This window comes from Prionailurus viverrinus, chromosome B3 (assembly GCF_022837055.1).
Source record: "Prionailurus viverrinus isolate Anna chromosome B3, UM_Priviv_1.0, whole genome shotgun sequence".
NCBI lineage: Eukaryota > Metazoa > Chordata > Mammalia > Carnivora > Felidae > Prionailurus > Prionailurus viverrinus.
Window position 1 is genome coordinate 41325188 of NC_062566.1, and position 1104719 is coordinate 42429906.

Sequence of the window (1104719 nt, forward strand, 5' to 3'; positions counted from 1 at the left end):
CTTTCTTCTTGGTGTTCTGACATTTCAGTATTTGATGTTGTTTTGTTTTGTTTTGTTTTTGTTTTTAGGTAGGCTTAATGCCCAATGCAGGTCCTGAACTCAGGACCCTGAGATCAAGACCCTGAGTTGGAGAACTGTGCTGAGATCAAGAGTCAGATGCTTAATCTACTAAGCCACCCAGGTGCCCCAATATTTGATATAGTTTTGAATGGGTCTTGCTTTATTTATTGGGATGCATACTTGATGATCACACAGTGAATGTAGAAACTTATATTCTTCAGTTCTGGAAATTTTTCATTTCTTTTATAATTCTTATTTATTCTTTAATTTTATCTATTTGTTCTATTTTCTTTTTTTTAAATTTTTTTCAACATTTATTTATTTTTGGGACAGAGAGAGACAGAGCATGAACGGGGGAGGGGCAGAAAGACAGGGAGACACAGAATCGGAAACAGGCTCCAGGCTCTGAGCCATCAGCCCAGAGCCTGACGCGGGGCTCTAACTCATGGACCGCGAGATCGTGACTGGCTGAAGTCGGATGCTTAACCGACAGCATCACCCAGGCGCCCCTATTTGTTCTATTTTCTAAGAGATTTTCTCAACTTTATCTTTCAATTCTTTTTTTTTAAATGTTTATTTATTTTGAGAGAAAGAGAGAGTGCACACCCACATGCACACATGTATGCAAGACAGGGGAAGGGGCGGGGTGGGGGGGGCGGGTAGAGAGAGAATCTCAAGTAGGTTCTGCGCTGTCAGTGCATAGCTCAATGCAGGGCTCGATCCCATCAAGTGGGAGATCATGACCTGAGCCAAAACCCAGAATTGGGTGCCCAACCGACAGAGCCTCCCAGACACCCATTCAATTATTTTTAATGCATTACTTACTGGTGCTGTTGTATATTTAACTTCCAAGAATTCTTTGTAGTTCCTTTTTATTGCTTAGAAACATCCTGATCATTCATCTCTTAGAATATTGATTACAGTTTTTATTGTATCCTTTATATTTTTGAAAGGATATCTGAACAATATGCTATAAAAAATATACTTAGTATGGAGTTATTGACAGTTCCAGAGAGAGTGAGATATGGGCGATACAAGTGTAAAACATTGGTTTTAATCTTTGGAAAGGCAAAATCTGTTTTGGGAAATAAGATATATTCACATGAAATACTGAGAATATAAGTCAGTTAATAATTCATACTAAATGAGTGGTACAAGCAATAACTTATAAAAATTCAGATGAGGAAAATCTTTTCGTATGAGATAATTGAGGAATTAAGCTATATTAGCCTAATTGAAATCATAGGCTGATTGTTACCTCAAGCTTAAGAAATCCAAAAACTATATCTCTAACTCTCAAAATTATTATTCTTTAAAAATTTTTTTTAAAATGAATCATAGCTAGCTACCATAACAGCAAAGTTGGTACTATCTTTGACTTTTACCCAGATTTATTTGCTATTACCTCATCTGTCAAGTCTTACTGATATTATACACTCCTTTTCTATTTCATTTATCTGTAGCCACCCCCTTGCTAAGTCTTTATCACCTTACTGCTAGTCTGTATCATCATTCTAATTATTCCTCAGCCTATGGGGTTTTTTTCCCCCTAAATCCTCATATTCCATAGGAATAAGTCAATAAACAATATCTACAACTTTTTAATGAAGATATAAGAGTGTAATCATGTTACTCAGAAAGAAATTTGGGGATAAGGAACTAAAGAATACCTAGGAGTATGGAACTGCTTCTAAAGAACAGGACTCAAAAGTGTGGAGGGATAGAGCAGAGAGAATTGCTTTGTTTTTATATAAACTATTTGACTTTTAAGCCTAGTCCATCTTGCTTTTATTTTGTTGATGGTGCTACTAAAAATAATTTGAAGGTTCTTTATTGTTAGCTGAACCAAAATTAGGTCAGAGCAGATTGCACAGGCTTGGCATATATACCTTTATTTCTTTTCTCTTAGCTTTCTACTCAAGATATGGTGGTGAAATTTTGAGTTAAAATCAAGTGTTTCCATGTAATTCAAATTGCGCTGGCTCTGGCCCTCATCTGCTTATGCAGAAATTCCAGCCTCCTGCAAAGTACATCCCCTATTTAATTATTTCTGAGAGCCCCCATGAGGAGTCCCACACCTGTTCAGAAACAAATCCAATCCTATGATATTCTACCAGGTGCTGCTTCTACTCCATGCTGCTTTACCAGATGCTAGTCTGTCCTGGTGGTATTAAAGATGTATGATGGTGAATGGAGGAAAATGACCTTGTTTTCCCTTTATTTTACCTCTACTATGCTAAGTATTGTTGAAACATTTCTTTTTTTTAATTTTACTTATGTAATTTTTTTTTAATTTGTTAATGTTTGTTTACTTTTGAGAGAGACACACAGAGCCTGAGTGGGGGGCGGGGGGAGCAGAGAGAGAGAGGAAGACACAGAAACCCAAATAGGCTCCAGGCTCTGAGACAGCTTAGGCTCCACATAGAGCCTGACATGGGCTTGAACTCATGAACCATGAGATCATGACCTGAGCCGAAGTCAGATGCTTAACCAACTGAGCCATCCAGGTGCCCCACCTATGTAGTTATTTTTAAGAGTGGGACCTAAATTTGGGTACAAATAGAGTCTATCAGGAATGAATTCAAGGAATATATTCCATCACCTTCAACTCAAAATCCCTACTCTTCTGGTCTTAGGACAATGGTTAAGGTTTTGTTATTGCCTCACATATATAATGCCTTAGGACCTAGCTCTTCAAACACACTCCTACCAGTTTGCTAGATATCTCTCAACTTTAATACAGTTATTCTCCAAGTGTGGTTTTTGGATTAGTAGTATTAACATCACCTGGGAACTTGTTAAAAATGAAAATTCTTGGGGCACCTTTGCTGGCTCAGTTGGTGAAGCATGTGGCTCTTGATCTTAGAGTCATGAGTTTGAGCCCCACATTGGGCATAGAGCTTACTTAAAAAAGAAAAGAAAAGAAAAGAAAAGAAAAGAAAAGAAAAGAAAAGAAAAGAAAAGAAAGTTATCTAGTCCTACCCCAGATCTATAGAAGCAGAAACTCTGTGTGTAAAGTCCAGTGACACAAAGGACTGTGTTTTAACAAGACCTCTAGATGATTCTGATTCACAATGAAGTTTGAGAATTGCTATTCTAGCACTAAGGGAAGCATCTCTTCCCCACCTTTATGGCAAATAAATAAATCTTAGTGCAATCCCTATCAAAATAACACCAGCATTGTTTACAGAGCTAGAAAAAACAATCCTAAAATTTGTATGGAACCAGAAAAGACCCCAAATAGACAAAGCAATCCTGAAAAAGAAAACCAAAGACATTACAATTCCAGACTTCAAGCTGTATTACAAAGCTGTAATCATCAAGACAGTATGGTACTGGCACAAAAACAGACACATAGATCAAAGGAACAGAATAGAGAACACAGAAATGAACCCACAAACATATGACCAACTAATCTTTGACAAAGCAGGAAAGAATACTCAATGGAAAAAAGAGAGTCTCTTCAGCAAATGGTGTTGGGAAAATGGGACAGCGACATACAGAAAAATGAACCTGGACCACTTTCTTACACCACGCAGAAAAATAAAATCAATATGGATGAAAGACTTCAATGTAAGACAGGAAGCCATCAAAATCCTTGAGGAGAAAGCAGGCAAAAACCTCTTTCACCTTGGCCACAGCAACTTTTTACTCAACATGTATCCTGAGGCAAGGGAAACAAAAGCAAAAAGGGACTATTGAGACATCATCAAGATAAAAAAACTTCTGCATGGCAAAGGAAACTATCAGCAAAACTAAAAGGCAACTGACAGAATCAGAGAAGATATTTGCAAATGACATCAGAGAAAGGGTTAGTATTCAAAATCTGTAAAGAACTTATCAAAATCAACACCCCAAAAAAACAAATAATCCAGTGAATAATTGGGCAAAGGAGATGAATGGACACTTTTCCAAAGAAGACATTCCAAAACTGCTCAACATCACTCATCATCAGGGAAATGCAAATGAAAACCACAGTGAGATAGCACCTCACACCTGTCAGAATGGCTAACATTAACAACTCAGGCAACAACAGATATTGATGAGGATGTGGAGAAAGAGGATCTCTTTTGCACTGCTGGTGGGAATGCAAACTGGTGCAGCCAGTTTGGAAAACAGTATGGAGGTTCCTCAAAAAGTTAAAAATAGAACTACCCTATGACCCAGCAATTGCACTACTAGGTATTTATCCAAGGGATATAGGTGTGCTGTTTCGAAGGGGCACATGCACCACCCCAATGTTTATAACAGCATTATTGACAATAGCCAAAGTATGGAAAGAGCACAAAAGTCCACCGACTGACAAATGGATATATAATATTATATTCCACTAATATATTAATATTCCATACACATACGCACACACACACACACACACACACACACACACACACACACACACAGTAGAATATTACTCTGTAATAAAAAAGAATGAAATCTTGCCATTTGCAATAACGTGGATGGAACTAGAGTGTATTATGCTAAGCAAAATAAGCCAGAGAAAGGAAAATATATGATTTCACTCATATGTGGAATTTAAAAAACAAAACAGATGACCATAAGGAAAAGGAAGCAAAAAAGATAAAAACAGAGAGGGAGGCAAACCATAAGAGACTCTTAAATACAGAGAAGAAACTGAGGGTTGCTGGCAGGGTGTTGGGTGGGGGATAAGCTAAATGGGCATTACAGAGGGCACTTGTTGGGGTGAGCACTGCATGTTATATGTAAGTGATGAATCAGTAAATTCTATTCCTGAAGTCATTATTACGCTGTATGTTAACTAACTTGGATTTAAATTTTAAAAAATTAAAAAGTAAAAGTTACTGTAGTATAAAAAAATAAATAAACCTTAGCAAAAGTAAAAGGCTTCTAAATTCATCTTCTATAGCCAATTTTTAATTACTTTCCTAGAACTCCACAATGCTCCAAAATTATTCTTTTGGCCATTTTTTCTATATATTCTCCTTTGAGGAGTGTGTGTGTGTGTGTGTGTGTGTGTGTGTGTGTGTGTATGTATACCTTCAAAGTCATGTCGAAACCATATTTTGTTATCCTGATCTCAAAATGCTTCTTTGTTCTTGTCTTTCCCACATTTCTCCACCTTCATATCAGTCTCTGTTACTTAGGGTTAAAACACTCAAGTACTTCCATTTAGTTTCCTCATAGTCAACAAGTCCCCTTTTTAAATTTAAAATGTTTAATATAAGTAAATATTGTGCTTTTCTAGTTAAAAAGATTAGCAAACACGTATGAGCAAATAAAGAAAGGAAAAGCCACCTTTCAGCATGCTGTGTGGAATGAAGTATTAGAACACTAGTGATACTTCACTGCATGTATATCCTCCTCAAACCTTTCTAGGCGTCTGAACACATACATATTTTTGTGAACAAAAATTGGACCATTCTGTGGGGTGCCTGGGTGGCTCAGTCAGTTAAGTGTTTGACTCTTGATTTCGACTTAGGTCACGATCTCATGATTTGTAAGATCAAGCCCAGCATTGGGCTCTGCACTGATATCAATATATTGTGAACTGTTATCAATATATTTTGAACACTTGGAGTGCCTGGCTTGGTCAGATGGTAGAGCATATAACTCTTGATCTTGGGGTTGAGAGTTCAAGCTCCACGCTGGGTGTAGAGATTACTTTAAAAAATAAAATCTTTAAAGATACCTATCTTGTGAACACCTTTAGGTATTAATTTACATTCATCTACAACATTTCTTTTTTTTTTTTTTTTAATTTTTTTTTTCAACGTTTATTTATTTTTGGGACAGAGAGAGACAGAGCATGAATGGGGGAGGGGCAGAGAGAGAGGGAGACACAGAATCGGAAACAGGCTCCAGGCTCTGAGCCATCAGCCCAGAGCCCGACGCGGGGCTCGAACTCACGGACCGCGAGATCGTGACCTGGCTGAAGTCGGACGCTTAACTGACTGCGCCACCCAGGCGCCCCTCATCTACAACATTTCTAATGAATCAATAATATTCTGTTATATGGCTGAGCCAATCCCTGCTTTTCAGACATTTAGATTGTTTAACTATTTTATGAACTTCACTGTAATCAATGTCCTTGTAACTGAATATTCCTTTTTTTTAAATTTTTAAAAAATTTTACTTACTTAGAAAGAGAGAAAAAGACCAGGGGAGGGGCAGTGAGAGAGGGAGAGAGAATCCCAAGAAGTCTCTCTGCTGCCAGCACAGAGCCTAATGCAAGACTCGAACTCAAGAACTGTGAGATCATGACCTGAGCTGAAATCAAGAGTCAGACACTTAACCAACTGAGCCACCCAGACACCCCATCTGTATTCCTTTAATAGATTTCCACATGTTCAAGTCAAATCAGGATCTGACTTTTACTTCAGTATTTTATCCACTCCTTGCTTTCCATTCTCGCTGGTGCTGTCCTAGGTCAGTGAGCGTGTTGGAGTAAACCTGCTAAATTGATTTCGCTACAGTTTATTTTCCTTCAAGTACATTGTGTATATTGCTAGATTAAACAGTGATTTTATTATTTCCATCTACCACTGAAAACCTTTAAAGGCACTTCCTTAACCACTAAATATCATGAGTTGCTCTAGCATTCAAAGCTTTTCTTAATCTATCCTCATTCTATGTAACTAGACTTATCAATTACTACAATGTAATAACCCTTTTTCTATACCATTTGAACTAATTATACCTATGCAAATGATTTGCTCATTTTGCTTCCTTAATTTAAAATATCTACTCTCTTTTTCTCTTAATTCCATATTAGCTTTCAAAGTCTACTCAGATTATGTCCAACTTTCTACCTCAAAATCCCCTGTTTTCAATACACCATTTAAAATACCATTATTGATAAGAAAAAAAAAATTACCCTGCACGTTTGAAAAGACATCTAGTCTCTAATTAATTTGATATGTTTGGCCCAATGTAACGATGAGCAACATATAATATTGTGAATCTGAATAATTTTGGAGCTTAATGCATCCTCAGACATATTTTTCTTTCTTTTTTTTTTTTTTTTTGCAAATGAGGAAACTGGGGCTGAAAGAAGTCCTGTGACTTCCCCAAGGTCAGACAGTTCCATTATTACCACAGGTTGGTGCTAGAACAGAGTCCCTGAACTTTCAGTCCAGTGTTACTCTGTTACAATGTAGCACACACATTACAACAGAGGCCTTGGGAAAGAAAGATTGATTTCAAAATATAAAAATGTCTTGACTTGAAAAATTGTTAAAGATGAGCTATTTAGCTAGTTAGCATTAAATTAAAATATGATCCATTTAACTAAGCAAAATTGTATTAGTAATTGTGATGACTCCTCAGCATTTGAATTGTTTATTATAAGTTAGCTTTGTTTTTTTTTTAATTTTTAAATGTTTTTAATTTTATTTTTGAGAGAGAGAGAGACAGAGCATGAGTGGGGGAAGGACAGAGAGAGAGACACAGAATCTGAAGCAGGCTCCAGGCTCTGAGCTGTCAGCACAGAGCCCGATGCAGGGCTTGAACTCATGGATTGTGAGATCATGACCTTAGTCAAAGTTGGACGCTCAACTGACTGAGCCACCCAGGCGCCCCAAGATAGCTTTAAAAGAAACTAATTATATTTTAAACAATTTGGCCCCACATAAATGATTTGTTTGTTCATATAAAGTGTTTAATGCAAAGTGTTTAGTTTGTCTTATACCTTAAAATAAATGCTGACCAATATAGTGTTTATAATGGGTATGTCTTGTTATCTAGATTTCTAGTGCAAGTGTTTAAGTTTGGATAGACTTAAGAGAGATATGTGTTGGGGGCGCCTGGGTGGCTCAGTCGGTTAAGCGTCCGACTTCGGCTCAGGTCATGATCTCACAGTCTGTGAGTTCGAGCCCCGCGACAGGCTCTGTGCTGACAGCTCAGAGCCTGGAGACTGTTTCAGATTCTGTGTCTCCCTCTCTCTCTGCCCCTCCCCTGTTCACGCTCTGTCTCCCTCTGTCTCAAAAATAAATAAACGTTAAAAATAATTTAAAAAAAAAAAAGAGAGAGATGTGTTGGTATGAGAAATTAAAGCAATAACAATAGAGCAATTTTTAAAAAATATAATTATTGAATTTTCTTATGTCTAATATTCACTTTCTTAATATTTAAAAAATTTCTAGATTCAGAATTAAATATTTTGTGAACAATTTGATGCTCTTTTCTTCAATAGCTATTGTTAAATCAATGGTGTATCTTACAATTGAGGGTATCTTAGAATCAAGGAAATATATCATCTTTTCTGTTTTTTGTATGTTGACATTGACTTACCAAGACAACCTGGTCTTTTACATTCACTCTATCCCTCATGTTTATTTAGGATGGTGATTGTCAAACTTCAGTGTGATTAATGCTCACATGAGGAGCCTGTTAAAATGCATGTTTCTGGGCTCCGAGCCCAAGAACTCAGATTCTCTCATTCAGAATTGGAGAAAAGCCCAAGAATCTGCAGTTTTGACATGCATCCTAAGTGATTCTGATCCAGGTATTTCACTGGCCATACATTGAGAAACACTCATCTAGAACAATATCAGATAATAACCACATGTGCTATTGAGAAGTAAAGTATAGTTGGTAATTGTTAATATGCATATAGTAAGAATTATGACTCATTTGGCTTCTAATTACAATAATGAACCTCTGTAATTATGTGTTGAGTATCTACGGTGTGGTGCTTTGGGGCACCGAAGGGAATATCAAGCATGGGCACACAGAAGCAGCCTAAATAGTAGGAATTGTGATGAATGGAAACCACAAGACCTGGGACCAAAAGCTGGTCCTGCATTGACTAATTTTACAAGCTTTGGTAAATCAATTTACTTCTCTCAACACGAGATTTCACCTTTTGTAAAAGAAAAAAAGGCGGGGGGAGAAGCGTGAATGTTATTGCTATGTTGCTTTGCAAATGACATGGGAACATATAGGAAAGCTCTTCTAATATAGTATTATTATTGTCATTGCCCTGAATTGGTTACAATCTTGTTAAGAAGACAAGACATAAGCATCTACAAGTGAAATAAAAGTATGACACTTGAGGCTGTATATAAGGCCTACTTATGAAGTGCTTCCCAGAACAATAAGAATTAAATAACCGTATCAATATAAAATGAATCAGATTAGGTATTTGTTATAGTTCCCTTACAAGACAGGATTCATTCCAGGTCTAAAAGAAGCAAAAGTGAGACTTAGAAATCTAATCACAATCTGAATAAATGTAAAAAGGTTGTGGCCTAATCAATTATATTATTCCTGAAAAAAACAATAAGAGAAAGAGAGATATTGGTCTACGTGGGGTCTAAAGAAAATCCCAAAATATAAGGGTTTGTCATAGTGCTTCCATAACCATCTAGGGTGGAGGTCACCTGAGCAGGTGGATAGCCTGGTTCCTGTCTAGTCCCTTGTCAGATTCTAATGTGGCATAGTAAGTTGGATAGTTGGATAAAATAGACAGTAAAATCATTTAATTAATTTCTTTTCCAATGATGCCTTGCTTACTAAGCTGCTTTTAATTATGATTTAGCCACTCAAGTGTTAAAAGATAAAAAAGGGAATGCAGTGACTTGCTAACACGACTATGTAACTTGTAGAAAAATAAGGTGATGTTTCGGTCAAAACATGTCTCTTGAGAGTTTAACTCCTATGAATTAATCCTTGTCGGCTGATCAACTCAGGTTGCACTATGAAAAGTCAAGCTTCTGCATCTTCCAAACAGAGTAGTAGATCCTGGACCATGACAGTGATAATATAAATGGATTCACCTAGTAATTTAAAAAACTGGACTGTAAGATTTAGAGGCAGACAAAGGCAGGCTAGAAGCCCGGTCCGCCTCTGTGTTCTCATTTGTGAAATGAGATATGTCTACTTCATAGCATCATTGTGAAGACCAAAGGGGATCATGTATGCAAAGTGCCTATGGTGCAGGAATATTGTCTTGGTAGTGTGCAAATCTCCAAATCAGGAGCAGAACAAATATTTCTTGAATGAATGATCAGTAATTACCATTAGCACCCTGTAAGGTTTTTCTGGGTGCTCTCCGCTTTGCCTCAAAGCCTTTCTATCTCTGTCCTCTGTAATATCAGAATAATAATAATGAGAGTTTCCCTAAAGTAACAAAGGATTAACTGGAGATGAGTGATATAAATGATAAGTGTTTTGTTCTAAAATGTGATTGAGATTGGTGGGGCCCTTGGGATCTAGGAAAACACTTCAGGACTATTTGGAACTTGGTCTAGTTCTCAACAAAGGTCACAAACTAAAATTCTGACAGGAATAACACAGGCTGGGGTGACATTAGACCAGCCCATCCAAGGAGGGCAGCCTCTACCCAGTTTCAGCCAACTGAGGTTTTGCAAGAACTTAAGTCTGCTTAACCTCTCAGTTTTCACAGAAAATCCGGTATCTACGTTTTAACACAAAAGCTCCTAATTGTTGAATATTGATGTATAATTACGAAAAATGTTTTTTATTGTTATTTTATTAATTTTTATTAAAAAAAATTTTTAGAGAGAGAAAGCACACGTGAGCAGGGGAGAGGGGTAGAGGGAAAGAGAGAGAGAATGTTTTTTTTTAAGTTTATTTTATTTACTTTGAGAGAGAGCATGAGCAAGGTAGGGGCAGAGGGAGATAGAGAGAATCCCAAGCAAGCTGGGCTCTGTCAGTGCAGAGCCAAACACGGGGCTCAAGCACGAGATCATGACCTGAGGCGAAACCAAGAGCTGGACACTTTGTTGTCTAAGTCGCCCTGGCACCCCTAAGAAAAAACTTTTAACTACAAGTCAAACCAAACATGCCTCTGAGTCTAATTTGGTTTATGAACTACCAGGTTGTGACCAGAGCTTTAAAGGCTAAGTATTAGAAAAACCCCAGGCAACAATTAGATAAACCGAGGCATATTTAAAATTTTTAAAGACTATTTGAACAAAAATCAATACAAATCAGGCAACAGATAATAATAATCTAGCAGATAGATGAGGGCTCAGAGGAACTCCATAAAATGAAAGACTTTTAGGGGCAAAAGGGAGTGGGAATAGGGAAAGTTCTACTAGGCAAAAAAGTGGGTTGGTTATTGCAAAATTAATTCCCTTAGGAGATGGTAGGAGCCTATCTGGCAGATTACCTAACTAGTGCTGATCAGGCATTTTCTGACTGTCTGGTTTAAGATTCCATTTCTGAGTAGCAACTGTAATTAAGTTTCAGGTTGGTGATGTGGGGCTTAGCATAGGTGGCTCCATTTTGAGCCTGCTGTTTTGTTTTTTAACACACTGTATAAAAGGGAGATAAAGGGAACAAAAAACATAGGGAGGGGATAGTTTATGATGCTTTTCTTTTAAGAAAAGAACTAGGGAAGATATTAAGTAAACAAATACAATACAGTTTAATAAAGCTACATTAGAAATAAATGGTATATATTAAATTTTGTCTAATGACAAAGTTAGGGGAGATTTAACAGAAAAGAAGCCTGAGCCATATCTTTAGAATAATATCTATTTCTTAATGTTTGAAAGGAAATTGACATTTATCACATGTCTTCTAGTTGCATGCTCTACCAACTTGGGGCGCCTGTGTGGCCCAGTCAGTTGAGCATCCAAGTTCAGCTCAGGTCATGATCTCAGGGTTTGTGAGTTTGAGCCCCACATCAAGCTTGCTGCTGTCAGTGCAGAGCCTGCTTTAGATTCTCTGTCTCCCTTTCTCTCTGCCCCTCCCACACTCGTGCTCACTCACTTTCTCTCTCTCAAAAACAAATAAATATTAAAAGAAATAAATGCTTTAAGTTTTAAAAGCTATTTATTTATTCATTTATTTATTGTTTTAGAGAGAGAATATTCATGAGCAGGGGGGAGGGGCAGAAGGGGAGGGAGAGAGAGAGGGAGAGAGAGAGAGGGAGAGAGAGAGAATCTTAAGCAGGCTCCATGCTCAGCTTGGAGCCTGATGTGGGGCTCGATCCCATAACCCTGAGATATGACCTGCGCTGAAATCAAGAGTTGGACGCTCAACCAACTGAGCCATCCAGGTGCCCCTAAATGCCTTAAGTTTTAAATATCATTTTTCAATGTTCTCTTTCCCCAAAAGTGGATTTTCTAAGTCCTTTTCTTCTCTGATTCTTACACAGAAAGCAAAATCCTAACAAAAAAAGTGTCTTGGATATTTTGAGCCTAGTTTTATAGAATATATAGGATAAATGGGAGAGGCATTCCTCATGGAGGGAATAAAATGTGCAAAGATGTCAAAGAGGGAAGTGACACTTGTGTTTGGGAAGACAATTGCAGGTGAACAGCAGCATATTGTAGTGATTAAGCACAAACTTTGGAGGCAGATTTAACTTTGGACATTGGCCCTGCTACAGAATAATCTTGATACCCAGTGCAGGGCTTGAACTTACAACCCCAAGATCAAGAGTTACATTCTCTACCAAGTAAGCCAGCCAGGTGCCCCATTTTTTTTTCTAGATGGCAATTTATTTAAGTTCTTTAAGCTTTCATTTCCTTACTAACTGCCAGCTGTTACTGTTATTCTGGTTTTTGTCCTTGCAGCTTTTAGAAGATAAAGTAAGAAAAGAGAGCCATGAAAGATGAATCTGGCAAGGAAGGCAAAGACCAGATCATGAAGGCCTTGCATTTTATCCTGGAAATAAAAGGATATATATATATGTATATTTTTTAAAAGATCACTCTTGTAGCAACGGGGGCAAAAGGACAATGAGCGGGTAATGTGAGACAGAGAGACCAGAACTTGGGCTGTGGCCATAGAGGTGAGTGGGGGTGGTTGACAGGATGGAGATTAAACATGTGACCCTACTGGAATGGGAGAAGAGTTAGGTGACTGCTTGCACGGGGTTGTCACTAACCAAGACAAAAAAGTTAGGAGGAAAACGTGGTTTGAGTAGGTTGATATAGGGGTTTGTTCGTTTTGGGACATGTTATATTTGGTGTACTGGGAGGGTTTGGCTAGTAAATGTTAGATAGGCAATAATAACAACACCTTAAATTTTGTAATTACATCTGCCAGGTAATATTCTTAGTGTTTTACATCTAGCACTTTATGTAACTCTCACAGCAGCCCTCTGAGGTAGGTCGTAACTATTCTACCCATCATAAAAATGTCCAAAGTCGGGGTGCCTGGGTGGCTCAGTCAGTTAAGTGTTGGACTTCAGCTCAGGTCATGATCTCGCAGTCCGTGAGTTCGAGCCCCGCATCGGGCTCTGAGCTGATAGCTCAGAGCCTGGAGACTGCTTCCGATTCTGTGTCTCCCTCTCTCTCTGCCCCTCCCCCGTTCATGCTCTGTCTCTGTCTCTCTCTCAAAAATAAGTAAAACGTTAAAAATTAAAAAAAAAATGTCCAAAGTGTGGAACAGGTGCCTTAACTTAAGTTTACAGCTGGTAAATGCCACAACTAGGATTTGGTCTGGAACTCGGGACACAAGTATAGGAAAAGTGCTGTGTGCTAGGCACTGGGGTAGAATTCAGTATAAGAGAGAACCAGTGAGTCATAGACATTTGAGAGTAGTAAAAACTAATCATGCACGTGAAGAATGAGAAGACAAAAGAGCCAAGAATAAAGACCTGAGGACCACCAATATTTAAAGGACAAAGAGAAGAAAAAGCCCCGGGGAAGAGATGCAGAAGAAGGCACAGTTAAAAGTAGGAAGAAAAATCAGGAGTGAGCAGGGCCTTGGAAAACACTGGAGGAAGGAATTTTGACAAGAGATGTTAACTGATCAAGAGGTCTAGTTAGATAAGGAGTATGGGTGTCCAGTGACAGTGATAACAGATGTTTGATGGCCATGGCAAGATTAGCTTTCTAGGAATAGTAGGGGGTGGAAGCCAATTGCAGTGCACTGAGGTGAGGACCAGAAGTGAGAGACTGGAGTGACATGGGTTAGAAGTCCTGCCACGTGTAAGCAAGAGAAAACAACTGTGTGAATCGGAGTGACAGTCATGGGAATGGAAAGATTAAAAGCACAAGAAAGACATTTTTAGTGGAAGAATTAGCATGTGGTGACTGGTTCTGAGTAGATAAGGGAAGAGTCTGCGATGATTCTACCCTCCACCCCAGGTTACTGGGAGAGTGATGGTGCCCTTATCAGAGATAGGAAGTTAGCATATTGAATTTGGCATCACAGTGAGACATCCAGAAGGCAGTTTATTAGGAGTTGGAAGTTTAAAGTGTAATTGTTGAAACATTTACCAGGATTGGCTTGAGTTGTGCAACAAGCATTTTCATGTAGTATTACTTGTGTAATATTCTGTATACAGACATATACTTGCCAAATTTCTCATTATTGCAGCTTGAGGATAACTTTTATTATACTGGTAGTATCAAAACTGTGTATTGCTGCTAAGGAAGTAATACTATTAATTGCTGCTTTTGAAGGGATGTTTGAGTATTCATGGAAGGACTGTGATACTTACATATTCTAACTAAGCAAATGCTTACATACCAACTATTACCTTCCAGGCACTGTTATAATCACTTTACGGTGTTAACTAAATTTAATCATCAAAACAATTCCATGAGACAAATATTTTATCATTCTTATTTTATAAGGAAATATTGAGGTTAGAAAGGGTGAAATAATTTGGCCAAAGTCACACAGCTTATACATGGGACAGTGGGGAGCCAAACCCAGGCAGTCTATGATGGTAAATCATCAGTTTCCCATACATTTGCAAAATACCAAAAATGTGGTAAGTTAAAATTTCAAACAAAATAGCAGTTCAAACTTGTAACATTTTAATACCATTCATTATGAAGCTGGTCTGTTATGTATTTATGCTTTAAAATAAAAATGTGGGGTGCCTGACTGGCTCAGTGGGGAGAGTGTGTGATTCTTGATCTCAGGGTTATGGGTTCCAGCCCCACAATGGATACAGAGATTACTTAAAAAAAAAATCTTAAGTGCTCCTGGGTGGCTCAGTCAGTCAAGAGTCCGACTCTTGATTTTGGTGCAGGTCATGATTTCACTGTTTGTGGAATTGAGCCCCATGCTAGGATCTGCTTGGGATCCTCTCTCCCTCTGTCTCTGCCCCTCCCCACCTCTCAAAAATAAATAAATGAGGGGCACCTGGGTGGCTCAGTCGGTTAAGTGTCTGACTTTGGCTCAGGTCATGATCTCGTGGTTCGTGAGTTCAAGCCCCAGGTCGGGCTCTGTGCTGACAGCTCAGAGCCTGGAGCCTGCTTTGGATTCTGTGTCTCCCTCTCTCTCTGCCTCTCCTCTCCTCATGCTTTGTGTCTCTCTGTCTCTCGAAAATAAATGAATGTTACAAAACAAAACAAAAAAAACAAGTGAAGCCAAAAGATACCTTAAAAAAAGAAGATTGTATTCCTTTTTTTTTTTTAAAGCAATTTCCCTTTGTGTCTTTTTTTTTAAAAATTTTTTAACGTTTTATTTATTTTTGAGACAGAGAGAGACAGAGCATGAACGGGGAAGGGGCAGAGAGAGAGGGAGACACAGAATCGGAAGCAGGCTCCAGGCTCCGAGCCATCAGCCCAGAGCCCGACGCGGGGCTTGAACTCACGGACCGCGAGATCATGACCTGAGCTGAAGTCGGACGCTTAACGGACTGAGCCACCCAGGCGCCCCTGTATTCCTTTTTTTAAAGATTTTTAAAGTTCATTTATTTATTTTTCTAAGATTTTTTTTTAATGTTTCTTTATTTTTTTTTTTAAAGAAATTTTTTTTTCAACATTTATTTATTTTTGGGACAGAGAGAGACAGAGCATGAACGGGGGAGGGGCAGAGAGAGAGGGAGACACAGAATCAGAAACAGGCTCCAGGCTCTGAGCCATCAGCCCAGAGCCTGACGCGGGGCTCGAACTCCCGGACCGCGAGATCGTGACCTGGCTGAAGTCGGACGCTTAACCGACTGCGCCACCCAGGCGCCCCAATGTTTCTTTATTTTTGAGAGAGAGACATAATATGAGCTGGGGAGGGGCAAAGAGAGAGGCAAACACAGAATCTGAAGCAGGCTCCAGGGTTTGAGCTGTCAGCACAAAGCTTGACTTGAGGCTCATGAATCTATTTTTTTTAATGTTTATTTATTTTTGAGAGAAAGAGAGTGCATAAGCAGGGGATGGACAGAAAGAGGGAGACAGATGATCTGAAGCAGGCTCTGAGCCCAAGGTGGGGCTCTAACTCACAAACCAGGAGATCATGACTTGAGGTGAAGTCACATGCAATAGACTGAGCCACCCAGGTGCCCAAAAAGGGACACAACCTTAAGTGTAATATTCAGTGGTCATCTTGGTAATGCAAAATATGATTTTGGATTCTTTCCAGTTGAATTCATAGAGAAAGTGTCATTTGCCTCTAACCATCATAAATCAATTATAAAAATTAATTTAAAATAATTATAATAAAACTACTTATATACTGTGCAACATGAAACATGCCGCAAGATAGTCGAATAACTGGAAAATCAAAATATAATTGTTGACAGCACCACCAAAAGAGAATAGTAATAAGCAAAGGTGATAGACAATGTAATGTTTGCAGGTAACTGTGTCTTTTAAGAATTGGAAAAAAAGTTCATGAAACTCTGCCATCCTTTAAGGTTTTTGTTTTTTGTTTTGTTTTCTTGAGAGACAGAGAGAGAGAGAGAGTGCACAGGAGGGGTAGAGGGGGAGGGGAGAGAGAGAGAGAATCTCAAGCAGGCTCTGCATGGTCATTGAGGAGCCTGATGAGGGGCTTGAATTCACAAAAGGTGAGACCGTGACCTCAGCTAAAGTTTGACTCTTAACACACTGAGCCACCCAGGCCTCCCTGTCATCCTTTAATAATTCCATTTATTATTATTGTTGTTATTATTTTTACTTTTAAGTAGGCTCCACACCCATCTTGGATCTTGAACCCAAGATCCTGAGATTGAGTCACATGATGTACTGACTGAGCCAGCCAGGTACCTCATTATAAATGGATGTGCTCTTTAAAAAAGATGTTTTTTTCATGTTGATTTATTGTTGAAGGAGAGAGACAGAGTGTGAGCAGGGGAGGGGCGGAGAGAGAGAATTCAAAGCTCACAAAATCCAAAGCAAGCTCCAGGCTCTGAGCTGTCATCACAGAGTCCCACATGGGGCTTGAACTCATGAGCCTTGAGATCATGACCTGAACTGAAGTCAGACACTAAAACAACTGAGCTATCCAAGCACCTTGATAAATGGAAGCTCTTAATGATGGTTTTGGAATTACTGACTGACTGTATTTATTAACGTTACAGCAAAACTATAATAATGTATTTGTCAAACTGACAAAGAAGCATACTCTTGACTTAGGCAAAGGGTAACAAATTTAAAAAATATACAGCATAAAAAGTATAGGAATACCATTTTATTATTAATAATGATACTACTAGTATTTATATTTCTGAATTCAGCCTATTGAAACAGGATGCCAAATAGATAAAAGAATATCTAGTTAAATGCCATCAAAAAGTTGTAGTTAAGGGGTGCCTGGGTGGCTCAGTTGGTTGAATATCCGACTTCGGCCCGGGTCATGATCTCCCAGTTCAAGAATTTAAGCCCCACGTCGGGCTCTGTGCTGACAGATCAGAGCCTGGAGCCTGCTTCAGATTCTGTGTGTGTGTCTCTCTCTCTGCCCCTCCCCAGCTCATGCTCTGTCTATCTCTCAAAAATAAATAAAAACATTAAAAAAAAAAAAGTTCTAGTTAAGGGGCACCTACATGGCTCAGTCGGTTGGGTGTCCGACTTCCACTCAGGTCAAGATCTTGCAGTTTGCGAGTTTGAGCCCACATCTGGTTCGCTGCTGTCAGCGCAGAGCCTGCTTTGGATTCTCTGTCCCCCTCTTTCTGCCTCTGCCCCACTTGCATTCTCTCTCGCTTTCTCTCAAAAATAAACATTTTTTAAAAAGTTCTAGTTAATGAAATAAAAGTGCCCTTTCTCCCTTATTTGCCATATGAATATGTTATGGAACTAGATAGTGGCGATGGTTGTACAGCAATATGAATGTACTAAATGCCACTGAATCATGTACTTTTATTCAACTTTATTTTTTCCAGCTTTATCAAGATATATCTAACATATAACATCGTGTAAGTTTAAGATGTATAATGTGCTGGTTTGATACACAATATTGCAAAATAATTATCACAGTGGGGTTAGTTAACACCTCTAACACCTCACATAATTACCATTTCTTTTTTGTGGTGAGAACATTTAAAGTCCACTCTCTTCACAACTTTCAAGTATTTAATACAGTATTAACTATAGTCACCATGCTGTTCATTAGAGCTCCAGATTGTACTCATCTTATAACTAGAAGTTTGTGCCTTTTAACCAACATTTCCCTCTCTCTATCCCCAGCCCCTGGTAATCATCAATCTACTCTTTGTTTCTATGAGTTTGGCTTTTTTAGATTCCATATATAAGCATGATCACACAATATCAGATCTCTTATTTCATTTAGCATAATGCCGTCAGAGTTCACCCCTGATGTGGCAAATGGCAGGATTTCCTTCTTTCTCATGGCTGAATAATATGCTGTTGTATGTATATACTATATCTTCTTTATCCATTCATCTATGGAGGGACACTTAAGTTGTTTCCATGTTGTGACTATTGTGAATAATTGTACCATGAACACGGGAGTACACATTTCTCTTCAATGTTCTGATTTCATTTTCTGTGGATGTATACCCAGAAGTGGGGTTGCTGGATCATATGGTAGTTCTATTTTTAAATTTTTGGGGAACTATTTTCCAAAATGGCTGCACCAGTTTACCTTCCCATCAACAGTGCATATGGCTTCCCTTTTCTTCGCATTCTTGCTAACACTTATTATCTCCTGTCTTTTTGATGATAGCCATTCTAATAGTGAGGATTGTGGTTTGGATTTGTATTTTCTTGATGATCAGTGTTGTACTGTTGGCCATTTGGATATCTTCCTTGGAAAAGTGTCTATTCAGTTCCTCTGCCTATTTTAAAAATTTATTTTTTAGGATCCTGGCTGGCTCAGTTGGTGGAGCCTGTGACTGTTGATCTTGGGGTTTAATAAATTCAAGTCCCATATTGGGTATAGAGATTACTTAAAAAAATCTTTAATAAAAAAGTTATTTTTTATTCAAGTATAATTAACATACAGTGTTATATTAGTTTCAGGTGTACAACATGAGGATTCAACAATTCTATACATTTCTAGTGTAATTAGTGGATCCTATAATAATTCTATTTTTAACTTTTTTTAAGATAAACAATTTTTTTTTTTTTTAAGAGAGAGAGCAAGTGAGCGAGTAGGGGAGAGGGCCAGAGGGAGAGAATCTTAATCTTAAGCAGGCCTGATGCAGGTCTGACCCTGGGATCATGATCCTGGGAGCATGGCCTGAGCTGAAATCAAGAGTTGGATGCTCAACCCACTGAGCCACCCAGGCGCCCCAAGATTTTCAAAAATTTTAAGTAATCTCTACACCCAACATGGGGCTTAAACCTACAACCCTGAGATAAAAAGTTGCATGCTCTGCTAAGTTAGACAGGTGCCCCTATTTTTAACTTTTTGGGGAATCTCCATACTGTTTTCCACAGTGGCTGCACCTATTTTGCATTCCCACCAACAGTGCACAAGGAATCCCTTTTCTCCACATTCTCACCAACACTTGTTATTTCTTGTGCTTTTGATTTTAGCCATTCTGACATAAAGTAATACCTCATTGTGGTTTTGTGTTTCTCTGATAATTAGTGATGATGAGCATATATTTCATGTGTTTGTGGCCATCTGTATGTTTTCTTTAGAAAAATGTCTATTTGGGTCCTCTGCCTATTTTTAAATTGGATAATTTGTTTCCTTGCTGTTGTGTAAATTCTTTATATATTTTTTATTTGCAAATATCTCCTCTCATTCTATAGGTTGCCTTTTCATTCTGATTGTTCATTACCCCGTGTAGGTTTTTTTTTTTTTTTTTTTTTTAAATTTTTTTCAACGTTTATTTATTTTTGGGACAGAGAGAGACAGAGCATGAACGGGGGAGGGGCAGAGAGAGGGAGACACAGAATTGGAAACAGGCTCCAGGCTCTGAGCCATCAGCCCAGAGCCTGACGCGGGGCTCGAACTCACGGACCGTGAGATCGTGACCTGGCTGAAGTCGGACGCTTAACCGACTGCGCCACCCAGGCGCCCCACCCCGTGTAGTTTGATGTAGTCCCACTTATTTGGCTTTTGTTGCTTGTGACCAATGTCAAGGAGCTTTTCCCTTGTTTTCTTCTAGGAGTTTCACTATTTCATGTTCTATGTTTAAGTCTTTAATCCATGGAACAGAAGTTTAAAGAACCAAAGTGAGTTACTGAGAAACCACACATGAGCTTCAAAGAAGTTGGGGTGAGGACGGTAAGAGAGTTTTCCTCAGAGATATGAAAAAGAGAGTGGTAAAGAGGACATGCTTTGGGCAGGAGATTTAGGACCATGTGATTTAAGCTGCACGCATTTAGAATGGCCAAAGCCTTATCTGCGACAAATTTTTAAACAATTCAGAAAAAATGCCATAGGCTACGTCTTTCCTTTCTGGGCTTGAAGGTTTTACATCTGTTTTGATCACTGGTGGCTGTCGCTTGTTGGGACTTTGCTTTCGTTTACTTGGGTGATGTCGTGCACCACCCGAAGCAGAAAAAAAAAATACAAATCTCCCTTTCATGCGAAGTTAAGACAAAAGCGGCCTCTTAACATCCTTCACTCTCCCGTTTTAGCCTTGGGGACGGTCATTAGCAGCGATAAGAACTAGAGAGCCGGGTTAGCTCTGCGGAGCTGCTCTCTCGCTGGAGGGGCGGGACCAGGAGAAACCCCGCCTCCCAAACCCAATCCCAGCTCTCCGCCGGCGGACAGGAAGCGGCGGCAGGCCTAGCAGCCCGGGAACCGGGCCCCGTGCGCATGCGCCCGCCCCTGGGGTGCCTGGGGGAGGGGGAGGGTCGGGAGGAAGGGGTGCGGCTGGGCCTGCTGGTTGGGCACCGGTGCGTCACGTGGTGAGGAAGGAGGCGGAGGCCCCAGGCTCGGGGGAGGGAGGTAGAGAAGAGGGAAGGAACGCGGGGAAGGAACGCGGGGAAGGGAGGAAGGAAACGAACGAGGGGGAGGGAGGTCCCTGTTTTGGAGGAGCTGGGAGCTTTGCCGGCCCCTGAAGTGGAGCGAGAGGGAGGTGCTTCGCCGTTTCTCTTGCCAGGGGAGGTCCCGGCTTCCCGTGGAGACTCCGGACCAAGCCCCTTCAGCTTCTCCCTCCGGATCGATGTGCTGCTGTTAACCCGTGAGGAGGCGGCGGCCGCGGAAGATGGTGTTGCTGAGAGTGTTAATTCTGCTCCTCTCCTGGGCAGCGGGGCTGGGAGGTGAGGCACGACCCCGAACGCCGGGGACGCCTTGACCACCGCGGACCGCGCGGCGGCAGCGGCGGCCGGGTCGAGCGGAGCCCAGTCGCGCCGCGCGGCGGGCGCGTCAGTCAGCCCGGCCGGCCGGCGGCGCCACTCCGGCGCGCAGCACTCCCGGCTCCCTATTGTCCCCCGCGCCCCGACCGCGTTCCCTTCCGTGGCGGGCCGTGGAGGCTCCGAGCCTCCGCCGAGGCCTTCCCTACCCCCACTGCCCCGGCGCCACGGGAGGAGGGGGTCGCCTCCCAGAGAAATAGTCTGGAGATCCGAGTCGCCGGGCGTGAGCCGTGGAGCCCAGGCCGGGGGCTCCATACCTCCAGCCTGCTCGCCGGGTTGCCGGGATGGGCAGTCGCCGCGGGGCCGGCAGTCTTTGCCTCCCTCCTTCCGTCCCCAGCCTCTGCCCGGTGGGGGATTCTGGAGTCCGCTCCACCGCGGGGAACCGCCGCGCAGGCTCGTGGGAAGTTGCGATGTGTGCGGCGAGGCTGATGTATTGTTCTTTACCCCGCGCGGGGATCCAGACTGACCCGGTTCTGCAGAGGGGCAGCCCGTGGAGGGGTAACAGTGGTCCCCTGCTTGTCTGAGACGAGTCGCTTCCGCTGTCGATAGTGCCCTGCTTCTGCCCGAGTGTTTGGAGACAGCTCTCAGGAGGGTGTGTTTATGTTCAGTGAAAACATTCTGTTGCCCAGGGGAAAGGGTTTGGTGGGGAGAAAGGTAAGCCGTTTCGGGATGTTCTTTGATCTGCAGGTTGGATTGTGTCTGTTAGAGGGACACTCCCTGGGTGACCCACAACTTGAGTTTTCTTAAACTCTGAGGTGGAGTAGACGAACAGTGTAGTTAGTGGGTTGTCAGACTGTAGCAACTATCCCACCCCGCAAATTGGAGTTAAATTTACCGTAAGCGGATACTTTATTGATAACTCGGGTTTTGAAGACGATTTTTATTTCCAGCGTATCCTAGGACCGGCTGCATTGTTTTGTTGTTGTGTAAAGGGCTTTATTTCAGGTAAAGTTTTTGACTTTGCCCAAAGTATACTTAAAACACCTCAAAGTGTGTTTAAAAGCACTGAATTAAAAAAATTCCCGGAATGCTTTGGATGAGTATAGCCTAATGTGATCACTTAGAAAATGCTGTATATTTTAAGTAGTGCGTTGTTTCTGTTCTTTGTCACTTTAACTTGGCGATTGCAGAGCCAAGTGTATTTTCGACTTGAGTTCTACTTAGAGAATGATACTTTGTAGGTACACATTTGTTGTAGTTTGTGGTGTTCTTTTGTTAGATACACATTTTAGATTAAGAGCTTCTAGTAGATGTTTAGTTTTAAGAAGTATCATGTGCTACAAACTCTTATAAGAGCCTTTTCACTTAACATTTGTATTTACGTTCTGTATGTGGCTTCCAACAAATCATTTTTCTGTCTGTTCTATTTGTGATTATAGTCAGGTGTTGGAGTCTTGATTTCTAGAAGGTGGTAAAAAGTAAGACAAACACATGAGATACTTTAAACTACTGAGGAGTGGTAATGTATAAAATGACTTTTGTTTTTAAGGAATGAGACAGTAAGAATAGAAACTGGTGTAGCCTGATGGTTGAAGAAAAAGTGAATTAACGGCATAATCTTTGTGGGTTAAGACCCTTCTTACACAAAAATCTAAATTCAAAACTCTCGAGTCATTCAGAAAGTATCATTGCATTAAACATTAAAAGGTTACTTACTTTTTGATTTTTTTATGTTTATTTTAAGCAGAACTTAAAGACACTAATAAGAAACTTCCACTTTAAAATTAGCATCAAGATTGTAGACTTTGGGCATATGGAGATATTTGTGATTTTATTGTGATAGGAACTACCTTTAAATATGAATTTGAGCTATTTATATTTATGGTAAAGTTTGTAAGAAGTTTGTATGATGATGATATGCAGAATAGAATACATTCGAATTGAATGTACTTGTTTTAGCGTATGAAAGAAATAAAATGTTTATGTATATTCGGAGAAGTTGGATTTAACTTTAAAGTATAGATTTAACTTTAAAGTATAGATCACTTTTATGTTCTTAATAAATGGTTTTAGTTGCTTCCCCCATTTTGATTTGCCAATCATTGTTTTGCATTAATTTTTTCTTTTAATATGACAAGTGGAAAGTTGGAAGAGAGAATGAAAGTGTTTAGAATCCTAAAACTTCAGCTTTCCTAAGGCTGTTCATTTCTAACATATGTCTCAGTCCATTGTATTTGTAGGAAGATCCCGTAAAGTTTCCAGAGTTAGTGTCTTAACAGACATGTATTCAAATGTATACATAAAAATCTTTTCTTTATTATTCGTAACGGTAGTAGAAATTTATTGAAACTATTCTGAGTAAATATAGTGCAAGGAATTTTTATGTACATGTGAATATTACTTTTTAACACAAATATTTTGGAGAGTTGTTGTCTTTTCTCTTTTTAAAAATTAGTGTGTTTGAGAGGAGCAAAGATATTTTAGCCCTAGCAGTATTCAGTCCAATAGTACTTGATGAAATTATATATGAAATGAAGTTTAGAGTGTGGCATGTTTTTTTATATTTAAAAATCCAGTGTAAATGATTTGCTTTGTACCATGCATTCTCTAGAAATAAGTTTTCTGGAAGTTTGGCCAACAGTATTAAAAGTATCAAAGCTTAAGCTTAAGCAATTTCTCTCACTTCTATAAGGGTCTATGAAATTAATGAGAGACAGATTTTTTTTTTGGTCTCTGTCTTTAAGAGTTCTGACTGTTCATCTTTTTAACTTGAGATTGATAATCCAGTTAGCTGTATCATCTTGAGGCCCATTCAAGTCATGCCCTACATTAACTATGTCTTCTCTGTACAGGAGCTCTCTGAGTAGCAGGGGTTGAGGGAAAATGGGCATAGCAGGCACCTTTGTTTTCTGAAGTTCTTTTTATAACTTGTTTAAGATCTGGGGTGTTTCTTATCTGATCTCTTTTACATTTTACAAAGAACTTGCAGGGTTAAGGAGGGGGAGGAAGGGACATTTCTCTGATGTCTTTTGTGTGTCTGATACTGTGTTAGGAGTTTCACTTGTCAGTATTTATGAGAGAGTGGTGATATTTTACAGTTGAAGGAATAGGCTTGATGAAATAATTTCTTGAGCATCATCCACCTGCTGAGTGGTGAATTAGATCTTCAAACCCAAGCCAGCTTAACCTCAAAGCCTGAACTTTTTACCCATTGCCCCCTCATAGCCTTTTTGAAAGCAGTTTTCACATATTAGCTCAAAGGTGGCCCCTGGACTAAAACACCTTAGAGATGTGTTTTGTTTGATTTGCGGTGTCTTTAGATTTCAACTAGTTCTCAACATTGAAAAATTGGGAAATTTCTCAATGAAATTTGTGAATTTCTGGACTTTGTGGGGAAGAATTGGAAACCCCAGGCTCTTCTGGGCCGCATTCCCATTGTCTGTAGCAGAGTGGTAGAGAGCAGTAGCTGTTCTTTTTAGACTGGGCATGTGCTACCAGTCAGTGCAGTTACTATCAGTGCAGTTACTGGTAATACACTTGGCCTGCTTCACTCATTTTTGTTACTGGTGTGGATCCTGTGAGTATGCTATTTGCATCTCTGCCTTGGCTTCAGCTTGCATAGATGAACCCAATCTTTTTAAAATATTTTTTTGACTGTAACCTCTTATCCAACTTTTATTATATTTTTTGGTAATTATTTATTTCTTCAGTAGTCTTAAAAATTTGTTAAAAGCTTTGGCATACACAGTGCTTTTTTTTTTTTTTTTTTTTATGTACCATTAGATTATTTGGTATTAAAAAAATTCCTGTTTCCATGATAACAATTTGAAGGTCTTTTTTTTTTTTTTTTTTTTTTTTTGTAATTTGTTTTTTAATGTTTGTTTATTTTGGAGAGAGAGAGCAGGAACAGGGAGGGGAGGGATCCGGAGAGAGACACATAATCTGAAGCAGGCTTCAGGCTCTAAGCTGTCAGCACAGAGCCCGATGTGGGGCTTGAACTCACGAACCATGAAATCCTGACCTGGGCTGAAGTGGGACGCTTAACTGACTGAGCCACCCAGGCACCCCAACAATTTGAAGGTCTTAAAGAATGATGGTTATAATTTTTCTGAATCACTTTATTTCAGTGAGCAAATAAAAAACCATTTCTTTTTCTACTTGGATGAGACTCAGAAAAAAGTGGTTGAGGGTCATGTAAGTAAAAACTTAGGCTTCCTTTCTTTTAAGGACAGGTTATAAACATAAACTCTGCCTTTGAATTCATAAAATGAAATGGAGTAATACATTCAGCAATAAGCTACATGTTCCAACATTGTTGGGAGATGACAGTGACAGGTTCACATATGGGAAGATTCCCAAATAACAAGTCTCTGGGACTTAGACTTGTAAAATTTTGGCAATTTTTGATGGAAGTTTTTCTAAGATGTATTACACATTTACCGTGTCCTTAAAATGGTCTGACTTTAATCTTTTTTTAAAGGATTGAGGATTAGTATGAAGAACAGTTGTTCTTGTTCTTGGTCTGTATTGTCATTTCTGGTTTTTTGTTTTTGTTTTTAATTTTCCCAGAAGCAATTAAAATGGGTATTCTAAGTGATTGTGCTTTTTATTTTTGTACCTAGTTTCAATAGTATTTCCAACTTTTTCGTTAGATTTCCTGACTTTCTTGCAAACTTTTAGGATATCACCTTCTAATTAGTTGTTCCTAATACATTTTCTGTGGGGAAACTAAATAACTATACTTGATACATTTACACACAAGGTGGAATGAATAAGTTCTGCATCTTCTATGGAATACATGTACATGAGCTTTGTATATATATACATATATATGTGTGTGCGTCTGTGTGTATATATGTATATACGAAAAATACATATCTATATCTATCTATCTATCTATCTATCTATCTATCTATCTATTTTAACATATGTGTTTGGTTTGGGGAGTTTAGTGTTGGGGTTGTCTTGTTCTGAACAATTAGGATGATGTTGTACCAATGTATTTTGCTAGTTAAAGAGAGGCAGGGTAGAATGAAGAGAGAAAAATGATGAATAAAGAAAGACACAATAATAAAATGCACACTCATATGGCTACAGGTAGATCATTTCCTAGATCTGAATCATGAGTACTGTGGTTCAAAACTAATATGCTAGATTGTTGATATTAACCACATCTTAATATAGGCAATTGCAATAGTCTCTTCAGGAATGTAAACTGAAAATTAAGACAACTGTTCTCTGTATTTAAAGAAGCAGTTAGGTAAAAGGTAGGTGACAGAGGCCCCCCATACTATCAGAATGTGTTTTATTGTTTGCAGTAAGTAACTGTTGTGTGTTACATATGGTTTCAGTGACTTTGTGATTTGCATAAAGTTAAATTTGTCTGCCTTTGAATTAATATCGCATTCTAATGGTTAGAAAACTTTTGCCAAAGTTGGAGGTATATTTTTGGAATGGTCTAGCATAAAATATATATGTGGAGTAACAAAAATGGAATTTGTGTGTGTGGAGAAGTTGGGGGGCAGGGCTAGCATAGTCGTTGGTTAAAGCTGCCAACACAAGTTTCAGTGAGAGGCCTGTGTGGCCACTAATGGGGAGATAAATTGTATATGTGAAAGAGTGTGGACAGAAAAACACAGTGTTTTCAAATCTGAGCCCCAAGTCACAGGGCAGACATTCCAAATTCTAGGAATTGATTTGCATTTGGACTGTTTGCACATGGGCAACTCTCTGTGATATGCTTGGGTAAAGAGCCCCAGATTTTTTTTTAAGGAGGAATTGATTTATTTAATGATTGTTAGTGATTCTTCCAAGCAACTCTAAAATGGCTGCTTTTTGTGAATAAAAATCCAGTAATTCTAAACTAGTTTAGTTGTCAATTTTTATACTAGGTAAAGAATGCAATGTTATAATAAGAATAAAAGGAAAAACTAATAATCCTACCAGTTTGATTCCCGTGAGGGCAGTAACATTGCTATCCTGCTGTGTGAAGGCTTTGCCTTGGTACCAGTAGGGACAGTCCTGTCTCACTAGGTTGCAGGAAATAGCAGTACTGAGAATAGTTCTTAGAGAATGTAGACTCCTTTTGATACTGGGTGAATTCATTCTGAAGCTATTACAATTCCAAGTAAACAGTGTGAGAACGTGTACAGTGAGAACATTGCTGTTTAGTCACCAGTTTATTGTAGTCTGTGGTTAGTAGGAGTCGTGAAGCTACAGTCTTGAGTGAGGAGTAAAAAGCACTGAGTTTGTCAGCGTAGACAGAAATGCCAAGATATAAAAATACAGTTCCAATTATGTATTGTAGTTGCAGTTGAAATGAGGATTTATTAAGCTAAAGGAACATTAGCCAGTTGGGGAAAGCTTTTTGAGAAAAGGGAATGACATAACAGTCTAGTAAGGTTCTTGTAGGCTTACTTGCCTGGAACGGAGAGTCCATGGCAGGAAATGAGAAGTGCTAACTGGGCCATGATAACCAGGACTCCAATTATTCATATTCTAGGCCATGATAACTGCAAGGTAGAGTATTATGGAATGTTGGTTGGAATCCATGTTGAGGAGGTGGGATATGATACAGTAGGGGATACGTTAGCTGCTTAATGAATTATGTGTTTGAGTCCTTGATTAGGGTAGTAATTGTAGAAATAAATAAGGATAGAACAAGAAATCTCACAGAAGAAAAACTGGTAAAACTTGGCGGAAGTTTAAAGTGAAGCTAACAAAGTTTATTGAGGGCTCACTGTTGAATGCACATCTCAGAGGCTGTTACACTGGAGAGAGTATAGTTTTATAAAACTTAGAGGACCTCAGTGTTTGAAGTTGAAAATAAGACATCGTAAGATTTTGAATCTAGATAGGTTCTAGTGTGGGATGTATGTCAGAGTCTGGGATTTTATCTTACTTGCAAACTAATAATTTTGTTGGATGTTGGTTAAAAGTTTGCACAGTCTTTCAGAAATATGTGGCTCATCATATGGGAAGCACTGCTCCGGATAGTTGCAAGGTAGAAATTTGGTGAATTTGGAGTGGAGGGGAGGGTTAAATTTAAAGATACATTAGCAAGTATATTTTTACTTTGCAAGTATATGTTTACTCTCAAGTTGGAATTAGCCTCTCTGGTTCAAGAATATGCTTGATACTCTTTTTTTTTTTTTAATTTTTTTTTTTCAACGTTTATTTATTTTTGGGACAGAGAGACAGAGCATGAACAGGGGAGGGGCAGAGAGAGAGGGAGACACAGAATCGGAAACAGGCTCCAGGCTCTGAGCCATCAGCCCAGAGCCCGACGCGGGGCTTGAACTCCCGGACCGCGAGATCGTGACCTGGCTGAAGTCAGACACTTAACCGACTGCGCCACCCAGGCGCCCCTTGATACTCTTGATTTTATGTGAATTATGAACTTCCTATTTCAGAGATAAAGTAGGGAAAAGAATGTGATCTTTGCATTTGAGTCAAATGTACATATATGATTTTTCGAGCAGAATTGTCTTTCCATTTGCCTTTGCTTGCATTGATGATGGCAAGGCACACTCATACACGTTTTGAATTTTGGATTTAGTTTTCATAAGACTATAGATAGAATCCTATACTTACGAATTGAGTGCGATATTAATTTGCTACCTCTTTTCTTAAGAATTAATTGGGTGACTTAGTTGGTTAAGCGTCCAACTTCGGCTCAGGTCATGATCTCATGGTTCATGAGTTCGAGCCAGGCATCGGGCTCTGTGCTGACAGTTCAGAGCATGGAGCCTGGTTTGGATTCTGTGTCTTCCTCTCTCTCTCTGTACCCCCTCCCTCCACTCGCTCTCTGTCTCAAAAATAAATAAACATTTAAAAAGTTTAAAAAATAGTTTTAAAAGAATTAATTGGTATAAGTTTGTAAAAATGCTGGAGACTATGTTATACAAATATTATTAAAATTATGTTGTTTCCAGGCCTACTTTCATTTGGAATCTATTGGTTTCAAAATACAGATAGATAAGATGTATTTCTGGAAATTGAAATCCTAGAAAGTTGATACCAAGCATTAGAAAATAGAATTTAAGAAAAGACATAATTCCTTCTCCCGTGCAGTTTTATAACTTTTTAATATTAATCATTCAGTCTTTTAAAATGCTTATTATTATGAATTTGCATTGTAGTATTTATGCAGTTTTGTAGCCTTTAAAAAATTAACGTGTAAAGTGTATATGCAGAGCAGACACTGAAATATTTATCAGTGGTCCTGAGACAGTTTTGATTGTCACAACTGGAGGGATGCTACTGGCATCTAGTGGGTAGAGGCCAGAGATGCTGCTAAACATTTTACAATGCACGGGACAGCCCCCCACAACAAAGAATTACTGGCCAAAATAGTAGTGCTGAGGGTGAGAAACCTAACTCTAGAGGAAACTTGAGTCTTTTTACCTTTTTTTTTCTTTAAATTTCTGATCGCTTGTTGTCTTAATTGATTACTCAAATTTCATAAGCTTCCATATTTCTATTCTGTTTAAACCTTTTTCTCCTAGTGTTCTATGCACTGTAGCTCTGAAAATTTTACTTTATCATTTATCTTCTAGCATTTCCCATTCTTCATTTTCCAGTTTGTGGTTGGGAAGTAAATCTGATTCTGTTAATTTATAATAGTGGTTGAATGACTGATAACTCATGAAGATTATTTAAAAACCAAACCAGACAAGTTGCTTGTTAACCCAGAAGAGCCATAGATAGTAGGATTTTAGTTTCTGTGGGATAGTTTTGAGGGACTCATCCAGTAACTTCTGCAATCAGAATTAACTTTTACAAAATATTTTCTTTGAAATTTGAACTCCTCAGTTCTTAAAAACTTTCATCTTTTTTTTTTATAACTTCATTCCCCCTTCCTCTTATTATCATCATTAACACCTTTGGCAGAATCGCACGTCCAAATATCCTGGAAGGAGGCAGAGGCAGGTGCTTTGGGGTGTAGTATGGGAGAAGGGTGAAGTAATGAGAATGGGTTTGGGATTAAGTGAGGGTGTGGGGTAGATCTATACCAACAGTACAGTTGTAGCTGAACCCAGTGTGTGTGTGTGTGTGTGTGTGTGTGTGTGTGTTTAGGTAGATTGAAAGTCAGTCTCTTAAATGGGTTATTGTCTGTACTTGTGTCTGCTCTTATTTGAAATGGTATAAAAGCATTTCATTCAGTATAGAAATCTAAATTATATACATGTTTCCACTTTTGGATTTTTAAGCTGTTTTTCATAAGTTAGTGGTTGAAATTTAATATATTAAGTACGTTTTAACCATTGATGTTTTTTGCCCTTTGTAATTAATTTAGCTTATAATTGACAAAAGAGCTACTTATTTTAACTTCTGAGCCAGCTAGCTTTATTATTTTAATTTTTAGAAACCACTTCATCTCAAAAAGTGGGTGTGTTGAAATATGCTTATAATTGTAGAACACACCCTACAATCGTGAACTTTTACTTACAACTGTTAGGTGTAGATAGATGTTTCCTTGTAGAAAATGGTCTGACTCCTTTCTAGTGAAGAAATTGATAATGTGGCTTAAGTTTGAAGTCACATTGTTGAAGTAACTTTTCTGAGAATACAGTAAAGATACTTAAGTATATTGCTGAAATAAAGGACAGGATAGTTCCTGGAAGTTTAACTTTGTCATACAAGAGAACAATTTTGTTAATGGTATTTAGTGCTTCAAGATCAAATACAAGAAGCATTGGTCAACATAGTATGATGTCTAAGACACAGTTAATGACTCAAGTTTCTCAGGAAGGAAATACACTTTTCTGTTGGGGAAAAATGCTGTTCGTACCTAATTTTAGAATTATACAAGTGAAAAGTCTGTTGAAAACAACTTGATTACAAGTAATTTTTCTGAGGAATGGAAATGTGCCAGCCTTAGCTTCTTCTTACACATCCTCCCATTTATTGTAATTGAGTTTTTTTGTAAATAGGGAGATCTGTAATGTCAAAACATGTTTGCAGAGTTTTCTTGTCCCGTTCTTAAAATTGTAGAATAACTTTCTTTGATATAGATAGAAAAAAAAGTTTGTTGTATAATAATTGCTGTTCCATACATAGATAATGATATTGACCCACCATCAACAAGATATATTCTGATTATTTTTTAATCTTGATGTTGGTGAAATTTTCATCCTATGTGTTTTGCCCTATTCTTATATTTAATTTAGATTTAAACAGAAGATTGTAGGATTTGGATTCAGAAGTTGGAAAGGAAGCTTTTGTTGGTAGCCTCATTGTGGAAAGTAAGCAGAATATGGAAAATACTCATGGAATATAGAAAATAATAATATTCAGTATTCATTTATGGAACCCTTATTATATGCCAGGCAATGTTCTTAGGGCCCAGTCTTTACAACATCTCTGAAAGATAGGTTCTGTTATTTTCATTTTACAAATAGGGAGTAGGACCAGGGAGGGTAACTTTTTCAGTGTCAGGATTTGAACATGGCCAGTCTGGCTCCAGAATGCATACTGAATTCATTAAATACTATACTGCCTCTAAGAAACATGTCTCATGCCTTAAAAGGCATTATAGGGGCACCTGGGTGGCTCAGTCAGTTAAGTGTCAGACTCCTGATTTCGGCTCAGGTCATGATCTCATGGTTTGTGGGTTCGAGCCTTGCGTTGGGCTCTTTGCTGACAGTTCAGATCCTGGAGCCTGTTTCTGATTCTGTGTCTCCTTCTCTCTCTGTACCTCCCCTGCTCACGCTCTCTGTCTCTCAAAAATAAATAAATGTAAAAACAAAAAAATTACTATTCTCAAATTTTAAAAAGGGAGAGATTTTCCAAGCTTTCCAGGAGCAAGGGAGACCAAGTTATGTTTTTTCTTCTACTTCTTAGAACTTGCTGGCCATTTTTTTTTTTATCACTCTTGCAAGTAGGTGATTTTCTGGTATTGCTTTACTTTTCCTCCCATTTTTTCTTTTAATTTAAAAATTTTGAAAATTAGTTATGTTTCCTCCATTTAATAGATCCAATCCAGTTATTCTTTACCAATTTGACACATAGGCATTTACTTGATATATATACTCTATTTTTTTCCTAACTTTGTATCTTTTTTTTTTTCAACGTTTATTTATTTTTTTTGGGACAGAGAGAGACAGAGCATGAATGGGGGAGGGGCAGAGAGAGAGGGAGACACAGAATCGGAAACAGGCTCCAGGCTCTGAGCCATCAGCCCGGAGCCTGACACGGGGCTCGAACTCATGGACTGCGAGATTGTGACCTGGCTGAAGTCGGACGCTTAACTGCGCCACCCAGGCGCTCCTCCTAACTTTGTATCTTAAAAGCTTCTATACTTTCTGAGAGTTTGGAAGTATATGTAGTCCAATTAATATTTGTATACCTTTCATCTAAATTTATTTTATTTTTTTAAAGTTTACTTACTTTTATAGAGAGAGGGAGGGAGAAAGAGAATCCCAAGCAGCCTCTACACCATCAGCTTGGAGCCCAAGGAGGGGCTCAAACTCAAAACTGTGAGATCATGACCTGAGCCGAAATCTAGAGTGGGATGCTTAATCCACTGAGCCACCCAGGTGCCCCTGACCTAAATTTATTAATGGTTATCTTTTGCCTTGCTTGCTTTATTGCTCATATATAAATAGATGTAAAAAAAACATACATATATGTATATATATATATTTTTTCCCCCTCTGAACCATTGTAAAGTAAGTTGTAACAATAAATACTTCGTTAATGCATCTCATAAGATTAAGGACATTGTCTTACATAACCAAGAAGATTACTTTCTCTTTTTAAGTGTGGGATGTTTAAATTTCTCATGAAGCTTGCAAGTACTAGGTACCATGTGAATTTATTACATGATTTCTGAAGGCTAGATTTCTGGCAAGTACAACTGAGGACCAGAAAGTAAAATGTTGTTAGTATGCTTTTATACATGAGTAAAATAAAGTATCAGTAGAGAAAGGAGGAGACATAGAATGCTGCAGGATGGAGTTATTTTATGTAGTACTCTGTATGCAGTCCGTCAGCAAATCTTGTCAGCTCCTCCTTCAAAGTATGTGCAGACTTTGAATATTTCTCACTAGTTGTACTACTGCTTTTTGGATTGATACAAACCAACATCTTCTCACTTTAATCACTGTAAACCCTGTTAACTGTTCTCTTGTTCTCCCAATCTTTTTTCAACATAGTAGTCTGGAATCCTGTTCAAAAGGTACTTCTTTAGTCAGAGACCATCTCCTGGCAAATTGTATACTTTAAAATGTATAAAATGATGAGTTTTGTGTTACATGAATTGCACCTCAAAAAAAGCAAAAGCAAGCTAAAAAAAAAAAAAACCGATTCACTGGCCCACTATTTTAAGTAAAAGCCAGAGTCCTTATAAGTGGCTTATAAGGCCCTATGTGACGTACATTGTATGCTTTTCTCCCCCACAGTACCTCTACAGTTCTTCCCTTGTTTGATTCCACTCCAGCTACACAGAGCTCTTTAAAAAGTGCCAGTCTTGCTTCTGTCTCTGGGACTTTGCCTTTGCTGGTCCTTTTTACATGAAACACTTCCCTTTTAGTTTGCGGTTTTATCTACCATCTTTGTTTTTTATTTTTAAAATTAAAATTATTTTACAAATAATGGTGAAATACAAATAACATAAAACTTAACATCATGACCATTTTGTGCAGTTCAGTAGTGGTAAGTATAGTAATTTCCCCTTATCCATGGTTTTAGTTTCCATGGTTTCAGTTACACAAGGTCAACCCCAGTCCAGAAGTAGATGGTACTCCCAACTTAGTGTCAGAAGGTCAGTATTAGCCCAACTCTTATGTCACAGTGCCTTTGTCATTCACTTCATCTATCACTAAGACATTTTATCGTCTCGTATCATCACATATAGAAGGGTGAGTACTGTACATTAAGATACTTTTGAGAGTGAGACCACATTCGCATAACTTAAAAAAATTTTTTTAATGTTTATTTATTTTTGAGAGAGATAGAGACAGCATGAGCAGGGGAGGGGCAGAGAGAGAGGGAGACACAGAATCCGAAGCAGGCTCCAGGCTCTGAACTGTCAGCACAGAGCCCGATGTGGGGCTCAAACCCACAAACCGCATGATCATGACCAAAGGCGAGGTTGGACACTTAACCGACTGAGCCACCCAGATGTCCCACATTCACATAACTTTTATTACAGCATTCTAATTATTCGATTTTATTATTAGTTGTTAATCTCTTGTGGTGCCTAATTTATAAGTTAAACTTTATCATAGGTATATATGTATAGGAAAACTCGTATGTCGAGGGTTGGTGCCTCCCCTGGGGGTCTTGGAATGTATCCCTTGCAGATACAAGGAAGGGAAGGACTACTGTACACATATTGTTGTGCTTGGCCCTCTTAAAAGAGTCTGTGCTCACGTGTTAGTGAGGTCTTCCGATTACTTCAAGACTAACCCTTTTCTTGGCATTCTATTTGCTTACCCTGTGATTACACTCTTATAACCATCTAAAGTTACTCACTTGCTTATTGCCTGTCTTCCTTCTCTGGAATAAAGCTTCATGGGGTCAGTAACTGTTTTGTCCACTGCTGTATTCCCAGCATCTGAAACAATGTCTAGCATATTAATAAGTGCCCATTACATATGTGTCAAGTGAACAGATGAATGATCATTGAACTGAATAATTTTAGTTTTTGTTAATTATATAAGAATCCTACGTTTCTAAGTATGTCTGGAAAAAAAGCCTTGAACGCTTCTAATTAGTCTTTTTATGTAATTTACTTTAGAGTGGAATGAAACTACCATTTTTGTTAGTGTATTGGTCTTGTTCATTGAGTATTTTTATATGCTAATTAAACTAGGTAAGTTGAATGAGTTAGAATTTTCTGTATAAAAACTAAGTTGCTTTTTTTCAACTATTCCATCTATTTTTTAAAATGTTATATATATTTTTAAGTTTACTTGTTAATTTAAGTAATCTCTACACTCAACATGGGGCTTGAACTCATGAGCCCGAGATTAAGAGTCACATGTTCTTCTGAGTGAGCCAGCCAGGCACTCCTAAAAAGATGTTATTTTTAAAGTATTTAGCAGTTGTCATTCACTGCAGACATTAGATTCCAAGGGGAAATGTAGAATGTCTTCATGGTTATCTGATTATACTCAAAACTTGTAGACTTTATTGTTAACTTTTTAACTTTATGTTAAGATGAAAGTTTTTAAAAAATTGTTTATTTTTTTATTTTTGAGAGAGGAAGAGAGAGAGAGAGAGAGTGAGTCGAGGAGGGGCTGAGAGAGAGGGAGAGAGCAAGAATCTCACGCAGAGGCTGCACTGTCATCTGTCTGCTCAGAGCTGGACTCGGGCTCAACCCCGTGAATCGTGAGATGATGAACCGAGCCGAGAGCAAGAGTTGGACGCTTAACTGACTGAGAAACCCAGGTGTCCCAATATGAAACTTTTAAAAATTCATTTTCATTTTGGGTAAATTTAGAATTGGAATGCTAGAGCTAGAGGGAAGTTTTGTAGTCTTAGGTGGGTCACTTAACCTCTCTGTGCTTCATTTTAAGATTAATTATACTTGTTCTGTGCAGTTGTACAAGAGTTAAATTAGATAGTAATTTAGACATAATCTCCTAAATTTTTATCTATTATGTACTGTACACTCTCCTAAGCCCTTTCTGTATATTAATTCATTTAATCCATATAACAACACTTTAGGTACAGACTATTTCACCTGCTTTACAGATGGGGAAATTGAGGCACAGAGATGTTAAGTAACTTGTGCAAGATCCCTCAGCTAAATAAGTGGCAAAACTGGGATCCTAACTCATGAAATTTAGTTCTACTTATAAGTAAAGATAATGCTTGCTAGGGGCGCCTGGGTGGCGCAGTTGGTTAAGCGTCCGACTTCAGCCAGGTCACGATCTCGCGGTCCGTGAGTTCGAGCCCCGCGTCAGGCTCTGGGCTGATGGCTCAGAGCCTGGAGCCTGTTTCCGATTCTGTGTCTCCCTCTCTCTCTGCCCCTCCCCCGTTCATGCTCTGTCTCTCTCTGTCCCAAAAATAAGTAAACGTTGAAAAAAAAAAAAAAAAAAAAAGATAATGCTTGCTAAACTCTTAGAACATCAAGTAGGATATGTTGACCTGCCATGGTAATTGAAAAACTTAGTTGCAGTAGGAATATGAGAGTTATAATTGTCCATAAAGTCATGCAAAATGGTGATAAAAAATCTGCATAGGTAATTGCAGAGACAAGTACCTGAAATGCAGTTGTGGCATCAATAGAAAATTAAAAAAAAAATTACATGGTGGGGTGCCTGGGTGGCATAGTAGGTTGAGGGTCCTGCTCTTGATTTCCGCTCAGGTCACGATCCCAGGGTCGTGGGATTGAGCCCTGCATCACGCTCTGCACTGAGTGTGGAGCCTGCTTAAGATTCTCTTACTGCTTCTGCCTCTCTCCCTTGTTTGCGCACGCGCTCTCTCTCTCTCTCTCTCTCTGTCTCTCTCTCTCTCTCAAAAAGAAGGTGAGGCACCTGGGTGCCTCTGTACGTTGAGGGTCCGACTCTTGATCTCTGCTCAGATTATGATCTCACAGTCTGTGAGATTGAGCCCGTGTTGGGCTCCACGCTCAGTGTAGAGCCTGCTTGGGATTCTATTTCTCCCTCTCTCTGTCCCTCCCTGACTGTGTGTGTGTGTGCGTGCATGTATGCGTGTGTGCATGCATGTATGCGTGTGTGCATGCACTCTCTCTTTCTCTCTTGCTCTCAGAATAATCTTAAAAGAAGTTACCTGGTGAATAGACCTATAATTTTATTTTATTTTTTTATTAAAAAAAAATTTTTTTAATGTTTATTTATTTTTGAGACAGAGAGAGACAGAGCATGAACAGGGGAGGGTCAGAGAGAGAGGGAGACACAGAATCCGAAACAGGCTCTGGGCTCCGAGCTGTCAGCACAGAGCCCAACGCGGGGCTCGAACCCACGGACCTCGAGATCATGACCTGGGCCGAAGTCGGATGCTCAACCGACTGAGCCACACAGGTGCCCCAATTTTATTTTTAACACGTTGCATTTTGCAAATGCCAGGCATGTTAGAAATTCTGATACTTCTTGAATAAATATCACAAGACCATGTATTTTCTGGTTGATTTATACCTTATCAGCAAGGACTAGGCTCCTTTCTTTATAAATACAAATGAAAATGGAAATTTCCATTAAACATTGAATGGATTCATTAATTCTTAAAGCAAATATTTATTGAGCACTTATTTTCTGTCTCACTTTGTTCTAGACACTAAGGGTATATAATGGAGGGATATATGTCAGTAAGAAACAATATGAAGAAAACTAAAGCAGCTTTTTAGAATAAGGGTGACTGGGATACATGGTTTTAGATAGGGTGACCAAAGAAAGCTTCGGCAGAGATTCAGTAGATACCTGAATAAAATGGGGTGCCCAACCCTGCTTTGGGAAAAGATGTTCTAGGCAGAGGGATGATAAGGAGACTAATGAGGCACACAGCATAAGGGGAGAGTGGTGAGACAGTTATGGGGGTAGAGTAGGGGAATGCAGTCCCTTATAAGGCTCGTGGTTAGCCTTGTAAGCCATGCATGGTTAGGACTGAGCAGTTGGGAGAAACATTTGGAAGTTTTTCAGCAGAGGACAGACATGATATGGCTTTACGTGAACAATATCACTTGGTATGCTGTGTGAAAAATAAACTGTATAGTGGGGACAAGAGGCGAGTTATGGTTTTTGATTGCCTAGAAGTTTTTGAACCTTGTTATTTTTGGCACTGATTTTCAGTCTCATGAGTTCTGTTTTCCTAATTCAAATTCCCAGCCTTCTTCATTTGCAGCTAGGACACAAGCATGCAAACTTGTCTTCTGAACTAGGCTCCTCTAATTAGAAGGCTCATTGGAGACCTGGATTCTGAATTGAGCAGACCTGTTTGCTCGCTGAAGTTTTGCCAATAGTGTACATCTTCCAAACTTCTTTTTTTTTAAGATTTTATTTTTTTTAAGTTATCTTTATACCCAGAGTGGGGCTCAAACTTATAACTCTGAGATCAAGAGTTGCATGTTGTACCAACTGAGCCAGCCAAGTGCAGATTTTCTCCTAGTTTTATTGTGTCTCTGGTAGAAAAGTGGTGTTGGAGAGGCGGGGCAGTGTTGGTGTTTTTCATGTGATATTTTTGGGATCATTGTATATATTGCTGGCTTATAGGATACCTAGATAGTCTTGAAGAAGATAAAGGTGGAGAGGGTTCCAGTATTATTGTCAAGTAATAGACTATTACTTCAAGTAAGAGAATATTGTATGGGAAGTATGGGAATTGAATAAGATCATAATAGAGAATGCTTTGGTATTTATGGAAAAATTTTTAGGTTCTAGGTCAAGTTTCTTAGGTAGGATTTGCAGTTTGGTTTGCAAAGAACACAAAATCTTGGATTCCTCTTTGTGTCTGGTATTATTTTGCCTGATTCATGATTTCTCTTGGTTCAAGCTTGAAACTACAGAAGCAATGGTATTGTTAGTACTAAGGCATATATATTTATGTATTGATGTAACTTGGGAGAATCTAGCAAGTAACAAGGGTCAGGAATAGAATACTGTTGACTCTTGAGCAACATGAATTTGAATGGCACAGGTTTACTTATGGACATATTTTATTTGATAAATACAATACAGTACTGTAGATGTATTTTTTCTTCCTTATGATTTTTTTCAGTAACCTTTTCTGTAGTATACTTTATTGTAAGAATACAGTATATAACATATACAAAACTAACTGCTTATGTTATTGATAAAGCTTCTGGTTAACAGTAGGTTGTTAGTCAAGTTTTTGGGAATTGAAAGTTACATGTGTATTTTCAGCGTGTGTGTGTGTGTGTGTGTGTGTGTGTGTGTGTGTGTTGGTGTCCCTGACCCCCACATCATTCAGTGGTCGCCTGTACTTGACAGATTGGAGTAGACGAATAAGCAGCTTAGGAGAAGGGAATCAGGATGATACGCAGTAAGGGGAGAGCAGATACAAAGGTGAGTAGGTCAGAGGCCAAGCTCTGTTCAAATGGAGTTGAGGAGATAGGTGAATCTTTGACTGCATCAGTGAGATTTGGTGATAGAACCACATTCTGCCCTTAATTTATGAGCTTTTGACTATTTGCTAAAGTCTAGGAACATATCTCAGTTGAGTAGGTCCAGATACTCTATGTGGGAACAAGCAATTTTGTGGTGTCTGACTGAGATAAGTAATGCAGGGTTGGAGATTGGCATGGGCTCCTGTAGAGTAAACTGTGCCAATTTCGTTCACTAGCTGCGGAAATCAAGGGTATACATATATATTTTCTGGGTGTTTAAAAGGTATGTTCTTATTTGGTATTTTATTACATGTTTTTCCACATCTTAGAGGTAGATGTCAGTTTAGGTTTTGAAAGGTCCCTGCCATGTGCTGTAATTTGATACTTTTCTTCTCTCTCTTTTTTTTTTAAGATTTTATTTTTAGGGAATCTCTGCACCCAGTGTGGGGCTCCAACCCACAACCCTGAGATCAAGAGTTGCATGCTCTACCAGCTGAGCCAGCGAGGCACCCCTCTTTCTTCAGTATTATTATTATTTTTTTAATGTTTACTTACTTTTGAGAGAGAGGGAGAGAAAATGCTAGCGAGTGCGGGGAGGGGCAGAGAGAGAGGGAGACACAGAATCCGAAGCAGGCTCCAGGCTCTGAGGTCTCACCACAGAGCCTGATGCAGGGCTTGAACTCATGAACTGTGAGATCATGACCTGGTCCGAAATTGGAGGCTTGTGAACTGCAAGATCATGACCTGGGCTGAAGTCACACGCTCAACCGACTGAGCCACCCAGGCGCCCCTCTCTTCAGTTTTTATAGTCCCATCAGAAATGTGAATGGTGGCTTGCCTTGTTTATGATGAGGGTAATGGAATTATTGTAGAAAATTATGAAGTCTTTGAAACCAAAATTATCTTCTTGGCACTGCCACCTGTTTGCTGTGTGACTCTGGTCTTATTACATATCTCTCAAATCTCAGTTTTCTTTGAAGTGGGCTAATAGTTCTTACTTTTAGGTCTTTTGGGCGGGTTAAATGAAAAATAATGTAGAACACTACAGGGCCTGGCAGATTGTAAATGCTCAATAAGTTTTAGTTATTAGATCTGATTTTAAACATTATTTAATTAAATACTTAAGTTTATCTAGTCAAGTTATTTTTTGTATGTGGTGAGCTATCAGTGCACATTTAAATCAATTAGAATACATTTAAAAAATAAAATAGGCATATGCAGTTTTAGATTTTTAACTTTTCTGTTTAAAGATGTGAAATGTGAAGCTTTTTTAAAAAACAAATGTCTTTTAGCCACACTTTGTGTGTGAATTTTAAAATACTAGATTTCTAAAATAGGAATGGGAAGAAACAACCTTAGCTTCGTTTATGAACATATTATATGATAAAAACTGAAGATACTCTTGTTAAAACCAGGAGCAAAGTAAAAATGCTCTCACTGTTATTCAGCATGGTTTGGTAGTTCTAGTTAGTGTAGTTAAAAAAAGTGTAGTTTAAAAAAAGATAGAATTATAAAGAGAGGAATAAAAGATTTAAATAAGAAAAGCAGAATCAACAAAGTGCCAGCTAAAAGGAGAGAGGGACAAAATAATATTCTTAGACTTTTGCATGCCCAGGGGCTCATGAATCCCTTACCCTAACAGAGGTACATGGATCTCTCATTAGAATTCCTCTTGTAGAGAGGAAAAAAAAGAGGGTTTATAATGAGTCAGTACTAATGAAACTAAGTGCTAAAGTGACTTTGTACAGATTTGATTCCTGTTTTGTAATACTCTGCCTATTCAACTCTGCTGCTATAGTATGAAAGCTGTGAGAGAAAATACATAAAAGAATGAGCATATAGCTGTATTGCAGAAACAAATGGTTGGCTGGAATTGGCTTTTGAGTTAATTTGCTTACATCTGTTTTGTATTATTTGGGAACTTTTTCTGATCAGTATATTACCTGTGACATCAGGGCAAGGCATTTCTTGCTTAAATGATAGCACCTGTGGTAAACTAGCCCTATTAATATACTATTAAACACTTAGATTGAAGCTAGCATGTAGAAAAAGAAATACGCAGCAGCTGGTAGAAGTCGAGGGAATTTGTGTGTATACAGAAAAGTTGCCGAGCTTCTGAAACTTGAAAATGCGTACAGATCACTGGGAATCACGTAGGGCTGGGTAGAGCCTGAGTTGCTTGGGAAATTCCAAAGGGGAGCCCAAGATTTTGCATTGCTAACAATTCCCCAGGAGACACCTATGCAGTCAGTCCCTGAAACACAGTTTGAATAGCAAGATTCTGTGTGTGTCCAGACTCAACATCTACAAACACAAATTTCCAGTCTCTCTGGTAATAGTTAATGAATGGCCTTATTTGAACACGTGCTGAGTAGTAGGCTCCCAGATTTTCTTTTAGCTTTTTAGCTTAAGTGTTGAGTTTGGAACTTCAGTACTGCTAAGAAGTTCTTGAAAATGGTGTATGTTTAACTGATATTTTCCCTTGATGTTTGGTTTCCCCCAGTGTTCTTTTGGTACCTGTGATCACTGGTTGTCATTTAATCTTTTTGTTTCCCCCATTTTTTACTACTTATGTCTTATTAACAAAAATGTAGTTAATAATGAATAATGAGTCATTGAAGGTTGCTTAGTAGTTTCTTGGAGGCGAGTAGAATGTTGATTTCATTAATTTTCCTTAAAGATGACAAGTTGTAATATTTGAGTTGTCTTTGTTTTTGATTCTGGACTAAAAAAAAAAATTTTTTTTTTTAATGTTTTATTTTTGGGAGAGCACAAGCAGGGGAAGGGCAATGTAAGAGAGGGGCAGAGGATCCAAAGCAGGCTCTGCACTGACAGTAGCAAGTCCGATGTGGGTCTCAAACTCAGGAACTGCAAGATCACAACCTGAGCCGAAGTCGGACGCTCAACCAACTGAACCACCCAGATGCCTCTGGATTTTTTTTTGTTTTTTTGGAAAATTTTATGACTTAGGGAAAGGTAAAAGAAAGACCAAATACCCTATATACCTACCAGTTTGATTAAACATTTTTCTTAAAAAAATTTTAAGTAGCTTTATTGAGGTATAATTTCCATACAATAAAATTCAACAGTTAATTTTGAGAAATGTACATAGCTGTATAACCACTTCCATAACATAGAAGATTTACATCAGCCTATAAAATTCCCTTGAGCTCTTTGCAGTCAATTCAGAATACTTAAAAAAAAATTTTTTTTTAATCTTTATTTATTTTTGAGAGAGAAAGAGAGACAGCATGAGTGGAGCCTCCTCCATAGAGAGCCATATGAGCCTCTCTCATAGAGAGAGGGAAACACAGAATCCAAAGCAGGATCCAGTCTCCAAGCTGTCAGCACAGAGCCTGACATGGGGCTCGAACTCACGAACCATGAGATCATGACCAGAGCTGAAGTTGGGCACTTAACTGACTGAGCCACCCAGGCACCCCCAGAATACTTTCTCATATCCCTTTTGATATCTTCTTTGACCAATGGGCTAATTAAATGTGTGTTAAGTTTCTAATATTTTGGGTTTTTGCCACACATCTGTTACTGATTTACTTGCAGTATAGTCAGAAAACATACTGTATGATTTCAGCCTTTAAAAATTTATGGAAACATGGTTTATAGCCCAGAATTAAGGTCTGTCTTGGTGAATATTCCATGTGTCCTTGAAAATAATGTATTGTTGTTTGGTGGAATGTTTTGTGAATGTTGATTGGATCAAATTGTTTGATAGTGGTCAAGTTTTTTGTATTTTTATTTTTTTGTCTACTAGTTCAGTGTGGACTGTTAATGATTTCCAACTATAATTATAATTAATAATTACAACTTCTTGTAGTTCTGTCAACTTTTTCTTCATGTGCTTTGAAGCTCTGTTATGTGATACACATTTAAGATAGTTATGTCCTTTTGATGAATTGGGAAACATCTTTCTTTACTCATAAGTTTTTTGTTTTGAAGTTTACTTTGATAATACCATAGCCATTTCAGCTTTCTTTGTATTGTTTGGATGATATAACTTTTCCCATCCTTTTTACTTTAACTCATCTTTATTTTTGTGTTAAAATGTCTTTGTACAGCCTGTAGTTATATTTTCTTTTTTTGTAAAAATAAGAAAATGACTGTCTCATGTTTACTTATTGGTTTAGATCATTTACATTTAATGTATTTATTGATACGGTTGAGTTTAAAACTACTATTATAATATTTGTTTTCTGTTTTCTTTTCTTTCTTTTTTAATTAAATATGCTCCACACTCAGCAATGGAGCCCAATGTGTGGCTTGAACTCACGACCCTGTGAGATCAAGAGTCAAATGTTTAACTGACTGAACCATCCAGGCACCCCATACTATTTGTTTTCTGTTAGTTTTTTACCCCCTTCTTTTCCTGCAGTTTTTTGGGACTAATTTATTTCATTTTTTTAAATTGTTTTTTCAACGTTTATTTATTTTTGGGACAGAGAGAGACAGAGCATGAACGGGGTAGGGGCAGAGAGAGAGGGAGACACAGAATCGGAAACAGGCTCCAGGCTCTGAGCCATCAGCCCAGAGCCCGACGCGGGGCTCGAACTCATGGACCGCGAGATCGTGACCTGGCTGAAGTCGGACGCTTAACCGACTGCGCCACCCAGGCGCCTCGGGACTAATTTATTTTAAAAAGATTCCATTTATCTTTGTTGGCTTATGTGTTAAGCCTATTAGCTATTTTTTTTTTTTTAGAAGTTATTCCTAAGGTGTGCAATGTATATCAATAACTTATCATTATATACCTTTACATAATACACGCTTCCATTTCTTTTCTCCATTGGGCTATTATCATCTATTTTAATTCTATATCATAAATGCCACAGCACATTGTGGGTTTTTTTTAATAGTCATTTAACTTTTTTTTATGTGACAATCTTTAATTCATCATTATGACCTACACACATGGTTAACAATGTGTAGTAATGATGCATCATATTGTGTTCTATGTTTTTCAGTTAGTATTCAAAGACACTTTCTAGGGGCGCCTGGGTGGCGCAGTCGGTTAAGCGTCCGACTTCAGCCAGGTCACGATCTCGCGGTCCGGGAGTTCGAGCCCCGCGTCAGGCTCTGGGCTGATGGCTCAGAGCCTGGAGCCAGTTTCCGATTCTGTGTCTCCCTCTCTCTCTGCCCCTCCCCCGTTCATGCTCTGTCTCTCTCTGTCCCAAAAATAAATAAACGTTTGAAAAAAAAAATTAAAAAAAAAAAAAAAAGACACTTTCTAGTTGAATCGAATCATCATAATTACTATTGCTGCATGAAAAGTAGGACCTGACCAACATAATGGACTTTTTAGCAACAATTTTGCTTCATATGCAGTTCCATATTAGTCATTTAACTTTTAAAGAGATTAAAAAAGGAGAAAATAATTATTTTTGTTTTCTCATATATTCATTATTTCTGGCACTATTTTTTGTGTCAGTACATATTTACATCTGGTATCATTCCTTCTGCCTGAAAAACTTCCTTTAACATTTCTTGTAATGCAGGTATACTAGTGATAATTTGGCAGGTTTGATGTCTGAAAAAGTGGTTGTGTCACTTCACCTTCATTTGTGAGAGATATTTTCACTGGATATAGAATCTTAGGTTGAGAAGTTTTTTGTTCTTATAGTACTATAAACATGTTGCTGCATTATCTTCTGACTTATGTAGAATTATGCTGTCATTTATACTTTTGTTCCTCTGTATATAATATCTTTTTTTCTAGCTCCTTTGGGTTTTTTTATCCCTCGTTTTCAGCCATTTGCTTATGATTTGCCTCTGTGTGGTTTTCTTTTATATTTAATTCTGCTTAAGATTTGTTGAGTTTCTTGGTTCTGTAGATTTATAGTTAAATCTTTTACCTTTTCAACCCCCCCTTCATGTTTGTTTCCTTGTATGCTTTTTACATATAGAACATATTTATAATAGCTGTTTTAACCTCTTTGTATGCTAATTCCATCATCTCTGTAATTTCTGTCTCTATTGTCTGATTTTTTCCCAGTTATGCAGAAAAATATATTTATATTTTCCTGATTTTTTTTTTTACATGCATGGTAGTTTTTGAAATCATTCTGATTTTTACTTTTTTTGTGACTTAGATTTTGTCTCTCCTTTAGATACTGCCTGATTTTTTTGGTGTATAGTTCAACTATTTGGAATCAGTTTAATCCTTTGAAATATTGCCTTTAATCTTTGCTGGGGTAAGGTCCATAACACCTTTAGTGTATGGGTAATTTTACCCCATGAATAAGGTGATGTTTTTTGAGGGCTATACCTATGCTCCATATATTGCAGGTCTTTTTTCCCTGGATAGTGGAAATATGAACACTTCTCAGCCCTTTACTGGCTTTGAAGATTGTTCTTACTTCTTTTGTGTGTGGTTCATTTTTCTGGGCTGGCATAGTTTATTCTCTCACGTGTTCAGATTAGTACTCAACCAGACACTTAAAGGGACAAGGTCTCAGAGCTCTCTCTGTTCAACTTTCCCTTGACCCTCTAACCCACAGATTCTGAACGCCCGGCCTCACTCAACTCAGTTATTTGGCCCCTCAGTTGAGTGAGAACACCAGGCTGTTTGTGTTCTTCCAGCCCACACATTGGCCTGGACACTGCTTGTAGTTAGTAAGTTGGGCCAGTTGTAGATCTCATCTCATTTTGCTTATCTTCTTATGTGTTTTGTTTAGTTTTCTAATTGTTTACGGTGGGGGTAGGTTAAATTCAGTCCCTTTTTCTCCATTATAGCCAGAAGTGGAAACTGGTTTAATAATTTGAGTCCTTTTCCTTTTTTCCTGCATAGACTACAGTGAAAATTATGCATGTCACTTTACCCCTAAGCACTTTAAAATATATCTCCAAAAATTCAAAATATTCTACTATATAACCACAATGTTGTTGTACTGAAGAGAATTAACAAGATCTTCTAAATATTATCCAGGACTGATTCTAGTTTGTCCAGGATTGTTTCCAAATGTTTTTTGTTACTTCTTAATTGGATTACTTACTATTTTGCACTTTTTTTTGTTTTGTTTCTTTCATTGTTTTTGCTCTAGTATATTTGGACAATGTGATGTTTATGGTTGTAGGGCTTTTCTCTGTCCTGTTGTTCTTTTTGCTGTGATATAATGTGGACAACTTGTCTCTGAGCCGTAGTTAGAAGGGCTGATTATTTGTGTTTTACCCGCTTTTCTCCAGTCATGGGGTCATGATTATATACAACCTCTTTGAGAATTCCAAGGCTCTGTTCTCTTTTGGAATTAAAAAAAAAGTGAATTGTATGACTTCTTAGTGTTAGGGACAGACAGCATCAGGAACCCTAGGAGTCATTGCTAGGAAGTGTCAAAATGCAAATCCAGTTCTGTATTATGCTTTTCCACTTTCTCATTAGAATATTGTTTTCTTGGCTGCCTGTTTGAGAGATTATGCCATTAGATTATTCTCAGTGTTGTATTAGTGCACTGGGTCTCTTGAATACAAACAACAAAAAAATCCTCTGTTTGGTAGCCTTTTCTAATTTCAGTGCTGTAAATATCACCCCCCCCCCCCCCATGGCTAATTTCAAGCTATCAACATAATGTCATTGGTTACAGATTTGGGAAGAGATCAGGTGCTTACGAGCCTGTATTAGGTCACTGCACACACTGGTTATATTCTTTTCTTACTTGGTTTCAGTTCTTGAGGAATTTGTTTTTAACTTTTTTTTGAGAGAGTGAGTAGTGAGTAGGGGAGTGGCTGAGGGAGAGGGAGAGAGAATTTGTTTTTAATGTTTATTTACTTTTGAGAGACATTGAGAGCAGGAGCAGGGGAGGTACAGAGAGGGAGGGAGACAGAGGATCCAAAGCAGGCTCTATGCTGACAGCAGAAAGCCCGGATGTGGGGCTCGAACAAACTCACGGCACTGTGAGATCATGACCTGAGCAGAAGTCTGACACTTAACCAATTGAGCTATCCAGGTGCCCTGAGGGAGAGAGAATCTCAAGCAGGCTCTACACCCAGTGCGGAGCCATCCATCTCAGGACTGAGAGATCATGACATGAGCCGAAATTGAGAGTCAGATACTTAACCAACTGAGGCACCCAGGTGCCCCAAGAATTTTTTTTTTTTAATACGGGAGGGTGAGCTGTTTTTTATAAGTTTTTTCTCCCCAACAGATCCCCCTTTGTTTTATTAAGTATTGGGGGGAGATAAATTACATAATACCGTTTCAATACATTATCTTCAATGTTTTTTTTTTCTTTTTTTATTACTGGGATCATATCATAAATACTGGTGTTTAGGCATAGCTAACCCAAAAACATGGGTCTTGTGTAGAAGATGATAAGAAGATGGACTTGGTAACCATGTGTTCCTGGATAGCATTTTTTTAAATAATGTTTTTATTTATTTTTGAGAGAGAGAGAGAGAGAGAGCATGAGCAGGGGAGGAGGGGCAGAGAGAGAGGGAGACACAGACTCTGAAGCAGCCTCCAGACTCTGAGCTGTCAGCTCAGAGCCCAATGCAGGGCCTAAACCCCTGAACTGTGAGATTATGTCCTGAGCTAAAGTCAGATGCTCAACCTACTGAGCCACCCAGGCGCCCTTCCTGGGTAGCAATTTTTAATTTGACCCATTAAAATCTGTGAATTGTGTTTTATCTCCGTTATAAAGATCCAGAAAAATCATTAGTCAGATCCTTTGCCAATGAAAGTAAACATTATCTTGCCTTAGAAAATTCCTTTGTGTGTGGGACAGAGAAAAGATGACTGTTTAATAACTCAGGAGTGTTCCATCCATGCAAATAATTGAGCTTTTATCACATGTCACTGAAATAGCCATGGTTATTGTTTTAAGTTATCAGAAATGGCAGAACACTTTATCTGAAATGTGACTTAAAAAGTTGACTTTTTTTGGTGCTGAAAAAGGAGTGGAAGCAGTAACTTTGCAAAGCCAAGTTTGTGCTGTGGCTATTCAGTCCACTTAAATACAATTCAGTAATCCAGTGGAAATCCTACATTTGATTTTCAAAATGAAAGAAACCACCCAAAAGTTCTCATACTACAACTTTCTCATTCTTGATTTCTTGATATTTTCTCTTGTGTGGGGTATTTTTTTAAACCTAAGTATAAACTTAAAATTTTTTTAAAGGATATGGTAAATGTTTAATATAATATTTGATTCCATTATTTAGCCTTGATTTTTAAACATTTCATACTAGTAGGCTTTATCATCTTTTATACCCTAGCTTCACTGTGTTTTCTTTGTTAGTTGCAAAGATAGTTTTGGATTCTAGTTTTGGATTCCATTCTTGTCATTTCTCTTGAGAACAGTGCATTCAATAGTACAGTGAAGTGATTCAATAATAGTTTAAATTAAGTGATCCTTTAATGCCAGCCTTTGTGCTAAGCAGTTTACATGCATTTAGGGTAGCCCTTATCTCTATTTTACAGATAAAAAACCTAAGATTTTTAAAAAGTTAAAAAATTACCCAGCTCATGCAGTCATTGCTAGGAAGTGTCAGGATGCAAATCCAGTTCTGTGTTTATTCCTCAGTATGGCCTCAATTAGTGTATGTAGGTCTCAAAGGCAAGTGTGGGAGGAGGAAGTAGAGGGAGATGATGGTGATGATGATGATGAAGAACGAGAAGAAAAAGAAGGAGGAGGAGGAGGAGAATTATTTACTGTGCCTAGTGTATTGTAGGCACTTTCCTAATTGCCACCCATGGCTTATATCATAATCCAAACAGCCTTGAGAGAGAGGTATTCTACTTCTTTCCAGTTAAAAAAAAAAAAATTCTTTTTTAACGTTTATTTATTTTTGAGAGACAGAGCATGAGCAGGTGACAGGCAGAGAGAGAGGGAGACACAGAATCCGAAGCAGGCTCCAGACTCTGAGCTGTCAACACAGAGCCTTACGTAGGGGTCGAACTCACAAACTGCAAGATCATTAACTGAGTCAAGTCGGATGCTTAACCGACTGAGTCACCCAGGCACACCTACTTCTGTCTGGTTTTAAGGATGGGGCACTGAAGCTGAGTCTTGCATTTGCTCAGGGAAACAAGCTAATAAATAAAGGTAATGGGATTTAAACCGAATAGTTTTTTTATTCTAGTAAAAAAAATGCTTGCCATAAAATTTACTACCTTAACCATTTCTAAGTATACAGTTCAGTAGTACTAAATATATTTACCTTGTTTTGCAACCATTCTCCAGCATTTAAACCCAGATCATTTGACATAAGAATTTGTGTCCTTAGCTGTACAATGACCAGTCACAGACTTGTATGCACAGAAAATTCAGTGATGGACACTTAGGCTTCATGCAGTACATTAGAGAAACCATTATAGTTTCTTTTTGAAAACATACTTGGTGTTTTGTTTTATAAAAGAGGGCAGTTTTCTTTAGGAAGACATTTTGGTTTGTTAAGGATTCACTCATGGTGAAGATGGAGAAACCAGGACCAGATTTATCCCCCTGCCTGGAAAAATCTAAGGAAACCAAGGAAAAAAAAAAAAAAAAGCAGAGAAACCACAGTTTTTAAGACTGGTCACCAGATGGTAAATGACAGTGATCCCTGAGAGAGGGGAAATAAATGAGTCAAGACGTATGGTTGTTCCAACTTTCTATCTTGAGAAAATTTCCATCTGCAGTGATATGAGAGGAAACCTAGGTGGAGGCCAGCTAACTCTCTGAGTTGAGAAGATGAAACTGAGACTCAAGCAGGACCAAAGTAACTAGAATTCACAGACAGAATATCAGAGTGAAGAGCACTGCATAGAGAGAGAATCCCTGAGATTTGCAAAGGGTTCTCCTAGTGTTTGGCAGAGTATTGATCAATGCATACATGTGAAGAAACTGTCTGAGTCCAGGGAAAGAAACAGTGCCTTGTGTTCACATAAGACAGGAAATAGTGCCTGTTCTCACTGGCCAGACTGGGAAAACTCTTAATTTGTGGAACAATGGGGTAGACTACTCAGAAAAGTCTTCCTTCACTAGTTGGGAATAATTAGCCCTACAGTGAGCACTGCTCCAGAACCACCTAACAAATTAAAAATGCAAGACCCAAAAGGATCAAACTGTTTCCAAGTAACTGTACTTTCTCTTACAACAAAGCCTGAGAATATCTATAAAAATACAAAAATTGCTTACCACCCAATAAAGTGAAATTTGTAATGTCTGGGATCCATTTAGTGAAATATTATAAGGCATACATTGAAGCAAGAAAACAATAATCCATAGTGAGAAGAATAAGCAACCAATTGGAACCAACCTGGAAGTGACACAGGTGTTAGAATTAACAGACAAGAGCATTAAAAGAGTTATTACTGTATTTCATGTAAGTAGAGACATAGAAAATATTAAACACAAATCTAACTTATAGAGATGAAAAGTATACTGTTTTCAATGGGAAGTACACTGGATGACATTAACAGCAGATTAGACATTGCAGAATATTAGTGAACTAGAAGACATAGCAGTAGAAACAATTCAAAATAAAAAGAGATAAAAGAATTTTTAATGAATATGAAAAACCACTAGTGGACTGTGGGAAGGGTTTGAATGACCTGATATACTTTTAATTGGAATCCTTCTGGAGAAGGATGGAGAGAGTTCAACAACAACACAACAACAACAAAACTGGAAGAAATAATGGTTGAAAAAGTGTCCAGCCACAGATCCAAGAAGTTCACTGTTACAAAGCTCAAGAAATATGGAGAAACCAAAGCACATGGTAATCAAATTATTCAAAGCCAGTGGTAAAGAGGAGAATCTTAAAAACAAACTAGGGAGGGTAAAGACACATTATATTCAGAGGCGAAGATGAGGATGACAGATTTCTTGTCAGAAGGAATACAATTGAAAAGATGGTGGAGCAACATCTTAAAAGTATTTAAAGAAAAATATATGAACCTGTCAGCCTATAATTCTATGCTTCATGGAAATATCTTTCAAAAATGAAGACAAAATAAAGACTTCAGACATACAAAAGCTGGAAGAGTTTTTCACCAGCAGAATAAATATTAGAGGAAGTCATCCAGAAGGAAAATGATACTAGATGGAAATATGGATTCACATAAAGGAATAAAGAACCCTGAAAATGATGATTAAAGGAGATTTTTTTTCTTGTTATTTAAACCTCCTTAAACGATAATTATTTCAGGACACTTGAATGGCACAGTCATTTAAGCATCTGACTTTGGCTCGGGTCATGATCTCATGGTTGATGGGTTTGAGCTCCCTGTTGGACTCTGTGCTGACAGCTTGGAGCCTGGAGCCTGTTTCATATTTTGTGTCTTCCTTTTTATCTCCCCTTCCCCTGCTAGCACTCTGTCTCTCACTGTTTCCAAAAATTTAATAAAATAATTATTTCAACCCAAACAACAACAATATATTGTGGGGTTTATAATATATATATAAGTAAAATATACAATGACAGTAACCTAAAGGCCAGAAGGAGAGAAATGGAAGTATATTAATGTTAGGTTCTTACACCTGACATGTTATAATATCACTTGAAGGTAGGCAGGGATAAGTTAATGAGGTGTACTATAAACCTTAAAGCAACTACTGAAATAGCCAAAGAGTTTTGCTAATAAGCCAATGAAGAGATAATGAAATCATAAAAAATAGTACAAAAGAAAGAAAAAGGAACAAAGTGCAGATGAGTCAAATAGAAATAACATTGATAGACTTAAATCTACCCATATTAGTAACTTTTATTTTTTTATTTTTTTAAATTATTTTTTCAACGTTTTTAATTTATTTTTGGGACAGAGAGAGACAGAGCATGAACGGGGGAGGGGCAGAGAGAGAGGGAGACACAGAATCGGAAACAGGCTCCAGGCTCCGAGCCATCAGCCCAGAGCCCGACGCGGGGCTCGAACTCACGGACCGTGAGATCGTGACCTGGCTGAAGTCGGATGCTTAACCGACTGCGCCACCCAGGCACCCCAGTAACTTTTATTTTTAAAAAATTTAATGTTTTTATTTATATTTGAGAGAGAGGTACAGAGTACGAGTGGGAAAGGGGCAGAGAGGGAGGCACAGAATCAGAAGCAGGCTTCTGTTTCTGAGCTGTCAGCACAGAGCCTGACATGGGCCTTGAACTCAAGAACGGTGAGATCATGACCTGAGCTGAAGTCAGTGCTTAACCAGGTGAGCCACCCAGGTGCCCCATTAGTAACTACTTTAAATGTAAATGATCTAGACATCCTAATTAAAAGGCAGAGATTATCAGATTGGATAAAAAGCAAGACCCAAGGGGCGCCTGGCCGGCTCACTTGGTAGAACATGTAACTCTTGGTTTCAGGGTTGTGAGTTCAAGCCCTATGTTGGGCATAGAGATCACTTAAAAAAAGCAAGACCCAATTATATGCTGCTTATGACAACTTCACTTTAAATATCAAAATACAGATAGGTTAAAGTAAAGGATGGAAAAAGATACACTATGTTAGTCCAAAAAAAAAAAAAAAAGATAGTGGCCATTTTAATATCAAAGTGGATTTTAGGACATAGACTATTGCAAAGAATAAAGAAGATCATTTGTTTTTGTTTTTTAATTTTTAATGTTTATTTGTTTTTGAGAGAGACAGAGAGACAGAGCATGAGCAGGGGGAGGGGCAGAGAGAGAGGGAGACACAGAATTTGAAACAGACTCCAGGCTCTGAGCTGTCAGCATAGAGCCGGATGCAGGGCTCAAACTCACAAACCGTGAGATATGATCTGAGCCGAAGTCGGACGCTTAACCGACTGAGCCACCCAGGTGCCCTGAAGATCATTTGTTAATGATAAAGGATGAATTGATCCAAAAGGCATGATAATCATGAACATTTATGCATGTAATAACAGAGCTTCAAAAATCAACAAAGCAAACAGTTGCAGGGGAAAAACAGAAGATCACAATCACAGACAGATTTCAGTGCCCCTCTCTTGATAATAGAACAGGTAGGTAGAAAAATCAGTAAGGATATAAAAGACTTGAACAATCCCATCAACCAGTTTGACCTGGTTGAAATTTATAGAATACTCAAGAAGAGCAGAGATTGACATTTCTGGAACACTCACCATTAACAGCAGAATACACATTCTTTTCAAGTGCACATGAAATATTGTAAATATCATATTCTGGGTCATAAAATAACTGTATTTAAAAGTATTGATATACAAAGCATGTTTTCTGGCTGTAGTGGGGTGTATTAGAAGTCAATAGCAAAAAGATAATTGAGAAAATCCTTAGTATTCGAAAATAACAGACTTATAAATAGTACATGGATCAAAATGGAAATTAGAAAGTATCCTGAATAGAATAAAATGGTAACAGCATAACAGAATCTGTGGGATGCTGCTAAAGCTGTATTAAGGGTACATTTATAGTACTAAACATCTGGATTAGAGAAGAAGCAAAGTCTTAAATCAGTGGCATTACCTTATGCAACAAAAAAGAAGAGTAGTTAAACTCAAAGTAAGCATTAAATAAATAATGAAGACCAAAGGGGAAATCAATAAATAGAAAGCAAAGATAATTAGGGAAAATCAAAGGAAATAAAAGTTTTTTTTTTTAATATAAATAAAATCAATAAATCTCTAGCTATCCTGATCAGGAATGAAAGAGACAAGATATAGATTACCAATATCAGGAATGAGAGAGGTAATATCACTACAGATTCAAAAAGATGTAAAAACATAATAAGGGAATTTTGGACAATTTTATTTCCATAACTTAAACATCTTAGGTGAAATGGACAAATTCTTGCAAAACTCATTTAAGAAGTAGATAATGTGAATAGCTCTTTATATATGAAATTGAAATTATAGTTAATAACCTTTTCACAAAGAGAAGTCTAGGCCAGGATGGCTTTACTGCTGAATTCTGCCAAACATTTAAAGAGGTACAAATACCAGTGCTATATGAATGTGTCCACAAAGTTGAAAAAGAGGTAATATTTTCCAACTCCTCTTTTACTCTGATATCAAAACTTGGCAAAGATAGTACAAAAAATAGAAAACTTCAGACCAGTGTCTCTCATGAACACAGATAACAAAGATTCTAAACAAAGTTATATTAGCAAGTCAAATCCCACAATATTGTAAAACATAGTACATTGTAACCAAGTGGGGTTTATTTTCAGTAATGCAGGTTGGTTTAATATTAGAAAATCAGTCAATTTGGGGGGCACCTGAATGGCTCATTCCGCTAAGGGTCCGACTTCGGTTCAGGTCATGGTCTCACGGTTCTTGAGTTCGAGCCCTGCACTGGACTCTGTGCTGAGAGCTCAGAGCCTGGAACCTGCTTCAGATTCTGTGTCTCCCTCTCTCTCTGCCCCTCCCCAACTCACACTCTATCCTCAAAAATAAATAAACATTAAAAAAAATTTTAAAAAAATCAGTCAACTTTGTCACGTTAATAAGCTAAAAAAATCCATGGAATCAACTTACTAGGTGTAGAAAGAGCAGGTGACAGGTCAGCATCTGTCCCTGATAGTTTTTATCTACAAAGTATTAATAAAAAACTTAACCTAACCTGATAAAAGACATCAAAGACAAACTTGTGGCTAACTTTCAAACTTTTGTGTATGGTTGAAATTCCCATTACAATAAATTTTTAGAAAAATGTATGTGAAAATAAAGTACTAACATTAGTGAGACAGTTGTTTCATACATATTTATAGATATTTGAATAATCATGGAATCGTATTAGGACTAGAATGGACCTTCATTATGATACTAATTCAAACTGTTTATTTTTTATAGGTCAATATGGAAATCCTTTAAATAAATACATTAGACATTATGAAGGATTATCTTATGATGTGGATTCATTACACCAAAAACACCAGCGTGCCAAAAGAGCGATTTCACACGAGGACCAGTTTTTACGTCTAAATTTCCATGCCCATGGAAGGTGAGTAAACTTATTGCTGTGTCTGAAGTTTTCTTATATTTAGTCTGGTTAGAAGAAGAAATTTATATCATTAATTTTCCTTCTCTAATAGAAAGGTCCTCATTCTAGTCTAGAATTTGGTATATATACTAAAAAAAAAATGTTTTCTTGTAAAATGGATTGCCCTTTTTATATTAAGGCAACAGTCAAATTTAAATGTTTTTAAAATTTGAAGCCAATCTTCTGTTGTATATTTAGTAGAGGATATATCTTTAAAGAAGAGTCTTGATTTCCCACTACTTTTTATGTATTTTATGGGTCAATAGATCTGTCTTCTGGTGCCAACAGTGAAGGTAGCTGGTTTTATGTCATTGATACATTTAATTTCTCATTAACTCAATTTTATTAACTCTAAAATGACAGTTTGTAGACAGATCACCTACTGTACTGCTCATTTCTCAGACAGAATTGTTAAGGGATAAAGAACAGGGAGCCAGAGGAGAAAGGCAGAAATCACATTTGTTTAGTGCCTGGGGTGTCCCAGGTGCATATATGCTTTATATGCATTTTCTTTTTTAATCTTCTCAAAACCCAAAGTAAATATCTATTTATATCTGAGGAAACTAAGGCTCAGAGAAGTTAAATTATTTCTTTAAAGTTACACAGCATAGGGGCGCCTGAGTGTCTCAGTCAGTTGAGCGTCGCATCAGCTCAGGTCATGATCTCGCTGTTCGTGAGTTCGAGCCCCATGTTGGGCTCTGTGCTGACAGCTCAGAGCCTGGAGCCTGCTTCAGATTTTGTGTCTCCCTCTCTATCTACCTCTCCCCCACTCACAGTCTGTCTCTCTCTGTCTCTTAAAAATGAATGAACGTTAAAAAAAAAAAAAATTTAGGGGCGCCTGGGTGGCGCAGTCGGTTAAGCGTCCGACTTCAGCCAGGTCACGATCTCGCGGTCCGTGAGTTCGAGCCCCGCGTCGGGCTCTGGGCTGATGGCTCAGAGCCTGGAGCCTGTTTCTGATTCTGTGTCTCCCTCTCTCTCTGCCCCTCCCCCGTTCATGCTCTGTCTCTCTCTGTCCCCAAAAAAATAAATAAACGTTAAAAAAAAAATTAAAAAAAAAAATTTAAAGTTACACAGCATAGATTTGAGCCACACCTGACTGACTCAGACCTTGTACTTTTTTCTTTCTGTTGTTTAAGGGGACATAGATACAAAATCTTGGAATATTGTCTATTAGACTTTGTCTTGCTTGCTGTAATTGGTAAATCTGTTCCTTTTGTGTTTTTCCTATTGATACAACCCTGATTTATTGTTCACCTCCTAATAGGTTTCCCAGTTTCCTTTCCATTTATCATTAAAGCTATCCTATGGACTGCTACAAGATGACTGTTCCTTAAATGCTTACTTTTTCATGTCAGCTTATTTTTCTAAAGTCCTCAATTAATGATTGTAAGCCACATTTCTTAACTTGGCTTTCACGATTCTCTGTAAATTAATTCTAGTCTGTTTTTGTAAACTTTGTTCCGTTTCCCAATATGTGTCTTTTTCACCCAGAATGATCATCTGGTTGCTGAATATACCATGAGCAGTTTGTTTTCTGAGTCATTTATCTTAAATCTTGATCATCTTTTAATGTACAGTTCAAGTTCTACTTCTTTAAAAATTTACCTACATCTTCCTCAGAACTTTTAAATTGCTCATCTGTACCACTGGTATCTGATTTGTTCTGTCTTCCTTTTTATGAGTATATTTGTTTATTTTTCTGTAACTTTTTTGTTCCTCACAGGGAGGCATCCTGGCTACTGTTTAGTAATGTTTATTTTTTGTACTTATGCTTAAGTACAGATGTACAGATGCTTGGGGCACCTGGGTGGCTTGGTCGGTTAAGCGTCCGACTTTGGCTCAGGTCCTGATCTCACCGCTTGTGAGTTCAAGCCCCGCTTCGGGCTCTGTGCTGATAGCTCAGAGCCTGGAGCCTGTTTGGGATTCTGTGTCTCCCTCTCTCTCTGATCCTCCCACGTTCACGCTCTGTCTCTCTCTGTCTCAAAAATAAATAAATGTTAAAAAAAAATTAAAAGTGTGATCAGATGTACAGATGCTTAAGAAAGATATTAATGGATGAATAATTATTTTTAAACAGATATAAAATTATTAATTACTAATCATATAATAAATACTATGTAACTTAAAGTGTTTTGCACATGTAAATAAATATTAAATTAACTTATTTTCCATATTAAAATGTAATGATCATTGTAGAAAAAAGTACTTTTTAAAAAAAAATTTTTTTTTTTCAAAGTTTATTTATTTTTGGGACAGAGAGAGACAGAGCATGAACGGGGGAGGGGCAGAGAGAGAGGGAGACACAGAATCGGAAACAGGCTCCAGGCTCTGAGCCATCAGCCCAGAGCCTGACGTGGGGCTCGAACTCGCAGACCGCGAGATCATGACCTGGCTGAAGTCAGACGCTTAACCAACTGTGCCACCCAGACGCCCCGAAAAAAGTACTTTTAAGTTATAAAATCTCTTGCTTTGATTTGAAGGAGGTAAGAAGATACATTTAGGGTCTTTTTTTTAAGGTAAGAATATTACTGACAGCAATTTATGTAAATTTTTATGACCCTTAACTTCAGATATTTTTTAATTACCCATTCTTTATCAGTATCGTGAAATAATAGCAATCTTTCAGCCTTCCTAAGTTTTTAGTGACCACCCCAAAATAAATTTAATATTATATTCCAAATACAGTGTAACTACCGAAAGGAAAAGTCGAGATTCTAGCTGCTTTTGGTTTGGATACCACATTTCTATTACATCATTAGATTTTTATTTGATCTATGACATAATTCATGTTGAGCTTGTGGCAAAGCTAAATTCCTAGCTCTCCCCCACTCCTCCTTTTTTGCTGTGTTTATGCATGTGTGAGAGCGAGCGAGCATGTGAGTGCATGCTGTTTAGTCATGCATAAACTTATTTATTGACTGCTAGTTAAAAGTTACCTAGTTTAGGCTGTGGGTGGTAGAAACACAAATCAAACATAGATCTAACAGGGGCTGTAAGATGTGTGCAAGTCATTTCATAGGAGGAAAATGTGATATGGTGCCTTATAGATAAAATACTATAGATATTCAAATGATACAAATGAGACCTGAAGCTCTCAACAAAGGGCCTGCAGCCAGGAGATCTCATGCTGTGTATAAGTGGTCATCTTAAGTACTTTTAACAGAAATCTGTTTAATCAACCATATATATATATATATATATATACACACACATACTACTTTTTCTAGAGTAGATCCAAATTGAGGTATTGTATTTTACTCTTTCAATTATCATACTTGTATGTTGATGCTGTCTCAATTTGTGCCCTAAAATGTGGTCATTTTAATTATGTTGTAACATACATTAGTTAAAAATGTGATGATCTGATCGTTTTATTTCTCTCTTTCCTTGCAAAGGTCTATGAAATGACCTGGGTGGTATAGTTATAGATTTCCTGCTAAGTCTCTCCCCCTCCACCATATACAAAAAGTTAGTTTTGGTACTCTACGACCCCCTTAAACAGGACTTGTATTGATACACAAATTATGGGTTATTTGGTTAATAACAATTTATAATACAAATGAGAAGTGATTATGATAAAATAGTGTGTTGATTAGAAGACCCAGTTTTGTTTTGAATATGGTTTTGGGGTGACTTTGGGCTATACCTAGTAGTCCAGTCTGTAAAATGTGTGCTGCTCTTGTGCATTGTGGCTAGACCTGTTATCTATTTTTCCATCTTTTAAAACATAATCAAGTAGAGTTTGTTTCTTCTGATTATATGGTTCAGTTTAATCCCGTAGAATCACATTGCTGTGATTTAAAAATTACAGAATATAATAAATACTGTGTAGTTAACTTAGAAAAGAGGAAAATGCCAGAAAAGGGTTCTGCTTAGATGACTTGCATCTCTGAGTACTAGCACAGTCTGTGTGTGTGTGTGTGTGTGTGTGTGTGTGTGTGTATTAAAGTCATTCTTTGTGTTGTTTGTTTTATGCTTAAGTGCATGAGCAAACTTTTTTCAACCTGGCTTCCAAGTTTCCTAAATCAGAAAGGGTGTATCACATACCAGATTTACAGATATTAACGTTAAATGAAGAAATGTTGAGATTTTTTAAGCCTGAAGTCCATTCTTAGGAATTCCGTGAATGGCACACCTGGGTGCCTCAGTCATTTAAGCCTCTGACTCTTGACTTTGGCTCGAGTTATGATCTCATGGTTTGTGGTTTCAAGCCCTGTGTTGAGCTCTGCGCTGACAGTGCAGAGCCTGCTTGGGATTCTCTCTGTCCCTCTCTGTCTGCCCGTCTCCTGCTTGCATGTGCATGCTCTCTCTCAAAATAAATAAATAAACTTAAAAAAAAAGAATTCCATGAAAAACTAGTGCTCTTGAAATAAAGTTTGAAGTTGTTTGAAAATATGGAATGCCTGGGTGGCTCAGTCATTTAAGTATCCGACTCTTAATCTTAGCTCAGGTTCGTTCGTTCTTTCTTCCTTCCTTCCTTTCTTTCTTTCTTTCTTTCTTTCTTCCTTTCTTTTTTTGTTTTTAACTTGTTTTATTTTTTAAAATTTACATCTAAATTAGTTAGCATATAGTGCAATAATGATTTCAGGAGTAGATTCCTTAGTGCCCCTTGCCCATTTAGCCCATCCCCCCTCCCACACCCCCTCTAGCAACCCTCAGTTTGTTCTCCATATTTATGAGTCTTTTCTGTTTTGTCCTCCTCCCTGTTTTTATATTATTTTTGTTTCCCTTCCCTTATGTTCATCTGTTTTGTCTCAAAGTCCTCATATGAGTGAAGTCATATGATTTTTGTCTTTCTCTGACTGACTAATTTCACTTAGCATAATACCCTCCAGTTCCATCCACATAGTTGCAAATGGCAAGATTTCATTCTTTTTGATGGCTGAGTAATACTCCATTGTGTGTACATGTATATATACATATATATATATATGTATATATATATATACACATACACACACACACACACACACACACACACACACACACACACACACCACTGCTTCTTTATCCATTCATCCATCAGTGGACATTTGGACTCTTTCCATACTTTGGCTATTGTCGATAGGGCTGCTGTAAACATGGGGGTGCATGTGTCCTTTTGAAATAGCACACCTATATCCTGTGGATAAATGCCTAATAGTGCAATTGCTGGGTCGTAGGGTAGTTCTGTTGTTAGTTTTTTGACGAACCTCCATACTGTTTTCCAGAGTGGCTTCACCGGCTTGCATTCCCACTTTCTTTTTTTTTAAGTTTATTTATTTACTTGAAAGAGAAAGCACGAGTCAGGGAGGGGCAGAGAGAGAGAAATCCCAACCAAGCCCTGTGCTGTTGTCACAGAACCTGATGTTGGGCTCGAACCCACAAACTGTGAGATCATGATCTGTGCCAAAGTCAGATGCTTACTTAACTAAGCCACCCAGGCGACCCTCAACTCAGGTCTTGATCATTTCAGGGTCATGAGTTCAAGCCCTGCATTGGGCTCTATGCTGGGCATGGAGCCTACTTTAAACAAAAAAAAAAAAGCAAAATTTTGAAGGTGGCTGGGTGACTGGCAAAGCCTGTGTGGTTTGGTTGAGGGTCTGACTCTTGATTTCGGCTCAGGTCATGATCTTGTGGTCCTAAGATTGAGCACCATGCCGGGCTTCATGTTGACTGAGCATGGAGCCTGCTTGAGATTCTTTTTCTCTCTTTCCCTCTGCCCCTCTCCCCCACTCACACACACATACTCTCTCTCTCGCTAAAGTACAAATAAAATAAAAAGTCATGTGAGCATGTGGACAGTGCTATAGGAAAGATTGTAAAGGAAATCTAAGTATTTTGAAACATACTTCTGTAATATTGATTAGAGTATTAAAATATTTTGATAATAGATGCTAGGGTAAAAGATACCTCTTAGCTTTGCTTAGAAATTAGGAATCAGTTTTCTCAATTTCAGAAATTGCTTTACTTGGATAAATTCTGATAAATGGGATGCCTGAGTGATATGTACCCAGAGCATTGCTTCTTCCTCTAAGCTCGCTTATCAATAAGTATATCAATTACAGCATTTATTACATTTTATTATAACTTTGTTTACATCCATATATCCTTTGTTCCTGCAAACTTCAAGGGCAAAGCCTGAGTTATATTCACCTTTTTTCTATAGGTGTTGGTCATTTAAGTTATACTGAATGAGTGAATGAATGAATGAAACATTATGAAGGTAGTACAACATTTACAAGCATAAAATGCTGACAGGGAGATATGTAACTAATATTTATGTTAAGAGTTTAATCAGAAAAAGTAAAGTAAAATAAGTATCAGCTGCTTATGTGTACTTAATTTTTTGAAATATTGAAAGTACTTTTTAAAAATTTTATTTTAGAGAGAGAAACAGTGCAAGCAGGGAGACAGACAAAGGGGAGAGAGAAAATCTTAAGCAGGCTCCATACTCAGTGTGGAGCCCAACGTGGGGCTTGATCCCATTTGACCTGAGCCAAAATGAAGAGATGCTCAACCAACTGAGCCACCCAGGTGCCCCTGCATCTTGAATTTGATGGATAATAAAGTACGCTAAGATATTAGAAATCTATTTTCAGCTTAAATATTGTGTAGCCTAAAATATCTCATCCTTTTAAGCAGTTGTTTCTAATCGGTAAGTGGTAGGCAGATTTATTATATTGTGGGATGCAGGATTTTTAAAATACTTGTGGAAGATATGTTTTTTGTCAGGCCTCATGTTCGTGTGAAAGCATGTGATGTGCCAGGGACTGTCTTTGTTATTCCCTTTCCTTATTCTTCTTTGATACTAGGAAACGACATGTTGTATCCTACCATCCCTGGCTTCATTTGTCTTGTGTTTTATTTTTTTTTTTAATTTTTTTTTTCAACGTTTATTTATTTTTGGGACAGAGAGAGACAGAGCATGAACAGGGGAGGGGCAGAGAGAGAGGGAGACACAGAATCGGAAACAGGCTCCAGGCTCTGAGCCATCAGCCCAGAGCCCGACGCGGGGCTCGAACTCACAGACCGCGAGATCCTGACCTGGCTGAAGTCGGACGCTTAACCGACTGCGCCACCCAGGCGCCCCTGTCTTGTGTTTTAGGCTTGTACATTACCAATGTATTGCAGTTTCATTAGGAATTTTGCTTATGTGACTTATGTGACTTTAATAAAATGTATATTTTATATTGTTCAAGTTTGGGTTTTATGTAATTACTGAAATATTATTATAGTCCTATATTGGTATAGATGAAAATTTAGGAAAAATAATTATCTCTTGGACTTATCCAAGAGTATTAGTATGGCCTGAGAAAAACTCACTGCAAGATTATTTAGTAGTTATTTTTAGTATAGCTCACAGTGAGATTCTAATGTGAACTAATATTTTTAAATTTATGCCTTTTGTTACAACTGTCATTAAAGAGAAGCATAAGGGATCATTCCACTATTCCTTTTTTGTTTTTAAAGTTTATTTATTTATTTTGAGAGAGAGAGAGTGTGAGCAGGGTAGGGGCAGAGAGAGAGAGGGAGAGAAGAATCCTGAGCAGGCTACGCAGAGCCTGTTGTGGGGCTCAAACTGATGAACCGTGAGATCATGACCTGAGCTGAAACCAAGAGTTGGATGCTCAACCGAGCCACCCAGGTACCCCAACTACTATTCCTATTTCTTAATAGAATTTCTATAAATTTTCTGAAATACTGCTTCATAGTGGTATTTAAAAAAAATAAGTTGAAAGAATATCTGAGAACTCCGATATAATACAGTTGATCTTTTTGGTAGGAAGTATGTGTATATTGTTATATTGAATCATGTTTTTTTTCTTGTTGTGTGTATATATTTTTGAGCCATTTCCTGCTTTGTATCTTATTTTCCAAATTATAGGCAGGTGTCTTTATTTTCTGGTCTTCTCACCACTTTGCTAACTTTATTGCCTTTCATAGATTTGATGGTTTAAATCCACCAACTTTACATTTGAGTGGAACATCACTTAGTAAAGAAACTTGTGATTTTATAGGAAGGATAATAAATATATTGAAACAGTCATAAACTAGGTAGAGAAAGGAGTATTGTGATCATTCAGAGACTGAGTGGAGTTCTCTTCTAAGTTAATGTGGGTTATCTAGAGATTTCTTATGAGCCTCGGTTCTCTCAGTAAAACCTTGAATTTTAGATGTGATAATGTTTCAGCCCTTTCCTGCTTTAAAATTCTATATATTAGTAACACTCAAGTAACTAAATTAAAAATAAAAACATGTAAGTTATTTTTTGTGCCGTTGTGTTTAATTATTTGGGTACATAATAAATCAAAAATTGTTTTTATCTAATATGTGATTTGTATATAATGTAAAAAGATACTGGATTTTTTTTTAAGGGCTGTAAAATGTTTTGGAAAACTCACAAGTTTCCTTTTTTTCTGATTGTGACAACATAATTCTTCCTATAGCCTTAGTAATATGTTCACAAACTGTTTAAAACAAATGGTCAGACATTTGACATTTTCTTTTGCAGTTTGCAACATAAATTCTCCCTACTCCTAAAATATGAGGGTATCAAGAATAAAGCCTAAGTAATCTGTAAAAGATATAAATATTCCTTTCTATGGATCCTGACTAGATTTGGGTTATTAGTCTGGGCGTGTCTGTATTTTATCTTCGTCATAGCATTAGTGGGGTAGCAGAAAGCTCGGATAGGACACTTTTAACTCTGTAGACAAACAAGCATACTTTGAGAAGCAGAAGTAAGAATCCAGGGAGCACAAACAGAACAGATGCCAGAACAATAAAAAAAAAAAACAGAATAAATTTAAATTGTGTATAAATGCTATTATTGTGCTTGAGGAAAAACTAAATTTTGAAAAATACTGACTTGGCAATGAAATATTTCCCAGCAAAATTTGAGCAAGGTTGAGCAAAAATTTGTAAAGGAAAAGGCTATTTATGTAATACCCACTTTATGTCAGGTGAAGTGCTCTTTAGCATATATCATTAAACTATATTTCATACTGCTTTTTGTTTTAGTCATGGATTTTCTAGCAGGTCACATTCTTTATTCTTGCCTGTTTTCTTTTTATATGGAAATTAAAAGCCTAACAAATATGTTTTTTAAAAAAAAATCTGAAGGTGGGGTACCTGGGTGGCTCTGTCAGTTAAACGTCCAGCTCTTGATCTTGGCCAGGTCATGATCTCACAGTTTGTGAGTTGGAACCCCGTGTTGGGCTCTGTGCTGACAGCACAGAGCAGAGCCTGCTTGGGATTCTTGTCTCTTCCTCTCTGTGCCCCTCCCCCTACTCGCTTGTTCGGCTGCTCTCAAAATAAATAAATAAAACTTAAAAAAAAATCTGAAGGGACCCTGGCTATTTGAATTACTTCCTGAATCATAAGAAAAAACAAGAGCTTATTGTGCTCATGTTAATTTTGTATTTAAAAAGCTAAATTGAGAGCTGATGATTGCTCTGAGTTTAGCTTCTTAGACATTTCAACATGAAATATCATTTTTATTTTACATGTTTTTAAGCACTTACTAGGCTTTATGTGGAAGAGATGGAATGAGAGAATGAAAAGGAAATGAAAGAGTTTAAAAACATGTTTCGGGGGAACCAGGTTGGCTCAGTTGGTAGAGCATGCGACTCAATCTCAGTGTTGTGAGTTCAAGCCCCCATTGGGTGTGGAGCCTATTTAGAATAGAATGGAATGGAATGGAAGGGAATGGAATGGAATAGACTAGACTAGACTAGAATTGAATTTGCTAAAACAAAAGTGCTTTGGGACGCCTGGGTGGCTCAGTCGGTTAAGTGGCCAACTTCTGCTCAGGTAGTGATCTCGTGGTTTCTGGGTTCGGGCCTCGCATCAGACTCTGTGCTTATAGCCCAGAACCTGGAGCCTGATTTGGATTCTCTGTCTCCCCCTCTCTCTGCCGCTCCCCGTCTCACACTCTGTCTCTGAAAAGTAAATAAACATTAAAAAAAAAAATTTATGGAAAAGTGCTTTTTTGACTCTAATTCTTTTAATACATCATTACCTCTAAAAGTTCATCAAAAACAGGTTTGTATCTGATCTATATTTAATGTCACAGTTCCTAGAGTTGGTTATCTTAGTAAATGTCAGAAGTTAAGTATATTTTAGTAGTAGAAAAACCCATCTATCACTTTCCTCAGATGTAAATTATATTTCATTCTAAAATATTGCATGTGCAGTTGGGTTTTATATAAGTATTTCAGCTTAGTTTTAATTTAGATTCATAGCCCTTCTTGTTTTTTTTTTTTTTTTTCTTCAAGTGATTAAGCCCCATGTAAGTTGTTGTGCTGTTTCTTACAAGTGTAGCAAGGATTTTTTACGACTAAAGGTTATTTATTTTTAAATGTTTATTTATTTATTTAGAGAGACAGAGTTAGAGATCATGCACACATGAGTGGGGGAAGGGCAGAGAGAGAGAGGGAGAGACAGAATCCCTAGCAGGCCCTGCTGTCAGTGGGGAGCCCAATGTGGAGCTCAATCCCAAGAACAAAGAGATCATGACCTGAGCCAAAATCAAGTATTGGATTCTTAACTGACTGAGCCACCCAGGCACCTATAAAGGTTATTTAAGTGTTTATCCTGTTTCATTATACTTGAAAATTTTTTACGTAACTGTTGAATGGATATGTTTAGTTTATTGGTGTTAACGCTTGTTTGGATTGTGTTATTAAGCATCAGTGAAATCTTATAGTTGTGTGATACTTTTAAACTGGTAACTGTGTTTAAAAATTCTTTGGTAATTACATGTATAGTTTCTTTTTGAAAAGCTTCTGAATACTTGCTTTCCTCATTTGCTTGTATCATACATATCTTTTCTAACTTCTTCAAGTCTTTGCTTCTCTGGGTTGACAGATATTGTTAATACTTGTACATAGGGATAAAATCAAGTTGTTCTTTTGTGTGTGTCTCTGAAACCTTACATTATAACTGCTTCGAACTCCTTCTAAAACAGTCTGTACCGGGAGAATAATGCTGAACCAACGAATCAAATATAGACAAAAAGTCTAGCGTATTTAGAATTTTGGATATGTTGGTGTGGGACAAATAGTCTTGTTATGGAATTTTGATCGCTGGATTCAGTGAACAGATATATTGTGTATTTTGTTGTTGTTTAAGTTTATTTGAGCTACAAGAGATGTTTCTGTAGTTTTAATATGCTATAATTTACTAAGTGCACTTTCATATTTTTTTTTTTAATTTTTTTTTTCAACGTTTATTTATTTTTGGGACAGAGAGAGACAGAGCATGAACGGGGGAGGGGCAGAGAGAGAGGGAGACACAGAATCGGAAACAGGCTCCAGGCTCTGAGCCATCAGCCCAGAGCCTGACGCGGGGCTCGAACTCACGGACCGCGAGATGGTGACCTGGCTGAAGTCGGACGCTTAACCGACTGCGCCACCCAGGCGCCCCAGTGCACTTTCATATTTTAAGCACCTTATGTATTCCAGGCACTTTAATGGTTGCTGGTAATAGAGTAACTGAATAAGACAGGTCCTTGCTGATGAGGAGTTTATGAATTCATGAGATGGGCAGGTGTTGGATTAGGAATGACAGCTGTGATAAATGCTAAGAACGGAATGTTCAGAAGATTGCTGTGGTAACATTGGGAGATGCCATCTTGTCTGGAGGTCAGGGAAGGCCACTCTTAGGAGATGGCATTTAAATTGATCCTGGAAGGATGACAGAAGAGGAATTGGTTAGCCAAAGAAAGGGAAGATGTGTTCTAGACAGAGGAAACAGCATGTGCAAAGATACTGAGATGAGAAGTGGCATGTTTATGGAATTGAAGGCATTTCGTATGACTTGTGCTTAAAATGTGAAGGAGAATGGTTCCAGATGAGGCTGCAGATGTACGTAAGAGCCAGATCTTTTGAGAGTTTATGTAAGTTACGGTGACAAGTTTTTTACCTAGCTGTGGAAGGTTTTTAATGATAACTAAGTGTATAAGGTTTAAAAGTTCAGTTTGGCTGTGAATGAAGAATAGTTTGGAAGAGAGTTAAACTCAACGCATTGAGGCTATCTAGGAGGCTGTTGCACTGTCCCCATGGGAGGTGGTAGCCTGGATTAAGGTGGTATTAGTGGTGATGAAGGAGAGTCAGTAGATTTAGGAGATATTTTAAAGGGAGGGGTGCATAGGTGGCTCATTTGGTTATGCGTGTGACTCTTGGTTTCTGCTTAGGTCATGATCTCACGGTTTCGTGAGTTTGAGCCCTGCTTCAGGGTCTGTGTTGACAGCAGGGAGCTTGCTTGGGATTCTCTCTCTCGCCCTCTCTCTGATCCTCCTTCACTAGTGCTGTCTCTGTCTCTCTCAAAATGAATAAATAAACTTAGAAAAAAGGTAGAATTTATTGGACTTGGTAGTGAGGTATAAAAGAAGGAGTCAAAGATGACTTTTGTGGTTTGAGCAACTAAAAGGCTACTGGGTCTACTTACTGAGATAGGGAATACTGGAACAGCTATAAATTTGAGGAGAAATCGTAAGTTCAGTTTTGGACATGTTTTGTGAAATTCATGAGGAGGGCCTAGGAGAGAACTGCCAAATGCCAACATTTTAAGTTTAGGTAGAGGAGGGAATGCAAAAACTGATGAGTGGTAAGAAAAGTAGAAGAAAGCCTGGGAGTGTGGTATCCTGGAAGCCAAGGGAAATGGTGTTTCAAGTAGGAGAGTGGTCAGTTGCTGCTTTTTGTTTTTGTTATGCTGCATATTAGCAATATTCTTAATCTGTGTTACTTTTTGAATTTCTTTAGTTTTATTGATCTTGCTGGATCTAATTGCACATGGTAGTCTAGGTTTGGATACATCATAGTCCCATATAAATAGGGTAATAAAGTAACTTCTTTTTTGGTTTGAGTTTGTAATGATTCATGATTAATAGCCAATGTATCTTTCGGCATTTTGGTTATAAGAGCATATTAGGCCAATATCTCTGAGTAGCCATCTCTACTAATTCTGTGGTGGTTGATTATAAGGACCCAGTTATCTTTTGAGTATAGCAAAAGATATTTTGGTTAATTTTTATTAAATTAATTTTTATAGCAATTTTTATTAAATGTGTGAAGTGCAAACATGTTAAGTAACTTAATAAATTGTTCATTTGTGTGTATCTCTGAAATCTTAAAATTGTAATCACTCTGTATTAGTTAGGTTCCCAAACTGTCATTTCTGGGAGAATAATCCTGAACCAACAAACCATGTATGAACATGAAGTCTAGCATATCAAGAATCTTAGAAATGATGGAATGGACAAATAGTTCTGTTACGAGCAGCATTCATTGTTTTTTGTTTCTGATTTTGGTCCGTAGTAAAACTGTTCTGACCATATACGTGACTCCCAAAATATTTTTATGTGTCAGTTTCACAAATAGCTTACGCCCACTTGTCAGACTTAGTGAGCCTTTGACATTTTTTATTTTGAGAGCCTGTAGAGGTCACTTTGTCCATTGTAATATTAGATGATGTTTTTGAGACATGGTCATTAAACTTCACTTCTATGTATTTAAAGTCCTCAAATAGGAGATTTTACCTGTGCTTTCTGTGAACATTTAAGAATCTGCTTCTTTAAAATCTTTGCTATCTTATGCTGTTTTTTCTTTTCTCGTTTTTACCAACTATAAATGTAAGATGGTGGTGGTATCTTCTTCCTAAGTTCTCATCACTTCATCATCAACCAGTTATTCATAGTTTATTAGTATTAGGCCTAGAATAGAAGTTCTTATCATTGTTTTCTTTTTCTTCTGGAAGTTGAGATGATCAGCAAAGCAAATCAGAAAGCTGTCAAATGTTTTGCTGTAGCAAAGCAGCAGTATCTCTGCTTCATCAGAAACTTTATTTTAAGTGGGAGGAAGACTTAGGATAAGAAGTGCATGTAGTACTCATATCTCCAGAGGTAAGGAAACCTGAGCTACTTGAATAGCTACAGTTGGATGAGTGGAGCCTGGGAGTAGCTTGGAGGAGGGGTTTGGATCCTCAGGCCTCCCTGGATCTGGATAGTTAACAGTGGCAGGAAAATTTGGACAGGAGTGGAATAATTGAGGAGCATAAGGAAGAGATAATGGTAGGTTTTATCTTTAAAAAAGAGATCTGAAACACTGAGAATGAATGCAGAAGGGCATGTTTCCTTTCCATCCCTTAGTTCTCCCAAAAGGGAATAGGGAATATTGTAGTATGAAGGGATATAATCATAGAGATGTTTTAGACTGTTTCCCACATAATGAATAATGTGCTAGCTGCCCAGACAAGTCTTCATTAATTCAGGAAGGTTTTGGAGTCCCTTCTCTGAACCAGATTCTATTTTCCTACCTTATCTTCTGCTCTCCTCCCCTATTTTTTTTAAACTGTTTGTTTCTTTGTTTATTTATTTATTTATGAAGTAAAATTGATGCATAACATCATGTAAGTTTTAGGTATACAACATTATTATTCGGTATTTTCATATTCTAGAAGTAATAAACATCCATTTTGTTATCATCTATCACTGTACGGTTGAGCCCTTTTACCCATTTCGCCCATCTCCCAACCCCCTTCTCCTCTGGTAACTACCAGTCTGTTCTCTGTATCTGTGAGTTTGTTTTTGTTTTGTTTTGCTTTGTGTTTTAGATTCCACATATAAGTGAAATCATATGGTACTTGTCTTTCTCTGTTTGACTCATTTCACTTAGCACAGTACTGTCAAGTTCCATCCATGCATGTTGTCGCAGATGGCAAGCTTTTCTTCTTTTTTATGGCCAAGTATCGTATTCCATTGCATGCATGCATATATGTGTATGTATATACACATACACACACCGTTCATTCATCACTGGACACTTAGGTTGTTTCCATATCTTGGTTATCATAAATAATACTTCAGTGAACATGGGGTGCGTATGTCTTTTTGAATTGTTTTTGTATTCATCAGATAAATACACAGAAATTGAATAGTTGGATCATATTTTTAATTTTTTGAGGAATCTCCATACTGTTTTTCATAGTGACTGCATCAGTTTACATTGCTACCAGCAGTGCATAATAGTTCCCTTTCTCCACATCCTCTCCAACACTTTTCTATTTCTTGCTTTTTTGATAATAGACATTCTAACAGGTGTGAAGTGGTAGGTCATTGTGGTTTTGATTTGTAATTCCCTGATAATTAGTGATGCTGAACATTTTTTCATGTGCCTATTGGCCATCTGTATGTCTTCTTTGGAAAAGTATTCAGGTCCACTGCTCATTTTTTAATCAGGTTGTTTTGTTGTTGTTTAGTTGTATGAGGTCTTTATATATATTATATGTAAACCTTCTGTTGGATATATGATTTACAAATATTTTTTCTCATTCAGTAGTTTGCCTTTTTGTTTTATTTATTTATTTATTTATTTATTTATTTATTTATTTATGCTCTGCCAGAGTTTTTTTAGTTTGATGTAGTCTCATTTATTTTTGTTTCCCTTGCCTTTAGAGTCAGATCCAAAACAAATATTGCTAAGGCCAATATCAAGAAACTTAACCACCTGTGTTTTCTTCTAGGAATTTTATATTTTTAGTTCTTACACTCAAGTCTCCAGTCCATTTTGAGTTATTTTTTGTGTCTGGCTTAAGGAAATGATCCAGTTTCATTCTTTGCATGTAGATGTCCAATTTTCCTAGCACTTTTTATTGAAGAGACTGTTCTTTCCTCATTTTATGTTCTTGGCTCTTTTGTGTCAATTAACTGACCATATATGTGTGGGCTTATTTTTGAGCTTTGTATTCTGTTTCATTGATCTGTGTCTCTTTTTATGCGAGTACCATACCGTTTTGATTACTATACCTTTGTAACAGTTTGAAGTCAGGGAGTGCGATACCTCCAATTTCTGTTCTTTCTCAAGATAGCTTTGGCTGCTTGGTATCTTTTATGATTCCTTATTTGTTCTGGCTCTGTGAAAAATGGCATTGAGATTTTTGATAGGTATTGCTTAGAATCTGTAGATTTCTTTGGATAATATGGACATTTTAACAGTTAATTCTTCTAATTCATGATTATGGAGTATCTTTGCATTTATTTGTGTCTTCTTTTATCAGTATCTTGTAGTTTTCAGTGTACAAGTCTTTCACCTCCTTGGTTAAATTTATTCCTAAATATTTTATTCTTTTTGGTGCTATTGTAAATGGGATTGTTTTCTTTATTTTAGAGGGGAGAGAGGGATAGAGACTGTGTGAGCAGGGGAGATGGGCAGTGGAGAGAGAATCTCAAATAGGTTCCACGCTGAGCCCACATAGGACTTGATCCCACAGCCCTGGGATCATGACCTGAGCTGAAATCAAGAGTCAGATGCTCCACTGACTGAGCCACCCAGATGTCCCAATGGGATTGTTTTCTTAATTTCTCTTTGATTTATTAGCACACAGAAATGCAACAGATTTTTGTATATTGATTTTGTATCCTGCAACTTAACTCATTTTTTTTAGTTCTCATAGTTTTTGGTGGCATCTTAAGTGTTTTCTATATACAGTATCATGTCATTTGCAAAGAGTGACAGTTTTACTTCTTCCTTTTCAATTTGGATTCTTTTTGTTTTTTTTTTCTTTTTCTTTTTCTTTCTCTGTTTCTTTCTTTTTTTTTTTTTTTTGTCTGATAGCTGAAGCTAAGACTTTCAGTACCATTTTGAATAAAAGTGGTGAGAGTAGACATCCTTGTCTTGATTTTAGGAAAAGCTTTCAGTTTTATTTATTCATTTTTTAAGTATATATTTCATTTTTGAGAGAGAGAGAGAGAGAGAGAGAGCGAGCGAGCAGTGGAGGGGCAGACAGAGAGGGAGACACAGAATCTGAAGTAGGCTCCAGGCTCCAAGCTGTCAGCACAGAGCCCAACGTGGGGCCCAAACTCACCAACCGTGAGATCATTACCTGAGCCCAAATCAGACTCAGCTTTCTTTTCACTGAGTATGATGTTAGCTGAATTTATCAAACTTGGCTTTCACTATATTTCCTCTATATTTCACTACATTTCCTCTATACCCATTTCATTGAGTTTTTATTATAAATGGATGTTGAATTTTGTTAAATGCTTTTTCTGCATCTATTGAGGTGACCATATGATTTTTATCCTTCATTTTTTTGATGTGGTGTTTCACGTTGACTAATTTCCTTGTGTTGATCCAGCCTTACATTCCTGGAATAAATCTCACCTGATCATAGTGTATGATCCTTTATTTTTATTTATTTTTTTAAAGGTTATTTATTTTTGAGATAGTGAAAGTAGGGGAGGAGCAGAGAGAGAGAGAGAGAGAGAGAGAGAGAAAATCCGAAGCAGGCTCTGCACCATAAGTACAAAGTCCAGTGTGGGGCTTGAACTCACGAACTGTGAGATCATGATGTGAGCTGAAACCTGGAGTTCGATTCTTAATCAACTGGGCCACCCAGGCGCTCCAATGTGTGATCCTTTAAATGTATTGTTGAATTCGTTTGCTAATACTCTATTGAGGATTTTTGCATCTATATCTATCAAGGTTGTTGGCCTGTAATTTTTCTTTTCTTTTTTTTTTTTTTTTTGGTAGTCTTGTCTGGTTTTGTTGTCAGGGCAGTGCTGGCCTTGTAAAGTGAGTTTGGAAGTATTTCTTCCTTTTATACTTTTTGGGAAGAGTTTGAGAAGGATAGGTATTAAATCTTCTTTGAATGTTTGATAGAATTCACCAGTGAATCTGTCTGGTCCTAGAGGTTTTTGATTACTGATTTAGTCTCTTTGCTAGTATTTGATATATTCAGATTTTCTATTTCTTTATGGTTTAGTCTTGGAAGATTGTATGTTTTAGGAATTTATCCATTTTTTCGTAGGTTGTGCAATTTACTGGTATATAATTGTGTGTAGTATTCTCTTATGATCCTTTGTATTTTTGTAGTATCAGTTGTAACTTCTTTTTCATTTCTAATTTTATTTATTTGAACCCTCTTTTTTTTCTTGGTAAGTGCAGCTAAAGGTTTGTTTGCCTTTTCAAAGAATCAGTTGTTTGTTTCACTGAACTTCTGGATTATCTTTTTATTGCCTATTTCATTGATTTCTGTTTTGATCTTTATTATTTCTTTCCTTCTGCTAACTTTGAGGTTGGTTTGTTGTTCTTTATTTCCTTTAAGTTTCTCCTTTTTACCACTGTAGCCCCAGTGATTTTTCTCTAGCACACAGTGCATGCCTTTGTGCTTGTAGTTCCTTTGCCTGAAACCCTTCCCTACCTCTCCTGCATAACCACGTAGCTCTTGCTCCTTCACTTCATTCAAGTCTCTGCTCAAATGTTATGTATTCAGAGACCTTTACTAGCATCTTTTTTTTTATTTTAAGATTTTATTTTTAAGTAAACTCTGTTCTCAACGTGGGGTTGGAACCTACAACCCTGAGATCAAGAGTTGCATGCTCTACCAACTGAGCCAGCAGGCACCCCTTCCTAGCACCTTTTGTAAAATAACATCCTTCTTTCCTCTTACTGTTCTGTCCTTTTTTTCTTATTTGTTTTTCCTCATAGCACTTGTCACTACAAGACCTTCTTTCTTTCCTCCCGTGCTACCTTCCTTCCTGCTCACTAACCATGTGTAAACTATCATGTATTCTGTGAATTGTGTTGTTCATACCTGTATCTCCCACCTTAGCACTGTGCTTGTCCTAGTAAGTGCTCAGTAAATAATTACAGAATGAGAGAATAGCATCAAGAATCAAGTTCATGATACTGATCACTTTCTTTGTATGTATACTGCGAGTCTTGATCCCTTTCTTTTAATGCCCTTCCATTGACATATTTTTCTTTTAGGCATAACAATACCACCGATTACACCTTTTTTTTTTTTTTTTTTTGTAATGTTTATTTATTTATTTTGAGGGGGTTGGTGGAGAGAGACGGAAAGAGAAAATTCCAAGCAGGCTTCACGCTTAAAGCACAGAGCCCAACACGGGCTTGATCTCATGACTGCGAGATCATACCAAGAGTTGGGACACTCAGCTGACTGAGCCACACAGGCATCCCTGATTACGCTTTTTAAGTCAGTCTTTCACTAGGAAAATGTTCTGTATTTTGCCATTTTGGAGCTCGCTTATATATCCTACGCATGGATTGGTATCTTGATATGGTAGAAAGATCATTGGTTGATTAATTAAAGAATTTGGTTCAGATTCAAGCTCTAATTTTATTTGTGTGGTCTAGGTCAAATCAGCCTTATCTGATTTGTGAAATTAATAAATTTAGGTGATTTTTATGATTTTACATGTTTGATTTATATTAAATATCTGATATTGCAAGTTTGGTTCCAGACCACTGCAGTAAAGTGAATATTGCAGTGAAACAAATCAAATGAATTTTTTGGTTTCCAAGTGCATATAAAAGTTATGTTAACACTACTCTGTAGTCTGTTCAGTGTGCAGTAGAATTGTCTAAAAAAACATATACATATCTTCAGTAAAAAATACTTTATTGCTAAGAAATACTAAATGCATCAGTATGAGCTTTCAGTAAGTTGTAATCACTAATCACAGATCACTATAACAAATACAATAATAATGAAAAAGTTAGAAATAATTGTGAGGATTACCAAAATGTGACACAGAGATATAAAGTGAGCAAAAACTGTTGGAAAAATAGCACCAGTAGACATGTTAGATGCAGGGTTGCTACAGACCCTCAGTTAGTAAAAAACACAATATTTGCAAAACATAATAAAGTGAAGCACAATAAACGAGGTATGCCTGGGGACACCTGGCTGACCCGGTTGATAGAGCATACGACTCTTGATCTAGGGTTTGTGAGTTCAGGCCCTACGTTGGGTGTAGAGATTGCTTAAAAATGAAATCTTAAAAAAAATGAGGTATGCCTGTATATAGTAGTTTTGCTTGTCAGTTATTTGGTTGAAGTAGTTACATAAAGTCAGAAAGGGTTTACAGAACACTTTTTATCCTCTCCAGTAGATAAATTTACTTATTTTAAAATAATGTAAAATACATGTAGTCTTGTGTTCTGTAATCTTGCCATTATGGTAGATTGCCTCTTCTTTATATGGAAAAGACTTACATTACTGATCTATATATATTTGTCTTCTTACAAAGAAGCTTATTTATTTTTGCGTATTTAATGTAATTTATCTACCTCAGGATCAACAGATAAGCCTGAAACTATGTCTTTCAGACTGTATAGCCCTAGAATTTCTGGGGTGGTTGCCTCAGGTACTGCCCAGTGGGGTGCCCGTGGGCTGACTATGCCCTTTCCCCTTCTACCAATCTGTTCTATTTTATTCCTTTAAAAAAAAAAATTATAGGGGCGCCTGGGTGGCGCAGTCGGTTAAGTGTCCGACTTCAGCCAGGTCACGATCTTGCGGTCCGCGAGTTCGAGCCCCGCGTCGGGCTCTGGGCTGATGGCTCAGAGCCTGGAGCCTGTTTCCGATTCTGTGTCTCCCTCTCTCTCTGTGTCTCCCTCTCTCTCTGCCCCTCCCCCGTTCATGCTCTGTCTCTCTCTGTCCCAAAAATAAATAAACGTTGAAAAAAATTAAAAAAAAATTATACACACACACACACACACACTATATATATATATATATATATATATGTGTATATATATATATATATATACATATAAGATAAATATATATGCCTTTATATATATATGCTTTTTAAAGGACTTTTGAAAAAAGGATTTTTATATTGGCATTTTAAAGATCATTTGAAAAAAGGACTTCTCTATTTCAAAAAGTGCACTAGTGGAAGTAAACTGGATATATGACTCATAGTGATATATTAACATTGGGAACTTATGGAGACTCTTTCAAGGATCTTTATTAAGACTAAAGTGAATGTTGGGGCACCTGAGTGTCTCAATTGGTTGGTTAAGCATCTGACTCTTGATTTTGGCTCAGGTCATGATCTCATGATTTGTGGCATTGAGCCCTGTGTCAGGTTCTGCATTGACAGCATGGAGCCTCCTTGGGATTCTCTCTCTCCCTCTCTCTCTGCCCTTTCCCTGCTTGTGCGCTCACTTGCTCTCTCTCTCAATAAACATTAAAAAAAAAAAAAGAATAAAGTGAATGTTAAGAGATAAAGATCATGGGGCACATGGGTGGCTCAGTCACTTAAGTGTCTGACTCTTGATTTTGGCTCAGGTCATGATTTCATGATTTGTGAGATTGAGCCTCACATCAGGCTCTGGGCTGATAGTGAGGAGCCTGCTTGGGCTTCTCTCTCCCTCTCTCTTTAACCCCTCCCTCACGCTTGAGTGCACATGCTCTCTTTTGTGCATGTGTGTGCTCTCCCTCCTTCTCAAAATAAATAAAAAAAATAAACAACAACAACAAAAAGAGATACAACCAGAGATATCAGGGATGTCTTATTAGGAAGTATAGTTTTATTTCTAGGAGTCATTGAGCCAGGTCTACCATAGGTCTGTTTTCACTGAGACATGATAGACCTCTATTCATGATGAGAGTCCTGGTCCCTGGGACTGTTGGATTACACATACTTTTTTTTTTTTTTTAAAGTCTATTTATTTACTGAGAGAGAGAAAGTGGGAGCAGGGGAGGGACAGAGAAAGAGCTAGAGAGGGGAGAGAGAATCCCAAGCAGGCTCCACGCTGTCAGTGCAGAGCCCAACCCAGGACTCAGTCCCTCAAACCATGAGATCATGACCTGAACACCAAGAGTGTGACACTTAACTGACTGAGCCACCCAGGTGCCCCTACACTGACACACTTTTAAGCAAGGCTTTTGCTTTTAGGTTTCTTCTCTATGTTGTTACGGTACTTCATTATTTGAGGCTTTTTGTCCTAGTATGACTTCAGTTCAAGGGATATACCTTTTATCCATTGTTATTTTCTTCTGAGAATCAAGGCCATACTCTCTTTAGTCAAAACAGCAATCATATGGAAAAAGGTAGCTTCTTTTTACTCAGTATTCTTAATGTTGTAACTGTTGTAATCTACAGGAAAGGTATTTCTGTATACACAGATGTAGAAGGTACATGACCTTCCAGAAACTTTTATAGAATTGTATCCTAAACAAAATTTATTTTGTTGTTCTGCACCTAAGGTGGTTCTGGTACCTCTGTTTATTTGGTTTAAATATAGAGTGCTTTTCTAAAGCCTAGAAAGGAAAACCATTTGGTACAGCTATATCTTCAAAGCACTGAAGGTAGAGAATTGGGACCTGTTTATGTTTTTTTAAATTACTGTCATTTGTTAACTGATTTTGCCCTCCTGTAATTTCACTCCATTCTTTACATTTTTACTGTAAGAGGAAAACCAAGAAAGAATTCCGGTGGAACTAGTATAATTAAGATGAGAGATAAAATACTGTTGATCTGTAGAATCAATATAGTGGTTCAATCTGAGGGTAGAAGAACATCCCAGGTGCAGATAATGTTCTTTATACAGAGCATCTTCCCTCTCAAAGAAAATCTAAAGTTTATCTTTTTTTCCCATGTTTTTAAATTTAAAGTTTATCTTTGATGACAGTGTGCTATAATAATAATAAGAAAATTAAATTTACTGAAAGAAACATAGTAAAAGGGGACAGTTTAGTCTTAGTCTTAAAAGTGGCTTAAGCATTAATAACGAAAATTTCTTATGCTACTATTAAAATATAATATTCAGTGAAAGTTAAATAATATTATATTTTTGTCTCTTTATTATCTTATTTGTTCAGATCTGTTCAGGTTTTAAAAGACGATTTGTTCACAGAGACTGGTAATATTACATTAAGACCACTATAGCACTCAGCATGTGTTAGTGTGCCTTTTTTTTTTTTTTAATGTTTTTTTTTTTTAAGAGAGAGAGAGAGAGACTGAGCGGGGAAGGGGCAGAGAGAGAGAGAGAGAGAGAGAGAGAGAGAGAGAGGGAGAATCCCAAGCAGGCTCCTGTGGTATCAGCACAGAGCTTGATGTGGGGCTCGATCTCACGAACTGTGAGATCGTGACCTGACTGACTATGCATGGGTAATTGAGAACTGATTTTATATACGATTTAGTCCAATTTAAATCAATATAGAGCATAATATTTTGTACATGTGAGATGATTTTCTTATGCTGTCAGTATCAGGGTTGGAAGGTACCTGCTTTAAGTGTTCTTTTTTTTTTTTTTTAATTTTTAACGTTTATTTATTTTTGAGACAGAGAGAGACAGAGCATGAATGGGGGAGGGTCAGAGAGAGGGAGACACAGAATCTGAAACAGGCTCCAGGCTCTGAGCTGTCAGCACAGAGCCCGACGCGGGGCTCGAACTCACAGACCACGAGATCATGACCTGAGCCGAAGTCGGCTGCTTAACCGACTGAGCCACCCAGGCGCCCCTAAGTGTTCTTAAATTGTATTACAACATCCCTCTATATTTGCTATGTGCTTAGACATTTTAAGTGATGTAGAACTATTTTTTAGGGGTAGGGAGTGTAGCATAGATTGTTCTTATATTGAACTTAAATGTCTTTCTGAAGCTTATATCTTCCCTTTTTTGCATATAGAATATGCTCTGTTTATAACAGTTTTAGGGCATAACAGTTTTGCTGAATAATAAATCCTGAATGATAAATATATTAAGCCGTTGGACATTTAGTGTTTTAGTCTCTTTAACAAAAGTGCTCGTTTTCAGATAGTAATTGTACAGTGAATTAAAAATATGTATAATGATAAGTTAATGGTTTTTCAGAGTACTGTGATCCTTTAAAAATAGTGTATATATTTACACCTGCATATACATTCAAGAATTTCCTGTCGTTTAGCAAAAATAATCTTATGAAAAGACAATGTGCAGCAAGAATTCAGGCAGGATTCCTGTTTATTCACGATAGTCTATTTTTAACTTTGTTTGGCTTTGTTGATTATTTGGGGCAGGAGATTGAAAGCTTAAGGTTCTAAGGATGCTTTTCCTAGTGTAGAGTCCTTGAAACAACACCTGAGAAGCTTTAGGAGTGGTTTCGTGAGAGTTTTAGGCAAGTAAAAAAATGAGTACAGCCTCAAAATAAAAGAGTGCCACAGTTGACATGAAATTAAAGAAAATATAAAGTTGAAAAAGGGGCACTCTTTCTGAAGCTAATAAGTATACTGTGTTGACCATATTTACTTGAAAAGTGAGTTTTTTCTTTAAAATAAATTTTATTAAAGTATAATTTACATTTTTTTAAAGTATATGTGCTGCCAAAGTGAGCATGAAGTATAATTTACATAAAATAAAATACACAGTTGGCCCTTGAACAGTGTGGGGGTTGGGACACCAACCCTCCAACGCAGTCAAAAACCCATGTACACCTTTGACTCCCCCAATACTTAACTACTGATAGCCTCTTGTTGACTGGAAGCCTTACTGATTATATACACTGTTGATGAACACATATTTTGTATGTCATATGTATTACATACTGTATTCTTAAAGTAAGCTAGAGGAAAAATGTTATTAAGAAAGCAGTACAGTACTGTATTTATGGAAAAAATTCTATGTATAAGTGGACCCAGGCACTTCAAACCCATGTTGTTCAAAGGTCAACAGTACTCATTTCATGCGTATAGTGTGAGTTAGGTTTTGACAAATTATATACTTGTGTAACTGCCATTCAAATTAAGATATAGAACCTGTTCATCATAGCAAAAAGTTCCTTCATCTGCCTTTACCCTTAGTGTCTCTCTACCCCAGGCAACCACCAGTCCACTTTCTGTATAGATAGCTTTTTGCCTATTCTAGAGTACATATATATGGACTTATACTATATATGTTCTTTTATGTCTTCACAAAAGTGTGTATTTTTTAGTAGCTTGATATTTTTTTATTGCTGAGTAGTTTGCCATTGTATGAATAAGTCACAGTCTTTATCTCTTTACTTGTTGATAGACATTTGGGTTATTTCCAGTTTTGGTCTATTACAAAACTGCTATGGGCATTTGTGTCCAATTTGTTTTTATGGACTTTTGCTTTCATTTCTCTTGGGATAGAATTGTGGGTCAGAGGGTTTTCCTATGTTTAACTTAAAAAAAAGTGCCAGTTTTCCAAAGTAATTTCACCATTTTGTACTTCTACCAGCCATGTGGGAGAGTTCTAGTTACTCCATATCCTACTAACATTTGGCACTTGCTAATTGAACACTTTAGTTCAGATTCATTGAGTAGAAATTGTGCTATGTGCAGACTTTTATGACAGTTATAAAAGAGACTTGATATACTTTTAAGAGTTTAGTAATGATAGCTAATTAGTTGCCATTTATTATACATCACCTATGTGCTGGGTACTGTGTAGCCCTTAAAAAAGTTTTACAAGATAGAATGTATTATCTTCATTTGACAGACTGCAATCCTTGGCTAGTAGATTTTAGACATAAGATTTGATTTCAAGTTTGACTCAACCCTAGATTCTTTATTTTCACCTCAATATTTTGGTCTTTCTTGTTAGTCTATAGAGGACAATTGAGTATGATTTCAGCTAATATCATGGTCTTTTGGGCTTCTCAAATTGAACGGAGGAAGATCTAATGACAGAAGAATTAAAAGTCCCAAGGAAAAAATAAGAGTTGAAAGCTGTGCTTTTGTATGTGTGTGCGTCCGTGTGTGTGTGTGTGTGTGTGTGTGTGAGAGAGAGAGAGAGAGAGAGAGAGAGAGAGAGAGAGAAAGAAAGAGCATGCATACTTGCTTTTCTGAGAAGTCATTAATGTAGGTGCCAGTTTTTAATGTATTATTTGAGTTGTGAAGAGTAGGGGGAAATGGCAACATTGAAGAATAACTAAAGAGAGAAGGCAGGTAGTGGTGAATAATAGTAATTGGGTCTAGAAACGTGTTTTTATGTCCAAGCAACTTAGTTGCTGTTGGAATGAACTTGTTTTTACCACGTAGGAATCAGCCTATAGACACATTCATTCTTTAATATATCCTAGACAGTTACTGTTTAATTGAATATAATTTAGATTTGTGTCATAACAACTAGATTGAATTTTAGAGCAAAATTTTTATAAGAGAAATCTTGGACAGTAAATTTCCCAAGTAGACAAATTGTGTGAAACAGTTTATATTTTGCAGACCAAAAATTTAACCAAAAAATTGTTTAAAATTTAGGTCCTTTTAATTTCATTTTTTCCCGTTTCTTCTCTGTTTTGCAGACATTTCAACCTACGGATGAAGAGGGATACATCCCTTTTCAGTAATGAATTTAAAGTAGAAACATCAAATAAAGTACTTGATTATGATACCTCTCATATTTACACTGGACATATTTATGGTAAGTTGAACCTTAGAAGAATTCCTTTCTTCAGTTTTTTCTACACAAGGAAACACATGTATTTTGAGGTATAGACATATATTTCAGAAAGGTGGGATAAAAAACCAAGAGCACACTTTACACACTGTATGTTAGCCAATTTGCCGATAAATTATATTTAGAAAACAAAAAACAGAAAGGTGGGAGAGAGATCCTGAGGAGATTTGTAGATTTAAGTATATCATGAAGGATAATGGTCTTTGAAGAATGAAGTAACCCTTGGATCTATCTTTTCATGTATTTTTAATATTGAATTATATAGTGCCTCGTTTCTGAAAGGTATGATGTTTTGATTCTCAGTACCTACAAACTGTTAGTTTGAAAAAAAATTTTAATGGCTTTTATAATTTTCTAATCTTTCAAGCAAGAAATTGGGTGTGTTTTATAAGAAAAGAGGAAAAATCTAAAGGAAAACTGTAAAGATCATCTTAACAGCCAAAAATAATGTGACAAAGTTATGCATAGGAAAATCCATTCAGGGCCTTCCTTTCTCAGAATTTGTTTGCTGTGTTTACAGTTCTAGCAAATTTCTCTTACTACAGCTGATTAAAAAGGTACTGTGGGGATGGGGAGCACACTTCACCCAAGAGAAAGTTACATTTGACAGTTTAGTAGTGTGGGAAAAACAGTCAAAGTCTTCTGGAGGGATTAGAGAGGATCAAAGTAGTATTATAATTGTATATTGATAAATAAGATAACTCTCTGTTATTAAGACAGTGGACTGAAAGTTAAATTTCATTTCTATGTAATAGGTTTCTGCTCAAAATCATAACGTTATGAAAAATTAAGTTTTTAAAACTGTTTCTAATTTTTTTTATTATGCCAGACAAATGAGGCATTTCTATACTTACAAATTCTCACTTGTAGATGAAACTTGGTTAATGAAAGTTTTTTGTACTCTTTAATTTTGTAAACAAAGGAAAGTGTTTTTCTGTCAGTCTAGACTTTTAGTTTCAAACTATAGTTTTCTACTATTCCCTATTCCCTATTTATCTTTCTGAGAAGATAACTTAGTGTCTGCAGTTCTTTGCTAGGCGATGGCTAAGAAAAGTACAAGACTAATAAATAAGTTTGCAGATAGAAATCATGTCATTTAAAATACCAGTGTCTTGGGTTCTTAGCTTTAGTCCTTAGTTAATTCACAGTCAGTTAATTAATGTTAATCTACAGTTTAGAAATTGTGGAAAGCCTGATACTTATTTTAGTGAGAAAATTTTAACAGGTAAATTTAACTTTTAAGCACCATCTTCCTACTTCCACTTCTTTTTGTCATGTGACGGTTGGTGCTCAGCTTGTCTTTGTGAATATCTCAGAATACCTTTTTTTTTTATCCCATATTTTCTTTCACTAGAGAAGTATAATTGATGGGACAGTATTACAAATCTAGTATCTTAAAAAGTATTATTGGATTACTTTTTGTTCAAACTACTTCTGAAATATTTGAGACTTTCTTATTTAAAAAATGTATTTATAAAAAAAGGATGCCAAAAGTCTCATGCAGATTATATCAGGTGGGAAAAGAACTTTTTGCTTATGGAATTAGAGCAAAAACCCAAAAGATTATTTAATATCTTTATTTTGAAAGTACATATTGTATCAGTGGATCTGCTTGCCTCTTTCTGAGTTTGAGTTAATGTAACAATTATTTATTGAGTGACTGTTGAATGCTTGCCAGGCACTATGCTTAGGTGCTGGGAATATGATTGCCAAGGAGAGATAGATGTTCTATTTCTGATTATTGTCTAGTTAACTGTTTAGATTTTAACTAAGTACTAGTTGCTGTTCACATCTCAGATTCAGCTTGATATATTTTATGTGAAAATTAGTTTCCCCAATAAATTTGTATTCACATTTTTAAAATGTGTAAGAATGGCTTTTTAAAGGAGAATGAATTTAACATTTACCTGCAAATTAACTTTTCAAGAGTTTGTTCCTTTCATTAATAGGTGAAGAAGGAAGTTTAAGCCATGGGTCTGTTATTGATGGAAGATTTGAAGGATTCATCCAGACTCGTGGTGGCACATTTTATGTTGAGCCAGCAGAGAGATATATTAAAGACCGAACTCTACCTTTTCATTCTGTCATTTATCATGAAGATGATATTAGTAAGTACTTAAATTTTATCAAGTAGCCTTTCGCAGAGGAATATAAATAGTTTAACGTATGTGAGACATACAAAGTCTGAGGTGAAAATAGTTTCACAGCCAAAGTCTCAACTTAATGAAAAATAGATCTATTATAAAGAGTTGATTTCCTTGTCAGTCCATGCCGTTCCTACTTTGTTGATATGATACAACCAATTCTATATGAACTATGAGTCAACAACACTGATTGAAGTGCAAATTCTATATTCTGATATCAGCCGGTCATTTAATGCTATAATGCCTTTGTGTGTGTGGCCTACTGAAGTATCATTATCTTCTTATGTAAATTTCAAGGTGGATATTTGTATAGTGTTTAAGGAATATTTTAGGTATTTGGTAATATCTAAATCCTTTGAATATTTCTTTTTGGAATCTTGAAATAATGATTTCACTTTAGCTTGGTAAGACTGAAGGTTTATCATGTTAGATTTTGTCCTCTACCATGGTCTTTATATGATGGTAATTTGTCAGGAGAGTCCTTGTTTTACATTTTCAGAGTAGAAAATGTACTTAGACTTCTCCTTTTAATTTTACCATTGTCCATATATTCATGGTCATCTAATCACAAGAATGCTTTCATGAAATAATGCAGAAATACATTCCTGTATTTTATAATGCCTCTTGAATACTTATATTTTATTTTTGACTATAATTAGACTAGCCTCTTAATTTTTGCCTATTTTCCTAACTTGGTACCTTCCTTCTGGCTTCGTTTTCCATTCTACAGCCAGAAATTTATTATCAACAATTTCATTCTCACTCCTAATAATGTATTGGAAAGCCTGACCATCTTGACTTTCTGCTCTATCAGCTCTGACAGTTTCCATACTTTTTCAGTCTCTCCAGCTGCTTGTTATCGCTGATGCTGGATTGTTACAGAAAATAGCATAATTATTCTAGATGGGTTGCATTTATGACTTTAGCTACTTGCTAACTCACAAATTCATTAATGCTACTTGGCTATATTTTTATTCATCCCTCTTTGATTCCTTTTCCAGTTCTCCCTCCTGGTATTTCAGACGCTTCTCAAGCTCTAAGCTACAGTCCTCTTCACATGTTGGAATATGAATTCCTCTGCCTTCCTTTCTTCCAACAGAATTACGATATACTTGATTTGTGTGTTACTTTGTAATTTTTTAGTAATTTAATCTTCTTGCAGGTTCCCTTTTCTATCAGGGTATATAAATTCTTCAGCTGTGGTTTCTGTTTCTTTTGTTCCTTAAACATACCAAATATTATTTAATCTCTGGAGCAGATTATTTATAGATACTTAATGAAATCTTGAAACATTTTCCTTATAATTTCTCAAAATCAAACAAGACCTTTTGGGAAAGGAGGGAGAGGAAGAGAATAATGGACAGATTTTGAACTCATGTTTTTAATTGTGTTATAATCAAATGTTATCCTTTGCTGATTTATACTTCTCCATCAGCACCCTATACTGTGTTTGTTCTGCCTTTTATGATTTCTGTTATTGCATCTTCTCTCATTTCCCTCCTCTTTTCTGTTTGTATGTAGGTTAAGCATATTCTGCTCTTTTTTTGCACTTTTATTTCTTCCTGTCCTATAATTGCATTTTTCCCCTTTGCATCTTACAGTAACTTCCAAATATCTTCCTTTATGTCAACCTTTCTTTTTCCCCAAAGATAATGAGTTAGCTTGTAGGATCAGTGAACTTGAATGTGACTGAGTTTTCTATTCTTTTTTGGCATTTAACTTTACCATTGGTTTCAGCTCTTATTTTTTATTTATCCAATTAAAATATATGTTCATGCCTTTTCACATTCTTCTTATTATATACCAATAGTGGGATTAGAGCTTACAAATAGTAATGTCAAGAGTGATTTTGTTCGAATGTTTTCAACCATTTAAAAATGTAAAATCTTTCCTTAGCTTGCATGCCAAACCATAGGACTCAGGTGTGCAGCAGCCTGTAGTTAGCTTACTCCTTTTCTACAGGACAGATCATTCACTTTTAATTGGCTGTCTTTTTTTAATGTTTATTTATTTTTTGAGAGAGAAAGAGAAAATGAAAGGGGAGGGGCAGAGAGAGAGAGAGAGAGAGAGAGAGAGAGAGAGAGACAGAGACACAGAATCTGAACCAGGCTGTGAGCTGTCAGCACAGAGCCCAACACGGGCTCGAACCCACAAACTGTGAGATCATGACCTGAGCGGAAGTCTGACCCTTAACAGAGTGAGCCACCCAGGTGCCCTTCCCTTTTAATTGAGTCTTTAACCTTTCTGAGTAGAATAATTAAGGTTATAGTACTAATAATAGTAGTAAGAACAGTTATTACTGTTTAATGTATGCCTGGTGCTATATAAAGTTTTTTGCTTGCATTATTTCATTTAATCCTCATAATTACACTATCAAGTATAATAGGCACACATAGTCCCCTCTCCACAACTTTATATATGAAGAAACTTAAGGCTTAGAAAACATGTCACTTTATTATGGATCTTGTATTCTTAAACGTGTGCTTTTCTGCTTCACTCAAGGGAAAAAACTGTCAATTCTAACATTACTCCAAGGATTTCTGGGGCTTTTCTGAAATCTATAAGCCTCTCTAAAATGACACATTTGCAACTTTTGTGGTTATAAGCCAGATTCTCTCCTCAATATATTTAGCAAAGGATATTCTACTTTATGGCTAATTAAAAGGGAAAGATTGGGGCGCCTGGGTGGCTCAGTCGGTTAAGCATCCGACTTCAGCTCAGGTCACGATCTCGCGGTCCGTGAGTTTGAGCCCCGTGTCGGGCTTTGGGCTGATGGCTCAGAGCCTGGAGCCTGCTTCCGGTTCTGTGTCTCCCTCTCTTTCTGCCCCTCCCTCGTTCATGCTCTGTCTCTCTCTGTCTCAAAAATAAATAAACATTAAAAAAAATAATAATTAAAAAAAATAAAAGGGAAAGATTTTCCTTTAATGTATGTTATTATTTTCATAGAATTTTCTTAAGTCCTAATAGTTTATTTTCACAACTTAATTACTGTGTGATTGTTTAGATCACTGTGTACATGCTTGAGTGAACTTAGTGTCCGTGTGTGTGTGTGTGTGTGTGTGTGTGTGTGTGTGTGTTATTCTCAGCAGAAGTAAATGACCTGTGAGGTATACCACCTTTGGGTATACCAACTTTGGGTAGGCATTCTGATGAGAATTTGGTTACTCTTCTTTTAATACTGTTTTTGCACCTGTTGGCATAAATCTATGAAGCCACCATGGAGAATGATATTGCTGTTCTGGAGAACCTTAGGGAATGGCTTCTGAGGTGGTACAAGAACATAGGCACAGTTTTCAGTGAAAATATTTAATAACTTCTCCAGTCGCTTTGATACTCAGATGTGGTGGTGATAACCACATGTATTTATCATCTTAAATTCACGCTTGTTCAATTCTGTACTTAGTAGTAAAAAGCACTTTCTTCTAGTACATAGAAGTGTGAACAGTTATGACAAGGGTCAGAGTACCACTTAATCCCTTGTTCATGGCTTGTAAATTTGTAAATTAGATAATCTGCATAAGCAGTCTTGCTTTCTTGCCTATTTATATTCAGACATTACACTAAGAACTCATTGATGTGGCTGTTTTTGGTTTCAGCAGCTTAGGGAGTGTTAGAATGTGGATTTAAAGGTGGCCTTGTAGATCAACTAGTTAAAACGGTTTCAGGGTTTAATTCATTTGGTCAGGATCATACAAGTTAGTGACAGACGTGGTAGGGAGAAAGCACAAGAGGTAATGTGTCAGAGAACTGAGGCATGCCATGTGTATGAGAGTGGAGTAGAAGGGAAATCAAGATGATGCACTAGAATAGCTTTGTGACCTTATGGGAAGGTCTTACTTTTTTTATGCAAGTAAATAGGTCTCAGTTTCTATGTATAAAATGAGGGCATTAGACCAGATCTTTAATATCCCTTATCTCTTCTAAAATTGGATGATATCTAACTACTTTTTCTGTAGAGCTGGAAATATTTTTTATTTTGCTGATTATCAAATGACTATATAAAAATTACATTTTTGCCTGTAAATGAAGTAGAAGTGTGTCCACTGCCATTAACATTTTTCTTTTAAATGGTTGTGTAATATTCTGTTGTTTCATTGGTGAGTGTATTGTTTAGCAACCCATCAACTACGTGGACATTTAAATTCTTCCCCCCTTTTTACTATTAAACATTGCTGTGGTATACATTATCTTCAAAACTGCTTATATGTAATGTATACTATTTGATAGTTTTTTGGCATTTGTGTACATCTGGGAAACTATTACCATAGTCAAGATAGTGTATGTATCCATTTCCCCCCAAAATCTTCCTCCTACTCAGTGTAGTCCTTCTTTTCTCAACCCTTTTTTCCTCAGGCACTAAACTGCAGGCTAGTTTTCATTTTGTAGAATTTTATGTAAATGTGGTTTTATATTATGTACTCTTTTTTTTTAAGTTTATTTATTTTTGAGAGAGAGAGAGAGAGAGAGAAAGCACATGCTCATGAGTGGGGGAGGGACAGAGGGAGAGGGAGAGAGAGGATCTCAAGCAGGATCTCTGCACAGAGCCCGACATGGGGCTTAAAGTCATGAACCACGAAGTCATGACCTGAGCCAAAATCAGGAGTCAGATGCTTACCTGGCTGGGCCACCCAGGTGCTCCTGTATTATGTACTCTTAAAAAAAAATCTGACTTCTTTAATTTAGCACAATTTTTTTTGAGATTCATCTATGTTTTTGTGTATATTAATAGTGTATTACTTTTTATTGATGAGTAGTATTTCATTGTATGGATGTTTATGCATTCACCTGTCAATGGACATTTGGGTTGTTTCTAGTTTTGGGTTATTAAAAATAAAAACTCTAAAGCTTTTGATAGTAGCTCATCAACTACTGATTGATTAAACATCATTTTACATATGATAAATTTGAAAAAAGACAAGAGGATGAAATATATACTAAGGACTTTTAAATGCCTTGATCTGTTACCTGATCTTTTTCCCCCAAACCAACACTCATCCTTCGAAATGCAGTTCAGAAATAATATTTCTAGAAGTCTTTTCTGGCCCGTCAGTTCTGGGTGTCCTCTCTTTACTGCCATTTATGTATCGGTGAGTTGTTGCTGTGTTTTGAATCCAGCAGTTTACAGGTCAGTGGTCCATATGATTGACCTCTGAGAAGAGGCATGGAAGGAAGACAGCTGTTGACTGGATGAGTAATTAAATTCAACCAATATTTAACTGTTTATGAACTGTGGATAATTGCAGCAACACTTAACACTTGGTGAATTTAAATGGATTCTTGTTTATATATGTCTAATATCCCAGCTAGACTGTACGTTCTTTGAGGATGTGTACTCTGTGTCTATTTATTCTTGTATTGCTGATGTTTGGTAACTTAATAGTTTTTTTTTTTTTTTCTCATTACTTATTTTGTAAAGAAATTGACGCAATGAAAAATAACACTGACATACAATTAGGAAATTTATGTGCATACACGCCCTCATTTTGAACAGGTTCTATTTTATGTGAATCTGTAAAGTAGTTAGGGATTTAGAGCACACCTTCATGTAGAAACACTTTTAAGTTGTAGACAGTTCCTAGTTATTGCGGATGGAATGAAGGCCAAAAGGAGGTTATTGGAGTCAGCAGTTTATAGGTGTTTGGTTAATGGATGACCTTTGAAGAGGAATGGAAACCAGCTGCTGACTGAAAAATTAAATTCAACAAATGTTTATTGATTTGTGAATGTATAGGAAGGATTAAGACTTCAAAAGAAAATCCTTCAGGGGAATTTCCAGTCAGTAATATTGTCAGAATGTGATAAATGCTTAAGCAAAATGTCATCAGAGTATGAGGGTAGTGCACACTGAGGGAGCCTTAGGGATCCTTAGGAATACTTCCTAGGGGAGATGGCATTTGACTTGAACCTTGAACATAGGGTAGACTTTTGGCTGTTAGAGAAAAAAATCTCTGAAGACAGGAGAAAGGTAGCTACTACTCTGGCTGATAATATTTGTTTTTAGCTACCACAGCTCAGGGACTTCAGAAAAGAAATGAAACTGGCATCTTCCTTGGCCTGGACTCACCCATTTTCTCTATCCCAGACTGAATAAATGGAAATAATGGTCATGTTGATTCAGTATGTTACAGGTTTTCAATACATGTTTCAGTTGTAAGTTTTACAGGTTTAATGATTAATTATTTTAAAAATTTGAGTGGTTGACACATGATTATTTATTAACATTATTTGAGTGCCTAATTTGTATAAGATAGTTTGAGATCCTGTGGACACAGAGGGTCTTATCCTAATGCACCTTAGAGTCTAGTGATTCTCTTTATAATTGATCAGAATAATAGAGCAACAGTTCTCCTACTGACCTGATGCCCATGATCTGCTTGGCTCCCAACACTAACCCTTTCTTCTTAAAAACCAGGGATAGGGAAGGACATGCTTGTCTCAGCTTCCCATCTCTGTTTCCTGGGAGATGAGTATTGTGAGTATATGTGGAAAAGGGAGACCATCTTCAGCTTCCTCTCCTTCCCAGGGACAGTCATACTATGCCTTTCTTCCCATGTTGTCCCCACCCTCCCCAAATAGAAACTGGATGTGGAGAATGGGGACAGGGTGTTTGGGAGAAAGGGACTCCTATCCCCTGGAGTTAGAAGAAAGGACATTTGGGGTGTGTCCTAGCTATTCCTTTATTCCTCCAAACTCCTCCTCTGTTCTAAAATAAAATAAAATAATAAAATAAAATAAAAATAAAATAAAATAATAAAATAATAGCCTACTTTCCCTTTTTACTCTCCATCAGTGAATCCTTGTTGGTTTTTGGCAACTTTAGGAATAAATGGCATTTTTGTGGGCAAGAACCCTACCCACCTACCCTCCAGATATTAACAAAACAGCTTTTTGTGGAGTCCGTCTGTTTTAAACTCAATTAATACAATAAAAATTAGATTATTTCATTGGATTTGGTAATTTATAGCATGTTAATGGAGAGATTACACCAAATATTTTGACTGTTAGAGTCATCTCATAGGCAAGACCTTGGTTTTGCAGTCACATTTCATTTTTTTTTTTCTTTTAAAGTTTATTTATTTTGAGAGAGAGAGAGAGAATGCATGTCCTCACACACCAGCACATGTGCAGGGGAGGGACAGAACGAGAGGGACAGAGAGAATCCCAAGCAGACTCCGTGCTATCAGCGATCATGTGGGACTTGATCTCACTAACTATGATCATGACCTGAGCTGAAACCAAGTGTTTGAGGCCTAACCGACTGAGGCATCCCTGCAGTCAAAATTCTAACCTGTCAGTCACAGTGAGGTGGGGGAAGCCTTACTGGGAATAGTGAGGATGCAAGGTCTACTCTAGTTAGGATGCAGTAAGCAGTGGGTGTTTTATGTACCAGTTCTGTTGGACAGAGAATCTGAACAGTAAATATTTCCCTCTTCCTGGAGTAGATGATTGAGAGTTAACTGGAACTGTTTCCTGCTTGAGGTAGTATCACAATATATGTATTATTTATATTTGTCCCTCCTACAGCAAAACAAAAGCAAGAGTTTGGCATGCAAAAGAACTGGAAGAAAGGCAATAGATTTAAAGCTGATCTTTGTTTTAAATAGGCTGAATATTCTACACCAATGACTCATTCTTTGTGAAAGAATATGCTGTTTGGCCTTTTCAGGGGAACTACAGTGCATCCTGTGATTTAGCATCACAATGAGGGCTTATTCATTAGTTGAACAAAGACTTTTTCTAGAAATGGGAATTATATTGTCAGTAATTTTAGAGGGAAAATGTCATTGTCCATTTTCATAGTTAATGTGGTGACCAGGGAAAATAGGGTCTTTTAGAAGTTTTGAAAGTATGTAGGGAAAATTCTACACTTGATTCCTTTTTTTTTTTTTCTGTTGGGGCAGTTTTGTGCTGACAGGATTTGAAGCATATGTAAATATTGTTTTGTTGCTTTGGAAATATATTTTTTACCCTAAATATCCAACTTTGAAAAAAGTATATCTCTAGTTGATGATATATAAAATACAATTTATAAAGAAATAAAACACTATATTTTTCTTTAGATCTAATTCTTCATGTTTCTAATGTTTTAAAGTATGGTGTACTAAATAATAGTTTTATTATTTTCATTGTCCTATAGATTTATAAATAATAGGAGTTTTAGTATTGAGAGTTTTACTATATTTAGTAAAAAGGTATTAGTATTTTAGTATTTAAATATTTTAAAGCCTGGGAACAATTATAATTTTCCCCATTGATATTAAGATCATAGTTTGCATAGTTTCAGCTGGCACGATCAGTTTTATTGCTGCTGTTCATGTGGTAAAGCAGTGAGTGCCTGCAGTTAACTGGGTAAATAAGATTGAGAATGGACTCTGGAAATAAAGTATCCATGCCAGGTAGCACAAAGGAGCTGCTAGGAGTTACAGATTATGATTTTTGAGTGAGAATAGTCATAGTTACCAGTTTTTTCTAGGCCTATTCATTTGCAGGGGTGTAGGTAGAAAGTTCATTTTAAACAGGATTTGGTTGAGAGTTGGGATTGGGAAGGGAAAGGAAGTTTTAAGCCAATGCGGTGAAGTAATTATGATAATAATCGACTATTGGATTTAAGCTGAATAAACAGAAGAAAGAATATTCATTGATAGATAGTGAGCAAGGTGGTAACATTGGTAGATGGAAAGTTTTTAGTGGTGTTGCAGGATTGTTGGAGGGAGTGTTGTGAAAAGACAGCTCATGGAAAGAAAGTAGGATGTGCAAGTTAAGACTGTAAATGGGTTTCACTTATTAGTAATGACAGGTTCAAAAGAATTATTATGTAAGTGAGAACTTCAAGTAGGAGAAGATCATTGGAGAAAAGGTTAGTGTACTGGAAGGATCATCAACATTAATGTTGGAATCACTAAGAATTATGTTGGGATGATGTTGGAGAGTGACAGTGAGTTAAGAGCTAAAAATAAGGAAATAAAGGGAAGTAGTGACCTGGGGGGCAGCAAATACCTATAATGAGTTAGAGTAGTTGGTGGTATAGTCTCATGAGTATAAAAGCTGGGTTACAATGACAATAGTCCTTGAGGGTCCCAAGGCAGAAGGTGGTAGATAGTTGTGAGTGTTTAGAGACATGAGGGGCAGGGGAATGTCTTCCCTAAAACAGGAAGAGTTTTTGGGTCCCCCCCCTTGATTCTTGCTGGAGCCTGCCTGATGGAGTTGGACAGTGCTGCAGGAGTTTCTTGACTCTCCCAGGTGGTGGACCAGAGGAGGTGATTTTCTTAAACATAGGTAGTCTCTTGATTCCAGCCGTACAACTTATTGGAGGTGGGATGAGGCTGAGTGATCTTCCTATAGGCCGTCCTTTCACCCTGGGGAATAATGGCCTGCTAGGTGATGGTTGTGTTCTTAAGTTTCTACTGGCTTCCTTTCAACTGCTGCTGATGTTAGCCTATAGATGGTGTGCTATTATACTAGTATTTGTTTGACTTCTTTAAAATATATATATTTTTAATATTTATTTTATTTTTGAGAGAGAGAGAGAGTGTGAGTAGGGGAGGGGCAGAGAGAGGGGAGACACAGGATCCAAAGCAGGCTCCAGGCTCTGAGCTGTCAGCACAGAGCCTGATACGGGGCTTGAACTCACGAACCGCGAGATCATGATGTGAGCTGAAGTTGGACACTTAATCGACTGAGTCACCCAGGTGCCCCAATATGTGTTTGACTTCTGACTGTGGAGGAATGGTAGAAAGAAATCTACCCTAACATCAGCTACATGTATAATGTCACAAATATGTATGTGTGGGTACACCTATGTATGTTTATTTATGTCTGTAAATATATTAGCTTTATGTATTTTATCAAATAGATGAGATACCCTTTAGGCAGTACTTGTTTGCTTACCTTAACCTTAAAAAAAATTTTTTTTAATGTTTATTTATTTTTGAGAGAGAGAGATGGAGTGTGAGCCGGGCAGGGGCAGAGAGAGAGGGAGACACAGAATCTGAAGCAGGCTCCAGGCTCTGAACTGTCAGCACAGAGCCCTACACGGGACTTGAACTCACAAACCGCGAGATCATGACCTGAGCTGAACTTGTACGCTTAATCAACTGAGCCACCCAGGCACCCTTGTTTACCTTAATCTTAATGCTCAAATGCCAAGCATCAGTGGCAATGTATTGATGACAAGAGTGTCAATGTGTCTAGTATTATTAATATCTGGAAAGTATTTATATTTTATTGGGTTACTATATAATAGGGACTGCTGGGTTTATGTAAATCAGACGTGTATATTCTTCTTTGGCTTCCCTTATTGTATTAAAGAAAATGATGTTACACTTTAAAACAGGGACATTTTTGTTTTGTATCTGAATTCAGTAAGATAATACATTAAATGCCATGCACATTTACTGGTTCAAATGTTTAGAAGTTTAAATTCTCTTTTCCAGAAATACTTTGTAGTAGCTCTTTTTTGCCTGTGTAGAAACAGATTAAAAATATATTTGTTAGTGTGTTTTGAATGGAGGTAAATCCCAATTCCTATCATGATCAGATTATTTTTGTTATTTCTCAAGTGTGAATAGTATCAAGCTAATCAAATGATTTATATCTTGAAGTATTTTAGTTGAACTAAATTATATATAATATATATATTATAACAAAATGTTATTTTGACATATGTATTATGTGGTGGACTTATAACCACATTGCTAACAAGCGTCACAGCTCTTTTGCTTTCTAAAACTGAAAATCTTGCATTGAGTAAATTTTGAAAAACTCTTTGAACAGTGATAATAGTACATTTCCCTAAGCATGTAAAATATTTTATCTGGATAGTATAGGATTTATGAGATTTATCTTTAGTTAAAAGATAGAATTATTACTGTACTGTATCAGTCTTCAACTTAACTATATGATGATTTTTTGGCAAGAGTTCTGACTGGGGATAAGTGAAAAGTGGTTATAAATGAAAACATTCAGAAAATGACAGTAAATACTAACACTGCTAAAGAATTTCTGATATCCTAGTCTAAGATTATTTTGGTACTGTCGGTGATTGGAAAAAATTGCTAAATGCCATTGGAAAGCAGGTATAAATGAATTGTTCTGTTCTCCTTGACAAACGTTTTCACCATGTCTTAAGGCATTGCTAACTGCAGTACCAAATAGCTCCCATATTCAGTGACAAAATGCACTAAAAATTCATTAAACTGTGACAATGTAATGTGAGTATTCCTTATTAGGCAGCTTTTCTTCAATAAGTAATTCAGGAATCTGGGATACTTAAAAAAAAAAAATGTTTACTTTTGAGAGAGAGAAGAGAGGGTAAATGAGAAGGGAAGGAGGCAGAGAGAAAGGTAGACACAGAATCCGAAGCAGACTCCAGGCTCTGAGCTGTCACCCAGATGCAGGGCTCGAACTCACAAACCGTGACCTGAGCGGAAGTTGGATGCTTAACCCACTGAGCCACCCAGGTGCCCCAAGAATCTGGGGTACTTTATTTCATGCTGTTCCCAGGTTATCTCCCAGGAGACATTCAGGTGAAAAGAGCATGGAGGATCCTGGTTAGTGCACTTCCCTACTGCTCACATTCCTTCAACTTGAACTTGGCTATATGTCCTTCCTAACTTGGAACGGAGCTGGAGAATTCAGTCTGCCTTTGAACACAGGACAATGAGGACCTATTGGTCAATGGCTGCCAAACTAAGCCAAGAGTAAAAATGTTTATTATTTTTTTTAATGTTTATTTGCTGAGAGAAAGAGCTTGAGCTGGGGAGGGGCAGAGGTGGGGAGACAGAGGATCTGAAGCAGGCTCTGTGCTAACAGCAATGAAACCAATGTGGGGCTTGAATCCTAGAACCTGAGGTCATAACCTGAGCCGAAGTTGGACACTCAACCAGATGCCCTGTAAAATTGTTTTTCAAGTAAAAATTTTGAATAGTTAAAAACTTTTTTATTGGTTAAGTGACATACTGATATGAAGGGTTTTTGGGAAGTTTATATATTTTAGTAAACACATTAGTCCCCCTGCCCCCATATTATTTCTTTCATTCTTCCCTTTCCTCTTTCTTTCCTTTCCCTTCATTTTCTTTCTTCCCTCTCCTCCCCTTTCCTTCCCTTGCCTCCTGTCCTCTCCTCCTGTCCCTTCTCCTCCCCTCCCATCTTTTTTCCTTTCTTATTTCTTTACTTTTCTTTTACTTTTTCCTTTTTCGTTTCCTTTACCCTTTCCCTTTCCATTTCCCTTTCCCTTTCCCTTTCTTTTCCTTTCCTTTCCTTCTAGTAGTTGCATGGCATGCGGGATGGGGAGACCAGGGACATTTAGGGAAAGTTCACTTGAAAATTGATTGTAATGATTTAATCACAGGGTTTGTTTTTTGAAAGGCTAAGTTAAATAGTTTTTTATTTGGGAGTGGGGTCATAGTGTTCCATGCTCATGTGTCTGTGCTCATGTCTGTGTGAGAGATAGCAGTTTGGATTTGGCACTTATTAAGATGGTTTTAAGAAATATGATAAATCAGAACTATAGTTTAAAATAGTTCTTTTTTTTAAGTTTTTAATTTTAAAGAAAATACAGTTAACATGCACAGTTGTATTAGTTTCAGAGGTCAAAATAGCTCTTTTTTGTGTATGTTTTGAGAGATGTTTAATTCAACTATAAGAATTTCATCAGATGGTAAATATATATTTATTTCATTGAATTTAATTAGCCTAAGTAAGTGGTGAAATAGATTCTTATTAACTTAAATACTGACTTAATAAATCTAAATTAGGGCCCCACACATTGACCCATTAATGGAAAAATAAAAACACGATGTACTAATTGAATCATAAATTTAGTTGCTTATCACATTGGAACAGAAACTAAACTTTTGAAAATGTATAGTTTCATCCATTTTATATGGCAAAATATTTTGTGTATCAGTAATTCTGAGTACAGTTTTTACTTATCTGCCTAGTTGCTGCCACAGTCATCAGCAGAGGGGTTCCTCCTTATACACATTGTTATCTTAGATAAACCATTTCCTTAGCCAGGAGTTCAGGGAAAATTAAGCCAAAGAATCAGTCCACATTCTTCGTTACTAGAGACTGGACTGTCCTAGCATGGGAGTAAAATAAAATAGTACAAAATTATGGATTTATAAATAATACCAAACTCTGAACCTGGCATTTTAATAAAAATTAAAGTAAGGAGCAAAATTTCAAGGGATCTAAATTCTGTTAACTGCAGAAGGTGTTTAAGTATGTGTATAAACTTGTCTATGAGTATGCCTGTATAATTTTTCCTTATTTATTAAAATGAGTGTTCTTGGTATGGAGGAACTTCTTCACGTGGTGGTTCAGGCAAGTTAGATTCCATTAAGAATCTGGGCAAGGCTTATTGGGATATTTTCAGGTTAAAATTATAGTATCAGAAGATGGTATTGTGGTGATAATAACCCCAAATATTCTAAAAGTTGAGAATTAAAAATCTGGGCATATTCATATTGAAAAACTTTTCAGCCTTTGTGCTAGATTCTTATTAGATACATGTTGGATGATATTGTATTTTCCCACAGCCAAACTTTGAAATGGTAAAATAATAAATGTATTAATTTTTTTCTCATTTAGCACTTCAGTTGTGTGTTTTCCACTTTGAAATCATTTAAGTTTGTTCCAACAATATTGCAGTCTTTTAGTCCTAATTTTATTTTGAAAATTTCAAATGTAAATTCATCCCCTAAAACACATATCCCTAAGCATATGTACATTTTCCTAAATAGCTAGTAGTGTTTCACCCCTAAAAATTTTAACATTAATACTGTACAGCCTAGAATAACATTTTTTCAGTTGTCCTAAAAATACCTTTTTGACATTTGTTTATTATGTCTTTTTTAGTGTCTCTATTGCCAGGCTCCCCACCCTTAGTTCTCAACTTTTTCTGTTTTTTTTTTCCCCCTTTAAGTGACATTGCTGATTTTCACATGTCTAGGTCCGTGACTTAGGATATTCTGCATTTTGGTGTGTGTTTGATTGTTTATTCATGATTAGATTCAATGAGCATATTTTGTCAAGAATACTGTAGAGGGGGGCGCCTGGGTGGCGCAGTCGGTTAAGCGTCCGACTTCAGCCAGGTCACGATCTCGCGGGCCGTGAGTTCGAGCCCCGCGTCAGGCTCTGGGCTGATGGCTCGGAGCCTGGAGCCTGTTTCCGATTCTGTGTCTCCCTCTCTCTCTGCCCTTCCCCCGTTCATGCTCTGTCTCTCTCTGTCCCAAAAATAAATAAACGTTGAAAAAAAAAATTAAAAAAAAAAAAAAAAGAATACTGTAGAGGGAAAGCTGGGCATTCCTTATTGCATTACGTCAAGACGCACATATCTTTCTACTACTGGTAGTGCTTCGCTTCATTACCTGGTAAATGAAGTGATCATTACCACATCTTTAGTGTGAAGTTATCTTTTTCCTTTATAATTAGTAAGTAATTTATGGGGTGATACACTCAGTGACCATGAATATCCTGTTACCTCATATCTTTCACCTAGTGGTTTTAGTATCCATCGATGATCCTTACCTAAGTCACTTTATACATGTGAGGTTATAAAGTGGTACCTTTTTAAGTCTATCATCTCACATTTATTGATTAGAATTTTACAGCTTTTGCAGTCTTGACCTCTAATAAAAAACTAATTTAAAGTTTAAGTCAGAGTTATTAATATCAGTAAATGTAGGTTGTCCATACCACTACTTCTTAACTGCCAGTTTAAATTTGTATTGTATTGGGGCACCTGGGTGGCTCAGTTGGTTGAGCGTCCGACTTTGGCTCAGGTCATGATCTCACAGTTGGTGAGTTCGAGCCCTGCATCGGGCTCTGTGCTGATAGCTTGGAGCCTAGAGCCTGCTTTGGATTCTGTGTCTCCCTCTCTCTCTCTGCCCCTCCCCCACTCATGCTCTGTCTCTCTTTCAGAAATGAATGAATAAATACCAAAAAAAAAATTAAAAATAAATAAATAAATAAATTTTGTATTGTATTATGATGAGCACTGGGTGTTATATGTAAGTGGTGAATTGCTTAATTCTGCTCCTGAAACCAGTATTACACTATATGTTAACTAGAATTTAAATAATTTTGAAATAAAATTATTACTATTTCCAAAGAAATAGGCCACTAGTATCCACTGTAGGTTCTAGATTTTTTTTTCTTTTTTAAAAAGTTTATTTATTTTGAGAGAACGAATGTGAGGAGGGAACGGGCCAGGTAGAGAGGGAGAGAGAGAATCCCAGGCAGGCTCCATGCTGTCAGTGCAGAGCCTGTCGCAGGGCTCCATCTCACAAACCGTGAGGTCATGACCTGAGCCAAAACCAAGAGTCATAGGCTTAACCAGCTGAGCCACCCAGGAGCCCCAAGTTTCTAGATTTTCTTAAGAAACTGCCTGCAGTATTTCTAATTATAGTTCTGTGTATTATGCCTTAAACTACTTAAGGACTTTTCAGTGCTTCCCCTCTCACCCATGTCTTGGTATTTTTATTTTGACAGTTCTCTTAATTATGGTAACTTGATTAAATTATGAAATATGTTCATGAATATGGAGAACCCTAATAAGGGAGAAGTACATGAAATTTGAGAGAATGGAATAAACTTTTAAAAGACTAAACTAAAATGGAACAGCTATCTGGAAATAGAACCAATTCGGTTAAAAATAATCACTGCTTAATTATAAAGGGAAAACAAATGATGATAAAATTGTTCCTGGCTAATAGCATTCACTTGAATTACACATGGAAGAAATTTAAACTCAGTCTGCTTTTACTATGCCGTGGAGCATGTTCCTAAATCACTTTTCCTTGAGTCCAGTTGGTATTCATTGAAGGAATTCAAGCCAGTAGAATATTATATTAGTCTAACTGTAGTTCAGCTTGAGGTGTACATGTGCAGCATATGAAATTTAATGTGGAGGGAATGTTATAAATTACAAAATGACGTAAATTTCAGTATTAACATACTTCATATATCTGAAGCAGGAAAGGTTGGGAAAATTAAACCTAGAATAAAGAATATTATTGTTCTTTTTTAGAATTCACAAATCATCTATATGACAAAAATCTAGAGACCAGTGATATTTTATTGAGGGAAAACTTACAAACCTGCCAGGTTTTAAAATGAGAATGCTCAACAAGCATTGGTGGCTTTCATGAATTGTGACATTGTTTTTCATTTATCAGGTAATTAGTAATATCAAGCATGTGATAATAATGACATTGCTTCTTTGTGTTGTAGACTATCCCCATAAATATGGTCCACAGGGGGGCTGTGCAGATCATTCAGTATTTGAAAGGATGAGGAAGTACCAGATGACTGGGGTAGAGGAAGTAACACAGGTAAGGATTTTAATACTAGCTTGCATTTAAGAAATGGAAATGGTTTTTGGCATGTGTTCCTGCATTAAAAAAACATATGTTCTGGAATTTCTGAAAGATTTATGCCTCTGTGGAGAGATGATGATGATGATGATTATAAGTTAAAACTTCTTTAAAATTCTTTTAATGTTTATTTATTTTTGAAAGAGAGAGACAGAGTTGGGGAGAGGCAGCAAGAGAGGGAGACACAGAATTCAAAGCAGGCTGCAGGCTCTGAGCTGTCAGTACAGAACTTGACGTGGGGCTTGAACCCACAAATCTTAAGATCATGACCTGAGCTGGTCGCTTAACTGACTGAGCCACCCAGGCGCCCCAGTGACTATTGTGTTTTTTTTTTTTTAACTCTTTTTTTGACCTTCTTAAAAATAGTTATTCAAAACACAAATTTAAATGAAAAAATTATATTTATGGTAAACATTTATTATGTATTTTGTCATCCTTCTATAAGTAGTAAGATAGAGTAATGTTGCTTGAGTTTCTTGAGTCACAAATGCAGATTTGTGCATTTCTTCATCTGCAGAGTGGGACAAACAATTCTATTTCAGGGGATCTTTCAAATACAAGTGAGATTTTATTTTTACATTTGTTGAACAGTTATGTATCAATCTTCTAACATGTTAAAGACTGGTAGGTTCTGGGAGTATGTGGAAATGAAGATACAAGCTTGTTCTCAAAAAGTTAATACAACTTGACCCTTGAACAACATGGTAGGTAGGGGTGCCGACCCTCATGCAGTTGAAAATCCACGTGTAACTTTTGACTCCCCCCAAAACTACTAATAGCCTACTATTGACTGGATACCTTACTGATAACACAAATAGTTGATTAATGGATTTTGTATGTTATATGATCATATAGTGTATTATTACAGTAAAGTAAGCTAGATTAAAAAATGTTATTAAGAAAATTGGAAGGAAAATACATTGACAGTACTGTAGTTTATGTATGGAAAAAAAATCCACATATAAATGGACTCACACAGTTCAGACCTCTGAAGGGTTTATTCAGGGATCAACTGTAGTTTAATTGGAGACAGAAACAATTGAGAATGATAAGAGATAGAGGAGGATTAAGCATAAAAGGAATAGTTAATTTAGTCTAGGAAGTATTTGAGGACAGCAATCAGAAACTAAAAGAATAAGGAGAAGTTAGGTTGGCTGCAAAGAGATAGGAAGACAGGAGGAGTAGTGTATACAAAGGAGAGATAACAAGACCAGTAAAAATTTTTAACTCCAGGGGCGCCCAGCTGACTCAGAAGACAGTGAAGGAGCATGTGACTCTTGATCTCAGGGTCATGAGTTTGAGCCCCTTGTTGGATATAGACATTACTTAAAATAAATAAGTTAAAAAAAAAAAAAAAAGAATTTTTAACTCCAGGGTGGAGTGCAAACCTAGAGACTAGGAGACTAATTAGAAGTTGTTTCAGTTGACAATAGTGGCCCGTACTAAGGTATTGGTGATATGAATAGAGAGGACAAGACTATAGATTGCTAAATATAAGAGTTTAGCAGTGGCTCGATACAATATTCATATATGAAAGTAGGTTGCATTTCTTTATATCAGCAGTAGACTACCAGAAATGTAATGAAAGAGAGGACATCATTAATAATAGTATCAAGAATACCATGTATTGAAAGAAGCAGTGTAACAAAGGATTATAAGGGTTAAATAAGGAAAATTGTAGAACTTTGGAAGAAATGTTAAAGAAGAGTGATTTAAAAAAAATTTTTTTTTTCAACGTTTGTTTATTTTTGGGACAGAGAGAGACACAGCATGAACGGGGGAGGGGCAGAGAGAGGGAGACACAGAATCGGAAACAGGCTCCAGGCTCTGAGCCATCATCCCAGAGCCTGACGCGGGGCTCGAACTCACGGACCGCGAGATCGTGACCTGGCTGAAGTCGGACGCCTAACCGACTGCGCCACCCAGGCGCCCCAGAAGATTGATTTTAAATAAAAGGAGAGATATACCATATTTGTGGAAAATAATACCTCATATTATAAAAATACCAATTTTCCTCATATTGATTTGTAGGTTCACTGCAATTCCAATATAAATTACAACAGGGTTATTCACACCACACGATGGGTTGAGAATATTATACAGAAAAGTAAAGGCTAAGAAGAAGTAGCGACCACCTAAAGATTATAAACTGTAAAGAGGGATTTACTCTGGAAGATTTTATGACTGATTATAATACTTGAGAGTGTGATATTAGCATAGGATGAACAAATTGACCAGAGGAATAAAATTGAATACTGAGGAAGAGACCCATACACGTGTGAAACTTTGTTGTTAAGTAGTAGAGGTGGAATCTCAAATCAATGTGGAAACGTAGAGACCAGTGAATAATTGGAGCCAGAAAAAAAAATGTACATTTGAAAAAAAATGAAGTCAGGTCTCCATCTCACATCATGTATAAAACTCCAGATATATTAAAGTACTAAATGTCTAAATGAAAACTTTGAAACTTAGTGGAAAAAGTAAATAGAGATTTTAACTTCCAGCTGTGATGGAATAACTGATTTCCAACTAGACTACTTGCAAAATATATGAAAGAATTGTCTCTCTAAATCTCTCTGTGATTTCCCTGATGGGTTTGTTTGTTTGTTTTTTGTTTTTTGTTTTTTTTGGATGGTGGCAAAATTTTAGGTATGGCACAGAGGAAGGGGATCTCAAGAAGAGTAAGAAGTACATAGCAGTCTTGCTGAGTTGAAGAGACAAGTCAAAGTTTAGGGAGAGTGAGGTATCTGGACTTAGGGCAGAGTACCTGAGAGGAGAGGATTACACTGAGAAAAAGCTCCAGATATCTGGACAGAGATTGCCTTGAGTTTTAGCTGAATACTCATCTGTTGGATGCATAGGGTGAGATTCTATTAGACAACTACTAGAGAAAGACAAAGTACTGGAGAAACAATAAATTGAACAACTGTAAGGAATTACTCTTGGTCGAGATCCCAACATGCTAGGAGTAGGTTGACCTTACCCTAGAGTAAAGACTACTCCAAGCCTTCCTTTATAAAGCTGAAAAATGAAGCTTGAGAAAGATCAAAGTGATTTCAAGTAAATTAGCTCCCTGTCAAAATAAAACTCAATAATATTTATTAAAGGAAGACGCAGAATGCAGATACTCAGCAATATAAATATCTAGTAATGTTACATTTGAATGTCTAACATTCAAAAAACATTACTGGATGATAAAAAGATAAAAATGTGATCAGAAACAGAACCAAAAATTACAGGCATTAGTACACAAGGACTTTAAAACAACTATCATTAATATGTTCAAAGAGTTACAGAAAAACATGAAAACAAACAGGAGAGAATAGAAATTATAATAAAGACCCAGATGTAACTTATAAACTATGAAAAGTACATTTTCTGAATTGGAAAATTTAATGGAGAGACTTAAGAGCAAATTAGTTATTGCAGAAGATAACATGAGTAAACTTGAATAAGGGACAGTAGAAGAATAGAAACAATCCAAATCTAACTGGAAAGAACGAAAATAAAGAAAACAATTGGATTCCAAGGAGGAAGGAAAGTAGAAAAAAATATTTGAAAGAGTAATGTTTCCAGAATTTTAGGATATAAAGAAAAATTTTAACCCATAACCTAAGAAGCTCAGTGAAACTTGAACAGGATAAACATAAAATCATACCAGGACATATTAAAATATCAAATTACTGGAAATGAGAACATCAGAAAAGCAGCCATAGAGGGGCACCTGGCTAGCTCCATTGGTGGAGCATTGAATCTTGGGATTGTGAGCTTGAGCCCCACGTTGAATGTAGAGATTACTTAAAAATAAAGTCCTTGGGGCGCCTGGGTGGTGCAGTCGGTTAAGCGTCCGACTTCAGCCAGGTCACGATCTCGCGGTCCGTGAGTTCGAGCCCCGCGTCAGGCTCTGGGCTGATGGCTCAGAGCCTGGAGCCTGTTTCCGATTCTGTGTCTCCCTCTCTCTCTGCCCCTCCCCCGTTCATGCTCTGTCTCTCTCTGTCCCAAAAATAAATAAAAACGTTGAAAAAAAAATTTTAAAATAAAAAAAAAATAAAGTCCTTAAAAATAAAAAGCCATAGAAAAGAATATACGTTTACATACAGGGAAGCAAATATTGTAAGAAAAACTGCTGACTGCTTATCCCACATTGCAAACTGAAGACATATATGGAATGACATCTTTAAAATGTTGAAAGAAACCTTTCCAACCAAGATCCTTTATTCTGTGAGAATAATATTTAAAAATGAGTGCGAATTAAATATCTTAAAATTTATTTTAATGTTTATTATTTTTGAGAGACAGAGACAGAGCATGAGGTGGGGAGAGGCAGAAAGAGAGGGAGACACAGAATCCAAAGTAGGCTCCAGGTTCTGAGCTCTCAGCACAGAGCCCAACATGAGGCTCAAACCCATGGACCGTGAGATCATGACCTGAACCAAAGTCAGATGCTTAACCGACTGAGCCACTCAGGTGCCCCTAAAGATCTTTTTTAGGCAAAAGCTGAGAGAATTTGCTTCTAGGAGATTTACATTGCAACAAATGTCAAGGGATGTTTTTCAGGTAGAAAAAGAATACCAGATGGAAATGCAGATTTATACAAAGAGGTGAAGAGCCTAAAATAGTAAATACATAGGTAAAATATAAAGGACATTTTTATCATTTAAGTACTTTCTTTAAGAAGATGATTATTTAAAATAGTAACAATGTAAAATGAATTTATAATATACGAAGAATCAAAATTTATGATAATAGCACAAAGGATAAGAAGGGGAAGAGTGGAAGTATATTGTTGTAATCTTCTTAACACTATATGGGAAGCAGCATCATTTTGTCAGGTAGAATCAGCAAACTCAGCAAACTACAGCCCTTGGGCCAGCTGCCTGTTTTGTAAGTAAAGTTCTGGAACGCAACCACAGTCATTCACAGATGCATGTTTGTGGCTGCCTTTGCACTATACCGGTAGAGTAGGGTAGTTGTAACAGAGACAATGTGGCCCAAAAGTCTTAAGTATTTACTATCAGTCCTTTTAGGAAGATGTTTGCAGAAATGTCCCCTGTCCTGGAATTAGCACTGAAAAAAATAGTGGAGATACATTTAACAGGGCAATAAAGGAAATCATATGTACAGTTGACCCTTGAACAACATGGGTTTGAACTGCACAAGTCCACTTATATGTGGATTTTTTTTCTGTAAATACTGTACAGTACATAAACTACAGCATTGTAAATGTATTTTCTCTTTCTTCTGATTTTATTTAGCTTTATTATAAGAATGTAGTGCATAATACATATAATACGCAAAATACATTTTAACTTACTAGTAATCGGTAAGGCTTCCAGTCAACAACAGGCTATGGTATTTAAGTTTGGGGGGAGTCAAAAGTTATATGTGGATTTTCAACTGTGTGAGTGGTCAGCATCCCTAATCCCTGGGTTGTTCAGGGGTTAACTGTAATTTAAAATATTCAGTTAATCCAAAAGAAGGTAGGAAAAAAAAAAAGAACAAAGAACATATGGGACAAATAGAAAATAAATACCAAGATGGTAATTTTAAATCTAACCATATTAATGATTACATTAAATGTCAATGGACTACACATATTGATTTAAAAAGCTGAATGTAAGAGTGATTAAAGAAGTAAGACCAAATCTGTCTAAAAGAAACGCAGTTTAAATGTAAAGACACAGAGGTGTGCCTGGTGGCTCGGTCAGTTAAGTGTCTAACTTCGGCTCAGGTCATGATCTCACGGTTTGTGGGTTCAAGCCCCACATTGGGGTCTGTGCTGACAGCTCAGAGCCTGGAGCCTGCTTTGCGTTCTGTGTTTCCCTCTCTCTCTATCCCTCCCCTGCTCACACTCTGCCTCTGTCTCTCAAAGATGAATAAATGTTAAAAAAATTTTTTTTAATGTAAAAGACACAGTGTAAAAGGATAACAAAACATGTATCATACAAGCACTCATCATAAGAATGTTAGAGTAACCATATTAATATCAAAGAATGTATATTAGTTTACAGAATATTACTGTAGACAAGGGGGGGGGGACATTTTACTTCAAGAGAAATAATCCCTAAAAGTTAGTTAATAGTGCAGTTATTAATAGAGCTATGAAATATATTAAAGAAAAACTGACAAAACTGAAAGGAAAAATGGAAAAATCTACAAATTATAGTCAGAGGTACACTCATTTCTGAGTAAACAAGTAAGTTGACTGATAAGTTGATAGAGCAAGTAGACAGAAAATCATTTAGGATATAGGGCACTTGAACACCACTCTGAACCAACCCAACCTAATTGACACTTAAAGAACTTTCCACTCAACAGTAGCAGATACATATTCTTTACAAGTGTACATGAACATTTGCTAACATATGCCAGGCTGCAAAATAAGTCCCAATAAGTTTAGAAGGATTGAAGTTACATAGAATAAGTTCTTAAGTCTCAAGGAAATTAAATTAGAAATCAGTAATAAAAAATTTGGAAAATCCTAAAATTTTTAGAAATTAAGTCATATGTAAATAAGACAATTGGAAAATAATGCAATTGGAAAACATTTTGAAGTGAATGATAACAAAAATACAAGACAATAAAATTTGTTAGATTCAGCTTAAGTTGTATAACCACTGAAAGAAAATTTAAATGCAAGAAATGTTAAAGGATGTTCTTTGGGTAGAAAAAGGTACCAGATGGAAATTTAGGTCTATACAAAGAAGTAAAGAATGCACATTAAACATCTGCTAACAACAAAGAATGTAAAGTCTTAAGTGATCATATTGGAAAAGAAGAAAGATCTAGAAATCACTCATACAAGCATCCACCTTAAAAAGCTAGAGAAGAGGTGTAGCTTGGGTGGCTTAGTTGGTTGAGTGTCCGACTCTTGATTTGGCTCAAGTCATGCATCATCTCATGGTCATGGGATTGAGCCTCTTGTTGGGCTTCTGAGCATGGAGCCTGCTTAAGATTCATATTCTCTCCCTCTCTCCCCCCCTCTCTCCCTGTCTCTCCATCTCTCCCTTCCCCCTCTCTCCCTCCCTCTTTCTCTCTCCCCCCCCACTCCCTCCCTTTCACTTTTTCCCTCCCTTGGCCCCTCTCCCCCACTTGCACACTCTCTCTTAAAAAAAAAAAAAGCTAGATTAGGAAGTACAAATTGAACTCAAGTATGAAGAATAAAACAATAGGTAAGAGATATATCAATGATATAAAAATGAGAAAAATCAATAGAAAAGGTTAATATAATTGATAAACTTTTAGCTAGTCTGATCAAGAAATAAAGAGAAAACACAAATTAATAGTGTCAGGAATGAAAGAGGGGATATTACCATACACATTAGTAGTTTAAGTTTTCAGTACATTGAGCCAATAAATTCAACAGCCAACTTAATAGGCAAATTCCTTTACACATACAAATTAAGAAAAACAAGCAAAAATAGAATAGTAGGTGTGTATACCATGAGATTAGATTGATACTTAATAATTTTCCGTTAAGGAATGTTCAAGCCCAGATATAGTTTCACTCTTTTTTAAAAAAATTTATTTAATGTTTATTTTTGAAGGACAGAGAGAGAGAAATAGGCAGAGAGAGAGGGAGGCACAGAATCCAAATCAGGCTCCAGGCTCAGCTGTGAGCACAGAGCCCGATGTGGGGCTCGAACTAACAAGCCATGAGATCATGACCTGGGCCAAAGTTGGACGTTTAACCGACTGAGCCACCCAGGCGCCCTGTAGTTTCACTCTTGAAGTCTAAACATTTAAAAAATAATATCAATCTTACCCAAAGCCCTTAAGAAAATAAAGGAGAAAGGAAAACTTAGCACATTCTGTCAGGCCAGCTTTATCCTGATACCCACACTATACAAAGACATTGTAAGAAAACTAAACTACAAACCAACATCCCTTATAAATATGTATGCAAAATTTCTTAAAATATTAACAAGTCAAACTCAGCAATATTTAAAAGAAGATAACACATCATGGTCATAGCACAATTAGGCAAGAAAAAGAAATGAAAGGCATGTAGATTATAAAGAAAATAAACTGCATTTATTTGTAGGTGAATTGAGAGTATGCTTAGAAAGTCCTAATGAATCTAGGAAAAGTTACAAAATTAGTAAGTGAATTTTCCAAGGATACAGGATAGATAAAAAGTCAGTATGCAAAAATCAGTTGTATTCTGTATACTACCAATGAACATTTAGAAAATGAAATTCAAAAAAACCCTCTAGGGGTGCCTGGGTGGTTCAGTTGGTTACACATCTGACTCTTGATTTTGGCTCAGGTCATAATCTTGTGGTTCATGAGTTCAAGTCCTGCATTGGGCTCTAAGTTGACAGTGTGGAGCCTGCTGGGGATTCCCTCTTTCTCTCTCTCTCTGCCCCTCCCCCATGCTCTCTCACTGTCTTTCTGTCTCTCTCAAAATAAAATTTAAAAAAACCTCTAAAAGTATCATTAAGAATATGAAATACTTAGAATAAATTTAATAAGATATGCACAAGGCATATATATGAAAACTGTAAGACATTGCCAAGAAGAATAAAATATCTTAATAAATAGAGGAATATATTGTGTTTATTGTTTGGAAGACTCAATATATCAATTCTCCCCAGGCTCTTCTGTAGAGTCATTGCAACACCTATCAAAATCTTAGTGGGGATTTATCTAGTAATTGATAAACTGATTCTGAAAGTTAGGCTGAAATGTAAAGGATCTAGAATAGCCAGAAGAACTTTCAAAAAAGCACATACTAGAGGATTTACACTGCCTGATATTAAGACTTACTATAAAGCTATAGTAATCGAGATAGTGTCCTCTTGACCTAAGGTTAGATGTATAAATCAGTGGAACAGAATAGAGAGTCCATAAGGTCAGTTGATTTCCTCAAAAGTCCCACGGTAATTTAAAGGTGAAAAGAGCAGTCTGACAAATGGTACTGGTATAATTAATTGGATATCTGTATGGAAAAAAAAATCGAACCTCAACCTATACACTTAACACCTCATACAAAATTTAACTGAAAATAGATAATGAGTCTATATACTTAAGGCTAGAACATAAACTTCTAGAAAAAAACATAGAAGTTTTTGTGACTTTGCCATAGGCAACAATTTTTTAGGACACAAAAATACCCATTCTAGGGGCACCTTGGTGGCTCAGTTGGTTGAGCGTCTGACTCTTGACTTTGATGCATTGAGCCTGCTTGGGCTCTTCCTCTCTCTTTACCTCTCCCCCTGCTCATGTGCTCTCTCTGTGTGTCTCAAAATAAATATTAAAAAAAAAAAAAATACCCAGTCTCCAAAATTTATCAATTTGACTTTGTCAAAATTAAAATCTTCTCAAAAGACACACAGTTAAGAAAATATAAAAAGCCACAGACTGTGAAAAAATGTCAACAGTACATCTATCTGGCAGAAGGCTTCTCCAGAATATACAAAGAAGTATTATAACTCACTTAAAATAATGCATCAAATTCCAATTAAAAAATGGGCAAATTGTTTGAAACGATATTTAAAAATATTTTGGATTTTGGGATAGAGAAACTCTTAAAATATGATGTGAAATCTTTTGACTATAAAAAATTTGATATATTTCACCATATGAAAATTAAGGGTAAAAGACACCTCAAAATGAAGAAAATTACAAGCTTTGAGACAATATTCAGAATACATAAAATTACCACAAAATTGTTTTCAAGATACAGAGTAATCCTTTTCCTGTTCAGAACTGCTAATAAAAACCAATCTGGTCTCAAGATAAAATTTTTTTTAAATAAATATTTTAAAAGTACATATGTACATGTTTATATGTGTGTCTGCATGTGTGTGTTTGTGTATTGGCTTGGAGGCATTGGGGAGAGAACAAGGCTGTGAAGAATTATGGGGCTAGATCTTAGGAAAATATGAGGATGACTGAGTGAGCATGGCATTTGGATCTACCTTTTCTCCAGCTCTATCTTCCAGTTCCTGATAAAGTAGCTGAGAGACTGAGAAGCTGAGTAGAACTCTCCAGATTCTTGAGCCTTAGGGTAAAAATAGTACATGAGGCCTTCTCTGTAGTGCTTTAGGTTTGGATCTTGAAGGGCTACTCCCTGGAAGTAAGGGTGGGTCAAAAAAATGTTCTACCTCTTCCTGTCAAAGGGATTACAGCTTTACATCACAGCTGCTTAATCTGTGATTAAAGTAAGGTGATCCAGGATTACTAGTGCATCAAGCCTAACGGTGAAGGCCAGAAGCAAAAATAAATTTTCTCTTGAGAAAAATATCATTGCCTGAAGCCTAAAATTCTATCTGTGGTTTTTCATGTACGTTGTCTGGCACTCAGCTGAAAATAATAAGCATATGAACAAATGAGACAACATGATGTAAGAACAAGAGGAGAAAAGTTGTATACCAAACATCAGTGATGCAAGAGTAAATGGCATAAAGTGTACACCCTCAAAGAGTTTACATTGTACTGGGGTATCAGACATGTAAACAGCCTAAAGGTTTCGAGGTAATGAAATGATCAGACACAGATACAGACTTTAATATGTTCAAGTACATAAAGATGGAATTTAAAATTGCAGCAGAAAACTGAAAATGAACAAAAGAGTCTGATGGAAATTCTAGAATTAAAAAACATAACAACAGAAATTAAGAATTTGATGGATTTAGATCTGGGTGGTATATCATAAGAAAACAGAATGAACCACTCAGAAGCAAAAGGATAGAAAATACAGAAAAGAGATAGGAGACTCATCAAGAAGGTCTAGCATATGTATAATTGATTTCTCAGGAGGGGAAAAAATGACAGTGAAATAAGGACAGATATGGCAGAGACTTTTCCAAATATGACAGAGGATATCAACAATTTTGGTAAGCCCTGTAGTTAGAGCAGGATAAATACTTTATAGTGAAAATAACACCCTAGGATGTTATTAGAAAAGTCTAAAAACTGAAAGATAATATACTCTTAAAGGCAACCAGTAAAAAAAGTCCAGTTACCTTTACAGAAGCAACAGTAAAAATGACAGCTCATTTTTCATTGGAGACCATTGAAACCAGAAGACAGTAGGGTGTGGTGAAGCTGAGTAACTGCCACCCTCGAATGCTGTACTCAGTGAAAACAGATAAAGGCAAAATGAAGGTGGTAACTGAGAGAACAGAGAAACATGGAGTTGTCAAGGGAGAAGCAAAGTATGAAATGTGAGAGTAAATTTGGAATTGTGGCTTAAAATCTAATTTAATTTGTTTAATACAATTTATTTAATGTTTTTGTTTATTTTTGAGAGAGAGAGCGCGTGTGTGCGCACATGTGCAAGCAGGGGAGGGGCAGAGAGAGAGGGAGACACAGAATCCGAAGCAGGCTCCAGGCTCTGAGCTGTCAGAACAAAGCCCGACGTGGGGCTTGAACCCATGAGTGGTGAGATCATGACCTGAGTTGAAGTTGAATGCTTAACCGACTGAGCCACCCAGGTGCCCCAAATCTAATTTAATTTGAATTCTCCATAACTATGTCATCAAAACTCAGTTAAAATGGAGTCTTCAGATGTCAGCAAATGTTTAAGTGCTTGGATTCAATAGCAGTGTTAATTCTTACTTACTGAGTCTCTGCTGTTTGCCTGCCAAGTCTGTGTTAGGTGATAGCAATATAGTGAGAAGCAAACAGGGATTGTTCTTTCTGGAGCTCCTGTTCTAGTGGTTGAAGTAATGCTGGTAGGCTGGAAACAGAAATTAAACCAATCACCACACAATGTATCATAAGGTTGCACTATGGAAGGGACATGGGTGCATTCTGTGAGGTGGTGTAATCGATGGGTCTGAAGGAAAAAGCTTGGTTAGGAGAAGGCAGCTGTATGTGCATGTGCAAAGACTGGCAGGAGACAGACGATGTTGGAGGATTGGAAAGAAGTCTGTTTAGCTGTAGCACAGAGAGCTAGGGTTGGGTTATGTGGTAGAGTCTCTCTTTGAAATAATATAGAATGAGAAGAAACCGGGCATGCAAGCAGAGACTGCAGTGTTGATTTGGTGGCACATGTAAAGCATTTAGAGCTTTATCCTTAGAGCATTAGGAAGCCATTGAAATATATTATGCAGGTGGGTAATTTTGCAAGTTGGCATTTTGGAAAGAGTGTGGTTTGGAGAATAGAGGGAAGGCCGGTAGTGGATATGGATAGAGATATTGCAGTACCCTAGGTAATAAATGATGGTAGCTGGGGCTAATGTGAAGGCACCAGAGATAATGGGCAGATTCTCTAGGTATTTAGGAGATCAATTTGATGGGGCTAGGTAATAGATTGGGTATTAGAGGGAGAGAGAAGAAAATATCAAAGTAGTATAAGCTACTATAAGACTTGCTTTATATTTAAAGGATTATATATTAAAAAATATGTTTTGAAAATGTTTAAAAGTGGAAGAATTGCTTGAATAAATTATAAATCATCTATATAGTGGAATGTTATGAGACTGAAAGTGAGATTTATAAGAATTTTTATGGTGTGGGGGAATACCTATGGTGTTACATAATAAAGCAGACTATGAAATTGTACATAATGTGTATTCTTAGCTGTATGAAGTATAATAGTGAAGCATACTAATTATCAGAAATGACTCTCTTTTTGACATATAGACACCTCAAGGAGAACATGCTGTTAATGGTCCAGAACACTTGAGGAAAAAACGTACAACTTCAGCTGAGAGAAATACTTGTCAGCTTTATATTCAGACTGATCATCTGTTCTTTAAATATTATGGAACACGAGAAGCTGTGATTGCCCAGGTATTTATAATTTTGCTACTATTTTAGGAGTTCTCACACTGTTAAATTATACCTATATTTTCCTCTAAAATTAAAGTTATGGCATATCTCTTTTTTGAAAGAAAAGTACATATTTTTAATAATTATAGAACATGTAGGATAAGTACACAGATGACTGAAAGACCAGTTAGGATGTTTTAGAGTCATGAAAAGCTGAAGTGTAAGAAAATGATTTCATGAAGATGATAGCACTGGAGCTTAGCTTTGAAAAGAGGATTGAATTTTCTTTTCTTTTCTTTTTTTTAAATTTTTATTTATTTTTTGTAAATTTACATCCAAGTTAGTTAGCATATAGTGCAGTAATGATTTCAGGAGTAGAATCCAGTGATTCATCCCCTACATATAACACCCAGTGCTTATTCCAACAAGTGTCTTCCTTAATGCCCCTTGCTCATTTATTCCTCTCTTCCCCACTCCCCTGCCAGCAACCCTCAGTTTGTTCTCTATATTTAAGAGTAAGAGGGTTGAATTTTCAATTGTGGTCCTAAAGAATGGAAGAATAGAGGAATCCTTCCAACAAGAAGTATTTAATTTCTATTCTGTATTCCCATTGACTTAGTACTTTTTTTTTTGTACTTGGTGCTTTCAAAGTTGCATTGTTTGCATTTGTGTCTTTTCAACACTTACTATAAAGTAAAAAGTTTTTGGAGATAACCATGCAAGATACCCTTCGTGTTGAAGAGTACCAGTGAGAGTTTGAGGATGCATTTTGACTCCAAATTTGATTTGAGACTAAGAGGATTCAGGTGCCAATAGTATAAATGATGGACTCATTTTGGTGTTGTTGACTAGCTTAATTTTAGATGTGTTTAAAAGCCAAGTGGTCATTCCTTAGGATATTGAAGTAGACCTGGAGTTTGGGAGAGGTTAGCCTAACCTTAAGCTTTCTGCATAGAATTTATGGGTACAAAAGATATAGTTCAAATAAGGGGAGAGAATGAAATTAAAAGGGAGGAAACTGAGGGATAATATCTGTATATAGTGAGTAGGATGAGGAAGAGAAGCTATGGGGGAAAACATAATAAACATGTTGGAGATGAACTGGGGTTAGCCAAGGAAGAAACAAGTTTCAAAACAAAATGTCATATTATAGAGATATCAAAGAGAATGAAGAATGACTACAATATGTTAATTTACTAGATAGGGGGAGTCCTTTCACAATGTATACATGTATCAAATCATCAAGATGTGTACTTTAAACATCTTACAATTTTATTTGCAATTATGCCTCAATAATACTGAAGACAAAAAAGACTATAAAAGGTAGTTGATTTTTAGTTACTAGAAGGTTATTGATGAGTTTTAATCTGCTCTTGGTAGAGTCGTGAGGGTGAAAACATTGCAAGCATAATGGATGGGTTGGCCGAGGCAGCAAGAATTTTTTTTTTAATTTTTCAAAGTTTATTTATTTTGAGAGAGAGAGCGTGTGAATACAAGTTGAGGACGGGCAGAGAGAGAGAGAGACAGAGGATCTGAAGCAGGCTCTGTACGGTCAGTGAGCAGAGCCCAATGTGGGGCCTGAGCCCACGAAACTGTGAGCTCATGACCTGAGCTGAAATCAAGAGTCGGACACTTAACCAACTGAGCCACCCAGGCGCCCCAGTGAAGCAGCAAGGGTTTTAAGAAATGTGAAAAATAGGAAAAGATATGGTGATTTAGAAATACTATGAAGTATTTGGGGGTGAAAGGAAGACAGGGAATACTCAGGAGCAAGTTGGTAGGAAGAGGAAAATGATCCAGTAGAAAAGCAATGTAAGATAGAAGAGAAAGAAAAATCGATAGGAGCCAATGTTCTTGCAGGTCCAGCCAGTAAGGATTGGATTCAGGAATAAAGACAAGTTTCCCTTTAAGGAAGAATTACCCTTTGAGGAAGATAGAAATGGATAAAGTTAGAAACATTTGAAGGTTAGGAGGGAGGGGAATCAGGATGAGCTCTCAGTAAAGTATGAAGTATAATCATCTGTGGAGGAATGTTTGAACTACTACTGTCAGGAATGGAGAAGAAACAGAATCTGATAAGGGATTACTAGGCCAAGCTGAGGTTAGATAGCATGAATTTATAATAGACCCTGTCAGCATTGTTAGGACTTTCTTTAACAGTATGTCAACCTGAGCTACTTCTGAAATTATTACTGTTCACTCTTCCACCTGACTGTGTCGTATTTGTATAATTAGTTTGAAAATAGTTTTAAAAGTGTATATACATGCTTTTACATAAATTGTAGCAAGAATGCTTTTTATATATAAAGTTGGGAAAGTGGTTTAGAAGCCAGAGAGTTTAGTTGGGAGTCAGGTACATAAACAGAGAAGTCTTTTGTGTTCTATCACCATGTTTAATTTCCTCCTAGAATTTAGTAAATCTTTTTTTTTTTTAATGTTTTTTTTAAATTTATTTTTGAGAGAGACAGAGCATGAGTCAGGGAGGGGCAGAGAGAGAGGGAAACACAGAATTCGAAACAGGCTCCAGGCTCTGAGCTGTCAGCACAGAGCCCGACGTGGGGCTCGAACCCATGACTGGTGAGATCATGACCTGAGCTAAAGTTGGACGTTTAACCAGCGGAGCCACCCAGATGCCCCTAGAATTTAGCAAATCTGAATGTATCTTATTTATGTTTGCATTACTTCCTCTCATCCCTCCTCCTCTAGAATAAATCTTTATAAATTTATATGGAACTTTTCTATTTGTTCACCATTAGATTCCTAGCACCTAAAACAGTTCCAGTGTATAGAAAGTGGTCAACAGAACTTAGAGAATGTGTACTAGTGCAGCAATAGAAAGACTAAAGTCAGAGAATGACTGAGTGTCCTGATTATTATCAGGGAAGTTCTTACAGAAGATATTCAAACTAAGACTGAAGGATAAATAAAGATACTGTAGGCATAAGAAAATAGCATGTGAAAAGGCATGGAGGTCTGACATTGCAGGGTTGATTGAGGGAACAAAGTTTTATATGATTCAAGCAAGAGTGCATGTTTGTTTTTGGCTGGGGACGAGTCTGGAAAAGGCACAGAAATCTCCCCTCTCAGCCCTAGTTGACTAATCTTATTTCATCTTTTCATCCAGTATATGATGTAGACATTTTAAAATTTGAGTGTGGTCGAACATGAATAATTCTTGATTTGGGAGATGGAAATTCACAGTCTTTTTTCACATTTTAATACTGCCTCTAAAATATTGTTCTTTTTTTAAATCTATAGATATCCAGTCATGTTAAAGCAATTGATACAATTTACCAGACCACAGACTTCTCTGGAATCCGCAACATCAGTTTCATGGTGAAACGAATAAGAGTAAGGAATTCCTTTATTTTTTTATTTTTTTCAATGTTTGTTTATTTTTGAGAGAGAGAGAGCACGTGCGTGCACAAGTAGGGGAGGGGCAGAGAGAGAGAGAGAGGGAGACACAGAATCTGAAGCAGGCTCAAGGCTCTAAGCTGTCAGCACAGAGCCCGATGCAGGCCTCGAACCCACGGACTGTGAGATCATGACCTGAGCTGCAGATGCTCAACTGACTGAGCCACCCAGACAGCCCAAGAGTAAGGAATTTCAGTAGTTCAGAACATTAAGAAAGACCATAAGGACCATGTTTACAAAAAGAAAAATACCTGGTTTTTACTTCATCTTTATGTAGTAATAGTTTATTTTATATTACTGATCCTACTATCTTTACTCTTGGCTTTTACACACACACACACACACACACACACACACACACACACACACTGGGTTTATGATTTAGAACGAAATCTGTAGGGCTGTAATCTGTACTGCAAAAGAGGTAACAGTCATACTATATTCTGTCTGATTAATATAACATTTAGAAAGCCATAACTTCTCAATAACTACAGGTATAGTACTTGACCTTTTATCCCCCTGATGTCATTTTCCAGCTTCTTAAGATTTGCTTTGTGTGGTATTTTTCCGAGTGTGTCTCATTTGGTGTTCCAGGGAAGGAAAAGATAGATGGAATGGTTAAATAAAATTGGAAGTCAGAAAAACAGTACTGTACCCTCGTCTTGTAAATTCACAGTGCACGCTAACTTATCTCAGATTTTGAGAATTCCTTCATGAGAGAAACTCATAATTTTTTCTTAAAATGTTTACTTTGAGAGAGAGAAAGAGAGAGAGCAAGGGAGGGGCAGAGAGCAAGGGAGAGAGAGAATCCCAAGCACGCTCTCTGCTGTTAGTGTGGAGCTTGATGTGGGGCTTGATGCCATGAACTGTGACATGACCTGAGCTGAAATCAAGAGTTGGACGCTTAACTGACTGAGCCATCCAGCTGCCCTGAAACTCATAATTTTCAGAAATAATTTGACCATGGAACCTTTTCTGTATTAATGTCAACTGAGAGTCCAAATAAATGTAGAACACATTTTGAGAAATGCTCACCCAGAGCCACAGGGTCACTGATGATTAGTTTTAATGTTATAAATTTAAATAAGTAGATTTTAAATTACTAACAAAATTGGGTTGGTTGTTTCAGAAGTTTTCCAAATGTGAATCTTTCCATGTGTATAGCTTTTAAGAATATGAATTCATAAACTAGATAAGAACCTGAATTAAAAAAATTATTTTACGAAAGTATTTGCCACAGGGTTTCTTTATTTTTGTGCTTCTAACTTTCTTCAAATACGGTTGACTAAATTATAATTTGTGTTCATGGATGTAATATATTTAATAGCATAGGCAAAATTGATCCTTAGTAGTATGATTAAATGTTAAATTGGAATTTCAGGTGAAATGTGGTTTGTAGATAAGTAATGTAAGAATTGTTCATAATCAATTGCTTTCATGTATATTGAGAGCAATTTAAACCCTTAAATGACCAAGAAAAATATTGTTTAGTAGGCAAAGCAATAAAATGCAAAGTAGTGAATCGCTTCTTGGCCTTTTGGCTAAGATCAAGTGTAGTCTCTGTTCTTATTAATTTAAAATGCAAAGTAGTGAAAAGTAAAGAATACCAGAACAAATTTAGTGAAGCACTTTTTTTTTTGAGTAAAATGCTTTGCATTATGAAGAAATGCATGTGTATGAATGGATAGTGTGGCAGTTAGTTGTTTTCAGGTTTTTAGCTGAGATTGAAATTTTAGTTCAGATCTCATCTGCTGAAGATTCCTTGTGACCCATTAATTAATTTGAAGTTTGTATCAGTATTTAAATAAGAATTATCTCATTTCTAATATAGGTAGCTAAAATTTAGATGCAGTTTTTATTTGTAGCCAATATTACAGAAATATCAAGGAATTTCATTTGACTGGGAAAAAAGCCATTTATAGCATGTCTCTCAGATGTGTTATTTACAATGTAGTGTAATAGCTTTTGGAATTATTTATGTTAGATGACCATTACTGATTGTTTTTAGTTAATTGTTAGTAGATAAATCAGATGTTCTGAAATCTGTCCTTAGGCAGTTGCCCTGAGTAGTGTTTTTGCAATCCTGTTTCTAAGCCTCTTGGTTTTACTGAAGGGTGTGGATCCTAAAAAGACCTAACATTCTCATTTTATCAACTGTTATATCCTCCCTTTACTACCAACATTTTCAATAGGATGAAGTTTGCCTTCTAAAAAATGTTTACTTTCATGGATACCCCTTTTTATTCTGTATCAACAGTTCTGTCTGTAATGCTCTCACTTACTTGAGGAAAGCCACATTGTTCTAGGACTTCAAAGGTAGGCAGGGGTCTCTGAAAGGAGGCAGGGGCTAATAAATGAAAGCTTTTGTTTGTAGAAGTTTGGTATCAGAACTGATTATTCTTCAGATTGTGAAGGAGGAACCTGCACTAGGAGTGTAGTAGCTAAGCATCTTAAGAAATATTCTGGAGGAACTCAGCTTCATACAGTAAGAGAAGAGAATTGTCAGTAAAAAAAAAAAAAATCTTGCCCACAGTCAGGGAAAAACAATTGAACTTGCAGTTTATTGGGCTCGACTCCTGTGATTTTAGGCAAGGAGAACCAAGAAAACGATTTGTCTGTTGAATTGACAGTCTTGGGTTTGATATCTATGTTATGTTCTAGTAATTAGCTAAAGTTTAAGGTTTTTATATCCTTATATTTTCCACCATGTGCGGGAGATTAGCACTAAAAGAGACTTACTCAGATGATTAAATTTGAGAAGCTATACTTTTATTAGAATTTTTCTTTCAAGAAGAACTTGTTTTTCCATCCCAAAGAGAATGCTCAGTGTTCAGGAACCTGGTCAAACCTTGCCCAGAAATTTAACATGCTCAATTTTAATTCTCCTACTCTGTTTCTCCCCCCACTCCCCCAACCCCCTTCCCTCTTTTCAGCTTCTATAATCAGCTCAGGGGTGGGGGCATTGGGGGATGAGTTGTAGAAGCCTTAATTCAGGCCTGATTTCCCTTGGGTCCCAAGCATATTGTGCAGGCAAATGCAGAAGAAGGGGAGCAAAGACTTTACACAAAGGCTCTGCTAACTTTAATTGCTTATTTAAATAATTGTTTTGAATTTTAGATCAACACAACTGCTGATGAGAAGGACCCTACAAATCCGTTTCGATTCCCAAATATTGGCGTGGAGAAGTTTCTGGAATTGAATTCTGAGCAGAATCATGATGACTACTGTTTGGCCTATGTCTTCACAGACCGAGATTTTGATGATGGTGTTCTTGGTCTGGCTTGGGTTGGAGCACCTTCAGGTAGTTTATTTAACTGTTTCTTGCCTTAATGCTTGAAACAAAAAGCAGTTTTCAGGGCAACTTGAATTTTACAAAAGTATAGGAGAACCTGATGCCTGTACATTATCTTAATTTATTCAACTTGAGTTAGGCAAGCATGATGTAAGTAGAAAAATAGATGAAACAACTTTTTATTTTGTCATGAGTACTAACAAGGGGGTATCCTGACATTTGGTACATTCAGTGGCTGAAATAAATAATTTTATGAGAAAAAGAAGTACTCATTTCTGAAAACAAAAATGAAATATTAATTTTTTCATAGAAGTTAATATTATTAATTAAAGATTTTTATTTTTCTTGGAAAGAGGGCCTTAGAATTACAAGGGGAAAACTATGTTCTTGCTTCTGTTCTGGAATGAGATAGAGAGTGGAGAAACCCTGGTCAGGAGCACTAGGTAAAAAGAAAAGAAAGACTGCTCTTATTATTATTTTATTTATAGCCTTTATTTTAACAAAAGTAAAGTGTTCCCTGAAAAGAGACGTAAGCAGCAGGTGTCAGTACCCACAGCTCCACTGACCTCGGCACCTGGGCCCGTGTTCTACTGGGGTCTCTGCCTTAGCCATGAACACTACTGTTGCTAAGAAATCTGGGATAGGATCCTCTACCCATTGCAGTGGAGGTGGAACAGTCTGTGATTTACATTATCATTAAGTTCAGAAGCCTCGTTTAGAGAAATACAGATTTATTAATTGAAAGGTTGAGTAGAAACAATCACATACTCTTTGAATATAGATTTGGTCATATAGAGTTTGATCAATAGTCTGTCAGCTTTTGAGCTGTATACAGTAATGTCTCTTTCTTCTGATGTATCATTTCTATCTTTTTATAAGAATCACCTTCTGCTTTATGTAGGATAATGCCAGCTTTTCTATTCCTAGTTTATTTTGTATTCCTATTAGTTTATTGTTTGATTTGTAATGCGTATTTTAAATCTTAAGTGGTACTATATTTTAGCTTTTATACTTTATGCTCTTTTTTTTTAAGCCAGCAATGAATAATCTTTTTACAATTTTCAAAACTTATTTTGTTTTTCTTCCACATTTTCATAATGTCCTTAAGGTGCAAGTTTATGTCATGGATTGTATATATCATAGTACAGTATTTTTGGAGATTTATATTTGTCTCTTAAGTTGATCTGTCCTGCTTTTGTGTTACTTGCATTGTCAGCAGATTTTACAAACTCATTCTTTTCTTTGATAATTTCACATGTTTTATAGCTTTTATATTTTGAAATTTCTTTTCCCCTCCTTTAATAAGTTGGATGATTTTATCACAAAGTTTATAATTTCTTCTACTTGTTCATTAGTAAGTACTGTTAAAATTCAAGGATGCTTTTGATTTTTTGTTGTAAATTACCATTAATATAGTGATTCTCAAAGTCTGTTCCTTGGACTAGCAGCATCAGCATCACCTGGGAACTTGTTAGAAATGTAAATTCATAGGTCCCACCCAGGTCTACTGATTCCACTAGGTGTGGAGTCCAACAGTCTTTGTTTGAACAAGCCTTCCAGGTGATTCTGATGCACTCAAAACTACCATATTCATATTTTTGTCTCTAAAGAAACTTGTTTACAGAATGGCTCCTGGGAAAATGATTGGATGATTACAAACCAGAAACTTGCTGTCATTTTACATTTTCACCTCCAGACTTGTGCTCTTTAAGAATGTAATGCTCCTGAAGGAGCTTGGTCATTTTTTTTTTTTTTAATCTTTAGATAGCTTCATGTCTATAAATGCAAAAATAAGCTATATTTTTAGGACAGTTTAAGATTCACAGAAAATTGAGCAAATGGCATAGAGAGTTCCTGTACACCCTCTTTCCCTCATATTATTAACAGCTTACATTAGTATGGTGTATTTGTTATAGTTAACAAATATATTGCTTCATTATTGTTAACTGAAGTCCATAGTTGATTCACATTTTTTTAGTTTTTACCTAAGATCTCTTTTTTGTTCCAGGATCTCATCCAAGATACCACATTACATTTAGTTGTTATGTCTCTTTAGTCTTTTCTTGGCTGTTTTAGTTTCTTGGACTTTTTTTGTTTTTGATGGCCTTATCAATTTTGAGGAGTACTGGTCAGGTAGGTATCTTGTAGGATGCCCCTCTCTTCCAGTTTCTTTGATGTTTTTCTCATGATTAAACTGGGGTGATGGATTTGGGGGACAGTTAATTTTTGTATCTAGTTATTTTTTTTATTTGGACCACCAAGTATCATGCCGCTCATTTTATTGAAGTGGCAGTGGGTAGAGTTCTGGATTTTATTTTTTTATTTTTAAAAAAAAATTTTTTTTTTCAACGTTTATTTATTTTTGGGACAGAGAGAGACAGAGCATGAACGGGGGAGGGGCAGAGAGAGAGGGAGACACAGAATCAGAAACAGGCTCCAGGCTCTGAGCCATCAGCCCAGAGCCTGACACGGGGCTCAAACTCACGGACCATGAGATCGTGACCTGGCTGAAGTCGGACGCTTAACCGACTGCGCCACCCAGGCGCCCCTGAGTTCTGGATTTAAATGGTGGGACACATAACTTATTTTTTTGTCATAGGTTCTACATCTGCTGCCTTTATTCTGTGTTAAATTCCCAACTCCAGTTCTTAGAAGCCTTATTCTAAGAGCTGTTGGGAAGGGGCTAGACAGGGACAGAATGGAGGCCAGAATGGGCAAGAGAAGGGATCTTTGTTCCCTTGATCCAACTTTTTCTAGTATAGGGTGCCTGCCCTATACTAGACATTGACAGGTTTTTTCTTCACTTCCCTTTGCCCTTTGACTATCTGAACTGAGTCTTATATTTGACTTACATTGTATTTTTTATAAGGAAAAATATATTTGTCTTTATTGATTATTCTAGTACCCTTCTGAGGTATAGGTGTTATTGCCTCCATTCTGCAGATGAGGAAAGGATTCAGAGACTTTGTGACCAACCCAGTATCACACAGAGCCTAGAATCTGGACCTTTTGTTTCCAGGTTCAGTGCATTTAGTAGTTAGTGTGCTAAGTATTATATACTTTAATATCTTAACTTTCTGTAAGACACTTCTGATAAGAAGTTGAAATGTTTTCCTGCATTTTAATGGAGGTTTTGTATTGTTGGAATCCATTTTTTTAAGAAAAAGGAGTTATAAGAGAGTACTACTCTGTAATATTTAGATATCATTTTGGGTAATTGTCATGGCATAATAGGAAGAGCACTGGTTTGGGAGCTAGGAGACTGGGTTCTTGTCTGTTCTCTGTAAATTCAGGTAAATCATTTTGCTTCAACATGTTTATTTTTCATTGTAACTTCTTCTCTCATGTTCATGCCCTTTGGGACTTCATGTTTCTGCCTATAGATCTTAGTAATGCTTCCTGTTACCTGTTTGTTTTCTTTTTTTTTTTTTTTAATGTTTATGTATTTTGAGACAGAGAAATCGTGCATGTGGGAGGGACAGAGAGATTGGGAGAGAGAGAATCCCAAGCAGCCTCAGCATTGCCTGAGCAGAGTCCAGCGTGGGGCTTGATCTCACCAATCATGAGATAACAACCTGAGCCGAAATCAAGAGTCGGATGCCTAACTGACTGAGCCACCCAGGCCCCCCCCCCCCCCCCCCGTTATCTGATATTTAAAAAATACCATTTCATAGCTGATCTGTTCAGCTTATGATCAGTTACTATTTCTTAATCTTTTCATTTTTATTTGGCCTAATTTTGATTTTGTTGTATTATTTAGCTTTTATTTAATTATGCAGATATTTTACTACTTAAATGGTGGTGGGAAAGATTTTGTTGTGATATTAATTTTCACGGAATTTTACTTTAATTATTAGCTGTAGTCTCTGCTGACTTTGTTAAACTGGGGAAAAATGAAGGCTGAAACATTTGAATAGTAGGTTTCTTTAAGTCTTCTTATACTACTTTTTATTCTTATTTAATATCACACTGTAGTTGGGTACTGCCTTGGGTTTCTTTAATGAGGAAAACAGCACCTCCTGTCCAACTCCATAATAAGTGGAAACAACTAGTGAACTGGGCTGGCTTGGAGGCTCCCATTTAAAATTATATACAGGTTAGGGGCGCCTGTGGGTGGCTCAGTCGGTTAAGCATCCGACTTTGCCTCAGTTCATGATTTCATGGTTCGTGAGATAATAAAAATTTATACACAGATTAGAAGAGAGCCAAAAAAGGGAGTCTGGTCTTCCAGACAAAGTCAGTCTTAGATATGAATCTAGAAAGATTTCTTTAAACTTTTCTTTGTATGAGCACTCGTCTGTGTTAAGCAGGTAGCCTCTTACTTAATTTCGAGACTGAAACATTGATTCCTTGACTGAGTAAATGACTATATTAGATAAAATTTTTGTTTTATTTCATTTGTGGCACCCTTCCAACATGGCTTTTGATAGGGACTTTTTTTTTGTTTAATTTATTAAGGTATATTTTGTTCATATATTGTCCTTCTTAATGTTATCCTAATGAACATAGTCTCACTTTGGGCAGGACACCGAATAAGGCAAGCTCTGGAATTCGTCTCCATAATTAATCCTGAACCATTTAGTATTCCTCTAACTCATTTGTGAAAAACTTTTTATGAGACATTTCATTTGGTAGCAATGGTCTCTTCTGTTTTTCTTAGTTAAGAAATTTTAGTTTGATTTTACATATTAGGATTTAAGGGCATACAAAGCTCAAAATGGTGTTCACAAGATAACCCACAAACTGTCAAATTCTTAACATGTTGTTTAAAAGTCTAATTATAGGGCTAGGAGAATTGCATCATTAGAATGTTACAACAGGACACTAAATATATCGGCATTTTGTGCAGGTCTGGATTGTTCCGTGCAGGATGTTTAACATCTGGGGTCCCTACCTATTATGTGTGAGTACTGCTCCCGAGACATGAAAGGTGAAGAAATGTCCCAGGACATTTCCTGATAACCTTTCTGGGAGTAGTACTACTGTCTGGTTCAAAATTACTGCTCAGATTGATACTGCATGGTCAGCATGCTGCTATTAAGTTTTAGGTGTTTAGGCCTGTTCACATCAAAACTGTGTTTGTGGACTCTGTCAGGGTATTATATTACCCTTGTGGTTTTTCTAATTTGGAGGGGGGGGAGATCTGTTTTAATAGCTTTTAACTCAAATTTTAAAAATCTTACCCTTCTCATTACTATTTACAATTTGTGTTTTGCAGTGATGACTACATGTAGTAAAATTTTAAATGTATGATATCAAGCAGTTACTGAACTAGAGCTATATAGTTTCACTGTAGATATGTATGATATCACTAATTGAGTTTCTGGCACATCAGAACTAGTTGCAGTATTTTTTACAAAATTAAACCATAACTGAGCACTGGGTGTTACATGGAATTGTTAAATCAACACCTAAACTAATATAACACTGTATGTTAACTGTACTGGAATTAAAATTTAAAAAAAGTCAGTGCACTATTGCCAAAAAAAATTAAACCATAGCCTATAAAATTAAATTTAATGTTTTATTTTTTTCTGTTAATTGAGTTAACATGTTAATAGTTTGTAACAAATACCAAACTTTTCTGTAAGTGATAGTTATTAAAACCGAAAGTAGTTGTTAAGATGTTAAACAAGGTGTGAATTACTGTATTTCAGAAAAGTACATTTGAATTTATGTGTGATCATCCCTTAAATGAGATAGACCTTAAACACACAGAAAAATATATTATCAGAGTTTTTAATACTTGCTATTTATTTCTTCTTTTTTTAACTGATAAAGATTTACAGTGTGAAGTCTTCTATGCTTAATTCAAGTTTGACAATACTGCATTGGACCAATTTCCATATGACAAATCTTCACTAAGGCAGGATTTTAATTTACTATTTGTTTAAAACTATAATATGTAGATGATAATTACTACATACAGAGTGCTATTCATATCTTTTCTAGTCTGGAAATAGTGATACAGTCCTTAGGACTCATCTCAAAAGTAGAAGTAGCATAAGAAAATATATTACATATTGTTAAATTATTTGCTGATTTCTTTCTGTTAAGATTTCTTTGTAGAAGAGGTAGTAAGTTTTGAATATCATAAAGGTTCTCTAATTTTTGGTGGTTAAAATCTGCATAGGCCCAGTCTTTCAGTTTACATTTCTGTGAAGCATGTTATTTCCTAACTTCTTCCTAACTCCTATCATAACAGTAATTCAGATTTATATTTTGTTGCCATATATTTTCTAATGTTAAAAGGAACAGGGCAGCAATTGTAGTGTCATGACATTCTTGCAAATCTATTTTGAATTGCCATCTATTATATGCTTTATTAAGGATTATAAATATTAGATTTTTTTTTTAATTTTTTTTTCAACGTTTATTTATTTTTTAAGACAGAGAGAGACAGCATGAACGGGGGAGGGGCAGAGAGAGAGGGAGACACAGAATCGGAAGCAGGCTCCAGGCTCTGAGCCATCAGCCCAGAGCCTGACGCGGGGCTCGAACTCATGGACCACGAGATCGTGACCTGGCTGAAGTCGGACGCTTAACCGACTGCGCCACCCAGGCGCCCCAAATATTAGATTTTTTTAATGGTTTATTAACTTGGTTGTAACTTTGTGTATAGAAAGCTAATTTGAAATAATTTGATCACTTATCAGAATATCCTAACATTTGATTGTATTTAAATAAAAAACAAAGAGAGAAACCTTTTACATGTGAATTCTCACTAAAAGTCTCTAACAGAATTTTAAAAAGAACTATGTTCTTCTCAGTATAATATACATAAAGATGGGTTGGTCAGCCAGTTTCTGATTTTCCTGTTGTTGTTTTTCTAATTTCTTATGTTAACTGCTTTTAGATGTGCAAGTACTTTCATTTTGATATTAAGCTTTAAAGTTCCTATTATTGCAGAGGTGAACTACAAAATGATTTAATATGTATAATAAAGTAGCAATATGGCTTCACTTTTTTTCTTTTTATGTTTTTAAGTTTATTGATTTATTTTGATAGAGAGCGCTCATGCATGTGTATACACCCAAGCAGGGGAGGGGAGGGGCAGACAGAGAGGGAGAGAGAGAGAGAGAAAATCCCAAGCAGGCTGTATTAGTGCAGAGCCTGACTCAGGGCTCGAACTCACAAACCGTCAAGATCATGACCTGAGCCGAAGTCAGACTCTCAACAGACTGAGCCATCCAGGCGCCCCAGTGATATGGCTTTTCTTTTAAAATTTGAAAGTATTCTGGAGACACATTGGAAAATGATAATTCAATTTTTTGAACTTATTTTGAAGAAAATTTCAAACCTGCTAAAAAGTTGCAGGAATAGTACAGTGAACTCCTGATATATTAGTCAGGTTTTTTCCACATTTGCTTTATTCCCCTTCCATCCCACCCTCTATCCATCCATTCCTCCTTCCTTCCTTCCTTCCTTCCTTCCTTCCTTCCTTCCCACCCACCCCCTTTTTTTATTACCTACTGGACATAATTCTTTTCTTTTTTCCTCTGCTTTATTGAGGTATAATTGACAAATAAAATAGTAAGATATTTGAAGTGTACAATATGATGATTTGATATTCATATACATTGTGAGAGGATTTCCTCCCCTTGAGTAACACATCCATCACCTCACATATTTATTTGTTTATTTTCGTTGAGAATATTTAAGTTCTACACTCTGCAAATTTCATTTGTACAATATAGTGTTATCAACTATACACATCATGTTATGTATACATTAGCTACTTAGACCTTATTCCTTCTATTTTTTTATTTTTAATTTTTTTTAAAAGTTTATTTATTTTGAGAAAGAGAGTGTGTGCAAGCTGGGGAGGGGCAGAGAGAGAGGGAGAGAGTAGACTCCATGCTATCAGCACAGAGCCCTATGTGGGGCTTGATTTCACAAATCGTGAGATCGTGACCTAAGCCGAAACCAAGAGTCAGATGCCTAACCAACTGAGCCACCCAGGCGCTCTGACCTTACTCATTCTATAACTGGAAATTTGTACCCTTTTACAAATCTCTCCCTGTCCTTCTCTTCACTTGCCCACCAGCCCCTGGCAACCACTAATTATTTTCTCTTTTAAAAAATATATTGTGTATTGCCTTTCAGGATAGTGAATTACATACTCCTATGCATCACTGCTATTATTTGTAGAAGTGACTTTCTCAGAATCTACTTGAGCATATTTTGTTCAACTTTCATTTAAATTAAATGTAATTTTTTAACATGAAAAGGTATATAGGCTTTGACAGCATAAATACAGATATATTCAGATTTAACAGAAACTTAAATACTTGTTTTGCTAAATTGATGGGAGCAAAAATTGGGGAATACTTCGATTATGAAGAACATTTTATTAAGGGCCTTGTTCTACATCCTGGCACTTCCTTTATGTGTACCACTAAAACTTACTTGAAATGACTTCCTAATCTTGGACTAAAAAAGCTTCTGAGTACTTGATATAAGTGGGATATATAACATGTTTTAATTTAATATAGCATATATTAGAAAGTTATTTTGAGGGGTAAATAGATGCTAATTTAGCCATCTTCTGTTCTGAATTAGGAAGCTCTGGAGGAATATGTGAAAAAAGTAAGCTGTATTCAGATGGTAAGAAGAAGTCCTTAAACACTGGAATTATTACTGTTCAGAACTATGGGTCTCATGTACCCCCCAAAGTCTCTCACATTACTTTTGCTCATGAAGTTGGACATAACTTTGGATCTCCAGTAAGTATTGTCTAATTATTTGATTTTCAGAAAGTTACTAACCTAGCTTTTATGTTGAATGATTTGTTTGTTTGCATTGAAAACAAGTACATGTGAATGTTTAGGGATTTTTTTAGTTGAAGTATAGTTGACTGATGTTAGTTTTTATATATTGGAACACACAGTAATGTCCTTGACAATACGGAAAGGGAGGAAGGTAGAATATTTGTGAGTCAAATAAGAAGAGTAAGCATAACAATGCAGGATTCTATGAAGGCAAGGAATTTTGTCTGTTTCATTCACTTCGCTGTCTGCTGATCCTAGAACAGTGCCTGGTATGTGATTCATTCAAATATCTGCTCAGTGAGGATCACTTTTCATTGTTAAAAGTACATTTTGAATGTTGCAAACTTGGAGTGTTTTTTGTTTTTTGTTTTTTAATTTTTTTGCTTGGTTTCTGTTAAAACGTTACTGTGGTTTAGTAGATTTATCTTGAGTGTGGAGTGGAACGCGGTATTTAAAAATTTTTCAGTATGAAAAATTGTAACATACAGAAAAGTAGAGAAAGATGGTACAATAAATTCTTACATGCCCATCGTCCAGAGCAGGCATCAACACTTCTTCCGTAAAGAGACTGCTAGTAAGCATTCTAGGTTTTGGAGACAATACATGTTTTTCTGTTGTTTTTACAATTCTGGAAACACGGGAAACCATTCTTAGCTTACGCCATATAGAAATGGGCTATGGGCTGCCAGTCTCTGATTTAGATGCAACAGGTATCAAGATTTTGCCACATGTCCTTTCTGTATTTCTTTCTTTTTGTAAGGTATTAGAAGCAAATTTATTCATCCTTACATATTTCAGTATACATTTCTAAAGAAATAAACATTTTCTTACATAACCATGATGTGGTTATGATACCTGACAGAATTAACAATTCTTTGGTATCATTTAGTCCTCAGTTAATTATATTGATGTTCAGGGGACCTAAAGCTTAATGCACACACAAATACAAAATACTGAAAGATAATCTCTTTGTGATTTTGGTAGGCTTATTAAATAACAAATTTGAGAAAATTTCATTTGACAGCTATACATGAATTCATTTTACTTGCACCATATCACTTAAAAAAATGGAAGTTTTCATGAGTTTAGAAAAACAGTAAATACTTGGAGCTTCACATCCTCAAATGCACTTCTCTAATTTTCTCCCAGTTTGTAAACTGGAAGTCCCATCTCATTAAGTTGCAAGCCTTTATTCTTCTAAGTCTCTATTAGAAATTGATAGATTATTATCAATGCTCTTGGATAAACTGTTTAAAATGTGTTCAATCTCTCTACTTCTTGATTGCTTCTATGATCTGTTCTTTTGTTTGTTCTGTTCTTGAGTTCGATATATATTTTTTTCAATATATATTGAAAGCGTTATAGAGGTTCAAAACCCAATGTGGTTTCTCTTTATGTAATCGGACTATTGTTTATGGTTAGTTTGCTTTTTCAAGGGCAAGTAAATATTCTCTTTTCTCTCCCAGTCCCTTTGATTCCAGCCCTTACTAGGGGAGTTGTGGTATCCTTTAGCTACTGCTCTGTCCTTTAGTCTAGGGCCTCCCAATTTTTAATGTGCATACAAATTACCAGGGATCTTAAAATACAGATTCCATTTCCATTGGGGGAGGCAAGTTTCTGAATTTTTAAGACACTCTCAGGTGATGCTGTAGCTGCCCCTGGTCTGCAGACCACATGTGGAGTAGGAAATCTATAATCTGTTCTCTTCATTTCCTGTGTAATCTGTTCTCTACCCAGCTGCCAGAGATTTTCTTTTTTTAGTATATTAATTTCATATTACTTAATGCTTTTTGTTTAATGGATAAATTGGTTCGCATTCTTTGCATAGTCTGCTATCTTTTCCTCATACGAGATTACTTTTAATGACTCTACCATGCTCAATCACACCCCATTCCTATGTGGGGTAAATATTTATAAGTACTTTAATAGAGCAGCCAGAACCATAAATTCCTGAGCCGATCCCCTTTGACATCTTTATCTGAAATCTGTCTTTATCTCTCCTGTTGTACATCTGTACTTTGTCAGTGCTACTTTCTCTCTGAGTGGTTCACACTGTCTCTTTTATTTATTTATCTTATCCCAAATCTTTACTGCACACCTGTTGTTAACCATTAAAACTTTGGGAAGTTATAATCATAATGACACTAGTTTCTGTCTCTCAGTATGCAAGTTATGTGTTTACTCTTACCAAAGTAATCGTTGTCTAGGTTATAGTTCTGATTGTTTTGATCATGTCACTTGTGTTTACAACCTTATGTCCTGTACCTGCTAATATTGCTGATACAGTTTCCTAATCTTAGCATTTAGGGCTTTCCATCATTTGGGTTTAAGTATATTTCCAGTGTTAACTGCCTTCTCGTGTCAAAATAAGTAATTTATAGTCCTTGAAAATTTTCCTTCTGCCAGAAATCCAGTTCCTTCCCATCTCTGCCTACTGAAATCTTGATCCATGTTATTATGTAATATAAATTGATATAGCCCCTTTTTCAGTTACTTGTCAGTAGATATCAAGACCCTTAAAATGTTTGATCAGAAACTACCACTGGGAATCCAACTAAAAGAAAAATGCAGAATCTGTCAAAGATTTATGTACATTAAAAAATAAAAAGTACCCACTGCAGTTTCATTTTTAGTAGCAAAGAATTTTAAGCAGCCTAAATGACCCCACAATAGGAAAGTATCCTGGAATGCTCTGCAATCATTTAAAAATCAGTGCTTGCCTTATACTGTTAAGCTGAAAGAAACCATGTATGTAATTGTACAAATGGTATAGTTCAAATTTTGCATTAAAATATGGTATGACTAGGTACAAGTCAGGTCAGAAATACTGTGGACCGAACTGTTAATAGTAGTTATTATGGTTGGTTGATTATGATAGAAAATTTTAATCTATATTTTCTAAATTTTCTAAAAGAGTATGTATTGTTTTTACAGTCAGAGAAAAGTTTTTCCGTTTTCTTGTCAAACTAAGATTAGAGTTTCTTTGTAAAACTGTTTGAACTCTCAGCACTTTTTGGGGTACGGTCAAGATAGCCTGTATATTCTGTTGTATGTTTTGATTATTGGTGTGTTTGTTTGTCCCCTGTTGTGAGGATGACAAATACAAATAGCTGGTAGTCTCGTTTATAACCTGTTACTCTTTCCATTGCCATTAAGAATGATCGATTACAATGTCCTTTGGGCTAGTTAAGTAATAATTGATTAGTGATACCTGTTTGTTTGTGTGTATGTATATAAGCAAGTAAATAAGCAAGCAAGCTATGTGCCCAATGTGGGGCTTGAATTCACGACCCCAAGATTAAGAGTCACACACTCTAGGGGCGCCTGGGTGGCTCAGTTGGTTAAGCGTCCGACTTCGGCTCAAGTCATGATCTCGTGGTTTGTGAGTTCCAGCCCCGCATCGGGCTCTGTGCTGACAGTTCACAGCCTGGAGCCTGCTTCGGATTCTGTGTCTCCCCGTCTCTTGGCCCCTCCCCTGCTCATGCTTTGTCTGTCTCTGTCTCTCAATAATGAAAAAAAAAAAAAAAAAAAAAGTCACACCCTCTACCAACTGAGCCAGCCAGGTACTCTTCATTAACCTGTAATGGATTTATGGGACAAAGAGACTAGGCAGGGATATCAAAATATGCTATCTCTTTAAAGTAGATTGTAAGGCCTTTAAGGGCTAGGGATAGTGCTTAACTCATCCTTGTATTTTTATATTCTGTTTTAGTTCCTCCTAGAATACTGGACACATGCTAATATTTATTGAATTGAAATGTATAAATATTTTGTGATAATATCAAGAGTTATACAGTATTGGGATTTATTTTCTTTTTCTAAAATTCTAATGCTGAGAATAATTTCAGTGTCCTATATTATCATAAACCAAATTGAATTCTATAGAATGAAAATATAAAGCAAGCTAATATTGGAGAACAGTAAAGAATTGTTAAATGCTGAATGTATTTTCAGGAGAACAGCAGGAGGTATCATAAAGAATAAATGTGATAGTAGAGGTCTTATTTTTAAGTTGCTTTTTAAGTTGCTTCAAGGGTTGCCTGGCTGGCTCAGTTGGAAGAGCATGTAACACGATCTTGGGATCGTAAGTTCAAGTCCCATCCTGGGTGTAGAGATGACTTACATAAAATAATAATAATAATAATAGTAAATCTTAAAAAAAATAGTTGCTTCAGATTAGGGAGTAGAAAATGAAAGTAACTTAGATGGGCTCCAAGAAGAAACAGAATGCCCTTGGGCATTCTTTCTTTCTGGAGGGTAGAATTGTATTCAAATGACAATTTAATTAAATAGAAGAACTTTACTCTAGGACCCAAATATGTTCACCCTTTCTGACAAGTTCTGCATTGTTGTTTGAGGAGCATTGTGAGGTTTGTTTGTTTGTTTTTTAATGTTTGTTTAGTTTTGAGACAGACAGACTGACAGAACAGGAGTAGTGGAGGGGGAGAGAGAGAGGGAGACACAGAATCCAAAGCAGGCTCCAGGCTCTGAGCTGTCAGCACAGAGCCCGAATGCGGGGCTCGAACTCATGAACTGTGAGATCATGCCCTGAGCTGAAGTCCGATGCTTAACCAACTGAGCCCCCCAGGTGCCCTGGTTTGTTTGTTTGTTTGTTTTTTTAATGTATACCTCCTGGGGGAGGAAGGAAGGAGGGGGAAGCTTCTGTGATCTGGTAGTATTCTGTTAGTTAATCTCAGCACTGGTCACATAAGAATATTTACTTTGAGAAAACTCATGGAGCTGTAGTTGGTACTTTGCACTTTTCTGTATGTATCTGATACTTCAGTAATATTTGCCAACACCATAAATATTTTGTGTACATGTACATGTACGTCTCCTGTTTTATTCTGAGAACAGTGTTTTAGTTTTACCTCTTAGCTTTTCTTAATTTTCATTTAAAAATAGCATTTACTTATCTTTTTTATGTACTTAGTTAATAAGTCAACTCTGTTAGATGTCTATCTTGTATGTACTTAGCCTCATGCCATTCTCTTTTGTTTCCTGTTTTTCCCCATCTCTGTCTTCTCTGAACTAGTCATAGTAAAGAATGTCATATATGTTAAAGAATAGTCATTTTAAGTTTATATTCCTGTTACTAGTTTTGAAAGTAGGCAAGCTTATTTTTTTTTCATTTTTATTGTTTTTAATTTTAATTCCAGTGGAGTTAACATACACTGTTATATTAGTTTCAGGTGGACAATACAGTGATTCAGCAATTCCATACACTACTCAGTGTTCATTGTGATAAGTGTACTCTTAATCCCCTTCACCTATTCCATCCACACCCCCCTGCCCACCTCCCCTCTGGTAACTATCAGTTTGTTCTCTGAAGTTAAGAGTCTGTTTCTTGGTTTGTCTCTCACTTTCTCTCTCTTTCCCTCCTCTCTTTGTTCATTTCTTTTGTTTCTTAAATTCCACATGAGTGAATTCATATGGTATTTGTCTTTCTCTGACTGACTTATTTCACTTAGCATTATACTCTCCAGCTTCATCCATGTTGTTGCAAATGGCAAGATTTCATTTTTTATTGCTAAATAATATTCCGTTGTATATATGTACAACATCTTTATCCATTCATCTGTCAGTGGACATTTGGGTTGCTTCCATAATTTGGCTATTGTAAATAATGCTGCAATAAACATAGTGGTGCATGGTGAACTTATTTTTGATAGACTTTATCATGGTTTGTCCTCCATTCTACTTCCTATTTACAGAGCTATAAATTGTTGTGGCTAGACCTGCACTCATTTTTCCTTCCCTTCTAAGACAGGACCCCTAAAAGAGCAAATTGTTTTCCTTCTCACAGTCTAAAACAATTGTAGGATCTTTTTTTACAGGAGAGTCCACAAGCTTCCATTGTTCTTCTGGTGAGAAAATTACATTCAGTCAGATGACCCGAAAACCTTATTTTACTTCCTGTTTATGTAACTCTATATTCTGTTTGGCAGCATGATTCTGGAACAGAGTGCACTCCAGGAGAATCTAAGAATTTAGGACAAAAAGAAAATGGCAATTACATCATGTATGCAAGAGCAACATCCGGGGACAAACTTAACAACAATAAATTCTCACTCTGTAGTATTAGAAATATAAGCCAAGTTCTTGAGAAGAAGAGAAACAACTGTTTTGTTGGTATGTATATTTTCCCAACATATATTTTCAAACATTCAGAAAATTTGAAACACCCATGCACCTACCATCTGCATTTAATAACTATTACAACTCTGCTGTATTTACTCTGTCGCTGTTTATTAACTTATCCATCCCCTCCATCCATGTTTTTTGTTGTAAAGTGGATTGTAGACATAAGTGTACTTCACTCCCAAATACTTCAGCCTGTAAAATTGACTAAAGTTCAGTATTCTTTGTGGTTCTTCTTTTTTTTTTTTTAATTAACATAAGTGAAATGTTGTACCATAAGTCCACCATTTAATGAGCTTTGACAAATGTATTTACCTGTGTAACCTAAGCACCTATCAAAATAGAGAATATTTCTGTCACTCCGGAAAGTTCTTTCATTTCCCTTCCTGGTCATTTTCTTCCCCCCAGGACACTCTCATAGGCAACCATTATTCTGATTTATTTAACTATAGAGAAATTTTGCTTGTTTTACTTCATATAAGTGGAATCATATGGTTTTTATTCTTTTGTGGGAAGAAAAACCTTATGCTGCTTTCATTCAGCATATTTTGAGATTCATCATTAGTGTTTTGTTCTATTTTATTGCTTAGTATTGCATTGTATGAATATATCACACTTCACTCATCCACTCTTCTGTTGATGAACACCTGGGCTCTTCAGGTTTGGACAATATGAATAAAGCCACCATGAAATTCTTGTTTTCTAATGGTAAAGAAAAAAAGGTATAAAACATGTATGATATAAATAAAATAAATAGAAATAAAAAATACACAAAATGTGTATCTAAACTAATTTTAAGTTATAATTCAGTGGCATTAAGTACATTCACAGTGTTGTGCTACCATCATCACTATTCATTTCCAAACTTTTTCATCCCTCCAAATAGAAATTGTGCAATCACTAAGCAGTAATTCCTGCTTCCCTCTCTCCCTAGCTCTTGGTAACTTCTAATCTATTTTCTGTCTCTGAATTTGCCATTTCTAGGTACCTCATATAGGTGGGATCAGACAATATTTGACCTTCCATATCTGGCTTATGTCACTTAGCATGCATTCAAGTTGTAGCATGTATCAGAATGCCATTCTTTTTATGGCTGAATAATATTCCGTTATGTGGATATACCACATTTTGTGTGTCCATTCACCTGCTATGCTTCTCTTGTGGCATTTAATGTGTTCTAAATATTCTACCTTGTATTACGTGTGTTTGGGTTCCTGTCCTGTTTGACAAGATGTAAGTTACCTGAGGGCAAACACACCTCCCTCCGTCCTGCTAATTCCCTCACTATTCTCCATTTCTAAAATTTTGTCACTGCAAAAATGTTATATAAATAGAATCACATAATATTTAAACCTTTTGAGATTGGCTTTTTCTCACTCAGCATAATTCCCTGAAGATGCATTCAAATTGTTATCTGTATCAGGAGTTTGTCTTTATTGCTGAGTAGTGTTCAATGGTATGGATGTTCCACAGTTTGTCTAAACCACTCACCTGTTAAAGGCTGTCTGGGCTGTCTTCAGTTTCTGGCTATTATGCAGAAAGCAGCTATAAACATTTATGTGCAGGTTTTTTATGTGAACATAAAGGTTTAATTTCTCTGGGATAAATGCCCCCAAATCCAGTTAATGGATCAAATAGTAATTGTTTGCTCTTATTTATACAGAACTCTCAAAGTGTTTTCCAGCGTGGACGTATTAGTTTAGATTCCTATCAGCAATGTATAAGTGATCTGATCTCTCTGTATCTTTGCCAGCTTTTGGCATTTTTACTGTTTTTATTTTATCCATTCTGATAGGACAGTGATATTGTGTTGTGGTTTTTGTATTTGTATTTTTTCTGGTGAGTAAAAATGTTGATCATCTTTTCATGTCCTTATTTGCCACCTGTATATCTTCTTTGGTGAAATGTCCATGTTTCGTGGCCATTTCTCATTGGGTTTTTTTCTGTTGAGTTTTAAAAGTTTTTTTTTTTAAGTGTGTTTGTTTGTTTGTTTATTGTGTGTGTGTGTGTGTGAGAGAGAGAGAGAGAGAGAGAGAGAGAGAGGGAGAGAGAGAGAGAGAGAGAGAGAGAGAGAGAGAGAGAGAACACCAGCGGGGAATGGGCGAGAGAGAGGGAGACAGAGGACCTGAAGCGGGCTCTGTGCTGACAGCTCAAACTCACGAGCCATGAGATCATGACCTGAACTGAAGTCAGAAGCTTAACCAGCTCAGCCACCTAGGCGTCGAGTTTTAAGACTTCTTTACACAGCCTAGATACTAGTCCTTTGTCAGATATTGATCTGCAAATATTTTTTCCCATTCTGTAGCTTGTCATTTTATCCTCTTCCCAGAATCATTCCCAGAAAAATAAAATTTTGGTCAGGTCCAAATTTCGATTTTTACTTATTTTGATTGGCTTTTTCTTTTAAGGCCTTCTATTTGTTTTAAAAGGGCATATTAAAATTACACTCATGTTACCATTGTTGTTATCACTGGTAGTTTCTCTAAAACTTCTTAATGTAGAAGTGCTGCAGAGATTGTTCATTTGTAAACCGGGTTTTCACAATAAACTTTCTGATTGAAGTGGTCTTTTAAAAATGAGATATTGTTGGGGCGCCTGGGTGGCGCAGTCGGTTAAGCGTCCGACTTCAGCCAGGTCATGATCTCGCGGTCCGTGAGTTCGAGCCCCGCGTCAGGCTCTGGGCTGATGGCTCGGAGCCTGGAGCCTGTTTCCGATTCTGTGTCTCCCTCTCTCTCTGCCCCTCCCCCATTCATGCTCTGTCTCTCTCTGTCCCAAAAATAAATAAACGTTGAAAAAAAAATTTTTTTTTAATGATATATTGTTTTATAGGTCTTATGGTAGGAAAATTTCTTAAATTGTAATGAGATATGTATATATTATAATTTTTGCATTTAAATTAAATTAAATTTGCTCCCCTATGTGTTATAGCTTATTTGAGGTAATATTTCTGTGTGAGATAAAAACCAATGTGTAGTAAATATTGCATCAGAGGTTTTCTAACTTGATCATTTTTCCTTTTTTCCTGAATTACATGTCACATGAATTCTGAAATGATTATTACTAGACCTTAGAAAAATCATTTTTATTTACTTGGTATATATGTCCATGTGCATGCTTCTAGTTCTAGAGAACAAAAGAGGTGGTATAAAATGAAAGAGACGGATAGAACTTCAGTTAGCTCTAAGATTTCCTTTAATATTTGATGTGGTTAAGGATAAGAATGCACTTTCCAAATACAAAGCTAGTCTTTCTAGAGTAGTTTGGATTCAGATATGCCTTGTGTTTAAGATGTGTTCCCTTCTATTTACTCAGTTCTCAATTTGAAGCCTACAACTACAACAGTTGTGCTACAACTGTTTCCCACATTGATTTGATGTAGCAGAAAGAGCAGAGCATCACATTTTAGATCTCAGAATCCTGGGTCTGGTCTGCTATTTGCCCATACTGGAGCGTGTGGTTACAGCAAGTCACAGGCTCTCTGAAACTTCGTTTTCTTTTCAGTAAAGTGAAGACATTTGATTTTTATCATTTCCCTACAGATGGCTAAAGTTCTGTGATTTTATGAACTTAAAAGAGTAACATTCCTCTTTCGATTTTAAGCCCCATTGACAAAATTAAAGAACTTTAAAAGACCCTAAAATTTTTTCTAAAATTATTCACCATGTTTAGACCAGACTGTCTAACTTTAATGAGCCAAGATTTGATCCAATATGGCTAGGCTCTGTGGGAATACAAAAGATATAAATAATATGTGGTTCTTCCCTAAAGGAGCTTGGGTCTAGCTGAGGAGCAAAATTAACATACGTTTAAAAAAAATATTTGTTGGCTAGGATACAGTCAGCCAAACACAATGTGGGAAATTCCATTAGACAAAATGATCCAATTTCTTTAACAAGTAAATAGTGTAAAAATAAAAAAAACAGAGGGAGTCTGTTGTTATATATTAAAAAAACATATGACACATATCAACCATCCACCAAAAGTAGGTATGGGGTTGAGGAGCCTTGTGTGGAACTTGGTTTAAATAAACCAATTGTAAAAAGACAGTTGAGGAAATTGAACATGGATTGGCTATTAGATGTTATTAAGCATATTGTTAATTTTGTTAGATGTGATGATGCTATTATGGTTAGATTAAAAAACAAAAACAAAAAACGCCTAACTCTTAGATTCATCCTGGAGTATTTACAAGAACAAATAAATATGTTAGGTGGAATTGTTTATAGCATTTTGTTGATAGTTGTTTAAGCTAAGTGGTACATGGGAGTTCATTGTATTTATTCCTTTACTACTTCTAATGTGAGTTTGAAATTTTTTGTTAATACAAAAGGTTTAATTTTTTCTGGGTGATAAAGCACTAACTTAATTCATATTTGTGTATGAATTACACAATATGTAAATAGTGCAGTCTTTGTTTAGTAAAGTTGAATGTGGCGTGGCCTAAATAGATATTACCATTCCCAGAAGGAACCTTCGAGGGGACCAGGGGGACCATAATGTCAAATTGTTTTACTGTAAGAAACTGAGGCCCCACAAAAAGGAAGTGACTTGCCCAAGGCTACATTGCTAGTTAGTGACTGTGCCACTGTGAGAATTGAATTTACATCTCCTAATTTCTAGATTCCTGGCTTTTTCTACTTTTTGTATTCATCAAGTATCCCTTCTTCCTTTGTAATGAGGCTCTGAAGAGTTTGTGGATTTTATTTTTTTTATTTTAATTTTTTCTAACGTTTTTATTTATTTTTGAGACAGAGAGAGACAGAGCATGAATGGGGGAGGGGCAGAGAGAGAGGGAGACACAGAATCGGAAACAGGCTCCAGGCTCTGAGCCATCAGCCCAGAGCCCAACGCGTGGCTCGAACTCATGGACCGCAAGATCGTGACTGAGCTGAAGTCAGACGCTTAGCCGACTGAGCCGCCCAGGCGCCCCTGTGGATTTTAAATCAAATTAACATGTGCATACAGTGCTTACTTTGTTTTATTTGTTGTCTTCAGAATCTGGCCAGCCTATTTGTGGAAACGGGATGGTAGAGCAAGGTGAAGAATGTGACTGTGGCTACAGTGACCAGTGTAAGGACGAGTGCTGCTATGATGCAAACCAGCCAGAGGGGAAGAAATGCAAGCTGAAGCCTGGGAAGCAGTGCAGGTACCTGGCCGGTTCTGGTAGTGCTCGTGCTCCTGTCAGTCATCTGAAGGCACTTAGGACTGATTTAAAACTGACACTAAGAGATGCATATGGTTTTGAAACTTTGTCTTTATTTGCTTTTATTTATTTTTCCAGAGTAGAATTGGTAAGTGCGCTGTGGTTGGCAGATGGAGCTGCTTGTAATTGTAACTTGTGTGGTGGGTGTTAAAGACATGCAGGGATGCTCAATAGAGTACACACTGTTTAGTTCCTAACTTAAAAATGTGACTGTCATCTGTATGTTTAGAATCTTAACTTTAAATATTTAGGAAATGAGCATTTCATAGACTCTTGTCATTAGTGTCATATGATCATTTTACTTGTCAAACTGGCTTGGGTAGTGATAGATATAAGCTATAGAATGTTGTTTGTGCAAGACTTTTTAAATGGTTGGTCTGTGTACCTAGTTTGATTTTAGCATATAAATGTGAGAAAAATTGATGAATTGACCAATGTATGATGTGCTGTGAAAAACACTTGATAACTCACCTGATATTAAATCCATTTCCTATTGTAGCATTTCACTAGAGACAAGTAGAGTAAGACTGTTGAATATAGTATGCATTGATTGTAAAAATAAGACAATCATTTTTTAATTTACACTTATAAATGTTGAAATTTAGCAGCCTCTTAGTCCAAAATTTGAAGTTTTATACCAGTAACCTACTTAACATTTAAAAGATGAGATTGATGATTTAAAAATTAGGACCATATCTATGTATATAGGAAATATCCTAGTCATTTTCTTTAAACACTTCAATGTTAATTCTAGCCCAAGTCAAGGTCCCTGTTGTACAGCACAGTGTGCATTCAAATCAAAAACTGAGAAGTGTCGGGATGATTCAGACTGTGCAAAAGAAGGAATATGTAATGGCATCACAGCTCTGTGCCCAGCCTCTGATCCTAAACCAAACTTTACAGACTGTAATAGGCATACACAAGTGTGCATTAATGGGGTAAGCATTTGACTTATAAGCTTTTATTTAGTTTTATAAAACCTGCTTTTTCAGAATAATTGTTTGTCATTTAAAGCTGCAGAGTTACAGCCATTAATCCCAGTCCCTGTTTCAATAAGAGCCCTGTTTCCCCATAAAGCCATGCATGTATCATGTGGCATAAGTGCCTGGTGGCATTCAATTAGTTACTGACTTACCTTTCGTCTTTCCACTGCATATGTTTGATGGTCTCTAGAGAAAAATAGTTGTATGACTAGGCACATGATTTGTACTGCTTTTGAGCTTTATAAATTAGTTTTTAACAGCCCATATAAAAGAACTCTTCTGGTCATTTTCTCTGTGAAGTGTTTAAAGCTTTCTTGGCTAAATAATCACTTTCCTGTACATGAGGAAAATTTCATTTTTCTCGTCTTACAAAGGAGCAATAATCAATGTAAAATTGATGCTCATCTAATCTCTTCTCTGTTTTTGTTTTGTTTAGATTTTTTTTAAGTTGTCATTTCTTTGAAAGATTTCCTGTATTTTTTGCACTTACCTCTTTTTCAAATGTGTTTATGTGATCCGTTTCTGATGCTAATCTATGCTTGCCCCCCCACTTTTATTTCTATTTAATTATATTAGCATTGGACGTGTATATTTGTCTATTACTATGAATTATAGGCTTGACTGTATAGGGATTAAATAATTTGTCTTTTATTTTTCTTTCAGCAATGTGCAGGTTCTATCTGTGAGAAGTATGGCTTGGAGGAGTGTACCTGTGCCAGTTCTGATGGCAAAGATGATAAGGAATTATGCCATGTCTGCTGCATGAAGAAGAGTAAGCTTTTAAATTTTTTTTTTTTTTTCAACATTTATTTATTTTTGGGACAGAGAGAGACAGAGCATGAACGGGGGAGGGGCAGAGAGAGAGGGAGACACAGAATCGGAAACAGGCTCCAGGCTCTGAGCCATCAGCCCAGAGCCTGACGCGGGGCTCGAACTCACGGGCCGCGAGATCATGACCTGGCTGAAGTCGGACGCTTAACCGACTGCGCCACCCAGGCGCCCCAAGAGTAAGCTTTTAAAATGCAAGAATATAAAATCTGTTTCAAAACCTAATTGTTTCCTAAAAAAAAAATTTTTCTAAGTAAACGCTACCCCCAGTGTGGGGCTCAAATTCACGACCCCAAAATCAAGGGTCATTTGCTCTACTGACTGAGCCAGCCAGGCACCCCATTTTTCTGCTAAATTTTTTATTTATTTATTTATTTATTTATTATTATTATTTTTTTTTATTTAAAAAATTTTTTTTTTCAACGTTTATTTATTTTTGGGACAGAGAGAGACAGAGCATGAACGGGGGAGGGGCCGAGAGAGAGGGAGACACAGAATCGGAAACAGGCTCCAGGCTCTGAGCCATCAGCCCAGAGCCTGACGCGGGGCTCGAGCTCACGGACCGCGAGATCGTGACCTGGCTGAAGTCAGACGCTTAACCGACTGCGCCACCCAGGCGCCCCAAAATTTTAAGGATTAAAGTTTGATATCCAGTTTGGACAGATAATTTCCACCTAAACCAATCCTACGTGGAAATTTTCAAGTGTGGTGCAGCATTGTATTTCTAGTATTATCATCCCTACAGTGTTTTAAAAACGATAAGCCAGACAAAAACCTTCCAGCTTTAGGGCAATAATTAGTATAAAAACTGTTAGAGGGTTTTAAAGCCATTGTAGGTTACTAAGTCAAGAGTTGCTGGCTGTTTGTTTATATATGTATTTTTTAAAGTTTATTTATTTATTTTGAGCTAGAAAGAGAACCAGCGGGGAAGGGGCAAAGAGGGAGGCGAACAGAGGATCAGAAGTGGGCCCTTTGCTGACAGCAGAGAGCCTGATGCTGGACTCGAACTCACGAACTGTGACATCATAACCTGAGCCAAAGTCGGACACTCAGCCGACTGAGCCACCCGGGCACCCATATGTTGTATACTTAAGGCAAATTACCTGTGATGTTATCTAGCCTAACGAATGAAAGTCTATATAACATGTCATGGTAATGACTTTAGGCAGTTTTTTCCTTTCCTCCCTCTCTCCCCAGCTAGCCTGGTAGGAAATCTGACCTTCAACTTATATTTGGCACTTCTTTTCCAGTGGATCCATCAACTTGTGCCAGTACAGGGTCTCTGCAGTGGAGCAAGCACTTCGTTGGTCGAACCATCACCTTGCAACCTGGATCCCCCTGCAATGATTTTAGAGGCTACTGTGATGTTTTCATGCGATGCAGATTAGTAGATGCTGATGGCCCTCTAGCTAGGCTTAAAAAAGCAATTTTTAGTCCAGAGCTCTATGAAAACATTGCTGAATGGATTGTGGTAAGTATAGTTTTTATTTGTAAAGAAACCTTATCTTAAAATGGTTTTATCATCATTTTACTTGGCCAGAGGTCACCAACGTTTTGAGAAAATCACTTCTCTCCTGTTTATACCAGAATCACTTTATCCAAAGAATGATTTTTAAAGTTCAAATATCCCCATGTATTATTTTCTTTTAAAGTGATTAGAATCTCTACATGTATATTGTTTGTAGATTAATTGGTAGATGATGAGAGTCCTTCTATTTTACTCTGCTCCCTGGTTCTTCTCCTGAATGGGTCTCCCTTTGGTCTGTATTATTAGGGCATTTTCATGGGATTTTTTTTCTCAAGTTGTTTTGGAAAACCTTGCTTGCTTTTTATATTTCTCCCTTGTCTCAGAATGACAGATAGCCAGCTTTGGCTTCTACTTTGTGGAATGGGAGAAATGAAAGGGAAATTGGTGATTTTCTGAAGGTTTTTTTTGCTGTTTCAGTATAATTTCTTGGTCTTTATCTTGTCAGTGATCAGAAATGTTGAACAGTTAAGATGTGATACCGAGCCTTTTGCAGATTTGTTAATGAATATAGATGTTCATCTAGCATAAATCCACTGAAGTTTATTATTTTTAAGCCCACATTTCTCCAAGCTGTACAGATGTTGAATTACCTGAAATTTTCTTAAAAGACTGCTGAGAATGACTATCTAAAGTCACTTGAATATTCACATTTCTAAGTGATTACATTAAAATATCAGTAAATTTTGACTCACATATCACTCGTGTATTTTCTTCTATATATAAACATATATATATTTATATATATATAAACATATATATATATATCTGAATTGAAGGAGTTTGCTTTGGAAATTGACTTAGAACTCAGCCTCTTCTCCCTTCCCCCATTCCCAAATTGTTTTCTTACATTTTTTGTGTGCATTCAGCACTGAGGATGCCTTAAAAGCAAACACACACACAAAAGTCATTTTTGGGTTGTGATCCTTTTTGGTACTCTTGTAATAACATTTGTAATAAAAACTTTGGAATTATCTCTACCATTAAAATGGCATTTATTATACACAGGAAGAATAATACTATACTTTGTGTATTAGAATATACGATTTTTAGACATATAGGGATTATAAGGTAGGAGAATCACTGAATCTGAATTTAGGAAGCCTAGGTTTTATCTAGTTTTAGAGAATACTTTACTTTTTTTTTTTTTTTTTTAATTAAGCCTCATGCCCGACGTGGGGCTTGAATTCACTACCCCAAGATGAAGTGTTGCATGCTCTACTGACTGAGCCAACCAGGCACTCCTTAGGAGACCTAGGTTTTAAACCAAAAAATGGGTCAATTTATTTAACTTAGGTCTCTTTAAAACATGATATGTTACTCATTTTTGTATTCCTGTGCTTGGTGCATAATAAGTGTTCAAAAAATATCCATTAAGCTAATGTTGCCTTTGGCATTGTGGCAAAATGGAGAGTGCAGGCTTGGGAACTATGCAAGGATTCGTATCATCCTCTGGCATTTGTCAGTTCTGTGACTTCAAGTAGCTTGCCTTTCTTAGCTCTTTACTTCCCTCTTTTCAATTTAGATCCAGTTCTTTTCCCCGCTCCCCCCCCCCCCCCCCCGATTATCTCTAATAAGAACAAGTTGAGATGTGCTATACTTGTCTACTGTAGAGGACAATGTATTTTAAAAAGTAATCGGATAACGGAGATCTCAGAGTTATGTTCTCCTGAGTATGTGTTGTACCAGGTATTTTAGGTTTTCCAGGTAGTGAATCATATCTAAAAATAATACTTTTTTACTTTCCTCCATTATCTCAATTTTGACTCATTTTATTTAGCATTTCAGAAGCTCATTCATTCCTATTTTAAAAATGTTTGATGGAAGTGATCTCTCAAAAGTATTTTTAAAACCTTTTTTTCATATTTAGGGGCACCTGGGTGGCTCAGTCAGTTGAGTGCCCGTCTGACTCTTGATTTTGGCTCAGGTCATGATTTCATGGTTTGTGAGATTAAGCCCTGTGTTGGGCTCTGTACTGACAACACGGAGCCTGCTTGGGATTCTCTCTCTTTCTCTCTCTCTCTCTCTCTCTCTCTCTGCCCTTCCCCAGGTTGTACATCCTCTTTCTCTCTCTCAAAATTAAAAACTTAAAAAAAAAAAAAAAGCTTTTTTCATATTTAGATTTGAGGATTTAGTGAAATGCTTGTTACGATAAATTGAAGTCTTTTCTTGTCTTGTGAAACTGTTTAATCAGGCAATTTTAGGTTGTTTTTTAAAGTCGAGAGAGAGAGAATCTTAAGCAGGCTCCTCACTCAGCATGGAGCCTGACGAAAGGCTCGATCTCCCAACCATGAGATCATGACCTGAGCCAAAATCAAGAGTCAGACGCTCAACCAACTGAGCCGCCAGGTGCCCCAGAAGTTCTTCTTTTTTATTATTCTGATAAGAATCGGTTGTTATTTCGGGGGCCCCTGGGTGGCTCAGTCACTTTTAAACGTTCAACTTCAGCTCAGGTCATGATCTTAGGGTTTGTGGGTTCGAGCCCTGCATCGGGCTCTGTGCTCACAGCTCAGAGCCTGGAGCCTGCTTCTGTTTCTGTTTCTCCCTCTCTCTTTGCTCCTTCCCCACTCACACTATGTTTGTCTCTCTGTCTCTCAAAAATAAATAAACATTAAAAAAATTAAAAAAAAAAGAATCAGTTGTATTTCTCTCTCTTTTTTTAATGTTTTATTTATTTTTGAGAGAGAGACAGAACAGGGGAGGGGCAGAGAGAGAGTGAGACACAGAATCTGAAGCAGGCTCCAGGCTCTGAGCTGTCAGCACAGAGCTTGACTCAGGGCTTAAACTCACAAACCACGAGATCATGACCTGAGCCAAAGTCAGATGTTCAACCGACTGAGCCACCCAGGCGCCCCTGTATTTCTCATTTTTAAATTAATTTCTGCTCTCAGATTTTGCTGTAGCTTTATGAACCTGCATATTAAGTATCTGTTATTCTTTATGAAAGATTTAGGCCAGTGTTTCCCAAGTGCTTCATAGAATTCTACATCCATGGATTTGATGGTCCAATGAATCTGGAAAATATTGCATACTATAGTATCCTCTTAGATATTTATGATAATATCGTGGGAAGTCTTACAGTAAAAAGACTTTAAATTTCATTTTTCAAACTTACCTGACCCAAGAAACCTTTATTCATTCATAAGGCTTATTAAACCCTAAATATCAATAGAAATCACTTGGAAGAATAGTGGTCAAGATCAGTAATTCTTATTCCTGGTTGTTCATTACTTAGGGCTTAGACTAATTCAGAATCTCACAGGATGGGGCTTAAGTATCTGGGTCTTTTAAAAGCTTCTGAGCTATTTCTGGTGAAGAGCCAGGATTGAGCACCAACCATTGATCTAGAAACCAGGGGTTGGCAAACTATGTTTCATTAGCCAAATCTAGCCCACTGCCTGCTTTTGTATACCTCACAAGCTAAGAATGGTTTCACATTTTTAAGTAGTTGAAAAAATGAAAAGATATTATTGAAATATTCTATTGAAAATGATAAGAAATTCAAATTTCAGTGTCCATAAATAATGATTTATTAGAACACGGCCACACCCATTCACTTATACATTGTCTGTGGGTGCTTTTGCACTTCGAGTAGTTGCAACAGAGACTGGCTTCTCAAATTTAAAATATTTATCTGGCCTTTTAGAGGAAATGTTTGCCAACCCCTAATCTGGAGCAGTGGATCTCAAAATGCTGACCAGCAGCATCAACATCTGGGAACTTGACAGAACTGCAGATTATCAGACCTTACCCCGGATCCACTGAGTCAACAGGTGATGATGGTGCATGCTAAAGTGTGGGAACCATTTTTTTCAGTTTCTGCAGTGTTAGGACTCCTTTTTGAAAGGCTTATAATAGAGATTTTCTACTTTGTCATCCTCATCTGTTGAAATGGAGGGTGGGTCTGGACGTCTAAGGTCTTCATTGCCTAGTGGAATAGGCTACATAGCTATCACTTGTGAAACTTGAACAACAAAGATGCAGTGTTGTCACAGGGCTTAGCATATGGTAAGGATTCAGTATACATTTGTTGGATGCATGAAGCAGATTTCTTAAATGTCAGTTTATATGGAAAAGAATAAAAATTGTGCATATTATCTTCACTCTGAAGCTATAATATCTTCAGGTTTCTCTCAGTGGTATTTTATCCTGCTTGCTTAGGCTGCACTTAAAGTAACTAAGGGATTAGAAGCCAGTTGCTTTCAGCTCGGCAGATTGGTGTGAGGGGTAGCACATGGCTGGAGGGGTGGTGGCTGGCGGGGGCGGGGGAGGGAGTTGAAGGATAGAAGAACATTTAGGCAAAGTCCAGACAACAGTATATTCTGAAGGAGAGAAGGGAAGCTTTCTTCCCCTGTAGGATGGCAAAACCAGGATCAGCACAAGGGGCAGTGGGCCTGACAAGGTTTTGTGATCTCCAGGAAGTCTAGAGTGCATTTGTGAAGAGTGAGTCGTCAAATGCTGAAACATTCGCTGAAATGATTGTATGGTTGACTTTTTCTGGAGATGTTTAAAAACAGTAAAGACTGTCTTATGTCTGAAGAGACTTGAGTGTATGTCTTACCCCTTCCCCCTTACAGTTTTCTTTTGGGTTGGGGAGGAGATACCTGTTTTATCATTTTATAATCTATAGGTCTGTTTTGTTTATTTAGGTTATTAAATTAAAAAAAAGGTAAAATTAGTATGTAATCAATTAGACTAGCAAATTTTGACCTTTTATTTTGTAGTTTTTACTTATTTTTTCTACTTTGTGTTCTTTTTGCCATATAAATGACTGTGTTGAATAGCATCTGTCTGTGTCCTATGTAGAATTATTTTCTCAGACTTGATTTAGTGCTTGGTAACTTCAAGGCTGTGTTTTAACCTTTTGGTTATCTTCTGTTCTTTAAGTTTCACTTAGCACCCTTGTATCTATGAAAGATGAGCTTGGTGCATAATTTACACTCATTAAATGTTTGTTGAGTAAATGTTGGCTCTCCTTTCAGATTCTACCAGGTGGACACATTGTGATCTTTCCTTACAGATGAAACACATATTGTGCATTTATTAGCCTGGTTTGGTATTCTTGGTATTCTTTCCCCCTGATTTTATAATTTTCTTTTTTATATATAAAACTCACAAACTGTGAGCTCAACCAACTGAGTCAGTCAGGCTCTCCCATTTTAGGGAGTATTAGGGCTCCCCCTTTTAAAGGGAGTATTAAAAAATACCCTCTACCAAAGGTGGCCATATTTACTACATTCTCAAATACACCATTGTTTTGTTTAGTTTTTCTTGCTATCTACTCACCACTGTGATATTTCATTTCCTCACACACTGAGCTGAAGAGCTGCTGGCATTGTTACTAAAACATCTCAAGCTTTGGGCTTTTGAGATGTGTAGTTACCTAGAAAAACTTGGAGGAAGTTCAAGAACACTGCTAAAAGGACCTGGAAGTTCTTAAGGACCTGGGTGCCATGTTTTAGTAAATGTCTATTGATCTCAACTGGAACTAGGTCCTCTTGACTTTTGTTTTCTACAGTTATAACCATTATTAAATCCAAGCTTTCTTTCTTACCTGCTTCTGTTACTATCATACTACTTGCATCTGTATTTGAGACTTTTTAGATGCTGAAAAACTAGTACCAGAGGTATCAAAACTACCATTTTTTACATCCAGTCTCCGTTATAAGAGCCTTGTCGCATTATTTGTACGGACAATCTATAAATAATAAATGAGCTGTTTAGAAGTGTTTCAAAAAGTCAGTATTTGGAATAATGGCTCACCTGTAATAACTAGTGTAACAGGTACTTTTTTTATGGGATAGGTACTGAGTTTGTAGGATATAAATTCAGGGAGCTCGTAGCCAAGTTTGAATTAGAGTGACAAATACATAGAAACATATTTTCATTTCTGCCTGATGTTTTCACAGAAAATAGGACCCTATTTAGGGAAGACTCTTTATTAAGGAGGTGATGCCAAAACTAAATTCTTAAGGGCTAGTAGAAGTAGAGGATACAGATGGATGTTTTATGGATAGGGAGCACCTAAAAAGTCACATAAGTATGAATTTTTTTAATAAAAGAGGTTTTTGTTTGTTTTTTACATTTTTTCCTTTTGAAAGTGTGGTTATCCTTTTTTTTTAATTTTTTTTTTCAACGTTTTTTTTTATTTATTTTTGGGACAGAGAGAGACAGAGCATGAACAGGGGAGGGGCAGAGAGAGAGGGAGACACAGAATCGGAAACAGGCTCCAGGCTCTGAGCCATCAGCCCAGAGCCTGACGCGGGGCTTGAACTCACGGACAGCGAGATCGTGACCTGGCTGAAGTCGGACGCTCAACCGACTGCGCCACCCAGGTGCCCCGTGTGGTTATCCTTTTTTAAAAAAATTTATTTACTTATTTTGAGTAGGCTTCACTCCTAATGTGGAGCTTGAATTCATGACCATGAACTCAAGATCTGAGCCGAGATCTAGAGTCGGACACTTAGCTGACTGAGCCACCCAGGCACCCCAACCTTTTTTTTAATGGACAAAGTAATACATTGAAAAATAAGCCATCTTTTTACCGTGATCAGTCTTCTGAAGATTATTTTTTGTGTATTCTTCAGAAAGGATCTATACCATTACAAGAATATACATACATATATTTAAAAAGTGGAATCATATAGGTACTTTGCTGTACTTTATTGTGCTCAAGGGCTTTTTTTGTTTTTGTTTTTTTTCTCTTTCCTACTTAATGGTCTTGGAGATCCTTGGTAGGAAGCTTTTGAAAAGGGGTTTTACATAGAGGAATGGCATAGTCAATTCCGTATTTTAGGTAGTTGTAACACTGATGACCCTGTGGAAGATGTTTTTTTAAGTTTATTTATTTATTTTGAAAGAGAGCATGTGCAAGTGGGGAAGGGGTAAAAAGAGACAGAGAATCCCAAGCAGGTTCTGCACTGCAGCGCAGAGCGTGATGCAGGGCTCGAATCCACAAACTGTGAGATCATGACCTGAGCCAAAATCAAGAGTCAGATACAACCACCTGAGCCACCCAAGTGTCCCTGGAAAATGGTTTTGAGCAGGGAAGATTGGAAGGAAGGAATGGTGTTAGAGAATATAATGAACATTAGGAATAGATGTGCATCTCCTGTAATTAGCCCATCAGCCTGAAAGTAGTAGGAAACCATTGATCCTTTCTGCTTATGGGCTGGATCACATTAGGGGTGGTACTTCTTCCCCAGAGGGAATTTGAGAATGTACCGTATTTGTCAGAGTAACTGAAGGGCTCTACCAGCATTTGATGGATGAGGTTCAGGGATGCTAAACTTCCTGTATTGCTCACAGGGGTTGTGTACCACAATGGCAGCATGTCTAAACTGTGTAAGAAGCACACATCTGCATCCTCATCACTGGTGTACTCATTTAAGATGCAGTTTCCTGGGCCTTTCACCAGAACACCAGAATTGGAATTAGTAGGGTTGTGGCCTGAGAACCTGTGTTTTAATAAGCATATCAGATAATTCTTAGATCTACTCAGTGATAGGAACCATCCCTTTATCATATGTGTGCTGATTATTTGAGCAGCATTTCCCAGTCATAGTACTCTCTCTTTCTGTAGCCAGTCATAGACTCTCAGCTTCCCAAAATTCTTAGGCTGGTAGTTGTGCTAGAGATTTAGAACTAAAGAGTTAGTGTTGGATGGTATCCATTTTAGATAAAGGCTCCAAACTAATGTCCTGTATATGGGTGTAGAACAGGGGTTGACAGACCGTGGCCTGTGGTCAGATCCAGCCTGCTCCCAGTTTTTATAAATAATGGCTTACTGGAATATGGCCACACTAATTTGTTTGCATGTTATCTATGGCTGCTTTTGTACTAGAATGAAGAAATGAGTAGTTTGACAGAGACAAGCCTAAAATATTTATTGTTTGGCCCTTTACAGAAAAAGTTTGAGACCAGTGGTTCTCAGTCTTGCCTGCATAATGAAATACCGCATAATAAAATTACTGATGTCATAGTCCCACCCCCACGCTATTTGGGTCTGGGATTTGCTCTAGGTATCTTGAGTTTTAAAAGCTTCCCAAATGATTCTAACATGCCAAGCCAAGGTTGAGAACTACTGGTATAGAGCAGGAAGAACACTTGAGTAGTACAAACTGGTGATTTTAGTTCTTTACGTATTTTACTAGGTCAGAGTGTCAGAAATGCAGACAGTGGAGGGAGAAGAAGGTCCTATTTCATTAAGTGGCATATTTAAAAGGGTTCCGGGTGCTAGAAACAGGACAGAAGCTGTGCGTATAGACTATGGAAAATTCATGCAGCAAGAGAAAGGAAATACTATCCTAAAAACTCACAAGTAGAGCAAGGCTCTGGAAGTTATTTTCTATAGAAACCAAAAGAAAATTTTAAAAGATTCTCTAGCAGTCTCGGCAGGATACAAAAAGTGAACTCTGAAAAGTAGATTGTAAACTTGTGGTTTCCAACCGAGATTCTGTAAACATGTCTTGTAAGGTCTGTGTATTGTTTTTAGAAATTTTGAGTGAGTTGACAGCACCTAAAAATAGATTCCACATAAAAATTGAGATTTGTAGCTTCTGTTGAAAAAATCAGATCTTTCAGCAGTGAGGATGAATTGCATTACTTCTGTCTTTTTGAACAGTATATTCCTAAAGCCATTAGGTGAGGACAAGTAAGGTGGGCATCCATGCCAAGTGGGGGGAGCTATAGTGGCACACAACAGGGTGTTAGAGCCTGAGCAAAGTAGGGAGGGTGCGGAATGGGGAAGAAGACCAATATGAGGTGTTAAAGCCCAAGCAGGTGAGAAGGGCACCTTGTGGAGGGGCAGCTGGCTTGGGATATCTGAGTACAAGTGTTGTGTGAGAAGGGTGTCTACATAGGAGGGGCAATTCTGCCAGGGCTCCTTGGAGAAACGGCTGATTCAAGGGCTGGGGCAGGGAAAGAATAAGATAAACCTAGAATTAATTGTGCCAGAAAGTAAAGTTGCTCAAAGACTGGTAGGGACATGTTCAAAAGACACACTGTGATAGTAATGGATTGTAAACCCATTGAATACAATAGGAAACCATGAGGCAATACTGAGTGAAATGAGCAAGTTGAAAGTTTGATGAAGAAGGGGATATTTATGTAGCTCCAAGTTATGTCCCTACAGAAGACTCACTGACTACAAAAAAGAAGAGTGTCTTTATGGTGAAGTTTGGCAGGTATCACCTTTTAGTCTAGTGATCAGGTTAATATACCAGTCACGAGATCAAAAACCTGTGTCACCTGATGGAATGCGATGTGAACAACACAGCATCACTTCTGTGATATTCTTACTAAAGATGTATGACCTGAATCTAATCATAGGGACACATCTAAGAAACCAAAACTGAGGGACATATAATACAAAGTAACTGGCCTGTAATCTTCAAAAGTGTCAAGGTTATATAAACCAAGGAAAGACTGTACAACTTTTCCAGATTTTAGGAAACTAAAGAAATACAGCAGCTAAAAGCAACACGTAATTCTGAATTGGATAGTATTAGGACAAATGGCAAAACTTGAGGGGGTCTGAGGATTAAATGGTAGTAATGTATCAGTGCTAATTTACTGATCTTGATGATTGTGTTGTGGTTATCTAGAAAACCCCTTATGGTGTAAAATTACATGCTAAGATGTTTAGGTATAACAGAGTATCATGCTAGCAATTTACTCTCAGATGGTTCCAGATTTTAAAAAGTTTGTTGTACTAGCAACTTTTCTATAAGTTTGAGATTCTTTCAAAATAAAACCAACTTAAAAATAAATTTGTATGTGAAAGCCTTTATGCACACATGAAAAAAGTGGCTTGGGGCATTTCCCACAACATGTATTTTTATTTCAGTTTTTATTACTTTAATTATGTTGTCACTGCTGGATAAAAAAAACAGTATAGAAGTAGTAGGCTGTTATAAGACTTCATATCATAGAAAATCTTAAATGGGGGTTTCTTGGGCTATAATTAGCAATAACTATATATGTAATACATCAGTCTATGTTAAACCAATGTGAAGGTTATAAAGTTGTAACTGTTTTGTATGATGCTTATTATTCCTTACTGTCTTAAAACCAAATCTGAGTATTTTGAATTGCAAAATAGACTTAGAATTTATTAAGAATAGAAACAGTAATTTTTCTGTAAATAAGATTATACTAGTAATTTTTGAAGTTTTTTGGTTGGCTAATTGATTATATGATTTAAGCTAGAAGTGAAAGTTTTACTTCCTTCTTAGGCTGGGTAAACTTTGCTTGTAGAATGTGTATATCCTTCCATTTTTCATATTAAAAAAGACAACCTTTAAATAAATTATTATAAATAATAGATGTTATGATTCAAATATATAATATTTATATATTATAATATATAAAATACAGTGAAAGCTAAGATTTATGATAAAGTAATTTCATAGCAGTAGTCTGGGGCTTAAATTTCAAATGAAATAGAATAACAGGAAAAGGGGGGAGGCTCAAAAGAGAGAGAATTTAGTATTTGACGATTAGAAAAAAGCATAGGTTCAAGATTATTTTAAAAATTTATCTAGGGGCGCCTGGGTGGCGCAGTCGGTTAAGCGTCTGACTTCAGCCAGGTCACGATCTCGCGGTCTGTGAGTTCGAGCCCCACGTCAGGCTCTGGGCTGATGGCTCAGAGCCTGGAGCCTGCTTCCGATTCTGTGTCTCCCTCTCTCTCTGCCCCTCCCCATTCATGCTCTGTCTCTCTCTGTCCCAAAAATAAATAAAAGTTGAAAAAAAAATTAAAAAAAAAATTTATCTAGAAGTAGAATTTAAAGTAACTAATATACCCTCTAAGCCCCTGGAGAATCTAAAGGCAAACAGACATAGTTTATGAGAGAGAGAGAGAGAGAGAGAGAGAGAAATAAATAAATAAATAAATAAATAAATAAATAAATAAATAAATAAATAAATAAAATATTCAAAGCATAAAATACTTAATAACATGGGAAAATACAGTGTAAACTATATGCAGGATGGACCTTAGTTTTGCATGTGAGTTTATCTGTGTGTATGACCACCATAGCTATATCTAGAAAAGAAACTGAAAGAAAAATAAGATTGAGTGGTTTCATCTAGGGTGTGAAATTATGGGTGTTTTTTGTCTTTTTCCTTAATATTTCTGTGACATTAAAAAAAATCTGTATGTGCTTATATATGGTATCTGTACAACTCCCAATGAGCAAGTGTTCTGAACAAATGTTCTTCAAAAATTAAAATGTAATATATATATTTTATGTAATATAAAATATCCTAAAATATTTTATAGCTTTTTCAGTAGAGAAATCTGTTTCTTTCTAGGTTTATTGGTGGGCTGTATTACTTATGGGAATTGCCCTGATCATGCTAATGGCTGGATTTATTAAGATATGCAGTGTTCATACTCCAAGTAGTAATCCAAAGCTGCCTCCTCCTAAACCTCTTCCAGGTAAGACAGTCTGAGCAAGACTGTGTTTTTTTAACTCAGAACTGTTCAGCGGGCAGAATTGAATTCTAAATGAGTCTTTAGTAACTAATTTTATAGTACTTTCTCCTTGAAAATGAGATCACTGGATGAATTATTTAGTTGAGTTTTGAGTGTGTTCTTTGTGAATCCATTCTAACTTATGGCTGCCAATTTAATGCTAATCTGTCTTGAGTCACTAAAAATATTTAGACCTAGAAAAATTTATTTTTTGCCTGATACTTGTTTTCTTACTTTTCATATTCTAAAATCTTCCCCTTTTTTTTGTCTTTATTATGATCAACTACTTTTAAATGATTGCTTTTTCTATTCTAATAGCTGTACTTCTTCTATTGTTTCTAATGTTTATGCTCTTGAAATATTTCCTGGCACATAAACTCATTTTCCCTAGGGGTGATGCTTATGGGGAAATACAGATGACAGTCTGTGGGAGGGTCTTACGGTAGAGGCTTCAGTCACCAAGTAACCATAGTTACTCTCCATCTCTGAAAATAACTCCTGAGGTTTGGTCTCTACCCTTTACCTCTCATGGAGACACAGCTTCGGAGAGGAGGCTTTCTTTAGATTAGCTCCAGGGATTTGGAGAAGAAAAGAGTACGAGGCAACTGCTCCAGGTTATTTAGTCCCCATCTGTTTCTCCCTCACCTTCCCCAAGGTATTTGTGGCTTCTGTGCTGCCCTCAGAACGCCTGGACCAGAACTCTTCACTCTAGGAGTAGGACATACATCATCCCATGACAGTGGCAGAGGAGAACAAGAGCTAACTGGCAGCTGTCCCTCTCCTACCTTACACAGACTTCTCATGAAGCCTCTTGCCTCAGGCCACATCTACTACCCTACATAAAGTGTTTAAAACTAGGGGTTCCTTACAGTTTTCTCTATTTTCCCTCAGTTGCTCCCCTGAATTTACCTATCGTGGGGCAAGAGAGCTCAGTAGTATCAGTACTGCTTGAGACAGTATCTTGGTGGCAATCAGGAAATTGGATTTTGATGTTACTGCTTTTTGTAAATTGACAGTGTCAGCGCTCTAAAACTTATATTAATTTCTTAGGGATTCCTAAGGGCCACATGACCCTCTATAGATATGTTACCAATTATGGTCTCATGCAACGTAGCCCTTTTTTTATTTGATTTCACCTTAAGCAAATTTCACCTTTAAAAACTTAAACCAACAACCCTATCATTTATTGAACCCTCACAAAAAAACACCTTTACTGAATTGTCATATAATCTTCACAGATTATATATATAGACTATATGAGTTCATTATTATCCCTGTTTTACAGACAAGGCATCTGAGTTTCAGAGAGGTTAAGTCATTTGCTCAAAGTAATTTATTCCTCATGGATTCTGTCCTCAGAATTCATGTTCATCTAACAGTTGTGTCTGTTGAACACTTGAAATGTGGCTAGTTTAAATTGAGATGTGTTATAAATATAAAATACATACCAGACTTGGAAGGCTTTGCATATAAAAAAGAATGACATAGTTCATTAATACTTTTTTGTATTGATACACCTTGAAATGATAATATTTTGGCTATATTGAATTAAGTGATATAAAAAAATTATGAACATTATTTTGCTGTCTTTTTGCCTTTTTTCATTACGGCTACCAGAAATTTTTAAATTACACATACAATGCTGATCTAGAACTTTTAGCATGAACGGGGGAGGGGCAGAGAGAGAGGGAGACACAGAATCGGAAACAGGCTCCAGGCTCTGAGCCATCAGCCCAGAGCCTGACGCGGGGCTCGAACTCACGGACCGCGAGATCGTGACCTGGCTGAAGTCGGACGCTTAACCGACTGCACCACCCAGGCGCCCCTAGAACTTTTCTTATTGAAGTGTTACCTTTGTTTTTTAAGATTAAAAAGCACACAGTAAATCCGTTTTACTTTTGTGATTCACAGGCACTTTAAAGAGGAGGAGACCTCCACAGCCCATTCAGCAGCCCCAGCGTCAGAGGCCCCGGGAGAGTTATCAAATGGGACACATGAGACGTTAACTGCAGCTTTTGCCTTGGTTCTTCCTAGTGCCTACAATGGGAAAACTTCACTCCAAAGAGACACCTATTAAATCATCATCCCCAAACTAAACCCTCACAAATACAGTCGAAGAAAAAATGGCAAGAGATCATGTCCTCAGACCAGGTGGAATTACATAAGTTTTAAAGCCTGAAAATTCCAATTTGGGGGTGGGGGGATGGAAAAGGAACCCAATTTTCTTATGGACAGCTATTTTTAACGTAATGGCACAAAGTCTTAGAATATTATTATGTGCCCCGTGTTCCCTGTTCTTCGTTGCTGCATTTTCTTCACTTGCAGGCAAACTTGGCTCTCGATAAACTTTTATCACAAATTGAAATATATATATATTTTTTTCAACTGCCAATCAAGGCTAAGGAGGCTCGACCACCTCAACATTGGAGACATCACTTGCCAATGTACATACCTTGTTATATGCAGACATGTATTTCTTACGTACACTGTACTTCTGTGTGCAATTGTAAACAGAAATTGCAATATGGATGTTTCTTTGTATTATAAAATTTTTCCGCTCTTAATGAAAAATTACTGTTTAATTGACATACTCAGGATAACAGAGAATGGTGGTATTCAGTGGTCCAGGATTCTGTAATGCTTTACACAGGCAGTTTTGAAGTGAGAATCCATTTACCTTTTTATAATGATGGAGTTGGTTCTGATATTCATCTTGTCTTCATCAAATGGCTGCTAAGAGCACATGAGTGGCTATGCTGAGGAACACAGTTACGTGTGCAAACTGGACATACGCAGCATACTACTTCAGAGTTAGTTCTTACGCAAATGTCTGATTTCTGCTTACTTATTTTAAACTTTCTAATTCAATTCCAGTTTTGAATCGATAGGTGAAATTTTATTCATGCTTTGGTAGAAATTACGTCAATGAAATGACTTCTTTTTGTTTGTAGCCTGTTATTTGTGCTTTCCATATATCTAAAGTATGCTAATTATGTTTTTGGTTTTTTCCGACCTGGAAAAGAAAAGCTGGGTCTTTTATTTTATCAAAATACCGGAACGATTTTTTCAGCATATTATCACTGATCATTGGTAACCACTAAAGAAGGGTGATTTGCTCAACTAGTAGTTAAAATTGTAGATAGGCCTTCTGACATTTTTTTTCCCTAAAATATTTTAACAATGAAGGTGAAACAGCACAATGTCCCGTTCCAAATTTATTTTTTAAACAGATGTAAATAATTGGCTTTTTAAAGAAAGCAAAAGCATTTAATGTATTAACAGGCGTATTGCTATGCAGAAATGGAAGGGGGCATTACAAAAAAATTTTAAGCTTGTGACGTATTTATTGCTTCTGTTTTCCAACTACATCACTTAAATTAGAAGTAAACAGCTATGATTTTTCTGGCTTCACATAGGAGGCAAATTTAGGGAACAGTGAAAAGATTTGTGTTTTGGCTTTTTTTTTTTCCTTTTTGTTTCTTAAGAGTATAAGGTTTACACAATCATTCTCATAATGTGACGCAAGCCAGCAAGGCCAAAAATGCTAGAGAAAATAATGGGATCTCTTCCTTGTAAACTTGTACAGTATGTGGTGACTTTTTTCAAAATACAGCTTTTTGTACATGATTTAGAGACAAATTTTGTACATGAAACCCCAGATAGACTATAAATAATTCTAAACAAACAAGTAGGTAGATATGTATGTAATTGCTTTTAAATCATTTAAATGCCTTTGTTTTTGGACTGTGCAAAGGTTGGAAGTGGGTTTGCATTTCTAAAATGGTGACTTTTATTCTGCAAGAGTTCTTAGTAACTTCTTGAGTGTGGTAGACTTTGGAACATGTACATTTTTTGCCTGTAATGTTATCCTGTGGTAGGGTTTTGGCAGGTACACACTGCCCTATTTTATTTTGAGTCTAAGTTAAATGTTTTCTGACAAGAGATACGTGCACTGAACTCTTTCCACTGCAAATCAAGATGTGGTAAAACAGAAGGATCAAGACAAATGAGATCTAATACTACTGTCAGTTTAATGTCCACTGTGTTTTATACAGTATCTTTTTGTTCACTTTGGAAATTTTTACTAAAAATTGCAAAAAATAAAGTATTGTGCAAAGATGTAAGGTTTTTTGAAACTTGAAATGCATTAATAAATAGACTTGATGAAATCAACTCAAAGGTTCCATACTCTTTGAACTCTGAGAACTATCAAAAGAAGCTTCCCACAAAGCAGCTTTTCCTTACCAACTGAAAGCGATTATTAAGCAGAAAGACGATTGTCTCTTTTCCTGCACATACAGATATTATTATTCCTAGTTAGGAGTCCATGAAAAAAATTTATGATTAGATCTCTCTGTATCTACGCACAATGATCATTTAAAAAAAACACTTAACTGCTTTACGTTATTTCTAAATAATATTCAAAATGTTTAAAAGTCTTTGTCTTGGTAGAAAAGCAGAGTCATTTTGGAAACCATGGTCTTATATGTATTTCGCAAAGGTTTGAATACTAAGTACCTCACTTATTTTCAAAATCTATTTTAGTAAAAACTATGTTTTAAAATTTGGAGCCACATTTTCCTGTTTTGTCAAATTCATAGCAAATAAGGAGAGAACTGACACTTCAGTCTTAATCTAGGAAAGAATTATAAGACCAGAATGGTGCCCTGCAGAGAATAATCTGCCCCCCAATTTTTAAAAAAACATCAAGACCAGCTACAGCTAAGTAGTATTTGTTAAATGGGTAAGTATGCAATACTTTTAGTTACTGTGATTTACAAACATCAAAGTATATCATACTTAATGTTGCTTCTGAAGGCATTAATATTGATTAATTCAGATGATTGCAAATTTGTTGTTTTTACTTAGAATTGAATGCCTAAATTTTGTTGAGAATGTTTTTGCCCCTAAGTTTTCTAAAGTCAGACAACAACTCACAAGCAAAATCAATAAAGTAAATGATTACAGTTTTTAAAGTTAGTGTTCCCCATAGCTTCAGGCAAGATATAAGTTTGGGGAAGGACTTTTAAAGGGAAAGAAACTTGATCTGATCAACCTTATTTTCTGAGGTGTCTTCAGCCCTCTGTGTTTGGGTACTTCATTTTTGTCATATTCACAGGCTAGTGAAAACCGAAGATTTCTCCAAATTGAGCAAACTCCCTTCCAGTTCTTTCTCTGTCCGTGCAGCTGGTACGTGTTAAGATTAATAATAATTATTATTTCTCCAAAGATGGGATTAGTGTCCTTGGCTGTGCAGTTGTGGGGGCCTGTGCTTCAGGAGGCTTTTAATTTCTTGTCAGTAAGTGTTTCTAATGAAAAGTATAAGAGGGTGTAGTAAACACATTGCAAAACTGGACAGCCCATATTTGGGGTTAAGAGAGGAGATGTTCCTTATCTAGATTGAAAGGGTCAGTGTCTCCCCAAACTCGAGAGATGTTAGATACAGCTTGAAAGCAGCTGCCAGGGACAGTTTATCTATCTTTAAAGTAGTCTAAATTTGCAATAAATTGTAAGTTTCCTGAAAACCTTTTTTTAAAATTTTTTTAAAGTTTATTATTTATTTTTAAGACAGAGCACGAGCAGGGGAGGGGCAGAGAGAGGGAGAGGGAGACACAGAATTTGAAGCAGGCTCCAGGCTCTGAGCAGTCAGTAGAGCCCGATGTGGGGCCTGAACTCCTGAATCTCGAGATTGTGACCTGAACTGAAGTCAGACCCTTAAGCGACTGAGCTACCCAGGCGCCCCCTTGAAAACATTTTTTGACTTCTAAGTAATAAATATGGTCACTTTGCCCCACAACTCAGTTTCAGTTTCAGCGTTTCTGGTTTTAAGTTCTTGATTAAAAAGAACTTTCGTTTAAATCTCTTTTTCCATCTATTACCACTTTGGTTTTTCCACTATTGTGTCTGTATCCAATCCTTTATATTACTAGCATACAAAGTGAGCCCTTATGTGCTGCTATATCACAGTTGTGTTTGTGTGTCTTAGATACATACATGGGTGCACTATTTTCAGTAGAAATTCATATATTCCATAATTGATAAGCCCTTCAGAGTGTGTGCTCTCTCCCATAAAAAACAATGGGATGCTAGGTAAAATGGAGGGTTGACCAAAATATTTATTAGCCTCTGCTCTTTCCTAAAATCTCCACTAAAGTCATAGTGACTGGGGAAAGAAGAGAGCATAATCCAACAAGGACAAGGAATATTGAAGAGAAGACAACAAAAACAAAATTTTAGAAACTGGAAAGCAGGAAGAGTAGTGTCTGATTTGGCAGATCCAGGGAAACCAAGTCCTAAACCAGCGGTGGAAGCAGGAGAATAGCCCAGTTTGCCCTGGTAAGATTTTGGGATATAGCCTTCAAGACTTCCTTTCCAGGCATGTGGCTAAAGGCATAATGTGAACACTTCTGTACCCACCTTTCTTATTTAACAATATATTGATACAGTATCTACATCATTTAAATGACTGTGAAGACTTCATTCTATGGATGTACTGTATATTCTTAAAATTAACCAATTCCCTGTGGTTTGTACTTAGAGATTTTTATACTATTTATTATTTTAAACAGTCCTACAAGGAAAATCCTGAGCTTAATAAATTCCTAAAGGTGGAATTAATTGGGTTAAAGGTTTTTTTGAAGGTCATGGATAAAAATTATGATATTGTCTTTCAGATAGATGGTACTAAGTTATACTCCCACTATTAACATAGAAGAATAGTTCCACCATTAGCTTATTACATATTATATAATTTTTTAAAACTAATCTCCACACCCAACGTGAGGCTTGAACCTATGACCTTGAGATCAAGAGTCACACACTCTACTGACAGCCAGCCAGGTGCCCCAGCGTATTATGTAACTATTTTAAAATCTGAGAGCCCCAGGCTTAAAATTTCACATGTATGCAGCTACATGAATTTGTGAGAAATAGAAGACTGCTTCTTAATTGACTTCAGTAGCTTTGAACATAATTCAAATGGAAGTCAAATGTAGTGCCCCAGTTGTGGTCTCTAAACGCCATTTTCTTCAAAGAAACAGGACATCCTTGGTAAATGGCTAATTCCAGATCTAGAGGAAGAAATGTACAAGAAGAGCCTAAAAACCACTGTATCCTACCAGAGAGCAAAGTAAGGCATTAAAGGTCTGTCAAAAAAGATTCAGGAGGCTCCTTGAAGAAGTTCCCACCGGCCACAGCTAATTTTAGCAACAGGATAGTATCTGCAAGAGATTGAAGCTTATGTTATGTTTTACTCTAGGAGTTTACAAAATCATAGTTACCTGTGGAACATACTCTTTTTGTCTTTTGTTTGTTTGTTTGTTTGTTTTGAGAGAAAGAGGGAGAGAATACACAAGCCAGGGAGGGACACAGAGAGAGAATCCCAAGCATGCTCTGTGAAGCACAGAACGTGACGCAGGGCTCAGTCTCACAAACCATGAGATCATGACCTGAGCTGAAACCAAGAGTTAGATGCTTAACCTACTGAGCCACCCAGGCGCCCCTGGAATATAGTCTTAAAGAAATATACCAGCTAAGAAGTTAAAGAGGAATGATAAGATATCACCATTTTATCCCACAAAGATTAACGGGTCTAGACAGTGATCACCCGTGACTTCACAAAGAGCACACATTTGGTGCTTCCTAATGGAAATACACGTACCACTTAGGAAGCAGTCCTTCCAAAAGTTGAATCTGATCCTGATTGAGCTTCCGTAGCCAACCACCTCTTTACTAGACATACGGGAAAGAAAGGAGCATGTTAAATGATACCAGGAGAGATTCAATCGGCAAAATCCAGACTCTGGAAAAACTATAGCACAAGTAACCCTGTTTCTTTAACAACTGAATTGCAAGGGGGGAAGAAAAAGATGGATTGGAAGTGACGTAAGAGATATATCTACCAAGACAATTTATGGGCTTATTAGGATCCTGATTTGAATAAACTTAATAAAAAAATGAGACCATGGGGGAAGTTTGAAAACTAATTGAATATTTGATGACTTCAAGGATTTTAATGATTATTTTTAGGTATGATAATGGCATTGTGGTTACGTTTTTACAAGGAACCCTATTAGAGATGCGAATTGAAATACATTAAAAATGAAATAATAGGGTATTTAGGATTTGCTTAAAAATAATTGAGGAGTTAGAGTTGGGTAGTTGTTGGAATATACATGAAACAAGATTGACCATGAGTTGACCATTATTGAAACTGGGTGATGAATACTTGGGAATTCATTATACAGGTACTATTTTCTCTACCTGTGTTTATATTAGAAATTTCCCATGAAAGGTGTTTTTTTTAAATGTGAATCAAATTCATACAGAAACTCATTATTGTTTTTGTTTTAATAATTCATGATAATGGCCTGTACTTACAGTGATTTTGTATAATGATTTTTTTCCACTGGAATTAAACTTGAATCAGTCAAGCTAACGTAATTAATTATATTCTGCTCCAGTTACAATGAATGATTAATTGATTTCCACTGCTAGGGTAAATGCTTGAAGCTGTCAGTCATTTCAGCAGTCGTAGTAAGCAGGCCACTACATCCCTCCTTGCTCACTAGTTTGTCTTGCTAACTATTTAAGGGGAATATTTAGTTTTTGTTAAACCATGTCAGGGTCTGTGATTAGGTTTTTTCACATTTAACTTGTGTGTCCCATATTAGAATAAATGTTAAGTAACTCAGTACAGTAAACTAGGTTCTACTCTTTCTTGTTGAAATGATAATGATCCCCAGAGGTGGAAATGTGTCTGTAAGAAGATATCCTGGAGGGATACATGGGTGGATCAGTCGGTTAGGTGGTTAGGTGTCCGACTTCGGCTCAGGTCGCGATCTCATGGTTCAGGAGTTCAAGCCCCGTATCAGGCTCTGTGCTGACAACTCAGAGCCTGGATCCTGCTTCGGATTCTGTTTCTCCCTCTCTGTCCCTTACCTGCTCGTGCTCTGTCTCTCTCTCTCTCTCTCTCTCTATTCAAAAGTAAATAAATATTAATTAAAAATAAAATTAATTAAAAAATATCCTGGAGTTGTTTGTTCTTGGTATGAAGAAATGAGAACAATTTGATATGGTGTAGGCTGTCTTCCATAAAAAGTAATTCCATTACGTGAGTTTTCAAAATAATTTTGGGAAGGTGAATGCTGAACAAATTAAGCAATTCTTCATTCTAAATGTATATTTTATTTATCCCCCCTCTGCCTTTGGGCATGGGAGTTTTACTTTGTACTTCTAAACAAAAAAGTCTGCCTTTTATAAATTGAGGTGTCGATATGTTGTGATTAATTTTCACTAGTTTTGTGATTGTAGTTAGTTTTCATTTTCCATCAGTCCCTATTAGTAGCACCTCTGATGTAATGAAATGACCTTTCCACTATTTTCCCCCTGCTTCCTTGAAATCTTACCAGAGGATGTTTGGAATTCTTTGGCTCCTATGGTGTGCATATGCTGGTTTGCTTGCGTTGGTTACCTCAGTTATTCATTGGGCAGATAGTTCTTTTTTGTTTTTTTAATGTTGTTTATTTTTGAGAGTGAGAGAAAGAGAGAGAGACAGAGTGCAAGTGGGGGAGTGACAGAGAGAGGGAGACACAGAATCTGAAGCAGGCTCCAGACTCTGAGCTCTCAGCACAGAGCCCCAAATGGGGGTCAAACCCATGAACCTCAAGATCATGACCTGGGCTGAAGTTGGATGCTCAGCTGACTGAGCCACCCAGGCGCCCCTGGGCAGATAATTGGTTGTGCCCGCACCTCTGCTGAATAATAGGAATGTAGTGGTGTGCGTAACAATTTCCCCCACCCCCGTGAAGCTTACTATCTGGTAGGTAAGACAGATGGATTTTAATCAAATAATCGTGTGGGTACATGTACAATTCCAGCCCTGATAAGTGCTACGAAGGGAACACCTCTGGTGATCCAAGAGCTGATCATGTAGGGATGGGACTGAGAGAGAAGGTGAGACCCAGTCGGGAAGTTCAGGTAAGGCTTCCCCAAGAAGGTGATGCTTGAGCCCAAATCTGAGTTGAGGAAAGGCTCAGTGGCGCAAACGGAGTTCTTAAGAAATGGTGAATGGTTATGTACTGGGTACTGATAGCTAATTTTTCTTTGGGGAAAGGTAATGTTTTTTAGCTCTTGATTTTATTATATGGAAACCTAGCCATTCACATTCCCTGGTGTAGTTTTTAAAGGTGATTTTTCATTTTTGCTCAGCATTGTATTCATTTACTGAAAGCTGGCTTCTTCTTTGGCAGATGTGTCATACTTGGTGGTGGTTCTTAAGGATGTTGGCCTCCCAGTTATGGAGGGTGTGAAAGGCCCCTGGCTTTTCAGACCTTTTCTTCTGAATCAGGACTACCATAAACTTGGCATCAGGACATCTAACTTCATATCATGCTTCGTGAGGTGACGCTCAGATCTGCTCTCTGGCATTCTTTACATGCTTCTGTCACAGCACATACCACACCGTGGGGTAACCCTGCTTCATCTAAGCCAAGCTGTGGAATCATCTATATGCAGTGGCTACCTCAATTCCCATTCACTTATCCAACTCCCAGGGGTGGCAGTCCATGCTTTGAGGGAGCTCATGGTCTAGTAGAAAAAAAGAACCCAACAATCATAATGCTGAGGGATTTGTGCTGTAAAATAAAGAGATACAGGGTGGCTAGAAACTCAGAGGAGATGCACGTGTGAACCAACATGACTTCTGAACGGAGATATACTTGAGCTGAGTTTTAGGGTTCTAGTTTGCTCTGACTTACCCAAATTTGTCACAAGCTTTGAGCCATGATGTAATTGCAGGGCGGTTCCTTGACTGTTCCATGCTCTGTCATTCTTTCTTACCCATGGTTATGTTTTTCTCTCCGCCTGGATTGCCCCTTCGCTCTTGGTTCCTCCACGTTACTAGTCTCTGTGGCCTTGAACTTGGCTGTCATAAGTGTCCCAGAAATATTTGTATTTTAATAAAGGGTGTGTTCTTTGTAAATAGGCAACGAAGCTACTTTCACGAGATAAGCACAAAAGTTGGTCCCATTATAACACATTACTGACGCCCTTACTTATAACTTTTAACATCTCTGATTCTAAATCCCCTGGCTGCATGACCTCCTCTCTTTGCCCCCAAGGGAGAAACTCTCTTTCAAAATCTAATAAGCACTTGTGTTTGTAGAAAATAAAATATACCCACCATCGTTTGCACAAATGGGAAAGGCACAGCTTAGCTTTGGACTGCGGAAGCAACAAATTGTAGCTCCTGGCAGAAGGAGAAGTGGTTTCAGAGAGCTCGAATTAGAAATTAAATGAGGAGTCCCTAACTACTTCATGTGTGTGAACAAGTGTTTTCTTTAGCTAAATCACCTTTGGCAATTTTTTTTTCTCAACATTTTTTATTTTTTTATTTTTGGGACAGAGAGAGACAGAGCATGAATGGGGGAGGGGCAGAGAGAGAGGGAGACACAGAATCGGAAACAGGCTCCAGGCCATCAGCCCAGAGCCTGACGCGGGGCTCGAACTCACGGACCGCGAGATCGTGACCTGGCTGAAGTCGGACGCTTAACCGACTGCGCCACCCAGGCGCCCCTCACCTTTGGCAATTTTTATTTGACTATTTCATAATGAAAAGTAGAAGTGAAACTTTTTATGGATAGTATTTTCCTGCCACAAACCCCCTGATCAACATTTTTCTATAAAGTTTTCCTACAAAATTCTAGTTCTGTGGCATTTTAGACAAATATCCAGAAAAAAAAAGAAAAAAAAAAAGGTGGGGAGGGGGTATGGATCCTAGGGTCAAATGGAAATGCTGGGTTAAAATCAAACAAGTTTTTATTTATTTTTATTTTCATTTATTGATTTCATTTAAATGAAGTACCTTTTAGAGCCTCTACTATGATCTCTAAAAGGGCTTGGGAGTATGCAGTGCTTCTAATTAGCTCTGGTCCTTTTTGTCCCCTTAAAGAGTCTGGGCTCTGCAGAAGCATTTTGGGGACTGCTGCTTAGATGGCGGGTACCTTTGTCGGGTCCCTGACCAGGGACTGGTTCTCCTTACCTAAGAGTTCCAGGAGAGGAGTTCCTAGGAGAACCCTGACTGGTTCTCCTTACCTAAGGAGTTCTCACTGAGCTGGAGTTTCAAGAATGCTACCTGTCTTGGTGTGGAGGGACAACTGGTCACAGAGACTCAAGGGGACAGGTGATCCAGCCCCTCCTTGGCCTCTTAGAAGCAGCTCTGCCGTCTGTGGTATTCATTAAAACAAGCTGCCTCGGACAGTAGTCTTCATCTTTGTACTTTGTATCCCCTACTTAAAGATTTTGAGTATATGGAAATATTTATAAATTATACAAATGTGTTATTGCACTATTATGTACATTTGAAAAGATACAAAACTGTTAAGGAACAAAATTAAAAGTCAATGGAAGTTGTACTATTTCTTCCCACATTCCAGTGAGTCATTTTTCACATACCTGGGTGTGTAAACATCCCACTTTGTAAACCTCTGGCTTTAGAGACAGAATCTACGTATCTTTCAAATCACTAGCTGTCACCCTTCCTGAATTCCTGCGTTAAGTATGCTTTCCAGTGGAACATTGTAGCTGTTGAAGAATGCAGGCCACCTTTACATATTTACATCTAAAGATGTTGAAGACAGAGTAAGTGGAAAAAGCAAGTATTAATAAATATGTATGGTTTGACTTCTTGTATGTAAAATTAAAAAAAAATTTTTTTTAATGTTTTTATTTATTTTTGAGACAGAGACAGAGCATGAGCAGGGGAGGAGCAGAGAGAGAGGGAGACACAGAATCCGAAGCAGACTCCAGGCTCTGAGCTGTCAGCACGGAGCCTGACGCGGGGCTCGAACACACTGAGTGTGAGATCATGACCTGAGCTGAAGTAGGACGCTTAACCGACGGAGCCACCCAGGTGCCCCACTTGTATGTAAAATTTTTTAAGTTTGTAAAAATGTATAATTTATATATAGAAAATGTCTAGATTGATACATTAAAAATGGTTGTTTCTGAGCACTGAAATTAAGGGTCTTGGGAAAGGAAGAGGATTATATTTTTCCATATTGTTTGCATTTTTTATGAACTTGGATTCTTTTTATAATAAATAATTTTCAAAATCACTAAATCCATTGTGATGTCAAACATGTTACAACACATCGTTTTTTTCCTAAGTTTTATTTAAGTAATCTCTACCCCCAACATGGGGCTCAAACTCATGACCCCAAGATGAAGAGTTGCATGCTCTACCGACTGAGCCAGCCAGGTGCCCCCAGTACATTGTTAATGTTGACTGTTGAAGTTGAGTGATGGTAACATTGGGCTTCATTATTCTATTTTTACTTTTATGTATGTTTAATATTTCCATAGCAAAAAATTAAACATAAATGAAAATAAATGCATTGCAAAAAAAAGTCTATAGAAATAAAGCACAGAGGTTTTTATTTTATTTTATTATTTTAGGGAGGAGAGTGAGTGGGGGAGAGGGGCAGAGGAGAGAGAGAGAGAAAGAAATTTTTTTTTTTTTTTTTTTTTTTACTTTTGAGATAGAGAATCCCAAGCAGGCTGTGCACCTTCAGCACAGGGCCCCACATGGGGTTCAAACTCACAAACCATGAGATCAGGATCTAAGCCAAAATCAAGAGTCCGATGCTTAATGGACTGAGCCACCCAGGAACTGAGAGAGAGAGAGAGAGGGAGAGAGAGAGCTAAGGAGAGAGAGAGAGAGAGAGAAAGAGGGAGAGAGAATCTCAAGCAGGCTCCATGCTCAGCAAAGAGCCCAATGTGGGGCTTGATCCCCCAACCCTGGGATCATGACCTGAGCTGAAATCAAGAATCAGACACCCAACCAACTGAGCCACCCAGGTTCCTCTAAGCCACATCATTAACAGTGTTTATCTTGTTGTTGGGAGAAAGAGAGTTGGGGAGTAGAGCTTCAGGTACCTTTCCTGGGATATGTTCTATGAGCATGTGTTGCTTTTATAGTGGGAAAACACATAACTAAACAGAAACACACACACACTGCAGAGCCCCCAGTGCAAAGAGCTTCGTGTGTAGACAGGAGTCTAAAATACTTATTTGATTTCCCCGATGCTTGTTAGTTTCTAAGGGAAAAGACAAAATGAACGTGCCAGCCAAGAGTGTTTAATGTACAGGGCTCACCTGTTCCATGTTAAGATCTTGAGGCTTGCTTTATAATATAAGGATTCTTGAGCTTGTTACATAATAAAACAAAGGTGAAACTCCAGGCATAAACAAAGCCCCTTGCATAGTTCCAGCAGCATCAGGGAGAGCACAGCTAGCGGTCTGCCATAAATGAATTGCACTGTTAGCTAGTTACCAGGTTCCAGAATATGAAAGACCGTATCTTTAAGTAGAGTATCTAATTATAGCGCTCACATGGGGCTCAGGGGAATTAATATGTACAGGACGTTCTCTGTTGCTTACTGTATGGTAGACTGCATTCATAGACATATAGAATCTAGAAGGAGGGAAATGATGGCTCATTAACTGTGTGACCTTGTAAAAGTCAGTTAAGCTCTAGGTACCTCATCTGTGAAGCAAGGATCATACCCCTAGGCACCTCAGGGTACTGAGATGAGGATTACGTGAGGATGTTTGGAAGGCACCTTGGATATGGTGAGTACTCAAATGCCAACCGTTCTTGTTTCCATGTGAAAAACTGCTCACTGAGCTGAGAACATTTAGCTTGCAAGCAGGTGTTCCCTGATTTTTAGTCTCTTCTCCTCAAACAGCCTTGTGGTTAGGGATGATTGGTCTTTGGTTAATCCCATTATCCTAGCCAAGTTTAGGAATGGGCTTGTAACTCAGTCTGGCCCGTGAGATAGGAGGGGGTTTCTACTTTTGTTTCTCTGGATGCTGTCTTGTCTTAAGTGTGCTGCCTGGAACCGCAGTAGCCAACTTTCTCTCAGCAAGCCAACATTAAGGATGGTAGAGAAGAGAAAAGAGAAACAAAACAAAACAAAACAAAACCCTCCTTCATCTTAATGACATTACTGAGCTGCTAAATCAACCATCCCTGAAGTCCACCCTACCTTAGAACTTACTTTTTTGTAAGACTAAAAAAAAAAAAAAATTTTTGTTTTTAATGGAAGCCTATTTCATTCAGCTTCCCAAAGCATCATGATTAGTAGAAGCTGCACCGAGGAGATTTGAGGTAGGAGTGATGGTATTTATGCAGTCATATTTATTGGGCACCTTGGAATGCAAAAATAAACAAGAGAAGCAGCTTCAAGCACTAGGAATGGGGGTTCTGGAAAGAAAGCAACTTGAACACATCCTGCCTCTTTCCTACTTGCAATTTAACCCATCTGCCTCTCCTGAGAAAAGCAGCTGCTGGGGCCCCCAGGAGGCAGACAAGGTCCGGAATGTGAGTGATGCTCCAGGCTCTGGCAGAATCCTGACAGAGGACCCTAACAGGGGCCACAAGGAGGGGAGCAGGGGGAGGGTCCTTGTGAGTGTGCCTGGGCTCCCTGGTTCCTGAAGAGCTGAACAGATGGGCTGAGTTGCCTCCACCCCTGAGCTGCAGAGGTGAGAAGAGGAGGAAGGCTTCCTCCTAGTGCCTTCACCACATGACTGGAGGCCCATCTGCTGCTAAGCTTGGGCCAGGGGAGGCCGACACTACTGTTCCTTCTACTGCTTTGGGAATGCTGCCATTTAAGATATCCCAGGACATGGGACAGAGTCCCCAGGGAGCAAATAACGGAAAAGATTCCTCATGTGGCCCAGCAGCCTAATGGAGAAGAATTACAAGGAGGACCCTCAGGACAGAAATAGCTGCTGGCATAGATAACTTGAACCAAAAGACTAAGAGAAGTTAAGGAGATTTAAGTGCCCCCCTACCACACACACACCCCACACTGGTTTTTCTGAGACCAAAACTGATTTTGATGTCAAAATTTCAGGAGACGAATTGAAGGAGAAAGAGGTCACAATGGATGTCTGAATTAGTGTTCTGGAAGATAAGAGAAAGATACACCTAAAGGCACAGAGCAAAAATACACAGATATAAATCAAAAGATGGATAGAAATCCAAAAGGAGAGTGGGGGTGTGATAGAAGAGGTGATTGATAATACAAGAAAAGTTTCTTAGCTGAAGACAGACTTGCATCTCCCCAAGTTCCAGGAAGGGTTGATGATGAAAAGGCTCCTAAGCGTGTTATATCTTTGAGCTACAAGAAAGAGAAAAATCTTGTAAGTTTCCACAGAGAAGAACAAGTCTCCCCTCAAGGGGAGAGGACCATCCTACCATTGGACTGCTTATCCACAACACTGGAAGCTACAGTGTGAAAAACTGACCAGAGAAGAGGATGGTGTGGAAATTCACCAAAGCAAACCTCCTGTACCTTCAGTTCACTCAGTCCTGCAGATTAACCCACAAATAGGTTACCACTTGCTTCTACCTAGCAAATAAATTCAGAGTCAAAGTTTCCAGAAGGCTGGGGAAAGGCCAGGGTAATATAAAATCTTAGGAGGATGGTAAAAGGGCTCATCACCCAATTCTGAGTGTATCTTCAGCACCTGGATACTCAAAGTGGAGAAGCCCGTTTCTCAGGCTGTTGAGTGAGGCTGGGCTCTCCACTCTGTAAGAGTATATTCTTTCTCCGAATTGATCACATCACCATCTGCCTTGACAACTTTTCTAAAAACAGTCTGGAACTAAAAATAATAAGCGAATCTCAGCAAATCTGGGCATCGGGGGTGGGTAGAAAGGAGGGAAGTGTTCCAAAGGTCTCATCTGGGGAGTGACTGTGGAACTGGTGGAGGAAGTGAAAGTATTCTAAAGTTTGGAGTGGAAGTGGGAGGGGGGGTACAGTATTTTGGTGGGAGAAATATACGTCTGGTTTTCATATGATGGTAAAGAAATATGTATCTGATTATGAGCAACGGGAAAGGGAGAGTAGCTGGAATAGACAGTGGAAATTCACAAGAGAAGTCCTAGTGACAAGCTGGAAAGGGAAAATGATATCAATTTGATCAACCTGCAAGAATAAATACAGTAAAAGGAGGAAATAATAAGTAAAACAAGTCACTAATAAGATGGTAGGAGTCATCTAATCGTTGCCCTAAATGTGAATGGACTGGATTTTCCCATTAAAAGTGAGAGACAGATTGAGCTAAAAATATAAATAAGCCCACTCTGCACTATCTAGAGAAAAACATCTGAAACAAAATTTTAAAGAAACAAAATATAAAGAAAGTTGAAAATAAAGGGATAGACAAAGATAGCAGGCAAATACAATGAAAAAGAAAATAGGTATAGCAAAATTAATAGCAGACAAGGAAAAATTTAAGGTTAAAGGGACTCTAAGAGGAATATTACGTAACAATATGAAGCACATATGCAAAATTAACATTAATAAACCTATTGTCTGGTATCAGACGATGTAGATACAAAGACAACTTAAAAATATTTTAGATTTCAAAACATTTTTTCAGAATCAGAATATACAAAAAATAAGGATATAGAAGAACGAAATAATACAATCAGCATATTCAATTTAACAGATAAGCATATAACGTTATGTCCCTTAGGTAAAAAAACAGAATTTTTTTTATCTATCCAAAAGAACGTTATAAAAATCGATTTGATTATATGCCTGATAATGAAGAAAACCTTACCAAATTTAGAAGTGAGAGATTTTTGTGGCCACATTTAATAAAATTAGAAATAAATAATTTAAGTGTCCAGAATAGCCTATTTATAAATTAAGGAATACTTTCCAGATAACTTCTGGAGCAAAGAGGAACATAGAACTAAAACTGCAAACTAGAAAAGCAATTGGAAAGGGGAATGCTTTGTATCAAGATCTGTACTCAGAGGAAAATTATTAAACTTACATACCATTATAATTAAAGAAGAGTAACTAAAAATAAAAGTCCTTGTTTTTCTTTTTTTTTTTTTTTTTTTAAATTTTTTTTTTTTCAACGTTTATTTATTTTTGGGACAGAGAGAGACAGAGCATGAACGGGGGAGGGGCAGAGAGAGAGGGAGACACAGAATCGGAAACAGGCTCCAGGCTCCGAGCCATCAGCCCAGAGCCTGACGCGGGGCTCGAACTCCCGGACCACGAGATCGTGACCTGGCTGAAGTCGGACGCTTAACCGACTACGCCACCCAGGCGCCCCTGAAGTCCTTGTTTTTCTATACAACAAGTTCTATGGAAAGAACAAAATTAGGCAAAGGAAAGTTTGAACAAGGAAGGACTATAAACAGAGTTGGGAGTGTGGATCTGTAAGCGAGGTGCCTAGGGCACAAAATTCGAGAAGACAAGGCTGTGCAACCGCTTGCACCTGAGGCACCTCACTCTTTTTTTTTTTTTTCTTTAAGTTCATTTATTTATTTTGAGAGCGGGAGGGGCAGAGAGAGAGGGAGACAAAGAGAATCCCAAGCAGGCTCCACACTGCCAGTTCAGAGCCCAACACGGGAGGGACCCCTTCTCACAAACCATGAGATCATTAGATCATGACCTGAGCCGAAACCAAGAGTCAAAAGCTCCAGCTCCACCAACTGAGCCCCTCAGGCGCCCCTCAGGCACTTCACTGTTAAGGAAGCACTCACTCCCAGGGTCACACACAGTGAGGGGGGCAGGCACCTGAACAATCTTGCCTTTTTGGATTTTGTAACAAAGATGCCTTGCTTGCCTCACTCTAGTCCTGGCCCTGACTGTGAAAGTAACAGCTTCCTTTTTAGGGAGAAAAGAAAGCATTGGCCTGTATTTCTATTCCTTTCTTTTTTAAATTAACTAAACTCGTAATAACTTGGATGTAATTTATGCTTGTTCTTGTGACCTTTTAATTTTACTAATTTTATTCCAGCCTAGAAGAGAGTAGAGTCAGAAGAGATGTTATGTAGTCCATTAGGTTTGTTTTTTTTTTCCTAAAAACTATTTTTTGTTTTTTTAAAGTACATTAGGTCTCTTATCTTACTTTGTGTTCCTAAATTGATGGGCCTAGTTGACGGGCCTACCCACATCAGTGTATGTCATTGTTAAAAAAATATATAATAATAAGACTCATTGTACTTCTTATTCCATTAGGATTTCAGGATATAAGGTAGGACACAAACAAGTGGTGGGTGATGTTCAGAGAGCATCAGCCATGCAGTGGATGAACCTACCAGTCACCCAGCAATTGCAAGAACTTAGAATTACTCCAAATGTATGTTCTAAAAAGATAGTCCAGATATTTAAACACAGTAAAACCTTGCAGTGCAAGTAATCTGTTCTGTGAGTGTTCTACAAGATAAGTAACGTTTCTAATAAATTTTAACTTGAAGGGGCGCCTGGGTGGCTCAGCTGGTTGAAATTCCAACTTCGGCTCAGGTCATGATCTCACAGCTCATGAGTTCTTGCCCCATGTCGGGCTCTGTGCTGACAGCTCAGAGCCTGGAGCCTGCTTCATTTTCTGTCTCCATCTCTCTCTCTGCCCCTCCCCCACTCTCTCTCTCTTTCTCAAAAATAAATAAACATTAAAAAAACATGAATTTTAACTTGATAAATGAGCGATGTCTTGCCATACGAGTAGTAGGCCACGCTGAATGTCACATGATCACATCTGAGCAAATGGTTCTTGAAATTTGCTTTGGCATACAAGTGCTTTGGATTACTAGCATGTTTCTGGAATGAATTATGCTTGCAAACCAAGGTTTTACTGATATTTGTAAGGAGCATCTCTAGATCTTGGGAGGAATATTATCATTCTCTAACATAGTTTCTCTTTACAATTAACTAACTTCACTTTATAGTCTATTGGTTCCCCCCTCCCATTTTTTTCCTTTGGTGGATTATATCTAAGTTTAATGCTGGACAGAGCACTACATAGCATTCCTGTGACTTACTCTTATTTTCTGTGAAAAATGTGTGCATTTGCTCAGTTACCTCAGGCAGAATTATTTGAATTTCAGAGTTTAGTTTGGGATTTTTTCCTGTGCTTTAGTGTTATGCCTTCATTTACTCATTATTGTTATCATATATAACTTTGTACTTCTCTTGCTTGAAGGTATTTTGCAAAAATAATTTTAATAAATGTTACATGCAATAAACAAGTAAAAGCTGAAAACCTAAGAATTTTACATGCAAAAGCACAAGGACCAGATGGTTTCACAGCTGAGTTTTTCTCTAATTAAAAAAATAAAAAGATCATCACAATCTTATCTAAACTATTCAAGACCATATATTAAAGCTGTAAAGTATCACAGCATGAAAATAATAGTACCAAAAAAAAAATGTAGATCAGTTTCACTTATGAAAACAAAGGCAAAATTCTAAGTAAAATTTTAGCAAGTCAAGTCCAGCAATGCTATGAAAAAATGCACTGTACCCAAGGAGGGTTTAATCCAAGAAGGCAAGTAGGAGCCAGTGTCAAGATGTCTATGAGCATAATTTATTTTCTGAATAAACTAAAGAAGACAGTCTTTATATTACTAAGGCATTTCCTAAATTTCAACAGCCATTTATAATAAAAATAGAAGAAAACCACCTAAATACAATAAAGTTTACTTTCCGAAAAAAAAAAAAAGATGTATTATAAAGGCAAAACGTTAAAACTGTTAATATCGATAACGAAACAGTGGGTGCCCATTATTAGCATTTTTAGTTAGGATTGTCTTGGAAGTCCTGAAAAAAATCAGTAAAGTGAGAAAAATAAAACATTGAACATATATTGTCTTTTTGGTGTTGAAGTGATTGTATACTATGAGATGGGGGTAAGAAAAAAACCAAATAGACTTAGTAAGATAGTTTGGTAAAGTAGACAAACATGGAATAAATAAACAAAATCCGAAGCTGTTCCATACACTAATAACCACCATTAAATAGAAAGAGAATGAATAATTCTGTTCTAAATAATGATAAAAAATTAAAATACTTAGGAATAAATGAAAACTAAAAAACTATAAAATCTTATTGAAGGACGTGAAACAAGATTTGAGTAAATGGAAAACATACTTCAGTCATGAATGAGAAGGCCTCATATAACAAAATTCTCCCTGTGCTAATTTCTATATTTCATATGATTCCCAGTTAGAACATTAACAGAGGTTTGGAGAGAACTGGATAAAATTACCAGGAAATCAATGTTATAAAAGTAATGTTAGACGTTTTAACCTAAAAAAAATTTCAACAACTGTATGGCAAAGGACGCTGTCATCAAAACCAATATAGGAACAGCTTTGGAAAAACATTTGCAAAGAAGCTGAAAGATAAAGGGTTAACATATTTCATAAGACATAGTTTTTTACCAACCGATAAGAAAAAGACAAGTATTCTAATGGCAAATGAGGTTTGAACTTTTAATCCACAGAAGAGCAAATCCAAGAAGCATCTGGGAAGATTCTCAAACACAGTAGTAGGTAGGACAATGGAGAATAACGTAACAGTGAGGTCACCACTTACACTCATCAGACAAGCAAAAACTAAAGTAAGCTATAAATATTTCTGCGTGGAAGAAGGTGGGGAAAGGATAGGTGCTCATACATTGCTGGTGGAGCTGCACAATATGGCAGTGTTTTGGGAAAACAACATGGCAACATCTATAAAATTGAAAAAAATCGTTTGATTAGCAATCCCACTGCTAGAAATATTTCCCTTAAATAGGTATGTATGGGATATGATGCTAAACACAGCATTTTTCAGAGGGGCAAAAAACTGGAAGCAAGTGAAGGCACTTTGGTGCAAGACTAATCGAATACATTAAGATGCCACTACAAAGTGGAATATTATGCAGTCATCAAAAATAACGAAAGGTGTACCCATTGAATACCTAGACAGATTTCAGGAGGTACTGTTGAGTAATAAAATCGATTTGTTGAAAAGAATATATAATATCATTTCAGTTTTGTAAAATAGTGACATCTCCCTTCTACCTCCCTTCTACATGAGAATGTGGATGTGTGTTTGGGCATATGACTGTAGACCAATTTCACTGACACCTCTAGTTACTAATGTGGACCGGGAGACAAGGCACTGGCCCAAGCAAGAAGAGGAGGAAAATACTGTAGTAACTTCTCTAGCATGTGTAATTCTACCTGTATAGTAATGAGGAAAAGATCTGTATCTCCTGCCTTATAGAGATACTAATAATATATCATTAGCTAAAAAATAAAAAATAAAAGTAAGTTGCAGAGTAATCTATAATCTGATTTTCTTTTGGTGAAAATCACAGACAATCAAAACGCTGGGCAAGTATAAATGCTTGCAGATGTTCAGAGGAATAAGGTGAGAGGCTGTTCCTAGCTCACTGGGGCCAGGGGGTAAGGGGATGCAAGGAGATGATTAGTTTTTCTTCTGTGCATCTCTGCATTGTTTCATTTGTTGCTTTCATGCTTTTGTAAAACATCTTAAAAATGAAATTTAAAACAACCACATAAACAAAACCCAAGGACACCTTATAGCTTCTGCCCTTTCGTGCTCACAGTCTCATACAGACTGTCATCAGCTATTTGGGGCATTAGTTTTGTTTCTATGGCTTCCAGGGAAGAAACTGAGGAGAGGAAGTTATGGGCAATCAGATTTCCTCTCTGCAAGGGTAGGGACCTCTGCTCAGGGCAGGTGCTCAGCCACAGGTGTGATGTTCCCCCACAAGGAAGGTTTTGGATGAGGTCAGTGTTGTCCCAAATGTTCTGATGAGAAGAATTACCCAGAGAACTTGTAAAAATAAAAATCTCTGGGATCTGCGCTCGCCCTGCTGAATTAGAATCTCCACGGGAGGGGGTCTGGGAAGCGGTGTTTTCATCTGCGCCCAGGTGATGCGTAACACCAGACAAGGGTGGGGAACGCTGGTCTGCGTTCCTACGTTTGTGCTGACAGTGGGACCTGGAGACCAGCAATGGCATCGCCTGGGAGCTTGCTGGAAATGCAGGATCTCGGGCTCCATGGCAGACTTACTGAGTCAGAAATGGCACTCGACAAGGTCCCCATGCACAGTACGGTCTGAGAAGCACTGCTCCAGATGATCTTTAGGGTCACTCACAACTCTAACTTATTTGGCATGAAGAGAGTTCTCGGTCTCTAGAAAACCCTTTTTGTGACAGACACAGATGAAAAGTAAAAATGTAGTCAAGGAACACAAGGGCTTTTAATGAACTGACAGGCAGAGGCTGAGCCAGGCTGAGAGGGGGCTAGTAGGTGGGAAGTGATGGGGGTGTCCTTGAGGTGGGCCGGGAAGCCAAGCCCGACACCAACCTGGCTGTGTGCTTGATTGTAACGAGGAAGCTATGAACTCTATTGTGAATGGATGCACTAGTTGGAGTTTACAATTTACTCAGAAAGATAAGACTTACCTCTAAAAAGATGACCATCACTTGTGGGTTCAACACATATTTGCAAGATGGCAACTCTGTGCCACAGTGGGCTGGGCACTTCAAATAAAGCAGCCGACAGCTAGAAACTCTCCCTGACTTCATAGAGCTTCACTTCCTGTGGGGGAGGAGAGACATTGAATAATCGGTCCCACAAATTGCCGGATCAAGGGTGAGGTGGTGGCCCTGGGTACACAGTTTAAGAGGGGCTCCAGAACCTGTTATGAAAATAAATAATATTTTAATGCAATATATATATATGTATATATATAATATGTATAATGCAATATATATAATGCATATATATATTATATATATGTGTATATATATATATATATATATAAGGTTTATCTTTAAGAGAGAGAGAGAGCAAGTATGAGCAAGGGAGGGGCAGAGAGAGGGGGAGAGAGAGGATTTGAAGTGGGCTCTGCAATGACAGCAGCGAGCCCAATGCGGGGCTCGAACTCACAAACCGTGAGATCATGACCTGAGCCAAAGTCAGATGCTCAACCAACCGAGCCACCCAACTGCCCCTAATACAATATATTTAAAAGATCGAAATCAATGGAAAAAGAAAAACCTATGATGAATAAAATATCAACGTTTTATATAAAGACAGGATCAGTATCACCGATTTCTCATTTTGTTCATGGCTCCACAGATTTACCAGAATAAAAAGACGTTAAGAGTATGTAGAGCAGGGTAAGCTGGTAGAGGCTGGTGGAGGGTGGGGTCATTCTTGTTAAATTGTCCCTGATGCCGTGACACTGGAAGCACGCACGTGAGAGCCTGGAAGAGGAGGGGGTGTGGGCAGCAGAATAAGTGAAGGTCCTGAGGCAGGAGGGAGCTTTTGCATTTTTGAGGGAACTGAAAAGTGGCCCGAGTGTCTAGACTGACAGTTCTCAAACGTTGTGCATGTTAGAAATACCTGGAAAGGTTTTAAATCTTGATGCGGGGTGTTGCCCAGACCAAGTGAATGAAAATCTCGAGGGCAGATAGATGGGTGCTTCTGGGGCAGTTCCAGTGTGTGGGCTGGGTTGGGACTTGGTGGATGACAATGGAGTGAACTTGGGCGAGGAGACTGATGGGAGGGAAGAGCGGGGCTTGGCGAGAGGCCCTGGAGCTCAGGATAATGATTTGGGACTTTTTCCTTTGAAGGGCTTTATGCAGGACGATAGGATCTGACCTTCTTTTTTTCCCTCTTTTTTAAGGCTCGCCCTAGTTGCTGCAATGAGAATGGATTGAAAGAGAAGAGTGGATGCAGCAGGAAGAGGTGGGAAGTTGTTGAAAGCGTCCAGGATGGGGAGTGGAGGCAGAGGCTGGAATGATGGCAGCCATGGTGCAGAGATGAGGACACGTTGCTGAAGGCTTTGGTGACTACTCAATAGCATGGGGGCCCAGAGAAGAGGAAACATTGTAGATGACATGTCCCCCTTTCCCCCATGTGAGACATCAGCAGTTGAGGCATGGTGAGGACATTCAGAGCAGGGAGCCTGGAGACCTGCGGATTTGGGAGGGAAGAGACGTTCAGTTTGGAACATTCTGGGCTTGTGAGACGTGGGGCCCTGCTATGTGGGCAACTGCATCTCAGGGGAGAGCCCCACCCTGGAGCCGCAAGGTGGGAATGGTTGGCCGACGACATGGTCAACGACAAAGCCAGCAGAGTGGCCGAGGATGCCCAAGGAGAGAGCACTGAGGGAGCAGAGGAGGCTCAGCCCCTGGGAGAGCCAACCTGGAGAGGTTGAGCAGAGTGCAAGGAGACCGAGGAGGAGCCACAGAGGCTGAACGGGATGGAATGACGGAGGAGGACCAAGGCAGCCGCAGCGGGCACTCAGAGACAAGAAAGATCCCCGAGGGCTGGGCTGACCTAGCAAGTAACTGGCGAGAATAACCGGGCCTGGATAAGATGACTTTTGGCAGGGAGGAGGGAACTGGGGAAAGAGGAGAAGAGTGGGGAGGAGGTATAAGAAAACTCAGAGATGGGAAAAGGATGGGGTGTTTGGCGGCTGGGACTCCAGGAGAAGTATGTAGCATCCTGTAAGGTTAGCAGGTAGATGGCGACTCTTGGGACTGCCTTCTTTTTTCTTGCCCTTGCTTGTCTCTGTCTCCCATCCATCTGACTCTCCTCTCACCCGGCTCCGTGGGGGAGCAGGCAGTGCCCGGGGCTGCTCGCCTTCTTGCTTTGCCGCCCAGGGATGTGCAACTACAGTCAAAGCTTTCACAATATTTGCAGCAGCGTTATGAAGGTGAACGCTGAGGACGGTCGGCTTTGCTCTGGAGGAGAGAGCATTCATTTCGAGTTGAATGGAGTGCTTGTTTCTTCCTCTCTGACTTCACGCACCTCCGAGAGCCCAGCTGCAGTGTAATTGACGCCCCTCCGTTTCTTTCCTTGTGCTCTCTTAGAAGTAAAAGCACAAACAGGCTTTTGCCTGAAAGGCAGGATGCCAGCGTTATCTTTCCTGAGTGGGCTCATAAATACAGATTCTTTGGAGAGAGGTGCGTATAATCAGTGCACGAGCCAGCATTTTGCATGTGCGATGAACAGATGTGGCTGCATTATTCAGTCTCCCTATTTGACTTCCCTACCAAGACGTACTTCAGAAAATGGGATGTCGACGAACACATCTTCCCAAGTGAAAATAACCCGTGCCAAGAGGAGTTTCGAATGTTCCAGTTAACCATTTGTCATGCTGGTTCCTTATTGACTTCTCTGCCTCAAATGTTATGACGTGCCGTGTCACTTCAAGTTTTCCTTCTAAAGATGAAATAATTTCTAATTGTATTTTGTGTGAAACGACATTCACACTGAAATGCATCAATCACTGTAGTAGACAAATGTTGGTTTTGACTCCGCGTTTTATCTTCTTTTTTTTCCCCTCTCGCACAACGTGACATCCATACTAAAAGTGAGTGCATAACATACATAGGTACAGTTTAAAAAATGGTTTTAAAAATGAACACCTGGCATTACCATCCGAGTGACAAGTACCGTCTTGGTGGCCCCTGGAACGCTGGTGGTCACTTCCTGCTTCCTTAGAGGTACCACGGTGGTGGTGTTGTGGCAGTGGTGTTACTGCTTTTAGCTTAGGATTTTATCACTTATGTATTCATCTCTAACAATATAGTTTAGTCTTGCTTGTATTATACCATATATATACATATATATGTATGTATATGTGTGTGTGTGTGTGTGTGTGTGTATATATATTATGCCTTTGTGTGAATATACAAACCCATGAGTGCTCCCTTAAATTTTGCACCCTGGGTGCCTCACTGAGTATCATCCCCCTAGGGTCAGCCCTATTCCTGTTGTGTATGTAGCTTTGGTTCATCTTTGTCACTCCCGGTTAGCATTCCATTAGTAAGAATATACCACAGTTCTTTTACGTGTCACCCTGGCAGACATTCGGGCTGTTTCTGGTCGTCAAGACTTCAGGCTGATATGAGTTTTCTTTTCCGTGCTTCCTGGCATGCATGTGCATAGGCTCGGTAGGGTTTACAGCCGAGAGTGTTTTCGTGTTGTTTTTAAAAAGTGATATTTTAAATTCCTTCTGGTTCACTAAATGATAATACATGCCAATTCAATGCAAATGTAAATCTTGGTATTTTATTGTAAATCTTGGTATTTAAAATTTTTTTTTAACGTTTACTTATTTTTGAGAGACAGAGTGTGAACGGGGGAGGGGCAGAAAGAGAGGGAGACACCGAACCCGAAGCAGGCTCCAGGCTCCGAGCTGTCCGCACATAGCCTGATGTGGGGCTCAAACTCACGAGCCGTGAGATCATGACCTGAGCCGAAGTCAGACGTTTAACTGACTGAGCCACCCAGGCACCCCAAATCTTGGTATTTTAGACATGATGGGACATACTGTTCATTTGACTATCTATCATTTCTAGACACACACACAACACACTTTACTGAAAAGTGTGGTCAGGTGTTTTTGCAGGCAAGATTAGCACTCAGGACAGAAGGTGACATTGACCAAGCTGTTCTTCCCGCCCCCCTCCCCATCACCACACTCCTGTCCTTTAGTCTTGTGGGTCTTTCCAAAGGAAATTAAAGTGAATCATACAAGACAATCTTAAAATTGATTGCATCAGAGGCAGATGTCTTTTAGGGATTTGTGTTTCACCAGCTCTGCTGTATCCTGCTCTGAGAAGAGCAGGCGAGTTATGAGCTGTGCAGAGCTGAGCCTGTGTGAATGTCAGGGAAGGTTGTTTAGTGTGCACAGTGTTCTCTGAGTTGCTTGAAGCACATACATATCCAAGTCCTGACATGTCTCATATTTCCTTCCCATGCTTTGTGATGGAATTTGCTGGTTAAAGCATCATTCTTTCATTTACTGGACAGTTTGAAATTTGGTATCTAACTCTTTGAGGTAAGTTTTCCCTTAGCTTTTGTTGCAACCATTAGTGAAAGAGAAAAATTGGACTTATTGCCATAGTGATTTAATTGTTAGAATGACCAACTGTCCAGCTTTCATGCTATCATTATAGTTTTAGGAGAATTCTACTTTTACTGGTTTGAGTCAGTGAAATAATTGTATAATTTGTATGATGGCAGCTATTAGTTTAATTAGAATTTTTCTTTTAGTGAGCTAAATTGTCTTAAAGGATGTGTACTTTGGGACATACGACTAGCGATTAATTGGAATTTCACTTTATTGAAGCATTAGTTTTGTAATGAAAAAGTACCTTTCCAGCATGGTTCAAAAAACGGATCAGAATAAACTAGGAAGGAAATATGGAAAATTTGACTTAACTGTAAAAGACATTGTAAATTAGGACAAAGAATCTAAAATGGCTCTTATTTGTACTTATATTTGCGTATATTACTATTTAATCAGCGATCTAATCAGGAAATTTTTAGTTACAAATATTTGAATACAGTTACATAACATAATTGTATTCATTTACTTATCTCAATTTTTTAAAATGTTTGCTTTTGAGAAAGAGAGAGAAAGAAAGAAAATGAGAGAGTATGGGGGAGGGGCAGAGAGAGAGGGAGACAAAATCCCAAGCAGGCTCCGTGCTATCAGTTCAGAGCCCAATGTGGGGCTTGAACTCACGACCCGTGAGATCATGACCGGAGCGGAAAGAATCAGATGATTAACCACTGGGTCACCCAGGTTCCCCCATAATAAAGTTTTTAAAAGCTCAGTTTAGAATCGTGAAACTGTACACCTCCTTTAAATCTAAACTTTATTTCAACTTTATGCAACATTGTTTGTATAACTTGGGTTTCCAGATAAAGTAACCATTCCAGAGGAGGAATAAGATCATTTGTTTTTCACATTGGGTCTTCATTAAAGCTCATCTGATGTTTCCCTTCAGTTTTTTAGAGTTTCTGTTACATCTCACAAAGGTTTTCTCCTGGGTTGGTTGGAGTTGTAGGCCATCCGTGTTTTCGGAGCAAAATGTCATTCTGAACAGAAAACATAAAGCAAACAGAGCATCAGCTTTTAGATGGAGCTTATTGAAGTGTTTCATCCTTTGTAAATAAATACTCAATTTATGTAATGCATGCTATTTTTAAAAAATTAGATTCTTATGTTCACAAATATTTTCATAACCTCAGAGAAAAACCAAACCCAAGTCTGTAAAAGCAATCAGTGTAAGGCTGCTTCCTAGAGCTCTGCACTGGGGTGATTTCAGCTCTGTGAGAACAGAAAGTCCTTGGGGCTATTCTCCTTTTTTCTCCCCAACCACAGCACGTCAAAGATTTGAGGGTAACTATTGTTCCTTTCACTGCACTGCCCTGACTCCAGGGCAAACATTTGCAGTTCCTTCAACTGTTCCTCACAAGGCAGGCTTCTCTCCCCAGCCTTCTTTCTTTGCGCAGGCTCCAGTTTGCCAGTGCTGTTCTTAAAGGTCCCCGGGCACGAGGCCACTGTCACCAGCCTCTGCAGGGCTCAGCCCTGTAAGCCCAGCCCCTTCCTCTTATTGGTGCAGACACTGTCCAGCTCGAGAAGACATTGCTCTGTGTTTGTGGTCTCTCTTGGAGACCAACCGCTAGACTGCTCTGACTGTTCATTAGCTTGGCCTGAGATGCTGTTTGCTAACTTGTATCCATTAGGACGAAAGTGTCAGTAGTCACAAAGAATTCTAGTTTATGGTTTTTCTTCTTCCTTCCTTCTTTCTTTCTTTCTTTCTTTCTTTCTTTCTTTCTTTCTTTCTTTCCCTCTTTCTTTCTTTCTTTCTCTTTCCCTTCCTGCCTGCCTGCCTGCCTTCCTCACTTTTTTTGAATTATATCTAAGGTCAAGTCTTCATTAAATCAGACTTTTATAATTAAAATAGTGTATAAGGCAGACAGAGAAGGACAAATACTGCATGGTATCACTTATATGTGGAATCCAAAAAAAAAAAAAAAGTAAAAGTCATAGAAACAGTAGAAAAGTGATTCCCAGGGCTTGGAGGGAGGGGAGATAGGGAGAGGTTGGTGAAAGGGTACAAACTTTCAGCTGTAAGATGAATAAGGTCTGAGGATCTAATGTAAAACACAGTGACTATAGTTGGTAACACTGTACTATGTATGTGTTAGGTGATGAATGTGTTAGTTAACTGGATGGGGAGGATCCTTTCACATGTATACATATATCAAATCACACTGATGTACACTTTAAATATCTTAATTTTGTCAATTATATCTCAAGAAAGCTAAAATAAAGAGTATTATGAGTAATTTGTGAATGCAATTTTGAAAAATTCAAATGGTAAAGATATAAGTGAAGTCAAATATTAAAAGGTCCTCTTTGCCATCACCCTTCATCAATATCACTCTCCTCCACTTTCCTGGTTTGGCTTATGTATTTCCAGACCTGTTTCTATGCATTTATACATATATCAATGTTCATGTGCAAACATAAATAATTCTTTTTTTTTAATGTTTATTTATTTTTGACAGAGAGAGAGAGCGAGCGAGCGTGCAACCATGAGCAGGGGAGGGGCAGAGAGAGAGGGAGACCACAGAATCTGAAGCAGGCTCCAGGCTCTGAGCTCTCAGCACAGAGCCCGACATGGGGCTCGAACTCACGGACCGTGAGATCATGACCTGAGCCAAAGTCGGACGCTCAACCGACTGAGCCACCCAGGTGCCCCAAACAGAAGAATTCTTAATAGAAGTGGGATTATAATGTATGTATTTTTGTATGTAATGTATGTATAATGTATGCATTTTTCTGAAATTTTTCATTGTCATCAAGTAACATACTTGGAGACCTGTTCATAACAATCCATATGAATCTATTTCATTCTTTTTCACCTCCTGCACAAAATCCCATTGTATGGATATACCACCGCACATTATAGCCACTTTCCTATTGATGGATATTGAGATTTTCCCAATGGTTTACCATTTACAGATAGTACTGCAATAGACATTTTTGTATCTATATATGTTTTGTGGATGTTTGGAGTATTTATCCAGGAGAGATACCTAGAGTTAAAATTCTGGGTCTTAGGTGTATTTAAAATTTTGATAATGTAAGCTCCATGAGACCGAAGGCTTTGTCTATTCTGTTCACTGCTGTATACCTAGCATAAAGTAGGTGCTCACTAAATGTTAGTCATTGAATGAAATACTCCTGCAGAAGCTCCATAATTTACATTCCCACGAATAGTGTATGAGAATGCCTGTTTCTCCACTCCTTTACCAACTCTGGATATTGTCTGTTTTTTAATTCCTGCCAAACTAATGGGTGACCAGTGCTAATTTCATTGATCTTTGTTTTGCATTTACATGATTACTGTGGAAATTGAACATTTTCTCATTATGTTCAGCCGATCACTTTTTATGTCCTGCTGTAGAATCAATGTTATCTGTCCTGTCTCTTCAACCACAAAGGGCTCTTTCATCCCTGACTCTGTGTCTTTGGAAGAGAAAATCACCTCTCACTGAATTCCTCCCATGGAGGCACAGAGCAAGTTACTTAACCATTTTTTTCCCCCTTGTAGTTAGCAGAGAGATTAAGAGTTATGAGGTTGAATATTTACACCCTGGCTCTGGGATTATGGATTGTGGAGGTGCTCAAAAATTGGTAGTTGTTATTAGTCTCACGAGACATATATTGTGAATTCCATTTATCACGGAAGAACTGAGTCAGAGCGGTGCAGTCGGTGTCTGAGGCTACACAGGTGACGACCAAGTAGAATTTGAGCTTAGGACTGGCAGACGTGGGTCTGTGGATTCTGCCTACATTACTGCTTTGCTCGCTGCCTGTCTCTCCGGGAACGCCTCCTGGCCTCCCCAAAGCCTGCTGTAGCACAGCACCCCTGACCCGATGTCTTTCTTCTAGGCTTCCTAGACCATGCAATACTAGACCTTCACTTACACAAAGTGTGGTCCGTGTGCCAGCAACATCAGCAGCACCTGGGAGCTTGTTACAGATGCAGAATTTCAGGCCCCGCCCACCCTGCATTTTAATTGCATTTCAACACGATTCCCAGATGATTCCTGTGCACATTAAGGCTTGAGAAGCACTGGGATGGAGCGTGTTATTAGTAAAATTAATGCGTCTTGTTTTCCTAATTAGGCCCTGGAATTTCTTTATACAGAGTCACAGCTCAGATTTTTTTGCTTTCCCCTAATGGCACCTCATAGTGTGAAGATACACAGGGAGGCACTGAGTACTTGCAACTTAAAAAACAATGGGTCCCACAACCCCTTCTCTTTAAGAGGTCCAGCATGTACCTCTTACAGCTCCAAGGAAGGGTTTGATACGCATGTATATTAATGTCCAGCCCTGCAACTCTGCTGGCTTAGACTAAGGAAAGTCAAATTCATGGGGCCAAGATTAATAGAGGAAGGGACTGTTGGAAACAGTGCATGGGCAGTAAATAGGCAATGAATCAGACAAACCCTGAATCAGATCTGGGCCCAGACAATTATCAGCCCAAGCTGTGTAATGTCTATCTATGAGCCTCAGCTTCCTAATCTGCACAGCCAGTCCTACCCATTTCAGAGGGTCATTGGGAAGGTTACATGAGACTAACACTCTAGACTTAATCCTGTGCCCACCATGCGGTGGGAGCTCTGTAAGCGCCATTCCCTTCCCTCTGCCCTTTCCTTCTTCAGAACCGTGTGGGTAAGCACCAGTGAGAAGGTTGTGTTGTGTTTTATACAGCTTTTCAGGTCAAGTCACAGAGAATCGTCATGGTGAACAGCCACTAGAACTGAGGAATTACCATCTAGCTGAGAGAATGCGGGGAAGGGTGTTTTTCAGAAGTAGAGCTCTTCTAAAGGGCCAGAAAGTCATGCAAGAATAGCTAAGTGTATACGAGGAGAGAAACAGTTTAATTTTCTCAAATTGATCATGTGGAGAAATCTGTTGGCAGGCTGCAGAGTATGCTCTTAGTAATTGCCAGGATTTTGTATCCCAGGGAGATAAAATCTCAGAGCGCTGTTGTGTAAAGGACTCCGGGGCATAAATCTGCCGTGGGACCGCTCCTGGCCATGAAGCCTGTGGGGGGAGGGAGGAATGTAGTTCAGAGGTGAGAGGCCTGCTGTTTTCCATCTCTACTGAGGACAAGCCAAAGAGAGAAATGGGCTTTCCAACAAAGGAAGGTGGGAGAGGAGAGACAAGTTTCCTGAATACAGTGGGGAGGAGGAGGAATGGTCTGGGGAAGGACAGAATTCTCCTTTCGTGGAGAACTGCAGAACTATAGAAAAGCATGGTTGCCATGGCAAAATATGTTGGGCATCCCTCTGCTCTGCTGATAGGACTGAAGGCACAGCTGGACCACCCTTTCTTTCTTTTATGTCCTACTCTGTCCCCAACCCCTTATTGTCCCTGGGGACCTTGGGGCCAAGGGAGATGTTAAATCACACAAAGTAGCATTTCTTAAGGCTTACTCCATTGGTCCACATCAGAATTTCTTAGGGCTTTTATTAGCAAATGTGTGTCCTGGGTCCCTTCACAAACCACCATAAATCAGGAGCTCTGGAGGTGGCTTCAGGAATTCTGCATATTTAATAAGCTTCCCACTGACTCTTTGGCACTCTAAGATTTGAAAGGCACCATCGCAGAATGAGATTTTGAGATTGTGATCTGTTACAAGCATTTCTCTGGGTGAACAATAAGAAGGAAATGTCACAACTTGGTCCTTGCCAAAGTATGGTCCTTGGACATCTCCTGGTGATTCACCTGCATGCTGAAGTTTGAAAAGCACTGTGCCACTGAGGTGGTTTCTCAAACTCCAGAGGCAGGTAGCTGTTAACCACAGGCAGTGGGAAGAGGCTGGACTGGGAGTCAGAAGACCTTGGTCCTTCCACCTATGGCTGTGTGAACTCAGGATGGTCATTTCACATTTCTGAGCATCTATAAGCCATCATGAGGACATGATAATGCACACTTTATGATATAAATGTAAGTATTAATTACGGAAGTGCTGGTACATGCAGGTGCATGACTGGTGTCAGGGAAGGCTGTGTTTGCACTCACCGTTGCTGGGTTTCTCCCGCCTTGACTCTGATGGTCTTTGCAACAAGACCCAAGTAGAGGGGCCTTCTGCTCCATGGGATGATGGTTTGGACCGTGTTCCAGACATTGGTCCATACTGCGCCATTTTCCCACTTGAACTTGATCATGACCAGCTCACCGATATCCAAATCCAACGTGATAAGGAAGGAATAGGTTTTATTACTAGTAATTTCTTGATCCCTTGAAGATACAAAGGAAATCAGACCCAGTTTATCTGTAACAGCAAAGTCATGTTTGGGCACATGCAGGATATGTTAGGCTTGCCTGAGTGACTTAGGGAGGTCTTTTCTGTTGCTTTTCCCAAACTGGTGTTGGACAGACTATTTTTAGAAAAAGCAATGGTATGCCAGACTATTAATATTGGGAAAACCATGCTACATCCTATGTTAGGATTTATTTATTTATTTATTTAGAATATCCCAAGCAGTCTCCACTCTGTCAGCAAAAAACCTTATGTGGGGCTTGAACTCACAAACCGTGAGATCATGACCTGAGCCCAAATCAAGAGTCAGATACTTAACTGACTGAGCCACCCAGGGGCCCCTGTGTTAGCATATTTAAAAGGCTCTGAGAGTTCTGCCATAGTGAATCTGGTAACCTTCTTTAGCTCAGGTTTCCTAGCTTCAACACTAACACATCAGGAAAGAGAAGACAATGGGGCTTTGGCAATGACCTCGGGGCAGGTCAGCTGTCTGTGGGTTTAAGTAAAGCCACACCACACTCTTATTTTCCCACTAGTGCTTTTTTTTTTCTCCCCATATAAATAGAAACAACAAAGTATAACAGTAACAGAAAACCACATGTTTAGGTGATGGACCAATTTGGAGCAAGATTTAAATGCAGGTACTTAGATATCATTAGCAGCTTTACTCACTAATCTCCAAGACATTAACATGTCCCAACATGACTGAGCAGCATGGAAAGCCACAGTGACTTCCCACTATGGAGCTATTTCCCAGGAGAGATCTAGGACAGTGCAGAGGTAACCCTGGATTTAGGGCGAGACAGGTAGATGGAGGGTTCCCCTGCACGGCTCGCCATCGCTCTTCCTGCAGAATGTTGTCAAGAATTGTTCAGGAATCCATCTACCCTGCTCGGCTGTGAGCATACTAGGGCTAGGGTCCTCTACCTCTGGGGCATAGCACAAACACTTGCTGAACGATGGAATCAATGTGATTGATGATCAGAGATCCAAAGCTGGGGGCCATTTTCCAGACCTGAGGACTGTACCTGGAGCAGGTGGAGTGTCGCTTCCCAGAAAGACCCCATGCTGAGGGTGGAGATGCTGCGAAAAAGCAGCCTTTTTCTGGCCAGTGAAGCTGGTGAGCCTCTGAGGGAGGCATGAGGCCACTGTTTGCCTTGTGAGCAGGTGTGTAACAGGTCAAAGGACAGATGGGCAGGCTGGCAGTGCAGGCTGACCGAGATGGGAAATGTGTGCAAAGTTGAAACCAGTTTTATTTCTGTGTTACGGTTCTCAGAACTCACTGGAAAGGGACTCCGGGCCATCCTGTGGACACCTGCTCCAGCCCTCCCTGCTCCTCCCTGCCCGGCTCTTCTTCCTGCACTGTGGATGGCTCTCGCCACCTCCGGCTTCCCTCTCCACTCAGCTCACAGGGCAATGAATCGTTACAAACCCGGGTAGTTCCATCATAAAGCAATCTGCGGGGCTGGGCTCGGGGTTACGTCCCGTCTGAAAGATGTTTGGAACAGTCCTTTGGGCTGAGAAGAATAAGCTGTGTCCGGCCTGACCCTTGAAGAGCACAGGGTCCATCTAGACCCTGGGAGAAAAAGCAGCACGTCGTCACCAGAGATGGGGCTGCAACTTGTACTCACAGAGTGATGGTAATTTTCTGGTTTTCCTCTTTTGTTCCCAGGAGTGTCATGGTAAACGTTGGTTCTACTGGTTTCTCAAGTTGGTTGATGAACTGGATCTTGAACTGGTAATGATACACTGAAGTGAAAAGGTGGAGGGGGAAAGGGAGAGACAGAGAGAATTTAAGTGGATGTTTTAAATTAAAAATCTTATACTTTTAAAATTTAAAAATGCAGAGGGTAAAGTCTAGATGGGTTGATACCAACGTTTTTTCCCCCTGGGTGGTGGGATTATGAATGCTTTATGTATTTTTCTTTTTCTTTCTCTGTATTTGCTAAATGTCTACAGGGGACGTCTGGTGTATTTGTAATACAATAATCACTATCCAACAGAAGAAGGCAGAATAGGAATCTGGTATACCTAGCATTCTCACCCATTTCTAGATACAATCCTGTGGACTAGTCCCCTTTCATAAATTGGTAGTTAGTATTTGTTAAGAGTCCCCTTTCATAAACTGGTAGTTAGTATTTGTTAAGAGTCCCCTTTCATAAATTGAAGGATATTATCACCTTTCAGGCATCTGACAAAAGCGAGAGAACACACTGCCATTTTTTAGCTTTGCCTCTGTTTGATGGGGTCACTTTTGGGGTGGACAGAGCTCTAATTAAGAAGCATATGCCCTAATGACCACATCTCTATATTCTGGAACAGTTCTTGGGCACTAGCTCTGTGGGGGTCAAGGAGAACATTTTCTGATGGAAATAAGATAACTCTAGTTCTGGCACTTGGGCCTAAAATTTTTCCATCTTGTCAAATGCTCAGAAAGTCCTTCTACTGGACTGTTTAGAGAGGGGAACTTATTTTACTCTTCTTCACCTAAATGCAGTCTATATATAATCACTACAAGTACACTCCTTGCTATTAGACGGGTTCGTTAAACACTTCACAGGGCATCATCTCATTTACTCGTCATAACGACCCTGTGGAGTAGGTATTGTCATCATCGTCCCCCTTTTATAAATAAGAAACCTGGGGCCCAAGAGGTGAAGGGACATGTTCAAGATCACATAGGAGAGTCTGACTCTTCGCTTGGACCTACTGCTAAGGCTCCTAAGATGGCCTTGACTTCCCCTGCGTTGTCACAACCGTCTATTGGGCTGTTTCTGAAATTACCCCACCTCATTCCAAATGGCAGGTTGCTGCTTGGACTTCTCTCTTTTGCTGTCCACATATTCTCTAAATATGTGTTTTAGCTCCAACGTGGCAAACAGGTTTCATAGGGTATGCCAAGTCCACTTGATTGATAGGACTGCCCAGAGCCCTGTGTTGAGATGGGTTCTGAGGCTACACCCAGGTTCTTGGGAAGACTGGTGTCTGCCTTGGGCAAAGGAGAGGGATTTATGGCATGCTTGCTGTGTATTTGCCCTTCCTGTTCTAGGTAATAATTAATCCAGTAATCCTGATACAGTGCCTTCCACATAGTAGGTGTCTAATAAATTCTGTGGGATGAACACACTGACAGTTTGCTCTGGAGTAAAAAGAAGGGTATTCCTATTAAGCAGGATGGAAGTCACCTCTGAGAATCCAACACCCGAGTTTCAAGCTGTGTCATAGGAGAATTCCCACCAGAAAGCATAGATCGTGGCACTAGCCCCTTGTTCATCCATCCCATACATCCAGTGTGTGGAAATTCACCCTCTTTGTGAATCAACCTACTACCTGCCAAATGATGCATTTCTACTGGAGGTTGGTAGCTATGTGCAAACCTGGCGGCAGCTCATCGTGTGTTTGCCAACACCCCAGCTGCAGTGTCCTGGTTTGCCTGTATTGCTGGGATTCTGGGTTATTTACCCCACCCACCCCTTTGACATAAATCAACCTTCTCATTTGGTCTTATGGTGGATTAGCTTATGTTCCTGGGGTTATCTCTAGGGTTTGCTCTGAAGCACCAAAGTTTATTCATGTATTTTTATGTTTCCAGCAAGAACCAAACACTAACAGTTGATTTTTAGGCCATGAAGTTTTCTGCTTTAGGTAGGAGCCAGCTTGGGCATCATCTGGCCTCTTGGACAGTGCCCCGTGCATAATAGGTGCTCAGGTCCTTAAGCTCAGATCCTTAAGCATGGGATAAAGTAGTTTGATGCTCTCAGGACTAGGAGGCTGTGGGTGAGAAATAGGAGAAAGGCTCTGGGCCCAGGTTTCAGAAAGGGTTCTTCAACCTTAGGTCGCAGTGATGGAGACAGGGACTCTGGCCTATCATCTCAGAAGCCTCCGAGGCCTTATGCTATTTGGGGTCTGTCAAGAGAAGCCTGTAACGGGCAGACAGTGTTGTAAGTTGAACAGAGGCAAAAGGAAAGGTCCTTCCAAAGACACAGGCTGTAGGTGTGGGTGGGGCTGGATGAGGACAGGACGGGGCAGGAGGGCTGGCCTGAGGGTTAACCTCCTAACGAGGAGGCGGGGCATCTTCCTGAGTACTCAAGGAACACTCCTACCAACCAATTTTAATCCAATTTAATGTGTATTAATTGAAGTCTACTGGTGCTCAGCCCAGTGCTAAAAGCCGTTGAGGATAAAGGATAAAGGAGTACAATTGGGAGTATGCACGGTAACAACACTGGCTAATATGTATTTTGTTTACCTGTGCCAGGCACTTTGCATCTCTTATCTCATGTAACCCTCACAACAGCTGACACTATCATCACCTCCTTTTAGAGAAGAGGCAACTGAAGCACAGAGAAGTTACGTGACCTTTCCAGTATCACACAGCCAGATGTAAGCCCTGACCACCCGGCTCCAGGACTTGAACTTTTAAGTGTTTGTACCTGGGACCATAACTTTATATACCCTAAGGAAAAAGTTGAAGTATGGAAAGAGATTTAAGTTCGAGAATGTCATAGCAGGATTACTTCACTAAAAATAAATCAGAAGCACCTTGGATAGTCACCAACAGAGGAGAGACTATGGACTAATAATGACCATTATGATAACTACCATTCAGCTGTTTACCATGTCTCAGACACAGAGCTAATTGGTTCACGTAATTATCTCATTTCTCATTAACGATGACTTTGTGAGACGCCCACTCTATCCTCCCTCCGCAGTGGTTAACACACGCAGAAGCTGACGGTGGGGGAAGTCAAGTAACTTGTCCATTGTCACGCAGCTAAGGGCTGGTGAAGCTGCAACTAGAGGTGAGTCTGCTGATTCTGGGTTCATGTTCCCAACCATGTGATTTACTCTTATGGAGTCATTAAAAGACATTTTTGGAGCAATTTCAATCCTTATAAAAGAAGTGGAAAATGAAAACAAAAACAACCCCAAACAACAACCAGGATACAAAACTGCATATCTAACATGAGACCAACTTTATAAAACAGAGCACACAGGAAGGAGATTCATAAAAATATAACAGTGCTTGTCTTTGGAGAGGAAAGAGGGGTAATTTTTATTCTTCTTTATGCTTTTCTGCAAGTTTTGTGTTTTCAACAATATGCAGGGATTCTAATTAGAATTTTATTGGAAGAAGAAAAAGCTTTTAAACAGAGTAGAATGGAAAACAAGAGAACCAGAAGCCATGGCCTGGACTTAGAGGACCTTGCAGCTGGGAAGCCGAGTCACATTTGTGACCCTGGTCACCTCCTGTTTTCCTGTCTCATAGGCGTCAATGTCCATGTCTTCTCTCCCTGAGGGCAGGCTTGGTGTCATAGTAAGGCTTCTATCTCCACGAGTCTCAGCATGCACCAGGTGTCTAAGGGGTATTGGGGGGCTCTTTGTGTGAAAATAAGGCAGGACGTCTGCTGCCTGAAAGACCCTAACTGTGAATTGGCATAATGAGATATAATGTTCATTTGCTGAGACCCTGCTATACATCAGGCTACATACTAAGCGTTTACATACATCATTTTTGGTCCTCATAACAAGACTAAATAAGGATAACATGCTGGTCAGGTTCCATCTTCTCCACCTACCCCTGCTATCCCCATCCACTCTCTGCCCGCCCCATGGCCTACATCTCCCGGGTTCCCTTGCCAGATGGTTTCTGGTTGGGAGGCATGAGCAGGTGATGAGGGCAGAGCAGAGAAAGGCCAGGGTGTTTTTCCCTCTGCTCCCGCCTGCTTTGGAGCCGGACCGCGAAGTAACTGCGCCCCACAAGTAGCTGCTGTGTGGTTTCTGTAATACCACCCGCCCTCTGTAAGGAGTCCTGCCCACTCCCTGGAGCTGACCTCGGCTGGCGGAGTCCTGTTTTCTCCTGAAACCTAGAGAGGTAGGGTGTCAGTTATTCTGGTGGATTACAGACAAGGAAGCAGAGATTTGGACACATGTCCAAGGCCACCCAGAGTGTTACAAGTGGAGCAGAATTTGAACTCAGGTGTCTGTCTCATTCTAAAATCCCCTTCCCACTGTCTCCTGGGGTTCTGGTTCTGGAAGCTGCATCTGCCCTTTGACAGCAAATGGCAAACACTCAGCCCCTGAAGCAAAGCTGCTGTCAAAACCTGCCTGGAATGAAGCCATCAAGACAAGTGCCTGCTGGGCCTCACCCACTGACATCCCTCCTGGGCTATCACTGCTGCAGATTCCTCCTGCCTGTCCCCTGAATGCCTAGCCCCTGAGTGGGGATAAATGTTTCAAGTCCCTGCACTGGAGATGGGTTTTTGTCTTCCTTTGTTCTTAAACTGTGAGTAGGAGGAGATTGAATCCTACATCTGAAACGCTGTGGTTCCACGGTTCTGGGGAAAGGTGTAAAATCCAGGGGTCGGCCTGCCAGGACCCCTTTAGCATCCTTTGAATGAGAATCTCCGGTCCTCCCTCATTGTCTCCCTGGGGTGGGGCCTGTGCAGGAAGTCAGAACCCCAAAGTTGCAGTAGTGGCCTGAGTCCACCGGCTTCCCAAGAGCTCCTGAAAGATGTATGGGCTGTGGAGGGGCACAGGGGTGAGCGGACGAGGGCACCCTTGTGTCTCCAAGAGCCCAGCTGCAGAACTCAGCAGGTTGACAGCACAGAGTCCTGAATTACCTGCACTAGAAAAGTCACTTTTTTGGTGAAATCTTGAAATGACATAATTTTTGTAAATATGAAAGAGCCTTTCATACTGAGAACTAATTAGATGTTCTTATTTTGGATTTTTGTGTTTTCCTTTACAAGAAAAAAAAAAAAAAAGACAATTTGCCTATCATCCCCTCTCCCTGCAACTCCGGGACAATGATGCTGTTACAAAGATTAAGGAAAAAAGTGTGAGTAATTTTGCTCACTTTCCCTTCTGACATGTTTAATAAGGATTTTAAAAAATGATTTAGGAGAAATGCTTTTGATCTTGTGACTGCAAAGGGGCCAGCCCAATGCATTCCTCAGTTCAGGCAGAAGAAATTATTTCAGGTCTTAAAGATAAAGAGGATGAAACAGTCCATTAACCCTGAATGAGATCGGGCAAATGCCATCTAGAGCAGACGTGTGAGGCCTCTGGAGATTCTCCGCCTATAGAGAGTCATTCTGAGATTCAAATACCCCAAGCACCCTGGATTCTGATCTCACGTGAGCCCCACTGGTGCCACTTAAAAAACAACTTAAGGGGCGCCTGGGTGGCTCAGTCGGTCAAGCGGCCGACTTTGGCTCAGGTCATGATCTCGCGGGCTGTGAGTTCGAACCCCGCGTCGGGCTCTGGGCTGACAGCTCAGAGCCTGGAGCCTGCTTCCGATCCTGTGTCTCCAGCTCTCTCTGACCCTCCCCCTTTCATGCTCTGTCTCTCTCTGTCTCAAAAATAAATAAACGTTAAAAAAAAACAAACAAAAAACTTAGGTTTCTTTGCATAAGCCAGCTGCTGTCGGCATTGGATTGTGGAATTTACAGAAAGAGAATAGTTTGTTTCTTCTTTTTTTTCTTTTTTGTCTCACGGAAAAAAAAATGATTGCGGATCATTAGATATTGGCTCTGGGACATATTACGACTCTCTTTGCACACATCAAAGAGGTCTTTTCTTTCAGTGTATCGATTTTCTTTCATGAAGATCGGAGGGATGGGATCTCTTGTGTTGTCTTGCAGCACCAAGGGCTTGTCCTTAGACACGAACGGCCTCTGAGGCGAGAGGGGCAGCTTCAGACGGTGGGACCGAGAGGCCCGAGGAGGGTGCTGGGCAGGGGCAGCCGTGCTCAGAGCAGGCTGGAGGACAGGCAGGCACACGTGGTTTTGTGACCATGTGTCTCTTGCAGCTATGTGCTTATGTTGGTGCCCACATTTGGGCTTAATAGTACTGCACCACACGTGTGATACCCCCGAAGCACTCCCGAATGAGCCTCTCCCAAATGTGCTACTTTGGCACGTGGGTGATTTTGAGCCGAAGACAATCAAGGCCCAAAAGACTCGGGAAGAGCTTCTTGCTTCCCCCTTATTTGCCCCAAAGAATTTGGAGAGGGGAGCTGGTGCAGGAAGAGAGCTCCCACAGCAGAGAGGTGCAGAGTCCGGGTGAGGTGTGGTAAGCCAGAGCTCAGACGGGCCTGTTGGTTGATTCCTCTCTGTGTCCCATTACCTCTGCTTGGTGTGACAAGCATTTGTTTCCCAAACATCTTCCCATCTTCCTGGAAATTAATTTCCTTTGCTTTGAAGCCCCTTAGCCTGCTCCCTTCTCCTTATAAGAGGCCTCAGATGTTTGACTTCTTTAAATCTCTCGTGTCTATGTGAGGTTCTTGTACATATAAAATTACGGTCTTCTCCTGCAAATCTGTTTGATGTGAACTTAATTAAGAGACCAGCCAAAAGAACCTAAAAAGTGTTGAGGCACCTGGGTGGCTCAGTCGGTAAGCGTCTGACTTTGGCTCAGGTCACGATCTCACGTTTTGTGTGTTCGAGCCCTGCATAAGGCTCTGCACCGACAGCTCAGAGCCCGGAGCCTGCTTCAGACTCTGTCTCCCTCTCTTGCTACCCCTCCCCTGCTTAAGCGCACTTTCGCACGTGCTCTTTCTCTCAAAAATAAATAAACATTAAAAAAATTTTTTCAAAAGAACCTCAAAAGGGTCAAGGAAAAATTTTCCTCCCTGACACCCTGTTGTCATGAGCCTGGACACTTCCCCTTTCTGTGGGCAGTTGCCTCTTCTGCTGGGGTTGGAGATGAGGGAGTGTGTGTGTGGTAAGGAGTGGCACCCTGCTTCCTGCTGTTTGTGCCCTAAGTGCTTCACGTGAGAGGGTAATACGAGCCCTCAACTGAGGGGCTGGAATCCTCTCTCTCGCACCTATGCCACATGGCCATGAGCCCTCGTACCCTCTCTGAAGCTCGGTTTCCTCATGTGTAAAATGGGCATGTAGAGCACTGTCACAGAGTTGTTGTGAGGATGTGATGAGCCGGCAGGTATAAAAGCGCCCGACTTGTAGAACGTGTTAACCCAGTGACACCTACTCCCTTCCTATACACAGACCTTACCAGGCACGGTTCCAAGCTGCACCCATAGGTGCCAGTTTTAGTGGTTCACCCCCGTGCTCAGCCACATACGATCACTTTGTGGCTGAAGAAACAGGCCCACATAGGTTTTGTCACTAGGTCAAGGTCACATATAAGGTTGGCAACAAAGCCAAATTCTGGACATTCCTTATTCCCAATCTCAAGCCTGTGCTGTGTCTACTCACCCATGAGTTTTTCTAGACCTCTCCGTGGAAATCAGCAAAAACCTTCCAAAGAAGTCATCGAGAGAAGCCAAAGACAAACCGACCCCCCCCCCCCCCCCCGCCAACCCCACCACCCAAAGTCAGAGTTTGTCTGGTCAGCCAGGAGGAAAGAGTACTCAAGGAAGTTCGCATAGGTGGGATGAGGCTCAGAGTGTAGGGAGAGAGGGAGAGGAACAGGGATAGGGAGAGCAGAAGGGGGAGGGGGAGGGAGGGAGAGGGAGAGGGAGAGAGAGAGAGAGAGGGAGAGAGAGGGGAAGAACCTGCCTTGGTGCTAGGCTCAGGAGGCCATGTGAAGGGGAAGAGCAAGGGCCATGGAATCAGTGCGACCTGGGGTCACACGCTGCATTTGCTACTCACAAACTGTGTGACTATGGGAAGCCTTAATCTCTCTGAATCTCAATTTATTTATTGGGAAATTCACCATAATTCGTTCCCAGCCCCACCCGTCTCAATCTCTGTCTCCCTGTCTCCCTGTTTGGGTTGTCGCAAGGATTAAATGATAAAGGAGTACGACAGACCCTTCATGGAGCCTGGACAGAATAGGCCCCCTTAAACACCGCCTTCCTCACCTCCTAGTGGCCTCGTCCTACCCCAGGAGATTAATTAGATGTGGCCTTTGCTAAGCAGGACTTCCTCAGGATGGATATGTTCCCCTCTCTTCTCTCTTGGAAGCCAGGCTTCTAGGGGCCTCTGGGTGGCTCAGTTGGTTGAACATCTGACTCTTGATTTTGACTCAGGTCATGATCCCAGGGTTGTGGAATTGAGCCCCACATTGGGCTCTGTGCTTGGGATTCTCTCTTCTCTCTCTCTCTCTTTCTCTCTCTCTCTGTTCACCTCCCCCCGACCGTGTCTCTCCCCTGCTGGAGTGTGCTCCTGTGCTTTTTTTTTTCTCTCTTTCAAATAAAAACGAACAAACAAACAAAGCAAAACACAAGCTCCTGGACTGGTGAGGGTTCTTCCTGCGAGACTGAAAATGGAAGTGGACAATAAACTGCCTTGCGTCACTCTCCCCATTCTCTTCCGCTGCTGTGTGTTCTCCCAGTGGGCACTGGGTTCTGGCAAGCCAGCAGTTGTAAGAAACAGATCCTTTGATGGTTTTGTTGAAATATCTTGGGAGACAGAGGTGGGAGGGTTAAGTTAGTCACCCTTTGTGAAGCCACAATCAGGAGGTGATGTTTATCTTGCCCAGCCAGATCCTGCACTAAAATATATCGTACAATTAGATGTTCTTGAAAAATATGAATTACGGGTTCTCTGTAACCAGGGTTGGGCAAGTCTCTTTTTTTAAGAATCTATAAGTATTCATCAAATGCCAGAGAAATAGGTTTGGGGGGCCCAAGTCAGAGATGATCATGACCATGATGGGTGGAGAGAGGTGTAGTTATGGGGATCTAGATTAAAGGCCTTATGCCGGGGCGCCTGGGTGGCGCAGTCGGTTAAGCCTCCGACTTCAGCCAGGTCACGATCTCGCGGCCCGTGAGTTCGAGCCCCGCGTCAGGCTCTGGGCTGATGGCTCAGAGCCTGGAGCCTGTTTCCGATTCTGTGTCTCCCTCTCTCTCTGCCCCTCCCCCGTTCATGCTCTGTCTCTCTCTGTCCCCAAAATAAATAAACGTTAAAAAAAAAAAAATAAAGGCCTCATGCCAGTACCATCGATAGAACTTTCTGCGATGATGGAAGTGATCCATTTTTGTGGTCTCTGATCTAGCTGCCACTTATGTGAGCACTTGGAAGGCGGTGTGATTGGAGAATCTAATTTTTTATCGTATTTAATTCTAAGTAATTTAAATCGCCACATATGGTGAGCGGCTACCATACTGGATGATGCAGCATTATATGGACCGCAGTGTCCCATGAGCAGCTGCTCCTGACCAGGCAGTCTCAACTGGGGATAATTTCTGGCCATACCTAGGACAGCTTGGTGTGACTCCAGGGATGCTGCTCCCCACCAACGAACAGAATAGGATTTTGCTCACTGGAAGGACTGAAGCAGAACCAGGGAGGATTTGGAGGCCCCAAAGAAGGGAAGGTGTAGTGCAGGTTACAGCTTGTCACAGGAGTCTGGGTTAGAGGCCAACGTGAGTTCTGATCAGTTTTAGACAGTCCTGCCTCATAACCTCCGTATCACTGGCCTCGTGGGTCCCGTGAACATCAGAAGTGTCTGGAGCAAGATCAGCAGTTGGCAATAAAGACACCTGATTTTTGTCTCCAAGTGACTCATGGCCCATCTTCCTGGGATAGTGCTGAGCATCGACATGTGGGAGGTGGCTGGTCTCCACTGAGCCCTGTGAAGTAGGGACTCTGCCTACTCTGGCTCAACTTACACTTGAAAAATGAATGAATGGATGAACACATGGCTTTTGGGAGCTGCTGGGGTGGGGTGGTGCTGCCCTAATGCAACTCTCTGGTCCTCCTTCATAGGAAAGAGAGCCCTGTGAGCTCACACCAGTGGTGTGTGGTGGTCGGGCAGGTGGGTCCTTGGTAAAAGGAAGGAACTCAGCCTGGCTGTGTCTACTGGTCTTCCTTTCCCCTCTTCCTTCTCTGTGTGCTTGCCTGCCCCTGCCCCCCCATGGCACCCCCAGTTCTAAGCACCCCCATAGATGTCCTCTGACTAGACCAAACTCTTCACTTCAGACACACACCTCAGCTCTGGAAGGTGAAAAATGGCCTCCTTTCTTCTCAGCTGATGTCAAGGAGAAAACAAAGCCTTCCCCCTCTTCTCTCCTCCCTCCTTCACCCACACGAACAGACCAGGGGCAGATTATTGAGGTAAAAAAATCACTCAGCCAGTTGTTTGGAGGTCCAGATCTAAATGCTGACTACCAGAAATTTACTTTGTGTCCCTGGGCAAATATTTCCCCCATATGGGCCTGGGTGTCTGTGTCCATGAGATGGCAGGGTAGAACAGTCTCTAGAAATGCTAACATTCCACGATTTAAAGTAGATCCAGAGAAATGTGATTATCGGAGGGGCTTAATCACTCCAGGCAGCTTTGCCATTTAAGAGAGGAGCTGGTTAACCCAAATGAGTGTCTAATTGGCAGCCTGCGGTGGGAAAGCTCCCTTAAGCAGGAGGCCTTCCAAGTTCACTCGCCTGATCCGGGGTGGTACCTTTCCCTCCTCCACCCCCAAAGGGTCAGACAGCAGAGGGGACCCTCTGGCCCCTCAGGCAGGAAAGGTCCACCTTCACTATAATGCTCTCAGAAGCTATCAGGTGCCCACAGCGGATTTCTGTCATTCCTGGGCTTCACGGAAGGGAAATCTGGCTAGAGAGCAGAAGTTCAGATAAACAGGAATCCTGTGCCTAAAAAATAAATCGCCTGGGAACTTGAACTTGCTAGTGTGATAATAAAAGGAATAGAGGCTGGGGGTCGGATGCACCTGGCTCTTGGCCTCCTTCCAGGCTGTATGGCCGTGGGCGGGTCACTCCACCCAAGCTGTGCTTCCCTCCTCTTTAAAATGAGATCATAACCGGCCCTGCCGACCTTGCTTGGCTGCTGTGGGGACCACAAAGAGTTGATGGCTGCATCTGATGTTTTGTATAAAACTCGGTGCACATAAATGCAAAGTGGTGGTGATGGCATGTTCACCTTCTGCAGCTACAAATATTCTGCACAGTAATAATCAAACAGTGCAGGGCCGAGCTCCTTCCGGCACCGGTGAGCATGTGCAGTGAAACAGTAAGATGCTAAATCACTCACGAGCTGTTTAAAGGATTAGACAGAAATGTTAATAGCAACAGATGTCAGCTTGTTCATTCATGGAGGACACGACTGTGGCTTCACTGGAGCATTTCTCTGCTGGCTCCAGCCCCAAACGAGGCCACGGCTCTGACCTCTGGTTCAACCCAGAGTGGTCGGGGCTTGGTTTCTGCCCTGAGGTTAAGGATCTGATTGGGAAAGTTGGAAGAAGCCAAACTTCATCTTGGGAGGGTCTCAGTAGAGCAGTAATGCCCTGTAAGATCGGCTGATCCAAACTTTAGAGGAAACGAGAAGCTATAAACATAGCCTGGAGCCTTGCTCTTTTTTTTTTTTTTTTTTTTTTTCCCACGGAGGCTGTGAGCAGAGCTGAGAGCACTTGGTTCTAGTTGGGGTTTGAAGACACCTCCAGGTCCCTGCACAGTGAGACCTGGGTGGTCAGAGTAACTGCTCAGGGCCTTCCGGATCTAACGTTCTAGGGCACCATGAACATGGATGGATGAAGAGAGGCTGACCCAAGGATTGTTCCAGAAAGTATCAAGTTTTCTCCTCCTAGCACTTGGCAGCAAGGTGCACATGAGAGAGAGGCCGTGTCCACATCACCGTCTGGAATCTTTGGTTTCAGAAGCACTGAAAGAGCAGAGCCTGAAGTAGCCACAGGAAAAGACTTGGGGAAACTTCTGACCCTTCCGATGAGTGGCTGCCTCATGGGCCACCCACACTCACCTTTGAAGGGGGACTGGGCCCGCGTCGCGAGGAAGAGCTTCTTGCTCTTCTTGCCCTGCCACTCCTGGCGGACGTGGTAGCCCAGCGTGTTGCAGTGGCCCTTCTTGCAGCTCAGGCACAGGCCCTGGCTGAAGGTGCCCATGTCGCTGCACTGGTATGCCGTGCTCTGCATGCTGGCGTGCAGCAGGGAGTCGATGAAGAGGTGTACTGAGCGCTCGTGGGAGCATTTTATGGTCTGAGTGATGGCTGCAACACAGGGCAGGAAGGACGTTATCACCCCTTGATCCAAAGTACCCCCAACCCAAAGGATGATTGTTTTCAGCACAGATCAGTGGCATGTTGGGAAGGAGGGGGGCGGTTGCTGAGGCCGACCCACTCATCGACTGAAAACTACAGGAGTGGACCCCTCCCAGTCACGTGGTGGAGAGTTGTCACCCCAGGCACCTCAGGGGTGGGGGGCTCCTGAGGGCACCCTGGTGTTTGAATAGGAAGCCTAAGTCACTAAGAAAATACTGAATTATTTAAGAAAACAGGGTAGTGTAATTTATTAAAAAAATATTTATGTCTTGGGGCGCCTGGGTGGCTCAGTCGGTTAAGAATTCTACGCTTGGTTTCGGCTCAGGTCATGATCTCACGGTTCATGAGATTGAGCCCAGCGTCAGGCTCCTTGCTAACAGTGTGGAACGTACTTGGGATTCTCTCTCTCCCTCTCTCTCTCTGCCTGCCTGCTCCCCGCTCCACCTGCTCACACTCGCTTTCTCGCAAAATAAATAACCTTAAAAAATATATGTTTATGTCTTAAATGGTTAAAAATGTGCACGGGCTGATGCCTTGGGTTGAATTAGCTGGAACAGGCTTGTGTGGAATGTCTCTTAACAAAGCGAGGAAGATGACTGCCAAGTTACTCTGGGGGCTCAGCTAATGGTCTGGTGAAAACTGAGGTCTCTCCCACAATGTCTACTCTCTGCCCTAAAGCAGCCATTGCCTCCATTGGGTAACTGGCCTATAAAACCAGCAAGGAGATTGGCCTCTAGAAGGATATATCCGAGCAACCAGGTTTGCATGGGCCTAAACCAAAACAGCAAGTTTAGAAAGTTTATCTAGCATAGATTTTTGACTTTTTTTTGTTTTTAACTCTCCAAATCTTAACCTAGTCTTTAATAAATTATTCCTAAGGAATGTTGAAGAACCACCATAAGGTATGTAAAGTATCTGATGTGGAGGTACAGCACAGGTCACTCTGCCTAAAAGTATTGAAGGCTAAATGCCAAGATTGGACACCTTAATTCTTGGACTAGTGCTGCATTTGTTGTGCACCTACTATGAGGCAGGTACCATGCTGAGGGCTTTCACTCATCCACTTTCTGAATCTTCCCCACCGCTCCTTGAGGCAGCTGTTATAGATGAGAAAATGGAGCTTCAAAGGCATTCACTAACTCATTCAAGCTCACCTAGCCAGGAGGTGTTGAGGTGCTAAAGCAGTTACCAAACTACCTTCTGTTCAGGTGTGTCGGGAGAACCACCCCAGAACGGGATCGCTTTAAAAAAATTTTTTTTTAACATTTATTTATCATTGAGAGACACAGAGCATGAGCAGGGGAGTGGCAGACACAGGATCTCAAGTAGGCTCCAGGCTCTGAGCTGTCAGCATAGAGCCTGACACGGGGCTTGAACCCACAAACCCCGAGAACATGACCCGAGCCGAAGTCGGTCGCTTAACCAACTGAGCCACCCAGGTGCCCAGAGAATGGGATGGCTTTTATTTTTTATTTATTTTTTTTTTTATTTTATTTTTTTTAAATTTTTTTTTCAACGTTTATTTATTTTTGGGACAGAGAGAGACAGAGCATGAACGGGGGAGGGGCAGAGAGAGAGGGAGACACAGAATCGGAAACAGGCTCCAGGCTCCGAGCCATCAGCCCAGAGCCTGACGCGGGGCTCGAACTCACGGACCGCGAGATCGTGACCTGGCTGAAGTCGGACGCTTAACCGACTGCGCCACCCAGGCGCCCCTGGGATGGCTTTTAAACTTGAAGGTGAAGAAAACTGAGAAAAACCACCTCAAAACTGGGCAAGCAAAATAAACATACTTGGTTCCATCACTTTGAAGGTTAGTACAAGAGAGCAAATGGCACTAAGTGGTCAGAGAGGTACTTAAAACTACTACTTAACTAGGCAACTAGTTACTAATCCTAGAGGCCTGTGTTGAGCGTTGGGACGGAGTAGATCTGGGAAGAGGGCTGGTTGGTCAGCTGGTGATGGAACAAGACCCGTGAATGACTGGAGGGACACTAATGGGAGGGGTATGTAAGGAATGGTGAGGGGGAGTTCCCAGAAGGTTCTGTAAGGCGTGGGCGGGTGGAAGGCTGGGATGCTGGCCAAAATGAGATAATGTTGAGTGTGAAGGTCATTCTGATGCTGGAGAGGTGAAGGTGGTGATATAATCACAAGAGAGCATATTCTCAGCTTGGTTTGGGATGATGGAGGTGAGAAGAAGGTATGCGGGGGTGGAGGTCTCCAGCTGGCTTAGTGTGAGTTGGCATGTTTTCATCAGGATGATATTTTATAATAATGAGAAATTTGGAATGCCTATGGAATGTATGAGTTTTGCTGACAGTTTTGTTCGTTAATCCTGTGCATGTTGTCAATGTGCATATTATTGGTTCAGTCTCAGATCTGAGAGAGAAGTGGGATCACAGCCCAGATCATGCCACAATCCAGTTCCTGCCCCAGTGGAAAGGAAGTGACAAATTAGAGCTGAACTTTGAATCCGAAGAATCCCAGTAAGGTCCTGTGGGACCAGCTAGATGAAACCTCATGAGAGTGGAAGAGGTACTGCCACTCCAGTCAGACCAAGGATCAAGAAGCTATGCTCGATTAAGTGCGTCCTCATGTGCCCCAGAATAGAGAAAGTCCCCCGGGGTGAGGAAGCTTCTAGAGAAGGAGAAATAACCACAGGCATCAGGACTCCACCTTCAGAAAGGATAGTACCCCTGGAAAGACTTTGTTGCATACACTGGGTGGGGCTAAGAGGCAGGGATTCCTTCTTGGGGCTCCCCAGCTCACCGTCGGAACTTAGCCTCCAGTAACCACTGCCAGTTAAGAGGAGGGCCTCCTGGGAGGACACCAGCCCTTACCCACTCCCGCAAGCCCTCTCTCCTAGTGGGTTTGGTGACCATATACCCTGGGCACCGACCCTTGCTCAACGGTTCCCAGAGTCCCACAGAGCTGGAGATTCACTGGGTCTGGGGGCGGCATACAGGTGTGGGAGGTAGAAGCCAATGCAGGCTAGTGCTCTCGGCCTGGCCCTCCTTCTCACCATTTAAGCCGTGCTTGCTAATGTGTTTGTAGAGCTGTAGGAAGTGGCAGCCAGGTTGGAAGTAGCCCCCATTGGGGTAGAAGTCATAGTGTGCTATGGGCTGTTTGATGCCCACGCTCAGGCCCATGTGCTCCCGGGTAAAGGTGTGAATGGCGTCCACAAAATTGGCATCATCTGGTGAAAGACGGTCACTGGGCGAAGATCCCTCAAACAGAGGGCCTGCGGCATCCAGCCCTAACAGGAAAGCAACGGTAAGGGTTAGGTGGAAGCAAGGGGACACGAGGAGAATGCCCTTTTTAGTTTTTTGATGTTATTATACATTCATGAGCTAGCAGGAAGAAGAAAATCCTAGGGGATAAGCTTTCTCTAGAAAATCTTGCTATAACCTTTCGCAGTAAAACCACAGTAATTCATGGTGCCGAAAATTAGACACAGGCTGTGCGTTATCTAATGGGGAGAGAGGTCTGCTGGAACTATCCAGTGGTAGAAATAAGGTTATGAGGGAATGCTTGATTTATTTAAGCGAATCAATTTTAAGTACCTCTCAAGCTACTTTCAAGAGCATCTGTTTGCATACAAAAAAAAGCCCGCTGTGCTTATTGTAAGTAGTTCTAACCTACCCATCAAAGAAGGAGTTTATTTGCCTGTATGTTGTCAACAATTTCCCTAAATGAGCTGGCTTTTCTCCTACACCAGTGTCATTTCCTTGGAATGTCCAGAACAGCCTTGGGACATCACTGTTTCCCGGTGAAAATGTCATGAGCAAATAGGACGGCTCAAAGCTCTGGTCAAGTGACAGATGTGTGTGCATGAGACTGAGCGCAGCTCCTGGCTGACTGTGGTTGGGGAGTATTTATGCACTCAGAGTTTTTCCTCTGTCTTTTTTCCTTCACCTTCACTGCAAGGCCCTTTGATGTCCCACATCAGCCCTAGCTTCCATCCCTGTTGGGGGTGAAGGAATTGATAGGAGGCGGTGAGAGCGCCTGTCTCCAGCTCTCACCCATGGTTACAAATGAAAGACGTCTTGGTGTGATTTTATTCTGTTCTTCATGGCTATGAGTATGAGATGACAGCAGTGATTAGCTGTCCTGCCGCCTCTGACATGAGTGAGCCTGGCTAATAATGCCTGATGTGGCCCATGACGCCAGCCAGAGTGGAGAGGGTGCTGGGGCCTGGGGTCACCTCCCTGCGGTTCTGACTTAGCCTTTGAGGCCTGGTTGCTTGGCAATGGGTCTCATTGGCCTTCTGTGGAAGGTCTGCTCACCCCCAGCCTATGGAGGGTTAAATCACAGAGGTGGGGTCATGAACAGTGGCCTGTGAAGCAGGGCTCCCCAGTCACCAGCAAGATAAAAAAATAAATAAATAAAATAAGGGTGAGGAAGTGAGTTCTCACAATGACAAATTTCTCTCTTTTAAATGTCTGCCATTATCTTTTAACCTCTTCTTTGGTGAAGTAATGGGAATCATAGATGTCAGCTGCCAAAAATGTTCTGACTTGATAAAATTAAAGGCCACAACAACGCTAGTCATCTCAAATTTCCTTTGAATTGTTTTAGCCTGTGAAGTATTATTGCTTTGACGTGCTAGGTCTTGAAGGATGAGTAGGAGTTTGGTAGCTAGACCAGGGCTGGGTGGGTAAGTGGTAGTAAAAAGTTCCAGGCAAAAAGAAAAGGACATGCAAAGGCCCAGAAGCATAGGAGGCAATGGCATGTTTGTGAAGTGGAGAAAGACCTAGTGTCATGGACGCCTGGGACTACAGGGAGGGAACGGCTGGAGGGGAGGTCGGAGAACTCTGGGGCCTTGTTTGGGCTTTCTGAGTTTCATCCTGTGGGTATCTGGGGGCTTTGGGGACTTGGTTAGGGAAATATCTGGTGAGACGTGTTCTTCAAAAACAGAACTTCGGGGCAGCATGGGAGATGAGGTTGGTGTCTATGATGCCTGGGGGGAAAGACCTTCTCACACAACCCCAGTTCTTCCTGGGTATCTGGGGCCGTTCCCAAGTGAGTATAGAGCTCCCTGCCTCAGTCCAAATAGGTCCCAGAGTAAGACCCGTATGTTTCACAAACGTGGAAACTGAGGCACAAACGTGGCCGATGTTACTGCACATTTCAGCCTGTGATTTTTTTAACTTGCTCATATTGGGCTTTTTAAACTACAGGTTGAAAAACTCTTTGCTGGTAGAACAGTGCATAGAAAGCCTACTTTTTTAGGTCCTATTTGGCATGACTACGAGAGGCACCTGTTGGAGGAGAGGCACCAGAAGTTGAGGCTGTAATTTATTCTGAATGCTTGAGGAACAGCAATCTGTGACAGTGGTCATGTTTGACGCCCTGTAACCAGTCTTCCCGTGAACGCCGGCGCCGCGTGAAGGAAGCTGGGGACCTGGTAATTACAGGACTGCTGTAGAAGCGGGTCCTGCACACGACCACCCCCGCCCCTCCCCCTGCCCCCCTCTTCCCGCCCCCGTGGTTGTTAGTTATCAGGCACGTTACCTGTAATTCTCCCGATCTTGTGCTTTCCGCCGATGTAACTGCCAGCGAATCCTGCGACATGTGCACCCAGGCTGTACCCAATTAGGTGTACATTGCTTCGAGAAAATTGAACAGATTCCTGGAAGACAGAGGCAAGATGGTTACAGGGGAGAGCTGCTGGACGGTAACCTCGTGTGGGTCCAGCTTGTTCTTGGCTCCCACCCTGTTCTTTACGCTGGGTGGCAAATGAGGTGCTTAATTCATCCTCCAGACCCAAACTGGTTTCTCACCCTTTTTTTTTTTTTTTAAGTTTATTCATTTTGAGAGAGAGAGAGAGCTCACAAGCAGGTGACGGGGAGAGAGAAGGAGACACAGAATCCAAAACAAGCTCTGTGCCGTGAGCTCAGAGCCCCACATGGGGCCTGAACTCACGAACTGTGAGATCATGACCTGAGCTGACATCAGATGCTTAACTGACTGAGCCACCTCGGCGCCCCTGGTTTCTCACTTTTGCTGGCTCCCGCCTTTCAGTCTCAGCTACCTGGGACCCTGCCTGGTGATGCTGCCCCTCTGCCTGCCTTTATTAGCACCTTAATGCCTTGCACAGTGATGCTGTTCATTTGTATGGGGTTTGATGGTGTTACAGGTATGTTTAGATCCCTCAGCACATCCTAGGGAGTGAGCATAAAAGAAACAGTGGATGGGAGAGGGGAAGATAGTTCTGCAAAATAGGGGTTTAAGCAAGGCATCTGAGGGAGCCCTGATGTCCCATCTCCACCCCTGCCCTCCCATTTCTACAGGGTTAGCAGAGCGGTCCTCCCGCCTGGGCTGCTTGGAGACCAGCTTAATTCACTGACACTTCCGGGAAGGGAGAGGAAGGGAGGGAAGGGGAGGCCGGGCAGGGCTCACCTCCAGCCACCGGATGAGAGCGGCCACCTCGCGGCCCACGAGGCGGGTGTTGTGGACAGCCATGGTGTAGTGGTGGTAGGCCAGGGTGAGCCAGTCTGCCAGCCCCACGTTCACAGGCTGGGCCATTCCAGACTTCAGTGCGGCAACCATCTGCCAGATCCAGTCTTCCAGAAAGCCATCCACCTGCACGTGGGCCCACAGAGTAGTCAGTGTAACCAGGAGGGGCCAGAGGGGCCTCTTCTTTCTCTCGCTTCACTTTTTAAATTCTCCAAGTCTTGGCTAACTAATGCTGGATCCTTCTTTCCAGAAAAAAAGGCTTCGGGGTGGGGGGAGGGAGGGGTCTCTCGACCTTGGCACTACTGACATTTTGGGCCAGATCCTTCTTCTTGTGGGGGCTGTCCTGTGTGTTGTAGGATATCTAACAGCATCTCTGGTCTCTGCCACATAGGTGCCAGCAGTACCCTTCCCGCCAAGCTGTGAAAACCAAAAATGCCTCCAGGCTTTGCCAAATGTCCCCTGGGGGCTACCCCTGGCCTCCAACTGAGAGCTGTTCTCTTAATGTGTCCCTATTTTAAGAGTTTCTGATCCTTAAAATCATGGAAAAGTCTGTGTAACCAGGTGCTAAAGCTGACCTATCCTTTGAGCATCAGCCCTGGTACCTTCGGCTCCAGGAGGGAGGCCTGCTGGGCCATGGCCACAGCCACGGCTCTGAATGCCCGCTCCTTTGCTCTCCTCTGGCCCACTCATCTGCTCGCTTTCGAGGGAATAAAGCACCATGGGCTGGAGCATGGCAGGAGCTCAATACCCGTTTATGGAGAAACTTTCTGTGTGTGCGCCTTGTTTGAGAACCAGCCTGCAGGGCACTCCTGACAGGCTCACAGAACAAAGATATTTGTGTTGCGCCTGCAAGGACAAATAGGAGTTCACTCACAAGAATAAGGGTGGGCTGGTGAGTGTGGGGCACGGCTGTCTAGGGTGGTCCAGGCAGAAGGAAGAGCACACAGAGTTAGGAAAGGGCCCCACGGTATGTTTAGGGGAAGAGTCTGGTGTGGCTCAAGACTAGACAGTGGGAGGCGAGGCTGGAGAACAATACTGATGACGCGGCAGGTCATTCTGAGGTCAGGTGCGTCCACTTACTCATGTTCACCCAGTGCTTTTCGTGTGCGTAGGGCACCTTGGGTTCAAATCCAGACTCTGTCAGTTACTAGCTGCGTGACCTTAGGCAAGTTTGTTAACTTTTCCATGCCTCAGTTTCCCCATCTGGAAATGGGGAAAATAATAGCGCTTTTTCCAGGATTGTCGTGAAGATGAAATCAGTTAATAGATGGAAAGCACTTAGAATAGTGCCTGGAATGTAGTAAGCACTCAGGAGATGTTAGTTACGCAGAGTTATTTAGTTATGCAGTTATGTTAATAGTTATTTACATAGCGACGCAGCTGTTGTTGTTGTTATTACTAGTAGTAATAGATATATTCCCATCTAGATTTTAAGAATGAAGAGTGCATTCTGGTAAAAGACCCTGGTAAGAAAACCCTGCTATCTTCATGTAGCATTTTGTAAACAAGATACTTATTTAGTCATTAATTCAGTTAACAAATATTTTTGGAGCACCTTACATATAATGGATACTGTTCCGAAGGAGAAGAGGGAGAACACTGTAGGCAGAAAGCACAGCCTGAGCCAAGGCCAAGAGGAGAGAAATCACAGGAGACTGGAAGGAGCTCCAAGCAGTTGAGTGTTGCTGGAGTCTAAGTGGGGCGCAGGGAAGGTGAGGGGAGGCAGGGAGGGTGATGGGGGTAGGAGGAGTGAGGAGGGCAGGAAGAGTGAGGGGGCAGGAAGAGTGAGGGGAGCAGAGAGGGTGAGGGGGGCTGGGAAGGTGAGGGAGACAGGGAGGGTGATGGGGGCAGGAGGAGTGAGGAGGGCAGGAAGAGTGAGGGGAGCAGAGAGGGTGAGGGGGGCAGGGAGGGTGTAGTGGGCAGGGTCAGAGGGAGAGCACCTGGAAGAAGCCCCAGCTGTGCTGTGTGCAGCCTTTGTGACTTTGTGGCTCTCAGCTCCAGCTTCTCCTCCACCCCTTCGCACATCTCTCCTCTGGATGCATTCCTTCCTTCCCACTTTCTGTTTTCTTGTAAGGAAAGTCTGTTTGGCTAAAGTAGCTGAAGAAATAGGATACTCTTCTCTACAGTGACTTGCCTCCTTCTAATCCATATCTTCCCGCAGGGTTCCCATTGGAGAGAGTCTGCTCTTTGGTTCCCTTTACAGATTTATTTTTTTTTCAACATTTTTTATTTATTTTTGGGACACAGAGAGACAGCATGAACGGGGGAGGGGCAGAGAGAGAGAGGGAGACACAGAATCGGAAACAGGCTCCAGGCTCTAAGCCATCAGCCCAGAGCCTGACGCGGGGCTCGAACTCACGGACCGCATGATCGTGACCTGGCTGAAGTCGGACGCTTAACCGACTGCGCCACCCAGGCGCCCCCTTTGGTTCCCTTTAAAAACATGTTTCATCTTAGCATTCTGCCCTCTGTTTTTCTTAAAGAAGCATGGATTGAGCTCCTACCCCAGCTGGAGAAAGCCACTGCTAGGAGTTTGCAGTGTGAAGCCTGCTGCAGAATTGGGGGGCCCATTCAAACCCCTCTGACAAAGGCCCAGTAAACTGGGAGTCTTTGAGAGTGTGGACTTGGAGTGTGAGTGTTCTGGGTGAATTTGTGTCCACTGTTGGCTGTGTGACTATGGTAGCTGCTTGACCTCTCTGAGTGCATTTTCCTGATTTGAGATACTAACCCACCTCATAGGGAGGTGTGGTGATTAAATGGGTTGGTGTATAATGTAAAGGGTCTCACTTACGGTAAGGCCTCAATCTATGTTAGGTCTCTTCTTGAGCAGCAGGAAAATCCATCACCATCCTCACTGCGGACCCTGGGGTGTTAGGAACCTCCACTTCCTTAGGGTGGGAGCTCTTTGAATCCTACGGGGAAGCTGCTAGCAGGCTATAGTCACCACTGCTTTCCCCTGTAGCAATGGCAGCACCCCACCTCGTGGCTATACCCATGTGGCATCACCACGTGGTCTACCACGTGAGACCAGAAACAGGGTCTGTTTTGTTCATGGGGGCTGTGAGCCTGCACATATCAGTCTCTCCTTGAATACATGTGGAAAGAGTGGCTGGTGGGTTGACGGGCTCATTTTGTTCTCTACGGTAGGAGAGATGAGGGTTTCAAGAGTTTCTTTCTTTCTTTCTTTCTTTCTTTCTTTCTTTCTTCTTTCTTCTTTCCTTCCTTTCTCTTTCTTTCTTTCTTCCTCTTTCTTCCTTCCTTCCTTCCTTCCTTCCTTATTTCCTTTCTCTTCCTTCCTTCCTCTCTCTTTCTTTCTTTCTTTCTTCTTTCCTTCCTTCCTTTCTCTTTCTTTCTTTCTTTCTTTCTTTCTTTCTTTCTTTCTTCCTCTTTCTTTCTTCCTTCCTTCCTTCCTTCCTTCCTTCTTTCCTTTCTCTTCCTTCCTTCCTTCCTCTTTCTTTCTTCCTTTCTCTTTCTTCTTTCTTTCTTTCTTTCTTTCTTTCTTCTTTCTTTTTTCTATTTCTTTTTTTTTTTTTTTTTTTTTAATTTTTTTTTCAACGTTTATTTATTTTTGGGACAGAGAGAGACAGAGCATGAACGGGGGAGGGGCAGAGAGAGAGGGAGACACAGAATCGGAAACAGGCTCCAGGCTCCGAGCCATCAGCCCAGAGCCTGACGCGGGGCTCGAACTCCCGGACCGCGAGATCGTGACCTGGCTGAAGTCGGACGCTTAACCGACTGCGCCACCCAGGCGCCCCTCTTTTTTCTATTTCATGCTGAGCTCTATTTCCAATGCAGGGCTCATGACTGTGAGATCATGACCTGAGCCAGGGTTAGACACTTAACTGACTGAGCCACCCAGGAGTCCCAAGAGTATTTTTCAACTGGAAGTCAGGGAAAAATTTCCAAGTCATGAAATAGACCCCCCAAATCTCTGGAGGTTTCAAGCTGTCAACTGAGCTTCAAATTGTGGGTTGTTGGGGAGCCAGGGAGGTACAATTTTGTCTTGGAGACAAGTCCTTGCTTAGTTTGAGTTCAGTCATTGCCTACAATATTCTTTCTCCCCTTTGTCCAGGATTTTCAGCATCCGAGAAGGACTACATTTTCCTTAAGAGGCTGCATGTCTCAGTCACATTTCTACTTAGCTATGGCCAATGACTGTAACTGGAAGCATTCACAGATGCTTCTGGGTTGCTAACCAAAAAAGTACCACTCTTTTATAGCAAAAGCCATTGGATTGTATACTTTAAATGGATGAGTTACATGGTATGTGAATTATATCTCAATAAAGCTGTTTAAAAAAACCCTACTCCTTGACTCCTTTGTGTACACCCTTTACTAATTGTGCTACCTGGAATAATTACTTACTAATTGTGCTACCTGGAATAAAGATGTGACGACTGGTGCTCTGGCTGCCATCTTGGATTATAAGGACAAATGCTACAGTCTAAGGATGGCAGACTACTAAGCTGGAAATGAGCTAGGTCCCTGAGGACTTGGATTGCATACCTCCAGACTAGTGTGTGAAATAGGAACAAACTTCTGGTTTATTTCAACTATTGCCAATTGAGTTTCTGTTACTTGCACCTGTATTTAAACCTTACAGTTGCAACATTTCACTGGGAGACTATGTCTTCTGTGGCTTCCTACCTCTTCTTGTGAAACATGCAGATTCACGTGCATGGACTGCAATCACTTATGGGCCTTCGTGTGCTGTGTGATTCTTTGAGCCGTATTTTATTATCTGAAATGTGAAGATAATTCTATTTTCCCTATCCTGCTCATTCATGGCATTGAGATAATCAATGAGATGCTGTGTGGGGAAGCACTTGGAAAATTAGAATGTGCTTTACATTTTAATATTATGCATGAAGTTTTTATCACTGGTTTCCTATCTTTTTATTAAAATTGGACACACGAGGGAGAAAAAAACAGAAAATGTAAAAGCAGAGAGAAAAAAGGCATGTCAGCATTTCCTACCGACCACCCGTGGGTTATCATCACCAGAGGCAGAGAGGAGTTGAAGCCACACTGCTGTAACGTGTCTGGGTGATTGAGCCGAATCTGACAGCCCTTATCCGTTTCTTCTTGAAAAAGCAGGAATCTGATCTCTGTCTCCTGCGATGCTTCCTTTGTTTCAGCAGCTCTCGGTCTTCTTCCAAATGGCCCTGGAATATAAGATTGGAGACAGTATTTACCCTGGCATCTGTTCTGCTTCTGCCAGCTCTGGGACAGCCAAGAAGTTTCTAAAAGCACCAGCCAGCGGGGTTGCTGTGAGGTGCTAGAGGTAGGCACGAACTGCAGCTTCAGGGAACCCAAAAGAGCGTATCCAGCAGAATGGCCATTTCTCCCCTGGGAGATGATGAAGGCTGACAGAGGAGAATCGAACACAGAGGTGGAGGGACCAGATCCTCCGTCCTGCCATCCTGGGGACTATGGGATCAGCCAGTCAGACAGTGGAGTAACTCAGAGACGCTAGGGATATGGAAGAGGCAGTTGTGGAAGATGAGTATTTCACCCCAAATCACACTGCCGGTAAGTGGTGGAGTCAGGATTTGAACCCACTCCCTCTGATTCCAATTGCCTACATCCCTATGCTGCCGAAACCATGAATAGAGCACCTTAGTTAGATGACACTATGCATTTGCTCATGTAGCTCAGCCTGTTGTCACTTGTAGTCAAACTATACTATGCAGCCTTGCACAGACCAGGTAGGGTTGGGGCGGAGAGGATCTCAAAGGAGTGGCTGATTCTGCTTGATGGAGGGGGTAACATTCAGAGAAGACTTTTCAGGGAAAGTGTTGCTGATCCTGCCTGGAAGGATGGACAAGGGCTTTTGGGGGGTGGGTGCATCGGTGGCGGGAGAGAGCAGGGCTTTCTGAGCTGGGGGAACAGAAAAGTTAGGGCTCAGAGGGTGGTACCTTGTGGGCATGAGGAAGAGAAAGACAAGGCTGGGCAGTTGGAGTGTCCTGGGCCCTGGGATGCTGGGGAGTCTGGACTTGATGCCCTAGATGATAAGGCTGCTGCTAAGGAGTTTTTCAGTAGAAAAGGATAAATGTGTATCCATTTGGAATCTTTCAAAGACTGTGGAAGAATGAGATAGGCAGCGAAAGATTGTTTTCAAGATTTTACCTTCTGTTGTTTTTTCAAAATGCCTTCTAGTCTCTCTTTTAGGGGAGCCTGACCTTGATCTTGAGCCTTTTGGAGTGGTAGTGAGCAGTCACACAACTCTGTCAGGCAGCCCAACAGCTGTCAAGGCCGTGGTGTTGGCCAAAGACTGACGCCTCTGCTCAGGGGCTGGGAGAAGCCCGGGGAGGTGTTAGTTTCTCAGGTTGTGACAACAAGATGGGTGACATCTTTTCTGCCATGATTAGGGATCAGGCTGGGAGCTGGGGAAGGTTGCCCTCATCCTCCCTTCCAGCTCAGGGTGGGCTCTCCAGGACTGAGGGGCAGCCATAAGGCCACACCAGCATTTTTGGTCAGTGAATTCAATTGAGTCCAATTACTAAGGATCCCGACCATTCATTCTGAGCATAAAGTCATTCAGGCTTCTCAGACATTAAGTCTTGGGCTTTTGGTTTCAGGGGACAGCAGGATAGAGAGATGATGAACCTAACAAAGTGCAAGGGGAGGTATTAATGAAACCAATTTTCCTACCCAAAGGTTATTAATTTGAAAGGTTATTAATTTCCTGCAAAGGGCAATGATTTTTCACTATGATGACAGAGTGAAATGCATCATATTTTATTAAAGGGAAATGTGAGTAAGACTGCAGTACTGCTCGGTGATAATTAAGAAAATGTCTGCCACCCGTTTGGCTTTCCCAAGCTTGGAGGCTGCTTGAACTTGTCCTCATCCTTGCCAGGGGGGTTCCCAGCTCATGCTCCCCATTTCCCTGGCTGCACCGCCCTCCCGGTCTTCTAAGTAGAAGCTGAAGTGTCACCTTGATCCCCTACACCAGCCTTCCAGTCCATCTGAAGCTTTGGGTTCCCAAATATGCCTAGAATCCAGTTCTCTAGCTCAGGAGCACACGGTTTCTTGCTTGGTTGATTGCAACAGCCTCCCAACACCTCTCTCTCTCTCTCTCTCTCTGTTTGATCATGACGTCCTCTCTCACATTGCTTCTCAAAGAATCTTCCTAGAACAGGAATGCCTATCATATCCATTAGTGACTTTGAGCTTCGTAGTATTGTAGCCAAGGCCACCACCCAGTGATAATCCCTCGCTCCCCAGCTCCTCCCCTCCTGCTCCCCACTGCCAGTGGTTCCCTGCACTTCTGTACTCTCGCAAACTCTCCCCTCCCCCATCTCTGCTGCTCCGTGGTAAGCCCCAGACCATCCATTAAAATGGAACTCAGCCATCATACCCTCCAGGAAGCCTTCTCATCTAGTCAGAGATCATTACTTCCTCTTGCTGCCAGCACTGTATTGCATCTTTGGTTCTAATGTGCTTGTCATGGGACCTGGTAATTTATTTGTTTAGGTGTGTGCTGTTTCCTCCACCAGGCTGTGAGCTCCCAGAGGGCAGTGCTGGTAGGTGCTCAATAAATGCTTACTGAATGATGCGGTATTCCATGCATCCAGGTCTCAGGTCAAAGGCTAAGGTTTGATTTGTCCGCCATGTATGCACTGGTACTAAATGCAACCAATTTTCTTGTACTTAGTGATGGAATAGTTATATCTTCCTTCGTTTCAGGATAGCTGACTCAAATGCTAAGAAAACTATAAATGAAAATAAAACGGGGATAGAAATAGTACCTATCTCATGAAGTTGTTACAAAGATTAAATAAGATATTTGTAAAGAGCTCAGAACAATGCCTGGCACATAATTAGCACCTATGTGAGGCTGTGTTGTTAAAATAAATACCAACTGGAGCATCCAGCATCTTGCATTTTTGATCTGTGAGATCCTTTCTTTCTGTGAAAACTTAGCCCAGTTGCCCTCTCAGGACCAATTCTGTCTTATGTGCATTTACTCTGGATTTGGCTGGAGAATAAGCTTGGCTGGGTGTCTAGGGCCTCAAGGCTCTTCGGGAGAGTCCTATGGAGAAACAGCTGTCAGAAGGAGAAGCCCTCAAACAACTGAACTGAACTGGCTTCTCCCTTTTCTTCCTGGCTTGGCTTTCTTTTGGCACGCATAGGAGTGAGGAAGTTATGTTGTATGTATGTGTATATTCAATCATTTATTTCCTCAACAAAAACTTATTAAGCATATTTTATTATATTATGCCTTGCGCCCTGGCTAGCTACTCTTTGAAGGCACACAGGGCACCGCCTCTGTTTTTCAGGAGTCCCCAGTCTGGTGGGAGAGGCAAGTGTGAGAACCTGTCATTGCATGTGGTTGCTGTAGGTGCTACAGGGGAGGGGTGCCCTGAATAGGGGCTAGAGAAGATGTCCAGAGAAGATGAGGCACCATTTGAGTCTAGAAGGATGAAAGATGCTTTAGGAGCTCACATCTAGGACAAACTGCTGAAGAAAGTGAGACTCTGGTATCTAAAAAAAAAAAAAAAAAAAAAAAAAAAAAAAAAAAAAAAAAAAAGATTTCGTGGAGGACATGAGTGTTGAAGGGCTGTTATGGAGAAGAGAGCCTAGAATTCTTTTGTGCAACTCTAGGAGATAGAAATGGCATCAGTGAGTGGGTGTGACATGGCAGAAAATTTTAGACTTTAAGTAGTTTACAAAAATTTATAGTTGAAGAAATTGGGACAACGAGAAAATAAGGGCAGTAAAACAACAAAGACAGAAATGCTAATAGATTAGTACTCTAAAAGGCACATTGTGTGATCATGTAATGTTGCTGAAGATAGGCCACAGATTTTATTATGAGCTTCTTATTGGCCAAATCGGAGAGGGAAACAAGAGCAATTATAGGATTCATGGCGTCCAGTGGCTCACACATTTCTGGTCCTTGAGCCTGAGATGGTTTCCTTCTATGTTATTGTGAAAGGAGTCCACCGGGTGAGGCAATGGCCACTGTTTTGAACACCATTCCTGCCAAATACGCAGTAGTAAGTTTTACGTGGTTGACTCTGAGAGTCACAGTGCCAAACAGCATTTGAGTCACAGCGAATCTCTGTGAGGCTCTTCGCTATATTGCAGCAGTCGTCTCTGGGACCGAGGGAGGCAGGGGCCACTTCAGGTCACATTTTGGGTAGCAGGAAGGGCTAGAGCTCCAGAGCTCAAGGGTCTGAGTTTCCATGGGGGCAGAGTCTGATTGTCCCCTTCACAGAACACAGAGAATGCTGGTGCATTCTGGGCTGAGCCATGGCGTCAAGGATGCACTGCTGTCACCCATACCCACATGTATACCAAAATGTTTCCCAGGCTCTAGCCACGCGTTGTAGCCAGCTCTTGACTGGGCACCTCTCCCAGCGGATCCTTTTGGTACTGCGAACCCAGTGTAGCCAAACTGAGTTTATTTTCTTTCCTCCCAATCCATTTTTATTCCTTTCTCTCTACATTTCCTACTATGATTCAAAACACCATTATTTGTCCATGCTATTGCTCAAGCTAGAAAACGGAGAGCTGTTCTAGAATGCTCTCGGGTCACCCAATACTGAGAACCCATCCTCAGGATTATCTTCTCTGTCCCTTGCCACTGGCCTAGTCTAGAACTTCATGCAATTTTTTTTAAATTGTGAAATTGTAATAGAGTCTTAACTTTTATTTGTAGAATTAATACAAACTCATTGTATATGTATAAATAATTTGAAAAGTGCTGAAATGAGTAAAGAATCTCACTACTGAGAGAAAAACACAAGTAATGTTTGGAGTATTTCCTTCTAATCTTGTGGAGATATTCATTCCATAGATATTTATTTGGAGTATCTAAAATCGAAATCATATGACGCAAATGGTTTCATATCCTTCTTCACCCGTCTTAATAATTTTCCTATAGCATTACAAATTCTTCAAAAACATGCTTTTGAGGGGTGCCTGGGTGATTCAGTCAGTTAAGCATCTGACTTCAGCTCAGGTCATGATCTCACAGTTTGTGAGTTCAAGCTCCTCATTGGGTTCTGTGCTGACAGCTCAGAGCCTAGAACCAGCTTCGGATTCTGTGTCTCCCTCTCTCTCTCTCTGCCCCTCCCCTGCTCATGCTCTGTCTCTCAAAAATAAACAAACATTTGGGGCGCCTGGGTGGCGCAGTCGGTTAAGCGTCCGACTTCAGCCAGGTCACGATCTCGCGGTCCGTGAGTTCGAGCCCTGCATCAGGCTCTGGGCTGATGGCTCAGAGCCTGGAACCTGTTTCCGATTCTGTGTCTCCCTCTCTCTCTGCCCCTCCCCCGTTCATGCTCTGTCTCTCTCTGTCCCCAAAAAAATAAATAAACATTGAAAAAAAAATTAAAAAAAAATAAACAAACATTAAAAGAAGAAAAAAAACTTGCTTTTGAAAAGTGGCATAGTTTGTGTACTTATTCCATTACTGTTGGACATTTAGGTTGTTTCGGTATTTTTTTTTTTATTACAAACAATGCTCTGATGACCATCTTTATACATAAATCTTTGTCTAGAAAATCTATGACTATTTTCTTAGTCTAGACTTTTGAAAGTAGAATCATTAGCTCCTTAGGTGTGATCTTGTTCATATATCTTTATATATGCATATATATTCAGACTGACTTTCTGCACTTTTTAAGCCACTATTTATTGAGTGTTTCCTCTGTGCCAGGCACTTTTCTAACAGTCTTCTTTGCATTAACTGATGTAAACCTCACAGCAACTCTGAGCAAGTTGTGAGAACACACCATGATTCTGTTATGAGTGAGGAAATACGTTCCAATTGTATTTGATAGGAGTATCTCCTTCCCCGGGTGCGTCTTCTATAATTGTTACATTCTCCTGTCTTTAGAAGAGATAAAGACACACCAGTGATAAGAACCTGGGGATGAGGCTATGGTTTTGAGAGACTATTAAAGGTAAACGGTGGATCCCTTTGAGGGAGTCAGCCCCTGTCACCTGGAAAGTGGATTGACGGACTAAGGAGCCTTGGGGTTGCCCTCTGCATGACAGCAAGTTCCTGGGGCAGCAGAACTTCCGCAAAATCAGTCAGAAGCAGAAGCTGGGTGCAGGCCATTGCATTTTCTAATATTAGATTCCTTGCAGCAAATGATTTCTCCATTCCTAAGTCAGTCCCCAGGTTTGAGGTTCCTAATGTTTCGTATAAGAACAAATTATTTCATTTTCTTTTGGGTAAGGACATCATTAGGTGGTGACTGCAGGCAAATGAGCTGGCAGAGGAGAGAGCCATGGATTCTGCAGTAGAAGGCCTTGGTAGTAATCATTCTGTTTTCTGCCCGTGATGCCTGGGGTGGGTGCTTCTGCTCAGTTCCAGGTTTGTTGAGGACCTCGCGTGACTAGTGCTGAGGATACAAGTGCATAATACAGAGGCCACAGGTATTAATATGCCTTTCACAGAGTTGTTTGTGAAATGTCTTCATGTTCATTTTTTAAATTGCTAAACTCTGTGTGTGTGTGTCATTTAATAAACTTTGTGACTTTGTTATTACACATTGCTGAAAATATTCTTAGACCTGGGACTAATGAGAGGGGTCCTCCAGAAGACCCCTCTGGAAACTTGTCCGACCGTGTCTTCTGTTCAGGATGGATGGAACCTACAAGAAAATTGTAGTCATAGCTCTTCCTGGCTGCTGTGGTCATGCCTGTGATGTGTACATACACAACACTGACTTCAGAATTTCTAGCATGATGGTAGGATGGAAAAACTTGAATGAGAATTTAGTCATAGCTGGGTCTTTAGAGATTCAGCTTTTAGCTGTTGCTGATCTTTGGTGATAAGCAGATTGGGCCCATGGCTGTGATTAGGAATGCTTCTCTGACTCCCACCATCTTGAATTTTTCCCATCGCCATTTTGCTGTGAAATAAGATGATGACATAAGGGATGGAAGGAAAGCTATTTTCACAAGTCTGATTTATTCTGTTTTCTTTGTCTACTTTGGCCTGATTTTGCTAGCCATCCTATAGCCTGAGACTACAATTCATTTCTACTTGGAGATTCCAGGGAAGAAAGTAACTCTAGGCTGAGTTTTCTTGCTGGAGATATTTTTTTTTCCCTTCCAGACTTTCTTCTTAAGCTGTATTCCTCTGCAACTCTGGCGAGAATCAGGATGAGTTTTTGTCTTTCAAAAAATCTGATTATGAAAGAGTATGCCATTCAGAAAAGTTTCCCATTTGTATTGGAATCCTCTGGAGGTAATGGTGCTTAATTCCTTAAAGTGGTTCCAAGGTCATGGTCACATTCTGCCCTGAACAGTTCAAGGTAGGGTGACCACCTGTCCTGTCAAACTAGGATGAGTTGGTCGCTCCAGTTCAAGGGCAACCGAATGAATAAGTGGAAAGAGAAATGATAATAAAAATTGCCATCCTTGTTGATGATTATTCTGAGTTTTTAATTCAACATCCAGTGTGTGATGTACCTTCCTGCCTGGTCTTTCCTCCTGTGGTCCCCTGGCCTGACATGCTCAGCTGTTGTGTCCTATTTGACTAGTTAATATCATTCTTTCTCAAAGTCAAAATGCAATCTTCATTTCCTCAGGAAAAATCTCTCTGAGTTTCCTGACTTGGTCACATCTTCCTATTATTTGTTCTTTTAGGTGATTTCACCGTTATAATTTTCTAATTGAGCAGTCATTACATAAATATCTATCTCCTATATTTGATGATAAGCTCCATGAAAGAAGAACCTAGGTCTGGTTTGCTCACATTAAAACTTTATCCAGTAGACCAAGGGGCTGTGGAGTGTCGTGGCCAGGCATCCAGACTAAGAGCCACGTGGCTTGGGTTCAAGGTCCACTTCTGACATTTACTACTTGTGTGACCTTGGGCAAATTTCTTAACCTTGCCGTGCCTGAATTTTTTCATTGTATCATCTTTAAGATGGAGGTAATAATAGTACCTATATTAGAGAATTATTTGTTGAATTAGTATTAATACATTCTGTAATAGTGCCAGACATGTAGCATGTGCTATATAAATGTTCACTATTATGAATTTGCCATAAAAAAATGTTGGAGGAATGAAAATCATCTTGAAATGGATCACCGACCCAAATTTAGAAGCAAAACCCATAAAAGTTCTAGAAGAAAACAGGATAAAATCTTGATGACATTGAGGAAAGCAAAGTTTTTTTTTGTTTTGTTTTTTGGACACCAAAACACAAATCATGAAAGAAAAATTTGATAAATTAAATACATCTGATCTTAGAAAGATTCCACTGAGCAAATGAAAAGCCACGCCAGACTGGGAGAAAACATATATCTGACAATGGACTTTTATCCAGAATATGCAAAAAACACAGTTCAAGCATAAAAAGACAAACAACCAATTATAAAATGGGCAAGAGGTTTAAGCGGCTACATCTTATAAAAAGATACACACATAGCATAGAAGCACACGAAAAGATGCTCAACATCATTATTCATGAGAGAAATGCAAATTTAAACCTCAACGAGATACCACTTCTCCTCCTCTAAGATGGCTAAGATGAAAAAAGATGGACAGCATCAATTGTAGGTGAGGATGTGGAACAGCTAGAATTTTTCACGCATTGCTGGTGGGATTGCAAAACACTGCAGCCACTTTGGAAAATTGTTTGACAATTTCTTATAAAGGTAAATGTACCATAAGCTCATCAAGTCCAAGCCTCGGAGCTTACCCAAGAGAAATCAAACATATGTCCACACAAAGATGCAAGAGTTTACAGCAGCTTTATTCACAGTAGCCCCCAACTATTAGCAACCCAAATCCCCATCAACTGGTAAATGAGTAAATATATACAGGAATCTACCACAATGGAATACCACTCAGCAATAAAAGGGAACAGATTTCTGATCCATGCAAGCACGTAGCATGGATGAACCTAAAATGCATTACACTAAGTGAAAGAGGCCGAACTTGAAAGGTTGCATACTGTGTGATTCCATTTATATCACATTCTGGAGAAGGCGAAGCTAGCCCTAGAGAGCTGACCAGCGGTTTCCAGGGGCCAGGGACAGAAAAGGCAAAATGGAATCTTTTGGAGGGATTGAAATGTTCTGTATTTTATGATGATAATGGTCCCTTAAATATACATTTTAAAAAAATGTTGGAAAAATAAACTATAGCCTGCAATACTGTGGTTTCTCCACATTACTTAGGGTTCAGGCCGGGGCACTATAGGCTGAACAGCAGGTTTTCTGTGTCAGTTACTTGTGCAGGACTGGGCTGGCCTGAGAAGGCAGGATATTTCTGAGTCCTCTGGGAGTTGGTGTCACTCTGCAGAGAGTGCTCCAGCCCTGACTTTGAACCAAATGATAGGATCAGGCTGGTACATGTCTAGCCCTCCAAGACTTGAGGAAGATTTGGCTTATCTAGAAGGCCCTTCCAAGTTCCTTTGGGCTAGGGATGGATGACCAGGAGTGCCTGGGGAGACCATTCTTGGGAAACCAAATAATCTGGCCAGAGAAGGTTAGGGATGAAAGGGACTTGGAGACCATGCAGTGTCATGGCGCCCAGTCTGGTTTCTGACTTTTAATTCTTTTTTAGTTCTCTTTCTGTGGATGTCAAATAGCCTACATTTATTGAAGAGTAATTCATTTTCCTGTTCTTTTTAATAAGGGTATAGACAACACCATCAATTTGCTCTTCTAGTCCTCTAGAGAGAATCAGTAGCTAGAATTCCAGCAAAAAGCAAAGAAACTCAACATTTAGTTGACTTGTGTTATACAATCTCTTTACAACTTGTTTCAAATAGCTCAGTGATGCCCTTTGCTGACCCCCAACCATTGCTCCCTAGGGACCAGTGACCAGAATGACCTAGTCCAACTTCCTAATTTTGTAGTTGAAACTAGGACCCAGAGAGGCCAACTGACATGCCCCAAACTGTGCATCTGGTTAACAGCAGAATCAGAAGAACTCAGCTCTCCCAACATTCCCAGCATCTTTCTACTGGGCTGGGGTTGAGAAGTCCCAACCCACAAACTGGCCAGGCTTTTGGGACTCTGTTCCTGTCACTACTGTAAAGCTCAGAGGGCTCACATACCATGCCTCTCAAAGGCTCATCTCACTAAGGGAGGCCCCTAGATGTCAACGAGAAAGTGTGTCTTAAGTTAAGAAGAGAGTTGCTAGGGCCTTGTCTTGCCTGTGGGAAATGCCCCCAAATGATTGAGGTGACCCACGACCTCCTTGAACACCTGCCAGAACTGTTGTCTGCCAGCCTCAGCCTCAGACTCCATGTCTTTTCCTCCCATCACAGTGGATAACACTAGAATTCTTACACAGCCAAGAGACTGTGATGTAGGTGTGTGACCAGCGTCTGGCTGGGGTAAGCTGGCTAGGAGCTGGACAAGTCAAAGAGCAAGTCCTTCAACAGCTCTTGGAATGGTGGATGTTGGTTTAAAATCAGTTTTCTGAGTGCTGTTTTAATAGACAGATGAACTGAATGATGTTCTTATTTCAAAATTTTATTTGGCTGTATAATGACTATCTAAGTATTATATATATATATATATATATATATATATATATATATAATATTTATTGTCAAGTTAGCTAACATACAGTGTATACAGTGCACTCTTGGTTTTGGGGGTAGATTGCCGTGATTACGATTAACTCTTGACTTTGAGCTTCATGTCCTCTTATCCCTGTCTGTCTTGACATGACCTACACAATTGCCAAGGAGGCTTACAAGGAACAGAAGGACAGGTCAAGGCAGACGACCTTAACTCTAATTATGGGGTTTAGGGCATGATCAGATGGTATCACAGTCAAGGGCTCTAGGAGCACTTGAGTCTTTTCCCAGCACAGAGCCACCCACCTCACTGAGATAAGCACCCTGGGAGCAATGGTGGGTGGGAATCCTGTATCTCCATTGGAAAATCAGGTGGTCTCTTCAAGTCTGGTTCTGCTTCTGTGCACTACTGATGGGCATACAAGTGGTCAGCTTTTGTTTTTACTCTATGACTGACACTCTGCTAAGCCTTTATTTTACTTTATACCTGCTGAGATCTCCAATGCCTCATCTACTCTCTTATTCTTAGCTCCAGAGAAAGGGCAGACCCAGGATGGCTTTTCCAAACAGACCTTGGGACAGTGGCTTGAATGGGAAAAGACAACACAAATCCTTCTCATCTAATTTAGCTTCCTAGTGGCACAGCTTTGGTGCTGATATTGAGGTGGGGGTACTCAGTTCACTCATTCATTCATTCATTCATTCCTCTTTCTATCACTTCCCGAGTGCCTGTGCTGTGCCAGGCATTTTCCCACAAATGAAAGTTGCTTTCAGCTGAATTTTTTCTGGAGCAAGTATCAGGTTTTCTTCCCTATTCTTTTAAAAAATATATTTGTTGCACAAAAGCAGAGTAATAGCAGAAAGCAAAATTCAAAAAATATATACTCACATTCTTATCATCTTAATGGATTGACTTTTTATTTTCCTGTGTTTCTATTCTGTATCCAGAAGCAAATATATTTTTCATGTAACTGCACAAATATAATTGCTTTTTGCTCTTTTCATTTCCCATTATATAATAAACATCTGTCCATATTCCAACAGTGCTCATACTCATCATTTTTAAAGGCTGAGTAATATTCCACTGAGGGGATGTTTCATAATTTATGTATCCATTACCCTATCTGGGACAAGCAGTATGTTTCCAATTTTTTACCTTTATAAGCAGGGTTGCAATGAACTTGATGCAGAAAGCTTTTCCTTTCAGAGAATTATTTCTACTACAAGGAACTACCTGGCGTGGGATCACTTGGTTAAATGGTGAGATCATTTTGCTGACATGGGAGCTGAAGCAATTTTACAAGTAAGTTCCCCACAGGGTGTCAGCTACAATTATTACCAAGCCAGAGAACTGCATAAGACCTTGAATGTTCTCATTAAAGGTGATGATGGGGGGCTGGAGAGTGGGTGTAATTGGTGAGGCAGGGTAAAAGCCTGTTTATGTGGCTATCATTTACTTTTTGCTAGTAACTCAGAACACCTTATTTTATCGAATCCTCATAACACCCCTACGAGTAAGTGCTATTCCGAAAGGAAACAAGGTCTCAGAGAGGATAAGGGTCTTGGCCAAGGTCACACAGGTGGTTGTTGGGCAGGGTCTCATGCCGAGGGTGGCTCCCTTGAGGTCCTGGAAGTCAGCCACCTGCTCAGACCCACAAACATCCTTAGTGAGGCCTTCAGAACCCCACAGGACACATGCTGACCACGAGGCTGTGGAATCAGTCTTAGAGTTACACTCCGTGGTCACGGGTGTGGCTGTGTTGAACTGCATTTATGTGGCAGCTTTGAAGAAGGCCCAGAACCTGAATTGAGGGCATGTCACATGAGACAAGCAACTGAACACGTTCTTTTTTTGGGTCCACTGCATCTGCTTTTATAGGTAACATGACTTTAGACCCAGAACTGTTCAACTCATATTTGGCTGTTGTTGTAACTGTGCATTGGAACATCTCTGTGAGGTCCTAGTTTCCTGTTAACTTGTCCTTGTTGACCTTGAGCAAGTTATTTAACTTTCTGGGCCTCATTTTCCTCGTCTGGAAAATGAAGGGTTTGGAGCAGCCAGCCCTAAGGTCTCCATGGTGGTTCAGTGAGACGTCCTCATCTCCTTTAGTCAGCTGGGCCAGGGTTCTAGACCTGGCTTTCCTCCCAGACCAGCTGGGCCTCAGTTTCCACCTCTGGAACACTGAGAGGTTGGGAGAAGCCCTAAGACTGTCCCATCTCTGAGTTGCAATGAGTAAAAGATGCCAGAGAGAAGAACGTGTGAAGCCAGGCAAGAAGAAAAGTGAGAGCAAAGCAGCATGACCTGGGTCATGTTCCTAGCTGTGTTTCCCCCAGGAATGTGCCCCTCTCCCTGGCTGGAATCTGAACCTGACGCTTTGCAAAGGTAAACACTTGCAGCATGAGGAAAGCACTAAGCATTAACTTGGGCAAACAGCCCCAAGGTTATTCTTTCAGGCAAAAGTAAATCATAGGTGGGGAACGTGAGCTGAAGCACATGGGTTATGTTCTCTAGGGCAGGGGCTTGGAGGCAACCTGATGAAGGAATGAGCTTGACCTGATCCCTGAGCCTCCTTGGGGCTTTCCTGTGTTGTGGCCTAGAGCTGAGAGGGCCAGTCACTGGGTATGATCTTAGAGGCTGACGAACCACCATGGCCCATTTATTCATGCATTCATGCGTTCATTTTACCACACATTTAATGAGCACTTACTATGTGGCAGGGCTGGTTCTTAACGATGAAGATACAACAAGACAAACCATGCTTTCAAGAAGCTCATGTCTTATGGTGGAAGTAAGTGAGTAGACAATTGTTATGCAGCTTGGTAAGTGTTTTGATGGTGGAAGAATAGGAGAGGCACCTACCCAGCCATAGTGTGCCTGGGGTGAAGGCAGCCAGAGGAATCCCATTGGTAGGTAGTGTCACCAGTTACCCAGACACTCTTGGGGATTCCAATCAAGGGCTGGTCCTGAGGGGAGAGAAAGACTATGGAATGGGGAAGGAGGATGAGCCCACATGTGGCCAATGTGGTCACCTCTCTACTTCTAGAGCTGGAGGTCATGGCTGTAGACTGCACCCTGGGCCCTTCAGCTTTCCTGAGCCCTCATCTCCATTGAGGCTCCTCAGGCTGTGGGGTCTGCAGCACAGCTGTCCCCATCACGTGCATATTCATTTCCTGATGAAGAAATAAGGAGTTGTTCAGTGGTTGGCCCAAGGCCAACAGCTGGCTGAAAAAATCAAACCAGGCCCAGAATCTCATTTTTCGACCTCTCTCTCCATATGTCTAAGTTCTGAGACTGTAAGACCTTTTGGCCATGTGCTTTTACCCTTGTTTCACTTTCCCTAAGATAGTTTTCTACACCCCTGTCTTCCCTTCCCTGCCTGTGTCCGGAGGCATAGCTCACTGCTGCTTGTCCCCATCAGGTCACGGACATGGACTCCAACAATTTCTGGGGCACCACGGGAAGCGATGGTGGAGGCAGAGAGGTGCAGAGGGAAGGGTGCTGGCTTTGGAGGCAGCTGGCCCTGTATTTGATTCTCTATCAGTTATTAGTTGTGTGATCTTGAAAAGTTCACTTAACCTGTGGGAGCTTCCATTTCCTTCTCTTAAATTGCCACCATGAATCTGAGACTTGGTGAAATGTCCATTATAGACATTCAATATACAGCTTCTCTTTCCTTTCAAAGCTTACCTAAGATCTCTTTTGTCTCATGACTTGACCCAGCAGAGTTCCTTTTGGATAAGTATTTGCAAAGATTTTTGCCAGCCTACTTAGCACCTTTCTGTGAATTCTGTTTACCTCTTTTAGGCAGCACATCACATGTCTTGGCAAGGATGCTCTGCCTTTGTGCCAAAAGGAGGCCCTTCTTTGGAGTGAGATAAACGTGTAAAGTGCCTCCCACATGCCTGGAATGTGGCAAGTTCTCAATGAATGGAGATGGCTATCATCCTATTGGCAGTAACAGAAGTAGTGATTGGTGTTGCTATTACAACATCTTGCTCTTTGAAGGGTCCTTCTACGCCCTGTCAGTAACTTATCATGAATAGATAGAATGTCAGATAGGATAACTTTTCATGTCAAAATGATATGGGATCACCTTCATGTCAAAAGTTGGAATGGACCAGAATATCAGTGTTGGGAATCTGCAGGGTAAAGCCCCTAGGAAGCACCTAGGAAGACATAGGTCTCATCCTTGGCTTTTTTCCAACGCAGTTATCTCAAATATGTGCATAGACATGCCCTACTGAGACTCTCCCAGGAGGAGAGTATCTCTGACTTGTTTGAGGAGTGAGCTGTGCTTGGCTCTTTCTCTGGTTGGAAGCCTGCAGGTATAGGCTGGACTTCTTATATGAGAGAATATGACTGAGCAAGGGGAGAACCTGAGTGACAGAGCTCAGTTTGTCAGTAACGGCCAAGAAAACTCTGAAAAAAAAAAATAAAGAACTATGAGGGAAGGCTCTCCTTACTAGATGATAAAACCTACAATAAAAATTCAATAATGCAACTGTGTGTACTGGTGTGTGGACAGATAGACCAAAGAAGCAGAACAGAAATCCAGAACACCTAAGTACATGTAGAAATTCAGGATTTGATAGCAGTGGCCTCTCAAATCAGTGGGGTAAAGATGGACTTTTCTTTTATTTTTTGTTTTTTAAATGTTTGCTTATTTCTTTTGGGAGAGAGAGAGAGAGAGAGCAAGTGGGGGAGGTGCAGAGAGAGAGGAAGAGAGAATCCCAAGCAGGCTCCATGGTGTCAGCACAGAGCCCTATACATGGCTCAGTCCCACGACCATGAGATCATGACCTGAGCCAAAATCAAGACTCAGACGCTTAACTGACTGAGCCACCCACGTGCCCCAGGATGGACTTCTAAATAAATAGTTTTGCGAGGTGCTTGCGTAGCTCAGTCTGTTAAGTGTCCGACTTTGGCTCTGGTCATGATCTCGTGGTTTGTGAGATAGGGCTCTGTGTAGAGCTCTGTGCTGTTAGGGCTTTGTGTAGGGCTCTGTAGCCCTGTGTAGGGCTCTGTGCTGTCAGCTCAGAGCCTGGAGCCTATTTTGGATTCTGTGTCTCCCTTTCTGCCCCTCCCCTGCTCATGCTCACTCTCTCTCTCCTTCAGAAATAAATAAACACTAAAAAAAAAATTAAATAATTAGTTTTGGGACACCTGGCAAAAGATAGAAAGATATAAAATTTGGAACCACACCTCACACCATATACCAGAAAAATTCCAAATGGATCAAAGTTTTGAATGAAACAATGGAAACCATAAAATGACTAGGAGAAAATTTGGGCAAAGTCCTTTATCACCTTGTAAGCAAGGATCCTCTGAGACTGAAAATTCAGAATCTGGAAAAGATAACTAACTTAGATGATATTAAAACAAAACAAAAAAACCTTCTGAATGGCCAACTCAGTAAATAAAATAAAATAAAATAATGTTATAAGCAAAGTCAAAATATCAATAACAAAAAGAAAATAACTGCAACTCATAACACAAAAGGGTTTTCTCCCTGATATATAAAGAGTGCCTAGAAATCAAGAAGAAAAGAACAACAACTCAAAGAAAAATGGGCTGAGACCATAAAGGTGCATTTCATAGAAAAAGGAATACAACCTATGCTCAACCCCACTAAGAAGAAGAAAAATATAAATTAAAATTATACCGAGGCACAAGTCTTTCTTATTGGGTTGGTAAACATTAAAGAATTGATCACACTCCTCAGCGGTGAGGCTAGCAGGAATGCAAAACAGTGTAATGATAGAGCGGGATTTGGAGACAGCCATGAAGGTTACAAATGCACTTGCTCTTTACTCAGCATTCCCTTCCTGGGAATTTACCCTGTGGATGTATCTGCACACATGAGATGAAATTAATACAAGGTCATTGTAGTATTGTCTGTAATTGTAAAATACTGGACACATTTCAAGTGTCCATCTGCAGACCAGATAACCAAGCTGGGGACATGTCCCTCAGTGGAATGCTATGTGGCTCTACTGAAGAAACACTCTGTACTGATTGAGAAGATGTAGAATGTATTACTAAGTGACAAAAGTCAAGTAAAGAATGGTATCTAGAGTGTGACATCTTCTGTGGAAAAGTGGGAAATAAACAAGTAAATTCACATTTGCTTTTATCTGCATAAAGACACATTGGAAAGATACAGGAGAAATCAATAAAAAAGTGATTCCCCATGAATTAAAAGAAAAGTGATTACCCATGGTGGAAGAGAGGGGGATAAAATGGATGAGGACATGAGAGGATGGGCAAAACTTTGCAAATCTATCCATTTTATATTCTTTTCGTTTGAGCCGTGTGAGTGTTTTCCTTCTTCAGAAAATAATCTTAAATAAGAAAAAGTGCACCTGCTGCTGGACCCCTCCCAGGCCCCAGAGGGCTCTGGGAGCTGACCTTTCACTGCCTGACTGGCACCCAAAATTTCCACTAGCCCCATCTGTCTTCCCAGGCCTACCTCTCTGCCTCACTAGGCGTCTGCCTGTCATGCTTCTAGGCCTTCACTGACCTTGGCCTCATGGGCCCTTGACTTCAGCTGTTGGATGGGTCAGGAGGTCAGGCTCTTTCCACATGACCTTAAAGAGTAGGGTGACCCCACAGGGAATTCCCAAGTAGCCAGCTTCCCTTCTGGAAGAACTGAGCCTGGAAGATGGCAAAGTGCTTGGAGCCATGGGGAGCCAAGGTGTGAGGGGTTCTATGGAAGGAGACTGGTTTAGAGCTTGGAAGCTGGGCAGCAAGGGCTGTGATGGGGCCCAGTGGTGCCCACTCACCAGCTCAGCGTCAGAAGGGGCAGAGGGAGGGAGTGGAGAGCACACGCTTCTCAGTCAGGAAGCCTCTGCCCAGGGCCTCTCAGAGACCTCTCAGAGACTGACACTTCCTCGGCAGCCGGTCCATCTGGGCTGGTGCTCACAGAGTGCTGGGAGCGAGGATATTTTAGATGTGTCAAAAGTGATGAATGTTGGAAAGTGCCATCGGCATCTCTGGGAACTCACAGTTCATACTGGCAGCTGAGATGTGCCAGGCTCTTTGGAAGAAATTGAACTCCAGAGGAAATTGGCAAGTCTTTAAAACTTGGCTGCTCCTGCTCACCATCCCAGATGTAGGTGGCGGGTGAGGTGGGCTCTCCAAGTGGTCAGAGCGCCACGAGGTCAGTGGAGACTCGGCCGGGTGTGGCAGAGCCTGAGGTCTTGGCAGAAAGAAGTGGCATTCAGGAGCAAGAGCATATCAAAGAGTGAGCACTCGGGAGCTGAGGCTGGAGGGAGTGGACTTGGGAAGCCCTGGGACCGCAAGGCCGGCCTGGTAAGCACTGCCGGCCAGGACGAGCGGAGGGCAACAGCCAGAGCCAGTTGGAGCCTGGATGAGAGCCCAGGTCTTGGGCCAGAGAGAGGCTGGAACAAGTCTCCAGTGTGTCTGGATTTGAAAACACCCCAGGGAATGTGTTACTAGAATTCAACATCTACCCTGAAGATCATGCGTTCTAAGAGGAGGGCGCCCCAGTATTCTGTTTCCAGTATGGCCTCATTCTGCACCCGGTGTCGCTGTTCTCTGCCTCTGCAGGAAGGGGGTGCACCCCCAGGTACTCAGGAGCCGGGAGAAGGGGAAGCTGAGGTGGTGGCCACTCTGGCCTGTGGCTGGCCAGAAGAAGGAGGATAGGATCGTCCCATGAAGGGCTGAGGTTGGGCGAGTAGGTGAGCTGTAGGCTGGTCACGGAAGAGGAGAGCTGTGAGGAGTCTGGATGTGAGCACAGGGGTTCCGGCGGCGGTGGTGGTACAGGACCCAGCTGGGCCAGCCCAGCCTGTCTCCCGAAGAAGGACAGAAGAAGGACAGAAGGATGCAGGGTGTTGGGGATGGATGGAGAAGCTGGCATCAGCTCTACCTGCTTAACCTGTCGAGGCCTGCATGGGTTTTCCAGCCTTCTCTGTCCACATCCTCCCCATCCTGCCAGACACCCTGACATGCTGCTCCAGCCAGAGCCACTTGGAGATCCCCCAATGCCTGTCCCCTCTTGCCTCCACGACTTTGCTCTTGTGGTTCCCTCCGCCAGGAGTTCTTGCTCCCCTTCCTACACCTCAGCCCTCAGCTTGAAGGAACGAGAATGTATGTTTCAGGAACCTTCTGACAACCGGTCAGGTGAAGGGCCCCTTCTGTGTGCGCCCCAGGCTCCCATGCAGATCCTGAGGAAGGGATTCTTTGTCTCTCCGCTGGCTTCACAACTCAGCTCTAAGGCGTGTCTTATGCATTCACGTGGCCCCAGCACCTAGCACGAGTCTGGCACAGAGGTGGGTGGTTTCCTGGATTGAATTAGCAGGATCATTTATTTTTCTGCTCTTCCTAGGGAGACATTTGTCACAGTGAGCCAAAATTGAGAGGAAGGCAAGGGTAGAGGCAGGGACCCTGCACTGTGTCACTTTTTTAAAAATTATTTTTGATGCTTAATTATTTTTGAGAGAAAGAGAGACAGAGTATGAGTGGGGGAGGGGCAGAGAGAGAGAGGGAGACACAGAATCAGAGGCAGGCTCCAGGCTGTGAGCTGTCAGCACAGAGCCCCACCCAGGGCTCGAACTCACCAACAATGAGATCATGACCTGAGCTGAGGTCAGACGCTTAACTGACTGAACCTCCCAGCTGCCCTGCACTTGTGTCACTTTTAATACCCACAGTCCCCTTCAGTGCTGTGAGCTACTAATGCAGTTATCCCTGCCTCTGTTCACTCTCTAGGAATGAGCTGGAAAAAAGGCACTAACAGATATGAAGAAAGTTCCAGACATTCTTTGAAATTATGAGTGGTTCTTTGTTTTGTCCTCACCTCCAAGTCCTAGAGACCCTGAGCCCGCCTCCTTCCCTCACCTCCCTTCATCTGTAATTCCTCATTTTCTTTCAAGCCTTAAAGTTCAGTTTTTAAAAACTGCCTTTGTGAAGGCTTTTCTGATCTGAAACTGTTTGTTGAGATATTAATAAGGGTTATGGGGAAAAGGAATTTTGTGGTCAAATAAATTTGAGAACTATATTAAGCAACATTAATCAACATTCCTGTTGGCCAGACAGAGATGTTAAGCCACTACTTACTGTGTATGTAATCTCTAGTAGGGGCAAATGTTACGCAGTGGTTCTCAAACACAATTACTTTGGAGCAGAATGCCTCTGCCCCCCACATGCCTTTGTGTGTACCCGCAACTCTGGGACTGATATCTCATCTCTGGGACACACTTGAGTACATCTTGTTGGAGGATAGACAGTTTTCCATCATGCTTGTATCCTGATAGAGTTGCACTCACGCTCAACTCTGCGTGTTGTGTGTGTGTGTGTGTGTGTGTGTGTGTCCAAGGCTGACACTAGCTTCTCTAATGAGAGCAAGACCTTAGGTGTGGGACACAGGCCTGGGCACTTTGAGGCGTACAAGGTGTTTGCTGTAGGTGGTGATACAGGAACGTGAGAACCATGTGAAACCCGCAGCAACCATTGTCGTAATATTCTTGCTGTCCAGAGATGACCCCTGTCTTGAAATCTTTGTGTATTTCGTTACAGATTGTTCCCACGCAGATATACGGCATGCAGGATTTTACTTATGGTTTTTCTTGAAGTGCAGAGGGTCTGTTGATCAAAAGTTGTGGAATGTGTAGAAATGGGGCCACTTTCAAATAGTATTTTAACTGGCTGGGAAATGATCTTTTTTAAAAAAACAGACAAGTTGAATTGTTTTCGATTTGTGCTCCTAGGATCCCAAGCCCGAGGACCCTGTGGAGCGGGCTGTTGCGGGGGGTGAGGAGGGAAGGCACAGGTTGAGAGGGCAGCTTCCTGACTGCCCACCTCTGTTTTAGTCCAAACAATGCTGCCTTCAGGCGTCAACATTTTCTGCTGGAGATTCTGTTTGTCGGAGGGTTTCTGTGGATGACATACGTTTAAAACCCACAAATCTAGACCAATCAACTTAACATATTAAAATGAAACAAAAACTGTGGTCCCAAAAAGTTAAACCTCATGTTAATTAATCAATCACACCTCTGGATACTGGATCTAGAGCTCACGCTTCCCAATACGCCACTGAATGCCCTTTCTCCACACCCTTGCATTTGCTTATTTCCTCCTGACTCAGTTTCCAAAGAGAAGAATAAAAGGCAGCAAGGAGCGAATAGCAGCAAAGATACTGCACTAACCCCACGGAGAAACAGTTGGGCGAAAGGTACAGAGCAATGCCATCTGCTCCTCATTTCATGTGCTTCCCTGCCGTCCTCCTTAGGCTGGGCCTTGAAATGTAAAGAAATGTATGCTCAGAGCGACGGCAGCTTCTGCCAAGAATAACTCATAAGCAGACACAGTACAATACCCCAGTCTCCAGTGAAATGAACTGTTTAATCAAAACTGCTGTGTTCTGTAAATATTCAGTCTATTGATGAAGAGCTCTGCAAATAGGGGCAGCTCCTAAGCAAGCCTCCTGAGAGAATTCGGGAGGAACTAAAGAAGACAGAGAATAATGGCAGACATGCGTGTCTTGATCACCGGGATGGGGATGCCTACAGATTGAGTTATCGGATACCTACCTACCTACTGTATGCAACACTCTGCATTCATTGCAGTGGTGGGGTGGGGCAAAGGGGACAAAGAGGGCTTCAGGAGCACATTTCTCAGTCCTTCCCTTTGCCTGGCTGTTTGGAATGGTAGTCCTTTTAATGATAGTGATGTTAATACTCGCCGAGTATTTACTGTGCCCCACTCAGTTCACTAACCTCTCAAAAACACTCTGAGGCAGCCAGACTCATCCTCAAACACAGGTGGTTGGCTTCCAGAGTGGACATTATTTTTAAGGCGATGAAGCTTATTTATTTATTTATTTAAACTTATAAAAATGTTTATTTTTGAGAGACAGGGAGAGACAGAGCATGAGCAGGGGAGGGGCAAAGGGAGAGAGAGAGAGAGAGAGAGAGAAATAGAGAGACAGGATCCAAAGCAGGCTCCAGGCTCTGAGCTGTCAACTCAGACTCTGATCCGGGGCTCAAACCCATGAACCATGAGATCATGAACTGAGCCAAAGTCGAATGCTTACCAACTGAGCCACACGGGTGCCCCTGAGCTTATTGATTTATATGAAGTGTAATGTATGCACAGCAAGGTGCACGAATCCTAAGTGTATAGCTTTGTGAATTTCTACATATGTTTATAACCACTGTAGCCACCACCCAGAACAACTCAGAGCACATTTCCATTCCCAGCTGGTTCCCTCAAACCTGTCTCCAGGGAATACCACCAAAGATGTAACTGTTATTCTGACTTCCATCACCTGATATTAGTACTGGCTATTTTTGAACATCAGGTAAGTGGGTTCGTACCAAACTTGCTCTTTTGTGCATGCTCCCCTCACTCAACAGTGTGGGAGGTTCATTCGTGTTGTTGAATGTACAGAGCCTGTATTTTCACTTCTGTGCCATACTGCCTTTTGTCAAGTTAACTAACACCATGCTGCCTTCTGGAAATGTCTCCCAGAAAGTGGTTTGGGTTATGCACAATTGACTGAGCCTGAAGGGGTGGAGTGAGATCCCAGAATGTTAAGTTCAGGGTGGGGCCAAAAAGAGAACTTTTTAAAATTTTATTTATTTATTTATTTATTTATTTATTCAATATTTGTTTTTTTAGAGAGAAAGAGAGCACGGGAGGGGAAGAGGGACAGAGAGATAGAGAGAGAGCACGTTCCAAGCTCAGTGCGGAGCACAATGTGGGGCTCAATCCCATGACCCATGACCTGCACTGAAATCAAGAGTTGGACATTCAACTGACTGAGCCACCCAGGTGCCAAAAAGAGTATCTTTTAGACGAACTCCCAGGGCCTGTGCAATTCAGTCCCTCACTGCTGACTTCCATGGTCCTAGGCTCACTGGCATAAACATAAGCTTTTCTTTTGCTTTTGTATTTCTCTTTTTACAGGACAGAATCTGTCACTGCCACCTCCTCAAACACGCCAGCAGCAATTTTCAGGCATTTAAGGATGTGGTTTTCAACTGAGGGGCCATTTTGTCCCTCTTCTCCCACTGGGGCCATTTGACAATATGGTGGCCAATTTGAGATATTTTTGCTTGTCAGGACTGGGGGAGAGGTTGCTACTGGCATCTAGTAGATGAAGGCCAGGGATACTGCTAAATATCCCACAATGCTCAGGACAGCACCCTCAACTCCCCAAATTATCCAGCTCAAAATGTAAATGGACCAAGAAGCCTTGGTCAACTGACTCTAGAAGTTGTTTCCTTTTCTGATTCAGGAAAAGAAGAAACAGCGCATCATGGAAAGAGCTCTTGACTGAGAGATAGAAGACCCCTAGAAGTTCAAGGCCCTCCTCTGCCAACCAACTAGCTATTTGACTTTGTTCAAATCACTTAACCTCTGTGAGGCTCACTCCCCTCATCTTTTGCTGGGGACTTGCTGCCTGCCTCATACTTACAGACTTGTCAGGATCAATTGAGAATGTCAAGGAAATTGCTTTGAAATGCTTACATATGATTATTTTATTTGACTGTGACAGCAAAGCATGCTTATATGGGTGTTTTTGTGTCTAATGTCAGTGCAGGAATATGTTCAGCAGGATTTCTGTTTCCCAGTGTTCAGTTTCCAGGGCCATAGCCTCATTCTCACATTTGTGTGGGGAAGGAGCTCATCTACAAAGGGTGTTTCCTGGAACCATGGGCAGGGCTTCTAAGGTCTCCACAATTCTCTGAGGTTGTAGTTCTCAACACACAAACTTGCAGTCTCGAAATTCTCTTTCGAATTCTTGTGAGACCCCTGAAGAGGTTCACTTCAGAAAAATGAGATATTTTTAGTGCTGAATCTTGGGTTTGATTTTGTCGTGTGCGAGGCTGAGTGCCATAGGCTGCCCTAGATGAGGATATGGGATGTTATGACGACGTCCGTCTGACAGCATGTTGTTTGGCTTAGGGTCACACCATGTAGAGTAGACAGGGTACAACACTGTGAGAAAGACGTAGAGGTCCGGTCCTGTGCAAAGCTGGTGTAAAAAGCTGTTTGACATTTATTAAAAACATTGGAGAATTTTGCTTTGCGAGTCAATAAGAGAATGAAGTGAGGCAGTGAACGGTTCTATTCAAATACAATGTTGAGGGGAGACTTGGTGTGGTAAGGAATAGTGTGGAACAGAACGGCTGGCCATCATTTTGCAATTATTTATTTTTTAAAAAATGTTTATTTTTGAGAGAGAGAGAGAGAGAGAGAGCGCGCACAGGGGAGGGGCAGAGAGAGGAGACACAGAATCCGAAGCAGGCTCCAGGCTCTGAGCTGCCAGTAAAGAGCACGACGCGAGACTTCAACTCACGGACCACAAGATCATGACCTGAGCTGAAGTTGGACGCTTAACCGACTGAGCCACCCAGGCACCCCATATTATAATTATTAACAATATAAGCAGTGTCGTTTGGAATCTTAATACAGGGCTGTGGTGGGTTGAATCTTTTTAAGTGAGCCGCCTCCAATTCTAGTATTCCGAAGTGTCTAGCAAAGTTTTCAGCTTCTAGCCAAGATGGAATAAGACTATTCAGATTTGTCTTCTCACCTTAAACAACTGGACAAAATATACGAAACAGCAGTTTTCAAACACTTGGCAACAAGCAGCATATAGGACAGTGGACTTGAGAAAGGGGGAACAGAAGAGCAGAGCTCCATCATTGCCTCAGTTTGCAACCTGGGGAGCATTTCCAGGGGATGGACCCCTCCTGTGGGAAATGGGAGACAGAGCTGGGCTTATGGAGAAGAGTGCTGGAGAGGAGAAAGCCCCAGAGGTCTGAGGTCTGTAGAGGGTCCCCTGCAGTTTTCAGCTGATAGAGATGGGCACAGGCATGTGAGGAATCCATGTGAAACTGGGGAAAGAATGACCAGAAAGGACCAGGGCAACAGTCCCCAGGAACTCTTGGGTCTGGGAAGGGTTTGTGTTCCCACCAGCAGAGTGGGAAAAAACCCTTGTAAGCATAGGACATTGGCTAGAATACTCAAAAAGTCATCACCTCAGGAGCGTGGCAAATTAGCTCAAGACTTAAGGTTGTTCTGGCTCCACCTAACAAATGCTTTGAAGCAAGCCTCAAAGGGATCAAACGATTCTCAAACAATTTAACTGCATCCCAGAACAAAGCTATAGAATATTTAAGATAATGCGAGGATACCCAGCATCAACAAGGTAAAATTCATGCTGTCTTGCATGTAATAGAAAGTTACCAGGTATGCAAAGAAGCAGGAAAATACCAACCTATAATGAGGAGAAAAATCAATCAACTGAAACCAACCTAGATATGCTACAGATGAGAAAACCAGTAGATGAGAACATTAAAACAGTTGTTATAACTATACTGCATATGTTCAAGAAGGTAGAAGAAAATGTAAGCATGGTGGGAAGAAATACGGAAGATATTTTAAAAAATCGAAATTGAACCTGCAGATTGAAAAACGATGTCTGAGACGAACAATACATTGGGTGGGATTAACAACAGATCAGGCATTGCAGAAGAAAAGATCAGTGTCCATGAAGGCATAGAAACTGTCCAAGATGAAACACAGGGAGAAGAAAGACCGAAAATAAAAGAACAGTGCATTAGGGAGCTGCGGGGTAATTTTAAGCAGCTTCATATTTGCGTAATTGGAGATGCCAAAGGAAGGGGGGGGGGGGCAGAAAAAAGTGGTCGAAAAAATAATGGCAGAAAAATGCATAAACTTGAGGAAAACTGGAAATGCATAGATCCAAGAGGCTTGATGAACCCCAAAGCAAAAGAAATAAGAAAAACAAAAACAAAAAACCACCAAGGCGTTGTCAAATTGCTTAAAACCAGTGGCGAAGAGGAAGTCTTAAAAGTAGCCAGAGTAAAAAGCCACATTGTATACAAAGGAACACAGATAAGAATTTAACAGACATCTCCCCGGAAGCAAGGCAGAAGACTGTGACACAACATCTTCAGAGATCAAACAGACGTGTGTAGCCATCTCCAAGGCCTTGGGGCAAATGTAAATTGCTAGGTGTTGGGACAGAATTTCATCCTCAAGGCCCAGCCCAGTAGGAGTAGGAAAGTAAAAGCACTGAGGCAAAACTGTAGAGGCAGTAAAAAGATCAGTGGCATCGGGAGCTGGGGGGAGGGAAAGATGAATAGGTGGCGAACAGAGGGTTTTTAGGGGACTGAAACTACATTGGACACCATAATGGTGGACACATGTCATTACACATTTGTCAGAACCCACAGAATCTACACCACCAAGAGTGAACCCTGCTGTAAATGATGGGCTTTGGTGACAGTGGTGTGGCACGTAGGTTCATCGATTGTAACACGTGTACCGCTCTGATGGGGGATGTTGCTAGTCGCAGAGGTGGTACGTATGTGGGGGCGGGGGCATATGAGAACTCTCATCCCTTTCAATTCCGCTGTCACCTAAAAGTGTTCTAAAAAATAAAGTTTATTAATTAAAAAAGAAAAAAAAGGACTGACAGGTGATGGTCAGATGAGGATTATAGCTCCGTGCCCACACTTTCGAGAGAATATGGAGAAGAGAAAGAGTACTAGAAGTTTCACAGTAATGCTAAGCTAGTCCTGGTCCTGCAAAGAGAGGCCCAAGTTCCAGAACACGTTAAATACATGATTTTCCTTAGAAAACGTGTTCCCTCTGTTATATATCCCCTGCTCAGTGAATGACACCCCTAAGCTATGAACTTCAGGCACCCTTGATTCTTACATCTCTTTAACCCCACATCCAGCTGATTCCTAAACCCCAATGATTTTGTCTCCCAAATGACTCTTAGTTTGCCTCTCTTCCTCCAGTTCTAATCCAGGCCCTCCCTCAAAACCTCTCACAAACTTGCTATTTGACATTGAGATGTCATGTTACCCCTCTGGGTCTGGTATGCCCTTCTATAAAATAAGAGTGGCTAAGAGCCTCCCAAGGTCCTTTTCATTTTTAAAGTCTGGGTTTCTGGGGTGCCTGGGTGGGTCAGTGGGTTAAGCGTCCAACTTCAGCTCAGGTCATGATCTTGCAGACCGTGAGTTTGAGTCCCACATTTGGCTCTGTGCCGACAGCTCAGAGCCTGGAGTCTGCTTTGGATTCTGTGTCTCCCTCTCTCTCTGCCTCTCCCCCACTCATGCTCTGTCTCTCTCCATCTCTCAAAAATGAATGATAATGTTAAAAAAATTAAAGTCTGGGTTTCAGTGATGTTTTAGGACATGTATATATACAGACAGACCTCTTTTTATTTCACACTTAAGGAAGCTTGATTCTGATTTGGTTTTATCTGGAAGAGCACATTATAAATTATAAATGCATCCTGCACAAAGCATTTGCTGAATGAATAAATGAGAATTCAAGGCAAAACAAAAACAAAAACAAAACAAAAACCCAACCAAGCCCAAATAATTATACTCTGCAGAATAGGCGTTGGTTTGTGGTAGGCTGGATAATGACTCTCCCCCAAAGAAGTCCACTCCCTCACCACACCTAGAGCCTGTGAATTTTATCTTATATGGCCAAAAAGGATTTTGCAGATGTGATTAAGTTAAGGATCTGGAGATGGGGAGTTGTCCTGGATTATCAGGACTGGCTCAATATTGTTGCTTGGGTCCTTATAAGACAGAGGCTGCAGACTTTGAAGATGTCAGATGGGGCCACGAACCAAGGAATGCAGGGAGCCTCTAGAAACTGAGGAAGACAAACGGATTCTCTCTTCTGAGCTTCCAGAAGAAACACAGCCCTGTTGGCAACTTGATTTTAGGACTTTTGACTTCTAGAACTGTAAGGTAATAACTTGTATTATTTTAAGCCACAAAACTGTAATAACTTGTTACAGAAGTACCATACGGAAGGTAATACACGGTCCTTGTGTCCCTATTAACTCCTTATATTTTCTGGAAAGACATTTAACCTTTCTGGGTCTCTGTTTTGCTTTCAGCCAAGGAGGGCTAAAACTATCTCCCCCAGGTGAGGCAAACATGAAACGAAAGAGTACCTGATCCTAGTTGAGGTGATAGAAATACTACTTCTCATATCAACATTACGAGTGGCACTATTACTTCTCATGTTGTGCAAATGCCTTACCAACATTATTTCATTCAAACTCTGAAATGATCTTAGGAAGCAGAGATCATGATTCACCATGAGTAGATGGAAAACTGAGGCTTAGAAAGGTCAAGAAACTTGCTCAGGGTCACGCTACTAAAAAGTGGAGGACCCGGCATTATGTCTCAGGTCTGTCTGACTGCAAACATGTGCTCTCATTCCTATGGCTATTCTGGCAATTATAAATTTTACCTAAATGGGGGCCATTATGGTGATTATTATTTCTGTACCGCTCTGTTATTATTCTCTCCTCATTCCTTTTCCCTGTAACAACATCTGATTGCTCCACTCATCATATTCTAGCTTGTCACCGGCTTGTCACAGAAGTGATTGAAATGCTACTAATTCAGCATTACGACTTTCCGGCTGGGCGAGGTTGGCAAAGGCTGGGGAGGTGTTTGTTTATCTGAGAGCAATTGGCTCTGAGGTTTGGAAATGGAAACGCCCTTCCCACCCTGCCCAAGAGAGCCGCAGCTGCATATGGTGGGGACAGTGCTGAGCCGTTTGTGAGTGGAGACAGGGCACAGATGCCTGCTGCCTCAGGGTCTCTCCAGACTTCTCAGCTGCACAAGAGTGAATGAAGGGGGCTTCTCGGAGGGGGCTGTGCCATTTGAGCACGTTATCTTTTTCTTTTCATAAACCATACTAATCGCAGCCAGTTTTTCAATCCTCTTTCCCCTTATTCATTTACCTGCTTCCCCTTCCTTTTTCTTTTCCTCACCTTTGATTTTTAACACTTCCCCCCATTGTTCTGAGGTCTGTTTTTAAGGGGTTGGCTTGGCTGATAGGAATCAGGGCCACAGGGGCCGACTCTGCAGGAGCTGTGTGGTTTGCTTTGAAGGTTGTTGAGAATATTTGGATTAATCACATTCATTCTAATATTTTCCTTCATTTCTGATCATCAAAGAGCTCAAAAAGGTTTGAGCTGGTACAGAATTTCTCCTCGTTTGTCCTTGGGAGCAAGTGTCTGGAACAGGGTCGATCTAAAAATGTTTTCTGAGTGAAGCCCTGTTAATGGGGCAGGCTGCAAATTCACACCAAGGGAGTGTCAGCTTTCAAAACAGCTTCTTGGCAGAAAGGGATGTGGAATTTTAGAGAAATCTGAATCTGCTAAGCTTCCATTAAATGAACTCCTTGGTTCCAGACTGTGCCAGGTGGAATCTGGGGGCTGTGGGCCATGAAAAATTGACTTCTTCAGTGGCACAATGCCTCAGAAAGGTCGGATGTCCTTTGGGATGAGACAGTCACCAGTTTGAAGGAGTTTCTGGGGTGTGTGTGTGTGTGTGTTTTGCTTTTCTGTGTTCCTCTGTGTCTCCTTTTCTATGTACTTTTTTTTTTTTGACTTTTGTTTTTGTGGGTGTTTTTTGTTTTGTTTAGTTGGATGGCGGTCAAAAGGCAGAACTTTTGCAGTGGGGTCTGGAGGATGCTTGTGGAATGAGCCTCACTGTGATAGGTCCTCGCTTAGGGCCGTCTCACTTCCTCACATTGACGGCAGGCACTTTAAGGATAGGGGCCGTGATTTCATCTTTCATCCCCCACCCCCAGTCTGGTACCCTGCGCCACTCACCCTCAGCCTACGTTTGGTAACTAACCCTGGGACACATGTATCTGCTGGTCTCCTGGCACGCTTGGTTTCTTTCTAGTCTTTAAAATGCGGTATGCGTCTGCATGTGCATCTATATGTATGTGTACCTGAAGAGGTATGTATTTCTTATTTACAGTCCTGATTTTATAACTTCATATTTTGTCTTGGACATTTCCCCACGACGTCAATAATTGGCTTTGATGGCCACAGATAATCCCAGTGTGTGGTTCTACCGGGATTCTTTGATCTACTACTGTTATGATTTAAGTTACATTCACTTTTTTTTTTTTCAAACGTAAACAACACCGTGATGCAGTTCTATTCGTGAACCTCTTTCTACATCCCAGATGGATACCATTTCGAATGAATTCCTGGAAGTGGACACTAGGTTAAGTGACCTGATCTTTTAAGACTCTTAATTCACACTGTCACTGTCTGTTAGCCCCACTCTATTCTTACTGCTCTTACTCGTGCAAACTACCAACATAGCTTGTGGACGTAGTGGGTCCTGCCTCTCCCAAGTCAGCCATACCTATACTTTCCCCATGAGATCCTAACTCTTGGGGGTATGGTATTTATCATTCATGTTCCTGAAGCATCTGCCATCATCACTGGAGAGCCCCAGGGTAGGTGCAATGAGATGAGTTATTGCCTACATTTCCTTGAGTCTGTGCCTCGCATTTAATGAGGATTCAGTTACTTTCCTTTCACCACACTCCCTCCCCAGGGACTGCAAAGGAATTAGGCAGGAGAACTGAGGATACTTTGGAGGTAGATCAACAGCTGGGAAGTCTCAGCTGGAACCATGCCAGAATTACATATGAATGTGGATGATCGTTTAATTCATATTTTGCACCATTTCATGTAGTACAGAAGGAAAATCCAGCATAGGGAGGCAGGAGTCCTGGGTTCTAGTTTTGATTCCATAGGCATTAGCTGAGTGAGGGGGTCTCTTAACCAATTCAAGCCCCCTCCTCTGTAAAATAGGCATAATAATAATGCCTTCCTGGTGTGGTTGTTGGGATACTGAAGGGAGATCTTGTGTGTTAGGACTCTGCATGCCGAAGTATACCTGGAGGGAGGTGCTGTTGTCCACATGAAACGCTGTCGGCAATGTGTTATTCTCACTGAGTTTCGGCACAGCCGTCTGTGGACCTTTGGGCTGCTGAGTTTAGACCTGCCTGGTGTAGGTCATCAGAGACTGGACAAAATGGCATACATCAGGACACTGGTTTGTCTACAGATGCTCTTAGTATAGTCATTTCTGTAGGCTTTGAGGTTTCTAGTTGGAAGACATGGTCCCAGACCTGGTCACCCAGTGGCTTTGTGACCTTTGTCGAATCATGTAACTTCCTCGGAGCCTCAACTTCCTCATCTCTGAACTGAGTGAACAAGGTCCTTGCATTCTGTAGGGTGTGTCCAGATGACCTACTGAGGCAGGGTCAAGTTGGCAACAGAAATACAATGGGAAAAGCTACAATTTATTGAGTGCCAACCATGTGTTTTATTGATATTATCTCATTGATTCGTTCATATATTCATATATATACTATACGTAGAAAGAAAATAATATACATATATTAAGAGGTTATGCACTAGGCTAGATACTAAGAATAAAACAGGAACTAATATAGACAAGATTGATGCTGACGACCTTATAACAAAGCTTATATTAAGCATATATTAAGCATATATTAAGAGGTTATGCACTAGGCTAGATACTAGGAATAAAACAGGAACTAATATAGACAAGATTAATGCTCACGACCTTATAACAAAGCTTAATTTGAAATAAAATTTTTGTGAAATCTTTAGCACAATGCCTGGCACACGGAGGGTTCAGTTTTCTATCATTTTGCACACCTGTAGATTAAACAGGCAAATGTAAATTCTTCTGCGGTTGGGACAGTGAGTAGACTCAGGGAAACACGTGGGGCATCATCTTTGTCTATGCGAATGATGCTGGGAAAGAGACAGTCTTTCCTATGAAAACTGTTATCTCTGCTATGGAAGAGCCTGCTCAAGCTGCAGATGAGGTGGGGGTGAGATGGGGTGGGGGCTGGGGAAGGTCACGAAACCGTGGTTCAAAGGGAGGTTCCTGTTCTGCGCCCGAAATGTCTCTCTCAACTTGGGTCAGTACTCACATGCTGTGGGCACATCTTTGTGCTGCTCGGCTGGCTGGTTATTTAGCTGGGAAGAAAATTAAAGGTGCCAGCAAGGTGTCTGGTTAGGAAGCTGCAGAATGTTGTGAGCCGGAGAGAATGCGCCTGTCCTCCGTATGACATGTCTATGCTGTCTTACCAAGGCGGATCCAGAATGGAAGACAGAGATATCATATAGTGCCCCTTCAGTGAGGAACACTGAGAACCAGGTACTTTTCAAAGTAATTTCGTTCAACCCCCCAACAGCCCTGCATGGGGGGCATTAATACCTCACTCTAACAGATGGAGGAACAGAGGCTCGGAGACTTGCCCAGTGCCCCACAGCCAGTCAGTGGGGGAAACAAGGTTTGAAATCAGGCCTGTCTGGTTCCAGTAGAATCCCAACATCGAGCCTTTAAGGTGTTGTACCCTCTGGTCTGAGCAGGTGCTATTCCTTGAAGTACAGCAGAGCCAATCTGTTTGGGGACGAACACCAAATTGGTGAATTAGCAAGGAGCTGCCTGGCTCCTTATTTCTCTTCTGATGCTCTTCTGACCATTTTGCTGCTTCTTTTTTTCCAACCCCAGAGGCTGAGTCTCCTTATATAAAACGTGCTTGTAAGAGTAGTACGTGAAGTGAACGCTTCAGCTTAGAGTGCAAGCCCCGTGTGGGTAAAAACAGTACATAGACAACTCTACGCTAACACTTGGGAGGGAAAACTAGTGTGTAGACTGACAAGAGGTAGGGAGTAACCAGAATCTTTTACGATGAGATACGATGGACCGGAAGAGAAAGAGAGAAATGGTAACTACACAGCCAGGTACAAAGGTGGAGGATGGTGGGAAAGAACAGCCCATGGCCATTTAAGTGGTAGGGTTTAGCAAATCAAAATATAGGGCACTCAGTTAGATATGAAAGTCAGATAAATAATGGACACTTGAAGTACGAGACATACTTATATCAGAATTTATTCATTATTTATCTGGCATTCAAATTTTAATCGGATGTGTTGTATTTTATCTGACAACCTCAATCTAACGCCTCTTCTGGCTTCTTTACTGTTGAGGTCACATGACCTATTTAAGAAAATGAAAGAGCTTCGGTGCGCTGGATGGAGCAGTCAGTTAAACGTCTAACTCTTGATATCAGCTCAGGTCATGATCTCACAGTTCATGGGATAGAGCCCCATGTTGGGCTCTGCACTGACAGGGCAAACCTGCTTGGGATTCTCTCTTTCTCTGTCTCTCTCTGCCCTTCCCCCACTCACGTGCACACATGCATGCTGTCTCAAAAATAAATAAACTTAAAAAAAAAAAAAGAAATGAAAGAGCCTCGAGTTGGGCTTCAGTCTTTGCTCTGACCAGCTGTGTGGTCTCAAGTGAGTCGCTTGTCCTGCCTGAGCTTCAGTTTCCTTGCCTTTCAATGGAGCTTCGTACATGCATCGTAGATCTTGTAAAAAAATAAACATCACAAATCTGGTAAAAGGATCAGCTGTTGAAAGTTAGTCCTAGAGGGTCAATCTAGGTGTCTGAATGTAAGTCAATCCATATAGCAGGCATGTAGGCTCTGGGAATTTAACTAGTTATCAGTATACTGATGAATTTGAGGTTAACTGGCTTCTAAACTCCTGAAAATCTCTTGACCCAAATTATCCATTGGTTTGAAGGGATTTACGGCATTGCTGCAAAATACATGGTTGTGAATAATGCTAACATTAGATAGATACAGAGCACTTTTGGAGAATAACACACTTAAACTAAAGACAGCAGAGAAGTGAGATTTGCCTTATCTGAATTGGGTATTAATTCATTTCCCCCCATAATTATTTACTATTGAGTTCCTTTGCCAATGGCATTGCCTTTATCAGGATGAAGTGCAATAAATATTTCTGTAACCTCCAAATTATTTTTATTATAATGTTTGTTATACACCAAGTTAGCTATGTGTAGGACTGGCTTATGGCCTCATGATGTTGTTATGAGCTTCTAAGCAGACCAAGACCTCATAACCAGTGATAAAATCCTTCTGGAACACCGGAACCCTTGCCCGCCTCAGGGCCTTTACACCAGCGGTGCCCTTTGCCTGGGATGCTCTGCTGGCCTTTTGCAGGGCTGGCTTTGCCTCAAATTTACCTTCTCAGGGAGGCCTTCTTGACCTCTGTAAAAATTAGCTTGTTCTCTTTTTTCCTATCACAGCATTTTTCTGAGTGTTCCATAACATTTCTTGAGACCTGGAATGATTTTGTTTTGCTTACTTGTTTATTACAGTATTTCACTGAATCTAACATGATGCCATGGAAAGTATGATACACCATTGTTTTATATACCGCTAAAAAGGAAAAAAAGAAACCTACATAATAAGCTGTGACATGATGCTTTAATGATAGTCCTGTGTCATGCATGAATTGGTCACAATAGCCTCTCATTACTTTGAGACTTCTTTCATCTATTTTGAGGGGTTGGCAGTTTCTCCTAAGCCAGTTGGTTTGCTTAGAGTGTAACGGACAATCCTTTTGCACAGGCATCAGCAAAGCACCATTTCATACACTGTGATTATCTTCCCATAAAACACTTGTTTGTTACTTTGTAAAAAATTATGGGATAGCTGACATTTCTCCAATAATAAGTATCAAATGTATGCCTTAACGCTGTCTCCATGCCTTTTTGCATGCAAATCATAGGTTGGTCTTTTCAAAAACATTCTAACTGGCAATGAACCTTGACCCATGTAGTACCAACAATGCACAAAACTCCAGTGAAGTGATGATAACATGAGCACTTCTGATCAACCTCACAACCCCAGCATTTGTAAGATATATTCCAATTTCAAACGTATTTTACATATGAAGAAAATGCTTCAGAATTGATCAAATAAAGTATCTTTTTCCTCTACCAGGGAGCTGAGTTGTCATCAGCTGTGTCTGCCACTGTGTGTCCAACACTGTAGTACAAGGTTGGGATATAGAAAGAACTCAATAAATATGTGTCACATGAATGAAGGAATTAATATAATCCTGCACTTGTACATTTTTGTTAGTGGTGGAATTGATTGAAGTCTCATGGAAATAAAATAGCATATAAATAGCTTCTGCTGTTTTTGAAAGCTCTTTTGTTCTGAATTCATATAATTGGTGATACCAATTACAAGGACTAAATTTTGACTGGAAAATATAATGGTTGACTCCCATTGATAGAATTCTGAATATCATCGTGTGAACTAATTGCGTGTAACACTTTTCTGTTTCTAGACACAGACATGCTATCAGGTAGTGACAGGAGTGATTCTTGGTCACCGGGCAGTGTAAGGTTGGGACTATAGGAGACAGAGCTGCATCCCTGTGAATGATATGGCAAAGTGCTCCGAGTCCACAGGGGTCCCTGTCTTGCTGAAGAACTGGCAAGCTGTAGGATAGTTGTTATGCTTTAGAAAGGCACAGAAGTGGGGAGCCTGGGTGGCTTAGTCGGTTAAGCGTCCGGCTTCAGCTCAGGTCATGATCTTGCAGTTCGTGAGTTCGAACGCCACATGGGGCTCTGTGCTGACAGCTCAGAGTCTGCAGCCTGCTTTGGATTCTGTGTCTCCCTTTCTCTCTGCCCCTCCCCCGCTCACACTCTGTCTCTCTTTCTCTCAAAAATAAATAAACATGAAAAAAAATTTTAAAAAGAAAGGTACAAAAGAACTAGGGCAGTGCCCGTGATGCCAAGAAATGCATTTTGAAGGAGAATATATATATTTACTGAACACCTGCTAGGCTAGCATGTGCTCATTTAATCTTCACACAAACCCTTGGATTGGACGATGTTGCTGCCCCTTGCAGACGGAGAAACTGACACTCAGAAAGAGCTAGCTTTCCGTAGCTGGTGGATGGCTTGTCTAGGATTCTAGTCTGAGTCTTCTTGATTTCAGATATGGCAGGTGACAGATCATACTCCAAGAACAGGGGTGATCCCATTTGTATGTTTAATAGTGAGCTAAGTCAGGTCAAGTTAGTCTGGCTTATATTGGTTTCATTTTTTTTTTTAAGAGACCAAAAAGAAAACAGACATGTTTTTCTCTTTTGGTTGAAAAGACACCTGAGAAGATAAAAGAAAACAAGAAGGAATTCAAACAGTTTAGCCATTGTGAGAACCAATTTTGTTTCTGAGTCTGTCAGTACAGGTAAATATGATGGTGTTTGCCTGGTTGGCCCAACACCTCAGGAGTGTCTGCCCTTGACAGGTGTGTGTGTGTGTGTGTGTGGGGGGGTGGTGGTGGGGAAGCCAGGAGGGCTTAGAAGTTGAGAAAGAGAGCCAGCTTGGAGCAGAGCACAGTTTGAGCCTGTGTCTTCAGGGAGAACACTACTGCTTTTTTGGAGGGGCCTCTCAGCAGTTGGTATCATCTGGAGAAAAAGAACATTGCTGCCTGCATGGGTTTCTCAGAAGCTAGCAGTCTGGGGGCACCTGGGTGGGTCAGTCAGTTGAGTATCTGACTCTTGATTTTGGCTCACGTCATGATCTCATGGTTAATGGGTTTGAGCCCTTCATCGGGCTTTTTGCTGGGCTTCGAGCTTTCTTAGGATTCTCTCTCTCTCTCTCCCTACTGCTCCTTGTCTCTCCCCCCCCCCCCAAAATAAAAATACAAATAAAAAAATAGAAGTTAGGGGTCTAGATTTGGAATTGTGGGCAGTTGGCTGGGAATGAAGGGGGAGTGAGCAAGGTGCCTGTGTGCCCTTTGCTGTGCCTTCTCCTCAGCCCCTACCCTATTCAGGGCCCATCTCCCCATGGCTGTCCCAGAACAGCTGGTCGAGGGTCTTCTGTGGAAACGTGCCCTTTCAGTTGTGGCAGAACTGAGCCAATGTGTCACTCCCCAGCAGGCCGGGTGTGGCTTCTATTTCTGGGTTCTGGCGTAGCTGTGGTTTTAACGATCTATGAAGGTGGCAAAACAACACCCTTGTCCCCAACGATGCCATGGGCAGTGTGGCCATCTTTTTCCCAGGCTAGGGAGGTTCCTTGGCTAAGGAGAGCCCAGTTGTAAGGCACAGGTCCTGGTGTTTGTGGGAGATCAGAGCAGGGCAGACAGGCGCTATTGAGGGGTCCAGGTGCAGCCTAGACAGGGTGCACTCCAGGAGGGTGTGGTCAAGAGAGATGGATGGTGGCTGTGTGGTTGCCACCCCCTCTAAGGCATTCCTTCCAGGTTGGCTGTGTAAGAAAGAGACTCCAAGCAGTTGGATTCATCTATCTGAGGCCTGGGAGGGCTGGCCGAAGGAGGCAACAGCCATCTGCTGTAAGCTGGGGCGGGGGCTTGAGGGCCTGCATGGCGCTGGATCCCCCAGAGCTGGTCGGTGGCCTGCAGCCCCGAGAATGCAGTCTGAAGTCCCACGAATGGAAATGGATGCTCAGCAATGGACGTGGTGGTTTTGATCTGGGACTGTTGGTTTGGGCGGGAACTGTCTTGCAGGCTGGACATCCAGCAACTTGAGCTCGTTCCAAGAAGACCCACCTAAGGGTGAGGGGACTGGCAGCCATGTCACCCGAAGAACTTTTGGAGGGATATTTAGCCAAAGAAGGGAAAGGCTGGTATGAGGCTGGGTGGAGTATGAAGGAAACACGTCTTGGTGTAATAAAGGGAGGAGCATTCTAACAGCAGTGAACAGTCTGCCTTTATACTCATGGCATGCCTGTCCCACCTCGTAGAAACCCCTGCCCACCAGGCTCCTGCCCAACAACAACTATTGAGCGCTTACGGTATGCCAAGGCCTGTTCTAAACGGTTTTTTGTATATTACATAATTTAATCCTCACGACCACTGAGGTATATCAGTCTTTTAGTGTTCCACCTTTGAAGACAGAGACTCTGAGGCTCAGGGACTGCACAACCTGCCTGAGGCCACTTGGCTAGGGAGAAGTGGAGCTGGGAACACCTGTAGCAGAGGCTCTGGTCAGCACATGGGTCTATGTCTGCTCCCACCAGCCCCACCCTGGCCTAACACCCAGAAAGCTTTCTAGTGGCTTCTCTGCCCATCGGTCCTTTTCAGTGCATGGACTGGTCATCTCTTCCAACATTGTCACATCAGGCTTTAGGTGCTGCAGGAAGTTGGGGGACCCTCTGATGTCCAGTGTCTGAGGAATTTTCGTTCTCTTTGCCTTAGTGGCTCCTGCAGCTCCTGTGTGTCTCAGGTTTTGAAGCCTCACGTGACTCAAGATATCTGACCACGTGAGCTCTATTCTTCCTCTAACTATGCTTGGTGTTCCTCGTACCACGTTAAGATCCGGGAGATCACAGAAAACAGATGAACATAAAGGGAAGGGAAGCAAAAATAAGATAAAATGGGGCAGGAGACAAACCATGAGAGACTCTTGAATACACAGAACAAAATGAAGGCTGCTGGAGAGGTCTTGGGTGGGGGGATGGGCTAATTGGGCAAAGGGGACATTAAGAAGGACATTGGCTGGGATGAGCTCTGGGTGTCATATGTAAGTGATGAATCACTGGATTCTATTCCTGAGATCATTATTACACTATATGTTAACTAACTTGGATGTGAAAAAAAAAAAAAAAAGGAACCAGGACATCATTTCTTTGCCACCAGAACATGATGGGCCTTATAAAACAGGGTGCAGCTTGCCCGGCTCTCCTGGTGTTGAGCTAACGGGGCCAACTGATTCACGTGCACTGGGCAGTGCTCAGAGCTCTGTTACTCGAGTTGTGCTGCTTTCCAGTGACAAAAAGCCTGGGGTTTCATGGTGCCATGTTATTTTGGTCTCACTTCTGACAATGGCAGAAATTTCCTTTCTTTAGGCACATTTGAAATTGCCAGGAGAAGGACAAAAAGGGGAAAAAATATCCAAATTTGTTCTTAACCACCAAAACATTAGGAAGTGGGTTGTGGGGAGAGCGGCAAGGAGATAGAGGCCTCAAGGCTGACGGACGCAGCAGTGCAGTCCCCAGACTGTGCTCCACTTTGCCTAGTCTGACCGCCTCAAAGTCCCCTTGGATGTTGGGAGGAGGCGTGGGGGGTTGACCTCCTGAGATAGAACTGGAGATAATGGGAATTTCTTTGTGGCTTTGGCTTGAAGAATCGCCTGCCTGAGACTCTGACACCATCTCTTTTCTGAAAGGTCCAAGGCTGGTCACAGGTATAAAAAAGAAAAATTTAGAAAGGACAGCTGTCATCACTCCAGCCCTGTGGTTTCCAACAATGGCGTATTTATTTTCCTCTGCCCTGAGAGGTCATTGCCCTAGATGGGGCTGGAATATAACCTCACTATGTAGGAGACATTTAAGCCAAGGGGCCTGGGGTTTCTGTGAAGCTGAGACGGTGCTCATTTACTCCAGCCAGGATGCCATGCGGGCCATACTCTGGCCTAATCTGTCAGACTGGGATTTCAAACTGGGCTATGGAGTTCTGGAGTAAACAGGGTTTTCTCAGAAATCTTTTCTTTTTAGAAAATTATGCCCTGTCAGATCTTGAAACAGCTTATGGGCTTGGTAGCATGGCATTCTGGTTTTCTTCTGAAAATGCCCACCTGAGGACACAGACCTAAAGAGTGTGTGTGTGTGTGTGTGTGTGTGTGTGTGTGTGTGTAAAGTCTACCCTGGGTTCTGAGTGCTGTGGGTCCCCTGTGCCTGGTGGGTCACGGGCTGGCCCTGATATGCCACCTCTACATGGTTTCTCCCACTGCTCTCTTTGCTCTCAGATGCTTGTTCTGTGCTTGGTCCCTAGCACGTGTGGGGTCTCACAATGATAGCAACAGCTCCAGTGCCCAAGTTCTGATGTGAGGCTGGATCCCACGACCCTGGGATCATGACCTGAACCAAAGTCAGGAGTCACCTAACTGACTGACAGTAAACTGACTGAGCCACCCAGGTACCCCTCATGACTCCTTCTTTTAGACTCTGACCTTAGCCTCTGCCCTCTTCCTCCAGCCTCTGAATCAATGGCAGGCAAAGCTGGTGACCAGTTCTGACCCGGGTTTAAGGAACACATCGAGTTCTCTTATCTCAGAAGGAAAATAAAATCCTGGTTCTACCACTTCATCAGCTGTGTGACTCTGGGCAAATTAGGTGACTTCTCTGAGCCCCAGTTCCTTCATTCTTGTCATGGTACTGGCATCCTCATTCAACTGTGAGGATTAAAAGAGATTTTGTCTGTAATAATAGCTAATTAATTGTACCTCATAGAGTTGTGATAAAGGTAATAGCTGATGTTCATAAAATATATAAATTATTTCTGTTCATATATAATCTTTAGTGCTGCCTGGCACGTATGATGGAGGTGTTTGTTCTTTAAAAAAAAAAAAAAAAAAGAACGGCCAAGTAAAGCGTTTCATTACCTCATGGGCTCATTAAATGCTTGCTGAATGACAAAGGAAAGGTCTATAGGCTGAGAGATTCTCTGGCTGGTAGTAATTGTATCTTATTCATATTTATGCACCCAAGATCCAATACATAGTCTGGCACATGGGAATACCCCAAAAGTTGCTTAGTGAATACATAAATGGATGAATAGATATACCCTACTAGTTTTATACTTCTCTTCAGCATTGAAAATCTAGTTTTAGAAAATTTACTTCTAATTTTGGAACATTATACCCTAACCACTACATTAGTGATTTGGGGCTACTTTGACATTTGTAACCTCAAAGCAAGAGTGATGGCAAGCTGGGGTGCCTGGGGTGGCTCAGTCGGTTGAGCATCCGAGTTCGGCTCAGGTCATGATCTCACAGTTCGTGGGTTCAAGCCCCACTTCGGGCTCTGTGCTTATAGCTCAGAGCCTGGAGCCTGCTTCGGATTCTGTGTCTTCCTCTCTTTCTGCCCCTCCCCTGCTAACACTCTGTCAATCTCTCTCTCAAAAAATAAATAAACATTAAAAAAAATTAAAAAGAAAAAAAAGAGTGATGGCAAGCTGGGGCTCCTGGGGGGCTCAGTTGGTTAAGCATTCGACTCTGGGTCAGGTCATGATCTCACAGTTCGTGGGTTCGAGTCCCACGTTGGGCTCTGCACTGACAGTGCACAGCCTGCTTGGGATCTGTTTCCCTCTCTCTCTGCCCTTCTCTGCTCTCTCTATCTCAAGATGAATAATAGTAATAATAATAATAAAACTTAAAAAAAGAGAGTGATGGCAAGCTAAATGATAATGTTTTTGCAAAAGAGAGAGAAATATACATGGAGTTGAGCACATGATTTACAAGCCCAAATGTAGGACTTGAGAAATAATGCACCACAAATGCTTCTTTCTTTTAATGAATATACACTTGGCATCTACTGTGTGCTGGGTAGTGTTCAGGATACATAGGTGAGTGAGTCACTGCCTGCAGTCCAGGTGCATACAGTGTGGTGGGAAGGCAGGTCCTATGCATAAAGAGCCATGTAGTGTGCAGCCCTGTGTGGGAGTGGGGTGGACAGGGCTGTGGGGCTTCAGAGGAGGGAAGGGACCTATGGGGGTGAGACATCAGAGAAACAGCAGAGAAAGGGAATGAAAAAGATGTCATGGTAAGTCAGCTCCTCCTTTGCCACAGTCCAGCATCTGTATTGTCACCAAGGCCCGTGCAAGACTCCAACTCGCTGGCTTCAGCCAGGCCTTAGGCTGCTTAGTTACTTAGCCAGGCCTTAGGTCCAGCCTCTCCAGCCAGGCCTTCAGCTACTGCCTCTCTCTTGGCCCACGTATCTGTAGGATTTCATTAAATTCTAGCCTACCCAGGTGTGAGGCTGAGCTGGGATTTTACTCCCACCCTCTAACACCAAGATACATAACAGCTATCTAGTTAATCTTTTCATCCTCAGGTTTCCCTACCTAAATTGAGGCTGCAGAAAATTCCTGAAGGGTGGAGAGCCAGAGGCTCTAAGATTGCACTGATGTTTGTTCTCAGAATCACAGTGTTGGAGCCAGATAAACTGACTTCAGCTAAGAAAGAAATTTCAGGTTTGCCTATTCTAAAAAATCTCAGTACAGAAATTTCCTCATGAGGAAATTGACTTCTGCAGAGAGTTTTAAAAATGGTATTGTAAAAACTGGTAAATATATTTGTGGCAATCTAGTGTACCTTTCCTTCTTGTGATTAGACCCCATCCGATGTCACATCCCAGCTCAACCTGCACTGATGAAAGTGCCCTATAAAAGCTAAAGCTAATTAAGTTCCCTTCCTCCTTCCTCCCCACCCTGTCACCAGCTATGATTTCTTTGTTCATTGACGCAGACGTTAAAAATAAGTTGAAAATGTTTCTAAATTCTTTGTCATTTTGGGGGAAGATCTGTCATCACCAAAGAAATCTTAGAGTGTAGAACTGGAAAAAAAAACCAACAAGAAAAAAGTTAAAGCATAAAAAATAGTAAGAGTGCCCTTCAGGTAGTTATAGTGGGATGGGGTGGATGCATTTGAATATGCACCTGCTGAGCTGCCTGGAATCTTTTCCAGAAAGAGTGTAGGTATAAAGGGAGAAGACCAATCAGGAAGCTGCTGAGTGCTCTGGGGGAGATAGTAAAGGCCCTGATGAGGTGTGGAGCTCTGAAGATACAGAGGAGAAGGGCTACAGGAGGTGTCTTAGGTGGAGTCGACAGGAGCCAGAGAGCTTGATGAGAGGCAGAAGCTCCCTAAAGAGACACAGGGGAGCAGGTCCCGGGAAATCAGAGACCTACAGACAAAAAGAGGCCTGCCCTGGCTAATCCTCAAGGTTTGGTGTCTGGCTGGAATTGAGGACTGAAGGAGGGTGGGAGTCAGGTTTGGGGCCTGGAAGACTGGGCAAATAGTAGCAGAGATAAGAATGTAACCCAGGGGCATGACAATCACCTTGTGGGAGCCTCTGGTTTTGAGCAACACACTCATGTAGACTTGACACATCTTGGCTGTACCCCCAGATAATCTGCTGGTTCCTCTAGCATTCTTCAGTGAGAAGTAACTTAGTGCAGAATTCGTAGGGGTGAAGAAGAAAGAGTTTATAAGGCTGCCAATCAGAAAACTGCCCAAAGCAGGATTGGATGTGTGTTTTAGGCATTTTTCTCCTTTCTAGGCTGCCACCAGCACCATCTGGCTGCATCCTGCCCCAGACCTCTTCTCTCGTGCCTCTCTTGTGAGGAGCAATCTGGTTCTGTCCTGAGATGAGCATTCTCTCGCTTCTGTTGCTCAGCAAAGCAAGTTGTCAGAAGCCCCACCCTTGCTGGAAGGTGCTTTAATGGGCTGCTCTCGTTACTCCTGAAGCTCTTTGGACCTCACTCACCTCCATCCTTATAACAACCTCCTAAAGTATGTCTCCCAACCACACATAGCACTCCCTTTGAGGGTAGAGTTAGTCAATCTTACTTTCTTTATTTTGGCTCGGAAGCGAACGTGGGTTTGGGTGGAAGGAACTCACAGCTGCTGGGCAGAGCTGGCATTTAAACCTGGGTTCTTGACTCCACGTCCTGGGCTCCTTCCACGGTATCAGATATGGGGTGAACGGGGAGGGGTCCCGGTTCAGGTTGCCAGGGATTCAGCACCAAGCAGAAAGTTGGGCCAGATCAATGTTCTTAACTTTTTTTCATTATTACTCCCTAAAGGAGTCTTTTTAATATTTATTTATTTTTGAGAGAGAGAGAGAGAGAGAGAGAGAAAGAGAGCATGCGAGAAAGCAGGGCAGGGGCAGAGAGGGAGACAGAGGACCTGAAGCCGGCTCCAGCCTCTGTGCTGATAGCAGAAAGCCTCATGCAGGGCTTGAACCCACAAACCGTGAAGCCGTGAACCATGTGAACCACAAGTCGAAGTAGGATGCTTAACCAACTGAGCCATCCAGGCGCCCCACTCCCTAAGGAGGCTTTGTAGACATTTTTTCCTAATTGCCCATCCATGAAATTTTAATACCGCCAGATCTGTTTAGGCACTGCCTGTCTATCCATTTTATAATAAAAAAAGGTAAGATTCCTGTGTCCTCCCCCCACCAAGAACAACTTTTCATCCCCGTTGAGCAGTATCATCCTTGTTGAGAATGCATAGACTCACGGTGGTTCTCAAAGTGTGGTCCTCTGACCAGCAGCAGCACCAGGGATCTTGTTGGAAATGCAAATTTTTGGTCCTGCCTTGAACTTGACTGAACCAGACACTCTGGGGGTGGGCCCAGCTGGAGGTGCCTTAGTAAGCCCTCCAGGGGGTTCTGTTGCATGCTGGAGTTTGAGAACCACTGGACTAGCTGATACAGACCACCACTGGGGTTTTTTTTTTTCGGTTCAGCAATGGATGAAGAATTATTAGAGCCTGCCTGAGGGAAATGCAAATATTCACTGTCTTGTTAAACACTGATTCCTAATTAATTGCCATCGTAGTCAGGATCCATTTTTTTAATCCTCCAGTCCTTTTTAAGCACCTTTTTTGTACAAGTTATGCAGGGCACTGTGGGCAGGAAAGAGCCAGGTTCTCTGGGGCTTGAGTTGTAGATACAATTTAGGTATCTCATTTAGGAAAAGGAATAAGAAATCATGAATACACAGTTGGGTAGGGGGCTTAGGGAGGGGCTTGTGCAGGTGAGGAGGTCTTGAAACCTAAGCTCCATGGGTTCCATGCAAGTCAGCCCCGTGGAAGGTCCAGTGGGTGGTGGCAGTCCTACAGGTCACACAGATGGGCAGCCGGGCAGGATAGTCTACTGCCGGCCAGTGGTGGGCAGGGGGTGGAGTGTGCCAAGCACCTGCCAGAGAGGCACATATGCAGTCGGGGCATGGAGTGGGGAAAGCATCGCCTTGGTGTGGAGTCTGGGGAAAACCCCGTGGGAAGTGTTGTTTGATTTCTGGAAGAGGCACACCTATGAAGAAGGGGAAGGCTCCTACAATGAGGACACTGGAGAGAATTATGGAGGGAAAGAGGGAGGGAGGGAGGGATATATGTGTAAGCACATTTCTATCCGATGGTTCCAAGGCATTTTCTAGGTGGCCACCGTACCTTGTTGAAAACACAGAGAGATGATGTTCTCCTCTGGTTGGCAGTGGAGCCTTGTTTGCCTCAAAGGGCAGGAGCTGCATTTCCCAAGAAGGTCCTGGGCTCATAGACCCCTTCTCCTTGCCCAAGAGCCACAGGCTGACTTCTTCCCCTTCCTTATCCGTTCCCGAGAATTAGTGGCTGACAGATTGTCCCGCCGCAGTGGGCAAGGTGTGAGGAGTGGTGCATCACCTGCCAGCTCCGACAGGGGAGCCATTTGTCATTTGGTCGGGGGCAGAAGCGTGAACCATACTTGGATATTTGGATTTACAGCCCACCGGCCAGCCCTCCTCCGCGGCTCGGCTGCCTGGGAATGAGAGCTGTCTATTATGTCTTCCTCAGTGGCAGCTGTAACTACTGCAATTTTCCCAGTGGACACCTCTAAGGAACCAGTTACTTTTAAAAAGGCAGTGCATTTGTACCTCACCAGCTCCATCACACCCATCAATCAGGACTTACTCTAATAGGGAGAAGATTTCTGCAGCAAGGCTTGGTTCTCTCCTTAATTCACTTTGTTAGAAATGGCCTAAATTACGCTGAGGTGTAATTAAGGTATTCAGAGTTAGTCTTCTCTCTGGAAAAATATGTAAGAAGTCATTAGTCTTCTGCTTTGTGAACTGAGGTCTTGATTTAAAGGGCTTGACTCTCTTTGTCCGCATGAAAAGCTTGCTATCTTTTCCTGTCTTTCTCTCTCTTCCTTCTTTTCTCCCTTTCTTCCCCTCTCCCTTTCTCCCTCCTCCGTCCTTTCCTCCTTCTCTTTCATGGGGTTTTTGCTCCATGCCAAGTGCTTTGTTGGGCACCAGAATAGAGGATGAATATGACAAGGTGTCGACTGTGGATGACTGCATGTAAACAAATGGGAGAGAAGAGCCTCAGAGGGAATTGGCAAGCCCCATAGAATGGGTTTCTCAATCCCAGACTACTGACGCTGGGGGCTGCATAATTATTTGCTAGGGGGCTGTGTTGTGCACGGTAGGATGTTGAGTGGCACCTCAGGCCTCTACTCACCAGGTGCCAATAGCACCCTCTTCCCCAGTTGTGACCAAAAAAAATGTTTCCAGACAATGTGAAGTGTCCCAGGGGTGGGGGGTTGCAAGGGGGCAAAATTGCCCCAGTTAAGCAACACTGAGAACCACGCCCGAGACTGAATTCCCCACAGGACAGAGCTCCTTTCCTGGCTCCGCTGCAGGGAGTGAGCTATGTGATCGCAAACCACTCGCTTACTGTCTTTGGGCTTCCTTTTTCTTACTTGCAAAATGAGAGTTGGGAAAACACTCCTTCCCAGTCCTATGAGTCTATGGAAGTTTGGATTTATCGATTATAACGTATTATGTCACTGGCTCTGGAAAGGTAGGGATGAAGTTTATGCTTTACCATGTACTTAGAGTGCCTAGGACAGAAGCCTGATACTTCCATTAATTCTAATGAGTGGGGCTCCTGGGTGGCTCAGTCAGTTAAGCGTCAGACTTCGGCTCAGGTCATGATCTCACAACTTGTGGGTTTGAGCACCGCGTTGGGCTCTGTGCTGACAGCCCAGAGCCTGGAGTCTGCTTCCGATTCTGTGTCTCCCTGTCTTTCTACCCATCCCCAGCTCGTGCTCTCTCTCTTCTTAAAATAAAAATAAACATAAAAAAATATTAATAAGCAAAGGCTTACAGAAACTATGTGCAACAGAAATAGGGCCTGTGATCAAGAAATTTACATTCTTTGTGGAAAAAGACGTCAGTCCCAAGAGAGCCCACCCTGGGCCCAGTCTGCCTGTTTGAATCCTGGCCCGGCCTCACACAGGCCCTATGGCTTTGAATAAGTTGCTTCGCTCTGAGCCTCAATTTCCTCATCTGTTAAAATGGAGATGGTGATAGTTACGACCTCAGCACTGTTGTGAAGGTTTAGTTTAATGAGATAGAACAGAACCCCGTGCATGGTGCTCAGTAAGGGTTGGCTGTGACTGTGGTGAAGATGAGGCTGAATTATCAGCACCAGTCCATACGGCTCCGCACTCAGTGCATGATGCACACAGGTGAGTCCTGCCAGTGTTCAGAAGGAAAGAAAACCTCACAGGGAGAGAAACAGAAGTACAAGGAGTACCTCTGAAGGATGCATATACTTTGTTTTGGTGGGGTGCTGTAGGCCAGGGAGGGGGGGGCATTGGAGAAGGCTCAGAGGGGCTCAGTGAATAACAAGTAGAATCATGGAGGCTTTGATACAGATCTAAATTGCTCAGAGCAATGAAGTGACCTGCCTAAGGCCACACCAAAGACAAAGATCAGAGCCAGGATTAGTGCCTTAGATTCTTGGCTCCTGTCCAGTGCTCTTACTGGACCGGCACTTGTCTGACCAGCACTGTTGGGGTTCTAAGAGAAAAAGGCATTTCTTAGTGAGAAAGTTCTCAGTGCCCTAAGTGACTGGAGTTAAAGCAGGTCTGTCTTGAAAGCCCCTAGGGCAGGGGCAGGGGCGGATGGTTGGGCAGGTCTCAGATGGGATCAATCACACTAGAGCTGAGTGGTTGTGAACCTGTGATATCTCTGAGAGGGCTGGACAGAACGCTTCGTATCATATTGTCTGTGAAGTAGAAGCACCAGGATCGCTAAGGAAATAGAATGAAGGGAGGGCATAGAAATGAAGAGTACAGATGATTTCCAAGCAAGATCTAGTGAGAACTTCAGACTCCCTGTTTGCATTCAGGTGAAAGGCTAATTATAAATTAGCTCTAACAGATGTTAAAGAGGTTCCACCCAAGCTGTATTTTGCAACACTTCGTTATCTGACGTTGGGTATTGGCAATCTGAGCTACACACTGGCACTGATTTACACAGGTGGGTTGGGCCCGAGAGCTCAACCGAGTAGGAGTCCCCAGAACTGTGTGCCACCACTACTGCTGAACAACCAAAATAGTGTTGCCTTACATTTGCAGGACTCTGGTCAATGCTTTCATGAACATCACTGAGCCCTGACAACTCTACTACCCTCATTTTATGTAAGTGCCAACTGAGGCCGGGTGAGGTTAATGCACCTGCTCAAGGGCATGTGGCTGCACTCTGGATACCTCTCACTGTGGACCTCCCTGTGCTCTTTACCCTCCTGGGGTAGCCAGACTCCTAGAAGGCCCCAAACACCCCTGCCTGCTGGTCTTCACCCCTTTGTGTGGGCGCCTCCCACAATGTACCAGGGTTCATCTGTGTGACCAATAGCATACAGCACAGGGATGTCATTGCTGGGATTAGATCGTAAAAGACCAGACCTTCTGTGTCGGATTCTCTCTCTCTCTCTTTCTCTCTCCTTCCCCCTGATGTCTCATTTTGGCGGAAGCCAGCTGCCCAGTCATGAGCAGCTCTATGGAGAGGCCCCCATGGCAAGGAACTGAAACTTCTGCCCAGCACCCAGTGAGGAATTGAGTCCTGCCCATAACCCACTGAATGAGCTTGTTAGTGATTCTCGAGCCCCAGTCGAGTCTTGAAGTGACTGCAGCCCCTGCTGACCGCAGCCTCGTAAGAGGCCCTGAGCTCAAGTGCCGTCTCATAAAAGACTACCCCATGGAGTCCGAGGCACCCAAGTGAGCTGCTTCCAGATGTCTGGTTCTTTGTAACTGTGACATTTTAGTGTCTGTTGTTTTAAGCTGCTAGATTTGGAGGTAATTTGTAATGTGGCAATTGATAACTATATACCGTCTGACTAGGAGGTAGGAAGACCTCTGCTTAAGCCCCTTCCCTCATTCTCAAACCCTCTGCTGCCCTGGGTATTCCAGGGAAGAATATCCTATCACAGCTTATTCATCCCTTTGGGTTAACCAGGACCATAGGACTCTTACTAGGAAAATGCCCCTGGGAGATGAAGTCACTTAAGGAGTATCCTTTGTAAAGCTACATATGTTTTTATTTTTATAGATAAGAGCCATTTACATGTGGCCCTATATTAAAAAAAAAAAAAATTGAGACCCATAGGGCCTAATGTATGCAAACTGGGCAAGACTCAAATACCAGTCAAGCATATATGGAGGCTTTATTGATTCTGTTTTTCTTAGTTCCGCATAATGCCCCAATTTTGTGACATAATTTTAGTGGAATTAAATTCGAGCAGCTCAAAATGATACTCTGGGTCCTACAACACTAGATGCTGGTCTGAGTGAGCACACAGTACCCACTGTGTGGCTGTGGTGGGTGGAATGTCGGGGACGGAGTCGCTGGCAGAGAGGACCTCCTTGACTTGCTATTTACACAGCCTTCCTAATCACGTGAATATATATTTTCCATATGTATATATATATATATATATATATATATATATATATATATATATGGGTCTGATGAGGATATGGGCTATCACTGAGGAAACATTCTCAGTGTGAATTTATTTATTAAGTCAGTTTTCCTTACAACAGCATGAAAGTTCTGGATCATGGGCAGAATGAGAAAGCATGAGAAATGAGAGGCACACGAGGGGGAAAAGAAACTTTGATGTGATATTGAAGATTTGCTCAGGGCCCCTTTCTCCTGCTCTCAGCTAGCTGTCTGGAGGGAAAGACCTCATAAATAAGTCCCACCATGGCATCTAATTGTGGATTTCGAGACTGTTGAAAGGGATATTTGCATTTAAGAAGAGGTTGAAGCATGAAAACAAAGCAACACAAATTAAGCAATTTTCAGGCACCAAGTGATGATGGAGGGGAGTGGCATTTGCTGAACACAGTACATTTTCTAGGCCCTTGGATCTGGTCTTCAGAACTCTGCCACCAGCATGACCAGCTCGAGGGCTGGGGCGCTCACATTTATAGAGCCGAATGGCACAGGACTTAGGTCAGACTACCCGAGTGGGAAGTTGGGCTCCTACGTTTGGTCTTGGGCAAGTAATTTAGCCTGTCTGCACTGTCCTCATCTATAAATGGATAGACTGATAGTTTCTCTAGCCATTGGGGTTCCTAACACCCACAAAGGTTTGATGTTCAGAATGAGGTAACACTTAGCATAGACCTGCCATATAGTAAGAATAATGGTTAGTTATTAGAGCTGCATTATATGTTTATATTATAGCTACATATATATTATAGTAATATTAATTCCAATAATATTAGTTAGTTATAGGATTATTACTCTAGTACAGCGATATACTCTCAGATCTCCATGGCCACAGGCGGAGAGCGTGGTTTAGATTTCTTCTGCTTGCCTGGCCTCTCTGACCACCCCTTCACCAACAGCAGAGCAGACAGATTTGAGGTTCTTGCAGGAGCTGTGGGCTAAGTGGCCTCAGGCCATGTGGGTGAGAGCGGTTGGGCTTCTGGGTGGGAGGGCTGGGGAGGCTTTCTCTCTGCTGCCAGAATCTGGATGGTACCTCTGAACTTGGCAGACACGGTCCCTTTCGGGGGCCGGGGAGGCTGAACAATGGGTGCTCTGTTGCTTGCTGGGACTGTGTCAAGGTATCTAACTTGGTCAGAAATGCAGCCAAGTAGAAGCCCCCCCCCCCCCCCCCCCCCCCCGCCCGCTCCAGGTTGTGTGTCACGGTGCGGGCAGAGAGGCTGTCCGGTTTCCAGGTCTGGTGGCACAGCCAGAAAGGGTTGACCTGGAATCATGCGCCAGGCAGCGTTTTCAGCACCACTGAGTTGTCACTGGGATGGACAGCCCTGTGGTGGCTCAGCCCTCTGGCGATGACAGCCTGTGCTTAGTACAAGGATGGGGGAGAGGGACAGTGCTACATGGTCAGGCTATGGCAGGTGTCCACCAAAGCCTGAATCTCTGATCATTGTGCCTGAACTTTCGACATTCACTGAACGATGCGTCAGAGGGGGCAGGGCTGTGGAGCTTCTGCTGCCTGACCGCCGGCTACAACACTAACGAGTATTTAGCAGAGATAGTGCTTAGGAATCCATCAGGAATTTGCCTTCTGCTGTATGGGGATGGGGAGAGGGACTGATGAAACTAGCCTTGGCACCTCTTATGTTCTAAGTAGTGTGCCGGGCACTTCAATTCATGTTGTCTCTTAAACCTCACAACAGAGGTAATAGCATAATTCCTCCCACTTCACAGGCCAGGAAACGGAGGAGTAAAGTGGTTGGCCGCAGACGACCCAGCTAGTAAGAAATAGAGTTAGGATTAGAACCTGTGACCGGCTCAAACCCCACGCTCAACCACTCTGTGGCAAGGCCGAGCTGCACTAAGCCACTGTGATTTCTCCCTTGTGTTTTCGGAGTGGGGGGTATTGTCATTTCTTGAAATTCCAGCTTCGGAGCTTCCGCCTTTGGGGCTTTCTTGGGCTATTGGGGCAGGATTGTGTAGACAGGATGTGTGTCCTCCTGAGGCGATGGCCGTCAGGAGCCAAGGACTGGGTCACCTTCCCTACAGACAAGGCTCTTTTTACCTGCTCTTAAAGGGTGCTTTTGTTTCTTTACTTCCAGATTTTAGGGGATAAATTTGAGAATCACTTTGACGCTGCAGTCTAAAAATCCACCCTCCCCCGCGCCCAACCGTGAACTCCATTCCATCCTGGCTATTTAATGGGAGCACTTTTTCCTTAGCAGGTGGGCTTCAGTCAGGCTTCCACCTGGGTGTAATTATAATCCTGTACACTTCCAGAGACCTGAAAGACCTGAGACCTGAAGGTTTTGCAAGGGCTTCTCCCCTCCCTAATAACCAGTTGGCAGTCATTCATCAGAGCCGGAAGCAAGCAGGTAACACCCCTCCTTGCTGTCTCTTGCTCCCTGGTTGCTTTGGAGACAAATCAGGGCTCCACCCACTCCCAGCCCTGGGTTCAGAAAGCCAGAGATTATGATGGGAGAATATATTCCTCCATATTTCACTCTGGTGTTTTAATTTATATGCATCCAGAGAGTGGCAGATTAGAGGTTGTGAAACTATCAGGGAAAAACAGCTTCTAAAAATACAAGTGTTGCTAGTGCGATGGGCCAGATTTGGAAAGAGGGCGTCTTGCATTTTCCCCCCTCCAAGGTGAGAAGACAACAGGGTAATTATCCAATGAGCAGTGCTGCCTCGCAGAGGAGCAGCAGTGACAAATATTCGCGGTACCTATCTACCCACTTAGCGACAAAGGGGCATTCTAGAGCCCTGTAAATAATATTTCCAGATTAGCAGGACAAGATATGCTGTTCCATAAAGTGAACAGCATCAACATTCTCTATTTCTTTTCTGGCAGAAAGTCCAACTGTCTTGGTGGAGATGCCCTATGCATTGAGGACACTGGGATCAAAGTTAGGAAGTGGCCTAAGTGGCCTAAGCCAGCACCTGTGCCCATCTCCTTCAGACCCCTCTCCTCAGCAGGGGTCTTGTATGTCACCCTGGGCCTACCACCTTCCCAGCCCACCCCTACTTAAGTCCTGACCCTATCACTCATGTGGGCCTTTAACAAGTTTCCTGAACTCTCTTTGGCTCGGTTTCCCAGTTTTTAAAATGTATTCAATAATAATCCCTGTCTCGCATATTCATTTGGGGTAAAAAAAAAAATTAACTATTACAAAGGACCTGGAACATGGCAAGTTCCCAATGCATGTAATTGTTCTTCATAATATAAGCAGGTAGGGCATGGCAACAAAGCTGTTTAAAAGGGTGCTTGAATGAATCACAAATAGTTAAATTTCAAGTGATGGGGAAGATTTTTTTGGACAGGTAAAGCTTTCTGCTGCCATTCAAATTCTATGGAGATGCCCATCCCTTCAGCTTTTTTGTAGGGTCAGCCCTGTATTATCATGAAGTGGATAAAGGCCAAGAGGGACACAGGCATTGTTTTTACAGTTTATAATGCTCTTTAATTAAAAAACATTTTTTAAAGTTTATTTATTTATTTTGAGAGAGCGTGCAAGCTGGGTAGAGGCAGAGAGAGAGAGAGGAGAGAGAGAATCCTAAGCAGGCTCCGTGCTGTCAGCGCAGAGCCCGATGCAGGGTTTGAACTCATGGACTGTGAGATCATGACCTGACCCGAAATCAAGTTGGACGCTTCACCGACTGAGCCACCCAGGCCCCCATCTTTCAAATGCACACTCAGCATCATCAAGTTAGCTATATGAATGCCGCATTTTGCAGATGACAAAACCAGAGGTCAAGATTAAGTCCCCATCTCAAGTTGTAGGTCTGGACTCCTAAATCCGGGTTTGTTCCCTCCAGTTAAGATGTACCAGGGAATTCATCTCTAGGTTGTCAGAAGATGCTGGGGTATGGCCTTCATAGACGGGGTCCCAGTTATTGCCAAAAGGAAGTATTAGGGGAAAGAGGTTTGCTCATCTGTAGAATGATTTTACTAAGACTGGATAATGAGAGGCCAAAAAAATCCCAGGATTTTTTCTGTCCTGAAACTCCTCCTTCTCCCCAGACCTGGGCCCTTTGCACTGAAGACTCCAAGCCTGGGCTTTACTCCTCTGACGTAATTCAGAGGATGAGGCAGGTCCGAGAGGCAGTTCCTGAAGATTTCAGGCAGGGACAGGAAGGAAATGGGAACTTGGGAGTCTTTTCCTTTCCAAGGAGCCTACTCTGAGAGCAAAAGTCATCCCTATAGGTTGCCCAGATAGGATGGTTACGGAGTGACTCTTCCAAACACCAGCACTGTGTCTGGCACCTAATGGGGACTTAATAAATAGCTGTTGGATGCGTGGCATAGAGGAGGAAGCTGAGGCACTCGGTGGCTCCGTGTACTTCAGTGGCCAACCTGAGCATGGACACTGGTCTCCAAGACCCACCCAGTTCCTGAGGTGGAAGGGGGCTTTGGGATTGAATAAGTCCACTTCCTTACTGAGGACGAAACTGAGGCCCAGAGTTGTGAAGCAATCTGCCCCAGGCCACACAGCTGCTTGGGGGGCAGACCCTGGCTTTCCTGACCTCCAGCCTCTGGGCCACACCCTCACAATATTCCTGACAGCAGGATTTTATGATGCATCCATGGTGGAACCAAGCTGACCTCAAAACCCACACATACCTCAGCCAAATTTCCTTAAAATAACTGTTGTGATCAACTTAACGTGTTAGAGGTCCCAGACGTGGGGTAGGGAAAAGAAAAGCCTGTTAAACCTACTAATTGCTGAGAAAGCTACTTCTGAATGACGGTACAAGCTCTGGGAATGCATACAGATCAGTCAGCCTGTTTGCACCACAATGTTCTGGAGCAAAACCAGCAGGTAGGAAATAGCATGCCTGATAACCCAGAAACAGAAATGCAGTCAGTTTCAAGGGACAAATCTTCTGGAAGCTATTTATTAAGGAACTATCCGGAAAGGTCCAGATTGTTTCTACAGTTTTTTTCATTTTTAGAAGTTTATTAATTTAATTTAATGTAATTTAATTTAATGTAATTTTAGAGAGAGGGAGGGAGCACAAGCAGGGGAAGGGCAGGGGGGGGGCAGGGAGGTAGCGAGAGAAAGAAAGGGAATATCTCAAGCAGACTCCATGCTCAGCACGGAACCTGACATGGGGCTTGATCCTGTGACCCCCAGGATCATGACCTGGGCCGTAACTCAACTGAATGAGTCATGCAGGCACGCTCCTTTTAGAAGTTTTAAGTGCCCAATAAAAGCAATACCATTACCACCACTAGAAAACAACACCTAGTGTTTACCAAGTGCTTGTTATGTCCCAGGCACTCTGTTACATGTGGTACATGCATTGTCTTTAATCCTCACAACAAGCAGAGGAAGTAGTGGTAATACCCTCAGCCCCATTTACACAAGAGCAAATTGAGGTTCTGCAAGGTTAGATCACTGACCTGCTTAAGATCTAAGTTGCTAAGCAGTCCAGCTGGGACTGAAACCTGGGGGTATTTGACTGAAAGGGCCAGAGTCTCACTCATGAGGGTTCTAAAGTCAGCATGCATGTGTATTCAGAACTGCCCTTGAAAATCTGGTAATCACTCATACAATACGGAGTTCAGCCAATACAGGCATACCTCATGCGGGAGACATCGTGGGTTTGGTTCCAGACAACCACAATAAAGCCAATATCATAACAAAGTGGGTCCAATAAAACTTTTGGTTTCTCAGTGCATAGAAAAGTTATGTTTATACTATATCGTAGTCTGTTAAGTGTGCCATAGAATTATGTCTTAAAAAGGAATTCTCTAATTAAAAAATAACTTTATTGCTGAAAAAGGCTAACCATCATCTAAACCTTCAGCAGGTCATAATCGCCGATCATTGATCACTGTAACAAATATAATAATAATGAAAAATTTGAAATATTGCTAGAATTACCAAAATGCGATCCAGAGACACAAAGTGAGCAAACGGCGTCGGAGACACCGATAGATTCGTTCAATGCAGGGTTGCCACAAACCTTTAGTTTGTAAAAAACACAGTATCTGCAAAGTGCAGTAAGGCCAAGGATGATAGAACAAGGTATGTCTGTACTTTTTTCCAGTGGATCATCAGATGAAGGCCAGGTTGAATGAAAAACAAGTGTCTTTCTTTGTATGCTAGAATCACCCTCGGGGCAGCGAGATGTTCACGCAACGTGGGGCATGCAGGAGGAAAGGGCACCCTACCTCCTACTTCACACCCACTGTGGGTTCGTGCTCACCAAGTGGCCTGGCGAGAGGGACCATCCCCGTGCTTGTGATTATTGTTATTTCTCTCACATGCTATCTCACTGTTTGGTGGTTTGCTGGCCAAGCACCTGTAGTTGAACTCTTTCAAGTTAAATGCATCTAGGAAGGGATTCCACTACATTATCCCCCAAGCTCCCAGCTGGCAAATGGGACAAACAAACAAAAAGCAAAACGAGTTCTTTGCCTCTCATGGGCCAGTGTTCAGTCTTTTTCGAGCTGCGAATTTTACTCGCATCCTTCTTTATTGAGGTGCCCTCTGGTGCTTTGCTTCGCCCTCTGACTGCTGGGTGGTAGGAGTCATCCTCGACCATGCGTGCTCTGGGTCTGTGGCCATATCAGACATTCCTCCCACGAGCACTGACTGCACGCGGCACCCAGACTGCAAGGATATGGGGTCTCCTAGAGGAGGGGACAGAGGAGAGAACCAACGAGGACGAGACAGGCGGACACTTGCTGGGCTTGCAGCAAGCTGAGGCAGTCCACGCATCTAACTAGGGCAACCAGCTGTCCTGGTTTACACGGGTCTGCCCAATATAGCACCAGAAGTCCCACAAACCAGGAAATTCCAGGCAAACTGGGACAGCGGTCACCCTCACCCAGCCTGAGGGGATGTGGAAGGGATGTTCCAGGTGAGACAGATCCAAAGTGTAGGACCTCTCTGGGCACATTTAAGAGAGAGGGGGTGGGGAAGACGGCAGAGGGACAGACACAGGTGAAGGGACAGTGGCATGAGGCAGTGGCATGGTCAGAGTGCAGGGTCCATATCAAAGAGTGGTCGGAGAGGAAGCACAGAGTCCGTGCTCAGTCATGGTGTGGGCTGTCTGCTGGAACCTACTCCTAGGAAGAACAGGGAAGCCCTGGCTGCCGGCTGCTTGGGGGTGCTTCACTTAGGGGAGACATGGAGAGAAGCGTGCTGTGTGGTGCACATGGGCTTTGGGGCTGGCAGTCCTCATCCACACGTCTTGCGGAGGCCCTCACACACCCACAGTCATGCTGCAGAGCCTCTTACTGCTCCTTTTTAAAAAAAAAATTTTTAATGTTTATTTATTTTGAGAGAGAGAGAGAGCGAGCATGAGTGGGGGGAGGGGTAGGGAGAGAGGGAGAGGGAGAGAGAGAGAGAGAATCCCAAATAGGCTCCAGTTGTCAGCACAGAGCCGACCGGACACGGAGCTTGATCTCAGGAACCGAGAGATCATAACCTGAGCTGAAATCAAGAGTCAGACGCTTAACCAACTGAGCCACCCAGGCGTCCTAGCTTCTCATTGCTCCTTAAGTTGTGTCTCTGTTCTGCTGGGTGAGTAACCTCAATGCCTCTGAGGAGAAGGGGCCCCAGGCCAAGCTCACCTTTCCCTCAGTGTCACCGGGAAGGTGGCCTTGGGTGTCTGTTGGCTCTCCCACAGGCCCCCTGAATGCCTGGCTGACTCTGGACCTTCCCTGATTCTCAGTAATCTGTCAAACAGGGATGCCAATAGCTTCCTTGTAGGGATGCTGTGAGGCCCAAATAAGAGGATGTCTGCCCAAGTGCCTGATACTGTGCCCAGCACGGAATGTGTGCATGGAAGACTGACGTTCAAGCTCTGAGGTCCAGGAGGGAAAGGACTCTCAGAGGACCGAAGGCCTGGAGCCCCAAAGGGGCCTGTGAACAAGAGGAATGGTGAATGGTGTGTGCGGCTCATGCTATAACCCTGTCCCACCTCCAGCACTCCCTGACACCACGGATCCCCGGAATCTTTAGAGCCATCATTGACACCTCTCTCCCTCACCCTCATAATCGATCGTCATTTCCTGTTAATGCTACCTCCTAAGTCTCTCTTGAATCCACTTTTACACGTCCCCACCCCATCCAAGGGACCACCAGCTCTCTCCTGGCTGCTGCCCCCTTGTGGGTCTCTTCTTCCTCTCTTGCCCCTTTTAGCACCCTCTGTACACCAGCAGCCGGAGGGATCACTGGTTAATTCAAAGCTGATGCTGTCGTCCCCCTACGCACGCCCTTTGCTAGTTACCTATTATTCTTGGGGAACCCAGCCACAGGACCACCCATGGCCTATGGGGAGGCTGCTGAATGTTATGGTTCAGGCCCACGTTTCAGCTGCCCCTTGAGCTACGTTCCTCCTTCATCTCTACCCTCCTACGATGGTGGCTTTGCTCAGTTCCTAGAACACATCTCACTTTTGCTTCACCCACAGCCTTGACTTGCAACCCACTTCCTTCCCATTAGCCTAGCTAACTCCTATTTCATCATTTAGGTTTTATGTAAGGGTCACTTCCTCACTGTGTTCTGTAGCATTCTCAGCGTGTTCTATTTGTGGCTGGTTTTAGTCAAGCATCTTTGAATTTTGGGAAGGAAGTGGTTTTCTTTGTTTGTTATGTTTTTGTAGTTTTTTAAATGTTTATTTTGAGAGACAACAAGTTGGGGAGGGGTAGAGAGAGAGGGAGAGAGAATCCCAAGCAGGCTCTGCTCTGCCAGTGCAGAGCCTGACATGGGGCTTGATTCTATGAACTGGGAGATAAACCTGAGCTGAAATCAAGAGTCAAACATTCAACCGACTGAGCCCTCCAGGTGCCCCAAGAAGGTGTTTTGAGAGGCAGTGTGCCCAAAGGTAGAAGCATGAACTTGGGAGCCAGGGTGTCTGGGCTCAGAACTTGGTGCTGACACTGGCTGTGTGACCTCAGCAAGCTATTAACCTACACCGTGCCTCAGTTTCCCCATCAGTACAAGGGGATAATAATAGTATCCATCTTAGTGAGTGGTTGTGACGATTAAGTGAGTTAATATTGGTAATGCCCTGAAGAGCACCATGTCCAGCCCATAGTAAGTGCTATATTAACATTAGTTACATAGTGTGACCGTTCCCCCTTCCGCCCAGTCTTAAAGTCTTTCTGAAGGCAGGGAATGTGGCTTAGGCACCTCTCTCCATGCTGGTGCCTGGAAAAGCACCCAGTGCACAGGGAATTATTGACAAACAGAGTTGGAAGGGAATAATGTGATGAAGAGGGTTGAAATGTCAAAGATAGAACAGAATACTAGAGGCAGACCTGCATGCTTAGCTCTGCCTAGACCCATGAGAATGACAGGCCAAAAGACAGGGTCAGAGGGGATGATCCTGCCAGGTTTTAGTGGCCCACCCTCTCAGTAGACTCAACACCATTGGTAGATTCACCCAAAATTTCCACAGCAGTTTTCTCAACCAGCTCAGTCCTCAAGAAGAGAACCCACGTTGGACATAAATTTAAAAAACAGACAATAAAAATTTGAGGAGTGATCTGGGATGTCTGGGAAAGTCACTTTAAAATGCCCTTTTTAAGTATGGACAAAATTAAGAGATTTGATTAACAGATAAATCTCCCATAGAATAAATTAGAAAATACTTAGTTTTCTTGCTTCCATAGCACTTTTCACAGAGCTATTAAATTACTAACACTAAGTAGGAAAAAAGAGTACTCATTAAAAAAAAAAGATTTAGGACAACTTGCTAAGAGATATTTTTACTCAATGAGTGTGGTATCATGGAAGGCAGCGGGCTCTTTAACTCCCCAAAATTTACTTAAAAAATAGATGGAGAACCATATTTCTACTTTATATCTGCGGTTTATTTGGGGGGATGGAGTATGTATGCTGAATGGTGATGTGCCAATGAGAGAGACACGGTGAAGGGACACGGGTGACCTCCTTCCATCCTGACATCGGGCCCTCCCATCCCCCCACTTATGCCTCTAGTGGTGTGTGTGTGTGGGGGGGTGCATGTGCGTGTGCTCCTGGGAATCTTCTGTCAGGTGCAAAATCCCCTTCTCTCTTCAGGATCATAAGTGTGACTAAGTCACAATGCCGGGTGTTAATTGCTTATTTGTCAAACATCAGATCAGAGCCTCCTGGAGTTGGACAGAGTCATAGAAAATCTCCCCCCAATGGCTACTTTATTGGTCTGCAAAACTTTTGTAACCAATGGTCATGTCTTAATATTTAGTAACCTGGCATTTGACAGAGGGATTCTCTACATAGTTCATATGATTTGCATTTCATCTCAGGAATGATAAAAATGAATTAAAGATAATTTAAAATATTTATTCCCTTTCTGAAGAATTTAGTTATGTGGTTGGTTAGCTTTGAAGAATTTCAAAACTACTTGTTCCATAGCCACATCATTTTGTTCTATACCTGTATCATCAGGGGCCGATCATAGTTTCGGCTGGAAATCACACTGGCCCAGAAACACATCCAGCTACCCTCTCACTGAATAAAGTGCTCCCCTAACACATCCCCAACAGGAGGTTATAATGCTGGCCAGGTCTGAGAAATCACCCACCCGATCTGTGCAAGTCTCCGGATGAGAGTTCATTGCTCAAGTTAGCAGTAGAGTTCATTGCCCAGTTAGCAGTAGAGTCAGGTCTCAAAAATAGGTTTCCTGACTTTCTAACCCTGAGCCCTTTCAAAAGTCCCCAAACACAGGGTGAGGGGATGGTGTTTATCATTTGGCTAAAACCACGCCACAAAGTTTTTCAGCTTACTGTAGATGTTTGCCATAGAATGTTGCCTTGAAAACATGGGATGTGCCTATCAGAGGGTTGGAGGGCACTTCCAGGGGTCTTGTGGTCTCCTGTTGTCCCCAGAAACACTGCTCAGGGTGGATGCGTGCAAGCGAGGAGGGTGCCCAGAGCTTCAGCAGCCACAGTGGCTCCATACATCCGCTTAGCGACCCTCCTTCTTTTCATGAACTGTTTCCACCTTTACAACCTAAAGGTTATATTACAACCTGAGAGTATGTATTACTCGCCCATTTTACAGATGAGCAATGAGGCCCAGAGAAGACTTGGGTCTGCCTGACTCCCAATCCTGGGAAAGCTCTTCTCATGACTCCGTGCCAACAGACAATGCTGTCCAAAAGTTGGCTTGACTATGTGGAGAAGGGAGGGTTGGAGAGCTGGACGGGGCGGATGAAGCGGATGGAAGCTTCACCCCAGTTCACTTTATTAAGATGAGTTTTAAAGAGAGTACTTGTAGTGCATGGGCTACCTTTCAAAGGGGGGAGAAGAAAGAGCCTCTGCTAGTGGCCTCTGGGGTGGAAGCCGGGAGGCTGTGGGCTAGGTTAGGAGGAAGGCTTGTTACCATACACTGTTTGCACCTGTTATAATTTTCTATGTGCAAATGCATTACCTTATAAAAATACATAACATTTAAATTTAAAAAAGGAAGAGAAAGATAATGCAGGCACTTGCTAACGAATTTAGTCTGCATGAATAGGAATATAGAACCCAGTGACAAGTCTCCTCCTGCTTCTGACTCCCAGGCCCTTCTGCTACCTGCTTCCCCCAGTCAGCCATTGCTATTGTTTAGAGACACTTGATGCTCATACAAGTACACATGTGCACGTGTCCTCTTTTACATAAGTTGGATTAGGCCACACAGGATGGGTGGTGTCTTGTTTTTTCACTTAAATCTTGGAAGATATTCCACATCAGTACATCAGGTCTATGTCATTTTTTTTTAAAGGTGGCATCTCTTCTATGTGCATGTACCAAGACTTATTTATCCAGTTCCCTATTAATAGACATTTACATTGTTTCCAGTCTTGTGCTGACCCAAAGTGAATATTCTTAATATATTTCTATACATGTGCAAGTCAGATAAACATTTAGACATCTAATTGCTGGCTCAAAAGATATCTGTATGTCTTTAATTTTTAAAAATTGTTGGTGAGGGGCGCCTGGGTGGTGCAGTCGGTTAAGCGTCCGACTTCAGCCAGGTCACGATCTCGCGGTCTGTGAGTTCGAGCCCCGCGTCGGGCTCTGGGCTGATGGCTCAGAGCCTGGAGCCTGTTTCCGGCTCTGTGTCTCCCTCTCTCTCTGCCCCTCCCCCATTCATGCTCTGTCTCTCTCTGTCCCAAAAATAAATAAAAAACGTTGAAAAAAAATTAAAAAAAAATAATAAAAATAAAAATAAAAATTGTTGGTGAGATTTAAAGTTTGCCAGATACTGCCATGCTGTCCTCTGAATAGGTCACACAACTGCCACTCCAACACAAGGCGTGAGGATGTCGGTTCCTTACAAGCAAGAAGCGTTTTTGTAAAGCTGAGCAAACTTTTCTTCTATAGAAAGACAAGTCACAATGCATTCGACCGAGAGCTGTAAAGATTGGTGCTGTGGCCTCTTCGGGGCAGGGGCAGGAACCTAGGAACTCATGGGTGTTTGCCCCTCTCCATGGGGACTGGGCTTTCCCCTCTCAACCAGCCAATCTATGGATATTTATGGAGCATCCCTTACATGCCATGCACTTTACCAGAAGCTGTAGGAATCATCAGGAATCAAAGACTCTGCACCTGCCCTCAAGAAGCTTGTAATCTGACTGGGCAGATAACAAATATCTTATGAGAAGAGAAGCAACAATACAAGGCCAGGCAGGAGCTAAAGTTCTAAGTGAGGCTTATGGACAACAAATATCTTAGGAATTTGGGGGAGTCATATCACTTTTAGTTGGTCGCCTCTTGGGAAGTCTTCTGAGAGGGAGCAGAATTTGATGAATGAGTAAGCTTTTTCTGGGCTAAGAGGAAGAAGGTGAGTGTTAGAGGTGGGGGGTGGATTTTTAATTTCTTTTTTTATAAATTTCTTTTAATGTTTATTTATTTTTGAGAGAGAGAGAGAGAGAGAGAGAGAGCAAGGGAGGGGCAGAAAGAGAGGAAGACACAGAATCCAAAGCAGGTTCCAGTCTCTGAGCTGTCAGCACAGAGCCTGATGCAGGGCTCAAAAATGCAAACCATTGAGATCATGATGTGAGTCAAAGTCGGATGCTTAACTGACTGAGCCACCAGGTGCCCCCCAATTTTTAATTTGTAAGCAATAATTAGTTTATGCTGATCACCTGCCAGATACCCTGCAAGACACTCATTCACTCATTTGCTCAAGCGATATTGCTCATGCCTATTGTGGGCCATGCAATGTCCCAGGAGCCTAGAGAACTTAGATTCTTGGCACTTCCACATTTGTATGTTTCATTTTACAGGGAAGCAAACTGAGGCTCTGGGGGTGTTAAATGGCTTGCCCTAAGTCATTGGACTACTGTGTGGCCAAGCTGGGGGTTTGGTGTTGGTTCTGATCCTAACTGTGGTACTTTCCCTTGCTAACTACTGAAGAGCAAAAGTACAGAAGGAGAAACACACAAGATGCATTTGGGAGACAAAATGTAGGTCAGTCTATGAAAGACAAATTGGGCACCAGACCTGAGGCCTATTCAAGTCGTCCAAGCTGCATACCCTGTAACAAAACCACTCTGTAAGAAAAGATGACATTACTGTGGTCTGAAATTTCATGCCTTATGCAAGTGGTATTTATTTTTCCCTGCAAATTGCAATCTGCATTGACATTATTAAGGAAATCACATGGACCCAGCAGAAAATGAAGAACCCAATTGATTATTTTTATTGCTATAGAAGTCCTTTGTAGGCGGGCTGGGAAGAGACCCAATTTCATCTGCTTGTAATATTGCAAACGCGGCTAATTGCCTGTCTTTGGTAAAGGATAGAGACAAAGGAATAATCAAAAGTATTTATTAGAAATTCTGTTGGACAAATTAGCTTCACATTTCAGTGGCCTTCATCTCAGTGCAGAGCACCAAAACTCCATGTGTTACTAAATGACAATCATGGTATCACCTTTCCTACTGTTTATACACTTCTTTCCAGCAATATCTCTAAAGTACTATTGAATTGATTATTTTCAGGATGATTTTTATTTTTTTATACCTGTAGAAGTTGAACTGTCAGTGGAGTGACATTCAATTCAATTTAGTGGTTATGACAGTTGAAATAACTACATTGCATCTTAATATGTGTGTCTCATGCATAAATCACATTGTTTGCCAAGCAGTAATGAGCAGAGAAGCTGCTAGGAGACTTAAAATCAGGGCTCCATAGAGAACTGGGTCTTGTAGGTTGGAAAATGTTCATCAAACATCTGAGAGTCCGACGGACTTCAAGTCCATCAGAATCTGGGCCACATGGCTGGTACTTAATGAATCTTTATTGACATGACAACCCCTTAATGCTTATAAAAGTTGGCTTAACTCACTAGTCTGATGTACATTTTCTCATTCATTCATTCATTCATTCCTGAGAGCTCAGTATTCTTGGAGATATGAAGAATTCTGCGTGGTATTTGCCCACTGAACTATAACTCTATAAACAGTTTCAAAACAGGTGCACAGGACTTCTAATAGTGCAAGGTGGGAGGTGGTCTGTGGCATGAAACAATGCCCCTGGGAGAGGTGGTGTGCCATGGGCTTAGAACCAGACTCTGAGGTCAATTACTGGCTCCTACACTTACCAACTATATGACCTTGGGCAATTTGCATTACCTCCCTAAGTCCTAGATGTCTCATCTGTGAGATGGGATAAATCACAGTAATACCTATATGGTAGGGTTCTGAGAGGAGTAAATGAAAGAAAGCTTATAAAATGCCTGGCACTCAGCTCAAGAAATGCAAGCTATAATAATAATAATAATAATAATAATAATAATTGCTATTCTTGGAGTTGAATCATTTCTTCTAGCTTGGAGGCCAGACAGGTGGTCGTGGCTTTGGTCTGGGTCAAGTTTGGGTATGCTGAACCCAAGGAGGAGGCGGGCTTTCTGTGGGCAGGAGCTGAAAGCTAGAGCCTGGGAAGGTGGGTGTGGGTGGTTATAGGTCCCTCTGATGGGAGCGGAGGGAGATGAGATACAGTTGGGAGGTAGGTGGATCAGACCATGGAGGGACTTGTAGACCCCTGCAGAATGTTAAGTGGTTAAACTTTTCTCCAGGAATCAGGCCAGCCCTCAGATGTCAAGGAGAAGTGACCTGGTAAAAATCAGTTGGCTCCCCTGGAGATCAAGTATTTTATCCTAAAAATGAAATTCAGTTACTGCTCAGTCAGGCAATTCCCCAAATTAAAGCAAGCAGAAAATACAGGCATTTCCTAACTTTTACATCATCTGGCTCTAAGTCACTTTGGGCACTTCTAGTAGGGCTAGTCAGGGTGAATGGAGACATGTCTTTTACAAGCTTGAACGGAGAAGCATTGTCAATAATTTTTGAACCCTTTTATTTTCCTCTGTGTGGGGTTCATGCCCTTTATGATCACATGGTGAATATTGTCCCCCAAATTATTAAATTTCAAAGGTGGTTTGGCCCCTGAAATGTCTCCTGATTTTGGGCTATTTCCAGTCTGTCCCCAGGAGTCGAGTCCATGGTGGATGAGCCACCAGGCAGGTTCTCTGGAAAGCAGGGACCCAGCCCCTGAACATGGCCACTTCACTCCTATTTTCTTCTTTCACTTTTTTTCCAACTTGTGGAGCCTCAGAAGCACCTTATCTCTGTCCAAAGAGGTATCTTGGCAGAGAAAATCAAGGCAGGTTTTGTTTAAAAGGCAGGAGATAGCGAAGCCCTCTTCCTCCCTGGAAGAGACTCTACAGACCTCTGGCTGACTTGATCATCCAATGCCCGCAGGCTACAGTTGAAGGGAAAATTGTTTTAAAAGGGAAACATGAAGAAGCTTGCAGGGAAAGACCCCACTCAGAGCTCAACAAACACTGCCTGACTGGCAGCTCAGCATGATGTTGCTGTGGTGCAGGACCAGCCGGCTATTCTGACCATCCTGACAAGCCACTAGAGGTGCAGATCGAGCAGAACGAGCCTGATTTGTTGTTGGGGTGCATAAGAACCCGGGCACAGTGCAGTCCAGCAGAAACAGGGAGAGAGAGGCCATGGAGCTCAAGGTCAAATGCACTTTCCTCTGAGCTAAATGCTACCAGGTCATAGAGCATTTTACAGCCTCCCATCCCCTGCCACCTGAGTATGGGGACACACACCATCCATTTGATTGTGACCACAGCCCTTTAGGAAGGAGGCCTCAGCTTTGTTTCATATGTGAGGACACTGAGGCTCAGCGAAGGCAAATGGCTTGACCAAATTATCACAGAGCTGCCAGCACCTGACAGAACTGGGGCTTCAGATTTAAACCCTGTGCTCCACCCATGGCACCATGCCACTACCATTTGGTATACAGCTATCAGAGTGGGGCCCAGCCTGGCTGACGAACTGACCCCCATGTCTTAGCTCTCTGTGAATCCCTCTGTTTGGACCTCAGTTTCCCTAGCTGCACGAAGGAGGGGACTAACTCCAGCTTACCCTATGATGCCAGCCCAGAAGGAAGGCACAACTACTTGGCACACAGAAGTAATCAAGAGGAATGAATCTACACTGCTTCCTGTGAATCGGGTTCCTTGGAGGATGGTATGAATTTGACAAGAAGCCTCTCAGTGGCACATGTCTCTTCTGGATATCTCGTTAGGTTCTGCTCTGAAAGAACCTGGCCTGCTTTCTTCCAAATGAGTTCCAGGGACCTGCTTGCGCTCTGCTGTACCAGAGACAGGGAGAACCTGGGTGCTTCTGTGCTGATCCCTTAGCCCAGCTAGACTCAGTGTCTTCGTCTGTAAAATGGGGACACATGGAACTACTGTCCTCCCAGAGTTGTTAGAAGTGAGACAGTGCATGGACTGAGTGTGGCACACTGCCTGGCTCAGGCAGATCATTTAAGTGTTCCCTAAATGATCTGTCACTTTTATTGCTAACATTTGTCACTGCTCACCCTGTGTCAGGCACTGTGTTAACCACGTTACATAAATTAACTCACTCAATCCTTCTAAATGACATAATGTAGGCTAAACGCTTCACATAGTTCCTGGCACATGGAAAGTGCTCAGAGTGGTTCCTGTCGTTAATATGGTGTCTTGCACGGTTAAACCTGTCCAGGTCTGGGCCGTGTCCTGGGCTGCTGCTTTCCTGGGGACCAAATGCCATGAGTTAGCTCATGTGGTCCTTCAGCATCTCTCTTGGTTGTAAATCCGTGCATTGCTCAAGGCCTGGTCCAGAAGACGGCTCCTCCCAGTTCAGTGGTTTACTGGCGGAGACAGACGTGTGAGCCAGAGGTTGCAATGTAGTCCAGGAGTGCCTCAGCAAAGTGAGTGTGAGGTGTGCTCGTGGAAAACAGGAGAGGCACATCACCTCTGATGTGAGGGCAGGAAGGTCAGGAAAGGTGTGGGGGACCGAAGGTACTTGGGTTGGGTCTTGAAGGAAGAACAGAACTTTGTGGGCAGAGGAGGGGAAGGAGGGCAGAGGCAGGAAGTCATAGGTCATTTGAGATGGTCAGTAAACAGGTAGGGGGCCGATGATAGAAGGCCTGGGGGGCCAGGCTAAGTTGTGTTTCTCTGGAGGCCATGAGGAGCTGTTGGAAGGATTTTAGATAGGGAGAAAGTTTGATTAAATCTGCCTCTTTGAAAAATCACTAGGACTCCAGGTTAGGGAAGGATAGTAGGGGGCAGCCTGTGAAGGGCCTAGAGCAGCAGTACAGGGAGGAGGGGGTAAGGACGTGAACAGGATGGCAGCAAAGGGGGGTAGGGGAGGGGGTGTATGGGAGACATGAAGTGAGACATTGAGTGGCCTCCATGTCCACTGAATCACTGGATTTAGTAACTGGCTATGGGGTATGAGGGAGAACGAGAGGTCCACAGTGACTCCCAGGGCTCTGACTCAGGAAGGTCTAACTAACAGGGAAGGGCTGAGGAGGACCAGTTGGGTAGACAGAGGTGGGTGCCTTTCTGCTTTGGCTGCTGGACTGAGGTCTCAGTCATCAGGGACCTGGGAGCTGTCCCCTACACTTGTGGGGATGGCCGGGAGACTCACCAGCCAGCTCTGGCTGCCCCAGGGCAGGAGTGACTTTGTGTCCAAGAGGGCAGTTGAGGGGCCTGAGGATGTTTAGCCCGGGTGGACGGGAATGAGAGGGGCTGAAGAAGCTGTCACCCTCACAGTGACCCTTCCCGTGTTCATGAAGGAGATCTAACTCTTTGTGTTTCCGAATGCCAAATTCTGACACATAAGTGAGAAGCAGAAGGAGCTTGATCTGGGCTCAATGTGAGGGAATACTTTGCTTCCTCGTCTACAAGATGGTGACAAATTACCTGTGTCAGCGTGGAACTTCCCTGCTCCCAGAACAGAGGTTGTGCTCCCCTGAAGGAGAGCTCTCCTGAAGGTCAGGATGCCCCTGAAGGAACTGTCCCCTCCTCTCCACCAAAGGTCCTCATGCTTCCCTGTCCCAATCCCTGGAACTCTCAGCAGGGGAGGGACAGTTGCTTCACGATGGAGGTAGAAGGACCTTGGATCAAGTGGCTGAGGTGTTACCTTCCCATCCCAAGATTACACTGCTCCTGGGTGAGTAGATGGAGCCGGTGTGGCTGCAATGTGTTTTAACTGACAATGAGTCATTAGTAAAACGATGGCGAATTTCCTTTTAACAAGATCTGCTATGACCTAAGACAAGATAAAGAAGGTGAAACAGCTGTAGTCCACCAGGAAAACTGGAGTGACTTGGCCCTGACTTGTGTAGGTTGGAGATGGTCAGGACCCTGATCTCGTCAGAGGCATCTTGGTAGACTGGGAATGAGTGAGAGATGTGGGGTCAGGAAACTCTGGCAGGAAGCCCTGTTTTGTCCCCTGCCAGCTCTATGACCTAGGACGAGTTACCTGGCCTCGTGTTCCTCCTTCTTGGTGTGGTTTCGAGGACTGCCGGCACCCCTCACTGTGCCTGGCATACAGTAAGGACACAGGCAATTTTAGCCGAATGTATAGCTGATCCGACTGATGGGAGAAGAGTATTAACTGGAGCGGTTTCCTCTCCTCCTACCTCCAGGCTGCATCTTGGGAGGCTGTCCCCAGACGTTTCCCCTGGAGTTCTGACTGTGGGTTGTCATTTTGTCTGCGTGGCTTTCATCCTCCTAAAGTGTCGCTAATCGCACAGGAAGTGGGTGGGTAATGGGCTTCTCTGTTGTTCCACTGGCCTCCCAGTGAGTCTTACTGTTTTGCTTTCCTCGCCACGGGGGCTTCTCACACCCTCTAATGACTGTTTTCCTTTCAGAAATGGCATATTTTTAGACGAAAGCATTTCCTGTGGCTCATCTCCCCACTCTCTGGCAGATCTCTGATTTCTCATCAGTTTTCCCCGCCTCTCTGTGGTCTCATAAAACGCACCCCAGCAGCATGTGCGCAGTAAATGCAGTAACGACATGCTCACAGTAGCCTTCTAGGCTCTGAGCTGTTACCCAGGGCTCAGTGGCTGGGGCCGGGGGCCGGGGCCAGGGTGGGCCTTGGTTGAAATGTTGGGTCTCAGTAGCTGGGACTGCAGTGGATACTTCTGGCGGCTCTCCGGCCCCTCCCCAGGTGTCCAACTCCCCTCTGCCAACATTGGAGCGTGGGGGTCACGATGGTGGTTTCAAAGTGGCCCATACCCATACTACTCATCCTTCTCAGTCAAACCCAAATTGAAATGACCCCCTTCACCTTTTATTAACAAGACAGACATACCTGGGTTTGAATTATGGCTCCTCCACTGAGTAGCTTGATGAGTGATTTACATGCTCTAAGCCTCAGTTTCTTTATTTGGGAATGGGGATAATATCAGTAAACCTCACAGGGCCATTGTAAATATTATATTAAATATGGTATATTAAGTAAAATGCTGAGCATCCATACCTGGCAGGTAATTTCTCTTCTTTCTAATTTAAATAACTATAATTTAATAATAATTGCATTTTAAGTTGATAACATTTATGGTGCTATAATATATTATTTAAATATAATGATGTAGGTGTGTGCTTTACTCCCTTCACAGACTGTGAGCCCCTTGAGGGAAGGAGCTAGATCTCCTTCATCTCTGAATACAAAAGGCAGAGTAAATAACTAGTAAATGTCTGGGGGGCTTCTGGTAATGGGAGGAAGTAGGGGACTGGCCCCTGCCCTGCAGGCACTCCAGTAGGGAAAGCAAACAACATCCGGGAAAGGAGCCCAAAGGGCATTAGGAGAGGGAGAGGGCATGTGCCTGGCCTGGCTTGGGAAGTGTTGCCAACAAGGACAGCTATCACTGGGTGAGGGGAAAAGATGGGCGGAGGACCTTCAGGCACCTGCCTTCTCTACACAACAAGGATTTGATAATCATGCATTTCTGTTTGCTTTAATTAATTTACTCAGTTGATTCTCATTTTTGGAGCCTTGACTCTAGATGGTTCTTTTAGTCAAACCTCCACTTGCTGCTTGGCCCACCCCTAGATCACTGTGACATGTGTGTGGCACTCAGATTGTCACCTCCCTATGATTGTGACAGAGATAGCTAATGGACCACAGCACTTTTCCACACCGAGCCTGGGGTCATGTCACAGTCCTCCCCATGGCAGTCATCCCTGAAGGGAAGGAATTGCTCCCTGAGAGGAAAGCTACTTACCATCTTTGGCCTAAACTGGGTATGGCCTGATGCCTCTATACATTTCAAAAGCTTGCAATTTTCCCCACAAAATGCTACTAGGCTTCAATTCTTCCCACCTTTCTTTAAGGAAGCCCATTTCTTACTCATTACTGGACAGAGTAGAAGAGTGTTAGGTGTTGTTAGGAGGATGAAAGGCAGAGAGACAAAAGGACAGGTCTCCACCTTTGTCTACTCCTTTTTGGCAGGTGTTTGGAAATATCCTAAGTTTTGACTTTGGATAATGGGTTAAGTGTGATTCTTTCTGTGTTTTTGTTTTAAAAAATTTTGTGTTAAGCAAATATTACTTTCTTAATAGAAAAAAAAGTTTTATAATAATGCATTTTAGTTTAAAAGTTTATAAAACCTATGCAGAACTTAAACCACTTTATATCCTTTTGTACCTTTTGAACAATGGGCCATGTGAATATGCTACCTTGTAAAAAAAATAAAGTCAATAAATTAAATGGTGGTCTTTGTACATGTGACTACCTTCTTTTATGAGCAAATTTCCCATTTACGAAGTCTTTTGAAATTCAAAGAATATATTTTGTGAAGATAATGACATAGTGGAAAGTCATCTGGCACTGTGAAGGATGCACACCTGGAGGTGATCATTTAAAAAAAAAATCCAGAACACTTTTTAAGAGAATTTAGGTAGAGGGGAAAGTACTCTGCAGCAAATGGAATTTGAAATTAAGCCTTGGTGTGCAAGGCCCCTTTTGAAATTTCATGCCTAATTTGGTATTTGTCATTTTATATTCTTTTTCTTTTCTTTTCTTTTAATGTTTATTTGAGAGAGAGAGAGAGAGAGAGAGAGAGAGAGAGAGAAGAATGAATGGGGTATGGGGAGGGGCAAAGAGAGAGGGAAACAGAGAATCCAAAGCAGACTTCATGTTGTCAGCGCAAAGCCCAAAGTGGGGCTCGAACTCACGAACTGTAAGATCAGGACCTAAGCTACAACCAAGAGTCGAATGCTTAACCAACTGAGCCACCCAGGTGCCCCTGTATTCTTTTTCTTAAAGTGAGCCTCCCCTTCCTATTCCAACCTATATGGGGCTTAAACCCCATAAGACCAGGCTATGCCCATGTACAGGGGGAAGTACTTTTTGGTTTGCACATGATTCAATATCTATCAACCCTACTCTGTTGGGCAAGTGGGAGGGAGCACCTGCCTTAATCTGTATTCTTTTCTTGGTTCTTCCCCAGGAGCCTTATCTGTTAATAACTGGAATCCATGGGCCACATTTTTACTAGAGGGCACAGTCACCTCTATGGATGGAGTCCAGCAAAAGCTAAGGTCTTCCTCTGCTCTACACTGTAAACAGTGGCCAGGCCTTCCTGGGGTGAGTAAGGCAGCCCCAAGATTCTCAGCTTCCTTATCTGAGCCACTGGACAAGTTGAGGTGGATTTTTTTTGGAGGCTGCTGATCTTCAGTTCAGAGGGGCTGCAGAACAAGTCCTCACTATGACCTCTGTGGAGCCCAAGCCAGATCCTCCTGTCCTTTGTGAGGGTGAGAAAGGCTGACACTGTCTTCTTTCTTAGCTGCTCAGTAGTCTGTGGAGCCCAAGCCAGATCCTCCTGTCCTTTGTGAGGGTGAGAAAGGCTGACACTGTCTTCTTTCTTAGCTGCTCAGTAGTCTGTGTGTGATTCTGACCCTGGAGGGCCAGGGAGTGATGTTAGGATCCTTAATACTCCAATGTGCTCATAAAACTATTTGTCCCTATTCCTTCTAAGTTAGAAGGAAAATAAGAATTATAGTAAGTCAATGTTGAATGCTTATCGTATCCTGTCACTACCTTTAGATCAAGCAGGTAACTCTGGGTGTGGACAGGGCAGTGAAGCTGAGGCAAATATCTCTGTACAAATGTTGGCAGCTGTGCAAATAAGTGGGCATGAGGTGGAAGGCTTGATCTGGCAGGGGACCCAATGTGTACAGGAAGGAAAGAAACAATACACTGAAAGTAGATTGTAAAGCACACAAACGTTAATGAGATAAACATATTCCCAGATTAGAAGGGTTCTGAAGGGTGTGCACAGGGTAGTTTGAAGTTCCTGGCTTCTCATTCCAGGCTGTCTTTATGACTGAATGCTAAGTGGTCTGGGGTGGGCCTTTGCATATTTGAAAAGTTCCCGGGGCGCCTGGGTGGCTCAGTCGGTTAAGCGTCCGACTTCGGCTCAGGTCATGATCTCACAGTCCATGAGTTCGAGCCCCGTGTCAGGCTCTGTGTTGACAGCTCAGAGCCTGGAGCCTGCTTCTGTGTCTCCCTTTCTCTCTGCCTCTCCCCTGCTCATGATCTGTCTCTCTCTGTCTCAAAAATAAATAAAAACTTTAAAAAAAAATAAAAAAAATAAAAAAAAAAAAAGAAAAGTTCCCTAGATGATTCTAATGTGCTTCCAGGGGTAAGGACCACTCCGCAAATGGTATCATTAGGTATCCTTCTCAAAGAGGATAAGGTCACAGGGCTGGAAGGGTTAACTCATGTTGGGGATCACACCAGGATTTGTGGGGATCACTCCATTTCAGGTGTTAGATCAAGAGATAAATTATTATTCCCTAGAGGTGTAGCTCTCAAACTTGAGCTTACATCACAGTCTTGGGCCTCTGATTCATTAGGCCTGGCACTCAAAAGGAGACATGTCTGACAAGTTCCCAGGTAATGCTGATGCTATGAGTCTGGGGACCACACTTTGGGAACTACTGTTGTAGAGGATGCAGGTTTTGGCTTTGAGAGGCATTGCTGGGGATGTGGATAGAATGTGAGTCTGGGGGTCCAGTGCACACCATAGCTCATTCATCTACTGTGTGACATAGGGTGAGCCTATGAGCCTTCTGTGTTCATTCATAACCTGGGGGGTAAGATGAGCTGCTTTGCCTATTTCCAAAGGCTGAGTGGGATAATCAGTAATAACTCTCACTGAGCCCTTATCAGGTACTGATCATTCTCCATGCATTATTTTAATTTATTCTCAACATTTCTATGAAGTAGGTCCTATAATTCTTATTTTATAGGTTCAGAAACTGAAGTTTAGGAAGCTTCATTATCTTGTCAAGGGCACTGTGTCAGAAGCAATTCCAGCTGACCCAGAGCGCAAGCTCTCGATCGCTGAGTCAACCCTGACCCTTGGTAGGAAGCCCTGTGAACACTGAGATTTGCCAAACAATCTTTAGCTGTGGTTTTTCTAAGTGGGGAGCAGGATTTGATGTAAGGGATACCTAGTGGGAGAATCAGTCTAAATCACAGTGAGCAAACCCCAATTAAATCAAGTCTGGGCAGATAGGGAGGGTTCCAAAAGAAAACACAACAAAACACATCTATCACTCGGTTGCTATGTTTGAGAACAGGCCACTCAGATAAGACGAAGGCATTAATTAGGAGGAGAAAGGAGCAGAGCAAACAGCCAGCAGGAAGACCAGAGGGCTCTTTAAAAAGCCTGATGGAAGCCCAGGAAAGCTGCCTCCCAGAAAACCTGGCAACAGATCACAAGCGTTGCAGCTGATTCATTAAGTCAAAGCGGCCATCTTGGGAAAAGGGCAGCTCTGAAAAGCAACAACAACAAAAAATCCTCACAACAGGGGACCAGGAAAAGCCACCAAGTGGGACCCAATAGGTACAAATTAGAAATTGTGAGCTCAGGAGCAACTCAGCGGAGCTCACAGAGATAAGGAGCCCATAATCAAAGGTTCTGTACCTCAAAATAGGGAGCCCCAGAGGTGAGTACCTTTCGGTCACTGGAAACGAGAGCCCATATTCAGGGGTGGGTGGGATAGATGGTCACTGAAAGCCACCTTGGCTCTCAGTTCCTATGATCCTCTGTGAGTTGGGTTCCTGCTTCATCGGTCTTCCAGATTTCTTTCCCTAGGTAAGCAAGTCTTTGGGAAATAGTACAATGATTGAAAACCATTTTAATAATCAGAAAAAAAAAATTATGAAATGTCATGCCAAAGTTTATCAGGGAAAGAACTTGTTATAACTATTGCTCATACGTAGGGATGTTGTATAACAAATAACTCTTATTTAAAAAATGGGAGGGGCACCTGGGTGGCTCAGTCGGTTAAGCATCCAACTTCAGCTCAGGTCATGATCTCGGGGTTTGTGAGTTCAAGCCCCACATTGAACTTGGTGCTGCCATCTCAGAGCCTGCTTCTGATCCTCTGTCACTCTCTTTCTCTGCCCCTCCCCTGCTGGTGCACTCTCTCTCTCAAAAATAAATAAAGAAACTTTAAAAAATGGAATTGTTGTGAGGGGTCAGGTAAGTCAGTGGATGTCTGAAAAATGCTTTGAGAAGTGAAATTGTTATTCATTAGACTAAAGGCATCATAAAAATTGGGATAATTTTCTGAATGAAGAGATGTGAAAAGTGATGTTACTTAATAATTGCAATAACATGTAAGAGTTTTATATGATATGGAAAGAAAAGAAAGAATCCAGATGCATCCCAGGAGGTAAAGCGCTCAGCTGATGGTAATGATGACAAAGGGGGCCGCATGAATGGGCAGAAAAGCAGATGATCTTCAATGTAGACAAGGTCATGTACGTTCAGCTACAAGTAACACAACAGCATATAAAGTGGTTGGCTCTGACCTAATGGGTATAAAGAAGAATTTCCACTTTTGGAGCTTGTTTCTCACCTGTAATGCTAGTTTGGTCAAGATAACCAACAAAGTATTTAAAAGAACCCGAGATCCTTAGAACTTAAAGAAGCTGTGGAAATAATGTAGTCTGTTAATTAATTTTGTAGGTGAGAAAACAGGCCCGTAGAGCTAAGTAGCTTGTCCAAGGTCCTCTAACTGATTAGGGAATGCATTGTATACAAGATGGAAAACATTAATCTACCTTTCATGAAACCAAGGTATCTGATAAGGCCATCTTGAAGTGTATGGGGAATTTCTAAAACCTTTTTAGATTGATGAGGTGGAAGATTGACCAAATACTCCTTCAAAATGCCCCACTGCACTCCTGTAAAAGACAAAGCCACTGAGACGGATAGATAGATCCTTCATGACTAGTAAGATTTTCCAAATAATCTTATATAAGTGATTCCTATTAATCACACAGACGGAGCTTCACAGTGAAATCACAAATGAGTTTAGAACAAGCAAAATGATGACAGCCCAAACATCTGTTGGTTTTGGTACTAAGTCTTCCGATTTTAGAACTGGCATTTAATCATCAGAGATGAGGCTCGATAGGACTTCAGAGGATTTTTAGATATCCACCAGAAGATGTAACTCCTCTGCCCCCATGTTAATTAAGAAGTGACAGACATCAGGGGCTATGATGCTCTCTCTACTTTCAGTGGACCTATACTAAGACTGACCACACATTTCAGAGGGAGAGAAGATGACAGAGGACAGGGACTGCTCTTCAGATGTCTTATTTGTGATGACTGTACTCTCATACTCTAATCCCCTGTCCCTGGACCCCCAGGACTTGTCTGAGCCTTCCTGTGACAGCTGATTTCCTAGGAGTGAGAATGCCTCATCCAAGTTCTTCACTCCCTCCCTCTGACTTATTGTATTATTTTTTAACACCCCCTGTCACATATCACCTCACTTCTAGTTGGACACTTGGTCTCACACAGTCCTGCACGTTGGTCATTTCCTGTAATCCTTATTTAATTGGTCACTTTAATTTCCCATTTAAAACTGTTTCCATTGTTCACATGGAGTTCCATGGCATTCTCTCTAAATGTGATTTTTTAAGTCTTAGGTCTTCATTAAAACTATGTAAGGGCACAGTCTATGTCAGAGCCAAGTGTAAAAACTGCTGGAATTTGTAAGTACCAATTTTAAGTAAATATCAATCAATCAATATACATATCCTGCTCCAAAAGGCAAAGAGCTGAGGGTAGAGAGACAGTAAACAACCTCTTCTGATTGGAAGGATGGGAGTGACACCAGCAAATGTAGGGCATATTTGACAGAGAATCTTTTTCTTTCTCTGATCCCTGGAGGGGTAAGATACAGAAACTCCAAATGTCCAGAGAAGTGATAGGGCTGCAATAATGGGCTTTTCTTTATGCCACTGCAAACCAGTAGTAGTCATATTCTTTTTTTTTAATGTTTATTTTTTTGAGAGAGAGAGAGAGCGAGCAGGGCAGGAGCGAAGAGAGGGAGACACAGAATCTGAAGCAGGGTCCAGGCTCTGGGCTGTTAGCACAGAGCCGGACACGGGGCTTGAATTTAGGGACCCAGAGATTATGACCTGAGCTGAAGTTGAACACTTAACCGACTGAGCCACCCAGGTGCCCCAGTAGTCATATTCTTTTCTTTGGACTTTAAAGATAAAGTAGAAGAAGATGAAGTCACTGAAAGTTCTAGAAAAGTTCTAGAAAAACAAGAAACCTGGGAAGGACTGATCTAATAGTTGTAGGTCTTTAAATCTTGCTCGAAATAAAACACTGTTTGTACTAGTTGTTGGTTATGCTCGCTTCGGCAGCACACCTACTAGTCCTTGGTTGTTGTGTGCTCTTTTAGTGAAAATCCCTGTTGAACTCCAGTTATGTGGGAAACAGGCTGGTAGCTGGCTGGGCTAACTCTGTGGCTGGGGAGCTGGGCTGTCTCCCTGGAGGCGGCAGCGCGCACCTGCAGTGTCCGTGACATTGACATTACTGGCATCACCAGCCTACGAAACAGTCACAACAAAGGCCATGGTCCTTAATGATGGAAGGTGGCATGTTTATGGGGGGGATGAAAACTGAAGTGGATGGCGAGTGTGTGCTTCTTGCATTATGATCTCTTTAACGCAAACTAGTGCTTTTGGCATTTTTTCCCCCAAAAGTGAAAGCTTTGGATTTCAAATGGGGTTATTTGCCTTTCATCTGTGCTTTCTCTACTGTTCTATTTTCTGACCCATTACTTTCATCTCTGAAACCTGTCATTGTGACTCTTGTATCAATGGAACGATCACTCAAAAAGCTTTTTACTCTTTGGGTCAGACGCGTTTAATATCAGGCAATTTAAATGATTTTATTTGTATTGACCTCATATTTGAGAGTCATGCAAGATATACTGGGATATCAAATGTTCACAGATAATGAGTGCCTTGATGTGAAGTTTGTTCCCAGATGAGCAGAGCAGCTGAAGGTCCCTGAGGGAGTGATGGCAAGCTGGAGAAGCCGGTCGGTACCCAGTGCTGGGTCCCTGAGGGAAAGGGCAGGGCAGGGGTGAAGAAGATGAATGAGAGTCCATCTCAAGGTGGAGAGGAGGCTCTCTCCTGGGGAGACGAGGAGAGTGGCTGAGCTGGCTGGTTGCAGGGGCTCTGATGGGGTTAATGTGGTGGGTGCTGTAGTTTGAAGGTGAGTTGTGGGTAGAAAGTTGGAGTCTGTGTGGGTTGTTGCCTGGTGGACACCCTGCAGCAAGAGAGGGGGGAGGGAAAGAGCAGAATGTATTCCAAAAGTTTGATTTGGTCTAGGGCATAGACTCCTGTAGTGGTAAAAGCATTTTTAGTGACACTCCCATTTGAAGACTTCAATCAGCCGGTTATAATATTTATGGCACTTCCCCTGGAGTGGCTCTCCAGGTTGTAGGAAGGCAGGAGACAAACCTCAGCCTCCCCTCAAAGGTGTTGAACTCCTCGTTTGCACAGACAGCTGCCTTTAAGACAGGACAAGGTGCTAGACCAGTATTAAAGTAACCACGGGCCGACCAGGAAAGTGGAATGGGCTCTACGGGGATGTCTCCTTGACCCCTTCCACAGACGAAGGGTTAGAAACAGAGCCGGAAGCTCAGAGCTAGGACTTCCCCAAGGTGGTCAGTGCCACAGAAGCAATTCAAACTCACATCTGTGGAATGGAAAGCCAGTCTTTGCACATCATCATTTTGGCTGTGAGTCAGGCCCTTGGGTGTGTGTGACACTGAGTAGGTTGTGCAAACTCTTTGAACCTTAGTTTCCTCATCTGATGAACAAGGGTCCTGGGGTCATTGAGGAGAGGAAAGACAATGGTTCCCGCATGGGGTTAGCATGCAGCTTGGCACCATAAGTGCTCATTACATGTTAGCCGCACGCAGCACAGCATCCAGAGAAGAGGGGAGATCAGAAGCCTCCTTGGGGAGGTGAGGCCTGGGTCAGATCTTAGGAAACGGATGGAGCCTGATAGAAGGAAGCTCACAGGAGTGAAGAGGGGGTGTCCATCATTTGAAGCAAGTGTTGTGAAGGAGTAAGAGAAGGAGGGATGGAAAGGTGAATAATAAGGCAGAGAAGGGTTGGTGTCGGTTGGTTGGTTGGTTGAACTCATCCTCAGGCCAAATAGTGTAATGAGGCTGGGGGTGGTGGTGGGGAATATGACTGTCCCTCCCGTCCAAGGACACCAGGCCAGGCCATTGCAGTCGCTGAGGCAAAATGGCCTCTAGGCAACCTGAGAGAAAAGGTAAAGAACTTTGGAATAGAGGTCAGGCCGCCTGGATGTTGCCTCTGTGTGCGTGTGTGCATGTGTGCGTGTGTGTGTGTGTGTGTGTGTGTGTGATTGTAATAGCAAAGATGTACACAGGTGTGGTGTGGCTGAGGGGCTGATGTTTCTGGGCTAGTTCCTACCATGCTTTCCCTGGGCTAGAAGCTGATAACCAGTTTTCCTTACTCTTGTCTTGTCTCTCAGACACACAAGACAGACTGGCACAGGGCCTGACCAGACATTAAAAAGACAAGGAGTCTCAGTGGGCTGAGCTTCAATGATCTACAGCAACCCCCCCCCCCCAACATCTGGCTCTGTTTGTTTTGCTTGTGAGGAGGTGCTACCCCAAGACACTTGGTTCCTCTTCTTTCCTAACCTTGGTCCCCCAAATCTCTGTCTTGAATGACCCAGTGGTGGTACTTGCTCAGACCCCAGGGCCCAGGAGAAATCACAGCCTGGGAATCTGTCCTTTGCTCTCTGTCTTCCATGGTTAAAGCAACTTTCTGGAACCAGCTCTTTGGAGCTGTCGTGACAATCAGCTGTGAGGGGTCAGGGTCTTTTGTTCTTCTCTCCAAACTATCTGCTGAAGTGTAGTGAGAGCACAGAGAGTTTTCTGTGGCCCACAGAGTCAGACTGACATGACTATTTATTTATATTTATTTTAAAATGTTTATTTATTTATTTTGAGAGAGAGAGAGAAAAGGAGAGAGAGAATCTCAAACAGGCTCTGTGCTGTCAGTGCAGAGCCTGATGGGGGTCTCGAACTCACAACCGTGAGATCATGACGTGAGCCCAAATCAAGAGTTCAACGCTTAACTGACTGAGCCACCCAGGCACCCCTGACATGCTTCTTTATTCTTCAGAGTCCACTCAGATATGTGATCACAGTTCTCTCCTTTAAGGAGGGAGGACAGTTACTAGAGATAAGTGTTACAGTGCTGAGCCCTTCCTGAATTCACACAGTGCACTGAAACTGAAATCGGAACCCAGAATGCAGATTTCAGCAGCACTCTGCTCTGAGTGAGTGGTTATCAGGACACTAGAGCATGTGACACATGACTTCCTTCCCACCCCAGTGGTCCACAAAAGACACAAATAAGGCAGTCAGGCAGGGAGGCCCCTGCCACAGTGTGTCATCTATCACTGGGGGCCTGGCCCCTGGCTTCCACTCTCTATAGCAGTGCTGCTCCAGTGGGTCCGGGCTGGGGGATGGAGAGAGTTGGGATCTACTTCTTGGACTGTCCTGTGACTTCAAAAGCAAGGATGAGTCTGCAGCGTTCTGGGGACCACGTAGCGATACAGGAATAATTCCAGAAGTTGTGCAAGTGCTAATGAGGACCAAGAATAACTCCACTGACCTGTCGTGGCAGGCAGAGCCTGGCAGGGGAGCAGAGCTGGGGTGGTCTCGAAGGGGTTCTGCGGCTTGCTCCCTCTGCCTGAGCCGGCAGAGGCCAGGGTTTAGCTCACAGATTCCCTTCAGTACTTCCTGGGAGGGGAGAATGATCTGGAGTCGCCTCTGAACCAGGGCTGTGTCCCTCCCACAACGTAGAAGGAAGCCAAGGGCTGCCAGCAGATGAGAAAACCAAAGTGGCAATTACCCCACCCCACCGAGCCTTACTTCTGAGGTGCTGGCTTCAGTTCAGCTAGCCCATCTCCTGCCCTGCCCAGGGAGGGTCTCTTCTCGTGCTTGGAACTAATTTGTCTGCATGGGAACAGAGCAGGGAAGGGGTGTTTGTTTCTTTGGCTTTGGTGGGCCGTCCATTCAGGGAAGAAGTGTGTGTGTGTGTGTGTGTGTGCATGTGTGCACGTGTGCCCACACATTAATGTGTATGAGAGTGTGTGTGTCTAAACCAATGATTACAGACAAGGCAGAAAGGGAACCACTGACACCAACTTTTCAAGGAGCATGTAGAAAGCCTTTATGATAAATACTAAATGTGATCCTGTTTAGTGGGGTAGGCTGGCGTCAGAGCCAGAAGGACCCCTCTCCTGGACCCAGATGTCAACTAATTAATTACTTAAGCCAGTCAAGCAGCCAATCAATCAATCATGTAAATTCACTTATCAACATTTATCTAGCACCCACGATATGCCATGCACTGTGCACAGGTTGGACTAAAGCCCAGACAAAAAAATAGAACGAATACAGTGTGATATATGCCAGAAGCAGGAAGAGATGATAGAAGCATAGAGGAGAGGGGGCGCTTAACTCTGAGACAGAGGGATGACCCTCAACATGCGGCTTGGCTGGTGAGGTGTGGACCCTGGATGGGTAGGCGAGGGGACAAGGGAGCAGAACCCACTGCAGTCCTGCGCTGCAGGAAAAACAGTGGGAGGTAGGTGTAGATGGGTGGAAATTTCAAGGAGGAGCTGAAATCTTGAATTTGAAGGGAATTTTAACCAAGAAGGGGAGGAGGCATACCAAGAAAGTCAATGTGGATGGAAGGCAGAGGCCCCAAGCAGAACGGTGTTGTCCTCTCCTTCAGCATACAGCCAGAAGGCAAGTATCGCGTGGGGACGCAAGACACAGTCTCTGCGCGGAGACTGCCTGAGTTCACATCCCAGCCCTGCTGCTATGAGGATTAGCAGTTGAGTGTTTATGGGACAACAGGCATAACCCTCAGTAAATGTTAGCTCTTGTTATTACTGTTATTATTCCAGTTCATCTCCAAATATTCTTAATCTTTCCTTTGAAGTGTTTCTTGCGTCTTGCCTTGACTCTCTTGCAGCAGTGACCGCTCAGACCACTGCACCTGACCATTGCCCTACTCACCTCACATCTGCATTTCTGCACAGCTATGAAGCTGGCCTTGCCGGCTTGCTTTCTGCCCCTGCAACTAGCCTGTGGATCAGCCCCAAACTGAGCCCCTTTAGTGTCCCGGTCTAGTCACTTTTTTGCTCAAAGGCCTTGATGTGCCCTGTTTGGGGGAAGTACCAGTGAGGCCATTGTCCCCTTATAGATGAGAGCCATGGGCCAAAGAGGCTAAATGAGCAGGCCACACTCCAAAGTTGACTGGTGCAGGATCTTGGATCTTCCAATTCTTGCCTCCGAGTCCTCCCCCTCTAATAGGCTGCCTTGTTGTCCCCAGTTCCCTATTCTGGTGTCCTATGACTTCCCAGTTCTGGAGCTTCTCCACATCCCTTCTGGGATATGGGAATGTCCCAGAGCTTCTCCACATCCTCCCCATGGCATGATGGGAAATGGACCTGCACAAATCATGACAGCAGTTACACTGAGCGTGCAGCCGGCCCAGCTCCCCCACTAGTTGAGTGCCCTTGAACAAGTAAGGTAACCATCCAGAGCCCATGTTCCTTAGGCATTGAAAGAGATGTTAGAAGACCTCCCTACAAGGTGGGAACCAGGGTGACATTTAGGATTCTAACCTAAGTGAAGGATTGGTAGGGTGTCTGGCACACAGTATGAGGCTTTGGAATGTTGAAGCTCCTTTTGTCCAGTTGGGTGAGTGGTCTCTTGCCCCAAGCGCCTACCATGACTCTTAGCCATGCTGTCCCCTATCTGGGCCTTCCTTCCCTTTCCATTTTACATGCCCCTGTCACTCTGATAGCTCAGCACCAGCCCCTGCCCCATAAGCTGTTCTCCACTCCTGACATCCCCAAGGCCCCTACCTCACCACTTCACGTACAGAGTTAGAACTCCAGGAAAAGGGCTGAATCTCATTTCAAAGCTATGCTTGAAATGTCCTTATAGACAGAATCCAGACTGGTCAGAGGCCAAGGCTCTAGGAGCTGAGGGGGTTCAGGTATTTTGGCACGGTGCTCATGAGGAGTAGAAAGGACATCCAGAGCAGACCCCTACAGGGCCATACTCAGACATCCACTGGCAGGCTTGGAGGCACGGAGGCCCAGACCTTTGCTGCCCTGCCTTTAAGATGAATCCTGAGAGTGGCTCTCCCTTTTTAGGAAAGTGGAAGGGGCCAGATCTTGTCAAGTGCAGCCAGCTGTACCCACATGTCACTGTTGCTCTGATATCTGAGGAACCCAGGGTCCTTGCCCAGGGCCACCCAGGGCATTCATGCCAAGGAGGAAGCCATGCTGCATGCACAGGGCCCGTGAGGCTGTAAGATAACTTTGTCCCTCCCTGAAGGGTAAAGGGAACCAGTATCTGTTCTAGTTCAGGAGCCCTTGGGAAGGGGGTGTGTGCTTTCCAGTTCCTTCCTGTGACAGCTGCAAACTCACCCAGAACATGGGGCTGGTTTCGACCTCATCACGGGCCAAGCCCAATTTGGGGGAATGTTTATTTGTTTTCCCATAAATGTATAATAGACTTATGGGACTAGAGGAAATAGAAAACACCTGTTTGCTGGTGGACTCTCATCTTAGTTATTTTTTCCATTTTTAAGAGTGGGTGCAACTTCCTTCAGAAACTTCTGCTTTCCGGAAAGCCTGGACCGAGCCTGGGACTTGTTATGTCGTTTTGGCTTTTATTTGATTGATGTATGCATGTATTTATTGTTAACTTGCTAAAAGGGATCCCAGAAGGAAAAAAAAACAATAAAGCTAGTTCCCCCAAAGGTTATGAAGAGATGGTCCCACTCAAGCTTAGCAAAAGGGCTAAAATAGAACCTCACTAGCGATTATTTGCCCCTCAGTGAGCACTATTCAAAGCAGGAGCTCTAAGAAGATGCTTTCTGGAGTGATTTCTGCTTGCTGGGAAAGGTCAAAAGTTGCCTACTAGATATTTGACTAGATTTTGAAGTGGTCTTCTTGTGCTGAGAGAGGCCAGCCCTGCATCGTGTCCACTAGGCCACAAGCTTTCAATGACCAAAAGCTGGTGTTGTCCCAGCAGAACTAGAAGATACGTGATCTCACCTAAAAATATGAAGTGAGTCCTCTACCTCTGCTTCCTAGAATGTATTGCATCCATAGCCAAAGGGAGATTTATAGCCTTCTCAGCATTCTACGATCTGGTAACTTTTCCTCTTAAATATTGCTTAGAAAAATAAAAAGGCCATGGATGTAAGGACCTCACTGGTGTTATTAGGGTTGACCTAATGCACAATTAAACCATCTCCTAAAGACCAGAGAGGTAGTTGCCAAGGGCCCCTTTGCAGAAGGTGCTGTAATCCCCAATGTCCCCATTCTGTTGTGGAATAGAGATGGGTGGTACTCGGTGTCTAATTCCTGGGGCATAAGGATGACCCAGATTCTGCTGGAAAGAGCTTGGGAACAGAGAGTCCTTTGGTTTCTGAGCTTTCCTCATGGGGAAAGAACCAAGAGTATCATTTGGGTCTGGTGGAAAGCTGGTCTAAAAGCTGAAAGTATCCAAGACACAGGGTTGGAAGATGGGAAAGCCTCAAAAGAGACTGCTCCTCAAAAGGTGTTACCCTAGGATGTGGAGGAAAGAGCCAGGGATGAGGATAATCTTTTCACTCTAAAAGGCAACAACAACATGCACAACAACACAAAGAACAAACCCAGTTGTTCGTGTTGTTTGGTTTCATCGGTCTGGGTTATGCTTTCGTTGCATGAGGTAGAGGGATGTGGTGGGGAGGCTCAGCTAGTCTTCTTACCAGCTATTCTTGCCAACCTTGCTTGGGGAGATCCATGTTCTGGCTTCAAAAATCAGCTTGTGAGCCTAACATTTAGTAAGCTTTTCCTGATGACCCCATTTAAAATTTTATTCTTCTTTGAAGAAGCATGACACAAGATATATGGACACAAATTTTTCTCTGGAATTTTCCCTGTCTCTGTAGGAGTAAAAAACTAAAATAGCTACTTTTTTTTTTTAAAAGCTCTCCAGCTACTGGGGACAGCAAGGACTTTTGCCATTTAATTTTTGTTATTATCCAGCTCATGAAAATGTATTTCTTAATCCTCTAGCTACAGATGCTCCTGATCAGTAAAAGCATAAACTGATATGTCCCCTGTACTCCAGGAGCATATAATTTAAGACTAACAACATGGCATACACAACACAGAGGGACGTACAGAAAATACCCAAGGAGCCAGCGTCGGTGGCAGGGATCAGGACAGGGACTTCGTCTAGGAGGAAGAGGCCAAGTAGCTGTGTAAGTGGCAAAGGCTGCTGGGCACATAGGTGCAAGGTGAAAATCCTTACCTTATATCCACTTAGGTCAAATTTATATGGAGAAAATGACCAGGCCAGTGTTTTTAGCCCTTTTCCTCACCTAACGGGATTACCCGATTGGTTTGAGAAGTAAAGATATTAACCACGAAGGTGATTAATCACAAAATAACATGGTCTTCCTCGTTGAAAGACTTTATGGAGAAGACGGCTTTGAGGGTCTCATCTCAACATGAGTGGGGAGGAAGAGGGTCTGATGCACTGAGGAAGCTATTCTGGGTGTGTGGTCTACAAAGGGGAAAGAAAAGCACAGCTGCTGTGGCCCTGCCCTGGAGAGGCAAGTGGCATCTAAAAAGCTGGGTGCTGGGGCGCCTGGGTGGCGCAGTCGGTTAAGCGTCCGACTTCAGCCAGGTCACGATCTCGCGGTCCGTGAGTTCGAGCCCTGCATCAGGCTCTGGGCTGATGGCTCAGAGCCTGGAGCCTGTTTCCGGCTCTGTGTCTCCCTCTCTCTCTGCCCCTCCCCCGTTCATGCTCTGTCTCTCTCTGTCCCAAAAACAAATAAACGTTGAAAAAAAAAATTAAATAAAAAAAAAAGCTGGGTGCTATGTAGGTAATCGTGCTTTCCATGGGTAAGCTTGAGGGAGAATTAGAATCTTTCATGCTCTGAAGTGCAGAGCTGCTCAGCCCACATTACCTGGCCGTGAGCCTCGAGGCTCAGTGACAATACCTGGATGCTGAGGACAAAGGGGCCAGGCCCTAGGTGTCATCCCTGCCAGAGACCACTTTCCACCCTGCCCTGCACCCTTGGGTATGCCCCTTTACCTTCTTAGTTTCTATTTCTTTATTGTCAGAAGAAATGAGTTGGACTAGATGTTCTTCTCTAGGAGCCGTTCCAATTTTCTAATTCTATGAATCAGGTGCACTTTAAAAAAACATACTTCTTCAGTTGGGAAAACAGCAATGTTGAAGCCCTGGAAAGGCAGAGAATCTCTTGTTTTTCCCAATTTGTTCTGCCTTTGTGATTGTGGAGAGGGAAACCTTTGAAAACTGGTACTTAGGGGAGGAAAGAGAGACAGAGACACCTACCTGAGGCTAAGGGGTGGGGCAGATCCCTGGCATGGGGAGGGCTCCTTCAGGCCCATGGGGTGTCGATGGTGATTACTCACATGCTTCTGCAATTCTCCCAGGAGAGGGGGTCACCCCCTAGTCTCCACTACCTCCTTCCTCAGCACCTCCCTTTGGGGGCCTCTGGGCTGTATCAGGCCAGATGTGCCCTGTCCCTGGCTAGGGCTTCAGGCATGGTCTGGCACTCCAGAGCTGCCTCCTTTTTGCCCTTCATACAGGAAAACTTCTTTTTTCGTGATTATCAAGTAATACACACCACTTCAGCATAACAGGAAGGGACAGGAAAGTATTAAGAAGCACAAAAACAAAATCAGTTAGAATCCTATCACCCAGAGCTATTCGCATTTAAGTACATTTTCTTCTAATGTATTTTTTTTTTCTCCTTAACATGAATGTACACATTTTGTAACTGGACTTTTTGGGCTCAGCCTCATAGCAAGTTTCTTCTTCCTCCCCTCCTCCTCCTCCTCCTCCTTCTTTTAATGTTTATTTATTTATCTTGAGAGAGAGAGAGAGAGAGAGAGAGAGCATGCACACAAGCGGGAGAGGGGCAGAGAGAGAGAGGGAGAGAGAGAGAATCCCAAGCAGGCTCTCCTCTGTCAGTTCAGAGCCCAACGCAGGGCTTGATCCCATGAACCATGAGATCATGACCTGAGCTGAAATCAAGAGTCAGACGCTTAAACGACTGAGCCACCCAGGCATCCCCACATACATACTTTTAAAATATATTTTATCTATATCAAGGATGTGTATTATACACTTTACAAATAATTATAAAATAGTTAATACTCTTTCTCACAAACTCTGCATAGCCAAATGATTCTCACAGAATGCTCTCAGTGATTTTTGCTGAACTTTTTATCATGAGCCAACCCATGGCTGATATTTTCATTGACATTAATGAGTAAGACAAAAATCAAACAATAAAGACATGTACTGGAATTTCAGTCATTCAACAGTGACATGAGCTCCTTCTGTGCTGTGTCAGACGACTGTTTTTGAATTCTGACACAATATTTCCTCCTTTTTTGTCTTATTTACAATTGGAGCAACTAGAGACACAATGCACTTTTAAGTTTAATCCTCATTATTAACATTTTCTCCATGGCTTTCTTAAGTCTAGACCAGGGGCTAGCAATTGATGGCCTGCCACATCTGGCCCACTACCTATTTTTGTAAATAAAGTTTTATTGGAACACGGCCATATCCATTCATCTTTCTATTGCTTGTGGCTGCTTTTGTGCTATACTGACAAAGTTGTGTATTTCGACAAAGACCGCATGACCAACAAAGGGAAAAATACTTACTACCAGTGTGATGTTGCTAACGGGGAGTTGGAAAGGCATGTGCTTCGGCACATCATTATGTAGTATTTCCATCATAAATGGTAACAAAAGTCAATACCCTTAAGAACAGAGATAATAGCAATATGTAGCAAGATAAATAGGAACAGAGGAGTCTTGAGTATTTACTACTGTTGTTTTTAAACATGATTTATTTAATTGTAAGTTTTTATAGTTTGATTTTGAAATAATGGTTATGCTTAACAGTCAGTGCACAAAATTCTTGAAAATGTAAAAACTGGCTCTGGCAAGGGTGAGGGCTTTGATCTTCGGCGGGAGGTAATATGATCCCAGCCCATCTGGGTGGCACCTCACCGCACCATAGCCCTGGGGAAACTTCTGCCCAGGACAAGAGCATGCAGGAGTCTCATACTCACCATTAGTCTTTACTTAAAGTTGAAGAAAGGAGCCTCTTGCATATAGGAGGGGCTCCAACCCCATCTGTTGATTAGAAAATTGCCCTGTACTCTGGCCACTATAAGGAGTATAAACCATGAATCTCTAGCCACCATGTGTGGAAATGAGTCATTCCAGACAGGGCCATCCAGAAGGCACAGATGGTGCCATGACCCTGCATGACCTGGGTGGGCATTCTATGGCAATAGAGCACAGGGTCTGGCCAGTCAGCCCTGTCAGCGTATGCCCAGGTTTCTGCTTCGGAAGTACCAAGTTATAAGCCTCCCCCTCCCCACCCCCACCCCAGGAAGACAGAGAAGAAGCAGCAGGCTGACTGAAGCCAACTCAAGATTCCCTGCAGTCTTGTGGCTTTGTTCGGGGAAAACAACAATCAGGACCCATGATCTGAACCACTTGGTGTTTTCTCTAAGGAAATCCCATGCCTCAAAACCCTCTACTCTCAGGTGCTTGGTGGCCTTGGAAACAAGCTATTTTTCAGGCTCCTTGCTTTAAGTTTGCTAGAGTTGGAAAGGAAGTGATGCTGAGGCACCTGCAAGAAATAGCAGGGAGAGGACAGGGGCCCAGGAGCTACAGTGCTGGGCTCCTATCCCACCATTGCCACTTAGGCTATGTGACCTTGGGCCTGTCGCTTAACCCCTCTGAGCCTGTTTCCTTGTAGGCTAAATGTCTCACAGGATTATTGTGAGGCCAGCTGAGATAATGTATGTGAAAAGACGTTGTAAATAGCAAGTGTAAGAGGACAGAGAACAGGACTGGCGGCAGAACCTCCCAGGTGTTTAGTAACCCATAGTCTCTAAAGAGACTTGTCAGTACACGGGGCCAGATTCCTGAGGAAGCAGGCCCGGTTACCGTTACCCACCCTCCTCTGGCCACAAGGAGGGAGATAAGTGGGAGAAGGGAGGTAGGAGAAAGTGGGAAGACAACTTCCCATTGTGCCCTCCCGTTGCGACTCTTCATCTTGAGGTCAATTTGGGGGCATCTGTCAGAATTGTTTATGGAGACTGCAGGGTGAGGCTCTCTGCAGGAGGCAGCACTCATCTTACTTCTCTAGGCTGGATGCTTGCTCAGATGTTCAGACTCTTGGCCCCACCTGTGGTGGGGATATGCTGACAGAGTCTGGCGGAGAGTTTGACCTGTGTCTATAGGAGTTTGTGGGGCTCTGTGTGAATGTGGAGGCTGTGCCCGTGTCTGCTGTTGGTAGACGGGAGGCTCAGACAAGGTGGGTGAAGGGATTCCCTCACCTCAGTTTCCCTCAGCCCCAAGACAGTGGGTGGGAAGAGGAAGACCTCAGTGGTTTCTGAGGCTCTGTAAAGGGGTACAGATTGGGAGGGCATGGACCACAGGAGAAGCCAAAGGGGGCCACAACTGTCCTTCTCTGTGACAGATGGGCTGGGTTCACACTGACAGGACCCTCAGAAAGCCATGCACCTGTCCTCACAGGACCATCCTGGAGCTAAGGCCACCAGCAGCAGATGGGCCCAGAATAAGCCAAAGTGAGACTAGATAACCAACAAACAGAATCTGTGTCCCCCACCTGTGCCCTGCTCCTAGCTCCCCCAGAGAGCAATTCCAGAACCAGTCCTCCTCTCCTCTCCTATCTCACAGTGATGCAGTGGGAAGAGGAGTCAAAGGATAGAAACCTCTCCTCCCCACTTCAAGTCACACCTTCTCCCTGAATCTAGCTCATGAGGAGAAAAGGAAGAATGTCAAATGGATGCAAGACTGAGGCCTTGGAATTAAGTAATAATAAATTGGACTAATTTTCATAATAGAACTGACCAAAAGTTAAGTTCATATCATTATTATTAAGTTCTAAATCTGCCCAAGATGTTATTAAGGGATGGAAAAGTTTGGCTTGATAGTACACAGTTGAAGTCAGGGCTAGGAGAGATTTAAAACAATTTCATGTTTATACCCCTCGAAATTCAGACCTGTAATGTAAATCTCAGTTTTTATAGGAGGCGGTCCCTTCGAACTTAAATCGAATCAAATGTATGTATGGAGCAGTGGTTCTCAAAGTTGAGAAAAATATTTATTGATTGCTTTTATGTATTTTACGCATCTACTGTCCTTGGAGGGAACAATCCTATGTGTTAAAAAACCAATTGACAATCCATTGCCCTACAAACCAACTGAGCCTGCCAGGTCATCAGGATTTTTCCCACACTCTTGAGGCCAGCTCTGTGTCCATGAATTCGCTGCTGTGACAAACCTTTCAGCAGGGGCCCAATGTGCATAGTCAAGGTTTGTAAGCAGGGACAGGGAAATTCTTCCCGCCCCCCTCACCCTCATACATCACCTCCAATCCTCTCTGGTCTGGTTGCAGTCTCCCCTTCAGAGAAAGTGCCCTTTCTCTGTGGATTGTGCTCGGTCAAATTTGGGCAGAGCTGATTCTACCCAAGGAGTATGTACGGTTCCCAAAGCAGGAGAGCTGGAGATCCCATCCTTCTGGCCATATTTATCTATTTAGGGGTGAGCACCCAGCCAAGCAGAGTTCTTTCTGGAATGTTTGCCAGAGGTCTATGGTAAGATATAATCTCTCTGGAATTGTAAGCTCTAAGGAGCAAAGAGATGTGGGACTCCCAAGTGTCAACATAGAGGGAGGGAGATAAAGGAAGAAAGAGAAAGACAGTGGGGGAAGAAGAGGAGGAGGAAGAGAGAGAGAATTGAGAGACATGGTGACTTTATTAGAGGCACAAATCCAGCTGTACCTGAAGCCTGTATTTTGGACATCCCTGTTATGTGAGTAAGTAAATCCTCCTTTCCTTAAGTTAATTTGAGTTAGATTTCTGTCCTTGTGATCCAAAGTCCCGACTAATACAATCATGGGATATTCTTGCCTACCTTTTTCACATCTTCAAGTAGGTTGATCTTCTTCCACTCCCACCATACCACCTGCCTTACTACCAGCCTCCCAATCCTGTGAGAATCAGGACCTTTGATTGCTCTGGGAATGCCTGCCTCCAGGCAATGAGTCCCAAGTGATGACCCGCCCAGCCCACTGGACTCTGATGGGGATGGCTTGGGTCTGTCTAGCTTCAGTGCACATTGATTCATCCTAGTACATTTCCTGGGGCAACTGCCGCCCTATGACTTACAACGTGCGATCTCTGGTGCACAGAAAAGGCTATCATCTGCCTCCAACAGCCTTCTAATATTCAACATGGAATTCTCTGAGTGTTTAGACTATGTGCCTTTATTGCCTGGGGTCTACTTTCACCTGTAAATCCTGACTATTGCAGGAAAAATCTCTTAGGGACCATTTTGTGGGATCCAGCACCAAGGGCTCTGTTATTAACACCAGGGATCTCCTCATAAATGTCACCCAATAAAGTTATGAAAACTTCCCAGTAGGCAGACCATGACGTTCCTAGTAATCTAGGTACAGCACACCACCAATGGGTAGCCTGGGTGGTCCCAGACTCATTAGCACTTCAATGCCTTTCCAGAATAGATTCAAATTGACAGCTTATTAATGGAAATTGACCTTTAACTGAAGACTTCATAGAAAAGGATTTAAATCACACATTGCCCAGCAAAACGATAAAAATTCCTCTTTAGATGTTGCTATTCTTTACCCAGAGTGCCAAACACTGCCAACAGCCTCCTCTCTCCCACTCACGGCCTGAAATACTTCTCCCTCTTGTTCTAAGGCACTTCTGCAGCGGGGATCCAGGACCAGTCTCAGTGTTAGCATCACCTGGGACCTCATTAGAAATGCAAATTCCTGGGCTCTGCCCTAGGCCTACTGAATCAGGAGGTCTGGAATGAGGCCCAGACATCTGTTTGAACAAACTCTCCTGGCAACTCGGATGCAGGCTCCAGTTTGAGAATTACTGTCAAAACCATGACTTATGTGAGTTCTTGAGTCCGTTCCTGCCTCAGTTTCCACAGCCCATCCAGCAACACAGAAGGCCATAAGTGTTCAAGAGGGGCTTACCTACTGCTCCTCAAGCAGGCTCGTTGGTCTCTGGCACCTGATCATGTATTTGTGGTGTCACCCCACAAGACAGTAGTCGTTTTGCTATGAAGGTGCTCAGTGTCTTGTATTGTCACACTGGCACCAACACCAGCTCCTCTGGTGTCTGTTCTGGAGCCTCAGATACATCAGAGTATCCAAGGGGTGGGGGCAGGGTGGGGCTTACACCACCAGACAAAACAGAAGGAAGTGGGATGAAAAAGTCTCCAAGGGAAGAAACAAATGTACTTTAAAACCTATCCTTCCCAGCAACACTCATGGATTATAAAGCCACATTTATCTTTCAGAGTAAATAGCAATCAGTCCCGAGGAGCGAGGAGACATACAAATAATGGCCAACATGTGTTGGTATTGACAGTGACCCATAAATCTCAATTTCTTTGGGAGAAGATGTTGGGCGGCATCTTAATTCTATGCCGTCGAATGAGAAGGAGCAAGATTTACCTCCGCTGTGGATCTGAATGGAGCATCCCTGGAAATTCAACCCAATGAACACGCAGTTAAGCACAAATTGATGGCCTCCAACATGCTTCATAACACTCCATTACCCAGATGGGGAGTGTGACAGCCGAAACGTGGAGCAGCTGGGCTGGGCTGAGCAGCCATCTAGGAAGGACAAAGGGCCCTGGGGCTGCCTCTGCCCGCCACAGCCTCCCCAGAGTGCCTGACCGCTGCCACCTCCATGGTGCATGCAGCGCCCCCTCTCGTGTGCTCCGGAGCCTCTCAGGCTCTTTCTCAAGGGTTCATTTGCCTCTCTCCAGCAGTTTTCTCATCACACATGGCCAGTGAGGAGCCTGGTCTTTGTTCTCAAGGGAAGTTGTTGCTCTAACTTGCCCATTTGTGGCCTGTCTGAGAAGGATAACTGGCTTCTACTCCCTGCTCTGCCATTTACAAGAGGCATTTTAGTTCCCATTCATTTACTACTTGCCGGATGCTCTGGAAAGAGTTTTTGTGCACGTCAGTTTACTTAATCCCTACTAAGTGTGTGACTCTGGGCCAGTCACCTGACTTCTGTAAGTCTCCTTTTCCTTATCTTTAAAATGGGGACAATAATAGCACTCACCCCAGGGGGTTGCTGGGGGATAAAGTGGACTATCCTGGGGAAGCCTTGGTGTTCAGGGAAGCTGCCCACCCTTGCTGAGTTAGATGCTCTGCACTGCATGCCAGGGGCCTGAGGGAGGCCATTCTGCTCCATATCTTAGGTCTAATTTGGGTCTCCTCTTTGAGGGAGGGAGTGTATCCTATTGCCTTTGCCTCCCCAGCCCTGGGCACAGGGTCTGGGGCAAGGTATGCACTTGGTAACATGTGTGAGATTAGGAAGGAGAAGAGGAAGAAGACTGCAGGGTTAGCTCCAGTAACTCCTGGTCCTGAGCTAACAGGTTGGGGCTGAGGGAACCTCAAGTGGGAACATAACAAAAAGCGAAGCCGGATGACTTTTGTCAGAGAGGAAAGAACCTACAGAGCACCCACCTCTGAGTCCAGGTGAGGGCAGTGATTTATCCAAAGTCACACAGCCATTTGGTGACCAAGCTCATGCCATAATTCATGGCTAAAGTTTTGCCAGTGGGGGTGTCCGATCCACCACGTTAGGACAATGTATTACCTAGAAGAGGTAGAAGACTCGAGAGCAAACTGCTGGGTTCTAATCCCTGTCCCCCGCTGGTCGTTATTCAGGACCCCCTGTCCCATACTGCCCCCCTTCTCTCTCTCAGGGCTACTGCCAGTCTGCTGTAGCAGGGCTCTCCCTGCCCGCCTACCATCAAGTCTGAGGACTCGATGAGAAGTTCAAGACCAGCTGTCAGAAGGTTGAGTGGGGGAAAGACACAGGCCTTGGAGTCAAGTAGAGCTCAGTTCAAATCTCCTTGCATCCTTTTCCTCGTTTGGACAAAGCAATTAGGCTGTATGTCCTCCGGGTTCTTCACGTGTGAAAGGAGAATAACAACACACAATTTATAGGTTATAGATTGTTGTAAGAATTAAGCCAACTGAAGCAAAATGCTAGACACAGTAATTAGGCATATCCAGCTGATCTGAGGTGAAGAATTATGTCTTATTTGTCTTTATATTTCTTCTCATTTCCCTGTGCCTCCAGTGCAAGCACGCTGCCTTATATTGAGTCGTAGGTGCTAAATCCTAAATCACTGAGTAAATGAGGAGCTATTTTATGTTCTTTAAAACTTTCCTTCTCAAAGTGTGGTTTGGGGACCAGCTGCACTGGCATGACCTGGACGCTTATTAGAAATGCAAGATCTTGGAGCCTATCCCAGATGTACTGAAACACAACATTCATTTTAGTAAGCTCCCCAGATGATTCGTATGCACATTAAAGTTTGAGAAGCTTTGCTTTAGAGAGCAACATCTGAAGCTGGGGGAAGCTTAAACTCCCATTAAGGTAGCCAACATTGTGGGAAATTTACAGACAAGAAGACGACACACACGTGATGTGCATGCCCTCTCCCCACTCTCACTAGCCTGAAAGCAGTTTCCTGGTTCTGTGGAAACCCAAAGGACTTAGAATAATCACTTCTGTAAGATCCATAATGGGAGCAGAGCCAGCTTCCATGTGTCCCTATGTGTGTACTTTTCAGAGTAGGCTATGGTCTGGGGATCATTCCTTCCCTGCCAATCGATAGCTCTGTCATAGATGTTGACTGCAGCTTCTAATCAAGAGCCCCGAATGACTTCAGAGTCCCTGTGTTTTTAGCTGAGGAAGTAGGGCAGGATCTGAGGTGGTTTTCCTGTACCTCTGGGATGTTTTCCATTATCTCCAGCAGGGATGTGGAACTTGCTGAATGAAATGACTTAAAACTCATTGATTTAAAAAAGATGGGGGTGCCTGGGCGGCTCAGTTGATTGAGCATCCGATTTCAGCTCAGGTCATGATCTCATGGTTCATGGGTTTGCATCCCACTTTGGGCTCTGCGTTGACAGTTCAGAGCCTGGAGCCTACTTCAGATTCTATGTCTCCTTCTCCCTCTGCCCCTCGCCCACTCACACTCTGCCTCTCTCTCTCTCTCTCTCTCTCTCTCTCTCAAAGATGAATAAACATTAAAAAAAATCTTTTTTAAATGTATGTTATTTAGCCCCTTGATGGGGAGGCATATACTCAATGGTCATTTGCCATGAGCCTACTCCATGCCAAGCCTGTGTGGGTCCTGGGGATACAGTGGTGACTAAGACTTGACTCTGCCTTGAGGGGCTCATAGTGTGGTGGAAAGAGAGATATGTTGGCAGATAATGAAAGAGCGGTGAGCCAAGTGCCATGGAAGAGTTGGCGCATATATATATATATATATATATATATATATATGAATGAGAGAGGGATAAGATACATGTATTCACACACACACGCACATATATGTATATATATATATATATATATAGATAGATAGATAGAGAGTGTATATATATATATATAGAGAGAGAGAGAGAGGGATAAGATACATATATTCATACACACACACACACACACACACATATATATATATATATATATAGAGAGAGAGAATTAAATGGTCTGCAATCCATACACACATATAAATATACATATATAGAGAGATAAAGCAAATATACTATAATGTTAACAATTATTGAACCTATCTAGAAGGAATACAGTAACTCATTGTACTATCTTTTCAACTTTTTCTGTACTTGAATGCTTTTTTAATAAAAAGTGGGAGAGAGGGGCGCCTGGGTAGCTCAGTAGGTTAAGCGTCTGACTTTGGCTCAGGTCATGATCTCATGCATGGTTCATAAGTTTGAGCCCCACATCGGGCTCTGTGCTGATAGCTTGGAGCCTGGAGCCATTTTTAGATTTTGTGTCCCCCCCTCTCTCTGCTCTCTCCTGCTCGTGCTCTGTCTCTCTCTGTCTCTCAAAAATAAACGTTAAAAAAACTTTTTTTAAAAAGTGGGAAAAATGTTGGGGGTAGTGCATGAATCAGGTGAGTATTATAATGGTCAGATGACTTAGTAAATGGTAGATGCTTACAAATATTTGTTTATGGCTCACAATACATAATTGTGAAGTGCTTTCCCCATGTGACCCCATTCCATCCTCCCAACAACCCTATGGGGTCTGTAACAATCACCCCTGCTCACTAGCAGAGGCCTAGAGACCACGGTGATTTGCCCAAGGCCACCTGCTGGTAAGTGACGTAGTTGGGACTGAGACCCAGGCTCTTAGACTCCAAATCCAGTTCTCTTTTGTTACCCAGAGTCTCCCTCAGGAGTGGATGGTTTGTTTTCTGCCTCTACCAGGGGCCAGTGCCCAGATAGGAAGACGAGGCTCAGTGTTTATCTTCCCAGTCCTGCCTCGTCCCTGGGTGGTCGACCATCCACTTCTCCTTTGGGTCTGCAGGGGGTGAAGACCAAGGGAGGCAGGCACCCAGGACAAAATGGCAGCTGACCTTAGGTCCTTTCTCCTTGGCTGAGGCCAGGACCAGTCTAGGAAACAGCCTGGCTGAAGACAGCTTGTGTGGGAAAACGGCCTCTCAAAGCCAGAGAGAGCCATTGTACGGGCTCACATTGAGCACACTCCAGCAAAGATGATGGGTCTTTCAGGCACCACGCCAGAGGGTAAGTTTTATCACTTACCCGCAATATGAGCCAGATAAATGGCTCCTTCTTGGTTTCCTGCCAGTTATTGCTCGTGCTGCCAGAAAGTCTTAATCATGCTGTTGAAAGAGGCTGCGCCCCCTCCCCCCGCCAGCTGCCAGCTGGCTCCTGGGCCTCTCAGCTGGGCCACGGCTTCCTGCACCCCCACAGCAAAGGCTCCCCTGTTTGGGCCTGATTCAGAGCATGCAGACTTACTACTCACTTTTCAATCTCATGTATATTTATAAACCTCTTTTTATAACCCTGAAGCCCCCAGGGGTGGCTGAAGCTCAAATAGAACTGTGACATGTCTACAGTGTCCCCAGTGCCTGGCTCAGGGCCCAGGTCAGAGCAGGGTCTTGAAAGTGCTGGCTGGATGTTCTGGGCTCAATTATGTCCCCCACCCTTCCCCAAATTCATATGTCAAAGTCCTAACCCTCTGCGTATGTCCCAATGTGACCGTCTTTGGAGACAGGGTCTTTAAAGAGGTAATTAAGGTTCATTGAGGTCACCAGCATGGGCCCTAATTCCACATGATTTATAAAAACGAAGATTAGGACAGACATGCACAGAGGGAGACTACGTGAAGATAAAGAAGGGACAGGCAAATACCAACCAAGGAGAGAAGCCTCAGAAGGAGCCAACTCTGCTAACACCTTGATCTCAGACTTCTGACCTCCAGAACTGTGAGAAAAGAAATTTCTGTGGTTTGAGCCCTTTGTCGTGGCAGCTACAGCACTAGTGGACTGGACAAATGTTGACTTTGTGGGAGTCCTAGCACAGGCCAGGCACAGAGCCGGCATGTGGCTAAATCTGGGAATAAATCCATGCCCCAGACATCATCCTTTGAGTATGGACTTCTCTGCTTGAATGGGTCATTCGGGGTATTTTCTGGGGCAAGCGGACAGGCTGACCCCCCACCCTCCCTCATGAGTCTTTCCTCCAGATCTTTCCTATTCAACATCACCCATCCTTATCGTGAATCTCAGGGGCAGGAGCCTCTCTGTGTGGCATGAGGGGGGAGGCCAGGGCATGAACAGTTACACACCAAGAGGACCTGGTCATGGAATAATGGCAAGGCCCATGTTATAGGAAGCAGGGAGCATCTTGTGAACGGAGATTTCTCAGATGTTCTTGTGGTATCACCAAGCCTCAGAGAGGTCTTGGAGAGTCCAGCTCAGTTTGTGAAAGCAGTTCTGTACATAGAGGATTCTTGGGTGAATAAAAACATGTTAGCTTTTTAAAAGTACCCTTGGTTACCTTAAATTGGCCCAGAATTTTCAGTCTTGGAATCATGGGGCCTCTCCTTTCTTTGGGCTGCCTGGGTTTGTGGTTGCACCTGGTTTGTGAGCTTGACTTTGGGGAACCAGGAGCTGTGAAAGAAGCTGAGATAAGAGGGACCAGGACTTTGTCCAGACACAGTTTCCTCCTGGGCCTCTGAGGAGGGGGCTGTCATAGTGAGTGTGGGGAGGGTAAGCTTTTGGTCAGAAGTGGTCAGGCCCAGAGAGGCTTAGCATGCGTCCCAGGCTCCCATGGCACTCACATCTATAGTAGGGTACTTCTGAAGGCCAAGATACCCATTTGGGCTCTGTGGGGGACCCTGGGACCACCAGAAATGTGCATCAGTGAGACTCCCAGGGGCCTTGGGAGGCTTCTCCTGCCCCTTGCCCTTCAGGCAAGCCCACACGCATGTCTGACCCTGTAGGAAACACATTGGGAAAGAAATGGTCTGACGGTCATTTACTGTTTGGATTGTTCTTACAGAATTGTGCCTTTGTCCTCCCGGTGTTTGGGAATCTTTGATTCGCTCCAGGCAATTGAGTCACACTAGAGTTAAGGCAGGGGGCAATGTCTCATGTTTAAAGTAGACAGAACTTGGCTTTCATAGTTTTCTCTCCCATTAACCTTTAAATGGCTGACATCAGATGAGGCAGACATAGAAGGTCTCAGGGCACTGCAGCAACCTCTCGATGAGTCCTGGTGACACCCAGGGTGTCAGTGCTGGAAGGGACCCTGCATGACACTCACGGGAAGTCAGAGGCACAGATGGTGGACGCAGCCACCCAAAGGGTCTGTGCAGCTGGTGCAGTGGAACATTCCTCGGTTTCTTGGGGCATGAGAACACGAGAACAAAACACAACAGCACCAAAAACCAGCCCTGTGGGCAGCCAGATCCTGAAGTTCCCAAATGAACATAGAATAGATACAAAGTGCCGCCCAAAGGCCCACAGAATAGATACAAAGTGCCGCCAGGACTTTCTATGTCTGTGTTTGTGGCAAGACAGAGAGGAGGCCACATTGAAACTGAAAACGTGACTACACGTTCCCCTCTTTGGACTAACAGCACTGAATGTTGCTCTTGTAGCATTTCGATCACTAGCCCCAACTTCACCTTCCTGCCTAGATCATTCTTGACTGAATTGTGCAATAGTGAGTTAACAATAACTAATTGATTATTAAATTATGAAGATGCGTGGTCATTGAGTTGCCCACTATCCCTTTGATAGATTTCAATCCAGAATTCCCCCTGCATCCCCCACTTCTTGGTTTCAGCCAGCAAATCCCAATCTTCTAAGAAGCTCCCCTCGACATCTCACATTGGGATACCCCAGGGTTTCTCTGGGTGTGTTCTTTCTTGCTGCAGTAAGGTAAATAAGCCTTTCATTTGACTTCAAGTGTGCTCCTGATGGTCTTTGGTTGGTGAGCTTTTACATCTCTAAATTGGGCATACTGATACCTGCCTAGGAAACATTCTTTATAGAGATGTTGTAAGAAGCAAGCAGTATCATGTGGGTGGGGAATGTGTTTTTCAAGTTGAAACTGCTCTGGGTCTATAAGCTAGTACAACGTGGAATTTCCGAATGACTCTCTTTCCGGACTTAGAATACAGTACTTTTTACACGGAAGATTCCTATTCAAGCTTCTATTATGTGTTCCGTCTCATTTCATTGGTGTAAATTCCTCCCACTTAGGAATGGCACTTAACACAAAAACTTCAAAGACACTTGCCTGAGGCTGGGGCCTGCCTGGGAGGAAGATCTGAGTGTTTGTGGGTGCCTGTCAGGTGATGTAGCAGAGCTGGTGGCTTCTGAGCCCACCCCTGTCTTTTCCTCAGGATACCATTGCTTCCACCACAGAGAGGCCACGGTCTCAGGCTGAGGGAAAAAACCATCCACTCAGCAAAAAAAAAAAAAAAAAAAAAAAAAAAAAAAAAAAAAAAAGCAGCATGCAGCCTTATTTCTCTTTTTTCAAACACCAGCTTCAGTGGTGGCCCTAGTGCTCCAGGGTAAGGACCAAACTCCTTAGCATGGTCTTGGATGTCCTCACCTCTGGCCATTTCTTTTACGTGCCCCCTTCCTGCCCCCTTCCTACCCCAGCCACAGCCAAGGACCTCAGGGATTCCCAATTTCATTATCATTTTTCAAGTCTCCAAGATTGCTTTATGCTTTTTCTTCTGCTTACAACATCCTTCCACATATTTTCCTTCAAAACTCAACCCAAATATCCCTTCCTCTATCTTCCCAGCCAACCTCTCCTGCCTCATGGCCTTGTGGTGTTTTATACATAATGTTATTTGTGTACTTATCACATTGTACTGAAATTGTGTTTCTCCCAATCTTTACACACATACACACACACACACACACACACACACACACACACACGTAGGGAGCCAGAGACCCCGTCAGTTGGAAACCTCCTTGATGAAATGAAATATGCTTTTTCATTTTTGTAACTTCAGGGATGCAGTTTTGTACTGACAGTGGGGCCTGGCACACAGTAGGTGGTTAATAAGTGTTATAACGTGCTGCTGTTGATCTTGTTATTGTTTCAGTATAAAGCAGTTATGTTGTTTTCACTATTTTGGATTCTCTGAGGACAAGGAAGCTGGAACATTTGTCACTGGAAAGTTTTTCGCAATCAGAAAGGCCAGCCCTAGTCAACTGAGAATCCACAGCTCTGCCCAGCTTTGGGAAATGCCCGGCTCATCTGAAAAGAATGTTCTTGATCCTATTTTCAGGCCTGCCAAGGAGGGGTTCACTGTGTATGGTTAATTAGCTATTGCAACTAGTATTTTCCCACTAATTACAAGTAAGTATCAGCTGGGGATTTTTCTTCAAGAATCACTTTCTTTCTGACATGCCCATATTTTATTTCAGAGGAATAAATTGGATGAATATCATGAGGTTTTGTATTATTTGGGCTATTGCTACCCCTGAGGGAGGTCAAAATCCAGGATCAATCAATGTTGATCCCACCCCCTTCCCTACCAGAAAACTTGGAAAAGAAGCCAGGTTTGCCCCAGAGGCCTGCGTTATTTCTGTAGGGAGAGCCCTGAGTCTGAAAGTCAGGACACTTGGGTTCAAGTCTTGTTTTGCCATTGACTAGCTTTTTTTGTTTTACTAGTGGTTCCCCAGACATTGTCTCAGACCAGCAACAGCACTTGGAAACATGTTAGAAATGCAAATTCTCGGGTCTGCCCCAGTCCCCACTGAATTAGAAACTGCAGATGGGGGTCCAGAAATCTTATTTTAATAAGATTTGCTTGTTTAATAAATTTAAATTTATTTAAATAAAGAGATTAAAATAAATAAAATTAATTAATTAATTAATTAATTAAAGTTAATAGATTTTAAACCACTAAACCAATCTGGTCAAATCCATTTTATCATTTTGCTATAAATTTATTTTTAAAATTATTCCAGTCATTAAAGTAAATGTACTACATATATATACACACACTATAACATTGTAAAAAATTTGGAAGAAACAAAAATTTAGGTATAAATTCAACTGAAGTATAAACATTCTTGTACATTTTCTAGTAGCATTCTTTTCCTCACACACACATATTTTTAGTGTTGTAATCACAGGACACACACAACTAGGTATACTGACTTTTCCCTGCTTAATATGAATACTGTAAATACTATTCAGTGTTGCCACTTCCGTATCTTCATCGGAACTATTTTTATTTTTTTTAGAGAGCAAGAGAGAGTGTGAACATTGGAGAGAGGCAGAGGGGGAGAGAGAGAAAGACAGAGGGAGAGAAAGAAAGAGAAAGAGAGAATCCCAAGCAGGCTCCAACATGGAGCCTGACACGGGCTCTATCCCATGACCCTGAGATCATGACCTGAGCTGAAATCAAGTGTTGGACATTCAACCAACAGAGCCACCCAGGCGTCCCTTCATCAGAAATATTCTTTTTTTTTTTAACCTTTATTTATTTTTGACACAGAGAGAGACAGAGCATGAATAGGGGAGGGGCAGAGAGAGAGGGAGACACAGAATCCGAAACAGGCTCCAGGCTCTGAGCTGTCAGCACAGAGCCCGACGCAGGGCTCGAACTCACTGACCGCGAGATCATGACCTGAGCCGAGGTCGGACGCTCAACCGACCGAGCCACCCAGGCGCCCCTCATCAGAAATATTCTTAATGGCCACACAACTTTTCATGAAATAGTGCCACAGGTAGTTCACCAGAGCCCTGGTGAACTTGTGGATGTGGAGGTGAAAATGCTCTGGACAGAAGAGGAGGCCTCCCCTTTGAGGCACTTGATTTTCTCCTCACTCCTCCCCACCCCTCCCCCTAAAGCACCATTGTGGGAAGATCAAAACTACCAGTGTTTCTGGAAATAGAGTCCTAAACAGAGAGGAAAGGGAGGTTAGCCAACAGCCCTGAGTTTTCCAGAGTCATCCAGAAACTTGGATTCTCCCAAACCTGAAATCCCCTCCTGAAACCCTGAAACAGTTAGGTCTTGACTGTGCTACCTTGTGGCTGCGTCTATGAATTGCACCTGCTCTTGACAAGCGTGGCTGGCACCCCAATCTTTCAGTGTGGAGGAGCCACTGGAGTTTGTCTCCTTGCCCTAGGTTGGTGCCTGAGTGTGAGCTCCCCTCCCTGCAGCACTGGTTGGGCTCCCTCCCATTATTCTGGTTTCCACACTGGGGCTGAAGTCCAGCCACGACCCCTAGCCTGCTTGTCAGGGATCCAGGTGTCCTGCCTGGCCCTGGCCAGCCCCTTTCCCTAGGGGGCTGGACCTCAATTCCCAGCTGAAGGGGTCCCTCTCTAAAATGGACACCGTCCTGGGAAACCTAGCATAACCACCCTCCTTCCTGGCTGTGCAAATGGCTGTGCCCTCTGCCCAGCATGGATCCTGTGGAGGTGAGGGACACCCCAGGCTGAGGTCAGCGTGGCCCCGTTCCCATGGGGGGTGTAACCGGGACTGCTCAGTCCTGTGTGTAGACCAGCCCCCGCCCTCCTGTCCCCTCCCTGATGACCTGCCTGTGAGGACCCAGCACTGTGGCAGCTGGTGGGGGGAAACAAAGCGGGAGGAGGTTGCCGCAGGGATCTCCGTACTGGCCAGTTGGCTTTGGCTGGATTACTCACTTGGTTATTCAAGTGCTAGAATAACACTGTTCCCAGGCCCACTTCCTTCAATAATCAGTTTCTTTTTGAAAATGTACCATTCACCCGACCCAGAATTAAAGAATAAGGACTCAGGTCCTGGGTCCCCTGTGAAAGGCAAGCAGCGTGGAAGACAGGCTGCTGTCCTTTTACCTCAGGCTTGTCCTCTCTGGATGTGTTACCCTCAGGAGGGCTCGAGGGGCTGGGCCAGGACATCTGGCAGTGGATAGGATCTGCCCTTTAGCAGAGAGAAGATAGAGTCTCACTAGCATGCTAGTGGCTGGCCTGTGGATTCCTGTTCCCTGGACACTCCCAAGGAACGAGCTCCATCTCTGGACATCACCTGCAACATTACTCACAGTGACCTTCCCTGCAATTGTTGAGGCCTGTCAGGGATTTGTACATCCCACTGGGGGGGGAATAATTCTGGGCCTGAGCCTATGATAGTGGAGGTGGCAGGTCTGAAGGCATCATACAAGGTGTGGCTTTTCCCAGTGGCCCTCTTGGGACAACAAATCCAAGACCAATCTAACTGCAGATAATCAGGATTAAAAAACAATGTTTATTTATTTATTTATTCTGAGAGAGAGAGCCTGCAGAGGGCAGAGAGAGAGAGAGAATCCCAAGCAGGCCCCGAACCACCAGCCGCAGAGTCCGATCGATGTAGGGTTTGATTTCATAAACCATGAGGTCATGACTTCAGCCAAAATCAAGAGTTGGATGCTCAACCGAATGAGCCATCCAGGCACCCCCAGGACTTTAAAAATTTTTTTTCTTTTACTTATAAATAATTTAAAAACACTTAATAGCCTTAAATTCTTTATATATATATATATATATATATATATATATATATCTTTAAATATACTTCAAATCACTGGCAATATGCATGTATATAGTTTTTTCAGTTGTGATTAATATGTACATTATTCAATCCTGTTTTTTCCTCTATTGCCTACAGAATTTCCTAGTACTTATTTTTTTATTTTTACTTTTTTAAGTTTGTTTATTTATTTTGAGAGAGGCAGAGAGAGCATGAGTTGGGGAGAGGCAGAGAGAGAGGGAGACAGAGAGAATCCCAAGCAGACTCTGCACTGTTAGCACTGAGCCCAATGCAGGGCTTGAACTCACGAAACTGTGAGATCATGGCCTGAGCTGAAACCAACAATCGAATGCTTAACAGACTGAGCCACCCCAGGCGCCCCTCCTTGTACTTGTTTTTAAAAGCCTCAAGACCAGTTGTTTAACTTTTTGGAGGTCACAGTTCCCTTTGATAATCTGTCAGTTATGACCTCTCTCCCCAACTCAAAGGGCACATAGACATGGGTGCCATCTGAGGAGACCTCCAGACTCTCAGAAACACCATGCCAGGTGAAGATCCCTCATGTTGTACTATGAGCACCCAAGGGTCAGCATTAAGCCTTATATTTGTGCATTCCATCTTTATGATCCCCCAAAGTTCCTGGAACTTTTAGTACTTTAGTAGGTATTTGAGACAATGCTTGTTTAAAGATGGATTTGGTGCTAGCTGGATGGTATATTGTTAGGCATTCTGGTTGTTTCCAGTTGTCGGCAGTTGTGACCCAATGCTGCGGTCAACTCCTACCTACAGTTTGCATTTTTTTTTCTTCATCCCACAAGGCCTGTTTTGGGGAGGTGTTTGGGCTTGAAAAACACATGGACTTTATTGGCTCTGTACCTTTGCTTATGCACAAGGAAAGCCTCCTTTTCTTTGGTCTAAGATTCCCCCCTGCAAGACCCTGCTCAAGTGCTGCGGGTCTCCCCAGAGCTTTCCCTTGCCCTACACGTGGAAGTGTGTGTCTTCTGCATCTCTACCTGCCCCTTGTCTTCATCAGTTTGGGCTTCTCTAACAAACTTCCATAGACTGGGTGGCTTGTAACCAACAGAAACTTGTATCCCACAGTTCTGGAGGCTGCAAGTATGAGATCTGGGTGCCAGCACGTTCAGGTTCTGGCGAGAGTCTGCTTCCTCGTTTCCTCATATGTTGGAAAAAGAGCAAGCTCTCTGGAATCCCTTTTATAAGGACGCTAATCCCATTCAGAGGCCTCCACCCTTATGAACAGGGGCCACACATAATACCATCACATTGGGGTTAGGATTTCAACACAAATATGGGGGGAATACAAGCATTCAATCTATTGTACTCCTCTCTGCGGGTACTCAGCACATTCCATGTTCTTGTGAGAAAATGTTATATACACATCTTATCTCCTTTATTAGACTCAGATACTTCATGTATCTGATACCCAGAACGGATCATTTTAATATGCCTCTGCTCTGTAAGACAAAATTATTTTCAGGAATATTTCAAAAATCAGGAATTGCTATTTTCTTGATTTGTTCTTTAGTTTTAGAGCAATGAACACTTTAGGAGGAAGAGTATATTGCCGCTTTAAAGATAATCGAAGCATTAAAAGTATTCCCTGTAAGAACTAAAATTTTTACTTACCAAACAAAATATGGTTGACTTTTGAACAACAGAGGTTTGAACTATGTGGGTGCAAATGTACATAGATTTTTCCCCCATAAATACAGGACAGTATTGTAAATTTATTTTCTCTTCCTTATTTTCTTAGTAACATTTTTTCTTTTCACCAGCTTACTTTATTGTAAGAATATGGTATGTAATACATATATGACATGCAAAATATGTGTTAATTGACTGTTTATGTTATTGGTAAGGCTTCTGGTCAACAGTAGGCTGTTAGTAGTTAAGTCTTGGGGGAGTCAAAAATTATACGTGAATTTTCTTTAAAAAATTTTTTTTAAATGTTTATTTCTGAGAGAGAGAGAGTGTTCTAGCAGGGGAGGGGCAGAGAGAGAGGGAGACACAGAATCCAAAGCAGGCTCTAGGCTCTGAGCTGTCAGCACAGAGCCTGATGTGGGGCTTGAGCCCACAAACCTAGAGATCATGACCTGAGCCAAAGTTGGATGCTTGACTGACTGAGCCACCCAGGCACCCCATTGTATGTGGGTTTTCGACTGCACAGGGTGTCGGTGCCCCTAACTCACATGGTGTTCAAGGGCCAACTGTATTACACCTCACAGTTCACTGTAATATGTGTTTTACTGTTTCATTTTGATTTTTTAAATGTTTATTTTTTTTGAGAGAGAGAGAGATTGGGGGGTAGAGGAGCTTAGGGGCAGCGAGAGAGGGGGATGGAGAATCTGAAGCAGACTTTGTGCTGTCAGTGTAGAGTCCGAGGCTGAGCGTGAACCCACGAACTACAAGATCATGACCAGAGCTGAAGTCAGATGCTTAACCCAGAGCTACCCAGGTGCCCCTGTTTTACTGTTTTAAATTGTAAACACAGAAACTCTAAGTGGTCACCGAGGGTAACAGAATTGAAGTTTTGAGGTTTTGTTTCTTGGCTTTTACAATCACTCTATCATCTTTTATTCTGAATTTGCTGCGTAGATGTAGGAACATGCAATAAGTCCCACAGGGGCTGGAGGCATGAGACGATCAAAGCAAGTTGGGGGGATTTGAAACCGTGATACACTTCCTCCTGCAGTGAGCGCGTCACTGAATGCGTGAAGGTCAGGAGCCAACCGTGTAACTGGGAGCGCTCAAAATGAACGTCGATGGAGAACGTAATATTAACTAAAGGATAAGTAATACAAAAGTGTGATCCTTTGAAGGTAACACATATATAAAACTCAACAGTAACCATAGAAGTTATTTGCAACTTTGACCAAAAAACTATTTTGGGGGGTAGGAGGTTTATTTTTTACCACTGACATTATTTAGGATTGTGATAAAATGAAAGACGGACCAACTTTCAGCAGGTTCTGCTATTGTAATGACCGTCCCTATGAAGGATGACCTCCTGATTGTGGACTTCCAGGGCACGTGGCTCCCACCTCCCACCCCCAGCCTACCCCTGATTTGACAGCTCGAGGTGGGAGTTGGGGACAGTGGCCGGTGGGGCAAGGCGGGACGCAGTGTCCACGGCAGGAACACAGTGGTTCTCTGTGTGGGCTGAGGCCAGGGGGATGGCTGATAGGTGAGGCTAATTGTCTTCATGTACTCCAAACAAAACAATACACCACAATGCACTGAATACAAAAACCGGTAATAGAATCCAGTCCTCTCCTCTGATGCCAGACATTAAAGAAATTTGCAACATTTCTTGTAAATCAATGTCACTCCCTTTTTATTGTCATTGTTTTCAAACTACAAGGTATTTCTCATAATATGATATGTATTGATACAGGATTGGCTCGCCGTTATTTTTAACGGCATTAACATTTTAAAAAATGTCTCTGTTTTGGTCTCTAATATGGCAAATACTGATAGCTGTATTCCATATAAAAAAAAGCTCTCTGGACCCCTAAGGCATTTTTCAGGATGTCATGATGCCCTGAGACCAGGAAGTTTGAGAACTGCGGCATTCATGCACTGCCTTGTATATGGCAGATGCTTGTGCCACAGGGTTAAGCGAACGAGCCACTGAACGGATGGGCTTCAGCTGCTTCTGGTACTTGGAAGTTGCGGCTGAGACTGGAGGGAGGAGCAGGCCCCTGGAGGCAGTGGTGGTGGACATCTGGAAGGTGGGGGCTGCTGGGGTCTAGAGGCAGGATCCTCCTTTTGAGAGCACTATTAGCTCTCATGGCAACATCAGTGTGGTGGGTCTGGGGGTCAGGCAGTGAGGACTGGGGATGACAGTGATGGTAGGTCCGTGTCCCGGGGGCATCAGGAGGCTACCCATGCCTGGTTCCCCTTGGTGCTGACAGATTGGAACAGCTGTTCCAATCTGTCTTTCTGGGTGGGAACTGGGCAGTATTGGTTTTGAGGGGCCTCTGGCTGTCAAATCATCGAGAATGAGGACAACAGAAAGAAAGGCCTGTAGGCTCAGTCAGATTGAGCTCTAGGTGTTTCTCCCTGCTCTGCTCTGAACAGCCATGGGACCCCTGCAAGCTGCCTATGTGCTGGCTCACTCTACCACATGGTGAGGATGGGGTAACATCGGGCACATACTGGGAACACAGTACCTTGGTGGGTCCATTAGTAATGTCATTAATAAAAACAAAAAGAGGCAGGCTGGGAGGGGTGGGGCTAAGGAGGAAGGGTCCTCGGGGGAGTACTTCCTGGCCCATGACTAGTGACAGTGGGAGCTTGGTACAGACCAGGGTTTCTCAACTCTCAACCACTCTGGACACTTTGCCCTGGATAACCTGTTGTGGGAGCTGGTAGAATGTGCATGGTAGAATGTTTATTTAGCAGCATCCCTGGCCTTTGCCCACTGCATGCCAATAGCCCTCTCCCTTCAACTCTGACAACCAAAGATGTCTTTGGACATTGTGGAGGATAATTTTGCCTCTGGTTGAGAGCCACCAGTCTAGGTACTTGTCTGACAAGGCCTCCACTGTGGGTGCTTGCTTCCAGCCAATGCCTTGGAAGATGACCCACCAGCCTCATCCACACAAGATCTGTCTGGCTCACTCCTTTCAGGAAGAATTCTTGCCAGAGATTCTACTCTCAAAGGAACAGGAGGCCTCCTGACTCTGCTCCCTTTCCCGGAAGAACCCTCCTGCTAATCATGGCTGTTTCCCTCAGCTTTTGGACAAACCAGACCCCGGGAAAGCAGCAGCTGAGCGACGCAAGAGCTGGTGAAGGGAATCTGGATGCACAGCAGCCTGGGGGAGGCCGTCCTGCCCTTCAGCCTCCTCCTTGGCACTCATGCCTTCCAACCTCCAAGTCTCCACTAGAATATAGTCTGGGCCAATAACAACGCAATGGAAGAACAAAGGGAGGTATGTTTACCCAAAGGAATGCTGCTGCCACCAGAATGAACGAGTCACCGCCACATACACGTGCCCCAGATGAATCTCACCAGGATAATGTTGAGTGAAAAAGCCAGAGGCAAAAGTGCACATGCTCTATGGTTCCATTAATGAAAAGTTCCCCCAGAGGCAAAATACTCTACGTTAAAGCTCAAGGGGTACACAAGGGAGGCTTCTGGGATGCAGGTTCTGACTATGAAAATTCATTGAGAAGTTATGATACAGGCACTTTTCTAGATCTACGGAAAATCAACAAACAAAAACAACATTCTGGGCCGAAGGTCAGGACAGGCCCTTTAGCAAAATCCCTGTCAACCCAGGGAATGAAAATCATCAGCAATTTTGCCTGGCTGGCTCTAAATCATTATTGTCATGTTTGGACATGGCTTTACACATGAGATGATGAATACAAAATAATCAGCATAGTGCTTGGCACAGAAAATGCTCAGGAAGTGGTAATAATACTACCAATTAGTATTGATGTAGGATACAAAATAATAATAAAATAATCAACGGCCTTTTTTCTTATAGGGGAAACAAAAGGTTCTGGAAATTTCACATATATTCCTGGTTACTAAATTCCTGATTCTCAAGGTTTTTGGACCTCCTTCCAAAGATAGTCTTTGGGGAAAGAAAAATCTAAGTCTCTTCCTCAGAGTGAGTAGCTCCTGACCAGTAACCAGCACACACACACAAATCCCAAATACCTGTCTAATTTGGCCCAACTGTTCAGTTTCCTTCATATCCATCATTTATTGATCCAATATACTATTTAGCCAGGAACCTGGAATCCACCTACCTGGTCAAGCAATTGGATCTACCTTTGGCCATCAATCAAGTTTATGAATTTATAAATCAAACAAGTGTGACTGCTGTTGGATTTCTCCGTCTCAGAGTAAAACTGTGGCAGAAATACATGAAGTTTTTCTAGAAAATATGCAATGCTATCTCTTCTTTAGACCTGACCGGAAACAGGACTCTACAAATTCCTCTCTCCTCAGACAGCCAGCAATCAGGCAACCTCAGCAAAACGGAGCATTTCATTGCAAGCTGCACTCCCCAACCACAAATTAGATGCCAAATTAACCCTCTGGAAGATCCCAAACTCTTTCAGATCATTCTTCCAAGACCCAAGTCTTGGCATGACGGGTTCTGAATCAGACATGAGGGAGAGAATTCAGTGCAAGCCGCAAGTGCTTTTAGACTTCTATCCCCAGAGAGATCTCCTAAAATTTCAGTCCTGCACAAACGGCAACATGTCCCTGTGACCCGTGATGCCACTAATAGAATCAAGTTCTGTCCCACACCGTCAAGAACACTCAGTGAATTTGTCTCACAAATGTTCTTTGTGACAGACATTTAAGAAAGAAAAATCCATGCCCATTTCCACAGAAAAGGCAGGCTCTTACCTAGTCCCAGGCTTTGTCCATGGGCACTTGATTGGATAAAGACGCACAAAACCAAGAAAATAGAGACACACAGGGGACTTTCCATTTCTCCTGTTTCATCCGGGGTCCAAGGTCTTCTTGCTAATTCCTGAAGTTAAAAAGACGAGATTGCCTATTGATACTTTGTCATGGAAGCCTGCTGATTAATAATTAACATTTAACCATGTTACCCAGTGTCCACCTCGCTTGCTACCCCCTCGCAAGCCCAGATCTAACTATATCTAATACAAAAAAAGTTGATTTACAAAAGCTTTTTAAAAATCCTGATACATTTTGAGAATCAAATATCTTGTCTTGTATTCTTACCTTCTTGGGCCAAGGTCATAGTTCCAAATTAATCAATTTAGGTTAATGTGTTGTGTTTGGAAATTCTGTCAAAGGTCAGGGGTCGGTGGCTCCCACACGGTTGCCTAGCTCTCCCTCTGATAGAGGGGATGCTGGTTCATGGCAGTGGTATTTCAAATTGCAGACTAAGCACAAAGAAAAAGAGAAGGGCTCTGCCAGGTGGAGAGCAGCTGGAGGGCCCATTTTCTTTTGAATTTAGCAAAATGGCTGGTGCCTCAAGTCAAAAAGTTGGTGGGGTAAACGTTTCTATAGCGGAAGGGGGCAGGAAAGCTCTAACCTCAGTGTAAGAAGAGGATGACACAGAAGCAAAGATGTGGGACTGAATGCCTTTGAGGGGGGCCCCATTGGGGGTGACCCCAGAGAAAACTCTCCTCTGTGCTAATGTTCCCTTGTGTAGAGGACTGAGAAGTCAGGCAGGGGAAATGTTACTGTGTATGACTCTTTTGATATTCCTTGGGTCTCTAGTTTTATTTCAACTTTATTTATTCCAACTTTTCTCCCCCTGCATACCTACTATGTTCCAGGCACTGTTTTAGGCTCTTGGGACATACAAGTAAACAAAACAGACCAAGATTCCGGGCTTTGTGAAGCTTATATACCACGGGGGGGAGGAGGAGTCAGATGATAGAAAATAAACATAGTAAACAAGAGATTTATGTAGATTGTAGAGTGTAATAAGCTATGGAAAAAGGGAAAGTATAGCAGAAATCAGGAGGTGGGGGGAGGTAGTGATTTTAAATGGTCAGGATGAGCCTTGTTGGGAAGTTGAACTTTAAACGAGGGTTTCGGTGAGTTGCCTCTGTGGACATATTGGGAAAGAGAGCTTCAGACAGCCAGAGCACCCAATGCAAAGGCCCTGAGGTAGGAGCATGCCTTGTCTGTTCCAGGAACAACAAAGAAGCCAATGATCAAGGAGATACCCTTATAAAGACTTTGACTTTCATGATCTGAGACATAGGAAACCATCCTGAGGAGAAGAGTCACATGATTTGCATTATATCTTTAAAAGATCATTCTGGTTTGCAAGGCCAGGGACAGATTATAAATGAGCAAGGGTGCAAGTTGGGGAGATGTGTGAGGAGGCTATTGCAGTGATCCAGTGAGAAGTGATGGTGGCTTGGTTCAGCATGATAAGAGCGGAATTGAGGAGTGGTTGGGTGGTGTTGGGTATATTTGGAAGGCGGGTGCAACAGAGTCTCCTGACTACTGGAATGTGGGCTGTAAGGCAAAGAGAGGTGCTGAGGATGACTTCAAGGACTTTGGCTTGAGCAAGTGGACAATGGGGTTGATATCAGCTGAGGTGGGGAAGGCTGTGAGTGGAACAGGCTTGGTGGGGGAAGATTAGGCAATCAGCTTTGACCCTGTGGAGTCTGAGATGCCTCTCAGACATTCAACTGGAAATGTTGAGTAGGCAGTTAGGTAAGTTGGGCGTCTGCTCTGCAAATTAACTCATCAAGATACCAGTGTATCCAAGTGGCTTCGGAATATCCAAGACGCTTCCCTCCCAAATGTCTGCAGAGTAAACTCTCTTACCACTTTCTACATGGGAAGAGACTTTCAAAGTTCTGGCCCTTGTAAGTCCCTGCTTCACCAAAATCTCCCTACGATCATCGCATGCCAACTCATTTTGTGAGGCTCTCTTTGGGTGGGATAGGAGGAAAGATGCCTGTTCCCTTTCAGGGGTGCTATACAGACAGCACCTGTCTGCCCAAGCTCTGCCTTCCTAACCCATCACCCTTGTGTGGTGGTTTTAATGCACAAGCTCTGCTGTGTTTTCTTGAAGCTTGCCGGGGAGACTACTGGCAGGGAAGAGAGGAGGACTTCACAGAGAATAAGATTTCCAGAGCCTGAGGATGCTGGGTCTACTATCTATTAGCCAAGCAAAATGTTACTTAACCTTAATGAGTTCCATCTCCTCACCTGTAAAATGGGATAGCATGAGCCAGAGATAATACTTTGAAATACTAACTTAATAGGATTTTTCTCCCAACATCTCCCCCTTGTTCTCGCTTCCACTTAAGAAGGGCAAACTAGAGAGAATTCTACAAATCCTCTTTCTTCCCCAAACTTAGGACCTAGGACAAATGAATCGTAACCAAGAAAGACACGTTTTTACGTTTATTTATTTATTTTGAGAAAGAGAACATGCACATGAGCAGAGGAGGGGCAGAGAGAGAGGGAGGGAGAGAGAGAAAATCCCAAACAGGCCCCACGCCCAGTGTGGAGCCCAACATGGGGCTCGATCTCATTATGGTGAGATCACGACCTGAGCCAAAATCAAGAGTCGGTCGCTTAACTGACTGAGCCACCCAGGCACCCCAAGGCTAAACATATTTTAAAGGAAGCAGGAGCACCCCACCTTCCCATCATCAGAAAGAAAGTCTCTTGGGCTTCGCAGGTCAGTGGAGATGAAAAGATTGTAGGTCTGAGGGCAAAGGAGACCGTCCCTGGCTTCCCAGAAACCCTGCCGGAAGTTGGTAAGAACACAAGGGGGATATGGCTATGTGGTGCTGGCAGATGGGCAAAAGGATGCCCCTGTGCCTGGAGGGAAGTAGGAGAGCAGTGAGCCTCCAGCACTAACAGGTCATGGAAGATGGGGAGGACAGGCCCCTCCATGGCCACCTGGGGGGGTGGGTGAGAGAGAACCAGGCGGCACCCCCACCCCCAGGCCTAGGTGTTGCTGTGTCTGATCCAGAACTATGGCACACTGGGGGTAGGGGTGGGGTGGAAAGAAGAAATCCGGGAGGGCTTGAAAAACAGGAGTTTGGAGTCAGTAATTCAGATGGCTTACAGAAAGTAAAGACATTTCGTGTACATCAGAACTTGCAGCCTGAGAATCATCTCTGTACAAAAGCAGATACATCATGAGTATTAGAGATGTGCATGTGAAGTGCAGAGCCCAGTGCCTGGTTCATAGTAGAAGTTCAGTAAATGCAGTCACTTATTCTGGAGACAGCATACTCAGTGGCCAAGAGCCCGGGCTTTGGAATCAGACAGGTCTAGGTTCAAATCCCTGGCCTACCACTTCCTAACTGGGTAACCTGGGGTAAGACCTGAGTATTCTGAGCTTTAGTGTTTTTTCTTCCATCTGTACAAGGACTACTGATATCTACCTGATCAGGTTAAAGGGCATAATGGAAAGAGATAAAGCAATTCTGGCAAGCAGGAAATAATAAATGGCAGTTATTATTATTGTTTGATTGTTTTAATTTACATAGGGAAACAAGAGGGTCTCCAGGAGGTAGATAACAGTAGGACCATAGTGATAAAATGAAAAGGGTAGCCAAAGAGAGGGTCTGGGCCAGTAATTTCAAAATCTGAGCACTGGAATCAGAGTCAGCCTGAGATCTCAGGGAGTGGACAGGTTTGGGGACAGCCCAAGAACAATCCAATTAAAGCTTCTAGGACTGAGGCCTGGAGAGCTTTCATTCGAAAAACAAGTTCTCCACGAAGTTTGAACCATTGCCTCTAACTGGCTTCTGTGAGGTCTATCAGGGCACAAGAAGAACAGAATAGGCCCTAAAGATGTTTTTATATTTTCTGCTAGAGGCTGGATGCCTCTCTAAAATTCATATGTTAAAGCATAGCCCCCAAAGTGATGGTATTAGAGATGTGGTCTTTGGGAGGTGATAAGGTCCTGAGGGCAGAGCCCTCATGAGTGGGGGGAGTGTCCTTGTAAAAAAGACTACACACAGATTCCTTGCTTCTTTAAAAAAAATTTTTTTAATGTTTATTTATTTTGGGGAGAGAGAGACAGAGTGTGAACCAGGGAGGGGCAGAAAGAGAGGGAGACACAGAATCTAAAGCAGGCTCCAGGCTCCAAGCTGTTAGCACAGAGCTGGATGTGGGGCTTGGGCTCACAAACCATGAGATTGTGACCTGAGCCGAAGTCAGACGCTTAACCAACTGAGCCACCAGGCACCCCAATTCTTTGCTCCTTTGCTCCTCTGAGGTTATAGTGAGAACATGGCCATCTGTGAGGATCTCACCAGACCCCACATCTGCTGATCCCTTGATCTCGGACTTTCTAGCCTCCAGAACAGTGAGAAATAAATTTCTTTTGTTTACAAATTTCTGTTGTTCACCCAGTCTATGATAACCTATTACAGCAGCATGGATGGACTAAAATATTACCTTGGAAAATTGTGTGTGTGTGTGTGTGTGTGTGTGTGTGTGTGTATTTTTTTTTATGTCTGGGAAACGTTTTATCTCTCCTTCTATTTTGAACGACAGCCTTGCTGGATAAAGAATTCTTGGCTGCATATTTTTCTGATTCAGCACATTGAATATATCCTGCCACTCCTTTCTGGCCTGCCAAGTTTCTGTGGATAGGTCTGCTGCAAACCTATCTTCCCTTGTAGGTTAAGGATTTTTTTTCCCTTGCTGCTTTCATGATTCTCTCCTTGCCTGAGTATTTTGTGAATTTGACTATGATATGCCTTGTTGATGGTCGGTTTTTGTTGAATCTAATGGGAGTCCTCTGTGCTTCCTGGATTTTGATGTCTGTGTCTTTCCCCAGGTTAGGAAACTTTTCTGCTATGATTTGCTCACATAACCCTTCTACCCCTATTTCTCTCTCTTCCTCTTCTGGGACCTCTATGATTCTGATGTTGTTCCTTTATAATGAGTCACTGATTTCTCTAATTCTTAAATTGTGCTCTTTTGCCTTAATCTCCCTCTTTTTTTTCTGCTTCATTATTCTCCATAAGTTTGTCCTCTATATCGCTGATTCTCTGTTCTGCCTCATCCATCCTTGCCGCCCTGGCCTCCACTCGAGATTGCAGCTCAGTTATAGCATTTTTTATTTCATCCTGACTAGCTTTTACTTCTTTTATCTCTGGAGGAAGGGATTCTAATCTATTTTCGACTCCAGCTACTATTCTTATTATCGTGATTCTAAATTCTGGTTCAGACATCTTGCTTGTATCTGTGTTGGTTAAGTCCCTGGCTGTCGTTTCTTTCTGCTCTTTCTTTTGGGGTGAATTCCTTCGTTTTGTCATTTTGAAGGGAGAAGAGGAATTAATGAGGTTAAAAAATTAAAATTAAAAAAATTAAAATTAAAAAAAAATTTAAATTAAAAAATTAAAAACAAACACACACACACAAATTAGAATAAATAATGCTAGATCCTAGGTGTGTTTTAGTCTGGGTGTTGAAAGGGGCTTGATAGATTAGAGAAAAAAGAGGAAAGAAGTAAAAAAGGAAATCACTTGAAAATTTGAAAAAATGAATACCCTGAAGTAGACTAAAATGAAATGATGGAAGTAAAATAGAATTTGAAAAAATTTACACAAAGGTAGAAAATATAGTAGAAAAAATTAAAGAAAAATATTTTTCATAAAAATTGAAAGTAAAAATGAATTTTTTCTCTTTCTGTATTCAAGAAAGAGAAACAAAAAAGAGAGAAAAAAAAGAAAGAAAATTGAATAGATGGACCAGCGAACAGACTGAAATACGAGTGAAATGACTTCGTTTCCCCCTAGAAGTCAAATTAGGAAGCGCTTTATAGTCCATAAACTAAGCAGGCGGAGAGACTTGTGTTCCTGAAGAGCAAGGTTGGCCCAGCTGGGCGGGGCTTAGTGTAATGGCCCCATTCTCCACTAGATGGCGCTGCTTAGCTTACTGGGATGGATTGTTATGGCGCTTGTAGGTGCGTATGCGCATGTGCGGGAGCGGCAAAAATGGCGTCACCCGACTACCCGACGTCTAGTGTCAGAGCTGTTCTCCCGGATCAGCAATCGCGCACCCGTCCTTCGTCTTCGGCTTCCATCCACTCCCCGCTTTTACACAGTCCGTGACCAAGCCCCAGGCAGCACCTCCCTCCTGAGTTTGGTCTCAGATGCGTCTGTTTTTCCTGACCCCTTGCTTGTGAGGGACTGTGGCTTTGACCTGTTCTGCCCGTCTGCAGGAGGGTCTCGCCCAGCAATGGCGGGGTGCCAGCAACGCTTGCTGGACCCTGCTGCTGCCGATGCCCAGAGAGTGAGGCCAGGTGCCAGCCCGCCCCAGAAAAAGTTCGCGAGATAGTGTAGCAGCAGCGCCTCAGGGACTATGGAAAATCACAACACACATCTGGCACCAGGCTTCACCCTTAACGACCTTGTTCCAGTACCAGCGAATGTGGTCGTTCTCCCAGGTCCACTGGGGCCTTGCCTTTGGGGGACCCACACAGCTTCTACCAGGTGTTCTCCCAGCAGGGGAACCGCCTCTCTCCACGTGGCCTGAAGACCTCCGGACCCCACTCTGCTCCCGGGGATTCGCCCTTCCCACCAGAGCACCACCAGGTATTGAGCTGCGGAGTTTCAGACTCAGCGCTTCCCCTGTTGATGGTCTTAATGGAATTTAAACCCTCTCGTTTCTCCCTTTTTAGTTCAGTGCCTGCGGCTGTTTCCACTTTTCCACTTTCCCTCCAGCTGCTTTTTGGGGAAGGGGGTGCTTTTCCCGTATTCTTCCCCCTCCCCCCGTCTCCATCCTCTCTCCACATGCAAAAGTGGCTCCCCTGCCCCCTGCAGCTTCTCTCTCCCCCACTTCACCTCTCCGAGCCTCGCACCTGCTGAATTCTGTGGTTCAGGTTGTGCGGATTGTTGTGTTAATCCTCAGATCAGTTTTCTAGGTGGGCAGGATGGTTTAGTGTTGGTCCGGCTGTATTTCATGGATGGGAGACACACAAAAAACTTCCATGCTGTTCCGCCATTTGGATCCAAGAGCTATATATAATATTTGATATACCTTCATACTATATAATTAGTATATGGCACTATGTAATATATTGGTGCTATATAATTTGTAAGCATATACATACCCATATATTTTGAGGGGGGGAGTGCTCAAGGTTTTTTTACAACTGATAAAGGTGCTCCATTGAAAAGGGGTGAAGACTCTGAGGTAGAGGGATAGACAGGCTCCTAGGCCTTAATGACTTGACTGTAACGTGGTTGACTCCATTAATACAGTGGCAGAGTCACTAGATCCATTAGTGGGGTCTTTAGTCATTTGCACGTTCAAGAAAGTCCAGTGGTGGGGCGCCTGCGTGGCTTGGTCGGTTAAGCATCCGACTTCGGCTCAGGTCATGATCTTGCGGTCCGTGGGTTCGAGCCCCGCGTCGGGCTCTGTGCTGACAGCTCGGAGCCTGGAGCCTGTTTCAGATTCTGTGTCTCCCTCTCTCTCTGCCCCTCCCCTGTTCATGCTCTGTCTCTTTCTGTCTCAAAAATAAATAAACGTTAAAAAAAAAAATTAAAAAAAAAAAAAGAAAGCCCAGAGGTTTTAGGGGCACTTTTCATTTCCCATGAACTGAGAAGGGGATAGGCCTGATCCCATGGAGGCTGGAGTCTCCAGCAGAGTTATCAGCACTGTCTATAATCCTCCGTCTAAAATAATAATGGCTTTATAATTAGATTCTTAAAAATTGCCCAATTCTTGCTCTCTTTTAATTTGAAAAGCTTCTGGAAGAAATAGACATTTCAAGAGACTGGCATTTGATGACCTGACGGTAACCTTTTCTTTTAGTGTAATGGTGATAAGAAAGTTAATCAGAAGAAAAGAAATAAATAATTTACAGAGATAAAGAGAGCAAGTCCCTGGTGGGGAGAAGCCAGGGGATTGTGGTGAAGTTCACTTATGAAAGAAACAGAGTTTTATATTCAGAATCAGGTTTTCTTGCTTTCATCTTCAGAAACTGGGGATAGGGAGGAAGGGCAGCCTCAGGTTGGAATTCTCAGAAAAGAGTAATTGAAACAATAACTTTTGGAATGGTACTATTATTTCCCTTGGTTTATGGTTGAGATTTAAGAGAGTAAGAACTGGGACAAAACCATATCTTACCAGTAAAAGGCAGAGAGAGGGGAAATGAGGGCCATCTGAGTCCAGGATCAGTTTTCTTAACAACCACTAATCCTTAAGCCCTGTGTGTCTGGCTTTCCTCACAACTGCATGGGGCTTTCTTCCCTATGTCTGAACCGTACTCTGCTCCCAAGATGAAATTTATGACACTTTTAGGGTCATGTCATTGGAAAAGGACACCTCTCACTCCTTCTTGGGGCCAGGCTGCCATCGGGAAAGTGACCCAGCTTTTATTGGGCCACCGATCAGTCTGTAGACATTTTTGTACCATGTGGGACTATGATGAAAACAAGAAGGCTTGAAACACATCCTCCTTTGGAATGGGGTTGGCCTGGAGTTTAACCGTTCCATATCTTTTTAAAAAGTTTTTCTAAGATCAGTAGACAAATGAAAGGTGAAAACAAGTTTGCAGGTAAGCTTTTAGACTATTCAAAAGAACGAAGTGTTTTAAGAAGTTCAAGCAGATATTTATTCATCAAGATCACCATCCCTTTATTGATAAAATTTTGCAGATAAACTTTGCATTGGCTCTGCCTCAGACTAGGTTTGTAACCCGGGGCAAAATATGTAATTTCTCTCAGGCTCAGTTTTCTCCTCTGTCAAATGGAATCATGAGATCAAACATTATCACGTGGAAGGCACCTCTGACAGCTGTTGGCAGAGTCAAAGCTCATTTGACTTTTGTAACAAATGAGGTAGGAGTTATTTTCCCCATTTTACAGGTGAGAAAACGGAGGTTTTCAGATTCCTTGTCCAAGGTCACGTGTCTAATTGATGCACATTGGATGTGAGGACTTCTAGGTCCCTGTGACCTCTATTGCTCTCTCAGTTCCAGTCTAAAGTGAAGATCAAGGTAGCTGGTCAGCAAAGAATTGAGCTCTTTCTGCACTTATTTTTGTTTCCTGCTCTGTGCTGGTCCATTTACTCTCCCTGTCCGAATTACAGTTGTGGTTTGTGGAACAGTTAAACAAACAAACAAACCAAAACCCCAAAACCAGAATAGCCTTTTTGTTTTGTTTTGTTTTTGGTCACCAGATACTCTGGAATCAGTAATGCCTCTTACGACTTTAGTAGTTTCAGTAGAATGGAAAATCTTTTTATTTCTCTGATTGCTTGGAAGCAAAAGGAAATAAAGGTTTAAGTTGGTTTAGAACAACCAGATAGACATGGAACTTTGCTGGCTCCTTAAAATTGGCCAAGAGTTTTCTCCTCTGTGGGAAAGAGGGAGGGTATAGACTAGACTCTGCCTGCCTCCTCTAGCTGCTTGGCTTGTTGGTTGGGCTTGGTGATGAGTGATGATGTTCGGTTCCTCAGGGAGACCAGCGAAGTCACAAACTGAGTAACTGATTGAAGCAGACCAAAGACACAGGTTGGGAAGGTGGGGTGTCAGCATGCTGGGTCCCCGTGCTTCTGAATATGGGATACCCAGTAGCACTGACACCATCCTGGGCATCAGGCAGGGCTGAAGTATCTCAAATTGAGATGCCCAAACCTCTCTGCAGCAGCGGGTCTATATACTGTGTCACACACTCATCTCACAAAAGCTTCATTAGCAAATGAAGTCTTTGGCTGCAAAAAATGAAGAGAAGTTCCCAGTGATCTGCTTCAAGGGCTACCAATGACTCACCATTTTTCCACCACATATGGTGTCTTGATGATGCAGTAGTCATTGACTGGTAGACAGGCCTAGAAGTCAGGGGTTAACAGCTCAGGGACCAATTCCCAAAGGTGCCAGGCTGGCCATGTAACTCATTGAAACCTCAGAAATAATCCTATGACACAGGTGTGATTATTCCGCTTTGTACAGTGAAGAAAACTGAGGGTTAAGGAAGTTACTGAGTTGCCCAAATCCACATTCTAGTAAGTGGTGGAATGGGATTTCAATTACAATTGTCTAACTCCAAAACCCAACCAAAGGCAAGTTTGCCAAGGGTGACATCCTAGTGTATCTAAGGTCAAAAAAAATTGGGATTGTGCTGTGTGCTCTTGAACTGCTGATAAAGACATAGATTGTGTGTTTATTAGATTATTATTTTCAAAACAAGTGTTCTCAAACGCTTTCTCAGCTATTTCATGGAGAGAGCCCTGAGATAGTCCATGAGACTAGCTCAGGATAAAAGCAATGGATGGTGTGATGGAATTATATAATTTATATACAGAAGAATGTTCCCCAATCAACAGTAAAAAAAAGTCCAGGGAAAACGAGGGGACTGGCGTTCTTGCCCATGAAGCTTTGCCATGGACAGAACAGTGTTTGTTGGAAATTGTTAGGGCAAGTCTGTGCTACGAATGACCTTATTTATACAGCATTGCCGGTTACCCAGGTGCTCTTGAAACCATTTGGGTTAGATCATGCTTAGGATCCTCCAGAAAGGCATGGGATGCTTTGACAAGCTTTGATAATTCTGTTAAGACAGATTTTTTTTTAAAAAAGATAAAATCATGGCTCTCATTCAGATATTAAAAATGAACATATGGTAAATATTTTATTTAACTTGTTAATGAGGAAGCTGGTAAGGGTGTTCCTATAACTAGTTCAAAGAAGAAGCCAACCCCCCCTCCCCCAAATATATATGGATACAAGAATGTTGAAATGTGCTAATGGAGGCACAGTTAGCTTCTTCCATTGCAGGAGGAAAGTCAATCGGACATCCACACAGGACAGGGCAGGATTTGCATTTTGCATTGCTATTAGTTATCTGTGATGTACAGCGTTGTAAAATGCCTCAAGGGCAATGAAGATTCGAATCAGATAACTCAGGAAGGCTGTGCAGTGGTTAGACAATGCATCGTTTTCCATTGAAGCACAAAATTTACCCTGTAACTCCTATTGTTGAGAAATGATAAAGGGAAGTATTTAGCTACAGAATTCTAAAGATAGCAGGATAAGTTTCCTTCCAGAGGAAAGGCTGTCTCTGTATCTTTGTCTCTTGAGAGGAGGCTTTGTGAGAACAGACAGCTGGATCTCTATGCTGCCCTCTCCCTTCATGGCTCGATTAGTGGGAAAATTATTTAAAATCTCAGTTCCCTACTCTAACTCAGGGGTAGTACTATTATTTACCTCAAGGGTTTGGGGGAGGAATAAATGAGAACCATAAACTGTGCTTAGCACAGTGCCCAGCACAACACATGCCTGCTATTATTTTTATTGATTACAATTTTTCACTGTGCTTTTGATTTTTCCTACACTTACATGTTCCTTCCCTTTCTCTCCACCCCCCTCCATCTATAATAAAGAATAGGAGAACTAGTTATACTGTTTTTGAAAAAAAGTATAGATGGCATCTGTTTCCTGTTCTTGATTTTGAAATTAACTGTGTAGATTGTGATGTGATGTATTCCCTTCTATTTAAAAAATAAAGCCTCCTCTGTCTAATATTTGCTTTTTTGTTGTTGTTTTTTGAGTAATTCCCATTGCCCGTCTTGAACCAGCTACCCTGAATTTAAATTTGAAAACGTGGTTTCTTTTCTCAAGTTAGTGGCCAGAGAAAACAGTCTCTAGACTGGGAAGGGCCCTCCTTTCAGGGGATAGTACCCCACGGCCTGGAGAGGTGGTTTTCTTGAGTCAGGTCTAGGAGCTTGGTGGTGAATCTATCCCTGGTTAGACTCCTCAGACCCTAGGAGACATGTCCATGGGCTGGAGAATCTATGCACCCCTGGGGGCAACGCATAGTGGGCACCAGAGAAGATTGTCTATATGGTCCTGCCCAGGCCAGTTGGTGCAAATCTGCCTTTGAGAAGTTTGTTTTTTCCCTTTGAGTCTGGCGGAGGAGGCATCTCTTCAGCTCCAAAGAGGAATTTCTGAATGTCTCAGGGTTCCATCAGCCCCATTTCTTATACCTTGAGAAACCATCAGATCATTCAGGTGAACCCCACAGGTGTGACACCTGCCCTCCCTCCCCTTAGCAGCCTGCGTTCTGCATGAGAGGAGCAAGTATTTATCCTGAGTGAGCCAGGTTGGGGAAGGTGTTTTACCTCTAGGCAAAGTTCAGGGATAGGAGGAGGAAAATATTGCTGTGTCTAGGCTTCCTTTAAATTTATGGGCCTGGAGTGCTACCCTGGAGAGAGCCATTTTTTACTCCACAATTTTACTCCTAATCTGATGGTTCCGAGAACTCCTGGGATAGCGAATTGTCCTGATGCCTTAGGAAATAGCGGAGATTAGATCTCAGAGGTCAGCTGGTGTGTAATTGGGATCTTGGAGCTGGGCCGACAACACAGTCAGATTTACACAAGGCTCCTTGCCTCTGGGGACTCTTTCTTTTTGCTGTCATATCATCTCTGCAGCAAACCTGCTTGTTTTAGCTCTTGATAGAAAAGTAACTCACCTTGTCCATTTTTTCACAGACAGTATATAAACAAAAAAGGAAATGGTAGGCTGTTAATTGAGTAGCAGGACCCAGTCTTGGCCAAACTTGGTGCCATGGAGAGAGACATGGACCAATGGCAAAATATCAGGACTTGAGCCCAGCTCTGCCTTGGGTCAGTCATGACCTCTGAACAGTGGAGATAATGAAACTGGTGACCTCATGAGGTCATGATTATGAAAGATGGTAAACGTCCAAACATCCTTAAGCTGTAAAAGGACTCACATGAAGTGGAGACCCCAGACTGGGACACCAAGTAAATAAGTATGTTTGTGGAACCAAGATATGATGTGAGACGTGGGGTTCAAGCAGGTCTGCTTCCTGACCTCCAAGTAGGATGCACCTTGTTGCCACATAGTCCCGGGGGGCCACTAGCAGAGGGAAAATTCTGGCTGCTAGCATGGTAGGGCTCTAGAGGGAGTGTTCAAGGGGTTTATGGAGGTGGTGTTCAAGGGCAGCTGAGATCTTGTGGCCTACAGGTGAGCTGAGGGCTAGTGCAATTAGGAAATTACTGATGACCTCACTGGTACTCCCTAGTGGATAAAGCCTGGAATGTTAGGTTATTAACCTAAGTGATTAATACTATGGTGAAAATTGCTTTAGGCATCTCTCTGACTCTCTTTGCTGGCCCCTCTTGTCTTTATTGCCTCTTTGACTGAATTCAGAGTCCTTGAACTGCCCTCAAGGTCCGTCCATTTCTCTTCATCCATCCCCAGGAAAATCTCTGCACTGGTGTGTTGTCCCCCTGGAGAACTTTGAAGACAGAGGTCTTGGTGCATGTATGGATGAGCTCCTCCAAACTGTGCATGCACATGCATGGAAGAGAGAAGGTGCCAAAGGGCTGAGTCCTGGAAGTTCCAACATTTAGTAGTCAAGTAGATGAAGAGGGACCTTCCTGCTTTTGCCAAAGTATTTCTTAAGAATAAATTCTGAGTGGTAACATTTCTGCCTAAAGGGTAGGAATGATATAGTTGTAAATGAATTTATGAATCAATTTCTGGGCAGCTTCACCAGCACTGGATATTAACATTCAACTTTTTTTTTTTTATGGTTCTTTTAGAATATGTAAACTGTCATCTTTAGACTGCTTTCATTTACATTTCTTTGATTTCTAGAGAGAATTAACATTTTCCCCCTCTGTTTCTCTACTAATTATATTTCCCTTATGGGAATGGTCCTGTCTTTTACCTATTTGTCTTTTGCAAATTGACATTGATTTTACAATTTGAATTAGCTAATTGTGATAGATCTTAATTCTTTGTAATGTTTGATAGAAATATTTTCCCTTTTCAAAAATCTTTAGTAATGCTAATTTTTATAGTGCAATCATTAAAATTGTTTCAAAGCTGAGAAAGTTAAAATTCCCCCAGAGAGGTGATAAACACTTTTTTTTCAAAACTTTTTGCAAATTCTTCCATAGTTAGATTTTATATTGGAATCTTTAGCCAACCAAAGCTTATTTTGGTGAATGTTTTATCTTAAATAACTTTTTCTATTGTAAAATCATTAAATATTTGTTATTGAAAAGAAAATGAAGAGCAAAAAGAAAAACATGATGAAATTTCACCATCCAGAGATAACCACTGTTGACATTGTGATTTGGATACCTCCAAATTTATCTGTTTTTAAAAATACAATTGCAAACAAACATACTGTACAAATGCTTTTATAACCTGTCATAACATATTAATGACATATTTCAGCAGCATTAGATATTCTTTTAAAATATTATTTGGAGGCGCCTGGGTGGCTCAGTGGGTTAAGCATCAATTCTTGGTTTTGGCTCAGGTCATGATTTCATGATTCATGGGGTCAAGCCCCACATAGGGCTCTGTGCTGACAGTGTGGAGCCTGCTTGCAGTTCTCTCTCTCCCTCTGTCTCTGTCCCTTCCTTGCTTGTGCTATCTCAGTCTCTTTCAAAATAAATAACTAAACATTGAAAAATAATAAAATAAAATATTATTTGAAACAGTTACATGTGTATCATAATGACCTCAATTTTCTATTTTTTTTTTTTTAAGACATCACTATGATGAACAGTGCTGCAATAAATATACCTAAGCATAAATCTTGGCCCACATTGCTGATCACTTCCTATGCTCTTAAGTTTCTTAAAGTAGAATTTCTGAGGCAAAGGTTATAAATGTGTGTGTGTGTGTGTGTGTGTGTGTGTGTGTGTGTGTGTGTATTTTTAAGTTTTTAATTTTTTGCGTTTTTCACATGTACTGCCAAATTTAAGTTTCCATCAGCAGAGTGAATGGATGTAGTCTCCGCTCCTACCCACCTTTCCCCCTTGTTAACATTAGCTATTCACATTTTTGCAATTTCATGTTCCATTGATAAGCCAAAATGGTATGTGTATATTTAAATTTTTTTAATTAGTGAGTTAAAGTTGGATTTCCCACCACTCCCATTTTTATTAGATATTTTCTTTGTGAATTACCTATTAATGATGTTTATATATTTTATATACTAGCTTATATACTTTTGTATTTTTTGTGTGTTTTTATTTTTTTTTTAAATTTTTTTTTTCAACGTTTATTTATTTTGGGGACAGAGAGAGACAGCATGAACGGGGGAGGGGCAGAGAGAGAGGGAGACACAGAATCGGAAACAGGCTCCAGGCTCTGAGCCATCAGCCCAGAGCCTGACGCGGGGCTCTAACTCACGGACCACGAGATCGTGACCTGGCTGAAGTCGGACGCTTAACCGACTGCGCCACCCAGGCGCCCCTTTTATGTGTTTTTAAAACTGGGCAGCTCATTTAATGATTTCAAACACACTGTAATGAATATTTGTGAATTCCACCCTGCTACCCAGATCCATCAAAACCAAACATATATGCTTCTTATTTTTGTTATAAAATTGAATACCTGTGTACCTCCTCCCAAACCCAATCTCATTTTTCCCTGCTCAGAGGCAACCACATCTGAAGTCTGGTGCTGATGGTTCTCCTTTATGTATATGTTTGCAACATATGTATGTAGCTGTTCAAATATATAGCATTATTTTGTATGTTTACAAATTTTTACACTCTACTTATTTATCTGCACTTGGCTTTTAATCCAGCATTATATTTTTGAGATTGACCTCTATTGATAAAACTGCTATAAGTGGTCTCATTGTATATTACAATTTGTTGGTTCTGTTGATGGATATTTGTCTGGTTTACTTTTTTGTTTGCGTGTTTTTTGCTGTTACGAACAATGCTGCAATGGACTTGCATTGTCCACAAGTGCAACGCTTCTACAGTTTACTCCTAGAAGTGAAATCTCTGGGTTTGTAAGATATGGTTCTCTTCAGTGTTGTTAGATGTTGACCATTTATTCCCCAAAATGGTTATGCCAATAAGCACATAATCATCAAAATGTGAATGTTTATCTAATTTTTCCATGTCATCATCAGCACTTGATAGTGCCAGACATTTGATGGTATCTCATTTTTCATCTTTTAAAGAAAAAATTTTTTTGTGATTATTTTTGACAGAATGAGGGAGAGACAGAGCGCGAGAGGGGGAAGGGCAGAGAGACAGGGAGACATACAATATGAAGCAAGCAAGCTCCAGGCCTTGAGCTGTCAGCACAGAGCCCAATGCAGGTTTCAGACCCACAAACCATGGGATCATGACCTGAGCCAAAGTCAACAGTCAGATGCTTAACTGACTGAGCCACCCAGACACCCTTCATTTTTCATCTTTTTGATTACCGGTAAAACAAGCTTGAGAATCTTTTTACTTGTATCATTTGTCTTTTAGATTTCTTGTGCTATAGATTGCTTTTTCAGACCTTTTGCCCATCTTTCTATTAGTTCATTAGTGTTTTTCTTACTGATGTTAATTCTTTGTGGTTATATGTGTTGCAAACATCTCCTCCCAATCTGCATTATGTCTTTTCACATTGCCTGGGGTGTTATTTTGTTGAACAGGTTTAAATTTTCATGTAGTCCGATCCATCAGTCTTTTCCTTCAGGAATATTCTGTAGAGGAGGCAAATTTATCTTTACTCTCTGAGGGTTTTTTGGTTGGGCCTGAGGATTAAACCCACTGAAGACAGACTAACAGAAGAATAGTATACAGATTTGTATGATTTTACAGGACACAGAACCCCTCAAAAGGAAATGAAGACCCAAAGACATGGCAAAACTCACGTGCTTTTATATGGGGTTAAACAAAGGCAGGCAATGTGGACGAGTAACTGAATTATGTAGGGAAGCTAACAGAAGATAAGAAGCCTTTTAACAAGGTTTGTTGGTACAGATTTCTTTTAGCTTTTATTCTCCACGGAAGAACGGTTCTTGCCCCCTGGTACTGGGAGGGCATCTTTCACATGGGAATCCTTATCTCCTGGTTTAGGAGATTAGAATGCCCTTTATGAATCAGCCTTTTTCAAGTGTCTTTAGCTCAAAATAATCCTTATGCCAAAGTGGAATATTTGAGGACCCTCCCATCTGTAGCATCTCCATTTCTTCATTTTTTCCTTTTAAGTTTCAACAACAAAAAAATGATCACTTTACCAAAGGTATCTGTGATTTGTTGTGATCTCTTGGCATTCCTAGAATTTACCTTTATTGATTATCACACTCTTCTTGTCACACCTGCACTCTCTAAGCTCAGTGAAAAGTGATTTTTCTGCCAATGCTTGTTGAGTCTGATGTGGATGAGGTGATTCATAAGTTAGCAAATGTATGCTTTGCACAAGGCATTCTTGCCTCAGTGGACTTTGCTAATTGACTGCATTAAGTTCTTCATTCATATACCTGTATATTTATTTGTTTGCTTAGCCAACAACTATTTTTGGAAAATCTGTATGCCTGAACTTGGTTGTAATCTGTTCAGTCCAGTTTTACTGGGATTGGCACTTGTGTACGTTTGCCATCCTAAGACTGCATTTGTGTGTGTGTGCGCGCACGTGTGCTATTTTTCACAGATTTGTGGGTGAGGATGATACTTATCTCTTAGGATGCATTGAGTACTGGGCTTTGTTTCTCCATGATTTGGAACTGATTACATAATGTGGCAAAATCTGTTTCTTGAATATACAGAAATACTGTTCACTGAAGTTGTTTAGGTTACATTTCTAATGAGTTTCTTGAGTTCTTCCTCCTTCACCATTATTTTCAGGTTTTCTATATCTTCTTTTGCTGATTTTATATTTTGTATTGTCCATTTGGCTGCACATTTTGAATTACAATAAACTGTGCATTGCAATCATTTATAGTTTAAAATCCCTTATATCAATTGCTTGTATTTAATTTTGTTGATTCATACCTTTTCTTTTATTTATTATATTTCCAAGCATTTTGATTTATCTTATAATCTTTTCAAGAGAGTGAACAGTTAAATTTATTTATTATTTTCACTGATTTTTTTTCAGCTTATTTATTTTTGTTCTACATCTTTATTAATTTCTTCCTATTTTTCCTTATGTTGACTCTCTTCTTTTTATAAGATTGAAATCACATGCTTTGTTGACTTATTTCATATTTCTAAAATGCATCTCTGTCTTTCCCTCTGGGCCCTGATTGTTTGTACTCCCCTGACTTTTGACAGGTGGTATTTTCGATTTTACAATATTCCTGAAGTTAATATCATGCTCTTAATTTCCTACTTCACCCTGTTGCTGAGGAGAATTTTTGCTGCTGTTGTTAGAAGTTGTTATTAATTTGTTTTTTGTTGTTGTAAGTTTTTATTTTTATATTATTTTAAATTTACAGAAATGTTAAAAGACTAGTATGAAGAATCCTGGTTCATCTTTTACCCAGATTCACCATTTGTTTATATGTTTGCTTATATTTTCCCGGATTGCTTTATTACTCATTTTCTTTCTCTATATGAATCTTCCCCCCGAACCATTTGAGAATAAGTTGAAGATGTACATACATACAGACTGAAATATTTCAGTATATATTTCCCAAGACAGACATTTTCTCTTATAAAAATTAGGAAATTTAACAGTTAAGAAAATTGTGAAGTTTCATATTGATAACAATATAGTTATCTGATTCTATAGCCCATATTCAAATTATTAGTTATCCCAATATTGTTTTTATGTATTTGATACTATATATACTATATAAGTAATACTATATACAATCCTATATATTATATACTATATATAACACTCTATATGCTATAGAGGTATAGAGTATTATACATAGCATATATTTATATGCATAAATATATATGTATATATTTATATATAATTTATTTATCTAAATATAAATGTGTATACTGTATATATACTATAGTATAATACATAGTACTTTAGTATAGATAATACTATATACTTTAGTACTATATGTAATGGTATAGTATGTATATATATAGAATACATATTTATATTTAGATAAATACATTTATGTAATTTAAATTTATAATTTATATTTAAATTTAAAATTAATTTAAATTGGTGTGTATTTTATTATATATTGTAAATACACCGTGTACATATGTGTGTGTATCTATCTATCTACACAGAGAGAGAGAAAGAGAGCATTTCAGAATTTACAGTAATTATGATGACTAACAACAACTGAAATGGCCACATGTTTACAGCAACCCCCACCTAGAGGGCACTCAATATATTAATATTTATTTTCTTATTATACTATGTTTTAAAGAAGTATATATTTATTTTCATATTTATTATTTTTTTATTGTGCACTAACTATATATTTACAGTAAAAAAATAAAGCAAAATAACAAAAATCAGAAATCGCAGGTCATAGAGATGAGCACTGTTGGTAATTAGATGTATGTTTTCTAGACTTTGGCTTTTAATGAGCAAAAATTCTGAGCTTTTTTTCTAGTTAAATAAAATATGAGTACATTAAAAATATGACATCATACTTGTATGACATATGGTTTTACCTTCCTTTAAGCCTTAGTATTATATTATTGTATGTACTTTATAGATAAAATTCACAGCATCTTTGCAAAGTAGAGCCACATTTTTAGGTTCAGAGAGGTTCAATAAATTGCCTAAGTCACACAACAGTAAGATAGGGAGTTAAGGTCTAAACCCTTGGATGCTCTACTTCCGAGGCTATAGATTAGATCATTATTTTGTCCAAATCTCCTCTCTTTCTTTTTTTCTTTTTTTCTTTTTTTTTTTTTTTACTTATTAGCATTTAGCTTTTTTGCACTGTGGTGAGAAAGTATGTAACTTTCCTCTGGATTCATTTTTGGGATCTTATCTAAGAGTTAGCATATATATACCAATGCCCTATACCTTGAGAAAAATGTAGAGTTTATGTTGTTACTAAGTTCAATATATGTCTATTGGTTCCAACATACCAAGTGTATAGCATTCTTAGCCTCTATATTTATACAGATAGTCTTCAAATTTATATATATTTATATATAGTCTTCAAATTTATATCTATTTTTGTCAGAGCTCCAATGACTTCTAAATTTTTGTCTATTGAAATGTGTCTATTTAATTTTCAAGACTGTCTAATTTTTGTCTTAGCCTGATCATGAATTCATACCTCCCATGACAGTAGTTTGCTTTTGATTTATTCCATTTGTTTTTGCACTTCTAACTTTGGTAAGCCATGTCTTCACTGTTGTTTTTATATTTTTCCTTGTAATCTGGAGCCTCTTTGCACCCTCCCTCCACTGTTTTTGGTTTCAAAATCTCTTTTATATGATACCACCTTGACCAGCTGTTTCCCTTTTGTTGCATGAGGTTCCTCAATAAAACTTGTTTCTTTTTTGGTTTTCTGCATTGTTTCATTACAGAAACCTATCATTAAGCAACAAACATATTGTTGGGTCTTATATTTTCATCCAGTATGGGAATTTGTCTTTTGAGACATTAACGGCCAATGTATATGGCCTCCTTGGGGATGCAGTTAGTATAGTGATACGAGATGGGCTCTTGGTTACAAGCTGAGGACTTTCTGCAAGTTACTTAAAAACTCTCTGAGGAAGCTACCAGTTTTCTTTCCTTATCTGTAAAATCGTGTTAATTAAGAGTATAAACCTTAACAAGTTGTTGCAAAGATTAAATGAGATCAGAATAGAAACATATTAAACTAGTATTTGTAAAATGTAACTGTCGTTATTTGCTATTATAGATACCATGCCCGGAAATTTCATTCAAAGCAAGTTCCTTGGCAATAGTGTATAAAACAAATTTCTAAAACAACAATCTGTGCTCAACATGAGGGAAATCAGTTTCATACTTTTCTCTAGCTCTGTCTCAAATTTCTCTCTGAGATAACAGGAATAACTTACAGTAAAATTGCTGAGAAGCAGTGGTCAGGTTTCAGTTCAACTTGTCCGTCTCTACTTCGGGCTGTGCTGTGGAGTTTCACAGCTTGACTTACATTTAGCCCTGTCAGGAATCACTGTCTTGCTTTCCGTTTAATTCATTAAGTATTTAGGTTGTACAAAGACATCGTTTGCTTCCATGATAGGGATTGGAGCTGCAGACGTAGTTGGCCTCTGCTCTTCTCATCAAGCATGGAAAAACTGAAACTAAGAAAAGCAAACCAAGCCATGATGGTTTTCTCCTTCCTGGATCATGGAACTTTTCATCCAATGAAAGCCATCTGGTGGGCAACCAGACAAGAGGACTGACTCTCAGCCTGGGGTTCTCCTTCCAGCCGTCCTTCAGCTCCTGTACAGCTGGAACCTCTGCATAGGTTAAAGCTGCTAGGAACTGAAAACGAATTCTCTCTTCTGCTCTGAAAGACCAAAGAGGAAAGCTAAAAAAAAGTCTGAGGTTTCCACTAATGTCTATTTTTAACTTAAGAGGATGGTCTCTGTGTTTTGGGACCCAGATAACTTTCAATCAGACAATGCATAATTACCAAACTGAGGAACAAATATCCTGTAATATAATCTGTTAAGCTATAGAATGACGTGATTTATTTTTGTCATATGAGCTTCAAATCTCTGATGGCTTCTGTTTGATCAGTAAAAGGGAAACAGACATGAGTTCATTTCCCACCTGATGCATAGAGCTGTTTTCTTAAACTTCTGTGATAATAATAATCATGGTTTTTTTTTTAAGTTTTTTTTAACATTTATTTATTTTTGAGACAGAGACAGAGTATGAATGGGGGAGGGGCAGAGAGAGAGGGAGACACAGAATCGGAAGCAGGCTCCAGGCTCTGAGCCATCAGCCCAGAGCCTGACGCGGGGCTCGAACTCACGGACCGCGAGATCGTGACCTGGCTGAAGTCGGACGCTTAACCGACTGAGCCACCCAGGCGCCCCTAAAGTTTTATTTATTTTTGAGAGAGAGAGAGAGAGGGAGAGAGAGAGAGGCAAAGTATGGGGGGGAGAGGGGCAGAGAGAGAGAGGGAGAGAGACAGAATCCAAAGAAGGCTCCAGGCTCTGAGCTGTCAGCACAGAGCCCGATGCGGGGCTCGAGCTCATGAACCATGAGATCATGACCTGAACTGAAGTTGGACGCTTAACCAACTGAGCCACTCAGGTGCCCCATAATAATAATCATCTTGTCTCTTTGTTAAATGTATGTTTCCAAGTCCTCCAGAGATTCTGATTCAGTGCCACTGGGATGTGGCCTCAGATTTGTGCTCTTGACACAAGAAAAGCTTGAAAAGAAAATATAGGCGTGAACTGAAGGAATAGTCTGCTTTTAGAATCAGACAGCTCTGGGCTGAAATCCTGGTTCTTTCACCTACTAGTTATGTGGTCTTGCACAAATTAGTTAACCTTACTTAACCTCTTCTGAAAAAGAGTGGAAATAAAAACATCTCCCTCAAAGTGTGTTGAGAGGATTAAAAGAACCAGAGCTGTGGATCACACCTCCTTTTGTGGGTGCTGCTCAATCATTTCTACCTGAGTTCATTTGAATGTTATCTGCGAACTTACTTAGCATGTAGGCAAAATGGTTTTCAATTCTTTGTTTGCTTCTGCTGTTGTGGGTGTTTTGTTTTGCTTTACTTATCTTTTCCATTTATTCAGCAGGTATTTGTAAAGCTTTTAATGTGTGCAAAAACTTGGATTTCTCGAACCCCCTAAGCACCTCCCTGATGGTGTGATGTGTCCACACGGCCCACCCCAGGCTTTTAAAGGGACTGACCAAAATCTTGTGTAAGTGACTTGATGTAGCAGGTCCCTAGTTGTTTAGGGGGCTCCCTGAGATTAGAAGTGTCATGTCTTTATCCCTCCTTTGTGCCAGAAATTCCGGTGGGGCGCCTGGGTGGTTAGGTCAATTAAGCGGCCAGCTTCAGCTCGGGTCATGATCTCGTGGTTCATGGGTTCGAGCCCTGCGTTGGACTCTGTGCTGACAGCTCAGAGCCTGGAGCCTGCTTCTGATCCTGAGTCTCCCTCTCTCTGCTCCTCCCCCATTCACACTCTGTCTCGCTCCCCAAAATAAATAAAATATTTTAAAAAATTAAAAAAAAGAGATTCTAGTTTTCTTGAGTCCAATCATCCATATACCCGTGTGTGTGTCTATATTTTCTCTGCATTGAGGCAATTTTTCCTCCTTAGCTTTACTGAGATATTAGTGACATATAACATATGTAAGTTTAAGGCATACAACGTGATGATTAGATACATGTATATATTGCAAAATGATTACCACCATAAAGTTAGTTAACATCTTCATTCCTTTGCGTATTATGATTTGTGTGTGTGTGTGTTAAGAACTACTCTGCTAATAACTTTCAAATATATAACAGAGTATTGTTAATTATAGTCACCAGCCTGTGCATTAGACCCCCAGATCTCATTTCTCTTATAGCTGGGAATTTGTACCCTTTGACCAGTATCTAGAAATACGGAACACTTTATGAATTTGTGTGTCATCCTTGAGCAGAGACCATGCCGATCTTCTCTGTATTGTTCTAGTTTTAACATATGCGCTGCCAAAGCAAACAGCAAGTGTACATTTTCTTTTCTTCAACAGAAAACATTCATTTAAGTAATCCCATTTGAGGGGCACCTGGGTGCCTCTGACTTTGGCTCGGGTCATGGTCTCCTAGTTTGTGAGTTTGAGCTGTGCGTCAGACTTTGTGCTGACAGCTCAGAGCCTGGAGCCTGCTTAGGATTCTGTGTCTCCCTTTCTCTCTGCTCCTCCCCCACTTGGGCTCTGTCTCTCTCTGTTTCTCAAAAATGAATAAAAAATTAAATGATCCCATTTGATTTTACACAGAATATGGTCTAGATGTTTTGCACTATGCAACGTCCCCTTCCTGGCCAGAAAAGCCTTTGCACTTTTTCCTTCCAACCTAATAGCAAGAATTCATTGGATTTCTGAGGGATATACTTATACTTTCTTTATAGTTAGCCTTGCTTCAAATGAATTTAAGACACTTTTTAAGGATGCAAACAATATAAGACTTCTTAAAAAGAAAATTCAGACATGGCAGATAAGGATGGGAAAAATAAGGTGAATTCGTGAATGAGGTGTCATGTCAAATACACATTGTGCTGTTCATTTCACATCCTGGTCATGGGCCAGATATTTGCTCTGAACTTTCAAGCAGTTATTGCAAACTCTATGCAATTGAGAGATGACCGTGATGATTCTCAAGCCGATTATTAGGATGATCATCTATATGAGCCCTGAATATTGTTTTAACTTTTCCACTATCCCAAGACTTTAGGTCCAAATCAACATCAGGGTCATCAAGAATCTACAGAAGGGTCATGAAATGCCTTGGAAAACTGTGCTCTCCAACATTCCAGCCAAAGGAAAAATGGATCAAGGAATAAGGAGGCCTCTTGATGCAGAGGAGGTGATAGCTGGGTGGAAGAGCTGGGCCAAGGATCAGCCAATCCCTTGGTCCTGAAGTCATCACCATGGCAACAGTAGTTCCTGTAGCTCTGCTCCTACCAGCACTGATACCCTTAAGGAGCACCAGGAAAGAGAGGAGCCTGTCATACTTCTGGGTGAGGCTTTTGGTGAAGGAAATTTATGTATTTTTCATTCATAATCACTGGTAGAAAATAAACAGCCTCTTTGACATTAACCTTGCAAACCCAACTGTACGAAGTAAAGGCAGATGTCTGGCCGCACAGCCTGGCTGAGGCCAGGTGTGCATCTCTTGTGTAGGAAACCTGTAGCCTGCCTCAGATTTGCTTTTTATTCTCTTTACTTTCTAGTAACTGTGCTGCTCAGGACTTTCAACAAGAAAAGCCCAGAGGAGGATAGTTGCTTTTGAAGCCAGCACTCTTGTCTGCCTCATTCATTTCAAACAGAGGTACTTCTCAAAGGGATGAAGGCCTGTGTACAAATAACAATGCCCACTGCATTCTCTTGCCATCAGCTGTGATGTGGTGGCTTTTGATTCTGCACAGAGGCTGCCTTGTTTCAGAAACTGATTGATGGTTCTCCTGAATGAAGGAGGCAACAAGAACAAACAAACGGGGCTCATGGTAAGGCAAGGTACTTCAAGAGAATGGGCTTGAAAGTACTTAAAATAAAAGGTAAACACAGCCTCCATGAAAGTAAAGAATTCTGAAAGGAATTGAGCTGTTCCTGTTGATAATTTGTAGTTCTTAAGGATCTTCACGTGTTTTGTGCAAACACGCATAAGCTCTTTGGAGACATCTGACTTGGGATTTTAGACTTTTTGGTGAAGGAGAAAGAAAAAAAAAAGATGAAATCCAAACAGATGTCATAAAGCAGGGAAAACTAATTGAAATAAAAAACATGGGTGGTCTGAGTCAAGTTTAAGGCAGTGAAACAGAAAACAATGCATTGAAAGAGCTGGTAATGAGGTATCTCTGAAGAGGAGAGGGTGGGTGATTTCTCTTTGGAAAGACTTGGAAAAGCCAGCAGGGCTCATTAGAAACACCGTGGGCACTGCTAGGCCTGCTCTGTGTAAGCTCTGAGAGATGGGCCTCCTCTTCCTGTAAACCCTTTTCCTTCCCTTTTGCCTGATAGACGCAAACCAATGAAAAATCAACATGAGAAATCTAGCCACATTAAATGCTTTTATAAGAAAACCCTTTAAAATTCCCTGTTGGCCAGCATTCTTCATGAGTCTGTGTGGGGGGGGCACATTTCAGGCTAAGGATGAGGTACAGGATGAGGAGGGGAGTGAGGGAGGGAGGAAAGTGAAGGGAAGCAGGAATACATGTCCTGGTCAGTGGACATGTTCTCATTTATGTACCATGTTCTCATTCAAAAAAATGTCTACCAGCTAGGTGGGATTCCACTGCGTAACTAAGTTAGGGTTAATATCTCAGTTTCACAGAAAAAAAGTCGATCACAGACACCCTTGGTTGTCTACCCAACAGCCATTCTTTCCTTTAATTTTTTGCTTGCAGAATCCCTGTTTTGATTGGAAGTCCTCCTTCTCTTGTTGTGAATCAGGGAAGGGTGACCCTACCTTGAACTATAAGAATAAATCCTGATTTTTTTTTTTAATGGCAACTGAGGTAGACGGAATTTTAAGATGGTTCTCACGATCTTCATCCTCTGGTGTTAATTCCTGTGATTATGGCAAAATGCAGATTATCTGTGTGGGCATACTCTAATTTAAGTCATTTATTTATTTATTTATTTATAAGTTTATTTATTAGAGACAGAGTGCACTAGCAGGGGAGGGGCAGAGAGGGAAGGAGAGAGAGAATCCCAAGTAAGCAGGCTCTGTGCTGTCAGTGCAGAGCCCGATGCAGGACTTGAAGTCACAAAACCGTGACATCATGACCTGGGCTGAAACCAAGAGTAGGATGCTTAACCGACTGATCCACCCAGTATCCCTCTAATTTAATTCTTTTAAAAGCAGGGAGTTTTCTTCAGTTGGTGGCAGAAGGGAAAGTCAGAGAGATAGAAGTATGAGAAGGAGTCAGTGCACCATTGCTGGCATTGAAGATGGAGGGGGCCTCGCTCAAGGGTGGAGAATGGCCTTTGGACTTGAAAGTGATCCTGGCAGACGGTCAGCAAGGCCACAGAGACCTCAGTCTTACAGCTGCAAAAACCTGAAATCTACCAAAAATCTGAATGATCTTGGAAGTGAATTTTTCCCCAGAGTCCCAGATGAGAGCTTGGGCCGCTAACACCTTGATTTTAGCCTTGCAAGTGTCTAAGCAGAGAACCCACTCAAGCCTTCCCTGATTTCTGACTTATAGAACTCTGAGAAAATAAATGGGTATTGTCTTAAGCTGCCAGGAGTTAAGCTGCATTAAGCTATAACACAGCCATAGAAAACTAATAAAGCAACCTATAGGTAGTGTCAAGAAATCCATATTTCGACTCAGGAAGAAATAGTTTTCAGCGCTGGCCCTAATTAGGAATCAGAAAGTTACCTGCAGCAGAGATGGCTATCCAATAGCCATCCAACTTTCCTCCTTGTGCACCTGTTCCCCCCCCCCCCCCTTAAGGTTATAAATACCAGATTCTTGCCTTCCCAGCTACCCTTGCTGCTGGGTGGTCATATGACCTGGTTCTTCCTTTGGATAAACTCCTGCAAGGACATGAAACTAGAGTTGAAGCAGCCATTTTATAGACACGAGGTGACAAGCCTAAAAATGGTAGGGTGGAAAGGAGGCACAGGTAGGAAAGGGTCCATAGGCATCCAGGGGCATGAAGGATGAGTATTCCCTGAGATTCTTTCCCAGTGCGTAAAAGTTTATATGGCCATGTATCTATGCTATATATTAAGCACTAGTCCTATGACCTTGGACCATTCATCTCAACTTGGTGAGCCTCAGGGGTGCCTGGGTGGCTCAGTCGGTTAAGTGTCCAACTTTTGTTCGGGTCATGATCTCACTGTTCGTGGGCTCAAGCTCCCCCCCCACCCTTGTTGGACTCTGTGCTGACGGCTCAGAGCCTGGAGCCTGCTTTGTATTCTGTGTCTCCCTCTTTCTCTCTTCGCCTCCCCTGCTCACTCTCTCTCTCTCTCAAAAATTAATAAACTTAAAAAAAATTTAAACTTGGTGAACCTCAGTTTACTCATCTGCTAAATGGGGATAACACCTATGTCACTTAGTTTCATGCAGATCAGACTTGATTGTATATGTGAACATTAAAGGGCAGCTCTGAAAAACTGTCAGAGCCTAGCTTGGTGCCTGGCATATAGTAGGTATGCTCAATAAATATTTGTTGGGTCGATGTGCTGTGCATGGGTTATTCTCATTGCACTGTGAGCTTGGAGGTTGGGCTCCATAGAACACCTAAAAAAAAGGATTTTATTAAATGCTTCCTTCTTGGCAGTGATGTATTAGGCTTTGCAGCTGAGAAAGAATTCAACTTTTGTTTTCCATGTATTAGTGGAAACACTAAATATGCCATGATGAGGCATTTGTTTTGGTGAGGGATATAGTCAATTATTATTCTCCCATCCTGACTTTCTCTATGAGTTAGGGTGTGAAGATATCTGTTGGCTTTGACCTAAGGCTGTTGCGTGAGGTGCTTTGGCTCCAATCAACAGGGTTGTGTCCAAGGCAGGCCGGCCCCCTGTGAACTCCCAGGCTGCTGAGTCAGTCAGCCAGCAGGTGACAGGTGGTGCCTTTAAGACATTGTGGAGCAAAAAGAGACAGCCATACCTGGCCCTTTAAAAGCTTCCTTATTTCAGACAAACCGAGATACTATTTGCTTTCTCAGGTTGGCCCCCTATAAGGTTATCCACCTTCCTAACTCCTCATCCATGGTTCTTAGTTCATATATTCACTGCCGGGTCTCACCAACCACTCAGCTGGCCTCTCCTTGCTGTAGTCCTGGGACTGTTGCTTGCTGCTGACTCTCTGAGGCTAAGCAATCCTGGGTTTTGGTCTTGCCACAGTGGCTGTGAAACATGCAGAAACACCACCAAGAACCAACAGATTGGCATCTAAGAAAGATTTGTTTCAGATTTCTCCCCATATTGGAGTGAGACAGAGGAGAAGATCCGGTGCTCAGGGGCTAAAATGCATCAGGCTAGCGAGATTGGAGACACTACAGTGGGGGCAACTTGGAGAGTCACAGAGAAGCTGAACATAACATTGAAGTGCTGAGACATAGACGGTATAACACTGATGAAATAGGATGAGGGTGCATGGGGGTCAATGATGAGAGAGCAAAGCCGAGATCAGAAGAGGCAAAGAACATCTTGATACTAAGAAGGCAAAGCCATAGGCTGGGAATGGTGGGGTTGAGTATAAAGCATGCACACCAGAGTCAGAAGCTGGGGGTGTGAGGCCTGCTCTATCTCTTACTTTTACTCTTTCTGTGAGACCCCGGCACTTGTGGCCTCATGGGGTTATTGTGCATTTTCAAGGATCTGAAATGAGCATGACAATAGCATAGACAACACGATAAAAATGTGATGGATGTTGAATTCCCCTTGGCATTTGGGTTTATTCCTGTATGTTTGATACAAAGCATGGGTGAGGACTTTTCTAGGCTCTCACAGCCACTCTCCTCCCCTGCGGGAATGATGGAGGCTATGGGGATGGCCTCGAGGAGGACATTCCTTAGATGGCAGCAGGGAGGGTGACAGTCCCTTAGAGTGGGTCACAAGAGCATTCTCCACCCCACCTGATGGCTCAGAAGTTCAGTCGTGGAAAGTGCTCAGCTTCTGAAAAGCTGGATTGTAGACACCGGCCGCCTTATTTACAGTCACAGGTCAGTCGGAACAAAAAATGAGCCAGTGAGGAAAAATGGTTTTGAAAATAGGTCAGCATCTCATACATTCCTAGAGCTGGGAAGAAACCTAGAAGGTGCCTAACGAATAGCTGCCCAGGGTCTGCCGGAGCCCTGCCAGGAAAGGGGATCCCTGCCTCAGGGTGCCGCACCCCTGCCGGGTCCCTCTGCTTTCTCCCATGTCCTGGTGTCCTCCAACATGAGGTCTCATCCTCCGCCTTGACTTGCCCTCCCCGTCCCACTGCCCCCTGAGACCCTCAGCACACATTTGTGCCCTCTTCCACGTAGCAGTCTGTCAGATGCTTGACCCTGTCTCCGTCTCTCTCACAATATTTCTGGGTCTTCTTCACTTGTTTCTGCTTGGTCGCTCTCTATCAGGCATATTCAAGCTTTTCTAATTTAATTTTTAATGACACCTTTTTACTTGGAGGTAATTGTAGATTTGTATGTAATGGTAAGAAACAATACAGAGATTCTGGGAGCCCTTTACACAGTGTCTCCAAGTGCCCAGCAACTAGTGTTTGCTGAATAAATAACTGAGCTGACTGCTTGATCTGGGCGGTGCCGTGGCGGGCACTGTGGGGGGATGAGGGGAAGACATGGGGGGATAGGAACTGTGACAAGGAATCCCTCTGTCTCCACGCAGCTTCCAGGGCCCAATGTGGCATGGCCCGATTCACCTGGGTTTCTTTCTGGGCCTTCTTCTCTGTGGTTCCTAGGCCCTCTGTGTGGCAGCCCCAGTGGGACTGTGGGGGGGACAGAGGAAGATTTCCTCCATGAGCCTGTTCTAGAGGAGAGCCAAAGACACTGTCCCCACCCCTACTCTCAGTAACCATCAGAGTTGGACTAGGACTGTCAAAGTGTTCAAATCCACCTCTAGTCACGGTTCCATTTCCCCCTCATTGGTGTAAATATGCTTTTTCATCGCAGTGGAAAATAACAACATGGAAAACCTGAGAACCAGACAATTCTCAGAACTGGGCAGGAATCAGCAATGTCTCAGCGATGGGAGCAAAATATTTGAATACTGTGGACAGCAGACGTGTGGGCACATGCCCCACTTCCTGCCTCCCCCAGCTCCACCTCCCCCTGGTCCCTGCCTCAGCAAACCCAGTCGGGTTTTTCCCATGGCCACTGTGCACAGGGCTGTCCCACACAAGCCCAGATGGCTGCCTCTATGATGGCTCTGTGATGCCTCATTACCCGTATTATGTACTAGTATGTGCATCACATGTTAAATCAACAGTATCGGGTGTGCTCGGGTAATGGATTGGCTGGTTACTCTCTTTCCGAGCAGTTACTCAGGCTTGCCATCTGGCAAATCTAATAACCAGGTGGTGAACCTAAATAACCTCACTTTGATGGGGGTAGAAGGGACCCCAGTTGGCTCTGTTCCTGCCATCTGTAGCCGCCTTCTTTAGGAGAGACGTGTCCAGAGATCCAGAGTCATGCTATTTCTTAATCGAGTAGCTTTTAGTTATCAGAAACACTCCCACTTCATTTATGCAGAACTCTGGTCTCCAGCATCTTTGCCAATTTTGAATCATGCAGGAGCCAGGAGGCGAGCCAGCAAAGGCTGTGTGCAGCCAAACGGCATAGCCTTCCTCACACCAAAGTTCTTGGGCCTCTCTTCTAAAAAAAAAGGCTTCTTTTTTTTTTTTTTTTTGAAGTTTCACACAGAAAATAATTACTTCTCCTTGACACTCAGTGATAACCATAGAGTTCATCAGATTTCCAAGGATTCGGTATATGGGAGACTGCAGAGTAGCGGGGAAAAGAGGGTGTGAAACAGACAGACACATGGACAAATAATGTGGAATGCCTGAAGACACTGAAACTATTCAAAGCAGATCCAAGAACTAAAGCCACAGCAAACTGGGGTGGTTCAGAGAGGGACAAGATGTGCCACACCCTTGAATATGGCCTGAGGTCACCACTGTGTAATGATGGGTATAATATAATAAGCCCGTGTCATCAGCATCATTAGTTGTGATCAGTAGGCACCATTTCAGGGGCAGAGATCTATGTCATATGTTATGGTGATGTCCTCTCTAAAGGGTTAAAACAAAAAGTTAGATATGTAGGAAATTAAATACTCAGGTCTTGGAGAAAAATCATGTCTGTGGAAGCAAAGTGAATCAAATTATTCCATAAGATTTTAAAAAGACCTATGTTTTCATTATCAGAAAAGAGGGAGGTTTACTGAAGAAAATTTAGAAAAATATATATGGAAAAGAATAAAACAAAGCATAGTTATAGTGCCTGACTCCAAGGTATAATCGGTGTAAATATCTGGTTTGCTTTCTTATTCTGTCTTCACATAGATTTGTGTATTCATATCCATTCATCTATCTGCCTGCCTACTTATCTATAAGTAGTTGGAGCTGATACATAGGAAACTGAATCATACCACTTTGTGACTTGCATTTACCCCCACTTAGTACACTGATAAGGTGCTTTTCATGTTAATAAGTATTCGCCTTCAGCATCGTTCTATCGGCTGCATTGTATTGCATGAAATGATAGCCATCCAAGCAGTTAGCGTAATTTAGTGATTCCTTGTAAAAGCATATATTGCACAGCAATATCTGAGAACTAAAAAAAAAAAAAAAAAATATGAGCAAGTAGGACATGGAGACTTTCTCTATATAATCACTGCCAGACAATTTCACTGCTGTGGCAGCAAAATTGAAAGCTTCAAAGCCAGGCCTTTTCATCTTCGTGAGCCATACTGGCTTCTTGCCTCTTGTTGGGTACTTAGAGCTTGGTATCTGTAAAGATGCTTTTGGCTGTAACTAACAGAAAACTCAAAGTAGCTTAAGTAATTAAAAATATTTTACATTATACGAATCCTGGAGATATGGCTGATCCAGGGCTTGTTAATGCAGTGACTCAAAGGCATCAGCAAAGATTTGTATTTTTCTCATCTTTTTTCCTCTCCACAGAGGGTCCCCAAATTTTGGCAGCTATTCCAGTTACTATATGAGGACACGATAAAATTCTGAGGCAGAAAAAAAATGATATTCTCTTGTGTCTCTTTTTAAAAAAATTATTATTAAAAAAACACTTTTTTACGTTTGTTGATTTTTGAGAACGTGAGCAGCGGAAGGGGCAAAGGGAGAGGGGAACAGAGGATCCGAAGCGGGTTCTGTACTGACAGCAGACAGCCCGATGCGGGGCTCGAACTCACCATCTGTGAGATCATGACCTGAGCTGAAGTCGGACACTCAACCGACTGAGCCACCCAGGTGCCCCAAAAAATTATTTTTAACTTTGGTAAAATATATATCTCATAAAACTTGTCATCTTAGCTTTTTTTAAGTGTCCAGTTTGGTAATGTGAAGTTTATGCACACTGTTGTGCAACAGGCCTCCTGACCTCTTTTCATGTTGCAAAACTGAAACTCTATGTCCATGAACCAATAACTCCGCACTCCCCCTTTGCCCCAGGTTCTGGCATCCACCCTTCTACTTTCTGTCTCTATGAATTGGACTCCTGTAGGTACCTCACATATGTGAAATCATACATTATTTGTTTTTTTGAGACTGGCTTATTTCACGTACCATAATGTCCTAAAGTTTTATCCATGCTTTAGCATGTGGTAGAATCTCCTTCTTTTCTTTTTTTTTTTAAATTTTTTTTAACATTTACTTATTTTTGAGACAGAGAGAAGCAGAGCATGAATGGGGTAGGGTCGGAGAGAGGGAGACACAGAATCCAAAACGGGCTCCAGGCTCTGAGCTGTCAGCACAGAGCCTGACGCGGGGCTCGAACCCACGAACCACGAGATCATGACCTGAGCCGAAGTCGGCCGCTTAACCGACTGAGCCACCCAGGCGCCCCAGAATCTCCTTCTTTTATAAGGCTAAATAATGTTCCATTCTATGTATATACCACATTTCATTTATCTATTCACTCTGATTGGATACTTGGGCTGCTTCCACCTTTTAGCCATTGTGAATAATGCTACTATGAACATGGGTGTACAAATCTCTCTTGGAGACCTTGCTTTCAATTCTTTTGGCTCTAATTCACAAGTGGAATTACTGGGTTACCTGATAACTCTACTTTTAATTTTCTGAGGAACTGCCAAACTTTTCTCCCTAGTGCCATTTTGCATTCCAATCAACAGTGCAATGTGTTCCAATTTCTCCACATTCTTGCTAATGCTTGTTTTCTTCCCTCCCACCCTCCCTCCCTCCCTCCCTCCTTCCTTCCCTCCCTTCCCTTCCCTTCCCTTCCCTTCCCTTCCCTTCCCTTCCCTTCCCTTCCCTTTCCTTCCCTTCTTGTTGATAGTAGCCATCCTAATGAGTTGAGGTGGCCCCATGTATTTCTTTTTTTATACCAAGGAAACATTTATGTTAATTTCTCCTGTCTTGTTGGTTAGAATTATGCTCACATGCCTCTTTTGAAACCAATCCCTGGTAAGAAAAATGGAGCTATGATTCATTTACTTAGAAAGCAGCATGTACCCTGGGACTAAGAGCTCTGATACTGTATTAAGGGTCAACTGTTTGATTCTCACAGTGGAGAGCAGTGCTATTTCTTTATTTATTTGCTTATTTTATTTTAAGTTTATTTATTTGTTTTGAGAGAGAGAGACAGAGAGCGAGCAAGCATGAGCAAAACAGGGGAGGTACAGAGAGAGATGGGGAGAGAATCCCAAGCAGGCTCCATGCTGTCAGCACAGAGCTCACCTTGGGGCTCGATCCCACAAACTGTTGAGATCATGACCTGGTTCGAAATCAAGAGTTGGGTGCTTAACTGACTGAGCCACCCACGTGCCCCTAGCATTGCTTTTTAATTTTTAAACTCTAATGTGTAAACAAGTCACCGGAAGATGTCAAAAATGCAGATTGTGACTCGCTGAGTCTGGGGCAGGGCCTGAGGGTCTGCATTTCTATTTAACTCTCCAGAGATGCTGATGCAGCTGGACTGAGACCCACATTGAACAGTGAGGGTCCAGCACATGCATCAGAATCCCCTGGGGAGGGCTTGTTAACACCCAGATTGCCAGCCAGGCCCTGACACCAAAGTCTGTGATTTAGTCGGTCTGGGTGGGGGCCCAAGAACTTGTGTTTCTAACCAGGACCCCCTAAGAGATGCTGCTATTGCTGGTCCAGGGAGCATGCCCTGAGAACCCCTGGCTAGGGGACAGTGGCTGGGGCCAAGCCACTAGCTTTGGACCTGGGGGCCCCCTTTGTCCCTGTGTAACCTCAGCAAGTTGCCTAACCAGTTTCCTTATCTGTTAACTAGGGCTGATAATACCACCTGGGTTAGACGACTTTTGTGAGGCACTGTGTTATGTACTACATAATGTTAAGTCATTGTTGTGCCTTTCAAATAGGTAGGATTAAACTGTGTACATCTGCTGCTCTTTGGAACGTCTTTTGGGAGGCAAGGTGTCCCTCTCCTCAGGCAAGTTCGGAGAAGCTCCCTGCACCAAGTTTTTCACCAGGGTATTGATTCCTCATTAACAGTGGGGATGCTGGGTACTGCCAGCTTTTAACCTGGATGCCCAGGATCCTTATAAATAAAGAATGCAGCAAACCCGAATGAGAGCAGCAGTGTCTCAGGCTGCAGCAGTGAGCCTCCCTTAGCTTCCCCGGGAGGATCTGCTCTCTGAACACTCAAAGTCTGTTCTGGCTAGCAGGGATTAGAAAGAGAAGTTCCTGGCATCCCAGGCAGCACTCTTTCTGAGTGCTTTAATCATATGCAAGGCTGAAGTAAAGGGAGGAGGTAAGCAGACCCCTGCAGCCAGGCTTTTTTACCTGCTGACGCCTTCGGGATGGGGACAGAGTTCAGCAGGCTGGTGAACATTTCAGGCAGAGCAGCAGCAAAGCCCAGCAAGACCCATTGTGTGGCGCTACCAGCTGAGACCCGGTTTGGCTGGGAGACCAGTGGGTGACCGGGTGGGGTTCCAGGCAGGGTCAGGTCACACAAGCACTTGTATGGGATCCTGGGAGGTTCCCATAGATAAACTGTATTAATACATGATGGATTGCAAGTAACAGAAACCAACTTGCCTTAGCCTAACCTGAAAGGGGACCTTATTTAAGAATTTAGGCTGTTTCCCAGAACCCAGGGGGCAGGCTGTGGCATCTCTGGGAGTGGGGCTGGACCAGAGAGCACAGAGACATCCTGCTCCTGATATGAACTTTGCTTTTACCGTCTACATGGGTGATCAGAAATGTCTATCCCACAGCACCCATGCTTACACGTTTTGGATTTATCCATGTTGAGAGACTGACCCTTTCTTCATCCCAACTTCAGATTTCTGGCAAAGAGGGTCTGCTTGGCCATCTCAGGTCAGGCGCTCAGATGGACCTATTGAATGTTGCCATGGGAGGGAGCAGAGCCATGTTGTCCAACATGGCTGCTGCAGCCCTTGGTTGTGGATCAAGGGTAGGCAGTGAAAGGCTTCTTTGTGAATCAGGCAGACACTCCAAATGGGCTACCTCAGAGGAAGGACAGAGCAAACCTTGAGCTCTCTTCCCACCTGAGGTTCTCCTACTGGACCATTATGTACCATACCTGTTGCCTCCCAGCCAGCAGTGGAGGGAAACACAAGTGCAGAGTTTGTGATTATTGGTGTGGGCTCAGAGGATGGGGGCCTGGCTACGGACACAGGCATGTGACCACTTTGGAAACAATATTGAGCTCTCCTGATGCAGTCCATGAATAGCAGAGAGATCAGCCTGGCTACCATCGACTCAGAAGCTGGGAAAATAAATGACAGCAAACTACCAGGCAAACAGTTCTTCCAAAGAACATCAAGATATGCTTCCCTAAACGTATGACTTTTAAACAGCAAATTAGTGGAAATCCAACTACAAGGAAACTTCACCCACCCATGATCTCACTCTGTTTTCTTTGTTCCCTCTCCTTCCAGCTTCTGTCCAAATGTGCACAGAATCTTCCTTATAGCTTTAGAAAGTATAAACAACATTTTGTATTCCATGTTATGTAATGAGTACTTTCCATGCTGCCTTGTCATCTTCTTAACTATCTTTGTCAGTATGCCATCCTTCAAATGAAATATATTATACTTTACTTAGCACATAATTAAGGTCTGATTTAAAATTTGAGACTGTGGAGCTAGAAGGAATCTTAGGAAATCGTTGAGGCCAAGGAAAATGAACCTGGAGAGCAGAGTGAGTTCCCTAAGTTCAAAGAGCTGGTGAGCTCCAGACCTGAGACTGGATTTGATTCATTTCTTCAAACATATGTTTATAATTACCCACTTGATGTCAGGTAGTGGTGCATGGGTTTCCTCACGCTTCAAATCGCTTTTCACCACATTGCATGACCTAATTAACATTTGTTAGATAGGAGCTGTTTCTTATTTTTCTTAACCGAGGGAATCCTTTTTCAATTCACTGTCAGGAAAATACAGGTTGCGGTGCTGAAATGAGTAACAGCAATTTTAATTCAGACCGGTTTCGTGACTGATGGGTAGGTAAGTCAGCATGCAAAGACATTTTGTGGTTCCCAGGTTTGGCTTGCTGTCTCGATGCCCTTTGCAAACTCCACAGGGATTTTAAGCTTTAAGTCTGGTTATAAGCTTATGCAAGCTGTTAGTCACCTTTTTAGATGAAAAGCACCACAGGATTAAGCTTGAAAATGTTCTGTGCTTCACTATGGATTCCTTTGGAGTAATTCAGCGGTAGTATGATTTTGAGGGAGAAGTGATTGAACGGATACATTTCAAAACACATTTGCATTTGAAAATGGGGGTTATCAGCTAAAAGAACTATTCTTGAAAGGTACACATGCAGGGCAAATTTAGAAGAAACAGAACAATTTAGACATGATAGCTATGAATTGCCCTAAAGCTTAAAATACTGGGTGCTCTTGATCACGCAGAATCTTGGACATGGTTTGAATCATGAATATTTGGTGTTTTACTTTGGAAAACACATTGGACAAGGAAATCTCATCACTGCTGTAGGTCCACAGATCATTCCAAATGTTCCAGGCAGGCATCAACACATTGTACATGCACATTCGACCAGGAACCAATCGGTGGATGAGCCTATGCTTTTGGTAATAGTGAAGAGGGTGGGTCCTGGAGTCAGATTGCTTGTGTGGGTATCTTGGTTCTAGCACTTACTGGATATGTGAACTTGGCTGGGTCTCAGTTTGCTCATTTGCAAAATGGGGAGAATACTCTAACTCATGGAATTGTTGTATTGAATTGATCGTGTTAAATCATGTAACACAATACCTCTCAAACAATGTGCTCACCAATCACCTGAGTTCATATGAAGATCAGTAGAAATGGAGAAAGACAAATATTGCAGGCTCTAACTTAAATGAGGAATGTAAAAAAAACCGAGCTTATAGACACAGAGAGTAGATGGTGGCTGCCAGGGGATGGGGGCGGGGGTGTGTGGGGAAGATGGGGAGATGTTAGGCAAATGGCAAAAACTTCCAGTTATAAGAGGAATAAGTTTGGGGAGCTAATGTACAACTTGATGACTGTAGTTAACAACACTGTATTGTCTTCTTGAAAGTTGCTAGGAGAACAAACCTTAAATGTTTTCATCATAACAACAATGAAATGATAATTATGGGAGGTGAATGATGTTAACTAACCCTACTGTGGTACACCCATATATATATATATATATATATATATATATACACACATTATGGTAAATAATATATACATTCATTAAGTCATCGCACTGTACACATTAAACTTTACACAATACTATATGTCAATTATATCTCAATAAAGCTGGAAAAAGAAAAAGAAAAAAAATAGGTGCAATAGGTCTAGGGTGTGGCCTGCTGTTCTGGATTTCTGACAAGCTCTGGGTGGTCTCCAGGCCATGCTTGGAGCAGGGGGGATGCAGAATGCCTGTTCGGTGAGCAACGTTCAGTCCTGCCAGTGTTATCCTTCAGATGGATTTCTCCTTCTCTTTCTCCTTGCGACACTACTGTGGCCTCTGCACACCTCATACTTTCATTTCTTTCTTTCTGTTCCAGATCTTGTGCGCTGGCAGCTCCTGCCAGTGAATAGGGAAAAGGTTAACATTAGGGGAGAGACAAGAGAGCCTCGGGAAGGCAGGCTACAGCTGCAAGTGGGAGGCTGAAGAAGCGGCAGGTTTGGGGGAAAAAAGGATGAAGGTATTCCCGACCCCCCTGGGCTAGGTGCCATGCATGGAGTCTCACAGACTTTCTGATAAGTCCTAGTAAAGAGTCGGGGACAAAATTCTTCAGCGGCAACCCAGTAGGGACCCCTCTTACTCTTGAGAGCTTTGTACTTTCCCTCAATAAACTCTATCACTTTGCTCGCTCTCTGCTGTCCGCGAGATTCATTCGTTGATTCTGTAAGACAAGGACCCGTGTCTCCCTCACCCTCCTGCAACACCAGATTCTTGCAGTTGACTGTGCATGCACCCATGATGTGCGGCACGTGAGGGAGATCATGCAAATGTTGAAATGGTCCCGTTCAGAGTTGGAAAAAGCCGTTCCCTGTCAGCCATGCCTTACACCATGACTCAGTCTTTCCTGGGTTTAAAGGGCCTTTGGAGCAATTAGTCAATTTGAAGTTCAGGGCCCCTGTCAGCTTTCAGAGGATGTCCCCTTCCTTCCCCATTCCCCACTGCCTTTGAACAAGAGAAGTTTCTCCATCTTCACATCCTAGAGAGAGAGGCTTCTGGTCTGAGCTCTGCGCTTCTCTGTCAGCTTCCACTGACTTCCACCTGGACTCTTTCTAGCCCTGGTGTCTGTCCTTGTGCATCTGCTACTGACACATCATGGCAGTATAACTTGGGGTATGCTGTCTTGGCACCTTCAGTGCTTGGTCATCCCCTCTCATTGATTCGACCCACATCAGACCTCACTGGCTACAGAGATGCCCTGAGCACCAGCCACATTCTCCATCTGGTCACTTGGCCTCTCTCACAATGGCCACCCAACGTGGGTCCCTTGCTCTCAACTCTGTCCCTTACTATGCACAGGTGAGAACTTCTGGACACCTCCACACCACATGGAAGTGGAGACATTCAGGGGTACTGAGTCCTCTCTCTTCTTGAACATCCCACGTTGTCATTCCGACCAGCCATGGCCACCCTATGGTGGCTCAGGTGCAACATGAGGGGGTCTCTGCTAGAATTCCAAATGGAAATGCAGTGAATCGTGCTCTCAGTTCAGCTTTTCATTCTTTCCCTTCAGTTTTTATCTACCCCACCCCCTGCCATGTGCTAAGGCTCAGAGATGGGGTGGTAATGGGGTCTCAGGTAGCTACTTCTTCCCAGGCTCATCTTTCCAGAATTCTCTATGTCCTCCCAGGTAAAGCTCTACTTTCCATTCTGTCTGTTGGAAATTGCTCTATGTCACATCTCCTTTCCTACCTGTGGACTCGGTTCTAGGTGGATCCATGCTACTGCTCCTTCCCTGAGGCAAGAAACTTCATATCCTAACCACCGTGATGAAAGGAAATGTGGAAAGGGAAAGCTTTTCCTTACTGAGAAGGAAAATAAGATTTTAAAATATTTTTAAAATATTATCTGTATTATGTATTATAGCTGCTGCATATACAATAGTAGTGAAAAATGGGATTTTTTTTTTTTGCTCCTTTTCTTTGCCTTTAGCAGACATTACCTATCACATTACACAGCTTTGGAAGCCTTCTTAGCAGTGTTGCAGGTAGTCAGGGACAATCATCAAGAGGTGGCCTTGGAGGCATGGACAATTTTTGATCACTAAAGAGTTAAGCTCAAGGAAGAAGTCAAGGAAACTACGCAGTATCTAGATCTCATCCAAATAGGCAATGTAAGTTTTAGATTTCAGAACTACATAACTGGAAGTCACTTTAGGGTATGAAATCATTACCGTTGCCCCCTCAAAATGATCATCCAACCTCTGCTTGTATAACTCAATGACAGTGAGCTCACTGCTATTGCATTTTTGGACTATTCTAATGAGTAGAAAGGCATTGTACTGAGACCTGCCCCTTGCACCTTGGCTCCTACACATATTTCATTCCCACCTGCACCATTGGCCCTTCAGCTACTTGAAGACAGCCACCATAGCCCCATTAGTGTCTCCTCTCTGGGCTCAATCTGCTCAGTCCTTTTCACTGGCACAGGCTCCAGCCCCCACACCAGTTTGCTGGCTCTCCTCTGGGTCCTTCTCTATTTGATGAGCCATTAAAAACTAGGATGGTAACTTTGATGGGAAATGTCCCCTCCTCCCACAAGTTTTTTTACATTTTTTACAAAAGTTGCATGTAAAGGGGCTGATTACTGGGGATGTGTAAGGGCTGCCTGCTGTAGCCTGATGCTGTATTCTTAGAAATTCTGGCTTGTCTTAATGCGATCTCCTTTCTCTTCCCCTCCTCTCCGCTCCCCACGACACACACACACACACCTTCTCTATTTGATGAGCCATTAAAAACTAGGATGGTAACTTTGATGGGAAATGTCCCCTCCTCCCACAAGTTTTTTTACATTTTTTACAAAAGTTGCATGTAAAGGGGCTGATTACTGGGGATGTGTAAGGGCTGCCTGCTGTAGCCTGATGCTGTATTCTTAGAAATTCTGGCTTGTCTTAATGCGATCTCCTTTCTCTTCCCCTCCTCTCCGCTCCCCACGACACACACACACACACACACACACACACACACACACACACACTCTTCTAGGGGGCATCAATCCTCAGCTGGCTACAAAAAGCAGTGGCCTGCATATGCTGGTTTTACTGCTTGCTTGTCCAAACTGCAGGCTTAGTAAGGAGGCTACAGGAGAAATGTTTTCAGCTCAAAGACTGCCTCTGAATTCACTTAGTTTTGAGCAATTTATGAGAGTATCCTGTGGGAAAAGGTTGGGAAAGTCCTGAAAGGGACTTGCTCATGCCCCTCAGTTTTGCCACCACCAGGCGATTTGATGCTGCTTCTTAGTGTGGGAATCCAGTGGACTCTTGTAGGCTGGAGTTAAGGAATCATCAGTAAAAAGAATGATGATAATAAAAACAGCCAACATGACTGAGCATTTTGTATGTGTTTGCCCCGATGCTGCCTGCTTTACATTTATGAACTAATTTAATATTCACAAGTTTGGCCCCTTGCCCAAGGTCACAAGCTAAGTGGTGGAGCCAGTCTTAGCCCACATGCTCTGGCTCCAGAGCCTATGCTGTAAACCCCACTGATACTGTGCATTAATGGCACTATGTCTCATAATAACCAACTCAAGTCAAAAGACACAAGGAAGTAAATTTACGGTATTGAAGAGCAAAAACTCCCAAACTTTAAAGTTACTGTCTCTGTGTCTCAGTTCCTTCATCTATAAAATGTGCTAATATAAATTAGCGGTTCTATTTATATAAATAGCGCTAAAGATAAATGGTTTCCTCCTCTCCTCTTCAAAACACATAATTTCAGTTGTTTTACAAACAAAGCTACATCATTTATTCAAATTTGATATTGGGTTATGTTCTACTAAGATCTTCATGGTCTCAAGTGTTCCTTTAGAGTTTTAACCAATGGGGTCTTTTCCTCTGAGACCCCTTGTATGTGCCACACTTAAGCCACTTCTCTCATTATGGAATGTCTCCTGTTCTCTTCCTGTCCACCCAAGTTCTACTCATACTTATGAGTTTCTACTTAGCCCATCTCCTCCATGATCTCCCCTGACTACTTTGACCCCTTTCCCCCCACTTTGACCTCTCCTTTGTCTTAAGTGAACACAAGCCAGTTGTATTCCACCAATTAACATTTTTAAACATTTATTATGTGGCTAGAATGATTCTGGATCAGGATTTCCCAACCACAGCACTATGACATCTTGGGTGTTGTGATGGTTAATTTTATGTGTTAACCTGACTGGGCCATGGGGTGCCCAGATACTTGGTCAAACATTTTTCTGGGTGTCTCTGTGAGGGTGTTTCTGGATGAGATTAATATTTAAATTGGAGAACTGTGAGTAAAGTAGATTGCTCTCCCTAATATGGGTGGGCCTCATCCAATCAGTTGAAGGACTGAAGAGCACAAAAGGCTTACCCTTCCCCGAGTAAGAGAATTATCCTGCATGGTGGTCTTAGAACTGGAACATTGATCAGATTTTCCAAGGTGTATAGCAGTCTGCTGGCTTTTAGACTTGAACTAGGACATGAGCCCTGCAGATTTTGGACTTGCCATCCTCTGTAAGATCATGAGCCAGTTTTTATAATAAGCCAATTCTTTATAATAAGTCTCTCCTCATATATATCCATATATATAAAATAAATATAATTATATTATTACAAATATATGATAGTAAAATAAAGTATAAATAAAAATAAATTATATATAGTATAAATAAGTATAAGTTATATATTTATTGGTTCTGTTTCTCTGGAGAACACTGACTAATTCAGGCAAGATAACTCTTTGTTTCAGGGGCTAGCCAGTGCATTAGATGTTTAGCAGCGTCCTGACCTCTACCCACTTAATGCCAGTAGCATCTACCACAGCCCAGTTGTGACAATCAAAATGTGTCCAGACACAGCCAAATGTCTTCTGGGGCAGCAAAACTGTCCTGGTTGAGAGCCACTGTCCTAGGAATGCGGGAGAACTCCGGAAGTGCCTCTGCCAGGGTTTCTGCTGCCAAGGACCTCAGTGTCTCTTTAGGACTCAGCGCCGACAGTCAGGAATCCATATGGGGACAATTAACTACTAGCTTGTGAAACACAATGCGATTTAATTTTTACTTAAATTTGTGATTTTCTTTTTGGGGAGGAGGAGAGAGAAATCGAAGAAACCTTTATGAGAAAAAGTGGAAGATGTCTTTCACTGGAGAAGGCAAGTCATGTGGAACATGAAGTAAGAAAAAGCACAATGCTCTACCCTGATTGTCCCAGACAAGGGTAATTCTTAAGGAGTTATCACTTTTCAAATATTGGAAGATTCTTTAATGAGTGAAAAATTGCCTATATGTCTCTGCTCTACGGCCTAGCTCTACTGAGCAACAAATCTTCCAAGTCCACTTGTAAATTCCACTTGAGTCCTGATCGTTTTGAGGAATTAGGTGATTCTTCAAATGAATCCACAACCCATTGTTGCCCTGGACACATTTAATAACAGAATTCTGGGAGTGTAAGATTAAGAGACACAACCCTTCAGTCTTTCCCCAAACAGTTTTATTACTGAAATGATTCATGCACCGGGAGTCATTGAAATTGATCATTAGTAATTTATATTCTTTGCAGACAGAGCTTTTGAGGTTCCTTTCCTTAGTTGTTCAATGTCAGTTGCCCAGTGAAAGCTGTCAGTTGTTCAATGAAAATTTTGCTCAGTTCTCTAACAAATTTACAGTCCTGAAGACATTCTAAGGCCTGTGGGGAGTTGAGATGTGGCTGTTTGCTGGTTTTAGCAAGCTGTGCATGGCTGAATATATAATGCATTAAAGCTAGTGCAAGACACAATGTGATAATCAATAGCAATGCGGTGTGTGCTGAACAGCAAGATTTAATATTAGCTTAGCTTTGCAACAAGAGGCAAGACACAAGTCAAACCGGGGAGGGGGGGACCCAGGGAGGGCAAGCTCTCAGCTGGGTTTGGCAATAGTGTGGTCCTGAAGTGGATGCTGGAGGCTGGCCTGCACGCTTGGGGGGAGAATTCAAAGTTGGGCTCTGACACCTCTGCTCTCCTCGTCTGTTTTCATATGCGGAGGTTATGTAAAAAGAGCTGATTTCTGGGGCACCTGGGTGGCTCAGTGGGTTGAGCATCCGATTTCCGCTCAGGTCATGATCTCATGGTTCGTGAGCTTAAGCCCCACGTCGGGGTCACTGCTGTAAGCGCAGACTGCTTCAGATCTTCTATCCCCCTCTCTCTTTGTCCCTCCCCCCTTTGCACTCTCTCAAAAATAAATAAAATATTTAAAAAAAATTAAAAGAGTTGGTTTCTGCCTTACCAAGTCACAGGACTGTTGTACTTGAAGGGAGTTGGGGGTCATGTGGTTTAAGCCTTCATTTTATAGGTGAGGAATTGCAGGTCAGGAGCAGTGATAGAATAATTATAATAGTAATATTAACATATATAGAGTGTTAATTGTCTGGCAGACACTGCTGAGGGCCTATAGACCTCTCACTCTACCTCTGTGAGGTAGGCTCTTTTAGTATCTGGCTGTTACAGATGAGGAAGCTGAGAGTCAGACAGGTTTAGTCATTTCCCCAAAGGCACCCTAAAAGTTAAGAGCTGGCAGTGTGGAAATCTCCCTCAGCAGGCTAGTGCTTTTTTTATTTTGCCACTGGATTTTCTCATTTATAATATCTCTTTCAGTCCTTTGTCCCCTTCTTCCCTCCCTCCCTTCAACATGGGGCACTGAGCCCTGAGACTGGACCAGGCATGGCCCCAGGCTCTGGGAAAGCAGTTTCCTACATTCCAAAGCTATGAGCCAGCGGGGTGGGGACTGTCTAGGAGGGGAGGATATAGGAATTAACATTTCTTAGTCTAGTGTTTCTCAAATGCTGCATGTGAGGAAGGAGGCCTTGGACCCAGAGGCTCAGGACAGTCATCGGTGACCACGAGGGCCACCTGAGCAGAGCAAAGGGCTAAGCTGATGGTGGATGGCTATCACCAGGCTAGGCCTTGTCCCTGTGATTTCTTCTCAGATGACTGAGAGTCACAAACATGGACCCTTGAGATGACCTTGGGCTAGAGAGAGATGAGTTTAGTTGGTTTGGACATTACAGACAGCCTTTGTTGAACTTAAAAAGGGATGAAATGGCACAGAAGGGGGCCCTCTTGTGGGGGCCTCTGGGGTGAAGTGGTTCAGCCTTGAGGGGGGTACCATGGATTTGGCTTTGTCAGTGCTTTTGTTTCGTACTAGCCTCCTCACTTGCCCATTTGTCCCAGCAGGGAGCTATTAGTGAGGATAGGTAACTTCTATCTTTTATCTGAATGCCAAGATGGTGCCTGGTCTGTTATGTACTCAGTGGATATTTGTTGAATAATTGGGGATCCTCAGTCTTGCAGTGTCCAGAAGCTGGGCTCTGTGGGGGTTTATTTAGCATTTATCTGGACCAGGGGGACTGGCGGAGGTAAAGCAAACCTGTATGATATATAAATACATCAAATGTATGTCCCAGATTTTTTGAAACAGACCCGGTTTCAAATATTCTCTTCAGTTTTCCCTATAAGTACACTTATCTCTGTCAGGCCATGTGATCTGATATTTTGGTTTAGAAAATATGGACAGTATAGCCAAGATGCTATTTTATTATGTCACACTAGCAGGACTATTGAGGTCTAGGCCCTGTCTGGTATCAAGAGACTTGTGGCCCTGAGAAAGCAATGGCAAGGCTGTGTGGTGAGCAAGGATGCAGCAGAACTATAGGTTCACATAATTACTATCTTTTTCTGATATATATTTCTGATATATGGGTTTATCAGTCAGGGTTTTCCAGAGAAACAGAACCGGGAGGATATATTTCAAGGAATTTTCTCACGTAACTGTGGTGGCTCCAGCTCTGAAACTTCTAGGGCAGTCTGACAGGCTGGAAACTCTTGGCGAAGGTAATGTTGCAGTCTTGCAAGAAAACTTCCTCAGAGAATTTTCAGTTTCATTTTTAAGGCCTTTCGACTGATTGGATGAGGCCAACCCAAATTATCGGGGGCAATTGTCTTTGCTTAAACTCAACTGATAGTGGATGTCAGCCACATTTGTCAATACCTTCAGAGCAACACCTAGATTAGTGTTTGAGTAAATAAGTGGGTACTATAGCTTAGCCCAACTGACATAAAACTAACCATCATAGTGGGCAACATTTGAACTGCCTGTAACTTGCCCCAAAAGGTTAGTATGAAAAAACAATAGTAGATTTGGACATATCTTAGTAAATGTGGGAGCAGTATTACCTGATAAACTACTGTTCTTCTCCCCAAAGAGGGGCAGTCACAAGCCTGTTGACCTGCTTGTTAAACCCAATGAGTTAAGTGAGCAAAAGCTGGGAAGTGCCCCATGAGGGGGCTGTATCTCTATTTCTCAGAAGAAAGAAGTATTGGGGCGCCTGGGTGGCGCAGTCGGTTAAGCGTCCGACTTCAGCCAGGTCACGATCTTGCGGTCCGTGAGTTCTAGCCCCGCGTCGGGCTCTGGGCTGATGGCTCAGAGCCTGGAGCCTGCTTCCGATTCTGTGTCTCCCTCTCTCTCTGCCCCTCCCCCGTTCATGCTCTGTCTCTCTCTGTCCCAAAAATAAATAAAAAACGTTGAAAAAAAAATTAAAAAAAAAAAAAGAAGAAAGAAGTATTGGAATAGCACTTGTCTATTCTCCTCACCCTCTTCTTCTTCCATGGGAATGGGGACCTCGTTTAACTGGTGCTGGGAGAGGCACTCTCTTGGGAATCCTGACAATCTCTACATGTTCTTCCAGGGTGCACCATGAATGCAATAGTCTGACTACTCTTCACCCAGGCCATTGCTCAGGGTTGCCTTTGCCATGAACAACCTTGAGAAAGGAGGTAATTTCTTTCCCCGGACAAAAAAGACAAAGAACAGGCCTGTCTTCCCTTGTTATAAAAGTGGTGATCACCCAACCTGCAACTTCCTCTCCTGTAACACAATTCTGCATGTCCAGGGTCCATCTAGGGCCACCTACACTGTCTCCATGGGACTTGGGAGGAGGGCATGTGAAACTGATATGACTATCATGCTGATACTCTGGTTATTACATTTGCTGTAATAAAGTTCTTTGTCTCTGATCCAGGAGTTTCATATCTTCTTGCCAGCATCCGTGAAACAGTTACAGACTGGCTTATTAGCCTCCACAATTTTGACAGTAAGTGGCCTTGATTCCCTGCAGGCAACAATGATATGTTTCACACTCCCAGCCTCACTGCCTCTTCTGTACAATGAGGGTCTGTCCTGGGGACCAAAGTCTCTGTCTGGGGACCAGGATCTCACTGCAGGAGGAAATAGTAAGAACTGTTTGGGGTTTCCAGCTCTATCATTAAGAAAGCTGGTGTATGGGGTGCCTGGGTGGCTCAGTCGTTTGAGCGTCCGACTTCAGCTCAGGTCACAATCTCACGGTTCGTGAGTTCGAGCCCTGCGTCAGGCTCTGGGCTGATGGCTCAGAGCCTGGAGCCTGCTTCCGATTCTGTGTCTCCCTCTCTCTCTGCCCCTCCCCCGTTCATGCTCTGTCTCTCTCTGTCTCAAAAATAAATAAACATTAAAAATTTTTTTTTAAATTAAAAAAAAAAAAAAGAAAGCTGGTGTACTGATTACTGAGTGGGATATTTCCAAGTGGTTTAGAGTCTAGAGAAGACAAGAGGGGACCATCTAGGCTCTCTTAGAAACACCACTGTGCCCCGTGTGCCAGGCCCTATGGTAGGAGCTGGGAGTTTTTATAGTGAAAAACAAAGGGCCTGCTTGCTTTCTTGGATTTTATAGTTTCATGGGGTGCATGCACAGATATAAGAATATAATACAGAGTGTTGAGGGGTGCCTGGGTGGCTCAGTTAAGCATCCGACTTCAGCTCAGGTCGTGATCTCACGGTTCATGAGTTTGAGCTCCGTGTCGGGCTCTGTGCTGACAGCTCAGAGCCTAGAGCCTGCTTCGGATCTTAGGTCTCCTGCTCTCTCTGCCCCACCCCCGCTTGGGCTTTGTCTCTTTCTCTCTCTCTTTCTCTCTCTTTCTCTCTCTCTCTCGCTCTCGCTCTCTCTCTTAAAAGTAAAATTAAAAAAAAAAAATACAGAGTGTTGAGAGCTACTCAAGAAGACTGATTACTGACCACATCTCTTTATCTGACATTATCTTTCTCTCTAATGAAGTCTATAAAGTCACATTTTAATCAGCTTGATTGTATGTTCATTATTGTTAAGTTGGTAACGGCAACACATTTACAAATTATCTTTCGGGAAGGGTTATTTCTGTAGTGATTAAGCTCATTATTTGTTGATTTATACCAAATTCATTCACAGAGAGTGACTTACCTCTATGATTTTGGAGTAGCTTATATTCTGACCATACCTTACATAATAATTCAATAAGCCAGACAGAATACAATATTAAAATTTAAATTACTATGTGAATATTTAAAGTTAAGTAAATAATGTGTATACCAGACTTTTAAGTATAATCCTAAATTCTACTTTTATTATGTTTTTCAATAAATATACTCAAAATAGAGTAGAAACTCAGGAATCCACAGATCCATCTATCTATCTACCCGTGAAATACTGTCAGGCACATAGATACTGGGAATGTAGGGGTAATTGGGAATAAACTTTTCAAATGTTCTAGTCGCCTAAAAAAGAAACTTAAGTCAGTCATGTATATAATAAAAATAGCTAAATTTTATGGAAGTTTGAGTATAATTAATGCCTCATTATTAATGCAATAGCTTCCAAAAACAGATGTCCCCCAAAATAACAGACATCCAAATATTATTTATATTTTGCATTAATCTATACAAATGTCTGAAATAAAATTTATAAAAATACAACAAAATTCAATTTAGAAACATTTATTGAGTGTCTGCCACACATAAGACCTGTAGTAGATTCTATAGGGCATATAAGACAGATCCGTGCCCTTGAACAATTCATAATCAAGTGAGGACATTACTTATCATCATGGATTTATGAGTCTACTTGCCAGGCAAGGGTCCCCCTTTTCAACATAATGATTCCTTTATGGTGTTTTTGTGATGCTTTTATCAATGGTATTTTGGCTATAGTGTTTCTGTATAATCTAAACCATCAGTCAAGATATCTGTATTGCAGGATATAAATGGAGGGCTAAAAGGGAAGGTGATTAGCAAGTAAGGGAGAAACTAACATTAATTAACCTACTCTATCCTGAGCACTTTGTTGTGTAATACATTCACGGAAGAATCCAGGAAGTAGGCATTATTGCATTTCTTCTCTTCTTAGTAGATGACGGCATTAAAGCTCAAAAATGTTCAAACAGTTCTCTAAAACTAGACAGAAATAGCAGAGCTGGGAATTTTAGGTCTGTTTAACACCAAAGCCCAGGCTTTTGTCTGCTGCACTATACTTACAACTTGCCAAAAATGTGTGTGTATTTTCAGAAGCAAGGAAGCAAATAAACAAGCAAGCAAGCAAGAATGTACCTAGAAAGCAGTGAGTTTTCTAGCACTGGGGGTATTTATTATAAGCTGAATAACCAGCCAGAGACATAGAGGTAATTAAAGTATTCAGTGGGGGGTGAATAGAGTGATATCAAAATCCCTTTCAACGTTGGGATTCAACCTCTCTGAAAACATTAGTAGAGTTTACATGTATTTTCCTCTTCACAGGATCCTCCACTACATACACTCTACCATGAATGGAGACAGTCATCTGTGTAGATAATGGGAAAAGTGAGGCCCATGTGCCATATCACTATATAGCTTATCAAGATGTGCAGCAGTTCATCCTATTGAAAATTCAACTTGTATTATGTGTGTTTCCCATGAATTTGTTCCATAGAGGGATGTCTCTGCAAATCAGTCATGTCAGCTTTAGAGGAAAACAAATCTTTTAGCTTTAAAGGAGCTCCCTCCCTAAGGGGAAATAGACAACCAGACTTTTTGGACTTCAGATTTGTTGTGGATTGAATATTTGTGTCTCTACTGAAACCCATATGTTGAAGCCCTAACCCCACATGTGGTGGTATTTGGAGAAGGAGCCTTTGGGAGGTAATTACGTTTAGATGAGGTCATGGGGGTGGGGTCCCCATGATAGGATTAGTGTCTTTACAAGAAGAGGAAGAGAGAACAGAGCTCTCTCCCTCTGTGTGAACACACAGCAAGAAGGTGGCTGTCTGTAAACCAGGAAGTGGGTCCTCACCAAGAAGTGACTCTGCCAACACCTTGATCTTGGACTTCCCAGCCTCCAGAACTGTGAGAAATGAAAGCATATTATTTAAAGCCCGCCCCTTCCCCCCCCCCCCCCCCCGGCTATGGTTTTTTATTAAGTCAGCCCAAGAAGACTAAGATAAACTCCTTGAAACTAATATGATAACCCATTTTTAAGATTAGGTGTGGTGGCTCTATTTGGGGAAAACCTCTTTGGGGAAAGAGTGATGAAGCCCTTTGAAAGATTGAAAAGAAGTATGATTCCTTGGGCACAGAAAGCAGACAGTGAAGGTGAGAGGAGTAGTGAGAATCTCTGGCATAGGGGGCTGGGAAACAGGCTCCTTGGAACATGGGTGTGCATAGGGCAGAAATCATTGAGCATTCAAGGTGTGACCTAGGAACCTGAGCCACAGCCTCCCTGGCTGAGCTCAGCTCTGGGCAGTGGAGGCTTGCCCTCTAAGTTCTGGGACCATGTTTGTTCAAAAGCATCACCAAATGGCAGAGAGAAACAACAGCGAAGTGGACTGATCCTTCACCAGAGCTCAGCTTGGGACTGGGAGATTATAGCTCTCCATCCCCTCTTCGAACTGTATAAACCTCTAGTGCTTTTGTGTTTTGTTTTTTAGTTTTGTTTTGCTTTGGTTTGCTTTAAAGCTATCTGCAGGAAGGAGAAGACCCAGAAGGCAGGGAGCATGGAAATTTTGAGGAAAAAACAGTTGCTGAGATTTGTAGCAGGAAAGGAACAGTTGGTTCCTCGGGGTGGCCAGGGTCCCCTGTCTCCGCTGCCACCCAGAGGGGAGCAGCCACTGCCAGCCACATCCTGATTCTTTACAGTGGCCGGGCAGTCACAATCTTTGCAGAAAACTCAACGTCTTTATTTCTCTTGGTCTCAGGACTCTCAGACCTTGCATCTCAAGAACAAAAGAAAATTCTAGATGGAAACCTCATTTGAATTCTGAAGTTATGCTTGGAGGAACAATGTTCAGATGTGTGGGATTTGTGTATTTGGTGACGATAAACAGCAGTAGCAGTGACAACAACAGGGAAATATAGATCTGAAGGTTTCATGTTTAATATTTGGGACTTTGTTGCTGCCCAGATTTACAAAACAAACAACAACAACACCCTACCATGCATAATGTGACTGAATGATGGGTCTTTGGAGCCACCGGAGAAATTTCCTTCGAGTGTTAGAGTCAGTGGAATGACTTCTGCTAGGAAGAAACATGGGTGAATAAAGCTCCCGACTCCAGGTACCCTGATTATTTGTGCCCTGCAGTCCTGTTTGTTGAGGAGCTAAGAGCAAATGTCAAGGGATAGGGCTGGGGGATATCCATCTTTGTTTGTTAAAAGTTATTAGTTGTTGGGGCGCCTGAGTGGCTCAGTAGGTTGAGCATCTGACTTCGACTCAGGTCATGATCTCACAGTTCATGAGTTCGAGGCCCACGTCAGGCTCTGTGCTGACAGTTCAGAGCCTGAAGCCTGCTTTAGATTCTGTGTCTCTCTCTCTCTCGGCCCCTCCTCCACTCAAGCTCTGTCTCTCTCTGAAAAATAAACATTAAAAAAATGTTAAAAGAAATAAAAAAGTTATTAGTTATTTTCTTCCTCTGCTCCAGCACCGAATTTCATTCATATCTGACACGTGCTAACCAACCCTGAGCAAGTGTCCAGAGAAAGACTCTGGATCTCACATCATGGCATTGAGGTGATGTCTTTGGCTTTCCAGAACTTCCTATCACCTTCTCTCTGTGTTTGGGGTAGATTTTGTTTTCTCTCTTGGCTCCAGAACTCACTTCCAGAGACCTCCCGAATCTGCTCATTCTCTCTGGAAGTCCCTTCTCCTAGGGGAGAGTTAACTTTATGTCTTTATCAGCCAAAGGGCCAGAGGCTGCTCAGTGAGATCCTGGTTAGCCCTGGAGAAGGAGGGCTGAAAGGAGCTCTGAGGCTTCTAAAGATAAACATGTTCTTTCTTTTCTGGTCCTCCCCTTCCCTTCACCACATATGTCAGAAATTCTACCTCTGAAACCATTTCTTCCTCTCTTTCCTTCTGCCTTCTTCCAGGCCCCCTCTCATTTCTGCTCAGTGTGACTGATAGCATCATAACTCTCCTCCTGGCTTTCAGACTCTCACCTTCCATTCTATTCTCTTCTGAATCATGCATCTGTGTATGTCCTTCTCTTGCTTAGAAAATTTCCCTGGTTCCCTTTCACCCTCAGGGCACTTGGATATTCACTCCCTGTACTTGGAATGCCCAACCCCTTCCTTTCCTGGAAAGGGATTCACCTTATATTCCTCTTCTGAGAAGCCTTTGCAGGTCCCTTTGGGTGGAGTTGGTCTATTTTAGTCATTTCCTTCTTTGTGCTTCCATTGTCTAATAACTCAAAGAACTGAATAACTAGTGAGCTTTCCATGTGCTTAGTGCTATTCAAGCCCCTTTCAGGCATTGTCTCATTTTTATCCTCACAAGAGCCTTATAAAGTCTGCGCTCTCCTTTTCTCCACTTTAGTGGAGGAAATGAGGCACATCAATGTGTGCAAGGTTATGTGGCTAGAGAGACGTGGAAGCAGGATTTGAATGTGAGTAGTTCACACTGAAGCCCGTGTTATTTATTTATTTTTTTAAGTTTAAAAATCATGGATAATTTTATTTATTTATTTATTTATTTAGAGATAGACTGGATTTTATTTTATTTTTTTTTCAATATATGAAATTTATTGTCAAATTGGTTTCCATACAACACCCAGTGCTCATCCCAAAAGGTGCCCTCCTCAATACCCATCACCCACCCTCCCCTCCCTCCCACCTCCCATCAACCCTCAGTTTGTTCTCAGTTTTTTTTTTTTTTTAATTTTTTTTTTCAACGTTTATTTTTTGGGGACAGAGAGAGACAGAGCATGAACGGGGGAGGGGCAGAGAGAGAGGGAGACACAGAATCGGAAACAGGCTCCAGTCTCTGAGCCATCAGCCCAGAGCCTGACGCGGGGCTCGAACTCACAGACCGCGAGATCGTGACCTGGCTGAAGTCGGACGCTTAACCGACTGCGCCACCCAGGCGCCCTGTTCTCAGTTTTTAACAGTCTCTTATGCTTTGGCTCTCTCCCACTCTAACCTCTTTTTTTTTTTTTCCTTCCCCTCCCCCATGGGTTTCTGTTAAGTTTCTCAAGATCCACATAAGAGTGAAACCATATGGTATCTGTCTTTCTCTGTATGGCTTATTTCACTTAGCATCACACTCTCCAGTTCCATCCACGTTGCTACAAAAGGCCGTATTTCATTCTTTCTCATTGCCACGTAGTATTCCATTGTGTATATAAACCACAATTTCTTTATCCATTCCTCAGTTGATGGACATTTAGGCTCTTTCCACAATTTGGCTATTGTTGAGAGTGCTGCTATAAACATTAGGGTACAAGTGCCCCTATGCATCAGTACTCCTGTATCCCTTGGGTAAATTCCTAGCAGTGCTATTGTGGAGCCCGTGTTCTTAATCACCACACCATTCTGTGCCTGTGAATCTCTGTGAGACCTCTTCTCACATTTGATCATTGTGTCTTGGCATCTCTCCCTTCCATTAGATTAAGCAGCTTGAGGGCAGTAATACCTATCACTGTGACTGTCTTCTCCTTACGTCTTCACATGGTCTTCTCTATACCCGTCATATTGGGTTAGAGTCTACCCTTCAATTACCTCATATGACTTCTTTAAAGGCAGCATCTCCAAACACAGTCATAGTCTGAGGTACTGGAGGTCAGGGCTAAAATATGGGAATTTTGGGGAGACACAGTTCAATCCCTAACACAAATTCCATATGTTTCTTTAATTCCCCTTTGCCATGTACCCAACATGTTCATAGTTTCCGAGAATTAGGACATGGATATTTTGGGGGGCCATTATTCTGCCTAGCCCAGAGGAAGCCATGTTGACATCTAGGGAAGAGTCTTCAGGGCATAAGAATAGCTAGAGTCAAGGCACAGAGGTGGATGAGGGTGAAGTTGGATGAGCAACAGGAACCCATGGTGAGGTGTGGTCATGGGGGAAAGGGAGCCCATTTGTACTGGCCCGGTGGACCATGGTGGAGACTCTGGCTTTCACTCAGAGGTTTTGAGTGGAGGAGAAACATGACCTGACTTTGTTTTAACAGGATCTCCCTAGCTGCTAGTTGAGAATAGTTTAGAGGGGACCAGGTGGTGGGGGAGAGGTGATTGCAGTAACCCAGGAAGGCAAAGACAACTACTTGAGCCAGGATGTAGCAGGGAGGCCCTAAGACATTGTTGGATCTGCCTTTTGAAGGCAAAAGCATTAGGATTTTCTCTTGGATTGGTGTGAGCAAAACAGAAGAATCAAGGAAGACTTAGGATTTTTTTGGCCAGTGTAACTGGAAGAATAGAGCTGGCATTGACTGAGATGGGGACAATGGGGAGCTAAGTAGCTAGACTTGGGGAGTGTGTGAAATGCCTGTTTAGACATCCAAGTTCCGATGTGAAAGTCTCATTTTCCTTATGCTTTTAAAGCCAACTCTTAAATATCTTTATTTCTACATCTAATGATTCTTGTAAAAAATTGTGGATAACTTTCATTTACTCACTGATTTTCTAGTAACTCATGGGCAAAGATGAAAATTAGTCCCATTTACAAACTTAATGAATGATATTCCCTTAAACATCTTCAACCAACATGTATAGATTTAATATGTTTACTTTTCAGACACTTCAAATGTCTGGGAGGGTATACTTACAATATTAATTAGCAAAACCCTCTTAAGAATTTTAAATTACTCTTGTATCCAGTAAACATATAATTATAGTAAGTCAAGTTCTCTTAAACATGCCACAACTATTTATAAACTTAAAATTCCCTTAGAATTTTCAACTAAAAATAAAAATGAAAAGTGTCAGATTCTTTTAAACATGATACACGCTTTATGGTTTTTTTCGTTTTGTTTTGTTTTGTTTTTTCAGTTGTTGAGGGGGGAAATGAGGCTTGCTTTCCATGCTTAGCTGTCAAGACTGTTGTGGAGACAGCACAGGAAACAGAACTTGCACAATGTAAACAAGCTATGAGAAGTGAAGATGCTGTTTTCTTTCTGGGAGAAAACTAACCTCTGTGGAGGACACACTTGACCCAGGTCTTGAAGGGGAAGGAGGAGTTTTCTTGCTTTCTTTCCTTTTGCAAATGAAAACTGACTCTGGAAAAGTGCAGATAATTTAAGTGAGGTGTAAGTGTCAAATAAAGACCACCCAGTGCCTTCTCATCCACAGATAAAATTTTTTGAAAGTATTTTGACAAATGACTACTTAAAAAAAGGTTTTTTTAAAAACGTTCCTTTATTTTTGAGAGAGAGAGAGAGAGAGAGAGAGAGAGAACAAGAACAAGGAGGGGAGGGGTGGGGGGGGAGACAGAGGATCCGAAGTGGGCTCTGCATTGGCGCACAGAGCTCCATGTGGGGCTTAAGCCCACGAACCGTGAAATCATGACCTGAGCTGAAGTCAGACGCCTAACCAACTGAACCACCCAGGTGCCCCCAGAGATATCACATTGACCTCCTAACAAGGGGTCTCTTCTAACTGTGAAATTCCCAAGTCCTCAGGTCAGGGCAGGGGTCAGTGGGCGCTCTAGGCATGGAGGCGGGCACAGCCTGTGATGCTCCGTGTATGCTGGACAATTGAATGAAATCCCAGCAAAGAGGTAGCCACTTACTTAGCCAAACCTAGAGGCAGCTTTTCTCCCACAGCCCCAAGGAAGGGTAGACAAAGAATAAGGGGGGGACGGCACTAGGGACAGCAGTTAACACTGCACATGTCCAGAGAGGGGCTGTAGGATATGGATGCTTCGTGAAGCCCCCAGTGTGCTCACCTGTTTGATCCTGGGGCGGAAAAGCAGGGGTGTCCTTCCAAGGATCCCAGCTAGGTCTGGTAGGGGCACCTTGGGGGACCTAAGGGGCAACTCAGACAGCCTTCCTTCCTAGGAGAGGAGTGTCACCATGCCCTGTGCAGTTTGTGCAGGGCTGGTTCATCTCAAAGTGTCTATCCCCAGCATCTGCCAGGCCGTGGTTTCCTCTGAGCTGTCAGCTAGCAGCCTCTTCTCCTGGAAACAGGTGATGCCTTCCTACCATGTAGGATGTGGTGAAAGACCTCAACACCCCTGGGGCCATGAGGCCTGGAGGCAGGCCTGCATTGTACACTTTGTATCTGGCAGGTTAGTGACCTGGACAGAGGTGTGGTGGACTCATTTCTGGCTCCGGGAGGCTGACTTGGGTGCCTCAGCCAACATTCTGCTGCTGGACAGAAGGGCCAACGGTCATGGATTTGATGATGGCAATTCCTTGGCATGACTGAGACTCTCTGAGGGTGACTGGCTTTTGGTTTCAGCCCCTACGGCCAGATTGTTGCCTGAGGTGAGGAGTCCTGCCTCTTCCTTCTCCAGGGCCTGGGGGTGCTTCCCCCCTGTCCCCCCGGGACCATGCCACTGCAGCTAGGCTGTATTCTAACTCACCACACATCTGCATCCACGGACTTAGGGAACCGTAGCTCATCAGGGCTCTGAGACTGTTCCCTCACCCTGTCTAATTTACCCTCATCACAGGAGGGGTTACAAATAAGGAAGCCAAGAGCTACAGGTGTCAATGAATGAGCTCTGAATTGTGCAGCAAATTCACTCTGCGGGTGTGAAGGTGATACCGGAATCCAGGTCTTCTGCATAACTGAGTTCTTTCCTCTGTGCCATCCTGTGTCTCCACCAGCTAACTATCCACAAATCGCTACAGGGAACTGCTAGATGCCAAACACAGTGCTAGATGCTTGGGGGCTACAAATAGATGGATAGAGCAAAAAAGACCAGTTCACAGCGGTATGAGGGCATTCTGAGTGACAGCCCTGGGCCAGTGCTGAGAGTTCAGGTGCACAGGGGGAGACACGGCACACACCGAAGACAGAGACAGACACACAGAATGAGAGGGCAGGACAGAGGGAGCTTACCCACTGTGCTGTGGTCATAGAGGGCCCTAGGAGAGTTCAGTTTGTCATTCAGGCAGGTAGCAAGGATGTGATGAGACAGGGGCTGGGCTGGGGTCAGGAAGAAAGGCATGTTCTCCTTGCGTTCATGGCCAAGCTGGGGAGACAGACGAACAAAGTGAGTATGGTGAGTGGTCCTGTGGAGGGGAGCACGGAGTGCTGGGGGGTCCTAGAGAGAGGTGACTGACCTGATGGTGGTGGTGGAGTGGGAGGCAGATCAAGGGGCAGTGCAGTGGTTATGCCAGGGGTAGGCAGACCTGGGGTAGAAGGGTCCCTGGGTAGGTTCCCAGGAGGGCTGGGGCAGAGAGCATTTGGAAGGGGCCCAGAGAGCAGCGGTGGGGGAAGGGGCATGGGTACAGGAGTGTTGTCTTGTCCTGTAACAGGCTCTTTTCAAACCTGGCTGCTTTTCACCACCTCCTTTGAGTTCTTTAAAAATTAAGATTCTTTCCTTTTACTACTAAATTCTGATTTCTAGTAGGCAGTGGGGGTGTGGAGGGGTGCTCCAGATGTCCCATATTCAAATCTCAGGTTCACCCAGGCTCATTCACTGGCATTCAGGAACCATAGCTTCACTAAATCTCTTATAATCGGTGACAGTTCTTCTATCTGGGCATTTATAGAAGTTTTGCGATGAGCCTTGTTACTGGTGGCTGGTGCCTCTGTTTTTTCACATCAAGAGAGGATGTTTTTTTGAAGGGGACAAACCAGAACTAATAAAATTGTCCCTCTGAGGTCTGAAACAAGGAGAACCTGGTCCATCAGCCTGTTAACAACTGGAGGTAAATCCTGGGGGGGATCATTTCGTAATTTCAGATACTAAAAATGAATGGTGTTATGGAGTAACTGTTAACATATGCTGCAAGATGTTTATGATTCCCTGGGGCCAAATAAGTAAACATTCTTCCAGCTTAACCTGCAGGAGATAGGCAATTTCACAAAGAGATGCTTCCTCCATTTATATGAGATGACTATGTGCAAAGCAGGAACTCTATGTGCTACGTGCTGCCTGCAAACCTAAGGCCTATGGCAAGGGTGCTCACATCACATGTGTGTTTGTTGGACAGGTGGCTGGAGTCAGAGGCCTGAGGGAGGGAGCCAGGGTTACTACCCTATGACCTGGACTCCGGCTGGGGCACCATGCAGTCCCTCTTTCGAGTCAAGGGAAGGTCAATGTCTAGGTCTTTTACCTCCTTGAGAGCAGAAAGGAGTCAGAGATGGTTCTGGGAGATAGCCTTTAAGAGCACTGAACATTCTGGATACACCTGATTCCAGACTAAACTGGATTGGAAGGAGGCCTGTGCAGAATCATCTCAATTCAGAAATCAGGGGTGCCTGGGTGGCTCAGTCGGTTAAGTGTCCAACTTTAGCTCAGGCCATGATCTCATGGTTTGTGAGTTTGAGCCACATGTCAGGTCCCTGTGTTGACAGCTCAGAGCCTGGAGCCTGAATCAGATTCTGTGTCTCCCTCTCTCTGCCCCTTACCCGCTCATGCTCTGTCTCTCTCTGTCTCTGAAAAATGAATAAGTGTTTAAAAAAATTTTTTAAAAAGAAATAAAATGAGGCCGAGTGAGTGGATAGAAAGGTGCACTGTTATGGGTTGAAACGCATCCCACCCCCCAGAAAGATACACTGAAGTCCTCACCCACAGGACCTCAGAATGTGACCTTATTTGGAAATAGAGTCTTTATAGAGGTAATCAAGTTGAAATAGAGGTCATTAGGGTAGGCCTAATCCAAAATGACTGGAGAAGACAGAACACACACACACACACACACACACACACACACACACACACACGGAAAGCACTGTGTGAAGATGGAGATAGAAATCAGACCAGAACACCACCAGAAGGGGGCAGAGAGGGTGGAATAGCCCTTGAGGAACCAATTCTGCCGACAAACTTGATTTTGGACTTCTGGCCTTCAGAAAAGTGAGATCAGAAATTGCTGTTGTTAAAGCTGTCCAGTTTGTGGACCTTTGTCACAGCAGCCCTGGCAAATGAATACAGACCCTCTATATTATTATGAATTTAAGTTCCATGAGGACAGGGATTTTGTCCTGTTCACAGTGTATTTCCAGTGTCTGGCACAGAGTAGGTGCTCAACAAGTATTTGGCTAAATGAATGGGTCCTTTGGGGGACATAGGTTATTTGTCCAAGGGCACACAGACGATGGTAGCAATAGCCATCGTGTGCTGGGCACCTGCTACAGAAATGTGCTGGGTGTTCATGAAGGTCGTCTCTAGCCCACAATACAACCTGAGAGGGAGGTCTTATTTTTCTGTTACAGATGTGGAAATTGAGGCTTAGGGAGATTAAGGAAATACTAAGGGTAACAAAGCTAGGAAATGGTGGATTTGGGATTGTAGCTCAGGTCTATCTGACTTTGGAGTCAACCCTTGATCTCATTTTACTAGCCAGAGCAGTCAGCTGGGGCCAGAGTCACCTGGGGAGCAGGCCCCAATCAGCAGCTTGGGGTTATGAATCTAGACCCTAGAGAAGGGCGTTGACAGAGCCCACTCATCAGGGCACACTCCCAGAGGAGTCACTCTGGAAAGAAACCTAACTTACCCAACTGGGCTGGGGGAGAAGGAACACTGGAGGACTATGCAGGAGCCCTTGCTCCGTCAGCACAGCAGCAACGGGCTCTGGGTCATCAAGGTGTGTGTGTGTGTGTGTGTGTGTGTGTGTGTGTGTGTGCGCGCGTGTGTGTGTGCGTGTGCGCGCGCGCATGTTATTATGAAGTTGCCTAAGGCTGATGGCTTGATGCAAGTGCATAGTCCCAGTGGACCTGCCCTGAACTCTGGGGAAAACGTGTGGAAAGAGATTATGTCACAAGATGGCTGCTTCGTGGCTGGCAGGTGCAGATAAGTGGGCACATTTGAACTTCCAAACTGGCAGCTGTTTTCTATGCAATTTCCTGTGTGAGACTGACGTGGCACAGAAGGTCAAGAGGTACATTTTGGGGCCATTTTAAGGGCATGTTCTTTGGTGTCCCCTTCAGAGCCACCCTGGAAGGAAGCTCTTCTTTTCTGCCTTCTGTCTGGAAAGAAGGAATTCCTCAACCCAAATCTGAAGGCTTTTCCCACCTAATCTCTAAATGAAGGATAGAGGAGTAGTTCTTAGCCTATTCTCTGTAGAGACCCACGTTTGGTTGCCATACTCATTTTTTTCATCATCATATTGTTGGTACCTAGCAAATGTGTGTGGCACAGAACTCCTTCAATAGATGTTTATGGAATCAATAATATGAGAGGCACATTTGGGCTGGACCTGGCAGGACTGTTAATATCATGGAAAGAGCTCCAGGAGGATGACCTTGCCTCATTACAGGACAGAAGAGTAAGGGACACCAGTGGGCTTCCTGGTTGAGGAAATAGGCTTGTTGGAAATGGGGAACCTTGGGAGCTCTGTGACTGGGAACAGAGTTCTCTCTTGGTTTGCTCAGACTGCTGAGCCAGCTCTTGCTAAGCTCCAAAGTGGGGATGAGATGAATCTCTGAGGCTCCCCTGATTTACCACTCCTCAATATTGTAGTTACTATTATTGTTGTTGCTGTTATGGCCTGAGCTGTATCAACCAGCTGCACGTCTAGAACATTCTCAGGTATGTGATTTCCTAAAGAGTCTGCTTAAAAGGTAGGTTCCTAGACTTTTCTACTGCAAATCTTAATTCAGAAAATCTGGGGAAGGACCCAAGGGATATGCCCCCAGGTGATTCTGGTGCAGCTGGTCAGAGGATCACACTTAGAGAAATGGATCCTCCCTAAATTTCCTCATCTGTGGAATGATAAAGTTAGATGAGCTCTCTGGTATTTTTCAGTTGGAATGGTTTAGAATTCTTTCCAGTGGCAAGAAATAAAAGTATAAGAAGCTTGCATTTGGGATGTTAAAGGTTTAACTCTGATGCCTAACTTTGACTGTCAGTGTGCTTCAGGAAGTTGTGCATTTCACTGGCCCAGACATTTACCTGGTTTCCAGGCACATATGAGGCTCGCTGCCCCTAAAGCGGGAGGGAAGGTAATAGACAAACAGGGAAGGATACAGTGCCTATAGTCTAGTTTAGTGTGCCTCCCTCTGCTGTCCCTATACATCAAAGTGATGCTAATGTAAGGGAATGTGCATATTTTTCAGACTCTAGCTCTCCAGGTGGGTGCTTTCTTTTATGTCATGAAATAACATGATAAGAGGAAACCCATGGCTTTGTATTGACTTCCTGTGGTGGAAAGTCCCAGAGATGTGCAGTATCGTACTGTGTCCTCCCACAGCAGGACGTGAGATGAAGGAAGTATAGGATGTGAGGTGCTGGCCTTTTCTGGAAGGACATTTGAGACAGAAGGTAACTGAGGCAACTTGAGCCCTGTTCCCCACAAAAGCCTCTGTATCTCAGGGTGTGACCACAGGCTGGATGCTACCAGAAAGAGCAGGCCTATTGGTGCTTTGGTTACCTGTCACAAAGAAGTGCTGAGATGGTGTAGACTGTCTGTGAATAACAGCTATCACCAGTCACCCTGGGGCTGACATCTGTGGAACAAGCCTCAAACTTACTCTGGCTAGGGTAACAAGCTTGACTGTGCTCTGTGAGGGTTTTCAAAGCAACAGAGCCACGTATGGACATGGGGACAGTCAGAGGCTCTGTGCAGAGTGTATGGTGTGTGTGTGTGTGTGTGTGTGTGTGTGTGTGTGTGGTGTGGTGTGTATATAGTATGTATGTGTGATATGTGTGTGTGATGGGTGTGATGTGTGTGGTATGTATGTGTGAGGTGTGTATGTGAGGGTGAGTATGTGGGGTGCATGTGATGTGTGGGGTGTGTGTGTGTGGCGTGTTGGGGGTATGTGTGTGGTGTGTTGGAGGGTGAGTATTGGGGTGTATGCATGTTGGGGGTGCATGTGATATGGGGTGTGTGTGTGTGTGTGTGTAGGAGTTGTATTTGGTGTGTTGGGTAGGGAAGGAGTTCTAACTCTGGGTCTTGGAACTTAGGAGAGTCTTCGGCACCTCACTGGTGCCATATTTTTGTAGTAGGACAAATCCCTTATCATTACCTATAATGTCATCGTAATATCAGAATTTGCCCTCTTGTCCTCGTTTCCAGCATAATTTCCCACTGCCTTGCTATAGCACTGCCCTCATTTGTAGTATTGGGGTGGGGGCATGCTTAAGACCTTACTTGTGTAATTTCTCTTTGCTCAGAGCCCTGGAAGGACCACAGCCACCCCATTTCTGTCCCAGAACTCAAGAGCCTTTATGCCTGTCATTATTGCCAAAGGCAATCTCTGGTGTTTATGGAGAATAGAAGGCAGTGTGTGACAGCACTGGGCTTTCTAGCTGTTTGTGCACCCACCATTCTTCCTTAGAAAATACTAATACTGATACTTATACCAATATGGGTACCAATAGGAATATGAATAACAATATGAATACAACTTCTAATATAAATACAAATGCTAATATGAACGACAATAGCAGCAGGCATAAGAAGAATGATACTAACACTATTACTAATACCAATACTAACAAACACCAGCATTTCCATTTATTCCTCAGGGCTCTCCAATGCTTAGACGAGCCAATGTTTGCAAAAGCACCTAATGTTTGTGTGTCCTCAACATCTCAGGGGACTTCTTCGTTGATGAGTACCTACCTTTTTCTTCCTGGTAGGAGAAGTGAGTTCTTAAGGGAAGGAACAGAGCTTTGGAGGTAGAAAGAGCAGGAGAAAACAGCAACATGACCCTGAAAAGTGGATCCTCATATTCTGGCTCATGTGTGGTGGAGAAGAAATCCCCTCCGTGTCCACACAGGCTGGGGCAGCCTCAGAGCCACTTCCAACTGCCTGCAGGGGGTGGAGGGTTGCGCGAGGTGGGGAGCTGAGTGCGGAGGGATGCCTTAGTCCTGCTCTCCAGGGGCTGTTACGTGGCTGGCTGTCACGTGGCTGGCTGTCGAGGGGATGGGTCCCCCATCTCAGGAGAAAGACTGCCCAGCACTGGGATCAGGAGCCTGCCCCTGGTAGGGGACACAACTTCTGGGACCCCTTTCAGCCTCAGGCCCTTGAACCGTGTCTGCTCTTGGCAGAAGATGTCTTCCAGACCAGGTTCTGCCCACTTGTTAGAAGAAAATAACCTGCACGCAGCCAAACCCACCCCTGAGGGTGCCACAGGGGAGCCGTGGGGAGTGCGATGGGAGGATGTGCTGTGGAGTTTGTCTTGTGATAGAATCAGCCATGGACTGTTAAGCCCAGTCTGGAGTGTGGTTTTCCTGCTTCACGTGACGATGGAGGTTTATAGCTCTGGCAGCTTAGCATCTGTGGCTGCTGCTTGACAGTCGCAACCAGGCTTTGACAGGAGGCTGTCGTCGGGACGCCAGGCCCAACTCCCTCTCCCCAGGGCAGCATGCTCCACTGCTGGTAAGTCTTGGCTGGCTGGGCCCAGGCTCCTTGCTGCTGACCGGGGGAGTAGGTGCTGCCGGGCAGGGCGGTTGGTTGCCAGAGACCAGGGGTACACCACTGGCCTCCCTGCTCCCCTGTGCTCTATCTCCACTACCAAAGCTGGAGGGGCTCCAATATCAACAACCCCCAAGTCTGAGGTTCTGCTGTAGTCACTTAAGGTACCTGCTCTCGCCTTTACAATTCCTCACCTGTAAATCAGAGCCAGTACACCTGCTCGTCTTCTTCACTGAGTGATGCTGAGGAGTCCAGAAGGTGGCTATGAGCACACACGTAAACAGGAAAGTGTCTCAGAAGATGATAGCTCTTACTCTTAGGATTATTATTCTCTAAGAGATGTTTCTATTCAGCAGACCTGCCCTTTCACTTGGGCTGACTCTCTCCCATCAGCAATGCCTCTAAAAATACCACTTCTCCAGGGTGGGGAGCTGAGGCAAGGCTCCACTTGTTTCTGCCTGGAGCTGAGAATTCATAGGACAGGAGCTGAGTTATATTTAGAGTGTCCTGGGGATTTTCTGGACCCTCTTTCAAGCACAGGCATGCATGGGGATCTCAGAGCAGAGAGTAGAAAGGGGATCCTTAGGGAACAGTGATGACATGGAAGCCTGAAGCAGAGGTAAATGGGGTGACCTTGCCCAGTGGCTGGGGAGAGGCCATGGGAGACATCAGTCGTGAAGGCCTGGGTTTCACCTGGAGAGGGAGGCGCTTTGGGACATTTCAGGGACAGAAGAGGGTCCTTGAAGGCAGTCTGGGAAAGCAGAAGGGTGGCCAGCAGAGGGCCAGTTCCTTGTCTGCCTGGACTCTGTCCATGTCCGCGTGCCAGTGAAGATGGAAATTGGGGGCTGAGTGCAGAGGGATGCCTTAGTCCTGCTCTCCAGGGGCTGTTACGTGGCTGGCTGTCACGTGGCTGGCTGTCGAGGGGATGGGTAGATATATTGGGGAGCATGGTCTGGTCACTTCTGTCTCTCTCCTGAGCATCTCTGAATGAAGGTATAGTCCCTTTGAGTTGGCCTCTCTGTGTGTCTAACTACACCACTCAGGGTAATGCTTCCTTCACTTTGTGGGTAGGCTTTTAAAAATTTTTTTTTTTTTTCAACGTTTATTTATTTTTGGGACAGAGAGAGACAGAGCATGAACGGGGGAGGGGCAGAGACAGAAGGAGACACAGAATCGGAAACAGGCTCCAGGCTCTGAGCCATCAGCCCAGAGCCTGACGCGGGGCTCGAACTCACGGACCGCGAGATCGTGACCTGGCTGAAGTCGGACGCTTAACCGACTGCGCCACCCAGGCGCCCCTGTGGGTAGGCTTTTAAAGAAGTTGTATATTTTCTCCACCCAACAAAAGTGGGATACACAACAATTCTGCAGGTTTCCTCATAAGCTCACAGAGTGGAGGTGCTTCTCTGAAAATCCCTGCTAGAAAATCCTTTGAGCTTCTCTTGTCCAGGAGATTGGCTAAATCTCCCCCATCATGTTAGAATCTGCTTCCCCAGGGGCCCCTTCATACATGATGGAGTGGAAGGTAAGTCCCCGACGGTGCAGAGTCTGCATGGTTATGGGGTAGAGCCTGAAATCAGCCTGTAGACCCTAAAGAAACTTTCTCACTTAACCCTCTACGAGACTCCCCTCTTAACTTTCAAAACCCTACGTGCACACAAAAATGTGTTCTCAGCTAGCCAAAGTCTGAGTCTCTAGTGATATAGCAAAGCCAGTAAAAGAGTTCTTCTGTCACATTGCTTTAAGGCAGGCCTTTTAACAATTAACAAAGAATAAATCAGTGAACTACAGCTTCTGGCTCTCCATCCCCGTGGACATCAACATTTGTTCAGAGAAGAGGGACTAGAAAATCTTTTGTTTAGATTTCGCAAAACATAATAAATGCTGATATTTCAAAGACAGTTTCCTCTTTTTAAGTGCTCTCACATCCATTATCTTTCTGTCTTTTCATGACCACTCTTGGCTCTGTTTTATGGTTGAGGAAAGAAAGATGAGGGGTTTAAACTGGTTGTCCAGGTCAGAGGGTTGCTAAGTGAGAAAAGCAAAGGTCAAATTCAGAACTCTACCTCCATGGCCATCCACCATGTTGCCTTTAGGTCATTCAGGTTGAGATATGGTGTGTGGGGTCCTGTCAGCTTCAGAGCAGTAGAGAAGGCACACTCTGCTGGGAGCCATCAGGTCTATCTCCACCTACCGGGGCCTCCCAGGGCTGAGCAGCACATATACTGAACCATCCAGGAATACAAGTGGTCTTTGCTTTGAAGACACCCTGCAGTCCTTAAGCCCACGGTGCAGAGTGGGCTTCTGGAGGATGTAACTCTCTAGGAAAAACATGGAGGCTGAATGCCAGTAACCTGGTTTCAAGAAAGTCATAGTGTTGACCAATAGCAGATCATAAAAGCAAAGCTGTAAAAATCATTAGCTATGTCATTATGCAAAATCCTGAATCCACATTCCAAATCCTAGACTGGGCATTCATGTACTTCCAGTATTGAATCTATGAAGGTCCCAGCGTCCTCAAGGGTGTTTACGAGACCATAATATAACAACTTATCTTCCTGGCCTCACTGTTTCACCACATCCCCCACCTGCACTGACTTACCATTTTGTTAAAGATTTGTTTCATGCTTTCTTGTGTTATGGTTAATCAATTATTGCTCATTTTTCTCTCAGACTCTTTGCTCTTTGACAGCAGTCAGGATCCTGCTCAACATTATTGGCATCCCTCTAGTGCCTAAAACAGTTGCTCGTAAGTAGAAGGTGTAAGATACATTTGCTTGATCAAATGCGATTGAAGGCTGGGGCCTCCAATGCTTGGGCTAAGTTTGAATGTAATGTTTTCATTGCAGTATTTCTCTGCAGTAAAACATTGGTTTGCAAATGACTCCTCAAAAACGAACTGAGATATATAACAAGAGCCCTTACATGCTTTTATTTTTAACTCACTTCCAATCTAGAGAATGTATTTAAAGAGGTAATATGAAATACAAACAGATACTTCTGCATAGGCTCATCACAGTATTATTTGTAGTGAGGAATTGGAAATGATCCACACGTCTAACATTTCTGAAGGGATTACACCAAATGATGATTTATCCATTTGATAAACTATTAGACAGCGGTTTAAATGATGTTTATTAAGGCTTTAATGACCTGGGGAAATGGTTGGGTTATATTAGATGAAAAAAATTCAAAACTACATATGAAGTTTAATATATTATTTCACTTTGAAAACTGGGCATGGAAAAATTTCAAGAAAAAATGAAAAATTTCAAAGTAATTTCTTTAAGTGGAGAAATTTTAAGTGATTATTGCTGCTATAGACAGAATGTTTGTGCACCCTATCCCACCAATTTCATATATTGGAACCTAATCCTCAGTGTGATGGTACTTGGATATGAGGCATTTGGGAGGTGCTCAAGTCATGAGGGCAAAGCTCTTATGAATGGAATTCGTGCCTTATAAAAGGGACCCCAGAAAGATCCTTTGCTACTTTGATCATGTGAGGACACAGCAAAAAGATAGTCATCTAGGAACCAGGAAGCAGGCCCTCAGCAGACACTGAGTCTGTGGGTGCCTTGATCTTGGACTTCTCAGTCTCTAGAACTGTGAGAAATACATTTCTGTTGTTTATAAGCTATTTTTGTTATAGCAGCAGGAATGGACTAAGATAGTTATTTCGTTTATTATATACTACTTCTGTATATATGGGCTTTTAAAACCAAAACAAAAATAACCCTCCCCAAACCAACACATTAATAAGTGATGAAAGCCACCATTCAAGAAAGCCAAGAAAGCAACATATATCCAACAATGTATTACCAATTATTATGGAAAACACAAGCGAATCAAAAAGAAAAATGGGCAAAAGTGTATGAATAGACAATTCACAGGAGAGGAATTTACCTGCCTAATAAACACCTGCAGATGTTCTCAACCTCACTGGTTGGGGCAATGCCAATTAAAAGAACAAGGTGATCACCAGTTTTTCACTTAATAATTGACAAAAACTAAAAAGAGTTCTGGTGAATTATCTACTTCTTTCAACTTTCTTTTATAGTAATGATGAGCAACACTATCCCGGGGAAGGTATAATTATCATCTAATAAACATATACACCTCTCTATAAATATAGAAGTATAAATGAGTAGGTTCTCATCTGTGGGAGGTATCAAATAGGGAAATTAGCCAAAATCAAAGGAACTTTATGTCATGAAGTTAACTTACATGTCTGTAATTTAGAAACTCTGAATGAATACTGTGTGTGTGACTTCCTTTCTTTGAAAATGGACAGCTCATTTCTGGGTTCCCCAGAAAGCAGACTCTGAGAGCTCAGCATGTGGGATGTTTACCAGGGATGTCCTTGGTAAGGGAGTTGATTCTGGCTGTGATGGAGTCTCAAGAGAAGCTGTGACAGTGGCCCTGCGGGCAGTTCTAAAGATGGATGATCCTTCAGAACAGTCCTGAGTTGAGACAGGAGAGCTGGGTATTTCTATCTCTGTATCAATCATAAATGCCAGATGACCTTGGGGAAGTGACTCTTCATTCAGCTGAGGCAGTTCCCGAGCTGCTGACCATGGAGTGTTGTCCTCCACAGCCGAGGGAAGTCCTTCGTTCCTTTCTCTTTTTTTGGAGGGGGTGGGTAAACAAATTTTATTGTCTATCACTATGTTACACAAATTTCTGAAAATAATGGATTTGCAGAGAAGAAACAAAGGAATAGTAAATAGGAAGGCAACCGAAACGAATTTGAATTATTTTCTATGATATTAAGATGAAAACCATTTCAAAGCACACGTGTCTGGCTTCAGAGTAGGTTTTGTTCATTGGCCAAAGCATGCCTTAAAATCAAGGTAGTCAGCATCTTGTCTGTTCTACTAGCTCTTGACAAAACCTTTGAGGTCTCTGAGAAAAGCTTTGTTCTCCTGGTGACCCAGGGCCATGCTGAGCTCATCTGAAAAAGTGTCCTCCACCCCTTGGTCCACAAGGAAATCCGTTAGGCGATCATACAAAGCCCAGTCCAGAGAATCTGTGTTGAGTATTTAATACATGTTCTTCCATTCCAATTTTCCAATGGACTGAAACCTCACTTCCCCGATGGAGAAAATGTCACTCTTGTTCTCTTCGTCTTGTCCAACCTCATCCTCCAAATAGTGACAATCCAACACAAGGGCCTTCTCGCCATCATCTTTATAACTTCAACCACGGAACTGGGAGCAGATGTCAATTCCAGCTTCTATTCTCATCTGGGGGCTTATCACAGTGTCCACCACCAAATGAATACTTGAATGGCTTTTTAGAAAAAGAAAGTTTTTTTCAAGCAAGTTTAGGTTCACAGTAAAATTAAGAGGAAGTTACAGAGATTTCTCATGTCCTCCCCACCCACCCCCCACATGTATAGCCTCCCCCACCGTCACCATCCCCCACCAGAGTGATACTTTTGTTGCAACTGATGAACCTACGCTGACACATCATCATCATCATCCAAGGACACTTTCCCAAGGTTGCAGAGCTAGAGAGTGATAGAATTTGGGATTTAAATCCACTCAGTTTGACTCCAGAGTTCATTCACTACTAAGCATATCTTCTCCACCATGTCAGTGAAGTGTCTTCTACAGTAACAGTGCTCCTGGGGGCTCCATCAAGGACGGCAACATCCGGGGTGGGATAGAAGTGCTGGGACAGTCACTCAGAATCCAGGAGCTCCACACAGGTCACAGCTGGGGAAAGGAGGTGCTAAGGGCTATATTCCCTGACCTGTGATTGTGTCTAAAATGCTACAGTTTGGCTATGGTTTCATGATGGGCAAATTCCTCATTAAAACACACTGCGCGTGCCTGCATGCGTGTGTGTGTGTGTGTGTGTGTGTGTGTGTGTGTGTGTGAGATTCACAGGGAAAGGAGATCATGGGGCTGAAAAAACCACGTATCCCACTGTTTCTTAAACTGTAATGTGCATGTGTATCATCTGGAGTGGGGCCTGAGAACATGCATTTCCCCCAGCTCTCTGGGGATGCCAACGCTAGATCCACCACTTTGAGAAGCAAGGAAGTAGAGCACCAAAGTGTCCAAAGTCTTGATGAAAAACACTGAGACCCTTTTCCCAACCAAATCTTAATGTGAAGATTCAGTAAATAAAACAAGTGGAAGGGTAGCCATCTTGGTTGAAGTGAAGGGAGTGCCTGGGAGCCCACCCAGGGCTTTGTCTCTCTCCTCCAAACTCATGGAACCTCAAGGCAACCCCAGGCAGCTCTGAAGACGTCCGGTGATCTGGAGTCTCTTCCTGTCTTCCACTAGCTTCTTCCCTGTCCAATACCAGTCACCTGTTGCTACCTGACCCTTGAAATGTGGACAAAGTGACTGAGGGATGGAATTATTAATCTAATTTAAATGAATCTAATTTAACTCAAAAGTTTCAGCGGTATAAAATATTATTCTGTTAAACATAACATTGTTGTTATAGTAGGATGTTTTATTCTATCTTTTAAGAACTTACTGAAATTTGTTTCTATCACGATGTACTGTGATCTAGGTATATCGCTTTAAATATCCAGATTTATTGGAATTTTGAAATGAGACACTTTTTCTGATTGCTTCATCCCACTCTGTGTGATACTTTCTGGCAATATTTGAACTCCGTTTTCTGAAGGAGACTCTAAGAAAGGTGTTGTGGATGAAATTGTTAAGACTGTTCAGTATACACATAGAAATGCTATGAATCACCCCCAGTTTACAGAGCTGTTGAAAAAAAAAAGAAGACAATGGATGTAATGAATTCATTGCTCTTTGCCATTACTGATTGTTTGAATTGTGGGAAAATTTTACAAAGATTTACTGCACTAGTAAGTTCATTTTTCCCCCTTGAAACAAAAGAAATAGTTGCCAAGTGGTCAATAAACAAAGACAAAATGGCAGTGGGATTTGTTTTCTCGCTGATATTACACTGCAAAAGGACAAGGTAAATTTGAAGTTCCAAGTAAAGAAAAAGCTTATTTGTGACCTAGCAAGATAGGCACAAGAACCTGTATTGAAACTGAAACTTTTAATAATCCAAATCAATGAGAACAATTTTATTAATTTTTTTTCTAATGTGAATCAATTGCAGAAGATTTCAGTCATAATCAACAGTGTTATACAGTTTGGCTGAAAATATTGCAAGAAGAACTTGAAGAACACTTTGCTGCTTTTGATAAATTTAGAGTTGCTTTTCAGTTTATGTAATATCCTTTTGAATTTGTGTCAATAAGACTGAGCCAACCCAAGAAGTACTGAGTTTACCTAACTTGGACAAAAATCGTTTTGAAAGTGGTCATGCTTTTGCTCAGAAGTCAAATCCTTCCTTCTAAAAATTGAACTCTCTTGGTCGATATGGATACAAATATTAACAGAAAATTATTTTTGATATTCAACTGAATTATTGGGAATCTTTAAGTATGTTTGGAACACCTTGGTTGTGTGAATCTAATTTTTTAATGGTGAGTTTTATGACATCTAAATACAAATCTAGTAATTCTGAAGAAAATTTGTTGTTCAGAGATGTGCTAGAGGTAAAAATACGCACTGGATTTTGGAGACAGTATGAAAAAAGAATGCAAAATATCTTATTAGTTTATTGTGTTGATTACATGTTGGAATAATATTTTGGAAACATTGAGGTAAATAAAATATATTATTAAGAATAATTTCTCCGGGGCGCCTGGGTGGCACAGTCGGTTAAGCGTCCGACTTCAGCCAGGTCACGATCTCGCGGTCAGTGAGTTTGAGCCCCGCGTTGGGCTCTGGGCTGATGGCTCAGAGCCTGGAGCCTGTTTCCGATTCTGTGTCTCCCTCTCTCTCTGCCCCTCGCCCGTTCATGCTCTGTCTCTCTCTGTCCCAAAAATAAATAAACGTTGAAAAAAAAATTAAAAAAAAAAAAGAATAATTTCTCCTGTTTCTTTTTACCTTTTTAATATGGCTACTAGACAACTTAAAATCATGTATGTGGCTCTCATTATCCATTCTTTTATACCTCTATGATCTTTATGTATAAGCTTCTCCATCAAAACAGGGATCATGGTTGTCCTTTTTTTTTCCCCCACTGCTGAATCCTTGGCATGTGCTTGGCCCATGGTAGACAAGAAATGTTTGCTAAATGAATATCAAATTGGGGTATCTAAAAATTTTTTTTAATTACATAGGTTGTCTGTCATAAATCTCTTTGCACAAGCTGATGTGGGTGTCCATATATATTTTATGTATTACCTTAGCGTAAATTCCAACTTCATTGTATATAAAAAGGCATGGGCCATTTTACAACTTGTTAAACATTGCCAAGTTAATCTCAGAAAAGATTGAACCAATTTACAACACCGTCAACATTGTAAATTGGTTCAGGATGTCAGTCTCCCAGTGCCAACTTTTAAAGGGTTGTAGAATGATTAGCAATGTGGCATCAGGAAGTTACTTAACTTTCTGAAACTTGATTTCTTCAAACAGTAAAATGGAGAGAAAAATATAAAGTTGAAAAATAACTCAGCACATGACGACACAAATACTTGCCTCATGTAAAGTAGCTTTTAATTTTTTTTTAATTTGAGAGAGAGAGAGAGAGAGCACACGCAAGTGGGGAAGGGGCAGAGAGAGAGAGAGAGAGAGAGAGAGAATCTGAAGCAGGCTCTATGCTCAGCCCAGAGGCTGATGTGGGGCTTGATCGAATGACCCTGGGATCATGACCTCAGCCGAAATCAAGAGTCGAATGCTCAACCGACTGAGCCACCCAGACGCCCCTGGAGTGGCTTTTAAATGTATGATTCTGGGGGCGCCTGGGTGGCGCAGTCGGTTAAGCGTCCGACTTCAGCCAGGTCACGATCTCGCGGTCCGTGAGTTCGAGCCCCGCGTCAGGCTCTGGGCTGATGGCTCGGAGCCTGGAGCCTCTTTCCGATTCTGTGTCTCCCTCTCTCTCTGTCCCTCCACCGTTCATGCTCTGTCTCTCTCTGTCCCAAAAATAAATAAAAAACGTTGAAAAAAAAATAAATGTATGATTCTGGCTTAAAAAATTGAGGTATCAGTGTTTTCTTGCAATAGTAACAGTATGATTGGTGGTCTGTGCTGGGGGTGTACATTGTGGGGGGTGGGCAAGAGGTGGCTACTTTGGGGATGAGGCCAAAGAAATCAGTCACAGAATGGGACCTTTGAAAGCTGCTAGACTCAGACACTTTTGGGAAAAGGAAATAGCTTCTTAACGTTTGCACTCTGGATTCTCCAGCTACAAAGATTTATTTAAAATAATTGTGGGAGCTGATATCTTATATATGCCTAAGAACTCAATCCGTCTCATTTTATATTTTATATCAGAATGAATATTTTCTATTTCCTAGCCAACAACAAAAAAAGTTCTGAATAAAAATCCCCTTGGGTGATGATTTGAAAATTCCTCGGTGGGTTGGGGATCTATAAGTGGTTTAGAGGAACACTAAGAAAAGAGCTGTCAGCTTCTCCATATTCAAATATTCTTTCTCAGAATCAAAAAAGTTCTTAGACCTGCACCATCCGGTATGGGAGCCACCAGCTGTATATGGTGTCTATTGAACACTTGAAATGTGCCTCATCTAAAGACCTAGTGTGGCAAAAATATAAATTATCTCATCAATAATGTTTAAGTACGATTCCAGGTTGATATGGTAATAATTTAGATGCACCCGGGTTAAACAAAACATATCATTATAATTAATTTTACTTGTTTCTCTCTCCTTTCAAATGTGACTACTAGAAAATGGAAATTACATATGTGGCTCACATTGTATTTCCTTTGGACAGTGCTGGTTCAGACCCCTGTGTCTGCCTACAGCACCCCCTGTGACCACCTGTAACCACTTAGATACTTTGGAATATGCACTGACAGCCCATATTAGCTCTGAGCTGGAGTTCACAGCCTGGAAACAAAGCAGTGAAATGTTCTTCGGCAGGACCTGTGCAAGCAGATTGGAGGCTGCTAAGGTAAAAGGCTGTTGGTGGAACTCAGGCCAAAACTTCACCTCAGTTAACACCAGTAAAATTCCAGAATTCCCCCTTACATTTTGGTGAAAATGGACCATTAATGAGGCCAAAAGTCTGACACTGGTAGTTGACAAAATACTTTTTTTCTCTTATGTGTTTTTAGGTTCAGAAAGACAAAGATAAAATGAACTAATAATACAGTCCTTTTATAAAGAGGTAAAATAAAACTATTGAGATTAGAAATGATGTCAGTGTGGATCCTCTGGGTAGCAGATACCGGGTGATGAGCTTGGGCAGGCAGTGGGTTTACTGGGAGAAATGTCTATGAGGGAGGAGAGGGTGTTCTCAGGAGATGATGAGGGAGCCTTCATACTGTAATGCAGGTCTGGCACTGTGAGAGTAAAGAGGGAAGGAAAAATTAGGTAGATTTTCAGTCTGCCATCTTTTTTTTTTTTTTTTTAATTTTAAAATGTTTTTTTAAATTTTTATTTTTGAGAGAGAGAGAGAGAGAGAGAGAGAGAGAGAGAGAACATGAGCGGGGGAGGAACAGAGAGTGAGGGATACACAGAATCCGAAGCAAGCCCCAGGCTCTGAGCTGTCAGCACAGAGCCCAACGGGGGGCTCAAACTCACGAACTGTGAGATCATGCCCTGAGCCGATGTCTGTCGCTCAACCGACTGAGCCGCCCGGGTGCCCCCAGTATGCAGTCCATTTCTGACAGGGGCTCGGGCAGTCCAGCAGTAGTCCCAGAGCTCAAAAGCTGCCTTTGGAGGCAACGTGAGGCAAGCAGGATGGGCCTGCCCTGAATCCCATGCCATGCTCAGCCAATGGCTGGGAGCAGCTGGGAGAAGGGTGGCCTTGACACTTCCAGGTCCACAGGACATTCACAGGGGCCATCAGGAACTCTGCTCCCCTTGGCAGGTCATCTTGAAGGAGAGCCGAGTAGTGGTGCACAGCCACACCGCCACAGAGATATTGATCTCTGATATCAAATCTTGTGCTGATTTGAAGTTAAATTTACAAGCCCAGATGTTCTTGAACTTTTCTCCATACTTCGTGTTTCAGTGAAACAGGCTAGGTTCCTTTAGAAATGGGGCCCTTCTACATACTGATGGCCTCAGTCGGGACTGGAGTCAAGACACCAGATTGTTAGTCTTGGTTCTGCCATGCGTGTGATACTTTACTGCCCAGCACCTCAGTTTCCCCATCTGTGACACTGTTGCCAATTATAATATCTACTTTGTGGGGTTGTTGTGAATGTTTAAAAAGATGGTATGTGATAGAGCTTTCCACAGAGGTAAGACTGTTTGATCACTTCATTCAGATACTGACGGTCCCACCTGCTGGAAATCGGGTCATGAATACTAGAGGCTTCTAAGTGCAAGTCATGTCATGTTGAATATTTCAGCTATTGGCAAAATGTGGCTTGCAAATAAATGATTTCCACCTATGAAACCTTAGTTGGAACTCATTCTAGTTGATCCCAGTTGTACACTGTTCTGGGGTTTATTTTGGTTCTTACAGTTCTTTCATCTTAGAACACTTCCCCCAGATATTCCCAAGGAGGGATCCCTTCCTCCACTCCAGCCTCTGCTCCAACATCACCTCCCAGGCCTGCCCCCACCCTCTTACCCAAAATAACATCACCTCTTGCCTTTATGTTGCTTTGTCTTCCTTTGTAGTGCATGTTAACCCCTGTTACAATGTTTATAATGTTACAGTGTTTAACTATCACTATCTTGCCTTGTCTGCTGGAGCAGTAAGTTTTATGGGGGTCAGGAACTTTGCTTCATTCACTAGTATATCTCCTGGAATCCTGCCTGGTGTGTAATAATTGAGTTTTTTCACTGGATGAAACTCTAATGTGGTTTCTAAAAGGAATGGAATAAGGAAGTTAGAACAATAATAATACTTTTCATGGTCTTCTTCAACTGTGAGGGAAAGAGGAAGAAGGAGGTTAATTTCAGAGAACAGATGACTGGCATCTTACCCTGGGTGGGGCCAACCTCCTCCTGAGTCAGACTTTCCAGCAGAATTGCTAGCAAGACGCAAATGGACAAGTTTGGCATTTATCTTTTCTTCTTACATTCAGTTTCTCTAGGGGAGGTGGGCAAGCTTTCTTTTTATTTTTCTCTTTCTTTCTTTCTTTCTTTCTTTCTTTTTTTTTTTTTTTATTCCTGGAGATCAGATGGGCAGTGAGAACCCTATCTAGCCCACCAAACAGACACTGAGGCTTAGAGGATCAAGAATGGTTATATCTGTTTGGGCTCATCCCTATAAGTCATGAGCACAGACACAAGCTGTAGTCCAAGAAGGGTAAATACTCACTCTGTTCGTATCAACCTAAGGGACATCACAGTGTGGCTGAGTCCAGGCAGGACTAGAGAGTCATCTCTATTACTTGGGTTTGCCCAGCCACAGAGGAGCCGGGAGTGAGGACAGCAGAATGGTTCGTCCTGAGAAGTGTTCAAGCTGAGGATAGTGTCGGCCTGGGGTGTTGTGGAGGCGGTCCCTGGATTGAGTGTAGTTGGTACAGACCAGAGGAATTGTGTGGCCCCTTTTCATTTACTGGCTCCATGAATTTAAGTCTCCCCTGAACTCACAAACTGTTTACCCAGAAAAGGTCAGTAGACAGAAAAAGAGAAGTGAGGTCATTTAGCAGCCTGATGCAACAGAGTCTTATGAGGGCAACTTGCTCTTGGCTAAGCCAAGGAACAGTCTGTGGATCACCCGCCATTGGCACGTTCCTGTGAGCGAAGCGTCATCCCTGCGAGAGGGGATGCTCAGCCCAGAGCACCAAGGACTCTGGGTTCCCCATAAGCCAGGAAAGCACAGAGACCCATCAGAGAGGATCAAAGGGAAAAGCCAAAGTCCAGCCAGCTCATCTCGCCCTGGGCAAGTGCTTCTTGCCCCTTTTCCTGGAGGAGAGCCAGCCTCCTTTCCCCCAAGGAGCGCTGGTGACATTCTCCTAACATCTTGGTTGACAAGAGAGCACAAGGCTGGAACAAACACCCGGGTTCTAGTCCTAGCTCCACCTTGACCTCACTTTGTGACCTTGGTCAAATTGCTTGACCTCTCAAAGTCAAGGCCTCAAATTCTTTTTTTTTTTTAATAATTTTTAAAAATTCATTGATTTATTTTGAGAGAGACAGAGAGAGTGCCGTCCAGGGAGGGGCAGAGAGAGAGAATCCCAAGCAGGCTCTGCAGAGTCAGCCCAGAGCCCAACGTGGGGCTCGAACTCATGAAACTGAGATCATGACCTGAGTGAAATCAAGAATCAGATGCCTAACAGACTGAGCCACCCAGGTGCCCCTTTGGGCCACAAATTCTTTCTCACAAAATAAAAAGATTGAGTTAAATGACCTGTAAGTCTTTGGCTCCCCCCTCCCAACTGCTCATGTTCTGTGAACATGTGATTGAGGGGACTCAAGGAAGGGGCTGGCTGATACTTCTCTGTTAGAGCTCTCTCTGAAAGGCAGTTTAGCATTTGGCACTGGGGGTGGGAAACAACACAGAGAAGCAGCCTTGGGATGTGACAGACCTGTGGGCTGCCAGTCCCGTCTCCGTCACAGGGTTCTGGGGTGTCTGTTTCCCATCTAGGAGTGGAGCTGCCTCGCAAGAGGGCAGAAGGCCCAGCGATGCAGCGAGCGCCGTCAGCTGGCTCCCCTGCCTCCTACCCCCCCCCCCCCCCCCCCCCCCCCCCCCGGCTGACCTGGGAGTGGTGAGTCATGCTTTGTCACCACCAGTGCCTGGCAGCAGGCCCCGCACAACTTCTTGAGCTTGTCAACACCTAGGATAGAATAAATCATCAGAGGCCCATTTTAGCCAAGAGTGAAAAATGAAGTCACCAGAAGACGCCAATTAGGGATGCAGAGGGGAGGGGAGGGCTTGTGGAAGGACAGGGCTGACTTCCTGGGGAGCCGATCCTGGGAAGGCCTCAGGCCCTGGATTTGCTGTCTGCAGCTTCCCAGCATCCCGGAGAGGGCTCTAGCAGGAGGCCCTCCCCTGGAAGCAGGGACCCAGACGCTCCTGCCCTTTTGCACTTTCAAAATCACATCCACCAGCAGAGACATCGTAGCTCCTATCTTGCTCTGAGAAGTAGGTCCTGCTTGCTATCCTGAATAATAAAATCACAGGGAGTTAGGAGGGAGATGCTGAATTCTCGAATCCAGTAACTTTCCAGGCTTTTGTTCTGTTTTATTTTAGGAGCTGAAGGAAGAGGGAGGGGAGGATGCGCAGCCTGTATGCTCAGCCCTCCTCCCCCTTTCTCCCCAGCTCTGGCCTGGGCTAATTCATCTCAAAGGCTTTTCCACTTCTACCATGCTGTAGTTCATTGCTGGGTCTGAAAATAACACATCCTAGCAAAGCCGAGCATGTGGACAAATTGCTGGTATTTTAAAGATGAAATAGCACCATTGCAGTAAAAAGAAAAAAAAAAAATCCCAGGTCTGTTACTTTTGTAAGCTGTGGGATCTCAGTCAGGTTACTGGACCTCCTGCCTCTATATTCTCATCTGTAAAGTGGAGAAAATAATAGTACCTACCTCAGAAGGTCTTTGGGAGGATTAAACAAGATAAAAGCAGTCGGGGCTTAGCCTGCCAGTAACCCCAGCAATGGTGTGGTTCAGAGAAAACAAAAGCCTGCAGGACCCAAGTTTTGTAGGGAGACAGTAGGCGCTGGGGTGCTGGGTGCCCATTCTATTTCTCTCTTGGTCTCCTGTTCCTGGGCAGATCTCATAGGGACTAATGTTTCCTCTCTCTACTTGGCTGCCTCATTACTTCCTCTCCTGGCTTTGTGTATGCCTCCTATCCAGAGCAAGGTTGGCCCCAGAAAATGCACTAGGACCCAGAGAGGGAAGCACCAACTTGTTCATTCATTCATTCATTCATTCATCCATCCAGCAGAGACTCTGTACCCACCTATGCCTGGAACTGTGCTAGGCCTGGAGGATTCAGAGAACACAGGGACCTGGCTTTTTCCCTCCACCGCTATGGTGAAGCGCCATCCTTCTTGGGACCCAGGCTCCCCTTTGACTCTCACCCTTTTTCTTCCTCCCCCATCAATCAGGCTTGGGCCCTGGTCATTCTAATTTGAAAATGATTTTTATATCCTTGGGCCTCTTCCACTTGGGGGTGCTAGTTAAAACCCCAGGAGTAGGTAAGATTGTCAAAGGACAATAGATCCAGAGAAGAAAATTTACATCGGGATAAAATCTTAGGAAACATGCACATTTGGGGGTGAGGGGTACAGGAAAAAAAGGCCATGGAGGCCACGAAGGGGATAGGCACTGGTGGATGGGGATGCTGGGTAAAAGGTGGGGGCCCCATGGCGGCTGCTGAAAGAATGGGTAGCCTGGTGAGCGGCACACACACACAGCAGCCAGTATGTTTGCGACTCTAAGACAAGGGTATGGTCCACGCAGGCCATGAGCCTGAGGCCACAAAGTGGGCAGTGGGCAGGGGCCAGTGGCCAGCAGTTCTTAGCCTCAGGTGATTCTCAGGAGTCCTGGCTAGACAGCACCATCCACCTGCAGACTCCTGCCTTTACCCAGGTTCCAGTCCTGGCACTGAGGTGGGGCCCTGCCAAAAACAAGGCAGTTTCTAGTCTCAAAGTGTTAGAACAGGATAAGCGTTCAATTTCCTGCACTGGGCATTTGGTCAGGGCCAGTCTGCAGAGAGGGGGCTGGGCCCGTAGGTGGGGATCGGGTGGCCCCAGCTTGGCATAGAACTGGCAGAGCCTGGGAACCGGGCTGGGTCTGACGGTTCCCAGAGAAAGGTAAACATGAGGCAGTGGGTCTGAGGTCGAACTCATTAACTGGGCTATTGGTCTAGATTCGTGGGAAGATTCTGACCTCTGCCTTTAAGGTTACTGCAGGACAGCTGTGAGGAGGGTCTTCCCTTGTTCAGAGACCAGTGCACAGAGGCTGTAGCCCCACCGAACATTTCACTGTTGACAGTTGTCTATATCTGTGATTCACCTGGCTCTCGCCACAGCCCTGTGCACTAGGAAAGAGAGGTCACATTTTCTCCATTTTGCAGGCGAGGACACCAGGTCTCAGCTGGCAAGGGGGCCTCACCCCAGGAGGCAGCTGTTGGCAAGGCACGCTCTCCTGCTTGGGTGAGTTTTGTTTTGTTTTATGGTGGGAGGAGGATAGTGGCCAAGGGTGGATAACAAGTCCAAATCCAGGCCCTGCCCCTTACTGACTTGTGTGATTTGGGGCAAGCTGCCTACTCTTCTCCGAACCTTCTCCTCTTCCTCATTTATAAAATGGGGTGGTACTACCTTCTCTCTTCCGGACTTCAATTTACCAACAACCCCTCAGGGCTCATTTCTTTTCTCAAAACAATTGCCTCCCCCCACCCACTCCAGTTTTTCAGTCACGCCTATTATTTAAAAAGATACTTTGATGTATCTCTAGCTTTGAAAGACTCTTGTTAGCTTCAGATCTATATTTTCAACGCCAATACAAATTTGACACTTGAACTTTGCAGGCATCTCAAACTCAGATATCCAAAGTGGAATCTCATCCTCTTCCCCAACCCACTATTGACTCTTCTAGTTACCTCCATAAATGGAACTATATAATATTTTTTCTTGGTGACTAGCTTATTTCACTTACTGTAATGTCCTCAAGATTCACCCATGTGAATCTTGGGTGGCATACGTCAGAATCTCCTTCCTTCTTTTTTTTTTTCAGTAGGTTTCACGCCCAGTATGGAACCCAACTTAGGGCTTGAACTCATGACCCTGAGGCCAAGACCTGAGCTAGAATCAAGAGTCAGATGGTTAACCGACTAAACCATCCAGGTGTTCCCAAAATTTCTTTCCTTTTTAAAGCTGAATAATATTCTATGTATAGGCCACATTTTGTTTATCCATTCATCTGTTGATGGACACTTGAGTTACTTCTGCCTCTTGGGTATTGTGAGTAATGCTGCTGTGAACATGGGTGTACAAATAACTCCTTGAGGTCCTGATTGCAATTCTTTTGGGTCTAGACCCATAACTGGACTGCTGAATCAAATGGTAGTTCTATTGTTCATTTTTTGAGGAAATGTCATATGGTTTTACATAGCAACTACACCATTTTACATTTCCACCAACAATGCACAAAGTTCCAATTTCTCCACATCCTCACCAATGCTTATTATTATTATTTTTTTAATTTTTAAAATGTTTTTGTTAGAAGCCGTCTTGTTGGGTGTGAAGTGGTATCTCACTGTGATTTGTTGAAAAAGCTATTGTTTCTGGACTATGTTGCCTTTGAGACTTTGTCAAAAATTAGTTGTCTGCATATATGCAGGTTTATCTCTGAATCCTCTTCTGTTCCAGTGATCTGTCTGTCTTTATGTAAATACCAAATTGTTTGGATTGCTATAGCTTTGTAATAATTTTTGAAACTAGGTAGCATTAGCCATTCAACTTCGTTCTCTTTCAGATTTGTTTTAGTTATTCAAGGTTTTTTTGAACCAGCTTATTAATTTCTTTAAAATTGCCATCTAGGATTTTTATTGGGATAGTTTTGAATCTGTACAACAGTTTGAGGAAAACTGACTTCTTAACAATATTGAACTTTCCAATCCATGAACTAGATCTATTTCTCTATTTGTTTAGGTCTTCTTCCATTTATTTCAGTACTATTTTATAGCTTTCAGTTTTGGGTCTTTCACATCATTTTTTCAGATTTACTCCTATTTCATTTTTTGATGCTGTTGTAAATGGTACTGGTTTTTAATTGCAATTTCTTTTGTGGTCAGAGGAGATACTTTATAAGATTTCAACTTCTTAAATTTGTTAAGACTTGTTTTGTGACCTGTGATTTCTTCTGGAGAATATTCCTTATGTGCTTGAAAAGAAAAGAATATATATTCTGTTACTGATGGGTTGAACATTCTGTATATTTCTGTTTAGTCCATTTTGCATATGATATTCTTTAAGTCCATTCTTTGTTGATACTCTGTCTGGTTGATTTTTCATTATTGAAAATGGAGTATTGAAAAGTCTTACTGTTATCGTTGTCTAGTTCACCCTTCAGTCCTGTTAACATTTGTTTTGTATATTTAGATAATCTGATCTGGGGTGCATATATACTTATAGTTGTTATAGCTTACTGGTGGATTGAGTCTTTGATCATTACATAATGTCCTTCTTCGTCTTCTGTGGGAGTTTTTCCACTTAAAGTCTGTTTTGTCTAATAATTGCAATTTCTGATTGTGGCTAGTGTATATAGAGACAAAATTGACTTTTGCATATTTATTTTGTGTCCTACAACCATTTGTATTCTGTCGGGTTTTTTACATAGATCATTTCGCTGTCCTCCATTAAATTATCTTTGATGGGAGGTTGGTCTAAATTACCTAGTACGCCATTACTTGAACCTGAAAAATCCAAGCAATGCTTTTCCCAGTGTAGAGAAGAAGCTCCATGCTACGGTGCCATCTGTGTTTGATCCAACAGCTCTCAGTCCATGTTGCGCCCACACTTGTAGGCTGTGGTGATCTTCATGCTTCCTACCCTGGTAGTCTTGGCACCTTGGTTTCTGGAGAGCTCAGTGCCATTTGCAGAGGTATATGTTTCACTCTGCAGTATGTCTCCCAGACTTTGTATAAATGTCAGATGTTATCAATCTTAGCACTTCTCTGTGGCCAACCTAATACGTCACCATCAAGAGATGGTGAAGTTGTTGTGTTTCACACACTGAGTCTATAATATCACAGCATCCTCGTCTGAAGGTGACTGAGCTTTAGTAAACATCTATCGTGGGCACTCTGCCTTTTTTCCCTCTCTGTTTTCTGGTTCCTTCCATACGTACCTCAACTCTCTCCCACGGTATTTCTCTGACTGACCACAGCCTTTTCACACCTTTTCACTCTTCGATGCTAAAAGGTTGAGAGAGCCAACCCATAACAAGAGTGTGGAACTTGGCATGCATTTCTGAATAGGCTTCATTCTTGGCTCTGTTTATGTTCCCACCTTCATTTTCCCTTTGCTTCATCTTACCTGTTTATTTCCTCCTCATACATTTAGCTGTATATCCTACCTGCTCCCCAGCAGAGCCCTGTTCTTCCAGCCCCTCTTTCCTGGCCTTATCATCTTTCTCCAGAGTCCAAGCTATCGCTCACATGGTGGCTTCTCTAGAATACACCACCCTGAGTTACTAGGCATAGGAAAATTGATGAGAATGTGAAGGAAATGAATTAGACTAGGATATATGGTAAGTGCATGTTTAAAAAAAAACACAAAATAATTAAAAGCCAACTAAGAATAAGTATTTATTACAAATGTGGTAGAAAAGGAGTTAATAGCCTCAGTCTTTAAACAGTTTTTACTTTGATAAGAAAAACACCAAAACATTAATATAGGAAAGTAGGTAGATAGTGTGAACAGACAGTTCACAGATAAGGAAATAAAAGCAGCTTACAAATATATGGGAAAACATTCAGCTTTACTGGTAATCACAGAAATGTAAGTCACAACAATAAAATACTATTTGCCCCTTGCTGCATCATGCAAGGTTAGGACTATGGCACAACTCAAGGCTGGTGAGTGTGTGGGGAGAAAAGCATGGCTCCCTATGTACAGGAAAGCAATTTGGCAATGGGCTTGAAGAAGCCTTAAATATTCATACTCTTTACTTAGTAATTCCTTTTCTGGGAATCTTTTAGAGAAATAATCAGAAATGCAGACAAAGACGTATGGGCACAGATGTTAATCACTGTGTTATTTATTTTTGCCAAAGCAGCCTAAATGCCCAACTGTGGAAGTTGTATGAATTATAGTACACCCATGCAATGTAATACCAGGAAATTACTTAAAAATGATATTGACTAGGATGTTTTCATGATAGGGGACATGTTTTTTTTTCATATAAACCTAAGAAAACACTCTAGGGATGCCTGAGTGGCTCAGTTGGTTAAGTGTCCCACTCTTGATCTTGGTTCAGATCATGATCTTATGGTTCATGAGATCGAGCCCCACATTGGGCTCAATGCTTATAGTGCAGAGCCTGCTTAGGATTCTCTCTCTGCCTCTCCCCTGCTCATGCACATCCTTTTGCGCTCTCTCTCTCTCGCTCTTAAAATAAATAAAATAAACTTTAAAAACCCCTTCAAGGGGCGCCTGGGTGGCGCAGTTGGTTAAGCGTCCGACTTCAGCCAGGTCACGATCTTGCAGTCCGTGAGTTCGAGCCCCGCGTCGGGCTCTGGGCTGATGGCTCAGAGCCTGGAGCCTGTTTCTGACTCTGTGTCTCCCTCTCTCTCTGCCCCTCCCCCGTTCATGCTCTGCCTCTCTCTGTCCCAAAACTAAATAAGAAAACGTTGAAAAAGAAAAAAAAAAGAAAAAAAAAAAACCCTTCAAATTATGTATTCAAAATGATTGTAACTATATAGATTTTGCAAGAAAAAATGCCATAAGATAATGAAAAAAGTGTTGATTCTAGTCTAGAGGCTGAGACTGGCCACTTCCACACTCAGCACCATGCTCTATTTGTTCAAGATTTTTAAAAAATAAAATCACTGTACGTGTGTGTAATTAAAGTATATAATCCTTTGAGAGCATTGTCGTTCACCCTATAATTCCAATTCCTCACCTCCAGTTCCTGAGTTGTATAGATGCTCAGTAAATACAATGATGAACATACCAACCATATTTATGGGAAAAGCCCCTACCTGCAGTGATTGTTGGATGGGAATGAGAGGGGTCATTTTGGCACATTTTGCTCAAATCTTTTGCTTTCAGATTTACTTTTGGAATAAATTTCTCTCCTCCCCTGCCCTGACATGCCTTCAGCTTCCAGACAGTGGGCGTTGAAAGAAGGCTTTTCTTTAGCGTTCAGTGACTCCATTTATACTTCCAAGGCGTTGTCGAGTTTTCCCGAAAGCCTCTGTTTAGGAATTTCAGGAGTTTCTTCTTAAATTTTATTTTAAGTCACCACTCCAAGCCAGCCCATAAAAAGAAGCAGCAGGCGAGGAAGTGAAGAAATGAAATCTTCAATGTGAAAGATTAAGCCCAGTTTTCCTTACTGGAACGACAAGACAAACATGATCAAAAATGGTGCTCGTTACTTCATGTGAGGAGCCCCAAAGGAGATTTCAGGGAATCAGAGGCTTCTGGGAAAGGCATGCTTCATAGTGAAAGGATATGTCATTTTCTTACTTAAAGGCAATTAAATGTCATGACATAATCTCCAAGTCGTACCTTAGTCTGACATTTTTCAAGATCCAGCAGATATTAACAGGCCACTCTTAGGGGCCTCAGCGAGGCATAAGATGTTTTCAACCTTTGTTCTGGGCTTTATTCATGCTTGATCCAGGTCTGCTCCCAGTGTGTCTGTCTCTCTTCTTTTATAAAATCTGAAGAGAGGGTTGGAATAAACAGTAGGAATCAACTGGACCCATCCGTCCGTAGTATCATGTCAGATGTGGCATCCCCATGAGTTCTTTCCTAACCCAGCAGCCAATATAATCACTCATTGCTCTCAGCTCCCATGCACCTTGCATGAACATTGGTTACTACTTTTTCTCAGAGCACATTATAATAATTTGTGTGTGTTTCTGCTGGATTGTGGGTTCCTGAGAGCCAATATCATGTCCTACTCAGGCTTACACTCCACACTATCTCCTAGCAGAGGTCCTGGCAGATAGTGGCCACTCTATTGATGTTTGTTAAATGAAAAAAGAAGGGCACACTTATTACAGGCACTAAAGTGGGGTGCACAGAGAGATGTAAGATAAAGATCTTTATCACTACTTATGTTCTTCTGCAGTTAATTATGAAAGGGATTGAACTAATTGTGACATGTATTGTTTTCATTTTCTGTATTTACTGTCTCTGACCAGATAAATAGAGGCCGGATGCTTCCAGCTTGTTTTTGCCTGCTGCCTGACTGTCCCACTTAATGTGGTTTACCCTGGTTAATGATGGAAAGCTGTACTCGCCTGCTCTTTGCCCCAAAAGACAGGAATTTCTTGCTCAAACCTCAGATTTGCCTGGCCTGCTGTTTGTATTACAGGAAAGTGTAGTCAGCTGGGAAGTCTGAGATCATTTCCTGAGCCTTTTTTCTTTCTTAGTATCTCTTATTTTCTGGACAACTCGAGGAGACCACCTGACAATGGATCTGGTACATTTGAGAACAAAACATGTTTTGACTTCAGAGCCCTGAGCTGTTTCTTGCAAAAACTGAGCAAAGGTCCGGATTTGCTGTTGGTATTTCCAGTTAGGGTCAATATGGTGAACAGGTGGGGTAAGGATTTTCAGCTTTGTGCAACTAATGCCCAGAAAACTACCCCAAATTTTATTTCTGACCTTGCTCACATATATAGCACGGAAACTGCCAGGGATGATCTCCAAGATATTTGACAACATTCCTCGCAGAGCTTTCCAACTCCAAGCAAGCACAGAGAGTACCAGGAAAGCAGAGCAAGGATGGGGGTAATGGTGGACAAGAGGGGCTTGAGTCGACAGCTAGGTAACAACTGATACAAAACTAGTTCAAAATGTATACAACTTGGGTGACTGTGTGGATGTACCTAGCAGAATATATGCCCTCAAGTAAGAAAAAACTGGGACAATTAACATCTCCACCATCTAGTCTCTGACAGTGGCTCCCAAACTGTCTGCATAGTTGAATCCTCAGAGCATCTTTTAAAAATACCAAAGCCAAGGCTACAATCTCTGGGGTGGGACCCAGTGTCTTTGAAGCTCCCCAGGTGATTCCAACGTGCACACACGTTGAGAACCCTGCTCTATGGAATTAAGTTATTTTGTCTTTTGGGCATCGGCTTCCTTCTTGGCAAAGAGTGGACAACAACACTGGGAAAATCAGATGAATATGTGAGGTGCCTGACGTGTATTAGGCGCTCATTTTTAAATTTTCCTTCTTTTGTCCTTCTGGAATTATTTTCCTTTGTCACTTATTCTGAAATGTCACCATATGGGTAAACACAGCCACTTTTTGAAGTGGAAATTATCCCCGGATGGGTTTGGGGCTATTAGTCATTTCTGTCTCAGGTGGGTTATTTAAGATGATGCCTCTTCAAAACCACCTGAAGTGAGGTACACTGAGGAGGTGGGGGTTTCAATTGCAGGAGTTAGATGGGCCAGAGAAGCCATGATGAGTTTCCTGTGTTTATGATGTCACTGTGGAGTGGCAGCTACTTCAGCCTCTTGTTGAAAACATGACCTTAAATTCATGGCTGCCTCATTTTTCTCTAGAGCCCAGTTGCAAGAATGGGTACAAAGGGTGCCCCGAAGAGTGTGCTGTCCACCCTTTCCTCCAGGTTGGGCATGCTCAATTCAGGTCTCACAGATCCTAGCAGGTCTGTGATGGGGATTCAGGGGGGCCGGGAACTGGAATCCTAGGCAGTGTTTTGTGTGCTTGTGCAAAACGTCTCTTTTCTCCCAGGGATACGTTCCACAGCCTTCTTCAGATTCTGGAGGGGAATCTCAACACTTCACCCCCCACCCCCAATGTGAGAATTATTCCTTTAGGGGAGTCTGGGTGGCTCTGTCGATTAAGTGTCCAACTCTTGATTTCGGCTCAGGTCATGATCTCAGGGTCGTGAGACAGAGGCCCGTATTGGGCTTTGCGCTGAGTGTAGAGCCTGCTTAAGGTTCTCTCTCTCTCTGTCTCTGTCTCTGTCTCTGCCTCTCTCTGCCCCTCCCCCCCCCAGAAAAGAAATAATTTTTCACTGGAGAAATGAGCAATGTTCAAGATGTGTGGGTAGGCAGAAAAACATACGGAAAGGGCACCTCTGCCCTCAGTGAACTGGGCACAAGATTCTGGTGAGCTTTACATCTTTGGAGGAGCATTTTCATTCTAGCGCTAGAATTGCTCGTTATGGAAACCTCAACACTGGGCACACAGTAGGAGCCAAATAAATGTTTTGTTGACTGAATGCTGTCTTCCATAGAGTTCCTGAAGCCATGTTTCCTGCTAAAGCAGAAGAACCCCTGGCCTACCTCTGTGTTTCCCTGTTATTTGGTTCTTGAGGCTATCTTGGGCCCCCAGCTCTGCAGAGAGATGCCTGAAGAAGCCCTTATGCTTCTCACTTCCTGAGTGCTCTCCCCCGCCCCTGTCTTTCTCTGGGGTTCAGGCCTGGAGTGGGGTCTGAGTGGCAGGTTGGTGCTGAGCCGGCCGCCTTCCTGCCTTCAGCAAAAGCCTCATCTCTCCATCTAGCTCCTTATTTTCTCTTCCTGGAGGCCTTGTCCCTTCCCATTCAAGTCAAGACCAGGCCTCAATCTCTCCCTGGCAGGTCAGAGCCTGGGCTGTCTGGTTGATTCCCTCTGCCATACTCAGGTTTTAGCTCTGGCTCTGCCTGGCTGTCACGAGATGTGGGGCATATCGTTCACCTTCTCTAAAGGCAATAATAGGATTGTTAGGAGAACCCTGCTAGGTACAGTGACTCAGGTAAAAAAAACAAACAAAATCCACCACAGATGGGGAGTCTGAATATGATTTGGACTAGATCTTTGTTGAAGGTTCCTGGACACTGAGGGAGGAGGTTACACGGCCCTACGCACAGTGAAAGGGTCTTAAATTTCTCTATAGACATTTCTTCCTCTTACCCAAGTTCCATCCTCCAGCCGCTGCTTTTTATCTCTCTCAGTGTGTCATTTTCCCTCAGAGATCTGTGCGCTTTCTTAGGTAGAAAGGGTTCACTTTCCACTATCAGCTTCTGCATTTGTGCCTTCTCTTCAGCAAACAAAAGGCTCTTTCTCAACATCCGTTGTCTCCAGAGAAATCACACATACTATTATTTTAACATTTTTGTTCCTCTCATAAAATAAAGCATCACAAAATCCTAAAGCAGGTGTACCTTTAACATAGTTTTCTGGTTTTGCTTATTTGTGGTTCTCAACCTTGGCTGCACCTAAGAATTGCCTGGAGCACCTTAAAAGCAATCCCAGTATGGCTGAACCCCAGGCCAATTGCATCAGACATCAGGATTTTCAGCTCGTAGCCAGGGTTGAAAAACATTGATGTAGGCCCTTGCTCCTTAAAATGGGGTCCGCAGATCAGCAGCTTGGGCATCAGGGGGGAGCTAGTTAGAAATGCAGAGTCTCATGGGGTGCCTGGGTGGCTAGTGAGTTAAGTAGCCGACTTTGGCTCACATCATGATCTTGTGGTCTGTGAGTTCGAGCCCTGCATCGGACTGTGTGCTGACAGCTCAGAGCCTAGAGCCTGCTTTGGATTCTGTGTCTCTGTCTCTCTGCCCCTCTCCAGCTCACACTCTGTCTCTGTCTCTCTCTCAAAAATAAATAAACATTAAAAGAAAATTAAAAAGAAATGCAGAGTCCCAGACTCCTTCCTTATGAATCAGAATCTGCATTTTTATTACAATTTTTTTAATGTTTATTTGTTTTTGAGAGGGAGAGAAAGAGAGAGAGAGAGAGAGAGAGAGAGAGAGAGAGCAGGAGAGGGGCAGAGAGAGTGGGAGACACAGAATCAGAAGCAGACTCCAGGCTCTGAGTTGTCACCACAGAGCCCCACCTGGGGCTCAAACCCACGAACCGTGAGATCATGACCTGAGGCGAAGTCAGACACTTAACAGACTGAGCCACCCAGGCACCCTAATGTTTATTTATTTTTGAGGGACAGAGAAAGAGAGAGAGAGAGAGAGAGAGAGAGCAGGAGAGGGGCAGAGAGAGAGGGAGACACAGAATCCAAAGCAGCCTCCAGGCTCTGAGCTGTCAACACAGAGCCTGATGCAGGGCTTGAACTCTTGAGCTATATCATGACCTGAGTCGAAGTCGGAGGTTTAACTGACTGAACCACCCAGGTGCCCCAAAATCTGCATTTTGATAAGATCATCAGGTAATCAGTATGCACAATTGAGAAGCACTGCTTTGGACTTACCCTGTAGGTGAAGGGAGAGTGGGTGGCAGTGGATGTGGGTACTTCCTTGGAGGTCTTAGCACCAGCACCAGTAGATGGCTGTGGCGTAAACTACCTGAGATTCCGAGGCAGAAGCTCTGCGGAGGGTCCACACAACTGTATGTTCACCAGGCTCCTAGGGAATCTGATTATCAGCCGGGTGTGTGGGTACACTGCCCAAGAGAGGTGGTGTTCAACCTTGGTTGCACATTAAAATCATTTGGGGGACTTAAAAAATCCCTCTACTCAAGCCCAAGCCACTGAAATCAGAATCTGTGGAGGTGAGAGATTGATATCAGTAGTTTAATAACCTAATAAGGTAATTTCAACCAGGAAGCAATCCTGAGAACCTCTGCTAGGGCTTTCTGACCCTCATCAAACCCCTCTGAGAATAAAAATATTATCTGAGCAGTGCACTTCTGAGAGAATTTACTTTGTATAAAAGTCAAAACCTTAAAGCAAAGGAATAAATCACTAACTGCTGCTGGTAGGAAAGGACTTAATTTGGGCAGAGTAGCTTTCTCTTTAGCATCTCTGTCGAAACTTCTGTCGTTTTGCAAATGTCCTATCTCTCTTCTGTCCCTGTATTAAACCTAAAATGGTCTCTCTGTTTAGAAATCTGTGATGGGTTGGGGCACCTGGGTGGCTCAGTCGGTTAAGCATCTGACTTCGTCTCGGGTCATGATCTCATGGTTCACGAGTTTGAGCCCCACTTTGGGTGAGCTTCTCTCTCTCCCTCTCTCTCCCTCTCTGTCTTGCCCTCGCTCACTTGCTCCCTCTCTCTCAAAGGAGAAGAGAAGAGAAGAGAAGAGAAGAGAAGAGAAGAGAAGAGAAGAAAAGGAAAAGAAAAGAAAAGAGAAAAGAAAAGAATTCTCTGTGTTGGGTGAAATGACTTCAGTAGAATCTGTTCTCATGTGTGGCCTCCCCTAAATGTGTTCTGCAGGCAAACATTAGGGGAAGGGGAAGGATGCTGGGGGGCTAGTTGTCTCAAGGCAACCATACTTTCCTTGCTTTTGCATTTGACTCAAACCTCAGGCCTGGTCATTCTTCCTCTTCCTTTGTCTGTCTGTCTGTCTGTCTGTCTCTTTGTCTCTCTCTCCCTCCTCTTCCATTTATTACCCTGGGGAATGAGCTGATGAGCTTGCCCTTCAGTGCTGAATTCCAGAGAAAGATAAGCCAAGCAGTTGGGTGTGGAATGCCAGGAAGGGGCAGTGGCTGGTTCTACCCCCACCCGCTACCTTAAAGCTGGGCTCCTGCCAGGGACAGAGATTTCTTCCAGAGTCCTGGTCTTCAATTTCTGCCTCCTGACTGCCAGAGGTGGTAGGAAGTCTTGAAGTGTTAACTCCAACTGGAAGTAGCTTAATGCTAGGAATGTGTGCTATTTTCTCCCGGGACATTTCCAGGAATGAAGGAAAACGCAGGACAAGGAAGCCAGAAGAGTGAGTCACCCAGAATATAATCTTCCATGTTAAATGACCTTTTAGAATTAATATTTTTATTATTTATAAAATATAAATATTTTTTATGTATAAATACAAACATTTCTATATTTATAAAACATAAAACATTATTTTATAATAATATATTTATATATTTCTAAAATAAAACATTAAAATATGAAATATTATTTATAAAATATTATTTTAATATAAATATATCTTAATATCTTATTAAGATATAATTGATATATAATAAATTGTATGTATTTGAAGTGTGCAATTTGATAAGGTTTGACATGTATACAGCCATAAAACAATAACCACATTTAGGGTATTGGAAATGTTTTGTTTTTCTTTTTTTCTGAATAAATGAAAACAAATTTCTAAAATCCTACTAAAGAAGAGAGTGTGCATGTGTGTATGTGTATCTATAGGAGTTCAGCTGCTTTGGATTTGGGCAAATATACCTAAAAAAAATCTCAGATGTAGAAGATCTTTTGAACATCAAACAAAATTATTAATCACAAATTATATATTTTCCATTATTTTAAAATCATCTCCACATTAGCTCACAGGTATCTTTATTTTTAATTATGTCATTTTATAGCTTACAAAGACTTTGGCATATATTACCATATTGCTTCTGGTATGATTTGATGCTCACCAAAGCCTTTAGTGTTAATTATTATCATTTCTCTTTTGAAGCTAAAGAATTTAAAAGGACTTGGTTAAGATCACACAGTTACTGAAACCAATGGTTTTTGATAACTGATTCCTGGCTCCATGTGCCCCATAGCACACAACATAATTATTTATGCGTAAGAAAAAAAGGTATAAAAACTTAAACAATTTTAATTTTATTTAAGCTTTTTAATGTGTTTTTTAATTTTTTTTTTTGAGAGTGAGAGTGAGAGAGTGAGTGAGTGGGGGAGGGGAGCGGGGGGAGAGAGAGAGAGAGAGAGAGAGAGAGAGAGGATGCAGGGCTCTAACTCACAAACCATGAGATCGTGACCTAAGCCAAAATAAAGAGTCAGATGCTTCTTGGACTGAGCCACCCAGGCACCCCAAAACTCAAACAATTTTCAAAAACTCTTCAAACTTCCTTGACATTTATTTTTTAAATGAAGATTTATTTCACCCTGGTACACCGTCATTTCTGTACCAAGTGTGAATAAATGAACTTTGGCATTAATGAATTCTCTTGGAACCTTGTGTTACTTTTGATGCATTGCCAATTAGCCTAGAAGGTGAAAGGCCCCAATAATATCCAGACAGTTTCAATTTGTTTTATTTTTCTTTCAGGGGATGTAAGAGTTTTTGAACTGAACTCCTTCCTTCTTTTCTTTTTTCTTATTGTTGAAAATAGAAGTTGTGAATAATACAGTATAGCCAATGACCACTGGGAGTCCTCCTACATGCTGTGGCAGTAACTCTAGATGGTGAATCTAGAGAGAAAGCCATTCCCTTCAGGGGAAATGAGAAGATGTCTATCTTCTGAAATGAAGGCAAACTGAGAACAGCAAGGAAGTTCAACCCTAGAAGTAATAGGCTCATAAGACTTTAGAATTGCAAGATGTATTAATAGATCCTAATTTATAATCCTAGTAAATTTCCTAATAAATTGAAAATCATAATATATTAATCCTAATCCTAATAAATTAGTAGAAGATGTTGCAAGCTGGAAGGGACTTTTGTCATTATCTAGTCCATCCTGCTGATCTTACAGGGCATGCCACCGAGGTCCTGGCAGGGGAGATGGTCTCTCCAAGGAAGCACAGCTGGGCAGGTAGCTGCAGACCCAGACTTAGCACAAAATGCTCCTAACTCCTGGACATCTTCCCACTGGACCAGTGGGCCTCTGTCTTCCTTCAAGCATAAGGAACCCTTTTGAAAGTCAAAACCATTTCACAGACACTCATATCATTCTTGTCTGGTAATGAGTGGTTGAGAAAAGATACAATGAGAAAAAGCAACTCTGAATTCATTAACAATTTTAAGTTCCTTCATATGGCTCCATTTCCACCCACAGCCAGGAATAAAGAGCCAGGAGTCTCTAGGTGGAGGTGGGGATCCACTCATGCTTAAACCTGAGGATGCATTTTTACCACTGCAGCTGGACTCTACTGGTCTTGAAATTTCACTACCCATGGGAGAGATACTTCCACTGAGGATCATGATAAAAACCCTATGGAACTAGGTCTTCCACTGGGGGTTTCATAAATGCTGGGGCTACAGGACACTGGCAAAAGAGATTGATGTTGATTATCCAGGGAATCTGTTATTGTCAAATAGGGTAGAGGGAACTATAAAAGGTAGCAGAACACTGTGACTATGTCATGTAAGCAAATGCACCAACTACACAGCCATTTTCCTACCTCTTTCTTGCTCATTTTGTTTGGAGGAAGGTAATCTGCCATGACCCAGTCAAAAAAATCATATTTGCTTTAAGTCTGTTATGACATTTCTTTCTCTCATATCTTTGCTAGATATTTGGTTTCACAGCCTCGAGTGTTGCTATGAGTGGTCTTGTGATGGAGTTCTGGCCAAGAAGACAGAAGGAGCGCCCTGCTGGATGCTCCTAGAAAAGCTTTGGCTTTGCTGACAAAAAGTCAAGATGCAGCCGGTGTCAATCCCTTTCTAGTCGTCCCGCCTTGAACGTGGCCAGGACCCCACAGTGGCATCTTGCGATCAGGAGGCAGAGTGACAGCGAAACAGAGATGTGGCCCCTAGATTCCTGACATTATTGCTAAGCCAATACTAGAAATTGCTTTCTGCATCTTGTTATATGAAAGAAACAAATCCCTATTTATTTAAGCCACTATTAGTTGGATTTTCTATTATTTGCAGCCAAAAGACTTTCTGATAGCAAAAGTTAGACAGCTCCATTGAACAAAAAGCAAAGGCCACATGGATGAAGCAAGGAAGGGAACGTTAGTTACAGCCTTGGGACAAAGTCTAGAATTAAGGGCATGGTACCTTCCATTTTTTCAGGGTTATTTTCCCCTCCCTGCCAAAGTATCTGAAAATTGGGTAATTATACCATATTCTCCTCTGTTTATTTATTTCGAAAGAGAGAGAGAGAGAGAGAGAGAGAGAGAGAGAAATCAGGGGAGGGGCAGAGAGAGAGGGAGACAAAAAAATCTTAAGCAGCCTCTGTGCAGTCAGCACAGAGTCCAAGATGGGTCGCAGTCTGACAAATCTGAGATCATGACCTGAGCAGAAATGAAGAGTCAGACGTTCAACTGACTGAGCCACCCAGGAGCCCCTCTGCTTTTTTGTGTTTTTTTTTTAATTTTTTTTTTCAACGTTTATTTATTTTTGGGACAGAGAGAGACAGAGCATGAACGGGGGAGGGGCAGAGAGAGAGGGAGACACAGAATCGGAAACAGGCTCCAGGCTCTGAACCATCAGCCCAGAGCCTGACGCAGGGCTCGAACTCCGGGACCGCGAGATTGTGACCTGGCTGAAGTCGGACGCTTAACCGACTGCGCCACCCAGGCGCCCCTGCTTTTTTGTTTTTAAGGTGGATGTCATTACTTCAGTTATTGCAACTTAATGTTCTGTTTTCCTTCCATCATAGTTATTAAGTATGTTGGCAGTGGTCACATTCACCACGTGCCTTTCATTTGCAAAAGGGTAAGGAATAACCCCCAGAAAAGGTTGCAGAGGGAACATGGAAGGAGTGAGTCTCATCAGGGGATTGTGGACTTGATGCTGAGAAATAACGTTGAGACCCACCCAACACGGCCACTGCACACACTGCCTCCTGGACAAGCACCTTTGGTTGTCTCCTTGCTGGGAGAGGTGAGTGGTGTGCAGGGAAGTGTGTGATTAGGGTACAAGGGGTTGGTGCTGTGAAGGTAGAAGGGCGTGGTGTAGGTGTGTATTCAGGGGTCCTGCTGTGCTCCACATTCTCACTGAGCTGAAGCTCCTTGGCTCACAGCCCTCCTCCCTCCTCTGAGACAGACCCCTTGCTGGCATGTGCACAGGGTCAAAGAGTCACTGGGCCATGGGGAGATCACCTGACTCCAGGACAACCAATCCTCACACTGGCCTCAACATGGCCTGGGGAAAAAAATGTCCTGAATCAATATGTTTACTCTCTTAGAAATCTGAGCTGAACGTACAAAAAGAATGTGCCATTTGGGAGTAGAAGAGATTGGGAAGAAGTGGCTGAATCACATTAATTTCTGGGTACTAGTAGATCCAGAACAGTTCTTTGTTCTGGCTTCATGAGGCCATGATAGGAAGTTCCTGTTCCTGGATATGCATGTGTGATGATTAGTTTTATGGCAATTTGGAGAGGCTATACTACCCATTATTTAATTAAATACTAATCAAAGTTTTGCCGTGAAGACATTTTGTAGATGTAGTTAACATCTACAATCAGTTGATTTTAAGTTAAGAGGATTCCTCTCAATTACGTGGGTAAGCCTCATTCAATCAGTTGAAGACCTTAAAAGCAAGAGCTGAAATTTCCTGGAGAAGAAATTCTGCCTCAAGACTGCAGCATCAACTCCTGCCTCTACTGGCTCTGTTTCTCTGGAGAACCCTGACGGATATGTCACGAGAGTCTGCCTCCTTCATCACTCCATGGCATTGCTCCCAGAGAGACTTTCCTCCCGGCTATCTTCCTTAAAATCAAAATAACCTAGGACAAGGGCACCTGGGTGGCTCACCTGGTTACGCGTCTGACTCTTGATCTCGGCTCGGTCATGATCTCGGCTCGGTCATGATCTCATGGTTTGTGGGATTGAGGCCCGTGTTGCATTCTGCGCTGACAGCACGGAGCCTGCTTGGGATTCTCTCTCTTTCCCTCTCTCTCTGCCCCTTCTGTGTGCACTCTCTCTCTCTCAAAATAAATAAATAAACTTAGAAAAAAAGAGAAACAAATGCATTGAGAAGCTTGCCATTTTGTAAGGGAGTTAAGACAGCCTAGAATAGTGTGTCCAGATTTTGGAGTTGGACTCTTTTGCATCTGAATCCAGACTGCTGCTAGCTGTGTGACATTGGACAAATTACTTAACTTCTCTGAACTTCTGTTTTTTCAGCTATAACATCGTGAAAATAGTAATACCCTGAAGGAAATTTATTAGGGTTTGTGGTTATCTATTAGGGTTTATTCCCTGAAGGAATATACTCAGAGTTCTTCAAATGGTATCTGGAAGATCTGCCACCTGCTTGGCGCTCTAATAATAGTTGGTGTATAGTGAGCCCCTCCTGTACTCCAGGTAACTCACTAAACACATTACCTTATTTGATACAGAACCGGGACCCCAGGGCCTCCATTCCTGCCACCACGCTCTCTGTCAACCCCCTGCCAAGTGGCCTAAGCACCCTCTGTGAGGGAAGCAGAATGGAGGCCTAACCCCTCTCCTTAAGAACTGATGACCTGTCTGACATCTCACCTGGGATTTTCAGAGGCAACTACAGGAGGCCAAGGGCGTCTAGGAGATAGGACCAGGCTTAGGTGGTGATCCAGAGACAGGCTGGGGGCTGGCAAGGAAGCCAGGTCATCTCTCAGGGCAGTTCCACCCGAATGAGTGAGGCTGAGTTATGAATCAACACCCATGGCTGCTTGGGGTCCTCAGAAAGCTCAGCATATAACCTTCACATATCTAACTACACATAGAGGGACTTCTCCTGGACTTCTGGGGTTGGGAGTACTGTGAGTGGACAAAGCAGAGCCATTAAATCCTATAGAGCACAGGGTGGGGAGCATTGGGGAGGAGGACATGTCCGCTCAACCCTGGGGAAATATTTGGTTGCCTTTGGGGAGAGATATAGCACAGTTAGGAGGGCTTGGGCCAGAGGCACAGAATGGAAGGACTAACTTGGGACCAGAAGCAGCCAGAGAGGGAGAGTTGTGGCCATGTCGGTCCAGAGAAGTCAGGTGCTTGGTTGCCAAGGAACATCTGTGTTGGAATTTTATATGCAGGCCCAACAAAGCCAAATTCCTTAAAAGCAGCTTCTTTCTGACCAGATGGTTCAGCAGCCTTGACAGAAGGGTGTGTGTGTGTGTGTGTGTGTGTGTGTGTGTGTGGTGGTGGTGGGTGGCATTCTCAGTCTGGGCCTCCCCATCTTTTTTTAGGACTTTGTCCCTTAGTGACTCTTCCCCAGTTAAATTGTACTTGGTGCTTTTCTAGCACTTAACTAGCGAGGAGAGAGCACGGGCTTTCAGCAAGGGTCTTCTGTGCTGGAAATCATTCAGGATCACCTAGGTGGCAGCATCCAGTGGGGACTCTCACTCCCAAACATCCATGCATACGGAGCAATGGATATATGAAATCCATCAATAATCCCCAGGCCTAATTTAAGCCAGAACTGCCCTTCTCCGAGCCCTGACCTCCTGCTACACAGTGCTCATCCAAAAGAGACAGGGCTTATTCAGTGACTGAGAACCTTAAATGTTAGCCCGAAAACAGTCTCTCATTTAAACTGGAAGAAGCTGAGGCTCAGATCTGGGGGAGGGAATTGCTCAAGGACAACCAGATGGTGACTGGGGAGATGACAGCTCTCTTTCTTGCCCAACGTCCATGTTTCCGGGAAGCTGAAACCGGGTAAAGCATTCTAACATGTGAACAAGGGGTGAAGCCCTGGAAAACCCACAGAGGAGTGGTTCTGATCAAGAAGGGGGTCCACGGAACTGCAGGGGAGACCTGGCATGGCATGCGGCCCCACCCCAACCAACTCAGTTAGAATCTCTGCTTGGGAGGTGCCAAGTGTATTTTGAACACACTCTCTGGGTGTTTCTGATGGGCTGTGCAGGTTAAGAACCGTGGTGTTAGAGGGATAATTTCTCCTGAACAAGCCATTATGGGCCATCTTTCTCAGGCAGCTAGTTATCCACTGACTGCTCATCTTCTAACAGAGATAGCAGAGCATGGAAGCTGAGTAAGTATGCACTCTGGAGCCCAACTGCTTCCCACTTCCACCATGTTCTTTGGGCAAAATATGTAACCATGTCTCTCCTCAGTTTCTCATCTGTAAAATGGAACTAGTAATAATAACTACCTCAGAAGGTGGTGGCAAAATTATAATACATATTATTCGCGTATGTTTGGCAAACAATAATAAGCCTTACTCTGATGAACTAGCTAATGATAATTTTTTAGTACATTTGACATGATGGTTTCAAATGTGAGTTAGAAATGTCATTCTGGGGGGCGCCTGGGTGGCTTGGTTGGTTAAGCGTCCAACTTCGGCTCAGGTCATGATCTCATGGTCCGTGAGTTCGAGCCCCACGTCGGGCTCTGTGCTGACCGCTCAGAGCCTGCAGCCTGTTTCAGATTCTGTGTCTCCCTCTCTCTCTGCCCCTCCCCTGTTCATGCTCTGTCTCTCTCTGTCTCAAAAATAAATAAATGTTAAAAAAAGTTTTTTTAAAAAGAAATGTCATTCTGGGAGCCTCTGGGACAGATAGACTGGTATGTTTTCCTCTAACTGAAGTTTATTGGTTATCATCTTTGGAAATTCTTTTTAGCTAAAAAAGGAAGGAGCATTCATACAGATTGTTTTAGGTTTACAGGTGCAGAGTGATCTGGAAATTAGCTTTGGCTAAAAATAAAACAGCTTGATCATTTCTGTTTCCAGCAATAGAGTGGATTAGGTAGCCAGAACACTTTTCCCATCCAAAACAACTGAAATGCTGGATAGAGTTGTTTTTTTTTTTTTAATCTTTACAAATGTATCTCTGAGCTGACATGGAAATAAGAAATTCTCTCAGTTCCCACACAGACTGAAACCAAGAACTCTGGGAGGTAAATGAATCTTGAAAAATCGAGCAGGGAGCAAGTAGATTTGAAAAAGAACCAACCAAATATAACTCCCAAATGTGAAAAATTAATAATTGAAATTAAAACCTCAAACGATGGAATAACCAGAAGATTAGATACAGTTGGAGAGAAATAATGAAGATGGATGCAATGACATTATCATGGATATAAATTTGAGAAGTTAAGCAATATTAAGAAAAGGCAAAAGTGATAAAAAGAGAGAGAGAACCAAATGAGATGTCTCAGTCAGATATGGGGAGAGGATTTCATTCCAACAGATGATGGCTGAGAATTTTCGAGAACTCTTGGAAGACATTAATTTTCAACAAATCCAAATGAGGATGAATAAAAGGAAACACACTCCTAGACATATTAACTACAGAATAAAGAAAAAGAGGTGATGTTGAAAGCAGCCAGAGAGGAAAGATGGGTCTTCTACAAAATCGTGGCAATTAGTGCTATTTCTGACTTCTTTTCACTATAATGGAAGCCAAAGGCATAATGTGCTGACAAAAAATAGCTGGTAACAAAAATTCTATGTCTGGCCAAATGATTTTTTAAAAATGAGGGCAAAGTAAAGATGTTTAGCATAAAAGAAATAAAACAGATATTTACCACCAGAACATCTCCACTAAATGAAATTCTACACAATATCGGTGGGAGAAAATGATCCAAGAGGGAGAAAGTGTGATACGAGAAGGAATAGTGTGTGGACAAGCATGAATAAACCTTAAATCTAAATAAACCTTAACTATATAAAGTGATAATAATATCAAATTTCCAGTGGAAAAACATAGGGGAAGTAAGATATCAGACAAATAAATGTTGGACTGAGTGGGGGAATAACTGGAATTTTAAAAAAACTTAAAGACCATGAATTTTTCAGGAGGAGGTTAAGGATATTAATTTTAGAATTATTAAAAATGCATCTTAAAAATTTTAGGGCAATCACAAGAAGAAAAGATGTGGACAATGTCACTTCCAAACAAATAGAAGCCAAAGAAAGGGAAAAACAATGAAATACAAGTGAATAAATAAAAAAAAAACACCTCAATTAATTTGCAAGGAAGGGAGGTGGGAAAACAGAAAAAGTTAGACCAATGTAAAACACACAGTAGGGTTGTAGAAATAAATTCAAATGTATTAGTAATTATGATAAATATAACAGGACTAAACTCCTCAGTTAAAAGACAAAAATTGAATCAACAATAGCCAAATTATGGAAGAGTTCAAGTATCCATCGACTAATGGATGGATAAAGCAGATGTGGTACACATATACAATGGAATATTACTCAGCCATCAAAAGGAAAGACATCTTGCCATTTTCCACAATGTGGATGGAGTTAGGGAGTATTATGCTAAGCAAAATAAGTCAATCAGAGAAAGACAAATACCATATGATTTCACTCATACGTGGAATTTAAGAAGCAAAACAGATAAACATAGGGGAAAGAAAAAAAAAGAGAGAGAGAGGGAAACAAACCATAAGAGACTCTTAACGATAGAAGACAAACTGAGGGTTGACAGAGGGAGGTGGGTGTAGGATGTGTTAGATGGGTGATGGGTATTAAGGAAGGCATATGTGATGAGCCCTGGTTGTAATATGTGAGCTATGAATCACTGAATTCTACTCCTGAAACCAATACTACATTATATATTAACTGGAATTTAAATAAAAACTTGGGGGGAAAAAAGACAAAAACTGATAGCCTGGATAAAAAAATAGAATCTAGCATATGCTACTTACATGAGACACATTTCAAACATAAGTATGTAGAAATCTTGGAAGTTAAAAGAGTGAGAAAGATACAATAGGCAAATACTAATTAAAAGAAATCTGGAAAATATGATAGTATCAGAAAAAACATATTTATTTTTATTTTTTGAGAGAGAGAGGGAGAGACAGAATGCAAGTAGGGGAGGGGCAGAGAGAGAGACACAGTATCTGAAGCAGGCTCCAGGCTCCCAGCTGTCAGCTCAGAGTCTGGCACAGGGCTCGAACTCACAGGCCATGAGATCATGACCTGAGCTGAAGTCAGATGCTTACCTGGCTGAGCCACCTAGGTGCCCCCAGAAAAAACAAACAGATTTTAAGGTAAATAGTTTTATGAGTGATAAAGAGGTCACTGCATTGTGGTAAAATGCTTAATATCCCAAACACGTGAAACAATTTCAAACTTGTAAGACTATCTGTCTATCAATCTGTCTGTCTGTCTATCATTTTCTATCTATTTATGCTCAAAATACATAAAGTAAATGACAGCACTACAAGGGAAGCTAGACCAATCCATTGTGCTAGTAGGAGAATTTACACATCTCTCTCAGTGGCTCATAGATTCAGCAGATAAATATCATTAAGCATATAGAAGATTTAAAGACTACATTAATAAGCTTGATAAAGGGGGCATATAGAGAACATTGCACTCCGCAGTTGGAGATTACTTCTTTTTAAACATAAATGGAATTTTCTATGAATAAATTTCAAATGTAATTAAGCTGGAAATCAGTAACAAAAATTATAATGCAAAAAACCCCCTTACATTTGGAAATGGAAAACATGCTTTAACAACTCACAGATCAAAGGAAATATCATAATGGAAATTTAAAAATACATAAAGTGAACATGATGAAAATATTGTTTTGAAACTTCTGGAATGCAATTAAAGCAAACTAGGAATAGAACAGATATTTGTTCATCTGAAAAAGGACCTCTTAAAAACCTACAACAAATATCATTAATAGTCAAAAGTTTAAATTCAAAGGATAAGATCGAAATGCCCACTTCCAATATTCCTATTCAACAATGTACTTGAGGTCATAGCTAGGACAGTAAAACAAGGAAAATAAACGAAAAGTATAAGAATTGGAAAGGAAGAAAAAAACTGTTTTCAGATCTAGAAAGTCCAAGACAATCTGTATCTTTATTATTAGGGTTAAGAGTTTAGACAGATGACTGCACATAAAATTAATATAGAAATCAGTTGCATTTCTATATTATAGAAATCAGTTGCATTTCTATATAGCAGAGGTAATTAGTTAGAAATATATAATTTTAAAAGAAACTATTTACATTAGCAACAAAAAATAGGAAGCACTTAGTAGGACATTTATAAAAGAGATGTAAGTCTTTATAGATAAAACTCTAAAATTTTACTGAAAAACTTTAAATTAGTCCTAAAACCATGGCATACACCATGCTTACATTTTGAATAGGAAAGCAATATTATAAAGATGTAAATTTCTCCTTTTGTGATCTATAGATTTAGTGAAATTCCAGTAGGAGTTTGTGTTTTTAAATTGTTTGGTAGAACATAACTAGCAGATTCTTAAATTTGTATAGAAGATCAAAAGTCCAAGGATGGTCAAGACAATGTTGAAGAAGCAATAGCAGGTGGTGGGACTATGCGTACTACAGATCAAAGCTTCTGATAAATCATTGCAAATTCAGCTATGTTCAACCTAGGAACTTTTTTCTTTCCAGAAGACAACTTTAAGACAGTAAACAGATGATACAAATAGCACAAATGGGGAGAGAGATTTGCAATCTATAACTATAAAAGCCTTCCAGAATATACACCAACTTTCATGAAGCAATAAGAAGAAAACAAATAAATCAGTAGAACAGTGGGCAAGACACGAACAGGCATTTGATAGAAGGGGAATCCACATCTGACTCATACTCGCATGAAAAGATGCCCAATCTCATTATTCATGAGGGAATTCTGCATTAAAACTACAGTGTAAAACCATTTTATACCACCAAATTAGCAAAAACAGCAAGGTTGATAATTTACAGTGTTGTAGAGGGGAAATCACACGCTGCTAGTGGGAGTCTAAGTTGGTACAACCACTTTGAAAAACAGTGTGGTGTTAAGGAATATGACCCAGTAAGGCTGACTCCCGTCTGAAGAAACTATCACATGCATGTGCAGGAGCCACGTGCAAGAACCTTCACAGCTGCATTGTTCTTAATGGCTCCAAACTCGAAACAACGTGAATGCTCATCCACAGTAGAATGAATGAACTGTGGCAGATGTGATTCAGTGCTTGAAGAAATACCACACAGCCATGAAAATGAATGAACCCTGATGAGGGGGCATGGGGCAAACTGAGGGCAAAATACAGACTGGCACCCCTCCCCCTGGCCCAGGTGGATTATGTGTGATATTCCTCGGACATTCCTGGCTACCCAAGAACAAAGGAAAGGGGTTTAAGTGCTTGCCATGGTAATGTGGGAAACTAAGGCAAATGAAAAATTAAATTCCCTCACTGCCCAAAACCCATTGACAAGTCACAGGCAGAGTGACCGCCCTCTAGGAGCTCAGCTGCCTCAATGATGACACTTTTCTAGGGGAAAAAGAGAACCTTAGCTTAACCTTATCCCCATCTGGAGGATCCTGTAAGTCTACTTCCTTTATATTAACTGCCCCAAGATATATGCTGGCAACCATACTCCAAGCTTATGGCCCCCCAATATACATCTGAAGGGTCTCATGACTGAGGTTTTATTAAATGGTAGTAAGTGGCATTTCCCTACCAACAGCTAGCCTCTCAAAGTCCTGGAAACCTTGCTTTCAAAATACCTTAGAGACTTACTTTATCCCTGACCCCCTCCCACCCTGAGGGTATGTAATGAGTTACCTGTCACAACCCCAGTGCAGCTATTCCTGCCCAATGGGTCCTGTCCCTATGTTTTAATAAAATCACCTTTCTGCACCAAAGATGTCTTCAAGAATTCTTCCTTGGTTGTCGGCTCTGGACCACCCACCATCACCCCAAAACTTCATCAAACCCCACACAGCTACCTTCAGTAACATGAAGGAGTTTTATTTTTTTTAATTTTATTTTTTTTAATTTACATCCAAATTAGTTAGTATATAGTGCAACAGCCATTTCAGGAGTAGATTCCTTAATGCCCCTTACCCATTTAGCCCATCCCCCCTCCCACAACCCTCCCAGTAACCCTCTGTTTGTTCTCCATATTCAAGAGTCTCTTATGTTTTGTCCCCCTCTTTGTTTTTATATTATTTTTGCTTCCCTTCCCTTATGTTCAACTGTTCTGTGTCTTAAAGTCCTCATATGAGTGAAGCCATATGATATTTGTCTTTCTCCGACTAATTTCGCTTAGCATAATACCCTCCAGTTCCATCCACGTAGTTGCACATGGCAAGATTTCATTCTTTTTGATTGTCAAGTAATACTCCATTGTGTGTGTGTGTGTGTATACACATATATATGTATATGTATATATATATATATATATATATATATATATATATACCACATCTTTATCCATTCATCCATCCATCCATGGACATTTGCCCTCTTTCCATACTTTGGCTATTGTTGATAGTGCTGCTATAAACATGGGTGTGCATGTGTCCCTTCGAAACAGCATACCTGTATCCCTTGGATAAATACCTAGTAGTGCAATTACTGGGTTGTAGGATAGTTCTATTTTTAATTTTTTGAGGAACCTCCATACTGTTTTCCAGAGTGGCTGCACCAGCTTGCATTCCTACCAGCAATGCAAAAGAGATCCTCTTTCTCTGCATCGTCGCCAACATCTGTTGTTGCCTGAGTTGTTAATGTTTGTTAATGTTAATTCTGACAGGTGTAAGGTGGTATCTCATGGTGGTTTTGATTTGTATTTCCCTGACGATGAGTGATGTGTACCTTTTTTTTCATGTGTTGGTTGGCCATCTGAATGTCTTCTTTGGAGAAGTGTTTATTCATGTCTTTTGCCCATTTCTTCACTGGATTATTTGTTTTTTAGGTGTTGAGTTTGATAAGTTCTCTATAGATTTTGGATACTAACCCTTTATGTGATATGTTGTTTACAAGTATCTTCTCCCATTCCTTCAGTTGCCTTTTAGTTTTGCTGATTGTTTCCTTCGCTGTGAAGAAGCTTTTTATTTTGATGAGGTCCCCATAGTTCATTTTTGCTTTTGTTTCCCTTGCCTCCAGAGACGTGTTGAGTAAGAAGTTGCTGTGGCCAAGGTCAGAGAGGTTTTAGCCTGCTTTCTCCTTGAGGATTTTGATGGCTGCCCATCTTACATGAGGTCTTTTCATCCATTTCATTTTTGTGTATGGTGTAAGAAAGTGATCTAGGTTCATTCTTCTGCATGTCGCTGTCCAGTTTTCCCAGCACCACTGGCTGAAGAGACTGTCTATTCCATTGTACGTTCTTTCCTGCTTAGTCAAAGATTACTTGGCCATACGTTTGTGGGCCCATTTCTGGGTTCTCTATTCTGTTCCATTTATCTGAGTGTTTTTGTGCCAAAACCACTTTTTCTTGATGATTACAACTTTGTAATACATCTTGAAGTCTGGGATTGTGATGTCTCCTGCTTTGGTTTTCTTTTTCAAGATTGCTTTGGCTGTTCAGGGTCTTTTATGGTTCCACACATATTATAGGATTATTTGTTCTAGCTCTGTGAAGAATGCTGGTGATAGTTTGATAGGGATTGCATTGAGTATGTAGATTGCTTTGGGTAGTATCGACATTTTAACAATATTTGTTCTTCCTATCCAGGAGCATGAAATCTTTTCCCATTTTTGTGTCTTCTTCAATTTCTTTAATAAGCTTTCTGTAGTTTTCAGTGTGTAGACTTTTCCCCTCTTTGGTTAGATTTATTCCTAGATATTTTACGGTTTTTGGTGCAATTATTAATGGGATCGATTCCTTAATTTCTCTTTCTGTTGCTTCGTTGTTGGTGTATAGGGATGCAACTGATTTCTGTGCATTGATTTTATATCCTGCCACTTTGCTGAATTCATGGATCAGTTCTAACAGTTTTTTGGTGGAATCTTTTGGGCTTTCCATATAGAGTACCATGTCGTCTGCGAAGAGTGAAAGTTTGACCTCCTCCTGGCCAATTTGGATGCCTTTTATTTCTTTGTGTTGTCTGATTGCAGAGGCTAATACTTACAATACTATGTTGGATAACAGTGGTGAGAGTGGACATCCCTTTCTTGTTCCTGACCTTAGGATAAAAGCTCTCAGTTTTTCCCCATTGAGGATGATATTAGCGTTGGGTCTTTCATATATGGCTTTTATGATCTTGAGGTATGATCCTTCTATCCCCACTTTCTTGAGAGTTTTTATGGAGAAAGGGTGCTGTATTTTGTCAAATGCTTTCTCTACATCTATTGAGAAGATCATGTGGTTCTTTTCTCTTTCTTTATTGACGTAATGCATCACATTGATTGTTTTGTGGATATTGAACCAGCCCTGTATCCCAGGTATAAATCCCACTTGGTTGTGTTGAATAATTCTTCGTGGAAGAAGAATTATTCATGGATCTGGTTGGCTAATATCTTGTTGAGGAGTTTTACATCCATATTCATCAGGGAAATTGGTCTATAGTTCTCCTTTTTAGTGAGGTCTCTGTCTGGTTTTGGAATCAAGGTAATGCTGGCTTCATAGAAAGAGTTTGGAAGTTTTCCTTATATTTTTCTTTTTGGAACAGCTTCAAGAGAATAGGTGTTAACTCTTCCTTAAATGTTTGGTAGAATTCCTCTGGAAAGCCATCTGGCCCTGGACTCTTGTTTTTTTGGCAGATTTTTGATTACTAATTTGATTTCTTTAGTGGTTATGGGTCTGTTCAAATTTTCTATTTCTTCCTGTTTCAGTTTTGGTAGTGTATATGTTTCTAGGAATTTGTCCATTTCTTCCAGATTGCCCATTTTATTGACATATAATTGCTCATAATATTCTCTTATTATTGTTTTTATTTCTGCTGTGTTGGTTGTGATCTCTCCTCTCTCATTCTGATTTTATTTATTTGGGTCTTTTCCTTTTTCTTTTTGATCAAACTGGCTAGTGGTTTATCAATTTTGTTAATTCTTTCAAAGAACCAGCTTCTGGTTTCATTGATCTGTTCTACTAGTTTTTTTGGTTTTGATAGCATTAATTTCAGCTCTAATCTTTATTATTTCCTGTCTTCTGCTGTTTTGGGGTTTTATTTGCTGTTCTTTTTCCAGCTCTTTAAGGCGTAAGGTTAGGTTGTGTACCTGAGATCTTTCTTCCTTCTTTAGGAAGGCCTGGATTACTATATACTTTCCTCTTATGACCACCTTTCCTGTGTCCCAGAGGTTTTGGATTGTGGTGTTATCATTTTTATTGGCTTCCATGAACTTTTTAACTTCATCTTTAACTTCTTGGTTAGCCCATTCATTCTTTAGTAGGATGTTCTTTAGTATCCAAGTATTTGTTACCTTTCCAAATTTTTTCTTGTGGTTGACTTCAAGTTTCATAGTGTTGTGGTCTGAAAATATGCATGGTATGATCTTGATCTTTTTGTACCTGTTGAGAGCTGATTTGTGTCTGAGTATGTGGTCTATTCTGGAGAATGTTCCATGTGCACTGGAGAAGAATGTATATTCCGCTGCTTTAGGATGAAATGTTCTGAATGTATCTGTTAAGTCCATCTGATCCAGTGTGTCATTCAAAGCCATTGTTTCCTAGTTGATTTTTTGATTAGATGATCTGTCCATTGCTGTGAGTGGGGTGTTTAAGTCCCCTACTATTATGGTATTACTATCAATGTGTTTCTTTATGTTTGTGATCAATCGATTTATATATTTGGGTGCATCCACATTTGGCACATAAATGTTTACAATTGTTAGGTCTTCTTGGTGGATAGACCCCTTAATTATGATATAATTCCCTTCTTAATCTCTTGTTACAGTCTTTATTTTAAAGTCTAGATTGTCTGATATAAGTATGGCTACTCTGGCTTTCTTTTGTTGACCATTAGTTTGGTAGATGGTTCTCCATCCCCCTACTTTCAACCTGAAGGTGTCTTTATGTCTAAAATCAGTCTCTTGTAAATAGCATATAGATGGATCTTGTTTTCTTATCCATTATGCTACCCTATGTCTTTTGATTGGAGCATTTAGTCCAATGACGTTTAGAGTAAGTAGTGAAAGATATGAATTTATTGCCATCATGTTGCTTGTAGAGTTGGAGTTTCTGGTAGGGCTCTCTGGACCTTTCTAGTCTTTGTTGCTTTTGGTCTTTATTTATTTGGGTTGTTTTTTTTTTCATCTTTTCTCCCCTCAGAGAGTCCCCTTTAAAATTTCTTGCAGGGCTGGTTTAGTGGTCACAAACTCCTTTAATTTTTGTTTGTCTGGGAAACTTTTTATCTCTTCTTCTATTTTGGATGACAGCCTTTCTGGATAAAGAATTCTTGGCTGCATATTTTTCTGATTCAGCACATTGAATATATCCTGCCACTCCTTTCTGGCCTGCCAAGTTTCTGTGGATAGGTCTGCTGCAAACCTGATCTATCATCCCTTATAGGTTAAGGACTTTTTTCCCCTTGCTGCTTTCATGATTCCTTCCTTGCCTGAGTATTTTGTGAATTTGACTATGATATGCCTTGTTGATGGTCGGTTTTGGTTGAATCTAATGAGAGTCCTCTGTGCTTCCTGGATTTTGATGTCTGTGTCTTTCCCCAGGTTAGGAAAGTTTTCTGCTATGATTTACTCACATAACCCTTCTATCCCTATTTCTCTCTCCTCCTCTTCTGGGACCCCTATAATTCTGATGTTGTTCCTTTTAAAAAAAATTTTTTTTAATCTTTATTTATTTTTGAGAGAGAGACAAAGTGAGAGCAGGGGAGGAACAGAGAGGGAGGGAGACGCAGAATCCGAAGCAAGCTCCAGGCTCCAAGCTGTTAGCACAGAGCCCGATGGGAGGCTCGAACTCACAAACTGTGAGATCATGAACTGAGCTGAAGTCGGCCGCTTAACTAACTGAGCCCCCAGGTGCCCCTTGATGTTGTTCCTTTTTAAAGAGTCACCGATTTCTCTAATTCTTAAATTGTGCTCTTTTGCCTTAATCTCCCTCTTTTTTTCTGCTTCATTATTCTCTATAAGTTTGTCCTCTATATTGCTGATTCTCTGTTCTGCCTCATCCATCCTTGCCGCCCTTATCTCCACAGAAAGGGATTAGAATCTATTTTTGACTCCAGCTAGTACTCTTATTATCATGATTCTAAATTCTGGTTCAGACACTTTGCTTGTATCTGTGTTGGTTAAGTCCCTGGCTGTCGTTTCTTCGTGCTGTTTATTTTGGGGTGAATTCCTTCGTTTTGTCATTTTGAAGGGAGAAGAGGAATTAAATGAGGTTAAAAAAATTAAAATTAAAAAAATTAAAATAAAAAAAATTTAAAATTTAAAATACTAAAATTAAAAAATTAAAAACAAACACACACACACACACACACACACACACAGACAAATTGGAATAAATGATGCTAGATCCTGGGTGTGTTTTGGTCTGGGTGTTGAAAGGGGCTTGATAGATTAGAGAAAAGAGGGGAAAGAAAAAAAAAGGAAATCGTTTGAAAATTTGAAAAAATGAATACCCTGAAGCAGACTAAAATGAAATGATGGAAGTAAAAAGAATTTGAAAAAATTTACACAACAGTAGAAAATATGGTAGAAAAAAATTAAAGAAAAATATTTTGCATAAAAATTGAAAGTAAAAATGAATTTTTTCTCTTTCTGTATTCAAGAAAGAGAAACAAAGAAGAGAGAAAAAAAAGAAAGAAAATTGAATAGATGGACCAGTGAACAGACTGAAATACGAGTGAAATGACTTCGTTTCCCCCTAGAAGTCAAATTAGGAAGCGCTTTATAGTCCATAAACTAAGCAGGCGGAGAGACTTGTGTTCCTGAAGAGCGAGGTTGGCCCAGCTGGGCGGGGCTTAGTGTAATGGCCCCATTCTCCACTAGATGGCGCTGCTTAGCTTACTGGGATGGATTGTTATGGCGCTTGTAGGTGCGTATGCGCATGCGCGGGAGCGGCAAAAATGGCGTCACCCGACTACCTGACGTCTAGTGTCAGAGCTGTTCTCCCGGATCAGCAATCGCACACCCGTCCTTCGTCTTCGGCTTCCATCCACTCCCCGCTTTTACACAGTCCGTGACCAAGCCCCAGGCAGCACCTCCCTCCTGAGTTTGGTTTCAGATGCGGCTGTTTTTCCTGACCCCTTGCTTGTGAGGGACTGTGGCTTTGACCTGTTCTGCCCGTCTGCAGGAGGGTCTCGCCCAGCAATGGCGGGGTGCCAGCAACGCTTGCTGGACCCTGCTGCTGCCGATGCCCAGAGAGTGAGGCCAGGTGCCAGCCCGCCCCAGAAAAAGTTCACGAGATAGTGTAGCAGCAGCGCCTCAGGGACTATGGAAAATCACAACACACATCTGGCACCAGGCTTCACCCTTAACGACCTTGTTCCAGTACCAGCGAATGCGGTTGTTCTCCCAGGTCCACTGGGGCCTTGCCTTTGGGGGACCCACACAGCTTCTACCAGGTGTTCTCCCAGCAGGTGCACCGCCTCTCTCCACGTGGCCTGAAGACCTCCGGACCCCACTCTGCTCCCGGGGATTCGCCCTTCCCACCAGAGCACCACCAGGTATTGAGCTGCGGAGTTTCAGACTCAGCGCTTCCCCTGTTGATGGTCTTAATGGAATTTAAACCCTCTCGTTTCTCCCTTTTTAGTTCAGTGCCTGCGGCTGTTTCCACTTTTCCACTTTCCCTCCAGCTGCTTTTTGGGGAAGGGGATGCTTTTCCCGTATTCTCCCCCCTCCCCCCGTCTCCGTCCTCTCTCCACATGCAAAAGTGGCTCCCCTGCCCGCTGCAGCTTCTCTCTCCCCCACTTCACCTCTCCGTGCCTCGCACCTGCTGAATTCTGTGGTTCAGGTTGTGCGGATTGTTGTGTTAATCCTCAGATCAGTTTTCTAGGTGGGCAGGATGGTTTAGTGTTGGTCTGGCTGTATTTTATGCACGGGAGACCCATGCTGTTCTGCCATCTTGGCTCCTCTGAGTTTTTTTGTTTTTGTTTTAAGTTTATTTATTTATTCTGAGAGAGAGAGAGAGAGAGAGAGAGAGAGCGAGCATGTGCAGAAGGGGCAGAGAAAGAATCCCAAGCAGGCTCCACCCTGTCAGTGTGGAGCTGGATGCAGGGGCTCCATCTCATGTGAGATCATGATCTGAGCTGAACTCATGAGTCGGACACTTAACTGAGGCACCCAGGGGCCACAACATGAAGGGGTCTTAAAAACATAAAACCAAACACAAGGAGCAAATCACAGTTTAACTCGTGACAGTCTGGTGCTCTTGATATAAATGTCAAAAACAAAATTAATTTTTAGAGGTCACATTTCTAGGTGATAAGAAAAGGCAGGAGAGGCTGTTAGCACAAAAATCAGGCTAGGAAGTTTAGCTGGCTGGGTGGGAGAAAGGAGGAAAAAGTGACCTGGAGGTGGCACATGAGGATTTTCAGGTTTGGTAAGATTCTATTTCTTTTCCTGAATGGTGAATACACTGGTGTTATGTTATTATTACTTTCCAAACTGTACAGAAGCTTTTTTATATCCTTCCGTGTATATGATACAGTGCGTGATGAAAACAAAACGAAACAAAACAAAAGCTGTTGGGCAAATACAACTGAGACTGTCAATTGGACAAAAATTGTGGGGCGATATAACAGAAGACCCCAGGCGGAGGAACTGGGCACCGTGTCTCCCACAAGGCAGCACTGCCTCCCTGGGTCTGTTTTACAGAGGAGTGTTCTCTCTGACATGCCCTGGCTCCAGCCTGATCCTCCTTGCCCTGGCAAGGAGAAGGGGCCTTTTCTCTCACTCTCTTTCCCTTTGTGTTAATGAGATAGCCAGTCTGGGTCAACTGCTTTGTCCAAGGTCACACAGCTACTGAAGGTTCCCAGTCCATCGTTCATTTCACCTATTATTATGCAGAGTTTTATTTTATCCTTCCCGGGAGGGCCTCAGAGAAGAGAATATTAAAAGGCTACAGTAATTAGCCTCACATTGTAACACCCTTGACTCCAGGCTACCTCCTTCAGCAGGGGAGGGTAAAGTTTGATTCTGCCCTTCTCAGACGGATCTGAGATTCTGGCTAGAAAGCAAGAGAGGATTTTCCAAAGATGCCCAAGGGTGTCAGGGGTCCATTTGGGTCACTATTGTTCACAGTGGCCTTTGAGAAGTAGCCGTGGAACTTGTCGGGGGTAAAGCGTTGGGTCTCATCTGTTGGGGGGTGGAGTAGGTTGTGTGGGCAACTTGGAGTAGACTGAACAGATTTCCAGGGTTGTGAAATTGCTCGTTCTTTCCTGAAAATGTTACCTGTGTCTTGATGTTGGCCTCTGACCTGCATGTCAGAGCTCCAAGTGAGCTGGTCAGGGCTGCAGGTGGGCAACTGTGCATTTGGAAGCTCCTTCTGCTGCCCCAAGACTCTGCTCCTGGCTTTGCTGCTGTTTTAGGGAAACGATCTTGTAACCCCTTAAAAAAAAAAAGCCCCAGGATGCCTGGATGGCTCAGTTGGTTGAGTGTCTGACTCTTGACTTCTACTCAGGTCATGATCTCAGAGTCATGGAATTGAGCCCCATGCCCAGCTCTGCGCTGAGTATGGAGCTTGCTTGGGATTCTCTCTCCCTCTGCCCCTCTCCCCCACTTGCTCTCTCTCTCTCTCTCTCTCTCTCTAAGATAATTAAAAAATAATTAAAAAAAAAAAACCAGTCCCTTTCTGTTTAAACATGTATAAAGTAGTGAGAGGTATAAAATGTAATCCCACTTGGGTTCATAGTTACAGCAGTTTCTGGGTTTGGTTTGGATATTCTCTGACCTCAGGAGGCATCCTGTGGAATGCAGACTATGGCAAATGAATATAAACACATCACAATGTGGGATGGTCAGTTTGGCTTTGCTACAGTCCCTACTTATTCAATCAAACACCTAAGCTAGATTTGGTTGCAGAGGTATTCTGTAGCTGTGATTAAAGTCCATAATAAGTTTACTTTAAATGAGGAAGATGATTATCCTAGATAATCTGGATGAGCCTCATTCAATCAGCTGAAGGATCTCAGAGCAGAGGTGAAGATTCTGCCTGTGGTTAGCAGCTCAGTCTCTGCCTGAGAGTTTCCAGCCTGCCCTTCTGATGGTCTGCCCTATGGATTTCAGACGTGCCTAGAGTTATGGGTTGAATTGTGCCCCCCCTTCCCCAAAGATTTTGGAGTTGTCACCCCTGTACCTGTTATTGTGATCTTCCTTGGAAATCGGATCTTTGCTGATGATTAAGATGAGGTTCTAGGGTGGGCCCTAATCCAATATGACTGTGTCTTTATAAAGGGGGAAATTTAGACACATGGACATGTATAGAAGGATGATGATGTGCAGATTCAGAGAGGAGATAGTCACCTACAAGCAAAGGAGCACCATATGTGTAGCCATCTCCATATTCTACTGTGACTCAATTTCTCTGACAGAACCCTGACTGATGCAAAATGATGATATAATAGCACTGAAGTGGGTGGGGACCAAAGAAGCTGAACTAAGTAATTCTGGAAGAAGTTATTTTAACCAGAAACTGTCAAGCTAAAGGCAAAGAAAGTGCACAAAAACACTGTATTCCACTTAGTAAAGTTGTTTCTCACAGGGTACAGGCTAACAGTTCTGAAACTGCTTTATTGTAGACCAGGGTTTAACAAATAAGTAATGGGTGGCAGATGGTGGGAGCCTGGTTTCTCATTGTCAGGGAAGGAAGTTACAGGTAATCAAGAAAGAAGCTAAAACAAACTCTGTGGTACTGAATTAGAGTCTAAAGCCATCAATATGAACTCATGTTTAGATAGGTAGGTAGGTAGGTAGGTAGATGATAGACGGACAGACACAGGAACAATTGTTGAGATGTGTATATACATATGTGTATTTCCTTGCTCTGTTCCCTGAGAGGACCTAGAAGCAATGATGCCCTGGTAGCAATGAGCACCTAGCACCCAGATCTTGATTTCTAATATTATTTTCCAATGAAAGGAACCAGGGCTCTTTGGAGAAATGACTAATTCTAGGATTAGGGCAAGAAATATACAAGATGAGTTTGGAGTATCTTGTACCACCAGAGAATAAGAAAGAGCTAGAGCAAAACAAATAATAAACCCAACTACACTGATGGGGGCTATGTCAAAGAGACACAGGAGCCAGCCTGAAAGAGTACCCAATGGCTAACACTGAAATAATTTAAACAACAAAACAACTAACATAGTACTGCAGTATAACCCCAACTATAAAATAGAGGCATATGCATCCATATTATTGTAAATGAATGAATGAATGAATGAATGAATGAATGAATACATAAATAAGGGAGAAGGGACAAAATTTCCTTACAGAATTCCAAATAATATATGTAGATGTAGATACTCCTCACTCTAGAATGTGGAGCTTAATCTCCTTCCCCTCCCCAGGGTAGGTTAGGCTTATTGACTTGCTTCCAAAGTACAGAGTATAGAATGGGAAAAATGGTAACTTTACCCGGGAGAAAAAACTGGCAACCACCACCTTAATCAAGTGATGAAAAGTAGCATCAATGGTGATGTCGTGTTGATATCCTGTGTCCCCTGACGTGATATAATGAGAAGTACACTTCATTTTTGTGGTCTTCTTTCCAAAAGCTCATAACTCCAGGCGAATCATAAGAAAAACATCAAACAAACCCAAATTGAGAGACATTCTACAAAATACCTGTCTGATACTCCCATAGATGTTAATGCCATTAAAAACAACAACAAAGAAAGACTAAGAAACTGTCAAAGACCAGAGGAGGCTTGGGAGACAGGACAGTTAGATACAACGAGATATCCAAATTTGGTCCTGGAACAGAAAGAGGACATTAGTGAGAACACTGTTGAAATCCAAATAAACCTGGAGTTTAGTTAATAGTGATGTACTAATGTTGGTTTCTTAGTGTGCCAGTACACCATGGTGAGATGAGATGTTAACCATGGGGAGGCTGTTTGACAGGTATACGGGAGTTCTCTGTGCCATCTTTGCAATTTTTCTGTAAATCAAACATTATTCCAAAATCAAATGTTTTATTTTAAAAAGGCCTTTTAGTTCCAACACTCACTAGCTGTGTGACCTCAGGTAAATTATTTAATCTTTCAGTGCCTCAGTCTCGTCTCTTGTGAGATGGAGATTAACCATACAACCTGCCCATAGGGTTGTTATAAGGATTCCATGAGTTAATACAAACTGCTTAGAACAGTGCCTAGTACAGGGTAAGTTCTTGATAAATGTTGACTCTAATTATAATACTTTTATTTCCTCCTGTAGACCATTTATTCTCTATCATTTCTTGCTCAGTATATGATAATCCACCCCATATACCAGTATTCTTTTGAGTGGACTGTAGCTGGGGTTGTATAAGACTACCAATTGGGGAGTAAGAAGAAAAAGTAGAACTTGTGTTTATATGCAGTATTCAGTTCATCCTTTTACGTTTCTTATTTTTATGCATGTGCTATAATGTGTATCTTAATCCAGTATATCAGAATATAATTTGTAGATACCTATATGAGGACATTCTGTTTCTTTCTTCTAAGGCTGAACACACTCTTGCATCTGTATGACCTTCTTTGGGCTCAAAGACATAGCCACTTAAACTAATTTTGCAGTAAGCCCTAATGCCTAAGCCATTTAAATCTGCATGAAAATAATATTTTAGTCCAGAAAGCTGTAAGTGTTGAGGTTGATTCAATGTATATTTACTACCCAGTGTTCTTTCAGCCTGGATTACTTCAATTTGTTCCATTACTGGACAAAATCTTGCCACTTACTTTAAGAATCTAAATTTTCCCTCTGGCTTCTACCAGGCCTTATTTATGACTTTACAATACTCTCTTCCAGTTATTTCAGGCATAGTAAGCTTATGAGTCTAAAGCTTTTTGGACCTAGATAGTGATACTTGATAGAATATTCTTGAGGCATGGAACTACATAACTGACATCATTTTAAGTTTCATATGCATTGACTTATTCACCATCATTTATTCACAATTATTCATTCAAATGGTGGTTTAGTTTTAAAAAGAACAAACAAACAAAATCCCCAGGTCTTAGAGATAGTCAGATTTAGTTTTAAATCCTGCTAGATTTCAGGACATGGGCTCAAATCCTGTCATTAATCAGTTGTGTTTCCTTGGACAATTCTGTTTTTGTTTTCTTTTTTCTTTTCTTTTCTTTTCTTTCTTTCTTTCTTTCTTCTTCTTCTTCTTCTTCTTCTTCTTCTTCTTCTTGAACTCCTTTACATCCACTTCCTCATTGGATGGACAGAATGTTTATCTTGCAGGGCTGTGTAAGGAATAACAATATATTTGTGAAGCGCTTGGCTCAGCCTCTGGGCATGGTAGGCACTTAACTAACAGATGGTTTTCCTATTATTGTTGTTAATTTATTGCTATTGTGCCAATTACAAGGGTAGACCTAGGGAAAAAAAGATGGCTATGTCATGGTCCTTGCCTATAAGGGACACACACACACACACACACACACACACCCTAAACATATTATTGACACATTGATGTACCTGGTAAAAAACAAAATAGCAAAAGAAAGCTTGCAATGCAAAGCAATGCTCTCCTGGTTTATGTGCCCCAAACATAGTCCTGTTCTCCTGTTTCTCTTTTTCATTCTTCCGTGGTTTATTCCATAATTCAAAACAATAAGCTTATTTTTTTTAAGTTTATTTATTTATTTTGAGACACACCACAAGCATGGGAGGGGCAGAGAAAGAGGAACAGAGAGAATCCCAAGCAGGCTCTGCAGTCTCAGTGCAGAGCCCGACACGGGGCTCCATCCCATGAACTGTGAGTTCTTGACCTGAGCTGAAATCAAGGCCCCCCAAAACAACAATCTTATACCAGTGTTTCTTAATTTCCTCAGCTTTACAACAGTCTTTTGACTCCTTGTTATGAAAATACGATGAGGATTTAGGTCACATGATTCTGTACTTCCCCTACCTCTTCTTTTCCTAAGGTTTGATAATTATTATTTCCTAAAAATTCCTCAATTGCTGATATTTTTAACTTTAAATATTATTCTTGAACCTCTATTTTTTGTTCTATTCATCTTCAGTCAGTAATTTACTTCCCTCTCTGAAAGGCAAGGTCACTCTTCATCTTTCATCTCCTACCTTCTGTAAGAAGCAGCCCAATTCTCTAAAATGCAGTTTGATGAATAACAAATCTGCCAAATTTACCAAATGTAGGATTTGGGCATTTCATGTTGATGTGATTGCTTTGGATTCCTCCTCAGGAATTTCACTTTTCTAGAGGATGCAAGCCAACCCACTGAATTAATCTGGAGCCCCTTTGTCAGTGACACTTTCATTTTTAATATTGTCAACATTCACAAGCTCTCTGTTCAGTTTTGCAATTGTAATAAAGGCTTTCTCTATGGTTGATTTAAAAAGTTATAACCCATAAAAAATGCACTTGTGTTATTACCATCAGTTCATTATTTCCCACCACAGGGAGGGACAATATGCTGGGATCACATGGTCCTCTCTACGGATCCAATGTCAGGACCTGTGAGCTACTCAAAGGGGAAAGAGGCACCATAAAGTCAAAGTCAAATGGTCTTTCTTTTCTTTCAATATACCAGTTGCTTAAAATCATATGACATTTTACTTTTCTCTGCATTTGGATTACTGCCTTCTTGTGTAGCCTTCGGTTTTCCTGCCATTTCTCTTCAGGAAGATGTACTGAATCGGGTTGCATTTTGGAAATGTTTCACCAGTGTCAATACTTCAAGTAATTTCTTCAGAAAAAAAAAAATGGGGCTTAGAACACCTACAAGTCTCTGGAACATGTACCCTGGCACCTGACTCTAAGTTTATCGCAAATTCAGGTGTTCTCACAGATTGGGACATATCTTCGTATTAAGAGCAAACAACATCTGTGGACTTAGGGTCAACTTGAAAGGGAAACACATGAACTCTCTCATGGTACGCTCAGCAGTCAGTTGAGGTCAGAGTTTCAACATATTTCTGAGACTGAGGCTCCAAGTTGTTAAGTCCACTGCTGAAGGATTCATCTGCATCTCAATTTACTACAGAGGTCTCAAGGGACCAATATAAGTCATCTGCCCGAAGTGCCATAGGTGGGGAGTAGCACTGTGAGCTTTCAGATGTCTACACCACACCCTCACATGGAAGCATAGTGTATTTGGGTGTGGCCATGAGGTCTGGGCAATTGAGGGAAAGGGTAGTCCTAATAGGGCAATGGGACCGTAAAGACATTTCAGGGAGATTGAGGAAGCAATCCATTTTTCATGTCTCCCAAGGCCAGGCCACATCTGGACTACAGCTCGCTGGTGAGGTTGCAGAGCTGTTCATCTCTCACTCCTCTCTTGCAGCCACTTTCCTTGTGAATGATTAGACGAGGTGTATCGATGTTTTCCTGCACCATATGGCCTCTCCAATCATTAACGTGGCCCTTTATCTCCTCCCTTGTCACCCAGCCTTCTCCCCTTTGAAGCTAGTTGTGAAAGAGATAGAGTCCTAAGAATTAGAATTCTATCTCCACCCTAGGTCCTTCCCAGAATGTGTCAGAGTTGATCTATTTGAAAGGCAGCCACATTCCCACCCCTCTCCAAGAGCTGTGCCTGGGCCCCATGACCTCCCTGCACTAGTCCACCTCATCTGCCTCCTATCCCACCTCCCACTGCTCACCTGGTCACCCTGTTCAAACACTTCACAGCTCCCAGTTGATTCCAGAACAAGGTCTGGTTTCTTGCTCTGGACATGCCAGTATCCACAGAATACCCCATCTGCCCTTCCAGAGGTAGTTCCCTTGCTCCCCTCCCCACAGCCAGTCAAAGGGAAAACTTCACGGCTACCCCCACACCCTAGTTTCCTGTGCTGGGGCTTGATTCTTGCCCTCACCTGGGCTGCCCTGGATCCCCCATCTCTGCTGGTCTAAATTCTGCTCATTTTCAAGTCCCCTGTACCTCCTCTGAGCCTCCCAGGTCCCACAGCTGTGGCTCTCTCCAACAATACTAAGGCTCAAGGAGTCCTCTGAGAGCTTTATGTGGGGGACCTTATTTCATCCTCACAACCTGTGAGGCAGGGACTAGTCTCAGGTAACAAAACTGAGGTGTACAAAGGTTAACTTACCTTAGGATCTTGGGCCTGGAATCAGGATAGGAACTCCGGTGTGCCTAGTTCCATCTCAGAGTCCTGGCTTGCTGTCATTCGGGATGCTTCAAGGCCCTTGATTATTTATGTCACTGGTGTTTGTCCCCCTGTAAGAGGCACTAATATCCTGGTGAGTGGGAGAATGTCCAATTCATCTTTGTTTCTGCTGCCAATTTCAGTGTGGAGGAAAAGGCAGGATTCTTCTGTGGGGAAGGCCAGAAGTGCCCATGATTGGGGCTTTCCTGTGGTCTGCTAGGTGGTGGGATTTGTCCCCTCCCTTCCTCCCTGGTGCTCCAAGTGCTTCCTGTCCCTTGCCAGCCCATCCTGTCCACTCCTCCCCAGCCCTGCTTCCTGTCTGCCCAGATGCCTGCTGCAAGGGCAGAAGGTGGGTGCTCTGGAAGATCTTATAGCCCTCTTACCACTTCCCTGGTTTGACCTCCTTCCCATCTCTGAGTCTTTTCTTTTTGTCATATCCTGGTTGGAAATAAAGCCCAGCCTGGGTGCCTGGCTGAGTACAACCAACTCCTCTGATCACTGCTTCTCAGATGCCTCCAGCATTTGCAATTGGTACTGTGACCAGGCTCTGAGTTATAGGCTGCCAGGTAATTGATCTATCCCTCCATCAATGCATATTTATCAAGGTCTTATTGTATGTGGGGTCCTGATGAGGCTACAATGAGCAAAGAGTACTGTCTGCACGGACTCGTACAGTCTAGCGTAATGTACTGTAATTGGTTTGTGGGTATCATCTGGTCTCTTCACCTAGACTGTTAATTTCTTGCTGGCAGAAAACTTATTTTCTGGTCCTTTTGTGGCCTCTGCACAGCTTAATACAGTGCTGGACACAACGTAGGAACAGTTGCAGTGGATAATGTATAGTGAGTTATAAAACATTTATAACTTAGGAAGCATTTTTCATACACACAATCACATTTTTTAATTGAATTCTTAGGACGCAGAATAAAACTGAACAAGGTTGAATCTGAGTAGTTTAAGAATCTTGCAGTTCTTAGAATACCTATTCAGTAAATACTGTTCATTATTTATTTGATGAGGATAGGAGAAACTATCCTTCCAGTTTTTCTTTTTAAAGCAAGGGATTTATATGCACCTTATAGAACATCAGAAACATTTGTTTTTATAGAGCGTGCATGTGTTTAAAAAGAAGAGTATGGAAGGGCCTAGAATGAAAAAAACCTTTGTCCCCACTCTTCCTTACCCCCTATTCTCTTTCTCAGAGACAATCAATTTTAATGTTTTGTTTTCATTTCTTCTGCACATGATGGACATGTAAATAACGGTGGGCAGAGGGCAGATAGTAGCATTGTGAATAATAGTCACAAATTCCTCCTATCCTGTTATGTTCACCCCTTTGCAAGGTGACTTTGCAGCCCCTTCCATCAAAGGCAAGGTCTATTTCCACCCCTCCCCCACCCCCCGCCTTGATTCTGGGTTGGCCCTGGGACTTCCTGTGTCCAGTAGCATAAGGCAGAAGTGACATTTTGCAAAATCTAAAGCTAGGCCTCAATGGACCTTTCACCTTATTCTTTTGACCTTTTGGAATGCTGTCCTGAGACTGTCATTTAAGGACATTGATCTAGCCTACAGAAGAGTGAGATGTCATGTAGATGAGAAATGATGAACCCCAGTAGACAGCTGGCATTAACAGCCAGATGTTCAGGTAGGGCCACCTTGTACTGGCCAGCCCAGCTGTTTTTTGAGAATATAGCCTAGGGTGAGCCCAAGAAAAATCAATGGAGGAACTCCACAGAATCATGAGACATAACAAATGATTGCTGTTTTAAAATACTGAAGTTTCTGGTGCCTGGGTGGCTCAGTTGGTTGAGTGTCTGACTTTGGCTGAAGTCATGATTTCACAGTTTGTGAGTTCAAGCCCCACATCTGGCCCTGCATTTGGCCAGTTACCTTTTGATGTTTTTATGTTTTTACATTTTTATCTACATAACCATATCATTTGTGAATAAATCAGTATTATTTCTTTCTTCCCAATCTTTGTGATCTCTTTTCTTGCCTTATTGCATTGGCTACAACCAGTACAATGATGAATGAAAGTGAATATAGAAGGCATCCTTGTTAAAAAAAAAAAAGACATCCTTGTTTCATTTCTCATCTCTAGGGGATGTCTACAATATTTCATCATAAAGGTATTTGCAGTAGATTTTTGTATGGACACTCTATCAGATTAAGGAAATTTACTTCTATTCCTAATCTGCTAAGAGTAAATTATCAGAAGGTTTTACTCTACCTATTGAGATGACTGTATGTTCTATCCTCCACCTTTTTTGTTGTTAATGTAGTGAATTACATGAACTGATTCACAAATATTAAGTTACCCTTGAATTGTTAGAAAAACCCTATTGGATTGTGTTGTATAATTCCTTTATATAGCACTGGATTTGCTTTGTTAATAATTTGTTTAAAATTTATGCTTTTGTGTTCATGAAGACGATTAGCCTGTGGGAATCCTGAGAGCCTAAATTTGGTTACTTTCATCCAGAGAGTCTGGGCATTTGTTTCTGGTCCTGGTAGCACCCAAGAATTAGTGGTGCTACCAATAATACTTCAGCCCCCTTTAAGAGTCTTATATTAATGGATGAATTTCAGATTAAGCTCACACACCTTGCCCTGGGCCAAAGAGTTAGTCTTCAGATTGCAGAGGTGTTATCAACATTTGCCTCTGGGTCAATCTTGCCTTTTGCCTCATTACCATCTCTTTTGTTTTTGTTTTTGTTTTTGTTTTGTAATGGGTACATTTATATATTCAAGATAAATAAGCAAGGAATAAAATCACCAAAGCTAGAAACTGTGTTAGCCTTTCCACAGTTTTTCACATTTTGACTATGCTTATGCTTTAGCCAAACATCAGATTAAAAAAAAAAAAAAAGGCCACACTGCCAAACATAGCATCTCATGCAAGGCTACTCAGCACGTACACACAGACACACACACACATGCATGTACATACCCTTCAATTTCTCTCTCTTTCCTCGATTTACTAATATAACCTGCAAGTATGTATTGCACTGTTCTCCAAAGCTTGTGTATTCTTTTTAATATAAATATTTAAGATGACATTTCAAGCACAAGTAAACATTCTGGTTATATGAATCCAAGTCGTGAACAACAACAACAAAACAGACTTAAAGTATTGAGAGGAAGTTTGGAATTATGATTTTAAAAGAAACATATGAACATGTGATATCCAAGAAATAAGGAGTCCACATTGCATTCTATCAGAGACAGCACTGTGACAAAAATAAAGAGAGGAGAGATAGACACATCCCAGTTATCATCTGTGCTAATTGGGACTGGGAAGCGTTTGTGAGGATTGGAGCAGACAGTACAGTGCTCAGAGCAGCAGGATGGCACTCTGTGTCTGGCCGCATTGAGCTGTGTGTGCAGCTTCTTTGTGAAAGAAGAAAACTGGGAAACAACAAAGGTAGGGTTTCTATTTTAAGCCAGAGGAAAAGAAAGGAAAACAGACAATGAACCGGAACCCTCCATCTCTGCTGTGGCAACATTTCAGCCTAAGAACCTTATTCTTCCTTCCACCTCTTCTCCATGTCTTGGAAGCTACAGTTCACCACAGCAAACAAACAGATACGTTTTGTCTATGACTATGATAATATTTATTTATTAGAAAACAAAGTGGCAGTAGCATTATGTATGCATTTATTTACTTTTATTATTAAATTTCAGTGAATTTTTTATGTACAGCTTTGGAGTGTTTTCCCCAATCCTAGATTTCCTGTGTGTCCTGTTCATTTTATTATGCAAAGTTCCATAGCTTGGTGAAAATAATGCAGGCATATATAGGGCATGAAACATGAAGTTATGTTATACTGGTCGCTACTCCCTCCCATGGGTCTGGCTCACTTATCATTTTCCTTTGCTCCTCTCTGTCTCCTTTTCTCTCTTTTCCCTCTATTCCTTTTTTTTTCTTTTGGACTTTTGGTTTTTAGAGACTTCCTTCACTTTCTTGTGATCTGAGCATTGCATTTGAAGTCATGTTTGTTGCAACTTATATGAGACTTAGTTTTTAGCAGCTGGACCCTTCAGAATATTCAGCCCACTGTGCTCCCAGAGTGGAAGTCTATCCACTGTCATCCTGTATATGTGTGCTAACATTTCACCTCCACCCATTGGCCCTTCTAATATTCTACATTGTTGTTGACTTTGTCCCTTTTTGTTCCTTTAGTTTCATGTTCACGTAGGCTCTGGAAAAAGAGGAGATAAGTATGTGTGTGTTCATGCATTATTCTGAACTGCAAAGCAGAACAGGTTTTTTAAACTTAAGATTTAAATATGCTCTCCTTTGTTCATTGGTGGTTTTAACTGCACAGTAAAAAAAGAGATGAAAAGAAAATAGAAATGTCAAGATAAGTTCTAAGGAAAACAAAATTGTCATTTAGTTAATGAAGTTCAAAATGATGAAAAAATATTTAACACTTTCAGCAAGTAACTTCCAAAGATTTTCAAAGCTTTTTTCAAAAGAAAGTCTAGCTTATTGTATGAAAGGGGTCATTGTCTACGTACTTATTTGATCATTTGAATAAATGATGCCATGAGGTAACGACATTCTATTTTGAAATAGTATTTGAGTTTTTGGAATATTAATCACTCTTATTCACGGAGGCGATGGGCTACTTACATGGCAATAGTTTAAAAGCCTTCTTGAAAATAAGTTTCAAAGTTGCTCTTTTTTTGTTTTTAATGTCTAGCAAGCCCATGCTTTGGGCAGTATCCTTTTCAGCTGATAATAATACTCATATATTCACTTGACAAAAACACTTAGAAATATACTTTCAACAGTATCTGCAAAAATGGGATTCTCCACTAGCAGTTTGTGTAGTTCAATGCTGTAGGGAAATAGTGGTTAAGAGAGTCTCTAGGACCACGTCCCTTCCTTCTGCACTTGAACGTCAGCAGCAGGTATTCATCATTGCTTTAGCCTCCTGGCACCCACACCCCTCCTTATAGTGGCTCAAATTTCTTTCAGAGCAGCAGCATTCTTAACTATGTGCAGGGAAATGGCACATCAGTTGATGTGCATCCTTTCGGAATCTAAGGGCTCTGTCTGTCAGAGTCTTCAATTCCAAATCTTGGTAGCAGTAAGAAGGCCTTAGGCTTATGCTTAGTTATTAAGCCTCTTTCCCTTTATGTCTCTGTCTCACCTTCTCTCTCTCTTTCTGTCTCTTTCTGTCATACACATGCACGCACACACACACACACACACACACACACACACACACATGCACTCACACACACACACCCCTTTGAATTTGTCTCAAAGAAGAGATAAATAATTGGAGTTATTTAGTCAGTTGATGATCTGCCAAGGTCTCTAAGCTGTCCTGCCACTGACACCTTTGAATATATCTATTTCTGCCTCTTCCTCACTTGGTTTCCTTGGTCAGCTCAAGCCATGGAAACTTCCTTCTCAGAAAGTCTCTTTCTGCCAAGACTACAGAGTTATTTTCTGCTGTTTGCTAACAAACTACCCAAATGTGATTCCCTTTATGATACAATATGACTGAGGGTCACAGGCCACTGAACATGTTACAGTTAAGTGATGTTGGTGACATTGGTCAAACCCACTTATTCAACAAGCTGGAATTGTAGTATTATTAAGCAGACAAGAAGACAGTCTTTCTCTCCACTGTGTTTAGAACCATAGAAGAAGTTATTTGATATAGTAGAACTGAACACTACTTTACTGTGATTTCTTTTATAAACTTGGAAATGGAGATTCTGCATAAGAGACTTTTTATAAATAGAAGGAATGACATTGTACAGCCATTTGTTCCCTTCAGCCAATCTAAACGGACCAGAGAAGCTACACTCATGTGGTAAAACTGTTTCTATTTTCCTGTATTTTCTGCTATCATTTTAAAATTCTTAAATAATTTATGAGATATTTCCACATAAAGAAAATAACAAAATCCATGTACTAGTGTATTAATAGGAATAGGTTCAGGAGCTTGTAACAAAAAAATGAAGATTAGTGGCTTAAAAATGTTTATTTTTTGACCATGAGAAGAAGTTTGAATGTAGGCAGTCCAAAGCTAATACAGTATCTTAGAGATGTCTGCAGCGACCATCCTTTTTTCTTGCTCCTTCTCCACCTTTAGCACCATCTTGGGTGACTTCCGTCCTCATGATGTGAAGATGGTCATTGCCACCACCACCTTTTTTATCTCAGGCAGCAAGAACACAGAAGAGTGGCTTCTCCATACACAGAACTTGGTTGTCTTTTTGTTTTATTGTGTCAGGAAGTCCTTCCCTGGGACTTCTGCATACCTTGCTTTGGCCAGAACTATGTTCATGACGCCATTCCAAGGCCACAAGGGGCTTTGACAAAGTAACATAACCAATCTCATCAAAATTCGAGTTCCATTAATAAGAAAGAAAGAGATAATAGATATTGGGCAAACAACCCACCAATGTCTGCTGTTACCTACTACTAGGATTTAAGAGATGTTAATATTTAAAAAGAGAGAGAGAGATGTTAATATTCTGAAAATTTGCTTCAGATCTTTTTCTTTTAAAGACATAAACTATGACAATAAAACGAAAGGCCTATCTGCATCTCTTTTCCCTCCTTTCCACTCCAGAACTAACCATTATCCTGAAGTTGGTGTATGTAACTCCTACATGGATTTTTATACTTTTACCACATATAGAAGCTTGGTTTCTGATAATGCTGGGCTAGATAATTCAAGCCTTCCTTGTGATATATATACCTAAATGCTGTCTAAAGTATATATAGAGATTTTTTTCTAGGCTATATTTTAAAATCTAGTAAAAGTGTTAAAGAACTGACAAAATTATATTTTAAAAAAGAAAAAAACCACTATCAGGCTAGAATTTAAGGGAAAGAAGGAACCAGACAAGCAAGTTCAACACCACCTGCGCTCAGCACAGAGGTGACCTTTACTGTAGTGCCCTGGGTTGGGTTAGGGGCAGATATACTTCTGGTTTGCCTTATTCTGAGGGTGTGGTCTTTTGGGACAAGCTTGATATGAAAGAGGGTGTCCTATTAGATTGCCCGTATCAGAGTAAACTCGGGGCACTTACTTCTTTTTTTTCTTACTCCATGAGAACACCAAAACTGAAGTCCAAGTTTGCCTAGATCAGCAAAAGCCCTCAGGGCAAAAGTAGTTGTAATGCTCAGGTGTCCTACTTACATAGATGAACTTTCCATGAAGGCAAGGACAAACTAAAACTGGAAAAGCAATTAATATTTGCAATTTCTCAGGCATGTTTTTCCTAACCTTTTGATTTCCTTCCTTCCATGCTCTTTGAATTTATTCTATTTTATCTAATTTCTTTGTCTAATTTCTTAGTTAGACTTTTTTTTTAATTAATAAGGCTATTTAAAGTCATAAGTTTCTTTTCTATAAATACTGCTTTATCTCTATCTCCCAAATTTTGATATGCTATATTTTATTTAGTGATTTATTACTTTGACCTACAAATTATGTATAAGTACGTATATTTTTACAAACATACATAGGAAATAGATGATACATTCAGAAAAGTGTGTAACCATAAAAAGGTGGCTGTATAAAATGTTCACAGTGTAAACAAATCCATGTGACACCATCCAAGTCAGGAAATAAAACAAAGATTTCATAATCTTTGTATTTTAGCTGAATTATTTAGTCCATTTACATTTAGTAATTTCTTCTATGTTGCCAATTTTTGAAGCATAGTTAAATAATCTTTTTAGATTTTTGATTTATTATAGTTCTAAGCCCCATAATTATTATATTTGATAACACTTCCTGAAGAAGGATTACATTTTTTGTGAGTTTTGAGTTTTAAATTTTTGAATTGTGAATTCATATTCAGCATGCTGTATTTGTGAGAATGCTGTGCAAACTAGATTGAGGAACTATTTCTTCCCAATGTTTTTGTAATGTAAATTTGAAGCCTTAATAAGACATAGGCCAAGGGTTTTGATTTCTCGGTTATATTACTATAGGCCTAATCAGGAGACAGAAGCCACAGAATAATTTAAATTAAACTTAAGTGTAATATAAGGGATTGTTAAGCTATGGTAAAAGTGTATAAAAATCTATAAAGAGGATGCTAAAAGGAAGGAAAAACTTGGAATGGGGGGTTTCCCCAAGGCTAGGGTCAGACTTGACTGAGGTGTGGTTCAGCTCACAGGAAGGCAGAGAAGCTTATTCAGCTGCCTAGACTTGAGCGGGTTCACACTTGCTGGGCAGGCAGGAAACAACTTTGAGGGTGCAGGCATGCCACAGCTGTTATGTGTGTGCACACAGGAATTTGAGATGCCTCTGTGGGCTTGAAGTGTGGAGCACGTGGTATCTGTATTAGGAGAGCCAGGAAAAGTAGTCACCAGGCCTGGGCTGGGGCACAGAGGTCACTGAAGGACTGTTCTGCACAGTACACGACTGGATGTCCCACATATTTGCACTGCGCACCAAACATGCAGCAAGAGCAAGAAAAAGCCAAACCTAGCACACGGGAGCCAGGAAGAGAGACGCCCTCCTCCTGCAATGTTCCTCCATCGCCCTCTACTGACAAAGCATAGTATCATGCTTAACTGCCAAGGAAAATGCTTAAGGCGTCCAATTCATGATCATGACCAGGTACTGAAAAGTGAATTTGTAACTGAAAGGCAATGAATTGACTAGCACCCCATCAGAATTGACATTTTTCTTATCCAGACCATGAGTGGAGACGCACTTCCTTGATCTGTGGGCCAGTAAGCACATTATTGTCTACCTTTCTCTGAAGGTGTCTCCCTTTGAAAGTTCTGGCTTTGTGAAGGTGGGGGGGTCCTCTTCCCACCCCCCACCACAGGTGGACTCAAGGACTCCTTGCTTCTAGGTGGGCATTGAAACCAGAACTCCATGGAAACTGGTATCAATGCTACCTCATCCAATTGAGTAGCTGCTCTGTCAGCTCATTCCTGACTAGTTTTCTTTAGGTTCTCTCTTTGTTATAATCACTGGGGAATTTCCCTTTGTGGTTGTGAACTCAGTTATGCCTTACAACAGAAGAGGCGCTCTGTTGCCCCCAGCGTCTCTAAGTGGTCTTAGAGGGAAGGTTTTCTGTGTGTATTACTTTGGCCGCTTAATACCCATTCTTGTTCTCTCTTCCATTTTCTTTTGTAACTTTCTAGACTAGGTAACTTCTTGAGAACCATGCTGGAGGGTTTTAAACATAAATAAAATAACCCTCACTACAAATTGCATGATGGAGCTAAACCACCTCAGGCTTGGTGGAGTGGCTTGTACAGTGGTTGTCCAACATTATTTTCATGTGTGCATTTGAAAAACACCCCAAAGATGCATTTGTGGCAGCAAGGAGGGATTTCAGTTTCTACCTGAAGGCCATGCATACTTTGGTGAGTGTGTAACCAATTTCAATTTCATTGGTAATGGAAGATGTCACTTATTCGTAATAACTGGAACCACATTTCTGATGTATTTCAGCAATGTATTAGCACAACATAGACCATTGTGCTATAAATTGGCCTTCTCCTAAGTCTAATTTTGGAGATTGGTGTGTTATTTTACTGGAGGAATTATTGCTCTATAAGTTTAAGAAGTTTATTCTCTGGACTCCTGACACATTTTTGCATATATCTAGTTTACTTGTCTGATATTTCCTCCATATTAGGAGATCTTTGAGGATGGGATTTTGTTAACTGCCCCAGGGCCTAACACAACTCCAGAAAGGAGATGATAAATATTTGTTGAATAAATATTCTCCTAGGTTCACGTAGTGAGCAATAACTCAGCATAACTTGTTTGGGAAACAACTTCTGTACTTTGCAACAAAAGGGATATGATGGAATTGTAGCTGTGAGGGTAAGCAGAACTCAGATTTTGAAATGTCTTGTACACCCTAGGATTTTGGGATTTTCCTAAGGGCATGGAAACCATTCAGGAGTTTCTTTCTGAAGGGAGACATAATCAGACATGTATTTTGGAAAGATCACTCTGTCAGTTTTATGTAGATGATGTCATTATATAAATGGCTCTCATTAAATATTGGTGGAATGAAAACGGATGTAAGAATGAATTAGGGAGGGGCACCACAGCTTCCCACAAGCCGACTTTTCTCCAGATGGAAGGCTTGCTGAGAAAGTGTTCTGGGGTGAATTGTGTTTCCTCTCCTACCTCATTTCATATGTTGAAGTCCTAATCTCTAGAATCTCAGAGTGTGACTGTATTTGGAGACAGTTTTTTTTCAAGAGGTAATTAAGTTAAAATAAAAGCATTAGAGTGGTCCCTAATCCAATCTGACTCATGTCCTTATAAGAGGAGGATATTAGGACACACTGAAAGCCACCAGGGGCACATGTGCACAGAAGAATGACCATGTGAAGAGGCAGCAAGAAAGGGCCATCTCAAGCCAAGGAGAGAGGGCTTCTGGGGAAACCGACCCTCACAACGCCTTGATCTTGAACTTTCAGTGTCCAGAACTGTGAGAAGATAAATTTCTGTTGTTTAAGTCACCCAGTCTATGGAATTGTGTTATGGAAGCCCTACCAGATAATAGAGAAGGCTTTATAGGTTGGCCCGATGTGGCCGTCTCCACCTACTTTTGTATATATTAAGGCTGTTGTACAAGTGATGGTAAAGAGCTCTTCTCTTTCCACTGATTGGAAGACTCAAGAGAATTGGTAAAATCCCCTAGAGAGGATTTTACAATAGGCATAAAAAACATATCCCCATATGTAGGAGATGTAGTATTAGAATGTCTCGCCAAAGTCTTCTCAGGGTTTTTTTTTTTTTTTCTTTAATATATATTTATTTATTTTAGAGAGAGAGCATGTGAAAGGTGAGGAGAGGCAGAGAGGGAGAGACAGAGGATCTGAAGTGGGCTCTGCACTGACAGCAGAGAGCCCAATGCAGGGCCAGATGCAGGGCCAGATGTGGGGCTTGAACTCACAAACCGAGAGATCATGACCTGAGTTGCAGTTAGATGCTTAATCGACTGAGCCAACAGGGCACCCCCAGGTTCTCAGGTTTAAGGAAAGCATTGATCAGATTTCAGCAGACCTTGTGCGGAAGAAGAGGAACCATTAAGTGGCATCATGAGGTACTTCCCAGCTTTCTGGGTCACCATTAATTACTTCAGTTATTTATTCAGCATTTATGAAACATGCAAATGTGCCAGGCATTGTACTTTGCATTGACGCAAATAACCAGACCCTGCCCTTTAGGTTAATTAGAGTAACCCAGTTAATTAACTAATTAGGATCAATTAGACACAGACCTTGACTGGTGCAAGGTAACAGTCCACTAGAGCAGACAGACAGGAAAACAGATAATATAAAAATAACACAATCAGGGCTATACTAGAGATATCATCTGAGTGCTGTGGGAATACAGTGTACCTGGAGAATAGGGAAAGGCTTCACACAGGTGATATTTAATAGGGTCTTGAAGGGTGCATAGGAGCTCATCAGGCTGATAAGGCTCAGTGTAGGGGGGGCATTTTAGGCCATGTGGAAGGCTGAGGTATGAGGGATGGTGTCTTCTGGGGATCAGTGAGGACTGCACTGGAACAAGATTTCTGAAGGTGACATCACAGTGCCATGGGGGATGAGACTGGAGAAGTGGGCTGTTACCAGAGATTTCGTGGGTAGTGCGAGATTTCATGGGTAGCCACTGTGGACAGATCTGACTCTTCAGTGGATCATCTTTGCTAGCTTAATGACACCTTCTAAAATGACCCCAGTAAACATTATTTGGCTTTCTGGTTGCATTCCCTGCTGCTTTGCCTCTCTGGCCTATCTTTCTAGTTTTTCTCTATTAATCTAAGAAAGCTACCCAATATCCTGACAATTGTTCTATTCAAGGGAGTCAGATTTGGTCTCTGTCCTTGGAATAACAGCATAATTAGAGTAAAGATTACTGTAAACCTTTTTGTTAAAATAGCTCTCATATTTTTAAAATTATAGCTTTATTGAAGTGTAAGTGATAAAATTGTATGTAAAGTATTTAAAATCTATGTCATGGTGATTAGATATATGTACACATTGTGAAAAGTCTCCCCCCCCCCCCCCCGGCATCTAGTTAATTAACACATCCATCACCTCACTATTTATTTTATTTTATTTTATCTTATTTTATTTTATTTTATTTTATTTTATTTTATTTCATCTTATTTTTGGTGAGAACATTTAAGTTCTCAGCAAATTTCATTTATACAATGCAGTATTGTCAACTGCAATCATCATGTTTTACATTAGATCCTTTCATATATTAATACCTGAGTAGTTCAATAACAAAAAGGATCTTTAAGTATCCTTGGGATATCTAGAGAAACAATAAAAATGAAGAAATACTTTTGCAACTGAAGAGATTATGATCTTAAAAATTCACAAAGATCAAATTCTGTTGTACATGTGCCTCTATTAGTCTGGCTGCACACATTGCCTGACGGTGATTTGCTCAAAGATCTCAGACTCCATGTACCTTCTCTCCCACACTCCTTGTCCACTGACTTTCCTCCCTTCCTAGCCTCCTGGCCTGGCTATCCACTCCTCAGAAACAATCCTCCTGGATGGCTCCACCCATTAGCCTCCTTCTGACAGCATTCTGTCTCTCATTTGTGTATTCTATACCACTTCCTTGCCCTTCTTAACTTCCCTCACCATGCAGCTTAGAGTCCAAAGCCCATTCCCACAAGTGCTTTTTGCCAATGAACCCCATTGTCCTTTCTCCCTGTCCCCTTTGCTCTACCTACACGGCCAACCCTGTTGCTGAATAAATTCAACTGTGCTTCTCTACACCTACCTCCAGACTGCTGAGTGGGGCTGAAAAAAAAAGCAGTTACTCAACCACAGATCCTTGCTCCTATTACATAGTTCCCATCCTTACCCATGTCTCCATCACTGTTAGCACAAACCTCTTCATTTCCTGGTCAGCTCTCTCCACTTCACCAAAGAAGCCTTCTCAGGCTTTATCTACACTCCTCAGTGGAAGACACCCTTGTTCCTCTCCCTGCCCTTTATTCTCAGCAGAAGACTTCACTTCCTACTTCAGCAACCATTCATGTTTAGTGAGCACCTACTCTCAACCAGGCCCTGATCGAGGCTCTGGGGATGCCATGATGGAAAAACAAATCCCTGACTCATAAGGTTTATGTTCTAATGGAAGGAGATAAATGATGAACAAATCGATAACTGCATGGGGTGCCAGGTATGATAATATAAAGAAAAGTAAAGTAGGATACAGGTAGGATACAGTAGAGCCATGGGGTGCTATTTTACTTAGAGGGAGCTGAGAAGATAACATTTGTACAGGGAGCAAGTTGTGTGTCTATCTGGTGGAAGGAAGAGTAGAGCCTCCATGGTGAACACAAGCTAGGGAAGTGACAGAAATAGGGAGGAAGTCAGGGTGGCTGGAGCAGAGGGAGGAAGAGGAGGCTCAGGCGGGTGGGGAGGAGGTAATGACTTAGAGTCAGGAGCCACTGTGAAGATTTAGCTTTTTCTCAGAGTGACAGGGGAGCCATTGGAGGACTTTGAGCGGAGCAGTGACAAGATGTGCCTTAGGCTTTAAGGGGATAATGCTGGCTGCTGGGATGAGAAGTGACTGGGGGTGAGAGTAGGAGCAGGAGTCAGAGATGCCAGAACTGTGCTTCCCCTCGGGAGGGGGTGTGTGTTTTTAGTTGTACAAAGGTGACTGGTGGAGGCTTTAGTGGAAGCATGGAGTGGGAGCAGTGAGGGGGATTTAAAAAGGCAAGAAGCACATCTTGTGGATGCTGGGAAGGCTATGGAAACCCAAGAGAAGAGACAGATCTTGCTTATTTTGCTAACCAGCATGAATTCCCTCCCTATTCAGGAGAGTCCTTCGCTGTGTGGGGGTTGTTGAAATGCAGAGCTGGACTCCCTTTAAAGAAACTCCTGGCAGCTAGAGAATAGGCTGGGGACTAGGCTCAGCCAACTGGATGCCCACACCTGAAGCTTTCAGTTTTGATGGAGTGATTCATAGAAGACATCCCACCACCTGAGAAATTCTTCATGATGGCTGCAGCGAGAGGAGAATCTTGCTGGTGGCAATGATACCAAAGGCAGTGTCTCAGGCACAATCTTCCTGTTGGGGGTCAAGGGGTCCCTGACTGGGCTTCCTCCCTCACATCCTGCCTTGTGCAGGCCTGGGTTTCCTAGCTTCCTGAGTCAGTTCCAATGCTTGCAACTAAGAACCTTGCACATGCAATGGCAGAAGATTGTTTTTTGGCCAAGAATTTTGCAGAGTACTACTTTCTAAAGAAAGTCTGTTCTAATTTGAGCCACTCTGACTATAGACGTGGGTGAGAGGTGGTCACAGAAGCTATTCAGTATGATGTTGTATTTAGAGAGGAGGAGAGTGGGGTGAGAACAAAGACAGGAAGAAGCAAAGACAAGATGAAACAAGTTAAAATGCCTCATGAGATCAATTTGAGTATCTCAGTGTAAAATCAACACTTTTTTGCAACTTTTTTTGTTTTAAAATTATTTTAACAATTCTTTTGAAGAAAGCTGCTGATTACATTTTAATTCTGTTCTTGAGAGTCCTTAGTTGGATGTTCTGATAATGTAGGGATTGTTTCCTGTGGAATAGGGGAAGTTGAGCACACTCTTTGTGTGTTTTTGAATTTCTTCAGCTCTTCAAAATTCCAGAAGCCTAATTCTGTTATCAGTTAGAAACTTCAATTCCAAAAATCAGCATGGATAAAACAGTCAGGAGTTTCAGCTGTGAAAACTCAGTTTCTTTTGTCTGTTCAGGGAAGGAATGTGAAGAATGATCTCAAAAGCTTCCTGCAGCCCTAAAAATCTGATTCGACCTGGAACTATTACAAACTTATTAGGGTATTTTAAACATGCAGAGAAGTGAAGAAAATTCAGTTACCAGGCACGAATGTATTTATCATGTCACTTTAATAAATCTTAACATTTTTGCAATATTTGCTTTGGATTTTTTCTTTTAGTTTTTTTTTTAATGGCCATGTAATAAAATTCAATAAAATGGCTTTTTTTCCTTCTTCTGGTATACAATCATATTAATTTTTTTCATTAAAATTTTGTAGTAAAGTATACGTAACAAATGTTTGCCATTCTAACCGTTTTGAAGTTACATTGTCCTGCAACCATCACCACCATCTACCTCCCGAACTTTCTTCATCTTCCCAAACAGAAATTCCCTCCCCATTAAACAATGACTCCCATTCCCTCCTCACCCAGCCCTTGGAAGCCACCATTCTACTATTTTTGTGAATTTCATCCCCATATATTTTAGTACATTGTAGATTGACGATACTGTTACAGTAAGGACACATCCCCCCCAAAACCTCCTTCTATAACCACAGTGTCCCTTAGCCCCTGGCAACCACTAATCTGTTCTCTACCATTTTTTCCTCCAATATAATAAATGGAATTATAAGGATGTGACTTCTTAAAAAAATTCTTTTTAATGTTTACTTATTATTTTGTGTGAGAGCGAGACAGAGCAGGAGCAAGGGAAGGGCAGAGAGAGAGGGGCACACAGAATCTGAAGCAGGCTCCAGGCTCTGAGCTGTCAGACGCAGGGTCCGAACCCACGGAGCTGAAACACAGGGACCACAGACCACAAGAGCATGACTTGAATTGAAGTCAGATGCTTAACCCCCTGAGCCACCCAGACACCCCAAGGATGTGACCTCTCAACATGGGCTTCGTATATGCAGCATGATGCCTTTGAGGCTCATCTGAGTTTGTGTCTATTGTTCCCTGTATGCCCCTTCAAATCCTCTCCAAAGGCAACCACGGTCCTTAAATAGTATTAAATTCTTATGAATATTTTTATAGTTATAGTGTATACAGATTTAGCCGCAAAATATATACTCCCTGTTTCCTATAACTTAAAATTTAAATAAATGATGTTGTAATGTACTTGCCATGCTGCAAGTTGCTTTTATAACTCACTGCTCTGTTTATGTCATATTAATGTTGGGTTGTTAAATTTCACTGTTATATTCTATTCTATGAATATATCATGTAGATCATAGATTCATCCATTTACCTATGAATAGATATTTCTTTCCTGTGTGTCTGTCTCTCTGTCTCTTTATCCCACCCTGACCAGCTGTGTTAGGCCTCCTGCCAAGGGCCGCCAGTCCCAAAGCAAGCCTCAGATGATCAGAAATGTCTGCTCTGAGGTCAGAATGGGAAAATCCCAGATCTCATCTCTAAGCTGGCTGCTTCCTTGACTGAGTACCTGGACAGAGGTCGTGTCTGATACTTTGAGCCCTACCTAAGCCCAAAGGTTCAATGAGGTGTCAATCTAGGACATGTATTAGAATTTCTAAAAAAGCCTTTAAAAAAAAGGAAGAGAGGGGCACCTGGGTGGCTCAGTTGGTTGAGCGTCCAACTTTGGCTCAGGTCATGATCTCACCATTCATGAGTTCGAGCCCTGCATCTGGCTCTGTGCTGACAGCTCAGAGCCTGGAGCCTGCTTCAGATTCTGTGTCTCCCTCTCTTTCTGTCCCTCCCTCGTTCATGCTGTGTGTGTCTCTCTCTCTCAAAAATAAATAAACACCAAAACTAATTCAAAAAAGAAGAGAAAGAAAGAATTTAAAAATTAAATCAGAATTTCCAGGGCAACAGTGTGTGTGTGTGTGTATTTTTTTTTAAGTCCCCAGGTGATTTTAAAATGTAGCCAGAGTAAAAACCTGATTTAAAAAGTGAGAATGAACAAACACCCCCAGACAGACAGCTTTTTCCAGGCTTTCTTCACCAGCTGGGGAGCTGGCCTCCAGTCCCCATGTCCAGTAGTTGAGGTTACTCTGTCCTCTTCCTACCTTTTTTTAGTTTCCTGGACTTTGTGGGAGCCAAACTCAGCCACCTATATCTGCTCCCAGAACCTGGGCCTGGGCGCCCTGGCCTCAGTCTTATTCCCTGATGAGGGGTTTCTCTTCTGTTTCTAGGGTATAGGGACATTTATCTAGTTTCCGAGACTTCCTGTGGTTTATACATTTTCTTGACTTGTATTTCATCATTTCTATATGTTCTATATGTTGAGATGTTGCCTCAGAGCACAAACTTCTAGAAATGGTTTCTATCTCAGACTGTTGAAAGCACACATCACCTGCTGGAGGGCCACTATTGTGACTTCAAAGGAACACACGCTGTCACCTTATAAATAGCTTCCTTTTGTGTTTTACTGTTTTAAAGCAAAAATTATTGCTTTTTCCTATTTCAAAAGTAAATTGTACTCTTGGGGAAAAGTTCCAATGCTGTGGAAATATATGATTTAGAAAATAAGTCTCCAATAATCATTTCCCTGAAGATAGTTTTGAGTATAGTTTTCCATATTTTATGCATTTATACACATACTAATTTAAAAAAAATGGGATTTTATTGGTGAACTGAAGGGCTGTTGAATTTTGCACTTAGTTTGTCATGGAAATCTTTCTGTAGTTAGATACCCACATTATTATTACTGGATACATTGTACTGCAGTTCACTTAGGGATGGCTATTTGTAATGTTTTCATCTTGGCCATCACAGACAATGCCGGACTAAATGTTCTCACATGTCCATCTCTGTGCATTTGTGGAGGTCAAAATCTGCTTTATTTCCTTGGAACCCACATTTCCTATCAAATGTGCATTCCTGCCAGGAAGGAAAACCAGCCTGGGGAGTGTGGAGCAGGTCAGTGGCTGGAAGGAACGCGTGGTGCTCCCTTGAGATGCTCAGTCCTATTAGAATCAACTTCTTGAGCCTCTCAACTCTCAATGCCGTGCATATTGGAGCAGATGCCCTTCGCTTCACCTTCTCTTTAACCTGCCCAGGTACTAAACATCAGCCTCTGGAACGTCAACTTGGAAGGTTAACTTGGAAACTTTTAGTGCTGTGTTTTTCAAACTGCAGGGCTGTGACCTATTAGTGGGTTATGAAATCAAATTAAAAGATCACAAATGAGCAATTAAAAAAATCAAACAGAACAATACTGCAAGTATCAGAGCATGTCACATGAAGGGTAAATGTTGCAATTTTATTTCAAGGGTGTGTGTGTGTGTGTGTGTGTGTGTGTGTGTGTGTTGGATATTGTCTTAACTCAGATTCCTTGGAAGCAGAGCTCAAGAAAAGAATATGGGTGTCTGTGATGTCTTTAGGACAGAAAAATGAGGAGGGAACTGGAGTGGGCAAGGGACCAGCTGAGCAAGGGTGTACTCACGCCTAATCCCATGGTTTGAATTGTACCAGAGCTGGTGTTGCCTGAGACAAGCAGGTAGTGCCTTGTGAATCCCCTGTCAACACTGGCTATTGTCTGCTCTGAGGAACAGAGGTACATAACCTCCAGAAAGGCAGCTCCTGCTCAGCTCAGATTAATTCTCCAGAGGAGGAGGCAATGGTCTTGACAGCTGGGGAATGGGTACACCAGCCTGCGTGGGGTTACCAACAGTGTCCATTCCGGGAAGTTTTATAAAATGTATTTCTAAGTGTGCTTCAGGGTAAAAACAAACAAAAAAGAGTTTGAAAAAAACACTAGTTTTAGAACAATTATGTCCATCAACCTGTGGGAAAGAAAATGAGGCCTCTATCACCCTTTTCTGTATTTCATTAGACAAAAGCACATTCCCACATGCAATCTTCATTACAAATTCCCCATCGGGGAAAAAGGCACCACAGAAAGGAAACAAAACATACAGGATGTTCTTTTTTGTTTTTTTTAACTGAGTTGAATCCTCAGCAGCTTTTTTTTTTTTTAAGTTTATTTATTTTTGAGACAGAGCATGAATGGGGGAGGGGCAGAGAGAGAGGGAGACACAGAATGGAAGCAGGCTCCAGGCTCTGAGCCATCAGCCCAGAGCCCGACACGGGGCCCGAACTCACAGACCATGAGATCGTGACCTGAGTTGAAGCTGGACGCTTAACCGACTGAGCCACCCAGGCGCCTCCAGGATGTTCTTAATGTTTTAAACTTAAGCCTTAAGACACCAGCAGCCACCTAAGGAGGCTTAGAGCTGTGTTCTCTGGCTTGGGGCATACCAACCTGGGAATTCAGGGGTGGGCGAGCTGTTAGTGGGGCCTTGAAACCATGAAATAAGCTTGACACATGTTTGCAAAGCACTCATTTTCCCCCGGGAAATGTCTTAAAACATTTTTTATGACCATGGAGCAAAATATAAAATTCACATGGGCTTTGAAGATGAAGAATAAAATTACGAAGAGATCCCAAATTATAGCTTACCCACTTTAGACTATGCTTTCAGATTCCCAGAAATTCTTATTCATTGGCCAGTTAGACACTCAAGGAGAAAATTAATGAAAGCAGCAGTTAGACTACCTTTCCCCTTTCAGGAGGGTGTAGTTAACATGGTCCTCCAGATTCCAAGCAGTTTGCGGGGGCTGACCCCTGACAGTCTTAGTCACCAATCCTAAACTACCAGAGACATTAAGTTAGTCAACGGATGGTTATTAAGCACCAACAAGATACCAGCAACCTGGGATAAAATGAATGAACAAGACAGACCATCCTGCCCTCATGGACTATTCTGGTCAGAGGATTGAGACAAAATCAAATAAATAATGCAGGAGTCATTAGAGCTGCTCATCAAACCTTTGTGGCTTTCTGCCTTTGGGGCATAAGTGCAGTGGTAGGGTCCCTTGTGAGTGGGTGGGGACATTGACTAGTTCTGGCCAATGGGTTGTGACTAGAAGTGATTGCGTGTCCTTTCAGGGCTAAGCAGTTAATGTGATGCTCCCTGGAGCTCTCTGCCCTCTGACACAATGACCAGTGAAGCGTCCATATGGTGGCTGCCTCATCAGCCGGGCCTGAGCTGAGCCTCCCAGCTGCCCCCTAACATAATGTGAAGTGAGAAAGCAATAAACTGTTGTAAACTCCTGAGGTGTGGGTCGTTTTATTACTGAAATGTAATCTAGACTATCCTGTCTCATGCAAAACAATAAAATAAAATATTATCAATTGTGATAACTGCTGTGAATAAAATTAACAAGTTGCTAATATAACATGACAGAGAGTAGCCTACGGGGTCAGGGAATGCTTCTGTGAAGATAGGAAATCTAAGCCGGCATCTATTAGACCAAGGTAATGCAGACTTTCATAATTGTTTTTGCTTTATTGCAGAGAGAAGCCAAGGAACTCTAGAATCATAGATTGAAAACAGTCAGGAAAATGGAGATGTAGACCTGCCTAGGGTCCCATGGCTCACTGGTGCTCTAACTTCAGCATGTGGACGTGGGTCCATACCCTCTCCATTAGGGCTGCTGCTGAATGAAACAAGTGAGGTGCCTAGGGTGCAACACTGAAGGAATCTACTGTCTGGGGCATCCTTTACATCCTGAGAATGCTGGCGTTGGAAAGGTTGTGCCCTAAGGGGCCCACTCTTAAGGAGGCACTCGTGAGGGTCATGCAATTCCGGAGCGGACACCTGGATGTGAGTGCCTCCTTAAATGTTACACCCTAAACTCCTCCTCACTGCACCCCAGTCCCAGCTCTGCTCTACACCAGTGTTCTGAGTAAGGACTTAGCAAGCACTCAGCATTCAGGTAACTGTAGCTGTGTCCTTGGCATACTGGGTGTGTCTGCTGATGTAATCTGAAAGGCCCTACATTCCTTGGGACCATGTGACAGCACAGCACTTCAAGATGGGGAAGTGCATGGTTTTCAGATGTCAAAAACTGACTTCTTCCCAGAGTTCTTGAAAAGGAAACCAAGCAAGGAGATGAGAGAGTGAGATTTCCAGAGTTTAGGAAGGGCTTCAGGCTGGTTGAGGCTGTTTTTCCCCTCAGTGCAGAAAAAGTCTTTCTTCCTCTCTGAAAAGGATAATTCCCAATGAAAAAAAAGGATTAAATACAGTGTATTCTTCAGTGATGTGCTAGTGACTAATAGCACCTTCCTTTCCTGGAAGCAGGTTTGGGGATGGAGATAGGAGAGAGAAGCTAACAGCAGACAGCTCCTCTGTGTGGCTCAGGCTGCCCGTTGGCATTATGAGCTTGGTTTGATTACCCCCACTTTACAGAGGAAGGACCCATCTCTTCAGAGTCGAAGGCACTTGCCCATTTGAACACAAGTCTGTCTAACTCTTATCTACTTGAGGACAAGGGGTAACAGGCAGGATAAAATGTGGTGGCCAGAAATGCTTATCTAGAGGGGAGGACATTTAACAGAAAAGAGACAAAGCCACCTACTTCACAGAGTTAGCTGTTAACCCAGGCCACTCGATTCTGTGTAAAGTTTCACAAATCCACCACCTCCTGGATCATCATTCTTAGGCAATTTCTAAATATCTAAATTGCAAATATTTTCTCTCAGTCTTTGGCTTATATTTTAGTTTTCTTAATAGTATCTTTGGAAGAACAATTTTTTTTTTTTTTTTTGGAGAAGTCCGTATATCACTTGCTTTCTTTTATGCATCATGCTTTTGGTGTCATATGTGAGAAGTCTTTGTCTAATTCAAGATAATAAGATTTCCATCTATGTTTTCTTCTTGGAGTTTTGTGATTTTAGCACTTACATTTAATTCTGTGGTGCATTTTGAGTTAATTTTGCTCAGCCACATCTTTTGGACCCTTCTCTTGACAGATGAGGAGACCGAAGCAAAGGGGCTTAGCTCAGCTTCTAAAGCAAACTGATGACAGAGCTAAAATAGATTGGTAGGGTCCCTTCCAGACAAAGTGTTTGCTCTGACAGAAGCTCATTCCAGTCTACATCTTCCAGCTTTGAAGCTGTGTGATTGTTGCCTCTAACATCACTTGTTAAAAAGGCCTTCTTAATGTCTAACCCAGGTGTTTCTTATCACCTCAGGTCCACTGTGTCTGTTCCTCAACTCAGTAGAAGCACAGTTGTTTAGCGTTGTTGTTTATACACTTGGAGCCAGCTGAACTCATCCCATCCACATTTCTTCTAGCTAAATAGTTATGGCTTCTTTTCCTCCCAGGGGCTGTTTCAGCCCCTGCCAGGCCTTGTACTGCTTCTCCACACTTATGTCCTATACGTGGCACTTGCCGCTTGGTATTGAACCTTACAGCTCTGAAAGCAGGGGCAGGCTGGGAACACGTAGTTGGGTGGATTTCCCAGAGGATGCTGGAGGGAAAACGGCCGCCAACTTCCATTTCAATTTGTCAAGCAAGGCAGCTGGAATTGTTCAGCCTTTCAATTTCCGGAGATCTCTTGGGGAGGGGGAAGGCCGGGGCAGTAGGACCCAAGAGGAAAGGTTGGGCCAAGGGAACTCAAGAATCATACTTGTCACTCAAATGCAGAGCTGACAGTTTATCCTCTTGTAGTTTGAGTCCAACTACAGTATCCGTTCTTTTCCCCTGGTCCTGAAAGATCACATCAGCGAGTATCTGCCTCTTGATGAGCAAATTTTTAAACTGTCATAATGTGACTGGTAAGCTGGGAGCAATGTAGATGTCCCTCTGTACAAGAATGGAAAAGGGGTATCCGGTGGAGACATACAGAATGTTCTGTGGCAGATGCACACACCCAGCCAGGTGTGCATACACCCAAGAGTTTGGAAAGACCTTACATATACAGAGTTGAATACAGAAGAATAAGATCTAGAGCATAAATATTGTTCAAAAACACCTACAGTCTTCAAAACAACGATCCGTGTTTTTCAAGTATACATGCTTGTATCAGGCCATGTATTAAGCACATAAGAGCAGACGTCTAGTATGGGGAAGGGAATTGGAGTGGGAGTTCGTACTAGTTTCCTGAGGCTGCTGTGACCAGTTCTCACAAACTGGGCAGCTTAGGGCAACAAACAGGTATTCTCTGACCATTCTGGAGGCCAGGAGTCCAAAGTCAGTATGACCATGCTGAAGGCAAGGTACTGGCTGCTCTGGAGACTCTAGAGGAGAATCCACTCAGCCCCCTCCAGCGTCTGGTGGCTGCTGGCACTCCTTGGCTGGTGGCCACATCATTCCAGTCTTGAAGGCCAGCATCTCCAGGTCTCTTCATCATCACAGCACCTTCTCTGTGCATCAGGTCTCCCTCCACTTCCCTCTCATAACGGTATGTGTGATCACATTTAAGGCCCAACCACATGATGCCGGATATAACTCCCTATTTTAAACTCCTCAATCTCTGGGTGCCTGGGTGGTTCAGTTGGTTGAACTCCCAACTCTTGATCTCAGCTCACGTCATAATATCCCAGTTTGTGACATCTAGCCCCGCGTCTGAGTCTGTGCTGACGGCATGGAGCCTGCTTGGGTTTCTCTCCATGCCCCTCTCTCTGAGTAAATAAGCTTTAAACTCCTCAATCTTATAAGCAAAGACTACCCTCCTTTTGCCATGTAAGGTGACATTCACAGGTTTTAAGGATTGGGAAGTGGATATCTTCTGGGAAGTCATTTTTCAGCCTATGATAAGGGCCTTTACTGTTTTTCTTTCACACCTCTCACCCAGTCCCTAGAAAATAATGTTGATTCAGCTGTCAAAGTATCTGGAATGGACCCACTTCTGCTACGTCTGTGGCTCCCAGCCAGCCTCACTGAAGCCACCAGGACTCCTCATGGGTCCCTTGGCTTACTTCCTTGTTTCTTTACTGTCTACACACCAGCCAGAGAATCTTTTTTATTTATTTTTATTTACTTATCTATTTTTTAATTTTTTTAACGTTTATTATTGAGAGACAGAGAGACATAGAGACACAGAGCATGAGCAGGGGAGGGGTAGAGAGAGAGGGGACACATAATCTGAAGCAGGCTTCAGGCTCTGACCTGTCAGCACAGAGCCTGACACGGGGCTCAAACTCACAAACCGTGAGATCATGACCTGAGCGGCAGTTGGATGCTTAACTGGCTGAGCCACCCAGGCGCCCCGTGGAGTATCTTTTTAAAAATGTTAGTCAGATCCTGTTACTCTTCTGCTTCTCATTTTCTTACTCTGCCTTAGTTTCTCTTCATAACACTCATTCACCTGTTGATACATATCTATTGTTTACTTGTTTATCTATTTCCATGATTAGAATAAGCTCTTTAAAAGCAAACACTTTAACTGTTTTATTCTCAGTAGGGGTAAAGCATTGTAGACGCTTTCAATAGTTGTTGAATGGATGAGCAAAGGGGGAAAAAAATAAAAAGAGAGAGGCTTTGAATAGACTCCTGGTGAAGGTGTATCATAAACTAAGGAGTACAGTTCGCTGTTGTATTGTCCCGAGGACAATTTATCTAGTTCTAAGGGTACACAACGGGGTGGGTGGCTTCACCTTCAGGCCACACCTGAGCTCTGAGCTCAGTTAGCTGACACCTCTCCAGAGCTACTTCCCCGGGGACCTGTCTATCCAGGGCAGTGTGGCGGCATAAAGCAAGTGTGGACTTTGAGCACAGTCTGACTTGGAAGCCCCAAGTAGATTATCTTGGGCAACTTAAACTTTCTGAGTCTCGGCTTTCCTAACCTGCTAAATAAAGAATTGCAATTCCTGGGGCGCCTGGGTGGCGCAGTCAGTTAAGCGTCCGACTTTAGCCAGGTCACGATCTCGCGGTCCGTGAGTTCGAGCCCCGCGTCAGGCTCTGGGCTGATGGCTCGGAGCCTGGAGCCTGTTTCCGATTCTGTGTCTCCCTCTCTCTCTGCCCCTCCCCCGTTCATGCTCTGTCTCTCTCTGTCCCCAAAATAAATAAACGTTGAAAAAAAAAATTGCAATTCCTGTCTGGCAGGAGTATTCTGAGGGTAGAAATGATGTAGCTAAATAAAATACTTGTTACTCTGTTCTGTACGCAGGGGACCCTTCATTGCATCAGACATTGAGATCCATGGCTTTATGGTGATACTATTGGCTAGGCCCTCAGAATACCACAAAATAACCCTAATTACTTCACATCTTGATTTTCCCATGGCAGAACTTTGTTTTTGGTACACGGTGCTATTGGTCAATAAAAAAGGTTGATTAGTGATCAAGGTCAGGCATCTCGGTATCTGGGAATGCAGGTCTGTCCCACCCACTATGAGAGGGGCCCTGTTCCTCAGTACTTCGAGAGTGCCACTGGTTCACCTCTGGCATCGCCCTCACCACACTCTATTGTAATAGCCCACATAATTGTCTAGGTTCCACACCAGAACTCTTTGTGGGAAGGTAGTGTCTTAGTTATTAATTTTTGTATGTTGACTATTGAATGGATAAATGATATGTGACATACATTTTATATCACTAGTACTATCCAATTTAATTCATTTTCAATTAAACTCAATTTAATTCAATGAACATTTGCTTGATGCCGTGTGTATCATTCTAGAGATTGTGTGTTATTCCCTCTATGGGGACAGAGGCTACAGTCTTCTGCTGGGGCTGGAGAGGAGAAGTTGCAAGGCTGGTAAGGGAGGGAAATGAGATCTGGGGCTCTGACTGCTCCTTGAAAAGACTTTTACCAATCCTTCTGGTAAAGGATTGTTTCTTTTAAAGTTTATTTCTTTTTAGAGAGAGAGAGAAAGTGGGGGAGGGGCAGAGAAAGAGGGAGAGAGAGAGAGAATCCCAAGCAGGCTCCACACTATTAGCACAGAGCCCAATGCGGGTCTCGAACCCATGAACCGTGAGATCACGACCTGAGCTGAAAACAAGAGTCAGACACTCAACTGACTGAGCCACCTAGGGCCCCCCCCCCAATCCTTTTGTTTTTAACTTCTGCTTCACCCCCTACTTCTAGATATACCTGGCGCCACCACTTCTGGGGCCTTTGGAGGGTTCTGCACAATATATTGGGCTGCTTCTTGTCTTCACAACACTGGCTTCTGATTCAGCTTTCTCAGGCCAGTTAGGTGAGGTACCACCTGTGCATTTGTTTTCTAGCTTCAAAAAAACTTTTTCTGTACTTTTCTCCTCTTCTCTGTACTTAGTTCTTGTGAGTTCATGCCTGCTTCTCCCATCCTTTTAGTGAGGTTTAGTAGGAAAGACAACTGTATTTGTTTAAAGTGTATCTTATTTCTTATTGCTACATGACAAATTACCACAAATTTAGTGGCTCAAAAACAATTTATTATCATTCTGGAGAGTAGAAGTCCAACATGAGTCTTACTAGGCTGAGATGTTGGCTGGGCTGCATTTCCTTCTGGGAGTTTTGAATGAAAGATGGTGTTTTCTTGCCTTATTATAACTTCTTAAAGCTGCCTGCATTCTTTGGATTGTGGACCCTTCCTCCACCTTCAAAGTCAGTAACAACAGGTCAAGCTTTTCCACATGGCATCATGAACACCTCCTCTTCTGTCTCCCTCTTCTACCCTCAAGGACTCTTGTGATTACATTGAGCCCACCTGGATAATCCAGAATAATTTTCCTATTTGGAAGTTAGCAGATTAGCAATTCCCTCTGCAACTGTAACCCTCTTTCTCACATAAGGTGACATATTCAGTTTCCAGAGATTAGGGCATGGGAATTTGGTGGGGCAGGGAGACTTAATCTGCCTATGGCAGCATCATTAACTGAAACTTAGAAATTTGAAATTGAGTTTGCCACCATCTCCTATCAAGACTTAACATGACTCCTTAAATATATATATGTGTGTGTATATATACACACACATATATATATATTTAGGGGGTGTCTGGGTGGCTCAGTCAGTTGAGCATCTGACTCTTGATTTCAGCTCACATCATGATCCCAGGGTCATGGAATCAAGCCCTGCATCAAGTTCTGAGCTGAGCATGGATCGTGCTTATGATTCTCTCTCTCTCTCCCTCTGCCCCTCTCCCCCCGCCTGTGTACTCTCCTTCTCTAAAATAAAAAATAAAAAAAAATTTTTTTAAAAGCCTTAACAAACAAACAAAAAAAGACTTAACATGACTCCAGATTTAAAAGAAACTTAAACTTCCCATGTAATCCACATGTCTTAAATGTTTTGTATGAGTTTCCAAAGATGTATAGAAAATGGGCAATATTTGCTCTGAAGTCATTTCATTCCTGCAACAAGGTAGTGGAAAAGCTTTTGTTTGAAGAACTTAAAATTGTAGTGGGTTGAATAGTGTCTCCCCAAAAGATATGCCTGAATCCTAACCCCCACTCCCTATGAATGTGAAGTTATTTGGACATGGGGTCTTGGCAGATATGTTAAGTTAAAGATCTTAAGATGAGATCATCCTAGATTTAGGAAAATCTAGTGACTGGTATCCTTGTAAGAAAAAGAAGAGGGAAATTTGAAGCACAGAGAGAAAAGCCATATAAAGATGGCAGCAGAGACTGGAAGACAGACACAGGCCAAGGAATGCCAGGATTGCCTGAAGCTGCCAGAAGCAGGGAGACATTTGGAATCCATTGTCTCTCGGAAGCTCCACAAGGAATCTACTCTGCTGATGATACCTTGATTTTGGACTTCTGGACCTTACTGTTATGAGAGAATGAGTTTCTGTTTTGTTTTGTTTTGTGTGTGTGTGTGTGTGTGTGTGTGTGTGTGTGTGTGTGTATGTGTGTGTGTGTTTTAAGCCACCCACTTTGCGGTGCATTGTGGTACCAGCCCTAGGAAACAAATATGGTAAAGCTTTCGCCAATTTTTTTCCAAGTAGTAAAGTCAAACAGATTGCATTAACTACATTTTACTTAGAGAGACTATTTGTTCACTGTTAGAACAGTCCCTGTGACATTCAGAATGTTTATAGGCCATGTCCACAAAGGCAAAATCAACTGGATGTGGAAATTACAGAGGTCCCCCCTTATCCACGGGGGGTATGTTCCAAGATCCCCAGTGGATGTCTGAAACTACAGATAGTACTGAACCCCATATACATGATGTCTCCCCCTATATGTACATACCTATGATAAAGTTTAACTTATAAATTAGGCACAGTAAGAAACTAACAGTAATAATAAAATAGAACAATTATAACAATATACGTAATAGAAGTTATGTGAATGTGGTGTCTTTCTCTCAAAATATCTTATTATAGCGCACTCATCCTTCTAGTGATGATATGAGATGATAAAATGCCTACATGATGATGCAAAGTGAGGTAAATGACATAGGCATTGCCACGTAGCATTAGACTACTACTGACCTTATAACAATATTTTAGGAGAATCATCTGCTTCCAGGGAAAGGTTGACCAAGGGTAACTAAAACTGAGGAGAGCAAAATACAGCTAAGGGGGCTGTGAGGGGGGCACTGTAATCCTTTGGCAATAAAACCAAACATTTACTGAGCCAAACTGTGTTAAATGTTTTACAGTTATTATTTTATATAATCTTCCTATCTCTCTATGAGGGAGGTACTATAATAAACTCTTTTTCATAGGCTTGGAAACTGTAGCAGAGGGAGGTAAAGCTACTCAGAAAACATTCTAGCCTAGGTCTTTCAAAACCCTAAGCATTTATGCCTGAAGATCCTGATTAGCAGTTGAATCTTTCAAATCTTCTAAATAATTGCTCACATCTCTCCTTTCCATTGTCTGAGTGGAAAAAGCTAGAAAGTTCCACAGTTCCTGCAGCCAACCCTAAAAGTTTAAAAACGATTATGAGTTGAATAAATCTAGAATATTCCTTCACATTCATATCATACCCGAAGGCTTTCTCCTAAGAGAAGCTTCTGAAGAGTCAAGTCATTTAAAAAATGTTAGAAGCTGCTGCATAGATCTCACTGATACTCACTTGATTAAGAAAATATTATCTTTCCCCACAGTTAGGCTTTTATCAGAGATGAGGAAAGATAGCTGAACTGCCAGGTCAAAGACTCAGAGAATTCATTACCAAGACAAATAGGAAAAAACGAGGAACTTTGAAAGGCTCTGCAGGACTTACTGGAAATGGCAGGGCGATCATTCTTTTTGTATCTTCACACATCCTGTTCTGTTCAGGAAATAAAGACAATTTTGTAAGCCTGATGCATAGTAGGTTACCCAGTGGATGATTTTCCTGGTAAATACATTGATGATCTCCAGTTTATTGCAAGTTGGTTTAAGCAAAGTTAAAGCCAGAACCAGTGGGTGGCTATAACTTCAATGGCAGGGTCACCGCTGCATTACCGGTTTGAGTAGAAGATAAGCTCACATTTCTTTTATCTTCCACTATTGAGATTATGTCTGTTTTTGCTCCCAGCATCCCTCATTCTTGTGATAAGGCTCAGGGTTTACTCATTCTATGATAGTAATCTTGGTTCCAATCTCTTTGTGGAAAGGAAACCAGAAATTCTGGTCCTTCCATCTTGTCCTCTACGGCCAGACACTGCTCTTGCCACAGCTCAGGGCAATGCTTGCTCTCCAGCTGGCCTTGACTACTCTGGTCACTAGAGGAGCCAGCTCAGAGCTGGGGGCTGGGCCATGCCTCTCCATTGTTGATGTCACTATCATGGTGATGTCATGTGTAGAGGTGAGCCTGCTGATGGGATTTGGAAGTCCTGGTGTATGCTTCCTTGCTCAGGCCTGTCTTCCCCTGCAGGACTGCTCCCTATAGCCTGGAAATTCTTCCTCCTCCACTGCCAAGGACTATGTCTGGGCTGGCCTCTCGAGCTGTCACTGGCACTTTTCCCAGGGTATCTATCCGTTGGGCAGAATAATCCAAAGTATAGGATGGGTGCTGACATCAGGGCAGTGTTAGAAAATAAAATTGATGGGCAGGGTACAGGCAGACCATGGTGGATCTGGGATGCTTGGCCAAGGGCCCCTGTGAAGGTTTTGAGCTGGAGGAAAAATCACAACTGAATCCTGCCTGAAATTCCACCTCTACTTCCGGCCACTGCAGCTTGTGCCTCAGAGAAGTTATTTTCTGGTAGCGTCCCTGGGTACCCAAGGCAGGAAGGCAGTGAGAGGCCAGCTGACATGCCCACACCCCCTGACCCATCCTAGGGAGCCTTCTTCAGGGTCCCTTCCATTCAGTCACTTGTCCTCTCTGTTTCTGACTCTCTGAGGGAGCTGGAGAGCTGGGACTTCTCTGCACAGTGATTATGTCCGAGACTCTTATTTACTGAGTCTGTGGCTGGCTGCCTCTTCTCACCTCCCTTCGGTCGTTCCAGTGCTGCCGCACCAACCCTGGCTTTGGAGCCATTCAAGGAGTTTGGAAGGAGTGCTACATTAAGGACTTCGGTTCCTTTCAAGTTTCACAAGGGCAGCATATAGAGCAAAATGAGAACCAGAGTAGGGGTCAGAATCCCGGCTTTGGGGCTGCCCTCTGACGCCCAGCCACAGCACCTGCCCTCACCAAATCTCAGTTTTCTTATCAGTCAAATAAAGGGGAGAATCAAGATAACTCCCAGAGGTACATGCAGCTCTAACATTTGCTGATTCTGGGTTTTGTAACTCTACTTATTCATTTTGTATTGTTTTCTGAAAACTTGACATCCTGGTTGCTGTTCCCTCTCTTCTCTGTACACTGATGGGTACAGAATGGCGTTTTAATCACCTTGGCATTGACATATTTTAGAGCATATTTTATCCCAGTGAATATTCAGAGTGATCCAGAGAAGCACAAACTTGATGTAGGTTATAATTTTTAATGTGGCCGTTCCCTCCTTCCCTCTTCCTTTGTCTCTATCATTCATGAGTGTCTGCTTACACCTGTCTTAGGCATATTTGCTTGCTCGAAGCTCAAAAGATTCAGAGAAACAGCATTTCTGATCTTTCTGGGAATGGGCTGCCACTCTGTTGGCTGCTTTAGAGGAGGGGGCAGGGACGGGAGTCCCAGCCCAGATCTGGACAACCTCTTTTCTCATTTCTTGAGTCCAAGATCTCTTGGGAGCTGGCTCTACCACAAACTAGCTTTGCCTCAGTTTCCTCACGTGTAAAATGGAGATCGTAACAGTATCTACCTCATAGGGTTGTTAGAGGCTTCCTGTTTCAGAATCATCTGTAGCACTTGTCCAAAATCCAGATTCCTGGGCCCCAGCCCAAACCTCCTAAATCAGCATCTCTGGAGTTTGGGTCCAGAATCTGTATTTTTAGCAGCTCTCCTAAGCAACTTCCGTATGTGACCATCTGAGAACCCATACCTTACATATCTGATGCTTCCCAGCACGCCCAGCATTGTGACCTGTATCCGCTCACTTAAACATCACCATGACGCTGAGAGGTACACCAGTGACTTCCCTTCCTTTCTCTCCACAGGAAGCTGCTGTCCAAGGTCACACAGTGTCCCCAGACCCCATCACCCAACATCCCCTTCCATGTTCTCTCCTATTGCTGAGTTGTCTTGCAGGGAAGGATGCCCGTTACAGAATTTGGCTTGACTTCTTTCCATTTCTTTGTGTTTGGTGGGTGAGTTTCCTTGCTCCTGTTTGGCAGATAGCCATCATTTTCCTTTATAAATGCTTTTATCTGTGGCCGCTTTTATCTTATCAGACTCACAGTATGTCTTCGTCTTTCTGCTCCCAAAGATAATTCCTGCTTTGCTATATGTCATAAGTGTCATCCCAGTCATGGCTCAAAATAACAAATAGGGTTGTTTCAAGTGAGGAAAGAAAGCTGGCAGTGCCTTGCTCAGAGAGAGTGAAGATTCTGAGCTTTCACCTGTCTGTTCCTGCCATGCCTTTAAAGGACACTTTGAGACATGTAGGGGACCCATGTCCCCTGACATGTTAGGGGAGATGCTCTTGAGCACCTCGGTGAACTGAATAAATGAGATGAGTTGGGAGAAAGTGGGGTGCTTGTTCTGAGCAGGTTGGAGCAGTGCGTTGGGGACACAGATGCCTATACTTACTGAGAGGTATGAGATGTACCAGGATCAGGGTGAGAGAGCACAGCTGCCCTCTCTGCAAAGTGAGTAGCTCAGAAAGAAAGTGAATTGGCTCCTCTGAGAGAAGCAACGCCCCCCTCCTCCCCAATCCCCCAGCCCAACCCTGCTTTGAGGCACTTGGTTTGCAAAAGACATCAGATTTGCCTGCTGGAAATCGAATGAGTGGAGTCCTGGTGTCTGGCGTGGGAGGTAATGGTGGTAGAGGTGCTTGTTCCATGCCTGTGACAGTGCAGAACCATCACTGTGGGCAGTGACAGTACAGGGTGTGGGTGCAGCGGGGACACAGGGGTGTGAAGCCAGCGGACTTTAATGCCTGTTGTTGCCTATTACAAAACATGTTGCTGTTTATCTTCTCTTTTAATAAAATTTGCTGTGATACATAGTGGTGGGCATACGCTTGTATGCTTGGTGCCCGGTTCCAGGCCTACCTGCCCTCCGGAGTGGGTAGGGGGGCCTCGTGTGTGTGCCTGTCTGTGGGTGGAGAGAAACCAGGGCATATCATGGGCATCTCAGATATGGATTTCCCCAAAGGATGGATTCCTGTAGTGATGCCACGCAGAGCAGGGTTTCTCCACCCCAGCTCTATTGACCTTTTGGGCTGGGTAGTTCGTTGTGGTGGGGGATGTCCCGGTTTTACAGAGTGTCCAGTAGCTTCCCTGGCCTCCACCCACTGGTGTGGCAAACAGAATGTCTCCAGATAGTGTCAAATGTTCCGGGGGGAGGTGGGGGCGAAACCACCTCTGGTTGAGACCCACTGTCGTAAATGAGTAAGAGTAACATATTTTCAGATGCTCTGGGGCTCCAACTGGTTATGAGAACACAAACCTTTCCATGAGGCTCTGTGGCCAAAGAGTTCTTGCCAATTTAGCATGGCCTCCTTCATACTTTGAGTCTTCATTGCTTAGGATGGTCCCTGCTGCCTAGAACCTTGACCTTTCCTTTATCCCAGGCTTTACAGCCACCTCTCAGGACCTATTTGGGCCAGCTCTTGCCTCTGGCTCCACTTCAAGTTCCATCTTTCCTGCAGCCAGAAGCCCTACCTCTGTTGGGCTAAGCTTCCAGAACGGCAGCTGCTGCTCCTTGGGGGCACCTTCCTCAGGCCAGAAATGGCCCTGTTTAGCTCCCCACACGCCTGAGTCACCACCCAGCAGGCGGGCAGTCCTGTCGTGCTCTTCCGAGTAAGCTTCAGTGGGGAGAAGGCATCCGGGGCCCGTGTCCAGGACTTTGCTGCCACTGTGCGCTGGCATTCTGGGCCTGATGTGTGAAGCCACGCGGTGGAGTAAAACCTGCCCTGGCAATTAAACCATCTGGAATATTTGTTAAAATCCAGGTTCAGGGTTGTGCCCCAGGACAAGCCGGGGGATTGGGAATATGCTTTCTCAGAGGTGCCCAGCTAATAGGGCACAGCTGAGGTCAGGAAAGACCCAGAGCTGAGTTTAACCCCTGAGCAGCAATTTGTGTCTTCACCAAGGCCTTCCTCCTCCTTGACCCTACACTTGTTGATCTGGTTTTTAATCTTTTGTTTCACTTTTCTTGTCCTTACATTTATGTCTGAGTTGAGATCTCTAAAATCAACCAGTAGGGGTGCGTGGGTGGTTCAGTCAGTTGGGTGCCAGACTTTGGCTCAGGTCATGATCTCATGGTTCGTGGGTTTGAGCCCCATGTCCAGTTCTGTGCTGACAGCTTGGAGCCTGGAGCCTGCTTCGGATCCTCTGTCTCCCTCTCTCTCTGTCCCTCCCCCACTCCCAGTCTGTCTCTCTCAAAAATAAATAAACATTAAAAAAATTTTTTTAAATCAAACAGCAGATGTTTATATGAACGTTGGGGTTGGAAGCTGTGGGTGGTGGGGAGAGGATTTAGAGTTAGAAGTCAGGACACTGGTTCAGGTCCTGCTTCTACCTTGGTCAATTGCTTCCCTTCTGTGGCCCTTGTTTCCTGGTTGGTTAAATGGGGTTAGACAGAAAGCAGGTTTCAAGATCTTTTTATTTTATTTTTAGTTCTTAATTTTTAATTTTATTTGAGAGAGAGAGAGAGAGAGAGTGAAAGAGCGCAAGTGTGAAAGCAGGGGAGAGGGCCAGAGAGGGAGAGAGAGAGTCCCAAGCAGGTTCCAAGCTCCACACAGAGCCTCAAGTGGGGCTTGATCCCATGATCATGGGCTCACGACCTGCGCTGAAATCAAGAGTGGGATGCGCAACTGACTGAGTCACCCAGGCACCCCTCAAGATCTTTTTTAAAGTGGTGGAATTCTATCCTGCCTTCAAATGAAAACCTGTATAAAAAGGTATAAAAACTCTTGTTTGAATATGGGACAGCCCTCCATATCCCACACTTTCAGGCTTCCCTGTGCCCCCTCATGTCCTGAGGCTTCACTAGAGGAATTCAGCGCTCCACAAGCACAGAGTGAGGCCCATAGGGCCTGGACCCTGCCTCGACATCTGTTTTTGTTTTTTAAATGCTTATTTTTGAGACAGGGAGAGTTAGAGCGTGAGTGGGGGAGGGGCAGAGAGAGAGACACAGAATTCAAAGCAGGTTCCAGGCTCTGAACTGTCAGCCCAGAGCCTGTTGTGGGGCTCATATCCACAAACTGGGGTATCATGACCTGAGCTGAATTCAGACGCTTAACCAACTGAGCCACCCAGGCACCCCTGCCTCAACGTTTGTAACTGGCATCCACAATACCCAGCCTCTGGGTGTGAGTAACTGAAACTCAATTTTTCTTTCCCACCTTAAAGTAAATGAAACAGAAATACTCTTCCACTCCTAGGTAAAAACCACAGCAGGCCCATAATTTCCAGCTCACTCTCACTTACGTAGTCACTGTGAGTCACAAAACATGATCTCAATGCAATTATGTCCACTCAAGAGATTAACAAAAACTCTGAACTTAATTTTATTTATTTAATTTTAAATGCTTATTTATTTTGACAGAGTGAGTGAGTAGGGGAGGGGCAGAGAGAAAGGGAGAGAGCGAAACCCAAGCAGGCTCTGTGCTGTTAGCACAAAGCCTGATGTGGGACTTGAACCCACGAAGTATGAAATCATGACCTGAGCCAAAATCAAGAGTTGGAGACTAAACCACCCAGGTGCCTCTAAATTTAATTTTATGACAAATATTTGCCCCTTTCCTGTCCCCCTCCCATTTCAGCTTGCTAGGCAATTTGTGACCCCTTCAGGGTCAGAGAGGAAAGAGGAAGGAATAACAAATGAGGTGTTGACCAGGGCCAGACCCTGACCTCATGCTCTCTGGATTAGTAGGTATTGAACATCACTTTTTCAGTGAAGTGATTCCAGGGTGCCTTCAAGTTTCTCATCACTGAGTTCTCCTGCAGATCCCTTGGTCTGGTACCTGCATCTCCATTCCCTGGGTTGCTGGTGATATTTGCTCCACAGGAGTCTTGAATCTACTTCCTGCTTCTTGCTGTTGAATTTGCTCAGCCCCTCTCACTTAGCCTGTCAGTCAGGACCCGGGACAATCCTGATACCCACCCTACCCATCCCCAAACTTGAGAGGAACCCAGGGCAGCCACCTTGGGTCTCTGAATGGTTCTGTCTTTCTGAGGCACAATTTAGGTGGCAGCCATTGTATCTACCACAGGGAGCATATACCAAAGCTCTCTGAGGGGGCCCATGGTGGCCCATCATGAGACTTGAGGTACAGGGGGAGGTGGAGACAGACATGGCACAGTTGCATCTCTCAAGGAAATTTTTAAATTTCCTTTAAGTGGGCTCCACACCCAATGTGGGACTTGAACTCACAGCCCTGAGATCAAGAGTCACATGCTCTACTGACTGATGTTCACTCAGGGAAATTTCCTGATAATTCTCTTTTCTTCACACTCCTTATCCTTGATCTTGCTCAGGGGTCCAGGAGTACATCAGTCCAGGTCCAATTGGGGAGGCAGAATCCTTTCAAGCATTGTGAATAAGGAGTATATTCCAGCAACGAGACCATACAACTGTGAGAGGCACTGGGGAAACGAGGGTGAGAAAAGAAAAGGAAGGTTGGAGAAAGGTCGCACAGCAGTGTGGGCAGAGGTGAATCCTCAGAGCTCTCAGGGACAGCTAGAAGCCCGTCTTCCGGCTGCTGGGGTAGGACTGCCAAGGGGCAGGCACCAGGCTGTGCAAGGTTGTCCACTCATCATGGCTGCTCCCTTGGGGTTCACTGCAAAGTGTCTGCGGTGGCCTGGGGTCACTGCTGGTTGGCGGGTCAGCAGCTGGGAAGGAGCGTGGATGCACTGGGGGTGGGGGGAGTAGTGAAAGCGAACGGGCACCTCTGCATTTCTCTTACCTCCTTTAATTCACAGCAACCACCAGAGGGGAAGAGCCACTGCCTCACTTCTGCCTCCCAAATCCCATAAAAATTGCACCTGATAGACTCAAATCTGGAACATTCTGTAAAGGTGATTCTGGGAAATGTAGTACCCAGTGGAAACGAGTTGGCACTGGAACGATGCAGTGCAAGGAGTGGTAATGCGGGAGCTCTCTTCTTTTTTTAATCTATACTTTACTTTTGACTCACATCTGGTATATCTTAGTGACTAGTAGCGACTTCCAATTTTAACATCCTATTATCCATTCTATGATTCCTCCCTTCCATTTGGCATGTTCAAGTGCGTTCCTCAAAGAAGCAAAAAGCACAAGCCAACGACGATGTGCCATTTGCTACTTGCTCTTGAGGGAACCAGCAAACAGCTGTTCTCTGGCCTCAGGCTACTTTTGAAAATGCAGTCAGTGGTGGGAAAAGGTCATGGGGGAAAGAAGCATGTTTGTGACACACTCAAGCTGGTGACTGGGACTTTAGTCATCGGTTTCAGACGCTGGAAAAGAAAACTCACAGAAATAACTCTCGTTCACAGGGGCTGTTGGTTGTGTTTTCCATGTTACAAAATTTAAGACTAAATTTAAATGCCCCGCATGAAGATGGGTAGCAGCTGTTCGTGATGCTTCAGTGGATTAATTTTCACGTTTGCTTGTAGTTTGGTGAAAAGCAATGGAGGGAGGAAAATGCTGGAAATTGCTTTTATTTACTTATTTGTTATTTAAAAAAATTTTAAAGTTTATTTATTTTAGAGGGGGGGGGGAGAAAGCATATGAGCAGGGCAGGGGCAGAGAGAGAGGAAGACTGAGAATCCCAAGCAGGCTCTGGACTGTCGGTGCAGAGCCCAATGCGGGGCCTGAACTCACAAACCTGTGAGATCATGACCTGGGCTGAAATCAAGAGTTGGACACTCAACCGACTGAGCCACCCAGGCGCCCCTGGAAATTGCTTTTAAAATTGAGTAGGCTGGAGCACTGAGCTGACCTTCCTCTGTGCTTTGTGGGGAGTTTCTGTGGGTGTGGTACACACATACCACCGTGGGGTCCGCGGATATGGAGATTCATCGTAGCTACTGCTCACCAGACAGTCTAGCAGCTTGTGACTCAGGGAGAGAGAGAGGGCTATGGAAGAGGGGGTGAGTGGCCTCTCCAGAGAGCTGTCAGAAGAGAGGAGACAGAATGAAGCGAGAACAAGCTGCTTAGGAACTCCACAGGGCGTAGAAACGTGTAACCCAGTGTGAGCAGGTAAGGAGGAAATGACTTAGCCTCTGCTGGGAATGGAAGTGTGGCTCTGTTGGCACTATGTCCCCAGGAATGCTCACACATCCAGGTGTATCCTCTGCTTGTAAATTCTGTGTCCTCCACACTCCCTTCGCCAAGCTGAGGAAGGCAATATTGTGCAATAAAAATAACAACAATATCAGTAATAAAAGCTAACACATATTGAGCACTTATGTGTGCTGAGACTGTTGTAAGTGCATTACATGTGGTAGGTCTTTGATTTCTCCCAACAACCCTGTAAACTGGGTACCATAACTGTCCCATGATCAAGATGCAGAAGTAGAGGCACAGAGAGCTTGAAAAACACATCCAGGTGGCAGTGAAGGAGGGTTGGCCTATGTAGGGATTGAACGCATCAATTTTGAGGTCAGACATGAGGTGCTCCATGTTTGGCTTTGGACAAGTTAATTAACACAAATGAGTTTTAGTTTTTCATCTTTAAAATAGGACTAATGATAGTTCCTCTGTCTCAAGAGTTGTGGTGAGGATCAAACATCATTCTGGCATTTGTACACCCGGTACATAAATTCATCACCAAATGGTCTACTATGAGCATTACTTCCTAGGATCTTTTAAGTCTTTTTCACTCTAGCTGCTCCCCACCATTTTCCTCCCCACATGCCCATACCGTTGCCATCTAAAACCCGTGTGCGTGCACGTGTGCGTGCATGCAGATGTGTGCACTCCTGGCCACTGGGGAAGAAGAAAGATGGGGAAATGGCGCAGCCACTCAGAACTCAGGCTTGCGCTGGGACTTACGCAATTGGCTGTGGCATCCCTGGGGTGTCCTCTGCCTGCCACTTTTTGTTTGCTGATTTATTTTGATTTGACACACCAGGGCAGATGGCTGCGGGGGAGGGGGTGGGTAAGAGTCAATATTTGGTGACATGGGAATAATGCATTTGCGGAATTAATCAGCCTTATCATTTTTGGCTAGTTGCCGTGGCTGTGGAAAATCATGTGTCTTGTATAAATCAGAGTAAAGGGATGGCAGCACTTCCCTGCTCCTTGTTTTTCTTTATTCAAGCCTCCTGCCAGCGTTCCTGCCCTCCCAGTCAAGGTCATGCTCTCAGGCACCTTAGGTACTGCCAGCTGTGAGAGGCTCACCAATGGCTCTGGGTGGTGGGCCGGACTTAGTGCCTTTCAGGGGTCATGTGCATTTTAAAAGGGCAGTGGTTCAAAAACCAGCAAACAGGTTTGGAAAATAATAGAATCACCAATGTTTTGTTTTGCCATAAAAGTGCAGTTAAAAAAAAACCTAATATTTATAAAAGGGTATTTTAATACTGAAAGGTAGGAAGAACATAATTTCAGAATAGAGGATAGTTCTTGAAATAGAAGAAATTTAGTTTAATGAAAACACTCTCCATCATCTTTATTTCTCATTTCATTGATGACTAGCGAAAGCCTCCTAACAGACTAGCCATGTAAGTGTTCTTTGTATAATATGGAGGCAAGAAGACAGAACAACTGAAATAGAGCTTCATTTGGAATTCAAGTGGGTATGATGACTGGAGATGTGGGGGCAGAGGCATGCTACTCGGTTCCTCAGTATTCCCAATTATAAAATGGGTATATCGATTTCCACCTCACTTCATGAGGTGATTCTGAGGCTTAACTAGACAATTTAGGTAGAAACAAATGGCAATCTCTTACCATATTTGAGGGGTCCTTGGGGGGGCAGTGACAGAGGTGTCTTTCGGTGGTGTCCCTAGTGTCAGCTGCATAGAAGGTGCTCGATACAAGTCTAGTGAATGAATAATATACAACAGGTCAAAGGTCAAGGGAGTGGCTGCAAGAGCAGGGAGTCCAGACAAGACCCGAGGGGAGGGCACTCCCAGGACAAGGGGCTTAGCTGTTCCTCCTTCCCCTTTCCAGGCTGGCCACTGCATTATTCTACTTATTCATAAAGACTAGATACAACACCCAACAAGACTCTTAAAACTCCAGTAAACTTCAGCTTGGAATCTAGTTAATTTTCTTTTCCTCCAAGAGAACCATTCAAGTTGTGACTGTTCTTAATGTTTGTGACACACTGGGTTAGACTTTGGAGCTGGACTGCCTGGGTTCAAACACCGCTTTGCTCACTTAGGAACTGCATGCTCTTTGGCCAGTTTCTTAACCTCTCTGTGCCTCAGGCTCCTTGTTTATAAATGGTAATAATACCAGAACACTCCTCATATGTGAGGATGAGATGAGTTAGTACACACCAAGTTCTCAGCATTATGCCTGGCACAGTGTAGGCACTCAGTAAATGTTAGTCTGCTCTTATTAATGCTCAGTGAGATTCTCTCAAAGAATAGGGAGTAATGGGGCACCTGGGTGGGTCAGTGGGTTAGGTGGCTGACTCTTGATCTCAAGGTCATGAGTTCAAGCCCCACATTTGGCTCCATGCTGGACGTGGAGCCTAGTTAAAAAAAAAAAAAAGAACAGAGAGATAAATTATCTTTTCAGTGTCCAAGTAGATCTCAACAGTTTTATATTTTGTGTGTTTTTTAAATTTTTTTAAATTTTATTATTTTGAGAGAGAGAGAGAGAGAGAGGGAAGGTAAGCAGGGAGGGGCAGAGAGAGGGAGAGAGAATCCCAAGCAGGCTCCACACTGTCAGCACAGAGCCCAACATGGGGCTTGAACCCACGAACCTGTGAGATCGTGACCTGAGTCAAAATCAAGAGTCAGGTGCTTAACTGATTGAGCCACCCAGGCACCCCTAGATCCTAGCAGTTAGCGTCAAAATTTGAGAGAGATGGTGTGGCTTTCAAGACTCTGATAATTGACTGTTTTGACTTAATATTTTAATGTGTTTAAAGATAGATGGTGTCAATCAAACACAAGGGCATAGTCACCATGGAAACTAAGAAAAAGGAGAGGCCCCAAGACAAAGGTGGGTAGTGTCCATCTGAGCTCTGTCTTGGTTGGTAGTGGTGCCTGGAGAATTAACCCTCATCTTTTAAGGGTTCCCAACTTACTGTTAAGTCAGACTCTAAAGTAGAGATGGTTGCCCCAGGTAGTCTTAACAGCTGCCACCTTTCACCTGCCTAACTCCTCTCTGTCCTGACTCAGGGCCACAAAACACCTTTCCACAGCCAGTGGGCTTCTCTTCCAGATCCACCTTCAGAAAGAGAATGGCATCATGGCCATGTGACCATGATCAGTTGCTCTGTGTCTACTCAACACCAAAGGTCAGATCATAGACCACAGTCAGGTCATTAAGTGAATAACTGCCACACTGGAAACCTCTCAGAAGACAACTGTCAGCCTTTTTCTTGAATTTCTGTAGACAGAAGCCTTTCTCTGTCAGCTGACATAGAGACAAAGGGGTACCTCCCAAGTCCGGGAAGGGCCAGCAGCCAACGTGCTATGCATTGCTGACAAGGGACAGACATTGAACACCCTTGAACAAGATCAGACCCACTTGCAACTAAAGTCCCCAGGTAGCTTTTCCTTCTCTCAATGAACTCTGCTGCTGAGCCTGGCAGATGCTACGTGAGACTCAAAGGGCCCTGTAAGAGTTGATTCGGGAAGTGAAGTAAGCCACATCAAGCTTTCGATTGTCCTGGAACAGCAGTGACCACAACCATGTCTTTGACCCCAGCTGTGTCACTAAATAGAAGACAACCTTAGTGACAGGAATGTGGGCTGGATCACCTCGGAGCAACTTTCAAAATGTCCTCAGTCCTGCTGCCACAACAAGGTCTTAGCAGTTGAGAAGGAGCAAAAGGAGTTAGAGAACTTTCTTCTCTTCCCCACACCCTCCAGACTTCTCACGCTCCAAGCCACCACTTGTGCTGCCATTCCAGCACAAAGGAATGGCAAAAAATGCCATTCTTCCCTGTCTCTGACATGCACCCATCCTCCAAAACTCAACCCGAACAGCAGAGCTGAGGAGTTTAGAGGCCCTGGATCCGTGGTTCTTGATGCCTTCACCAAGAAAATTCCTTCCATTGCTTTACTTCATGGGCCCTGTGTTTTGAAAGATTTTCGTCTCCCAGATGAACAGCATTTAATAAGTAACAATAAAATAATTAGCCCAAGACTTATATAATTGCCAGCTGAACTTTCGCTTGGCAAATAATCATGCTGAATTCATATAATTCCAGCCCCAAACAAAGAAATTTAATGTTTTTCGCAGTCTGGGGCAACCAGATCTCCAGTAAATGTACCTTCAGGTAGGCTGGCTTTCTGGCAGAAAATTGCCGAGGCATCTCAATGACTGTTGTCTAGGCTCTCTGGAGGTCTGCAGGCCCTCTAATGGGGACCGTCAATCCAACCTCAAACTTCCTTTTTCACATAAATTCATGTATTTGTTATATTGGGACAGATGGACAGGTAGCTGACATTTATTGCATTTCTACCATGGACAGGACATTGGGCTTGGCCCTCCTACGTATGTGACCTCATTGAGAATTCACATCATCTTTATGAAATAGGTGGTGCTATCATATCATCCCATTTCACAGATGAGGAAACTGAGGTAAGGGTAAGGCCATACAATTAGTAAGTGGCAGAATTAGGACACTGACTGGGTTTTTCTTGTTTTGTTTTTTAATGTTTTTTCTTTATTTTTTGAGAGAGAGAGAGAGAGAGAGAGAGAGAGAGAGAGGGAGAGGGGCAGAGAGAGGGAAGAGAGGGAGACACAGAGTCCGAAGCAGGCTGCAGGCTCTGAGCTGTCAGCACAGAGCCCAACGAGGGGCTCGAACCCATGAACTGCGAGATCACGACCTGAGCCGAAGTTAGACGCTTAACCAACTGAGTCACCCAGGCACCCCTTTTCTTGTTTTGTTTTAAAAATGTTATTCAAATATAATTTATAGACACTCACCCACTTAATGTGCACAATCCAGTGGTTTTCAGTATATTCACAGAGTTGTGTAATCATCAGTACATTTTTAAAAACTTTCATCACCCCATAAAGAAACCCTGTACCTATTAGCAGTCACTCCCCATTTCCCCTGCCTCCTCCTCCTGGCCCTAGGCAAACATTCATCTACTTTCTGTCTCTGTGGATGGACTTGCCTGTTCTGGACATGTCATAACAACTGACCCCGGGTTTTAGACTCTAAAATCCACATACACCAAACTCTAGTCGAGGGATCAAGGGAGATTACAAATCCTTTTCATAATTTTATACACTATTTCTTCTTTAGCTTTGAAAGTACACAGAATGCTCAAATGGTACATCCTTCTTGTTCAAAGCCCACAAAAATGCAAATATTATTCCATATCCGAGTAAAAAATGGCATGCAATTTTTTAGCTGTCATATAAACGAATTTAAATGGTTACACTTGCTATTCTGCCATACCAGTCTTCCAGGCAACCCCCGAGCATTCTGAGAGACAAGACCTCTCTGTTTGTGCCCTCTGTAAGCCCTCCTGTCATTTGGGTTTGAGCCAGGTCACCATGGCTGCCTTCAGATTCTCTAGTGTGTCTCCCTCTCTGGGTTCAGAGGGTCCTGGCCCGGGAGGTGTGAAGTCCCCTTCTACCTGAGAGACCTTTCCGTGTGTGTCCCAGCTCTCCTGTTCCATTCTCCTTAACCTTCCCTTACCTGCAAATTGCTGTTGGCAACATGATTTATTCTCTTGCCATCGATGGTAGGGATGTTTAACACCCATGTCTAATCGTTTTCCATAGAGAATTCCCCTCTTGTCAGTTGCTCTGTCTCTCCGATTCAGGTTCTCTTTTCCCAGGTGATTAATTATTCCTGCTAGATTTGTCCTTTGGTATCTCTGGGGTCTGTTCTGAAAGTCTATCTTGAGTTTGGCTTGTGCCTTGGGTATCAGTGAAAACGGCTCACATCCAGGTTATAGTGGGGCTTAGACAGGCATGAGGAGTTATCACCTCATTCATTGACTCATTCATTTTTTTTCATTGGCTTGTCCGGAGCACTGTCGTCTTACCAGGCACTGGGGTGTGTGGGATACGGCCCCTCCCCAGGCAGTGCTCTTTACACCAGCCCTGCTTCTCATTTGAAGGACAAATGCATGGTGTATCAGACATGGGTCTGAGCTGGGCTTCACGAAGCTTTCAGATAATCATGGGGTCTCTCTCTGGAGGGTCATATTTGCTGAATATTTCAGGAGGGAATTTTTTTCTTAAATCAAGGACTGATTCATTACAGGGAAAATTAAAAATTAGCATGATTTTAAAAGATGAAATATGAGATTTCGAACACATTTTTGGGCTTGTGGGGACTTTCTTTGACTCCACCCTCCCCCATTGCCCCAACCCCACTTATCAGACCCACGCCTAAACCAGCTTCAGGTAGACATTCATACCTCTTTGCTGAGCATAAGGGTCTCTAGGTCCAGGGAGATGAAGGAACCTCTTGATTCTGCTTCTCTTACTATGCATTTTGGAAAATCTGTAGACACATCTACAATACAGTGTTTTGAACAGTATCTTTTTCACTGGGTCTTTCTGACAGGCATCTGGCAGCGATTTCCCACCCAAGGGCCCAGGTCATCCACTGAACCCTCCAAGCCTCAACTGAAAGTCAGAGAGGTACATCTTCTTCACTGAGCCTGGAATGTAAAAGCTGTTTTGTCACGCAGGGCTGGGCCCACTTTTCCAGACAGGAGAGGTGAAAGAGGATGTTAATTCTCAGATAAGCACCTATGCTGCAGTGTCTCTGGTTTGAGCCACTGGCAGTGTGGCTGGCATCTGCTTCCTAATCAATCAGTGCCCATGCTCGACTGGTGTTTAATTGTTTTGAAATTCATATCTAACATCAAGTCGTCGTTAGTCTTCTTAAAAAATGTTTACTTATTTATTTTGAGAGAGAGAGAGAGAGAGAGAGAGAGAGAGTAGGAGCAGGGGAGGGGCAGAGAGAGAGAGGGAGAGAGAGAATCCCAAGCGGGCTTTGCACTGTCAGCGCAGAGCCTGTCGCAGGGCTCGAACTCGCGAACCGTGAGATCATGACCTGAGCCAAAATCAAGAGTTGGCCACTTCACTGACTGAGCCGCCCGGGTGCCCCCAAGTATTCTCTATTTTTAACACTTCATCCTATTATATGATCTTAAATGCTTGCTTCTTCCATATGAATGTTTCTAAGCACCCCCTCAGATTATCATGTCTAATTTACAGCCAAGGATGGGGTCACCTCTCCCACCGCTGCTGTTGGACCAACCAGCAGCACCATAGTTCAGAGCATGGACTCACTAGCTGTGAAACCTGGGCATGCTCCCTAACTTCACTCTGCCAATTTCTTCATCTGCAAATGTAGCCACTAATAGTTCACACGTTGCAGAGTTGTTATAAAACGGGCCGAAATATGCAAGGCACTGAATGACATACCTGGCACATTAGGAAGTTTTAATAAATATTTGCTGTTAGTTCAAGAAGAGTGTATTGAATATATATGTGGCTGAGAACTTTTCATACCAGGAATAGCTTTATTATTTTGTCTTCTTGTGCCCCAGTTTAGGGACCAATGCCATAACAAAAGAATGAGTCCATTTATAGGGATAGAGTTATCTTAGTGATTTCCCTTTTTTCCTTTAGGGATTTTAAGGTTCATTTCTGTTCCTTTTCTTTTGACGTTATGTTTCTCTTCTGCTTTTGTGTGTGTGTGTGTGCGAGCACGTGTGTGTTTGCTACTTCAAGATATGTAATATTTGCTTGATTTCTTGTGTTTTGAAAGACTTACAAATTATTAGTACTTCAAGGGACTGGCCTCTGGATCCCAGGGCATCCTTCTGGGATACCATCGCAAGGGTCCATCGAGTCTAATCCACTGAGTGAGATGAGGGCTCTGACGTATCACATATCTAACAAGATTTTCTCCCTAACTCTAGAAGGTATGCTAAGCCTGCCATTTACATCTTCCCCATTAGTAATTATAAATGCACACCATTATTTCTCTTTTGGTTCTAAGACCCACTTAGCGAGGTCACAGCTGGGCATTATATACCTTCAGAGAAAGAAAAAAAGCCTTTGCCTGAAACAGTGAAATCCCTCTTTTCTCTAACTAGGGAAATCTGTGCATTGTTGGGCTCTAATTTTGTCTCTTTGTCATCTGGGCCCATCTTTCTTTTTTTAAGGTTTTTTATTTGTAAGTAATCTCTACACCCAGCATGGGGCTCAAACTTGCAACCCCTAGATCAAGAGTTGCATGGTCTACTAACTGAGCCAGCCAGGCACCTCCCCACCCCCAGCCACATCTTGCTTAATGGAAGCCTCTGTCTTTATTTGTTTTTTTTTTCTTTTAATGTTTATTTATTTATTTGAGAGAGAGAGAGCAGGGGACAGGCAGAGAGAGAGAGGGAGACAGAGAATCCCAGGCAGGCTCCACACTGTCAGTGCAGAGCCCAGCATGGGGCTCGAACCCACAAACTGTGAGATCATGACCTGAGCCCATATAAGAGTCGATCGGATTGCTTAACCAACCGAGCCACCCAGGCACCCCTGCCTTGTCTATTTCTAGCAAACCTGTCTTCCCCGAGGGGCTAGAGGATTTAAAACCAAACCCCCTCCTTTGTATTAAGAGGTCATTTGAGCCATTATGATACGGGTTTGAAAACCACTCTCATAAAAGGCTTCATAAGAGAAGTTTGATCAAGACTGTCTAGTTCGATGACTTTGGAGCTCTCTCCTCTCCATTTGAGCTCACTTTTAGCTTGATTCAGATCTGGACCATTGATTCTTTGAGTTTCAAGTGTAGAGTTTCACATTTCTTTTTAAGTGAATGGAACTCAATATGCCTTTTCAGTGAATTATTTTATGTGATCATAGAATAGATGACATCACTTCCTTTATAATTATTTTTATACATCTCTGCCTACTCAGCCTTACGATTAGGTACAAACCATAAAATGTTGGAGGTGGAAGGAGATTTAAGATCATCTCGATTTAATCTCTCACTTTACAGACAAGGAATCTGTGAGAAGTGAGGTGATTCAGAGTTACACAATTACAACAGATTAAGTTTCCTTATAATTTTCCTCTGCTATGTGAAAGTAGAGAGCCTTCCTATGAAATCTTTCATAAGTAGAACAGTGGTGTAAACCAAAAAACAAAAAAAGAAAAAGAAAGAAAGAAAGAAAAAAATTACCATTAATTTACATGGAAAAATTGAGCATTCCCAGGCCTTAAAAATTAACCTCCTTTAGGCTTTTCTGATACTTTGGACACATTTTGCTAAGGGAAGAACAAAATAACTGAGATAAAGCACAGATTCTCCGCTTGACCCTGACATGCTGAGTGTAGTTCCCAGAGAAGGCGCTTGGTGGCGCCACTCTCTTTCTCTGCTCTAGCGCACCCTACCTCTGGAATGACACACTGCAAAACAAATACTGAACACTAATTTCGTTTCCCCCCTTTTCTGTAGAAACAAAAATCCCCTTTATATTTCTTTTGGTCAGCAAAAACAGGTACCAATGTTGGTTTTTCTTTTTTTAAAAAAAATTTTTTAAATGTTTTTATTTATTTTTGAGACAGAGAGAGACAGAGCATGAACAGGGGAGGGGCAGAGAGAGAGGGAGACCACAGAATCTGAAGCAGACTCCAGGCTCTGAGCTGTCAGAACAAAGCCCAACGCGGGGCTCAAACTCATGGACTGTGAGATCATGACCTGAGCTGAAGTCGGCCGCTTAACCGACTAAGCCACCCAGGCACCCCCAGTGTTGGTTTTTCTTAAAAACAAAGTGGTGCAATGTGAACTTTCCAAAAGCGGGGAATATCTGTAATTGTTTGATTAAAGCCGCACTTTGGAGCCACTTGTGTTGTAAGTTGGGGGAAAGTGTGAGGAGGAAGAGAAAGTTTGATATATCAAAGTCAATGACAGAAAGCAAACTGGAACATTGTGTGGCTGGTGGATGTCAGAATGGGGAACTGGAAGGTACCAGATAATCAAAACTGAAGATGGAGTGCAAACAGGAGATGGAGGTGAACAGTCAGCATGGGGAGTCACCAAGAGCTGGTCAAGTGCCATGGAGCAGAACTGTGAAAAGATCCTGGGGGATCCATAAGCTGTGTTCTTAACTGCATGGATTCCTCTCACGGGCTTGCCTCTTTTAAAAATATGTTTTCTGGTTTTTTTTTTTTTAATTTTGTAATTATATATATATAATTAAGAAATCTGGGGCGCCTGGGTGGCTCAGTTGGTTAAGTGTCCGACTTCGGCTCAGGTCATGATCTCATGGCTTGTGAGTTCAAGCCGCGCATCGGGCTCAGTGCTGACAGCTCAGAGCCTGAAGCCTGCTTCAGATTCTGTGTCTCCCTTTCTCTCTGCTCCTCCCCCACTCATGCTCTGTCTCTTTCCCCCTCAAAAGTAAATAAACAATTAAAAAAAGTAAAAAAAAAATCAAATAGTGCTAAAATGCTTATGATATAAAACAGTAGTTCCCTGCCCAACCCTACATCAGCTGCCAGTCTTTTGCCAAAGGGAACTGCTTTGAAATTTTATCTGGTTTTTCTGGGAGTTGCCTTCCCATGTTTAAAGAATAGGCATACATTACAATTTTTAAATATTACAAGAAATGAAGATTTAATATCTCCACCTTTCTTTCCACATCCTCTCCCCCAAATTTTATCATACTTTTAATTATATCAGTAGTTAGTATTTGCATGATTATAGCTGCAAATACTCTTCACTGCAGGTTGCATCTTCTCGCCACGTGCTCCATCATGTAATCTATCATACCACCCTTTGCCTGGGTCCCCTTCTTTTCTGAATGCTCTTTCATACCTCCCTGCCTTTTCCTGCTCTAACTGTGGAATTGTGCCCCTCTAGGCCTGCCCCACAGGCATCAACCTGGCATCTTCTCTTATTGGCTTTTCTAGGTTGGATTTACTGTTTCCAGGTTGCCATGTCTTCCTCTTTCTTGGCTTACTTATTGGTCTTGCTGGTGCGTATCCTCTAGTCACTTTCTAAGAAAAAAAATTCCATTTTCTGAGTCGTATTCTGTCGTCCTACTTGATTGACGGACTGGATATAGAAGCCTAGGTTGGAAATTTATTTTCTTTAAAGTTTTGAAGTTGTGGCTTCATTGTTTCCTTGTTTTATGGTTGCTGTTGAGAAGACTAGCACCATTCTGATTCTCATTCTGTTGCAGCTTGTTCCCCTGGAAGATTCTGGAGTCATCTTTTTTATCCTTGGTGTTCCAAATTTTCACACTGTGGGAAGTCTTTTTCATTTGTTTGCTGATCGTTCAGAAGGTTAAGTGTCCTGACACCAGAGTCAGATGGCCTGGATTCAAAACCTGGCTCCAGCAGGTGCCAGCCATGGTGCGGTTAGGTTACCAGCCTTCTCTGTGCTAGTATCTTTGTAAAATCATGAAGAGCTTCATGATATTGCTGTGAGGATTAAAATAAATAACACACATGTAGTATTTAGAGTAATCCTGGCACAAGGTGGCAACTCAGCACAAGTTTTTGCTGCATTGAAACAGTCACTGCCAGCATTCAGTTCTCTAGACTGCACAGGAAAGTGTGTCGTATTCTATTATGTATCTCCCCCAATAGGTCTAGCTGCCATTCACTGATGGCCGCATCCAGAGGATCACTGGCACCACAGGCCAACATTCTTCAAGGCCTCACAGTGGAAGTTTTGATCATTGTTGACTTCTGTCTCTGTCAACACCAAGCTTTCAGTGGCAGCTGCTCGGATCCTTCCTGCCACTGACAGGCGTGATTCAACAGGGATTCTCCTAATTCCTCATGCCACCTGTCTTTCGCCACCTGCCCTAGGAATTCCTTGTTCCCACTGAGGCATGAGACCCTGTGGGTCCGGTCAGCACCCACGTGTGCCTGCTAGCTTCCAGCTGAGACACTGCAGCAGACACGCAAGCATATGGGTATGTCACTGGCTCACGCCCACCTGCCCAGCCACTATGTTGCTCCTGCCACTGCAATGGGATCCCTTGGTGGCCTCTGGAAGCTGCCTCAAGGCCTCAAGAAGTGCAGGGGAGGGAGGGTAAAAATCCCATCTGACCAATGACAGTGGGAGGCAGGAGATCAGCTCTCCTACTTCCTCCTGTTTGGAAGGTGAGGAGGCCAAAAAGCAATCTTCTGTGTTTGTTACCCATCCATGGCCAGCCTCGGGGCACCTTCTCTTGTATTTGTTCCCCCTCCTTTCCTACCTTCCTCCTTCTTTTCCCTCCTTTGTTTCTTTCCTGCAATTGCACTTCCTGATGAAGAGTTAGCAAGTAAACTGGTGCCTTTCATAGGCAACCCAGACTAAGACACATTGATTTCAAGAGCACGGGCTCTGGAGCTGGACTCTGGGTTTGAATCCTAGCCCTGGCCCTGCTGACCACAAGGCACTGGACAGTTACTTAACCTCTCTTGTGCTTCAGTTTCCTCATCTCTATAATGGGATAATAACAGTAGCTACCTCACAGGGTTATTGGGAGGAGTAAATGAGTTAAAACTTATAAAACACATAACAAACACCCAATTAATGTTAGCTATTGTGGTTCAGTTATGTGAATTTTTCAGTATCATTTTTTTGACAGTTCTTTTCTTGGTTCTCTGTTTTCTAAAGTATCTCTTAGGTCAATATTGGTCTTTCTGAATCAATTCTCTCTATGGCTTTTATATTTTCTGTCATATTATCCATTTCTTTATCTTCGTGTCCTACTCTTTGAGAGATACCATTTTCTTTATATTTTAAGCCTTCTATTGAGGTTTTATTTGGGAAACCAGATTAAAATTTCCAGGATTATTTTCTTCTGCTATTGTTTCACTTTGATCATATTTTCTTCTTTTGGGGAGATGTTAAAACAACAAAATTCAACCCTAGTAAATTTGAAGATCTAATTGGCTTTCTTAAGTGATTCATGAATGGGTCAGCATCCTAGCCAGCAAGCTCAGAGATGCTCCCAGGAACTGCACAGGGAACTTTCACAGGAAAGAGGGTGGGACAAGAAGTTATTAGCAAAAGAAAAGAAAGGACTGTTTCAGTCTGTGTCACCTTTCCTTAGGGGAAAGGACTGGGGTCTCATTAGGTGGGTTACCTCATCTTCCTTTGGGGGATGGAGAAGGCCCATGTGACAGATTACCTCATTGCCGCTGACCAGAAAATTCCTGACTGACCGGTTAAGACTGCATTTCTGGGGGAGGCTGAAACAGTAATTAGGTTAGTTATTAAGCCCCAGTTTGGTTACATGGCCTAGCATAAGTTATTATATTTGGGGGCTGATTTTTTTTTTTTTAACAGGAGGAAGAGTATGTAATGTTTTCTTGTATATTTAAGGATCTAATTAGAAGTTTCAAAGGTTTCCCCCCCCCCGCCCCCATATTTGACATTATTATTGATAGGGGAAACAAAGACAAATGAAAAATTAAATTTCCTTACTGCCTGCAGCCCACTGACAAGTCCTTGAAACAGGCAGACTGACATTCCTCTAGGAGCTCAGCTGTCTCGATGATGACACTTTGCTAGGGGCAAAAGAGAACCTTAGCATTATCCCAACCTCCAGGATCCTGTAAGTCTACTTTAACAAAGAAAAATTCCTCTGGAAAGTTCCTTTATATCAACCCCCCCACCCAAGATATATGTTGGCAATCATACTTCAAGCTTATGGCCCCCTGATATACATCTGAAGGGTCTCAGGACTGAGTTTTTACTAAACAATAATAAATGACCTTTTCCTAACAGCAGCTAGCCCCTCAAGGTCCTGGAAATTTTGCTTCCAAAATTCCTTATAGGTTTACGGTATCCCTAACCCCTTCCCTACCTGAAGGTTTATAAACAGTCACCCCCACCCTGTCACAACCCCAGTGCAGATCTTTCTGCCCTTTGGTCCTGTCCCTGCTTTAATAAAATCACCTTTTTGCGCCAAAGACATCTCAGACATCTCAAGAACTCTTTCTTGGCTGTCAGCTCCAGACCCCCCACCACTCCAAAACCACATCATTACCTATTCATACAGTTTTTTTTTTTTTTTCCTGTCTATATTGGTCATTTTCAAAGAGGGGAGGGGAGATTTCCGGGAAGAGTAGGGAATTTCCTCCAATGATTGATGATCCTTGGTTGTCGGTTTATATTTAAGACTGTTGCATAAATAAACTGATTGGAAGTTCTGTGAGTTACCTTTGTGTATGGGGCAGAGGGGCACAGCGAGGGCAGCATGTGGGGGTCCTTCCCCTGAGGCCATTCCCTTTCTCTGGGGAGGAAACTTCCCCCTGTCTGGGGTTGGGATGGGGCCTGCAGTCAGTGTCCAGGGCAGAGGAAGGTGCCTGGGCCTCAGTCACTCCATCTGTAGACTTTCAGTCACTCCTACTATTTTCAGTCCAGATGACTTGTCCCTGTCTTCAGCTGTACCTGCCGTTTCTAAGACTGACACCTTTCCCTTTCAGTTTCTGCACAGATCCCCTTGCCAGGGCCACTCTGCCAGCTGCTGGCAAGGGCTAGGGGTTGTCATTTTCCAACCTTCGGTGACAAAGCCGGCTTCCATTCCTCTGGCATGCCTGGCCGCTCTGAACTGATGGCCCCCACAAGTTCCAAGAGCTTTCCATTCACCAGCTCCCCACTTTCTAGAAATCAGCTGCAGTCTCTTTCCTTTATGCCTTCCTGTTCTTTCATCCTTTCCCTACCCCCTTTTCTTTCATTTGAATGGGTCTTTAATCAGAAGAACTCTGTCACCTCTTTTGAGAGGCCTGTCTTCCACCATTTAAAAGGGAACATTATATGCCCCAGCATGACCAACAGAACAGTTTTCAGTGCCTGATCATTCACTGCAGCAGAAACAAGGTGAGCCAAAAATGAAGCTTTTTGGAGGGGCTCTTGGGAGCTTCTGTTGTGGAATCCAACATTTCTTCTCCATAAGCCTGGGCTTGCTCACTGTTGGAGCTTCTCCTCCCCTTGGGTATGCTGATCCTTGTCCAACTTCCTGTTCCTTTGTCTTAGTGACAGCACTCCCCTCCCATCTCACCAGTTTTTGCTTTTTGTTCCCAGATGCGGCAAATACAATTCCAGTTAAATTTGAACTTCAGGTAGACAATGGATAGTACTTTTAGTCTAAGTCTGTCCTGTGCAATATTTGGGACATACTCATAACCACAGTATTTTCGTTGTTTATCTGATATTTAAATGTAACTGGGCATCCTGTATTTTATCTGGCAACTGTATCCAGGTGGCCTTTCTTTGATACTCAGAAGGTCAAGGTAGGCTTCACTCAGCAGTACAAAAGGGCTTTGTCTTCACACCATTTCTTGTCTTAAAGGGACCTACAGCTATTTACATAACATATGGCAGTCTCACACTCTGTGCAGTTGTAAATTAGAGCCTGCTTATTCATTGTCGAGTTAGGAACTCAACCATATTTCTCAGCTGTCTTCGCTTTCCCAACCTCAGATTTCATAAATAAATGTGTTGTTCTAATAGTGTTTGTGCCATTGTGTCGCCTTTGTTCATTGTCTGTACACACTTGGGGCCCCGGGGCGAGATGGCCCTGCCATCCTACTGTGACACTGCCTCCACAGCCAGCATGTCTGGGTTATTCTTCGGAGAGTGTGAAGGTAATTCTTACCAAATCTCAGTTTTTAAGAACATTATTACCACATCCCGTGGGGTTCATCATTAACAGGTGCTGACAGGTGACAGGTGTCTGGAGAAGGATTTGTTAGTACTTTGTGTCCAAGGACACAAACCTGACGGAGGACACTTGTCCTACAGAAAAGCTAAATTATGATTGAACCAATTACACGAAAGAACACAGGAAATGAATAGAATGAATATAAACTGCTCGGGAAAGCAATTCACAAAATAACATTAATGTTTTCATCTAATCCCCATTGAATCATCTTCCTTTTTTAGGTCATTTCCTTAAAGATACTCTTCTTTTTAAGTTATAAACCTGTCTGCGTTTTTTCACTCCCGATTCTCTGTCAAGAACTCTCCTAGGTACATTCCTGAGGAGATCCAAGGGGGTCAGCTATTAACAGAGCGGAGCTAAATATATCCCTTCTGGGAGCCTCCAGCCGTTACTCCAGAGTTGGCATCCTCTGTCAGCTGGAGTTGATTTCCTTCCTGCTTCCTTTCCAACTGGCAGGGCTGCCTCAACAGGGGCCTCAAGGGTCAGCCTCAGAGGTTGGCATGATGAACTGAGAGACTTCTTTTTTTTTTTTTTTGGGCGGGGGGTGGGGGAGAGCACAAGTGGGGGAGGGGCAGAGAGAGGGGGACAGAGGATCCCAAACGGGCTCTGTGCTAACAGCAGACAGCCCTGGGTGGGGCTTGAATTCATGAACCACGAGATCATGACCTGAGCCAAAATCAGACGCTCAACCCACTGAGCCACCCAGGTGCCTGGAACGAGAGGTTTCTTAAAGGTTCTATTTACATGACGTGGTTGCCTCATTTGCTCTGCATTGCCACCACACCACACACATTTATACTACTCTATATATCCTGCCTTCATGTGAAACATAAAGCATACCCCTGACCTAGCAGCAAAGACTTATGCTAAAGGAGTGCTTTTATACAGAGGATTTGCGGGGTTCATCAAATGGTGGGGATATTTTGCCTCCCCACTCCCCCCCAACCCCCATGGAAAGAAATGAAGGTCTTCAAGCAGAGAGTCTGAAATGGAAAGTTGGATATATATATTCTTGGTTTTCTTGGGACTAAGGGGGTTTTCCTGGGACAGTTTAGGACAAACCAGGACAGCTGGTCACTCTCCATCACCTTCCTCATCCACCCTTCACCCTTTGTTCTTGGACTAGCTGAGAGAAGGAGAGGCAGGGAGATAGGTCACCGCCTAAAACTGAGCTTTGGGCCAAACAATCCAGAGGTGTAGGGGGTTTTCCATGAAAGCAACATAAGGAGGTACCAATAATTTTTTTGGAAAGTATTTATGAGAAAAGGAACCTTAAGAGATTAAAGGGGAAAATGTAATTGCACTTCTCATTTGTAAAACCCCTGTAAAGAGCTATTCAAAATGTTTGTTAATAGCTTGTTTGCATTTTTCTATTTTAGAAAATGTTTCTAGTAAATTAGAAATTTGAAATTTTGTGATTTTAAGTCTTAGGGCTTGAACCCAGAACCATAATCTGCAATTTCGCAAATTCTCCAACTACCCGTGCAGACTTTACAACCCATGGCACTCTGCCTCCACCTGGTGGCAGTGTACGTAAATTAATCTGGGCCACCACTCCAACTTCCATTTTTTGTACATGCTGAGAGCCTTCCTTTTGAGGAATTGAATCTTAAAAACCAAATTATAAAGACACCAATTTATCTCATATGATACAATGGTCCTTCCTGTTTGGAATTCAGGGTCAATGTTGAGCACAGACTATGTTTTTCTATTTGCTTTATACCTCTTCCTGTGAAGTCCTATAAGCCCATGAAGCCTCATAAAATAATTGATTACCTTAATCTCTTAGAGAGCATAAGAATATTATAAGTTGACACTAGGAAGCGCATAATTTGTGAAACTATTATAAGTGTGTAGATCTTAAATTATAATAATCAAATAATACTTGTTAGAAATTTATTGATCAAAGATGGGTCATCATAACCATTATCACACTGAGTTTGACAGTTCACATTGGGGGACTTGATTGTAATTGCTTTTGCACAGGTAAATCTCCCCCCCAACCCCCACTTTTTAATATTTTTTCTCTTCTTATTTTGTTGTTTCTTCAGCATGTGAAATAATTGCTGGAGTTCATGGATTATTTTATCATCGGCATACTTTGCGGAAGCAGAAGACTCAAACCTCACTTGTGCACATTCCTCATTCTTTGCGGGAAGTCATTTCACTTCCCTAGGGCTGGGTTTCCAGGTGTGTAAGGTTGAGATAATTATGTATGTCATCAGCTTGGTGTAAAAGTCAAATACTCATGTGTGTGTGCATACACGAGTGCTCTGTTATCCAGATGTTAGTCTCAGGGGCTTAATTATCACTTGTAAATTGAAGACAACGTTTCCAGATATTCCTTCCTAGCTCCTGGCCCCCTTTCGCTCTCTGTTTAGATCCCAGGACTGAGCCTCCCTGGAATATCGCCAGGAATCCTGACTCCCTCTCAGTGAGCTGGCCTTCATCCCTGCCAGGACCTCCCACAGGCCCCTCACACTCTCTGCTCATACCTCCCAGCCTCTCTGTCCCCCACACCAGATGAGAGTCACCTGTGCCTGAGGAGAAGGGGCACGGGGCCTGGACTGGGTGAGGATTCTGTGGGGTGGGGGCCACCATGGTGGGTGTGGGTGACACCAGGGTTTGTTGCCACAGAAGGAGCAGCTAGAGCTAATGGAAATAGGGGAAGTGTGGGGCGTGGGGAAAAGAAAGGTGGTCCTCCCCCATCCCACCCTCCATCTAAGTCCTCTGACATGAGTAAAATAATTAAACTTTAGGTCTAATTTTAGGATCGATCTGTTCCAGAAAGAGGAGAATCCTATATCTCCCTGCCCCTCTCCCCCATCACAAAAAATGGGGTGGGGACGCATAAACACTCTATCCTATCTTCTACCTGCTTGTGTGACTGATGTTCCTTCAGTAAGAGGCAGGCCTCTGGCTTCACTGAATGAAAGATGTGAGAAAGTGTTCTGGAAACGCAGAAGGACCAGGCTGGGGGTAGTTGAGTGGGGGTTGGGGGCTTGGGGGGGCTGCAATAGGAAAAGAATCTCAGATGGTAAGGTTTGCACCCACTCCTGAGGAAGTAGAGTTCAGTCAGTTGAAAAATGGAGTGTGAGAAAACATGGTCCTTTCCAAGAAAGGCAAATGCTATCCTGTCCATCTAAGCCTCCACCATTCCCCCTTCTGAGCTGTGTCTGGGCCCCTCTCCACATGTCACCCTAACCCACCCCCCTTTGCACAGAGGCACAGACAGTTGGCTTGTTTACTGGCAGGGCTTGTCCGGCAAGCACAGGATCGTGTGGCATGCATTTTTGGAGAACCACTTTGACGACACGCCTCATCTCACTAACCTGGTTTTATTTTTGCCTTCCTTTCGATTTCTTCATAAAATAGAAAAAAAAAAAAAAACCAAAACCCTGTCAAATCTTTTTTTGAAATGAAGTTGAGGTTTCTGGCATTTGGGTCATTTTTATAAGCATTCAAACTCACTGCAGTTGGCAGGCTCTAAGTGCCTCCTGTAACTCTCTTCTGTGTAATGTAGCCATGTAGGGTTTACTTCTTGGCTTCTGTGCCATTCCCACCCTTGGTGATGCAGTTTCTGAAGGAGAAGGAGGAGGAGGAGGGGGAGGGGGATGGGGAGTGGGGGAGGAGGAGAAGAGAAGGAGAAGGAGAAGGAGGAGAAGGAGAAGGAGACAGAGAAGGAAGGAGAAGCAACAACAGCATTTCCATCTGCAGATCCTCCTCCTGCTGCTGAGGCTCATGCTGTCTGGGCAAGAGCACATGTTGGGTTTCAAACCTTCTAGAATAAAGTGGCAGTCTGCCCTCTCCTGTCTGGAGTCTGAGGCCTAAACCCATGGAGGACCTGCCAGGGCCATGTTTGGAGAATGGTTCATCCTTTCATGGAAGCACAACCTGTGGCCAAACCTCGCTTTAGCACATCTGACATTGGAGAGGCAAGGCCCACCGCAAGCACCTGCCAGGTGTATGTCCAGACTCTCCAGGCTGTGGGGGGTGGGGGCTACATTGGAGGAGCCAGAGCACCTGGGCCCTGTCTCCAGTGTGGCTGGCAGAAACATTCCTGAGATACAGTGTGCCTTCACAAAATATTTCACGTGAGGTTTACCCATTTAAAAAGCCTTTCTGTGTTTGTGAAACCATAAATGGGATACTGTCTACTAGCTCATGTAACACCTTTCATATAAAACCCAAAGGAAAATCTTTTGCAGGAGATTAATGCCAGAAAACATTTTGTCTCTCTAGATAAAATTCTGGTGTGAAAAAGAAAATTAAAACTATGTAATCCATTACATTTTCCTCCAAGTCCTGGGTGTCAGAAAGCTTAGAGTGAAAGTCATTGTCCAAATGACCTCACTTGCTCAAGTCAGGTGGCTGAGACATATTTTCCTTCAGCTGTTTTTAAAATTACATGATCTGCTTGTTTGTCCATTGACATATCTGTCCTTCCATCCACCTATTTTTTTTTTTAGATTGAGTTTTAATCTGTAAAAATGCTCAAGGCCTTGGCAGAAGCAGATATGAGGGTACAGACTAAACTTGCAACTAATTCCTCAAGATGTGGAAGAAATGGCCAATTCAGAATTGCAAAATTTCTTCACATAGTACATTCAAACATTTTTCAAGCATTACATGGTGAAGCTAGGAGACTCACAAATGTAGATTGGGACCAATTTTGATTTTTTTTCCACAGGAGTGTTGCACTGGGTGAGTGAGGGGGTACAGTGTTGCAGGGCCAGCAGCAGTGGGGCATATCTGGGGTGGGGGAGTAAGGGTGCCAGCAGCCACATTCTAAGGGGCTATTTCTGTTTGTGAGACCTTGACTGTCTTTTCCTGCCATAGTTCTAACCCACGCTCTTGGGGTTAGAAAAATTGGCTTTTCTACTACAAAGCTGTAATCATCAAGACAGTACAGTATTGGCACAAAAACAGACACATAGACCAATTAATTAGAATACAGAACCCAGAATTGGACCCACAAATGTATGGCCAACTAATCTTTGACAAAGCAGGAAAGAGTATCCAATGGAAAAAAGACAGTGTCTTTAGCAAATGGTGCTGAGAGAACTGGACAACAACATGCAGAAGAATGAAACTGGATCACTCTCTTACACCATTCACAAAAATAAACTCAAAATTGATGAAGACCTTAATGTGAGACAGGAAACCATCAAAACCTTGGAGGAGAAAACAGGCAACGACCTCTTTGACCTCAGCTGCAGCAACTTCTTACTAGACATGTCTCCAAAGGCAAGGGAAATACAAGGAAAAATGAACTTTGGGACCTCATCAAGATAAAAAAAAACTTCTGCACTGCAAAGGAAACAATCAACAGAACTAAAAGGCAACCAATGGAATGGGACAATGTATTTGCAAGTAACATATCAAATAAAGGGTTAGTATCCAAAATCTATAAAGAATTTACCAAATTCAACACCAAAAAACAAATAATCCAGTGAAGAAATGGGCAGAAGGCATGAATAGTCGCTTTTCCAAAGAAGACATCCAGATGGCCAACAGACACCTGAAAAGATGCTCAACGTCACTCATCAGGGAAATACAAATCAAAACCACACTGAGATACCTCACATAGGTCAGAGTGGTTAAAATTAACAACTCAGGAAACAACAGATGTTGGTGAGGATGTGGAGAAACAGGAACCCTCTTGCACTGTTGGTGGGAATGCAAACTGGTGTAGCTGCTCTGGAAAACAGTGTGGAGGTTCTTCAAAAAATTAAAAATAAAATTACTCTATGACCCAGCAATACAACTACTAGGACTTTATTCAAAGGATACAGGAGTGGTGATTCATAGGGGCACACGTACCCCAATGTTTATAACAGCACTATAAAGAATATTTTCCAAATTATGGAAAGAGCCCAAATGTCCATCAACTGATGAATGGATAAAGAAGATGTGGTTTATATATACAATGGAATACCACTTGGCAATGAGAAATAATGAAATCTTGCCATTTGCAACAACGTGCAAATGGAACTGGAGGGTATTATGCTAAGTGAAATAAGTCAGTCAGAGAAAGACAAATATCATATGTTCTCACTCATATGTGGAATTTGAGAAACTTAACAGAAGACCATGGGGGAAGGAAAGGGGAAAAAATAGTTTCAAACAGAGAGGGAGGCAAACCATAAGAGACTCTTAAATACAGAGAACAAACTGAGGGTTGGTGGAGGGTGTGGGGAGAGGGGAAAATGGGTGATGGGTACTGAGGAGGGCACTTGTTTGGATGAACGCTGGGTGTTGTATGTAAGTGATGAATCATGGGAATCTACTACCGTAGCCAAGAGCACACTGTATACACTGTATGTTAGCTAACTTGACAATAAATTATATTTATAAACAAACAAACATTAAAAAAACAAAAAAGAAAGGCTGGCTTTTCTGCTTCTAGCCAGTTTTGTGAGCTCCCTGGTATCTTGTCTGTAGATTTTCTTTCTCTTTAAATAAATCATACTGAGTTTCTTTTGCTTGCAGCCAAGACTGCTGATACCTCTCTTCCAAATTAGGTAGTTTAGTGATTTGCTTACTTAATCAGCATTCCCTAAGCAACACACCAATGTGAGGTAGGCATTATTTCTCTTCATCTTATGGATGTAGAAATCGAAGCTCATGAGATTTGTTTTGAAAATTAATATTATAATCTAGTGTTTGGTGATTAAAGTGGCATTTTCCATTTCTTTATGATCTTCCTGTGGGCAGAAGTCAACATTTCACCTCAAACCCTGGAGAATTTTGAGGTCTCCTCATGAGGAAAATGCCCATGTGCAAGACTCCAGCAATGACCCACCCAGTTGGAGTTGTGCCCATTGTCCAGAGGGAACCAGGGTTTGATGACCAGAAGACCCTTCATCTGTAAGAACTACAAAGATCCCAGTATGTGGGGTTTTTGGTGGGATCTTTTTTGACCAGCACCACTGGGTGACTAAATGGGGTAGTGGGAGATGATTTTTCAAATGAATTCCACTGAAACAAAGCTCTTCTTCCTCTGGTATTCAAGGTTAGGCTTAACCTTTCTCCCTCTTCTGGAAAAAGAAAGAAAAGCAATATCTTTTGCTTGTAAAAGATAAAACCTTTACTTCCCACAGTCCTGGGGGCAGGCAACTGGAGATTTGTGATTGTTTGATGAAATTATGTAGACAACCAAGTAAAGGCAGTTCTGCTAACTTGAAGGTCCCTCTTCTGAAGGGCATAGGCAATAGAAGTCCTCCTGGCTTTTGAAGCCTTCTTGATAAGTATGTAACAAAGGAAGTAGAGTTGGGAGACTGGATAGGAGAAACTGTTGGAAAACTGGTGGGAAACTGGTGGGAAAGGATAGCCTTTCTGGGAGAGAGACCAAGGCTTTTCTGGAATCATGTGAGTTGCTGGTAAGGGCAGGGGTGGAGTGGGGAGGAGAAAATGTTCTCGGGCTACATTCTGCATGCTTAACAACCTGCAAATGAACTACAGAACATTGCAGAAACTCTTAGCCTGACACCCCCTCTGCCTGTTGTTCTTGTGTTTTGCTATTTTCTAAGTCTACATTCTTTTGGCACTACAGCTATTTCCAATTATCACCATCTCCACCTTTTGGGGAAGTAAGTTTGCTCCACTGACAGTCATGTCATTTTTCAGTTCCCACTGTGGAAAAGGTAAAGATAGAGCTGGCCTATGATGCATAGGGACTCAGGCATCATCAGATCCCTCTCTTGACCGTTATGTATTGGCTTTATGTTTTCCTATTACAGATGAAATCTCTCTACTCAGCAGGGGATCTGGCTACCAGCAGCTTTAGTTTCTTACACTCAGAGCTTTGCTAACTTTTTTCCCCGAGTTCTAACTTTTACAGCCCCCAGAAGGGACTCTAAGTGGCTTGGATCAGGTCATATATTAATCCAGGCCAATCATTGCAGCTAAAATAGCCACCTTAAAAGATAGCCACTCTGATTTGGGTCACATAATACAGTGTAGAATGGGATGGAGGGAAGGTCACTTCCCCCCCTTGCCTCAGTGTCCACAATTATAAAGTGGGGAAATTGGTTCGCTGGATCTCAAAGACAGTTTTCAATTTTAAAATATTCCATCATGGTGTCAGGTACTTGCTGGCTCTTGCTTCCTGATGTCTCGTTTCATAAATATGCCTCTGAAAAGACCTGGAGATACATGAAAAAGAATGAGGAAGATATTTACAAATTGATTTGGAGTAGCTTTTGGGACATATTGTTGAGTAAAAAAAGTGAGGTATGACAACGTATATTGTACAATATTCTTTGCCCAGAAAGATGGGAAAGTGTGTGTGTGTGTGTGTGTGCATGTGTGCACACGTGTGTTTTGCAAAAAGAAACACAGGAAGAATAAACCAGAACTGAAGTGGAGGGAATAGGTATGGGAGCATGTGAATGTCTTAGATACTTGAAAAAATAAATTGAAGGGGACAGAAAGAATCAAACTCTAAATTGTAATACAGTTTAAAAAAATGAATCTAGCTGTATATAATATCAATAAAATAACCACACAGAGAAAAGAACTGATTTCATTGAGGAGGGCAACTGTTGGGATGAGCACTGGGTGTTGTATGGAAAACAATTTGATAATAAATAATATATATATACATATATAATAAATAATTTAGAAATATAATAAATATATAAACATATAAATATGTAATATAATATATATAAATAAAATAAATTAAGTTTTAAATAAAAATAAAATTAAATAAATAAAAAAATAAAATTTAAATAAAATAAATATGAATATATATATATATATATATATATATATATAAGAACTGATTCAAGTAAGTTTTGATATGAGGACCCTGGCTGACCATCCCTTAATAGGATGTATTCTAAGAATAAAAAGGATTCAATGGCATCCAAAACTTTAGTATATTTATTGGGTATTAGGAATGTCAGCATTATAATTTTGAAACTATAAATAATAGAGGAAAAAGCAAATAAGTAGACATAGTAATATTATTAGGAATCAAAAGTTTACTATAAAGTAAATGAAAATAGAAAATAAAATAATTTTTAAAAACCTATATTCAATTTGAATATATGAATTCTTGAAAATATATTCTTTGAATATATGAATTCTGGAATCTATATCTATATCTATATCTTTGCCCACTTGAAAAGACTTATAAGTAATGACAGTTACTATGAGCGTACTACTGCTCAGATCGATGTGAATATTATTCTGCATTAAAAGGAAACAAGGAAACAAGACTCTTTGGAGAATGGTTGAATTTAGATCCAGGTAAGGCAAATGTGAAGTGAATCAGAAATATTTTATGTTGCTAGATAGCAAGGAGGAACTCAAAAACCCATGTGTTCTTATGAAAAGGATACAAGATCCACCTTAATGGGGCTCCCTCTAGCCAAATTTGGGACCATTTGGACATCAAAAAGAATAAAGAGAGTAACTGATTACAAATTAAATTTTAAAGGAAATTCACGAGACCATAGCAATATAAAGTAGAGGAAGAAGGAAAGGGGGGGGCAGGCAGAGAAACACACACATGCAGAGTGGAAGAGAGAGAGACAGAGGAAGAGAGACAGAGGAAGAGAGAGAAGAAATAAAAAAGGAAAGTTCATCTTTACAGAAGAATGTTAGCTAATAAATATAGAAGGGAAGATAAAATGAGGCAATCCCTGCAAACCCAACATAAGGATGAATTCAGGTGAGGATCTCAATGGTGTTAAGACACTTAGGTGAAAGGTTTGTTCGTATTACATCAAAGTTGTTATCCCACAGATTACTAATGACAAAGCAGGAGAAACAGCATCTTTACTTTGGAGAGATCTGGCCATCACCACCTTAACCAAGGGTCAAACTTAACCTGACGACTACTGGGGCAGCCTGACATGAACCTGCTCCTGGTGGGAGGCAACATGAAGAAGAAAAAACTGCCCATGAAGCATTCTTGTCCGAGGTGTTTTACCTGAATGTGACAAGTCACCAGCCCTAACTTTCAGTGTACAGAAAATATAGAGGGAGGAGTGTGCAAGATTTCATGACAGAGAAATAGCCATATCCAGAATGTGTGAAATGTTCTACAAAATAACTGGACTGCTCAGAAAGTGAATGCAAATAAATTTTTAAAAAGAAAGGAAAAGAAAGAGAAGTGTTGTCCAATATGTTAAAATGTTAAAGTCTAAAAACCTAATTGACTGGAAGAATTTGGTACAATTACAAGTATGAATGAAAGCTGGATGTTAGAGTATATGGAATTATTGTCATTTTCTAAGATGTGATTATGATATTGTGGTTATATGGATGGATAGGTGACTGGTAGATTGTAGGAGATAGATAGATAGATAGATAGATAGATAGATAGATAGATAGATAGATAGAGAAACAGACAGACAGGAACAGAAAATTAAAGCAAAGTCAGCAAAATGTTCACAATCGGTGAAACTAGATGAAGAGTATATTTCTTTCCTATAGACTTGAATTTTTTCCCAATAAAACATCAGGGGAAAATGCCTGACTGTATAACATCTGACTTGGAAGAGTCCTTCGATTTTTATCTTCTAAATCTTTCAGTTTGTGAATTGTAAAATTAAAACCCAAGGAGGTAAAGCAGCTTGTCCAAGGCCCCAGAGTCAGCAAGCAAGACAGCTCAGCCTCCAGTTATTTTCCACTACTCTTTGCTGTCTTGTGAAAATTATACTCACTTTTAATGTAAAATTCTTTTTAATCTCTTCTTGTATTGCACTGGCTTCCATATTAAAATGAGTTGCGGAGGGGAGGGCACAGTGACATCCATGCGCTGTCTCTCTCTCTCTCCCTAGGGCCCTGGTTTCCACTGCTTACTAGACCTGAGACTCTGGACCACAGGACACCCTGGCTGTCTCCTAGATGGTCTCACTTAGCCTCCATCTCAGCTATCAGGGTTTCCCAGTCTCCTTGTTTCATTAACTTGGTGCCACTCCCACTGACCTGGCTGAGTCATGTTTCTTAATATTCTTGGGCTGATTTTTAAAAAGCTTCTTTGAAGTATTGAAACAATGCTAATATAACCAAGTCAGCATAATCACATTTGGCCAAGCTAATAGGAAACCTCAGTTTTAAACAAAAGGTTATACTCAGGACAGTATCTTCCTACAATTTCCAGAAAAGTAGCCTGCAGCACACCTACCTATAAATACAACTACAAGGCTGAGAACATTTTGCCAGTTAGTGACACCATGAAAACAAAACATTTTCCAATCAGCCTTTCTTCTCCCGTAGGAAGGGAGATGGTGGAGATACTACTCTCTGGAAATGAAGCGTAAACCATGGGGCTTACACCTGCTACAGTGGAAGAGTAGAAAACACTCAAGGATCTTCAATAAGTTTGGATTGAACCACTCTGCTAGTTGACCCCTTCCCCTTTTTTCATTTGCATTCATCATTACATTTTCTCTTTCCCATTCTGATGTGCCTACAGTTTATTTTTGTGTGTGTGGTTGACTGAAACAAAGTGATTGTTATACTTCATGTGTATTGGAAGTTTGGTATAGAAGATTCTAGACACCCAACTCCTCTCCCCCCCCCCCCCACCTAGTTGTTGCTTACAATGAACCTCTTTTCAATGAATATCTAATGAAGGTAGCTGTTAAATAAAAATGAATGCTATGTATAAAATTGTGAAATGTTATTTTCTACCTTGTAAAGAAAAAACATACCAGTGTGGAATGTATAATTTATAGTCAAGCTGGAAGACTGTGGTAACTCAAATGGCATCAGGCATGGAGTGGGCAGAATGTAAAGTCACCAAGAAAAACTGGAAGATATTCTAGAGATTGCAAAAGAATCCTCAGGAGTTCAGTGTGTTTGCTGAGTAAGGTCCTTGGAAAAACATTCCTGTGGGTTCATATTATTGGCACTCCAAATGAGAGACATAATATCTTTTCCTGAATTTATTGGGCTGAGTTTCTCAAGTCTAGTGTGTTGTGTGTCTGCTGCATATGGCACTCTAAAATTAACTTGAAAATAACAAGCTGCTGGCCTGGATTTTATTTGGTCTGTGCAACATTTTTGAAAATCAGAAATTTGCACATAAAAGCCCAGATTCCCAACTTCTCTCAACATGTTGGAAGATCTGACAATAGTGGGCTTAAATTTCTTCCCAGTAAAGGTTGTCTCCCTTGGCCATGAACTCTGTGGTTTGCCATAGTCCCTAGAAGTCCCTGTTGTTATATATCCAGGCAATTTTATTTAATTTTTTTAAATGTTTATTTATTTTTGAGAGAAAGAGTGTGAGTGGGGGAGGGGCAGAGAGAGAGGGAGACACAGAATCAGAAGCAGGCTCTGAGCTGTCAGCACAGAGCCCAATGCAGAACTCAAACTCACGAATGGCGAGATGATGACCTGAGCTGAAGTCAGATGCTTAACCGACTGAGCCCCCTTGGCGACCCCCAGACAACTTAACTTAAATGGCTATCTTCTGTAAGCATCTGAGTTTGAGACCCACATTATCTATTTTCAATTCATTTAGATAAAATAATTTCTTTTGACAAAAATGGGTATTTATATCTATTAAGGCACCTCATGCGCTCAAGGCATGAAATGCCTTACAAGACATTTTATATTGCATTATTTCATTTGCTCCTCCTTTGAAAGAAGTATAATTATTATAACCACTTAAAATCATAGGATTCTGAATTTTGGAGAGGCTGTGTAACTTGCCCATGGTCACACAATTAGTAAGAGGCAGAGCCAGGATTCAAACCCAAAGACTATGCTATCAGATAAGTGAGGCAAAAGAGAACATTGAAGTTGCAATAATCTGTAGCTAATTTCCTTGAAGAACAAGAAAACAATTATAGTAGCGTATGAAAGACCACAAGTCAAAGACCCAGGAACCAGGATTGAGACAGACTTGCTTTTCGGATAACCTTACCACTTATTATTTTGTAACCTTGGGAAATCTCCTTTCCTCCATTGGCCTGTTTCATAATTTATAAAATGAGGGTAGGAAGGGTGAATAAGGACACCTCTAAAAGCCCCTGACCTGTCTTGCTCTTTTTGGTACCTAATCAGAGAAAGGATTTGTTCCTTTTCTTTGGCTCCCTCTGCTGACATAGAGCAGGAGAACACATTTGTTGCCCAAACCATTTCAAATTTAATTCAACTGTTCATTGAGGGTTTGCCCTTTACAAGGTCATGGTGGGAACCTGGTTACTTGGTCAGAAAACTTAGACCAGCGATAATTATGAGTTACTTCCTGATTGCTGCTGAGAAGAGCAAAAGAAGTGAAGGTCTAAAGTGATTCGAGATTTTATTATATACATGGAAATCATAGAATCAGAAAATATCATCATTGTCGTCACCATGAGAATAATGAAAGCTAATATTTATTAAGCACAGAGAATAGACCAGTTGCTATCTAAAGTACTTTATCTACTTTCATTTCCATTTTATTCTTAAAGTAATTCCATCAAAGTTGTTTATTATCCTCACTTTGTACTGGGAGGGAAATTACAATTCAACCCCTTCCTTTTTCAGAAGAAATTGAGGCCCAGGAATATTAAGTGATTTATCCAAAATTATATGGCAGCTGACTGCTGGGAGAGCTAACACTAGAAGCTGTCCAGAAATATTTGTATTTATTTTGTTTTGTCCAGCTTCTTCAATTTAAAATCTGGCTGAAGAGATGGAATATACCAAGGAATAATTAACAGGAGGAGGTGTATAATTAGAAACTTAGTTTTTGAGGTTGAAGGGGGCCTTGGAATCTATCTAGTATGACTTCCTGTTCAGACAGAAGCTTCTCTCCACACCCTTGACAATTGGATACATAGCAGTTGAGTTGAAACCTACCCCCAGTCCTAATTTTGTGCACTGGAGCTATACAGGGTATATTTAAGCTGTCTTCTGTATACAGTCCTCCCCAAATTTGAAAACTCTTGTGAACTATAAGACATCATGTCTGTGCTAAAATCTCCAAATGTGTTTGTCTTTCACCTTATATATAAATTTTATTTTATTTTATTTTTTTTTTAATTTTAAAATGTTTTTATATATTTTTGAGACAGAGAGAGACAGAGCATGAGCAGGGGAGGGGCAGAGAGAGAGGGAGACACAGAATCTGAAGCAGGCTCCAGGCTCTGAGCTGTCAGCACAGAGCCTGACGTGGGGCTCAGACTCTCGGACTGTGAGATGATGACCTGAGCTGAAGTCGGACACGTAAACAACTGAGCCACCCAGGTGCCCCATCACCTTATATATAAATTTTAAAATAAAATTAATTATAAAATTCATTGCCTTCCTGCAGTAGACTCCAAAGATGGGCTCCAACGAATGATTCCTCCTAGTATTTATGTCCTTATGTAGTCCCTCCCATCCTGAATTTTGGCTGTCGTCTGACCTACATTGAATGGGCAGAAGTGACTGTGTCAGTTTTGGTCCTAAGCCTTGAGAAAGTCTGACACTTAGAGTCATTGTGCTCCGTGGAAACAAGCCAACATGTAAAAAGTTTAGCTGCCCTGCTGGGGAGGAAATGCCTGGGAAGATAAGATAGCATGTGGAGAACTGAGGTGTCAGCTCTGTGAGTGAAGATGCCATCTTGAATGTTCCTGCCCAAGGGCCTCCAGAGTGCTTCAGCCCCAGCTGTCAACTGAGCAACTGCAAGAGAGATTCTGAGCAAAACCAATAGAAGAAACACACGATTGAGACCAACCAACACACAGAATCATGAGAGATAAGAATAAAATTTATTAAGCTACCGAGTTTGAGTGGTTTTATACCAATAGAAAACTGAAACAACCCACTCAGAAAATATTTCCAGAACCTAAATTGGATGTCTAATGCTGAGGATGGAAAGAATAGTGTCTGTTTATCCTGGCACTATTAACACTGCCCCAGACTTATTTTCCATTTAACAATCATATCATCAGATTGAATGTGTAGTTAACATCTCTAGCATCTGTCACAGGATGGCTGTGTGCCTACTTCTCTCCAATGTCTTCCTTAAAGGTACTATGGACCTAAATAAAAGATTCTGTATCTTTTTTTCTTCATAATTTTTATCTGGTCTGCTGTGACTCAACATTCCAACCTGATGAGATTTTTAGAAAAAATTTTTTGCTCTGTTATCTAATAATTATTTCTTTTGTCCTCTACAATTTGACAAACATGCCATACATATTTTATTCAATTCACTGATAAAATTGTTGACTGGGCCAGGCAAATTCAGAGTCCTTCAGCAGGGCACTGGAGGCCTCCTGATGAGTAGGTTTGTTCCACTGTTTGAGCAACACTTTTAGGAAATGATCATTCCAGCTACAGGTCTGTTTAGTCTGTTGTCCACCAAGCTGTTTTTCTTCTTCTTTATTCTTTACAGCGACATTGTACAGCATTTTCCTTCCCTGAACTTTGTGGGTATAACTTTCCAGTGAAGTGGTTTAAATACAGTCTGGCATGATGGGCTGTTAATCAACTCATGTAGGCTCCTAACAAATACCATTTTATTTTCTACACAATCATAAACAACTTGTTTTGGAATCTGAACTGCACAGGTTTGGTAGTTAAACACACCTGGGTCTAAATCCTAGCTTTTTATTGTGAGCTACATCAAGTTATTCAGCTTCTCTGAGCCTCAGTTTCATCTGTCAAATGAGGATAATAATACCTTCTTTAGGGGTTTTATGTGATGATTAAAATGAGATCATGTGTGGAAAACATTTAGTACCATGCTCATCTTGTGATATCTCAATACATGTTGCATTTCATTATTGTTCCTGTTTTATTATCGTAACAATAAGTTGTTCCTCAATCTGCGGTTTCTAAAATTGACCTCTTTCTTTTCACTTTTCTGAAAATTTGAATAATATATGCCAATCCCTAGTTTTATGGCACTGTGTTGAAGAATATAGCAGAAATAAAAATAGTACTTCTTTCTATCTGCCATCTGTTAACATTAACCATCTGCCCGAAGCTGTAGGCCTCTCGCTTTTTTTTTCTTTCTGCTCAAAACAGTGATTAAAATGAGTCCCCCGCCCCTGCATCTAACTCATACCTTTTGTGTTCCTAACCTGTTTCACATGGTTCAACTCATGTGGGGCTCCAACCTCCATCAGACAAACCCACTGGACCACTCTTTTGCTTCTTTCATATTTTGCATAGGTCTGTTATCCTGTCATAGTTCTGTCAACTCAGGAGTAGGTTAGGCCAGACCTAGAAGTTATTAAGCTCTGCCAGAATGGTGTAGAAAGCCACTCAACACTAAGAAGTCATTTGCTCGCGGGTTAGGGAGCAGGGCTTGGAGAAGCAAGAGAGCACTCTAGTCATGAGGGAATTGGGGCACCAGAAAGGGAAATGGAATAGAATTATAGTAGCAAGGACCTGGGTACCAAGTCATAGGATGGGGTGCAAGGCTGACATAGTGAGATACTAAAAAGTATCAAATCCAGGGTTCCTTACATCTCCCCTCTAAAACTGGTGGTATCAGGGCACCTGGGTGGCTCCGTCGGTTAAGCGTGTGACTTTGGCTCAGGTCATGATCTTATGGCCTATGAATTCGAACCCCGAGTTGGGCTCTGTGCTGACCACTCAGATCCTGGAGCCTGCTTCAGATTCTGTGTCTCTGTCTCCCTCTCTTTCTCTCTCTCTTCCCTGCCCCTGCTTGCATGCTCCCTCGCTCTTTCTCCCTCCCTCTGTCCTTCCCTCCCTCTCTCTCTCTCAAAAAAAAATAAACATTAAAAAAAATTAAAAAAAAATTTTTTAACTGGTGGTATCAGATCTTAGGTCTATTAGGTGGATCCAGTGGTGGGGGTAATTACCGTGCTGCCCCAGCACAGAGCCAAGTGAGATACTGAGATGTCCTCTAAGAGAATTTCCAAGATTCCTGACACTTGCTTATACTATCCAGTTCTTCCAGCTGGTTTTGAATTAAATCTTGAAGAGCCTTTCTTTTACTGATTTCTGAGACTTTTGAAACATCGCCATATTGTAAGACTAGACAGAAACCTATCAGATACCTTTCTTCCAGCAGGATGATAATATTTGACTACAGCTGAGTGGGATCCAGGTCACTGGTGACTCTCTGAGTACTCAATATGTCAATTTTATGTTAGAACAGATCTGATTAGAATGGAGAGAGGCAGTGATGGGTTACACTTCACAGGGCAGTCATTTTTAATCCACTTTAACAACCTAAGGGAATGGTACTGGTTATAATCCTTTGGCTGTCTGCAGCATCAAGGTGCCCTTAAATGTCACTCAAAAGCTATCTAAGACTTTTGCCATTTCTTAATCTTTTTTAAAAAAATTTTTAATGTTTGTTTTTGAGGGGAGGGGAATGGGGGAGGGGCAGAGAGAGAGGGAGACACAGAATCTGAAGCAGGATCCAGATTCTGAGCTGTCAGCATAGAGCCAGACACAGGGTTTGAACCCATGAACTGTGAGATCATGACCTGAGTTGAAGTTAGATACCGAACCGACTGAGCCACCCAGGCGCCCCCATTTCTTAACCTTTTAAAATAAAACAAAATATTCCCTTCCCATTGTTTTTAAAAGAGGTGGAGAAGTAAAGAGATGGGGAAATAAACCTCACCTCCTAGAGATAACATCTGTTAACATATTGGAGTGTATTTGAGCTAGCTTCTCTCTGCCCTCCTCTCCTCCCTAGTCCTTCTTTCTTATCCTCCTCCTTCTCTGTCTCTCCTTAGGCCTCAAGGGCAGAAAGTTGCGTTATTTACACTTCTCAGTCACGGCACATTATCAACATTTGCATGTCCTTGGCTTTGCTTCTATTTTATTTTATTATTTTCCCCCTTCATTCTGAGTCTTTATCCCAGTCCTCACTCCCACTAAGGGTAGCCATTCTAAGATGCTATATTCTTGCATTTGCATATATCATTGAAGAATATGTTATATTTATGCATTTTTAATTTACACAAATAGTGCTTACTATAGATCTTGTTCTCTCTCTTTTTATTTTTTAACTTGACACTGTTTCTAGGATCTATTTAAAGTGCAAGATGTCCATCTGGCTCATTGCTGCTAACTGCTGCATGATGGTTGATAACATGCATCCACCACATTTCATTTCCCTAGTGATGGACTTTTAGATTATTTCTAACATCCTTCTGTCAAAAACAACACAGTAAACATCCCCATGCATATGTCCCTATGGATCTGATTATCAGAAGTATATGGACAGGAGGGAGGTGCTGAATCACAGGAATACAAGTACCTACTACAACTAAATGCTTCTAGGTTGTTCTTTAAATGGTCATGATAGGGGTACCTGGCTAGCCAAGTTGGTAGAGCATGTGACTCTTGATCTTGGGGTTATGAGTTCAAGCCCCATGTTGGGTGTAGAGCTTACTTAAGAAAAGCTAATCTAAATGGTCATAACATTCTTTTTTATTGAGAGGTAATGTGTTTCCTGTAAAATTTGCTCTTTTAAGGTATATAATTCAGGGGTTATAAATTACTCACAGAGTTGTGCATCTAATTCCAGAACATTTGTAGCACTTCCAAAAGAAATCTGGTATATATTTGCAATCACTCTCCATTTCCTCTTCCTCCAGACCATGGCAACCAGGTCCTAAAAACCCTACTGTCTGACTCTATAGATTTTCCTGTTCTGGACATTTTGTATACGTAGAATCATATTATGTGTGGTCTTTTGTGTCTGGTTTCTCTCACTTAGCAAATTGTTTTCAACGGTCATCCATGTTGTAGCATGCATCAGTACTTCATGCCTTTTATGGCTGAATAATATTCCGTTGTATGGACATACCACATTTTATTTTCCCACTGATCAGTTGATGGATGTTTGTGCTGCTATTTGGTGTAATGAGTAAGTGTCTATGAACATTCATGTGCAAGTTTTTGTATAGACATTTTTGTGTAAATATTTTCAATTCTCTTGAATATGGACCTAAGAGTGGACTTGCTATGTCATATCGTAACTCTCCTTAATCACTGAGGAACTTTTTCTGAAGCAAACATATCATTTTACATTTCCACCAGCAATATATGAAGGGTCCAGTATCCAGACATCCTAACCAACACTTGTTGTTGTCTAGCCATTCAAGTAGGTGGGAAGCAGTATCTCATTGTGGTTTTGATTTGAATCTCCCTAATGATTAATTATTTTGAGCATATTTCTATGTGTTTATTGGGCTTTCTATGTATTCTATGTGCTTATTGGCCATTTATATATCTTCTTTGGAGAAATGTATATTTAAATCCTTTGTCTGCTTTTAAATTAGTTATTTGTCCTTTTATTATTGATTTCTGTTAATTTTTTATATATTATGGACATAAGTTCCTTATCAGATATATGATGTGCAAATATTTTCACCTATTCTTTTTTTTAATTTTTTTTTCAACGTTTTTATTTATTTTTGGGACAGAGAGAGACAGAGCATGAACGGGGGAGGGGCAGAGAGAGAGGGAGACACAGAATCGGAAACAGGCTCCAGGCTCTGAGCCATCAGCCCAGAGCCTGACGCGGGGCTCGAACTCAGGGACCGCGAGATCGTGACCTGGCTGAAGTCGGACGCTTAACCGACTGCGCCACCCAGGCGCCCCTATTTTCACCTATTCTATAGACTGTCTTTTCACTTTCTTGATGGTGTCATTTGAAACACAAGTTAATTTTGATGAAGTCCAGTTTATTTTTTTTCTTTTGTTGTTTATGCTTTTGGTGTAAGCCATTGTCTAATCCAAGGTCATAAAGATATATGCCTATGTTTTCCTTTAGGAGTTCAATAGTTTTAGCTTTTACATTTAGAGTCTTTGATCCATAATGGATTACTTTTTGTATATGTTGTAAGACATAGATCTACATTCTTTCCTTTGCAGGTGTATATCCAGTTGTTTCACTATCATTTGTTGAAAGAAACTTATTTCTCCATTGAATTGTCTTGGCACTTTTGTTGAAAATGAATTGACTGTAAGTGTGAAGGTTTGTTCCTGGGCTTTCAATTCTATTCCATTGTTCTATGTCTATCCTTATCCATACTGTCCTGATTACTTCAGCTTTGTAATAAGTTGTAAAATCATGCAGTGTAAGTCCTTCAACTTTGTTTTTTTCAAGATTGTTTCGGGAGTGTTTGACAGTGTTACCATTAGTATTAGTTTTCTATGGCATATATAACAAATTGGCACATAGTGGCTTCAAACAACACAATTTTGTTACTTTATAGTTCCATAGGCCAGAAATCCCACATGGATTCACCAAAATCAAATCAGGATTGCATTCCTTCCTGGATGCTCCAGGGAATAATCTATTTTCTTTTTTAGCTACCAGAGGCCACCCTCATTCCTTGATTCATCACATGCTTGTCCATCTTCAGAGCCAACAATGGTAGGCCAAGTCCTTCTCATGATATTCTCTCACTTCCTCTTTCTTCTACAGTCACATCTCCTTCTTACACTGTTTTACAGTTTTCAGTGTACAAAGCTTGAAAGCATTTTGTTAAATTTATTTGTAAATTTTATCCTTTTTGATACTACTATAAATGGAATTGTTTTATAATTTCATTTCAGATGGTTTGTTGCTAGTGTATAGACATAAAGCTGATTTTGGATTCTTGATCTTTTATCCTACAACTTTGCTGAACGTATTTATTATATCCAATAGTGTTTTCTAATTTTTAAATTTTTTTAATGTTTATTTATTTTTGAGAGGCAGAGAGAGACAGAATATGAGCAGGGGAGGGGCTGAGAGAGAGGGAGACACAGAATCTGAAGCAGGCTCCAGGCTCTGAGCTGTCAGTACAGAGCCTGACATGGGGCTTGAACTCATGAACTGTGAGATTGTGACCTGAGCTGAAGTCAGAGGCTTAACTGAGCCACCCAGGTCCATGATATCCAGTGTATTTGTGTGTGTGTGTATGTGTAATCCTTAGGATTTTCTACATACATGATTCTGTCATCTGGAAATAAACACAGTTTTACCTCTTCTTTTCCAATCTGATGTCTTTTACTTCTTTTTCTTGCCTAATTGTACTGGCTAGGATTTCAAGTAAAATGTTGAAGTATCTGAGTAGACATAACTTATCTTGTTCCTGATCTTAGGGGGAAAGATTTCAGTCTTCCATCATTAAGTATGATGTTGGTGTGTGTTTGTTGTAGATGTCCTTTATCAGGTTAAAGAAACTCCCTCCTATCACTAATTTATTGAGTGTTCTTATTATAAAAATGTTTTAGATTTTTGTCAATTGATTTTTCGGCTTCTACTAAAATGATCATGTCATTTTTGCCTTTTATACTATTATGGCTTATTACACTGACTGTTTTTCATACATTGATCCAATGTTACATCCTTAGGATAAATCTCTGTGATCATGGAATATAATTCTTTTTATATGTTGCTGGATTCAGTTTGCTAGCATTTTCTTGAGTATTTTTGCATCAATACTTATAAAAGATTTTAGTCTGTAGTTTTATTGTAATATCTTTGTGTAATTTTGGTATCAGGATAATTCTGGTCTCATAGAATGAGTTGAGCCGTGTTTTCTCCTCTTCCATTTTTTGGAAGAGTTTGTGAAGAATTTGTACCAATTCTTCTTTAAATGTGATGTGGAATTCACCTGACAAGCCATCTAGTTTTAGGTTTTTCTTTGTGGGAGGTCTTCTGATTATCAATTTAATCTTTTCATTACAGGTATGTTCAGATTTTCTATTTCTTCTTGAGTCAGTTTGAATGCTTTTTGTCCTCAGGAATTTTTTTTTTTCAAAGTTATCTAATTTGTTGGTATATAGAAGTTCATAGTATTCCTTTATAAATCTTTTTATTTCTGTATGTTCAGTAGTTATGTTCCTTCTTTCATTCCTGATTTTAGTAATTTGAATCGTATTCCTTTTTTCTTGGTTAATCTAGCTGAAGTCTTGTCCATTTTGTTGATTTTTCAAAGAGCCCATTTTTTCATTTTGTTAATTTTCCCTATTGTTTTCTATTTCCTTTTAGTTTTGAAAGTTTTTATTTATTTAGGTAATCTCTGCACCCAATGTGGGGCTTGAACTCATGACCCTGAGATCAAGAGTCATATGCTTTTCTGACTGAGCCAGAGAGGCACCCCTGTTTTCCTATTTCCTATTTCCTTCATTCCTACTTTAATCCTTATTATTTCATTCCTTTTGCTTGCTCTTAAGGTTTTTTTTTTTTATTCCAGTGTAGTTAAGATTGTTCCGAGTTTAGTTTGACCTTCTTTTTCAGTGTCTTAAGGCAGAAGACTAGGTTGTTGATTGGAGTTTTTTTTTTCTTTTAACATATGCATTTATAGCTATAAATCTTCCTTTGAGCATTGCTTTCACTGCATCCCATAAATTTCCATATGTTGTGTTTTCATTTTCATTCATCTCAACGTATTTTCTAATTTTCTTTGGATTTCTTCCTTGACCCATTGATTATTTAATAGTGGTTGTTTAATTTACACATACTGGTGAATTTCCCAAATTTCGTAGCTATTGATTTTTCATTTCATTGTGGTCAGAGAACATATATTGTATGATTTCACTGCCTTTTTAAAATGTTTATTTATTTATTTTGAGAGAGAGTATAAGCAAGAGTGGGGCAGAGAAAGAAGGAGAGAGACAATCCCAAGCAAGGTCCACATTCAGTCTAGAGCCCACATGGAGCTTGATCTCAGGACCTTGAGATCATGACCTGAGCCGAAATCAAGAATCCAACACTTAACTGATGGAGCCAATCAGGCACTGCTGTATGATTTCAATCCCTTTAAATTTATTGGGATTTGTTGGCCTACTTATAGTCTGTCCTGGAGACTTGTCCTGCTTTGTGTATTTTGGAACTCTACTTTCAAGTACATGTATGTTTACACTCCTTAGGTCTTCTTGATGCACTCTTTTATCATTTTTAAATGTTCTCTTGGTTTCTAATAACAGTTTTTCATTAATACCTATTTTTCTGATATTAGTAGACACTTCTCTTTTGATTACCATTTGCATGGTGTGTATCCTTTTCCATCATTTTACTTTCAACCTATGTTTGACTTTCAATATAAAGTGCATCTTTTGTAGACAGTATAAAATTAGATGATATTTTCAGATTCATTCTGCCAATCTCCATCTTCTCACTGAAGTGTTTAATCTATTTACATTTAATGTAATCATTAATAAGGTAGAATTTACAATTGCTATTTTGTTATTTGTTTTCTATATGTCTTATGTATTTTTACTTTTTTATTCCTCCATTATTGCCTGCTTTTGTGTTAAACATATTTTGTAGTTCAGTATTTTCATTCTCTTGTCTCTGTTACTATTTTTTGAGTTATTTTCTTAGTGGCTGTCCTGGAAATTACAATAAGTTTATTAATTTATAACAACCTAGTTCTGATAAATAGCCACTTGATTTCAATATTGTAAAAAAAACCTAGCTCCTATACAGCTTCATTCCCTCCTCACTTCATGCTGTTGTCACACAAATTACATACTTATACGTTATAAAACTATCAATAGAACCATGTAATTATAGTGTTATACAGTGATGTTTTAAAATATGCCATGTGAAAAAAAGTTAAAAAACAAAAGACATGTATACTGCCTTTGATATTTACCTATGTAGTTACTTTTATCAGTCTATTTCTCATGTGGATTTGATTACTGTCTAATGTCCTTTAATTTCACCCTGAGAGATTTCCTTTAGTATTTCAGGCAGTGCAGATCTATCGGTGACAGACTCTCTCAGCTTTTGTTTTTCTGGCAAAGTCTTAACTTTTCCTTTATTTTTTAAAGGGTAGTTTTGCTGGACAGTTTTGCTGGACATAGAATTCTTGATTGATGTCTTTTTCTTTTATTACTTTGAATTTACTATCCCACTGACTTGTGGCCTTTATAGTTTCAAATGAGAAATCATATATTAATATTTTTAAAGATTTCTTGTACTATTTACATACAGTGAACTGCACAGATTTTTCAGTGTAAGTTTTGACATACATATACATCTATATAATCTTTAACCCAATCGAGAAATTTAAAACTTTTATTTCCAGAAAATTTTCTCTAGTCCTTTTATAATCAATACTGCTGCCCACCTCTGCAGCAAACAATACTCTGATTTCTTTTTCCTGACCTTGAGCTCATTAAAAATTGAACCATACAGTATGTACTTTTTATGTCTGATTTCTTTTACTCTGCATGTTTTAAAGATTTATCCATGTTATGGCATGTATTAATAGCATGTTATTTTTAAAGTTTGTTTGTTTGTTTATTTGAGAGAGAATTAGTGGGGGAGGGGCAGAGAGAGAGGGAGAGAGAGAGAATCCCAAGCAGGCTCCGCACTGGCAGTAGAGAGCCCAACGCGAGGCTTGAACTCATGGACTGTCAAATCATGTCCTCAGCCCAAACCAAGAGGACTGAATCTGCTATCCAGGTGCTCCTTTAGCATATTATTTTTGATTATTGAGTAATGTTTCATTGTAAGAATATACCACAAATTATATATCCATTTTCTTATTGATGGGCATTTGGATTTTTTCCAAATGAGGGCTATAATGAATAATGATGCTATGAACATTCTTGTATAAGGCTTTTTGGAAGACATATTTTGTTTTACTTGGGTCAGTACTTGAGAGTAAAATGCACGGTCATGGAATATATGTATGCTTAATTTTATAAAAAAACACTTTTACAGAGTAGTACCATTTTACACTTCTACTGATAATATGAGTTCAGCTACTGTTATTAAGTCTATTTTGGAATTAGCCATTTTAGTGCCTGTAATTTAATACATTATTGTGATTTTAATTTGAACTTCATTCATATTCTTATTGGCCATTCATATATATTCCTTAATAAAGTGTCTATTTAAGTCCTTAGCTCATTTAAAAAACATCTGTTTGTCTTTTTTATTGAGTTGAAGGAATACTTTAGATACTCTGGGTACAAGTTCTTTGTTAAGTATATGTATTACAAATATTTTTTCCCAGTCTGTGGCTTGCACATTCATTTTCTTAATGGTACCTTTTAATGGGTAGAGGTTTTACATTTTGCAGAAGTCTGATTAACCTGTTTTTATTGTTTTATATTCTTATACAAGAATTCTTCTAATCCTAAACTTGTAAATATATCTTCCCATGTTTTCCTCTAGAAGCTTTAGCCTACGATCCATCTTGAATTAATGTTTGTGTATTATGTTACTATGAAGTAGGAGTCAAGATTTCCTTTTTTCTATTCCTTTATTCATTACTATTTTTTGAAACCTGTGTCCTTTCTCTATAGGATTACATGGACTCCTTTACTGAAAATCAATTTACCACATAAATGTGGATCAAAGTCTGTATTCTCTATTTTGTTTCATTAATCTATTTGTCCCTCCTTAGGGACATGCTCTGTTAATAGCACACTGTCCCTGGCTGTATAGAAAGTAGTGAAATCAGAGAGTATAAGTCCTCCAATTTTGTTCCTTTTTTCATTTGTTTTGGGTCTTCTAGTGCCTTTTCATTTGCAAAAACATTTTAGGCTCACTATGAACTTCTCACTTGTAACTGCTTTTGCTTCATCCCACAAATTTTGGTATATTTCCATTTATATTTACCCCCTTGGTATTTTTTCATTTCTGTTTTGATTTCTTCTTTGACCCACTGGTTGTTCAGTAGCATGTTGTTTAGTCTCCACATATTGGTGGATTTCCCAGTATTCCTCATGCAATTCATTTCTAGTTTCATACCATTGTGATCAGAAAGATGCCTGATACAATTTCAATCTTCTTAAATTTGTTAAGACTTATTCTGTGGCCTACCACATGATCTAACCTGGAAAATCTTCCATGTGCCCTTGAGAAGAATGTATGTTCTATTGCTTTTGGATGGAATGATCTGTATCTATCTGTTTAGTACATCTGGTATAATGTGTTGACAATAAAAATACCTAGCTAAACCATAAAACTTGTGTTATTTAGGACAGTATGACCAGTCTGACTCCTCACACAATGGAGTCAAACCAATTAGGAATTGACAACCCAGCACCTAAAGTTGTCCAGCCAGTAAGGGAAAGAATGAGGGGGGAAGGGACATGGGTGCTGACCAGAACCTTATAAAACAAGGACCCTTACCTATGGTTGCAGGCATTAGCTTTTGAATGCCCCCTCTCTGTAACGAGAGCTTTCATACTATTCTTTTCTGGTCTTATACTCTAATAAACTTCTGCCTGCTGCTCATTTTGTGTCCACCTCTTCAGTTTTCGAAGTGGCAAGACAATGAACCCTGGGTATTGAGGTAAAAAAAAATTCTACAACATTTATATAAGACGTGTCTGTGTGTCTGTGTATGTGTGTGTAAACAACTTAAAGGAAACAATAATTTATATCTTAAGGATCAGATTTTTAAATGTGATATTTATCCTCTGCTTATCCTGTTCAACAGCTGAGTATTAACCTTGGTTCTTACTAGTTAGAAAAGTCTGGGGTGTCTCAATGGCTCACTAGGTTAAGCGTCTGACTCTTGGTTTCGGCTCAGGTCATGAACTCATGGTTTGTGGGTTCATACTCCACATTGGGCTCTGTGATGACAGTGCAGAGCCTGCTTGGGATTCTCTCTCTCCTTGTCTCTCTGCCTCTCCCTACCAATAAATAAACTTAAAAAAAAAAGTCCTACAATATTTGACATGCTTTGAGATCTCAACAAGTTGGAGAATCATAGAGAAATTCTGTTTGTCATTAAAATAAATACTTTCTATTAAGTTTCATGATTGACAAGGAGGGTGGGGGATGTTAAAATTCCAGCTCCTAAAAGGTCTATTTAAAAAGTAGGTTATTTGGCTCTAATTGACTTCTGATACTGATCATTCGACCACAAAGACATTATCTTGCATAAGAACCTGCCACAGGCAAACTCACTTGTAAACTGGGGCAGAGAGAGAATGTGAGCACCTAGAACAAGAGGAACTTTTTTTTCCATTAAAAAAAAAAGGCTTCCTGGGTTTGATTTCCATAAGTGTGCATTTCTTCTTTATAATTTCAGTAGATCATAAATTACACAATTTAACCTGAAAACTAAAATTTTACGTTGCCTCTTCCTCTAATAATTATAATCTACCCTGGGGCTGTTCCTGACTTGTTTGGCTTCTCTGTTTTTGCAGAACTTGAACCAGGGCACAGGGTTTCGGTGTCTTCTCTTATTCCTCACCTCACTTTTTTTTCCAAATCCAGGGTCTCTTAACCTTTGCATTATTGCCATTTTGGGCTGAATAATTCTTTATTGGGGGGGGGGGGGGTGGGGCTGTCTTGTCCTTTGTAGGATGTTTAGCAGCATGCTGACTTCTATCCACTAGATGCCAGTAACTCTCCTGCCCCAGTTATGACAACCAAAAACCTCTCCAGACATTGCCAAATATCCCCTTGCAGGGGGTGGTGGAAGGGAATGGAAAGGGGGCAAAACTTCCCCCTATTGAGAACCACTGCTCTCAAATCTCTGAGGATCCCAAGCCTGTGAATGCTACCAGGAATCACCTGGCCACCTCCAGACATGGTTCTCAAAGAAAGCTTAGACACATATAATTTAACTAACTCAATGTTCTCAACCCTGGCTATGCATTTGAATCACTGTGATATTTACAAAAGAATAACTGGGTATTAGTAATTTTTAAAAGCTCCCCAGGAGATCTCAATTTGTAGACAGAATGAACATATGTACTTAGAAGTCATAATACTCCTAAAAACTTAAAAAAAAAACACTAATTTTATTTCAAAGAGGAAATATCCAGGTAGTTTCAGAGCAAGGAAAAAAAAAATTCCAGGTTGGTAGATGGTAGAACATAGGCCACTGGAAACATTTCACATTTACTTTTTGTTCTGTGATCATCACAAAGCAATTGGGAAAGTGGATACCTCTGGGAAGGCTGGGCTTTTTAACAGTTTGAGAATGAATCACTTGGTGTAGGGCAATTTCTCTGGTGCTTGTGAGTTACAAGCTTGTGTAAACTTGTCACCAAGGCAACATCAATTAGAGCACTTCACAGGGAAGAGCCTGACCAACAGGAAATTCCCCAAATGTAATGTTTGTGATTGGCAGGGAAGGAAGGAGGGGGAAGAGGAGCAAGATTTAGCAAGTGCAAGCAAGAGAGGCCTTCTGATAACGTTTTTCAGCACATGAAAAGTACAACCAGATTGCTACCTCTTTCCTTTGTTAGTGCTTCAGTAACAGTGGAAATAAAACCAGATGATAAAGGTCTTTATATTTTAGGATCCCAGGAACATTATGTCCAGAAGATGTGCACATTCTGGCAACTGCCAATCCATGTCTTCTGGCTAGCCAAGAATCTTGGCCAGTTATTGATCTTCAGAAAGGTGTAGGATGCATTAGACAAGGCTCAATTTTCCTTGTGGCCTTCGGCAACTCACTTAACTTCCCTGAGCTTCTGTTTCTTTATCTGAGAAAATGGGAAGCATGGCATATACCTCAAACAATCACCATGAGAATGAAATTAGATAATAAATATGGAAGTGTTTTGTGAGTTGTAAAGCCCAATAAGGTAATGCTATCTTTCCAGGGACCTTCTATCCTGAAGATTCCTCTAGTCCAGGTTCCAGTGGCTTTCAGTTTTGACTTCTAGGGCATGTGAAGAATAATGGATGAGTGCAGCCATTGACATCTTTTTTCAAACGTCTATCCTCAAGTGGACAATTAGGAAAACACATTTGAGTTAAAAATACAGAGTGATGTATTTTTCATGACTGAGGTTACAGTTGTATTTTAGGTTATTATATACCAAAGACAAGGAAATTAGTTGGTGCCCTCTAAAATGCAAAGAGCAAGAGATTAATCTGATAAATGGTTTCCATTAAAAAATTCCATTTGGTTTCCCAAATTTGTCTTGTCTCCTGAGGTTTCTGAATGCCACAATGTCCTTCCCCTGTGCTTTCCAGCTGTAGTCTACGTTTCCTTTATTCCCAGGTTTGAGGAATATCTGTATTCATACAAAGATAGTGGCACAACATAACTACAGAGTTAATGCTAATCCGTGGACATATTAACTGAAATCACTATTTTGTCTTTCAATTTAGTTTTGGTTGATACTCAAAATGTAATCTTTGTGGAATTTGAAAACAAGGCTTTTGTAATGTCATTTCATACAAGTAATGCAGCTAAGATCATCCAAATAAGTCCATGGTCAAAGTTCTAAGTGATTAGTGCTCATCCACTAATAAAGATTCCCATCAAAGGATAAAATAAACAGAGCAGGGAATATTCAGTGCTATTCTGGGGGCAGCTGATGGAGAAGAGGTCGGCATTTGCAAGCTTTTACTTGAATGCTTTTACAGTTAGGTGCCTCACACGGCTAGCAGAGAAAATTGGATGGATTCCATCCTAGTCTTATGAAAACACAGATGCCTGGATGCCATCTTTTCTGAAGAGAATACTAGTTCAGCCAATTGCAAACCCAGAACTGAGCACACTACTACATTATCACACTAAGTTCATATTTATCTGTTTTGTCTTCAGTTTGTTCTGTCTCGAAGTCTGGGTCAGGGTCTGGGTGGTGGATTTCAATGACAAGCACATAGATGAGGCCTCCAATGACAGCGCCAACCAAAGGGCCCACTACAGGAATCCACCAGAAGTTATTTCCAGCTCTGAAATCAAACAAGATATTAGTGATATTGCACTTGGACCTTTCTCCTGATATTATTGTTTAGTTATCCACTAAACAAGCCAGTCTTTCTCAGGCTCATGGTTCCCTTTTAACTCAGCAAGAACTAAGCCTAAGGACACTTACTGTAGCTTGGCAACCATCATCCTGGATTTTCCATTTACCTGATTTCAGATGATCTATTCCATTTTCCTATGAGTACTCTTGAGAGAATATGCCCCATTTATTTTCCTTTCAGAAAATATAGTCCCTGAACCCACTGTCAAAACTGAAGACATCTAGGGATAGTTCAGGTTGATTACTCAGGAATTGCCTTTCTTGTATCCTGAAATGATGAATCCTGGGGATAATGAATGGAAAGGTGTGGAGGGGTCCCTGGAAATCATCCATCTATGAGGGCAACCACAAAATAAACAATCAGGAAGTGTTTATCAATGAATGAATTAATTTTAAAAAATGAAAGGTGGCTATATGAATTACCTTCTAAATATAATTTAGTTACATGCTTATTTTTTGAGGTCACAGCATAAAGTTCCTCTCTGATAAGGGTTTTGTGCCATGATTCTGTCTTCTGAAGAAGTCTTCAATGACGGTACATTATACTAAAAGTATAGTTATGGGAGAAAGCAGATGCCTTTGTAAATTGTCACCAACTTTTTCAGAGACAGGAAATTGATTTAAATAGCTCCATAGAAAGGAACATGATCCTCAGAAGCAAGCAAAACTGTACACTATATTGTTCAACGACCTATATATTTCAGATAAAACTTTTTAAAGCAGGGGAATGGTAAACACAAATATTCAGGATAATGCAGAGGAGGCAGGGGAAATAGCAAGAGCACACACATATACTTGAGGACTTCACATTGTCCTACCTAGAAAAGGTTGATGGCTTTCCTTTTTATCATTCTGCTTAATAACTACATATATGTTCCATGTGGCCTTTTGTTTCTATCACAGTTTGATTAGAAAGGATAATAAAGGAAATAAGCCCTGCCCTTGAACTTCGTTCTTTCATCTGCATGGTGGTCTCTTCTACCTGGATCATTCAAGCACTCCAAAATCTTAGATTAGGAATGCAGGCTGGAGGGAAGAGCATCGAGGGTGAGCACAGCAGCCACCAGATGTCACTCTTACGGCACGGGAGAGAGGAAGCTGCACTCGCTGCTTTCTTAGTGCCCCTTCACAAGCCCCCAAGGACTTTCCTAGGAGAGGCACGTGGGCTTTAAAGAGCTAGGAGACTTCTCTTTGGTAAACACATGAAGCAAGTCTAAGCCATCTAATTTGTCTACCATTTTGTTTCGTTCGTCATGATTTAATGGCGAATCTCACTGTCATTTAACAGATTAGTGTCCCAGATATCTGCCAGGACACATGTGCTCTTTTCACTGGCTGGGCTCTTCCTTCTGTCAGGGTTGAACCTATTGTGCCAAGGTCACAAGTCATAAATGAAGGTCCTCACATGTAGTATCCTTCTTGGCCCAGTCTTAAAAGTCCACAGTGTCATTTGCACGCTGTGATTGGGATATCCCAGGAAAATGTCTGTGTTATTTGCTTAAGGTACATACCATCATCAGGGATTCATTCCTTTGGGTAAACTATTTAAAATATTAACAATACTCCTGAGATCCTTCATCTATGAAGTCATAAACAACTTAATATGAATTAGTGGAGAGAGCTTAGATGGGAAACATCCTAATATTTAAGGGAAAAGCAGTAGTCAGCTAGAGTCTGTTGACTTGTCCTCGTTGGACCCTCTGGTGCCCCACTCCGCCATCATCCTCACTGCCTGTCTTACAGGGGCAAGTGAGGACTTGAGAATAAGGCGGTCTTGGTTTTATCTGAGACTGTGGGTGTAGATCCAAGCTGGGATATCTTCTGAGATGCTTATCAGGGATAGGGAATCCTGAAAAGATGGGAGAGTCTGGGAATACTTTGGAGACCTGTTATCCCTCAAAGGTTTTCTCAGAAATTTTTGACGATTATCGGCCAGCCAGCTCTTTCCTAACTGGTTTCTGATCCTCTACTCTCCTTTTTATTCATTTTATGTAGTGATGTCAGATTAATTTTGCTAAATTGGAGCTCTAAACACATCAAACTTTTGCTCTAAATCTTTTGCTACTTCCCATAATCTACACAATAGGGAGCGGCCAAAACCCAATTTTTTCATTCTGGGAGTTTAGATCCTCTGTGATCTAACAAGAGTTGTCCTTTTCAGCCTTCTTCATGCACTCTTCCAGATAGACTAGATCACATGTCATTTGAACATTTGTCTTCGTATACAGCAGCATCTCTGCCTGAAATATTCTCTTTGTCCCTGTTTAAACATGTCCAAATACTATAAAATGTCCCTACTTCCACCCCTATAATTCCTAAATTTGAAGCTGAAAACCGTTCGAGTGCTGGTTTTAATGAGTCAAATCTGTTTAATGCCATTTGACAACTTCAACTTGTGTAAGAGCCTATGCTAACCCCTCTGAAACAAAACAAATAAAGCTGAAGGACGGCAACTGGTTTTTGTCATCTCCAGCACAGCTCCTTGAATGAGAGCTCAGGTAGCTGCATGGATGAATAAATGAATGAATGATGGGAGAAGACCCTGACAGAGGGACACAGAGCTCAATTTGGCACTAGGTGATTGTAGCACTTTGCCACAGACATGATCTCCTGCATATACATAATAAAGCCAAGAGAGAGTAGGGAAAATCTCTGCCTATCTTAGAACCACGATCACTCTTAGAGCTTTGGATGAATCACCAAGCGGGGCTCAAAGGGAGGCCTTTGAGGCATCTTTGCTCAGGGTCTGTGTGAAGCTAATTGAGGTGACCTGGTCATGGGGGCAGTGGTCTCCTAGAGCGAAGCTCAAGAAGGTGGAATTAACGAAACTCATAGGTTAATTCTGGGCTCTGGTTATCTTTCTGACATATGTTTTTCATTCTCTGTTGGAAGAATACAAAAGATCCTTCCTAGTTGGAGACATTTTGTTCAACCTTTTCATGTTCTAGTGGTAATCATTCTGGAACAAGAGCCCTTCACCTGTGGTACTCTTAACAATTTGTCTGAATAATTCTTTGTTGTGGGGATCTGTTGTGGGTACTGTAGGATGTTTGGCACTATATCTGGCCTCTACTCACTAGATGCCAATAACAACTTTCATCTCCACCCTCCCCAGTTGGGACAACCAAAAATGTCTCCAGGCATTGCTAAATATCTCTGGGTGGAAAAAAATCACCTCTGGTTGAGAACCACTGCTCTAGAAAATTCACTGCATTACTAGTTTCTTAAAGATAGGGGATGTGGCTTGGTTTTCTTTGTATCCCTCATCTCTTAGGACATGTCTGGAATATAGTGTTTATCCATTATTTCATTCAGACATTTATTAACTTCTATGAGCCTCTGTATATGACAGGCCCGAGTCTTGTCACTGGGAGTGCAGCAGTGAGGAAGCTGCCAGGTCCCTGTCCTCAGCATGCTTATACTCTAGCAGCTCTCAACCCTGTCTCTGGTATTCTGACTGGTATCAATTATTTCAATAGCTAGTTTTTCACATTGGAGAAGACAACCCAGCTTACACTTAAATAAGTCATAACATGTATATGACTATATGTATAGGTCAGTGTTTAGAAACACTCAAGTCTTTTCTCACAGCAAATATCAAACTAACATTTCCTTACACATGTCTCTCCTGCCTCTCTTTCTCTGTATTAGAGCCCTGTTTCCTGATGAACCAAGTGAGTTCCTTTCCCAGAGAGAAATGTGATAAAGGGATGGAGACAGGCCACTGTGATTTTATGGGGCAAAAGTGGGAAGGAAGAAATGGGTACAGATTGTCCTGGAAGACTGGTCCCGACAGTTGGCATGTTTCCACAGCACATTCTGAGGTAGAAAGCATGGCGTCTTGCCTTTTCTTATACACAGGCTCTCTTTTATGTCTGTTCTACCAGGGACTTCCTACTCATACCTCAAGACCCAACTCAGCTCTCACTTCTTCAGTGATGCCTTTTCCAATTTCCCCAGGCATAGCTAGCTAGTTACTCTCTTGTCTAGCACTTAGTTTTAGGAGTCGCCAGAGCACTTATTATGTTGCTCAAGGCTAGTGTCTTAGCTGATTTTGAAATTTCCTTACCTAGCACAGTGAACACAGCACAGATAGTGTTCAGTAAAGATAGGTTGAATGACTGAAGCATACATAGCATGATTCCCTAGAAAGAGCCCTGTAGTAGTATCAGAATATGTAAATTATTGCCACAACTTTGTATCAAAGTGAATCTGCAGAGAAGTTATACAACCAAAATATCCACATAAAACCATATATCAATTGAAGATTGATTATTATTATATAGGGCAAGGCTATCTCTTCTGGAATTTACCTGGAGCCTCTCTCTCTGTCTCTTTCTCTCTCTCTTTCTCTGTATCTGTGTCCATGTCTGTCTTCCCCACCCATCCCCTACCACACTGCATACCACAAATCACTAGTGAAATATTCCATACTGATGACCAGAGTGTGCCCTTAACCTCCGTGCTCCTGTCTGAACTCTCTTTGACTTCCATAGTCCAAACACAGCTCTCCCCAGTAAAGCATAGCATGAATCTTTCTCTCTCCCCCGACACCACTGTTACTTACGTGAAGACCTCAAACCCCCATCCTGCCAAAGCAGTGAAAAGCCTGGGACTCAGGTCTCGAGCTGGGTTCATGGCACAACCACTGTTCAATCCCAAGGAGGAAGAAATGACAATAATCAGAAGGCCGATGGCAATGGGTTCTAGGCCTTTGGGGACTCCCAAATTTCTGGAGTCAAAAATGGCAAAGACAATCATGAGGAGGAACATGGTGGCCACTACCTGCAGAAGGAGAAAATACATAAGGGATTGAACTTGTATTCTACTCATTTGCCCACTGCAGAATTTACCCCCTCTTGTTAAAGAACAAACCTAGTAATGACTAACATGCATTGGTGAGCAATCCTAGATGTGGGTGCCAGTGTCATCCTCATTTACACATTAGTTACGTGCCAAGGTCAAACTCAGTGAGCGGCAGTCAGGTGTGGACCCAGACAGTTTAGCTCCAGTGACTCTTACCTTCACTACACCATTCTGCTAAGCTACTACCCAGCTAGCTAAGCAATGAACTAAGGCCCTCAGTCAAACTGGCAAGACACCAGTGGATAAACGGGTAAAGGAAATGAACAGAAAATTCATAAGAAAAACAGAATTAAGAAACAAATAAGTGGGAAAATCTGATTCATATTGGAAAAATGCAAACACGACTAAACGTTAGGGAAATGATACCAGTTTCCTCAGGCTCTTCTTGCAGAACTAAATGTACCACTCTCAAAAGGAAATTCAGCAGTAATTAAGCAATATGCATTAAAAAATCCATAAAATTGTCTATTCAGTTTGACCCAGCTAGGTATCTGAAAACCATACCCTGGAAATAATCTAAAATATGAAAAAAAAATCATAAAACAAACATGCTCACTTCGGCATTATTTATAGTGCTAAAAAATTGGAAGAGATCTAAAAACATATTAAATAGGGAAAAAGCTAAAAATAATAATGGGAGTGTCTATTTATGGTCTACTCTACAGCCATTAAACACAATAAATATAAAAGCTATGTGATAATATTTAAAAGTGCTTATGATATTAAGTAAAAAATATATGCACATTGTATTTCATATTTAAAAAACGTGCATAAAAGAAATACTGTAAGAAAACATTGTAAGAAATATTGTAAGAAATACAATAATAGGTATTCTGAAGTGGTGCATTCTAGTTGGTATTTTCCCCACTATTTATTTTCCCATATTTTCCAAACTATTGTTTTACTTACTTAACCACTAATTGATGGACACTATTCACTGAATACCTATTATGTGCCAGGTGTTTCATATGTTTATCTCATTAGCACTTCCTAATAACCATCAGATAAATCCTATTATTATTATTATTATTATTATTATTATTATTTTAAGTAATCTCTATACCCAACCTGGGGCTCGAATTCACAACTCCAAGATCAATAGTTGCATGCTCCACTGACTGAGCCAGCCAATTGCTCCAAGACAAATCCCACTATTACTCTCAGTTTACAGATGAGGAAACTTGCAGAGAAACAGGTTAAGAAACTTGCCCAAGGACACACAGCTCATAAGCAGAAGAATCAGGATGAGAACCAGGCAACTGATTTTAGAATTTGAGTTCCTCATCCTTTCATCTGTTTTCCAACACAAGAAGATTAAAAGTATTTGTATTCAAAGAATCATGTTATCCCAAGGGTGCTCTTCCCTGGAAAGTCTTTTCCCACTCTCCCAGGCAGGATAGAAGCTTCCACCTCTGGACTTCCATTATATTCGACTTTACTCCTATCACAATCCTGATCACCCTGCTACAGAGGGATCTGCTTACTTGTCAGATTGGGCACCAGACCCTGAACGTTGAGGAAGGAACAGCCATGGAGCTGTATCTGGCTCAGTAGATACCAACAAATATCAGCTGAATGAATGACTGTTTGTTAATTAAATTGTGGAATATCCTTGAACAATACTTAGAGGTAAACAATTTTGTGCTCTTGAGATAAACTGACCCAGAAATATAGCCATGGTAGCCAGAGTTCTGTTGTGTGTCCACTGACTAACAGTTGGTACTCTCTGGAACTCTCCGCAAAGCCTAAAGAATACAGAACCTTCAGGGGTCGCCCATGGTTGAAGCATCAGGGTTTTCTAATATTCATTTTCTCTACTTAGCTATACATAATAACTGGCTTAAACCCACGGCTCTTAGAGAAACTGGCAACTCACTTTGAGAAAAGGTGAATGAAGTGAACACAGTGACTGAGGCTTAGGAGATCATATGGGGATAAGCATCGGGTAAGAGATGGCAACCCTCAGTGAGGCTGGACCTCCACTGACCAGAAGACCAAGCAGTTTTCTTGTCACCAAGATACTCAGTGGTACATCTTGAAGACAGGAATTGGAAGAGCATGTAACATGATATAGGATTGCATTATAAGAACAAGGTTGGGAGGGAGAGAGGGCTGGCTAAAGGTTGAAAAATAACTGCTTGTTGAGGGATTTTACTGCTACCTACCGTGTATTAAGCAGGCATTATTGATGCCATTTATCAGAAGACTAACCTGAGGCTTCAGTAGGTTCTGAGTGACTTGTTTAGGGCAGATGCTTGGAAAGAGGCAAGACCGGGCCCCATCTCCCAGCACACTGCAGAATTCTGAGGGAGGCTTGTGTCACTCTCCTGCCCCCGGAGTGGCGGTGTGTCAGGGATGGCTTGGCCCCAGCTAACTCTCAGGAGGAGTAAGGAGGACAGCATTGCACCAGGACTCAGGGGGGAAATATGTGGGGCTAGAGGCTTCACTTTGCTCCTCACATTCTCAGAAAAGTCTGAGAGCACAGGGATGAAACCCTGTGACCACACTGAATGAAGTATGCAAACCACACTGAATGAAGTATGCAATGAAGCCACTGCCCTTTTCAATGCAAGCCGGGGTTTCAGAGAGAAAGTCAGTATTCTTTCTCTCTTAGCTCAAATGGAAAGGACCTGAAATCACAGGAGACATCTCTAAAGGTCCCTCAACAGCTCTTGACTCTGCTCCCCTCTTCTTCATTATAAGATAAACTGTGCCTGAATTTAATGGAACGTAGGATCCCTGAGAAACCCAACGGTTTGGCATCCCCAGAGTCCATTCTGAGGCAGCCCCTGCATCCCTTACTGACTCAGCAACTGCACCAGTCAATGTGGACTGTTCCCACCCTCCCTGTCCTCCTGGCAGTTTGAAACCATTATCATCTAGCCATTCTCTCTCACTTAATAGAGACTGATGCCCAGAGGGGTAAAGGATGTCCACCATCTTGTTTCCAGCAATCCTGCAGTCTCTCCCCTCCCGTCTTTTTCTGTGTTGCTGTCCCAAGTTTATGAAACAACTTCCCTCCTGCTCCTTTCCTTCAGATGACACCAGTTTTTCCTAGTTTCCAACTGGCTAATTTAGTCTCCAGGCTGGAAAGGACCTTAAAGGGGACACATCCCACAATGTCCATCATCTGGTGTTTGAATCTCTGAATCCAAGCTTTCCAGCCCTGGAGGTTACCCAGACAGGCCTACCACTAGACAGGCCTAATGACTGTTGTCCTGTGACAAAAGGGTCTATATTTAGCCCAGCCCCAATTGCTAGAAGAGCTTTCCTTTTATTGAATATAACTTGATCTCCCCATAATTTCATTCATGTAGGGATTAAATATTTTATAATTAGTATATAAATACTGGTGTACAAATTTTACATACTTAATATATAAGTATAGTAATAAATATTTATTGAGTACCTGCTATGTACCACCAAATCTCCATGGAGGGTATACACACCAAGTCTAACTTTTTTTGCACTTGACACTCCCTCAAATCTTTGAAAGCTACTGGTACATGATGATCACATACATCCTCCCCAGCTCCTGCACACACACCTTCTCTAGAGCAAACATCCCTACTCTCCACTCATTGCTGTGTGACCTTTTTGGATCCTCTCTTTCAGTAGTATGTCCTCTTGAAGTGTGACATTTGGATGAGTCTGATACTCCAAGTATGGAAATAGAGTAAGACCCTAAACTACTTCATTTGAATACAATCCTTCTATCTTTTCAGCTTATGATAACATTCCTTTTTATGGCAGCTACATCTCTCTGTGTCTTTTCCACCAAAACTTTTCTTATCATCGCAGCTCACTTAGACTCTCTGTTCCAAATTACTAATGTGACTCCTACAGTCCAGTTTCCCATCTAATTATCCTCAGTTTTGCAATGTTCCTCTTGTTCTTAAGTGATCATTTTGTTTTTCACTAGATTCTAAATTCCTGAGCAGAGACTGTTTACATTTTCCTCATATTATTCATTTTATTCTTACAAGTAATTTGATAAGTACTACTACTATCCCCACTTTACAAATGAAAACCTGAGACCCTGAAAGTTCAGTAGTTTAGCTAAGGCTACTCAAGGAGTTCGGGCAGAACTGTTATTTTAAGTCAGGTACTCAGACTCCAAATCTTGGATCTTTACAACTGTTTACTTGTCAGTCCCTCCAGCTCCAACCCAGGGCTGAGCATATAGAAAGTGCTCAAGAAAGACTTGTTGCCTATTTGGTTTATTGATAAAAGTGGGAAGGAAAAAGGCTCAGGACATGAGGGCATAGTTTCTTTCATCTATCTTAAATGGAGGTGGACAGAGTTGGCAAACTGGAAGATTCATTTTATACACATGCTCACTCTTCCCTGTCCCACCGTATAAATCCTGATCACAAGAGAACAACTTAGAGTTGCTGGAGATGTCCTCTCTCCCTTTTTTCCTCCCTCCCTCCATCCTGTTCTCCTCCTACCCTTCCTTCCTTCCTTCCTTCCTTCCTTCCTTCCTTCCTTCCTACCAGGTTGACCAGCAACCTTCCTGGGATACAGTAAGGGAGGAAGAGACTATCAGGTTGATAATGTTGATCCTCCAACAAATAGACCAGAATAACTGTTCATTTGGCTACATCATAGATGGTGGGTGCATCTTGTTTAAATGCCAATAAGGTGGAGACACTTCTGGCTACCTTGAGAGTTTAGATAAACCTGTGCATATTAGGAGACACAGAGGATCAGTGATACTCTAGGCTCAACTACCACACTTCACAGTCCTTGAATTGAGATAGAAATGTCTTTTCTTATGGCCTCCCCATTCAGATCATAAAAGAGACTGTAATCCTGAAACAAACCCTATTTGCTCCTTGAGGGGTTGAAATGTCTAGTCATCTGCTCTCTTCTGGACCTCAACCAAAGTGAAACAAGTGTATGTATTAAAGAGGAACCAGAAAACTTTTTTAGTAGTGTCAACTTTGGTAAAGGAAAAAACTTGTTAACAAAAAGCTTGGGTTATGCCTAATGACCTCTGACTTTGGAAACACAGCCTTTCCTTTCTGCTAGCTTATAATGCAACTATGCTTTCCCCTTACTAGATCATATCTTTTCACCAGAGTTAGATCTCTGTCAAATGTACACTTACTTGGTCTGCAAATGCATTTGTCAGGGACAGATATGGAGCTGGGTATGTCGCAAAAATGTGTGCTGTTGCATTTTCTCCCACGATGAGCAATTTTCCACCAGCAAAGGACATAAGTCCATCTATGGAAGACAGAGCTCTGGAACATTAGTGTCCTCCTGGCAAAGCTGAGTGCAGCCTATGTCCTGTTTGTGCTAAATAGCTACAATCACTCAGGTTCAGCTTGGCAGATCCACACTGTTTGCCACTCCTCACTTCATAGCGTGGTAGTTTTATGTTTTTTTTTTTTTTAAGTTTATTTATTTTGAGGGGCGGGGGAGGCATGGAGAGAGAGAGAGAGTGGGAGATAATCCCGAGCAGGCTCTGCACCATCAGCGCAGAACTCATCACGGGGCCCAAACCCACAAACTGTGAGATCATGACCTGAGCCGAAATCAAGAGTCAGGCACTTAATCGACTGAGCCAACCAGGAGCCCCCATAGCATGGTAGTTTTAGAGATGTCCAAAGAAATTCCAGGATACCAGGTCAAAGATGGAAAGCCCTGGTTGCCCTCTATGGTTCACTCCAAACTTGAGCCAAATCCTTAGCCATTGGATCTGGGGAACTAATATTCTCTGGGGGAAATTCTTGGAATTTTTGATATCAACCAAATGCCAAAGTGGAGCTTTGATGTACTGTAGGCAGAACTCGTAATTCCCAGAGGGTTCTCAGTAACCCCCAATATGAGTCCAGAAATTGGGGGTGTGCTGTGGTACAGTGAAGATGCCCTCAGAACAAGGGAGACAGCAGTCCTCGACACAGCCAGCACTGGCCCCAGTCCCTCCTGCCACAGCAGCTGGCTCTCCAAGTTTCTGATCTGGGCTGCAATTCTCTGTCATTCCTCTTAGGCTCTCTTTCTCAGAAAGACACTCTGTGGGAAGAAGCCTCCTTCCACGTTGTATTTCTCTAAGGCATGGTTTCACAAATTCTAGTTCCTAAGGGCTTCAATTCAGAGGCATAATGTAGGAGACTTAACTTAGGTTAGACAGAAGGAACTATTTTAACAGTTAATTTCATACAGTCTCAAGATTTTTTAGTTTGAAGAGTCTTAGAAGTCAATTCTCTCACTTTCCAGAGAAGGAAACTGAAACAACAAAGTCAGATGACTTACTTAAGTCACACAGCTATTTACTCACACAGCACAGAGTTAAAGTCTGGGGCTTCAATCGTCAGGGCTGTGTTTTCACCCCAAGACTGCTGCAGAACAGAAGTCCTGGTTGTTGGACGGAATGGAGAAGAGATCCCCACCTAGCCTATTCTCAACTATGCCTCTTCCTTCAAAGACTTTGTTCCAGATTCTTTCTCTAAATACTTACTCATCATATCCTTTGCTACCTACCAGTCAACACCTCCTCTCCCAGCCAACTCAGAGAAAGCTTGTGGAGAAGCCACTGGCTTATTGCTTATTTTGTGCATGTTCACATTGTGGTACTGATTGGATCTAAAAATAGACTTCAAGTTCTGCCCTCCGTTTAAGTTGTGACCATTTTCTTAAACAGGCTTCATGAATTTGTCCTAATGATAATGTTGGTCCCATTATTTAGAATCTAGAATTCTTAGAACTGCCTGTCAACTGCGGAACATGTTCTGCTCTTGCCTTATCTTATCTCTTCCTACCAAGTAATTCTGACTTTAAAATCATGGCCAGCTGTCCTACTCACCATAGTAAATGCCAAAGAGGGCTGCAGCTCCTACAAAGGCTCCCAAAAACTGGGCTCCCACATAAAAAGGAAATTTGAACCATTTCATCCGTCCAAAGAGACACATTGCAAAAGACACAGCTGGGTTGATGTGGCCACCTACAAGAAAGATAAGATGATTAGGGATGTCAGCAGCAGGCCAGGGAGAATTATTATGAAGAAAGCCTTATCTAGAGATCCCAGGCAGAATTCAGTCTTCTAGGTAGAGAACTGTATGTGAAGAGACAGAGACTTAAGCATTTGTGAGTATAAGTATGTGTGTAAGTGTGTGTGTTTGTGTTTGAGTGGGGAGGAAATGGGAACTAGTAACCTGCAAGTGTCATTAGACACTGTTTAGAGAGTTAAGCTTTCTGAAAAGGGAGTCAGATATAGAAAGAAACTTGGACTCACGAGGCTTACTTTCTGTCTATATCTATCATCAATCTACCATCTAGCCATCATCCATCCACTGGGCTTTATCTATAAAACAGTAACCTCAAAGAGATTGATATAAACTGATAACTTCAATATATTTTTAAGTCAATATATTTATACAATATATTGTTTAAGGTTTAAATCTGCATCTAGTAATTCCTTGGTCCACATCCAGAAGGTCTAAAACAATCTTAAGATGGAAAAGAGATGTCTAAGGGGAAATGAACCCTCATAAGGACTCTGAGACAGAGACCTCATTCTTCACCTTGGCCTTCACACAATGAAAGGCATATAGCAAGAGTTCAAAATATGAAAGCCGAATAAATAAATAGTCAGAGGATTTTATTCAGGTAACTCAGACTGCAAAAGTACTGAGAGGGAAAGTTGTTTGGGAATTCGAGAGGGTATGTTCAGGATGGTGCCTTGCAAAGCAACAGGTGATTTCTCCTGGCAGAGATGAGCGCACAGCCTGAATACTGCTGGACAAAGCAGAGCGGTGTAGTGGAAAGAACATGAGTGCGAGGCACAGAGAGTGCCGCCCTCAAGTCTTGGCTCTGCCAAGGTTGTTGTAACGATCAGATGATTCATACGCAGAGCCCGGGGTGGAACTGGAGCCCACCAGGCCCAAGACGGAAGTCTTATGCGAGCAGATTGAACCCTTTCAAGGTGCTGTTCTGGGAAAGTGACCCCCTTTCCCACACTCAGAGACCATTCTGTGATAGAGGCAACCTTAATATTTTATTTGTCATCACGCAAAGCTCTTTTGTTTTTTCAAGAATTTATACTGCTTATAGAATGCTACATCAAAAAAACCCACCATAGCCTAGGTAAAAGTAGGCAGTGTGACCACTGTCACAGGGGACATTGCAAAATTAATGGAGGAGTTGTGAGTTCTGATTGGCCAGATTTGAATGGCAGACCACTGACATGTTCACAAGGAAGCAGGGTGTGGTAACTTCCTTCCAGTAAGGTAATGTTTTCTATTTCAAAACCAGATGTCGTTTGACTTCACCAGTCTGTGACCACAAATGAGATCTTATTTATATTTATGCCCAGTGCACATTGGTTATTTTTGGAATCCTCAAAGAGGGCCTCGTATGTGCCCACAAACCAGTATGTTAGCTGTAGCCACATGAGAAAGTCATCTCATGTGGCTTCCTATCCTAGTCCCGTGGCTGCTGAAACAACCAAAACGGGTGTCTGTGTGGATGGCAGTGGTAGGCTGGTGTGTTGTCCCTGCACCTTCCCACCAGTGGGAACGCACCAGTCTTCAAGGAGCCTCTCCAGAGATGGGGAGATGAGCTTCCTTTCTAACCCAATGCCATCTTGTATTAACCGGGCTTAGAAACTGCTGTACTTGTATTTTGGGGTCTCACAGGCTCTCGTGAACAACTTGGTCAGCTCTTAAGCCTCACCCAGAAACAGCCTCTAGTGGAAACAGTCCCATCAGCTCTGGTTCTCACCCCTCTGGCCACAGGGGCTTAACCCAGGTCTAGGGGCCAGATGGGAAGACTTCACACCATCCCTCACCCTCTCTTCCTCTTCTTGCTGGTCTCTGCCCCTTTTTTTCCTATGGTGACCGCCCAAATCCCTGAGTATATCAATGGATACCAACAGACATGGACTGCAGTGGTGATGAAAGCAATTTCTTACACTCCTAGGGCCTGGGGTCAATTTTTCTAAATAAACAGAATTCAATTCAGGGTGTTATGCAGGTGAAATATTCCCAAACCGTGTCACTACCTAAAAAACAGCTGAGAATGCACTCATGTTTATATCCCACGGTTTGTGGAAACCACACTTGTTGTGTGAACATAGGAGGGCCTGGGGGGCAGCAGTGGAGCCTCCTGCATGCTTGTTTTAAGCCACAACTGTGATCTGTGCCTGCTGTCAAGGCCTGCACTGTAATTTGGCCTTGGCGCAGTCAGGATGGTCCCCTGTGTACTCTTGTGCTTAGGTAGGCAGTGCAGCCCTGGGATCACAGCAAAGGCTTGACGAGAGAGTGAACATAAACACTGGTCACGCCAAACAAATCACACATACAGGCATCTCTAGCCTGGACCACCCCAGGATCTGAGTCCATGTGCTATGGAAAGGGTGCCAGCCAGCAAATGACCGTTCCAGGTGCCCAGCCCAAGGAGGCTCCCCCGGGGTCTAGGCAACCATTCTTCAGGGCTCCAATGGCAGTATCTGTCACCAGGCCAGCTGGCCAGCATGGTTGTCTGGCAGGCCTGCTCTGCCCAAAGGCCTTGCTTATAACGCCCTTCCCATAATAGACCACTGTGAATATTGTGTGACCGTGGGGACATGAGGTTTGTTGTCACGTAGACCTGCGTCAAATCTTTGCTCTGCTCTTTGCCAGTTGTGCGACTCCAGCAATTTATTTAATATCTTGGCGCTCCACTTTTCTTGGTGGGATGTAGACAGTAATGCCTGCCTCAGAGGGCTGCTTTAGAGAAAAGAGATAAAGTATGGACAGTCCCAGGATAGCACCCAGCACGTGGTGTTTCCCTTTCTTCCTTTATCCCCAGTGGTCCTGGCTTAGTGTTCTGACAAGGATTCTGAAAGATTCTTAGTGCCTTTGAGAACTGGATCATTTCCACAGTGCTCTCCTAAGTCCCCAGACTGCGTTAAATATCATCATTTCATTTTGCTTCTCAGAACATTGTGAGTGGCTTCTAATCAGGGCAGAATTAGCCCATGATCTGCTTGATGAGACCTGCACTTCCATGACAGCACCAGTCATTTTGCAAGTGGCATAGACTTTTTCATTGCTGTGGGTAAAGGTCCAGGGATTTTTCTCTCTTGGAGTGATCTTCACTGGGCTCGGCATGGGGAATCCGAGAACAGCTTCCAGGCATGGGGTAGAGAAGTTAAAAGATCATATTGATGGATGAAGAATACAATATAGTGACTAGATTTAGGGGTCAGCTAGTTCTGAATCCTAACCCCATCTCTGTCTCTTGCTAAATGTTGCCTTTGCACAAGTCACTTACCGTTTGCTGTCCCCTTTGATTTTAACATCTATAAAAATAGAATCAAATACATATTCTTTCAGGGTTGTGGAGATCCAAATAAATTGAGGTATGTAAAGCATCCAACACTGGGCTAGCACACTGGAATGGTTGAATTAACAGCAGCTATTATTATTTCTATTACTTACCAGAGACACCTCCAGTCACATAAATGGCCATTACAACTGCCATTGCAAATCCAACATTGATAGTGACAATTCCTCCCAAGTGTCCACGACTGAGGATAGCTTGGGCAACAGAGCCACATCCAAGGACCTGGAATGAGAGGAAGCTTCATAAGTGGGGATGGCCACTGTCAAAGACAATGGAAAGCCACAGGAACAAGAAAGATGTTTTTTTTTTTTATTTTTTTATAAATTTTTTTTTTTTTCAACGTTTATTTATTTTTGGGACAGGGAGAGACAGAGCATGAACGGGGGAGGGGCAGAGAGAGAGGGAGACACAGAATCGGAAACAGGCTCCAGGCTCTGAGCCATCAGCCCAGAGCCTGACGCGGGGCTCGAACTCACGGACCGTGAGATCGTGACCTGGCTGAAGTCGGACGCTTAACCGACTGCGCCACCCAGGCGCCCCAAGAAAGATGTTTTAAGCAAACATGTAGATTGGGCTGCCTCAGGCTTCATGCAAATCAAATCGTAATAATCCCCCTGTGCACAGAGAGCAAAATGGTGGTTCTGAAGCTGTATCTGGCTTACAGATGAGGTTTCTGGGCCTGCAGCATTAACATTTTCCCCATACTTGTAAATCGGGTAATTTCACACCATGATCCAGGGTTCTGCTCTTAGTTTAAATCAAACTTTTTATTTGAGGCAGTTGTAGATTCCCTTGAGGTTATAAGAAATAACACAGAAAGATCCCATGTACTTTTTACCACTGGTTCCTTTTCATCAATCAGAAGATCTAGCAACCACAGGGAAATAATTTCCTGGAGCAGAGCAGCAGCTGGTCACTCCCTTTAAATTAATGTTTATTTTTGAGAGAGAGAGCATAAGTAGGGGAGGGGCAGAGAGAGGGGAGGCTGCTCACTCCCTTTAAACAGAGCTTGTATGCTCCCAAGCGGCTCACTCACTTCACTCCACTCACGGAGGTCTCCTTCCTGGCCCCTATAGGAGAGCTGGCAATCCCTGCTCTAGAAGTTCCCAGTGTAAGCCATCTCAGGCTCACAGTCATGTGCACATCTGACAAATGGAAAGGCCATTTGTGCCATGTACAAAGCCATGGGAAAGGGCATCTGATGTGCAAGAAAACAAAGGAAAAGTGGCAGGGGGATAGCATTGGCAATCTAGCTCTTCTCATCCCCATATCTTTTCTCCCTGATGAGGCTGTACTTTCTTAGGGAGCCGGGCTGCCAAACTTACTGCTTCTTGCATTCCCTCTGGCACCAAGCACAGAGCTGTGCTTATAGGAAGCACTCTGCAAACAGTTATACAGTAAAGATGAAGTAGGATCTTCCATAGTCTTCAGCTGTAGAGGGTATTTTAGAGAATGGGATAAGTATTCAGAAATGTCTGGAACAAATATATTATGGTACATCTACTCAGCAGAGTACTATGCAGCTGTATCACAGAATGAAGCAGATCAGTGTGTACGGAAAGATTCCCAATATATACTATTAACTTTTTTTCATGTTTATTTATTTTTGAGAGAGGAGAGAAAGTACAAGCAGGGGAGGGACAGAGGATTTGAAGCAGGCCCTGCACTGACAGCAGCTAGCCCAACACAGAGCTCATACTCATAAATCATGAGATCGTGACATGAGTCGAAGTCGGACGCTCAACCAACTGAGCCATGCAGGCGCCCCTATATTAATAACTTTTAAGAAAAGATATAGAGCAGTGTTAAAGCACACTGCCAATCGTATTCAAAATATATTACATTAAAACCTTGGATTGTGAGTAACTTGTTCTGCAAGTGTTCCACAAGTGAACAAACATTTCTAATAAATTTTAAGTTGATAAATGAGTGATGTCTTGCAATACGAGTAGTATGTGATGCCTAACATCACATGATCACAACCAAGTTAATGATTCTCTCTCTCTCTTTCTCCCCCCCCCCCCCCTCTCTCTCTCTCAGTGGGATTGTGGATGATTGTTTCTCATGCTCAGATGCTCGGTCTCAGGCTGCAGTGTTTGGCAGTTATCATTGATTTTTCAGAATGTTAGAAAGTGCCCACAACTGACACTAGTGTATTTTTTGTCACTTCAGAGCACCTATGGACAGTCCTCTGCTTTTCCAAACAAAGTAAGCTTAGGAAAGAATGCTTTGCTTCATTCTAGGTCAGCCTGCCTGCAGATAGAGACCCCTTCTTCTGCTGCCTTATTGACAATTACATTAAATACAGTATATGACAAAAGTTTATTAATATTGTACTATAGTAACATCCATATGAGCATATACAGTGGCCCCCATGCAGAAAAAATTCCATTGAGTCAGTAGATAGCAGTGATTCCAAAAGGGATTGTGAAAGTCGTCCTACACAATAACCCTTCTCTCTCTTGTCTCCCTCACACCAGCCACACAGTTTTTCAAAGGCAAGTAAAAAAATTTTTTTTAATTTTCTTTAGTATTTTGTATTATATTACAGGACTGTAATCATTTCTACATGAATATTTTTGAGTTGTGGAATGAATCATCTGAGTTTCCATTATTTCTTAAGGGAAAATTTGCTTTGATATGCAAGGGCTTTGGATTACAAGCATGTTTTTGGAACTAATTATACTTGCAAACCAAGGTTTTACTGTGTATGTATTTCTTTTTACATTCATGAGCCATCTCTATGAACACAGATCAGGAGATGGTACTGGATTCCATGGGGGGAGCTAAATGGCCAGTGCAGATACTGGGAGGGCAATTTTCATTGCATACTTTTTTTTTTTTAACCATGTGTTTTAGTTTGTTTGTACCTCTATAACAAAATACCACAGACCGGGTGGCTTATAAACAACAGGCACTTATTTCTCACAGTTCTGGAGGCTGGAAGTTCAAGATCAGGATGCCAATATGGTCAGGTGAAAGCCCTATTCTGGGTTGCAGACTTCTCTGTTGTATCCTGCAGAGCAGAAGGGACTGAGCAAGCTCTCATGAGTCTTTTAAAATGGCACTAATCCCATTCATGAGGGCTCCATCCTTGTGTTCTAATCACCTCCCAAAGGCCCTACCTCTAATACCATCACTGTGTATACAAACAATAATTTCATACATATAGAATGATTTTGTTTTACTCCTCCCTGAAGGCAGAGAAATTATCTTGATGGTCTTTCAATAGCCTCTGTAATCCCCAATTCTAAGACATATTGACTCACCTCAGTTCCAACTGCTGGATGGTAGGGTTAAGTAGGTGGCTTGATATCTTGAGGGACGCCCTTGGGCTACCCATCACACATGCACTGGCTTGGCTCCAGACCCTACACTGAATCCTAAGTGAGGTTGTAATAGGAACATGTTCCCCTTTCCTTATTCAAAAACATCCCCTGGGTCCATTTAATAGCCTATCAGTTTCACTTAGACTTGACCTATTTTTTTCCCAGAATCTCTACCTATTATAATAACTCTCTGAATTAAAACCACCACCACATTGGTGTCTTTCTTTTTAATTTAAACGGAATTAACTGCCCTGTGCACAACTTCCAAAGTAACTGGCATTTTGGCAGCATCTTCAGAAAACAAGAATAAAAGTTTACTGACAACTGCCATGACTTGATTTAGGCAATGAGGTGTAATGAGACACATCCGGACACAGTCCAGTCCTGAAATATTACTGCTTTCCATATAAGCATCTTCCTGCTTTTATGGTCTGATGCGCGTGCACTCGTGCTAGTCTAGAGGGGACAGAAAAGTTTTAAATGGCCTGAGTGGATTCAGGGAGGCCTCTGCCCTGTCAAATTTCATAATGATTAATACTCTCCTTTTCCACCCCAGATGCTGAAATGGTTTTTTTGTTCTTTCCTCGGGAGGATAATCGATGCTGTGTGCTGTGGGAAAGGAAGGCGGACAAATGAACAGTGTGGGGACTTCCCTGACCATCAGAAAGTGCCACTCAGATTTCAGCCCAGATTTACATCATTGCTTTCAAATTTTAAATACATTTATTATAGTCTCAGAGGCAATGAGGAAGTCAGGCAACTACCCTCTAGTATCACCCCTTGCCTGCCTCGTCCCACCTGAATTTACTGCACAGGGAAGCAGTCCTTGGATATCCTAATGTATCGCGGCCTGATTGCTAGGGAACTGGTCACCCACTCTGGTTTCCTCCTTCTGTGCGCCCAGTGTAGTTTTTTTCCTTCCAAAATGAAAGAACTTTCCTTCATGGTATTACTGAGAAATTTTCCAACCAACTCCCTGCCCTAACCTTTGAAAAGCCTGCCCTACCATTCTCCTTCTTAGATACAGAGAAAGCCTATTATCATATCCACTTTGTCTCAGTTTTCTGGTCTCCCTATCTGGAAAGCTGTTTTGGACCCATTACCCATTTATAACTCACCACACCTAACCTTTGTTCTTTGAAATTCAATCGTACTGTCCATACTATACAATTAGTGCTTAGTTGTTTTCCAAATGCCGGACCTTGGTTTCCTTATCTAGAAAACAATTTCTAAGATTCCTTTCCATACCCACAGCAAACACTAGGCTGGTTTATTTTGTTTTATTGTTTCCTTAGGTGTTGTGTTTCCCACGCCCACCATCCCCTCCTTGTATGTGGAGGCCATGTACAGACCTTCAAGTTCTGTTCCACCTTCTTGTCAGGATCTAGCAACTGCTCAGTCTAACTGCCTTCTCCAGGAGAGTTAGAGAACTCACAAAAACATGTAGAGGAGGAAAGGTGTTACGAGTCATGGATCTGGTCCTTACTGTGTCCTTCACTGTGCCCCCAAAGCTCCTCATTCATCTCTCATTCATATTCTCCCAATAGCTTCACCAAGCTTTCTCTTCTCTCATCTGCCAATCCACCAACCTCCTTTCTGCAAATACCACCACCTTCTACTTACTCCGTGCCTGTAAGTTGCCTTGAAGCTCAATGACAATGTAGAATATCGCATTTGTGTTCGTTATCCAGCACTATGTAACTACCCCTGAACTTAGTGGCTTAAAATGACAACATTTATTTTGCTTGTGAGTCTGCAGTTTGGGCAAGGTTGGTCAGGGCATTTCAACTCTGCTCCATTTGGTGTCAAGTATGATGGTTCAAAGTTGATGGGATTATAATTATCTAAAGGCTAACACATTCACGTGTTTAGTGGTTGATATTGGCTCTCAGCTGATGCCTTAGCTGGAGCATTGGCCCAAACACCTACAAATGGCCTCTCCATGTGGACTGGCTTCTTTACAACATGGTGGCTGGGTTCCAAGTGTGAGCACCATAGTCTCCAGAGCCTGGGGTCTTAAACCCTGCATGATGCTCTCTCCTCAGCCTTAGCACCATGCTGGTTCTGAACTCAATGGCACACATACTGGATCTTATATAGGCATTTCACCAACAACATCCTAAACAGGTATTCATCTGGTCCATGTTGGATTACTGTGAGGCATAGGGAGCTCATTACCACATCAGGAAGTTTGTGCTATATATTTTTTCATTGTTCCATTGGCTGGGGAGTCCTTCCTTATATGAAGTTGGAATCCTCTCTCCTGTAATTTCTGTCTATTAGCTCTAGGCCCATTCTTGGGACTATAAAGAATAAACTTCTTTCACATACCGGGCTTCTAATAAATGGAGGGAGCCTAAGGTCCTCTCTAAATTCTCTTTCCTGGATGCCTGTCCCTTCATTTTTTATTCCTGAGAGTCAGATTCCCAGTGAGTCTCACCTGGTTGAGCTCTGGGTTGTCAGCATTCCTCTTAAAACACAGGGCCCAGAAATGGACACAGTCCTCCCTTATTCGTGTGTCATGTTCTGACATGGTAATTTATCCTATACCCTCTGCTCATTGCTTCTGCTGCCATCTAGTGGGACACTCAGGCACAGGATGTACTTGAACTGTTCACGTATCTATGCCTGATTTTCCCAATTTTATAAGGTATACAAGATCATGTGTTAAACTTCTTTGTCTCTGTAACAGCATCTAGAATATTGGAGGTAATTAAATAAACAGATTTTAGCTGCTGTTTCCAGGTACGACTGTCGGTGTCTGTGTAAATGAACATGTCAATTCTCAGTCTCAGCTTGATTATCTATTAAAGCGTAATAATAATAATACCAGCCAGGCTTGTTTCATAGGATTGTTTAGTAAAGGTGAAAATGGGATAACAACAATGAAAGCACTATTTAAATGACAAAAGGCAATGACAAGTGCAGGATATTATTGCTTTTAATATAAACTAAAAAAGAAAACCCCCATTTTGGGTGAGTAAGTTAAGACAAACGGACTCATGAACTTAACCACTGACTCACTGATGGGTAATAAAACCAGGGAGAAACACATCTATGACATGTATTACAAATAGTTGCTGTTTCATTCCTAGTAGTGGGATAAATTTGCAGAAGAGAGAAAGTGGGAAGCTGACAAGAGCTTCACATTGTTTTGCCTATTTATGATTCCTCTCCAAAGATGGGTCCTTTCATATTTGGTGGGGTTTTAGTGCTTTTGGTAGGAAAGCAACACAGAAAGGGGAGAGGGTAAATACTGTTGTTATTATCAGGCACCACATGTGGCAGGAGTGGGAGAAAGAATTTCAGTGGAAAAGCAAGAAGGACATTTGAAAGGCAGTTGGACTGGTGACCAGTCATTCTCAATCACCCAGGCCAAACATTCTGGAATCATTTGTATTCCCTCCTCTTCTCTCCCTTTGCCATTCATAGCCAATCATTCTCAAATTTTCTGAGTCTTCTTCTGCAGCCCCAGCCAGTGTCCTCACCCCCAGTGTCTCCCCACTCAGTGACCATGCCAGATGAAGCACAACTTATATGCCATTACTCAGGAAGTAGCAGCACAAACACCTCCACCTGGTCCTCAGGGCCCTCTGGTGCCTTGCCTCGTGACTCATCCACTTTCTGCCCGGTATTCTTCAGCATAAATCTGCATCAGCCAGCCTGGTGTCCCAGTCACTTGAGTCCTTTGAGCTCATGACACTCATTCCCACCCTGTACACCTGCTCATGCTATACCTTCCAGCAAAATGTCCCTTCTCTTCACTTTCCCCAGACAAACCCAATCTATTCTTAACACTGAACTAAAATCCTACCTCCTCTGTGGGGTTTTTCTTTGACAGCTTCAGCCTGCAGAGGCCTCTTCTGCTTCTTCTACTATGTCTTTACAATGTCATTTCATTATATTCCACCTTGCCTTGTGTCACCCCACCAAGACTGTAGCGTCTGCCACAGCAGCTCAAACGATATCTGATGTAATATATTAAAATGTCTAAACATAAGCAGGGAAAATAAAACCCTGTGTAAATGTCTTTTCAAGAGAAACAGTCAATTTCAGGGTGGGATGTGAGAAGTGGGAGGTGTGATTTCTAAGAAATATCAATTGGGCTGCTGGCAAGTTCCCAACTGAACCATGACCCCTACGACAAGCTGATTACTGGACACAGATCAAGTTATTATCACAGACAAATGCTGGAGATGAGGAGAAAAGATAATAAGCCTACTATTCTCAAAACTCTTAGGTATCTATTACCTCCTTTACAGTGCCAACCAAGATGTTCCCAACACAGTACACAGTGTGTAATAGACCCTCAACAAATATTTATTTAGTCAGTATGTAAAACAGAGACTCAATAAACATTTATTTAGTAAGTAGGTAAAAATTGAGTCCTTTCAGAAAAGCAGTCATTAATAAAGGCTAGGGATTCTTTAGCAAAACGTTTACAAATGTTTGCAAATACTTGCAACACGAGGCCAATGATCACTAGGGAAACTTGTAATTATTATAAGGGGTCTGTGATTCTTTGTGTGCATCAAACATGGTCCAAATAAGGGGAAAAAACCCATGTCTCATATCTACTTTTTGTAGTTCAGTATTTTCAAAATTAATAGATACTGAAAGAAGAGTTGAAAGGACTTCTTGGGAAATACTGTCACGGACTTTGGAGTTAAGGCTTCATGAAATGCTTACTATCTTTCCTCATCTGTTTAGGGTAGCATGGATAAAGAAATATAAACACCAGCTACGATCTATTTGGTGTGTTCTTTGTGCCGGCTTCCATGCTAAGTGCCTTACCTGTATTACTTCATCATTATCAACTTATGTTCACCCTAGGAGAAAAGTACGGTATTATTATCTCCCTTTTATGGATGAAGAAATTGAGGCTGAGAGAGGCCAAGCAATTTCTCTAATGTTACATAATAAAAAAATAAAAGAGACAGAACCTGGATTTGATCCCAGGTCTGTCCTAATCGGAGGCCTGTGCTCTTAACCATTACACATTGGGTGGAGTGAGAGGTCATCAGAAGGAACAAATACCCCCAAGAATTGATAGAAATATTCAGGTAGAATGCTGGGCTCCCACAGTGTGGGATCAGGGCACCAGTTTTCCTATCTCATACTGCAAGTGAAGGGCTGTCCGAGAATGCTGAAGGACTTGGAGACCCATGATAGCAGCCATCTGTTATCAATCTACCCAGTGCAAACAACTGCATTGTAAACCAGGTATATCAGTCCAAGGGGGCTGAAGGCCTGAGGATGATGCTCATTTGGGGACTCTTCTTATAGTTCTTGGGCTCCTGTACCAGGGCACGTGGCGTTTCTGGTGATAACAAACATGGTCACTTTGGTCCGACACTTGTGAATTTTCACCAAAGCTTCTAGTGACCCAGCAAAAAATCCTTTTCAGGCCCATTTCCCTTCTTTCTCAGAGACCAGTGAGATAGGCTGGTGACTAAGTGCAGCTTTTCAGTTTATGCAAAACCTGTTTCACTGATTAACATTTGCTTGCTCTCTTGCTCCTCCTGCATAGGCAACTTCCACTTTTGTCTGTCTTCTTTCCTCTTGGTGTCTCGCAACTTTGTGGTCATCGGGAGAAGGTACACTCATGTGCCCGATGCTGACCAAACCTGCCTGGTACCGGAAGTGAGTGGGCTGAGATAATGGTGGGGCAAGGCCTTTATCTGTACTGATGAACCACACCCACGAGCCACATAGATGGCACTGGCCAGCATTCTGGGGACTTATTAGCACTCATATCTGTTCTCAACACTAAGATCCAAGAAGTGAAGCCATTCCCCCACTCTCACCTGCCCCTTTAACCAGACCCAAGAAGTAACCCAAGGGGCCATTGTAAAATGCCCCAACATTTCCCAAGCTCACCTGGCTAGTATTTATTTATTACCATTCTCTTGAAAACTTTTCTAAGAAGGGAATATCCTCCTTTAATTTAGTAATGCCAGTTTGGGACATGTTTGTTATGTCTCACGTGGGAAGCAACCATGTGAGCCAAGAATGTGAGTCATGTATGGCTGTTTACCTTGTACATTGGTGCAGGTCTTCTTGAAATTTAGGGGAGGAATATATTTTAAATGAAAAATATCCTTCAGTGGAGAATTTGTCATTTAATGTAAATGTTCATAAAACAGAAGTCAGTATTCAAAGAGTATGCCTGTGGCAACATTTGTAATTTAAATGAACTGATTTGTTTACACACACACATGTATGTTACAAATACTCTCTTTTAGTCCCCATAATAACTCCAGGGAAGGAAAACTCTGCTGTTTTCTTCTAAAGAAACCCTTGGACAAAGAAATTAAGTAATTTGCCCGAGGCCATACAACTAGTGAAAAGATCTTTTGGAACCTAAAATTAACATTTGTGTCCAAAGGTTGTGTTTCTTCACTTACCCTAAACTGCCCTCAACTGTACCTGAACAAAATAAGTAGTGTGTCCAGATTTGTGCTTTACAAGTCTGTCTTTCAAAAAATGTAATATAGTAAACTAAGATCCCCAAATCTGCAAGTAGCCCTAATTGTGATCTGGCATTCACTCAGCCATTCCTTCCTCTCGTCATTTATTCCTCCATATATATGTACATTTGGCACATGTGGTGCCTCATGGTAGCAGGGGTGCAAACAAAATTCAGACACAGGTCCTCTAAGAGCTCACAGAGTAGTGGGAGAGGTAAGATAGCTGAGAACCGGTAAGAAAAATATGGATGAAGTGTGGTGCTGTTATTTAATATTCTAAGCTTGTTATCTTTTTTTGATGTTTATTTATGTTTGAGAGAGAGAGAGAGAGAGAGAGAGAGAGAGACAAAGCGTGAGTGGGGGAAGGGCAGGAGAGGGAGACACAGAATCTGAAGCAGGCTCCAGGCCCTGAGCTGTCAGCACAGAGCCCAATGAAGGGCTCAGACCCACGAATCGCAAGATCATGACCTGAACTGAAGTTGGACTCTCAACCGACTGAGCCACCCAGGCACCCCACTAAGCTTGTTATTAGTAAATGGCTTAAGCATTTATGGCTAGGGAAAGTATACCTGGAAATGTGGTTTTATAGTTTAGTCTTACGACCTAAGTGACAGCTATTTGGACATTTCAGTCTCCCCAAATTCTTGAATTATCTGATTAATACCCCAAATTATTGAATCATCATAGTATTTAATAATACTATTAAATCTGAGATGTATTAATATATGCACATAACAGATTGGCCTAATGAGCAACTTGATTAAAATTATATGAGATCAAGGTTTCTCTTCTGGTACTGCCTGAAATAAAAATGGTTTTCACATGATTGCCTCAATCAATTTTGCCAGGTGTTAGGATGAGAAAAGAAAAGGACGACAATCTTGCACTGAGGAATTTGATTTCCAATAGCAGGCCTCTTATAAACAGATGATATTGAATAGAAGGCTGAGGCCCTCACAATCTCTCCACTTGCCCTTTTCTGGTGAGAATAGTTTGTAGAGTGTGGTTAAGGACATCTTGAGAGCACAGTCACAAACTGGTGGTCCATGACTGAAGACAGTCTATGAGTGGGATTGACTCAGAGATATGCTTGGCCTACATGGTGATTTTTTTTTTTAATTTTAGAAATTGTCGCTAGTATTTAATCTTATTTTTTAATGGTTATTTATTTGTTTTGGGGGGTGAGGGGCAGAGAGAGAGAATCCAAAGCAGGCTCCATGCCCAGTGTGGAACCCAACGTGGGGCTCCATCTCATGAACCACGAGATCATGATATGAGCTGAAATCAAGAGTCTGAGCTTGACCTACTGAGCTACCCAGGCACCCTTGTTGCCAGTATTTAAAAAGAAAAATTACACATAGACCTTTTTTTTTTTTCAAACTTGAAAGTCTGATAAAAATCTACCCCATTCCTACTTGGCCATAGTGGAGACAGTCTGGGTGGCAGACGCCTCCTGAGACAGGACAGACACTTCCTTCTTAACCCTGCCATGTCCATTTCATCCATATATGTTACCTGCCTCATCTCAATAAGCTTTGGGGCTACTGACTCCCATATTAAGTTCTGGGAGGAGAAATCCATTTAGCTTTTGGTGTCGGTGACTTCCTGACCCCACAGATATCCTGGTGATAGCAGCCCCAAGATGAGATGCAGCACAGACTCTCAGTTCCTAGAGAGAGAATCTGTGGCTACCTTCAAATGAAAGACTGACTATGGGCAAGACTTTAAGGTAGCAGTGATAGGGAGACCAAAAGCATAGTCTCCTTTATTATTTTGTACAGTTTATTTTGAGAGAGAGAATGCATGAGTTGGGGAAGGACAGAGAAAGAGGGAGAGAGAGAGAATCCCACGCAGGCTCCACACTGTCAGCGCAGAGCCTGATGCAGGGCTTGAAATCATGAACTGTGAGATCATGACTTGAGCCGAAATCAAGGGTCAGACGCTAAACTGACTCAGCCACCCGGGTGCCCCGCATAGTCTCCATTCTTGAGAAGGGAGTCACTTTGAGCCTTTGCCAGAGGTTCTCCTCCTCCTATAAACATTTTGTTTTTTGTAACTGGAGAGGAAGGAGAACAAATGCCAATCTGTCAATACATTCTCTGCAAACCTTGGCCCTTCAGCCTGTGCTGTAGGTATATGTTACTATAAGTCACACATCCTACCTATCATACATCTATTTAGTTTTTGTGACTATATCCACTGGAACATGTCATGATAATAGAAACAACAACAGCTAATATTTTATTGAGTGCTTTTTATGATTTAAGTACTTTCCATACATTAGCCCATTGGTCTTCACATCAACCCTTTGAGTCAGGTCCTCTCTCTTACTTCCTCCATTTTACGAACAAGGGAATGAAGTTTAGAGAGGTTAAGAGAATTTCTCACATTCACACACATGGGGCCCAGGTTTGACTACACATGATTTTGACCACTGGATAGGTGAATGAACAAACATTAATAGCACATGTATCACACTGTCATGTACATTGCTTCCATTATTCTTCCCAACATTTAATCCGCATTTAAAAATTGGAAGCCCAGGGCTCCTGGGTGGTTCAGTTGGGTAAGTGTCCGACTTCAGCTCAGGTCATGATCTCACGGTTCGTGGGTTTGAGCCCCAGGTTGGGCTCTGTGCTGACAGCTCAGAGCCTGGAGCCTACTTTGGATTCTGTGTCTCAGTGTCTGCCCCTCCCCGGCTCTCAGTCTGTCTCTCTCTCTCAAAAATAAATAAACGTTAAAAAAAATGTTTTTTAAATAGAACAAAAAGTGGAAGGCTGGAGAGAGACAAACCAACACAGACTCTTAACTATAGAGAGCAAACTGATGGTTGGGGTTGGGGTAATGGGTGAAATAGGTGATGGGAATTAAGGAGGGCACTTGTGTTGAGCACTGGGTGTTGTATGGAAGTGTTGAATCACTATATTGTACACCTGAAACTAATATTACACTGTATACTAACTGGAATTAACATAAAAACTTTTTTTAAAAAAAATGGAAGACTGGATAACCTGACAGAATTCATACAGCTAACAAGTGGCAGAATTTGAGTCTGGAACCAGGTCTTCTGATTCCTAGCTCTGTGTCCCTCCTGTGCCAACTGCTGCTGTTTTGGTGGGTCTGTTTGTTCCCTTTATTAGGACAGAATGCATATTTATGCACAGCTTTCTAGTCAGTTAGTTTTCAAACTGGAAAATAAAATGTTCTCAGTCATAACAAAAATAGTCACAAAAAAACCCCAAGACTAAAACCTGGACCTTCTGGTTAAAAATAAAGTATTTGATGGTATGTGGCCTGAGAAAATATCAGGATAAGATCAATCACCCCTCAAGAACCAGCTGTACTTGAAAAGAGATGATGTTAGGGCAAGCTCATAAAAACAGAGGAATCTGAAATTTGAGAACCAGGTGAATGGGCGAATGGCCAACCTCAGTGCTCTCTAAGTAGAAAAGAGGACCAAGCACAAACTTGGGTCTCAGAAACATAAGGTGATAAACATCATTCTTTCTCATAGGATGAAAAGAACAATGCTCTCCTTTTCTGGCCTATATCAGGTGTTCATGTCCCTCAACTCATCCAAAATAATGCTAGCTTGGACAAGAACTTGATCACAATCCCTGGGTCAGAATTAGGAACTAATTAAACATTTATTTATTAAGGTATGAGTGTTCAATAGGATAAGCATGGGTCTGATGATGCTGTACATAGATGGAGGGTTGCTGAGGACAGTTCTCTCCCCCTCCCCCACTTTTTTTGGTAAATGTTTTTTTATGTTTGAGAGAGACAGAAAAAGCATGTGAGCAGGGGAGGGACAGACAGACAGACAGACAGAGAATCCATCACAGGTTCTGCACTAACAGCAGAAAGTTTGATGTGGGGCTTGAACACACAAACCGTGAGATCATGACCTGGGCCCAAGTCAGATGCTTAACCAATGGGACCACCCAGGCACCCCAAGGACAGCTCTCTCTTTATTCAAAGTGGCCTAACAATGTTAAGAACACCTTGGGTCACTTTCAGTCTGGAAGATACCTGAAGACAGGAATTCTGGGGCAAATTTGTTTCTTAGATTCATTCCAGACCCAGTATGTTCCACAGACCATTAGTTCCATGAGATGCTCCTCAAAAAAAAAAAAAAAAGGGATCTGTGCAGGGGCCATGCTAATCTTCTCTGTATTATTCTAATTTTTTTCCAAAGAAGACATACAGATGGCCAACAGACACATGAAAACATGCTCAACATCACTCATCATCAGGTAGTGCAAATCAAAACTACAATGAGCTATCACTTCACACATGTCAGAATGTCTAAAATAAAAAAACACAAGAAACAACAAGTGTTGGCGAGGATGTGGAAGAAAGGAACCCTTATGCACTATTGGTGGGAATGCAAGCTAGTGCAGCACTGTGGAAAACAGTATGGATGTTCCTCAAAAAATTGAAAATAGAATGACCATATAATACAGTAATCACACAAGTGGGTATTTACTCAAACAATATGAAAACACTAATTCAAAAAATATATGCACCTTTATGTTTATTGCAGCATTATTTACAATAGTCAAATTATGGAAGCACCCCAGTGTCCAATGATACATGAATGGATAAAGAAGATGTGGTATAAATACACACAATGGAATATTATTCAGCCATAAAAAGGAATGAAATCTTGCCATTTCCAAGGTGATGGATGGATCTAGAGGGTATAATGCTAAGCAAAATCAGTCAGTCAGAGAAAGACAAATACCATATGATCTTACTCATGTGTGGAATTTAAGAAACAAAACAAATGAACAAAGGAAAAATAGAGACAGACCAGGAAACAGATTCTTAACTATAGAAAACTGATGACTACCAGAGTGGAGGTGGGTGTGGGTGATGGGTGAGATAGGTAATGAGGTTAGGAGTACACTTATCCTGATGAGCATTGAGCAATGTATAGAATTGTTGAATCACTATATTGTATGCCTGAAATCAATATAACACTACATATTTACTATACTGAAATTAAAATTTTAAAAAGGGATTTGTTGGCGTGACTGGGTGGCTCAGTTGATTAAGCGTCTGATTGTTGGTTTTGGCTCCAGTCATGATCTCATGGTTTGTGAGATCAAGCTGAGTCGGGTTCTGTGCTGATAGAGAGAAGCCTGCTTGGGATTCTCTCTCTTTCCCTCTCTCTCTGCCTTTCCTCCCTCTCTCTCTCTCTCTCAAAATAAATAAACATTAAAAAAATAAAAATAAAAAAGGAATTTGTAGTCAAGTAAGTCCAGGGTCTATATATTCTATTTCCCTCTTAGAGTTTATAGTGAACATTAAAAGCTCTGATAAGTCCTATAGTTGAAGAAACTGCTTAACTTGGTTTAACCCAGTGTTTTCCAAACATATTTGGGACGGACAGCATATTTTCTTTCACTTAATTCTTATTAGCATTTCATGGAACTAGTATTCTTCAGAATACATTATGAGCAACTACCTAAAACACCTTGAAGGGAGAAAATCTGCTGAGTCAGCTCTTTTAGGGGAACAGGGGATTGAAGAAAATGTACATGAATATGTAAAATTTTTTTCAAATACAAAGGGTATACAATAAAATATAAGAAATTTATCACTTGGTGTGTGGGGGTGGCTCAGTCAGTTAAGTATCTGACTTTGGCTCAGGTCATAATCTCACCTGTATTGGGCTCTCTGCTATCAGCACAGACCTCTCTTCAGATCCTCTGTCCCCCTCTCACTCTGCTCCTCCCTTGTGCACAAGCACTCTCTCTCAAGCAAAAAAACTTAAAAAATAAAAGAAATTTGTCTCTTTCCCATCCCAGATTTTATATTTTATTCTTTACAGTAACTAATATCACTACTTCCTGGTATATCCTGTAAAAATGTGTGTGTGTGTGTGTGTGTGTGTGTGTGTGTGTGTGTGTGTATGTGTTTATACAAATAGGAGTATTTTATTTTTTTTTTATTTTTTTTTTTTATTTTTTTTTTTCAACGTTTATTTATTTTGGGGACAGAGAGAGACAGAGCATGAACGGGGGAGGGGCAGAGAGAGAAGGAGACACAGAATCGGAAACAGGCTCCAGGCTCTGAGCCATCAGCCCAGAGCCTGACGCGGGGCTCGAACTCCCGGACCGCGAGATCGTGACCTGGCTGAAGTCGGACGCTTAACCGACTGCGCCACCCAGGCGCCCCAGGAGTATTTTATACATACCATTTTCTGCTGGCTTTTTCAAGTTGTTAGCTTAATGAATCTTTTCGTAACAGCATACAAGAATTGGCCTCATTATCTGTAATTCCTATATAGCAGTTCATTGTAAGGATGCACCCCAATTTCTTTAACCACTTATTTGTTGATAGAGGCATGGGTTTTTCAGGAGGTTTCCTCCCTAGAAAATCTAAACTTTGAAATAGAGACCAAGGCATGTGGGCTGATTCTAGGCTGGGAGAGAAATGAAACCCTCAGATCTTTTTTGGTCTTGGCTGGTCATGCCGGGACTGTGTGTCTTAGCATGGTCAGCCAATCTATCATGATGGAGGAGGGGGGCACATTTTGCTGGCATATTTTCTCTTAAAGCATTTTCTTTGCTTGGTGGGTTCATTGGGCTCAGCAATCCTACCAGGACATGAAATAAGGTGCCCACTACATGTATGGAGTAGACTTCATTGCTGGGCTGTTGTAGCATTTTGATCAGGCCTATCAGCTACCTCACTTTTATGAGGCTTCTCTTCCTCCCAGTCCTTCAGTTTATGCTGTATCTTCATCATAAGGCTGATGAGTAAAGAGGAGACAACGTCTGCTCTCATTTCTATGTTCTCCTTTCTTGTCAAGTAATGGAAACATGTTGCAATGGGCTTTGTCACTAAGGAAAAAAAATGAACCAAACCCATTCTGGAAAGTAGAAAACAAAAATACTTCCTCTTTGAAAGTCAATGAATGTAGCAAGTTTTCTGAGTCAAAATTCAAACTCAGGGATCAAAAACAGAGTTCTGTTTGGCAGAATTGTTTGGCTTTAGGAATCTGTAGCCTTTAGATCAATGACCCAGAACAGACTTTTCTCCCCAGGTCTTTTGGAACTCTGAAATTTTCCAGGCCAGTCTGGCCCTTCATGTTCACTGTTGGTAAGGGGAACTCTATAGGAAAGTCCTCCTTCAGCTGATCCTGACTCAGGCTGTAAGGACTAGAAGAGAATCAGCTTCATTTGGAGAAAGCATGGGATTTCCTAGTTAGTCATTCATGGTCACACATCCCATGTAGGGGAAAGGGAGCAGAGAGACATTCTTTATATATATATATATATATATATATATATATATATATATATATATATATATTTTAATGTTTATTCATTTATTTTTGAGAGAGAGAGAGAGAGAGAGTGACTGAGGTGGGTGGGGAGGACAGAGAGAAAGGGAGACAGAGAATCCCAAGCAGGCTCTGCACTGTCAATGCAGAGCCTAATGTGGGGCTCAAATCCACAAAACTGTGAGATCATGACCTGAGCAGAAACCAAGAGTCAGACACTTAACAGACTGAGCCACCTAGATGCCCTGCAGAGTGCCACTTTTTTGGGGAGAGTGCTCTTCAACAGGGTATGCACATTCATCAGTCTTCCTTTTCTAGTTTTCCACTTTACAACAATCATTTCTTGGTGGTGATATACCCGAGCAACCTCCCAGAAACAAATGTAAGCCTGCTGTGGAAGAACAACCCCACAGTGCAGGCTGTACAGAATTCCCACAGAGAAAAGCAAACCCTCCTGGAAGTGTTTACACTACAAATTTACAAAACACTAAAGGAAGTTTTCTTTTGTGAATGAGAGTGCATAAAATAAACAGGATTATTAGTTCCCCCAAAACTTGAGATGAACAGAACAATCATAAAATACCATCAGTACATTAGGCTTCAGTGAGTTAGAGAGATAAAAGAAATAAACACATGAGAAGAGAAAAGAAAAGCAATTTTTGAAAAGAAACAAATAGAACTTCTAGAAATGAAAACATATTAATGAAACTAAAGACTTAATGAATGTATTAAAAGATTAGACACAACAGAGTGAGGAATTCGTGCATTGGAAAATAGATATGAGACAACTACATAAAATTCATCATGGAGAGATTAAGAGATACAAATATGAGAGAAGGGTAGAGACGTAAATAAAAAAAGTAAGAAGGTCAGGCATATATGCACATTTAATAGGAATTCTATAAGGAGAAAACAGAGAGACTGGGGAGAGGCAAGGCGATTAAACTAAGAATTTTCTAGAACTGTATAAATTGTGAATCTTTAAATGCTGATAAACAATGAATCCTGAGCATTATGTATAAAATAAAATAAGCCCTAGTCATATTGTAGTGAAATTTCAAGGGAAAAAAAAGAGAAAGTCTTTTTGTTGTTGTTGTTGCTTTTATAATTTTTAAAATTTCAGTATAGTTGAAACACAATGTTACATTAGTTTTAGGTGTACAACATAGTGATTCAACTTCTCTATATGTTATATTCTGCTCCTTTCCAATGCAGTTACCATCTGTCACCAAACAACACTATTACAATACCATTGACTAGATTCCCTATGCTATGACTTTTATTCCTGGGAGCCTGTATCTCCCACTCCCCTTCACCCATTTTGCCCATTCCTCTATTCTTCTCCCCTCTGGTGACCATCATTTTGTTCTCTGTATTTATAGGCCTGATTCTGCTTTTTGTTTATTTATCCATTCGTTATGTTTTTTTAGATGTCACATCTGAGTGAAATCACATGGTATGTGTCTTTCTCAGTCTGGCTTAAATACCCCCTCTATCTAGGCCTGTCCATGTTGTCGCAAACGGCAAGATCTCCTTCTTTTTTATGGCTGTATAATATTTGTGTGTGTGCGTGTGTGTGTGTGCCACATAAAAAGAGAAACTCTTAATAGAAACTAGGGAAATTCAGATTAAGACAAGAATTAGATGAACACTAGACTTGTCAACAGCAATAAGAGACATTGGAAAGACACCTGCGAATTGCCAAGCAAAACCAGTTGTCAACCTCAAATTCATCAGCCAATCATTGAAACTTGAGAGTGAAATAAAGAAAAACTCAGGCAAACAAAGACAGAGAAAGTTTATTCCTCACACACCCTTTCTGGAAAATTTCCTAAGGAAAGGTTTTTTTACTGCACAAAGAAGGAAAATGCACCTAAAAGTAATGCATATATGTATAAGTAATTAGCAAATAAACTGATAAGTGGTAGTAAATTTAAATAAGTAATCATCATTAAAAATACCAATAATAAAAATATTGGAGGTAGAATTTAAATATCAGACAATAAAGACATGTAAGATAGAGTGGTTGATTACAATCAGGATTTTAAAAAGTTTTTGTGTTGTTCAGAAGGAAAGAAGTTGATTCACTTTAAACTTTGTTAACTCTAGAATACATTTTTTAAAGATGAAAGGGTAAATACTTAAAAATAGAACAAGCACAGGAGAAAGGGGAGAAATAAAGAAACCTGTTCAACTCAATGGAAAAATGTAAGAAAGGTCACTTAAAAAGGGGGGCCAGGCACCTGGGTGGTTCAGTCAGTTAAGGGTCAGACTCTTGATTTCTGCTCAGGTTATGATCTCACAGTTGGTTCATGAGATTGAGCCTCTGCTTGGGATTCTCTCTCTCCCTCTCTCTGCCTCTCCCCATTCATGCTGTCTCTCTTCTCTTTCTTTCAAAATAAACTTTAAAAAAAAAAAGATCAAAGCAGAAATTACTGAGTGAAAAAAAACACATTAAAAATTAGAGAGAATCATCACAAGTACAGTAGAGATATTAAAAGCCATATGGAAATTCTATGAAAAATTATTTCACAATTATTGCTTTCACTGTATTGATTTTGAAAATATTAGCAATTTTTAAAAACTATGTTTGAAAACACAAATGAAGTACGGTTTCCTAGAAAAAATATAAATTGCTAAAATGTAATTAAGAATAGAAAATCTAGGGGCTCCTGGGTGGCGCAGTTGGTTTGGCTGAGTGTCTGACTTCGGCTCAGGTCATGATCTCAAGTTCTGTCAGTTCAAGCCCTGCATCAGGCCACATGTTGACGGCTCGGAGCCTGGAGCCCGCTTCATATCCTGTGTCTCCCTCTCTCTCTGCCTCTCCCAACTTGTGCTCTCTCTCTCAAAATAATAAATAAACATTAAAGAAATTTTTAAAAAAGAATGGAAAATCTAACTTAGACAATTAGACATAAGTTTTAGAGAAATCTTGTACACTTCTCTCTCACTCTTTTTTTAGTGCATATGCTAAGTAATCTTCAAGGAGTAGGTAATCCTTACTTTATACAAAGTGTTTCAGAAAATATAAAAAGAGGGAAAGAACTACTTTTCATGGTGCTAATGTAATCTTGGTGATTAAATTAGACAAAGGACAACATAAAAAGAAATTATAGTCCAAATCCTTAATAAAACATTGCAAATGAAATGCCACATGGTTAGGTGGAAATTCATCTCAGAAATGTAAGGATGGTTTAATGCTAAAAACATTGTCAATGTAATTTTCTTCATCAACAGATAAAAGAGTAACCCCATGCTTATCTCAATAAATATAGAAGAGATACTTTTTTAAAAATTCAATAAACATCCCTAATGAAAGTTTTAGTAAATGAGGGGCAGATAGGAATTCCCTTACTCAAATCAAGAATGCCTACCCAAAGCCTATAGGAACTATCACACTTAATGGTAAAACATGAGAAGTAGATTCTTTAAAGTTGGGAATAAAATAACAATGCTACAATGATAGCTTCTAATAACCTTGTACTGGGAAGGTTTTAATCATGGTAATAAGAAGAAATTAAATATTAAGGTCTAGAAAGAAAGAAAATAAAAGTTCTCATATTCTCAGGGAAAAAAAAAATTGTTTGTACCAGCACAATCCAATAGAACTTTTCACATTAAGAAGGGCACTTGTTGTGGGAGCACTGGGTGTTATATGTAAGCGACGAATTACTGGGTTCTAATCCTGAAACCAATATTGCGCTATAGGTTAACTAATTTGAATTTAAATAAAAACTTGGAAGAAAAAAAAGAAAGTAATTATAACAAAAATATATGGCATTGGTGCTGGTTTGGACAGAGAAATCACTAGAACTAAAAAAAGTTTTGACATACAACCACCTTTATATATGCACTGATATATGATCTATCTAACTGGTATATGATATCATCACAATCAGTAGAAGCAGAACAGACTGGTCAAATACATTACTGAAACAATTGGCTATTTTACCAGATAAAGGGCACCTACTCTGCACCATACACCAGAATAAATTCTAATGATTTAAAGACTTAACTATGAAAAGTAAGACAGTAAGCTATAAGAAAACACAAAATATCAAAATCCTATTATAATCAATAAGAAAAAGTTAAAAAATGCAGAGGATATGAGCAGGCAATTTAAAGAATAGGAAAGCTAAAGCTTCAGTAAACCTGAAAAAGATGGCGGATTGCACTAGAAATTCATTAAAATTACTAGTGAAATTCTATTTCTTTTTTTTTTAAGTTTATTTATTTATTTTGAGAGAGAAAGAACGCACGAGGGAAAGGCACAGAGAGAGGGAGAGCGAAAATCCCAAGCAGGCTCAGCACTGTCGCATGTCAGCGCAAAGCCTAACGCGGGGCTCAGTCTCACAAACTGTGAGATCATGACCTGAGCCGAAATCAGAGGTCAGACACTTAACCAACTGAGTCACCCAGGCACCATGGCTTCTTATATGTCGAATGGGCAAAAATCTAAAAGTTGGATAATATCAAGGGTCAGTGAGTACATGGAAAACGGAGACTCCTATGTTGTTGATGGTACTTAAATTTAAAACCACTTTAAGAGCAATTTTACAATATGCATAAGTTGAAGATGCACATGCCTAGGGCCACCAAACCTACTTCTAAGTATGTACTCAGAAGAACTCTGGGGCACACATACAGGACACGTACAAAGATGTTCACTGCAGCAGTGTTGGTAATGTGTTGCAAACCACATAACTGTTCATGAGGGGAACGGATACACAAACCCACCGTACTACAAAAGTAAAATGAATTGCCCACACCTACATGTCCCCAAATAGATAAATCTCAGAAAGTGTATTTGGGAGGAAATTTTCAAATCGTAGAAGGCATACAAACTATGAAGCCATATATGTACATTTTGAAAACATATAAAACATATATTGTTTCAGGCAACAGCAGTGGAAGTTCAAAAGCATAAATGAGAACGGTAATTTCAGCATGGTGAAGAAAAACCAGAGATTTGATTCTAATCCCAGCTCCACCACATATTTGCCTTTGGGCAAGGTGCTCGATCATACTAAGCCTTCATTTCCTTATCTGTAAAATAAGAAAAATTCCCTTACCTCATGAGATTTTTCCAGAACTAATGATTGTCTGGGTACAGTGTATGTTCAACAAATGTTTACTCCTTTCCTGGTCTTTTGTCCTCATCTCATCACCATGCTGGAAGGCAGAGAACCTTCTGCATCAGCCTTCTCACAGCTGCTAAAGGTACAGGGCAAGGGCCCACAGAGAACCTTACATGCTTAGTTCTTCCACACTTTCATATTTAGAACCTGGGACTTTCTTAAAGTGACAGAACACCCAGTACAGAAGTAAAGACCCATGAGAGGCTGAGAACTAAACGTAAATCGAAAGTAAATAATAAGAATCAGGTGGAATTGACTGTGGTGGAAAAAGCATTTGACAGAATCCTGTGAGTGTGTGGGTCTCTGTTTCTTCATCTGAAGGACACAGAGGCATGGCATTTGGGGCCAGAATCAGCCAGGCACTGCTGACAGCAGAGGCTTCTGCCCAATCATATGTTGGCAGACTGACAGCTCTAGCTCAGTGGGACCCTCATCATTGGTAGCCAGGCTTGGAGGGGGACAGGTCTTTGCAAAGTCATAATCCAGACCAAGCAGAGAGGAAACAGAGAAAGGGCAGGTGACTGTTGAGCAAGAAAGTGTGAGAGAAGAGTTATGGTGACCCTTTATTCCCCCTTGCCTATTGGTCCCTTGCTCTGAGCCACAAGGTGTCCTCAAGGAGAATCCAGAAAATAGAAGCTCTAGGGGAAAGACAGTGCAATGCATGGTCAATGTGTTCATTAAGGACATGAAGATATGACTGAACCACCTCAGAACCCTAGTGTTACAAGAGCTTTGAGTGTGTTTGTAGATACTGAAGTGGTCCATAAACTCTATGCTAATAGAGCTTCTGTAAAATTTCTCTGCCAGGATCATGTCTGCTCTATATAATCATCTTTTGGTACCTTTACTATCTAATGTATTTTAGGCTACAAAATTAGTAAAGTTCTCTTGAGCTTTCCCATGAAAGGAGTTAATTCTCATCAAACAATGGTACATTAGTAATAACTAAATCCAAGATATCAAGCCCAGCTCTCACATTCATGGGCTGGGTGACCTTGGGTGAACCTCTTAATTATGTTATACCTCTTTCTCCCACTTGACAAAATGGAGTTGATATCTTTCTCTCTCTGTATCTCTTTCTTTCTCCCTCTCCCTCTCTCTTTCTCTCCCTTCCCCCCAGGAAAGATATAAATATAACAATAAACAAGAATCTATATGAGATGTGCAACAACATGGATGGATCTAGAGAGTATAATGCTAAGTCAACAAACACCACATGATTTCACTCATATGTGGAATTTAATAAACAAAACAAGCAAAGACAAAAAGAGACAAACTCTCTAGAGCACAAACTGGTAACCAGGGGGAAGGTAGGTGGGGGCTGGATGGAATAGGTAAAGGGGATTAAAAGTACACTTATCATGATGAGCACTGAGTAATATATAGAATAGTTGAATTTCTATATTGTACACCTGAAATATAACACTGTATATTAACCAAAATGAAATTGAAAAAAATAATCTACCTGAGAAGGCACTCTATGCCTCTTGGAGGGAAAACGCAGTGGAAACCAAGAGAAGTTTATGCTTAAGGCAGTGTGGGCTCCACACTGACTCAAAGGACATATGATTGCATCAATCTGTGTGTCAGCTTCCCCATCAATAGGAAGGGCCAGCAACATCTATCTCATCCGGTTCTCAGAGATGTCCTACTAGTACCTGGAAATTCTAAATATGCAGCAGTCCCAAATGTCCTGAATTATGCCCTGCAAAGCACTTATTTTAAGAACTGGCTTGTTTTAATAATTTTCCTATTTTACTCTAAATGCTAGTCACATATTCTTTTGTTTCAAAAGCTCTCCAGTATGAAATAGACCCACTCTAAGATCTGAGCACACTTTGTAATAATCATTTTAAAGACCTAGAATTTCTATAGTTAGCATATCTGGTATCTCTCCAAGAACAGAATGGCAAACTCAGTGACTTTGGCAAGGTGGGAAGTTTGGTCATAAAGTCACGGAGGAAGACAGAAGCAGATATAGAAATCACTGTGGGGTTTGACATTTGTCATGTGCCATCCATCTCACTTCCTCCCTCCCTCCTGCACTGCCCACTCCCTTATGCCCTCCACATCCTGTGTCCCAGGTCTCTGCTCATTCTATTTCATCTTCAGGGCACAGATCGAGGCTATTACTTTTAGCAGAAGTATTTACATTTTTTCAATCTTAGAGATGCAGAAAGGTAGATCTCTAATGTGCAAGCTTCACAGAGTGAGACAAGAATTTAGAGTCTTTCCCAATACACAAGGAGATGATCACCCAATCATAAATTCTGCCCTGGAAGGATGCCCTTCCACTACAAGAGGAAATATAGCTGCTGGCCAGGCTGTTCACCTCAGCATCTTCAATAGGATGAACTCTGTATCAAAGAATCCGGAAACATTTGAAGACAGGAAAGGGTGCATGGAGTGGTGAGGAGTAAACATAGCTGCTACAAGAAACAACTAGAGATTCTGGGAATTTCAGCCACCAAAAGACATTTTAATTGAACACACATTTATGGGGACCCATTTACGTATGTGCAGAGTTCTGTGGCAGATGTTGGGGAAAGGAGCCTGCAAGATGTCCAGAAGGAGACAAAGAAGCTGTTTTCAAGTACTACAAAGACTCTGAAGTAGAAGAGGGGAAGGGGCGAGCATGGGGAAAGGGAGCCAGCATTTTATGAGCGGTTCCTATCTCAGGAGTTTACATGTAGTGGGTATTTAATGTGCAGTTTGAAATCCCCAGGCCCTGAGCCATGTGCAGAAGGCTAAGGATTCCCCTGCTCGCTCCCTTCCCCTTGTTGAGCAGTGACCCTTGTTGAGCAGTGTTTTCTGCTTCAGAAAGCTTTGGGGGTACAACTCATGGTCTGGCCTCATCAGGTGCCCACCAGTTAAACTCACGTGACTGCAAGCAAATGAGAGAGCTAACTCATGGCTCCAGTCTATGGAGACGTTCAAGTGGAGGGAGTCTGATTTACTATGTATCAAGGACATTGTGGAAGGAACTCCAGCAATGGGTGGGAAGTGTAGGCTCTAGAATTAGAAAGAATGCCAGTTCAGTGCTTTCCTGGTTTGGGCCAGTGACTTCATCTCTTTGAGTCCTCATTTCTTCAATTGTTTATGAGTAATAATAAAGCCTTCCCAATGCAGCTATTGTAGGATTAAACAAATGTATGTAAAGAAGCTAACATATGGTAGGTACTTAATACATACTCCCTCCCTACGTTTGCAGCTCAAGGCTTTGAAACCCTTCTATGTATTAGGGAAGATCCAGTGTGACCCCTCTCCCTGGCACTAGCAAAGGTGGAAAGGTATACCTATCCCATGTCTATAAGCCCAAATTAGAGCTAATTCTTTGGCTTATAACCTAGTTATTGCTGTTTTTAGTTATAGTTTACAAAGAATTTTTCATGGACCTTAATGCTACCAGTGGGCCTTATTAGTCATTTGCACCATGGTATAAATGAGTTTAAGATACTTCTTCTAAGGGCAGGTTTTTGAGAGGAAGGAGGAAAATGGCACCAGACTCTCAGGGTCTGGGGGAAAAGCCAAATTTGAAGGACTGATGAGTCCTGCCTATCTTCTGCCATCTTTTTTTTTTTTTTTATGTTCCCTTTTGCCCATACCTTGTCAACAATCAAAGCTTTCTACTATACAAAGCAACATATTATGCACATTTTCTAATAAAGCAGAAATAATTATTTTGGCTAAGAGTTGAGCAAAGCCACATAATTGGTTAGAAAAAATATTGTGTTGTGCGAAAACTTCTGGCATATATACCCCCAAGCCTTAATAAAAATATTATAATCACAATTATGGATTCCACAAGGGTTTGCTTTAAAAAATAAATGTACAGTGGAGATGGAAATGAATCATTTAGGAAATTATTGGCTTTGGCCAGAAGACACAAAGTTTTATTTTTCAATATACAGTATGAAGATATGTGTTTAGCTCCCACCGTGAATGGTAGGGGAAGACATGCTACTAATTGTATGAGTAAATGGCTGACGGTAACTTTCACTTACTCAACTCGGAGGGAATGAGATTAAGAAACAGCTTCTTGTTAAGAAAGGAGGGTTTAAATTAAAAAAAAAAGAGGGTTTTTAACTTTTTCAGTTGCAAAATGGTTGTTTAGTTCACTTCCTCCTCCGTGTTTTCTGCAGATGACTACAGACTGTAACTGAATTTGCTTTATTTCTCAGTACCACAGGTCACCATAGAGCTGCATCGAGTCTGTAGTGACATCCACTCTCTTCTTTGGGACCAAATTTCAAGTAACATGAACAGTTTTTGTCTCACTGAGGGTGATTTTCCAGTAAGCACAGAGTAAGATCAGAAGAATCATGGGCTTGGGGCACCTGAGTGACTTAGTCCCTTAAAGTGTCTGACTTCGGATCAGGTCATGTTCTCACAGTTTGTGAGTTTGAGCCCCGCATCGGGCTCTGTGCTGACAGCTCAGAGCCTAGAGCTACTTTAGATTCTGTGTCTCCCTCTCTCTGCCCCACCCCTGCTCACACTCTGTCTCTCTCTCCTTCAAAAATAAATAAACATTTAAAAAAAAGTTTTTTTAAAGAAGAATCATGGGCTTTTATTTTCTCTCTTTTTCTCCAACCACCCGCCCTCCCATCCACATTCTTAACACGAGTGAGGACAGTCAAGAAAGAGTGCAAATAGCTGTCCATTTGCCTCAAGAATACTTGAGTGAATTCAGTAAAAAGAGGTTCTCAGAGACCAGAACACTTATGACTTTCTCTCAATTTACACTAGTTCAATTTTTTGAGTTCACACTTGTTTCTTGATCTTGGCTTATTCTCCTAAATTATGTATTTATACAAAGCAAAGAACTTTATTCTGAGATATAGCTGACTTATAAACATTATGTTAGCTTCAGGGGTACAATATAATAATTCAATATTTATATATATTATGAAATGATAGCCACAATAAGTCTGGTTAACATTTATCACAACATAGTTATAAATTTTTTTCTCCTGATAACAAACTTTATCTATGCTCTTAGCAACTTTCAAGTATGCAATACAGTATTATTAACTGTAGTCACCATGCTGTATATCAGCAAGAACTTGTAAGTTTATGGACAAATCTCTATAACTTTAAGAAAATTGAAATTATTAATATTGAAGTAGGGAATCTTTGAGTGGATTTTTAAAAAAAAAATTTTTAACATTTATTTATTTTTGAGAAAGAGAGAGAAAGAGAGAGAGCATTAGCAGGACAGAGAGAGAGGGAGACATCAAATACAAAGCAGACTCCAGGCTCTGAGATGTCAGCACGGAGTCCAACACGGGGCTCGAACTCACGAGCCATGAAATCATGACCTGAGCCGAAGTCAGAGGCTTAACCAACCAAGCCACCCAAGAGCCCCTTGAGAGGATTTATTTTTAATTTTTTTTCAACATTTTTATTTATTTTTGGGACAGAGAGAGACAGAGCATGAACGGGGGAGGGGCAGAGAGAGAGGGAGACACAGAATCGGAAACAGGCTCCAGGCTCTGAGCCATCAGCCCAGAGCCGGACGCGGGGCTCGAACTCACGGACCGCGAGATCGTGACCTGTCTAAATAATCGGACGCTTAACCGACTGCGCCACCCAGGCGCCCCGAGAGGATTTTTTTAAAAGCAAGTTAAAGTCAGTGGTTGTTGCATATGAGAATAATTGAAAATTTAATTTTCTGGCTCCAGCTGAAAATTCAGGATCCAAAGAATGCTATAGCATGCAATAGGGTGGAAGCTTAGAGCCCGTTCCACTTACATAAACTATCCAGTCTTTCCTTAATAGCTATGCAGTTCTCTGGACAAAATCCTTGAGTGGTTCTTAGAATCAATCCTTCTGTTTATACACACACACACACACACACACACACACACACACACGTTTCTTATAACTGTTGTATTGAAGATCTTTAGATATCAGTTTCAGGTAAAAAGAGGGGGAAAATGAGGTAAAACCAAAGAAGGATGATTGTAGAATGCATATTTTTATCTAGTGTAATTTCTAACTTGTTAAAAGTCAAATGATATGACAACACAATCTTTGCCGAGCACTTGTAATACTGAGCTGTTTCTTGCCGCTCATATTTATTGACTGCCAGTTCTTACTTCAAGTGACTGAGTCACCTCAATATTTGTGGGAAATAAACAAGGTATAAATCAATTAATCAATGAGACAAATTACTAATGACTGATTTTAATCAAAGCCAGCTCAGAATCTCAGTAAATTGCTGAAGTGAAGAAAGTAGTTCACTCCCCCTCTCCTGTCCCCATCAACTCTTGTGAATAAATGAAATGTGTAAATGGAAACCCAACCTTGTGGCCAGTACAGAGCCAAACAGCCCGGAAGGAATGTGCTATTTCCTGGAAGAGATGAATCTAGCGACAAACTTAAAGAAAAGAAAACAAAACTATTCATTACCAGCTGGGTAGAAAGGAAGGCATAATTGGGTCAGGATTCAGGAAACACTTACGATCATTATAAAGGTGCCCAAGAACTCAGAGATTGTTTCTTTAGCTAAGGTGCTCTTCAAGACCAGTCTTTGCTTGAAGCTCTTCCCCTTTCGTCCTTTCCCAGGCTGCATCTTGGGTCTTCTCCAAGGACCACTCTCCACCAATACCTGCTTCTTCTGGTCCCTACTTCACTCGCACATGAAAATGGAAGTTTTGACAACTGCTCACAGATTCCTGGAGATGTCTGGTGAGCTTCTCTGACTGTACAAACACTGTCCCAATTAGAACCCGTGACTTAATCCTCTTCTGGTGAAATTGTCGTCTCCTGTTCACAGTTGTTTATTTGAATTAGCAGGTTAGAATCTGAAATCCCCCAAACGATCCTTTTTGTGTCTGATAGATTAATCATTACCTTTATTCTCAAGGTATTTTTTTCTCTGTTGGTTTTTGTTTTGTTTTGTTTTGGTTTTTTTCTTCAAGAGATGAGAAAAGAGATGTTGTGCTGGTTGTGTTGCCAAACCACAGCGATGGGCTCCCGTCCAGAAGATTTGCATGTTACACAATTGCAGTCTTCTGTTTTCTTTTTTTTTCCCCTGTTCAGAAGTGGGTGGTTGGGGTGTAGTTTGGGATTGTCAAATCAGGTACAGATACATCCAGTGTAAACATTCTCTTCTGAAGGAACTTTTCATGCACATTGGAGAATATGAAGCAAATACAGATGTATTGTTCTGCAAGATTAATCCCTCTTGTTTTCTTCCAATGTAATTCCAGTGATTTAATGACACCTTCCTCAGGGTGGTAAGAACAGCTGCATCCATTCTAGAGATGGAGAAACAAACATACAAAGAGACCATTGCAAGTCTTTAGGACAGGATGGATCTCCTCCTTGGTTACTGTGGCTGGGTTTCATCTACTGAGAATAGACTGGGATCCAAGAATTAAAATGATGGAGAAAGCAACTTGTTGACTTTCTTCTGAAGGAGGATTCTGGTTTGAAAATCTAGTTACTCCCTTTTGTTTACCATGAAATATTTAAGCAAAATTCATAGAAAATAAACAAGAGCAGCTTGAAACTGTTGGAGATCACTGAGCCAGAAAGAGATCAGTCTGAGTATATGCCACGCCAGTTAAACAAGAAAGGAGTTAAATACATCTAAATAATCCTTCTAGGTTATGCCATTTAAGTTTGATGAATTATCATCCTTGTAGGCAACAAATTGTTTAGGACTAGCTTCCTGTCATGTCAAATATTTAAGCCTTGTTTTTTAAAGCTAGTTTGTCTGAAGAGATAGAATGCATCAGTTGTTTTTGAATATCAAGGCAGTGCCATGGAATTAGTACCCACGCTTTGTGCTGCCTCCCAACCCTCCCACAGAGAAGCCAGCTCTGTTTCAGGTCTTTCCCTACCTTTGCAGGAGGCCTACAGTCATTTCCAACTGAGGAGGCAGGCAAGAAGGGAGGGAGGTGAGATCTGGTGAAAACAGCTATTGAGAGTCAAAGGACAGAAGGAGATACCTAATCTGTAGGTGAGGTAGAGTTTAGACCTAAAGAAATTATAACTTACCTGAGGGCACATCATTGCAGAGCCAGGACAGGAATGTAGCATTTTGGCTTTAATTCTTGGTTAAGTTATCATGGATACCATTGTCCAGAAGGATTACTTGTGACCACACTATTCCAAAGTCCCAGTAGATGAACCAGAGAAACAGGACTTTATTGCTGTGACTACAACTAATATCATACAAGGGTGTTCTTTGGTCTGTTTATTCACTCATCTAAGAAATATTTATAGCATACTCATTATGTGCCAAGCACTGCATTTAGCAAAGCACACATAGTTCTTGTCTTTTACAGAGCTTAGAGTCTAATGAGGAAGACAGGCATAGTGAAACAATCATACACACAGAAATATGAAATCATAATTGAGATGTATGCTATAAAGATATAAGACATACTTCTATGAGCGAATAAAAGAGGGGGATTTCACCTCAATGGAGGTATCTCTGATGGCTTCTCTAAGGAAATCATGTCCGAGCTGAGATCAGAAGGAAGTGTAGGGCTTCACTACCTGAAGTGGGGGAAGTGCATGTTCAATGGCCTTGGGCAGTGGGGGTGGGAACAGTATGATGTTCTGGCCAACCTACTAGCTGGCTCCCAGGGACAGTGAAGGAACACGGTGCAAAAAGAACCTGAAGCCATAGGTGGGAGTCAGACCATACATCCTGAGCCCTATAAATCATATTCAGGGCAAAGCAATGATAAGCCATGAAGGTGGTTTAAGTGAGAACACAACACCACCAATTTGAGTTTAAAAAAAAAATCAACTTGGGGGCTCCTGGGTGGCTCATTCGGTTGAGTGTCTGACTTCAGCTCAGGTCATGATCTCACAGTTTGTGAGTTTGAGTGTCAGGCTCTGTGTTGACAGCTCAGAGTCTGGAGCCTGCTTTGGATTCTGTGTCTCCCTCTCTCTCTGCCCCTCCTCTGCTCATGCATGTATGCTCTCTCTCTCTCTCTCAAGAATAAACATTTTAAAAAAATCAACCAGGTTATGTGGTGGAAAGGGGATTTGAGGGTGCCTGAAGTGGTCATATGTAGACCCACTTGGGGATATTACAGAATTTCAGCACTGGGTGGTGGCTTTGACAGGGAGAGACATGGAAGGATTCAAGAGTTCTTTGTATATTAAAATTGGAAGAACTTGGTGATTTGGATATGGAAGGTGAGGAGAGGGATGCAGCAAAGTTGATCATTGGGTCCCCAGCTTGCTGGAGAAAGAGGTGCTAAGTAATGGGAGAGGAAACACTAGAAAAAGACGAGGATTGCCATGGAAGATCATGACTTCTGCTTGTGCTGATTAAGCCTTAGGGGCTCTCTAGTGCTTTGGAGAGAAGATGGTAAGTGGGAAATAATTTGGTTCAGAGGAAAGGTCTGTGTGTTCATAGATGTGATCATTGAAGCCAAGAATAAGGTGAGGTTGCCTAGGGGGAGAATTTGAAGAAAGCAGAGGCTGAGTTTGTGGTGCTGAACATTTCATGCTCAGGGAGAGGAGAATGGAATCTTTGTTATGTCTTTTATTCTCCTTTCAGAAAAGTCACACTTTCACTTTCATCACCAAGAACTACTAACTTCACAGTGAACGTAACTCACATTCCCGCTTGCACCCTCACACCAAAGTTCCTATTAGAAATATGCGGCTGCTTAGTTTTCATTCATTCATTCACTCACTCATTTGGTTTTACTGAGTATACCATGTGTCAGGTACAGGGGATTCAAAAATTAGGAACACAGATCTCTAGTATAGTCTAAGTGACAAAGACTTCCAAGTGAATACATCATATAGTAAAATAGGAGCAGATGCAAAACATTGAACTAAAATTACAGCTATCACCACATGGACATCTGAGAGGTCACTATCCATTGCCAACATATTGACTCCTCCTTCTGCCAAGACTTCTAGAATCATAATCCCTGAGATGCATTGCCATGCTGACTCTCCAGGGCTAGCTTCCCCAGCTCTTTTAGATCCTCCTGACTCTGTCACTCCCTGACCCCAACGTTCTCTTCTTCCCTATCTGGTTGTACCCTGAGTAACCATTTTGGTTCCACTGATGGGATTCAACAAGTCTGGTGTTCATAAGGAAAATTATCTCACACTCTCACCTCACTTCCCCAACCTCTTCTACTTGGCCAACTTTATCTCCACTTTAGTTGAGAAGCCCTTTGACGGCTATTGTTGGGATGTGTTACCATCTTCCCTTTCAGAACCTTTCACACCAAGACATACCTCGCTGACTAAAACTTCCAGTTCTCACATTTCACCCACTGTCTTTCACAAATGTGTGGAACATCCTCCTCTTGGACTCAGTCCCTCAGCTCCTTCTTCTCCACCCATCCTTAACCTCATGATCATCCAGGTTAACAATGCACTTACCAGTATCTCAGGCTCCACTGGCACATTGACTTTCTTCCACATCCACATTACCAAAGCCCAACTCTGAGTATAACCTAGCCACCTGTTTTTCTCAAGTACTCCCTTCCCAGGCTACTGAATGAAGCTGGAGATCATCATATTAGTATATTGATTGACCCTATTTAAGATCATTGTGATCTATCATCAGCGGTGGGTACATAATCTTAGTTGCCCTTTTATTTCGAAGGTTCCAGATTTTAGTGTGCATTAGGATCACCCACCTTCAGAGAGTATGCTTTGGTAGATCTGGGATGGAGTTCAGGAATCTCATAAACATATAGCTGATGGTTCAGACACCTTGCCTCATTTCAGGCAGCAGCAGTACACTTTCTACGCCCCTCCAGATAGCTGTCCCAAACTTCCTGCTCAGCTGATAAACTTTTCTCCCAATCCATTGAGGGGGAAAAATGGGCTTAATAGCTATCATACGTTTTGTGCCTCTTCTTCTCAAAAAATTGTCCTGCTTCTATTTGTGTTGTCCTCTTTTCCTTTCCTTCTTTCTACCGTTAGCCCGAGGTTGCTATGCTATTCTAGCCCCTCTAGGATGGCAGTTGATTAATAATCTCCTCACACTCCCTATCTCTTTTCCCCAGTACTTCTTTCCCAGGGCCTACAAACAACAGAATAGGTCTTACCTATTCTGAAAAGCATCCCTTCCCAGTTGTTCCACCTCAAATTCTTTTTTTAGTTAGTTGGAGCCACTACAGAGAGACTGAAATTAGGGTGCTGGTATCGTCGGGTTTGGGTGAGGACACATGTTCAGGTTTGTAGACAGCCACCTTCTTGTTGTATCCGTGCATGGCAGAGAGACCTCCTACCTCTCTATCCCTTTTTTTAGGGCACCAATCCCATGATAGGAACTCCACTCCCAGGACTTCATTCAAAATCAATTTCCTCCTAAAGGCCCCACCTCTGAATACTACCACATTGAGGACTAGGGCTTTAACATATGAATTTGTGGGGTGGGGGCAGGGGAGACATAAACAAGCAGTTCACAGCAACCATTTCATTGGTTTTCTCCACATTCTTTCTTTTCTATCTGGGGGAAGAAATAACCAGTTCCCCTCAAGCATAAAATCATGTTACATTGAAAAAATAAAACTAATTCAGAAGTACTTAAATTAAAACATACAAATGTCTCATAATCCCAGCCCTCAGAGATTACCACTATGGTTATATTCAACCACAGGTTAAACTATATCTCTCCAGAATTTTTTTTTCAGCAGATATATATAATTTTTTTTCCCCTAATACTATGTTTGTAGGGCTTTTTTCCACTTACAATATTTTGCTCATCTTTCTATGCCAATGTTCATCTTTTTAATGCTCATCTTTTTAATAACTACGTAATATTACATTGTATAAATATGCCATAATGTAACAAGCTCCTTTTGATAGAAAGATGTTTCCAATTTTCCCCCATTAAATGAACATACTTATGTAAATACTTATGTACCTCTTAGTAAAACTTCCTTGAAGTTAAACTATTTACTAATCAAAGAATATGCATATATCAAGTGTTTTAAAAGTACTGATTGCTCCCATTCTTTTCAATATTGGTTAATATAAATCCTTTCAATCTTTTCCTAATAGTTAAGAAATGGTATTGTACTAATATGCACTTATTTGGTTAATGGTGAGGTCAAGCATCTTTCACGTGTTAGCTATTTGTACTTAATCTTTTATAAATTTTATATTTTTGTCCTCTACCCAATTTTCTTTTTTTATTTTTTTTTTAATATATTTTTTTCAACATTTTATTTTTATTTTTGGGACAGAGAGAGACAGAGCATGAACAGGGGAGGGGCAGAGAGAGAGGGAGACGCAGAATCAGAAACAGGCTCCAGGCTCTGAGCCATCAGCCCAGAGCCTGAGGCGGGGCGCGAACCCACGGACCATGAGATCGTGACCTGGCTGAAGTCGGACGCTTAACCGACTGCGCCACCCAGGCGCCCCCCAATTTTCTTTTTTTAATATAATTTATTGTCACATTGGTTTCCAGAAACACCCAGTGCTCATCCCAACAAGTGCTCTACCCAATTTTCAATATAATGTTTAATTTTATTTATTAATTTTAACTGCTTATTTATTTATTTTTGAGAGAGAGAGAGAGAGAGAGAGAGAGAGAGAGAGAACAAGCAGCAGAGGGGTAGAGAGAGGGAGAATCCTAAGCAGGCTCCATGCTCAGCACAAAGTCCGACATGGGACTCAATCTCACAACTGTGAAATTATGACTCAAGCTGAAATCAAGAGTCGTACACTTAACTGACTGAGCCACTCAGGTGCAGCTATTTATTAATTTTTGTCACTCTTTACAATATAGGATATAAATATTTTATATATTATATGTGGCAAATCATTTTCCACATATATTTTCCACATATATTTTCCAGTTACTCATTTATCTTTAACTTATGATGGTATTTGGTTGTTATATAGTTTAGAAAATTTATATACTCAAGTCTGTATACCTTTTTCTGTATGGTTTCCAACTTTGTTATTTATTCTAATAAAGACCTGATCTACACCAAAATTACAAAAATACTAAACTTTGTCCTATATTTTTCCAGTATTTTCATGATTTTCTTTTCACACTTAAATTTAAAATTTTTCTAGATTATGATATATGGCATAAGGTAGGACTCTAATATATTTCCCAACTATTTTGACAAGTTTTCCAACACAATTTGACTTGAAACTTCTTCTATATATAAAAAATTCCCTAACATAAAATTGTGATTTTTTAATTACTCTAGTCCTACTATGCTTTTAATGTTTTTCTGGTTAGAGAAGTTACCCTCCTCAATATTATTTTCAAATATTTATTAGCTAGGTGAACTTTAGAATAATTTAGAATCATTTTTTAAGTTCCATCTTCTCCCACCATTAATGAGAAAGCATTAACGTTATAGATAAAGTTATAATGTGAATTTTCCCGTTCAGAAATATAACTCCCATCTCTCTATTCATCTTTTTTATGTTCTCAAGCAAAATTACATTGTACACATTCTCCATTGGGTCTTGTAAATTCTTAAGTTTATTTGATACTTAGTTATATTTATTTTTAGAGTAAGGATGGAATCCCTTATTTTATTCTATTTTCTAACTGACCATTGCAAGCAAAACTTTATTTCTGTGTATATATCTTTTAACTGTCTATCCTAATGAAATTTCTTATAGTTTTACATAGGTTTCTAGTTGATATTGTAGTGAAAATTGTTAGTTGCCTACTTGGCATCTATTAAATCCTTTTTCTAATAGTACCAGATTTTCATTTGGGTATCTTCTTTTTATTCTATGCAATTATAGGCTTTGGGTGAAAGATTAGTTATACTCAGGTTTAAAGGTAAACACTGATGAGTCTAAGCTATCAGAATCATTTTCCCACCCTCAAAAACATGCCTAGTTCAGGAATAATAATGTCATTTAATTTGGGCCAAAAAATTTGAGGGGAAGCTTTCTAGGGCTTTGAAAAGGAATTCCTCAATTCTTTGAAAGCTGTAGGAATCCTCTGCCCAATTCTCTACCCAGTTCTCTATCATCTCTTGGACATGAACAGGGAAGCTTATAGCCCCAAATATTATAGACACCCGTACTATAATCTTTGGGGAAACTAGGCTTCTAATTAAACAGGTAGAATATAAATGAAGTATAAATAATCATCATTCACTCTTTTCCTTTTTAATATTACTATTTATTTCTTTTTCTTTATAGTATGGGCAGAAGTCATTGCAAAAATATTGAATCATAATAATGAGAACAGGCAGGGGCACCTGGGTGGCTCGGTCAGTTGAGCGTCCGACTTCAGCTCGGGTCATGATCTCACAGCTCGTGAGTTCAAGCCCCCTGTCGGGCTCTGTGCTGACAGCTCAGAGCCTGGAGCCTGCTTTGGATTCTGTGTCTCCCTCTCTCTCTGCCCCTAACGCACTCGCATTCTGTCTCTGTCTCTCTCAAAAATAAATAAACATTAAAAAAAATTTGTTTTTAAAATAATGAGAACAGGCATCCTTGTATTGTTTCTAAGTTTAAAGACAATGCCTTGATTGTACCATTCATTGCTTCATGTTCTTTATTTATCATACTAAGACTTCTTAAAAATTTACTAAGAAATGTTATTTTAAAAACAGGAATGGATAATGGGTTTCATCAAATGTCTTCTGAATATTTAATGATGAAATTGCATTTAAAAAATTATTCTGTTAATCATTATGTCATTAATTAATCATACTATATTTTGAATGTTCTGTTAAAATGACCTTGCATTCCTTAAAGACCCCTACTTGTCATGATACATATATACATGTACTGCTAAATTTAATTTTCCAAAATTTAGGTTTTGATTACTCTTTTGGACTTGGATATTCACCATTAAAATGATAAATAGGTGATTTGTGTTTTATTTGTCAGACTTTATGTCAGACTAATACTCTCCATAAACAAACTGGAAAGATTTCCATATTTCTCTATTCTATGAAACTGTTTAAATAATCCAACAGATATCTGTTCCCTAGAAAAATGATAGGCTCCATTTATATACAAATATGAGCCAAGCTCCTTTTTGGGTAGTAGATCTTTGAGTATTTATCACAGTTACTGTTGTTATATGTCTTAAGTGTTTTGGTCAGTTATGCTTTTCTATACATTCTTTTATTTAATATAGATTTTCAAAATTAACACAGACACATCATATAATTTTAAAGCATCTTTTTTCATTTCAAGTAGTATTTACTTTCCTCTGTTTTCTCACTGGTCTCAGTTGCCAGAAGTGTACTATTTTTACTGTTATATTTGAAGAAGCATGACTTGATTTTGTTTGTCAATTATTTTCTGTTATTTAAACTCAACTAGTTTCTGAATGAAATCTTGCCATTTGCAACAATGTGGATGGAGCTAGAATGTATTATGCTAAGGAAAGTAAGTTAGTCAGAGAAAGACAAATATCATTTGATTTCACTTATATGTGGAATTTAAGAAACAAAACAGATGAACATAGTGGAAGGGAAAGAAAATAAGATAAAAACAGAGAGGGAGGCAAACCATAAGAGACTCTTAAATACAGAGAACAAATTGAGAGTTGCTGGTGGAGTGCTGGGTCGGAGGTGGGCTAGATGGGTGATGGGTATTAAGGAGGGCACTTGTGATGAGCACTGGGTGTTAAGTAAGTGATGAATCACTGAATTACACTTGTGAAACCAATACTGCGCTGTATATTAACTAAAATTTAAATTAAAACAACATAAATTAATAAATAAAATAAAAGTGTCTTATTTTTATTCATATATTTCTCCTGATTTATATAAATTTCTTTTACTGTTCTTATTTATTTCTTTAGGTTTACTGATTAATTTATTTTCATTTTCATACAAAATTGTTCAACATATTTTTAGGGACCAAACTTAGGTGGTAGACCTGTGAAGAAATGTAAAGAGATGATAAACAACAAGCTCAAGATAGAGGTTACCTATCAAGCAGTGGGAGAACAGACAGATGTGAGGAACCACACAAGGGACTGTCAGGTGATGGTCCTATTGCTCATCATAAACTGGGAAGTGGCTTCATAGATGTTCACTGTATCATGGATTTTCATACTTTATATCTGTTTTATTAATAAAGAGAAAAAATAAAATATCATTGAAAATAATAGAAAAAAATGAGCTCCCTGCTTCCCTCTCCTCACTGATTCACCTTGTACATCCTTGAGAGAGGAATCTTTTAAAATCATGATTTCATTACAACATTCCCTTCCCTAAAACTCATGGATTCCCCATTCTCTAAGGGGTAAAATCCAAACTCCCTAGACTGACAGTTAAGGTCTTCATCTGCCCAAATGTATACATCAATATCCCCAACATGATTCACTCCATTTTATCCAGAAGAGCCCATATAGTTCCCACAAAATGCATTGCTCCCTTCTTTTCTTTGAATTTATTTATTTAAATTCAAGATAGTTAACATACAATGTAGTATTGGTTTCGGGTGTAGAACCCAGTGATTCATCACTTACATATAACACCCAGTGCTCATCACAAGTGTCCTCCTTAATGCCCATCCCCCATTTAGCCCATCCCCCCACCCACTCTAGTTACATCTATGTTGTGTCAAATGGCAAGATTTCATATTTTTATTGCCAAGTAATATTCCACTGTATGTGTGTGTATGTATATATATATACATATACATATATATGTGTGTGTACGTATATGTATATATAAATACCACATCTTCTTTATCCATTCATCAGTCAATGGACATTTCAGCTCTTTTCATAATTTGCTATTGTTGACAGCACTGCTATAAACATTGGGGTGCATGTGCCCCTTCAAACCAGGTATTTGAATAAATACCTAGTAGTGCAATTGCTGGGTCGTAAGCTAGTTTTATTCTTAATTTTTTGAGAAACCTCCATACTGTTTCCCAGAGTGGCTGCACCAGTTTGCATTCCCAACAGTGCAAAAGTGTTCCCTTTCTCTGCATCCTCGCCAACATCTGTTGCTTCCTGAGTTGTTTTAATTGATTTGTTTATTTCTGCCTACAAGTCCTTGCTTGTGGTCTATCCTTTCATCTGGAATGCCCATTCTCTGCCTCTCTTCTTGTCCAAATCTTATTCATCTCTTCTTTTGAAGGTCAAGCCCTCTTTCTAACTCATTTATGAACGCTTCCTCACAATTCCACTGAACAGTGAAATATCCCATAATCAAATGCCTCTACCACTCGTGGTGTAAATTGCTCACTTCAGTCTTAAACATATACAGTTTCTTAACCCTTCCTATCTGTGTGTGTGTATATGTGTATATATGCATGTGTTTTTTTCCTCCCCATATGGATGATAAACTCTTCAAAAGTAACAACTATTTTTTATGTTACTTACTATGGCCTAAAAGGTTTAGTATAGTAAACATTTGTCATATAAATAAATATGCTTTTTCAAAAAGCTTTTCATGGCATGGAATGCTTTGAAAATGCTTCACACTAAAATAAAACTTGTAAACAGTTTTCAAAATTAATTCCAATGTTAATGTGTTGAAATGTGTCTAGCTTATACTGTGTGCTGTGATATTTAAATTTCCCAGTGGTCCTTCCTTTCAGAAATATTCTCATTTAAATGGCATTCCAATGGAGTCATTTTTATCCAGCCACCATGGTACAGAGATATTTTCACATGACCCAAGAAAAACTTTTATTTCTTTCATTTTTTTTATTTTTACTTTTTTAATGTAATTTATTGTCAAGTTAGCTAACATACAGTGTATAAGGTGTGCTCTTGGCTTCAGGAGAGAAACAAACTTTTAAATATTCAACTTAAAATTGACCAGTAATGTGCACAACAGAACTTCTATCCTATCCTGTCCCATGTCCTGAGACTCACCCTATCTATGAGTCAAGATAGCTTAGTCAAGAGGCTTCAGGAGTGAGGTAAGGAACTGTGTGTCTTAGAGGTCCCAAAGGTGAGACTTTGGGAAAGAATAAGAGAGATTACAGAGTCACATCAAGGTGGTCCTGTAAAATATAAAATGTAAAATCTCATGAATCAGGAAAACCTATAAGTCTGTCTTTACCGGACACACAAATTATCTCACAACAAAATGATCATCATAGAAGTAAAATTTAATAAGTATTTATGGAGAATGTAGTATGGGCAGGTTGCTGGCCCTTTTTTAAAATAGCTTTTCACATTTTATCAAGCATTTGCATAAATCATTTATTTTTACCTCAAAACCAGCATGTAAAGTAAAATATAAATTACACATTTTTGTGACTTGGCCTGTCTCTCATACTATGCCAATGCTTAGAAGGTTAGAAACTATGCTATGTTAGATACCCTGCACCTGGTATGCCTATGGTATGCAATCTTTGAATAAACACATGTGTAATTAGGGAGAGAAGAGAATCCTCACTTTCAATTGAAGAAACTGAAGCCCAAGAAAGTGCAGTGACCTGTCCCAAACCATGTAGTTAGTGAAACAGTGAGGATTCAAATCTGAACCTTTGGACTCTGGATCCAATGCACTTCTGCCATTGCTTGGACACAACAGAGAAATCTGATTTTGCCACAAACGGAAAGATTTTGGCTTATGGGGAGGTTTTCATTCAACCTTTCCTAGTTTCTTTACAAGTATGCTATTTCATAGAATGAACACGCTATAATTGGGAAAAGGTTTCTCGGGTAGAATTGCAGCCCTGCGAGAATGAGGCTGAGGCTAAGGGCTTGGCAAGTGCCACTTGGTCTAGTGGACTCCACCCCGCAGCCACATGCATCTCTCAATCACACAAAGCTGATCACAAAGACTGAGAATGATCTTGTACCAATTCATCTCCAGAACCGCAAAAACAAAAGCAGGTGCCCTCCTGAAAGTGCATTAGCAACAACAACTGTATATAGCTCCGTTACTATTATAACTGCAACTTTAGTATTTCAGAAGCCTAAATTCTTCATCAAGTTGGGGATCAGGGTGAGGAGTCCCACGTCCCACAAAGATGCCATTCCCCTGGAAGTCCATGCAACCCTCACCCCCCACTAGCAAGGATGCTGGACACGATACCCTGAGAAAGACGTTGAAGAGCCCCCGAATCTCTCAGCAATTGGGATAGGAGTCCATTGCCTGCTTTTCAAACTCTACCAGTGGACACCCCCAAATGCCTACTGGTTGCTACTTAATAGACTAGTGTGCTCTCCATATAGTCCTGAGAACCTGGGATGTTCCTTCTTGTTCTAGCCCATAGCTAATACTCTTTCAGTTGGTTATATTGTCAGTCATATGTATGAAGTGCTCCATCAGAGGACTTTCCTTTCAGAAGCTTCTCCACAAATTTTAATTCTAACTGTTCCATTAAGCCAGAGGACACAAATATCTGTTTTCAGAGCTCTTTTCAGGGTAATCCTCCTCTAACTTTATATTTGTTGTAGCACAATGGGGAGAAACAGCAATGATCCTGATGCACTTCCAGTAAAGAGATTAAGTAAAGGGTTTAAGTAGAGAGTGACCTTTACCTGACCCTCAGAGAAGATGTGGTGCCCCAAGCTAAAGAACATCCTGGAGCTCTCTTCATAGGAGACTCCCATGAGCCACTGAGGCACACATGGGAGGTAAGTTTCCCTCATGTCCTGAATCCAGTAAAGGTGGATTTTCAAAAATTTTTTAATTTTTTAAAATTTAACTTGTTGGCTGATGAAAAATATAATGATCTCTTGAAATTTTAAAATAAATTATAGTTTCCAATAGATCATTATAGTGATATATATATATCACTATATATATAGTGATATATATATATCACTATATATATAGTGATATAGTGATAATTTAAAATAAATTATAGTTTCCAATAGATCATTCCAATAGAAATTATAGTTTCCAATAGATCATTGCAAACTATGCCACTGGTAGCAAAGCTTTCGTCCTTGGTAGTAAGTTAAGAGTGTGTTTTGACATACTGTATTTCTCAATGGAAATACAGTCTCAGAATACCTCTAAACATCTTTTAGTTTAATACAAAGAATTTGGAGACTATGATAGTGGCCACCCATATAGACCTTTTGCAGATTAATCTCTGAATAATTGATCAAACCCCCACGTAGCCGAGGTGCTTAAACAGTTGAACTGGTAAAAATAACCAATTAATTAATAATCACATAAGCATTACAGAAACAAATTTAAAGTCAACTCCATTTTGAACTGAATCATCTGAATTGAACATAGTCATGACTAATCTGTGATCAGTGAGGGGATCTTTGACTCCATGATTTTCATGACCTCTATGAACTGAGTTCATTGATCTTCTGTTTACCCAAACATTTGCTCAGGGAGAATTTGTTTAAGAGAAAGTGTGTTGACTAAAAGCAAGGTCACTTTTACTTGTGTTTGTTCTATGATATCAAAGGGTTTAACTGTTGAAATTTGGTATGCTACTAAAGAAGATGAAGGAAAATGTTACAATTAGTTGAAAACAAAATGGCAGTCACTTAATATTTATCAAATGAGCATTTAATGTATAATTTTAAAATATCTGTTATATTCGGTACATGGAGAAAGGTGAAGTGAAATCTTTCTATCCACTGTCTGAAACATACTGGGCATATTGCCTGTATTGTCTATAGTATGATACATTGTTCTTGTCCACATTGGGTCAGCTCAGTTCAGCAAACAGTTTATGAGTATACAAGTGCCTGCCATTGTGCTAGGTACAGTGAAAATTATGCTGGGCACATGAAGATCAATGAAAGCAGCCTGGGCCTTCAACGTTATCTCAGGATAATTAAGAAACTACATAGATTATTGGTAAATTTGATAAATGCATGAATGATCAAACTGGGTGAACTCTAAGAGCATAGAATTCCTAGAACTTCTTGTCCCTAAAAAGATGTTAAAGAGAAAGGCTGACTCTCTTGTGAAAGGAGATTGTCTTTTGAATGGAATCAACTGAGACCCAGGATGTTGTCTTTAGCTTCATAGATCTAAAACTTAATTTTACTATGTTTCCCAAATGTGACTAAGCCCTGGAAGCCTGACTCAAGTTACCAAATGCAGGAGATGCTAACTAATGAATGGCATGCCTGTTTACTGTTTGTGATGTGGAAATCCACCATGTTACTCCTCTTGGTTGACCTGCACACATCTTTTCAGTGGTCACGTCTTCATAGAAGCCAACTTGGGGAAATACGTATCAGGACAGGGGGAACTGGCCACCTTAACAATTGCTTCTTCCACCCGCAGGCTGGCTCCCTTCAAAAAACGATTTGCTTACCATTCTACACTCAAGGATTCTCGCTGCAGGCTCCAAATCCCCCTGAATCTCATTACTGCATCTTGTTGGCTTCTTTTCATACTCCATTTTCCTCAACGAGCTTTTCACCATTCAGTTCAACTGGTTTGGGATTGCTATTTCCTTAGGTGGTCCCTGGTGTTCCACCTGACTTTCACCCCTGGCTCCTGTCCTTCAGATAACTCTTGAAAAAGTATAGAAACTCTTGAAAAGGAAAAAGTTATCCTTCACATAACTTGCTTCCAGCAACCAGAATCCTCCTCCAACCAGTAGTCTAGCACTCTCATCCTTATCACTTTGTCCTGGAGAGGATTCAAAAAGTAACCTGATTCACTCATTTCTACCATGGGGATCTCTCCATGGAAGAAACTAGAACATTTGTCCATTGATTATGACTCCATTAGCAGTTCTGGAGACCATTCCTTCTTTTGAGAGACAGAAGAGTGTGGGGTTGAATTTGTAGGCCCTGGAGTTAAGGGAGCTTGAGTTTCTATCTTCATGTCATCACTCAACAGCTGTGGAACTTGGGGCAAGTTATTTTTTTAAATTTATTTATTTTTAATGTTTATTTTTGAGAGAGAGAGAGGGACAGCATGAGCAGGGGAGGGACAGAGAGAGAAGGAGGCACAGAATCCGAAGTAGGATCCAGGCTCTGAGCTGCCAGCACACGGGGTTTGAATCCACAAACTATGACATCATCACCTGGGCCTAAGTTGGATGCTTAACCGACTGAGCCACCCAGGCACCCCAACTTTGTGCAGGTTATTAACTGCTTTACACCTCAGTGTCCTTATTTGTAGACAGGGAATAATAATAAGGCTGTTTTGAGGAATAAATGAATTATTTTATATAATACAATCCATATGGCACACAGTAAGCACATAACACTTATCCCTACTCTTTATCTATACTTTTTCTAGATTCCAAGCAGCCCCTTTTTTCTTTAGGACAGCACAGTGACCTCAGATGTTTCACAATACAATTGAGTGGGTTATAGTTGCAAAGTAACACTCTCTTGATTTGATATAGGACTAGATTAGATTAGATAGCACGTTCATTCTGCATACCATCTCCAGGGTATCCAACTTAGCAGCTGCCTAATCACAGTGACAACAGTTACCACTTATTGAGCACTTTTGATGTGCCAGGCACCATGCAAATTGCTTTATGAATATTACCACACATAATGTTGACAACATCCTTGTAAAGGAAGATATTGTTTTTGTAGTTCTAAAAGTTGAGGAAACTAGACTTCATGGCCTTAGGACATTTGCTTGGGATGGGCAGCAACTGGAGGAGATCTGATATGAACCAAAGTCTTCCTAGTTTCAGACCCCATGCTTTTTTCCAGAATGCTCTATTGCCTCCCTCCTAAAATTCAGAGTGACCTTTTCCTTAAGTTGTCTGCGTAGTGTAGGGGCACCTTCTTAAAGACTCCTCAAATAATGACACAGATTTCATTGTCCACAATCAATTCAGGCCAGACACCCAGATCTTCTTGGGACAGCCCTGGTTGTACCTTTTGGCACTAGGCTATCCTGCATTTTGTTTATTTGTTTTGCTTCTCTTGGTGGTATTGTTATTTTGGCACTGATTCAGGACTCCTTATCTTTTTTTTTTTTTAATTTTTTAACCTTTATTTATTTTTGACAGAGAGAGAGAGAGAGAGACAGAGCATGAGTGGGGGAGGGGCAGAGAGAGAGGGAGACACAGAATCAGAAGCAGGCTCCAGGCTCGGAGCCACCAGCCCAGAGCCCCACACGGGGCTCGAACTCACGGACCGCGAGATCGTGACCTGAGCTGAAGTCAGACGCTCAACCGACTGAGCCACCCAGGCGCCCCCAGGACTCCTTATCTTAATGGGAACCAGTGAATTGAACTTTTCTGTCGGACTAGCCCTCTGACTGAAAACCAATTCACTAATTGTAGAGTTAATGAATTCTTAACCTAGATTTCTAAATTCTTTTCCTCCTGCAGACAGATTTCCTCCTGCAGACCCCCGGGTAGCAGTCATTGTATCAATTAGAGGAATTGGTGGCTGTATACTGAGGGCACCATTCTCACAACCTGAGGCTTCCATGGTGGCTTCCATGGTGATCATTCCATCCCTTCTCCAGCCCTACCCAATTCCTGCCTGAGGAAACAGTCCCCAAAACTCTACCCTTTGGGTGCTCCCTTGAGCCTGAGTCTGGCTTCTGGGTTTCCCTCACCCACAAATGCTCTCCTTGGAGATCCTAAATCCTGAGATAAACTAGGAAATTTGATTTTGGCCCCAGGGGCAGGCTTGTAACTGGGGCCCAAGGGTGCAAGAGTGCCTGGCTCTGGGGCCCCCCCAAGGAGACCAGGTTCAATCACTCACCACTGACAAAATCCAAAGGCACAGAGTTGAGTGGTGGTGAAACAAGAAAGGAAGTTATTTCAGTGAGGCCAACAATGGGAAGACAGTGGACTAGCTTCTCAAAGACTGTTTCCAAAGTTCTGAGAACACTTCCAGGTTTATGTAAGGAGAATGTGGGACAGAGGTCAGTGGGTACATGCAGGTGGGCATTACAGGTCAGGTGGATCATTGTCTTGGGGTCACTTTTGCTGGGTCTTGCTGGCTCAGGGCAGTTGTTATTGCTTGAGGGAGTAGTTTCAGTTCCCCTCATGGGATGCTCTGTCAGCCGGGTCTTTTGCCTGAGTTAAGAGATAAGCTGGAAAGAAGAACTTAATCAGTTAGAAAGTACAGACTGAGGTCAAAATAGAGGTAGGTGAAGTCCTCTTTCAGGCTCTGTATCATGGGTGTTCCCCCATAACCTTTCCTGGCAAACTTTCTTGTCTTTCCACCTTCTCCATTTCTTGTTAACATATCTTCATTCTCTTGGTATCTCAGATTCACAGTCTTGGAGTCACCTTGGTGTATGTCTGTCCTTAGGCTGCACACCTAGTCTTCTACCATAGATGCTCTCACATTTATGTCATCTTTCTATCTCGCTGTCATAGCCTTAAGCCTCTTTATTATATGTATGAGGTATTAAAATAAGCTGTGAGCTCCAGAGTTTTTAACCTGTGAACCAAACACCCCCTAGATGGTAATACACAAGCTTTAATGGGCCTGTAAAACCCCTGAAATTCTTTTTAAAAATACTGATATGCTGGGGTGCAATACATGCATTTTTCTTTTTTTTTCCAAGTTTTTACTTAAATTCCGTTTATGTAACATACAGTGTAACATTAGTTTCAGATTTATAATTTAGTGATTCATCACTTACATACAACACCCAGTATTCATCACAAGTGCCCTCCTTAATCTCTATCACCCGTTTAACCCTTTAGCCCACACACTTCCCCTCTGGTATCCTTCAGTTTTTTCTCTATAGTAGTTAAGAGTCTGTTTCATGATTTGCTTCTCTTTTTTTCCTCCCCTATGTTCATTTGTTTTATTTCTTAAATTCCACATATGAGTGAAATCAGATGGTATTTGTCTTTCTCTGACTGAATTTTTCGCTTACCATAATACTCTCTAGCTCCATCCACATCATTGCAAGTGGCAAGATTTCATTCTTTTGATGGCTCAGTAATATTCCATTATATATATATACATATATATATACACTCCACGTCTTTTTTATCTGTTCATCAGTCGATGGAAATTTGGGCTCTTCCATAATTTGGCTATTGTTGATAATGCTACCATAAACATCAGGGTACATGTATCCGTTCAAATCAGTATTTTTGTATCCATTGGTTAAACACATAGTAGCACAATTACTGGATCATGGGGTAGCTCTATTTTTAACTTTTTAAGCAAACTCCATACTATTTTCTAGAGTGGCTGCACCATTTTGCATTCTCACCAACACTGTAAGAGGGTTCCCCTTTCCCTGTATCCTCACCAACACCTGTTGTTTCCTATGTTGTTAATTTTAGTCATTCTGACAGATGTGATACCTCATTGTGGTTTTGATTTGTATTTACCTGATGATGAATGATGTTGAACATCTTTTCATGTGTCTGTTAGCCATCTGTATGTCTTCTTTGGAAAAATGTCTCTTCATGTCTTCTGCCATTTTTTACCTGGATTATTTGTGTGTTGTTTGGGTGAGGAGTTGTATCAGTTCTTTATACTCTACACACACACACACACACACACACACACACACACGCACACACACACACAATATACACAAAATATACACATTTTGGATACTAACCTTTTATCAGATATGTCATTTGCAAATAGCTTCTCCATTCTATTGGCTGCCTTTTAGTTTTGTTGATTGTTTCCTTCCTTGTGCAGAAGCTCTTTACTTTGATGAAGTCCTAATAGCTTATTTTTGCTTTTGTTTCCCTTGCCTCAGGAGATGTCTCTAGTAAGAAGATGCTATGGCCAATGTCAAAGAGGTTACTATCTGTGTTCTCCTCTAGGATTTTGATAGTTTCCTTTTCATACTTAGGTCTTTCATCCATTTTGAATTTATTTTTGTGTATGGTGTAAGAGAGTGGACAGTTTCATTCTTTTGCATGTTGCTGTCCAGTTTTCCCAACTTATTTGTTGAAGAGACTGTCTTTTTTCCATTGGATATTCTTTCCTGCTTTGTTGAAGATTAATTGACCATAGAGTTGTGGGTTCATTTCTGGGTTTTCTATTCTGTTCTATTGATCTTTGCGTCTTTTCAATGCCAGTACCATACAGTCTTGATGATTACAGCTTTGTAATATAATTTGAAGTCCAGAATTGTGATGCCTCCAGCTTTCCTTTTCTTTTTCAAGATTGCTTTAGCTAGTTGGGGTCTTTTGTGGTTCCAAACAAATTTTAAGATTGTTTGTTCCAGCTCTGTGAAAAATGCTGGTGGTATTTTGATAGACACATTAAAATGTATAGATTGAGGGGCGCCTGGGTGGCGCAGTCGGTTAAGCGTCCGACTTCAGCCAGGTCACGATCTCGCGGTCTGTGAGTTCGAGCCCTGCGTCAGGCTCTGGGCTGATGGCTCAGAGCCTGGAGCCTGTTTCCAATTCTGTGTCTCCCTCTCTCTCTGCCCCTCCCCCGTTCATGCTCTGTCTCTCTCTGTCCCAAAAATAAATAAACGTTGAAAAAAATATTTTTTTAATAAAAAAAATAAATAAATAAAATGTGTAGATTGATTTGAGTATATTGACAAATTTTAACAATATTTGTTCTTCCAATCATGAGCATGGAATGCTTTTCAATTTCTTTGTGTCATTTTCAACTTCTTTCATTGGTGTTTTATAGTTTTCAGAGTACAGATCTTTCACCTCTTTGGTTAGGTTTATTTCAGGAGTATCTTACGGTTTTTGGTGCAATTGCAAATGGTATTGATTCCTTAATTTCTCTTCCTGCTGCTTCATTATTGATGTAAAAAATAAAACAGAGTTCTGTGCATTGATTTTGCATCCTGAGACTTTACTGAATTTGTCTTATCAGGTCTAGCAATTTTTTTGGTGGAGTCTTTTGGATTTTCTATATAGAGTGTCATGTCATCTGCAAATAGTGAATATTTTACTTCTTCCTTATGAATTTGGATGCATTTTATTTCTTTTTATTTTCTGATTACTGAGGCTAGAACTTCCAATACTATGTTAAATAACAGTGGTGAAAGTGGACATCCCTGTCTTGTTTCTGACTTTAGAGGAAAAGCTCTCAGTTTTTTCCCATTGAGGATGATATTAGCTGTGGGTTTTTAGTATATGGCTTTTATTATGTTGAGGTATATTCTGTCTAGCCCTATTTTGTTAACAGTTTTTTATCATGAATTAATGCTGTACTTTGTCAAATGCTTTTTCTGCATCTATTGAAAAAAATCATATGGTTTTTATCATTGCTTTTATTGATATGGTGTATCACATTGATTGATTTGTGAATATTGAACCATGCTTGCAGCCCAGGAATAAATCCTACTTGATTGTGATGACTGATTCTTTTAATGTACTGTTGTTTCAATTTGCTAGTATTTTATTGAGAATTTTTGCATCCATGTTCATCAGGGATATTGGCCTATAGTTCTCTTTCTTAGTAGAGTTTTTGTCTGGTTTTAGCATAAGGGTAATGCTGGCCTCATAGAATGAATTTGGAAGTTTTCCCTCTATTTCTATTTTTTGGAATAGTTTGAGAAGAATAGGTATTAACTCTTCTTTAAATGTTTGGTAGAATTCCCCTGGGAAGCCATCTGGCCCTGGACTTTTGTCTGTTGGTACATTTTTTATTACTGATTCAATTTCTTTGCTGTTTATTGATCTATTCAAGTTTTCTATTTCTTCCTGTTTTAGTTTTGGTAGCTTACGTGTTTCTAGGAGTTTATTCATTTCTTCCAGTTTGTCCAATTTGTTGGCATATAATTTTTCCATAATATTCTCATAATTGTTTGTATTTCTGTGGTGTTGGTTGTTATTTCTCCTCTATCATTTGTGATTTCATTTATTTGGGTCCTTTCTCTTTTCTTTTTGATAAGTCTGGCTAGGGGTTTATCAATTTTATTAATTTCTTTTTCAAAGAACCAGCTCCTGGTTTCATTGATCTATTTCTATTGTTTTGTGTTTTTTGTTTGTTGGTTGGTTGGTTGGTTGGTGGGGTTTGTTTGTTTGTTTGTTTTTAGTTTCTATATCATTTATTTCTGCTCCACTCTTTGTTATTTCTCTTCTGCTGGTTTTAGGCTTCATTTGTTGGTTTTTTTGTAGCTCTTTTAGGTGGAAGTTTAGGTGTGTGTTTGAGACTTTTCTTGCTTCTTGAGGTAGGTCTGTATTGTTATTTGCTTCCCACTTATGACCACTTTTACTGTATCCCAAAGGTTTTGGACCATCATGTTTTCACTTTCATTTGTTTCCATGTATTTTTTTTTTAATTTCTTCTTTGATTTCCTATTTGATCCATTCATTCTTTTGAAGCATGTTGTTTAGCCTCCATGTATTTGTGGTCTTTCCAAATTTTTTCTTGTGTTTGAATTCAAGATTCATAGCATTGTGGTCAGAAAATAGGCATGGTATTATGATCTCAATCTTTTTTTATCTGTTGGGGCCTGATTTGTGACCTAGTATGTGATCTATTCTGGAGAATGTCCCATGTGCACTTGAAAAGAATGTGTATTCTGTTGGTTTAGGACATACGTGCATTTTTCTATGTAAAATAATAGTTTTCAGCAGTCTCCCAAACGGAGATGTATTGGTTTGCCATTACCACTGAAACAAATTACCAAAAATTTACAAGCCTAAAAAAACAAGAATTTATTCTTTCATAGTTCTGGAAGTGACAAGTTTGAAATCAAAGTGTTGGCAGGGTTGCATTCTTTCTGGAGGCTGCTATGTCCTTGCCCTTTTCTTAGTTTGTACAGCCCACCTGTACCCTGTGGCTTGTGGCCCCTTTCTTGCATCTTTCCAACCTCTTGCTTCTGTTGCCATATCTACTATTACTTATGCTGATCTGCTGCCTCCCTCTTAAAAGGACTTTTGTGATTATATTGGGACCACTCAAGTAATCCAGGATACTCTTTCTTCCCCTCCCAAGATCCTTAATTTAATCACATTTGCAAATTCCCTTTTGCCATATAAGACAAGATTCACAGGTTCTGGGGATTAGAATATGGACATCTTTGGAGGGGGTATTATTCAATTAACATAGGAGGCATTGCCCCAAATATGCTATCCTATCTTAACTGGCTTCTTTAACAACTCACACAAGTATTTGTCAAACATCACTCTCATCTTGCCATTGTCTGCGTAAAAAGTTTACAATAACTTCTGCTTACTTATCAGGTAAATACACTCTCTGAGCCCAGCATTCAAGGCCATTAGTCAATTGCTCCAATAGATCTCTCTAATCTCATCCCCAGTGTTCTTCTGCCAGGACACTCTGTCATTCCCCTAAGAATGCTTTATCATTCCCATCTTTGCCCCTGTTCACACTGTCCACCTGCCACACATAACCTCCTGACTCACTCTTCTCCACTACTGTGATTTCCTTCCTTTTATCAAAGATTTTCCTCCATGTCATTTATTATTCATATGTTTTTCTTTATGAAGTCTTAGAGCCATTGCTGCCCAAAACTATAATCAAGTATGATCCTCTAGCTGAGGGTGAGCAAATATTCTAAGGGTAGAAATTTCTTTTACATTCTTCAAAATGCTTAGAGGGGCTTATGAATGAAAAGCTCCTTTTATCTGTTACACCTCTCCCCAGAAAACAAGTCTATACTTCACAAATACACTGTGTCCTTCTTTCTGGTCCAACAATAGTTATTCTGAAATATGGTCCATCATGTGACTTACATAAAGAAAAAAAAGTTTGATGGACAAGAATTTTAAGAAATATCCAATTAATAAAACCATCTTTATTTCAACCTCTAATATTTAAAAGCTTAAGAGATATTTTGCAGATGTTCCTCCCTATAAAGGATGGAGAGAGCACAACTTAGGAAAGTTTGAAGAGGGGCATTATCTTACTTTGAGTACAAAAGAATGTGTTGTTTATTTATAGTGAGTTGAAAAAACACTCAGTCTATCTTTTCCTTTTCCCATCAATTGGGGATAGGCTTGGTCAAAGTACCTGGGCATCTTCTTGTAAAATTCTCTTTAGAACCCCGGGCAAACCCCCTGGTTGATAATAGGGCCCTTCCACCTTCACCTTTTCCATCTGCTTCTCCTCTTGGCTCTAAGTGCAAGTTGTCTTTCCTCTAAGAACCCAGTTTCTTTTGTGACTTTATTTCCAATAGTTCATTCTTCTACATCCCCCTTTCCTGCCTGCATCTCTGGGACAAGGGAAAGAGACCAGCTTTCCTGAGTCATCACTATTTCTTCTACCCTCATTTATTTGAGTTCCAAATTCTTTGGACACAATATCCTTCACCCTCTTTTATTTCTGTCATCTTTTGATCACAAGAGCATGCAAATTCTCCATGCCCCAAACTGAGTCGACTCTCTTCCTTGTAAAGCTTCTTCTCTCTCCTCTGTCCCCATACCCATGAACGGTATCACCATCCATCCAGTCACTTCATCCAGAAACATCCTTAAACTTGCCATCCTGCAAACCTGTTTGCATCATCATGTTGTGTCGATCCTGTCTCCTTTATTCTTCCAGAATTTGTTCTCTTCTCTCCAGCCTCATTGTCACAGATTTAATCCAAGCTGACATACTTTCTTATGTGGACTAACTACCACAAGAGTTTTCTAATGGAACTGGCTTTTCCTCTGGTCTTGTTCTTCTCCAGACCATCCACCATACTGCTATAAGAATGACTCTCCAAAATGAAGACTGGAACATGTAATTATTCTATTGTCAACCTTCCACCGGTTCAGTCAGGCCATGTCTCAGTTGAAGGATCAGGCCAAGTGGGATGTGGTAGAGTCTATGTGTGACTTCTCTAGGAAACATTTCCTGGCCCTTACTTGGTAGAATGCACCACTTCCTCCCTTGTACCTTCTCTCACACGTACCCTGTATATTATTCTACCATAACACCCATAACACTACAACACACAATTGTTCATATTCCTATACTTTCCTATGGAAAGAAACCCTCTTGAAAGTAAAGACTGTACAGCAGACAATGCTGATGCCTTGCCCCATGACCCTTTTGCTGACTCTGAGCTTCCCTGAAGCTGCAGCTGACAGCTAGTGTGCACACTGACACCTTCTTAGCTCAAGTGTTATGTTGATCTCCTCTGCTCCATGAGGGCTTTCTCCTAGGCCATAGGAATTTGCTCTGCTTTGCTCTGCAGAGAAGCACAGAAAAGCCAAGGATGTAACATTTCCAGGGGAGAAAGCTCAACCAATGAGTGACAGAAATCTATGGATAAATGCTCCAGCTTCCTGGCCCTCGATAGGACAATTCTGAGGCATGTTCTACATAGTTCCACAGAGGATTCACAGAGAGATTCAGCCTCTGTTGTCCACAGTGATGACTCACTCATGCTTTCCCCATTCTTCCCCTTATATTCTCTGAGATCATCTCCCAAGTAAACCAACTGCACCCTAATCCTCATCTCAGTATCCACTTTAGGAAGGATTTCAAAGTAGGGGTGAGAATTTCTTATTCATTTTATTGGCACATTTTAAGAGCTTAGTAAGTTTAATATATGAACCAAAGAATAAACTAATGAGGGCTGTGATGACTCCAGGAGCCAGGTGGGAAGTTGTCCTAGAGTCAGATATGATGAGCAGGGACGGGACAGCAGGGAATAAACAGAGTTGTCTCAAATAGAACCAGTGGTAATAAAGAGGTTAGAGCCAGAGAATGTGCAGAAGTTGGGGCAAAATCTGAAAAGTGAACCCATAAACAAACTACTTGGATGGCCCAAGATTAGCAGGGACCACAGGGGCTTGTTTAGACCTAGAAGGGACTGCTAGGAGTCAGGGGTAGAGGTCAGAGTTGGAGTGATTTCTTTGAGCAACAAGGCAGAGCAGGGCATCTTGTGATATGCAGCTCTCTTCTATGTGTAAGGGATGCCTGCCCAGCTTAATCCTTTCCCACAGCTTACAACATTAGTCTTCATGAACTAGCCCATGAACTCACATATTATTCTAGACTCATATATCATCACTTCCCCTAAGAATCCTGCTCAGAGTTCCTACATAGCTGTAGTTTAATGTGTGGTACCCATCTACGCCATGTCATTTCCAGCTTCCATGCCTTTGTCAGTGCAATTTCCTTGGTGCAGAAAAGCTTCCCTTACTGCATCATCCTATTTAATATCCAATTGTCCTTCAACACTAGGCTCTAATGTTACCTCCTCCAGAAGATTGTCCCTGATCTCCTCCTCGCTATTCCACAAAGTCAGGTGACTCTCTTTTTGCCACATAATACATGTGCACAGAGCCATCAGCACCACCCATCCTAATTGGGGTTGGCTTTTCCATCTCCTTTATTAAACTGTGAGCTCTTTGATAGTGGAAGCTGCAACTCTTTCCTCCTGATACCCAACTTTTTCTTGGGACCCTGGCACAATCAGCACATTTAAAGTAGCTGCGGTAACATACATTTTATCTTACCAATTCATCACATAAAAACAGAGTGACTAGATCACAAAACCAAAAACCCATCATTAATAATTATTTAAGTTGTTTGTTTGTTTGTTTGTTTGTTTGTTTTTTGAGAGAGACAGAGGCAGCATGAGTGGGGAGGGGCAGAGAGAGGGAGACAGAATTCCCAAGCAGGCTCCATACTGCCAGCACGGGGCTGGAACTCTGAACTGTGAGATCACAACCTGAGCCAAAGTCAAGAGTCAGATGCTTAACCGATGGAGCCACTCAGGTGCCCCCATCATCAACAGTTATAACAGAAGTTAAGTGACAAAACCTCCCCACGACTTCCAAGATACAAAGGCGAGGGAACAAACCACCAATAGCTATAAAACATGAGCTCGATTGGCTTCTTCTGCAGAGAAGGAATCATACCAGACTTTTTGACAACAAAAAATGTATCTCAACTTATCATTGGGCTCAGTCTTTCAGGCTGATAAGTGTTGAGATGTCCAATTCTCATTCTAATGAGCTTCTTAAAAAGAAGACTTAAAAAGATCAGTTTATTTCCAAAATATTGCTGTCATTTATAAATTTGAAAAATGGCCATTTGTTACAAAAAGAACTTCCCAGCATATGCTTTTTAAGTCTCTCATATCATGCTTTTCAATTATCTTAAAGAACGTATACCATTCACATTTCCAGCCCTCACATTTATTTTGGGTTCCTTCTTTCATTCCTGAAACTCAATGGGTGACTGTGCCAGGACACAGAGCGTTAAGAGGAGTAGAAGAAATACAAGGGTCCTGATTAAAAACAAAACAACAAAAAACTACCACTCATTTTAAATTCCAAATCAAGAAGACCTGGTCCATGCCAATTTAACATACAAACATTCAAATTCTTATTTTTGACCAGGACCTATGTTCACATACCTGGAAAGTCTACCTCTGATCCAAGAAACTTAAGTTTCTAAACTGTTTATATCGGTCTCCGTTAAGTAACTACCCAAATATCATCAACAGAGAGAGACACAACTAATTGAATTGAGTATAACTGATGTCAAGCTCCTGAAACACTTCTATTTATAGCACAAACAAATAATGAAACAAGACAAACCCTTATAATGGAACCATGTTTGGAGACTAAAGCAAAGGATGACAGTATGTCTCCAGCATGACTGGAAAGAGAAGAGGAGCTGAGCTAGGGACTGACAAAATTAAAGTGCCTGTGGAGGAAAGTGACCTGAAAATGACAGAGTGGAGGGACTGCCCAGGTTTATTCTGGAGAAAAGAATGGAGTGGGACATGATAACTGTCTTTGAATATATAAAGGGCTTTGATGTAGGAGACAAAGCAGATGGCTCCAGAGCCAGGACTAGGATTAATGGGTGGAATTAATAAGGAGGAATATTTGAGTTCATTCTTAGGAACAGAACATTTATTTGTCCATACCATGCCTGTCTTGGGTTTAATGGCAAAGATATCTGACTCGACCCACTTAGAAGTCACAGAAGGGTCTGTGACCCTTCTTCCCAGTGGGTCTGTAGGCAGCTTGCTCTTGTTATCCTCATCACCACTTCCCCCACTAGCAACAAAAGTGCCCCAAAGCCCTGTATCCTGCTGCCACTGCTGTCAATGTAGGCACTTCTTTGCCACCACTTCCTTGGGGACTCTGCTTTTTTTTTTTTTTTTTGAAATTTATTGTCAAATTGGTTTCCATACAGCACACAGTGCTCATCCCAAAAGGTGCCCTCCTCAATACTCATCACCCACCCTCCCCTCCCTCCCACCCCCCATCAACCCTCAGTTTGTTCTCAGTTTTTAAGAGTCTCATATGCTTTGGCTCTCTCCCACTCTAACCTCTTTTTTTCTTTTTTTTTTCCTTCCCCTCCCCCATGGGTTTCTGTTACGTTTCTCAGGATCCACATAAGAGTGAAAACATATGGTATCTGTCTTTCTCTGTGTGACTTATTTCACTTAGCATCACACTCTCCAATTCCATCCACATTGCCAGAAAGGGCCATATTTCATTCTTTCTCATTGCCACGTAGTACTCCATTGTGTATATAAACCACAATTTCTTTATCCATTCATCAGTTGAAGCACTGCTAGGAATTTATCCAAGGGATACAGGAGTACTGATGCATAGGGGCACTTGTACCCCAATGTTTATAGCAGCACTCTCAACAATATCCAAATTATGCAAAGGGACTCTGCTTCTTACAAACTAAAGTAGGATTCTCCCCACAAGTGATTACAATTCTTTTGACCAATTGTAGATTGTTAAGCCTTTGAATGACCTGGGGGTTGACTACTGGAAAGCCACAGCCGGAGGTTGGCCCTTGCTTACTCTAATCCATATAAACTATGATTAGCAAAAATTGTTCTACAAGATCTAATATTTGAATGCCACCCTTTACAAGCTTCTAGTGCTGATTTAGTTTATAATGTTTTTATCCCATTGACCATCAAGAATCCAATCACTATTTTACCTGCCTGGAGTTCATTTTACTTATCTTTGTATTCTTTTTTCCCAGCATAAAGCCAGGCTCTTAGGCCTGTAAACGTTGAGTGCATGAATGAAGTCTGCAGGCAAATCTGAGATGCTAACAGGAAAAGAAGAAAGGTACAGTGAGTACTCACCACTGTTTCTCACTGTTTCATGGTCCTGTTTTTATGAAAATTCTACTCAGCCTAAGAGATGCAGGCTTTTTTAAATGACAGAACTTCTCATTTTTTTCAATAAGGTAAATGACTAGACTGAAAAGGACACTTTGATGAAAATCCATAAAATAACTCACTCAGTGGTAAGGACTGGAGGTGAATATACATACCAGAGGTCAGCTCAGGGTACATAAGAGTCTAGCTTCTGTTTAGAGGAAGCACCTGGAGGGAGTAGGCAGTAGCACTTTTTAATAACTTACCCTCCAAACAGAGGCCCTGTCCTGGTTAATTCTTGGCTGCCATAGCAAAGCTTTCTTCTGAAATGTGTCAGGCACTATCCCTCTTCCTACTTTCCCTAGGCTGCTGCATATTTATTTTTTTTAATATTTTATTTTACTTTTGGGAGAGAGAGAGAGAGAGAACAGGGGAGAGAGAATCTTGAGGATTCTCATGAGTACTCTCCAATTGGTAAGGCGTTTACTGTAGTAACAAGTCAGTAGTCTTTGTAAAAGCTAAGGAAAAGTCCTAAAAGCAGATGCTGTCCATGTCCCCATGGAGCGCTGGCAAAGGTGCAGGGACTTTAGGACCTGCTATTATCCATGGCACCTTGCTGAGTTTGGGAGAGTCAGCTGGCATCCACAGAAGTAGTGCGTACTGCTGGCCAGGAGGATGGGCCCTGATGGACAATGTCTGCATTCATTTCCCTAGATGCCGTAACAAATTACCACAAACTTAATGGCTTGAAATAACATAAATTTATTATATTATGGTTCTGGAGATTCTGGAGATCAGAAGTCTTGGGCTATTCAGAGTGAACCAAAAAGAAACGAACAAGCAAACAAAAATGAGAGAAAAGGATTGAAGCAATTAGGCAGAAGGAAACAGAGGAGACAATCCAACATAAGGGTAATTTCTATCTCTATTATAGAAAGGCCAAAAAATAAGACAGAAAAAAAAGTTTTCAGAAAAAAATTTTTAAAAATGTTTATTTATTTATTTTGAGGGAGGGAGAGGGTGAGAGAGAGAGTGAGAGAGAGAGAGAGAGAGAGAGAGAGAGAGAGAGATTGTAAGCAGGGAAGGGGTTAAAGAGAGAACGAAAGAGAGAATCCCAAGCAAGTTCTGCACCGTCAACACAGAGCCTGATCCAGGGCTCGAACTCACGAACCATGAAATCACGACCCAGGCACTGAGTCACTGAGCCACCAGGCACCCCACAGAGAACATTTTAAATGTCTCTAAAGCAAATGAAAAACTGAATCTTCACGTTGAAAAGACAAACCATATATACCAGTAAAAATAATACAGAATGACAAATAAGGGCATTTCTAGTTAATGAGAAAAGAACTCTTCAAGCAAATAGGCAAAAAATGAGACCTATATTTATATATATAATGCAGATATCCAGTTGTTGTTTATATAAAGTGTAAGAACTGATACTATGAAGTCTAAAATATCATGTGGTGGTTGAGGCTTCTGGGGGCATCCATGTGAGGAAATATAGGACTTTAGTGTTTAAAGTCACATAGTATTTACCTTTGACAGTTTGAGGGAGTTTGTGGGTTGGCAAGTTTTTATAACTATGCAGCTATTTATAATTGGAGAGGGACAGCACAGCTTTAATAGGTGCATGTAGTACGTGAACCTTGATATGACCTAGGTGGGCACAACTTTGGCCCAAACAGATTCAGCTTAGCTTCAGCCTGGTTGAAGCAGGGATTAAGTTATTGGGTACTATGTCACATTACCCCAGGAAAATTTCATCTCAAAACAGGCAGAGCTTTAAGGTACAGGTGTTTTAGGCATTAGTTGAATGAACAATTTTCATTGCTTTTCTTTGGTTTATCAGTAAGGTTAGCGACCATGACTTTAGACTCTAAAGAGAGCTAGGCTGATTCTACTTGGGCTCCAAAACACTAAAGTGTGAGTTTCTTGCCAGGTCTCATTAGGAAGAACCACATAAGTCCCTTGTGTTTGAGCTATCACTAGGGCCAAGAGAAGTAGTAGTGAATGACTTAGCTTCTTGGAATCACATATTTGTTCATAGGCTGAAGTGGTCTCAGGTTGGCTCTGGTTTTGTTGGTTTGGGCAGTTATGACCATGGTTTGAGATCTGGTTTCTTCTACAAATGGTGGATAATTGTATTCATGAGCAGATCAAAAGGAATAGAAGCTTTTATTATAAAGAGACCATGGCATCCTTCCTGGGTTCAGGAAGAGAAATTTCTTAATGAAATTATTACAAACCTAAAAGTAAAGAAGAAAATAGAAAAGGCCTATATCTACAATATTGTCTTTAGGAATAAAGTATGCTTAGGAAATAAAGAAGGTATTGTTTGAAAGGACTAGATGTAGGCAGTTTTGTGGGCAGTGGAGATATACAATTTGGGTGCCTTCTTAAGAAAAAGAATACAACATTTTATTTTTCTTTTTTATTTTTTTTTAATTTTTTAACGTTTATTTATTTTTGAGACAGAGAGAGACACAGCACAAACAGGGGAGGGTCAGAGAGAAAGGGAGACACAGAATCCGAAACAGGCTCCAGGCTCTGAGCTGTCAGCACAGAGCCCGACGCGGGGCTCGAACTCACGGACCATGAGATCATGACCTGAGCCGAAGTCGGACACATAACCAACGGAGCCACCCAGGCGCCCCAAGAATACAACATTTTAAATGCAAAATTAATGACTCAAAATTCTTAACTTTAAATGAAATCCAACTTATCAGTCTTTTCCTGTTTAGTTTTTTATATCTCATTTTAAAAAATCCTTCCCAAATCCTAAGGTCACGAAGATACTCTTCTATATAATCTTCTTAGAGATTTCTAATTTTGTCTTTTATATTAGATTTTTAATCATCAAGTATTGGTTTTTCTGTATCCTGTAAGGTAGAAATCTAATTTCATTTTTCCTCATTTGGATGGCCAATTGTTTTAGCCTCACATGTTTAAAAAGTCTGTCTTTTTGCCCCTTGCCCTTCAGTGCCCTTCTGTCAGTACTCACATAGATCTTTTCTGGGCTCTATATTCATTCCAGTGGTCTATTTCTTTATCTCTGAACAAATGTCACACTAACTTAATTACTATAGCTTTATAATAAATCTTGATACATGGTAGAGCAAGTTCTCCCAACTTGTTCATTTTTAAGAGTATATTTGATTTCCTGGGCATTGTGTATTTCCACATATCTTTTAGAGTTGAGCTATTAAATATCATGAAAATACTAATTGGGATTTTTATTGGAATTGCATTAAATAATCATGTGGGGCAAACTGGCATATTTACACATTAAGTCTTCTAAGCCAGGAGCATTAAATATTTCTCATTTATATAAGTGTGATCCCAATATTAGATAAAAACCAGCTTCTCTTTGGCATTTGCCAGATGATTTTTGACAGTTTTTTTTGACAACTGTTGATTGTCTTTCAACAATTCTGGGGGAATTCTCAACCTCATGCTTCTTCAAATACTGACTCTTTTCAATTCTGTTATTCCTCTCCAAAATTCCAAGCACACATTCGTTAGTCCTTCACAATCTAGCCTCTGTGCCTCTTTACCTCTTTCATATTTTCTATCCTTTTAGCTCTTTGAACTACACTCTGGAATTTGTCTTTGACTCTATCTTCAAGTTCACGCATTCTTTCTTGAACTATGTCTAATCTTTTCTTTAATAGCAAATTTAATATGTTTACTTTCAATCATATTTTTCTTTTCTAGAATTTCTATTTGATTCTTTTTTTTACAAGCCTTTTTGGTTGTTTTTATAGTCTTCTGTATATGTTCAAGACTCCTTTTTACCTCATTAAGCATGTTAAACATATTTTAATACATGTTAAGCATGAATTTTATATTTTTTGCTAATTTCATTATCTGAAGTCTTTATGGTTCTAATTCTGCTATGTATTGCTTCAACTCTTCCTCATAACTTATTTTCTTGTGTTCTATGATTTTAACTATGAATTTATAAGTGGGAATTCTTTGAGATCAGGATGAACTTTTTTGTTCCTTCAAGAAGGATTTGTGTTAACTTATTCAGGTTGCTGGGAGGATTATCTTTCTAGACACATTTTATTTTTACTTCTTGCATGATGATACTTGCATTTATATTTTTGAAACAATCTCAGATTTATAGAAAGTTGCAGGAATTATACAAAGAACTGTATTCCTGAACTATTTGAAAGTAAGTTGCCAAATGATGCTGATCACTTCCATTCACCTTAGTGTTGCCCACTATACACACGGACATTCTCTCACATAGAATGATAAAACTATCAAAATCAAGAGGCAACCATTGATATATTACTATTACCTAATCCTCAGACCCCATCATGTCTCAACATTTGCCCCAATTATGTCTTTTATAATAGAAGGCAGTCTAGAATCATGTGTTACATTTAGTTATCACACTAATTCTTCAGTGTCCTTCAGTGAGGAAGCGTTCCTCAGTTTTTCTGGACTGTCTTGATCTTGGCACTTTTAATCATTACAGACCAATTATTTTGTACAATGTGCCATAACTTGGATTTGTATGAGGCTTCTTTATTATTAAACTGAGAAAGAACATAGTAAATCAGGCAAGAGTCTTGGACTGAGAGTGGAAAATAAGCTCAAGAACTAAGAAAGGTAAACCCTAGCCCAAAAGAATGGTTTTCTTTAGAAATAATTAATATTAATGAGATGATTTTGAAAAATAAATGTTGAGGCTGTGTAGGGGTACGGTGAAGTGCTCATATCCTATGGTCTCACCCCTTATGGCCAAATATCTTAAAAGGCAAATCTACTTCTACTTCCTCTTCACCCACTCACTTCAGCTCCCACCATTCTAGAGAATAAGTTCCCCTTTTAAAGGTCACCAATGAACTTTTAATTCATTCTTCTTGAACTTCCTGGTAAAAGTGATACAGTGGACCACTCCCTTCATTATTTTTTTTCTTAAACAACTAGACTGAGATATAATTCACATATCATACAATTCATTCCAATAAAGTATAAAATCCAATGACTTTTAATATATTCACAGAGTTGTGCAGTGATCATTACAATCTGTTTTAGAACATTTCATTACCCCAAAAAGAAATCCCACTCTCCTTAGTCATCACCCTCCAATCCTTCCACCTGCCCACTGCCCCCCCCCCCCCCAGGCCTAGGTAACCACTAATCTGCTTTCTCTCCCCATGGATTTGTCTCTTTTACACAATTTATATAAATAGGATCTCATATGTAGTCCCTTGTTGACTGGCTTCTTTCACTTAGTATGTTTTCAAGGTTTGTCCATATAGTAATATATAACAGTCCTTCATTCGTTTTTATGGTTGAACAGTATTCCATTGTACAGATATACCACATGTGTTTATACATCCATTAATTGATGAACATTTGAGTTGTTCCATTTTTTTGCTACTGTGAATAATGGTGCTTCCTTTCATCTTAAAACTCTTCCTTCTTCTGGTTTTGGCACCACTTTATGTCATCTTACTTTAATGTTTTTATGTTACCTTCCGAATTAAGGAAGGGAGGAAGGGAGGAAGAATGGGAGGGAGGGAGGAAGGAAGGGAGAAAGAAAGAAATGGAAAGAAAGAAAGAAAGAAAGAAAGAAAGAAAGAAAGAAAGAAAGAAAGAAAAGAAGGAAGAAGGAAAGAAGGAAGGAAGAAGGAAAGAAAGGGAGAGAGAGAGAGAGACGGAGGGAAGAAGGAAGGAAGGAAAGGAGGGATAGACTTGCTTTTCTCTCTCTATCCATGCTCATCTCTCTCTCTTTTTTTTAATTTTGTTTAATGTTTATTTATTTGTTTTTGAGACAGAGAGAGAGAGAGAGAGAGAGAGAGAGAGAGAAAGAGAGAGAGAACACAAGTGGGGGTGGGGAGGAGAGAGAGAGGCAGACACAGAATCTGAAGCAGGTTCCAGGCTCTGAGCTGTCAGCACAGAGCCTGATGTGGGGCTGTAAACCAAGAACCATGAGATCATGACCTGAGCCAAAGTTGGATGCCTAACCGACTGAGCCACCCAGGCGTCCCTCTGTTCATCTCTCTAAGTGGATTGATTTCAAGCCTGGTTTTTAGGCTTTTTTGTATGTTCCATTCCTGCCAAAGCCACCATTTCTCATCTTCCAAGGACCAAACAAAACCTTCTAAATCTTCAAAGTTCATCTCAAATACTACCAAAAACTATCCCATGTGCTTCTAAAGTAAATTTTTGCATGCTTTGCTTTTGTCACTCTTACAAAACATACTTCACACTATAACTGTTGATGTACTCACTATCTTCCCTAACAAACTTAGTCCCTGAGGGCAGAAACTAAGTCTTACCTTGTAGTTTCTTGCAAACTTGAGTTATTCAAAGTAGGGCTTGATAAATATTTATTTGTGAAACTACTTGAGGGGAATCATGTGAATTGACTATTTCAAGAGAGTATCTACACAATTGAGGGAGAATTATTTTGGAATTCTGAATTATCCAGAATCTAAAACTTCTTATTTTTAATTTAAGGAATGACTATAGAGAAGGTGACTATTGTCTTCTGAATAATTCCTATCACATTCAATTTGAGACAATGACTCATTGTTTTAAATATACTGTGACTCAACATGAATTCTAACTAAATATCTATGTATATGAAGTGAATGGTGAGTGACTTACAAAAGTGGTGATTCACTAGAGTTAGGGGCATATAGTTTCTAAAACAGTATTAAATTCTAGACTTTTACCTAAAAAAATAAACAAAATAAAACAACAACAATAGAAGAATACAGACAGCCACATTCAGTGGCAATGTAAGATAAGAGTTTTATAGTCAACTGAATGGAACTGCCACCATGGTGATTATAGGCCTGGGTTTGTGGCAGAGAAAGATTTCTGAGACTGATGGCAAAATAGTGAGAAATACATCATAAGTCATTCTCAAAAGATTGCTAACTCTGTACCGTTTATGAAGCATTCTTGTCTATAAAATTTGGAAATGAACATAATCAGGCCTCTAGATCCAACCATCAGTTTACAGGAAGTTCAGGAGATAAAAGAAAAAGTTGAGTAACATCATGAATCCAGAACAACAGCTAAATACAGAAAGTAAATAATTCTATAACACAAATAACATGTTTGTTTCTAACGAATTGATGGCATAAAGTTAAAAAAAATAAGAAATTGGGGACTATTTTTAAACAAGAGACTTACGCACAATAAATGCACTCTGTGGGCCTTGTCTGAATCCTTATTGCAACAAATTGACTAAAACAAATCTCTTTAAGACAGTCAAGAATATTTGCATATCAACCAGGTTACAGATGATATTAAGGAATCACTCTTAATTCTGTTAGGTATAAAAATGCTATGGTGGTAAGTTACAGATGCATGCTCAAGTATTTACATGCGACATAACACAGTGGCTAAGATTTGCTTTAAAATATTCCAGAAACGCAAAGTGTTGTTAAGTAAAATGAGTTTGACAACCTGTTGACATATGTTGAACAGCGGGTAAGGGGTACATTAGGGGTTGTTAGAATTCTCCTTTTCCTTCTGTCTATGTTTGAAAATTTACATAACACAAAGATTTTTTTTTGATTGCTAGTAAAACAGATTTGGATTTAATGAAGATATGCCATGTACCTTCTATAGATAAGACCCAGTGCTAGGTGTAACACTTTTTTTATAAACTATACCCTATGTAACTCTCAATATATTCCTGAGAGAGGTATTCCATCTTGTACGTGAGGAAGCAGAGGTGCAGAGAGAGTAAAGAGTGACTTGGCCTTGCAGGGTTGGTAAACGGTGGAATTAGAATGTAAATCCAAATCCTATGACTTTAAATCCAAAACTCTCTCATAGCTATAGCACAGCTATTTCATAATCTTATCAATAATTTTAACAATTTTTAGCCATATAAATTAAACTGATCATTCCTTTTTATGTTATTGATGATGGGAGGACAAGAGCAGAAGAGAAGGGTATGGAAAAATTCAGAAGTTCATTTCTTTCTATAAGGAGATAAAATCTTAAAAAGAAGGCCAGGAAGTGTTGAGTGTTATTGATCAGAGGGGAAATCAACTTTAGGAGATGGAGGACAAGAACGTGTGACATCAGTGCCTTCTGGGAAAATGGGAAATCAGACAAGATAATTTTGAAGATCGCTGATACCGAACTGCACTGATTCCACTCCCCATTGCTCTGGTTACACTTCCCTCTCCTCATGTTAATGGTATTTTAGTGAGGAAAACCACTTGCAAATGAGTGACAAGATGATTAGAGCGAGTGGTTTGATTAAGCCCACCCATGCAGGAGCACATCCCTTCAGTAAACCTTTTGATGCCTCCAGGGCTGACTGATAAACGGGATGTGAACCTAGTGTTTTCTTGCCCTGCCCGCACAGGCTTAGCTGCTGGCTCCAGTCTCCCTCCTTTCTTTCTGCTGACTGCCTTGAAAAAGCCAAGTTATAGCTATTTTCAAGTTAAATGATCAAAAACTTTTGAAGTAAACCTAGAGAAAATACTCTGATCAATCCTAGCATTTTCTAGCAGATCCACTTTCTCGGTCCCTCCTGGTTCTATGTCACATAAGCATAGTGGCACTGGCAAGTAGCCCAGGGGGCTCTGAGGGGTGGCTTTACTTCTCACCTTTCCTCAGAACTCAGAATCCAGCTGAGTGCCCAGGAGGATTTAACAAGCCATCATACTTCAACCAGCAACCTATGCAGGTCTCCAACTCCCAGGGACAGTAACCTTGGGAAATTGTGGGGATTTACATAACAACAGTAAGGGACCATAGATAGCTCCTACCCAGTAGACACGGTAACATAAAATAATTTAGATAGTCTGCCCTCCTATTCCTGCCCCATTCATAATACCCCCCTCTTCAGACTGTAACCCATATTTGGAGATAAGGCCTTTTAAGAGGTGATAAGAAAGTAATCCTATCTGATCAGTGTCCTTAGAAGAAGAGGAAATTTGTACACACAAAGAGATACCAGGGATGTGCTCACACAGAGTAAAGAGGAACATGCAAAGGTAGCCAGAGGGCAGCTATCTTCAAGCCAGGGAGAGAGACCTCAGGAAAAACCAAACCTAAGGACACCTTGATCTTGGACTTTCAGCCACTAGAGCAGTGAGAAAAATACATTTCTCTGTGCAAGCCATCCAGTCAATGGCATTTTGCTATGGCAGCCCTAGCAAACTAATATGTCATCATTTATTTTGTCTGGATACCATGATGACTGAAGGGAGAGAGATTTTTCAAGTTCCAGACAATGGAATTCTTACATTTTGGTTGGAAATTAGGCTGTGAAAGGAAAGAAGGAAGGAAGGAAGGAAGGAAGGAAGGAAGGAAGGAAGGAAGAAAAAAAAACAGCTGTATACATATCCACACATAACTAAACATAAATGTGTGCTATTAAATTGCCAAGCTGATTTCATACTGATTCCTTAGGTTCCTGGAATAATAATAATAATAATAATAATAATACTTAAATAGCATTTACTATGTTCTAGGCAATGTTCTAAAAACTTCATCTACTATTTAACTCATTTAATCCTAACAACAAACTCACAAGATAGGCACACTGTTATTATCTACATTTCAAAGGTGAAGTAACTAAGGCACAGGTGGTAAAGTACTACCTCAAGGTCACAGAACTAACAAGCTGCAGAGTTAAGATCTGAATCCAAATAGTATAACCTGTCAGTTTGTCACTGTGTGAGTAAAAACAAATGAAAGCAGTTTGCCTTCAATTACAGCTATTGAAAAAAATATGCCCTAAGTCCCTCATGCTTTCTGGTACACAGTGAAAAGCATTCTGAATTTAAAAGCTAAAATATGTAACATCAAGGCCCTGCTTTATTACTGAGAATCATTTTATGATAGGAGAAGACAGGATTCAGTAGGCAGAGAGGGAAAGATTAGGGCCAGAGGTCCCTGGGTGGGGTGGGGGGGGGAGGGAAACACCTATTTTGGGACAATGCCGGGAGTGTCTGACCACAGCAAACATCCTCAGGCATAAGGTTCCTCTTAAGAATGTAACAGACGCCACCTACTCCCTCTCAGTTTTCCCCTCAGGAATTTGACAAAAGACCTAAGTTTGGCCATAGACCACCCCTGGACAATGGAAATGAGCCAATCAGGAATGGACAACCCAGCACCTAGAGCTATCAAGTCAGTGAGAGTAGAATCTGAGAAGGAACAAGGGAGAATGGAAGAGGGAGGGCTGACCAGAACCTCATAAAACAAGGACTCTCGCCTATAGTCCTCTGGTATTCACTTTTGAATGTCCCCCTCTCTGTAGAGAGCTTTCCTTCTATTCTTCCTTTCTATTTTGTACACTAATAGACTTTTGCCTGCTGCTCATTTTGTGTCCACCTCTTCATTCATCGAAGCGGCGAGACAACAAATCCCAGGTATTGTGATAAAAAATCCTGCAACAATTTAGCCTTCAGCATGTTGCTTAACTTAGAATCAGGAAAGCTTTCCTAACTATAAAATAGAGATAAAATACTACCTTGTGAACTTAATGTAAGGATTGAGTAAGGTCATGAATATGAAAGATCCTGACAGAAAGAAATTGCTCAATATGGTAGTCCTGGAAGTTGAATCACAAATGTAACCAAAATGAATAAAATTGCATGATAGTGCATGTAAGATATTATTGCCAAGTACTCCTAGATAAATTTAGAGATGAGTCTAATACTTAGCAGGAAGAATGAAGCACAAGCAAAATGAAGGAAAAATTTTAATTCATTTTATTTTTGGCCTGCATTGCTTTTCTAAATACCTCTTAGACTTATACATTCTACTATATATACATGACAACAGGCAACAGTTAAAGAGTCTTGCTCTAAGTGGTGAATGATATTGTACTGTTAACACTATATGACCAAATAATGTATGTTAAGAAATACATCATTACTCCTTCAGTATTTACAATAATCAAAAATAGTACTCTATAGTATAAATCATATAGGTCTCAGGATTATCATTATTTAACTTATCTGTATTAAAAAAAGCTAGGATCTACTCCCCCAACAGTTGAGATCCCCTTTCCCTCAAACATGTCCTCCTATACCCCCTACAAAACTCTAGGACTATGCTTTCCTCTGAACCCAGGTGCCGATGAGCTAGAGACAACAGAAACTCTAGATGAGAAGATTGGCACCATGACCTTCACACTTAGAGAGAAGGCAGGAAGACACCAGCTAGGAGGAGTGTGCTGTTGGGCACTAGACATCATTAGGGAGGAATGAGGGCACCATGAAAACAGACTCGAAAAGTCTAGGATCTGGATATAAGAAAGTGGAGAAAAAAGCTGAGATAGGGGAGAGTGAAAGAGAGTCAGCTCAAGTGTTTTGCTCTCTTTACTGACTGTCACCATTTGGGTACATAAAAGTGAGAGAGTTCCTAAACCAAACTAAAATTAGGAAAGTTTGCCTAAAAAATCAGAAATGCTTTCCTGCCCTACCATTCCCTCTGATCTGGATAACTGTAATAGCTTCCTGTCTTCCCAGCCTCTAAACCACCCTTCCACCACCATCCTATTTCCATATCGCACCAGGGCTATCTCTCTAATCTGCAATTCTTATGCTCTCCTCAGTGTTTTTAAGATGAAGTCATGCAACTCTTTGGCATGACTGTATTTGTTATCCATTGCTGCATAAAAAATTACTCCAAAACCAATTGACTTCAAATAATAATAATCATTTATTATCTCTCAGGGTCACTGTGGGTAGACATTCAGGCGGAATATAGGAGGCCTGGTTTGTGACTGCTTTGCAAGGTCCAGGGCCTTGCGTGAAGACTCACCGGCCAAAGTCATCTAGAGGCCTGTTCATCCTACATCTGAGCCCTAGCTGGGGCCAGGAGCCAGAACACCCACACTTAGCTTCTCCACTTGGCCTGGCCTTCCTCACAACATGCTGACTTCCAAAGACAAGCGTCCAGAAACAGAGGGAGGGAGGCAGGAGGAGAAGAATAGGAGGAGGGTAGGGTGGAAGCACAGTGGGTGGAAGTCATAGTGTCTTCTATAAATGAGCCTTAGAAGAAGACTTAGAAGTCATGCGGCATCACTTCTGCCACATCCTATTGGTCAGAAAGGTTATAAAGATATCCCAGGTTCGACGAGAGGGAACAGAGCCCTCACCTCTGGATGGAGGAACGTAGATACTGTGGGATGGAATATATATTGGTGAAGTCATTTTGAAAAAGTATATCACTTGAAAAATACTCTGCCACATGGTAGACCCTTCACTTCCCACCTACCCTTTCAGCATCATTTCCTTCTACTCCTTGCCACTCACTCTACACTTTCCATACAGACCTTCTGTTTTGCTTAGTTTTTTTCTTTGAACGTGACAAAATTTTCCTGCCTCTGTACCCTTGTATATGCCACTCCTTATACTTGGAATGTCCTTCCTTCTCCCTGTTACCTTCATAGTAAAAACCTTCTGATGATTGGGGCGCCTGGGTGGCGCAGTCAGTTAAGTGTCCAACTTCAGCCAGGTCACGATCTCGCGGTCCGTGAGTTCGAGCCCCGCGTCAGGCTCTGGGCTGATGGCTCAGAGCCTGGAGCCTGTTTCCGATTCTGTGTCTCCCTCTCTCTCTGCCCCTCCCCCGTTCATGCTCTGTCTCTCTCTGTCCCCCCAAAAAAATAAACGTTGAAAAAAAAATTTTAAAACCTTCTGATGATTTAGGTCCAAATTAAAATGTATCTCTGTAAAGCCTTCTTGTCCCATGCCCCCAAAAGGTTAAGTATTCTGTTCCCTAGGATCCTATGTATGTTATACATATCTGTGTCTTACAGTATTATCTGGTTGAGTTTTTTTTTTTTTATGTTTATTTATTTATTTTGAGAGGGAAAGAGAAAGAGAGAATAAGGGAGGGGCAGAGAGAGGGGGAGAGAGAAAATCCCAAGCAGGCTCTGCGCCTGATGCGGGGCTCCATCTCATGACCCCTGAGATTATGACCTGAGCTGAAATCAAGAGTCAGATGCTTAACTGACTGAACCATCCAGATGCCTCTATCTGGTTGAGTTTTTATCCTCATCAGACTGTGAGCAAGTCAAAGAAAAAGACAAAGCCCTGTTACTTATTATGATTATTTGCATATTTCCCTGTTCTCTTCTGGTTGCCAAATATTCAACACAGTGCTTAGCACAATGTCCCATCCATTAAATGTGAGTTGAGTGGCTGAAGAAAACTGTGAGGCAACCTGTGGAAAATTATCATTTCAGGGGCAAGGTGGCTTTCTTGACCTTCTATTGCAATTATTTTTTTCGGCTTCTGCTGCCTGAAATAATTTATATTTTTAAACTGAGACAGAGACAGAGAGAACGATGGGTAGTACAAATGCCTGGTCAAAGCAAAACACTGCCTCAAAGTACGGCTGATGACAACAAAGCCATTTCAATGTATCTAGAGAAGAAAGGTTTGAGAACAAGGACTCACTGGGGGGATGAGGAGGTGAGAGCACTGGCAAGCAGGGGAAAAGAGCAAAAAGCTAAGTATATAAATACCAGCAACAAATTCTGCTGTACTCAGTCAAATCTTGCTTACTTTCAGCTGCTTCTGAGCAACTAGAAGCTGGGGGCAAAAATCTACCTGATTCTGGTTCCTCAATGGGAATGCAGTCTAGGATTTTTCTCTTCCTCCTGCTCGTCCGCTACTTTCCCCAGTCACTGTTGCCAAAGAGTTGCTACTGTTGTGGCCCCACAGGACTGACAGGAGTGGGAGAAAAGTCTCTACATGCCAAGATCATACATTCACAGGAGCCCCCAGGTGGACCTTAGATTAGGCTCTGGCATGTATACTCTGGTGACATTATCATGAGGTCTACAGTCTCATTCACAACTCTCCTCCTTTTGGTCCCTCCTTTCTGGAATATGGCTTCTGGTGTAAAGGGTGATGGGCTTTATCACTGTTTCCCCAAACTACCTGATCATAAGAATGCTCTGGGAGAGCTCCAGTCATTAAACACACACTCCTGGGACTTTCCTTGGAAGACTGATGCAGCAGGAGTCTATTACATTCATGACTGATGAGAGAAGTTTAGGAAAGCCCAGACTAGATGACCTCGAGTTCTCTTGTTGGTCTTGAATGAATAGTCTACTTCTCTTACACATGGTTATACAATTAACCCTCCAAAGTCACAGCTCTGAGCGGCTACTGCCACATCAAGGAGTTTGGGCTTCCTCCTACAGGCACTGGGAAGCCCCTATGGAAATGAGTAGCCTAATCATGGTTGGTATGTTGAAAGATCACTCTATCAGCTGCATGAAGGGTGGTATAAACCAGAAGCAGGAAGGACAAAATTATTACAATAGTCCAGACATCCATTTCTCCTATCAGTAGCTCCGAGCATTCCTCCTTCCCACATCCCACAGGAACTGACATGGTATCACTTGCTTAATTTTACCTGAAATTCATTCTTGTCAGTGTAGAAGTTTGCAGTGTAGAACCTTTGCTATTCAAGAGATAAAGAGGAACAGGACAAAAGCAGTAACATTAGAGGTTGAGAAAAAGGGCAGGACAGAGAGAATGGTAGTGAGCTAGAAGATACAAAACTTGGTGAGGAGAGGGTTAACACAGAGACCAGTCTGCACCTTGCAAGGTTTTGTAGCCAGTGAAGTGTAAGTGACCCCTACTTCCTTCTTAGCAACAGCTCCAGGCCTTTCCTGTTCATCACCTTGCTTCCCCCTCCTATGATCCAAGGAATTTGCCTTATACCTGGGAATCCCCTGATTCATGGGTAGACCTTTTGGACCTTTTTCTGCTTTTGCCTGGCTATTTACAATGTTGAATGGCAATAACATACACATCACTCTTCTCTAGGATTTGCTACCATATAACCCATGTAATATCTTCATGTAAAGAGGTGTGTGAGGAGGTGGGGGGGGTTTACTCTAGCTCCCTGTTCTACTAAATCAATTTCTTAGCTTATCATCTAGGCTCTGTCCTTTCCATTGGTCTGCAGTTATGTTATACTTTTCCAAAATTTGTTTCAGTATTCCTGCCACCATACTAGTCCTGCCTATGTGCCCTACCATGTAGATACAGTTCAAATGCCATCCTTCTTCTGGTTCCCATAGAGACATAACTACTTTATTTTATTTTATTTTTTTAATATATGAGATTTATTGTCAAATTGGTTTCCATACAACAACCAGTGCTCATCCCAAAAGATGCCCTCTTCAATACCCATCACCCATCCTCCCCTCCCTCCCACCCCCCATCAACCCTCAGTTTGTTCTCAGTTTTTAAGAGTCTCTTATGCTTTGGCTCTCTCCCACTCTAACCTCTTTTTTTTTTTCCTTCCCCTCCCCCATGGGTTTCTGTCAAGTTTCTCAGGATCCACATAAGAGTGAAAACATATCGTATCTGTCTTTCTCTGTATGGCTTATTTCACTTAGCATCACACTCTCCAGTTCCACCCACGTTGCTACAGAAGGCCATATTTCATTCTTTCTCATTGCCACGTAGTATTCCATTGTGTATATAAACCACAATTTCTTTATCCCTTCATCAGTTGATATACATTTAGCTCTTTCCATAATTTGGCTGTTGCTGAAAGTGTTGCTATAAACATTGGGGTACAAGTGCCCTCATGCATCAGTACTCCTGTATCCCTTGGGTAAATTCCTAGCAGTGCTACTGCTGGGTCATAGGGTAGGTCTATTTTTAATTTTTTGAGGGACCTCCACACTGTTTTCCAGAGTGGCTGCACCAATTTGCATTCCCACCAACAGTGCAAGAGGGTTCCCGTTTCTCCACATCCTCTCCAGCATCTATAGTCTCCTGATTTGTTCGTTTTAGCCGCTCTGACTGGCGTGAGGTGATATCTGAGTGTGGTTTTGATTTGTATTTCCCTGATGAGGAGCGACCTTGAGCATCTTTTCATGTGCCTGTTGGCCATCCGGAGAGACATAACTACTTTCTCTTCTGATCTCTGTAGCACTGCACACCTGGTAGGGCACCACTGCGCTCCCTGCTGGCTTGAACACAGAGCTCTTGCATGTGAGGCAATGCTTTATGCTTCTTTATAGCCCTCAGCTCCCGATAGTGCTGCAGTTGTTTTTGTTGCATTATGAAGATGGAATGTAGTTACATATTTCACATATACCACAACTTGTTTAGTTCAACTGTACCCTCATTCTTTATTCCACAGTTTTAAGAATGACTTTGTAACATAGAAAATTGCTATTGTTTTCCTTTGTATTTAAAAAAAATGCAGATCTCCTAATACAAACTTTGACACTTTCTCATGAGTCTATACTCACATTGGCATAAACATTTTCTTGTTTTAAATATTTATTTATTTGGAGAAAGAGAGAGAGAGAGAGAGAGAGAGAGAGAGAGAGAGAGAACGAGAGAACGAGCTTATAGGGCAGGGGAAGAGATGGAGAGAGAGAATCCTAAGCAGACTAGGGTCTGGCTGCCAGCACTATGCCAGAATGTGGGACTCGATCCCATGAACCATGAGATCATAACCTGAGCAAAACCAAGAGCCTAACTGAATGAGCCACCCAAGTGTCTCTCTAGCATAAACATTTTCTAGTGGGGGAAGCAGGGAACATTTCAATGGCTAAAACATAGTGAGCAAAGGAATATTCAGGAATAGAATTTGGGTTTCCTGAATCCTGATCCAGTGCCTTTTCCAAACAAAAACAAAAACTTATGAAAATAAACAGCAAAATCAAAAGCTTTTGCAAAACAAAGGAAACCATCAATGAAATGACAATGCAGCCTAACCAATGGGAGAAGATATTTGCAAATGATATATCAAAAAAGGGGTTACTATCCAGAACTCATAAAGAATTTATAAAATTCAACACCAAAAAACCCCCAGATAATCTGATTTAAAAATGGGCAGAGGACTTAAACAGAACTTTTTCCAAAGAAGACATACAGTTGACCAACAGACAAATGTAAAGATGATCAACACAACTGGTCTTCAAGGAAATATAAATCAAAACCACAATGGCATATCATCTCCCACCCGTCAGAATGATTAATATTAAAAGGGAAAGACATAAAAAATATTGACAAAGACATAAAGAAAAAGGAACCCTTGTGCACTGTTGATGGGAAGGCAAACTGGTATAATCACTCTGGAAAACAGTATGGAGATGCCTCAAAAAGTAAAAATAGAACTACTCTGGGGCTCCTAGATGGCTCAGTCAGTTGAGCGTCCGACTTCGGCTCAGGTCATGATCTTGCAGTTCGTGAGTTAGAGCCCCACGTCAGGCTCTGTGCTGACAGCTCGGAGCCTGGAGCCTGCTTCGGATTCTGTGTCTCCCTCTCTCTACCCCTTCCCCGCTCATGCCCTGTCTTTTTCTGTCTCTCAAAGATGAATAAACGTTAAAACAAACAAACAAACACAGAACTACCCTATGACCCAGCAATTGCACTACTAGGTATTTACCCAAAGATATAAAAATACTGACTCAAAGGGGTACATGCACCCCGATGTTTATGGCAGCATTATCAACAATAGCCAAATTGTAGAAAGAGCCCAAATGTAGAAAGATGAATGGAGAAAGAATATATGGTACACACACACACACACACACACACACACACACACACACACTGGAATATTACTCAGCCATCAAAAAGAATGAAATCTTGCCATTTTCAATGACATGGATGAATCTAGAGAGTAAAAATCCAAGTGAAATAAATCATGCAGAGAGGGACAAATACCACATAATTTCACTTACATGTGGAATCTAAAAAACAAAAGAATAAACAAGTAATAATAGTAACAAACAGATTCAAATACAACCAACAAACTGGTGGTTGCTGTACGGGAAGTTGGTGGGGATGACAGGTGAAATAGGGATGGGGATTAACAGGTAAAAACTTCCAGTTATAAAATAAGTAAGTAATGGAGATGAGAAGTACAGCATAGGGAACATAGAAAAAAGGAAAACAATGATCACAAGGTAGAGAAAATCTCTACAAGGTTGATTCAATCTGTTAACAGTTGATGAAAACCACTGGAAAAAAAAGTCAATTAACATATTAAGTTCAAAATCAAATTGTGTTTCTAGGAATACTTTACACACCTTTTCAGAGAAAAGTTTAAAAATACACAAGGGGAATATCACAGGATAGTTAACAAAAGAAAACAGTTGCCACCTAGCCAAGAGTCTCTGAGAAGTCAAATGGAATCAGGACACAAAGAAACATCAGTCTCTTAAGCCCACAGAGAAAAACAACTCCTTATATGTGGGCCCACCCCTAACAGCATTGAGTCCAGATAAAGAGGACAAATGGAGACCCAAGTACCATACATTTAAATATTTTACAATTTTTATCTAATGTTACCACTTATTAAATATAGTGTTCTCTTCTGATTTAACAAATAGAACTTCATGATGGCAAAATTTTTAAATATTGAAAGCTATACTTTTTATTTGGCTGAAAGCCAGCAAAATATCAAGACTACTGAATTTCATGATCATTGTGTACGTCTAAGTGTTCTGTTGATGTGTCAGCAATGTGTGGGTAACTAATAAAATAAAGACTTGCATGGTTCATAAATTATATATATTATATATTCCACAAAATGCAAAATGCAGCTTTTGCCTTTATTTAATCAAAATCACTATATTGTCATAACCAAGATTTCACATAATTTGATGATATTGCCAGCAGTGATTTAAAGTTTCTTTTGGGGCACCTGGGTGGCGCAGTCGGTTAAGTGTCCAACTTCAGCCAGGTCACGATCTCGCGGTCCGTGAGTTCGAGCCCCGCGTCAGGCTCTGGGCTGATGGCTCAGAGCCTGGAGCCTGTTTCCGATTCTGTGTCTCCCTCTCTCTCTGCCCCTCCCCCATTCATGCTCTGTCTCTCTCTGTCCCAAAAATAAATAAAAACGTTGAAGGAAAAAAAAAAATTTTTAAGTTTCTTTTAAGAAGGAATTATATTTAAAGTGTACAAATTTTACTATATTTAATCAGAAATGTGAGTTAAATAAAAATAGAAATAGTAAAATATTTCTCATAGATGTTTTCAGAAGTTTTCTCTAAGCTATTTAAAATTTTCTATTAAAAAGGCAAAATAGAGATTAAAATTAATGAGTATCAAACTTATGAATAAAATTATCCAGTTAAAAAAAATATAATTACAGGGGTGCCTGGGTGGTTCAGTCAGTTGAGCGTCCAACTTCGGCTCAGGTCATGATCTCACAGCTCTTCAGTTCGAGCCCCATGTTGGGCTCTGTGCTGACAGCTCAGAGCCTGGAGCCTGCTTTGGATTCTGTGTCTCCCTCTCTCTCTGCCCCTCCCCCACTCACACTCCGTGTCTCTCTCTCTCTCTCTCTCTCTCTCTCTCCCTCTCTCTCTTTCCCTCTCTCAAAAATAAATAAACATTAAAAAAAATTTTAATATAATTACATCTCAGAAAATATTTTTGTAAAAATGAAACTATTAGACTCAACATAATAAAGTCCACATGCAAAAAACCCACAGTTAACATCATACTCAATGGGGAAAAACGGAGAGGTTTTCCCCTAAGGTCAAGAACAAGACAAGGATGTCCACTTTCACCACTTTTGTTCAACATAGTACTGGAAGTCCTAGTCATAGCAATCAGACAATGAAAAGAAATAAAAGGCACCCAAATTGGTAAGGGAGAAGTAAAACTTTCACTATTTGCAGATGACATGATACTCTATATAGAAAACCCTAAAGACTCCACCAAAAACTACTAGAACTGATAAATGAATTCAGTAAGGTCACAGGATACAAAAATTAATGCGCAGAAATCTGTTGCATTCTATACACTAATAAGGAAACAGCAGAAAGAAAAATCAAGAAAACAATCCCATTTACAACTGCACCAAAAATAATAAGATACCTAGGGATAAACCTAACCAAAGAGGTGAAAGACCTATCCTCTTAAAACTATAAAACATTGATGAAAGAAATTGAGAACAGCTCAAAGAAATGAAAGACATCCCATGCTTGTGGATAGGAAGAACAAATATTGTTAAAATGTGTATATTACCCAAAGCAATCCAGAGATTTAATTCAATCCCTATCAAAATACTAACACCATTTTTCACAGAAGTAGAATAAAATATTCTAAAATTTGTATGTAACCACAAAAGACCCTGAATTGCCGAAGCAATTTCGAAAAAGAAAAGTAAAACTAGAGGTATCACCATTCCAGACTTGAGGTTTTATTACAAAGCTGTAGTGATCAACACAGTATGGTACCGACACAAACAGGGACACCTAGGTCAGGAACACAACAGAAAACCCCTGTTTCGCTGAAAGAAAATCCAAAGGGAAAAAGACAGTCTCTTCAACAAATGGTGTTGGGAAAACTGGACAGTTACATGCAAAGAATGAAGTTAAAAAATAATGCTACCTAAAAAATAATGAAATGGGACCACTTTTTACACCATACACAAAAATAAATTCAAAGTTGATTAAAGACCTGAATGTGACACTTGAAGCCATACAAATCCTAGAAGACAGCGCAGGCAATAATGTCTCTGACATTGGCCACAGCAGCATTTTTCTAGATATGTCTCCTGAGGCAAGGGAAAGGAAAGCAAAAATAAACTATTGACAACATCAAAATAAAAAGCTTCTGCACAACGAAGGAAACAATAATAAAACAAAAAGGCAACCTACAGAATGGGAGAAGTTATTTGCAAATGACATATCTGATAAAGGGTTAATATCCAAAATGTAGAAAGAATTTATATAAATCAACACCCCCAAACCAAATAATCCAATTTAAAAAATGGGCAGAAGAAATGAACAGACATTTCTCCAAAGAAGACATCCAGATGGCCAACAGACACATGAAAATACACGCATCATTACTTATCATTAGGGAAATGCAAATTAAAACTACAATGAGCTATCACCTCACACCTGTCAGAATGGCTAAAATCCACAACACAAGAACAACAAGGTTGGTGAGGTTGTGGAGAAAAAGGAACCCTCTTGCATTGTTGGTGGGATTGCAAACTGGTACAGCCACTGTGGAAAACAGTATGGCGATCCCTCAGAAAGTTAAAATGAGCCAGTAATCACGCTACTGGGTATTTACCCCTAAAATACAAAACCACTAATTGAAAGGGATACATGCACCTCTATGTTTATAACAGCATTATTTACAATAACCAAATTATGGAAGCAGCACAAGTGTCCATGGATAGATGAATAAAGATGTAGTACATATATACAATGGAATATTATTCCAAAATAATATTCCAAAAATAATGATTCCAAAAGAATGAAACCTTGCCATTTGCAACAACACGGATGGAGCTGGAGAGTGTGGAATTTAGGAAACAAAACCAATGAGCAAAGGGGAAAAAAGACAGAGAAAGAGACAAACCAAGAAACAGACTCTTACTATAGAGAACAAACAGATGATTACCAGAGGGGAGGTGAGTAAGGGAATGGGTAAATTGGTGATGGGGATTAAAGAGTATACTTGTCATGAGCACTGGGTGATGCATGGAATTGTTGAATCACTATATTGTACACCTGAAACTAATATATAACTCTTATGCTAAGTATACTGGAATTAAAAATTAAAGAAATAGGGGCATCTGGGTGGCTCAGTCAGGGGTCTGACTTCAGCTCAGGTCATGATCTGGTAGTTTGTGAGTTCTTGCCCTGTGTCGGGCTCTGTGCTGACAGCTCAGAGTCTGAAGCCTGCTTCAGATTTTCCATCTCCCTCTCTCTCTGCCCCTCCCCCTCTTGTGCTCTGTCTCTCTCTGTCTCTCAAAAAATAAACGTTAAAAAATTTTTTTTAATTTAAAAAATGTAACTATTAGAAATTCTAGAGTTTAATGTCCGTCTAGCTGCCAAGATAAAGAATATCATACTTAATGTATGTTATTTCTAGACCTTCATATATACAAGTTTTATAGTATTATAAATTATTTAATATTGCAAAATATCCCAGTTAACACACACAACTGATAAGAATACCATGTTAATTTGTGACTACCTGAAAAGCCACCCAGTGGAATACAAAGAGAAGCAAGAACACGGACACTCGGCCCTCTTGGGAAATACTTCTACTTTGGAAGCCTGTTATATTCATACTCTCTGAGAAAAAGGACTTGGCAAGTTAGCTAATTGTCCTTTTCCTCATCTCCACATTTGCACTGCTCAGACCCTGCCTGTGTGTTAATGATGACGATGCTTAACACACTAACCTTCCAGCATTCAAATGTTTTCTTTTGTTTTCAGGACACAGGACAAGGGATGAGGAAGAGCATTTTCTTGGGCCCTGAACTGTGTTAGTGGTGACAGTGGATGTCTAGGGTTCACCGGCACTGAAAGCTAGATCCTGAATGATTTGGGTGCCTGGGTATTTTTATTAAATTTGCTCTTTCTGTATTTGTAACATCAGGGCCCTCAATAGCAAGGGTACCAAGACAGACATCCCTCCTACCCAGGTATTGCTTATGTTTTCTCCTTCCAGGCCCCCTGAGCAGACCTGGTGCCTTTTTTTCCCCCCTGTGTTTCTTCTACTGGGAGTAACACAGGGAAGATTTACTCACACAGGCACTGTTTTTCAGATACTGAAGAGAATAAGCCATCCTTGAAACACGGTAAATCTTGTGGGCCTGGGTATATGTGTTGTCAATCATAGAGATTTTCCTTTTGAGGATCAAATTATGAATTCCTTGAGGTGACCAGACCTTAAGGTTTTCTTTGTCATAGCCCAGGGAGTCTGGCCAGTGCTAGGCACATTAGAAACTTTCTTCAGTAGTAGACATAATGAATATCGCAGTAATTCACTTTAAGAATATTTGACAAATGTGTACTTGATTCTGTAGCAAGGACATTGGGACTACGCACTTCTGTAATTGAAAGTAAGAAATGTGGTCCTTCTCATAAGTCAAGTGGCAGCTTGAATGTAAGGAGTATGAAGTGAAAAAAGAAAAAAAAAAGACTTATGATGCCCCAATACAGTAGCATGCACATGTCCTGAAACACTCCTACTGTCACGTCACAGACATGAGTCCAAAGTCACTTGTTCAATTCTTGCCAATGTTGGAGCTATCACATGCTTGGGAAGGGAGTTCTGATTATTTTCCCCACAATCTTGCCATCTCTAAAAAGAGTTTTTCAAATGAATTCTAGCTCTCAGCCACCTTTCCTGAAACTCGTGGCTTTTTCATAATTACTAAAAATATCTATTTTTTTCCTAGCCAGAGAAATAAAATACCAGAATTTTAATAACTGAAAATATTGCCGAAGTTCATTTTAGATCTCTGGATTTACCTAGAATTCAAATATTACTGGAATATCCAGTTCCCAAAATAATGTCTGCTTATATTTTCAAATCTATAAAATCCCATGATTTTAAAATGATCCTAAAGAATATTACAGTAAGTTAAAATTCTGTTTAATTTGTGGTATTAATTTTCTCAGAGTTTATTTTCTTAAGCATTTTTCATGAAAAACTCAGGTTAGAAAAACTAGATGACCTGAGATGAAAATCTAGAGCTGCGCAGTTTTCATACTGAGAAGGGTCTGTGGAGGTGTATTCCTTTTGCGATTCTGATTCCCATGTTTCTGGACAGGCAGTTATCTCTGGACCGCATATTGCATTTCCTACGTCAGCCGGCCCCTAAAACTCCTTGCAGGTATTATAGCGCACAGAAATGTTAAAACTGCGAGTTCAAGTTGTTTCACTTCTATAGCAGACTTTCCTTTTTTCATAGCAGCAGCAAAGTTTGAGTCCTTTCAACTGGCAGGCAGATGTTACCCTAGTGCAGCCTCCATATTCATTAGCCTGTAATGAATCTATTAATTGAATATGTAAGTTTGGCTAATTAGATGTAAGACATTCCTTCAGATTTAAAGGGTAATAATAAAAAATTTAAACTGCAACACCAGATCGAGCATTTAAGAGTTGATAAATGTGAACTGGAAAGTGCACAATCCCAATATAAATTAGTTAATTGCCTCTGTTAATTTAGGTGAAATACATTAGCAGAAAGGTCAATCCATTTGAGGCTTGATGTGTTTTTCAAATAGTAAATTAAAAATAGCAAATCAAAGAGCACTACAGAGTAGGAGGCATGGAATCCACTTTTCCAATCCAGAGGTGGCAGAGTGGACTCAAGTAACTCCTCTGAATTAACCTTCTGTGGGTTAACCGGTGGATCTTAAAATAGGCTGTGCCTTAATAGACACCTAGAAGCTTTGCTAAAAATAGCAGTGCCTTGGGCCCTACCTTAGACTCGCTGAAACCTTTGGATGTGGGACCCAGCCTCCATATTTTTGTAAAGCACCATAAATGATTATAATTGGAAGCTGGGTTGAAAACCATTGGACTATTCCATGAATATCTGACCCCCCCCCCCCCACCAACCAAGCAGAAGTGAGGTGACATCAATCCACAGTAGGTATGGAAGCATTAGATACATGACCTAATGTCACACACACTTTCTTTTCTTCCTAAGTGAGGGAGAAAGATCAACTGCCCTTGGTCCCTCTACTTTCTCTTCTGGCTAGGTCTGTACCAAAAGGTTTTATACTTGAGGACATTTAACTTGGATTTGGGAAGTGGGAGGAATCTCAGCTCTGAGTATTTGCTTTTGGGAATTACAATTTTACAAAGAGCTATTTTAACCTCTCCAATAACACTAGCTGGGGGGATGGTGGTGCCTGGGGTCTCAGTTATTAAGCGTCTGACTCTTGATTTTGACCCAGGTCTTGATCTCACAGTTCCTAAGTTCAAACCCCACGTCAAACTGTACGCTGACAGTGTGGATCCTGCTTGGGATTCTCTCACTCTTCTCTCTCTGTCCCCTGTCCGTCCCCACGCCCCCACCCCGCTCACATGTGCACCTTCTCTCTCTCTCTCAAAATAAATAAAACTTAAAAAAAAAAAAAAACCAACAGCAACCCATTAGCTGGCTTAACACTAAAAGATGCCAAAGGAATTCCTTTTGGGCCCATGTTTTGGAAGCTATTATCTTTCCCACTTGTGTCTTATAACCCCCATAGCACCTAGAGGAGTGTGAGGTCCATGAAAAGGCTGATAAAAGTATTTGTGAATAGATTGTTGCCTGTCTGCCACCACCTTTCCCTCTTATTCTACACTGTATCGTCTGACTTCTTTCCTGTCTCATCTGGCCCTTGAATGATGCAGCCTCCCCATCATTCCACACACTTCTTTTTTGTTCTTCATAGATTCCATGTCAATGCTTGGCTCATAATGTATTGTCGGTAAATATTTGTTCAATTGGAGCTATCTGACTGACAGAGGGAGGAAAAATCTATGTTTAGCACCAGCAACCAAGGAGTCCCAGATGCCCTGAAAGGGGGAATATGTATGCCTGAAGCAAGAGATCTGTCCTCTTGGTTTGGGGCTGGATATCCAAATTGGATGTCAGTGTCTTGGCTCTGAATGCCTCCTATTTTTGCCCTGTGCTTTCACAGATTGAACTGGGTGATAGGGAAGAAAGAAGTGGCATTCCCCTTCTGTGGTCAAGACATCTAAAGTGTTCCTCATTGTCTTTTCAATGGCTTGTTCTAGCATGTGAAAGAGAGAGACAATGACTGTTCAGTTACCTCATCTTCTAGTGAACATGAATACGGATCCCTGTCCCAGATATCATCAACGTTCATGTGACAATTCTATATGAACAAAGACCCTTTGGATGAATGACCGCATAAGGGCAGAAAGACTTGGGGAAGGGGCTTATGTTTACGAATGGGAGAGCCCTAGGAAGGGCTAGGAAGTCATAGCAGTTAAGAGTTATGCGTAGATGTGAGGAATTTTAAAAGTAAAAGCAAAACCGCAAATTACGGAACATGAAAGGAAAACAGAAAAGCCAACTTAATTTAATTACAAAGTAAGCACTTAATGTGGGCAAGAAAAAAAAATTCTGGAGCGTGCAACCCTGAGCAACCCTTTCTCACTCCCCATGATAAAATAGCTGCTTCCAATCTGAGACACACCCATATGACTTGCTGTGATATACTGCATGCTCTGGACTACTCCGTGAGCAGGACGGTAGGGGTCTAAGTACTTCACTTTCTGTGGTAAACTTGGTTAATAAACACTACCATTCTTTTCCTAAAAGTCAAAAGCTTTTTTAATGAAAGTCCCTCTCCTAAATTAACTGCAGCTTGAAATTGTTCTGCATTCTGAGATTTATCCCCCTCCAACCTAATTCAAATTAAAACTGTAACATCTCCAAACATATCTCATCAGTAGCAGATAAAATACACTAAAGCCAAACTATTGCTTTTTGACATTTCACATTCATTTGCACATACATGCCATCAACTGCAGAGGGCGCTAATGCCCTTTTCCTCTGGCCCTGCAGAGAAGGCTGCATAGCTGGGATTTTAATTTCTCCCTGTGCCTGTTAAGTTTGATTATTGATAAAGTGCTGAGCTCATCCCTGCCCCTAGATTGAGGTCTCTAAAACATATATGAGGTAGAACTGGGCTTTACAACAAAGACGAATCTAGTTTCCACTTTTAAAATAGTCTCTCGAGGCTCCCAAAAGGTGGAGGATATATTTTAAAGGGAAAGAAGTGTGTTTTGTATCAAAATATTATTTTTGGAGTCATAACCAATTAGGAATCTAATCCCTGCAACCATAAATACCCCTTTTCATAGAATACAGTGACCAGAGGCCACACTGGGGTATGAAGGACTTAATATGTAGAGAATTTTTATGGTTAATAAATGCCACAATCTCAGCCTCTTTTCTTCTAAATGTTGGAAGGAACAGGATAATTAAATGAGTGTTTAGATCCTAAATAAAAAGTTAATATTCATGTTAAATAAAAATATAAGGGAATTTGTTTTACAGAAGTATTTATAATGGGTCTAAAATACTTCATTAAGCATTTCTGGATAAAAACATGTAAAGTTCTTTAGAAGGTTTTTTAAAATAAATTAAATACCATTTCTCTATAAATATACTTTGCATTAAGCTTTCCTGTTAGAGTTTTCAGGAAACATTTTAAATAAAGTAGCTGAGCATATATCCCGTTTGAGATGAATGAGATCATTAGGAAACACTTATATCTGAAATAAGCACTGAGATCATTCTGCATACAACCCAAGGCCCCTAATTTTTAAAATATTTCAAACAATGTGCTCCTTTTAAATCATTAGACTTAGAGACATTTAAGGAACTGATTCAATTAACCCGGAAGAGAGAAATGCTATAATGTGTGATTTATTTTTGCAGATAAATTAAAATGCGAGTATATCTGTTAGAAAAGGTAGGCTGTCATCATGGTTAGTAATGGGAACAGGAAGGCAATTAAGCAGGGCCACCTGAGGCTGCGATAGCCCCTGAATGTGGAAGCTCGAAGTTCAAGCTGGACATTGTTATTGTCAAAACCAAAAGTGTTCCTTGGTTGGGAGGAATCTTTGTGCTCCATTTGGTTTCCTTCACTGATTTTCTAAAGCATGTTTCTCAATTTGTTCCTGCATAACTGCAAAAAAAAAAAAAATCCTAAATTGCTCTGGTTTCATACCTTAAAAAAAAAAAATCAAACCTCACATAAGGCAAATACCTTAAAATTACAACTTTGCATTCTATTATTTAGGTGAGGAAATATGAGGCAAGAATTTATTTTTCTCCTCTACAACTCCAGGATATTGGCTCCACCAGGCCTAATAAATTGTTTTCACAAGGAAATAGATCATGCTGTAGCCTGTGTTCCGTTGTGCAAGGGGTTTTATAAACAACATGTATCCTAAACAATAAATAATTACAGATGGGAGAGGGTGGGAGAAGGAAACATTATAAGGGTGGGAAAAAATGTTTCTTAACCAAATCATGGAAAAGACTGAAATTCAAAATGCTAGATATCAAAAGGTAGTGGTGGGGAAGATCGCCACTTTAACCATTGTGAAATCCAAAGAGAAAATGAGAAAATAAGAAGATAGTGAAGGAAAGAGAAGAAAAGGGAAGACTAAGAATGTGAGAAGAGAGGTTAAAGCAGCCTTACAAGGGAGTTAAAGCAGAGTAAGTCCTACGAACAGGAACAAAGAAAACGTATGCTGAAAAAGTAATTATAATTCACTGTTCTTTTCTGCTGAATCTTGTCCCCCATCTTGAATTGGATAAAAATGCACTAGACCTTTTGGAACTGTTTATGAGGAAAAGCTTAGAGATCCTTTTCCTGCCTGGAGAAGAGGGATCTCATTTTTATTTTTTTAAATTTATTTTTTAAAATTTACATCCAAATTAGTGCAACAATGATTTCAGGAGTAGATTCCTTAATGCCCTTGCCCATTTAGCCCTTCCACCCTCCCACACCCCCTCCAGTAACCCTCTGTTTGTTCCCATATTTAAGAGTCTCTTCTGTTTTGTCCCCCTCCCTGTTTTTATATTATTTTTGTTTCCCTTCCTTTATGTTCATCTGTTTTGTCTCTTAAAGTCCTCATATGAGTGAAGTCATATGATATTTGTCTTTCTTTGACTAATTTCACTAAGCATAATACCCTCCAGTTCCAGCCACACAGTTGCAAGTGGCAAGATTTCATTCTTTTTGATTGCCAAGTAATACTCCATTGTATATATATACCACATCTTCTTTATCCACTCATCCACCGATGGACATTTGGGTTCTTTCCATATTCTAGCTATTGTTGCTAGTGCTGCTATAAACATGGGGGTGCATGTGTCCCTTCAAAACAGCACACCTGTATCCCGTGGCTAAATGCCTAGTAGTGCAATTGCTGGGTCGTAGGGTAGTTTTATTTTTAGTTTTTTGAGGAGCCTCCATACTGTTTTCCAGAGTGGCTGCACCAGCTTGCATTCCCACCAACAACGCAAAAGAGATCCTCTTTCTCTGCATCCTCACCAACATCTGTTGTTGTTTCCTGAGTTGTTAATGTTAGCCATTCTGACAGTTGTAAGGTGATAGCTCATTGTGGTTTTGATATGTATTTCCAGGAAGAGGGATCTATTTACTTGCTCTACCTCACTGTGTAATGAATGCTAATACTTCCATCATACTGTTTCTTCCCTGAGAGAGCTTTTCCAGCCCCAGTGCTAGAACTAGAGTCCACAAGCAAGAGATGCCTCAGGGATGAACAAGTCTGTCTCATGCTTTAAGAAGAATATACCTTAACTATTTCTACTTTGTGAGTCTTTCCTGACAGTATTCATTTATCTGTTTAAATTATACAGATTCCCCTTTTCTCATGCTCAACATCTTTTGAGGTTTTTTTAAATGTGTATTTGTTTTTGAGAGAGAGAGAGAGAGAGAGAGAGAGAGAGAGAGAGAGCACTCGAGCAGGTGAGAGGCAGAGAGAGAAGGAGACACAGTATCCAAAGTAGGCTCCAGGCTCTGAGCTGTCAGCACAGAGCCTGATGCAGGGCTCGAACCCACGAACCTCAAGATCATGACCTGAGCCAAAGACGGACACTTAACTGACCGAGCCACCCACATGCCCCTCTTTTGATGGTTTCTTAGCATCTCAAGAATTAAGGTCCTTACAACCTTGAGTCAACTGCCTTGCCAGCCTCATCTGCTGCTGCTCCAGCCACATTGATGCCTCTCTCTCCACCTCCCACCAAAGCATTCTCCAATTTTTATGCCTTTGCTCTTGTGGACCCTCCTACCTATTCTGTACTCTCCTCCCCTGTGGAAGGAAGCTCCACCTTATTTATTTATTTATTTATTTATTTATTTATTTATTTATGAGAGAGAGAGAGAGAGAGAGAGAGAGAGAGAGCAAGCATGAGTAGGGGAGGGGCAGACAGAGAAGGAGAGAGAATCCCAAGCAGGCTCCGTGCTGTCAGCACAGAGCCCGAAGTGGGCCTTGAACTTTCAAACAGTGACATCATGACCTGAACCGAAATCAAGAGTGGGATGCTCAACTGACTGAGCCAGCCAGGCGCTCTCCACCTCTTCCTTTAAGGCCCAGCTCCAAGGTCAGCATTCCCAGAGAGCTGACCTCTTCCTTAGTAGAGTCCCAGATCATACGGTTGTAACTTTTTCCCACAGTCCCTCATAGTGATCTACCTCCCTGTGGGGAAGGGTTCCTGCCCACTGATGGCAAAGGCTATCCATTTTGTTTGTAACCCAAACTCTAGTAAGGCACCTTGCAAAACATGTTTGGAGAATTGTTCCACAAGCACCATTGATTCCCCTTGCTACTATCTTCTCCCCGTCTCCCCAACTAACTCCTGGACTTTATTTATGTATGTATGTATGTATGTATGTATGTATGTATTTATTTATTTCCTCAATTGTATCTCCAACTCTCCAAGCCTTAAAAAAAAAAAAAAACAACTATAGCTCATGAAGATATACTGTCAACTAAAATACAATTTTTGGCCATAGCGATCCTCTGTGAATTGAGATCTACCTACTGCTTAGGCTGAGGTAACTCACTCACATAAACTTGGGTAGATACTTTGGGTTCTGAGAGGCTGGAATTTATTTCTATAGACCTAATACTAAAGTGAAATATTTTTGTCTATTTTCTACTGTTGGTTAGCATTCAGGCACTGAGTGTTAGGCACTTTTAATTAGGAAAAGTATCCAAGGGGAAATTTCTTCAGGCTGACCCTTAACAGCCAAAGAAATGAGGTTCTAAGGGCTTTGAAAATGGCATTTAAGATAAGAATCAGTAGGCCCCTGTCAAGCTTGCCCTGGGAGCGAGGAGCAGACATGACCTATAAAGGTCTTTTTATCTGAAGCCCAGATTTGGCCCACGTAGCCCAAAGCCCATTCTGGGATGGAATCTCTGGATTCTTGATGTACATCTATATGCTGACCTCTAGGATCCCACAAACTAAAAGAAGGCCTGTTGGAGCTAGGTAAACATCTACATTAAAGGGGTATAAATACAGAAGCTCAAACCCAAAGGGGCAGTAAAGCGAGGAACCCAATGTCTGGAGGGACATTCACCTGTTGGCGTGAAAAGCAACAGAAAATCAAAACAAGTATATCCTTGAGTTATTTGGGGGCGAGGAGAACGAGGGCTAGAAGGGGGCATCGCAGAAGAAAGACAGGGGGGCCAAGGAAACACGCCAACTCCCTCAGAGGACCGATGCCCTCATCCTGGGGCGCAGCGCGGACCGCCCGGGGCCGTCCCGGCCGGCAGAGGGCAGCAGCTGGGCGGAAAAAGCTGGGCGAGGGCCGCGCGGAGTCGACTGCCTGGCGGGGATACTTAATTTTAAGTGTGGGGCGAGGAACTCGCACTCATCACTGCCTGACCAGGACCCTGCGGCCGCGGTGCACCTCCGGCTCCGTTGAGGGGAGTGGGTGTGTGCTAGGCCGCCTGCCCGAAGAAAGAGAGCGGAGGGCGCCCCCAGGGTCTCGGGAGAGAAGGGCCCCGGGACGCGAGAGGGAGGGGCCCCTGACGCACCCCCTCCTCTGCCGAGCCCGCTTGGCGCCCCAAGAGCCGCCCTTTGAGCTCCGAGAGCTAACTCCAACGCACCGCGTCAGCCCCCGCCGGTGCGGCTCCTGGGGTTACGACCCACGCCCGACATCCGCTAAGGTGCGCCCCCCACCGCCGCCGCCCGGACGGGAGCGAGGCCGGTCCCGCTCTCGGAGCCCCGAGCGGCCGCAGCGCGGTTCGGGCTCTGGCCGTCGAGGCCGGCGGTGGTGGCGGCTTGGGCCTGTCCCCGCGGCCGAGGTAGTCGCCAGGCGCACTTGACCGTGGGCGCGGAGCGAACGGATCGCGCAACGCGGGCGGCGGGCTTTATGTAAATCGGGGCTGCGCCCGGGCGTCCTAGGTAGGATGGACCAGCCCCCCGCGCCTCGGCCCTCACGTCCAATAAGAAGAGCCCCAGCTTGACACCTGCCTATATACAGGCGAGCGCGCCCCCGGCCCGCCGACCGCGCGCACAGCCCGCACAGCCCACGCCGCGGGCGAGCGAGACCTCGGCCCGCCACCATGACTTCCAGTAAGATCGAGATGCCCGGCGAGGTGAAGGCCGACCCCGCCGCCCTCATGGCGTCCCTGCACCTCTTGCCGTCGCCCACGCCCAACCTCGAAATCAAGTACACCAAGGTAAGCGCCCGGCGAGGACCTGCCGTCCACCGAGGCTTTCTAGAACCTTCCTTCCTGTCCCTGATCTGTTAGGGGAGTAGGGTGGCGGGACGGGGTCAGGGGCCGGGGCGTCCGGGGCCAGCCTCTCGTCCCTGCGCAGCAGAGGGACGCCCCGTCCTCGGGATTAGAGCTTCCGAAGGCCTGTCGGGGACTCGGAAAGCCTCGGGGACTCGCCCCAACCTGAACGCGGCGCTGGGGGTCGCGGTCAACGGCTCTTCACCCACGCCGCGTCTGCCGCTGCCTCCTGATCCGATTCTCGCGGTCCGGACTGTCGCGGGGGAGGCGTCGGCACCGCTTCGACTCATGGGGGTTAGAAGGGTTCCCGCCAGGTGGGCCACGCAACCCGGCCGCTTTTCCCAGCGGCCCTGCGCCTTCAGGGGCCGCTGGGCTGCTAGTCCCCGCTCGGTCCTCGGAAGCCCGCGGTGCGGAGCGGCTTTTCGGGAGGGGCCGACAGGGCGCGCGAAGCTCGGGCCGCCCTTAACGCATCGCGCCGAAACGTGGACGCTGCCTCCCGGCGCCTCCGGCTTGGGCATTTCGTTCGGCATTTGTAGGCAGTGGCAGTTCTGCTGGACAACGCAGAAACTCTCGAAATTGGTGTGCATTAACGGGCTCGCTCTCGGACTGAAAAGAAATCATTTTTTATAACGAACCCTGACATTTTGGGTTTGCCAAGCAGGATTTGTTGCTGGGCCATATAAAAAAGGATACGCATGCGCTACCTTCATTAATGGGAATTGAATTCACTTTCTACGAATTCCACATGGAAAAAAATGTATTGATTAGATACACGGGGTGATTATAAAGTTATAACATGGTGGGGGGAGAAAGATGGGATTTAATGTCATGTTCCTTGGAGCTCATTTTACAGTTCTCTTGTTTTTCTATTACTTTCAATTGATTTCTACCCCAAATTGTTCCCGATAAACCCAAGCGCGTTTCCCAGACACACAATACGGTTAAAGTTGTTTTCCATCATTCTTACTACAGGATAAACTAAGTTTGTTGAGAAGTGTATTGTTTGGTTCTGGCTTAATGGTTGAAAGAGAAATTTTTTAAATATCCGAATTTTGAAATTTTACTTGCATTGAGTTTTAGGATGCAAATCAAGGTGATTCGTGTTCTAAGTGCCCGATTCATGATGGATTTGATGTACCTGTTAGCTTTTTTAGATGGTGTGACAAATTTTTGAAAGCCATTTTAATGGGAGGTCGTTAGTGGTTACAGCCATTTAGACATTGTTTGCATAACAATAGTGCCAGTGCGTGGCACATCTCTGGGTTTGGGAACGAGCAGGGAAATACACAGCATAAACGCTTTGTTTTATGAGGGTCGCTAACCTCTCCAGCCCCTCTTTAAAGATCTTAAGATTCAGGATCTCCCCGTGAGACGGGACCCTACTCTCATACTTTGGAAGGTTCGATTTTAGTCTTAGCTTTTCATTGGGATTTTCCTCACAGCCCCGGAAAGGAGTTTTAGGTATGCAGTAGGTATTTCGGAATTTAATTTGGAAGCTCTTCCAGTTCTCTTTTTTCTCCAGCTACCCCCGCTCCCTTTTTCTCTTGTTCTCCCCCAGTAGGAAAGACAACTGATTTATAGCTAAATGAAGCCTTTAATGTGGAGTCTTTTAGCTCGGAGGAGACTTTTATCCAGTATCCACTTTCCCACTTATTGCAAAGAAAAACAATCAGAAATGAAATAATGGATCGAAACTTGACTCTTTTAATTTGTGGGGAGGAGGCGCCTTATTTTTGGCTTGACAAACAACCCTCATAAACACTGAGTAATGCTAATCTAAAGGCAAGCTCTTTTCACAAAACCTTGTTAAATCAGGTATCTGTGAAGATTCCCAGCAGCTTACTCCCCACCCCCCAGCTTTTTAGTGAGACTTCTAAATTTTCTGACACAAGCGTCTTTGGTGAGCAGCTTTTTTAATGTGAAGAGCAGAATCTGCTCTTTTGGTAGCTGAGGCTAATGGTTTTTTTACTTACAAGGAAAAATAAGATCCATGGAAAGGTTTTTAAAAACTCACTTATGATCAGAAGTGAGGGATATTATCTTGGTAATTTCAAGCAGACGAATGAACAAGGTAGAATGACAGTTCGTCCTTTAGAACAGTAGTACCACATTCATGAGAGGGATTTTTGAAAGAGTAATGGTTAAAGAACTACTATGCTGGAGGGCTTGTTGAAGAACACATACATAGGAAACAAATCCCATGTTTGTGTCACAAAGCCGTGCAGGATAAACAAGATGGATCCTTCATCATTTTTGTCTTGTTGAACGAATGCATCTTTAAGGGTATCACGATAAGATTTGTAAATGTGATTTGGGGACCAACATAAAGCCACTGCCTACGTGTAAATGTCAGATTATGAGAATTTCAAGTTGCATGCATTTAGAAAACTTTGCATTTATGATCTTGCATTTAAGATCTATGATCTTATGTATTTTTCATTTTTTATGAAGGGGGAAGTGGGGGAGATTATTAGAAATAAAACTTACATCTTTGTCAAAGGTCCAGTGAAAATACTCCAGAATTACAGTTCAGTCCCCATAGATACTGAAAGGGCTTAACTTGTGCTCTTGTAGTGATTTTACATTTAGTTTTTAAAATAAGCCTACCTGTCTGAAGTTCCAGTACCCGATTTAGACTAATGATCAGTGGCAATACCATCATTGGTATAGATCTAGTTTTATTTCCTTAATGCAGCAATCTAGATCCCAGGTTTTAAAAATGATTCCTTATTAAGGAATATGGGGGGGTGTTGTTGTTGTTGTTGTTGTTGTTGTTGTTGTTGTTTTAAAGAAAAGACTGCATTAGTCAAGAAAGCGTTAAGTTTACCAACAAGAAGTAGCGAGGTGACCACTTTAAGGCCAAGACAGCGTATACTCTCCTGCTCGGATCCTCAGAAGACTGCTTACCAGCTATTGCAGGAATCTGATTGGTTTTAGGTGTGTTTCTGTGAATTAAAACTTTTCTGAGTTGTTTCTGTTTCATCAGTCTGATTTTTCAAACTTTGTATGGCTGAATATATTATCAGAGTTCACATGTTGTAAAATTAAGGCTAGCACTTTACCAACTGCCCTTAACTGCAGGGGAGATTTCTTCCAGATTCCCAGAAGGTCTTTGGAATCTTTCTGTCTTTATCCCACCCCTACCTTGTCTGTTGTCTCTGTCGTCTCTTCTGTCTTTACTAGTTTCTTTCTACTGCCACATCCCCATTATACACACGTGCACACACGCAGAGGCATTGTGCTGTCTCTGTGTTGAGCATTTTTTCAGTGACAGTTTATGCCTATAATTGACAGTAACATAAAGGGTTGTGTTTTCTTCCAGCATCTGATTCTGTGAGGAGCTAGAACAGAGGGAAGAAAGGAACATTAATGGAGTACTAACCTACTAAACTACTAAACTAGAAGAGAAAAAATAAAAGACAACTGAAAATCAGAGCAAATGTGCATTGGGTAACTTCTACTTATTTATTTGTTTATTTAAAATCTTATTATTGAACATTTTCTATTTTCTGCTGTCAATTTCAATTCTGTCCAAAGGATGTTTGGGTGACCACTGAGTGTTGTTAGTATTCCTAACAACAGTGTTCCCTGTTAAGCTAATTGGGCATCTCCCTTCCAGGAGCTTAGGATCTTATTAGAAAGATTGATCGCCAAAAATTGTCAGCATGGCAGTAGTTCAGTTGATCAATGTAGTAACAAATAATGATAAAAAATACATAATGCCACTTACATTGGTTATAGGGTCTAATAGTTTACCTAGCACTTTAACGTGTACCATATCTGATCCTTGCAAAACCTTTTGAAGGAGAGCGAATAGGAAGAAGTAGAAATACTTGATAAGAAAGACCTTGGCCTTGACTTTTAAAAAACTGATGGATCTTTCCTGACCATAATACACTTCGCTTTTCCTAACAGTAACATACTTTTTTTTTTTTTTTGAGAGAGAGAGAGAGAGAGAGTTTACATCTTTATTTTTTTGTGTGTTCTTTCTGTTGCAAACATGGGGAGAATATGTGCTGGTCTACTCTTCTTAGGAAGAAGCTACATCATGTGGCTTTTGATTCCCCGACTTTAACTACTTTTTATGTTCTACTTTTTTTAAAAATCAGATTCTTGCCTATTTCAGAGATTCTTTTTTTTTTTTTTTTTTTTTTTTTTTTTTAATGAGAGAGAGCACACAAGCACTCGAGCGGGGCAGGGGCAGAGAGAGACTGGGAGACAGAATCTGAAGCAGGCTCCAGGCTCTGAGCTGACAGCTCAGACTTGAGGCTCGAACCTATGAGCTGTGAGATCGTGACCTGAGCCATTGGATGCTTAACAACTGAGCCACCCAGGTGCCTTGCAGAGATTATTTCTTAAAACATGGTGTGGGTCTAATTGTTTCCAAATCTCTAATCAAGATTGTTTTTATCATAAATTATGAATAACACCTCATGTTTATAGGAACCTCAGATTTGCAAAAGAACTGTATTGCTAAACAACTTTATTGTAGGGCTTGAAATAGATAATTCTCTTGGAGTCCTGCCCTGATGCCTTCTGTACAGGATTCTGCTACCATATGGAATCATCATTTGCTGAGGCAATTCTGTCGTCTATTTCTATAAAATGAGGAATAATAGATTTTCTATTTGAGGGTAGAAGATACTCTGAGAAGCCTGTTATGTGTGTGAGGTCTGATTTCCTTGCAGCAAGGCTTAAGAGAAGCCAGGCATGCATAATATAAGTTCTCTGTTGCATTACACAAGCACAGTGATCAAATACATCTCAAATATGAGCAGATCAAAAACATCTCAAATACCAACATATGCACTTCTGTCTCTAGTCTTTCGCAGTCGGATAATGAAATAGAAATACTGGTGTATATTTTTGTCTGCTTTAATTATCTCAGTGACAGCTTGTGGTAGTCAACAAACTACAGACTATCTGTGTGATGTTGTAAACAAAACTTTATTGGAACACAGACACACCCATTCAGTTATATATTGTCTGGAGCTACTTTTAGACTGCAATGCTAGAGTCTAGCAGTTGCAACAGAGACTATATGGCCTATATTTTAGAAAAAGTTTGTAAGTTCTTGATTTGGAAAAAGAAAGGCTCTGAGTTAAAGTAGGTCTTTGTTCAAACCTTGGTCATATATGTACTTACTAGGGGTTGTTGTGAGGGCTAAATGAAAAACTGTGTGAAAGTACATATAATGATAATTAGCCAAGGACTAATTCCATTTCATTTTTACATTTGTAGTTACGAATTAATGCAGGCCCATTTTAAGAAAGATCAGAATTGTATGGTCAGTAAGGTTTTTACAAGACAGGCCATTGTTTACTATTTTAATTAGCCATGAGAGTTTAATATTCTGGGTAACTGTGGGTCCCTTATATGTTTTCCCTACATTTCCATCAAATGAGATCCCTTGGCGGTTTCTCTACTAAGGTCTTCTCTTTACTAAAAAGTCACTAAATCAATTTCCCAGCCAGTTTTTAAAGAATCAAATTAGATATCTGACACTGTGGCGAAATCTGGCATTAATATGCCTCAGTACACCCAGGTGGCTTACCCTAATTGTCAGATGGCAGACAACCGTTTCTGGCATTTTAAGTAGTTTGGGCAAAGGTGTTGCCAAGTCTTTGGCACATAAATCTGGGAGGTATGGCAGCATTTGAGTACATTCTCAGATAGTATATATACCTTTTAGAAATGGGAAGGTATCTTTGTTCCTATAATTTAAAGCTAAAGAGACTTTTCATTGGTTCTGACTGCCCAGTTTGGCAGCTTCCAGAAAATAAAATGCAGTGACTATTTTGAAAGCCCTTCTAGCATTTCATTAATTTCTTTATTTGCTGCAACAAATCATTTCAAAACCAGTCATTTCCCCTCAAACACCAAATCTGATGCATATAGAAGTGATTGCCATAATGTCACTTTGGATAATTTTTTTTTAATTTTTTTTAACGTTTATTTATTTTTGAGACAGAGAGAGACAGAACATGAACGGGGGAGGGTCAGAGAGAGGGAGACAGAGAATCTGAAACAGGCTCCAGGCTCCGAGCTGTCAGCACAGAGCCCGACGCGGGGCTTGAACTCACGGACCGCGAGATCATGACCTGAGCTGAAGTCGGCCGCTTCACCGACTGAGCCACCCAGACGCCCCGACTTTGGATAATTTTTAATTGCTTTTTCAGATCTATCTTTGAGCTCCATTCCATTTTACCTTTCAGATATATGAGATTATCCAAATTAGGGATTTCTTACCTCTGGCATTTCTCCATTGCTTGTTTTTTGGCCTTTAAGATGAAGCTATGTTTGGGGCACCTGAGTGACCCAGTGGGTTAAGTGTCCATCTTCAGCTCCGGTCATGATCTCATGGTTCGTGGGTCTGAGCCCTGAGTCAGGCTCTGTGCTGACAGCTCAGAGCCTGGAGCCTGCTTCAGACTCTGTGTCCCCCTCTTTCTCTGCCCCCCCCCCTCATGCGCGCACGTGCGCACACTCTCTCCCTCTCTCTCTCTCTCTCAAAATAAACATTAAAAAAAATTAAAGGGGCACCTGGGTGGCTCAGTTGAGTAGGGGTCTGACTTCAGCTCAGGTCATGATCTCATAGTTTGTGAATTCTAGCCCCACGTCAGGCTCTGTGCTGACAGCTCAGAACCTGGAGCCTGCTTCAGATTCTGTGTCTCCCTCTCTCTCTCTGCCCCTCCCCCACTTGCACTCTGTCTCTGTCTCTCTCTCAAAAATAAACATTAAAAAAAAATAAAAAAGATGAAGCCAGGTTTACATTGTTCCCCTTCAAAATCTTAACTCTCAGTGAGTTTATTTACAGCACAGCTCTGTTGTGTGACATGATTTGGAAATACTTCCAGCCTTTGAAAATTCCAGTTGGAATAATAATTGGGTGCTTCACCACCTAGACGTTTGCTAGGCTCTCAACAAAATTTCCCTGGGGCTAAACACGGGGGGTTATTGACCTCTGTAGAATGTGGTTAAAAATTAGAATGTCTGTGAGTGAACATTTTAATTTTTATTGTAGAAAGAACTTTTCTTCTCACTTCAGCTCAGCCTTGGTACCTCCAGAAGCAGTTATCTGCTCTGTTTCCTTTCCTCGTCACAATCTGACCTTTGGAGAGCCGGAGTCACAGTTGCTTTACTCCTAGATCTCTGGAAAGATGAAACCTCTTGTCCAGTGAAAAACTAGACATACCTGTCTCTTATTTACAAAGAATTTAGGATATCATGAGTACCCAAACACTTTCCAATCTTAATTGATTATAAACTATAAGGAGGAAATTTCCAAATAATTAAAGATTATATTTTTATACATTTTCTTGTACATACTTTTCATTCCTCTAGCCTATGTCTTCTGATTTCAAGTCCACTGACTCTTAGGGATTGTTTTTTTGCCCCAGGTCATTTTTAGGGACCTTAAACTTAGTCAAACAAAAAGTGGTATAAGTGGGTGGCTCTTCCCACACGTATGATGGAATCTACCTCCGGGTAAGTGGATCTTGCAAAATATTGTGGTTTTAAGTAAACCTAGTAACAGGCAGATGTAACCTGGTTCCCTCTTTCCCCAGTGCCCACAAACAATACACACACCAGATCTCTGGGCTGATGTGTGTGTATTAATGGAGTGTTGAGGGTGGGAAGGGAAAGGGGAAATAAGAACTTGCCTGATAAGGTAAAATTAGGAAATATCTATAGCAGTCTACAGAGGATAGCTTAAAGTCTTACTTCCCTAGGTGTAGAAATTGACTTTTACACTGAATCCTTTTTTGGGAGATCAGGAATCAGTATGACTGGTTAAATTCCCTAGCAAAACCTGAAACTAGTGACTTGCAATGCTCATCTATATTTTATAGTCTGCTCCCCAACATACCAATGTAACTTGATTTTCACAGGGAAGGGTATCTAACTCTATTATTTCGAGGTCATTTTTAACTATAGCCAGAGCTACCCTTTTGCTTGTCTGAATTTATTAATTTGTTTATTCATTTGACATTTATTTAGGACTGCTTGTGTACAAAGCATTGTTAGTCACTGTCTGGCACGAAACACCACATAGATTGTGGGGCCTGCCCTGAAGAGGCTGGAGAGGATTCCCACTTGGGTATGGGGTGAGAACATACACACATGGTGCATAATAGAAGGTGCAAATGCTTGAGATGAATGTCCTGAAGGCACCATGAGTATTCAGAAGGTAAAGAGATGTTTCAGGTTCTGCAGACCAATAGCGCTGTTTCGTAGGACATACTTGACAGACAATGAAATGTTTCAGCCTGTAGAAGATTACAGACAATAATATCACAAACATGTATAACTATACCCAGATTTGTTAGCTCTTAACATTTGGCAGTATTTGCTTCTGTTCTTTTTTAAAGAAATACTGCATTGAAACTCCACCTGTGGCTTTCCTCCATTCCCTTCTTTACTTCCCCCTTCCTTCCTCAGAGGCATGTATCTTCCTCATAGGTGTTCAAAGGTGTTCGTATCTATGCACCTGCATGTACTCATAAACAATATGTACTGTTGTTTTGCATGCTGAATTTTTTTACACAAAGGGTACTGTGCTGCAGTTTGCTTTGTTTTCATAGCATGCTATTTTCAAGATTCCTCCGTGTTACTGGATGTACTTGCAGTGCTTACATTGTCATTCGTTCATTGTCAGAGTATTCCACTCCTTGAATATATTACAATTTTCATTCATTCTTCTAATTGACATTTAAGATACTTCCAGCATTTTGCTATTACAGTGATGTTGCACTAAATGTTCCTAAGCATATCTCCTTACTTGCCTGGGTGAGAGACTTTTCTAGGATGTATGCTTAGAAGTGATATTATTGCTGGCTTAAGGGGTATGTGGATCTGCATCTTAATTAGGGATTGCCAAATTTCTGTCCAACACAGTTACACTAGTTGCCGCTACCCCCAGCAGGTATCAAAGTACCTGCCACTCTCTATCGTCACCTCACTTCCATTCAGAAATACGGAGTTCTCATACTTCTGAAATTTTGCCAGTCTGTGTGAAATGGTATCTCATTGCTATTTGAATTTGCATTGCATTGATTTCTTGTGAGGTTGAGTATCTTTTCATATGTGTATTGGCCATTTGGCTGTCCTCCTTTGTGAGTTGGCTAGTATATCACTTGCTCATTTCTGTTTGCATATGTATGTTTTTTTTAATGATTTGTAGCCTTTTATTATGTACTTGGGATTATAATTCTTTGACAGTTATATACAGTGTGAAAAATTTCTGCCCCCTTGTGCTTTTTCTTTCTCTTTTTTAGTGTAATTGTCATGTAGTTTTAAATGCAAATAGGAATATTTCTTTTTTTTTTTAGTTTATTTCTTTAACTTGAGAGAGAGAGCGCACACCTACACACACACACACACACACACACACACACACACACACACGCACACACACAGGGGAGGGGCAGAGAGAGAGAGAGAGAGAGAGAGAGAGAGAGAATCCCAAGCAGGCTCTGCACTGTTAGTGGAGCCCCAACAGGAGGCTCGAACTCACGAACTGTGAGATCATGACCTGAGCCGAAGTCGGACACGTAACCGACTGAGGCACCCAGGAACTCTGAGGAATATTTGTATCTTTTCTTTATGGTTAGTGCTTTTGGTGTCTTTTTTAAAGAAATCCATTCTTATTCCAAGTTTTTCAAGGTATTCTTTTACATAGTCTTCTGAAGTTTACTTTTATTATTAAAAAATTTACCTTTCTCATTTGTGTCTTAATCTACCTGTAATTAATCCCATTTGTATTTGTTTATGTATAAGGACACAGGTAAATCTTAAGGACAAATGATGTAACATATAAGAAAAGCAAATGATATTAATGTGTAAAGAATTTTTCAGAATTATATTCTGTGCAATTCTGGAATAATATTAGGAGGTTCAGAATGTGTGGTTTTTCTCTAAGCCTGATCTTCTCTGTAATGGGAACATATCAGAAATTAGTCCTACTTTGGTGGATGATTTTAGTACTTGTTGGTTTCCCTAAACTAACAACAGTAGGGCATTCTGTAAACCTACCTTTAAGGAGTCATTGTATAAAATGAGATATGATCATTGTAAGTTTTCCATGTCAAGAGTTACTTCCCTACCTTTCTTATACTCCCTAGAACAGAAGAAGTGCTCAAATGTTGGTTATTGTTGTTCCCCTCCCCTCACACACACACTTAAACACACACCACTCATTTTTTGAAGGGGCATTACCAGGTTCACTGTGTGCTATTTGTTTATAGGACTGGAGAAAACTGGAGGGATGACAGCTAACATAATGTGAGAAGGAATTTCTGATGGATCTTTCCCTTGAATGACTAATTCCATACTGTGCTTCATTGTGTTAGCTTAGAGAATTTCAGTCATTTCTTAGCACCAGGCTTGAAAATAACATTGCTTTATGTTTCGTTAATGTTTTAACTCATTGTGTTTTAAACTCAAAGCTGGTGTTACACATTCACTTTTGTGTTTGGATTTCTAAGTTATTGATCTCTAACTCTAAAGAAGCTACCTGAGGAGGAATGAAATTCTCCAATCTTAAAACTGGAGCTAGCCCTCTTGTGCCTATTGCTTACATAGTACCTGACATTGTCGGTCCCACACTTATTTTGAGGGGATGAGCCTACATTCTCTGAATGCCCATATTACTTGTTTACACTACTCCTGAATGGTACAGTTTTAGCCTTGTATGCTTATATTTTTTGGTGTAACTCCCTGTTCCTACACTGTATTAGATTATAAACTCTTATTCATCTTAGTATTTCTTTTTTTTTTTTTTTTTTTTTTTTAACGTTTATTTATTTTTGAGACAGACAGAGACAGAGCATGAACGGGGGAGGGTCAGAGAGAGAGGGAGACACAGAATCGGAAACAGGCTCCAGGCTCTGAGCAGTCAACACAGAGCCCGACGCGGGGCTCGAACTCACAGACCGCGAGATCGTGACCTGAGCCGAAGTCGGACCCTTAACCGACTGAGCCACCCAGGCGCCCCTCATCTTAGTATTTCTGAAGCATCTAGCTCAGTGCCGTATAGTGAAATGCTTAGGAAATGTTTGTTGAATGAATACTTGTTAGATTTTATTATCATTACTGGCTACTGATAGTTCCTTTTATTATTAATACTATAATTTCCAGAGTGCTTTTCCCATATGATTACATTTAATAATTGCAACAACCTATGATACTGATACTATATTAATATCCCCACTATGTAAGTGAGAAAGTCAAGCATATTAAAGTTAAACAAATTTTTCAGGCTCAAGAGTTAGTAGGTTTCAATTCCAAGACTTGGTTCTCTTCCTTCTCTGTTCATAACAACAGTAACAAGCTTAAGAACCACGACGACAAAGACAGTAAAATTTGAACTCAGCCTAATGCTCTGCTGAGTGTTGTATAGGATAATCCCAAGCCCAGTTCTATGACTGTGGATCCCCAACTTAGTCACAGTAGGTATGGTAGCTACCATTAGTAACAATTTCAACTTGACATAAAAGTGAAAGTGTTCATTAAAAAAAGGAAAAACAGAGAATTGATATAATCAATACTTAGGTGTGATTCTTCAGGCTGTGGTAAAGAACTGCATTTTTGGATTCCCACTGGTTGGGCAGTTATATACTGCCCTTAATAACACCTGCTTGTTTGTATTTTTTTTTTTTTTCAGTTCAAAAAGTGCTTTTATTTGTTATGGTTCTTCAGATTTACTTGGCAGTGAGTATGATGAGACTGTTGAAAACGAATATATTTCATATTCTTTCTAATGCTTCCTCTTTATTTTATTTTTTTAATGTTTATTTATTTTTTGAGAGAGAGCGGTATGCAAGTGGGGGAGGGGCAGACAGAGACAGATATACAGAATTTGAAGCCAGGCTCCAGGCTCTGAGCTGTCAGCACAGAGCCCGACGTGGGGCTCAAACGCATGAACCATGAGATCATGACCTGAGCCGAAGTTGGATACTTATCCGACTAAGCCACTCAGGCGCTCCAAATGCTTTCTGTCTTTCCATGGGCGATCATTTTGTGTAACTTGACTATAACCTATGTGGTAGAGACACTTGCCAGAACGACTTAGGTGGATGTGTTCCACCTTGCCTTTTATGGGCAGTCATTTCCACTTAAAGCTTCCAACTGGAATCTTACTCCGATTAGATTTGTCAATTGTATGTAGCCTCAGCGGGGATGCAGAATAGAGAAATAGACAGTAGACCCCAGAAATTCATGTAGTGTTTATACTGTAACAGAACTTCAGTGCCCAGAGGGTGGTGGTTGGAATGCACGATTAATGTTTTATCGTAAATGGCTCAAAAATCCCATCTAAAGAATCTCCTCCCAGTAGTCTTCCGATTTCTCTGTCTTCACTTTTAGAGAGAACGCATTTCCCTTTCTCCTCTACTTCTCAGAGTTACCCCTTCTCACCTTTTCCATCTTTTTCTCTTTTCTTCTGCTTCTCTTCTGCCTCCCTAAGTATTTCTGTCAGGCAAGCCTTTGATGACCCTCATTCCTTGGTCAGATTCATTTACCTGTTTTCGTAAAATGTCTAGTTATGCCTGGGAACCTTTGTAGTCAGCTCTTCCAGCTGTTGGCCCGAATAGTCCTCGGGGACACCAGAAGCAATGAACCTGGAATAACCACATTTGACTTCTGTGAGCCCTCCTGAGAATTTAGTAATTACTTAATGGATTGAATTGGTGACACACACTATTCCAGATAACAGCCTGGGTTGCATTAAATTAACCTCCACAAATGGGTATTTATTGGTGTACTCTTAAAAGACTACATGTGTTGGCCGTAATTGCTCTTCCGTGTTCCTCCGTGCCGATAGGTATTTGTACTGAGTGAAAAATTTCTCAGATTAGAGCCTGGGTGGTAGTTGGAGCCATTTAGTGATGTGTGTCCTTGTGTTCAGCACATTGAGCATAAATCCTGTCTTGTAAACAGCAGGGAGACTAATGAGGTTTGCCCACATTCTGGTATTGTTACCAGGAATTCCAACAGAGAAAAAGAGAAGGCTTGGAAAAGAAGTACACTAAACAGTGATTTTTGGAACTCTTGATGATCTGACTTAAGGAGAGAGATTACTGCTCAACACTTAGTATAGACGTGTACGTACAAACACGGGTACATAAACTACATTTAGCTAAAAAATAAACCAAACATTCTGCTTTGAATGAACACTTGCAGAGTCACCAACTTCGTTCTCCAGCGAGCTAATGAGGGGCTTATTTATGAGTGTCTCTAATTGTGAGTGGTGTAAAGGGGGCGGCTATTGAGATAATGCAGCTGTTAAAGTGATAGCGCACTGCTTTCTCAGCGTTCTTCATCACTTCAGCCAACTAAAGTTTTATACTAATTTTAGTCTTACCATTCTTGGAATGACTGTGTAGTTATTTTTACAATAACAAATAGCTTCTGAACTTGTTGCAAGAAGTCTTTCAAATGTGGTTTTTTAAGGCTTGTTTCAGATCTTCATTTTTATTATTACTGTTAAATAACTTGTGTGTTTGACAATGCCAAAGTAAGGGATCCAGTTTTTGCTTGATGTGTAGACTAGTTTCCTTCCTGGATTTGAATCTTCATAAAAGCCGGTTATCATGGTGGTCTTGACACCCAAAGTGTTGTGCACATATTTTTGTGTTTGAGTGAATTAATAAGTGAATGAGCACTAGAAAATAAAATTGTGATTTCATTTGCATGGTGACTAACAGACAAAATACCACAGCTAGAAAGTGAATTCCAGGTAAAGTGTTTTGAAATGAATAACTTTCTAGTGAGAGCAACATACATATATATACACACGCGTGCGCGTGCGCACACACACATACTTTAGGCTGAATAACTTCCCTCCTTCAGTCCCACTCACCTACCCCTTTCTTTGAAACAGAAGATCTTTAGGGTGCATTGTGGAGTAATGAACAAGGAAGCAGAATGAGCCCAATTCTGCCACTAATGTATGCTTTTTAACAGTTCCTTGTATACATAGGCACATGATAAAGATTCATGGAATTAACAAATAACAGATTACTGGATAGCTTATTGAGTACTCTCTTCTATATTAGGCTCTGGGAATAGGAAAATGCTTTGTGATACTGGGTTAGTTACTTAAATTCCTTGGACATCAGTTTTATTACTTATAAAATCATAGGGTAGAATGAGATGTGTATTATTAATCCACCTACTTATGAAAAGAACTGGAGGAAAAGAGCTGTAAGAGTTCCTTACCCCACCCTGACCCTTCAGAATTCTTTCATTTCCTGGGCCCGAACCTGGGATTATGAGGATCAGAAGGAAAATACTGAACTTGTTTGTACGTCTATTTGCAAGCCCCTATTCTTGGACCCCAAATTTTCACTCGAAGCAATGTTTAAAATATTTTCCCAAGGATTTCCTTATAATTACCGGAAAGCAGTCCACAGAAATCTGTTCATGATTCTTCATATATGAATGATTTCACAGTGTCATAAAGAGCCACCGGAAATTAAAAAAACATTGTGTTCGTTAAAGACTTAGAGTACTAGAAATCAGACCAGTGACTCCCAAGAGAATTCCTTCTTCAAATCTTAGAGAAGATTGATTTTAATACTAGGTAATAGTGGTAGAAAGAAAAGGTTTGTTGGCATTTCCTCCCAGCCATCTCAGCAGCTCTTCTGTCAGGCTGAGCTCTTGAAAACCACGGTGGGTCGAGTAAAGTCTGTGGCGAGGGAGCTTGTCAGAAGCCTATGGCTTTTCACTTGAGTCTAATAGAGACTTAGCACTTTGCAGGTCAGTGCCACTGCTATTTGTCTCTGACCTAAGAGATCTGGAGTTCTTCACATCAAAACCACATCTTGCTGAGCAGAGATCAAACGTAGGAAGGTAAGGATTCTGCCAGTGATTTATCATGCCAGGGAGAGCGATCAGGCCATATGGGGCCACTGCAAATGAAGTTGACATTCTGGCAGTTTCTCATACAAGGTCCCACATGTAGTTATGGCTAGTTTTTCTTGGAGAGGAATTCTGGGTCAAGTGGCGGCTTTTGGTGGCATTTCTTAGCAATTTCAAGTGTTAGCAAGACTTACCTCCAACGCGAGCTTATTTCAAAATTAAGTCCTAGCAAGATTTTTCTAATATCTTGTTTAAGTGGCAAGTAGAGATTTCTTGATTAGATATTTGAAGGTTAATTTGAGCTTTTCATTTGACATCTCCTTTCCTTTTTTCCTTTGTCAAGAAGGTGCCTATTTTAAAAAGAAAGACAAAAAGGAAAGAAAAATTAAGGCGATTTGAGGTCTGCAAAAAAAAAAATCTGTCTTCCTAAATATTAGATGTGGCTTTAGGGTAATGAAATTGACTCTATAAGCTATGCACAGTTAGGTTTATTAGTTCATTATCACATTTTATTAACTCGGGTTTTAGGAATTAATTACTGTAAATATTACAATTAAATTCCTGGGGTAGAGGAAGGTGTCACACAGATCTTTTCGCATATTTGTAAGGGTGGAGAGCAATAAGGAAGAATTTAATCATATACAACATAGATATAATTATATTTGAGAGTATTTGCTAAGATTTGAGTCAAGGGCAATAATTATAATTTTAATTGAAAGAAAAAATTCAGTAATTGCTCTCTTCTTTTAACTGCATCAACAGATACACGAAAATGATTGTGCTATATAAAATTCAGCTTGCTTTTTGTTTACTGTCACAAGCAAATGTTTAGTGTGGAGAAATCACTCATTTATTGTTTCAAAGGCCTCTTCAATTTTAGGATGGGCGCTGGGGTGTTTCAGCCTCTCTCTGCATAGGATGTTTGCTTTGTAACATAAATGAAAGATGACATTGGTATTTATATGTAGTAGTTCATGACATTAAGTTCTAATTCAGCTAAAGATACCAGTTGTCCCTTTTGTGGTTCACTTTTTCACAATGAGAAAGTTACCATAAATGAATGGCCTTTGGTGGTTAGAACTCAGTCCCATCCTGTAGTCACAATTCACTTGATTTCCCAAGGTATCCGTTTATTTGTTCATATACTGGGGAGTATTATTCTGACTGATGAAGTTGAGCTCTGCAAGAAGCGAGTTTAAGTATAATAATAAAGTAATGAAATGGAGTTTCTCCTAGTTTCTACTTGGCATTTGTGGAGCTTGTACAATTTCCATGAAAACCTGGTAGGGTTGCCAGATAAAATATACAGCGTCTAGTTAAATTTGAATTTTAGGTAAATAACAAATACTTTTTAAATATAAGAATGCACCATGATTTCCCTGTGATTTGGGGACATACTTATACTGAAATTTAATTGGTTTTTCTGAAATTGATATTTTACTGGGCATCCTGTATTTCATTTGCTAAAACTGTCAACCCTAAACTGTTATTATACATATGGTTTGTGATTTTTATTGGCGACCAGCAATGAACATCATTTTAATGTAAAATTAATTGGCATTAAAAATCAAAGACTCAAGGAATCTTTAAAAATTGTTGCACTAATGAAGAGTGTAGTAGAAAACGTTTTTTAAAAACCATAACGATACTAGTGAATAAAGCCGCTAGGCTCATTGTAAAGACAGCTTAATCTCCTAAATGAATTGCTCCAACCTTTTAATTCAAAATCATACAAACAAAAACATTGAGATAAGCTGGGTGCTTTTTCAAATGGGGACCCCTGTGGCTTTGAAAATAAACACTTCAGCCTCCTTCCCCCCCAACACCTACACTCATAGTCACTACCCTTTCTGATGTCTGCCATTTGCAAATGAACAGGCTGATTTCTGAGAAAGACAGAAGACTAATTAAACCTAGAGAAGATAGGCAAAGGAACATTTGTTTCCAAGCACAAGACAAAAGAAATCATGTTACATTCCTGCTTTCTCAAGACTGACAGGACGGCATGAAAGCCCTTTGCTGAGTTTCCTCTTCTGAAAGAACATTCCCACACCACCGCTCAGACCCTCTCCCGCCCAGGAAACCCTGGGATGTGTGAACCAGCCTGCACTGACCTGTCTTTATGGTAGTCAGAAGAGAGTAGCAATCAGAAATTACAGGAGACCAGTTAATATGTCGGATGGCCTTCACCATCGTTACCTTCTTCCACCTATCCTTCCCCCCTGTTTATCTCTGATGGTTTCTCGAAGAGATCTTAGTTACTAGCAATGGAGAGAAGAGTAAATGAATGAGTAAACACAGAACAATCAGTGACTAGCTTTTTAAGAGCACTAATAAATTGTCTTGAATTGGTTGTTTACATTCAGAATCTGAATCAGTTAGAAGTTCTGAGTACACACTATTCCAGACTTTTGAGTAATCTAGTTAATTCTTACATCCACTCGATGAGGAGGTTTTATTTTATTTTATTTTATTTTATTTTATTTTTTATTTTATTTAATTTTAATTTTTTGAGTAGGCTCCACGCCTAATGTGGAATTTGAACTCACAACCCAGAGATCAAGAGTAGCATGCTCTACCCACTGAACCAGCCAGGTATCCCAAGGTGGTTTTATTATCTTATTTTACAGATGAGAAAATTGAGCCACAGAAAATTTAAATGCCATACCCAAGTCACGCCATCTAGGAATCTTTATACAAAAGGAATTATACCCATTATGAAATGGCAGGAGAGAAATGAGGAGGCAGAACGTGATTTTAGGATACCTTTGCCCATTTTTGTGATGAAAGAAGACTAAAAAGGACCTTCATGAGATTCAACCTGGGTGCTAGTCAAACCAGTCATATGATAACAGTTTGTTATCTGCCACAATTTAGTCTGTGGTAGAAATATCCTGCCCTTGGAATATGACCCTTGGAATCCTGAGTCAAATGGAACCCTATGCCTTCCCTAATCTGTATCACAGGTAACCCCAGAGCTCTTTAATCTGAATGATCCAGTCAGCCTCCTTTGGAGAAAGAGGCCAGCCTCCTTCCTCACGTTCCAGTTCATTCAGATCTAGCCTTGTTCCTGGAAGGCTGCCCCAAACTGAACTGTCCTCTGGGGAACATGACTAATGAATGACCTTTTGTCTCTGGGCTCTCATCAGTGTCCTTTCACTTTCAGAAACAGATGAGATTAGATGGATATTTGAAAAGCTGGGTGGATCTCTGCTACCTCACTGCTCATGTTATAATTTATTTGTTTCCAGGATTAACACAATTCATGTAATTACGCACATTAGTGTAATGTGTTGGGCATACAACCTTCATTTTAAAATACTCTGGCACAGTCGCTTTAGATTAATATTTTAAAGCTGTTTTAAAATGTTGCCTCTCATTTCTCATTTCTTTTGACCTTGTGCTGTCTGCATACTTTGAAAGTCAAGATTGCAGTCTTTCCTAGTGAAGACTTTTCCTTCTTCCTGTCTTTTAGCCTGGGACTCAGGGTAAGTGGGGTTCAGAGAATACAAATTGGGTCAGTTATTAAAAAATAGTTAATTACTTTAAAATTAGAACTGGTAAGTTAGTCCTTGTCAAAGCTTTATGAAACCATGCTTTTGCCTGGAAGAGATTACACCTATTGAACCAAGGCCATGTCTCTATAATATCGAAACACTGACTTTAAAGTGCAAAATGCAATCAATCATCTAGGTGTTTTCCTATACAATGCCATTTGGGTGTTTTTTCACTTTTTAGCCAGATGTTTTGGCGTGAAGCAGAGGAAAAAATGGAAGTCAACAGAACCACTTTTGCTCTACCTACCTAAATGTTTCAACAGGATGGTTCTGAATATTTGCTTCATTATTTTACTTTATATAGGTAGCCTCTTAATTAGAAGTAAAAGAAGATGGGGATGTTTTTCATTGAAGTTAAAAATAACCTTTTTACCTTTGATTATAATGTTCACAAGCCTACTAGCTTTGTAGAGTAGCATACTGAAGTGGTCATCAGTACAGTTTTTCATTACAATAGAAATTTAATTTTGTACAGTTAAATGATCATGCTGTGTGTTCTTTGTTGTCCACAAATCTCTTTAAAGTACAGTATATCCGTAGAAACAATGGAATAGTCATGTAAAAGGAGATAACCAACATATGACAAGTCCTTAAACTACTTCCTTATGCTGCTCAATTAAAAGTAATTGAACTTTTCTCTATAGATACATCATTCTGGTTATTGATTTGTTTTCTGGTACTCTCCTTTGATGAACCAAAAGCAGTTTAGTGGCAAGCCGAGTAAAATTCAACTCTCCAAGGCGCCATCTACTGCAGGGTTTAAATACAAATCATTTGAAGCATTTACTATTAAAAAAACAAAACATTTTATTACTGAAATAAAACATGACAGCTTTATGTCAAAGATTCATTGAGGATAGGAAATTATTTACACCTAACTCCTATTAAAGCCTGCTGCTTCAGAATTCCTCAGGGGGTCAGATTCCCCAGTTAGAAAATTCATGGCAGCATCTCTGTATTGTCACAGCCACTTTGCTGTGGGCTGCAAAGTGTGGCAAGCCTGATTTGTCTTCTGTTATCTTCCTGGTGCAAAAGTGGCCAAGTGATGTGGCTTGGCTTGTGTGGTTAAGTTCCCTGTTTTGGGTCTTTCTCCACGTAACTACTGAGATTTAGAAAACCACGTAAAGCCACTGTTAGATGGGTCGGATCCCTGTAGACAGCCAATCCGAAGTCCGTCTTCACTTCTGTCCCAGGAGTATGATCCATTATGTCTTTTGAACACTGACTGCATGTTAAGTGCTCTATTAGAGTACGGAGAAAACCAAATGAAGCCAAGAGAGCTCTTTTCAAGGATCTTCGAGAGGGAAGAAAGTTCATCCTAGCCAGTTAAGCCTCAGGCACAGTCACATTTTATCTCACTTAATTGTACAACAGCCCTGCAAGGTGGACGAGCCTTATTTCTGTTCCTACAGAGAAGGAAACAAAGCTCAAAGAGTTTGAGAGTCTATTTAAAGATGGCTCAGGATTGCATAAGTGGTAAAAGGCAGAGTGGTATTTACATGGAGATCTTTTGGCTCTTAGCACCTCCACTCTGGTTGTTCTATAAGGCAAATAAAGGAATATGTACAAGATTAATCACCTCAGTCCTCAGTGAATTTCCTTATATCTCTATTTCATTTTGCATATAGACACAACCTTCATGACATTTAATCATTATGATTGAATACGTTAAGCAACTTCAGTCTCTATACCTGTCTTGAGGAGAGAACAGACTTGCATGTTGCTATCCTGATGGTCTTATTTGGAAAACAACAACAACAACAAACAAACAACAACAGAAAGTATAAACCAGCCCAGTCACATTGAATTGGCTTTCAGAAAGCCTGTCGTTATGGTCCTTACTGTCTTAATCCAGAGACACAACCATGTACTCCACTCATCTTTCAGACCTCCCTTCTTGGACACTGAGATACCTGTTCCTTTCAGATTTGGGAAAGAACACTTTTTTTTTTTTTTTTAAGGTTTATTTCTTTTGAGAGAGCGTGCATGCGCTGGGGACGGGCAGAGAGAGAGGGGTGGGAGAGAGAATCTCAAGCAGGCTCAGTACTGTCAGTGCAGAACCAGATGCAGGGTTTGAACTCACAAACCATGAGATCATGACCTGAGCAGAAATCAAGAGTCAGAAGCTTAACCGAGCCACCCAGGTGCCCTGGAAAAGGACACTAATGTTTGGCAGAAGACTTTGTTGTAGTATTGTACTTGTTAGAGTTCTTAAACACATTCCTTCAGGAAGGGGATAAAATTTCTGAGGTGGGGAAATAAATGACATTTCTTGCCCAGAATCTAGGATGTTATGAAATATTTACAGGAGGGAATTACACTTAGAGATTCTTTTTCCCCAAATGCTTGTGTGTAGTGTCCCTAACAAAGTGCCATCATGAATTTTTACTTTAATTCCCTTAGCTAGGAGAAGTGACTGTGAATCAAACAGCTGTGACCATTTTATAAAGATTTTGGCATTTGATGCCCTTTTCTTATTCAGCCGTGGATACCTAGATTCTATGGAGAAAGGAAAGTATGAAAAAGGAATCACTTTGATGCAGTGAAATTGTAACCAGCTCCTAAATCAGTCAAGGCTGGCCATTCCCTTTCTTTTCTTATCCAAGACCTACTGGCCTGTGGGAAGTCATTAGGATGATTTTGAAGTATCCTTCCTGCACCCTCAAATATAGCCCTGTTGTTGTAAGAGCACAAAGTTGTTCTTTAATAAGCCCAAGAAATAATTTATTATCTGAAGATCACAATAGTCAGGTTGCTGTCTGTTCTCTGCCAGAAGTTCCTGCTTCTGCACCTCAGGAGGCTGCAGAAAATATCCCAGGACCTCATCTCTAAGCAGAATCACATTAGGAATGTAAATCACCACTGTTTCCCTAACACGTTTTGCTTTCAAGAAAGGAAATTAAAAATTATTTCGCTATCATCTGCATTGATTGTATTGAAGAAAAAAGGGACTTGAGCAAAATTCCTTGTGCAGAGTAATGTTTAAGAGACCTTGTGGAAGAAATGCAGTGACGGTTGCTCTGATTCCCTGGTCAACCATCAAATTTGCTTTCCAAAGAAACATTAGCAAAGATTAAATTTAGAAAAAGCACTAGAATGGGAATCAGGACATGGGGGTTCCAGTCCCTATTATTCTACCACTAGTGGGGTATGTGGCCTTGTGCAAGTCATTGGCTTCTTTTGAGAAATTTATTTAGTAACATTTTTCATTTGCATACATTATATCTAGGGCCCCTTCCAGCATTGTGAATCTCTCTCTTCCTAACCCAAGCAGCCTCCACTAACCATATTTAGAGCAAGAAAAAGATACTCACTTGTTAGTTCCTTTTTTAAAAAAAATTTTAATGTTTATTTTTGAGAGAGAGAGAGAGCGCGCAGGCTGGTGAGGAACAGAGAGAGAGGGGGGCACAGAATCTGAAGCAGGCTGTGTGCTGTCAGCACAGAGCCTGATGCGGGCTCAGACTCACAAACCGTGAGATCATGACCTGAACTGAAACCAAGAGTGGGATGCTTAACCAACTGAGCCACCCAGGTGCCCCCCATTAGTGTCTTTTAAAGTGATCCTTTAGTAAGATTTGGCTGGTAAAGTATGATCGTGTCGAACCTCATAGTTTCACAACAAGCATTAAGACTGTTTGGGGGGGAAGGTGGGCAGTTACCAATTGTGCTTGGTGATGAGCTTGCCTAAGTTTTAAAATGTTTGTTGCAGGATTTTTTTCCACCCAAATTGTGCTTTTTCAAAATGGTATCTTTCTAGTTCATCAGTTACATGTTCAAGTGCTAGACATAATTGGAAAAGGAGACCGCCACTTTTGAACCCAGAGGATGGACTCTGCTCTGGACATAGAGAGGTGTTGTTGAAATGGTTATAGAAGTGTCAACATGCACTTGGAGAAGCAAGACAAACCTACGGTGTCCCAGAACTTCTGATAAACTTTCCTATTGAGCGCCCACTGGTGGCCATATGTGTTCTGTAGCCAGTACGTCAGATTCACAGAGTTAGAACTTTTACGTCCTCAGGGACATCTTCCATTCAGTTGGCAGTAGCTTTCTAAAATGCCATGTTGAAAAGTTTTCAGAAATTCAACTGGAAGATATTGTGATTGATTATCAATATCTGTCAAGGGGCTGGACAGAAGTTTTATCACAAGTGCCATAGATTAGCCTATCTTCAGTTACCAAGTTTCACTTATTATAGGTAAATCATCATTCTTTATCATAGATAAAGAAACTGAGGGTTGGGGAAGCTAGGAGACTAGCTGAACATTTAGTTTGAAACCAAGAACAGAACACAAGCACTCTTCCTCCCCCTCTTCCTTTTGCTGTAATAGAAAATAAGACCACGAAAGTGATATCCCTTTATAAACAAGCCCCTAAGCATAGTTAAATAATGAACCACACTACTGGCAGTGGTGAGATGAAGGGACTGCAGTTCTGCGTTTCAGGTTCCTCCCAAGAACTCCGGTGTCATTATCTAGTGCCCCCAGAGTAAAAGGGTTCCTTCTGAACCACCTTTATCCTAAAGAGTTTTAGCAAGGTGCATGGTTCTGCAATCTTCTTAGGTAAGTAAATAACTCCATTATCTTGGTGTCACAGTGTCTATCCAAAGCCATGTTCTAGAGGGAAACTGATTGTTGCATAGCTTCAATCCAGACAAGAAAAAGTAGGAAGCATCCAGTATTAGGTACTATTCAGTGTTGGCTGGGGACCTGCTTCTCTGGATAGATAGAAACGGTTCTAGGATTCCAAGGATCTGATTCCTGGAATTAAAACATACATTGTTTTGGGTTTTTTTGACAAAAAGAATTTGCTTCTTGGGTAATACAAATGCATATAAATATTTACTGAGCATCTACCATTTCACTATTCTTTTTCTAGGTCCTGGAGATCAAAAAACAAAGATGACATAGTGACATGGTGTTTATCCTTAAGGAGCCCACAATCTAAGTGGGGGACATATGTAAAGTATTATAGATCGATGTGATACACAGGCAGAAGTCAGAGAATGATCAGACAACTCTGAAGAGTTTGGGACAGGTTTATCAAGTATTTTAACTGAGGGTTTTTTTGTGATTTTTAAAATATTTATTTATTTTTGAGAGAGAGAGGGAGAGAGACAGAGCACGAGTCGGGGAAGGGGCGGAGAGAAAGGGAGAGACAGAATCCGAAGCAGGCCCTAGGCTCTGAGCTGTCAGCACAGAGCCCAACACGGGACTCGAACCCATGAACTGTGAGATCACGACCTGAGCCCAAGTCGGGCACTTAACCAACTGAGCCACCCAGGCGCCCCTTGAACTGAGTTTTGAAAGATGACTAAACTTCTAATGTTGTGTCAGGTAAAGAAGGGAGGAAACAGCAGGCTCAGAGATCCTCATTCATAACAATTCGTAGCATTTTTGGTGTGATTTAAGTATAGGGGGGCAAAGGGAGGAACTTAGATCCACAGATTTTGAATGCTTGTGCTCCTCATTTTATGGCACACTATAAGACACTGGTCTATGCAAGACCAGTCTGGTTTTCTCCACAGGCACACACTCCATTCTACATTTAGATAGGGACATATCCTTGATGGGAAACGTGGTGTTATTTTGTCACTGCTTGTTTCTCATGAATGATACTGTCCTATAGATGTTATTCCTGCTTAGATACATGGTGAGGGATGGCCGGAGAGGAGACCAGAAGTGTTGGTTGGGACCAGATTATGAAGAAACCTACCCCTTGGGGAAGAAGCATGTTTATTTCTTTTGGAACAGTGCAGATGGCCACTTGAAGGTTATGTAGCATTGCAGGAAGTGACATCAGAGTGCCAGTCTGATATAGATACCAGTGTCCAGGGCTGAGGGTGAAGGTGCCAGACTGTGTGGGTTTTGAGTCCCAGTTCTGCCACATGCCTGGCTGTGGGTGAACTCCTCTATATCTCTGAGCTTCAGCTTTGTCATCTGTAAAACAGGGATAATAATAGTATTGACCTCAGATGATAATTTTGAGTATTTAACGAGTTAATATATGTAAAGTGTCTAGAACAGTGCTGGGAACGTAGTAAGCCTTATATGTTAACTTTTGTTATTATTCACTTGATTGGTTGGGTTTTCAATTCTGACTTTACAGGAAAAGTCCTAATTATATTCTTTTTGCTGCTTTTGGCCTAACTGAACATAGATCTTTCACTTAAAGTTGTAGTCTAGTAGAGTTGGGGACGGTGGGAGGTGGGAACCGGTAATGTTACGAGGAATGGAAAAGCTCTGTACTTAGCATTTAGAGACCTGCGTTCAAGTTTTTGCCTTGTACATTATTTGCAGTATAAACTTGCATTTGTAACATGAGCCTTCATTTACACATCTAGAAGGAAAATACCTGCATCACAGGTATGTTACACAGATTAAATGAAATAGTAAAAATGCTTGGTATACAGTGGTCATCTAATAATGTTAATAAATCTGAATTACTAATCGAATATGTGTTATCCATGTACTTTGGGTTAAAACAAATTCCTCTCCCAGGCTCACTCTCTGCACGTGGTTTTCATATTTACCGTGTGGGGAGGCATGTGTAGATGGGCTGTGTTAGCACAGCTCTTGAAGGACTTACTCATCAGACAATCCTGTCTTTTCACCTGTGGGTTCACAGAGCCTTTGCTTTGTTTCTTCGGTTTTTTTTTTTTTTTTTTGGATGAAGCCCAAGTCCTGTTCTCAGAAGGATGTTCTCCTGGCTTCTGTCAGGCAGGTGTAGCTCTTTGGTTGGGTTTCCTTGGTTTCCTTGGGTTTCTTTGGTTGGGAGGCACACAAATTACCAGGCTAGTGTTTTATAAAGTTGGAACATAAAGTATAGTATCTTTGAAGCGTATTCCTAGTGGGTGTTCCATAAATCCTTTTAAATGTTGTTGTCATGTCCTATTATTAGATCCATTGCTGTGACAGTCCTGCCCTCTGCCATGCCGAACGCTCACTTGAAGGGCGGGCGCTGGTTCTTACCTATTTCTGTCACCCCCAGTGCCTAGCGCAGAGCCTGATGAATGGTAGGTGGGTAATGGATGATTGTGACTAGAGGGAGAGCCCACGACTTCAAGGGAGGTAGAGAAAAGATGCCAGCTGCCTCGCACCATGCAGCTCTCCTTCCTGTTCTTCTTTTCTCTCTCTCTTTCCAGCGCCTCCTCCCAATAACCAGTGTCGTGAGTCACTTACCAGCCTTATTCACCATTTTAGAAGATAATACAGTATTTCTTTCATGCTCTCCCCTTACAAAAATGAAAGGTGACGTGTCTTTATTATAAAGAAATGGCCCCAGCCACTTCTGGAAAAACTCTAGTGGTTAATCAGTTACTTTTAATTTAAATATATATGCTTAATGCTGAATTACATTGTAAAACTCCCAGGCTGATTTATGGTCTCAGTCCGCCTTAATTAACATCGATTCTAGGAGAGTAGTAAATGGGAACGGCCTTCACAATTGAGGCTGAACAATGAACTCTCTGGGTGTTGTCCAATTTGTAACATGATTTACATGGAACAAGCCCTTCCTTTCCCAGGGTTATCCCTTTTTCATCTGGTGTGTAGGACGGGTTATATATAATCCATAGATAGGAGCATTTGCTGTCAAATACTTTTGCTGATTTAGAGCCGGGCCACAAAATGGTCACTATTAATAAAGAAGGAGAAAAAACCCTAATCTGAGGCTTTGCAGGGATTCCAGGTTCTTGCTATGTGTCATCGCTTGTCCAGTCTGTGGCATTTTTACGAAGTGGCCATAATGTAAGTCAGATTAAATGCACAGGATATATACATTTAATCAACAGCCATTGGAGTCTATGGTGCTGGAAGAGTTATAAGAGCCCTGTGAATGCAAATTTATTGCAAAAGAATTCAAGGGGTGGGGGAATGAACGTCTGCTGAATGGTACTACCTGACACGGGACACCAAAAAACTTTCCAGAGTGAGTGATTTAAGTGTAAGGTTTGGCTTGTAAAGCTGCCAGCTGCTTGGTTTCAAAACTTGAAACATTTCCAAAACATTGGATGAGGCACTTTATATGTGCACTAGAGTAAATACTCTGGTTTTACTGCCAATTTAAATGTGCTCAGTTTACAGTAATGAGCTTGTATAGGCATTACCTTGTTTATAGAAAGTGGAACAGGAAGAAATGAACATTAACCATTACCAGTAGCAATTCCCATTGCCTTCTACCACAACACTGATGGTAAGTATAGTTTCTTCCGATTTGGGAATATGTCACAACTGACATTGGTGTGCACTTGGCTTTAATGCCATGTTGCTTCAACAGAGTAACAAATGCTGTAATTCAATGTGACTCTGATAAGGCGGCTCAGACCAGTTGGCTGTTTCTTACTCTTTTCTTAAAACAGATGTCAAGAGCATTCTCAGATATGGGGATCATGGGGCAGTGGGGTAGGTAGGATTGATGATATATAATTGAGTTTGTTTTAGCCAGGTCTGTTCTCTACAAGTGAGTCAGTCATTGGAATGATTTATTTTCTCTTTAAAGAATTTTTTGGTGGTTGACACGCTACATGGAAGCAGTGGCCTTTGTCTTTTGGGATGTCTGGCGCAAGTACCCCTTTAGCCCTCTTGTACCCTTGGGATCATATACTGGAGACAGACAGGTATATTTAACCTGAAAGACGTAATTTGCTCATCCTGGAAAAGAAAGAAAATCCGGAAATCTAAGGAGACACTAGCAGGCCCTAAGCACCTACTTAGTACAAACTTTTGAGGAAGATAAGGGAAGGGAAGATGGAATGGGAGGGTGTTAACAGGAAGAGTCCATGGAAACCTGCATCTTAAGAGACTCATCCTCTTGAGTTCAGCTGTGTTTAGACTAGACTTTTTATAACAAAATTGTCCTTACTGATTGCCTGGAACTCCTTGTCTTTATCTCTGCAATCGTTTGCTTGGCTTTTGAGAACCTTTTGGCCCAAGTACACATACTTAGGATTCCGGATTATGCTACCCAAGAATACCACGATTCCCCTACAGTGTAATCCCTTCTCCACTCCGTGGGCTACTAGTGAAATTCAGGTATTGACCAAAACCACGAACCCAAGATGTGTCTGCAGATAGCAGGATTGTGATGACACAAGTCGATGGCTGGGTCTCAAATTGTTCTCCGCCAGGGGCTCTGTATGTGTTCTGGCTGGTCTTGCTTTAATGCTTTTTCTAACTGTATTTTCATGTGAAAAAAGGAAAGAAATCTAGTTATCCAGTCTTGAACAGTTCAAAATATTGAACACCTGAATGTTCATAGGAGATGAGTTCCAGCTCTTTCTATTTTCCCTGTCTCAACGTTTTCTTTTCCCACTACCCCCATTTCTCTTCATCATGGTTCCCCTTTCGATTCATTGTTTCTCAGTGGGAAATCTGTAAGGCTTATTTTTCTCAGACTCTTCAATTCTAACAACTACATTTAAAAAAAAAAATATTTGTTTTCTAACACTACTTTTTTCAGTATTCATTTTCCATATCTTTTCAAAGTTTCTTCTTCCTGTATCCTCTGCCGTATTTTTCACTCCTTTTAGGCACAGCTCTCTCTTAATGTATCAATTTACAACATTGGAAAGAATCTTTTCTCATGTCTCCCTTCTTTCTGTGAGTGTGACCGGCTTTCTGACCTATGTCCTCTCTGGATTTTCGTGGTTTGGAGGACCTGCGTGCTGGAAGGCACCCTGCTTACTCTGAAGCCAGTGCCGCGGTAGAGGCTGGGGCTGGGTTTCCAGGGCTCTCAACCCCTGGAGCTGCTGCTAGGGTCTGGGGACTCCTGGAGGGAAGGAGAGCAGCTAAACTTGGATTTCTTCCTTCTCTGTCACACTTCCTAAACGAGTGTATCAGATAATCTTCAGAGAGGAGCTGAAGTCGAGGAGGAGGGGTAGATCGGGCCAGCTGAATCATCTTATTAGGGATAGAATTTCTTTCCTTTACCTTATCCTTTCCCTACCCTGGGTCATACTCGCTCATTATTTCTTGTTTTCCTGAAGTGTTCTTCTAACATGTCAGCCCACACCGCTATCTCCCTTCTCTGAGGTACACTCCTGCAGTGGTTATCTCTACCATTCATCTTGGCACTAAATCATAGAGTGCCTTACATTATTTAACTTTCCTGAAAGTAATCTTGTCTCTGAAACACAATTATAAGTTCCAGCACAGCAGAGAGCAGAGTACATGTCTTCTGTGGGTTTTCAGTAGAATCTAAAACAACTCGGTGTTTAGAGTAGGCCTTTTGTTTTTTTGTTTTTAGATTTTATTTTTAAGCAATCTCCATACCCAGTGTGGGGCTTGAACCCACAACCCTGAGATCAAGAATCACATGTTTCACCAACTGAGCCAGTGAGGTGCCCTTAAAATAGGCTTTCAATGAACATTTGGCAGTTTTTTTCCTGCAAAATCAAATTTCTGCTCAGCTCTTCCTTTTTCTGTTAGTTCCACCTTTTTTGTTTTGTTTTGTTTTCTATCGAATCTTTTTCTACAGGGGAGGATTGGGAGAGAGTTTTGCAGGTCCCTCAATTTTGTGAGGAGGTTACATTGCAACTAAGAGCCATAACTCTTCTTGAGACTCTTTCTTAGAGTATAATTTTTAAAGTCACATAATTTAACGGGTTAATAGTTGCTGCCAAAAGTTGCTGCCCAGGATTTCCACTTCTGGCTGTAAGGTAAGCAATATACTGTAATGGACCCTTTTGTCGCAGCGCAACCAGATCTTGCATGAACTAATGTGTGTGTATAAATATATGCGTTTAAATTTCATTTCCCGGGGCGCCTAGGTGGTGCAGTCGGTTAAGCGTCCGACTTCAGCCAGGTCACGATCTCGCGGTCCGTGAGTTCGAGCCCCGCGTCAGGCTCTGGGCTGATGGCTCGGAGCCTGGAGCCTGTTTCCGATTCTGTGTCTCCCTCTCTCTCTGCCCCTCCCCCGTTCATGCTCTGTCTCTCTCTGTCCCAAAAATAAATAAACGTTGAAAAAAAAATTTCATTTCCCAATGATTTATTGATAGTATATTGATCTCGTATCCTGGGACTTTGCTAAATTATACTTTCAGCGTTTTTTTGTAGATTTCTTAGGAATTTCCAGACAGGCAATCATGTCTGAAGAAAAAAAGACAATATCACTTTATTTTCAACCTTTTTGCCTTTCATTTTTTCTTCTTTATTATACGGTGTGGCATGAAATATTATTACAATATGTAATTGAAACAGCTATCTATGCATACATTAATATTAAAATGAGTTGGGAACGGAAGGAAAATGCAAAAGCTGGGTTTTCTATAAAAGCAAATGCTGCTATTAGTTCTAAGAGTAGTAAAGTAAGCCTCCATCAAACAGCAGCAGAATACACATTCTTCTCAAGTTCATATGGAGCATTCACTAAGATAGACCACATTCTAGACCATAAAACACACTTCAACAAATTTAAAAGAGTAGAAATCATATAAAAAATACTCCCAGACCACAATAGAGTAAAACTATAAATTAATAGCAGAAAACTGGAAAATCCCAAAATATTTGGAGATTAAAGAACATATTTCTAAATAACACATGAATCAAAGAATAAGCCTCAAGAGAAATTTAAAATGTTTTAAACTAAATGAAAATACAACTTACCAAAATTTGTGGGATGCAGTGAAAATGGTAGAGGAAAATTTACAGCATTGAGTTGCATATATTAGAAAATAAGAAATAATCCAAGTTTCTACCTTAGAAAACTAGAAGAAGAAGAGCTATATAAATCTAAAGCAAGCAGAAGAAGAATAATAAAAAATTATAGCAGAAATCAGTGAAATTGAAAACAGAAAACAATAGAGAATATCACTAAAACCATGGACTGGTTCTTTGAAAAGGTCAATAAAATTGATAAATATCTAGCTTGTCTAACAAAGAGAAAAAGCGAGAAGACATAAATTTTGAATACCAGAAATGAAAGAGGGACCATCAATGGACATTATAAGGATGATAAAGGAATTTTGTGAGCAAATCTATGCCCACAAATTTGATAACTAATGGGCAAATTATCTATCTATCTGTCTTTTTTTTTATTTTAAAAAGAGAGCATAGGGGAGAGGGAGAGGGAGAGAGAGAATCTTAAGCAGGCTCCATGCTCAGCATGGAGCCCAGTGCTGGGCTGGATCTCATGACCAGGAGATTATGACCTTAGCCAAAATCAAGAGTCAAACCCTTAACCAACTGAGCCACCCAGATGCTCCAATGGGTCAATTTCTTGAAAGACAGATTTTACCAAAAGTCACACAAGGAGAAATAGATAAATAGCCCTGTATTTATTGAAGAAATTGAACACGTAGCTAAAAAACCTTTTTGACAGAGAAAACTCCAAGCCCAGATACTTTTACCGGCAAATTCTATCAAATATTTAAGGACAAAATAATGCCACTTCTACGAAAACTCTTCCAGAAAATTGAAGAGAGGAGAAGAATCCTTTCCATCTTACTCTTTGAGACCAGAATTACCCAGATACCAATACCAAAGACATTTTAAAAATACAGAAATTCTTAAAATCTTAACACCTACCAACTTGGCACCCACTCCTGAGATATTCGTCGCTTGTTGCCCGCCTCTCCATGGTTCTTTTGAAAAGAAATGATCTTGACCCAGACTTGGCCCTTTAATGGCTTCAAACATACGTGGCTTTTCTTCTTTATGGTTACATATATTTGGACCCAAGGGTAGTTATTTCATTTACATCTGGAGGTGCTTCAAAAAATGTCCTGAAACCAACCAAGTGCTCTTCTCAGGAGGTTGACCTAAGAGATGCACAAAAAAGGAATAGTTGGTGGTGGGAACCAAGGATGGAAACTCATATTGGCTAACCCTAAATGGGCCCATATAAATTTAAGAAGTCGAATTAGTAATTAGTAACCTTCCAAAAATAAAAGAGCACTGGTCCAGATTTTTTTAAATGTTTATTATTGAGAGAGAGAGCAAGCAGGGGAGGGGCAAGTAGAGAGGGGGACAGAGGATCTGAAGTGGACTCTGCACTGACAGCAGCGAGCCCAATGTGGGGCTTGAACTCATGAACCTTGAGATCATGACCTGAGTTGAAGTCGGATGTTCACCCAACTGAGCCACCCAGATGCCCCTGGTCCAGATGGTTTTAGTGGTGATTTCTAGCAAACATACCAATTCTGTGTAGTATTTTCCAGAAAATAGAAGCAAAAGGATCACTCCCTAACTCATCTAATATGGCCAGCATTACTGTAATACTAAAACCAGATAAAGACATACAGGAAAGGAAAACTACAGACCAATACCTCTTATTAACATAAATGCAAATACTGTAAAAAATGTTGACACATAAAATCCAACAGTATATTATACACCACAACAAAGTGGGATTTATTCCAGGTATACAAGACTGGTTCAGAATTCAAAAATCATTTATTATGATCTGTTACATCAACAGGCTAATGAAAAAAACTCATACGATAGCATCTGTACATTTAGAATTAGCATTTGACAAAATCCAACACCCATTCATGGTAAAAAAAAAAAAACAACAAAAAACTCTCCACAAACTAAAAATAAAGGAATTTCCTCAACTGGATGATAAATACCTACATAAAACCTCTTGCTGACATCATGCTTAATGACAAGAAATTATATAGATGCTTTCTATGAATAGGAACAAGAAACCCCTTTTTGCCACTCCTGTTGAACATTGTGCTGAAAGTCCTACCTAATACAGTAAAACCAGAAAAGGAAATAACAGGTATATAGACTGGGAAGGAAGAAATAAAACTGTCTCTGTTCATAAATAACATGATTGTCTAGGTAGAAAATCCCTAAGAATTCAAACACACAAAAAAGAGAAAAAAACCCTTCTGGAACTAATAAACAATTATAGGATATAAGGATAATGTACAAAAAACATTTTATATTCACTAATAAAATAACCTAAAATTTATAAAGATACAAATGAAGACTGTAAGAGATATACTGACAAATCCACAACCAAAGCAAGAGATTTCAACACAGCTTTTTAATTATTGGTAGGACATACAGATAAAATGTTAATAACAATTCATTTGTTGCATTACTGGTGATGTTAACCTTGATTGCTTGATTAAGGTGCTGTCTGTCAAGTTTCTCTAATAAAGTTTCTATTTTTCCCTTTGTAATTAGGAAGTATCTTGTGGGAATATACTTTGAGACTACATTAACATCCAATTTTTCATTATACTTTTACCCACCAATTTTATCATCCACTGATGATTTTGCCTCCAGCAATTACTACTATGATGTTTGACAAATGGTGATTATCTAATTCCACCATTCCTTCACAACTGTTAGTTGGAATTCTCCTATGAAGCAGAACTTAATCTTATCCCCCCATTTATATATTCATTAAAATAATTTGTATCATTATGGGCTCTTGAGTGCCTTTTTCATTCTATGAGTAATCATTGCTATCATTATTTATTTTGTTGCTTAAATTATGTCAGTATTGGCCATTGGGAGCCTGGTTAGGGAAGAACTATTGATATAGTATTCAAAATTTTTGAAATAGCCTAGAGAAGCTGAAAATCTTCAAGTATTAGAGGTATTTGCTAGTAGGTGTACCAACAAAGTTATCAGTACAAGTTTTTTAAGTGTCATAAGGCTAGGTCTACAAAAAGAATAACCTAGTAAAAATCAAATATTTTAACCTTCAGCATACCAGGAAAAATAGTCATCACATTTACCATCTGGGTCTGTTGGATCCTTTGTATGCTTAAAATTTTAAGTTATTTTATGAAAAATGTACAGCAGTAGTAATAGTGAAACCCACAAAATTAGAACTTAAACATAGCAAACCAAATTATTCTTCCATATTTTCCTGGATATTTAGAGGTATTGGCCAGGAATGGGTTAAGGGCCTTTGAATCTAACTATCTGCTTATCAGCCATCATGTATGAAACAGGAAATATTCATGTCATAAATACTGATTCCAGATTTTAAACATATCTCTAATAGGTTACAGCTTATTGTTACTTCTGGTTCTTGTATGTGCATTTTCACAATGTAATGCTACTGAAAAGTTTGAGTGCTTATAATTTTGTATTAAAGAGGATGGCTATCTTTGTGTTCCATAATTACAGGATGTTTCCATTTTTAGGTTTTTTTTAAAGTTTGTTTATTTTGAGAGAGAGTACATGGGGTAGGGGCAGAGAGAAAGGGGGAGAGAATCTGAAGCATGCTCTGTGCTGAATGTACAGAGCCCAACACAGGTCTCAATCCCATGAACCTGTGAGTTCATGACCTGAGCCAAAATCGAGAGTCAGATGCTCAATCGATGCCCCTGTTTTTAATATCTAATTTAAATTTCTAATTTAAACGTAGATTAGATTGATCAATGAAAATTTTTATTTCTACATAATATGTGTCCTCTAGTCACCTTTGTGTATACACCTATCTTCAGTATTTGTCCACTTATGAATCATATCAAGTAAATTTTTACACACAGATATCATAAAAGATAAAAGAATTATCACATATCCTTTTAGCAAAACAAGGTGATCCAGGTTCTTGTTGCAAAATACTAAATAATTAACTCTGTCCTATTAAATGACTGAGTTAGAATATCATGTTTTCTTGGTGTATTCATAAATATCTTGTTTGCTCTTTAATTCCTGAGTTTGAGAAAATAGTCCGAACTTTTGCTTCGTCAACTTCATTCTCATCAGTAGAGTCTCCAGTGTTTCTCTCTCTTTGCCTTCATCTTCTGAATCATTTACGGTTGTGAAATATCTTTCTCTGTAATCTTCTCTTACTCATGATGGACTGAAATGAAAAAATTCTGAGTTCCTAAATGCATTCAATGAAATCTAAAAAGAATATGACAAAGATGGTGTCTCCAGACTTCTTTTATGTGCTTTCAAAAGATGATGCATTAGTTTGGACAACACAATATGAAAACTGAAGGATGATGAAATAGTTGTAATTATTTATTCATTCTATGGCAGTTCCACAATTTTTTGTTTTGTTCTTTTTTTGCATGGTTGGAAATAATTGAGTGATGATGAAGTAATTCCTAGGATGACAAAATAGCAAAAGATCACTAAGGTCCTGTAGTGTATCTTATATTTATAAGATGATCCATGCACCTAAATGAAAACAGTAAGAGAATGAATGAGTTTTATCCTGTTAAAAAATAAGTAATTTTTCTCCTTGATCTTTGGAAGACCTCTAAGAATCAATAAAGGTCATTAAATCTCAATTCTTACAGATAGTTAGAACTGCTCAGTAAAGAAACTTAAAAACTAAAATTGGATTAAAAAGGTTAAGTCTCTGTCAAATTGTGAATAAAGAGAATAAGGCATATTGGCAAGACCCCTCTTCCTTAAACTGATAATTTTATCAGATAATTTTATCAGAGACTGATAATGCTCTAGAAGTGAAACTAACCTCTCAGTTGTTGTCCTTTGTTACCTTGGAGGTCATACTGTATTTCAAAGGAGTGTGCAGATATGATCAACTGTGAACTGTTAGGAAGTTTGTTACATGGAGTGGGAAGAGAACTAGACCAGGAGTCCAAGAACTATAGATCTAATTTAGGCTTGGACACGAACTCGTTTCTTTGGACTGAGCAATCCCGCAGACTCTGATAACACTGGAAGGAGCAGTAGACTAGTCAGAGCCATAATGAGAACCTGCTTCATCAGACTCTTAACCTCCCATCCTCACAACTTTCTCATCTTTGGTAGTGGTAATAAAATTCTGCCATTAAGGTTGTGAATATTTAGTGAGTTACTAGAGACTGTAAGACCCTGGAGGGCTGGCACTGCTAGTCCTCTTTGCCTGTCCTAGGTCTAGGAGTATCTAAGTACTTATTGAATAAATGAATACATTACATTTAGAAATTGTTTATAAATTGTTGTAAATTATAAAGCATGTTTATAAATCGTACACTTAAAATTTCTACAATTACAAGGCCATTGTGTTTATGCTTGTTACTTTTGAATTAAGTGCTTATGCAGATTTAAGGTCTTTTTTCTCTTTTGTCTTAAAAAGGGGAAACATAGGCTTCATTGTTTTATCAAATCAAGGCAAAATAAAGCTTTGGAATAATCTAGAACTTAGTATTTAAAATTGTAGATGTCTTCATTTAGCCTAATCTGTAATTTACTAAAATGGCAGACAATAACAAATCAATTTATCCTTGTGTTTGTTCTAAATTGACTGATGGCTTCTGACTTCAGAAATTTTCATGGTAATGCTATAAATTTTATAGAGTAAAATATCTTTGTGTATTCTTTGAGCTGTCATAGTCCAAACATTTTGTTTGGGTTTCTCTCTTTAATATCAATAAAAATTTTTACATTTCTTTGCCTATATTTTCTCCTTTTCTTCAACTCAGTCCTTACAAATCTTCTGAGATACTAACTTGAATATTTTTTTAACTATAAGTCTCTTTGCCATTTTAATATAATCTCCATTTCCTTTATAAGGAAACCAAGACTCTTAAGAAATTCTTGAGAGACCAGTTTGAAAGACAGGCCTTTTCCCTTTGCTGAGTCGTGTAGCCTACCCAGCAAAGGGGAAGAAATCTAACTTGGATTTACACACGTAACTTGTTTAACTCACCAGTTAGAGTCATTGCACAGTTCAGGATCTGACTATAAATTAAGTGAATGCTTACTTATTTCAGCACCCTTCAAGTTCCCTGTGAAGTTACTTATGCCTCTGAGAGAGAAACTAGGATCTAAAGCGTGGTGACTCTCTGTTCCATGGTATTTACTCCTTTTGGATATTGGCCAGAGTTCGGACAGTCAGTAAATATTTTCTCAGCTTTGTGTATTGTTTGTATGTATGTGAGACTCTGTGCTTCCATCTTTGCTTGACTCCCTCACTGGTTGGCAGGTTCACTAAAGGTAAGAACTATGTTTAATCTTTGGATAAACTTGAGATAAAAATATCATAGAGGAAATTTATGAATTTGGGGAGAGGCTGGACTGCATACTGTTAAGGGTCTCTTGTAATGCTTCAAATTCTATACTTACGTGTCAACAAACATATAGAACAAATATCACTACCATGGCACTTCCATAATCCTTCACCATTGGTTGGCTTCCTATCACGTGTCTCACCGATCCCCTTCTGTTGTCTACTTCCGTAGATTTTTATTAACAACGAGTGGCAGAACTCAGAGAGCGGGAGAGTGTTCCCTGTCTATAATCCAGCCACAGGAGAGCAGGTGTGTGAAGTTCAAGAAGCAGACAAGGTATGTCCTTCTTAGAAAAAGATTCCCTATGAAATAACTGCCTTCAGACAACAGAGCACTAAGCTTATCCTCCCCAGACACCAGCGCTGATGTTCATTCATCACCTTTTTCATCGAAGCAGGTGGTTCTTCCTTTATTTGGAGTGTTCTCTCTCTTCAGTTGTGCCTCTTCCTCTCTAACAGGCAGATATAGACAAAGCAGTGCAGGCAGCCCGCCTGGCTTTCTCTCTTGGTTCAGTGTGGAGAAGGATGGATGCTTCAGAAAGAGGCCGTCTGTTGGATAAGCTTGCAGACTTGGTGGAGCGAGACAGGGCAGTTCTTGCAGTAAGTAGCCTAAAAAAACATTAAGTCTTTACCCTAAATTTACTACTCCACTGAAATGTAGATTCCTCAGCCTTTCTGAAAATGTGGTGTGAAGTCGACTTGGGGGACAAGCTGAAGAGAACATAATACACATGAAAAATGAGAGGTGTTTGGCTTTTGGGATCAGATGGGGAGGTGCAAGACTAGCTGAGGGTCTCTTCTTAGTAAATTTTGAAGAACAAAACCATAGCTTCCCATGACTAGAAAGGACGTTCTTGTCATCCTTTCCAACCTTAGCCCACCCTCAATCGACAAATCAAAACAAAAACAGTTAAGCAGCAGGAGAGTCACCATGTAGCTTAGGGAAAACCAACACCAAATGATTCATTTGAGGATCAAATAGGACTGTTTTTTTACCTCCCCAGAGTTAACCTCTCTTGACTAAAGAGAATCCTTCAGAAGCAGAGGGCCTCTCAGGCACTTCTGCCCCCTTTTTTCTTCTGCCACTTTCTAGAACCAGGGGATAGGAGAGAGAGCAGGAGACAGCAACTGTCTTTCGCTAAATCATTTTCTCACATAAGGAGCATCCTCTCTCCTAGTGGTTTTTGTATTTGTTTGTTTTTGCTATTTATAAAATAAAAGTCCGTTTCTTAGGGAATACGAACTGCCTGAAACTGGAACCATTTGGGAATGTCTGTGTTGTGCACCAGGGATCTCCTCCTGGATAACCCACTGTTGATCAGTTAACATTTAGGGCGTCCTTGTTCAGTCAGGCGTTCAAACCGTGAACACTGTATCCTACCCTTCACGTGGGAAAACAGAGCACAATTGGGCTTGCTCTGGGAGGGGGAAGCCTTATGTCCTTCCTCAGTGTCACTGCTGCCATCATTCTTCCAGCCATCCCCTTCCAGGATCTGTTCATAGTATGGGAACAAAAATGAATCCTTTATGGAGATTATTTGGAACTCTGGCCCCTGTAACATTTACTTCTCTATAAAAACATTATCTAATCTGGTACTTCAAGGAAGACTGTTCCAGTGAGGTGTTTATGCGTTTTGCAATAAAGGTGTTTGTTCCGGGTAAAGTAGCTCCTTCTCAGATGTTCACAAGACACTGACCTATTAGAGACTCGGAAAAGCCCTAGTCACTATTTCTCAGATTTGTTTAAGCCTGAACACTATTTTTCTGGCTAATCTATCAGTATCGTGCAAAACTGAATTCTTTGGAACACATAGGGGGAAATGGTGGTCTGCAGGCTTATGTCTTCACTGGATTATGATTTCTTCAAGCGTGAGGACTGTATTTTACTTCTTTTGTGTTCCTGGGACATAAATGGTCAGGTAGAGAGGGCATATAGATTGTCTGTAAGTGTCTGTTTAATTGAGTGAAATCTATACAATATTTACAATATTAGACTAGAGTGTGTGTGTGTATATATATGTGTACACATATATATATACACACATATATATACACATATATGTGTACACATATATATATACATATATATATATACATACACACATACTGCAGTTATATTTTCATGTCATAAAATTCACATGCCATTCTTTTTTGGACATATGCCTCACCGTGATCAGTTCCCTTTTGCCATTACACTTAAATGAGATTTCTGTTTTTAAAACACTCCTCAGGCCATGGGAGGAGTGATTTTTAATAAGAGATAGCCTCTGGAATAGACGGGAGCTTTTGACCAGAAAATGAAGTTAACACCTCATCCAAGTAAATATAATTAATCGAAAATAAACATAGGGCTGGCAACCCTCAGGTGAAATTGGCTGTTGTCAACAGCTCATTGGGACCATGTAGGTGGCTCAGATTCTGATGACTGACTGCACTTCACTCTATACTGTGTGGAGCTTGGCTCTGTGCTGGCTGCCTGGAGAACATAATGCCCATCTCCTGAACATATACATGTTCTCAAAAGTACTGGGAAATAATTGGATTCCCGTTGGTAAAGGTGAGCCAATGTACAGTGATAAGTGATGGGATCTTTTAAAATGAGTCCTATCTTATATGCACGTGAGTCCCATCAGATCCTTACCCACGTGAGTGGGTATGTTGCCCTGTAAGTGATTGTATTTTTATGTCATCGAATGGGGAATATTTCCATCTTAGTTTTGTCAGCGCTCACATCATTTTCACACCAGTATGAGTAATAAAGTGTCCTCACAGAGAAGGACATGAGATTATAAACATATGTTTTTGCTTATTTTTAATTCATTAAACTTGTAACACCTTCAATATTTCTCAAGTCTAAATACTCCTTTCTCATTTCAGTGTGTCCATGTGGCTTTTTATGGTTGTTGCTACAATTCAAGCAGTTTAGGAACACCTCGTTCAAATAGAAACATTTGTAATCTACAACTGCTCAATATGTCTATTTTTATTCAATGGAACAGATACTTCACTTTTAATAGGTAATGGTTGTTAACATAAATATTTACCAAAAAGCAGCCCTGAAGTTGTTAAAGTGTGAGCTTCCCTAGAGGAGCTCTTGTTTATTTGATGGTAATAAATAAAGTCACTGTGCACGGTGGATATTCCATTTCTCAGCAGGGGTCTTGGCAGCGGTGGAAAATGCTTTATATTCTCATCAGTTGCATAAAGGCCCATGTCCCTGCTCCTCTTTATGGATTCAGATTACTGGTCTAGACTCCAGCACATCCCCACGCAGCTCTGATCATTAATATAACAGAAGCTGGTTTGGCAGGCAGAACGTTTCTTTATCGTTAGTTGAAGAAATGTGTTTATGCATTTGGATAGTGGTTACTGGAGACGCACAGGCACAAAAACATGTGCATCCATATTCATTGTGGTTTTTACTAGAGACTTACCTAAACTGGCTGTACTAAAAAATCTTTTCATTTGGGAAATCAGAACTGACCAGCTATGAATCACTATTCATATTCATTCACGTTCTCGCTCTTCCATTTTCCTCTGCTCTAGAGATTATTTTGTGTGTCACTGGAAAGTTCTCTCCATTTCTTTTCGTACAGACCATGGAATCCCTAAATGGTGGCAAACCGTTCTTGCAAGCTTTTTACGTGGATTTGCAGGGGGTCATCAAAACTCTTCGGTACTACGCAGGCTGGGCTGATAAAATTCACGGGATGACCATTCCTGTAGGTAAGTGAAATCTGAGCACATCGAAAGGGAAACCAGAAACACACTCACCATCCAACACAAACAGTAGCCCCATAGAATGCAGATAGGAGCAACTCGTGTCAGACACATTACATATGAACCAAACATATTACATCACTAACCGTGACAACATCCCTGTTTCTGTATGTAGACAGTGTACATATTAAGTGCAGGGACAAGCCACTTACGTCACTACAGCAGTCAGCTGAGGCACACGTATGGGTTTGTCTGCTGCTAAGTACTCAGCACTGTGCTACGTTAGGTGCTGGGAGTGTGGAGAGGTATTGGACATGGGGAAGTCGGGAAAGTTATCAAGGACATTAAGACTTGGTCCTTTCCTTCCTGACTGTGAGATCTACTTCTTTGGAAGAGGACACTCTAAATGTTAACAGTTGTCTCTTAGAGGAGAGATTGTGGATAAGTTATTTCTCTTTTTTATATTTTTCTGTATTTTCTGTAATAAGCATGAATTACTTTTTCAATCTGTAAACACAACAGCCATCCTTTCTTTTAAGATCCAGGTTAGGAGAGAAAACCAGCGGCACAGAGATCTCTATGGGAGAGTTACAGTTAGGTGCTGAGTTGTGTGGCCTTGCCTGTCAGTGGTGTAGTCCTTTAAAGGAGAGGTCGAATGTGCAGACTAAGTCAGTGGACAGGTCCCAATCGGCACACGAGGTGCCAGCCATCCAAATGCCAGATTGAGAGCTTTCACAGCAAGCCCAAGGGGAAGGCACTATTATAGCATCCTCACTGACAGAGGAAGTAACTGAGGGCTAGTGAAGTTAAGTAGTTTTCCTAATTCACCAGCAAGCAAGCTGTAGAGCTGAAATTCTGACATTAGAGCCTGGTGAATCACTTCACTAGCTGGTCCGTTTTCAATACTGGGAGGAAGAGGTAGGACAGGAAAGGGAATGACTGCAGGAGATGTGAGGGTGTTGGTAGTGGTGAGCAGACATAAGGACAGGAAATACATCTTCACCAGTGGCTCCTGGTGGCTGCTAAGTACCTTGCCCAGGCCTCTACCTAGGTTCTCTGGAAAACAGCCTGCTTTCCGTGTGCATCCTAGGAAGTGTGGAAAGCAGGGCTGGGCACTTTGGAGTGCCCCCTGAGGCCCTTCCCAGGCCAAGGGGTTGGTTTACCTGGAACGGGGGTGGCCGGCAGATAGTGCGGTGGGCTTAGAGCAGTTCTTCTCAAACTTCGATACACATACGTATCACTTGGGGTCTTTGTCAAATGCAGTTTCTGATGGACTAGGTCTGGGGTGAGACCTGAGGTTCTGCATTCCTAACCAGCTGCCAGGTGATGCCTGTGCGGCTGGTTCTCTGCCTCGAGCAGCGAGGAGAGGGTACAGAGACTGGCACCAGCCAGTGGCTGTTGGGATGCTTCATTTAGGCATGGGGCAAGAGGAGGAATCACAGAGTGGAGAAGGGACAGAGATGAGACTTCAAAGGTCTATTTTAAAATTACCTCCATGATATACAGCAACATGTGGAATGTTAGCCTTTAGAAAATGGGTTTGCAGTTACAGACACTCTTCCTTGCCACCCATAGGTTTTCCTTGTTCAGTATGGAGAAGATTCCTCTTAGGGAATGTCAGACTCTTGGTTCAGTTTTGTCTGTGAAGATTTTACAGAATTCCTGTTCTCTAGCATCGCTGGCAGGATTTGGGAATGGCCTGAGTGGAGCAGGGTTACTAGGTAGTGTGAGCATATCTGTTGGAGGGCCTGAGAATTACAATTTTTGTTAAAAACAGGACGTGTGTCTTCCTTTTTAAGCTGGCCTTTCCTGTTTCAAGGCAGAAATGTAAATTAACAAGACCAAAGGCCCTGGTGTTTTTTTGCATGTCCTCCCCTTGCCGTTTCACTATTAAAACAAAATGTGTTTGGGGCATTTAAATATCTTTTTTAATGACTTATAAATAATCTTAGAAATGAGGTGAAACAGAAGGCTGTACACATAAATCTCTATTTGGCCTAACAATGTCTTGGTTGTCTTTTTCTTTCTTAGGAGAGAAGACCTTGATAAGATAGAGATTTATCGAGTCTCTGATGTTTGATGCCTTATTTTTCTCTATCTGGCAAGAGGTGGTGTGTGTATAAGCCTCACTGTTTTCATGTGATGCTCTTTGGAGTTCCTGAGGATGTTGACCTAGGAGTTAGGAATACAGGGCTCAGAAAAGGCTTTCACAGAAGTCCCTCTCACTTTTATTCACACACTGGTGTTCAGCCTGTGAAGGAAAAAAGTGAGGAATTTTCTTATATGCTAAGTAGTTTTTAGTTTCCCTGTGTTTTCTTAAAGTGTGTTTAGAGGTGACGTGACTCTCAAGGGAGTCAGGAGAAGGCAGTACCCCTAGGAGGCTGGGGATCTGAGATGTAAGAGCTCTGGCTGTGGTGCTCCAAGCAGATGAGGGAAGGATGGAGGCAAACATGAACTTGGCAGCTTTCCTCTCTGTTCCAGGTTTAGGTACATTTGAGCTTGCCTGTTGTAGGCTACTATGAGAATTCTGCTCATAGGCCCCTCTGGCTAGTTCAGTACTTAGGGATTCTAGCTGGACTGAACCCGGGGTGGGAGAGCATAGGGGAAAATCAGGAAAAGGGGGAGGGGTCATTATTATTCACTTATTTATTCTCAGATATGTTCAGTCAGTCCTTTTGTGTTTGTCATTTGTAACTCCATAATTTATCATCAGCTTGGTTTTGTCCCTTCTCAGGCTTTTCCACTGAAATCTAGAACATAAGGTTATTAGTCTCTAACCATGAGGTCTTCATTGTGTTACATACATTTCTCTGTGAAATACCTTAATTTTACATTTGGAATTACAACATAAAGGAGTAATACATATTTGCACAGTACTTGATTGTGTAAACTATTTCACCCCCAGGACCTATGTGATTCTGTGTATGATCCCTGTGAAACAGTTTGGGTTTTAAAAGGTACTCCATTTTACAGATAAGAAAATGAGACAGCAAGGATTTAGTGTCTTGAACAAGGTTACATGGCTAGTAAGTGGCAGGCCTGAGATTCAAACCCAGGTCTCTACTGGAGGCCCTCTTCTTATGGAGACTGGTTCAGTAGGACAGGATGATGAAGAGGCCAGTCACCCTGGTGAAGTCTTTAACCCTCTGAAGGTTTTTAGATCAATATGCTTTTTATTCTCGTTATTCATGGTAGTTATGTTATGTAACATCGGCTTGCACACTGAATCAGCAAATACCAAATCGTTGCTTCTAGAGGACATATGGGAATGAAAAGCACAGTTTAATGAAAAGCACAGTTCTTTCTGGTCACCTGTAAGAAGTAAACTGGAAAACTGTTTTGTTTTGTTTTATTTTTTGAGAAAGCGCTTGCACAGGTGAGAGATACCACAAGTGGAGGAGGGGCAGAGAGTGGGAGAGAGAGAATCCAAAGCAGGCTCCGTGCCCAGCGTGGAGCCCGGTGCGGGGTTCCATCTCAACCCTGAGGTCATGACCTGAGCCAAAATCAAGACATGGACACTTAACCAACTGAGCCACCAAGGTGCCCCAGAAAGCGTTTTTTTAATCTCAAAAATATAAGATTACTTAGTTTCATTGAAGGATATTCTGTGGTTCATCCAGTTTAGTATCTCTGACACTAAAGCATGAGAACCAAAAAGAGCAGGAGGAATTACACTATTGTCTCTTTCACTCCTTCCCGTTTAGGAAGGCAGGACAGTCTGCCAGCTAATGGGAAGAGCTCTTCCTTCATCTCCTGTATCAGATAACAACTTCAGCCTCTCAGTCATTCACTCTTTGCTTCATACAGTCATTCATTTTTTTGTTTTGTTGTGTTTTATTTGTTTGGGAGCATCTGCTGTGTTTCATGTCTTGTATAAAGCACTGGAGATACAAAGGTGAGTAAGTAAGATGTTCAAAGAATAGTAAAGAAAACAAGCCAATGGACAAACAATTGTGATATAGTGTAGCTCATTCAGCTATGGAGGCATGAAGTTCTCCACTGGAGAGGCAATTCAGCCGGTAGTAAGGCTTCCTGGAGAGGGAAGCGGGACGTATGAGATGAGTGGGCATGTAAGTGAAAATGGAGGAGGCCATCACAGGTGGTGGTAATAGCCTGTACAGAGCATGGAGGGAGGAGAGTACGGTGCTGTAGTGGATCTGAAAGCGTAGCCGGGTTGAGAAGACCCTGGGGCTCTGGGGCCTGGTAAACCATGCTGCAAGTTTTATCACAGCAATGGTGAGTCACTGAATCATTTGAAATAGACAAATGCCTTGAACCAAATTGTGTTTTACAAGGAGCACTTTGATTATATAATGGGTACTTAGAACAAGGACCTGCTTTTTCCCCTCCCCCTGAAGGGTAACTTAGAATATTTGGGAAGAGGAGAAGTGGGTTATGGCATTAGCACTTTGAACTCTCCACTGGACAGCTCTTTCTCCCTCTGAATCGAGAGATTCTCCCATCCCTCTCTCTTCCCTCTCATGCAAGGCCCACGGTCGGACATTACCACAGTATTGTGCGGTGTCAGTGTGATTGACAAGGGTCTCAGTGTTGTTCACTTGACAGCACTGGCTTTTATTTCCTGCCGTAGTATTCAACGGAGCTCTTCTTTCTGACCATAAATCCTGTGCTTTGACCCTTTTACTATGGCAGCTCCTAATTATGCTGATAAATAATAATCATTACTGTGATTTATTGATCACTTTGTGCCCATTATATCATCTCTAATCTCATAGCAGCCCTGCAGGGGAAATGTTATTTTCCCCATTTTGGTTATTTTTAACCTAAATCAAAATCCTCTGCTTCTTCTCATGTCCACAGACTCCTTGTGATGGAGGAATGATCCAAGCATGTTTCCAGTTTACTGGGGGAGACTAATTGATCTGCACTACGTACGATTTTTCTCTGTTTAACAATTGTTGGTTTTATTGATTTTGTGATATGTAAGCAGGGAAAATGTAGTCCGTGCTTCAAGCTGAATCCTGACATCAAAATGGCCTTAATGATACATTAGAACAAGCTAAAAACTCCACCCAGGTCATATGTAATTATTTGTCCACTACACCCCCCCATCAGTTTTACCTTTTAAACTAAAGAAAAGGCTACAGATGTGCAAGGCACTGACTCAAATCGTAAGGTGTTGCCTTCAACAGCTGACTCTAGTGTGCACATACAAAGCATGCATATGGTGAGATGTTTTGTTCGCTCACTGAGCTTGAGGAGAAGCGGGGTCCTCAGTGGTACCTGAACTGCTGGCGACAGGAGGTTATGAAGTCTGCCTCACATGTAGCCTCTTTGAGGAGGTTTGACTACAAAAGACCTCCTGGGCCCCAAGGCCAGTCCACTCATTTCTCAGACAAAGAAACTGAGGTCCAGAGAAATCATCTTTTTTTCAAGACTGCATAATAGTGTCGTGGTGGGGTTAAGATATCTTCATGACAAACTCAGGAACTTCATCTGACTCCTGAGAAGCTACTAGCAGACTCCCGGAAGAATAGCGTTAACACTGCTGTGTACTAGCATGAAGTCTCAGTGATTGTGTAGGCATTTATAGAGCTTATCATGATAATTGTAAATGTTCAGTGAGGTCTTTTCAGTGTCAGAATACATAGGTATCTGCTAGGGCACATGATGGAATAGCTCATTGTTCCTGCTCTAATCATTTAATACTGGCATCATCAGAGGGGTTACCAGCTCTTCAAAAGGTAACTGTGCACCCAGATTAGAGATTGGAAGATGACCTACCATTCACTGAATTGTGTTACATATTTTTATGCTATTAAATAAACTCACTTTTAGTGTTAGCAGGTATATAAAATTTGCTGTAGTTCTTGAAATACTCTTAGTATTATAATTGGGATCTAGTTCTTGAGGTCTCTATTAGATAAATTTCTCCTCAATTTCTGGCACATTTTAGATTTTTATGATTTTATCGACAATACAGATTTTCTAAACATACTGTAGTTCATGTAGAGACTGCCAGGTGGCAGATATTCCCATGAGAATAAACATTCTGTAAAACAAAAACAAAAACAAACAAACAAAAAGATTATTTCAAGCAATGACAAAATCTGCCCTAAGAAGTAGTGATAGGGGCACTTGGGTGGCTTAGTTGGGCATCTGACTTCACCTCAGGTCATGATCCCACTGCTTGTGGGTTTGAGCCCCACATCGGGTTCTGTGCTGACACTTGCAGCTCAGAGCTTGGAGCCTGCTTCGGATTCTGTTTCCTTCTCTCTGCCCCTCCCCCGCTCAAGCTCTATCTTTCTCTCTCTCAAATATAAATAAAAACATTATAAATTTTTTAAAAATAAAAACATAGGTAATGATAACTCTGAAGGAATAATACAAATAATAAAGTTGTTCTAAGTAACTGAATAATTACTGTCTCTTCTGTGTAATTAGACAAGTTCCCATCAAAGAACATAGAACAGTGGCGTGATATTTTCCCAAATACAGAAGAGGCTGATTCTGTTCCTCATTTCTAAGGTCAAAGACTTTTCTTAATACAGTTCTAGAAATGGCTCAGTCTAAACATTGTCAATAAAATGTGGTCCGTAGTTCACCCAGATTAAGGGTATAATAAAGTATTTAATTGTAAGATTTTTATATTCTTCACGAGGTGTAAACATTCAAATATAAAAACACGTCAGAGAAGTTGCCTCTTGGTGTGTTTAAAATAAACTTTTAAAAAACATTTTTTTAATGTTTTATTTATTTTTAAGATCGAGAGAGACAGAGCATGAGAGGGAGACACAGGCTCAAGGCTCTGAGCTGTCAGCACAGAGCTCAACGTGGGGCTTGAACTCATGAACTGTGAGATCATGACCTGAGCTGAAGTTGGACGCTTAACCAACTGAGCCACCCAGGCACCCCTAAAATAAACTTCTAAGAGAAGTACCTGTTACTCTGTCTTTTTTTTTTTACTTTTTTGAGTGCAATAGAAAAGAGGCTGAGAGATAGAATTCCTATACATGTGATTTTGTGTTTCTATTTTGGTATCTCATCTCTTCTTTAGTTTTCTGCACCATAGTTATGTTCTAACTTGTTGGCTCAGAACGTTTTTCTGGTATTCTCATCAAATACAGCCCTTTCTCGCTGAGTCTGAGCTCTCTCTGTAATACCCCATATAGGTAAGAAGACCTAAGATCATCGTAGCCTTAAAACGGAGAATCTGAGTTTGGGTGGCAATTTTTTTTCTCTATCAAGCTGAAGCACTTTAATAGCACAAAGCTAAAGAAGTGAAGGGAACAGCTTTTTAAGTCATCTTGCCAGATTTAGAGGACATTATTAACATAAAAGGTGGGAAAATGGGCTGTTCCTTTCTCTTAGGCAGGGAAGAGTTCTCAGTGTGTACCCTCTTAGGAATATGAGAGACAGAGAGAAGTAACACTGTGACCCCTTTGAGTTGACTCTGCTTCTATGAAGAGGAGAGAGGCACTCAGTCCTGGGCTGCCCCATCTCAGGGGACGTGGTGTTGCACTGCAGTGTTCCCTTTAGATCTTACCTCTTGGAGTTTATGTGAGTTCTCTGTGTCCACATACCAAATCCCCACAGAATCTTCTTCACTCTTCACAAAAGCATTGTCTTTTCCCCCTCATTTGCACTCCATGACATCACATCATACTCTTGATTTTGTGGTTTGTGATACCCATCTAAATCCAACACTCTGTTCACAGGAAAGTCTTACAATGTTTCTAAGGGCAATGAACTGCAAGTCTGATGACCCAGATTCAAGTCCAGAAGCCACAGTTTAGCCAGTTAAATCACTATAGACCTTACCACTGTGTGCCATTTTTTTTCTCGACTTAGAAAATATAGATAATAACTGTTGCCCTATCTTTTCCATAGAGTTGTTTTGAGCACGAAATGAGATAAGAATGTGAAAATAGTTTGTAAAGCTTTATAGAAATACATGTGTTTTGTTCTTATTTTAGTATTTTTTTAATATTAAAAAGATGGATCAGATTCTCCTCCACTTAAACTCCTTGCAAGCAAATGAGGAGAGTTACCAGAGCTAAGCAAACAGCGAGTAAATAGAAATGAACTCAGCAACTATAAAGCAGCTATAAGTCATCATGATACACTTGGAGCCTGGGCTGTAGATCAGAAGCACCATAATCACCTGGGAGCTTGTGGAAATGCAGACTCTCAGGTCCTGCCCCAGACTTACTGATTCAAAATCTGCATTTTAACAAGCTCTCCAGGTTCTTCATGTACACATGTAAATTTGAGAAACACGATGGGCTATACCACCTGGCACTGGAGCATGCAAGGTGATTCCACACAGTAAAGTAGTAAACATTTTTTATCTGAATTATTTGGTTTGAAGTAAATATTGCTAGCTCATGAAACCTGTTGTGTCATACATGTTTTTAAGATGAATCTAACAAGTAGCTATTTACATATTTTTAAAAGCTGATTTAACAAATCTTTAAGTAATAGAGTAAGTGAGGGGCGCCTGGGTGGCACAGTCGGTTAAGCGTCCGACTTCAGCCAGGTCATGATCTCGCGGTCCGTGAGTTCGAGCCCCGAGTCGGGCTCTGGGCTGATGGCTCGGAGCCTGGAGCCTCTTTCCGATTCTGTGTCTCCCTCTCTCTCTGCCCCTCCCCCGTTCGTGCTCTGTCTCTCTCTGTCCCAAAAATAAATAAAAAACGTTGAAAAAAAATTAAAAAAAAAAAAGGTAATAGAGTAAGTGATACTTGGATGCGACAGAAATTATGAGGGTGTCTCTCAAGTGATTGGCCTTTGGGTAACGTCAGTGTAGAAGCTTGGTGGGATTCAGGGCAGGGCCATAGTGCTGGAAGGACCTGTGGTGCCACTAGCCCTAGCCAAGGGCCCACGTAGAAGGCATAGCTCTCACGATTGCCAGACATCCTAGGTCAGACTAGGGGTGTCCAGAATTATCTTCTACTAACCAGATGAGAATACAGACTGAGCTCAAGGCCAGGGCCCCTTTATGTCTTTCACTCAGGATTTTTTGAGGAAGAGTTCAAGCACCGAAATACCCTTTATTTCTTTATTTCCTGCTTAGAGGAGCTGTGGGGATAGAAGATTCTCTAGCCCATTCTTTGTGCCAGCCTTTAGCTAAATGTCAAGTCTGTGGACAGTTCATCCCAGAAGTGTTCACTCCCCATAACTCAGTTTCTCCTGGGACACACTTACAGAGTCAAGTTCAATTCCTTATGAGCCCAGCTTTGTAAGATTTTGCCTACTTTTTTTCTCTTCTTTCATTTTTTCAGTAACTTTCAAAATTATGTAAGGAATACAACTAAATTCTCCAGTCATTAGAATATAGAGGGGGACACGCTCCATCTGAACCGCTCCAGTTTCCCACATGTGCTGCCCCCGGAAACGCCTGTGTTGTCCTTTAGTTCAGGTTCCCATCTTCTCAGCCCATTCGCATGCCTTCTTGACCTGACACTGATTCTGTCATCTGTGATTATCCATCCGAAGCCATCACCTTGGCCAAATTACAGTTGGGAAGGATTTCCATTCGAATGAATCCCTCCAGCCTCTTGATAAGGGTTATTGCTCCTCGTGAAAAAGCTTCCAGGAGGAAGAGCCTGGCATCATATTTATATCTTCCATACACACAGCGAAGTGAAGCAGTAAAAGGTATTGATATTAAAAAAAAAAAAAAGAACCTTTTCAGAGATCTTAAGTTGAAGAAGGGTAGTAACTTGTACTTTTGTAAAGAATGATGTCTATGAGGGGGTGCCTGGGTGGCTCGACTTCAGCTCAGGTCATTATCTCACAGTTTGTGAGTTTGAGCCCCATGTCGGCCTCTGTACTGACAGCTCAGAGCCTGGAGCCTGCTTCTGATTCTGTGTCTTCCTCTCTCTCTGCCCCTCCCTCCCTCTCAAAAATAAATAAACATTGAAAAATTAAAAAAAAAAAGAATGATATCTGAAACTTCTTGAGTTGTCTGCATGCAAAGCTAAGATATTTGATTTGATTTTTAAAATATCACTCAGACTTATTGTCATCCAATGGCAGTTTCCACCTTTGGGCTATTGTTTGTTTTAATGGAGATATGTTCTAAATTAATTTCTATAGTTGTTGAATGCTTGCATATTTCCTAATTTCTTCCATTTGAATCAAGATATGTAAAGCAAAATTCAGGGACAAGCAGCAGATTAGGAAAAAACTTCACATATACATGTGACAGAGACCTGATTTCCTTAATATACATATGTAGAGTCCTTCAAATAACCAAAAGGTTGAATGACCCAATAGAAAAATGGCAAAAGATATCAATCTGAAGGAAAAAAATTGAAAATGGCCAGTAAACATGAAAAGCTTTTCAAGCCAAATATCTACCATTCGTCACAGATCAACACAGGTCGCCAGTTGGCACCTGTCAGGTTGACTGAAATTAAAATGTTTGAAAAATCACAATGTTGAAGGATAGAGAAAAATACCATGTTGTTGGAGTTACAAATTGTGTGACTTTTAGGGGCACCTGGGTGGCTCAGTCAGTTAAGCGTCCAACTTCGGCTCAGGTCATGATCTTGTGGTTAGTGAGTTCGAGCCCCACGTCAGGCTCTGTGCTGACAGCTCAGAGCCTGGAGCCTGTTTCGGATTCTGTGTCTCTCTCTTTCTCTGCCCCTCCCCTGCTCGTGTGTTCTCTCTCTCTCTAAGAATAAGCATTTAAAGATTTTCTTAAAAAATTGTGTGACTTTTCTGAAGGGTGATTTGGCAGTATTTATCAAAATGTAAAATGCATATTCACTTTAATCATGCAATTCTCCAGATATGCAAAGATCATATACAATGAGCCTGTTTAAAGCATTATTTATATTAGCCTAAAGGGAAAGCAATTTCTGTGCCCCTCAGGACAGTTCACAGCAGTACGGTTATGCAGTGTGCCAATGGAATAGCATTCAGCAGTTGAAAAGATGTGTAAGCTATATATGAAAACACGTGAGAAAAAATACAGAAGATTGTGAGTAATATGATCACATTTATATTTTTTAAAAAGATGGGGCAGAAATAAAAGGATGCTATATATACTTGTATGTGAAAAAAAGTTTTGTGAAAAGACCCAGAAGCAACAGATTGCTGCAGATTCTGGGAAACGAGGTTCAGGGGAGAGAGACCTTCAATTATTTTTAAATGCATAATTTTGTATTTAATTAAAACAATTCTGTGTGAAAACTATGAGTGGCTTAGTTGTGTTGAGAGACAATGATAAACCATCACGTTCTTTCTCTTCCCCCAACCCACACACTCCTGTTCCCACTTCATCCTTAATAGGAGTGTTCGTCACGAGTAGTAACTGAGGGTCTTCGCTTTACTGGGAACAACTCTTGAGACAGAAAACAAATATGAGGGAAGTGGCCACAGGGTTGGCAGGTGAGGGAAAAACAAAGACATTGTCCAGTACCAGCACTGAAGAGCCATATGCTAAAAGCAAGCCATTCTTTGGTTATTTCAATTAACCATTTAAAATAATTCAGATAAATATAATGGCATTTCTCTAAAGAAAAATTTGGTTTGGATTTCCTGGGTAATTATTCCAATTGCCTATTGCTCCTATAGGGAAAATAAGGTTATTAAATTGTCCTCATTTCCATGGCTAATTTGAGGGCAGAGTCTTTGGAATCTTCTTTGAAGCGGACTTTTGACTTCTTGAAAGATGCCTGAAGATGTCTGGCTTCCCCAGTGCCCAGAAAATCTGTTTTGACACCTGGATTGAGTTACAAAAAAGACCTTACTTTTACTACTCACCTTTTCTAGTTGCCTGCCATTTTAAACTTACCCAGTAACGTGTTACTTAGTTTTGTTTTTGTTTTTTTAATAGTGCAGAAAGTTATTTAAAATGTTAAGGTACCTCAGCTTTTAAAGAACTGTTTTACATTTAAGTATCATTTTAATTTTTTTTAATTGTTTAGAAAGTTTTATTTATTTATTTTGAGAGAGAGACAGTACAAGCAAGGGAGGGGCAGAGAGAGAGAATCCCAAGTACGCTCTGTGCTGCCAGTGCAGAGCCAGACGCAGGGCTCAAATCCATGAAACTGTGAGGTCATGACCTGAGCCAATTCAACAGTTGGACAGACGCTCAACCATCTGAACCACCCAGGCACGCCCATTTGAGTATCATTTTAATACTTAACATAAAATTTAGAACTTACTGTTTTCTACTTCCCAGCCCCCCTCTTCCCATCTTCTCTCCCCTCCCCCCACCTCCTCAGAAGACTGTTTCTAGTGTCATAAACTTGTCTTTCATTTCGCCTTTAAGGTTCCCTCATCAGTACCCTGGGTGTCCAGGAGCCATATCTGGAGCTACCCCAGGCCAAGTGATAAGCTCTTCTACCAGCTTTCCTATATGGTTGAGTAGGATGTTTTCTCAACTTTATTTCTGGTTTTGTGGTTGCCACCCAAATTCTCCCTCTGCGGGTTTTTTTTTTTTTCCCTAATCCGAATTCTCTTGTCGTGATCCTGCTCATTTCTTTCAGATGGAGATTATTTTACTTTTACAAGACATGAACCCATAGGAGTGTGTGGACAGATCATCCCGGTGAGTGTATCTCCTCACGCCTCATATTTATTTTCATTTGAACCAGTTCTCTTAGAGATACATAAAACATGGACCTCAGGAGGTGTGCTTTCCATTACTGGGGGAAAAAAACTGAGCTCATGTTGTTGACATATCTTTAACAGCCTCCCTGCAAATGCTTATTTGAACAGGTTAATAGGGTTTCGGCTCCGTTACCAGGAGTTGAGTTCTCAAGCCGTGGAATTCTCATGATTAAAATAAGCAAAGCAAAGCCCAGTGTATTAATAACCTGCCCTTGGTTATGGATGTCCATTCTGCTTATGGAAAATTAATGCTTTGTTATATTTGCTTGTTTATTTTTTAGAACTATGACTCACCATCTTTCCAGGCATATTGTTTTATATGGTCTTTTAATCCCATTCTTTCCCACTGTTTCTTTTCACAAGAATCTAGATAGAAGACTGTACAGAAGACACAGCAGTACAATTAACGTCACGGTCATAATTGAAACCATGCCGGGCTGTTGTATGTCTTGTAAAGGGAAATAGATGTAGTGCTTAGTGTTTGGATTGGAACATTAAACATTGTCTTTTTTTCCCCCTTTCTCTCATACACAGCCTTGGCACTGTACAAAACATCACCGAATCTTCCAGCAGTACTAGTAATCATTCTGGCAAGGATTTGAGGGAAGGCTCAAATTAAACTCTTAAAGCATAGACAAGAAATTTTCTCTTTTCAAAATATAGGAGAAGGTAATATTTGGCTTTGGGGGCCAAAGATCTTTGAGAGGTATTAGTACTTTTTTAACTGATCTGCAAGCTGTGGGTTTCTGTGAAATTTATTAGAGAATAGAACAGAAAATGAGAGGTTGGTGTAAGTTCTGCTGCTCCTGTACCACCCAGGGTAATCCCATTTGGATCAGAACAGGGGTGAGGTCTGTCACCTCAACTGCGGGAACTCAAACCTGCTCGCCTTGCCCTTCCCCACACTCTTGGGGCTCCAGCTTTCACTGCCGGGACAAGAGCCACTTGTCAGCCAGCTCAGGCTCAATTACCGCACTCCAAGATTTATATACTGTAGATGGAATTAAAACATCACTGTGGACTCCCAAGTTTATAAACAACCAAGGGGAAAAGAAATTGGGTGTTTGGTGAAGGCAAGACACTTGTATATTTTTGCAAGCTTGCCAGGGCCAGTGGGAATCTCTCAAGGGTGGCAGCTGAGATGCTTCAGGCAGAAACACACTGTGGTCAAGGGCTGAAGCAGGGGACCAGGATTTCTGTCTTCTTTCTTAATGAAACTATCAATGACACCTGATAGTACTGAGGTTCATCCCTGTGCTTATGACAATACAAGCTTAATATGCTTTTAAAATCCCTTTAAACCATTTTAGGCCCCCAATTCAGATACTCAACATATATTTTTCAGTGTCTGTTAGTTTTATTTTGCAATAGAAGGGAGACAAGCGAAAATTGTTGCATCCTCATCAGTAGGTGTGCTTTCTTTTGTGTATGTTTTGTGACACCACATGTCTATAAAGAAAAGGCACTACCTTGAAATACACGCTAACTTAAATATAATTCACAACTGGACTTTTCTCATCTCACTCTTCCACACTGAAGAGCTCTGAAGCCAGTCTGAAATTCCTGGTGTAAAAAATCACAAATGCAAGAGAGAGTTTTCATAGACAAGTACTTAACTGGAACCAAAATCCGATTTTAAAAACATAAAATGACAGCAATGAAAAGCCAAAACAAAGCAAAGAAAAAATTCAGACTCCCTTTTCGCCAGGAGATTTCTTTTGGTAGTTGGGCAGTTGGGATATAATAATTTGCCCAATAGAAAAGGAAAGCTTTTCCAGGTCGGTCCTATTCTCTTCTTAATGAAGTAATTAAAATATCCGAACATCGATACTTGGTGGTGGGACAAGATTTATGTTGAGGCCTCGTCTGAGAAATCTGAGCAGTCACAGCTTGAAAACAAAACAGTAGAGGAATATTTTTTCATTTATCAACCTTGAGTTTCTTCCTTTCAGTGGAACTTCCCCCTGCTGATGTTTGCTTGGAAAATTGCTCCAGCTCTTTGCTGTGGCAATACAGTAGTTATTAAACCAGCAGAACAAACACCACTCAGTGCGCTCTACATGGGAGCCCTCATCAAGGAGGTAAGAGAAACCAACCTTGGGAGTGGCTCCCACTCCCCTTGTAGGCCTACTGGAGCATAGCCGATTTAATGTGCTTCATCAGCTTTCACAAGCCACGTTTCCTCCAATTCTGTTTTGTTAGGCTGGCTTTCCGCCGGGAGTCATCAATATTTTGCCAGGATACGGGCCAACGGCTGGGGCGGCAATAGCTTCTCACATTGGCATAGACAAGATTGCATTCACAGGGTCAACTGAGGTAGGTACCTGAGAAACCCTGGGTCAAGGAACAGTCCTGCAAAAGAGTAGAGGGTTTGAAAGAAAACTGGGTATGTTATCTACAGGCTGGACACCAAAAGAGCAGCGAGTACCCAAGCCCTCAAAGGGGCAGCATTGGTATCATAGCTAGAATGCTCGTGAATGTCAAAGTAAAGTTGTGCGTTGATCTTTTGATGTTGCAGGTTGTTGAGTGTTTTTTTCTGTGATGCCTTCTTTATAAACCTGTCCCGGGAGGGGTGGGGAACCCTATTATATTTTGAAATAAAAGGAACACTTACCAGAGGCAAAAAGAAACAAACAAAATCTGTCCCAGAAGCTGGGGTTCTAAACACTTTTTGGAGTCAAGAGCATTAATGGCAGAAGCAGGTTAAGAAGCTGGAAATCTAGTCTCCAGTTGAGATTAAAATGGAAACACAGTTCTCTCTCCTCATTATTTCACCACATCCTGTAGGTGCCATTGGCAACTGTAACTATGTCCACGAGCCATAGGGATGGTAAAGAGCAGGGGGTCAGACAACTTCTCTTGGAAAAGGCCAGCTAGTAAATGTTGTAGACCTTGTAGGTGGTACCGTTTCTGTTGCGACTACTCCACTCTGCCCTTGTAAAGCATGAAGCAGCTGTAGGAAATGTAGAAGCTGAGCATGGTGACGGGCTCATAAAACTTTATTTATAGATGTGAAATTTGAATTTCATATAATTTTTACACATCCCAAAATATTAATCTTCTTTTGATTCCCGCTCCCAACCATTTAAAAACACAAAAACTGTTTTTAGTTTGCAGGCTTTACTAAAGTAGGCAGGAGGCCAAGTTGGGCTCATGGGCCATAGTTTATTGACCCCTGATACGGAGTCATAAGTCTGCTTAGAAAAATTTTTTTATAAAATGTTACTACCAGTGTCTTAGATTCAAGTAATAGAGATAATAAAAAAGAGAGTCTGATTCATTGTTTCAAGTAGAACTTCACAGATGACATCACCTTTGAATAAAGCATGTTTGTAGATCTCGAGGAACAGTGTGCCACCCAACAGAAATACAGTGAGAGCAACATTTGTAATGAAAAATTTGCTATTAGCCACATTTAAAAATTTTTGAAACAAGTGAAATTCATTTTAATAATTATTTTATTTAACCCAGTATATCTAAAATACTCATTTCAATTTATGGTTAATATAAAAACATCATTGTCACAGTATTTTGCATGCTCTTTTCAGTTCAAAGTCCTTGACATCTGGCATGTATTTTACATTTACAGCACATCTCAATTCAGTCTAGCCACTGTGTGAGTGCCCTGTAGCCACATGTGGCTAGTGACTACCACGCTGGATGGCACAGGCCTAGGGGCCTGATTATATCAGTGCATTTAATGATACTTGGTTAAATTGACTCATGTCAAAAAATGTCCATAAGAGATTGGTTAATAAACCTGAGTATTAACTTAGAGAATCTTGAGTTTTCTGTTTGTAAAGAGTTAATCTTGTTTCCAAACCTTTTATTCTAGTTGTACTCATTATAGTAATTCGCAATTTTAATGAAATATGTAAACCAAAATGTGAGTGTGAAAGGAAAATATAGTTCCTATTTAAACTAAGTCTAGTGTCTTGAAAAGATTTGCTAAGAGCTAGATGCCTTAGAAACTGCAGTCAGTTAGGACTGGGCAAGGCAATAATAAAAAAATTGGGGGAAAATATAATGCTAGATAGAATGTGCACCTAGATCGTTTTGCAAATATTTTTAAGTCTTTGCTCAAATTTCTTTTTTAATTTTTTAATGTTATTCATTTTTTGAGAGAGACAGAGACAGAGCATGAGCGAGGGAGGGAGAATCTGAAACCGGCTCTAGGCTCGGAGCTGTCAGCACAGAGCTCTACACGGGGCTGGAACCCGCAAACTGTGAGGTCGTGACCTGAGCCCAACTCAGACGCTTAACTGACTGAGCCACCCAGGCACCCCAGTCTTCATTCCACTTTAAGGAAACTGAAACCAGAAACCTTAAACAGTATTTTAGGAGTATGGTTTCATCAGAAAGGACAGGTGAACCTATAATTAAAGTTCTTAGTTCTATATCAAAAACTAGACAATGAATTAAAATGAAATACTTAAGGATCTTTCCCTGCTTCAACCTCTTTATATTAATCAATCGGCGGTCCTGATTGAGTCAGTTAAGGGCTTTCTAGTATAATGTATTTTTGTAAGTTTATTTATTTTGAGACAGGGGGTAGGGGCAGAGGGAGACTCTGCGCCATCAGGGCTTGAACTCACAAACCCTGAGATCATGACCTGAGCCGAAATCCAGAGTTGGATACTTAACTGACTGAGCCACTCAGGCGCCCCTGTAATAGTTTTTTTAATAAAAATGAGATCGTAATATATAAAATGAGATATGGCACCTTGTATGTCAGTACTCATAGATCTCTTTTATTCATTTTAATAGCTGAGTAGAATACTCTTGCATCAGTTTATCATAGTTTAATTAATCCTTGCTAATGTACATTTCAGTTTTTTGGATTTTTTTTCACTTTTTTTTCTCTATTATACAGACCACTGAAATGAAAATCTTTGGAGATCTAAGTGAAATTTTGTTCATATACATATTAGACATTCTACTAGCTACAGTTTAAAAGTGAAATTATAAAATAAAAGGATGTTTATGCTTTCATTTTCTTATTACCAAAAATGCATTAGAGTGATGTTTCATTTATAAGATCTCATATATTAAGTATGTTAATCTTTTGTTCCTTGTAGGATTTGCAAATACTCTGCAAATATTCTCAAAATATTCTCATGTATTCTCTTGGCTTTTATTATTTTCTTTTTAAATAGAAGTGTTTGCTCTGCACAAGTTTTTAATTTGTCTCTAGTCATATCTTTCATTCTTTTCATGGCTTCTGGGTTTCCGGCTGTCTTTAAAGAAACCCTTTTAAGATTATACAAATGATCCTTAATATTTTCTTTTATAGTTTTGTTTTTGTTTAAATCTTTAACTTGGTTGGAATTTATTTGCACGTGTAATGAAAGATGAGACCTAAGTTTGTTTATTTTTTATTTTTTGAAGTATTTATTTAAATTCCAGTTCGTTAACATACAGTGTAGTATTAGTTTAAGCTCTACAATTTAGTGATTCAACACTTCCATACAGTGCCCGGCTCATTACAGCAAGTGCCCTCTTTAATCCCCATCCCTTATTTAACCCATCCCTCTACCCATCCCCTTTGTTTGTTCTCTATAAGAATCCATTTCTTTTTTTTTTTTTTTAATTTTTTTTTTCAACGTTTTTATTTATTTTTGGGACAGAGAGAGACAGAGCATGAACGGGGGAGGGGCAGAGAGAGAGGGAGACACAGAATCGGAAAGAGGCTCCAGGCTCCGAGCCATCAGCCCAGAGCCCGACGCGGGGCTCGAACTCACGGACTGTGAGATCGTGACCTGGCTGAAGTCGGACGCTTAACCGACTGCGCCACCCAGGCGCCCCTAGAATCCATTTCTTTTTGTCGTTTGTTTTTTTAGAGAGAAGGAACATGAGCAGGGGAGGGGCAGAGACAAAGGGAGAGAGAGAATCTCAGGCAGACTCCACATTCAGCACAGAGCCTGAGGTGGGGCTTGATCTCCTAACCCTGAGATCCCTACCTAAGCTGAAACCAAGAGTTGGGCACTTAACCAGCTGCCCCTCAGGAGGCTCCAAGAGTCTCTTTCTTGATTTGCCTCTCCCTCTCTTTCTCTCTTTTTTCTTCCCCTTTGCTCCTTTGTTTTGTTTCTTAAATTCCATATATGAGTGAAATCATATGGTATTTGTCTTTCTCTGACTGACTCAATTTGCTTAGTATAATACTCTCTAGCTCCATCTATGCTGTTGCTAATGGCAAGATTTCATTCTTTTTTATGCCTGAGTAACACTTCATTATATATACATACCTGTACATACATACATACATACATACACATCCCCTATTCTTCTTTATCTGTTCATCATTGGATGGATACTTGGGTTGTTTCCATAATTTGGCTATTGTAGATAATACTGCTATTTTATAAACATAGGAGTGCAGGTATCCCCTTGAATTAGTATTTTTGTATTCTTTGGGTAAATACCTACTAGTGTGATTGCTGGATCCTAGGGTAGTTCTATTTTTAACTCTTCTGGGAAGCTCCATACTGTTTTCCCGAATGGCTGTACCAGTTTGCACTTCCACCAACAGTGCGAGAAGGTTCCCCTTTCTCCACATCCTCACCAATACTTGTTTCTTGTGTTGTTTATTTTAGCTATTTTACAGGAGTGAGATGATACCTCATTGTACTTTTAATTTGTATTTCCATGATGACCAGTGATGTTGACTATTTTTTTTTTATAAATGAGTGTTTGTTACCTCAACACTGCTTATTAAATACTCTATCCCTTTGCAGCTAATTTGAATACAACATTAACATTATATGATAAATTTCCTTGTATATATGCTTCTGTTTTAGGACTCAAAATGTTGTCTATTTTTTCACTAGTACTAGATTCTCTTAATTACAGGGTTTTGAAAGATGTTGCAGTATGGTAGGCAAGATACCCTCTGATTTGGTTTTTCAAAACCTTTTAGCTATTCTTCCCATTCTTTCAGGTAAAATTTCAAATTGATTTTCTTTTTATTAAATTTTTTATTGTTTTTTATTTATTTTTTGAGAAAGAGACAGAGAGCAAGCTGGGGAGGGGCAGAGAGAGAGAGAGAGAGAGAGAGATACAGAATCTGAAGCAGGCTCCAGCTCTGAGATGTCAGCACAGAGCCTGACGTGGGGCTCGAACTCACAAACTATGAAATCATGACCTGAGCCGAAGTCAGAGTCTTAGCTGACTGAGCCACCCAGGCGCCCTCAAATCGATTTTCTAAACACTTTGCCTTCCTCCCAAAAACTCTCATTGAAATTTTGACTGACATTGCATTATCTGTGTGTAATATTGAGGGCATGTGCTTTCTGTGCGAGATTGACTTCTCATCTGGGACATCAGGCAAATCTCTTCATTTATCTGTCAGTCATGCAGGGTTTTTAAAGTCACAACATCATGTATCAGAAAGTTAAATTGATGCATGACCTAATCCTCCAGACTGGACAAGAAGTGGCCTAGTGATATCAGCAAGAACGTAAGGACTTGTTTCTGGGCTGCTTGAGTTCAAATTTCTGTATTGCCATTTAAGATTTTTTTCAACTTTTTAAAAAACTTCACTGAAGTATAATGTACACACAATAAAATATACCCATTTAAGTACCAGATGCACACAGAATTCATCATAATCATCGCCCAAATCAAAATACAGAACATTTCCATACTCTAAAAAGATTTTGCATGTCTCTTTGTGGTTATCACCCTTGGCCCCAGGCAACCCACTGATCCTTTTTATATTTCTCTAGAATTTTATATAAATGGAGTAATACAATATGTACTCTCCTGTGTTGGGGTTTTTTTGTTGTTGTTGTTGTTTAATATGAAAGATTTATTATCGCTTCTCGGCCTTTTGGCTAAGATCAAGTGTGAAAGATTTATTGATGTGGTTTGGTGTAAGTCTCCGATCCTGATTTTTGTTTTCTACTTGTCCCAGCTGTTTTTTTGTTCCTTTGGTCCTCCTTTTTTTGCCTTCTATTGGATGAAATGAATACTCCATTTTATCTTCTATTGGATTATTAGCTATACCTCTTTTTAAAGTGATTGCTTTAGTAAGTACAATATGTGTCTTAATCATAGCCTATCATTAAATAGCATTGTTACTTCATACATAATATAATGACTGTAAAACAGAATTCTTCCACTTACCATACCATCCTTTTATGCTGTTTTCCTATAATTTACTACTACATATGTTATATACTTTTTGGTAACACAGCTGTCTTTAAAAAAATATTCAGGGGCGCCTGGGTGGCGCAGTCGGTTAAGCGTCCGACTTCAGCTCAGGTCACGATCTCACGGTCCGTGAGTTCGAGCCCCGCGTCGGGCTCTGGGCTGATGGCTCGGAGCCTGGAGCCTGTTTCCGATTCTGTGTCTCCCTCTCTCTCTGCCCCTCCCCCGTTCATGCTCTGTCTCTCTGTCCCAAAAATAAATAAAACGTTGAAAAAAAAAATTTTTTAAAAAATAAAAAAATATTCAAAGCAAGAAAACAGAATTATTTTATATTTACTCACAAACTTGCCATTTCTGGCCCTCTTCTTTTTTTGGTGTAGGCCCAGGTTTCTTTCCAATACCATTTTCCTTCCGTGTTACCATCTTCCTTTAAACATTTCTTAGAGTGCAGCTCTGTCAGTGACAAATTATCTTGGCTTTTGTCTGCAAATGTCTTCATTTTGTTTTCATTTTTTTAATGACTTTTCCTGAATCTAGAATTCTTATTTGACAATTTTATTTTGTTTTATGACTATCAATGCTTTAAAGGTGTCATTCTCATTTTTTTCTGACATCGTTTTCTGATGAGAAGTTAGCAGTCATGATCTTAGTTTTACTGTACATAATGTTTTTCTCTGGATGCTTTTAAGATATTCTCTTTTCATTAGTTTTCAATAATTGGATTATTATGTGTAGTTTTCTTTGTCTCTTTTTCCTGGTTGAGGCTCATTGAAAAATATTGGACCTATGAGTTTATAGATTGCTTTATAAGTTTATAGTTTACATCAAATTTGGAAATTTTCAACCATTATTTTTTTAAATATATATTTATTTTCTTTAAATGTATATATACATATATATATATTGCTTTTTCTCATGAGTGTTAATTTTTTTAATGTTTATTTAAAACATTAAAACATTATTTAAAACATTGAGAGATACAGATAGAGACAGAGTACAAGTCGGGGAGAGGTAGAAGAGAGAGGGACACAGAATCCAAAGCAGGCTCTAGGCTCTGAGCTGTCAGCACAGAGCCTGATGCAGGGCTCGAACTTTAAAACTGTGAGATCATGACCTGAACTGAATTCAGACGCTTAACCTACGAGCCACCCAGGCGCCCCATGAGTGTTAATTTTTTTAATATTTAAACATGTGATCTCTTCATTTATTTATTGCCATAGCATTTTATTTATTATTTTTTAATTTAAATTTCAGTTAGCATCCAGTGCAATATGGGTTTCAGGGGTAGAATTCAGTGATTCATCACTTACTTACAACTCCCAGTGCTCATCACAACAAGTGCCTTGCTTGATAACCATCATCCATCTAGCTCATCTCCCACCCACCTCCCTCCATCAACCCTTAGTTTGTTCTCTATTATTGAGAGTCTCTTGTCGTTTGTTTCCTTCTTTCCTCTCTTTTCCACCCCCCCTTTCCTATATGTTCATCTGTTTCTTAAATTCCCTATATGAGGGAAATCATATGGTATTTGTCTTTCCCCAACTGACTTACTTCACTTAGCATGATACCTTCTAGCTCCATCCACATTGTTGCAAATGGTAAGATTTCATTCTTTTTGATGGCTGAGTAATATTCCATTATATATATATATATACCACATCTGCTTTATCCATTCATCAGTTGATAGAAATTTGGGCTCTCTCCATAGCTTGGCTATTGTTGATAATGCTGTTGTAAACATTGAAGTGCATGTACCCCTTTGAATCTGTTTTTTTGTATATCCTTTGGGTATATAGATAATAATGCAATTGCTGGGTAGTAGGGTAGTTTTATTTTTAGTTTTTTGAGAAATCTCCATACTCTTTTCCAGAGTGACTTCATCAGTTTGCATTCCTACCAATAACGCAAGAGGGTTCCTTTTTCTCTACTTCCTCGCCAACACTTGATGTTTCTTGTGTTAATTTTAGCCTGTCTGACAGGTGTGAGATGGTATCTCATCATGGTTTTGATTTGTATTTCCCTGATTATAAGTGATGTTGAACATCTTTTCATGTGTCTGTTAGCCATCTAGATATCTTCTTTGGAAAAGTGTCTGTTCATGACTTCTGCCCATTTCTTAACTGGATTATTTGTTTTTTGGATGTTGAGTTTGATAAGTTCTTTATAGATTTTGGATACTAAATCTTTATCAGATATGTCATTTGCAAATATCTTCTCCCATTCTGGAGGCTGCCTTTTTGTTTTGTTGATTGTTTCCTTCACTGTGCAGAAGATTTTTATCTTGATCAAATCCCAGTAATTCATGTTTGCTTTTGTTTCCCTTGCCTCCAGTGACGTGTCTAGTAAGAAGTTGCTCCAGCCGAGGTCAAAGAGGTTGCTGCCTGTGTTCTCCTCTAGGATTTTGATGGTTTCCTGTCTCACATTTAGGTCTTTCAGCCATTTTGAATTTATTTTTCTGTATGGTGTAAGAGAGTGGTCCAGTTTCCTTCTCCTCCATGTCACCAGCCAGTTTCCCCAACACCATTTGTTGAGCATGTCTGTTAATTTTTGAAAGGCTTGTTACCATGTGAAGTTTGTTGTCTTTCTTTAAAGAATGTTGGGGGTTTTTGTTTGTTTGTTTTTTGACAAACGGTTAAGTCACTTGCTGGACAGCTTGACCTTTTTGACACTTAATTTTAAGCTGTTTTGGGACTACTTTATCTTTTACTAACTACTAAAATTTACTAAGATTACTAAATGGAGATCTTTCTGGAGCTTCTGCCGAATGCTCCTGGTGTTCAGCAAGGTCTTTCCACTCTAGCTGGTCTGAACTCCAATGTCTCCCAGCCCTGTATGAACTCTGGGAATTATTCAGCATACAGATGACCTGGTCTTCCTTCTTTATTCAGTCTAATGGAGTCTCACCCTATGTATTCCCAGCTTAGCATTCAGCCAGAACTCAAGGGACCCCCCTGTTCAGATTTCTGGACCTCATTCTCTCCCTCTGGTACTAAGCCCCTCACATTTTAGCCACTGCAGCCCCTGTATACTCTGATATTTATCATCAACTTAGTGAGACCACCATATTCTCCTTTGGTCTCCCCACCCCCTGCTGCAGTCGAAAAAGTCTTGGCAGAAAGGTTTTCCCTTACGTGTTTCTCTTATCTCTAGGATCATAGTCCCATACTGCCTCATGTCCACTTTGGAGAAAGCAGTGTCACATACTTTTCTAGTTGTTTTCAGTAGCAGGACAAGTCCAGTGCCAGTTACTCCATTACGACCAAAAGCAGAAGCATCTGTCACATCTTTTGATTAATTTGATACCATTATTTGATTTCTTTTAGATTTCAGGCAGATCACTTATTCTCATAGTTTATCTTCATCCTCATTGCCTCAAATTGAATATATTATAATCAGTGAGGTTATCAATTTCTTTACTTCAGCTGATACAATTATAAAGTCTAAAGAATACAATCCTAAAGATGTTTGGATTCAGGAAAAGCCCTTGGTGTGTTTGATATAGAATATTTGTATATTATTTTTGTCCCATAGGTAACTCATTTTTAATCTTTTGGGGTGAATTCAAATATTTGCTTATCACTTTTGTGTTGACTTTTTTTTAGCTTTAGTTTCAGATGACACTTTCTGGCCATAGATGCAGATTTTGGGGTGGAGGTCTCTTTAGAGTCGATCTTAGGCATTCTTCTCACTACCTCAAGTAGTATCTGATGTGTAGTCAATATGCATTATAAATATTTGTTAGCCCCAAAAATAAAGACTGAATTTGAAGGGAGAAAAAAGCTTACTCTCCAAGCCAGAAGGTGATGATTACGATTATGCTGTGCTCAAAAGTGTAGCCAGCATCTTTTACCATTCAACACCATCACAATATCATTAGTTCAAGATATTTAAGTTCAAATGAAAAGCAGCTTCATTCAAAGGTAACAATAATTGATTGATAATAATTTAAGAAAAAGATAATGCTACATCTTAATTCCAGAGCTGTTAGTATTCACAGCCCAGAGAAATGTAGGTCTGTCTTCCTTTTCTCTTTGAAGAAAATGAAATGATAGTCATACGGGGACCAATGTACAAGAAGGACTTGGAGGAAAGTAGCCCCAGCTGCGGGGACCCTTGTGAGTAATGTGTCATTTGCTATTGGCAGATAATCAACAAATACTGGTATCCATTCAATTCTCAGGGTCATTTCCCAAGCCTGATATTAAGGACCAGCACTTTGAAAAAGCTCGCTCCGCGTTTTGCTGGCATGGTGTAAAATGGGAGATTAGGTTTCACTGTTCCCCTCAAAAGCAAATGTAGTTTTCATTTTTCTGTCATTTCAGACAGCTTGACTTTTTAACAGGCATTTAAACTCCAGAGCTGTAGATTTTATACTAATTCAGTATGTATCCTTAACAGTCTCTTCTGGAAGTGAAAAGCTTTCTAGAGATGAGGGTAAAAAAAACAGTCCTAAGAACCTACATCATGGCAGATGGGACACATTGAGAAGTGGTGTGTGTTTGATTTCCTAGTGCCCCAAACACTTGGTAGAGTGAGCCAACACTGGACACCAGATGTTCAGTGACTGCTCAACCCATAATCCCAGTGTCCTAGTGGAAGTATTTAATACTTAAAGGACACAAAAGTGTGCAAAAGCTAGGTAAAATATTAGGTTTCCCCCTATACCTATTTCTCGCAAATCATCTTTCTACTGCTTAGATTGTGTTACTCTCACCTGTATTCAGGCCAGGTTAATTTCCGTCTGCAAAGATATCCAGTGGCTTATCAAAAGCAAAGTTAATAACTAAGCCAAACAGTTAGTAATCAATCCAATCAGTCTAATGATAACAAAGACCTCCTTCCAGAATCTTACATTAGTTTAGAAACTTTAGTTCAGCTTGAATGTATGTAGTTCAGCTTGAGTTAATTTCTTTCAGTCCTTTATTTAGAACCTCTTAAAGGAAAATAAAGTACTCCTTTTTTTGCTAAATGAAAGCTTGAAAGAACACTGCATCATAACACCATACTTGGCCTCTTAAAAATAAAACAGAGGAAATCCCTTTTACAACAAGAAATTCCAAGCACTGTCTTCAAGTCATACTAAAGGTAATCAAGATTAAATAAGATCTGTCAGATCCATATCAGAACACTGGACATAATTTAAACCTCTATAATGATGGTGTGGACTTGTTCACAGTATGTGTTAGTATTTTATCCTTCCAGCCCTCACATTCCTGTCTGAAGATAAGGGATGATGGTATCTAATTCATGGACCGTGAGGATGGAATAAGTGAGTATATGTGAAGTGTTTAGGACAAGGCGTAGTTCTTAGTAAAGGATCAGTAAATATTGGCTGTCATTGTTTTCTATTATTTTTAAATGAAATTTATAGAACAGTTTATTCTTGGGAAAGTGGGGTAGAAGAGAAGGGGGCTGGATTCAACCAACCTTGGATCCACATCTCCTGCTGTGTGACCTTCAGCAAATTATTTAGTCTTTCTGACTTCTCATTTCTTCATCTCTTAAGAAGGGCTATGAATAATAACTCCTTACATATTTATTTGTGGACCAATTGAGATAACGCATTTGAAAGTTCCAGTCCTGTTGCTTGGCACATTGTAAGAACTCAGTAAATATTAGCTGAATCCGAAACTTCCATTTGCAAAGAATATATCTGTCAAAAACTAATTCCTGCTGTCCTCTGGCAGTTTTACTTTCCTTTTGTTTGTTTTATAGCTTTTATAGTTTATGAATATTTTTGTCTTCTAATAAATGTGAGGTTTTTGTTTGTTTTTGCTGTTCTATTTTACTTTTTGGAAAGATCACTCAAGTGCTTGCTTGGATAAACTGATTTTGAATCCTGTTTTCTTTTTAAGTGGAACAGCGTAGTTGATTTAGAGAGCAGTGCCGGAAAAGGACACTTAGTACCTGTTAAGGAACTCCCGATTCTGCTACTGGTCTAGAGCACGGGCCACTCCCACAGCCTGTGTTGGCCAGAACAAAAATCTGGTGCAGGGAAAATTTTTTCGCAGAGAAGTGTAATGTGGTTACCATTGCTTTCCAGTAGCTCTTCAAGGACTACCTCACCTACAGGGATGCAGAGGGGGCATTGGGGGAGGGCCGAGAGGCTTGTTTAAATGTAGATTCCTGGGCACCACCCAAGAGCTTCTAAGTTAGATTATTTGGAAATGAGGTCTAGGTATTCTTATTTTGATAAGCTTTTCTAGTGGTTCTTACGTTCATTAGCTTTCAGGAATCACTGTGATTCATACATAATTTGACTAGTTGGATCATACTCCAAAACATGTTCCTAGATGCATTTAAGAAAACAACTACAGGGGCGCCTGTAGGTTGTTTGTCGGTTAAGTGCCGACTTCAGCCAGGTCACGATCTCGCAGTCCGTGAGTTCGAGCCCCGCGTCAGGCTCTGGGCTGATGGCTCAGAGCCTGGAGCCTGTTTCCGATTCTGTGTGTCTCTCTCTCTCTGCCCCTCCCCCGTTCATGCTCTGTCTCTCTCTGTCCCAAAAATAAATAAACGTTGAAAAAAAAATTTTTTTTTAAATAAAAAAAAAAAAAAAGAAAACAACTACAGCCCTGAGTTTGTTAACCTGTGCAAGGGAAGACTTTGTGTGAACTGACAGCCGCCACTCCCAGTGTCTGCTCTGTCTGTAATTTCATTCCAACGATGATAGCTCTTCTAAGCACCTGAAGGGGGAAAACAAATGAATTCAAAATCAGTTTAGCACAGCAAAGACATCCAAAGCATTCCCTTCACCCATGAACTTCTCAAAAGATAAACAACAAAAGTGCCTCTATTTTATTTAGAAGTTTACAAAACTTCCCAAGAGCTTATACTATACCACACAACTATGCAGTATTGGTAATTGGGGAAAACACTCACTGAACGCAGGGGTACTGTTACCATGGGGGCCAGAGTTATGCTTTGATTATATTTCTCAGAAGAATATGTCACTTCTGTAGTCCGCCCGTGAAGTGCTGAGACTCTTCCTGTCGCCTTAAGCTATATCTCATGGACAAGAACCGTAGAGACTCCTTTGCCACTTCTTTCTTTAAATTTGCATCCAAGTTAGTTAGCATATAGTGCAACAATGATTTCAGGAGTAGATTTCCTGATGCCTCTTACCCATTTAACCCATCCCTCCTCCCACAACCCCTCCAATAACCCTGTGTTTGTTCTCCATATTTAAGAGTCTCTTCTGTTTTGTCCCGCTCCCTGTTTTTATATTATTTTTGCTTCTCTTCCCTTATTTTCACCTGTTTTGTCTCTTAAAGTCCTCATATGAATGAAGTTACATGATATTTGTCTTTCTCTGACTGACTAATTTCGCTTAGCATAATACCTGCGAGTTCCATCCACGTACTTGCAAATGGCAAGATTTCATTCTTTTTGATTGCCAAGTAATACTCCATTGTGTGTGTGTGTGTGTGTGTGTGTGTGTGTGTGTGTGTGTATACACCACATTTTCTTTATCCATTCATCCATCGATGGATATTTGGGCTCTTTCCATACTTTGGCTATTGTTGATAGTGCTGCTATAAACATTGGGGTGCATGTGCCCCTTCAAAACAGCACACTTGTATCCCTTGGATAAATACTTACTAGTGCAATTTCTGGGTCGTAGGGTAGTTCTATTTTTAATCTTTTGAGTAACCTTCATACTGTTTTCCAGAGTGGCTGCACCAGTTTGCATTCCCACCAGGAGTGCAAAAGAGATCCTCTTCCTTAGCATCCTTGCCAACATTTGTTGTTGCCTGAGTTGTTAATGTTAGCCATTCTGACAGGTATGAGGTGGTATCTCTTGTGGTACTTCCCTGATGATGAGTGATGTGGAGCCTTTTTTCATGTGTCGGTTGGCCATCTGGATGTCTTCTTTGGAGAAGTGTCTGTTCATGTCTTTTGCCCATTTCTTCACTGGATTATTTGTTTTTTGAGTGTTGAGTTTGATAAGTTCTTTATAGATATTGGATACTAGCCCTTTATCTGATATGTTGTTTGCAAATATCTTCTCCCATTCTGTCGGTTGCCTTTTAGTTTTGCTGAGTGTTTCCTTTGCTGTGCAGAAGCTTTTTATTTTGATGAGGTCCCAGTAGTTCACTTTTGCTTTTGTTTCCCTCGCCTCTGTAGACATGTTGAGTAAGAAGTTGCTGTGGCTAAGGTCAAAGAGGTTTTTGCCTGCTTTCTCCTCGAGGAGTTTGATGGCTTCCCGTCTTACATTGAGGTCTTTCATCCATTTTGAGTTTATTTTTGTGTATGGTGTAAGAAAGTGATCAAGGTTCATTCTTCTACATGTCACTGTCCAGTTTTCCAGCACCACTTGCTGAAGAGACTGTCTTTATTCCATTGTATATTCTTTCCTGCTTTGTCAAAGATTAGGTGGCCATACGTTTATGGGTCCATTTCTGTGTTCTCTATTCTGTTCCACTGATATGAATGTCTGTTCTTGTGCCAGTACCATACTGTCTTGATGATTACACTTTGTGGTATAGCTTGAAGTCTGGGATTGTGATGCCTCCTGCTTTGGTTTTCTTTTTCAAGATTATTTGACTATTCAGGGTCTTTTCTGGTTCCATACAAAGTTTAGAATTGTTTGTTCTAGCTCTGTGAAGAATGCTTGTTTTACTTTGATAGGGATTGCATTGAATATGTAGATTACTTTGGGTAGTTTTGACATTTTAACAGTTTTTGTTCTTCCTATCCAGGAGCATGGAATCTTTTTCCGTTTTTTTGTGTCTTCTTCAATTTCTTTGATAAGCTTTCTATAGTTTTCTGTGTATAGATTTTTCACCTCTTTGGTTAGATATTCCTAGGTATTTTATGGTTTTTGGTGCTATTGTAAATGGGATCTATTCTTTGATTTCATTTTCTGTTGCTTCATTATTTGTGTATAGGAATGCAACCGATTCTGTGCATTGGTTTTATATCCTGCCACTTTGCTGAATTCATGGATCAGTTCTAGCAGTTTTTTTGGTGGAATCTTTTGGGTTTTCCATGTAGAGTATCATGTCATCTGCGAAGAGTGGAAGTTTGACCTCCTCCTGGCTGGTTTGGATGCCTTTTATTCCTTTGCGTTGTCTGACTGCTGAGGCTAAGACTTCCAATACTATGTTGAACAACAGTGGCAAGAGTGGACATCCCTGTCGTGTTCCTGACCTTAGGGGGAAAGCTTTCAGTTTTTCCCCATTGAGGATGATATTAGTGTTGGGTCTTTCATACATGGCTCTTATGATCTTGAGGTAGATGATTCTATCCCTACTTTCTTGAGGGTTTTTATCAAGAAAGGAGGTTGTATTTTTGTCAAATGCTTTCTCTGCATCTGTTGAGAGGATTGTGTGATTCTTTTTTTTTCTTAATGTTTTTGTTTTTGAAGGAGAGAGAGAGAGACAGCATGAGTGGGGGAGGAACAGAGAGAGAGGGAGACACAGAATTTGAAGCAGGCTTCAGGCTTCGAAGCTGTCAGCACAGAGCCTGATGCGGGGCTTGAACTCACGAACTGTGAAATCATGACCTGAGCTGAAGTCAGACATTTAACCAACTGAGCCACTCGGGTCCCGAGGATCGTGTGGTTCTTTTCCTTTCTTTTATTGATGTGATGAATCACACTGATTGTTTTGCAGATATTGAACCGGCCCTGCATCCCAGGTATAAATCCCACTTGGTCGTGGTGAATAATTTTATTAATGTTTTGTTGGATCCAGTTGGCTAATATCTTGTTGAAGATTTTTGCATCCATGTTAATCAGGGAAATTAGTCTATAGTTCTCCTTTTTAGTGGGGTCTATGTCTGGTTTTGGAATCAAGGTAATGCTGGCTTCATAGAAAGAGTTTGGAAGTTTTCCTTACATTTCTACTTTTTGGAACAGCTTCAAGAGAATAGGTGTTAACTCTTCCTTAAATGTTTGGTAGAATTCCCCTGGAAAGCCATCTGGCCCTGGACTCTTGTTTTTTGGCAGATTTTTGATTACTAATTTGATTTCTTTACTGGTTATGGTCTGTTCAAATTTTCTATTTCTTCCTGTTTCAGTTTTGGTAGTGTATATGTTTCTAGGAATTTGTCCATTTCTTCCAGATTGCCCATTTTAGTGGCATATATTTGCTCATAATATTTTCTTATTGTTGTTTTTATTTCTGCTGTGTTGGTTGTGGTCTCTCCTCTTTTGTTCTTGATTTTATTTATTTGGGTCCTTTCCTTTTTCTTTTTGATCAAACTGGCTAGTGGTTTTATCAGTTTTGTTAATTATTTCAAAGAACTAGCTTCTGGTTTCAATGATCTCTTCTCCTTTTATTTTGGTTTCTATAGCATTGATATCTGTTCTAATCTTTATTATTTCCTGTCTTTTTCTGGTTTGGGGTTTTATTTGCTGTTCTTTTACCAGCTCTTTAGGTGTAGGGTTAGGTTGTGTATCTGAGACCTTTCTTCCTTCTTAAGGAGGGCCTGGATTGCTATATACTTCCCTCTTATGACCACCTTTGCTGTGTCCCAGAGGTTTTGGGCTATGGTGTTATCATTTTCATTGGCTTCCGTGTACTTTTTTAATTTCCTCTTCAACTTCTCGGTTAGCCCATTCGTTCTTTGGTAAGATGGTCTTTAGTCTCCAAGTATTTGTTACCTTTCCAATTTTTTTCTGGTGGTTGTTTTCGAGTTACACAGCATCATGGTCTGAAAATATGCACGGTATGATCTCAGTCTTTTTGTACTTGTTGAGAGCTGATTTGTGTCCCAGTATGTGATCTATTCTGAAGAACATTCCACGTGCACTGGAGAAGAATATGTATTCTGCTGCTTTAGGATGAAATGTTCTGAATATACCTGTTAAGTCCATCCGGTCCAGTGTGTCATCCAAAGCCATTGTTTCCTTGTTGATTTTCTGATCAGATGATCTGTCCATTGTTGTAAGTGGGGTGTTGAAGTCCCCCACTATTATGGTAAAATTATCAATGAGTTTGTGTTTGTGATCAATTGATTTATATATTTGGTTGCTTCATATTGGGGGCATAAATGTTTATAATTGTTAGATCTTCTTGGTGGGTAGGCCCATTAATTATGATACAATGCCCTTCTTCATCTCTTATTACCGTCTTTATTTTAAAGTCTAGATTGTATGACATAAGTATGGACACTCTGGCTTTCTTTTGGTGACCATTAGCATGACAGGTGGTTCTCCATCCCCTTACTTTCAATCTGACAGAGTCTTTAGGTCTAAAGTGATCTCTTGTAAACAGCATATAGATGAATCTTGTTTTCTTATGTTACCCTGTGTCTTTTGATTGGAGCATTTAGTCCATTGACGTTTAGAGTGAGTACTGAAAGATAGGAATTTATTGCCTTGTGTTGCCTGTAGAGTTGGAGTTTCTGGTGGTGTTCTCTGGTCCTTTGTAGTCTTTGTTGCTTTTGTTGTTGTTTTTTATTTGATGTTTTGTGTTGTTTTTAATTTTTTAATTTTAATTTTTTATTTTATTAGTTCTTTTAATCTTCCAAAATGATAAAATGAAGGAATTCACCCCAAAAGAAAGAGCAGGAAGAAATGAAAGCCAGGGGGGTGCCTGAGTGGCTCAGTCAGTTAAGTGTCTGACTTCAGCTCAGGTCATGATCTTGCAGTTCACAAGTTCTAGCCTCGCATCGGGCTCTATGCTGACAGCTCACAACCAGGAGCCTGCTTCAGATTCTGTGTGTCCCTCTGTCTCTGTCCCTCCCCAGCTCACACTCTGTCTCTCTTACTGTTAGATGTTTAAAAACATTTTAAAAAATTAAAATAAAGACTTAGAGAACTCAGTGACTCATTAAAAAGGAAAAGCATCTGAATCATAAGAATCACAGAAGATGAAGAGAGAGAAAAAAGGGGTAGAAGGCTAGTGTGACCAAATCATACTGGAGAACCATCTGTCATGCTAATGGTCGCCAAAAGAAAGCCAGAGTGTCCATACTTATGTCATACAATCTAGACTTTAAAATAAAGACGGTAATAAGAGATGAAGAAGGGCATTGTATCATAATTAATGGGCCTACCCACCAAGAAGATCTAACAATTATAAACATTTATGCCCCCAATATGAAGCAACCAAATAAATAAATCAATTGATCACAAACACAAACTCATTGATAATTTTACCATAATAGTGGGGGACTTCAACACCCCACTTACAACAATGGACGGATCATCTGATCAGAAAATCAACAAGGAAACAATGGCTTTGGATGACACACTGGACCGGATGGACTTAACAGGTATATTCAGAACATTTCATCCTAAAGCAGCAGAATACATATTCTTCTCCAGTGCACGTGGAATGTTCTTCAGAATAGATCACATACTGGGACACAAATCAGCTCTCAACAAGTACAAAAAGACTGAGATCATACCGTGCATATTTTCAGACCATGATGCTGTGTAACTCGAAAACAACCACCAGAAAAAAATTGGAAAGGTAACAAATACTTGGAGACTAAAGACCATCCTACCAAAGAACGAATGGGCTAACCGAGAAGTTGAAGAGGAAAATTAAAAAGTACACGGAAGCCAATGAAAATGATAACACCATAGCCCAAAACCTCTGGGACACAGCAAAGGTGGTCATAAGAGGGAAGTATGTAGCAATCCAGGCCCTCCTCTGCCACTTCTCAATCTGTGTGTAGCAACATTTCTCTCTTTCTTGCTCCCCATGTGCTGGAGCAGCCCTGGAGCCCAGAAGGGTACAAATGGGCTTGCCAGCTGCCAGAAAGAGAGGACTTTGATAATCTTAGAACTCCAAATCCTCTTACATCAGTAAGTATTTTGATCCTCTACTGTGTTCCTTGCAGGAGTAAAGATGCCCTTAAGTCACTCCTTATTTTACAAATGACCTTGGGGTTTCCCTGGCACACAGGGCATAGAACTGACAATCGGCAAGCTTGCTTACTCCTCCCTCTTTTTGCTAGTTCTTCTATGCTCCAGGCTTGTTCCCCAGAGGGTTTTCTAGGTTCAGCCCAGCTCCAAGGCCATGGCATCATCATGTGCCCCTTGCAGTGGCTGTTCAAGAGAACCCAGGGAATCAGCTGATGAATTCATAGAAAATTTGGCACTGCAGGCTTAGCTGGTCACATTTTCTTCTTATATGCAATTTTTGTTGACTTAGCTTTTACTGCATAAAAGCACTATTCCTGGTGCACCTGGGTGGCTCAGTCGGTTGAGCATTCAACTTCGACTTCGGCTCAGGTCATGATTTTGCAGTTTGTGAGTTCTAGCCTCACGTCAGGCTCGCTGCTGTCAGCATGGAGCCCTCTTTGGATCCTCTTTCCCCTTCTCTCTGCCCCTCCCCCACTTCTGCACACACTCTCTCTTTCTCTCTCTCAAAAATAAACATTAAAAGAAAAGCACTATTCCTAAGAGAAGGTGCAAGTTTCATTTCAGTCATCAATGTTGGTTTCTGAACTTGGAATTTAACCACCATTTTCCACTCTAATTCTTCCTTCCCCATAAGACCATCAGTACAAAAGGTTTTTCATTTGTACTAACTTTAATTGGTCCATTTAATTTTTTATTTGTCAATATGAAATAATCCTATGAGTGAATACAGTATGTCAGAATATGTCCTTGAAATAGCTCACTGTAATTATTAGCTGCTTTTTTGAGCTTGAGACTTCTGTTTCTATCTGTAGAGTAAACATCTCTACCTGGGTATCCAAAATTCTTTCAGGTAACAGACAAGTTGGTTCATGACCTGGCCCCACAACTTCCCCTTTCTCTAGCCTTCCCAGACTGCTTGCAGACACTGAGACGGGCCGTGCCTTTCAGTTCTGTGACTGAGTATGTGCTGTTTCTGCTGCCTGAGTGCCCACCCCTCCCTTATCTGGCCAGTGAGTCCTTAGCATCATGATTGTTTCCTGCCTTCTGTGCAGATAAATGAGAACTGGTCAACCTCTGTAGTGAGTATGGTGGCTTCATTCTTATTGAGACTTATTATCTCGTGTTGCCTCTTTTTCTTTTCTTTTTTTTTAAGTTTTATTTTTGAGAGAGAGGGAGAGAGTGGGTGCACAGGGGGTAGGGACAGAGAAAGAGAGAGGGACAGAAGATCTAAAGCAGAGAGCCTGATACAGGGCTTGAACTCACGAACTGTGATATCATGAACTGAGCCAAAGTTGGATGCTTAACTGACTGAGCCACCCAAGTGCCCCGCCTCTTTTTAGTTCTAATTGTAATCTCTTCTTTTGTCCTCTGACCTGTTCTTTATTTTCACCACCTTTTGCTTTCCTTTAAGTTTCTTTTTTTCTCTTCACTTCTCTTTCCCTGTCAAGCTCCAATTATTTTAAAATGTAATTAATTTATTCCTAACGCATTTGACTTTAATTAAAACCATTAAATCATATTTTAAATAGACAGGTAGATTCAATATAATTTTCCCCCCAACAGTTCCCAAATGACAACAAATAGATGTATGACATAATTGCTCTAATAAAATAACACTTTCATTGTTTAATGTGTATTTATTGACAGCTTTATTGGGGTATAATTGATACATAATAAATTGCACATAATGTACAACTTGATACGTTTTGACATATGTATCTACCTGTGTGACCACCACCACAGTTCAGATAGCAAACACGTCCATCTCCCTCAGAAGTTTCCTGCTGGCCCTTTGCGATCTCCTCTTTTTGCCCTCCACCCCCTGCCCATTCTCAGGCATGGATCTGCTTTTTGCCATGGTAGATTGTTTGCACTTTTTGGAATTTCATATAAATAGTAACACACTGTATATACTCTTCTGTCTGGCTGTTCTTATTCACACAGTAATTTTGAAATCCATCCATTTTGTTGTGTATCTCAGTAATTCATCCCTTCTTGTTCCTGAGTCATATTCCATTTTGTGGATATACCAGAATTTGTTCGTCATTCACCTGTTGGTGGACATTTAGGTTATTTCTGGTTTGGGACTGCTACAAATAAGAGTTCCTGTGAACATTTCATGTACAACTCTTTGTGCATCTTATGTGTGTGTGTATTTCCTTAACTCTTGGATAAATACCTAGGAATGGAATAGCTGGATTGTATGGTAGGTTAAGAAATTGTTAACTATTTTCCAAAGTGGTGGTACCACCTTACATTCCTCCCAGCAATGTCTAAGATTTCCAGCTCCCCTACCTCTTCTCCAGCATTTGGTACGGTCAGTATTTTTATTTTTAGCCATCCTAATAAGTGTAATAGTGTTATCTCAACATAGTGGGTTTTTTTTAATATATGTATATCTTGGGAACTTTTGACTATGCACCACATTTATTTAAAGGTTTTTAAAATTATAGAAGCCCATTTGAAAAATTTGCTACAAATTTATTTCACAGATATTTAATTAATTCCAGTTCTACCTGATTATTCATTAGCTTTCTGAGTCTGTTTTCTAGAAAAAGGAGGGAGTGACACCTACTTTGCCAAGCAGTTATGAGCATTAAACTAGATAATATCTGTGTAAGATCCTGTTATACAGTTACCCTGTTGCTGGCTAATAAATGATTCTTCTGGGCTGGGGATGAAATCAGACATTGTATATATTAATTATCCTTAACAGTATTTGAAATTAGGTAATTATCAGCCCATACCTTATCATGAGGTAGATCGACATAACATACCATGTGGCACAATTGAAATTGAATTCACTCAGATTTTATAGGTGATCTTGGTGCATCTGTTGGGGAGCTTTTCTCATTCTCAGGATCACATCACTTGTGTATATGTGTGCTTGTATGTAGAGTTAGTTGGTTTTATGTGGTGTTTCCGTTGCACATTTAAAATTTTTGGATTCTGGCCCTCCTCACTGTAATGTTAGTTTCTAAAGCACAGTAGCTAAAAAAAAACACTGAGTGCATACATATTGACAGTTATGGTCCTGGAAGAGTCCACACACACACACACACACACACACACACACACACACATATACATACATATAAATATGTAATATGTTTATTTTAGATTGCATATATAAGAGAGTTCCTACAGTATTTGTCTTTCTCTGTCTGATTTATCTCACTTAACAATGTCATTGAGGTTCATCCATGTTGTCACAGATGGCAAGATTTTAGTCCTTTTTATGGCTGAATATATATTCCAGTGTTAATATATACCAGTTTCTTTAATCATCCATTGGTGGACTCAGGTTGTTTCCATATCTTGGCTATTGTAAATGATGTTGCAGTGAACATGGAGGTGCAGATCCCTTTTCTAGTTTGTGTTTTTGTTTTCTTCAGAAGGATACCCAGAAGTGGGATTGTTGTTGGATCATATGGTATTTCTATCTTTAAGATTTTCAGGAACCTCCGTACTATTTTTCATAATGGTTGCAGCGATTTATATTCCCACCAGTAATATATGGGAATATATGCAACTTATATTCCCCACAAGTAAATTCCCGAAGGGTTCTCTTTTTCTCCACATCCTTGCCATCACTTGTTATTTCCAGTATTTTTTATAGTAGCCATCCTAATAGAGGTGAGGTAATATCTCGTTGTGGTTTTGATTTGCATTTCCTTGGTGATGAGTGATGGTGAGCATCTCTTTGATGTGTGTGTTGGTCATCTGTGTGTCTTCTTTGTTGAAGTGTGTTTTAATCTTTGCCCACTTTTTTTTTTTACTGTTCTGTTGTTTGTTTCATTGTTGAATTTTAAAAATTCTTTGTGTATTCTGGATGCAAGTCCATTGTGCTCTGCAAATATTTTCTCCTAGTCTGTGGTTTATCCTTTAATTCTCTCAGCAGTGACTTTTGCAGAGCAGAAGTTCTTAATTTTAATGGCATCCAGTTTATTGATTCATTATTTTTTTATTTTCTGGATCAGGCTTTTGGTGTCATGCCTAAGCAACTTTTGCCTAACTTAACATGACAGATTTTCTTTTATGTTTCCTTCTAGAAATTTTATAGTTTTGTGTTTAACACTTAGGTTTATGATGTATTTTTATTTAATTTTTGTGCATGTTGTAAAGTCAGGAACTAACTTCTTTGTAGATAATACTAGTTCCAGTACCGTTTCTTGAAAAGATGGTCTTTGTTTCTACTAAAATGACTTTGTGCCTTTCTCAGGCTGCAGTTGTGCATATTTGTATGGGGCTCTTTCTAGACTCTGTTCTGTTCCACTGATCTGTGTGTCTGTCCCTTCACCAATACCACAGTATTTTTGGTCACTGTAGCTTTATATAATATAACATAGGAGATTCTCCATCTTAACAGGAAGAGCATTAAAAACTAAATACGTAATCTTCAAAGATGCCGATATTCAGTGGAGGGACCTGAGAGAGAGACACACACACAGACAGACAGAAAAAGAAAAGTTTGGGAAAGAGAATGAGGTGGAAGGTGGCCATGTGAAGTGTTCTGTTCTTAGGAATACTCACAACATGAGGTAGCCTATTGCAGTGTGCATAAAGCACATTTCACTAAGTTTTTCTGACAAAATCTATATTTGATATTTCTCTCTCTAGAAAGGCGTTTGCATTCACTTAGAGGGGAACTACCGCTATGGCCTCTGGAGTATCTCCTAGTTTCTTTTCTGGAGTAGTATCTTTGACAGATAGATAATAGAAGACCTGAGAGAGAAGCATTTGTCTAGAATATGAAAGCCAACTTATAATTCCCCATATTAATGATGGTGGGTAGAGAATTTTTACAGGCAAATCAAGTGATCACATAATTCCCCAAATCATTTTCAGCTTGCTTTCATCAGTTTTTACTTCTTTATCCATCTATTCTCTTCTAACTTCGTAGGCTCCTTGGGAAATTATATAGATTGTTCCAGAGGGAACATGTCACTTAAATATGAATTTGAACATGGCCCCTGGTATGATTACCCTAGGGAGAAGTGACTTACTGGTACATCACAGAATGTCTGCAACAGTAACAAGAAGCTTATTTGAGGTGGCTGCTTGCCATTTTACTTCAGCAAAAGGCCTTTGAAAAACAAACAGAGTTACTCAGATGGAAGATAGGATTAATTTCTCCTTATGCAGCTAAATACATAAGCAATGCATGTAAATATTTAATAAGTGAATATAAAAGGGCTCTTATAAACACAGAGTCAATAAACAACCTCAATAAAGTACAGGAAAGCAGTTTGCACTTTGCTTGGTGTGGTGTTTTCTTTGTTCAGTTAGATTAACAAACCATGATTTCATCATTAGTCAACAAGATAGTAGAGAGACCATCAAAGCAAACTACAGGAGAGTCCAGATTGATTCGTGCCAAACAAATGTTTGTGGCTAACAGCTGTATTATCACTGATTCTAATTTACGCAGCCGGGGTTCTCCTTCACTTCCTAAGTGAGATGAATGTCATAATGCATGGTGTAGACACCCTCGCTGCGGCTTGAGTAATGAATTGGGTCAGCTCTTTCCACTTGTAGCCTCGCCCCTCTTTGTAGGTGGGGGAGTTGCCCTGCTATCGTTTTGCCTATTTTTTCAACGTTTATTTATTTTTGGGACAGAGAGAGACAGAGCATGAACGGGGGAGGGGCAGAGAGAGAGGGAGACACAGAATCGGAAACAGGCTCCAGGCTCTGAGCCATCAGCCCAGAGCCTGACGTGGGGCTCGAACTCCCGGACCGCGAGATCATGACCTGGCTGAAGTCGGACGCTTAACCGACTGTGCCACCCAGGCGCCCCTTGTCTATTTTTTTAAAAAAAGCTCATGAGCTTCTTTCTAAGATTGTAGGGGTCCACTAGTAAACCATCCAGCATTTGAATCAAAAATACCAGTTGAATGTGTCAAAAAGTACCTGGAAGTACAGGCTTTAAAATATCTTCTTTTCCTTTCCTTAATTCTTAAATCAAAACTTGAGTACTGAAGAATAAGAAAAAGTATGCTGTGGCCTCTGCCTGCTCGCCGAGATTATTTACTCTGCAAGGGGTTTCTCTCCTTGGAGCTCTGGGTGATAATGAGCAGGTCCTATGATGCCCATCCCTTCATTCAGTTCACCTGGTTAGTGGGAAATGTAGTACCATTGACTTGAGTACTCCACGATTCTTCCTATCAAAGCAAACCAAAACAACCAGAATCTTGACTTTTTTAGTTATCTGAAATACAAAGGGAGAGTCCTGTGTAGTTAACGTAAGGATGGCTAAGTATCCCAGACAGTTGATCTGGAATATCTGTTAGCTGTGGATAGAGTGTTTAGCTGTCAGAATTCTACTCTGAGCAAAGGGGACCTAATCCCCAGGAGAGCATCGGAGAAGAGAAGTAAGAACCACAGAGGGAAGCCGTAGTGGAGCAGAAAGAACCCTAGGCTTGGTACGGACACTCTGAGTCCAGTCCTGGCTCCGCCTCTCAGTGGATGCCTGTCAGCAAGTCATTTCTTGACCTCTCTGAGTCACATTTTTTTTTCCCGGCTATAAAATGGGGGGGGGGGGGGTAATTTTGCCTCACAGAAATGGATGAAGATTAAGTAAAGTAATGTTTGTGAGAACAAGCAGTACAGAGTATGTGTTCAATAAACAGTAATGTTGAACAATTGCAAAATAGAACCAATGATGCAAGGTTAGAGACAAGTATGGGAGCAGTGCCCTTAAAGGTTCTTTCATCTCATAGTTCTTAACCCTAGCAGCAAATTAGAATGTTCTTGGGAACTTTTACAAATAATCCAGAGTAAAATAATCAGAATCTCTTGAGGTAGAGCCCAGACATAGAAAAAGTGTTTAAGTGCTCCAGGAGCGGTACAGCCAATGTTAGATGAAGTCATTCCCTTCATTAAAAATGAGGAAATTTAAGCCAAAAATAAGTGAAAGGGAAGCCCAAGATTATTCTGCTAGTTATGGCAAAGTACAACTACCTTGGACACAAGCATCTTGTATTCTCTCACTTGTTTCTCTAACATGGTCTCTGATTCCAAGAGACCTCCTAGAACAGGTGTCATATTCTGGTGCAGTGACCCAACAAATGAGGAAAATCTTCCATATGTATGTCCGGTAGGTAGGTAGGAAGGTAAAGTCTCTCTGTTCACGAATTCAGGCTAGAAGACAACTATTAAGAACAGTGTGAGAGTTTTGTTGGATCAGAGACCAGACCTGTGGGGAGGGTGGGTCTGGAAAGCTAGCTTCACAGAGGAAGTGGCAGAAATAAGTCAGGAAAAATGATTTTATCAAGTAAGCAAGGGGAGGAAAGGCATTTTAAGCAGATGAAACCGTCTGGACAAACACAGAGAGGCATGTTCCAGGAAGGGCATATGGTTTCATGTGACTGGAGGGACAGGTGCGATGGGACTGGTTGTTAGCGGCCACGTTGGTTTTCATAATTGGAATTTGACAGTTTTGAAATTGCTGTTATCACTGAAATTAAAGGAACTGCTTAACTGTTTTAGTCTTTTTACTTTCAGGTAGAAATCCGAACAGACTGATTTGGCCTGTTCTTTCTAGGTATTTCAGAAAGGCAAGAAATATCCAATGACATATATTTTTGTCATTCCTGTCTCCATCATAGTTAGCCAGTAAACACAACAGTGAAAAATAAGGGGAGGAGGGAAAAAGCCATAGAGTCAATCTGTTAGAGGTTTAAGAAATGAAGATATATTCCAAAAAGCAGGCATCCTTCAACCAGCTTACTGAACTCTGTACTAGAGATTTTTGTTTTGTTTTTTTTTTTTTAAGGAGGCATGTCTCTGAGAAAGAATCCACCCTTATTAATAGATGTAATTCACTAATTAATAAAAAGTTTACTCAGCTTCAGGAACACTGTTCAGGGAGTAGCAGCATTAAATAAAGAGGGCATGGAAAGGCCTTTTGTGTTCTTTTTTGTCCTGTATGAGGAATCCTTTCCCTTGCAAAGTACCAAATTGCATTTCCCTACCCTGCCACATTGCCGTGAACGTGTTCTGGTACATTGTGGCTCTTCCAGGGATACTCCTCATATCAATCCTGAAGCCTTTCAAAACATGGATGGGAGTCAGAGTCGATCTGTGCCAACATTCCTGCTGAGAATGAGCCCAGTTCCAATATGTGTGGGGGAGCCCCCACTTCCCGCTCTTGCCTGTTTGGGGTACACAGATACAGCTGACTACAGGGAATGCAAAGTTAAGAAACCACGTGGCTGGAACACTATCACTTAATCTTTCATAATGACCTCTGTCCAGGAAACTTAAAAAAAAGAAATCAGGTTTTTCTATCATTCTGTGCAGCTGCATGCTTTGATGAAAAGCTACTTCTGCTCCATAAGCAAGAAAAATGCAGAGGAACGGTGGACAGATTTTAAATACAGGCAGGGGCTCCGGGAGCCCTATGTGTCTTTTAAAACGCTTCCAGCCAACTCGAGTACTAAGAATAGAGGAACTACTTGGCTTGTGCCTTCATTCTGCACATGAAGAAACTGAGGTTTCAGGAGCCAAAGTGTCACTCCCAAATTGAAGGAGGAGTTGGGCACCACGCCAGTGTGTAGTACCTGGGTCTCTTGACACCTGTGGGTAATCCATAAACCTGAATATGGTTGCAGTTAGCCAGCTTGTCAGTGATGGGGTGGGAGATGTTGCCTATTTGATCAGAATAGGACTTGGTTTTATAAATCTATCCCTACTGACTTGACTTTTAACCACTCACAAGACCTGTGTGTCTTGCGGCCCCATTTACCTCTCCGTGCACTTCTGCCTTCTGATCCTGCATACAGGGGTTCACCGTGACCGGGGTCACACATACTCCCAAGGAGTACTACTCACTGCCTCTCCCAGGCCCTTGTGTGGTGTCTGTATTTTGTTCTTTCTGACATTGTCTAACTCTGTAGATTCTAATTTTGGGAACCCTTGTATGGGCTTTGTACAGGTAGTATTTTTGGCCGGTTTGCACGGGACCTGTCAAATTTTATAAGCAGACATGGAGTCAATTCTCACTTGAACACTTGATTTTTAAATATTACTTTTCCCTATCAAGAAAATCTTGCTAAAAAAAAAAATCTCTTGCTTTGGACTTGTATCTGTTTTCCTTTCCGTCACTTCCCCTTCTTGGTAATGATAATGAGGAGTGCCTCCCATTTGCAGTCATTTAACCTGTGTCCACTCGCGGAGAGAATTCATGAATAATAATGTGTTCTCCAAAGCCCTAATCTGTGGATAAAGACCGGAGGGAGAGCTCTGACTCTGGCTTATAACAAAGTACCTCAGAGCCATAATTCTGTCCACTCTTATCTAATATTAAATCTGACCCAGATTTTTGTCCCAGTGGACTGTAAAGCTGCACTTAGTGAGCACCTGCTAGGTTTGTGTGGGAGTCCTCTTAGCTGTGAGGTCCTTCCTGGTACAGCATTGCACCCGGCACGAAGTTGGAGAACCAGGAATATGTGTGTTGAATGAAGGGGATCGGTGAAAACTGCATTTCCTCAGTGTCTTATCCTGAGGCCCCTCCAGATGGGAATGGTTCTCCCGTGGCCTAACACATTCAGTTGTTTCTTGACTCTGAGCTGCAACTTGACCTTCTTCCAAATATGAAGAGGAAAGGCATTATTCATCTGAGATTTGCCTCACAATGTTTAGCACAAATTTGGTTTCTAAGGAAAGGCTGGCAAAGCACTGACACAGGAAAAATTATTCTTAGGTATTCTCTGATGACCATAGACTGAGCAAGGTTTTTGTATAGTTACCGTAGCCATGAAAATAATCACTGGACAACATTCCTAGTGGCAAAAAATACCAGCCCCTAGAACTTTTTGATTAATGTCAGGAGTAGGGCTAACAGAAATGCAATGCCAGCTGGGCCCGCACTCTCTTTATCAACCCCAAACATTTATTCAGCATCTTACTGTGTGTGAAACCCATGATTTCCCCTTGCTTTTGCTTGTTTTTTAATGTCATTCTGAAGCCAAAAATGTAAGTTTTGCAACTGATGGTTTGTGATCATCATTTGTATCTATAAAAGGTGATATTCCTACTCACCTGGATACAATTAGGAGTTCAGGGACAAGGTTTTGGTGGTGAGTGGCACACATTAGGTGCTCAGGAAATACAGAAAGGAAGGCGGAAAGTTGAGAGGGAGGCGCATAGAGGGAGTGATCCGCGCTCGTGCCCTGGCATCAGTCTACCTGGGGTCTGACAGGCTCTGCCAGCCCACCTGCTGGGTAACATGGTACCATCCATTGACTTCCAGCTCGTAAGTTTGGTCATCTTTAAAATGAGATAGTATCTACTATGTAGGGTTTTTGAGCGACTTAAATGAGCTAATTACATGTAAATGTCTGACATAGATCAGCTCAGTAAACATTCATTTTCTAATATAATTAATAATAAGTTAGGGAATTCCAGTGATTGCCTTCTTTGAGAAAGCACTCGTCTGTTTATCTTCCTGGACTTAAAGATGAGTCATCATCCATATGGATTCCTCAGGGCAGAGAGAGCCAAGAACCCTAGAATTCCTCAGGAGAATCATCAGTCACAGAGGACAGCCGTCAGGGACTCCCCATGGTGCTCTTGTCCCAGCTGTCCTCCTCTGAAGGCTTCCCCTCTCAAGCTAGGGATCTCAGGTGTCAGTCACAGTTTTTACCTGACCGCTGTCCTCTTGCCAGAACAGAGGGCCAGATTCTCCTTTCCATTGTGTACGTACATTTTCTTCCTGAAGAAGAGGAAGCATGTTTTCCTGAGAACAGGGCCTTTATTAGCCTGTCTTCTAGGGAGTTTGCCTTGAGGTAGAAGACAGACCAACTGGCACGGCAGGAGAGGCACCATCTGGCTGGTGGGCTGATGCCTGCCCATTAATCTTAGGGCCGGATGTCAGTATTTCTTAACCTCTTGGAAACTAGCATTGTCCTGTAAACTAAGAAACACCAATTCTAGCTCTTCCAGAGACATCACTATTTTTCCCCCATGGTTAGGTTTCCTGGGAGTGAAAATACATTTTCTAAATTTTTTGCCATAAGGTAGAGTAATGATAAAAACATAAAAGCATTTAATCCAGTGAATGAGTAATACTGGCAACTGAAGGAAGTCCGAGAATTTCCCCAGTATTTTCCTGAAGCAACTGATAAGCGTAAGCAGTTTGGGGGAAGTGGGGGCAGGGAGGGGGGAGCCCTGCTTTGGAAAGTCTTAGCAGTAGCTCCTCTTACGATCACCTCCATTGCTCTGCACTGAACATGGAAAGAGAGTGGCCTGGCTTCTCCCGCCTTCACGTAGCTACCATGAGTGGGCACACTGTGTACGAGGAGGGCTTTAAGGACGAAATATCTTCACTTAATCCTCAGGACAACTGAATTCTGAGGTAGATACTATGTTTAGCCCCAGGTACAGAGGAGGAAACTGAGGCTCCAAGAAGTAAAATAAATTTTCCAAGGTCAAACAGTTGGTAAACAATAAAATCAGTAGAAAACTTCCAGGTTCCAGAACATTTTCTCTTAACCATGACTACCCTGCCTGAGGAATTGTTAGTCCTACTTGAAGATCTCAACAAGAGGCTGGAGGGACTCAAATTTAGCATTTCTTTTCTCCAGGCTTTTAAAATATTTTATTTTCAGTAGAATTCAGTAGCATTTTTGATCCCAACAAGAGCAAACTGCCCATATGGGCAATTTGGGGACTTGGTATTTCCCATAATGTGACCTCTATCCTGATAGTAGAGTAGCACCCTGTTATGAGTCAGGTTCTCCGGAAGCAGCTGCTGAGATGGAGTTTGCCAGGCAGGTTATGTATTAGGGATCACTGCTGAAGGGGAGTGGGCACAGGGGAAGCTGAACTGCAGTGCAGGCCTGACAACGTCCGCCAACCACATGCAGCATGGCGGAGCATCCATGGTCCTGCAGAGCTGTCCTGTGGTGAGCTGAGAGCAAGGGCCTCTACACCCCTGCTGCCATCGGTGGATAGGCCACCCACGGGAGGGTATTCCCTTGGGCAAGGAAACACTGTTCAGCTGAGGCAGACTCTGAAAGAGTGGACAGCATTTCTGTCACTGAGGCAGTGTGTTCTTCTGTTTCCATCTTGACACTTTCAGTTTCATTGGAAGTGTGAGTTTACACCATGGTAAATGCTATCTCTAACTCAGCCTATTGTTTGCTTGGCTTCTAGGTAAATAGGTATTGCACAGTATAGACAGTTCTTCAGCCATCGGGAATTCTTCTACTCTAGACCTAGGCAGAGGCAAAGGTGTAACATCTATATTTTCTTTGAGCCCTGTGATTAAAGTCATATGTGGCATTTTTTTTTTAAATACATGAAGATTTTGTTTTACATTCATCATGTATCATGTCTTTCATGTGGAGCCAGTTGGCTTTTTCGGAGACCAGTGATTAAGATTCCAGATTAAACCCTCTTTCCATGCTCCTTCCATCATGAAACTAAAGCAGTCTTCCAACTCACTTCAGCACAGACATTAAACTGCATCCCAGCTGATTTGTATCTCGTCCGCCCAACCCGACCACAGGAGTTATTCCTGCCGCCTCCACTGGGTTAGTTTGCCTTGCAGGATCAATTACTGTTGCCCAGAATTGGCTTGGCCACTGACTGTCTCAGCTGCAAGGTGTGCAAAACCTTCCTCCATTTCCTTTCCTTTCAGGTTGGAAAGCTTATCCAAGAAGCAGCTGGAAGAAGTAACTTGAAGAGAGTAACTCTGGAACTTGGAGGGAAAAGCCCCAATATTATTTTTGCCGATGCTGATTGTAAGTCACCCACAGATCTCATACATGTGCCAGCACACTGCCTTCCGGTGCCCTCTTTGTATCTCCACTTTGACAGGACACTAAGAAGAAGATCTGGGAGACTAAGGGGCACTTAAGTAGAAGAATGTGGATCTTTCCTTCTAAGGAGCAGATAGACTAATGTTGGGAAAGAACGCTTGTCAGTTGACAGCTGAACAGAGTTTGTTTTCTGGACACTAATGAGCTTCTTTGACTCTGTGATGCTGTAGAGCAGGATAGAAGAGATGAAGGCTTGCTCAGGGCTGTGCAGTGCAAAGGGGAGTGGCCTAAGCCTCCAAACGGCTGAAATACCCTCTCTCTGCCGAGATGCAAGAAATCTGAAACTTCTCAACTGTGCCTGGTGGCTCTGCAGATCATTAAAAAAATACTAGTTCACTAGGCCTGCCAACATTTCCCCAAACCCCCAACCCCTTCTCTGTTTAGTGCCCCCATCCTCTGCTGCTTCCATGACTTTCAGCCAGAATGACAACCTACTTTGGTAAGTCCCGTATGAATGGAACTCAATCAGGTGATTACGCCTTGGAGGTAGGACTCTGTGGCAGCATGGAGCAGCAAACCTAGGAAATCCCATGTCTCCAGGCATGATGCCATGCAGTCCATCCTGCCTAGGTGTGGCCTTTCTGTTTAGAAAAGCTTTCCAGGGAATGCAATTCCAAAGTCTCTTTCATTCTTTCTTTTTCTTCTTCCCATCCTGCCAGGCTCAGCTGCTTTCCCTTTCATCACTGGAGAGATCAGAAAGCAGAAAGCAGTTTGTCTGACTCTCAGCCCCAGCTTGGAGTCCGCAGAGAGTTCAGCATCGGCTTCATGCTGGCTGTCCAAGGGATCAGAACTCTCACACCTAAATTTCTCTTGGGGAGTAGGCCCTCCACTCACACCACTGGTTGACTGATGGGAGTCAGTCATTTAGCAACTAACACACCATACTTACTAGTCCTATCTTCAAGGACACGCTACAACATGAAAAAGTTTTATGCCATTACACCATCCCATGTAAATATAGAGGAAACTTGGTGACTTTCAAGAAGATCAGTTTCTGTTCTAGCTTATTAATTCAACAAAATACAAATTGAGCATACAGCTACAAGGTTCTGTAGGGTAAGGTTGCATGTTGGCAGTCAATAGACAAGATGCAGGCATACATATGTTTACCTGTCTAAATGTCACACAGCACTTGAAAAAAGAAAAACTGCACATTAAAAATACTGACATCTGTTTTTTCTTAAAATTGACCATCTGGCAGCCAGTGGCTTACATTCGCGCAGAGCAACAGCCAAACGTAGTGTCTTTCCTTCTGAGCCTCCATCAGATTGTTTCAGTAGCTGGCAGATTCCTACCGTTGCATTATCTGCCTAGCCCCTTGGCATCCTGGAGTTTGAGACCCCTGTTCTAGATGACGTGGTCCAGTCCTTCTTTTTACAGAAGAAGAAAGAGGCTCAAAGAAGTGAAGTTGTCCACGTTCACATAGCAAGTAACATCAGGGTCTAGTTAGAACTTCCACCTAAGCTGCGTTCTCAATCCAGTGCTCTGCCCGGTGCTGCCTACTCACCATACGCTCTGCGGTGAGCGTGGCATTTATACCTAGGGCTCTGGGGAGAGGGATGGGAGGTGACTCTGTAGACACACCCCTCCGCAGGAGAACTAGTGCTGAGGACGTGGCTGTTTTCCTCTTGCAGTGGACTATGCTGTGGAGCAGGCTCACCAGGGGGTGTTCTTCAACCAAGGCCAGTGCTGCACCGCGGGGTCTCGCATCTTTGTGGAGGAGTCCATCTATGAGGAGTTTGTGAGAAGAAGTGTGGAGCGGGCCAAGAGGCGCATAGTGGGGAGTCCCTTTGATCCCACCACTGAGCAGGGACCCCAGGTAGAGAAATAATAAACATCCGCTTTCTTAATCCTTGGCGAACACTGGACACTCTAGTGGGACCCCAGAAACAACTTCTTTTTTCTGCTTCCTCCTTACTCTTCCACCTTGTCTTCATGGCTAGAAATGTAGCTGGTGAGGCATTCTTATTTCTCATACTTCTCTTTTCCTTTCTAAATTTTATCTCTGAAACACTAAGGGATTAGGGTTGCCTTAAGGATACTTTGAACTTTGGGGGTAAATTGGAGTGTCTCAGCCCTAAAAAAGACCTGTGCATGACAAGATGGATGTTGGCCTTGAGAACTGAGACCCAGTGGTAATCACTGGCCTTCAAGACCCCTCTACAAATGCCTTTGTCAGGGAGAGTGGACATCTCTTTTTCCCAGAAGCCACTTATCCTTCTTCAGTGGCTGAGGAATCTCTCCACCAACCTGACCTACTTTGGGGAGGTCCCTTGTGGCTTGTAAATGTGTAGGAAATGAGGGCTATCTCCTTCCCACTCTGCTCTATGTTTCTCTCTTACCCTGAATGCTTCATGTGGTGGGATGGGGTGGGGAGGGCCACAAAAGTCCCTGCAGTCCACACTATTTGGTTCTGCAGGTTCTCCACAATCATGAAGGCATATTTCCAGATAGAATTCTGGTTTTAAACTGTAGATAGAGCCCGAGAATTTGTAAAGGCTATTTGGACCAGATTGCATCTAGATCTCTAGCGTGTGGGTCTTCCCGATAAGCAACAACATCACCTAGGTTGGGGGACCGTTTGAAAGATGACTGATGAACAGTTAAACCCAAGTGAATTTAGGTTTTTAACCATGGTAATTGAGTGATACTTACGACTTTTGGGGAGCAAGGTTGACTTTATTTTATGTAATAGAAAGTTAGTCCTCATTCTTTGGACTTGCTCTTTTCCTCTAGGGGTGTAATAGGAGGTCCAATTAAAAATATTTCCCAATAGGATTTGATGTGTGGCACCATATAGCTCACCTATTGTTTTCATCTTTTTAGTATCAGTACAACTTGCTGAACTGTTCATTTGGATGTAGAGGTCAGTTTTCCCCCATTTGTAAACAATGACTAATCAATTAGCCAAGTTCTCTATCATCTGAAAACATGGTCTATGTCTGATAGTTCTGATTTGGCACTCTCACACTGTCATCAGTGCAGTAATTTGCTGAAGTTCCCAACATGCTGGGTGGAACCATAAAAAAACCACATGTTTTGTTGGTGAAGAATGGGTAAGTGACAGCAGTTCCATGTGATACGACTAGATATCATGGAGCTTTGAAACACAATCGCAGATGAGAGATTCTTGAGAACCCACTTACTTTACACGGAGTCATTAGGAAATTTCTTTTGTAGATTGACAAGAAACAGTACAACAAGATCCTGGAACTCATCCAGAGTGGTGTGGCAGAGGGTGCCAAGCTGGAATGTGGAGGCAAAGGACTGGGCCGAAAGGGATTCTTCATAGAGCCCACGGTGTTTTCCAATGTCACCGATGATATGCGGATTGCCAAGGAGGAGGTATCCAATGTGGGGTTCTAACAAAAGCCACATCTTTCTGGAATGGTTTCCAGAGCACTTCTAGTACATGATATTCTAGCTTTAGCTCTTTATATTTTATATATATTCAGTAACAGCTATAAACATCACTATGAAAAATCTCACTTTCAAGAAAATGTTAAATCAAAAGGCAAGCAAGCTAGATGGAGGCCAGGTGACCTGCTAAATGATTGCAGTTATTATTAGCCCAGAGGACAGTCACCATAGCCAATCATTGGCCTTAGTAATACACTTGCAACAGGTCTGTTCCTTCAGATGTAGGTTACTAAGCTGTTCCCCAGGAAGGAGAAGGCACCCAAGCATCCTCACGTTCGTGTGAGAGAGGAACCAGGAGCACATCAGCAAACAGTCCAGACCAGCAGTTCTGAGATCTGGAGCAGTGTCTGGAGAATCATGGAGAAGGCAGCTTTAACAGTAGAATCGAGTGATGCCAGGGAGGGTGGAGGAGTCAGGGTCCTGAACAAACTCTAAGGTTAGACACATGTACAATCCTATTCTGCCAAAGGTTATTTTACAGTTCTGTGCTGCTAAGCTGAAATGAAGTTTAAATAATGAAAGCAGAGCAAACTTGTTTTGCAGTGTGGAAAGCAGTTGTAAAGGTGCTGGCAAAGCAGCCCTGTGTTGGGTCAAATGATTTTGTTGCAGATCTTTGGCCCCGTTCAGGAGATTCTGAGGTTTAAGACAATGGATGAAGTGATCGAAAGAGCCAATAACTCAGACTTTGGACTTGTGGCAGCTGTCTTCACTAATGACATCAACAAGGCCCTCACGGTGTCTTCTGCAATGCAGGCGGGGACTGTTTGGTAAGATCAGAGTCAGCGTCATTGTTCTAGCCGTAACGCATGCCAGTGGCTGTGTGGGGACCTCATAATCTCCAGAACCTGAGTGAAGTAAGCACATTCTCTGGGGGGATGGGAATACCAAAGGCAAGGAAACTCACCCCCCCCCCCCCCGAGAATGGATATACACCCATTCCTGGCCAGATCGGGAAATCAAAGCAAATTTTAGATTAAAGGTGTTCCGTATGTAAAAAAAAAAAAAAGGAATTAAAAAAAATAAAACTTTTAAAGGAAATACTATGCCAGTGGTACCATTTCTGTGCAAGTGGAATTCAGCACTAACGGTACTATGTTTTCTTCCCTTAGGATCAATTGTTACAATGCCTTAAATGCCCAGAGCCCCTTTGGGGGATTCAAGATGTCTGGAAATGGGAGAGAAATGTAAGTGTCCAAAGTTGCTGGTGCCTGCAGAGAAATAGGGATTGCAGATTCCAGCATAGAGGAGTAGTCACACAATTGTTGATTTCTCTTACCCTCATCCATTCATTAAACAAACATTTTGTTGAGCACATACTTCTATAGGCTAAGCATTGTACCACATGCTACAAAGATGACTACAACACAGCTCCCTTACCTTAAGTGGGAATGGAGAAAAATTAGTGCACCATCTATTTCATATAATAAGGGCTATTTTATTAATAGAAGCGTGTCACACATCTTGCAAGTACTGAGGAAAGAATCCATTAATTTTTTCACAGAACAAATAACATTTCAGTTTTGGAGGGTGGGGGGCAGTCCTCCCATGCAGAGGGAGTAGCAGGAACACAGGCATGAAGACACAGCAAATTCAGAGCGTCCCAGAGTTTGGTGTGTTTGAAACAAAGGTCACCAACTGGCAGCCCAAGGGCAAATCTGGCCTGCAGAAATGTTTTGTTTTGCCTCACAACGTTTTAAAATCTTTAACTGGCATTCAAAAATGAAGAGGCTCTCCATAAAATCTAGATTTCTTGCTTATTTTCATTCCCCCATAGCAAAATCACTACAGCTGTGAGCTCTGGAATCTGTTTCTTTCCCCACCACTCCTGTGGCTTCTGGGGGCTGAATATTGGTGGTCAGTCATTTTACACATACCCAGTCCACTGGCTCATGTCACCTGCTTGGCCTCTGTAGATTCTCTGAGTCTGGGACCACAGGTTTGGACATAAGATGACGAGAAGGGGCTTGCTGAAGACACAAGTGGGAAGGGTGGCTGGAACCCAGTCACAGAGGGCTTAAGTGTTCTATGGGAGCTGAGGAGATATCAAAGGACTTCAGGCCAAAATTTCTGGCATATAGAGGATGTTCTGGCAAAGACTAGAGAAGGAAGACCGGTTACAAGTATGCAGGCGATCTGGAGACCCTGCTCTGAACGATGCTGCTGTAGGAGGGAAAAGAGCAGGGAAAGATACATCCTAAACAGCAAGTATGCCGTGGTAGATATCATTAATTAAATGCCTGCTCTGTATTTGGTTTTATGTTAGCTTCTTTCCTAACATTGTCTCATTCGACTTTCACGATGATGAAATGGAAGTGATACACTTAACCCCTCACATCCACATGGTTTGGACGGGGAACTGAGGCTTACAGTAGTTAAGCAGCTTGTCCAGGTCACCCAGCCAGTAAGGGGCAGATGTGAGGTTTGAACGTAGGTTTCAGGTGGCTCCCATGATATCCAGCCAAGGAAGTAGGCAGGCCAGGTACAGACAGTCTTCAGGGATCAGATCAGAGTGGGGAAGAGTCCTCCTGAAAAGCAAAGGACCTGAAAAATGGGACTGTAACAAAGAAAACCTACACTCAAGGGGATTTTATTTGCAGCCTTCATATATAAATGGATTTTCTTAAGATTTATTTATTTTTGAGAGAGTGAGCAGGGGAGGGACAGAGTGGGAAGGGGACAGAGGATCCCCAAAGCAGGCTCTGTGTTGACAGCAGTGAGCCTGATGTGGAGCTCGAACTCACGAGCTCTGAGATGGTGACCTGATCTGAAGTCGGACACTCAACCGACTAAACCACCCAGGTGCCCTTATAAATGGATTTTTTTGAGCAGCATTCCAAGGGTAAATGATAGCCAGGGTTGTTCTAAGCTGATGCACCCCCTCCCCCCATCCAAAAAAAATGTTTCCCTCCTTTTGAAAGCAGCTGGTTCCATGTTTTTAAAATCCTGTGATTCACAAGAGGAGACATCTTCCATGTCCGTTCCCCTCTGCCACTCTGAAATGCATCCTTTTGTGAGTAAATGCTTAGTCCATAATCAGTCTACTAAAAGTAGTGAGCCATATACCATGTGCAAAGCGTTGTGCTTGACCTGTGGGGGAAGATGTGGCTCATTAAGGCACTAGAAATTTTGCTGGATAAATTTAATCTACAACATTGAAAGAATCCAAAGAATTCCAGAAAAGACTGTAAAGTTATAGTGGAGTTTAGGGATGGGGGGAGATCCTTGTGAACTGTAGAAGTCTGGAAAACCTTTAGATACGATCAAATATGAAGACGTGAATTGACCTATAAAGGAGAGGAACATTTGACTAGACAGAGAGAGGGAAGTATGTTTGCAGGGTTAAGGGGCAAAGCAAGGTACAGTGGGGAAAGAGTGAGTAGAGGCATTGGGGGAGAAAGAAGTGTGGTTTTTGCGACCAAGTACAGTGAACCTGTAAGACCAGTGCAGAGGATTTACATGCTTCACATACTTTAGCTGGTCATTTCTAGCCCTTGGCCATTCCACTGTAAGTCAGGCATAGCTTTGAGACGAAGAGTAGAGTTTCTGGTACCACATTGCTTCAGAGATGGATGCTGGCTCTACCACTTAACACCTGTGCAACCTTGGACAAATCACTTAATCTCACTAAACCTCTGTTTCCTCATCTATAAAATGGGAGTAATCACCGCACCTACCCCAAAAGGTTTCTGTGAGGATTAAATGGTAGGACTGAGTATCCCAGACATCCAGACCTTCTGAAATGTTAGCTGCTGTCATCAATGTTGGTCAAGTAGATGAGTGCTATGGAGGCGATCCTTCTTTTTCTTAATACATGTCTTAGCTCAGAAGTGTGGCAGAACTTTTCCTGAGTTCCAGCTAGTATCATCAGCTTACGCTCTATCTCTGGAAATGCCAGGGAGAGGTGGCTCCTGCCTGAACCTTGCTTCTGGCCTTCAGTACTTCCCACTTGCTTTACAGCCAGAACCAGAATTGTTTGCTCAGTTATTAGTATTTTTTCAGCTTTTATAAAGTCTTCATGTGCTCCAGGTATCTCTTCTTAACTTGCTTATGGCCTTAACGTTCTGCTTCCACTTCTCAAGATGTATTCAGCCTGTCCTTTCTTATACTGCTTCTGTGTTTGTGCTTTCCACGCCTCCGAAATGTTGGGGCAGTCACTGGCTCTGGGAATGCTGCTCACGCTGTTTTGCTACAGATCATTGAGAGAGTGAATCATGAGCATAAAGTATAATAAATAATCACTGGTTGATGGAGCCTGTCCCAGGCTAGCCCTGGCCCTCAGCATGGGCAGGATGAAGGCTTGTGACATTGTCCAGGTCTAGTCTGTCCCCATTAGAAACCTTCCCCTCCCCTGGAAAGATGGTCCAGAGAATGGTTTGGCTGTGTCAGAACCACACAGAGGACAGTGGCCCAGGAGACTGAAAAGCAGCCTTTCTCAACTTGTCTTCCTGGTGCTATAATGATTTGGCCTTCCCAGTGCAGTTAAAAAATAATTAGGAAACAGTGCCCTTTGATGAGACTCCCTTCATCTTGTCTAAATTATATGATTCTTTGTCCCTACTTGCTCCCAAAACATGGGGTTTTTTTTCCTTCTTTAAATGACGTAGAGTGGTCACAAAGGTTTCAAGTCAACGAACCCGGCCTCTCGTGGTCCCCCATTCTTCCTTCTCACTTAAAGCTCCACTTACCTTCTTCTGGACAGTAGTGTTTATCTCATGGCCTTGCAAACTTCATGTGGCTCTGGTTCCTGGCCCCTCCTTACCCACTTGTAAGAGACACAGAGAAGAGAAGTAGCACCTTCTAGAGACAAACTCCAAGGAGAGCTGTGGGAACCCCTGAGGTGTCCCCCACATCACCCACCACCGCCCACACAGAGAGCTGTGGAGGACTGCCCTCTACAGGTTACCTGATAGGCTGGCTACTGATTCCCAGGGCCGGAGAGAGGGCCGAGCTCACCTCAATTCTGGCCTGCAGCTACCCCTCCCCCCGCTTTCATTCTTCCTGTCCTCTCCCTTACTCCTCATTTAAGCTTCCCTGAGACAAGCTGTAAAATACATGTCACAAACTAAGGGGGTGGGAGGAAAGCTGTGAGCTTCAACATTTTAAAAACTAAGGACACAGCTTTGAAGATGAGATGCATTATTAGGGTATTCTAAATCGGGGCTTCCCAAGTTTGCATCACAGCATACATGTGCACCAAAAGTCACCTGCAGTCAGAGAAGGGGCTTGCTGGGCATGCCTATATGGGAACCCCCTCTCTAGTAAGTCTGGGCGAGGGCTGAGGGGCTGCAGTGTTAACAGGCTTCTGGAATGATTCTGATGCAGGCGATCTGGAGACCCTGCTCTAAACGATGCTGCTGTAGGAGGGAAAAGAGCAGGGAAAGATACATCCTAAACAGAAATCCCTTTTTGTTTTAGGAGTGATTTTCTAAAATGTCTGGCTGAGAGACCCCAAAATGTAACATCTTACCTTACCTGTAAGTAGGCCAAGTTTGGTTCATGTTAGGGAATATAGCCTCGTCTGGCTCAGAAGTAGGGATACAGGCATCTCAGTGTGCCTGAGCCCCAACACACTGTGGAGCCATGAAGGCGACCACACAGAGAGATCAATGACAATGTGTCTGCCTTTGCCCTGTTGTGTGGTTGAAGCTTCCTTCACCGTGGAACCCTGTGTGCCACAGAATTTAACTGGATTAAGCAAATTTGAGAGAAAAACCCTGGAATGAGGTGGTCAAATAGCTCTGAGAAGCTTGGGGGCTCTCAGAGACTTTACAGCAGTGTTTCTCAAAGGGTGGCTCAAATAATAACCTGTAGCATAATCTCTTGGGTTCCTCCCCAGACCTACTGAGACAGAAGCTTTGGTGGGATGGTCAGGAATCTACAACGAAGCAAGCTCCAAAGGTGATCCTTACGTTTGCTGGGGTTCGGGAACTGCTGCCCGTGAGGTGACAGGGCACCAGAAGGGTGGGAGTGGTGGCTCGCCTGGAGTCATACAGCCACTTAATGGCAGAGCTGAGCTGGCATTCCCCAGATCCAGGTGTTCTGGCAGATTCGAGCCCACTCCTCATTCTCAGAGTGGGCTGTGTGTGGACCATGGTGGCAGACGGCTGCCCCAGGACCCAGGGGAAGAGCTCCTCCAGTCCAGGACGGTTTTCCATGGCATCACGCACCCAAAGATTATGGGACCCAACAGCCACACTCGAAGGCAACCATACCAGCACGCTTCTGACTCTAGACTTTCTTACATTTGTCACAACCTACTTAGAGGTCTGAGGGGGAGGACAGTGGTTCAGGGTCTGCCCCATGTGCGTGCACAAGTCAGAAAACAAGAAGGGAGTAACCTTACTTCAAACAGGAGGCAGATGATGTCTGTGATGAAGAGACACTTTCGGAATTGCCCAAGGGCAGGAAAAAGTCCAGAAAGAGCCAGAGCTGAGCTGGTAATAAAGACTCAGGGCCTGAAAAGAGCTAATGAGGGAATCTTATACTGAATGGCACGGGACAGTCCCAAATTTATTCTCATTCCTGTAAGCAAGATGGCCAATGCAGATAAGAGAATAGAGCACATGTCCTGGTCTCTCCTTGGCTGCCTCTGATGTCCTGGTGGGGAGGGGGTGGCCCTAACAACTCAGGTGACCTTGGTGCTGGGAGTTGCTGCTGGCAAAGCGATTAGAGCCTTGTGAGGGCATGGGAATTCCTGGAAGGAAGCAGAATGAATCGTTTCTTGGTTGTTAAGCCCAGTTACTGTAATGTATCTTGTACACATGACTGTTTCTTAAAGACAGCCTTTATTAATATTTTCTTATTCAAATGCATCTCTAAGTGTTCTTTTATTTTTTCCTGGCAGAGGCGATATATCCACCCGGGTAGAGGGGATGGGGAGAAGCCTTCCTCCCTTCCTCCCTTCCTCTCTTCCTTCCTTCCACAAGTACTGTATTTGAGCCTGAGCTGTAGGCTGTACTCTAGGCTTGACAGTGGGGGGGGGGGGGGGGCGGGGGGGGGAGCAGAAAGCAGGATCAGTAAGATACAGCTCCATGGGGGAGGACAGATACTCAGGCAGCCCCGTTGCAGGTGACGGGGCTGTGGTAGAGGCTGTGAACACGGAGGAGGGAGGAGCTCTTATGAGAGAGCCAGGAGAAGCATCACAGAGAAGTGACTTTAAGAAGAATAGAAGAAAAAAGTTGAACTTTTTTTACGGAAAAAAAATAGAATGTGCTTGATTTTACAATGAGATTTAAAAAAAGGGGGGGAAAGGGCAGTGACAATGAAGTGAAATGAGAAGGGAATACAGACAGGTGAAGAAAAGGAACATTGTGGCCAGGAGACGTGGCCACACCCCAGCATCCTGAAGACAGTGGTTGGAGACCCAAGCTGAGTGACTGGAGGGCTGGGAAGGGCTGTATCGCCTGTCCCCACCAAGGCAGGTGACCCAGCTCCCAGTCAGTAAACGTTTCCCCGGAGTCTTGGGGGACCAGCTGACTACCACTTCCTTTACTGTCAGTTATTTCGATTTCCTGCCTCTTTGCCCTTACTCTGTGGGCATGTGGGCAGCTTGTATCAGGATTGTTTTTAAGCGTTGCAGGTGATCCGTGCTCTTCCCTGGTGAGCCTTTAGGTCTTCCTTTCCATTTGTTAAGTCTAAGGTCCAGTGAAAAGGAATTTAGAACATCAGACAGAGGGGATCCCAGCCCGGAAATCTCATGCTTTTCTTTCAGCTAAAGTAGACTAGATCTCTAGGGGAGCAACTGGAAAACACACATTAGGGGGTGTCCAGTGGCAGGAGCAGGTTTTAGAGGAGGAAGGCACAGCATCGTCCCCAGGAGCCATTGCTGCCTGCGGTAGAGACGCGGAGGCAGAGACCTGGGCCTGGTCCACTGCTGTCCACGGTGCCCACCCAGGGGCACAGTTCAGGGCCTTTGTGACCGCTGGCCCAGGCTAATCCACATGCCTGTTTCTCTGAGTAGGTGGCAGTGCTGCACCCTTCTGTGCAGTGTTGTGGAGACAATCAGTCTTTGCCGTCAAGAAACGGTTACTGCTCGGGATCTGACAGCTCTCTGTGCTCCTCAGAGGAGAGCTGGGCTGTCCACTCATCAGACATTTCTACATGGAAACCCAGGGCCTGCTGTTAGCAGGTGATAACCCTCCCCTTCTCGGGACTCTTGCCGTCCCTCAGGCCAGGCCGCCCAGCCCTCTGGTGTCTGATACTGCCTATTTCTGCCTTTTAGGGGGGAGTTTGGCTTGCGAGAGTACTCGGAGGTGAAGACGGTGACAGTAAAGATCCCTCAGAAGAACTCCTAAGAAGGCCAAGGGGGAAGGTGGAGGCCATCCCGCAGGACTCTCCCTCTCTGCTCTCCCTGGGGGGCCCGGCTCTCAGGAATCCAAAGTCCGTACTTGGTCCTTATTTAAAGTGAAATAATGACACGTAGGCCAGACCAGTCAGTGGGTAATGAAAGCAGACCATGTGGGCACCATTTCCTGGCACTCTGTAAGGGTTCACCTGAATAATACCAAATACTGGGGAAAGGGGACGGAGAGCAGAGGAGTAGCTGTCAGGGACTTCGATCTCTCCAGAGGGATGGGCTGGCGCCTTTTGTCACAAAGAACTTTCCTCCTGAGGGAAGGTTGTCCTTCCATTGTCTTCATTTTCCCCTTTCCAGCCTCTCTCTGCTCACCCATCCCTCCCACCCCTCCAAGGAGATCTCAGCTGAGCTCATTTGGGGCAGATGTTTGGGCCGGGAACAATTTTCCAAGGTTTTGCAGCCAAATTACCATTTCATGTTATCCACTTCTTCAAAGCAAAACATGAAATGGTTTTAGTTAGAGCCAGACCAGACTGAAAATGCCAGGAGCTGGTACACTGCAGATGTACCAAGAAGCAAGAACTGGGGACGTTCCTGACCCAGTCTGGCTTTCTTACATCCATAAAAAACACGAGCAAAAGAGCAGGAAGATGGAGATCTGGAGATCATCCTATGTAGTTCACAACTTCTGATCTGGCTGCTTGGCTTTGGGGCGTGTGGGTGCGCGTGTGTTTACTTCCTTCTGGGTGATTCTGGAATAAGGTGGGGCAGGGGGGATTGTTTTTCATAGATTGATAAGATCTTTTTCCAAAGCTTATCTTAACAACCCAGAAACGAATGGCTGGGCTCAAGAATTTGGTAAAAGGTAATGCTGGGGGCCTTGCAGAAATAATTTCATTTTCAGTACTGGCTGACAATTCTTACTAAGTGAATTATCTCTGCAGTTGGACTCTTCAGCCTCTGTCCCCTGCCCCCCATTGCCCCAGCACTGCTACTCCCAGTGCTCTGGCTGTCACTTTGGCCTATCGTGCCCTAAATCCACTGGCAGTAACCCTGGAGAACCTGAGCAAGCCTGCAGATTCCGTGTCACTCGCAGACTTGCAGCGTGCCACAATTGCCACGCTCCACCAGACTTCCGCCAACTCGTCCAGCGGCTCATTCACATCCACGCGGCATTTTCCCTCCCAGTCTCCCCAGGAGCCTCCCGAGGGGGAGGCACCAAGCGGTGCCCCTCCCTCCCCTCCAGTCACACCCTCCTCTCCTGCTTTCCAACGCATCCACCGCATCCACCGGTTGATGGACAGCATCACCTTCCTTTCCTCCTTCCGCTTTCCTGGCTGCCGAAGTCAGTCCGGTCTGTAACGTAGATAGAGATCATTTATTTAAAAGTACCAAACATAGCCTAGAGTACATGGAATATGGCCAACACATATATAGCCTTCTGTATTTAATGGGTTTCTGCTTTCTAACCATCCCGGGTTTCTATTTATAAGTCTTGTCTATTCATGATGTTTAAAAGAAATCCCTCCTCGCTGTTATTTACGAACGGCAGTGCATTCAGTGGCCCGATGCCTTGAGAGACGCCACATCTCTGAGCCCTTCCATGTGACTGTCATGCTCTCCTTATAGCTTGTGTCCAAGTGAACATATCCATTAACCAGCTAGTTACCTTTCAGCTGCAGTATAGAATGTGAAAATGAAGATTTATTTCTTTTAATTTACTTAAAAAGAAACCTCTGTGCTAGCAATAAAGCATTTATATTGTGTACTCCTTGGGGTTATTTGGCTGTGTTTATAAATCTTTGTGTCATACTGAGTACACTTGGGTCCTTCTCTCAGTGGCTGGGGCTTTCAGCTGGGCTGTTTTCTCTGGTTACTGACCAGAAGTCTGGGCGAGTATTTTTACAGAATGCAGTAAAGGGAACAAGACCCTTGTTTTCTGACACAATTCAGAATTGGTGTATACATACAGTTTTGTGTGGCAAACAAGTATAATAATTTATGAAGCCTGGGAAATGACTTCATTCAAAACGCAAAGGAGCCTTGGGGCCTCGTCCTCGCCGTCACGGCTACATGACAGAGCTCGCGTTGCTGATGGTATTTGGCAGTGGTTTTATTTTTATTTACTGTGGTGCAATGAAGTCAAAAGCTGACAACCTGACGCAGTATTTTGGCAGCTGTAAGAAGGAAGCTGTGAATGGTGACTGTATTACCGGCTAGAGTTTGTTTGCTCTGCATTCTCAGAGTTGAGCTTTGGGGGAGTGCTTTCCACTCTTCAGACCTGCACATCCCCTCCTTCCAACGCTTGGAATCTTCACCTGAGCCCTAGTCATGTGAGACAAAACAAAAACTGATGACTTGGCCACAAAGGGGATCAGACTGGGTGGAGAGTCGTGCTGCTCTCTTGATGGCTGAGATCTCGTCCCTCAGAGGAGGAAACTGAACCTGGGGAGCGCAGTCCCCAGGGCACTGGGGTGTATTCTGAAATATAAGATGCAGGCTCCCTATGAATCTACTTCATGTTCATTACTTTCAGTCACCAGGAAGAAAATGAGAACCAGATGGGCATAGAGTCATCATTGAAGAGTCCTTTGGAAGCTGGCACTGTAGAGCTTCTAGATAATGGGAATCCAGAATAAGATAGACATAATTTGATGGTTCTTCAAAGCATAAAGATCCTCAAACCTCACCCCTTTATGGTATAAATATAAAGGCAAATAAAGACAGCATTACAAATGTCAGTAATGAAACTAATACAGAGACACTCGATTCTTGTCATCACCACTGTACGTTTTTTTACTGTTAGTCCCTGAGCTTTCCATTATACCTTTTCCTCCAAAACACTCTCAGCGCCTTCATATTGATGATCTCATTCTTTTTCATGACATTTTAGACCCTAAAGGGCAAGAAAATCATAAGGTAGGGACTAAAGAACAGAAAGAGTAAGTACACTAGACTACAGTAAAACAAGAAGATGGCCAAGAAAAGAGGACACTCCAGGAGAAGCTAGCGGAAGAGGTGGGCTTTGATCTGGGCTTGAGGAAGGAGTGCAATTTCAGTAGGCAGGGGAGTGAGAAGAAGGAGTCCTTGGTAAAAACAGTAATCTGCACAGGCGCAGAGGTGAGGCAGAGGTATGCTCTTGTGATTGTGAGGAGATGGGAGTCATTGAGATTGTGGAGGGCCCTGAGGGTCAGCCAGAGCTCCAGGTACTGTAGTAGAAAATGGGGTCCCTGGTGGTATGGGGGCTGGAGAATGACGGAGCGGTGGTTAGAGCATGCTGGTGGAGCAGAGAGGATGGCAGAGAAGCAGACTGGTTACAGGATGAGTGTGGTGTTATCCCAGCTTGGTCAGGGGATGGAAAGGGAGGAAACAAATCAGTGGGGAAGTCACGAGAACTCAGTGAATGAATAGGAAAGAAGGAAAAGTAAATGAGTACATCTTCAAGCCTGGATGACAAGGAAATGGCAGTGCCATCAGTGCAGAAGTTGAAACATGGAACAAAGTTTTAGGGAAAGATCTTGACATCAGGCTTTGGACATGTAATTTTGAAGGTGATGAAGGAATATCCAGCCAGAGGAGCAGGCAGATGGAGATAAGAGATTGGAACCTGGCCCGGGAGACTGAACTGGGGCATGACTATGAAAGCGATGGTTCTGAGAATGCAAGAATAGAAACAACCAGGGCCAAGGAGGAGCCGAGTGAAAAAAATGGAGGCAGCAGTCAGAGAACTGGGAGGAAACCATGTCGTCCCCAGAAACCCAGGGGAGAGAGAATTCAAGGAGGGCAGGCAGCCAAAAGCTTGAGAGCCTGATGGTTTGAGGAGCCCCACATTAAGGGATTCTGAATTTATCTCTTCATTTACAAAGTGGAGGCTGGTGGTGGCCGTCAGTCGAGAGAGGTGATAAGCAGCCACTGCCACGCACACGCTTCATGCCGTGAGCCGGGAGGCCTCTCAGAGTTCCACAGTGCTCAGCAGCCAGCAGAGCCCCCGCCTCTCCTGAGCCGTGGTGCGGGCTCGTAACCAAGCAGCCAGTGTCTGTCTACGTCTGCCCTGCCCTGCTCTGCTCCATCCTGCTCCGCGCTCTTGTCCGCCCTAGAGCCCCCTGGAAACAGAGGATGTGAGCTCCCATTCGATACTGGCCGCCTTTGATTAGAAGAAACTAGAGCTGGATTAGCTGGCTGAGGTCAGGAGGGGGAGAATGGCCTCGGAACAAGTGTCCAAAAGTGGGTAGAGCTGGGGAAGGCCTAGAGAGGAGGCATAGGGGGACTGTTGGGGAAAGTCTCCTCACAGTGGAGTCTCCTCACGTGTATTTATGTAATTATTAGTTTTTCTAGGGTATTTTTTGGGAGAGGGCTGTTGACAAATATCCCCAAGATATTTAAAGGCAATCACAGTGCTTGAAATACACTAGGAATAATAGAGACAATTATAAAATCACATGAATTAAAAATGGGATGAAAAGAAAACAACAGTGGGAAACAAGTGCAGCCAGAATGAGGCTGGAAAATAACACATTCTGCAAGGTGCTCTCACTGTTTGTAGGGGTCGCTGTTAATCCGATCAGGAAAGAGCTAACACTGCAGACCACTGACCCTAAGAAACCACTCCCCTGTCTTCCATCACCTTCCCTCCACAAATGTTTATGACGCCAGGCGTTGGCATGGATGCTGGGGCGCAAAGCCAGCCAGGCACAGCTCCTATGTTGTGAAGCTTCCAGTCTAACAGGATAACCATAACTGTGGGACGTCTGCTTTGCTCTCTCACTGTAACTCCTTGCCGGGCACATACATCCAGTTTATGGAAGGATCACACAGACCCTTTCTCACATCGTCTTGTTGGTAATCCAGAGTGACAGCCAACTAGCAACGCTGTGTGGGGAAAAGCACGTTGCATGAGAGGGTCCGAAAAGTGATCAGCAGCCCTCCCTTGTAGTCCCTTTACAGGAAGTTGTGTGTGTCTTTGGGGAAGTCCCTTCACTTAGGTGGGCCTCGCACCATGCCGTGCGGGGATGAAACATCATGAATGGTCAGTTTCTTCGGTTGTTCCGAAGCGTCATGCACACACACAGCTCTAAGCTACAAAAAGTAATAACAAAGTGACCCTGTTGCTTTGCTGATCAATCCGTAGGACACCAGAATTTGTCATTTCTCACTCAGCTTTAAGGCCACCACCCAGACCCTGACTCTCTAGAGTGGGATTCCTCGGGTCTCCGGGGAGGCCGCCTTGCCTGGAGTTGGGCCACACGTGCAGCCCTCAAGTCAGCTAGGACCGAGGGGGATGCACGTAGCTCCGGCCGTTCCCCAGATTTCGGTCCTGTGTATTCGACACATTGTTCAGACGCCGCGTGGGGTGATGACGAGGACTGCAGGCTCTGGCCGGACTGCCGGTGCCTCCCCGAATGTCTCACACAACAACTGCTCCTCAGTGGTGCTGGCTGGGAGTGAGAGCATGGGAAAGTCCAGTCCAGAACGGCATGAGCCCTCTTCCTAAACACATACATGGTCTAATTCTCACTTGGTTATTGGCCAGATTAACAGGAAGATCGGCTTGCCATGTAGCCTTTGATGTGAAACTGCTTAGATAATGTTTCCTTTGGCCATTTATCTATGTAGCAAGAAGGAACCCGAAACCAGCCCAGCCTGGGCCCCCTTCCTGCTGGAGCATGAGCGCCTCTTCATGGTTTCAGGGTCTTTGAGCCTTGCTTTTTTGGTTTGTTTCTCAAGAGCAGGTCCCTGTCCCTCCTCTCCTTCTCCCCAAATAGATGTTATTATCAAGTGGGCTCAAGTTGCCGAATTTCTTTTATGAAGCGGTTTCCCCAGTCTGCTTCAGAGATGTGCCATAGGCTTCCTATTTTATGTTATGAGCAGGATAAAAAGTACTCTAAGCCCAAGCACTCGTGAGCTGCAAAGAATAGACTCCTCCAGGCGCCATCCCATCTGGAGCCAAACGCAGTGATTCCAGGGCTCTGGGAAGACCTCTTCTAATTCCAAGCAGATACATCCAATTTATGGAAGGATAATGTAGAACATTTCCCAGTTCCTCTTGGTTGGTGACCTAGAGGGAGAACTTTCAGAGATTCCCATGAGAGCCATGCAGCAATGAACAAGCACCCATAGTGCTTCTTAAGTTTGCCAGAGTTTGGCAAACCCAAGGGAAGTTTTGTTGGTTAAACAGCCGAGATCTCAGTCTCCATTTCCCAAGTTAGGTTCATTCATAAACAACACAGAATTCGAGTAAAATTGGATAAATTCCAAATGCCACTTGTGAATACAATTAGCTCATGTTCCCTAGTGGCCCTGAGGGAGGTGTGATGGCCACAAACACTCTCAGAGGCTGCTGCAATGTCCACTCCCAGCTCTTAATTGTTTGTGCCTTGCCAAAGAGAGGTGGGGACAGGAGCTTGTCAGACAAAGGCTGAGGACCACGGGTGTGTGTGTGTGTGTGTGTGTACATGATATGCACCCACGACATGACTACTCTTTTAAGTTCAGATCTGACACACTCTGATTCCAGGAATTGGAGTTAGTAACTGTTAGTAACAGTTATGCTAGTAACATAAAGAGATTCCCAGCGGGCAAAGCAGCAAAATTCTGGAGTGTTCCACCTCTCACTAGCTGTGTGCTTTGGAAAATTTGTTAACTATCCAAGCTCTCAGTTTCCTCACCTGGAAAATGGGGGTAATAAAATTACCTACCTCACACAGTTGTCATGAGAGTGGAATAAGAGATGTGTGTAAAATGCTTACTGAGGTCCACTGTAAGGGCTCAAAAAAATGGCAGCGATGAATAAAGATGAATAAACAAATCCATAGTCAGGAGAGCTCTAGTCCCATAGAGGTCATAAATTTCGCAGTCCCTTAGGTTCAGTCTAGCACATCCATGGCTTTGGGCTCCCATGCCGAAGCCAGGCAGGAGGACACCTGCACTCTGGTGGCCTTAAATAGTGGCATTGGAACCAGGAACTCTGGTGAATGCTGGAAGGATGGCAGGATAGAATCATTGAAAATCACATGTCTGTGACCAGTCAGTTCTATTCTGCATGCCCTGTCACCAAGATCTAGAGATTGTGTCCCACATAAGATGTGGTTCCAGTTCCCATTTGTTTAAAAGAACAGGTAGCAAGTGGGGCCATGTTGGTGAAGGAGGCAATTACTAACTCAGAAGAGGCTTTTGCTGCCTTGTGCTGTTTGCTATGTTGAGGTTATTATTACAACTTTATTGTTGTTGTTATCGCTGCTTCCGATAACATTGGGGTAGGGGTTTTGCCTAGGTGTGCTAGAGGGAGTCACCTGCCTGTTTGAACATTTAAACTGAAGCCCAGGTTCTCAGGAAGGCGATGGTAACACCTCTGGAAGGGCAATAACTGTGGGAAGGCCTCACCTCTCCCCAGAGCTACAAAATGTAACTCTGAAATTCTAGGCCCTTTCAGAGGAGCGGGGGCTGCTTTGGCCCAGATGTTGAAAACAAGAACGCTCTCCCAAGCAGAGGCCTTGGTACAATCAGCTAAGCCTAAAGGACCGCAGAAAACAAAACTGAAAACTGCCCAGAACACTTTCTTCTGTTTGTCTGTTTCATTCCCACAAGAAACTGTTATTCTTCCAAACTAGTTACAAGGCTTGCCCACAAGAAGAATAGATAACCTTAAAAAACTTAAGGAAAATAAAACCACCCTGGAAATTCACTCAATCCCAAGGGCCATGGTGACCCAGGATTCTGATTTGACTTTTTTTTTCTTTTTTTTCATTTCTCGCTCAAAGATAACAAATAAACTAATGCGCAAAGCCACATACATATTGGAAACACTTGTCCTTTATGTTTTTCCACTTACCCTCAGCGATATCAAGGACTTTGCAACAAATTAGCTTGTCAGGAATTCTTTTCAGGAAACTAAACCACAGTTTTAGTCTTGTCTATTCAACACATTGTTCAGAAATGTTTTGGTAACCTTTAAAGCCCTACTCTAGGAGAGAAGTTCCCATACCCTCCAATTAAATTCTTTCCTATTTTGAAGGTCGTTAAGACTTTGGAAGATGTGCTTATACGTGAGTTTGAGTCACATATCCATGTCCTCAGCTGAGGAAGACAGGAAGGTCCCCGCAGCCACCAAACTGTGCAGGGCCAGGGCTCTCCATGGTCAGGAAGGAGAGCCCGGGGGTGTTGGACACAGCTACTCACTAGGGAAGGTTCACTGGTGGGTGGATGCCAAGGTGTGAACAGATCTGAAGGGCTGAGGGCAGAGGATTCATCCAAGGAAAGCCTGTGAAAAAACCTGAAGTATGCAGTTGGTCCTCAATGCCCCAACCTGCCACATATGGTCCTCCCACCCTCATTAAAATCTGGTCACCGGCAACTGTTCTCCAAAGGGGAAGTTGTATTTTCTAGTGCCTATCATTGAAGATACAGATTTAGCCAGAAAGGGAAGATTTAGACAGGGTTATGTAATGGGATTTTAAGAGTTAAAGGGGACCTTTGAGATTATCCAGTCTAATACCTTCATTTGACAGATGTAGAAAATGAGCCAAAGAGAGAAATGACTTCCACACGGTAAATAAACCTTTCAGCCCAGAACTTCAGTCTGATGCTTTTTCTCCTCTACCACCTGGGATGGAATTTTTGGAAACTTGTTATACTGAATCCCCAATCTTACTTTACAGAAGTAAAACATAGCCATTAATTGCAAATGTTTCCAGAAGGGTTCAAGCAGAGTCTTTTAATAGAACACATTAGCCCATTAGTACCCACTAAACACATCATCACTCAGTTTCCCAGATCAGCTTAAAGAAAGCAGGGTTTGAAGGGCGAGGGAGCTGAGATGAGGAAAGTCTTTCTTGCGTAGAGAAGTAGAATGAAGAGGGAAACACGCCGGGGGCCGCAGCAGGGTGAGGGTGAGGGTGTCATGGTGTGGAGATCTGATTTTCTTGCTGTTTCTGCTTCTGAGCAGCAGTATGACTTGGCCCCATCCTGGCCCCACTCAGAGCTTGGTTTTCTATCTGTCAATTACGGGTCGTGGGTGGGGAGAGGCAGGGGTCCTTGAACCTGGCATCAGACTCACTTTGGAGAATTGGTTAAAAACACTGCTCCATTTCCTCTGTGGCTGTTTTGATTCAGTGGGACTGAGGTTTGGCCTGGAAATCTGTATGTGTGGTTTGTCTTGCTTTAAACATGAATCGCTTCAGGTTATTACTGAACAGCTGTTTGCATGTGTTCGGTTTAAAGCTCAAACGTTAATCACACACGAAAAAGAAAGAGCATTTGTGTATGGGAAGATTTCCTTCCAAAGCCTTGTCCTGGTAGTCCCCAGCCCTCTTTCCAGAAGCACACCCCTTATCGGTTTCTTGGTATCTTTCCCGAGATGCCATGGACATTGTTAACATGTGGCCCAAGTGACTGTGGCGCAGCTCGTCTCGAGACAGGCGTTGGGGGGACGGGGGTCTACTCCAGAGCCTCCTTACCCTGCAGGTGAGGGAACTGAGGCTTAGACACAGTAAAACATCACGCCTCACGGAGCAGTAGGGCAATGACAGGCTCTCGTACACGGTGCTCTTACTTCCATGCTTGGCCTTTGCTCGTGTCCTTGTCTTGCTCACGGCCACTGCTGTCAGGGACGGGAGGGCTCTGGTGCGTCTTGGGTGGACAGGAGAGCTGAGTTCTCCCCGAGCATGGAGCCAGGCCAGGAAGGGCTTCTCCTGCACTAGAGGCCCAACTCCCGGCCATGGTTTCAGGGGTGCTGGGAGAAGACTGTGGGGATCCCGGCGCTGCCCCGGAGGGAAACTTGACAAGTAAAACCTGCCTCTCCCCAGCACCCAGGAAGACTCGAGCTCTGCTGTGGGTCCTGCCTCTTTCCCTCCTCTTCCCATCCTTTGTGGCACCCCAAATTTACGCATAGGGATTGTTTTTCCCAAAGCTGACCGATTTCAGGTCTGAAAAACCGTCCCAGAAAAGGAGCTGGAAATTCTAGAGACGAAAGCGTCTTCGTTCCTGATACTTGAGTCAGTAATGGCCTTAAAGATCTCCCAGTAATAGTCCCAGCAACCGTCACTTCCACAGCCTTCTGCCCTTAACTAATAAATAACACAGGGAAGCTTCACCAGGGGTCTGTTTCTGGACAAATTATCTTTTCAACACTTGGATCAGCTTACTTCATGGCTTGGTTGTTTCCTGTTTCTCAGCATCCAATTCAGTTGGCCTGCCTCGTAGCTGGCCGTGAGTCTGGCTTTGTGTGCGAGCATATGCGTGGAATCTTCTGAGGTCCTGAGGTCATGGTTCCTGCTCTGGAGCCCGAGGGGCAGCCCCCTGAGGCTGGAGGGCCCTGACTCGCAAGCCAGGCACCCGGGCTCTGGTCTCGGCCGTGTGCTGGCGCCCAGCCCTCGGCCGGCCGGCCTCCTCATCGGCAACTCTCCACTTCAGTCCCAGCACTACCCGCTATGAGGGGCTTGGCCAACCCTGTTTCGTTGATGGCGTTGAGATTGGAGAAGAAATCACAAGTGGCAGCACACGATCCGGGGACCAGTCTCCTTCCAGGCGAGCAGGTAGAGTGTCTGTCGGGGCCCTCACCTGCCGGCCTCTGCCTAGCCACACATCTCCATTACCGCTGTCCTCCCTCCACTGTCTCCTCCACTAGCCCTGGCTGACCCGACGGCTATTGTTCCTAGCTCCTCTGGCACCTGCTCCCTCTGCCTGAACTCAGCCCCGCTTCCCCGACTTCCCTTTTCCTTCTGTCCTTCCTTGATACTTTCAGCAGGATGACCGCTCCTTGCCTGTGAGCTAGGCGCTGTACTAGGTTCTGGGAACACCTAGAGGGTGGGAGGAGCTGGTCCTCTGAAGCCCAGAGGTGGAAGACAGAGAAATAAATCACTCACACTAATGTCATAGGATAAGTGCTGTACCAGGAAGAAGAAAAACTGCAGTGAGAAGGCAGAGGAGGGAAGTGGTCAATTTTGATAGGTGAGCAGGAGCTAGACTGAGTTTGGGGGGAGGGCGGTAGGGAGAATTTTATAGAGTAGGTGACACTGGAGTTTTTTAAATACCTCCCTGCTTCCACAGAGGATTTTAGAAGGGTGAATAAAGGGCAGGGACCAGAGAGTGAGAACATTCTGATTTTATTATGTAGCCATCTACATATCAGGAATTTTTTTTTTTTTTTACTTGCTACATGGCTCACAGTTAGAGGATTCAGAGGTATGTCCAGAGCCCAGAATCTTACTTAGCCTCATACAGACTCCTTCTAGCACAGTAGCTTCTAGGGAAAAAAAAAAAAAACAAAAACCAAAAAACAGTGCAGATATAAGCAAGAAGAGAAAACCCAGAGTACCCGGGATCAGCCTCAAGAGGAAAACATCTGTCCATCAGGCAAGGGTAGATCCAAAGTGTATATAAGCAAAGTGGAACGTGCCTGTAGAGCCTCGAAGACTGATTTGGAAAAGCAGGGAAAGGTGGCCAGGCATCGACGACAGCCAATAAAAATGATGGCTACCCTACTCTCCTCTGAAATGCTAATGGACCTTGTGAGGAGGAAGGTGGGGCATGTTTTGGGAGAGAGGCTCTTGAAGAGAAACTCAGTACAACAGTCTACTTGTCCTTTGCTCTGTGACCCTGATACACTGGTTTTGATCAAGGCTTCTCAAGGGTGCCAGGCTGGCGAGTGGACTGAAAGCCACAAGCTGCTCTTCTGGAATGCAGGAGGAGCATCGAGTGGAACCGAAGAGGAAGCTCCCTGCAGGTGGATCTCCACCCACAGATCTCAGCCCAGGATCCAGGGTGGAAACACGTTCCCAGGGACACAGAAGAACGCAAGTCCCTCCACGGCGGCAACACCAGGCAGGTAGAATTCTGCCTGCTGTGGTCAGAACCTTTTATTTCATCGAGAGCCCCCGCAAGCCAGGCACTGCAGCAATAGCACCATATGAGTAAGACTTGGCTTCAACCCGCAAAGCTTTTGTGGTTGCATTTATACTTCCGGGGCCTGCTTGCATATTGCCACACCAAATGACCTTAACGGAAAATAGGGGAACTTACTAGTCGAATTTAAAAGTTTAAATTCGTTGTGTTCTAAGAATGACCTGATATGTAAAAAATGATCCTTGGGGCACCTGGGTGGCTCAGTCGGTTAAGCGGCGGACTTCGGCTCAGGTCATGATCTCGCGGTCCGTGAGTTCGAGCCCCGCGTCGGGCTCTGTGCTGACAGCTCAGAGCCTGGAGCCTGTTTCAGATTCTGTGTCTCCCTCTCTCTGACCCTCCCCCATTCATGCTCTGTCTCTATCTCAAAAAAATAAACGTTAAAAAAAAATTTTTTGGGGGGCGCCTGGGTGGCGCAGTCGGTTAAGCGTCCGACTTCAGCCAGGTCACGATCTCGCGGTCCGTGAGTTCGAGCCCCGCGTCAGGCTCTGGGCTGATGGCTCAGAGCCTGGAGCCTGCTTCCGATTCTGTGTCTCCCTCTCTCTCTGACCCTCCCCCGTTCATGCTCTGTCTCTCTCTGTCCCAATAATAAATAAACGTTGAAAAAAAAAAATTAAAAAAAAAATTTTTTTTTAAATGATCCTTGTGTTTGGCCACATGAAACTGTTTGCATAGATAAAATCAAGAGTGGTAGTAAGACTGGGTCTGGACTCAGGCAGGCCTCAAATACTGGTGTTGCCATTTATGTGTGACTTGTGGCAAGATGCTTATCTTTCGCAGCTCATGTTGTTCTCGGAACATGCGGGAGAGTAACAAATAATCTGCAGCATTACAAGGATTATGGTCAATGCACGTCAAAGCCTAGAACATGGTAAGCGTTTTAATAGATGGGATTTAAAAAATATATTCATCCGGAAGACTAGGAGGCAATATTTGCAATATATGTGACAAGGCATCAGCATCCAGAATATATAGAGAGCTCCTAGAACTCAGTAAGAAAAAAGCAAGCCAATAGAAAACTGGACAAATAATATGAATAGTAATTCGCAGAAGAATAAATACAAAAGGCCAGTTCAGTCTGTATACGAAAAGATCCCCATTCTCACTAGTAATCATGACAGTGCAGACTCACAATGACATGATGCCATCAATACTAGTTAAATATACTTTTGTGTAGCTCTGTGGAGAATAAACCACACCTACTGGCTCCTTTCCATGTACCAGGAAGAGGGGAAACAATATGTTCTTAAATATAATGTTAAGTGAAGAAAGCTATTCAAAAACAATACATGAAGCACGATGCCATGTAGATTAAGGCACACGCACCAACATGCCATATATGTGCATAGTGCACACGCATTGTGTTAAACGTATAGAAAAAGACGTAGACTCACGCCAAATGTCTATCACTGGTTACCTATGGAGAAGAGGTTGGCATAGGCGTGGGGTTGTCAAATGGCACTCAAGCTTTATCAGGAAAGTTTTCATTTCTTTTAAGAACGTGTCCATAGATTTGTTTAAATGGGTAAGTTAAATGAATACAAATTTAACATAGATAAAATTTATCTCAGCATAGAGTGTGGTTGAGACTCCTGGTGAAAACGCACACAGCCTGGGTACATACCCCAGCTCCATGGCTTTCTCAGTGTGGATTGAGCCAAGTCATATAAAACCTGTCTTGCCTTAGTTTCCTCATCCTTGATACAAACGTAATAGTAGTTATTGTGAGGATGTTGTGCGGATAGATGAGCCGACAGAATGGCATGCGGAAAGGGTTAGTAATGTGGCTTTTACTGTTATTACCCTCCTTCCTATGGTGGGTCAGCAAAAGTCAACCTATAGTGGAGTTGGGAAGGTCCACATTTAGCCCAAAGTCTTTCTACAGGTAAGGAAACTAAGACCAGAGAGATTCAATGGCTTGTCCAAGCAACACAGTTAGTGAGCTTTCCATTGGTTCCCAAGACTTAGTGCTCTAATACAAAATCAAATTCTCCAAGGCATAAAAACAGTCAGACTCAGCCTCATTTCTGTGCCTGTGAAATGTGAATGTCTCTTTCTTTACATACGTATCACCAGACTTCCTTAGGAAAAGTACAACTCCAGTAAAAGCTTGACTCATGGCATGAATATTTTGCTTGTGGGCAGAGGCAAATGGTGATTATGGGGATCTTCTTGCTCCCAGTCAAAGGAAATAAATCATTCACAACCAACATTTGCATTTCAGATCACTTTCACTTATTATCTTATTTAGTCCCCAAGACTCTGTGAGGCAGGTGTCATCATTATCCCCAAATTACAGAGGGAGAAGCTGAGACTCAGAGTTTAAGTAGTATGCCTGAGAGTTTTAGAGAGGACTTAACTTTCTACTAAATTAAATGGCAACTTTAAAATTAAAAAAGAAAAGAAAAATTTTTTTTGAGTTTATTTATTTATTTTGAGAGAGACAGAGATAGGGTGAGCAGGAGAGGGGCAGAGAAAGAGGGAGACAGAGAATCCCAAGCAGGCTCTGTGCTATTAGAGCAGAGCCCAGTGTGGGGCTCAAACTCACAAAACCATGAGATCACGACCTGAGCCAAAACAAATAGCCAGACACTTAACCAAGTGGGCCATCCAGGCATCCCCAAAACAATGAGAAAGTTTGGAATGCTGTTTTTGTTTTTGTGGAGTTGGGACAGAGACAGGTTAAAATATCTGTTGTGAGAACATACATTTGTGTGGTAACTGCACACATCTCCGATATTCTCTGGCAGAACCATTTTCAAGTACCTTGACTAATTGACAGAGTATGCGTCCTGATGCTTTTCAAAAAATAGTTACCATTCCTTTTTTCTAATGTTTTTTATTTTTATTTTTTTATTTTTTTTAATTTTTTTTTTTTTCAACGTTGATTTATTTTTGGGACAGAGAGAGACAGAGCATGAACGGGGGAGGGGCAGAGAGAGAGGGAGACACAGAATCGGAAACAGGCTCCAGGCTCTGAGCCATCAGCCCAGAGCCCGACGCGGGGCTCGAACTCATGGACCTTGAGATCGTGACCTGGCTGAAGTCGGACGCTTAACCGACTGCGCCACCCAGGCGCCCCATAATGTTTTTTATTTTTGAGAGAGAGAGAATGAAGGAGAGACAGAGAGACAGAGCACAAGTGGGGGAGGGGCAGAGAGAGAGGGAGACACAGAATCAGAAGCAGGTTCTAGGCTCTGAGCTGTCGGCACAGAGCCTGATGCAGGGCTTGAACCCACGAACCATAAGACCATGACCTGAGACAAAGTTGGACACTCAACCGATTGAGCCACCCAGGCACCCCAGTTACCATTCCTATAGAAAAATGTTTCCAGGGGCGCCTGGGTGGCGCAGTCGGTTAAGCGTCCGACTTCAGCCAGGTCACGATCTCGCGGTCCGGGAGTTCGAGCCCCGCGTCAGGCTCTGGGCTGATGGCTCAGAGCCTGGAGCCTGCTTCCGATTCTGTGTCTCCCTCTCTCTCTGCCCCTCCCCCGTTCATGCTCTGTCTCTCTCTGTCCCAAAAATAAATAAACATTGAAAAAAAAATTAAAAAAAAAAAAAGAAAAATGTTTCCACTCAAGATATATTAAAGGTCCAAAGTATCATTATGAAACAGTGATCATTGTTTCTAACTGTTACACCTTTATACTAGTTTGGGGTGGCAGATAGCTATAACTTGATACAGACCACCAAGTAAACTTTTAAGAAAAGTTTCAAAAGCTCATCCAGACACAGGGTGAACTATGTGAGGGGCTCCCCTTCACAGGGTGTCATCTGTAGATAGGTCCAGAAGCACCTGGAGAGGACACAGAAGAAAGTACTCCTCTCTATGGGAGTTAGTGTGCATTGCCTCCAGGTAGAAGTCTCTGGAAACAAAGATGCTCAGCTTTCAAATGTAGAGATGTGTTGGCTGTGCATCCAGTCAGACCCACTGTCCATCCAAGAGTTTACATGAATAGAGCCGAGAGCTTAACTCTAATCCACAAAGTTTATCAAGGGAGGCTTCTCAGAGTGGGGATAGGCATGTCCAGGGAGACATAAACTACTGATATAAACGAGAAGAAGGAGAAGGGGCTCAGAAAACAAAGGAGAAGCTTCTGAGTGGAAAGTTCTGCTTTCTGGAAGAAAAAGAGCTGCCTGGGCTTCCCTGAAGTAAGGACTGAGCCCGGGAGGAGATTCCTGTGGGAAAAGGGAAACCCTATGTCCTGGGAAGGAGGACTGCTCAGGCTGGAGGACATTTTAATGAACTTCTACCTTTAGGTAGACAGGTGGTAAAGTGCAAAATGCAAACAGCGCAACAAAGAAATGCAAATGGGATGCCTGTTTGCCCAGCGGAGCCCACCCCCCACCCGGAAGCACCCCGGCTCAGGATGCGGCCGTGAAGGTGATAGATGGAGCCCTGACCTCTCCACGCAACCAGCTCTCAGAAGCCCACTGCCTCCTGGAGGACTTTGGGCGACCAGATTCTCACAATAGCATCTGAGCATTTTTGTGTTTCTGGGTCAGATCTACCATATTTCAAACACAGATGGGAGAGTGTGGTTGGACATATATTCCTCTTGCAGCGTCTGAGCGCCTCCAGCAGTGGTTGAGCACACGCATCGCATCGGTACACGGGATTTACTTTCAGCATCTCTCCCCTAACTCGGGGCTTGTTGGTGAGGCCAGTGGATGTCAGGGAATAGCTCTTTGTATGCAAAAAGGTTTTTGAAATTCTCCACCCTAAAAAAGAACTCAGACACATTTGTAACAATAAACAGTGAGTGCCACCGACAAGAACTCCTGTTTCGAAAGCTTGTTCGTGAATTCCCTTTGGGGATGGGGTGGTTGTCTCGGCTTGGACCCCAGAGCCAGGGCATCGGCCCATCAGAGCAACCGTCACAGAAAAACTGCTAAGGAGGAAAAGGAAAGAAGATAGTACCACAGCCTTGAGGAAAATTGTACTAATGCAGCCACCGAAAGAGACTAAGTTCTTTAAAAAACAGGAAATGCGCTGTTAGCAGAATGCATACCAAATTAGCAGCGAAAGGCAACTCAGATGGCAAGAGCTACCCGTTGGTGGCAGGCTGTACTGCAAATGTCCCCAATATGAGGTGAAGTGGGGAGAAGTGTGAGGGGAGCCTCCAGCCGCCCACACATGGTGTGGGATTCACTCAATACACCTTAGGCTGCAGATATCTGGCCCAGGGGGTGGGGGGTAGGGCAAACTCTCAGAAAGAAAGAGGGAAAGAGTAGGAAGGAAGGGAGAGGGAAACAAGAAAGACAGTGACTGCCTACACTCCATCCATGACAGCTGCTCGGGGCGGAAGCCCATGGGGTCTCCTCAGAGTGAAAAGATAGTACTCTGAGCTGTTCTCCGATCTGAAGGACAAGCGGAGAACAAGGTGGTGACCAGATAAAGGGGGTGAATCCTCGCAGGCACTGTTCTTGACATCTACCAAACAAAAAGATGGAGCATGTGCTGGCTGTTCAGATACTTCCTTTGCCTTAAACACGGTACAGGAAAAGGGCTTCTTTTAAAAATTGCCGATTTCTCGAGACTGGGCAGAAACAGGAGATCCTGAAACTAGACTATACAACGACAGAGTTAATTGTCAGCATTAAGGAAACACATGTAAGCAGCACAATTGTTTCCTTTGGTAGAAGGGTCTTAAGCTGTCACTGCAGGGTTAAGTGTTCACGGTTGAAAAGGAAGGGCCAGGCAATGAGTGCATTATCATGATCCCAGACTTCAGAGCCAGACGGCCACCAGCACCTCTGTGGCGTGAGACGAGACACAGCCACTCGGGGCTCTGGTACCTCGTCTGAGGTTCAGACTGGATAAGGGCCTTGCTGAGGTTCATTTCACCTTGAAGACCAATGCTTTTCAGATTTGTCTCTAAACAACTCTAGATATAATAAATACCTGGGTCAAGAGTGAAGCTTGTAAAATTTGTTGAGGTTTTGAAATGGTCTCTGCTACTAGAGTAAGTCTGCTGAACACTTGGATTCGCGCTACTTCAAGTTCTATAATTGTCTTTCCTCCGGAGAAATGCATTTCATAATAATAAGAAATCAAGGGGCTATTAAAAAGTAGTAATAGGGGCCCCTGGGGAGCTCAGTCACTCAAGCCTCTGACTTCAGCTCAGGTCATGATCTCCAAATATGTGAGTTCGAGCCCCGCATCGGACTCTGCGCTGGAAGCTTGGAGCCTGGAGCCTGCTTCGGATTCTGTGTCTCCCACCCTCTCTGCCCCTCCCCCACTCATGCTCCTTTCTGTCTCAAATAGAAAGAAACATTTAAAAAAATTTCAAAGCAAAAACACAAATCTCTCTCTACCCATTCCAACTTATCTCTAAAAGAAAGATGAAGATAAAGATTAAGCTATCTTTTTCCAAAATTAGATTACTTTCTCTGCCTAGATGGGAATAGTACATTCAGTCAGAATGATTTTTTTAAAACCATTTTTTTCTCCATTTTTTTTTGTGTGGATAATTTAAATATTTAAAGTATTCTTTAAAATCTGTTATGCATATCTGATGACAAAGAAGGACTTCTAAAATGCTCCATGATTCATAGTGAAGGACATGATTTGATGTCCAGTGGTCACCTGCTGCCCTGGACTTGAGCCATCCTCCAGTAACTTGCTATGTTTCTGCTTCATCCAGCTTTCAGTATAAAAGGGTCCAGCCCTTACTGGGTGTTCTACAGTAACTGTACCCCCATTCACCCCTGAGGAGCTTCCCAAGTGAGTTCATCCATCAGGCAGGCTCTGTCCTGCAGCATGGAGAATGGGCTGAGGTGTCTGGTTTCTGCTGGCCTTGTAGAATAGGCCCTTGCATTTAGATGCATGGGCCAGATCTGTACCAGATGAAGAGAAGAGTCTAGCTTGAAAGCCTCGATCCTTCCCGCTCTGATCTGAGAAAAACTTCAGGATTCGTGAGAGCAGAGGCTGCTGAGGAGTGGTTTTACTTTGGCCATTCCAGTTCTCTTGCACAACAGAATAACTCCAGAGTAATCTGTGACAAATCACTTACATATGAAGAGGCTGTTGACTGAACCATGAACACCAAACTCCAGCTCTCTGAATGACAAACACATTTTCATTGAGTCTGTGGCTCTTGCTATGGAACCCCAACATGCAGGGTATTGCCACACACATTCTGGGTCAATGACACAGCTGCCACTTAAAAAATTATGAAGGTGCGTCCTTAAGTTATATCTGTGCAAGGTAAGGGAGGGGTGAGGGTGGACCCCAGACCCAGCTTTGTGTCAAAATCAGTTTGGGCTTTGCAAAATACAGCTTTCCAGACTCTCCCTAGACACATCAAATCAGTATGGATCTGGGTGGGGTCTGGGAATTTGTGAAAATCTCCTTTTGAGATTCAAATGTCCACTACCCTGTGCTAATCCTGGATTTAGGGTTTGGGAATCACTGAACCAGATAACTATTCTTAGTATAGTAACTTCCCAGAAAATAAATTGGTTTTACCTAGAATTCTGGATAAGCCCAAGAAATATTTCTAAGGAGAAGCTTTCTGTGGAAGTTATTCATTTTAACTTGGCTCAAGTTGTCACTGTTGCTTTTAACCACACACGACTTAATTCCCATTTGTAGTCAGACTAGTAAAAATTACAAGTTAAATCTATTTCTATTTTCAGATGATTATATATGCTGGTTGGTAGAGAAAATTCAGATACATATATACATATGTATATGTGTGTGTATATATCTATATATATATATCTATATATATAGATATATATATCAATGAATATCAACTAGAACAATTAAAATATTAAAACGTCTATGACATTTTGGCTTTGGGGCTGTGCACTTAATGCAGTGTATCTCCAAAATAGCTGTGGTTAACCCACTGAACTGGAATAGGTTTTCATGAAAAAATAACAGAAATATGCCTCAGCTTGCAGAGTTTATATTGTTTCTTTTTGATGGAAAGAATAGCTCTGAATCTCGCTCCTTGGGATAACACAGTGTTGTCAACGACATTCCATTCCTTTTTGTTAGACCAATGAGAAGGGCAGAATGAGGGAGGTGTGGGGGTTCATTTCCCTGGATTAATTTGCTGGCAGAGATTTTGTTCAAACCTTGCGCTGAACCAAACTCTTTTCCAAGACTCTTCAGAGTTCAATAAAAGTGTTTGTTTGGGCATAAACATCACATTTTGAAAAAGCATTTTTTGCTTGCATGCTTTAAGATATTTTACATACCACCCACCTCCCCAACTCAGGAAGAATCAGAAATAGCCATACCACATCATGAGGCACGAATACATTCTCTACAGTCATTGGAAAAATCATAAAATTTGTAGGAGAACATGGCCAGTGAACTAAGTAAAGACAAGAGGAAGAACCAACCATCTTGCACAAACAAGAGGTTCATTCACCTTTCAGACAGCTACCAAGTACCTTCTATCTCTAAGACAGGGGATTGATAGAGACTAATAAATAGCTCCCACAGCTAAGAAACCCTCAGGAAGAATGACAAGTGTTAAATAATTACGATACTATTGGATAATTCAAACACAGTGCCATCAGAATACACAGGAGGACAATTCATGAGTTGGAATTTGCAAGATGCATAGGAGTTTGCTGGATAAGGAAGGGAAGGACATCCTTCCCACTTTCTGAATCTTGAAAGCATAGAGTAAATGTCATGCACGGGCAGTGGTCAGTGGTTCAGTGTGGCTGGAATACAGGACTAAGGTGTCATTTGCCTGAGTCTGCAGGTCCTAGCAGGTCTGTGTCATAAGGCATTAAGGGTAGGGACTCATGCTCAGAATTTAGATTTTATTTTTTAAGGAGATAGATGGTGTGGCCCTTGAAGGGTAAGATTGCTGATGGCAGAATGGAGGAAGAAAATAAGATTGGATGCATGGAGAGCAGGTAAAAAGGTAAGAAAAGTCAAGGTGAGTAGTGATGGGCACCAGAACCAAAACAGTGACAGAAAAGAAGGAGAAAAATCAGATCTAAGAGCTCTTTGGAGAATGCACTTGACAGAATTTGATTGGATGTGGATGACCAAATGGACTTCAAGCTAGGAGGTGAGAGGGAAAATAACTGATCAAGGGTTGATTCTTAAACATCTTGTCTCCTCTCTCCTGGCCACCACGCAGCCCTTGTTTTCTTAGATCCCTTTTCTGTTTTCTTGTTCCTACTTTTTTACACTCATCCATTAAGAATTAAAATATCACCACCACCATCACATGGGCCCCCATCACCAAAAACTATCCTGCAAATTATAAAAGCTCAGACCACAAACAGAAGCTTGTGAGGCAGTGGGTCCCTGGTGCTCATCATTTCTCAGCCATAAAAATAAAAGCAAAAACACTTGCATGCTGCTTCGCAGTGCTGTTCTTTTCTCTGCTGTGCCTCACTCCAGTCTTATAAGCACCCTTGTAGGACAGACAAATGTTACTGTTCCCATTTCAGGGAGAAAGAAACTGAGGCTCAGCGCACAGACCACTCTTGGGGAAGTTGTGTGGAGCAGCCTAGAAGCCTGTCCCAGCGACCCCAGACTGGTCTCCTACTGCCTCTGTGATGTTAGACCCATGACACAAGCTCTAAGTCTCAGTTTCCTTCTCTGAAGATGGGGACCGCAAAAGGACCTGCCTCCTGGGATCACTGCACAGGCTCCAGGAAGCAGTGCACAGAAAGCACTTGGCCCAGACCTAGTGAAGTCCTAATAAGTGTTAGCTATTGCTTTTACAGTTCTTCTAGCACCAGAGACTCTCTGCCTCAGCTCTCCTCTACCACAGTGTCCCTACTCCTGGAAGAGAAGACACTTTTTCAGAAAGCTGAAGTCTGCCACTGGATGGATTTCTGCTTGCCAGCTAAAGAAAAATACCAAAAAGAAACAGGACTATTTCCCTGGGCCTGGCATATCACTCAATAGCCACAACTCCTGCCGGGAAGTGTCTCCAAGCACAAAACAGATAGTGTCAATGGAGAGATGTTAATTTTTCAAGACCCACCCTCAGGCCCCAAGAGAGCTTCCTGTAACTGCAGGAAGAGTAAGTTTGATAGAATGAAAGTCAACATGTCTATGTGTCTTACAAGAAGATCAACTACCAGGCTTGGGTGGGGTGTTTGACTTGCCCTGCGTGGCAGCTTCAGAAGGAGTTACAATCAGAGTCATCAGGGTGTTTCTGAGATCCCCGCAAAACTGGGTGTCTGCACAAGTGATGAGGCCAAGGGGCAAGCAGGGGATCCTCCTCACATCCACTTAATGGCTTGAAGCCTTTCTTAAGGAAAAGCTTATTTCCAGTTCTGACGTCAGGATCTGTTTCCACCTGGTCTGACTTTTCTAACACAGTTTACCCCAGTGCTAATGACCCATAATGCGCAAAAAGAAGATGGTGGGGAAGGGGAGGGGCATGAGAATGTTGCCGTATTACTTGGGGGCACTATGGGGGAGGGATATCTAAGGAAAACAATTCAGGGAGAAAGGAAGAGGACTTCCATTCTGCTGGGTGGAATAAATGTTTGACTGAGCAGCATTCTGTCCAGCTGGGGAAAGGCCAAGACTAATTTAACCTTTGGTCAAATGGTTGGGAGTTAGCTAGTTTCCTTTTTCCTCTTACATCACTCCTAGAGATTCAGACAAAAATAACATGGTCCCGATTACATGACATTATGGGCTCTGAAAATACACCAGGGAGGATAGTGTTGAAACCCCTCAGAGACAAATTAATCCTAGCAAAGCAACAGCTGTAAGATTGATACAAACAGAAGAAACAACAGCATATTGGTTCCAGGCTTGTTTAAGATTTGATCTTAATCCAAGCAATTTTTTAAAAAGGGTTAAAAGCACTAATTTGGGAGCGTTTCTGTTACTTTAAGATGGTGCTGTATGAAAAACTCATCAATCCTCTGCATGCTATAGTCTGCTGTTTGGCACACTTTTGAACTTAACTTCTGAATTTGCTCCTTTTTTATCCTTGTTTTAAAAAATTGAAATACATGCACTGAGAAAGAGGTGACCTCGGCTGCAGCACACCTTCAGCATCAGGCCTTCTGTCAGAGAAGCCACGGTGTGGGAGCCACAGCTGCCCAGGCCCAAACCGGGCATTCGGGGGCTGGGCACCTGCCCCTCCTTCCTGGGCAGATTGCATCCAGAGCGGACACTTGAGCCTTTCCTGAAAGCACAGCCTGTCACCCCTGGAGGACAATCTGCAGAACTTGTATGCACCATTGACACTCAGAAATCAAAATATTTCCTCTCCCTGGGACACAGCAGCCCTCTCCACACCCGCTCACGGTGCAATCGGGCATTACTTAGAGACCCAATATGAACCCTAGAATAGAAATCTCACAGCTGGAGCCCAACTCAACTGAAAGGAACACACTTTTAGGACAAGAAGAAATCTATTTTAATGGGTAAGGGAGTGGTGTCTATACCGAGACTTCTGGATCCAAATTTAGCTCAGCCCATTGCTCTCTGCGTGACCTGGGCAAGTTCCCCTCAGTGCTCTCACATACGGGAAACGAAGGCAAGAATGGCATCTACATCACAGGGTGGCTCGGGAGAATGGATGGCAATGCTCAGCACGGGCCTGACACCTAAGGACGCAAATAGTGGGCCCACTGTCACTGTCAGAACCACAGTCTCGGAGGTCTTGACAAACTTCTGGCGAACAAGAAATCGGGAGCCAGCCGGTCCCCCTGAAATAATCTTCAGGATTGGCCTAATTTTTAACCCTCTAATAATAAAAGCAAAGACTGTCAGGATGGCGGCCACATATTCAATAAAAAGAGTCTGGTTGCCAAGTCTGGGAAGCAAGCTGAGGAGCTCTGAGTCTTTCTCCCTCAGGGAGGGAGAGCAGTTTTGGGGGAAGAGGGAGTCAACTCATCAAGAAGGAGAAGGCAGATGTCCCAGCACAATAGGGCATGCTGAGGCTTGGAAATGTTTCCATGCTCACTTATCCATCTATCCATCCATCCACCCACCCACCCAACAGACCTCCACTTAATCCATGCCTGGCAGGCCGTGTGCTAAAGTCTGTTCATATAGAACAGGCATTTCATAAAACTTATACCCTGTTTAAAACATAAGAGACATGTTTAAAACATAATCAAACAAATAATACTTCATTAAAATTGTGTAATTTTTATGGTTTATTCCTAAAGTAGGGCACTATGACAAGAAATAATGGGGGACCTACTTTACACTGGTTCAGGGGGCATCTTCTTGATGAGCTAACAGGCAACTGGAAATTTGAACGGATGCCTCCTAATGTCTCAGGTCAACAGCCTCATCCCACCTTGACTTTGATCTTGTAAACTACCATCTCTTCTTGCTTCTGCGACAACGCCCTCAAATACAGCTTCACCCTGGGAATGAGCATTAAAGTACTGCAAATTCTTCATTCTCTATGTGCAGAAACTCAGGACCTGCTGGGACAGGGGTTGCATGTCCTTAGTCATAGGGCAGGTCGGGTCTGCAGCCAGAACTCCTGAGGCTGGGTCAATGCTCCTCCCCTCCCCCCATGACTCAACGCTCACACCCTGAACCCTCTGACATCTGACTTCTTCCCAAAGAAAGAATGTTGAGAGGTAAATGTCTCTTGGGGAAATGTCTCCTAGAGAAATTCCTTCTGGGGCAGCCCCACTACTGAGGGAAAACTTAGCCCCTTCTGGGAGATCCCTGATCCATTCCCAGCTTCCTCTAGGATCCCACAATTGAAAAGTAATAAAGGATGAAATGAAATAAAATGAGCCCTTGAAGGACGTGTTAGAGCTAACACCTTCAGAACAATAATCTTTGCTTCTTGGTTCACCGTGTTTATACTCTGACTGGCCTGGCTTCCAGGTTCCTCTACCCCAGAGGAAACATATTTCTGAATATTTCTGAGTTGTCTATAGACCTTTTGCTAGCACAGCACATAACTAGTGGGACTCCAACCCAGATCTTTTGACTCTCAGCCCAGTGCTTTTCAACTCCAACATGTGAAGTTAGTAACAAACTCTGTTTGGGATGCATGGAGGCTACAGAAATGGTGAATGTTTCAAACGGTGATTTCCCATGGGCAGATAGAGTGAGGCAGATGGTCACTAATTTATTCAGCAAACATTTGCTTAATGCCAGCAAGTCAGGCCTTGTGGATTTCCTGGTGAATAAGACCAATTCAAGTCCCACCCTCATGGAGATAATAATTTCCAGAAAATTCATACAATGAACACATCACTACCCAGATAATGATTAATTACAACAGTGCTAAGTGCCGGGTGGGTTTTACAGGAAGAACTTATGATCTGGCCTCCCACACCAGGTCCTGTTGGGGTCCTACCCATCTCAGAGAGCACCCCCACCCACCGTGTGGGAGCCAATAACCCAGGAGTCATCCTCAAATCCCACACTCCCCATGACCAATCCCTTGCCAGACCCTCTTGATTTTGTTCCCTATGTATCTCCACCTCCACTGCCCTGGTCTCCAGCAGAATCATCACCTTTTGCAGGCACCATTGTAGTCCCGCCCACCAGATCTACCTTCCCACCACGGGGCCCCTGCTATCTACCCTACACAGGGTAGATAGTCTGAAAGGAAAACCTAATTATGCCACCTCATCCCTTACCTCTCATCCTCTACCCTTCTAATCCCACCCCCATCCCACAAGTACAACCCCAATGTGTCTTTGCTCTTAGAATCAAAACAAGCTCCAAAGCATATTCCACAAAGCCCTGCATCTTCTGCCCTGCCCTCCCTCCCCAGACTCATCGTGCACACAGTCGCACTCTCTGGCCCAGCCACCCCAGCCCTCGTTCAGGCTCTGGTATGTGCTGTGCCTCTTGACAAATGACCTTTCCATGGGTTGTTCCTCCACCTGGAATGTCCATGTCTCTCCTGCTGTCTCATACAGCTTCCCCGACCTCTTTAACTAGGTCCAGTTCCCAAGTAATGCATTCCTGGAGCTGCACTCCTATGTCCACCAACTTGACTAGCTGCTCCTATAAGACAGTGAGCCCCACAAGGGACATGCTTGTCTTGGCTCATTATTATATTTCCAATATCTGGCCCAGGAAATGGTATAGTGTAAGGAATGAATGAATGAATGAATGAACTCCCTGGGGGAACTTTGAGCTGAGATGTAGAAGACAAACAGAAACCAGCTGGAGAAAGGAACTGGGGAAGAAGGAATATTCTAGTCTGAGGGAAAACCATGCCCATAGAGAAGAACTGAAATAGACCCTCCCTTACTTGCCAGAGAGAAACAGGGGGCATCACAGAGAAATGATAGGAAGATGGTACCCACCACCCCGAATGGAGGCAGAGAAGTACAATTTCGGCTAATGTGGGGGTGGGAACTGAAGTGAGAACTCTTTGTAATGAACACAGTTCAGGAAGAAAACAAATGTGCATACAACATAAAAAGACCAGAGCTTTTTCACAAAATCAAATTCACGTAAATAGAAAAAAATAGGCTTTATCATAGACCACGATGTGGCATCCTAGGAAAAAATACTCATTTGCACAGCGGCACAGACCCAGGTGATTCCAGGAGAAGCCAGGGATGAACGTCCCCCACGGATAAAGACCAAACTGCAAATGAAGCGGTCACTGTCACTCTGTACCTCTGAGCAGGGAGAAGCCTGGGAAGAGGAATGGCCCATTAGCATCTGCCAGCACCGAGCCAGGGGCATGGTGGACAGGATGGGGCTCTGACTTCCCATGGGGAGTGTGAGAATCCTGAGGAATGCCGACTGGCTTTTTGTCTCAGCTTGGGCCACTGTGATAAAATGCCATAGACTGAGTGGCTTATATAGCAGACATTTATTGTTCACAGTTCTGGGGGCTAGAAGTCCAAAATCAAGGTGCTGGCAGATTCAGTGTCTGGTGAGGGCCCTCTTCCTGGGTTACAGACAGCCGCCTTCTCACATGGCCTGTCCACAGTGCGTGAACATGGGGAGGGAGCTCCAGTGTCTCTTCCTCTTCCGATAAGGGCACTAATCTCCTTATGAGGACCCCACCCTCATGACTGCATCTAGATCTAATCACCCCCAAACTCCACCTCCTACTGCCATCACATTAGAGGTTAGGATTTCAACATAGGAATTTGGGGGGTGACAAATATTCATAACAGCTTTGGATATGGGACTTTCAAGGAGCCCCCAAACAGGAACAAAGGTGCTTTAGGAGATAGCAAGAATGGAGGAGTAGGGGCAGGATCTACTACTCAAAGACTGGTGTGAGGCCAGCCCAAAAGACAAGTTAGCCTAAATCAGAACTTCCTGACTCCCACTCGGTATGGTTTGAGGATGCTCTCTTAAACCTTCAGGAAAACAATGGCTTGTAACTAATCTGGAGTCAGCATGTGGACTGTCAGTGGGAACAGATGTGGTGATGTTGGAGGTAAGGAGACATGGAAGCTACTGGAGGGTTTCCAAGAACACCCCATTTCCTGGTAGGACCTTGTGTCAGGATGTACCGCAAAGACTACAGACCAGCAGGGGACCCTGCAAGCCATGGAGATCATATGGCCCCCCCTCCTTTGATGTTTCCCTTTCCTCAGTAGGTTCTGAGTATGAATCTGGTTCCACAGAAAGGAGACACCCTGATATGCCAGTTTCAGATGCTAAAGCTACACGGCAGGAAGGAATTTGGGGTGTTGATAGGATAGGAAGCAGGCCTGGCATCCAGTAGCCCTGGGTAGGACAGGTGCAAGTTGGGGCTGGAGCAGGGGCCGATCCCAGCAGCGTTGTGGGCCATGCTCACTCCGTTGGACTTGATTTGAGGACAATGAGAAGCCACGGGCAGGCTCTCACCATAGGACAAATGCCATAGGAGTTACATTTTTTTTTTAAGTTCATTTATTTATTTTGAGAGAGAGGGAATGAGATTGGAGGAGGGGCAGAGAAAGAGGGAGAATCTCAAGCAGGCTCTACGCTGTCAGTGCAGAGCCCGACGCAGGGCTGGAACTCACAAAACTGAGAGATCGTGACCTGAGCCAAGATCGAGTTGGAAGCTTAACTGACTGAGCCACCCAGGCACCTGAGAGTTACATTTTTAGATCCTCTGGCTATGGAGTAGGCAATGGATTAGGGGGAACAGGAGTGGCTGCAGGGAGGCCATCGGGAAACTACTACCAGAACATACCCCAGGTGAGAGGTGGTGGCCTGAGCCAGGCAATCACAGAGGACGCGGAGGGAGGAAGTGCTCCCAGAACATGCCGATGAACCTGGAGGAAGAGGCCAAGTAGACTGTTCCAGGGTTTCTGACAGGAACAACCTGGGTTGTGGGTGACACGGTGGCCTGGGCTGGGGGACACCGGAGGAGGATCCCACACTCTTTGGAGGAAACCGTTTATGTGGCTATTTCCTCAAGACAGCTCCACAAGCAGCTTCCTGGTGGTGGCGGGGCCTGTTGTTCCAGGGACTTCCCTCCCCCGCACAGCTTTGTGTAGAAGTGGGTGCCTGTGGGGGTTTCCATTTGCTTTTTTGCCTTTGAAATGACTGGTTCTCATTTCCTCCTCCGCATGCTCTCTGAAGTGGTGTGTTTGGGAACGTTACATAACGGCCCTTCCCCGTCTCTCTCCTGTTTATCTTTGCCCGTGGACCTCCCTCCCTGATGGGATGGGTGACCACATCGGTTCCAACAAAATGGATTTGCCAAGCACCTGCCTAGGAGGCCACGGCTGGGCTTCATTCTCTGTGATTTCTTGAAAGCCCACAAAGACCTTTGGGATAAAAGTGTCCTCCTTTCCTACAAGGTTGAGATCTCTGTTACTCCCTTCTCTGTGGCTTCGGGTACATTTTGGGGATGGGCCCTCCAGTGACCAGAATGAAGACTGTGATAAAGAATAACGAAGGGAGAATGATTAAGGACAATACAGGAAAGCTGGCTAATGAATGCCAAGCAGGTGCCAGCTTACTTATGTTAACGCTTTTTTGACTTCTAGCCAAAGCTCTCTATCTTTTGGCTGTTTCGATTTTTCCATGTGCGGGTTCTGCCCTCTCGGGCCTCCCAGTCTAGTTCAGCAGCTTGATCTGTCCGCCTTCCTCCATCTTTCTTCTGGCAGCTTCTCTTTCTGGCCCTGCATTTCCTGGCTCCTGGTCTCCGGGGCTCTCCCTTGCGGATTCCTGGCCCCTCACATGGTCGTTCCCCTCCCCCACCCCATCCCCTTCTCTCCCTCTCTCTTTCTTTCTCTCCTTGTCACCATTTGTTCCCTATCACCCTCCTTGCTGGCTGGCTGATGTTGGAAACATTTCAGGAATTTTTAATTGAACAATGCCATGAGAACTGTTATCACCTCCGTTTCACCAGGGAGAGAACCCGCGGCTCGGGGGATGGCCATGGGTGCCTCCCGGGGCGGGTGGAGTTTAATATCTCACCTAGGTTAACCAGGGCAGCCGGGCTCTGCTAACCTAGGCCCCAGGGTGGAATGTGAGAAATGAAATATGGTCTGACAGGAAAGAGGGTGTGTTGAATAACCAAAAATTCCTATAAAGTCTGAGGAGGTGGGAGAGAAGCCCAGGATGAGGAATTAGTGAAAAGAAACAAAACAACCCAGGAATTCTATCAGCCCTCCCTTGCTCTCCGACTGTCCACCACAAAAATGCCTGTGCTGCGGGAAAGCAGGTACCACCTGGAAGTCTGAGGAGGAGTGGGAGCCTCCTTCCTCCCGCCTGGAGCGCTGGGTGCCCTCCCTCTGTTCTCACAGCTGTCCCCGGCCCTGTGTCTGTGGCCTGGGTCAGATGAGCTCAGCCTCCTTTGATCTCCTCCCCTGTGAGGTCACCAGCTCCCCACCCCCAACACTCCCCCAGGACTTCTCCCAGGTCCCAGGTCAGCCTTCACATCTGCAGGGCCTCAGAAACTGGGAGGCTGAGGAAGACAGCGACAGCAGTCCATGACGGGGGGCCGGCTGGCCGCTCTTACATAACGCCATACCGGAAACGGAGGGTCCTACTTTCCACCAGTTGCTTTGGAGTAGAGAAGGCAGGCAGGGATGCTGGGACCACAGGGCAAGAAGATGGTGCTCTGGTTCCCTCCTTTCCTGCATCCTCAATGTGGAGTCAGGGGCTATGGCTCCTGAATCATAGACTATGGGAGCTGGACGGGAACAGAGCAGGCATCCCCGTCGCCACCGTGCCCAGCCCGGGCCCTGGAGCCAGCGAGCAAGCCCTCCCACCCACCTTCAAGCAGGGTGGCTCCACCTTTATGTGTTTCCTGTCATGAGGTCCTGTGAAGGATTTTGAGAAAAGGATGCCACTGCTGAAAAAATTTAAGAAGTAAAATTTTGAAATCCACGGATTTAGTCCAAGCCTCTCTTCCTTATTTATGGATAAACTGGAGCCCAGAGGAGTTATGTGGTGAGCCAAGATAATATAGCTGTAACTGCACAGCCGGTCCCACGCAGGGTCTCCCACCTTCAGCTAATTTCCCTCTTTTTTTTTTTTTTTTTTTTTTAAATTTTTTTTTTCAACGTTTTTATTTATTTTTTGGGACAGAGAGAGACAGAGCATGAACGGGAGAGGGGCAGAGAGAGAGGGAGTCACAGAATCGGAAACAGGCTCCAGGCTCTGAGCCATCAGCCCAGAGCCCGACGCGGGGCTCGAACTCACGGACTGCGAGATCGTGACCTGGCTGAAGTCGGACGCCTAACCGACTGCGCCACCCAGGCGCCCCCTAATTTCCCTCTTAAATGAACCTCCGAAGAGGAGGAGCAGGGCCACAGCAAGGGCGAGGCTGCTGGACACAGATTCGCCTATCTTCATCCTCCCAGAATCTTACAGCTGCAGGTACTTGACATGGGACCTGAGGCCCAGAAGGCCCCTCTGGTTTCCCAGAGGCATGAAAGTATGCCTTTCCAAGTCTAGAGCAGAGCAGTTTCTATGACTTTGGAGATAAAGCATCATCAGTATTTCCCTCTGAGCTGCTGGGACTGCTTATGCCATCTCTGTAGCTACACGCTGAGCTCCCTTCTCCCCAGAGATAGCAATCCTGGAAATCATTGAGAGAGAGAGAGAGAGAGAGAGAGAAAGGAAGGAAAGAAGGAAGGGAGGGAGGGAGGGAGGAAGGAAAGAAGGAAGGAAGAAAGAAAGAAAGTAAGAAAGAAAGAAAAAGAAAGAAAAGCAAAAACATAAAAATATATTTGTCAAATAGGACTTACGACCCTCTTATTCCTGATGAATAGTCTGGAAAATGGAGAGGGAAAGAAGATAAATGCTTTTGGCCAGCTCCCACCATATGTCAGAAGTAAATATTGAACCGTAATGGGACATTTTCATTTGATAATATTCTACAAGAAGACAAAAGCAGAGAAAATGAAAACCCGGGAAGAAAACATGAAGCTGAAAGTGTGCCATGGTAGGGGTGTCAGGAGAAGCCAAACATCTGGGCAGGGAGGTGGCAGGACCAGTGTGTTGATGGAGATGCTGCCAGGCTGTGACCGGAAAGGGTGAAGCCTTCTCCCAGGACTGGGGCCGAACCAGGGCAGCCCTCACCCCCCTCCTCCCAGATGTCCTTCCCTCGGCCCAAGCATGAGCAACTTCTGCTAGCACATGGTGTTTTCTTTTTCCTGAAATAAAATATCATCACCTGATCTTAGCTAAGTAACTGTGAACTTGTAAAAGTCTGTTTGTTGTTCCCCAGAGACCCATTCAAATGGTTTTTCAGATGAATTTGTTCATTCAAACACTTTGCCATGTTTCTCTAATTATTTCTCACAGCCCTACCATGAGAGATCATTATTCCCTCTCCCTCACTCAACCCTGCTGCAGGTGAGTAAACTGAGGCTCATGGGAGGGGTGACATGCGAGGTAGAAACCAACCACTGATCCATCCTCCTGACCCTCAGACGCTTGTGGGCATTTTCCAAACCCAGAACTCGCACAGAACTGACAGATTGCATGCTTCCAGCTCACCCTGGACCATCAGACCAGGCGGCTGTTTGCTTTGGCCAGGACGCAGCGTCCTGTTGATAACCATTAAGTAATTTTACAGTGTGTCAGGAGCGTCAGTGAAGCTAGTACACTTCAATCTCAGAAAACTAGGAATTCAGGAGATGGAAACTAATGAGAACAGGGTTCTAAGGAGTCTTTAAAGATATTGGAAACGCCTAAGAAAAGCATTTGGGGCAATATATTTGGGATTTGGTTCTCCTCCTTATAACTCGTGAACTACATGGCTCAGAGACAGCCTTCTCTGTCTCACTTGGGGTTTGGTCCTGCAGAAGTATATGGAGATATAGTAATTATGAACTAATAAATTAACATTAATTATAATATTTTAAGTTACATATTCTAATGTATTATATGTCATGTATCATCATGTATTATTATATGGAATAGATAATGATAGTATATATTATATACATTATTTTATATAGTATATGTAAGTATAATAATGTCATTAAGTATATAGAATATGTAAATAATCATATAAATAAATAGAACATAAATATTATAGTAAAAATAGTATGATAATATAATAGAATAACGTATCATAAATATTAAGCAAATATCTGGTGCTATGTGCAAAGCACCTGTGGCTGGTGATGTGTATATGTGTTGGGAACGCAAAACTGAATGAGCCCCTCAGAAACAGGGTGGGTGGGGCTGGGAGTCATTCAAGTCTAGGGCGGGAGAAGAGCATGGGCCCACCAAAACCCTCCTTTAACGGTTGAGTTGGAACTCCCCCATGGAGGCTGCTTCTCAGCCAGGTGTCGCAGTGTGGTGACATTAAGGGCTCTCGAGGAAGAAGTCATGAAAAGTTTTCCAGGATCAGGGAACTGCACAGAAGGACATTTCCCCCCATCACCTCCAGCATTTCCACTCTGTACTAGATTGTGACCCTTTACCTCCTGGGCACAGGGAATCTTAACTGTGCTGCCTGGAACCCAGCGCTAGGGCGGGGCTAGAGGGGGAGAACAGCTATTGTAAGAGCTGCTCGAGGAAAGCGTGCCTGCCTCGTTCTGAGGGGCGGGCTGTCTGAGGCCAAGGGAGGAGGGGATTGGCTGTCAGGGAGGCAAGAGTCAGGAATTTCCGGAGGTGGGTAGTCAGGGCGTAGGTTGCGGGAAGGCGACCTGGCCAGACAGTTCAAGGGGCAGGGGGAGGGGCAGGCTCCAGTGCGATGGAAGAGCCCTGCCCTGAAGACCTGGGAACGCCCAGGTTTATCCAGTTTTTCTGCCTCTAACTTACTGTGTGGTATGGGAAAAGTCACTTCTTCCTGGCGTTGGTGCCCTCTTTGGTGAAATGTAAAACCCTGTTCCTTGGACTAGGACTCACTTTCCTTCCTGCCCTCAATTCTGAGATTCTGCCTGGACCCTGGCAAGAAAGAACAGCGATGCCCGGAGTTACCCAGGAGTAAAGACACTGCTCGGTTCTGGCCCAGGACCATATTTTGCGTAAAGAAGAAAACTGGCCTGGAAGCAGGAAAAAATGGGTCTGGCTCCACCTTGGATGCTTATTCAACATGAACTTGGACAAAACATTTCATTTCTTTACTCAGCAGAAAAATGACAGTATTGATCTTCAGACATTTTGTGGCTATTTTAAACAATTTTATTTTTTAACAGGAGAAATCGCTTATCAGTGTTGGGACAAAAACAAAAAAACTTGCCCTGATTGAAGCAGCAGGAAAGGCTCTTGAGTCTATCCCTGTGACTTTGGGGAGTCATTTCACTTTGCTTGGGCCTCTATCTGTAACATGGGAATAAGAACTGCTCTTCTGATCTCATAGTTAATTGGAGAAAATGAGACAAGATATGTGGAAAGATTTTGCAAACTCTAAATTGAGGTACAAATGTACAAATTCATACTCAGGCCTGGTATCAACCCCTTTATCACCTCTTCTGGTCCAGAAGTCAAGTCCTCCCAAAGGCATTCCCAAAGCTCATGGCCATGGAAGGAAAAGATGTCTGTTTCTCTCCAACCCAAAGCATGGTATGCGGCTGGTAGCCCCGGAAACCAGAGTCAGCATCTTCCAGGTATGTAGATGGGGCCCAGGGCTGCTACAGTTAGGGATACATGGGGACAGAAGGTGGAGCCCCTGCTGCCCCCACACGTACCCATGCAAGGGTGAATGAACAGTGCAGAAAAGGAGACTGTCTTCAGGAGAAAGAGGGTTCTCTGGGCTGGGACCAAAAGAAGGTAGAGTAGCAATGTCTGGCTATAACATGTTTCTGTGTACGTTTCATGAACACATTTGTTTGGGATTTCTGTGTTCCTGAACTCCTACACCCCCAGCTGGTTATCCTGGTGATCACCAGCATCTCTGCCCTAGGAACTAGCTCCCCAAAGAAGAGCTGTGATTTCCCCCCAAGTCAGCCACCTTGCCTTCCTGCCCAGGCCCCATCTGCTGCTCCCCTGGTGCCCTCAGTGCTCCCTGTGTTGTCCCTCATTCATCCTGTGCTTTGGTTTTGACTGGGCTCCAGCCTCTGGGACTCCCCAGGTTGGGCTCTAGCAAGAGGAGGTGGGTTTGGTTTAGCCTGCTCTTTGCTGCCCTCACTCTTTTGCTCCTCTTGCTTCAAACAGGCCCCTGCTGGCTTTAATTAAGCTTGTGGAGCCTCCCCGAGGGCTGGCCCTCACGAAATGAGGTGACCCAGCTCACCAGGGCTGCTCCCCAGAGGCCCCTCAGCTCCGGGCTTATCACAACAATTTCTGCTTCACATTTTCCATAGAACATTGTAACCTGCACAGGAAAACATAGCCTGAGACTGCAGGAGCCAGCCAGGGCACTAGATTCCAAATAGGAAGGCTTTGGATACTCTTGGTGCCCAAAGGGCCTGGCCTTTGGAGAGATTGTCAGTGAGAGACTTAGCTTCTCAAAACCAAGGAAAATGGCTCCTGGGTAGAGCCAGAGGGAGCTCAGTCACAGAGTGTAGAGTTTTGCAACTGGGCCACTACCTCTCATAGTTCTTTCATAGATTGAATCCAGGATGTCCAGCTCTGTGGAAGTCTCAGTCACCTAGCCAGTGGCGTCTGTACTTCTAAGTCTGGGATTCAAGACCCTCAGCAGCTTTCTCTTCTTTGCTGTTCCAGGTTATAATCTGAAACTCTTACACAGATCCTCAGGTCTTGCAAAAGGAAGCTACTGGGGAGTGCAGCATAGTGGTTGCATCTATCAGTCAGAACAGGTTACATTACGCTATAGTAACAAACAGCCCCAAAACCTGTGGCTTAACATGCAGAAGTTTATATTTCACATAGTCATTCCCAGGCTGACAGAGTTTCCACTGTTTTGTGTTGGGATCTTGTGGCACCTTGTGTTGGGATCCCTTGTGTTGGGATCATAGTGGATAAGGACACAAGCTTTGGAGTCAGAGCTGAAATCACTTCCCAATATTACCACTCACTAATTCTGGATCTCAATCAACTTAATCTCTGAATCTTATGTGTGTGTGTGTGTGTGTGTGTGTGTGTGTGTGTGTGTGTTTTCATTAAAAAAAGTAAGATATCATACACATACACATACAGTCAATTAACCATCTTTAATGTATAGTTCTGTAAGTTCTGATAGATAACAGCAGGATAACTACCACCACAATTTAGATCTAGAATAGTTCCATCGTCCCTCCCTCCAAAACTCCTGGCAACCACTAATCTGTTTCCTGTCCTTATAGTTAGCTTTTTTAAGAATGCCATTTAAGTGGATTCATACAAGGTAGCATTTGACTCTGGCTTAGTTTAATACACCCGAGATTCATTCATGTTGGTCTGTGCATTAGTAGCATATTCCTTTTTCAATGCTGCATAGTGTTCCTTTGTATAAATATACTGCAGTTTGTTTACCCAAGTTTGGAAGACATTTGGTTCCAATTTTTGCCAGTTGTGTGTAAGGCTACTGTAAACATTCATGTACAAGTACTGTGTGAATATTAGCTCTTATTTCACTTGGGTAGATATCTAGGTATATGTCTAGGAGAAGGATTGCTATATAGCATAAGTATATGTTTAACATTAAGAAATTGTCCAACGGTTTTCAAAGTGGCTGTACCATTTTGCATTCCTACAAGAAATGTATAAGAATTTCATTCTTAATACTTAGGGGGTTTTGTTGGTGCTGTTGTTTTATTATCCTCTTTAAAAGGTGGGTAATGTTAACACATGGTGGTTTTAATGAACATTTCCCTAATGATTTACAATGTTGAGCATCTTTTCATGCTTTTTGTCACTTACGTTTCTTTGTTGGTGAAACATCTGTTTAAATATTTACCCCAACTTTAAAATTTTGTTTCTTACTAACTTTTTAGGGTTCTTTATACATGTGGATTCAAGTCCTTTATCAAATATGTGATTTACAAATATTTTCTCCCAATTTTGACTTGTATTTTCATTTTCCTGACTGTCAAAAGCAAAGGTTCTTGATTTCGATGAAGTCCAGTTTACCAATGTTTTCTTAGGCAAATCATGCTTTTTAGTGGTGTTTCAAGGAAATGAAAGTTAGCAAAGATTTTCTTCTAAGTTTTCTTCTGAAAGTTTTATAGTTTTAGGTGTTGTATTTATATCTCACCAATTTTGAATTAAGTTTTGTATATGTTACAGGTATGTATTTAACTTTATTTTTTTCCATATGGTCATCTGTTTGGTCCAATACCATTTATTGAAAACATTGAATTGGCTCTGCACCTTTGACAAAAATCAGTTGAGGTAAATGTATGGGTCTATATATGGTTTCTCTATTCCATTACATTGGTTTATTACATGTCTATTCTTCCATCAATACCATACTGTACTGATTACTGAAGCTTATGGAAAGTCTTGAAATTGGGTGGTGTGAGTATCCAATTTTATTCTTTTTTTTTTTGATTTTTATTTATTTTTGAGGGGAGAGAAAGGGGCAGATAGAGAGGAAAACAAAGAATCCCAAGCACAGATAGCACAAAGCCTGGCACAGGGCTTGAATTCATGAACTGTGAGATAATGACCTGAGTTAAAACCAAGAGTTGGATGTTTAACTGACTGAGCCACCCATCCAGGGAAAAGTTGAGTTCCCCGTCCAACTTTTTTTTTTAATTGCTTTGACTATTCTAGTTCCTTCAGCTTTCCATTAAAAATTTTTAATGAACTTGTAGATTTCCACAAGAAGATTTCGCTGAGATAGCTTTTGATTGGAATTGCAATGAACCTATAGATCTATTTGGAGTGAATTAACATCTTAATGATATTGAATTTTCTAATCCATGAACATGGTATTATCATTTCATCATTTATTTAGATCCTTTGATTTTCCCATCAGTGTTTTGTAGTTTTTTGTATGTTTGTCGTACAGATAGTACACATATTTTGTAAGATTTATACATAAATATTTCATGTATTTCAGTGATATTGTAAACTCATTTATTAGTTCTCGTGACTTAAAAAAATTTTCCTTAGCATCTTGTAAATAAATGATCATATCTTCTTAAAATAAAGATAGTTTCCTATCTGGATGCCTTTTATTTATTTTTTTGCTTTATTGTACCTCCAGTACAATTTGAATAGGAGTGCTGAAAGCAGACGTACACACCTTGTTCCTAATCATAGGGGAAAGCATTCTGTCACTCACCATTAAGATATTAGCTGTTAGTTTTGCCATAAATGGCCTTTATCAAGTGGAGGAAGTTACTTTCTATTCCTACTGTCCTGGGAGTTGTTGTTGTTAATCAGAAATGGAGTAGCATCTTCTTTTCTTTTCTTTTTTGCATTGAGGTGATTATATAGTTTTTCTTTTTTACTCTGTTAATACGGTTAATTGCATTGATTTTTGAATTTTAGACCAAGTTGCATTTCTGGAATAAGCCCCATTTTTAATGATATATTATCTTTTTTTATGTATTCTTGGATTTGATCTGTTAGAATTTTATTATGGGTGTTACATCTATGTTCATGAGATTGGTTTATAATTTTGTAATGTTTCTTTCTAGTTTTCATATTAGAATAATGCTGGCCTCATAGACTGAATGGGAAAATGTTCCCTTTCCCTTATCTTCAATTGTCTTGAAAAATTTATATAAAATTTATATTATTTCTGCCTTAAATGTTTCATAGAATCAGCAGTAAACCCATCTGGGCCTTGAGGTCTTTGTTTCTGCAATGGGAAGGTTCATAACTCTAGACTTTGTCTCTTTAGCATATATATAAGTATTTTCAGGTTCTATATTTCTTCTTGAGTGAGTTTTGGTTGTTGGTGTTCTTTAAGGAATTTGTCCATTTCATCCAAGTTGTCAAATATATTGGCATAAATGTGTTCAGATTATCTTCCATTTGTTCATTTCAATGCCTTTAAGACCTGCAGCAATGATACCTCCTTCATTCCTGATATTCTTAATTTTTGTTATAATTTTTTTTAATCAATCAAGGCAGATATTTATTAATTTTATTGATTTTATTAAAGAATCAAGTTCTGTCTTTATTGATTTTCTCTATGGTTTTTCTCTTTTTTTGTTTCACTTATTTCTGCTCTTATCTTTATTATCATTGCTCCCTTTTTCCTAGTTTCTTCATATGGAAGTTTAGGTCATTTGTTCAAGATCTTCCTTCTGATATGGCATATTTATTAGCTTATAATATTGCCATATATATTTCCTTCTAAATATTGAGTTAGCAATATTTATATTGCTAAGTTTTATATGCTGTGCTTTCATTTTAATATAGCTCAAAACACTTTCTAATTTCTAATTTCCCCCTTAATTTCTTCTTTGATCTGTGGACCCCATGGCTTATTCAGAAATGTGTTGGTTTCCAAATATGGGATTTTCCAGATATATGTTATTTCTCATTAATTTCACTGTGGTCAGGCAGAGCACAAGCTTTGTAGGATGCTAATCCTTTTAAATTTAGTGAAATTTGATTAATGACTTAGAATACAGTCTATCTTGGTAAATGTTCTATGTGCACTTAAAAATAACGTGTATTCTGCTGTTGTTGGGCTGTTTCAATGACATGCGAGCAGACAGAAAATGTACAAATGAGCTTAAGCCTGGCAAACTATTAAGTAGCGCAGTCATGGAAGAATTTTCCAAACTATATTTGTAAGTTATGAACGTCAAGGTCTCTTATAATTCAGCAAAAGGACAAGGAATTTTGTTCTAAGCACTCATAGATATAATCTCATTCAATTCACATAACAGACTTTCAGGATAAAAATATCCATTCTGGTTTTATTGATTAAGTTACTTGGACTTGTAGCAACTGAATAAATTGTCTAAGTTCATAGAAAGGGACAGGGTGGAGCTTTGAGCTAGAACCTGAAAAGTCACTCTCCTAACTGTAGTGCTGTTGTGCTTGAGGTATGGAGAAAGCCTAGAATTTGGAATCAAAAGTCAAGTGTGTCCTTGGGCAAGTCAACCTCTTTTTGATCTATGCAACGAGTAGAAGGTTCTTCCTAACTCTTAGGATTTCAGTGCGGCTCAAATAAGATGAGTTACGAGTGCTTTGAAAGCTCTGAGGTAAATCAAGAGGCATCACTACCTGATTAACAGCACTGTCAGGAGGGGCATATGAAGGTAGTGGGACTGAATGTGAACAGACAAATTGACTAAAGCTCAACTCTACAGAGGTGAAGGCTGGGGAAAACCATCTCCAAAATTATAAAGTGTGTAAATCCAAAATTTTAAATTACACAGTATCTTTGAAAGATTGAAAGGGGCAAGTTCAGGACAAGTAAAAGAAAAAATTACCTTATAGATAAAGTGATAAATTTATGTAACACATTACCCCTGGGGTGTTGTACATGCTGAAAACACAAATGGATTAAAGAGAGTTTTGATAAACTTGCAGGTAATAGTTAAGGAATTATTAGGAGGTGCTATGATTCTTCAATACACACCCCTAAGCTCTCAAGATTGAAATCAAGAATATTCCTTAAAGTCTCTCAGTGCTATCAAATTAAAAACAGAGCTGGTCAGTAAGTAGTTATAAAATGAATATATATATTCAGGACTATCACAGTGGTTGATAAGAGACCCTGGAACAGAACTGGGCTTAATTCTGAATTTGACATGGGCGAGTGGGAATTTATAGCCAAGGAGTGGGGTGGAAGTCAGTGGATAGAAAATTGCTGAGAAGAAACATCAGGGATAGAGAGATTCTGACTCAACTGACCTAACAGGATTCTTGCTGAAGACAGGCCAGGGTGAGCAGACCCCCTGGGGGGAGGGGGGATGATGTGGAACCCCATCAGATATCCAGGGCAGGGGGTCCTGGTTAAGTGACTTTAGCAGTTCTTGCTAAAACTGGATTTTACAAGAAAGTGCAGAGATAGGCCTAGGAGAAGGTTCAGGAGACTGACTAAAGTTTGGACAAGCATAGAATCTTGGTCAGTGCCTCTGTCAGAAAAGAGGGCTGGATGAGGCCTGGGTCAACCTCCCTGGACAGAGCTGATCTGAGAACAGAGCACCTGTGGCAGCTGTATCAACTGTCAGCTTCTTTCACAGGACCTTTGGGATAGCTTTAATGATAGAAACATTGAGTTTGAATTATGGTCAGAAAAGAAGAATAAGGGGTAGGCCACTGTGCACTCCTCCATCACCAAGTGGGATCCTGGCAAGGGCCCTGGTTTCCCTACCCAAAGAGCAAGCTGTGGATACATTGTTAGTCTCATATTACACCCTTCTTTAGCTACCCACTTTTGAGGCCACCGTGGAGACTGTGTTATCTCCCAGAACTGCTCCACTTCTAAGGTTTCAAATCCCAAGTGTCTCAGCGTCTGACCCCAGCATCCTCCCTTCCAGGCCTTTGACTCTTCAACTCCTTCATGGCACCTGGTTTTCTGCCACCTGCTTTTTTTGCTGTCACCCAGCCTTCTCTGACTCTATTTCTGCCTCCTCCAGTCCAAATCCTTCTAACCAGCATCTTCAACTTCTGTACCTCATTCCTCTGCCCACCTTCTTGAGAACCTCCAACTCTGAGTTATCTCAACCAGCCCAGATCGCCATCCCCAAACCTAGGCTGCCGAGTGACATTAGCAAAAGTCCCACACAACCTTGGGTGGAAATCAGCACTCCTTCACTGGCTTCCGCGCTGCTCTGCAAAGCTTCTCATCCCCTAGGTAATGCTCCCACTTCCTGTAGGGCCACCAAGAATCCCCACTACTTCTCAACCCCCCAGTAACATCCTCTGCTCTCGCTCAGCAGATGACTTTGACCCCTGCTGTCAGGTAGCCCCCTCCACTTCTACCTACACTCTGTCTTCGTGCGCCTACACCTTCATCCCTTTCCCATCCATCTCAGAAGAGGTGATGTCCTTCTGATGTCCACGGTTAATTGCTCCAACTGAGTTACGTACCACAAACTATCCTATTCCCATCAGGCTTTTGCTCTATTATTCCTTCTTGTAAAAATTTCCCCCTTATTTATTCAACCTCACTTTCTTCACTGTCTCCATCCTCTTACCCCATGAACACAGGTGTACTCTATCTTAAAATTAAATAAACAAAGAGCCTGTCTTGGTTCTTGGACATTAACTACTGTGAGGATCTGCATTCCTTCACAGCTGCTATTCTGGAACTTGTTGCCTACACTCACTGTTTCTGCATTTCAACCTTCCATGTTTTTCTCAATACTTTCATGATGCTGAGAGATTATCTTTCTGAGAGCCACAGACCTGGTTGTAAGTGGGTATAAGGGAATGAGGCCCACTAAGTCATCAGTGATCTGTGACACCGAAGCAAAGAGGTTTGGTGCTTTAGACAAACTGTTTTCTCCCCCAATCTCAGTATAATGAAGATAACTTACTTGCCATGCCTGTTACCTAGGACAGAAGGTAATAAACGGGAAAGCATGTGGAAGGAATATAAGCCAAAGTTTGTTTTTTATAAAGCTCTCCTTTCTCTCTTGCTTCTCACTAGCAAACACTTTGAAAATGGGATGGTTCATGGGGAGCCTGGGTGGCTCAGTCGGTTAAGCATCCAACTTTGGCTCAGGGCATGATCTCATGGTCCATGAGTTTGAGCCCTGTGTTGGGCTCTGTGTTGATAGCACGGGAGCCTGGAGCCTGCTTCAGATTCTGTGTCTTCCTTTCTTTCTGTCTCTCTCTCTCTCTCTCAAAAAATAAACAAAAAAAAAAAAAAAAAAAAAAGAAAAGAAAAGAAAAGAAAATGGGATGGTTCAATCTTGAAACAGACAACCAATGGGGGTTGTGGAATATTCCAAAACAAAGTATGGAATCTTCAACTGCGGTGAGGCATTGTTGCCTGGAGGCAGCAGAATCAGCTGGATGACCTTTTGAGGTCCCTTCTAACATGCAGCCCCTCTGAACCCCAAGGAACAAGGACTGGGGAACAGTGTGAAGGAAATGTTGTTCGCACCTGTCCAGTCTGGGGCCCAACTGGTAAAAGGTGAGAACACACTGGAGAAGTCAGGAAATGGCTTGAAGTTTTCTTATTTTCCATCCGTTTTGGATCCTGACTCCATGTGTCGGGGGTGCAGGAGCTCAGATTTCATAAACAGGGTCTGTGGAGGCAGGAAGCTCACGCCGTGTGAGCTGTTTGCTTCCCTCGCTTGCCCACGTCTTACAATTCTCTTTCCTCCTTTCCCTTTCTGGTTTCTCACCCCCTTGCCTCTGGCACTGTAAAATCTTGGCAGGCCCTGGAGCCAGATTTATTTGGGTTGAATAAACAGTTAAATGAGGTTTTATTTTCTTGTTTCTGCCCTGAATTGGAGGAAGGGGAGTTACAATGCTAAGCTGGCCTCTTGGGAAGCCATTACATAATTCTGCTATTCCTCCAGGAAGATCTCTTATAAATAACCCTTATTTACAATAAATCATCAAGATGTTGAGGAAAATCAGGTCATTTCATACAAGAAAGGTGAGCAAATTGAAGGAAATGAGCCAGAGGCCCACATTTGGAAAAGGACACCTCTCTGCATTTGTCCAGCCAGTTCTTTTGAGCAGCCGCCCTGGGCTACTCCTTTGTCCTTTTCCTAAACAGAAAAGCTGCCCTTGAAAAGGGTCACTTTGACATGATTGATCGTGGAAGCTAAGGGGTGTCTCATAATTTATTTCTTTTAAAAATGCTCATCAAAGAAGTGACTTAGTTGGTGGCTGTAAGTAAAAACTTGTTTATTAATCATATTTTGCTCTTTTTAATCACAATTAAAATAACTTTAGAATCAACAATATTTGTTTATTAATCAAAGACTCCAAGGGTTTGGATACATTCAGGGAAGATTCCATCCAGTCATTACCACCCATTCACTAGGACACCAGAGACTCTTATGCGTATAAGGAGCGTGGGTGGTTTTGTTTCTCTTTGTACATTTCTGTACCAATGATATAGTGAAAGTGATGAAGATAAAAAAGGTGGTGCGTGTGTGTGTGTGTGTGTGCATGTGCTCATGCATGTTTATGAGTATGGATGTCCCAGGTAATTTCATTAAAAAATTTTTACATTGAACTATGTAATTGACATACAGTAGTCAATTAGTTTTACGTATACAACATAGTGACTCAACATTTGTGTACATTGCAAAGTCCCAGGTAGTTTCATTTAAAAATTTTCTTATTGGGGCCCTTGGGTGGCTCAGTCGGTTAAGTGTCTGACTTCAGCTCAGGTCATGATCTCACAGTTCATGGGTTTGAGCTCCGCATCTAGCTTTGTGTTGACAACTCAGAGCCTGGAGCCTGCTTCGGATTCTGTGTGTGTCTCTCTGTCTGCCCCTTCCCTGCTCACGCTGTCTTTCTCTTTCTCAAAAATAAATAAACATTTAAAAAAATTTAATAAAAAATTTCTTACTGAACTATATAGTTGACATACATTATTTAATTAGTTTTATGTATTCAACATAGTGACTTGACATTTGTGTACATTGCAAAGTGATCACCACAGTTAAGTCTAGTTATCATCTGTCACCACCAGATAGTTTCATTGACAAGGTGACTTACCCACTGTCCAAAAGAACAATTCTAAAAACACAGCAGGATCATAGATGTGATATCACACAAAATAATGGATAACACAAAATAATCCATTTCTCTTTCCACCATCATCCATACTCCTTCAGGCTTCATCTGATGATAGGATACCATCCAACAAAGAGTATATCCAAGTAAGATACACACACACACACACACACACACACACACACACACCTCCTACATAGACATTTTTCAAAAGGAAAAATCTCTCCACAATTCTTGCCAGCGTCTAACAACCCACACTGCCCTGAGGGTTTTCAGCAGAGCTAGTCTGATCTAAAGTTCACTTGTAGCAGTTCTGTTTTCAGGGGAGAAGCCAAGTGGCTGTTTTCCAAATATTTATATTGCATTAGATAATGGACAAGAGAATGCCTAAGGGCCACGGTGAAGAATCTTGAGCCATTAGAAAGTCTAATTTCTGGTGAAGAAGCCGACGTATAAGAATGAAGGTAGCTCGGTTAAGCTCTTCCCAACCAGTGGAGGAAGTGGACAGGCCAAAGCTGAAGTTCTAGTTTGAGTTCTACAGACTAATGTGCTATCAAGTCCCTTGGTCTACATTTCCTCAACAGCAAAAATAAAACAATAAAAGAAAAAAGAAAGAGAGAAGAAGAGGCTAGACTTGACTGTCTTTAAAAATCCCTCCTCTTCCAATGTTCTGGGGTTCCAGAAAATATTCAAGGCCTGGAGACCTTGTCATTTTGTGTGGAAGAAACAATGGAGGCAATCAACTGCTGGTCTGTGAGATCAAATCTTTATGTCTTGTGAGAGCATTTTAAGAGTTGCCTCATCTGCTTGGCTAAGGAAAGCGACAAATGGCATCCTCCTCCACCCTCCTACTCCAGTGTTAGTCCCATCCGTCCCAAGAGGATCCTGCAGAAACCCCTATTAATGTCTCCTCGATTGTGGCCAATAATAATGATGGTAATGATAATGATAATGTAATTATCCTGGTTTATTGATGTCAAGTGCATGTTGATTACAAATGGAACAGGAAGTATTTACTTGCCTCCTGCTTCTCCAGGCTGGTTGTGAAATCAGAGCTGGGCTTTGGAGCAGGCATGAAGCCTGCACCTTTCATAATTGTAATGGGATCCAGATGTGGCTCAGTCCCACGAAGGCAAGTGATGAAAGCAGTAAATGGGTCCCATGCACATATGCTCTGCCCAGGTGGGGTCCACTTCCAGCTCCCTCTCTGTGAGCCAATATTGTTCTGCCTTTCCTCCAATTAACTCTGATGATGGAAAAAAGATTAAAATGCATCCCCTGCGGTGGCTTGCACATAGTAGGTGCTTGATCACATTTATTCACTTATGTTCCAGTGATGGCAGGGCATCTCAAGGAAAGTGGTCTGAAAGCCTGTGTACATGTGCTGGTCTTAGGGTGATTTGGGGTGAGATGGACATTTCTGGATATCAGAATGGATTAGTGGGAGACCAGCACCACAGTGAAGGAAGAGCCTTGCAAAGGAACCACAGCCGAATGCTAAGAACTGAGCCCCAGGGATGGTGAAAAGGGCAGAAGCCAAGTGTGAAGAGCTGGGAAGTCAAAGGGCACAGCATCTTGGAAGCTGGGAGGTGGGAGTGTCAGGGAGGGAAGGGTGTCTCTCTTGCTTTTGGAAGCCCTGAAGCTCTCACTGTCCCATTACATTCATTTCCCTGTTGGAAGGCAGTGGGCAAGGCTTTCCTTCTTTCCCTCTTTTATTTTCCCGTGTATTCACCATCCTGTCTCTCTACCTACCTCCACCCAAATTTTGAAGTGTATTTCTGTGATATCAAGTTCATTGTTTAAAAACATTTCTGTTTCCTCAGCTGAATATAATAAGAAAAAGTTGTGATTTGACATGGTTTATGGGCAGGCAGGTCTTCATTAAGTTTTTAGGAATATCCACCTTTCACAAAAATGGGGATGAGTAGGAATTCTTTTTTTTTTTAATGTTTATTTATTTTTGACAGAGAGAGAGAGAGACACAGAGTATGAGCGGGGGAGGGGCAGAGAGAGGGAGACAGAATCCGAAGCAGGCTCCAGGCTCTGAGCCATCAACACAGAGCGACACAGGGCTTGAACTCACAGACTGTGAGATAACGACCTGAGCTGAAGTTGGACACTCAACCGACTAAGCCACCCAGGCGCCCCACTAGTAGGAATTCTTAACACAAAACACTCCTAGAGAGAAATTAACAAAAAATTAATTATTTTTTTAAACCAAAAAGAACACTTTCAGAGAGTCTCTTTACTTATCATAGAGATCCAGTTGCCAAATAATTTAACATAGAAGTGGCTTAATTTGAAAACCACACTATGTTGTAATCTGAGTTAAAAAAATATTTGTGATTTTCAGTTTTGCTCTAGTGTTCTAGAGCAATTTAACATTCTATTCGTAAATTGTAGGTTTAAAAAAGAAATTCCATGTTGGGAGTACCTGTCTGGCTCTTTTGGTTAAATGTCCGACTCTTGGTCTCTGCTCAGGTCATGATCTCATGGTTCGTGAGTTCAAGTCTCACATCAAGCTCCATGCTGACAGTGTGGAGCCTGCTTGGGATCCTATCTCTCCCTCTCTCTCCTCCCCTCCCCTGCTCGCACTCTCTCTCTTTCTCAAAATAATAATTAAAACTTTTAAAAAAATTCAATTCTGGAGGTTTATTGCAATATTTAGATTATCATCAGGAAATTCCATGATTCATAGGATTGACTATTTGAACTGAAGCTGATTTGATCAAGAGGCAAATTTTTTATTTTATTTTATTTTTTTAATGTTTATTCATTTTTGAGAGACAGAGAGAGAGTGCAAGCGGGGGAGGAGCAGAGAGAGAGGAAGACACAGAATCTGAAACAGGCTCCAGGCTCCCAGCTGTCAGCACAGAGCCCGACACGGGGCTTGAACCCACAGACTGCGAGATCATGACCTGAGCTGAAGTTGGCCACTTAACTAACTGAGCCACCCAGACGCCCCAAATTTTTAATTAAAAAATGTTTTTTCCTAATATACAAATACACATGTTTATTAATACAGAATTTAGAAAATGCAGATAAATCAAAACAGAAAAATAAAAATGAATCCCATCCTTCATAAATTATTCATTCAAGTGCATTTATTAATATTTAGTTAATATTGGAGATATTGGAGAATAGAAAGGAGCACTAAGGGGCCCACCCTCAGGACGAGAGGCATAAATGGGGATGTCCTAGGCAAACCAGCACATATGGTCACCCTATTTATCAAACACCTACTGTGCCCCAAAATTGTTAGTGCCGTGAAGACAGCAGTAATCAGAGCCTATATTCTAGTGTTAGCATTGGGTATATATTCTTCTAGTCACATATATGGACATATTTTTGTCCCTTTATATAAAAACATTGTGTGTTTCACCATTTTAATGAAAATCTTTTAAAGGGTACAGTGCATGCTCCTGACTTCTTCCACAGAGGATCCTCAACGTCGTTTTGCATTTTCTAAGGAGGCAATGCTAGAAAGAGTAGCACACCAACCCAGGCTCCTGTGTCTTGTACCAACCATGAGGCTTTGTCCTGCTAATTCCTCTTCTTTAGTCTCAGCTTCTTCATTTGCAAAATTTGAGCAGAATTTGGACATATAGTCTGCTCAGGTGGGGTCGTCTTTTGGCTCTCTTTCTGTGAGCCAAACCTGTCCTGCATTCTTCCAGTTAACTCTGATGATGGAAAAGGGATAAAATGCGTCACCCAACACCAAGACATCTTTAAAATCTGTGACTCTATAGTTTTGTGATCTCTTCTAACAATATGGGCCAGATTTGGATAAGCGGGGATAAATTCTCTGACTTTTCCAACAAAAATAAGAAAGAAAACATTTCTCCATTAAGATGTACTTTATAATGTGATGAATATAATGATTGTATGATGGATATGTTAATTAGCATCTATGTATGTTATTGTTCCATCAAGATGCTTTATTTTGCAAAATGGCTCTCAAATACTTGCCAGGAAGTATTTCTTACATTATTCAGGAGGATAACTTTGTAGGTAAGATGATCAAGCGTAGCAGATGATGCCAGCGCCTGAGCTCTGAGGACAGACAACACTGTTGTCAACAGTAAACATGAGATGTTTCTCTGCTTTGGGGAGTATTGAAGAAACTCAGTATTGTCTTTGCTTATGGTGTTATCATAAAGATGCTGACAAACATATTCTTTTCTTCTGAGTCTTTGCAGAGGGAGAGTGAAATTCCACGTTCCATCCGCTTGCCCATGGCTTTCGCCTATTATTCCCATGTTGGCAAAAATGAAGAGACTCCTATTCCATATGATTTGGCAGATTGTAACATGAAAAGTGTTTTGAAATAAATTCAATGAGCAAATCTACAATTATTTACCAGCAAACTTTTCCTTTAAATTTAATGAGATGTAATTTTATAATGTCTATATATTTTGTAGCACTAGATTCAGTTAATTCTTAACCTGTAAAGGACAACCAGAATAACTATATGCATGCTTTGCAATAATCCTCAAATTAGCATATCCAGTCATAAGAGAAAATAAATGATTTTTTTCTTAATTTTTTTAATGTTTATTTTTGAGAGAGAGAGAGAGAGAGAGAGAGAGAGGGAGAGGGAGAGAGAGATACAGAATGCAAGCCAGGGAGGGGCAGAGAGAGAGGGAGAAAGAATCTGAAGCAGGCTCCAGGCTCTGAGCCATCAGCACAGAGCCCGACATGGGGCTTGAACTCAGGAACCATGAGATCATGACCTGAGCTGAAGACGGACACTCAGACAGCTGAGCCACCCAGGCGCCCCTAATGATTTCTTTTAGAACTATTTTAACTACCCATTAAAAAAAAATTACTATAATTTAACCTGGTTCTCAGCCTGTTATGTAATGTGTTAATCAGGAGTCTATGTCTAGTCTGCCATTCGTGTGTGAAAGTCCTGTAATTCTCCAGTGAATGGCTGAGTGTCAGTCCTGACGGGACTGGCAGGAAACTGGAGGAAGGAAATGGGGAACCAGGGTGTGCAGGCACCCCAGAATGGGCAGAAATGTGGGCCTGGTGGCCTGAGATCTTCTGATTTATAAAGATAAGCCAGAAGCAGAAGTTACAATGAAACCTTTTTGATGTTAGCTAATTTTTAACGCATTGTACAATTTCTCCGCCCAAAATCTGTGGGCCAGAATCAGCCAGTGGGCTGCTAGGTGATGACAGCTCTTCCTTAGATGCCCAGCAATGTGAGGAGCCAGACTGGTGGAGATCAAGAGAAATGAAACAGTGGTAGTACTGGCTGTGTAGGAGGGACCTAAGGCTTACTTGATGGTGCCAAAAGAACGGGGGTCTAAAGGCAGGAGCATAGTCGCGGTTGCCCTGGACTTAGGATTTAAAGACAAGGACTGAACATGGTAAAGGAAGAAGGGAGTCTGTTTCCTGAGATAGTTTATACACGGGCGTGAAGGTCTGCCAGTGCAGGAGGGGGCACCCCTCCTCTGGCTATAGCTTCGTTCAACGCAGCAGTGTGTAACAAAGGCAGCATTTGGCCTTGCTTGGGTCAAGGGTCAGTGGAGAGAGATGACTGATGAATGAGAAGCCTGTGGGGCTGATGGACTCTGGCACCAGTCTGAGGAGAAGTCTAGAACCAGCTCAGAAAGACCTGGGGGTGGAGCGGTAGGAGGTGGGAGTGGAGGTGTTGCTGAGAAAGTGGGAAATAATTACCAAGAGACCATTATAATCATTTTGGAAGCTTCTGGGTTTCTTCATGCTTATTATTCCTTTTACCACCCCTGTTGGTGTTCTTGTGATGGTTAGTGGGAAAACCCTGAAAAGGAAGCAAGAGAGCGTGTGTGCTTATTTGGAGGGCCAGAGAAAAGAAGCTGGGAAGTATGAGGACTCTAGGAAAATTTTCCATTGGGATTAGGAAGTGGCTCCATGGAAGGAGAGGAAAGCAGGCCGAGTTTCTGGAGATTTGAGAAATTTGGGAGAGGAAAGGGTTGCCTGAAATACCAAGCCAGGAAGAAGAGCTGAGCCCAGCACTGTGCTGTTTGAAGGCTGGGACTGTGCTTCCCTCCCATCTCATGCTGCCAGGCTCCATATGGGATGCCTAGTTTTGACTGAATTTCAGACAGACCCCCAAAATCTTAGTATAAGTATGTTCCATGTGATATCTGGCATGTACTAAGAAATTATTTGCTATTGGGGCGCCTGGCTGGCTTGGTCAGTAGAGCGTGTGACTCTTGATCTCAGGGTCATGTATTCAAGCCCCACGTTGGGCATGGACCCTGCTTTAAAAACATTTTTTAAAAGAAAGTACTCATTTTTTATCAAACTTAAAGCTAAGTGAGTGTCTTATATTTTCATTTGCTACATGTGGCAACCTTGCTTCTGTTTTTTTTTTTTAATTAAAAAAATTTTTTTTACATTTATTTATTTTTGAGAGACAGAGAGAGACAGAGCACAAGCAGGGGAGGGGCAGAGAGAGAAGGAGCCACAGAATCCGAAGCAAGCTCCAGCCTCTGAGCTGTCAGCACAGAGCCTGACGCGGGGCTCGAACTCAGGAACTGTGAGATCATGACCTGAGCCGAAGTCAGACACTCAATCGACTGAGCCACCCAGGCGCCCCACTTCTGTTTTTTAACTAGCCCTCCAACTCCACTGCACCGCAGTGTGATCAGGGGCTATGGGAGCCCCCCATCCAGGACAGAAGGCTGACTTGGAAAGCAGCCTGCTGAATTTGAAATGAACTCCCTAACAAAGGGCTACAGACCCAGGGACAGAATCCCCACCTGGGCAAAATGGACACTGAAGTCAGACACTCATTGCTCCGCTTCCTACCAGCTTTGTGAATCTCGGCCAATTATGTGATACCTCTGACTCTCGGTTTTTTCATTTGTAAAATGGAGAAAATTATGCTTCTCACTGGTGTTTTGCAAATATTAAGTGAGATGAGGAAGTAACATTCCTAAAGTGTCCAGATAAAATGCATGATAATATGGTAGGGGTAGTTCTCATTAGTCTGTTCATGGGGTATACTTTTTTGTAAATCACATTCCCGTTAGTAAGGCCTTATCAAGGAAAAACCAGTGCCAGTGCCCTCCACCAGACTTTCCCAAAGGGTGCTGTAGGCTAATTTTGTTCCCTTGGAAGTTTCTAGAAACTTGGCAGATGTAGAGAGGATGGGATAAGCTCATACTCCTCTTCTCAAAAAGTACTGTAATGCAGCGTCTCCTTGTCCATCCCCTGGTTATTGGTCTGGAACAGAGCCAGCAAATACCCTATCTTCATTCCAGGTAGTGAGGGAGAGACTCGGGCCATCACTGTGTCTTATAGTTATAACAAACCAAAGCAGACACACTCACAGTTAAATCTAACACTGAGCTGGGAGGGCAGGTAGCCTTCTTCCTCCCAACATTCCTCTAATAAACTCAGATTCCCCAAAATTAAGTGCATTGCCAAGGAATTTCAAGGCACACAAAGGTGAAGCTCGGAATTTGCAAAGAAGAAATTACTTTTAGCTTGTTTTCCTAAAAAAAAAAAAAAAAAAAAAAAGATTTTTGCTTGAATCTTTTCATCTCTGTCTGGACCACTGTGTTACAAAAATACAAAATTGTCAGGATTTCAACTATATTTCTTTGGGTCAGATTTTAGTAGGAAGAAAGAGGTATGTTTGGAGCCAGAGGGCAGTCAGCTACAGGCAGGGTGACAGGAGCCATCTAAGATGCTTAGATCTTAGATGCTAAGACTCTAGTTTCATGTTCCATCCACAGCACATGAAGGAAATCCAGCTGATAGAGCCTTTTCTCCCTTTCCCATGCATAAGGAGTTTCCAGAGTGATTATCAAAAATGCAGAAGCAGCAGAATTTGGATAATACTGATACAGTCTTTCTCTCTAGAAGGCCATGTTGCAGAATAGTAAATGTTGCAGAAGGGGTCATACCAGGCCTATTCTTGACTTTGCTCCATGAGACCTTGAGCAAACTGATTTCTCAGAATTTCTCATCTCTCGTCTATAAAACAAAGACTAAAATAATCTCCATTCAACCTGCCATAGTGATTATGGTGAGGGTCAAATGAGTTAATGTATGTGAAATGTTGATGTGCCCTAGAAATATACCCTCAACCCTCTCTTCCTTGATCTGTAGTTCCTGCATGTCAGCTGTCACCAATACAGTGATGGAATGCTGAATGGATCATTGATTGTATTTCCCACTAATAGGACTGTCTTCTTGGATTTTCCAAAGTTCTCTTATGGCCGACAAATTGAAAACTGAACCCATTACATCATCACCCACACACCTACCCAAACCTGCTTCACATGCCTGTGATGGATCCAGTTTCAGTTTAATGGATGGGTCTTGAAAAGACCTGGTGCCCACTCAGCTGCTGGATGCCTTTCTCACAACAGACTTCTCCAGTCTCCCCAGAAGGAACCTGGGCAATCATTACCTTGAAGATACCCAGATCCTGTAAAAGTAATGCTTGGACTTGGAAGGTGGAATTAAAATTTTTGCCTCTTGTTTCATAAAAGATAAGGGTTCTGGATTTGAGGAAAACCAATTAAAAACTGACAGGCCACTGGTCGGGCAAGATGGCGGCTTAGGAGGACGCTGGGCTCACCGCACGTCCTGCTGATCACTTAGATTCCATCTACATCTGCCTAAATAACCCAGAAAACCGCCAGAGGATTAGCAGAACGGAGTCGCCGGAGCCAAACGCAGACGAGAGGCCCACGGAAGAGGGTAGGAAGGGCGGCGAGGCGGTGCGCGCTCCACGGACTGGCGGGAGGGAGCCGGGGCGGAGGGGCGGCTCGCCGGCCAAGCACAGCCACCGAGTCTGGCTTGCAAAAGCGGAGGGGCCTGACGGACTGTGTTCCCACAACAAGCGCGACTTAGCGTCTGGGAGGTCATAAGTTAACAGCTCTGCTCGGAAAGCAGGAAGGCTGGAGGACAAAGGGAGGGAGAGCTGCTGAGCCCCCTGACAACAGAGCTCAGTTTGGTGGGGAACAAAGGCGCTCGCCAGCGCCATCTCCCCCGCCCATCCCCCAGCCGAAATCCCAAAGAGAACCTGTTCCTGCCGGGGAACTTGCTCGCTCCGCGCAAACACCCAACTCTGCGCTTCGGCGGAGCCAAACCTCCGGCAGCGGATCTGACTCCCTCCCGCTGCCACAGGGCCCCTCCTGAAGTGGATCACCTAAGGAGAAGCGATCTAAGCCTGCCCCTCCTGCCCCCGAGCACCTTGCCTACCCACCCCAGCTAATACGCCAGATCCCCAGCATCACAAGCCTGGCAGGGTGCAAGTAGCCCAGACGAGCCACACCACCCCACAGTGAATCCCGCCCCTAGGAGAGGGGAAGAGAAGGCACACACCAGTCTCACCGTGGCCCCAGCGGTGGGCTGGGGACAGACATCAGGTCTGACTGCGGCCCCGCCCACCAACTCCAGTTATACACTACAGCACAGGGGAAGTGCCCTGCAGGTCCGCACCACTCCAGGGACTATCCAAAATGACCAAGCGGAAGAACTCCCCTCAGAAGAATCTCCAGGAAATAACAACAGCTAATGAGCTGATCAAAAAGGATTTAAATAATATAACAGAAAGTGAATTTAGAATAATAGTCATAAAATTAATCGCTGGGCTTGAAAACAGTATACAGGACAGCAGAGAATCTCTTGCTACAGAGATCAAGGGACTAAGGAACAGTCACGAGGAGCTGAAAAACGCTTTAAACGAAATGCATAACAAAATGGAAACCACCACAGCTCGGCTTGAAGAGGCAGAGGAGAGAATAGGTGAACTAGAAGATAAAGTTATGGAAAAAGAGGAAGCTGAGAAAAAGAGAGATAAAAAAATCCAGGAGTATGAGGGGAAAATTAGAGAATTAAGTGATACACTAAAAAGAAATAATATACGCATAATTGGTATCCCAGAGGAGGAAGAGAGAGGGAAAGGTGCTGAAGGGGTACTTGAAGAAATAATAGCTGAGAACTTCCCTGAACTGGGGAAGGAAAAAGGCATTGAAATCCAAGAGGCACAGAGAACTCCCTTCAGACGTAACTTGAATCGATCTTCTGCACGACATATCATAGTGAAACTGGCAAAATACAAGGATAAAGAGAAAATTCTGAAAGCAGCAAGGGGTAAACGTGCCCTCACATATAAAGGGAGACCTATAAGACTCGTGACTGATCTCTCTTTTGAAACTTGGCAGGCCAGAAAGAATTGGCACGAGATTTTCAGGGTGCTAGACAGAAAAAATATGCAGCCGAGAATCCTTTATCCAGCAAGTCTGTCATTTAGAATAGAAGGAGAGATAAAGGTCTTCCCAAACAAACAAAAACTGAAGGAATTTGTCACCACTAAACCAGCCCTACAAGAGATCCTAAGGGGGACCCTGTGAGACAAAGTCCCAGAGACATCACTACAAGCATAAAACATACAGACATCACAATGACTCTAAACCCGTATCTTTCTATAATAACACTGAATGTAAATGGATTAAATGCGCCAACCAAAAGACATAGGGTATCAGAATGGATAAAAAAACAAGACCCATCTATTTGCTGTCTACAAGAGACTCATTTTAGACCTGAGGACACCTTTAGATTGAGAGTGAGGGGATGGAGAACTATTTATCATGCGACTGGAAACCAAAAGAAAGCTGGAGTAGCCATACTTATATCAGACAAACTAGACTTTAAATTAAAGGCTGTAACAAGAGATGAAGAAGGACATTATATAATAGTTACAGGGTCTATCCATCAGGAAGAGCTAACAATTATAAATGTCTATGCACCGAATACCGGAGCCCCCAAATATATAAAACAATTACTCATAAACATAAGCAACCTTATTGATAAGAATGTGGTAATTGCAGGGGACTTTAATACACCACTTACAGAAATGGATAGATCATCTAGACACACGGTCAATAAAGAAACAAGGGCCCTGAATGAGACATTGGATCAGATGGACTTGACAGATATATTTAGAACTCTGCATCCCAAAGCAACAGAATATACTTTCTTCTCGAGTGCACATGGAACATTCTCCAAGATAGATCATATACTGGGTCACAAAACAGCCCTTCATAAGTTTACAAGAATTGAAATTATACCATGCTTACTTTCAGACCACAATGCTATGAAGCTTGAAATCAACCACAGAAAAAAGTCTGGAAAACCTCCAAAAGCATGGAGGTTAAAGAACACCCTACTAACGAATGAGTGGGTCAACCAGGCAATTAGAGAAGAAATTAAAAAATATATGGAAACAAATGAAAATGAAAATACAACAATCCAAACGCTTTGGGACGCAGCAAAGGCAGTCCTGAGAGGAAAATACATTGCAATCCAGGCCTATCTCAAGAAACAAGAAAAATCCCAAATACAAAATCTAACAGCACACCTAAAGGAACTAGAAGCAGAACAGCAAAGGCAGCCTAAGCCCAGCAGAAGAAGAGAAATAATAAAGATCAGGGCAGAAATAAACAATATAGAAACTAAAAAAACTGTAGAGCAGATCAACGAAACCAAGAGTTGGTTTTTTGAAAAAATAAACAAAATTGACAAACCTCTAGCCAGGCTTCTCAAAAAGAAAAGGGAGATGACCCAAATAGATAAAATCATGAATGAAAATGGAATGATTACAACCAATCCCTCAGAGATACAAACAATTATCAGGGAATACTATGAAAAATTATATGCCAACAAACTGGACAACCTGGAAGAAATGGACAAATTCCTGAACAACCACACTCTTCCAAAACTCAATCAGGAGGAAATAGAAAGCTTGAACAGACCCATAACCAGCGAAGAAATTGAATCGGTTATCAAAAATCTCCCAACAAATAAGAGTCCAGGACCAGATGGCTTCCCAGGGGAGTTCTACCAGACGTTTAAAGCAGAGATAATACCTATCCTTCTCAAGCTATTCCAAGAAATAGAAAGGGAAGGAAAACTTCCAGACTCATTCTATGAAGCCAGTATTACTTTGATTCCTAAACCAGACAGAGACCCAGTAAAAAAAGAGAACTACAGGCCAATATCCCTGATGAATATGGATGCAAAAATTCTCAATAAGGTACTAGCAAATCGAATTCAACGGCATATAAAAAGAATTATTCACCATGATCAAGTGGGATTCATTCCTGGGATGCAGGGCTGGTTCAACATTCGCAAATCAATCAATGTGATACATCACATTAACAAAAAAAAAGAGAAGAACCATATGATCCTGTCAATCGATGCAGAAAAGGCCTTCGACAAAATCCAGCACCCTTTCTTAATAAAAACCCTTGAGAAAGTCGGGATAGAAGGAACATACTTAAAGATCATAAAAGCCATTTATGAAAAGCCCACAGCTAACATCATCCTCAACGGGGAAAAACTGAGAGCTTTTTCCCTGAGATCAGGAACACGACAAGGATGCCCACTCTCACCGCTGCTGTTTAACATAGTGCTGGAAGTTCTAGCATCAGCAATCAGACAACAAAAGGAAATCAAAGGCATCAAAATTGGCAAAGATGAAGTCAAGCTTTCGCTTTTTGCAGATGACATGATATTATACATGGAAAATCCGATAGACTCCACCAAAAGTCTGCTAGAACTGATACAGGAATTCAGCAAAGTTGCAGGATACAAAATCAATGTACAGAAATCAGTTGCATTCTTATACACTAACAATGAAGCAACAGAAAGACAAATAAAGAAACTGATCCCATTCACAATTGCACCAAGAAGCATAAAATACCTAGGAATAAATCTAACCAAAGATGTAAAGGATCTGTATGCTGAAAATTATAGAAAGCTTATGAAGGAAATTGAAGAAGATTTAAAGAAATGGAAAGACATTCCCTGCTCATGGATTGGAAAAATAAATATTGTCAAAATGTCAATACTACCCAAAGCTATCTACACATTCAATGCAATCCCAATCAAAATTGCACCAGCATTCTTCTTGAAACTAGAACAAGCAATCCTAAAATTCATATGGAACCACAAAAGGCCCCGAATAGCCAAAGGAATTTTGAAGAAGAAGACCAAAGCAGGAGGCATCACAATCCCAGACTTTAGCCTCTACTACAAAGCTGTCATCATCAAGACAGCATGGTATTGGCACCAAAACAGACACATAGACCAATGGAATAGAATAGAAACCCCAGAACTAGACCCACAAACGTATGGCCAACTCATCTTTGACAAAGCAGGAAAGAACATCCAATGGAAAAAAGACAGCCTCTTTAACAAATGGTGCTGGGAGAACTGGACAGCAACATGCAGAAGGTTGAAACTAGACCACTTTCTCACACCATTCACAAAAATAAACTCAAAATGGATAAAGGACCTAAATGTGAGACAGGAAACCATCAAAACCTTAGAGGAGAAAGCAGGAAAAGACCTCTCTGACCTCAGCCGTAGCAATCTCTTACTGGACACATCCCCAAAGGCAAGGGAATTAAAAGCAAAAGTGAATTACTGGGACCTTATGAAGATAAAAAGCTTCTGCACAGCCAAGGAAACAACCAACAAAACTAAAAGGCAACCAACGGAATGGGAAAAGATATTCGCAAATGACATATCGGACAAAGGGCTAGTATCCAAAATCTATAAAGAGCTCACCAAACTCCACACCCGAAAAACAAATAACCCAGTGAAGAAATGGGCAGAAAACATGAATAGACACTTCTCTAAAGAAGACATCCGGATGGCCAACAGGCACATGAAAAGATGTTCAGCGTCGCTCCTTATCAGGGAAATACAAATCAAAACCACACTCAGGTATCACCTCACGCCAGTCAGAGTGGCCAAAATGAACAAATCCGGAGACTATAGATGCTGGAGAGGATGTGGAGAAACGGGAACCCTCTTGCACTGTTGGTGGGAATGCAAATTGGTGCAGCCGCTCTGGAAAGCAGTGTGGAGGTTCCTCAGAAAATTAAAAATAGACCTACCCTATGACCCAGCAATAGCACTGCTAGGAATTTATCCAAGGGATACAGGAGCGCTGATGCATAGGGCCACGTGTACCCCAATGTTCATAGCAGCACTCTCAACAATAGCCAAATTATGGAAAGAGCCTAAATGTCCATCAACTGATGAATGGATAAAGAAATTGTGGTTTATATACACAATGGAATATTACGTGGCAATGAGAAAAAATGAAATATGGCCTTTCGTAGCAACGTGGATGGAACTGGAGAGTGTGATGCTAAGTGAAATAAGCCATACAGAGAAAGACAGATACCATATGGTTTCACTCTTATGTGGATCCTGAGAAACTTCACAGGAACCCATGGGGGAGGGGAAGGAAAAAAAAAAAAAAAAGAGGTTAGAATGGGAGAGAGCCAAAGCATAAGAGACTTAAAAACTGAGAACAAACTGAGGGTTGATGGGGGGTGGGAGGGAGGAGAGGGTGGGTGATGGGTATTGAGGAGGGCACCTTTTGGGATGAGCACTGGGTGTTGTATGGAAACCAATTTGTCAATAAATTTCATAAAAAAAAAAAAAAAAAAAAAAGAAATAAACTAATTAGCTGGTAGCAAAAAAAAAAAAAAAAAAAAAAAAAAAAAAAAAAAACTGACAGGCCGATCAAAACTATGTGGGTTGTCCTACTCTACTATCTTACAATTCCATGTGATAAGGGAGAAAGAACAGTGCTGAACATAGAAATCTCTTAGACATATGAGTTTGACTGTCTAACTGGGGTGAGCAGAGCCAGATAAAAAATCATGCCATTTCAGGAAAATAATGTAAGATGTTTGAGGCAGGAACTTTGCTTACTCCCCTACTGAATTTCCTGTACTTAAAGCCATGTCAAGAACACAGTAGGCAATCAGAAAATGTTTTTTGAATGAACAGAGAAGAGTAATGTGTTCAAAGAGGATCTCTAGGCCCATGAGCAATGGTGCAGACCTGATTTTCATGCATGCTGCACTCCATCCTGTGATCAGGGCTGGTGATATTCTCATGGGCTGCATAAATGTTGAATCCATTTTGAAAATTACTTTCAAACTCCTACATAAACTCTGATTTCTATGGTTGGACAGTATTCAAGGTTCAAATTCCCCCCCTGTAAGCCATATAATTTTCATTTCTTAATGTTTATTTTCTGTGTTTTAAGTAGTTAGTTCAAAAATAATGGTGACCAGTTATTCTTTGCCTCTCCAGAAGATAATCAAGAGCCAACAGACAAACTGAATGTTGACATTTATATTGAGAATTAGGAGAGAAATATTTTTACTAATGTTATGAATGCTGAACTGTGGAATGAGTTGCTTAATCTGGTGGCCTCGACAAAACATAAACTCTGTAATCATTGGTATAGGCTAACTGGGTAGGAATTGTGCCTGATGAAAAGATGCAGGGGTGGAGTGGGGAGGACATTTGCATGGCAAGTGTGATGGCACTGCAGCTCTTATAGCCATAGCAGTCATCACTATGACGGCAGCACTCTTCCTGCTAACCTCAGGCGATCCTTGCTATTAACGCGGGGTTTCAGGTAGCCATAACCAATTGATCACAGAATGGCATGGGAGATTTATCCTTTTAACACATATTTACTGAATGCTGGCCATATGCCTGGACCGCAGATTTGCAGAGACTAAAACAGGCAAAAATGTCTATCCTTCTAGAGATTACATTACAGTGGGGAGCAGGAGAGGAGTCAGTAATTAAGATAAGTAAGTAAAATATGTAGTATATTAGGTGGTAATAAGGGCAGTGGAGAAAAATACCAAGAAAGAGGGACAGAATGTTGGGAAGAGAGGGGTTACATTGTTAAATAGGGTAGCCAGGTGTTTCAGTTATCTTTTTCTGAGGAGCAAATTATCCCAAAATTGAGTGGCTTAAAACAACATCTGTTATTTCACAACTTTTGTGGGTCATAAAATCACGTGCAGCTTAGCTGGGTGGTTCTGGGTTGGAGTCTATAACAAGTCTGCGATTAAGATGTCAGCTGGCCTGCAGTCATCTGAAGGCTTGAATGGAACTGGAAAATCCCCTTGCAATATACCTTACTCTCATGGGTTTGGCAGGAGGCCTCAGACACTTGCTGGCTCTGGAAGAAACAGACCTTAGCTCCTCACCTTACAGGCCTCCACCTTGCTGCTTGTGTCTCCTCTCAACATGGTAACTGGCTTCCCCCAGAATGAATGACCCAAGAGGGCAACATGGAAGCCAGTGTGTCTTTTGCAACCTAGCCTGGTCATATTCTTTCATTTCTGGTACATTCTATTGGTAGATGATCCGTGTGGGAGGAGACCATGCCATAGCATGATGCCAGGAGGCAGCTATCATTGGCACCATCTTGGGGCCTGGATATCCTAGCAAGGAAGATGGAAAAGAGAAATTTGAAGGAGATGAGAGATTGAGTATGAAAATAACTGGGAGGCAGAACCTCCAGGCAGTGAGAATAACAAATGTAGAGACTCTGTTGCAGGGACGGGCTTGCTACAGTCAAAGAATAGCAAGTAAGCCAGGATGCCTAGAGTGGAAGGGGGAGGGTGGTAGGAGGTGAGGTCAGTCAGGGCCATAACAAAGAGCCAGATTATGGGAGACCTTGTAGCTACCGTAAGGACTTTGGTTTTTATCCGATGCTCCAGTTACCTTTGTTGTGTAACAAACCACCTCAAAATGTAGTTTCATAAAATAATCATTTTGTGATGCATGTGTGGGTTAGGAATTCAGACAGGGCATTATAAGGATGGATTGTTTGTGTTCCATGATTTCCCACAGTGTTTGGGGCACTTAGAATCTGCAAAGATGCAAAGGCTGGTCTAGCCTTGAAAGTTACTTTTATGACTTTTGCCATAGTCATAAGCCTGTCCAGATTCAAGAGAGAGAATACAAATCCCATTTCTCTAAAGTCATGTTATAAGAAGAGCCTGTGGGATAGAAAATACTGGTATAGCCATCTTTGAAAAATATAATCTGCCACACTCTGTACAATGAAAAACCATTGTATTATTTTGAGCACAGTAACATGATATGAATCAAATTTAAACAGGATCTTTCTGGGGGCACCTGAGTGGCTCAGTCAGTTAAACATTCGACTTTGGCTCAGGTCATGATCTTGCAGTTTGTGGGTTCAAGCCCTGTATCATGCTCTGTGCTGACAGCTCAGAGCCTGGAGCCTGCTTCTGATTCTGTGTCTCCCTCTCTCTGCCCCTCCCCCACTCATGCTCTTTCTCTCTCTGTCTTTCAAAAATGCATAAATGCTAAAAAATTAAAAAAAAAACAGTATCTTTCTGGTTGCTATATTGAGAAAAGACTGAAAAGGGGATGAGAGTAGAAGCAGGAAGACAAATGAAGAAGCTATTACAATGGTCCTGGCAAGAGATGATGAAGGCTTGGATGAGGGGTACGGTGGATGTGTTTCAAAAGAGAGACATAGGTTGGACATAAAATTTTATAATACAGATATTGAAAATTATGAAGTAGAGTGAGATCATCAAGAGTATAGACAGACAAAAGAGGAATTCCAGGAACTGAGCCCAGAGACACACCAATATCGTGGTGTTGGAGGAGATCAAGAGGTGGTAACTCTAGAGACTGAAGAAGAATGGCCAGTGAGGTAAGGAAATGTGTTGCCCTGGTAGCCGATAAAGAGATTTTTTTTCAAGGAGTTATGAGTGAGCAACTTGTTAACTATTGACTCATCAAGGAAGATGGAACTGAGAATTTCCATTGGATCTATCAACATGGAGGCCATTGGTTATTCTGATGGAGCAATTTTAGCGGAGTGGTAGGGTGAAGGCCTGATTGAAAGGGAGGCAAGATTGGAAGGGATGCAAGTATAGTTGTGCTATTTGAGGAATTTGAGGAATTTTGCTGTAAAGGGAAGGAGGGAAGTAGCTCGAGAGGAAAATGATGTCAGGAGAAATAGATTTTCCATACATATTGTCATTTGTAGTAGAGTGGAGGTGAAGAAAGAGGTTGGGAGCAAAGGCTCAGGAATCACATTTCCTCATTTTGAATCTTGACTCCACATCTTACTATTTGTGGGAACTTAGGCAAGTCACCTCACTTATCTGTGCCTCAGTTTCATCTGCCACAGGCAGATTACAATAGTACCTCCTTATAAGGTTGTTAAGAATGAGTGAGGCTTCATGTAGAGCATTTGAAACAGTTCTTCTTATGTAATGTACACTCATATAAGTGGTAGCCATGTTGATAATGATGATGTGATGGACTAGCCACATTTCCACACCTCTCAGGAACACCTGGAACATCAGAAGAGAGAAGTTTAAGGCTCTACTGATATAAAAGCTGCTGACATAGTCTTTATTCCCTACATTGAATGTGGTTGACCTAGAAATGAGCTTGAAACTGAGCCTAGGGATGACCCAGCAAGAGACATGAGTCTGGGTGGCAGGTACTGGCAATTCTGTTGGTCTATCCACTCAGTGCTAAAGACATACACATTTTCTTTCTTTCTTTCTTTCTTTCTTTCTTTCTTTCTTTCTTTCTTCTTTTTCTTCTTTTTTTTTTTTTTTTTGGATTAAGTACTGCTCAAGGGACAATAGTTTCATGGCAGAACATTTTGTTTATATCTCATTTCCTGAGGATCGTCCTTGGAAGAAGGGATTTGATTCTCTGCTATTTTGTCTTAGGTAGCGGAGTAGATGCTCATGGTAAGACTCAAAAAATAATTGTTTTTTTCCTTTTTAAATCCAGCTACAATTTTATCTGATGGCCTTTAACAAGTGTGGATTCCTCAAGTGAAAGGGCATTGAGGCAGAGAAGAGTCAACAATTTCCATCAAAAAGTCTTAACTGCCTGAGAGATTTTTAAAAAATTATTGTTGGATTCCTACTGAATCCATCTTAGATCACTTTGCAAATGTTGCAATAGTTGTTTTTAAACAAATATCTTTCCCACTTCAATTTCCTAACCTGACTTCTCACTTCAAAAAATACAAACTTAAAAAAAAAAGACAAAACTTATATTCATTGACCTACAAATTAAAACAAAAAATCTCTATACAATTTGTCACCCAAACTGGGACTCTTGTGATTGAAAGGAAACAATCTTAATTATTACACAAGGACAATAGATGTAAAATGAGTTTGTCCTGGGTAATCAGAATATATGCAAGGGAAATCAGAATAATTAGATCTTCCAAATTATACATATCCAGCTTTCAGGAGGAAGAAGTCTCCCCACAGAGGAAAATTGTACATTTAATTTAACTCCACTAAAGTAACTTTTAGTTGATTTAGGATCTCCAGATCATTAAAAACTCACTTTAGAAATCACTGAAAATATCTTTTGTTGATACCTTCCATTTTTTCCTGCTCAGAGAATCCTGAACAAGTATTCAGACTTTAGATGTTTTAGACCAGGAGGAGTGGTTCACTGTTCATTAATAGGACTTCCCCCCATAGAACTGGTCCTCAGAGCCTATGTCCTTCTAAACATTAACAATATCTTCATTCTAGGCCTGAATTTGGAGGTGCATTACCTGGACCTGGGGGCTGTCCATCAATAAGAAGGAGGTGGGGGGGATGTGGGTGCTTCCTGTTTGAAGATCACCTTGACTTCAGTGTGTTTTACCATTGAGATTGATTGCTCTTTCCTTCTGATTTTTAACCTCTTGAACCAACTGAGCAAAACCTGGCTCATGATGTGAACTTTTGAATGGATGTATAACCTCATTCTGATAAAAGATCTCTTTCCCCTTGTTGCCATTATAAAGGCTTTCAACAGGTAAAATACTTCCACCAAGTACAGAAGCTGATGGAAGAAGCCTGAGCTATCACAGTGCCATTGTAATTTACTCATTGGACCTGGCCACTCCTAAGCGTGGCCTAGGCTGTCTTGGACGTCTTGTTATAGCATTTCCTTTTAGGCTACAGCAGAGAAAGGTGGTTTGCGAACTTCAAGGCAGGGACATTCACGTGAAATAAGACAGTATATTAATGACATTAATAATATAGTGATTGATAAGCTCCAAGACAATTAAGGTTGCCCACTGATTCCTGGATTTCATTAGACACTATTAATAGCTCTCCATTCCTCTGCTATGACAGTCCTACATAGCTGAGATCCTCAGAAAAGTAAAGGAAACAAATTCACCTGGCAAGGCTTCAACATTTCAACAATTGAAAACTCATTTCGAATCTTTGCTTATTCCAGCCTACCTTGATCTTACCTATCCAGAAAATAATCTAAAATAGTGCTATTCAAGGTGTCATGGTCCATGGACCACCTACATCAAATTTCCTGGGCTACTAAGGAATTGTTAAAAAAGAACAATTCCCAGGATCCTACTGTATCAGTCTTTGGCATTGGTGTTCAGGATTATATTTCACAGAAGCTCTCCAAATGATTTTTATACACATTTAACATTGAACAATCACTAACCTAGAACTGTAGCAGTGGTTCTCAACCTTGGTTGCACATGAGAGTTACCTGAAGAAGTTCTAAAAATCCCAAATGCTCAGACCACTCCCTGGCCCAATCAAATCAAAATGTCTGGGACATGGAATCCATCTTTTGAGCTTCCCAGATGATACCAGTGTGCAACCAAGGTTGAGAATCATAGCAGATCCATCATTCTCAGAAGGTGGCAAGGCTTCCGTCTCATGGGGATCACATCTATGAAAGTGACTGTGGTCAAGACCAATTCTCCTGTGTGAATGCGGGAACTGAGGGCTATCTAGGCAGGTGATACTCAAAGCATGGTCTGCAGACCACTGTCGATTCACTAATTCTTTTATTACTGGTCCTCAAGAAGGTTGTACAATCATGTGAAACAATCATATTTTTAAGGGTTTATTTTTTTGGTTTTTAGCTTTTGGGTTTTTTTGGTTTTGGGGTTTTTTTGTAGTAAGACTTTCCTTATGAAGTAAGCAGTACATTGATATACATTCTGATACAAGTGATTTATCTCATCATAGACCAGTAACAACTAGTCTGTGGATGGGCGCTTTAAGCAGCCCTGGTCTAAGCCAGCTGTTCGGGCATGAAGATAGAACCTCAAGGGTCCCCATGGCAATATAGCCCAGCCATTGACCCTTGGAATAGCTGAGACCAAGCTGGAAATTCAGCCCCACCATGGAAAGTGTGCTGCATTCTCAGAATGCTGATGCATTGTCCGCAGGGATAATCTTCTAGTCCAAAAGAGGCTCAGCTGGAATCTTTCAGGAAGCCTAAACACAAGGGGACATGCTTGATGAAAATGCTGTGGTCCCAAACTCACAAACTAGGTGCCTCCTAGCTCATCACCCAGCATGGACAACAGAAAGTTGGCAAAAATGCTTGACCAAGGGCCAGAGGACCCCACAGGTGGTTTTAGGGCCTCAGAGCACAGAAGCAAAGCCCTGTCTCAGCTACAAGAGACAGAAAAATCAACCTAAACTTTGTGACACAGAAAAATAATTTTTTAGCTTATGTCAGGCTATTCCCACTTAGTGGCTAATATGGCGGCCAGCATATTTACCATCTGACATCTCCCAGATTAGCAACCATAGCAGAACAGCCATGCCTGTTTCCCAATAGTTCCAGCAAAAGTACTGGGACTGACCCTTATTGAGCCAGACTGTGTCATGGCCCTATCTCTAAATCAATCATAACTTTAGACATATTAAAGTCATGTGGTCATCACTGGATCTGGGAAGTGTGGTAAATCCCACCTGAACTACATGGATTGAGATTAAATAAGAGGTGGATCCACCAAAGGACAATTGATAATCTAGCAATAGAAAGGGGAGTGGATGATGGGCAGGCAAAGAAAATAGCTGCCTCTATGAAAGCTTCTCAGAATCTCTGGCTTATATGCTACAAAGAGTCCTGAACCCACATTCCAGCACCAACATGCCTCCCTGACCAGCCCCACTGTTTTATAGAGACATGTGGAGGCCCCCAAGCCAATGACCAGCCTCAGGAACCATGGCACTCACTTTTGTCCCCCATTTGCTTTAGTGATGTCATTCATAATAGACTTTTTAGGGATTTGTTCTTGTTACTTCTCCAATTCCAAGCACAGTTGTCTAATTTTTTCATTCATTCACTCATCCATTCATGAATTCATTAGACAAATATTTATACTGAGTGCTCATGATGTTGTCAGTTAGAGATACCCAAATAGATAAGGCATATTGCCTTCTTTCAATACTTGCTGCCTTAGTAATTCCCCTTGGATTCAACTTCCTTTTATTTCTGAGTTTCTCTCTCCTTCAGTCCTGGAGCAGAAACCTAGGGGGAAAAACTGAAAGCTTCATAGGGGGTCTGTCTGGTAAGAATGTGAAAAATCCTGTCCCCTAGATTTTCTTCAGCCAAAAATGAGATTGTCTCCATGCTGTTAAATAAAATCCCTTCCCATAAGTTTTCTAAGGAAATGTAACCTGGATCTGGAAACAGTGACTCCTTCTCAAGACTGGTTAGCCAAGCATGACTTACAACTCCCTGTTAAATGAAATTTCAGAAATTATATTGGAAAAAGGTCCACATACTCAGACAAATTATGGCATTTAAAAAATGTTTATTTATTTATTTTGAAAGAGAGAGAGAAAGAGATATCAAGCATGAGTGAGCGGGGGAAGGGCAGAGAGAGAGGGAGAGAGAAAATTCCAAACAGGCTCCATGCTGAGATCTCAGATCCTGACACGGGCTCCATCTCATGATCTGTGTGTGAGATCATGACCTGAGCCAAGATTTGGACCCTTAACCGACTGAACCACCCAAGCACCCTAATATGATATCTTAAAATTTTAGACCCATGCAGAATCTGGGGACAAGGATTATATCTACGACCTTCTCCAAATTTCTGTATTTGACTTGAGATGGCACAGTAGATGGCAATGAAATCACTTAGCAAGCAGGCAGTGGAGACTGCAACCTGAGGGGTGGCCCCACATCTACAGATCTGCAATGGAGGGAAGCCTGAGGAGGGGACAGAAGGTAAGACTGTGCTGGCTGCTAAAGGAACTGGGATGGGACATTGTTAGGACCAGAAATCCACTCCATTCTGCTTATCAATTTGGCTGCAAGTTGGCAACCACACTGGAAAAGGGGTCCCTGGGAACCCTAGGGGAGTTAGTGCCCCCATTTCCACTGTGACCTAGTTGGAAACCACCTTGGTTAAAGCCAGTGCCCTAAGCTATGGGCAAAATGCCAACCCTGTTAATAGGGTGTCATTTGTCTGAATTTGTCCAGGATAGTTCCAGTCTGAGCCTCTTATCCTGCAATAGCTGTCAGTGGTGTCTTTTGCTATTAGAAGAGTCCTACAGTCCCCTTACTACCAGTCTTCAGCATGAATTTCCTCAGCGTGAGCAATGTGGCAAGTACATGTCTGCACCCACCCCAGCATCTGGCACCAAGCCTGCCATAAGTTAGGCGCTCAGGAAATGCAGGTTGGGTAAATGAACGAATGCATGAATTTGGTTTAGCACGTGGTAATTCACAAAGCAATGCAGTTCACTTTACATCTGGTCTGCCTACTGAGGCTGCCTATTTGGAGATTCTTCTTATCACCTCTGCCTACCCTTCAAACTTGTCAAGAAGTGAGATTGTGATACCAGAAGGCCAGGACTTGGGGTGAGATGTGCTGAAACTCACTGAAACCAGCCAATGATCCACCCAGAGTGTGTACATGGCAAGAGGTAAAAATACCAGCGTGGGGGCTCGGCACTACTGAGGAGGACCCCCTTTGGTTGTGTGGATACATGATGGGAAGCTAAGGAAGAAACATTTTCTGGACTCTAGAGAGAGCAGTTTTGCAAAAAGGGGTGTCAGGGGAGAAGGGGAAGCAGGAGGTTGTGCAGATGTGAGGGAAAACCAGAGAGAGAATTACTGTAAAAAAAAAAAAAATCCTTGTTAAGTAGCAAAACCAGCAGCTGGACCAGATTAGCTGTTCCCTTCTCTTTCCTATTTTTGGACTTGGAAAGAAAATGTGCAAAATAATTCCTGTTTTGGAGAAAAGTAGAAAAGGAGGCTGGGGGTGATGGGGATGGGCACGGGTGATGAGGCTGTGGACCAGGCCAGAGAAGCAGAAAGAACCGAGGGGCTGCACAGCTAGGGGGCTCCACTCTTACCTGGGGGACACGGGGGTACCAGCACTGCTTTCTCTTCATCCCAGGGGAATGTGAGGGACCAGGTCTCTGCCAGACAAGTGCCAAACCTGTTGTTCTCATGGGGCACAGCTGAGGCCAAGCACAGACCCGACAGCCAGGGACACAACCTTAGGATCACAGCGTTTCTACTGTCCCCAAGTCTACTTTCCCAGCCACAAAGTGCACAAGGTTCTCCTGCCCTGATCTTGACTCTTGTCAAAGTCTCTCAGCTTCCTGAATGAGCACTAACTCCCACACAGTGTAGATAACCAGTAAGGGCATGGGCTCTCCCTGCAGGAAGTCACCTCCAATGATGACACCTCAGATGTCTCTGAGGGGACCAACAGGGAACACATTTCAGGGGTGACAAAGCCTTGCTACTCTCTTGCACTATTGAAGGGAATGTGAATGGATACAAATATTTTGGAAGCTGGTGGCAGTATTTACTACAATCTATGCTCTCTGGGCCAGTAATTCCATTCCTGCTGAAGAGGAGTAAGTATGTACATGCTCAGCAAAATGCATGTACCAGAATGTTCAGCATTCTTTATAATAGTCCCAAATCGGAAACTACCCAAATGCCCATCAAACAAGTAGACTTGTTATATAAATAATACTTTATTCACATATGAGAATGAATCATTCACAACCATGGCTGGATCGCACAAATGCAATGATGAGCCAAAGAAGCTGGGCCCAAAAAAGGACCCAGATTTCTGATTCCATTTACATAAAGTACAAAACAGGTGAAACAGTGGATGCCCTTAGAAGTTGGCATAATGGTCACCCTTGGAAAGGGGGTATTGACTGGAAGAGCTCTCTGGGGAGCTGGTAGCAATCTCTGTGGTCACTACATAGGTGTGGGGAGTGTGTAAAATTTCATAGAGCTGTTCAATTATGGGAATATTTTTCTGAATATTTGTTGTGTTTCAATAAAAAAGGTTTAAAGGCCTCCCAAGGCCCTCTGAAGTTGTACTATGTGAATGGCCGGACTTAAGGTGGGTTCCAGATAGACAGTTTTCCCTATAATCAACAGAAGCTGATTTGTTGCCACAGCAACCCTTGCCCTGGTCCTGCCCTTGGCAAGCCACAGACATGTGTGATCTCCTGATACCTTCATGTCCCCCTGAGTATTTGTTTCTGGGCTAAGCATGTGCCCTTTCTCAAGCCCACTCAATGGGATAAGGTTTTTATTCTAGAAATGCCAGGTGTAAAGACCACTCTCCTCTTTGGGAGAGACCTTAAATTGGTCTTGTCAGCTGGTCAGAGTTTTTGTTTGTTTTCTGTTTTCCCTCAGCACTCACTGGAGACAATGCTCCAGCTTCTAGCCCTCCACCAGAAACTGGAGGGGTCAACTTCTTGATCAAGCAGCAAGTTGTGGACCCCCCAGCTATCTCAGTTCCTTAGGACAAGGTGAGGGCCAAGAGGGACTGGCCCATCACCACAGCCAAGCCTCAAGGCTGGGCCTGGAAATCAGTTCACCATGGGTGGTGGTAGTGGTGGGTGTTCTGACACTTTCAGTCCTTCCCCTGGGTTTCATACTGTATTACCTCATTGAATTAAGGGGTCGGTGCCTCTCCAGGCAGGAAGCAAGCATAATTCTTGCACTGGAAGTGACTTTTCATTGAATCTTATAAACTTGGTCAGGGAAAAAGCACTCATACCTTAGTGTGGTGGCTCTGAGGACTGAGACAGCAGCCATACTTGGTTGAGCCCATTTGCTTCCCAGAAAAAGGAAAAATAATGAATTCCGTAGCGAATGTTAACAAGGTCTTCAGGCTCGAGAAGGGAATCTGGCCAATAGTTTCCTAAAATGATTTTTATATTCACTATTTTATTTGGTTGTTTTCTTCTAATAATCCAAATTGGAATGACTTGATTGCTGACCTATTAGGACAACCGATTTCTCATGGCTCCACTCTGCATTAGGCTCAGTCACAAGTCACTTAAAACATCCTTAAGTTGATTACTTTTTTTTTTTAACAGATAAAACAGCTTCTTTATACAGAACTTTTAATAGAAATAAGAGCGACAACACAGCACTGGCATGTCAACAAAAGAACACTTTGATAGCCAGGTAAGACAAGGCCATTGAGTAGAAATTATACTTTGCTAACTCTTGACTGTTGTAGATTTTGTTATATAACCATCACCCACTGTCCTCTAGACAGGGGACCCCCTTGTTCCAAAATTATTTTGATTTCACGATGGCGATGACAAACCATTAAACCAAGTCTGGAGCCCTATGTGACTATGGAGGTTATGTACAGCCTGTGAGGCGGGCCCTGGGTGCAGAAAGACTCCCTGGATGTTCCTTTAAGGTTGAGAACCAGTCAAAATTATTGGTAGCTTACACAACAATAGAAATTCCTGGAAAAACTGAGGTGCCTGGGTGGCTCAGTTGGTTAAGCTTCCAACTCTTGATTTTGGCTCAGGCCATGATCTCACAGTTTGTGAGATCGAGTCCCCATGTCAGGCTTTGTGCTGACAGCATGGAGCCTGCTTGGGCTTCCCTCTTACCCTCTCTCTCTCTCTGCCCCTCCCCCATTTGCTCATGTGCACTGTGAGAGCATCTGCGTGCTCTCTCTCTTTCTCCCAAAAATAAATGAATAAACTTTTTTTTAAAATTTTCTGGAAAAATCAATATAATCAACAGGAGAATATAACTATTAGAACCAATAAGATAGGTCAGCAAGTTGACTGGATACAAGATGAAAACAAGAGTATAAACAAGTGGAGAGAGCAGAGATGGAGCATGGACTTATAAAAGGGAGGTGTCTTAGAGCTGCTCCCATCTTGCTACAGGGACTTGGAGGGGTGGGAGGGCTCTAGCTCCTTTGTATCCCTTGCCCAGAGAGGACCTCAATGTGGTTCTTGGAAATTACACTTTGTATCCTCTGGAGTTTGGGGCATCTTTACACTGGGTCTGCACAGGGCTGATGGATCTCCAGACAAGAGGCTTAGTGTCTGTGGCTACAGGGTGAAGTGGGAGCAGAAGGCTGATGGGGAGAGACCTGTCTTCCTGCTGGTGGCAGGTCTTGTGCCATCATCATAAGGCACAGAATGATGGGGGAAAGAGGTGCAAACTGGGATGGGAATGTTTTGTTTAGGGTCATTTAAAAAGAGATCCAACCCAGGAGGATCACCAGAAAACAGGTATTTCACGTAGAAACTTCTGTGTGGAGAAGATCCTGATGTAGGTCAGGAGATCTTACACTATCTCAAGTCTATACTTCAAATGCTGTGTTCACAAATGCTGTGTAGAGTCAGAAATGCAGGACATAATCCAGGCTGTGCCACATTGCAGTTCTGTGAATGTGTTCAAATCCCTTGACCTCTACAAGCAAGAGTTTTCCCCTCTGTGGGTTTGATGTTATTCTCATAACAATATCAACTCCCCAGGACTGGTGACAAATAATGTAATGATTATCTCTGATAGTCACTGCACGTGGATTGTAATGACAAAGCCTTTCTATTTGTGCCCTTTAATTTCTTTAAGTTTATTGTGTGGGACTAGTTCTTCTCTGCTCCTGGATGAAATGTAGGACAAGTCTCTGGAGTTTTTGTGGTCTCTTTCAGGTAATAAAAGTAGTCTCAGCTCAATAATTCATATTTTCCGTCCAGTGAAAAATTAGACTTTACACATCATCCACAGTTTGGGCTTCTGCATGTTCACAGCCTGGGCTTGGAACAAGGTGGAGGCCAAGATTAGGAGTTTGAGTTCCTGAGCTCTGATCCCGGTCTTGGCCCTCCCGATCTTGGGAATTCATGGTTTTTCGCCCCTGTAAGATCAAAGCATGAGAGAGTGGGGAAAGGCGGTAGGAAAACTGTGACTTCTTTGACACAGGGATCTCTGGTCTCCGTGGTTCTCAGGGGACAGTGGGTTTCTTCAGGAATAGCCCCCCTCTCTGCCCCCAAACTGAGAAAAGCATCTGAAGTTTCTCCATTCAGTGTAACACATGCTGTATGTTGGCATAGATAACCTTTATTAAATCAAGAAGGCTCTTTTTCTACTCTAGGGTCTAAGCAATTGTTTTAAAAATAACACTTGAATCACTGCTTTTTCTGGTAGCTTAAGATATCATGTGTTTTCTGTTGTTCAGTCTATTAACAGGGAAAATTACATTGATAAAATTTTTGGTTTCAAACCATTTTCATAAACTACTTAATCATGATGCGTTTAAAAAAATAATTCAGTATCTGATTTGGGAAGCCAAAACTTTTATTTTGATTTTCACATTTATGTTCATAAGTGAAATGGGCCTATAATTTCCTGCTCATATTGTTTTTATCTGAGTTTTAATTAAAATGCACTGATCTCATGGAAAAAAGAGGACAAATTTTTTGTTGTTTCTGTTTTCTGATACAGTCCATTTAAGATTAAAATTAACTGTTTCTTGAGAGTTTGGTAGAACTTACCTGTAAAACCATCTGGGCCTGGATTTCTGGGGTAGAAGGGAGATTTAACTCTTGTTTTAATCTCTTAATACTTACTAGTCAAGTCAAATCCTTTATTTTTTTTTCTGGTGCTGATTTTGCCATTTTGTGTTATCTTGGGTACTTGTGTGTGTCACTACAGTTTAAAATATATGCATGCATAGCATCTCATAATACCTTTTTAGAGAACAGTTTTATTGAGATGTAATTCACATAACATGATATTGACCCTTTGTTATGTGTATGATTCAGTGATCATTCACAGACTGGTGCTACCACTGCCACTGGCTAATTCAAAACATTTTTGTCATCCCAGAAAGAAATCTCATGCTCATTAGCAGTTCTTCACCACTGTCTCCCACCCACCCTGCCCCCTCCCCAGCCCCTGGTAATGGTGAATGTACTAGAAAGTACATTCTATGTATTATGTAATCCAAATCTCTATGGATTTTCCTGTTCTAGATGTTTCATATAAACAAAGTCATACAGTATGTGTCTTTTTTGTGTCTAGCTTTTTAAACTTACCATAAAGTTTTAAGGCTCTTCCATATTATAGAATTTATCACAATGTCATTCCCTTATATGGTTGCATAATGTCGCCTCATATGGATATGCCACGTTTTCTTTCGCCATTCTTCATTTGATGGACACTTGGTTTGTTTCCATTTTTGGTGTTGTGACTCATACTGCTGTGGACATAATTATTAGTAAACAGTTGCTGTCTTGAGCTCTCAGCAGGATGCCTGAGCCATGGGGCCTATTCCCTAAGATCCACCCCCAGCTCCCTCTGAGCACAGAACGAAAGGGTTCATGTGAGGCAGGGCAGGGAGCTCCCAGATCTCTACCACAGGACTGTGGTCAACGTATGTACTGACTGGAGGGACCCAAGCACTTCTGGCTGATAAGTATTTTAAATATCAGCCTTGGGTTTCTCAGTTGGATCATTCAACTGCTTCATGTTACATTTGAGGAAACTGAGATCCAGAAGAATTAAACCATTTATTCATAATCGCACACATAATTCATTCAGAATCACACGTCAAGTAAGTGACAAATTCAAGATTAGAAATGATGACTCCGTCTAACGTTCTGCCCACCCCAACCAGAGATAAATCAAATCAAGATGAAGACCTGTCAGCAAAACCCAACAGTTGCTGCTTTCTGATTTATGTCAAAATGTGGGCACGTGAGATTCTAAAAAGATTTCTTTTCCAGAAAGATAAAACATTAAAAAAAAAAAAAAAAGGACCAAAAAATGTGAGTACACTCACAGGTCTATCAGTGCCAGAAGTAGGTAAACAAAATTTTTTTAAATTAACATTCCAGTTCCTCTATCACATAGCGTTGGTCATCTTTATCCTGAAGAGAGCCAGACAGCTGCATTCTGTGCTGGCCTGCCACATCCTATGAGAGCCCAGAAAGTCCATCTGAAGCAAATGCCTTCTGGAGCATTTTGTTTGCATTGGGCTCTGGTCCTCCTGCACGTCTGTACACAGGCTCCCGCATTTGCTGAGTTGAGGCCAAGGTCTGGGGTCTTGAATATAAGAGCTTCTTAGGGCTGCAGCATCTGCTGAAGAGTTTGTTTTTGTTGTGCTGTTTCATGTGGTTGGCTCTGTGCCAGCCATGCCCAAGGAAATGTATAGGAGCGGAAAGTAGGCAGGGATGTGCTGGGAGCACTGGGGGCAAAAGCCAAGAAGTCCTGCTGGGACGCTGCCCTGGCACAGCGTTTCCCCGTCTCCCTCCGCCATTTGCCTTCCTCACCTTTGCTGCACCCTCTCTTTCCCGGGGTCTCTACCTTCTCCCGGCAGCTGTGTTGCCCTGAGAAAGGTGCGTTCATTCAACTCAAGTGCCAGACTCCCTCCTTCCCCTGGCAGGTGAGGCTGCGGGGTTCCAGCAGGCAGTCCACACGCATGCAGGGCAGGCAGTCTTGCTGTCTCTAGTCACACAGCAGTTCTGTCTTTCTGAGAACGGAGGCCCCCAGGGCAGGCATGTGTAAAAGCCTGACATCGTGTTTGGGGCAGCTGGCATAAATCTGCAACAATTTCTTTCTGGACACAGAGAAGCAGGCTTGAAAGATCAAAGAGTCTGGTTAAATAAAAAAGAGGTCTTCCATTCAATGGAATATTATATGACCAACAAGGAATGCTCACTTGAAGAATTTTAATGATGTAAGAAAATGCTTATAATGTAACGTCCTTGACATGAGTAAGCTCATTCCTCTCTCTGCAAGGCTGTGAATTGATACTCTGTGCTCCCCATTTTATATAAGAGCTCACCGAGGCTCCAAAAGGAGAAATGATTTGCCCGGCATCACACGGCTAGTAAACAGTGGCACCCACACACAGATGGAGGCAGTTTGGCTCCACAATCCCTGCTCTGTAAATGTGATGGTACACTGGAAGTCACTAGATCTGGAAGGTGTCATTTTGAGCACCTTTTTAAAATACATGACTGCCCAGGCCTCATAGCAAGATGTGGAAAATGACAGGAAAGGTCTACATTTTTACTGCCAGTTCTGAGAAGACTTTGGCATGTTCTGACCTTTTTCTAAAAGCTTTGTCAATGTCACAAGAGTTTTGCTCATTTCGTCCTAAACATTTACTCTTCTAGGCAGGAATAGTCTCTTGATTAACTCTGGCTGCAGGGATATGTAGGAGATTAGATGTGAAAACTTTGACAGTGCTCATGCCTCTCAATTTTCTTCTCCCTTAACTAGTTGGGGTTGTTGTTCAAAATTAATTCAATAAAGCCTGCTTTTCAGAATTGGCAGCTCTTAAGTAATTTTAGAAAAGTAGTTTCACAAAAAAAAAAAAAGCGCTTTTTGTGTGGGCTTCACATTACAAAACTACATGCAAGGGCTTCCTTGGTTGTAGAAATAGAAACTGAGAGAGGAAGCAGGCATCAAAGCAAGGTAAACACATTAAATCTCTTTCTCAAAGGCACACAAAACAAATTTTTTTCAAATGCCAAGAGGAGTAATGTAATGATCTAGATAATACGGGTACCAAATTCCTGCTCTTAAGAAAAGGGATGGATGGAACATTTTAATCTGTGAAGTGACCACAAGGATCAAATTCCTAGATAATTCCCCCTCGCCATTCCCCTTTGCCCAAATACTTTACCTTTTGAAATGGAAGGCGTGAATTGAGAAAAGGTCCATCCTGCCCAGTCACCCGTTGTGATGAAAGACACCCAAGCAAGGTTCAGTGGCCAGAGCCCAGTTCAGCTTGCCAGCACCTGGAGTCTCAGATGGCGGTGCTTGGGCTCTGGTTGGACCCATCACTAAACACACAAGAGACTTAGAAATAAAGCCAAAGGTCAATGTATTGCTTTTCTATGGGAGAACCATCTAGGGAGTTACCTGTAACTGGCTCTTGGCTCAGGGCACTCCTTCCTGATAGGCTAGTCCACTTCGAAGAACAAGTTCTGTGTTAGAAGGTTGCTTGGTGAAGAGGGGAAAGAGTGCCCGGGCACGGTGTTCCCAATTCATTAATGTTCTAATGAATGTGGACTTCATTAACTAACCGTAGCACTCCTCCCACTGAGTCCAGTCCTGGTCACAGAATCCTTCTCAACATAGCACTCTACACAGCCAACAAAATTGGGGTGTTATGGGACTAAAGAATAACTGGGACTGTTACCCTAGGAGCACGATCCACACTGACTTCTGGGCTGTGCTACATGGTAGGCCTGCAAAATCTTCCCTTCTTCCCCACCCAAGCTCAGAGCCAATTAAGACATAAAAGACAGGCAAACAATGATCAAAATGCTATCTTCTGTTAAGAGTTACCTTTTTTTGGAAGGTGAGGCTTTTGATTTGCGGGCAAAAGCCCTGCTCAAACTCCATCTCTGGATCATTTACCCACCTAGTCACCAGCAGCATTGAAAAACCACAGGCCTTCCCCACAGGAGATTCTGGCCCACTGAGCTTACAGCCTACCAAGGTAGAAGACCGTAATGCACCCATGTTGCAAATAGCAGATCTGACGCCAGAATCAGAGAAGGCTGAGCCATTCCTTCCCCTGACTCACCCCTCGGACAAGCCCCTCCTTTCTGAATGAATAAGGGGGACCCCCAAGAACCACCTGGAGGGTTTGTTACAACACAATTTGCTACACCCTTGCCCCCAGTATCTGAATCAGTAGGTCTAGGGTGAGGCCTGAACTTTGCATTCCTGGCACATTCCCAGCTGCTGCTGCTGTGGGTCTGGGGACCACACTTTGAGAGGCACTGCTGTAATGGAAGTTCCTCTCTTTGAAATTTTCATCGGCGCATCAGGGTTGGCTCATAAAACAGTGCATAATTGCCAGACCTGGCATCTAAAAGAATTAGTTTGCTCAACACCAGATGAAACCAACTTTTGAAAAGATTCTTAACCATAGGTCTTCCTAGGGCCTTTGTAACATGTAACACTCCTATACATATATTTCTTTAGGAAGGACATGCAGTGTGCAGCGTTTCCCAAGCTTATTTGGATTTAGTCAGAGAATGCCCCTTTAAATATCTACTCTTGCCAGGGGAAGGGGAGCAGCATGCACCAAAGGGGCTCATGTTCCGCTGGCCGCACTTGAGGGGCCATGGAGCTGGACTCGAAATGCCTTCAGTTGCACTTCAGCCCCAGGTGTGTCCTGATAAACATGACGATTCTCTTGCTTCCTCATTAATCCTTTCACGCAATCAGCATAGATTTTGTTCTTACCAAGTCCCTGTTTGGGGTTTGGTAAGCCCCTTGGGGGGTGGTGCTGCAAGGATGAATGACCTGGGCTTCAGGGGTTTGGCCCATGAGGGGGATGGAGTTACTATGATGAGCTTGCTATGCCGCCACAGCTCAGCAGTTGCCTGAGTTCTGGGAACAGAGAAGAAGGAGGACGCCCTCCCGATAATGGGGGAATTCAGACACTTCCTGGAGGGAAACACCTGAGCAGAGTCTCAGCACAGTAATAACTGCATATGCCGGCAAGAAGGCTACAGGAGTGAGCACGGTCCACACGTTAAAGGTCTGAACTGCCGTGTGGCACTTCAACATGTTTACACCCCTGTAGGGGGCTTGCCTTATCCCATTTATGTTGGATTTTAGATGGTCTGGTCCCAGAAGACAACTTCTCCGTGACTGGTCGGCAAGCTCCAGATGACCATGTACTGAAGACACCCTCCTTGGGACAGGCAGGCAGGGATGACTGTCATGGTCTCTGTGTTTTTTGTTCCCTGCTCCGTAGAACTAGCTGGAGATGAGGATTCCTCCATTTCATGTGTTACTCCGGGGGTGGTGCCCATGGGCGTGATGGACCAGAAAACAGGGCATACCCACTTTCTTCCCAGCATGCCCTTCCTCAGGCTGTGCCATGTGGCGGCCAGACGTCATATGGCAGCACCTGTGTGTGGGAGGAGAGCGTTATGGCTCACGCCTAGACACTAGCCAGATGTTGACATGAGCCTGCTCTTTGTCTCTTCACTGGCTAGCTAAGGACAAGGGGAAAAAGACAGTGAGAATTCTAGAGAACCTGTGAGTTCCCTTTATAGGCTTGACCTCAAAGAGCATCTGATGCCTATGTTTTCACAGGTTTTTTTTTTTCTTGTTTATTTTCCCAGCTAGACTTGGAAATTCTATTTCACGGCACATTTTGCCCATTTTGATTTTCCAAACCAGATTTAGCAATTACATTTCACAGTACATCAGTGATATAAACAGTTGTATTGAACTTCATGCAAACAGCCAGCTCTCTTAGGTCCAATAATAATGCAGCTTTGCTTGGAATTCTGTTAGTCCCGGTGGACAGGGAGGGGAGTGTTTTTGTGTCATTCCTGCATTTTTACTTGGATAAAAACGACACATCCCAAGTCTTGAGTCTGGCATCATTTTGGAAGCTAACCTAACACCAACTTTTATTTGTGGATTATTTGGTAGATTTTACCTTTCTAGAATCAACTGTCCAAATGGACTTCCTGAAGGTTTGAAATTGGTACCTTTCCCTTCCTTTCATATTGTCCAGTCAGCATTTTAGGAATAGAGAAGGGAGAGGAAGTACCAGGAGAGACAAGATGAAGTCCCTCACTTTAAATAGATGGCATGGCTGTATTACTTCTCATCTTTGTTTCCATAATAACCTTCAGAGACCAGAAGCTTTTAGGGATTCACCTTGTGTGTGCAATATATCATCCTCAAGGCCATTTTGGCCTCTCAGATGATTACAGAAAGATGAGTGTATTGATCAATCTCTTCCCTATTTTCAAATCTGTATAGATGAAAACGAGGAAAGGCATCCTTTTAGTTAGGGGTGGATTTATGATGATATCTCTCTTCAGCCAAAGCAAGGGTAACACTACAAAGACCAGTGATCACGTGGAGTGAGATGGTTATATGACTCCTCAATGGCTCTCAGAGGGTTTATGGTGGCCAGCTTCCCAGACTGGTGCGTATCTCAGTCCACATCTGGTGGTAGGAAGTTTATTGAGAGTCTGGATTTTGTATTTATAAAGCTTCCATTACCTGTTTTAACTAGGTGTTAACTTGATAAAGAACTTCACTGATAGTCAGGATTGTCTTTTTCTCACTTTTACGAACTGCTAAAAATGTTTGCAAGAGTCGAAATGTGGAAGATGTTTTTTCTTTCCTTCCTTCCTACCTTCCTTCCTTCCTTCCTTCCCTTTCTAAATTATGGAACTGAATTTTTGGGTTCATGTTTTGTATTTTTTTTCACTTGCAGCAAAGTGTTTAACATATTTTACAATCCTTAGCAGAAATAGAAGAGGGCTAGCCATGAAAAAAACAGACCAACTCTTCCTTACTATACAAGTTTAAACCAAGTTCCAGCTCTGTTCCAAGCAAGTTATATCATTTTAAGCATGCCATTTAACCTCTTTGACACTGGTTCCTTATTTGAAAAGTGAGGGTAATGAAAATCTGCTTTACCTGCCTCACATAATTGTTGTGAGGGTCCAGTGAGATGATCTACGGTGAATGGCTTTTGTGAAATGTTGGTTATGTTATGATTTCAAACAACCCAGCCAACCATTAGCTGTAAATTATTCCCTTTATGTTCATTCATGCCACAGGAGAGTCACATACTAACTCTGACCACATGTGTTCCCCTTTTGGTCAATATCTTTAACAAATTGCTCATCCCTCCATTATCTCATTTATATATTCAACTCTTGTATCTTTATGTCCCAAGGCCATAAAAACCAGTTACTCAGTTTGACCACTAGAGGGAGCAAAGCCTTTTCATTTTCTTTTTCTCAAGTCAAGAGCATTCATTCTGTTGAGTCATTAGACAGCACTCTCATGTTATGGTACCTACTGAAGCAGTAAATAAATATGGAGAATTACAAGATCATGGTCTGTGTCTCTTTGGAAAATATCTCAGAAGAGAACAAAATGTATGTTTTTCTTAACTAATTAAAACTAAATTAAAAGAAATTTGTATATCTTTATGTGACTATATATGTGTATATTTCCTAATTCTGTCCACTGAGAAGATCTAGAAGCAATGACACCCCAATAACAACAAGCACACCTAGCATCCAGATCTTGGTTTCTAAATACCATTCTCCAATAAGAAAAAGGCAAGACTCCTTGGAGAAATGATTGATTCCAAGGCTAGGGCAGGAAAAATGCAAGATGAGCTTAGAACATCTTATGGTACCATAAAGGATGGAAGCCCTTCAAAAAACTGTGACTGCATATCTAAAGAACACAGAGTCAACTTGAAAGAACTCCTAATGGCCAAAACTAGGACCAAATCAAATATCAAATAATATCAATCAAATATAATAATGTAATATAATAATATCAAACAATAGTGATAATAAAATAACCACGAATACAACTGATATAAATAAGTAATTGAATAAAATTTTAAAAATTACCATTAGGCAAACACCACAGTAATAGTTATTACTGTCAAGAATCATCTGTGATTGCTAAAATCAGCGGGTAAAAGTTTATGAGAAACAGGATATCTGCACAATCGCCAAGTATCGCCCCATAAGACACTAACTAATTCTGAACGGTAAAGTATAGCTTTATAGTGGATAAATCTGGATACCACCTTTTCCTAGTGATCAAAAATAAAATCACCAGTCGTGAGACATATCAACATTGGGTACCTCCTGATACGATGCGCTGAGAAAGACCCAACATTACTTCTGTGGTATTTTTGCCAAGTATACACAACCTCAGCCTAAATCTTGAGGAGTCATCAGACTAATCCAAATTGAAGGACACTGTGAAAAACAATCGGCCAGTATTCGTCAGGGTGACGTGAAGCCTGAGGAACTATACATTGGAGGAGATTGAGAGGATGTGTCAACTAACTGCAATGCCAGATCCTGGATTTGCCCAGAAAATAGGAGGTGAGTGGGAAAACTGGTGAAATTCAAATAAGATCTGTAAATGATTTAATAGTTTTGTATTAAACATTAACTGGTATTTAACTAGAAACTAGTCATAATGTCCTTGTTTTGATCATTGTATTGTCGATACTAGTGGAAACAGAGCAAAGGGTATAAGTGAACTCTTGTTTCAAAATAAAAAGTTTCAAAACTGGATTAAAATTAAGCATTAGGAAATACTTAAATAGTAGTACTTACCATATGCCTGGCACTGTTTTAGGTGCTTTACATATATTATCTCATTTAACCCTGGCTATAACTATGAGAGAAAGGTATTCTATTACCTCTATTTTTCAGATGAGGAAATTAAAGCAAAAAGGTTAAGTCAATTGCCCAAGGTCACATACCTCACAAGTGGTGGAGCCTGGATTGAGCCATAAGCATCTGGCTCTGGAGTCCCTGCTGTTAATACAACATTGGGCTGCCCTTTGTGTAAGCACTATATACTTAGCTATTCAGCAAAAAATATTTGCTGAGCATTTATGAAGTAAAAACTGGTGTGCTGAATCCATAGTCTGCAAAGACACATAGAGTAAGTCCCTCTCAAGAAGCTTCTAGTTGGAAAGCAGTCAGAGCGTGATCATCAACCATCGCAACAACCACTTACTAAGCACCTGTTATGCACGTTGTGTATGTAATATTCCAGCTTTAATGGTAATCTGGTAAGTGGCAGAGCCAAGACTAAATGCAGATCTGTATTCGTGTATTTATATTGATTGAGCACCGCTATGTGACACTTAGCGTGTTCCGTGGTGGGAATGCAGCAGAGACGGAGGCATGCCAAGGGACCTGCCCTCAGGGAACCCCAAATCCTGTGTCTTTTCTGCCACTTTTATTAAAGCAGCTAGCATATTGCAGTTTAAGTCTGGTCCTTAACTTCTTAGTACTTAGCCCCCAGCCATCCACACACCCTTTCTCACTGACTTGGCTTTATGATATTGGGGCTTCTAAGGAATGAGCAGACACACAGTTTATTCCTTATGATACAGCTTGATGGCAGCCACGCAGCACTTCACAGCAAGGACTCCTGCTTGCCAGAGCCACAGACTGGAGCCTATACTGAACAAAGTTTAACTCCCTTACTCCTGTTTCCAACGACCGGCTTTCTCGCCAAGTGCCTGGATCACCCTCCAACCCACCGCCTCCCATGGATGATGTATATGCAAAGATTCAAGATGGCTTCCCTGAGCCTTGGGGCTTGGTCTTAGCCAGTCAGAAAATTAGAGGAACAAAATCTAGCCATCTGGTGCCTTGTATAAAGACCCACTCTTTGGCCTAGGCTCCAAAGGTACACTAGACCATAACATTGATGTTTCTCCTTGAAAGTAATTTTTTTTTTTTCCAAATGCAAATAGGCATGCTGTTCCCTTGGACCTCTGCACTTAAGCTCTACATTGCCCTCAGGGGCCTGATTCCCTGCCTCGAGACCCTACCCAGCACTTCTGGGACCAGATGTTCTGTCGCTTCTTCCTCCCTGGGTCTTGCTCATTGACCCTTGGTTCCTTGCTGCTTGACACCATGTTCTGCCTGTCCCTGCTGCCCATTGTTAGACTGAATTGCTACAGATCGTCCATCTATCTGGCTCTCCAGATACAGTGGTCCCGGGACCACTCAAGTCAGTTGCCCTGATATTGGCCATCTCCAATCTGTCACCAATAGATTTACTTATAAATTTCAAGCTCAAATGACTAAGAATAATGATTCTCCATGTTGATATGAACAGTGAAGTCAGAAGAAAAAGTGAGGATATGTATTAAATACGATGGAAACAGCACAACTGCTAAATACAATAAACCAGAGAGGATAATTAACAATGGAGTTTTAAGTATAAAGTTTTTTACGGAAGTTGTGAGAACAAATAAATCCTCTAAGAGACTGTAGCTCAAACCGAGTGTTCAATTGCTCCGCAGACAACATGGAACCATGGCTCATGGGGACCAATCTAGGCTTTATGTTCAGCAGGTTTGCCCTTTAGCTCGTTTGCAGTGATACAGATTACTGGGTACCCATTCTGATGGGGCAGGTATCTGTTCTGGCTGGTCTCTGCCTTTGCCACAATGATTGTTAAGCAGTTGAGATATCATCCCTGGGTTTATCAAATAGATTATAATGATTGTCTTACACCAAAGAGATATTGCATCAGTGTTAAGCTGTCTCTCCAAATCTTGTCATATTCATTGAGGGTTGTCATGTGGCCCCTAAGTACTCCCAGAAGTAAAAAGCAGAAGCAGAATTACCAATTACAGAGAAACACCTATCTCTAAATTAAAAATGAAATGACTGGCTGGGCTCTGAAATAATTCTTATAAGTGAGATGGCCTTGAAATGTACTCTTAAATCATTTGCAAATCTTGAACCACTGAATGCTTCATCTAATATTATTTTGACTGGGGCACCAGAAATGAGTACTTTTGAAGTATAACTAGAAATTCCCATTTGATGAAAACCTTTAAAAATCTATGACTTTTCGGGGTACGGAGGTGGCTCAGTCAGTTAAGTGTCTGACTCTTGATTTCAGCTCAGGTTGTGGTCTCAGTTCGTGAGATCAAGCCCTGCCTCATTCTCTGCATTGACAGCACAGAGCATGCATGGGATTCTCTCTCCCCCCTCCCCCCTCTCTCTCTCTCTCTTTCTCTCTCTCTCTCTCTCTCTCTCTCTCTCTCTCTCTCTGTCTCTCTCTCTGCCCCTTCCCCACTCATGCTCTCTCTCTTTCAAAATAAATAAATATTTTTTAAAAAATTGATGACCTAACACTTTTGAAGCCAAGATGGCTGTGAAGATCTTCTTAACTGGGCCAGAATATTACATGAGATCAGTCTCCTGAAAACTTGTGTTTATTTTTTCCTTAGAAATCACATTTCATAAGCAACTACTTCTTACAAACTCTAAAATAGGGGGGAAATCTAACCTTTTTATGATTTCCAAATAGCTAGTTATACAAAAGATTATAGCTCTCTCCTCTTATGCAACAAAAATGTTGGACTATGTCCAAGTTTCCTTGCCTGACTTCTTTTTTTTTTAATTTTTTAATGTTAATTTATTTTGAGAGAGAGGGAGTCAGAGTGCAAGTGGGGAAGGGGCAGAGAGAGATGAAGACACAGAATCGGAAGCAGGCTCCAGGCTGTGAACTGTCAGCACAGAGCCCCACGGCTGGGCTCGAACTCACAAACCGTGAGATCATGACCTGAGCTGAAGTCAGATGCCCAACTGACTGAGCCACCCAGATGCCCCGCCCAATTTCTTTTTCTAATTGGCAATGATTGTTGAATTTTACCAAATGCCTTGTCAGCACCTACTGAAAGCATCAGTTGTTGCTACTTTAAACTATTAATGTAATAGTTTAAACAGTGTTGGATCATTGTTATATTTCTGGGGTAAAACCTTGTTGGTTAATATGTATTATTCTCCTAATACTTTATTTGGTTGAATTTGTGAAAAATTCACTTAGAGTTTTTTAGAATGGTTCATATGTGATTTGGTTTATATAATCTATTTTGTTTGGTATTTATTTTGATTTTATGATAGTGGTACAACATGAGTTGCAAGCAGTGTATGTGTGTTTGTTTCTGATGCCATGGAATAGGTACATGACCTGGCAATGAAATATTCTTTAAAGGCTTTGCAGAAATTATTTTTAAGGATAAGCCTGTGAACACTGGGTAGAATGGATTTAACTCTGTTTCAGTGTCTTATCAAACTAGTTTTGGTAATTTTTTTCTCATAGAAAATCATTTATTTTATCCGGACTTAAAATATTTGAATAAAAATTATATGCAATTATCACATCTTTTAAAACAACCCTTCAGATCCACACTAAATGCATGATAAAGACATGCTTTATCAGCGTGTCTTTGTTGCCCTTGCTGCTTTTCAACACTTTCCAGAGCGTGTATTTTCTGGCATATTCAAACACCCAGCTTTCATATCCATTTCATATCTTATTGAACCTAATAGTTATCTATAGTTTTAGCATTCAAATAAATTTCTTTTTTTCCCTTTATTCTTTTGTTAATTTCTAGTTTTACTGCATTGTAGTCAATATGGCCACATATTGTGTGTTGTTTGCACTCCTGATTTTGAGCCGTTACAATTTTTTTTCTTAGTTTTGCTTTTTTTTCTTTCTTTCCTTCCTTTTTTCTTTTCCTTTTTTTTTTCTTTATCCCTTTCTTCTGTATTTTTCTGTAAATATTTTATATTCTTGGGGCACCTGGGTGGCTCAGTTGGTTAAGCGTCCGACTTCGGCACAGGTCATGATCTCACAGTTCACTAGTTCAAGTCCCGCGTTGGGCTCTGTGCTTACTGCTCAGAGCCTGCAGCCTGCTTCAGATTCTGTGTCTCCCTCTCTCTCTCTCTTCCCCTCCCTCATTCACTCACTCTCTCCCAGTGTCTCAAAATTAAATAAAACATTACAAAAATTTTTAAATATTTTATATTCTCTCTGAAGTGTTCAGGGTTTTCTCTCTAATACTTGGGGTTCTGATGTCATGTCGTCATCGGGGTTCTTGTTCTGTGTTTCAGAAGACATTCTTGACTTTATCTTTTAAAGTATTAATTTTTGTTCAACTATGTCCATGTTAGGCTTTTTACTTAATTTATTTTAGGTAACGTTTTTGAATTTCTGGGTAATTTTATGGTTCCTCTCTGTTTTCTGGCTACCATACATTCTCATATATCCTGAATACGATTGTCACAATTCTCTTCTTTTTAAGTTCTGTTCTCCTTGATCTGTCCTGCTCTTGTGTTATTGCTACTTGACGCTAATATCATCACCCTCCTCCTCTGAAAACACTTAAATACCAGTTCAAAAACACGGAATGTTTCCTGAAGTTTTGTGGGGAAACAGAGAGAGGAGTTACATTTCAGATTGAACAACAGCATTTTCCAAAAATCCCTTACAAACATCCCCGAAGTTTCTTTTCCTCTAGGGGATGCCCATTCTGTGCACCCCATAGACATACACACACACACACACACACACACACACACTCTACACAAATACACACTTCTTGAGGCACTCTGGGCTCAGCTTTTCTGTTCAGCTTTATTCTTGGCTTCCGTGTCCACACCAGGAACGACAGCTTTTCTCCACACTGAGCACACACACAAATGTTCTTGTTTAGAGAAACTGTTTTCTCCAGTTAGCCCAGCCTAGCGCCATGTAAAGAGGGGTTTTGGGGGGCATCAGAGTGAAGGCACAGCATGAAGAGCTTGTTGCCGGCAGCCCCCTCTGTCCCTGATCATACCAGCTCTGTGATGGTCTGGGTAACTGTTCACTCTGTGTTCAGTGTTCTGCCAGGCTTGAGAAATTCTTACCTCTATAGGACATTCTCCTAGAACTGTTTTGGGACCCTGGGACTTCCCCCTGCTGCCATTGGCATTATTCCATCTTCACTACTGCATAGAAATTCAGTTTCTGGTAGCACTCATTTCTGTCTTCCAGCACTATTTATACTCTACTTTTTTCCTGTGACTTCCAAAGGATTTTGGAAGAGAAGGGGCTTTGAAGTCAGCCTATCACCTTGAATTTGAAGTCTGAGTCCGGTGTCTATATAAGTTCACCTCAACTACTTGTACCTCTGTTTTTTCTCTTTTCTTTCTATCCCATTCAAAGTACCTATGCCATTCAAAGAATTTTGCCTTTACATCTCCTTGCTTATTACAATTCCAGAGCGTAGTGAGAAAATAGATTCTCACCTCTGCCAGCTATTCCCTTGACATGTTGAACTTCATAGTTGACTCCTTCTGCAAACACTTACTGAAGACCTGTGTGACAGGCACCTCGCTGAGCTGTCAGAGTCAGCTATAACCAAGCATTCAGTTCCTCTGTTAATAAATCACAAGAAAGCTTGCATAATAGACAATATTTGTTCCTTGAAGAATATTATGGACATCTAGAGCATGTTTCAAGGTAAAATTCTCCAAATGCCTACATAGTATTTGAATGCCATGCCTGCAGCAAAGTGAGAAGCTATAGCAGATGTCTAGGTCAAAATGATTATGATGTTTTGAAAAAAAAAAAACCAAAGACCTGGGATTGATTGATATATATCAATAAAATATCTCTGTCTAGACAAAGAAGAAATACTATGGTTACATCAACCTTGGAGGGTAGCCCTGAAGGCAAGAACTTGAGCTCAGCCAGGTAGGAGAAACATGAAGAATGTTCCTTATCTTGGTTCTTAATTAATTACCTCAGAACAAAGAGTTAATAATTGCCACTGACATCAACAATTGTCTGACCTGTGGAAGTTGTTCTGAGGTTCTTGGACAGAGGACTGTAAAAGCCTGGGGACCCACTGGAGGTTAGGAGATCCATAATCTCTTGGTGGCATTGCCACTTCTGTTTGGTCAGAAGGCAGCAGTCAATTGGGGGACACAGGTTTGGCAGAACCTGTTAGGTAGGAGGAAGGAGGGGGCAGTGAAGACGGCTATGGAAAGACCAAGCAGCAGAGGAGAAAAACCTGTTAAAACCACAAATATCTTATTTAACATTTCAAAGTCTTCCTCCCTGACAGCAATATCCTTCAGAGAAGGAGTGGTAAAAGAATTGAGTGCTCCAAGGCTCAAGTTTCTTGAACATATAGGACTGATATCAAGATAAGGGATTCCCCGGGCGCCTGGGTGGCTCAATCATTAAGCATCTGACTTGGGCTCAGATCATGATCTCATGGTTGGTGAGTTCGAGACCCACATCAGATGAACTTGAGTCCCACTTCAGGTGAGCCCCACTTCTCTCTCTCTTTCTCTCTCTCTGCCCCTCGCTCACTTGTGCCCTCTCTCTCTCTCTCTCTCTCAAAAGAAAAGAAAAAAAAGAAAAGAAGATAAGGGATTCCCTGGTGTCCATCACTTAACACTTAACCAATATTTGACCCATCCTTCCCTATCTCTCAAAGTTTGTGGATGGCATTACCATGCTGTCATTCACCAAAACTCAATTTCTTTATATGAGCCTTGGCAAAGAAAGGCCAGGAAATGGAAGAGACCAAGATGTTTCACCTGAAAACAGAATAGAAAATGTGGACAACTAAATTCATTGGTATGGCATCCCCCCAAATGAAGCTGATGCGTAGTTTCGGCCATGTACCTTGTTGAAACCCAGTTGAACTTGTAATTAATGATGTAAGGGAATGCATTTGTAGGCATGAAGGATGGGTCATGGGACTTCAGTAAAACCAGCTTAGCCTCCATGCATGCCTTGAGGAAGGATGCTGTGGTAACTGGAGTAGAACCAGCGTGGGCTCCACTTGGCTTGTACCCGTGCACAACCAGGCAGTTACAGTCCCAGAAATCAGGGCACAGGATAACCACCCCAAGTGAAATGGAGGACCTGGCCTTAAAAGGAAACAAGGAAGTGATGAGAGCCATTTGGCCTGGTGAATTCGAGGTATGACTCTTTACCTCCCTTCCAGCTGGGGAGGATTAAACAGAGGAAACTTTAGTGTTTGAATCTAAAGTTTTCTGCTTAAAGGTGATTAAAACTAACTTTCCTAAAGAAGTCTACTTGTTTTCAATGTTTCCAACACAGGTTTTGGATAAAATGCAGACATTTTAATATAAAATTACTTATCTTTGGTATTTTGAGTTGCCCAAGGGTGGAGAGAAAGTATCGACCCCCTGACCCAGGAAGTGAGCATCAGCAGCTACTCAAATCCCACTTTACTCCAGAAGTGTTCAAAGGGTATAGTGACTTTGGGATCCTAACAACAAGTGACTTAAAATAAATCTGAGCTTCTGTGTTTGCAGTTCAGTCACCTTTACGGAGCACCTACTCTCTGCTAGGTGCTGTGCTGGGTGCAAGGGCTACAGTCATAATCAAGGTGGACCAGGTCTCTGCCCTCGGCTTTTATTCACAAATGCAACTTCTTTGTCTCAGTATTCATTGCTTTAGAGTAGACACTGGAAAGAGAGACCCTGCCTGTGGCCGTTACTTTAGTTGGGCTGGCTCTGGCTCCCCTCCAGCCTCACCCCTGCACATAGGGTGAGGAGCCCATAACTCCCACCTAGGCCTCATTCCAGGTACCTGGCATCCCAGAATTCCCTGCTCAGATGATGAAATCCTAGGCTCCGAATGGCCACAGGGCAGATCTATCCTCATGGTATGGACAGAATTAGAATGTGTGGGCTGGAATATGCCCACGTGTACATTTGAGGCCTTCTGTGGTACAGGATAGAAAGTGAAAGTGAATGGGCCTTTGTCCAGGGGCCACGTGCCCTGGTACCTCCTTGTTTCAGCCGAAAGCTCCAAGAGCCTGGGAACTGTAAATTTCAGCCTGGCCCTTCCCTATCATTACATTTGTCGAAGTAGAAGGATAGAACGCGTTTTATTTAACAGGTTGTTGGTTTGATTTATAACTTTTAAATGTTTAGACACACGGTATGTGAGCCCTGCAGAGGTGAAGCGTGGGTGAGACCTTCAGAGCAGGGGAGATGAGGCTGAGGAGTGACATCACTTTTCTTCTGGCCCCCAGGCTTTTCCCCATGCCCCGTCAAAGGGCCTCTGTGGATTGGATGTACCTCAAAGGATGCTGGTTCTCCTTTACTCCCCACTCTGGTCACCATTTGCAAGGATTGCTGCAGCATCCCACCAGACTCCCAGGGTCTGGGAGAGGCAGCTGGCTACACTTTGTAGTCCATTTTGCTCACATGCTGACTAAGTGTGCCAGGTCAAAATTCAGCGGCGTCTCCCCATGCCACAGAAATGCATTCCCTCCTTGCCCATTACTAATCAGTGCAGTAAATGTTTCTGTACAAAGCTGATATGTTCCTTTTCCACAAGGCACATTACGCCTAGAACCATGGTCCCGGGGAAGTGACAGCACAGTGGTGTGAGACCTGAGATGAAAATAGGCATACTTTCTCCCAGTGACCTTTTGGCTCATGCCTGGATAGGAATCTTGCATATTTACTGGCCATGTGACTTGGGACAAGTTTCTTAGCCCCGCCCCACCCCCCTCTGAGTTTCTGTTTTCCATCTGAAAATGGGAACAGGAGATTGAATGGGAAAGGGTGTAAAGCAAAACTCAAGAACCTGGTTCATGGTAGATGTTCAAAGGTTGGAGTGGCCTTTACACACCTCACACTCCCCACTGTTGTGTGTCCTCAGACTCAGTCTCTCTCCCTCCCTGGCCTCTACCGAATGCAGTGGGCCCCCCTTCACTCTGCTGCACACCCCCCCCCCCCCACCAGTCCTGCTGCACATCTCTGCAAGACTGGCAGTATTCTGTCCCAGGACTGCAGCTACCGTCAGGAGGCTCAGCCTGCCCCATCAGCAAGCATCCTGGCCCTGTCTGCTCATCAGCCTCCAACATCTGGATGAAACCCCACTTGAAAGAAAGTGCTGCAGTGTTGAGAGCTTGCTCTACCTGGAACAATGAAGGCAGATGCAGGTGAGTGCTTTCCCTGGAAATTCGCACCTCAACAAAGAGAAGGGGACAGATGTCAAAGTGCTACGCAGCCCAGGGGCTGCAGACCATAGGCTTTGGAATCAGACTGGCTGGGGCTTGGCTCTGTAACTTAGTGGGTGCATCTGGACAACTTAATGCCTCAGAATCTTAACTTCCTCCTCTGTAAAATGGAGCAAAATCAAAGGAGATTTGAAAGACCTCATATGAGCCCTCTGCTCAGTTTCTGACAGCTAGTGAACACTTGAAAGTGGCTGTTTTTATTATAATGATGGTAGGATTATTGAAAACTAAGATGACACAACATGTAAGAGCATAAACAAAATGCCACCTAATGCGGAGGCTTAATTCTGCCTACAGAGGGCAAGAAGGAAGACGTGGGTAAGAATAATGTCAGAAAGAAGGTGCCCTTGATCTGGGCCTGGGAGGATGGGGAGAACTTTGGCAGGTGGCAGGGGAGAAGGTCAGGGCATTGTAGAATGAGGAGGCCCAATGCTGTGACAATGGAAGGGATTTCGTGTGGGTCTGGTGTTCTCCCAGTGAGGTAGATGAGGCTGGAGGGCAGATTTGGAAGGACCCAAGGGTTTTCCTGTGCCATGCTAAGATACCAGAATCAATTACTCTGTAATATGATGCTTGCTACTCTTTGTTAGAACACAGGCCAGCAATGATACAGACAATGAAGGGAAGGCCAAGGTTTCATATGCTAAACACAAACACTGAGGCAGACTGTGGAAAGAACTTAGTCATAATCAATATTAATGTTGCCTGTTAGCCCACGTGGGAATAACCCCTAAGAAAACAAGCTGTCTTTAGAGCTCATTTAAAACTACATAGGAGCCAAGGAATTCAACGGTTAATCCTGACTCAGAGGATTTGTGAGAAAATACATCTCTAAATCCTTAACCTAAAAAAAAAAAAATTAAAAGGTCTCAGCAGATTATCAAGATTCAGCCTGTGTGAGCACAAATGTATACTATGCAAGTGTTAAAAAAAAAAAAAATGGAGTTGGAAGAATTTTCCCAGGAAGCTCTTTGGTTGAGGAAGGTTGGATTTTTCTTCTTCTCTTCTTCTTTTTCTATTTTGCAGCTGCAGCAGAATAAGTTAAAAAGGAAAAAAAAAAGACACTGTGGCCGGCCAACTTCCTTTCCAAACATTTGTTCCTGAGTAGCTCTTGCAAAGAATAGTCAAGTGCAATAGACGTGTAGGAATGCAGCGATCCATTTGCTTTATTTCTCCAAAATTATTGCTGATTGCAGGTTGGGGGAGGGGATGTGTGGGAGAAATTGGCTGCTCTATTTCGTTGGGTCTCATTTGGTAGAGGAATGTGCTTCCAGGACCTTCTACCTTTCTCTGCTGAGCAGTTCTTTCAGGTCCTTCCCCCTGGCCCTGAAGGCTTGATGGTTGGAGGAAATAACTCGAGGCACATTTCTGCTCTTTGTAACAAGGACAGTAATACATCATGGGCAGCAGGCCAGGAGATCCTCACTTAGCAGAGAAACCCAGATTAGCCAGAGGTGGTCCTAGAATCACCATTATTGTTTAATCAGCTTGTATGAGTGATTCAGAAATTAACCAGTAATGTGCTGATGTAGTGTATAAAATACAAATTTAAAAAGTAATGAAATAAGATGTCTATGTATTGACACAGAAGGAGGTATGTTGTGGGGAAAAAAAAGAAAGTGCTGAAGAATATGGAGAGTGTGATCCTGATTTTATGATTTCCAAGGGAAACAACAAACTATGTGTGCTCGGGTAGGCAGGAAAAGATATCTGGAATGACCAACAGATCGTACACGAACCTCTTCACTGTGGTTATTCTTTTAGGGAATGAATAAGACAGGAGAGGAAGGAGTGAGGGGGTCTACGTTTGCACTTTGTACACTAAGAAGTATTCTTTTTGTAGTTAAAATTAAAAAAAAAAGAATGGAGTACAAAATTATTAAAAAATATTTTATGATATTTTCATTCAGTTTTGAGGGACTCTTTATGAATTATCCCTAAGTATCAAACACACAACTTATAACAGTGTCCCCACCATCGGTGGTGTCACCATGTGTTCAGTTAAAAGAGTTGCCCAGCAAACAAGTAGAAGGAAATCAGAGGTATTTCGGACTGTATTTCCCGGTTCCTTTCACACTTTTCTGGCTTTGTTTTTCTGAGCTGAGGATATCCGTGCTCGCAGGGCTGGGGCTCCAGGACCAGCTGAAGCTTGCATGGAGTGCTGACCACTCTTCCCGGTGTACGAAAGTGCTCAGCAGCAGGGGTGGACCCCCGGGCTGGAGCTGTGCAGTTGGTCTGTATAAATCTCCAGAACCCAGGCACCTGAAATGGAGCAGCTTGCAGATCTGGTATCATCTAAATCCGTGACACCACCCAGTCTCTCAGAACAATGGCCTGGAGGCATTTTGGTTCTTTGTTTACAGCCTGTTCTTGCGAGCTGAAACACACACACACAGGCATCATCAAAAGAGTGTAGTGGAAAGAGAGGAAAAAATAAGATTGAGCTACCAGACTTTGGAAAGGAAAAAAAAAAAAAAGCTGCTCTGGGAATCTAGGTACTGCCTCATACAGACAGTTTCTTCGGGAATGAATTGGCTCAGTGTTTGCCATCCTAGCCTCTGCTCCATGGTCAGTCACCCTGTGGCTCCGGGAAGGGTAGTTCCTCAGAGGAAAAGCATGGTGCTTTCCCCAGGTGGAGAAGGGAATGGGCATTGGACAGTGAGAATAACAGATGTCTGCTTTAGAGATGGATGCTGCCAGTTAAAGATGCATTCCTCCCCTGCGAGGGAAGGGGAATTCCTGGAAGACTCATCACTCCTGTGGATGCCAGCTTCCACCTTACCAGCTGGACCATCACTTCAGACAGGGAATCCTTCAGGTTTTGATGCAGGGGTCAGGGTATCCCCAGGAATAATGGCACCCTTCCTTTAATCAGTAGTTAATTTATACCAGGGTTTCTCAACAAGGGTGCACTATTAACATTTTGAACTAGATACCTGGCTGTCTTATGTCTTGTGGGATGGTTAGTAGAATTCCCAGCTTCTACCCACAAGAAGCCAGTAACACCCCCTCCCCAATCCAGGATACCTCTAGGCGTTGTCAGATGTCCCCTGGAGACACAATTGGCTCTCGTTGAGAATTACTGTTTGACCAAGATGAATGTACTGTCACACGTTGTCAGCCCTGAGGACTGCCAGATGACTGCTTAAGGTGCCACATAATTTCCCTCTAGATCGTCCTCATTCCTAGGCATCAACATGCCTTATCTAAGCTTCAGATGGTTCAGAACCACTTGGATCATCCTTGAACACAAAAGAAAAGAAATGACACGATGTAACCAAGGACCGCAGAACACCAAATGTGACTGAGACATTTATGGTATCTTTAAAGTAAGGATTTGCTGTGAGAAGTGTTTTAGAGCCCTGCAAGGCCTGTTGCCCTTGCTTGAAGTTGTGGATGGAGTATTTAGAAACATCTTCTCAGAGCCACGGCAAAATTGTGCTTCTGCGAAAACAATAAATCCTTTTTATTTTGAAAAGTATCTGGCGGGGGCGCCTGGGTGGCTCAGTCGGTTAAGCGTCCGACTTCAGCTCAGGTCACGATCTCGCGGTCCGTGGGTTCGAGCCCCGCGTCGGGCTCTGGGCTGATGGCTCAGAACCTGGAGCCTGCTTCCGATTCTGTGTCTCCCTCTCTCTCTGTCCCTCCCCCGTTCATGCTCTGTCTCTCCCTGTCTCAAAAATAAACGTAAAAAAAAAAAAAAAAAAAAGTATCTGGCTCATGGACCTCAGCAAACATTTTGAATCTATAGGACAAAAGCAAACAAAGCATTTGATGACTGCGCACAACCTGTGTTTATACCCATTCATTGTCAAGGAATATTCCTAACAAGGTGTGAACTAGAAAACCCTGCCTACCTCCTCCTTTGTAAAATGTGCCTTTTGACGCATTAAACAAACACAGATGTGGCCTGACCCAATCTAGAACTGGGAGTTCGATCAGAGCCAGGCTAAATTTCATCTAACTACTTTACACACAGCTCGCCAGGACATAACTTTGCCCCTGTGGACTTCCAGGAATCCCTTTTCACAGGCTTACCTCCAAAGGTTTGATAAGACTAGTTGAAGGTAGAGCTTAATCCTCTAATTCCCAAAAAGGATGTTTTCACTTAGATTTTTCTGTTACTCTTAGTACATCATTTTCGTATGGTCCAAAATAGACAAGAGAAATTTATTTAGGATGGGAAACATTTAAACCTTACTTGCATGGGGTATGGTTTTCTAACATATCCCCCGACACTGAGACACTGGGACATTGCTAGCACTGCTCTATGGGGGCGAAGTGGAGGTTGGGGGGTGCGGAGAGGCATTGAGGGTTGCAAGTACTCAGGGCATAGCTTATAAGTTGATTGACAGCCTTAAGCTTCCAAAGTAAATTTCTAAAACCCAAGTAATTTTTTCATAGACATGTGAAACTTCAGAATTCCAAAGGGAAAAGAAAGTTTTATTTTTAAAATAAACTTTTAAGTTTGAAAACAAAACCAGACAAGCAGTGCAGAAAAGACTGTTCTAAATTGAATTTCAAAGTGTGACTCTTTGTGTCTGGAACCCCTCTCCTTACTCCTGACCACGGCCCTAATTCTGGACCTCATTTACACTGCTGTAATGACTTCACAGCCGGTTCCTTCCCACTTAGCTATGTTACCCTCTCTGATGTACTTTATCAACTGGTGCTGTCCTCCTCCTAAAGCCCTCTTCAGATAATGCCAGTCTTTTATTCAAAACCTCCAGCCCCACCACTGCATTTAAATGAAGCCCAGACTTGGGGCTATGGCATTCAAGGCTCTCTTGGATCTGGTCCAAATTATTTTTCTAAGTTTTTGTGTCTTATGCTTTACATTCAAGATAAATATCCTTCATCAACTTGCCCTAAGCCAGAAACCTTTCTATTTCTATGCCTTTTCCAGGGCCAGCTTCCTGGGTGTGTGACCTATGCAATCACACAGGACCCCATGCTCAGAAGGAACTTCAACTTGCTTTAATGCCCCTACTATTGCCATGTTTAAATTCTTAAATATTTTACCTCTGAGTTGTGTTTATTAAGTGAAATCCAGTGGGTCAATGGAACATGCACAGGAGCCGAGGAGATATATCAAACGTGGGTGTCTCCGCTGTTGATTTCCTACCCATCTGCACGGAGTCGTTGTGATGCACCCTTGAGCACAAAATTCTGATGGCCTCTCAATGAGTGGGGAGTGGAACCTCACAGAGACCCAAAGCCAGTGTAGAAGAAACGTGTTACCTTTATGACTGAGAAAGAGGGTGTGCTGGCAGCCCCGATGGCCATGCCTTTTGTTTGAATGAGAAGTTGGCTTTCAAGATGGAAAGAAGACAATAGTGTTCTAAGGAACACAGATGATTGAGGAAGCCTCTCATATCTTCTCTTGTCCCTGTTTTTTCCATGTACTAGCATGTGGAGAAGGAGGACATGGACGGAAAAGGAGCCCACAATTCCTGGTCCTTCCAGTCTCTCCTTACTCATCGGAGAGCTGAATGCAGACTGTTGTCTGTAGAATATGCGCTTGCCAAGGAGTGAAATCAAAGCAGCTGAGTCAGTTTTGTGCCGTGTTTCCATTGTTTCGGGGAAGAAATGCACATGCATGTGCAGACCGTGAAATAAAAATTCCGAAATTGTGATACTTCTGGCAGAGGATTAAAATACTCTTACGTTGGCATTTTAAATTGGCACTGCACGATATAAAAAGGAACCATAAAATCCATGCTAATAAATTAAAACTGTAATTTCTTTTTTTTTTTTTTAACTTAAAACAACACTAAATAGCAAACAAAAAAAAAAAACCCCACCATGACAAGTTGGGAAACTGGAAGAAAGGAAGAAGTTTTGTATTTTGGTATCTTCAGCGGCTCTTTTTTCCCTGTTTTTTTTTTCAATAAGAGGTCCCGCGTTTTCATTTTGCACTGGACCCCACAAATTTAATAGCCAGCCTCGGCCTCTGCTCTCAAACCTACCTCTTCTTTAGAAACCACCCTCCTTTTTCCTTTCCTCTATGCCACTCCTCAGTCTCTGCCTGTCAAAACCCAAACCTTATTCTTCAAAACTATTCAAATGTGTCATTTTCTAGGGCACCTGGGTGGCTCAGCCCATTAAGCATGCGACTTCAGCTCAAGTCATGATCTCATGTTTGTGGGTTGGAGCCACGCGTGGGGCTCTGTGCTGTCAGCTTGGAGCCTGGAGCCTGCTTTGGATTCTGTGTCTCCCTCTCTCTATGTCCCTCCCCCACTCTTGCTCTGTCTCTCTCTCAAAAATAAACATTAGAAAAATTAAAAAAAAAAAAAAACTACTCAAATGCCTCATCTTCTAAAGCTGTCCCTGATCCCTCCAGAAAGTATTGCTTCATAGCATTGAGAAACCGTGAAGTTACATAGCAGAGCAACTTGGTATATATCTCCTTACCCCTAATAGGTGCCAGTTGAGCTTTCTTGGGGGCAGTGATGGTCAGATTCCTCTTTGCTTCTCTACAGCTCTTTGCACGGCTTGTCCTTAATGGCCTTCACTAAGTGTCTGAGCTGAGAGTGCAGTCACATGGTCCAGGCTGCTTTTGCTGCCCACAACTCATGTGCATAGAAACAAGGTGGGACCAGAGGGTTATCTCAACTTACTGCCCCCCCCCCCCCCCGCCACAACTGGTGGCTATCCTTCAACTCTCAGGTTCCTTCAACAATATCTGTTTTTAGGAGAAACCTTTGTCAGGTAACTCCAAGACATGAAAGTTCTACTTCCACCCAGATTCAAAGTGGTCTACTGTTTGTTACAAACTGAATTGCCCACCTCCCCCCCATTCATACGTTGAAGCTCTAACTTTCCATGTGCTTAAGGGATGTAGTTAAGTTAAATGGGGTCATAAGGGTGGAGACCTGACCCAAAAGGATTAGTGTCCTTATAAGAGACACCAGAGAAAACATACCAAGAAAGCAGATGTCTGCAAGCTGCCAATAGAATTCTTCCCAGGAACCAAATCAGCTGGCACCTTCATCTTGGACTTTCTAGCCTCCAGAATGGTGTGAAATAAGTTTCTTATGTTGAAGCCCTGTGGAATTTTGTCTGGCTGCCATGCAGACCCATACCCTCTACCACTCTTCCCACTGATTATAATAGAAGCTGATTGACATGGAAATGCATTTTCCAGGTGAAAGCAGCTACAGCAAGAAATTTCCTCAGGAGACATGTGGGAGGAGAGGAGACTTTACATTTTGTTATTGTAGAGAAAACTGAAAGTTGTCAATTAGAAATAGCCATGGCTAAAGCAGTATTTCCCAAAGTGTAATTCATTGGTTGCCTATACAAACATATTAAATCTAAACTACATACTAGATTTCGGGAAGTTGGGCTCCTGAACCCGCACTTTGAACACACACACCTCTGAGTCAGAGCCATGGAAGGAAATCCAGGTGAGGAGGACCCTGGGTGTGAAGGCCAAGGTCATAACTTCTCTATAATTAAGTAACTCTGATACTAGGGGCAAGTGACATGCAACCCAAGGTGGGGTGCAGATTAGCAACCAAGAAAGAAGTTGGAGACAGAATGAGGAAAAACATCCTCCCCGTTGCTCCTTGATACATTTCCAGCAATACCCCAACAGGAGTGGGCCAAAGAAACACCAGAATCACGCTGTAATCAGGCCTGTATTCACTGCTCTACCTGATGCTTAAGTGACTAATGAGTAAATTGTACATTTTGAGTCACATGACTTTATACATTCTCATTTCATCTTTCATTTTTAACTTATTAAGTCCAAACATAAAAGACCCACTGGGGTATTTTTTTTAAAACGTGTCATGCTCCAGGCAGCCGTAGCTTCTCACTATAATCTTGACTCTGGACCTTGGATGAAGGCCAAATGCAAATTGTTTCACGGGCTTATTCCTTCCAGTGTGCACCACAGGGAGCTCCAGAATGCACTTGCCCTGAAGCAAAGGGAGGGGAAACAGAAAGGAAAGAGGGGGTATTGGCACACTCAGTGAGGTTGTTTCCATTTGATGCCCAATGTGGGGTATACTGCTACAGGGACCTTCACGCATGGACTATTCATATCCACCTGTCACAGTTCAGTTAAGACATACACATGCTGAGAATCAACCAAATGCAAGTCAAGGTCTTGGGGAAAGAGATGCAGATGGGCACCGGGCCTCATCTCTGTAGCATAGTCCAGGCCCAGAGAAAAACAACCCAACCAATTTTAAAAACCTCTGGAAAAGTTAATTCCAAACCACATGTGACAGCTGACCCACCATACACATTTTCTCAAATTTGAATATCACCATAGATTTGGGAGGAAACAACAAAGATTCCACTCTTTGAAACGACAAAATCTTCATCTATTTTAAGTTGAATCATGTTTATATGCCCTGCAATTGGATTAAATTTGTTTGGTAAGTGTGATCTTTAATGGAACAGGAATGTTCTAAACTACTGTTTTATTCAGCAGATGTTTGCCTGAAGGTGGAGTGGGAAGGAGGTAAATGTAATCGTTATTTTTTGTTGAACTGGTGAGACCTGCATTATGTTAAGAGATCTATCTATTTTTTTGGAAGCTCCTTAAGGTAACAGATACTTCTAACTTTGATCTTAATCTAATTTCTATCCCTAAGACTCTCCTTTCCTTTGCCAAGTTTATTTGAGCGGAGGGTTCAGCATTTAAGGTCCACCTGTAGGGAAGTCTTTTGAGTTGGATAATAATCACATTATAATTCTATTAAGTTTGGGTTTTCAGCTCTTACTTTTAGTAATCTTTTTAACCTTAATATCACATAGACAATATCTTTCATTTCTACATTGCTTTATGCATTTTAGAGATTTGGAAGGAGTCCAAAATTTAACCCTTTATCAGATATGTCTCTTGCAAATATCTTCTACCATTCTGTAGGTAGCCTGTTAGTTTTTTTGGTTGTTTCCTTCACTGTGCAGAAGCTTTTTACTTTGATGCAGTCCCAATAGTTTATTTTTGCTTTTATTTCCCTTGCCTCAGTATACTTATCTAGAAAAATGTTGCTACAGTTGATGTCAGAGACATTACTGCCTGTGCTCTCTTCTAGGATTTTTATGGTTTCAGGTCTCACACTTAGGTCTTTCACCCATTTTGATTTTATTTTTGTGTATGGTGTAAGAAAGTGGTCCAGGATCATTCTTCTGCATGTGGCTGTCCAGTTTTCCCACCACCATTTGTTGAAGAGATTCTTTTTCCCACTAGATATTCTTTCCTGCTTTGTCGAAAATTAATTGACCATATAATTGTGGGTTTATTTCTGGGTTTTCTATTCTGTTCCATTGATCTATGTGTCTATTTTTGTGCCAGTACCATAGTGTTTTGATTACTATGACTTTGTTATATAACTTGAAGTCCAGAATGGTGATGCCTCCAGTTTTTCTTTTTCAGGATTGCTTTGGCTCTTCGGGGTCTTTTGTGGTTTCATACACATTTTAGGTGCTTGTTCTAGCTCTGTAAAAAATGCTGTTAGTATCTTGATAGGGATTGAATTAAATGTGTAGATTGCTTTGGTTAAGTATAGACATTTTAAAAAACTATTTGAGGGGCGCCTGGGTGGCGCAGTCGGTTAAGCGTCCGACTTCAGCCAGGTCACGATCTCGCGGTCCGTGAGTTCGAGCCCCGCGTCGGGCTCTGGGCTGATGGCTCAGAGCCTGGAGCCTGTTTCCGATTCTGTGTCTCCCTCTCTCTCTGCCCCTCCCCTGTTCATGCTCTGTCTCTCTCTGTCCCAAAAATAAATAAACGTTGAAAAAAAATTTTTTTAAAAACTATTTGAGAGAGAGAGAGTGAACAAGTGAGGGAGAGGGACAGAGAAGGAGACAGAGAGAGAGAGAGAGAGAGAGAGAGAGAGAGAGAGAATCTTAAGCAGGCTCCACACTCAGGACAAAGCCTGATGCAAGGGCTTGATCCTATGACTCTGGGATCACAGCCTGAGCAGAAATCAAGAGTTGGATGCTCAACCAACTGAGCCACCCAGACGCCCCTGGTTAGTATAGATATTTTAATGATATTTGTTCTCCTAATCCATGAGCATGGAATGTCTTTCCATTTCTTTGTATCATCTTCAATTAAGTTTATAAACTTCAATTAAGTTTATTCCTAGGTATTTTATTCTTTTTGGTGCAATTGTAAATGGGATTGTTTTCTTAATTTCTCTTTCTGCTGCTTCATTATTAGTGTATAGAAATGTAACAGATTTCTGTACATTGATTTTATATCCTGCATCTTTATTGATTTTATCAATTCTAGTAGTTTTTTGGTGGAGTCTTTAGGGTTTTCTATATATAGAAAGAATTTGCCTCCTACAAAGGCAAATTAGCATAATGGTTAAGGGCCTGAGGTGTGAAAATGGCATGGATTCAGACTTTGGCTTTGCCATTTAGCTGAATGTCCTTACTTAACTTCTCTGTGCCTCAGTTTCCTTACTAGAAACAATATGTACATTAATATCTGCCTTAAATGCTACCAACAATAGCCAAATTATGGAAAGAGCCCAATTATCCATTGACTGATGAATGGATAAAGAAGATGTGGTATGGTACACACACACACACACACACACACACACACACACACACAATGGAATACTACTCAGTGATGAAAAAGAATGAAATTTTGCCATTTGCAACAATGTGGATGGAACTAGAGGGTATTATGCTAAGTGAAATAACTCAGAGAAAACAGATATCTTATGATTTCACTCATATGTGGAATTTGAGAAACTCAACAGATGAAAATAGGGGAAGGGAAGGAAAAATAAGATAAAGAAAGAGAGGGAGGCAAACCATAAGAGACTCTTAAATACAGAGAACAAACTGAGGGTTGATGGAGGGGAGGTGGGTAGGAGGATGGGCTAGATGGGTGATGGGCATTAAGGAGGGCACTTTTTGGGTGAGCACTGGGCGTCATTTGTAAAAGATGAATCATTGGGTTCTATTCCTGTAGCCAAGACTATACTGTATGTTAACTAACTTGAATTTAAATAAATTAAAAAAGAACAAGATACAAAAGAAAACACTATAAAGTCAAAGGCTAATAAATGTGACTACATTAAAAAATATCTGCCATAGAGGATTGTTCTATAAATTAAATCAGAAGATAATATGTCAGGTACTCTATATAGAGAGTTAAATAAGAATTTCTATAAAGTACAATAGCCTTCAACATGCCATCCATTATTATTTCCATTGATGGTACCATCTATGTCTCCTTATTCCCTCCATGTTCTTTATAACTCTGAAAGTCTGATTCTAGTGTATTTGCTTATAATCTTGAGCAACCATTTCCAAAATATAAGCAGTACTCATGCAGTATCCATTTCCTCTGGAGAGGTGGTGTAGAGGGAGCAGACTAGGGAAAAATCACCCCAAAATCTAAGGTGTTGATCAAGCCCATGGTGGAAGTGGGAGGGTCATATTTCTTGCGCCTACAAGACCTACAGCCATTGCCCAGATATGAAACATGAGCCATATGTTGAAAAGTAGAAGAATTCACATTGCGGCAAGGAAAGGAGTTCCCAAAACAAGAATAACTAAATGAAGATAGAATATTGCCAAGTGGGTTCTCTGGAGGCATCTATTGAAAACTGCCTAACAGGAAATGGCTCAGTTATATTTTCCACAATTATTTACCAATTCACAACAGAAATAGGTTGCTACAAGAGCAACCTATAATGAAAACTAAGTAGCTGATTTTGCTTTCCAGGGGTTTCTATTGTTTTATGCCATGAACCTCTTTGGCAGTATGGTGAAGCCCGTAGACTCCATCTCAGAATAACATTCTTAAATACATAAAATACATAGCATGACAAAGGAAATCCATTATATTGAGATACAACTATTAAAATAATACAAGAAAACCATATTTGTGATATAGTATTATATAGAGATATATATCGTATGTCATATATCTATATCTATATCTCTCTATGTATGTGCTTTCTTAATGCACAAATAAGCAAGACCTAGTGGCAGACCTAATAACTACTGTAATCTTCAAAAGTTAGTGAACATAAATGATATTAAGAAATATTTACAACTGGAATGTGGTATGAAAATATGTATGATGTCAATTGGTGTCGCAGGTACTGCTCCCACCTCTGTGGCTGGTTGTTCATATTCATAATGAAAGAAAAGGATGACATTTTTTTTTTCTCTGAGAAAGTCCTTACTGTCAACTTCTCAATAAAAAGATAACTTTTAAGAGAAGTTAAGGAAAATAGAATTTTTTTTTCTTCTGAGTCCAAGGTCCCCAGGTTAAGAACCCTTGCTTTGGACAAATTGAGTCAGAGAGAAGTAGGAGCCTTTCCTCGCCACATTCTTGTCCATTACAATCTCCTCCACCCTCGCTGTGGACAATGCTTCTCAGTAATAGCCTTCATGATTTCCCCCGATTTCCTTTGGGCTCTGAGGACAAGGCCTTCTCAGCAGCATCTTTCTGAGGCCAGCTTCCCAGCAACCAGCGCAATTCCTCCGGAGCCAGTATCTAATCTGTTTCTCCAGCTTTGTCTGATGTGGACAAATGGTATTGGTCTGGTCCAACAGGTCTCCTGAAGCCCTTTTTCTCTGCCGCTGATGCTGGTATTTAGCATATCCCTGCATCTGAGAAGAGAGTTGTGGGGAACATGATGCTTATCTGCCTTGTTTCTTTGTGGGAATCTCAGCGGCCACACGTCCTGAGGGACTCCTTGCTGAGGGGACGTGTTGGGCCCGTCTGCCTCCCACCCAGCAAGCCTGAGGATGCTCGGTGCTGGCTCTCTGGGAACCAGCTCTCCCCATGTGATGCTACAGACCCCTTCCCACTTCAATGGACTGTGGCCACAGCTTCAGTGTTTGTTTAAATATCTTTATCTTAAAGAGGCCACTTTAAAGGCAGACCAAGTGTGGCCATGGAGCATGACTGGAATATCTGCAAAAATGTTATCTTCTGGCGGCTGACCTTGTCCCAGCACCATATTGCTCACCCTGAACTATCTAGAACTCATCATCTCCTAACCCCCTCCCAGGTATTCAGGGTGTCCACTGCGGGCAGCTAGTGAGTCCTGACCGGAGGCTGTGTATATGCCCAGTTCTTCCTCTTACCCAGCCAAAACCTACTCAGTGCCTACTGTCCAATTTTTTTCAGACCTCCGCTTTCAACTTCCCCAGGTGAAGGCTACTTACATGGTACAAAATGAAATGTGACTTAATGGTAGATGGTTAGTCACAGAGGTCCCAATTCCCTGTCCACACAGTATAGGTGGAGAAAACTCCCTATTTTGGTTGCTTTACTTGAAGAGGTTACACCAGTGGTGACATTAAGGACAAACCAGTGAGATTGGGGAAAGGGGAAAAAAAGGAAGGAATATAATTATGGTTTATAATTAAAAATAACTATATATAATTTGTAACCCAAACCAGAACAATTTTGAGAATAAAAGGTGATATTCTTTTAAAAAAATTTTTTTTTCAACATTTTTATTTATTTTTGGGACAGAGAGAGACAGAGCATGAACGGGGGAGGGGCAGAGAGAGAGGGAGACACAGAATCGGAAACAGGCTCCAGGCTCTGAGCCATCAGCCCAGAGCCTGACGCGGGGCTCGAACTCCCAGACCGTGAGATCGTGACCTGGCTGAAGTCGGACGCTTAACCGACTGCGCCACCCAGGCGCCCCAAAAGGTGATATTCTTAACAATTTTGCCAGAATAACCATAAGCCATGGTGTTTGATGACCCTATCCTTAGAAGGTGTTGAATATGCAAATTCGTGTGTGTGCATGTGAGTTTTTCTGAGGAAGGTGGTCCATAATTTTCACCATACCCAAAGAGGTCTGAACAAATAGAAGTTAATTGTCAGTAGAGTCTACACATTAAAAGTCAGGTGGCACAGTAGAGTCAGAAGGGAGATTAAATCTTCATTCCAGAGTTTGTAATTTCAAACAAGTTATTTGCCTCTTAAGGCTGCTGTGTTTCTCATTTAAGGAAATGAGGGTAATGCCTACTTTATAAGTGTATATACAAGTACGTCCCTGTCACCATTGATGTTTAAATGTACAGGTAATTAGTGTACAAATATTGTTTGTCCCTTCATCCACCCCCTAATACTTTTCCCCTCTGATTTTTGTGCATTGTCAAAAAACAGGGTCATGTTGAGATTCAGTTAAATTATAAAAAACGTTTACTTATGATTTTACCACCTTAAGACACTCTTGTTGTCCTTCCTAGTTTCTGACTCTTTTTTCCTGCCTATTTTTAAATGTCACAGTCAGTCTGCATACAGGTTTTCCTTGTGCATTATTCTCCACTCAAGGATAGTAAAAATACATTTTTCTTTTATTTTCATAGCATTTCAACAGTCTGTTGGGTTGATATGCCATGATGTATCTTGTTCTTTATATTCTACCTTAATAGTTTAAGTAAGATGGATGTGGATAGCTTTATCTTTCTTTTTCATTTTGAATAATTTCCTTAGTAGTATATCCCAATAAGGAAGTTGAGTTTTCAAAAGATATGAACGTTACTACTGTTCTTCATGCGTGGAACCAAATTGCCTTTACAGATCCATTGGGTTAATTGACACTGCCCCACGCTTTTCAGGGTGGAATTAATTTCACTCAAACCTGTTCATCATTGGAAATTATTTTATGCTTTTAATTTAACCTCAGTCATGAACTCATGCCTTAACTTGGCTTAATTTGCATTTATTACCAGAGAAGTCAAATATGAACAACATTGTATATGTACAGGGCTAACTTCCTTTTATGTAAATTATTTTGTCCTTTTCCTATTTATCTATTGATTCTGATGCTTTGATAAATATGAGTTTTCTACAATAGTCGTCACTGGTCTTTTTTATTTTCGTCCTTTTCTTCTTATTTCTGATTATAAAACAAACACTTGTAAAAAAAAAAGTATTTGTATTGAAGATAATGCAAAAGTAGGAGTGAAATCCACTAGCTGTAAAACTTAAGTTTGATATATGTGTTGATATATGTGTTAGAAAGCATTTTTCTCTGATTGCGAAAATAATGTATACGTTGGGTGCTATTACACTATAGGGATGTATCATGGTTGTTTCTCTGGTGCAGGAAATTTAGGCTGATCACAGTTTTTTACTGTTACTAATAATGCCTTGCAGACTATTCCTCTGAAGAAAATCCTTTCCTATTTGCAAAAGATAGAGTCTTACAAGTAGAATTATGTGTCAGAGGGGAAAAAAAAAACATTTTAAGATTCTGGGTATATATTGCCAATTTGCTTTCCAGAAAGGTAAGAATCAATCTACAGTCTCTTTAGGGTTTGTCTGGCTGTCCCACAAAACCTGTGGTGAGTACATTTTTTTTCCTGATGTTGCCAGTTTAATAAATTAAAAATGGTGTCTTATTGTTTAAATTTTTTTTTCAACGTTTATTTATTTTTGGGACAGAGAGAGACAGAGCATGAACGGGGGAAGGGCAGAGAGAGAGGGAGACACGGAATCGGAAACAGGCTCCAGGCTCTGAGCCATCAGCCCAGAGCCTGATGCGGGGCTCGAACTCACGGACCCCAAGATCGTGACCTGGCTGAAGCCGGACGCTTAACCGTCTGCGCCACCCAGGCGCCCCTGTTTAAATTGATATTTCTTGGTTGTTAGTGAGGCTGAAAATATCTTCATGATTTGTATATTTTTTAAGAGTGTTGTTTGTTTATGTCTTTTGATCATTTTCATTTTGCAACTTCAATTTTTTCTTTTGAGAACACTTTACGAATTAAGGATATTAATCCCTTATCATTTGTTGCAACAGTTTTCTTCCGGTTTGTTTGCCTTTTAGTTTTATTTCTTTCTACATATTGATTTTTGAAGTTTTATGTAATAAATTATTTCTGATTTTTTGGATGAGTTTTTTTTCCCTATTACCTTTTGGCTTAAGTATTTTCTCCCAACCATATATCAAAAGTTACCTATATTTTCTTCTGTTCTTTTTTACTTTATTTTTTATTCAACTCTTTAGTTTATTAAGCATTTATTTTGAGTTAGAGTGAAAATTCAACATTTAACAAATTTTTCAAATAGTTCCTCAATTTTTAAGGTACCACTCTTGAATTGTACTTCCTTTCTCCACTGTTGTCTTTAGCATATATAAACTCCCAAATATTCCAGGGTCTTTTTCTGAACTATTTATTCTGTTCTATGAATCTTCTTATTCTTAGACCAGAATTGCACGAGATATAGACCCACTTCAACACCTAGGAAGGCAAATTTTGTCCATTGTTATTTTTCACTTTTTTAAAAACTTTTAAAAAGTTGGTTTATCCAAATTTAAACTCTCTTAGGATTGTATGTATTAACCCCTCTCCCCTTAATCCTCCTAGAAACTTCATTCTATCTATAAATTAATCTGAGAGCACACTACGTCTCTCCATTCATTCAGACTGCTTTTATGTCTCCCAATAAAATGCTGTAATTTACTTTGCAGAAATAGCATACTTTTCTTGCTAAAATGATTATCAGGCATCCTACATGTTTGTTGCTATTATAAATGGGATCCCTTTTTTCTGTGCTATTGTCTAACTGATTATTTCTAGGATCAGAAAGCTAGTTGTTTTTTGTATACTTCTCTTCATTGCAACCAATTTACTGGACACGCTTATTAATTATAAAGCAGCCATTACCAAACTTGTTTGCACATTAGGGGGGAAAAAAAGAATCACCTGCTGATCTTTAAATTTCCAAAGCCTAAGCCCATCCCCAACCAGTTAAATCCCAGACTCTGTGGTGAGGCTTGAACACCAGGAGTTTTTGGCATTTGCCAGTGATTCCAATTTGCAGATAAATCTGAGAGCCATCACTCTAAAGGATTTTCAACTGATTCTCTTGGGTTTTTGAGGAGTATCATACCATTTGCAAATAACAATGGTTTTATCTTTTCATTTCTAATCATTACATCTTTTAATTTCACGTTTTATTGTGTTACCCACAATTTAAAAGCAATGTCAAATAATAATAAAAGCAAGCAGCCACAAGCATCTTTTATTTTAATGGGAATAAATAATATCTTACCGCTAGTCACAATGTTATGAACGTTGCAAATGTTAAAGACAAACTTTATTTTGTCAAGGAAGGATCATGTATGTATTACACGCTTAAGACTACTTATTAAAATTCCACTTTTTTTATTATTATTATTTATTTTTGAGAGAGAGAGTACAAGCTGGGGAGGGACAGAGAGAGGGAGACACAGAATCTGAAGCAGGCTCCAGGGGCTTGAACTCACCAATTGTGAGATCATGACCTGAGCCAAAGTTGGATGCTTAACTGACTGGACCACTCAGGGGCCCCTAAAGCTCCACTTTCACTTTTATGTTATTAGGCAGAAGCTCTTAGACTGCCTATGGGGTTTTCAATTGTTTCCTCTCCAATTTATTTCATGTTTCCAAAACTTAAAGTTGGTGTCCTTCCAGTGATCAAATATTCTCTTTTATCTTCAGCCTTTTATTTTGAAGTTTAGCTCTCTAACCAATCAATGATAGCAAGATAAATATTCAGATCATAAACCTGAGGACATGCTTCCACCTATGCTATGATTTGCATCACTGCACTAATGAGATACACTGTTAACCCACCGGACCATACCATCACCGATCTTGTAGGCAGCTGCCTGTGTCTCATGCCAGTGAAAGAGAAGTCCTCCGATGTGTGTGGTATCTTCAGATCCTCACTAATCTCTCCCGAGGTGCCCCTCGTCTGCCTGGTGACTGCCAACCTTTGCAGGCATTGGCGGGTGAGGGCTGTGGCTGATCTCTTTGGTGGCTCAGTCAGAGCCTGGTGACCCAACAGCCCTCAGTCTCTGAACTTATAGACCCTCTGAATTCCACCATGTGCCTCTTTCAGCTGGGCTTTCAGCTCGGCTGCAGTCACCAGGCTCCTCCCCACAAGGAGTCCCTAGCAGGATTCCTAGCTTTCCAATTCCACTCCCTTCCTTTCAGATCCTTCCCTAAGGAAGGAGCCTGGAAGAGAGACCCTCCCTGCTCTGGAATGATGCTAGGCCAGGGTACCCTCCTTTTGTTGATGAAGGCACCACCTGCCTTGTGTAGCTGCCCCCAGAGGTCTACACAAGAGTCCTTGAAGTTCACTCATGTTAACAGATCCCTGCTTACTTATCCCAGCCATCAAAGGCCCCCAAGGAGGAGAGGTTGGAGCAGGTATCTCTTACCTTGCACTCTTTCAAACTGTCTCCCCTCTTCCCACTTCCCTCTCCCTTCCACACCCTTGAGTTGGAAATGGTAGGCTTTTACTTCCTCTCTGTCAGATCCTTGCCCCAAACCACCCCCCCCCCCACCACCACCACCAAAGCCTCCTGCTAAAGAGCATCAGCTTCAAGGCCCAGTTGTTCTGTGGGAAAGCTTGGGGAACATTCATCCAGGCTAGTTTCCAAAAGGAAAGGGAAAAAAAGACTTCAAAACATTTCTGCACCCAGCCATAGAAATCAAATATCTGCCTGCTGGTTTGAGAGATGGAAGCCTGTCAGGGGACTGCGATTCAAAAGGGAAGTGAAATTTATTAATTTAATATTTTTCAAAGACATTTTCCATATATCTAATATAATGTTGATTAGGTCTTTGGAATAGATACCCTTCACCATTTTAGGGAAATAGATTTCTAGCCCTATTTAAACTTCTGAGTTTAACCAGTTGAGAGGTATGTTTAAAAATTAACCTGCTCTAGGTGCATCTGGGTAGCTCAGTCAGTTAAGCATCTGACTCTTGATTTCAGCTCAGGTCATTATCCTGCGGTCGTGGGATCCAGCCCCGCATTGGGCTCCGTGCTCAGCATCCCTCTCTTGTGTCTCTCTGCCCCTCCCCTGCTCATGCTCTCTCTCTCCCTCAAAATAAATAAATAAACTGTCAAAACATTAAATTAACCTGCTATATTAATACATTTTCTTATGTGGAACCTTCTTATATTTGGGGGATAATTCAACTAGATTGTGGTATATTCATATTTTAATGTGTTAGTAAATTCCATATGCTATTATGTTAATTCAAAAGAGGTTAGTCTTTTTCTTTGTCCTCACTGGTCTCCAATTTTTAATTCTTTTCACTATCTTTATCAGCTTTGGAATGAAGGTCTAGAAATCAGGCAGTTCCTCATATTTCTATACTCTGGAAGGTTTTACACAACACAGGAACTATCAATTGTATAATGTCTGGAGGAGCAGTCTGGAAGTATTCAACAGTGAACTCCTTGTATGGGTCTTTAACATCCTCACTTACTTCCACAATTGTTAGTTTTTTCAGGATTTTTACTTTAAGTTAATGCTATTTTTTTTGAAAAATAATTTCATGGAGGTATTTATACTTATTAATATATCATTTAAGAAATTAGTTTATATTGCTCAGGTTGGTTGTTCCCTTTCTAATATTGTATTGTGTGTGTGTGTTTCTTAGATTTCCTAAAGGAGTTCATTTTGCTAGAGTTTGCCAAAAAGCAAATCTAATATTTAGCTCTTAATTATGTTGTTTTTCTGTGTGTCTAGTTTATTTTTACATTTAACATCACACCAGGGCCTCCTCTTTTTTTTCCTTCAGAATGTTTATTTTTTCCCGAAGTTGAATGCATTTTCTTAATGTCTTAAATATCAACTTCATTCCTATATTTCTCCAAAAGGAATAGAATGAAATAGTACAGTTTTATCTATTGTTAACCAGAGTAAAGTCCAAAGCTAAAATTGAGAAGTGGTGCACAAACAAACAAAAAAAAAAAAAGAAAGAAAAGAAAAAGGAAAAGAAAAGAGAGAGAGAAAGAAAAGTAGTGGACAGGGGACAGCTGGCTGGCTCACTTGGTAGAGCATATGACTCTTGATCTTGGAGTTGTGAGTTCGAGCCCCGCATTGGATGTAGAGATTACTTAAAAATAAAATCTTAAAAAAAAAAAAAAAAGGAAAAAAGTAGCAGAAAATTTGGGAGAGCATCCCTGGAGAATGGGGAGGAGTGGAGAGGGGATTGATGCATGTTCAGAACTTCCCTTCAAACAGTCCCAAGATAAGCAGATAGCATGATGGGAAGCATGTATAGTACTATTTACTGTTAACTGATTAGCTTCCTCAGGTGGCATATCTTTTCCCTAGTAACATATGATGTGAAGCATCTTTTCATATGCTTATTTGCCATCTGTCTATCCCCTTTAATGAGGTGTCTGTTACTGTCTTTGGCCCACCTTTTTTTTTTTTTTTTTTTTTTTTTTTTTATGTAGGCTTCATGTCCATTGTGGAGTCCAGCTCAGCTCTGGGCTTGAGCTCATGACCATGAGCTCAAGACCTGAACTGAGATCAAGACAAAGACAAAGAGATCTTGACAGGCCACAAGGAGGGGCAAATTTAAAATGAACTTTTCCAGGACATCTGTGTGGCTCAGTCAGTTAAGTGTCCGACTTCAATTCAGGTCATGATCTCATGGCTCGTGAGTTCAAGCCTGGCCTTGGGCTCTGTGCTGACAGCTCAGAGCCTGGAGCCTGCTCCGGATTCTCTGTCTCCCTCTCTCTCTCTGCCCCTCCCCTGCTTGTGCTCTCTCTCTCTCTCTCTCTCTTCTCTCTCTCTCTCAAAAATGAATAAATAAACTTAAAAAGTTGAAGAGAAAACATAGTTCAAATGCATTTTGTAAACTCTCATCCCTACATAAGTATAGAGAATTATATCTATTCTGTCAACACTAAATTTACTTCTTCTATATTTCCCATCAGGAAGTTATATTGTAAGCCGATCCCAGACTTAAGCAAGAAATCAAACTTAGATCATCACTGTATTTTCCCAAAGACATTCTGAGCTTTTTCAAATGTTCACATTTTCCTTTTTGCTCTAGGTATGAGTGACTTCTAGCAACTGCTCAGAACTGTGAGTTTGTTGACTATGGGGCACCTGCCAGGAATGAGGTTGGGCTCAGAATAGGTGCCATATAGGAGATAATGCTTTGGTGTTAGCCAGGGAGACTAAGGACCCAAGCAGGTTTCCATGCAGAACCACACGGGTAGGGGGACAAAGCAGAGGGTGGTTGGGGAGAGCAAGATGGGGAGCAATTCCTCAGGGAGGGGTGGGGTGCATATATGGCTCCATGGTGGACACACAGGGGGACAGCAGGAGACTGAGATGGAAGGTCTTGTCATCAGGGACAAATATATGGTTTATCCTAAGGGCAAAAGAACATATGTAAGGATTTTAAAAAACACATTTAAAGTGTTCTAAAGGAATACTTGGGATTTTTTTTTTGTAGACAATATGAAAAAAATAGAGAGGTAAAAAAGGAGGGGGAAATCATTTAGTGTTCTACTACATAAAGAAAACTCCTGTTAAGGTTCTATGCTGTTGAAAGAGTCAGTGTCTGGTTTTCTTCTGGTGGCAATGTAGATAAGAGACCAAAGGGGAATTGAACATAAAGCAGTTGTTGCTAACACTTCTTTTTTTGTGTGCTGGAAGTTTGAGCAACTGCATATTATCTACAGAACTCACAAGTGGGACTTCCAAGGTATCTAAGAGATCAGCCCCTTTAACTCCTATGGACCGTTCCGCCTCAATCTCCCCAATTAATCACAACCATCAAGCCATGCCTCAGAAACAATGTGGGCCTCTGGCCCTGCATCTCCAGATATCATTCCCATCCCTCCCAAAGCAGCTGAACCAACATCTTTTGAGGCGACCAAATGGTGGAGACATCACCGGCACATCCAGTGTCCACATTTGGATTTCAGCAACCTTCTCCTGACAGATTTCTTCAGAATGTCCACATAGGGGCCTTCATTCACATGACGGCCTGAAGGGCTGCAGGGTGACATTCCCACCACCCACTTAGGAGAACATCTGGAGGAATGGGATAAAGGGCATTCTTGACACTTCTCGACGATAAAGACCACCAAGGGGCTAAGGAGAGTGTCCAGCGTGGCTTGAGGCCAGTCCAGTTCCTGGGTGAGGAGAGACTCAGTCTTCCACAGTGATGTGGGCATACATCTTACCTTCACATGGGGAAAATGATTTTCACTCTCCCTACCTTGCAGAGTTGTAGTGAAGATTGAGTGAACTTAGTGTTTTGGAACAATACAAAATGCTGTGAATATGGAGAAAACTGGCTCCTTTTTGCCCCACTGCTCACGTAGGTGTTGAAATGTCATTTATACCCTGTACAAGTAGCTCCAGATATAGAGGCACCTGCATGGATACATGATAAGATAGATAGATGGATAGATAGATAGATAGATAGATAGATTGAAAGGTAGGTTTATATATGGCTTTATGTATATATTTTTTATATTCATATTTATATGTAAAATTCTAACTTAGAGTAGGCAAAATCACTCTTTTAAACCCCAAGCATGCCTGTTCTTTTACCTAAACTAATAGGCTCCATCCCCACCTACCTTACACACTCTGTTGTTGATCTCCTAGCTCTCTGGGTGGCATTTCCATTGGGGAAAAAAAAGTGATGGAAGAATCCCCTTGAATTAGGACTCGAGATAAACAACAACAAAGAGGCTGGAGGGACTTTATCCAAACATATGACCCTTTGGGGCTCTGAAGCAGGCCATTTGGTGACTGGCATATGCAACATCCATTCCAAATCCCATGGGTGACCTTATTAGCAAGGGGGTGGGGTTGGGGGAGGTATGTAACCAGTATCAACCTCAAAACAAAATATTTGATCAAAGTCTTTTGTAATGATCTGTTATTTCCAGTCTTTTGACTCTGCCAGATAACCTCCTCTCTCCAGATGGAGAAACACTTTTAGATTGTGACACATATCATTTTTAGTATGCCCACAATTGAGACCAAATATTTGTGTGAATGAGGGTAGGGATGAGTGTGGAGAGAACATGCTGCATCTCCTAATGAATTGAATTCGACTAATGTATGCCAGCGCCTGTGCTGGGTACTGGAGATACCAAGATAAATGATATATCTGGTGCAAACATTCTAGTGATGCTTCTTGTATTGTTGGGAGGGTTTGCTTTTTGTTTTTGTTTTTTTTTGTTTGTTTGTTTCGTTTTTGTTTTTTAGTATAACTGAGCCTGCTAAACACTCTACAAATTGCTACCCTGCCAAAATTCTGCCTGGGCTCAGACTATCTCGGTGATGGTGTTTCTCTTGTATGCCAAGGTATCTACTTCTTAGAAACCATCTTATTAAGTCCTACTTAACTTCTGGGTTCTATGCTGGAAAAGTCTTATTTGGGTTTGTTTGTTTTTTAACATTTTCAGCTTGTTTTAAGAAATTCTTCAACAGGAATTAGGCAGGTCAAGAACTGTGAAGAAACCCATCAGGAATGGCAGTGTGTAATAAGGGACAAAGGAGTTGGGATTTGATCCAGATCTTCTGTCTCCAAGCACAGTCTTCATTCTGTGGCACACAGTAGCCAACTTCAGGACACCAGTTCTGATTGCATGACTACAGAGATTCAAGAGGCTCAAAATGAACCCTGCAACCGGTTTTCAAACACTGTGAGTTCTTTCTTAGCCTGGGTCTCACCTTATCCCAAAGGAATGTTCTTGTGATGAAGACAAGTTGAGAAGAAAGGCTGGCCCCAGCTCACGCATTACAGTCAAAACCATTTGTTTTGTTAACCTCATGTGAGCATTACAAATGTGTGATGGAGCAGAGGCCACATCCTTCTATAGATTAGCAATTTCTTGAGTCAACATGGCCCCTTTACCTTGACCTTCAAAGGAAACACTTCAAAGGAAAAAGCCAAGGTCCTCTTCAGATGGTGGGAACTCTGAGGTGGCTCCTGCTTTTGAACTCAGAGGGCTTGGGTGTCAATGCCAACTGGTTTGATTTTGCTGTATGTGAGCATCTGTGTGGGTGAGTGAGTGGGTGCCTCTCTCTCTCAAATTCCTTCTGTGTTGATGGTGTCCTTCTTTCAAATAATTTAAATGGGAAGTCCTGTGGAACAACATTCTATGGGAAAGTTTCCCACAGATGGGTTTCAGCAAATGAACTTGTGCTTTTATAGAGAGGGACCTCGTGTTTTCTGAGGACCATGTTTTAAACTACAGCAGTCAGGAAAGGAGTCTAATCCCTGGTATTAAAAAAATGTTGAGTCTGGGGGCACAAACAGCTCCATTTTCCTGTCTTTACCTCAGGGGCTCTAATACAGCCGACACCAGCCAAAGTGCCAGCACGTACCCCACTCCTGTATAATCACAGGAATTCTGAATTTCATCTGCAGCTATAGTTGTGCCTCCTCGTCCTGCCTGTGCACTCAACTTGGGCCCTAGAAAGTTCTTGAAAAAGTTAATAGCATGGTGTAAATATAGCTGTTTTTATCATATTCAATAAGCAGTAAGATAGAAGAGAGGCAGTTAGGCCCACTGATAGTGTATCTAGTTTCTGTTGGGAGCCCCTCCCCATGGAAAGCAAGGCCTTGTGAAAAATAACAAACTTGCATTTGGATTTCTCTCTGCTCTTAATTAATTAAAACATGGGATTGAAGTGGCAGCTACGACCTTGAGTTCCACAAGGCTTTATCAGCTGGTGAGAAGACCTCTTTTGCCAACAGCTAATCTGTGTGGAAGAATAGCTTGGCACAAAGGACAAGTAGTTGGGCTTGGATCCACATAGCTAGTGCTTTAACTACTACTGCTTTTCAGAAGTTTGGTGAGAAGGGGCGCCTGGATGGCTTAGTCGGTTGAGCATCTGACTTCAGCTCAGGTCATGATCTCATGGATCGTGAGTTTGAGCCCCATGTTGGGGTTGCTGCTGTCAGTGCAGAACCTGCTTCGGGTCCTCTCTCTGCCCATCCCCTGGTCATGCTCTCTCTCTCAAAAATAAACATAAAAAAATAATTTAAAACATTTTTTTTCAATGAGAATTGGTCCCTGTCCTCACTCTTCTCTTTTATAATAGTTGCTGATACTCTCCCTTGTTCCTTCTTCCAGATAGCGTTTAGAATCCTTGAGGCAAATTCTAAGAAAATTCCTATTGGCATTGGATTAAATTTGTAAATTATTTTGCGAGGCATAGACAGCTTTGTGGCGTACGTTCCCTCTTATTGAGAAGGATGATGCATCTCAACGATCAGTTTTTGCAACATCTTCTGTATGTAACCACATACAGGTCTCATTTGAATTATTGGAAGATGTGAGTGTGGCAGAAATGGCACTCTCCTATATTATTGGAAGAAGCATAAATTAGTGCAATTATTCCAGGAAGGTAATTTGGCAGGAAACATAAAAAACGTGGAGCTCTTTTCTAGGAATTTGACCTAAATTAACCATCAGGGCTGTGAAAGAGGGTTTAGGGGCAAGGATATGAATTGTGTTACTATTTATAATAGCCAGGAAAAAAGAAAGAAGGAAGGAAGGAAGGAAGGAAGGAAGGAAGGAAAGAAAGAAAGAAAGAAAGAAAGAAAGAAAGAAAGAAAGAAAAAAGAAAAAAGAAAAAAGAAAGATAAAGAAAGGAAGGAGGCATGGAAGGAAGGAAGAAAAAAAAAAGAAAAGGGAAACCTCTTAAGTGTCCAACATAGAGGTTAAATGGTTAAATTATGGTACATCCTTTTAATGGAATATTATGCAGCCATTAAAGTTCATATATGAGAGAACTTCATGACAAAGGAGATTATTCACAGTAAATAGTGAAAGAAAACAAGTTTCAAAATGGTGTAACTGTGATCCTAATTCAGGAAGGAAAAAGCACATATGGATAAAAATGTTGAGGCATTCTCTCAGAACAGAAGTTTATGGGAGGTTTTCCTTTCTTCATTGTGATGTTTTAGATTTTTTTTTCTCAACATTTTCAAACACAGACAAATACTCTGTAGAAAAGAGAAAGCTTTCCTATGGCCTATAAAGTATTCCCAGGTTATTTATATTTCAGTTGCTAATAGGTAGAATTGAGGGATCTGAACTTTGAACCTAAATTTTAATAAATGCATTGTTTGAAATATATACTTTTTAGTATAAACAAACACCCTTCTGCTTCTATTTTTTGTAATACTTTCATTAAAAGAGATATCACTGTTTTTCAAATGCCTTTTTTAGTATCAAGATGACCTTGTTTTCCTTGTTAAACCTACTGTTGTACTCCATTGTATCAGGACATGCCCTTGTAATGACCCATCCATGCATTGCTGGAATAAAAGACCTATGTAGTCCTAGAGGGTGGTCACCGTGGACCGTGGACAAGTTACTCACACTCTGGACCTATTTCTTCACCCATAAAAGGTTTCCTCACAGGATGTCATGAGGATTAACTAGTTAGTATATGTAAAGCACTCAGACTACTGGCTGACATATTGGAAGGTCTGTATGAGGGTTGGGTTATTGTCTTATTAAACATTATTATTAATTTATTTGGTATCTTCTTACAGTATATTTTCTTGTTTTTCATTTAAGATCTGTATTCCTAAGAGAGCTTGGCCTATAGGTTTTCTGTCTTTTTTTTTTTTTAATGATCTCTTGATCAGTTTGAAGTATCAAGGTTATGTAAGCTTTATGAAATGAACTGGGTAGCTGCCCATCTTTTGCAATGTTCTGGAACAATTTCTATCACTTACATTTACTTCAAAAAAGGAAATACCACCAGTCAATTATACCAAATGGTTAGCATGCCAAGTTATAGAACATGATCCAGCTGCTAATCATACCAGTATTCCCAGCTATGTTACAATTTGGGCCTAATAAATGCAAGTCATTTAATTATATCATTTTCAATTTAATGCCATAGACATTTATGAGATATATTGTTCAATGAGAAAAAGAACTTAGAGAACAGCCTGTGAAATATGACCCGTTTTTTCTTTACAATTCACTTACAGACTCGAATGTGTGGGTGTGAGCCTGAACCTGAAAGCTGCGTGGTCATTTCTAAGAAGGGCTAGTAATTAAGGTAATTTTAAAAATTGTTTTCTCCCTTTCTGTTCACCTGGGGTGTGTGTGTGTGTGTGTGTGTGTGTGTGTGTGTTTACATTGAATATGTATTATTCACGTAATCAAAAGCCAAAAAGATATTTTAAATCTCTATGCAAATTTATGGTTATCTACTCACTACAGACAATGTTCTTGACCCTGCGGGGATGAAAAAGATCCGTGCAATCCAGTCCCTGCTCTCAGGAAGTCTGTAATCTACATCTGGATGAAGTGGAAACAGACGAGGATGACATAGTTGTACAGGAGTACAAGAGCCAAGAGCTGGAGGTGGGGTGACCGACCAGCCTTCTCAGTTTGCCTAGGATCCGGGGCTTTTCTGGGATACCGGGCTTCTCAGGGCTAGAACCCAGACAGTCCCAGGCAAACAGGGTGGTCACCCTGGCTGCAGGACCCTGTGGCCCAGCAGTGCTGACCCAATGTCCATGTGCTTTCCTACCTTCTCCACCCTCCTGTGTAGGTCATTCCAGGCCGTGATTGAGCTCCCACCACTGGAAATGTGAGCTGAAGTGATGAGGCTGCTAAGAGTGGGCAAGCATTCTCCAGACCTCCCCCTTCACCTCCTCACCCCTGGAAGCAGACACTTCTGAGATGGCAGAGCGGACAGACAGAAGCAGCTGGGACCCCTGAGTCACTGTTGGGGAAGAGTTACCAAGGTGAGCTGCCTGACTCACGTGAGACTGTGTGGCATGAGAGGCAAATAAGTGGGTCAAGCACCTGAGATTTCAGGACTGATTTGCCAAGGAGAGCTTGATGACATCCTGACATAAAATAAAGAGCAAAGGCAAGATATTAGGGAAGACTTCATAGGAGAAGCGACGTTTATACAAAGCATGAAAACTGGGTAAGATTTCCACATGCATGGTGGGCAAGGACAGTTCAGGCAGAAGCCAGAGGAGGTAGACAGGGGAGGGCAGGAAGTAGTTCAAGTGCAAGAAGGAAGGGTTCCTGTGTTGGGAGATCAGGTTCGAAAGGTTGGTTGTGCTATTTGAGGAAGGCCTTGCATTCTTCCCAGAAGTGTGAGCTTTATTCCAGAGGGAACAGACAGCAACTGGACATTGCAAGCCATGATGCATCACAACCAGAAGAGTGCAAAGGAAAGTTTGGGCAGGGGTGACAGCGGAGTGGAGCCGGGGGTGAGACCAGTTTGGAGGTGACGACAACTACCAATAGTCCAGCCTGGAAGGAATAAAGGCCTAACCTAGAGCAAGGGTTAGAGCAACATTTGGGAAACAGAAATTGATAGACTTGCTGGCTCCTAATTAGAAGGTCTCACAAAGGGAGAAAGAAGTTGAAGATGATTCTGAGTCTCCCTTCTGCTGATGCTGTTCCCAGAAACAGGGAAGCAAGGACAAGTAGCAAGCCTAGGAGGGAACATGACAAAAGTAGGTTGGGACATGTTAAAGCAGGAGAAGGGAGAGAAGAGGGTGATAGATGCTGAGAAAGAGAGGTCGCAGAAATGGGGAGAGAAGCAGGAGAGCACAACATTCCAGAAATCCAAGGAGGAGAGAATTAAAAGGAAGGAAAAGTGGACAAGAGTGTCACAGCCAGTGGAGACGTCTCAGCCAATGGACCAAGGACTGAGAAGGGACCATTGACTGCTGCGTTGAGGAAGTTCTTCAGAAGGTCGTTTCACAAGGTGGCTGATACAGAAGGCAAATAAAGATGATGATCGGTGATGAAAGTGTCATGAATGATAGGAACACGGGAATTCATGTTCAAGGCAGAAGCAGCTGGCCAGCCTGCTCCTTTAACTCAACAGCTAGTTTCGAGCTCCAACTATTTGTTAGGCCTGGTATCTGAAGAATGTAGTGATGAGCAAGATGTGCTTGCTGCCTCAAGGAGCTTGTAATCCGTGGGGCAGAGAACAGACTAGGCAGTTTCAGTACCATCAGGTAAGTGCCAAGATGGGCTGTACAAGGTGCACGTACGTACGAGTGTACGTACAGGGGCCTGTTCTGGTTTCTGGGAGTGAGGGAAGGCTTCCTGGAGGAAGTGCTTTGAAAATCTGGTCTGTCAGGGTGTGAGCCAAGAAGTGTGGGGGTTGGTCAGCCAATGACACAGTCAGAGGGGAGCAGGCAGAGACAGCGTTTCAGGCCATGGACTACAATAGGCGCAGAGGCCAGAAAGAGAGCAGCTGACACTTTCCGGGAACTACACATGGTCTGGTCCTGGCTGGAGCTCGGTGCTAGGAAATGCAGAGGTGAGGAGGGGTGAGTTGTAAGCGTAGGGTCAGGAAGGACCATTTAAAGAAAGGAGAGGAACAAGGGAATAGCTTGAAGGTAATGGAACTAGGCTGGAGTGTGGCTCACTGAACAAGAAGAGGCCAGGGGAATGGGCAGGTTAAAGGAGAGCACATCATGGGGTTGTGGGGAGACGAAGGGCTGGGCAGGGGAGAGAGGCAGACATGGGTTGGGGGGGTGGGTCAAGGTGCAGTGTGGCAGCTGAGGACAGACTCTCGTCCTCCCTACAGGAGAGGAAATAAACAGTTCCCTGGGGTTAAGAGGATCCCTCCAGGGATGGTGGAGGGTGGATAAAAGGAGGAGTGTTGAAATAGCAGCTGCAGGGTCTGTGACAGGGCGCCAACTAGGACGCATTAAAGGCTTGCTGCAAAGTAGCAAGGCCCCAATATTTCCGAGGGCCTTTATCAGCTACAGGAAGTGAAGTTTGGTCTTTTCTCTAAATATTTATTAAATGTAAATGCTAGTACTCTCGAGATACCCCTCCCCACTGCCTGGGAAAGGAGAATCTGGTTTCCACTGGTGGTTTTCCTGTGTGCCCGGGAAGTTTCCCATTCCCTGCTCCGAGCCTCGGGGCCCTCCAGCTGGAGCTCAAGGCCTGCCCCGCCTACCTCCTGTCTGAGGGGACAGGCTGAGCCAGGCCTTCCCACAAGTGGGATCAAGGCGACCTTTCCCGGGGTGCTCTGTGAGGCTGAGCTGCCCCCACTGGAGATGACTGTTCTCTTCCATTACAGTCACTACTTGGGTCAACAGAGTGACTGGAAAAACAACTTTTAAAATGTAACCTTCCAGGAGATCAAGTCCCAGGTCAACAGTGACGGGCCACGTTGACAGGAGTTTCCCTGGATGTGATGAGATGAGAAGGCGCTTGCCCTCCGTGATCTTCCTCCCAAGAACATATAACCCTGCTGTAATCACAAGGAAAACATCAGACAAATCTCGGCAGAGGAGCATCCTGCAAAATACCTGATAGGTACTTCCCCCAAACTGACCTTGAGGTCAACAAAGACAAGGAAATTGAGAGACTGTCACAGCCAGAAGGAGCCTGAGGAGACATGAGAACCAAATGTGACATGGTGTTGGGTGGGATCCTGGGACAGGATCTTGGGTGCTGGCTTACTCTGCTGGTTCAGCCCTGGTTCTCCCGTCCAGTTTGAAGGTGGCCCCCACCTGCCTTGACCTCTCCTCCTCAGCCACAGCACAGTCTTCCAGCTGCCACCCTGACACTAATTGTCTGGCCCCTGTGCTTCCTAGATCTGGAAGATTCCTTCTAGAGCAACCCCCATTTTATGTGATTTCCTTTTGTTTTAGAAAAGGTTTCTTTTCAGAAAAGTACGATGCATAATCTAGCACACCAACTTTTCCATGAAACGGGATGAACAACTGTTGGTATTTTGTCATCTTTGCTTACTGAATTTTTCCTATGTGTACGCCTTTTAAAATTATACAGTATATGCTTAGATTCTTTCTTAAAAAATAAAATATTGGGGTGCCTGGCAGGCTCAGTCAGTAGAGCATGTGACTCTTGGTCTCAGGCTCGTGAGTTCGAACCCTACATCAGGTATAGAGATTACTTACAAATAAAATCTTTTAAAAAGTGTAAAAACAGGAGCACTTGGGTGGCTCAGTCGGTACAGCTCTTGATTTCAGCTCAGGTCCTAATCTCACTGTTGGGGAGATCAAGTCCCACATCAGGCTCTTCAATAATAGCAGGGAGCCTGCTTGGGATTCTCTCTCTCTCTCTCTCTCTCTCTCTCTCTCTCTTTCCATCCCTACCCCTCTCACACACGTATGCACATGCACACTCTCTCTCAAAATAAATAAATTTTAAAAAATAATAAAAAGATAAAAATAAAAAGTAAAATATTGCTGATAGAATTCTCCTGAGCCAACCTAAGTCTACTTTCCTTTTCCCTCTTTCTCCTAAACCAATCACCATCACTCACTATCACTGCTTTGATTTAGTCTTTTGGTTCTCTCTCACACACACACATCCACAAACAATATAGGATTCTCTTTTGTGTGTGTGTTTTCATTTACATAAATGTTATCACATGCTGTGACTTTCCTTTTTCATTCAACATAATGATTTTGATCTACATCCATATTGAAACATAAAAACCTAGCTTATCCCTTTTAAGCATGGTATATATTCCATCAAGTAAATAAAGTGAAAAAAGTAAAAGTAAATAAAAGCACATTTCACCTATCCATCCACTCTTGATTAAGATGTAGACAGGTTCCAGTTTTTCACCTCTGCCATGAATATGCTAACGCATGCCCCCTTCTGCACATTAGAAGAGTTTTCTGTTGGGTATTTAACTAAAAGGACTGCCGAGTTCAATCTTTGTATGGCTGAGGGATGCTTTGATGAGCCCAGCTGCCTTTTCTTTTGGGATCATAGAGAAGGCCTCCAATAAAGAACACTCCTCTTCCCTACTTAAGTTTTGAATAAGCTGGAAATAAAACGCAGAGCCAATAGAAGCCAATATGGCACTATTGTCGCTGATTGAGCCACATTGGAGGAGGGAATAGTGGAGAGCCACATGGGCCTGCTAAGGAAAGCCCATTCTCAAGCAGAGTACCACCCATCACAGACAGCTGGGACCAGGGCAGGATTCCCTCACACCTGTCTTCCCAGCCACCCAGGGGCCAACCCCAGAGGAGCACCAGAATGTATGACCCCTTAGAAGTAGCCTACCCTCAAGAGGATCAGAGCAGTCACTCCCCAGGCAGAGGAGAACCAAGAGGGTATTTCTAGAATAACAGGGTGGAGTAAAAAAAGTTTCTCCTTAACATGGTCACAGGCCATTAGTCAGCCCTCGTTCATTTGGTGGCCCTTGTGTCAGGAGCACATGCTGGTCTAATCAGGTGTGGCCAAGGAAGGAAGTGGCTCTCCAGAGATAATATATGACCACCCTGCCCATACTAGGGGCTTTGGGTGAGGCGCCTTCCCTTAGAAGAGCTGTGACTGAGAAGATACTACATGTGGGAACTGTATCACAAGCAGACTTCTTCATGATATGCTCCTGATTTGTTCATTTCAGGGACAAGCTATAATGAATGTGTAATGAAACTTGTTTAGTTGAAGCTATTCAGAAATTACCTATCCAAGTACAGTATAGGCAAAGGTGAGCTTCACCCAAACCCCAGAGCCCCTACTTCACTTCCCACCCTAGAAACAAGACCAAAAAAAGTGAATATATAGTTCTATACGTTGACATTTGAAGAATAATAACAGCGTCCTTTTACTGTCCTTTTACCTACTGTGTGGCCAGGCATTATCCTAAGTGCATTATATAAAACAATCTGATCAGGAAGGTACTAATCACCCCATTTGGTAGATGAGGAAACTGAGACCCAGGTTAACTTTCCCAAGAAACAACCGCAGTGGGCAAGGGGAAGCCCAGAAAAGAAAGTGGGAGATAAGGAAGTCGCTGAAGGAACGGAACAGCAGCAAAGGAGCACCAACCAGGGCTGAGAGGAGCCAGGCACCAAGTGCTGCCCTGTCCCTATATGTATCATTTTGCCCTCTTTGGAATTCTGTTACAATCTAGTTTTGTTCAGAGTGTTTCAGTTCACATTCTGAGTCCTTCAGGGGTAATGATCTCACACCTCATTTGGACAAGCAAAAAAGAGATTCTGTCACTGAGCTGAAACTGAGGCAAAGCCTATTTGTGATTTTCCCCTGCTCAGGCCTCTGGACAGCGGTTTTGAAGACAGAGTCTGGTTTCAGAAACTAATAAGTCCCAGATGAATTTAAGAAATAATTTCGGGTCACTCAACAATGATTCAAAGATGAGCACTTAAATTTTTTATAATTGTAAACATAACAATACATGTTTATTTTGAAAATTTTGGAAATCGCCACAATGTATGAAGGGGAAAACTACAGTTGTTCCTATGGCCACAAGCAAGAAACAATCCTGCTAAAATCCTGCTGTGTTCCTTTCCTTGGTGGATGGGGGTATATGTGAATAATAAATGACATCAGACTGAGTGTACATTTTAACTCTTTCTTTTTTCACCTAAAAATACACCATGAACACTTAGAATAAGAATGGCAATAACTCGTATTTGTTGTTTACCGCATGCTGTACTTGGGTTATCTCATTTAATTAAACAGAACCCCAAGAACGGTTTCTGAGTTTATTCTAGTTTCATAGATGGAAAAGCCAGAGCTCAGAGAGGGCTGGTAAGGTCATAGTCTTTCTCAGGAATCCTTGTTGGTGCTGAGATTTATTTTTTTATATGTTTGTTAGCCACCTACATCTCATTTTATTTCCTATTTGTCAGCTGAGGAATTCATCTCTTTCTCATTGCTATTAGGAACTTTCTTGTATTTAGGATATTAATCTTTTTGCTCTCAAACAGTAGTTTTTCCTTTTGTCACTTGCCTTTTTAATTGTTTTTTAATTTCAGCATACAGAAGTTTTTCATTTTTAAATACTCAAACTGTCAATTTTCCTTTATGATTTCTTCCCTTTCTCTGCTTAATAAGGGCCTTTTCCACCAAAATATCAAACAGGCTATATTTACTCTAGTTTTTGAAAGGTTTCTTTTTTTATATATATACTTAAATGTAGTACATCTGGAATTTATTTTATTCTGTATGTGAGGGTAAAGATATAACCAATAATTGTCCAAGCCCTGTTAATTGACTGTAATTTCCTCACTGATTTGAAATGCCGTATTTATCACATTATAAATTCTGACATATGCTGTGGTCTGTTTCTGGACTTCCCCATCTGGTGCTATGGCAAACTGTGTAGACTCTTTGCCAACCATTTTTTTTTTTTTCCTTCTAGGCACACGATCAGACTGCATTTCCCAAGCTCCCTTGCAGTTAGTTATAGTCACGTGATCAATGCCATCCAGACCTGGGAAAGGAATGTAAAAGGAAAGCAATGTGTGGCACCTCCAGAATTGCCAATAAAAATAAGACCTCACATAAGCAATTCTCTACCATCTTTCCCCTTCTCAGCTATCTCAGACTGAAAGGATCCCGAAGACAACTTTGGAAACCCTGTGTTGAGATGGGGGATCTATAAGGTGGAAGGAGCCTGGGCCCCTGAGTCTCTCTGAAAAAGAGCTGCTTGCCCATTTGAAATGCCCATTTTGGACTTCATGTGAATGAGAAATGAACTTCTATTTTGTCTAGCATTATATATTTGAGGGGCCATTTATTAGCCATTACTTGTTCACGATTTTTGAACAATTTAAGAATCATTTTGGGGGCGCATGGGTGGCTCAGTCGGTTAAGTGTCCAACTTCAGCTCAGGTCACGATCTCGCGGTCTGTGAGTTCGAGCCCCACGTCGGGCTCTGGGCTGATGGCTCAGAGCCTGGAGCCTGCCTACGATCCTGTGTCTCCCTCTCTCTCTGCCCCTCCCCCGTTCATGCTCTGTCTCTCTCTGTCTCAAAAATAAATAAAACGTTATAAAAAATATGAAAAAAAAAGAATCATTTTGGTTATTCCCTTTCTAAATTGTGATTTTTATTGAAATTGCATTAAACTTATAATATGGGAAGAATTGTCATTTATATGATATTGAGTCTTCCAGTTCACATTCTATGTTCTACATTTACTTACATATTGTTTTATATCCTTTATTAAATAGGGTGATATTCTTCATATAGAGCCTGCCTATTATATACGTTTAAATGTTATTTTTTTAGGATTTTTTCTTTTATATTATACAAATTATTATTATTGGTGTGTTATAGAACTCTCTCTGGTATATCTTCTATCTGGCCACCTTAATGACTTCTTAATTGATTTTTTGGTAGAATCTTTTGATCTACTCTAGATCAAAGGCTGGCAATTTTTTTTTTCAGTAAAGGGCAAATAGTAAATATTTTAGACTTTGTGAGAATACAACCTCTGTCAAAACTATGTTACTTCTCAGCCTTTTGGCTAAAATGAAGTGTAGCCTCTATCACAAATATTCAACTCTGCTGAGTATCCAAAAATATTCAATAGCAGCCGTTAGACAGTATGGAAATGAAAGGGCATGGGTATGTTGCAATGAAACCTTATTTACAAAAGCAGTCCCCTGGATGGATTTGGTTTTTAGGCCATCTAAATAAATAATCATATTACTTGCAAATAACAATACACGCTTTTTTCTGTTTTAAGATTTACAATATTATCTAGAACTTTTATACTATGTTATAAATATAAAAGCAGTGGTGATAGTATCCTATGTATTTCTTCCTTTAATGAGATTGCCTCCAGTGTCATGGTTAAGAATGGTGTTGCATGGCTATTGATTGGAAAAAGAGGTGTGTGTGTGTGTGTGTGTGTGTGTGTGTGTGTGATTTTATGGTTGTATTCTCTATCATTCTGTACCAAGTTTATTGAAAGTTTAAAATAGGAAGGATATTGAGTCTTATGCCTTTTGATCATATGGTAAGATAATAATGTGACTTGTTTTTTGACCTATTCATGTATAATTTTCATTCCTGTATTTCCCTTTAGCAAACCATCCATGAATTCTTAGGTACCATAATAAACATTCTGTATATTACTCTTTTAATACAGCTAGATAAAACTTTTGCATGTTTATTAACATGCAAAATTGGACTATAGATTTTTTAAAAATTATCTTTGTCAAATTTTTGTATTACAGTCATGCTGATTTTTAAGTGAATTTTCAAATGTTTTCCTATTTCTTTTTCTCTGGAAAAATGTTATAACCTAGGGATTATTTTGATCCTTAAAAATTTGACAGATTGTCAATCTAGTATGCTTTGTTTGGGGTGGTAATCCTTTAGCAATATTTTTCCATTTCTTCCATAGTTTTTGATGCATTTAGGTTTCCTACTCCTAGGCTGGGTGAATATTTTAGAAGAGAGTTATTAGCATGTAAATGTCAAGCTAAAAGGAAAAAGAGTAAAATAGCAAATATTTTAGAAGACACTTGAAATATGGGGAAATTTTTATGAATGCAAGATATAAGAGGCTAGTATCTTCTTGAAAATAATTCTGTTTCCTTAATTTTGTTTGTCTCACATCAGGGCTATTGTAGTCCCTTTTGTTTTAAATGGCCCTGAATAATTCCTATCCATCAATGGCCCATTTCCATAAATAAACCTCAATAACCATAGTAGTTGAGATGAATTATTATGAAACTATACTTTTTGATGAGCAAAAAGATGAACCAAAGAAAGAAAAAGAAATCTTGAAAGGAAATAGAAAAGAAACAAAATTAATAAACTTACAGACAATAATAAAGTGTTTATGTCTCGAAGTCCTTTGACCCCTGTCATGTTCTGCGCTGAGCATGGAGTCTACTTACGATTCTTTCTCTCTCTCCCTCTGCCCCTCTCCCCCATTCACTCTCGAAAGAAAGAAAGAAAGAAAGAAAGAAAGAAAGAAATATTAAAATGCCATCTGGATTTTTTTCCCTACAAGTCTCTGTATTATACTGTTTGTTTCACCAAACTTTTCTTCATTGATAGCATAATGCTAGCCTGATTGAGCCCAACCTTTGACTAATTTATAAAAATTCCAAAATTACGTACTTCAAATTCTTAGGGTTGTCATCTGTTCTTGACTCTATTTGACAGAGAACTTGCAGAGAGAGACTGGGAATGAAAGCAAGGGAAAAATTAAAATAAGGTGACGATATATCCAGATTTAGTGGGGGTCCCTATTCATGTTGTTGGCTTGGCATGATTAATAGTCATACCTCCTTTTACTCTCCAAGTGTCTTTTTTTTTTTTTTTTTTGGATAAATTATATGGTCAGATGTGGTAAGGCAACGTGGTAAGACAACAGACCTTTTCTAAATTGGAGACTGAGACTAAGTTACCAGGTTAGGTGTGTAAACTGTAAGCTGAAGAGGAAAGAGCCCACAAGGACAGCAGGTTCTTTGACACCCGTGATTAATCAGGAACTAACGCTTCCATTCACCACAGAGGTGCCGGAGGAAAAAGAAGCACTGTGGTAGAGAGAGCGAATGAGTCCACGGAGTCTGTGCTTCAAGATGTGTGAGGAATGGGAAATAGGTGTGAGGGGCTGGGAGTGTGGGTAAGGAGGGCACAGCACTAGGAGGTGGAAGGGTTGGGGCGGTAGCGAGTGAAAGAGCACAGTAGGAAACCAGAGAGAGAGAAACGTAAAGTGAAAGCACCAAATGGAAATTTCTCCCTAAGAGCTGGGTTCACATTTATTATTTCCCTGAGGGGAAAACTAACCTAAACTAAACCAAGAAACACCACAATGAGAGGCTAGACACTTTAGGAGACAGAGATACTGACAAAGAGTCTCTCTGTGTCCAAAATAGAGTCAGGCTCCTCCGTGTCCTCTTTCTCACTAGGCCCAACCTCACGCTCTATCCTTGGCCTGCTTCTTCCAGAGTCAGCAAGAATCTTGCTGAGTCTTCTTGTGGAAATCCCCTGCTCTTGGTCTGATTAAATGCCTTATTTCCCCACCCTCCATGTCTTCTCACCCTGGTTTGCCTTCAGCAAAAATCCGTTAGGTCAGTTTAGCGGAGTACCCTCCGACTCAGTAATTTTCTACCCACCGACCTCCCCCACCCTGATTCTTGGCTGTAAATCTCCACTTCTCCTTACTGTGTTAGGAATTGAGCCCCATCTCTCTCCAACTGCAAAACCCCATTGTAGTAGCCCGCTTGAATAACGTCTTTCCTGCTGTCTTTAACAAGTGTCCTGAATAATTTCTTCTTGAACAACCCCATGCTAAAATGTCAGTTCTGTAGTGTGCAAGGCTATAGAAGAAAGGAAGAAGTGAGAAAATCACCATCATCATCCTCTGGCCCCAATCCTGCTACCACTGGCCAGCTTTAAGAAGGAGCCCAGCCTGACCATCCTTCTCCAAGCAAGTGTCTAAGCTGCCCTGAGCTTTCCTGGCTGTCCAGGCAGAGTTTCTACATCTAAATTCCTCTCTCATAAAATACTTAAGTATAAGTGCTTTATCTCTTCAACCTTCCAAGAGGAAGAGGAGAAGGTTTGTACTTCCCTGACTCTCCCAGCTCATCTGGGAAGAAGTCATCTCACTGCCTTGTATTCTGTGGATTTTGGCCAATGGCTAAATGCAGACTCCAAACAGAACCATAAACCATTACAAAGCCAAAATGGAATGGTAATACCTGGTACTAGACTATAAAATTCAAGACATTTGATCAAACTGAAATTGCATTTTCTTAGAGATGAGCATGAACATTTATATATCAAGATCACTACATTATTTATTAAGATTTTTAAAAGATTGAAACAACCTAAACATGTAACAAAAAGAGGACTGGTTAAATAAATATATGGAAAAGCTGTATGATCAAATATTATGTAGTCACTAAAAATCAAGATTTAGAAAAATGTGTATGGACAAAGGAACTAAGCCTGATATATTAAATGGAAAAAATCAGCTATCAAATGGTATACATAATAATTCTAGTTTTATGAAAAATACTTATGTGTATGTATGTAGGCATGCATACAAAAAATACTCTACATATACATGCCAAAATGATCATGGCAAAATACCAGATGAGCTCTGTGTTTTCCTATATTTTGAATGTTTACATGTGTTTTACTTTAGCATGTGTTACTTTAGAAAGCAAGAGGGCTGCCTGGGTGGCTCAGTCGGCTAAGTGTCTGACTCTTGATTTCAGCTCAGATCATGATCTCACAGTCATGAGATGGAGCTCAGAGTCAGGCTCCTCCCTGAGTGTGGAGCCTGCTTGGGATTCTCTCTCCCTCTCTTCCTGCCCCTCCCCCCACTTGTGCACACGCTCTCTCTCTCTCTCTCTCTCTTTCTCTCAAAATAAATAAATAAATAAATAAACTTTAAAAAAAAGGAATTCAAGAAAAAAAATAGTGCCTCTTCTTTATTCATTTGGATAGGGAATTTCTGAGATAAATCATTAAATCTAGTTTTTCTGTTGGTCTTTAAAAGTCACATACATCCTTGACAGTCAAGGATTTCTGTGTGAACTGGTCCAGGTCCAATGGAAGGCAATAAATGACATGGTCCATCGTTCTTAGCCATGACACTGAATTTCCTTAAGCGTATACCACTCACCAACCTGGGCACGTTGAAACAGGTGAATGGGGAGAAATGAACCACTCAAGGTGCTGAATTGCTGGTAGAGATGTTGCTTGAAGGTTGCCACTAAGGCCACAACCAGGCTCCTGTCTCTTTGGCCACAGCTCTTTAAGTATATCTGAAGGCATCAACAGGACCATTTGCCCAATTTATTTGGTATTCTCCATAATACCCATTAAGACAGTTTCATAAAGCACCCCAAGATATTATTCTAAGCCTGTGTTTACTTTCTGTGGATTTCAAACCCTGGAATGAAATAGCACAGCCATTACAAGGAAGAGATAGAAAGCCACATGGAAACTTTATCTTGTACACTGACTAATGAATACTATATCTTCCACCTATTTGTACTGTTTTCCAATGCATATAAATATTGTTATGGTGAAATATAAAACACATTTTTCAATGGTAATAAATTCGTGGCAGTTTTTTGTTAATTATTTCTCAATTAATAGATTCTAACTGTAAATGTCCAGTGACTATCATTCGACACTCTTTGTGGTAAAATACGTTAAGAACCACTGCCTCAACCATTTGTGTTTCCAACTCAAGCTCCAAGTTCTTCAGAAAGTTTTGACTACTCCAGTTGACAGCGGCCATGCCTTCCCTGAAATTCCCTTTGTTGCACACGGTTCTATTCTGTTTTCTTTTTGTCTCAATGAAGGTCTTTTCTTCCCTTACGCAGACTGGAGGCCCGATAAGGGCAGGGACCCTGTTTTCTGCGTCTTCATCTCTTCCAAAGCCCATAGCCCAATGGGGGCTCAATGAGTAGCGACTGACCGTCATTTCTCTAGGCTCCATTCAGTCACCTTATTACAGAATCTCCTCAACTTACAGAAAGTTTCCCTTCTAAAGGGCTATTTCTAAGGTGATTTTTGCAAGTCCAGAATTGGGGCATTTTCTTTATTCATTTGGGAAATTTGGACATTTCTAAGCAACATTAAATTCTACCTGTTGTGTTGGACAAAACGGTCATAACTTTCACCGTGGCTCAAGGCTCCACTCTTTTCCATGAAAGGCGACAGGTTTGTAAGTAGAGACCCTTCTGTGTAACGCAGGCCAAGCCAGATTGCAGGCAAATGCTCTTATCTACATTTTGCTTCGTGTCTAAATCAAGATTGTGCTCTTATTATTTCACTTAGAACTTTCTCTTACCATATGCTCTCTGGAAATTATTTTTCTCATTGTTCATAAATTCCAAGTTTGTTTACTCTAGAATACAGGAGAAGTAAAAATAGAATGTTAGGCTGTGAGGGGCAGCGTCTGCCTGAGCTGAGTTTTTTCTGGGGAGTGATAAATGATGCTCAGTTCCCTGTGGGTTAGAGGGCACCCAACTTCAAATAACTACAACATCCGATAACAAAGTTTTTCTCCATCATTTGCAATCCAAACACTAAGAACACAGCCCTGCGGACCCCTCATCCTTCATGTTCAATTGTAAATCCTGATTAAATAGCTTGCAGGTGTCAGGATTAAAGTATATGCAGTGGGAGCCTAAACAGAGGGCCAGCTGGGTTCCTCATTTGCCAGTTGCAGTTTCTTCTTTGTTTTGAAACTGTTGACAGTACAACTAAAAATGTTCCTTAGGGCCCAGGCTGAGTTAAATAACAAGCAGGATGAGTAAGAGAACAGCTGTAGATATTTTTCTGTGTTTAACATACCTGCCTTGTTGATTTATAGGAAGACCCCCATATAATGTACATTTTTGTAATCCAAAACATTTAACCTTTGGAGCCAAGTCTGTGATAGAGACATCAGAAACAGGAAAGGTCTTGATGGGCCCTGTGTTCCAAACGTTTTCCCCCCCGAAGGAAAAGTGAAATGATGGAATAACTTGATTTTATTATTCAAATGACCGTGGTGATGCGGTCTAGGCCTCATCTGAAACTCACAGCTAATCAGTGGGCAGGTGAAGCCACGGAAACCAGAAGGGCCTGCTTGTAGCAATGCATCTTGGGAATTCCCCTCCCTCTGCCGGAGCTGGATCGAGGAAGCCAGCTCCGCACTGATCACATGTCCTGCCTTCAGGGAGGGATGTGGACAAGAGCCTCAGTGGACCTGCCAAACCACAGAAGCAGGGCCTTCGGCCACTGGTGAGTTCCTGCCTGTGTGCTACAGTGCTGATAGGCATCATGAGTTTACAGACAGTGTGCAGTCCTTGAAATTTGTCTGAGCTCGTCCTTAGCTAGACTCCTATTAGGTACCTCAAAGCAGCAACTGTGCGCTAATAAGAGCCTATTGCATTTATGGCATTGGGGCGGGGGGCAAGCTGAAACTGCAGGTTTAAGATAGAGCCTATGACTTCCTGCCCCAACACCCTTCCACCCCAAAGGACTCATTTGGGCCAATCATGGCCATCCCATTGCCCTTGCTAGGGGTTTGTTTGGGAATGGGCTTAGGCCCAAATCCTGGCCAATAAAATGTAAGGGGAAGCCTGCCAGCTGCTGAAGTCTCAAAATATAGACACAAGAGAGACATCATCTTTTTCTTCCTCTGACATTGCTGTTGTCTAGCTGAGGGAAGGCAGCCAGCAAGCAAAGCTGACATGGAGACGAGGGGGAGCTAAGATGCCTTAAACACTGGGCTCCATAGTGGCATCACTGAGCTGCTGGATCAACCCTGAGCCCACCCTCCTTTGGAACTTCTTGTTCTGTGAGACAGTAAATTTCCAAATTGTTTAAGCCAGTAGGACATCACAGCTCTCTATTTATCAAAAGCACTCTAAGATAATTTTCCTTTCAGCATGCTACCTTCTAAACACAACAAAGTATATATATCAGTGGAGGAGGAACAAAAAGATTAGGGAAAGTAACACAGAAAACCTGATTTTACCAAAAAACGGCAAAACCTACTTTGTTTACTTCTTCAAACGCAGAACAACGGATTGGATGTATTTGTATGTGAGGCATGCTTTTAATTAATTGGCTGCCTAGAGGCACCCCAGATGTCTCCGAACTGATGAGGTGGATAGAGGTCCCTTCCCAGTTCATGCTCAGCTTGGATGGAAGAGACCAGAGCTGACCGGAGGAATTAGGCAAGTTAACATCTGCAGGCATCCTTTTGGAGTCAGGATGTTGGCTTCTGCTGGGTGAGAGTCTACTGCAAACAGAGAACTCAATTCATACGCAAGGGACAGCCACTCAGATACCTGGCCAGACCACCTTTTTGTCCGTGTCATAAAACGCTGATGAAACGGAACCGCTAATAAACTGTGCTACTGGAGGGGACGTGGCTTTCACTTCCAGTAAGGTGCTTTATTAATGCCACCGGCTCTTAACCATTCGGTTACTAGCAGCACCTTACTGTTCTGCGGGATGCGATGCAACACAAATGAGGAAAACCTAGGGAGGGCCTGCAAGGGTCCTAGAACTTCCAAAAGATGCCTGCCTAGTTCCATTGATTTCCTTTTAATGATGATTGAAGAGCAGTGAAGTAAGTGAAAAAGCATTTCTTGAAAAGCAATGAAGCAATCAGTATGTGAGGCATTATTACTACTGTAAGTGCCTTTCTATTTGCCTCCCTCACTAGGCTGTCAACTTCCTGAGGGCAGGCAAGGGCTGGGGCTTGTTCATGATGTTCTCTTGGCCCCTGACCAGTTACAACCGGCACACTGTAACTACGGTGTGAAGCAGGCCAGTGGGGCGACAAAAAGAAGGAGGGCAGAGTGCCGTGAGGGACAGAGATTTGCACACATCTCACTCTGTACAACAAACCGCTCAGTGTCTCGCCTCAGAACCTAAATTATGTGAACTAAGCTTGAATATATCCTTCGTGATTGAGGATGTTGCTAATGCGTGAGCATCTCGACATCTTTATTGTACAGAATGAGAATGAGAATCATTGTGTGGAGTTACTATATTCTAGATAAAACCCAGATAAAGAAATGCTTGCTAAGTGAGTTTATTGTGTTAGGATTCGCCTCTTATTTCCAAAAAAAATTGAGAGCAAGAAAATGACTGTTCCCCCCCCCCCAAAAAAAAATGATGTTGATGTTATGGTGAGATATGGTTGGGAGCCCTTTTCCTGGCTGGTTACTCATCCTGAAAATGGCATTACTTTCAAGACAATGGTAATCACATTCAGCCTGACCAATAGCCTTCTCCATGGCCATGTTCACTTTCTTTGATCGTTTCCCACTAGTATTGGCTCTAGTTCTGTTGTTATTGCAATTATCATAGATAGATAGCTCTCTACAGATCAAAATGCATGTGTCATAGTGAATCCTCATAACAAACCCTCATGGTAGATATTATTATCCATATTTTCTGAATGGTGAAAACAGTCTCCAGGTCTCATGTGACAGAAGGAAGAACCAAACCTAGCCCTTCCCTTTCCTCCTTTCGTTGCTTCCTTCCTTATTTCCTTCCGTCCTTCTTTCCCTCCCTCTTCCCCTTCTCTCCCTCCTTCCTTCCTCTATTCATTAAGCATGTACTTATTTAGCCTTAGTTAAATGACAGTTATGTTACTAAGTACTAGAAACATCGTCACATGAAACAGAATTCCAGCTCAATGAACTCCACCTCCAGCACATTTTCCACTGAGCCATTCTGGATAAGCCTTTTAACCCCATTACTCTGCCTCAGACCACACCTCCTGGATCCAAGCCTGAACTTGGATCACAGGGGAGCCTGTGACAGGAAAACCTGCCTATAGACCATATGCCTTTACTTCATGCAGTGCTGACCGCAGAGTCCCCACTAGAAAAGTGTGACACTCTGGACAAAGCCTATGCTCACGTCAGCAGTGGCCCCCGTAAGGCCCAGTGAGAACTGAATAAACCGACTCCTACGGGCCCTTGGTGAGCCTGCCCAGATGTACCAACCCCAGGAGCTCTGCAGATGTGGAGAACATTATGCCCAAGCATGCAAGGCCATTATCTCATTTCGTTCTTTTGGCAACTGAGGAAGTAAGTGGTATCATCCCATTTTACAGACAAAGAAATTGAGGCTCCAAAGAGGTGACGAACACACACCCAAAGTTACACAGTTATCTATAGCTGACCTGGGACTGAATTTAGATCTGATCTGACTCTAAAGCTCAAATTTCTCTCCCGAATTAAATGACACTGTCATCTGAAGAAGGATGGAAAGCAGGAAAGCACCTAAACGTAGGACATTCCCAAAGCTGCTGCTTGGACGTCACCACTCCTGAAAGGGCACTTCAAAGCTTTGAGCCTGAGAGAATGCTAAAGCAGGAAGGGCGCCTGATTTGGCCAGTCCCGCAGCCAGGTGGCGACGGATTCCAGGGCTAGCCCCTGGGCTCCAGACCCTCCATGAAGTGCTCTGCTCAACAAACCACACAGTCATGATTCACCTGAACTTGAGTGAATTAGATCATCAACCAAACACATTCACAGGCAAAATTTCACTTTCTCGGTGGAGTATTTACTTCTTTGAATCAACTCCCTAGACCTGGATGCACCTATCACATAAGACCTCCCCAGTCTTCAATGTCATCTGGCCTGAGATTCTTCTGAGTTCCAACAGCCCCCTGGAGCCTCCAGGAGCCGTGAGAGTCCCCATCTCTGTGCCCTCGGTAACAAGGACTGTGTCCCAGGTGCCCAGACGGAGGTCACAGGAAGCCCCAGGGCCACAGGGTTTGGCTCTCGTATCTGGCCGGCATTCCCAGAATCACTTTACAGCAGGGGCCAAAGATCAAAAATTTTATGGGCGCTTGGGGAATTATTCCCCCCCAACTCATCGGCCCTTTCATCTGCACACCCACTGCCCCAGAATAGCAAACAGCTCATCGCTCCTAAGCTGTTTCTCGAAAGACTTCACAGCAGGAAAACAGAGGCTAGAAATATTTCAAAAGCTTGGCCACAGCTGTCCGCAGGAGCCCATTTGAGAGTCTTCATGCAGAAAATCTCCTTCCTTTAAAGCGCCAGCCCCTGGTTTTGTTCAGCTCAGAGAGCTATAGTGTTGCCATCACCCTTAGGGCTTCCTGCCTACCTGGATCTGTCCACGTGGCCCCGCTAAATGGCAGAAGTCACATTCAGGAACAGAAGCGTCTAGACCTCCATGACATGGGATCTGAGAGGAGACTGCTGTGTGGAACACCAGGCTTCATTCTCATCCATGGGATGTCCAAGTGACCCATTGCTCTGGCTTTTTCTGGGCTAATGATGCATTTAAAAACCCCAAGGGTAAGCCAGTGTAGATACAGCCTCTATAAAGCAGACATCTTTCTTACTTGATTCCTGGATAGGTAAATCTCCTAAGAATAAAGTCACAGCAGTACTTTCCTTAGACCTACACAGAAGGGGTCCCTCCCCTGGGTCCTTCCCTGGCCATTCTTCTTCCCATAAAGTGAAGAGTCTGTATCCATCTGGAATCCATACCTGCCTGTCTAGACTATGCTCTGGCAACTGGGGCCTCAGAGCTCCCCACCTAAAAGTCCCTGAGCCAGCTTCCAGCCCTTTGCGGTTCTCATCCCTGGGTCTATCCTCTGAGGCCAGGCAATGATCACAACATATACACCCCAAAGTCTAGGTGGGGTGGACAAGGGGTGGACAAGGACAGCAATTTGTGGGCTTTTTGGACACTGCTTGCTGTGCGAAGCCTCTCAAGGTACGAGGCAGGGCCGGGAGTGGAGGGGAGAGCCAAACTTGCCTGCACCACCTCATCCTAGTGCAGACTGTGGAGAAGTCCAAGTTCCACAGGCATATTTGTCAAGGTAGGAAGATAACAAATATTTTCCACAATAGTTTTTCAGCTTGCTTTGTAACCTTCAAATACTCATACACGTGGTACGTGGGATTTCTTTCTGCTCTTGCACATGGCCTCACAAATGTTTGGATGGGTCTGAGGCAGAATTCATCTCAGAGTAGACGAGATCAAGTATTTGCATTTACTCATTCATTCAGCCATAACCCACTTAACTGCTGGCATATGCTAAGCTTCGTGCCAGAGGCTGGGCATACCAGGTGAACAAGATGGCTATGGTCTGGCTAGCAAGGGGGGCGGCAGCCACTGTGAGGAAAGCGGCAGAACCAGGAAATGACAGCTGAGTCAGTGCTGTAAAGGAGATGGGAGTGGGGAGGACTGGTTTTTGAGTGAGTGGTCAGAACCTGACTCTTCATGTTCAGATCAATTTTACCTAATAAAGAACTTAGAGGCCTATGGCCAGCAATTAAATTAAATTAATTCAACAAAGTTGTGTTGTCTGTTCATCCCAGCACTGTAGTGAGCTTTGGGAGACCAGAGACACCCGCCCTTCTGGATGATGTCAAATCTCAAGAGGCACATGGATATATACAAGTAACCTCATGGTCAAGACAGGGAAATGGTAGCCGTGCAAGCTAGAGGTAATGGGAACACAGAGGGAGATGTGATTAATTCCTTTGTGATGTCTCACCAGAAATAACATTTCAACAGAGTTTTTCAGGTTGAAGTAAAATTTACAAAAAGCACAGAAACATGGAGAGACATTCCTAGTTGAGGGAAGAGCATGGGCAAAGGCCCTGAGGCAGGCCATTGCATTGAGCACTAGGGAATGACTAGTTATCCCACATAGCCTTAATGCTGGATATGTAAGGATGTTGGAAGCAGGCTACAAAGGCAGGTTGGGATCAGATTTGGGCAGGTCTTGCCTCTCAGGCTAAGGAGACTCATGGTTCTGGAGAAGTAGGAAAATATTTTAGAATAATCATTCTGGTGACAGTCACTGAAGGCACTGAAAGAAATTGAAGACAAGGAGACCAGAAGAGGTCTATTTCAATAATGTTGGAAAGAGGATTTAAGGTAGGAAAACAAAGTTTTGCTGGTGATACATAGAGATCAGAACTGGTAGTTATGGGTTTTAATATAACTTGTAAGAGTAATCATCTGTTTCCAATTCCTCCTTCTCGGCCACCTTCTAATAGGCCACCTTCTAATACCGGGTAACCTAAGCAGAACCAGCCCTTTCTCAACGTTTATTTATTTTTGAGACAGAGAGAGACAGAGCATGAACGGGGGAGGGGCAGAGAGAGAGGGAGACACAGAATCGGAAACAGGCTCCAGGCTCTGAGCCATCAGCCCAGAGCCCGACGCGGGGCTCCAACTCACGGACCGCGAGATCGTGACCTGGCTGAAGTCGGACGCTTAACCGACTGCGCCACCCAGGCGCCCCAGAACCAGCCCTTTCTCAATGGCCATGCAGCAGCTCACAGAACCTAGAGGAAGGCCACAGGGGCAGTTTTGGAAGGATGGGTGCCACAGTGGCTCTGAGGCTCCAGGCAGCAGTCCCTGCAGGAAAGGGGGAGGACATGGACCGATCTGCTCCAGCTGTTTCCCCCAGTATTTTCTTCACTCTTCGCATGATGCAAATTTCACCCCAAGCTGTTGACCTCGCTTACATCATTTTCCAACTCCTCTGGTAGGGGAGCAGGTTCTTCTTGGCAGCAATCTCATGAAACCCTCCATTTGGAAGACAGAATATCCCCAAAGCTGTGGGTGTGCCCTCCTCGGGAGCAGGCACTCATTCTGTCTTGCTCACGGTGTATCCGCAGTGCCTAGAAGGGTGCCTGGCACCCGCATATGCATGATTAATATCCACTGACTGCAGGAGGCCACGTAGGAAGAGTGATACATGTCACAGCCCCTTACCAGGCTCCTCCTACCCACCCCTGACATCTCTGCCCTCCCAGGGTGTCGGGAGGGTGTCTGTGCACCAAGCACACCCTCAGGGGTCTGGGGAACTGGTCGACCTACCTTCAGTTCCTCCTCCACTCAACTGATGTCTTTGTGCCAGTTCTTCCACTGTCCCAGGGTGCTGTCACTGGAATTTCCTAACAAGGGTGATGATTTCCTGTTGGATGGGATGTTTGGGATTTGGGCTTTTTCTTTAAATGCCGTTTCTATTCAAGATGTGAGTTCATTTGCTCTGGAAGTTATTTTTCATCATCTTCTCTCTCCCCAAGTTCTTGCACCGTGGGCCTTCCTGCCTTCCTGTTTCTGGCCCTATAAATATTACGTTCCTGGAGAGCTGCTGGGGAGGTGGGGGAGGGGATTACTTAACTTGGGCAGTTTTTGCAATTTTTTTTTCCTATCCAGGGCACTTTGCAAGGTATCTACAAGGGGCTGTGTCCCCTTCAACATGAGGTGCCTTTCTAGAGGTCAAGGCCACTGTCTCCGATTTCAGGACACAGACTCCAAAGGATATTTGGAAGCTGTTGTTATCCAAGGGAGAGCCAACTCCCTTGCTCCAGGCATTAGATTTAAGCATGCTTGGTGGGGGGGGGGGGGGGGGGGGAGATAAAAGAAAAAATACCGCCTGTTTGGCACAAAGTTGTTACTTTTCTAATCAAACTGGCCCAGCTCTGTTTATGGCTCAGCATCAATATTAAGTCATCATAAAACTGAAGGTTTATGGTCCCTAAAAGAAACATTGAAAAATGTATGTATCCTATAACTCCTAAAATATGTTAACTAGATTTTTTCCATATGGACAGTAGGACTATTTGTGAAGGTGACAGGCTGGCTGCGACAGCATGCAGAGCAGCTATGGGAGAACTGTCCCTGGCTTCCTCTGTGAGATCCCCCACATGGTCTTAAAATTCTTTACAAATTCCCGTTGTTCTCAGAGTGAAATCCAGACTCTGGACAATGGTCTTTGAGGCTCCCCTTGAACTGGCCACTGCCCCGCTCGCTTGTGTGCTGGGCCGTACTGGCCGCCTTCCCGTCTCCAAACTCTGTGCCGCAGGAAGCCACCCGCTGTCCCCGTCCCATGCCTGACCTCTTCGCTCTTTATCTGTCATCTCTTTCACTCCTTGTAGGTCACAGCTGAAACATCACCTCCTTAAAGACCTACTCCATTCCCTGTTAGTCTCTATGGACCATCACCCTGTTTGTTCCCCTCGACTTATCACAACATAAAAATAGCATGTCTGTGTGCTCGAGTTCATCCTGAGGTCCTAATTCCCAGGAGAACTGGGAGCGCCAGGACCAGCCACCCACCCTGCCCGTTTCCTGCTGCAGCTCAGTGCTTTGCACCTCTCCTGGCACTTACCAGCAGCTCAGGGGACGTTTCCTGACCAGGAGAGCCTATGGAGGCAAGAGGGCCATCGTGTCCATCTAGGGAGAAATCCTGTTCATTTGGCTCTCCTGCTCAGCTTTTTAGCACCAGAGCATGGAGAGTTTTAACACCGGGCCACCCATGCCTGGAGAAAGTGACTGGGGGGACTAACTTCCGGTCCTCCACTCTGTCATGACCTCACTCCCTGGCTGTGTGATTTTGTGTCCCTAGGACCCACATTTTCTTCATCTCGCAAAAAGGAAATTTTACTGCTTCTCTAATAGAAAAGTGGCCTGTTGTGGGTGCTCAATAAATTTTCATTTCCCTCCTTTTCCTCAAATCACTTTGCAAGAAGGCCTGAAAACTTCAAGCTCTTTAGGGAGGGAGAGGAAGTCACTCTCTTGCTTAAGAGAGAGTCACGGTGCCTGTGGAGAAAACCAAGAAAACCGTAGCTGTCAACAGGGGTGACCTCCTGGCATGCTGTGAGCACAATGTCAAGAGCGGCTTCAAGATCCATCCCTTGAAGCTTCAAAGGGATGTAACAGGGACAGCTTAACTCAACCCTGCACATCCATGTAAGACCTCAATGTACTGGACCAGTCACTGAAACCCCGAGCCTCAGTTTCTTCCTCTGTAAGACAGCCTCAATAAAATAACCCTGTCGATTTTGTAGCATTGTTACATGGCTTAAATGACACTAAGCATCTGAAAATGACTTGTCCTGGGGAGCCTGGGTGGCTTAGTTCGTTAAACATTCGTCCTAGGCCCGCGTCATGATCTCACAGTTCGTGAGTTTTGAGCCCCGCATAGGGCTTGCTGCTTTTGGCACATAGCCTGCTTCAGATCTTCTGTCCTCCCACCAACCCCCCCCCCCCCCCACCTCTGTCCCTTCTCTGCTCATGCTCTCTCTCTCTGAAAAAAAATAAAAAAATAAAAATAAGACATTAATGAAAATGAGTTGTCCTTGTAAAGAGCTGTCAGATATAAGGGGCTGTGGTCGGGCGGGGGGGGCCCACCCCTGCTTTATATGCCAGCACCTGTATCCTTGAAAATGCCTTCCCATGTGCACCGTGAAATACAGAACTCTAGAGCAGAAGGGACTTTAACAGTCATGTAAAAGGTGACCTTTTATAGCTTTCTGGAAAAAAAAATTAATTGTGGTAAAATACACATGCTTAAAATTTGCTAGGTTAACCATTTTTAAGTGTTCAGTGGTATTGAGTACATTCACACGTCATGTGACCATCACTGCCACCCATCTCCAAAATTCTTTCCATCTTGCAAAACTCAAACTCTAGACCCAATAAACAATAAGTCCCCATTCCCTCCACCCCCCGACCCCCCGCCTCCCAGGCCCTGGCAACCACCATTCTAGTTTCGGTCTCTATGAATTGCACCAGTCTCGGTACCTCATACAGTAGAATCATACAGTATTTGTCTTTTTGTGACTGGCTTATTTCACTTAGCATAACATGCTCAAGATCCATCCATGTTGTAGCATGTGTCATAATTTCCTTTTTTTTAAAAAAAATTTTTAATGTTTAGTTTTGAGAGACAGAGAAAGAACATGAATGGGGGAGGAGCAGAGAGAAAGGGAAACACAGAATCTGGAGCAGGCTCCAGGCTCTGAGCTGTCAACACAGAGCCCGATGCGGGCTTGAACCCACAAACCTCGAGATCATGACTGAGCTGAAGTCGGTATGACAATCAACTGAGCCACTCAGGCACCCCAGAATTTCCTTGTTTTTTAAGGTTGATCATATTGTCTTATATGTATGTACTACATTGTATTTATCTATTGATCTGTTGATGGCTACTTGGTTGCTTCCACTTTTTGGCTATTGTGAATAATGCTGTTATGAACATGGGTGTACAAATCTTTCTTCAAGACTCTGATATCAGTTCTTCTGTGTATATATCCAGGAGTTCACTTGCTGGTTCATATGGTAATTCTATGTTTAATTTTTTGAGGAACCACCATACTGTTTTCTAACACAGCTGTACCATCTTACATTCCCACCAACAGAGTGAAAGGCCAATTTCTCTACATCCTTACCAATGATTATTTTGTGTGTGTGTGTGTGTGTGTGTGTGTGTGTGTGTGCGCGTGTGTGTGTGTTTTAATAGTAGCCATTCAAATGGGTGTGAGGTGGTATCTTACTGTGGTCTTGATTTGTACTTACCTAATGACTAGTGATGTTGAGCATCTTTTCATGTGTTTATTGGCCATTTGTTAATTGTCTTTGGAGAAATACCTATCCAAGTCTTTGCCCATTATTTATTTATTTATTTTTAATTTACATCCAAGTTAGTTAGCATATAGTGCAACAATGATTTCAGGAGTAGATTCCTTAATTCCCCTTACCCATTTAGCCCATCCCCACCTCCCACAACCCCACCAGTAACCCTGTTGGTTCTCCATATGTAAGAGTCTCTTATGTTTTGTCCTCCTCCTTTGTTTTTATATAATTTTTCTTCCCTTCCCTTATGTTCATCTGTTTTGTATCTTATTTTTTTAATTTTTTCTAATGTTTATTTATTTTTGAGACAGAGAGAGACAGAGCATGAACGGGGGAGGGGCAGAGAGAGAGGGAGACACAGAACCGGAAGCAGGCTCCAGCCTCTGAGCCATCAGCCCAGAGCCTGACGCAGGACTCAAACTGTCCGTGAGATCGTGACCTGAGCTGAAGTCAGACGCTTAACTGACTGAGCCACCCAGGCACCCCTGTTTTATATCTTTAAGTCCTCATATGAGTGAAGACTTAGGATGTTTGTCTTTGTCTGACTGATTAATTTCGCTTAGCAAAATACCCACGAGTTCCATCCACATACTTGGAAATGGCAAGATTTCATTCTTTCTGGTTGCCGAGTAATACTCCATTGTATATATATACCACATCTTCTTTATCCATTCATCAATCGATGGACATTTGGGCTGTTTCCATACTTCGGCTATTGTTGATAGTGCTGCTATAAACATGGGGGTGCATGTGCCCCTTCAAAACAGCACACTTGTATCCCTTGCCTAAATACCTACTAGTGCAATTACTGGGTCGTAGGGTAGTTCTATTTTTAATTTCTTGAAGAACCTTCATACTGTTTTCCAGAGTGGCTGCAATAGTTTGCATTCCCACCAGCAGTGCAAAAGAGCTCCTCTTGCTCCTCATCCTCACCAACATCTGCTGTTGCCTGAGTTGTTAATATTAGCCATTCTGACAGGTATGAGATGGTATCTGATTGTGATTTTCCCTGATGATGAGTTATGTTGAGCATTTTTTCATGTGTTGGTTGGCCATCCGGATGTCTTCCTTGGAGAAATGTCTATTCATGTCTTTTGCCCATTTCTTCACTGGATAATTGGTTTTGGGGTGTTGAGTTTGATAAGTTCTTTATAGATTTTGGATACTAACCCTTTACCTGATACGTCATTTGCAAATATCTTCTCCCATTCCATCAGTTGCCTTTTAGTTTTGCTGATTGTTTCCTTCGCTATGCAGAAGCTTTTTATTTTGAAGAGGTCCCAGTAGTTCATATTTGCTTTTGTTTCCCTTGCCTCCAGAGACATGTTGAATAAGAAGTTGCTGTGGCCAAGGTCAAAGAGGTTTTTGCCTCTTTTCTCCTCGAAGATTTTGATGGTTTCCTGTCTTACATTTAGGTCTTTCATCCATTTTGAGTTTATTTTTGCGTATGGTGTAAGAAAGTGGTCCAGGTTCATTCTTCTGCATGTCGCAGTCCAGTTTTCCCAGCACCACTTGCTGAAGAGACTGTCTTTATTCCATTGGATATTCTTTCCTACTTTGTCAAAGATTCGTTGGCCATATGTTTGTGGGTCCATTTCTGGGTTCTCTATTCTGTTCCATTGATCTGAGTGTCTGTTTTTGTGCCAGTACCATACTGTCTTCATGATTACAGTTTTGTAATACAGCTTGAAGTCTGGGATGGTGATGCCTCCTGCTTTTGTTTTCTTTTTCAAGATTGCTTTGGCTATTCAGGGTCTTTTCTGGTTCCATACAAATTTTAGGATTGTTTGTTCTAGCTGTGTAAAGAATGATGGTGTCATTTTCATAGGGATTGCATTGACTATGTAGATTGCTTTGGGTAGTATCGACATTTTAACATTTGTTCTTACTATCCAGGAGCATGGACTCTTTTTCCATTTATTTGTGTCTTCTTCAATTTCTTTCATAAGCTTTCCATAGTTTTCAGTGTATAGAGTTTTCACCGCTTTGGTTAGATTTATTCCTAAGTATTTTATGGTTTTTGGTGCAATTGTAAATGGGATCGTTTCCTTGATTTCTTTTTCTGTTGCTTCATTGTTGGTAAATAGGAATGCAACTGATTTCTGTGCATTGATTTTATATCCTGCCACTGCTGAATTCATGAATCAGTTCTAGCAGTTTTTTGCTGGAATCTTTAGGGTTTTCATATTAAGTATCATGTCATCTGTGAAGAGTGAAAGTTTGACCTCCTCCTGGCTGATTTGGATGCCTTTTATTTCTTTGTGTTGTCTGACTGCAGAGGCTAAAACTTCCAATACTACGTTGAATAACAGTGGCGAGAATGGACATCCCTGTCTTGTTCCTGACCTTAGGGGAAAAGCTCTCAGTTTTTCCCCATTAAGGATGATATTAGCATTGGGTCATTCATATATAGCTTTTATGATCTCAAGGTATAATCTTTTATTTCTACTTTCTTGAGGGTTTTTGTCAAATGCTTTCTCTGCATCTGTTGAGAGGATTGTGTGGTTCTTGTCCTTTCTTTTATTCATGTGATGAATCACATTGACTATTTTGAGGATATTGAACCAGCCCTGCATCCCGGGTAAATCCCACTTTGTTGTGGTGAATAATTTTTTTAATGTATTGTTGGACCCGGTTGGCTAATATCTTGTTGAGGATTTTTGCATCCATGTTTATCAGGGAAATTGGTCTGTAGTTCTCCTTTTTAGTGGGGTCTCTGTCTGGTTTTGGAATCAAGGTAATGCTGGCTTCACAGAAAGAGTTTGGAAGTTTTCCTTACATTTCTACTTTTTGGAACAGCTTCAAGAGAATAGGTGTTAACTCTTCCTTAAATGTTTGGTAGCATTCCCCTGGAAAGCCATCTGGCCCTGGACTCTTGTTTTTTGGCAGATTTTGATTACTAATTTGATTTCTTTACTGGTTATGGTCTGTTCAAATTTTCTATTTCTTCCTGTTTCAGTTTTGGTAGTGTTTGGTATGTTTCTAGGAATTTGTCCATTTCTTCCAGATTGCACATGTTAGTGGCATATAATTGCTCATAATATTTTCTTATTGTTGTTTTTATTTCTGCTGTGTTGGTTGTGATCTCTCCTCTTTCATTCTTGATTTTATTTATTTGGGTCCTTTCCTTTTTCTTTTTGATCAAACTGGCTAGTAGTTAATCAATTTTGTTAATCCTTCCAGTGAATCAGCTTCATTGATCTGTTCTCCTGTTTTTTTGTTTTTTTTGTTTTTTTTTTTTTTTGGTTTCTATAGCATTGATTTTTGCTCTAATCTTTATTATTTCCTGTGTTCTGCTGGTTTGGGGTTTTATTTGCTGTTCTTTTTCCAGTTCTTTAAGGTGTAAGGTTAGGTTGTGTACCTGAAACCTTTCTTCCTTCTTTAGTAAGGCCTGTATTGCTATATACTTCCCTCTTATGACCACCTTTGCTCTGTGTCCCAGAGGTTTTTGGCTGTGGTATTATCATTTTCATTGGCATCCATGTACTTTTTAATTTCCTCTTTAACTTCTTGGTTAGCCCATTCATTCTTCAGTAGGATGTTCTTTAGTCTCCAGGTATTTGTTATCTTTTCAAATTTTTTCTTGTGGTTGATTTCGAATTTCACAGTGTTGTGGTCTGAAAATATGCGTGGTATGATCTCGATCTTTTTGTACTTGTTGAGGACTGATTTGTGTCCCAGTATGTGATCTATTCTGGAGAATGTCCCTTGTGCCCTGGAGAGGAATGTGTATTCTGCTGCTTTAGAAGTGTTGTGAATATATCTGTTAAGTCCTTCTGGTACAGTGTGTCATTCAAATTCATTGTTTCCTGGTTGATTTTCTGATTAGATGATCTGTCCTTTGCTGTAAGTGGGGTGTTGAAGTCCCCTACTATGATGGTGTTATTATCAATGAGTTACTTTATGTTTGTGATTAGTTTATATATTTGGGTGTCACACATTTGGAGCTTAAATGTTAACAATTGTTAGGTCTTCTTGGTGGATAGACCCCTTAATTATGATATAATGCCCTTCTTCACCTCTTGTTACAGTCTTTATTTTAATGTCTAGATTGTCTGATATAATCATGGCTACTCCAGCTTTCTTTTGTCGACCATTCGTTTGATAGATGCTTCTCCATCCCCTTACATTCAATATGAAGGTGTCTTTAGGCCTAAAGTGGGTCTCTTGCAAACAGCATATAGATGGATCTTGTTTTCTTATCCATTCTGTTACCCTATGTCTTTTGATTGGAGAATTTAGTCCATTGACGTTTAGAGTGAGTACTGAAAGATATGAGTGTATTGCCATTATGTTTCTTGTAAAGTTGGAGTTTCTGGTGGTGTTCTCTGGTCCTTTCTAGTCTTTGTTGCTTTTGGTCTCTTTTTTTCCATCTTTTCTCCCCTCAGAGATTCCCCTCAAAATTTCTTGCAGGGCTGGTTTAGTGGTCACAAACTCCTTTAATTTTTGTTTGTCTGGGAAACTTTTAATCTCTCCTTCTATTTTGAATGACAGCCTTGCTGGATAAAGAATTCTTGGCTGCATATTTTTCTGATTCAGCACATTGAATATATCCTGCCACTCCTTTCTGGCCTGCCAAGTTTCTGTGGATAGGTCTGCTGCAAACCTGATCTGTCTTTCCTGGTAGGTTAAGGACTGTTTTTCCCTTGCTGCTTTCTTGATTGTTTCCTTGCCTGATTATTTTGTGAATTTGACTATGATATGCCTTGTCGATGGTCAGTTTTTGTTGAATCTATTGGGAGTCCTCTGTGCTTCCTGGATTTTGATGTCTGTGTCTTTCCCCAGGTTAGGAAAGTTTTCCACTATGATTTGCTCACATAACCCTTCTACTTGTTTTTCTCTCCCTTCCTCTTCTGGGACGCCTATGATTCTGATGTTGTTCTTTTTTTAATGAGTCACTGATTTCTCTCATTCTTCAGTCATGCTCTTTTGCCTTAGTCTCCCTCTTTTTTTCTGCTTCATTATTCTCCATAAGTTTATCCTTTATATCGCTGATTCTCTGCTCTGCCTCATCTATCGTTGCCTCCATGGCATCCATTCAAGATTGCAGCTCAGTTACAACAGTTTTTATTTCACCCTGACTAGCTTTTACTTCCTTTATCTCCACAGAAAGGTATTCTAATATATTTTCTACCCCAGCTAGTATTTTTATTATGATTCTAAATTCTGGTTCAAACATCGTGCTGTGTCTGTGTTGATTAAGTCCCTGGCTGTCATTTCTTCCTGCTCTATCTTTTGGGGTGAATTCCTTTGTTTCATCATTTTGAAGGAAGAAAGAAATTAATAAGGTAAAAAAATTAAAATTAAAAGATTAAAAACCACACACATGCACACAAATCAAATAAATGATGCCAGATCCTTAGTGTGTTTTGGATTGGTTGTTGAAGGGTACCTGATAGATTAGAGAAAAAAGGGGAAAAAGGGAGGGGAAAAGGGGGAAAAAGAAGAAAAAGAAAAAAAGGAAAACGTTTGAAAATTTAAAAAAAATGAATACAATGAAATAGAATAAAATGAAATGATGGAAGTAAAATAGAATTTGAAAAAATTTACAAAAAAGTAAAAAATATAGTATAAGAAATAAAAATATTTTTAATAAAAATTGAAAGTAAAAATAGATTTTTTCTCTTTCTGTATTCAAGAAAAAGAAATGAAAAAGAGAAAAAAAAAGAAATCGAATAGATGGACTAGCAAATAGACTGATCTAGGAGACTCTGTTCTCCTAGATCAGCAATCCTGCACCTGTCCTTTGTCTCCAGCTTCTGTCCACTCTCCGCTTTTACACTGTCTGTGACCAAGCCATCAGGTTGCCATGCGGCATCTCCTTCCTGAGTTTTATCTCAGATATGGCTGTTTTTCCCAACCCCTTACTTCTGAGGGACTGCAGCTTGACCCATCTTGCCCGTCTGCAGGAGGGTCTCACCGAGCAATGGTGGGGTGCTGGCTGCACCCAGGAATGTTCACAAGACTGTTCCATTGCCAATGCCCAGAGACTGCAGCTGGGTGCCAGCCCACCCCAGAAAAAGTTCACGTGATCGTGTAGCAGCAGTATTTCAGGGATTGTGGAAAATTACAACACACATTTGGCTCCAGACTTCACCCTCAATGTCCTTGTTCCAGTACCAGCAAACATGGTTGTTCTCCAGGGTCTGCTGGCACCTTTGCCTGTGGGGAGTCCTCCTAGCAGGGGATCTGCCTGTCTCTGTGTGGCCCTTGGACCTCACTCTCTGCTCCTGGGGATTCACCCTTCCCACCAGAGCACCACCAGGTATCAAGCTTCAGAGTTGCAGACTCTGTGCTCCCCCTGTTTATAGAATCTTAATGGAATTTAAACCCTCTCCTTCCTCCTTTCTCCCTTTTTTGTTCAGTCCCTGTGGCTATTTCCACTTTTCCACTTTATCTCCAGCAGCTTTTGGTGGGGGGGGGGGTGCTTTTTCCGTATTCTCCCCACCATCTCTGTCTTCTCTCTGTAAGCAAAAACAAGTCCCTGCCCTCCGCGGCTTCCCTCTCCCCAGTTCAGCTCTCTGTGCTGCGTCCCCACTGAGTTCTCTGGTTCACGTTGGGCAGATTGTTGTGTTAATCCTCAAATCAGTTTTCTAGGTGTGCAGGATGGTTTAGTGTTGATCTGGCTGTATTTCATGGATGTGAGATGCAAAAAAAACTTCCATGCTATTCCACCATCTTGGCTCCTCCCTGTGTGCCCATTTTTTTAATGGGAGTTTTTTTGTTGTTGAGTTTTAGAAGTTCTTTATATATTCTAGGCCTTCTCCTCTTGTCAGATATATAATTTACAAGTATTTCTCCCTTTCCATGGGTTGCTTTTCCTGCTCGAGTGTCTTTTGATGCACAGAAGTTTTTAATTTTGATAAAGTTCAATGTATCTGTTTCTCTTTTGTTGCTTGTGTTTTTTAGTGTCATATCCAAGAAATAATTGCCAAAACCAATGTTATGAAGTTTTCTCTTATGTTCTTTTCCAAAAGTTTTGTAGTTTCAGCTCTTACATTTAAGTCTTTTTCCACATCAAGTTAATTTTTGTACATGGTCTAAGGGTAGGGGTCCAACTTCATTCTTGTGGTAAAGATGATTTTTGACAGAATAGAAAACTGAGCACAGAACAGGAAAGTATTCTGCCCAAGGTAAGGTGGCTGGATAGAGACAGAGCCAAAGCTAAAGCCCACGCCTCCTGTGTCTTAGCCCCAAACTCTCTCTACTCTTCTAGGACATAGACACACTGAGAGTAGGTGACCCAGGGCTTTACTGTGTGTCATGTCAGAAACAACTGGAGAAACAAAATGGGACATTGGGGCTGTTGGGTTTTGCTCTAGGTGGGGTTAGCCAGCCCCAAGTCCAGATCACTATGCCAAGAGCGTGTGATGGGTTTGTTTTCCCTTAAGTAAGAGGGTCATTCTTCAAGACACCTGTGACCACCACACATGAACAGCAGCCAAAGAAAAGATATTGAAAAGAAACGGACTCTGTGTTTGGCCACATGGTGATTTGGTGGAATGTAGCCTTTAGTTACGGATATGAAGAGAAAAAAAAATGCCAGTGGCCTTCCATGTATAAATCTTTGTGCCTAGTGGCCAGCAAACTAGAAAAAACCTGTGCTTTGAAACATTATCTTGAGGATGGAAAAGAAGATGTGGGGCTTTGATAAACCCTGGACTAAGGCAGGCGTTGGCAAACCACAGCCCCCAGGCTAAGTAAAGTTTTACTGGAACACAGCCATGTTCACTTGCTGATGTGTTGTCTATGGCTGTTTTATTCTTCAGCAACAGAGCTGAGTAATTGTGATGGAGGCATATGACCCGTGAAACCTAAATTATTTATAGCTTGGGCCTCTACAAAGCAAAAGGTTTGCTGACCTCTGAACTATGCAATAAGGGACGGTTGAATGGCATGATGGCAGAAGCCCTATGCCTGCAGAGCAGCCCCACCCTCAGGGACCTCGCAGTGCTCATGGCTGGCTGTAGTGTGGCCATTAGCCACATCAGGAGGTGGACCCATGGTAACCCGAGGAATGTTCTAGCTGTTTTTTACTCTTACACTGCTTTCCTAGCCCTAGTCTAGAGCATATCTGATAGCTGTGACGTCATTGAGGATAGAGAAGAGGGTAAGAGTTTTGTGGGAGCTGTATCTCAGCCCTGCTACATTCATTTGTCACACTCTGGAGACAACAGGTAAGTTTCTGATCTAAAGGCAGAGAGGCAGCTTGGAAGTAAAGGTCGAAATACATGAGCTAGAGCTTGACACAGCACCTCACATTTTTGTCATTATTTTTACATTACTTTTGTAATTACTTTTTTTAAACATGTCATTAATAACTTGTCACTATCAAAATTAGTATTAATTAATCTTCATTTCAATGTGGTTATGAGCAATTCTCAAACTTCTCAATCTCATCTGATAGAAAGTGCCAGAAAGACAAGAGTTTGAATAAATCTCAGCTCTGTCACCATGAGCCAACCTTGGGAAAATGACCTGATTTCTCTCATTTCTGTTTCCTCATCTATAAACAGGAGAATGATTCTAAGGGTTGAGGTGAGAATTCAATAAAAGGAGAGCATGAAACTGCTAGAACATTCCATGAACACCAGTTTTCATACCTTTGTCTGTTTGGCTAAACACCATCCACCAACAGCAGCTTCTCTTCTAGAGGCTGAGCCTCTGTAGCCTCTTGGTCTCTCCTCTCCTCCACATCCCTCACGCTCCCTGACTGCTCTGGAAATTAACAAGCAATTGTGTTACAGTGCAAGGGATTCTCTAGGTACCACTACCATGATTTTGTTTCTTGGGTGAAATGTCTGTTATTTTGAAGCTGCTGGGGGTTTAGCTCACTGGAGAGACACAGTTTCAGGAAATAAGCCCTCATTTTATTTACTTATTTTTTTTAATGTTCACTCATTTTTGAGAGGGAGAGAAAGAGCATGAGTGATGGAGGGGCAGAGAGAGAGGAAGACACAGAATCCAAAGCAGGATCCAGGCTCCAAGCTGTCAGCACAGAGCCCAACATGGGGCTCAAACTCAAGAGCCATGAGATCATGACCTGAGCCAAAGCTGGATGCTTAACCAGCTGAGCCACCCAGGCACCCCAGTATGCCCTCATTTTAAACCATACCACTCCTCAGGATCCCCGGAGATAAGAACAGTTTGAAAGTGAGTCAGGGCCTCTCCAGTGCTGGCTGAAAGTCATGGTTTCATCTCAGAACTAACTCTGTTTTCTCGAGGCCCCAAGATGGCATCTGAGATCACTGGGATGCTACAGCTCCTGGCTTCTGGTGACTGCTCCTGCCTTCATCAGCCACAGCCATTTCTACAAACCCAGATGCTGATGCCTCTAGATGAGTAAGTGAGAATATTTATCACCTTGCTGTTTATTATAGCAAAATACTGTTGGACATTGAGACACAGGGGCTGGAGAAATCAATCATGCCACTATGCAGCCATTGGAATGTAGAATAGATCTACAATCATGGAAATGAAAATGCATTTGCCATACAATTAAGTGAAAATAGTAAATTGCAAGACTATACAAACAAAACAAGGAAGTTTATTTTTATTTTTATATATTACAAATATTTACTAACATGTGTATTTGCATGGGGAAAGCATAAAAATTTAAGAAGTTAACAGTAGTTTCTTCTGGTTGTATTATAGATGGATTGAATTGTTTATTTTATGGCTTTGTGGATTTTAAGTACATATTATTTATATTTCAGAGTTTTCTTTGTAGTAGGAGAAAATATATAATTCTACCTATGAGGTAAAAATGCATCATATGAGGTTAAAAACAAAAATGGGGAGGCCCCCTCTCCAATGTAGACATATAAATAGATACAGAGGGAAAACAGACTCTGTCCTCCAGGGTTCTGCTGTGCTTGTCACACTAATAGCATACTAGCAAAAAAAATGGATGACAAAAACTCTAAGCCTTGGTCAATTATTTTCCTTGTGTGTAAGGACTGTGAGTCTCTAGCCTCTTACAGTGTGAGATGTATCAGTGAGAAGGTCCTGCAGAGGCTGTGTAACATTTAGTTTTCTGAGGGCTGGAGGGGTGTGCTGAGTTCTCACACCAGCCTGTGACCCTTCTTCTCACTCTTAGCTATGTCCTCTGTCCTGGTCCTCCAACCTTTACTTCTAGAAGCTCTGACTTTGTCCCTGATCACCTTCAGCTCCTACTTTTCTATAACCACACAGCTTGGGGTGACAAATATGTGAGTGGATTCTGAACCAAAAGGAACCTTTTGTTACCATTTGGAAAGGAGCCTTGACTGGAATTTAGGAGATACATGTTGCTATCTGTGGTCTGTGTCCTCCGTGGTGACCTTCACCTCCAGGAACCCCGGTTGCTCATGACCAGCTAATAAAGTCCGTTCAACCAGCAAGATCATGATGAAGACCACACCAATTCTTATCACTGTGCTTCAAAAAATCACATTGTATGACTCTTAGGTATGTTGATTATGGTAATTTAATGGATCTTCTGCTCAAAAAGACCCAACATACTGATTTTTTTCACCAAAAGCAAGCCCCTCAAGCCAGATGCTAAAGACTGTAATGCTACAATAATATCAACTAGTGAGCTTTATGTATAGAAATTATAAGTGCTGTAAAGGAAGGGAATCATCAATATGAGTTTCATGATATTATGAATCTGTAATTATCCCAAGAGCAATCTATTCCTTACTGAAGGTCACATGAATTCTTTTTTGACAGGAACTAACCTCCTCAGGGCAACTTGCATGGTTTTCTGGGTCTCTGTTATGACCCTCATTATTTTCTATATTGCATTATAGTGATAGAGCACAAAAATGTGCATACAACTGGTGCCTCCCCTCAAGTGAGGAGGCAGAGATTAGCAGACAGTTCTGATACAGACATCAAATGATAAGAACAGATTGCTGTGGAAACTCATTGTGGGGGGATGAAACCAGAAGTGGAGGTCAAGGAAGGTTTCTTGGAGACAGTGGCATCTAAGCTAACTCCTTAATACAGGTTAGACTGAGCCACACAATGCAGAAAATTTAGAGGGTCCAGAAATCAGGTATTTCACTATCCAAATGGAAGCTTCCTAAAACCTAGAAGTTTGGGATAAATCCTAGAAGCAAAAACCTGCATAAATGATAGCCTGCAGAGGCCAGCTACCCTATGGTGCTATATTTCATGGGTTTTTCACCACAACTGCTTTCATTTCAGATCCCTGTTGACTTAAGCCAAGGCTCACCTTTGAGATCAGCGTGGACTAGAATAATGTGGGAACATTTTCTCTTACCTAAACAAGAAAATTTGCAGCTCAGGTGGTGGTACCCAAAATCAGTTCCTGTCACACCCCCCAGAATGAGCCGTCCTGCCTAGGTATGAGGAAAGTCTCCTGGGAGATTCCACATGCCCCTTGATGGATGGGTATGTCAGGGTGTGTGACAGAGGTGACCGCCCATGCCATGTGAAAGTGCTGGGCAGAAACTAACAGTCCAGGTCTCCCACCTGGCTGCAGCTGGCACCTCTCACTTGCCTTTCCTTCTCACTTCTGAGCCCCATTAGGGAAAGTGTGTCAGCCTGAACCCATCCATCATGGGGCATTTGTCCAAAATCAAAGCCCCAACGTCCTTCTTTAACACTGCTTGGGCATTCCCAGATTATCACAGATTTGTTAATCAGTCAGACCAAGGCAATGGGAAGACTCCCGGGGGAGGATGTGTCAAATGGGGACAGATGCCATTTTGATGAACCTCAGAAGTTGAGACACTACAGCCAGGTTTTCAGGAGAGCATCTCCCCTCCCCCCCCCCCATACAAGGACCAATTTCAAATTTTTTTTTTCAACGTTTATTTATTTTTGGGACAGAGAGAGACAGAGCATGAACGGGGGAGGGGCAGAGAGAGAGGGAGACACAGAATCGGAAACAGGCTCCAGGCTCCGAGCCATCAGCCCAGAGCCTGACGCGGGCTCGAACTCACGGACCGCGAGATCGTGACCTGGCTGAAGTCGGACGCTTAGACTGCGCCACCCAGGCGCCCCTACAAGGACCCATTTCAAAAGAAAACAAAAGGGCAAAAGGAGCTGAGAAGTGGAATTCTTATTTTCAACCTCAAATGCTCTTGACAGACCTGCAAGTCTCCTCACCAGTTCCTCCAATGGCCGAGAGGTGGAGATGAATTTCTGGGGTGGGCAAGAACAATATGTCCGGCAAGCCTGGGCTGGAGCCCAACATGCTGGCAACCAATCTGAGCCTCGGTTTCCTCCCTTTCAAAATGGAAGAGATCATACCTACCTCTGAGTGTTGTCATGAAGACTAAGTCAGATAAGGTATTCAAGGCCACCTGGACCAGCCTCTGGCACATAGCAAGCCTACCACATATGGTAATTATTATTACTCACATAAAATTATTAAGTTGCTGTGGAATTCTGCCAATAAATTATTGACTAGTAAGATTATAGATTTTTAAAGTTACAGTGTGACCTTCTGTTCTTTAAAACCACCTTTGATATAAACAGGAATTCTTGCTATTTAGAAGCTCAGGTACACAGTTAAATCAGGAACATATGCATTTGCCCAGATCCATGTTTTTGTTTTCTTGTTCTTTTTTTAATTTTTTTTTCAACGTTTATTTTTGGGACAGAGAGAGACAGAGCATGAACGGGGGAGGGGCAGAGAGAGAGGGAGACACATAATCGGAAACAGGCTCCAGGCTCTGAGCCATCAGCCCAGAGCCCGATGCGGGGCTCGAACCCACAGACTGTGAGATCGTGACCTGGCTGAAGTCGGATGCTTAACGGACTGCGCCACCCAGGCGCCCCTGTTTTCTTGTTCTTAAAGCTCTCCCCAAACAAACAAAATAACAGCAATGATGACAACCAACCTCTCTTCCTGAGCTACTATTGAGTCCTACCTTAACAATAAAATATTAAAAATTGGAAAAAGAGAGTTTCATTTTCCTTGCAGGCCACAAAGCCCCATCACAAGAGATCACTTTTGCAGTAACTGAAATGACAGATGCTGTCAGTGAAACTGAAGAGGTCTCAGGAGTATTGTTGCGGTCTGGCTAAATGATGATCAGATGAAATATCGTTGGTTAAGTCTTACTGAGGATGTCTTCACATTAGAGCTATTTACAAAAAAAAAAGCAATGTGAAGTCAGCATGGGCTTGCTGTTTTTCTCGTGCATGTTTTTCATTTTGATATTATATCATGAACAGCTGTAAGGATAATGTTAATCGTCCCTTCTGGAAACATTCATCACAAGGGTTTATTTATTATTTGGTTTAAGTATTTAAAAGTTAAAGCATTTCCAAGCTGTCACTATTGAAATATTTCTAATATTGCAAAAGAGCAGTTATTTTCAGAGAGGCTGCTCATAAGATTCCCACTTAGGAAGGAAAATAATAACCCATGTCCCATAGATTTGGTAAACAAGACTGAAAGGTGCACTGGGAATGATCCTTTTTTCGTTGAGAACCAGAAATTCTGCCAGATAAAAATGGTGCTGCAAATTTTGAGGATGTGTGGATGATTGACTTGGGGGACATTGATGTGACAAATGCCTGGCACGTCTGCATCACCAAAAGAAGAATATTCTACTGTCATATAGGACTTTGGAAAGTGTTCTCTGTTTTTATCCCAACCTCGTAAGTGTTCCATAAACTAAGCTTTTGGAGCACTACTTCACTGATGAAGAGACAGAGAGATTTTGTGGCTTACACAGGATCAACCCATTGACTTTTCTTTTTAATAAGTGAAGTGCCAGACACTGTGCTGTGCTAGGCAGAGCTCCTACTGAGCCAGACTTTGTGGACTAGGTTAGAAAAGGAAGGCCCAATTCTCTTGGTTTGGCAAGCCAAGTGCAGGCTAACTTTCAACACGCTCGCACCCATGGCCAGACAGTTTTGTGCACGGCATAGCTTGTACAGCTACACAAGAAGACCCTGGTGCTAGGCCTTAGGGACACATCAATGCACCAAAAAGGGTACAGTCTTGGCCTTTAGAAGTTTCTAGTCCCTCAGCTAAAAAAAGGTCATAAAGAACAGACCCACACATTTTTGGGTACCATGGCCAGTGTACTCTCTTTCACTCTGTGCCTTTTTTCCTACTGGCTCATGATTTGAGTTTCTCATTGACAGTTCAATCAATGGAACCCAACTAGACTGTGAATAAACAGCAAAGCCTCATGACTACTGCCCAGCCTCCTCTTGGTATTCAGGGCCAAGAGTTGCCTTTGCTCATTGGAAATGCACCATAAAAATCCATTCCATATTTCTCAGATCCAAAGGAACATTCATCAAATTTATTTTCCACCAAGGCAAACTGTGACAGGTAGAAAGAGCGGGAAAAATTTGCCCATCCCATGTGAACTTGAAAAGAAATTAGTTAATGCAAATCTTAAGAAAGACCTATGATAAAACAGCTAATTTTGAAATTTGTCACCACGGTATAATAATTTTTAAAAATTATTAGTATTTTCTTAAAGAACCACTTGAATGAACTTTGCAGTTGTATCTTTAGAAATGAGATCCCTGGGTGTTGAGAGGTTGGAATTTTCCCTAGGGACACAATAATAAGGAAATGTAAGAATGCTGAAGGAATTTGAAGCATGACTTTGTGGAAACTGGGTTGGGACCATCTCAAAGGAACAACAAAGGATGTTCTGTTCCCCCAATGACTGTGCTTCTCCCAATTTGGATTCCTTTGAGGTTCAAACTGGGAAGTTGTCCTTGGCAGGGCTCCACTGAATGTGCCACTTTCCCCCCTCCCTGAACACAATGATAGGGTTATTTGCCCTGCTCCAGCCTGGCAAGAAAGACATCCCTCCTCAAATGGTATCCTGTTTCTTTGATCTGGGGCAGGGTCAGAGGCATAGGGGTTGAGTTCTAAAGTGAAAGTTACATCTCTGTGAGACAAAGTGGCCAGTTATGCTGGGTTTCCAAACTCCAGAGACCCCGTTTAGGTAGTTCTTTGTACCCAAAGCTCTTCTCAGTAGTCTGCTCTGGGATCTGTTCTGTCTCTTGTGTGGCCATAGAGTGAACAGAAGTGATGGATATAAATGGCCTTTGGTGGCTATCAAGTCTGGCACTAATAAAAGAAGCTGTGTTCACACATGCACCAACTTGGTTGGTCATTGTCTCCAATTGGCCCATGGACTGGCTGGAGGATGGACAGGTGTGAAGAAAGGACCTGGGCCTTTAGAGCCAACCTGGCTCATCGCCTCCCAGAGCGGAAGGCTTGGACAGGGAACCTAACTCCCTGGAGCATCAGTTTCCTTCTCTGCAGAAGAGAGGTCTTAACATCTGCCTTTAAAACAGAGAGTGGCGGTAACAAAACCTGCCCTGAGGGGTCCTTACAAGGTTGGAAGGAGATTGTGACTGTCAGGTCTTGGCCACATCGGAGTCAAAAATGAGTAGTTAGGGTTGTCATCATCTTGGCTCTTGCTCTGGGATATGTCTGGCAGTTTTTCTAGGATCTAGGGCTGGTTCCTGTCGTGAAACAAAAAAATTTCTGTCTACCACTTCAGTCTCATCACTGTGGACTCCTTCCCAAGAGGAGGCTTGTAGAAAACAGGGGTCTGGAGTGTGAGAAACATGCACAGGGCAAGAATTATGGGCACAGAAGAGTAGCTAGGGAACTCATTTGTCTACTCTTCCTTGTTTCCTTCCTTTCTCTGAGTCTCCTCCTTGATCTGAACCAGAGCCATCCTACCACACTATGCTTTTTTTTGATCCTCAAAACTGGGAACAGATTTGTTTTCCTGAAAAGAGAGTGTTGATGTTGCCATGGCTGGAAAGTTCTAAAGGAGTCAGGAAGCCCTGGGGAGCAGGCAGAGCTGAGCATAGACAGACAGGTGCTGAGGGCTACTACAGATGATAGACTCCGTTCTCTGTTACCTCTGCCTTTATCCCCAGGTCTGTAGTCATCCATCCGGGTCTGAATCCTCCACAGGATTCCCTGGCTCCCTCTTCCATCCTTCACACTCATTCACTCACACTTGACTGGCTTGGTTCTTGCCCCACTTTTCTTGCTCACAGCTCTTTCCCCTTTGACTTTCCCTTGGTCTTTCCTAGGCTTATGTCTCCTCTGAGCCTCAGTTTTGCTTCCATCCATGCCTTTGCCCTGCCCCCCATTCCCATATTGTGGGGCACAATGAAAATTCCAATCCCTGCAGCCTCAGGGAGGTGGGGGCCATGCAGTCTTGAGATCCAGAGAAATTAGGAAGCCCTTTGAGGTCTAAAAAAGTACCAATGGCTGGGCTTAAAACAGGCCTGTCTCCTTGGCTCCCCTTCCCCCGCCCCAGCCCTATCAATTAGAAGCAACACTAAGCCAAATACCACTGCTCACAGGGCAAACCTTCCTAACTGGAAATCATTAGCTTTTTAGTTGTTTTTTTTTTTTTTAATAAATCATGGTCTAAATAACCAAATAATGAATCTCTCACTAAGCAGCATAATCAATCTTCATAAACCACGGAAATACGCTCTGGAAAGATTGCATTTTACTGCTGTTGAAAACCTCGGTTTCATCAAATAAAGGAACAAATTGCCATTCAGGAAATTATTCTTGGGCTAAAATATGCAATCAACACTTAGCTTCCCACCTGCACAGTCTTAGAATGCACGTGGGGTAATGACATTTGACATGGGGCTTGTTATACTCCTGACCCAGGAGAAGGGTTTTCATATTTTCAATTTGTAATGTCTGGCAAGATTCCCAAAGTAATTTTCAATTAAAGTCCCTGGTACTTGTCAAACACGAAGACATTGCCCAAAAGATGGAATAACTTCATTAGGGGGAGACATACTCACTTCATCAAGTATTTTAGCTGAGTGTGCAAATCCTTAGCTCTTGTTCCAGTGCTACAATGGAACAAAACAAAGTCATTTTCTGTCTCTATCCACTAACTGGATGAAATTTAAGGGGAGGGGATTGGCCAGTCATAACCTGTCAGTGGTATTCCTTCAATCTTCAGGAGGACCTGTTCCTTCTTCCTTAGCCATTTTATTCATTCCCTTAGCTGACTCTACTTCCCCAGATGGCTGAGGGGCAGGTACTAGAAACAACTTGGCTGGTCAGAGTTCTCCAGAATGCTTCGTACCAGACTTAGGAGAGAAGCTATTTTCTCTCAGTTGTGTTGCTATTAATATTGGCCCTGAGACAAAACGCATGGGAGATAATAAAGCCATTATGCAGAGAAACCCACAGGCCAGAATCCAGCATAGAAGGCTCTGAACACATTTGAATACCTGGTTCCAGCTGCCCAGAAAGCCAGCTCTTACCTTGCCCTTTCCATTATGTGACCCAACACTAGCTTCTTCTCTGACTTAGTTTTGTGAAAATAGAATTTCTGCACTTGCCACCCCAAGAGTCCTGAATAATACATAAGTGATACAAATATAAGCATGTGTCAGTAGAATAAGAATCTAATAATGTTAAGGAACATTTCCTAAGTATTTTCCTTAAATATTTATTGATTCAATCAGTAACGATATATTGTGTATCTACTGTGAGCCAGACACTTGAAGTACAAAGATGATTAAAATGTGGTTACAGCCTGAGTGGGATGGCTCACCCTGAGCCTGGGTGGCTCAGTCGGTTAAGCATCCCACTCTTGATTTCAGCTCAAGTCACAACCTCATGGTTTGTGAGATCAAGGCCTGTGTTGGGATAGTCTCTCTCCCTCTGTCTGCCCCTTCTTGGCTCATTCTCTCTCTCTCTCTCTCTCTCTCTCTCTCTCTCTCTCTGTCTGTCTCTCTCTCACAAAATAAATAAGTAAATTTTAATATACATATATAGATGGCTATAGATCTCAAGTGGCTCAAGGACTGGTAAGGAATATAGATATGTGAGCAAGCCCATTGTTATAAATAGGATCATACAAAATGCCATTGACATCTAAATACAGGGAAAAAAACGGGTGCTTACCAGAGAGCATAGGGGTAGAGTGGGCAAAATTGGTGAAGGGAATTAAGAGGTAAAAACTTCCAGGTCTAAAATAAATAAGTCACAGGGATGAAAATTACAGCATAGGGAATATAGTTAATATTGTAGTAACTTCGTATGGTGACAGACGATAACTATACTGACTGTGGTAAGCATTTCATAACATCTACAATTGTCAAATCACTATGTTGTACCTCTAAAACTAATATAATACTATCTGTCAACTATACTTCAATTAAAAATAAATAAAAATTCTGTAAGAGTTATGAGCTGCAGCTAGGGCATTCAGGACAGCTGTATGGAGGAAATAGCCCTTTTCTGAGTCTTGAAGGGTGAATTGCAATTGTAATAGGCAGAGATAAGATGTAAAGGTACTGTGGGTGGAAAGAGCATGTGCTGAGTATCAGAGGCCCAGACATGTGTGGCATTTCTCAGGAGCGTCCAATAGTTCATTGTGGATATGGACCTTGGTACTTGAAGGGGAGAATATAGGGGATAAAAAATAACTTGAGAAGATAAGTTGGGAGCAGATGATAAAAGTTATAATTTTATCCCTTTTCAAGGGACAAAGCAGCAGGACAGGTAAACAACCAGGTATGTGGGTTTTTTTTTTTGAATTTTAAGAGCAGTCTAGCAAGTGAGTGAAATGACAAGAAAAAGGCCAGGAAGGGGGCTCTTATAATCCAATCAAGCCCTGAGAAAGGCATGAAGTAGGGCTATGGATATGGAATGAGTGAGAGAGAACACATTTTAAAAAGATTTCAGAGGCAGAATTACCAGAATGTAGCCATGACAGAAAATGCAGAGAGGCAAGGAGGGACCAACCAAGAGCACTCCGGTGTCCAAGCTTGAAAGTCGAAGTAAACAGTCATGCTGTGAATTGAGATGAGAAACACAGGAGGGAAAAAAAATCTGAATGAACACGAGGAGTTGTGAGATTGGGTTTAATCTCATCTCTTCCATTAACCCAGCATCTGACCTTAGATACATTGCTTAATGCACTTAAATTTTCTTAACTATGAACTGAAAAGGCTAGAAAACTTCATCCCCACCTTCCTTCCTAGCTTGAACAGTGTGCAATTTAAAAGATAGAACATGAGCAAGTTTGGTCTGACAAAGTCTAAAAGTCAAAAGCATGAAGTTAATCAGGACATGAGCTGCAAGCCAGGGGTGGATGTTCTCTTTGATCTGGCTGCACAGAGAGAAACCACCCTGGGGAGAAGGACGTGTGGGTTTGGGGAGAGTATGGTACAGTCTTCCCACGAGCACAGAAGTTGTTCTTTGCTTTCTGTGTAGCTCAGAGGTCTATAAGCACCCACTCTCCAGTGCTCAGTTGGTATATGACCAAGATGGCGTTGCCGAGCACTGGGGAAAGAAGATGCTATTCAAAAATGATGGGGCACAATTGCCAATCCATGTGGTGAATCATGGAATTAAATCCATACCTCAACGCTAAACACAAAATCAATTCTAGATGGACCAAAAACCTAACTGTAAAAGGTTAAACTTTTAGAATCACATACGGGAGAATAGCTTGATAACCCTAGGACAGCAATGGACTTTGAAAAAACAATGTGACTTTGAAATAATTTTAGACTTACAAAGGAGTTTCAATATGGCACAAAAAGTTCCATTATATTCTTCACTCAGCCTTCTTTATTAAAGTTAACATCTTATAGCATGCCTGGGTGGCTCAGTGGGTTAAGTGTCCAACTTCCGCTCAGGTCATGATCTCCCGGTTTGTGAGTTCAAGCCCTGTGTCAGGCTTTGTGCTGACAATTCAGAGCCTGGAGCCTGCTTTGGATCTGTGTCTCCCTCTCTACCTCTACCCCGCCCCCCCCACCCCGCTTGTGCTCTGTGTCTCTCTCTCTTTCTCAAAAAATAAACAAACATTAAAAAAAATTAAAGTTACCATCTTATATAACCATGGTACAATTACCAAAAGTAAGAAATGAACATTGGTACAATATGACTAACTAAACTATTTGAATTAAAGAAGGACTTTTTTTAAAAAGACATAAACACTCTAAATATAATAGATTGACAAATCCAACCATATTAAAATTAAGACTTTGCATTCAGCAAAGAACACCACAAAGAAAGAAAGGTAAAAGAGAAGATATAAACAGGGTGTCAATATTCACAACACATCTAAGCAATGAAGGATTTGAATCAGAGCATAAGAAGGGTAAGAAGAGCAGCTACAAATTAATAAGAAGGCAAAAGATGGAAAAGATGAATGGGTGAAAGACGCAAGTAGGCATTTCACAGAAGAAGAGATAGACATGAATGGCCAACAAACATATAAAAGATCACTCAATTTAATTAATAGTCAAGGAAATGCCAATTCAGACTTCAAGACCAACAATAGCAAATTCTGAAGAAGATCCGTGTCAAAATTCATTGCTCGTGGGGACGTAAACAAACACCACCACTTTAGAAGGCTGGCATCCTTCGATAAAGTTAGCTAATCACATACCAGGGCTGTGTCACTAGAAGTGTAGTCCCTAGATTCACAGCACTGCTATTACTTTGATACCTCCCCTCAGACTAAATGAACCAGAATCTGCATTTTAACAAGATTCTCAGATGACCCAGATGCCTTTTAAAGTTTGAGAAGCCCTGGTCTTTAGAATCTCTTGCTCCAGTGGGTACCATAGCAGGAGACGTGCAAGACGACGTTTGCAGCATTGTTTATAGTAACAAAAAGTAGGAACACCACAAATGTCACCTAAGTGTAATATGGGTAAGTAAATGGTGTATCGTTACACAATGGAATATTATCCAACACTGAAAATGAGTGAACTTCTCTTGGGTGACATAAAGATGAACCTTAGCTGGAAAAAAACTTAAAAAAAAAAGTCACAGAAGATTACATACAACATGCTACCACTCTAACACGGCTCAAACATAAGCAAACCCAAATAATGCATCATTTAGGAATCCATAAAGCCCTGAGCAAACCTTTTTTCCCCTTTGAAAAGGGAAGACAATTACAAACAATACTGAGGATATTGCTGACTTTGGCAGCAGAGCACAGAGATGATGAGGGATGGCAAGTGTGGGCCAGGTACCAGCGATAATCTAGTTCCCAGGTTGGGACTAAGCAAGCTCATAGGTGTTCCTTTGGTTATTGTGCTTTTCTTTTTTTTTTTTTTTCTTTTTTTAAAAAAATTTTTTTTAACGTTTATTTATTTTTGAGACAGAGAGAGACAGAGCATGAACGGGGGAGGGGCAGGGAGAGAGGGAGACACAGAATCGGAAGCAGGCTCCAGGCTCTGAGCCATCAGCCCAGAGCCTGACGCGGGGCTCGAACTCACGGACTGCGAGATCATGACCTGAGTCGAAGTCGGACGCTTAACCGACTGAGCCACCCAGGCGCCCCGGTTATTGTGCTTTTCAATATATACATTATTTATATTCTCTTTTTTATATAATATTCCTTAATTTAAAATTCACTTTTAAAAAAACCTCCCTGTGCTCCTGTAGGAGCCAGGGTTACTGATTTGCACATGAAAGAGTTTGAGTTCATTGCAACCTGCCAATGCAGAGAAAGCAGCTGAGATGAGGGAGTACTCTAGTGGCAATAACATCTAAGGCAGAGCCACACAAGGCCAGGGGAAGAGGGCGGCCAACACAGCCAAAACCAGTGCGATGTTCAAAATCATGACCCTCCATGGGATGGGTCAGGTGATACGGAAGCCTAGTGCCAACGGCATAGTGCTTGACTTCTCAGGGCCAGGGACAGCTCCCTAATCACTAGCGGGAAGGGCTTGATGGTTACACAGGATTTGTAATATATACATAAATACTTATGTCATACATATGTATGTATATTCTGGAGCTAAGCAATAAAGCCCAGCTATTATTGAACACCTAGTACCTAAAATGAGGGATGTAAAGCACCCCTCCCAATGTCAGCACTCTGGGTCTCCCAGGCCCCTCTCTACAATCGCAGCAAGATAAGGGCTCACCTGACCCCATGTGCCAGGACAAGGCTTATGTTGAGCAGTGGTTCTCACACTTGGCTGCTTGTTGGAATCGCTCGGGCAGTTTTTAAAAATTCAACCCCCTGGGTTCTACCCCCAGAGATTCTGATTTAGTTGACATGGGATGCAGCTGTGATATTGGGAACTTTAAAAGCTCCCCAGATGATTCTAATGTGTAGCCTTTTAAAAAAAATTTTATTTTAATAGAGCAGCTTCCCTTTCAAAAGTGCCTGTGTGGGATCACACAGTTAATAAGCCATAACATCTGGGGCAAAAAATAAAAGCATGTGAGTCCCGAGGGATGTGGGATACAGCCTGCACATTTGCATAAGAGTTCACAAATATATAGCGTGGAGTAGCGGTGGGTGTGCTGACCCACGATTGAGGACAGGAGGATGAGATCGAATTGTTAGAGTGTCCCGGGAATCATGACATCCCTTGCCTTTTGATCAAAAGCTATTTACACCAGAGTTTCTCAGCCTTGGTGCTATTGACACTTTGCATCAGATAAGACTTCGTTGTGGGGACTGCCCTGTGCACTATGGGGTGTTTAGCAGCATCCTGGCCTGTACCCAGTAGATACCTGCAGCCCCTTCCTAAGTTGTGACAACCAAAAATGTCACTAGACGTTACAAATGATCTCTAATGGATGAATCTGCTGCCCCAGCAGACATCCAACTGGACAACGAAATACCAGTTTCCTCTTGCAGGCAGAGCTAGTCTTTAGATGTGATTTTTGTAGCCCCTCACACTTTGTTTTGGGAGCCAATAGAGCAAGGGAAGGGGTACAAACCACAGCGTCCCGCTAAGATGGTGAGACATAATTCCAAAGAGCTCTCTCCTTTCTCCTCCAGTGTCAGGTTGGGGTGGACTGAGGAGGGGCTGGTTGGTTGTGATAGGCTGACCCTGGAGCAAGGTTTGAGCCCAGTTCTTGGGGGCTTTCCTTAGAATGAGAGGCGGGCAAATCTCTTTGCCCTCAGTTTGGGGTCCTAGTGACCATTTTCTGAAGGAACAAGGAAAGTGCCTTTCAACATCCTGTTACCCAGGTAACTTTTAAGGCTGTGTTCCAGGTCCTTGCACCAGGCATGTTTGAGCAGGGGTTTTGCACAAGTTGGCTTGATATATTAACCTGTCTGGGAAGGAGCCTGTGTGCTTCCAGTTGTTGTAAAATAAACATGGGGCTCTGAGCTTGAGGGAGGCTGGCTTTTGTCAGGATCCGGGCTGATCCACGTTGTCCTCACCTCTGAATAATGAGCCAGAGGCCCAGAATAGGAAACTTTGCTTCAGCCACACTACCCGGTAAAATTTGAATTTGAATACCTTTTGCAAGTTCAACACAAAAACGATTCATTGAATGTGATGCCTGGGACTGGCACAGAAGTCAGGGCCCCGGCTTCTTGCAGTTTCCACTTGCACACACACACGTGCACAGATATGGCCAGTTCTGTTATCAGGTATGCTAGGTGAGGGCAAGTGTGGAGGGGATGGTTCAGGAGAAGCGGAGTGCAGCAGCAGAGGGGAAGGAGAGGTCAGCGGGCAGGCGCAGCTGGGAACGACCTGTGCAGTGAGGTTTGAGTTAGCCCTGCGCCAGTGGGGAGAGTGGGAAGGGGTGAGAAGAGCAAAGGAGATTGGTCTGGGCTGATCTGGAGAAGGCCAGAGTGCTCTGCCTCAGACCTCGGTGTTCCCCAAAATGTCCATTGTTGGTTGTTGACCTGTTTTGTTTTCTTTTTTTGACCCAAGATCTCATTAAGAAGCATGTGTCCTGTATCTCATTCTCATGCCCTTTGATTTTCCTCTCGTCTAGAACGGCCTCCCCATCTGGCAGGCATTTTAAACAGGATTCAATTAATGAGTAGGAATCTGGCCCAACTGGGTAAATAGGGTTAAGAGATGACAAGTGACAAGGTGGCCCTTCAGATACTCCTGGGGAGACTGTTGGCATGTGTAAAGGGCTCTGGATTGCGAATTATCACCCACTTTACAGAATAGTCTTTAGAACCTATAGGAAAAAAGGAACTTAGAAACCATCTGGCCTAACTCCTTAATTTTACAGAAAGGTTGCCTTAAATGTTTTTGGGAACAAGACGGGAAGCCAGTGAACCAATCAATCATTTTACAGATGATTGCATGGAGGAAACATGACTTGCATATTATCGCTTGCTTTAAAAAAAGGAAGGCAGAGCCTATACCAAAATCTGTGTCTGCTTGCTCAGAGGTGGGACTCCCGATCCCTGCCTAGCTAGGCTCCTTTTGCCTTCTAGAGCCTGTGATGGACTCGGGCACCTTGCAGGGGATGAAGGAGGCAAGATCCTTGCTGGCTTCATTTACCCCATGATCGGATGGCTGATACTGACTCAACTCGCTCCCTTCAGGGCGAGCCCGGGGGTGGGTAACAGCTGGGAAGCCTGCTGCAGCTGGCTGAAGTCTCCCGGGAGGACAGGCGGAAGGGCCAGAAAAGCCGGCTAAGGCATCCCACATACCAGGCCGAGTACGAATGACCTGCAGTTTCCACTGGCAGACTAAACTCCAAATCTCAGATAATTGACTTTGGACAGATATTTTCATGGATTTTTTTTCCTTACCCAGAAAGGCAGTCATGTCTGGGGAAAGAAAAGCCCCAGTCAGCTGCACCGTACAATCCCTTTCTGGCCTCAAAGGAAAGGACATTTCTCAGAAAAGTCCATCATTGGGGGCCAGGCGGCAGAAATATAATAAAGCAGCCTCCTGTGCTATCTCGAGTCCCTTCCTTTCTGTGGGGCTCCCCTCTTGTGAGGTGCCCACCCCAACCCTGGATCGCCAAGGCAGTGTCAAAGCTATGAAACCCTCTGTCATTTCTGCCATCAGGCTCCCACCTGCTCAATTTTCTGCTCTCTCTGAATTGTTTCAGAGAGGGGCGTCTTGAACTAATTCAGATGAAATGACCAGTAGGGTGATGTGCACTCTTGATGTACAACTGGCAAGAAAGAAGTTTTCTTGAAAACATTGAAAAGCACTTGAGAGAGGATCTGGTTCATGGCCTTCCCAACTGTGTTCTGTGAAGCCCCAGGGCTCTGCAGAGGTGCTCTGGGGGCCCCCACCAGGCCGAGAGCACTCCCAGCAAGGCAGAAAGTTCTGCCCTGTGTCCGCTGGATGACCTCAGCTTCTATCTATGGTATACACCAAGGTTCTACTCATGGTTTCTCTTCAAAGCATTTTGCTTTTCCAAAGAAAGTTTAGAAACCAGTGATCGATGCTTGAAGGAACCTTGAAAACATTACACTAACTGAAAGAAGCCAGTTACAAGGAACCACATATCACACAATTCCACTTCAATGAAATATCTGGAATGGGAAACTCAAGAGACACAGGAAGTAGATCAGTAGGTGCAAGGGGCCGGAAGGAGTGGGGAATTGAGAAGGACTGCTAATGGTTACGGGTTTCTTAGGGGTGATTCTAGTAGGTTCTAGAATTGGATAGGTGGTGGTGATGGTTCCACAACCTTGTGAAGATACTAAAAAAGCACTGCACTGTATACTTCACAAAGAGCGAATTTTATAGTATGTGAATTAAATATCAGTTAAAAAAAATTTTTTTAACGTTTATTTATTTTTGAGAGACAGAGACAGAGCACAAGCAGGGGAGGGACAGAGAGAGAAGGAGACACAGAATTCAAAGCAGGCTTCAGGCTCTGAGCTGTCAGTACAAAGCCCAACTCGGGGCTCGAACTCACAAACCGTAAGATCATGACCTGAGCCAAAGTCGGACGCTTAACCAACTGAGCTGTACAGGTGCCCTTTAAATCTCAGTTTTAAAAAGTCAGTGAATTAATGCAATTCCTTCATTTTTCAGTTGAGAAAACTGAGGTCTAGAATGATGAAGAGACTTGTTGAAGACCTGCAGACATGTAAGGAGCAAAGTCCAAAGTGGCTCCCTAATCCGATGCTAGACTTCATGGTGGAGTTGCACGCAGGTCCAGGTTTCCCGTGTCCCTCAAGCCACATGAAAGAACTGACAGCCTCTATTGCCTACACAGGAGCCTGGTCGTAAACAGAAAGAACAGTGGCTTTCTCCCCATGTCTCTCGCTCCTATAACTTTACCAGAGTAGTATAAAGACACTGCCGTGGTGAGCAAGAGTTAGACAGAAAGCCAGGATGAGAACACACTGGCCCCATGGGACTGTGTAGGCTCGTGCCAGCGAGAGGAGCAAGTGAGGGTCTGTGTTCCACCAACAAGCCTTGGCCTGGATGCAAAATGGTGTGTACACTGACGCTCACCATTCCTGGCCCCAGTGCCTGTGCACTGTGCAACCATGTGCAAACCACTTCCCCCCCAAACTACGCTCCTTCCCTACAAAATGTGCTTGATGATAATAATAATGTCTTCAGGTAACTAATAAGGTAACAGATGTAAAGTTCCAATACAGGCATTATTATTTTTATTACCATGTGAAGATGTCTTAAAGGGTCTCATTGCCCAAGGGCTGTGTTCTACCTATCAGGTAGAGAATTGCATGTTAGAAATGACCTGTGGCTCAGGTCATGATCTCATGGTTTGTGAGTTTGAGCCCCACATCGGGCTCTGTGCTGACACCCACCCCCTCTCGTGATCTGTCTCTCTCTCTCTGAAAAATAAATAAACATATAAAAAATAAATGACCTAGATCTAAGTCTAAAAGAGAGAGGATTGAGGCAGAGAGAGCTCTCATAGAAGAGCATAGTTTGCTTTAGGATATAAAAGAGTTACATTTTCCAACACAGAATCTTTCTTTCTCATCTTTCTGCCTTCATTTTTTAGAGCTGTGGCCAAAGGAATGAGGAGAAGGAAAAAGTCTGACAGGCCAGATTCTATAAGTGAATCTGAGGGTCTGTGGATGATGTGGTGTTGGGGTCAGAGCAGAGCCTTCAAGAAGGTGGTGATGCTTGATCTTGCTTTGGAAAGACACAAAGAAAATTGTAGAAGAAAAGCCCACAGGTGGCAAACTTGGTGGGTGGGCAACCAGGGGGTGCTGCCTGGTTGGGCAGGGAGAAAAGGGGCCGAGTTCTCGAGTTGGCTGATGATGATGGGAAGAACCAGCACAGAGACAAATTTTACATTCCTCAGGACACCCCCAGGATCAGTGTTCCTAACTGTCCTCCCAGATATAACAGAGTCTGACAGAAATGCCAGAGCCTCTACTACATTCTGACCTGCAGTCCTCAGCAACTTGCCCTGAGGAGAAGGACAATGACTTCCATCCAAATCCACATGGTGTTCACCCACAATTCTAGAAATCAGTTGAATGGAAACATTTCTATTATACTGAAGGATCTAGTAAGAACCCACTAAGTTTAAGAAATTTTCCTTGAGGAAATGTGGGCTATAGCTTCGAACTTCACAACTTCAATCAAAGGAGGCACCAAGAAATCCACGCTCGGGAATGACCCCCATGTTCAACCTCCCAACAATCTGGTGTTCTTGTGAATGTGAACAGTGGGATGAGGAGAGGTCTAGGGGCATTTCCAGGCATCATGTATATGTTTTTTGAATAAACAAAGGAACGAAATCAGGCTCAGACTCAACTGGCGCCTTAGTACCATAGATTATTAGACCTCTCAGTAGGAACCATACATATCATGACATAGAATATGCCACTTGGGCCCTCATTAGCAGCAGACAGAAGACTTTTGTGAAATAAAATCCAGACCTCCTATTTGGGGAGTTGGATAATGTGGAGAAAATCTGCCCTGGCCACCCTGGCTATCTTTTAGGGAGCTTCAGTTTTTAGTTTAGTTTTTATGGCAATTTACACTCATAATTATGAAAGCAAACCCCTAAGTTCCCACAGGGGTGGACAATCAAGAGAAAGGAATTATCCCGTAGCTTCGGAGAAAAGGGCTGCAGAGGGTTCCCCAGCCTGAAGAGGGTGAGTATCCTCTTTCCATGTCAGCCTGATGTCAAGTTCACTGACAGGGAGGGTGTACAAGCTATAGTTCAAGGCCCCTAAGGATAGGAATTGTGTATGTCTCATTGTGGATGGACACCCAGTGCCTAGCGTGTGCTTGACCTATAAGAGGAGCTCAAAAAAATCATATTTGGATTCATGAATAAACACATGGTTGTGGCTCAGTATTAATTTCAGGTGCGTACACACAACCATGTGAAACAGAATCACTATGCTGGATCATGTCTAGATAAATAAAATGTATTTGGTTCCTTGAAAGGGTTGAATACATAACTTACTTGGACATGTAAGTGATAGCCACACATATTCCTCTGCCTGGGGAGAATGTAAATCAATCTCCTTCATTTTCCAAATGTCAGTTCAACTGCTTGACCATAGAGCTAAAACATTTGGAGCCACAGAAATGTGGGACTTCAGGCATTCGTCTGAGAAATTGGCTGAGAACTGACAGAAACCTGTAACTTGCCAAAGATTCATTTGAGACCCTGTCTCTCAGACTGAGACAACCCAAGGACATGGAAAGAGGGCTTTGTTGGGACCCTCTGTAATAAGTTAGATCTGGGTGCCTAATAGAGTATCCCATGGCCACACATGGCCACACATGGCCACTGAGCCCTTGAAATGTGGCTAGTCCAAATGGAGATATGCTATTAATGTAAAATGCACATCAGATATCAAAGATTTCATACTGATATTTACTGACATTTACTAACAAATGTTTTCAATTGATTATATGTTGAAATGATAAAATTTTGGAGATATATATATATATAATGTTTTAAAAATTAATTGCACCTATTTGTTTTTACTTTTTTTAATGTGGCTACTAGAAAATTTAAAATTTTAAATGTGATTGATAATAGCCAAAAGGTGGAAGCAACCCAAAAGTTCAATGATCAATGAATATATAAGCAAAATGTGGTGTGTGTGTGTGTGTGTGTGTGTGTACACACTATTCTGCCTTCAAAAAGACAAATTCTGGGGCGCCTGGGTGGCTCAGTTTGTTAAGCATCCGACTTCGGCTCAGGTCACGATCTCATAGTCCATGAGTTCGAGCCCCGCGTCGGGCTCTGGGCTGATGGCTCAGAGCCTGGAGCCTGCTTCCGATTCTGTGTCTCCCTGTCTCTCTGCCCCTCCCCCGTTCATGCTCTGTCTCTCTCTGTCTCAAAAATAAATAAACGTTAAAAAAAATTAAAAAAAAAAGACAGAAATTCTGACACATGATATAACATGGATGAATCTTGAGGACTTAGGAAAGGTGACATAGGCCAGTCACATAAGGACTTGTATTGTATGATTTCGCTTATATAAAGTGCCCAGAGTGGTCAAGTTCATAGAGACAGAGCAGAATGGTGGTTCCCACTTCTGGGGGAAAGAGGGAAGTGGGGAGTATTGTTTAATGAGTACATTGTTTCCATTTGGGAAGAGAAAAAAGTTCTAGAGAAAGATAGACCATGCTGAGGGTCACACAACATTATGAATGTACTTAATGCCACAGAAATGTACACTTACAAAAGATTAAGGTGGAAAAGTCAATGTTGTATATATTTAACCACAATTTTAAAGAAAGGAAAATAGGGGCACCTGGATGGCTCAGTCAGTTAAGCGTCCGACCTCGGCTGAGGTCATGATCTTGTGGTTCCTGGGTTCAAGCTCCACATCAGGCTCTGTGCTGAGACAGCTCAGAGCCGGGAGCCTGCTTTGGATTTTGTATCTCTCTCTCTGATCTTCCCCTACTCGCACTCTGTCTCTCTGTCTCAAAAAATAAATAAATGTTAAAATTTTTTTTTTAATTTTTTTTTCAACGTTTTTATTTATTTTTGGGACAGAGAGAGACAGAGCATGAACGGGGGAGGGGCAGAGAGAGAGGGAGACACAGAATCGGAAACAGGCTCCAGGCTCCTAGCCATCAGCCCAGAGCCCGACGCGGGGCTCAGACTCATGGACCGCGAGATCGTGACCTGGCTGAAGTCGGACACTTAACCGACTGCGCCACCCAGGCGCCCCTAAAATTTTTTTAAATTAAAAAGGAAAATAAAAAGAAAACAATTAACTGAAAGGACTTCTAGTGAGTTCCATAATTAAAGAAAATCTTCATTTTATTAGATCTTTGGCCTCCAAGTCAATAAATATGTTACTTCACTACTTCACAAACGTCAGCCCAAGAATCTCTCTACAATTAAAGGAATCTGTCACTGATTATGCAGTAGAGTTTTCTAGGTCACTCAAAAGGCAATTCTCAGGTTTGCCCTTTGAGGATCTGATGAGCAGGCATCCCTGGATGTGAGTGGAGACTTCTGGTTTGTGACTGGGAAAGAGGAGAATCTTGTTGACTGTTAGGTATGCTAAGAGAGAGGGGAAAGATGAGAATGAGGAAGGCTGTCATGTGGGGGCCCATTCTGTGCCAGGCCTTTTGGGACTCCAGGAAGTGAGAGAAGTTAGGGCAGAAGGAAAAAGCAGCTTTTGCGAAAAGGAACTGTGTGACAAAGGCAGGGCCACTTTGGGGCCCAGGTAACAAAAGTAGCACAGAGCAGAGGAATGGTGTCTTCTACCGTGGCTTGGGTGTGCAAACCCCTCTGAGGTGGCTACGGGAGCAGAGTCAGCTCTGGGCAGAGGTTGGCGTTGCCGCCCCATCAGAGACTGAGTAAAGAACAGCAGAGGGAGGACCAGGACAGGAGGAAGATGGTGACTACAGACAGGTGGCTACTTTGTGGCCCCATGGGGGTGTTCTCTTCGTAAAGTCACAGAAATGTTCGGAGAGGCTTTGCAGGATGCTGGAGGACTCTTGTGAGCCTGCGTGGGAGCAAGAACAGGAACTCGAGAGTTATTGACATTAGTGTGACTTAATTTGTACTCAGACTGGTAAAGCCTGGGAGAGGGATTATATTACAGGGGCATCCAAGGGTGCCCCAGTTTTGCTCAAGAGGGAAAAATACTCCATAAATGCCAGATAATGGTTTGGTAAAATAAATTTAAGTTCCTTAAACAAACACAAATCCAAAGGCAGAATGACTTAATTCCGTTTGAAAGGACTATAAGAAGTAACAGGGAGGAAATTCATTATACAGAAGGGATTCTCCTAAGAAAGAGCTCCAAAGCCAGAAGCTGGGAGCATTTTTCCCAGGAAGAGAGCCATTGAGAAAGAAGACAGTGAACTCAAACATTCTCTGATAGAGCTCACATGACCCTGTGCTCCTGGCCACAGCCAATAGGACCAAAGATATTCATCCCATCTAGCGCTCGGGCAGCTGACCCAGGGCCAACCAAACCCATGAGCTGTGGCCCACTTGAAAAATTACCAGAAGCAACCATATTGTAAATAATGCAAGTAAAGAAAAAGCCATGTAGCTGGGCCATTAAAGCAAAAGTATATATTGGGAGCTCCAAGATTGTAAAAGAAAGGGAACATCCTCTGTCCCTCTCCCCACATTCTCCTCTCTTGTTCAAGAGAAGGAGATACAAATCCAGACACAGACTGGGCCACATTTTCCAGGGACCTCATCCCCATGTATCAGGCAGACATGTTCTTGACTCAGTCATCCTTCTCTCACTCCCAGGTGATGGTAACCAGGGGCTTTTTCCAACATGGGAAGAGATCTCATGTTTAATATTTTTCCCATTCTCCTTGGAGCATTCCTACCCTTGTGATCTCCAATCTATACCTCTAATAATGCATAGAAACTAATATATGCAAATTCTTCTGAATTATAAAAAGCAGTAAGTAAATACAAGGTTTGATGGCTACTGCTGTTTTTAGTCATTATCATCCCATTTATGATTACCATTATGGTCCTTAACAGAAGTACCCTAAAAGTCCCCAAATGGAATGTGTGCTGGATGAGATATTTCCACATGAAAGAGAATAGCAAGATGATCAGAGGAAATTCTCTGTTCTTTCTAGAGAAGGATGAGAGCCAAGACTTCTGCATCTCATCAATGCCCACTGATGCTCTTATGTTGATCCTGCAAAATCTTGAAGGCCTTCTGAATCATTAAAGAAAGCTTAGATTGTGTCTAGTTTATTTGTTTAGTGTTAAGTGTATTTCCTTGTATTTGAATTCTTTGTAAATTCATCATCTGCCTGTGGTGACTGAGTTATTTAATTATGAAATGTTCACTCCATTACCCAACCAAGCCAGATCCACTTTGGTTTTGACCCAGACCACCTGAGCTTTCATGTCTGGCTCTGAAATCCTTCCTGTGCCCGCACTCCCCCGCACCACGCGATCTAGGGGTGGGTCCTCCTGACAGTCTTCCTCAACGTGTAAATTAGAGCAAAACCAGTTCCACAAATAATTTTGCTGTACATCGAAGTCCTTTGGGAAAATCAGGGCAGAAGCACAGCACATAGGGTCCTCCCAGCGGAGCTCACAGTCTGCCTATAGCAGAACCTCTCAGGGACCTACTACCTGTGCAGAGCTGGGACCTACCCTTTGCTCAGGAGGAGTGCATGGGTCCAATCACCCCTCATAGCAGTCTATACATTTACATTCTTTTTTTTCTTTCCTAGCTTCTCAATTTAAAATAATTTCAGACTTATGAAAAGATTGCAAAAATAGTACAAAGAATTCCCATATACCCCTCATCAGATTCCCCAAATGTTAACATCTTACATAACCATACTGCAATGATCAAATCAGAATATGGACGTTGCTGCAATACTTCCTGTACACACTGTGGACCCTATTCATAGCTCATCGATTGTTCCACTAATTGTCCTTTTCTGATCCAGGGTCTAATCCTGGGTCCCGTGTTGTTTTTAGTGGTCATGTTTCCTTAGTCTGGGGGAGTCCGTGCTCACCTCCTTAGTTTCTTGCTCTGTGGCCGCAAATAAAGTGGACATTCCACCTGCTTCAGGGCACGGGCAGTGGGAGGAGCCCAGGCAGGCCAAGTGCTGAAGGAAAAGAGACCTCGTAGCCAGTGGGTGTTCAGGACGCTCTCCCCCTAGGAACCAAAGAGAAGGTTGATTTCACCTCCCCACCACACCACGCAGCCATGAAGCAGCATCAGGGGCTTCCTAGAGTGTATCAGACGTAGAGAAAGTCTTCTGGGCTTTCATTCACCCTCATTTCAGAGTCTTTGCAGACTACCTTATTACTTCTTTTTTTTTTTTAACCTATTAGTTGGATTTTCCACAGAGAAATTTCTCATCTTTTAGCAATGCTATTTAACCAATAAAGACACCTTTTTCTCTATGTTTTCCCCAACCAAAACCAGAATGTAATTATATGTCAAAAGCTATTCTCTCTTTCTCTCACTCTGTCTCTGTCACACACACACATCTTCTGAATGCATATTATCTTTTAATTGTTGTTAAAAGGCAAGATGGCAGAGTGGTTAAATGCTACATTCTGGAGCAAGACTGAGTTCAAAACCCAGCTCTGTCCCTTACTAGCTTTGTGACCTTGTGCCTCAGGTCTCACCTATCAAATGGGAATAGTAATAGTATAGATCAGACATGCCCGTTAGAGTAAATATTTGTAAAGCATTTACAGTAGTTTCTAGGATGGTTAACACTATATGGGTATTTGCTAAATACACATTTAAAAATAAAGAGGCCATGGGGCGCCTGAGTGGCTCAGTCGATTGAGCGTCCGACTTTGGCTCAGGTCATGATCTCACAGTTGGTGGGTTCGAGCCCCACATCAGGCTCTGTGCTGACCGCTTGTTCGGAGCCTGGAGCCTGCTTCAGATTCTGTGTCTCCTTCTCTCTCTGCCCCTCCCCCGCTCACGCTTTGTCTCACTCTGTTTCTCAAAAATAAATAAATGTAAAAAAAACAAATACATAAAGAGGCCACTGAGACTGCTGTAACCAATTAGCATCCTTTGTATTAACATGCTCTCCGACACAAATCTTTCTAAAATGTAAATTAGTCACATCCCTGACACCGTTAAAACTCTTTGGCTGCTGGCAGTTCCCAGATGGAATCTAGTCTACAAATGTGTGCTAAGTACATATGTGCATGTACATTTTTTCCTTTGTTATCAGGCAAACATTTAAAATGAGAGATTTCACAGGAAGAAAATTTTTCCAAAATTCTCCAAAATTCAGACTTCTCCACGTGGAGCTTATGTCCCCTCAGAACAACAACTCGAATGGAGCTAAACAGAAGCAGATTCCCTTAGGCAGGGACTGGATGGTGTAGGTGAGCCATGGTTCCCACCCTTCCCTATAGTCTCCCTGACAATGAAAGGAAGGTGAACTGCCATATATGATCCCGTATATACTGTTGTTTTTCTTTCTTTTTTTTTTTTTTCAACGTTTATTTATTTTTGGGACAGAGAGAGACAGAGCATGAACGGGGGAGGGGCAGAGAGAGAGGGAGACACAGAATCGGAAGCAGGCTCCAGGCTCTGAGCCATCAGCCCAGAGCCCGACGCGGGGCTCGAACTCACGGACCGCGAGATCGTGAACTGGCTGAAGTCGGACGCCTAACCGACTGCGCCACCCAGGCGCCCCTGTTTTTCTTATAGTAGAGAAATAGTTCTCTTTACCTCTACCAGGAGTAGAACAGATAGAGAGTTTATGAGGGCCACATTTGAAGAAAAACATGAGAATGTGTAGTACTTTGTAGGCATGAAACTTTTTCCTACACATTTTATAAGCAAATTGGGTCAGATTTGAAAAAGCGTGATCAAAGATAGATGCCTTTTCTTTTAAAAAAAATATTATTTTTGAGAGAAAGACAGGGGGAGACAGAGAGAGACAGAGAGAAAGGAAGAGAGAGAATCCCAAGCAGGCGTCTGCACTGTCTGTGCTGAGCCCAGTGCAGGGATTGAACCCATGAACTGTGAGATCGTGACCTGAGCCAAAATCAAGAGTCGGATGCAACACACTGAGCCATCCAGGTGGCCCAAAGATGCCATTTCTTACATTGGACCTCATCATTCGCTGTTGCCTGTCGCTGTAGGTATTCCAAAGTGGAACCCCTGGTCCACAGAATAAAGCACCAATACTCAGACCCTTCATGACTTCATTCCCGTGGACCCCCTCAAATTTACTTCCCAACACACACATATCCTATATTCAGCAATTTTGAACTATTTGGGGTAATGTGGCTGCATGTCTTTTTCTTTGTTGTCTTATGAATGGAACATCTAGCTACAAAATAGAAATTTTTGCCTGGTGTTCAATCTCAAACCACTGGTATTCATCAGCATTGTACATTCCAAAATATTCATTAAAATAAAAAAGAAGATAACATTTGGTTTAATCATGTAACCAAAGTCACCCTGATGATAAATCAAAGCTAGATGATCAAGAACAAAAAGGACCTACAAATCTTCAAGCATAATTCATCTTGACTACAAAACAGTAAAAACATTCATAAGGAGTGCAAATACAATCCCATGTGCCACACAGTGATTTAATAAACCGACATACACTATGAACTGGAAAATACATATGACAGTATATATTTTGAATAATATAAGTAACATGCTGACCTTTGCTCCTGGAGGATCAGACTATGTATATATTATCAGAATCATCTTAGTCCAAACAAAATTGATCCTGATTTAAGGAAGAACTTCACTTGGTTGAGAGTTTCAGAGAGAATGAAGACGGTGCTGAGAAGAATTTTGTATTTAATGGATATCTGTGGGGACAAGATGGTTACTGATGGTGCTATCCACATGTCAGGTCCTTCAGGCAGTGGAAGAGGCCCTGGGTCATGGAGCAGAGGGGAAGGAGGGACAGAGGAGAGGCTCTCATCCCAGCTCCTGGCAGCTTGGTGGCTTAGCAAGGTGACAGAGTATGAGATGAACGAAGCTTCAGTAGGTCTCTGAAAGACACGAGACCTGAAAAAAAGTTCTCTCTTCATATTCACGTATCTGTTGACACACATATATAATTTTTAAGTTCTCTGGTTCCTCTGATGAGGAACCTGAGTCCCTGAGAATTTGACTTGGCTGAAGACAGCTGATAAGAGCTCACCTACTTGAGCTCCTGGGGTTCTGATAACCAAGCCACCACCACATTGCAGTAAAAGGGGGCATTTCAGAGTTTCAGTATTTTATTAACTTTTCCCTCTCATCTTAAGAACTACTTCAGTGCTGGGGCACCTGTGTGGCTCAGTTGGTTGAGAGTCCAACCTCAGCTCAGGTCATGATCTCACAGTCCGTGAGTTCGAGCCCCGCGTTGGGCTCTGTGCTGACAGCTCGGAGCCTGGAATCTGCTTTGGATTCTGTGTCTCCCTCTCTCTCTGCCCCTAACCCACTCGCATTCTGTCTCTGTGTGTCTCAAAAAGTAAATAAACATTAAAAAAAAAACAAAACTACTTCAGTGCTAGAAGTCTATGATCCTTTTGACCTTGGATGACAAATGATACAGAAGTAATGTATGCCTCACATTTGTAACTAATTACCACCATTTGTTGAGCACCTACTATGTACCAGTCACTGTACGTAGGTCATCTTGCTTAATTCTTACAATAATATTATGAGCTAAGTACTATCAGCCCCATTTTACAGATTAAAACAACAACAACAACAACAACAACAGAGGTTCAGAATGGTAAAATAACCTGTCCGTGTGACATAATTCCTAACTGGGAAAGCCTGGATTTTTCAGGTTTCTCTGACTCCCAAACCTGTGCTCTTGGTATTTCACTAAATTGCCTCTTCACATAACAGTGTAATAATCGTGATCTTTCATAGACTTTTATAGGTCAGGCCCCTGAGCAGATGCTTTACCCAGACAACCACAACACTGTCAGGTCCCTGTTACTGCCCATTCGTGTATGTGGAACAGACCTTCTGAGGAAAGCTGACTTGCCAGGGTCCCAGGAGACTAAACCAGGCTTCACCCTAGAAGGGTTCAAGGCCTTTGATGGAAAATTCTAAATGTAGCCAGCAACTGTCAAAAGGAGTGGTTCTCAAACTCTACTGCATTTAGAATCAGCTGGTCGGCTTTTTAAAATTCCACGGCCTGTATTGTTTAGTGGGTACAGAGTTTTCTGTTTGCAGTGTTAAAAAGAAATGCTGGAAGTTGATAATAATGATCGGTGCACAACACTGCAAATATACTTTGCACCGAAGAGTAAGTAGTATGCTTAAAAATGTCCAAAATGAGAAGTGCCTGGGTGGCTCAGTCGGCTGCGTGTCCAACTTTGGCTCAGGTCATGAGCTCACAAGTTCATGAGTTCGAGCCCCACATTGGGCTCTGTGCTGACAGCACAGAGCCTGCTTCAGATCCTCTGTCCCCCCTCTCTGCCCCTCCCCTGCTGTGCGTTCTCTCTCAAAAAGAAATAAAACATTAAAAAATGTTTAAAATGATAAATTTTATGTATATTTTACCATAATAAAAAAAATCCATCTCCCAGACCTTAACTGCTAGGATCACAGGGACTGGTACCCAGATATCAGGATTTTTTTAAGCTCCCCAGTCACTTCTGGTGTCCAGCTAATGTCCAGCACTGTGACTTAGAACCGTGCTCCTCAAACTTAAACGTGCCAACGAATCACCCGGGGAATTTGTAAAATGCAGCCTTAGACTCAGTTGGTCTGAGATGGGGCTTGTAATCCTGCTTTTCTAATAAGATCCCAGGTGATGCTGCTGGGACCACACTTTGAGTAGCAAGACGTCAACCTGTCTGCACATTAGAACCACCACCTGGAGACCATTCATTTCTCCCAGGAGTTATGTGGAACTCCACTTCCCTGGGACGCTAATAGTTTCATGGATTAAAAAAAAAAGATTCTATGGATAAATAAATTTGGTAGGGGCTGAGGCAGCAAAGTTAAGCTAGTGTCTTCTTGGATGCTTTAGTTTGCTCACGTGTGTTGTGAATCTTCAAGAGGGAGATGGAAGTGCCCAGCATTTCCCAAACACATCTGACCCAGAGTGACAGTCACTCCTGTAGCATTGTGCACTGGGAGAGGCTGTCACCTCTGCTGAGAGCTACAGGGGATGCCCTGAAATCAGCTTCTGGTGCAGACAGATACACCTTGGGACAGGCACAGGGAGGCTAGGTCTTACATTGACAGCCCATGTGGGAGGCCAAGAAAGATGAGATGCCCCACATATTTTCACCTACCTTGAGGTCTGTGACTTCAAATGCACCTCTTCTGGGTGCCTGGGTGGCTCAGTTGGTTAAGCATCCTACTCTTGGTTTTGGCTCAGGTCATGATCTCACAGTTAGTGAGTTCAAGCCCTGCACCGGGCTCTGTACTGACAGGGCAGAGCCTGCTTGGGATTCTCTCTTTCTTCCTCTCTCTCTGCCCCTCCCCTGCTTTTCCTCCCCCTCTCTCTTTCTCTCTCTCTCAAAATAAATAAATAAACATTAAAAACAAATTTTTTATTTTTTTTTATTTTTTATTTTTTTAAATTTTTTTTTCAACGTTTATTTATTTTTGGGACAGAGAGAGACAGAGCATGAATGGGGGAGGGGCAGAGAGAGAGGGAGACACAGAATCGGAAACAGGCTCCAGGCTCTGAGCCATCAGCCCAGAGCCTGACGCGGGGCTCGAACTCCCGGACCGCGAGATCGTGACCTGGCTGAAGTCGGACGCTTAACCGACTGCGCCACCCAGGTGCCCCAAAAACAAATTTTTAAATGAAAAGATAAATGCACCCCTACTACTGGAAGGGCCTCAACTCCTTCATGTGCGCAAGAAGGAGGCTGGGTATCGCTGTCCGGCGTCCCTTGACAGTGTTAATACCGCGAGGTGTGGTGATGTTCAGTGCTAGAATCAGTAAGTTGCAAAACCACAATTTGGGGAGGGGGGTGGGCAGATCATGTAAGTACCGTTTGAAACCTCACTAGGTTTGGAACAAACAGAAAGATAATTTTAAATTGGCCTACAAACCTCAAGGAGGTCTAAGATTATATGTAGCAGGTGTCAGTCTCGGGCTTTTCTCTCTGCCTCACCCCCAACCCCACACCAAGTCCTGCTGGTCCTGTGGGGAATGCAGTTCCAGCATCTGGCCTCCCGGTTCTAACCACCATTGTCTCTGCCTGGAACAGCTTCTGGGCCTGGCCTTTTCCCAGCCCAAGCAATCCTCACCCTGCCTGAAGTCTCCTTTTCAAAAGGCAAGTCTCTCTCATGCTTAAACCCACAAGCAGGCCCCGTGTCCTCAGGGGAAAGTTGAGCTTGGCCTGAGCACCAGTGCCTGGATGCCAGGCCCTCATGCTTTCTTACCACCTGCATGACGCTGCTGGTCCTGCTCAGCCGGCCTCCTGCCCCCACGACCTCACCTGAGTATGAGTACCTCTACTCAGCCCCAAAGTCTCAGCTTATTACCTTCCTTCCTTCTAAATCCTTCCCTGCTCTTCCTCCTCCATCTGCATCCCCGAGCCCTAGGTAGGAACCACATTGTCCCGCAGCCCCCAACACCCCACGATCAACACCCCTGAGCTTGGGGACAGGAACTAAACCTCATTCGCAAGTGAATCCCAAGCCCTGGCCCCGTGCCTGGAACAGAAAGAGTGCTCAACAAAAACTTACCAAATTATCCAAAGTCTGAGTCCTCAAGGCCCTGAGAAGGTATGATAAAGGGCCTTCTTACCTAAGGCTCCTTGGCCTCAAAGGGAGTTCACCTGTCTCTCAGCATCACCAGGGAGCTCCATAAGGAAAAGGAAGAGAAACAATGGTACCCAGGGCCTGGGCAAGCCAGCAGCGTGTTCTACTCACGGTCGGTGTAATCAGTGAGACTGTGCCACTCCCTTGCTCAAACACTATCAGGGACAAAGCTGCCCAAATGACAGAGGCCACAGTCCCTCCCCTAGATCAGATTCCCACCCGCAAACAATCTGGCCCCTACATATCTTTCCAACCTTTGCCCACTGTTCTCTTCAAATGCCCAAAGGTCCGGTTAAGAAACACCCTCATTTCCCCATACACACCTCAACAAACCCCCCACCTCTGTGCCTCCCCCCGAGTACCTTCCTTCCCCCAACTCACACTCCCAATATCCAACCTTTATAACCTCCACATCCCAATATTTACCTCCACGTGAGATCCTCTGGGATTCCTCCAGCCAGAAGGAACAACTCCTCCCCTGCTTGCGTCTTCTATATTAGTGTCCCTTTCTATCACATCTTACAGTTTTCTGTATATTTGTCCTGTCTCCTGCTAGACCCTTAGTGGGAAAATGCTTTCTCTGCTTCACAGCATGGAGACTCGCACGCAGCAGGCTCTAAAATATATACTGAATTAACTAATTGATTAGGTAAGCAAGCCTCTGTCTGTGGGGCATTTACACCTTACGTGGCACCATCACGAACATTAACCAGTCAAGTCTCATGGATGTCTTTAGGGGCTGGTGGGGTAAATCCCATTCTCCCTCATTTGCAGGCTGAAAGTGAGTCTCTGGAGGCTCAGTGTCTCACCCAAAGCACCACAACAGGCCAGGAGTAGGGTTAGGATTGAAATCTGGTCTTCTAAACCCAAATCTCACCCTGTTCCATTGAACCGTGTTGCACAAATAATAACACTTTGGTCCATTCTGACCTTTTCACGAAAAAATATGCAGCAAGCAGGACTTCTGCAGCTCTGGATCCAAACTAGGAAGAGGGCAGGAGGGAATGGAGTGGCCCTCATCAGGGGATCTCTCGGCCCAAAGAGGCTCCCAGCATCATGAGCGGACTGAGCCTTTCTTTCCTGCCATTGGCACTGCCAGTCCTGTCCCTGGCCCCAGGGGAGCCTGCCAGCTTAGTAACTGGCCAGCGCTGGACAGGATTAGCCTTCTGCCTCCCTCTTCCCCCCAAAGCCTACCTAAGACAGGTTTTTGCACTGTCTGTTCTCCATTCTACTTACAAAGAAACGAGGCGGGTTCTGGTTTTGGTTAATTTTAATCCTCAAAATGGAGAAACACAGTTTGCTTTCGGTTCCTAACCAAAAAGGCTGTAGGAGTTTAAGTCAGCTGAAATCTACAAGTCACTTAGCATGGCCCCAGGTGCCTGCTCTGCCCTGGGTGGGGTGCTGGGGACCACAGGCTCTGGCTCCCCTTACAGGACCTTTATGAACTCCACTCACTCAGCCCTGCCCATCACCACTTCCTTTCTTCCAGGAGACCTACTTTCTTCTGAAGATGGTGGAGTGAGACAGCTGCTGATCTGCGAACCCACTGAGCCTCCAACAAGCCCAAGGGACTCAGCTCTGGTTTCGCAGAACTTGGAGGTACATTCTTCCCAGGGCCAGGACTAGGGTCAGGTGAGTAAGGCATCCTCCTAGGTTGCAGCATTTAAGGGGGCACTGAAAACCCAGTCATCAAGATACATGATATTTAAGTGCAACATCAAAAATCAAGATTAAGGCGGGGCACCTGGGTGGCGCAGTCGGTTAAGCGTCCGACTTCAGCCAGGTCACGATCTCGCGTTCCGTGAGTTCGAGCCCCGCGTCGGGCTCTGGGCTGATGGCTCAGAGCCTGGAGCCTGTTTCCGATTCTGTGCCTCCCTCTCTCTCTGCCCCTCCCCCGTTCCTGCTCTGTCTCTCTCTGTCCCAAAAATAAATAAAAAACGTTGAAAAAAAAAATTAAAAAAAAAATCAAGATTAAGGCAAGAAAACCCACGATGAATAAAATATCAAAATTTGAAACAAAGACAGGATCATTCTTACCAATTTTCCTTGTGTCTCAGGCTCCAGTATGGCTCCATATGGCCCTGCTACTGATTTGTCTTTATTTAAAAGTTTGATATTTTGTGGGGCACCTGGGTGGGGCTCAGCCAGTTAATAGTTTGACTCTTGATTTTGGTTCAGGTCATGATCTCACGCTTCATGAGATATTGAGCCCTGAGTCAGGCTCCACACTGACAGTGCAGAGCCTGCTTGGGATTCTCCCTCTCTCTCTACCCCTTCCCCACTCGTGTGTGTGCACACGCACCATACACACTCTCTCAAAAATAAATGAACTTTGAAAGTTTGATATCTTCTACAGCATTAATCTCTTACACTGATTTTGATTTTTAAAAATATGATCTATGTTGATTACTTTGGCTTTGGTGCCACTTAAATTTTGTGCACAAGGCAAGTACAGCATTCGCCTCACCCGAATCTCAGCCCCAGTCTTCCTGTGCAAGCATAAAGCAGCTTGTTTTGTTAGAAACCATGCCACATCCCCGGGTCAAGGCTCTAATGGTTACAGCAAACCTGCGAAGCCACCTTTTCTTATAGTTTTCCCAAGAATCCCTTCCAAAGCATTTATGATCATTGTCATTTGGCCTCAAGGTCAATGGTTTTAAATGTGAGCTACATGTTAGAATCACCTGGGAAGGTTTTTTTGTTTTGTTTTGTTTTGTTAATTCCAGTGCTCACTGAAGCCAGAATCTCTGGGAATGGAAAGTATCGGGAAGGTAACCAAACATCTCCATTTGCCCAGAACAAAAGGGTTCCCTCAGTGCTGAAACTGAGACAGTCCCTGGCAACTGGGATGCTTGGTCACCCTAGCTGTTGTTTGCTTCTCAGACGATACCAGTGTGCAGCCATAATGGAGAACCTCTGATAAATAAATACTTCTGGTGACAGGGAGCTCATTACCTAAAGACAGCAACTTTAAATTCTCAAACCTGGGGCACCATTTATTTCCCTCCCATCAAAAGGTAGGCTGTGATAGAAATGGCAGGAAACCACAGATGGGAGCCTCGGAAAGCAATGAGGAGCAGAAGCAAACACAAAATCCAAGAGCCAACTAGCATGAGGTCAAGTTTTGCAGGGAAATTACGTATTACTAGGGACGATAACGCATGTAAGCGAGAGAGACATTCCCACATCTTAGCAGTTCTGGTCTAGCTCGTATCAAACCTGGGGTGGAGCAGGCAAGAATGTAGCAGAGTGGGAAGGAGAGTCAGCTGCTGGATTAAATGTCATAAGCAAAACCCTGGGTCGATATCCACATCCAAATATTACTTGGCCACAAACTCCAATCAGCCCTTTTTTCCTGACAAGAAAACTCCTATTCTTTGACCTCACTGCAGTTGTGGTCGCAATCAGAGGGTTAATTGAATACAATAAAAGATACATTCGAGGAGACAGCAGTAAATTAAATTAGGGGAAAACATTCCCACGGTTTTGATTTACTTCACAGGAAGAAACAAAATATTGGACATCTTCTATTATTTCACTTTTGCCTGGAGGGTAAAATGCTAGATAAACTTGCAGAAAATTCTGAAAAGGTTGCTATAATCCCTAACCATTTCTGGGATGATGTTCTCATCACTGAGAAATAAAAGGCTGTCTTTAAAATGCAAATGAACATTTGGTAATCCTCTCAAGAACCTCACCATTTTGGTTCTGGGACTTCTGAAGAGAATTGCAAAGGGGAGCATTGATCTTTTTTTTTTTTTTTTCCTAATTTTTTAATTGGAAAACTTTTTAAGCCAACCTGCCTCTCTTGTGGCACAGAGATGTTTGCTGTGCTGCTGACATCTACTGAGAGACTGTGAAATAGCATTTCTCAAAGGAAATTCAGCTGCTCTTGAGCAAAGCCACCTCTATAACAGATAATACCATCTGTGGCGCATCATGGACCTCTGAGCAAGCGCTCGTCGATTTCCACGGAAGGTCAGCATCCTGGAACACTTACTTGGACAGTCTGTAAAGAGGGAATGAGGCTGCAGCCGTCGTGGGGGGGGTGGTTCCCATGTTGGGGCTCTCTGCAAAGAAGAGGAGCCCACATTTCTAAGTGCGGAACGCGTGCAGGCGCTAGATAACCAATCTTCACACGTAGCCTTCGTAACAGTCCTTCCAAATTAGTGCTACTAGCCCCATGGTACAGACGTGAAAAGTGAAATTAAAAAACGTGTGTGGCTTGTCTCAAGCTACAAGGTCTGCAAGTGGCAGGACAGGAATGGACCGGGAGCAGCCTGACTCAGTCTGCGTGTCCCTGTCCGCACTTCCTGTCTCCCGAGACAGCAGCAGCGTAGAGCCATACCAGAGCCCTAAAAACCCCAACACTAGGAAAGAACATTTGTTCCACTTCATTCCCAGAGAGCCCTATGGATCTATGCAGGAAAATGAGACGTTAACCGGGGAACTTAAACTCAGGTGAGAGGCATCTGGGTGGCTCCGTCGTCGGTTAAGCATCCAATTCATTTTTCAGTTTAGGGCATAATCTCTCGGTTTGTGAGTTTGAGCCCCACATCCGGCTCTACGCTGACAGTGGGGAGCCTTCTTGGGATTCTCTCTCTCCCTCTCTCTCTCTGCCCCTCTTGTTCTCTGTCTCTCTCAAAATAAATAAACTTAAAAAAATTATGAACTCAGGTGAGATAATTACAGCCTTTCCTCCCAATTATGATTTTGTTGAGGACAAAGATGTGCCACTAAAAAACTGACTTCTTCGCTAATAATTTTGAGAAGATCTGAGTCAGATGGCAGTCATATTTGGAATATTAAGGGGTTATAGAAGTCATGTTCCCCTTCACTCTCATTTCCTTCTCTCATGTGACATTTTTAGAAAGTCGCTTTTGACCATGTGCCGTATTCACAGCCTTCAATGCAGATCCTGCTTCTGGGTACACTCACCTGTAAATAAACTTATCCCCCTGCAGTTGGGTCCCAAATAATCAAGCACATGTCTTTCTGGGCTTAGAGGCACCTGTTTGTAAACATTCAGAGCCATCAGCCTAAATGCAAATCACTTCTGATGTCTAGCATCCTGGTTACAGTTTTTCTGTGCCATGACGGCTAACATATCAGGGGTGTGGGACAGTGGGGAAAGACTGAAATATTTTAATTCTTTATTAATTATCATGGCATTGTGAGGGGGAGGGCAGTCTTTTGGTTGGTATCCCTGTGGGAGAGACAGGAGGCAAGGTGAGAATATTCGTTTCTATAAATTAGGTTGATTGATAAGTTTTGGGTTTGTTTTTTTTTTTTAGAAAGTTGACTATACAGCTTAGAAAGAGGGCTCAGTAGTAGTTTTTCAGTTAGTGGGTCTAACTAATTATTTGGGGGGGGTAGGTAATGCACATACATGGTCTATATTTCAAAAGGTATCAAAAGACTCTACAGTGAAAAGCAAATCCCTTTCCTGCTTTGGTCCCTCATCCTCCAGCTTGTCTTCCCAGAGATGGAGATGTATAACCTTCCAGATACATTCTACACACACACACACACACACACACACACACACACACTCACGCACACACATGCGTGCAGATACAGGCATACTTTATAATTTTTTAACTCTGCACACTGTTCTCACCTTGCTCATTTCTCTTAACAATCCATCTTGGAGATCCTTCCCTCAATAAGCAGAACTGAAACAAGTTGAGCAGGCCACCCTGGTGCTGAGAGCACTCTGTAACTTTATAAGTCTCTATTGGCGGTTGCCAAAGTGAATGTTCATCCTGGGGATTAAAAGATCCTTTTCTCTTTTGAGGCACCACTAACCTTTGGCTGGGAAATCTCGGGGATTTTTCTCATCCAAGACTTCTAAGTATATCTTCATTTATTAGATTGGATGATACATTTCTATTGTCTTGTGTGCATTTCTATTTAATTTTCTTCTTTAGTGAGCTTGAGAGCATCTGTGTATCAACAACTTAGTAATGAAGTTTAATACAAAGTAGAATGAATGGTATTGGAGTTTAAAAACAACAACAACCTGTGACATTTTTGGGGGGTGCGGCAGGCACTGTGGGAAGAGGCTTGAGAGGGGCAACTTTGGGGGGCCATTCTGCAGAAGTCGACATATCGTCATACCCCTTAAGTTCTTGACGTCTGGTTTTAGTGCCTCTCCACCTGTCTAGGGAATCTGCATTAGAAAGTTTTACTGACTTAATTAATTTAAAGGATAATATGTGAGATATGTGTAAAGGGAAATCAATATTCCCGATCAGGGAAGATGAGCCTCTCTTCCATCTCCAGGTGATTCATAACATGGAGACTGCTCTTAGCACTATTTGCTCTGTGACCTTGGCTGGGCTCCAGACAGTCCTGGGCTCCAGGTCTGCGATGCTGCTGGTTGCCAATCAACTGGCCTCAACTTGACCACACTTCTTCATTCTAGCCCTTCCATGGAAATAGCACCATTCCACATTGTCATAAACCTTTTACGATTTACTTTCATCCACACGCTTTCATCCTGTAAGATGCTGATGGTGACAGTTGTTTTTGCCCATCTGCAAACAGGCCTGCCCCGTCTGGAGAGCCGCTTGTCCCCGATGGAGTTCTTACATCCATTCAGATCCAGAAAGTGTCGAAGGCTCCCTTCAAAATACAATTCACCCCTGTAATAACAGAGCCCTTCAATTCCTTTGGATCCATGAACACTGAGTGAAGGAGCTAAATTCTAACCTCTGACCTTTCAACCTGCAATGTCCCTAACATAACAGCACCTGATACACTGGTTGGGGAGATTTGAAGCGAGCAGCAACCCCTCCCAGGGATCCTCTGGGTTAAAAGCACACACAGTGTTTCCACAAAACAAAGTCAGGTGCCCTCAGGAGTATGTCAAAATATGCTGCGTGATCCCCAAAATACTCTTCCAAAGATGCACCCAAGTAGAGTTTGTAACTGGCCTTGTGTTCCGTGAAGACCAGGGCAACTCAGATTAATATCAACATTTCATAGAGTCTAATAACAAAATACTCCACACACAAAAAATGTTGTCTATCAAAAGTACATGAAACAAAGACTCCCAAATATTAAGACCAGATGTCGGAAATAACTAAGGAAAGCATTTACTTTTGGCGTGCCCAGTAAGATATAGAAAAATGTATGCGATATCAAATGGATATAGCTTTCGCTGGAATTTTTCTCTCAAATATCGACCAGTAACAAAGCAATTTGTGCTTAAAGATTTAATCCCAAAAAGGGGGTTTCTTTCACTTCTTGTCAGGAACCCCTTTTAGCATTAAGCCCTAATAGCTCAATAAATAAACAAAGTCACCTTTCATTGTCCAATGTTCAAAATGTCAAGTGCTAGGGGAGGGCAAATAGTTCACCTTCTCTCAAGTACCCATCGATTTAAGTTATAATTACTCCCCTGGTGACAACCAAAGGGGTTATGGAGAATGTAAGCAGAGCAGTCCCCAGAGAGATGTGTCTGTCTCCCTCAAAGGAAGATTCCATTAAGAGAGAGTAACCCAGGCTTTAACGGCTGGGATTTTCTTTGGACAGTCTAGCAACTTCCCCACAAAACCCCTAGGAAGGCAAAGGGGAGAAGAGGGCGTGGGGTGGAGAGATCCTTACAAATGTGAAATCAATACTGGACAAAGCAGCTTGGCCCACAAAGGAGCTCTGGGCCCACTGACAGCAAGGTCAAGGCCGTACCATGAAGCCAGCCCAGCCCAGAGAGATCGCAGGCCCAAGGCACTCCAGTGAAGAGGCTTGCAGCCCTGGGTTTCAAATTTCCTGGCCATTGTCAATGTGCCTAGTGAACTCCATATTATCTACACTTCAGAGACTTTCAATTTCCTTTCTTAATAATAAAAAATCTGTCTGAAGTGGTTATAAAATGTATATTTATTTACCGCTGGGACAAGGGCTGAGGGCAGCGTTAGCAGGCTGTGGGTTAGGGAGGAAAAGGAGGATGAGAAGAGCCTCTGGTTTCCTTTTGCTTAAACGTCGCCAAGCCCCCTGGGCCCGTCATCCCTCGCTCTGGCTGATCTCAGGAACCAAGCCGTCAAGCATGGAGTACTAGCTCACCTTAACGCCCCAGGCCAGTTAAACATTCGCTGAGCCTGACGGGCGTCCAAGCAACAGGAAACAATCCGTCCCTCGGAGGAAAACTCGGGGAGGCTCACTGAGCAGAGGGGTCTGTCCAGTCAACTGGCTCTCTGCTGGAGCAGGGGTCAGCAAAATACAGCCCAAGGGCCAAACTGGGCCCACCACCTGTTTTCATAAGCAAAACTTGTATTGGAACACGGCCACATATGGTTCTGGCTGCTTTCTCACGAAGACAGCAGAGTTAAATAGTTGAGAATTGAGTTGTACGCATATGGTCTGTGATGCTTAAACTATCTACTGTTCGAGTCTGAACAGAAAAACTTGGCCAGCCCCTGGTCAGAAAGGGTGCAAATGGCAGGTAGGAGGTTGTTTCCATAATCTGGGAAGGAGATAGTAGCATTTTCATGCTAAATGCTGCCATTTTAAACTTCCAGATAGAGTCTTTACTTGCTTGAAGAAAGAGCAGTCTATATATAGGAAGTCTACAAAGAAGTTTCTTTAAGGGGCTTTATTATATCTGTGATCCAAGCCCAGATGACAGAGCCCTGACTGAAATGGACACCTCGATGAGGCACCTGCACATCTTGAAGGGAGTGAGCAGATGGGCAAACTGAGGCTGAAGCGCTTCAGGATACGTGAGGAGAGATATCCTGTCAGCAGTTGGAAATGCATTCGGGGGCACAGGAAAGGGTCATGGCGGAAAAGGTCGACTCACATGGCATCTGCAGAGCGGTGCTAATGAAACCATGAGAAGAGACAAATCCATAGTGAGGGGAATGGCAAAGGGAAGGGGCAGGGGCTGAAAGAAGTCCATTGTTGGTGACTGAGGGGAAGGAGAGGCATCCATGGAGGGGCAGCCTGAGAGGTAAGAGGAGAAGAGCCGGGTCAGGTTATGGGGCACCCCTTTCTTTTGGGAGCTGACAGACATACTTATCAGCTGGCACAGGAACTCCCTCAGCCAGCAGGGCCCCAGCCTCCCCACCCTGAGATCTTTCTGCAAAAATGTATCCCTTAGAGAAGAGTGGAAATGTCCACATAGGACCAACAAATAGTCCACATGTAATTTCAGGGCACTAAGCAAGCTTCCGCTGCCTGAGGATGCCTGAAATCCTTCCATCGAAGCTTCTTTACCTTAAGGCTTGGGTTCCAGTTGAAACAGGCTGCACCTCCCAGGAAGCACACTAGCAGTCGATTACTTCTGGGGGTGAATGAGGGCTCTGTAAGCAGGTTTGGGTACACTGTCCAAGGATAAGTGATAAATTACAGGGCTCATGAAAGCAAAACTCAAAGAGACAGGACAAGCTACAAAGCAGACAAATGGTGCCCATTTCATCATTTTGCCAAAAGGGCATCATGCCACGGTTTTCTAGCATTTCTTATTTATTAATTAACTGGTCAACATGGCAACAATAAACTCAAGCAAACTAGTTGTTATACTTCAAAGTGGCCAGATCAACAGCCTACATGGGGTAAAGCTTTTACCATGTCTACTCAATGGGGAATGGACTCTGGGCGGGAGGCAAGATGGTAGGCACACACTCAATGCCTTCAACACGCAATACTCAGTGCTAGGTGTCGTAGGTAGATAAAGAACTGGACAAGCACTTGCAGAGCTGCCCCTTCAGGTGGACAGGTGACACTTTTGACATCTTGCAGGAGAATTGGGGCGACAAAGTCCTATAGATCATGGTGGAGGGAGCGCCATGTAAGCCACGTCTTGGAAGCTGCAACAGCTTTGGGAGAGGTTGGATGAAGGGCCTCCAGCTAGTACTGAAGAGGTGGGGATCAGCCTGGGATGACTGAGGGGGAGAAGAAAGGTGACTGCAGGGAACTGGCTGGCTCTCAGCTGGGGAAGGCCCTGAATGTCTTTGGATGTTCTCTGGGTTTGGCCGAAATAGAAGTTGGACCCCAGAAATGGCTAGAGGTGCCCGCACTCTTAGTAGGAGGTGCATGGAATAGGAAAGAGAGAACATGAAACAAAATTCAGACCCCAGAGCTGCAGCAGACAAACTCTGGGATGCTGCTTAGCCTGGGTAAGCCTCAATTTCCTCCTCTATAAAATCAGGATAATTACAGGACCAATTTCAAAGGTTGATAAAAGGACCAAGTAAGATAGTGCACACTCAGTGCTTAACACGGTACTTTTCACCTACTGAAAGTTGCATGAATGTTATTCGAGTTGCTGAAACTACTGCTTATCAGTAGGAGTATTCAGGAGAGGGACCCTCCCTAGGAATTGACCCCAAGGGCCTCCTACCCAAAGACTCTAGACTGAAATACCAAATCTGCCTGATAAAACCTGTTCTCTCTCTGCTCTGCATGCCAGCGGCTGGGCTTATCTAGCCACAGGTAGAGGAACCAGACTGAGTTAGGTAGGTAGGTGAGCTCAAGGATCATATCCCGAGGGGAGTGTGGACCTACAATAGAGAGAGGTCTCAAAAGACCAGGGAGAAATGGCCCGGCATCATGGGGAAAGGCAGTGCACGTAGACTGTAGAACAGAAAGAAAACTATGTTGCAGATTGCAGGGCAATGATTTGTTTGCTGCTCCTTCCCTTGCCCAACAGGAAGCTCCTTGAGGGCAGGAATCATCTCTGTCTTGCCCCTGCAGTCACCCCGGGAGCTAGCGCCCAGCCACTGCTCCATGGTACTTCACGAGAGAACTTTGGTCAACCTCATCGCCACCTCATGCCCCTTCAAGTTCTGGCTGCTTAGGACAGCATGGCCTCCTTCACTTTCATACACGCTAGTCTCAAGCAGCTTCACCTGATGGCATGAAGTCAAGTGCAAGGCATTTCAGACTCTGCCCCAAGGCATTTGGATGTGGAAATGCAGGGATCGGTGTTGAGACGTTGTCAGACACAGCCACATGTGCTCTATCATTGTTAATCACACTAATGATGAGAACCAGTATTTACTGCACTCCGAATAGGGCCAGGCACTGTACTAAGTGCCTTGTATACATCATAATATTTGATCTTCACAAAGCCCGTTTTACAGATAAGGAGACTAAGATACAGAAAGACTGAGTAGTTGCCCCATGTCCCTCAGGCAGCCAATGTCAAATTGGGGCCCACTGATCTGGGAGCCTATGCTCTCTATGGGTGGGACTCTGGGCCCTCAGAGAGCAGGTCACTGAGGGGTCCCTGCGGGAACAGACAGATAGGCCCTGGCTGGGTGGCCTTTGGTACAGCTGCGATTTACCCAGCAAGTAGCATCCCCAGAGCCCCCTGCATACACTGCTCTCTTACAGTCCTGCTCCAGGCCTGCTCTGGAGGTTGGCACCACTCAGACAGTTTGGGGGGCTGTTGGGGCTCAAATGGAGGATGTCTCCATTCCACCAGCTTTCACCGGAGCGGTTTCAGCATTGGAGAAACTCTGGGCTAACATTGAAATATTAAATGCCCGAGGACAATTTGCAACATTAAAAAAAAATTGTTTTTGGCCTTCAGTGGCCAAGTTTAAAAGATGGAAGTTAAAATACACTCTGTCCACAGCGGAGCTGGGAGCACCCAGGCCAGAGATGACAAAAATCAGCATTGTGCAAAAATCCACTCCTGTGTATTCTGACCTCCGTTTTCCCCTCTTTGGCTGTCAGCAACTTACATAAGAGGCCTGAGGAACAAATCTGAGATCTATTGACTAGTCATCTATTTTATCTCTACTCCCTGGCAATAGGGGAATGTCACAACTGAAAGGTTAAGCCCAGAGGAAAAACAGCCACCATCGTGACAATAATTAAGAAAGTCTGCAGTTAAGACTATCTCCAAAATGTCCTGATTTAGGTACTATTGATGTCCATCAACAGAATTTTTTTTCCCCCTTAAGCTGAGAATATATTTTAGGTTTCAACTTTAACATCAAACCTACTATGGGGTCCTCTGCTGGACTACATTTGGCCTTGGCTTCTGCTTGTCAGATCCTCCCACGTGCTCCCCACCTCCCTGTACTTCACATATAATTCCTGGTGTTATAGGAAATGACATCAATATGGAGGTAAACATACATATGCTTTCAATATGTCATCCACCCATGTTACATTTGGGGAGCATTTAGGAGCAACAATAACAAAATTGGAACCTTGAATTCTGGAGAAATGTAAGCTATGGAAACGGTGCAGTTCGGAGCTCGCTAAGCCACATGCACAAACCATCCATAAAATGACCTTCAGAGTAGAGCTCGGGGGGTTGCAGGTCCAAGAAAGGGGGCCAAGGACACCGAATGGAGCACTTCCCACCCTTGCACAAAGTAAACAATACTGGAAGTACAGACACGTGAATGTCTGCTGTAGAGAACCCAGGGTTCCCCCTCACGACTGGAATTCTTGGAGAATGAGAGACTTCCCCCCACCCCCAGTGGACTTAATAGGAGGAAGAAAAGGATCTAACTGAGTAAAAATGTCTCCGCTTGTATTTACTTAGTGGCCCCTTCAAAGACAGTAGAAGGGAGAGACCCTGATTTTATTTCAGTTTTTCAAAATGCCTGAAGAAATTGTACACATTCCTTTTCCTTTATTTTCGGCTGGAATTCTATCAATTCTGTGAATGAATGTGGACTATCACAAACTAATGTCTTTAATAACTAAGTTAGTTCATCCCAGGTAAATAAAGTTTGTTTCTGAAGAAAAACTTTGCAGTTGTGGGGTCTGTAAGAGGAAAATGAGTCACAAGGCTGTTACTGACCAAGATACCAGGAAGTCCTCAGTGAGCCAGCATCAGGATGGGCAGGGCCCGGCCTCTAATGTGGACCAATTAGGGACTTTTGATTCCTTTCACATTAACTTTTGTTTTAATGATTTTTCAAGTACATCTTACGTTCCCGAAACCTCGCTCAAAAGTTGTACATAGCATGACTTGTTGTTTTGCAATCTGGATGCTGGAGAGAACCAGAGAAGTAGATTTGAAAGTGGAGGATATTTAATTGAATTGCCTCTTGTTTTGACAGATGTTTTATACAGTACTTTGTCTGTTAAGAACAAGATGTTCCAATAAATACTGGATAAGTGGGAGAGAAAATTTACTACGAGGCCATAAATCAATTGGCAAGGGGTCATAAACCGCAAGATTGGTGCTCAAAGCATTTATTAGATTATCAGAATCTAAGATTGATCTGTAGCTTTATCTATCTTCCCCTATCCATCATTTTTATGGGACATGAAAAAGAGTTATAAAGGACAAATTGCATTTAAAAAATTAAAATACAGGTTTTAGACAAAGCAGTATGCCAGGATAGGGGACTAGATTAAAATAAGTGATAAATCAAGAAAGATATCCCAAATTGAAATATTTCTGTCATTCAGCAGGAGAGAAGTACCAGCCTAGTAGGAAATGAATACTCAGATAAGAGAAATCATAGAAGTTTTAAAATACAGAGGGGTCTAGAGATTGCCTCATCTGAGCCACCATCATCGTACAAACAAAGAAACCGAGGTCTGAGAGGTTAAGTGACTTCTACAATAACATGGCCAGTTAATGGCATCAAAGACCCTATTTCTGCTAAAGATAATACAGCAGGCTTTGTGATTTTGTTTTTGGAAGAATGTATTTTTATTAACAAAGAGCTATGTAATTTTAACTTGAGACACTTACACAGCATAAACTCCTTGAGGACAGGAACTGATTTTCCTTTTTACTACATATTTCCTAAATATTTGTCTGCAGACCTCCAAAAGTTCTGGAGCCTCTTCTGTGTACCTACACTGTACGTTTCACACACTAGCTCTCACATGTTGGCAATGCATTGGTGGCCCCACGGAGGTAGGCACAGGCCTCAGCATCCACATGCTGCCGATGAGACATGAACCAAACATGTGAGGTCAGGAAACACAGTCTACTACTTGGGTTATCCAAGGCCTGTTTTCTTTGGGGCCGTGCATGGAGTGCTCTTTCCCCAAGAGGCAGGTCCAGACTAGGGTGAGGCCAGCAGGGCACCTTAAAACATAAGGAGCACTCACTCTCAGTGTCATTCAAGTTCAGACTTGTACTTGCAGGATGCTGAGAGTGAGTGTCTCCTTAAATCACATGCTCTGGTGCCTGGCAAGCCAGGAAGAGGAGATTTGCCAAAGAAAGGGACAATAGGGAAGCCTAAGGAACTGGTTCCTGAGCGCCTCCAGTTCCCCATGACCACACCCAAAGTCACAAGTGCTGAGGAGAATAGACCATGAACAAGACAAGGTCTCAGTCCTTGAGCTGCTTGCATCACAGCAGAGCAACAGACAGGTGCCATCTCACAACATGCAAAACGAACTTAGTAACTTCAACTTGTTCGTTAGTCCCAAGCGAAATGCTGTGGGGTCACAGAGGAGGGAAAAGGAAAATGTGTTGGAAGAGGTGATATTTAAGCAGGCATTGACAAGTAGGAACATGTCGTTCATAAAAGGAAGAGAAGGCAAGGCGGGGGCATCGGTTCTGCCCACCCACTGGATTGTACTACTGGGGGTGGCAATACCAAGGGGAGCCTGGGGGACACAGAGGAAAGGCAGGCTGCTTCCAGATGGAAGGTTCTACAAACCTCAAGTGTTCTGCAAAATGGTGCTCTGAATATAGAATTGCCAGATGAGAGGCAGGACATCATTAAATTTGAGTTTCACAGAATCAGCATAATTTTTTATTGTGTCACAAATACTACAGCAACATTAGGCTAAAAACAATATTTGTTGTTTATACGAGATGTAAATTTAATTGGGAGTCCAGTATTTTTATTTGCTTAATCTGGCAGCCCTATCTGAATACAGCCGGCAAAAAAAGTGAACACAATAGAAGGGATGGAGGGCAATTGAGGAAGGGGCCTGAGGGACTTTACAGAGAAATCCAGACTGTCACACTGCAGGGTAATCCTCTGTTCCAAAAGGAAAGTTGTAGAAAAGAATCCCAGAACTGAAGGAGAATTCAGAGCAGTGGTTCTCAATCCAGGAGGCACACTAGAATCTTCCCTGGGGAGGTGTTACAAACAATCAGTGCCTGAGTCCATCCTCAGAGGCTCAGAGTTGATAGGTTTCAATGTGGCCCAGGAATTAACATTTGTTAAAGCTCCCTGGGAGGTTATCTTGCCGAACAAGGATGTGAACCACTGCTTTGGATACCACTAGGGGGAGGGTCAGACAGAGCTCCTGGGTTTAAGATCCAACTCTATCACTTCCTGGCTGTATGACCTAAACTAGGCCTGTTTAACCACCTGTAAGACAAGGATAATAATTTTCCTACACCAAAAAATTGTTGAACAGATTACAAAGACTTCTAGTTAAACATTGCAGATTGAGTACATGCATTTAAATCCATTCTATACTGAAGCCCTACTGAAATGACAGAAGAATAAAAGTTATACTAACCCATGCACTCAGCCACCTACAGTGTGTAGAGAAAGCTGATGTGTAACTATCTGCAAGCGAGGAGAAACCAATAGAAAGCAAGCTAATTTACACCAATGAAATCCAGAAATGTTCAGAAATGGAGGCAGCAGGGATTCTCTACAAGTCGGTCCGAGAGACAGGCTAAAAACCAAAGGATTCACTGATGGTGTGATAGGGAAACCCTCCTCCAACCCTTGCATCTGGTGGCAGCCCCTCTAGAGAGAGAGGGACCGCAGAAGGGTAGACTCAAGGGAATTCAAGGGTGCAAGGGCCTGGGAGGCAATTAATTAAAGATAGGGGGGGTGGAGTGAAGGATTGCAGGCTGAATGGTGAGTAACAGTACTCTTCCCCAAATGCCGCAACAGGGCACACCCTGTTGGCACACCCTGAAGGCAGGAGACTTTCTGAAGAACCTGGCCAGTGTTTGAGGAAGAAGGAGGGATGCTGACATTTGGAAATCTCCCAAAGAAAGACTGGATGCCCCCGTCACTCTAGGCCCATAAATAGACCCTCCTTCAACTTCTAATAACTCACTAGACAACAAGGATAGAAGAGATCAGAAGAAAGCCTCTAACATGAGAAACAGACCACCATCAAAGAGGGGAAGAAAATGACACTCGAAAGAAACATAGACAGCTCAAGCAGTGGAATAAAACAAAAGAGAAAACTATAGTAAATATGAAAAAGAATATAACAATAATCATCCTAGAGATCTAATATCTGACTAATAGAAGTTCCAGCATGAGAAGATATAAAGCAGAAGTGGGTAAATTGCCACATAACTGTAGGAAAATTCGCCAGAAATCAACAAACACTTTCCTAGATTGAACAAGTCCAGTCAGTAGCAACCCACCCTACATACAACTCCACAAGAAAGGGGGGTGGCTGACACCTAAGCACAGCATCATGGAACTTCATGATGGGGATGGGGGGAAAGACCCTAAATGTTGAGAGAAGAAGAGAGAGAAAGAGCAAGAATGGGAGAGAGAAGTCATGTACAAGGGACTTTGGATCAGAATGCCATCAAATTTCTCAGCATCTAGAAACTAAAAAGAAGCTACCAAGCCTCCAAATCCTAGGAGAAAATTATTTCCTCCTTAAAATTCTATACCCAGCTGAACTATGAATTAGGAGTAAGGGTAGGATAAAACCATCAGACATGCAAGAAATCCAAAATGTATGTCCTGTGCTGACTTTGCTGCTTCCACATTTGATGGAAGATGTGTGCCGTCGAAACTTGACAGAAAACCACCAAAGACAGGAGATCCAGAAAACAGATCATTTTCCAATAAGGAAGTAAAGGGAATTCCAGGATGAGAGTGATGAGGAGACTCAGGGTCACAGCATGGGGCAGACCAAGAGACTAGGCAGTCCAGAGCTGAGCAGGACAGGGCCTCTAGCAGGGAAGTCTCCAAAGAAAAAAAGAACAGATGTTTATTTGATTTGACAATACAGAGAAGTGCTTTATGCTTCTGTCGGAGAATCTGAGACTTCCTCTTCTAGGCACACAGAAAGTCAGGCAAACAAATCAAGTGATTATGAATTTCAGAGCAAATTCAAGCCATATAAAAAAGAACATGTAATCTTGCAGTATAGTGAAAATATTGTTTAGAGTCATTATAAATGTAAACCCTGAATATTTAATGAAGAACTGGGAGGATGAGAGGAGCAGAAATGTGAGAGGGTCGGCAGGGGACAGGAGCTAACCCACACTTCACTCTTCAATCACTAGATAATGTTTATTTCAAAAATTAAACAATAACACCATAAGCATGTTATTTAGAAATCTGGAGATAAATAACTGAGAAACATCGAAAGTAATTGCTTTAGGGATAGGATGGGGTTGGGAAGGGGATTGCTATTTCTTATTATAAAGCTTCTAGTTCTGTTTGACTTTTTTATATTATATACATGTATTTCTTTAACGTGGCTCCTGATACAGAGCTTTGAATGGAATAAGAGCTTCATGAATGTGGGCTACTGTTATCACATCCTAGATTTAAAAGTGGACAGATGGAGACATTGTGGCCTGCCTAAAGCTTTTTCCTACCAAAATTGCCAGAAGCAGAACTAGGACTTCTGTATTTAAAGCATTTTAAAAGGGCATCCTCTGTGCCAGACTCAACGATGAGCGAGTCCTCGTCCATGAGGATCAGTCTGGTCGGGGTTGGGGGGAACGAGTGTGAACATAAATATCTCACCAAGTACACTCTGCTCAGCAGCACATAACAGTATTATTAAACTAGCCTCTAACCAAGATGGCCCTCTGCATGTCACACTCTTAATACCAGAGTGGGGCATTAAATAACAAGAACTCTCCACTGCAGATACTAACTTTTAAGGCGTGAGAGTTTAGGCTCCCTGGAGGTGATATATATGCAATTCATTACATTTCTCTTCTTTATTTTCAATTTTTAGGGGAAAGCCTGTATTCCTACTAGAAAATACGCCACAGCAACCAACAGGACCATCCAGGTAACTTTGGTCACTGACTACATAGCTCTTTTCACTTCAGTCAAGTTTCTCGAAGCTTGAAGCTTTACCAGCGTGCTGTCTTTCTGATGCCTTCCTGACTTACTGATGACCAAACAAGTCCAAACAATCCTAGAAGTTTGGTAAGAAGGGCTAGAATGTCCGTCTTCCCCTTTTACTACCACTGGTGTCCTTCCCTGGGGCCAGCCATGCTGAACAAGTTCATGCAACAGCAGGGCTGAGGGCTGTAAAAGAGTCTTTCCTGAAAATAAAATAATAAAAAAATCAAGTTCAGCTGGATTCTGATTTAATAGCATCTGGCAAGCTAACTATATTATTTTTGAACACACAGACATAAATTTGATATGAATAATAAAACTGAAGTATAACATGGACAAAGGAAATATAAAATTCACCTAATCTTCAAAAGAAATTCTATACTTGAATAATTAACTATGCTCTATTTATAAAACTAGAATAATTGAAAACAGAATTTTCAGTTGATTCATATAGCCTCTGAAATATTTATTATTGCAAGTCGAAAAGATCTGTCTGGGGTTTGTCACTGAAAATGTCTAAACTCAGTGTCCAGATGTTTATTTAAGTTGCTCCCACAGAGTTCTAATGTCAATAACAGGGGTTATCAGAGAGCATCGCTGTGTATCTTCCTTGACTAATATTCTCATTTCTTCTGCATCTTTGATGTTTTCTTTCATTAAAATTCCTGGCCCATATCCACAAAAATCTGCTGGGCTTGCATTAAAAATTAGTCTGCAGACTTGACATCTGATGATGCCCTACGTCTCGACAAAGATAATATTTATCAGCAGCTATCACTTAGGCATTACAATCAGCAGCTCAGAGTCCATTTCAGAGAATGAAAAAGAATACAGAATCCGGATTTTAGAATGTCTAACTTGCAGATCCTAACTTCCTGCCTGGTCTTTCTTCCCAGTGTTAGACAAGGCAAAGTTAGAACAAGCAATGGGATTTCTCACCACGAGCCCATGTGCATTCCCATCCCCTCCCTTCCTCCCTGTCACGTGCCATGTCTTCTTTTGAAAACCTAAAGTAAAATGACTTTAAAATAAAGGAAACCAGGCTCTCTGTCAAGACGCACTTCCTGAAGTTTCTGCAGAGTAAGACACATGGGAGAACATTTTAAAGACAGGCAATGTCCTTTCCCTTTGTGGGAAAGTGGCAAAAGACAAAATGGGTCTATTTGGGGGCTGACCAGATGAGGACTTTGTTTTTAATCAGCTGTACAAAAGGAGCATGAGCTAAAAGTTCCCCCTTCCCCAGACTAAGTAAACTTTACAAAACCTGTTAAAGCACCTAGAACCCAAAGAAAAGAGGCATGAGTAAACGAAGTTTGTGTGCACATTCCAAAAAAGTCTTGTGCATCTGAAGGCTGGTCCAGTCCTCTGGGCTAGAATCTGATGGCCAGTTCCAACCAGCACAAGGTAGCACTATTTACCCTCTTCTGTTTCCTGTATTAATTTACAAGAGTTAAATCTGACTTGAACTCCAATACTGTTTGGAGAAAAAATTTGGCCCTAGTGTGGAAAACCACTAATGATATGAAACGGTGCCCTCTGGATGGAAGGAAGTTGCTCCTGGGAACCGCGGACAGATTAATTAGAAGGTATTGTCCGTGGAAAAATCTCCATCTACACTGTTTATTTGAGTAAATCATAATATTCATAAACTCATGTAATACAGCCCAAGAGGCAACTTCCTAGCACAAAGTAGGCGCTCAATAAATGTTTATTGGCTTTTCAGTGAACATCTAGTCTAATATTTCTATATTAATAGGTATTACATAAAATTGGATCTCCAGGCAAATACACTTGGGAAATGCTGAGTTAAACAAAGTTAAACAGGCTTTTTACTCTTGGATCTATCAAAACCTTTAATATGCTAAGGTGATTTTGAATTCCCACGGGACAGTGAGTGAAGGGGGTCAGAGATTACGGTGCATTTCCCAAACTCCATTGTTCTCAGGATTTCTGTTTTAAGAGACACATTATGGGAGATATTGACCAGGCTCAATGCCTTCATTTTAGAAACTGGATGATTTAAATCCCCAGAAGTTAAGTGACTTGGCCAAGCACTCAATCTGTTAATAGCAAAGCAGAACTCTCCACTCCCCCTCTCTCATCTCTCCACTGCCCTCATCCCTGCCACCCAATGTATCTTGATATAAGAGCCCAGGACTCGTCCTCAGAGCACTTTTATTGCTCTCTTGCTAATGCATTTATTTTTGCTTCAAGCAGAGCCCAAAGTGAATACTCTTTTAAGCCCAACAGTTGAGATAATGCAGCATTACCTGGTGAGGGCTATAATAGCGAGATGGGGTCTCTTTTGAGTGGAAGAGTAAAGGAGACAGTTAACACATTTTTAGGGGTGGGTGGAATTCATGCTTCCCAAGTTTGTAATTATCATTATTCCCCCACTAAACTGTTTTTTTTTTTTTAAGGGCACCTGGCTATTTCAGTTGGTTAAGTGCCCAACTCCTGATTTTGGCTCAGGTCATGGTCTCAGGGTCCATGGGATCAAGCCCCAAGTCTGGCTCTGCACTGACAGCATGGAGCCTGCTTGGGATTCTCTCTCTCTCTCTCTCTCTCTCTCTCTCTGCTCCTCCCCCACTCACACTCTCTCAAAAATAAATAAACATTAAAAAAAATTTTTTTTTTTTAATGTTTATTTAGAGAGAGTGTGCACATGTGCACACTCTCAAATGGGGAGGGGCAGAGAGAGAGGGAGAGAGGAGGTGCCACATTCTCAGTGCAGACCCTTACGCAGGGCTGGGTCTCACAAATGGCTAGATCATGACCTGAGCCAAAGTCAGATGCTTAACCGACTGAACCATCCAGGCACCCCTCCCCCACTAAGCCGTTAATTTCAAGAGGTCAAGGAATCTCAGTGCCTGGCATGTAATGGGTGTTAGAGAATGTCAGTTGAATAAACGAATGCATGCATAAATGGCCTATTGAACAAACCAACCAGCCATCTGTTGTCTTAAAGAACTTCTCAGCTCATTGAAGGAAAAAATGACTAGGCATGCCTCTGACCACCAGCATCAGAAGACATAAAAAGAAAACCATGTCCATTTTCCAAGAAGATCCAGTCTGGGACAAAGGGGCCAACAGGAGGAGGCCAGCCGGGATGATCACCAAGCAGCCTTGAGGGAGGGCGTTTACTCTGGTGGTTCCACAAAAAACCACCAAAACTGTGTGGTCAGTGACCAGTAAGATCAAAGTTAGAAAACTGGCTTTGTTTCTTATCTATACTTTTAATTTTTTTAATTAATTAATTTATTTTGAGAGAGACAGAGTATGAACCAGGGAGGAGCAGAGAGAGAGCAGGAGAGAGAGAATCCCAAGCACGCTCCATGCTGTGAGCATAGAGCCTGACATGGAGCTCGATCCCACGGATCTCAAGATCATGACCTGAGCCGAAATCAACAGTTGGACGCTTAACTGAGACATCCAGACACCCCTTATCTATGCTTTCAAACTACAGAATTATTTGGGTGAGGGGGGCACAGAACAGGCATATGTACTAACGTATCTAAAGTTAACAGTAACAGTAATCTGTGGTGAGTTACCTCGTTGAAAAGCTAATTTTGCCTGAAAATCTAGAAATGGGTAACAACTGTACCTGGACCATTTTTAAGTGTGTAATTCAGGTCAAGCCCTCTAGTGGTGAAAGCCCACAGTATTGTTTTTGTTTTTAAGTGTATTTATTTATTTTGAGAGACAGAGAGAGAGAGCAGGGGAGGGGCAGAGAGAGAATCTCGAGCAGGCAGTGCAGAGCCCGATGCAGGGCTCCAACCACCAATGTTGAAATCATGACCTGAGACGAAATCAAGTCAGCCGCTTAACCCACTGAGCCACCCAGCTGCCCCTGCCCACAGTATTGTTCTTAAAGTCCCCTCTGGGTCGAGAGGCGTACATATGAACATTTCTGGATGGCCACTGCTCCTTCCTAGTCCCAGATAGTGTCAACGTGAATTTTATCTCAGAGTTTTGAATAGAGGGGAAAACTCGTTTAACATTAATAACTTGCACAATGCCCCCGAACGCAAATTCTTCTATACAGAAATGCACGGGTCAAACCTGAAGAGTCCTTTTGTTTGGGTGCCCGATGTGCCATGCCAAAGTTCTTCTAATGTGGTTAAGAGCATCAAGCAAATTATGTATCACCTATGCTCTTCTCAATTAAGTGACCATTCTGAAGGGTAAGAATGTGTTCTTTCTTTCTTGTTGAGAATATGGAGGGAGACATAACACACAGAGACACACGGCCCTGAACTCAGCTCAGGTATGCGTTCCTGGGCTCCAGAGAGGGGGCAGTTCCAAGGGAGGGAGTGTGGCAGGGCCTCCTGATGAAAAAACCCATCTGGGACTGGAGAAATCTGGACTCAATTCTTGCTTCCATCTCTAGCTCACCACGTAATTAAGAGGGCAGATCCGCTAATCTCTCTGTCCTTCACTTCGTCCTCTGTAAAGCGATAGTGTCTGGCCTCTCCCCGATCTCAGGAATGCCATGTCAGCAGATGCTGGGACGAGAGGCCTGCAGAACCAATTAACTGTAGGCAGCAGGGACCTGTGCCCAGCCCCAGCTGCCCCTCCCGCCCCAGCCTGTCTTACAAATTAATGTGTTTGGTCACACAGAGTCTGCCTGAGAGAGTGTGAATGAATTTCAGACAACTCAAAGCTCTTCCTTTCAGATGATAAGGCAAGTCACATTTCCTTTGTGGAGCACAAGTTTGGTTTCACCGCATAAAAATACCATCAGTGTCGTGAAAAGAAGACCTGATTAGACACACGCAGAGAGGGGACCTATTACAGACACAGGGGTATAAGCCTGAGAGTCAGGAAATCTGGGTTCTGATCCTGGCTCTGGCAGCTGTGTGACCTTGGATGCGCCCCCTATGAAAATAGCTACTGTTTACTGTGTGCTCACAAAATGCGGGGCAACATACAAGCATGAACCCAAGTACAGGCGTGCCTGCATGTATACAGTAAGTGCTCCATAAATGTTAGCTCCTGGTATTATCATCTAATTTTGTCTCCTAGGAACCTTGTAAGATAGGTCTCACTGTTACTCCCATTTTGTAGATGGGAAAACTGGGGGACAGAGAAGGGGCTACTATAATGTGCTGTCCAGATCCTCTTCAAGAACACAGAACATATTCCCCAGGCTGGTGGGAGTGCTGCCACACAAGGGCCCTCACCTGTCAGCCCTCTCTGGGGACCATCTCCACCGAAGAAAAGTGGCTCACCCAAGATCATGTTTCCTTCCGGGGCAGTCCATATGCAAAGACTGATCATACAGGGTGAGAAGGCCTGTCCTCCTATGTTAGTTTCCTGTGGCTGCCATAACCTATTACCACAAACTGGGCGGCTTAACCCAACAGGAGTCTATTCTCTCTCATAGTTCTGGAGACTGGAAGCCGAATATCAAGGTGTCAGCAGGAAGGCCCCTTCTGGAGGCCTTGAGGGAGTCTGTTCCATGCCTCTTTCCGGGTGCTAGTGGCTGTGGGTGATGCCTGGCGTTCCTTGGCTTATGGATGCATCACTCCAGACTGTGCCTCTGCCCTTACGTGGCCTTCTCCCTTTGAGTCTGGGTGTTGAATCTTCCCCTCCTTTCCCTGATGAGGGCCCTGGTCCCTCGTTAATGGATTCGGGGCTCGCCCTAACTGCAGGATGATCTTATCTCAAGATCCTTAACTTTACTACATTTGCAAATAAGGTCACAGGTGCCAAGGGGAAGGACTTGGACATTTTTTTGTGGTCACTATTCAGCCCCAGTACCTCCCATGTGGACACGGCTCTGCAGGGCCATCCAAACTCCCGAGCTCTCTGTGAGGTCACCTGAGGACTTTGTGAACCTCAGCGCCTCCCCACTTCTCCCCCAGTCCTGCTCCCTTCTCCTCTCTCCACAGGTGTTTCTCCCTGGGACTCTGCTAACAGATGTCCTGCACGCTAACCTCCATCTCAGTGTCCCCGACATTCGTGTACATTTTAAAGTCTTGTTAAGCTTCGACCTTGTTAAGCTTTAGACCTTGAATCCAATTCTGCATTATACTGGTCAGATACGAACGGACTTCTCAGTTTCCCAGACATTCTGAAATTCCCTGCTTCCTGGCTTTTGCGAGTGCTGTGTCCAGCCATCTCCCAACCCACCGGTCTGCACTGCCGCCATGGTTCATAGCCTGGTTCAAACGCCCTCTGTTGTGGAGTCTTCCTGGCCCCCCGGCTGGAAGAGTAATCCTTCATGTCTCTTACTCTGTATACTGCGGATGAGAATTATTTATGCAAAGAGACAGCTCTATAAGTCCTGTGGGGGCAGGACTTTTGTCCATTTTTGAACCTGATACATGTCAGGCCAGCCCTGTGCAGCCTCTGTCATGCTTCCCAAGGTCGCTGGTCCTTTCTCTTCCTGCTCTGGGCTCTCTCTGAGCATCTGCTCTAAGGGCTTCAATCAGCTTCTCCATATGGAGGGGCCTCATCCTTGGTCTCCAGTCTTGACCTACTTCCCAAGGGGTAAGATTGCCTTTCCAACAGTCCCCTAGGCATCTGCGAGGACCGCCACAGATACGCGTCCAAAACCAACTGCGTGTTGTTGTCCCCTAAACCTTTTCTCTTCCTATAACCTGACTCCTCCCACCCTGGTCCCCAAAGTTAGGAACCATGATGTGACAGAACAACCCGCCATTACTGAAGGAATGTCTCATTCCACTCTTTGAATGCTGCTATCTCTGTGACCTATGACATTTGGATCACTCCTGAGGACCGAAGGGCAAAGCCGTGCCCCAAGGAAGGGCTCAAGATGGGCAACCTGACTCTTCTGTTCTCTTCTATGAAGCAGCGATGCAGGGGGAGCAGGGGTTGGGCAGGCATTGAATGGAAAACAGGCTGGAAGCAGAAAGGATAACAGCTAACAGTTGTTGTGGACGTAGAACTATCTCATCTTCACAACAAGCCTAGGACGTGATGCTGTCCTTATTATCCACACTTTTCAGGTAAGAAGGCATAGAGCAGTTAAGTAACAGTCACATTATCCTGGGAACACGTGGCAGATCTGAGCTTCTGGCTTCGGCGGGTGCAGAGGTACTGGGCGTCTGAGGTGCAGAAGGCAGAACCAAAGAGCTGGGAGGGAAAGAGCTAGAGAAGGCCTAGTACCTGGGCTGTTTCCATGCTCTTTGCCCTCTGTTTCACCCCTGTTGCCTCTCATCACTAAGGAAAATATCGGTGAAAGACACAGCTCATCACAGCACTGCTGTCAGGACCAAAGGGATGGGTGCCCCCATGGGCCCAGCAGAAGGCCTCAGTGACACGATCCTTGCCAGCCCCGCAGGGAAGGCCAGGTACTTGCCGTCTGGAATGCAAGCAAAAAGAATGGGAAAGTCACCATGGGAGACTGAAAACGGCACTTGGATAAAGACAGATGCAGGTCTTAATAGTGTATGACTTTGAGAAAGCCACTACTCCATGGACCCTCAGTTTCCTTTTCTGGAAAATGATGGAATAATACCTACCTCACAGGGTATGTATGAGAAGGGAGACCACAGATGTGAGCTCATGTCCTCAATAAAACACATTGGTGTGTGTTGGGCATCGTGGTTTCCCAGGGAGGACAGTGGCTCTCAGGCAGGTGCAGAGCAGGGCTCAGGGAGCCATCTTCTCCATCTTCTCACCTTCTCATGCACTTGTTTATTCTATTATTGATGGGGCACCTGGGTGGCTCAGGTGGATGAGCGTCCAACTTCAGCTCAGGTCATGATCTCGTGGGTTGTGAGTTCGAGCCCTGCATTGAGCTTGCTACTGTCAGTGCAGAGCCTGCTTTGGACCCCCTGTCCCCATCTCTCTCGGCCCCTTCCCTGCATATGCATGCTCTCCCTCTCTCTCAAAAATAAATAAACATTAAAAAAAAAAGTATTCTGTTATTGAGTGCCCATTATGTCTAGCATTGTTCTAAGCCACTGAGGATATAGCAATAAACAAAACAAATAAAAATCTTTGCCTTCATATTCTAGTGGGGCAAGTCAGATAATAAGCAAACAGGAAAATGTACAATTCTGTAAAGGAAAACAAAGCAGCTAAGAGGGATTATTTTATATTGATTGGCGTTCCTGACAAAATGACAATTGGATAAACACTTGTAGGAAATGAAGAAATGAGCCTTGCTCATGCATGGGGAAAAGAACATTCAGGCAAGGAGAATAGTCATGCACAGGCCTCTGGTGGGTGCACTCTTGACCCATGACAGCAACAGCAAGGAGGCAGTCAGGTAACCTATAGTGGGATCAGGGGGGTTTCGTAGGCCAGCATAAAAATTTAGCTTATTTTGAGTTGGGAGCCCCTGAAGGGCTTGAGGCAGAAAAATGACCTGATCTGATGAGATCTTCACAAAGTCAGGATAGAGACTGACAGAGAGCTGGCTGCTCTCTTGAGACACCACTGTGGATGTGGGCCAGGGCAGAAGCAGGGAGACCAGATAGGAGGCCCCCGCAACAATCCAGGTAATGGAGCATGACAGCTCATTTGACCCCCAAATCCCATTTTCCATAGGATTTCTGTTTTAAGATCCATGGTTTGGGAGATGCTAACCAAATCCAACTCCCTCCTTTTGGAAACCAGAAAACTCAAATCCCAAGAAGTTAAGTGACTTGGCCAAGAATTCAACTTGTGAATACCAGAGCAAGAACTCTGCCACCACCACCACTGCCAGTAGATCCTGATTCCTTGCCCAAGAGACCAGGACTCTCCTCCAGGCGCTTCTGTTGTGGCTGAATATGAATCTGGAGTTCGGAGCTGGAGATACCATTTGGGAGTCGCCATGTATCAACAGTATTTAAAACTGCAAGGCTGGATGAGGTCACCAAAGGAATGAGCATAGGTGGAGAAGAGGTTCAGGGAAAGAACTGTGGGCATTTCAGTGGTTGGTGATGGGAAGACAAGAAGCAACCTGCAAAGACTAACAGGAAGTGGTCTTCGAGTACCTCCAAGAGAGTGGTATTCCAGAAACCAAGAAAAAACGGGGTTTCAAGAAAGAGGGAGTGATCAACTATGCCAAATGCTCTGAGGGGTCAAGAAAAAGAAGGACTGAGAAGTAACTACTAAATTCAGCAACATCGAGGCAATTGGTGACCTTGACCTTTTTGTTGGAAGCAAACATTTGAGACTGGAGTGGAATCAAGCAAGCAGGAGGACAGGAGTTGAGATAGATAGACAAGTCTCCCAAGTTATGTTTTCTTGCTACCCCTTGGCTGTTCAAGGTCCATCAGGCTTTCTTTCTATCCTTGTTCTTCTCCTCCTCCATTTCCCATTCCCTGTTTTCCTTCTCCCACTCTCCCAAAATTTGCCCATTTCATCTCCCATTCCCTTAAGCCCTGCTTTCCTCGAGGAAAAAAATCATCTAATGAACTAATATGCCCTAAGAGATTAATTGGTAAGAGTTCATTGATATTGTATTGCCTCCAGGATGTGTATTTTTATAAAGAACTCCAATAAATAAAAGGCTTTTCTCCCCCCAGAGGAAATCATATCAGCCACAGATCGGAGGAAGGAAAAGACACTGAATCAGGGACACCATATTGTCCCCCTATCCATCGTTATCCAATGCTTACTTTTGACCTCCATAATTTGCAAATATATAATTTTCTATTTTGAAATCAACTTTAATACTGTAGAAATGATATAGAACATTGAGGTCATTGCCAAGAGCAGTGCTGCTCAAAATATGTATCAAGACCCTCTGTGAGTCTTTGCCAGTTGTGAGACATGTTATGTAATGCAATACTATAAATGAAGTTCGAAATTACAAATGGTATCCTTTTGTTTGTATTATCTGAGGGACCCCTGCACTAATAAGACTCAGTGTGTTCTCTCATAGAGGGCAAAGGCAAAGTGGAGTTACAGCTTGTGGGCTGAGAACTGCACATAACCCACAGCCCTCCAGACCTCATTCCTGGGTGAGACTGAGAGGTGGAAACTTTGAAGAGTGATGCTGGTCCCACCCTTGGACAGTAAATTAAACGATGATTAAAAAACCAACACAAGACTCACTCTCAGAAATGATCATTGGTTACAAGACTATTAAAACCAGAGACTTTATAGAGTAGGGCAAGAAAGACATACTCCTCCTTTCCATATTTGACCACATCCTTAAAGGTACTGATGGCGGAGATCAGCCAGTAGCACACGAGGGAAGCAGACATGGCCTGCCAAAGGATGGCACAGGCGGGAGATCCAGGAAGCCCTGAGAAGGATGGAACGTTCATCCACGTCCTCCTTGTTCCCAGAGAGATTATGAACAAACAGGGCAAAAGTTAACTTGCCCCTGACTGTAGTCACAGTCATTAACATCTTAATTCAAGCCCAATTTTAGGGGGTAGGGGAAAGGGGTGAAGGAATCACAAGGTACAAACTTCCAGTCATAAAATAAGTAATATACATCATGGTGACTATAGTTAAAATACTGTATTACATATTTGAATGCTGCTGAGCAGATCTTAAAAGTTCTCATCAAAAAAAAAAAATAATGTGTGGTGACAGATGTTAACTATAGACTTATTGTGGTGATCTTTCTCCAATGTGTATAAAATATTGAATCATTATGTTACATACTTGAGACTAATGTCATGCTCTATGTCAATTACACCTCAACCAAAAAAAAAAAATTCTCAAAGAAGGTTTATTCCTCTCAAATCCATTTGCTTCACAGAAGCCATTAGGCTTCCTGGAATTTTTATTAATTATGCTAATTAGCCAGCAATAATACTAGAACCCTAAGACCCCTGTTAATTTCAGAGGGTGGTGAGAGGTTTTGGTACGTGGGTGGAAGTCACACTGCTAAAGACTGAAGGAAGAGGTTGGGAAAGTGGGGACAATCAAAACAAAGCAAGTCAGGCAGCAAAGAGGAAAAAGGTTAAATTTATAACCAGCAGGGGTGCCTGAGTGCCTCAGTCAGTTAAGTGTCCCACTTTGACTCAGGTCATGATCTCATGGTTCCTGGGTTTGAGCCCCATGTAGGGCTCCGTACTGACAGCTCAGAGCTTCGGATTCTGTCTCTCTCTCTCTCTCTCTCTCTGCCCCCTTGCCCTTCCCCCACTCATGCTGTGTCTGTCTCTTAAAAATAAATAAATGTTAAAAAAAATTTAAATAAATAGACATAACCAATAGTACATTATCCCTTTTATGTTACTTTTTAAAATATACATTATCTTTTTTTTAAGTAGGATCCACGCCCAGTGTGGAGTCCAACGAGGGGCTTGAACTCACGACCCTGAGATTGAGACCTGAGCTGAGATGGAGTCAGATGCTTAATGGACTGAACCACCCAGGTACCTCTACGTTATCCATTTTTATTTCAAGAAAATTGTAGTAACTGAACCCAGTTGCAATACATAAGGGTACCTAAGACTACCTGGCATTTCTATAGTTTCAAAATTAGAAAATAGATTTCTGGCACAATGCTTTTTCTGTCATTTTGCAAAAATGTGTTAAGGAATTAATTACAAGTAGACTCCACATGAAGCAAAGGGCACTGGGCTAGGGCAGAAAGAGTTGGCTCGGTTAGAACCAGCTGTACACCATAGCCAAAGTCTCTATGCTGCTCTGTGCCTTAGTTTCCCTAAATTGTGTTTAAGCTTTCTTCCTTCCCTAAGAACAAAAGATACTAATCTGAGATAAGATTTGTTTTCAAGTGCCAGTGACAGTTTCCTAATGTGCTTCATTTTGACCCTATAAAATGTAGCTGAAGGGGAAAAAAATCCTTATTAAAAATCGAATCAATAGAAGATATTCTTTCATTTTTACAACATAATCACTAGAAGAGCTATTTAATTCAATACAAATATGTGTGGGACTGGTTAAGAGAAGTGATGTATATACTAGCAATATTTTCAGACAGAATCTATAAGCGCCAATCTGGGTCTCCGTCTTGTAAGGAGCATTTCTGTGCGCCCTGAGTAAGGGCTTGATTTACAACCCTCATTCTTTTGCCTTAATAATGAGAAAATTTTCCATGCGAAGCTGGGTCTTTCCTTAGCTCCATGTCCTAATTTCCCCTTGTCAAAATAGCTTTCTTGGGGAGTCTCTATTGTTCTCAGTTAATTTTAACACGAAATTAAAAGTTTCATATGGTGGTGATTTTAAAACATCTTACTTCGTATGCCAAAAGGTACCTCCCAAACTACTTCAACCGTAATTGTTACCATCGTTACAATAAGGTTTTCATATAGAATCTCTTTTAGGCCCCAAAGTGTTCTATAAAGACCACACTTTGAAATTTTGTTCTCTCAAAACATACCCCATACATTAGATAAGGGGTCGCTGACCTCATCTTACAGACTTAATCGTCATGAGAGCACATAACTTCCCACTGGATTCAAAGGAAATAGTGGCATTTAAATCCTAAATCTAATAATCTAATGCTATTCCAGTGGCTTACCCTCTTTTTCGCCTTTTTTTTTATTCCAAGTTTTCTAAAATCATCTGGGAAGTAATAGATCATATTTAATTGTTCAGGCTTTTATGCTGCACTTTCAGAATCGCTTCTGATTTGTGGTCTGGCTCCAGTTCAGTTATTACCCAACACTAGGTTTGTTTCATCAGCCCAGTATCAAAGCTTCCTCACTTTAGCCAGAAATTAAAATAATAGCTTTCAGTTTCTCCTCCCTGTCAAGGAGCTAGTCAATAATGCAATTTGCCATATTTTGTAGATGACTCTATATGCTCCCCATTAAAGCTGGATATATAATCCTTTTATTTATTTAGCACAGCCACTCTCAACTTTTCCTGTACAAAGACAGAACCTTTTTTTCCTGACAACTTTACTTTGTTTTACCATTACAAACTGTCATGAAGCCCGCAAAGGGTGAACTACCAGATTTTACCTGCTCGTCTGAATAAAGCCTGTGACACCTCAGGTCACATTGCCTTGCATCTCTTCTAGAAAGTTTTATGCAGCCAAATGTCGAGGGAGTGGGGGAAGAGTAAAGATCCCAGTGGTGGCCAAAATGGGGCAATATGGTTCTAAGATGAGTAAAAACAAAACATTCCAAATACAAAAATGATCAGAACAAAAGCTCTTTTGTGGCCTAAGTCACAGAACCCTGACAAACACCCGAGAGTAACCCGATCTCGTGCCCGGCATTAAAGCCCATGTGTAACTTCAGTTTGTGGCTTTGTGCGCAAGGCCACGCAGTCACGTGCCCGGAAGCCTTGAGCACCGGGTTCTTTTCTTGGCTGCCTCTGAGTGACCTTGAGCGAATCACCTCAACATCCCAGATACAGGAAATAGAGATAAACCCACAGCTGCCAATGTCCACCTTGAAGGGTCCCCAGAGAATGTGATGTGGATTATACACAGGGCCTATGAAATTATTATCTTACAGGTGACTATTATATAATGAGATTATTCCTCAAACACCTTCCGCCATTCGGGTTATCAGCACTCCCTTCTCTTAACGTAATCACCTGAAAATTGAAGGTGAAGAGTTTAGACTGCAAATTCACTCTATTTTCCTAATTTGAACCTAAACATTTAAAAAGCCTTCCTTAAAACTTATTTTCGAAAATTAACTTCTGTTCACCTGCAATTCAGATGATAACATGGCCACTATGTTTGTACCCTTTTGATTGGAGTTGGTGAGGCAACAGTGATTATGAGCTAAGAGCATATACAGCTTGGGTTCAAACCTTATCTCCAACTCGGTGACCTTGGACAAGTTATTTCAAGTCCTTGTGCCTCAGTTTCCTTTCCGTAAACGGGAGAAATAATAGTTTTGAAAAATAAAAATCGAATCATGTCACATACGAAATAAAATCCCTCACTTGCTAACTCATCTCAACCAAACTACACAATGCTTTAGGTATTCACAGTAAAATGGTGTTCTCAATTTTCTCTTTAACTTGTGAAGCCCAAAACTAGTCATCCTCATTGAAATAGTTATTACTTCATAAATGGCAAGGTTCCAGATCTCATAAATGGCAAGGTTCCAGATCTCCTGTCTCCTAAGTTTGTTAGGAATAAAAAATTAACTAATGATGGAATATGAAACATTTTTTTCAACGAATGGAAATCTGCACTACCAAGAGTTTTGGTCCGTTTTGTTTCTTGCGGAACATAGTAAGCTGATTCTAAAATTTAATGTGAAAATGCAAAGCCAAAAATATCCAAACCACTCTTAAAGAATAGGATGGCATGGGGTGCCTGGGTGGCTCAGTCAGTTAAGCGTCCAGCTCTTGATTTTGGCTCAGGTCACAATCTCACTATTTGTGAGATGGAGCCCTAGGTCAGGCTCCTCACTGAGCATGGAGCCTGCTTGGGATTCTCTCTCTCCCTGTCTACCTCTGCCCCTCCCCTGCTTGCACTCTCCCTCTTTCAAAATAAATAAATATTAAAAAAAAAAAAAAGGATAGGATGGCAAGCTTTACTCCAGCCTTACCACAAAGCTACCATAAATACCATGGAGTGATACTATCACAAACAGATTAACAGAACCAGATAGGGGAGTCAGTAACACGCACACAGGCAAGCCATACACTGCACAATGCCAGGACAAGAAGCTCCCCAGGATCCTCCCTCACACAGTCACAAATAATTTCCAGGTAGAGTCCATGACACAATGGAAAGGCAAAATTATAGGGCATTTTTTTAACTAAAACAATTTTAAAAGGATATGTTCATGACTTCAGGTTAGGAAAAGATTCCTCAGACACTAAACATAAAAGATTGAGAATTTTGCAATTAAAATGAAGACTTTCTGTTCATCACAAACACCATGAAGAGAATTGAAAAGTAATCCAGAGAAGGAGAGGATATTTACAACAAATGTAACTAAATAATGATTAGCATCAGGAATACATCCTCCAGATCAACGAGGAAGGAGATGAACAACAGTTTTGAATGACCACTTTTCCAAATGAAGAAATCCAATGACCAGGAAACATGAAGATGCTAGATGCCATCCCCGATTAGGGAAATGCAAAGTAAAACCAAAATGAAGGCCTACCGTAAAAACATCACGTTGACTAAAATCCCCATTTGGCAGATCGTTAGTGAACTGGAGTTCTCACAGGCACTGGACAGGGGATGGTGGGAATACTAAATGTGAAAGATAACACACGCCTTATATCCCGGCAAGTGAACTAGATAAATACCCAACAGAAACGTGTTTACGTGCACAAAGATACTCGTGGCAGCATCACCCATCCTCGCCCAAAACGGAAACTATCACAGAGGTGCCCGTCACACTCGATGGAAGTGGTGTTGATGAAATGGCACATCGCACAGCAATGACATGGATAAACCACACCTATACACGGCATGAATTTTATAAACAATGTTGAGTCAAAAACACCAAACACACATACAGTAGGATTCCATCTGTATCAGGCCAGAGTAGGCAAAACAACATAACCATATTATTGCATACATCAATGGGTAAAAACCATTTTTTAAAAGGGGGAAAGTATTACTATAAAGTCAGGATAGTAGTAACCTCTGGGGTATATATAGGGTGTCAACAAGGGACACTTGGGGAGATTCCAGAGTCCTAGCAGTAGCTTTCCTGCATCTGGTTTGTGATTACGTAACTGTTTGCTTTACCCATTAAACTACACGCCTGTTTTAGGTACCTTTCTGTAGGTTATAGTTTATAGAATTTAAAAGAATGAGGGAGAAATTGTATACCAAATATTAATGCTGACTAAATCCATAATTATTAAAATAGTGCAGGAAAAACTGGAAGGCCCGTAAGTAGGCCCAGAGCACAAAAGACACATGGGAATTTCATATTTTATGACAGCATTTCAAATCAATGGGTTTATGATGCTGAACCTACTGGTCAACTATTTGCAAAAATTAAAATTAAATCTTACTTCATATATCCCCACATAAACTTCAGATGGATTAAAAATTTCCTTTTGAATTAATATAAATATAAAAGTGAAATTTTAAAAAAGTACTAGAAAATAAGGACAAATACATTCCATCCTTGGGGTAGGGAAGGCACTCCCAAGGGTAACTGCAAAGGTAGACTCCTAAAGAAAACTTCTACACTGAAACACCACAAACTGTATTAAAAAGAAAGTAACACCTAAAACAATAACATATGACAAAAGACGGACATCTTAATTCATCAAGAATTTATAAACCAATAAAAACAGCACTCTCTCAAAGGAATTACAGTTATGAATAAGCAACGCTCAAAACAATGAATATAAATGGTCAACAAACATGAAAAAAAAACACTCACCCTTCATTAAGTAATCAAAGAAATACAAATTTTAAAAATAATCCTTTCCCGTAATTATTCAATTTGCAAACACTTGCAACAGCAATTTTCAGTTCTGGGAGTTTGATATTGCTAGCAGGTACATAAAGGGACACAACCTTTATGGTGAGTGATGTACATCAAGACTCTCAAACGTACCTACACTTCCAGCTAACAATTTCACTTCTAGAAAGGTATCTTCCGGAAATAAATCATTTTTGTACAAATGTGATTATCTTTTAAGATGTTGATCACATTGTTGTTTACAGTTTACATTATAACTGACAATCAAGTTCTTAATAAGTTGGTGTCGCAAGTTATGGTACACCCATAAAATTGAATTGTAGCTATCTAAAATGCAAAATATCTAACATGGAAAATGTTTACAATACATAGAGCAGACTATGAAACATCGTACAGTATGATTGCATTATTGAAAATATAAACATATAGCTATGCATTGAAAAGTATGTAAAAGCAAAATATACCCAAACCTTAACAGAGGCTCTCTCTAGGTGATACGAATACAGGGGACTGTGTGTACATGCACGTGAGCCCTTCCGTATTACCTGGCTTTCCAGAAGTGTATTATTTTATTCTCTAAAGAATAATTTTATGTTGCAAAATCCATTTACTGTTAGTTTTTGAAAGCAGAAATAATGAATTTGTTACCTCAGGGTATTTCTATATTTGCCGGGGGGGGGGGGGGGGGGGCGGAGGGGTGGAAGGGGACGGAAAGCAGTAGCGGTGCCTGTATGTCCGTGATAGAGAACTGAGCCCTTCCTATCACACACCTCAATGTGTCTTCATGAAAATTTCATATATGAAAGTCTCTTTTAAAGCAAGTTAAATTTAAGTAAGCACCAGTAAAACATCACCATTAACATTATGAAGATGCTCTTATTTTATTCTTCCTTTCAACACTGTTTAAAGGCTCCAACAGAGTAAACAAAGAAATCTCCACATAATCCTTCAAAATTACATAAACATGTATACACATGGGATGGAGATTTCTGTAGTCTATATATGGTTCTTTGGGGCAGGGCTGGGGAGAGGCAAGCTATGTGTTGAAAATTCAATTGTCGCTTTAAAAAAAAAAAATGGTGTTCTTACCAAACTGAACTGGTCACCTCTTAGGGCAAGCCTAAGAACAGCTATTCCCTTCCCCTACACAGTCACCCTAGACTTTTCCTGTATCTTGTGTTACTCCAGGCAAATCTGACCATCCAGAAAGATCCTCCACCCTCCAGCATCAACTAAAAGTACTCCTTATTCCTAATCAGAAGAAAGAGAACATTCTTCCTAAAGACAGAAGAAGGAAACAAACATTTAAGAATTTTCTATGAGTGCCTTCCTAGGTATTTCACATCCAGTACCTCAACCCCATGCAAACATGCATAAAATTCTCTAGACTGCTCCCTTCCTTACTCAAAAAAGCAGGGAACTTTATCTTCCTAATTCATTTTAGGTGATGCCTGGGGCAACCAAATATTTCACTGAAAGACATGTAATAAATGCTATTCCACAGAGGTAAGAATAAGGAAAAGAGCAGTTACCCGCTTTCATTTGGCTTAGAGGAAAATAAAACCGTGCTTACTATGTACTAAAATATCAGACCAACACACAGCATACTGCAGAACTTTAATACAATATGGTCAAACACAATATTCAAATATTAAACTTCTTAAGCACATCAAAGTCCTCTCCTGAAAGACAAACTGGGCTCTTTTAATAGCTACCTTTGTGTAACTTTATAAAATTCCTTCCCTCAACAATGCCTGACACTGATCTTGATACTTGTTAGGAAGTCTGATGTGACCATGACATCTCAGCAGACAGAGATTCAGGCATTATCCCAATGCCCGTCTTCAGAACTCCTCACCAGAGGACTGATCATCATCTTCATCCCTTACTTCTCGGTACTTCCTCGAAGTCTCCCCTTCCGGATTATAGCTCTGCATCTTTACATTGAGCCTTTCAGCTAACTTCTGTGCCGCGAGCTTGGCTTGCATCTCCTTGAAAACAAAAATCGAAGCAAATAGTTATACATTCACATCTTCTTCCCTGCAATTTTTGCAATAGAAGTCCTCTAAAGAGAAAAGGAAATCAAGGGGCACACCGCCCCACTCAGTGCTCTCTGTAGCAATGTGACAAGTCTGAGGTTGTGCCCAGCACAGATACAAGCGGGCAATGCTGGGGAGAGCTACTAGCCCGCTACAGTTGCGGTCACATTTCCAATAATAGACAACAGTGCACGGAAATACTCCCCCTCTACTTGGGAAACTGAGTAACCTGCTTAGTGCTGCAAGAGTTACAAACATGGGGGCGCCTGGGTGGCTCAGTCGGTTAAGTGGCCAACTCTTGGATTTCAGCTCAGGTCATGATCTCACGGTTTGTGGGTCTGAGGCCTGCCTAAGGCTCTGCACTCACAGCACAGAGCCTGTTCTGATCCTCTGTCTCCCTCTCGCTGCCCCTCCCCCGCTCCCTTGTGTTCTCTCTCTCAAAAATAAATAACCATTAAAACAAATTTTTAAAAGACAAATATGGATAGATTTTTATGTGGACACATGCACGTGTATACACAAACTCACAGAAGTCTGAACTATCAAACGTCAAAAAATCACTAACGCTGTTGTGCTGATCCTCCAAAAAAGAATCTTCTCTCCCAGATGAAGTCATGGCTTTTAGGCTTGAGAGTTAACATTCCAATGTCACAATGAAAATCAAGCAACCAATACTAAAAAGCTGACTATCCCTCTCCAAATATTCCCAAGAAAACAGCTAAGCAACTGAAAGTCCAAGTACGTTTTGGACACTGGCAGTGTGCTCATGTACACCCATGGACATTACCACTGACTGACTGATGGCATTTCTCATCTGGCTCTTCACTTTTCTCACACTTCTGACCCTATGCCTGGGAACTTCTTCAGGTCATTCCCTGAGGCCACGAAGATTCTGGGTGCGAGCTACTACTACTCTGACGAGGAACCCAGTGTCAAACGGAGGAGATGAATTCAATTTAAAAATATCTTAGGACAGGCACTGAACATCATATAAACAATTTAAAAAACAAATCCCCACTGCTGCAGTCATAGCTAGGCAGTAAGACTTTAATACACGAGGAAGAAAAATGGCTTTTAAAATGGAGTGCCTTGAAAATGCCAACAACCCATGCCAATGGAACTTTTGTGAAAAGCTAAGACTGAATAACAGCCTAGTTTTGTATTAACTGGGGGTATGGCACCTGATTAGAATTTAGCTAACAATACTAGGAACTTAAGCTGCTGTTCTCCTGGAGGTTCAAATTACTCCTATCTAAGTATACTGGACTCTTTCTTTGCTCCCTACTGCCCTCACACTTGTTTTCTCCCATCCCATCAGTCTGTACATAAACTGTTCATATATATGTTTAAAGTTCTCTGCAGAACTCCCAGATCTTTGAGGAAAGTGCTATACAAAATTAAGTCACTAAGCAGGTGACTAAAGACTCTTCTGTCTTCACAAGGGCCTGCTGATTATGCTTTCTCTCTTTTAAATGTTTGAGAGAGGACAGAGTGTGTGTGAGTGGGGAAGGGGGAGAGAGGGAGACACAGAATCAGAAGCAGGTTCGAGGCTCTGAGTTGTCAGCACAGAGCCCCACAGGGGGTTCAACCCCACAAACGGTGAGATCATGACCTGAGCCCAAGCTGGATGCTTAACTGACTGAGCCACCCAGGTGCCCCTGCAGATCATGCTTTTATGCTTAGTGTCCAAACGTCTGTTGGTAACACCACAGTAGTCCCCCAGGGTTATGCTCTTCCCTGTTTGGCAGGAGATGGAAACCTGAAAACACTTCCCTGATTCTACCACTGAGACTAGATTCTGCACTGAGAATCTCTCACATGGGGTTTAAGAGATACAAGACAGAGAAGTAAGACTTCTGCTAGCCTAAGAGCATAGGCTTTAAGAGATGGGGAATTCTGCCTGAGTCTCCCCACATTTCCTCCCCACTCTGCTGCAGGTAGCTGGGATCATCTCCAGCTGGGCCCTGCAGACTTCCGAGACTCTGAAAACTGGAGGCATACACCTGAGAGCCAACGGCATTAGCCAGCCATTTCTCAAGCACCTACTCCCTTCTATTAAGTTCTATCCTCTCTGAACTTGCTGGAGTGAACTCTGATTAGCAGCATCCAACACACACTCAAGAAACACGTAAAACTCTTAATACCTCATAATTCTGTTTCTGCTGTTTCTGAAGTGCCACAGATTCTTCCAGGGAGAGCAGCTGTGTGGGCATATGGTGAAGTGGCAGGAGCCGAGCTGCTGTGATGTCATCAAGATGCTTCTTATCCCTGAGCCGCCTTTCTTCCAAGGAAATGGGAGACCCTGTTCTCTGCCAATGACTAGATGAATCATTTTGTTGTGAAGGTAATCTGAAGGAGGGAAAATTTATGTTCTGTCATCAGACTGTTTCCTTTTTATAGACACTTGTTTACAACATTCACACACAGAAGTGGCCTTTAACCTAGCAATTCATTCTTCTGCAAAGGTAATAGTTTACCAATATTTCTATTTGTAGATACAAATCCTTCCCATTTTTAAACATATTTACTTCAAAAGCAGGAGTATTTAAATCGGCCCTTCTTTGGAGAGTGATATATGACAACCCACTGTTTTTAACAGATAATAGGTAGACTGACAAGCTCTTTATATTTTCCTTCTCTCTTCAAACCTTACACTTGAGCTGAACCACCAGTTTTGTTTAAGTTTATTTATTTTGAGAGAGAGACGACGGCATGAGCGGGCGAGGGATAGAGAGGATCCCAAGCAGGCTCCACATTGTCAGCACAGAGACCAACGGCGGGGCTCATATTCACAAAGCCATGAGACCATGACCTGAGCCAAAACCAAGAGTCGGATGCTTAACCAACTGGGCCACCCAGGCACCACTGAACCACCAGTTCTAACGGGAGACAGGAAGGTTGTCAGAAAAGCTTTAAAACAGTGAATTCTGAGGAGTCATGGAATAATTAATGCTCACTGTGGGAATGAGGGGCAATATGGTGAGACATAAGGGAAGTTCAGGGGCTAGGGCATGCAGGAATAGCGGTAAGATAAGGCTGGGGATTTGGCTGGGCCCAGTCTTCAGCAAAGAGTTCTGTTCTATGTACCGGATTCAGATCTGCATTTTACTAACTTCATTTTGGCAGCAGTGGAGTGGATGGGCTGGAAGACATAAGACTAGAATCCAGAACAGGTCAGTTATAGCCCAAGAGAGGGATGAGAGCCTTCCCTTTTGATAGGAAAGGATGAAAATAAGAATGACTAGGGGCACCTGGGTGGCGCAGTCAGTTAAGCGTCCGACTTCAGCCAGGTCACGATCTCGCGGTCTGTGAGTTTGAGCCCCGCGTCGGGCTCTGGGCTGATGGCTCAGAGCCTGGAGCCTGTTTCCGATTCTGTGTCTCCCTCTCTCTCTGCCCCTCCCCCGTTCATGCTCTGTCTCTCTCTGTCCCAAAAATAAATAAACGTTGAAAAAAAAAAAAATTAAAAAAAAAAAAAAAGAAAATAAGAATGACTAGAGATGAAGGTCAACAAAATACATCAGGCGGGTCTTTCTGGCTAGCAAATATGAAGAAAAAGGAACACACCTTGGGGAAAAAAAACCAAAGTGGTGGCACCATGAACTTAGGGAATATAGGAGAAAGTCAGTACAGGAAGAAGTGTTCTATCTGGCACATGATAAAGCTGAGGTGCCATAGAACAACCACATGGTTTCAAATATAATGGGCCATGCGGATCTCAAGTTCCGGAAGACCTAAGGTAGAGGGATAGGAGGGGTAGCTGCCAGCATCCAGGTGGTATTCTGGAGCCAGAAGAGCAGAAAAGGAGCCAAAGGCTGTTCATACATGGAATCCTTCAATCCACAGCTGACCAGGCCAGCCTTTCCTGATCTGATTTAACTGTACAGGATGTCCTCTGGCTCTCCCCACTCCCACCTACAGCTATATGACCATAACCCAGAACCAGGATCAATGTATTCTCTGACCAACTAGATGATGCTTCTGGTTTTGTCTTCCCAGAAGTGAAGAAACCTACCTCACTGCACACAAGATGAAAGATTACCGACAGAGGTCACAAAGATTACTCTTTATTCTTAACTAAATTTTAATGTAATATAATCCTGGTTTTCTATATAGAAGAAAAAATGTTTTCAAGTTAAAAAAAAATGGCAGGGTTAAACTTTAGTCTCTTTATAGTAATTCTTTAATAAAAGTTTTAGGTACTTCTAACTAGAGGTTTTGAGTTTTTTCAAGAAAAACAGCAGTGATTCCACTTTGTATCTGATGTTACATCCTGGTAAATACAGGCAGGCACAGTACCAGTAACCACTCCCTGATTTGAATGTTACATCTGCATATGAGTGAATAACATTCTTTTCTCTTCAAGGAGCTTTTCTTTTTCTGGAGACTCAGAAACAAAACTATGGCAAGGTTAGTTTGCCAGTCCTGCCTGAATCTGTTTTTCAGTTTCTTTAACCCTTCTCGGCTCCCTTCCCCTTGAAGTTATTATATAGTTCAATGTTCTTTGAAATGTGTAAGGCTTGGGTTTTCATCTAGATCCTGAGCTCTTTGAGGAGCAGGAGCTTTACTTGGGTGTCACCCCAGCACCAGCTGCTTACATATCATGAGCACGCAGATATTTTTCACCGAGATGTCTGTAAGCTTCTAAAGCTGCTTTTCCCTTAACTTACCGTCTAATCTAAGGGGGGAGCTGCATACCAAAAAACTGTTGTGAAAAATAAAGTCATAATAAATTCTCTAACTCTGGGTTTAATATCAAATATTGGCTAAACACCCTGAAATTCAATACTCCACCTGCTATCTGAAACCTTTTCAATTCTGGCTAAAAACCTAAAGGATTTTCCAACATGAATCCTCCACCCCAGCGAGGCTGTTTCCACAATATGCTCTTACCTAACTATAAGCAGATCCCACACAAAGTCCAGCAAACTAAAAGCATTCTCCCAGTTTTTTGAGTTTAACAAAGAGTATGTTCCCGTGACAGGCCTGTTTCTGATGATACTTACACATTAGTTTTAAATTTATGTGGTGGGGGCACTGGGTTCTTGGCTCGAATTTCTAGCACTTCCATGTAATGAGGCTTCTTCTGTGCCCCACGACAAAGCCCTGCCAAGTTCTCAGCACTCCTGTCCTGTTCTGAATGCTGTTCACCTGGGTCCGCAATTGTGATCCTTTGTAACCTATCAATAAACAGGTTGTCCGAGCTGCTGGAATGATCTTCTGCCTGACTTGAAACACGACGCTGAGGGAGACGCTCACCAGCTTCAGAAGAGGAAGGCACACTCGCTCTGCTACTGGGAACCGGGCACTTGCTCACTGTGTCCTCAACCTTGGGAGCCTCTTCATCGCCTTTGTGAGTAGGATGTGGTTGTGAGGTTGTTTCAGACGACTTGAAGTTACTTACAGAGGAACAGCCACAAACTGGAGACGAAGTATCAAGTATCTGGTCAGAATTCTGGGCCTTATCTGTGTCCACATCAACAACTGCAATTGCTTTTTGCCTTAGCTTACAGTCTAAACTAACAGGATGAAACAGTTCAGGTTTTCCTCTAACTTCTTCACGTTCTGCAATGGCAGCTTTCAGTTTGGCAAAAGAGTCTAAGATCTTTTTACCTCTGTCGGGCAATTTGCAAATGAATTTTCTGTTAAATGGAAAAAAAAATGTATATGTTACAGCCATGTTTTTAAACTTGAGATAGAAAGACAAAGCATTATCCTCAAAGGGAGAAAAATCTATCTTTAAGTAAAAAATCTGATTTCCAACGGTCTCAAAAGAGGAATGAAATAAGAGTCGTGATCTAAATACCCTAAAAAATAAGGGATGTAGGAAGAATAAGGAATATGCCTCATCTGTCTAAATTTCAGCGGAAGTATTTTAAGCATATGATAATACTCCGTAAGACACTCCAAAAATCAGCAGTTTTTAAAGTGTGATCTCCAAGATCTTACTGGGGAGGGAAGGTGGATGGGTCTGCAAGGTCAAAATGATTTTGATAATAATACTAAACCATTATTTGCCATATCCATGCTCATTTTTTCATATGGGTACAGTGGAGTTTTCCAGAGGTCACATGATATGTGATGGTATCATTGCTCTGATGGCTAATCATTGTGTATTCTGGTGTTTTAAAGATCTCTCACCTGTAATTCCTAATACACCAGTAAATATCAGTAGATACACATAAAACAAGAGCTCCTTGGGAGGCTCAGTGAGTCTTAACAGTCTAAACGGGTCCCAGAGACCAAAAAAGTTAGTTATCTGCTCTAGATCAAAATCCCATTCTCAAAAAATCCAAGCGTTTGTCTCTACTAGAAAGCTTCCAAATGGTCATTTGACCCTTTTGCTAAGTGACAGAAGTTCCTTTTCAGATGCTCTTTTCTTTATCCATATAATAGATGGAGGGAAGATTATACCTCGGGTTCCCTATTCTATGTCTCACACTACATTCCTTCCCACAATTTCAACATTAATATTCCTCTCCAGTTGCAATTCCTATGTATTCCCCGCCTTCTCGCTCCTGATCCTCATGACTTCTCCAGCTTTTAAGTAGATAAAATTCTCCCCTCAACTCAGTACCCTCTAAATAAAATCAACCACAGAGCTATTCCCCTCCCCAGGTTTTCTGTTCTTATCAGTGGTTCTCTATACAGTCTGGAAACTTCAGCGCTCTCTGTCACCTACATATTCAAATTATTCCATGCCTGATGTAGTTTTCCCAATCCCATAACTACCTTAAAAATACAGCCCTCTTGCTGGGAACTTCGCTGGAAATAACCAACTGTCTTCTCTTATTCCCTCAAAACCATCCTGCACCAAGCTGCTAAAATAAGCTTCCTAAAAAATCGCTTTCATTTTATCGTTCCCCTGCTACCGTCAAGTCGGCCAACTGAATGAGACCAACTTTTTCTGCCTAATATATCTGCACTTTATATCCTATCACTCTTACCCTTTCCTACGGTTCCTGTAAAAATAGGATCGAAAGATGAAATTGACAAGATGTTTTGGGCACGATACGGGCCGCAGTGGAGCGGGATTACCAAAGGATTTAGGACACAGACCCTCCCTTCAGGGAAGTAGTCAAACAATTAAAATCAACGCGAAGCTAAGGAACAGCTGAAACGGTAAGCAGCCTTTCAGCATAAAGCAATCTCCGCAGGCGTTACGTGCCAGACCAGGACGCAGCCGGCTTTGCGGCTGGAGGCCGTCCGCTCGCCAGCGGGATCGGAAAGGTCTGACTGTGGCAAGGTCACCTTCCAGGGTAGGGAACCCGGTGTGAGAGAAGGCGAGGGAACGCGTCCCAAGAAGACCGAACCAAAGGAGGCTGGCAGTGACTCGGCGGGACCCAAGCTTACTCGTTGCGCAAAAGTCTCTCCTGGCGCTTCAACATCTCCTGCAGCTCCGCCAAACTCCGCCGCCCCAAGTCCTCGGGAGCTTGGGGCTCGAAGCCGCGGGCCAGCGAGGACATTCTGCGGGGGCTGAGGCTGGCGAGGCGGCGGGCACTCGGATTCCTCAGCAGCCCCCGCGGCTAGCGCCGGATCCGCGACCGGCGGGGACTCCGGGGCACGAGCGGGAGTCGCCATTTTCCCGGAAGAACAGGTCTTCTTCGAGCCGAATCGAGCTTTATTGAAACACCGGAAACAAACACAGGCAAGGAGAAGGGGGCGCTGGGAGGAGCGGGAAAGGGCGGAAGTTACGGGGGGGGAGGGTGGCGTCAACCTTCGTCTGGGCCCACGTTTGCGACTTGTGTGTTTTCTCGGTTCATCAGCTCTTCGGGTTTATTCAGAAAATGTTTGCTAGTGCAACTGTAAGCCCGACAGGTATCCACGATCCCTGCTGTTATGGAGTCTACCGAGGGGTCGAGGGAGGCAGAGATTAATCCGGTAATAATAAAACAATATAATAGTAAGATCGGTATGGGCGCTAGGGCAGGTGTCTCGAAGAAGTGGAATGTACATAGAAAACTGAGTGATGAGTTGGTTAGCCACTGTTGAAGTTGGGGGAACGCGCCAGACACGTTTTGGTCTATGGTGCTGCGTGCGTCCTAGCCCAAGGCTTAGTGAAGTCCTCAGATTAAAGTTGGAGGGATTTTTGAAGACTCTCAGTGGTCCTATGGCATTTGGAGCAGGACTTTTCTTCATTTGCTGCATGCCTCAGGTATTGCAAGACATTTGGTTGAGCCCACTAGTTTTATGGCACTTCTGAGAGAGACAATCCAAAACACCTTTACTTTCCCCTCTGCCCCCCACCCTCGCTCTGCCAGTACAACACATATTTCCAAAGGTCTGCAAGAGAAGATGATGGGAGGTGCTGTACAAGCCAGCCGAAAACCTCTTTCACAATTCCCTATTGTGCTTGTAGAAAAACAGGCACAAAAACAAGTATTCCCAGGGCACAAAACTAGTATGTGACAGCATCAGATTTCACTTAAATGCCCAGCTCCTCTTTCTACCACACCAATTTGAAAATCTCCTTCTTTCACTTTATGCCTTTTTCTAAATGTTTAAAATGTTTTTTTTCAGGCTGTTACGAGTACAGCAGTGTAATAAGCATCCCAAACAGGTCTTACCTTCTCTCTGGGGTTAAGCTATCAGAGCTGTGTCCCATAGGAAAGACTAGGAAGCATACAAGAGTCACAACAGGTATCAATTGGGAGGTTTGGACACCCCCATAACCTCAACACCACCTCCCCATTCTTTGATGTGGAAAATTTAAATTTTCTCAAACCTATGTGAAGTGCTATAGTAAACAGAGCAATTCCCTCATCAGAAGATCGAGATAAAATCTGAAACTACTCCAGGGAGTACAGCTGAAGCTATTTCTGTATCCTCCCAATCTCATCCATTCCACCCAGATTAAAGTATCAAAATTCTCAGCATAAGCCCCGCTTTCAAGGACTTCAGCAACCTCCTCCAGCCCAGCTAAATAAGAAATACTTGAGTAAGGCCTTTGGGCCAGGTAGATGTCCCCTGGTAAACTCCCCCAAAGACTCCCTCATACTGTCCGTAGGCCACAGCTGTAGGCCTTTATTCAACCCTCACTAGTGAACCCATTCTGGTCCTGGACAACAGGTGTCTGGAGGCCAGGGTGCCTTTCTGTCAGGACTCAGAATTTTGCCCCCTGCTGTTTTCCTTTTGTGGAAAGCTGTCCCTCCTCCTGTAGCCCATTATAAATCTAAGTTCAAGCTTCTCCTCCTCAAGCCTTCCTAGATTATCCCAGCCCCAATTGCTTTTTCTTTTGAGCATAACTATACCTCTTCGAGTGGAAACCTCAGTATAGGAAGCATATTGTTCCTCTCCAATTATGTTACCACAGTGATTTCTTTTTCCTTTCTTTTTTTTTTTTTTTTTTCAACGTTTATTTATTTTTGGGACAGAGAGAGACAGAGCATGAACGGGGGAGGGGCAGAGAGAGAGGGAGACACAGAACCGGAAACAGGCTCCAGGCTCCGAGCCATCAGCCCAGAGCCCGACGCGGGGCTCGAACTCCCGGACCGAGAGATCGTGACCTGGCTGAAGTCGAAGTCGGACGCTTAACCGACTGCGCCACCCAGGCGCCCCTCTTTTTCCTTTCTAACAAAGTTGTAAGTCAGGGAGTTCTGTCAGTGAGTTGAGTTTGTATTTTTCTGTCTCTCCTAATGCATATGGCAGGTATTGATTGATGGAATCTCCCTCTCTCATTTTTTCTCACTGCCTTTCCCTCGTGTTCCTCTTAATGAAATGTCCCTTTTATATGTACAGAATCTTAAGCTTTTTATTGAAGTATCAGCCATAATAATCGTGAAGATATTTTCAGTAATATGGGATAGAATTTTTTTTTTTTTTTTTTTAAGAAATGAATTTTATGGGAACTTGGGTAGCTCAGTCAGTTGGGCATCCGACTGCAGCTCAGGTCATGATGTGATTAATGGTTGTGGGCTCCAGCCTTCTCTCAGGCTCTGTTGCTGACACCTCAGAGCCTGGAGCCTGCTTTGGATTCTTTGTGCCCCTCTCCCTCTCCCTCTCCCTCTCCCTCTGCCCCTCCCCCTCCCCCTTTCCTACTCATGCTCTGTCTCTCAAAAATAAGTAAATATTAAAAATTTTTTTAAAAAGAAATGAATTTTATTAAAGGACACTAACATTGAAAATTAGTACACAGACATCCTATTATTTACTTAGAGCTGTGATAGGCATGTTCTATTCTTGTCTGTAATTGTCTCACAACTGCCAGGTGGTGTCATTTGCCAAAACTGCATTAAATGTAACCTAGCAGAAGTTAGATCCTCAGGGTTTTTTTTTTAAGCTTTAAATAGCCCTGACATGATACTATTACCTTTTTTTTTTTTTTTAATCCAAGTTAGTCAACATATAGTGTAATACTGATTTCAGGAATAGAATTTAGTGACTGATCACTTAAATAAAACACCCAGTGCTCATCACATGTGCCCTCCTTAATGCTCATCACCCATTTAACCCATCCCTATGCAACACTCCACCAGCAACCCTCAGTTTGTTCTCTGTATTTAAGAGTCTTTTATGGTTTCCCATTCTGTTTTTATATTATTTTTGATTCCCTTCGCCTATGTTCATCTGTTGTGTTTCTTAGATTCCACATGTGGGTATAATCATATGATACGTGTGTTTCACTGACTGATTTGGCTTAGCATAATACACTCTAGTTCCATCCATGTTGTTGCAAATGGAAAGATTTCATTCTTTTTGATTGCCAAGTAATACTCCATTGTATATATACATACCGCATTTTCTTGATCCATTCATCAATTGATGGACATTTGGGCTCTTTCCGTATGTTGGGTATTGTTGATAGTGCTGCTATAAATGTTAGGGTGCATATGCCCCTTCAAATCAGCATTTTTGTATCCTTTGGGTAAATACCTGGTAGTGCCATTGCTGGGTCATAGGGTAGTTCTACTTTTAATTTGTTGAGGAAACTCGATACTGTTTTCCAGAGTGGCTGCACCAGTTTGCATCCCCAACAGCAGTGCAGAAAGGGTTCCCCTTTCTCCACATCTGTTGTTTCCTCAGTTGTTAATTTTAGCCATTCTGACAAGTGTGAGGTGGTATCTCATTGTGCTTTTGATTTGTATTTCCTTGCTGAAGAGTGATGTTGAACATCTTTTCCTGTGTCTGTTAGCCATCTGGATGTCTTCTTTGGAAAAGTGTCTATTCATGTCTTCTGCCCATTTTGTCACTGGCTTATTTGTTTTTTGGTGTTGAGTTTGATAAGTACTCTATAGATTTTGGATTCTAATCCTTTATCTGATGTGTCAGTTGCAAATAGCTTCTTTTTAGTTTTGCTGATTGTTTCCCTCACTGTGCAAAAGCTTTTTATCTTGATGAAGTCTCAATAGTTCATTTTTGCTTTTGTTTCCCTTGCCTCCAGAGACATGTCAAGTAAGAAGTTGCTGTGGCTGAGGTCAAAGAGGTTGTTGCCTGTTTTCTCCTCCAGGGTTTTGATGGCTTCCTGTCTTACGTTTAGGTCTTTCCTCCATTTTGAGTTTATTTTTGTGTATGGTGTAAGAAAGTGGTCCAGGTTCATTTTTCTGCATGTCACTGTCCTCCAGTTTTCTCAGCACCATTTGCTGAAGAGACTGTCTTTATTCCATTGGATATTCTTTTCTGCTTAGTCAAAGACTAGTTGACCATACGTTTGTGGGTCCATTTCTGGATTCTTATTCTGTTCCATCGATCTGTCTGTTTTTGTGCCACTACCATAGTGTGTTGATGATGACACCTTTGTAATAAACCTTGAAGTCCGGAATTGTGATGCCTCCGGATTTGGTTTTCTTTTTCAGCATTACTTTGGCTATTCAGGGTCTTTTCTGATTCCAGATAAATTTTAGAACTCTTTGTTCTAGCTTTGTGAAGAATGCTAGTGCTATTTTGATAGGAATTGCATGGAATGTATAGATTGCTTTGGGTACTATTGACATTTTAACAACATTTGTTCTTTCAGTCCATGGAATATGGAGTGTTTTTTCATTTTTTTATGTGTTTCTTCAATTTCTTTCATAAGCTTTCTATAGTTTTTAGTGAATAGATTTTTCACCTCCTTAGTTAGGTTTATTCCTCAGTATTTTATGGTTTTTGGTGCAATTGTAAATGGGATCAATTCCTTGACTTCTCTTTCTGCTGCTTCATTATTTGTGTATAGAATTGCAACTGATTTCTGTGCATTGATTTTATATCCTGCGACTTTGCTGAACTCGTGGATTAGTTCTAGCAGTTTTTTGGTGGAGTCTTTTGGATTTTTCACATAGAGTATGATATCATCTGTGGAGAGTAAAAGTTTGACTTCCTCCTTGCCAATTTGGATGCTTGTTATTTCTTTGTATTGTCTGACTGCTGAGGCTATGACTTCCAACACTGTGTTGAATAACAGTGGAGATTCCTGTCATGTTCCTGACCTTAGGGGGAAAGCTCTCAATTTTTCCCCATTGAGGATCATATTAGTGGTGGGTCTTTTGTATTTGTCCTTTATGATCTTGAGGTATGTTACTTCTATCCCTACTTTCTTGAGGATTTTTATGAATAAAGGATGCTGTATTTTGTCAAATGCATTTTCTGCATCTGATGAGAGCATTATGTGGTTCTTATCCTTTTATTAGTGTGATGTATCACATTGATTGATTTGCAGATATTAAACCAACCCTGCATCCTAGGAATAAATGCCACTTGATCGTGGCGAATAACTCTTTTAATGTATTGTTGGATCCAGTTTGCTCATATCTTGAGAAATTTTGCATCCATGTTCATCAGGGAAATTGGTCTGTAGTTCTCCTTTTTAGTAGGTCTTTGTCTGGTTTTGGAATCACCAGATTCTGCTAGCCTCGTAGAATGAGTTTGTAAGTTTTCCTTCCATTTCTGTTTTTTTGGAACAGCTTCAAAAGAATAGTGTTAACCCTTCTTTAAATGTTTAGTAGAATTCCCCTGGAAAGCCATGTGGCCCTGGACTCTTGTTTGTTAGATTTTTGATTACTGATTCAATTTCTTTACTGATTATGGGTCTGTTCAAATTTTCTATTTCTTCCTGTTTCAATTTTGGTAGTTCATATGTTTCTAGGAATTTGTCTATTTCTTCCTGATTGCCCAATTTATTGTCATATAATTGCTCATAATATTCTTTTTTGATTACTGTTTGTGTTTCTGCATTGTTGGTTGTGATGTCTACTTTTTCATTCATGATTTTATTTATTTGGTTCCTTTGCTTTTTCTTCCTGATCAATCTGGCTAGGGGTTTATCAATTTTGTTAATTCTTTCAAAGAATCAGCTTCTGGTTTCCTTGATCTGTTCTACTGTTTGTTTTGTTCTGTTTTGTTTTGATAGCATTAATTTCTGCTCTAATCTCCTGTCTTCTGCTGGTTTGGGGTTTTATTTGCTCTTTTTTCCCCAGCTCTTTTAGATGTAAGGTTAGGTTGTGTATTTGATACTTCTTCCTTGTTTAGGAAGGCCTGGATTGCTATATACTTCCCTCTTATGACCACCTTTCCTGCATCCCAGAGGTTTGGGGCTGTGATGTTTCCTTTTCATTGACTTCCATGTACTTTTTAATTTCCTCTTTAACTTCTGGGTAACCCATTCATTCTTTAGTAGGATATTCTTTAATCTCCACGTATCCATGGTCTTTGCAATTTTTTTCTTGTGGTTGATTTCAAGTTTCATAGTGTTATAGTCTGAAAATATGCAAGGTATGATCTCGATCTTTTTGTACCTGTTGAGGGCTGATTTGTGACCAGTGTGTGATCTGTTCTGGGGAATTTTCCATGTGCACTGGAAAAGAAGTGTATTCTGCTTTAGGGTGAAATGTTCTGAATATGTCTGTTAAGTCCATCTGGTCCAGTGTGTCATTCAAGCCATTGTTTCCTTGTTGATATGCTGCTTACATGATCTGTCCTTGTTGATATTCTGCTTACATGATCTGTTCATCTGTAAGGGTGTTAAAGTCCCCTACTATTATGGTATTATTTTCAATGGGTTTCTTTATGTTTGTGATTAATTGGTTTATATATTTGGTCACTTCCAAGTTGAGGGCATAAATATTTACAATTGTTAGATCTTGTTGGTGGATAGACCCCTTAATTATTTAAAAAAAAATTTTTTTAATGTTTACTTATTTTTGAGACAAAGACAGAGCATGGACGGGGGAGGGTCAGAGAGAGAGGGAGACACAGAATCCGCAACAGGCTCCAGGCTCTGAGCTGTCAGCAGCTCAGTCAGCTCGACGTGGGACTCGAACTCACGGACCGCGAGATCATGACCTGAGCTGAAGTCTGACACTCAACTGACTGAGCCACCCAGGCGCCCCTAGACCCCTTAATTATGATAGAATGCCCTTCTTCATCTCTTGTTACAGTCTTTATTTTAAAGACTGTTTTATCTAGTTTGTCTAAGTATTGCTACTCCACCTTTCTCTGGACAGCCATTAGCATGATAGATGGTTCTCCATCTATCCCCTTACTTTCCATCTGTAGGTGTCTTTACTAAAATAAGTCTCTTGTAAGCAGCATATAGATGGACCTTGTTTTCTTATCCATTCTGTTACCCTATGACTTTTGATTGGAGCGTTTAGTCCATTGACATTTAGAGTGAGTACTGAAAGATAGGAATTTAATGCCATTGTGTTGCCTGTAGAGATGGTGTTTCTGGTGATGTTCTGTGGTCCTTTCTAGTCTTTGTTGCTTTTTTCTTTTTTGTTTTGTTTTGTCTTTTCTCCACTCAGAGTCCCCCTTAAAATTTCTTGAGGGTCTGGGGGCGCCTGGGTGGCGCAGTCGGTTAAGCGTCCGACTTCAGCCAGGTCACGATCTCGCGGTCCGTGAGTTCGAGCCCCGCATCAGGCTCTGGGCTGATGGCTCAGAGCCTGGAGCCTGTTTCCGATTCTGTGTCTCCCTCTCTCTCTGCCCCTCACCTGTTCATGCTCTGTCTCTGTCTGTCCCAAAAATAAATAAATGTTGAAAAAAACAATTAAAAAAATTTCTCGAGGGTCTGGTTTAGAGATCACAATCTCCTTTAGTTTTTGTTTGGGGAACGCTTCATCTCTCCTTCTATTGTGAATGACAATAGATAAGGCTGGATAAAGAATTCTTGGCTGCATATTTTTCTGATTCAGCACGTTGAATATACCCTGCCACTTCTTTCTGGTCTGCCAAGTTTCTGTGGATAGTCTACTGCAAACCTGATCTGTCTTCCCTTAAAGGTTAAGGACTTTTTTTTCCCTTGCTGCTTTCCTAACTCTTTCCTTGTCTGTGTATTTTGTGAATTTGACTATGATACACCTTGGCGATGGTCAGTTTTTTTGAATCTAATGGGAGTTCTCTGTGCTTCTTGGATTTTGCTGTCTGTGTCCTTCCCCAGATTAGGGAAGTTTTCTGCATAATTTGCTCACATAAACCTTCTGCCCTTTTTTCTCTCTCTTTATCTTCCAGGACTCTGATGATTCAAATGTTATTCTTTTTTAATAAGTCACTGAGTTCTCTAAGTCTTGTATCATGATCTTTTGCTTTTGTTTCTTTTTTTCTGCTTCATTATTCGCCATAATTTTATCTTCTGTATTGCTGATTTGCTGCTCTGCTTCATCCGTCCTGCCATCATGGCATCCATTCAAGATTGCATCTCAGTTATAGCATTTTTCATTTTGGCCTGCCTAAATTTTATTTCTTTTATCTCTGCTGAAAGGAATTCTCTGGCGTCTTCTCTGCTTTTTTTAACCCTGGATAGTATTCATATTATCATGATTCCAAATTCTAGTTCATACATCTTATATCTGTGTTAAGTCCCTGGCTGTCATTTTTTTCTTGTTCTTTCTTTTGGGGTAAATTCCTTCATTTTGTCATTTTGGAGGAGGGAAAAAATTAATAAAAAATTAAAATTAAAACATTACAAACAAACAAAAAAAACAAAGGAAGCTAGACCCTGGGTGTGTTTCAGTCTGCTTTTTGAAAGAGCTTGATAGAATAGAGAAAAAAGGGAAAGGAAAGAAAAAGCAAATGTAAGAAAAAAATTTAAAAAAGATTTATAGAATCAAATGAAATGAAATAGAATTAAAAAAATAATAAAAATGAAAAAATGAAAAGTTCTCTTTTTGTGTCTAAGAAAGAGAAAGAAAAGAAAGAAAAAAAGAACACAATTTAAGCAAAAACAGAAACAAAGAAAATGAACAAATAAATGAACCAGCAAACAGAATGAAACCCAAATGAAGTTACATCTGCTTTCCCCTATAACCAAAACTATGTAGCCCTCTAGAGTACACTAAGCAGGTGAAGTGACTTGTGCTGGTAGTCTTGGGATGTGCTTGGAGGGCACAGTGGGTGGGGCTTGGTGTAATGGCTCCATTCTCCACCAGGTGGCCCTGCTGGGCTTATTAGGGTGGATCAGTGTGAGTGGTTGTGTGCGTGGGAGAGATGGAAATGATTTCACCCAGCTCCCTAGTCTCTGACACAGGAACTTCACACTCTCACTAACCCATGATCAAGCACCCCTCCTTTGTCTCAGGCTTCTGTCCACTCCCCACCTCTACCCTGTTCAAGTCCAAGCTGTCCACCTGCCAGGTGGCACCTCTCTCCAGAGTTTTATCTCAGATAGGATTGTGTTTCAAAACCCCACACTCAGAGACCCCCACAGCTTGGACCCAACTCTCTAGGGGAGGGTCTCACTGACCAATGGTCAGGTGCTGGCTTGCCCCGGAAAACATTTGTGCAATCACACAGCAGCAGAGGTTCAAAGATTATGGCAAATCACAACACATAGCTGGTTCCAGGCTTCACCATACTCTGGCATCTTTGTCCCAATATCAGCAAACGTGGTTGCACTCCGGGGTCCACTGGGACCTTTGCCTGTGGGGAAGCGGTATGGCCTCCACCATATGCTCTCCATGCAGGGGAACTGCTTCTCCCCATGTGGCATATCCTGCTCCTGGGGATTCACCCTACTTCCTCACCCAAGCCCTGCCAAGCACTGAGCTCCTCCACTGTTTATAGCATCCTGGTGGTATTGAAACCCTCTACTTTCCCCCTGCCCGTGGTTTTGTGGAACAGATTTCTTGTTCGGTGTTTTTACTCTTTCTCTTTAGCTGCTTTCTGGGGGAGTGCTTTTCTCACATGATCCCAATGCATGACACTCTCCTCCTTTCTCTTTCTCTCTCTGTCCTGTCTCCGCAAAAATGACTCCCTACCCTCTGTGGCTTTTCTCTACCCCAGTTCAGCTCTCTGCATTGTGTACCTGCTTAGTTCTGTGGCTCAATTTATGCAGATTGTTGCGTTAATCCTCAGATCAACTTTCTAGGTGTTGAAAAATGGTTTGGTCCTGATTTGTCTGTGTTTCAGGGACAAGACAAGCTCAGGGTCTGCATGGTGCTCCACCATCTTAACTGCTCTCCTGGGATAGAATCTTTTACACAAAGTAGCTTAGGACTCCAGGATGTCATAATACAAACCAGAATTCCTAATAACCAACCTCCCATACACAAACTGTCTAGTTCTTTTGTCAGTAACCAAGAGGTTTGGCAAGTGAGGAAACATTACCCTAAAACAAAAGCACTCTGTTTTCTCTTCAGAATGAAAATAGGCAAACTCTTATTTTATGATCCATCAAACAAACAAACAAAAGATAAGTATTAGAACACAGATTTTGGATGCCTCAGTCGGTTAAATATCTGACTTTGGCTCTGGTCATGATCTCACCATTCATGAGTTGGAGCCCCATGTCAGGCTCTGTGCTGACAGCTCAGGGCCTAGAGCCTGCTTCAGATTCTGTCTCTGTCTCTCTCTGCCCCTCTCCCGCTCATGCTCTATCTCTGTCAAAACAAAAAACATTTTTCAAAAATTAAAAAAAAACCCCACAGATTCTAATAGCAGTATCGGGGGAAATGATATAAAATGGAGAAATTTAACACAAAGAGAAACAATGAGTGCCATAGGTTTTAACATCTCCATACTAACCAGGAAAACACTTTGAAAGAAATAGAGCCCACAAACCACAGGCAGGTAATCTCTGCTGAAGAATTCCAACTGCATATCAAGAGCCCACCTGTTATAAAATTGAATCTAGACAAGTGTTTTTAGTTTTTGTTTGTTTTTGGTTTTCACTGCCCTTTTTAAAAAAATCTAAATCACTTTTCTGGTGGTACTAGGACTAATCTCCAGAATAGTAATAGCCCACAGGGTAAACTAGTGAATTTGGCTATTAGAAAGCAAGAAAAAATCAAAATGAAGAATTAAGGGAAACGACAATTTCATCATTATGTGAAGTTCTGCCAGGATGATTTAGCCATTCCATTGCCACCAAGCTGCTTAGGGTGTTGTTTGAACGCAATTTAAAAAGACGAAAAACAAACCTGGGAAAGATTTCCATTTGTCCTTATAGAGTTGAAGATAAAAATTACAAATCAGTTATAAAATTGGTAGCAATGATCCTCAGAATCTCCAGTTTGCTCTTCTCTGTTTTCTCCCGTTAGTTATCAGGCCACAGAACTGGCCGTGATATGTCTGGAGTCCATCAAAATGGCAGCAAAACTATTTCCCATCCCGCGTGTTCTTTTTACTACGTGAGTTTAACTCTCCTCCTCCCAAGAAATGAATCTATCCTTGAATCTGGGCATGCTTATGACTACAGCAAAAGTGATTTTTTCAGTCTTCATAGTAAAAGGTGATGCAGCTTCCACCTAATTTTCTTGGGGTGTTTACTATTGGAACTCAGCCAGCAAGCCAGCCATGCAGAAACCTGAGTTTGTATGGGTATTTGGTGTTTTGTCAGCCTAAACTGGGGTTTCAGCCAAAAGGAACCATCAACCACCAGATAGGAGTGAACAAACCTTTGAATGATTCCAGCCCCCAACTGGCACAGCCTTCCAGCCTTCCAAACTGAGGTCCCAGGCACTGTAGAGTAGAGACATCCCCACTAGGCTCTTTCTGTATTCCTGACTTAACAGTTCTGGGGCATAAGAAAATGGTTGTTGTTTTATATCTTTAAGTTCAGGGTGGTTTGTTAAACAACAGTGATAACAGGAGCATTAATCATGGTTAACCCTCCAGCTGTCATTTGAATCCCATGTGTTTTACCTCCTTGGAGACCCCATTCATTGGTTCATTCAATAAATATTTATTTATCACACGTGAGACACTGTTCTAGGCTTTGGAAATACAGTGGTGAATGAGACAAGTTTCCTGCCACACTTAAACTTCCATTCTGTTAGATGGTACTAAGTGCCACAGAGAAAATTAATATGGGTGGGTTGATAAGGAGTGATTGGGAGGCTACCTTGATTGAGGGTGATTGAGGTTGGTTTTTCAGTGGAGGTAATTTATAAGCTAAGACCTGAATGATGAGAATTAGCTGTGGGAAAGTCTGACAGGAAAGCATCCTAAGTAAAGGGTGGAAGAAATACTAAGGCTCTAAAAGGAGAGGGAGCTCAGCATGGCTAAACAACAAACAAAAGGCTAGGGCTAGATCTTGCAGGGCTTTGTAGACTAGGATATGGAGTTTAAATTTTACTCCAAGAGAAATGGGAAGCTATCCATTGTAGTCAGCCTCTAGGATGCCTCCCAAAGGTCCTATCCTATGGAAATCCCTTCCCTTTGAATGTGGAATGGATTTATGGACTTATTTCTTACAAATAGAATATGGTAAAAAGTAATACAAATGGTAAAAGTGACAGGGTGTCACTTCCAAAGTTAGGCTGTAAAAGAGTTGAACAGACATTTCATCAAAAGTGTACAAATGAAAAAATAAGTACATGAAAGGTGAGCAGTGTTATTACTCATTAAGAAAATGCAAATTAAAAATACCTTGGGGATACTATAACACAACTATCAGAATGCCTGAAATTAGAAAGACTGACCATACCAAGTGTTGGAAAGGATGTGAGATGACTGGAGCTCACATACACTGCTAACAGGAATGTAAAATAATATAGCCACTTTGGAAAACAATTTGGCAGTTTCTAAAAACCTATCACATAACCCAGCCATTCCTCTGCTAGGTATTTGCCCAAGAGAAATGGAAGCATGTGTCTATCTGAAGACCTATACCTAAATGTTGATAGCAGCTTTATTTGTAGTGGCCAGAAAACTGGAAACAACCTAATGTCCACCGCTAGGTGAATGGATAAACAAATTGTGTATGTCCATAGGACCGAAGACTGTCACACATGCAACAACGTCAGTGACTCTCAACTATCCTGAGGGAAGGAAGCCAAGAAAAGAGAAGTACATAGTGTACAATTACTTTTATATAAAATTCTAAAAGATGCACACTAAACTTTAGTGACTTGAAAGCAAATCAGTGATTGCCTAATGATGGTGGGGTGGCAGGGAAGGATTATGAAGGAGCGATAGAAAATGTTCGGGGAGTGATTATGTTCGTTGTCTTGATTGTCATAATGGTTATGAGAGTTATATTCATTTGAGAAGTCATAACTTATCCCAGTACACTTAAAATATGTCTGGTGCGTTTCATGTTGGTTATACCCCCAGTGAAGCTGTTAAATGTACCCCATCTAGCTTCCACCCTTTACTGGGTCTTCAAGGATAAACTTCCTGAAAGACTTTTCCGCACCCTATTAATCCACATCTTCACCACTCTCACCAGTGCCACAAACCCTCTCCTATTTGTCACACCCAAGATGCAGGTTTTAGTCTCTTTCCTCCCTGCTGCCTCTGACCTTGTGACCACTTCCTCCTTCTTAAAACTCTCTGCTAATGTAAGTCCCATGCTACCAATCTCTTCAGGATTTTCATCTCTGGAGACTTTTGCTCTAAGGCTAGAATTAGAGCCAGGGTAAGGACCTTACCACCTGGATGTCCCAAAGGTTTCTCAGGTTCAATTTGTCCAAAGCTGAAGTTAATTTTCCTTCCCCCAACCCACTCTTCCTTTTTTAAAATTCCCACTGTTTAATGGCATCGTCCACCTAGTTGCCCAAGCCAAAAACCAAGTATTCATTCCCACTGTTCTTTGTCCTCAACCCAACAGCCTAAATACCTTCTTCTCTGGACACTCTCCCTCTTCCCACCCTTTCAACACCTCCCCACACAGCCAGAATTGCCTCCATTGCCATTGTCCATGTCCTTGAGCGAACTACTATAACAGCTCCTAAAAGGTTTCCCTATCCCTGTCTAACCTGTCCTTTCCTTCTAACTGCTGTCAGAGAGCTTTCTTCCTTAAAAAATCTAATTTTTCAGGGCACCTGGGTGGCTCAGTAGGTTAAGCGTCCAACTTCGGCTCAGTTTACCATCTCATGGTTCCTTGAGTTCAAGCCCCACGTCAGGCTCTGTGCTGACAGCTTGGAGCCGGGAGCCTGCTTTGGATTCTCTGTCTTCCTCTCTCTCTACTCCTTCCCCCCTCTCCATTTCTTTCTCTCTCTCTCTCTCTCTCAAAAGTAAATATTAAAAAAATCTAATTTTCTTCCTTCACTTGGAGTGATGATGTGGAAAACACTAATGTCATTGTACAAAGACTAGAAGTGTTCAGTTCCACACTTGTCGGGCCTCTCAGCTCACATATGGTCCTTCCACCATGTTGGGATCACCGGAGGGTATTGGGGAGAGTATTGTGGGGGGCCACGTGGAAGCATGCCCAGTATCTCTGCCTAGAATTGACAGTGGTGTGTGGTCACAGTGGCAGTGGTGTGCGATGAAAGTATAAATGACAGATTTAGCCCAACTCCTGCCAAATGGTAGGAACTTGGGAAGCAGAATGATGGTTAGTGGAAGGTTAGTCCCCCAAAAAAATGTAAAGGAGAGGATAGGCTGATATTTCAACCAAAGTTATTGGGAATAATGATCACCGAAAAAGAAACCTATGATAATTAATTTTGTGTGTTAGTTGCCTAGGTCATGGTGCCCAGATAGTTGATCAAACATTATTCTAGATGTTTCTTTGAAGGTGTTTTTTGTCTGAGATTAACATTCAAATCCATGAACTTTGAGTAAAGTAAATTCCTCCCCATAATGTGAGTGGGCCTCATTCAATCAGTTGGAGCCTTTAACAGAACAAAGACTGACCTCCCCTACTCAAGAAGGAATTCGGCCAGCAGACAGTCTTCAGACTTGAACTGCAGCAGTGTTTTTCCCTGGCTCCCCACCCTGCTTCCTACCTGCAAGTATAATCACATGAGCCAAATCTATTTCTCTGGAATTCATTTTAAGGAATTGGCTCACATGGTTATATACACACACACACACACATCCTACTGCATCGGTTTCTCTGATGAACCCTGACTGATACAGAGCCTGATAGCATCAGCCTTTAGGAAAATCAAGGCTCCATCATAGCTGGACTTCAGGGAGAGAGGGCTGATGAGAGCAAATGCTGGCCTTTGCTCTGCCCCTGCTATGAGCTGGGCATATGGAGAAGACACGGGAACCAAGATTCATAAACAAATTTGGATCAAATTCTGTTTTCTTTCGTGTTTTTTTTTTTTTTTCAAGCATTCGTTTGGGAATTGAACATGCTGAACATTCAAACCATTGCAGCCATAACTGATGAAAAATTAATAAAAAATGGTAAATGTTAGACTTTGTTGAACAATAATGGCCGACATCTGTGTACCATTTCCCAAACCAGCTCTTCCTATCAGTCCCCAAACTGCTTTTCTTAGAGGGCAGTGGGGACCAGCCCACTTTACAGAAGGAGACACAAGTGCCAGCATCTTGTGACGTTCCTTGCCCTGCTACTTTGTCTGTCGGTCCCTCAGCACAGAACTTGACAAATAACCAGCAGGAGCTTGGCCAGTTAGAGGAGAGAAACAAAGAAGGAAACAGGGAATTGGAATCTGCCACGAGAAAAGCAGAGTGAAAAACAGTTAAGGAAAGGAATTGGTAAAGAGGGAAATAAAACAGTAGAAGTGGCAGTAGGGATTCTCTGCACAGAAACCAGACACAGAAAGCTTCATAGGAAGTCTTATGCTGAGAAAGTCACAGGTAAATCCTTCATTTCCCTTACAGCTCTAGAATTCTGTTGTACAAAATGTCACATTCCTCCTTCTTTGTATTTTACTGTAATCCCACCGCAACAAAAGGTTTTCCTGGGCTACCGGGGGGTTGAGGCTGTAAAGTGCATGTACTCCACACTAAAAGTAAATTCTTGTATTAGTTATCCAAACTGTTTGAAATGAGGAACGAAATTTTCAACTCCTATCTGCCTCTTTATCAGCAAATAGTAATTTAAAGCCATTTACCAGGGCTGTGGCTCCCCAGTAACAGACTATGGCCTATTAAAATTAATCCTGATAGAAGATCCTTGCTGCTTTCTCTAAGCACATTCAGGCCACTGGTTTATGAACAGGATGAACAGACGGCCCATCCCAGAGGGCTTGAGGGAGGAAGCACGTTAAAATGGACGCCTGCCTTTTTGTTTGCTCAGCTGCTTGGAAAAACTAAGACCGAGGGAAATGGGATTAATCAAGGGGGCAGTTGCCCATGGAAAAAAAATAGGAAGACTCTGGTGAGAAAATCCCAGCCAAATAAGGTTCAAGTTGAAGGGAAAGAATTCTTTTCTCTTCAGACTTTCACATGGTTGAATGTTATTTGGTGACAAATCTTCCATTTCTGGCCACCACAGCATTTTATGAACTTTACAATAGTGTGGGAAGAGAGATTTGAGAGAAAAAAATAATTAAATGTTTAATTCTCTGAAAATTCATGTAATGTTACTTTAATTAGCAAATTTAATGAAGATTATTGGTTAGATAGGTGATTGTGATTGAATAACATCTTTTCTTTGATTTTTCATATGAACAAACTCACAAACCAGAAAAAAAGCTCTTAAAAGGTCACATGTACTGATTTGTGGTATAGGCTGCATAGATGTTGCAGCTGAGGCCTCTCTTCTCAGTTTAGGAGAAAGAATCTCTTCAGAATCAAGACAGACTCTTGACCTAAAATATCTTCTCCTCCCCTTGACTTAGTTCACTTCCCTGTGACACACTGAAATTCCGGCAACAAGATGACTAGGTTAACAAGGATCTTCCTTTGAGACCATAGATATTTCTAAAAGGTTTGTGGCCGACCAGTCATTTACACACCAGTATGAATTGGTTCCAAATGGCTATCTGACCTAAGGTGATAACCTCTACTAAAGGAGTGGAGTTTGATAGGAGGTAAAGGGAGAAAATTGAGAGGTTTTTGAACAACTGGAGAGGAAGAGTAGACCAGAGAGAGTATTACAACAGGGTTTACATAGCAGGAAGACCCTAGAGGGCCTCCTATCCAGGATTTGGAGAATATGTAGAACAGGCAAAGTAGGAGAATGTCAAAACAAAACTTGGCTTGGAATTGGTTCAGATTCCATGCTGGAGGGCAGACCTCCTATATGTAAATGGACCTTGTCTAAGATTTTTCATAAAACATTGAGTACATCGTATATCATAAGATGGCTACAAAAATTATTTCATCAAAAATAAATGCAGATAAATATGCTTATGCTTCTTTTGTGCTCAGAGAAAGTGGTTTTCACATATATTTCTCAGAAAATAGAAAAGGAGAGTAAGGGAGGTAATTTGCAAAGTCACTAAAGGGTGAGATGTCACAATTTCCTTTCCTTTCCTTTCCTTTCCTTTCAAATTTTACGTGGAAGGGAGTTTGGAGTTGAGCCTTGCGTGGAGGGAAAGAAGAACCAGGCCTTGACTATAATGTCAGCACACAATATATCTCACTCTTTGCAGTCTGAGGTCTATCAGAGGCTATGAAATAAACTGGTGACCAGCAGCAGGATGGAGTTCGAGAAAGCTGGCTACCCCTCTCCTCTTGCTAGACCTGGCCAAAATCAAGTGTCTGGTCACCTTTAATGTTCTGTCTTGCACAAAAAAGAACACAGCTCTGGAAAGCTTCAGCTAGGGGAAGTGAGGGGGAGGCACAAGGGATGCCCATGAAATATATAGTAGGGAGAATTATTCAAAAAAGAAAAAGTCCTTGATTTTCTTCCCAAAACTTTGGAGGAGAGAACAGTCAAGCATAGTAAATAGGACAATAAAGGTGATCGAGATCAGAAAATTGAAGGGGTGGCTGTCAATCTCCAACTGTGTCTTTATGGGGAGAGGGTTTATGTACCACTAACTTTGTGGCCAGTTTCTCTGGATTTCAGTCTCCTCCTGTTTAAAATGAGGGTATTGAACCAGACAAACTCCAAGATGCCTTTCAACGCTTAAATGATATGATTCTAGGATGATTAATGTTTTAATACATTCTTTGGCAACATCTGCATCTATTTAAGCTCATAAATGTTGAGAAGAAATATTTGGTATGCAGTAAACCAGGAAGCAGGTAGCTCCCTGTAAATAAATACTCCTCCAACATTGATGATATTTCGGGTCTTATCAACCCTTGCTGTACTCCCATACTTGCCCATATCTTATGGAACTGGATAATGTTTTCCATCACCTAGAATTCTTGAGCTTAATTTAATTTTTATATCTAGTGGATGACAGCTCTGAGTAATTTAAGATTGTCTATAAGGCTTTAAAAAAAACCCTGAAGTTGTCAGAAGACAAAAAAAAAAAGTCCTATAATGAATGATGTGAGAGGAACATCATTTCCAGCAGACAAGAGAAAAAGGTAGTTTGAAGGACTATTTTTTATAATGCACAGAAAAAAAAGTTTGATAATGTAAGTAAAGGGTTGCAAATTGTGGGTCTTTGGCCATGTCCACTCTACACATGGATTTTTTTGACAGGACAGAGTTTTTCAAAATCATGAATTTGAGTGATTTTAAGATGGGCATGTACTGACCATCTGGGTGAGCATCCCCTCAGCCAGCCACTCACCCCGTTACCCTACCCCAGACCCTTTCCACCTCTGTGCAGACCCTGGGTACCAGGGCATTGGAGTTTGTGTGTGTCAGGAGTATAAATGAAAATTTTTGCCCAACATTTTTCTTTTCTGAGAGGCTACAGTAAATCCCATGGAAACTTCCTAGGTCACTAGTAGAAGATACATACTTACTACATGGAAGTGTTCTTTACCCCTGAATCTCAGTTTCCCTAACATCTTCTGTGTTTTAAGAATCCCCATAAACGATTCTCAGATAATTTATAGAATTAACGTCCCCCCGGAGTACAAATTTCATTAAGATTACAGGGTTTATTTTCTCTAGAATTAAGTATAAAAAGGGAATTTTAACTCAGAAAGACTCAGCCTTTTCTGGGAGGAAACCAGTTTCCTTGTATAGTCCAACTAAATAAGTGCTAGAATCAAAGGTTCTAATTCTGTTGTTTTGAATATTTCCTAAAGAATTGTTTGTAAGCATCTGAATAGTCATTGTTTACAAAGCTTGACACAACGTTGTTACCGATTTTAAGAAAAGCCGTTTTAAAAGAAAATTATGAATCTTTATGATCACTGTGGAAACATTAGCATCTTCATAACATATTTTCTATTTTTAATTCCATATGGAGGATTTGGGGACCAAAACAAGGTTAACTTGAGACAGCCCTAATTTCCTTCCCAGCCCCCCAAAAATGTTTAAATAAATTCATGGGTACCATAAAGACACTTTTATTTTAGGGTTTGGGCCACAAAGTGACCGGTTAAGTTTTTTCAGGCTGAATGTGTTTTGTTTAGGAGGGTGGCAAGTTAAGAGGAAAGGAGAGAATTAAAATATTTGCAAGATGTCATTAATCTCCAGCAAGAGCCTAGAGTTGTTTTTTTTTTCCCCCCCCCTCTTCATTTCAGAACTAATCCAGCTTTCTGTTATTTGGCTCAGAAAAGTCTTAAATCTGTAACAAGAGAGTAACTTCCTGTTCTCAAGAGTATGGCTGCCAAAGAAAACATTTACAAGAAAAGTCCCAGGGCCAAAAAATTGCCTACTAATTATTTCTTAACCCCCTCCCGCCCCTAATTCAGGAAGGTGAGTGCTGTAAATGCTGTATGTTAAAACTCAAAAGTATGTGTTGAAAAATTAAGAGAAAACCCCTAAGAACTGTTTGCTATTTATTTATATTTTATTGCATTCAAATTACATGGGTTTTACGGCCCTTGGGCACAAATTAATGTTTCTTATAATATTTTGTTCGGAATTCCACAAAGATTATACTATGCTTTTATCAAAATACATGATGGCAGTTTTTACCGGGCACCTTCCCAACTGAAGACGGGGAAGCAACCCCAACCTTCAGGACCTGACTAGCACTGCCAGCTAGGCCATGATGTCGCTCCAAATTGGCCTGACTCAGCAGTGAGGTCTTGGTGTTCCCCTCGGTGATCTGTCTTATTCAGGGCAATGCCAATCAAAGTCCCAGCAGCCTTTGGTAGAAATGGACAGACTGGAAAACTCATATGGAAATGTGAAGGACCCAGAATACCCTAAACCACTTAGAAAAAGAACAAAGTTGGAAAGCCTGTGCCACCTGACTTCAAGCCTTATTAGAACACTCTGATGATCAAGAGAGTGTAGACTTGGTATCAAGATGGCAAATAGATCGATGTAACAAAGTAGTGAGTGTATATATTGACTGATGCAAATATCGCCAAGTGATTTTCAACAATGGTACCGAAGCAATTAGGTGGAAAACGGGTAGTCTTTTCAACAAAGAGTGCTCAAATAATTTATACTACACACCGTGTGTTAGTAATCTAATCCTGTCCCGACACATTATCCCAAAATTTAGCCACCAGTCTCCCTCTGGTTCTTTTTGCCTCTGGTCTCTCTTTCCAGAAATACATCTCCAGTCTCCTTTTTGGCCTTTCCCTTTCCTGACAAAATCAAATGGGTTATTCTCAGATTTGCATAGGAGGAAAAGGACACTACAGTTTATTTAATCTGTGTATCCACCACATGTTTTCCCCCACTCCCCTCCCACACAATCCCGCTCACTAGTCTTCATGGAGTCTCTAATCTGTGTTCAATAAGAGGAGATCCTTGGATTTGCAAATATTCATGATGCAACACCTCTTTCCCAATGATTACTAGTAATAATGGCAGGTGGCAACTGTCGGCATGTGTCTGGCAAATTTTCCCACGTTCTTTCACGTGATCTGCACAGCAGGCCTATGAGGGGGGTACAGTTTGAGTTCGAGGCAAAACTACTCAGAGCACTGAGCCTGAGAGCTCAAGTGGCCTCACCAAACAGGTACTGTGATTTAGTTGCAGACCCGGGACTGACTCCAGACTTCCCACCTGTGTTCTGGAATTAAGCCTGTGTGGTTTCAGACAATTTTCATCTCTCTTTGAGTTTGTTTCCTTGTCCACAAAATGGCACTAGTAACATCTTCCACATAGAATGATTGCCAAGATTTAATGGATATATGCCGGGTCTGGCTCAGTAACTCTTGGTGTCCTGTACTTCCCCAGCCAGGGCTCTTTCTGGAGTGTTTTGCATTTGTAGATTTCTTCATGATTATCAGGGTTTGGAATGGGTCCCCTCCTTTATGGGAAATTACCTCCCAAGGAGAGACAGGAAATGGACATGATGATCAGTCATTAGATAGAATAAGGAGGGCCTAGGAAAAAGTACCCCTGGGATTTCAGAGACAGCAGAGATCAGGAAGAGCCAGACTCACTGGGAACAATTTTGCAGAGGCGAGGGTCTCGAGGTGCACATGTCTGTCTCTCCAGCGCCCATGGCATGCGCTGGTTGAACTGAACTGGGCCTCTGAGTCTGGATGTGAAGAAGAGCACTGTGGTCTGAGGTGGCCTGAGCCAACACACGAGGGAATCCTGCCCTTCCTGTCACATGCTCCCACCCCACCCCTTACCTTAGGGGGACCACCCCCAGAGCTCCTGGAGCAGGAAGACAGCATTTGCTGGGGGAGGAAGAGGGTGCCCAGGGTAGACTCACCACCAGCTCAGAGGTCAGCCTTGGTTGATGCCCCCTCTAGAGGGGGGAGGGCCTGTCACATCAACTCCGAGCTCTTTCCAGATGTCCCTTTCCCTGCCAGCCCTGAAGTCTGCCCTCTGGGGCCAGTCCCACCCAGATTCTAACCCCATTTCGGTCACAGGGCTTGAATATTTTCTGTCTCCATGGCTGGCTCTCGCTTTTGACTAAGCAGCAGGACTTCTCTGATTCGAGGATCCCGGGGAAAGCAAGCCCGCTTCCTCTAAGTCCAGGCCTGCTTCCTGTTTGCTGCCTATGTTCTCTCTGGGCCCTCGGGACGCCTACAGGCCTGCAGCTCACACCTGCACAGTCCCTGAGCTCAGGTATCCAAAGGCAATATCCTGAAGGAACTTTTTTCACTGCCTGTTAGGGGGACAGGGCTGCCTCAAGCAAGCAACTTTATATACTCCTTCGTTTTCTCATTCCCAGTGTTGGCAAAGGGGTCAGGAAACCACATTCTCATCCTGTTGATAAGAATTTAAATGGACACACACTTCCACAGCCCCGGTTGGAGCATATGCACCAGAAGACTTAAGTTGGCATAATTTTTTAAAAATGTTTCTTTATTTTGAGAGAGAAAGAGCATGCACACACAAGTGGGAGAGGGGCAAGGAGAGAGAGGGGGAGAGACAGTGAGAGAAGAAAGAGTCTGTGCTGTCAGCGCAGAGCCCAGTGTGGGGCTCAGTCTCGCGGACTGTGAGATCATGACCTGAATCAAAATCAAGAATCGGATGCTTAACCGACTGAGTCACCCAGGCACCCCAAGTTCACATCATTTTTGTCTCAGCGCAGCGATTCCTCTTCTAGGAATTTATCCTGAGAAAGTAGTTAGGCAAGTGTACAAAGATGCGTGTAGAAGAGGATTCATCAGAGGACTGCTTAAGACAAGGAGACAACTTCCAAAATTCCAACCTGACTGGATATGTCAAGTCATAGTATGCCAATGAAATGGAATCCAATTAATTATAAGAAGCAGTACCATAGATCTATATACCTATATCCATATCTAGATTGATCACAGTATAGTAAGTACATTACAAAGGTATGTATTGATAATAGCACTTAGTAAGCAAGTGCCTACTGTGTGCCACGCATCACGTTAGAACTTCATGGACATTAACTCATGTAATCTTCACACCAACTCCGGTTAGGAAAGAACTATCACTGATTGCATCTTACAGGGGCTCGAAGAGGTTCTGCGACTTGCCCAAAGCATATACTAGTGACGGAGCTCAGTCCCCTGAGCCCATGTTACTCAATATCATGATTCTGCTTCTCAGTATACTGCCATGCTTGTTTTAAAAACAAAATAAATTGTGTGTGTGTGTGTGTGTGTGTGAAGAAAGCGAAGAAGGACTGAAATGAAAATATTGATAGAGGCACTATTCTAGAATGTTACTTTTTTATTTAGGATAAAACCTTGCATACAAAGCTATTTTTCATTTCAATAAGATAAAATTACTATGTAATATTAGAGTTTGCAGATAATGTTCAGGGTTTACACACACACACACACACACACACACACGCTGGTGCTCTCTCACATACACACACCCTCTCTTATGGTTTATAAATGCTTCTAAGGGCTACTGACTGAAAGATCACTGTGCCCTCACTTTGACATTCCAGATCCCGGTTCCGCTGTCTACCTCTTCTACCTGCCCATGGATGAAACACAGAGCCAACACGGGTAGAACAAAATATATGGCATTTATTAAACATATGTGACACAGATTGTAATATCAAAGTAGAGCATGCATGAACAAATTATTCATTTAACAAAAACACCAGTCGATACTGAAAACATGAAATGATTACATTTCCACAACATACAAAATTTTTTCAGTTAAAATGAGAAAGAAAAAAATCACAGGTAAAATAAATACATTGATTTCAGTGAGCCCCATATAGACATAAGGCACAAATTAAACCGGAGGATTAGCACATGGGAATGAGGCACCCATGCCCGCAGGAGGCCAGTCTCCAACCGCGTCTCCCACACCCCACACACATCCTGGCACCAAGAAGAGAGAGCGTCTGCATGCTGGGAAGCCTTCCCTCCTGGCCAGGTCTCCCCAGGTGCCCACGCTCCCGCAGACAGGCTTCTCGGCACCAGAGAAACACTGCCTCTAATACTTTTATGGGTAAATAAAACCTTCATGCTGTAACAAATGATCCTGACGTGAATAACGTGAAATTTCAAATTAATGCCCTTTTTCCTCCCAGCTGAAGGCTAGTAAAACAGAAAATAAATTGTGAGGGAATTCTCCTGACAGAATTTCAGTGTCTACTCCCAAAGCTAATGACGGCCCAGTATAGCACGGTTGGGTGTTTGAAATATGACCTCGACACCTCTCTCTCCTGCCCTCCCCTTCCACCTCCACTTTCCTTCATGTTTTAGAAGTACATCAGAGTCAGCAATCTCCTTTCTGGCTTAAACCTGTATAGGACGAGGTGGTAGCCACCTTTCCCAGCCTCAAGCCACAGAGTTCTAGGGCCTTTGTCCCTCTGTCCAAAGCGACTGTCTCCAGGCGCCTAAGTCAGAGTTTTCTTCAGGGTTAACTCCAGGACTCGTGTGTACGGTGTGTAATTCCTGGAAGGCATTGCGATCTCACGAGTCCTCCCTGTTGGGCTGAGAAACGAGAAAAGGCAAGTCAGGAAGATCGACCAAAACTCCCCACAGTCTTCAAGTGAGACAGCTCTAGAAAATGGTTTTGCAGCCACGGCAGCCTGAAAATAAACTGACAGAATGCAGTTGAATCTTTTGTTTAAATATTATAAGAGGGGCCATTAATCTTAGCAATTTTGAAAGGTCATGCTAAATATCATTCAGAAAAATAAAAAAAAAACCATGTATTTAAAGAACTCAAAATTATTTTAATGTAGGGGAGCCTGGGTGGCTCAGTCGATTAGGTATCTGACTTTGGCTCAAGTCACAACCTTGCAGTTTGTGAGTTCAAGCCCCAAGTCAGGCTCTGTGCTGACAGCTCAGGACCTGGAGCCTGCTTCAGATTCTGTGTCTCCCTCTCTCTCTTTCCCTCCCCACCTCACACTCTGTCTCTCTCTCTCTCTCTCTCAAATAAACATTAAAAAAATTTTTTTAATAAAAAAATGAAATGATTTTAATGTAGTGTGTTAGGTACTATAATAGATGCAAAATGAGCCGGATATTCTCCATTTGCCCATTCGGATAACTCTCCCCCTTCTCCACCCCACTCTGTGCCTTTGGGAAGCTGACCTGATGTCAGCATCCATGGGCTCCCTTAGAATTTAGCTTCCAGTTGGTTTTGACCAGTTGGGAACTGGTAGCAGGGGATAAGAGAATGGAAGGACGGTGAGGTCATCACACTTGTTCCCTTCTGGCCAGGCTGCAGGTTGGTGGTTGGCTGCATTCCTCTAGCAGAGGCCACAGTTCCCAGCACCCCCCTTTTGTGTGTTCTATTGGCTTCTTCCCCCTGCCTCTGCAGAGGCCCAGTCTGGTGACCACTTCCACTGTGCTAGCTCCAGAGTAAGCCACTGTCCCTCGTTTACTTTTCTCAAAGCTGTCCAAACCTTCATCTAAGTCTCTTCAATCTTCCTGTCTTGCCAGGACCTTGAGCAATACAAGAATTAACATATTATGGGCAAACTGAGGGCAGAACGAGTTCGCGGCACTTAGGAGGAGGGCATCTGGAAATTTGCACAGAGGGGGCATCTTGAAGGGTGCTTAGGCGTTCCTCTGGTGGACAAGGAGATGGGAATTCAGGCAGAAGGGATAGTGTGCGCAAAGGCAAACGAAGGGTGAACACAAGGACTCTGGGTGTGGAAAGACACACTTGGTAGGACTGGAGCAAAGAGTTCACGATGGAAAATGGCAGAAGACGAGGCCTGGTGTGGAAGGGCCCTGTGTGCCCTGCTAAGGAGTTCAGAAAGGGACACAGAGCCACTAAGGCGGGGAGTGATATGCTCATGTTCTTATTCTAGCAAGATTCCTTGGCACCACTGATGGTTGGCTGCAGAGGGGTTAGTCTGAAGGCAGAAAGTGAACAGATTTTTGCTATTTAGGAGGCGAGAGAGAGGTCATGAGAACTTGAATTCTGACTGTAGCACTCGAGGTGAAGTAGGAAGGAAAAGGTAGGTAGATACTGGGAAGGTAGAATTAACCAGGATTTGGTGACTGAGATGGAGAAAATATCCCACTTCTTTTTCCTCCTGGACACATAACTACCTTTCTCAGCCCCCTTGGCAATGTAATGGGCCATATGACTAAAGGGGAAAAAATGATGTATGTTACTTCCAGGTTTAGCCCATAAAATCCTTCTGCATAACCCTCCATGCCCAATCTCTTCCCTTTCATGCAGAGGATGTAGCGGAGGGCCCAAAAGGTCTCCAAAACCCAGGCAGAGTCATTAGTTGAAAGAATCTGGGCTCCTGAATGACTGTGTGCAAGGAGGCCCATGCCAGTTAGTCTTGGACCGTATCACGATCACGAGAAATCAGTATTTTGCCAAGCTGAGGTTTGTGGGCTTTTTGTTACAGCAGCTAACATTTCTTACCCCAACTGCTGCAATGACCAATTGTATGTATGAGATACGAGTCCGCTCCCTTCCCTGAACTGCCCATAGCCAATCTTTCACAAAGTGATAGGGAATCTACCTCCTTAGCTACTGTTTGTCATCTGTCTTCTCTATTCCCTCAGCCACTGCCCGAGTTCAGGCTCTCAACATTTATCTTTGACTATCTTTGACTACTTTGAATACTTCAGGAGTATTCTAAATGGTCTCCCTGCCTTCCGTCTCAGCAAGTCTTCCCCCTCTGCAAATCCTCTACCCATTTTGCTGTCAAAGAGATCTCACTGATAAAAGAAGCACATTACTGTTCCTAAGACTTTTCAATGTTGCCCCATTGCTTCCTGGATGAAGTCTAAGCTCCTGTGCATGGTCTTAAAGGCCCTCTACCATCTCCTGCTATTTCTCCCATGGTTTTCATCATGGCCACACTGCCGTTCTCATGTTGTCCCCTCCACCTTGAATGCTCCCCTAATCAAATGGGTCTGGTGAATCCCTGCCTGTATTTCAAGACTCAGACATCACCTCCAATATGACAGTTTCCCTGATTCTGCACCGCAAGGATAGAAACGATCATTCCTTTCTTTTTCTGCTTGTTTTCAGTTTCCTTGAACAGTGGTGCTCACTTTTCTGCTTCCACAAAATCACTTTTGCTAAACCTTCCTAGCAGTTAACACCTCCCACTACCCTGAAGTGATCTGCAACTATAGTTGGGATACAGCTTCTTAGGCGGTGTGTTAGAAGCTTGGGGGAGATTTTAAACTTTTATGTGTCTCTCCAAGAGATTCAGTATGTCTTCTCCATGCTCTCCAAACCATCCTCCCCACATACACCGCGAAAAGGACTTACGGGCTTCCGGCACACCACTGGAAGCATCCCACAGCCCCCATTGGTCTACACATCCTCTGCCAGTTACAATTTCGTGAAGGGTGAAAACCGTAGCTCACCCCTCTCCGTGAGTCTAGCAGCTCACTCAGGCCAGGCACACAGCTATCACTCAATGTATGGATGACGAAGGAAACCAGGGGATGAAGGATTCCCAGGAGTAAGTGGTCAGCAGGTCACCTGCCATAGATAGAGGAATCCACAAGATCTGTCAGTCGAGGGGTCCCCAGTGACCCGACCAGGCACTTTGGTGGAGTGCCAGGGGCAGGAGCCAGATGGTGATTTGTGCCAACCACTGTGAAAATTCCACATAACGGAAATGGTCTCTGGTGATAATATCCTAAAAGCCCATAAAGTCCAGAAATATTTATAAAGGTGAACGTTCTGGGTTTCAAAAACAGGCTTTCCTATCCCAGCCTTTCAAAAGGAAGTGAGGTATTTTATTTGGTTGATCACTAGGAAACAACAGGATTTCAAGAACACAAATAATTTCAACCACAGAACTAAAATTCAGCCATTTTCTTTAACACTTTAAGGCTATTGTTAACCTTTTATTAATCCATAAAGAGGCAGTTCCCCCGGGGGAAACAATAGCAGAGTCAGCAAATAGAGCTTTGACAAAAAACTACTTTGTGTTCTGGTCTCTACGATAGAAATAGGAGATGGAGGCATTTTAAAGCGCTTACTATGTGCTGGGCACTTGTGACCACGGGGAATATGTTTCCATTACATCACACCTATTCAGGCATAATTTATGAGCTTGCTGGAAGCCAAGTTTCACTAAGGGGCAAGGAGAAAGTCTTTTTTTCTTTTCATTTTTTGTTTTTCATTTTCTCTTTGAAGGCTAGCGGACTGGAAATTACTCTCAGTGGCTTTACTTAATATATATCAAACTTTCAAATCAAACTCTTAAGTCTTTTCTAAAAGACAGGTGTTTAAAACCCCTGAAATGACAGTGAGTGCCTTCTCAGCCCTTTCCTTCCGTCTTTAAGATCTGTGCTCTCTAGAAATGTATGGAATGCAAGGGTTAGATGAAAAGGAGAAACGAGGCAGAAGGTGGTATTTGAGTCAACTAGACACAGAGAACCTGGGTCTCCAGCAGGCTGGTGGCAGGGGGTATGGAGGTCACGAAGCAGGTCATGCAGGGAGGAAACAGGACTGTGTGGGCACTGAGGCCATCCTGGAGCAGAAGTGCCCACGGTGTACTGAGCTTAGGGACCTGATACCATGGTGGCAGCCACCAATGGAAATAGGAAAATGCACCCTCTATGCTGGGACTTCATACCTGTATCTTACTTCACCATCCCAGCAAGTTTCTGAGGGAATTACTGTCAAAAACCTTCCAGTTCTGAGTGAAGAAACTGAGACTCAAAGAGGTTAGGGATTTGCCCAAAGCTGTAGATGTAGTGAGAGGCAGACCCAGGACCTAAACCCAGGTCTAATTTCTAAGCCAGTGTTCTTAACCACTACTAAGAGGAACTGGCTTCAATGGAAAAAAAAAAATGATGCAGTCAGCTATGGATGCTGTAGGTGGGTATGAAGATCAATCAGCCAGCATGCTGGGAGCACCCAGCAGGGAATGAGGACTTGTGTCTGGAGAGGCTGGAAGTACCTGAGAGCTCAGCACAGGAAGGGCAGAAGTAAAGCCAGGAGACTGGCCGCCAGCTTTGCAAGAACCACCGTAACCAAGACAGAGCCACGAGAAGCTCCCGTAGTGAGGATCGGAGGTGGTAATTAGCGATCAGATGAAAATCCCTGCCCTGATGGAGCTTATGTTCTAGTGAGGAGAGGGAGAATAATCACAAAGAAGTAAAACATAAGCAAAAATTGCTTCTTCAGGGTCCTTTATGAAGTAAATAAATAGGTTGTATTACAGTACAGATCACCTGCGTCGGTCCTCACTTGGCATGTACCTTTCATTCATTCAGCGAACAAATGTTTATTGAGCATCAAGAAAGTGCTAGACTAGGGGGTGAGCGAGCCCAGGGTCCCTGTCCACAGGAGTACATGGTGTTGGCAAAAATGGGGAAATGGTGGTGGTAGGGGGAGGAGTTCACAAAAGGGGCTTATTGGCTCTAAAAGTAAAGAAAAGGCTGATTTCCAGTTTCCCCAGCATGAAAACCAAGCAGCTCTAATTATAAGTCAAACACGGTTAGCAGCAGCACAGCACGAAAGGCTTTGCAGGTACAGGCAGAAATGAGTCCTGGGTGGCCTGCTCTACTGTGGGGCTTCGTGCCTGGTGCCTGGAACACCCTGGGGCTTAGGTTTTACTTCTGACGTCTCAGTTGGAAGAGACCTCATCCATCACTGGGCCTTCCAGAGGTTTTTTTTTTTTTTATGCAATGTCTAGAGGGTTCCAAACCACTGATAGTTTAATTGGAGAGCTTAATGCATACTGGAGCATGATAGACTTGAATCCATTTCACAATCAATCCATCTCACAAAATTACTAATAACCATCAGTAAAAAGTTAATGAAATTATCATAGCATACCCAAATTCACTTGTATTTGATTTGATACAGCGTCTTACATAATAACCAGAGTTTTGGTTTAGTTAACAGTAATCATAACTATTATTTATTAAGTGCTTAACTAGTTACCATACCAAATGCTTTATATACATGGTTTCATTTCATCCTCATAGAAACCCTGTGAGATATGATGTTGTCCTCTTCACTTCCGTTTTAAGGATGAAATCTTTGAGGCTTAAGAGAGATTAAGTACCTTGCCCAAGGCTGTGCTCAGCAGCTGGCTGGGCAGGGAAGCCCCACAGCCTGAGGCTTGCCACACTGTCAGGTTCTTTCTTTCTTCTTTTCTTTTTTCTTTTTTTTAATGTTTTGTTTTTTGAGAGAGAGCAAGCAGGATAGAGGCAGAGACACAGAATCGGAACCAGGCTCCTGGCTCCAAGCTGTGAGCACGGAGCCCGACTCAAGGTTTGAACTCATGAGCCATGAGATCATGACCTGAGCCGAAGTTGGACTCTTAACCGACTGAACCACCCAGGCACCCCTGTCAGGTTCTTTTTGAGAGAACATGAAGTGAGAACAAAACTCATCTGCATAATTGAGGCTTAATTCAATACTTCTATTGATCTAAAACATTTTGGAGGAGGCTGGGCTAAGATTTTTTTTTTTTTTTTTTTAAATAATCTCTACACCCAACATGGGGCTCAAGCTCACAACCTCAACATCAAGAGTTACGTGCTCTACCGACTGGGCCAGCCAGGCACCTTTTGGAGGAAGTTGTTTTTAAAATATTCTCGAAAACACCATGGGCTCTTGTATTAGATGCAAGTTTAAAGTCCAAGTAAGAACCAGGAATTTTGTTAAAACATATACGACACAATTCAGCAACTCTGTTTGTTATTTTTTGAATGTTTACTTATTTTGAGAGAACGAGAAAGCAGAGCCGGGGAGGGGCACAGAGAGAGGGAGAGAAAGAATCCCAAGCAGGTTCCTCACTGTCAGGCCAGAGCCAGATGTGGGGCTTGATCTCAGGAACCCGTGAGATCATGCCCTGAGCCAAAACCAAGAGTTGGACATTTAACTGACTGAGCCATCCAGGAGCCCTCTATTTATTCTTTTTTAAATCACACATGTACCACACCAGGACTTTCAAGACCTGGTTTTAATCCTGGCTGTGTGGTTTCCAGTAAATCACTTTTCTCTGGGCCTTGATTTTGGTATTTTTCAAAGATGGGAATTAAACTAGACTTCGGGTGGGGGTTGGAGGAGCTCCTGGCTATGTTGCTTAAGTATCCGACTTTGACTTTGGCTCAGGTCATGATCTCACGGTTCGAGTTCCAGCACAGCCTTGGGCTCTCCACTGTCAGCACAGAGCCTGCTTCGGATCCCCTGTCCCCCTCTCTCACTGGCCTTACCCCCTCCCCTCAAAAATAGACATTAAAAAAAATAATAAACTAGACCAGGGGGTTCTAATTTGTTTTTCACCATAGAACTCTTTATTCAAACAAAATCTCACTTGGAATCCAACACACAAAACATACTAAAAGCTGAGTTTCTCAGGTTTGGTTTTGTTTTGTTTTCCAGGAGGGGGAGGGTCCCCACAGGCCAGCTCCTTGCTCACCTTCTCACCCCCTGAGGCATCCGGAGGCCTGACCCTGAGCCCCAGCACAGAGCCCAGCAGCACCAAGCACAGGTGGGAAACTGCTACTCTGAATTCTCTCTAAAGACCCCGAGCTCCTCACCACTCAGGCCCGCGTGGCACCTTTCACATAGTAGGCACTTAATAAATATCTGTGAGGAAGCGAATGAAATCTTACTCTGCCTTTCCGGAAATGCGGATACGTAGTTTTCATTTCCTCTGCTGATTGACCTACGCAGTTAAAGTGCTAAGATGGATCCTGGGGGAAACCAAATGTTCCGTTTATGGAAAAGCTGCTTTTAGATACTGAAGTGGCTTCCAAGTCCACCATGGCCATAAGTTAAGGGTCTGTCAGCACTTCCATTATGAAAACCGCTTTGTGGTTTCATAACTTAGCCATAAAAGTTTGCTGCAGGCTATCCTTCGGCATACAAATTGAAAACCTTGTTTTAAGCCAAAATGTGGGAATTGGAAAACAAACAATTTATTGGTTTCAGACATAGTTTTATACACGTCTTAGCCAAACAAGATTTATTATGTGGGCAATTAAAGTGGACTAAACCACTTGATTCTTGAAAAACAAAAAAAGGACAGAAATGATCAAACTTTATATTTCACAAGGAGGCCCTGGACATGATCATTCTTTTTGGCTTTATTTTTATCCGGTACTTTGTCCCCCACATTGATGAGACCTCGAGTCTACTTACATACCCTTCTCCCTGCTTGTGCTGGTTAAATCTGAGCAATCACCTACTCAAACCACTGACTTTACTGAATGGGAAACTGAGGCCCCAGCAAAGAGAGTCCAGCCTGAATGTATCCTGCCACTAGCTAGGGGGACTAGACCCAGGTATTCTACATCCCAGCTTGGTGATCGGCTCACGGCCGTTTCCCACCAGATGTAACCATTCAAGGTTCCAGGATTCTACATTCTCCTGGCTTGCTAATGTCTAAGGCAACACACACAAATACACCCTCCCACAAACAGTATATGAGGTACTTGGTGATTTTGGCTACCTAAGTCGTAAGCCACATGCTTATAAACTTGTTTTATGTCCTCTTTGGGCCAAGCACAGATTTGAGCTCCTAGAGATGGTGGGTTAGTTACTAGGTCACAGACTCTCCTCTTACTAGGGAGAGACCCAGGCATGGGTGTGTGGAGCAGCTTAAGAACAAACAGGTCAGTCCTCGAGCTCAGAAGTGCAACTTAACAAACAAGGCAGTCGTTCTTGTTTGTCTGTCATGACTGAAACAGATCCGTTTATTTGAGCCAGTGCTTGACAATACAGTGTTACGGCCCTGGGGACCAGGTGCATTTGTTCAAGACTTAGAACTTCTCCTCTGTGTTACCAAAGCCCCTCGCAGGCCCCTCTGGCACTGTCCTAAGTGTCTGCCTCCATATCTGTCTCCCCAGACCGCATGTGGGGCAGGAACCAAATCTCATTCCTCTCCCTATGCCTCTGGCACAAAGAAGGTACTCAACTGATGTTTGCTGAGTGAATGGATGAATGGATAGAGAAACAAATGCGTGCACTTACGACAGGGCCAATTTTCTCTGACGTGGCTTCTCCAGGCCTCTCTTCACTATCCCCTTAGCCCTGCACAATGCCCCTGCTCCCTCAGAAACCAGCCAGACTTCTCAGCAGCAATCATTTACTGTTGCAGAAATATTTTTGATAGAAAGAATGCAATTCTGGTAATAACAGCCCCATAAAGTATTTTCCTAAGTCAAAGAGGAATCTGAGTCAGAAAAATAGGAAATTCCTAAATACCTGGGTAGAAGATCACAGCCTACTCCAATCTCTCTGGTTTCCACCTCAGGCTTGGGCTGGGTTTCTGTTAAATAGTCCAACCTGCTTTGTAGTTCATTATTCTAGAGAGGAGGAAAAAAGTACTTTTAGTAAAACAAATCTGTCCCCCACAAACATGCCATGTATTACCCGATTTTCCCCTGTGACATGGACATGTCATAATGTATTTTTCGAGCACCTCTTCCACAGTAGGAATTAAAGAAACACATCCTTACGGATAGTTTTCTGTGCATGTACATACATATGGGTCCAATTCTGCATAAATGGAAACAAACGAAATACCCTATTCTGTGCTAAATTTGGGGTCTTTTTCACTCAGCAATTTGTTGTGACTATCTTGCCATGTTTATTAGTTTTCTTTTTATGTCAGCAAGATATTTTAATGGGTTCAGAGCATTCCATTGTATGGATGTACATTATTTATTTAACTAGTCTCTTATTGATGGCACTTAGATATTTACCACTTTCCTTGCAATTATAAATAAGGTACAGCTCATGTTTTAATACTCCCTTATTAAACTATAAAATGAGTAAGTCTATTAATTTAATTTAGTGGGAAATACCTCCATAACTTAATAATTAGTATTTCTTAGGTTTGGAAAATTCAGAATCTCAAACATATAAAGTAGAACAAGCTCCTTGGGATTAAAATTAGCATTCTAAATAGTTTTTCTTCAGGCCAGAGCCAGACATTACCTAGGTTGATGACTAGATGCTCAGGAATTGGAAATTTGCCCCATGGGGGAAATGAAGGACAAAGGAGCAGGAGGGTTGAGGATATTGGAATGAGAGTAGAAGGGACGGTGCCTGACACCTAAAGTGCAAACATGCAAATTCCAGAACGGGGTTAACACGATTATCTCTGTGCATTGAGAGCTTTCAATTTTTTTAGGTTCTTCTGTATATTTCTCCATAATGCTAAATTTTCCTCTTTTTTTTGTACATTACTAGTTTAATTCTTTTTCATTATTTTTTTTCATCATGAGAAGCATAGTTTTCCATCCCCATCACCTTATGCAACCATCCTCCCAGCCACCTCCTCTCTAGTAACCATCAGTTCTCTATAGTTGTTTGTTTTTTGGTTTCTCTCTCTTTTCCTTTGTTCATTTGTGTTGTTTCTTAAAATCCAAATATGAGTGAAATCCTATGGTATTTGTCTCTCTGACGTATTTCACTTAGCATTAGACTCTCTAGGCCCATCCATGTCGTTGCAAATGGCAAGATGTCACTCTTTTTATGGCTGAATACTATTCCATTGTGTGTGCATGTGAGTGTGTGTATAATATGCACACACATTTATATAAAATACTTATATATATGTGTGTGTTATATATAAATGTGTGTATATACATATAAGTATACACAGACCACATCTTTATCCATTTATCAATGGACACTTGGGCTGCTTCCATAAGTTGGCTGTTGTAGATAATGCTGCAGTAAACATAGGGGTGCATGTATCCCTTTGAATTAGTATTTTTGTATTCTTTGGGAAAATACCTAATAATGCAATTGCTGGATGGTAGGGTAGTCCTATTTTTTAATTTTTTGAGGACCCTCCACACCATTTTCCACAGTGGCTGCATGAGTTTGCATTCCCCTTTCTCCACATCCTTGCCAACAACTGTTAGACTAAATTTTCACTAGGCAATACCGTATCTACTTATCTATATCCTCAGAACATGGCATGTCAGAAATACAAAATAAATATTTATGGAATATATAAATGTATAAATACTTTTACAAGTAGCATGTTATTTGCATAATTAGAAAAAAAATTTTTTTTTCTTTTTTTGTTTTAAATTGGACCTGAAGCTAAAGCACTACTGTAAGACAGTAGACTAACACATGAAAGTTGAAAAGTCCTTTGAAAAAGAAGCTCATTTGTTTCAAAAGAAAGTGGGGTACAGCTCAGGAGCTTCTGCTCCACATGGCTGATTCCGAGGAGCAAAGCAGCCGCTCTGGTACAAACCCATGCTCTGCTAGTCTATGGATCCTTGCACAAAAGTGGGAAATGGTGTACAGGGGGAGAATGCATTCCAGATTCGCTAGCAGCTGACAAGCGACGACAGCTGGATGGGCTCCAAACCTATCACTTAATGCTCAGGATAGAAAAATGTTGCTGCTGGCTTACTGCCTGAGGTACAACATCTACACACACACACACACACACACACACGGCTTCCCCAGCAATATTTGGACTCTCCCATTCATTAGGAAAGACCAAGGCAGAAGAGGCTTGCCCATTAACAAGCTCCAGAAATCCCACTGCCTTGTCTCTTTTCTCAGAATAGAGTAATAATGACGATTTCACATAATTCTGAGTTGACTACCCATAGTTAGGAGGCATAAAAGACAAGGTTAGTACCCTTATTGTACGTTGAATACAGTGCATAGCAGACTGGTAGACACAAATCCTTTGTTCTATTTCAGAAGGACTCTGTGTGCACATCAGATACCTGCTGAAGGCTGATATGAAAACCCTGTACTCCTAAAATTTAATGCCAAATGTATATATATGAGTTATCTACTATGTATCATGTCGTGTGTAAAGTTAGGGGAGCTAGTTAGCAGTTAAAGAAATAGGGCATGAGTTGCAACCCTTGATTTCAGTCTTATGAGGATACAGACTACCAAAGAGAAAATAAAAGAACAAAATCATTAGTCCAATGCCAGAGGGATCCACAGACTATAAGGGGGGACTTGGAGAATACGTTGAGTGCAAGATGTGGAAAAGGATTGAACTGTCCATGAAGATTTCCTGGAGTTATACAAGGGAAAGAGAGTAAGAGATACAAAGGGATGAGTGGTCCAGAATTGGGGAACATACCAGGTTAAGATCAAGTACCTTAGTGAAGTATGCAGGTAACAAGAGTTGCTTGTGAAGGGCTACATGCACCTTTACAAGGACTTTATACCCAATTCTATAAGCCCAGAGTCAGCCCTAGATTTTATTTCAACCACTGGCCCTCCAAGTGAAAGTTGTACTGGAAGGAAATAAAACTGTAGGTAGGAAGATTAGTCAAGGAGGCCACTGTAATTTCCTAGTTGAGAGAATGAGAGCTGCATTTGTAACACTGAGCAGCGAGCACTCAACCCATTGTTGGTCCTGCAAAAATTAGCTATCAATCAACTCTGGACAGAAGACAAAAAAGCATCTATTAAGGTCTTTGGAGACCAAAGACAGGCGGGCTATAGAGGGGAGTGATAGGCTTAGAACGGGTTCTCTGTGACTCATTTGTTTGTTTTTGTTTGCAGCTTTGCCCAGGAGCAGTACTGTCATGGAGACCACACAGACACTTTAAAAATTCAACAGAAAGATCATCTCTCTGGTAGAAACAAACAAACAAAAAAACAGAAGGAGTCCAGCGTAACCAGGACTGCCAAGAGTAAAGGGGAAACCAAAAGGAGAGTCCATGAAGGCAGAAACTCTAAATTCTGTGTATCGACTCAGCTCAGGTCTCCAGCAAACCCCTGAACCATGCATGTATGGGGCAAACTCAAAGAGGTTTACAGCCAAGGCTTAAAGAACTGAACTGAGATATGAGCCATCACAGCATGGCAGGGTAGAGTTGGGTCTAACCAAATTCATTACCTAAAACAAAATCCTTAGTGCTGCTCAGAACAATAATAAAACAGAATCCAAAGTCTCCACAACAAAACCTTTTCAAAGTCCAGGTTATAATCCAAAATTACTCGGCATGCGAAGTCAGGAAAATGTGACCATTCCCAGCAAAAAGGAGAACCAATAGATGCCAGTCCAGAGATGACTTATGTGTTGAAATTTTCAGACAAGGATTTTAAAACAGCTATTGTAACTATTGAGCACAATGAGGTCGAAGAAAATATGCTTCTAATTGATGTAATAAAAAATCAAAGAAATAGAAAATCACTAGACTGAAGAAAAGAATGGAGATGATGGAGTCAGTGAACTTGAAGACACATTAACAAATCATTCAATAAGAATAAGATAAAGATTGAAGATAATAAATGGGGCTTCCTGGAACTATGGTACAATTTCTAATGCCTAACTGGAATCACAGAAGGAAGGATAAAGAAACTAGAGCAGGAAAAATACTCAAAGAAGTAATGGCTCAAAATTTCCAAAATTTGGGGCGCCTGGGTGGCGCAGTCGGTTAAGCGTCCGACTTCAGCCAGGTCACGATCTCGCGGTCCGTGAGTTCGAGCCCCGCGTCACGCTCTGGGCTGATGGCTCGGAGCCTGTTTCCGATTCTGTGTCTCCCTCTCTCTCTGCCCCTCCCCTGTTCATGCTCTGTCTCTCTCTGTCCCAAAAATAAATAAATGTTGAAAAAAAAAAATTTTCCAAAATTTGGTGAAAGACATAAATTTACAAATTCAAGAATCTCAGCAAATCCCAAACAATAAATTCAGAGAGAAATACACATTGGTATATCCTAGTCAAACTAGTGAAAACCACCAATAAGGAAAAAATCTTGAAAGCATTCCTGTTACATATAGGGAAACAATAATTTGAATTACCATGGATATCTCATCAAAAACGATGGAAGCCAGAAGACAGCGCTAAAAGAAACTGTCATCCCGGAACACTCTATAATTCAATAATGAAAGTCAAATAAAGAGCTTACTGTCAGAAAAAGGAAAACTAAGTGAATTTGTCCCTATATGAGCTGCATTACACAAAATGCTAAATAAAAGGTCTCCAGGCTGAAGGGAAATGACACCAGAGAGAGACAGATTTTCAGGAATGAAGAACATCAGAAATAGATACTATATGAGTAAATATAAAAGACGAGTTTCTCTTAATTTCTCTAAAATACCATTAGATTATACATTATATATGTTACTTGTACATATTGTATATATTATAGACTATTAAAGCAAAAATTGCAATGAGTGTATTTGGGTTTGTAATGTGTGCAGATGGAATACCTATAATAATAACAGAAGGGGGAGGGGGAAATGGACCTATATCATCGCAAGATTTCTACATGCCACATGAAGTAGTACAGTATTACCTCTGAGTGGATTGTGAACAGTTAATGATGTATATTGTGATACCCAGAGCAACCACTAATATACTGGAGAAAAGAGATAGAGCAAAATGCCAACTGATACAGTAAAATGAAATTCTAAATATTGAAATCACCAAAGGGGGAACAAAACAAATAAGCAAAAAATAAAAATAATAAAAACAAACTAGAGGGAATAAACAAAAACAATAAAATGATAGACCTAAATCCAATCATATTATCAAATGCCAATGAACTATATAGTCCAGTAAAAGAGACTATCACAATATATACAAAAGCAATATTTATGTGCTGTCTACAAGAGATCTGCACTAAAGACAAAGACATGGATCAGTTAAAACTAAATGGATGGAGAAAGACACACAAGGCCAACAGTAAACTTAAGAGGTCAGGAATAGCTATATTAATACCGGGGAAAATAGGCTACAAGACACACAGTATGAACAAAGCAGTGGCAAACATTTTATAATAATGAAAAGGTCAATTCATCACCAAGACAAGCAATAGAAAAATGTGTGTCTAATGAGAGAGCTTCAAAATATATGAAGTAAAAAAAATAACAAAATTAAAGAGCTGGTCTAAAGCCATAGTGATGGATTTTAACACCCTTCTGTCAGCAACTGATACAACAATTACACAAAAATCAGAAAGAACATAAACAATAGTATCAACAACCTAAATCTAATTGATATTTATAGAACACAAAAATAGAATACCTATTTTTTTACACAAACCAAGAGAAATCATATGCTGAGCCATAAAACAAGACTCAATAAATTTAAAATAGGTAAGACCATACAAAGTATGTTTGCTGACTATAACACAAATTAGAAATAAAAAACAATACAATATCTAAGAAACCCTGAAATATTTGGAGGTTAAACCACACACTTCCAAGTAACCTACAGGTCAAAGAAGAATCCCAAAGGAAATAAGGAAATATTTCAAACTGGATGATAATGAAAATACAACAGCAAAGTTGAGGGGTGCTACTGAAGAGAGCATGCAGGGACATTGATAGTTGCTGGTATTAAAAAAGAAGAAAGTTTGGGGGTGCCTGGGTGGCTCAGGCAGTTAAGCATTTGACCTTGGCTCAGGTCATTGGATCTCACGGTTCATGAGTTCCAACCCTGAATCAGGCTCTGCACTGATAGCACAGAGCCTGCTTGGGATTCTCTTTCCTTCTCTCTGCTCCTCCCCTGCTCATGCTCTCTCCCTCAAATAAAAAAAAAAAACTTTAAAAAACAAGAAAGCTCTAAAATCAGTGACCTAATGTCCACCAAAGGAGCTAGAGAAAGAGCAAAGTAACACCAAAATAATTAGAAGGAAGGGAATAATGAATATCAGAGCAAAACTCAAGTATGATGGAAAATAGACAACAGAGAATATCAACAAAGCCAAAAGCTGTTATAATTTTTGAAAACGTCAAGAAAATTGAGAACCCCCTAGGCTAGACTGATCAAAGAAGAGAGAGAGTAGGGGAGGGTGGCATACAAATTATCAATAACAGGAATGAAAGGGATGCTCAAAGGAAGTAACTGGGTATCCACGTGGGGAAAATACGTATATATACTATTCCTTCACACCAAACACAAAAATTCAAGTGGATTACAGGTATAAATTAAAAAGCAAAAACTATGAAATGTTTAGGGAAAATCCCAGGAGAAAATCTCTGTCAGCTTGTAGTAGGCAAAGATTTCTGAGGACACCAAAAGCACACAGTTTTCTTTTTAAACCTGCGTCTACCATACATTCCATCACTATTCCACTATTAGGACTTTACCCAAGAGGAGTGAAGACGTATATCCACATCATGACTTGTACAGTAATACTCATCACAGCTTCATTCACAAGAGCCCCCAACTGGAAACTCCAATGTGCATCAGCAAATGAGCAGATAAATACAAGGGAATGCCACTTTGCAGTAAAAACGGGTGCATGCAACATGGGTACAGCGAAAATCATCATGCCGAGAGAGAGATGCTGGACACAGAAGAGTCCGTACTGCATGATTTCTCTTACAGAAAATGCAGACAAGTCCACAGTGACACAAAGTGATAAAGTGACCCTCCCACACACACACAAAAAACCATCACTGGCTGCCTACAGGGGGTAGGGGGTAATGAATGGAGACAGGGAACCACAAAGGGACCCAGGGACTCTCTGGGAAGTGATGGAAATGTTTTGTATCTAGATTGTAGTGGGGGTTCCACAGGTACATACAGCTGTCAAAAGTCACTGAATTATACCTGTTAATTTTTGTTAGGTATTACATCACATTATAGTGGTTTCAGGTATACAACGATTCACTATTTTTTTTAATGTTTATTTTTGAGAGAAGGAGAGAAACAGGGAGCAAGTGGGGCAAGGGCAGAGGAGAGGGAGACTCAGAATCCAAAGCAGGCTCCGGGCTCTGAGCTGTCAGCACAGAACCCAATGCAGGGCTCGAACCCACAAACTGAGAGCTCATGATCTAACCAACTGAGCTACCCAGGCACCCCATGATTCACTATTGAATGTATTGTGAAGTGACCACAAGTAGCCTAGTTCCTATCTGTCACCATACACTTTACATAGATGCGGTTTGTTCACGTAAGTGAACACACAAGAAAAAAAAAAAGAGAAGGTGGGAGCCTCAACAGGGTCAGTAGGAGGAAGTTAGAGAAGGAGGGACATATTAAGAAATACTTAAAACAGAAAACTGCCAGGACTCGTACAGGCAAACAAAGCCTCTGCTCTCAGTCCCACAGACTCTAACTCAAGTGAATGCTTCTCAGGCTGGACCTCCATATCCCAGGGTTGTCCTTTCAAATACCACCCCCTTGTGTTCAGATGGGAAATGCAGCTCAGAGGCGCCGTGCCTTCCAGGAAGGAAGGACCTGGTGCAGCACCTTGTGGCATTTTTTGGCAATTAGGTCACAAGCGTATGGCAGCCACCTCCTCCCCCGACTCCCTCGGGCCCAGGGGAGGGAACGGCTGGAGGTGTAGCACACGCACTAAACAGGAACGCGTGTCCAATAAAATGCGGACGCGGAGCCCCGGTGCCTGGTGCTGCCGCCCCACTACTACACTGGAAAATTACTAATAGTCCCAGGAATGCACAACAGACACATTGAGAGGTTTATGTACCATACAACACGCATTAAATGCAGGGTGGACAAAACCAACTCATTTGACTCCTTTCCTCTTACCTTTGAATTTAACTGTAGGTTCAGGATTTGCAGCAGAGAAGAATGGAATGGAATCTGTTCAGTTTCAGAAAGCTTATCGACCTTATGGAGGCATATGCTTATAATTTTATTTTAATAACATTTTCTATATCGGAAATCGGGGTGGGATAGTCCTTCAAGAGGCAGGCACATAAAAAAAAATTGCTTGGAAAAAAAGAAAAGGGAAAACGAATGGACATATTTTTGTACCGGGGAGATTTTGAATTGGTTAATGGAACAAACTTTTAGGGATATGGTGGGGGGTGGGGGTTCAAAATCTAATGAGTGTAAGCATTAGTAAGTACGAACGATGAATTCAGAGACCAAAATGATCCACATTCTCTATTAAAAAAAAAAAAAAAAAGGTGTGGCCCCTGGGTGGCTCAGTTGGTTAAGCATGCAAGTTCCGCTCAGGTCATGATGTCATGAATTTGTGGGTTTGAGCCCCATGTGGGTCTCTGTGCTGATAGAGCAGAGCCTGCTCGGGATTCTCTCTCTCCCTCTCACTCCTCTCTCTCCCCCTCCCCCATTCACACTTTCTCAAAATTAAAAAAAAAAAAAAATTTAAAAAGAAGGCAGGGAGGAGGAGAAGAAGGAAATACATAAAATGAAAGGAGACCCTGGGACCCATACAGCTGGAGAAATAGTAAACACATATGGCATTTACTATGAGCCATGTACTTTTCTAATCACTTAGTATTAATTTAATCCTCGTAACAACTCTATGGAGAAGATACCAAGGTAAAGAGAAGACTCTGTTTTACAGATGAGCAAACTAAGGCCCAGAACAGTTAAGTAACTCACCCAAGATTACATGACTAGGTAAGTGGCAGAGTGGAGATTTGAACTCAGGCAGCTTAGCTTCAGAGTCTGAGTTTAGGCCCTTAATAAAAGGTAGCCACTGTATTAATAAGATGGAATACAAGAGGTTATCAGATTTGTCTGTCAAAACTTTTCAAAGGTCTCTGAAACACCACCTTTGGCATCATCGTGGTTTAAAGCAGAGGGATGGAAAGCGTGATATAAAAATTACTGGTGTTAGAACAGGTGAACATCATAGAAATTCTTAGTGGCCAACAGAACCCTGCATTGTAAAGCAATATAATTAGACAAATTTGGAAATGTTGGTGGGACTTCATCACCTTAAAAAGACACATTTCCCCCCAGTTCTGTCATTAGTAAAACTGACCTAACACTAGGCACAGAGCTTTAGCCATGACCAGTTCTCATGCCTGAGTAGTTTTCGGTATAGTTCTCCACTAAAATGAACCAGGACTCCTCAGAGACAAACCAATGCCATGTTGTGAAACAGGACAAAAACGAGGACAGCAATAATGAACCCAAAAGCATCAAGAACCCTGCTACATGGGCAAAGAAGTTAATGTAAGAGAACTCGCCCTAGCTGAGTTGTGACAATTTGGGCATCACAAAAGGCCAAGGAGAAGGAAATTATTATTATGGAAACATATGGAGTCTTAGAAATGCCTTGTGTTCACAACACTTTCAAAGGAAAAATTAATATCAAGTGTACACAAAGATTGTTTTTATAAAAAAGGTGACTAAGATAAGCTATGTTATAAGCTATGATTTTAAAACTAGAAAGCATTAACATAAAAGGCAATGTAGTTTCTTTTATAGAGTATTAAATGTTTGTTTATAAAAATTCTGTATCAGGTCAAATAGTAACAAAAGAAACTGGGGGTGCTTGGCTGACTCGGTTAAGGGTCCAACTTCATCTCAGGTCATGACCTCGAGGTTTGGGGGTTCAAGCCCCGCATCGGGCTCTGTGCTGACAGCTCAGAGCCTGGTACCTGCTTCAGATTCTGTGTCTCCCTCTCTTTCTCTGCCCCTCGCCTGCTCATGCTCTGTCTCTCTCAAAAATAAACATTTAAAAAAATTTTTTTAATAACAAAAGCTGTTAAGTTGGGTCATCCCAGGACCTTAGGGCCCACGGAAGGACTGCTTGGCATTGGTAATCATACAACAACCAGGTGGAAAGAGGGGCAGAGATCAGTGCCATTAGTGGTCACACACAATTAGCAAGGAACCCAAAGACAACAGTGTGTTTGTAACAGGATAAACTAGTCAAACAACCTAAAGAGGAAACCAAGTTCTCAATTCAAATCTCTCATCTTCTAGGAGGTGAAACCTCTACCTGGCCCAACAAAGTATGGTAAAATACCAATAAGGAACACGTAAATTTTTAATAGTTCTAAAAACTAGGTCCATACATCATGATGATAAGGGGTCCTGACTCTGAATCACCTTGAAGTCACCTCACCCTGTGTGCTCACCCCAGAATCTGTACCCTTTAACCTTAGAGCTACTCAGAAAAGCTATTCTGTCTCCTTCCGATCTGAAAGAGCCCTGCACCTGTCTGGAAAGTGTTACAATGTTAACTCTAAGAAAACACTGAAATAACTAAAACAATACAATAAAACAAACAATGAAGAAATAAATTAAGTCCAAGATATTTATATATTTTAGAAAAAGTTCAAGTATAAATGTATTATTAAATCTTATCATTGTGTAACTTAGTGTGTGTGTGTGTGTGTGTGTTACCTGCTGTTTAAGTGGATGTAGGAAGTAATCAAGAGGAATTAGCCATACTACATTTGTAGTGGATTTTAAATAGTTTATGGGAATTGAGTCAAACAAATTTACCATCAGTTTAAATTCTCAAGGAAAACGGGCTCTCAAAGTCTTGCTTATTGGATACACACAGCAGACACTGCTGGTCCCGCTCATATCCATTTCCTGACAGGCACTTGTGACTTTTCCTGGGGGCTTCCTCTAACCACCGGAGTCTAGGTGGCTGTGCCGAGACAGACCACAATTGCTCCCCCTGCTCCCCTAGGAGCAGGCCTCAACCAGTGGCGGATGGGAGTTAGTGGCGAAATGCCCAGGTTTCTGACCTTTTGGCAAGGATAACTCAGAGCCTGTGCACAGCACCTCCTAGAGACCCCCAAGGAAAGTGAGCTGCAGGTGCCCACGGTGGCAATGTCCTCAGCAAGGCACCCATTATCGGCTTTCGGCCTTTCCCTGACTCAACTTCACCCTCCTCTACTGGGGCTTCCTGGGATCACCTACCAAATAAACTATGTGGACTAATATCTACATCTCAGAGTCTGGACAAGAAAGGAGTTTAAGACATGAAGCATCAGGGGCACCTGGGAGGCTCAGTCGGTTAAGCCTCCGACTTCAGCTCAGGTCATGATCTCACAGTTCGTGAGTTCGAGCCCCATATCGGGCTCTGTGCTGATGGCTCAGAGCCTGGAGCCTGCTCCCAATTCTGTGACCCCCACTCTCTCTCTGCCCCTCCCCTGCTCACACTCTGTCTCTGTCCCTGCCTCTCTCAAAAATAAATGAACATTAAAAAAAAATTAAAGAAAGAAAAAAGAAATGAAGCATTAAAGCATACACGTGCGTTAGGCTGTTCTCTCTGCATAACATCCCCTCGTATATTTCGTCATCTACTAGTAGAGCTGGCTTGAGTGGCACAGTCGGTGGGAGGGGAGGGTTGGTGGGCACTACTTGGGTGACCTGCTGTGCCTCCTGTCAGCTTCTCCTTCCGCTCTGCTGGAGCCTCCCTCTCTCTGGACCCACGGGCTTGCACCAGGGCCCTCACTCTCTGATCTCACTGGGGAAGGTGTGATTCTTCCCACAGGGAATGGTGACTTCACAGGGCAATCTCAGAAATGGCGATCTGTAAGGCTGGAGCTGGACCTAGGGACTGTGGAGGGGAAGGCAGGAGAGGGACGGGGCAAAAACCCATTTACTCAGCTGTCAGGACGCTGAGACTCCTTAGGCTTGAATCTGCTACCAGGTCCCTGTGGGCCATGAGGGACTTCTGGTCCTGACTTTTATAGGGAGCTCCCAGAAACAGAATAAATGAAAACAGTTTGTCCCTCCTACAAACACAGCAATTAAGAGCCCAGGCTTTGAATTCAGTCTTACCCATTTCTATTATCACCTTGGACAGGTTCCTTAATGCCCCTGAACCTCAGTTTCCCCATCTATAAAATGGGAGAAATATAATCTAATTCATAAGCCATCCCTCTTAATAAACATGCCAGGCATTTTCTATGCATCCTTACTGCACAGTCACACACATGTAGGTGCAATTACCATCCTCCTGTTCTAGTTATAAGAAACTCCCCCAGCGTCGCCCAGCACATCTAGGGTTCCAACTTGGGCAAGTCCTATTCTGCTCTTAACCTCTTATGTTCTACAAAGGATGTGGAAAGCAATTAACAACATCCAACGATACCAGGTGCTTAACAAATGTCGTTTCTTTCCTGTTTCCTTACTTCATCATTCTCTCCAGGGCTGTCTCCCTCTGGGGAAGAACTATGTTGAGCAGAGACAAGGAGAGATTCATGAGGCTCAGAAGGAAGAGGCTCAGTGCCAAGTTGTTAATAAAGAGCATTCAGAGCAAATAGATTTTGGCTTCTCCTTCTATTAATGCCTAAGCTCTTCAGGTTCTTCCAAATCCATAATTTCCTTTTCTGGAAGCTACACCAAATCTGCAAAGTAACTTTTTCATCAGGAAGACTAAATATCTTGAAAGTTTCAGGTGAAATTAAGTCACCTCTAAACCTGCTGACTCAATGTCACAGCAGAGCACTGGTTAGGAACCCTTCTCTCAGCCTGGCTCTGTCATTAACTAAGCTGGGTGATCTTGAGCAAAGCCACCTGCCTCCTTTTAAAACATTTGTTAATATAAAGATAATGATCCTTGTCTTGCCTTTCCTAGAGTTGCTGAGAGAACCATGTGAGGAATGTGCATGAAAAATATTTCACACAACTATGAAGCACTACATAAATGTGGGAAATTATCAGTGTTGTTCAACAGCTTATCCGACTTGCTAAGAAAATTCTTGAACAAGAAAAATGAGAGCCAAAAAGCAAGGGTGAGCACAGCAATGAGGAATGAGGAGAGTCAGGTGGTAAAGAAAAACTAGCTGTCAGAACCTCATTTTCAGTGTTGGCAGTTAACCTTCAATCAATTTTATAAGGCCAGGAAATAGCCATATTTTTAATTAAGTGTCGGTGGTAGGCTCAGCAACATAAAATATAATGGTAGGGAAGACACCAGCTTAAAGAAACACAGTTTCTTACCTCTCCTTCCAAGAAAGATATCTTTTCTAAAAGCTGCAGTATTAAGAGCTGTTTCTGCTGCACCTTTTTCTTTAATGATTCAATCTAGAAAGAAACAAATTAAAAACTGTTAATAAATGCAGAATTGTACAAACACGAGTTAATCAACTAGAAGGGACCCCTTTGGTTTTCTTTTAAACAGAAGCCACATGTTGGTTCCTTGTGTTTCATGGAACACTATGAACACGAGATGCTCCCTGGAAAAGAGGGCTCTGTGGCCATGAAAGCGTGGGACAGCACAAGATTTTGGAGTCACATCTCACTGGCTTTGTTTAACCTGTCATTTCCACACTGATTTTGCTGGGTCACCCTTACTAACGGCCCATGTATGTTCCAGAGAACATGCTTTGGGGAATGCAAACACAGCTCTACAGAAAATAATTATTCAGCTGAAATTTGTGAGGCGGCCCACATTTCAAACATTCAGCCCTGTTATTCCTGTTAGTACATTCGTATCTGTTCAACCAGGGGTCAAAAGTTTCGGCCTGGAATAAGGGTCACTGTCCCTAAAAGTACAAATGGAATTGACAGGATCAATCACCCACGTGGCCTGCGATAAGTGGGGACGGCTTCCTAAAGAGAGAGACTTGAGCTGGGCTTTCACCTTTGCTTTTACAACACAGTCTATCTTCAGCTACTCTAACTTTGCTTTTCACTCATGTCATGTTCCAGAGACAAACCATGGATGCCCTCAAAGCAGAAACCAGGGTGCGACGGGTGGCACAGTCAGTTAAGCGCCCAACTCTCTATCTCGGCTCAGGTTACGATCTCACACTTCAGTGAGTCTGAGCCCTGCATCGGCTGTGCGCTGATGGAGCAGAGCCTGCTTGGAATTCTCTCTCCTTCTCTGTGCTCCTGCCCTGCTTGAGCTCACTCTCTCTCTCTCTCTAAGTAAATAAATAAACTTAAAAAAAAAAAAAAAGCAGAAACCAGGGTGCTGTGTACCAGGCTATGTCATAAACAATAGTGGGAACAGTGTGCAGGTTCGAGCAATAACTAACTTGTGCTGTTGAAGAACACGCTAACTTTCCGAGAATCTCGGATACTGAATTTGTACATTTGCAAGATCTTTTTAAATAATCCTTCTCAGTGCAAAATGACACAATTCTGTTAGAAGTCAATCTAACAGGAGTATAATCGCATTGCCCTTCGGCCCAGCAATCCCATTTCCAGAAAGAGATCCCCAAAGACACACTGGCCAAAATATAAAATGACGTGGACAAAGGATTTTTGTTTTTAAAAGACACAAAGAAAACAGAACCCCGTTAATCAATAAGTGGCTGGTTAAATAAACCATGGCTCATCATGACATGGATGGCTATGAAGGTATTTAGACCAGATATGGTGCGTTGTAAGGATCATATATGGTATGTGAACTTCAGTATAAAACAGGTGAGTCCATATGAATGCATATATATTTACAAAAAAAATTCTGCAAAGATAAAACAAACCATAATTATTAAGAAAGAGCTGCCAATAGGGAGAGGCGGGAACTCAGAGTAGACAGAAGAAAGACTTTTTTGGTAATACCTTGTTGCCTACGTTTAGTTTTGAAAGCACATTTTTCAGATTCAAACAATAAAATGAAATGAAAAAGGAAAAAAGAAGCAAATCCTAGAACTTGAAAACAAATTGAAATAAAGGAACTTAACTGTATATCAAACTGGTGAAAAGAACCCAAGTGTTGTTAGAACAAGCTAATGTGACTTGTTTTTAGTAGAATGTATTCTAAACATAAACAGAACTGCAAAGAAGTCTCTTATTCACTAGGAAAACTGTTGACAATACTGGTACTGTTGTTTTGAAACTATTTGAAATACTGTCATCCAATAATGTTTGGAATCAAGGTTTTTCGTGTAAGAGAGAGAAACAAATGTGAAACCAAAGAACGAAAAAGAAAGTTTTGTTAAATTTGAAATGAAAATATCAGTATGAACTCATAGTATTTTATTTTCCTTTGTTAAATATGCATTTCCTAACTCTGCCTGCTGAGAAAACTTAGAAATAATAACAATAAGCACAGAATACATCCAGATTGTGGCACCTAAATACCATCCCTCACCAACAAAACACCAATCATCTTGGAGGAACAGCTCATTTCAAGTTGTAAAAATATGCTAGATGAACCCAAGACACCTTGTTATGCCTGAAAAAAAAATATGTTAAGGGTCTCCCTTGGGCCAAGGATGGGACAATGTGAGTGTCAAAAGAATCATGAATGTAATTGAGTAAAACACATGAAATATACATGTTTTTAAGACCCTGAGTACTTTAGGACTCCTCAAAAACAAAACCAACAGCAACAGTGACTCATTGCACATCACTGGGAGTGACAAGGGAACCAACTGCTTACTTAGAAAGCTGACAATCTGGGGTGCCAGGGTGGCTCAGGCAGTTAAGTGAGTGACTTTGGTTCAGGTCATGATCTCATGGTACATGAGTTCAAGCTCTAGGTCGGGCTCTATGCTGACAGCATGGAGCCTGCTTTGGAGTCTCTATCTCCCTCTCTTTCTGTGTCCCTCCCCTGCTTGTACTCTCTCTCCCAAAAATAAATAAATAAACATTTTTAAAAAGTTGGCAATTTAGAAGAAGAATAAGGCATTTATCCTGCCTTTCTTGTATAAACCGCATTTTGAGATTACTAAAAAGTCCTAGTTTATGAGGGGAAAAAGTTTTACTTTTCAGAAGAATTCCAGTTAATGGGAAAGTGACAGATTTTGAAAATCACCATTGTGCAATCCCTAGGAAACTCAAGCAACCATCATTAATAGATGAAAGGGTCAGGGGCAAAGCTAATGAGAAACTTTACAACTGTGTCTTGGGCTGTCGCCATCTGAATCCACAATCCACCTCAGCATCATCACCCGAAGCGGGACAATCCCCATGGTGATTGCAGAAGAGATACGGAGTATGGGGCGCCTGGGTGGCGCAGTCGGTTAAGCGTCCGACTTCAGCCAGGTCACAATCTCGCGGTCCGTGAGTTCGAGCCCCGCGTCAGGCTCTGGGCTGATGGCTCAGAGCCTGGAGCCTGTTTCCGATTCTGTGTCTCCCTCTCTCTCTGCCCCTCCCCCGTTCATGCTCTGTCTCTCTCTGTCCCAAAAATAAATAAACGTTGAAAAAAAAATTAAAAAAAAAAAAAAAGAAGAGATACGGAGTAAATCGCGCAGTGCCACCATGAAGTATTCTTGCTTACCCCCACAAAAAACTTAAAACCAAATCTCACCAGGCTGCCGGAGCTAATAAAAAATCAAATCCATAATGTGGGAACTTTTATAGGACAACGGACTCGGGTCCTGCAATGTCACTGGGTGGGGGAAACTTGGTGGGAGAGGAGAGCAGATGGGAGAAGCATGCTCTAGATAAAAAGACGTTAGAAGCACAACCATCAAACATAATGGACCTTCAAACGTAATGGTCTGTAGACTGAGTGACACAAAGCAACAGTGAAAAGGACATGTTAAAGACATTTCAGAAAATTTTAGGATAGGTATTAAATGATACCAAGGAACTATCATTAATTTTGTTAGATGAGACAGTGGCATTATGATTAAATAAGAAAAAGGCCTTATGTTTCAGAGATGTATAATGAAGAGCATAAAAAACACAAGCAGAATATCTGGGACTTGCTTTAAAATAACTACACAAAGGGAAAAAAAGAGAAAAAGAAGGGACAAGTAAAACAAACAGAGCCAAGCCTTGCTATTTGTTGAATCTGGTAACGAGCCTAGGAGGTTTCATCGATTAGTCTCTCTGTCCTGAGTGCATTTGACATTTTCACGATAAAATATTTTAAATTCCACCTAGTGTCAAAATATATAATCCTCTGACATAAAAAGCAAGCCATACTAAATAGAATATAATAAGAAACACATTTAAGAAAAACCATCCAATGTGGATAATAATTAAAGAAACTACCAATTAAAGACAGTAACAAGTTACCCTTTAATAACAATTAAATTTGCCCCAAACCACTGGCTGAAGAACTCCGTGCTGAAAGGGCTGGGAGAGACAGCTTCTCTCGTGTGTTGCAGGTGGCATTGTAAATTAGAATGACCCTTTGGGCAATTTAGCAATAAATATTAAGAGCCATAAAGCTGTTCATACCCTTTGACCCACTAATCCCACTCCTGGGAATTTATCCTAAGGATATCATTCAGACATAGGAAAAAAGCTGTATATACAAAGATCTTCTTGGTCCTATTATTTATAATAGAAAATGGAAATAGCCTTAATGCCTAGCACTAAAGGACTAGGTAATACATTATGGAATTTCACTTTGATGGAATATATTACACAGAAGCTACAAACAAATATATTGCAAAATGTAAGTGTTTACGAAAAGCCTCAAGGGATTAAAAAAAAAAAAGAAAAAAAAAAAACCTCACAATGATTGAAGGTAAAAGCCAGAAGTTAGATAAATGAAACAGTTCTGACGTTTGGGTAGGATTACAGGCAAAAAGAAAGTTTTGTTTCTTAAAATGTCCTTCAATATTTATAGGAAGAGTTTTCAAAAATCATCCTTATAGTGTTCCTTTTTCATTCCTTCCTACAGTATTAAGATTTTTTAAAAATGGACTTTAGTTCTTTAAACAAAAGGCAAAACGGGTAGTGAAATTAGCTACAATGTTCCAAGGAGGTTGGGGTAAATTTCATCAAATAACCTAAAAAGGGACTTCAAATACACTTGTTTCACTATCTCTGGAGTAATCAGAGCAGTTTGTGAGTCTGAGGAAGCTAGGATCGAAAGGCACCCCGATGACCAGTTCCCAGGAAAATATTGACAGGATTGTCATTTAAAGAAAGGAGGAGCTATGGGGCCGAGATATCACCTGGAGGATGCTGAGGGAGGCAAATCCTGGGTGTTCTAAGAGGACAGAGAGCTGATGCTGGAGCAAAAGAGGCACCCCCTTTGGGAGAGACAGAAGGACTGTGGGAAGGGTTTGGGGGTGCTGAAGCTTCTGCTGCCAGGACTTGCCTTTCCCAGCAACTGAAGCTTCCAGAAGCGATCGTGCTCTTGTGTTAAGTGAATACTTTCATCCTTGACCATTCCTTACAGAGGCATCTTGTATGGTGTGTTCTGTGACCAGGGTTGACTTGTTCAGATGAGAGAGAAAAAAGGACACCAAGGCTGGCAGACCTGCATGCCTTACCCCTCATACCCTACACGGGGCGCCAACCTTGAATCCCTACTGAGTCTCCCTGGGGTCTGCCCCTTGCACACACCCCAGTGTCCTCCTAGAAGACATCTGTTGTGAGGCTCAATCTCTAAATGACACATTTGTGTGGAAAACAGTGTTATTTACGACTGCCAACATCAAAGCACCTTAAAACACTGTCTCCTATAGAACCCAGCACATGATAAACTCTCAAAGTTTAGCTGCTATGTTATTACTAGTACTTCTCCCTCCCTAGACTGTGAGCTTCTTGAGAGTAAAGAACTTGGTCATCTTTATATTCCCAGACAATGAATGAGTGAATCAGTGGCTCCATGCATCTATCTTTCAACAATCCATCCCTTAGACTTCTGGGGCAAAACTGTCTGGAACAGATTCTTGGAGTCCTTGATGAACCAAGGTGGATGTATCCCTAAGAGCACCTCCCACATCAGGGCTACTCCAAAATGCAGGGTACCATGCAGCTGGCATGCAACCTTTGCTCTTTTTGATACATTCATGTTTGTAAATTTGACCTTGAAGAGGTTCATGTATTCTTCATGAAGCTGCGTTTAGGTCTAGCTGTCACCAGGTGGTGGTAAATGACCAAGCTACAAGGCTCGAATCAAGATATTAAGAAATGAGAAATTGGAAGCACTTACTTTCCAGACCTCATCCATTTTACTTAAGAACATAATCTTGTCACAACCGTTAAGTTTCAGTATCAAATAGCAGACCCCCTTCTAGAACAAAAGAAGAAACCCGTCTGGTAAAATCTGGAATCTCTTAACTAACGTCAGAATTTTTTTCTTATCTTTGTCTTGATAAGCATGTTTCTCTGTAACTCAAGCTGAATATATATGTCTTGCAGCCTAATGATCACATGGGATGCTAGGTCTCTTACGACTACAGCCAGTCTGATGTTTAAAGTGGTATGTTTTGGGGGAAAGGTGTATCCTCTATTTTCTTAGAACTGATAATGGCTTTTCTTCATATTTGCCACTACTGAGATACCTCCATGGGTGATTTTAGCTAAGCAATCCCTGTTAAGCCATGGCTGCACGATGGAATCACCTAGGGGGAGCTTTTACAAAACACTGACTTCTAGGCCAACCGCCCAGAGATGCTGAATAGTATCACTCTCCTACTTAAAAGCCCTCCCAAGCTTCTGACATTCAAACTCCCTAGCATGGATGTGAGGCCCTTCTGCTATGGTCCTCCCTGTATCTCCCCAGTGTCCTTTCAATGCCTGTCCTGTCCCAGATGAACCCTACGTTTAAGCCACTACATCCTCTCAGCATTCCATGGACATACAGTGGTCCTGCCTCTGGGCCTTTGCACAGGCTGGTGCTTCCACCAACCATGCCTTCCTACCCTCTATCCCCCTCTCCACCCAGAAATCTCCTGCTGTCACAAGATACTCACTAGTCACCTCCCAGAGCAGCAGTTCCCAAGTCTTCCAGGCCGGCTTCATGTCTCCCTCTTCTGTTCTACCTCAGCCCTCTGAACAACCCGTTAAGACACCTCACTGCTACTACCATCCTTTGTCGACATCTCTCTTGCACTAGACAGCACACCCACAGGGAAGATGTGTTTACTGTATCAATGATCTTATATAAAAGAAATGTTTCTCTTAGAAGATGGAATCACCCTTGTCAATTCACACATTTTTACAACCTGCTTCTGGAAACAGATTGCTGTAGTGAAAGGACTCCTACCGATTTCTTTCAAAGACAGCTTGCGTGTCAGCCGGAACGAAGTGAAACTGTACAAAATTTTAGTAAGATCCTGTTATGGATTCAGAGCAACCCTGAAAGTTGCGAGGCTTCTCAGCTTCCTGATTTTTTTTTCTTGTTAGTGACAGATATGCAGGTCACAGGTCATTTCGTGTTAATGTCAGAATACAATACAGCCCTATAATTAGAATTACGTGAATAGTACCCGATTGTGCAAAACTCATGAAACGTAACTCACTATTGAGGCGGAGGATGTGAAGAGAAATTAACGAATGTAAGAAATGCAGCAGCAAATACATACTAAATAGTAGGCAGCACTTGGTATGTTTTTTCAAGAAACTGTGTTGTAGGGTGTTGTGTTTTACCAGCTGGCAAATGACAATATATGTGTATCTGGAAAATGCCTTAAATGAAACAGTAAACATACACCAAAAAGGAGCACAATACTAGAACGTATGTTAAAACTGATGATCACACTGAATCACATCAACATCAGGCAAGGAAAAGGGAATTAGATTTTTTTTTTTCAATCCAAACTAAGTTTTAACCAGTTGTTTTCTCGGAAATTTGTTTACTTTCATCTTCATTCAAATTTTAGGAATAACCAATTAAGGCCCACAGGCACATTTATTCAAAATCAGGGTGTGAGAGCTGTGTGCGTGCGTGTGTATTGTGAAACTTGGCCACACGTTAAAAAATAAAGCTCCCAACCTCTATCACCAACAACTCCAATTTGTTACTCTTTCCCATGGACCCTCATTTCAAAAGACTGCTTTGAACCGCATTTATGAAGAAAAAAATCATTTTCCCATTGAAAAACATACCAAAGATGACTAACTTCCAATTAAAGCCTCTCATCAAAACGCGACAACCAGGGTTATGAATTCTAGGTAAAAGCAGTAAGATACTTTATTATGAGTCCTTGTAGACTTCTCAGCGGCTGTGAGAGTATCTGAAAAATTCACAAGAAAATAGTTTGAAGATTCCCATTATCATTTTCAACCCCCCTTAGGGGCCCAGTGGATCAGTGAACCGACCAGGGCAAACATGGATCATTTGGATAGCTAAGAATCTTCTAGGGCTCACTTCTGGATTTAGTGTCCTTTTGCCTCCTCTTGTCCTGACAGGTCCTTGTTTTCCAACCAAACTCAGTGTTCCCCTCTGTGATCTAGAAAATAATTGTTCTCCTCAGCCTTACCAAAATAGGAATTCTGCCTGATGTCCATGTATTTGCCCCCCACCCCATGAAAAATGAGAATCATTGACACTCTATACTCTTCCTCTGAAAAGGTTTTTCATAGTTGCTACGGCTGCTCTTAATTCTATTTCAGAAGTCTTGTAACGCTGTAATTTCATAGTTATTGTATTTTTGAAGTGCATTCTCCTTGATAAAAACCACCACAGTAAGAATTTAAAAAATAATAAAGTTACCCTGTTTTCCAAAAAAAAAATAATAATAATAAAGCACAGGGAAATATGACAAGATTGGAATCTGCCCTACACTAATGCAACATAAAAGAACCGTTTAAAAAGGACAAGGAAAATGGTGCATTATCTCATTTTGGGGGGGAGTGAAGGGAATGAATTAAGGCCACAACAAAACGAAACTGAAAAATTGCTAAATGAAGCTCTGAGTGGGGAAAATGAAAAATCAATGAAGGAACGGAGGGGAAAAAAGGTCCATTTTTCATCTTCATGATGCTTGATTGGGTTTGTAGAAATTCATTTCCAATTAATGTGTCTTGTGGCATTCAGCCAGGCTAGATATGAACAGGGCACATATTTTAATCAATTTTTTTCTATTAAGTTTGAAGTAATATATAATAATAGAACTATACCATTCAAAAGGATCAGTTGAAACTGGCTTCTGAGGTAAAATAATCTAATTTGGTTTGATTTCTATCTTATAAGTAAAGACAACCCAACTTCTCTTTCAGGAGAGGAATAGAACCCTGATTCTCTCAGGTGCCTAAACATGGTAGGCTACATAAACATCAGGGAAGGATGAATCAACTGGTTTTCCGACCTGAGGGAGAATAATGGACCACTGGGAAGGAAGGCCTAAGGGTGTCCTGGGTACCAGGGTTATTTCTGGGTTCACTTATTATTCTCAGAAACAACCCTAGGAGCGGTTATCCACTACAGAGGAGGAAACTGAGGTTCCTAGAGTTTTATTACCCATCATTCCCTCAGCAGTCCCCTCTGATCACCTCCGTTTCAGGCTCAGTGTTAGATGCTGGGAGCACAGCAGTCAGCTAGAAAGATCTGACCTTCACCTTCATAGGCCACCTGTCCTGGTGAGGAAGGCAAGCAGTAAGCAGAAAATGAAACTCGCAAGCAAGCACAATAAAGGGAGGAACACAGTGATGTTTCATACCCCCTAGACAGGATGCACCTGCCGACTGTAGATGGGGTGAGGGAAGGGGTCAGACCTGAGGGCTGAAGAGGGTGGACAGCTCACCCCTCCTTGCCTGGGACTGCCCAGGCTTTAGCACTGGGAGTCTCATGTGCCTGGAGCATTCTCATTCGCTGGCAAACCAGGACAGCTGGTCACCCAAGACTGGATGCTGGCAGGGCTGAATCTAAGCTCATATTTCTCTGATTTCAAGGCTCTAGCTCCTTCTCTCCGCACAGTAAAGTTCAGAGGTCTGCTTCCACCCTCCCTATGATGACAACCCATCACTCCAATGCTGCCTGGAAATTAGGCAAGGCTGGGAAGACTGTTGACAGGTAGTTTCTTTCACAAAGCATTTGCTGGGACCTTACGTCTTTAGGCTGTTCTTTTTCCCTCTGACTTTAGAGGAAGAAAGTGGAATGGAGAGGTGGGGAAGCGGGCACTCTAAGCTTCTCTACCCCCATGCTTTCCTTGAGAAATGCAGACCCTACACGGAACAGGTATATCCAGGGAGAAACTTGTTTCAGTCTAATGTAGTGAGATGATGCATACGGAGGCATCCAGCTCCACACGTGGTACACAGCTGGTGCTTTAAAAATGTTAGTTTTTAAAGTGTCCCTAAAGCTCAAGTGTCCTGGAGTACAGACCCTCACCTGCACGGGCCAGGATTCTCCTGGGAGCCTCCTAGCTGCCCTTCCTGCTTCTCTCCTCTCCTATTCGCCCAGCACCTCCTGCCAGAGACATCTGTGGTCAGATCCGACCAGGCAAAGGGCATCACTGAGGAATCAGGAGCAGGGTAACACAGGATATTTTCTCAGCTTGGTGCTGAGTGGGTGCTCACCCACAACTGCTCACCCACAACTTATTATCACTCCCCACGGCAATCCAGTCAAACTGGATTAATAGCTCTCTGAACCCACCCTACATTTTTTCTGGTCTCCGTGTTTTTGTTTTCTTTTGTTGTCACCGTTGTTATTTATTCTGTATTTTGTCTGTCATGTCCTTTGCCACCCATTCAATCCCTGCCTGGAAAAATCCAATCCACCCGGCAAGACCTGGTCAAATATCACCTCCTCCCTAAGGCCTCTGCACCCATACCCGCAACAGTGAACATTTATGGGCTCTGTGCTAAGCCCTTAGCATGCATTTCATCAATCAATCCTACAACAGCCTCTGAAGAAGGTACTATTATGATCGTACTCATTTTGTTTGTGAGGAAACTGAATGCTGGAGAATAAGTAACTTGTTCAAGATAAAAAGCCGAGCCAAGAAAGGAGTAGGATGCAAAGCCAGGTTCAATTTACTCAAAGCCCATGAACTTAATCACTACTGTCTCCAGATTCTGTGTCACCAGCACACAGCTCATACCCCTGGTTAATACCTGTCATATTCTGCCTTGAGTTCTAACAAGTTTTAGGGTCAACCAGAAAGTCTTTTGAGGGCAAAAACTCGTCCACTTTTGCATTTTGTTCCTAAAAGACACTTCTAAAATGTTGACTAACCCATCAGGGCAGAAGAACAGGAATATTTAAAGACAGTGGCACAAGGAAAACAAGTCCAGGGTGATAAAGAGGTCATGAAAAAATCAGTGGGGCAAAGATGGACTATTCAATGAGTGCTGTTAGAGAAACAAGCTTCCTGTGAGAAAAAAAAAAACACAAAAAAACCCCCACAAAAACAAAAAAAATGGATTCCTATTCACAGTATATACACAAAAATAAATTCCACATGGATTATTCTTTATTTGTTCAACAAGTATTTATTGAGCACCTACTATATGCCAGTGACTGTTGCAGATGTTAGGAGCACAGCCAAGAACAAAACAGAGAAAAACCACTGCCCTCAAGGAGCTTACATTCTAGTGAAGGGAAACAGACAATAAGTAAGCAAAATAGATAAGTGTAGTATATATAATAGGATAAGTGCTACAGAGAAAGAGTAAGGAAGAAGATAAAGGGTATGAGTGTGGGAGGCTGTAATTAAAGATAAAAAACAAAACTTTCATAAAAGTATTACACAAATAACCTTACAGCAGACAAACAAGACACACAAACAGCACCAAAGGATGGATACATTTATACCAAAATTTAAAACTTGTACATTTTACAAGATACCATAATGAAACGAACAAAAACATTGACTGGGAGAAGACAATAGCATGCAAACACATTTTGACAAACGATCGACGTTGGCAGGATCCACAGTTCCGACAGATCAGCAGGAGACAAGACAGCCAAACAGGAAAGGGAGCAAAGGATATGAACAGCCAGTTCACAAAGGCGGAAGCCTGAATGCTCAACGAACTAATGAGAAGATGCTCAGCCGCACCTGTAGTGATGAGTGGTATTGGGCTGAAGCAAATGAAAGTTAAAGGAGATACTGTTTCACAAATGGCTACATTTATAGTCCAACCATGCCAAGAGGTGGTGAGGATGTGGGGAAATCCACCCCCCAGGTGGGTGGAAGTCCCTCTCTGGGGACCAAGTGACTCCAACTATGTTCCGGAAGTACAGAAGCCAAGAGACGTGCTTGGCATTGTTTGTAAAAGAACAGAAATTTGGAAACAAGCTAAGTATCGATAGGACACATGACAATACATTCACACAATGAAATATTACAGAGCCATTAAAATAAATAATTTATATTTATCTGTAACATCAGAAACAGGAATGTAATTGGGGAAAAAGTTGAATAAGAGGTACAATAAAATCTACTTATCTATTATAAATAAAAATGCACATCCATTTGTAAACACCGAAGTTAGGCTAAATACTGATGACAAATACATATGTACGTAGTAAAAGCATCAGAACATGCCCTGGATGGAGAACAAATTGCTTCTGAAGAGGGAGAGAGTAGAGAAGATGGAAAAAGATCAGAGGAATAAAAAGACAATTCTTTGTCTGTAATGTTTTCTAGGACTTGGAAGAAACCTGAAATATGCCAAAATGTTAACACTCAATTCTAGAGGACAATACATGGGTCTTTGTTTCTAGCATTCTCTATGATTTTCCATATTTACAATTTTTTCAATTAAAAAAAAGAAGCAAAGAAAAAACAAGTGAAAGAATGCACACTGGCTTTGGAGCCAAAGGTCTTGCTGTGGCCCAGGAGCACCATCATTTGCTGAGAGACCACCTGTTACTTTTCTTTAAGTTTTAGTTTCCTGGGATAAAAAAAAAAAATTGTGCTAATAATATGCCCCGTAGAGGATTCATGTGGGAATGTTAGGCCTAGATGCATGGGTTTGAGATGTGAGAAACATTCCGTAGCTGGTAGTTACTTAGAACAAGAGTGTAGCTGTACAAACTACAGGCAGAACGTGGGCACCCAGGACCCTGAGAAATATTTTACAGCCAATTAGAAACAATCTCAAGAAAGAGAAAGCGATTTCAATGACATTTGAAAACAAAAGAACCTTCTCCCTCAAAAGAACAATTTGTATCGTAAATATATTAATGAGCACACGTCATAAAATGAACCTGCAACATTTCCATAATGCACAGAAAAAAACAAGTCTCACACACGTGGTGAGCTTCCTGGTACCTTCTAAAACCTTCACATTTTAGTGTATCCAAGATTTCAAAATAAAGAAGTGAATAATATGTTGAACATGAGAATTTGAAACATTTTTAGTTACTATAAATGAATCCTGCTTCAAACTTCAGAGTGGCACCTCTTTTGGGTGGGGTTGTGAGTGGCCAAGAGACAAAACTCTAGCCCTAGAATCCACGGCTTCCTTCCCATGCACTGCCTACTTGCTAAAGTGGGGCAAAAGCATCTGAATGAGACACAAAGACAAATATTAACAGGAAACCCACTTTGCCAGGGAGAAGTCAGAGCAGAGAACCACCCAACATGGAAGGGACACCCAGCCCCTTAGGGAAGTCAGCCCCGTCCACTAGCTTATTAGGCTAATACCACCCATTATTACTCCTACTGCTGCTACCACTACCCATATTCAGGAACACTGTTAAGTTTTGATGACATCCCAGCACGTGTGGCTTGTCTCAAGGAGATCTCTATAAAAATAAAGCAGCTGTGCAATATATTTCACTTTAATATATTTCAGTCAAATAGATGTCTCTTTTCCTCAGATACACTTCTCCTTCTCATGAAGTTAGTTGAAGTGTCTACTCAGGTAGATCGCCCATGGGGATAAAAAGCAGACCAAACCTGGCTTAAGCAAAAAGAATGCTAAATTGACTCGCGCTTTTGATCTCCATTCAGGAAGGACATCCTCAGGGCCACCTCCCACATGCAAATACAATCAAACTACACTTCTTCAGTATTATCTGGACTGTGATCTGGAGGGGAGCATTTCCTTCCTGGAACACGGGAGGAGTTCTTCAAACCTGCTTCCCAGCTCCTTAGCAGGTGTGTGTTCGGCCTCTTTTCTGTAGGTAAGACTTCATTTTCCGAGATCTCAGAACCAGCCTCCACCTGGCACTTCCTGAATTATAGTTTAGTACTATTTTCCATTGCAGTTCTTTCTTTGATGTCTAGGAACCCACGTTTCTAAAAATATTCTTTGAGTTCTCTTGTCTCTGCAGTGTGAGGCTGGACAGGTTGAGGTGACAATGTGTGGTGTTTTCACAAATGAGAGCCCTATGTGGTCAATTTTTCCTTCCACATCATGTCCTTCCTGTTTTGTTCGTCGGGCTCATCACCAATACATGCCACCTCTTCCCAGCCGAGAAAGTACAAGATTCTTCTAATCACGAACAATAAACACAATCGCTTCCAACCCAGGCTACCATTTTATCATCTTCCAAAGAACCGGAGACTAAATCTGGAGAAGAGCTCGTGTGACATGATCTGGAAACAGTTCAATTGAGTGGATTAGGGTCGTGGACTCAGTGCTATGGCTCCTTTACCCTGCCCCCATGTGGCTACATTATCACTGACGGGAAGTACTCTGAATCACTTCAACACAGGACATTTGGCAACAATGTACTTTTGTGTTATGCATTTCAGCATAGCACATGATAGTTTTAAAGTGCTAACAAATGGCTGAACCATTTAAAATGGAAGATTCTTAGGATGGGGAGAACTAAATTTTTTTAAATTATTTTGTATATAAATACTCTCTTCCAAGGACAGGTGGCTGAGATGGAACGCAGCACAGAGCACAGAAGAAAAGACAGAAGCAAATCCAGAAGATTCCATTTGGCTCAGAAGACTCCCAAAGAGGGAAGGGCAGCTTTGTGCATTAGTCAAGAAATCACCTCAGCTACTTTTGCTTTTAATTCATTTAGTTTGACTTTGGGTATACACACCAGGAGTCCATTCACCAGGAATAATAATAATGGCAGCTAGTATTTATTGGGTATTTCTTATGTTCCAATCAGTATGTTATAAAGTATTTTATGTACATCATCTCATTTAACTCTTACAAAAAATCATTTTGGATACTGTTATTAACCCCATTTTACAAACAAGAAAACTCTTTGAAGGGTCCCCAACTAGTAAATGCAGGTCTGATTCAAAAGTCCTTGCTCATCTCCATTTTCTATGCTACCTTTCATTTTTACCCATAAAGGTCTCTCACTGCACTTCTTCCTCAGTCTCTAACTGCAGGGGGTGCCTGTGAATTCAGGGCCTAGGTGGCAAGTTACATGGACTTGAAAAAAAGAGAATGCAAAAAAGCCCTGCTTTTGCTGACTGGCTCAAGAGCCAAAAACCCAAAACCCAGACCTCAACTCTCTGAAGAGTTCCTCACCATCTATTCTCCCTGACCCAGGTTGTTTCACCCCAAAAAGTGTTGCATTGGGGCACCTGGGCGGCTCAGTTGGTTAAGCATCCGACTTCGGCTCAGGTCAGGATCTCGTAGTTCGTGAGTTCCAGCCCCACATTGGGCTCTGTGCTGACAACTCAGAGCCTGGAGCCTGCTTCGGATTCTGGGTCTCCCTCGCTCTCTGCCCCTTCCCAACCCTCTCTCTCTCTCTCTCTCTCTCTCTCTCTGACACACACACACACACACACAAATAAATGAAAATTAAAATTTTTTTTTAAACTGTTGAATTATGACATTAATTCTCCAAAAAATCTAATGGATGATAATTAAATACTTTCATTTCATAGGAATTGCAAAAATGTTCTGCTTTGTTTTGCACTTGAGAAGCAGTCACTATGAATACTATTATTTCAACAAGGTATTGTGTTCTAAGAGGTACACTGTGACCAAGTGTAAGGTCTTCTGGTCAGAAGCAGGGTGAGGCCAGACACCTGAACGCACAAGCACAGAGGGAAGAGGATCCCTGAGAACCATTTCTGGTCTCTTTGTTAGTAGTAGGTTCTCAGCTTCTGAGGACAGTAGGTGGACTGGATTTTGTCCCTTTAAGACTAGTATCTATTTAACAAGTAGGCCTCATTCATCTACCTTAATAACACCTTCTCTTCAGATGCACCTGGAGAGCCTCTGGAAAGTTTTTTACCTGGATACCACCAGGCCAGTACAGCACTCAGAGTGAGCTGTCAAAGAACCCTCTCCTGATGGGGCTGGCAAGGAGCACTAGATCCCCTGACAAGACCAGAAGATCACACATTCAGACAAGCTCTCCGGTGTCCGTGCTTGTGGTCTCTGCTCACTGGTCTCCTTGGCTCTCTTCCCTTCAGCCCTTCCTACTCCAGTCCAAGTTCACTACCAGCTTTGCACCTCGGGTACAACAGCTTCTGAGGGAAGCTGGCTCAATCTATTAACACTTGGAAATGAAAAATTCACAGCACTGGGGCAACTGGGTGGCTCAGTCAGTTGAGCATCCAACTTTGGCTCAGGTCATGATCTCACGGTTCATGGGTTCGAGCCCCTCATCAGACTCTGTGCTGAGAGCTCAGAGCCTGGTGCCTGCTTCAGAGCCTGTCTCCCTCTCTCTCTGCCCCTCCCCTTGCTCATGCTCTTTCTCTCTCTTTCTCAAAAACAAACATTAAAAAAAAAAAGAAAAAAAAATTCAGAGCACCGGTTCTGAATGCTGGCTGCACACTGGAATCTCGTGTAGCTTGAAAAACCAAAATCCTTGCAATACCCAGTGCCTTCTTCCCACCTCCGTCTGCCAGGTTTGGCCATGTTGTAAAGCCCCCCAAATGATTCTAATGTGCAGCCTGGGCGGAGAAGCACTAGTAAGAAAATCATTCCTTCTACCTTTGCACTCATTAAACATCTAAATCATAGAGGGGGACAAGCGGGGAGTGGAACTGCTTTCCGCAAAAGAGAAGTCTAAAGAAAGAATGCATCCTCCACACTGGAAAGGAAACCTAGACGCTTCCCATTGGAAGAACCATTTCACCCATCACAATGGCAGTGGGAAATGAGAAGGAGGCGATAAAATGAAAGAAGCTATTTATTAAACTACTAAGTAGTCACCTGAATAATATCATGGCCTATTGGCAAAAATGTAAGCCTCCCCCACCCCCTTTTTGAGGACAAACAAGAATTTGTTCTTTCCTCCAGGCAATTTTCCCCTTGGCAAGAAAGCCACTTTGCTTGGCTGGGGACCTCTTTGGTGAGAGCAGGTAAAGAGGGGTGAATGATCCTGCTGACTGAGGAGCTCACACGTAAAGATGTCCAGGCTTCACAGCTCTGGCCTCAGGCTCCGCCCAGCTTTCTGCTCCCCACCCCCATCTCCTTGTTCCTTTAAAGGCAAGCTAAAGAATGCAGATGGACTCAAGACACAGAACCTAACCCCAACAAGGCTTTTTCAAAGAAGCCCAAAGGCAAGGATTCTGGAAGGCAGGTAACACCAGATGGGAAGACCCAGGAGGGCAGGACCACAGGTGCACTGCCCCCCACCCTGCACCCAGCCCCCCCCCCCCCCCCCCCCGCACAAAGAAAGTACTGGTGCTTAGCTAGTGAACAGACAGACCACTCAATTTCCCTACAAGTGCTATTTTTTTTCCAGTCTCTCCATATTTTCCAGCAAACCCTTAAAGTCTAAAAGGGTCATATACGGGCTTATTTTGTTTTTAACTTTTTTGTCAGAGCCAGAACCAGTTAGAAGAATTAGTGATGGGAACAAGGGAGCCAATCCCTGACATCCACCACAAAAGGAGACTTAATTCGGTATTAAGATCTAGCCTAGTGGGGGTATCTGGTGCCACACTTATCACAACACTCTGCACAAATCTAGCCTAGTGGGGGTATCTGCTGCCACACTTATGATAACACTTTGCACTGAATGTGACCCCGTAAGATATATACAACATTTGATTTCACAAGGGCCCATCCTGCCCGACCTGCAGTCAGCCCATCTTATATGCACAAGTCCTCACTGACATATACTGTCCCACACAGTGAAAATCAAGTCCTTATCAAGCCAAGGATGGCTTAGTTTTTATTTTTTTATTATTGTTATTATTATTATTAAATTCTATTCTACTCAGGTCGAAGGAAAAACATGGCTTAATATTTAAGGATTCCAAAAACCTCCATAATAATACCTTTTTCAGTTTTAAGCTGAAAAAAAGAAGCCCATCTCAGTAAACTAAGCTTCTTCACAGACATTGCGGCTAAAATGATGCCAGCAATGGACAGAGACTGAGTCCCCACCCTTGGGAAACGTGAGGCTATCACATGGCTAAGCTTTCAGGCTTCATGTGAGGGAAGCAAAACTGTCCCTAACATCTGCCACACATAAAGTTTGCCTCTACTTCTAGGTCAAGTTTGTCTCAATATCTAGAGAGCTGGGGTTCACAGATGTAAACTTCTCAAGTCAGAGGTTATGAATTTGTGATTTTGCTTATTATGCAACGTAATGAGGAGATGATAATAACAGCCCAGTAAACAATAAAGCATTCTTTATACAAGGAGCTTCTAGCTCAACTCCTAGATCACTAGGAATGCACTCGTGAGGAAGGGCTAAATACCCTCCCAAGGCAGCCAGTACTGGAATGTTTTCTTTATGTGAAACGAAAAGCTGAAGTTTGCCTCTTTGCAAGTGCCACCCAGTGGTTCTGGCCTGGCCTTGCATTGCAGTATTATTTACGAATACATTCTCTCATCTCCATGGCTGTTTTCTAAGATGTGAATTCAGCTCTCATGCTGCTCCTTGGCCATCTCTTCCCCCAGCCCTCAGCCATGCCCTGAATCACAGCAGCTCTCAACTCCTTTCTTTCTCCCTGCTCTTCTAAATGTGCTCCTCTGTCGATGTCCCTCTTCCATGTTTCTAACTTAAAAGAAAAAAAAATGTATTCACATCAACGGCTGCAGCAACTGATATTTTAAACCATCCTTTTGTTGTGTACGTTAACATGGAATACTGGGCAAACACATTAACTCTTAGCATCTGATTTAGATAGTAGTTTAAAGTTAGAATAAAAAAATCTCTTTTCTTTCCAGTCTCCATGCACTGTTGAAACCCAGCTGTCCCCTAGGTGGTGCTCACTCTGATGGTGCCACCCTAAATGTCAGCGTGTGATTTCATTCTGACGACTGCATCTTCTACACCACATCATCGGGACTTAGAGAAGTCTATCTGGGAGATAGTAAGTCACAGGTAGAGAAGCAAGGCATGGACAGTGATCTTTAAACACCAACCTATTTTCATATATCGATTTTCCCCTACTCCCTTCAAAGCGGTATGCCTGCTATATTCCAGAAGTTAGAAAACAGAATCCTAAACTACTTGACTGTGTCTCTTTAAGAAGTATCTCTGATTTTGGGACTGATCTTAAACCCTTACAGAGACTAACTGAAAAGAAGCCAACTAGTATGAGGTTTGGTTCACTGGTTCCCTAATACATGAAAACAATGCCAAGTTGAGAGAAATGCAGTGCTCTACAGTCAAAGAGCCCCATGGAAACAGGGCCAGCCTTGCCCCAGACATCTTGCATGTGAAATTCAGAAGCAGAGAAGCTATGATCTGACATCCATGGTTCCCCAAGTGCTTTCCTCACAACTGCTCCAGCCTGCCTGTGCTATGGGAGTGCACAGGGACTCCTCCTTCCACTATTCTGCTCCCTGAGGCTTGCAGATGAGCCAATATAAGGCACACAGGACTTAACGCAGTATGAATGGATTTCTTGTTTAGGCAACAGATTTCACCTAATGTATACATTTATCCTTCAAGAGAACAAAGTAGCCCTCCACAGCTTCACAGTTCCCTGACCCTAACCTCACTCCACCAGTATCACCAACAGTTTACAGATTAATGAAATAGATATACTTTTGGTATCTTTGTCATGTGTGTGGTTTTTACTAGAAGTAGACATGCTTTTAATTTTAATGATTCATTAATAAAATAGGTAACTTTTCAGAGTAGTGTTTAATATAAGGAAAACGTGGGGTTTTTTTTTTTTCAGTTTTTCCAATGCCAACCAATTGTTTAATTAAACTAAAAGCCTTTTCTTTTCTTTGCAAGATAGAGAATCAGATTTCAGGGAATTCTTATAAGTCTGTTAGTACTAACTGTTCCTTTTTTCTATCCAATTTATTAATTCAGCAAGAAAGATACAATAACATGAGATTAGCTATACCACAGCTTGGGCTTTCCTCTATCGAGCACCACGAGAGAGAGAAACAGATTTTAGTAACACAATTAAAATAATTTGTTTTCCTCCTGCAGAAATATTAATGTTCAACTTACCTGGTTTTTTTTTTCCGTTTAGAAAAACAGACAAGCAAGCTATGTCCAGCATATAGTCTGATATCCCACAGACAGATGGAGAGAGAAGAGATAGAGAAGACACTGAGGGAAGAAGGGAGAAGAGGAAGGAGGAGATGCAGAGGGGAGGGGAGAGAAAGGACACCTGTCCACAGAGGAAGCAAAGATGGAGTGGTCACTGCGAGAGAGGCAGCCAGGTACAAAGAAGTGCAGAGACCTGACTAAAGGAAACTTTTCCTGTCACACCCTTGGGTCCCCTGGGCTGCAGGTGCCCATTTGGGGAATTGCTGCCCTCTGAAAGTGAGTGACCTTACAACTGTGCTTCCCAGTTGTCTTAACTATAACCCTCTGATCTGATTAGAAAGATAATCACCAGCCTGCAGGGGGACATATGAGGAAATTTTCCTCTGGGCCACGAAGACAGTGGCCTGAGCACGTTCACTTGTGAGCCACACAAAACTGAGCTGAGAGTCAGATCCAGATCCAGGGCCGAAGTGTCCCCATAGCAGACAATAATGCTGGCCCGTGACCTTTCACAGCAGCTTACCTCCTCAACCATCTGTTTGACTTTCTTCTGCTGGCAATGCACCATGTCGTCTAGGTGTCTGATCCGTTCCCGGAGGCTGGCAGATGCCTCCTCCAGCTGCTGATACCTGACCAAAAGAGAACAAAGAGGCACGGAGTCCTAAACCAAAGCAGCAACACCAGCAAGGAGAGTCACCACCCAGGGAACACTGCCAGAACAAGAACGAGAACTCCATCATGCATCGTGTCTCCTGGGGATGAACGAGGGCTCGACCACCCTGCTACAGGAGGAACCATGGGACTCTTTCTCAAGCTCCCACTTGCAAGTTTGACCTTGTTTAAGGACAGTGACTCTACTTTCCAGGGACTAAAACAGATATTTTTTTTGCACCACTTACAGAATGAGGGGCTTTCTGTTCTGGAACTAATACAATATTGGAAGACCCAATAAAATGCCTTGATTCAGATAACGGAGGAGGAGAGGAGTCTAGTATGCAGAACACAATATCTGAAATCAAGTGGCCGAGTCCTGGGAAGTCTGGAATTGTAGTCTTCTACACATCATTTATTTTGGGAAAATGGGGAACATGTTGAAGGACTTTCTCTGCATCAAAACAGATTGGGCTGCATCATAAAACATTTCATAGTTTTGTTTTAAAACAGCACAAACTGGGGCGCCTGGGTGGCTCAGTCGGTTAAGCATCCGACTCCTGGTCTCGACTCAGGTCATGATCTCGCAGTTTGCAGGTCTGGGTCCTGTGTCGGGCTCTGAGCTGACAGTGCAGAGCCTGCTTGGGATTCTCTCTCCCTCCTCTGCCCCTTCCCCACTTGCTTTCTCTCTCTCTCAAAAATAAAGTTTAAAATAAATAAATAAATAACCAGCACAAACTATCTTCTGACTTTGCTCCATTCAATGAAACCAGAAGAACCAGCAGGCAGATGCCTCAGTTCTTTAGGGCCACTGGAATGGAGCACTGGACAAAGGGTCTGGTGGGGTTTGCTGACCACTACAGCACTCTGCCAGGTCCCTCCTCAGCACTACATTCAAATCTACAGCAGAGTGCAAACTGTGAAGTTGCCAAGAGGCAAGAAAACAGATGTTTTTCGGCGCGTACCATATGGCAGGCAGCATGCCCACCGGCTCCCTCACTATTAATGACCCCATAAGATGGGCACTGCCATAGTCACCACAACCCCCTCCCCTTTAAAAAGAATTCTCAGTTTACAGATCGGCAAAGAATCTCAGCTAAGTTAAGTAACTCGTTCAAATTGCTCAAATCATCTCCACTCGTTTTCCTTCACCAGAGGGCCATGCATGTCCTCTCTGCCTTCTGATTTCTGGAGGGGACCAAGTCCTGCTCCCTCATTTTCCATGCAGGGCTTTATACGCCCATAGCCAGGGGACGAGGCAAGGTCTGAGTCAACAATGTTTGGAAACCAAAAAAGGCATTTTAAAATTAGTTTCCATTGCAATGGTATTAGTCACAGCTACTGAGTTTTCTCATCAACAAGGTGCATCCTGTGGAGTCAAAGGTTACGAAGAACATTTATAGACTGAACTTTTGCACCCATGACGGTCTGTGGTGTGCTCCCCCTGTGCTAACAATCAACCGCAGGCTGGAAGACGTGGCTGTGAGCTACTGAAGAAACTGGCCCTGCAGTGGAAGCTCTCAGGCCAAGATTTTACAAACAGAAGTCTGCAGCAGGGATGGCCAAATGAAGGAAAAGGCGAGGAACTGGAGAGCCCACAGAAACACAGCATGGCCGCCCCAGCGTGTAAAGCCAATACAAGATAAAGGGCAGCGGTCTTACCTTTCCTTGTCAGAACCAGTTATTTCCCCTGACATTTCAGTTTCATGCTCCAGGAGCTGTAGCTGTAGTTGATGGCGTTCCTAAAACAGACACCGACATTGGAATCAATGGATTCCAGGCTGGACAGGGAATGTGTATTGAGCAATTCCAGCACTGGTCAGTTCAAGTTCCCTGTGGGATTTCCACATCCACTCACCACAGTCCAAACAGAGCTCAAAAATACCAAATCTCTTGGATTGCACTTACAGATGTATTGGTGAATTGGAGACAAATATGCTGGAGGAAGCCAGATTTATTTTTTAAAAAAGGAACCAACCAACTTAGGTTCAGGTATCTTGTGAAAATTTACAGTTCTAAAATATGAAAATCAATACTCTGAAGTCAGTGTCCTATGATATTGCAAAATACTTGATTATTTTCTGCATTATCAAGAAAAGAGTCTCTGGGATTTGGGTAACATCCTATACACTAAGCTGGTGGGGTTTATACAGGTATGTATGTTCAGTTGTACCAATGTACTGTGGTAGTCAGAATAACGGATGGCCGCCCAATGATGTCCACATCCTAATTCCTGAAACCTGTGAATATGTTGCCTTAGACATAAAAAGGAACTTGCAGATGTGATTAAGTTAAGGGTGTCAAAATGGGGGAATGATTCTGGATTATCCAGCTGGGACCTTATTGAAGGAGGAAGAAGGGCTGGAGACAGAGATTGGAAAATGCTACACTGCTGGCTTGGAAGCTGCCAGCTATAGCCCTCAGTCAAGGAATGCAGGCGGTTTCTAGAAGTTAGAAAAGGCTAGGAAAAAGGGGCACCTGGGTGGCTCAGTCAGTTAAGCATCCGACTTCAGCTCAGGTCATGATCTCACAGTTTGTGAGTTCGAGCCCCACGCTGGGCTCTGTGCTGACAGCTCAGAGCCTGGAGCCTGCTTCGGATTCTGTCTCCCTCTCTCTGCCCCTCCCCTGCTCGCGCTCTACGTCTCTCTCAAAAATAAACAAACATTAAAAAAAAAATTTAAGTTTATCCAGAAAGGTAACATAAGAACACGGACAATTATTTGTGTGGACGAAGTAGAAAATGTTGACAAAATCGTAGCATCCATCATAACCAAAATTGCTCTAAATACATTACAGATGTTAGTGTAATAGATTTCCTTAAAATGCAATTTATCAAATTCTGCTCATGCTATTGGGCCCTAAGTATTACTGTGCCTCATTGTTATTCTCAGAGATTCTCCCAACAAGTTTTTACCACCAAATTATTAAAAGCAAATCTTTGACAATCTAACTCCCATAACTTCTGATGCCACAAGCTGTGATACCCAAGGAACAGACCAAAGAGATGGGGGAACAGCCCACTCTGGCAGGAAGACCGTATTATCACTGACAGATAAAAGAAGACCAACTTCGGGTGGGGTTTTGATTTTGTTTTTAAATCTCTCCAGCAGGGCACCTGGGTGGTTCAGGCAGTTAAGCAGCCAACTTCAGCTCAGGTCATGATCTCATGATTCATGGGTTTGAGCCCCACGTCGGATCCTCTATCACCCTCTGTGTCTGCCCCTCCCATCCCCCTGTATACACTCTGTCTCTCAAAACTAAGCATTTTGTTTAAAATAATCAATCAGTCTCTCCTGCAAAGACCTTCTTACCGCCCACCTGGTCAGAATGCTCCCCTGTTCTCATATGGTTGCCTGCTGGCTGGAAGTTTACATAAGCCCTGAAATAATAGTGACAGATGTCCCACGAGTGAGCCCCCCAAGGCAGACTCAAAAAAAAACAAAAAGCTGTAATAGAGTCAGGGCTTTTCTAAACTGATGTACAATAAATTTTAAGTCAACACTATGCGACAAGTTCTTACATTTGTATATAACTGTGAAACCACCACCCAAGCACAGAATGTTACCTTTTCCACAGCAGGGTCCCTGAGAGATCACACCCCTTACAAGATTTCTACTAATCAGAAAAGAAAGGTGTTTTGAAAATCCAAAAATAGGAGCAAGCAGGATATGACACTGCCACAGTTCATGCCTGTGGACATGCTGTTCACATAGTGTGTGAGAGAGATTTGGCACAATTCCCGCTCTGAAAGAGGTACCCCTGAGGGAGGAGGAGCAGTCAATTGGAATACCTAATCCTAGCTAAATAAAGCTAGCATACCTCAAGCCTAAATGGAAAAGAAGATTTAGAAAAAGAACAAATCTTTTTCTGTCAGAAAAAGGTGACAGGACTTGAGGAACATCACGTGTCACATAAATGCTGACAGGGATGGCCGGCCTTACCACCACCCCTGGCCTCCCGCCCATTGCATCTCACACGGGCTCCATGTGGAAATCAGTGGGGAAAAATGCTGGACACTTTCAGAATCCCAAGGGTACAAAGAAGATAAGCCAGGGGCGCCTGGGTGGCTCGGTCGGTTAAGCGTCTGACTTCGGCTCAGGTCATGATCTCGCGGTCTGTGAGTTCGAGCTCCGCATCGGGCTCTGTGCTGACCGCTCAGAGCCTGGAACCTGTTTCAGATTCTGTGTCTCCCTCTCTCTCTAACCCTCCCCTGTTCATGCTCTGTCTCTGTCTCAAAAATAAATAAACGTTAAAAAAAAAAAAAATTTAAAAAAAAAAAAGATAAGCCATAAAAAAGGCCCAGCCAAGAAAAAGTTGACTGGGGACAGACACTCAGGCAAGTCTGTGACAAAATCGAATCAGAGACACACATTTCAGAGCCACTACTATATGCCAGGCACCATGCTTAGCACTTTGTGTGGACTTTTCTCATTTACTCCTCACAAAGCCTTAAGAATTATTATTGTCAGCATTTTACAGAAAAGGAAACTCAGTTTGGAAGAGTCAAGTAACTGCCCACAAATACAAAGACAGGCACGATTCAAACCCTAGGCTGCCTGATTCTAAAACCTGTATTTTTAGCCACCCCATGGGCAGTCTCTGTAAGAGGGCATCCTGTTCAAAACACAAGCTGCCCGCTCACTTTGTGCTTGTGCGTGGCAGGAAAATCTGTCATCCACAGGGAGCACTTGCATGACTAGTATCTTCTCTTGTTTCAGGGAAGCAGAATGTGGAAGAAAGCTCACCTATGTTCTAGAAAAATGCCATCATGGCACAATCTTCACGACTACCGCCTCCAACCTATACTGATGTGAGTTGTAAACATACAGTTTTACCCTCTTCTCTTCAATAAAAGATAGGATTCTGTTTTCCCAAGGAAGAGAGGTGAAGCAATAATGGATCCTTCGCTTTTCTCAAGTCTCTCCCAAATAAAGACAGATCCTAAAGCAGAGGCCCCCACAAGCCCTGAAGCTGAATCCAGAACACTGAATTTAATACCATTCCCACCCTGGTTACACCCCACCTTGTCCGGGGACTGTACAGGGGCCTATGTTGCAGATACCAGGGGTAAGGAGACCTCTCTCAGAATCACTGGAAGCCTAAGTGTTGACCTTGCTCACACTGTCATTACCCCTTGCTCATCACCAGCCTCAGAATGCTCAGCATGAGTTACTGGGTACTTCTATGTCACGGTCCTGGCAGGTCACTGCTATTCTGCAGACCCACACGCTGCTAAGAGCCATCCTCCAGAAACCAGCCACAGCTTTGGCCTAAACTACCACTCCTCCCCTAGAAGTCAGCTGTCACCTGCTAAAGTTCCCTCTTCCCTCTTCTTCTTTCCTGCTTTTTCTCTTTCCTCTCTTCCACCCTTCTTCCTGTTTTCCACCTTCTGCCTAATTTCAGCTTCCTCACTTCTCTAAATTGGCTTCATTATCTCAGCTCATCTCCCGCCTTCCACAGCCTACCCCCATCCCCACCCGCACACAAAGAAAATGTGGTCTCCTCTGCTCTGCCATATCAGAGCAAAGCCAACCTTTCAGATGCATGCCCAAGAAACGGCACACTCAGGGTGTTGCTGTAACATTTAAATAAGGTTTGGTTACTCAATGAGTAAACGAAATTCATGCCTGGGACCCCAGCAAAGCAGGGTGCTAAAATATTAATTTTTATAAATCATTACAGGTGGAATGTTTTTTAAAGCATCAAAATAATTACCAATGAGAGTTCTGTTGGACTTCATGCTTTTCTTACAGCTTTGTCTTTCCTGTTTAAGGATGGGTGCCAAGGGCTTCTCACACCTTCAGACAGGCCTGCAGGGGACTGCAGAGACGGGGTAGGGGGGTCTGGGCAAGTGGGTGCTGGGCCAAGAGCAGTGTCTGTTACCTTTTCCATGCGCTCAATCAGCCTGTCCAGCTCTCCAATCTTCTGGTCCTTCTCCTCTAGGCTGATCTCCGCCGCCTCCATCTTTTTATTGGCTTCTTCAATAGCTTTCAGAAAACTATTGGTTTCTTCCTGCCAAAGAAACACACCGTCCTCAGCACAGCCATGGAGTCTAGGTTAGGCTGCTAACTAGGGTCCAAATGGTGCTGGCCTTGCTAAATCATGTCTCTTTAAAAGCATAGCCTTGGGGCTTAGCAGTGTTGTGAACTCAGATCATGAACTCAACTCCCATGATTCTGGTTCTCATACGTAAATAAAGAAACATCACGTGGCCTTTTAATGGGCCTAGTTATATTTTCTCCTTTCTCCCTACCTGAGTCCTTATGTCTGAAAAAAGAACGAAGTCTACAAATGTTCTCTCTCCCTTGACTGGATGCTTGAAGGGTCACTGTATTTGCCCACAGTGCAAAGTGGAGCATGGGCCACATGTGGAATTGAATGCAGAATGTCCAGACCGTTCTCCCACAATGCAAAGCACCAACTCAGTCAACCATTCAGACATCTACTGAGCTTTAAGAACACAAGATAAGGCAGCCACGGACTCCCTGCCTTCAAGGAACTTGTACTCTCTCCTAGAGAACCCAGGATGGGAGACGGACAGTCCAACTCTAATAACAGGAACAACAGGATGCCGCAGCAAGGAGCGGAGAGAGAGCAGGGGCTTCCCAAAGACAGCGGACACTTCTGGTGAACGGGAAAGATTTCACTCACCAAGAGGGTGGCATTTTCAAGGCCTTTCAGGAGCTTAGGAAGGAGCAAGGGCAGGGGAGGAGGGTATTTCAGGTGGAGAGGAGCAGGCAGAGGGGGGAAGGGCGTGGCTGCAGGTAAGTCAGGGACCTGCCTGGAGACTGGCTGGAGTGTACTTGGAGGCAGAGACTGGGGGCCACTGTGGGAAAAGAGGGGAATGAGCAGAGGAAGGGAGGGAGAAACGGGGAGGGAGTGAGCAAGTGAATAAACAACCTGCCCCTCGCCCGTCTTAGAGTCCACGGACTCCCCTCCAAGCAGAAGCCCTGCTACGAAAGCCTCGCCAGCAGTAACGAACCGACGCTCCCTGCTGCCTCCTGGGCAGCTGTGACATACACACCAGCAGAGCCTCCTTCTCGGCACTGTGCTTCCGATGCTCTTCCTGCAGCTTCTCCTCGTAGTGGCTGTACAGCTTCTTGGTCATCTCTCGCATCACCTCGGCGTTGGCTTCCTGGGAGGATTCCACCTACGGAGACATGCATCTCAGAGCTCCAGCTCTTGCAGGTTCCGGGGGAACCAGCACCTTTTGCACCATGTGTGTCACCTGTGGACACGCTGGGGTGAACCCCCGGACCAAGACTCTGAGGGAGACAGAAGCAGCAGGAGCTAATGGGAGAGGGACCCCGTTGGGAGGAAGGGAGAGGGTGAGTGGAGGGGCAGAAAAAGAAAGAGCAGTACCTCACACTACGGTATCAGGACAAACACATTCCACACGAGTGATGCTTTCACAAGACAGAAACATACCTAAGTATCAGCCCTGGTTCCCAAATTTAGCCTTAAATTGAATTCTCTCGAAAATGTGTCCACGATTTGCTATCTTCTTAACCCCTTTTTCTTCAATAACTTTTCCTGCCTAATGTCTTTTGATCCTGAAGTTTTATTATCTTTTATTCTATCAATTTCAACAAACTTTTTCTCTGGATAATATGACCATGCCCTAACTGGCATCAAAACGATAAGCTTTTTTAATTCTCAAGTATTCTGTTGTGGGCCCCAAAATCAGTACATTATTAGAATCGGGTCAGAGTGTGATAAATTATAAATTAAAAAAAATTCATGGGGTGCCTGGGTGGCTCAGTCGGTTAAGCATCCAACTTCAGCTCAAGTCATGATTTTGCAGTCCATGGGTTTGAGCCCTGCATCAGGCTCTGTGCTGACAGCTCAGAACCTGGAGCCTGCTTCAGATTCTGTGATTCCCTGTCTGTCCCACCCCACTCACACTTTGTCTCTGTCTCTGAAAAATGAATAAACCTTAAAAAAAAATTCAAAGGTTACCTGTAGAAGGAAGGAAGGAGTAATAGAGGAAAGGGAATATTACAGATACAGATATTCTATTTCTGAATATACTGTTTTGTAGATTTGACTCTGAATCACATAAACTGTTTATCTGTTACCAAAAAAAATTAAATTCTGAGAAACTACCTACCAAGACCATTCGATGGGCAAAGAATAGTCTTTTCAAAATACAGCACTGGGACAAGTGGATAGCCATATACAAAAGAATGATGTTAGAAACCTAACACACCATATCCAAAAATTAAGTCAAAATGGATCAAAGGTTTAATCATAAAAGCCAAAACTATAAAACTCTTAGAAGAGAACATAAGGTCAATCTTTCTGACCTTTGATGAGGCAATGGTTTCTTAGATATAACACCAAAAGCACATGTGACAAAAGCTAAATTGAGGGGCGCCTGGGTGGCTCAGTCAGTTAAGTGTCTGACTCTTGATTTCAGCTCAGGTCATGATCTCCTGGTTTGTGGTTTCGAGCCCCACAACGTGTTCTATGCTAACAGCACAGCACAGAGCCTGCTTGGGAGTCTCTCTCTCTCTCTGCCCCTCCCCCCATGCTCTCTCGTTCTCTCAGAATAAACAAATAAACTTTAAAAGTTAAGGGGCGCCTGGGTGGCGCAGTCGGTTAAGCGTCCGACTTCAGCCAGGTCACGATCTCGCAGTCCGTGGGTTCGAGCCCCGCGTCAGGCTCTGGGCTGATGGCTCGGAGCCTGGAGCCTGTTTCCGATTCTGTGTCTCCCTCTCTCTCTGCCTCTCCCCCGTTCATGCTCTGTCTCTCTCTGTCCCAAAAATAAATAAACGTTGAAAAAAAAAAATTAAAAAAAAAAATAAAAAAAATAAAAAAAGTTAAAAAAAAAGATAAATAGAAAGACTTCATCAGTATTTAATATTAAAACTTCTGCACTTCAAAAGGATACCATCAAGAAAGTGAAAAGACAACCCAGATAGAGAAAAGATCTGCAAATCACATCTCTAATAACTTGTATCCAGCATATATAAAAAAAAATGTACAACTCAATAACAGAATATAAGTAATCCAATGTTAAAATGGGCAAAGGAACTAATAGGTATCTTCTTTGGGAAGATACACAAATGACTTATAAGCACAAGAAATAGGCTCAACATCATCAGCTATCAGGGAAAGACAAAACCACAAAGAGACAGCACTTCACCCCCCCTAGGATGGCCACAAGCAGTGAGACAGTAACAAGTGTTGGTGAGGATGTGGAGAAATCGGAATCCTATGCTGCAAGCGTATTTCTAGATTATTTTTCAAACTGTTTGGCTTTTTTCCCCCACCATGTGTACCCGGTACTTAAAATTTTGTTATGTCAGAGAAGCCAGGAGGCCTTTGAAGACATGTTGCCCACATGAAGTTGAAGCTGTCCCATTAGTATGCTGGCCCAAGAGCACCTAGGAAACACTTCAGCTCATGTAAGAAAGCTGGAGTCAGCCTTTCTACCTTGTCCTTCCCCAAATATTGCATTTGGAAACATTTCCACTTGATCTGGGGAACACTAAGCCAGATCAGGCTAGTGTTTATGTGCAGGTCCAGCTTAGGAGATAAAAAAAAAAAGGCCAGCAGAATTGTGGATGAGCAGGGCAAAGGCTGGAAGTGGCTGGTGTTTGCTTTCTGGATATGTAACCTCTGGATATGGAAGGTATACTTCAACCTCAATAGGTTACATGACGCTTATTTCTAAGATTTGACAAAAGTCTCTCTTGGCGCCCTCTAATTCAACCTTCTCCATCACTGGAGAAGTTCTGCTGCAAGGGCCACCAAGTGGGATACCCTGAACACCGATTATCATCAGCTGGGAGACACACAATGTATCCTGCACCCCATCTCCACTGCGCACACAGACGTCTAAAAGGGCTCTGTCCCTCCTGTCCTGCTCTGCATCTAGGTCATGTGAAATACTCTGAGTCCTGCAACTCTTTCTGTGGGAGTTGGGAACACTAGTGAAGTACAGCATCAGCCTCTAAAACAGGCAACTGAGGATGAGATGTACCATAGAGGCTTGGTCTCCGTGGAAGCAGCCAGACTACCACACTGCCTAATGATGTCCCTGGACGCCTGACACCACACCGTCCTGGAACACACAGGAACGTACAGGGCAGACATGTATGGTACGCACTGAATACATGCTAGTGGGATGAACGACTGGATCAAGATCCTAAGCTGAGAAAAAGACTTAAAACAGTAATTTCGGGGTTTTTCGGCAACACATCCCTTTTCTTCAAAGTAACTCTTACTCAGAAATACAATATATGCAATAATAAAGAGAAGAGCTGCCCTGTTTGAAGCAAAGCAAAGAGGAGCTGATCTGCTCTAGAGCTACCTGGTCAGGGTGGCTGGGTTGAGCCAAGTGGACTGTGATGGCACGAACCCGTGGGATGAGAATCACTGTGACTACACAGTGTAGGGTGGCAGCCCCCCGCCCCATCCGAGGCAGCCCACACAGAGGGGGGCCACATGACCACATGTCCCAGTTCGTCTCCATAAATCAATTCTTAATAGCACCACCTTTCATTCCCAAATGTATTCTGCTTTGAGCAATGAATTATATGGATGTACTATCTATGAGGCATGCTCCTCCAGGACTGCCTAATGCTGTGTGGAACGTATTTTAAAAACCACATACTTAAGTAAAAACAAATTCATTCCGGAAATAATTTGCTGAGTGAATCCTATGAGCCATTCTCGGGTCTGCTCCTGCCAGTGGGTAGGAATTCAATCTTGTGTCAAATGTGGAAGGGGCACTAAGACCTCCAAGGCATTAGAAGCCCAGCTGAGGAATAAGCCCAGCCTGGTGGGCAAGAGGAACACTGTCCAGAGCCGTTGGTCACCCATCAGTCTTCTTCCTGCATGCTCTTAGGCTCTTTATTATCAAACCAGACAGAAAAACCTGGAGATATCAGAGCAAATCTAAACAGTGGGGCTTCTGAAGTCCTAGGTCTGTGGGCACCCCCAGTGCCCTCTCCATATGAAACAGCAGTGCCGTGGTGACTGTCTCAGCAGCCCTTGAGGCCACTGGGGCCAGGAAGAAGTGTCCACTTGGGAGTATTCATGGTGCACCCCAATCTGGACTGACAGTAGGGAACACAGAAACCCCCTCGGTGCCTTCAAGCCACACCTGGTGGAGCTGGCCACTAAAGGGAAGGAAACACCAACTAAGAAAACAGAGAAAAGGAGATGGAATGTTGAGGCTAGGAAGAGAGAGAAAAAGGAAAGAAGAGAAGGGTCAGGCGGAAGTCTCTGCCTCTACATGTTACCTTCATTTTCAGCAGCTGGTTTTCAACTTGCGCTGCCTCCAACTGCCTCTGCTTTTCCCGCAGCTTGTCCATGGATGCTTCATAGGTCTGCTGCAGATTTCTGATCTGGTCCTTAATGTTGCTATTTTCCAAAGTAACATCCACGAGGGTTTTCTAGTGGGATGAAAAAAAAGCAAAACCAGATCTGGTGGTGTGAGACGATATGGCCAAGTCATGCACCAGGACATCCCTTTGCCATTAACCATTGAGATAGATGTCAGGCCCTAACAGTTGCAAGCCGGGACCCTGGTGTCTAAGGGGCTGTGGGTTCCCCCATACCATGGTCAAGAGGTCTGCAGCTCTGTAGTCAAATGGGCCAGCGAGCATCCCCCGTGACACCCCACAACCTCTGCCCACACCGCTTGCCACTGCTTAGGATGGACGGAAATGGATTAAAAGGAGACTTTCCAAGGAAAAGTATTCATAACCCATCATTTCACATGGAAAAAAATGGGTTGGAAAATCGTGGACAGAACAATCCTATTTTGAAAAGGAAAACGTATAAGCACGTGTTCAAATGTGTTTATGCAGAGAAAAAAAATTTAAAGACTAAGATGCATATCACCAAAATCCAAACAGTGGTTTTATCTCTGTGTCATAGGATTATGAAGGAGATTTATTTCCTTCCATGTGTCTTCTGTATCTTTCAAATTCCCACAACGAAATAAAACAAAACACATGTTTTGTAGAATGAAGATACTCCCCTTTTCCCTTAAAGAGGCTGTCACTTCTGTACTCAGAGACCCCCAGCCAGGACAGCCACTGCGTGGTCGAGGCTCCTGTAGTGCCAGCAAATGTTTCACCTTCTCCTCTTAGGCACAGAAGGGTGGCAATGAAGGAGTCACAGAGAACAGAGTTTGGTGACTCAGACAAGGGCCCCAGAAGTGTCAAAAGCCTGTTGATTATTACTCCGGGCCACCCACCGGATTGAGAGTGATTATACTGATAATTGCTATTTAATGCTTTGGGTTCTATTTGGTTAACTGTCCGTACAGAGAACAGCTTCCATAACCCAGAATTCTTACCACTGAGCCTTAGTTATGGGCATTATCTAACACCTCCCCAAATCATGTTCAACTGTCAGGCAGAAGATCCGGAGACTGGTGTTGGACACACGTCTCAACACTTTTGTCCTTTTTGTAGATGATCAGTCTCTGAAGCCTCCTCAAATCCTTAGCCTCCAATTTGGATAAAAAGCCTCCCGTTCCTAAACTGACTTTAATCAAGAGCAAGGATTTTGGATGGTGGTACAAAGGCATTAAAGAAAATAGAGAAGCCATTTGGAAGCACAGAATCAGAAAAATATTTGAGCTGCAAGGGGCTTTAGAAACCACCTGACCTGGCCCAACCACGCCCTCTCCAAGGCCCACCGGCATTACGGATACAACTCCTGTGCTCACGAACCTACATCTGGACCAAGAGGCCAAGGCTCTAGTCATGGTTCTGCTACGAGGCAGACACCCTGCTCAAGTCATTTCTCTGCTGGCCTTGGTTTATTTATCCATAAAACAAAGGGACTGGAGATCATCTCAACAGTTCCTTCCACTTCCAACATCCTATGATATCAAACCAACAGTCTGGTCTCTCTGTCAATAAAAATGAAAACAGAGGGGCGCCTGGGTGGCTCAGTCGGTTAAGCGTCCGACTTCGGCTCAGGTCACGATCTCGCAGTCTGTGAGTTCGAGCCCCACATCAGGCTCTGGGCTGATGGCTCGGAGCCTGGAGCCTGCTTCCGATTCTGTGTCTCCCTCTCTCTCTGCCCCTCCCCCGTTCATGCTCTGTCTCTCTCTGTCCCAAAAATAAATAAACGTTAAAAAAAAAATTTTTTTTTTTTTAAATAAAAATGGCAACAGAAAGACTGGCAATGGAAGAGGTCAGCGTCTTGCAGAAATAAGATGACAACTATCTTCAGATCTCCTGTCTGTGAGATGATGCCTTTCTTTTCTCCATTTTCTCTTTCCCCTTCTGCCTCTAACTTTTAACAATAATTTTTAATCTTTTCATTATAAAGCTCTGCTGTTTGCCCTGGGCCAAGACACTGGATCACAACTAGGAACCAGTCAGGGTCCCTGGGTTATAGATGACCCTGTGCTAACAGCTGACCTCTGAAGTAAATGCCTGGGGTACCAGTGAGGATGACAGAGCATAAGTATGGCAGGGACAAAACACCAGAAAAGGAGTATCAATGCAGACCAGGTCTGATCTCAGATGAGGTACAGCACTTCCTGGATGGCCAGGAATGAGAAGATGTCCAAGAGAGAAGGAAAGGGAGCCTTTCTAAGACCAGTTGATGGCCGGAGAAAGGGAAAAACAAAGGCTTCTGAATAAACTAGAGCCTGAGTAGGGGTTGGCCTGAGGTGGGGGAAAACTGGCATGCACTAAGAAGGAACAGGAAAAGGGTGAGGCTCAGAGACCCAACCAGAAATGGCCTCCCAGGGGAGCCTGGGAGGCTCGGTCGGTTAAGCGTCTGACTCTTGGTTCTCACACTTCGTAAGATCGAGCCCCACATCAGGCTCTGGGTTCCCTAGAGCCTGCTTGGGATTCTCTCTCTCCATTTCTTTCTTTCTGCCCCTTCCCCATTGTGCTGTCTCAAAATAAATAAAAACTTAAAAAAAAAAAAAAAAGAAGAAGAAGAAGAAGAAAGAAGCAAATGTTCTCCCAGACAAATCCAAACACAACGCCCACCCAGGCCCACTGCTGGACAGTGGCCTCGCTTCGCGGTTGGTACTACTGCCATAACACTTGTTGTTAGGGAATATTCAGTTCATAGGGAAGTGGATAATCCCAACATGAAAATGTGCGTACTTATCTGATAAGTTATTTATACAGAACCGGAAAGGATAGGAAATAGCTGTGGAACCTTTAAGAGGAGGGTAAAAAGATAAAAGCCACATAAACTTGGAGGAGAGGCAGAAACTATTGTTTACATATTTGGAAGCTAAAGCCAAGGGAAGCTGTTCCTGGTGAACATAACACTTTGTTCTGAACAGTTTCAAGTTAATTTGCATAGGACATAGAGGACTCCCTTGGAAGGGTAACAATGGGTAACACTGGAGTGGTTAACTCCTAGCAAATCAGATTAACCACGAGAGCAATCCTCTGGAAGTGGGTTAACAGCACAGTCTTTCTCTTCCCTGTCTGGTGCTATAAGATATTCCTTGGGCACACGATTTCTTTTACTGGAAAATAATTTCTGGGGCACCTGGCTGCTTCAGTCAGTTCAGCTTCTGACTCTTGATTTCAGCTCAGGTCATGATCTCACAGTTCGTGAGTTCAAGCCCAGCGTTAGGCTCTTCACTGACAGTGTGGAGCCTGCTTGGGATTCTCTCTCCCTCTCTCTCTGCCCCTCCCCTGCTTGCTCCCTCTCCCTCTCTCAAAATAAATAAACTTTAAAAAAGAAAAAAAGAAAGAAAGAAAGAAAGAAAGAAAGAAAGAAAGAAAGAAAGAAAGAAAAAGAATTTCTAAATTAGGAAAAAGTGCTTAACAGCCTCTGAGAGTTACTTGCCATGAATAAATACAGACTGTCTTTGATTAAGTCTGCCTTCTCCATGCTTGGGTGGAATATCCTGTAACACTGGGGCTGCAAAGAGCAGGAGCTGCTGTGCTATTTAAGGCACTGACACTTATGACCACCGGGGCACCTCCTGGAGAAAGTGACACCTCTGTGTGCAACTCAGAATCTGAACCCCCATTTTAATGATGGCAAAGACAAATGCAGCTCAAAGGTTTAGAGTCTCAGCTTGGAAGCGCCTTCTTTAACTTCTTTCTCCGGCTTCCTAGCAGGGTCTTTACTGTGGCCATGCTTGAAGGAACTGAATAATGAACTGAGGACATCCCGTGGTTTACTCTTCTACAAAGGCACAGGGCCCACGTGTGGTTCAGCGTGCTCACCCTGTCACAGAGGGCACCGGTCTAACAGTGAGCAGTTGAGTACCTGCAGGCCGATGGAGTCCGATGCTAAGGCTGAGTTCATGGCATTAAAGCTGTCCAGGGCTGACGACTGTGTCTGGATGTGATTCTCCAGATACTCCTGCTGAGCCTGTGAAACCTGGACAGGATGTCAAGTGGTTACACAAAACCATATATACCAGCAACAATCTTAGGTTAGGCCGGAACCTTCTCCTGACAGGAGCCACATCCATTTCAGTGATGTGTGAAGTACAGCTTAAAATTACAATATCAACATCTGCATGACCCGAAGAGAAGACAGACAAGAACGCTTTTCTTTTGTATAGTATTTACACGTTCACCCGTGGGGCCTCACTTAGTCCTCACAACATCGTGCAGCAGCCGGAACATCCCCTTTTATACAGAGGAAACAGAATCAGAGTTAAGGGGTTTGCTCCCCAACAGCTGAGCAGTGGCACTGCTGGAATGAGAACCCAGGTCCAATACCTTCTCGGGCCATCTTGCTCTTTCTCCTCACCACAGAAAGAACACATTCGGGGCTCACACAGTCCTAAGAGTTGTTTCGTGGCTGCTGCTGTGTTACCTTTGTTGGGCGTGTGTGTTGAACATGTTTGAGACTGCTTCATCAGAGACAGTCCCACCCCACCAGTCCCAAGCGAGACCTTAAAGGAGGGCTGGACATACAGAAGCAGGGAGGCAGAACTAGGGGGTGAGGGTTCCAGGCAGGCTCAAGGGTAGAGCCCTGCGTGGTGTGTGGGAGCCACAAGCAGTCAGAAATGACCGAAGAGGAGGTGCACTCCAAGAGTGGGAGGCAGAGTTGACACGGCAGACCAGGACCAGGAGCGTGTGGCACGTTCTTGTTCACGGGCGTGTTCACACAGCAGGAATTTAGGAATCTTATTTCGGCTGTGGAATGTGGGGTGGCCTGGAGGAGGAGAAGACTATAGGCAGAGAGACGCATTCCCACGACCATTCTCACAAGAGAAAATGAGGGTGTGCAGGAGACGGTAATAGAAAGCCAGGGGCAGAGACATTTGTGCATCTATTGCAAATCCCATCCCCTGGCTTTAATTACAGATGTTGACGTGTGTCAGTGGATGGCAGAGTGAAATTTCCACAAGTATGTGAGAATTTCACAAGTGTCCTCCCACAAGCCAGTGAGAATGGGCTAGGTGGGTATGTTTACACAGCCCCACGCCTATCATCAAGGCAGCGGGTCTTACCTAAGCAGACCATCTCGCAGCCAAGCCCTCACAGCCATATGCTAAACCCTAATGCACAACTGCTGTACCTATGCTTCCTTCCTGCAGAAACTAATTTTTATGGAAAGTAGGTCATATATGCATGGGCTTTTGTTCTTCAACACTGTGAATTGCAAATATAAAGAAAATTTTTTTCTCACAGGCATTAGTTTGTTTAAACCACAGGAATGTTATTTTTTCTTAAATCTGTAATACATCCACACAGTTCAAACACTTACAAAGTATAAAAGGTACACATTCAAATACATCTATCACTCCCATCCCATCTACTCAGGCACCACCTTGCCCACTCTGATCTTCAATCAGGAATCACAATTATTGAGAGGCACCGGGGGTTCAGTTGGTTAAGCATCTAGCTTCAGCTCAGGTCATGATCTCGTAGTTCAGGGGTTCCAGCCCCCTCATCAGGCTCTCTGCTGTCAGCACACAGCCTACTTTGGATCCTCTCTGTCCGCCCCCCTCTCAAAAATAAACATTAAAAAATAAAAAATAATCAGAGGTCCCTGGGTGGCTCAGTTAGTTGAACATCCAACTTTGGCTGACACCCTGTGAGTTTGAGACCCGCATTGGGCTCTGTGCTGACAGCTCAAAGCCTGGAGCTTACTTAGGATTCTGTGTCTCCCTCTCTCTCTGCCCCTCTTGTGCTCGTGCTCACTCGCTCTCTCTCTCTCAAAAATAAACATTAAAAAAAATTAAGTTTCTGGATCATCCTTCTAGTAACTACTTTTGCACCCGCAAAACTAGCTAAACACTTATTTTCCCCTTCTGTTTTACATAAGTGGTGGCTCATTGTAGGTATTGTATCTTGCTTTTTTTTTTTTTACCATCCACTCTGTATCTTTGAAATCTTTCCATATCTGTTTTTGAAGAGCTTACTTGTTCTTTTTATTCTCTCCTCTCCCCTCCCCTCTTCCTCCCCACCTTCTTTTTAAATTCTGCATATTCTACTGTAGGGTCACAATTTATTTTACTTTCCCCTTCTTCATGGATGTTTAGGTTTCCAATCTCATTACTGTTACAAACAGTGCTGTGATAACTACTTTGACACATAGGTTATTTCACAACGTGAGAGTTTATAGAGTACGTTCTTAAGAACGGAACTGCTGAGTCACAGGATATAGGATGTGGCAGATACGGCCATTTTGCTGTCCCTGGGAGTACTACACAATGACATCCTATCCAGCCACCTGTTTCTCCACAGCACTGCTAACGATGTCTTGTCCTGTTCCTGCAGGTGTGCTGAATTCATAGGTAAAACTTCCATCTCAGGCTGGTTTGCGTCTGCATCCCTCTTATTGGGAGTGGGGTTGAGCATCCTGTCAGACACTGAAGAACTCTTCACCTTCATCTTGCTGTAGGTTACTTGTAACAAATATTTTGCCTATTTTTATGGCTTGTGGCCTTTTCTTCTTGATGCCTGGGCACTTTTTTGAATACTCAGAAACTTAGCCTGTTATCTAGGAGACGAAGGGCAAATCAGTTTTCCTAGGTTTGTCCTTGGATTTTGACTAGTGGCCCTGCCAGCACACGTCTTTCATGTCAGCGTAGTCGAAATTACCAAACGTTTCTTTTATGGTCCTGAGATTTCATGTCAGAGTAATAAAAAGCCTTTTTCACCCTTAAAGTATAAGAGAATTCAAATATATTTTCTTCTGGCACTTTTAAGTTTTACCTTCAATATTTAAATCTTTGATCTCTTTGGAATTTATCTAAATGTAAGTCTGTCCCAACAGCATATGCTGACTGGTCCATTTTCCTCCCTTTATTTGAGATGTTGCATTTATAATATATTGGGGTAAATTTCTGGGCTTTTTCATGGATGCTTATCTATTTATGTGCCAATATGATACTCTTCTAATCTCTGACAGTCTCTCAGTTTCTTGTAATATTAATCGAGCTAGTCTCCCTCGTTGTATTTTTCCCCCCAGAATTTCAACTGTTCATATTTATTTTCTGTATACTTTGGAATCACCTAATCCAGCTGTAAAGACACAACATAAAATAAAAATCTGTTCGTATTTTTATTGGGTTACATTACATTTGTATATTAACCTGAACAATACTGACATCTTACGATGTTGGTGTTTCCCGTCTTAGCACATGGTATGTCTTTCCTCTTGTTAGAGTTTACTCCTAGGTATCTGGTGGTTTTCTGTTGCTCTTATTACTTCTAACTGGTTGTTTTTTGTAGGATGAAGTCCATTTGTTTGTATCTATTAATTTTTTTATCCTGCTACCTTACAAAATTATTTTTTATAGTAGTGTTTTTTTCATTGGTTCACTTGAGCTTTCTGGGTATATGATCATATAGTTTGTAAACAGTGACAGCCTTACATCTACCCTTCCAGTTTTTATACCACTAAATTTATTTCTCTTGTTTAGTTCCATTGGCTAGTTCTTAGGTACAATGTTAAATGGTAACAATGATAGCTGGCTTCCTTGTCTTGTTCCTGTCTCTACAGGGAATGCTTTGAAGGCAAAGATTATTCTTGCCACAAAAAATATTCCTCAAAATAATAAGCTTAATTCTGTGATAAAATCTCAGTTCACTTAAAATAGGATGCCATTCACAAAGAACATCATAAACTCAGATATGTTCAGGTACCAGCCACTGGGAGGGAGTTCTAAGACCTACCATCCTTCCATATTTCCAAGTCACTGGGACATTGACTTACTGACAGTTCCTGGGTGAGCTGTCGAATCTTCTGTCTCATTTCATCATAGTCTCCATACATTCGCTTCCTTACTTTTTCCAAAGTGGCTCTCACCTGCAGCCCACAAAGATGCTGGTTAAAGATCAAGTTATAACACTTTTACATAAGACTGCCAAAACCCTAATTTAAGGGTTTTAAGAAACCCTAATGGGAAGACGGGCCCACATACACACAAAAAAAACACACACACAATTTTAAGTATGACATTAGGGAGATTAAGGGAGAAAAATCATCCTGACATCTAGTTAAGAGCCAGTGGTATTGTCCAAATAATAACAATGATAATAAATATGTACTATGATTGTATATAATTATTAATAAAGATTAATTACTAAATAATAAGCTCTGAAGAAAAAATGGTTTGTTGAAATTCACCTATCACCTATTAAACCATATTCAGGTAAGATTTACCTCTTTTTCTTTTTTTTTTTTCTTGATTTACCCTTCTTTCTATTGCACATTTTTGTAAGTACAAAAATTTTAACAAGTTGACTCTATCAACAGGCAGCTAAGAGGATTCAAAAATCCAAAAAGCAAAACGCAACTTCTAATTTTCTCTATCTCCACTCTGACCAACAAAGAGCAATTAAATACCTGGGATGTACAGCAGGGAATTAGGAGCCTAGAAAGGCCATAAATTTGAACATCAGTTCTTCAATAATCACAATAAGGCATGAAATACAACAAAAGTCAGGGTAACCCCTAACATCTGTTTACATAATCACTGTTTAAGTTTTCTCTATAGTAGCACTTCTGGAGTGGTAAGGAGAGCCTTACAAATTTTGTAAATAAAAGGAAAAAACCTTGTCCCTGTCTCCTCCCTTCTTCTGCTACCCCTCTGATTGATGGAGAACTCAGGAATCCTCCAACAGAAAAGAAGCCTCAAGGCGTCTGTGCGGCTCAGTTGGCAAAGTGTCCACCTTTTGGTTTCAGCTCAGGTCATGATCCTGCCATTGAGCCCTGCATCAGGCTCTGTGATGAGTGTGGAGCCTGCTTAAGATTCTCTCTCTTTCCCTCTCTCCCTCTCCGCCTCTCTCCTCTGCTCTCACTCTCTCTCTCTCTCTCTAAATTAAAAAAAAATTTTTTTTAATTAAAAAAAAAAAAGGAAAAGAGGTCTCAAGGGAGCCCTCTATAGGGAGGCTCCAGAACTTCCAATGCCAGAAGGGCTCAAAGGCAACAGTTGGTTGGAATAACCAGTGTGCTGGGGACAGCATGGGGAGACTTCACCTTGAAGCTGCATTTGCACAGCTAGCACATGGCTTTAAATCAGACTGCATGTTTATTCAGGGTGACTGCATATTGGTAAATATTTCAGCAGGGGGTGCAGGAGAGGGGGGTGCAAGGCAAGAGGCCAAGCCTTCACTAGATGAATTCTGATAAGAGTCTACTTTCTTCCTGTCATCTACAAACATTTTAGAAAAATGAGACCAAAAGCACAACTCTTCACTCTGGGTAGACAGAATGGCTTTTACCGTGGCCCTGAGTTGGCTCTGGTACTGCTCACCAGTGGGGACTGGGGGAGCTGGGTGGCAAATGCTGCAGGAAGCTAACTGGGCCAGAGTCACTAATGGCAAGAAAGAACAAACAACCCCATAAACATGCTTAGGGATGAGCCAGCGCGAGATGGATCTGAAGCCAACCATAGGAGGTGGAACCTGGAAATTAATTTTTTAATGGAGGCTGGCAATTCAGGTCAGAACCACTCCTGTGACCTAGGCACATGTCACCCCTGGTTCACAACCAGCCTCCACCTGCTGTTTTTGTCTTGGGCAAATGGCAAGTCTCAGCCTTGTTTAAAAGGCTTACGTCTGAAGCACTGCCATGTTATCCGAGGACTTTAAGTAAGGAGGGACTAAGTATTTCTGTAAGAAAAATACTGGAGACTAGGAATGTTCAAGTTGCTCTTATATATGAAAATCAGGAATGATATATTCTGAATGATTACAAATTGTATTCGGGGATAGGATGACTAGGGATTTGAGATAACACATGTCCTATGCATTTGTGTATGTGTATAGCTCGTTTCGCTTTTATTTTCTCTATTAAGCATTTATTATAATGAATTTATTTACATTTATTATACATTTATTTACATTTATTATAGTAGTATTATAATACTACTTTTAATCAAGACAAGATTATGTTTTATTCCTTTTAATTATACAAATACCCAAATCTTTCAAGACATGAAAGAAGGTGTCCAACAGTTATTTTTAATATTTGATCAGAGATGTTCTTTTAAAAAATCCATAAAAAGTTGACAACATAACTTTGCATCTTGCCTGCAAACGCACCAAATAAAATGGGGTGTGCAGGTTTTAAAAAAAATTTTTAATGTTTATTTTTGAGAGAGAGAGAGAGAGAGACAGAGCACGAGTGGGGGAGAGGCAGAGAGAGAGGAAAACACAGAATCTGAAGCAGGCTCCAGGCTCTGCGCTGTCAGCACAAAGCCCAACACGGGGCTCGAACTCAAACTGCGAGATCATGAGCTGAGCCGAAGTCGGATGCTTAACCGACTGGGCCACCCAGGTGCCCCACAAAGCTGGCAGTTTTGACTTTGGGGGCCCCTTCCCAAACTCTGCAATCTACACAGGAGAAAACTGAAGCCCAGAGAGAACAAAACCTTGGCTGGGCCAAAAACAGACGTGGTACCTCTAGGGTAGGCCACTGCCCCACCTGGCTCTGTTTCTCAAGAGCACTTTCTAGGCCATGGGTTGGTGTTCAGAGCCCATGAGCATGAAAGTAACTCATGTGCTATTTAATCACACTGATTTGGAAAACAAGGGCACTGAGAGGCCAAAATAACCAAAAAGGAAAGGAGATAGATAGATGGATAGATGGAGGGATGGATAGATGGATGGATGGATGGATGGAGAGAAGACAAAAAGAAATAAAAAATTTAGAAGGAAATGCTCCTTAACAACTGTTCTGGTTAAATGTCAGAATTATGGATTCATAATAAAAAATGTATGGATTCATACATTTTTGTATTTCCCATTCTTTCTTCAAAGAGTGTGTAATTAAGAAGAAATGGAATATTAAACACAAAGAAATGGCATTGATTGGCCTAGGACGGACTGTGTCTAGTGTGGTTGACTTCTCAGCATCTGTTTGAACATAATTAATTGGTCTGAGCCAGCCATCATCAATCTCATTCTCCTCGGCAGGGGATCCATCCAGCGATAGACTTGGGAATGGGCATGTGACCCAGTCCTGGCCAATGAGACATGAGGAGAAGCCTAAAAGAGGGCCTCTAAAAAGAAACCAGAGATAAGCGGCCTCTTCTCTTCCTCCAGACACCATCACATGCTCAGATGATGCCATGAGCCTGAGGATGAAGGAGGAAAGAACCAAGCGAAACTCAGAGAAGTAGGACTGGAGACTGGACGTGCCCTGCCTGGAGCCCACCCACCCCTGGACTTAGCCCCACATGACACAAATTTCCTTTGTTGGCTTTTCCGTTACTTATGGTGAAAAGCAACCGAATTTATAGTTTTCCAAACTTATATATTAAGAGTAGAATATCCAATGTAATAAGCAAAATTGCTTAAAAGCCTCTGTATCATTCATGGAAAGGAGTCATTTGGTCTCCTGAGTACCCCTGCTTAGTAACATCCAGGAGTTCACTCTGTACCTCAGTGCAGAATTACATCCATATTTTTAACATTACCATAAAGATACGTAGAAATATTTCCACCCAAAAAGGCGACACTAGGAATTCTTCCAAAATGTCTTATTACGTTCACATCGATGCTTCTGACTCCACCTTCTCACATGCTACCAAAAGAGGATAAACAAACAAAAGTCCTTAAATGACTCACGTCTTTGATGTAGTTCATCTCTTCTTTCAGCTGATTGGTGGACCACCCATACACCACCATTTCTTTCTGTTCGTTGGGATCTGATCTCCGCACCACACCGTAGACAACACCCTGGGGAAGTTTCCTGGTCGGTTCTCCATTGCTTAAGTCAGGACGCTAAGAAGGTGGAAAGGAGAAAAGGGTAATGATCATTTAGGGCTCGTGGAAACAGCTGTGATAATGGGTGCACCATATATGGCTGTGCAGGCTGTGCTGGCATAGAGGAGCCCAGTGGCAAAGGGAAACAGGGGAAACCCTGCCTGCTCGCTGTTCTCCCACTGGCACCCAGCATGGGTGGAGCCAGCCTTTTACTGTAGAGGAAGGGTACCTTTCTCAAATTTCTACAGAAACCCTAACCACCCACCCAAGAGTGGGCACCTCGCCCCGGAGCAGGGCACCTTTCTCATTCTTACAAAGGTGCCAGACAGACCTGTGTTGTCCATCATGACAACATCAAGTGCCTGCATTCTCACATTCCTAGTAAGCTGGTAATGCTGCTTTTCCCCTGATCTCAGTTCCTCCGTGTGCCCTCAACCTCATCACGAAACACATCACTTGCAATACAGGAGGCTGAGATAGCGGGAGAAGAATGTGGGCTGCCCCCTGGCAGCCACATTATCCCCTGAGGTCAGGACTGACTCTGGAGCCCACTCTGAGAAAAGGAGGTGGGGGTGAGTACACAACCTGCTGTGACCATTCATGAAATATTTCTGAAAAGCCAGGCAGAGGCAACATGACTTCACTCCAAAACCATCTTCCTGTGCCTTACTTCCTTCACCTGAAGCTTTGCTCAGGGTTGAAATGTAAATACCCTCGGGAAGGCATAACATGGCCAAGTCCTAACACCTGTGTAGACTATGAAGGCTCAAGAAGTGGGAGAAAGGGAACTTAAGATCTGTTCAGCCTCTACTATAGGTTGGGTGTGTCCCTTAGTACACCTAAGTTGTGAAGACAACCACCCTATGATGTGGCAATTGTCCTCTCCACTTTACAGCTGAGAAAAACAAAGCTCAGAGAGGTTAAATAACTTGCTGATAGTAACACATCTAGATTCAAGACCAATTCTGTGCGATACAAAGTATACTTCCCCATACTGCAGGCTCTGTCAGATGCAGGGGGATAGAGTCAGAGCCTCCACAGCATAGAAGGGCGAGAAAAACCCAGGGACTGAGACTTCACAGACAAACCGGACTACGTCCTATATCCCCTTGGGCTAACCCTGGTACTTTGGCAATCACCATGCAGAAGCCTGAATTCCATAAGAGCGACTCTGCCCTCCCACTGAGTTTTAAGCCACTTTTGCAAAAATTCCTTCCATGCAACTCACACCATGTTTTTTGGCAGGCAAAACTGTCATTTGCATTTTAAAATCATTCATTTGTGGCAGAATGAAAATCTTACAAGTCCATTTCTTTAAACTTTGTCAAAGAAAAGTCTAGAAAGATACATGGCAAATTATTAACAGTAATGACCTCTAAGGAGGGGACAGTGGGGTGGGTAGGGATACTGGGCATTGGGATGACTTTCAATTCTGTCTTTATACCCTTTTGTATTGTTTCTCTGTGATGGGAGCTTTTTTAAAAAAAAAAAACTAAAAAACAAAACACCCATTGCTTCCACCCTTCCATACATACTTGGAAAGACATAAGGAATTATGATGCTCTGCATTTACTTCCAGAAAATGATTCCACTTGAGGCCTTTGTGCTTGGGCCCCACAGGCACTAATGCAACTCCCGAAATGTGTACATAAATTTAGATGAAGACGTTGTCAGATGGCTCTTGGTGGAATGATGAGCTGAGAGTCCAGGCCTCTGGTTTCCCAGACATAAAATTAGGAAGAGGAAAAGCTCTAATGAAACTCTCTATGTACCAGGAAACAAAAGCAAACTCTTTCAGTCAGACCCCACCCACTTCCTGAAAAACAAGCTGAGGCTGACAGAAGCAGAAATGCATTTCTGCAGAGCAAAGCCTGTCCCATATGGACCGGCTTTCAGGAAAAGGCTCAGGTGGCCGCACGCAGACCACTCTGCCTCCCTGCCCTGCCGGGACACGAGGACCACCGCCTACGGAAGAAAACACAAAATGTCACGGACAACACAACAAGGTCTATGAAATTCATGGACCTAACGGTTACCCACGTGAAAAGACAGCGAAGATCTGTTAAGTGAGAACCAGTCATTTCCCTATTCTTGTTTTTTTTTTCTTTTAAATGTCCGTTTGTGTGTATAAAACATTGGAAAGGATGGAACCCAGACTTTTAATACCAGTGTCTTCAGTTAAAACAGGATTTCATTTTTTCCTTTATGCCTCTTAGCCAAAAAAAGAGCGGGGGGGATTATTTTTGAATGGACAGCTTTCATTTCAACTTTCAAAAAACTAAACCTAAAAGAATATTACAAAGTCAGAGACTAAATAACAGCCCAGAGAAGGGCCATGAGGATGGGCCATTCCCGAGGAGAGGGCTCCTGAGGCAGTGTAAGCAGAAAGTGTACTGTGATGGGGACAGGGAACAGATGTTTGCCAAGAAAGCACATGGGATAAATATTTGTTGTCTGCTTTATTATACAGTATTTTCTTTAATCCTCACAATAACCCTACCATGTAAATATTAGTTCTTCCAAAGTGCAACATCCAAGTGCCTGAGTACATCTTCCCAAATCTAAGCTCTTCCCTTGACCACAAAGCCTTCAAAATAGCTAAGAGTCAAGAGTGAAATTGAAAGTCATGTCTCCATGCGGCAGCCCAAACCTCAGGGGCAGGGAAGCCAACACCATGGCCCCCAGTCCGGTCGGGCTACTGGGAAGAGGCAGGCTCAGGATGGGGAGGCCCTTTTCCAGCCTCCTGGGATCCGTCTTCCCCTCCTGGGATCCGTCTTCTCCTCTGCCCTCACTGCCTCCTTTCTGTTCCTTTATCAGCAAACCTCTCCTTCTCACCACAGGGCATCATGCGGGCTATTCCCTCTGCACGCGGTGCCCACTGGTGGGCTGAAATGTCTCTCCTTCAAGGCCTCTTCAGACTGGTTAGGCCTCTACACCCTCACCACAACCACAGTGGAGTGATTATTAGTATCGTCATCTATCATCTATGTAAGGCCTGCTCCCCAATCCACTGGGCCTCCTTTGTCTTCTTTTCCATCATAATCCCTGACATCTCACAGTGACAGACACTCGATGAGTTTCTCAATAAATATTTGCTGAATAAAGAGGGAGTTTTAGAAGTTGGAAGAGGTTCTGGGGAACTTCCCAGTATACATAAATACAGTCCAGCTGAAGGGAACACCCTCTGATCTTCTTAGAGGGAGGGACAGGGAGCTGCGGTTTGCCCCCGTCATAAAATCTCTAGGAGTTGCAAAGGAGCCCGAGACTGCTATCATTGTGATGAAATTTAAGTAAGCTCTTGGTGAAAAATTGGAGAACACAGGAAAAAAGAGAAGAGAAGAGAAGAGAAGATAAAAAATGAAAGGAAAGGAAAAGGAAGAAAAGAAAAGAAAGAAGAGAAGAGAAGAGAAGAGAAGAGAAGAGAAAAGAAAAGAAAAGAAAAGAAAAGAAAAGAAAAGAAAAGAAAAGAAATGAAAAGAGCTGGCATGTTTGGCACTGTGACCGTGGCTGAATTTTTCTCCTCTCGGGTCCTTTAAAATATCTCCCTATAAGATAAATATTAGTTTTTTTAGGCATGATAAGAGCATTGTGATTATATTAAGAGATAGCCTTTATCTTTTAGAGAAACATGCTTAAATATTTATGATATCTGGGATAGAGGGTGAAGGAAGCAGACAGGAGTACAGACAGAGCAGGACTGGGCATGGGTCGAGGGCTTCAGGGCTGGGTGAAGGGTCAGTGATTTATCACATGATTCAGTTTCCTTTTGTAGATGTTTGAAAGTCTCTGTAATTAAATTTTTTTAACTTCTTTATAATGCTGCTTGGTTGATATTAAAATATCAAATTCTTAGGGGCGCCTGGGTGGCGCAGTCGGTTAAGCGTCCGACTTCAGCCAGGTCACGATCTCGCGGTCCGTGAGTTCGAGCCCCACGTCGGGCTCTGGGCTGATGGCTCAGAGCCTGGAGCCTGTTTCCGATTCTGTGTCTCCCTCTCTCTCTGCCACTCCCCCGTTCATGCTCTGTCTCTCTCTGTCCCAAAAATAAATAAACGTTGAAAAAAAAAAATAAAAAAAAAAATAAAATTCTTAAAAATGTCCTAGGCCTAATAAAAGCCTCCTGGGTATGAAACAGTAGTAGGCAAAATTGCCTTGAAAACCAAAGCCCTAACAAATACATGAAATGAAAACAAAGTCCATGCCAAAGAAGGGAAAAGGTAACAGCCAACTGAAATGCATCCCATAACCCCTACGTGAAATGCAGCATAATTAACAGCAGGCATAATTGGTGAAACGGAGAATCTCTCAGTTAAACTGTTCCCTGGGATGTACTCAGAGCTGACAACTTACTTACATGCTCATGCCTGTGGAAAGTGCCTTAGAAAGATGGAGAAACTACAGAAAAGTTACTCCCCACCTAAATTCCTGCTGCAAGGGCTTTATCGCTGCTGGAGAACAAGGGTCAGAGAGGTAACAGGCAACCATATTTCCCAAACCAGAAATCAGAGTATTTGATCTTACATGACATGAGCTCCACAATGCAGACACTGAATCTGCTGTGTTCACTGTAGTATTCCCCAATACTCGGCATAAAGAGATGCTCAATAAATACGTCAGAAGGAAGGAAGGAAGACAGAATGTTTGGAATTGGGTCTATGCCAGAAGATTTGGAGTATCTGGTCATCCGAAACACTGATCTTCACCAAGGAAGAAAATCCTTTGGCGAAGAAAGGGTCTCAGGGAAGAAGTAACAGCAGACACACAGCTTAACATAAATCCAAACCAATGGTGGTAACCCAGCCCCAGAGACCAGGACGGGCAGTGGTCACATGTCCAGTCAGCCCAAATGACTTAGATGGACCATTACATGAAGTAAATGACATGCCAACTAGAAGATGAGTTATTTCCAAACCTTCTTGCTTTGAACCTCTCCTTCCAGCCAGAGGGCAGCAGCTGATGCAGGGACTGCTGAGCAATGAGCCAGGGGCATCCCACCCATCTTGCAGGCAGAGGACAGCACTTTAGGAACGTGCTGGGGCCTGTCTGACCTGTGTGCCCATCCTAGAAAATTACTAGTCCCTAATCATTACTCACTTGTGACACCATTTTGTCTCCTTGGAACAAGAACCAACAATATAGCTGAGCCGGAGAGCCTTCCCACAGCCTGGGAGAGAAGCAGGGAGGGGAGGGAGAGACCAGTCTCCTCAAGGAAATGGAGATCTCTGGCTTATTAAGGTACTTGTCATTTCTGTGAATCTCAGACTGAAGAGACCATTTTATATAAAATCATCATGTCATGCTTGGACACAGACCAATAGTTTTGAATGCTTAACGATGAGAAGGAAAAGAAAATCTTCTAGCCAAGCAGAAATCCCCAAGAGACTGTAGTTCTAATAATAGTATCCTGATAGGAGGTAACTTCTTACAGATATTGTCTTCTAGCTTCTAAGCAGACAACAGCTGCTTAGGCCCAACAACTCCAGGGAAAATGAAAAGAGTATCTGGAGAAGAAAATCAGGAACTCTTTTGCTAGAACTCAGTCGTAGAGTACACACCTTAGATAACCTTGAATGATAAAATATAAATATCCTAAACAGACTTTTCCTGATAGGAAAAAGTGTGCAAGTTGACATTCCCATGGCAACATGGCCATGGCACAGACCCAAGTGAGAACCGCAAATCCACCGTGTACTAGCTGCATGGCTCTGTGCTAGTTATTTACTGCACTGACTTTCAGGGTCCTGAACAGTACAGGGGGGATAATACCACCCACCTCAGAGGCTGGTTCCAGAAATACACAGAATAATATACACAAAACCCAGTGTATGCCATGGGCCATACCAGTAGATTCTGATAGATTCTAGCATTAGTGGTGGTGTCATGTCTTTATATTTCTGAGTATGTAGGACCTTGCTAAAGTCTTTGTGTTTGTCTGGATGCTTCTGTCTGTCTGCTTCCCTCTTATTGGGCCTTTTTGCTGTTTTCATCCCAGCCATCAGACTTGCTGTGACAGAGGAATGTTCACCCCTTGACTGGCCTTGTTTCTCTGCATGGGGAGACAATCACAGTCTCAGGAGGTCAGGAAAATAGAAAAGAGAAGAGCTGTGTGGTCCAGTGGGTTTAGAAATGATACCCCACCCTTCTGTGGTGTCTGAGAAGGCTCGGGCCTGGGATACTGCTGCAGCAGCCGGCACAGCCCTGGCCTTACTTGAAATCACAGCCACTACACTTTTCTTCTTTTACCGATGGACTTCTCATATGTATTCAGTTGAATAAGGAGTTCCACAGCTAGAGAAATTTGGAAAAACAGTGACTCCAGGCTAATATTTACATTTGCTGGAAGAGAAAACTAAGGCCCAGAGATGACTCGCCTGGAAGGCCACCATAGTGAAGGAACCAGCACTAGAATCCAGGCCTCTGCCGATCCTCATGGGGCTGCTCTCTCTGAGAGGCACGTGGAGTCCTGCACACCCTCAGCACAGCCCTGACCTCGATCTGAATCCTGGCAGGACACTCCCTCCCCTGGCAACAGCCCATGATGTTGTATAAACAGTCACACCAAGGACAAGGACGAGGACTCAGCATGCTTACTCATCCAGGGCTTTTAAGGGAAAGGGGACAATAAAACTGAATGGCAAGGGTTTCCTCCTTTGAAACATTACACTGGGGTATGAAAGTTCCCCATTTTTCATACATACACCTGGACCTGCTGTCCCTCACCGGAGTTCTTAAAGGTCTAAAGAGAGACAGCTTCTTTAAAAACACAAGTCACTAGGGGCGCCTGGGTGGCGCAGTCGGTTAAGCGTCCGACTTCAGCCAAGTCACGATCTCGCGGTCCGTGAGTTCGAGCCCCGCGTCGGGCTCTGGGCCATCAGAGCCTGTTTCCGATTCTGTGTCTCCCTCTCTCTGCCCCTCCCCCGTTCATGCTCTGTCTCTCTCTGTCCCAAAAATAAATAAAAACGTTGAAAAAAAATTAAAAAAAAAAAAAACACAAGTCACTAAAGGACATCTACAATGGAAGCATGTTAACAGCTACTGAAAATATTATCTGCTTCAAATTACCCTGTCACTTTGCAAAAGACTTCACTATCACACAGACTCAGAATCGGGAGAGCTCAGGTCATGTTCACTAAAATTCAAGCATGCAGTGAGACCCCAATTTAACTGCTAAATCTGCAACAGCTGGTGTTAGTTCTGTCTCTTACTGCTGTGTGTGTGTATATATGTGTGTCTAAGAATACACTGCATATAGAGTTACATGGAACAGGGGTATATACACTCACAAAATTCTTTGAAAATGATAGGGAGTTAATTTCAAAATATTCTACACCAATGTGAATTTTAATATTCAACAATTTTGTAAACATTATACTCCACATTTACCAATTTCTGAACATGAAATTTGTACCCACAAACTAATAGCATTTTCTCTCCCATATTTTTAATGATTTTTAATATATAAATAAAAGCCCATGACTCATTTATCTGACTTGTTGATACAACTTAAGTTAACATTCCACAGGGGCACCTGGGTGGCTCAGTCAGTTAAGTGTCCGACTTTGGCTCAGGTCATGATCTCAAAGTTCGTGAATTCGAGCCCCGCGTCAGACTCTGTGCTGACAGCTCAGGGCCTAGAGACTGCTTTTGATTCTGTGTCTCCCTCTCTCTCTCTGCCTCTCCCCGACCCCCCGCCCCCCCCCCCCCCCCCGCCTCATGCTCTCTCACGCTCTCTCTCTCTCAAAAATAAATAAACATTAAAAAAGAATTAAGATAACATTCTACAAAGAAACTTGTTACAGGTTGCATTGTGTCCTGCAAACAAAAAAAAAATGTGTTGTACCCCCTAACCCCCAGTACCTCAGAATCTGACCTTATTTGGAGATAGGGTGAATTAAAATGAGGTTATTGGAGTGAGCCCTAATCCAGGATAATGGGTATCTTCACAAAAAGGAGAAAATTTGGATACAGACACACACACCAGAAGAATGCCACAGGAAGAGCAGGGTTATGCAGCCACAAGCCAGGGACCGCCAGAACCATCAGCAGCTGGAAGAGGCAAGGAAGGATTCTTCTAGAGCCTGGAGAGAGCATGGCCCTGCTGACGGACACCTTGAGCCCAGACTTCTATCCTCCAAAGCTGTGAGACAATGAATTTCTGTGGATTAAGCCATGCAGCTCATGGTACTTTGCTACGGCAGCCCAAGAAGCTAATACAAAAACCAAATCTTAAGTCACTCTTTAAGCACTTATTATGTGCAAGGCAGGGAGCTAGGCTCTGGGAAACAAAATAAAAAGACATACCCTCGTTTCAAATGGCTCTGGGTAAAATATACATGAAGAACAAATGTTAGGAAAACACAAACATCCTCACTGGTCATCGGGCAATGGGAATGTGAGATGCCTCAAGAGGCTCTAAAACAGAAGAAGAATGGGGTCAGAACCTTTCTAAATGAGAATACCTATGTTCCATTCCAAACGTAATGCAGCCTAGAATTTTCTGGGTTCATACAAATAATCCAGATCTCATCTGTTTAAATACCAAAATAATGGTAATGTGGTGATTAAATATCTGTATTCTAAAAAATACCACCATGTGGAGAACACAGAAAACTGGCATGGCCAAGAGCTGACGGGTAGGGTGAGCAACTCCCCAGAAAGCTCAGTGCCGTGAGAGCATGAGTTCTCTGAGGTCAAGTCTGCCGAGAGAGGAGACCAGGCCTGAGGATATGGCAGATGGATGCTCAGATTTATGGAGAAGGACCTAAGGACAGCAAACAAAGATGCTGCAGGCACAGTCTAAGAGGAAGATGCCGGACAGACAGTTGCAGGAAGGGGCATGACTCCCGGAGGGTCTGAGGGAGAAAAGCAAAGAAAGGACTGCGCTTGGCATTCAAAGAGCTGAGATTTGGCATTGAGTCACTGCCTCTGTAATCAGTATTACAGGGCACTGTGGCGGTCACTCCCATATATTAGCTCAGTTACTCTTTGCAACCAGGCCTTACTGTGCTTCCTTTCAGGGTAAGTAAACCAAGTTGCAGAGAAATAAGTGTTTGGGAGCTCAACTGTGGCCTGCAAAAGGCAGTCTCGGGGCAGTAGGTACCTTCTATAAGAGAAGGACTAAAAACAGCAGGCAGGAATGGTCTGCCACAGGGCAGGAAGCCTCTCGCATATGCCCCAGGAACCCAGAACTCCAAAGAAAGACACTGCCTCTGCTGTGATTGCTCCCAGAAGTCTCCAAACACACCATCACGAAGCTGGGGAAAATATACCATCTGCCACACCCTGCCTCTGTGAGTGAGTGATTCCTCTCCTGGGATTTCAGGAAGAGTGCACAGAAGAATGACCCAAATGGCAGGGCATCTATGTGTGGCCAGCTGCCCCATGGAATCCCAGGCCCTGAAAATACACTCAGCACCTTCCATGACTGTGTCAAAGAATAAGGCCCAGGCCTGCCCTCAGTCAGCTACAGCTCTAACAGGGTCCTGGATATTCTCTGAGCAGTGTCGCTTCATCAGAAGCCCATCAGGCCTTTGGTATCTTTCCACTTCCATACCTGAGCGAGCTCCTATCCCCCCACCTTTGCACACCACGGGCCCCTCCAAGGAACCCAAGTCATCTCACCAGGGAAGGTCATCCAGAGTTCTTGGCACCTTGCAGTTTTGAGGGTTATGGTGTCCCAGGGAGGGGCAACAATGCTGATGGCACATGAGAGCAGGCAGTCCCTTTCAGGGCCTCCTCGCTCGTGCCTGGCCTCTGGCTCCCAGTGACTCAGGCCCAGGAATCTGGCCAGAACATGGTGACGGAACCACTCAGAACAGCCTCACAGTTACCACCCGTACCTTCGAGTGCAACCACCACCCAAGGACTTCAGTCCTGGGGAAGCAGCCGGCCCTACCCTCTCCCTGTCCACGCCAGCTCTTCTGCAGTGAGTCACCAATGCATTGCAGACGGGCACTTAGGCTGCATACCGGGCCCACCCAGTGTGAGAGGGCTCACAGCACATGCTGTCTTCACAGCTTCTGCCCTGTGCTCCTCGCAGCCCTGAGGTTCTCACGTACCCACAGGAGGAGCCGGGGAGTACCGGAGGGACCCTGGCCCCCACTAGCAACACTTTTGCCTGGTTTATACATGAGGGCCCAGAATAACATTTATTTTCATTTAAAAAAACAAAAACAAAAAAGAGACCTATTGCTTTGAAAAGTGTGAAAAGCACTGTTTAAGACAAAGGGGCTGATCGAAGTACACGACTTGGTTACCAACTCCTGCTTGACATAGAACACATGCCTTCCATCCTTGGGAATGCTTGATTCCTCTTAGTGGGGACGCACCCTCCAAGGGCTCATAGCACCAGGGTCAGTGCCCTTCATCAACATCTGCCCAGGCATGCGGCTCAGATCTAACTCCAACAGACCAAATCTCCCACCTCCCATGCCATGCATATGGGGCAGCCACTGTGGCCCTTGTCCTGTCACTCTCTCCAGCTTAGGCCACCCCCTCAAAAAGTGCTCCTTCGGGTCATCTGGGTGGCTCAGTTGGTGAAGTGTCTGGTTCCGGCTCAGGTCACAACCTCACGGTTCGTGAGTTTGAGCCCCACATCAGGCTCTACCAGTGCTGACAGCTCAGAGCCTGGAGGCTGTTTCAAATTCTGTGTCTCCCTCTCTCCCTGCCTCTCCCCCACTTGCGCATGCACGCATGCTCTCTCTCAAAAATAAACACTAAAAAAATTTAAAAACAACAACAACACAAAAAGTGCTCCTTCTGATTCATCGTGCGCTGAGCAGCCCATAAGCTCCTGATCACAGCTCAGGGCCAGTTCTCTAAAAGAACAGTCAGGACAGCAGAGAGGGCAGAAGGGGACACCCCCCAGCAGCACAGCACCCCACTCAATCTAGTCAACAACAGGGATCCAGCTGGGTCATTTGGGTTAGGAGCTTTTACCCCCAGACTTTTTCTTCAGACAATGTTCAAAGCTACACACAGGTCGAAAAAATGGTTTGACTATATAACCATAAGCACCATCATCACAAGGAAGAGTCACATTTAGTCCAATAATATCTAACATGTGGTTCATATTCGAAAGTGTACAGTTATCCCACTATGGCTTTTACAGATTTTTTTATTTTTTTGATCCCTGATCTAACCAAGCTTCGCCTGTTACATTTGAAGTTAACTCTTCCTAGCCTCCCTTTGGCCAACTGTTTTTAAAGAATGTCCCACATTTTGGGATTTGCTATTCCCTCATTACTAGATTCAGCTGAAACCATCTGGCACAAATATCACATAGGTGATACTGTGCTTTACTTGACTGCATCACCTCGGAAGCCCACAGACCAGGTTGGCCCAGTACTGGTAAAGCTAGATTGGACCACAGGGTTGAAGCGCTGGCTGCCAGACTGCACCACTGTGCCTTTGCTTTTTTAATGTTTATTTTTGACGAAGAGAGAGAGAGAGAAAGTGAGCGAGCACGAGAGCGGGGGAGGAGCAGGGAGAGGGGGAGACAGAGGATCTGAACTGGGCTCAGAATTAACAGCAGAGAGCCTGACGCGGGGCTCCAACTCATGAACCGAACCGTGAGATGATGACCTGAGACAAAGTCGGATGCTTAACCGACTTGGCCACCGAGGCGACCCTGTGTGTTTTGAGTGTGGAAGTGAAATTAATCTATGAGGTGATACTCTGGGGCCATGTGAAAATACTGCTCTACAATAACCTTCCACTAACTAGTCTTTGTATCCACTGAGGAACCAACCTGGGGTTATAAAATAGGGACTTTCCAAATTTGTCAGTTGAAGTTCTATAAAAGAGCTTTTGCTTTTTAAATCTCTGATGATTACTGTAAACTACTGAATCTTTTTTTTTTTTTAATTATTCAATGTGTCAAAGCCCATTATTGTCATCCCTTTCTGATGGAATTTTGTTGTAAAGTTTGTTGTAAGTTTTGATGTAAAGTTGTTCCAATTTTGCCAGTGCAGTGAGACCACTTTCAAACCAGCTTCTGGGTCCTTTGCTATGACCCCATTTGGGTGAGTGCCATCTTGCTTTCCGGCATGAGATGTTCCAGGTTCACCAGGTACTTGCCTTGTTCCCACCTGCAACCAGCCATTTTTCTGGGTCCTTTGGTGGGACTTCTCCTCTCTCTTTAAGCAGATGAGCAACTCTACATTCTCTAACCTTGTACCTAATCATATCCTCATTTTCCTTCCTCCCTCCTTCCTTTCTCTGTCACTCATTATTAAAATTAGTTCAGGCAGCTTGGTCCTCAGAGAAAGCAGGGAAAAGAGCATACGAGAAGGGAAGGAGAGACAAAGCCCAACAGTAAACTTAGGGACATGATCAACCATTTGCCACTCAATGAAGAGCTTCCTTTTCCACAGGTGGCCACATGTGGTCAACTTCACAGCAAGGCTTGTCATTGTCATTCCATTTATAAAACTTATATGGTCATATATTAAATCATTTCACTGTTTTCTTTTATACTTACACAAAATATACACACCAGAAAAATTACTACCTAACCCCTGGCACTCTCATCCCCTTCTCTTGCTCTAGGTGTCTCCATCAGCACTTACTACCTTCTAAACTCCATAAAATATGCTTTATTTAAAAATTTTCATTCTCCTCCCAACTGGAAGATAAGTTCGGTGAGTGACAGGCATGTTTTTGCTCACTGCTTTGTTCACTACTCTACTCACAGTGTAGTATATACTATGGTATACTATGTGCACATGCACAGCGCCTGGAATACAGTAGGCGCCCCATAACTATTTGTGAATGAGAAAAATGGCTTGCCCAGGACAACAGACCCGGAAGTGAGTGGCACCTCCTATGCAGCCTTTAAGTCTCTGCTTCGGTGACTCCCCAGGCAGTCAGTTATTCCCTGCCCCGTGGTCCTGGAGCCCTTCTTGCACTTCCGGATCCTAACACTTGAGTGTCACATCAACCTTGTTCATAGGTCTGCCTCACCCGAAAACCTTCGAGCTCCTCCAAGACAAGGACAAGGTCAGACTTATCTTCATGGCCCAGCACTTAGCACAGAAGCTGGCACAAAAATCTGATGAACTCCCCCTCCCTCCAGCCAAGTGCCCTCGCCCCGTGCCCGGGCTGCCTGCTGGGCTTTTCCTCTCCAGGCGGCCTCCACCATGAGCTGGGCCTTCCGCCTCCAGCTGCTGAGAAAGGCTCAGCCGCAGGCAGCTCACAATGGGCCCTTTGACTCAAGAGGACTGGGCTCTTTCAGGAAAAACTCGTTCCCTGCCACAGCACCTGCCACTAAGGCCAGCGTCCCCACAGCTTTGAGGCAACACAGAGCCAGCGTTCACCAGGAAACAAGAGCAGGGGCAGGAGGCCAGCAGGGCCAGCCGGGCAGGGCAGTCTGGCTTCTGGGAAGATGGAAGATGGGGTGGCAAGGTCGAGAGGGCTTTTCATCGGCAGATCGCTGACATTCAGACTCTGTGAATACACTGGCTAGAGGACCGGGGTGGAGGGGTGGGGGGTGGACGCGGGGGATGGGGTGAAAATAAAAGAGAGTAAAGATGAGAACTTGTCACAGCTTTGCTCGGAGACGGCTTACTTGTTCTTTTCTTTCGACCTTCTTTTCACCTGACTCTGGAGCTGGACTCTCGGGAGGTACAGTCAGCCGCAGTCTGCAGACATTTGCCTAGGAGAGATGGAGAGGAGAAGCCAGTTACAAACCCGTGCCAGAGGTACAAAGAGCTGGGTGACCTTGTGCTTCTCGGTGCCGTCTCCCCCACTTAGCAATGAGGTGATCGTACCAACCGCACAGGGGACTCTGAGGATAAGACCAACGTTTGCCTGGTCCAGATCAGGCAACTCACCAACCTGCTGCTCAAAACGAGGACATTACCGAGTAATGTCATAGCATTCAAACAAACAGAAACCCAAGATGACAGATATCCTTATAAAAGGGGGAATTTGCAGACAGACACACATACAGGGAGAACAGCATGTGAACATGCTAAAGAGAGAAGCCTGGAACAGATCACTCCCACACAACCCTCGGAAGGAACTAACCCTGTTGATACCTTGATTTTGGCTGGAGTTCTGTAACAGTATGTATAGAATGATCGTACCTCACCTGCACTGGTCAAAATACAGCCAGAGGGACAAAGGCCAAAATATACACAGTGGTGACTGGACTGTGAAAGTGCTTTCTCCTTGGCTATATATTGAATTTTTCTCTAACAGACATGCATATACAGAAGCACAAAGTTATTTAAAAGTCTATACACTCATGTTCGTAGCAGCACTATGCACAATGACTGAAAGCGACACAAATGTCCATCGGTGGATGAATGGATACATAAAATGTGGTATATACACAGAACGGAATATCACACGGCCTTAAAAAGGAAGGAAATTCTGACACATGGTGCAACATGGATGAACCTTGAGGACATTATGCTAAGTGAAGGAAGCCAATCATGCAAAGACATGGGTATGACACAATGACAGCTCTCTCAGCTGTATGACTCCACTTATACAAGGTATATAGAATAGTCAAAATTCCTAGGGACAGACAGCAGATCAGTGATTGCCAGGGGCTGAGGACACAGAGAAGTGGGGAGTTATTCCTTAACAGGTATGGAGTTTCAGTTTGAGAAGATGATAACATCCTGGAGATGGATGGTGGTGATGTCTGCACAACAATGGGAATATGCTTAATGCCATATGTCTATTTCACCCCAATGTCACAGCCAGGACCTGCTGTGATTTCCCAGGGAGAAGTGACCTGGCCACTGGAAAAGTCCAAAGAGGGCCCCAGCAGCACCCAGAGTACCCAGCCCCATGGGCTTGTCCCTGTTATAGGCTGTACTGTGTCCCCCTAACATTTGTATATTGGAGTCTTAACCCCAGAACTTCAGAATGTGACCTTATTTGGAAACAGGGTCTTTACAGAGGTTATTAAGTTAAACTGAGGTCATCAGGGTGAGCCCTAATCCAAAATGACTGATATCCTTGGGGCACCTGGGTGGCTCAGTCAGTTGAGCATCTGACTCTAGATTTTGGCTCAGGTCATGACCTCACAGTTGGTGGGTTTGAGCCCTTCATCAGGCTCTGCACTGGTAGTTCAGAACCTGCTTGGGTTTCTCTCTCTCTCTCTCTCTCTCTCTCTCTCTCTCCCCCTCTCTCTGCCCCTCTCCTACTCACTCGCACACGCACACTCTCTTTCTCTCACTAATTAAAAAAAAAACTTTATTAAAAAAAAACAGAAACCCAAAATGACAGATATCCTTATAAAAAGGGGAACTTGCAGACAGACACATATATAGGGAGAAGAGCATGTGAACATGCTAAAGAGAGAAGCCTGGAACAGATCACTCCCACACAGCCCTTGGAAGGAACTAACCCTGTCAATACCTTGATTTTGGACTTCTAGCTCCCAACCAGAGGATAATAAAAGTCTGTTGTTTAAGCTACCTGGTTTGTAGTACTTTTCACAGCAGCCCTAGCAAATTAATATACCCCCTGACCTGGTCTGCACCCATCCACAGGGTGGCTTCTGAGCAAACCACCCTGCAGCTCACAAACTCAGAATGGGATGGGATTGTAAAAGACCTTTTAAGTCCAAACTGCTGACCTACAGAGGAACCCCACCCCCGCACCAATGTACCTGCCAGGTGGGAGACTGAGGATAACATTTTCCATGCACAGGTCAAAGAGCCCATGTGGGATATATGTTAGCACTTCCACACACAGGGTCACCTACCTTCGAGATACCCCATTTTGCTACCCAGCACCTCCAGCTTCCTGTTCCCTCAGAACTCCTCCCTAATGGACCTGGGGTTGACCTCAGGGCAGGAATAGAATTCCCCTTTCTCTACACAGGGCCTCCTTCCCTCTGAACCTCTTTTCCTCTGGATCTAAAAACCCCAGCTCTTTCAACTCAGTGACTTGGTTTCACAATCACTCTCCATCTTTACGTTTCTATGGGCAAGCTTCATCCCCTCATGGCCCCAGGACTACATGCCTCCAATGTGGCCAACTTTGCACCAAACCTTCAGAACTCACCATCAGTCATGTTGGCCAAAGACAAACCACCCATTCCAGCTAGGGGGCAGCTCTCCCAGCTGACAGGCAGGAGCACCGATGGGAATCCGAGTTCTGCCAGAGAAAGGCAAATCTCTGACTCCAGGCTGCCTGGACCGGTTGAAACCAGCTGGCATTTGCACAAACATCAAAGTGTAACTCACACCAGGTAGGCAATCCAAGTCTATGATATTCAATAATCTTCTGTGATAGGCTGCTCTAATCCATAGCATAATTTTGCAGAGAAAAGTGCTTTTCTCCTGCACCCCATCCGATGCACACACATGTATACACACAGGTATGTAAACACATATACAGACTTGCACAAGTACACACACACATACATGTGTCAACACCTACTAGCTGTTGTTGCTCCCACAGCAGCAGGCTCAGCCCTGTATTCTGAGCACTGAGGAAAACTGAATCTTACTTAGTGGGAACACCACAGTTATGGGATTAGCTGTCCCTACAGGCAAGGGAATCTTCCAGTGGACCAAAAGCAGGAAGGTGGTAGATTCAGTGTATTTCATTACTAGGTTACAGAGCACCTACTACTTGTAAAATATTTTTAAGGGCAATGAGGGTGCCAAGATAAAAAAGAAACAGCCTTGTTCCCAAGAGCTCAGAATCCAAAAACATACCCAAACAAAGCAAATAAGAACACTCAGTGTAACCAACACAAAGTCCTGAGAGGCAGGGTACCTTGGTGGTTAAGGCATGGTAGAACTGCATTCCTTATATAGCAGTAAGAATATAAGAAGAACAATAGTCTTAACTGGACACGGGAGTATACTGAAGGCTCCTAGAGGTGACATTTGAGCTAGGTATAGAAAGATAATAAGACTTTGCCGTCCATTGAGGTTTGGAGAATCCATCATCAGAATAACAGCAAACAACTACCAGGCAAGGAATTTGCTCCAGGCTGGCCAAAGGCACAGACGTGCGAATGTTCTGAGACTCCAAGTGGGCCTGCAGCCTACACTAGAGTGAAGAGGAAAACAAACAGGCAGGGGCCAAACTCTAACAAGCTACAAATGCCTGATGGAGAAGCAAGGTCTCTAGTGGAAGACAATCAGGAGCCATTCAACAATCAAAGCCATTCCCTTTGAAGGAAGGGACTAACACTAAAATCTGAGTTCAAGGACTCAAAAAATTGAGTACTTCCCATTATATTCCATGTATTACAACATGAACAGAAAGGAAAAAATAGGGGGAGAGATCAAGCAAGCTTTGTGCTTTGTTTTTGCTATTCTTACAGTGCTTAGCATAGTATCAACACATAATGGGCACTTGCTCAGTAAATTAAATGTCAGTATGAGTTTCTTTTTAAGATGAATTAAAACACAGCCTGAAACTCCCCAGAGAGCCTTCCACTTTCTTCAAACCAGCCCCTCTGGTAGGGACAACAGGGAGGAGCAGCTAGTATTCAAGCCTCCTCCACATGAAAATTCACAACAAAGCCCTTGTCTGCAACTCAGGGCACCTGGGAGCTCCCCCAAGTCCTCTGGGGCTTTGTTTCTGACCTACCCACCCCTCTTTGTGGAGGCAGAAGGCTGGGTCTCCATCTATGGGGGAATCTAGAGATCCACATACCATCATGCTCTCAGCCTCAGCACCTGGGCTTACCAAAGAGAAAACTATCCTCTCGAATAAAAAGGGGTGGAGAAGATGACCCAGGGATGGGGTGGGGGTGGATGGTGTTGCTAATCAGTTTACAAAGATTTCCCTAAGGAAATTAGCCAAATGTATTTACATTTCTCTAAGGCCTGGTCCACTTTGTGACTGTGGGTTCCTGCCCAGTTCCACCTAACAAGAGCAGGTGTGGTCCCTGTGGTTGTGGCTGGAAGGACACACACCACACTCTGCTCAGCACAAGCATAAAATCTTTGGAGTATGTGGGTCAGGCTGTGTGAGACACAGCATGCCCCACCTGGAGTAGGCCTCTTAGCTCTGCTGTGGCCCTGAACTTGCAGGCCTGATGATCTATAGCAGGGTGGGGCAAACCTTTTCTGTAGAGGGCCAAATAGTAAGTATTTAGGTTTTGCAGACCACCATAAAAAACATTCATATCTCAGAGGCAAACAAAACAAGCCAAGAGGGCCAAATATGGCCCGGGGGACAGTAGCTTATCTGCATACAGGGACACTTTTTGTAGGTGGTATAAAGTGCTCTAGAGCCCCTCCTTCCTGTGTCAGGACTGACACCAGACAAAATTCATAAAGACAAGGACAGTGAGCGCTCCTCCTTCCTGCCCTCAATGGCTCCCTTCTGGACAAGCACACAATGTGCCCAGGAATGCCATAATACAGACAGGAAATGCAGGTAAGTGAATGCACACAAACAGCAGTGCAACCCGGGGTGTTAGGACTTCCTGCTCTGCCCCCACCCCACCCCCCACCTTGCTCCTTCCAAACTTGAAGGAAGCTTCCAGAACACTGTCTCAGGAGGGTATTTCCAAGAAAGCTATAAGGAGACAGTGATAATTCAAGAGATAGTTCCCATTCTTGGCTGCACATTAGAATCACCTGAGGAACTTCCTGAAAAATACTGGTGTTACTCTTTACTTTCAGACGTTCTCATTTAAACAGTCTGGCTTAAATGAGTCTGAGGCTTAGATATTTTAAGCTTCTCAGTGATTCTACATATAACTAGGGTGAACCACTGACTTAACCAATGGAATGAAACTCCAACTTGTTCAACAGGATGAGGAGACTGGAATATTTGGAGGCTTTCCCAGAACCATCAAACTCTTCACCTGGGCCAGCACTCACATCTTTCTGTCACCTGCTTCCTGCCCAGGTGAGCCAGAGGTGATGGCCTGGCTTTAGCCCAAGCTTCTCTTCCTGGTTTCCTGTTTGCCAATTGAGTGTGAAGTGTGGCTTCTTTAGGACCCTGATGACACACACCTCTTTTTACATACCAATTACACCAGGCCTGGGGAGGCAGGGTCCCTAACCCCTCTCCTCAAGTAGTTAATCACAGCCAGTGGATGCAAGCAATGACAGGCCACTAGAGGTGCACAGGCCACTAGAGGAACATGGAAAAGGAGAGTTCAGATAGGCTTCCTGGAAGCTGCCCCTTCATCAGAGAGGCATGAAAGAGGCAAGGAACAGCATGAAAGGTTTGGGAATGGCAAGAAATTTGGAATATTTGGAACAAGTGTGGGATGGGAACAAGGAAGCCTAAGGCCAGATCAGGAAGGCCTGAATGCTAAAGTAAGGAATTTGTAGCCGCTGCTGGCAGGACAAAGGGGGCTCCTGAAGCAGAGTCATTGGGCTCTGTATTTTGCATTTTAGAAAGAGCACTCTGGCCTTAAAGTGTAAGTAAGAGTCAGCAGCGTGACTGAAATTTAGCACCATCCCTCACCTCAAGCGGGGCAGAGGGAAATACCCCCGTGTGACTCTTCCGTGTGCTTGGAGAACACTGCAACTGTTCTAGGCTGGGAGAGCTCACTGCGGGAAGCCCTAAGGCCATGACGCAAGTAATTGCTTCAAGTATTTCAGATGGAACCTTTTCAACATGGTCTCTGGTTAGTTAGCCCTGGACCCACAGCTCCTTGAGCTCGATTAGACAATTTTTAAGGCTGACTGACTTGAAAGGCTTTTCCAAGAGATCAGAAGCCGAGCATCTGGGTTTCTTGTGTGCACACTCAGTGCAGACGAACCATGACACAGACCACATATGCAGCCCTCCCACGGGGCACTGGAGACAAGGAACCAGCCAGAATCCCACTCCATACCCTCCGCTGGACAACCAAGGGATCGCTATCTTGAGTTTCCTTAAGAGTCTCCAAGACTCAGGTCTGTTCGTCCTACCTCTGACACAGGAAGATGGGTGAACCAAAGCACAGATGTCATACTTTAGTGGGAGAGGCTTTTGGGCTAAGCCCTGAGGATGCCAGGGTTCCAAAACTTTGCAACTTGGTCTGTCAGGGGCTGGCTCCAGGAGGCCCTGGTGGGGAGCCAGCCTGCTTCCTGGGTGCAATGGGCCCCCGACCCACCCATCCCTGGTGGGTGCTGCAGCTAGCTAACTTCTCCCAGACACCCGATGCCATGTCCTTTCCTACAGAGCCCACAGATACAGAAGTTATGCACACAGATGTTTCTGTGAAAAGGAAGTGAGGTAAACACCTGTCTGACCCATTCAGTGGCCACCTAAGGAAAATTCTTTTGAGACAGTCAGACAGAAATGGGACCTAGGAGAGTGTGCATTAGTGAAGGAGGGATAACTGGCAGGCCAGCTGGGTTTTGACAGAAAAAGCCCTTGCCAAATAGAAAGAACTATCAGCAAGAGCAGGCTACGAGACAGTCCTATCCTTGTGGCCTTTTTGGATTTGCCTCTGTTTTGTTTTTCTTTTTACGAGCCACCCAGGGGCCAGGTTACCGGCAACACCAGCCAAGAGTCTCTTATTATCAAGACAGTGTGATGCTGGAGGAAACTCTTGACAGATGCATGCCTCTCATCGCCCCGGCTCAACAGCTGAACCAAAAGTATTTGGCTGCACAAAGCAACACGTGCCTTCCCCCCCGCAAAGAGCACAACCTGGCCACACAACTGACCTTTCATGTCAAAGGCTCATTTAGTGGGATTAACTTCATTTACAAAATTCCCTTCAAAATGTCCATAGTTTTTTTAATGTTTCCCCCCGTTCTCTAAGGTCATCCTTCCATCCATGGTTCTTCTCCAGCCAATCTCTCTTCCTGTTGTTGCCACAGATAAAACTATTTTTAGCGCACAACTGAAGGTAGGGTTGTTGTTTTTTTAATTTCACAACCCATAAATGGGTTGGCATCCGTAAATGCCACTCAGAGCTTTGCTTATCAGCTGACAGAAATTACTCTGCCACCAGTTTTTTTCTCCCCCCTTTGAGAGATGATTTCAGATAAAAAGGAAGTACAAATTGTAGGTGGCAGCCATTGAACAAGGGATAATTGGTGACAGTCTGGTCTGGCTGCACCTCCCTGGCTGGCTGACTCAGAAAACTCCCTGTTCAGTGTCAGCTGTCACCACCATTGCTAGTTTACTTGAATATCTGGACCAACATAGCCTGGTTCCTCTGCAGTCCCTAATTTGGTAAGCTCTTTGGACAAAACAGAAATGCTATTTTGATGGCTAGCATGTTCTTGTTTAAGACCATCACTTGTCCAATAACAGCCAAGAGGAAAGACGGGATGATACAGAGTTTATTGACAGACTTTCAACTTCAGGAACAATTTCCATGATTACTTAGCCTACAATTTTAATTTCAAGACATCCCATTCTTATCTTTCCAAGAAATAAACGTTTTTGCCCTAAAGAAAATGCAATGTGCCATTATGATACAATATATACCAAGAGCTTCATTTAAATGAGTGATATTTCCTCCTTTCAGTATCCCATTGTCAATCACCCCACGAACTCCTATGCACCCTTCAAGACTGAACTCCAGTATCTCCTGAAAAGGGAGGTCTTCCTCAGATGCTTTGGGAAGAACCCTTCCTGTTAGCTTCACCCGACTTTGTTCACAATGGACCCCACTATAACAACCATCACTTTGTACGACGGTAGTCTGTGACAATGACTGCCTCCATGGGTAGAGTAGGCCCCAACACCTAGCCCTGTATCATCCAGAAGGAAATCTCCAAGTGTTGTTTAAAAAAATCAAGCAACAGATCGTATCTTCTCACCATGCCCCCCATACACATACACATAGACAGGACCCGTGGCATTTGCAAATCATGAGCAGAGTTGGAAATCATGAAGGGAATCCTAGAACCTGTAAAAATCTTCTTTCCTGAACAAGTGCACCAGTACTCATGCACTCAGAACAGCCCTACATGGTGATTCAGCTCCCTGACCCCTCTGGTCCTAGGTACTTTGGCTGTCTTATTCAAAAGGCAAAGCCTTTCCAATAATCTGTCCACTGTGCTTCTTACAATGAAATACTTGAAAGTGAACATTTGAGAAAAACAATCTTCAGAAGGGCTACCTAGTACACTAATCACATCTGCAGTCACCCACTCTAGCCACCCATCTCTGGGAGAGGACTGGACTATTTCATGCATTCTGGTCCCCCCCCCCCCCCCCCCCCCGTGCCTCTGTCTAGGCCCAGGGCTGGTTTTTCAGTGACTTCATTCTTTCTCAATCACAATTGTGTTCCAACTGAGCAAGATTTCCATAGAAAAAAAGGCAAATGCCTGTCTTGCAGTAAGGCTGGAACTGTGATTGGAAACCCACTTAGACCCAATGGGGATCTTGCTTTACAAAGCTAATAACTGAGAAGCCAGAGTTCTGTCAACCCTGGGTGTCTGGTGTATACACACGCACACACATACACACACGCGCGCGTGTGCACACATCTGCCCCCTCAGAATCCATCACCTGGCCCACACCCAAGAGTAACACAGGTCTTCCTTCTAGAGCTAAAGGAAGGCAGCACATAAGGGGACTGCCAGTCACCTGGTTGAGGTATGGAAACGTAAACAGGTATGTCTATGAGACTAGAAGATGGGAGTGCTGAAGGGGGTCCTGGCTTGGACTTAAGCATCTGTTTAGCTTGGGGAACATGATAAGAGAAATCTCAACCACTGAAAAGAAGCACTGATTGATAAATATGAATATTATGAAGAAGGGATGAACTAAAAAGCCACCGCCCAAGGCCCTGGCAGTGCGCTCTGAGGCACTGATCTTAGAAGAGATACAAAATGGGAAAGATACAATAGCACGTGCCTAGCATCTTTCACAAAGCATCTGGGGAGGTGAGGAAAGATGCAATATTTAAATCAGAATGAACAAAGTGGTTTGCATAAACCCAAGTCCCACACCACTGAGCTCCCAGGTGTCCAGGTGCTGATCTCTACCTTGTAAGGTGAAGCCCACCTTAGCTAAACTCACTCCAGAATCGGTGTTATTCTATCACCAGCGGGGACCAGTGACCTTTGCTTTTAATCGCTGAAAGGAGGCAAATTTGGGTGTTAAAGATATTCATTACCCGTGAGTCTCAAGTAGGCACACCACAGAAATTGTTTCCCTTGCTTTTTAAACTCGTGCCGCCAATAAACGTGGCCTGACAGAGAAGGCAGGAAGGAGAGGACATTTCTGGGAATTCCACAAAGTCCCCTAAGCCCTACGAGCCGTTGGCTGGGCATCCAGAGAAGGGTCACGGCCGGAGCTGGGACAGGACGGGAGAGTTGAGTCCAGGGTAGGGCGTCGGGGTCGGGGCCCCGCTCCCGCGCGTCCCCAACGCCAGACCCCGCTGCAGCCGGACTGCCGGGTCGGGGAAGCGGGACGGCTGCGGTTCCCGCCCCCAGCTACTCACCCTCCTGCTGGGCGCCCCGGCGCCGCCGCCCGAGAGCAGGGTGACGGTGGACGTGGAGCGCAGCATCCCGCAGCGGCGGCCGACGGCTAGCCCGCAGCTGCGCTCCTCCGGGCGGAATAAGCGCGCCGAGCCCGCCCTGCGCGGGGGCGGTGCGGCCCAGGAGCTGCTCCGGCTGCGGCGGGGAGGGTGCGCGGAGGGGCAGGGGCGGGGCCGGGGGCGGGGCCCGAGCGCTCTCGCCCGACCCGTCTAGCTGCATTTTCTCCCCAGGGCGCGGACCTGGCCAAAGTGGAACGCAGTCCTCGGCTCGGGGCGCTGCGCCCGCCTAGGGTCTGTTCAGGGGCGGGCGGGAGCCCTGGAACCCCTGGACGCCCAGGCTCTCCCTGCCGCCTGCGGCGTCAAGGTCCACCTGCCTGTTCATCTTCACAGTATTCAGCGGCCCACTTCCACCCCCCACCCCCCCGCCCCAAGAGGCTTCCTTCCCCATCCCTGGAAACTTCACCCCGTGTCATTCATTATTTACTGAGTGCCTACCGTGTGTCCCTCCCAGCAGCCAACACAATTGACTGGCGCTGTCTGTCCTCATGATGTTTGCAATCTGGTCGGGACGCCTAGAATAGATGACAGGTGTGGGTGCTTTGGTAGAAGAGGAGATACCTATGGGAAAAAACAACCCGGCCCTAGCTGCTGGCCTGTGCAGAAAAAGACCTCTAACAGAGGTGATGAGTAAGCAGGAGCAAGCCAGGTGTAGAGTGTTTATCACAACTGCTCATATTTATTCAGTGATTACTGTGGGCCCAGCTGGCAAGTGCTTTGCATGTATTACCTCATTTAATCCTCACAGCCACCTTCATTTAATCCTATACCCCCATTTTGCAGATGAGGACATTGACTCACCAAGAGACTAACACAGCAGAAGCCCCACCAGCTGGTAGGGGCAAAGCTATGACAGACCCCACAGTCAGCCCCTAGTGCCTTGCTTGTCCACTCTGCTACGCCCTCTAGTAGAGTGAGGAGCAAGTTACAGACCAAAAGAACCGGTAGGTGCAACGATGGGCACAAGGCAAGAGAAGTTACAATATATTTTTAGGTGTTGAAAATATCACAGTGCAAGGGGCCCTGGTAGAGGCAAAGGTAGAGAAGCAGCAGGATGCTGAGACAGAGAACCTGGTGTCCTTAGGCAAGCGGTTTGGCCCTTACCCTGAAGATAAAGTGTCTTTCAGCAGGGGAAGGCAATCTCCCTCCACTCACTCTTCAAAGCCCAGGTCAAACACTGCCTCTCCATCAAGCTCTCCAGGACCTTCTTGCCCTGAACACTTACACTCGTGAACCTCACAGCTCTTTGAGATCTTGTATTCTGTTAGCGGGGTGTGTGTGTGTGTGTGTGTGTGTGTGTGTGTGTGTTCCCCTTCCCCAGTGGTGAGCTTCTGAAGGGTGAGGGCCAGGCCTTGCCCTTTGCTAAATCCCCAGTGAGGCCCCAACATGGAAGATGCTCAAGAAATATTGCTGAATAAGATTCCAAATGCTCCTGTGAGACTCACTCCTTCTGTAGATGAGGAAACAGGCGAGAGTATCTAAGTGACTTTCCCAAAGTCACATATTCTGTCATCATCACCACCATAGTTGTGCCTGCATTCTAAGTGCTTTGTATGCATGTTCTCATCCAGGCCTCACCATGACCCAAAAGATGGAGACTGTTCTTCTCCCCATTTTGCAAATGAGGAAACTGAGGCTCAAGGACATTAGGTTAATTGGTGAATAGACTGGGACCAGACCTGTAGTGTTCTAACTACAGGTCTACGGCTTTTTTGCTACCCTCCCATCCACCTACCCTTCTGAAAAGAGGTCATTCATGAGAGATCTCTTCCTATCCTACTTTCACAGAGCCCAGTATTCTCCAGAGAGTCTTGTAAAACTAAAAGCTGGGTCTGCCCTTCAATAAATAACGGTCAGAATGTGGCTGTTGAAAGCCAGCATGGGTTAGAAATATCTTCATGGTTATCTTGGTAGAAAGAAGCTAATGATTATTGTTATTTTGTAATTTGCCCTGAGGAGAAAGGAAATGGGCTGCCATTCAGACAGAGCCCAAATAGCCTGGCATCATCAATGTTTATTTATATTATGGCAACCACCCAAGTGACCACCCAGGATGGAGTCAGCATTTGAAAGGAAGTGTGGTCCGAGGATTCAATTTCCCTCCATCTACCCAAATCTTTTTCATAGTATTAATATAATACTTGCCACACGTATTATAGTTTCGTACAAAAGCGGCAGACTAAACACCAGCTTGTGAGCTCTTTGTTGTAACTGGATCGTGTTTACCTCTCTGCCTCCCCAGTACCTAGAACAGTAACTGGCCTGTTGCAAGTGCACACTAAATGCTGAATGGATGAAGAAGTTAGAGAGCAATACTTCAACTCACTCAAGGTCAAGCCAAACAGAAACCAAGATCCTTGCCAACCCAGCTTCTAGGGTAGGCTAGGGTCTCCAAGCAGTTTGCCAGCTGAACCAGTCAGACCCCCAGGATTATCCCAGCTATGAAAGCTCCCCACGTTGGCTTCACTAAGGGCCATTATGGGCAGATACCACAGCCCCTCCCTGCCAGCCCAACACATATGGAACTGCAAGAGAGAGGAGAGTGGGGAACCCCCAAAATGGAAGAGGAGCAAAAGGAAGGAAAGTGGGAAGACAGTTCAGGATCGAGGGATCAATGCAAAGTGGAAAAGTGGATCTAAAATGGAAGCAACATCCAAACAAAGTCATAGTCACAGGTTTCTATGAACAGTTCTGGGAGAAGATAGAAAGGAAAGATTGACTCCTTTCAAAGGGGAATCAAAGCTGAGAACTTCTGCCCTGGCCAGCATTCCTCCACGGTCTGCAGAACTGAAGGATTGGAAGGGACCAGGACATAAGAAAGATAAGCATAGGGCTCTGGGGTGGAGGGTCACCCTCTTCCCTATCGACATGGCTCCAGTCTACTCTGAGCCCACCCTGAGCTTTGGTGACCAAGGATCACTGCTTGGGGATCACGGGAACAGGAGCTATGACAGAAAGGTCTTAGCTGCCACCCTTCCCATGCACAGTACCAGTTGCACACTCCTAAGAGCTGCCCTGAATTTCCCTGTGGAAGCACAGGTCTATAGAAAATTCTAGATGTCTGTATAGACACCCTTTATTTTCTTGAAATCAATCGCTGAATTGTCCCTCCTTCTTTTGCCCTACTTCTAGAATTCTCTCTCATCTCCTCCCAGCCTCTGCTTTCGGAATTGCTGTTGCTGCTCTCTGCTGAACCCTCTCCAAACTCTCTATTGGCATCTTTAGTTGAGGGGCTTATGGTGGGACCCATTTCTCCAGCAAAGTCCTGAGAAGCAGAGTCTGTCGTTATCTCTGGGCGAAACAATCAGAAAGTGAATCTCTGGACAAGGACACAGAGTAGGTGAGCCCAAGCAAATGATGTTTTGTGTCCCCCTCACTCTTACATCTCTGAAGCTTCCCTTTTTTTCCTCTGCCATTCAGCTGTCACAACATCCCAGAGTCCTGGCATAGTCTCCTGTTCTGAATGCTAAACAGAGGCTAAACTTTCACAATAAAAGAAGGACACATTTCCAACCCAAGGATAAGGGTATTGAATTATAGAGCCCCTTTGGATAAAGTAGGACAAGAAACACCTCATATTCACGGGGTGTCAGAGAAGCAGAGAGCAGGCCCTAGAGATAAGGAAAGCAGACTGAGAGGAACCCAATACCCTGGCCAAGTCACCCAGATACACAGCATTTATCAACCTGTCTAGACATGGGGCTGGCACCTGCTGGTGGCCCACTCAGGGGAATACAAGTTTATTGAAAATAATCCTATACTTGCCAGTTAACCCGTGAACAAACGAACCACTGGCAGAGCAACAATAACCCAACTCATTGAACAAATATGGACCAAGGGCTTACTGTGTGCCAGGCACTGGGGACACAGAGATGAGTAAGACAGCCCCCATTTTCTAGCAGCTTACTCTCAATTTGGGAAGAGAGACAGATACTTAGTAGAGTAAAATGTTATCTACCATATCTACAACACTCACGGCATTTAAAAGTGTCGAAATACATCAACGCATTTAATCTTCCCAGCATCTCGGTGAGGAAGGTGCCATTATGTCTCCTGCTTTGCAGATGAGGAAATCATACCGCAGGGACATGAAGTGACTTATCCATGGTACCAACGCTAGTAAGTGGTAGAGCTAAGCTTCAGCCCAGGCAACATGACTCCAGAGTCCTTGCGTTTGACAGTTCACCTCCTCTACAGAGGTAGAAGCAGACGTGAAGCACTGTGGGCAGAGGAGAAGGGGGTCCAAGCTGCTGCAGCAAAGAGCAGAAAGGCTTCCCAGGGAAGGCAGCACAGGGGATGGCCCTGAAGAATAAGGAAAAGTCAGGACACTGGGGCTGAGGGGCCAGAGAGTCTGGGAGATACATGTTAGCCAGTTTAGCTTGAATTTCGGAGCAGAAGGGATTGGCTACGAGAGGTTAGATTTCAAAGGGCCTTGAATACAGCTGAGAATCAATCTGTGGGTGATGGGGAGCCATTGAAGGTTTGAGAGCAGGGCAGTGATGTATTCAGGCAGCAGAGAGAACAGTCTGGATGGAAGGCAGAGACTCCAGAGCAAGTATTTCGGTGCCTACTGATATGGTATTGACACGAGATAAAGAGGAACTGTGCTAGGGTAGTCAGCAGTGGTGGAAAGGAAAGGAGGTAACAAATTCAAATGACAGAAATTTAACAGAACTTAGAGACGAACCAGAAGCTGGAGCATTTTTGTGAACTGTAGGTCACCCTAGTGAGTAGTCAACCAATCAATACCTGTACGGATGCTGAGGGAGAGGGAGTCAGTGGGGCTTCGCTGTACATTAAACAGAAGGCGTCGTTCTGGCTTTTCCAAGTAGTTAAATGGGCTTGTGGTAGAAAAGTTGCAGGTGCAAAGGCGGAAATCTTACGTATTTATTCTTTCAGGAAGACAGCCTACTGACTGTCTTTAAGAGGAAGTGAGCTCCACCCAATGTCAAAAAAAAAAGATCATAACAGAAGGAATAAGTCAGATGAGAAATGTTAAAGGAATTAGGGACCTTCCTGAGCAGAAAGGTACAAAGAATATCCCCTTTTGTAACCATGTGCTTCCTTCCATGAGTAAGTTAGATTTACCCACTCAATTCCCAGTCAGAGAACCAAAAGGAAAAAGAAAAAAAAAAAGAAAAAGAAAAGATTTGCCCCAAAGCTTCTGAATTGGTAACTTGTCAGTGAATCCCATTTGGACCGATTAAAATATGTGGAATACCTGTATTTGAATCTACACCAAAAATGAAATAGCTAACTTACAGTGGAAAATATTTGTGTGCTTTTTAAAAAATAAAAGCGCCCTGAGATGTTTATGTAGGTATACTCATGTAGAACATCTGATACATCTACTTATGCCATGACTACCTTCTTCTCCCAGAAACAGACTCTGAGCCAAAGATCCATGTGCTTACTGAGGAGCTGCCCCCAGAGGAAACCAGGAAGGGAGTGGAGACACAGGAAGAGGAAGAAGGAAGCAAGGGCACCATTTTAGGGAAAGCTCCAGATCCAGCCTGATCCCATGGACAGCTCTGGGGTATAAACTGCACCTCAGAGTCAGTCCTGCCTTAAGATAAAAAGGTGTTTGTACCTCTACACTAGCCAGTCATTCCGTGGTACGGGGGTAGAGGGTAGGAGAGGTGTATCACTCCAAGCTCCGTGGTAGTCTGGAAGGGCAGGAACCTCCATGTCTATAGGAAATCCTCTGAAGGTCACAGGTACAAACTATTAGCATCGGAACACATACTTTAAAAAGCTGGGAAAGAGACACAGAGCTGGTAAGAGGGCCAAGAAGATTTAGGTGGGCACCAACTGTGTCCACTACATCATGTATTATATCTATATAAAACCTGGATATACATACAGACACCAAGGGTATATAATATGTCACTGGTCAGAGTAAAGATCTCTCGTGCAACAACAACCATAAACCACTGTGTGGCCTGGAGAGTCCAGTTTAAAAGAAAAAAAAAATCCCAGTGTGAAAACAGATGGTCTGCAAGATTCAGAGGAACGCTCAATCTACTGAGGGAAGAGGCAGGATCCAAAAGATCAAGAGGCTGGAGAATCTGACAAGAAGGAATGCGATAGGAATAAATCTATGGTTCAAAGTCAACAATGGCCCCAGTAGCAGACACAGGAAACCCAGCTCAGCAGCATCAGGTGCTGAAGATACCTGTGTAACTCAGCTTGGCCAGTAACTCCACAGAAGCCAATCCTCCCATGACCCAGAACACCCCATCTAATTTCACGTTGCATTCAGAGGAAGGCAAGGTCTGGACCAGAGAGGCAAGGGGCCCTTCTCTGTGGCACTGGCCCCGCCATGCCTACAGTGTGGCCTTTGATTCTGGTGCCACAACTAAAAGAACATGGACCGCCCACATGATTCCAGAATAACCTAACACAGATGGTCTGTGAACTTGGCACCAAATAACGGGGGATGCAGGTGACACAACTGGGGATATTGTCTCTAGAGAAGGAAAGACATGGAGACATGTTAGGTGACTCTAAGTCTGTCCTTGTGACAAGAACAGTTATGTGTTCTGTGTGACTCAAAGTATAGAAGGAGGCCCAGTAGGTAACAGTTACAGGGAGATGGGGTTCAAGAGCTGAGCGAGTAGAGGAGAGGGGATAGAGGGCAGAACTTGGGGTGGGGGAAAGTGACGAGCAGGTCCCACTCCAGAAGTAGGCAGAGCATTCCCTATCACTCCATCATCAGTCCCCAAGCCTGCTGTGGCACTGAAGCCACTTGGGAACTTTCTAGTAATACATTTCTGGGATGACAACCAGAAATGCATATTCTAATAAGCTTCCTAAACTTTCCCTCATGCATTTGTGCTCGGACCAGTGTCTGGAACCACAGGTGAAGACATCTCATCAAGGATGACTAGAGGGAGCCCAGATATCAGGTGGGGAAGGAGGCATAGAGAAGATGAATGTATTCCCTTCAAATCCTGGACATCTGTGGCCCTGGGACTGTGGGATTCTAGGTTTCACAGCAGAGAAGTCAGTATGAAGAACACTGTTCAATAGAGAGCAGGGGCTTGGAGCCAAACAAATCTGAATTTACACTCAGGTTCTGCTATGTATCAGCTGAGGGGTCCTGGGCAAGTCCTTCCTACTTTCCAAACCTCACTCTTCTCCCCTGTGAAATGGGAGGTCACCCTACCACCTCGGAGAGTTGTTGTGGGGCTTGAATGAGAGTATAGAATATAAACGAAGAGTCTATAGCATGTGAGGTCCCTTCTAAAGAAAAGCATGAATCGCCTGGTCATGAAAGAGAATGGAACACTCCTCAGCTTTGGGACAAATTCTTCAAAGCAAATATATTGGATGCTCCGTACCAATGCTGATGTAAGACATTCAGAAAAGAATAAAAGGCATTCTTTCCCTATATGTGGTTTGCTCAATTAAGAAAGATTAATATAGAGGGGCACCTGGGTGGTTCAGTCAGTTGAACTGTGACTTCAGCTCAGGTCATGATCTCGCAGTCAGTGAGTTTGAGCCCCACGTAGGTAGGGCTCTGTGCTGACAGCTCAGGGCCTGGAACCTGCTTTGGATTCTGTGTCTCCCTCTCTCTGCCTCTTCCTCTCTCTCTCTCTCTCTCTCTCTCATTCTCTCTCTGTCCCCAAAATAAAGAAAAACATTTGAAAAAAAAGAAAGATTCATATAGAGAACTTATCTACCCTTAGCATGTATGAAAGAGGATCATATAACTTCAAAACAAAACAGCATTCATTAGCTTTTAATGAAGACCAACAATACTCGTTAACATGTTTTCTGCCTCTATACTTCCAGTGAATTCATGCGAGCAGGCTTCCACTATAGGTGCTGAGGCAAGTATAACGTTTACTATAAGACTTGACATGGGGAGGCGCCTGGGTGGCTCAGTCATTTAAGCATCTGACTTCGGCGCAGGTCATGATCTCGCGGATTGCGAGTTCGAGCCCTGGGTCGGGCTCTCTGCTGACAGCTCAGAGCCTGGAGCCTGCTTCGGATTCTGTGTCTCCCTCTCTCTCTGCCCCTCCCCTGCTTATGCTCTGTCTTTCTCTGTCTCAAGAATAAGTAAAACATTAAAAAAAATAAAAATAAAAAGACTTGACATGGGGATATGAACAATTCTCTAAATACAGTTTACTCTGCTCCAAGTACTCACCTGGTGCCATCCCATCTGCAGGGGTCTTTCTGATATGCCAGTAGTCAGGGCCTGAGGCAGGGCCTTTGTATGTGGTTGTTGTGAGGGTTGTTCACAGCAGCAGGGCTTCAGGCTGTGTGAGCTAATGTTCCCCTTGGTAAGCTGTTCCCCCGGCATAGGGTTGTGTCCACTGGAGGAAATGATGCCATTTCTTAATTTTTTTTTAATTTTATTTTAGAGAGGTGGGTGGTGGGGTGGGGGAGTGGCAGAGGGAGAGACAGAGACAGAGAATCTTAAGCAGGGGCCATGCTCAGCACGAGCCAGATGCGGGGCTTGATCTAAAAGACGGCGGGTCATGACCTAAGCTGAAATCAAGAGTTGAACACTCCACCTGCTGAGCCACCCAGGTACCTGAAAGGATGCCATTTCTAATCCACACACAGCCATATGGGCTAGGTGGTCCTGCCTGGAACGGGAGAAATGGGGCGTCAGTTATTTTTGTGAAAGATCCCCTCCCTACCAAGAAACCATTCCTGCCATAGCCTTCTGCAGTTCAGCTGATAGAGATGCATTCTTCCAGTAGCTCAAGCCAGAATCCATGGAGTCCTCCCTGATTTCTCCCTTTAATCTCATACCTTACCTTTTATCTCTTTACCTTTACCTTCAAAATATGTCCAATATCTAAACTCTTTCACATCACCATCACCTCTCCCATGGATTCTTGAAATATAGCCTCCTAGCTGGCCTTTCTGCTTCTGCCCCTGCCCTCCCATAGTCCATGCACAACACAAAGGCCACTGTGATCCTTGTAAACCCACAATCCTGTGGGCAGGCCCTTCCAGTGGCTTCACAGCTCCTCCTACAAAAGCCCAAGTCTCGTGCATTTGGTTTGTGTCTGTCCCTCCTAAGATCCAAGGTCTACGAAGTCACGGGCTTTAGTCTGTTTTGTTTGTTCCGCTAACCCAGAGTCGGCACCAGTGTGGCTAGCACTGAGCAGGCATCCAGTAGAGCATTCTTGAATAAGTGAGTGGTCTTCACCATGGTCCCCAGGGCGACACATACGCAATCCGTGCAAGGTCCCTGCACCTCTGGATGGGAGTGGTGTTGGTCTCCATTGCTCACAGGATCTGCAGAAACATCTACCTCTGGTCCACACCTCCCTCTGATACGGCTATTTCAGCCTCCTGCCCTGCAACAGGTCAGCTCATGCCCTCCCCTTCAGGAACAAATGTCACCCATCTCTCAATAAGGCAGAGCTTTAACGAACAGAAGGAACTCCTGATTTTAACCTACACAAAATTCCCTTCAGCAGGGGAATAGAAAGGCTGGGGAAAGACAGGGGAATAAGGAAAGGTATCTGCAGCAGGAAAAGCAAGGGACAAATTAGTCACTCCATCAGTTGTGCCGGGACCCGCTTTAACACATGACGGTGCTCATCCCCATCCCTCCATCATCCCCTCAGTTGCGAGTGAGCCTTTGATGTCAGAGACTCATTCATCAGCAGACACCTGTGTGTCTCCCAGATGCAAACAGTGATCAGTCCAGGTGCCGATCCTCCAAGCCCCGCTTAACTGTGGTGACAGGGCAGAGGTAGGGGGAGGGCCTGGGGGACTGCTGCTTCTTCTGTTTCCTGGACACATTGCCTCTCTCTCTGCCTCCCACACAAACATGTCAGCTCCCTCTCAGCCAGGGTCGTGTCCCATGACCCTCCTTGACAGCCACTCAGCTCCCCATGCGCCTTTCAGAGCTAGGGCTGCGGGAGGTGGGGGGCAGGGGGGGTCAGGGTCACTTGAGCCCACTTGAGGCGGATGGGTTGGGGACAGGACAGGGTCTGCTCACAGGGGCAGCAAGGGAACTTCAAGTCTGCGTCCATCTGCAGGGGGCAGATGAGATTGAGTTTAGCTGAAAGACAAGGAACAACTTGCAATCATAGCCCCAGACCATCCATCAGAAGCAGGGAGTTGAAGGTTAAACAGCTGTACGTTCCACCAGGTAGGCTGAGACCAGCAATGAGGAATCCCCGGAGAGGTCAGGGAGGGAGGCCACCAGGGAGCTTCAGGGCTGCAGCCATGGAACCAGGCTCAGGATAGATGACCTATATGTCCTGGTTTGCCTGGGATCTTCTCGTCTCAGGCACTAGAAGTCTCTGGTCCCAGGAAACCCCATCAGTCCCAGGCAAACCAGGACCAGAAGCAGGGAGCAAACCCCAAGAGCAAGGCCAAACCCTGGTGTGTGGGAGGGACACAGGGAAGACACAGAACAGTGACTCCAACAGAGTGACCCAGGCAGAAAGCCCAGGTGTAGGAACCAGGACAGATGACAGAAATTTGGCTCAGAAAGATGTGAGGTAAAGCACCATCAAGGAGGTTAAAAGGTATTCCATTAAAAAGAAAAAAATTTTCCATAGTCAAAAAAATTTGAAGAATCGAAGTTAAAAGTAGGCATATTTAAAATACAACTTATTGCCTTAAAGTAGATGGAACATCTTCCAAAGATATGTAACTATGCAGTGTTTCCCCTCCTCACCCTTAATAACTCATAGGTTGAGCTCATAGGAAGCTAGCAAGACACAAGCAGCTGGGGAGACACTGTTCTAAGGCAGCTTTCCAGAAATATGCCTAATCTGGGAAGAGAAGTTCACACGGAATCTGATTATGTAGGTTAATAATTGTCAAGCTCAGAGAGATCGAAAGACCAAGCCTCGGTTCTAGATGGCATAGCCAAAATTGAGCTCTGCTGTTTCCCACGGTGGTGAGTCTAGACTCATCCATTTATCAGAGGTGATTGTGCTGCAGCTGAGTACAATTATTGGTCATAACAAGTGCCCCAGCTGGAGGCCGGCTTCCGGATGACCCTTTCCCCAGAGAAGAGAGGGTTCCCACTAACCCAGGAGTGCGGTGAAGAGAAGCCACTCATCCCATAGCCAGATCTGGCATTAAACACTGAACAGGTGTGCAACGAGGTAGAGGCCCCCCAGTTGTGATTTCTATGGCTTCCACATTTAACTTGACCATGATTGGAGGACAAAAAGCTGGGTTTGATCTGATAGGGAGGAGAAGTGCAGAGGGTTCTGGAACAACGCTTGAGTGCCTGGCACCAAAAAATCAGTCCTTTTTTAAAAAATTTTTTTAATGTTTATTTATTTTTGAGAGAGAGAGAGAGAGAGAGAGAGAGAGAGATAATGGGAGTGGGGGAGAGGCAGAGAGAGGAGACACAGAATCGGAAGCAGGCTCCAGGTTCTGAGCTGTCAGCACAGAGCCTGCCACGGGGCTCGGACTCACTAACCGTGAGATCATGACCTGAGCCCAAGTCAGACACTTAACCTGCTGAGCCACCCAGGCAACCCCCCGGTTCTTATTAGGTATGACATATAGACTTTCCTAAGGACTGGTGGAAAGACTAACGACGATGGCTTCCGGTGATGGCTCTGATGCTACCTGTCTTGACCTGAAGCCATGTCCCATCTGTGGGGCTTCACATCTCCACACAGTAACTGAGGGCCCTCAGGCTGGACATGCTCTGGGCTGCTTTGTAGTTATGACATCCAAAAGCCTTGATAAACAAAATCATCCCCAAACATTTCCTTATTGTTATCTACTCAAGTTAGAAACTGCCATTTTCTCTAAACCACAAACAATCTACTCTTATAATAGGTCAGCCCCAGGGGCACCTGGGTGGCTCAGTCGGTTAAGCATTCGACTCTGGATTTCAGCCCACTTCACAATCTCTTGATTTGTGCTCTGCGCTGACAGTGCAGAGTCTGCTTAGGATTCATTCTCTCTCTCTCCCTCAACATAAATAAACTTTAAAAAATAACAATGGGTCAGGCCTCTGTGGCACTGGGCAGTATTGCAAGCTAGGTTCTGGAGAAAACTAGATACAGGTCCTTCACTGCATTTTCAGTTCAAAATGCAGGAGGAGCTGCCTGAACAGTATTTTCGACACCGTCCCACATCCTGCAGTCTGGCAGGCTTGGACTATTCTGACTCTCTGGAACACACTATATACCTTTACCTCCATGCCTCCACAAGTCTTAGGTCCCCTGGGACACACACTCTGAGGTAGGCACGTGTGTAGGACAGGTTCAGGGGTGCCCCGAGGAGACATGTCTGTCCTGGAGTAGGGGAAGCAGGACTGGTAGAGGGAGAGCCTGCCCTGTGATACAGTCATACCACAGGCCTTGGCAGATCCCATGGGGCGCTCTGGAGCTAGGATGGCTCTTCAGAGCTGTACTCAACTGAGGCAAGGGGGCTGGGCCTTTGTACCCATCTATAGACCAGTCCCCTAGGGAGGAGACAAGGGCAATTTCAGTGGGCTGTGGACATCTGGGAGGACCCTGAAATGGAAGGAGGGAAGCAGAGGGGAAGGCCTGGGGGCAAGCGGAGCCTGGCTGGGAGAGCAGTGTCCTGCTTCAGATGTCATTAGTGTCTTAGCCCTTCATCATCTTTGCGGACGTTATTTCCACAAAGATCTCTGAAAACACTATCCCCACAGTGTTTATTATCTCCGCCAAACCACATTCTCCGCGAATAAGAAGACAGACATATCATAAATGCCAGCCGTTTCCTCCCGCCCCAGTTTAGATTTCAGGACAATGCGTTTATTACTGTTGCATCATGTGGCCACCACATATAGGAAACAGCCTGATTAGAGGGGGCTGGGGGACCTGGCTCGCCTGCATCCTGTCTCCCACGGAGCCAGACCCAGCCGGATACTCCACTAGAAGCCCACTTCCGCCTTCTCTATCCCCTCCCTCAACAAAACCATCCAGGAGGAAAACGTTTTCCTGTCTTGGGTGGAGAGAGAACTTTGTCCTCTATATGAGGGTGAAAGGGGAAGGTACACCATGAGTGGACACTTTCAACTCTCCATTTTTCCTTGTATTGTATATTTCAACACAGCCTGCCCGAACATGGCTCTGTTCAACGTGTTTATATTCAGATTCTGTGTATTTTATGTTACCGTCACTTTATTTCATTCTGCCAAAAACCCTACAGGGTACAAACAAATCTGACCTTGCCATGAGCTAAAACTCCTTAAAGCATCACTATCTGTTATAAATACTTGAATAAAAGAAATCCTCCAAAGTTCAGCTGGCCTGCCATTTCATTCTAAATGGACAGTTTGAAATGAGGATCAGGATAGAGACCACCTTCAGTCAACTAAAAACCAAAATAAATAAATAAAACCAAACAAATAAATAAAAACCAAAATAAATTGCATTGCTTGGCAGAATGACATATTTTCATTTGCTTATTTAGCCATCTAGTCATTTACTAACTGGATGGTAAATGTATCACATACATTGTATGGTATTGCATGTATTAAGTCCTTTAATTGTCTTAGGGCTGTAGGAAATGCAAGGATGTGTAGGAATCATCCCTTGTCCTGGAGAAGCTTACGGTAGAGAAGTGGGCTGTGGAGAACAGGGGCTGGGATGCATGAACGAATTATTCATTTGAGCCTAGGATGGTGGCAAGATTCGTAAGGCAGGGAGAATGGCGGGGAGGGTGGCTGTACATGGCACCTGTGTTGCCCTGAATTTTGCCACTACGCTTTGTCCCAAAGGCACTGTGGAACCATTGAAACATTTTAAGCAGAGGAGTCCCACGGTGCCATATTGCCACCAGACTGTAAGTGGCACACCGAGACTACAAACAAATGAGATTGAAGGCAAGAGAGTGTGGCTTATAGAATCATGTATCCCTAGCTCTCAGCACATCCACACAATAGAGGCTCAATACATGTTTGTTGAAGAATGAGTGAGTGCATGGAGGTGTTTCAGAATGGCGGAAGAGATGGGACCTCTGGAGATGACAGGAAGTGGGGCCTCATGAAGTTTAGGAAATGTTTGGAATACCCATAATGGGAATCCAGGAGTTAATAAGCAAATGATGGATAAAATGATTGCCAGGCGGCTCAACAGCATTAGTCATCAGGGAACTGCGCATCCAAACCATAACGGGGTACCACTTCAAATACGCTGGCATGGCCATAACCAAAATGATGAATAATAATAAGTGTTGGCAAAGATACGGAGAAACTGGGAACCTCCTGGTGTGCTGGTGGGAATGTAAAATGGCTCAACGGCTTTGGAAAACAGCTCGGCAGTTTCTCAAAAAGGTTAAACATAGACTTTAACATAGGAGCCAGCATTTCCACTTATGATATATACCCAATAGAAATGAAAACCTCTGGCCACTCACAGATCTACATACGAATGCTCACAGCAGCACCATTCATAATAGCTAAGAAGTAGAAACCACCCAAATGTCCATGAACTGATAAATGAATAAACAAAATGTGTTATATTCATACTGTGACATTGTGACTTATAATAACAAGTATATATTTGGTCATCAACCTTATTTCTGGCAAGAAGCCCCTAAAACCCTTGGAATTTCCTAAGTGATGAAAGTCAAAATGGTGTCTTTTGTGATGGTAATAAGGTGACTTGGGGACCTTACCTAAGGCTGAGGCTGTTATGCCCAGAATTCGTGATCCCCAAAGACCACCAGGGAGCCGAGTCCAATGCAAAAGCAAAAGAGCCTTTATTCGAGCTAGCTCGAGCTCAATCCCCTACCTGCACCGACGCAGTGGTGAGATACTGGGGAGAGAGCGAGTTTCAAAAGGACAAAGGTTTTATTGGGGCCTAGGGGCAGTTAGTGAGGTAATGGCTGTGGCCTCAGCCGATTGGCTGGGGAAGGGTCCGAGTCCTGTTAGGCAGGTGAGGGGCTGGGGGGGGTGGTGTTACTCAAGGGGAGGAGGCGTGGTCAAGGTGAAGGACACAGAACCAGATGGAGTTGGCCGGCGTAGGCCCGCCCTTTCAAGGCCTGATTGCCAGGGGAACCAACCTGAGGATTCAAGGGCTGGAACTTTCGGTCCCACCCCCTGACCTCCAAGAAGGGGAGAGGAGCTGGAAGTTGAAACAATTGCCAGAGACCAGTGATTTAATCAATCATGGCTGTGTAATGAAACCTCCCATAAAAACCCAAAAGGGTTTGGAGAGCTTCCGGGCTGGTGAACACATGGAGATTTGGGGAGGGCACCATGCCTGGAAAGGATTTGGAAGCTCTGTCCCTTTTCCCTATCCTCGCCCTGTCCTTTTATGGTAAACTAGTAATCAAGAGGTGCTTTGGTGGCTCAGTCGGCTGAGAGTCAGACTTCAGCTCAGGTCATGATCGCCTGCTTTGTGAATTCGAGCCTCATATCAGGCTCTCTGCCAGCAGCTTGGAGCCTGCTTAGGATCCTCTGTCCCCTTCTCTCTACCTGCCCCTCCCCCGCTTATGCTTGCTCTTCTCTCTCTCTCAAAAATAAATAAACATAAAATATATATATTTTAGGGGCGCCTGGCTGGCTCAGTCGGTCGAGCGTCCAACTTCGGCTCAGGTCATGATCTCACAGTTGGTGAGTTCGAGCCCTGCGTCGGGCTCTGTGCTGACAGCTCAGGGCCTGGAGCCTGTTTCGGATTCTGTCTCCCTCTCTCTCTGCTCCTCCCCTGCTCACACTCTCTTTCTCAAAAATAAATAAAGATTTAAAAAAATTTAAATAAATGTGTATATACACATAAAATAAACTGGTTATTAAGGAAAATGTTTCTCTGAGTTATGTGAGTCACTTTAGCAAATTAATCGAACCCTAGGAGGGGGTTGTTGGAACCTCCAATCTGTTGCCAGTCGGTCAGAAACACGGGTCACTTGCAAATGACGTCTAGAGGAGGTGCAGACAGTCTTATAGGACTAACACCTAGGGCGCAGGGGTGCAAGAGCATCTCGCTCCGGGGTCCCCCAAACAGACCAGATTGTACCACTGGCTGCTGACAAGATCCAAAGGCAAAGAGACGAGCAGGGGGTGGGAACAAGAATTTATTTCAGAGAGGCCAACACCGGAAGATAGCGGACTATCTTCTCAAAGACAGTTTCTAAAGTGCTGAAAACACTTCCAGGTTTATGTGAGGAGAATGTGGGACAGAGGTCGGTGGGTACAGGAAGGTAGGCAGTACAGGTCAGGCGGATCACTGTCTCGAAATCACAGGCTACCTGAGGGCAGTCATTATTGCTGGAGGGGGTACTTTTGTTTTCCCTCCAGGATGCTTTGCCCGCTGGTCTTTTGCCTGAGTTAAGAGAGAAGCTGGAAAGACTGAGGTTAAAATGCAGTAGTTGAAGTCCTCTTTCAGACTGAACCTGTGGAATCTGATGTTATCTCCAGATAAATAGTGGAGAAATCAGAAGGGATTTCAGTTGTAGGACACCCAGCTAGTGTCGGAGCATTGCTTGTTGGTGTGGAGGAAACTCTCCCCCTATGTCAGAACTGAGTCCAGAACCCAAGAAACATACAACAAAGTATTATTTGGCCATAAAAAGGAATGAAGTGTTAATACATGCTATGACATGGGTGAACCATGAAAATATTTTCCTAACTGAAATAAAGCAGTCACAAAAGACCACATATTTCATGGTCCCATTTACGTGAAATGTCCAGAGCAGGTAGATCTAAAGAGGAAAACAGTAGATTAGTGGTGGTCTTGGGCTGCAGGTGCTTGGGGGGAAATGGAGATTGACTGCAAAAGGTATGGGTTTTGTTTTGAGAGTCATGAAAATGTTCCAAAATTGATTGTGTTTATTGGTTGTACAACTCAGAATATACTAAACCCACTGTGTTGTACGCTTTTTTTTAAGTTTATCCATTTTTTTTTTTGAGAGACAGCGAGCAAGGCAGAGGGAGAGAGAAAATTCCAAGCAGCCTCCCCACTGTCAGTGTAGAGCCCAACGTGGGGCTCAGACTCATGAACTGTGAGATCCTGACCTGAGCTGAAATCAAGAGGTGGATGCTTAACCAACCGAGCCACCTAGGCGCCCTGAGTCGTACATTTTAACTGAGTGAATTGTATGGTCTGTGGAACACATTTCGATATAACTGTGACAAAAAAACAAAACAAAGCCCAACACAATGACACACATATTTGTGGATAGAATGTTTACATACACACATTCACACACACATACCCACTGATGGTCAGGCCGTGGGGAGGTCCAATGTGGGAGTATAGTGACGCCACAGCCAAAGCAAGCAGTTTGATTCTCTAGCTTTCTCTCAGCAGCCACAACGGCTGAGGGAAGAAAGCAGGTGGAAAGACAGTCAATAACAACTACGGATAACTAATATTTGCTGAGAGCATCTATGATCCAGGCACTATAGAAAGCTTTACCCACATTATCTTATTATATGTACACACACACACACACACACACACACACACACACACATATAATTATTCATTATGTCCTTCCCTACGAGGTAGGTGTTCTCATAAACCTCAGTTTACAGATAAGGAAATGGAGTTCCAGAAGGATGAAGTAACCTGCCTGCAGTCTCACAGGGAAGGTGTGGGGACACTGGCCAGGCAGCCTGCCCCTGAGCATCTGCCCTTAATTCTGATGGATGCTGCCTTCCCGAAGGGTGGGGGCTGGAGGCACAGATGAAAGTCAAGGAGAGTGGGTTGCAGCACCCTAGGAAGGTCCAGGTGCCAGTGGTCTCAACGAGGGTGAAGAAATGGTTCTGTGAGTGTCGCATTGTCATGTGGGGCTGCAAAGTAAACTAAGGAGCTTGTGGCTACAACTCTTAGTTCTTGGAGAGGGGATAGTTTAAAGCTTGCTACATTCCAATGTGTGGAGTCAGTGAGGCTGAACAGACTGCATGGGGGTCGGTCGTGGGGCTTGGACAGTGATGACAGGTTGCTCATCATCCCAGATAGCGAAATGATTGAAGTTTTCCAAATCTTGAAACTCTATGGTTTTTCAAGGGAGGTACATACCAAGGACATAACCCCTAGGGGAAAATTGAAGGGAACTCTGTCACTTACCAACCAAATGTGGAGACTAAACATGCAAGAACCAGGACCCTGAAGGATACTGTTACTTCTGCCAGTGGTTCCCAGACTTGCCAACACCAAGGGCATCTTTCAGTGATATCCTCTCAGAATGGCACATTTGGCAAGATGTTGACTATCCGATCACATCTTAATGAGTAATTTGTTTTCAACATTTTCATTAACCAGAGAGATTTACAGCTGCCAGTTAGAGCTTCTGACCAGCTGAGACCGCCAACCTGCTGGCTGGGTTGCTGGAAGCTGCAGGCCAGGAACCACAGATGTCATCAGCCAAAGTGGCAATACACGTGAAACTGTAGAATTTTTTTTCTGTCATGCTATCCAGGAGTGTGGAATGGCCCGCAGTTACCCTGAGAACATCTTCAGGCTCCTAAGGGCGCACAGGCCTATGTCAGGAACCCTGTCCTCGCCTCGTCCCTATGGTTAGGGCTGGCTCATTACAGGCCGCGTGGAGGTTGGGGCAGCTGTGCACCGGGCCAGGGTTTGGGACGCTGGAGAACAAGGTACTGCTTAATTAATACCAAATTGAAGGCTAAAGCATTGAGATTACATAAATTGAGATTGACAAGTCTGTGTGATTTTGTGCTTTTCAATGATGGAAATACCTTAGGTCTAGAGTCTAAAATGGTGATGTCCAGTCAAAATATAAAACAAGCCAATTCTGTGATTTTTTAAAAACGTTTATTCATTTTTAAGAGACAGAGCATGAGTGGGGGAGGGGCAGAGAGAGAGGGAGACACAGAATCTGAACCAGGCTCCAGGCTCCGAGCTGTCAGCACAGAGCCCAACGCAGGAATCGAACCCACAAACCATGAGACCATGACCTGAGCTGAAGTCAGACACTTAACAGACTGAACCACACAGGTGACCCAGTTTTGTGAGTTTTAATTTTTGTAAGAGCCATATTTCAAAAAAGGGAAAGGAAACATAAAATTAATGTTACTACTGTATTTTAAGTCAATATATCTAAAATGTCATTTCAACATTACTATTAATGTTACTGTTTATAATAGTAAAATAGTAATGAGAGATTTGATATTTTACAGACACTAAGTGTTCCAAATCCAGTATATGTTGTACAATCACAGTACATTTCAACTTAGCCTAGCTACACTTCAAGTGCTCAGTAGTCCCATGGGGCCAGTGGCTACCCAGCTAATAAGAGGCGGTGTGGAATTGGGACGCCTTCCTCAGGCCCTAGCAGTGCCACCCCTGCTGCTGCTCAAGCCATGTTTATTCCGACCCAAGGAAATGCCTTCTCTGAAGATACCCTTAACAACTGCCCAGGACATCTACTTGCCCGGGGCGTGGATGCCTAATGATGCAGCCAGCGCCACCTGCAGGAACATACCAGCCCCCAGAGGTCCCTTACAACACGTTTTCCTGGTCACTTAGGGTAATCCCGTGGCCTTCAGATGCTTGCAGCCAAGGAGCCTAACAGCCTACCTTCACGTGGAGGCCCCAGAACACGTTCCTTTAAGGCTAGAGCCACAGCCTCCAGCGACTCAGCCCACGTTCTGGCTCCTCTTCTAGATGGCCGTGAGGTCACTGCAGGTTCTCCCCACAGCCCCTCAGCATCTCTGGGCATTTTTTCAGCTCAAATTCCAAGCCCACTGCAGGAGAAGGGCAAGGCCCTTCTGAGCCCCCTCTGGCTGATCTGTGGGAAGCGCCAGACTCTGTGCCCTGCTATGTATCTCTTCTGCGCTGCCAATGAGGACTTGAGGCCTCGATGGGCCTGTGCCCTGTCCACCTCACACCTGGAGCCTTGTGTCTCCTCTAAGCCCCACGCTGCCCTCCAAGTCTCCCCCGGTCCCTGGCTGGTGTCCTATGTCCCTTGCTCTGCACACAGGGCAGAGCTTAGCTCTTGGCTTCCTTCCACCTTGTTCTAGTTGGGAAGCTGACTGCATGCCCAGCATCCTTACTTGGTTGTGAGCTCCTTGATGCTAAGAACAGCATTAGTCACCTTTTCTCAGCTTTCTCCCCACCCACCTCCCTCCCTGTGCCCAGTTAGTAAGTGCTCAATACATGTTCACCAAGGGAAGGAAGGTCAGGACTGAGAAAGGGAAGGACAGTGGAGAAGAAGCATCTGTAAGACAGTCATTTCAAGTATCAGATAACATCTCATCACATTGAATTCTGGACCAGCCTTGGCTCTAGCAGGACCTGCCCAGCCAAGGGGACCCAGGCAGCTGTTGCTCCTGTCATCGGAACTACAGCTGCCATGGTGCAGGCAGAGGCAGCCCAGGAACCAGGAACGGCGTCTTTTCCTAGGAAGCCACTGGTATTTATTTGAGCAGTGAGGCCCATCCTTCAGACCCTGGATTTCCTAGGGGATCGTGCAATTCCAGTTTGTTCCTGCTCACACGTCTGCTGCAAAGCTCATGTCTGTGAGCAGGACGGAAACAGTCTTAAAGAGGCATGTGGACAATCGAAATCTACACCTTTAGAGATTTAGAAAATGGATCTAACACCACACTAATGTTTTGTGAGGGCCTAGTTATTCCAGGTGGTCTGCTGGGCCCTGGGGCAACGGTGGTCAACAAAATAAACAGAGACCATTAGTTCGTGGAGTCTCAAGATTGTTGTGTGAATTGCACAAACCAGACTCAAAAGAAAATCAGAGTCTTAAGGCAAATATGTATTAAGCATTTAAGAGGCAAAACTGAGACAATGAGAGGTTTGGCTTCAGACAGAATTGGATTCAAATACTGATTCTGTACCTACGAGCTGTTGACTTTATTTAAAAGAAATCAAAGTTTCACAAATTTCTGATTTTAACGGTCTGAAAGGTTCTACGAGCTTTGCCTACGACTGAGCACTCTCCTGCTCCATCCTCTACTGCCTGAATCCCACTCTCTAGACACAACCACTTTGAACTCTTTTAGCGATTTCTTGGTATTTAGCTCTATGTATTCAAACAACACATTTATGTTGCTAGACCTAGATTTTATTTAGATTTTAGATCGTATCAACCTTCCACATGGAAGCTGAGGTTTTGTTCTCTTAAATCTCCTTGCCCACCTCCCCTCCTCCATTCGGCAGATAGAACTATGTCCTCATTTTGGTTGAATCGATACTCAGGGCTTACACCCTATTGCCATGTGATTATTAGGCCATGAAGTGCACTGTATATTTTCTTACATAGTTGTTCATTTTTCTTGGAGTTAACAGTTATCACTTTTTATTTACTTATTACTAACTCATCACTAACTTCCCTGCAAAAGTAGCAATCTCTCAGTACAACAAAACTCATTCTATCCTGTATCAGTGGCATCTTCTTTCTGGACAGTCCCCACCCCACGTCCTGGCAGAGCCCTCCAAACTCCTGCTCCAGCCTGGACTGGCTGCTCTCCATGCCAGCTCCTCAGAGCCACCCTGGGGCTTCCCTTTCCATCATCTTGGGGATTCTCAGAATGTATCTCCTGGGATGGATCACCTACTTTCTTTATCCTATGTCTTCCTCTCTCTTGGATAATTTCGGAGGAACACAACTAAGGATAAACAGGAGTCTAAGTTTTAAAGACTTTGCAATCAATCTCTATTGATGATTTGGGTGTGTACAAAATTCTGGTATAGAGAAATCATTCTCTCTCAGAATTTTGAAGTCTTGCTCCATGGTTTTCGACCATCTAGTGTTGCTTTTTTTTTTCTTCTTTTTTTTAAGTTTGATGCCATTCTGACTCCTGATAACCCCTTGCTCTCCACAGAAGAAGCTTTTAGGGTCTCCTCTTCACCCCCAGTGGTCTGGAAAGTCATGATTACTTTCTTTATTGTGGTCTATTTTCATGTGTGGTGCTTGGCACTTTGTGGACCTTCTCCATCTATACATTCATGTCCTTTGGATATGGGGAAATTTCTTGAATTGTGTCTTTGATAATTTTCTTCCATGTTCTCTTATCCTCCCTCTATGGAACTCCTATTATTTGGATGTTAGACCACCTGGATAGATCCTATAATCTTATTATGTTTTCTCTCCTATTTTCCATCTCATTTATGTTATTGTTCTACTTTCTCATTTCCTTAACTTCATTTTCTAACTCTTTAATTTTTCCGCCCGCTCTCAAACTTTGAAGTTCCAAAGATTATTTCTGCTCTCTGTTCCCCATGACAGCTTCCTGTGCTTGAGTATATATTCTCTGAGGGTCAATCACAAGACCTTGCTGTTGCTCTGGTGGTGGTTCCCTTCTGCCACCTAGATCGCCTGTTAATTCCCAAGTTCATCTTAAATCTTTCTTTGCTTTTGTCTCTTTGATATTAGTGATCTCTCTCAAATGCCTGATAACCCTTGGCCATCCACTCATTTTTAAAATTTTTTTAAATGTTTATTCATTTTTGAGAGAGAGAGTATGAGCAGGGGAGGGGCAGAGAGAGAGGGAGACAGAGAATCCAAAGCAGACTCCAGGCTCCAAGCTGTCAGCACAGAGACCGATGTGGGGCTTGAACTCATAAACTGTGAGATCATGACCTCAGCCGAAGTCAGATGCTCAATTGATTGAGCCACCCAGGCACCCCGGCCATCCACTCATTTTTGAGAGTGGGGTACTGACTAGCAGATGGCAACCCTTTGTGTGGAGTCAGGATCCCTCCACTGTGGGATTCACCAGAGTAAATTTTGGGTCACTTTCACTGAGGAACCCCCAATCCTCAGCATTCAGTTCTATGCCCTGTGCCAGTTATCTTCCCCAGGAAGGAATCTTCCAGGCTCCCATGTGGAAGATACCAACCTGGCTGCCAGTGATCCTGGAGCTGGGTAGGGGAGTGGCCAGTGGTCTCACTGGTCAGCTCATGGACCATCCCCAATGTAAGGAAAGAGCACTGATAAGGCAAGTAAGTTCCACCTGCCGCTTGACCAAAATTCTAACGATGTCATCTTGGGGAGTTACTTTGTGTCTCTGAGCCTCTTCTTCCTTCTCTCAAAAAAGGCTGCCAATAATGCATACCTCACAGGGCTATTTTAGGAATAAAATAAGGTAACATTTAGGGGTACCTGGGTGGCTCAGTTGGTTAAGCTTCCCACTCTTGGTTTCGGCTCAAGTCATGGTCTCACGGTTCATGAGTTCAAGCCCCACATCGGCCTCCATGCTGACAGTGTGGACCCTGCTTGAGATGCACTCTCTCTGTCCGGCATCTGCTCATTATCTTTCTCAAAATAAATAAATAAACTTAAAAAAAATTTTTAATGAGGTAACATTTATAAAGCACTATAATAGTGACTCTAAGGCATGTGATATATACTCAGTACATAATGGTTACTATTCTCAGTTAGCAGATCCACTCTGAGAAAATGGCATGCAATGTAGCAAAAAATGCTCAGCTTATGATCAAGTAGAACTTCCTAAATTCATAAAAATTAGACACTAGAAGTAATCATTTGCCAAAGATATCATCTTTCCACACCCATAAAATCTTTAGAATATGATGGACAGACAGGACATGATGGTTATTTTAGATACAGTCCTTTGTGTAAGCAGGAACTGGGTGAGATGGCCTCTGAAATGACAAGGAATCAATGCATTTCTGATGAGTAAATAACATAAGGAAACAAGACTTTGGTAATCCAACAGCCCATTGGTCCTGGGAATTTTAAATGTTTCATTTCCAGGTGGTAACTTATTGGAATATTAGAACTATCTCTGAGTGATACAATTCCAGGACCAGAAACATGCAGGTGGGTTATTCCAGTAAGCGGTACAGGGTAGGACTGCAAATTGTATTTGCATTAGAACTAGAAAATACATTTGAATTTAAACAAGGGACATCCAGCCCTTAGATTGACCATGAGGCCTTCTAACTAGGATTCTGGACTGCTCAGGCTTGAGAAACGCCCATCTCCCTTAGGAGGTGGGTATTAAAGGGGGGTTTTCTACAGCATCTGGTAGCTTTTTACCCAGGGTGAGTCGACATAATAAAAAGTTCACACAAAGAATACTTGGGAATACATAAATTTTGGTCAGAGAGAGAGAGACAGAGAGAGGGAGGGGAACATAGCTTCTCTGAGGAGTGATCATGCCTGAACATTTTCAGGTAAAATCAACATACACATTGATGCTAATGTTGGGAGAAAACAGTTGTATGTAATTTATAGATGATGAAAAAACATTTGACAAGAGTCTTCTGCAAAGGCTGTCTTTTTAAAGAAGCCATGGTTGTGAGGAATGTTCTCTTAGGCATAGAGAACTGACTTATGGGCAAGAAGGAAGGAACACTCATGAACAAGAATTGCCCTTGGAGGAGAACTGGAAACCCCCAAGGCTTCTAGATCTTTGGCCTTAGACCACTTTTTTGCTTCTTTTAAACACTTTTAGTTATTACATCCTCAACGTTTAGGAAAAGGAAAATAAAATAAGTAAAAAGAAAAATTCCTTGAAATCCTACCAATCTTAGCCTTTTCATAAGTGATCTTTGTATAAGAGGAAAGGTTTAGAAAATTCTTCTGGTTTGAACATGATATTATGTTCCTACAACAATGCCAAGCTTATGGCCTGTGCCCAGAGAGCAGTCCCCTAGGGCCGGATTAGAGAGGGCCTCAAAACCTAGTCTACTCTGTTATGGGTCTATACTCTCACCAATACAGATGCCTTCTCACCAGGAAAATATTCAAAGTTCCCCGATGAAAAGCCAACATCTCACTGGCCATTAACATATCTCAGCAGAAATTACTTTGCTTTAATAAGGCCAACAGCTTTAAAAGCAGAGCAGAAGGTCTGAAGGAAAGGGAAGTAATACAGCACTTTGTGAACTGCAAAGAACTATGCAAGAGTGTTATTACGGGTCCTAAGCATGCGATTCTAGGTAAAAGTGTGATCGAGCTGCTGCACCAAGGTCATTAGACTCATAGGCCACCAATGCCAACAAAAGTCAGGTATCAGTGGGAAAACTATGAGTCTCTAGGGACGACTATCTAAACAACATATGCAAACATGAGACATGGAGACCCTGTATACCTGTCACCTTGTCTTGCAGAAAGTTAAGAGGATCACAGCTGATTGAGATTGTCCTTGGCACTATGGAATTGTCAGCTGGGGAGCCATTGGGCCATTTGGCTTGTGAGCGCCTAGCTTTTAGAGACTGTCATGATAACTGCAGTGAAAAATGCATGAAACCCTCCTTCAACGCTGGTGTGATCATAAAATTATGCAGGCACTTTGGAAAACAGCTTGGCTGTTCCTCAAAAGGTTAAGCACAGAGTTCTCTTATGACCCAGTAATTCCTTTCCTATGTATACTGTATACCCAAGAAAATTGACAGCACATGTTCAAAAAAAACCTTGTACACTTATGTTCATAGCAGCATTAGTGACAATAGCCAAACAGTGGAAACAGCTCTAATGTCCATCAACTGATGATTATACAAACAAAATGTGGTATATTCACACAATGGAATATTATCAGCCATAAAAAAAGAATGAAATACCAATACTTGCTATATGGATGAACCCTTGAAAACACCGTGCTAAGCTGAAGTCAGACACAAAAGCTTACATACTGTATGATCCCATTTATGTAAAAATGTCCAGAATAGGCAAATCCATAAAGACAAAAAGCTCATTAGTGGTTGCCAGGGCCAGGAGGATGGGGGGGGGGCAGGATGAGGGGGGAAAAGAGGAGTGACTGGTAATGGATATGGGGTTTCTTCCGGGGGTGAGAAAAATGTTCTGAAATGAGATAGTATTGATAGCTGTACAACTCTGTGAATGTACTAAAAAATCAAGGAATTGTACACTTTAAATTAAAAAAAAATATTTTTAGAGAGAGACAGAGAGAGCGTGAGTGGTGGAGGGGCAGAGAGAGAGGGAGACACAGAATCCGAAGCAGGCTCCAGGCTCTGAGTGGTCAGCACAGAACCTGACACGGGGCTCGAACCATGAACTGTGAGATCATGACCTGAGCCAAAGTCAACTGAGCCACCCAGGTGCTCCAAGGAATTGTACACTTTAAATGGGGGAATTGTATGGTATATAAATTATATCTCAATAAAATTGTTATTAAAATAAAATGCATGAAAATCCCCAAACTGCTTACTTTTTCCTTTCTGATGTCCAGAAAGATCTTAGCCCCCATCCAAATACACCAAATATACATCAACAAACAGCCTACAAGAAAGAGCGGGGGGATCGAGCAGAGGGGAGTAACCCGGGTGCGACGCTATTCCACTGTGGAGCAGGCAGTGCATTTTTCTTTCATCACTGACAGGGGCTGTGTCTAGGCATTTTCATTATCAGTGAAAACACTGCACTGACAAAACAACATAATCAGAGGGGTGGGACTGGCCCCCCAGGTTACACCTCTGGCTTTGGTTGCCTGTTTCAGGAAGGAAGAAGGCCAGCTCCTACCCTGGCAGGTGTGTGGAGAAAGAAGATGAGCTAGGAAATACTGATGCTGATGGAAGAGACAGGTGGAAGTATACCTGGCCAGACACTGCTCTCACAGCACAGAATGCCCCTCAGTCACAGGAGGAAACAGAAGGTAGAAAACTCAGTCTGATGCCAGGAGCCTTTCAGATGGGTCTTTTCCTCAGCCTATATGTCCATCAACTGATGAATGGATAAAGAAGATGTGGTTTATATATACAATGGAATACTACCTGGCAATGAGAAAGAATGAAATCATGCCATTTGCAGCAACGTGGATGGAACTGGAAGTATTATGCTGAGTGAAATAAGTCAGTCAGAGAAAGACAGATAACATATGAATTCATTCATATGTGTATCTTGAGAAACTTAACAGAAGACCATTGGGGGGGGGCGGGGAAGGGAAGGGGGAAAAAGTAGTTACAGAAAGGGAGGGAGGCAAAACATAAGAGACTCTCAAAGGGGAAAATGGGTGATGGGCGCTGAGGAGGGCACTTGTTGGGATAAGCACTGGGTGTTGTGTGTAAGCGATGAACCATGGGCATCTACCCCAAAAACCAAGAGCACACTTTATACACTGTATGTTAGCCAATCTGACAATAAATTATATTAAAAAAAAAAAAAAGATGGGTCTCTTCCTCAACTGATTTTACCTTCAGCTGACAATTTGACTTCCACATACACAGCTTCTAGCAAAACACCCAGCACATGTGGGAACCCAATGAATATGTTTCATGAATTAACAGCAACAAACAAAAAAGAAACAACTTATGATTGTTTCTTATGATAGCAAACAAAAAAGAAACAACTTCAATGTCCTACAAAAGACTACCGCTTCATATACATTATAATGAGGCAAGTTAATCTTTCTATGCCTCAATTTTTCTTTTTTAAAAAAATTTAATTTATTTATTTTGAGAGAGAGAGAGAAACAGAGAGAGACCATGAGAAGGGCAGAGACAGGGAGAGAGAGAATCCAAGCAGGCTCTGTACTGTCAACAAAGAGCTCAATGTGGGGCCCGAACTCAGGAACCATGAGATCATGGCCTGAGCTGAAATCAAGATTTGGATGCTTAACCAACTGAGGCACCCAGGTGCCCCTGAATTTTTCTTTTCGCTAAAATGGAGAGAATGGTGCCTATCTCATATGCTAATCATTTGGACTTAAATGAGCTTATGTATGTAACTTCCTAGCATACAGTAAGAACAAAATAAGTGTTAACTATTATTGTTCCATGGAATACTGTGCAGCTCTTAAAACTGTGTTGAAGAAATACATTTCAAACATGGGAAAATTCATGGTAATTTGAAAAGTAGGTTATGTGATAATGCAAATAGTATGATTCCAAATTTTATAAAATAAATATGCATAGAGAGAAAAAATTCTAGACAAATATACATGAAAATATTAATAGTTATTTCTAGAGAGTGAAACCTCCTCCTTCTCCTCATTCACATTCATACTCATATAATTATTAATCTGTATTTATTAACAATGAATATAAATTATTTGAATAAGTGAAAAAATTAATATTCCACTTGAATACAAAAAAGCATTTGACACAATAATTCCAATTTTGAGATACTATTTTAAGAAATAATTCCAAATACCAAAGAAAATATTGCCTATAAAAATTAGGTAAAGTATATTTTTTATACATTATAGAATAATATAGTGGTTTTTAAAGATGTTCAAGATGATCAAAACATTCAAAATGTTCAAAAATGTCCAAAACCATTAGAATAATGCTTTTTTTTTTTTTTTAGAGAGACAGAGTGTCAGCAGGGGAGGGGCAGAGGGAGACAGAGAGAGTGAAACAAAGAAAGAGTTTTAAGCAGGCTCCATGCTCAGCAAGGGGGGCTCGATCCCACATCCCTGGGATCATGACCTGAGCCAAAATCAAGAGTTAGACACTCAACCAACTGAGCCACACAGGCACCCCTAGAATAGAAAATATTCTTGATATTAAGTAAACTAAGATAAAAACATTGATCTCAAGCCTATAACAAAAGAGAACAAATATCACCAGCAGAATACACTAAAAAGAATTAGAAAACAATATTATCAGGGAAAATGGTCATTAGCAGAAGGCATATTTGACTTTCTGTCCTTTGTTGATTAAAGTTAACTCCATTTTTCACCTTTGACCACAACAGAGTGGATTCTTCCTCAGTGATTCACAAATTAACTTAGAAACTTCTAGACTTATTAGAACATCTATCCTTCCATAGGTGGACAGTATTCTATGATGTAGAACCCAAATCATCACATCTATTTGTTCTAGGAGGAGAAAGGCCCAGAGGAAATATGCTTTCAATTTATAAAATCATAAAGTTTAGTTTAACAAACCCCTGACCACTTATCAAAATGTGTGACAAAAGTCATTTCAATTCCAACATTTATGAGACCCTCCTACAAAGAAAGATGAATACTGAGACACAGTCTCTGCCCTGGAGGAGCTCACCACATAATGGTGAAGGGAAGAAACAACTATAATCAACTAAGCACAGTCTGAGAAGGACTCCATTAGAACAGAGGGTCAAGGGAGCCCAGAGAAGGGAATGATTTGGATCTAAAGGGTCAGGGAAGGCTTCATACAGGAGGAGACTTTTGCACTAAGCATGGGTACAGTTTTGGCAACTGGTGGAATAGTCAGATCCCAAGCAGGGATGATGTCCCTCATTGAACAACTAACAGGCACTGTGTAACTGATCACTCTTAGAGTTCTGTGTTGGTTCGTAAACGAGTCAATGTCAACCAAATGACTTGGAGATGCTGACGGGGCAACACTTGCATGAAGGAGCAGACATTGCAGAGATCCAGGGGGGGGGGATGTGGCAGGATGCCAACTCACTCAGGAGGGCACCTAATTGCAGCCTGTCTCTGGATCAGGACTGGTCTCTGCTGAGATATGGTGGGCAGTGTGCCATGAGTTCTGCTTGAAGGAGGACCCCATGGCCACAGCCTAACCTGCCCATTCTTGACCCCACACTTCCCATTCCAAGTTCTAGTTTACCTTACACTCAGACAAAAACCTTGTTGCAAGCAACCTTTAAAGTTATGAAATATACTCCTCCTCAAGGAGGGACTATTTGAGGAGAATTCTGAGAGCCAAGCAGATGGTGTTTGGGGTTGAGTTGGGAGTGGGGACATCCAGGGGAAAGAACAAGATCTAAGACACTAAGCACTCCCTTCTACGATGTGTCCTTGCATATTGGACAGCTTGATGTTGAGGTTAGTTTGCATGTCATTCGGTAGCAAATACCTGCAATGAAGGCTTACAGAAACAGCCTCCACAGCTTCAGTCTGATGACTCCTGGGTTTGGCCACTGTGGTGACTCATGCTCTCTGCTGCCACCCAGTGGATATACGGAGAAAGGCAGGTAGGAAATGTAATCCAGAGGTTCTCCACGTGCATCAAATTCTTGGCTGTTCTGGAAACTCTGGGAGTGAGGCCAGTAGTCTAAGTTTTAACAAGCCGTCCAGGCTGCTGTGATGCACACTCAAGTTCAAAAAGCACTGATTTGAAATAAGTAGTGATTTGCACCCTAGGATGTTTAAAATGGATAATCAGAGAATTCTGAGTCAGAAGAAGCTGATTCTCCTTATTGATAATCAAGGATCATACCTTTTATAAGAGCTAAGTGTTACCAGCCACTTAAAAAAAATATTCATCTCCTTCTCAAAAAGGACAAGAAGAAGGCATAAAACTCAACACTCTGGTTTTTGTTGGTGTTTGTTTGTTTATCCAGAGTCTCTTGTGTATAAACATCTTCTGCTTCCCTGTTTCTGGGAGTGGTGTTAAAAATCTTCCAAAAATATGTTCCCAAACCTGTTTTCTAGCCTCACCTCCAATCATTCCTCCACTTCATTTATCCTAGACTCTAACTGGCTGATTCTCTGAATCCAAGGCAGTCATGCGTTCACCCTGTACTTTCTACCAAAGCGGCACCCATATGAAAGACTAAAATTTCCTCCACAAAGCCTTCCCTAATTGCCCCAGCCAGCAGTGGTCTTTACCCCATGAACCACAACACATTTCACCTGTGTATTAGTGCTTTGAACTCTGCCCCTTGTTTTGTTATTGTTGTTTTGTTTTTTTTTTTTAATTCCTTACTGATCATTTCTTATTCCTTTGATTCCAGGGACTGACTCCTACTTATTTCAATGTAGGCCAGGAAAGAGTAGATGCACAGCAAATGCCCTTTGAAAGGTACAAATGAGTAACTTTGGTCTCATGAAATAGCAGCTCACAACAAATGTTAGAATTAAAATCAGTGCAATGCAAATATTACAACATATCAGTAACTTAGGAGCCCCAGATGATCTGGGGTAGGCTGGGAAGACAAACCTTGGTATTGTCCAAAGTCCTGTTTGGGACTCCACCACTGATGGGTTACAGGGCTCACTCATCTGCTATCATGGCCAGAAGGGAGCACAGCTCCCCCTGCTGGCTACTGCAGCTGTTGGGCCAGGACTCACCCTGTGAAGCCTTCCATCCCATCAGTCTCTTAGCCCCTGAAAGAGCCCAAACTAGAACACAGAGGCCTTTAGAAAACTTCACACCTGCAGCCACCATTAATATCTGGTTGGGAATGCCACTTCCCACAGACCCTGAGCCTTTGGTCCCAATCTTATGTTGCCATCTCAGGAAAATGGGGTTGACCCTGTATTTTCTCTCCTTCCAGGCTACTTGCCTCAATGATCCCCATCCTCACTGCCTTTCCTAGTAGGTGTCCCTATATTTAAGATTTTGACCATGTGGATCTGCTAGAGGAGAGAGACCCACTGGGTCTGACACTAGAACTGGGCAAAGGGTGTCCTTGAAAAAGAACCTGAAAGAAAGCCAGTGGGAAGTCAGAGAGTAAGGAATCTAGGACCTCCCCAAGAAAATGTGTGAGAAGCAGAAAATAGTCACCAAAAGAGGGACCAAGAGATGTGACACCTGAATGGGTAGGTGGGAAAGGACAGTCCACCAAGTTATCTGGGCCTGGATCCCTTTGCAAGGCCTAGCCCTCTTCAGACAGACCTTGGCCTCTTGTGGTGAAGCCTCTCATGTGTTTGGCACAAAAGTTACTGGAAAAAAGAAAAAAAACTGTTATGACCAGCTTTCCTTCAGTATCACCTCACTGGGTCATGAGCTCCAGTCCTGAATGTAACCCTGCTAGAAAGCAGTTCAAAGTCAGGTGTCCTTTGTCGTGGGGAAGGTGGGGAGGAGGTACCCTGGGGGAGGGGGCAGTTCCAGGGTCCACACTCTCCTCACCATCTTTCAAATTCTTTAAAACTGCTTTTATTTACTTTTCTATGAATGTGTCCAGTGGGACACTTATAAATTCTGGGGCCTGGATGAAAATCAGGAAGTTGGCTTGGAAGAAATCGAAGAAACCAGAAAGAGTGGTTGCTTCTGGGTGGAGATTGCAGAAACTAGAGTCAGAAATGGAGGAATTTTTTTGTTTTTGTTTTTTACTGTTTTACTCTGTTACACTATTTGCATTTTATGTTCTATGGTACTTAAAAAACACACCAACCTTAATAGATAAAAATTTAAAGAACACCTTGTGAAATAAGCCCCACTCACAATACGAAAGGAGATGAACCTGATCAAAGAGGTTGTCCTATTACTCAGAAGAGAGGTAAGTTAGCAAAGCTGAGGGATAGAGGATGTGGAGTAACCAGCACATTTGTACATCACTGGTATCTATGCAAGTTGGTAAACCCTTCCGAAAAGCAACTTGGCAACACTTAGAGAGACTCAAAGATTTGTTTTTCACTTGACATCCCAGGAATTTCACTTCTGACAATCTACCAAAGCAAGTAATTTGAAATACGGGAAAAAAAACCCTAAAGATACAAAACTATTTACTGTAGGAAGGCAAAACTGCAGATCCTAGATACCCAATAATATGGGGATGGTAATTAACAGGTGGTATTCACTCAATGGCTTGTTACGCAGCATTTTTAAAAGTGATAAAGAGGGGTGCCTGGGTGGCTCAGTTGGTGAAGCGTACGACTTCAGCTTGGGTCATGATCTCGCAGTCTGTGAGTTCAAGCCCCGCGTCAGGCTCTCTGCTGACAGCTCAGAGCCTGGAGCCTGCTTCGGATTCTGTGTCTCCCTCTCTTTCTGCCCCTCCCCTGCTCATGCTCTGTCTCTCTCACTCTCAAAAATGAATGTTAAAAAAAAATGATAAAGATTATCTAATATTGGGAAACATGCTTTTTCTAATGTTAGGTGACAACAAAGCATATATAAAATCTCATAAACACCATGGTTGGAGTTATGTTTAAAGAAACTGCATAAGGAAAAAAGACAGGAAAGAAATGTGCTAAAAATGCTCATGATGGCTCCATCAGGCTGGTGGAGTTATTTTCCAATTTTTGGTAATACAGTTGTCCTATTTTATATGGAAAAACAAATACTTAAAGAAAGAAATGAGGTCTTTCAGTCCATCTCCCTGACAACCAGGAGCACACAGGAGGCCTCCTGGTAAGTTGAGGGGTGATCCTATTTGCAGAAACTTCAGGCCAGAAAATGCCTGCTGAAGGAAGAACACAGACTACAATGATGCTTCTACTGCCATACTGTTTGAAGAGCTCTTCCTGGGATGGAAGGATTCCAGCTACGATGTCACAGTTAAAAGGGAAATTTACCAAATGAAGCTCACATTGGGACCATCAAGGTTCCAGACAGAACACAGCAAAAGAAACATGGCGGCCAGCTCCCAGCTGGCCCTGAATGATGTGCACAGTGCCCTCCTCACCATCAAGACAGCAGCCAAAGAACAATAGTAATTCCAGGCCTAGGCTGGGTGTTTCCAGGAATGACAGAGGATGCCCACCCATGGTTCTCCTGGGGAGATACACAGTGAGACCCGGATCTTTGTGAGCCTGGAACTGGACACAGGGGCACCACAGACAAGCCAAAAATGCCACTTCCCAAACAGGCAAATCACTGGGTGTTCCCTCAATATTCTTTTGTTCACCACATTTGAGGGACAAGGGTTAGGGAAGGAGAAGTAATATCTCTGGGGCAACATTTCACACTTGGGACATTCCAATTCAGCCAAACCAGGGCCCTGCCTGTCTGGGCTCACCGTTAAAAGGCAGCTTAGTCACCATGCCATTAGTCAAGTATGCCCCGTGGCAGTCTCATGACTCCCCAGTGCGGGTGTTGTCTCTCCCTCTATGGGTCTCACCTCCAATCATCCCTAACTCCATTTAATCTGATACACCTGGCTGATTCTCTCCACAGTGTGTGTGTGTTTGTTTTTGTTTTGTTTTGGGGTTTTTTTTTAGAGGGAGAAAAGGAAAGAGCAGAGGGTGGGGGACAAAGGGGATATCTTCAACTTTATCCATAACATTTTATTTACAAATGTGAAGCAAGGGCACCTGGGTGGCCCAGTTGGTTAAGTGTCTGACTCTTGACTTTGGCTCAGGTCATGATCTCACTGTAGTGAGATTCAGCTCCATGTTGGGCTCTGCACTGACAGCATGGAGCCTGCTTGGGATATTCATTCTCTCTCTCTCTCTCTCTCTCTCTCTCTTTCTCTCTGCTCCTCCTGTGCTTGCTCATTCTCTGTCTCTAATAAATAAATAAACATTAAAAAAATAAAAATAAAATAAACATGAAGCAGATATGACCAAATGTTTACCACCATTCATTCTTGATGGGAACACAACTTCCTTCAAAAAACATAGGGGAAACTCCTCAAGTGAAAATCCTCAGCGATTTGATGTCATGTTAACCCTGCACATTTCTGTCTTCCTCCTATTTGGTGCTTCCTAAATGTTTTTGTTGCTGATGTTGGTAGCCAAGTCACAGGGCGAACTTCACAGTTGGCCTCCTAACTTCCGGGAAGCAAGCTCTGAATGCAGGCTGGCACCCCTCAGAAAGCCCACACCTGCCTGCATGCCTCTGACTGTCCAGGGAGTTAACGAGCCCTGGTTTTCTTGGTCACACCTAACCTTTCCATGGGGCCTGGGAAGACCACCCAATTTTAGTGAGCCCACAAGCACTCTGTACCTTCATTTTAGAATACAGCAGCAATGAAACACACAAACAAAAGAAAAATTGTCATGAAGGGGAGGAGGCTGTGGGGTCAGTCATTCATTTCAGAAAATGAAGCTGGTTGAGGACGCCATGTGTGGATCAGGCACGAACGTTGCTTGGGAGAGTCACAGCTCTGGACTATAGCTGCTCAAAGGAGGAGGCTGCAGGGAGGTTGAGCGGAAGCCAGTTCTGTTTTCTGATCCTTTATTATCTAAATGCCAAGAGAAGCTGGACATCCTGGATAGTGACATGGATTGACTCCTAGAGGAGCCAGGAGCACAAGGGTTCTTGTTACCTGTGACAGATCCAGTTTCCCTTGTCTAGCTTTGCAGGTGCCTGTCGCCAAAGAGCCCCGAACTCGTGCCCACTGATAGGCTGGGAACTGCTAGGAACCACTGGCACCTGATGAAAGGCAAGGCAGCCCCAGCCCCAGCCATGGAACTGAGCAAACCTAGGAGCTGCACAGCAGGCTTATCAGTCCTGCCCTTTCAAAGGCTGGAGGGCATTTAACCGGAGACACCTGGTTTATCTTAACTTCCAAGCCCTTTCCTGGAAAACAAAGTCTGTCCTGGAAGGAACAGAGGACCCAGAGGTTAGCCAGGCTGGCAGCCTGCAGCTGGCAGGATGGGGGCATACAAAAAGGAAGAGGCAGGCCTCATGCTCCAAGTGCAGACTTACAGTCCAGAGGTTGGGGCACTGTGACCTCAGACAAACCATCCAGACTTTGTGGCTAATGGCCTCAGCTAGGGGTCAAGGGTGACTATTTTGGAGGGGTAGCAAGGGAGAATGGTCAAGTTACAGGGAAGCTCTAGGTTGGTAAGAGCAGCAGATCAGAGACTTCAGCCCAGCTCCATTTACTAGCTGGTGACTTTGGACAAGTTTATCTCTTTCTGTACATGTTCCCTAACATGTGAAAGGGGTAACACTACCCACTTCACAGGCACACATTAAGTAAGATAAAATGCAAAGATTCCTGGCCCATGGGTGTTTGCCCAACTGCAGCTTCCACTCTGTCAACGGATTTTAGATGTTAACAAAGAATCATTCCTATACATTAAAAACTATCATTCACCACAGTCAAGTGGCATTTATTCTGAGATGCCAGACTGATCCAATACTCTCAAATCAATATGATACATCATATCAACAAAAGAAATGATAAAAAAAATATGATCATTTCCATAGATGCAGAAAAGCATGTGACAAAGTATAACATCCATTCATGATAAAAAAAAAACCCTCAATAAAGTATGTTTAGAGGGAACATACTTCAACATAATAAAGGCCATCTGTGAAAAACCCACAGTCAATATCAACCTAAATGGGGAAAAACTAAGTGTTTTTCCTCTGTGGTCAGGAATAAGACAAGGATGTACACTCATCACTTTTACTCAACATAGTACTGGAAGTCCTAGCCACAACAATCAGACGAGAAAAAGAAATAACAGGCACCCAAGTTGGTAAGGAAGAAATAAAACTTTCACTACTTGCAGATGACATGATACTGTATACAGAAAACCCAGAAGACTCCAGCAAAAACCTACTAGAACTGATAAATTAATTCAGTAAGGTTGCAGAATACAAAATCAACATACAGAAATCTGTTGCATTTCTATGCGCTAATAATGAAGTAGCAGAAAAAGAAATTAAGAAAACAGTCCCATTAAAATTGAAACAAAAACAATACCTAGGAATGAACTTAACCAAGAAGGAGAAAGACTTGTACTCTAGAAACTATAAAACACAGATGAAAAAAATTGAAGACAAATGAATGTAAAGATATTCTATACTCAAGGATTGAAAGAAACAAATATTATTAAAATGTCCATACTCCCCAAAGCAATCTACCTATTTAACTCAATTCCTATCAAAATATCAAGAGCATTTTTCACAGAACTAGAACAAACAGTCCTAAAATTTGCATGGAAACACAAAAGAGCCAGAATAGCCAAAGCAATCTTGAAAAACAAAACTTGAGGTATAACAATTCCAGATTTCAAGTTATATTCCAAAGCTTTAGTAATCAAAACAGCATGGTTCTGGCACCAAAAAAAAAAAAAAAAAAAAAAAAAAAAAAAAAAAAAAAAAAAGACACATAAATCAATAGAAAAGAATAAAGAGCCCAGAAATAAATCCATGGTTATATATGGCCAATTAAACTTTGACAAAGGAGGCAACAATATGTAATGGGAAAGTCTCTTCAACACATGGTGTTGGGAAAACTGGACAGCAACATGCAAAAGAATGAAACTGGACCCCTTTCTTTCACCATACATGAAATAAACTTAAAATGGATTAAGGCCTAAATATGAGGTCTGAAGCCATACAAATCCTAGAAGAGAGAACAGGCAATAACTTCTCTGACATTGGCCATAGCAACATTTTTCTAGATATGTTTCCTAAGACAAGGGAAACAAAAGAAAAAATAAACTATTGAGACTAGATCAAAATAAAAAGCTCCTGCACAGCTAAGGAAACAATCAACAAAATTAGAAGACAATCTACTGAATGGGAGAAGATATTTGTAAATGACATATCCAATAAAGGGTTAGTATTCAAAATATATAAAGAACTTACACAATTCAATACCAAAATACCCCCAGATAATCTAACTTAAAAATGGGCACAAGACATGAACAGACATTTCTCCAGAGAAGACATACAGATGGCCAACAGATCCATGAAAAGATGCTCAACATCACTCATCATCAGGGAAATGCAAATCAAAACCACAATGAGAGCTCATCTCACGCCTGTGAGAATGGCTAAAACAAGAAACACAAGAAACAACAAGTGTTGACAAGGATGTGAAGAAAAAGGAACCCTCATGAACTATTGGTGGGAATGCAAATTGGCGCAGGCATTGCAGAAGACAGTATGGAGGTTCGTCGAAAAATTAAAAACAGAACTACCCTATGATCCAGGAATTCCACTACTGGAGATTTACTCGAAAAATATGATAACACCAATTTAAAAAGATACATGCACCCCTACATTTATTGCAGCATTGTTTACAATAGCCAGATTATGGAAGCAGCTCAAGTGTCTATCAGTAGATGAATGGATAAAGATGTGAGATATACATATATAGAATATTAGCCATAAAAAGGAATGAATTCTTGCCATTTGCAAGAACAAGAATGAATCTAGAGATCGTAATACTAAACAAAATAAGTCAAAGAAAGACAAATACCATGATTTAACTAACATGTAGAATTTAAGAAACAAAAGAAATGAACAAAGAGAAAAAGAGACAAAAAAAAACCAGACTCTTAACCGTAGAGAACAAAGTGATGGTTACCAGAGGGGAGGGGGATGGAATAATGGGTGAAACAGGTGATGGGAAGTAAGAGTACACTTACGATGAGCAGTGAGCCACGTATAGAATCGCTGAATCTATACACTGATACTAACATAACACTGTATGTTAACTATACTGGAATCTATGCTATTATTTTTCTTCATGAGAATTATTATCTTTTTAAGTTCATGGATTTATTGAAGTAATCTCTATACCTAAAGTGGGGCTCAAATTCATGACCCTGAGATCAAGAGTCACCTGCTCTTCCGAATGAGCCAGCCAGGCTCTCTTAACTATAATGGAGTTTAAACAAAATAAAAAACCAAGAAAGAATCACCCACAGGGCAAAACTGATTAGATTTGTAGACTCCCTGTGTGGCGTCCTGAAGGGGCGCACTCTGTCTGTTGTGTGGCTGGGGAGGCAGGTCTATCGGCTTCCTTGACCAGCACACACAACCCTCATGCCCAGCTCATACACCGGATTAAGGTGACCAGGCGTCTGGCTTCAACAGTCAGAGCCCTCCCAGTCCTAGAGACAGCTGGGGCGGAGGGACCTCTTTCCTTAGTGATTAGCTTCTGCACAGGGCTCCAAGTCCTGAAGTTGGCTCTGCTCAGACTTCCGCCTTCCCTAGACATGCTTTGGCCTCTGCTCACTTGCAGGGATCCAGGATCCAAAGCGCTTTCCCCCTGGGACCCACCCCTCCCAGCCTAGCAGAGACTATGCCATCACCTCCAGGAAGGCAGCCCACTGCTATGCAGCCCAGGGTTTTCAGATTCCAGCCCACCCACCTGATGTTCTTCAATGAGCTACTCTGAGGTGAGGGGTTTTATTAGTGACCTCAGTAGACAGTGTTCTGTTGAGAACAATCTGCTGATTTCAGGCTGCAAGTGTAGTTTTGAATGTAAGACTAATAGGAAAGGATAGTACACAATGGAGGTTATTGTTAAATACTGCTCTAGAAGGATCTCCCCAGAGAGCAATCTGGGGGCTGGGAAGATAAGTGTTCGCTGAGAACCACCCAAATTCCAGGACTTGCTGATGTTCCTGAAAGACCACCTTTCATGCAGTGAGAATGTGGAGAGGCCCAGTGACCACCTAGAGCAGCCATCCCACCCCAGACTGGGCCCGGAGAGGTCAGGTTAGCAAAGCACCAAGAGGCCACTGAGGGTAAAATAAGAGATCGGCAGCCCAACAGCAAGTGGCACCAGAGACAGGAAGTCAGATGAGCAGCTAAAAATCTGTGACTCACCTCATCCATGAGGTCTGTGGCTCCAAAGGACTGCCATGCCGAGAGTGGGGGCAGGCCACCAGTGGTTGAGCTGCCTAGAAACCAACAACTGAGGGAGTATCCGAAAAAGGAAAGATCCAGGGGCCTGAGGGGTCCCTAACACAGGATCACATGAAAGACCTCTGTCCCCTGGGGTGGTGAGTGTGGGTGAGGGGCAGCAGAGATTCCTGGGGGTAGAGTGGGAGCCCCAGAACGAGACCCAGACTCCACTCGTGGCACCTCCACCTCCACCCACATGCCCTTGGGAAGGCCAGCAACTAGACATGGGAAAAATACACAAATTTGCTATGTCATAAATGTATGAAAGACTGAATAATTATAATTTTCATTTAGCTTAATCATCACCATTTTATTATTATACTGTAAGCTCCTGAAGGTGCCTGACTGTGGCTTAAACCTTGTATTTGCTGCAGCACCTGACCCAGGGCGGCAGCTTCTGCTCACAGGCTGGCTACTGGCTCCACAGGTGAGCTATAGCCAAACATCTGAGGCTTCTCTGAGCCTCGGATTCCTTACCTAGTGAGGTTTCTGCCTTGCTCTTAAAATTGTTTAATTTTGCTTACCCAGGAAACCTCTGGAATCATGCTCCCCATCCCCAAGGAGTTGTTGACAATCTGTTGTAAAGGCAAGCCGGATTCTGCACAGTGGGAAACTTGCAAACTTCCCCCCGCAGGGTAGATATTATTGTTGAATGCCTTTGGGAACTGCACTGGCACATTTTTTCCAGCCCTGATAAGCCTGGCATGGGGTACACACTCAAATCTCACCCTGTGGAGGAAGACACGCGTTAATGCCCACAATGATTTTCAGTGCCGGGTATTCGACAGGTGTGAGAATGGGGTCAAGGCATTGCTGATCCCTCTGCAAAGCCTGGGACTTCTGCCTCAGGGCTATTTAGCCCCTAACAGGAACTTGCTGTCAAGTCACTTCCCCATCATGTGAAAATTTCAAATAGAAAACTTCTTGGCTTGGGGTGCCTGGGTGGCTCAGTCCATTAAGTGTCCGACTTCAGCTCAGGTCATGATCTCACAGTTTGTGAGTTCAAGCCCCACACTGGGTTCTGTGCTGACAGCCTGCTTCAGATCGTGTGTCTCCCTCTCTCTCTCTCTGTGCCCTTCCCCCACTCATGCTCTCTTGAAAATAAACAGAAATTTAAAAATATTTAAAAAAAAACTTTCTGGCTAATGACTGTCTACTAACAAAGACGGGATCACTGCTGCTATCAAGTTCAAAGAAGAAATGCCAAGAATGTGGAGGAGGGTGCCTCAGGCCTGGAAGGACTTTTCCCTTTGGCTCTGGGCTCACCTTGGGTCTCCTGTCCCCACCAAGAGACCCTGGCAGGGGGTCCAAGGAAAGAGCCTAAATCCAGTTTCAAAAGCAGGTAACACTAACAAGAGCACCTTTTACTACAAATGATAAATAGATACCTCAACAAACCTGACCTTAAGGAAAAACACAGGGGCACCTGAGTGGCTCAGTGGGTTAAGCATCTGACTCTTGATCTCAGCTCAGGTCTTGATCTCACGGGGGAATGAGTTCAAGCCCTGCGTTGGGCTCTGTGCTCAGCATGAAGCCTACTTTAAAAAAAAAAAAAGGCAAACAGAATTTATGCAAAGCCTTTGAGGACTAATTAAAATTAGAGAATCTCATTTAATATCTGAGATGCTCCATTCAGTCAGAATAGGAGGAGTCAGGGGCTGCAGAATAGCTGGATGGGCAGGATTATTTACACCGTTGGGGGAATCGACAGGGCAGTGGGCACAGCTCTGTACAGGCAACAGCACCCACCTGCAGTGAACCAAAGAATTCAGTAAAGAGCTGCACTGGAGAGCTGCACTGAGGTGGGGGAGGGGGGTAGGCAATGTTGCAGGAACCCACCAGGGCTGCCAAGGGACCCAGAGGAATAGCAATAGGAAACCAGGACCAGCTTTAGGACCAGAGGCACAAAGGGGAGGTATGGTCACCCAAGTCCTGTGGGTGCTGGAGTCACGAGTCTCCATAGGAGCCACAGCCCAAAATGTTACATGAAGCATGGAGTGACAACAGGGAAATACCCAACCCCCACCTGCTCCTATGGGCTGACCCCGAACAGGGTGGCCATAGGTCATGGAGGAGGCAGCCTTCAGGCAACAGGGCAGAGGATGTATGTGAGGACAAAGAATGAGCAACATAGGTCCCTTTCATGGAGAAGTAATTCTTTCCTGTAAAATGGGGACCCTGGTACCTGCAGTCAGCCTGTTGTCGATCAAGAGAGATCATGTGTAAACGCTGATTGTTGGAGAACCCATTTTAGTTTAGGTACAAGGAATAAACAGGGAGTATCTGTTTATTC

The 1104719-nt window shown here is 42.0% G+C and overlaps 6 protein-coding genes, 1 long non-coding RNA gene, 1 other non-coding gene and 2 pseudogenes across 18 annotated transcripts; 4 read left to right on the forward strand and 6 right to left on the reverse strand.

Moving 5' to 3' along the window:
• The first annotated feature begins 21069 nt into the window (after positions 1 to 21069).
• ADAM10 (ADAM metallopeptidase domain 10) lies at positions 21070 to 158609 on the forward strand. The gene is made up of 16 exons (XM_047862744.1): positions 21070 to 21371; positions 55167 to 55317; positions 81403 to 81521; positions 83507 to 83665; positions 99938 to 100038; positions 112675 to 112824; positions 116062 to 116154; positions 119335 to 119518; positions 128072 to 128235; positions 134229 to 134412; positions 139417 to 139567; positions 140379 to 140562; positions 141271 to 141379; positions 142686 to 142906; positions 154274 to 154400; positions 156348 to 158609. The coding sequence occupies exons 1-16, from the start codon at positions 21317 to 21319 to the stop codon at positions 156440 to 156442; spliced, it is 2247 nt and encodes a 748-aa protein (XP_047718700.1). The 5' UTR covers positions 21070 to 21316; the 3' UTR covers positions 156443 to 158609.
• Positions 117739 to 117851, forward strand: LOC125169354 (uncharacterized; annotated as a pseudogene).
• A 24383-nt stretch (positions 158610 to 182992) lies between the features above and the next one.
• Positions 182993 to 343412, reverse strand: LIPC (lipase C, hepatic type). Its single transcript, XM_047864530.1, has 10 exons — positions 343295 to 343412; positions 322469 to 322595; positions 213841 to 214028; positions 208807 to 208989; positions 207919 to 208036; positions 205427 to 205660; positions 202108 to 202353; positions 190059 to 190176; positions 188187 to 188405; positions 182993 to 183172 (listed from the first exon to the last, which is right to left on the reverse strand). Exons 2-10 carry the CDS (start codon positions 322551 to 322553, stop codon positions 183061 to 183063), a joined length of 1503 nt encoding a protein of 500 aa, XP_047720486.1. The 5' UTR covers positions 322554 to 322595; positions 343295 to 343412; the 3' UTR covers positions 182993 to 183060.
• On the forward strand, positions 328528 to 728425 carry ALDH1A2 (aldehyde dehydrogenase 1 family member A2). Of its 9 annotated transcripts, XM_047864525.1 has the most exons (17): positions 328528 to 329133; positions 401850 to 401928; positions 595377 to 595465; positions 627266 to 627464; positions 664044 to 664148; positions 664331 to 664471; positions 667468 to 667597; positions 680053 to 680114; positions 682129 to 682257; positions 682379 to 682492; positions 713788 to 713890; positions 715603 to 715787; positions 717149 to 717313; positions 717998 to 718155; positions 718498 to 718572; positions 725349 to 725516; positions 725610 to 727452. In XM_047864525.1, exons 3-17 carry the CDS (start codon positions 595419 to 595421, stop codon positions 725680 to 725682), a joined length of 1854 nt encoding a protein of 617 aa, XP_047720481.1. In that variant the 5' UTR covers positions 328528 to 329133; positions 401850 to 401928; positions 595377 to 595418; the 3' UTR covers positions 725683 to 727452. The 9 variants fall into 9 exon arrangements, with proteins under 9 accessions (XP_047720481.1, XP_047720480.1, XP_047720484.1 ...); XM_047864524.1 differs by lacking the exons at positions 328528 to 329133; positions 401850 to 401928 and adding an exon at positions 567284 to 567406; XM_047864529.1 differs by lacking the exons at positions 328528 to 329133; positions 401850 to 401928; positions 595377 to 595465 and adding an exon at positions 630841 to 630968 and having other exon boundaries at positions 627348 to 627464.
• LOC125169158 (U6 spliceosomal RNA) lies at positions 345810 to 345912 on the reverse strand. Its single transcript, XR_007153490.1, has one exon. It is a non-coding gene; the product is annotated as a U6 spliceosomal RNA (small nuclear RNA).
• On the reverse strand, positions 521299 to 567299 carry AQP9 (aquaporin 9). Of its 2 annotated transcripts, none has more exons than XM_047864531.1 (6): positions 567180 to 567299; positions 538578 to 538704; positions 534962 to 535099; positions 533264 to 533382; positions 527852 to 528069; positions 521299 to 523210 (listed from the first exon to the last, which is right to left on the reverse strand). In XM_047864531.1, exons 1-6 carry the CDS (start codon positions 567288 to 567290, stop codon positions 523036 to 523038), a joined length of 888 nt encoding a protein of 295 aa, XP_047720487.1. In that variant the 5' UTR covers positions 567291 to 567299; the 3' UTR covers positions 521299 to 523035. The 2 variants fall into 2 exon arrangements, with proteins under 2 accessions (XP_047720487.1, XP_047720488.1); XM_047864532.1 differs by having other exon boundaries at positions 523076 to 523829.
• On the reverse strand, positions 552406 to 552483 carry LOC125169197 (uncharacterized; annotated as a pseudogene).
• Positions 728426 to 767713: 39288 nt separating the features above from the next.
• Positions 767714 to 773750, forward strand: LOC125168450 (uncharacterized). Its single transcript, XR_007153142.1, has 2 exons — positions 767714 to 767833; positions 773598 to 773750. It is a non-coding gene; the product is annotated as an uncharacterized LOC125168450 (long non-coding RNA).
• Positions 773751 to 942291: 168541 nt separating this feature from the next.
• On the reverse strand, positions 942292 to 950337 carry POLR2M (RNA polymerase II subunit M). Its single transcript, XM_047864467.1, has 4 exons — positions 950082 to 950337; positions 947735 to 948370; positions 944876 to 945080; positions 942292 to 942683 (listed from the first exon to the last, which is right to left on the reverse strand). Exons 1-4 carry the CDS (start codon positions 950192 to 950194, stop codon positions 942537 to 942539), a joined length of 1101 nt encoding a protein of 366 aa, XP_047720423.1. The 5' UTR covers positions 950195 to 950337; the 3' UTR covers positions 942292 to 942536.
• A 22878-nt stretch (positions 950338 to 973215) lies between these two features.
• On the reverse strand, positions 973216 to 1063441 carry MYZAP (myocardial zonula adherens protein). Of its 2 annotated transcripts, XM_047864465.1 has the most exons (13): positions 1063284 to 1063441; positions 1053510 to 1053596; positions 1039808 to 1039963; positions 1035948 to 1036040; positions 1032036 to 1032149; positions 1028063 to 1028215; positions 1023835 to 1023960; positions 1022694 to 1022822; positions 1018473 to 1018552; positions 1016683 to 1016788; positions 996215 to 996298; positions 982834 to 982934; positions 973216 to 974156 (listed from the first exon to the last, which is right to left on the reverse strand). In XM_047864465.1, the coding sequence occupies exons 1-13, from the start codon at positions 1063347 to 1063349 to the stop codon at positions 974060 to 974062; spliced, it is 1392 nt and encodes a 463-aa protein (XP_047720421.1). In that variant the 5' UTR covers positions 1063350 to 1063441; the 3' UTR covers positions 973216 to 974059. The 2 variants fall into 2 exon arrangements, with proteins under 2 accessions (XP_047720421.1, XP_047720422.1); XM_047864466.1 differs by lacking the exons at positions 973216 to 974156; positions 982834 to 982934; positions 996215 to 996298 and adding an exon at positions 1007277 to 1010355.
• Positions 1063442 to 1104719: the final 41278 nt, after the last annotated feature.

What these genes read in the sequence shown, in the direction of transcription:
- LIPC (XM_047864530.1), bottom strand. Translation starts at nt 322,553, where the DNA reads ATGGAAAGTCCCCTGTGTGTCTCTATTTTCTTGGTTTTGTGCGTCTTT. An exon ending in GGCCCAGTCCCCCTTCAAAG is followed by an intron (nt 190,177 to 202,107) that starts GTGAGTGTGGGT and finishes TTTTCACTTCAG; the next exon opens with TGTATCATTACCAGTTCAAG. An exon ending in CAGAAAATTACCATCACTCT is followed by an intron (nt 188,406 to 190,058) that starts GTGAGTACAAGT and finishes TGTATCTTCAAG; the next exon opens with GGATCAAGAAATTACTAGTA.
- AQP9 (XM_047864531.1), bottom strand. Translation starts at nt 567,290, where the DNA reads ATGCAGCCTGGGAAAGGACGAAAGGGGAAGAGCTTCAAGCAAAGACTG. An exon ending in CCTCTTTGGCATTTACTATG is followed by an intron (nt 533,383 to 534,961) that starts GTGAGTAGGACA and finishes TGTCTTCCATAG; the next exon opens with ATGGACTTATGTCCTTTGCT. An exon ending in CAAATGCATTTGCAGACCAA is followed by an intron (nt 528,070 to 533,263) that starts GTAAGTGTACAT and finishes CTCCTTCTGCAG; the next exon opens with GTAGTGGCCACCATGTTCCT.
- ADAM10 (XM_047862744.1), top strand. Translation starts at nt 21,317, where the DNA reads ATGGTGTTGCTGAGAGTGTTAATTCTGCTCCTCTCCTGGGCAGCGGGG. An exon ending in TTATCATGAAGATGATATTA is followed by an intron (nt 83,666 to 99,937) that starts GTAAGTACTTAA and finishes TTTGTGTTGTAG; the next exon opens with ACTATCCCCATAAATATGGT. An exon ending in CACAAGTGTGCATTAATGGG is followed by an intron (nt 140,563 to 141,270) that starts GTAAGCATTTGA and finishes TTTTTCTTTCAG; the next exon opens with CAATGTGCAGGTTCTATCTG.
- POLR2M (XM_047864467.1), bottom strand. Translation starts at nt 950,194, where the DNA reads ATGTCCTCGCTGGCCCGCGGCTTCGAGCCCCAAGCTCCCGAGGACTTG. An exon ending in GAGAGACTTTTGCGCAACGA is followed by an intron (nt 948,371 to 950,081) that starts GTAAGCTTGGGT and finishes TCCATTTAACAG; the next exon opens with AAAATTCATTTGCAAATTGC. An exon ending in CATAAATTTAAAACTAATGT is followed by an intron (nt 945,081 to 947,734) that starts GTAAGTATCATC and finishes TCCCTCCTTCAG; the next exon opens with ATTACCTTCACAACAAAATG.
- MYZAP (XM_047864465.1), bottom strand. Translation starts at nt 1,063,349, where the DNA reads ATGCTGCGCTCCACGTCCACCGTCACCCTGCTCTCGGGCGGCGGCGCC. An exon ending in CGGACTCCATCGGCCTGCAG is followed by an intron (nt 1,028,216 to 1,032,035) that starts GTACTCAACTGC and finishes TCATCCCACTAG; the next exon opens with AAAACCCTCGTGGATGTTAC. An exon ending in GGCTGTGATCTTCTACCCAG is followed by an intron (nt 974,157 to 982,833) that starts GTATTTAGGAAT and finishes CTCGTTTCTCAG; the next exon opens with CCCAACAGGGAGGACTCGTG.
- ALDH1A2 (XM_047864525.1), top strand. Translation starts at nt 595,419, where the DNA reads ATGAAGTCTGCAGGCAAATCTGAGATGCTAACAGGAAAAGAAGAAAG. An exon ending in CGGGATGACCATTCCTGTAG is followed by an intron (nt 667,598 to 680,052) that starts GTAAGTGAAATC and finishes CATTTCTTTCAG; the next exon opens with ATGGAGATTATTTTACTTTT. An exon ending in CCACTGAGCAGGGACCCCAG is followed by an intron (nt 715,788 to 717,148) that starts GTAGAGAAATAA and finishes TTTCTTTTGTAG; the next exon opens with ATTGACAAGAAACAGTACAA.